At 38.0% G+C, this 1,086,244-nt stretch overlaps 9 protein-coding genes and 11 long non-coding RNA genes across 47 annotated transcripts; 12 read left to right on the forward strand and 8 right to left on the reverse strand.

The window, feature by feature from the left end:
- Positions 1-1,090: 1,090 nt before the first annotated feature.
- GALNTL6 (polypeptide N-acetylgalactosaminyltransferase like 6) lies at positions 1,091-437,388 on the forward strand. Of its 7 annotated transcripts, none has more exons than XM_064417705.1 (14): positions 1,091-1,204; positions 1,922-2,319; positions 128,063-128,137; positions 161,233-161,341; positions 180,165-180,303; positions 198,140-198,306; positions 352,724-352,909; positions 359,158-359,341; positions 388,525-388,642; positions 395,278-395,385; positions 408,523-408,744; positions 415,784-415,900; positions 422,054-422,203; positions 428,096-437,388. In XM_064417705.1, the coding sequence occupies exons 2-14, from the start codon at positions 2,182-2,184 to the stop codon at positions 428,261-428,263; spliced, it is 1,881 nt and encodes a 626-aa protein (XP_064273775.1). In that variant the 5' UTR covers positions 1,091-1,204; positions 1,922-2,181; the 3' UTR covers positions 428,264-437,388. The 7 variants fall into 7 exon arrangements, 6 of the variants coding, with proteins under 6 accessions (XP_064273775.1, XP_064273776.1, XP_064273780.1 ...); XR_010361204.1 differs by lacking the exon at positions 1,091-1,204 and having other exon boundaries at positions 1,312-2,319; positions 428,096-432,813; positions 433,157-437,388; XM_064417708.1 differs by lacking the exons at positions 1,091-1,204; positions 1,922-2,319 and adding an exon at positions 53,314-53,368.
- On the reverse strand, positions 387,026-391,595 carry LOC135299164 (uncharacterized). Its single transcript, XR_010361209.1, has 3 exons — positions 391,517-391,595; positions 391,251-391,309; positions 387,026-387,742 (listed from the first exon to the last, which is right to left on the reverse strand). It is a non-coding gene; the product is annotated as an uncharacterized LOC135299164 (long non-coding RNA).
- A 389-nt stretch (positions 437,389-437,777) lies between the features above and the next one.
- On the forward strand, positions 437,778-529,589 carry GALNT7 (polypeptide N-acetylgalactosaminyltransferase 7). 5 transcript variants are annotated; one of them, XM_064417703.1, is made up of 13 exons: positions 437,778-440,506; positions 453,605-453,738; positions 490,074-490,528; positions 504,515-504,681; positions 510,899-511,029; positions 511,265-511,344; positions 513,512-513,694; positions 516,645-516,762; positions 518,726-518,848; positions 520,774-520,992; positions 523,149-523,247; positions 524,537-524,665; positions 527,348-529,589. In XM_064417703.1, the coding sequence occupies exons 2-13, from the start codon at positions 453,703-453,705 to the stop codon at positions 527,483-527,485; spliced, it is 1,878 nt and encodes a 625-aa protein (XP_064273773.1). In that variant the 5' UTR covers positions 437,778-440,506; positions 453,605-453,702; the 3' UTR covers positions 527,486-529,589. The 5 variants fall into 5 exon arrangements, with proteins under 5 accessions (XP_064273773.1, XP_064273774.1, XP_064273771.1 ...); XM_064417704.1 differs by lacking the exon at positions 437,778-440,506 and adding an exon at positions 451,733-451,853; XM_064417701.1 differs by lacking the exons at positions 437,778-440,506; positions 453,605-453,738; positions 513,512-513,694 and adding exons at positions 459,285-459,454; positions 513,174-513,356.
- Positions 453,968-461,257, reverse strand: LOC135299160 (uncharacterized). Its single transcript, XR_010361205.1, has 2 exons — positions 460,006-461,257; positions 453,968-457,432 (listed from the first exon to the last, which is right to left on the reverse strand). It is a non-coding gene; the product is annotated as an uncharacterized LOC135299160 (long non-coding RNA).
- On the forward strand, positions 473,886-490,055 carry LOC135299163 (uncharacterized). The gene is made up of 3 exons (XR_010361208.1): positions 473,886-481,666; positions 482,478-482,564; positions 488,631-490,055. It is a non-coding gene; the product is annotated as an uncharacterized LOC135299163 (long non-coding RNA).
- A 9,145-nt stretch (positions 529,590-538,734) lies between the features above and the next one.
- Positions 538,735-541,039, reverse strand: HMGB2 (high mobility group box 2). Of its 2 annotated transcripts, none has more exons than XM_064417713.1 (5): positions 540,974-541,039; positions 540,326-540,495; positions 540,013-540,158; positions 539,745-539,919; positions 538,735-539,277 (listed from the first exon to the last, which is right to left on the reverse strand). In XM_064417713.1, exons 2-5 carry the CDS (start codon positions 540,473-540,475, stop codon positions 539,122-539,124), a joined length of 627 nt encoding a protein of 208 aa, XP_064273783.1. In that variant the 5' UTR covers positions 540,476-540,495; positions 540,974-541,039; the 3' UTR covers positions 538,735-539,121. The 2 variants fall into 2 exon arrangements, with proteins under 2 accessions (XP_064273783.1, XP_064273782.1); XM_064417712.1 differs by having other exon boundaries at positions 540,898-541,032.
- A 93-nt stretch (positions 541,040-541,132) lies between these two features.
- Positions 541,133-545,970, forward strand: LOC135299161 (uncharacterized). Its single transcript, XR_010361206.1, has 3 exons — positions 541,133-541,215; positions 542,123-542,220; positions 543,473-545,970. It is a non-coding gene; the product is annotated as an uncharacterized LOC135299161 (long non-coding RNA).
- An 18-nt stretch (positions 545,971-545,988) lies between these two features.
- On the reverse strand, positions 545,989-551,460 carry LOC135299162 (uncharacterized). The gene is made up of 2 exons (XR_010361207.1): positions 549,738-551,460; positions 545,989-546,329 (listed from the first exon to the last, which is right to left on the reverse strand). It is a non-coding gene; the product is annotated as an uncharacterized LOC135299162 (long non-coding RNA).
- Positions 551,461-551,804: 344 nt separating this feature from the next.
- On the forward strand, positions 551,805-559,145 carry SAP30 (Sin3A associated protein 30). Its single transcript, XM_064417714.1, has 4 exons — positions 551,805-552,666; positions 553,982-554,104; positions 556,676-556,774; positions 558,811-559,145. Exons 1-4 carry the CDS (start codon positions 552,361-552,363, stop codon positions 558,931-558,933), a joined length of 651 nt encoding a protein of 216 aa, XP_064273784.1. The 5' UTR covers positions 551,805-552,360; the 3' UTR covers positions 558,934-559,145.
- Positions 559,146-561,158: 2,013 nt separating this feature from the next.
- SCRG1 (stimulator of chondrogenesis 1) lies at positions 561,159-568,676 on the reverse strand. The gene is made up of 3 exons (XM_064417717.1): positions 568,522-568,676; positions 563,962-564,224; positions 561,159-562,484 (listed from the first exon to the last, which is right to left on the reverse strand). Exons 2-3 carry the CDS (start codon positions 564,195-564,197, stop codon positions 562,430-562,432), a joined length of 291 nt encoding a protein of 96 aa, XP_064273787.1. The 5' UTR covers positions 564,198-564,224; positions 568,522-568,676; the 3' UTR covers positions 561,159-562,429.
- A 76,683-nt stretch (positions 568,677-645,359) lies between these two features.
- HAND2 (heart and neural crest derivatives expressed 2) lies at positions 645,360-647,659 on the reverse strand. Its single transcript, XM_064419321.1, has 2 exons — positions 647,098-647,659; positions 645,360-646,148 (listed from the first exon to the last, which is right to left on the reverse strand). Exons 1-2 carry the CDS (start codon positions 647,650-647,652, stop codon positions 646,050-646,052), a joined length of 654 nt encoding a protein of 217 aa, XP_064275391.1. The 5' UTR covers positions 647,653-647,659; the 3' UTR covers positions 645,360-646,049.
- A 788-nt stretch (positions 647,660-648,447) lies between these two features.
- LOC135299995 (uncharacterized) lies at positions 648,448-654,356 on the forward strand. Its single transcript, XR_010361850.1, has 3 exons — positions 648,448-648,657; positions 649,065-649,157; positions 654,224-654,356. It is a non-coding gene; the product is annotated as an uncharacterized LOC135299995 (long non-coding RNA).
- A 154,245-nt stretch (positions 654,357-808,601) lies between these two features.
- On the forward strand, positions 808,602-834,554 carry LOC135299165 (uncharacterized). The gene is made up of 4 exons (XR_010361210.1): positions 808,602-808,705; positions 827,625-827,692; positions 833,610-833,747; positions 834,049-834,554. It is a non-coding gene; the product is annotated as an uncharacterized LOC135299165 (long non-coding RNA).
- Positions 834,555-849,434: 14,880 nt separating this feature from the next.
- On the forward strand, positions 849,435-869,274 carry LOC135299996 (uncharacterized). Of its 2 annotated transcripts, none has more exons than XR_010361851.1 (4): positions 849,435-849,584; positions 850,491-850,614; positions 859,674-859,760; positions 869,212-869,274. It is a non-coding gene; the product is annotated as an uncharacterized LOC135299996 (long non-coding RNA). The 2 variants fall into 2 exon arrangements; XR_010361852.1 differs by lacking the exon at positions 869,212-869,274 and adding an exon at positions 864,677-864,829.
- A 54,927-nt stretch (positions 869,275-924,201) lies between these two features.
- On the forward strand, positions 924,202-929,090 carry LOC135299169 (uncharacterized). The gene is made up of 2 exons (XR_010361212.1): positions 924,202-924,309; positions 928,075-929,090. It is a non-coding gene; the product is annotated as an uncharacterized LOC135299169 (long non-coding RNA).
- Positions 929,091-936,878: 7,788 nt separating this feature from the next.
- On the reverse strand, positions 936,879-951,466 carry FBXO8 (F-box protein 8). 4 transcript variants are annotated; one of them, XM_064417727.1, is made up of 6 exons: positions 951,222-951,466; positions 949,140-949,479; positions 946,855-946,981; positions 940,064-940,182; positions 938,367-938,563; positions 936,879-937,646 (listed from the first exon to the last, which is right to left on the reverse strand). In XM_064417727.1, exons 2-6 carry the CDS (start codon positions 949,466-949,468, stop codon positions 937,459-937,461), a joined length of 960 nt encoding a protein of 319 aa, XP_064273797.1. In that variant the 5' UTR covers positions 949,469-949,479; positions 951,222-951,466; the 3' UTR covers positions 936,879-937,458. The 4 variants fall into 4 exon arrangements, with proteins under 4 accessions (XP_064273797.1, XP_064273794.1, XP_064273796.1 ...); XM_064417724.1 differs by having other exon boundaries at positions 949,140-949,476; positions 951,222-951,397; XM_064417726.1 differs by lacking the exon at positions 951,222-951,466 and adding an exon at positions 950,753-950,911.
- Positions 951,433-965,040, forward strand: CEP44 (centrosomal protein 44). Of its 6 annotated transcripts, none has more exons than XM_064417719.1 (11): positions 951,433-951,570; positions 953,064-953,206; positions 953,779-953,926; positions 954,884-955,030; positions 955,766-955,873; positions 957,302-957,445; positions 957,805-958,014; positions 960,661-960,730; positions 962,583-962,710; positions 962,963-963,000; positions 963,795-965,040. In XM_064417719.1, exons 2-11 carry the CDS (start codon positions 953,118-953,120, stop codon positions 963,901-963,903), a joined length of 1,191 nt encoding a protein of 396 aa, XP_064273789.1. In that variant the 5' UTR covers positions 951,433-951,570; positions 953,064-953,117; the 3' UTR covers positions 963,904-965,040. The 6 variants fall into 6 exon arrangements, 5 of the variants coding, with proteins under 5 accessions (XP_064273789.1, XP_064273792.1, XP_064273793.1 ...); XM_064417721.1 differs by lacking the exon at positions 951,433-951,570 and adding an exon at positions 951,726-952,041; XM_064417720.1 differs by lacking the exon at positions 951,433-951,570 and adding an exon at positions 952,093-952,452.
- Positions 965,041-990,167: 25,127 nt separating this feature from the next.
- Positions 990,168-1,034,164, forward strand: LOC135299171 (uncharacterized). 4 transcript variants are annotated; one of them, XR_010361216.1, is made up of 8 exons: positions 990,168-990,794; positions 997,295-997,400; positions 1,001,291-1,001,411; positions 1,008,469-1,008,530; positions 1,010,415-1,018,493; positions 1,019,366-1,021,645; positions 1,021,725-1,021,844; positions 1,034,140-1,034,164. It is a non-coding gene; the product is annotated as an uncharacterized LOC135299171 (long non-coding RNA). The 4 variants fall into 4 exon arrangements; XR_010361213.1 differs by having other exon boundaries at positions 1,019,366-1,021,844; XR_010361214.1 differs by lacking the exon at positions 1,034,140-1,034,164 and having other exon boundaries at positions 1,021,725-1,021,925.
- Positions 1,014,367-1,037,871, reverse strand: HPGD (15-hydroxyprostaglandin dehydrogenase). 3 transcript variants are annotated; one of them, XM_064417728.1, is made up of 7 exons: positions 1,037,641-1,037,871; positions 1,037,352-1,037,471; positions 1,033,341-1,033,447; positions 1,024,448-1,024,544; positions 1,018,402-1,018,478; positions 1,016,280-1,016,443; positions 1,014,367-1,015,196 (listed from the first exon to the last, which is right to left on the reverse strand). In XM_064417728.1, the coding sequence occupies exons 1-7, from the start codon at positions 1,037,735-1,037,737 to the stop codon at positions 1,015,058-1,015,060; spliced, it is 801 nt and encodes a 266-aa protein (XP_064273798.1). In that variant the 5' UTR covers positions 1,037,738-1,037,871; the 3' UTR covers positions 1,014,367-1,015,057. The 3 variants fall into 3 exon arrangements, with proteins under 3 accessions (XP_064273798.1, XP_064273800.1, XP_064273801.1); XM_064417730.1 differs by lacking the exons at positions 1,037,352-1,037,471; positions 1,037,641-1,037,871 and adding an exon at positions 1,036,222-1,036,312; XM_064417731.1 differs by lacking the exons at positions 1,014,367-1,015,196; positions 1,018,402-1,018,478 and having other exon boundaries at positions 1,016,305-1,016,443.
- A 359-nt stretch (positions 1,037,872-1,038,230) lies between these two features.
- LOC135299172 (uncharacterized) lies at positions 1,038,231-1,054,682 on the forward strand. 3 transcript variants are annotated; one of them, XR_010361219.1, is made up of 5 exons: positions 1,038,231-1,038,263; positions 1,039,011-1,039,110; positions 1,046,049-1,046,156; positions 1,051,908-1,052,084; positions 1,053,252-1,054,682. It is a non-coding gene; the product is annotated as an uncharacterized LOC135299172 (long non-coding RNA). The 3 variants fall into 3 exon arrangements; XR_010361218.1 differs by having other exon boundaries at positions 1,038,231-1,039,110; XR_010361217.1 differs by lacking the exons at positions 1,038,231-1,038,263; positions 1,039,011-1,039,110 and adding an exon at positions 1,040,135-1,040,234.
- The last annotated feature ends 31,562 nt before the right edge of the window (positions 1,054,683-1,086,244 follow it).

The following is a 1,086,244-nucleotide window of genomic DNA, read 5'->3' on the forward strand; positions in this document are numbered from 1 at the left end:
CTCCAGCTTTGGACTGCAAATAAGATACAAATCAGTTGAAGACAGTCCTGATGAAAGCAGGAGAATACATCAGTTCTTGAGATGTCCTGCACTGCCTAAAGAACAGTTTCTGGAAGTGGGCTTTACCTGTGTAAAGACTTAGGGGAATACTCTGCTTGCTCTCCCTTTGGTGGCTATGCAATACTCTGAAATCTCAGCAAGGGAGGTTCAGGTTGTGCATTAAGGAACAGTTTGCAATGGCAAGTCAAAACAGGTTGCCTGAGGAGGCTGGAGTGGTGCTAGTGCTGGAGGACTTTATTCTGGGTTAGACAAACGCTTGTCAAGAATGACACATACATGTAGTTGGTTGTGCCTTGGGGCAGAGGCACGGAGGAGCTGACCTTGCAAGGTTCCTTCCAATCCTACTTTTTTAACATAAAGAGCATTATGCTGTTTCCTCCACCCCACCTTCATTATTCCAAGTTTTCCTGTTCTGCCTTCAAGCTTTCCCTTATCTCCAGCTACTCTCCTAAAAATAACCTTTTTACTGCCTCTTTTACTATTGTATGTGTATGTAGGAAATGCTTTCTGAACAAAATGGTTCTGTGGATGGACAAGACTGACCTCATCCATGGAAAAGGACAGGACTACTTCTCACCATACCATGAACTATGTACTGTGGTTACAGAAAAAAAAAAATTCTTACTGCAGGATTAAGACCTAGACATTCAGAAATATTTTAGGCACCAATAGGAACAGAGACGGTAGCTGAAGTGACAGCTTTCTGTATGCAGGGCTTATAAAAAGGAAGGAAGTTAGAGCTTTATTTTTCAATATTTGTTCTGGACATGTCAAGGTTATGACTCTGATACACTACTCATTTTCCCACTGTTTTATGTGACAGAGCTGAAAGGGCAGTAGGTCCTAGTAGGCTTAACCCGAGTGTCCTGTTTTGCTGAGAGGAGTTAGTTTGGGAGGACAAGGTAATTACACTGCGTAGTCAGAACGAGCACCTGAACTCAGATCAGAAGCCCAAATGGGTCCGACTACAACACGCTGGGTACAAATAAACATCGCTTTGAACATCTCCTTCCCTCGGTGCTGCTCCCGAAGTGGGGGACGACCTCAGCCCCCCGCGGTTCGGGAAGGCTGGAGCTGCTCAGGTGGCGGCCGGGCGGGCTCCGGAGAGGCGGCGCTGCGGGGGAGTCCGGGGAGAGCCCGCCAGGTGAGCGCCCCAGCACCCGGCAGGGAGCCGCCCGCGGGCTCTCCGCGCGGTTCCCCCCGCGTTTCACGTAGCGCCGAGGAGGACGGACCGGAACGGGAATTGCAAGCCCCGTCCCCGATGCGCGGCGGCGGCAGAACGAGCAGCAGCAGCATCATCGCCCGGCTCCGGCCCGCGGGCCCCGCACCGGGCTGTCGCTCCCCGCCTCGCCCGCCGGGGAGAACGGCGCGGAGCGGGCGGCCGGGATGAGGGGGCGCGGGGGGGCGGGCCCGACACCGCCCGTGCCTGGCCCGGCCCGGCCCGGCCCGCGCACGTGTGGCGGGGGGCGCGGGCCGCCCCTCCCTGCCCGCCTCCCAGCGCGGGGGGCGCGCTGTGGCACCAGCCCTCCTCGCCTGTTTTTTAGGTTGTGGGTTTTTTTATTTTTTTTTTCCCTTGAACTCTTGCTTAGCAAATTGCGCGTGATGAGCTCATGATGCCGCGCCCCCCCCGCCCAGGCTGGGGCAGGCAGGGGGACGTGAGGCGGGCGGGCGCGGCCAGCGGCGGGGGCTCTGCGCGGCCGGGAGGAGAGGGAGCCCTCGGTCCCACGCTGTTTACTGGACTCGGGTTGTGAGGCTTTTCCCTCCTTTTTAAAATATTTTTCAATATATATATATATGTATATTTATTTATTTATTGCCCCTGTCCCGCTGCGTGGCGGGTTGTTTGCCGCTGTGTTCGCAGGTGGATCCATGAGCTCCCCCAAGAGCGGCACCGCCGCCGCGCAGCGCCGCGCCGGGGCGGGGGGAGCGGCCGCCAGGTTCGGCCCCGCCGCCGCTGCGGGGGGCGGCCCCGCCCGGGCTCCGGGTGGGCAGGCGTGAGGCGGGCGAAGTTTCTCCGCGGCGCCGGGCCCCTCCGAGGGACTGCGGGCAGGGAAGAGCCTGGCCCCGCGGTGCTGAGGGAGCCGACACCGCCGCCGCCAGCAGAGCAGCCCGGCTTTGGCCATGAAGAGGAAACAGAAGAGGTTTCTGCAAATGACGCTGCTCTTCACCGCGGCTCTGATTTTCCTGCCTGACATCGGCCTCTGGTCTCTCTACAAGGAGAAGCACCTGGTGAAGCCGCCCGAAGCCGCCGAGCCGCAGGTAGGTGCGAAGCCGCCCGGGAGCGCAGCCCCCGCCGGGCTGGGCAGGGCAGGGCAGGGCGGCAGCCGCCCCTCGGGCACGGCCCCGCTCTCGCCCCGCGGGGCCCGGCTTCGGCCCGGGGCGCGGAGCGGGAGCGGCAGCACGTGTGCCGGTCCGACCGCCGCGCCGGAAAGTTGTGGGAGCATGAGTCTGCCGCGCTGGGCTTCCCCGGCAAGGGCGAGGGGTGAGCCGGCACAGAGGCTGTCTCTGAAATTAGGAGGACGTGGGATTTTGTGCGTTGCGTTAGTGAGCCGAGTGTGATGCTGGGCTCTAATTTTCATTACAAGAAGTGGAGGCTTTAGTGCAACTTTTTGTTTGCCTGCCTCTCTGCAATACTTCTCGAACTGGTGTGTGGCTGTAGGTCCGCTAAAATTGCTTGGGATCCATGTAGACGTCTTACCGCCGCTATTTTTTGTTTCCTCATCTGTTGTAAATTCGACAGAAGTGACTGGCAGTGTTTTTTTCTCGTCTGAATATTACTATTTTGACCTGATGTGGCGACGCTGTGTTTAACTGCTTTTCAGACTGATGTCACAAAGAACTTTCAAATATTTTCAGTTTACAGTTTTCTCGATCACTGTTATTAATAAGAGCAGTTGACATAAGCTGTTTTTTGCTTGAGTTATTCTTCAGCTTGATGGGTTTATGTATGGCTCATAAATCACAGTATGACCTGCATTAAGTGAAGTTTAGTTTTAGGGAGTTGTTGTAACGCACTTCTTTATAACCCTGCCTGTAATTTACCAAAGCTTGTGTTTGTTCTGTTCAACAGTACAACGATCATACACTGTAATTGTCAGTGTAATTTAAATATAACATGAATGTTTCATAGATCATTGGTAAGAAATTATGGGATTGTATAATCTTTTAGCTTGTTTACCACTTATGTAGCCTTCACATTAGAGTGTATTAGATGGCATCATATATCATTTTAGTGTATTAGTAGCCTTCATTTCAAGGGTCATCACCCATGTATGGTCAATGGCTTTAAGTGAGCAATAACATATTTGATTCTTTGTTAATAAGGGTATCCATTACATAAGTTAGTCCTCCAAAGTAGCTTTGGTTAATGAAATATACTGAATATTACTAGAGAAGGAAGTTAAGGATAGCTTCTTAATTTGAAGCTTACTTTGTTTCCATGGGTTTTAAAATGCAATAGGTGTCAGGTGCTAAAATTTAGTTAAAGTAATTTCTGCTGAAAGAAAATTATGCGTGCTCATAAGTGTCTGTCATTAGTTTACAAGATGCACACTGCAGTCTTTGCAGTTTCTAATTTACTTTGTGACTTAGGAAAGCTAAGGTATTCAGTGCAAGTAATGATGTCCATGTGTGTTGCATGGCTCTTTAGAACACACATGCCTTTAAGAAATTCCTAATGTTTAAGAGTGCTCTCTAAGTAGAACATTATTTGATAACACTGAATGGGAGCTTTTTTATCAAAGAAGAAAAGAAAAAAAAGGGTTCTGGATAAAGTGGTGTAAGGCATAGAAGCCACATGTCAAGGACTAGCGAGGCTTTCTAATGAGACCCAAAAAAATTTTGCATCCTCAGTTTTCTGTAAAGGTCTTTTTGCTAGCTTCCTTTTTTTCTCCCCCTTTTTTTCCCCTTTTTCCCCTTCCCTTCTCTCCCGGTCTGAATACTAATTGAACAGTAATGGGACTGGACTATTTAATGGAAAAACAATAAAAATGAGCAGTGAAACTTTGAACCTTACAGCTGACTCTAATGTAATTCCGTTATCATGGTAAGTATTGAAATCATGTTGGCAGTGTTATTACCCAGTGAGGATGGAAGGTTGAAGTACAGACAAGTAATGCAATTAGGTTACTTATGTCTTTTGATGTGCACATTATAACCCAAAATACTTACAGGGAACAGGGATTGAAATATGAGTTTGAGTTCCAACTCCCTGAAATATAAAGAAAATTGTAAGACTTTTTTGAGACTGCGCTAGAAATGAGGGTAGTTTCTTTCACACTAGAAAAGACTGCATTAGAAATAGTATCATAGTAGAAATGTAACTTCTTTTTCCCTATTAAGTTACTAGCAGGTGCAAGAATTTAAACACTCAGCACAGTTACTCTTTGCCCTTGAGGCATTCAATTTCCTGATACTTTGTGTGACTTAACACAAGTTTAGAGGTCAGTCCTACTGGAACTGCAGCAGATTTTTCTTATATATTCTAAGACTGTGCTAGGTTATGAAGATATGTGTGTAGAGTCAGTACATCATGCTAGTGATGTGCAGTTGGACTGTTGTGGTGTTTTCTGACCATGGGAGAGAGGCAGAGCTGTCTGTGACTTCAATAATTTACTTACAGGCTGAACTGGTCTTGCCTTTGTGAATGAAATGAGTATCTAGTTGGTCTTCTGACCTTGACAGTAGTGTTTATAAATGTGCTGTCTTGTTTTAAGAACAAATAAATTCATGTTACAGATCATCAGGTGGTTTTGAGGAGATGGCATGGTGAAATGATGTTTTGACTACTATAAATTAAGCTTTCCCATTCATTGCTGAAACAAACATCCCCAGCCTTCCCTGTGAATGAGGGCTCTGTCAGCCTCTCCCACCACCTCAGCTGCTTGCCATGCACCAGAGTGAAGGAGGGATGGCAGTCTGATGGAGCAGGTATTGATATCCTGGCAGCAGTAAGCAGAGAAGCTGCTCAAAAGCAGTCCACAATGCAAAAATAGTCTGTTTCTGTCAATGGTAGAACAGTGTCCCCTGGGGACTGTGTCAATTTCCAGTGCCTAGGAGAGACATTCGTGTTCTTTACTGCTATCTAGAAATTCTAATATGGCAAACTAAGTTGACTTTTTTTTTCATGAAAAGAGTGCTGCAATAAGTTACATAAGATTTTTTTTCCTTGTGCAAATTCTGTTTCTGAGTAGAGAAGCTCTTCTTTAGGAAAAATTGAAAAATAAGATGATGATACAGGTAGGATTTCAGACACCAATGATTTTACGTTAATTCTGTAAACATAATCTCTATGAACTTTCATTTCATATAAACTTTTTTAAGCTGTCATGTTTTCACTTGAGAACTTGATAGGCTTGATTTTGGTTATTGTTATTGACTTATGGTTTATCATATTATTTAAAGTGGAGCTTCAAGGGTAAATGTACATGTCAAGGTTCTGAGTTATGTGGTGCAACAAGATTTCCATAAAATACAGTTTGACATAACTGTAGACATGAGGGAAAAAATATAGTTTATTTCTAGTTTCATCTTTCTAAAACTGCCTTCCTTGCTATACTGTGGGAATAAGGGAAATTGAACAGGGTATTTTTATTGCCTTTTTAAAAAAGAAGTCTTAAAAATTTCTTAAAACATTATGGTGTCCCTGAGTTTTGATTACATTTTTTACAGTTAGTTCAACTTTGGAGGGGGAATTTATTTATTTTTGTTTTGTCACTGGGATATTATGTATGTATCTTACTGATCTTTTGATAAAATTCCAAGAGCAGGGTGTTTGCATACTAAGTTATGCTGGTAAAACTTTTAATTTCAGTTTTGTTTTCTGTTGAGGAAAAGCAACAGTTCAGTGCAACCAGTAGGATGTAATCCTGGCCCAAACCTGGTTATCTCATACCATATAAAGTTAGTGCTACTTTGTCTGGCTTTACCCTTGTCTCTTCATACACTGTCAGTATATGAAGCATAACTTCATGTAAAAGTACCAAATTTCTGGCAGCAGGTTTCCAGTGTCTCTTATGTAGGTATTGTGATGCATATTTCTTTCTATTTGTATGGGAGGCCAGTGTGGGTGGTGACTGAAAGGAGAGGATTCTGATGAAGTAACCCCTAATATAGTTCAACTTCATATCGTATTTTTTTTTCCTTTGTCATATCGCTGCTTCCTGGTGTGAAATCTCCTCGCTTAAAATTGAATTGAACAGCAGCATCTCTAAGTCACAGATGCTCTGTAGTACTTACAGGTGTATTACTGAAATGCTTTATGATGTGTGAAGTAAGGAAAAGAAGGTAGATTTCTGGCTTTGTTTCACATATGGTCTGGCATTTTTATTTCTTTTCATGCATGCATGGTGTCCAGAATAAAGAGCAAAAGCTGTGCAGTGAGGAGGCAACATTGTTCCCATGGGATAGTCATGGAGTTCTCTTTCCATTGTCCTGTGAAGCCTGTGCTTCCATCTGGTTAGCCCTAGTATTACACCTTTCTCATGGGATAGTGAGGTATGGATTTAAATGAACTCCTTAGGATAAGGAGAACTTAGTCCTTACAAATCCTAGGCCTCTATTGCAGTTGGCAAACAGACACAAAATTGACTTACTAAGCCTGGTGGTTATGAAAGTAGTGACTTTGTCTGCTAAATCCTGAAAACAACTTCAGCCTGAATTCTGTCTTGCAGACTGTCGTTAGTTTCTGAAGTCTGTGAAAGAAGTGAAAATTTAAATTTACCCCAGAATGCCGTGTTTCCTACTGTTCAGCTCATGGATTTTGATAATCATAAATTTTCTAGGACAGTTAACACTCTCAACTCACTATTGATGCCAGCAAAGTACAAAGCTTGGGTTGGTGAATTCTGTTTCTAGTGCATAAAAGCAGTATCTTGAGAGCACAAGGTTTTCTCCCCCCACCCCCACTGCTTTTATTCCCTTGCTTTTCTGGTTGATCTCAACAGCTGCAAAATCTTGTACAAAATATGGTTCAGTTAGGATATAAATATTTTCTATTATTACACTGTTAGGACACTGTCAGTTACTTCTGTATTTAGTTCCACTGTCTCAATTATTTACCTTTGCTTTCACCACAAACTTATGAGGCAGGAGAGTTTTGTTTCTCTTAGTAGAGGAGTAAATAAGGCTTAGAGTGACAAATAGGCTCAAGTCTACAAAAGTAGCTGCTTGACTGCTGCTGACATTTATTTGTACTATTTTGGGAGAGTACCTGTCAGACCATAAAAAATAATGATAATCTGAAGCCTCAGTTTCTCTGGTCAGTTTCTATTCATGTGCTGGTCCAAGCAAGTCATTGTTTCGCTCCTCAGAGCAGCAACTGGGACCTGTTGTCTTCAATAATCTTTTATTTGTTTATTTTAAAAAATTTATTAATGGTCCTGTTAATTGCTTTGCTGGTGTGTCAGCTCCAAGACTCCTTGTACCTGGCAAAACAGAGTTTAGTGCCTTAAACTGCAGAGCATTGGCAACCTGAGTTTCCCTTTTAGGTGTTTTAAGTTGCATAATTAACACTTTTTAAATTCAGTTCTTTTACCTAAATTGTTCATGTATAATTTCATTCCCTTGTATATATTGGAGCCTACTGAGGAAAATATAATTTGAGTTCTAAAACCTTTGTTACTTTATTGCCAAAAATAGTATTGTGTCTTAAAACAGTATGCTTCTGTTGCATTCAGTATACCAGAGGGAGCCCTCCTGTGGTTAATTTAATACCTATCAATTTTCAGGAGTGTTACTAAATAGAGTGTATCTTACAGGATAAAATAGACTGGTTTAGATATTTAATTTTCTTTCTATTTAACTCAGCATTTTTAATGCATTTCAGCTAATTTATTGTGCATAGTCATTTTAGCTTAATTCAAATCAAAACATAAGAGCAAGAAACCTCAGTGCATGGCGACTCTAGGACTTGTAGAAAGGCTGCTGTGATGAAAGGGATTCCATGGCCGTATTGAACCAGTGAGGTGCAAAATTGCTCAGTTATGAGGGGGGGGTACCCAAGCTATGTTTTGTTCTCCCACTGGGATGTGATGCTCAGTTCTTTCCTAAACTCCCTCATCTTCCTGTGCAGGCAGTTTCTCTAGTGTCTGGCTATGAAGGATTGCAGTGGTGCTATAGGTACGTCCTGGTGAGGAGCCAGACTGCACTGTGTCTGTGTGTGCTGTGTGTCTGTCTATGCTGTGTGTGTAGGCAGGTGGTTGTTCACACATAGAAGAAAGAACAATTCAGCTTTTCTCTTGTTTTTAATGCTCAGACAGGTAACTTATGGTCTTTGTTTAGCAATACGCTGATACACACATTTATAGCAATTGACTGCAACAAAACTGTGTGTGTGCTGACTGTTTTGATGGATTTGGGCCAGGAGCAGACATCTTGGCTACTTTAAATTAGTCTAGAACAAATTAATTCAGAGATCAACAAGTTAAATGCAGTGCAACTCAGGAATCCCAAACTAAAAATTCTGCATGTATTGTAAATGTTCCTCATGGTCAAAAGACCAAATTGTGCTGACTGAAAGAATTAGCAGTCCTATTCTTTTAATTTTTTGGGGGGCTTTTTTTTAATATGAAAAGGCTTCATTAGGAGATAGCAAACTTCTGAACCTTTGTTCTGAGTATTCCAGTGTGTCATGTTTTAACTTTGGCAGGCAAGTAAGCACCACAACACTGTGCTCCCACTCCCATCTCAGTGGGATGGAGGAGAGAATCCAAAGGGCAAAAGTGAGAAAACTCGTGGGTTGAGTTAAAGACAATTTAATAGGCAAAGCAGAAGCCCCACAGGTAAGCAAAAATCAGAATCAATTCACCATTTCCCCATGGCAGGCATGTGTTCAGCCTTCTGCAGGAAAGTCGGGCTCCATTGTGCACAACAGTTACTTGAAAAGACAAATGCCATCGGTCCTGCTGTCACCTCTTCCTTCAGTTTTATTGTGACTCTGATGCCATATGGCATAGCAGATCCCATTGCTTGGTTGTTTTCAGCTGTATCTTCTCCCAGCTTCTTGTTCAGCCCCAGCCTCCTCACTGTCAGGGCAGTATAAGAAGCAGAAAAGACACTGATGCTGTGTAAGCCCTCCTCAGCAATAACCAAAGCATCCCTGTGTTATCAGCACTGTTTTCAGCACAAAGCCAAAATATAGCTCCCTACCAGCAGCTGTGGGGAAAATTAATTTTATCCCATCTGCAATCAACATGTAATGTAAACGTGTTTTTGAGGTCAAGCTCTGTAATGGTCCATTGATTTCAACCTGATTTTGACAATTGTCACATTTGGAAGGGTTTCACTGTGATATTCTTGTCTGGTTAGTCTTATTCAAAACATGACTTCAACAGAGAAATCCTTTCCCTGTTTTTTATAAGAAACAACATGGGAGAGACCTGCTTGTGATTATTTGCTCAAGAGGTAAAGAAGACGAACAAAATCTATTGCAGGGATTTAACAGGCCTTCATGCTTATTTTTCAAATTCTTTACCTTCATTTCCATGATTTTCACACATTTTTCTGTGACATGGCTCCAAGTCTATGCAAACATCCAGTGATCCAAGTCAGCTTTAGTCACCAAACTAATAACAAAGAGAATTTCAGGAACAAATGATGAAGTGTATGTCCAGCTAACATAGAAATATGTAGGCCACAATATCCCACTCTCTTCTGGATGCTTGTATTCCACAGGGCCAGAGCTGTCATGTTTCTATTCAAGGTCATGTTTCACAGGGACAGTGTTTCCTTGTGCTGTCATTTTAAGATCTCTTGGCAGATACTATTGAAGGAATTTCCTATTATATCTTTCTCTGGTCGAATCCTGTTTATTGAACACCTCTGCCCTTAGGAAGCAGTCACTAGCTGAAATATGAGGCTTTCTTGTCACATGTGGATTTAACAGATAACTACAGCATCCATTTCCCCACCAGCACCTCCAGCTGTTGGTTACCTTCCCATGCCAGGAATTTTCAGCCAAATCCCTGATGACAGTACACAATAGTATTTGACAGACGCTTCATTGGATCCTCTGAAACCATCTCCAGAACAGTATAAGCCTAACTGCCAGACTTTTCTCTGAAGAACTTGAAGAATATTTTCATGTTGTCTTCAGAGACATGTGAACAGTTACCCCCAGGAGAACTGCAGTAACAAGAAGTTTGGAGATTGGTGCCACTGGCAGTACCATGAATGTGCAGTGCCATGAAACTTGTCATGTTTGTTTCACCTGAGAGCCACCATGTCTAGTGCAGTTTCCTGTGCATTGCCAGTTGCTGGTTTTTGTTTGTTTCTTTGTAGAGTGAAACTTACAGTGCAAATTTGATATAGTAGATTAGAAAATCTGGTCTGTATGACTGAAATGTTTCATTGATCAGTGATCAGCCATTGATTCTGTGCTTAAGAAGTAGTGGCAACTGAACAGTTTTATTCTTTGCTACACGGTAGTTTATGACAGCACGCGATACTGCTAAGAGATTTAGCTAGGCAGTGTAATTATCTAAACTAGAATTTTGTCAGGACACCAGTATTAGTACAAGGTGCTTTAGAAATTGGATTGCTTACTGAAGTGTGTAAGTGTAGATTTATCAGACTAACTTAAGGAGCTCATTTGCCTAAAGAACCACAATTTTTCATACTTGTACTTAGAATAACAGATGTGTTGATTTAGAAAATTTTAGCATGTTTACTTATTTTTGCTTTCTGTAAATACTTTTCTATCAGTTAAGTACTAGGAGAAGGCAGGCAAATATTTAGGGCAAGTAAGAACATTCATAGCGGTCTATGACAAGTTCCATTTATAGATGAAGATGGAGAAGAGGAAGGACTCCATGTGTGTCTGTTCAGAGCCAATGCCTGGGAAATAGAGGCCCTGCAGTGTTGAAGGCTCCTTTACTGTGAGATAAGTATTTTATCCCATATGTTTTTGCCTCACTGTGATTAAAATCTCCTGATTTTGCCTTGGATAAAACAATTTTCTATCACAGGCAGTTTGTCTTTCTGTTTTGTCCTCCAGTCCCTGGGCTAAAATTTTTGGTTGTAATGTAACTGTTGGGTGAACTTTGTGTAACTTTGCTGAAACTTTTTGAGTGCGTCCAAGGGAGCAAGGTCAAACAGCGCACATGGACTGGAGGGGTTTGTGATGTTCGCGCCCACAAGAGACAGCTCCAGCAGATACTGGCAACTGAAATACCCTGTGTGCAGAATAACTTCATTCACCCTTGGCAAAACTTCGCTTGTCCCTGGCAAAGCCTGCACAGATGCGGGAGTAGTTAGTCAGAGATAACTACTAGATGACTTGAGGAGAGACTATAAATTGCACCAAATCTAATGCTGAAGCCCCATCCTTCAGTGGTTCTCCAGTTTTGAATCATCTGTCTTGAACAGAATTAATACATGTTTTAATGCAGTAGTTGACTTCTATTTTTTTTAATATGAGAGCGCAATGCCTAATATAGTTTATCAGCTCTTATTTTCAACATAGCAGCACACTTCCATCTCTTTCTGCTTTGTCTCTTTTTTCTTTGCTTTTTCTTGGGGGAAAGCCCTCCACATTTCAGATTATTTAATGTTTTTGTTATCCCACTTAGTTCCTGGGTAAATTTCTGTATTGGACTGAGTTGTGTAAGTTTTTACATTGCTTTTTCTGTAGAGCAGTAATTTCACATTAGCATGGAGAATGCACTTAAAAGACACATTAATGCCATTCAACAAGCAGTATGTTTATATTTTTCTCAGACTCTGATAAATGAGCTACATTTTGAGTTGCATTTGTTATGGGTACAAAATGAATGACAGACTTGAATGGATGATGTTTTTGCAAAATTGCATAATATAAACTAAAGTGACATTCAAATTGCTGATCAAATTTTACAATTATAACACCAGTATAAAAATGTAAATTCAGAACTTTTATGACATTGAGCAACAAATTCTCCTCTAAAGTCACAGAAGCATTAAAGACATAACATAGATGAGAATAAAAAATACTTGTGATGGCTGTAAAAATTAGAGGGAGAAAATTACGTACAAAAGTCTCACAGCAAAGTATTCCTGCAGTATATGTAACCCGTGTTTCACATCAGATTAAATCTTTTCCAGCACCCTTGACGTAATTTCCAATAATGGTGAAGCAGTGGAAATTTCTCCAAGCACATGGAGAAAGATGCTCCTCCATGGAGGTCATACTTTATTTTGAGTGACGCTGTTTGAACTATATTGAGAGGAATGTGGTTTTATATCTCTATTTTCCCTAAAGTAATCCATTTCAGAAATACAAGCTCAATGTAAGTGCAGCCAGAACGTATATATAAGCCTATGCTTTGCTAATATGAAAGTGAAGTTGTGTTCACCTCCACCAACTGCTTATACTAATGGATTTTGAAATCTGCCATTTTTAGCAATGTAGATAGACATGCCATGTGAACAGGAAGTGCTTCATAGGAGGACAGGCAACTTTGGGAATTCCATCAGGGAATGGAATCAAAGCTGCAGAGGGATGGGAAATAAATTGGGCTAGAAACAAGGTCGATTACCTTCTGTAATCTTCCCCCATCTTCCCTCTCTTCTTGCTCCCTCCTTGCTCCCTCAGGAGAGTGTGCACCAAGAGCAGTAAAGATGCTGAGATATTTAAACCATTCTTACACAAAGCGTTGAGAGAAACCATTTGACAAAGCGTTGTTATTCATGTGAGATTTTGTTTCTTTTTACTTTGTGTAAAACTGAGGTGGTTTCTCAGCAAAATTCTAAGTGCTGTAGTGCATGTGCAGACCTCACAGTAGTGCAGTCACTGAAAAGAAAGGTGTTTCCTTTGAAGCAACTTCAGTATCAACATGTGAGAGACATTTTTCTTCAGATGCTCAAGACTCACAACAGATGTCTCCTTCAGAAGCAATGAAGAAAAAATGCCTTTTATATTGGGAACAAGGAAATGGAGATGGCATCATGCTAAGCAGCAACCTGCTTCTGCATCTGGAATGGATGTGAATGACAAATGAACATGGAAGATTCTGCTGGTTTCAGATGAGACAATTTACAGTAATTTTCTTCATAGTTTCTGGTATGGGGCTGTGTTTTGGATTTGTGCTGAACACAGGGTTGAGAATATAGAGATGTTTTAATTATTGCAGAGCAGGGATTGCACAGAGACAAGGCCTTTTCTGCTTTTCGTAGTGCCATGCTGGTGAGGAAGTTGGAGGTTCATGGGAGCTTGGGAGGGGACACAGCCAGGACAGGTGACCCAAACTGACCCCAGGGATATTCCAGACCATCTGGCATCATGCTCAGTATGTAAAGTGGAGGGAAGAAAGAGAAAGAGGAGCAACATTTGGAGTTGATGGTATTTGTCTTTCCAAGTAACTGTTAAATGTGGTAGGGCCGTCCTCTCCTGGACATGGCTGAGCACCTGCCTGCCCATGGGAAGCAGTGAATTCATTCCTTGTTTTGCTTTGCTTGTGTGCATGACTTTTTTTTTTGTTCTCTATGAACTGTCTTTATCTGAACCCATGAATTCTCTATTTTTTATCCTTCCAAGTCTCTACCTGATCCTGCTGGTGGGAGAGTGAGTGGCCGCATGGGGCTTGACTATTGGGTAGGGTTAGACCATGACAGAGAACAAGGCCAGGACTATGCACTTCATAACCCCTCTAAAGACATAGATTTTGGAGAAACTTGCCACTTCCTTGTGTTGTAGAAATGTTTGTTCTGTGATTTATAAGAGTAAAGTCTTTCTGAGTTAAGTTTAAAACTAAAATTCAGTGAGACTTGAAACTCTTCTTCAATGCATTTTAAAGAAATTTTTAATAGAATAGATTCCTCAGAGATAGCTGTTAGCGTGGGTTTTGAGTTTTTCCTTTTACTTACATGTATATGTGCACTCATGTATGTTTGTTTATGGGCAGAAGGTGAAGAGACCATCTTTGCTTCCTACAGGGAGATATTATAATAAAAATATATTTTTCTTAGTGTAACATGCAAACAGTCTTGAGAGGAATGGAACAATTTTGTGAAAAACACTATGTGAATACATGGAGAAGCATATGTTAATGAGGATAAATTTGGCACGATCTACAGTGTCTTTGGCATTTTTAAGTTGGGGGTTTTTTAATAAATTTGGAGTTTTTTGGTTTTGTCTCTCATCCCTCTTTAAAAGCAGATTGCGTGTGGGCTGATTTTATGTTCAGTTTTTGAACAGCCCTAACTTCCAACAATCTACTGAATGTTTTTTTCTTCCTCTACTTGAGAAGACTTGAAATCTGTAGTAAACAATGATGTTGGCTCATTTTGTTTATGCCCTTGATTGTTTCTAGTCTTTCCTGTTAGTCATGTCTACTCTTTAGACAGAGGACTCACATACAGATTTTTGTATGTGTATGTTTATTTAGGAAACCATAGACAAGATTGTTCAAAAATAACTTGCCCAAGGCTGCCGTCCTTATAACACACTTTGCTAGTCTCCTGGTATGTGTGAGCAAAAATCAAACAACTGACCTTCTCTTCCATTTAGTAACCTTCTTCAATCACAGATTGATCTGCAATTTACTGATCTGGTTGTTTGAGAAACCAGCTACTGTCTTTTAATAAAATTGGAGAAGCTTCCAGAATGTTAGAATGGAAATGACAGGAAGGAAATATGTGAGTAATGAAAATATACACCAAGGAAAATACATCTCATCAAATATATTTCTTGAACTTCTAAGTTGTGTTGCTGTTGTGTTAGCTATGCCTTCTCTTTCATGTTCTAATCTGCATGTCTGGCATATTTTGATATTATATTATTATTTTTTTAAATGCATGCTGACTGCAACCTTGCTTCTCTCTTTTAATTTATTACAGCATATTAGTAAAGCTGCTTTGGAATACCCTGGATTAATGATGCATTTAAACTGTTTTAAAACAACCCTGGGCTAGGTCAATTATTGAAGTAATGCCAGCGAGGAATATTTTATTTTGATTGCAGTAAGCTCTTAGTTTTATGTTAACTGCATTGTACAAACATGACCTGTGGGCTTTAAATGTTACAGTGAATTGGAAACATGTGAATAAAGCATGCTTTGCATTTGCATGGAGCAATCTAACTCTCCTTCTTGAGAGGAGATTCTAGCTTGTATTCCTTGGTTGTACACATGGTCACGTTTTTGTGCAAATGCTGTGAGACTACGGGGCACTGAGATGTTTTTGATATAAAAGGAAGGCATGGTGAGGTGTGGGTGCTCCTTGTGGCATGTTAGGTGTCACTGCAGCCACCCCTTCTGATACTGGTTATCTCCCAGAACCTCATTTGTAAAAGTAGTGCGTTTAAATTTTTCTTCTAAAATTCACATCCTTAATTATTGCAATGTTTCTTTTCCTTTTTGGAAGTGTGAAGTGTTACTTGCTGTGTTCTGCTTTATAATTGAGTTGGAATGAGGGCTTATTATGTATCTTTCAAAATGTGGGGATGTGTTTTTTCTCATCCTAAATATGTCTTTGTTTTAATCTAATCTACTTATCTGTTCAAAACTGCACTGTACTTGCTCTGCTAGATTCCAAAATGATGGGCAGCTTATGCTGCAAATTTAAAAAAAAAACAAACAAAAAATCAGCTCTGTATAACAAAATTTTAGTAATGCTGTCTCATGTCAATATTATTGGTATTGACCAGTCTGCAGTGATATTGGAGTTCACAGGTTTGGCAGTGCCTGGGAAGCTTGACTTGCCCATGAAGTTTTACAACTTTTAGGCTATGGCTGTTGCTTTTTGTTAAATAGGTCCTCTGGAAGAGGAGCTAAAACTGTTCCAATCATGGCCTGAAATTGCACCTATACCAAACTTTTAAGAAATTTGCTTAAAATAAACAGATGATACACTTCTCCAGAACAATGATTACAAATAGTTGTGGCCTATTATCTATATAAAGAGGGGTAAAACCAGTTCTTAAAATGAAGACGCCTACTTTGTTTAGGAGAACAGTGATTTGGTAGTGACTGAGCTGCTCGAGGTGAGCAGAGATTTTGAGCATTGAGCCACTTGCAAGGTAAAACAAAATGTAAACAAGACCAAAAAGATTCATTCCAGTTGCTTCTGAAGGATCACAAGAAGCAAAGTAAAAACTTTTTTGTGGTTTGGGGTTGTTATTAGGTTAAGGTAATTCCCAGGTGTTTGAAAACTGTGATGTTCCATGTCTAGGAAACAGAGACATAAAACAATGATCTGTGCATTCAATGACCATTGTTTGGAATATACATTATAGTGAAGAGAGTTTATGTAATGGAATAGAAAAAAAATAGGGAGGTGGGAAGTTTGGAGTAGAATATAGGCAGACTTTTGCTTCTGTATTTCAGGATCTCTCCATATAATTTTCTTTCTTTGTCTAGCCCTCTAAAGAAAAAATGTGGATAAATTATAAAATAATGTTTATGAGGAAATAAATAATCTCAGGTTTACATATGCAGCAATAACTTTTGACACAGTAATTGCTACTGAGGAAGGAGCTCTTGATGCTTATATTAGTTTTATGAAAATGTTAGCTTTCATTTCAAAGAGAATAACATTGTTATGACGACTGCGTAAATTAGTTGTGTACTCTCAAATATTGTACAATTTCTGTTCAATCATAGTCATCACAGATGGGATAGAAGAGAGAACCTATTGAGGGAGACCAAATTAAGTAAAGGTTTCATTGTTGTCTGACTGATGAGAGATCTGAGAATATGATAGAAGTACCTGAGAAAAGAGTAACATGGAAAAAATATGCAGGCATCACTTTATTGACTCTTTCTTTCAATAGAAATAATAGCATCAAATTGAATACTGTGCCAGCATCAAAACAAATGGCAGATGCAGGTTTGTGTACAATAGATTATTAAGATATGGAGCTTTCTGAAGCGGGGATTGGGGATATTAAAAGCTTATATGGCTTCAAGAAACAATTGAATACATTAATGGAAGAAAAATACATTAGGGATAAAGACAGTGCCTCTGGCTTGCACTGTCCTTGAACCATCAGTTGCTGGAGTCTGGAAGGGTATTTTAGGAAAGTGAAGTTGTTTGTTTGCCATGTATTTGTATCTTTCTGTAGGATTGCTGTTGTTTGCTGTCAGAAACAGATAATTAGCTGGATGGACCTGTTTATATAACTTAAAAAAGTCATTCTTAAACTAATAATGTGTAAGTTAAAGTTGTCCATAGTAGTTGCTGATGGGAAATCGTGTTATGGAGCAGATGATTTTGAATGAGTTTCTTGATGACAGAGAATGTTCTGGTAAGTCAGAGTAGTATTGCCAGACAGGAGCTGGCAATGTTGCTGCTCCACAGTAAATTTGAGATGTGGCACACTGAGAAAGTACACACCCCAGATTATGTATAACTGTAATAACATGCATTTTCCTATTACACATGTCTTGGTGTATGAGTTAATATCTGAGAGAGACTAAAGACACAATTTCAAGATTTGAAACTTTAATGGATACTTATAGGGGTACTTTTCTCCATCCTCTTGCTAACAGTAGGATCCTGGAATATTCTGTGTAGTTTGTTTGCTTTTATTTTTATGCAAATTTTTCTCTATTTGAAATAATGACAATTTTTTCCTCCTCAGGCTGAGATATTGGACATGGGAATTTTGAATATGGTAAAGTGTCATAAAGAATATCTTCAGTCTGAGATCTTGGTATTGTTCAATATGTGTGAAACAGCTTTGCAGGGGTTGTGGGATTTGATTTCTGCTTTTTTGTTTAATATTGAAGGGAAATATTTTCTTAAATATATATATATATTGCATGCAAAGAGGAGATTGTGACATTAAAATATTCAGATTACTCTGAGGAATGTCTACAGAGCTGTACATTGATTACCCTATAACCTCATGAGTACAGATAGCTATGAAAGTGATGTAGCCCAGAATTTGGTTGGCACTCTTCACTATAGGTGCATATTTCTGGCTCATGGCAAGCTTCTAGTCAACCAACATTTCCAAATCCTTCTCCTCTGGGCTACTATCAACTGATTCTCTGCCCAGCCTGTACTTGTACTGGGAGTTGCTTTGAGGGTCCCTCTGGATGCACCACTCTGCTTGGTGGTGTTGGGAAGCTTGCTGAGAGTATGCTCAATCCCAATGTCCATGTTGCCTACAAAGATGTTAAATGGCACCTTGTCTTGACACTGACCCCTGAGAATGCTGCTCGTCACCATTCTCTGTTTGAACACTGAACCCTTGACCACAACTTTGTCCATACATCCATGCAATTCTTTACTCACTGAGTGGTCTATCCATAAAATCCATCTCTCCAGTTCAGAGACAAGAATTTCATTCAGGACAGTGTGAAGTGCTTTGCACAAGTCTGGAACCATTGCATACTTACATCCTAGTCTGCTCCTAGACTGCACTTTTATATATGGTGTAGAAATTGGTTTAATTTCTGTCTGTCTTAAGTATGTGCCTGCTTTGTAGTCCCAGCTTTTACATACAAGTTGCAATATGATCCAGTCAATTATACTGTTGACCAGGTGTTGGGGCTTGAATTTAACAACTATAGGAGTTCTTGTAGAGTATTTCATAAAGATCAGCAGGGTTCTGAAAAAAAATAAACTTAATTGGCATAATCCCCATTGCCAGAGTAAAGCTTCTGTTGCCTTCAATGGGAGCTGAGTTTTGTAATCAGTGCTGTCAGTCACCATCTGGACTGACACAATTTTGCCATAGACAGAGTCCGTCTTTTTTGGGATGCCATCTGTTAGTCAGTTTCTTCTGACTTGTTTCCAGTATCAACCTTTATACCTTCTTTCATGTTCTCTTTTGTGCTCCAAGCAACCTCTCAAATCCTCATTCTCCCTGCTGTTTTCAAAATATGTTTCTGAACACCAGTGAACACAATGAAGTACCCTAGCAATAATGTCTATTACCAAACCCTGGGCAACATCACAATCATCTGAAGAAAATCTGTTAGGAAGCTAAGGCTTGGAAGGCGTTGATCCCAAACCCTTTTCTCATCCTTGCAAGTGGCATTTCAAAGCAGTGGCTGAGGGAGAAGTTTGAACCACTGATTACTTTGAGGCTTTGCTGTGAATAAAAGAAATCTGTTAGTATGACAGTACAAAAGTATCAGCTCATATAGGTTTAAAAATAAGATCAAGTAGCATTAATCCAATGGTATAACTGTTTTTGAAGGGCTTTTACTCAGTAAAGCCAGATTTATGAAGTCTTAAAAAAAAATAATGTTGAGCTAATGATTGCTAACAGTCCTGCACACACTGTTTTCATCCTGACATAGTTAAGTGCCAACAATTTATTTGGCACACCATAAGCAAATGGAATAAAGAGTGTGAACCTAAAACCTTTCAGTTTGAGAGAGAAAGCAAAAGAGTATATTAGGATTAATAATTACCTAAGGGGTGTATCTTCTTAATAAAACAAAGAACAGTAGTTACCATGTGGTTTCATTAATAAATTTTTAATATGATCTGTGCATGTTATTCATGCATGGGGGAGATGTCTGTGTGTCCAAATAGCAGCCTTTTTTTCAAGTAGTTTCAGGGCTGTGATTTTTCAAACAAAATTTGTGTGTACCCTTGGTTTATGAATTTGATTTGAACTGCAAGCAAGGATGATTTAGAGTTTCAAAGAGATAGAAGCAGTTACTTTTATAGTAGTAGCCTTTTTTAGTGTGGGTGTATTTATCTATCTATATCTCTAAAAAAACACCCACCAAAGTCTTTCACATTGTGGTCTACCTGTAGATAGTCCGCAGGTAGGAACAATCCAGGTGATGTGTTCATATTGTATTCATTCTCAGAGGAGTAGCCCTGGCTATTCTAAAGGTCAGAAAATGTGTCAGCAGAAAATTATGTAATGGATAATTCAAATAGATTTTACAGGATCAACCTTGCTGATGCATCACCTTATGATGCTGTGTTGCTTATGGTTATTTTGCATAAAAATTAATAGTAGAATACTGTGTTAGGAGAGTATACCTACATTGCAGTCTGATTAAAGATTGACACACAGATACTTTGTACATACTCCCATTTGTTTAAATGTCTGAAATGAGAATAAGCAATTCTTTCTGAGAAGCTAAGCTGTCATAAGATAGCTTCCTTCTTTTACTAATATAAAATCCATTTCTTGCTGGGAAATAGTGTGGATGACCAAATATTGTAGTGTTCCCTGATGACTGAGACTGTCTTCATGACTCTTCAGTCCCTCTGTTTGTGATGTCCAGCTTGTTATTTCATCTTTGTGTGATTCACTTTCTTTATTTTTAAAATTCATCTAAGAATTCTTCCTCTGGCAAGCAGTTCTTAATTGCAGATGAGAGTGTCACATAAGAACCAGATGACCAATGATTGCTGTGTGACTGATGTTACTGCTGAGATTTACCTTACAATGATTTCTTGAAGGCTTCTTTTCTCTCTGGTTGATGTTGCACAGAGCTGGCTATATACAAGCTTTTTTTTCCTCCTAGGATAAGATAGTTGTGTTTATGTTTCATCTCCACATGTATGGTATTATTCTTCTTCTGTTCCTCCTTTAGAGAAAAGTGCAGAAATGAGTCTGGCAGAAAACTTAGAGAGCTTTTTCATCCAGATTAGTGACACACTGAAGTATTTTTCAGTCTTACATTAAATTTTCAAGGTTACCCAAGCAATCAATCTGAACTATTTCTGCTGTGGAAAACTGTTTCCTTCGTTTTCCTTTTCCTTCTAAGCAGACAAGTAGATATGGGGGAAAAAAATTATCATTTGCACTTTGTCAGCAAATTTATTCAAGGTGTCTTTCTGTGGAACAATAGTAGGTGGGAGCAAGCATGAAAAATCAGGCTGCAGTGCATCAGCTTTTAGAAGCTCTGACAGGTTACTATGCTCATATTTTTCAAGGCAAAACTCTTAAGAACCAGGAGGTCTTAATTTGACTTTTTTTAGGTCTGTCTTGGAATTTTTCTGATTCAATTCAAGCACTCTTAGCTGAAAAAGGGGAAAAAATTTCAGGTCTGTGAAACCAGCACTGTCCTGTTGTCACTCAACTGCCTTGCTTTTCAGAGTCAAATACCATAGCTGGGTTCTGCCCTCGTTTAAGTGGCCTGTGTAGAAAGAGCACACATATGATCTGGTTTTCTTTCCAGGTGGTGAAATGTTTATGGTTAAGATGCTGCTTGAAATTGCAATAAAGCAGTGTCTGGAAGTTTTTCACATGCACCTGAAAGATTTGTTGTTGCTTCAGGCTTTGTTGGATGGCTTTGAGCTCTTGAAGTGCATTTTGTCAATATGGGGACTTTTATGTATTTGGGGGCACAATTCCTTAGTTTTATCACTTTCCTTAGACCAGGTGATGAGCCATGAATCAGTCTTCCTGCAAAAGCAGCTGATTTTGAACACTTTCTATGATATGGTAATCAATTATACATGTAGTCATCAGGGAATTGTAAAAAGGACTGTGGTGATGGGAGATTGTATCTAGAGCTGAATGAGCTTCTTCATATAGTTTAGTAATGTGCTGGCCGTAGAAGTCCTCTGACGCAGAGGTCTCCCAAGGGGAGTTCCCCACTTTTCAAAAGGTCACTTGGAAAATCTGGGCAGGATTAGGAACTGGGTAAAAATTACTTCTACTTAATTTTGCTATGTAAACTTTTTAATAAATAAATATCTTTTGTTTGTAACTGTTAGCTTTCATTTGTAACTTTTTGCCCTTTTCACTTTATTAACAGTGAATAATCACAGTATATTTTAAAAAAAATATGAACTTCTGTGTTGGGCAGATAGTTTTGTTTTGTTTGTCTCATGGGCATCAGCTCCTCTCCAGCTCTGTCTAGTAAGAGGTGTTAGAAAGTATTATTTTTATTCTTTTTGGTTCCTGTGATGGATGGCTGTGGAATATCACGCTCACAGGGAAAATTATTTCTTCCTAATCCTTGTCAGTTAGTGGTTGGTTTATTTCTGGTAGTCTGAAGACTTATAGCCCATATTCTAGTTCATACAGTACTTCATTTTAGTTGACTTCAAATTTTGTTCATTACTGTCTCCTAGTTTGGCAATGTTGTTATTCTTTATTGTTCGCACTTGGACAAAATCAGTCAAGAGGCCATCATTCTAACAGAAAACGGTGACCGATTGCTTTAAAAATAAATGATACTTGCACTGACACAAGAGAGAAAAAAACATTCATTAAAACTCATGTTGGAGAAGTCTCATCACTCTTTTCCTCTTGCATTTGACATTGCCTGAAAGACTGTTATATATTATGTTTATTTTTAGAGACTATTGTTCTCTTTAAATCTGCTCTACAACTTGAGGAAAGCAGTAATGCTTTTGAAGAGAAATTTACAGAAGCAAGACATTGCATCTTTGTTGTAGTAAGGGGCTTGTTTAATGAAATACCTCTTTTAAATAAGTTTGACTTTGGCAGGGAAAAAACCTGCAAAATATAAGGGAATCAGAGGCTGCTTTAGGGCATACAGATTGAAAACCTGTGCGCCTTTTCTCAAGAACATAATATTTGTAAGTGAGACCTTCAGCACGCCATGCTTATTTTAATAATTTCTTTTGAAGTGCTGAAAAAGCAAACTACTTTCAGTTTACTTTTTACCCCAAAACTGGCCTAGTCTGCTGCTCAATATCCTGTTTATGTACAGATCTTATACAAAACTAATATTGTATTACACAAAAAAAGGCGTTGACCTGTCAGAATGAGACTAGAGGAGGCCACTAATTTGATTGGAGGGCTGGGACCTCTCCTACAACGACAGGATGAGAAAGTTTAAGCTGTTAAGCTTGGTGAAGGGAAGGCATCAGACAGACATTATGGCACTGTCCGGTACCTAGAGAGGGCCTGCAAGAGAGCTGGAGAGGGACTTGTCACAAGGGTATGTAGTGACAGACCCAGGGGGAATGGCTTCAAACTGGAGAAGGGTGGGTTTATATTAAACATTAGGCTCTTCCCTGTGAGGGTGGTGAGACCCTGTAACAGGCTGCCCAGAGATGTTGTGGACTCCCCTTACCCTGGAGATGTTTAAGGCCAGACTGGATGAGGTTTTTGGGCAATCTGGTCTAGTGGGAGGCATCCCTGCTCATGGCAGTGGGGTTGTAACAAGATGATCTTTAAGGTCCATGCCAACCCAACTGTTCTGAGATTGTGTGATAATCACACAGTTGGAAAGGCAAATATCCTTTCAGAGTTAAATGAATTATGTATCTGTTCCTTCTTTAAGGAATTTCATATAAGCTAATAAGACAAATTATTTTGGTTTTATCATAGACCAAAGCTAAAATACAGCTAGTTTCAATTAGAGCATATTTAAATACATTGGAAAAAGGATATGGTATAACCAGACAAATTGTGAACAACAGGTTTCCTGTATTCTTCAAACAGGTAAACATTCAGGGAAAGCCACACATTTTGTGTGTGCTTGCCTCGTTTTTTTTGTCTTCCTCATTGTTTTGATAACTAGTTCATTTGCAAAGAAAAAAAAATACTAGTTTAAAAATGCACTAGCTATTGCAGTGGCCTTGTTTCTCCTTTCAGGTTCCTTGTAGTTTTATCCCATACAGTAAATATTGAATGAACTACAGGGTTGTAATATTCAGGGGCTGTGACTTCACCTTTGCAATCCTTTCATTTCAGTCCTCAAGACTGACTTTTGGTGACACAGAACACATCATCCTGGTTACCTGTAAGCACACCAGGCTTCTCCTCTTTGCCATTAATGCCAGAGCATCATGTCTTGCTTTCACCTAAAATGAATATTTGTAGGGAAAGAGATTCGTGACTAAATAAAAATTCAGAAGGTAAAGCTGTCATTATATATTCTACATTGCTGAAACAGATAACACATTAAAACAGCTGCCAAATTACCTGTAATGAACATCCACACAATAGAAGACACTTTGCATACTGATGAAGTTGTGATTAACACCTATTAACAGGATGGAATTTGTCAATGAAAAAATAAAGATGATTCAATGCAATATTCAGAAAGAATTGCTGTCTGTGAAATTTCCTGATTTTGGGTGTTTTTAGATTGCTGTTAGAAACCTGCTAATGGTTTGAAAACATGCCTTGGAAAACTGTGTTTATAGCTACTAAGAAAAGGAAATGTGTTGCAAAGTGATGCTTTCATGGAAAAAGTAGTGAGTCTGTCTTTCTTGCTTTTTCCTCCACTCCGATTCAATCCCCACTTCTGACTGAGTTAAATGATCATAATTAAACCATCAGAATTTTTTTTGCATGTTAGGTCTCAAATTTCCCTGGAATTGTCTGTCTAAATTGTTTATTTCTCTCTTTCCTTATTTTGTTTTGCATTCAAACACTATAAAATTTGCTGCAGTAACCTATTATAGAAGGATAAAGGAATTGCTGTGATACCAACCTTTTTAATACCCCTGGAATAATATAGAGACCACATGGGCTGCTCTGTAGAATAGTTAGTTGATTTTTGGTTTTTTGTTTTTTTTTAATGCCCCCAAAATCTACAGAGATAAGCAGAGACAATGTATTGAGTATTCCAATTACTTCTCAAGTAGGATGTGGGACTTCAGGGCACAAAACTCAGCTTTGAAACCTTGCTTGGGTTTTAACCAGCTGGGAACCCTAGGGTGGTGTCTTGGCTCTTGTAATGCCATAGAAACCCATGATAATGATTCTGTGAAATCCACCTTTGGAATTTGTGAGTTTGTCCTTTGATTTGACTTAAGGCTTGATCTGAAAAGAGTTCTGAATGTTCAAAGTGCTGGACTTTTCAATATTTCATGCTTAAGGCAAGTTTAAAATGATCCAGAACCCTGATCTCACCATCAAGGTCACATGTCTTGATCATATTCTTACTTGGGACCCACATGACTTAAAGAGCAGGGAATGAGCCTGCATGCAAGTATCTGCAAAAAGTGCTCCTCAGGGCTGCTCAGAGTGTGATTCCTTTGTGGCATCCTTCTTAAGAAGCCAAGCTGAGGGGAGATGTTGACAGCTTTCCTTGATAGTGACCCTGGAACAGTATTTTAACATCCTTATCTAGAGAAGATGCAGTGGCAGGGGGTTTTTTTGTCTTGTTTTTTTCCTTAGCATTTTTCTCTCAGACATTAACATAGCAATGAGAGCATGTGTAGATTCAGGTTCAGTTTCCTCCTTTGCCTGAAAGGAGCTGGAGGTCAGTTTCCATCTCTCTGGAGACAGAAACTACCTATTTTCAGGCAATTTTAAGGTAAGAATGCTCGCTTTTCTCCCTTCTGGGTGTACACCTGAATCATTATTCATCACTTGTTGGTTATTACCCAGGGACAGTATGTTATTTCATTGTCTTGTCTCTCAAGTGGCTTCACTTTCAGTTCACTCAGTATCCATGTTACCTAACTGGTTGAAGAAAAGGGGCTGCTGATCAACTTCCACACTGGGTGTGGGAGTGTGTGGGGTCAGTGCAGCTGGGTGAGCTCCTGAGCACTCCAGAGGTAGGTGGTTCTCTGAACTAAGAAAGCCTGTGGGTGAGGTCAGCCTGTTTCACATCAGTTCTGGAAATACAGTATCAAATCTCCCAAGCTGGCAAGAAAAAGTTTAGCTTGCCCTCAGGGCTTTGTGAAATAGTAGGTATCAACAAAGCCTGTCCTGAAACACCCTCACTGTGTTCTACCGAGACATCTCGTGTCAAGAGTTCCTGATTGCCTCTCTTTCTTGCAGTGTGTTTTGTCAGATGCTTTTTTAGACCCATTCATTGACAAAAAAGGGCTTGTCAAATCTTGTCATCATGGTTTAGAAAAGGAATAAATTTAGTAATTTAATTGAAGATTAGTCTCTGTGTTCTGCCAGCAGAGTAGCATCAGTAGCCAAATTTGGTCTTTGTTTCATCTGTGTAATCCCCGTTAGTGCTAACAGAGGCATGCCACTATAGCTAAGAAGAATACTTTGATCCAAAAAACATAAAGCCATAAGTCATATGCAGAGAACTGTTGGAGCAATGTTTTTTTCATCATTAAATACTATGTAAATTTGTTTTGGTTGATTTAAGAATGCCACTTTTTTTTTGTTTGTTTTGTTTTGTTTTTCTTTTTTTCCTCTGGGGACATGACAACTGGCAAAACTCGTGTGGCTCTGATTAGACTTTGGAGATAACTAACTTGGGCTTTGGGATTTTTTGGTGGATACATCTGTCGGTAACACTGATGCTCAAAAATTGGAAAAGTGTTTCATTTAGTTAGAAGTATCTGAAATGTTTATAAGTGACAGGGAAGAACTGTGTCTGATGTTAAGTTATTAGACAAACTTGTAATGTAGTTCTTACTTTATTTTTATAGATAGATATTTTAAAGGTACAAGGAAAAATTATTCCTTGAAGTCAACAGTTATCCATGTTAAAGGAAAGGAAGTTGAACTTTATATATAATAATGTCCAGAGTTGTTGTGTGAAAATGGAGGCTGATGATTTTATGACTTTAAGAATTTTAAAACTTGTAGGTCTCTATTTTTATATGTGTAAAATCCCTTAAAGAGGCAAAGAGCATAATGTGGGGCACTTAAAAGCATGTGGCTCTGTAACTCAGTTGTTTTACTGCTACCAGGATGGTACACATGGTCTGAACTGTGTAGAATCTGCTGCCTTGTGTTTGTATGAGCTGTGCTTCCCTAGCCCTGGACCAGTGACAGGACCCGGATGACCTCTAAAGCCTTAGTCACTGGAATCCCATTGAGATTGTTGTGGGGTTACTCAGGGGGAAAATTGGAAGGGGGTTGGTGAGGCTACACCTCAAATACTGTGTTCAGTTTTGGGCCTCTCACTACAAAAAAAGAGATCCTGAGGCACTGGAATGTGTATGGAAAAGGGCAGCAGAGCTGGGGAAGGACCTGGAGCACAAGTCAAGTCTTATGAGGAGTGGCTGAGGGAGCTGGGGCTGTTTAACCTTGAGAAAAGGAGGCTCGGAGGGACTGCTCAGTTTGGTGGGAATGGTGACCCCTGGATGAGCTGCAAGATTTGACTGTAGCTCATGCCTCTCCCCTCAGAGCCAGTTAATCTCTGAGCAGTGCCCCGTCCTTTGCTGCTATGCTTGTATCATTAACCTACAATGGGAATGATTTCAGAAATTGAATAACTTGATTCTCATCTTCTACATGACTACTTTGGTAGTACTTGAAGGAACAACCTAAAGTGTCAAAATTTCTACAAATGTATATATTGAAATGTTACAAAGTTTCAGACCACTCACAGCAAGCTAATGTGTCATCAAGGTTACTATTTAAGTTTACTCTTTTCTGCTTAGAATCTGAATAACATGCAATTAAGCAGTGTAGTTGTTTGGAAAATAATGTAAAACAATGAAATATGAGATTCATCCAGCATATGGAGGTAAGCATATTACAGAGAAAGTGATTGATTTGAGGGTTTTATTAGTGCTTTCAAGTTTGGTTTTCAAGGTGGTTTTACGTTATTGAACCTTTCTACTTATTTTCCAAGGACTAAAGGATGTAATATTAGTGCACTGTGGGTTTTTTTTTTTTTGAGATTTTTTTGATGTTGTTGTTTAATTTTTGCTTTAATCCACATTTCAAACATAAGGGACTAATTTTCCTGTGCGTTGTTTGGATTTTGGCTTGCTTTGGTTTTTAACCTTGTATTGTCACTTTTGTGCTTTTTAAGTGGGAATAAAATATTATCAGAATAGAACAGCAGTATTTCACATCTCCTTTGCATATGGTTCAGAAGGTATCAATTTCAACATAGAGTACGTAGCATGGTCTTATTCTTCATTTTTGACCAGAATGTTTTTCTTTTTTTAATGGAAAGTAGAGCAACTTAAAATATTTTTCAATTCAGTGCTGCAGGGAGTTGTCTGATAAATGTTTACTTGTTTGTATAACTATAATGTAGGCCTTTGCTTCTACTCACATGAAAATTCACATGTTTTAAAAATAAATAAAATACAATAAATAAAAATCAATAGTCTGATCTAGGCATAGTTTCTCTGTAATCAAATAAGCATGACGGGGAAATGCACGCAATCAGCACTTCATTTTTATGCCATGGTTTGCTATGTAGATGTTTTGTCTGTTTGCATTGTGTGCTGACAAAACCAGAAGTATTAAAAATCAAATATAGGCTGAACAGCCAGGAATTTTATAATATTTGAGGAATTTGATAAATTCAGATATTGCTGTTAGAATCCAATGCAGTAGTGCTAGTTTTATTTTTTTTAATCCTCTTAATACTCTTGTAGGGATAATATGGGAGTATTGCAATCACTTTTCTTCCTGTAGTATCTAGACAGACTAACCCTGAAATGTTACTCACAGTGTTGCCCTTTGGAAGACAGCAGCTGGTATTTTCTTCTCTCCTACAGGTTATGACAGTCTCTTGCCATATTGAGGTATTCTGCTTCTTGTTTTCAGATGGATTTGCTAGTCCATGAGTTTTCTGCTCTGGTGTCTGTCACCTCTTTGTTGCAGTAATCCCTCTACACCCATCTGTGCAAAAGAGGTTATTCAGGTATTGGAGTGAAAGGGAAACAAAACAGCAAGATGGATTAAGTGTAATTCCAAAATTATTGTGAAATGAAAAAAATCTACCTGATAAAGAAACCAGTCTGGTGGAGAAGAGCACAAAAAAGGAAGGGGTGTAACTGCTAAGAGCAGACATGGGTAGATTTTAATTTTGGTTCTTAACGTGTCAGTAGTTTGTAACAAAAACAATGGGTGGGAGGAATGCCATCTCGTGGATAAGAAAAAAGAATGTACGATCTCATAGACCTTGTAGAGCAAAACATAACAATCCATTTCTGCTCTGGAGGGCAGGTTCTGAACTGTATGCAAGTCCATGACTTGCAGAAATTGTAAACAAAATCATATTTCAGGAAACCAAAGTTAATTCATGCCATTGCTATTGCTGATCGACTAGAAATGTAAAGGATACAGAAAAATCATTATTTTACGCTTTTTGTATTACCACACAATGCAAGACAATAAATTAATCAAAATAGTTCTGAAGAAAGTCCAAGACCTGAATTTACCTATTTGAAATGTATTTTCTAATGTAATTCTGTGTTGCCAAAGCAGCTTATTATATGGATTCTCATGTGAAAAAATAAGTAATTATTTGTTGAGCTAGATATATGAAGTAAAACCCCCCTCACATTAGTTTAACTTGTTTTGTAATTTAATGTTTTAATATAAAGCCAGAATTTATACAACTGAAGTTAGTAAGTAAAGTTTTGCTTATCCTTAGTGATTTTCTATACTTGGGGTTTGGTTTTTTTTTTTGTGTGTGTGTTTTTTTCCCCTCTTCTAATTTTGTAATGAGCTTTACGCCTTTAGAGAAATTCAGATTGTTCCCCCTTGTCCTGTTGCCACATACAGTTGTGAAAAGTCCCTCTCCAGCTTTTTGTAGGTTCCCTTCAGATACTGAAGGAAGGCTGCAGTTAGGTCACCTGGAAGCCTTGTTTTATCCCATTTGAACAATCACAATTCTTTCAGCCTTTCCTCACAGGAGAGGTGCTTTGGTCACCTTGGTGGCCTCCTCTGGCCTTGCTCCAACAGGTTGGTGTCCTTCCTGTGCTGGGGCCCTAGAGGTGGATGCAGCACTGCAGGTGGGGTCTGAGTGGAGCAGAGGGGCAGAATCCCCTCCCTGGCCCTGCTGCTCACACTGCTTTGGATGCAGCCCAGGACATGTTTGGCTTTCTGGGCTGGGAGTGCTCATGGCCAGGTCATGTCCAGCCTCTCACCCACCAACACCCCCAAGTCCTTCTTGGCAGGACTGCCCTCCATCTGTTCATCCTCAGCCTGTGCTGATACTACAGAAATATGTCCACATAAATACATATATATACACATTCCTATTGAAATGGAATTCAGTGGCTCTACAGTTAACCATATGCGTGGCTTTCCATATGGTCATTTTAAAGGACTTCTTATGTTGAATTTATGACTTGAGTGAAAGACTGATCAAAAGGGGTATGAAGACCTGTAAGCCTTGCTGAATGTAATTTTCAACACCACTATTCAGAGACATTTTGTTTCATATTTTTTGCAGAGTTTAAAATAATAAAGCAATTAAGATGTCTCTATCCTTCCCTTAAATGTAGCCCAAATTTCTGAACTGGAGTTCTGTTTGCTCAGCTTGGCTTACTGATCATTAAAGCTCCATAAAACATGAAAAACATTTGGAAAAGGTCTCCATGGGGCAATTTGAAATGAACCTATGTGAACTACAGTTTGCTTGTTCTATATTGCAGATTTTGGGGGTTTTATTGATTGTAAGGCTGCAGACTTGTGACTGCATTTAAAGTTCTGAGTAAATAATACTTTGAAAAATATGCTGATAAAATATGAACTGATTAAAGTCAATTGCTGATTTATATAATTTACACAGGGGTTTTATTGCTTTAGTGTTGAATGTTAAATTTTCCTGCAGTTGCCCATGTTTTGATGTATTCTACTTGCCTCAAAATAAAAATAGTTTTATCTTGCATACATATTGGGCAGGTGGCAAAATGCATTTTTAAACCATGAGTCAGGGTACTTCACTACTGCCTCTAGGAAATAATCTAAAATACTTTAGGTTGACTTCCAGTAATGATGTTTTACTGAGTTCGTGAAACATGAGTTTGATAGGATCTGCACAGATGTATCCCTACACCATTTCAACAATCCCTCCTGTTGTTTTTGTATTTTCCCATGTTTTAGCAAAATGATTTGCCAGTGTTGAATCCTAGATTTAATAGTCTGAGGTTCTAGTGTTTAGCTGGGAATTAATTAATTTGGTTGGCATCTGACAACTCAGTGTAATCACTAGTATTTTTAAGTGTTAATCTTGTAAGGTGTCACCCTGGCTCCGGATAATTTCCTCTACTGTTCTAATGGAAATGGTGGTGCTGACAGCGTTTCAGTGCAAGCCCAATGTTATAGTTACAGGCTGTCCTGAAGATAGAAAGTCTCTCTTACAAGCAGGAAGGCAGCTGTCAGGAACATGGCTTTGGTGAGAAAGTGCTGACTCAATAACTTGTGGCTCTTGGCCAGATCCTGGAGAAACAGGGGTGTGCGTGTGTCTTGTGGCCCCCCTGTTTCTCCCTACCAGCTGGTTGAGGTGTCAAGGAGCAGAGGTGTTTGGGGGCATTCATCCACAGTATGTCACGCATATGTCATGCAACTGGCGGAAAGCAGGATTTCCACCTGCTGCTATCCATGAAGGTGTTTGGACTATGTGCAATGGTGTGCCAAGCAAGAGAAGCATCTGAAGTAAGGCACACACACCAACCAAGGTAATTTAAATCAGGTATGAAACATCAACACCAACTTGAATAATCAGCAAGATGTGAATTGCTTTTCTGCAGGCAGTACAGTAGCTCATGATACATAAGCCCCATTTCAAATAAAAGAAGCTCTTTCTAGAATGCAGGAGCTTGAGTTAGTCCGTAAGTGCACTTCTGTTGGAAGAAGTATTTGTACAGAATATTTTTACAGAAGCATTTCATTTAATGAGTCCTGAGTGGGTTAAATATGCAGTTTTTAGAGGTTTCTCCTTTTTAAGTATGGCAGCCCTGAATGCATTTTGCACAGCTATCAATGCACTGTCACTGCATATCTACTTTTTAAACCCAGTCTTTTTCCTGAAAATTACTCAGTGTTGTGGACTAAGTCTTTAACTCTGCTCTGTGGCTTGAAATCATTCTGGCACTATGAAGAAATTTTTAATTGCCTTAATTGGACTCATGTAATTTTATTTTTTTTTTTTTTTTTGCTGTGATTCTACATCAGTACTTAAGAGCTTATCACTGGCAGGGCCCTCACCTGCTAGAGAGTTACAGTGACTTAATAATTGCCAAAAGAATAGTGCAGTTAAATTTGAAGATGCAAAAGCAGTTGGGGCAGAATAATGAGTCAGTTCCTCAATTGTGTAGACAGTAGCAGCACTGTTGACTTCAACAAACCTGTGCCTTTATACATCAGTTGAGAATTTGACTCAAACCCTGACTAATGAACTCATTTAACTCCTGTGACTAAGAAATATGACTTTTTTTTTTCTAACTATAGCTTAAAGGGCAAGCTGTGTTTAAGCAGATTTAATTAACCTGTCTAAATTTAATCATCAGACTAATAGGTATTCCTGTTCACTTAGGAACGAGACAGAATCATTGTATTTTCTAATTAAGAACTAAACTTAAGGCTGTGTGCCCATTTGAAATATGCAGTGTTTGGATTGGAAGAGGACAGTGGGAAAGAAAAGGAGCAAGTTATCAGAACACTTAATACAAATTAACTTGATGAGGAAGGAAACATAGGCATTGCTGGTCATTAGTCCAAGATAAAAACAAGTAGATTAGAGAATATTCTTTTATTTCATGTGTTTTGCAGTGGTCTTGTGTGAGGGTTTGTACACCTGCTGCAAATTTACATCTCATTCAATTTCCTTTGTTCTCCTTGCAAGAACTGAAGCTGTGGAGGACTGGGTTTATTTCTTTCTAGAGAGCTCTGATTCATCTCACCTCCACCTCCAGCTTAAATAAAGCATTTGTGATGCTTTATTAAAGCACATGTGATTTTTGTTGCTATCTTCCCTGCTGGCCTTAGCTTTCTTTCCCTAGTTCCCCCAGTTTTCTGTGCCTGACAGCTCAGGGTCTCATTTTCTCCTCTACTGAACTTACCCCCTGCTTTGGTGCCCTTATGTGTTTTACCAATTTCAGAGCTTCCATGGCATTTCTCTGAATCACGGAAAAATTTTCTCTTTACTTTTCTCCCCTAGGGGTCTTTGTTTGCCCTTCAATTCCATCTGAAGTATTGTTGTCTTTCTCCCCCTGTCCCCTGAACCATCATCATTCCTCTGTGAGCTGAAGTGACATTGGAAATGCAGTCTCTGTCTTGCTCCTGGTTGTTCTGGGGTCATTTCTTTGCCCCTGGTTTCCTCTGTGGGCTCTGACCTTATTACAGCTACTCCTCTTCCTCTTGCCACTTGTCTCCAGGTTGCTCTGGAACTACTAGAAGGGATATTTAGGACAATACAGATTAGGCATGTGAGCAAATTGTGGTGATGCTGGTCCTTCATAGGCTGATCATAATCATCCCGATCAGAAAAGTGCACTGTCTTTGGCCTCCATTGACACTGTCTCATATGTTTGCATTTTTGTTATGTGAAATCTATCTGAATTTCTGCTTTTTAGAGCCACGTTTGCTTTGGATCCCTGTTTGCCCTGGAACAGTAGGAGGGCTTCACTGTAGTCTTCATTTCTCTCAGCTGGTGAGATTGGTTTTATTGTACTTTCTAGAAAATATATTCTTTACAGTTTGTTAGCAATTGAAAAAGCAGGAATTTAAATGAGTTTTAAAGTCGTGAATAATCCTGTACCCTTCTCATCCTCTGCATCATTAATGATTTTTTGAGATTTTCAGCATCTGTATCTTCTCAGTCATTATATTCCCAAGCTGGAGAATCTCAGTTGATCTAATCTCGCTTTTAAAAAGAAAAGTTGTCTGCTTGTGATCATCCGTTCCCAGTACTACTACAGTGTATGAAATTTCATGCATCCTTCAAAATGTAGTTAGACCTTAATTTACACAGCAGCAAAGTAATGTTCATTTATTACCTTTCTAGCAGTTCTTTGCATTCTGTGTTCCTGAATACCTGCTGAGCACTGGCTGTAGTATGTACTTCACTTTTCCATGGCACATATGATTTGCAATTCTGGGCTGTAACTGAAGAGAATGTGTTAGTGCCCTGACAATTTCAGGTAGGTAAAAATGCAAAGTATGGAATTTGAGTAAAATACTGCAATTAATTGCTGTAACTGAGTTTGAGTACAAATACACTTATATATACACATATAGATATCTATATATCTGATAATGAATTATAGATTGCTGTGATGGGAGTATTTAGAAGACTGATGTATCAGGCCAGTTCTAAACTTTAAAATTAAACTTTACTGAACTAAGCAAACACTAACAGCACACCTCCTATTAAAAGTTTCTTGCACATAATTAGTCTTTGTCACTGTGTTCAAAGTAGTCAGTCCTTCAAGCGTGCCTTCTGTGTAAGTTGGGAGTATACAACACAGCAGAGCTGGTGCACCAGGAGATGGCAAATGCTGCTTGCACAAACACTGTTAGTGTGAGCCAAGACTGCTTTAGGTTTTCCCACCTTCCTATTCCACTCTCGGACTTTTCACAACAGGTCTGGAGGAAATTTTCATTTAGCTCTGAATCACAAAGAGCTGCTTGTCAGAGGGAAATGCTGGGAGAAGCTGGGCAGCTCGGGAGGGCACTCAGGAGCTCAGATGCAGCTGATCTTTGGATCATTGTGACCTGACCCTACTCATGGCAACATGGCTGGAAAGATTATCTTTTTTTTGGTGTTATCTGGGTCCTTACAGAGCTCTGCTGTGTTAGTGTTAGGTCATATGAATCAATTCACCCAAAACCCCATAGAGAAGTTCTCTCTGTGTTGGGAACATCAACTCTCAATTCAGCAGTCATTTAAGGCCAGCAGGCACTGGATGCATGGTTTGTGGCAGCCAGTATTAACTTTCTTCACAATAATAGCTGTTAACACTGGAAAATTTTTGCTAATCTCAGGTTTGTGAGATTTAACAACATGAAAAAACACCCCATTGTATTACTGGTAGATTGCTAGTGTTAGAAGAATTTTGCTTGAGGTTAAGAACCAAAATACAAAAAGCCAAACCCGTGCTGTGACTGATCTTTAGTTACTGTAGTTTGTAATTCCAAGCTAATGGAGCTCTAAAGTTTATACTGGCTGAGAAACTCTTTAATTTTTTTTAAGTACATCCACAACATTAAGTTCTGTAAATATGGCATTTCAGCATCCAGGAATAAGAAGAGTGTAAGTTGATTTTCTGCACTAAACAAGCAAAACCTGCTCAATGGGAATTCTGAATATGATGAGCACTTCAAAATAAAAATCGTATTTAGGCACTTTAGGCGTGAAATCAAGATAATTTGGCTGTGCTTCTTGATGTACACACACACACACACACATGTATGTTCTCTGCCTCTGTCTCACACTGAATTTGGTTGCATCGTCTAAATGTAGCATTTGACCCAAATGGTGTGGTTTGCATTTGCAAACTCAAAACTGTCAAAATGTATTTGTAAATAATATGTCCATACATATGCAAAAATAGATGTTTTCAAGTAAAGATGCAAGACTGTGTTAGAAATTCTTGCTAAATTCTTACCAGAACAAAAGAACTACTGTATACAGAATTTGACATATGCCCTGGAGAATTGAGGCTTTCAAAGTTAAGAGAAGAAAAAGGCAGGGGATGGGAGGGAGAGAAATCAAGAAGCAGCAGCAGCAACAATACTTAATAACGTTCTTAAAATTTTCACTATTTTTTAAATGGGAAAAGTGATACTTTTTTCATTAAAATTGAGGGAATTCAAGAAAGTGAGTTTAAAGCATCAGCTAACAATCTGCAACATCTAGTAATATTCAAGGGTTTGCAGGAAAGAGACTGAAGTTGCTGTGATTTCAAACAAAATGTTTCAGGTTGCTCTGTGATTTAAAATCCTTGGGTTTGAGTTCAAAAGAATTGTTTAGAAAAAAATCACACAAATTTTCTGCTTTCAACAAAATCAACATAAAATCCTCCCTGAAGAATAAAAAAAATAGCTTCTTGGAAAGCATTTTGAAACTCCCATTTAAAGTTATATTTTTTATATCTGTTTCATTATGCATCTTTACAAAGCTGTTAATGATACGCATTTGCAGTCATTTTCAAATTCCTTTAATACTGTCAAATTGATACTGAGATACTTTTACTTGTCTGTAGAGCTTATCTGTAGCTTATTCTGATTATAGTGTAAATTTTGTTGTTGGTATAAGTATTATTGTGGGAAGGGAGAGCTACCTGCTTTCTGCAAATACTATTGATTCTACTAATATTGTTCTAATTTTCTGCCTTTTTTTCCTATAGTCACGCAGCACAAGCTCCATAGCATTGTACATTGTAATCACAACTGTTTGCAAAAAAATTGGTAATATGGAAGTACATCTGAAAATTGCATGCACAAATTTTCTATTCATGAACTGATAAACTGCTAGAACAGTATCATACTAATAATTTAATTGCAAAGTTGTGATGTTTCGTAACTATGAAAAGCTTAATTTTCTTGTGAAGTAAAGGACTAGAAATTGAAATTAAATCATATGCTACAAAGAGACATAAGGTGTTTTATCTCAAGCTTAGAATTCTTTCAGAAAAGAGCTCATTGTCTGGAAGCGTCAGTTAAAGAACAAACGTAGTCTAATGAGATTATTAAATAATTGCAATCTGCTGATGGGATTTTGTAGGAAAAAGGCATATGTGACTGCAATTTTAAAGGAAAGGGTGATGGAAGTGCTTCCACAGCCCTACACATTGATGAGAATACTGTATTTCTGAATGATGAATGTAAAAACATGTGCTGAGAGACCTCCTTGGTGACCAGAGGAGGGAAGAAAGAGCCTGCAGGAAGAAATTGAAAGATCCTCTTGTGAGAGAATAATTTCATTGAAGAAAATGGGGAAAAAAAAAGAAAAAAAAAAACCAACCAAACAAACAAAAAACCCCACAGCAAATAGCCACAACCCAGCTGCAAACATCCAGCAGAGCTGCAGATTTCAAAAAATTAAAAACTGCTCAGGAATAATCAAATTGAAAATGTGAAGGTGGTCCTTAAATATAAAAATCATCCAGAAATAGTCTGTCAGAGCAATAATGAAGGGGTGAAGAATCATTGAAGACTCTGTTTGACTAGTTTATGAAGTAGATTAAGCAGTTTTTGAAGTAAGAGACAGCAGGAATTGGTGTTTTCAGGGTTTTCTTGCTGTTTCTCACCCAAAAAAATACTATTTAATAGAAGAAAAACTGAAAATATTCTCCAAAAAGTAGAGAGATTGTGAACTCTAAAGGGCTAATTAATTTAATACTGAAGATTTGAGTTGGACAACAACTCAAAATACAAATGAGTCATATTTTTGAATGACTTTCTAAATCAGTGTTTTGGAGCTTTGTATTGTATTGCTCTGGATGCTTCTAATGCTGCAGTGTCATGGAAGTTCAGGGTGTCAGCCTCTTGCTTGGTTGTACTTCCTTTCATTTCTGATTTAGCTTGATTTAATTATGTTAGGTTTCTTTGAAACTGCCAAGTTACTCTGTGTGATAATACAGGTTTCTTATGCATAGGGGGTTGCAGACTTAGCATAAATATTCAGAAAGGGAATTTTAATAAGCAGATTTACTATGTGTACTGGGAACAATAATTTACAACCTAATACCAACCAACTGTGTTTCAGGACACAGCTAGTGAATTAGCACTTGCATATTTCAGTGATGGTTATGTACTTTTAAAGAAGTCTCCTAAGCTCCTACGTGCTGTCTAAATACTTAATTATTACAGGAAGTCTGCCTCCTGATTTTTAAAACTTCATTAAGTTAGAAACGAGAAGGGCAGTTTGCTAGCAATCTAAATCTTGGAAATTAAATTATAAAAATAATCTAGGGTGTTTTTGTCATAAAAGATTCAGCTTGTTTTCGGAAGCTCACAATGTCCTTCTGACAGAAATATCTCATTAAAATGTTTTCACATGTACTACGTAAAAGGATCCCTTATACAAATTCCAGGTCTCTTAGGGTGTGCCAGAAAGCAGCCAAAGTTGGCTGTTTCTGGTGTGTGTACAGGAGGGAACAAAGCCTGGGCAGTGGCAGTGAAGGCTTCATTCCTGTGTGGGCATTGCAGTGGCAGCGAGGCTCCTACAGGGGATCCTAAACACCCTTGTGTGCCGTAATGGTTGGAGCTTTTTTGTACAGTGGTGTCACTGCTGATAACTGTGCCTCGTTCTGCTAACAGTGCAGGGCCCAGCCCTGCCCTTTTATTAGGCTCATTATCGACTAATTACGATGACTTGCTGTGCAGACACTGTCGTGGTGACACTTGCTGTGAGGATGATGTGCAGCCTAGGGGCTGGGGTAATAGCAAAGGCTTTGAAAGCATGAGCATAGGAAGACCCTGTGCTCTGCTGATGGGCAGTGAGAAGAGCACCCTGGAGATCTAGCAAAAGGCTGGTTTTGTTGAAGGATATTAGCCAAGCCAAGGGGGTGAAGCAGTTTCTGTGCCCTAGGAAGGAAACACCTGTGAGTACCTTGCAGGAGGTGCTGCAGGCCAAGGGGTGGCAATTTTCTGCAGAACCAAATGTCTGACAAAAGGACAAGATTGCAAGTGGGGCCTGATCCACTTCTTGACTATCTCTCCCCTTCTGGATGAGCTCTTTTCAGTGTGTTTGCTTTGCCCTTGAGGGTTGAGACCATCAAAATTGAGGTGACCGTCAGCTCAGTGGAATCAGAAGATGTGTCAAAAAAAAATCCCACTTTAAAACATTTCTCTGGTCTTTAAGTGAATGTGTAATTTCTCTTCATTGATAGTGCCATGTTTGTATAAGCTCTGTAATACATCCATGTTGTACCTTACTGACAGAATACCCTTAGCTCCGATATTGCAAGTTGTGTTGGGCAGACTTCTGTTTATATTGAGGCCTGGGCTGCAGAGCAGCAAAGGAAGTCTGAAATTCAAAGGTGAATGCAGGGTCCTGCACCTGGGGAGGAACAGCCCTATGGACCATGTTCAGGCTAGAGGCTGGGCTGCTGGAAAGCAGCTTGTAAAGAATGGCAGGGAGATCCTGGTCGACACCAAGCTGTCCATGAGCCAGTGTGACTGTGTGGCCAAGAAGCCATAGTGTCCTGGGGTGCATTAGGAAGAACACTCCAGCAGGTCAAGGGAGGTGATCCTGCCCCTCTACTCAGCTCTGGTGAGTCCTCACATGGAGTGCTGTGTCTCATTTAGGGCTCCTCAGGACAAGGGACTTGAAGCTTCTGGAGTACATCCAATGAAGGGTGACAAAGATGATTGAGGGGCTATGGCATTTCTCTTATGAGGAAAGGCGGAGGGAGCTGGGCCTGTTCAGCCTTGAGAAGGGACAACTGAGAGGAGACCTCATCAGTGTCTGTCAGTATCTGAAGGGAGGGTGCCAAGAGGGTGGAGCCAGGCTCTGCTTGGTGGTGCTGAGCAATGGGACAAGAGGCAATGGGCAGAAACTGATGCACAGGAAGTTCTACCTGAGCTTGAGGAAGAACTTCTTTACTGTGTGGGTGACTGAGCACCGGAAAAGATTGTCCAGGGAGGTTGTGGAGTCTCCCTTACTGGAGATGTTCAAGAACCATCTGGACACAATCCTGTGCCATGTGCTCTGGGATGGCCCTGCTGTAGCAGGGAGGCTGGACCAGATGTGGTCCCTGCCAGCATTACCCATTCTGTGATTGTGGGGGCACAGACACATCTGTTAGAGCAACCTACACTGTAGTAGTCTGTAATAGACAGACATGGCAACTCATGACTGAGGAATAGCATGCACAAAATGCAGGAGGTACAGGTGAGCTGTAAGACTGACTTTCACATTCTGCAGAGTGCTTTGTTCTGGTCCAATGCGAGTAACCTCAAAGTGGAGCCTTTTGCCTGTAGGGCATTGACTGTAGGGCATTGCTTGCTGGCTGTTAGCTGCAGGGTAGTGCCAGATCCAGTCTAGCTTCCAGCAGGAAGAACTTGGTTTGTGTGGAGAGAATTGCAGTTCTAAGGGTGAAGATACTCAAAATCACTAAAGATTACTGAACAACTTCCTTATTTCCCTTCTAACTGCGTTTTGTTCTATTTTCAATCATTTCCCTGTCCTAGATTATAGAATAGAGAAAGGCTTATTTTTCAGCATGACTGAGAACCAGTTCATATTACTATAGGGAGTCTGACTAATTTGCAAGCAAGAAGCTGGAGTGATCTGAAAGGTTCAAGACAACAGAGTACTTTTTCTTCATGAGTTACTGAATAGAAAAGACTGATTATGTCTTTTGTTTTTGTGGAGGACAGAACTCATCATCACAACACTACCAACACCATCAATCTGAACAACCCAACAATTTTAAAATATTCTGTCATAGCTTCTGGTTGTGTAGTTGCTCAGCTCCTTTCTCTAGAGTGAAATAATCTGATGCAGTATTGAAACTGCCACCAAGAATTGTTAATGTATAATTTATCTTTGCAATTAAAAAGCATTTTTAACCAAGTGTCACAACACAGTGACAAGTAAATTAGGCTGTGATTTACATTACAGTACTTTGCAACTTGATTTAGTGTCACCCTGGAGGAACTGACAAACAGCCCCAGTGGAGTAAGACAGTGCTTTCAGTAAAGAATGAATTCATTTCCTATGTGTTAGCAAGGATTGAAAGATAGTTGCTGCCTGGTATTGAAACAATGATTCATATTTTTTGTTTGTTTTCTAACATGCTAAGCAATACAATAGCTAGAATTTCTAGATGGAAAGAATACTTGGGTCAGACATAGTGATTGATAACTCAGTGTTTTTATTTAAAAAGGCTTAGTTAAGCTTTTTTATCTATATGTAGTAAGAGAGAAAGATGAATCTGGTTATTTTATATTTTCCTTAGTCATTGTCCTAAACTGGGAGCTGTGGAATTTCAGAATATGAAAATCATCAAGAAGTCAGGTTAAATATAGCTAAATATAACTCACGAAAGGTAAGTTAAGTGAAACACAATGCCATTTGATTTAGAAAATTAAAGTCCCTTAAAAGTCATCAGTAATATCAAATATTCACTACATTAGTATTTTGGGATATGATTGGTTTGGGGCACTTCCACGTTTTCTTGTCTTACCTTCTTTCCAGTGAGAGAGTACTATTACAGAAAGTAAATGTGAAGCTATAATGATGGTGGGATTTTTGTTGAGAGGAAAAGACTCTTACACAATGAGCTAAATGAGCAATTTGTTCTCCTCATTAACAGCTAGCAGTTTCTAGGGAAACTATATGGACAGGGATAGAGTGAGTGTACTTGTAAACTTGCTTTGTTCTAGTTACTGGAGGTAGCTGAGTGAACTTCTCATTGTCCTGGCAATGTGAGAAATGTTCCTGCAGTCTGTGGAATAGTTGCAGTCATTAGAAGTGGTTAAGCAAAACCATTCCTGCAGTGGGAAGGAATCACATAATCATAGAACATCCTGAGTTGGAAGGAACCCACAAGGATGCACATCATGAAGACATCCACAAGGAGCTTGCATTATTATGAGAGATTCATAGCAGTCAATCCTTTAATCTATAGTTACCGAGATTTTTCTCCTCAGGTCCCTTTAGATTCTCTTCAAGAAAGATGATGAAAAAATGAGAATAGATCAATATCACACAAACAGTTACAGACAAGCTAAAAAAGGCAACACTGGTTCCACTTTCCAAGTGCATTAACTGCTTTTTGCAGTGACTTATCACAGTGAATAACCATGTGCAAACACACAGCAGCAGAGTAAACTGGTGAGTAGGGGCTCTGAGGGCATGCTGTGATTTGCTTACTCTAAGGTCACAAACTCACAAGAAACTGCAAGGAAAGAAGTGTTTTTCACAGTTTATAAAAGTTAGTTTCCCCACCATTTTTTTTCAAATGAGAGTCTGAGCAAGTGGTGTCAGTTTTGGCAAAAAGTGTAATCCTTTGTGTGACAAAGTGATTTGGCATTATTCTGACTTGGTCTCACATGCCAGCTGTTGCTGCATGAAATACAGACAAAAAGAAGACAGGTTTAGCTCCCACTAGTATTTTCAAGAGCATTTTCTTCTTGATGGGTTATTCCCATTGTTCTTATTCACCTGTGGTTGCATTAGTGCCTTAATAAAGTGTCCTCAAAGCTACTGAAAGAAACAGACTAATTTGGAAGGAATTACATGGCAATATTTTTCCCCATGGACTATTAATTCAGCCCTAAATACAAGGTGTGACTTATAAGGTCTTGTTAGACAAATGTCATGTCCTCAAGAAAAAGAATGGTGGTGAGAAGGCAAGATTATCACTTGCAAGAAGGCATTATTTTTATTTTGGTAAAGCTCAGGTGTAGTAGCTTAATTTCCTGATTTCTCAGGCTGAAGGCTTGAGTGCTTGGCATGCTTAAGGTGATGTGTGCCTTGGTGTTGTCTGCTCCAGATCACTGTAAGCCAGAAATAAAAGCAGCATAGAGTGAATTTTCCTTCTTGAGGAAATTTACTTCTGTTCTGCTCCTGCTGTTAGTGGAGTCAATAACAGGACTGACTTCAGAGCTGAAAGCTGAATCATCTTTGGTCTTTGCTATACAAAAGTCAGGGAGCAGAACAATAATAAGACTGGAGCAAGAGGTGTTTATTTTATACTGACATGCCTCTATTAGGAGGGCTATGCACTCTGTCACAGTGAAAGAAAACACTTCTCTGACCTGGCAAACTAGAAAAAAACCTAATCTTCTGCACACTTTGAAGGTCTTGTAAATTACTGATTTTCGAAGTTTTTCTTCCTTTCCCCATGCCCTCCACCTTTGAATTCTCATAAGATTCTTGTTTCTATGCTGATGACCTAATAAATACATTGAAAAGATGCTTAACAGAACTTGAGAACTTTAACAGTGCCCACTCAGTGCCGCCTTTTCTTTTTTTCTGGGTGATCCAATTAAAGTAATTGAGGTATAAATCTAGATGGATGGCAAGCTTTGTAAAGTGAGAACTTCCTACTGAAAAGCTGGGTCGGCTAATAACTGTTCTTTCACAGTTTTGCTATTAGAAAAATGTATTTTCTACTGAAAAGAAAGTAGATAAGTCCTCCTTTCAAAAGCTATGAATTACTGTTGAGAGCACAGGAGCTAAGTTTGATGTTGCTGATTTTTAGAGATGTGACTTGAAAGGTAGCCAGACTTTTGGATTTTCTCTGCTTCAGTTAATGAGTGACCTGCACTCATCTTGATTTGTACCCTCTTTTCTTTTTCTCCGTGACATCGGTCAGTATTACTGAAAACCTCTTTTATGTCTGCCTGAAGTGACTGTATCATGTGGTTGATTTATGCATGAAATATGTCCTGTTGTCCAATGTAAGATGGATTATAGGAGGGACATTACCTGAATGTGCATTGTTTTCTCAAGGTACCTAATGATGTCTTTGCAGTGCCAATATCACAGTGTGAAAAAGAAGAATATGGGTAGCAAGCACTATAGAGAAAAGGCAAATCTTGTGGCTTAAGTATTGGATAGAGGAGCTGCTAGGAGGAGAGCTGAGGAAAGGGACTGATTTTGTTTCCTGTTTTGCGTGTGGCATAGAGACAGAGACATTGGCGGACTTAGATTTAGCACTGTACTTACAAAAACAAAATATAGGAAATATTAAATGTTAATCTAGTTGAAACTAGCTGGAGGCACAAATGGATGTCTCCATTCCTTCATCCCTGCCTTTCTCCAAAGATCTGAAAACCAGTAAGAATTAGCTGCTTGGAGCTGGGCTCCGTACTTTCCATAAGCCTGCATGTGATTTATATGTTTATATACAAAATAACCTGGTTACCTACTGTGATTTACTTTATGAGTTTAATTCATTTTCTGATGCAGTTAGGGTGGATTAGAAACAGAAAAGAGGCAGTGAGAAGGGACAGAAAGTAAAAGTGATGGGGCAGGAGACTTCAGGAGAAAGGTGATGTGGCAGTAGCAGGAAAGAATCCTTTCTTAAAAAAGAAACTCCTTATTACCAGTGAAAAGATAAAGGTGCCTGGAACTGAAGATGAGTGTAAAAAAAACAAAAAGAAAATCACAGTGCCTTTGAGTTTTCTGCTACAAAGGAGGTTATAGGACCTTCATCACAGTACATGGTCAAGGAAGAAGGAAGCTAAAGGAAGGTGAAGGAATTTGCTCTCAGAGTTGTTTTACTTGTGTCTGTTTAGTGTTTTAAAATACACACTAAATGCACTAATTATACTGTTACAGTTATTGTTATAACCAACAAAAAAATCAAGAGGCAGGTTTCTGTGATACATTTTTTCCAAACCAGTTTGGGGAAGTGATAGAAGAAATAGGCATTTAAGAATTGAGGAACAAAATATTTTTGCAAAGTATATTAAAGCATGTATAATTTCCAAGGCAGTTTATTTTATTATATCACAAATTGGTAATTATTACTTAACCTCATCTCAAGTAAACTAGAATGCACAATCTTTGCTAAAAACTTTCTAGATTATTCTTAAATTATAGGGGCATTGCGACAATGCTTGCATATAATAGGAGCTTAATTTACAATAGACATACTGTGGATATATTGTTGCTTTGTGTAATGACATATTCTTAGAGCTGTTTCATGTGTGGTTAACTATAGGGAATTTGAGGGCATTTAAATTTATGGTGTAAAGAGAGATGAAAAAAGGAAAGGGTCTGCATTACTAATATGTTTATTTTAGTAGGAAGCAGCATGCTGGTAGTGATTTGGAGGGAATAAAAATTGATAAATGTTGGAATAGATTGTGGGATGATTTTTTAACTAGGAAATTAGTATTAGGTAGGATGAAACTGTGCTTCTGTACTCTCAAATTCAGTTTGTTTCTATGTTCTGGTCTTTCAGTTTTATCCAAGTAAACATCTTTTGTCCTAAAATTTCTCTGTATCCTCTTATGGCATGCAATGGAAGTCTTCAGCACTGTGTTATAAATGCAGGGACAAGCTGCCCCACTGCCTTCACAGTGCTTCAAGTGCATTGAATCAAAAAGCTCCAAATTATGCTTTGGGCCATAGAAGGCTCCCAGCTGGGGCCAAGCAGCAGCCAGGAAGGTTCTTCTGGGAGCAGTGTGCACAGGAGCCACCGTGGCCTGAGAAGCCACTTAGTTCTACCACCAGAGATTGTGCCAACTCCAAAAATATGCAACGAGGTAGATTCATGGCAGAAAAATCTGTGATGTAATCTGTTTGATTTTACTCTGAGGCAGAGTAGAGTATCGTTCTCAAAGCCAACAGCTGCTGTTCAGCATGGAGCTGGAAACTACCAGCACAACAGAGCCCAAGTGAAATGTCCGCTGTCTCTCAGCTGATAGCAGTGCCTGTCTGGATGAGCTTCTTTTCATCTACTTCCATCCAGCTCAGAGAAGTGCTGCAGACAGTGTATGTTAAAACAATTTGACGTTTTCTAAAGCAGAGGAGAACTGAAACAGGCAGGAAATAAGTCACTTTTTGTAGGAAAATACGAAAGTGTACAAATGTGCATTCAGAGACACATCTTACTGGGAAACTAACTACAAGTCATAACAGAGAAAGTGTTTGCCTGTGTGAAAGAGCAGTATTGTGTGTTTTCAGGACCCAAGCTTACAATTAAATTTGTTATGCAATCAAAATCATGCTTTTCTTATTGGCATTCTTTCTAATTGTTGAAAATTTATTGTTTTGTTTGATTCTAATAGTGTATCTGAAATCTCAGTGTAGTACTTAGAGCATTTGCCAGTTTATATTGAGAAGTAACTGCAGTGTTTCTTTCCCTTCTCGGTCCCCATTTCTCCTTCCCTTTTCTCCATTTATCTTTATGGAGAAAACCATGGTAGATTTTGTATTTATGTAGTAAGTATTATTATGTTCAGCTGTGATCATAACATTCCAACCAAAACAGTCCATAATATTAAATGTCATCAGGGAGGAATGAGACAGGGATCATTCTCTTTGTCACGAAACTGAAACTCAAATGATAGAAACATTTAATGTATAAGATATCTGTGTTAGACATTAATATTGGTGTATATAAATCCAGCAATTATTTTGTTTATAAATACATTGTATTTTAGCTAAGAGAGGGAAAGGAGAGAAAAGTGCTAATAGGAGGCATGCTATAATACTATCTGATCTTGAATTCTGATTTTTTTAAAACATACTGTAATAATCTGCTCATTGTAGTTTGGTTACAGAATTGCAAGTTCAAGCCACATAAAAGATTATGACAGCCCTAACAGTTGACACTATTCACTTTCAATAAAAATATTTCAGAGAGATACAAAATTGCAGACAAACACTTAAAACACCTGTATCAGATTTTAAGTTTTTAAGTGGTATAAAGTGCTGTAATTTTACTGACTTCAGGATTAATTCTAATGTGTTGCGAAACTTGTCTCTTTGAATCTTCAGTAATTTATTGCACTAGGGAAAATTGCTGTTAAATTCCACAAACCTGAAAGAAAATGCAAAAACTCTAGTGGAAAAAATATTTAAATGAATGTTTATAATAATTGGCATTTAACATCCTGTTCATGAACACAAATGTTTATTGATGCAGTTTATATAACAGAAAAAGCATTGTATTTTAAAACTCAGAAGGACTTCTGAAACTGCTTAAGGAAGCACTGAGCAGGTTATGGTGAACCTGAAGGAAGAGGAATACTTCAGTGTTTGGTCCTTCAGTAGCAGCTTCTTTAAAGATTCATGTGCTGTTGAAATATAATTTTTGATACACCGTATTAAAGAAGATATGATTGTAAACCCTATCACCGAATCAAATCCCTATCATGAATACCATGATAGAACTTCTTTTTTTTCCCTCTGAAATTCCAACAAGTGACAATGTGATGCTGATTGCTCCCTTCCAAAGAGACAAACAGGAGAGTTATTGGGCTTAGAGGAAACCTGTTTGATGCACAGGATCCAATGAGTATTAGCCAGAGATGCTGTGTGGTATAAGATGCTGCATGTGGAAGGCTCAGTAAACAAAGCAGGGACATAAAAATGGTCAGTGAAATATGCAGTTTACAGGCTGGAAAATGGACTGCATCAGCAAGAATAAATTGTGTTTTCTCTTTCATATAAAAATTAAATTAAGTAAATTTACAAGTGAAAATGCTCGGATAGAATGTCCAGCAGGAGCACAACATTTTGTATGCCCCCATGAAACGTTTTTCATGCAGTTTTGTCATTTTTATAGTTTTACAGTGAGTGGCTAAGCAATATAGTCCCTGCAGCTTTTAGACTGATTTATTTTATCCTAAGAATTATTAGGTGTAATAGTCAACAGAGGAAAGGAAGAAATAAGCAGATTATTGCATTTGTTCTTTATAATTTGGATTTGATAGGAACTCCAGTGAGGAAGTATGTTCTATATAGATCCTTAGAAATGAGTGAAGCAACTCATAGTCAAATCTTGTAAACTATAAACTATTTAAAGAAATAGTCAGAAATAAAAGAAAAAAATCCCAACTTTGCAGACGAGGAAGCTATTTTGGATGCTGTGAAAATAAAAGATAATCTGCAGGAGGGGGAGTAACAGCAGTGCATTAATGAGCTCTGAAGGAGAGAGAATGGCAAAAAGAATTGTTAACTCACCATTGCACATATGTAGGACTTTTAATTGGGGCTGCACTCACTTCTTTCAAGGACAGTGAGTAAGGGTTTAATTGTTGGGTTTATGAAGACATCAACTGGAGTGCTTCAACAGTTTTATTTTATATATCATCCCTGCAGTTTTGTGCAATTGGTAGTATTCTGCCTGTTCTTCCTGACCTTTTTATGGTCATGTCACTTCTTTGAGAGTGTAGAAGGACAGCTGTGGGGAGGCAGACACCTGGTGTAATGAAACTTGTTATTAATAAAGATACATGTATTGGAAGATGAGCACCTAATATTTTGGTATTTTTGTTGTGTGATTTTCTTCTCCACCTTCCCCTCCCACTGCCAATACTTTACTGTTCAGCAACTAAATGTTACTTGATTTTATTTTTTCCTTTTTTCCTAGGAAAAGTTTATTTTTCAGTTTGAAATGGGCTGTACTGCATTCAGTACAGATTATTTTTTTTTTTTTTAATGTACAGATACTGTTACAGTTTGTGGGAATATCAAGTTACATTGTTGCACAGATTACAAAACCAAACAAAGATCCCCAAGCTGGGCGGCACCTAGCTTACATGATTATAGCAAAGGAATAGAGTTTTGAAACTCTAATCCATAAGTTTGACCTGCTCATTGTTGAAAATGTCTTAAAACTTCTGGCTTGACTTGAGGGTCAGTGAGAGAGTTTTGGATGCGAATCCCAGTAAAAATTAGATTCCTTATTTCTAGGAGCTTCCATTTGATAGGTTTTTAGGGCAAAGCAGCAGAGATGGAATTGCACATTGCTTCCCGTAAAAGTAAAAAGTAGAACCTTCCTGTTGGGAGAGAGAAGGAAGAAGAAAATCTCTGCAAACCATAATCTTTATCCCAAAAGAGTATAAGAGATTTGCATGCTGTGAATACATTAACTATGCATGTTAATGCAACACTATCAGTGCAGTGATCTCTAGCATTATTGAAGTGCATTCCACATTTTGGGCTTATCTAAATTTGTTAATTAAATACTGCATTTAAAATTTGAAAAAGTATGTTTTCTGTGCATTAAGGTCTAACAAGTGTGACACATTGCTTATCTTGTAGTCATCAGCAATTTGTCTTAAGTCAAATTGTAATGAAAGTCTGCTCTTTCCTGAATACTTTGGAAGGACAATTTAAAAATAGAAGCTAGAAGCTGTAGCTAGAGCCACGGGTAAAAGCAGCAAGGATCACCTGAAGAAGTTTTGTCAAATATGGTGTTTCAAAGTTTGTATTTGTCATCATAATCAGGAATGCTAGATCTTCAACTTTTCTAAGTATTATTAGCTGCAGATACTTGGACTGGTAGGCTTTTCCTTCATAATAAGATTCTCTAGGTGTGCATACTTTTTTCACTTGAAGAAAATCCCAATGACATCCACTGGTATACAGCTGGTCCATGTCTGTGCCATTTGGCATCCGGAGCTCTTTCAGATTCATATCTGATGAAGCACTTCAAAGCCTCTTGCATATAAGCACAGGGTTTTAATCTGGTGCTTTCAAAATAAGACAGTGTGTCTCTTTTGATAAAATTAGGTGTGAGAAGTTTTAAGCTTAAAAAAAAAAAAAGGAGAAAAAAAGAATTTACCTACTGTTCAGGTTCAGAAAGAGAAAAAGAGGCTCATTCCAGACCATTGGTCTGGATATGAGCAATGCACTGTTGCTGCAGCTGAGAGGGATCAAAAATAGTATTAGTTGTGCATTGCAAAAAAAAAAAAAAAAAAAGAAAACTTTTGTGTGTTGTTTGTAAAATGCCAAATCTTTCTCCAGTGTTTTCATTTTAATCTGGTGGTAAGGGCAGATCTGTAGCATAGGAGCATTACAACTTCAAGAAGTTCAAAGCAATGTCCTACTTGATTAAAATAAGAATTATTTCCCTCAGGAATCCACCTAAAATGTCAGATACTTGAGTTGATACTGCTCAAGTAACTAAATATAACTGAAATCAGTAACTATGATTAGTTGGAGATTAGTAATGATGTGTAACAGAAACTGCTTCTGGGTTTGAAATTGCATCTACTTTGCTTGTTTATGGTGTTGTTTGGAGCCACCAGTTCATTGGGCTCTGACTCTGGTATTTTAGGCCAATACGGTGTAAACCCCACCTGTGTAGGAACAGCAAAGACCAAAGTCTTCCCCAGGTGAAAATTCATGATCACAGATCTTAAGGACAGAGGGCATTTATTTCAGGCACAGAACCAAACAGTTGCATGAGGCAGCATGACTGTAAGACTGTCATTTCATAGCAGGATTTCTCTACTGTGCATGGTTTCCAAGGTGGCTGGAGAGAAAGAAATCCTTAACAGAAGATTTGTGATAATGGAAACACTTGCTGAGTACCACTGAGTGGGATGGATGTTTTTCCATGAATGGAGTTCCGGTCTTTGCGTAGTAATGAGGTTACTCTGCCAACACTGAAATCATGTATCCAACTGTTCTAAAGTGACCATTAGAATTCCTTGTTAATTGAATCCAGTGGAGATACACAAAACAATGAAGTTACTCATGTATGGGAGGAGTTGCATATCAAATATATAACATAGGTGTTGGGGTGTCACTATAAGACATGAAAAAACATGACGTGAACATGCTGCTGTTCTCATGGTAAAAGGGGATAGTTTATTTTCTGACTTTAACATTTATAGATTTCCAAAAGTGACAGTGGATTGGAGGTTGAAAGTGCCACCTCTCTAATGACACTGGACAAAACAACAGTTTATCAAATTTCTTCTCTTCTATGAAAGAATGCAAAACAATAAGTTATTTACAGAAAGTGTGTGTGAAAGTTCATTACAAGAATGTAAACATCAGAAGGTTTAAAAAATCTTACAAAATCAGGGTGACATTGGGGTGCTTTTTTCTCAAAAAACATCAATAATTCCCTGGTATATGTGTATTTTAAAATTAAAAAAAAAAATGTGGTTGTGCAAAGTCTGGTGAAGATGCTTTGGTTCTAAAGTACCATAGAAGAATCTGATCTACTCAAACAAAGTAATTGGTGGCATAAAGCATTTTGTCTAGACAAATGAAAATCTGTTTCAGAGGTATTACTTGCTTGAATATAATCTAAAAAGAAACCTCATACACACCAGCTACCTAATAAAATTATAGAAATATATTGCCAAGTTTTCAGAAAGTTTCTGATACCTGCCTAATGTTGCTGATGATGTAATGTGTCTTCATGCCAAACAGCCAGGGTTTGCCCAGATGGAATGTGTGCAGCTGCTCTCTCTGTAGGTGGTGACCTTCAGCACAGATGTATTTCAAACCCTCACAGATGTTTGTTTCATGACTGTGCTATGAAAATATAAAGTGCAAAAGAAAGATTTCTAACAAGAAAGTACCATCACAATCTTACAGTGTTCTGGAGTAAACTTTGGAAATCATTGCTCCAGCATTTTAAATCACTCTTTAATTAATTCATTAATTCGGCTGATGGAAATTATATCAAGTTATTTCTTAATAAATTTATTTAATTCATTTTAGTGGGAAAAATGGTGTGGAAAAACCCCATATCTAATTATTAGTGAATGCTACTGCAGTTAATATCCTCTCTTCAAATAGGATACACTGTATGTCTTAAAACAAGATTTATTCTTAAGAAAATTTGCTCTTTTCCTGACGTAGAATAGAGTTGTCTTTGTAATTTCTTAGGTCTGTTATTTTTATAACTAGGTAGCATTGATGGACTTTAGCATTTTTGTTGTAAATTAATACATATTAGCCATCTTCCTAAAACGAAGCACCAAGAACATCAGCGTTGAAATACCAGGGACAGATTAGTGTATAAAGTAGGAATCATTACAGTCCTTTCCAATATAGGCTTTGATTGGTAAAATCACATATAACCACATAAATAACTAAAATGGCCTTTTTTTTTTTTTTTTACCTTATAATTACTACTACTGAAAACTGAGAGAACTGCAAATGAGGAGAGACAGGCATCCAAACCTGGATGTTTTTTATCAGCTATAGAGAAAAACCCACAATTCTGGCAAAGTTTTAAAAAAAGGGTTTATGAATCATCCTCTCCTATATGTGCATATGTCTGTATATATATTCAGTGGCAAAAATACTGTTTTCTAACATGTTCTGAAGCTGGAATTAGAAGTGGTCATTGCAGCAACGTATTGCTTAAGAGCACAGGAAAGTTACATTTTAAAAAAGCTACCCTTAATGCTTAAATGGTGATAATGTATATTCCCTGATGATTCACAGATGATTTAAACACATAAGATCCACATCCTTAGAGAGCTAATTCTTGATTTTTAAATTCAGCTTGGGAGCCTGACTCTGTCTGAATAATGGAAAACAAGATCATATGTAAATCAGTAGGACTTATAATTTTAAGTATTTCCATTTGTATTTATAAATATTTTTCTATATTTATATAAACAATATACATTTATCTTAGAATTTACTGAAAGACTGAATATGTTTGGTAGCTTATAAATACACCTTTTCAAATCTGAAATCATGTTAACTCATTTAATATGAATTTTTTATGCAGTTCTTCCTAATAATGGTTAATACAGTATATTTTAAGATCTCATCATTCTCTTCTAGCTCTGTAGAACTGAGCTATGCAATTTGCAGTGTGAGAGTTTAAATTATGAATTTCATCAGTTGATTACAAATTATTGCTAAAATAATTTTTTATAACCGCATATTTCTTACATTTTTAATTTTCTTAAATTGCTGGGTACTGGCAATAAATTTCATAGGAGCCTTAAATGCCACTTGAAGCAGCTGTTCTTCCAGAGTACTGATGCTCCTTCTTGCAAGTTTATTTTATTTTATCTCTGCTTAAACTTGTGTATTGCCCAGTCCCATTATTTTAAAGGAATATGACAAAGCGGACTGCTTTAAAATTGGACAGTTTCCAAAGTTGCCTATTCTCGAGGAAAATAGTGGGAAAATTACATTATGATGTCTCTTATTGGTTTTATATCTGATAAGCAGAAAAATAACTGTGATGAAGGCTTCATACTGCCGACAACTTCTGTCACTATGACAAGATTGACGTGGCTGTTACCTTACATGCAGGCAGGTGTACAAGATTTGTTATCCAGGAGGTATCATTGCCAAATGAGGCCTAAGATAAGAGGGCATCACCAGTGTTGCCATTCATTTCCAGTCATAGGATATTGTGTTCAATCTTAATTGACGGTGCCTTAAATTAAAGCTGAGATTTGGTTGCATAACTGGCAAAATCTTCACTAGGTAGGGACATCAAATAGAGAAGGGTTTTCCATTCTGGGTTTGGATGCCTGCCTCTCCTCATTTCCAGTTCTCTCAGTTTTCAGTAGTAGTAATTATAGGGTAAAAAACCATGACCATTTTAGTTATTTGTTATGTGGTTATATGTTCATAAATATGTGTATGTATGTATCAAAATGATAGAGTTTATGAATTAGAGTAACTGCACATTTTATCATGTGATATCCTTGCCTTTAGCTGATACAGCTATAGTTGCTACCTGTTTTATTGTCTGGCAGAGAAAGAATGAATAAAAAATTGAAAGCAAAAGATTCTCAGGTCTGGATTAAGTTTTGCATTTTCAGACTGCATTTCCAGTGAAGTCAAAGAGAATGACATTGTGAGAATAGCAGCATAGTGGCAACATGGGTATAGTTTGGTGGATACTGTTGGAAAAAAAAAATTCCAAAGATCTGAAGTGGCAGATTACCCTAGCAAAGGGTCTTAAATGTAATGCTTAAAAGCCATCTGGGACATAGGAAGTTGAATGTCATTATAGAAGAAAGTGTGATCCTCTTCATCATTTGTTTTGAGCACAGTGTGTATGATGAGAGTTTTAACAGGAGGCTGGGTTATTGCAGTTTTCAAGCAAGGATGTCATTCTAGGTATTTGTAATTAAGGGGGTACACTCAGAATTTCTGTGTAAAGATGTAGGCACAGAGTTTGTGGTAATTGGGAGTGGGGCTGTGGCCCAGCCTCATCCCCAGTGGGTGCAGCTCTGAGCAGCAGGTGAGCAGCACTGACAGCAATGAGCCATGGAGTGCCCAGGGGCTCTGACCAACCACCGAAGGGAACAGAGGGCACTCAGGTGCAGTGCATCAACGTGAGGGGTATAAAAGTTTGGGCTGAAGAGGAAGAAGGGCAGATACGTGCAGCCTTCTGAAGTGGAGTGGTGTTACTCTGTATGGGCAGATGCTGGAAGCCTTCAGATGAGGTATGGTGTTACTTTGTTTGGGCAAATGTTTAAAGCCCTCTCAAGTTGTATGGTGATACTCTCTGTATTGTGGCCGTCTCAACTGCGACATACAGAACTAATGTTTTCTGCTGTTTCAAAGTATATTTGAAGAGCTTTTTTTTTCAGCAGTGTCATACACCATTTCCGTAATAGAATGCCCTCTGATAAATTCTCTCTTCTATGAGAATGATAGGTGTTCACATTTTTAAAAGTATTTTTAAGATTGGGGAGTCTTTACTGATAAACAGTTTTTTTTTTTTTTACTAATTTCCGTAGAAGTATTGTCCGTGATCCCGATAGCCAGAGGATCCAGCAAATACTTATGTTTGGTACTCAATGCAGGACTATTAACAACCTTAAATTTAGATTATGTGAGATGAAAACTGAGGAGCAGGCAGGGGTGGAGTTTCTACTCCTTGAACTATTAACAAAGAGCATGGAAATTTGGGCAGTGAAGAATTTGGGCTGCCTCAATTCTTGCTGTGCCTGTTGGCTTTTATGTGTTTCTTAATCTGGCATAGGAGTCTCCCATTTCTAATCAGTGAAGCATTTGCACGGTGAGCCTGATGCCCCTGGCTTATGGTGAGTGTGTTAGCACATAGCTGCTAATCCTGTGTGGTCTGGGCTTGCAGGTTGAGCTTAGAAAGTCAAAGGAGTTGTGATGGTGTAGGTCCACTACTCAGGTGTCAATTTTACTGCACAGTGAACTCATCTTGGATATGTTGGGACTTGCTATTGGCACACACCTGCTGTGTGCTTACATTTCTGTAAGTTGTGCCTTTATCTTCTTCACTGTGGACAAATTTCTGAGGGAAATAAAAGCAGACTGCATGCTGCAGTTCTGACTTTAAACCCCTTGAGTGGTTGTATACATTTTTGTAGTAGGATCAAGATGCTCCTTTTTTGCAGAAATGAGCTGGTAGAATGACATTTGATTTAATATTTGTAGAATATCGAAGGAAAGTTGAGATGGCTTGTTGTAAACTTTTCCTTTTGTATTGGTCTGGCTGAACTGGAAAGGTGTTGATAACATCCCAGTGTTTGGCTACTGCTTGGGCAGGGCTGGCAGAGCATCAGCACTGTCTCTCATCATTCCCCCATCAAGGGGCTGGAGTGGGAATGATCCTCGGAGAGAAGACAACCAGTTATCTAGCAGCGAGCTCCTGTGTGGGAAGTGGAGTTTGTCAGCTGCATTGCTTATCTGTTTGCTGAATTTGGGAGCATGCTGGCACAAACAATGGCTCTGTGCTTTGCCCTGACACTGACAGCCTAGTTATATGGGATGGCTATCCTCTGTGGACAGTAAGGGACTAGACCTCCTCTTGCCTGCCAGAGATTGATGTGAATGCTTTTAAAATGCAGGCTCCCATGGTCATTACTCATCCTTATGTGTTAATAATACTAATACTGTTGGCACACTCTGAGGTTTGTGAGATCTGGTGTCATCCTGGTGTAAGAGAATGCAAATCTTAGGTGAGGAGGTACTGAAATCTGCTCTGAGGCATCCAGTTCCAGTTTAGCAGGGTGTTTGGAAGGATTTGGGCAGGTTCTCAGAATGGTTATCACCTTTTCTTACCTGGGACTTTACACCTGAACAGGTAAGCAACCCTGGCACACTGAGACATGACCTGATAGAATGCTGCCTTGCCTACCCCAGTGAAAAGCAGCAGCTTCTCACCCTACACTGGCCCTGGCCTGTGCCTGTCAAGTCCCAGTTCAGCACTTTCAGAGGGCTGTTGTGCTCTGTGGAGCACTGACCTGTTCAGGAGGTAGCTGCCTCAATAACTAGTTGGGGTGGGAGCCCCAACTACAGTTGAGGGCACTATGGCTGAGATAAGGACTTGGACAACAACTGCTACAGTAATTGCCCCAGGAGTGGCGGGGGGAAGATACAGCAAGGTACATGTCCATATCATCCATTAGAAAGGGAGGAAGAAGAAGCAGGAGGAAAACAAGGAGAAAAGGGATTGGATCAAGAAGCCAGTCCTTCAACAAAGAAATAGAAAGGAGTGAAAGAAATCAAACAGGAAACCAGTTATCTGGTCCCTGACATCATCAGAACTTCAAGACTTGTGGAAAGATTACAGCTGTTCACCAGGTGAGTGGTTTTCTGCCTGGCTGTTTGAATGCTATTATGCTAACAGTCAGCAATTAGGAGGTCAGGTCATGAAGCTCAGCAGCTGGGATCTGTTGCTAGAGATCAGGGAATTGAAAGAGGAATCAAAAGAGGAAGCAGCTTACAGTCTGGAGATGGCTCCTCTCAAGTGTGAGAGCAATACACCTGTTTAAGGAGGATTTTGTGAGCTCCCTAGGGAAGTGGACCACTGCAGATGACAGTATCCAGTACTTGAGAGAATTAGCAGTGCTGGAAATCATCCATAACAATCCAAAAAGTGGTAAGGTGTCTAAAGATCCAGAGAATGTCTGTTGTTCAATGGCCACATGGAGGAAAGTGATTCCAGGTGCCCCCACATCACATTCCAGCGGCTTGGTAGCATTGTATTATCCACAAATGAATTAATCAATTAAAGAGATGGAGCCCTTCTGTCTCTTTAACACAGAAGAAAGTGGGTACTTTCACATCTCTATGGGCCTGTGCTTCAGCTCTCAGGGGCAGCCCAAAAGATCAAAGGGTCAACCCTCACACATTTCAAAGCAAAATCTGGACTATTTCAGTCTTAACTCATGCCAATATGTGGTTCAGTGATTTGCTTTATGGCTTCAAGGATTAATTGGCAGTATAGGATAGTGAATATTTCTGATGAGTAAAGAATTTTCCCATAAGAGGAAAATGTTTCTCATGCTGTCTCTAGATTTGCACATAACTTTATTTTCAGGTAGATTGCATAACAAAAACAACATAAGAAAACAGTCTTTGAATAACTTAGGTATAGAGCTTGTTTTGTGGTTTTTTGTTCTTTTTTTTTTTTTCTTTCTATTATTATTTTTTGTGAAGCACTAATACATAAAGAATTAATGGGCCCAGGTACTTGAATTTTCCAGAATGGGGCATATATTTAAGAGGAGATGGTCACAAGAGTGATACAGCTATATGTGATAACAGTGAAAGAGGAGACTGTAACAAACCCCAACTTGCTTGTGGGATGGGATGTAAAAAAGCTGGAGGGGAGATGTACTCTACTTCTTTGGTCCTATCCAGATGTCAGAGAGAAAAAAAGTAATAAAGTGCAATAGATTGATTCGCCTCTAGGAAGTTCAGTGGAGACTTATCATGGAGCTGAGAAATCTAGATGGGAATTTCTGATAAATAATTAATATTTTATAAAGTCAGGCTCTATAGTTAGTTTTATTTAAACTGTGCATCTGATATGATTTCCTTAGTCATCTGATAACTGTAATCAGCATCACTGTCCTACAGAAAAAAGTGTATCCTTAAAGAAAATTGGGTTCCAGTCAGAGTTGACAGTTACTGGAAGGTTTTTAGACTCATACAGTCTTTTAATTTTAAATGTCATCTCTGAGGGGCATTGAGCAGAGGAATATTTTGTGCTTGACTTGCTGTATCTGTGGTTGTGCTGTGTATCCTCAGATGGTATTCCCTGGAGCAGAACAGTTGTATCATTCCCTTTCAGAAAAGGGTTGAAAATGTTGCCGTTTCTGATACCAGAAGTAATTATTTAGTATAATTTTCAAACATTTCTGTCTAATTCACAAATAGAAAATCTGAGGGAAGATATGATTAAAATGTCAGGATCTCTTCCTGATTTGAATAATGACTTGGTGAACTGAGCTCCTAAACCTGATGAAGTCATACTGTTACATCTCTTGAAGAATGGGTCAAAAAATGAGAATTTTCAATGTTTTCAGTATAACTTAAGATAGTTTCTTTCATCTTGCTGGAAGCAGCCAGATAGGATTTTAAAGACTTCCCTCTAGCTTTCGACATACTTGGGGGGATTCAGAAGAACATGGTCCTGACCCAGTTCTCTTAAGGTGGTGGTTTGTGGCTTCAAAGGAGATGTGCCTCACTGCTTTTCCTTTTGAAGTACAGTTGAGCTGAGGTCAACTGTCTTTTGAAGCCCAACAATTGCCAAAAAGAACCCAAGGTCCTGTCTGGCTGATGTAACCTCTTCTGACCAGACACTCCTGCCCATCTTTGTGAGTATACATCTGAGAGTTTCCTTTGTGTAGTGTCTGTGTTTTGTTTGTTAATTAAATGGGTGTTAGTGTATTAAATCGTTATGCAAAAAGACCTTGTTTTCTTTTGCTCCTCTTCCTTGCCCAATAGCTGAAGAATTACATCTATCAAGACCACACTAATGTCCTGACCAATCAAGTGCTGGACAGTAATTCTGTTGAAACATAAATATATAAATATGTATGTCAAGAATGTTTCCTTTCTTATATATTTCCTCAGTGTTATATTTTGATTTAGAGTTAGAAGTCTTTGTTTCTAGGTTAGTAATTTCTTTAGGCCCCAGGCTATAAATGAGAGAGATGCCTTCTTTTAAGGTTTGAAAAGACTGGTGTTATATTGTGCAACTTAAAAAAAATAATTTCTGTGAAACACTGTGGTATAAGCCTTAACCTTAAAAGCATATTATATAACTTATTTCAAAATTGTGGACTTAAACCCCCCAAAATTCCTGTTAAAATACTTGCAGGTTGTGTGGCAGATGTTGGGCAATTTTAGATAAAATATGGCTGTGTCTTTAAGAGGTACTGGTTGTAAAGAGAAGCAGGCAGTGTAACAAAAGTAACTTTACCACACAGTCAGGTATTCTTTCTGCAGGGATTAATGTGAAGTATTTGATTAGGAAAGATTTAATTTCTGTGGTAGATCACTTGCTTACACATTGCTGAAACAGTCTTGTTCTTGAGCTTGTTCCATTCAGGCAGAGCCCTCAAAGTCAGCAAGGTGGCTCACAACAGCTTGCAGAGGTGGGATGTTACATGTAAATCCAGCTGACCTAAATTCTACCCAGATCCTCACTTCATCTTTTTCTCTTTATTGACTGCCTGTAAGTCTCCAGAACCAGAGGTCTTGGGAACATAAATAGAATTCAGACTATCTGAACCTGAGCTTTTGTCCTCAAGATAAAATGAGATTCATTGCATGCACCGATTGGTGTTTATGTCCTCTAACTGATGTTCCACCTACAAGTGAATTTCACCCTTTAAAAAATACATTAGTGTCTTCAGTTCTTAAAAGAGAGGTTTTTATCCTAAAGTTTTGGCTTTTCTTTAAATAGCTCAATGCTAAACTTACAGTAAGTAGGGGGAATTCTGCTTTCATCTATTCTCATGTGACCTTTTTTTTGGTAAATGAGTACCACTAAGAGAATATAGAAGCTGTGCCCCGAACAGACAGCACATTTAATAGGGAAACTTGGGATATCTAATTTATCTACACATCACTTTTATTATCCCATAATGTATTGTTTTTGTGGAGAGTTTTGTGATAACCTTCATAAGAAGTCATATTCATTTTGCATAGTCATTCCTGTGAATTCTCTCTTGAAAATAGCAGATGAGTTGTTGTTCTGTTTTATATTTTAACTTACAGTGATTTTTTTGAAAGGAGTATGCAGTCTTTGGTTTTTGCACCAGGAGTAAACTATGGGGGGGGAACCTGCCTTCCAAAATATTTTGTTGAAAACAATTATATGCTCTTTCACTGGGCAAATGAAAAAAGAGACTGAAGGCAGAATACCATGTAATTTCCAAACTTCTTTTAAATTCAGTGTTTAATTGCAATATGATCTGCTTTTGTTGTTATTATTTACCCATGAGAACTTGTGGTTAAAAAGATCATAATCAGAGAATAGATACACTTCCCTTTGTCTCTTTTAACTGTCAATTAAAATTAAACTGAAATGTACAATAGTTTTTGCTCACTTGTGTTATTTATCATTAAAATGGTTTAGTATTTAATTTTGGTTAGAAGTTTCCCGGTATTTCTTTTCTGTCCCCCTGAGATTGTGTACTAGCAGTATTTTTTGTTACCTGTCAGAGGATGCTCTGGAAAAGCCAGCAAGGTTCCAGGTTTGCTTTGGTCTCATTTCACATTGTTGATGCAGGTAATTCAGTTGCAAAAAGTATCATCTTTTTTAGGTCTTTTAGCCTGAAAGCAATTTATTGGGTTCAGAATTTTGCACCAATCAACTTTAGAGTCTGAACCAGCTGGGAAGGAGATCTGATGAAGCCCAAGTGAGTTGGAAGTATGTTATTACACGCTAATACACGATAGCAGACATGTATAGAAATAACAAGAGGATGGTGCCAGATTTTTTTTTATGCTGCCTAGTGACGGCATGAGGAGCAGTGGTTATAAACTAAACCATGAGACATTTCATCTCAGTATGAGGAAGGACTTCTGTACATTGAGGATGGCAGAGCACTGCAACAGGCTGCCTAAGTAGGTTGTGGAGTCTCCCTGCCTGGAGACGTCGATCCCTCCCAGTTGTGTTCCTTTCTTACCTGCTGCTGGTGTCCCTGCCTTGGCAGGGGTGTTGGACTGGGTGATCTCCACAGATCATCCACAGGGTTCCTCCCAGCCCTGTCAATTTTGTGGTTCTGTGGTAATTTCTCTTTTTTTCCCTCTCCATACTCTTATAGAACAAAACTCCATATCCTTTTAAACGGTAAGGTCTCTGTGCCTATCCCTTTGTTTCAGTAGTTTATCTGTGTCATCTTTCACAGGCTCAGTCAGTGAAAATGCCCCTATGGAATAACCTTTGAAAGAGAAATAATGGGGATGTCTTGTATCACCTGACAAATAAAAAAGGAATACTGGAGAAATTGAGTATTCTCCTGCCCCTCTTCTTGCATCCTTACAGGAGGGCCGAACAGAAATCAGCTAGTATTTACTGTCTCTTTATTTTGAAGTGGATCGGAGCAGATTTTTTTTGACTGAATAAAGGTAAAATGAAAAAATACCTTTTTTTCCCTCATTCACTTGCAGTAAGTACTGTCTTAATCTCCACTAAACTGCTGGCATTAAAAAAAAAAAAAAGTCTTTTACTTATCATGTATCAAATGTGACAAAGTATGCCAGAATCTGTTCCAGGGATTCCAATGAATGAAGGGCTTTCATACAGCTATTCTTAAAATTATGGTGCTCTAAAACAGTAGTAATAACATTAGGAAATTATTTTCTGCTTCATCTTAGAAGAATGAAAGAATTGCCCACATTAGAAAGAATGTTTCTTTCTAATGTGGGCAAATAACTTACAAAAATGAGTTACTGTGTTTTTTACAAGCAATAATCTGTAATTCTGCGTGCATGTGTAGGAGATTACATGTGTGTTGATTGAAGAGTAGCAGGAAAACAAACATGCCTTGCCTTCCAAAGGTGCATGGGGACCTTTTCCTGGAAATCCCCAGTGAAGATCTTTGATCCCCAGATAGAAATACAGGGGAGGTTTATGCCCAATGTCTGTGTAATCTTTGTTGTAAGGTCAGGAAAGGTCAAGAGTACAGAAATTAAAGCATGGTTAATAACCAAAGAGAAATGCAGTGAATCGGTGGTATGGAAGCAAAGACAGAGAATATGAATAGAGATGGAATATTTTGAAACATATGCCTAAAACGCTGTATTAATTAGAAATTGCCTAGTCTCACTTTGGAACTAACTTATTCAAATTCTGTTCTTATACTTCAATAATAATGATTTAGCAAGGTGTAATAGTTAAGCTTTGTTAATACAGTTGGATGATTGACTATCCATGGAAAGGGAATGATGAGAAGTTCACTTTATTAATATCTCCCATTTATCTTTTCAACTGTTACAATGTATTGTGTCTGCCTCGTGGTGTTCCTAACAATAAAGGATTATTAATACATCCTCAGTGAACAGAGTTGAAAAATTGGTCATATGCTTTTGTTTTACTATTGAATACTTGTTTCCAAATAAATCTGCTGCAGAAGGACAATCGCTGTGAATCAGCAGCTGCTGTTATCACAAAATAGAGAATGTTGGTGACTCTGAAGGTGGAATTGTCTAGTCTTTGTGAGATATGCATAAGTGTTTTTCTGAACAATTATAATCTAGACATTTGGTGTTTTCATTTGGATCTTCCAGTCACTCTCTCGTATTCATACTAGACCTATCGTAACACAGAGGAAATCTACACAAATAAGAACAAATCTTTTTCTTCAGTGGCTTGCATATAGGATCTGGTCTTTCTCATCAAAGTCACTGGCTATACTTAGAGGTAAAAAACAAACAAAAAAAATCTAGGAACAAATATGGAATTTAAATTCACATCTTCTGTTCTTGCTGCTTTAGTGAGTTTGTTCCACACAAAGATGCATGGTCTGTGCTCTCAGCTGGTGACAGCTTTCATAAAGAAGCTCTGGCTAAGAGTCATATAATTGGAGCTTTTACAAGAGGGTTTGCTTTCCTCTCGGTGTGGCAACCCCACAATAACTAGTGGCAGGTAGAGAGCACCCTGGGAAGGTTCATGATCAATGGAAAGCAGCTGAACAAGGCAGCCCAAAGCCAGCAGGCTTGTTAAAACCTTTCAAAGGCAAAATCTGTCCTGCATGGGAAACAGCTGGTAAATGGAGTGTCTTGTTTGTATGAAGATTTGCTGTTATATGGCTTTTCAAAGAAAGGAAAATGCTTTGGAGGCAGAAGGGTCATGGAGAATTTTTTATCACTGTCTGTGGATTAAAACTCATGAAAACTGAAGAAAATGAAAAGAATATTTAAGAAAAAGGTGATTAAGGGATGTTTTACTAATAATAGATCTATAAAGGTAATATGTTAAATATGATATGTTTCTTAAATGTGTAATGAAGTATAGCTATTTTAAAATTATGTGAATCACATTTATTACAGCAATACTAAGTATTAGTGAGTTACAGTTTTGTAACTATGTACTCCTCATCCCACCATAACTGTAAACGCAAGAGCATACACAGAGAAAGGTGAGAGGTATAGAATATATAATGTACAATATAATGTGCTTATTACATTTGAGGACTGTTGTCTCCCCAAGGAGACCAGAAAAGCCTATTATAAGTTGTCACACAGAGCTTTTAGGGATGAGAGGCTGTGATTTATACCAGTGAGAAGGGTGCAAAATAGTCTTCCTGTATCTTCCAAGTATGCCCGTGACAGATGCCAACAATATTGATGATAACTATGTAATTTCAAAAGGAAAACAGAATGCTAAATAAATGTGTGGCACTACTTGATATATGAAATGATTATAGTAAAATTATTTTGTGTTTTCAGTATTAGCCTCAGTTTTATCTTGTTTAACCATCAGGGAATAGTTACTTAAGTCATATTTCTTTTGCTTGAAAGAACACGTATGTTGGCAAACAGTTCAGGAAGGAATCATGAGACTTTTCTGTTATTTATTCTCTGGAGAATTTGGACTGCTACACTTCCATAGCTTGTTCAATGACAAGTAAGTTATTTTATGAAACATATGTACTTCATGTGTACACACGTTTATTCCCCATTATTTCTTGGACCTCTTAACTGCAGTGCTTTCTCTGTTTACTGCACTGAGGTTTTTGCAGAGGCAAGCCTGTAATTCTGGTTAGCTTCAGTGTTATAATGGAAAGTATAGTTTTTGTTGGTGGTTATTAATGTTGTTTCTTCCTTTCTAAATGTAAAAGTCCTGCTGAAAAAAAAAAAAAGGAGCTGTAGAATTTTTGTTTTTCTTGCTTACTCTTTTCTTTCTTTTCCATTTCTCTACCTCTTCAGTTTCTGTCACTTGTAGAATCAAAGCTAGAGCTAATCTTGGACTGAAATTGGTCTCTTTCCTAACAAAATAAGTCTTTTTTTTCTTTTTACTGCTCCAACCTGCCTGAGTAGATAGGTCAGTGTTTCAGTCTTTTCATTCTGAAACACACAGAAAAGATGTTTTTTGAGCAAATCATTTTTCTACAAAAGCAATGAATTAAAAGAAAAAAAGAAAATACCCAACAATACACAGCAGGCAATATATGTGCTTTGCAACTTCTGTCTTCTTTTGCATATGAATCTTGTGTGGTTTTGTTATAAAATTGCAAATGTGATACATATAAATGCTATCAATATTATTGGAAAAATCCAATAATATTGATGTAGCGATTGCAAATATTATTTTAAATGGAAGAAATAGGTATCTCAGGTATCTCTTTTTTACCTTTATGCTCCCAAATTATTTTTTTACTTTGAATAACTAAAATTTGAAGTAAATCATTTTAACTAGCTAAAATATAGTCTCTTTCTCTGCCTCTTCTTTTGTTGTATTGCAAAATTTCTACCTAAGTAGGTCGGAAGTTTCTGTCATATTCCATGTGAATTATCCATGCAGTAAACTTTGTAGCGTGTGAGAATTTAACAAAGAACAGCTGTAAGATCAGCTTTCCTTTGTGGAAAGATTTTGTACCACTGAAGCAAAATAGCTGAGACGTGACTCACAGTTATTAAGAGATTTTGTTGTGGGCTTGTTTTTTTGTTTTTTTTGTCTCAGGCAGCTCCATCACACTGTTTTATATAAATGAACATGCCGTGTTTAGTAGTAATAAAACAGATGGATATAGAACTTTCATCAAAATGGACTGTATCAGAATAGAAGTTGTGTAGAACACCTTAGGCTAAGTACCTTCTTGTTGTTTTGTAAGTGCATATGCAAATATATATTCTGCAATATGTTTGTCTTTCAGCAGCTGGGTTTTTTTTTTGGCCTTTATGTGCAAGCCATTGACTAAGAAAATGTCAAAATACTGATATAAAAAGGCTTGTGTGGAAAAATACTGTTTACTATAAACATTTATACTGACAAGATTTATATATAATCACTGCAGGCACTTTTGTTTATGTTTTTTAAGGAATAGCTTTTGAACAATTTACTTACCTACAGCGATGAATCAATAAATGTGTTACGTCTGTGAACAGATTTTCCAGTGTTCACTTGAACATAAAAAAACCCTCATAGGTATTAGAAGTCTTTATGTTCTGAAACTGACATATCTTGAAATTTTTACCAAAAATGTTCTTAATATAGTCAGAAATGTTCATCGTAGCCACAAAAAATCTAATGTCAATTTAAATATTCAGTAATTTTCCCATGTAATATCTGTAAATGGTTGAGGTTGTATTCATAATTATATATGAGATTGTATTCATAATTATATAAAGTTTGTTTGTATAACAAGTTTGTTTGTGTAACTTTGTCTGAGTTCTGTGCATGTGTTGGCGGAGTTCTTAAAAACATGATGTGCTTTGAACTTGATGAATGGTTATTGCTCTCTCTGCTCTCCCCAAAGTGATTCTATGCTCCCATGCAGTTCATCAATAGAGTAGGAGAAGTAGTACCTGGTGTAGAAATACATAAAAATAACTTAATTTCCTCTGGGTTTTTTTGGTTTTGTTTTTTTTAATTCTTACATAAAAGCTATGTTGTTCCACATATATGCATCCTAGGTTATAACATGTCTTTCTCTCCTCAGGAGATTCCTTAATTTATTGTTGTAGAACTAATTTATTGGAAGAAGAAATTCAAGCTTCAAATGTAATGTTATTCCTGGTGAAATGCTGTGCATTTGATGAAGACAATAATCTTGGAGTGTCAGAATTATAATACTTTTAATTTCCCCTGACCTAATATTCTGGTTTCCAAATCACAGATGACAGCGTCTTTTTACCACTAGCATTAGTTCTTTATTGCAAAGCAGTTTACACAAGGTGGTGCAGAGTCATTATAGCAACTCTAAGTTCCAAAATCTCCTTTCATGTGGGCTATGATCTCATCTGGCAGACAAGACAGAAACAGGAGCAAAACTCTTATGTGGTGCTGAGCTGTATTAACAAATCCCAGCTTAAAGTGTAAATGTGTGCATTCATAAAAGTCTCATGTATACTTTAGAAAGTGATTTGGGAACAAGTAAAGTCCAAAATACAGTGCCATCTGCACACTCTAAAGCATTAAAGTGAAGAATCTTGTAAACAGTGTATAAATCACAGTATGTGCAGATGTCAACAGGGATTTAAGCTACACTGATTGTTTTTTCATAACATTGCCAAATTAAAGGTATTACACATTTTTTTCAAAAGAAGTGAGCTCATCACTAATTCCGCTATTAGCTCTTGTGGATTCCAAATATGTGACATTTTGTTTTAAAAGTTTTTTCTCAGTCTCATCTGGCAATTCTCCACAAGAAAAACATTTCCATTGTTGAATTAATAAACAGGTAGATTTATTTTCCTTTAATCACACTGTAAAGTCTTTCCTCTAAAGCATTTTGCAGGGTGGAATGTCAGGGAACTGATTACAAAGATATCCATGAAAGAAAAATACCAGTCTCATAATTCTGTATTGATTACCTAAACATTAGTGACTGCTGTACACTGTGTAGCAGCACGAGTGTGAATACTCTTTAAAAACTTCGTTGGCTTCAACCTGACAGTTTTATTCTCACATTAGTGAATTGTCTCAAGAGAGCTGCCTTTTTCATGTCTAGAAATTCAGTTATTGTTAGCAGAACAAATTGCAGGCACAGTCTTACCAAGAGCTGAGAAAAAATAATCTCTACATGCCTAAAACTGCAGCCTGTGTGCCTGGCTGCTGAATAACTGAAAATGCTTTCTGGTAAATATTTCAGTATTGTCTGTGAGGGCAGATGAAATCAGTTTCCCTTACTCTTCACACCTACCCATGCCCCAGAATCCTGTGGTATGTGGTTTCCAAATGACAAATAAGGGTATTTTTCATTATTAGTGACAGTTTGTGGCTGCAGATGAGCTTTTCTCATCTAATTGCTGTTGATTTTTGTTCCTGACCTTTGCTGCTGTGCCTGCTGAATGCGTATCTAAACTGGTTCATTCTAATAGCCCAGATACCTCTTTTCATGATGAAGGCTCCATTTTTTTTAAAAAGTGGTGCCATTTGGTTTGTAGCAACTTTCTTACCGCTTATGCCATAAAAAGGTCTCCAGAAATGACACAAATGTTACTTCTTTTTTCCCTCCTCACTGCTGTTGGTGTGTATCTGGTCTCTCCCAGCTAAAAGCAAAGTTCCACCCACATGGTTCCTCTTGGAGGAGGTAAAGCTTTCACTTCTCAGCTCCCTATTATCTCCCAGATGCTTTGTGTTTCAGTGTCAAAATAAGTCAGTTCTTTTGTAGGGCAGGGAAAGGTTCAAATGAAACATGGTTTATTTTTATTGGTGGTGGCCAACATGCTACAGCACAGCTCAGCAGGATTATGGAACAGTTCCTTTTATAATAAATCAAACCAATGCTCCACCAGTCTTAGTGTTGTTAGAGGTTTTGATCTAGATATGGCCAGTACAAATGCAGAAACCTCATGTACAATTAGAAACCAATATGTGAAACCTCTGTACAACTATGTAGCCAGATTTGAGCCTCATCATGATTTTTAATTTTTAAGTACCACTCTTTCTTCTTCTTTGTGTGTGTGGTTGAGAGGGGGCAGTTTCAGATTTTATTTTGTGATTTTTTTTTAAGCTGGGGAGAGAAGTTTCTCCATGGGAAACTTAAGAGTTAAGAGCATTTCCTTTTTCTCATCTTGTTTATGAAGGCATTACAAGGAAAGTAAGGTTAAGAATAAAATATAATTTCCTGTGAAAGTGACAGTAAACTAGAAAGATATTTTCTTTTGAACCAATAGGAGACATAAACAAAGAAAATGTTGCTTTGAATCGGCTTGTGGTACTTGTCTTCTGAAATAAAACTTTTGCAATAAAGTCTTTTTATTTGTTGTGACATTGCAGAATTCTTTTGTTTGAAAGTAAAATAAGTAGCATATATACCGGTGGATTTAATACTAAAACATTGAAAAATTATTACTGAGACCAGAAAATATATGGCATATTTAGCAATGGTTAGACTCTTTAATAAGTTTGCTAACATAGACTTTTTTTTTCTTTGAATAAAAGAATTTAAAAACATGTTAATTCATTTAAATTTGCTGATAATATCAATTCAGAATGTCTGAGTCTTTCATATGCATGGTAGAATGCATGAGAATATTGGTTTTGGAATGCACTTTTTAAAGACATGCTCAGTTTCTAAATGTGCTTGCCTCAGTGGAGTATCAGCAGTGATTAAAGCCTGCGTGTGCATTTGTGCGTGTGTTCCTCTGCATCCAGGGAGCAGTTATCCAATTTGTGAGCAGAACTAATTTCAAAATGTGTGTCTGGAGCAGCAAGATTCTTCTCTCCCACACTTGTAGACTAGAAACTGGTTTGACTTCCCTGTAAACTGTTTTTCCCTTGAAAGGCTTTGCTTTTTTTTTTTTTTTTCCCTTTGGTTGTGAGTTGCTGACAGTGCCAGAACCCCAGGAGCCTGTGTTGTTGTGGATGTTTGCTGTTTGCATGATGGCTGCCACTTCAGTGGCACTCTCTACTATCTCAGATTCAGCAGGCAATCCAGATATCTCCATATTTTCAAATACAAGTTTAGGAGCAATTTTGTCCTCAAATAGAAATTAAGAGTTTACTTATTTTTTTCTAAATTGGTCAGTGTGCGAGGTGCTAAAAGGAGATAGGAACCCAGGCATGTAATGATGGCTAGAGAGTCTGCCTGGAACAGAGGCTAGACAGAGCAAGGTTAGTCCTTAGATTTTAGAAAGGGTGCTCAGAAGATTTATTTTGTGGGTTGTGTTTGGGGTTTTTTTTTTTGTTGTTGTTTTTTGGGGTTTTTTTACTACTTCTGCGGATGTTGATATTTGAAAATGTTATCCGTTTCTTACAGATGTCTTTTCTTCAAAGATAAGAACAGTGATTTAATATCATTGGCATAGACAGAAGTCATATGTATTTGTATGTATTTTTTATTACTGTTGTTTATAATGCCGGGTAAGCTTTTTGAGAGCTGAAGGATCATAATACCTTCAAAACAGCTAAAGAAGGGAACACAGATAAAGCAAATTATCACTGTCGTTTCAAAAATAAATCAGATTGTGAACTCTGAAGATATCGAGGCTTGTTCATGTTATCTTATGGTATATTCTTTTTTACAGGCTTTTGTAAATCCTATAACTTCGTCACATATCATAAGCGAAACCATTTACTACTGTACACTTGCATGCTAGCATTGCAAAATGAGGAACATTCTGCCAAAATATCTAAGGATATTTTCCTCTATGTTCTTCTAGCTGACAAAGTAGGTCTAATTTAGAATGGATAATTTTCCTGTATGTATTTGAAAGTCTTTACAGAAGACTAGTAATTTTCCAATTTTTCCCCAATTTTGTTGTTTACTTTTGTTTTGTCTTCAAATAAAGCAGCTCTAAATGCTTTCTTGCTCTTGTGTTTTGTTGGCAGAGGTGCAGCAGAACAGATGTCTCCACATCAGTATCAGGTTCTGCTGTAGAGGCTGTAGTTTGCTTATTTCTTTTACTAATGGAAGTAAGGCTGTAGGTCAAATTCTTATTCTTCAAAGTCAACTTTTTTAATTACATCCTTATTATGGTTAAAATTTACCACTATTCCTATTTCAAAATGTAGTCAAATAGTGTTGATTACTTGGGGACTTGGATTAATTCCTTGTCAAAGCAATGTTTGGTTTGAAGATGCTTTTTTGCATTTCATAATTTCATTATGGTGGCCCAATGTTCTTTTCCCTGCAGTTTTAGCAAACATAAATGGCAGCAGATCAGCATTCTGATCCTAACTGAAATGTGCTATGCAAGATGATACTGATGATTTAGAGCTGACTTCTTATTTACTGAGTGTAGTGATAAATGTGTTAGGTAATTTTTCCCTGTAAAACTGAAGAATTGCTGACATTAAGGGATAAATTCATTTATCTTATGTATTGTTGGGGTTTTTTTGCATGGTTTTTTTTTTTTTGTGTGTGTGTGTGGATGGTGGTGGTGAGTTTTGGGCTATTTTTTGTAAAGCATTAACTTTTCTCCTTCCAGTTTAATTTTGAAGTTTAACTTTTCTCCTTCCAGTTTAATTTTGAAGTTTCTCTCTACATTCACTTCTACTTACTTCACTGGCTTATGTGGATCATCTTTTACCCTCTAAACATTAGATGCCTTACTCTCCTATGGAAAGCAGGAGGAATCTTTTATGAGAAATAGTTCTTTTTTTTGTTGGAAGAACAGCAATTTGTAGAAAGACTTAAAAGTAGAATGTAAAGTTAAGTTTCTTACATGGGATTGCTGCATCTGAGGGTCCCTCAAGTAACCTTCTGTAATCTGAAAGCTTCTTTTTGTTCATTTTTTAGAATACTTAAAAAAAAATAGAAGTTTCTACAAAACATGAGGCCTTTTAATGAATTTTTACTACTATATTTAGTATTTAGTAACCCTTTAAGAGCCTTCTAGGAATCTTTCTTTCAAGTTATACTTTCTAAGAACAGGCACCATCCCTGCCTTTAGCTCAATAGCAAAAAGGAAATAGTATTTATCTTCTTTACTGGGAATTGCTTTAACTGTAGTGTTCATTGATTAATGTCATTCAGTGGTGCTTCTGCTGAGATTTCCAGAAACACTTTGAATCTACAAAATAGAATGGAATTCACTGTTTGTGTGATGCCTGATAAAGTATTCTGTTGTTGGCTGGTTGGTTTTTTGTTACTTTAAGGTTGCTGTCCTATAGCTTGCATTATGAGAAACAATAAAAATAGCTCATTAGCTTTTTTATAATATTCATGATTTCTGTAGCTCACTAAGCAGAAGAATCTTGAAGCTGTTCTCGGCAGCTGTTCGTGTCTTTGATCACCTTTATTGTTTTCCTTTATACAAGGTTTTAGCTTAATTTTAGTGTAGTCACATGTTTCTGAGAAGGGGATGAACAATCTAGAGTACTCAAGGTGTCAGTCACTGTAGTTATATAGTTAGAGGCATAATAAATTATTCTCTCTTCCTTTACAACAATTCCAGAAGATTTTTTTCCTTCTGGCTTCTGCTGAAAAGTGATTACAATTTCTGGTTTTTTTCCTAAGAGATAATAACAAATTTACAACTTAGCAGAAAACTACCATAAGTATGTTATCAATGCTCAGTTTTGTTTCTTGTTTTGCCAATCCCTCTTTTCCATTTAGCTTTAATTTTATTTATTATGAATAATTTCAAATCATTATTAAACTTTGATGTGACATCACACTTAACTTCTTCATATCCTTTGTTGAACTTCCTGAAGAATGCAGAGTTCAAGAGAGATAGTGTAAAGCTCCTGAATGTTGCTTATTGTGGAAAGGACCATAGATTCTTCTATCTGCTTTCTCATCAGTAATACATAATCTTCCATGAAAATGTTTTTGATTTTATTTCATTATAAGTTGGTTTCTTGTAAGAAATTTTGAAAAACTAAAATAATTTTTGGAGTTCTTCAGTAAGACCAACCTATTCATTCTGTAATGTTCTACTTTAAAGACTCTAAGTATATTTGTCAATAATACCTTTCTTCAACACAATACATACATCCAACCATTACATAAAACACCGCCTGACATGCTTTTTTGGTGGATGAAATTTGCCTTTACCAGACCTTTAATTTAATAATTTTTAGAAGATATGCAGTAGATTGTTTTAGAGTACTGTGTAATATACACATGGTGTAGTTATTGATAGAGGTGGTACTGCATTTCTTCTTTCTAGAGGTTTCTGTCTGCTGGTCACAAATACTTGTTAGTATTTGCCTAACAAAGCCAAGGACCAACATTCTGTGTTGACAGTTCAAGATAAATGCTGTGGTGAGGTCTCTTACTCTCCACTGAATTATACCTATGCCGATATGATCATTCCCATCTGCAGTAGTTCAGTGAAGACGAATGGGTTCTCAGAGCTAACCTGAAAAAGTATATGCCATAGAGGTTCTGTGTGTGACTGTGACTATTTGAGTGCCTTTTGTGGTCCTGATGTGGTGTTGCTAAAATAACTTCGAAATCAGTTGGGTCTATATATTTTTTACATTATTAGGTGTTAGAGGACAGTGGTTATAACCAGTCATTACAATAAAACCCTCCATAGAATGTAAAAGACTGTGAATGATAAAAAAATGCTCTTTAAAACATGAAAACATTTTACAGAATATAAATATGGAATTGTCAGGCTCATAAACGAAGGAATACATTCCTTTAACCTAATAAAATATTAATATATCCTTCTCATTAACATTAAAGTAATGCTGTGAATAATTGAAAGCTGTAGGTTGTTGTCATCCTGTAAAAGGAAAATATTTTCTATTCCATTATTAGTAAATAGGATTACAGTAATTTTTTTAGATTTTTTCATTTCTCTCCATCAGAGGTGCTCAACATAGCTTTCTCTGGTCTCAGTGCTGCTTTTTTTTGTTTTTATAGAAGCTCTAAACCAGTGTGACTAAGGACATAGCCTGAAGCTTACAATTTCTGTAGCTCATTACTATTCTTTAGCAGCAAACATGCATATAACATAAAACAGTTGCATTTCCTCTTCTCACTGCATCTCTGCTTTATCTGGCATCCTACAGCTAAAGACAGCTTCACAGAAGAGACTATTTAGTGGGTATGTTTGAAAATTTATCATTTCAATTATTATTCCTCAATATCATAAATATATAAATCAGGAAAAATAATTTTCCTGTATGATGTGTTTGTTGAGAAAGTCTTCTACATACAGATGGTCTGATATATTAATCACTTAGGGCCACATTTAGTCAAAACTGTAAACAGACTGTGTCACATTTGGATAGCAGATTAAGGCAGGCTTCCTGGCTTGTTCAGGTAGCTGTAGCAAGAGGGAGAGTGCCTTGTATGTCAAAGCAGAGAAATTCTGTGTTTGCTAGAATTTGTGAGAATCATCTTTCATCTTGTAATTCATAACAGTATTGCTCACCCTGAAATATCTGGAACTGTTGTATACAGAGTTGTTAAAACTCAGCCTGTGGAAATGTCACATAGGCACTGAATTTCTGATTTTCTTTATAAGCAAAGTCGTATATAATTAAAACTGCAAGCTCATTTTAGGGCTATTGTTCTAGTTCAGCATTTTTCACTGCTAAGAGCATTTGCTGTCTTCATAGCTTTTGGTTTTTCGCTTATATGAAACTATGTCAAATATATATATCATTACTAGCTGGAAGTCCTTTAACTTAATTAACTTCTGTGCATTTTACTTGTGTTCACACAGAGCTTTTCACTTTTTGTCGCTTGTTGTATGAGACAGCATTTATAAGGTCAAATGGTACCTGGGGATATACAGAGAGGGACAGTAAAATTGGAACCTGGAAAAAAGCGCTTTCCAGCCCACACTGTATGGATGTTGCTTCAGGATCCTGGGTACTATGTGATGAGTCAGAAAATCCTGCTTAGGGTGATCCTGGAAATCTCCAGGTTCACATCACTGTAATATGTACAGAAATTCAGGCACTGCTACAGAAATCTTGAGGTCAAAGAGGATCACACTGTCTTTGTAGCAGATCAAGATAAACTTAGAAAATCAAAGAAAGTTCCTTTATGTTTCTGAGAGATGTAGCGATTTTAACATTTTGTGTGGGAATACTTTTCTGATGTTAGCAGACCTCCTTAAAATCACAGGACTGAGGGAATTTTCCAAAATGTTACACTAAACCTGTGGCCTGAGGGAAATCAAAACCAATTGTTTTTGGGTGATCTTGTAAAATAATTTAAAAATCATCATTTAAATTTCAGGACCTGGAGTGGGTAGTTTTTGATTAGTTTTTGATGATTGGGTGTGGGGGTTGAGGATGTGTGTTTTTGTGGACTTGTTTCTTGGGGTAGTGGGGGTTATTTATGCCTGTCTTGGATAATGTACAAAGTATGGTTTGTGAACTGGCTAATGTAATGCCATATGAGAAATGAACTTCTGCAGTAGGGATATCTTCACATTACTGGCATTTTAAATAGATGTGCTTTAAATGTTTATGCAAAAATAGTAGGGCTTTTGCGTTGAGGGGTGTTTTTTTCCCTCTTTATGAGAAACTACAATGTTCATAATCTATGGTGGTCAGAGCAGCTTGGAAGAGGAATAGAAGGGAGATAGGTGCTCTTGCTGCTAATCATTAATAGGAAATAAAGTAATGTGACAGTGGAAAAACATATGGAGGAAGCAGGACAAGCGAATTAGCATGGGATACAGTGTGCTGGCAGTTTTTGCCAGCCCAAATGGTACAAGATGGAAATGTCTGCCAGAATTGAACTGCAGAAGAGAATAAAAATATATAAATTGTATAAATGCCACCTTTGCCGCATGAGATTGGCCTCTGTTACACACAGACCACCTGAGAAACAAGAATTATGTAAAAAATGTTCTTTATCTGGCTGAAAACAGAGTGATTGGTAGAGTAATTACCTTGCAAAGGGCAGTGAAATGATCACTGAGGAAACAGATGTTATAGCAGTAATCTGTTGGGAGTCCAGAAACTCGTCAAAGTGTGAGCAATAATCCATTGGAAATGACTGAGAAAAAACTGTAATTGTATTGCAGCACTCACGAACGAACTGCACACAGATTTCTCAGTTATTTTCTCAAGTGTTGCCAAAATTTAGCAGTACAATAGCTTCTGTATAAGGTGTATTTCAATTTAATAATGAGCTGCTAGTTTATCTAAATGACCCCAACAGAAAATGCTGTGTTGGGTATCAACAGGTGAACAAGTTTGAGGATTTGACATAGCAGTGTGTGATACTTTAGATAACACCTGTAAATAAGCAAAAAGACCCAACAAGTAGATTGTGTGTGAAGGGGCATTTTTATTTTGAATTTTTCAGAGATATTTTCGTGATGAACTTGAGGTTTTGGTCCTCTGTAACCAGGACAGCTAACTTCAGGTGCAGAAACTCAGAAAAAACTTAAAATTTTGCTCTGAAATGATTTAATTATTGTGACAGGACTGGAGACAGGACTGAAGCAAATGCTACACCAGCAAGATTATTATCAATTTTTAACACTTCTGCTTGCCCATGGCTATTCACTCCTAATATAACTGTGCTTGGCACACATGGGTGTCTGTGTCAGTCTAACCAGAAAATAATAAAGTTCTCGTATCCATTCACACTGATGAACTGATAGTTTTCTGTTGCAATATTAGTCCAGTCCTCTGTCAAGAACTTCAGTGGACTAATGGTACTTTTCTGATCCTTTTTGCTAGTGCCGTACTTGCTTTACTGTATTTTCATGTTCAGTTTTTGATCCTTGCAAAGACGAGCACATATTGCCATTTTTTGCACTGTCTTCCATGTTTGAGCACTCCTTTTATGCTTAGACTTGTTTCCATTGCTGCAGTTTGTGTTGCTTGATGTGCATAAACTGGATTTTATGTCTTTTTGGTTTGAATGTAGAGTTTTAATCCTATTTGCTGTTCTTTTTCAAGAATATTTCTTGCACTACTTTGCATTACATGTCCATAGCATTGCCCATAGCACAGTGAGGCTGCTGACTTCTTCATACACATGAAACAAGAATTAGTGGCTGTAAACTGTTGCAGAGGAAAGTAATGTGGATTGTATTTTTGTGTGATTTTCCAGACAGAATTTCAGACATTGCCTGTTTGTGTGATATTACTCCAGAACAGGTTTGTTTGTTTTTTTTTAACAAATCCCTTAAACTTTTTGCCCATAGCCTTCTCTTATCTCATTGGTTCTTGGGTTTCTTATAAGATTAGAAAATGTCAGCACACTTGTCTGGCACATCCTGATAGTTTTTGACACATAATGGCAGGATGTGTCTTTCTGAGTGTTGTGGTCCAGAGCTGTCTGGTCATGTTTCATGTACTTGGTAGTCTGGAAGATTTTTAGGCAGATGGCAGTATCTCTGAAATTTGACACATTCTCTAACATGTTACTTTTAAGTTAACTGATACCTTATTGCCCATTAATAAAAAAATAGAAAAAAGTGCATAAGAGTCAGTTCTGTGTTCATTGAGAAGCAGCATTATCTTTTTACTAGTGCCCAATAATAATTTGAAATGCTATGTGAATTTGCTTTTTTTTTCCCAAGAAATTTCTGTTCTTTCAGAGACGCTTGTACTTAATATTCTTATTGTACACTGTTTCAGCTTTCCATTTCCGGAAATGGCATAGAGTCATGAAGCTTGACTTAACAGTGCCCATAATTGAATCTGTATATCATGGCTTCTGCATAAGACAGGAACCAGTTCCAACAACTAGTTTAAGTGTCCCAAGCCTTGTAATAGTACTCTTCTTGCCTTATATTCTGAGTATAAGTGATCACAGGGTCAGAAGTTTAAATTGTTTTAGTTTGCAGGGAGGTTGTTGCTTAGACACATGCTTGTTTTTGCATGGTAATGAGGCAATTTGTTGTTGTATGTTAATATGTTATTTTTCTATTTTAAAAGTATAATGAATGCTTGATAGGATGAAATACATTTGCATAAACTGTTATAAGTCAAATTCATGGATCTTCCTCCTTCTGAGTTTGTAATGAGACATGAAAATTCTAATGAGACTTTCTAAATGAAAGAGGTTCTTAATATGATGCTATGAATGTAGCTGTGAAATGTGTTATGAGAAATAGAACAAAACCGGAACAAGATAGTTTTTCTCTACTAAGAGATTAAAAAAAAAAATACCAACCAAACTTCCTTTTCAGGACAGCTTTCTTCTCTTACTCAATCCAAACTCCATTGAAGTCACCTTTGGGAAAAGATAAGCAATGGAGAAATCAAATGAAAATTTTATGAATTCCTTTTTTATTTTTTATAAATAAAAATTGTATTAGCTTGTGATGTGAGACAGGGAAGACATCTACAGTATTTCAGTCAAAAGACAGAAAGATTTGCTGACTCAATGTAAAGAAAGAGACAAAGTATGGCTTAGAGTGCTGGCACCCAGAATATGATGATGGTTATGTCAGCTACCAGTGCATCAACAGATTTAGGGCTTAGGATGGCTGGTTACCCTGCCAAATTTATTTGGAAATTTCTGTATTGATTTGAGGGTTTGGAGAGTTTGGCACCTGGTATATCAGTTAGTTTTGGGGGCAGAGAAGGTTGTCTCACCAAGTTTACTTACTGGTGTAGATACAGATTAAATGAGGGACTGCAAATCAAATAATCAGCTCACCTTTGTTCATCTTCGTTAGCTAATGGTGAATTTATGTACTTCTTATTCTAGGTTAGTGTACACAGTGTAAATACTGGTTTCTTTGAACTGAATTTAAAACTCTGACTGATCTCTGCATTTAACTTGTAATTTCTGAAAGGTGTTGCTCACAGCATTATGTGCTTAAGCAACCTATTGTTACAGAGACTAAGAAAATCTAGGTATAGATGATTTTTTAAAGTGATGAGTAATAGCACAAAAGATCATTTGTTATGAAAGACTGTTGCAATTGTAAGATATCAATAAAATTCTTAAATGTCATAAATATTGATAGAACAGTAATTTATTTTAAAATCAAGACATTCTGAAAGATGATGCAAAATGAATGAGTATCAGAAAACCTGAGTTAATGACAATTTTCCAGAAACTTTTGTGAAAAAAGAACTGCTGAATCCATGCTGTCATCTCCTCTCAATGATGCCTGGTGTGCCAGCACAGCTAAAAGAGTACATTTATTTTCCTACACCTCATTTGAATCCCTTATTAATGCTGACATCTGTTCAAATCTTAATTACCACATTACCACAAATAGTCCCTTGTCAAATCTAACCTAATTTAAAAATAGCTCAAAAACACAAGTGCAAAATGTGTCTCTATGTAATACAATGATGTTTTATTAATAAAGTAAATGGATACATCATTTGCTTAGTATCAAACCCATCAAGATTATAAAGGTTTTTATCCAGTTTATGGCAATTTTTTGTCATGAGAATTCATATTGCTGATAACCTTTGTATATATGAAAATTGACTCAAATGCGTTATACTTGGAAAGATGTTCATTATCTTCCTAGAAAAACTTTTTTGTACGATATGCAGTTTTTTGGAGTTAACGTGTCTCTAGCTGATACCTTTTATTGAACTGCAAACATTATTATTGAAAAAAAACCCCACCGCTACTGAAGTATTTTTGTGCCTTTTATATGACACCTAAATATTGAGCACATTATCATGTGTTTGAAATGAGTAACTGAGTAGCAGAACCAGAATGTTAGAATATTTCCCCTTGTCAAAAAAAAAAAAAACAAACATCAATGGCCTTTCTGTGTGTGCATGTTTTCAGATGCTTTGAAAGACCCTTAAAGGTCTTTACCAGGTGTATGTAGCCAGATGTGCTCTTTAATTTTTTTCAATTATATTGTTTCAGCCTTTACACAGTATCATGCCCTTTACCTATCAGGTGACGAGGCAAAATCTTAAGGCAGTCAAAATGACAGCAGAAGTCAAAATTTGCCCCCTAGGGTTATATAGATTTACTGTAGTGCTTCCAGGTGCATCTAAACCCTTGATCAGCTGTTAAAGAAGTGTAAAGAATCTCAAAGATGTGTTAGGCTAAGAATAAGGAGTGCCTTCTGGAATACTTGTCTGATTGTAACTGAACAAAAACCAAAAAATGTGAAATGGACAGGGGAAAAGTATCTTTGTATATCTGGACAAATATGTATATCTGCCTGGTTCTTAGAGATTGGTTATCAAGGCTAGTACCAGTCTGGTATTGTTCAGTGTCGTTTCACCTCAGCTGTTGACAAAATAAGATGTATGTGAAGCTTGTCAATTGCCCTTGCTACATGGGTCATTGCTTTTGTGGAATGTTATGAGACAAAATCTACCAGATTGCATTTGAGAGTTTGATAATCCATAAGATTTATTTTGTGTTCACCTTATCTGTGCAGAGGGGCTTTATTAATAGTTCTATCAAATGTAAGAATACCAAAATCCAATCACCTTGTAGACTATAACTATAAAAAGTCAGTCATTCTTGTATCAGGTTAAGTGGAGCTGCTTCAGAGCAGGATGGGAAGGTGGTTGCTTCTAAAGGCATTGAAAGAATTCAGAAGTTAGTCTGAGAAGCGGCATCAGCAAGCACTTCCAGCCAGTGCACCGAGGGAGTACTTTGTGTTGAAATAGTCCAAAAACTGTTTGACCCAGTACAACACAGGGTACCCAGCCAAGCTGCTCTGTCAGCTTCCTCCTCATCTGCACAGGGGAGAGAAAACACAATGAAAGACCTGAGTGCCAAAGTAAGGCAGGGGGAGATCACTCAACAATTACTGTCATGGGTAAACCAGACTCAGCTTGGAGAAATTAATTTATTACTAAAATAAACCCTTTCATATGTTCAAGTATGGGATCCTCTGTCCCTGGGACCACAGGCCTTGCCAGAAGCCTGTCCAAGCATGGGCTTACCATGGAGTCATGGCCTCCTTTGGGCAGAGCTGATGAATCCTGCTCTGGCCTGGATGCCTCAATGGGTTACAGCTGGAAACCTGTTCTGCCATAGATCTCCGTGGGCTGCAGGGGCACAGCTGTCTCACTGGGATCTTCACCACAGGCTGAGATGGAATCTGCTCCTGTACCTGGAGCACTGCTCCAGCTTCTTCTTTACTGACCTTGATGTCTGCAGGGCTCTTGCTCTCAGATTTTCTCACTCAACTCTCTGGCTGCAATTGGACATAACTCTTCCCCCTTGTCACATCTGTTACCCCAGTGGTGCTATCACCATCACTGATGGCCTCGGACAGCAGCAGGTCCATCTTGGATGTAGCTGGCATTGGCCCTGTCAGACCTGGGGAAGCTGCTAGCAGCTTCTCACAGAGGCCACTCCTGTAGCCACCCCGCTACCAAAACCTTGCCACACAAACCCAAATGCACCCAGTCAGATGCTGATTTCTGGTTCATAACCCTGTGGGTATAGAGAAATCAGGATGTAAAGTATTTGCTCCTTCCCTTTCTGAAAAACCCCTGTAATACACCAAACCAATGGTCATACAGCAGTGTTGTTACTTTTATGCATCACCATGCCATTTTGTGCTTCTCCAGTTAAGGCCCAGCTGTCTCATATAGACTACAAATTCTGCAGTGATCTAGATGAGATTCAGAGGACTTGTAATGTGGGGATCTAAACATTTGTGAGGGTGTCACATCTGTTCTTTGAGTTGTTTTCAATCTGTAAAAAGTAATTATAATTTAGATATTTTTCTCTTGTTTTTAGTGAATTACATCATTGTGGTCGTCAAGAGATGAGCAATGTTATTAATCAATGTTAGTGACAATCAGTGACAATTGTTCACTTAGTGTCTGTGCTGAAAGAGCTCAAGACAACACATTGTAAAAACCTGTGTGTTTTTAAACACATAAGCACTCTTAATGACTTCTCATTATTCAGTCTTCTAAATAAGTTCAATATTTGTACCTTGATATTGGGTAAGTTTCTAAATACGTATATCCTTTTGCGAAAGTAGTGTACAGGAAGCAAGATAGTGCTAAGGTACTGTAAACAGGTAAATGTTTATTATGCAGTTTGAAGCAAGCTGTTCCAGCATTAAAGATTGTGCCTTCTGATTACATAAACTTTATTTCCCCAAAATGCCAGTTTTAATTGTTGTGCTTTAATGAAAAGGTAAAGCAGAAATTGGTGTTTTGTTGCCTTCCAGCTTTATGCATACATTCATATTTAGTTTGCAGACTGAGAACATCATACATTCCTATAAAGACGGAAGTGAAAAATACCTTCAGGTAACCTAGTGAAGAAAAGGAAAACTTAAGCTTAGGTCTTATATTTCCAGTTCTCTACAAGATGTTTTAACTTCATCTTCCAGCTGACTGTTAGAGGACTTAGACGATGTTTTCTTGGAAGGTTTTTAAAACTGAGATCATGTCTTTCGACAGATCTGATGAATGTTGGTATTCAGGTAATCTATTGTGTATTTACAGAATAGATTTATCTACAGAATGAGTTTTATCTGCTGGCTTGTGAAAAATCAATAACACTGATTTTCTTCAGTAATGCCTTTTTTGAATAAAAACTTACAAGAATCTTGAAAGTTTTGTATAGGACAAGTCACTGAGCTGAAAAATCAAATAATGCTTTCCACCTAAAACTTATGGTTTCTTGATTTATTAGAAAGATATGAAATTATGACTAAAGCAGGCAGCTGATTTTTTGCTCTGTCAGTAAAAAAGTGTATTCCCCTAATTTTCTCAAACTCTTAAGTGTACTAGAAATCAATGATTTTAAAATAGCTAAAGGAGCACAGATCTGCTGGATGTAAAGCGATATATCTCAATAATCTCTTTTTGTAATGCTAAAATAATAGCAAACAATAATTTACTTGTATTTTTTCATACATTTTTGTTCTAAGGAAATTAACTTATTTCTATGATCCAGTGCATGCTAGGTTCCTTCTGCCAAAATCAGTACCAAGCTCTGCTCTCTCGCTTTCCAGAGAAAGGGGCTGAAGGGTGGTGCATGCTGGAGAAACAAGGTGTCCTTACCCTTGAGAAGCCTGATCCATGCTCAGTTAAATGCTATTTTTAACATTCCTGTGTTCTAGACTACATGTGTAAAAATGAGACCCTGAGTATTGAGTATGTTCTGGTCCTGGGTATTTTGTTACATTTAGTGGTGAATTTTGTTTTCTTCATTCTAGTGCAGTTTACCACCACTGTGCATCATTGTCTGAGCAGAATTCTCTTCCAGTGCTGAGTGGCTTACCCACAACTAATGAGTAGCATCTGTGAGGCTCAAGCAAAAGCAGCTGATGCTTTCAGTCCGTTTTGGATTACCAAACCTTTACTATGTATAATCTCATTATAGCAAAAAGATCTCTTGTCCACAGCTGGCTGATGGAGACAAATAATCTGTTTTCACATTTAAATGCAGCATATTTTTGATAGCCAGTGGAAATAGGACATTCAGTGATGCATAGTTTAAGAATTTAAACTTTCTAATGGATATCTAGGTAATTGCTTGCTTTTCCTTCTCAAAGCAAGTGAATGAGGCAAGAATCAGGCCATCTGTACAAAATTGTTTTTTAATTGGTTAGCCCACTACCTCAAAATGTACCCCAAACTACAATCACTTCTAATTTTTGTCACCTTGAATCTGCCTTCTTAGTCCTGTCAAGAGCATTAAAGAGCTATGCCTTTTATTAGTCACAGCTTGCTGTCTTTATCACAAGTGCTTAGATCAATGCCATGTATTCTACTTTCAGAGGAGATCGATGTATTTTATGCTGAAAACTGTGTTATCAACACTTTTGTTTTAGAAATGGCAATGTGAGCGTGAAGCACTGAGGACCTGGCTGAAGGCTTAGACACTTGAAGTGAGCAGCAAGTCTGCTGCTGTAATTGTAGTGTGTTGTTTCTGATTGTTATGCCTGTTGGCTGGGTTGCTTTAAATGTGTGTTCCTTTTTCCATCTTCTCATATGTCAGTCTCTCAGAAATTTGGAGAGGCTTTCAAAACAAAGTGAGATTCAGTAAATGTGTAGATGACATTCAGTGACTTTTCATGTCTTAAAAAGGATGTGAATTTCTAAAACGGATCTTTAGCTCTTCTTTCTCATCACTGAAATATTTTGGTATCCTGGTCTTATTTACTCACTTTTGCAAATACCACATACAGTTTCATATTGCTGTATTGAGAAATACAGTCTAAATGTCTCAGCAAGTAAATGAGAAGATAATCAGTCATGCAATGATCAGAATTGATGATGTCTGAAGTCAAGTTCTGAATATATGCTTTTTTGAGGCTGGTGATCCAAAAGTTACTGCAGTGATTAGAGCTGATCATTGCATTCCCTTGAACAAGAGCAGTTTGCAGAGTCTGCCTTCCTGAGGAACAAGTGCTTTCCCAAGAGCTTATTTTGAATCCACCACATTTTCCTAAAGGTCTTAAAAATTGGAATGCCTAGATGGTAAATAGTAAATCTGCTCTTCACTAACAAATTGGCACAGTAGTTGTATGGTCTCCACACACTTTAGGGAGGCAATTTTACTATACTTGTGATGGATCTTGCTGGTCATGACTTTTCTGTAGAGGCATCCTCAGTTGGTGGAAATGATTGCACAACCCAACTGATTGATTCCTGAGTCAGTATCTCTGTACAGAGGCATGAAATATCTGTTGTTCCTTCCTTTTCTGATGATGTTCATCTCTGTGTGCTGAAGACTGTCTGATTTTAGTCCTGGCAATGGTCTGTTTCCCATAAATTTATGTTCTATCCTGATGTCTTATGTAATGTTGGCATGTACATTCCCATCTCCGTCTTCAACCATGGAGCTTGTGTTACTGGAATTACATTTCTGAAAGAACTGCTCATTCAGGATTGCCTACTGCAAAAATGAGAATAGTTCAAACTAATTATTCTATCTTATTTGACTGTTAGTTTGATTTGATAACACCTGCCCATATTTATCACTTCTCCATATTTGGCTTCTTTTCTAGATATATTTGTTATCTTTCTTTCCAATTCAGTGCTTTCCCAGTGCTGGTGAATATTGAGTCTATTCATTCTCTTCTTATTCTTTGCTATAAATGGAATATCTACTCGTTCATCACAGAGGCACAGTTTTCTCTGGCTTCAAGTGGGTATTGCTTTTTTTTGAATATAGGTAATGTGCATTCTGAATTCTTGTACACTGATGGAATCTTTTTTTTTTCTTTAATATGATCATTGGATCCTATCTTCTGTGGTTTGGATTTTTTTTCTGAGTATCTACCTACCTGTGCATATGCATTATTATAATTTATACATGTTCATTCGTAAATATCTACACATGGGGATTTTTTTCTGATGCAAAACATTGCCCTATGAATTCCATATTTGCTTTGCCACAGTTTTTTCTTTGACTGCCTCTGGTCTTGTCACCCTTAGCACTTCTTTTTAGCCTTTAAACAACATCCTTAGACATAGATCTATAATTTTAGATTGCTCCAGTGTATATATTTTTATTCCATGTAGCATACATTAGAATTAGTTGTAGAGGAAAGCATATGTTGCATTTAGGTTATTGAGATTGCTGTTTAAATTTCTGTTGCTTCAATATGTAGACAGTACCATCCAGTTCATGTTCTTTTCATTTCATTAGGGACATGAGGAAAAGTTGTTTTTATTAAAATGTAAATTATTTTCTAGAACAGCATCACTTTATGGGCTGAATAAACTTAATTATATGCAAACATTTTTGTTTTCATAACTTTCTTAATAATTTGAAGTATTTTTTGAGTTCTGTTTTATTTTAAAGATTGTTTGCTTTTCATATAAGAATCCAAGTAATGGGGCTTTTGCTATTTTTCTCCCTTGAGTTTGACCATGATTAAGCAGTTCTGCAATCTGTACAGTTGTTTGTAGTTGTCTTTCTGCAAAAAAATACTCTTTACTGACTTTATTGTTCTGTGATGCCTGATACTGAAAGCAGCTAGAAAATTTCCGTAGCTGTCAGCATTCATAAGCAAGATCAAACAGTGTATCTCCCTCCTCCTGTGTCTGAAATGTTCTGTCTCATGGGAAGTCACAAAATAATTTTCAACAATTTAGACTGGATGAAGAGAGGGTTTTTTTGTCCAGGCTGCAGGTAATAGGTGTTCTTTTCAAGATAATTGTGATGCTTTTCTATGTCCCTAAGCATGTAGTCACTCTTAGCTCACTTGAAAAACTGTATTTGTCCATCATAGGAAGCTTTTTTTCTTTTGCTGAGGGTGACATTGCAAAGTGTACACCATTGAATATAAACCCAGTAAATCACAAAAAATGTTAGTAACCTTTCTTTTTGATCTGTAATTTATGCTAATATATTTCCCTGGTTCTCAGAATGTTGTTTCATTGCAGTAGGTTCTCCATCACAGGAAAAAGCACTCAATTCTGGATGTAAACTTAGGTTTATCAGCTCACAAAACAGCAACTCTTAACTTCTTCTGGACATTAAATGTATGGAAAATTTACTTGTCCATGTCATAGACAAATAGAGTGCCCATGGCACTGCTCTGTGGGTGCAGAGTTTCCCATTTAGATTTGCACCTATAACTTTAGTTGAGGTAGATTATGTTATCTCACAGATAAGGGCAGTGGATCTGGTGGACAGTCTGGAGCAGAAGTCCTGTGAGGAGCAGCTGAGGGAGCTGGGGTTGTACAGCCTGGAGTAGAGGAGGCTTGGGGGAGACCTTATCACACTCTACAACTGCCTGAGACTGAGCCACGTGAGTGGCCAAGCAACCAGCGACAGGATGGGATGATGTAGCCTGAAGCTGAGACAGGGGAGGTTCAGGCTGGACATGAAGAAGAATTCCTTTGTGGAAAGGGGTTGTTAAGCATTGGAATGGGCTGCCCAGGAAGCTGGTGGAGTCACTATCCCTGAAAGCATTCAAGAAATCACCAGATATGGCACTTAGTGCTGTGGGCTAGTTGAGAGGTTGGTGATTATTTTAGGGTTGGACTTGATGATCTTGTAGGTCTTTTCCAGCCTCAGTGATTCTGTGATGATTTGGTATTCCTACCTTTTTATGACAGCCATTGCATTTGACATTTTTACTGTGTTGCCCAAAGAAGGAAGAACCATTTCTTTTATGCTTTGACTTCATTACCTTAGTTATTTTAAAGAATAAATATACCTTGTGGTTCAGTTGTTGGAGTATGCCACAGCTGATGGCATTTAATTCTGCTCTCCTGTTTTTTAATCACATAAGCAGTAGCTGAATTATTTTGTTGACATTCTCTTTATATTAAATTTATTTAAAAATCAATAAAGAAGCCATATTATTTTTTTAACTATGTGCTTTGTTTATTCTGTAATTCTGACTATGCTGACATTTCTCCTAGGAAGACAATCAAAGAACAACAAAAATGCTGTATGACCCTTGTTACTTTTTGCTAATATTGGTTAAGGTATTTATTTGTGAATTTGTTAGGAAGGCTTTATGTAGGTGATAGCTGACCTCGACAGTATAAGCAATTCTAAGTCTGAAGACATGAAAGTTGGGTACTTTTAGGTAAACTGTATTCACAACTGTTTTGTAATAACTGACTGAAACAGTATGGAGAGTGTATAAGAGAGATTTATTTTAAAACTCTAAAGCCAAATAATTAATATTTGTAACTAACCCACATTATACTGTCAAAAGAAGGGATTTTTTTTCTCTTAACAGTGACCTTATATGTTTTAACTAGCTTTTTCTTAAGCTAATTTATTTTTATAGAATAACATTAAAATGTAATTATGTTCTTTTTTTAACTTACACCATTTTGATTCCATTAGCTGGCAACAGAATTTGGTCACTGGTGTTTCTAAAACATGTATCACAATTAAATGCTTTGTCTTGGGGCAATGTGTTTTCAGGAAATTGATTTTTGAGTTACACAGAGAACATGGTAAATCTGGGAAGCCTTTATATGCTACTAGTGCTATTTGTTATCTGTCAGATAGGGAATGGACTTCCATGTTTTGGAATGAAGTCACTCTTTGCTTCCTGATTGAAGAGAACCTGAATAGGGTGATTTAAAAGCATAGTAGCAGTCACACTGTGGCAAATCTTTTTGGTGCTTGTGCTTATACTGGTGTATGGCTGAGAAAATTACTGTATTTTTCTTCTTCTTGATCAATGGGCGTGGACTAAAAAAACTTGCATTAATGCCTCTTTCCATTATTTCTAGGAAGCAGCACAGAACATTATATTTTATTTTGGCAGCTATGAAAAACCACAGAGCCACCACTATTTTTATTTTTTAATTAGTCAGAAACTTCCTTGTCTTGGTGTTTTGTTGATTTTAAAAAGTTCTCTGAAAGTATCTAGCTTGTTTTTTTGCTAAATCTTGCAATGTTGTAGGATTGTTGGTTTCTTGTGATGCAGTCACCTTTTAACAAACATTTCTACTTGTGGGATGTGTGTAAATGTTCTGATCAGTTTTGATTTGCCTGTGTGCAGTTAGTTCTTCATATGATGCCTTGTACACCAAGAGAAGTTCTCAAGCTGTTTAGGTAATGGTCCATTTACTCTGGGAGTGGTAATGAATAAGATACTTCATGCACAGGAACTATATTAAATGTACTTACCTTTCTCTCCCACATCTTTGTTTACAGTAAGAGAGGAGCCTGGAGTAGTCAGCAGGATGCCCAGATAAGGGATTTCAGGTGTTAGTCTGGATCTCTCTATGTGGTAGATAGATCTTGCAGGTCTAGAGATGGCTTACTGGATGAGCCGGGCCACCATGCAGTGCAGCATGTGAAATCCTGAGCTGACTTCTCAGTAACTGGTGATGCAAAACATTAAAGCTCTATCTATTAATTGTTCTAGAATTATTTTGACTTAAATGCTACTACATGGAGGAATACCAGCAAAGTGGCAAAGCTAGATTAAACCCAAGTGCAGTCTTTGAGTTTAAGTCTTACCACATTTCTCGTTTCAAGTTATTTATTGCTTTTTGTCAGTTTATACATCATGTTCCTAATTACAGCCAGCTATTAAGATTAATGCTTACCTTGAGCAAGCAGTATTTGCCGGATTTACCTTTTTTGTCTGCCTGATGGATGTGCTGAAACGAGGTGGTTTACAGGATTCCCCCTCAGAAGCAGGGAAGATTGATCAAGTGTAATGATAAGAGCAGCATCATCGTTTTGGCTTTACCAGGGGATAAAAGCATATCAAAATGATATAGCTAAACAAAAGTGAAAACCATTTAGTCTGTGACTGTAGTTTTTCTGCAGGGATTTTGTTAACCTTTTATCACCTGATTAAATATCTATTTTGTACAGCTGTAGAAAATGGAAAAATGTGCACTATTTTTTTTTTAATACGGAGCTATTATCTTATAGCATTAACTTTTAATTTATTTCACTGACAGGTTGTTGCTTGCATTCCTAAAGAGGAGAACATTTGCAGTCAGTGCAATAAACACACATTAACTTGGTGACTTTCACCAGAAGTTGAATCAGAAGAGTACTCCAGTCTACCCTGGAGTAGATGCAAAAAAGCCTTCAGGGCACTTTTTAATCTTATACCTATGAAATTTGATGTTTCCTTATTTTGGTAGGCTCTGCATGAGGCCTTTCCTCCTTTTATATGAAGAGATACATACATAGTCTGTAACAGGACAGTAATGCTGGTTTGTTCAGTTGGGTTTGTTTATATTTTACTTTATGTCACAAGTTGAGCTAAATTGACTAAAAATCTGTTATTGTATTCGTCAAGGTAAGAGATACCTTTATTTAAAAAAAACTACAGTTAAATCATCTGATTATGTAATGATGTGCAGTCATAGATCTCCCTCCCTCCCTTTTTCCCAAATGTTGTTATTGGTACAACTGAAAGACATCAAGTAACAGCTCAATCCTTTAGAAAAGCTGCATCAACAACCCTTTGCCTGTGAATTTTCACAAGAGTGGGTGTGGTTGTCGTGCTGGTGCACATGGGTGGCGCTCCAGTACCATGGCAAGTTTTTATTAGGATTTAACTTTGGGCAATGTGGAATTCCTCTGTCAGAGAGACAAGCATCCCCCATAGGGACAGGACTCTGATACTGCAGCATAGAGATGGCCATGCTACAAAAATCAAAAACACTGCCTGTGGAGGTGGGTTTGAAGAAAAGAGATGGAACAGTAGTGGTATGTGTTGCTTGTCAGCCTGATGCAGATGCTGAGATACTTGGGATGCCCCAGGCAAAGATATTTCAGAATATCTTGCACATGAAGCACCAAGGGCTGGTTGATTTTAATACTAGACAAGAGGTCATATGTCATGTTTCAGTTCAGGAACTCCTAGCTCTCAAGGAGGAATAGTCTACAAAGTGGAGTAGGAGGCTAATTACCACTGCCAAGGCAGTCCTTCTCCCATTTATTGAAAAGTGGAGGTTCCTAAAAATCTTGCAGTTGTCATTGCTGATCTAATATCTCATATAATTAATTTTCTTGATTTCTTTAAAAATGCTCTGTATTCATCTGTTGAATCACAAGGCATTGCTCCCCTAAAAGAGCCTTGACATTGCCTGCAAATTTTAATGAGTCATAAATAGAAGCATGAATAACATTCCGTTGTATTTCATAAGGAACCATTTGCAATGAGTTCCCACACTGCATAATACATAAAAGACTTTGTTAATTAATTGCCCCCCTCATTTTTAAAGGTTTTTTCCAACAGATCTCAAGACTTGCTGGGTGGCTATTTTCAGCTGTGTCCCTTATCAATCACATACTTGGGTAACTGAAGCTTCCCATTCACACTAAGTCTGGAATTTTGCATGCTTCTGTTTAATCATGTCAAATGAGGCTTTCATCCATACTCTCTTTGCAGATTATCCATATTAGAACTTTATTATGAATTGAATGTATATACTTATATATAGGCCGTTAAATTGCCTTCATGGAAAAAGTGAACATGTAACATGTAGGACAGGCAAAGTTTATTTTTCTGATTGTTGTCATTTTGGAGATGATATTTTAAAAACACTTTTGTTGAAAGTATAATAATTAAAGTAATTATTTTAATATTATCTGAATACTGAAAGAATGTTCCATCTGGAGACTAAATACTGAAAAAAGTTAGAAAATATGCCAATTTTTCTCTGTAAATTATCCCCAAAAAGCTTTTATTTAATGCTTTTTATTTCTTCGTAAGACTTCATATTAAACACATCTTTGTATTCTAGTGGAGATGCTAAAGTAACAGTCACATTTTCTGAAATTCAGGCAAATCAGAAGTCAGATATTAGAATAATCTCTGAAATGGAAAGCCACATGTTGGTTCGAAGATAAGACATTGTTTTATTTAACCCAGGTTGCTCTAAATATTATCTATGTGTATCTTAAAACTGAAACAAGTGATGTAATAAGCTACTAAAAAAATGAGACTTCAGAAAAGGCTGAAATAAGTTTTTGAGAATTTATTCCAGCCACTATTCTTTCAAGAAATGTTCTTAATAAAAATCTAATCTGCATTGTTCATTTTTGTTGTCCTTTGGTTTTTCTCCCAGAGCTAAATGTGCCAGGCATTGTAATGAATTCATTACACATAGATGTCAGAATTGTCTTTGGCTCTTCACATTTGCTAACAGGTAATGAACTAGAACAATTGGCAATCTATGCAGATTTCTTACTGTGAAGGCAGTTTCTTTAATTTGAACAGATGACCTGAGGACAGGGTCCATTAGCATAACCATAGCTGGTGTGCAAAGCCCAAGCAAGGGGAGTCTCTTAGAATTTTTCCTTTTCTTTCAGTTGACAGAAATAGATATTTAGCAAGAGGAGTCTCTTAGTATTTTTCCTTTTCTTTCGTTTGACAGAAATAGATGACATTTGATTTTGCAATTACTTAAAGCCAAGAGCACTTTTGTCAAGGACGGTGTTTTGCTAACAGAAAACCCTAAATAAACTCGACACCAAAATCTAGATGTATGAATTTTTCATGTGGAGTATCTAACTGGTAAGTTGTATAATGATCATCCCACAGTATGCCACAAATAAGTTGTTTTTTGACTTAAAATAGTAAATACCAATTACAGAGTGTAGGGTCCAGAACCTGGAGTGTGGCACTGTTTTTTAAATTTAATTCTGTAGGCAACATAGACTAATTCATTTGCATCCTTCCCAGGCATTATTTCCCTAAAATTTCACCTGCAGTCATCTTCATAATTTTCTGTTTAACATTTTCATCTAACTATAAGGATGCTTATCTCAGGATTCCATCGATCCAGTTTTGTTTTGTGGAGATGGAGTGCAGTTTTTTAAATAGCACTGAAAATACCTGAAGTCACATTTTGTTCTTGAAGGGTCAAAACAGGGTGTGTGAATTGCACATTGCAAGGAGTATAAACATGGCTATTAGGATAATTTGTTAAGTCCTGACAGCATAATATAAAATAGGAAGATGTGGTCCATGTTGTAAAACAGCTTGTAAGGGTTAATTGCTGCCTCTGGCTAAGCAGGAATTGTAAATGTAGAAAACTCCTAGAATGCAGTTTGTGGTTGAACATTTCCTTGGGTGGTAGATATCAGGCTTTTTTTTAAGTGTTTCGGTAACACAAAGATAATTAGACAGAAAAAAATAAATAATTTTAAGGAAGATAACAGAATCACAACAATCTGAAGGATTATTAAGTTTCTGTGCGGATCCCTGTATTGTATTTTCCTGGTTTCTAGGTGCCCTACATTAATTCCTAACCTCTGCCTGTAAGCTGGGGTACTGCTTCCATTGCCTTCTTTGTTTTATAATTTTAAGTAAGCAAGTAAAAAAAAAAATAAAGTCAATACATTTTGCTTCCCATGCTGTATAAATGTTAGGATTGTGAGTGTCATCCTATCCATGCTAGCCTCCAAACTTAGCTGTCCTAAAAGAGTTGAAAAAACGGGGGATTCTGTGTTTGCTGTCATTTGTCAGGACTTAGAGCATTTTGCTAAATGAGCAAAAAGGAGTACTCTGTAATGCTGAAAATCATTGTAAGGCAAATTGTGTCTTCAATTAGTTTCTCTGTTAGTGAACTACTAATGTAGAAAGTAAGGAAAGAGGATCTATTTCACTAACATAAGCATAACGCTTATGTCTAAAGACATTTTAATAAAGGCTGGCTATTTTCAGTTCTTAAGAAGTGCTACTTGAAGGAAAAATGGCCACCCTTTTCATAAGCAGGCATGTTTGAAGACTGATGGAATATGTTTTAAAATGGAAGCAAAAACTTTTCATGAAGTCACCATTTTAAATCCAGTACACTGAATCTTGCTGAGTTTTATTCAACTTTTTCTCGCATTCCTTTGACCTATAACAAGATTTTCTTCTCAAAGAGAATTTTGAGTCATCTCTGTCCTTTCTCTGCTGGCACCTGAAGGCTTGTTGCACCCAGCAAATAATTCTAAGGTTTACATTTCTTCCCCTTTTTTGCCCACATGAAGCAAAAAAGCTGTTCACATACCCATGCTTGTGTCAAAGTTTAAAAAGAAGAAAACCTTTTGCTTGCATCTCTTACTGCCCTGAATTTTCTTGTGTTTCTTCTTTCCAGAACTATTCTTTTTATCAACTTATTTCTGATTTTAAAATTTCCTGCATGTGCTGGAACAACAGAAGACCTTTATTTTTATATAAGAAAACCTAGAATTACATGTGCTACAGATGGAATGCCTGTTTTAAAACTCCATCTCATTCAAACATCTTGGTTTAGGAAACCTTAATATCAAATGAAGTCCAAAGTAGAGGCAGGGGCTGACTAACCATTTATCTACTCAAACACAGTGGATAAACTGGAAAAAAATGACTAGATATATGTGAAACAGTTCTGAACAAATGGAGACTCAAGTAAAACACTGGACTTCTTCAGAGTGTTAATAATCACTTGATAAGAGAAATGAAACTTTGTGCCTTTCAGCAAAAAACACCAAGAAAATCAATAAGAAAGTAATTGTGGTCAGAACTCTGTAGAAAATAAGCTTCCTATGTATTTGTCTGTGGTTTGGGTTTTTTTCATTTGTTGTTTTGGGCTTTTTTTAGCTGTGTCCCCATTGTGTTTTTTTTTTCACATCTAATTAATCTCTACTTTAAAACAATTGGTTTTTTAATTTGTAGCCTAGCTAGTCACATTTCTTCTGAACACATGGTGTTTCCTGCATGATGCTGGGTGTCAAAGGTTTGTCTTTGGCGCATTAATCACAGGTAAAATAACAGAATGGGTCTGGTAATATATGTTTGGTTCTTGAGTATACAGTACTAAAACCCATTACCGGAAAGGTGGTAGTCTAGATTCTCCATACAGCCTTTGCAAATTTTCTAGTATTAGTGTTAAAAATATGAATTATAATTTTCTGCCTTGCCTGATGGTCATGAGATAGTGAAATGATGATCTTTTACTGAGACAGGCTGAGATAGCACCTTCAGTGAGCTGTGAATGACTCACTTGTTTTTTGGTTTGGATTGTGGTTTGGTTTGTTTGGGGTTTTTTAAATCAACTTTGTAAATGGAAGAAGGACTACTGCTGATAAATTGTTTAGATACACGTTCAGAAAAGCTCATTGGAAGCTCATGTCATTCTGGTAATACTCTCATGAATATAGGATTTATTAAGAAAAAAGCAGAGATTATTTATTTAGTCCTACAGTGTTATGCAATAATTGCTTATCTCAACCCAAAGTTTAAATCCAGATCTTACATTGAAAAAAGGGGAAGCAGTTACGCTGCTTTTTGCGCTGCTGGTGGTAATAGGAATTATGCTGTCAACAAACTAAGGACAGATAGCAGTACTTAGGTGTGAAAACAAGCTGTCATTTCTCTAGGTCTTTATTTAGTGCACGATCACAGAAGGTCTGTTGTAAGGAGATTATAGAACTCTGTAAATGAAGCTAGAGAACATGTGAAAAAAATTGCCATCTCTACACCAACTGTTAAAGCAAGTTTAAGGTAGCTTGTCTTGCATAATTTGTAAAAAATGAACATAAGGAAGTCGTAAGAAAGATTATTCAGTCAATTGGCACAAGATTTGCTGGAAAAAATGATTGGACTACTAATTCACCTGCAGGTTAATTTTGTAAACGACATCCTATGCAAATGATTGAACTACCTTACCAATTTTTTAAAAATTAACTGCCTCAGGAAGCGTGCATGAGAAATGCAAAGTGGTATAGCAAAACTATGAAATTCTTTTTATAATACAGACATCTCTAGAGAAGTCATACCGAAGTGCACTGCATGGAATTGACTCATGGTGGTAATTAACAAATGTAGCGACTAAGTGTGTGGCCATCAATCATGCTAAAGAATTAAAGAAAAATCAATTAACAATTTAATTAAAAGTCATTTGATGACCTCAGTTATTCTGTTTAAATAAGATCATAAATTCACTTCCCAGTTTAGAATTTAGACCAATTGTTTAATTAAAATGCCAATGAAATATTGACCTAATGAAACCTTTATTCTAGGTGTTTTAAATATAGATTATCAAATTATCTTAACAGCTTCATATCCCATGAGATATGAACAGTAGTGTTCCTTTATTTTATAAAATATTTTTACTGATGATTAATTATGTTATAATATGGACAATTTTCTGGGAGAAGGGTGCTCAGGCTTGTCTGTTCTGCAAATTTTTAGCTGTTATCTGAAGGCTCTTCTTCTTTTACTCGCCTTCAGTTTGCATGCATTTTCTTTCTCCTCCTTCTGATGAGAAGGCACACTGGAAGTGAATGTACTATTTTTTGTCAATCCTTTTCCAAATGTCTTTGCTGTTGTGGGTTGTCCTTTCCTTATTTACAAGAGGAATCTCAGTTCTTGATTGAGTTCTTTCTCTTGTCTGTGGGAATTTCTGTTTTCCTAAATTCAGATTTTGAATCTCTTGTAAGATGATATTTAGTCATCTAGGTTGTTTTTAAAAGGCAAATAAATTAATTTTAAATAGAATGTGATGCTGCTTAAAATATAAATTAGTTAATCAATGTGTTTTTATTTACTTGGCTTTTAACTTGTTTTTTAAAGTTCTTTGGAGCTGTAGACTTCCCTCTTGCACTTCTATCTGCCCATATTTCTACTAATAGAGGTTAAAAAATACTTAATGTCAAAAGAAGCATTGAAACTTTGAATGCTTTTATGTCTTGACCAAAGAAAATGGAGGAGAAAAAGACAGTCTATAAAACAAAACAGTGCATTATTAGTTCTGTGCTGCCACTGATATGCTTAAGATAGTAGAGGACCTAATATGAAAGAAGAAATTACCCCTTTCCTTATCTCTGCATTCAGTGGCCCTGGCCACAGAAGCATCTGCAGTGAATGAACATGTATTTCCCCATTGCTGAAATACAGGTTCCTGATAACAGAAGGTTGTCAGCATTATCACCAGTTGTCATGGATGGGAAAAGAACTTGATCTAATTAATTTCCTAGGTGTCAATTGGTGCTGGGACAGGCACAAACATGCCAAGCAGAAATGGAGCATGCAAGCTAACAGAGCCACTTAACAGTTAGCAGTGGGTTTTTGCCACTGTAAAATATGTTACAAAACTTGGAGTGATCTTCATGCATTTCTCTTGAGTAAATTTCAGTTCATCTTCCTTTGTATGCCTATGTTGAGATATTTCTAACAGACCCTGCTCATCAACATTCATGGGGGTGGGAAATAGAGCTTGGGCTCATGATCACCTACATTTTAAATGTTCCTTTATGCCAGCAAAACCAGTTTGAAGGTTCTGGTTTTTGCAGTGGTCACCAGTAGGATGTTAGAGGTGTAACACTTACTAAATCACTTGGAAAAAAAAATCACTGAATGAGTAATACAAATAGATCATCAAGTTCAGTGCCCCATCTTCCCCTCTGCCTCTTGAAGGTGACAGAAGTGTGCAATCTTACTGCACAGCTCCTGTGTGTACAGGCACTCTGTCCCTGCCCATCATTCCACACGTAGCAGATTTTAAGTAGAAAGAAGGCAGTTTACACAATGTCAGTTTTACAGCTCCCTCCGCTGACACAAGAAATTACCAATTTTTTAAAAAGATTTATATTGCAAAGGAAGCTTTGGACTATTTTTACAAAACTCTAAAGGCTCAAACTGATATCTGTGAGGACTTACACTGGAAAATTAATAATTTGAGCATTGTTTTTTTTCCTTATACAGAAGTTATTCATTAAACAGACTTTGGTGTTTAGACTGTTAAAAATGGGGAAGATGCATAATGTGATATCTTAGTCACTGACCTACTGAAGGTCACATTAAATATTTTCTGTGAACACATAGAAACATTATTGAATGAGTGTCCTGGTCTTTGGGGACTAGGAGCCTCCATCCTTCAATCCATGAACGCAAATTTAACATTCATGGCTCTCCTTTTTTACGTTGCATTTTTATACAAAAATCCAACAGATATCAAAACTTACAGCCAGAGGGCTCATGTTTTTTTTTTTTTCCCTTTTAACCAAAGTCAAAGGAGTTGAAAATTTTGTGAGAGCTGAATTATAAACGTTCTATATGGACATGGTGCACTCAATAGTTGTACTAGGGTGTATAAGATACCTATGCCATGGTACATTTGGTACTTCAGATCAGTTGCTATTACATCTTGATGTCCTTACTAAATCTTGCCCACAGTATGTGTAGTTTCAATGGACAAAAATTATAGTTGAAATGTGATTAAGTTGGTTGCCATGTGCTTTGGAACATTTTACATCCTCTTGTCTGTCAATGTGTCTTACGGATGTGCTCACCTTTGAACAGTTTTAAACATCTTGTTTCTTTTAAGCAGTCATAGTCAACTGTTACTTGTCCATTTTTATTTCACTTGTAGACCTTTATATTGCACCTTGTCATTATGTGCTGCTTCACAATTTATTTTATAACACTCAACCGTAAGACAAGGACTGTATCTATCAGTTATTTTGCACTAATCTGAAATGATGTACTTCTTGATTTAATAGACCAGATCATGAGCCACGCTTGGTTCTGCTAGCTGGAGTTTATTTTTACTGCTATAAAGTGTGCATTTATTCCCTTCTTTTTTTTTTTTCTGCTTGTAAATGTGATGATTTTGTGATTCTTCATTTTCATTTTGACTGAAATGTTAAGTTTAAAGCTAATCTTACTATAAGAATAAAACCTCAGTTTTTCTTTCATGATTTTTTACTTCAATTCTATCTTGCTCCTGCATTATTTAAATATGTTTTTTTTTTCCTAGACCCCATTGGCCTAAGTTGTTTAAATGAGTGTCTGGCTACAGTTGACTAAAACTATCTTTTTACTAAAGACTGCAACTCACCAGTTCTCTTAACAAGCAGCATTTCTGTACTAGTTTCTCTGTCATCTAGACCCTTAACAGTACTGTGAGCAAAACACTGCAATAGTTTATTGTTGGAAAAACACAAATTCCTTGTTGCTGCACGTTAGTTACTGTAAATTAAATAGACAAAGATAAATTATCCTAATGCTGTGCATCCATAAGTGGCAGGTACTGTAGCAAATTGACAACCAGGATATGAAGTCCTGCCTCTGCCCCGTTTCTGCTTTATCCCCTCCTACTCTGAGGATGTGTGTTATACTGTTCAAAATGTCATTAAAATTTTCCCCAAAAAAATTACTTTTCCCAAATGCAGTTGTAAATCCTCTTTTATCTCTAAATTACTTAAATGTAGGGATGTTTTTTTTACTGTATATAACTTTGTTATACTGAGGATCTTTTCCTCAGTTTCCTGAGATTGTGAAAATAATGTGTTCTCTTCTAAGCCATGTCCAAACAAGCAGCTTAAAACTTTTAGGTTTCCATAGATCACAGTTCTATAGAGTTTTTCTTTTGTTGGTTTGTTTTAAGAAATATCAAGATAACATAAATTTATTTAGCAAAGCAAGTTTTAAAAAAGTAGGTTTTTTTATAAAATTGGGTGATTGTAGGAGCCAGAGATTAACAGAAAAAAATCATCGCTATGGGAGTCATTTTCTATGCCGTTTCCTTACTTATGAACCTTTTCTATGACTTCTGATGGAGTCTGCATGTAGCTTCTTTTATTTTGAGCAGTTTTTCTTCTGTTTTAAGCTTAATCTTAGCTATTTATGTGCAGTCATACTTTTCTTCATCATATTACAATATAAAAGCAGGGGATTTATTTGTTACATGATCTTCTACATTTCTTTATATTCCTTTTACCATTGCTATAAACTTTAATTTTTAAAAATATTTCAGCACATGCTCTCTGAAAGATGTAATATTGTATTAAATTTTATTGTTCCCTATAAGTTTGTGAAGGAATCCTGTTAAGTGTAGTAAATAGTTTTAATGTATGGCCATGACTATTAAAAATAATATGGTAACATAAACCACCAGGAACATATATTTATAGCAAAAAGTTTGGTGATAATTATCTTTCCTACTGTTTGATGAATGTTTCAGGATGTAAGTGATAGCAATTTCTAAGTGATAAATCTCTCAGGTTTTATAAAGGCTAATAGCAAAACTTTTGCATCAAAAGCTGTCATTCTCTTCTGGTACAGCTATTTGTTAAGGCAGCCTGAAATATAAGTCTTTTTTTATAATGACATCTGAAGTTTCTCAGCATGATTATTTTATTAGCATTTCATTTTCTGAGCAGACCTATGCTAAAGGTAGTTTACCTGTCTTCAGCCTTATTTTGAGATCTTTAGTGTAGCAAAAAAAGATAATGTGGAAAAAACATCTGAGATGTGGATTGTATTTCCATCACATATTGAGAGAGGAGTGACAAAAGCCTTGCCTTCCCACTGCAGTTTTCCTTGAAGTGCATGTAGATTTTACTAACCTGAAGTTTAATTTTATACTTTTTACATCATCCTTCCTATAAGATACTACACATGAAAATTTGGACATATTTAAAGTATAGATGTGAAAGTAGACCTTTTCTAGATGAAGTTTTGACCTTGAAAACTCCTAGAACCAGTAGGGCTTTGTTATACAAAGGCCACTGCTTTTGCCATTTATCATAACAGACTGTGCCTACAGCTATTGTTGCCTTTTCCAGTGAATTATTAAAGATAGAGGAACATGACGAGTATTTATTGCAGATCATTTTATCAAGCCAGAAGAGCAGGAGTCATTTGTATGGGTTACAGCAAAAGGGATGTTTTTCCTATCTTCATTTACAGTAGACTTCTAACTTAGTGCTTTTAGAATACATCAGCTTAAAATCAATCTGCTATTAAGGGAGGATTTGATAAACCAATTGCTAAATATTAGTGTCTTCATTCACAAAAGTATCTTCAGGGTCCTTTATTCCAATCCATGTCATCTGAAACTCCTTGCATATTTAAGTGGTTCTTCTATTCCTCTGTATTTTTGGAAGCATAGGGGATGTCATCAAAAACTTCTAGGGGCTATTTGTTGGATAAAGAAACAAATACTTGGCTGCCGTTTTATCTTAATTAAATCATCATTGATGGAATGATGTATTGATTTATAGCTCACAGACATGCCAGGATCTTGAGGTTTTAAGTTCAAATGCTAAAAATACTCTTTTGAAGCAAAATTAAAATTGAATAGCAATATTACTTTTCCAAAAAGCTCATTGTTCTCTTTCTGTTGGGTTTAATTAGTTGAACCACAGCCAGAAGAAAAAAAAAAGTATAATCAGCAGTCATAAGAAATACATCACTTACATGGCAGATAAAAATAGAGTGAAGAACTGCTGAGACAATCAAACTGTGGCCCCTTAATGATGCCTGCCCAAGTCACTGAGCAGGTGGATAGAATTTTGCTGGGGAAGGTATTCATAAGAATGCTGGATGCTGTACTAGGATACACCAATTAGGGATTTCCAGTAAATTTGCAGAATTCCATTAGCTGGAAATACTAATTGATGCATCCAATGTCTAGTGCTATTCAGAACAGAGCATTGTAATTTGAGACTGACTAACAGGAGTTCCTGTGAAACACCAGTTTGCTTTATGTGTGTGTGAAGAGGCCTATTCAGCCTCAGGTACTTCAGAATTAGACTTGAGTAAAAGTAGATTGTGGGGTAGAGGGAAGACAGGTTCCTTCAGAAAGTTCCAGAACAGAGTGGAACCACAGAGGTGAATTGATTCCTACAGAGAAGACTGGAGAAACTTTGAAACCTCTTGCCGCTCAAAGTGTTTCTATGTCTTTGAGCTTGAAGAGTCAACAGTTAAATGAGTGGAAATGCTAAGTACATGATTCTCTTCTCCACCCATTGAACATGTTCAGATGGCCTGTGGGTGACATTTCATATTTGTATGTGCATTAAAACATAAATATAGATAGGTATATATTATTACTGTCTATTCTTCAATCTTAATTTAATGCCGTCAGTTCTACAATTAGATGCTATTTTTGTTAGCCAATCCTTATCAGTCTAGGGGTGCAAATATTCCCCAAAACATGTTTATAATGCCCTTTTTGTCCATGTCAGACCAGAAAGGTTTTAAACTTACCATATATGCTGAACAATTAATTGCATAGTGACTCACAGATTATGTTTATACAAGGATGCATCAGTGATGTGACCTGACAAAGATACTACCAAGATGTACTCTTGTAGCATGGCAAATTAAGTTTTAAAAAATTGTGTGCCACAGTTACCAGCTCTATTCAGCCTTTTGAGATTCAGTGCTTGAGTCTGTAAGATGATTGCAGGTGAGAAGGTATCTCATCTTTGAAATGAACTGTGAAAAAACAGTATTAGAATATTCACAGTACTTAGCAGTACAGTGGCTGCTAAGGCATACATGCTCTTTGTTTTCTTGTTGTCAGAGTAGAAGTTGAGCTTGAAAAGTTTGTTGTGTGCAGTGTCTCTTCTAAGTTCAGTTCCCTTTTTAAGGTGTCTTTACTCTCAGTATTTGGCTAATTTGGGAGGGGTTTTTTTCATGCTGTCAGTATGAAATCAAAGCTTATTTCTCTAGAATATTGCTACTAATGTAAAATGTGCTTTCAAGAACAGCATGTGTTTTTTTCTCTCTGGAACAAGTTTCTTTCCAAACAAAAACTTATTTTTCTTTTCAAGGTGATAATTTATACATAAGGTGCTGTAAACAGATACTTACATTGCGTATAATAACTTGCAGATTTTCTCTTAATCTGAAAACCCAATTAAGCATTGCCAGAGAAGCTGCTAAACCCTCTTATGGATAAACATGATTTAAATAATTCTATACCTTCCTTTCTAAGGAAACTTAGAAAAAGAAATTTATTTGTAGCTAAGAAGAGGACTGAAGTGAAACATTGCAATATAGCTATTGAAATGAGATTATAATGATTTTATACATATCTAATATCTTAAGATGGATTTTTACAATTGTTCAATATTTAGCTTTTAAAGTTTTTACAGGCATTCAGTGAATCGTTTTACTAAATGAGGATAAATAAATCCACATTGCTGGATGAAACATGAGAATGCTGTTTGTCTGGGGGGGGAAGCAAAGGAACGTTAGAGAACATTTATTTCTCACACAGTATTATTTTAAGATCCCCTCTTTCTAGGGAGTCTAAATACACTGAATTTGAGAGTTTGCAATAGGTGCAGTCTATTCCAGAGCATTATTAGTTTTCTCTCATGGTCTAACCATGCATCTTGCAGTAGTTTAAAGCTATTTCTTCTTGACCTGTTCATCAGATATGTTTTTCCTTTATATGTTTTAGAACACTCTTGCTCTTGATCTGCAGCTCAGTTTTTATTTGTGATTGAGAGCATTAGTTTGGGTATGAGAATAAATTAATGATGAAGATACCCAAAACAACGAACAGTAGCGCAAAGATGGTGACAATGATTAGAGATGGTACTTTGAAGCCAGCTCCTGGGCTCTTGGTGGGATGGTCTGAGGTCTCTTGGAAGCATTCCCGTTTTCCAGGGTGCTTCCAGGCATGTGTTAAGTCCAGGGAATAATATCAGTCTTGCTTAGTATTTCAGGTTTAAGCAAGTGATTTTAGGCCACGCAAGCTGCTGGGTCGGCATGGGCATGAACAGCAGGGCACTGCTGCTTTCAAGGTCAGGCACATGTGTTTCATACTTCTAAATGTGAATTTGACAGGGATTTAAAATGTATTAAATGTGTGAGTGTGAAAGCTGACATCCAGTTTGCTAGTGAATTACATGCTAGTATATAGACCAGATAACTGTATTACAGGTCCTGTAATTGTATTTAACTCCTATTATAAATTAGGTGATTTGTTTAGGTACATAAACCAGGCAGACTCAATTCATATATTTTTTGATATTATTAAAATTGGGGGAGAGGTCTAGTATTTCTGAAATACATTGCAGACTGAGGCTAGCAATTATGTTCTGTGATGAGAATTGAGTTCTCTGAGAAATTTTCTCATCCAAAATGGGAGAACCAAAACATAGGTAAAGTTTTGAAGAGTCTGAACTATAAATTTAAGTCCCTTCCTTCCATTGTATTGTATGGTGGATTTTAATTGTAAAAAAAAAAGTAGATTTTTTCAGAACGAATTTAATGACTGTCATAGTTAGAAGGTATGAAAAAGAGCTGCACTAGGATGTGCTCTCAGAAGAGAATTCCATTATAAATAAAAATATGCACTTGGCTTAGGTAAGTATATATATCAATATTAACAGGCATTTAAAATCTTGACTTTAATATGTTTCATAAATTTCTTTCTGCCAAAGGTGGAAGTCTGTAAGCCACTAGTAATGCTTTTGAAGCTAAGTAATACAGAAAATATAGTATAGTACTCCCAGAAGATGAAGGTGTGAATTTTCCCATACATCATCTTAATGGCAACATTTTCTACAAAATGACATGGGGTACTCCTTTCATATTTCATGACTTTTATTTGCCCAGCCTCAAAATGCCAAATGTGCCAGTGAACAGCACTTTAATATTCATGGATTTCTGGGATGGCTTTGACAGTTGTCAGCTAGAAAAAATGACTTAATTAGGAGGAGTATGACTTGTGATTTCTTCTTCATACTCAGCCTCATACACAAACATGCAGCACATACCTTCATGTTTGTCTTCCACAGAAAATACAATTCACAAATGAGTGTTCTTTTCCCATCACACTTGACTATGTTGATTGAAAATGCACTTTCATTTATTTTAATTGCCGGAATAATACCTTAGAGGAAAATATACTCTAATGTGGGGGGGGGGGGGGGAAATCCTGATCGGAACTGAAACTGGTGATTTAATATTGTAAATATGAATAAAGTAGTATTATCATTAATTTATGTTACCAAAGAGGCAAATAGAAAGCTAAACTACAGGCAGCCATTTTCCAGACAGCTGAGTTATTTGTGTAAGAAACAGATTTTTAAAGAGATTAAAGAGAAAGCCAGATTGTTTTGAAACAGCAGGAGTTCTGGTAGGTGGTCTTGCTCATACTGTATTGTTAACAGCAGGAAAGCATAAACTAAACAAACGTTCAGAAATTAATTGGACTAGTATGTAAGAAAAAGCTAATGTAGAGGCAGAACGTGTTCCTCTTAGAGGAGGAAACAGAGTGGACCTAAGACTTATCCTAGTGGATGAAACCCTGAGCAGCTGGGAGTTGTTATAACTTCACACACACTTTCAAGATTAAGAAAAAGACTGTCAGTGTCAAAACTTGGCAAGTATCTATAATATCTACTCCGTCTAGTTCGTCAAGTACTCACTAAAAGTGAGGTGTGAACAGTTGTGTTAAAGAAAAGCAGTTGTTTGGATTGCCCCAGAAGTACTTGATATAAATTAAGCATGAAAATGTAGGAAGAGTCTAAACATCTTTAAGGAAAAAAATAAGTGATCAGATAAAGTCAGAAATAGTGTATTTTGTAAACAACAATATAAAAACCAGGCCGGAACTCATTTTTAGTTCTGGCACAAAATATTTTAAGAAGGATCGTGAGTATTGTGTGTGTAAGTAGAATGACAAGACTAGGGTCTTTCATGTAACTTTATTTAAAGGTGGGAAAGCCAGAAAACGTAGTCTGTAATTAGTGTAACTTAACTCTCATTCATTGAAACAAAAAACTTCATGTTTGAGTTGTATATGGATTTTTTTGCCCTTGAAGCTCACTTGATGCAAACTGAAAAACTATTTTTTTTTTTGTTTTAGGTTTGGTTTTTTTGTTGTTGTTTTTTGTTGGGTTTTTTTTTGTTTGTTTTGTTTTAAATTTGATCTTAGTTTAGCTTTAATTAACAGGTTAGATTCAAATATAAACAGGATTCAGAGATTTATCACTAGAATTTCCTGAGTTCCAATGTCCAGCTCAAACCAGCAGCTAAGTACTTCAAACTGTTGCAATTCATGACATTTCTGCTCTGTATCTGAACTGGGAGTTAAAGGAAATTTTTTTCATCTTTAGGTCTCAGTAAGAATTAAGATCCCAAGGCAGTGCAGATTTTGTGATCCAAATGGCATAATGAGATGTATACATTTTAAAGTTGTTCTCAACCCAGGTTCTATTTCACTGGTGCTGTGCAGAGGTGATTTTTTTCTCTCTGCATTTTATTCAGTGCTTAATTGGTCCTCATATCACTTGTGGATTCCCACATAAGGAGTTCTGTGAAATCATGTATATAAACTGCAGATGCTCTACACTGCAGGCAAATTGCAAAATGGGACATCCTTATCAGTTCTTGACCAAAAGTATTTTCTGCACTAAATTCACAATCAAATTTTTTATTATATAGAGAATTCTTCATCATTCCTTGTCCTTTAGTGCTGTGTTTTTTTATTTGGTGGTAGATCCTGAGCAGTGCAGTTACTCATGCTCATGAGTAATTGCTTTGCCACAGAGAGCCTTGTAGAGCTAACTTTATGGAGGACTCATTTCTGAAAGTAAGTAGTATCTTCAAATCCATCTTTAGTCAGGGAAGCACTTAAAAAAATATTTAAAACATCCAGCTTTCTTAGCAGTCAATGAAAAGGTATGTCATCTGAATTAAATCTTGAATTCTGAATACAAGGTTTAGGCTTGATATGAAAGATCATCAGTCATAGATTTCATCTTCAGTGGGAAAATCTGCAAAACAAAAATCTGATCTTTTCCATGTAAAATCTGTGGCAGTCGACATTAATCTGTGCAGTAATTCAGGGTTGTCTGGGTTGTTCCATGATAATTTATTTCGCTTGCAGTTACTTTAGGAATCTAATACATGTTTATGTAGCTTCTGGAAGTGTTTTAGCTTTTTATTATGTTTAATCCCTGTAAAAATGTCTTTTTGAAGAAAGACATTTGATTTGTTACACCTGTTTTACCATTAGAGAACTTGTACCAGAATGCATGCATTGTTGTCACTGCTACAGATAATTAAATCTTGAGAGAGAAGGACAACAGGGGATTAATTGTTTTTATTAAGAAATTAACATGAAGTTTGATTAAGAATGATTAGGGTAGCCATGACATGTAACTATACTGACTTACTGTTTCCATTCATCAATAATTATTGGCTTTTTCTGGACTTAAATACTGATCCTCTGTATACTTTTGTTCATGTGTATATAAATTCAAATGAACTTCTATTAACATCAAAAGAGTTCTCATAAAATTATATATTCATAAGCTTTGCAGAAGTGGCATTTCAGGTTATTAATATTCTAGATAGCATCAAGAGAATTAACTTCTACCTGGCATTAGCTGAAATAAAGCCATAGATTTCCGTGATACTGAAGTGATTTATGTCACCTAATTTTTTTTTTCTCAGAAGTTTTTAGATTTGCGGATTATAAAAATTTGGATTTAGTAATTAAGTATTAGCAGTGTTCAAGGTCAGTATTGCCAGATGCAGAGATGGGAATTCAAGGAGATGATCCAGATGCTGAGGTGGCTGTGTTTATCTTGGCATCCCAAGTGCACACATACCCTGCCTTTTTCACTGAACACTACATTTTTCACTGAAGCATTATTTTACATAAGTAGTATTTCTTATTCCAGAGTAATATATTTTTTTTAATATTGCAGTTCTTTAGTTGCTGTTGTCTGATGTAAGATAATCAAGACATTTTTCAGTGCTGTGGGACTTTCAAATAAGGAATACTAATTGGGCTCTTTCATCATCTGGATGAGGAATAGGTCACTAGGGAATATAACACTTCCAGGTGACATGCCATTTTACAACAGGGACATCTGAGGTATTCTTTGACATGGCAGTATTTCATAGCCTGATTTGCCCATAGCCATTGTCAAATTTATTGTATTCCAGCACAGCTAGTAAATCTGCCATCAGACTGTCAGTTACATCAGTAAAGGTCCTTTTTCTCAGGTGTCAGTCCATAAATCCTTCATTGTATTTGAGCCACAGATTATTTCACCTTTGACCTTCAAAACAGCATGAATTTGTTTTTTTTCGTCAAAAAGAAGGTTAAATGTTAATTACAGTAACATTTGATGAAAAAAATCTGCATTCTGTTGACACATTTTGTCTTTGATGTAATTCATCTTATTTACTTTCCTTGTGAATAAAAGTAGATAACTGTGGGAATTTTTTGTGAATTTACAAGTGATTTTGTTAAAAGAAGTAGCATACTTCAGTGGAAACTCTTGGAGTTTAAATATAATCTAGAATGTTTAATTTAAAACATTCTAGAGTAGTGCTAGAATGGAGTATTTAGTATATTTTCAGAAAACAGCACAAAAGTCAGTGGAGAAAATATGGAATTTACTGTGGTTATGTGATGTATACACTAGAAAATCATGAAAGGTGTATGTTCCTCAAATTTCATTGTCTTAACTAAAATTAATAACATTATATATTCTTAGTTATATTAAACAACAAAACACAAAAGTAGCTGCACACAAATTAGGCCTATCATTGAAAAAAATCAAATCCCCTCCTTCCTTGAGTTCTCCTTCACTCTAAAAAGGCTAAAATTTAAGAACTACTCAAAATCCTAAAATATCAAACTTGACCAAATCTATGATGCAGTAGTATAAAGACAGAAGGTTGACAGAAAATTACAGAGACATATGGGCAATGTACATCACTGAAAATGTTACTGCTGTGATCAACTGCTCTCAAAGCTCTTTGATATTTTTGTTTCAGAGCTAACTGGTGCAGCCTTTTTATCCCCTTTAATTCATTATTATTGTAACTAGTTCTAGTTACACTAAAATTAGCAAGTGAAAATGAGCTGAAGTCCAGTGCATTTTACAATTAGCAAGTAGAAAATAGAAAAAAAACCCCACCAAACCAAAAAAAACAACCCAATAAGCTGTTGCCTTACAGCATCTCTTCCTTCTTTCCATACCTGCATGTCTGTTTTTTAATTACTGCAGTATGAAAAGTTTTCAGTATGTTCTGACTCAGTTTACTTCTTTCAGTTGTATCCTAACATTGTAGCTAGTTGAACAGTAAATCTCTAGAAAAGCCCACTACCTATCTACCTACTTAGCTGTTTGTATCTGTGTTTGCAGTTAATTCAGCTAGTCTGTTCATGATAATTAAGTGGCTGTACTTGTTAGCAAGGCAAAAGTTAACCATGTAAGTAATAAACAAAGAGATATGCAAGAAGTAAGTTGGGAGTAGAGACATAATTTAGAAATTTATCATAAAGCCCAGATCTTGTCATTATGCTGAAGAATTAAACGGAAAGGTCAATACTTTAATATTCTCTTTGCCTCATCACATATGCTATTAAATGTCAGGGCTTTACTAATGTGCATACTAAACTCATCTCCTGTATTTTGATCTCTCAGTCTTTGTCAGGGTCTGTTGTTTTTCGAAGACAGAAGCAGAAGACAGTCCATTCTTTTTAACAGTTCCAATAGAAAGTGTACTCAGGGAATTTTGCAGGGGAAGATGACTCACAGGTTTTGTGTGGTTATAAAACCCTGACTAGGGTTATGTTTCACAACATCATTCCACTGAGCTTAAGCATGGAGAAGGTGCCTGGTGTCCTCCTCTGCTACTCACTGTCATTGTTTAATTGACTGACCCATCAGCTGCTCTTCCGCAGTTGCTGTGTTCCCTGCAGCTCTCTATTGATTTTCTGGTAAAAGAAAGTTCACTGAGACCGCTGCGCTTGAATGTAGCTTGGTCTTTTAAGTTTTGGGCTTTGCTTTCAATTAATTTAAATTTGTCTATTTAAACTAGATGAATCTGTGGTCTCCTCTCTCAAGGGATATATATATATATATGTATGTATGTATATGTAAATTTATTGGACAATTATGGTGGCTTAAACTATTCATTAAAATTAAAATTGAGATAAAGTATACATTTATTATATAAACAATAGGAAGGTGCATACCACAGGGTAAATAATAAATGTGCCAGAAAGGCATATTAGTGGAATTTTATGTAGGTTTTGGGTTTTTTTTTACTCCATGACCTGGAAAAGAAATTCGAAATCTCTAAAGCAAAGCAACTGTTAAATGAATTGTTTAACGAATTACATAAAAACCCCTATATGTTGTTTTTATAAGAATAAATGTATAGATTTGTATTCATTCCTGATGCCTTTATAACCAGAAATGAAATTATATTTTTCATTAATTTGTAAACTCCTTGGTAAAGGAAGTTCTAAACATGAATAGTATATTTTCAGGAAATAAAACAGTTTTGAACAGTTGGATTTAATTTTATTAGTTAAGTGATTCACCCCCCTTCATCTCTACATGGAATGGAATAATGCATGGCTAACTTGGGCTCTGTAATTATCTCCATTTGCAGGTGTCTCACACCTCTGCTTACCTTGATCAAGAAGGCATTCAGGGATAGATGTGTCCAATTTGCATGTGTGAAAGACTTTGTTCCTTATCAGTCCAAGCCAATTTTTTTTTTTTGAAATTGCTAAAGATTTGAAAAAATATGAATCTGTAGAAAACCTTCCTGTGCTATCTCACATGCACTTTATTCTAGTCAGGGGTTGGAACACATGATCTCTCAAACCAGCACTGCAGCTTATCTCCTGGTGTGAAATCACTTGTGTATCTAGGCCTTTTAGATCAATAGAGTCTGAGCAGGGCAGTGGAGTTACTGATAGAGGGCAACCCAGATTAAATGAAATCAGGACACATTCAGCTAGGTTTAGTAGAGGCATTTGAAGAGAGCATGGCACAGAAAAAGAGCAGGAGAATTGTGACAGCATCACATTGCTGCTGACAGCTGATATGCACCTTAAAGTCTTTTAGATCTGCCTACAGAAATATTATTTATTGGTGCCTGGGCTGAGTTTTTTGTGTGTGCAGTAGTATAATTGCATATAAAAGCAAACAGTAATCTAACATTAGTAGAGTAGCTGTATGTAAAACACTTGATTGTTTCAAAGATACAAGTTTATGAAGCCTATCAAACAGTTCGGTCTTTCTCAAGCATAAAGCTCTGAGGAACAGGACAGAATTATTTTATCTGAAACTCTAAGACTACATGCTGCATGTAATATTTCAAAATAAATGAACAGAACAAAATGCAGCAACTGAGGTATTTGTTTGAATAGAGGAATGGAGTCTAGCCAAGAGTTTTTTCTTAACAAGAGAGCGTATGACAAGATTGTCCCATTGGCATTGGGAGTGATTCCAGAATGAAGAATTCCTTGTCTCTCAACTGTGCACTGCTATGAATTCTGTTTTGATTTTAAAAAGTCACATGTCATACTAATTTAAAATGTGGTAGATTGGATGGAGAGAGAAACAGAAGTGTAACAGATGATGATGATGCTTTTTTAAGTTTATTTGTTTGTTCTGTTTTGTGTTTTGTTTGGGGTTTCTTTTGTGCTTCAAGGCTTGTAAACTAAGCCACTATATTATGTTATCATGTGTTTAAAGCCTGTTTAGTCATCAGTGGTGGGTGCTGTGGGCTGTTTAGTGGATATAAATACCAGCTCACTGGCAGACTGAAATTTGGGTTTTTGGGCTCCCAGCCTCATCTGAGTTCCGGTCCCAGGAGTACTTGCCACTTCAGTCTCCCTGACCATACTGGCAGTGTTTTCCCTTTTTACTCCTTGACACCCTTGCCGCTCCATGATTTGTCTGGTAAAGCAATCTTACCCTCGGTGGCAGGCTGCCACAGGAGAGCTAAATATGGCCTTGGGTAAATGATGCTCAAATAAATTCTGTTATAATATTAATCAGTGTTAATTCATCGATTAATTGCAACCCCATCTGTTTTTCCCAGTTGACTATTTCTGAATATGTTGAAGGTAAAAATCAAAATCCAAAAGAATTAGGATGTTAGGAAATAATCTTCTTTCATCGTCTTTGTTGTTAGAAGGAAGAGCTGTAATCCTGCCCTCCAGCTGCTGCACAGCGCACTGCTATTAGCTGGAAATGGAGATATTACCTGTATTTTACATATTAGCATCATATATGTGACAGTCAATCCTTGATGTATTGCTAAGATTCCCCTGAGCCTCTTATTTCCCTGCCAGGTTTATTAGCCCTGTTTTTTTAACCAACCTCTTGGGAAACTTTTAATGCACAGCAGCACTAAGCTACATCTGTAAACTCTGCCGATTGTAAGAGCAGGAAGCTTGGACTTCATATTTTCATTCCAGACATTTTATTCTGCAAATAGTTGCAGTTGCAACTTTTTTGCAGAGTGATTTTGAAGCTGCTCCTCTAGAGATTCAGAGTGCAGGTTAAACATTTGTAAGATTCTTCATTATCTACAGAATTTTTGATTGGAGACTCCCTGGCCTGTACCACATGTAAAAATATTGAAAAATTAGCTGGATGTTTTTGAATTACTGGCTCAACAGATAAAAAAGCCCTGATATCTGAAGTGTACCCTGCTTACAGCTAGAAAGCAATTCTGTGTGATAAGTGTGAGTGTGAAATGAATATGAAAAGATTAATGAAAATAATGGGGAAGTTTAGGAGCAGCATTGGGTTTAAATTTGTTCTGGGTAAAAATATGTAATTATAAGTACTATAATCTTTTTTTGCTATAATTACATTCTAAAAATTAGAAGATAATTAGTGCTAAGGAGCATTCCCTTTTATTAATTTCTTGATACATGCTTTTTACAACATTCTCGAATCATTACATGCAGTGAAGTACTGCATTTAAAATGTGTAATCCATAGTATTCTAACCTCTGCTGAAAACAAGGAAGGACATTCTTCCTGTTTTTAAAGTCATTACATGTTTTCTCCTGAACATAGCTTTTTTGGGGGTGGTCTGTGTGTAGAGTTCTTTAGAGGATCAAAGATAAAGAATTTTACATGTTCTGAGATGTAGCCAGATCCTCTGTAAGTGCTGCTCACCAATGTATTTTATCCAACATAGGTACCTATAAGGTACCATCTCAAAGTATAAAATCACTCCTCCTTGTACTTCTTGTTATCAGTAGGAGACAAGATCGTTGATGGTTAACTCCTGATTGAATTTGAAAACTGAAATCTCCTTATCATTTTTCCTTACTCTGAACCAGAACAGCATTTGCCCCTTTTTCCAATTTTATAAATGAAAATTGTCCATCACAACTGAATTTCCTTCTGAAGAGTTATAGTCAGAAATAGAAAATTTAGACCAACATACTGGGGGTGCTTCATGCTTCACTGCTAGTGACATCACTGGAAACTCATTTTGACAATGTTTCAGACTCCATGTTATAACATTAAATATTTTAAATACTAGAAGGTTAAAATTAATTTAGAAATACTTTAAATTATGGAGTTGCATTATTCAGTATATTACTTCAAATAAGGTTATATTATATTAATATAATATTAATATAGTGTAATTAGTAAAGGAGTTGTTAACTGTAATGTCTCAGTAGAAAAGAGGAGGTAACAGGTTAAAGCTTCAAGATGAAAAATATGTGTACCTATTGCTGATGAGAAAAAAAGCTCAGATTAGAAAAATATGATCTTTTGAATTCAGAAATTAATATGCTTTATTCACTCACGACATTGCCTGGTAGCTTAGAAATTTACATGTCTATAACTTTTCTTGACATTATAACAGAGCTGGAATTTATGCCTTGCTCTGTTACTTTTTCCTGGGCATGTGTAAAAGCTGAGCTATTTGCTTGACCATAAGATTTAGAAGTCTGAAAAGAAAGAGAGCAATTCATCTCTCAACCCCAGCTTAAACTCTTTCTGACAGTTAGATATAATACTTTACACCTCACTAAGTGACTATCCAGTGGAGGCACTGACATCTGACACTACAAAGGCTAAAATATTCATGCATGTTAAAAATAAAGAATGCAAGAAGTACTGCTCTCTGCTCACATTCACTGCTAGAAGTTAAGGCAAATACATTAATCATATCTTTGGTATCTCTCTGTTCCTTCAATCACTTCCCCAAAACCAAAGATACAACACGCAGCTTTTGAGCAAGTTTTCATCTTTGTTTTGAATGGTGATCATGTTGGAAAAAGAAGGCAGAAATCTCCTTTTAAAATTTATAGTATTTGTCCAAGTCTCTTCAAAAATGATCTTATAAAAGAAGGAGAAAGAAATTGAAGTTTTGTTCTTTATTGTTTTAAAGTAATTATTACAATCACTTTTCTCTCTTAGTTTTGGCAAATTAGAAAATCTCAGACAACATAATGACTAGATGGAGCCATTCTGCATTGGCATGTCCACTCTTCAAAAAAAGTCATCTATATGAGAATTGAATCAGTCTGAAGAAGTCTTCTTCAAAAAATAGCTGTTGCACAGAGGGGAAGCTGTACTTTCTGTTCTGTTTTCTTACTTCTGTGCAACTATAGTTTATTTTTGGAAGTAAAGAACCAGTATTTGCACAGAGCAAATGGACAGTACAAACTGTACCAGAGCTATAATTGCTGCTAACTATTGTTTCACTGCCCCTATAGAAATCTTCTTTTGTGAATATTCCTCTAAAGTGGGAATACTTTTGGTTCTGGCAGCTCTTGTAGTGCCTTTGAAATGCTGTACTATATAGTATGCTTGTGGGAAGCTTCTGTAGGAAGGAGCTGGAGTAAAGTGGCAGAGAAGGAAAGACATTTTTCTGTCGTCACTTGGGAATCTGTGTTTTTAGCTTAATGAGAGAAACAAAGCCTGTGATCCACAAAGGCAAAAAGCATTTGTTTGAAATGTATTTCCAATATAAAGAAAATATAAATCAATTTTTTGTTTATTTCAGAAAGTTATATTTCTTTGCCATATCTGTGATTGAATAGAGAGGCAAATAATTACTTTTTGATTTGTAGGATCAGCAATATTGCTTTTTATAAAACTGTTGGTTTTTTTCCATGTCTGGTTTGTGAATTCAGTTATCTGATGGGTTTGTGCAAATATCAGGTTTCCAAACGAATTATATGTGAATACCTTAGATATACCAAAGAAATGCATGAATTCAGTTGTATTGAATATTTTCGCTTACACTTCGTCAGTCACTGCCCACTCAGTTGTTTTATCAATTTTTTTTACCTTTTAACCACAGATAAAAAGGTATCGTTTTTTGTCGTAGTGTAAGTAGTTTAAACACTTGTAAAAGGGAAACAGAGGACAATAAATTTACTTAGTTTGGAAACGTATATTTTCCAGATTATGCTGGTTTCTCCTGGGGTAATTTTCATCTTAGTAGCTATATGGGACTATGTTTTGGATTTGTGCTGGAAACAGTGTTGATAATGCAGGGATGTTTTAGTTATTGCTGAGCAGGGCTTACACAGAATCAAGGCCTTTTCTGGTCCTCACCCCAGGTCAATAGTGAGAAGACTGGGGGTGCACAAGGAGCTGGAAGGGGGACACAGCAGGGACAAGTGACCCCAGCTGGCCAGAGGGAGAGCCCATAGCATATGGCATATCCTGCTTTGGTCAGTTGGTAGCTTACAGTTGTCTTTCATTCATATCATGTGTCTGTTTTGGGTTTTATATCTCTCCTTGTTTAACCCCTGCTGTTCTTCTTTTCATTTGAATTTTTATTATTATCATCATTATTATTTACTATCATCACCATTACTATAACTATTACTGTTATCATTCTTTCAGCTATTGAACTGTTATTATTGCAATGCATGAGTTTTCTCCCTTTTACCCTTAGGTTCTCTCCCCCCATCCCACTGAGCAGTGGGAGCAAGCAGGTGGTTGTGTGGGTTTTAGTTTTCAGCTGGGTTTAGACCATGACACAGTTACACACGTGACTGACTCCCAGCAAATTTAGGGAGACATTAATTTTATTTGTTTTTTGCAGAACTGAAAGATGCTGAGCCTGCCAACATGATAAATTCCTTAGTGCCCTTCCCTTTCTTTGATGAATCCTTGAAAAGTGATACCTAGATTTAGTGTTGTTGACATCAAATTAGACTAATAATTAGCAAACAAAAGAAAACAAATAAAACCCCTATGCAAATAATTTACTATAATTCTGAAAACCAAGACAACATTAATATTCAACTGAAATCTTGATGACTAAATAGAAAACATTCTCTTTTTTGTTAGAAAACTAAGAAAATACATTAATCTATTACTCAGTGGAGTAAAAAAAATACATATAAATAAATATAAAAATTAATAACACTCTGTAAAGAACAAGAGCCATGCCACAATTATGTTCTGACACCAAAAAAAGTTAATTTATAACTTGGAGTTTTTGAATAGAACATTGTTGTAAGCATAGAAATGTCTCTCTGTCAACTTTATTCCGAATGCAAGAGGAAACAATAGCGTTTTCATCTGGAACATCACCTTTGTACTTCACGCCATGGTTTTTTTTCTGTACCAAGTGTCCTTGTTCTTGCTGTATTATTCAAGGAATCACAGATGAATGATTATCACAATAAGGATTGGGGATTATATTTTGTCTGCTGTTGTTTTGCATTGAATATCTGTCCCAACAAGTAGGAGGATTTTCAAAGTCTTAAGCAGTTTCTGATATTTTGTGACTAGCAGAGGAGCTCTGAGAGGTGAACAGGAATAGACAAAACCTAGATTATAATTCTAAGATTGGTAAAATGAGACTTTTAAAAAGTAGATTCTGATGTTACCACTTAACATTCCAAAGAGAGGGTTAAAAAATTACTTTTCAACTTCTGATATTTAAAGACCATAAAAATACTTGCTTTAGTATACATGTTTTTTGCCAGATACTTCTGTAGTACTTTTTGCTAAATATCAAGTTGACTTTCCCAAAGCACTTTTAATTGTGGCTTGAAAGTTTCTATTGAAAAGTTAAATCAGTACTTGAGAAAAAAGAGAAAATTACTACTAATATTATCTGTGCAGTAATTACTTAAATTTCTAGTTGTGCTTCTATGATGTTTTCAGAGGTAATTATAGTCTCTTGCCAGTTACATTGTGAGCAGTGCTGTCTCAAGGAAATGAGCTGAAATTCAAGAGGCTGGATGTGGTGTAAACCTTTATCTTCATTTTATCTATAAATGTGATTATCTTTCTGTGATCTGACTTAGTGTTATAGAAAATGTTTGGAGTGCATGAACTGTGAAAGTAATTAAAAACAAACAAAAAGCCCAAGAGGTTATATGCTTTCCACTACTGAAGTGGTAACTGCACTGTAAGTTTGCTAAGTGAGACTCAAATAGCAATGACAGCTACATTCTGTAATAACCATCCTGAGAGATGCAGTTTCTTTGTGATTCATGTTCTGTCAAAGCACTCATTTCATGCACTTCTGCCATATAAATCCACTCCAAAACCACTTGTCTTGATTGGCAAACTGATTCGTTTCAGATTTTAAGATGTAAGTTTGTGACTGTTGGTAAATGTAACTAAGAAAAACCTTAAATATTCTTCAGCTAGAACATTGCCTTGAATGCCTCAGCAGTTTTTATAAGGTTATTTCCATTCCTTGTTAAGTTATTTAAACTACAGAGAGTTAGGCTTTTTGTTGTTGCTATTTTTCTGTATAAGGAGTACAAAAAAATATGTGGGACTTTTTTTTCATTTTGTAAGTAGTCTTTTAGTTTTTATGAACCCTTTTCACATAGCTTAAATTTCTTGGTAGAGTTCACAATTTCTTTTTTGTGGGTCTAGAGGTCCTGAATTTCTTTTTTTTCATGAAAGCGTGCATTATGGCACAGGATGCATGGAACCTGCCATATGATATTTGATCTCTGTATTGTGTAAAAAGCTGTAAATGAGGATTATAACTGTGCAATAGTGTCTGTTTCCCCAAAACACGTGTATACAAGTCAACATGAGGTGATGTCATAGTGACTGTGGGTACATGACACCATTTTCCTCATTGTTAAGTTGGAGAAAAAAGAGCTGGAGGAGGAATCAGATCTTCAAAGATACATAAAAATGTGTTTTATTCTTTAGTCACCCACTTCTTGGATCAACAACTCTGATCCTGAAATTCCTGCTCAAACTACGACCAGTGTCAGAAAATTAATTAAGGCAGGATGAAGAATCCAGCTTACCTCCTAACCAATGCCTTATTTATTTAAATAATCACAGACATTTGGCTGTGAAAATTACTATAATTCAATTAAAAGTATCAAGATTAGTATTTACATTTATTTCTAGATAGAGCTTGTTACTTCATTTCACATTAAGGGAAACAGTTGCATGATTAATGCTATTATGTGTCATTTGGTCATACTGCTGTGCCCCATAAAAACAGCACTGACCCTGCATAATACACTGGCTTTTGTTCTTTTCCATGTTTAGTTTTCCCCCTGTTTCCAACAACTTCATGTGTCTTGGAGGAGCCCTTTTTTCCTTAATAGTTGCACCGTCCGTGAGACAGTACTTTTGTGGATGATAGGGTTCGGAGGAAGGTCTCGTTGAATGACTCAATTATAATGGCTTTGAAGTTATTTATAGCTTTCTACAGAGCACTCATTAGACTGCCCCTCTGCCTCTCTCCAGGTCTTTTGTGAACACTTTCCAAGATGGTGACCTGGTTGCCTTTCTTTCGGCAAAACAACCCAATTAGCCTCACTAAATATGCTTGCATTTATTTAGGCTTGTTTTTGTTTTCATACTTCAAGGGCCATTTCTTCATGTGCTGACAATAACTACTTCTCATTGTTTTCATTAGATCTCCTTGTGTACTTATAAAAAATTGCTATACTCTTTCATTAGTAGTTTTTTTCTAGTGTATATTAACTCATTCTAATTTTGATCATGCTTATTACTCTTGCATTACAGAATAACTCTTTACTGTTCTGCATTCTTGCTATCACACTAATTCAATCATACAGATTAGCAGCATATTTACAGTCTTCTATGTTTATCTGTATCAATACATCAGAAATTGTCCCGCTAAAACTGCCTGTACAGCCTCTCCATGTACAATCTCTAGCATATAGTGCTAGTTTTGTAACTCAGTTCACATTCAGTATATTATATTTTATTTCTTATATATTTTCCTTCAATACTCTTCCCTAGTCAGTATTTTCTGTGGTTTATATGTGGTCCTGTAGAGCTTTCCCTCTAAAGTCTCATTCAAACAATTGTAGTTTTTATCCAGTAATATTTTTGTCTTTAGTCAACATGTTAACCCCTTTGAAGTGTTTTCTCTTCCTAATTCTTGAAAACATTGATTTTATTTTTTCTTTGCTTACTCCACCTTCTTGTTTGACAGAGCACTGGTTAAGACATTGTCTTGCTTTTTATCACCTCTATAATAATCCTGTGCATTCTTTAGATGTTCTTCTATACTATTTTTCAAGTGCAGGGATTGCTGCTTCCTCTGGTTGTGTGATGTGTGATCATGGCTATATATTGCCATAAATGTAGCAATTGTTGATTTCTTTGGCTATGGTTTTGGTTATACAAGCATTTCTTAGGAACTTACTAAAACACAGAGCAATGAGGGTATGGATTTGCAAAATGTTTTATCCCTATAATGTGTTCATAAACCTTCCTATGAATAGAAACTCTTACTGTAGAGGGGAAAGGAAGGAATGCAGCTGCTGGCATCCTGAAGTAGCCAGTCTAATTAGGGTAAGGGTGTCAGCAGCACAGCACATGCAGAGGTGATCCAAGCTGCAGTGATTTTGTGGGCTGAACATTTAAATAAGATCTTCTGCTTTCACTCTGCTTTGACACTTGACATTGAATCAGAAAGCTTCGCTTTCTGTGTGCTCTTCTCTTCAGCTGCACTGTGCACAGAGCTGGGTTAGATGTCTGGCAGTGCTGCCACCTGTTTCATGTCACTCTATTTGTTCTTCAGCAACTCTTCAGTACAGTGTAAGAGAGCTCTTGATTCCATTTAAGAATATAATTTGGGCTCTCTTTCTAGTAATCAGTGACATATTTCAATTGTAAATACAGTAGAAACAGAATTGTTTATCTTCTTAAGGAGGAAGTGGAAATCCATTAGTGTAATCATAAGGCTATTTAGTGTCTGCAGTCACAGTGTCATCACTGGACATGGTAGGAAGTGCTCTTCACATTCAGTACTTAATCTTTTCTCAGCCTTACCAACACAAATGCACAGTTTTTACAACAGCCACTGGGAAGAACCCCATATATGCCAGCTGAAATGAGCTAGATAGCAAAGTAGTGGTTGAGGTATACAAAACTGAATAGTAGTGTAAGATTTTGGCAGTTAGAGATTCATTATGTTGTAAAACACTTTGAGGTGGTATGCAGAGGACCCAATTTCTGTATTTTTGTTGTATTTGATATTTTTTTTTCTTGGGTCATTAATTGACAGTTATGATATTGCAACATGAATTTGAAGAAGAAAAGGTAATATACTGAAAAACTTCTGAATATTTAATTTATCTTCTGAATAAAAATAAAGCATTATGTTATTATAGTGCATTATCAATGCAGAATTGATCTCTATTTTTTTTTCCCCTTTTAAAATTTGGTAAGGTAATAGGTCTCCTTGGATGGAGTCATCATAGAGTGGTTTGGATTGGAAGCAGTTTTAAGGATCATCTAGTTTCATGGTCAGGGATGCCACCCACTAGATCAGATTCCCTGGTACCCCATCCAGCCTGGCCTGGTCAATTCCAAGGATGGGGCATCCACAGCTTCTCTGGAGAACTTGTTTCATTGTCCCACTACCATCTGAGTGAAGAATTTCTTCCTAATATCTAATCTAAATCTCCTTTCTTTTAGTTTAAAACTATTCACCCTTGTCCTATCACATACAATGTGTCACACACTGCACAACACAGATGTAAATGTAAAAGTAGGTCTCTCACTGGAGTTTGCTAAGTGTAAAGAATATACATGCAAAATAGCAATATTCATGTTTCTTATATAATTTATGTCAAGGATTCAATTATTCCTGTTATTTAGAATAGAATAATATATGAAGAAGTATTTAGTCTTAAAAAAGTAATAAATTATATTACTACTTAATTTAATGTGACATAGATTACAGTAGGCCAATAAATCATATGCATCCTTAGATGGGCTTTGAAACATTTTATGACCAAGATCAGGATGTAAATTGAAAAACTGACATACCATTTTAGAATAATGATACAGCTGCAGCAGGGAGAGAGATGGCCAAGGATAAAGAGGCAGACTCATTTTCCGAGGTAATTGCACCTGTGTTTCTCTCATGGTTTTTGACATTGCAAGAGTGAGGCCCTAGAAAGTGACTTCAGTTTATTTCTAGAGTTCTTTCTGGGACAGGGAAAGTGCAAACCTGGAGTCACATGTCTTATGAATTAACTTTTATTCTAAAAAATATTTTTATTAATAAATTATGGATTTGTAGTTTGCCAAGAAGTTGTAGGCAGTAAATAAAAAAAATACTTCAGGTTGAATTACTTAACTCTCTATTGCTAATTGTTTTTGTGCCCTTGACTGACCAAGAGGTTTCCTTCTTGCACAGTTGTTTGTTTATTTCCTTTCCTCTACTCCTTTTGAGGTTCAAGTTCTTATATGATATTACAGGTTATCTTTAGATTCAGATATTTTGACCAAAAATCAAATTTTTTGCTTTAGGAAAGTTGTAGCTTGTATTTTTTCATTTTTGAAGAAGAGCCTTTCACAGAAGAGCTGTGAATAAGTCAAATGAGTATTAAATAAGAACATTTATTCAGGTCTTTTTTTTTTTTTTTTTTTTTAGTCCTAAGAAAATTGAATCATTGAGTATGTCACCAAACATGATATATTGGATGACCGTGGAGCTTTGAGCCATTTTAAAAGTACCAATATTGTAAGAGATACTAATGATAATCATTATGTTTAACAAGATGTCCATGTAAAGGTAATGTGTGTACAGTTTTATTTGCCTTGGAGAACAGTTTAAATGCAGATGAGCAACACAACCTACTCACATTTGAAATATGTAAGTGGAGTAGCACTATATTCAGACTTGGGGGAAGATATCAATATGGCATGACTGTTAGTATCTAATTTAGCAGGCTAAATTACCTCACTAATCTCCCTGGAATCTCTTCAAAGAATATGAGAGAACATGGCTTCTCTAGAGAGCAATTCTTCAGCAAAAGCCTAATTTAAGGTGCTGAATTGTCCTCTGGAGGAGTTTATTGCTCTCCTTTGAATAAGCCAGGAACTTGGTTAATAACTAAAAATTATTTATCATCATGCTAAGGTAGGTATCAAAACAGAAATCAGAATGTGTATGAAAAGTTGACCTAGTTATGCCCATTTTGGAAGGTCTGTAATTTTAGGTGAAATGGCTCACTTTGGTCTCTTTTTTCTATAACTCCAGACTTCTTGTTGAGGAAATGCTTACAATTATTTTTACCCAAGTATAAGGTATGAAAACAGGCCTCATATCAGGAAATCACAAGGGAATTTCACATAGGTGTTAGATTAAATGCATGGAGGAAGATCAGAAGCAGAATGAAAGAGGCTGTTTAAAAGAACTCATCAATCTACAAACTCCTGGGTGTTAGCAAGGTGAATCTTGCAAAGCCTGAGAGGCATGCCGTCCCCTCCCTGAACAGTCTTTCAAAGGCACTCTCTGCAAGAGATGCAGAGGCAGTAGCACAGCCATAAATATCACCTTCCTGAAGGAAAGTGTCTTTCCTGAGACCCCATAAATAGCAGCTGCCAAGCTGCGGCCAGAGAGCTCGGCTCAGGATTTCCACAGCTGTTGCCTTGTAGCTAGCAGAAGCTGTGGTGTTGGTGTGGGGATTCTGTTGATTTGCCTTGAAATTGCATCATGGTTGTATTAATTGAAATTAAATATTTTCAGAAAAAGTCTTTAAGTTGATGTAAGAACTATAGGATGTTTTCTACTGGGTAAGTGTTTGTTTGCTGAACATATGCAGTTTCCTATACATACAATATACATGTACAAGTGGATGAGCTCATCAGAGAAACCTCTGAGGTGAGCTCAGTTTTTAGGCTATGAAAAGCTTTTAAGCAGTACTGAGCTTCCAAAATTCAGAACAGGTGTCTTGAGATTGAGCCAGTTTGTGGCCTTGTAGGACCTCCTGAATTGAATTTGATTGAATTTGAGCTAGCTCAACCTTCTGCCTAGGCTGTTTCCCAAATTGGAGTAATTGCGCTAGAACTGTGAAGAGATTTATTATCCCTTCAGTTTTTCCATTTCATTGGTCTAATTGTGTCCACCAGACTCAAAAATATTAAAAAAAAAGAAAAAGTAAATGGCATAATAGTACAATACTAGAGAAGTCTACCTTTTTTGTTTTGTGGTTTGTTTGGAAATTTTTTTTCAGTGAGTGGGAAGGGGGGTAGCTTAATGAAAACATTCAAAATATCACCTAGGTTTTCCTGACTGTTGTGGGTATCACTGTACTGCAGTCAGAATGTATGACTACCAGATTAGTTAGGCTCACCTCTTCTGCCTTGAATTGAGCTGACCTGAATCATTGTTGATGTCATGACTACAGATTTCTACATGAATTATACTGTCTGTATTAGACCTTGTATGTCTATTTCTATGTATTCACTGCTATTTGCTCTTCATATTCCTATGATACCACTCATGGATCAGTGAAGTAATTGGATAAAACCTCTACTGATGAATTACTGGTATGTTGATTTGATCTAGAGATTTCTAACAGATGTTTCATGTGTTAATAGAGTGTCCTGTTCACTCTCTGGAAAATGAGAAGCTTCTTGAATAGTATTTGTTTAGGTTTGTGTAACACAGCAAAGCAGAGATACTGAAGCTTGCTGAACTACTTTCAGACAGCACAAGATAATTGTGTACAGCTGCAAGTTAGCAGCTAACACAGTATTCCACCTGGGTATATATCACTCTGCTTGTAGTGTAGATAATTAAATAAAGCAGAAAAGATTAAATAAAATTTCTCTCTTTTATATCTCTAGGTTAATATAAGTTCTTAGTGTCCTGTTAAATAGATGCACTTAAAATTGAAGTATTGGGAGCAATGAAACAAAAAATTGTCTAATAATGATATAATTAGTGCCATCCTACATTGTTTCATGGAAAGAAACTCTTCTTGATGCAGATGAATCATTTTGTCATTATTATTTTGGCATGTCTTTCTTGAAATAGTCAGCTATGTTTTGTAATACAGGAAGTTGTATTTTCCTAATAAATCAAATAACACAACTTTCCTGTTGTCTAACTTACAATTTGAGTTTATGAGCTCCAGTTCCTTATCACAATGTTTTAATTTACAGTTCTAACATGACCAATGCCAGTAAAATGTTCTAGTATATTATCTGGCAATAAGTAAAACCTGTCAAAAAATCGTTAAAAAGAACAGTGCTTAACAAAAGACATATGCCTCATAAATAATATGTCATGACAACTGGCAGCCCTAGTCACATATTTGAAGGAAAATGCTGAAAAAAGTAACCAACCATAAGGAGCTAATGGGTTATTTTTGCTAGAAATCTGTGATAGATTTTTCCTGTCACAATATTATTGCATTTGTGATAAAGCAAAGGGATTTGTACTGTGATTTTTCTAGCATACTATAGAAATTTCGATTAGCAAACATCATATCACATTTATTTTTATGAAGAGCAAGTCTGTCATCCTCTCACTAATCCCTTCCTAGATCAGTATTCCAATAATACTAGTCTTCTCTCTTAACCTCAGATCTGCCTCATTGTTTTCCAAAAACATATGATGCACTTTTGCAAAAAACACGTTTAACCACTTATGAATCATTAGTTCAAACCATAAAACATAACATTTTGGAAGAAAAGGTTCTGATAGTTTGAAAATGACAGGTTAATGAATTTGAGAGTAATCTGTGTTTCACTTGACCTAACAAACTAAACTTTCAAATCTCATGAATCTAGTATGGGGGTTTGGGGTTTTTTGTGGGGTTTTGTTTGTTTGTTAATGAGTATGCTGCAAATATTTGTAGTAAATGGGCATATTTGCTTTAATGCAGTATATAATGAAGTGTAAAATTGCAATAATTGCATGAAAGAGCCACACCACCACCATCTCCCTGAAAAAAGCCACCCAAACCCCTATGATCTTGTCTCCTCAAAGCAAGACGTAAAGGTATCCTGAAACATTAGATCTAAAAGTAAGCTTTTAGGGAGGTTTCACAGCAGGAGTTAATTTGCCACTGGAATGAAGCCTGATTTGATGTCACAGAAAGCTTTGAATATGAAGGCCAAATAGTTTTTATATAGAAGATGGTGAAGACATAATGTAGGGGATAGGGTATAATGGAGTAGAAAATGGTAGTAAAGTAGTAATAAAATAGAATGGCTAAGGGAGGCAATTTTGAAACTGTCTCCTTGAAAGAACTTTTGTGCTATACTCTTAATTTTTTGTCAGCTTTTCATTTAGCTGATAAATTTAGGTGCAAGTCTTCCCTGTGTTCTGATGCAAAGAAAGTGGAAATAAAGCTGTAACATAAATACAGAAGAGTTCCTGAGTACTTAATGGGCTGCTTTATTAAAAGTTCAGTACTTGTCCAATTTATCTGCGTTTACTCTGTGGGTGGCAGAATAGCTATTATTAAGTATTGTCTTCCAGTATTAACATTAAAAAAAATCATGACATTTAAGTTAAATCTGAGTCTTCTCTAATCTTAATACATTCATAGTTTTCCTTTGTTTCATTTGTGATTTTACTGTACAAAGGATTCAGTGCTCCTGTTACTGCTGGTGAATTGAAAGTGTGTTATTACCACATCAGCCTTACAGAAGCTGGCATTTGAAATTATGGTAGGAGTGCAACATCACAGCCCTCCTGATGTGTGAGGTGCAGAAGTTGTGCTATTTGCTAATTATGTGCCTTTTCTTCTGTGAAGAGAGATACTAAATAAGAACAGAAATGATAAATGGCATGGGCTACCTGTATCATGCTTTGAGGTGAGCAGTGGGTCACAATTTAAACAGCAAAAAAGATCTCTTCTTAAATAAGAAATTGTTCTTTAACGATAAGAAGCATTATTTCTGTTATTTCAGAAGAGAGGCAAAATGACCCACTAGCTTCAAAAGCTGTTCTGGATGCTTTTCAAATGTATCTGTGTCAGAAGTGCTCTCTGATGCTTTTGGTGAATAGCATGCTGTTGGATAGGGTATCAGTGCTTCTGTGTATTTACCTAGGAAGCACAGTTAGGAGAAGTATATATTGAGAGAAAAGAGTAGTTTGGATCATGTGTGAATAATATAAAAAGGATCATCTCAGCACTCGAAGAGTCTGGTATTCTGTCTCATTTGGGGAAAGAAAAACTCCAAGTAGACAGACATTTGGAAAGTTTTCTTACATTTCTCCATTGATGAGAAAATATAAAAGATGTATAAATTTTTGAATCCCCTCTGATGAGAAAATATATGATGAATGGAAAAATATTTCCAGTATAGTATCACCAAGTGTTACCTTGTGGCATTAGTAGGTCTAAGGATGGATCTCTCACTGTTTAGGATCTGCTGCTACAGTCAGAATATGGACATTTGTCCTATTCAAAACATAATTTTCTGTAGATCAGATGGAAATGTTCATTGTCTCCTTTGGGGTGGGACTGAGATTAATTATCTTCATTTTGACTTGTGCTAGCCCTGCATGTGTCTAATGTCACATGCCAGGACTGCTTACTGGCACCTTCCACTAATACGAATGCAAGAAGCCTTGAACAATTCTCTGTGCCAATATTGAAAATTTAAATTAAAATATGCTTTGAGCAAGCAGTGTTGCACAGGCCAATATGTGGATTAATATCTCTTTGCAATTAGGGCAGCATGAATGGTAGCCAAAGAAACCAGCTGTAGAAAACAAAAGAAAATATAAACGCTTATTAAAAAATACAAAAATCATATTTAGAAACCTCAAAGCACAGAGTGGAACCAAAGAAAGAGATTTATGATGTATCACTTCTAATTCTAATTTGCAGTCTGTTATTGTGATATAATCTGCGGTTCTCTTTGGGGAACAGCAAACAGCATCTGGTAGCTCTTTGGATTCCCTCCAAACTGCTTTGAAATAGATGTGAATACAGTAAAGTAGTGTGAAGGATAGGTATTCTGTTCTTTATATTCTGGTGAAGTTTATTGTTATGAATGCTGAGCTTAAAACTTAAGTAAGCTTCTTATTTCAGGTGCTGTAATACTGGTTTGCAGTGTGAATGTGTTCTCATTCTCATGTGTCCTTGAAGATTTCCATAAATTGGATAACCTAGAACTGTGGAGGCTGACTGAGCTTACCAGTCAGTCTTGAGCACTGTGCCGGAGTGACTGAACCCCGCTTTGAGGCTGTGTCTGCTGTGGGGTTCGCTGTGCCATGTCATATGACAGCCAGGGAAGGCTGTCTGGGGATGAGGCACCATTAAGTGGGAAAGCCCACGGCAGATGGCTGCCTTCTGCAGCTACAGCAGCCTTTAGAGCTGATAGCTCAAACTCTGCTGAAGGAAACCACAGTAACCTTTTGCAGATCGATGGGAGCTGACTGTGTCAATCATTTACACTGATGTGAATGACTTTGCTGCTAAGAATAGCTGACAGCTCTTTGGCTGTGTTTGCAGAATGCTGAATTGGAATTCAGCTGATGAAGGCCGTGTTGTAGTTTTGGCCTTTATGGGAGGCCACTGGTGGCTAAGCTTACATCACCAACCGGTTGATAGCACAGATGTTGCTGAGCACCCACTGCCTAGTTTACTGTGCTCTAGAGAGTGAAAGTAGCTCTAGACTGATCCCATGGACTAGCTGTGAGCCAGTAGAAGGCCTGGCAAAATTCCATTCTGTGAGTTCTGGGCAGTTAGTTCCTATTTGTCCCCAAAATCTCTAGAGATGTAGCCTAGAAGGCCAAGCAGAGGAATACTTCTTTGTAGATATAGACATAAACCACATTTTCCTTCCTTGCTTTTCTTGGTGTTTTAATAAAATACCATCACTTATTTTGGTAAATTATATTACGATTTAATTAACCTAAGTGTTATGAAATTCCTTTTAGTGTCCTGTACAATTTCTTTAAATTGTGTCATTCTTTTAATTATTTCTTATAGTAATTGCATACAAGTTCTCTGCTCTCCATAAGATGACAGTGCTTAAATCTACATAAAGGTTTTATCTTCTGCATTATGTGATTATTTTCTATTTATAGTTATTTACTTTTAAAAGATGAATAATAAATAAATGGCAAGCAAGTATATAAGAAATATAATTACAATACATAAAGGAAATTTTTTTTTGTTTTATAATTTATTAATAGTTGTCTCACACAGTGACCCTAATTGCCATTTATTTGTCAGTGTGCTGATCTCCAAAGATGCTGGTGCATGGTCAGTGACTTGATGTGAGTGCCCAGTATTGGGAATAAGGTTCTTACACTGAAATCCCTACACCTTGTGATTTGTTTTTACGTTCATAAGTTCCAGCCTGCATGCTTAAAACATATGTACCATATAATGCAAATCAAAGATTTACATAAAATCCATTATAAGAAGGATGTACAGGATTTTTCAAGCCTTTTAGTGATATCTCTGTTCTCCAAAAGTCACACGAATCGTGAACATGAATAGAGGAACTGTTAAGCTGTTTACTGACATGTCTTGTGAAATTGCTTACAGCAGTGAGAATGTTACATAAATTCTCATAGTGAAGAAATGCAAAGAAGTGGTTATTTAATTATATGAAATGTTACAGAAGTGAAATAGCAAAAACATCAAAAAAGAGCTTATTCTTAATGCTTTCAACAGTCAACTGATTATTTTTGGCTAAGAAGTTGAAGTTGCAAGAATGGCATCCAAACGAAAGATTTCCTGAAGTTAGTCTTTACTTGTAGTATGAGAAATAGTAGAATAATCTACTAGTTAAACCATGCTCTTTTAATTTCTCATCAGCTTCTTAAGATGTTCTTAAGAACATCTTAATTAGGAAATGTTATAGATGAGTGCTATTTGTAGTCTTATTAGGGAAGCAGAGTGACTCTGAATCCCCACTTGTGACTACTATAGTGCTCTTGTAGGGACAATACATTGATAGTTACATTTTTACTTCTAAAACCCACCTACCCCTATAGGGCTGAAAAATTGAGTACTTCTCTTTAATGCAGCGTGAGCTCATTTGTTCCTTAAAATCTATGAAAAATAGAATGGAAATCATTAATAAAGTAATTTTATTAGAACTTTGCTTGCAAAGCATTAGCAGTAATCACTAGAAGCTGCTGGATCAGTACCTTTGAAGTTTGCCCAGTCATTCAAGCAGACATTGTTCTGAACTCTGTCAGAATGTCTTATATGGGGACTTCTGTTGGGTTCTTCTTCTTTGAAATTTGGGGTTTTTTGGAGGTTGGGTTTATTTTTTTTGTTTTTTGCTTAAAAAAGCATGCACACCTATAGTGTGCTATTACATTATGTATTACATAATCCCAGACTGAAATGAAAGGTAGTAAAACTTACCTGTGACCAAAAAAACAATTGCTTATACTTTGTAAAATTGTTTTTATGTTTATTGTACACATGCAGTGTAACATGTGATAGACTTAAAGGGAGTTATTAGAACTCCCTTTGTTTTGAGTTCTGTGAGTTTCTGAACAATATAGCAGGAACATTTATGACTCTTAGTGATCCCAGATTTTTAAGTTAAACATTTTGGGGTTTTGTTTCTTTTACAGCCATCTGTGTCCTGGGCTGCTTCCAAAGCAGTGTGATCAGCAGGTTGAAGGAGGGGATTCTGCCCCTCTGCTTTGCTCTTGTGGGACCCCACCTGCAGTGCTGTGTCCAGCTCTGGGGTCCCCAACATAAGAAGGACATGGAGCTGTTGGAGCAAATCCAGAGGAGGGACACAAAGTTGATAAGAGGACCAAAGCACCTTCATTATGAAGACAGGCTGGGAGAGTTGGGGTTGTTCAGCCTGGAGGAGAGAAGGTTGGGTGGAGACCTCATGGCAACCTCCCCATATCTAGAGGAAGCCAAAGAGAGACTTCATCAGGAGCTGTAGTGGTAGGACAAGAAGTAATGGGTACAAATTGAAAGAGGGGAAATCTGGGTTAAATATTAGGGGAAACTTCTTTACTTTGAGAGTAGGTAAGGCACTAAAACAGCTCGCAGTGTTGAAGGGCAGGTTGGATAAGGCTTTGAGCAACCTGGTCTAGTAGGAGGTGTCCCTGACCATGGCAGGGGGCTTGGGACTGCATGATCTTTAAGGTACATTCCAATTCCTTAACATTCTATAATTCTGTGATTATTTGAGAATTAAAAGCAATATTTTTATTCAGTTTAGCTGAAGGAACTGAGATAATTTAAGCAGATTAGTTGATGACATTATTATTAAACTCTTCAAATTCATTATTACAAGTATTGTTTGTCTGCAAATCTTAAAGTGTTTAAGAGACAAATTTGCAAGAGGGATGCTGGTGCCTAAATGTCCCTGCAGGCATCTAAATCAAGCATTTAAATGTCAATGTATTCATACCTCACCTGTCAAGTACTGAGAAGAAAACTCCTTTGGATTTTTAGTTTCAAATTCCGTATCTGTATATGCTGCTCCTTTGCATTTTCCTGGCTTACGAGATGTGACCAGTGAGTTGAACTGCAAGGAACCTTTGCACCAGTGGCTTTATTTGTGAAAACAGTGCGTATGCAGCATGGATGCTCACAACTCATTTTCCATGGTGATATGCAGATGATGTCCTAAAATGCACTGATGAGCTTCCAGAAAAGATGGTGTAAAATGGTTTTGCTTAAAATACTTTGCTGAAATATTTAAGAGATGGGAGTCACACTTCTTCCCTTTTTCCAAGGGTTTTACGTTCAGGTTTTCATGTTAAACGATTGACTAGTCCTTTCAGAGACTTTCATGATGGAGCTGTTCTATTTAGAATTAAGTACTTAAATGTCTTTTAAGCTAAACAGAAGAACTCTGTAACCTAGGGATTAAGGCAGCCCTTTGGGATGGGATAACAGCCTTTCAAATTCCACAACACTGAACATTTCAGTACTCTAAATTAAGCATTCATAATAGCAGGGTCTTGAACTCAGTCCTCCATCCTCCCAAGTGAATAACTTAATCGTGGAGATATGGCAATTTCTACGTGCTTTCTGTAATCCAGGGGAAATCTTGGGACTTCTTGGGGTGCAAGGGAGGTGTGCTATGGGAGCATGAGGATGGGTGCACAGTCTGTTACCATGAGCTGGCTGTGTTAGTCTCCTGAAAATGGAGATCAAATGGGCATTGGAATAGACACCCCTGTATTTGAAGGGGTGTTGAACCTCTGCTTTCTGTTATTTCATGTGTGCATTGTAACAGCAACTCTGTCAAACGTGTTTTGAAAGAATCGATGCTGCTTATTTTTCAGAGGGAAGCTCAGGACCCTGTTTCAGAAAATTTCAGAGTTACAAATAAGGGGAATATCTGCTGCTTTCTGCCAGAGGTGAGCTGCCTGTGAAAGGGAAAGAACTCCGCTTTCTTGACAGCCTTTTGTAGTGACTAGCTCTATGCTGAGTATTCTGACTTTACTAAGCTACTTTCCTAGACACACACTTCATATATATACATACATATATATGTGTATACACACATATATCTACACATTTATAAATTTGTAGCTTTCTCTCAAAATAGAGGTGTAATAGTGCATTCTCTGATAGGTTTTTTTTTGTAAGAAAAAGTATGCATTATTTCTGTATAAGCTTCAAATTTTGAAATGCCACATTTAAAAAAAAAACCTTCATGTAATTTTCGCTATCATTAAAACCAGCAAATTAGTTAAGTGAAATAATGATAATTGAAAGTGATTTGTATGGCATGAGTGTGTGCTGCTTTGTTAAAATAATTGCAGTTCTTGTGCCAAATACTGTAAATCTCTACTTGATTTTTAGTATTTTTGACAGAAGGTTCCTTTTGTCAGCTTTGACAATTAATATTGTAATAGAGCAATCTAGGGACTCCCATGATTTAAGTGAAACAGTTTATACTCTAATACATTTGAGTATTAGTAGTAGTATTGAGTATTACATATTGAGTATCAGTAGAACTGATGAAATGTTACGTTTGTTCAGTATTTCTCAATAGAATTTTTGATTTTAGTTGGCTTATGACACTATTGAGCATAAGACATAATGGTTGGAATTCCTTATGTAAAGGGCCTGCATCACGTTGAATATTTGGAGATTTTTCAGGCAAAATGCATATTTCAGAAACCTCAAGTAGAGAGAACAGTATTTTGCTCATTAATACATATTATTTTACTTTAAATAGTCTTACTGTCCTACTTGGAAGCAGGAAGGTGAAATTACTTGGAGAAGGAGATTTTATCAAATCCATCCATATTGTCTGCTTCATAGGCCCAAATTTGGACACGTTTTAAACTTTCAGTAATAGCACTTTTTTGCATTCACAATGAAAATGTTTGGGTTCTTTCTAGGTAGCTAGATCTGCTTGTCACTTTGCATTATTAACCTTGGCTGTTTTATGGCACATCGGAGCAGAATCCTGTGGACTAGTAGGTTGGAAACATGTTGCCTGCAGAGGCAAGCTTAAAATTAAATATGTGGCACTCTAAGTCTGTGTCATAAGAGACATGGGAGAAGGAAGGGAGAAAATGGGGTACAAAATCTTAACAGATTAGGGGATGAATATGAGGGAAGGAATCTAGGACTGGGTTTATGAAGGAAAGGCAACAGAACAAAGAGAAGGAAAGACTGGGAATAGAATCTGTACAGTTTGATTGGGTGGTGGTCACTGGGCTAGGTGAGGTATTTTGGAAACAGGACAGTGGAAGCCAGATTTAGTATAGAAATGAGGCGAATTATTTCATGGAGTCTTGATTTCTTCTACATTGCTGGAGATTACGTTTGGAAGGTATTGTGAGTTAATTCCTTTTTCTCCCTTACAAGACCTGATCCAATAACCAGTCATTAGGCACTGAAGATCAGTTGCTTTCAGACAATATGTAAAAATGTGTTTTAAGTTCAAGAATAATGTTGCAGGGCAACAGTAGACATGGAAAGGCAGATAGAAGGGAAATTACTTTAACTTGATAAAATTTGTCATCAGTCATGCTGTTGTCTCTGGAGCAGTTAGGGACTATTAACATTAGGTATACATTCAAATGTGTGAATGATACCTTATTCACTGATGGCTTATTTGATTGCAGATGAGGCTGTAAATGTATTTGTATGGCAGTGATAATGGCTACAAGGTGTACTTCTTTCATCATGAGCTTTAATTTCAGAGAGATAAAATGTCTATTTTCTTATTTGATTTTGGAATAGAGATGCACACTTAAAATTGATTATTTGGAATGTTAATGCTATGGGAATCTTAAAGTAGTTTAAAATAGGAAATAACATCTGTCACTGTCTATGATTTCCCAGAGGAGGCAACCATCTCTTTTCCTTGCCTTTTCAGTGATAAGTTCCAGCAAAATTACTTGTCCATCAATAATAATTATTCATTGTCATTAAATTTAATGAAGCTTTGACAACCAATTTCACATCTAATCTACGTATTTCAAACTTAGGGACTATGGTTCCATAAGATTTCCTTGAAATACAGGATTCAGAAGGTGAGTGAGTTCATCTTTCTTCATCACTTGGGAATGCTCATTCCCATGACTTTTACCTGACAGAGGATAAGCAATACCTTGATAAACCCATATTGCTGTCACCTGGAAGCAAAACTGCCCATTCCCTTGCTATGAGGGGGTGTGTGGGAATTGGGCCACTTCCCCTCTCGTCACCTCCTCCTCCAAGCTCAAGAGGTGAACTTGTTTTTATTTGTTGTGTGTCTGAAGCCATTCTCATTAAGGTTTGTACATTTCAAATGGTACATACCACACAAAAAGAAAGATAGTAAATATATTTTCATTAAAATCTAGTTGTTAATGAGCAGGCTTTAACCGTGATTGATAATTAGCACTATTGACTTGTTACAATGCCTTAAATAATGTTTCTTGCCAAGACATCACACATCACTTTTGAATTTTTAGTGCATAGTCTTGTTTCTTAGTTGGGGAAAGGGTTTTTTTTCCATAGAAATCTTTTTTCCATAGAAGAGGTAAGAATGGTTTCTTTTCATAGTTTCTGTCAATTCCCTGTAAGCCTTTCGAAGATACTAATTTTGCATGTGTAGAAAATTAGGCCAAATTTGGTGCCTTTTGCACCAAACATAAGGTCTACTGTAATGATAAATTATGGTAAACAGCTAATTATCAAGTGCTTCAGCAGCAGGAATTGTAATACTGGTTTGGTTTGCAGTTTACAGGTTTAGATGCATTCTCCATATATGAATTATGTTTGAGTCCTGAATTTCATTTGAAAATGAGATATAACTTTTTTTTAATGTGAAGGAAGCATTTTGCAGTTGACACAATTAATTTGTTGACAAGTCATAGGGGTTTTTTTTAAGAGATAAATTAAAGAGCTTTTTACAGCACAGATCAATAAAGGTGGGACAGTATATTAGTGGGTATTCACTCAGGTCTTGGAAGACAATTTACAGGAAAATTATATTAAGAAGGAGAAAAATTTAGTTTTTGAAAGAAAACTGCATGGATTACAGGTTTCCCAGGGACGCTGTGAAATACCCACCTTTGGAGATACTGAAAAGCTCTTTAGACACCATCCTGGACACCCTGCTCTTGGTGGCCCTTCTTGAGCAGGGGATTGGACCAGATGACCTCCACAGGTCCCTTCCAACATTAGCCCTTTTGTTACACTGTGGTAAGCTTGCATTGCTTAGAGGCTGCATTTTTCACTGGATAAGGTCCTTGGAAGTGAAAATGACAGGTGCAAAAACCCACCACATTTTATTTTCTTTGCTTAAGCAGGATGATTAAAATAATGTTCATGGCTTTTATTTCCTTTTGCAAGAGTTCAGAGCAAAAGTGAATCTAATTCCATGTCAAGAGTTAATCTCTCTACTCTGATTAATCTTGATTTTCTCAGTGTCCTGCAAGTGAAACAAATACAGCTGTAGCCAGATATGGGCATTACTTAAAAAAAGATTTAGTTTACTTTACGGTTTATTTATTTTTGGAAATTGTATAGCTCAAGAGAATGGTAATGGGATATATAATCTATCACCATGAAATAACCAGTGTAAATAAGGTCACTGTGGTTAGTGATCAGAGCTGTTTTGGCATTATATTGGGTTACTGAATAGCTTGGTGAAATGAGATTGGTCTCAGTCCAGTTCACAGAGTTTCAGTTTTGGATTTTTACCTCAGGAAGCATCAGCTTTTGCTGACAGTTTCCAGAGAAAGATCAAGAACTTCTATAGTAGGTCTGTTGGAGAGAGGAATAGCATGTGTAACAGAAATATATTTAGATGCTGCCTGATGCTGTATCTATATGGAGGTGTTCAGGGCCACCAAATGTTTCTGGGGTTTCTTTGGTTTTAGAAATGTGTGTGTTACTAATTTTAAGCAAATATATATACATTTTAGTAATGCCTTATATTTTTTTCTGTTAAATCAATTCACTTTGAAACAATTTAGTTGGAACTGTTATTAGTGTTTAATTGCACACACAAAGCCGATTGGTATTCTGAGCTTTTCTGCTTTTCCTTCCCCTCTTTCAAAGATCCTTGGAGGTTTTAAATTATTTGTTTTAATAATTAGATCCTGTCACAAATTTTGATTGGTAAACCCTTGAATTAGTAGAAATCAAAAAAAGGATGGAAACATTTCTTAAATACAGGGTGTGAATGAGCATAATTTTCCTTAGAATTTTGAGATTTGTTAAAAAAATCTTCCATATGTACTGAGGGTGATTACGTAATGCATACTATGAAGGCTGATGTGAGGCACAGCTGTGGCAGCTTACTGTATCAAATCTCTGTGACTTCTCCCACACCATCTAATAATTCATCAACAGAGAAGGTATAAATTTAACTTGCCAGGGTCTAAAGTACAAACTTGTACTGCTTTCCTGCTGCCAGCCATTCTAGAAAATAAAATGGTGACATTTTTTGAACATTTATAGCAGTGAAAGACTATAATTTACAAGTTATGCATAGATAGTTTTTATTTTGGATTGGAACATGAGCATATGAAGAATGGTTGTTTTTAAACTAAATGCTCATGAAAAATTAAACTCATTTTGCATTTAGTTTGTTCATTTTGGCTAAGAAATTAAAAACCTGGAGGTTTTTGAGTTTGAAAAATGAGTTTCCCTCACCTCATTTATGCCTACATCATGGACTGTGGTTTAGCAGCTGTTTCAGCCAGTTCCCTCAGCACTCTGGGAGGAGTATCACCAGGTTCCTTACAGACATTCCGGTTCCTCAGGCTTACATACATTCCTGGTTGTGTAACTGATCTTCACTTACAGTGGGAAGCACTTTGCTCTCCCAGGCTTCTTCCTGCTGTTCGTCCTATTAAGAGGTGTGGGAAGAGAGGTTGCCACTGAAGACTGAGGAAAAAAGTTGTCGATTACCTCAGTCTTCTCAGTCTACCATCCTTGTTTATTGAGGGGTTAAGCCTTCTTTGACCTTCCTTTTCTGGCTAACAAACCTAAAGGAGCCCTTCTTGTTATTCTTTGCATCCCTTGCCAGGTTCAGTTCCAGCTTCTCCTTGACCTTCCTCACCCCTAAACAACCAAACTTCATCTCTATACTATTTCCAGGTCACCTGTGCACGTGAGCTCTGCCTGCTTATTTATTTTCCTTCAGTTTGACTAGCAGTTTCCTATTCAGCTATGACATACAAAGCCTCATAATTATTGTGCATAGGCATCTGTGGGAAGTGAGGTGGGTGAAGCATTGCACTTGCCACTCAGAGCATGGACTCCATTTGCCACAAACCTACAACTTTTACAACCATTTGCCACAAACTTTAAAACTGCTGCCTTTTCCTTGCTGAGGGATGGATAGAGGATCCCCTTGATCTTGCATTATTTCTAGTGGCTGCTCCTGTCTCAGGTAGGTTAGAGCTTGGTTCCAGTAGTCTATCTCCCCTTCTTATCTCTAGTACTCTTTAACTTTTCTAACTCATCCTGTAGCTCTGCTACCAGGTTAAGCAGGTCATCACTTGGTTGCTGACACACCTGCTCTCTCTGCTACAATTCAGTGAAAGAAATAGGCACTCCCTGCAGCCTGGTACTAGGATGGCCGTATGTGTTTTTGGGAGCTCTGGCTGGGACACTCCATCCTTTTTTGTGAGCTGGGATGACTTGACTTCCCATTGAGTGGATACCATACCAGAGCTCCTCTCCAGAGGAGCTGAGACACCAGCTGAGCTCTGAGGTGGGTAGGATATTCACATTCTGCATGGCCAATTGCCTGCTTCTGGTCGCTCACACTCCATGGGGGTGACTTGTCGCCAGGTGAGGGTAGGCATTGTCCATGCTGCTGGGTCAGAGCTGCCTCTGAGCCACAGCTTCCCCACTGCCAGCTCAAGACTAGGTGTTTGGGCCCATCTCTGCTCTACTGTCGAGGTCTTGCTGGTTAGGAAAGCTCTCTCCCCTGCTTTGCAGGGATCCTCAGCTCCTGAGTACATTTGTCTGTGCAGTTTGCCTCAGAGTCTTTACTGAAGAAGATTCATGTTTATGTAATAAATACAGCAGCCATGATATGTTCAATGTTTTGGGCATAGAATGAAAGAATCACACAGAACTTGCAAAGCATGTAAGTCTTTATACAAAAAGCTCAAGTGAATTACAGCAGTTTGAGTCTATAACAACATAGCAAGAAACATTAATCCACTTCTCCATCTAGTAGTCTGTCTCCTGACTGCTGTCATCTAGCTATATGATTATCCAGATTTTGAATATAGTGTGTAGGAACGAAATAAGGATTATTTAAGGCAAACTACTCAGGATTTTTTTTTTTGTGAGTTGGGTTACTGCTCATATTTATGATATTTGTGATTCAGTCATTGTAGATCTGAAAAAAAAGATGGTGCTCTTTGTTTTCATCAAGAGTTTGTTCATTTCTTTGGAAAGAAAAGGCTTTTCTTTTAAGTTCTCGACATGTGACGATGTTGCAATTGTTGAGCTTTGAAAAGAGGAAGTCAATACCATACAGAATGAAGAGCTAAAAGGCCCCTGAGAAAAACGAGTTAAGTGTCTTCTTTGCCTAACTAGACTACAGAAATCTCTGGGAATTGCTAGTTGGATATATCTTCCCCAGGTATGCTTCATTTATGTTGCAGTACACAGCAAAATAATGCCCATAAAAGGGTCATTTAAATGAAATCCATTCCAGATAGCTTTAATTATTTTATTATTGCTCTACTATTGGATTTGAAGAAAATACTAACTGAAAAGTGGCAGTAATACGTCATACACCTTCAGGTAATTCTGGACGTCTATCTACTCACAGTTTTCTATTAAGCAAAAAACCTGTGAAAGTAATTTTGGTGGCATTTCTTTGCTATATAATTTAAAATAAATTCTCTGTATCAGTGATCACTAAAAGTACATAATTAAGATTAAGCAGTTACTATACTTTTAGACATAAACCCCACACTTATGTAAGCCCACACATACAGACAGTCCCCTCCTAATCAATGTCAGAAGCAGGGGAGGATGAAAAGCAAGACAGGTTTTTATGGTAGTGGAAATAAGATGAGTAATAGCAAGATTACTATTGAGAGATGCAGATTGTGCTATGGGGAATCAGGCTGTGGCAGGCAGAGAAGCAGTTCTGAGATAAAACTCCTTTTCATATTACTTTTATGTGTACGCAATCACAGTGCAGCTGCGTCACAGAATTTTTTTATGTATAGCCTCCAAGCCGTAAATATGAAAATAGTGTAAAATGAAAAGCAAGTCTGATGGATAAAATCACCTATAAAGAAGTATTCATCCAGCAGTATATACCTTTTCTTTGATAAGATAATGTAATTAATTAACTTAAAATGAACTCTAGAAAATAAATTGTAATGAGTATCAAAGTTATGAGGACCACTTCTGCTGTTAACGTTTACAAGAGCATAGTTGCACACAGTTCACCTACCAAGTGCCTCACATCTCTTTTTTCTGCTTTCATCACAAGTGTTTCTGATCTGCCTTTCAAGATGGCCTTTTGGTGGAGTCACGTGTAATAGACATTATGCACATTTCACAAGTAAATTATTTTGTCACTGGAGTCTGTGCTACTGTTTGTCCAAACCTGTATTCTTATCTGTATCCACAGCTGTGAACTACTTGCATTCGTTAAAGTCTCCATGTTAATAAAGCAAAGCAGAGCACAGACTTAGCAATTGAGTGTTCTACTGAGAAGTATTTGATGTGCTTGTGAATTTTACTTTTTTTAAATTGAAATAAGAATGATGAATAGAAGCTGAAGCTCTGTTTTTTAGAGGTGCTTTGGACTGTCATCTACAGATGTGTTTCAAGAACCTTGAAATCCAGCTTTTGAATGTCAGACTTTACCTTAACAGCAGGTTTATCTCTACACTTCAGTTTTTGCATTTGGTCACTTTTCATGGTGTCTTCTGGCCTCATTGGCATTGTTTTGCTCCTGGTGGTCCATTTTGACTCCATTCTGCAAAGAAACACACCATTTAAAAAGGAAAATGGGATATGTCCCTGTTGCTGCTCTGCTGCTGACATTTACCCAGTTCCCTATCATCGGTTCCTGAGTAAATGGATGTTCAGAGTTAATGGCTGTGCTGGCAGGAAACATATTACTCATGTACAGGGAAACTTTAAGTGTAGAAAGCTCTTGATTCCTCTGTCACAGATTCCCAGACAGAGAATGGCTGCTGGCAGTCAGGCTTCTGATACAAGATGGGTACTATAATTTGCAGAGAGGGTTTTGATCATAAATAGCTCTCATGTATTAAAATAAAATTTATAACTTGAGAAAGGGTGTCTTGAAAAATCCCACGAGGATTTTGCTTTTTTTGGATATAGGAAATTAAGTTTTTAGAACTCAGTTAAATGGTTGCCTTTGGAAAAGTAATTTCTGTCATATTTTTATGGGGTTTATTTTGTTTATTTATTTATTTATTTTTAATTTATTTTAGGCTTGCCATAGTGCCCAGAAGTCCCCTTCTTGAAACAGATCTTTCTTTTGTAGGTAGAATAATGAAGGCTTCAAGGGCAGCTCTTGCATTCTCTTGTATCACCTTCACTACAGATGCTAAAACATTTGTAATACCGATGTTGTCCTGTTTTCTTCTTGTTGCCTATCATGATGAACTGTTTATACTAATTCACAGTTATTCATCAAGGCATTAACAACTGGTTTTAAGTAATTTTGTTATTTCTGCAGAAAAAATAATATAAATACTTTATTGTTCATAAGACCTTGCAAGTAGTGTTCTTGGAAGTTATAATTATCATTATTGCAGTAAGTAATTGCAGTTCTAGTTATAATCCAAAAGGTATATTTTGTTAGAAGAAGCTGATGTTCTAGTACAAGAAATTTTTAGAATTGAACCTTACTTTGAAAGGTTTAAAGAATTGCACCAGTAAATTACAGGACCAGTAATCCCTGTAAACAACAAGGTTTACAAATTAAGGAAATATTTGAAATCTGTACCTCACAGAAAAGCTAGTGCAACATGCATTTTCAATAGCGTTATGGTATCACTGTGCTAAGTTTTATTTTGTATATAATCCCTAAAAATTATTGTCCTCTATTTCTCAGTTTAGTAGACAGATACTTCTTGCTGCTAATGTTAGTAGGAATTAAGTATTAGAGTTTAAACTCTTTAAATGTTTATAGTTTGAACTTTTAAAGTGTTTTATCCGCTATCTTGGACAGGGCTTAAAAGATCAGGGAAGATGCCTAGTGAAAGAACCTGTAATTAACTTCTAATATTAATATAAGGAATTCTTTCTCAATATAAAAGTGTTGATGCATTTGGCAGTTCTCATTGTTTTCATTCTAACAGATGTAACTTTTCAGACTAGGCTGAATTTTAATATAAAGATTTTAGATAGAAATGTGAAAAACATCTTGATGATTATAAAATCACTTTGAGATAAATGATTTTTTTTTAAATCAAAGACTCTGAAGTGCTAAATGTAGAGCTTCCACAAGAATTATTTATTTTCATTACATAAAATCTGCATTTGATGGAATGGTGTGGGACATTCAGAAATTTGACGGCTAAGACTAGAAGTATTTTCTTGTGAGAGCATAGGAATGCTATCAGAGAAGGAAATAAGGTACCTGCAAAATTCTGATAAAGAAAGTGGTATATTGATGATTTTAAGCCTGTGGAAAAAGCTTGTCTAATCTATCTCAACAGCCACTAAAGCAGCTGAACTCATTATTGAACACATTGACCTATGTGCTGTACAGCCTATTCAGTTCTCTATCTTTCAGGAATTTTTTTAAGGATTATGTGTACTCTATATCACATGCTTCAGTCTCAGCATCACTGAGTTTTTGGTGCAGTGATTATGACTGAAAAATCTAAACCAATAAAACTCAAGTGCAGTTTATCTCCTCCTATAATTCTTCAGACACTATAAAAAAAAATTACTGCCCTGACACTAATGACTCGCTCACCATTTGTATTTGCTCTGTCTACAATTCTTGTTACAAGTGCTAGTGCATATTATTTACATTAATGAACATGCAAATAATATCGGTATTATGATGTATGAAGCTGGGAAGTTTGTACTAGAGGTTATTTCAGACAGGTCACATTCTATCAGCCAGACATCATGTATTTCCCTTATTTATTTTCTTAGGTATATGCCTGTGGGAATGTAGTCAAGCACAGATAGGATCATGACATCCAGGTCTTATCTGGGGATCATATGAATTAAATTAAGACCTCTTGAATGACTATTTCATTCAAGAATCCCCTTGATTAAATATATTTCAATTTTGTATTTCAGATTGAATGTTAGCAATGTGAGCATCAAAACAGAGCTGAACAAAATTGTTTTTGAAAGGTTAAAATGGTTCATTTTGAGACTTCTAACCTCAAAGTGTTTTGTGTTATAATTTGTTTTCCCATTTCAAGCAGTCTACAATTTCTTTTGTGTTATTTTGGGCACTGAACGGAAGAAAAACTGATCACCATGTCTGCATGCATAGTCATGTATTTTCACACGTTAGTTGGACTATTCTTAAGGATGATGGCAGGAGTAGGAATAACAGTTACTAGGTCAATGTGCGTCAGGCATATCCTTTTTTTTTCCCCCCCTCCCTTTTATTTCCACTTTGATTTCTGGAGCATCCACTACATTTGGACTCCGCTCTGGAACCTGATCTGCTCACTGCTCCTACCACTGCAATACAGGAGTTAATAATGCTCATGAGCTGGTGGGGAATTGCTGTAGGTGTCCCTTCACTATCTGTCACACGGTTAGCTGCTAGGTCCTGGTGTGGCTCAGAACCTGACGGATGTCAGTCCAGAGACCTGAGCATGTCCAGTGAACTGCATTCTGCTGCATGATTTTACCATGTTGGCAATAATAGTTCTCTGTGTCCTGTTGACATTATATCAAATTAAAATTAAAAATCTGACACAACGAAGGAATATGTTCCTTAGCCTGTCTGTTTAGACAAAAGCACATACACAGAAATGCAATATGGATGTGTATGGAAGCTGGTATAAATATTGAAAGCTGGTGCAATTAATATATATCATACCAGAAAAGTAGATTTATGATTGCTTGCTATTCTAGAAATACACATTCTTTGCATCAGGAATATTCACACTTTATTATCTTTCTACTCCAAGACTTTTTGCAAGGGCTTGTAATGACAGGAAAGTGTAATGACTTTACAGTGACAGAGGGTATGTTTAGATAAAGTTTTAGGAAGAAATTCCATCTTGTGAGGGTGGTGAGGCACTGGAACAGTTTGTCCAGAGAAGCTGTGGTTGCCTCGTCCCTGGAGGTGTTAGAGGCCAGGTTGCATGGGACTTGGAACAACCTGGTCTAGTGGAAGGTGTCCCTGCCCGTGGCAGAGGAGTTGGAATGAGATGGTGTTTAAATCCTTTCCACCCTAAACATCCCATGATCTTTGAAAGGTCATGTACTTGTCATGATGTATAAGACTTTTAGAAACAGGAGAAAGCTGCCCTGCTTCAGTTTTAGAATGCAGTAGTTCATCATCTATTCTTGCAGAACTGTAATGTATATTTTATAGTTCCATAAGCATTGAGCATGTGCAGTTTTTTGTTAGTTTACAGTTAAATATGTACCCCTTTAACAAAATATACCAAGATGCAATATGATACTCTATAATAAGTAATTCACCATAAACAAAGGTCACACATAGCTTGAAAATTATTATATATACACTATATTGATATCTTACATAGGTATATTATATGTGTGTATACTATATCCATGCAACAATCTGAAATGATTTGTTACATTAGGGCAATGTAGGTCTGTTACATAATTAATACACTTTTTAAAAGTAAAAAAGTATTTTAAGAAAAAAAACACCATGGTCATATCAAATAAAGCCTTCTACTGTCATGTTTCAGTGCACATTTTCTGAATTCTGTTCTTTGTCTCACCAGATCCTGTGGAAGTGAGAGCACAAGTTTAGCTGTCCTGATACCTGCACAGGATTCCTATGCTGCTGTAACACACTCAGAGATGTTCAAGACAATTCAGAGGAAAAGCAGGTGGAGAGGTTGAGATCTGATAATTATGATTGTCACAGCCCAAAGTGATATTAGCAGCTAAGCTATTTACATGGCTCCTGTTTAAAAGCTCCAAATCCACTCTATCACTTACTCACTTTGTTGGCACATCTGAAAAGTAACTGTAAATAAATTCTTGGTACTCTAATTTAATTCAAACAGAAAGAGAGGATTCCACAATATGATGTGAGGTAGCATTGCCCCATTTTAATTAAAAGAAACATACTCTCATAGGTGAAACTTGACCTGACTTGAGGAAGGACAAAAATGATAAAAATCAAAATTTAACCAGACCTCCAGAGGGTGTGTGAGGGAAGCAGCAATAATATATGGCAATTTGAAATTTGCCATTCATAACAATTCAATTCATACATGCCAAGGCCTGGCCTGCAACCATGTGATCACAGGGCTGTTGGTCTGAACTATTCAAAATCCTCAGCCTAAGGAGAGAAGCATTAGCTGCTTCTTCTTGGAGTTTCTGGCTACTCTTGTAGTCTCGGGACTCTGGTTCAACATATTTCTTTTAAACAATCTGACTAGCATGTCTGAACTCTGAAATACATGGCTTGGGTCTCCCAGTACCTCTGCCACATTGTCAACTCATCCACATTCCCTCAGCATTTAACAACATTCAGGCATCAAGCTTAACCCATTCATGGATACAGCAGGTAGCAAACAATGTCAGCACAGCAGAGAAACCTTATAGCAAGAGCCAATTTTAAAAGCACTTGGAGAAAGATACTTACAGTTCAACCTGAGTATTTGGATTGGGCAGAGAGAGCTCTTTGCCCATTATTTTTCAATATATGACATTAATATGTGACATATGGTATCAGTAGAAAACATCCTCTTATTTTAAAAGGAATCTGTTTCCATGAGTTCAGCTGGAAATTCAACTCTCTTTTCTTAGTCCCACTCATCCCATCTGTGCAAAGAAAGTGTACTGCTCTAGGGAACAGATGGAGTCAGTGGCTCTACTTTGTTGTGCTGTGGGCTCCACATTCTGGATTAGTTGCGTTCCTTGAGTAGGGTACTTTTCTGCAGTGTAAGATAGCAAGGACTGTTATGTGAGTTTATTAGATACTCAGCATATAACAAAAAAAATGGAGTTCTGAGTGCTATTAATCAGGATTCATTCTGGCATATGAGAATTTCTCTTTCAGGATGCATTTGAAATTTTATAATATCTGCCTAAGTGCTATACCTACGTTTGTGGTCATAATTTTCCTATAGTTTTGCTTTTTAATTATGTATCTGCTCTGGAAAAACAAAGTCAACAATTGTTCTAATAATAAAAAATCCATCCCTTGCAATTCGACTTTAAAAATATTTGCAGTTTCAGAAAGCACAGTATTCACCAAGCAGTAATTAGTTTCAAGAGAGATTTGTGATCAAAAGAGTCCTTTTCAGCTTGTTGAACAAGGATAGAGTCAAAAGTCATAAGAACAAATGCATAAGGAAAGCATGTGGATGGTATCACAGATGTAACATTAGTCCCTTGGGTGGAGTGGAAGATTTTGTGAGAGTTTTGCTATGAAACTTGATTGAAATTTGCTATTTAAAGAAGCCACAAAGGGAACATGAAAAAACTTGCAAGAGTATGTGAGTCATCAGTACCTGTCTTCCAGTACTACTGCTGTCAAGAGAAGACTTAAGATTTCTTATTGCAACTATGAAGTTGTTTTAAGATAAATTTCTACATCTTCTGAGTTTGGCTGAAGTATTGTATTAAATTTAAAACACTAACAAAAATATATTTTCTTTTGTAAAAAAATGCATTTACTTTTTTCAGTAGAATAAGGTTGCACTTTTTTTAGAGCAGATGGCTTTATTTTTCTGTAAAATAAAGTAAGGAACACGAGCTTTGCAAAAAGGATCAGGGGCTCAGGGCATATGAAAGTTTTAGATCATCACGAGAAGTGAGACAACACATAGCAAGGTCTTCTGTCTGTCCTCTGTCCTCACTTCTTTAGACCAGATGTCCTCAAAGGCATGTCTTTTCTTGCATGTACAGATCCTTTTTCATAATGGTGCATTAAGCAATAAAAAAACCCCTTTATTTAATAATTTTTTCTGGATTCTTATGACACACACTACTTAGCGTCACTTCAGAAATGCTCATTAGCAGAACCTTCTTTTAAGGGTCAAGTCTTTATGTTGAGATGCCATTCACCACTGTTGACACTTGTGTAAGCCATCCAAGAAGGTGACAGGCATTCCAATAACCTGTCAACACCTTACCTGTGGCAGCTACTCATGGGTTATATGCTCTTTAAACATAGGTCACATTTTTCCAAAGGAAACTGTAATGTCAAATTAAGGTCACACCTTTGATACATATGTGTACAGACAGGTGTCTGTTATACTAAGCTGTGAGAATTAAGCAGAAAACAATAAGATGGTATTTAGCATGTGGTAGAAACCGTGAAGATTTTATTCTGTCTGCATACATTTTTGACTATATAGTAGCTGTAGTACTTCAGTGTTTGTGATTGAATTGTTGTCATATTTGTAGTGCTGGCATTGGGTGTAGCAAGTAAGAGGAAGGCATAGGAAGCACTTTTGGCATTTTACTTAAATTCTCTCTACTTTCAGTAAATAAGCATCCTGTGCTTATAAGCATCCTATCTTAATCAGACTATGTAGTTATGTATAAGTGATAGACAGTGTGGGCTTTATTCCTATGTCTGCAAAGACTGTTTTATAGATTTAATTTTTACCATTTTAGATAATATTGTTGTGTCTCTTATGTGTATTTACTGTACCAGAATTGAAATATACCAACTGATGAGTCAAACTGTGTGAACTAACCGCAGTAATGGAAATTTGTTTGTATGCTGCTCAGTGCTCTGCTATACACTACAATAATACCTCTAGTCTCTTCAGCAGGCATTTTGACGTTTTGATTTTAAGACTCAAAATGAAATTTAGGAGAGTTACCAGTAACGTATTTATTTTTGTTAAGTCAGTCTACTACATTTTGCAGATATGAAGGAGTTTATATTTTTCTACTTTTTTAGGTTTTTTGTAATGTGTAGATTTTGCAACAGAGAATTTGGATGATGCAGTTTGACAGCTGATGTTTGACTGGTTTGCATAATACTTTGTCCAAGTACTGCTTTTATTGCAGGTAATACCTCAAATTATTGACACTTCCATGAATTGTGACCAACTGTTACAGAGTGGCCAGCATCCTAACTGTGCAGCTCCTGGTTTCCAAAACAAGGCATCTGGATGGAAAACACTGGATGTGAATTGATAATTAAGACATAATTGCTGCAGAAGTGTATGTGGGCTGGCTGGTAAGGGACAAAAGCATTGTTCTAATAATTCTCTGTTTTAAAAGGCCATGTTCCTTTGCCCAAAAGTACTGCTAAGCACTTCTAAAAGTGTTGCTGCACTGCATGTATACTGCCCTGTATAGCCTGTCACCTTTCATTATCTGTTATCCACTCTGTCAGACTATTACCCTTTTAAAAGCAACAAATTACATAATTTATCAGTGCTTTCATATAGTGCCTCATTTATTAATATCTGTGTTATCTGGACCTTTCTGATAGATGACAGTGGTTTTTTTCAGTACTGATTTTCAGACTTATATGTGGTACAAATGATTTTTCTTCATGATTTTCTCTTCCCTTATTGTGGGGTTTTTTTACCTTTTTTCCCCCTTTTTATGACTGAGATGTGTCATGGCAAGCTGGTTCTATGATATCTGGTCTTTCTTTTGCTTTTTAGAACCGCTTGAATGTAGCCTTGTATTTTCCTCAAAGAAAGACTGCTGTTTGTGGCAGTTTATGCTGTTTATTTCTTTTCAGGTATATTAATTTAACCAAGTGCATTATGGCCTGAGCAGTGTGATGTTTCTCTTGTCAGTGACTCATTTGGGGTCTGGAAGTCAGCTGCCTGTGTGGTTTCACCAGAGGTGCTTTGCGGAAGCCTCTGGGTGAGGCTCGCAAGCCACAGAAAGCTGACCTCCATCTGCTGTTCCCATTTTAGCTCAGGACAGGCTTAGCACATTCCTGAGGTAGTGTTGAACAAGCCCCTTGAGCAGATGGCCTGCTCTGGGCCCTGCTGGGTGTTGGGTCTATCCCGCAGAGCCCCATGTGGATGGATGGCTCCCAGGCCTCAAGAGCAGCTTTCTGTAGAGAACTTGTGAATTTCCTTAGTTCCCAGGCACAGGGTGGCCCTGTAGTGGTGGTTGGGTGGCCACAGCTGTTAAGTTTCTGGCTGACTCTACTTCACATTATGTAACAATTCATTAATTCAGTCATTATTGTGCTATGTATTAATTACCGTTATATAACAACCCACTTCGTGATTTATATTTCTGTGGGTAAGGTGTCTCCAGCTTTCTGGTGAGTTAGTGTTTCTAAAGGTACTCTCAGGCCTTTTGGACTTGGGAAAGTGAGTGATGGTGTTGATGTAGGAATGGTCAGGAGCAGCAGGTGCCCAGCTGTAGGGCCAGGCCACTCTTTGGGGGCATGGCCAAGCCAGGCCACCAGCACACAGGGATGAGCAGGGTGCTGTGGGTTGGGGACTGGCCCCAGGCCCATGGATGTGCCTGGTTTGGCCAGAGTGGTCACTTGGGTAAGGTCTGGGTCTCCCTAACAAGACCCTACAGGGGAAGACATGGCAGTCTGACAAAATTATTAAGTATTAAAAGTACCTTACATAGTGCAGTTTCCTGATATATCAATTCATTGTAACAACTGTGAAGCATTTAAAGATTACTTTAATGTGATTATTTGCCACCATAATAACTAGGATACAGTGTTAGTGAAAAATATTTCAATATAGCATTCATAACAATCACATTATGGTTGTTTGATTTCTGTTTTGAGAACCACAGTTTTTCAGATAATATAAATTCATGGAAAAAGATAAAAGCTCTGTGTAAATAAAAATTCAGATTAAATTCTTCTGAAAGATTTTTTCTGCAGTGAGTTTTCCCTTTCTACATGTGCATTAGCTATGGGAACCTGGTGATCAATCAAAGGATGATCCATCCTCTCCTTTAAAGAGATGTAGAAAACATAATTGGATGAAAAAAAAATTACAGCCAGTTGCTGGAGAAATTGAATGGGTCTTGAGTTAAATGAATTGCTTTATTTGAATTTCTTATTGAAGGAATTCCTTAAGTTGCACTTGCTGCAGAGACGGATATTAGATAGAGATTATTTTTCATCTCGGAAGAAACTGTTAGCAATAACTGCAGGGTGTTTTGCCCCCTGTGGTATGAGAAGGACAAGGTTATAACTTCTCCTAAAGCTCTTAATTCCTCTTCAGGTCAGCTTAAGGAAAATTATTTTCACTCTTAGTGAGAATGGTGTGTTGAACTGGAATTGGGTGGCAGAAACATTAAAAGAAACTGTTCTTAAATTATTTGTGTGTGGTACTAAACACAGACCATCTGATAGATTAATACTTGAGCATACACAAATGACAAGTACTGCCTTAATCAGTAATGAATGGTAGTGAATACAGAGCAGCTAACGCAAATTAAACTGTGGGCACAGAACTGGTGCATGTTTACATTCCAGACAGGAATGGATGGAGTCAGGACATGTCATGGGGAAGAAGCACTGCCCAAATGATGCATTTTCTGTTGGGTTCACATGTGCAGTATGGGCTTGATACAGGTAATTGGTCAAATACAGACCTGACAAAGTGTTGTAGCATGTGCATATTCTCCAGGAAGAGCAAAGTGACAGGAGGCCTTTTGTGACAGTGTAGTTTGGTGTCATCACCTTTGTCATCAAGGCTGTGTCTGTATGAGTGAGATAAAAAGGTATTGGGGAGGGGCAGGAATCCACGGGTCTGCTTGACTCTGTAAACCCAAGAGGAATGTTTAATAATTTGTATGAAAAAAATTGTGTCTTAAAAGATTTCCAGACCAATTACAAGAAAAATCAGCAAGCTAAGGAGCTATTTCTGAGTGAAGGATAGTGTGTGATATCTTGTTTGGAGTCAAGTGGAAAGCTTAAGCTTTTTCTCCTCCACATTTTCAGGGACATAGAACCTCTTCTATTGATCCATAGAGCTGAGGATTTGTTCAAGTGTTAGCATCCCAATTCCTGTTGTCTTTTTCTCCTTAGAACTGACAAAGAAGAAGGAAACCACTACTGCCTTGGCTATGTCTCATTGTTGTCCCTAATATAAAACACTAAACATTCTCTTCCTAATTTTAATCCCCAAGTGCTTTGGAGATTACCCCAGCTCTTTTATTAGATCTTCTAATACCAATTCTCCACAGTCCATGGATCTCAGTCTAAACCCTGGTCTTCCTTTTGTGTTGCCTCAGAGGAGCAGAAGGTACAGTTCTGTGAAATAACATAACTATTCCTAAATGAAAAAGGAAATCCATTTTTGTGATGTCAGATTCTTGAATTTAGCACTAGTTAGGTTCATAGTGCACTGAAAACATAGTTTTCCATGCTGAATAATATTGTCTCGTGGTTATATTTCTCTCCTCATTTGCTTTAATTGTAAACACATCTGGGCAAAAATTAGATTTTGCTGCTGAGCACTGTAGACTCAAAATTCTTAACTAGGGATGTTGGACACTGTCCTAGTGAAGTACCTGCAATAAAACTTTAATTGCAACTGTTGTTCATAATGCTTCTGACAGTTTGATCATTGTAAAAGCTTAATAAGATTTGCTTGCACTGTGAAATTATGTTTGAAAAGAAATCTTCTGTTCAGTCGATTTGCAGTTAGTATGAATGCAGGGGTGATGGTGTTTAATTTAGTAACAGAACTAAATCCTTTTGTTTTCCTTCTGTTAACATGGTTCACGCTGAGCACAGTTAAGAGCACAATTTCAGTTTATTCCTTCTCCTTCACCCTCACTGGGTTTGATAATTCACCTGCAATAAGAGTTTTAACAGGCTTCACCAGTCTAAACTCAGGGAGGCACATGACTGTGCACACGTGTTTCTGGGGGCTCAGATTTTGCTGCTCAGAAAATTACTTGGAGGGAAATTGTGTCAGAGTTTTGTTTCATCTAGAGTTCATGATGACCTGAGGAAGTTTATATAAGTGATGGGCTTCTTCAAATGGCTTTATCTGAGATCTGAAGATACAGATACTGATATCTGTCTTTTGAAGGTACATATATTGGTTACTGTAAAAACAGTGGTAGATGCTGTAACATATTAAAAATACCTTTTTGTATATCCATCTCTAAATTTAATTCTGAGATATTTTACAAATACTGTTGAGCTGTTCATATTTTATTGTATGGTATGTGTGCTAAGACAGTGATAATAGAAAAGATAGACCATCAGACTGAAAATAGAACATTTAGAACTGAAAATTTTCAGTTAAATTGATACTATTGATAGCCTTCAGAATGTGCGGTGCTAGGCATCATATGCTTGTGATTTCTCAGAATTACGTCTGTGAATACAGCTTGGAAACAGTTCTAGTTGCTGTTTAAAGTTAAGGAGATCCATGACTTTCATGTTGGGTTTTTGGTTTTTTTTTTGTCTAGTGTTGAATTTTGCCTCACTATATTTCTGCCAAATGTCTAAATATTGCCCAGGTTGTTTTATATTTTGTAACTAGAAATTTAGAATTTTTTTGTATTTGGGGTGGAGGAAAGGAATAGCTGCTTTTATACCTGTAGAGAGGGGTTGTGTGTATGAATAAATGATAGAGGAAGAAAGACAAATTATAAATATACAAAAAATAAATATAAAAATCATAGGTCACTTTGTTGACCTATGATCTTTTGCTTTCTTGTTCATTCTTAGATATTTCTTTCCTTGTATTTTGTGTGTACTGTCATGCAATCGGGGCATATGACTTAACCTTTCTGTGTAATCCCTGTGTGTCTGGGTTTTTGCATTATTATATCTATAGACAATGATGTCTCCAGAACAGGAGCCATGGGAGGAACAAGGGAGATCTGAATGCAACTATTGCTATGATTTTGCTTGTGCTTAATATTTCTTCAGTTTAAGGTTAGTCATCTTCCTCCACGAGTTGTTCTCAAGTCACTCAAGAAATATTTGTCATCTCTCCATTTGAATATTGTACATGAATAGAACTATATCTTTAATTACTTATTTGTGTTTTACATGAAAATTCTGCTTATGAAAATGTGTATGCAGTTCCTAATAGCCCCTTTAAAATCAGGTTTTCTTGAATTACTCTTTTTCTTCTATTTTATGTTCTGGTTTATGGTAGTTCTGTGGTTTTGACCTTTATTACCCTCCCTTGTGAACTTTCTTTCTCTGTATCCAAGCTAAGTCATAGCTCTCTGAAGTTTCACTTTAATATCTCTGTACCTGAAAACTCATTAATGTTTAATATTCATAGATGAAAAGTGAAATTTAATGTCTCCATGGATTCTAATATATATTAAACTGAAAATTTAATGTGTTTCCTTTTAGACTCTTCCCCATATCTGCGAAATTTTAAAGTTCAGATTTTTTCAGTATTGAAATATCCAGCTAAGGGAAAAGGGGGACTAACAATATTAATCTCTGTAATTGTAACAGTCATCAGTAAAAAGTCAGTTTTTAAAGAACAGCTACTTCATGGTGGTAGCTGTCATAATGTAATTTTTCCTCTGTGTGTACATGGTAATAATGGCCCTGCTTGTAGAGAGAATTGCTCTTTTAGGGAGCCCTGGAGTTTGCCTTAGAGCCACTGAAGCATAGCTGGGTATCAGCTCTGCTGGGGAACATAAGGACACTCAGTTCAGCTAAGGTAGCGTGAAGGGAATAAAAGTGTTTTATGTTTATGCATAGAGACTTTCCAAAGACAGAAGGGAGACTCTCCCAAGCTCCCAGGCAGGCCTGGTGAAAGGCAGCCTGCAGGCAGACAGGAGCCTGCTGGGATGAAAGCATCCGCAGGCCGGGGTTAACTGGTGCTGCAGCTGTGAGCCAGCAGGAGCTGCAGGAGGGTCTGCTGCCTGGACTTTGCTGGAAGCTGGCCCTCGGACAGGGGCCATCAGAAGGGTCTGTCACACCCTGCTGCACCTCCTGTTCTCAAGGGGGAGAGTGTAGTCGCATCCCTCTGGCTGCCACATTTTCTGCAGCATTTAATGGCTCTTGAGCGCAGACTCTGCCCAAATTCCTCAGTGCAATGCCACAGGGTGGTCTGAAGTACAAGATGTTTAGATATAGTAACTAACATTAGCAGTCTCAAACTTTAAAGGTAACATCTGTAGGAATTGTGCGTACTGATGAAAATTAGGCTGACTATGTTAATTTATATAAACAGAAATTTAAATACCTGGGTTTGGACATGGGATAGGTCCTAGTTCTTGAAAAACTGGATATCTTAATTAACTCAGGAAGTGAACTCACATTGGAAAAGAACTATTTTGCATTTTAAGGAGGACTTTTACAAAATCTGTGTAAGTAATCCATAGAAAAGGTGTATATAGATCTTCTTCCAAAAGAACTATGATAATTAAAATTAATGTTCATCTTCATTGGTTGCCGTGGTTTTTTCTTAAAAAAGGATTTTAGGTTTAAAAACTTTGCTGAGAGCTCCAGACCTATCAATTTGGTGTCTGTACAGTACAGGAGGGAGAAAAATTGAAGGTCAAATCTTTGAAGCTACATTTGAGCTACAGTAGCTTACACTGCTCAATGATGTGTAACCTTCATTTCCTACCAAAAGAGTGGGAGATGAGGAATTAGAAATTAAAACTCAGTGTATCAATCAAAGCTGTTCACCTTACTTTAATATGCTTTTCACATTCTGGCTGTTGATAAAATTAGATTTAACTAATCACAGTACTCCTCTTAGTGAAAGATACCGTGATTGGTTTTTTAATTGAAAACTATTGGCATAAAATGGGAAGGTCAGCTTAAATGGCATTAGACAGAGAAGATAATGAGTTTGTCCAATATCAAAATTTTTGGTTCAGAGAGAAAAAAAAAAGAGGTCATTGTTTGAATTTGAGCCTCTCATAAGTCTTCCCTTCTTCTACTCGTGTTCATGGGAATGGATTTCTTTGCATATGTGAATTCTTGAAATATGCTCTCATGCTAGGGGAAAACCCAGCATTTATTCAGGCATGACCACAAGTACAAGATGTGTTTGATCAAAATTGCTATAGTTTGGTAACTTTAAGTATATGAATCCTGTTGAATTTCAGTGTCATTTTAGGTTTATAACATAATTTAATCTTGACTATCTTAATTATTTATAAACATTTCAGTCATTGGTCCACTTTAATTAAGAGAATTTACTGCTGATTTGTGAAATAGTATTAGATTGGATAGGAAGTATGAAGTATTCATGAAGCACAACATGGGTGTGCAAAGCTATTTTATTCTCAGGGAAAAAGCATGTTACAGTAAATAACTTAATCTTGCTTATTTTTAGGAAATGTAGCCTCCTGATACTTGTCTTCATTCTTCATCCATTTGGTAATCATGTTTCTTGTTGGTTTGTTTGGGGGTTTTTAATAAGTGTTTTACGCTTGCTGTTCTTAGCCTTATCCAATTACTAACAAAGTAATGCTGTTCTCAAAGTTTCATATATTTCAGGGTCAGCAACAAGAGCTAAGAAGAAGTTGAAAAAATAAGAACATTTAATCTAGGAGAGAAAATAATTTTCATGTCCTTGAAAATGTAGCTGCTAGAAAGGAAATATGTTATTCTTGTCCCTGGTGAAAAGAACAAAGAAATGAAAGGCTTAAATTATGGCAAGTAACGCAGGTTAGATGAAAGGGTAAATTTCCTAATTGCAAGAATAATGAAGTATTGAAGGAAATTGCCTTGAGTGCTTGTGCAATCTCTGCTATTGGAAATTGGCAAAGGCAGATGTGATTTAGGCATACCCAGTCCAGATTTGAGTTGGGGTAAGATTATACCTCAAAGAAACTTCCAGATGCATTTTTATGATTCTGCAACTTCACACAAAAAATCATTTTAATTTTCTGTAGTAGTTGATTTATTTTGGTATTATTAATTTACCTGTTCTTGCAATTGACTGAATTCATTGGAAGGTGAGCCAAATCTAATGTGGTTTAGTATGTTAAGATATTTCTTATACCATTTTGTTATTGTTCCATTGGTAGAAAGTAAGAATGAAAAGCTTTTTGTCACATGAAGGGAGTATATTAAACAGTGCTATTTTATGAAATCTCTCTCAATTTACTTAATTTTTAGAGTTACCTAGAAAAAGAAGTAAGGGAATAGCTTGTCTTAAAAACTCTTACAAAAAGGTAATGACCAGGGCACTGAGTATAAAAAAGATATAGAGCTAAATCAGATTGAGAAAGCATGATTACCTAAACAAAAAATAAAGTGAAAATAAAAAAAAATTAAAAACTAATAATTGTAGTAAAAAGAGATATGGTTCAGACTTGAAAAAAAAATGCAATATACATGCAATCTGACTTTACACAGTGAAGTTAAACAATGTTTTAAGCTCAGAGCTTACTTAGGAAGTGTTTTAAGCAGAGGAGTCTCAGACTTCCATGACTATCTGGGAATATGTACAACCATGGAAAATTTTAGTTTCTTTAGGTGAGAACTTCATTATGCTGGAAGCACTAGGAAGACTGTCTTTGGTCTCAGTAAATCTGCATTGAGTTCACGCAGAGCACAGAAACTGTCATGGTTCCAAAGACCTTGCAAGAGGTCTCCTTATCAGTTTCGTGTTAAGATGACTGAACAAGAATGTAAACCTGTCAGTCATGTTTAATCGGCTTGTTTTCTGCAGCAGCCTGTGGACTTTGTTTGAAAATCTCTTACACAATGGAAATTACTATGCAGTGCCCACATAAGAAAAGAATTCTGAGAGATAAGTAATAATGCACATGCTGCAGCATCATCAAACCTGCTGATAAGAGTGTTTTCTCTCATTTGTGCAGATTAGCTTAAGGTCTTCCTTAAAGTGCAAGGTGATAGTTCTTTTCCAACATGGGTTCATTACTTTAGTTAACTAAACATTAGGGTTTTTTTCTTACATCCAATATAACATGAACTGCAAATTAAAAAATTGGTTATTAATGCCAGAAGCTTGAGTTTTCTGCAGATAGGTGCCTATGGAACATGAATTTTTGTTGTGGCATAGATCAGCAAGAAACATTAAAAATACTGTTCAAACAAATCCATATTTTCCCTCTACTATTTCTGAAAATGTGCAGACAACTACTTAAAATAAAAAGTCACTGTATTTCACCTGTATGCTGAGCTGTTTCATTGGATGATCATGTAACTGTGGAGATTATAATCTAAAGCTCATTAAAATACTTACTCAAAAATCTACTACTTTTCTTTTTGAACAATTAAAAAATTACTTCTGGAATACTATTAGCTTCTACATATACTTGGAGGTGTCAAATTAAGTTCTACCTTGTGTTGTAGTCAAAAATACAGAATAATCTATCTCATTGCTATAGAAAATGTTTTTTTGGTAACAAATTTTTGTTGTGCTCAAACGTTCCAGGTAGCAAATTTCCCTAAACTTAGTTTCTGTATCTGACCTTTCTCTTACAGTGTTTCTCCTTTAATAGAATGTGAAAAAAACAAAAAAAATAGCCATTTCTACTGAAAATATTGATCAGCGACAATAATTGGTAGATATCTCTTTTCTAATATTACTGGGTCTGGAAACCACTGCTGGAGCAGTGGTTTCAGGTTTGCTGTAAAGTTATTATCAGTTGTACTACAAGAGATTTGAACAATGTTCCAGTTATGCTGCTTATGTATTTTTATATGAGGTGCACCAGAGGAGAAAAAAAAAAAAAAGAGAAAATGCTTCTGAAATTATTCTTATTACCTCATGAACCAATATATAAGTTGAATTTTACTCATTAGAGGTAACTTAACTGTAGTGAACATTCTTCTCTCTTTATAAAATCTGTTTCCTAAAAGAGAATGCTCTTCTAATAAATTTAAAAGCAAATTACATCAGAAGTTATAAGGAAATAAGATTTTTAATCACCACTGAACACATAAAGCAAGAAAGGGATTCTTGCTTAAAACATCTGACACTTGCATCCTGCAAAAGCACTTTTTACGTTAAGCTAGTGCCATAGCAAACACAAAACTGTGTGGCACTTAGCATAGTAAAAACCTAAAGATATTTTTCTAAACTTCAGGAAAAACATGTGTATTAAGAGTCTATTAAGAAAAAGCACTGTCGTATTTTTATTATTCAGCCTTTTATAAATTATTAAATTAATAACAATGTAGTTCTTTCCATGGACATACGGTTCTGTTTTGATTTTTGTGATTTGGTGTCATGTTGGTTTTCGGTTTTGTTTTGGTTTTTTTAAGGAGAAGACAGCTGTTTATATGAAAGAACATACTTAAAATTTTCTTCATCCATGTGGCATATAATTAAACATTTCAGAAATGTAGCATATAATAATCTCTTCCAGGAGTTACTCGAAGCCATTGTTTATATTGTTTACCAGGATGGTCGTACAGATCTTTTTTGGTTCAAAATCAATCAATACTGTCAAAAATCCTGCTGAGTTTCTTCAAACCCCTTTCAGGTTTTTTGATGTTAAAAAAATTCTGAAAAAGGTAGTTATTAAAAAATGTAGCATTAACACAATTTCAAGTATAATTTTTAAACTTCCTGAAAATCAATAATCCAGCATGGACCCAGGCTCTTCTGCAAGCTGACTCTATAGTGCTGTCAAAGTCGTCTTCAATTGAAAAAGACGACCTGGAGAAAGCAGTGCATGGGCAGCATGTATTCATTTAGGTCTGTCACAGATGCTCGTATTACTTGAGTTTGGTTTCTTTTCCTTGAACTGGAAATCACACAAGAGAAAATAAAACAAGAAAATACAGGTTTAGGTGGTTTTAGTTCTTGAGCAATTCTGTGAGCAGTTGGAAAGAGATGGGAGTTGCATGGTCTGTAGAATATTTTCTTTTATTATTATTAAAAGTTTTCTTTTCTTTTATTATTATTAAATTTTTTTTTATTAACATTATTTTTTTTTTCTTTATTATCCTTTAAGTCTAGACTCTACCTCTGCCCTACAGTCAGTTCAAATTGTGTTATTTGGAAAGCCAGGGTTCACTGCCAGACTTCGTACGTCACCTTTGTCAATTCATGATGTTTCATATTCAACAGATAGAGAGTACAAACTCTTCTGGAGTTCCATGCTCATGTTTTAACTTAATCTTTTTTGCTGCAGTTTTGTGACCTGAAATATATAACCATAGTGCAGCAATAACAGCTTTTTTTTATAACTATCTATAAAAATCTCTGTAATGAAATGCTTGGGGAGCTTGGCATTTTCTAAATAACATTATTAACAGCTTTGATTTGGAATTGATGGCATGATGCTACTGGGTTGTCCATGATAGTCTAGAATCTACAAGCACAAAAGTGTGATATAAGTGTCTCGAAAATGAAATAACCTCGAGTCATTCGGATGTCACAGACTAAATCAAGTGCTGCCCTTTTTTTGATATGCTGGGCTAATTATTTCTACTAATGTAAATGTCAGTGCAATGAACACTTATTTGCTGTGGCATAGCAAATAAGTGGCACAGGAAATCTGAGCATAGGAATAAATTCATCATGTCCTGAAGTCTCTATTATATGGCTTCAAGCCAAGGATATGGAAAACAATTCAGATACACATTTTTTTTAAGTGTTTCAAAAGTACATGAAAATGGAGTAAAAATAAAAGGCAGTAATTATATCTCAATGTATTTTGATTTTTTTTCATTCTTTTTGAAATAGTCTACGTTTAGAGCCTTTACCATCTTCTCTTGATAGCAAATAGGAGTTCTATACATTTTTCTGGTCAACCTTGGCTTCATTATCAGTGCCTTTCCAATGGGCATCAATTCAGGCAGGCAGTGGCTGCCCAGCAGGGGGGCAGACCAATGGCTACTGTCTGTGGGTGGCATCGAGACCTGGGCTCCCCCTTGTGCAGGGCAGCCCAAAGCCTGCCACTGCATGTACTGCAGCCGCTACTCCCCATCCAGGGGGACAGAATCCCAGAGAAGGATCCAGACAGGAAACATGTAACCTGGAGCTTCAAAACTATCAGCTGATATTTTTAGGCCATGCTAAAATAATGCCTGTCCTGCAGTCTTTAGGGAATATTCATGGCGGACCCAAATTGTTACATAGATACTTTCATTTTATGGTGATGGCAGCTTCACAAGCACTTAAGGACTGTATTGTACCTTTTCTCTGTGTGTGGTACTTATACACAGATCTCAGTTCACATAAGGGACATATTTTGTTTTTTAGTCTTAACACTGAAGAGATACAGGAAAGAAGAGCCACACTGGCAGTGTTCAGAGCTGAAGCATAAAGATGTAGAGATGAGATAGTGTGGTGTTTGGGGTTTACACCTTTTCCATTGATCAGGCTACCTTGCAACAAGCACTTCATTAGGAGAAATAATATTTTTGTTTTCATCTTTAATATCCTCACCCAGTCACTAGAATGGATTTTGTTTGAGCACTTGACTGCAGATTTAGCTGCCATAGTGCTGAGATTTCACTTTGATGATCTTGTGCTAAAATGTACCATAATCAGGAAAAGGGAAAATCTTTCAAAATAAATTGTTTTCATGACTCTTCCAACTGCTGGGGATGAAGCTTCATGAGAATGTCTGTCTTCATATACTTTTGATAATACCAGATGAGAAATTTGGTAAATAAACATATTGTGATTTTACAACTGATATATAATGAACATATGGTCTTACACCCAGTGATACCATTCATTAAAAAGTTACCCTTAATATTATTTTGTTGAAGGATTGAATTTAATTGCTCAGTGAGTTCTGGTTCTTTTGTTATTGTCTTTTTTGATCAGAGTAGTTGGTCAGAGCTTAGAGTCCTGAGAATGATCTGTATTAGAAGGGTACAAAAAAAGTAGTGAATTATGTGTTTTACACAGCACTGTTTACAAACACTATACAGAAGCTTTTATTTCAAGAACAAAGAGGAATCAGTGGTTATTTTTATGCTTATCCTGAAATATCCCCAAAGGTGTCTAAGTACTTCTTCACCGCCTTTATTTCCCGTGTGTATCTTTTCCTGATTGTGAACAAGTGCTTATGTCTAAATAAGATTATTTCCTAAAATTCATTAAACAATTGGAAGTGGTTATGCTGATCATTATATGATGTTTTGTTAGTGCAGTATTCAATTATATGTTGTTGTTTTGTAAAATGTCCCTAGAGCCAGTGAGCACATCTTCAGGCTCAAAGTAAATCTGTAATTTTTGTAATATCTGTTGTTTTTTTTAAAGGTGCATTTCCATTGATATACCCTCTTCCCTTGCCTGAGTCCCCTCTAATTGTCTGCCTCCACAGAGTGAAATTAAAAATAAATGAATTATTCAATGAAGGCACTTGTTTCTTAGTTCAAGCTTTCAAATGTCAAAGTAGAGAAGCTTTTTTTCCTCTCTGAGGGATCTAATAGTATGTGAGTGAGTTTTGGTAATAGCTCTATTTTTTGTGCTTATCATATTCTCTGTAATTGAACCAGATGTTAAGTCTTCTCTGGAGGAGAAGAGTCTTCTCAGTTTATGTAGTACTGTATCAGTCTTGCATCCCAAAAGATTTGAGGTTAATGTGAAAATGAAATAGTAAGGCAGATGCTGTATGTAATGTTCCTGTAGGTGGGTAATCCCTTTTGGACTGAAACACATAAAAATGTGTAACTGAGAGGCACATACCACATGTAACAAATGGTTGGATGATAAATTGTTGTAGGATTGTTTTGACAATCGGTCAAAATCCAACACTTTGTATGCAATGGGATATTTGCTGTTGTAAATAGCTCTGCAATGATGAAAATAGTTCATGAGGTCAAGGCTAAGGGCTGTAGGGGCAGACTGCACCATTGTGGGTGACTTACAGAAATGTTTTGGAGGGGAAAACCCTGAGTATGTTTCAGTTACTTAACAGAGCTGGTTTCTCACCCATATGTATTTATATGTCAGTAAAGAATACATGTAAGCTTTACTTTTGTGTTAGGATAAGGTACAGGGGAGAAACAGGGGCAGGTGTGCCTGAGTCCTCTCTTTACTCATATCTTGGTTTCCACCAGAAAAAAGCCTTTCTTCATGTGAAGTCATGCTTTCCATTTCTAAGGCCCTTGTGTATACCTAAAGTCTACTAGTGCTCTTACAGGCACATGTAGAACTAACACTTCACACTATCCATGGCATGTTGCTGCCATTTAAGTACATAAAAACCCAGAATGTGCAAATAGCAAAATGTGTATTTCCAGAATGCCATGTATCTTATGGTGTATGGTTCAGTAACTTGCCTACACAGAGATAATAATCCTTGATAATTTTTTTCTTTTATGGGTTGGAACCCACCCGAATTTGGTTATTTGTGTAAACACCTAAACACATTTTTGTGCTGAATTCATTATGCATTTTATGGCATAAATTTAATAATGTGATCTGTTTATACATTGCCCCTAAAATGAAGAATTTCTTTTGTTGCCTTATTTAGCATTTGTACTTCTGTGTTGTGGTTAATTTCACTTGAGTCCATCAGTTTATGGTTAAATATATACACAGCAAAAATTCAGAATCCAGAATCCAATTTATTGGCACACTCCATCTTTTGATGTCATATTCAGCTACTCAGAACTTGTCATTCTGAGATGGGATGTACAGTTCTATGGGCTTTCTTGTATGCATTTTTTCAAGCAGCTTGGTGGTTGTTGTTATCCAGCCATTACACCAGAGAATCAGCCTGTGAACTAAACGAGAGCTGCTTCTAGTTTGATGCAAAGCAGTTTAAATTGTCAAGGTAGCAAAAAAGATGGAGAACTGAGAAAGAAAAGTATGTAGGGAGAAGACTAAGAAGAATAAGAATACTACATTATTTTTCTTTTTTTTTTTCTTTTCCTTCTTCCACAGCTAGAAATGCTTTAGAAATGGGAGCTCTTCCAGTCATTATCATCTGGGTAAAAGAGACATGTAAGCATAATTATAGTTTTACAATGGAGCTTTTTAGCAGTTTTAAAAAATTCCAGAAAGTGTGTTTTAAGGTCTTTCAAAATGCAATTTGTTTACCCTCAGGTAGAAGTGAAATGGAGAAACCCATTTTCTTGAGTTCTTTTGTATCTTGTTAAACAATATAGCAACTTGAAAAAAAGCAAAAAGCATCCTTCAGTTGCTGACAAGGGAGATGTTTAGTTGAGGGACCAAAGGCAGTTCAGATTTCTTCAGAGCTAAAGAACTTGCACTGCAAAACTCTTGCTCTTTCCCGGAGAGTTTGTCTGTGCAACTCGCCATCCCTTTCTAAGTCCTGTTTCAGGCTCACTGCACAGGTGAAACTATTGTGTACACAGAGTGAATTTCCTGAAGTCCAGTCCCTGTAGGGGTCACAGCGCTCAGTCAGCATTGAGATGGTGCTGTCTGAATGCTGGTTTTACAAAGTGACGCACGAGAGCATTCTATTGAATTCCCCTTATGCTGAAAGGATGTTAGAGCTGAAAAATTGCCATGGTACAATGTGAGGGAGTTAAGGGATTTATTAAAAAGAAATCCCAGCAATCCAAACAATACTCTCAGCAGTTAAACTGGAACTTCTAATGGCACCAGTACAGTGGTTTGTTTCCTATTTCCTCTCAGGGCAATGTTGCCATTCCAAAATATGAGCCACAGCAAGACTTCCATTAGTTTTTGTCTATCATATGATATATGGATTTATATATATCCTTTTGCTAGATAAATTTTAGGGGTATATTTATTTAACTATATTATGCTTGCAAAAGTCTCCTGATACATTAGACTTGTAAATGCTATCAGGTAAAGTAGCTACATGTAATTAATATTTTTAAAGAGTAATGGCATCAAAATGCAAATAGATAACAGGAAACCAGCTGTAAACTCTACTACGCAGCTTTCTTTGTTTCCTGCAAACTTGCCATTTAAATAACTGCTTTTAAGGAAAGAAGCTAGCACAGGAATAAAAATCATAAAAGTAAACTTTATCCTGCTTTTGATAGTTTAAATAGTTTTTCATTTTTGGATCCAAGTGATTCACACCAGCTGTGCTCATAACTGAGAAGGGTCCAAGTTTAATTGAAGTGAATCTGTCTGGGTCTGACTTTAAAGAACCAGTTACTGCTTCAGAGTTGATTATTTTAGAAATTTGTGCTTAAGAATCATGATTAATGCTGTCGCAGCCGGTTTTCTACCTTATGCTTCTGACTTTAAAACCCAAGCAATTTAATATTACTATTAGAACATTAGCCTTGTTTGAACTCAAAAATTATTGTAATTAATGTGTTCATTTTAATGACATGAAAGGTTAGATATTTTGATAACCTGATATATTTTTATCAGGAGGTATTAAGTTCTTCAGTGCTTTTATGTGTGAACCTCTGACTTTTATCATATTAAAATATGACAGCAGTATTTTCTTAGAATATGTTTGCAAAAGTGGTAGTAGAAGAATAAACAAACTAGACTGCAGTTTAGCGTTATGTAACATAAGTTGCCTTTAATACTAAAACTTAGAAATGTAGCCCATGCTAACAGAATGTGATGGATTTTCCTCAGTATTTCAGGGATTTGTTGGAGAGCACTGAGCTCACGACACTTTGCCCTGAATAGCCAGCATTCTCAACTGACCCAAAGCAGATATTTTCAGCATAAATCTTTGTCAGCCAGGATTTCTAGCACCCTTTGCTAGAAAGACTGATTACTTGAAGGTAACTGGTCGTGGTTGGCATTTCTAACTTCTTGCTTACAAATCCAAAAGCCTTTGAAAACCAGTTTAAGGATGGCTTAGCAACAAGATCTGCATCACGTAGGTTGGCAAATATTTGTCTGTCCTAGAAAAAAGAAACTCTAACTGAGCATGCTGAGACAATTTCACTCGGAGTCACTAAGTGCCATCCAGTTCTGTGCAGCCAGTGGTGAAAAATCGGTAAGTGAGTATGGGTGACTCCAGAGTTCATTTGGTTTACAAACTTCAGATATGGAGGGCAAAGCTTCACTATTACACAGGCATGGGATTTTTCTAGGGCTTTCAGGGTTTCCTAGTAGAAGGCTGATCAGATGTTGTGTCCCCAGAACTGCTGTTCGAGTGTGTTTTCTCATAACTTTGAGAGCATTTCTAGCATGGATTTCGTACATGCCTTTTGTTCTGGACAGTTTAGTGATTTAAACCTGTAATTAGCAGAGCTAAAATTTTCATGTTATTAGCAATGAATCTACATTTCATGTACTTGCAATTGTACTTTTTGATTCTTAATTTTTATAAAAATACTAGCTTTTAGCAGAAAGAATCAAGAGGGGGGGGAAAAAAAGAGCTCTCAGAGGATAATCTTGCTTAGAAGCAAAAAGTAGTTTTTACCTTTACCCAGAAATTTGGAGTTTGGAAAGGGGAAGTCAGCTTACCAACTACACATTGTATGGGGGTTTTTTTTCTGGGTGTTCTGTGGGGGGGTGTTTTGGAGTATTTTCCCCCTTATTGCCTATTGTGAAGATCTACAAGATTTGAAAGTGCTTTGAGAATTTCTTTGCTCTGGGCCTTTGATGCAGTCCTTTGACCTTGTGTGAATAACAATAACTTAGTAATAGGTGTTAAAAGACTTCCCAAAAAATGAAAGGGGAACTTTGTAAAGTGCAGAGTAACTACAACTACATTCTTACACAAGCGATACTTTAAAGACAAAAATCCACATCCTTCGTGTGTTGAAGGATAAGGCATTTTTGAACCTGTTCAGTTTAATCTCCATGAGCTACTTGCCAGGCAGTCATATCGGAACACTGCTGAAAAGAGAAATGTTAAGCTCCAGATGTCTGATATACTTCAAATGTTTGTCAAGAACTGAATTCACTGTTTTCTCACAGGGTTTAGAAAAATAACTTCATTTATCACAGTAAAGTTTCGATATTTGCACTGAATAAACTGGATATGGCTACTGCCATGTTATGAGGGTTCCTCTGTAATAACATGAACCACTTATATATGTATATATTTACTTGTTTGTTTATTCTTTTCACAGACACTACCTTTGGGGCTGGGAGATGGACAGCTTTTTACCTGGACTGATGGCCTGAAAAGGAAGGACTGGCATGATTATGAAAGCATTCAGAAAGATGCTATGCGTTCAGGTATACATGAGTTCAGAACAAATTGAAGTGGTTTGTTTACTCATTCTTTCTGTCTCTGTTTGTTCCTTTGAGTCCTTTAGGAGGCATTCCTAATAACTTTTTTTTGATTATAGCAATGTCACAAGGTCATCATGTCCTGAATTGAGAGGTCAAACCAAGCACAAATATCTTCTCTGAAAGTAGCCAAGTGACAATGAGTGTCCTGCTAGTAACTATATAATGATTGTACAACCAGCAAAAATGTTATCAACAAATTATTTTCCATGTTGAAGTCAGTTGTCAGACTGTGACCAAATAGAGTGTTGCTTTACAGAAGGACATATGTTACAAATATGGCCAAGTTGTCTTTAGATCAATGAACAAAACCTGAGTTCAATAACCTATAGTGCCAAGAGCCTTTGACACATCTACATTGTCAAATTCCAATCCTTTAGTCTTGCTAAAGCAACCTCATCTCATTCCGACAGTCTACAATTATTTTATAATGGCAGAAAATTGTGTTTGCAAATAGACTGAAGGACACTTTGTTGCAGTGAGTAATGTAATTTTAATGTACCTTCACATGCTGCATCCCCTACGTGCAGAGAGTATGGTTCGTGTTCCTCTTTCTGTCATCAGAGCATGTTCAGATTTGAGTTCTTCTTTTACAACATAATGTACAACTATTCAACATAAGATGAATTAAATTAGAAGGAAGGATGAGAAACAGCAGTTGAATTACACTTTAATCAGTGTTTCAAAGTCATTATTTTATAAAGGCCAATCTACTATTGTAAAACAAATTATGCTGTCTTGATCCCACTGTCTTGAGACAGCCAAAACCTCCCCCAAAATATCTCTATAACTGAATCTCGTTGACAGATTCATAAGACTTGGTAGGTACTTAATTTTGCAGGAGCCTGAGCTAGTAAAGTATTGCAAGTGTATGTTAATTTTTTAAGCTATTTTTCCCTTTCTCTTTTGAATCTTGATTACTTACTAAAGAAATTATCCTTTCCTCCCACATGTGCTTAGGAGGTAAAAAAGACAGGGAGGGGAAGAAAATTATTCTCGGCAATTTGGTAGTTGTCAGATCAATAATTGCTGTGTTCCAAATTGCTATATGTAAAGTGACAAATATGTAAGAGAGAATGTACAAAGTAATAGCAGCATGTGTGTGGAAACTTGCATATATGTGGAGAATATCATTGCTGATTGGAATGGACGTGCATGGATGCTTTGACAATGTACTTTTAATTTCTAAATATGGACCCCATATGTTTTGGACAATAACGGTAGTGTGGATAGATAGAAGGTAGGAGACTAGAGATAGTGGTGAAAGTAATCTCACCCCTAAAGAGTTACAGCTGTGCTAATTATCAAGCATTAAGAACAAGCCTGCCCTTAATAGGCCACAGCTGGATCCAGTTAAGAGGGGTATTATAAAAGAGCAGGTTGGCTGGTCGAGAGGGGAGATGGAGTTTGTTGGCTGTGCTGAGAAGGTGGAGTCAGTGCTATGAGGAGCTGCTCATGAGATATCATAGAGAAGGTATGAAACCTTTACAATAAGACAGCAACATGGTAGTATTTGTGATTGTCAGATGGCTAGCTTAAAGCATTGTCAATGTAATGCAAGCCATTGCATGTAGTCGGCTGAGAAACTGAAAAAAACATGTTATTTAGCTTTGTAGTTCCAGTCCTAAACCTAACATGATAACTGTAGTAGCATGTGAATATTATAAGGTATTCTGACTTATTTACATTTTTTTAGTTTTACCATTTGCTGAGTTTGACGTTTTAGAGATATCTTTTAAATAATTTATATTTTTCATCACTAGTCAATAGATGAAATTACCTTTTAGTGGTCTTCTCTTTGAAAATCACAATGTGGTAAATAAAAATGCAAAGCTAGAGCCTCTAAATGCACTCTTTTTGGATATACTATATAATTTTTCTTCCTAATAACATTAGCTGAAATACACTATTAGTTAAAAATCTATCTGAAAGCATGATGTGAAAGGGCTTCTCACGACATTTCAGAAAAGGCAGTTAATGCTTGTTGAAAAGAAGAAAGGAGTGAAGTATTTTTTAAATCCAATCTAACTGTTTATCTGTAAAGCTTACAATTTCCTAAGCACTGAGAATGTGGATTTCATAATTTCTAATTATAGAGAGGTACTAATTTCATGTAGTACTACTACTACTACTAGTAGTAGTTTCATGACTACTATTGTTTCACGGACAAATATTTTGATTACTTCTCATTCAACCAATTAAAACCTGTTTCTGGATTTCAATAGTCTTCCCTCTTGAAGTCAAGAGTAAGCCCTTTTGCAAGGCATGCAGAAGAAAAAGGTATTATTTCTATTTATTTTAAGTGTTTCTTACTTCACATTTTGTTAACATGGTGATGCTACTTGAGAAGGTACTTGAAAGGAAGGATGGAGAGTCAAGGCTTTAAATGTAGCCAGAACTTAATTTAAAAGCACTTTCAGAAGGCTTTGTAAAGACTTCCAAACCAGTTGTAACAATATTAGTTGGTTAATCTTGATAGAAAAATTCAAGAAAGGGAAATGCTGTTGGGTTGCAGAAGGTCTAATTGTTGGTGGAACAGGGAAGTTACCTATTTAGTTGACAGTTATCCAAGCCCTGATTTACGCAATGTCAGAAAGGAATATATAATGACTTAAATACACTTTTTATCATCTTATCAGTACAGAATAGATGTAGTGAAATGAAAATTAAGTTATTCAGTCAACCCAATCACTTCCATTCTTCTCTGAATATTACTGTCATTAGCTCAAAACTAGTGACTGAAATACAGCAAAAGGAAAGCAAAAGTTAACCCTAAAATAAAGAACAATTCTTAACAAAACAGTTGTGATAGATACTTTGGAAGGAAGGAAGGGAAAAAAAAGAAGTTTAATTGCTTCCATTTTCTAAAGTGAGCCATTAAGTCAATAACATATAACAATGGAGTGGGAGGGAACAAAATAAGCTAATCAGAGAAACTGACTTCATTGGAGTTTATAAGTCATGCCAGCTTTTTGACATGAAATCAGAATTTAAAATAAGACCTGTTTCTATTAATTTCTTTTCCTTTGGGAATACAACTGATGACATGCCTTGATGAATAATATACTTAATTTGCATTAAAAATATGAGAACTGTAAACAAATGCAAATCCTACATCTGTCAGTTTTTGTTTTGGTGACTAATAAACAATGTATTCTGTATATCAGAAGAATGGTCTTGCTTTGGGTTTCGGAGTGGTGCATGAACGCAGCCTGCGTAACAATGACCCCGGTGGCTCCCGGTGTGTGTTTTAGCCCAGCTACAGCAATGCCTGCTGTGTCAAATCCACCTGTATCTCCACAGAGGGTAGAGATCCTGGATGCTGAGGCTCCTGGCTTTGCCATGAATCAGTTACTGTAGTTGCCATTTCTTTTATCAGAGGCTTCCCTACTTCAGTTGTATATAGAGGACTCTCAGGACATTTCTACCAAGAGGTTAATTTCAGGGTCATGGCAGCTTCTGTGGTTCTGATAGCACTGGTTTCCCATGGTTTCTGTGCAGAACTAGGGGTCTGAGATCCCTCAATGCCCCCATCATAGATGAGATTCACAGGAGAGAGCCATGGAAGCCTAAGGTAGTGATTCAGAAGCATCCATGAGAAGACATGATGTTAGTTTCACCTCTATCTTTATGTCCTGGGTAGTGAGACTGGACGTCCTCAAAAATCAGTCAATATCATTGTTTCTTAATTTTTGAAAGTTATTTCATCTGTTTCACTCAAGAAATTCTCAGCTTTATCATCAATTACGAGTAGTAGCAGAAATTATGAATTACAGCTCTTCTCAGGCAAGAGGCAGGATTCATATGTGTGATTTCTGGGCTTTTAAAGAAGTGCAGATTGAATGTTTATGTTCAAGTACGGTGCTGTTTCTGATCATAACTTATTTCTAACTACTAGTGATAACTTTTCCAATGTAAAGTACTACAAAAGGGTAATAGATTGAATACAAAAAGAAAAAAACCAAGGTTTTATTTCTGAAAGCATCTAATCAATTATATCAGTGATATTAATAGCTGATAGATATATTTAGACTATATACTGCAAGTGGGTTTTGTTTTCAGTTTTTATTCTTTAAATGCAGTCTTTAATTTTTTCCCTTTATAATGCTTTGGAGGTATTTTTGTCTGATTGCATGTGTATGCTGAAATGATTACATTCTATGAGGTGGATTGAAAATTCAGTGTAATAAACTAATTTCTGAGAGAATGGTAAAATATAAGAAGCTGTGTTAATATAAATAAAAACCTTTGTCTTCAAAAGAAATCAGCTAAGGAGTAGAATAAGTAGCTGTCAATATTTTTATGCTTGACTCTTGAGCCATTTTGGTTTTGTCTGCTAATAAGATCTCAAAGGAAATACCTTTTAGAAGGTACTGTAGCACTGAGTGTCTATTCCAGCAGTTACTGAGCCATTTGCAGTCTTTGTTCCTCCTATTTGTACATTTAAATAGCATGTGGAAGCTTTCTGGGGAGGCAGGGAGGGAATGAAGGTTGTAATTCTTTCCTGTATTCAGTATTGTCTTTACCTTTCTTCTTCAAAATGTTACCTTGACTGGGAGAAGGGGATTTTAAAGACCTTGACCTTTATGTGCCTCAGTGCAGGCCTTTCATAGAGATTAGTTCTATAAACAAACAGACAGTATGTTTTATAGTTTTACAAACATTCATACAGATTAGTTTTATAAACAAGCTAAGCAGAGATATTGAAAAATAAGTGACCTGTACATGTTTGTGATGACAGTGGAAATAGATTGGAGCTCTGTGTTCTTGGGGTAGAATGTCAAAAGAAGGCAAAAGATATGAGCACTTTTGTACAGCAATAACAGGTAGTGAACAGCTGAAATACGACTTCAGTGGCACTTAAATTGTGCACTGGTGATGCTTTTCCATCACTTCTGCTCAAATATTTGGTTAATCCTTATAATAATTTTGAATAGTACCCATTCTTAAATTCAGAAGAACTTGTCAGTGCCAAAGCGTTTCTAGAAGATATGATACAGAATGATACAGAAAACAACATTGATTGCAATTCCCTATTTGCTATGAAAAAAATTAGCTCTGTGATACTTATCTATATAAAAGTAATAAAATTTGTGCAAGAAAATAAATGTATACTAAAATACTGATTTACTTATGCCATATTTCATGTGGAATTATGCACTGGAATTTTTTAAGCATTATATATTAAACAAGTTTACTAAATTTAATTTAGGTCTTTGAACTTGCAATTCCTTTAGAAGGAATTTGAGAATTTGCAGTATAATTGGAACTGTAGTGGTAGCCAAGGTCTCAATAAGCAGTCATAACTTAATTGTTCATAGCATTAATCATGAATATGCTTCATGCAGTTTACAATGTATTGTTTGTAAAAGAGAAAAATGTTCATCAGTTTATCTTAATGCAAGTCTAACATGATTAAAAAATTCTGAACAGTAATGTTAATCATGGCTTGTCAAGTAGAGAGCACATAAAGGATGTATAATATGAAAGATGGATGCAATCTTCTGCAGTTACATAAAGTGTTTCACATATTAAAATGCATTTGCACCATAAATAAAGTGCTGCAGACTGTGATCTGATTCTACCACTTGTAATGGTCTGGATGTCCTATTGAAAACAGTGAGATCAGCCTGGAGCTGGGTGCCAAGCATGATAAAACTATTATACTCTAAAATACTGATTTGGAAAGAGAAATTGTTTTTTTCACTAGTGCCTTCTTTAAAAGTTTAAACCCTGGTAGTTAGAAAATACAGTTTAATGTTTTGGTTTTTCATCACAAGGCCTTAAGGTTTTCTGTGGGTAACTATGGGCTGACGTCCTCAGATTGTGAAATGGCATATCACAGTATTATTTAAGCAGGAGCTTGGGTACATATTTTCACTGGCTCTCAAGTTACAACTTAAAACAGTTACACTGCAGAAGCTAGGAAGTGTAAGGCTACAGTTGTATAGAATTTGCCTCTGTCAGAAATCTCTGTGCATGCTAAAACTAACTCTTGCCACTTAAATCTACTCATAAAAACAGTGTATAGGTGGCTGTAAGTCAGAGCCAAGCTTGTATTTTAAAGCACAAAGTCTCTGTTGCCTTGGCCAGATATGAGGCCCTATTTGTGGCTGAAGTAAATGTGATTCTTTCCCTGTTCTTCCCTGTCCCCACCCCCTGCCACACACACACTTTGGAAACTCCTCAGTTAAACCATTTAAATGTAACTGGAAAGCTAATTTTTAAGAGCTACCAGGGTGACCAAGGAGGGGGAAGCAGAGTTGATAATATGACTTCTGTTATTTGGAACACTGAAAATTATCTTCTGCATGCTTTTCTGTGCTAGGACTTAGCATGTTGATTTTTACCTTAATAGGCAGGAAGAAAATTGCATTTCCAGAAACTTGGCAAGAACTATCTATTGACTCTCACTCTTATCAGTGATACATATTCTCAAATGAAACTAGTATCCAGAATTCAAGTGCTCTCCTAGAAAAATTATTAAAGTTGCTAGGTTGTCATCTTTCACTGTATTCTCATCTGTGTGGGGATATGAGGTTTCAAATCCTTAACACACCAAAGTTTACTCTCTAGTACCTTCTCCCATTGTATTTGAATGTTGATCTGAGTGCTTACACGATTTTAAAAAAGAAAGAAAGAAGCCAAAGCAAGAAGAAAATTTGAAAATTAAACAGTTGCCATCTGTGATAGTCCCAAGTATAGTATTTCTTCTTGTGTATAGCGGTGAAGACCTGTCTTGAGGGACTTGCATCAGTAATAGTGATCAAGAGCTGATATGGGTGAATGTGTTTAACAGACAATACTTGGGGATTTACTAGAGTTGCTGTCTTAAAAAAGAGGAAACCTGACTAGAAGTTTGTGTTTGGGGTTTATTTGGGAGGAAGGGTATGAGAGGACCTCTCAATTAAAATGGATCTTTTAATTTGGCATTTGCACTCTAGAATGATGGTTCATTTTTTGGCTGTTAAGACATCTTTCTCTTTGTGCTTAAACATTTTCAGGGCTCTCTAAGTAGTATTTAGTAGGAGTTCTTTGTAGGTACTTGGCTGTTTGGTTTTATGTATGGTTGTTTTTTAGAGAGAGAAATGTTCTGTGGTAATTCTGGAAAAGGAATTTTATCTGCATAGTCTTCAAAAACATGAGGCTCAGTTGCAGAGAGAGTTTGGAACAACCAGACAGCTTAGAGACCTTCGGGGTGGACCTGTCCGTGTATAAGGAGGAGGAGAGCTCTGTAGACCATCTAAATTGATCTTATTAGCTCTTGTGATGGGTGTAAAAATGATCAAGTTTGTCAGTTCAGGGCAATTATTGTTTGACTTAGTGCAACAAAGAAATATCTCTTAGTTTGCTGTGAAAACTCAAATACAGAGAAGGCAGCAGGAAGCAGGGGACATGGTTACATTCACAAGAACGTTTTTGGAGTCTTGTTTTCAGCCTTCTGGTCTTCAAGAAGCCAACAAGATGCTTGGATTCCTGAAAAAAATAAACTAATAAATAGCACCTGCTTTCCTGTTATAGCTCCTTTCTTTTGAGGATATGAATTAAGTTTGCAAGTACAAAAGTCTTGTATAGTTATCTCAATGCAGTTTATGACTGAAATATGTGTAAGGTGACTTTCTTTTCCTTTCTGTTTTCATTAAATAAGCTGACAGAGGAAATTTATTGGACTGGTGAGACCATTTGTCTGACATCCAGTGAATATATGTGAAAAGGCAGAGATGTATGATTATTTTGCTATAATTTGCTTTATAGACACTAGCTCATCAAATTATGCCCTGTAATCACTGCTTCTCAAGAAACAAAGCTACCTTTTGGACGGGATTGTGTAACACAAAGTTGTCTGCTCTGCGTGCTTGTAGTGAAGTGTTGTCTAGTGTTGCCCTCCTCCTAATATAAAGAAAGTAGGAAAAGAAATCACATTTCTAGGCATTTTGTTCTGCCAACCTGCGTAACAGTTCTACTGGCTACAAGGTAGAAAACGTTTTTGCCTTTTTTTTAGGCAATCTTGATTAAAAATTCTGCAGGTGATGTTGAAATGTGAATACTAAAACTTGCCAGGAGTTTCAGTGGAAAAATGCTCAGATTAAACAAAACATCAAGATAGATTTTTAAGTTTCATTATAGGTATTCTCAAAACATGGAAACAGTCTTTCTCTTGAAATTTCTCATGAAATGGTTTACATTTTTATATTTTCAAAAGATAGCTGAAGTAATTTCAGGTTACCCTGACCATTACTTCTGTTTTACATGCTGAGTAATTGGATAGCTTGTATGTGTTTTTGAAACTACTGTAAATATATATGAGGTTACTGGTACTTTTACTTGCTTATTGCATTTTTTTTCCCATGCTAGTTTATAAAAGATGTGACTGATCTGAAATACAGTGAATACAGGTGTGTAAAGTGGAGAAGGAGTAGTCTCCAGAGGACAAGTTGCAAACTCTCTAAAAGGATACTGATTCTGTTTTCCTCCCAGATCTTGAAAACTTCAAGGATGTTTTCATTGAGAGAATAATCTATTCCTAATATTGTCATACAAACAGAAAAGAAGCCTCTAAATAAATAACATTCGTTTATTTGGATTTTTTTCTGTATATTTTGTACCCAGCTTTAACTAAAATGGTTATACTGGAAAGAAATCCAAACTTCATATACCTCACAAAAAGAGTGCAAACTGTGAGTAAAGTTCTGGAGGGCTGACATTTTAATTAGCTGTTGTTAATGAGTAAGTTAAGCAAGTTACTAACATACTGCTGCTTCAGCCTGGTATTCAAATGACTTTTCCCCCTCAGTTTATACAATGAACAACTTTTTAAAATCTGTAATAAGCAGTGGTAAAGATCATGTTTTCATCTTTTTTCTTCTTTTTTGGACACTCCTGAAGTCATATATAGAGATTTAAAGACCCTGAGCATTTCTTGGCAATAAGATAATTTTTCACCAATTTGAGCATCTTTTACCCATGACAGCAGTTAGTGATTGATCTCTCCCTACCCATATCTCAACCCATAAGCCTTTTATTATATTTTGTCTCCACTGCCCAGCTGAGGAGGGGAGTGATGGAGTGGCTTTGGTGAGCACCTGGCATCCAGCCAGGGTCAAATGGCCACAGTAGAACATCAGTTCCTAATCCAGTCCAAGTTCTTTGTCGTAATTTCTCGTGCTATTGTAAAGGTGTTGGTTTACTACTTAAGCAGGTACAGGAAAAATTAAATATATGCAGAAACACTTTCTCAAAGTTAAATCATATGACATGCAGAGATGAATTAATAGCAAGAAAATAGACAAAGTGGGTTTTTTTCTTCTGTGGAGAATGTGAGGTGTGGTGATTTTTTATTTCTGCTTTTCTAGTGTTAAATTTACCTGACAAATTTAGTGGTGTAATTTCTGGTAATATATGTGAAACAAAAGCTACAATTAAAGTAAGTCTCTGATTTACATCCTATTCCTCTGTTACCTGTGGTTATGGACGGCTGTGAATCCTTGCTCTCTTAATATGGTTGGTAAAGATTTTTCTCCTCAAAAAATGGATTTATTGAGTGGCTCTTGATCATACAGCCATAAGTAGAATTCAGACTTATTGTGTGCTGCATAAATACATTATAAATCTGCATAATGGCCTTTAACTTTTTTTTTTAATTTTTTTCATTGAGAAAGAAATTTTTAGGGACTTTATTTATATACACCTTAAGTTTCGAGCTGTGTACATGTGAGACTTTGGGCTGGTACTTGACACTTTTTTTCTGTCTGTGAAAAAATTAGAAAGTATTGTTTTGGCTCATAACCAACATTTTTAACTTGAATGTCTATCCTTTATTAATATTTTTCAAGTTCTATAATTTATATAAGACTTGGGAAAAAAAATACTACAATTTAAAAATTTTGGCTTCCAAAATATTTTTTGTTTCTCTTAACACAGATATCATCATTTAAAAAAAATCAGAAAATACTTGTGGCTGAATCCAGACATCAGTTTTCAGTAAGCTATATTTTTCAGAAAAGTTCCCAGTGGACAAATTAGGTTCCAACTGAATTATGCATATCTATGGCCTTGGGATAAATGCTTAGTTATGTTCTGTAAATGATGAGTTGTTCTTTTGAATAGAAAGTATTTTAAACTAATTAGTTGAAAATCTGTTCAGATCCTGGCTGAAGGTGGTTCATGAAGTCTCCACTTCTGCCTCTGCATGATTCGACAGCATATACTGATTAGAAATTTCAGTTGACTTCAGGACAAGAAATTTGCTCAAATTTGTGTCAGGCATTTGAAAAATAGTTGGTGTTTTAGACTTACTCAGAAATATATGAATCGATGGGAGGGGAGGAAAAGGGCTGTGGAGAACTCTGCTGTGCTCAGAGCAGGTCAAGCATTAATTTTAGCTCTCCTTACCACGGGAATGTCCATCAGTTGAAAGGCTCTTTAAAATAAAGAATGCATTTTTAACCATTTTTAAAAACAATGCATTTAAAAATTAGTGATAAATGGCAATAGTAACAATTGCAGCATTAGTATCTTTCGTAAGAACAAGGAAAGGCAGTGGCTGGGAAGTGCAGTGATAGTGAATATACGGAGCAGTCAGTATATGTGATATAGAAAGCTTTCACAAGAGTAATGCCTAAAGAAAACATGAAAAAAAGAACAATATTGAGATTCGTAGTGCTGCTTTGGGTGTGACATAACAAAATGCATTTTATTCTAAGTAAAGCAAAAGGATTTAGGCAGGCTAGTCCCAAGAACATGGCATTACTTGTCTCAGTTTTTCATCTGGGTTTGTATTGCTTGCCTTGATGATAATTGTTGTATCTCTGAAATTGTAGGGGTGCCTGTTTTTTATACTATCCCTAGTAATTATTTGCAAACTCAGCTCATAATGTATAAATTGGAACAGACCTGAAAAAGCAATAAACCATTTCTGTACTACCTGAGAAACTTGCAAACGCTACTTGCTTATTGGCATTCTTCTCAGATTTACAGAAGGTATAAGCTTGTCCTTGTCACTGAGTCACCATGTGGGGAATCAGATGGCTTAGTTCTGCTTCTTGGGTCTGCCTCAAACTTTAACTGTGAATACTTACTATCTCCATATGTAAGAATGGTTATTTTGTATATATGTGTGTGTATGTATGTATATTTGTTGTTGCTGGTTTTTTGTGGGTGTTCATGGTTTGTTTTGTTTCTGGATTTTTTTGTAGGAGTCCTACAGGTTAAATCCAAATTTACAACTTTACAATTCAAATTTTCAATCCAAATTGTCACAACTCCCAGGTTGTGACAGCTCATGTGTTCTCTAGAGGATATACATCATAATGCTTCACGTACAAGAGTGACTACATTGTTGTACACTGTTGACTCTCACTCATTTTTTACAGGTTATTCCATCTTCTTCATGTGGCAGCCACAAAGTCAGGTTCTGGAGCTAGTTTAGGTTGAATTAACAAGAAAGAAAAAAAAAAAGATTCCATATTAAGAAATTTGTTCCATGGAACATCCCATTTTTTTCCTGTGATAGTGTAGGGTAAACAGCACATGGTTATAATGTCTTATAATGAGGAGAAATAGAGGAGCAGCAATAACTCATATGTTAATTACAGCTGTTATGACCCTATCATTTTGTATTTTAGGGTTTTCGGAAACACTATCTGTGCAACTCTAATTTTGCATTAATTTTGTGGATCTGTTTGGTTCCTGTACCTAACCCTGCTATGGACACTTTGATTTGAACTTTTTCAAGATATCAGCTTGACCATACACGTTAATTAGATAAGACTTTCTGGTATTAGATACTATTAGAATGCCATTCTTGACACATTTTGTATTACTGAATTCATTTAAGTATAGAAACAAGCACCTTACCATTAGTAGTAGATTTTTTTTTTTTTTCAGGTCATGTTCCACAGTAGATACTTTTTATCCTAGCAGGTCCTTGAGTTACTCACTGAAACTGCGAAGCCATTTTTATGGTTGAATTCTGTTTCTCACATGCTTGCTCATTCAGTGTCTGGCTCTGATTAATGGTCTACAGCCAGTCTAATGTTAAATGAAAAAAAAACATTCTGGTGGCTGTGGCATTTGGCGATAAGTAGTTAGACTAAATAGAAGATGCTCTGTGCATCCCTTGGCTACAGAGTTATGATTAGATTCAGCTCAGCCTGCAGAATACTATTGAGGATATTGCTTCTCGGCTGTAGTGATAGAGCAACTCATATCAAAATAGCATGTGTTGCTGCTTATCTTGCAGTGTACACTGTGGCATTCTAAACACACTGGACAAACTAAATAGTATGGTCTGTTTTTTTTCTTTTATTTTTGCTAGATTTATTAAAGTGTAAATGAGGGGTTAGAATGAGTCTTTCCACCCAGCAAGCCATTGTGGTACTTACTTGCAGCAAGATTTAAAAGCCATATCTTTTAAGAAAAATTCTGTTGCTTATTTTTGTGAAATGTTTATTGAAGCCTTTGGACAGTTCAGTTTTCAGGGTTCATACACAGTCATTCTTCTGCTAAAACAAAACAATCCCACTGGTTTACCTCATGATATATTTTAAAGCAATCACTTCCCTCAGACATATCCATGCTGTATTTTTATTCTGCAATGTTCATGTTGGAAATTTAGAGGCTGCATTTTTAATGTTTCAAATGAATGAAAAAGGGGAGGTGTACTTTAATATTTCATAAAGCACAGGCTGTAAGATTTAGAAATTAATTATTGATTAATTAATTAAAATGACTGATTAAAAAATGCACATGTTTAAGATGAACCACAGTTTCTTGTTTCTGTATCAATCATTTAATATTGGTTATTTGAAAGATACAGAACTGGATTTTTCTAATGGTTACCTGTGTAATGGCCTTTTTCTGCTACGACACAACTGCCAACAGTAAAGGCCAGGTTGCATTTTAAAGTGACATCTTGTAAAATGCCTAGATACCTGCAAGAATTAATCTCAAGAGCACTGAGCTAATTTTTTCTTCTTGCAAGTTAATTAACTCAACAAACAATATTTTATTCCTGATAAACAGGTAACATAAAAGAGCTAATTCCTGAAGTTATAATAATAGTTTTTCAATCCACTTTGTCAAGGCAACAGCTAGGCCATCTGATTTTTCCCCATTCCTGAGCCAAAGCTTGCCTTACTCATGGGAACTGTGGAGTCCTGTGAGGCAATGAGCCCCAGCTGAAGTTTCCAGAGCTTTGTGCTGTGGCCTGGGGCTTTTGACACTCTGCCAGATGTTGCTGTTGCTTGCTCCACTTGGTAGACTCAATTATTCTTCTGCTCACTGCCACTACTGCTCCTCATTTTTCTGCTGCTCGGCCTGACCCACTGTCATTTCGTATCATTTTCTCTTGTTTCTACTTTAAACAAATGTACACGAAATGCAGATATATACTTGATATATACAGAATATTGGTGATCAGCTTCTCCTGCTTCATGAAGTCTTAAAAAAAAATGTTGTCACATTTCTTCCTTGCAGTTTGACACAGATCATAACCTGAAGAGTTGGCCTATGCCTGTTAAGTCTGTGAAAATCTGGAAATTCTATTTAATACAGTTACAAAGCTGTAATTTACTCTTTTTTCCCACTTGGATGTTCTTTTTTATAAAAATACTTCTCAAACATCTGTAAAATAAGTGCATTTGAGAAGTTCCTATTTGTGCCTCTCATTTCCTCCCCTGGAAATGCTCTTCCTTTGCCTACTTCCTACCCACTCTGGGTTGAGGAATGGCAGAACACATCACTACTGTAGGTAGGGATTTCATTTTGTGTTTGTAACAGGTTCCTTTAATTTTTGTCTCATGTGAATGATAAGCAAAAAATACTCCAAAGATCCAACTACAGTACAATTTGAATGTACTCTTCTAAACATCTCTATACCACTTACCAAGGACAACATGATCCTTGGAGAAGAAAATCTGTATGTACTACATTTTATCTATGTTCAGATAAAATAGTAGGGACTTAAATGCTTTCTAACAAAAAACAGTGAATTTTTGATTGTTTTCTGTAATAGTTTGATATTGAAACTGAAATAAATTATATATTTATAAAGAAATAATTCTTCCTTGAAAATTTATTGTTCAGGACTTCCTTGACAATGTTTTTGCATAAGTAAGATTTGATTACTTCTGTAATGCTAAGAAAAAACCTTTTATATTGCCTCAGACCTTGATAGTTAGGTAATAAATAATTAGAAGTGTTGTAAATCTTACTATAGTGCCTTTTTAAGCTGCTACAAGGTAGAGATAAAATATTTTGAACAGATACTTTTGATCCTATTTCCATTGATGTAAAATCAGTTAAATTCCTTTCCCTATAATATAAATTAGGGTAATGAAATTGTGAAACTGAGTGAGATAGGCTGAGAAGTTTAGGAAAAGTAGAATAAACTTGAGGTAAATATACTCTAATTTCTGATGCAACTCTTATGGACTCTGAGGGGGCCTATAGTCAGTTCTCCTCCTAATTCTCATAGCATTCATAGAAATTTAAGGTTGGAATCCACCTTAATAAATGACCAGAGTTGTATCAGTCATCATTCTGAGGCATGTTACCATTTCTTGCCTGCCTATACGTGTTCCCTGGATTGCCTATTCCATTGTTTTACTACTCGCACAGTTAAAAAAAATGTTCTTTACTTTCAGTCTGAAAAGCTATTTTATATACATGTAAATATACACCTACACATTTTTTGAAAGCTGGGTACTTCCATTTGATAATAAGGAAATTAATGTGAAAAATGCAGTTTTAATTTTCTGTCTCAGTAACAAATTGTCAAAGATCATTCATGCATTTATTAAATTAAAATTTTCATCCATTTTATTGAAAATTAACATAAATGTGCAAAACCACAAAAGGCATTTGCTCAAAACAAGCAACTCCTTTTCTAACATGAAAGGAGAAGGTCATTTCTGCACCCTGCCCTCCTGTCTGTGAGGAAAAGGAAAAATAAGAAATACAATTATTTTTGTTAGTACTCAAATGGAAATTCACTTCCAAAAAAGCAGAATGTGCTGGTAGTTTGAGTTGCTAATCTGTATCTAAATAATATGAAGTTGATATCTGCAGTGAAAGATGGGAGACTTGTATAAAACTGTGCACTAGGAAAATTTCAGAAATTATGTAAAAGATACCACAGATTGCTTTAAACAGGGTTTTTGCCCTCTGACTTGGCCAGTTGCAATATCAGGGCTCAAAAAGGTTTTTTTTAATGAACATTTATGTGTCAAAATGAAGTAAGATCTCTGACTTAAGTATTTTTATTCTGTTCCTGATCTTTATTTTCCATTTTACTAATCACACTATTTCTTTGAGGCTGATGTGTGGCTGCATTCATTTGGAATTCATGTTTCTCTGTCTACCTTTGCTAAGAAATACAGTCACTCTCTCCTCGTGGGACTTCAGTTCTGTGTTGAAAGATGGCTCTAGGACAAGATTAAACATCTGTCCTCACTGTGAAAACTTTCATGAGAGAGGATGAGCTTGGAGCGTGTTTGATGAGCACAGCCGAACTGTGGTAGATTCTCAGTGGAATATTTGGAGATAATTCTTAATATGTATTTGAAAGAATGGCAGAATTAACTTAACCAAAATAATAAAATGCACTACAAGTAAGAAAACTTAATTATTTGTAGGTTTATATATTAAAATAAAGTCCTTATATGTACTAAAGCATTTAGCACATGGAGAATTCTTATTCCCCACTACTGGTTTAGGGTTAAAGGATGCTTGAATGCTTGAATTAAAGTCTGTGCTTAAATACTTCTGTGAATTATAGTGTTGAATTGGTATGGCTGTATAGTCATGCCTGAGTAAACTAATAGCAGTGAGTAGAAACAGTAAATAATTCAGTTTCTACACAGCTCTTCCCCACAGACACTGAATGGCTTATGTTCTTTATCCACTTGGTTTCCTGCGTTAAGATGTCAAGCAGTTACTTAACTTCTTAAACTTATATGGCAAAGCCAATCTTTTTTACCATGCCTGCTGAATTATAAATGAGGTTCATCTGATTTGTAAAAACAAAACCCCAAAAGAAAACCCAAAAGACCCTGCAATGAGAACCTGTTGCCACTTGATTTGTTGTTTATAGTTTTAAGCAAGGTCCCCTATCTATTGCATATAGAAGTAGTGCAGCACTCCTGTTGCATTTTCAAACTGATTTACAGTTGATCTATTTTGCAGTATAGAAGAGTATCCCTGTTCTATTTATAATTACAGTATCTGACAACTATACAATGTGGTTGATCCAGAGCCATTATTCTGCAATTAGATTTTTGTACTGAGTATACACAATGGTTTTTTTATTTTCTTCTTTCACCATAATCATCTTCCCTTTGAACCATCTGTTGAACCAGAGGGCTTATTCTCCTCCTGCTGTATCTGCATTATATATAAGCAGAAGATGCCTAACTGAGGTGTCCTTGAACTATCAGTTATCACAAGTTGCCAAGCATAGAACTGAAAATTTTTAGGGCTAGGTATACACTGTATGGTTTCCTAGGAGACTATAACATCCCTGAGCAGGGCTAAAAAAGCCTTATAGAGTCTGTAATACTTGGCCAAGCCATTACTTTATCTCGATGCTTTCAATATGCCATTACTTTATCTTGATGCCTTCAATATCTTACTCTATCTTTTTTTTTATGTGAATACCTATGGAGGATCATTTTAAGATGGTGTATTAGAACCCTTAAAATAACACAGTACTAAGCAATGTAGAGATGTTAACTCTAAAATCATCATAGTGCCTTGAGAGGAAAACCTAGCATATTTTCATGCTTCCTTACGTTGATTTCTGAAATTAAAAATCAGACTAATAATTCTGTAATCACAAAGGTAAGACGGCACTGTATGAATTAAACATTGCTCTGGGGCTTCCCATGCAGTGGAGCATTCTGATGGGATTTTTGGGCCCAGTGTTAGTGCTGGCTTGGTTTTATCCATCACATTTGGATGAGTCCCCTTTTAGATGTAAAGAGACAAAGAAATTCACCATTGGTTTTTTTACTCTCAGTTCCTACAGCACTTTTATAGCCTTGTTGAACTTTCTGTATTGCTGTTTTGCTTTCAGACAGAAGAGACAGTATAAGAGGGCTTACATCTGTCTGTCAATAGATTTAAAGTAGTCTTCTGTGCCCAGAAATTATACTTAAAATCATACTTAATCAGGGTCATTTTTATCAGTATTTTACTCTTCTTGCATTGTGGAATTTCCCCTTTTTATCCTGGCATATGGGTCCACCTCCAAACCAGTGTGCAGTGATGGAAATTACTGTCAGATCTGTAGGGAGGTGAATCAGTAACAGGAGAGTTTTCTGTGTTTATGATGTATTTTAATGCTGAGTAGGTTCATGCATGGCACTTTTCTCTATGAAGGGAATCCTTCAAGCCTAATGGTCACCCAGGAGTTGTGCTGAATTTTTTTTAATGCTTGTCTTCTGAGCTCTCTATTTTTTCCTTCCAAGGTTCCTGTTTTCATTAAGAATTTAAATGAAATTGTAAATATATGTACACATTTTGAAATTTAAAAATTACCATTTCAGCTGAAAAAAGTCTAAAATTGAGTCACTACAGTACCTTTAATTGCATATTCTGTGTTTTTAATGCCTTGTGCTTGTGCAGTGCAAAATAGGGCACTTACAGAGCCTTGCGGGCTTTAGGAATACCACTGGATGGTTCTCTCAGCCTCTGGTTCCTTTCCTTTTCATCCACTCCTGTAGCTGAGGATCACGTGCCCTTGATCACTTATTGAGTCCAGGTGATTAATTTCTCTATAAGAGCCCAGGTAAAAGGAGGTACTTTCTTCGGAAGAAGCCTGGTGGTAGAAGGACAGAGAGATTATAAACTGATCAATAAAATGTAAAGTAAAGCATATGTTCTTGAGAATCTGTGTAGGCTTGAAGGGTTTTGAAACTCTGAAGAGTACATCCTCTGCAAGAATGGGAAGAATAAAACTAGTTGAGAAGAATTGAAGGCTTTTATTTTTTGAGTTTCTTTCAAGTGCTTTTTTTTTGTTCTCTGCTCTCTTATTGGAAGAGGTAGAGGTATAATAGCCTGAGGTAAGTACTAAGCAAGCCAAATGACTGGTGATGAGAACTAACTTGGGAATAAAAAACTGGACTGAGAAGTCTGTGCTGTACTAGGGAACAAGCAGATAATTTCTTTGGGATAGCACAAAGTGAGCCGTTTCTGAAACCAGCTCCACAGTGCTGTGACATTAGAAACACTGAATACATCTGTCTTGTCCCTAGGAGTGCAAGGGTGTTCAAGGAGCCTAGAGCAAAACATCTGGTTTCCTTATTTTTTCTTCTGGAAGGTTGGACACCTTAAACCTCAGTGCTGAAATTGCATTCTGAAAACATGAGTGGGTCTTAGGTGTGCTCTAAGATAAAGTAAACTCAATAACCAGGTTTCTCATAGTGACTGAAAGGCATATTGCTGGAATTGATCCATTTGTTCCTAATTTTGCTATGGAAAAGAAAGGTCTTCGCTTAATTTGCAATTGAAATTTTTCTATGTAAAATGGCTTTAACCTGATTGTGTGTCTGGATAGAGGAAAGTTAGATGAATTGGGTGATTTTGTTTGTACCTACTTTCTGGTTTTGTACTGAAAATAACAGGAGTATTGCTAAAGACATTGCAAGAGATTCCTTTGAGATGTTCCAGGCACAGTGTACTAATTGAGGTTCACTATAACTTCTTTTTGTCTTTGTACTACATTTTTTACTGTCAGTTTGACATAAATAATTGTTTTGTTTTGTTATAGGGAAAGGTGAACATGGGAAACCATACCCTCTTACAGAGGAAGACCATGATGATTCTGCTTATAGGGAAAATGGCTTCAACATATTTGTTAGCAACAACATAGCCCTGGAACGATCCCTGCCAGACATCCGACACCCTAAGTATGTAAACTCTTTCCTGGACTATTTAATTTTTAAGATTTTTATCTTTGCATTTATCTAAATAAGTTGTTTTCCAGGAAGGTAAAAAATAGACAGTCAACAAAAACTAATCATTTCATTTTATAGGAAGTGGAAAATTTACCACTGTTGCTAAATAATTTGCTCTTTTTAAAGTGACTTCTTATCTGATTAGTTACACATCAAGAATTTAAAAGGCCTTTTTTCATTATAGAATGATTTTTATTAAATTTCTGTGTAGTGAGTTGGGCTTAAAAGCATTCACAAAACTTCTCCTGTTCTCATTTGGTTAATAGCTGCAGATCTTTGGGCTGGGGAGCGGAATGACAACTTGTATATAGTTTTTGGCTGTGATTGCAGAGTGTTTCTTCTGTTTTGTTGCATAAAAATTTAAAGCAATGCAATAGCTGCTGAGTGCTGATACATCAGCTGATTTATGCTGTGTAGAATTGTGTAAAAACAGAATATGAATGATGAGCAGGCAGAATTTGGGGGCACTGGATGTGATATTGTTCCCCAAAGCATTAATACAACACAGAGAAATGGGATTAAGGTTATTCTGGAAAATAACCACTGAGTTAAAATCATCATCCAGCAAACCTGGCTTGCTTTTCATGTTAATTTTGGCTCCTTTATGCAAAAAGTATGGGACAGGAAGAGGGGCACTATTGCCATTGTAGACTCCAGGGTCTTGTTCTCTAGAGTCATTCTGAATCTGAACTCTGAAGAGGGGGCTGATTTGATTTGTCTCCTTACCTGATATTTTCCTGCTCTTTTAATTGGATGTTATGCAACTACTATATGGCAGAAAGGTGAGACAAAACTAATTGTCCCCATGACTATGTTTTTATTTCCCTGCAGATACAATTCTCTCTCTTATACAAAGACTCATGTTAAGATATCATTCCACTTCTTATTTTGATGTGAAATGTTGTCAGAAAACAGAGCTGCACTTTAGAGCTTGACAGAAGTTCTCATTGCAGGGAGAAGAGAAACATCATGGCAACTAACACATTTTTATGTCAAATGTGCAACTGTCTTTTTCAAAGAATTAATAGTTTATAAATATTTGCATAGTAAGAGTTTAAAAAAAGAAATTCACAGCAGAGGAATTAACCTTTTTTAGAGATGTTTCTAATTGTTGATTGCCTAATGTAATTGTTGCATTGTTTTGAGGAAAAAAACCCTGTTTCTCTCTTTTGTAAGCAATATATTAGGGTTGTTTGCATAGGATTAAGTAAAAAGAAATATATTTTTATAACAAGCTGTATGTTTTATATACATTCTTTGCTTTATGCTTTGACAAATCAGCTGAAATTATATAATGAGTGCTTCCAAGAAGTTTGAGTTAAAATGTACAGCTGTATAGCATTGAACCTGTGGTAGATTACAATGTTGGTATAATAAATGTGTTTATCAAGTAACCTTCTCTGTTAATAAAACTGCAGAGGATAAAATGACTAGACACAAAAGGAAGCTGTCAGATTTGTCATCCCTTTGCACTTTTGTAAATTGGTCTTTTGGCAACTTCTTTCTCACCTGCTGCTGTCCTCACAGTCCCTGGCATTTCCATGCATGTCCCCAGAAGCGATGTGTTGTCAGAAGTGACATGGTAGGAAGAAGTCAGTGCCACACCAGGCTGTCTCTGCCCTCTTTTCCCCAGCACAAATTTTTTTCTGACTTGCACCTCAGTGTCTCATTTGGGAAGCTTGTATCCTTAGGTGCCTGCTTTGGTTCCATGTTCTGACTCAGCCAGGTTCCTGTGGCCTTCAGTGAAATCTCGTGTGGTGGGTGTTTTAGTAGTGTCCTGACTGAACTGACTGGAGTCATGGCCTCCTAACCTTCCTTGTGTTAAACACGCACAATACAAGTAGCCCATTAGTTAATTGACTGTATCACTTACTCTCTAAAGTTAAAGAGAAAAAATGTTCTTGTGCTATAATTGCCTACTAACTAGTGCATCAATTAAGGTGACAAGGCTGGGCTCAATACTTTTGATGGCTATGCCTTGAAGCAAGTGTATTTCTTGAACTTCCAAGAGATAGAGAAGTCTGACAATACTTTCTGACCTACTGTTAGAAACAAGCACATCTCTTGGCTGCTGTGTGTTAAATATGGCCAGTCTCAAACTGCGCTTCACTTTCGAAAATGTCTCCTCTCTTCAGAAGTGTGTGTGAAATTTGAAGTAGTTCACATGTCATTGTGCTGGTTATGGCTGGGGTAGAGTTAGTTTTCTTTATGAATTTGCTTGTCATCCATGCTAGAGTTGGGGGCTAAACCGTGGCAGTAATAGAGTTGCTTTCAGACAAACTATTGGAAAATTATGTAATTTCTGTCTTGAGAAAAGGGTGCTCTTCAGTAACATTATAGCAGATAAATCAGGTGTGGTATAGCAGGCAGGTCTACCTTGGGCCAGCTTTTGAACATTTTAAAGTGTTTGGCTTTGTGGAGCTTCTAAGTGCTTTGAGGCCTTTAGCTGTCATCTTATGCAAGTTTATGGGAGATGCTAGTATTATAAATTTTGAGTTTTGATCCTCTGTCTCTATTTAGTGTATTCCATTTGCACAGGAAAAATGGTTATCTTCTGCTGAAGATGTATTTCCAGACAAAAGTATTTTTTCTGTGATATGTTTTATTGAACCAAATAGAATAGTTTTATGGCCATTAGTAGAGAAAATCCACAAAAATTAGCCTTCAAATGCAACAAAACTGAGTTGCAAATGCTGTAATTTCAATAAAAACTTAAAACAGCAGCTGAAATAGTTTCTACATTCTTCCAAAATAACTTCAAAAATATTATATTCCAAAGTCAAACCAAAGAAATTTGAAGAACCACTTACAAGTGTTTGATTTTTTGGGAAGTATGCAAAGACAGCAGAAAAAACTTGTTCTTTTTAATCCAAATAAAGTTTCTTTTTCTGGGTTTCTTTGGAATTTGGGCTTAGGACTTTCAAATAACACCTTCTGCAGGGGAATGGATAGAACTAAACAAATGCTTAGATGATTGAGCTAATCAGAAATTCAGGTTTTCAGATGTGTTTAATAATACTCTTTTGTTTTTTCCTGTGATATTTATAACACTTCAGCGAGATGTTATGATTGATTCTTCTTTCCCTTTTAAGACAGCAAAATGTGTGTACTGCAAAATAGCTGTGTAATGAAATGAAACATTTAACTTCTATTCTAAGGCTGACTTGACCTTTTCTGCATCTTTAATATGTTTTATTGCATCCTTCTAATATCTCCCATGCTTTTTTTCTGTCTCTCATAGCAGTGCTCAAAGAATATTTTTTTCCATTTCTGAGTGGTCTTTGATGTCTTGTTTCTATTCCACTCTTGTGTGAAAGCCTTGGCTCAATGGGTGCTAAGCTACAGTAGCTAATTTTCTGTTCTCTGCCCACAGTCACCCATGTCTTTAAGTTTAAACAAAGAAACAATCAAACAAAACAACTTCTTTTTTCCCCCCCTAATTCTAAATAACAATCTAAAAGAGGCTTATCACATCAATTTATTTGGTTTTGCGACTGATTTAATGAAAATAAGAGTTCTGGTCACCCAAAGTGAAAGGTAACATTGAGTTTTGGGTAGCATTGAGAGAAAGCAATGAAAAATTAATATTTAGGGGTTGGAAATTCTATACCAATATAAGAAATATTTCAAACCCACAAGAAGAGTGTTTTCATTCACTTCTGTTTTCACCTGCTTTGTGCCACGTTGTGTAGTCTAGAATGCAACAAACCTGCTAATGCTAGGGAAAAAATTGGCAGTATTATTTTCTATTGTAGAAAGAGAAATGCTACTTATTCTAATGCTGAATGTACCAGTTGAAATTAATTCTTATCTTCTCCACATTATCAAATATTCTGCTGTTCATACCAGCTTTGTTCAAACAAACAAAACTGAATCTGACTTGCATTTTGAATAGTGCTCTAAACGTGATTTTAATGAGACTTGGGGGAAGGACTGCAATCATCTAGTCTGAACAGTGAATATAAATTTTGTGACCTATCCTGTTTCAAGCTCCTAAGTCTTTTTCTACTAGACAATAAATTTTTTTAAGCTTTTCATTATTGACTCAAGGAATTCAAGTTAGTCCCTGATACTAATACATTTTCAAGCTTTATAATTTAAAATATTTTGGTTTGTGTATCTTAATTTCAACAGCAGGTCTCCTTTTATCTAAAATTTGTAGATTAATTGCTGATAACCATATCCTGCAGCGTGTCAAGCACAGCATTGCAAGCAAGGCAAGGGAGGGGATTGCTCTGTGGATCCTGCGCTGTGCAGCCTCACTTTGAGTCCTGTGTACAGTACCACAATGTAAGAGGGATAAAAAAGCTACTGGAGAGCATCCAGAGGAGTATCATGAAGATGAAGGATGTACAGGTGAAGCTGTATGAGCTGTGGCTGATGTCACTTGGTCTGTTCAGCCTGGAGGAGGCAGAGTGGGGATCTCATTGCAGTCTGCCTCGGGAGGGAAAGAAAAAGGGCAGGCACTGATCTCTTCTGTGGTTACCAGTGGCAAGAGCCTAAGAAAGGGCACAAAGCTTTTCAGGGGAGGTTTAGGTTGCATATTAGATCAAAGGTGTTTTTTTACTCAGAGGGTGATCAGGCACTGGTTCAGGCTCCCCACATAAGTGGTCACAGCACCAAGCCTGACAGAGTTCAAGAAGTGTTTGGAAAATGCTCTAAGACAAGTGGTGTAATTCTTGGAGTTGTCCTTTGCAGGGCCTTGATGATCCTTGTGAATCCCTTCCAGCTCAAGCTATTCTATGATTTTATGTCTTGGGTAGTCTTAGATCAGATGTGCAAATACTCTCCAGCTTACCTGGAGTAATCTGTCACAAAAAATCTTGTCCTTTTAAGGTTTTCCTGGGCATAGATAGATTCATTGGGTAATTAAATTCTTAACATTCTTCTTGTACACTAAAATTGTCCAACCTGATTCTTGTAATGTCTGGTTTTTAGCCTGTATGCGCTGGAGTCAGTGTTTCCAGCCCCATTCTGTTGGTCTTGCTGTTGATGTGTGAAGTTCTGGCCCTTCACTGTCACTCCCAGCAATATTCCTTTTTAGAAGTCTGAACTATGCTCATTTTTCTTAGGCATTAATTTTTTCACAACCCTCAGAAGAAATGCATTTTCATAATCAAAGAAATGAGAGTGTTTAGCTGAGGGCTGGTTACATCTTCTGTGTCCTGAACAGTAATGAGGTTTTATTTTTTTCTAATAACAAAACCAAATTTCATTCCATGGGTTCTGCATAACTGAAACTCTCCTTTTCAGTAGCAGAAGCTGAGAGAGTGCCTGAATGGTTCTCTCTCAAAACATTTGAATGCAATGTGGTTGCTCTCCATTGTATTTTTAAAAGAGGCTAAAATGAATATGTAATGGGATTTCTCCAGGCAGTATGTTTTTTTGATTGGCTCTATTTTTGTGTTTCTTTAGAGTAGTTGCAGAGTTAACAGAGTTGGAGTTGCTCTTAATCTATGTTTTAGTACACTTTGCAGAGAGTTCTAGTATTACTAAACACGTGAGAAACTGATATAGTTAGATATATAGGCAGGCAGTAACACATATCTGAATCCCCTAAAAAAAATAATTATTTAATTGTATTTAGTTACTTTCTTTTTATAAATACAGTGCATTTGTCGCAATCTACCCTATGTATTATGTAAACTAAAATTTAAGAGTTTGTCTTTCATCCAATGCTCCAAGATAAATCCTAGTTAATTCCCTCTGCAGTCTGTCATCTTAAAGACAGGCTTGGGTTGTCCTGCCTTACAAAAAAAAAAAAGAAAAAAAAATTAGACTAACCATTTAAGTATGCTGAACTTACAAATATTTAATAAGTCTTATGGAAGTGATTGGTTATTTCTGTTGATCTTCTGTTGAATTTTTGATCATGTGGTGGAAGAAACAAAGACGGTAGAAGGCTTTTTCTAGTTCTCATTCATTTTGAGGAATCAGAAATGTCTTCAGACACACATATACATTGCATTGCTTCATATTGCTGATTACTCGTATTAATTTAATTTATCTGGCCTCAGAGAAACCTGTTGAAACTCAAGGTGTGCTTTCAGTGGGTAGTGGAAAAGCTAGAGATTGTTGCTCTGCTTTTCAAACTCTTTTGTGTAGTTGCTGAATAATGCAGTGAAAGTGAAAAGTTGTGGTCCAAAATACAGTCAGCAGTGTCCCCATTTCCAAGCCCGACCAGATTGTTCTCTGCAATTGCTTCAGGGCATCCCATTTGAAGTGCAGCTCCTCAAAACAGGATCAGGAATATTTTATACCAAAAGAAACCTATGGCTTTCTGTCTCTGCCATGCCTGCTGTCACTTTCTCTGCAGGATATGTATTGATAGGAACAAATAACCTGGAATAATTCCCAAGTGCTTTCTGGGTGCTTGTGTGTCTTTTTTTTTTTTAGGGCAGCAACAGCAAAAATATGGCTGAAGATTGATGATTCCTCTTCTCTCCTTTTATTGAGAAATAGGCTGCAGTGTTAAATAGGCCAGTGAGGAGAGACCAAGCCTGATGGGAATATTTCTGTTTACTGAAAATTATTTGATAAAAGAAATAATCTGTTTATACACATGGAGAGAAGTAGTTCTTGTGTATTTAGATGCCTTGCATGTTACTTAGACTCCAGTAAATCCTCCCACACTGCTGAGAAAATACCAAGCTGCAGTAAACATAACTGTGAAATCTAAACTTAATAGGGACAGGAATTCTGAAGAATATTTACCCTCTAGCCAGTTCTGTACATCTGGGATAGCCAAGTCTATTAGCATTTGGCAGTGGTTAAAGCTTAAACTTTTAACTGTCAAATAATACAATAGTAAAATTGGAAAGTACATCCAGCTTTTCTGTGGAATGTGGGATATTCTGGGGTTTTGAAGTTCATAGATGATAGTGATGATATATGTTGTTAATATAGTAGTTTTATGAAGAGCCTCAGTACACCTTGCCTCAGTAGGGTTGTACATTCTTGCCAGTACATTCTCAATGGCAACACAATTAGCTGTTGCACCTCATGTAATAAGGACAGCAGATGTGCAGCAGTGCTGGAACAGAAAAACAACTTCTATTTTGCCTGATTTGATTGTGAGTAAGCTTCTTGACCTCCAGTTTTCTGAAGGCTGTGCTGGCCACAGGATGTGGTAGTAGGCATGGGAATTTACTGAGCTTGTTGGCACACGTGGTCCATGAGGCCCAGCAGCTTTTTCACAGCATTTGTTCCCTTGTTAACCAGCTGTGATTTCAGTATTCCAAACACTGGTCAGACCCAGTACTGCCTTGCCCATTATCTCTTCTTTTGTGTACAGGTGGTCGTGTTGAGAGGTGTAAGCCTGACCACATATTGCAGTGAAAAGGGAGGTGAAGTGATGTAGGTAGATCACAGAAAGACTGTCTTTGAAAATTAAGTATTTTATGCTTAAATAAACTGGACATAGTAAGTCCATGGGCCTGAGGGATGAATGCTGAGGGAACTGATGTCTGTTTGAGGCTCCTCTCAATGGCCTTTGAATGATCACAGCAATTGAGAGAAGTACCTGAGGACTGATGCAAAACTGGGAGGAGTGACTGAGCTTTTAGAGGGTTCCTAGAAACCTATGGAGTGCCTTTGGAATATAAGGGCAAGTGGTAGTAAGATAACTAGGATTTCTGGAGTGGAAATATAAAGGGTAATTGAATGTCACAGGTTGTTTTTTTTCCTGAAGTAGTGTGCTTTAAAATGCACTTTGAAGTGAAAAGACCTGAATTCTAATCCTGTTTCTTCTTCAGCCATGAAAATGACCTTAGACTCAAAATAGAAGGTTTTTATTGATGGTCTTTTTATCGAGGTCTGCCTTACTTGTGAGAGATAATCAGATAAGTATGCTGGGATTGAATGAATGAATTTTAACTAGATTTTTTTTGAGACAAGATCAGAGAAATAACAAAGTGTTTTGAGGGTGTTTGCTTGTGTATGTATTAAATAAATTGCTCTGATGTTATTTTTGAATTTTTAGGTAATAAAGTGCAAGGTTTAAGCTAAAATATAATTAGAGTACTAGGATGCCTTCTTATGTGCACTGGCTAATGAGGAATTTTGAGATAGTATAAAATGACTACATGTATTACTCCCAAGATTTAATACATATGGTGAGTAGATAAGTTTCTTAAAATATATTAATGATTTTTTAAAATTTATAACATCTTTCCTTAAGTGATGAGGATTTTATAAGTCACTGTATCATCAACATGTTTTATGTCAATATAGTTTCTCTGACTCTTAGGCTCTTCCCTTGGTAAGAGGAACTTTTCAGTTTGAAGGACAAAGCAAGGCAAACTCAGACTTTGATTTCTTCAGAGACAGAGCGTGCTACTGAAGAAACTGTACATGACAGGCCAAAATGAGGTGATTTGACATAAAGTAACAAGCACCTAATTCAGCTCCATAAATGCTGATGAATTCCATGCTGAGGGAAGTCTACATAGAGCACAGAACTTTGCCTCCTTAGTTCCCAAGACATGTTCATAGTGCATTTAATAGCAATTTCACAAACAATTTCTACTGTGCAATTTATTTTTCTTCTTTTTCATGAAAATCCTACTTATGTTTTGGTGGAGGTTTATTTGTTCTAGTAAAGTGTTTTGACATTTATTGAGGCCCATACCCTGTAATGCCTGCTTGCTTCCCAGCTGTGAGTCACTGTGAAAATAAAGATTACTTTCCCTGCCATCAACTCACACCCAAGCTAATTTTACAGCCTTGTCAAATAGCAGGAGAAATTACTAGTTATCACTACTTAATCAGGCTCAGCTGACAAGACTAGATTGGAACAGAAACATGGTGTGACTGAAGCTTGTTGCTGTAAATTGAATACTTTGACATGCTAGGACAATTACTATGTAAATTTCACTGGGAAATGTTTTGTTCTGGTAGCTTATAGAGGTCGTATCAGTACCTGGGGGCTCAGTGGATGCTGTGGTTTCTTTTAATAAAGGCAAAGAAAAGGTCAGATCTGAAAAAGCAGCTTAGTTAGGAGAGCGAGAGCTGACAAAGCCATTGGGGGACGGTTGAAAATATCTTTCTGTTTTGCTTTAACTTTCTCTGGTACTTCCTATAAGAGGAGAAAATTAGAGGTGGGCTACTTTTTTGATCCAGAAACTGCAGTAGTAGGCTGCTACCTTATTTCCTAAATCCAGCAAAGGCATGTCTGTGAGACACTTAACTTCTCCTATGTTATTATCTCTCAAGGCAATTTTCAAGGCTGTTGATGTGTTTGGAAGGCACAGAGCCTGGTAACTGAGCACTGCATTGCTGGTGGTATCCCTTAGCCTGTATAAAACATTGCTGATATGTCTCCAGGGTCAAGCAAATTGCTGCTTTATGAATCAGCTTTTGCTGTCAAATGACTGGAATGGTGCCAGCACGGCTCTCTTTCTCGTTATTTTAGAAGCCTATATTCTTTCATTTTGCCTTCTACAGAGGCAGTGTGTTTCTGCATCTTTCTGTTAACTGGGAAGCTGTAAAGGGGGATGATTTGGAAGTTCTGCATCTTTTTTTAAGCTCAGGTGATGAGGACCTTTTTTTCCCCCCAAATATAAAGTTATCAGGGAAGCAAACAGAACTTGTCTTATTCCTTTAATAAAAAAATGCTATTATTTGTGCCTAGTAAAGTAGGCTAAACCTACAAAATGAAATCCTAACAGTCTTAGGATTCTTAGCAGTGAATAAGAAAGAAGTGTAATTATAACTTCTTCTCACTACTCTTTTTATGAATAGTCATCCTTTCAGGTTGTATTTTAAAGGTGCCTCCTGCAGATAGCTTCATGGTGTTTCTGGGACAGTTTTTTTTCCTTCCTTAGGCAGGTTAATATTTCAGAAATAGAGGAACCTCCTGCTATTTTCTTAACCTTCTGAAAGTCTCCCTGCAGCTTTGAAGCCAACTCTAAAATTGTTTTGCGCAGAAACTTGGTTTTGATTCTTGTTTCAACCCTGCAGAAGAATTCTGTATCTCAAAGGAAAAAATTAGTCGATATTGAGTGTTTTAAAGTAAGTTAAAGAGTGTGTCTGTGTGTTGTTTCTATGAATAAGCCTTTAACTCCTGGATCCAAGCGCCCAACTCCAAAACCAAACTGTAGGAGCCTCATGCACAGCTGGTGAAAAGTTCTATTTTGTCAATTATGTGTATTTAAAATTTTTACTGTATAAATTATTTTCAAATAAATTCTACCTTTTTTAAGTAATTGGGTTTCCAAAACAGTAATGAATTACAAAATTGAATCACACATATGATTAGTACTTAATTATGTTTCTAGTAGAAGGGAGAGAGGAAGGAGATTCTTCAGACAGAGATTGATTTTCAAAGCAGTAAATACAACTTGACAGTGTGGAAACAGCTTTTGGACTGGTAGATCAGGCCTCTGTTTGTAAAATTCTCATCCAGAAGTCTCTGAGGGACTAATTTAATCATGTAGGGATATTCTTTGAACGGAAATACCAGATATTAAGTTCGGAAATGTCATGGAAAGAGACTAAACTGATCGAGGAGAGCAATATTTGAAAGCATAATTCAAAGTTCATAACTTTTGATTCATTATAATCTTGAAAATGACGTTGTATCTAACTAATCAGCATATTCATAATTTGATGCCAGTTTTTGGTTGTTTGGTTTGGGTTTTTTTTACATAGGTGTTGCCATTTATAAAATATTTTTTTGCAAAGTCTACATTGCTAGTGTTATTTAATAATTTCTGAGTATTTGTGCAGTGGCAATGCATAATGCCTCTTTCATTAAATTCACATTGCTCCAAATGGTAATGTCAGAGCAAGTGAATGCAGGTGTGTGCTACTTAACTGGCAGGATGACTGTTGTTTATCGTGGTTATTTTCTTGCTAAGAATCTACCAAGACATTTCAGGTGTAACACAGAAGTTATCCTGAGACTTAAGGCTTCAGTAAATAAGCGTGAAGAAATCTATTATTTATGCCAAGAAATTTTCAGTTTTTCAACTGTGGGTGCTGAACCTCTTATTCAGCATTGTTCCATGATTAAGTGCTAGTGTACTGCACTAAAATATCTTGTGTTTCAATGTAATGAAAGAGGCATCTTCAGGAAAGCTTCTGTTGCACGTTACTAAGGCCAATCTGTAGTATTCTGTTAAGATTATGGAGAAAATGCTTCTGAGTAGGAGCCCTTCAGTACTTTCAATTGTCAGGTTCTTCACCCCCTTGAATAGTATTCCTGCCATGAGTCCTAGATGTATGCTGCTGCTTCTTCATCCCCTTTTTTCCCTCCCAGCTTGTTGATCCAGGCATTTGGATAGTGCCCTCTAGAGATAAATGACCTTGCTTTCCAAAGAGCTTAAAATAATATCTTTTGATGCCAGACATTTATTTGTTTGGAAAAGTACAACCAAAAGGTGAGTAGTTACTTGACTGAACTATTCCTGAAGAGTTGTGCATTTCTGAGTGTCTAGGATGAATGCCTTATAGTGTTAAAATGGGGGCAAGGCAGCTGCAGATTTGGCTGCCACCTGGAAATCACTTTATAAGACTTTAAAAGAATGGAAAACAGAGCAGTACAAGAGAGTGATCAACTAATACAACAAAAACTGTACAAGGAAGAAGAGAATTAAAGCAGCAGGGGGCCTGGGGAAAGAGTAACTCTATTATTTATTATGGTGTATTTGTTTGCTAATGAAACATGTGCATTTTGTTTGTGAATTACAACTATGAATCTTTGATTAAGCATAAGTTTAAAAGTTTATATTCCATAAGCATAAGTACACTCGACAGATGCTGGATCAATGTTGTTCAAGGTTCTATGGCTGTTGATAAAGTTGTGGCTGTTGATTTGTTGCTATCTTAATATGTAGCCTTTAACTTATTCTTGTGAGTTGCCTTATAAAGTTGTACAGCTGTTGATATTGTCAATATTCTAGAGATATAAGTATCGAGGTTACTGATTATATATAATGTAAATTTGGGTAATGATATGTAACAGAGGTTTGGGTAAATATTTCAGAAGTGTAAGGGTTTCTGATGATATGTAATGTAAGTTTGGGAACAAATCAAGGTAAGCACAAACACATTCCAAAGTTAAATAGAAATTACACAAAAGATGATTGTACTGGGTTTACTATCTTTTGCAAAGGGCCCTGCAAAAGATAGAAAACACAGCATTCGTTTAACTCATTCTTGTGAGTTAATCTTTGATTAGGCAATTAGGCATAGATCTAAAGATTTTGATGATAAGTACTCTGTGAATTTAGAGAATGAATCAAGTCTATACTGTGAAAAAGCAAAACTGAATTAGAATTTAGAGATATATTTTCACTGTGACAGAAGTCTAAGTAACTTTGTAATTAAAAGACAAGGGGGCATTGTGGATAGATAGAAGGTAGGAGAATAGAGACAGTGGTGAAGGTAATCTCACCCCTAAGGAGTTACAGCTGTGCCAATTGTCAAGCATTAAGAACAAGCCTGCCCTTAATAGGCCACAGCTGGATCCAATTAAGAGGGGTATTGTAAAAGAGCAGGTTGCCTGGTGGAGATGTAAGATGGAGTTTGTTGGCTGTGCTGAGAGGACGAAGGAGTCAGTGCTGTGAGGAGCTGCTCGTGAGATATCACTGAGAAGGTATGAAACCTTTGCAACAAGATGGTAACAGTGCCTTGTGTAAAAATACAGAAATTTAAACTATACACTTTAAATTTTAAGAGCTCACCTAGAGACCACAGTGGCATCCTCTTCCCTGTTTGCCTGTATGACAGGACCAGCATGTAGAAGCAAATTATTTTGGTTTAATAGTTAACTTGCTGTATGGAATAATGCTTTTCCCCTTGTTTTGTGTGGTCAAATGTGTCACTGTGGAACTCAGCAATAAAATGGATTCCCTGTCAATAAGGAAGGTATTGGTGAGGGATTCCATAAGATGAACAGTAGTACAGGCAGCATGGACTAAACTCTGAAGGCCTCTACCTTGTACAGCTCTTGAGAGTAGAGCTGGCAAGTTACTTGCATATGATGAGACTGTGTGGTGAAAGGACAAGGGAGATAACATGCTCATACATTGCTGGATTCCAGTCTTGGCTGTGAAATGGGCAAGCTGTTTAAATTCCCCAGCCTAGTCTGGCAGTCTGTAGAGCTAGGAACAATCCCCAGTTCACCCTCTGGAGAAGACTGGAGGCCTGGCTCTGTTCAGTTAGGATGAGGCACAGGATGTGCAGATGCTTACTGCTACGCTGCACTGGGTGCTGATGGTGTGGCATGGCACATGCCTAGAGGTGCAAGCAAAGAGGTGAGCTGAGCTGACTGATCAGGATTTCTTGGAATAATTTGTGGAAGACAGCATCAAACCTTGAGCATTTAAGCCTCCAGTTCTGTAAATGATCACTTAACCAGCCACTGATGAGGAGGCTGCATTAGTCCTGTAGCTGAGGAAGACGTAGTGTGAGGTTTCTGAGCAAAGTGAATGAATGGTGCCTCAAATACTAACCATTAAAAATATTGCTGGACTGAGCTATTTGGTTATCTGAAGAAACACAAGTATGGAGGTAAGGATAAAAGTGAGGAAAAGTATAATGAAAACAGTGGAATACTTGTCAAATAATGTGTTCTTAGCATCCTTAAGTATTTATCCTCTTAGCAGTATGGGAATGATGAGCATACATATGTAGCCAGGGCTGATTACAGAAAACACTTTCATGGAAATTATAGTGATCAAAGCCAAAGTGAAAAATCAGTTCAGTATACTAATTTCAGGTAGACTGATTTAGTTTTCTACCCTCAATCCCAAAATTATAAAGTATCATGGCAAGTTTTTCTTCTGAAACTTTGTGTGTGTTCATACTAATATATATCTCATTCAAATAAGCCATTTCATAATATATGTGTAGAATGAGTTAACAGAGTCAAATAACCTGTCTTCATCATCATTTGCCATTTAAATCAGTCTTGTTAGTGCAGAGTCCTCATGTTATTTTAAAAGTTAATCCAGTTTAAAATGTCACTAAGGCAAAAAACTAGTCCTGATAGAGACAGGCTAAAAATAGCAAATAAGTTCCTATAAAAATTATTTTGAAAGACCTACTATTTGTATTAATTTTTCAATTCCCCAGTGATTTTTTCTTTTTTAATTCCGTAATTAGAATATGATGTGACACTAAAGCTCTACAGTAATATTCTTGCCTTTATCAGTTGAGCTAAGATTTCATAATTAAGAGGAGATCTTAAAGTAATGTTGATTACTTTACTGACATCAGCTACATTGCAGTATTTTCTACGCTGAGTTACATCTTGGAGCAAACCCTTGCTTCACTGCGACTGGCTGAACTGCCTATCTATCCATCTTAAATCTACTAACCTTTTTTGAGTACTGATTTTAGGATTTATTTCCAGGCCTTTATAGATTTTCTATAACTTCAAGCCTCAATGAAAGTCATTGTGCTCTTTGGGGACTTTATTCTGCCATTCAAACCATCTGAATGATACTTACTGTCCACATAAAGCCTACATTCACCTAGTGTGCAAGTAATTTTCAGTGTCTTTATGAGAAGGATGACAACTGGAGTTCATGTGTGCAAGTACTATAATTTACTAAATTGATACAAGTTTGACTGAATTTTCCACCAAAATTTTTATGGTCTGGGTAGAATATTATTTTACTCAGTAGTGTTTTAAATATTTCTGTAGGTAGTCAGTTCACTTTTGTTTTACCATAATTTAGACAGTTTTACCTAATGTGTATGTGGCTATGGTAGTCTTTTATACATAGCATTTTTCCTTTCTAAAGCAAACCTTGCTTTATTTTTTATTTTAGTAAATTTTGGTAAGATTGCATTCTTCAGGAAATATGGAAGAAGCTTGAATTGCAATTTCTCATTTCTTTGGAGACTCAAGAATTTTCTTTTTAAAACAAAAAGCAACATCTATAGCTTCTAAGTAGTCTTTTTTGCAGCCAGGGTGTTGGAATCACTGCTAAAACTCAGGATATGAAGAAGCACACTTGTGGACTTGGAACAAATTGTGCATGCATTATATGTTTATTCTCATGAAAATACATAGCTTTTAGTATTGGATGGTACATCCAGTGTCTCAGCTGTGGAGGTCTAACTGCATCTTTGTTGCAGTTTGTGATCATTTCTGATCATTACAGCTGTTCCTCAGGTCTGTCCTGCAGCCCATCAGAGCACAGAGCTAGCTGCCCTCTGCTATGGACAGTGTTGAGTAGAACTTGAAATAAAATGGATTTCATGTAAGGCGTTTTAAAACAGTCATCTTCTCTTGCTGCTAGAGTCTCGTGCCAAGAGAACCAGGGGCAAAAAATGAGCAGAATTCCACTTGCTGAAGAAAGGCAAGTAAAGCACTGCTGTGAAACCTAGCAGAAAACCATGAATTTTAAGGCTTCATTTCTGTGAATTTGAAATCTGGCCATTTTTTTTTTTATAAAAGCACAAAAAGGATATTGTGATAGTGTGTGTCTTTTGCTGGAAATCAATTAACGTATAGCCTTTGCCATATACCTTTACAATGGCAATCAAAAGTAAATGTAAATGAGGATTAAAGGTCAAAGTTGAATGATGGAGAAATGTTAAGAAAGTGATAGATGCTTTCATCTTGTAAGTGTGGCTCTGTTTTAGATCAATTTGTTCAGCAGGAAGAATAGAATAGTTGTAGACTAAATCCATCAATGTTACTTCTCAGCACCTTAGCATAATGCAATTACTCTGAAACTGTCAATGAGGATATCCAAATCCAGTGATCCACCCCATCCTTACACACATAAGGTTGCAATATTAACCATGCAAATTTCAGTACAACTGCTTTCAAAAGGTATCTTGTTATACTGGAGGGGTGACTTGTTAAAAAAGAAAGTGTTTGGATGTTTTGGGTATTTTTTCCTCTTTAGAAGTAGTTAGTCTTATATATATGAAGTTCTTTTGCTTGGGTTTTTTGGTTTTTTTGGCTTGGTTTTATGGAGATGGAAACTTACTACTTTTGAGATCATATTTATTGGGGGTCAAAAATGCTGAAGGAAAAACTTTTGCTTTCAAATAGCGTGAGAGTTCCTCTATGTCTGTTAGTTGCATTTGTTCAGGTCCAAGAAGCATCACTGTTGACAAACTGCTGCCAACAATAGGTGTTGGTTTTGGTAGGTGGCTCTCTTCATTTGCCATCTGAAACAGCTATGTATTAATAATGGGCTTCATTTGTTGTACTTCTTCCTACAGATGCTGAAAAAACCAAAATTCTACTAAATTCTTTTGCTGCAGTGGATTTTCTTTTTCGCACAAAACATTTAAATATACACACTTGGACTTTCCTGTCACTAGATAATGAGCACTGCTTTTCCCAGAACTTCATTATTGCAAAGCATCTGTCCATTTTCCAATGTTCATGTATGTTTTACCAGTAAGCTGCTTACTACAATGTTTCCACAGTGCTTATTTCAGAAAATGGCTTGTCATTAAATTAATTCTCACTGTGTTTTAGGAAGGAAAGTCTGAACTGCAAATTTAAATCATATTTTTTCATGAAGTATCTAAAACCTAATTCGTTTATTTGTAGCTACATAACAGTTAATCTTTTGCAAATACAACTATAGTAGCTATGAGTTTTTATTATTTTTTTGGAGCATTTAATCAGTGTGGTAGCTGTGTAGTGTATTGGTAAATACTGATTTCTAAGTGACATTTATACAGAGGAAATGCAAATATATGTAAATCAAAACTATATTTTGTAGTTTTTGATATGCATAGTTACACTTTCTGACGAGGAGCAAAGACACCTACACTTTTTTTTAACCCTAGAATTTGCAGGGCTCAACTTTTAATTTTGTTTGTTTATTGCAAAGCTGACAGGTTTCTGCTCTAGGGATACCTTTATCAGGATAGGGCTTTCTTTTGAGGAATGAGAAATCATTCAGTTAGTTTGTCCCCAGAGGTGAAAATGCCAGGCTTTGTTAACAACAGAGGAATGTGTCCCTTTTTTCTTTTTTTCAACAAAAATGAAAGTTGCAATCCCATCGGTTGCAGTAATCTAAACATTTGTCATAAAATATTTTTTGATATTAGGAGACACTGATTTGCATGGCCATTATTTACTTTTGAGTGTTATGTTTTTTTTCATTCTGAAGTATGTAAACAACTCAATATAGAAAACAGGTTAAGCACTGATATTCCATAGCTGCTGTGTAATTAAGATGTTGAATGTACAGTGCTTTCCTTTCAAAGATGAAAGCTTGTTTACATTTCCTTGTTTACAAGTCTGCACTTCCCAAATTGTATATTGTTTTATCTCTATACTTAGTAGGAGCAGTCATTTTGAATCTGTCTATGGGAAGTTGGAGTTGTATGTGTGGATGTTGTTTTTCATATTGTAAGCTCATATGACTCAGGATAATATTGAATTGTTTTCTAGAGTTTATCTCCTTGTAGACCAAATGATCATTTCAGATTTAGGTTCATATTATGCTTCAGAATGCTTTTTGATAAGAGGATTTGGTTTTTGGAAATGATGTCATGGAAGATGTCATCTGTCATACTTCAGGAAAAAGTTTTCAGTGAAGGAAAATAATTCCAGTCAATTTTATTTTTTTCACTTATTCCACTTAAATTTTGTCATTGTTCCAATTTATTTAGTGTAGTAAGCAATGTGATTTAAACAATCCAGCTATTTTCACATGAAAAGACTACTTAATTGCACTGTTGAATTTTATGCCAGAAGCCATGTTGGTTGAATGGCCCAAATGGATGGCAAGATATGCCAACTCAGATTTTCAGTAGGCTTATACAATATATTATTATTATTATTTCCTTGCCTCTGCAGCTGTAAGCACAAGGTGTACTTGGAAGCACTACCAAACACGAGCATCATCATCCCGTTTCATAACGAGGGCTGGACTTCGCTCTTGCGCACGATCCACAGCATCATCAACCGCACTCCAGACAGCCTGATCGCAGAGATCATTCTGGTGGATGACTTCAGTGACAGAGGTAAGGCCCGGATGGTTTTGTTTTAACTTGAAATTTATAGTGCAGTGTGGTCCAGAGAGAAGCTAAAGGGACGCAAAAACAACCTTGAAGAACCCTTTGCTTGTTAGCAGGAATAAACATTTATAAGATGCTTTTGTTTTGCTTGGCATGAATGCTGAAATTCATGTCAAAGGGAAGAGAGACTGTCAACTGTTAATTAGGCTTTATTAATGTTGTATTTTGAATGTTATTACTGAAATACTGCAAATTTTAGTATTTCCTCATCTTTTCCCTTTTACTCTGAAAATACATCAACTTTGACCATTTTAGATGCAACTCATTAGCTTTTGATCCTGGAATTTTATTGAGCTAGGCAGATTCACATACTAGTACAAAAGAGCCATACCGAGAAATGAGGCGCTTTTGAATGAAATGTGAAAAAAAATGCTTTGGAATAGTTGATCAAAATTTACATTGTATATATATAGAGTAAAATTAAGAAAATGTCAATCACTTAATGTCTTATGCTACGATTACTTCTTGAATGCAACAGAAAAAAATAACGCCTCAAATTCTTTAAATGAATTTTAGCAGTTCTTTAGGTAAAATTCCTCCATGATAAGGATATAGAGCTAGGAAGATGGGTTGTTTTTTTTTTTTTTTCAAATTTTAGTTCATCTCTTAGAAGTTTAAGCATGAAGACCTTTGACTTCAGTTTTAAAGGCTAGGTTTTCTGTTGAAACATCAGTTGCTGGTGTGCAAGTTAGCTTTGTTCTGAGTATACTGATAGCAAAAGAGAGAATTGTAATCTTTGCTAATGTTCTACTTAAAAGCTTTATCTCAGCTAGGAACTTAGAGGAGCAGATTTCTGACCTACTGTTTTAAGAAGCCCCTGGGTGAGTGAGAGAAATATTAGTAGAGCACTGCAGTAGCAGAAACATTTTTGTAAGATTTTTTTTAAACTTGATATTTCAGGTTTTAGAAAGATAAATGCTCCACACATCTATCTTGCCCTTTCATATCTGCTGGTTTACTTGCAATATGTCCTTTGATGAACTGCCTCCCGATCTGTAATGCAATTTAAGTGAAATTGTAAAGTGAGTGCAGTTCTAACTATTCTATGTTTATGAAATCTAGACCACAGATGAAAGTTTTGGAAATCAGACCTGTAAAGCAGCACACCCAGGCTGTTTCTGCAGGCTAACAATTTCCTAGCAGTAAACAACTCAAAGGGAAGTATTGTAAGTTGTTTTTATGAAGTATTTGAAAAGTAAAAAAGCTGGTTTTCATTTTCTCCCCCTCTTTTTTTTTTTTTCTTTTTGGCTGAAATAGCAGCTATTGAGGCTGTGCTTGCTCAATATGGTAATCCTGTAGCACTTTTTAATGAAGAATATAATTGCTACTGTTGATGCATTTTAAAAGATGCTAGTGTTTTGTAAAGCTTATCTACTTTTTGGTAGATAAGCTTTGGTATCTACTTAGGTTTTGAGAAGAAGAATTAATGCCAGTAAACAGGCTCTTGCTCTTTCTTGCATGCTCTTAGTTTCTGCTGATTGCTGAAAGTAATATTATTGCTATAACACTATAAAAATCTCCATAGTCTTCTTCATTTCCAGTTATATAAAGCTGTATATGACTTTTCAGTGGAACAGTTTTCGGCTGGAAGAAGTGGCTCATATAGCATAGGAACGTTTAACAAAAATGTTTAATATAGGTTTGAAAAACTGAAAGAAATCTACAAAGCAGACTTACATGAAGCTGGACCTAGCACTATGGTAGCAGTAAAATTATTTACTTCTGTTTATTGGTATTATTAAAACAAAGTTCAGAAATGTGAATGGTTGCCAGTTTTGAACATATTGAGTACTGTATGCTTGAAGACAGATAACACGACAAAAATCTGCTGCAGTCTCTACTCTGAATTCAGTAACATTGACTTTGAGGTCAGATGAATCATTTTGGTACACCTGAGGTTGCTTTAATTCTTGTATTTGTGATCCTCTAAACTTTACTTAACTAAGACTATATTGTGTTTTCTTGTGCTCTTTTTTCTCTTCTGTAAGGTGGTCACACATAATAGAGTTAGATTATTTTAAGAAAATGCTGACTGATACCTAGCTCTGTCCCCTCCCAGTTCATAAAATAACCTGATTTTAACAAGTGGCAGATTATTTTACCCTTTAGTTGCCTTTCTGAGATTAATAGGAGTAAAGCAGTAAAAAAGATACTGAAACAAGATTAGGCAAAAAATAAAGTTTGTACGTTCAGATGTCAGAACTCACAGAATCATTGCAAGTAAAGTTTACTGCTGTGTTGAGGCAGTATAGTGATTAGTGATAAATTCATATCCCTTTTCCTTATTGTATAATTTCTTCATTAAGCTGCAGGTACCATATAGCTGACAAATGGCTATTATTTTGTGAAATCAGTTATATCTTATTAAAGTGAGTAAATACATTATTAATGTGTATACTATTCTTGTTCCATAACTTCATATTAAAAGGGGAGAGTTTTCTGTTAGCAATCTAAACATCATGTGTAGATAGTCAAAAGTGAAAATTAAGTATTTCAGTAACAATGATATTTTAAAAATAGTGATTAAACGTCAAACACTTTTCTCTAAAGTTTTCCGTTAATCCCGCTGTTCCTTTTTACAAACATCTAGGAAGTTAGGAAAAGTCAGTTCATATTAGAAGCAGTAAATGAGAAAAAGAAGAAATTTGAAAGCTGTGTAAAAGTTTTCCAAAAAAAGGCTCCAGCATTTTTCTTTCTTTTTAACTAATGCCAGTATAAATACTGAAATGCACCGAATAAAACATTTGATAATAAATGATGAAAATGTTTTACTGAGCAGCTCAATACCAGGAGTTTGCTAGTTCATCTGTAGAATAACTTGTATGCCTTCATTTTATTCATATGCACTCCTTTGGCTTTTATGATTAAAACCTAAATCTTTAGATAGTTCATGCATAATATGCTGCATAAATTATGACATTTAGATATTACAAAAGGACAGCTGCACGTCTTTAAATATCAATATAATGCAGACTAAAGGCTTGGTATTATGAGGGAGGTAAGGAAATGTTATGAAAAATGAAAGTGCAATATTTGGTTATGGACAGAAGTAATATAAAAAACTACATGAATATTACAAGTTATCTGTGACAGAAGGAAATGTAGATTTAAATACAGGTACACAGTTGCAAGGTTTCTTTATTAATGTAATTTAGAGAGAGTGTTTGTTTTTAAAAATGGTGAACCAATAGGTAGGAGAAAAATGTCTGATTTAGTGGAACTCTATTTCAGAAAAATACCAGCTTTGATTTATATTGTAAATGCAAATGGAAGAATGTTGGTGTACTAGTGAGATGAAAGGGGACTCAATCTGAAGTTTGTAGGTGCTCCAATAAATGTAAAAGAAATACATTGTCACTTAACAAGCACTATAAAACAGAGGAAAATAATAGGCTTCTACTTAGCTTGCCTTAGAAAGCTACAATAAGAGTACATTTTAATAATGTACATAATTTTACATTCTGAAGTGTGCAAAGTGTTTCTGGTTTTGTGATGGATGTGGGGCTGCAAATCAAGTACCTGATTTGTAAAAGCCCTGTATTTCAAACTCAAAGACCTATCAGTTTCAGTGGAACCCACCACAGAAAATCAACCTTTATATTGGAGATACCAGCACTCCTTTGCATAATTATCTGCAGTGGCTTTGTGTGCAGCTCAAGTTTGGTAATTCTGATTTCTGGGAAATGAGCCTTGTTGAACGTGGCTTTTTTTTCTGGGAAGGTTTTGGGGTTTGTGTGAAGGTTGTCTGAAATGGAAGGTGGGGAGGATTGGTTTGCAGGTTTGATGCTAAAGATTGGGTGTTTCTTGTTGACATAGTTTGCTCTGAAGTCAGTCTGCCAGCAGACAGGTATCTGAAAATGGGTAAGAAGCAGAATATGGGCAACAGTTTTAAAGGAAAGGGCAAAATGAAAAAGAAAGCAAGTTTTCATTGGCTCAGTTATGGAACAGCTTGCATTTACAGAGGAATACTAAAAAATCTAAGTAATGTTTTAAAACTTTGGGGAAACATAGATTTGCATAATTCATTAGTTAAACAGTTCATGTAAGTTGCTAACATATGATATATTTGTATATCAACTTTTATTTCTTTTTATGTTTTAATTATTTTATTATCATAGTCAGACTTGTAAACTGTTGATAAGACAGTACACGCCCATGAATGTAAAGTTGATTTACAGAGGATTTTGGCTTTACCCTGTAGTTCTTGAACCAGTACAGCATCTATTATAAGAAAAAATTAACAATGCCATAGCGAACAATAAATTTATTAGCAGTAACAATTATTTGGCAGTATTTTAGTTTGAAAAAAAGATGTGCCAATGGAAAAAAAAGAATTTGAAAACTTAGCCTACAGCTTCTTCCTCAGCTAGTTCCTATCACTGGCAATGAACTGTTTTTTGGTAGAAAATGACAAACTAGGAAGTTTTCCTTCATGTTGAGGAGCCAGCCCCTTCTCATGTTGCTGTCTATTATCTTCTCCTGTATCTGTCCCCTTGCTTAGGTCTGTTTTCTGCATTTATTTGAGAGTATCATGGTGTCTCCTGTCAGGTACCATATGGTTTGTGTCAGACCTCTGAATAGGCCAGTTTAATAACATGGAAGTCAGTGTGCAAAAGCAACTTGTAATTACTTTGTCAGAGCTGTAGCTGGTCAGTGAGCTTCAGTGCCAGTAATTGGTTTTTTTCTGTGAACATGGAAGATGACCTGGTGTATGACTGGGGTTTTTTAAACTGTAGTTCTGTAACTACATTGGTCATATTATACAATAATGGTAGAGTAAGGTAAGAGAGTTTGTGCTAAAAGCAGAGCAACTCTACCAGACTATCATATTGCACCACCTTCCACTGTAGGAACACGTGCTATTTCATGAAGTTGAAATTCCCTCTATTTTGTTTGTACACAGTTTATGTAACACGTCATTGAAATTCAAATGTATGGATGCTTGGCTTCAGATCATGGCTAGATGTAACTTTCTGGTTAAATGGAAGGGAAAGTTTTCTATTGTATGAATGAATGTCTTGTCATAGGAGAGCTCTGCTGCAGACAGAAAGTGTCAGTATGATGAAAGATCGTGTCTCCAAAAATTGCAATGTTAGGTATAGCTCATGTAAGACGTTATTTGTGAGGAAGGAAGGGTAAATATACACAAATCTGGTAGGTTTGTAGACAAATTAATTATACCTGAAGCATGCAGCCTTACCAGCTGAGAAGCCTGTTGCAGCAGTCAAGTAATTATACAAAGCTAAAGAGAGAAGTTTTCTGCTTAGTGAAGAATTTGTAGTGGCTTTGCCCTTGCTTAATGCAGCATCCTGGAAGCCAGAATGATCCCAGCCACTTGAGTTGGACTGTTTGTTTCGCTGATGGTATGAGCAGGAAAATACTCTTGGAGCAGAGTTTAACACGGCAAGGTTTTCAAGTTATGTTGACATTAATATTAACATATTACTGCATCATGTGTGCTACAGCATAAAAAAAAGATTTTATCTTTTAACCCTATATGAATGTCAGCCTCATATTTTAAAGCTATTTTAAAAAAAGGAAAAGGCCAAATAGAAAATGAAACCAATTCTATTTCAAGATGTCTGTATTGACTGGAAATCTAACGAAATACAGGATTTACATTTTTATACTTGTGATATTGAGCTATAAAATGCTTTTTTCATTCCCTCTACAATGCACTCAGTTACTTGAATTTCATGAAACTTGGACTTGCTTCTGGTCAAAATACTATCACTGTAAAAAGTGCAACTTAAAACATATCTGTGCGTAGGTTGCAGTAAACTAACTTGAATCTGTAATACCAAGTTTTCTGTTCTTCACTCTACATTCTCAGTTTTGATAATTTAACATTATAAATTCTGATATGGGTTTTTCTTCTGAAATTAGAGTACAAGATTTTACCTTCAGCTGCTTGATGTACTTCGCAGTAGTAGTTTCATTACTGAATGGATTTGACTTGACAGAATGGCTTTATCAGTAATAAAAGAAAGGGTTGGCCTGAGGTTGGTGGGGGTTCAGCTCTGAAGAACAATGGTCATTTTGAAAGCAACTGCAGCTCATCTCAAAATGCATTTCACTTGCTAGAGTAAAAGTATTGTCATGTTGTGGGAAGAGTTTCAAATAACTGAAGTTTTACGCTTTACCTACACAGAATTGGCAATGTGTCTGCATTGGGATGAATTTAGGGGTATCTCCCACATCCCAATTCTGCCTGCACTCAGGGAACTGAAATACAACTCGGCTGTAAAAATTAAAACTCCAGTGATGAAAATATTAATATGAAAACAAATTCTTACTTTTCACATAGTTGTTCAAACCGGTTATAACAGATAAGTAATTTCACTTTTGAGTACGTGTAGAGTCAGAATAACAAGTTATTGTTTCTACAAGCTCTATATTGGTCAGTCTACCTTTAGTTGCCCACCCTATGAAATGCTTGCTGGGTGTGTATCATGCCTCCATACTGCATCCCTTTTGTTTATGAACATGTGAAGAATTCTTGAGATGGGAACCAATGAGCAGCCTGCACTTAGTAAGTTCCTGTTCTCTGGGTGTCAGCATCTAAAACTGTTATACCGTGCTTGTTTCGAGTGTGGTTCATGAGATACCTGCAGTAAATCTGGTTTTCAAACAGTATAGTTACTGAGTGATTTTGAAATAATAGAAGCACATTTATTCATGTGGCAAATTTTTCTACTGTGCATCTAAGCATTGGTTTACACTTCCTTAGGGTGAAATTGAATTATGGCTGAAATGACATTATTTTAAAATTCCTCATGTGGAATACTCAAGTTTGATCTTGTAAACAGGAAGGAAAATTTCTAACTCTGCGTAAACATAGGTATCTACATTGGCTTTTCTCTGAAACATAAGCTGTTTACTTTCCACTTGAAAAAGCATTATTACATGGCAGAAATAGATTAAACAACTTAACAAGAGACTTGAACAATTAGCTCACAATTGTCTTCTTCAGCTTCAGTTAATGAGCAATGGAAAAGAAGCACATTAGTTTTGGAAAAATTTGACAAGATATTGTTCTTACACATTTCCTTATATTTCTTCCTAAGTTTCTTTTTAACTTCTTATTTCTTTTTATAAGCTTTAAGAATTTTTTTGTCTTACTTGCATTAGGCAATTCTTAACTAGTATTCCAAATTTATTACTTCCACAACTTCACTGAGTAGTGTAATGGAGATGCTAACTAATTTTTACATCTTCAAATGATATATCCCCTGAATAATCACAGTTAAAACCTGCAGACAGGTGATGTAGGATGGAAGCTGAAGTCTGTTGCTTTGGATTTATCCAAATATTCCATCTGATCAAATTCAAACTGATAAATGTTTCTTTTCTTGGTGGTGCTTTGTTATTAGGAATTGGGAGAACAGGCCTAAGGTCTTATAAAGTATTGTTTTTTCATAAGCTAATCAACTAGATTTTTCTGTAGTATCAAGAGAAAGGATTCTTGCCAAATACTAGTTGTCTATTATTTTGAAAATTTCCTTTAATTTAAAATTGAAATTTATTCATGATCCTTTTCATGCATGACTGTTGCTTCAATGTTATCTTTAAATAACTCATTATCTTCTCATTGTACACAGAAAGAGATTGCAACTTCCAGTTTGAAAGTTCATTGAAGTTTAATAAAGTGTGACAAGCTTTTGAATTGACATCCTAGTAGTATTTCCAAAAATGGTAGTTTGTTACAGTCAAGGTTGCCTTAATTGCAACTTTTGAGTTCATGTAATTAGACTTTAAAAATATATTTCACCTTTCCTGAATGTAGACTTTACTTGTAATCATCAAGCAAAATAACATCCTTAAAGAATAGGCAATAGTATTGTCCCCAGCTACTACATTTTATGCATCTTAAAGAAAATAATTCCAGAAAATGTTTTACTACATTTTCCTGTTTTATAAATGTATTTTGTCCTGTCCTTTTCTCCTGTTTGAAAATCATGGGTGAGCCTGAAACCTGCTAATATTCTAAATATATTATCAATAACATAAGAAGTTGTTTTCCTGTTCATTCACAGGTACTGAGCGTCACATAAGGTAAGAGGGAAAAAGACTGTGGATGGTATAGGAAAAGCTGTGAAATTATCAAAGCAAGAAATTATGATTGTTACTCCTAAGAGAGTTTTGAACCCAAAATTCTGGTATTAAGACACTGTGTTTTAGTAAAAGATCTGTAAAAGTCTTTGCAGTCAGATATGGGGTATAAATAGTTTCTAATAATTTCCCTGGGAGATGAGTGGGAGAATATTGATTTGGTTGTGAACTAAATGCCTTTCTTTTGTTTTTTTTTCCCCCAAACTACATGCCTTTGTCTTTTCTAGACTGATTCTTACATGTAGGATTGCTAGCAAGTGTTTAGTTTACAAATCTTGACACATCCTAAAGAAAGATGAAAAATCCTGTAATGAGATTAGCAGATGAATGCCTTCAAAGCTTTATAGATAAAGAACAAAGGTTTGTCCCGCCCTACTTGTTTTTTGGTAACCCTGACAAAATCAAACACATTTAAAGAGTTCTAGTAGGTATTCTGACCTTGCTTCACTGATGGAGTAAAACAGTTAATAATTTCCATTCAAGTTCTGGTGTATTCTATTTCTGTGAAAGTAAATGAATAAGCAACAACAACAAAAAAAAAAGCTTATAGAATACTTTCTTAGACTATTGAGTACTGAAATTCATTTATATTAATTTCATCTTGATGCTTTTCTTTTGAGGTAACCCAGTACATAATTTGATAGTATTTGTTTCTGATGAATCTTTCCTGGATAATGGCAAGCAGTTCTCATCATTTTAATTTATTTATTCTGAATAAATGGAGGCCCTGTTGCCAAAAGCATCTATTTGTTTAGTGTTGTATATGTTTATGCAGATTTTTATTTTGTGCAGTCAAAAATCAAAAGTTGTACTTAATGCATGTCTTGTTCATTGCTCTGTGCATCTTCAATGTCTCACAGGAAGCATTTGTGACATATGGAATTGTCTAGTTACAAATCTTCTTGTACAGAAATGCAATCATAATTTTGATTAACTTGAAAAGGAATGTTGTTGCTCTCAGAAATCTCTATCCAGACGTTCAGTCAGCTTTGGGGGCTTTTCTGTGTGTGCTGATTTCCCAAATTGAGCTCATGCATCTTTCAGACAGATGGGCAATTTTATGAAGCTTATAAATGGCTGAAAGCTTTAATGGCTCTGTCATGCGCAGTTTGTTTTTTAAATGCTACTGATTTGTGAAAAAAGCATTAATAAGTTGTATTGAGTAATTAGATTTATTTTAATAGGACTGGGTCAAACTGTGTTTTCTAAATTAAAATAAGTTCCATCTGCCATGGGAAATTTTGGTGAAGAAGAATGACAGAAGCAAAGCATGATTTGCTACATGCAAAGAACTTTTAGCATTCTCCTCTGCCTTCTCAAGTTACAGATATAAACTCATGGTATTGGGATAGTGATTTTTTCCCCCCACTTTTTACCCACTTGTATGTTTATGCATTATGAGAGCAGGTACACACTTTGGTTTTGGTGGCTTTACAGGACTGCTGCATAATTGAGACAGCAGAGCACAGAGGCAAACAAATATGTGGATTTCATTTATGGTCAGTGACTTTGTTCACCTGCTGTAGGAACTCTCATATCTGTCCTCCTCACAAATTAAAGAAAATATGCATTAGGATAAATGGAAAAGTGTTTGATGGAAGCAGAATGCACTACACAATATGGAAAATCCTAATCATTTAAAATAGGTGACTACTGGGGATTTCACTTTTATATGGTATAGAAAACCCTTCTAATCACACTGGTAAAATGTACCACAAACACATGCATGGCATTCAGGGCTGAAGGCCTTCCAGTCTGTGCTGATTTCTGGCTTTGGAAGTTGAGCGTTGCTATTGTTAGAATGGTGGAGTGGGGTGGTTGGGGAGATTTTGGTTTTGTTTGGTTGGGTTTTTTTAGATCTAGGTTAACATAAGTAATCTAATTTATCCTACTGTTACATCAGGATATTTTTCTACAGTATTGTCTATCTTTTTTATTTTTATTAGGGGTCTGATAATTCTTTAATAGGTAGAAATCTCTCAGCAAATGTCAAAGATGATTTCTGCCTAAGGTCTCTTCTTCCCCTTCATTTGAAGAGCAACATACTGAATTTAGAAAACAGAATTGACATTCTTTGTAAAATGTGCTGTTTATGCACATCTGTCAAAATAGCAAACCTACTGCTTTAGATTTAGCAGGATAAACATGAGTTAACTGTCTTACTTCATTCCTGCCTCATTTAATCACAGAAGAGACGCAGATTAATTGTTCTTTATTTGTGGTACACTATTTCTGGTCAACAAGGAAATCCACTCCTGTTTGTAAATATTCTAGCTTCAAAAGTTTCTTTTTAAAAATGTTCTACAGTTCTAATGAAAAGTGATGATGCTTTAAAACACATTTCAAGTATAACTGATTCATTTAGGAAAATTAGAAAAAAAATGTTTAAGGGTCTTACTCCCATAGCCTTGCATAAGTTCCTGGTGTGATGGAAGAAAGGCATACTATGTACAAGCAGATGTAATATTTTTGAAATCAGCATCCTTTAATACTACAAAGCAATACAGAACAGATGTTAGTCTCATTCTTAAGTGGTTTACCTATTGCAGTTTTTAACTGTAAAAAGCATTGACAGATTATGCTAAAGAATGGAAAAATGAAAATAATCCTTACTACGTTTGAGTTTGCATTGCAATTCTTGAATGTGTTTGAAAATGCATTCAAGTGTTTGTTTCTTATCTGCAAACCTCATTCTTGGGGTTTTGTATTGGCAGCTTGATATTCATGATAAGAAAACAAGCTTTGTGCTATGAGCTTTAATAATGCATGAACACGGCATTGAAGTGTACAATGGGCCAAATTCAGGATGTGCATCTAGTCAGTGTGTTATTTACAGGACCTTACATATCCATTTTAAACATAGATCCTGGTTGTGTATTTTTTCTTTGAATGAAAGTTAAACATGTTCTCATTGAGTGATTGACAATGTGTGTGCCAGCTGTGAATGTAAGAGTGTGAAACATGAAATAGGTTAATGGTGCCAATTATGTTGGAGCCTTTTTTGTGTGTGTACTCCTGAAGTAGAAGTGATTAAATTTTGAAAGAAATTGATGATTATTACCTCTGAACTGAATTGATTATTTCTGTAGAGTCTTGTAAGTGTTGCTAGTTCAGGTAATTTAACTGAATTTAGAGCTTCAGCAAGAGCTGTGAGCTAATCCCTTTTCTTCTTTCTCATACCCCATGTTCATTTTAGTTTTTTCAAGTGCCATCTATTTGAACTTAGTTTCCTTTATGGACTGGGCATGGAGTTAAGCTGTACCTAACAAATGTCGTATTTTTTAAATGCTATACCTTGATTATGAATGAAATAATATTTATAGAAATTCAATTACAAGCAAATTTCCTTTATTTCAATAAGGTAGAGTTTGGGAACCGTTCAAAGAAGTCTGAAATTCTGGAAAGTGTGTGCAATTATTAAATGGTGGGCTATTCTCACATACTTGTTGGTCATGGTCATGTTCATTTTCTATATGGACAATCACTTACATTTCAGTGTGCTATAGTGGGCTTTGTTTGTCCTTGGATACTTTTAGAGTTCATGTTGTAGGAGGGATGATCTTGTCATAGTATAAATCAGTTATGTTGGCAGAAAAAAAATCTGTGATTAAGTTGCTTGTGTCTCTTTTAGACTGTCCAATAAGCTGGCATATTATTTGAATTTTAGCAACATGCTTCAGGTAAAAAAAAAAGACACCTGTCATGTGCCCAAGAACAGCAGTTGCTCCCCCTACCAGCCCACCTGTTCCCCACCTCCTTACCCCAAAGATCTGCATTCCATACCATGAAATGATATTTTATTTCAGGATAGAGACCTTCTATTTCAATATATTGGCTGCTTCAAAGTAGTTTGTCTATGGTGTGAAAACTTAAACTTGTGTGGCACTCCTGCATTACTGGAGAAGCAGCCTGAGCTGTGGCGCAAGTTGGGGTACAGCAGTTTAACTGCACACTATTTGCTACAAAATAATATTCAACTCTAAGGTGTCAGTTTTGCTATTATAAATTGTACTGCAAATGCATGTGTGGGTTTTTGGTAATGCATCCTTGCAGTGATTTTGTAAAGCTGCTTAAAAACATATGCATTCTTGTTTTTAAAACGTAAATACAAAAAAGATAGGAGAATCCTGTAAGCAGAGTTACACTGCTGCTTATATACAAGAGACAAGTTTTGGAGCAAAACCAGAATTTTACTGTTTCCTGTTCTCACTCTTTTCCTTTAGGCTGTGTTTTTATCATCATGATATTCTCACTTTTAGATTTTTGTCCAAAACACAGTGTCCCTGAAGCTGTAAACCCCTTCACAGCTATGGAATGTGATACCATATCCCAGGGAACCTGAATGATTCCAGGTTTCAGTAGCTGAGAAAAAAGAATAGGGATGATGGTGAAGTTATCGTTGAAAAAATATCTGTTGATGGGATCTTGATCAGTGTAATTTGCAGGGAGCTGAGGGACAAGAATGAGAAATCTGTTTTGCAGGAAACACAGAGGGGGATCATAGGAGAAAAGGATGTTTCACAGAAAAAATCGAGACCAGAAACATAATTCGTATACCTTCATTTTAGGCTTTGGGGTGCATTTTCTCCTCAAGTTTTATCTTGCTGCATAAGGTTGTGCTTTAAGATGAATCAGCAATATTTTTCTTAATTTCTCACTGTAGAATCAGAAGGCTGGAGACCTCTCTTATGAAGACAGGCTTGGAGGGGTTGTTCAGCCTGTAGAAAGGAAGGCTCTGGGGACACCTTACAGCAGCCTTCCAGTACCTAAAAGGGGACTACAACAGAGTTGGAGAGGGACTTTTTACCTGGGCAGGTAGTGATAGGATGAAGGGGAATGGCTTTTAACTGAAAGGGGGCAAGGTTAGATGTTCTCTAGGGAAGAAATTCCTTCTGTGAGGGTGATGAGGCACTGGAACATGTTCCCCAAAAAGTTGGATGGGGCTTGGAGTAATCTGGTCAAGCAGAAGGTGTCCCTGCCCATGGCAGGAGGGTTGTAACTTGAATGACCTTTAAGGTCTCTTCCAGTCCAAACCATTCTATTGTTAATCAAGTATCAGTCACACATCTAAAAGCAAGTTCACATCTGCTGCAAAGGTAAAAGCAGCTTTTCTGAGTATATTAATAAAACAAATACAAGGTTTTACTAGAGTTCTTCTTGTCTGCTTTAGATAGCTGGACAGAGCTTTGGAATGATATGGTTGTCCTAGTTTTCTAATTAGTATGTGGTGTATACATGTTGTTGATACAATATTTCTAACTTATTGTTAGAAATATGTGCATACTGAGTGTAAATGGAATTACTTAAGCATTAGAAAGAAATTTAAACAATGTAGTAACTTTAGTATTCCCAATCAGAGACATTCTTCAGAAAAACAAGTCTAGAATTTTGAGCAATGTTGGCTGTCTGACAGTAGCATGCTTAGTTATTTGACTGTTTTATTCAAGCCATTTTGTGAGTAGTATTATATAATGCTTTTAGAGTCATTCTTGTAATAAAAATATTCTTATTGAATGTTCAAATCGAATTTTGTAGATTGTTGTCAGAAATATGTGCTATTTATCTCTGTTGCTCTTAGAATTATTACACAAGGAAACCAGTAATACTAGTTTTTTTAACATTTTTCTTGAATTCAATTACTCTTTTTTTGGTTTGCCAACATATAAAATAAGATGTTTAATATGTGGGGGTTTTTTTGAGAGAATGAAGAGAATGAATTGTTCTAGAATTGCTAAAATGAGCATATCTCTTCTGTGGCATGCCAGTTGTCTCTTTTAAGTGAGTTACAGAAATACACTGTGTGAGGAAATGCACTAAGGCTTTGAGCAACACAATTCACAGAACCACAAAACAGGATGGGACCACAGTGGGTCATCTGGTCCAATGTCCCTGCTCAAGCAGGGTCATCCCAGAGCACATGGCACAGGATTGTGTCCAAATGGTTCTTGAACATCTCCAGTAAGGGAGATACCACAACCTCTCTGGACAATCTCTTCCAGTGCTTGGTCACCCACATAGTAAAGTTGTTCTCCTATTCAGGTGGAACTTCCTGTGCATCAGTTTCTGCCCACTGCCTCTTGTCCCTTTGCTCGACACCACCAAGCAGAGCCTGGCTCCATCCTCTGACACCCTCCCTTCAGATACTGACAGACATGGATGAGGTGCCCCTTCAGCTGCCCCTTCTCAAGGCTGAACACACCTGTCTCAGCACTTGCTTTTCTCCACCTTAATGAGCAATACTACTTAAAGAGTAATGAATCAGGCCTTTGATGTTCTCTTTCATATTTGTATTTGGGTTTGAAGCTGCCAGATGTTTCCCCCAGGGTTTGGCAGGGCCAATTCCAGCCAGCTCCAAGATGGACATGCTACTGGCCAAGGCCTAGCTCATTAGCTTTGGTGGTAGCACCCTGGGATTAAGAGATATAAGTAACTGCAAGAGCTATTTCAGCCAGAGAAAAGAGAAGTGAGAATATGCCAGAGAAACAGTTCTGCACACATCAAGGTCGGGGAAGAAGGAAGGGCAGAAAATGCTCCAGGTACCAGAGCTGAAGGGTGCTGTGACACAGTGGGGAACATGGTCCTATCAGGCCCCATGGAGACAGGAGCCCATACTGGGGCAGGTTTGTTGGCAGGACTTGTGATGCTGTGGGAGACCCACACACATGCAGTCTGTTCCCAAAGAACAGTGTCCCATTGAAGGGACCTGTGCCAGAGCAGCTTCTGAAGAACTGAAGTCTATGAGAAGGACTCCATTTGGGGAAGTTGTTAGAGGAGTGTCTCCCATAGGAGGTACACCACAGTGGAATGAGGGAAAAGCATGAGAAGTCCTCCCTGTGAGCAGGAAGGAATGAGTGGCTGAGCCAAAGCTGATTGTGCAGCCTGCATTCCTTGTGTCCCTGTGCCATTTAAGGGGCAGAGGTAGAGAAAATCAGGACTGAAGTTTAATCTGGGAAGGGAGGAGTGGGGAGAAGGTATTCTAAGATTTATTTTCTCATTATCCTGCTGTAGTTTGCTTGGTAATAAATTAAACTGTTTTCTTCAAACTGAGTGAGTTTTCCTCATGGCAGTAATTGGTAAGTGGTTTTTTCTGGTCCTTACTTTGATCCATCAGCTGAGGAGGGAAGTGACAGAGAGGCTTCAATGGGCACCTGGTGTCCGGCCAGGGTCAAGCCACTATTGTTTAAATAGAACGGGGTTGCTTCAGGACCGAGGTCAGTGTCTCTGATGAGGAGTTTAGCAGCTGCCTTGCCATGTCTCACAAAAGCAATGGTTGCCTGGCTGGCACCCAGAAGCAGCCAAGCATAGTGAATGCCAAAGGAAATGGGGTAATGTGATTCATAATAATGACCTGGAAATCTGGTTTTCCGTCTTTGTGTGAGACTCAGAAAATGCTGGGGCTAATTAAAATACTTAGATTAAGCTGTGAGAAATCAAAGAGATGCAAAGCAACTTGTTTCTGGGTATCTGATGAGGCAACTCTGGGATGATATAAAATGCTATTCTTCGCTGTTTTTCCGTGTGGCTTTAGGGGACTAGTAGTTGTCAAGGAGAATTGAAGTGGAGTGATTGATGTGTTAAGATAAAAAGTCAGTGATGTAATCTTCATCCCAGAAGGCTTGTTGTTCCGTGCTATATTGCCTGTTTTACAGGGAGAGGCTTAGAGGAGATTGATTATGTATGAGAAAGAGTAAGCTAGAGGAATTAGCCAAGAGAGTATAGTATTCATCTAACCAGTCTCCTCCTTAAATTGAACAAAAAATCTCTGCAAGTGATGATAATGAAAAGCAAATAACCTGAGGGTGAAACATAAGTAAGGAATTTATTGTGTGGAAACAAGAAGAAATAAACTGTCTTTGTAATCATTGCAATAGGAAAGTGTATTTCCAGCTATATATAGATCTATCTAATGCTTGCCTCTTTTCTGTTGGGCAACTTGTAGGGAACACTATTGGATAAGATAGCATCTAGAAAAAAACATCAAGATGGTATTGTTACATTCATGTTGTGTATTTTGCCATTTTAATTCTAATTTCATAATTTATATGGATTATATCCTAGATATATGCAAAGGCTTCTAATGCAGCATCATGACTTTCATCCTGTGTTCTTTGAGTTCATAGGGCGAGCTGGCTGTGTTCCAAATGTATTTGCGAGCTAAAAAAAAAAAAAAACCCTGGTATTTGAAGAAAAAAATAGAGAATAATACATCTCATTGATTCCCATGTTGATTACATTGTTGCTTTCTGTTTATGTCAGTGGGCTTCTGTTGGGAAAAAAGCATATTAATTTTATGCTGAAAGCTGTGATGGCTATTTTTGATAAGTTGTTTTTGCTGTCTGATCAGTATAGCTAAGCACTGTGGCTTCTGCTGGTTTAGGAACAAATTGAGCAAAAGTAGAAGGAGAAGAAAATTTAGCAAAAAGTGGAGTAGAAGAAAAATTAAAATGTAATTAATTTCTCCTTTTTCTCTTGAGCAATCTGATATAAGAAACTGTCCTGATTTAAGGCAAATTTGGGAGAAAACCTCTAAAGGGGTTCCTCTAGAAAGCAGATTCAAGCAGCCCTTCCCCCAACTGGTTTGGGAAAATATTTACTTGGAGAAAACTGCTTCTTTAACAGGCAAAGCATTCACCAACTTAAAAAATGAACAATACTAAACAACAAAACCTCTCACTGTTCCAAAGAGATGACAAATTCAGAAAGTCCCCTTTGTGGCCCGTAGCTTAGCTTGCTCAGTCTCTTTCCATTCCCTCTCCTGCTGGAATGCAGCATCCTGGGCCTGGTGGACCACAGGTGTAAGTGAGCTCTTGGTGTTTTTCTTGGTTCCTCAGTCCAGAGCAGGTTGGAACAGTTCCAAGAAAAAGAAAAAAAAAAAGCTCACAGTCCAGGGAGCTTCACTGCCTCAGGTAGCTAAAGACTAACTAAAAGCAAAGGAGAGCTCTCTCTCGCTATCCATTCTGCAAGATAGCACGGTCCAGGAGCAGGAATGTGGAGGAGGGAGTGCAGTTGCTGAAAAAAAACTGCACGTTCCTTTTCTCCCTGTTTTTTGCTCTCAGAACCATTCTTAAAAGTGCAAAATTATTTCTGGGCTAAACAGACGAATGGGGATACAATTCAGCATCATAAAGTCGCCCCACGATGGAAACTTATTTTAATTGCATATCTTAGAGGGAGAGAGAGGATTTGTATACCTTAATCCTGTTTCCAGCTTTTTAAGTCATCTCTAAGATCTGTCTTGATTTTCTTCTCTTGATATATCTGTGAACATATTTAACTCCAAAGTCATTCTTGTCTGTATGGTGTTTTGATATATGCAGTAAATTTGCCAGTGTAATAAACTAATGGTACTTTGTCTATTTTCAAACCATTTTTCAACCAGGAAGCCAACAATATCTTATCTAATTGAGCAGAATGAACCTAGCCTCCTTAAAATTCTTGTTGATTTATATGACAGTCTCATAAGCAAAGAAAGCATCTCATTCACTAGTTTGCTCAGAAGTACCTTTAGCCAGCTGGAATGCTCACCCAGCAGATAAGATTATGCATTTGAGAAGCTTCATGCCAAGCGAGTATCGCTGCTGTTGGTATCCAGAGATATTCCACAGGCACAGAACATCTTATGTTAACATCTTACTGTTAACTAATATGGGCTGGGGAAGGAGATTTGCTCTGGGAACATTCTCAGGTGGGCCTCAAGATTTGCATACATTTATGCTTGTTTTGTGTTTTAAACTTGTACGTGGTTCCCTGGCGCTCTGATCGGATCTCTTGCCTTGCCAGCAGATTATCACACAGCAATTGAATATGTTCAGTTTGTGGTGTCTCAAAGCACATGTTAACGACTCCAGTGTTTGAACAGTAAAACAAATGTTTGTTGGCTGAAGGATGCAAAGAAAACAATATGTGTGTAAAGTGGGGTATACTCTAGTGGTACAGCACAAACAATGAATAATGAGCAAAGTTCAAATTGTTTTTTGCACAACTTGTTGTAGAAGTTTAGTGTCTTCCCCTTGTGCTTATATTCTATTACTGTTGAATACCCACTGTCTTGGGAATACAGCTCTAAGGTGAATGACCAAGTGTTCCTCTGTTCCCTATCTTTTAATGGCCCCTGCAATTTTAGCTTCGGTTTTTAATCTCTGTTCTGTGGATGTTGCAAGCCTTGAGAGAAGTATGTTGGGTGTGCCTCAGGTAGGTCACTACAGTGACTAAGGCAAGACATACATTTTTCTTAAGCCTACACTGAACACAATTAAGGCATTTAGGACTATTTTCCCTGCAGTTTATAATACCCTGAGGGTCACTGTTCTGCTGTTACAGTAGCTATGTAAGTCCCATGTTTTGGAAAAACGTTAACAGAATAAATGCTTTTATATTGATAAAATTGCCCACACCAAAGGGAAACAATCTTCTAAATGGCTTTCCTTAACTGTTTAATGCAGGATAAACACTGGGGTGAATCAATGGGAAGGTCAACAATCCTAACATGAAGTCGAAGGTCAGCAGCTTTGTAGGGCAAGTTGCTTCCCTAGCTTGGCTACCCTTTTTAGCATTGTATCAGTGATTTATTTCAGATTATGTCTAGCCTCAGCATAAAAGGCTTGAAAAGAATTTGATAAATCATTAAAATATGACTGAAGAATTAAAATATGAAGAATTGAAATGGTAAAGTTATTTTGGTCACGGAACTGTAGTTGAGCACCTAATGTGGTTTTAATAGAATTGTTAAACTATATTATTCTACTGGTTAATTTTTCCATAAATTGAAGGGTGCTACCAAAAGTGACACTTCAGGATACATTGACAATACTGGTCAGTATACAAGTATTGCATCATAGCATAAATTAGATTATAAAGAAAGTAAGTAAATAAAACTACTTCCATTTGGTGCACTTGATCGTTAAACACAGTTATAACTTTTTTCTCACTATGAAAATCCCTTTAACTCTTGTTTGTTTGGTTTTTTCCTAAAAAGTTGTGCATTGCAGCTAGAATGTAAAATGTGTATGATGGAGATTAACAGGAAAGAGTTACCTGTGGTTAGGAAAAAGGGAACCAATTATTCAGAATGCTCCCCTAGTTCCCAGTGCCCCAATAAGGCTTCACTACAGGTTCTGCTCACTTTTCCCCTTCTTGCCATCACTTGCCCAGTTTTGTTTCTTGATGCTGATAGTCTTGTGGTGTGATGGACTCTGCTATTTTTTGGTATCGGGAACAAATTGTTCCCATGGTGGCAATAAAGTATTTGTGTGTTTTCAGTGTTCCTAACTGCTGCTTTTCCAGCCTTTCCTCAGTATTGTCAGGGGTGATTTAAGCTGACTGTATGTTATGACTGAAGCAAGAAAGGAAAAAGTAAAGGAGAAAAAGGCATAAGGAATTCTTGACATGGCTTAACTTTCATCTCAGACAATTATGGTTACTTAAAACATCTTAACTTTTAAAGCACACGCTTTTATGGTAATTAATTATATTTGTTGGATACATGGTTTATTTTATGTTCATACAACATTGTAATCTTCAATTATACTGTAGCTTGTAATGTACTGCTCTTTTGAACACTGAGCAAGAAACTAAACAGCATCTGCTAGACTTCTAAGATGCAGATCAAGTATAATTTCTACATTAAATGTGGTCACACGTCTGGAGTATGCTGCTATGGCATTGAACAAACCATTTACCTTGGGTGGTGAATGTTGACTTTAGCTGTTTAGACACTGGAGTCTTTTGCTGTTAACCTCTTTTGCCTTCCTTTCTTGAAAGTTATGTTCTCTGCAGTTTCTTCTAAAGCTTTCTACTTGTATCCAAGAATATCCTCATTTTGGTTTTCAGTAAGGGATTGTTTCTTTTTGATTTAATCAGTTATGACTGGCAATGGTGCATGTGGAAGTGGAGTGCTAAGCGCTTCTGACCTGACCAAGTCTGAGGAGAAGAAAGCAGTTTTTTGAATAAAATAAAGGTTTTATTCTTTACTGCTACTATCCACTCCTTAACCACTGCTTCAATAATGCTATGGGTTGAGGCAGTCTTTAACTCCTATGTGTTTGCATAATTGTTGTGATAGCTAAGCAAGATGTGTAGGCAAAATTAAAATATCATTTTAGCAGAAGTCTGTATTCTGCAGGTATATGGGCACAGTTGGCTTGCCTACCCTCTGACTTAGTTAAGCCTAATTGCTCTTGTATCTTAGAATTTATTCTTATTCTAGTCATTAATTCAAATTCGGCTTTTAAAGAAATTACCTACTCAAAGGCAGAACAAAGCATCTGTATTCATCTTAAATTTTTTGAGACATTTTGTGTTCTAGGTAGTTCTTAACTGCCCGTTAATAACAGCAGCAAAATCCTCTCAGTTCCTCCAGAAAAGGCAGAAATTATGAAATTATGAAAAACTTTTTCTTTTTAAAACACTGTGAAACTATTGCTGAAATTACATTTTAAATATTTCTTCAGAATGTTTTTAGATGCATTCAAGTATCTAGCAAGTGAACAGATGCACATCCTCCAGCAGCAAGGTAAAATAAAAGAAAGAAATGCCAATGGCCCCTTTAGGGCTGAGTTTCTTCAGTTGTCATTTTATCCTATCATATGATTTTGCAGTCAGCTGGAGGCTCTCTGAAGCAAGAACTATTTTGAGATGTGTTTCTGTCTGTCTGGTATGGTTCCTGTCTCAACTGATGCATGTAGGAATTACTACAAAGCACATTGAAAATAAAAAGAAATTGATTGCCTCATTAACAGTTAATATTAATTGTCTTTTAAAGGTAACTAGTAGCAATAACTCAAATATTAAACAATGCCTCAGTATGAATGAAGCTGGCTGTTATAAGAGGCAGATATGCTTTTCTCTTCATGAATTATCTAATTCCTTTCTCATTTTGTGTAATAGGTGGTGTCTTGTTGGAAATGCTTATAGTTTTCCATGGAAATAGCTTGCAAATTTTTCGAACAATATATATTTCCAAAACTATGGTATTCCAAGTAGGAATGATCACTTAAAGCAGTAAATTGTTCCTGTTTCATGCTAATGTGCACTATTAATCCCACTCTCTTGTGTGGGTTCCTAAAGTTTCCTTCTAGAGCATGAATGTCAATGTGTATACCATCAGTCTCAGTACTACTTAGAGCACTTCTGTCAGAATTGGATCATGGTTTGGAAACTTCATTTAATTTCAATAATTCCACAACATTCCCCATTCAGCTGATTACAGACATTAAATCTTGGACTCCTTAGATTAGTGAGTTTTGCTCATTTTGTCTTGTAATTTCCTAGGATAAGTTGTCAAGACCCAGGCAACTAAATTTATTCCAGTTATGAAACATGAGTCAAACTTAATTTTTGGAGGTGAAAATCACTAGTGTATATCAAAGCATCATGCCACCTCCCTCCCTGTTTAGCAGTTTGGTTTGCACTGTGAAGATGGCAACCAAAAGTGCTAATGCAAATTACTTCCTTTATGATAGGAAAATTGGAGAGAATTGCTTGATTTCTGGCATGAAACTGTGAGAGATAAAGAGTGGAAACATAGTATCACACTGGTGACATTTTGTGAGAGACCTCAGAGAAACTTCTGTATGCTTGAAAAATAAAAGCAGCTTAAACCTTCTGGGTGAAGTTACCTAAAAAGGAAAAAACGGAAGAAAGCAGGCAGCTCTCTTCAAAATTGAACTACCATTGCATTAAAAAAAAAAAAAAAATGCAGTTATGACTTAGTATCCCTTTTATTTTATTTGATAAAGAAGATATATAAAGTTTGTATTTTTTTCCGCTACTCTTACATCTGTCCTTGCATGGACAGCATTTTCATAAAAGTACACAATATACATTCATGATATTTATTATATAAATCTCTTAGGTCTGTAACAACATTTTTCTCAGCTTTTTTGTATGTCACTAGGTGCACATAGAAGTATTTGTGTTTCTATTTGACTCATACTTATTGAGACATAAACCAAATCTCTGGGTAGCAAACTGTTCTCTTTTCATAGTTATGTTAGGATTTCATAGATACTTAAAAGTATTTTTGATTGTCAAAGTAGCAGTATTGTTATTGGTATTCATAACGATTTTATTTGTGTAATTTAGATATGTCTTTGTGCATATTAAATAAATTTATTACCTTACATTAATTGATTTTAAAGTACTTTGTCATCCCTGCTAATCTGCATGCTTAGGTTCTAGTGGAAAGCAAAGTAAACAACCCCTTTGCCTGGCACACCCCCCTTGTAATTTTTTTATCTTTTGTAAATCTTGAATATGCAAATTGGAGATGTGGTCTGGTTGGAATGCCTAAACACAGCTGAGTATTTTCCACTGTGGATATTTTGATGTATTACTGGCTTAATGAACAAAGTTGCTTGCAAAAGTCTCTAGACCATACTTCTACAAAACAGCTTTTGTAGCACATTGTTTGTATGAAATGTTTGGTATCTCTTTAAGACAAGTTTTGTCAGAAAATCTATATAATTACAGATGAATTTTAAAGAAAGCATACTCTTGCAAAGGTATTAAGTTGATTCTTTTTCATACTGGATTTTTAAAAGGTTCTGAAATGTTTGCTTTTTGCCTGAGGAATGTTATAACAGCTTCTTGTAGTGAAGTGAATTTATCACAAGCTGTTATATTTGTGACAAGGCCACAAAAATAGCAAATACAAATACAGATTTTAAGTCATGTAAATCACCTAGTAAAGAAATATTAGTGTCTTTAAAATTAACTAGAGTCAAATGTCTAAATGCTTATGAGATGAAAAGGAGAAAAAAAACAACCTTTCTCAATGGTGATTACATTACATTGCAGCCACCAGCTAGTGTAAAGTTAACAGTGTAAGATTATACTCATCATCATCATTATTCTTTTTGAATTTTGTAAAATATTTGTCCCCCCAAAAGTGGTCTTTTTAGCACACTCTCAAGATCAGCTGTTCTGTGTATTTTGTATTCATATCAGCAGTGTACTCAGAACTTGAATTTTGCTCAAAACAGGTAGTCATGCACATCAGACCTTAAATGAACACATTAAAGCAATTGGTGGCTTTCACTTGTGGCTTCACAAGGATACTTGTTTGTATCTTTTACAGTACAACATCATGATAAATGAGGCTCGCTTCAGTGCTAAATGCAGTGTTCAATTTGACTTTATTGTGATTATCTAATCTAAAAATTACAAAAACAAGAGCACTAGCCAGATTTATAGGTAGCAAAAGGTATTATTACTTGTCAAAGACCTTTCAGTTACTTTCAAGTAACTGGAAAACAGAAAAAACTTGTGCTTTCCCCTTTTGAATATCCTCAGAAAAACAGCAATCTTAATACAGTTTCTTGTTCTGTTTTTGCTCTTGAGGTGACTGGATACCATTGGCCAAAAACAACAGTTATCTATCATTGAAGTGGTACTGGATATCTGGGGCACAGTTATTTCTTAATTCTGGTGGAATATGGGAGTTACCATCAGAGCAATACTCTGCGTCCCCTTCCCGCAAGGCTAATAATACATTATTGAGAGAGTAGAACATGTCAAAAAAGGACCAATGTTTAAATGCAATACTTGTTCAACAATCTGTGGCTTAGAAACTTTTTGAGGCTGAAGTACTGTTTTCTTCATTTTTAGAACTTGGTACCTTTTCCTTCTAGAAATTTGTGTTATTATTTTGAGCAATGCTTTGTAGCGCCGAGTTCTGTTTTTTAAATGTGTGTGGTATGAAACAAGTATCTGTTTCGTTCAGTTGCCTGTGCTTTCCTACTTGCCAGTTGTTCCAAAAGGACAATCAGTAAACAAAAGCAGGCTTATCACACTATCATTCATGATTTCACAAATAAGGCTTGCCTTCAGTCTTCAGTCATCTCTTATCTACACTGAAGGGTGTCGGTCTGTTTGCCATTCCTATCATTCCTTGTTTCAGAAATACTTCTAACATATTTCTTTTTTTCCTTTTGCTTCTTTATCTGTCTTATATCTTGGCTGACAGTAGAGAAAGTGCTGTAGATACTACTAAAGATTCAGGCACACAACAGATTTGAGTGGATTTATTTATTCTTTGCATTCTGATTCTTGTTTTGAATCCTAGTGAACATTAAGATGTTTTTTTCCATTGAGATGTCTATTTATATCTATTGTCAATATTTTTTTCTGTGTAGTAGTTTTCAGCTCAGTCCAACACATATTTGAAGTTAGCCTTTCCTTTCCCGTGTGATTTATTTTGTTGATCTGCATTGAAATCCATCTACCCTCCAGTAATTGATGAAAGAATTTAGACTTTTTTTACTACTTTTTCATCAGCAAAAGGATTGTCATTTCACAATTAGCTCCTTTCTGAATCGTTTACATGTAAGTTGAAAAGCAGTGGAATTTGTGTTGTCTTTGCTGTAATGTGAAAACTAGGATTTGCCTATCATTAATCTTGTGATTAGACAATAATTCTTTCATGAAAGGAATTTTCCCTCCCTTACATTTCAGTTGCTTTCTATTTTTTTGTTTGGTGAACACAATGTATAGATACTGTAGTATGATATATTATCCATATTGCATTGATTCTAATTGATAGTGTATTGATTTTGGTTTTTTGCTTTCTGTCAGTTTTCTTGATATTGGTGTCAGACTTCAGGAGCTGTAGTTTCCCAGATTCTGCAAACACACTCTTTTGAAATACTGAGGCTATATTTGCTGCCTGGTTTTTTTTTCTAGTGTCCAGATGCTGTTTGATAGTTGTGGGCCAGAGTTGCAATTCAGTCATTTCATGTTAGTGTTCCCTTAAACCCCACGCAGGATAGCCTCTGCTTCTGACATTATGACACTGATTATGGCTGTTTTATAGCATCCTCTAGTAGTGATCAATTTTGAGACCTTCCACCAGATCTGTGCTAAGTGGGAGTTGTAGTGGGAAAAATCACCACAAACTTTTTTTACAGTGGATGCAGATGCCACTGAATATGCAAAGATTTCTGCTCTTTTCATGTCTGATTGGATTTATACAGTAGCCTCACTTTTGTCAATCTTCCCTCTTTGGAAGAGAATTTATTATTAGGGACATATACTTTTTGCAAGCTGTTTCACATTTGGTTTTTTTCCTACCCATGTGAGGTAGAACACTCAGTTTTCTGGTTATGAGGGTTTTTTGAGTCATTTAGATTTGACTTGGAGTATAACCATATTTTAAATAGGCATTGATGCCTTGCTGTTTGACCAGGTGAACTTGTTTCATTGTCTCTTTTTCTAAACAGTTGTGCATTTATTGCTTGGAGACAAGTGTAGATCATTTCAAACCATGAAAAGACTGCTAAACCCAAAAATCCGTCAATGCTTCAGGGGTGCTTTTTATCATTTAAGATGTTCCTCTTAGCAGTCTCTTACAGAACTTTTTACATTGACGTAATTCTTATTTGTCTGTCTTATGAAATCCTATGCAAAAATAGAATATAGGAAACTTCAAAATCTTCATGGAAGTTGCATAAAATTATTAACACATCGTATATTGTTTATGATAAAGTAAAAATTCAGTTTTCTTCATGTAGTTTACTAATGTATTTTTTTATTATCATGAATTAGTTTTGTGTCCTGACCTGAACTTTATATAAATAACATTGCTAATGAAGTCATTGCTGATTTAGTAGTTTCCTACTCACAAATATTTTAATATCCATTTCCATGTCAGTCATTGAGGTCACTGTTTAAATTGTAGCACAGTACTGTTTTTCCCTGATCAAACCACAAATATTAGTCTGTATTTACTATCTGTCAAACCTCCCAGCCCAAAATAAATGAGAAAAAAATCTCCAACTAACAAACAAACAAAAAAAAAAAAAAAAGGGAAAAAAAAAAAAAAACAAACAAAAAAATCTAAAACACCCCACCAAGCCAACAAAACAAAAACAAACCCACCAGCCTGGTAAAGGAATTTTTGCTGCACGGTTTGATGCTTGATTGACAGCTACTGAGAGGACTGGAGCTGTCCAGTTACACTGATAAATGTCTTACTGTGGCCTTTTCTTTAATATTAATGAAAAACAAATGCTTTAGTGATGCTGAACAGCTCAAATCATTGTTGTCAATATAATTTGGTCTGGGATGTTTTTTCAAGTAGGATCTTTATGCATATGGACTGTAAATACCAAGCTATTTGACATCTCTTCTGGCAAGCCAACACTATCCCAAATCCCCATAGAATGTAGTAGCTCTGCCATGTGAAGGAGAGTAGCTGGTAACGTTTGCCAAAACAAAATGGAAAAATAGATTATCCCTCATTGCTGCAGTGAATATATCAAACTGGCTCATAATAACAAATATTGGACTTGTTATGGGGTTTGCCTCCTTAGTGTCTGTCAGTGTACTATCTTCCAGACATTCTCATTTCTAGCTGATCCATTACAGTAGCGTAATATGAATAATTGCACCAGACTTTTCCTCCTCAGCATGCTGGCTTCAAGAGGTTTTTCCACACATTATCATCTGCCTGTATTTGTATTGTTTGTTGAATGGTTTTGTGTCTTCATGTTAGTGTGTGTCTTATAAACAACTGAATGTAAACTGAGCACTGCGTTTTCCTGTATCCTATTACAGCTTAGCCCCAAGTGATCATGGTACAGAAGAACTCCTGTTGATTAACCACTCCGTTTAGGCATTTTTGTGACATTTAAATGGTTGAGTTTGCTTTTACTCATCCAAGAGATTGACATGAAGTCATGTACCTGGAAAGGAGACATTTCTGAAATTTTTTATGACATGTAAGAAGCAAAAAGTATGTTTCCTTTTATTAACGATGTGCAAAAACAAAGCCATAGTTAATATCTCCCTGTTCCTTTTGATCTGAATAGACTTAAGTCTCCAGTGCTGACTGCAGAATAAATCATGATGAAGCAAAGCGTGACCCCCTTGATTGTATCCTCACTGCAAATTTAAGTGATTTTTGTATATATCATTAGGTGTTATCAACATGGAAGCTTAAGCTTCTGGTGGGTTTGAGGCATATAAGTCTTGGCTCCTTTTTTAATTGCCAAGAATTGTGACTATTACGTAGCTCATCTTGCAAATTCAAAAATATTCAGTACTTTAATTATGCTTACTTTATTTAAGTGCTAAAGGCCACAGCAGGCCTGCAATTGCTAGCATGCTAACAGCATATAATACAGCCAATTGCAAACAGCAGTCTAATTTGTTGATTTCAACTGAGGTGTAATTATATTGCTTCATTTGCTGAGCAAATCATACGAGAGCTTCTCTAAATCAGCCTGATTGTGTAATGAAGAGCTAATTACAAACAGCAGTGTTCTTGCAGTAAATTTATGGTGACTGCTAATGCCAGGTTGGCACCACTATGACAATGGCTCATTAGTGCATTTACAAAAGCAACAGTGGAACTCTGCCCAAAGCACAGCAACTGTTCTTTATTTCGGGAGGAGAGGAGAATGATTAACCCTTCCATTGTTACTACTCCAAGGAACAAACAAAAGCACCACACTGTTGCCACTCCTTTTGGAAAATAATTATACAGCACTTCTAGAAAAGTCCACCATAAGACAGAATCACTTGGAAAGAATTTTTCCTATCATTAAAGGCTTGTAGAATTGGAAATTGTTATTTGGCTAGAGCCTGTGCATCAGTGTCAAGTGGAGGCCTGGCTAGTCCTTTTGCAATTTCTCTTCTTCCCTACTACCTTTGCTGCATGAAGTCAAGCACTGTCTAGGCAGTTGCAAGGCTGAAAGAAAATTTGTGAGGGAGAATTATTTTTGTGTTAGCCCTTTGCTTAAAGAATTTTTAATAAATAAAGATTTTTAGATTTCTTCAATTTAATATTTTTTTCTGTTTAAGTTATAATTAGTGGTGACCTGATAGATCTTCTTTTATTTAATTCTAAATTATGTTTGCTGTCAGATCAACCAACTGAAGTTGAAAGATGAACTGGTCACTAAAAATTCACAGCACAGTATGACTTCTCTAGTCTTTCTGAAGTTTCCATTAATCTTTTGGGTTTTATTAATTTCTTTGAATTCCATGAAGCATAGATTCTTATAGGTACTTTCAAGCAATTGGAATAATTTATTTCTGAATTAGATGTGTGTAATTGCCTGTTCGATTTTAAGCCTGACACCCACAGTAGATTGAATGCTGTTTTACACAAAGGCTTCTAATCTATTAAATGGTGCACTGGGACTGATTTCCTATGAAATTGTCTGAATTACTTTTTCTCTTGGCAGAATAGCACAAAATAAATTTCTTCCTCTATATCTCCATCTGGCTTATTTCTCCTGTAACACAGAAAAATGAGACAGTGGTCTCTTTTTATTTCTTCTTTAATTCTGTTTAGTTACAAATGGCCCTTAATGGTTTGAATTGGACAACCACCCCAAATACAAAAATATGGAGTCATCAGATCCAACAGCAATGGACTTGAGTTTATAGGAAGCATAATATGAAATATTTTTCTTTGAAAAATATTTCATATTAAGGTCCAAAATAGTGATGAGGGTTTTTCCCCGACAAGCACCAAAGTGGCTGTTTGCTTTCATGCCTTTGAGTTTTGGCTAATTTTGAAACCTGTAGGTAACATGAAGACAGTCCAGACTAAATTTCTAGATCACTATCTTTTGGTCAGTAGTGAATTTGTGGAGAAATTATGGAAAAGCTAGTAGGAATAATACACTAGTCAATGATAGTTCTTGATATGGGCATGCATCTTTTGAAATTACAAGAAGGAAGTGAAGACATAAACTGTACATTTATTAGGCATGGGGCGCACTTTGTAAATGCCAATCTTCTTTGGCACCATCTTCTACCATAAAATCTGTTTCACTAACTAGATCTGCTCCAAAGCTAATATATTAATAGGTGTTAGTAAGACTCTCAAAGGAACCATATTTTCATTTTTCATGAGACATAGCCAAAATATTGCAGTAGAGAATATAAGTTAATTTATATTTCCTTAATTGTTTGCTCTCTAGAGAATAGGGGAAGGAGAGGTCAGAAAGATACAGCGAAATTTATTTTCCACAATTGTTTTCCCAGTTTTCAGACTAATATACAGAATAATTTTAACAGAACACTATCAAATTGGGAGAAGTTTGATTGAGTGAAGACTGGTCTCTAACATAGAGGTGGATTCCAGTTTTCTCTTTTGCTTTTGGATTTGCAGGCTAATCTCCTTATCCACACTTTCAAAGACCACATATTTGTCGACTTGTTCCCTTGATCTTCCTAAACAAGATTGGTGTTAGAGAGAGACCTTCCATAAATTATTCTCTTACTTTGATTTCCCATTAATATGAATTTTAAAGTTAAGTTCAAAACAAATTATCCTTTATGTGGGGTAGGAGAATGGAACAGAAAAGCAAATAACCTCAATGTGGGCTGATGCCTGAGGAATCTGCATGAATTTTTGTCTAGTTTCTCAGAAAAGTATCATCACTTTGTTCCCTCTGGTATTTGCATTTATCACTTTTTGTTATTGTGTTATATGAACTCTAGATCATATTTTCTCTGAGGAAAGCATCTTGGAGTTTTCTGGTTTTGGAAAATTAAAAGGACAGAAATCTCTCTGTCATGCTCTCTCTTTTTAAATCCCTTTGGTTTTTGCTGGTTTCCTTTTCTTGTTTGTTTTTTTTTTTCTAAAGCAAAACGAAAAAAAAAAACCCACATGAACAAAAAACTCAACAAAACCAAACTCAAACCACAAAAACACATAGGCACAAAAAATCACATCTCCACAACAAATTGGAGTTTGTTGCCTATATAAATTTAGTAAAAACTGGTTTGAGTTAGAGCAAATGTAAAACAAATTCAAAGATAAGCCTGTAGTTTTAAGAACGGTATGAAGAATCATTTAGGAGGATAAGATGGCATTATGTAGGGAAAAAACAGAAAATACTTTCATTATGAAATTCTCATGTGAGCCAGCTCAGATAAATTTGATCTTGCAGAAGTTATGATGAAGATATTGTTGAGATTCCAAATTATTATTATGGTACTCTAGTTTCCATATGCCTAATCTGTACCATATCTTACTTTGCCATTTTATATTGCTTGCTTTTAAAAAGTCTACAGTGTGGTTTGCTGGTGTCTACAGTTTGGTTTGCTGTTGCTGCGAGGTCAGACAAAGACGGGAAAAAGCCACACTTTAATGTTACAGCCTATTTTTATATAGATTTCAAAGACATTGTGTTTAATTCTAATTGGTTAGTAACTTTCTTGCCACTCAATTAATTGGTTAGAAGGTACTTGTGTGCTAGCATGCTAAGGTTTTCTCTTTACACAGATGGTTACATTTTTTCTTCAAGAATTCTCACAGGTAGAATCTTCCTCACATGTGTGAACTGCCTTTTTACAAAAATAGGTTGTTGTGATAACTGATTCTTACTGTTACAAGATTCCATTCTCATGGGAACTTATCAGGCTAGCCCATCCAGAATAGTAAGGCTTGAGCCATGTTTTGCAAGACCTTTCTATTGTAAGGTTTTACCTATATGCAAGTTTTCTGCTGAAGGAAAAATGGAGTGATGTCACAAGGTTGACTAATGATTTGGCCCGCCGAGCAGGATTCATTTATTCCTGTCATAGTGACTCAGTTGACTGGAGATGATGAACACATGTAAGTTGCAGAATTATTCATGCATGTTTCTGGGGCAATTATGCTGTTTTAAAAGTATTGATTACAGGTAATTACAGAATTACTTTTAGGAATGCTGATACTATTTTTTGTGTTGCAGCACTTCACAAATTCAGTTGTGTCTGATGTTTGCCATCAAGGAATTAATTTTTTTTTGTGTGTCCTGAAATAACATGAGAAATATTTTCCAAGAGTTTTTTAAGTGTATTTGAGACGTAAGAAGTAGAAGATATGACTTCTGCTGTGATTGTAGGAGTTTTTGTTGTGATATGGTTTGCATGTGGACATACATGTATGCGCACATGATGCACATATTTGTATGCGACATATTCTAGACTGAATAATACCATTTAATTCCAACTGTCTTTATAAGAATTAAGTTGGTATCTTGCTTAGTGATTTCATTTAAACAGTTATTTTCACTTGAAGTGTCTCATTTTGGTTAACAGATTGCTAATCATTCTGACTGAAGTAATCTTGCGCTCATGATCCTTTTGTGGAACTGTTTGGTTTGAAGTCTCCTGGAGCAAGAGTGTACTTGAGTGTTACCTACATGCTTTCACATCTATGTTTACCCTTTAATCGTGCATTTGATAACTGAAAACCATCACTGAAATGAACAGCTGAAAACAATCTGAAAGGATTTCGTACTTAGAGAAAACTAGTACTGACAAAGAGAAGAAAGGAGGCAATTAGGTTCTTCATTATCAGTTTGCATTGCAGCTGCAATGAAATGAGTTCTCCAAGGAAATCTGATATTTGTAAGCAGAATTCCAGCAAGGCCTAGAAACTCCTACATTTCTGTAGTGTCACTTTCAGGTAGCAGAAAGGTATTGTGTTACCAGTATCATAAGAGTCAACCTTGGGGCAAAGGGACCCAGAACTTTTTGGGTGAACTGTTGGTTCACCCTTTAGGAAGTAAAATTGAAAGTTACATACTCTAGTGATAGGAAACAGATAAGCATTTAAAAAAAAAATCAAAACTACCAATGAGACTGTCTGTGCATGAATTTCACAAAAGCTTTTGAAATCATACAGCTAGAGTGGTGACATGTAAATATGTTGCTTTTCTGAATCATGAATAAAAATTATGTAGTAATGTCCACAGGTCATATATATCAGATTCTTAATCTCTGAGAGGAAAAAAAAAAGGCAGTTGTCAAACTATCATTTTCTCTTGGAATATATCAATTGCAATTGAAATTGTGGTATACATGTAGGAAAATATAAACTAGAAGGTGCTGGTTTGCATTTTTTTAATTGAATGATAATTTGTTATAGGACTTGTGTTAAGGATTTGTCGCTGATATGACAAGCAGTACAATAGGTTTCAAGTGTTACAAAGATGATACAATTCCATGCTGTTAAATATCTGATGCAGTTTTGCTGTTACAGTGTTTTCAGTGTTGGCTCCAGAACATAAATGCTAAAACACATAAACTTCAATAAGAAACTATCTGAATCATATTAAGTCTATTTTGAGTATGCTTCTCATATATTTTCTAGTAAGTGGGTTTACTGATTAAAGTTTTGTTTTTTGTTTGTTTTTTTTTTTTAAATTTTGCTTGATTTCTCTTTTTAAAAGCATCTTAAACTATAATTTTGGGGAAGCTCTCGGTTGTGGGAAAACTGTAAGCTTGCACCATTTCAGATTTGAAGCCTATTATTTTTGACTTTGAATATTTCAGTGAACCTCTTAGCAAACAGAAATTTTTTGTCTAAGTGAATTGGGCCAGTGTTATTAGAAAGTCATACATTGTAGTCTTGATTAGTTCACAAATGCTGCATTAACATATTGAGGGAAATAACAGATCAGTAACAATCTTTTGGAGCATTTTTGATGTAAGTTTGGTGGCATATGTAAAAATAATAAATGATGTCTCTAGCCATGAAAAAGTACTGCATTTCTTACAGATTGCTGTCAAATGTTCTACAATTCAATGACCAATAATATAAAATGTAGTAGTTGGCCTTTAGTATCTTAAGTCATTCAGCATAGCCTTGAGTCTGGCTTTATACCACTATGTATTATTTTTTCATCAAACAACACCAGAATCAGATCATGGCCAAAAAACTTTTTCTGGAAAACATAAATTCAACAGAAATTCAATACAGTACTACCTAAATGTTTGTTATAAAGAAACTAGTATGGTACAAACTGCTGAAATTGAAATAAATTTTCTGGTTTTCTCTTGTTGGTAGTGGTGCTGGTCAAAGAGGTCCCAGTACTGGTTTGCATTTGCACACCCTTTTAATACTTGTCTCTAACACAGTGCACCTCAATCTACTGGTGAGAAGCACTTCCCTGGGGGTTCCAGCGTTGCCTGAATTCTGTGGATTGGGACTGGAGGCACAGTCACAGTTTGTCTGAGATTGCTAAATATCGGCAACAGAAGAAAGAAGACTGATTCTCTTAGTTTTTGAAACTGACAAAAAGAAGTCCCATCCTCTTTTACAAATTGTGTTGTTTTGAATCCTCTCGTGGCAAATTGCTGGCTTGAAAATCTTGGTATCTCATTCTACAGCACAGGCGAACTCCTCCTACAAATAATAAACCTTCTTATTTTCCTTTTCTTTCTTCTGATACAGTATTATGTAACAAAAAAAAAGTAAAATTTGTCATTCAATGTTTTACCATTAGAGAACATAATTTAATGTTTTCTTTAGTGTTAGAATTAAGTTGGCCTTTATATCCACGTGAAGTCAAATGCTTCATTATTTTAATATAAGTATATTAGGCAAGATGTTTTACCATTTGGCCAGTCCTACTCGGTGCCTGTCTTCATGAAGCTCTGTTCATTGGAGCTTTAGGAAATTCCCATTTAAAAGTCTCAGGAAAAAAAAATTCTGCAGACAGACTTGATTTGACAAGCAGTTTTTGGAATCATGCAAAGTTTCAATTCTTTGCAGCATCCAATTTGTGTGCAAGTCAGCTGGGGACAAATAAATTTTTGTCTAGAACAGGAGATAAACAGTACTGGGTGTCAGTATCACACTTTTCCAAGACTCACCATACATTGCACTACATCTTTGGAAACAGCATTCTATTTTTTTTTTCTTACCTGTACAGTAGGATAATATTTAGTTTTGAGGCCCTTGGAGGGAAAGTGAGCAGTAGGCAGAAATTCTCAAAGCGTTTGAATTCATGTTATTTCCTTGTAGGTTACTCTGACAAGTATTCCTTTACCTGTCTGCAAAATTTGGTTTCACACTTTGAAGGTTAATTTAGCTCACAGCAGAATTACAATGGCAGATAACTTAAATGTGACAACATATGAATGTTCTCCTATGAGAAACCCTGCCCTTGACTCTCACATTTCTAAAGCTACATGATAGTTTAGTGGTGAATACTTAGGGCCATCTGTGAAGATGGCATGTAGCCCATTTCTAATAGGTGCCAAATAAACATGTTCTTCGATGGTAATCTTGTGCAATGCTGCAAATGCTATCTTAGCTACAGAAAGGTCATGCATTGTGACAGCTTTGCCAAGCATCTCTTTACACTTTGTGATACTTGTTGACACTAATAGGCCAGAAAAGGATGATATTTCTGAACAGTGAAACTAGGCACCTGTGCCTGCCCACAAGGAAAATATAATTGTAGAAGTGACCTTGAACTATGGGATTAGTCAGAAAACTACCATACAAAACTTCAGTAACAGTTCTGTATTATTAGTCTAATTCCAGAATGCATTAGGGAATTAAAGAGCAGGGCAGATTCAAAGACATGGATAACTAGAAATGCAAACAGTGCTTCCTCCCACAAACTGTCATTGTTGGATTTTGGTGCTCCAGTTGGACAAAAAGGGATGTTACAGATTTCTTGTTTGTCATGATGCTTAGTCATCTGTATTACAGCCAGCTTAATTAGTCTCTTAATTCAGCACAGAAAAGTTTTAACTTTTGGAAAATCTCTAATTGATAAAGTGAAATGTTCTGCTTTGTGTTTTGTTAGCACTTTTTTTTTTCCTATAAATTGTGTCCTTGTTACATGTCTCAAAGAATTACTTAGTGTCATCTGCTGTAATTTTCAGTGCATTTCAGTGCAAAAACTACTAACAAAGTATCTTTAAAACATTGAATTATCATCACATAAAAGCCTCTGAATACGTTTTTATCTTATCAATGTATTGTTTTAAAAAAATAGGCAAAACCCCACACTCTACATGTGGTTAGTATTTGGAAGTTGTGCTTCCATGAAGAAATAACATGTGTTTGAGCAGCCCTATCTATACTTTTGAGCATATTTTGTCATTTCAGAACTAGTCAGAAAGTTTTTAACACTAATTCCCTCTTTACAACCTTAATAAAAATTCATGCAAGTTTTTACCCAGGAATTATTTTAGGCAGAGTTACTCTTAAGAGTCCCATTTGAATGGATAGATTCTTTGTGCAGCAGCAACATCATCAGTCTTACATTAGAGTTCCACTTCCTTCCTTTTTTTTTTCTTTATTGTAAGGGAATATAAGGTCTTATAAATAATTCTCTTGTGATCTTACTACTCCCCGCTGCATATGCACATTTTACCATGGCTAAATTACCAGAAAAAAAGGATTAATATTTCTAACTTGGTTATCCTGAAGAGAATGATCTAACTCACAAAATGAGGGAACTGGTGGAATAATTCAAATCTAACTTGTGCAACTTACTCATGAATCTGAGAGAAAGAGAAATTCATTTTTATATTGGACAGAAAAAAACTTATCTCTTCTAAACTGGTTCAGTTTTGAGTAGTGAAAATTTGCCATATAAAAATGAATGAACGGTTTAATTTTTTGTGCATTTTTCTACCTTGACTGTACTGATGATCCCAAGCTGTCTTGTCATAGCTGGGAGGTATTTCTATGGGTTTTGCATGATCTGCTCTTATTTTTCAGCAGAGGACTTGATAATGGTGCAATATAAACAGTACTGCTAGGTGACATAAACTGCAGGGGCGTAATCTGTACCATCTGTGGAATATCAGCAGCAACAGCAGAACGTCTCTGCATTGGTATGCAGTTAAGGTATTGTCTTCTGTATTTAGGACTCAATTGTTTCATTTGCCCTCGGTTACAAGAACAGTTGATGTTACTCAAATACAGCAAGTAGAATTGGTGCAGATCTGCTTTAGAGAAGGCCAGAGACTAGCACAGAAGTTGTAGTGGCTAATGAAGCACAAGCATTAAAGAAGCTTAAATGTGGGGGTTTTGTGGACTGCTTTTTGCAGCAGCATTTGATGTTTGAGGAGGGTGGTCCCTGCAAACAGCACGAATTTGAATTCAAGCAACTCTGGGCAGTTTTGCTGCTGACCTGCTGGGTGTGTTTTGGTAGCAATAATTTTCAAGGATTTAAGTTTAGAGAATTAATTTTATGAAAAAGTGTTTCTGTTCTTTTTCATACTGATTTTACATTTAAGTTGGAAATTTATTTTTATTTTTAATTGGACAACTAAAGTTGTAGTAGTATGTGGTATTAGTAGTAATAATAAATATTTGACTACCTAAGTGTTAATAAGTGTGTCATGAATGAAACATGATGGAAACTGGTATTTAAACCTGGGGTTTTGGTTTTTGTTTTTCTTTAGAGTGTTGTTTGGGACATTCTGTTTAGTAGAATCTTCAATCTAGCAGTGTTAAAAAACATTTGTCCTTTTCAAAAAGGACTAGTCATTCATAGGATTGATAGAGACTTTGAGAGTATCTAAGTATATGATCAGAATTGAAGTCAAATTTCACTTAATGTTGCTTCTGTTTGTCTTCACTCTCATTAGTTTCACCCCCATTCTATCACAGTTGGCATCTCTGAACAATATTTTTTTTTCAGTTTCTAAGACATTTATTTTCCCTCAAGGAGACGCTCCATTTAAAAGTTAATTAGTTTCCTCACAAAAGTACAAGCCAATAAAGTTGCATTATTATTATTATAATCATAAGAATTACATCAGTCTTATAGATCTGGGAATTCATCACATGCAAATATCATTGGGTTACAGATCATCTGCACTTCAGGCTCTGACAAGACAATATGCTAGGACAGGGATGATCTCCAAAAGAAAGAGAAAGATGAGGAAGGTCACGTTTGAAAAAAGTGAGATGTTAACTGGTGCCAGCCTGCAGAGCTCTCTTGCTCTCTGGGCTCTCCTTTTCTTCAATTGCTTTTCTTTCATGGTTCCAGTTTTAATTTAGGTTATTTTGGAAGTGCAGTTAAGTAACTTGCCTGTGTACATGGGCTGGTAATAACAGGAGGGTGAATGCCTGATCCAGTAGTGAATAACTTAGCTACAAGTAGAATATCTGAAGGAAGAAATGCACCAACAGGAAGCAAGCAGCAATTTAGCAGGAATTTGCATGTGTCAAATACATTTATGTTCCAAACTTCTATTTTATGCAAATATAATTTTTCAGGAAATTCAGGACTGTGTGTGGAAAAATGTCACCCAGTATATATGTCCTTCTATATTGTTAATGTACATCAGCAGCATGTAGAGTGCTACAATATTCAGACCTTAAAAATAAGTTTAAGGATGCACGTTTTCTATATGAATGTTGACTTCTGTAGGCTACTTTGTTGTGCAGGGGATTAATCTATTTTTCTCCTTCATCCCTGGTCTAAATATTTCTGAAGCTGAGATCAGTTCACAGTTTGTGTTGCTACACTTTAGTAGAGTTTTAGATAGGAATCATCTCCACTTTGGCTGAGTGTCAAGATACAGTTTTCAGTTTAAAAACCTGTGAGTGATGGTTGCATAAATTAGTAACTCATAGGTGAAGCTACTCTTGTATGTGCAACTCTGCTCACAGTGATTCTCAGTGACTGCTATTCAAAATGGTACAGTGTGTGCAGCTCCATATGGTTGTGCTCTGGCTCTGATAACGTTATGAATTTTTGCTGTTGGAAGATGGAATAGAGCATGTGCCTCTTGAATCTAGTGACAGTTAAAAGCTGTGAAGGAACCTAAACAGGTTTGGTTGCACAACTTCAGTTTCAAAACATATCGATTATTTGGAGAAATGACCTGGAAAAAAAAATGAATTTGCAACAAGGCGGTCCACAAAGGACAGATGTGTTCCTCTTTCTTTTAACAAAAATATTCAACATAATCAACGTAGGATAAGGAAATCTTGCTTATACCTAAACCTCAAAAAATGTATGTAGGTATCTTCAGTGTGTCACCTCTATGTACATGTGCGACATAGAATGGAGCTAAAGCAATGAGTCAAAACCAAAAAAGTATAGTACAAAAAATGATGTAAATTACTTTTTCTTCCACTCAGTTCTAACTTGTAAAAATTGAGAACAAATAAAACACATTCCTCTGTACACAACCAAACATGTTAGAAAACCTCCAGTTGTGTTTTGGATTTCTTTTTCTTTTTGAAGGGAAACCACCTGGAGGATCTTTTATATCACTGATTTTCTATCATAAATGACACTTGTAAAATTATACAACTTTAGCTCCTTTTTATATATCTATATAAATTGGCTTTCATTGTTTAAGCTGTAACTGCCAGATAGTTATAGCATGTAATTTATTTAAACAGTTTTATGTTTGTTCTAAATTCTTTAAAAGAGAGGTGACTGAATGCTGTGGGCATTTTCCCTGTATTTTGATTGAATCCTCTGAAGTACTTAATTTCTGTCTCACTTTCAATGGCAAGCTTCCCTGGCAGTTCAGTAGCATCTCTTTTGGACAGCAGAGCTGGCCAGACAACCCTCATAATTATCCCAGTCATGTGTGCCAAAAAACCCACTCATATTATAGCTATGTACTTTGGAGGTGGATAACATAGTGGTATCAGTTCATAGCTGTGTTAAATTAATGCTAAAGAAAGATCAAGTACTCAAATTTTAATTATTTTTACTATATTTTTATAAACATATATGGACTTTCCTTTTCTGAAATTAATTTCTGATATTTATTCTTCTTTTTATTTAATTTTTTAATGTTTTAGTCTTAATTTTTAATTTGATTGACCAAGCAAGCAAAAGCAAGGTAATGCAATGGGAGTACAAAGGCCATAACTGTTATTATAGAGCTGTGATCATAGACAATGATGGCATGGACTTGTACTTCAGCCTCACAGGGTTATTTTTCTGCAGCAGCACTTCAAGGAAGGGATTTCAAAAGCAGCAAGAATTATTTTTTTTTTCCTAAGAATGTATTCAAAATCTTATCAATTAATTTTGATGTTTGTCTTAATTGTTCAAGACACATAAGCTTTTAAAGTACATCTTGCATTTCAGGGTGATATATGCCGGTTTCTGCCAGGACAGGATTAAATTTTTTGCGTTAGCAAAAAAGAGTAGCAAGGCTGAGGCCAATGTTATTCTACATCACCTAATGCCGTGGTCCCTGTCGTCTGGGGAAAAGGGGTTCCCAGTGAATATTTGTTTATTGTGAGGGCTTTCTGTGGAAATAATTTCTTTGTCTTATACCTTTTGTTATTGGTGTTGTTGCTATTACTGTTTTCTTACCTCATTGCTTCCAGTAAATTGTTCTTACCTGAACCCATGGTCCTCACCTTTTGAGTCTCCAATTCTCAAATTCATCCTACCCAGCAGGAAGGGGAAGAGAGAGAGCAGTATGTGGTTCAGTCTTAGTGAGGGCACTGAATTAGGGAGTGCCATTGCTAAACCATGATGTGTTTGCATAGAATTCTGCTTTAGAACAGCTGCTCTACTATTCCTTATTCTAACTGAATTCCTGTAATTTCCTATGCTTTTTTTTTTAATGTACTGAAATATAATTTGGTGGTTTTGTCTTTCAAATATACTGTTATAAGCATATCTTGATGATAAGTAGATACCGCAAAGTCCAAGCTTGGCTGCCAGTGATGAAATGCACTTCCTCACATGAATGTATGAGGTGAATATATTTAGCACTCATTCTTTAACAACCATTATTTATTTTTATATTATTAGAGAATATCAGTTTAATCTGGTAGAAGCTGGTTTCTAAGCCAACCAAAGTAAGGGTAGTTTTTCCATGGAACACAAGTTATGCAGCTGTATAATGTAGTGAGCAATTCTGTGTTTGGCGTCGATGTAAGACTGGAAAATTCATTCAAACTACCTTTAACAAAAATGGTTAGACTCAAAGAGCACTAGGAGGAGTATTGTGTATGTTGTCCTACTTTTTCCTTACTTTTCCCTGGGCATCTCTTTATGGCTTTTGAAAACAAGATAGTTAAGTCAAGGTGTTGATTAATTCTGTGCACATTGCACCATGAGCTATAGCTGAGTTTGGTTTTTGAAAGTAAATTATTGCCTTCTTCCTTGCTCTCTAGATTTATTCACAGTCTAAAGTATTTTTTAAAGGCTCTTTGCACTAAAAATGTCTTTTTGGTAAAATTTCAGTATTTAATTTTTGTATGAATGGAGGTACTGTATTTAAAGGAAGTTGATTTGAAAATCAAGGTTATTGTAGCATCTGTTAGGCGTGTGTAAAAAAATGTGCAAATAAAATTTGAAATACTTACGTAATATATCTCACTTGTAGGGTATAGTATATATCTGAATTTTACTTGAATAAACTTTTAATGGAGTCCAGAAGGTTATTCCTGACTGTCTAGTAAAGCATGAGTTAACAAAGGTCAAGACTTTTAAATAGACCAATTAAAAGTAACTAAAATTAAATTTGTTTAGCTGCAGAATGGCAGATACACCTTTAAGTCCATCAGAAGATTAATATGTAAAATATTGTTTTGACTGTAAAATAATGTGTTTGTGCACCTATATTTTGCTTTTTCTTGTCTATGAGATTTCAACAGTCTGCATTTTCATAATTCTTATGATTTATACTGTGATTTTAGTTGAAGAGTGTGCTCAGGCTTAATGAATACAATGAACCTTATGGAATAACTGATGTAGATATTAGGAAGAGAAAGTGCCCTTTGGAGTGATACAAATCGGGGGTAATTTGGAGAAAAATTTTAATCTTCCCTGTGCTGCTGGGAGAGTAAGACATTGTTCTGGAAGTGATGGTGAAAGGAAGCATTTGATCATTTTATACCCTTTTAACAGTAATATTTTAAAAGTAATATTTTCTGGAATATAAACCAGGTAAGAAATAGATAAAATTTTAAGAGCTCCTTTGATCATTTAAAAAGAAATTCAACTTCAGAATCAAGTGTATTGAATTTAAGTGCAGCAGGATTTTTCTTGGAATAGCCACTTGGTGCTGAAACAAGCTTCAGCAGGGTCCTAAAAAATTTGAGAACTGCTTCAGGCAAATGTTTCATGCTGGATTACCTAAACATATAGTTTAGGATTTGATGGCCTGGAGAAAGACTGGATTTAGAGTCAGTTATGTAGACAACTTACAAAAGATAAAAGGTACACTGCCTTACTACTATTCATATCTTCACATATTCAAATCTTACAACTTGAACTTTATTGAAGCGATTCTTATGAATGAATAGTTCCATTTTGTTACTGACTTTTTACTAAATAAAGGAGTTGGAAAACCAGCTTGAAAGCTTTTTTTTTAATTGACACCATGAGTGAAACATTTTATAAAATTGGCTTTTTTACTTAAAACATTCAATTTCACATGAAGGAAAATACTCATTTTTACTCTTCTAGTAACAAAAGAAAACCCCAAAGTGTAATTTCAAAGGGCAAGCTGAAGTGCATAGGATTTAGTGGCCTGTTTTACTTTCTGTATGCTTAATTCAATGTGTTGGATTTCTATTATATAAATTTATAAAACCTGATATGTCCATTTGGATTTCTGACCTGGCTGCTTGAGGGAGACCTGTGAGTAAACTATGCATCACTGTTATAATGAGTGATATGACTGACATGACTAAATTTTGCTACATTCTTCCTTCCCTGTTTGAACATAACTTATTTCATATAAGCTTTTTCCTCTGCCCTGATCGTTCCCAAGGATCTGCAAAGGGAGGGAGTTGTCTGTAACTAGAAGTAAGTTGTTCAGTCTGGACTGAAATTTGAGTCCAAATGAACACTTTCACGATCAGCATCTATGTTTATCACATTCCACAGACCACAAATAATTTTGTAATTATGGAGTAAATTCTAATATGAAATTTGTTTCAGAACCAAATGGGAAATGGAGAGATTATATATTCCCATACTTCTCTGTTAATAGGCTATTTACTCTTTTTTCAGCAGCAGTGTTAAAAAATGTCACGATAGTCTTTGTGTTATGCTGACCCTCTCTGAACTTTAGTGTAGAAATAGCCAGTCTACTCTGAGTTTTTAAAAACTCTACGCTGTCTTGAGTTTGTTCTTTGGAGTATTTCAGTACAGTATAGCAAATTAAGGTCTCTGCAGAATCTGTTCCCATCAGCAGTGATATGGAAAGATTGTCCCCACATTTTTTACCACTTCTAAGATAATGATATTCTGTCATGCAACATTAAGTAGTTATGGGTTTGGTTTTTTTTATTTTACTAATTTGTTTCTTCCTCTTTCTCTTTGAGAAATCATTTAATGATTTCTCTAAAATTTTGTTCATTGAAAATGGTGAGCTGTTCTTCATTAAGGTTTTCAGATTTCATAAGTGGTTTTGGTCAATACCAACAAATTCACTTAAAATTCAAACATCTATTCCCCCACATTTAAACATTAATTGAAAACATGATGTGGAACTCGGAGTGATTATACCACCTAAGTGCTTTCTTTGCACTTGTATTGAATGCTTCTGGACTAATGCCGCAGGTTTAAGCCTTCTTAAAATAAGACTATTCAAATCTCACTTGAACAGATATGTGAATTGTAATTATACCAGTAACTACTGAAAAGTCATTTATAAAACATCTTAGTCAGAAATTTTGCTAATGATAATGAAAATTAATTCATTTCCAGACTTAAAAATTGAAGTCAAATTGAGTCCTTGAATTAGTCAAAATAATGGTGTCACTTGTACAGTGCTTCTTCATTAGTAGACAAAGGATAGTGATTTCTCTTTACTTGTTCTAAACTTTATTTTGACATGTTTGTTGAACATCGGTGGATTAAAATCTTATTGAATTTTGATTGCCTAGCAGACTTGTAATGAATTGCATAGCATGAGTCATTGGCTTATATTTACAGCTGTAACATACTACTTAAAATTCAACCTCTTCATAAACAATTTCGTTTAATGATTCTGTTTGGCATATGAGTCAGCAATGAACTGCAAGAACTTACCTATTGCCTTTCCTAAGCATGCTTTTATAGAACAAGAAAATAAAAATGTGAGGTTTTTCTCCATTTGGGTGAAGGGCAAAATCTAATTTAGTTATGACTGACTTAGACTATTAAGAATATATCAGATTGGGAAAATGGCAAGGCCAGGTAAGCAAGAATTTAATTTGGGGTTTTTTTAATCTCATTACACTGTGTGATGAAACTTAATGAAGAAAAGCTCTCCCTTTGTTTCATAATGACTTTTGATCTGTGTATATAATACACTGCTCCCAACAGTAAATTACCAGCAGCCTTTCAGTTAGCACAAAGTTTCATGGCCTCATTGACATTTGACCGAATATACTGTGTAAGTGTTTCTAGTAAATCTTCCAGTGGGTGAACGTCCATCAGGCAAATTTGCATTCTAAGAACTTTACACAGTCCCTCTTTGTGCACAAAAGGTAGAACAACTGAGGCATCAAATGGAAAGATGAAGGTAGTCAACAGCTGTAGGAGCAGACCCTGATCAGCGCACATTTGCTCTTTTGCTCTTTGTTTCGGGCAGATCTCACCCAGCAGTTACAGTCAATGGTGAAAAGTAAAATTATTATGCCCTGATGTCTGAAATTACAAAAAAAAAAAAAAAAAACCAAACAAAAAAAAAAAAAACCACCAAAATAAAACAACTTGTTGTAAAGAGCTGAGAGTTTTACCAGGAAGCATTCTGTCAGCATGGTATTGATTTTGAATTCTAGTTTATATGCCTTCTTTCTGGCATAAAGATGGAATTTTGCTGCACATTTCAGGTCTCACAAATTCACCTTCTATTTATGTATATATTCTGATTTTTCAGCTGTAGAACAAGTAGTAGCAGCAGGCTGCTTATTGACCTTGAAAAGCAGTCCCCTCGTGTTTTGATGTATCTCTAAATATTCTTTAAAAAATTCCTCTTCTTTATTATTTTGGCATTAGTGGCCCCTGGAAAAAAAGAAACAACCTCATTTTTAGAATAACCTCTTCTTTCCTTTGTAATTTGTTAAGGAAACTTCCTTGTCTGGCCATGCAGGATCCACTCTGTCAGTCACTCATACCACCTGAGATGGGACCGGGGTCCCTCTGCAGATTCACATCCCACACTCGCAGCACTTCCATACCTTTCATACCTAGTGCTTTTGCTGAGCTTGAGTAGATCTTTAAAGAGCTTTTCCTATTGCAGATTTAGCAATAAGGTTTAGAAAGAAATAAATGACTGTACAACATCCAAGTATTTCCTGGGAAGGGGGAAGCAGTGGCTTCATCTCTTAAGCATTTGCTGTGGCACTGGCCCTTGTCTTTCTAATGTGATTCAGCATCTGCTTTGAGAGTCAACACACATGGAGTGAGTGGCTGGAAAGCAGAGGAAGGCATTATCCTGCTTCTCAGGATGGTGATGCCCTCAAGGCTTTTTCTACTAATTACTGCAACTAAGAGTCAGAGGTGGGGCTTAGTTGCCTCACACTTCTATAGTAGAAAAAGGCTTTGGCTCTGTTAGCATTGTCTTCTCTAGGTCTGGGCTAGAGAATAGCAAAAATAGCAGGGCACGAGTAGAGTTAAAAGCTTGGATTTCTTCTGCGTTCTGGGGTCTTTTGAATGACATGCAGCTCAGAAGAGAGAGTGACAGAAGTGCTGGGTTGTGAGAAGCTGGTGGGAAAGGGGACAAAAGAGCATTCCATAGAGAAAAGGGTATAATAGTTCATTTCCTATATCAAATCTGTAAAGGTGAGCATTTGCTTGACCCTTTGCCATGCCAGTCAACCATATAATGACTTTTAGAAGTCTGGTGGCTGGGAAGCCTCAACGATTACTGCTGTTTCACTGTCGGTAACAAATTGCAAGCAGAAGCTGCTAAGTTGTCTCTCTAAATGCTTTGAGTAGGAGATCTATATGACAGCCTTTGGCTGCTTCATACAAAGAAAGCTTCCAGCCCTGGATAGCTTAGAAGTTTAGTAGTTCCTACAGAGAGCAAGTTTAAAGTCAAAATTTAAAAAAAATAACAATCTTGGGTTTCATTTTCACCCTGTGCCAAACTTTGCAATGCACACAAGTAAGTGACGTATGTCTCTTTGGATTAGTTAATTGTTTATATGAATTGATACTGTTATGTTTCATTCTGCACACTGGTAGTTTTGCACTCCATAGACAAATGGAGGAAGATTAAAAGAGGAATACTTATGGTCTTCTCAAACAATGGTGGCTTCTTTATTTTTTATGAAAGCCATTTAAAAAGGCATTTGTGAAGCCAGTATTTAATATAGTATGTATTGTGCTTCGTTTCTTCTATGCTAGAAGGTTCTTCAATGGTTTAGTGAAAACTTCCACAAGTATGCTGTGCCCTATTTCATTACTTGTTGGTCATCTGCTGAGTGTAGATGTTTATAGCATTACTTTTACATTCCAGCTGAGCATTGTATTTACCAGATTCTCTTTAATTGGCATAAAGGGCCAGATTCTGGACTAAAAATCTGATGTACCTTTGTTTCAACATACCACTATCTGAGTCCTTGTTTTTGGATCTGTGCATATCTGTTAAAAACTAACCAGTCCATTTGAATCAAACTTCCTGAATGCTAAATTCTGGCAATTCTTTCTTTCGTGGTCCTTTGGGAGTAAAGAAGAAAATTTGTTTTCCTACAGGGTCTGTGTTTCCAGTTTCTCATACATAATCTAGTAAATAGAGCTCAGTTTAATAAACTTACTCAGCCTAACCCTTCTGAGAGAGTGTTTCATGTCAAATAGAATTAGAGATGCACCAGACTCTTAATTTGAGGCCTTGGTTTGGCACAGAAATTACCCTTTCATCCTTTCACGTGTGAAATTGAAGGTTCCCTGCTGGCTTAACACAGTCTTTAACAGCTGAGCACTTGGCCACAGTGGAAAGCTGTGAGTAGCTTTCCACAAATATTTCCCCCACTATGTGTATTAATCTTGAGGGAGCAAGGCAGCCCACAGCATGTGCCAGTTGCTGACTCCTTCTGGCACTTAAAGAAAAAGTTGAGCTATACATTTTAGCACATCTTTTTCCTTTGTAATGCTTATTTGTACCAGAGGTATGCATTCAGAGGTCTGAGTATTTCCACATCAATCTGTTTGATCAAGATTTTGAAATGAGAAAGTAAGTAAATTAACTATTGTAGTTATATTTGAGTACCATAAAATTCTCCAGTTATCAATCATAGGTGCAACTGATACTCCATATGTGGAAGTCTGTTTTGTGCCAAGTGTGTTATTTACATCAGTGTGTAAGATCAATAAGTATAATTGATTGATACTGTGATTATATATTTGACAAATCAACAAACGTTTTATTTATTCATGGTGAAAAAAATCACTTGCAGAATATTTGGAATTGGAAGGGACCTCTGGAGATGATCTGGTCCAAACCTCTGCTAAAGCAGGTTTGTCTAGAACAAATTGTCTAGGATCTTCGAGCAGCCTGTTCCAGTGCTCTGTCACCCTCAAAGTAAAGTTTTCCTGATATTGAGATAGAACTTCCTGTGTTTCACTCTGTGCCCATTGCCCCTTATCCTGTTGCTGGGTGCCACTGAAAATGTCTGGCCCATTCTCTTCACACCTGTTCTTAAGATACTTGTATGCACTGGTAAGATCTCCTCCTCTGCAGGCAAACAGGACCAGCTGTCAGCTTCTCCTCATAAGAGAGATTCTCCAGCCTCCTAATAATATTTGTAGCCCTCCTTTATAAGAATGGAAAGTTTTTCCAGTGTACCTGTTCCTTCTGTGAGGTTTTTTTTTTGTCATGGCTGCCCACCCTTTTCTCAGCTCAGTCAGATTTTGGGGTTTTTTTCATGTATGATCTAAATTAAAATCCTGACTTCTGCTGGGAAGGGTCAGTCTCAGAAGAAAACAATGTATGCCAGCTCTGGTACTACTGTAGCAAAGACATCCCTTCAAAGCATTTCATCACTAAATGATTTTTCCTCATGTTCTTGTACTCTCATTGACACATTCTTCCTTACAGACTGTGATGTTCTATTTGAAACTTTTTTGTACATAACTATTTTACTTTTAGGTAGAAAATATCTGTACTTTCTTCATCTTGTTCTTTATTTTTAAATTTTGTGGTGGTGTGGCTAGAAAGCCAAAGACTAGTCTATCTATCCAGATTTTCTAAATTCAAGTAATTGTCTGATAAGCTTTAGAAAAATGTAAGCAACAATCTTACACAATCTTATGCAGTGATCATAGTTGTGGGAACATATCTTTTTCTAAAACTATTCTCATTTTAAAATACGTTTGTGTCTTTCATGCAAATATGTAAAGTAGCAAAGTACAATTAAAACAAAGGTAAGATTTTGAAATCTTTTAATTGAGAGGAAGCCCTGGCTAAATAGAGTGTTTTAATAAATACTTAAAATATGGTAGTATGTAGTCCTTTGGGGAAAAATATTTTCTGTAGCACTGTTCCACAAGGTAGTTTGCCAATTACAGGGTTGGCTCAACAGTAAGGAAGCAAAGTTTGATTCAAGTTTTAATAACTGTAAAGAAATAGAAAACTACATGCGGTTGTTAGAACACCTTAACATTTTTGGGGGGTTTGGGGTTTTTTTAATACCAGAAGACAAATATTAAAAGAGCTTCAAAAAATAAGAATTAATTGCTGCCATCCTTCGTCGTTGATATTAGCAATGTAATGAGCCTCAGGATGCAATCTAAAATACTGTGTTGTTTTAACTGTATTAAGATACACCATTAAAGAATATGTTCTACTACAACTAATAAATGTAAGATGTGGCTTTATGAAGTCAGTGGTCTTATACAAAATATATTTTAGACTAACCAATTAATTGCAAGAATAAAACTTGATGCAATTTCCTGAGCCCTGGAGATCATATTGTAACTGTATCATTTTTTCATTATTAAAATTTAAAAAGCACACATGACTTGATCTGGTGCATGCTGAGTGCATGCTCAACATTTGAAGTGCTGAATGACCAGAATTCTAAGATATCTGAGTATCTTAGATATTGATATCTGAATATCCAGATTTCTAACCTTACTGACATTCACTAACATGTGAAGGCTATTATTGATTGCATTGTCCTTTCTTGAGACTGTGTTAAAGCATGAATTGTATTGTAAAAGATTGACAGATGAATTCTCAAGAGGGTATTTCAATGTAATTTTTATTCCGTTTGGAAAATTTTTTCTTCCTTTTATTTGGTGGAAGCAGTTGTCCATCTCTAAGCCTTGTTACAGGTTTAAAACATATATTATTTCCTGCAGCTTAAAATTTTTTGGCTCATCTTCATGTATGGGTCATTTCAATGAATCCTCAGGTGAATTTACTGGATGAAGGCATTAAATGTCACAAATTTGTTTGACCCCCACCCAAATAGGCTGGAGAGGGGAGTAAATGAGAGGTTGTTCCATTTGTACATGTATCCAGCCAAGTTTTTCATTTTCAGATTAACTACAGCAACCCAATATGAGCATGAGTTGCGCTCTGAACAGAAGGAATCATTTAGGGTTTGGAATTTGGGTTTTGGTTGTTGGTTGGGTTTTTGTGTTTGTTGGGTTTTTTCCTAATCTGAAGTGTATTTAATATTAGGCCATATACAAATTAATGCGTTACACTAGTTTGGTTGTTTAAGTCCTCATTAGTTTAAGCTTTTTTGGCATTTTATTCAGTCTTCAAGGCAACTTTTCTAAGTGAAAATTAGAAGCTGTAGACTTTTATTAACTAAAAAAAAGTATTTATAAAGTGCATAAAAAGTGTATGAGAAAAAACTGAGGATTTATTTGAAAACTGTGATATCCTTACAGTCTGCTTAGTGCTTGAGATTTTTAGTCTTATTCTAGTCAAAGCCTTCTACTCATACACTTCCAGGAGCAATTTCCATTGGAGCCATAGTACTGTTCATGTGCCTGAAATTACATCTGTGCTTGAAGGATTTCTGGGTCAATGAAATGATCAAAGGTATAAGCAATTGGTTCATTATTATTTCTTCTTCCCCTTTTTCCCTCTGTTCACTAGAACCTAGTGTAAATCATTTAACTGAACTGATAATGGAGGCAGAGGTGACAAAAAGTCATTGAGATGCATTGAGAAGAACCTTATAGTGCAAGAAAAACAGTTGTCAGTGTCCATCAAGTTCTGCTTCTAGAGAAACTAATGTCTTTGAAAACCCTTTTTCTGAAAAGATCAGACTACTGAATGCATAATGGTTAGTTAAAATTAGCTTACATATCTTCAAATTCTAAAATATAAGCACTACATTGTTTAAAATGCATATAAGCAGATATTCATGGTGTTATTTCAGTGTTTCTATAAATTGTGACTGCACAAACATTCTCTTTGAGGTGGAGAGAATATCTGCTACCTACTTTTTTGTGTATTGATATATATTTTGCTTTTATTGTTGATTTTATTTTTCACTGTGGTGACAAAGTGTGAAATCATGAGTCTTAGTGACTGCAAGGAGTGTCACAAAAACTTCTCAGAGTACCACATCCGACTCAAAATTTGATCTGTTTTGCAATGAGACATGAGTGTGTCTCCGGTCTGGTGTTTAGTGTATGTATTTATTCTATTTTTAAATATAGCGACTGAAAGACTGTTTCATACGTGTTAAAAACTTTATACATTTATTTAAATATCACAGGCTTCACTTGAAACTGTGTGTCTGTATTTGAAGCCGGCTCCTTCTTGTATTAGGCTATATTTTAATTTTTTGATGTGCCTGAGATAAACATTTTTCTTATATAGTAGAACTATAATGGAAAAGAATGAAGCTTAAGATAATGGTAAAAAAAGGGTGGGTTTTTTAAAGAAAGTCCTTCAGCTCCCTTTTCCTTTTTTTTTTTGTAAATACAGGTCCATTTACTGTAGTCATCAGTTCTCTTTTTATATTTCTCTGTAAGAGACTAATAAGGCAGAATGATGTTTGAAGTAAGGAGTTTTCACTTTTTACTTTTATATGCACTTTTTTTATTGCTCATGCTGAATAGTCTGGACAATGGAATTTATAACAATAGGCTAGAATTACTGAATGATTAGCTAGCCAGTCTTCAAACTCTGGATTTCTGCTATTCAAAGCTGGCGGAATTTTGCAAATCTAATTCTCTGGTTTTTGTGCTTTAGTAAAGATGCACTTTCCATTAATACAAAGTAGATTTTGTAAAAGTAATTTGGAAGCTGTTTCCCCCCCACCACCCCCAAAAAAACCAAATTATGCTTAAAATGTAATGACATTTCAGTCTCAGTAGCTTTTGAATGTACTGATTTGTTTCTGTATATTAAATGTGAGTATGTTGCATTTAATTTTTTAGGAGGTTCACTGGCATTTATTTATTATTTTTTTTTAGTTCTTAAAGATTGCAGTAAGTCTTACTGAAAAGAATCTGGCAGACATCCAGAGGCACTTTGAGTAAATTTAGTCTTCTAATTAACTGCAGCCTTCTTAGCCCCTTTATTGTCCTTGGAAAGCATGTTTGTATTTTTTTTCCTTAAAGCAACAAAATCATTAAACTTTGCTGCCAAGGAGAACAGGAGATACTGAGAATCAGGCAGTAAGCATTCAGATTTTGAATGGAGTTTGGTTTTTTTTCTTCCCGTTAAATGTTCGCTTTTTTAACTTCTGTGTTTTTGTGCTAAACAACTGGAAACTATTCTCACTTGGCAGGATGAAAAGAATTTACTGACTTCATGCACAGATATCTCAGTTTTGCACAGTGAGCATTCATCTGTTATTAATTGCATGTGTAATCTTAGGGACCAAACCAAAAATTCAGTTAGTGTGAAAATGCTGGTAGGACCAGGAACACATTGTTACTATACATGGCAATGCTTCCAAAGCTGGAATAGAAATATTGTCTTTTCGGACTAATATCCAAGACTTGTAAAATCTTTACTTACAAGGTCTTTCATCTGGCTTGCTGAGGGGTGAGAGGCGGTTCACTGCTGAAACTCCTGTTCAGTGAAAAATGTATAGAAGAGTAATTGATGGACTGAACTGAACAAAAACTGCTTTGCAATTTTTAACACAGTTTGCAGAACAAATGTTACTACTGGTAAACATTTTTGGCTCAAACTTAATTGTGTAGTGGGGGAAAAACTGTGAAAGACCCTTCCTTTCATCATTTATGTGAAAGTAGCCAGAAGAAATGACACCATCAGTATCTCTAGACTAATGGAACTGGCTGAATAGTGAGCTGTTCTTCCTTTATTGGGTGAGTTGATATTTGGGGTAGTGAACATTATGGTGCATTTTGTCAGTTTTACTGCTTGTGGTTCCTTGTGGAAAAAATAAATCAGTAAATATTTTCTATTCAACAGTCACAAAACTTTGAAGAATGAATTGAAGGAGTAGATACCTCTTCTCAATAAATGCTCTTGTTTTATATTTTTCCTTCTCTTTCCAAATTAATTTGCTTCTTATTATTTGGGTTTGAGGTTTTGTTGGTTGGTTGGTTTGGCTTTTTGGGCTTTTTGTTAATCACTGTGATTCAATTTCTTTTTTTTTGTTTTTTTTTTTTTTTAAGACAGGGTTAATGATTCAGCCTGTGTCCCACAGAAGAGTAGAAGAGTAAAAATGCTCTTTTAGTTTTGCATGTTTTAATAATTAATGCTGTTCATTTAATCTAATCAATATAATTAGAAGTCATTCAAGTGAGATCTTTGGTTTTAACTCCAGTAAGTTTCTAATTAAATAAGGAGAAAATAACTGTTAAGGTATTTATGTAAACTTGTATGTGATTTCTATAGCTTTTAAACTATCAGGTGGTGATAATGCTAGTACCTCCAATGGTCACCATTAAAATCTTTTCTTTCTTGATGCTCTGAGTTAGTTACCTCTGAGATATGTAGGTGCTGGGGTGCAGGCTGGCAGGAATTGTTCAACTGGCACCAGCCTAGAGATTTGAATCCCAAGGGGTATGCTGGTTGCTCAGCCACTTTCAGACACCTTTGTCATGACCAAGTCTGTTCAGAACTTCTTTGCATCATCATAGTCACAGACAGGTTCTTGATTTTCAGCTTGATTTTTTTTCTTTGATTTCCTTTGCACCTGATGAGCCTGATTTAGATGGGAAGGAAAACTATTGGGTCAGCATTGTCTTAAAGGTTAGGCATTTTAACAGTATTGTCAAGCAGAAGATAACCTCAGTGAATTATCTTCATTCCTATTGAACAACTACAGGAGTGCTAATTAAATTCTGCATAGTGCATGTAAAGTGACTTGTGATTCAGGCATCCTGGTGGGTGTGGTCAGACCAACAGGCCAAATGTTACCTGATAAAAGTGTCACACTAGATAAAGCCTGTGGTTGTTTTGTTTCTATATTTGGTCCTTGAGCACATTCAAAGTCTGCCATCAGGAGGTGAGTTGCTTTGCCCAGCCTGCCGTGCAGTGCACATCCCTGAGGTTCCGTTGAATGAACTGGATGGTGGACTAATGGACTAAACCAGTGACATTTCAACAGGGAAATGGGGCATTTCACATGTGTGCTGAAAATTTCAGCTATTTTGTTGATTAAATCTCTTATATATGTTCAAAGAGAAAGTGAGGATTTCCTTTCACATATGTACTGTCATTTCACTCAGTTTAAAAGGCAGAATTTGGGTGTTCTTTCTGTGTGTTTGCAGTAATTGGAGGCATAGTCGATGCAGGGTGAGCATGCTTTGATTTGTTCAGTTTTTCAACTGGTACTCTGGAATTACAGTCACTGTGTGAAAAGGGAAAGATGTAAAAATAATGCAGAGAAAATAATTTCTGCTTTGTGATCTCACTAGCTTGCAGATGACCCAGTCTTTGTGAATTAAAATGCCCATGCCTGTACATCTGTACAGTCTATGACAGGAGCTCAGGACAGAAAAATAGCTTAAAAACGAGCATCTAACTTTCTCCTCCTCTGTTGATATTACTCCTGATGTGTAAAACCTGATGAAAAGATGTACTCGTTCAGATGAGGGAGAGCAGAATGGTAGAAGGTGGAATTTATTTCCAACTGTAGATAGTCATCGCTCTGCACATTCACATTTTTATATGAAAATGTTTATCCACAATGCATAAACTGATATCTTGCCAAAGGCAGTCTTATCTCCATATGCAAAGCAGTCAAAAAAACCCACCCAAAAATTCCATCTCGCGAGGGGATTGTCAGTGTTCTATTCTGACAAGTCTCTGTGTTTGTGTGTGTTTGCATATGTATGTCTATGCTCATTTTTCAAAGTATTTTTCAAATATGAACTCAATTTTTTCCACTGAATCCTCAGTTAGTTTTGCTTTTCTAGGAAGACAGTGGATAGAGCTTTACCATCCAGTTTCTGGATGAAATTAGTCTGATGTGACACCATATTTAACACATGTGGGGGCAGGTCCTTGCCTGATACACTGCTTAATTCTAGTGACTCACTGGTGTTTCAGCAGTACTTCTAAACTACAAAAGCTTTAAATAAACTACAAAATGGTTCTTCTTCCTTTCCTGAGAATTTCTGTACCATTGTTCCAGCAATCTTTCCTGTGGTCAGCTTGTGGTCGTTATCACAAACATTTAGGGGTATTAAATATTTTTAGAAGTTATGGAGAAATTCTAGAGTACCAGTTCTAGCTGGTACTTTTTGCATATTCATTAAGTTCACAGAAATTTTAAAACAGTGTTGGGAATAAGGATCTGTTTTGATATATTTTGCTGTTTAGGCCTGCCTTGAGTTATGATGTTCCTCTATTACAAGACAGAGCTCTTCTAAAGTCTTTTCCTCATTTTTTATTAAAATTATTTCATCATTGATTGTTCATCTATATTTCGTAAATTGCAGCTAAGATCAGAATTCAACCTTTTTATTGTGGGTGTCCAAACAAAATTGCTTTTTTTCACGATTTTTTAATTATTGGGGCCAATTCTCTGTTAAGTGTGAATTAAATATCTTGACATTTTTCTCACTAAGATTCAACCAAAAAATATAATTTTTCCAAAGATTTTACAATTGAGGTATAGAATTTCTCTTCTGTTCTTTTTATGAAAGTAATTCTAACACACACAAAGCACCCCTACTATTAATTCAGAGAGTAACATATTTGTGAATATAGAGAAGTCCTTAAAAATAAATAAAGAAGGTCAGTGAAAGAGGTAAAAAACTGTTGAATATAAATATTAACTTCATTTTCTTGATTTACCAAACAAACCACCTTAGATTATTGTGTTTGCTTCATTATCTTTGCCTCAGTGCTTGTAAGGTTGTAGGGGTGGGTCTGAAGAAAGCTGCCAATGGGAGAGTAAATGGAAGCAAATCAGGCTCACACACTTAGAATTGGAGAACTAGTCACAAATGACAAGTGTGTTTACCAATGTGTGTGAAAGAGAGAATCTGATGTGTTTTGTGCTTGTGCAGTGCTTGTTTGCTGCCTCCCTCAGTGGCTTCTCCATTGCAGGAGGCTCTTGAGCAGCCAAACAGAAAGCAGCAGCAGCAAACCTCCCTTTGGAAACTCATCACTGCTCATAGCAGTGACATGTTTTCAATTTTCTCATCCATCTCATTATGCTCCAGAAGTAACTGGGAAAATGAATAAAAGCACTGTTACTCTGTGTAAGAGAATCCCCATGATGATGGCATCTCAACAATTCCACCTGCTGTTTCCTGGGATAAGGAGGTTGGAAACAGTCTAGAAAGCCATGCCAACTGTGAAAAGTCTCTTCAAAGAAGCTAACAGAAAATTTGTAGCTACAAAAATAAAAGAAGTAAAAATCCTAAAGCAAAAATGAAAAACACTGGTAGCTTCCTATACTTAGAGGTAAGAATAAGAACCAGGTTTTTTATAAAACTAGAGTACGTATTTGTGCTGTTAATGCATGCTGCTGTGTTGAACTGTCCCCGCCCAGAAGCTTTTTGCTATTTCCCTTCCCCTGAAAGCCAACCTCTGGTATCCAAACATTCAGCAATAGAGAGAGGAAAAGTAGAAAACCACAAATAAAGCTGTGTGTCAGATTCCATATAGTTTGCATTTTCCCACAGGCCATCAAGGTAGGCCCGTTTTCAGTTTCTGTTACAGAAAATACCATGCATTCTGTTGAGCAAAAGGTCCTCCCGTGCCCCAGTGGAGTCGGAGCTGACAGCTCATCCTGCTGTTTTCCTGTGTTGCCTCCTCCCTGGAGAGAGTGTGCATGTCCTCCTAAAGCAGAACAGACACATGGCTCTCCCAGTGGGAGTCTATTTCCATATTGCCCTGTATTGTCTTTGTTTCTGAGGATGTTCTGTTCAGACTAACACTGCCTACTGCGGAACAAGGTGGTCAGTTCTCCACAGCACCTTTCCCATGGGATTTCCATCTTCACAAGTATAATGTTCTAGATGTTATTCCCCTATTTCTAATTGGTTTTGTTTTTCACTTTTAATTGACTGCAGCTTGATACTGCTTCGTCTTCTAAAGTGTACATAAAACAGAAAGCAAGCAGCTTTAGCCCTTTTCTCTAGCCAGAGCTAAAACATTATTCATTAATACTCTGTATAAATCTTGTAAGGTTAGTCACCAAGAGCCTAAATCAGTGTTTTTATACCTCATTGTAGTTATCGTCACCCTTTTTTTGGTAAAAGCTCCTTTATCTGTATTATAGTAGATTTGTTGTACTATGTGTGTTTATGGGGAGATTCTGATTCCTTTACAGATTTCTTTTCTCCCCTCCTAAGCTATTGCATTCCTGATTTTCTTTTTCTTTGTTGGTTGTTTTTCCCTTTCTTATGATAATTGAAGCCTTTTTCTTCTTGTATTTTTAGTATTTCAGCCCTCACATATAAGAACATAACTATGTTCTTACATTAAACTGAAGGTGAGATCAGATATGTTTCTGTGTTTAGCAGAATCTGCAAGTATTTGCATCTGCTCTTGAGTGCTAATATTTTGGAGGGAAAAAAAAGTTAGTAAAATGATTGCTACAATATTATGAAATCCATGACTGGAAGTCAGCTTTAAGGTGCGTGTTTGCTTATTTGATATTTTCTTACATGTACTTGAAGATATGTAACTACCATTTGCACCAGATACCATGTTGTATTTACTGATTTCTCAAACATGGTCTCTTGCTCAGATTATGGACATACACTTAGGAGGGCCGGTGCAATCCTTTAAAATATTGACATATGAAATGAAGCTTTTATTCAAAATGTTTTTATTGTGTTTCGGTCCTTATTTTGTATTTTTCTTTCTTCTTTTTCTCATCTTTAATACAAAACTTTGATTATGGCTGTTTTGTTAGTTTTTGTAGCCAAACTTTATTCTAGCCAATTCCCTGCTGCAGAATCTTAACATCAGTCTGATCTGGGGTGTCCTACATTATACTTCACAATTGTCCTCAAATCTTTATTTGATGCTTATAAATCTTATGATGCTGTTATTCATAAACAACTGTGAAGTAGTCTGTCTTCCTTGACTATGAATGAACCCCAATCCCTTTATTCTTATGTTGCTACAGTTGTGTGCTTCTTTTTTACTTAAATGTGTGTATGTCTCCCTTTATATAGAGGGAAAGCAAGAACTGAAGTTACTTCTACATCATAAGGCTTTATTGTTCTGAAAAGTTTGTGGATATCAGGCAATGCTCATTAAAATCCTGGGACATCATGTCAAATAACCTTGCTAAAATTCATTTTCTCTAAAGTGTCTCATTCAGTTGGTAGTTAATTTGTTTAGGAACAAAACTGAATTGCTTGCAATACTTTGCTATTGGAAACCTGTAGTTTTTTTTCTCATCCTATTTTACAGATGACTATGTTTTTTTCTCTTCTTTTTAGTTTGGTGCTTTTTTTAATTTGCTCTAATATTTTTTATTTTAGGGATCAAGTCTATTTGGACTAGTCTATAAACTCCCAGCTTCTCAATTGTTCTTGCATTTTATAAAGATAGGTACCATGTCTGCCCTTTTCCAGACCTCTGGGATTCTCATCCTCCTTAAATTCAAAATAATGGTGTAGAGATTGCTTCATGTGCTTACTTAGTGTAGGGTGAGTTTCATCCACTGCTCTGGGCTGGCCTGGGCCTTTTGTCCTTATAATTCATGTGTTTGAGTAGCAGTACTACATAATTTATTGTTCTTACAAATACTCTCTTTTGATTCAAGTCTCTTTGGGTCTTGAAGATCTCCTTAAGGCAGTTACATTATGTCCCTGATACCACCGTGTCTTTCCACCACATCAGGTTCGTTTTTCAGGAATTTTCCTTTCTAGCAACTTTCATCCTTGCTTCTCTGTGGTTTTCTCAGCAACCGTGTTTTGTAAAATTGCACCACAGTGTTCCTCCTCATGATGTCTCCAGTGCTGTGCTTTTGCCTCTGGTGATATTTGAATGAATCCCCATACAGTGGAGCAATCTGAGTCTGCAGTACATAATGCAGTGCGGTAGAAAATGCTTTGCAGAGGGAAACAGTAGTTGCTGATGAGCCAAAATCTGCACTGTTATTGTTAGGAGGAGTTACTGAGGACTGGTTTGTGTTGGAAGGAACCTTAAAGATCGTCTAGTTCCAAGCTCCCTGCCATAGATAGGGACACCATCCCACCACACCAGGTTGCTGAATGCCACATCCAACTGGCCTTGAACACTGCCAGGGATGGGGCGTCCACAACTTCTCTGGGCAACCTGTTACAGCATCTCATCACCCTCACAGTAAAGAATTAAAAACTACCTAACTAGTCCTGGTTTACACTAGGCATGTGCAAAAGGAGACAGTGAAAATATGTTGATGGTATTTCTCATTGATATAGGAATAGAGATAGATTTAAAAAGTTATTAGATTGACGGCATGAAAGGAAATAAACTTGCACTTTATCCTATGAAGTACAATTGAAACATGGAACTCATTCTTTCAAGATACTGCAGATGTGTAAAAATGTCGCTAGGTGAGATCATATAGGTCAGATTTGTTGATTACTAAGAAAAATTGTATTCCAGATGGAATTTTTCCTGTGGTTTCCCCACAGCTATAAATCCCTCTCTACTGTGGAGGGATTGCTCCATGCCCAGCTGTTTCCTTCTGATACTCTGCTACTGAGCAATGGAAGTGTGTCAGTGCACCATAATGCTTCCCTCTGGTCATGGGTTGGAGTGCTTTTGCCTTCAGTGAAGCCTGGTTGAAAGTGAGCCAGATCTGGTCCCTGGCAGATGGTCACACTCATCTCAGGTATCAGAACTAGCACTGCAGCACTGCAGTCAGGCACCTCTTGGCCTCTCCAGAAAGGCTTCAAAACACCAAACTCCAAAAACAGTTTGTAACATGTTTCTACCCAAATTCATCCATTTGCTGTGTGACAGAAGCAATTCAAATTTCCTTAATAGGCACCATTTTTATGGTATAGGTGATCTGTCTGCTTGGGTAGCACTTATTCTTCTGAATTCAGAGGAGTTGAAATAAAAGGATTGCATTCCAGTAAACTGATAATTTGTTTACTGATCTATTTGGTGTTTAGAAAGGGTGAACATGTAGGTGAATGTTTTTTTGCTGTTAAATGATTATATGCTGCTTTTAAGAGGTCTTGTATGAATAGGCACCACTTCATTTATACCTCCACTGAAACTTTGCAAAGGCAGCTTCAATATACATTTTTGTACATGGTGTTGTACATGTAATAGGCAAAAGATTTTAAGTGTTTAGTTATAGGCATCTAATGGTTTTCCACATTTTAAATGTGTCCTAATAGGCCTGTAGAATGTTTTTATTGCTTTCCCTCCACCCCCACTGCCCAATTAACGTACAGTTGTTAGTGGTGACATTGTACATAGTCTCTTATTCATTATAGTGCAAAAGAGCTTCTTGCGTACTATAGGAAGAAACGCATAGTCTTCTTTTGGTTTAAATGAAACATTAATACCTCAAAGAGGGCAAACACAGCATGTTGATGCTGAAGTCATGCTGCCTTCAATACATTATCTTAATATGGTTTAAACTCTTTAGTTCTAAAAGTATTTCCTACAGAAGATAAGTAAGACATTTCACCAGTCACATTACTCTTTGACTCTCTTCAGGAGGACCATTAACTTTGGTTGTAATTCCACTTTCATCTCTCATAAACATTCTTCCCAATTAAAAGACAAAAAAGACATCAATATTGTATAGCTATAGTAACTTCTCATAATCAATAATACCATTAGGCTATATAAACTTACTTACTATAGCCTATAATGACATTACAGTGATGTAAACAGGGTCTTTCACATCAAGCAAGCCAACCATAAACTATAGCATATGTTTTTGATTCTGAATTCAAAATCATGTCCCAACTGATGGTAAATTTTTATCCTTTGAAGTGACATAGGAAAAATATTATCTCCATGTTATTTATCATATTAATGCAATTGTTTTTATTTTCTCATAGTGTTGATTTCCAGATTGTGGAAAGAAATGCTTAGTCTTGCCTTCCACATGTATTCCAAGTCCATGTGAAAATCCATCCCAGGTTACTGTTATTTAGCCAACTCTGTATACAAATGGACTATTTTATATATTTATTCCATGTGCTTTGATGTTGTTTTCTTTGTTTCAGCTTTCCCTCAACAAATCTGTTCAGAAATAGGCTTTGTTCAAAGGGGTTAGGGACACAACTACAGTAAACAGAAATCCATAAAGTTGCCTTTTACTGTAATTGTTTCATGTTCCCAATCCTCCTGAGATTATTTTGCTTGTGCGTTTCTCAGAGTCACAAATTTGATTATTCTACTACAGTGATTTGCTCTAATAAAATTAATATAATCTCTTCAAAACTCTCAGCTGTGAGCCCTAACTCCCTGAACTGCTGTTTTACTTTCCAAGTGTTATAAATGCATTTCCCTGGTTGCTCCATGTGGAAGTCATCTCACAGTGAAGTGTCTTTTCCCAGTGGATTGATGGCATAGAGTAATAAGTGCAAATAATAAATATTTTTAAGACTTGCAGTACAACAATCATGGAATGCTACCCTGTTTATGAGAAATTTTCAAATGATAGCTTTGTATTTTAAGTGTTAAATACTGAGTGTGAGGTGCTGTGTGTCAAAAGGGTTCAGATCTATGTAACCTGCTGAAAGAACCTCATAAATATAAACTCAGTAACTTTGGGGATAACTTTTTGGACCATAAAATTCAGTCATGAAGATGTAGGAAAAGTATGAGAGATACTGCATCAGAGAATATTCCAAATTGTAATGAAAAATACAGCTGTGTTGCAAAATTGCAAAAGACAAATAGCAGGCTGAAAATGTGTACTTGTTGCCTCACGTTTTAGCTTTTATGTTTTTCAGATTCTGTGCTGCTTTAGTGTGTAGCCCTGGGTTTCATATTAGGAGATGGTAAACTCTCTTCACAAAGTAGGTAGACAAAATAATTCCTCCTCTTGCTGGGGACCAAGGACCAATGATCCAAATCTCAGGCAGAGAACATAAACAATGGTGGACTGAAGGGAGAAAACAAAAGAGCTTTGTAACCTAAAGCAATAATTGGACAATTAACTCCAATCTGTAAATTGACCAGAACTTTAAAAAGTGTGAGACCCCGTGACCGGTTGTCCATTTTGAGTTCATCTTGGGTGTAGCCCTGGCTGGGCTCTTCTGCTGCCCAAGGTGTATCCATTGAGATCTTTTAATAAATACCTACTCTATTTTTTAGCTCTATCTAGCCTCTGTTCTAGGTCTGCCTTCACAAGGCATCAAACTATACTTTTTCAGATAATTACTGAATGTCTTTAAAGTGCTTTAAATAGCAGGTGTTTCAAATATTAATTTTTTTAATTGCTTCAAATATTATCTTTCTGAACTCTAGCTTACCTCAATTATTTGATGACAGTATTTACAATTTATATGCATTCAGTTTTTTCATTATATCATACGGAGGATTCTTTACCCAATTCCTTGTAAAAACACTGAATCATGATTTCCAGCATGATAAAAATTCTGCAAGGGAGAAAATTTCTTACAAATGGTAAACGTACACACATGGTACAAACACACAGGTATATTTTTTTCCACGTCTAAAGGCCATGTCTTTTTATACCTAAGCAGAAAAACATATTGCTTTCATTTTTCTTGGATTGAGTTTAAACATCTTTAAATTAATTTGCTTTTTGTTACTAAGAAAAAAGTTAATATGTAGATGTGAGAACACAGATGTCAAAGGGTGAATGTTCTTTATAGTAGGAGGTACTTAGTTCTCATTACGTTGTTGTGATCCCTTGTGAATATAGATTTTTGAAGGTGGTTAAGATGATAAATTTATACAGGATTATATTTTGCTGAACGTTGCTTCCAAATGTGAATTGACAAAACAAATATGTAGCTTATCTAGAAATGCATTTGTTTCTCTCTGAAATGGAGACTCTCAGGAGGAGTTTCAGAAGACTCTATGCTCTCTGGAAGAGGAAGTCAAAAGTATAAAAAAATCTTACTTGTTTAAACAAAGTAGAAGAAAAAAGTTGCCATTTACCACATGGTTGAAGGTTTTAGTTGCTGTACAAAGCTGGTTTACCACACCTTAGTTTTCGACTGCCGTGACAACAGATTTCTCACCACTATTATTGATACAGTAAGAGGCAAAGAAATTCTGGATCTGAAGTTTTGACCAGCTCTAAGACTAAAGACAGCACTCTCAGAAGAATCACATCTGACTAAAGAGTAAAATAAAAATTAGGTTAGAGTGGTTCTCCAGTCTAGAACACGTTACGGATTTGTTCTTGTACATTTGTCCTTGCCTACAGAAATTTGGAGAACAGCATCATTACAGGTGTAAGAATTTGCATAAGCAAGCACCACAGAACCATTGCCACATGTGTTTGTTTCAATGCTGCTTTACTGTCAGCAGTGACAGTGATGTTATAATATTTGTTCTCTAAGCTGCTGCCTGAACTTCGTGAGAAATCTGTTGGCACTCACAATCACTAGGAAGCAGCTGGTTCTTTTCTCTCACTCCTTGTCATCCTGAAGAGCTGAACCTGACTTCTGGTGTTCTACTGCTCCATCATTTTGTGACAAATTTTTTTTTGTTTCTTCCCAAGTAGGTTGTGTTTCATGTGTCTTACTCCCTTTTATTACCTAGTGTACTCCTCTTGCTAACATGTAGCATTACTTACCCAGTTTAGTTTTTATTTGCACAGTTCTTGAGAAGACGTGTCAACCATGATTCCTAGTCCGTGCTGCTTCTAGCAGTGGTAGCCTCTAATTTTGTGTCATGTAGCTCTTTCATGCACCTACATGTGCCTACAGTACAAATTTGTGGCACTAGGCTACAAATTGTAATCAGTTGCATCTCAGTGACCTTGATGCCAAAGAGAAGCTCTAGTCTAGATGGACTTAGTTTTTCAGCCTTGAACTGCTGCCTTTCAGGCCTGTACAGTATGGCAGTTGAGGGAAACAGAAGGTATTGGGTGAGACTTAAAAAAGAGAATAATGATACTGTACAAGCTGAAGTAGGGAACCTTGAAAATAGGTCAGAGTAAGACAAAAGGGAGAAAGGGCTGTTAGGTAACTGATGTCAGCATCCTTTGCAGATCTAGATTAAGTTATCATTAATAACTTGCATGCTGAGCATATAAATGATGTTCGTAATTGGGATGTCCTGAAAACTAATATACTTTGTGTGTTAGTAAAATGTTTATTATTCCCAGCTTGCAGGGTCCAAGAAAATGCAGGGATTGACCATTCAAACTGAGAACAAAATAATTGTAGGCCTACTTTGTTGCCATACTTGAGTGAATTGTATGAATGTCCATGTTGGAATCATACTGAAATTAAGATTTAATCATTGTTATAATTTTGCTGTTTCAGGGTATAAATGCAAATGCTGAATGAACTTTCACTGCACATACCTCCATCTTGTCAGGGTGTGTTAATGCAGAATGATTACTACTAAGCTTTTCATTCTTCACCTCCTGTTTATGTGTATTCTGGAAATGTTAAAGCAATTGATAATTTTGCTGCTGTGTACTGTTTTTGTGGATAGGTTGCTCAGCTGCATCAGATATTTATTAAATAATGCAGTGATTATTTAATTAGAAAAATTTTAAACTGTTATGTTAGCCATATAAATTGTACCTGATGAACATGAGTTCATGAATAATTAGATACTGTTGGAGATGCCTGAAAATGTGGGTGAGCAGTCTGTGTTGTTCCTTTAAACATACACAGCTTGAAAAGCAGATGGAATTGTGTTCTCATGATGTTTAAGGACTTTTAGAGCACTGCATATCACCAGCATCTGGAGACCAATTACTGAAGAGTCTCCATAGGGGTCCTGCCTCAGGGTTTTTAGTTGGATGAATAATATATAAACTCTGTAGTTTCCCACAGAGAGCAACTGGAGCAGTATCAGAAGGAAATAAGCCTTTTAGGAGTTCAGCTAAAAATGAAATAGCACTGGATTTAAAATGAAGCAGTTTTGCTTTTACATGCAAAGTCGAGTATTGTGTTTTAGTCACATGAATTCTGATTTTTCTATTTTGAGTCTTTATCATTTTGGAATCTTGATTTTTCTAATTTTAGTACACATCTATGTGAAAGCCATAGCAAAACACTGTAAGGCTTATGCAATTATTCAAGAACTAAATTTCCTTTTGAACAAGCAGTGGAAATTAAAATATACATAATTCATTTTACAATACAGGTTCAGCATTATTGTACTCAAACCATAATCAGATTTTATCTTACCTGTTATTGTGTCTGGCTCTAGGTTTACTCAGTTTGCTTTTTACAGCTAGAAGTAGTTGCAAAATGGCATATCCACTACTATGAAACCCTCTTTCAACTCATTGTATATTCCTTAAAATGATTAACCTTGTCCTCTGCTTAAATTTAATTGAAAGCAGAATACTTTTGAAAAGGAAATAAAAATATCTGAAAGGAGATACTTGGATCTGAGAAGCAATTTTTCTTAATTGTAATAGAAATTCTTCTCAACTGGTTTGTTTCAATACAGATACCAGTCAAAATTCACTAAGCGGGCACTTTAGAGCTGAAGAATACATTACCTGAAGAACACTACTGAGACCTAGGCAGAGGAAAAAAAAAAAAGGAATGTGTAACTTTTATTAAAAACAACAAAAAGGGCCCTAAGCCAACCAACCAACCAGAAGACAACCCCAGTATTGTCATTGGTGCTATGATTGTTTTAGTTAGCACTTCCACCAGATATTTTTGGTAAATCTGAAAGTTCAGTGCCTTGAATTTCTAACTGTGGTTGTAATCTTCATGAGACTAATGTTCCTACCAACTTCAGCATAACTCTTCAGCTGAATATGCAGCTGAATCACAGAATGGGTCAGGTTGGAAAAGACCACTGGAGGTCATGTGGTCCAGCCTCTCTGCTACGGCAGGGTCATTCTAGAGCACATGGCAAAGGATTGTGTCCAAATGGTTTTCAAATATCTCCAGTGAGGGAGACTCCACAACCTCTCTGAAAAATCTGTTCTGATGCTCAGTTACCCTCACACTAAAGAAGTTACTTCATGTGTTCAGGTGGAATTTATGTGCATTGGTTTCTGCCCACTGCCTCTTGTCCTTTTGCTTGGTACTGCCAAGCACGGTCTGGCTCCGTCCTCTTGGCACCCTCCCTTCAGATACTTACAGACATTTGAGTTTTCTCCAGGCTAAACAGGGCCAGTCCCTCAATCTTTTCTCATATGAGAGGAAATAAAGTGAAGTATTTGCAGGTTTGATCATGACAACAAAATATCCTATAGGAAATCAAAATTGAAGGGAAAAAGGTAGGAGTAGAATCATGTTCTGGGAGGAAAGGATCAGGATGTATTTGGGAGCTATGTGTTTTATTATGTTGATCAATTTGATATTTAGAGCGTCAGAAAAATGAATACAGCTTGCTCTCCAAAGGAACAGAAAGTGCTTCATTATTAGTAAAATATTTATTGGCATGCAGTGGAGTGCTAGAGCCACAATAAAAACCAGAGTATAGTTGTGTCAGATTACATATCAAACTTTATTGAAGGCATGTAAATTATCCTGCTTTTTTTCTATATTGTAAAGGGAAACAAAAGTAGCTACCAGGACTAAGTGTTAGGCTAAATTGAACCTGGCTAATATCAAAATTTAGGTTGCATTTTAGTGAGATTAAAACAGTCTCTTAGCTTTGACTTCTAAAACCTGTATACTTATATGAGTAGACTTGAATTGCTCATGTGCATCATTGCTCTCTAGGGCTGGTACTCTGATTCTGAAGATGTTTGAAAAAGCAATTCACCCTCTCTCCTCAGTCCCCTGTTTCAATTTGCAGCCTCTGTTTTCAGTCATGAATGTTGTATCTAACCTGAGTTGTACCGAATGATCCTTGGTCTGGTCATAGTTGGTGCACTGGGCTACTGCTCCTCTGTGAAAACTGTCTCAAGGTAGTTGACCTTGAAGTGTAATGTACAATGCTAAACTTTGTGCTTCCAGGTTTTCTGGGAGAGTTTAAAGGGCGTTGTTCACAGCAGTGGAAATGAAAAAGGATTTAGACTGCATGGAGTAGTAGGGTAAAAAATGATGGTGTATGTTGGAGGAGGGCACTGTAAAATGGTGATAGAGAGAAGGCTTTCAGGTATCACCTCAAAAAAAAGTGGTTTTTTTTTAAATTCATGCTTCCATTATAAAGATAGCCTAAGGAGTATAGTTCAGTCTCTGATTTTTTTTTTTTATCCTGTCTGTTTCTCAGCTCTTAGTTGTGAGTGTCCAATATTAGTTGACATCTGAGCTATGGACATCATTAAGAATTGGCCAGGACGTGTAAGATTACTCAGGAGAAATGAATGGACCAACACAGTCATGGCAAAGTCAGTTAAGATGTCATAGCTGTCGCTATGAGGGAATGAAATCAAGTCAAGGAGGGAATTTTGGGGGTGCTGATGCTATGTTGTTGTTGGGTTGTGTTTTGTTTATTTTATTGTAACTGAAAAAACTGAAGACTTTAGAATAACCAAAACATGATTTATGTGGAAATAGCAGATATTGTAATTTCTAAAAGGCTTCCAGAGCATGCAGCTGAACTGAACTGAACTGAAACCCCTGAGAGCACAGAAGTATGTGATTCAGGTACAAATTGTCTCTGTGATGTCATTCCTGAGCCTGCAATCTTGAGTGATGCTGCTATGAAGCAATACAACATCTTAGGAGCATTTCAGCTTCTATGGATGCTATGAAAGAATACAGAGAGAATGCAAATGATCCCCATAAAATAGTCACTATTCACTGTGTGTGCAGAGTGCTGGCTTGGATCAGGCCAGGAGTGGGGCAGCTGCTGGTTTCTGCTGTCTGCATGCAGGGACTTAGCACTCCTTCTCAGGGAGGATTATACCTAAGATGTTTCTTTTCCTTATCCATTGGTCAACCTCAGAGATGGGGGCCGAATACGCCACTTTTCTTCTGAGCAATTTAATAGCAAGATGAAAGCTTTGTGGGCTCAGCATAGCAAGCACATAAAATGAGAAGTGTGTAAAAATAGTCAGTAATAAGGCATGTTTGATCCCTCAAGGCATCAGGCATAGGTCTCCTAAGCTGCTAGAATGAATCCCTCCACTCTTTGCTATAATATAGTTATGTCTCTTGCAATGACTGTTGGACTGGATTCCTACATGTGGGAATGGAAATGCATGCACCAAAATAAAAGTAGACAATAAAAAGATATGGCACATCATTTTGAATGCCTTTGTTTCTACTTATGCTGGCATTTTTACAGTGCCACTGCAATTCCTGAGGAGACAGAAGTATACCTGGTTTAGCATGTCATCCTAGTATGTTTCTGCTCCCTGCCCTTCCATCTGTGACAGCTGGCTTACACCAACTTTGCACAGCAGTTGAATAGAAAAGATCTAAGCTTAGCTGCTGCAACTTTGTGTGCTCTTTTTAGTATCAGATAAACTTGAAAAACTATCAATTAAACATAGTTCTTACCCTAATTTGTTGAATGTGATTGCTTTGTTGTCTCTCAGTTTCTGCATAATTGAAATGAGTTTTCTATGTTTTGCAGAAAATCATACCTTAGCAAGTTTCTTTTCTGTAAAGCTGTATTTGACTCAACGAATAAAATTATTAGTTACGTTACAAAAGCAAAAGCTTTTCTAGTGGTAGGAAAAAATTGAAGAAATATGATTTTATTTCAGTTATGGACCTTATTGCATTGAAAATGGCAAAAACTACTTGATTTTCAAACTAAACAACTTCACTAATGGACCCTTTTGGAGAAAGTAGGTATCAATGCTGGAGAAAGTCGTCTTTTTTTTTTTTTCTTTTTTCTCCTTTTTTTTTTAGGGAAACAGAATTTAGTCTATTCCAGTAAGTTGAGAGATGTTTTGCTGCATGTTCTGGCTCTCAGCCTCTGGAGAACTTACTTTCTCAACAGCCTGTAGTGATAAGCAGAGCTGTCAAGACTCTGATTTTCATCTCCTTTCAGCTTCAGTCTGCATACCTCCTTTGAAAGTTTCAATGAACATTAAAAACTTGTTTCCTCTGGTGTTTCTCAACATCTCTTCAACATGTCTGCACTCATTTCAAAAAGATACCACTTTCTCCAATCCCTCTCTAAACTGTTTGGGTCTTTTAGGACTACTTTTGAGCAGTCTCTAATGCTAAAAGTTTAAAATGCAAAGGCAATCAGTAAATACTAATCTCAAAGGATGTTTGGGTTTTTAAAAAAATAACTGCATGATTAAGTTCTTTTTTTCTGTTATGCATGCAAGAGGAATTTTTGAGTAAAAGAGTTTGTAGTTACATGCATGTGTATATAAATCACAATTTAGATTAGATAATAAGAATGAATGTTCTGCTGAAAAGGTTGCCAGGGAAGTGGTTGAGTCAGCATCCCTGGATCCCTGGAGGAATTTAAAAGCTATTTTGATGTGGCACTTCTTGGTGGGCTAGTATTGCTGGGTTGGATTCAATGATCTTAGAGCTCTTTTCCAGCCTAAATGATTCTTTAATCCTGTTTTGTCATCTTTTGTAGTGGACATAAGGTAGAACTAAGAATCATATCTTTGCTTTTTGTAGCATGAACTGTGCTCTACTTGAAATGACAGGTTGCTTGAAAAAAATTGTTCAGCAAATTTTTAATGACAAATTAATTATTGTATTAAATACGCTGCAGTTCTACATCTTTAACGTCTCTAGCTTTTTAAAGCTGGTTTAACATCTTAAAGAGACAAGAGTTTCAGCTGTCATATGGTAGCATGTGCATGATTGTACTCCATAGTCATACAATGTTTACAAAATGCAGTATTTTATTAAAAATATCTATTAAATTGTTTTTTCTTTTCTGCGTATTGTAATGCCAAGAGATGTTTAGTCAAAAGCTGTCATCTTTCCAGCAAACTAGCTCCTTTGTCTGATTTATTCTTTATTACGTGAGTATGGCATTGTGACTGCTCATCCATTTCCCAGGAGGTGAACTGTGATGTTTCATGCAATTGCACAGTTCTCCCCTTATTTTTGGTACCGTATTAAAGCAGAGTGTCTCAGAAGCAAAACTTTTCTTCGACCAGAGATACTCTGCAAGCTCCTTTGATAAAGAAATTACTTTTTTTTGTTTTGGTTTGGTTTTTTTTTTTTTACGGTCTACCACAGTGTGGCAGTAGATCGTTTTCATTCTGTGTGCTGGTCCTGCCCTCTGTTGCAAAGCTTAGGTATTTGCTATGTGAAATCTGTCAAAATTTTTAACAAATTCCTCTTGTGCCACTGGTTGTCATGAGATTCCAGGAGCATTACAGAGATGTGGTCTTTTAGCATCCAGAGTACTTTTCTCCTTCCCTTTGAAAGAGTATTCAGTGTCAAATGTTCTTATTTATTAAATGGGTAACTAAGAGCGAGGTATCTCTGACAGGATTTTCTTGGGACAAGTTCCCCTGAAGTCCTACAGGCGGTCACTAGTTTCAGGTGCACCGTTCTGTACTCTTCCTTCAGGCACTTTGTTGTTGTTTCCATCATTTAATCATTCTTTCTTGGTTGTGGTAACATTACAATGGTCATGCCATATCTCACTCTACCAGCTGATTCAGTTTTCCTTTTTCTACTTGTTGCTCTAGCCTTGTGCAAGTATGACCTCTAGGTGCAGTATTAGTGTTTTAAGGATATTGGTAGAAGTAAGTGGACTACTTTTTTAGCAGCCATGAAGACAGTAATACTGCTTCATCTTCATAATAGCCATGGGATATGATACCTGCAAGATGAAAAGATTTTGTGGGGGTTTTTCTTTTAGTTTGGGCAGCTGGGATATGCACTGGGCCTGATGACTAAGTTAGTGCTGGTATTACCCATTAAGTGGTGAAAGTTTATCAAGGGGATGCAGGTCTTCTTACAGAAAATGCCTTAAGCCTCTGAATCTAGAGAGTTCATGGAAGCTGAATTACAAAATTCATTAGCAAAAAAACTAACTGGAAGTAAGCTGGAGGGTTATGATAGTTTCTGAAGCTGTGTAGTAGCTCAGGCACTGGAGGGTGAAGGGACAAGAGAATTGCTGATATCTGGGTGATGTGTATGACATAGCACCTCAAGCTGTATTGCCAGTGATTGAGGCAAATAATTTCAGCTACTTTGATGGATAAGATTTGCTGACAGTTCCAGAAATGGAGGGTTTCTTAAAGGGAAAGTAGCAGTAAATTATCTCAGTAAATTTCTACAGAGCTTTGAAAAGTTCCATAACCCTCCTCAAAGGGGAGGGAGAGAAGGAGGAGGGAATTAGAGTTGTTATCTAGGAAACTAGTGCTATACAGTTGTCAAAGATATGATGAATACTCTTTGACATCTCTCATTTTGGTGACTTCTTCAAAGAGAGACTAGTTGTTTCTTAGATATAAAAAAATGAACCAGCTTGAAAATAGATAGCATTTTAAAAATGCCCTCTGATGTTTTGCTGACTAAAAGATGAAGCTATGCTCTCTAAAATTAGTCCTGTGAGTTTTAGTGCATGTGTAAAATTCTGATGTAGTCTTCATGTTTATATAGTTTTTACCATAAGGATGAGGTTTTCCCTCAATTCCTTGAGTTATAACATCATAATTTATGGATTTTAAGGGTATTTTTCCTCCTCAACATTGTTTAATACACTGATGACAGCTGAAAGCAGGAAATACTGACTGAAGGGTTAACTCTGAAATAGTGGCCATAAAAGTAAATTAGGAAAGGAGTTGAGCAAACAAAATGGAGACCTTGTTATGCCATTAATGTAGCTTTGATCCAGCTGCAAGTTGAATCCTGTGTGGGATGCTCTCAGTTCAGAAGTGGCAGCACTGAATGGGGATAGTTTTGTAGAAGAGTAGTGTGACTGTCCAACAATATGAAATTGCTTTGCAGCAAGTGCCACAAATGCTAAATGTTCTTATTGATTTGCAAGGCTGGAAAAAATTCAGGCAAATTCATTGAAGTTTCATAAATATGTAGGCCAACCCTTCACCTCAGGACACACTGAGGGTCACATTTATAGAAGCAGAGAGAGGCACTGGAAGACATAATGGCAAATTCATCTGTTCTCATATGCTTTAGAAATTACCCACTATCAATCTCTTAGAAGATGCTGGACTGACTAAACACACAAAGGACTACTACTCCAAAATTATTCAAGATAAAAGTGAAGCTGAGAAATTTCACACAGTAAAATTCTTTTTACAATAAAATAAAACATGAATGATACACATTTAAATCCAGGTTTAGACACTTTGACACAGCTCTGTTAGGTTGGGCACGTAACCCTGCCTTAGAGCATTTACATTCCTTTTCTGAAATAAACAAAATTTTCCTGAGTTTACAGCTGCAGAGTTATTCAACACTTATTTTTCCAAGGGAAAAAATTTCTAAAGTTATGGTCTGAGTAGACAGAGTATGGATCAGTGAACAGGTATTTAATGGGAGAAGAATATTTATGGGAAAAGAGATGCTGTTGTTTTAAGAAAGGGAAAGGGATTGATTTTAAGAGAAAGCCATTTTTATGTTTTTCTACTGTGCTTGTGGTATCATGATGAAAATTTACTGTTAAATGACCATCATATTAACTCTTTATGAGAATCTTACATTTAATTATTTGGGACTGAATTCTGCTCACAAATAGAAATCTGGAGACTTGTCTCAAATTATTAAATGTGTGCTCCAAGGTAACCAAGGTCCACTTTTGTCCCTCTTTTTTTCTTGGGAAAAAGAGATGAAATAATAAAATATAGTCTTTTAGACTACCCAAGTAATGAAAATAATAACCTATTCTTTAAAAGATAAAAATGTTCATATGTAGTGGGTTATCTCAGTCTTTTATTGCCACCATCTCTCTTTATTTCCATAGCAGAAATCATTGACAATTTAGTCTTCAGAAGTCTGGTCCCTTTCCAGTTCCCTGAAATGTGGGATTTATCCTACTTGTGTGAAATTAGCAGTATTGTCATGGTAATTTTTCTTTTGCAGGATCTGCTGCAAAGAACACATAATTTCCCCAATGCCAGGGTTAAATATTGAGACCAATTGTCATTCATTTATTGCTGCTTTTTAGTTTATACTATAGTTGTGTGCAGAATGTGTTAACCATTATAAAAACAGAAAGACTCTTCCTGCCTCAGGAGTTTTCTGTTTGTCTTTCAGATCATGATTTGACTGGCATTTACAGATTCTGCAACAAAGCAGCTAATTTAATTTTTGATGTTTGTTAGCCAAGGGAAGGAAAATAATTTCTGCTGTGAAAATAACATAGCAGGTCTTCATAATTTTTTTAATTGTTTCCCCTTGGAAAAATAAGGTTTTCTGAAAGTCAGTAATTTCTTCTGTGAAGAATCATAGCTTCCATTAAACATGTCAACAGTGTAACAATAGAAAATAAAAAATTAAAATAAATTTTAAAAATATGAGAAATTAATTCAAAATCATTTTCATTTTCACTTCCCCTTGCATCATAGTTTACTCTTGGACATTAAAATGGTTCTGACCTGTTCTCAGATTTCAGGATTGCAAATGTTTTTAGTTTTTTCAGCTTTGATAAACAGTTTTTAAGTTGTTCAAAGAACTCAGTCTGTAATTATCTCTACATCTCCTTTTTTTTTTCCTTGCTTTGCTTAGCTTTGCTAAACAGGCAAATAAGAAAGTAATAAATTATGAAGCATCTGAACAAACACTTGTACACTGCATAATGCCTTGAAAACTTTGTAACAAAGACATATCAAAGAGTAGCCCTATTGTTTTATTTTAAGACTTGGGAAATCTGGGGGTGTTTAACAATATGCTAATAAATTGCCAGGAATTCAAACTATTTCTTGAAGTCTAACTTTAAATAAAGTTTAATTAAAGTTTAATGAATGTAGAAAATGTTAGTAAGTGTGCTGTGGCAGTGCATGCTGTTGTGAATTGGTTGGCAGAACACGGCCTTCTAGAGCTTGCAGCCACAGCTTTTGTCAAACTCGCTTTTGATTTGGCCAGTTTTGCATATCTTTGAAAAGCATGGGCAGTTTGAAATGAGACCATTGTAATCCTGTGCCCAGACTGAAAACATTGTTCTGCTTTTAGTTGCAGTCCCTCATTTCCTCTGTACACTCAGTACATTTGTAGCACCTTGAATCTGCAAATGCATTTTGCTGCAGAGGTTGCTCATAGTTTGCACTTAATTTTAAACCTGTAACAGATCTAACATTTTTGAACTATTAACAATAAAAGCAGTACTTCTTGAAGAATCCTGAAGGCTGTCCTGAGGATGCCTCCTCATAAAAGACTGTAAATGCCTCAAGATGTAGAAGGTAACCAAGGGCTCAGTTAAAGCTCACTTACATGGAATCAAACCCCAACAGCTCTGCAGCTCCCTTTTTACTTGTAAAACAATTACTGTCTCATAAAACCATAGTAAGTGCCTAAAAAAAAATTAGAGGGAAAAATGGAATAGATGTTTTGCTTTATTTACACGTTTTGAGTATTAGATACAATTGAGAAGGTTCAACACTGATATTAATGACAAAAATATAGAGCTATGATATGTGTCTCTGTTCTCAAGTGTACTTTATATGGGGATAAAAAGACATTTCAGAATTTTTTTTAATCTCTTTTTACCTTAGGTGGTGTTTGCCTTCACATTAATTACTCTTTTTCTGTTTCATTCACTCCACTGCCAACATTTCTTAGGCCTTTAAAAGACTGAAGGACTCCACATTTTGAATTTTGGGAGAAAAAAGCAATCTTTTAGCACAAACAGTCCTTTGGCAGGTTTAGCACATCCGTAACAGCTGTTATAATTTGCCATAATTTTTTATGCAACATCATAAAGAAAAGGCCATAAGTCCCATCTTTAAATGCAACTGGCATATTTCTTCCTGCTTCTCCTACTGTGGACTGCCAATTATCAGGAGTGAGTAATGAAAGAGTGAAGCCTTTGGAGCAGCCAATTCTCAGAACCATTAGTTTTCTTTTATATTTAAGCCTAATTCCAGGAATGTGCTATGTGAGAAATAAGACATATCATGTCATTTCAGGATAATACCATGTAATTTTAGGGTAATAAAGAATTCATTTCTGTAGAGAGAAGTGATCTGATATGGAAAAGTTCAATTTTGTTCTCTCCAGAGAGCTTTATCTCTTCAGATGTGACCTTGTATAATTAAATATATTCCAAACATCAAAAGAAATGGCAGCGGAGCAGACAATAGAATTGTCTATTTTATGTAGAAATGAAATGAAATTATATGAAGCAGTCAGTGTAATAGAAGATGAAGTAGATTGCTGCTATTCATTGTTTCCAGTGGAATTCCTGCTGTTTGATTTTATTCATTACAGCTTCATGAGAAGGCAATCACATTGAGTCTTTGTGACTAGCTTAAGACTCACACTTAATTGCATTAATTCAGAAAGTACTGGCAAGAATCAGTACTTAATTGATGTTATTACTTGAATATAAAAAAAAAAGGTGGTGTCCACTAGACAAGAAGTTACAGCTCTCACACATGAAATATCAGGTGCCCAGAGGGTACAGTTCTGATCTGTAATAGAATATATGTTCAATAAAAGAGGATCTAAATCCTTTTCTTTTTACAACAAAAACTTCAAAATATTTCAAAACAAATACAAGAATTTCCAAACCACCTATTTTTCCTAGAATCAACCAGCCTCACTGATCTAAGTCAGAAAGTTTTTACTGTTAAGAGATGAAGGCTCAGACACATAGAATCCTAAAACAAGCTGGGATTAGCACATCATGTTTTAAAATGTTTTATTGCATGTTTAAGTGTTTTATTATAGTCCTTATAGTGAAGGAAAGTGACAAAAAGATAATGGCTGGTCATATGTTAACTGCTGAAAAGGAGTGATAATGACCGAAAATATTTTTCCTGAAGCCGATATACATCCTCTGTTGTGAAAAGACATTTCACGTTCTTTTTGAGCTGTTACTTTATTATAGTGTTAATGGTGCTCAGCAAATATTTTTTTATTGTGGTGTTTTGGTTTACTTTCAGAGTAGAGGCATAGGCCTTTGTCTTGATCTCCTGCTGTTTAAGGGAGCCTTGTAGCGCACCAAGGGGGAAAGAATAAGCATGCTCTGTCCTCACCTCGTGTCTCCTCTGCTTGCAGAGTGGCAGGCTTGTCCTTGGGCCACCCAGGCATGCTGCTCCTGAGTGAGCAGATACTTTGCAGGAGGCAGTGTGGATTCTCAAAGTCCATTTTACAGGATGCACTGAAGTTCAGCCTGCACTCCGAGATGCTGTCTGGAAGGCATGGCAAACATAAATTTTGAAAGTGCTTCCTTTAGCTCTGATTTTAAAGCTTTGGCACTGGTAATGTCAGATGATATCTAGAAAATGTATAATAGATGAAGCTCCTCATGATGAATTGAGCCTAGAGCTTTCTTTGTGAGTGGTGTCATTTTAAAACAATAACATAACGTGGTAACATGGCAACTCCTATTTTATAAGTTGAACCTGGTAGAAAATGAGATTTAGATTTCCATTCACTTAGGGTACTTGTGGTTAATGGCATTTCAATACGCACTGAAAAGGCAGTTTTAGAAACTTGTGGTCTAAGGTATATTAATAGTAGTACAGAAAGGTGACTCAGTATTGAGATGGACTTTCTGCTTCCTTCCCAGTATATGAAATGTTAAGGAGTGTAAAGCTTGAGTACAACAGTTTTTTTAATTGTTTTCTGTATGATTTGCTGTAACAAGAAGTGTTCCAGTTCCAGCATAAAATGGGACAGGGGTTTGGGTTGTTTTAGGCTTTTTCCATGGTATTCGTTATCTATTAACCCTGCACTCTGGGGTTAGGGGAATAGTGTGTTGAAGAAAGTGTGTCTCAGAACAGTACATTATATTTTAAAGATAAACTCATGTTTTATGCCAAGCTAAAGGCAAGTTAGACCACATTCTTGTGGAAAGCAGCTTCTTGGAGGTCCACAGCCAGATGAACCACTAGAATACCTTTGAACAGAAAGGCTTCTACATCTTCTCTGCTCTGGCCCAGTAACTTTGTACTCTACGAAAAAAAAAAAAAAAGACAGGTTTTTCCTGATGTTATTTATTTTGAGAAATAATATTTTAGAATGGAATGCAAAGGAGAGGCATTTTGTGCTGCATTATTTTGCCAGTGTCTCAGCTGTTGACTGACGCATCTGTGTTCAAAAGAAAGTTTCTTGCATTGTTTCCTGCAAGTGTCCTTCTGTAGATATCTAAATTAAGGTCAGAACAGGAAACAAAATTGTTATCCAGGACCAAATACACAGCTATCTTGATTCTCTCTTGTCATTTGAGAATCTAGTATGTTGAAGAGTCAAGGGGAGGAAGAGTGTTGAAGCAAGATAGGTGGTGCAACTTCAAAATTGATGTTGCATTCATTACCTTTTGCACTGTACTACAAGAAAATCATGCTTCACAGACTTTTTGCCCATTTCCATGTACACTTTTGCTGGGCTTTAGCAACTGATATGCATCTCAATTAAATTCATAAAAGTTTGTTGTCCTTCTAACTCTAGTAAAAGTTAATTTTATTGAAGGTGCCAATTCATGTATTTTTGTACTATTAAAATATTCATTTTTTATTCTGTAAATTGCAGTTTTACATTTCAGTTAATTCTAAAATTATATGATTAATTTACTGTTTATTTTTTCAAAGTGCAAATTGCAACTGGGTATCTGAACATGAATTATGCAAATGCACATCCAGTTTAATATAAAAAGTCCTAGTTTAAGCTTATTAATTTCACTAATATGATTCAGTATCAGCTACAGATATGAATTTGTTTGAAATGCTTTAAGGCTTACTCATATTAAAGCTCCTAGGAATTTAAGTAGTTTTTTTTGCTCCCCCAAGAATGCTGAATATGTAGAGTAAAAACGTATGAGATGAATACATCAAGCCACTGTTATTGTGGTGGTTGGTAGTCAAATATTCACAGATTGGAACGGAAGACTTCCATGTAGATACATACATAGTCTGTATGTTCAATCTGTGTATTATTTCTTCCAAAGGAAAGGTAGTTGATAATGTGGCCCCAGACTTCTCTAAAATAAAAGAACAAAATAAAAGTATTTTTGAATTATTGCTTAAATAAATGGCTGCTACCAGCAGGATAAGGATCTGATAGTGCATGTCATACATTTCCCCCTCTGTTCCCTTGTGTTTCCACAAAATGACTGGATAATGATTACAAAGGACTTGCTAAGATGATGACTGGTGTATTGTTTGTTTTTGCAAATATAAACATGAAAATATATACGTGAAATTGTAGTAGTCTTTGGCAGAACAACCTCAGTAACTGACCATTTTTAGCTTTTCATTCATACCTCTGTATGAGCCTGTTATGCCCTCAGTCATGATAAGATCTGAAAAAAATTGCAATTATTATGAAGTTGTAGTTATAGCACTCAGATGTAGTCCTGCACTGTTATGTGAATAAGTAAAAGTAGAAAGGAATGTGTTTCATTAGAGGAGTTTTAAGTAATAGTACTTTATAAAGAAATGTTTAAAGTAAGAAAAAAACCACTGATTTTTCTGTTACCAGTCTCTGGCATACAGGTAGATAAAGGTTCTCAATGGAAATACTGTCTTCCATAAGTTTCTTTATATAAATCAAAACAGGTTTTTAGCTACTTACAATTCAGAAAGATTATTTGTCTATTTTCTCTTTCCCTGTTCATATTTTGTTTGCCAAATAAATTTATGTTTATGGAGAACATATTTGCCTGTGGTGAGGCAGTAAATCTCAGGATGTGTGTATGTCGCTGTCACTACAGAGTTTCTTGTGAAGTGACTGCCTAAGAATGAGAGGCATGAAGACAGCACATGTTGTACATGTCTGGTATGTGCAGCATCTTCTCTGAAAATTCCTAGTCCAGATGAGTCCGAACACTGGTTTTACTCTCCAGAGGTTCTCAAGGATGAGTATGACCAGTACTGTGATCCAAGTGTGATCTTCTGTGCAGGTTAATCCAAATATTATTCTTTGTTTTAGTAACTGTAAAATGGCACAATGTATGCTGCAGACTAGATTTGTAAAAAGTTTGTCTTGAGAAAAGGTTTTTTGAATATTCACTAAAGCTGTGATCACAAGGAATATCAAGAAGAAAAAGTGAAGGGAAACTCCAAGGGATTTAGCAGCTGAAATTTACATCTCTAGGGAATATATGCAAAGTTTGTTTGAAAAGACTGCCATAAGAATGACAAAACCCAAACTTCTACACAAGCTACACCCCCACCTGTCAAATTTCATTTGCCTGTTGTGAAAACAAAGTTTCTTAACAGGATTTTTTTTCCTTTTGCCTTTTTTCCAAAACAAAGATGCTGGGAATTGTTTTTCAACAAAGAAATAAATTTTTTCTAGCTTTTGAGAAGCTGTTGAGCCATTTTCTGAAGTTACTCTGATGATTAGATAGTGCAAATAAATCTTCATTAAGACCATGACATGGAAGATTCCAGGACTGATAATTTAGTTTTTGTGAGGTTGATAGTGAAAACAGACTTATAGCAAGGAATTATTGATTTTCAATCACCATTATCATCATCATTACAGTTTTTTTGGTATGAAATAATTGCAAAGCACCTCCAGTGTGCATTGACTACTTTTTAACAGCAGTATAGTAGACCCACTATGGATTAGTACGATACCTTTCTTTTCAAAAGTAGATAATTTGTGAAACACATAATTTGTTGGACTACGTACCAAGGGATCATATGAAAGTAGCCAGTAGTACGGCAATTTCTTTTTTGATTCCTTGCACTTTGACTTACCTGTGCAGTCATGATGATGTATTGAGCAAAGAATCAATTTTCTTGAACACTGTTTTTCCATGACAATTCATATACAGTTATTCATTTACAAATGCAAAATAAGACAAGGTTTTATTTCTACTGTTTCTCATTGTATTCAGAAAACAGCATGTAATCTCTGGTATCAGAGGAGGAAAAAAAGAGAAAAAAAGTTAAATTGTTTCAGAATAACTATTCATGAGCAGCCTTAACCTTAAATTAAAATACTTAATTGAAACCTTGGATCATGCTATATATAAAAGAACAGAAAAAAAGAAGAAAACCAACAAAACAAAAAAAAAAACCTTTTCATTTTGATTAATATTTTTCTTTGATCTTCCTTTTGAAAGGCAAAGGAATTTTTAATGCAGGATTATTGTTCCCATTACCCACAATTCTCTAGTGACTTTTTTCTTGTGGGTTTCTAAGAAATGCCTTGATACATATCTCACATATTTTAAGACTAGAAGAGTGAAAATTAGTAACATTCTGATAATTTTTTTCAATACTGTGTTTTGAAGTGCCTTTTTCTTTGGTCTTTACCATTACCTTTTTGTTTTTTAAGGAGTTCCAATAAGTCTTATATGAAATATGAGTCTCTTCCAACTATATAGTGATGAACTGTGACATATTAAAGGTCTTATTTGAGTAATAATTTTCCAGTATTTACTTAATAGAAGAGCTAAACCAAGGATGTATATTTGTACTAACCACTGAAGTAGTACCACTAACTGTTTAGGTATTACTTAATCCTCAAAATATGGTCTTCAGGATGAATAAAATTAATTAACCTCAAGGTTTTAAAAATCATCTGCCCTATAAAGACAAGGGTTCTTTCATCTCTGAGCACTACACATGGATAAACCCCACTTGTAGAGTTGGGTACATTTTTTTTTTAAATCTAAAGAAGAAAACCAGTCATAGAAGGACATATGGCAGCAATGCTGATGTTTCACAGGGCTAATTATTTGCTTTTTAAAGTGTTTCTGTGCAGCACTTTAGAAAGGAAAAGGCAATTACTCTGAATGTTTGCTCTGACAAAAAAATGTATATTGCTAACTCTGAAGATAATGCATTAGGGTGCCTTTTCCAGTTCGTAGCACAAGCTATTCAGATGTCAGTAGTTATCAAGGTTGTCAATCCTGTATTGATTTGAAGAGCCACAGGATCTTGGTAGGTGTGTAGAAAGTCTATCTTGTTTCAGTCAGGGCTCTAAATTTTGCATAGCAAAACTACTTATTGTGTTCATCCTTGACTAATGCATTCTTCACACCAGCAAAATGCCATAAGACTTGGTAAAAGTGGGTGTGGTTTAAAGCAATCCCCATGGGCTGTCTTAAAGAAACTGAGAGGAGCCCACTTGATATTCTAAACTTGTGCCTCTTTGTGCCTTTCATTGCTTGTTCATACCAAAACATCTCATTCCCTCTTTATTTAGCCAACCATACAATGAGCAAATATTACCATGTTCTCTGTTTAGTTGAGATGATTGCCAGATAGTATACTTGGAGGGGAGTTTAAAAGCAACTTCTTTATTGTCTTCAATGTTTTGGGGTTTGTTTGGTTGGTTTTTTTAGCTTTAGATGGATGGTGTTGAAAGACATTAAAGAGTAAGGAGTCACAAATTGTACTGTATGAAGTCAAAGGGGTTTTTCATAAATGTTTTTATATAGAAAGGAATAAAAAATGTCATTTCCATGTTACCTATCTACATTGTTTTGAGTTTTTTAAAGTGTTCACCAGTACAAGGTTTTTAGGTTTGTTGTATAATAGACTTTTATTTCTTGCAATGTAAGGTTTTGCCAGGCACAGTTTACCTGTGCTTTTGTTTCCTTCTGCATATCTCTGAATGTTTCTGTAGCGTGCTTTTAGACATGAACCCTTATTTCTCATATTCCAGTTCCAACTGGAGACAGTCAATACTGTGATGCAGGAACCATTTGTGTTTAGCAGCTTTCTTGGTGCATGTGATGATTTTCTTGGCTGTGGACATGAGCTACAATCAGACAAGCCTTTTGAAATAGCAGTGTTTATATTCCTTATAAGAAAAACGTATTTATAAATATTCCACATTTATTTTCCTAAAGGTCTTGCTAGTCTGCAATTTCTGGGTGAAAGGATTTGCTTTCAGTTAACCTTTCCGTAAATTGTTTCTCTTCCCTTGCTCTTCACCCTTATTCTAGTTCCCTACTGTGTCTCGAGAGTGTTACTTTGTAAACCCCTGCATTCTTTTGATGTTTGTTGTGCTTCAATTGTCACTTAAAAAGCAGTCTTTTTATTTAAAGAATTATTTCTTACCTCTCCTTTAGAATTTGCAAGGAACAGACTTACCCTGAACTCTGCATTTCTATCTTTTTACCAGACCTGAAAGCAATCTAATATATATAAATATATGTTTAGTAATACATAAATGAATATATGTACCTTTTTTTAGATTTTTTTTAGTAACTTATGCACCTGCATAGCATCACCTGGTGCATGGGTAAGCAATTCTACAGTTCCTAACTTGTTTTTGAATATATTTAGGCTAAAATTATTTTATTAACTGTCAGCTTTGAGCTCCTTCTGGATCTTGATAGAATAGTTTGAGCAAAATTGTTTCCATTTCTAAGGTGAACTGAAGCCCTGAAGCACTGCCATGCAGAAACTAGATAGATATAATCATTATTTGTTTTGTACTGATATCTTGACCTGTATTAAGTCATAGATTAAATTCTCACTTTACATAAATAAGCACCATTCTGTTTATTTCAGTCTATCCATATGGATTAATTCCAGCTGCAGTTCTGTTCCAGTAAATTCCTCTTCAGCTTGCAAGTGTATAAGATTGAATCACTGTAATATACAGAGTGGCTAGGTATTATTCCAGAGGCTCAGATTCCTTAGGGTGATGAAAGAGAAAAGCTATTTCCTAAAGGATGTTATTAAACCTTTTCTATAACTTCAGTATACAGAACAAAAAATAGCTACATCATTATTGGCTAATTATGGCCATTGCTTAGAGCACCAAATACAATTATTCTGCTACTTTATTTGTACCTTGCTGCTTTCCCTCTAATTGTGATTCTTTTGGCAGTGTTGATAAAGTTGATTAGAGAAATGGAAATTACTCTCCCTAAACTCAGGAAAGCAATTTTTAGCTGCTATCTTGGTACCTCTTTAATCTGCCACATATGAAGACGTTTTCCTGGTTTTCAAAGACATGTCTTCACAGACTCTGTAACTGCCATCTTAAGCATATTAATTAAGGGGCATTAATAGTTGGATATTTTCTGAATATTCCCCAAAAGTAATTGTTAGTGTTATCCATAGCGCCCTAGAATCCAGGCTTTACAATTTGCCACTGTGATGGAATGTCCTGATATTATTTATTGGGATTTTACTTAACACAAATAAAATTAAGATGAAAGGAAAGGTGTTTAATAATGTACAAAATCCAAAGTGAACTAAGCACAGTTTAATGAAGGAGATAAAACTGTAGTTAATTCACTTACACCAAAAGCAAAAACCTGTTGTGGCCTTTTGCTCCTTCCTTCATGCAATAGACAATTAATGTAATCAGGAATTCAACCCTGGAACAATTCTTTTAGCTTCTAATTCTTTGGAGCGAAGATTCAAATTCCAATTTTTCTCCTGAAAAAGTGTTGATTGTTCAGTGCTTTCCTCTTACATTCTATATATAATGTTCTGTAAATTTAAGTTACAAATTAAGCTGTAATCACCAATTTTTCATGTCAGCATTTTACACACAAGATTTGATTTAACCGATTTAAAAGAAATAGCATATCAGAAGAACATTGCTTACTACTTTCCTCTCTCCTATCCCTCTGGAATTTTGGTTTTGTTTGCTAGGAGGTTTTTTTTGACTGAGTATATACATGGTCAGGTGAATAAAATACAGGTCTATCTCTCTTCTTTGCTTTACCTGCACCCTGTAGATTGTGTTTGACAATATCTGCCTTTCTTGAATTCCTTGCACATTGTCAAGATAAAGAAAAGTAAGTTCTCCTTTCTGTTCTACACTGCTCCTGATGTCTAGCACCTCCAATTAAATCAAAGACTACAAACCCAAGAGTTTAAAATTATTCTGTTTTCTCTTCTTCATCAGAAGATACTTCTATAAATTGCTAATTGGCAAATATTTCAAAGGCTGTCTTGGCACATCAAGTGGAATCTAGGTCTGTAAAGGGGCGTTCTGTTTTAGGGCATGTATTTACTTCCCCTTGCTGGATTTCACATTCTTGTTTCCAGTTACTCAGCACCATAGATGGGGAATGTTTCATTCACATGAGTTACTCAGCATCTATAGATTTTGGTTATTACTACCAAATTCTCCAAAACACATAGAGTTAAGAATTCTAAAGGCTGGCAATGTGATGTCTGGTATATAATCTAAGAAAAAGTCTAATTTGGACATTGTAAATGAAGAGATTAGCAAACAGGCAAACACCCAGACCTCTTCTGAGGAAAGACTGTCAGTCCTGTGTTATTTACCATTCCGGTTGTCAGTGCCTCTCACTGATGAAAAGCTGCTACTAATCTTTTCAGAGCCATTTATTGTTATGAAGCAAGGATAGCTGCCATCAAATTTTTTTTTAAATGTTTTTAATGAACAAAACTTGAAAGCAGATTTGACGCAACTTTTTTTTTTTATTTTTTTTTTTCTAAAATAGATGCTTAAATGTCTTCTGTAACACAAACAGGAAAAAAAAGATTAAGCACTTTTTTGCCCTAATTAGTTCTGTTTTCATTTTTCATCTTCATTATTGGAAGAAACAAAGAACTACAGGTTTCCAGAATTTTAATTGCTGTTTATTAACTAGTACATCTAGCAGCAAAATTACAGGATTCTGTAGTCATTCCTGTAAATTTGTGAGTATCCACTCTTGTAAATCATCCACAGCAACCAGTGGCCAGTTTTTAATGGCAAAGTGGTGGTTGCATTGCAAGACAGATTCTAAAAACTAATTTTATACCTCTTAATACTAAAACTTTAAGAGCTACAGAAGATTTAAGTTAGGAGATGTTTGTTTCCAATTCAATTATTTTCTTTGCTACATATTTTTACTTTGTTATGAATGTATCACTATTATTATATTTTGCTCTCTCTTGCATGTAAAATGTGCTTTGATAAAAACAAAGTACTTTATTAATGAATTCATTGGTGAAAAGAAGAAGCACAACAGAGGTGACTCTGGAGTCTCCTGCAGTTCACAGCAATTACTGTAACCTAGAGTCCTGCATGTTTAACTGCATAGGCACTTCTGCTGAGTATTCCGTGCTAATTAATTGGGGATAAGATCTTTAATCTTATCCCTTTTCATCTTCTTGTGAGTTTGATACATTATTAGTGCTTGTTTTAAACACTAAAAGATGCTTCGGCTCACATAACTCAAATGCATCACACAGGTGCTTTAAAAGTGTTTAAAGGCTACTTACCACATAAACTGACTCATTAAGGAGTATTGCAGTCTCAATATACAATTAATGTTCAAGTCAGATGTATGAAACTGCTTTTTTTTCCTGGTTTTTCTTCCAGTCCCCTGTTATTTTCCTCATGTTTTTCAGTGCCAATAAGTAAGCAAAAATGCTGCAATAATTGGAGTATGTATTTGGGCAGCTGATGTTTAATGATAGCTTCGATGTCAAGCCTTAATGTTGTTTACTAGTTAGCCTTGCTTTTGGAATGAACGGTTTTTTCTTTTAAATCCTCCCCAAATATTCATGAAATACAGAATCTGTATTTCCTAGAGTCATAGACTGAATCTGCTGAAATTAAAGCTTCCAATGAAGAAGATGCAAAGTGCTTTGCAGATGATGGATCACATCTTTACAGTGTAGACGATTTTTTAAGGGATGCAAAATAAGTAAGATAAAAAACTTTTAATTACTATGTATGTTTATTTGAAATGTCCTCTCAGTAATCAAGTATGCATTTATTCATGTTATATAAGCTGTTACTGTTTTTGGGATGGGCCTACTCTTACCTGGAGAATGAGTAATCTTGTGATATTTTTTTTAATTCAGAAACATTTCAGGACTTTATTTTCCTAGTACTTTATGTGGACTCCAAAACTGTATTTTAAAAAATAACTAAACCCTAATTACAGGAAGCCAGGAAAATAAACTTTTTTCCTCTTTTGATTAAGCATGGCTTAAGAATGCTAAGGGTTAAGCTGCTATAAGACAAGGTGGTAAAACTCAAATTCTATTTTGTTAAATCCTTCAATGGGTAGTACATATATAATACAGTGTTTTTATTGCAAAGGATTTTCCTATGATGGAGAATAGTGTAGGGTACTCATCAGCACAAGAATGTGTGCAGCTTTGTTCTTTGTTAGAAAGTAGAAAAGCTAAGAGTGGTTTTTTGAAGGGAAGAAAACCGTCTGTGTTCCTTTTTTTCTCTGTCTCTTCTCATGTTTACTGTGCCACTGTTGAGTAATCAAAGTCACCTGGAAGTCAGTGTTCTGACTCTGCAAAATGGTTTAAGCATTTTTTTGCCTGATTGTTTGGTCCAAATTCCTTGTGAAATGTGCCTTGTTTGTTTTTCTACCTAAATCTTCCACTGACAGCACCCCTTAATCAAGAGAATTACTGTTATTGAAACTTGGCTAATAAGAAGGGTCTAGTACCAGCAGTTACTCTCTGTCCTGCCAATAATTATCCAGCCGTATTTGTAGCTGGACCCTCTCAATATTTTTAGATACACTTAAGTAGCAAGAATTTAGCTGTAAAAAAATGAATAAAAAATGCTGAAGAGAACTTGTCATGCCCAGTCTAATATATATGATTTAACAGAGTGAGCATGGTACATGCTTCCTTCAAGGTCAGGCACTGACTGTAACAATAGTAAATGTTGGATCAGAAAGAAAAAGAGAATATTTCAAGGAACTTTGACTTGAAATTTCAGTGTTTGTGGTAGAGGGGGAAAAATACATCTCAATAATGCTTATGTTGTAGACAAGTTCATGGTGCAACATCACTGCAGCTCTAGTACATAAGTTGTTGTGTATAAAAGATAAATGCCAGAATTGCACATCTAATTCCATACATAAAAATTAAGAAAAAGAAATTGTTCAAAAGTAATAAATTCAGAAGTGACACAGTAGGATTTCCTCAATAGATTACATGTCTCACAGTATATTAATTATTTTCTCAATTTTTCACATTAGATTTGTATAAGTGTTCTTAATTACAATTCTTTGGAAAGAGATGTTGCTAGGTTGTTCAAATGCAACAAGAATCCCTGAACCTAAGGTTATCTAAAGTCTGGATGTGCAAGTTGACCTCTGTTTTATTTCATAATGGGAAGTGTAAGATGTTTGTTATAGAGGTAGAATAATAGAACAAAACCAAAAATTATTTATTCTAATTATTGCTATGCAAAGTTTTTACATTTGACATTTTTTTCAAAGCTTGAAAAGTTCTGTGAAAATATTTTTTGAATAGCTGAGATGCATCAAAAAGGCACTTATTTGTTCACATGCCCCAAAAGAAAAAGGGCCATTGCTTTGAAGGTTTTTGTATATGCAGGACTGCTTTTGAAATTTTTACTGTCAAAATGGCTTTGAGTTCTGAATGCTTGCTTATGTCTAATCCCACTGAATCCCAGCTTGGTAGCGATTTCCACGTGAAAAAAATAAAGATGTAAATGTGGGGAATACAAGGGAAAGAAAGAAATAATTTTTGAAGGTGATAATTATTTTAGGAGCCTCTAGTGTACATATATATATAGAGTTGTATCAGTAGTCTTGGGCAAAGAAAACAAACCCCAGACAGTTTTTGTACTTGTTTCAGGAAAATGGTACCTATCTACTCCAGAAGAAAACTAGAAAAATGAAATATTTAATATATTAGAAGTTGAAAAGAAATTTAATAGTACTAGGTTTTAAGGCTGTATTTTAAGATGCCTAGAAAAATTGCCTGGTGTCTTGATTATTAAGTAAAATAACCAAAAGAGCTGTATTTTGTTAAGGTAATTCAGTATTTTTTGTGCATTAGTAATAATAAATTTGTATTGATCCTAGACATTTCCAATTGCTTCAGTAGTAGAGGGCTTCTGTGCATGGTCTTTGACTTAATCTTATTGATCTGTATAGGATATTTTAAGAAATTTGGAAGTGACCTCTCTGGTTTCTTACTGAAGAGATTCCCTTAAGTGGTTTTACATTCTTAAAATGTAGCATTATTCCCTGTGGTATCCTGTCAATGTAGGAAGTCTGTGGGTTGATGATGTATGATTACTCCTATAGTTTATAAGCAAGTATTTTGCATGTTATCTCTGAGTTCTGGCCTTTTCTGAAACCTCAAGTCTTACTTGATTTGTTCTTTCCTGCTTCTATAGATTTTTTTATTATTATTATTATTTCTCAGAGGCTTGGTAATAGTTATATTTGCTGCAGAAAATTTTATGCAATGTGATGTTGCAGCTACAACCTGCTGAAAGCAGAGGAAAATTTAAAAAAAAAAAAAGCATTGGAGCAGAGTGTCAGGAATGCTAGTTAGTGGGGGAAAAGGGTGAGAAAATGTGACACATCAGGCTGATTCCAACAGGGTAGTTTCAAGGATGAAGAGTATTATAAAAGTATGAGCAAAGTCTGACTGTCCAAGCTGTCTCTCCAGCCTTCATCCAGTTTCCTGAAGCCTTTTTATTTGTGAAAAATGGCCTAGGACTCATCCCTATGACAGAAAATTCTTTTCTGCACATTGAAATGAGGAATGTTGGAGTGGTTCTGGCAGCTACAGAGAGATTTACATAAGGATCCAGCTTTCAAATTGGTACCTGGCACTCATACTGAAAAGCAGCATAAGAAATGCACATCCAACAAACTGGTTAGCACTATGTTATATTTTTTTCTTTCAAATATTTGAGGTCCACTGCTGTAGTACTTCTTGAAGTTTGTTTTAAAATGTGGATCTCTTGTTTTGGTAGTAAATGCATTAGGAAAAAAGTCAAGGAGGGGCGAGTATGTTGTGGTTGGTGGGGGGAGAGGGAAGACTCATTTGCCAGAAATATTGCCAGGTTCCAAACTGAAAGAATGTTACTATTATAATAGTTTCTTTAGGATGACAAGGCACTGGATCACATTTCTTAATCTTGAAATTAAGTATTCCTCTCCCTGGAGAGGGAATATTTAGTGGACTGTGTCAGTGTGGCAACCTTGTACATTTGTAACCCTGTCTTTTGTCAGAAAGTGAACGTTGTTTCATGTTACAGACATATATCGCAAGTTTCAAGAAGCTGCAGGAAGTCTCAGGTCTTGATTTCTATTGATCAGCTAGTGACAGAAATTATTTTATTTCTAAGCAGTCTCCACTTTTCATGTGATGTCAGACAGGTGTACTTAGGTCCTTTTCCTTTTTGAACAAGCAGTCTGGTTCTGAGTCTTATCTTTTCTTCAGCAATCTGTCTCTGAAGCTGTATATGTAAAAGAAAAAAAGATGTCTATCTTCTAGGGAATGTTTATTACGACCTGTTTGGTTATAATACTAGTGGCTTGCATTCAATATTTTTTTAACGTGAACTTTTCTTGTATAAAGAATGTTTTCATGTGACCAGCCATTTTTTGTGCTCTCAGAGCAAACTATTCTATTTGAGTATAATTAATGTGGTACAAGTATATAATCATGTAGCGTGTATTATTTTGTGAGATGCAAAACAGCTGGGTTTTGTTCTACACTTTTAGAAGACTGTTGGCCAGAAATATGTCATAACTTCAGTTTTGGTGAGCACACCACAAAGACTTAGTTCTTTGATTCTCTTAAAAGTCTTCATCCTTTTTTATGTAGATATCCTTTGTTAGCTAGAGACCTCTCAAGTTGCTCCTATAGGGCAAGCAAAACACAAATTTCTGTCAGACTCACATCTGCAAGGAATCAATCTCCTTATTTTGGGCCACAGTGCTGTCAGATATTTCTGATCCTTTTTAGAATTGTTCCATGTCTGTAGTCATGTTCTTCTACAGATTGTAATTATCTGATTACCTTATAGCACATTGAAAATTATTATATGAAGTTTTTGTAGGTACAGAATACCATCCAAATGGTAAAAAAGGATGAAAGGACAATGTTGTGTTTTAAGGACTAAACTAACATTGTGACCTGGTTACAGCACCTGACAGATCTTGCTGGCATCTCAAATATTAACCGTCCATCATATTCCTTACAATTTCTCCTCATTTATTTGTTGATAGTAAAAAATTTTCCATCCTTAATTATTAAACTCAGAATCCCAACAGCTCTTACTGTGATGAATGAATCCTCTGACTCAGCCATATAGCAAAACCATACACATACCACATTGTTGCTGTCACCAACAGTTCTACTGACTTTAACCCTAGCTTGCTAATTTTCAAAATACTGCTTGATGTGATATTACCTCATTACTCAGTTACTCAGCTGTTGAGATTCTTCGGTGTAAATAAGGTGTAGATACCTCCAGAGGCTGGGAAGATTTAAATTCTATCAGCAGTTCTCTTCTGTTTGTCTTTTTGGGGTTGTAGTGCTTGGTTGTGGGTAATACTTTGCACATTTAAGAATGTACGCGTCAGCAACTTACAATGAATATATCTGATTGCCGGAGGAGTTGTGAAAGGAATACACTTTTTAAACAGCATATCAGTAATGCTATCTTGACTTAAGAATTTGGGCCTCATCAGCAGGGTATTCCTCAGAAGACAACAAAACTAAACATGCTTCAGAAGAATCAGAGACAAGGGCAATTTTGTTTATTTCTTTAAATGAACTGATTCACAGTATGCTGTAGGATTTGGAGGGGAGGCAAAAGGCATCATACTAAACAGGTCAATTGTAATGAAATGCTGAGAAATAAAATGTGGACATGAATAAGAAGCACAGTTCTTCATCCCTCAAAATAAAGGCTACATAATTAAATCCAATTATTTATGCTATGAGGGGAGGATAGGATTAAATTTCTTATGGGTAACAGAAATGCAAAATCATAGTAATTTGACTCATGTTCTCAATATTAAAATCTGATTGTTATTCTCTGATAATATTAGCATTCTCATATGCTTGACAGTGCTTCAGTAAGGTTTATTTTCTAGCATAAGTCTACCCTATATATCAGCTCTCCAAAGTTGTAATGAGTTAATTATATTTTAGTCACGTAGTAGTCCATACTTGTGTGGCCTAATAAAACACATCTTCACTGCTAATCCAGACATGTAATTAATAATAATATTGACACAAGAAAATAAATTATTCTTTGGTTTGTATACACAGAAGGGGTTGCACACAGGGGGTGGAGGCAACAACTGCTTTGTGACTGAGGCAGTGATGGGTGCCTCTGGCAGAGGGAAGCTCTTGACCCACCAATTGAGAGCAAGGCTACTGCACTCTAGATTTTAGAAATGGAAAAAATGAGTCTTCAGCATATAGAAAGGCAACTCGGTTGTCAGCTGTCTTATGCTAAATACTGGGAGTCTTGTAGTTCTTGGTGAGTTAGATCAGTGTTTGCAAAGCAGTATATTTGATGGTGTATCCTGTCAGGAGCTAACTCATTACTTGCTCTGAGGATCTGCTGTGTGGGTGGATCACCTCTGACTCTTCAGCTGCTTGTGCTGTGAATCTCTTCTAAAATAAAAGACTATGCTGGGACCCCTACAAAATACCTGTCTTTCTTCTACTGGCGATGTTGGTTGTTTCATTGGTCAAATCAGGTGTGCTGTTTTATAAGTCAGCTGTGCCCAAGTGGCCAAGAAGGCCAATGCCATCCTGGCCTGTATCAGCAATAGTGTGGCCAGCAGGACCAGGGCAGGAATTGTCCCCCTGAACTCAGCAGTGGTGGGGCCACACCTCAAGTCCTGTGTCCAGCTCTGGCCCCCTCACTACAAGAAGGACCATGAAGGGCGGCAGCGAGTCCAGAGAAGGGCAGTGGAGCTGGTGAAGGGTGTGGAGCACTGTGAGGAATGACTGAGGGAGCTGGGGCTGTTTAACCTGGAAAAAAGGAGGCAGCGGGGAGATATTGTTGTTCTCTACTACTGCCTGAAAGGGGTCAGCATCTTTTCCCCAGGTAACAAGTGGCAGGACAAGAGGAAATGGCCTCAAATTGTGACAGGAGGGGCTTAGACTGGCTATTAGGATAAATTTCACTGAAAGGGTGGTCAAGCATTGGAACAGGCTGCCCAGGGGAGTATTTCAGTCGCTGTCCCTGGAGGTATTTAAAAGAATGTTGGTCTGGAGGTATTTAAAAGATGTTGGACTTGGTGACATTGTTCAGTAGTGGATTTGGCAGCGTTGGGTTCACAGTTGAACTCTATGATCTTGGAGTTTTTTTCCAACATAAGCAGTTCAGTGTTTCTAGCATTCTTATTATTCTCGTTGCCGTTTTGTCTTATCCATAAGCTGCATTATGTGCACTTTGTGTGGCAGTGACCAATTCTTGCTGGTGCTTCTAGAGCTGAGTTTCAGTGAAACTCTACCTGTAGATTCCTTTTGCATCCATTTTTATTTCTTTCTTTGCTTTTAGAACACATTGAAAGGTAGAAATGTATAACAGGGTTGATACTCAGGAAAGTAAATATAATCTCTGCTTCTCTTAGCAAAGCTTTTAAACATGATGCACTGTCTTGGAGAGAATCTTCCAATCTATCTCTAATCTATTAAAGAGCAGAAGACCACATACCTTGATGCACATTATTTTTGAGAAACGCCACATACCTTCCAGTATTTTGTATGAGACTGTGAGCAGTGGAATATTGCAGTAAGCAAACCTGCTTCAGGTTTTGTTTAAAAATTAATTGAATTATTTATGTATGATTTGCTAGGTAACATGTCATTCTCTGTGCCTAGCAGCTCCCCAATTCTCCTGCACAAATAATGAAAATATTTCTCCTTTGTCTGCATTTCCTAAGTATTTCAGAGTTTCAGGGGGAAAAAAAAAAGCTGTAGGACCAAGAAACTTGTAAATTAGTTTAGCTTCTCATCAGTAATGTATTCTGCAAGGCATTAGTATTTTCTTTTCTAGTCATAAAGATTCTGTTGCTATTTCTCTGTTAAAGCTAGGTTATTCTTCTGAATTCATAGGCTTCCCTTTTTCCTTGCAGAGTTCCTTTTATTGTTTTATTGTCTAGATTTTTCTCTGTGTGTCTTCTACATTGTATTTTAAACTCCTAATGTAAATGGTTGCCATTTTGTATTGTTTCTGTTTTAAACCTTTCTGTTCTGAGGAGGATTTCACTGCCATGCTCTGGTCTCTGTGCTTTCCACAGTCAGTGTAAGAAAATACTCCCAATGGCCCCACTCGTAGGTAGTGTGAAATGAGAAACTGGCAAGTAGTGCTCTGTTGGGATGCAGTTATTACACTTTGGATCCTGGATGATTAATGAGGTTTGAGTCTAGAAATGAATATTATCATAATCTGATCTCTCTTGTATACTTGTTGCAGTATACCTGTGGTTTTTTAGAAGTCATGCTCTCAGCAACACTAGTGCAGCTCGAATGTATTTCCTCTCCCCCTGCACTGGAAATGTCAGTTTCAGACTAAAGGACTTGCTGTGTAACCAGACCTCTACAGAAGAGAACAAAACTTGTCTGAAGAGTCTATCTCTCACTGCCAGTGTGTCCTTATTGTCATTCAGAGCAGTGATTAATTTTTGTAAGTGTTTAGAGAGAGAATAATGCCAATATGATTTCTAGTAGCTGTATTATTAATATTGTGATGTATTACATTTTGTGACTGCATAACTTTGTATGCTCTTGTTTAAAGTTTTTGTGTAGCTGGCATTTTTCCTATCTAATTTCAGCCTATTGATTTCTCTGAGTAAGAATGGTTTTCCTGTCTGAAAATCAGGAGAGGGACAATGTTTATCTTCTTGTGCTAAACCCATGTTGCATAAATTTTTTATATCTGTCTTCTCTGACTTTTGTAATGCTGAGATCTCTGCAGGGTTTCTAAAGCTCTCGTCACTTTCTTTCTCTTCTCTTTAAAGCTACCAAGAGATAAAACAGAGAATAATTGCTGCCATAATTACTGAAATTGTTTACACAGCTATACTATTTGTCAAATTTAATTCTGCTTAAAAATGGTTCTTTATAGATCCAATTCACCAAGCATCAATAAAGAATAAGGACAATTAAAATTGAATTTTAATGCAAATGTGGCCTTTTCCCTATTCTGCATGAACACACATTTATCAGGCTCATAAACCCTCCTGTTGACAGCATACCATTGAAATTACCAAGAAACGGCCATACTGTTATTGTTTCATGAGCCTTTGATATCAAAATTCATTTCCCTTCAGGAAAAGATTGCAAAAGGTCAGTAACATGTCATAGAAGTCTGTTCCAAAAGAGCTTGGGGACATATTTACCTAAATTTGCAAAGTCTGGAACACTGATGGGCCAGATCTGTGCAGTGACTTGTTTGAACAAACATTTAATATAAAAGTGATTCAATCCTTTATTCACATATTCCATTATTACTTAAAAGTTGTGATTATTGAATCACAAAGTGGTTGGGGTTGGAAGGAACCTCTCAAGATACTCATTAAGTGCTGTGGCTGAGCTTTAATACTTGTATTGCTTTTATTAATTAAATCTATACCAATCACTTAAAAAAGGACTGAATGAAAATTAAGTTTTCTGGGTTTTTTTTAGGACTATGCTTTTAAACCAAAAAAATTGTTGGATCAACTCCACTGACTAAGAATATTAAAATATATTTTAAAATTCTGTAATGGGGAAATGTATTTGCTTAATTTTTAAGCCATGCTGTGTAGACTTATACTTAAAAGTTGAATGTTTATTTATGTACATTAGAATGGCCTAAACTGAGGCCTCTGAATGGCAAGACTCATTTCATCTCAGAAAAATTCAGTCATGTTCTCAAAATTAGATGTAATAATAACTTCTGTGACTTCTGAAATCATAAGTGGTGTTTCATGCATTGATGTGTGATATGCCTAGCAAAACTGGACAAGCATCAGTCTTGCTGAGACCAAGCAATTCCTTAATGTTCAGAGAGAATAGAGGTTAGAATGAGCTGGACACTTTGTGACTGGGCAGCTGTTGAGTTCCCAGAACAAGCCTCCAGCTGCAGGTCAGAAACACCATGCTATGCAAGTTAAGGCAGAACTGCTAAGAAATTGAATGATACTTCAATCTTTCTGAAGTATGGATTTATTTTTTTAAAAGCTTCACTCCTTCATGAGAGTCGTGGAAATTTCACTCTTTTTCCTTTTCTGTTTTATCAGGTAGAAGCTGGTAGTGACTGGTAGTGACTTCTTGCAATTCATAGCAGTACTTTTAGAGATTTCATTGCCAGGAGCTTCGACTCCTTTCCATCCAGCAGCCAAATTCCGTGGGGAATTACACAGTCTCCCATACTTAGAGCTAAACCTGCTCACTACATACAATGTTGGATTTGGATTTTGTAATTGTGGTCAAACTTTGTGATTAAAAGCAAGAAAAACTTGACATCATGAGCATTTTCTTATATTTAAAGAACATTTTCTGTTGTGTTACTGCTCTACAGTTAAGTGTAGGCGTGTTTTGCTTAGAAGAACAAAGATCTGAGTTGGTCATATATAGATATGATGTATGATCCTCCTAGCAATATCAATAACCATGTAAAAAAAGTATTAGCCTCATTCCAGTAGTGATACTGCTTAAAATATTTTCAATGCAAGCATCATCACCATATTTTTACAGAAAACTTTGAACTGTTGTCATCTGTAATGATGTGTCCACATTGACCTGTTTGCCCACAAGATGTGGGTGATAAGCAGTAAGACTTGAGCTGTGCAATGTGTACTTATTACATGTGAGCCCCATAGTTGATTTTGGAAGGGCACAGCTCATTCAAAACTCTGAAAATGTTTGGCATGCACAGTCATGATTGTTAGTGTTTCTCTGCAATTATGCACTTTACAAAATTACAAGCACTAAAGAGAGATTCTCCTTAGAGCTTCAAATAGTATATTAATGCACACACTGAAGCTGGAGAAAGAAGGATAAAACACTGTGTCCCTGAATGTTTTCCTGGTAAAATAAAAGCTACTTTTTTTAGTTATTTTACAGAGTGATTGTTGCTGCAGACAGAGTGACTGAGAATGTATCTACATTTGGTAATTACAGACATTTAATTTTTTCTGTACCGAAACAGAAAAATTACAAAATTATTTCCCTACTTTTAGAGAGAACTTGTACGATTTCCCTTCACTTTTGACAGTTGTTTCATTCATAATGGAAATTCCTCAGATCAACTTCCTATTTTTTTCCTCTTTTGCATTGTAAACCCTTTGGTTAGGGTTTAACAGCATTAAATTCTACTGCTGAGAAAATGTGATGTAGGATAAAGGGATCATTTGATCTCACAAGATGAAAAGCATTTGTGAGTTCAGAAGTCTTCAATGTGTTTTGAACACCAAAATGTCACCCTATTACAACATGATATATAATTTAGCCCATTGGGAAGAAAAATCTATAACTTGATTATATAGCTATTGGAGCAGTGGATTTATTCAGTGGATTCCAGTGGATTTGAATGGGATTTTTGTAATGAATAATTGCTCCACCTCTGTAAATTAAGGTAAGATAACAAAACCCCCCAAGCACTCAGGTCAGGAAAATTTTACTTTTCACATTCAAACACTCTCCAAAAAACAAACCCCACAATGTAAAGATACACAAATAAAGTGACGTAGGAAGAAGGTTGTGGGGTTTTTTTTATCAGTAGATATACAGACAATAAAAATATGTAAGAGTTAAAAAACAGTAGCAGGGAAAAACTCGTGGTTAACTTCAGTTAGGTTTCATGGAGATCATGGAGGCTGAAAGCCAGGTTATAAGGGCTGGGTGTGCTGTTTAGTAGTGGTAAGGTGATCATTATTGGCTGGTTAAAATATTTTATGAAGGTTAGAATATTTGAAGAATATTGGGTTCAAATATTTTATGAAGGTTAGAATATTTAATGAAGAGTGCCTGTGATGTCCTGATGAGGACATGTAAACTCTTCGTGTTAGTTTCATGCTGTTTAGTGAACTATCACTGATGACATGTGCCATAATATGCTTGATGCTTTTTTTATTTGCTTTAGTAAAGATTAGAAATGGAATTGCTAATGCATCTTTGTTGTTCAGTAATATAAATGAAAACACTAGCTGTATAAATATTGCCAGTTGTAGTTATTGTTCCCAGAGTCCTATTCATTTGCATCCTCCTGAATCCCAGTAACTAAACTAATAGATTTGCTACCAAGGGACATTAATTAGGGGTGGCACTACTTTAGTTCTTTACACATTCCTCTTCAGTTGTCTTTATTGTAATTTGATTACTTTTCATTCAGTTCTAAAAACTGCATTATAGAAAATTACCATAGCATAGCTTCTGACATCATTTTCTCAAAAATTAAAATACTTGTTATCAGTTTACTTGGGTTAATTTAAGTCATCAATCATGCCGGATTTATTATTCTCTAGAGGAATGCTTCAGGAATCATTAACAGCCCAGGACTGCTGGGCTCTCATCATTAAGTATGGGTTACCTGTGCTTTGAATAATACAGAAAGAACTGTATTATCATGTTGGGGAAACCAGATGTTGGTTTTTTTGAAATTATGGGAAGTATTTTTAATGTATGTCACTTAGTTTGGAAGTTTCCACTTAGTAACTTACCTGGCATAGGAATAATTGCTGTAATGTGTAATGAATTGATTATTTGTACACTTTAATTTGATCAGCTCTAAGTTGGATTCAGCATTGATTTTTACTTATTGTATTGATAGCAAAGATAGAGGCATATAGGACTTCCCAGTCAATGCATTCAGTATCTGTTGAAGTTTTTAAGCCTAATAAAACCTTTAGTAGGTAGAATTTTACTTCAGTCTGTGACAGTAACTTAGCTACTAACAGAAATGTTACAGACGAGCCCAGAGCTCATCTCTTTTCTGAAACACATCTCATCTAGACATCCCTGTGCTGTTGCACAACACAAACCAATAGGACCTTGATGAGCCCTACTGCCTTGCACAGTGATTTTCAGCCAGGTCCACTTGGAACATTTTAGGGCAGATTAATATTGCTTCCATAGTCATTGGTTCTACAAGTGGATTATCTTATAAATAACTGGATAGCTAAGTCATTTTCTCTAAGAAGGTAAAATGTAATTCTGCTTTGAGCTCTTTGCCTGGGTCATTATCTAGTCGTCTTTATGTTCTTCACAGGGTCCTGAGACAGGCAAGCACCCTAGCCCTGTTATAAGCTCAGTGAACATACTCATGAAATGTAGTGAAATCTAACTTTGATACAGTATTAAATTTTTTCAGATCATAGTGGTTAGTTTTATCTGCCCTGGCTTTATAAATTTTCCTCCTATATTTAGACTACAAACCTTTCAGTTCAATGCAAGGGGAAATTTCGGCAGTTTGCAGAGTAAGGCAAAATGTCATACTCATTAGCAAATCACTTCAGAAAAATATGAGGCATGACTCAGCAAATATCAACTATTTTTCTACATTTTAGTGCTCTGGAGGCCTCTTCAATACTGTTTAAATTGAAGCAGGTATCTGCTGTTACAGAAAATCTCCCTGTCATCCCACTTGACCGTGGTTTGGCTCGCATCATGAAATGTTTCTGCTCTAAATCAGTTTACATGTGCAACCTGGTTTACTGCAAAGCCATCACAGACTCAGAAAATGGTGGAGGCTGGGAGGGACCTCTGGAAGTCATCTTGTCCAAAATGAGGCAGGCACAACTAGAGTAAGTTGCGAGGACTGTTAGACAGCTTTGAAATATGTCCAAAGATGGAGACTCCAAATCGCTAATCATTGTGGGGAAAAACTGAAGAACAAAGGTAACAAAATAGAAGTATATAAAGCAAAAAGTTCCAGTGAATAGCCAGTTCTCTGGGAAAATAGTATCATAATTATAAAGTGAATTTTGAGCCCCTCATTTATGTCATTAATGAAGATACTAATTAACACTGGTTCCAGTTGGGATCCGAAGAGATCGCTTGTCACTGGTGTCCATCGTGACTCTGCACTGTTGACCATTATTCTCCGGATGCAGCTATCCAACCAATTCCATATCCACCTAACAGCCCACCCATGAAATTCTTCTCTCAGATTTAGAGAGAAGGGTGGTAGTGGCAGCTGTGGCCTTACAGAAGTTCATATCAGTGACACCTGTAGCCCTTCCCTTGTCCACTGAAAGAGTCACACCAGCTCAGAAGGCCACTGAGTTGGTCAGGCAGGATTTGTCCTTGGTGAAGCCATGCTGGCTGTCTCAAATCAACTCCTCTTCAAGATGAGCAAAATGATTATTCAAATCATAATCAGCTATAATAGATTATTTGATAAAGTTTCATATATCTTTTCAACAATTCTTTTTCTCTGTTGTTACCGGGGTCAGGATTTTCATCTGCTGGACCCCAGCTAAATGTTTCTCTTCACCAGATAGGAGGGCTGCTCGAGTCCTGGATAATTTCAACTGATTTATTGCAGGGTCCAAAGGGATATGAAAACACGGAGAGTGGGCTGAGGGATGGTGAATCAGAAGGACAGCAGGGACGGGTAAAAACCAGCAGAAGGACCCCAGGGCGAGTGCCCCATCTTTGGGGAAAGTTACAGTTCTTGTGCACAGCTACATGGAGGCGGATGGGAGGGGAAAAGTTTTCACAGCAGTAACTAATAAAAGATACAAAGGGTACAAGATGAGTGGGATGTGAAAGGGAGTACAGCATTCGAACCTTGGGAAAGGAATTAATTTTCCCTTAGACAACAGTGCTTTCCGAGGGCATTCTTGAGAGAGCTTTCTCACCCCTGACCCCCACATGTCATAACAGTTTTCAGACATCCAATGTCTGATTAGAAGAATTATAATTTTATTTTTTCTTTCAATGAAATTAAAAGTAATTCAGGTCCACTGCCTCTAACTACTCACAGTTCTGACAACTTCTGTGTACTTCATCCAGTAGTTTTCAGACTTTCTGGTCATGTAATGCTTCTGAATTTCAGTACTAAATCAGTGTTTTTTACATAGAGCTTTTCTATTTGAAAGATGTATCCATGACATGTTAAAGAATTAAGCTATTTTGTAGACAAACTTTTAATGCTTCAGTTTATTTTTCAAAGATGAGTACGAACATGCTCTGATGCTCTAGTTTCAATTCTGATTTTAGCAGAGGGAGGTCAGGGAGTAGAACTATGACTATTCTCTTAAGTGCTTAGCTAAGCAGTCTTTTTCACCTCCAGTATGGGATTATGTGCTATATATACATATAGACATTAAGGCCCTTCCCAGGAGCAATGGGGAACTAGGAAAGAAATTCATACCCAGACATCAAGAACTTTTGGATAATGGGACTCTGAACAGAAATCCTCTCTCACTTTTCTTTAAGCTTTGGTGCATAGTGTTCTTGAGGTTTTCTTCCATACTACTTTTCACGTCTTCAATTTAAATGAAGGCATAATTTGTAATGAAATAATTTGAAAGTAATTTTTCTGAAGCAATATTATTCTTGCTCCTTTTTTGTGTACTCTTTGTAGTTTTCTGTTCTCTGTTAAGAATTTTTTTTCCACACAACCAGTAAAGCATGCAGTAAATCTCTAATTGTTCTGTCTTCTTTTTCTCTTTCTTTTGTGAAAAACCACAGAATTTTAGAGGCCTGTATCTTCCATTAAGTGGTCTTGCTTTTCCATTCTTCTGCTTGCTATCTAAAACATGAATAATGGTGACTCTTTCACCACAACAGGTTTTTAGTACCTATTGAATTGAGTCTTTCATTTTTTGATGTTCATGGCATCATCATTCTGCCAGATGTGACACAATATTAACAGCAGATATGCACATGGATTCCTGAATCAGAAAATTGTGCTGTTTGTATGACAGATGTGTTGTTCAGTGGTAAAATAAATAATATCTATATATTCTAATAGCAGAATCACCTCCTATTTCTGCCCCAAATGCTTTTTCTTGAATATATATATTTTATTTTTTTTTTAAGAGGGAAAGTGCAGTGTGTGTTGATTAACAGGACAGTGTAACTCTTTAAGTAATCTGTGATATCATAGGTAGGCATTAATCCCTTGATGCAGAAGGGCAATGCTTCCTCCTCCTTCTTCAAATTTCTTCTGTAAGATGGCAGTGCATTCCTTAAGCACAGATGCTCCTAAGTGGAACTTCCATCTCCTGTCACTGTTTGTGTTGGGTGGAAATTGAGTTGGTAGGTTTGGTTTGACCCATATACGTCAACTAATGATGTTATAATCCTCTTAATAAGAGATGTGCAAAGCATTGGGTAAACCCCATTCCCATATGAGTAAGCATTCCCATATGCAAAGCATGATTTCCAATTTTTGTCTTTTTGGAGAAACCTATCTGCTGTTTTGTGAGACCCATGAAGAACAGAAATGCTGTTTATTACTCTGTCCCCTTGGATCCTTTTTTTTTCTTTTTTTTTATGTAAACTTCATTTTGCCTTCATTTATTTGAACAAAAGTATGTGGAAAAGTTGATGTACCCTATTTCTAACAAGTACATTGGGATGATAGTCTGTAATGGTCATTCAATGTAAAGCTGTTTATATGTTTCAGGGAAGTTTATCAAAGTAACTTCAACTGCCCCAAAACTTTGTATCTGAATGAAAGAATCTACAATATTGATTTTAAAGCATATATTGCACAGAGGCAAAAATCTATGATTTGGTCCTTTGAGAGGTACTGTGTCAAATTGTTTTAGACTTGAGCAGTAGTCTTAAAATAACCGTATGGGCTACAATTCTGAGTAAAATGGGGGAAGCATTGTCAGCATTGTAAACTTAATAAGGTGGGTGATGTGGATCAATTTGTTCTGTCCTTGACTTTCTGCTTCTATTAGAATTCTGGAAGATCATTAGTCACCTCTGGGATGTATTTGATTAATAGGCTTCGTTAAACAAAAGAGGTGAGGTCAAGCGTGATTTGAAATTATGAAAAATGTGTATCCCAGTGGGCTTTTCACTTTCCGAATTACAAATGAGGGAAAGTGCTTTCTCTCTTTTGATTCTGATTAATTTAATTGGCTTTTATCATAATGATAGCCTGCAAGAGCTTAGTTTTGCCTGTTTAAAGCTATACTGCACTGTTTAAAAGTAGTATGTTAAAGTTTGTACTATTAGTATACATGTTAAGGACTCATAAACTTAAATGACAGTTCTAACAATCTAGTGTACAATACATGTTCTTTAACCTAGAATAAGGCAGGGAAGTGATCATCTTTCTGATGACCTTTTTTATCTCTGAAGATGTTAGTGTAGATTTTAGTTTGTATCTACATAATTTCAGGGCAGAAGATAATCCAGCCAATTCACATTCCGTTATCTATGCGTGTACATTTATTATGTGTCAGAGAAGAAGAACTGTTGGCTGTTTTTTTACAAATGGTGGTTTAGAAAGAGTGGAAATGAAAACATATTTTAACTGTTAACAACTTGCATGTTTTTCTACTCCCCTTGCTCTTCAGTCCTTGCTTTTTCAGGACCTGTCAAATAGCTCATTCATTTCAATCAATGATGTAAAGCAGAAATTACATAGACATATGTATTAGTATTGGTTGCTTATCAGTGGCTTTTTTTTTTTCTCTTGCTCCTATTTTCTTCTTCAGGTCCATTGGTTTGTGCAGATTGAGCATGTTTTATAGCTTAAAGATGCTATTTCTGTCTACTTAGTTCCCCATGAGATGAAAGCAATGAGTTTCATTGTCTTTATTTCTGTGCAATTCACAATTAGTTTTATGATCTATACAGAGCACGTCCGTGTCTTATAAATCCAATCCATAACTCTCACTTTTCTGATGGTGGCAGTGAGTCCCTGGAGAAAGAATATGACTTAATTTCCTTATTATAACATCCTTTTCATCTTCTAAATTACTGCTGTCCTAAAAAATGCTGCCAACACATGTAGCAGGTTTGCAGTAGCTCGATCTTACTCTGGAACTTTGGTATCATTCTCTTTAATTAATAACAAGTCATTTTCTGTTTATTAGGCTCCAAAGGCATGATTTTGTCTTGTAAAAAACATAGTTTTGCCTTTTTAATGCAATTTTTGTTTACAAAATTTTGACAGTTAGGTCAAATGCTTTACTTGTAAAGCTTAACTTGTTTTTTATCTTTTCAAAGCTTATATTACTCAGTCAGCATGTGCTTGCTTGTATTTTAAAGATCTGTACCAAATTCTTCAATAAAAAGTAATTAATACTTATTTAATTCTTCTTTATTTTCTTGGTTGCCCCTAAACAAATTAATTTTCATTAACACATGAAATTCAATGTAATTTTATATGTTTACCACAACCATTTCCTTTTTGGATAGACTTCACAAAATCTTCCTGTTCCAACTCCAGTTGCTGCTAATGTTTCTCATAAACAGAGTCACATCAGTAAAGGAAGACGTGCAAGAAACTATTAGAAGCTGAGTGTAGGGATTTCACTCTATCGTCATAGGATTTCCCAGAGTTGTTCAGTTAGTATGGACATACTGACAAATACTGTGAACATATTGTGGCCACTCTGACATGTGCAGACATTGAGTCATTGTACAGTCAGATTTACAAAAATAGGATGTAGATTGAGTGCCACCAAAGGGAAAACCCTAAATATAATCATAAGCAGCCATCAGGTCTTAATGTAATGAATCAGGTCTTAATGTAATGGATATGAGAAATCTTTTTTTTTCAGCCAAGTTGTGTTATTGATTTACTAGACTATATACTAATAATTTAGTATCCAAATTACTATAAACTTAAGCAACGATCACTTTTAGTATTTTTCTTGGTTTTATACATGAAGAATCACATGGGGCAAAATCCTGATGAAAGAAAACTTCCTATTCATTTGACAAAGGGGTAGTCCATTTTCCAACTGGCGCCTCAGTAAAAAGAGCATTTAAATTTACTTCTGGGAGAGTACTGTTACAGCAGAAGAATTGATAGGTCTTTCATAGACACTTATTTTTAAAAAGATGTTTTTCAAATATATATAACACTGGTTTTCAGACTTTAGCTGCAGCAGATGGGTGATGGTTCGTTGACCCAAGTATTGCCCAAACTCCTCTTACAGATTCTTTTGGGATTCTTCATGGCTAACCATTGACTTTATCATCAGCAAACTAATGTCACCATGCATTTTAGCCCTTGGTTTTCAGTTTGTTGGTTTTTTTTTGGTTTTTTTTTTGGTTTTTTTTTAATATATGGAATAGTGTAGGTTCTAGGACACACTATGGCAAAACTTCACTGGCTGTCTCCTGTAAGATTTGCCCTCAACAGGATGTATTTCAATCACAGCATATTTATACATGTCAGGTTTTTCATCTTAGGCTGTGGCTTACTAAATTCCTCAAAAACATTGTGGAAGTCCAAGTGGACTACATCAACGAGACCACCCTTAGCTGCAAAGAAGTCTGAAATTTTGGCAGGGAAGTATTTCCTTTTGCTGGAGTCTTGCTTTTTCTGTATTTATCTTGGTGTGAGTTGTCTTTCAGCTATACATTCTCATAATTTGTTACTGAAGCCTGTAATTCCTAAGTGTTCTTTGAAGTCTTCTCTGAAAATTTGTAGCTGAATAAGAAAGTTTGAAGATGGACATAGTTTTAAAGCCTTTCTTTTCCACAAAGTAGGCAACTTTCATGGTTTTTCTTACAAGCAAAGACAATAGTGGTGTACTTGTGCTATTCTGAGGCATTAGTGGGGCAAAAACCGGGTCTTTTCAATAAAACAAAACTGAATAAATCCTTTAGTCCCTCTTTTACACTGACTTGCCTGTAAGCATTTATTAGCCTTGCTGCAGACTCTATGTGTAATTGTATACACACACACATTTATAAAGGTATACATGTATATTACATAATTACATGTGGAGTACAAGTGTATATTATATTATCTAGTATGTAACCATACCTACATAAAAGGTTACACCTTTATTTGTGGCTGTGCATTTACTTTTGAATGTGTATGTTTATTTAAACTTCTATTTAACTTGTAAGTCTGTTTAACAGTAAGTTTCTCTTGCCATGTAAAAGACAAATAACCCCCAAATTTTATTATGCTGGTCTCATGCATTTTGGAAGTCTCATGCATAAAGGCTAAATCTGATACATTTTGAGACCCTGAAAATTAGGGACCACAGGAAAAAGAATCTGCCACACCATAGAGCTAAGTTGGGTTAATGTCTGACTTGTGCCGTCTCTTCCTATGTGTCTTTTCCCCTTACTGCCAATATGGAATGCACTGCCTCTGATTGTTGAATTCTTTTTATCACTTTATTGCCAAGTGAAGGTCAAGTCAGAGATAGAGCATTACCATAATGCCTCTTTGTAGTACCTAATTAGGAAGCACATTGCTTCTGTTGACCACACATTCTTCATCGACTCCATGCAAACTGCAGCAGCCCTATCTAATCCAGTCTTGGATGCTATATAATAATAGTATTAATATAATGTCTTAAAAATAAGGAAGCTATTATCTATATCTGTACAGAGAGAATAGATAAATACAACTTTTAAAGCCTTTAGGCAAACTTCAAATACTGCAGCACTGAGTTTCTTTTTTTTTTCTTCTTTTTTTTTTCTTTTTTTTGCTTAATCCCTGTTTTGTAATTACAGGAAGATTTGTAGGAATTATAAAACACATTATTTATTTGGTTTTTATTTATTTTTAAAGGAAACAATATGGAGTAATTGCTATTGTGAGTGCCATCCAAGTCAAACTGATAAAACTTGGTTTTGATGAGATTTTAATTCATATCCCCATGTATTCTTTTTCTCATAGCAGTCTAATGTCTTTGCAGACACTTTTCTTTCACATTTTATTATCCATGGATTAACTTTGGAGAAAATATGAAATGAGAGAGAAAATAAAAAGGGGAAAAAAAAAGGTGGCAGGGGGCAAAGGCATCATTGATTGCCTTTATATTTCTAAAATATCAAATTCCTCTAGTTTTAAGGTATTCATCAAAATCTTTCTGTAATAACAAACAAGGAAATTAATAGAACTAAACTGAGGATTCTCACAGTGTTTAGCTGCTGCATATAAGTTCAAAAATTGGGACATACCTATGAAGCCACAGGATTTCAGGTATTCTGAAATGCAGAGGATCAGACACTTGACTTTTCTAAGCAAATCTAAATTATCTGTCATTAAAAAAATGTAAAAAGTAGATTTGAAATTATAGAGAAGAAATACTGTCAAGTGCTGCAACACATTCCTTTAGTCCACAAGTATTATTAGAATGATTGAGAGAGGAATTATTTCTGACCATTAAGTAATCATTTTCAGTACTGAAATGTGAGATTTGATCACCATTGTTAAAATAGTTTTCACAGCTACAAATGTAGCTGGAAGTTAAAAAAAGCTGCTGGGCACTTCTTCCAGTCTGGGAAAAACCATCTTTTTCCACTGTTCTCCCTGAAGTCAATTGCCAGCTCCCCTAAAACCTCTTGTTTAGTCTGGGCTGTCCATCATATGGTGCTTTCTTCCTAAATTGGCTCTTGACTAGATTTACATGGAAAATTGTTTCCAGGTGGTTGCAGGGATAGGTGCTTTCCTTGACAGCATATAATAGAAATTAAGCTAATGGGTTGCATGTGTCTCCTCTTGGCTTGAATATTAAGGCATGTTTTCCACGCCATTACGTTAAAAATTTATTTTAAGGTTTTTTATTCCTCTACATGGATGCATGTACTTTTTAATGTAGAAAGTCCTTTTACTTCAGGTAAAGCCTGTGCAGCTTTACAGCCATTCCACTTGTAATTTAAAACTGAAAATTGAGGTGCTACAATTTTGAGTAAAAAAATTAAGTCTCACACTTCAAGTAACTTAAGGTTCAATTTTAGTGAGAATAGAATAATTAAGATAAAATTATGTGGCATTTCTGCTGTGTAAGGTGATATGATCATATATTGGTTTAAAAATTTTGACCTGCTGCTTGTGCTTGAAGAAGTTTTTATTCACTTAAGTCAGTCTCTAAGAGTCTTCAAAGAAAGGTGTACAGTCTGTAAATAAAGCACTTAACTTTGAATGTTGTTTCTGGCCTTTTCACTTAGCCTAGAAATATAATTAGCGATTTTCCCTCAGCTAGTCTACAGCTTTAATGGGAAATCATATATGTAAAATTCTTTGGTTTAGATGTTACTATAAAATTTTCTAAAGATCTTTAGAGAATCTTATAAGGGAGACATTTTTTAATCCATTTCTAAAAATAAAGGGGACAGACATAGAAAAATGGAAGATGAAAGACAATCAGCATAAAGAGAGTCTTACTCTGTATACTGTTGCTAAACGTAGCAATTAAAATTGCAGGTGTTTATGGTTTTCTGTGTAGTTAGTTTGTACTAGCGCATACCACAGATGATTACTGCTCTTAACTCAGAAAACTACTGCTCAGAAAAATTTGACATCATCAATTGAATCTCCCTTCATGTTAATGGTTGCTTTTTAAATTATCTGGCCATATTGGGTTATAATGTTATTAGAGCAATAACTCAAGTAGCAAAAATTGAAATAATAAAATTGTAACATTTTTAATTGAAATATTATTAATTCTAAAACTTTTAATTTGATAAGTTCTAGTGAATTTCTTGCTATGATGTGTCTAAGCTTGTAAACAAAAGAATATTTGGTTCATTTTTTTTGTTTTTGAAACCTAAATTGCTTCATTTTCTAAATAGACCAGAATAGTGTGAAATATATTGGTAATAATATATAAAAAGAGTGCACTGTATTGTTTATACTGTTATATCTTCAACAGTGTATTCCTTGGCACATTTATGAAGGATTTTGACAATAAGAATGAAGGCTACGGACAGCGTATCTTTAGGAGAACATGCTTACAGGACCTCAGTGAGGTCAGTCAGTGAGTTTGTAGTTGCATTGAATTTATATTAAAAGATGTATACAGCTCACTCACTTCTTTAAGGTGCTTTTGTGTTTTTCTGGAATTTTTCTCCAATGCCTGATGGCTGTGAAACTGAGTTTCTTGGAATAGAGTAGTAGATCTGAGTAGAACTGAGTAGTCTTGGAATAGAAAAAATACGTAGGATTCAGTCCTCTAAAAGTCAAGGATCTTCATCATAAAGCATGTCAAATTACTTACCCAGGAGAAATTTTATCAAAGATATATTAATAACAGAGAAGTTTGTCATTAGAAGAGAGCTTATTTAATCACTGACGTTTAGCATTTCTGGTGAGGTGCACCCATGGCTGGTATTTAGAGACCTCATTCCAGAGGTTTCTTGTTTTGCAGAAATGCTGGCATGTTCCTGTCAGTGTAGCCATCTGGTTTAGAACTTGCACAACCTTGCCATCGTTACTGTAGGAATAGTAATTACAATTTTTTTCCTGCTGAGTATGTGCCTATTGAGTAGATATTGATAAAGAAAAGGTGGGGATTCAGAGTAAAGTTTCACAGTATAATTTTATTAAGAATTAATGAGATGTGTGCTTTTTGCAATGCAATATTCAGAATGGTTCTGAGCAGTTTCAAGCTGACACTGTCTTCATCCTTTATCATGCTGATTCACCGCTCAGACAGTGCTGTCATTTATTTTATAGAAATGGAAAACTCTTCAATGAAACATCTTTAGTTTATAAAACAGCAACAGCAATAGAAAACTCCTTTTTGTTCCTTTTTACTCAGTTCATTAGATAGCAAATAAATACCTTAGAGGAGATGGTATGAATTTCTGTGTGCTTAATCTAATTTTGTAATTATGCATCTGCAGTTATTAGTGAAAAAGTACAAGGATATAGTATAGCTACTGAAGATGTTGCCTGTGATGTAGGGAGCACTTATCTAAGCAGTGAGCATTTAGAGTTCTTACTCCTGATTGAACCAGTTGAGAACAGTTGGGTCATTGACTAGCAAGTGCCCTTCTTAACCAAGCACAAGTTATTCTTAATGCTACAAGAAAACTGCCTGAAGACATATTTTTTCTTTAAAATCTGTCTCATTTTAGCCTGTCACTTACATGTTATTAAGTTTAAATTTATGAATTAAGACTGAACTATTACAAAATAACATCCATATACAGCTTTCCCTGCCTGAGAATTTTTCTTCTAGAACCCCAGCATTTTCACTTGTCCTTAATTACTCATAGTTCCATTTAAAAACATTCTCCTTCTCACTGTCAGAGAATAAAAAGGTGATTCTTCAAAAGGCCAATTTATTAGGTGAAAACATATATGCCTACTTTTGTTTTCTGGCTATAGCAGTTCATACAGCTGAATGCTCCTGGCTGTCTCTTCCATAACACATTCCGTTTAGATGTCAGACTTATGAGAACCCTGCTTTGTGTGACTGAATTTGTTCTAGACTACTGAAGGGTGAAATAGTAGATGTTGTCTAAGCCCATCAAAAGGTGTCCTATTGTTCACCTGCTGACTTCAGTTTTAAATTCTGAGAATGAAGCTTCAGCCTAAATATAAAGTAATGCTCAGAAGTTTTGCAGTGTATCATGGTTCAGAATCCATTTTTTCTTTGTCATCCTAAGAAGATTAATAGCCGTGGTCACTGTAGAAGTTTCAAAGTTTTCAAGTGTGTTTACAATTATAACCATAATTCATTCCCTCAAGGGTCATAAAAAGATACATGATTTTTAGAAATTATTAAGCAACACTCAAATTCCAAGTATTGGAGTCATAAGTGTATAGAGTCTGCAGACTCAGCATCTAAGGAAGCTGCATTTCCTAAATGTTTTGTTGTGAATTATTCACTCTGCTGTCAGCTATCAGTTGTTCCCTAAAGCTGAGGGATTATGACATGCTTTGGTGTGTCTTCCTTTATCTAATTGCATTTCTTTGCCCTTTCTTACAAAGTGTTTTCATTCACCTCTCAATCCTACTGGTTGGTTGCTCCACTAGCAAGGACTGTCAATGACTGTGGGTAGTAATTATGCTGATGTGGCGGACAATCCATCATACTGGATTTTGCATGTGGCGCCTGATAATTAATCATGGGGCCATGGTGCAGAAACTACACAGCAGAGTAGAAATTTGTCTTTTAAAGGCCAGTTCAGGGTTGGAATATAAAGAATAATGAGCCCATAGCTGGTAATTCCTGTCTTCCAATCAATCTATTTTGCCTTTTAAACTCTTCTGTAGGATTTGATGAAATCATCCATGGAAGTGATAATAAGAGCTTAGTAGAAAAAATTGCACATTTAAAGATTCCACTTTTTATACTCTGGGGTGTTGTTTATTTTTTTTTTAATGTTTCCATCAAGCACACAGTAAGAGGAGTTAAACACTTGATAAATCAGAAACAGATATATTAGTTTTGGCATCAGGTGAAGAAGGAGAATTGTGTGCAAGGTTGGAAGGTCTTGTTGCTATACTCAAGTCAGACATAAAGTAGGCCCCATAAGATCAACAGAGAATGCCTGAAAATGACATGAATATTTGTGATCTTGTTTTGGCAGTGTGTTTGGAGATAACTGATCGTCTGCCAAGGCATCTCCACTCAGGTTCACTGAAATGTTCTGGCTTCGAAGTGTTCAGTATCTTGGCTATAGGTTATTGTATGAAAACCATTAAAAAGCATAAAGTGATTTCCGGCTTGTGTTCCTTGAACTCGCCTAGTACTGGCTATGGTGGTGTTGTTCCCATAGACATTTTAGCCCAGTGTTTCCATAAGGATATAGAATCCCTCAGTCACACTGTACATGGTTGAGGAGAACAAATTGAACTTATCTGCAATAATAAAGGTTTATGGAGATTCAGAGCAAAAAAGGGGGAAAGTCAGCATTCATTTTTGGCACTTGACAGTAATATCTTGCAGCTTCTCCTTGAAAATTTTATTATATCATTATTATATTTTGATCTATTTGCATAAAAACAGAACAACATCTTTGTTGCGCTTTTGGACCAAATTCGATGCATGTTAATTATTAACACAGTAGCATTTACAAGGATTGTCTGCTCTGCTTCTTAGAGAATTTGTAAACATGCATATTTTGTATCATGTGTTTTATTAAATGCAAAGCCCTGTGTTCATTTCATTAATGAAGTGTCAGGGTTCACACAATGTTTATGACCCTTACTGTCTCTGGTTTGAGTGATAACTGTATTATTCTACTATTTTTTTTTTCACCCTCTCTCTTTTCTCTTCCGCTGAAATCTTTTATAATTTCAGCACATAACACCGGAAAATCATATGCTGTTTGGGAAGCTTCTTTACCTTTCTGTTACAACTGTTCTCAAGCTATTTTACTCAGAATCCGAGTCCTTGTAATCCATCTTGGTTATTAACAAGATTTCTGTAATGCTGACATATTCTATATTAAATAGTAATTCTTTTGATTGAAGTAGGACTTTTTCAGAGATATAATTGCTTTATGATGAGAAAATAGTGAATTTAGTCCAGTGGGCTCTGGATAATATTTTGCCTCTGAACTTTTGTGCAGCTGCTGCCTATAGTTGAGCAAGTCACTTTGCTTTCTGTGCTTGTCTTGTGGTCTGTTAAGTGTGGCAAGATCAGGCTCATCTTTAACAATTCTAAAAATTAAGTGTTCTTGATTTTGTTATTATTTAGGTACCCTGGGCAAAAATAGAAGAATTATCCATGAAAGTGATTTAGCATAGAAAAGACCCTAATTAAAGATCTGTCATCAAGAGGGTGAAAGATTAGAGAAATTGCCTGGTTTACCCTTTTACCAGAAACACAAGCATCAATCATGTAGCCTGAGATCTTAATCTGATCAAAAGCATTGCTCAGCAGGAAGATCTGTGAGACAATAAAGGAGCAAACGGGAAAGTGAAATCAGGATTTTCTCTGATGAGGAGAGACACATCTGGAATTCATTGTAAAAACAGAACTTTTAATATTGAAAACTTCAGTGACGCACAGTTTTCATCATACAGGGTGAGGGTCTGTACATTAAAAAATAATTCTTTTTAGTGATAAGAGCCAAGATAGGTTCTCTATTTTTTTTTTCTCTGTCCTAAATTTCACAGAAAGAATTCAACAAAGAAAAGAGATTATCTCTCCCAGTTTGTTATTCCTTTACTTCTCAGTTGCATTTCACAGCTTCTCAACAAACCAATGCTTTTACAGTTTGTTTAGTGCCACTTCTGCCTAATCTCTTTTATGTCACCCTGTTTCCTGATCTGCTCACCTTCCTCCATCATTGTGTTATAATGCTAAATGCATTAAATGAGGTTAGGAGTACAACTCACTGTCCAAGATCAGCTCATTCTGAAATTATGATATTTTTGGTCTTTTTTCTATTAACAAATAATTTGTCTATATCTAAAGTACTATCATCATCTCCTGAAATTCCTTTTTTTTTAATTTTACAAAAAGGAATGTTTTCACATTTGGGTTTCATAAAATTTCAGTTTTCCTCTGCAATTATAGAAGCCCTGATACTTATTCAAACATTGTCAAAATTGTCATTGTACTTCCTATAACCATGTCAAATGGCTAACCCAGCGGTCTGAGTTTACTTATTGGCAGTCTTTAAAACAAAACAAAAAACAAACAGTGAATGTAAAGCAAGAGAAAGGGGTAAAAAAGACTAGGCAAGGAACAACACCTTATTTGTTTTATTGTTCTCTTCAATGGGAATTGCATAATATGGTTAGATTAATTTCCTGTCCTGACATAAAAATGAGATAAGTAATAATGTAGTGCCATCATATCTGCTGACTTCATTCTTCTTTTAAACCATTAAAAATAGTACTAAATTAAATGTGTGATAAAAATTAAAATGCACAAGTAAAAACATCACTGAGGAGCACTTTATGATATCACAAGCAGTTGTGCTCTAAGGACAGCTTTAAAAATTGCAAGACCAAGATGCATTTTAATTAAGGCAAAGATATCTGCAAAAAGAAGGGACTGCAAAGCTGAAATAGTCTGTAAAAGTATTGTGTAAAATATTGAGATCTTACATGACTTGCAGCTACTATACTGCATGGTTTTGCATTTTCCTTTGCTTTGCCTGGAGCACCAATGCACATCTCCATACAGTCAGTCTCTCCATTGTATCTTTTCATAAACCTACAGCTGTCTAAGAAGGACCTCCTTTTCTCTAGTCTCATCTCCATCTTGGCTTGTTTCCTCATTTAATTATAATAATCATAAATTATCATAATTTAGTCATTATGACCACAGTAAGAAAAATAATCATAGTGACTCTCAAGTATTTAAAAAGATTCTTTTTGCCTTACTGTTTTAAAGGGAAAGGAGATGGGTCAGTATCCCAAGATGAAGTACAGGAAATATATTTAGAAGCAGCAGAACTTGGCACAAGTGTCAGACGTTGTCTGGCTTATATCACTTAGAGTTTTGCAGATTGCTAAGACTTCTTTGAGATGCCTATGTGTGCTGTTTACATGCTGTTGGGCACAAACTTTAAAATAATTGCCATAGTTTGAGGGGTGCAGATGTCACCCAAGAAGTGACCCTTTGTCTGGCTGCATTGTGAAGTTACCAATGTGTATTTCAGTACTTGAGCAGATGCCGAGAGGTGACTCTCACAGGCAGCCATAAAGCAGCAGGACTTAAAATGTGCCAGACTGACCTGCATGAAGCTGCATTAATTTGAGTCAGTACACTCTAAACTGGCAAACAGAATGATGCTAATTAAATTCTAAGGTTAAAAATGTATGAGTCAGCATAGCAGTTATCATTAAAATATTATGAAGACAACAGTCTCAGTGTTTTGAGGCTACCAAACAGTCTGGGCTACACTGTTAAAATTAGATTTGTAGACCCAACAAGTTTCTGTAGCCTTTTCTATTGTAGGAGTTAAAAACTTGTATGATGACATTAAGCATATAGATTAGACATAGAGAATGTGTTAGTAATGCTTCATAAATTTTGACCCTACAAAGTTCTACATTTCTCCTAAGTCACTAAAGTGCTGCCTACCACTGTGCTAAAAGTATTAGCACAAATGACAGATCATTTATCTGGTATAAAGTAACCCATAAAAAACAAAATTCTGAGCTGTGTTTGTCATGGATAAACATGTTCTTTGGGTATAGCAGAGTGTTGCTTCCTCCTGCTTAGTATTTCTCACTCATTATGTCCATAGTGTCAGTTTTTGAAGGCACACTGTATCATTTATGTGTGAGGTTTTTTCCTCCAGAGTACCAGCTGTAAATCAGTGCTATCAAGCCTGTGATCCATTTAAGTATGGCTTTTGTGTTTACACTGTTGTTTTTTATTAAGAGCTATGTTGATATTTATTTGTGCGGTTGAAAGAGGTGATGCTGGATTTATAGATGTGTAAGATGAGAATGTGATTATAAGTGAGAAGGATGTTGGAGCTAGACACTTGTCAGAGGGGCAGACAAGTTGCTGCAGCAGTGAGATATGAAGAAATTGAGTCACGTGTCCAGTAAGAGAGGTAGTCAAGTGGACATCTAGTTTCAAAGGTCCTCAAAACATTTCGGCTTTTAAGGATAGTTTCCAAGCTTTAGTAACAGTTTTACTTGGTGGGGAGGTCTAAAAGAGAGCAAACAAAATCCTTCTGAGTTGGATCAAAAGAAAAGTGATTTGAACAGAACACCTCCTGTGACCACTGCAGAATCCAAAGGTAGAAATAACTGTGTGTTTCTGGAAACTGCACTGCAGAAAGAAAAATGATAAGGAATTTTCTTTGTGCTTTTGGTTGAGAAAAGTGGCAGAATAATTGTTGGAAGAACATTGGGATGAATACCTTGTGTGAACAAGGACAGAAAGATTTGAAAACTTAACCAATTACTATTTCTTTTCCTTACCCTACAGAGTTTCTAGGACTTGAGCATAAAATCTGGTATGTGAAACAGGCTGAGAGTTGGTTAAGAGCCAGCTTCTGATCTTTAAGTCAGTTCATAAGAATTTATGAAGATTGAGGTGGAGATCAAAGGTTAAAAAGGGCCATTTAACTTGGCTCCTGTCTTCCTTGTTCCTTCCAGGGAGAATACATTGCATATAATTTCTGAAGATTTTTAAGTAGCAATAGTACAGTCCAACTTGAGAGAAATCGAGGTGGTTTCTTTTTTTTTTTTCCCCATAAAGGAGTATTGGACTATTTTAGCAACAAACTTGAAAAGGGCATCATGTTTCCAGGATAAAGAAAATTAAGTGATTCAAGGGAGAAAGTGCTGTTCAAGTTTTCTACAGCTTGCCCCCATTTGGGGACGTTTCTGACAGTAGTACTTACATTTATGCCATGTTTCTTTCATTCCTATCAAGCTTTCCGAGCAAATTGCCATATCTATGGGTGTTGTTCTGGGGACAGCAGGAGTATGTTCATTATCTACCAGGACTTTTTGTTTCTTCAGAAATAAGATAGAGGAGTCATGATTGCATGTGCCAGTGCCATCTGGGGAAGTTAAGTAAGATTGTTTTACAGATTGTCCTGTAAAAACATGGTTGAAATGGTAACGTCTCTAGAACTTCAGTTTTTCCTTAGGCAGAAAATACTTTTCTAATAAATACCAATACAAAGTACAGGGCTAAGTAGCATTTCAGATGTCACTCTATTTCAATTGCTGCTTAAAAAAACTATGAAAAGAAGGGGGAAAAAAAAGACAAAAACTAATACTTACTTGATTTCTTCCTGAAAGCCTAAGTGGGGGGGTGGTGATGGTGATGTATGCATTCAGTTTTCAAGTTGTATCAAAATCCTAACTATACAGAATCATAGGATTCTTTAGTTTGGCAAGACCTTTAAGGTCATTGAGTCCAACCCTTAACCCAGCATTGCCAAGTCCACCACTAAACAATGTGCCTAAGTGCCACATCTGCACATCTTTACCTTCAGGCATGGTGACTCAAATGCTCCCCTGGGCAGCCTGTTATGATGCTTGACCACCTTTCCATTTAGAACTTCTTTCAAATAACCACTGTAAACCTCTCCTGGCATAACTTGAGGCCATTTCTTCTTGTTACTTGGGAGAAGAGGCCACCTCCCACCTGGCGCACTCTCCTTTCAGGCAGTTGTAGAGAGCAGTAAGATCTCCCGAGCCTCCGTTTCTCTAGAAAGCAACCCCAGTTCCCTCAGCCACTCTTCACAGGACTTGTGCCCCAGACCCTTCATCAGCTCTGTTGCTTTTCCAAGCCCTTTTGGACACTGTCCAGCCCCTCAATGTTCTTCTTGTAGTGCGGAGCCTAAAACTGAACGCAGGGTTTGAGATGTGGCCTCACAAGTGCTGAGTACAGAGGGCAATCCCTACCCTGGTCCAGCTGGCCACACTACTGCTGATACAGACCAGGATGTCATTGGCCTTCTTGTTCACTTGGGCATACTGCTAGTCTGGAGTTGAATGCTATCAAATTAAAGTGTTGCTGTTTCCCTCAGTTTTCAGAGTGAATTACAATGGACATTTGTCCTTTGGGCAGTCAGAACACAGCATGTTTTGACTCTCTTCTGATAAATACTGGTACTGTGCATATAATTTTTTCTGCAGCCTGTAAGAGCATGTTAGACTGTTTGCCATTTTAAATAATGTTTTTTTGTGGTAACGTGTATGTTATGACCCAGAAGTGAGCTTAATTAGCCTTTGTCCAGCAGGTTCATTCAAAGCTAAAATTAGGGCATAATCCAGTGCACTTAAACCGAGTGCACACAAATGGCTTTATAATCAAATAATTAATTGAAGACTCTTAGGGACATTAAGTGAGATAGGTGCACAGAAAGCACAGGCAAATGCCAGAGAAGTCTGTAATCAGCACTCTGAATGTTTTTTTTATGAGTTTTCCATTAACTCAAAGTAAAATTGATGATTGCATAGGGAAGCACTCTAGTTTGACACCATACTGTACAAGAGGGAAGTCCACTAAATAAACTGGGCTTGGTGAGCCTGTGGAAGATTGACAATAGGTTTGCAAGACATCAAAACAATTGTGTATAGATATGGGACTGCTGTCCTCCTTGAAGAGAAACATGCTTTTGTGTGCACACACTTAGAAAGCATTTAGGTACAAAGCCACTACACTGAAGACAATAGCCAGAGGGGAATTCCATACATGGTGTGAGCCCAGCCATTAAGTACTGGGATTCTGTTGTCCTGTTAGAGACGTTTACTTTCTTGGGACACTTCCACTTACAGGCTGCAAAGTAATTGATTTTGTATGGATGTCAAAAATAATTGAGCTTTGACAAAGTTTCTTCAAAGGATTTAGAACTACAAGGATTTTATTTCTTTTTTTGAAACAGAGAGAAGTGCAAGGATTTTGTGAACTCGCTAATAGTATATGTCACATATGTGCTTATTGTATCTTGCAGGTTCTTACCATTGTCAGGTGGGTTTACTGCTTTATGTTTGAAAAATCAACTGAGATCAATTCAATTATGCATTATCCCTCAGGCTTAAATAAATATTTGTCAGGATTAAAGAGATAAGCTGACCTCTGCACAAAGGAAACAAAAATGCCATTCATTTTTAATAATTAAGACAGAGTAAAATTTTTGTCTGCAAGTATTAATATATTCTTCTGGAAATCACATGGTACAATTTAATTCATAAATCTGGCAGTTCTTAAGCAGAAAACTTTTTAAATTCTGTGAATAAATAATTGAATTAAATGATAACTGACTTAATTCCACTTTCCTGTGAAGAAAATACTATTAAAGGTGAGGACATTTGGGCAGCTGATTAAATTCTTGACTGCAACAGCTTTCATGCCTAATTTTGGCACATTTCTATTTCTACATCTTCCTTTTTCTTAGCTAAAAAATAATCATCTTCCCTGATCTCCAGCCATGCCATCAGGCGATGGCAATGCTTATAAAAGCAAAATGGCATAAAAATAAACAAACAAGGTAATTTTGACCTGGATTTCCCTACTCTGATTTACAACACAGCTGCATAAATGCTAGTGCTAACATGAGAGGAATAAGATCAAGTGGTGGGGTGAAAGGGTAGGCAAATTGCTTCTTTTGGAGCTACCAGCATCAAGTGTTTATGAAACATCATGTTTAATGGATCTTAGGGCACCTGTATGCACAAAGAGGAGTCTCAGCATGTTTTAATCATACATGAGCAGTTCTAGATGAAAAGGAAAGCTCACCAGGACTTCAAAACAAACAAGGTTGTAACTCACCTGAAAAAATAAAATTGCATCAGCTGTTTCCTATCACAGCCATGCAACTCAAGCTTAAATATGCTTATCAGTGTACAAACTCTTTGCAAGTACCTATCAATTCCCAGATTTGGAAGCTTTTTATTTTTGTTTTACTTCTCTAAGGATCAAAAGGTAATTGAGTATTTCTAATTGTGAAGATCCTGCCATCTGTGTGGTCAGGTATTCAATCCATGAAACACTACTTTGACAAAAGCAACACTGACAATCAAACATAAGAATTATGCATCTTGGTAAAACCTTACAGGCTTATCATGTCAGTGATTATAGAGAATTGCTTCAGATAATTTTTATACAGTCTGACCTGTTCCCTCATCTTCTTTGAAAATAGCACCCTTTCCAGGGTTGATGTCTCTGCCTGCAGGTTGTCACTTCTGAGGATATAGCAAAGTTCAATAGTTACCGTGAAGGAAAGCTGGAGTTGGCTTTATGCAAATAATTCTCTGTGTCACTTAGTTGACATCATGCAATGCCATTAAAAACAGTAGTGTAATAATAGTTCATTCACAAGGAAAAAATAAAACAAGTGAACACAACTGTAAATTTCTTGTAAAATATGCACGATTTAGAAGAGACAAATAGTTCAAAGGGTGTTTAATTAGATAGAAATTTAGAATTTCATTTAACTAGTATTTCTTTATTTAGTTACTGAATTTTCACATTAACTTGTTCTGTTATTGCATGCTTTCTTCTGTCTCTGTCACCTGATGGCAAAATTTGGCAGTATTTCATTAGTATAGACCAAGACTCTGAGCTTTATGTCACACTGACCCTTGTTTCACAGGCTGCCTGATGTTGCCTGCCTGCAGCCTAAGCTCCTCTACAACACACCAGTGCCATGCAGGACCAGCAGATGTCCTTAGGATCTTGAAGCTCCACCTAAGACCCCACTTTCAGCTGTAAAGTGAAGGCAGACTTGGATCTGCTCGTGATTTTGTCACACTTTGGGTGCAGTCCACTGGGACTACCTTCCCATTCCAGATTTCTGCAGTCCTGACAACTCTGGTAAGAACTGAAAACCAGATGGGGAGGATCAGTGAAAAACTCCTAGCAGGAAGTGTGCTAGCCAAAGTCTGGGCAGCAGTGGGAGCAATGCATATAAACTTCCATGGCTCCATCTTGTTCTTTTCCAATTCTGTGAGTCCTTTACCATGAACTCAAAAGCAGATTTGCAGCTGAGTAGTAGACATTTTATATCCCAGTTCAGTTTGCCCTGGAACTGGAACATTCCTACTGTTTTAGACATGGAAGAGGAAATCCCTGAGTAAAATTTTGCCATCTGTATTATGTAAAATGTTGTATTAAGTTGTAGGAACTATCTCTTCAGCTCCTAAAACCACTCTTTTATTCCCCTGAATGTGAGCTTTTCTGCAGTCCCTTCACTGTGGTGTTGGAACAGGTAATAGTAATTAATCAATGCATTCACCCAACATCCTCATCAAACAGAATTAAATATAAACTATTTGGGTTTCAAGAGCATGAATTTAGCAGCAGAGATCACATGATTTATTGAAAGTGACAGACTCTGCTAAAGTACCAAAGCAGAAAGCAGCACAAACTATTGTGAGGTGCAGTAGACATATATACAAATACACATATATTATAAATCAGCTTTCTAGTCCAGAAGGATTACTAGTATTTAATAACATTGCAGCTGTCATTACAACTGGAAGTCTGCTGAACTTTTTGTAGCAGTTACAAATACAAATACCTCAGTACCTTAGTGAGGAAGGAATAATATGTCTGGTGTCATGGTTTGTTGCAGTCAAATACAGGGGTGTGTCTGTTCTTTGAGACTTTTAATGTATAAGTCCATAGCAAATCATGGACAGCAGGATTGGAAGGATCCTCATGTAACCATCTTGTCTGTCTCCCACTTCAAGACAGGATGCTTGTGTGCTTTTCCCTGCTGAGATGTTACACTAACTTGCCAGTGTGGTACTCCCAGAATCACTTCTGCTTGCTTATTCTCTAGCTGCTTCCCATTTCAATATTTCCCATTTCCCATTAAATACTTCTAGACTGAATTTATTCTGATGCACTTTAAATACATTCCTCCTCTTACACATCATGGGTAAAAAGAAAGAGCATTCTCTCCCAATATTAATATCAATTAATATAATCTTTCCTCATGTTTTCTTGGCCCCTAATTGTTCTCATTTATGTTTTCTGGAGCCACTCCAGTTGGCAAATGTTGGTCACAATGAGTGGTGCCCAAGAGTGAGCACAGCATTTTACTTCAGATTCTGTCAATGCTGAAGGCAACTTATGGATTTGTTCTCCCTATTTTGAAGACTAGCGTTTATACAAATCTTATATGCTTATATTTTTTCACCACTATAATGATTCTCTTTTCTTCATAATTTAATATTTTTTACTTACATTCACCTTCTGATCTACTAGGAGTCAGGGAATTGCTTTAAGGAACTACTAGATGAAGGAAAATGTTTCCTGTCCAGTCTTCACACAGCTGCTTCTTTGCCCCTCAGTGCTGGAGGCTTTCCTTTGTTGAGTAAAATCCCTTTTTCTTCAGATCATCTCTCCAATTTGACCAGACAATTTTCAATTCTAAGCCCATAGTTATATAATTATTTTTGCATTTTTAGGTCCCTGTCATGTAAAACTCATCTGATATGCTTTTAAATAAACAGTATGATCTTTTCCAAATCTTAATGGGGAAAAAAATAGAGCAAATTCTGGACAGATTGTGTCAAATCCACATATGATACCTCTTTCTGTTTTAGAAAGTGAATGATTGGCAGTGAAGAAAAAAAAAAGTTATACTATGTATAATTTTCAGTGGCTAAAAAAAAGTACGCAAAGTGAGATACACATTAGTAAAAGGTGTGTGTTTCAAGTTCAGTTCATTTAACCTCCTTTAACTTAAACAAACTGTTCTGTATGAATTTGAAAGGTGTGATAGGAATGAATGACAAGTATCTGGCTCTGAAATTCAGTATTTGTTTGTTAAATGTTCATATATAGCCTGAGTTTGTCATTCATCCCTGATAGGACAATTGCATTTTTTCAATTTTTCATTGCAGCTCCTTTCTGAGGCCTGATTTTAGGCTATAGAAAGTATATTGAAAACTGCAGGGAAATAAGGAGGTAGTGGGACTTCTTTCTGGTCTCTAGAATCAGGAGCCAAGTACAGACCTCCAAGTCATCTGAAAACTTTAAACTACATAGAGAAGCTTAGATAGGATAAAATTACTGTTTTATTAATCAGTCAAGTCTGATTTCCCCTGCTAAGCATTTTTTTAGGATGTTCCAGTATTATCCTGGAGTCAGTTTTGGTCAAAGGAAGACCTTGTGAATTTCTCAAGCCTGATGCAGGTTTTAACATGATGAAAAGCTAAAGAACTCTTAAAAGTATTTGTTCCTTTAGCCCAAGACTCCATTAATACCAAAGCTGATTATGTGCTGTGGTACCTGTTCAATCTGAGGCAGGAACAGAGCAGTTTAATCATTGTTCTGATAGAGTTGTTGAACTCTTATATCTGTGGTTCCTCCTGCAGACTGGACAAACTGCTTGAGAGAGTGAAGAGGCTTTTTTGTTTGGCTAGCAGCTACCAGATACCAAAGAGTTGTGGATAGATAGAGGGTAGGAGACTAGAGATACTGGTGAAAGTAATCTCACCCCTAAAGAGTTACAGCTGTGCCAATTATCAAGCATTAAGAACAAGCCTGCCCTTAATAGGCCACAGCTGGATCCAATTAAGAGGGATACTATAAAAGAGCAGGTTGGCTGGTCGAGAAGGGAGATGGAGTTTGTTGGCTGTGCTGAGAAGGAGTCAGTGCTGTGAGGAGCTGCCCCTGAGAAACCACCGAGAAGGTACGAAACCTTTGCAGCAAGACGGCAACAAAGAGTGTCAGATTTTGTAATTTCCTTAGGCTGTGAGGAAGCATCTGAGGACAACAAATTCTGTCGCATATTTAAAAGCTCACAAATAAAGAAATTCCTGGTTTTCTCTGTAAAGACAGCAACTGTATCTTTTTATACCCATAAATAGGGCTGTGAGCATACTCATTGATGGCTTTATCTGATTACTTTCTTTAGCATATATCTAAACCAAAAAGGCATTATTATCTGGCATTTTAAGGTAGTAGTTAAAATGTCTTTTGATACTTATATATCAAGATAAATATGAAATGGCACTCTCAGTTGTAGAATATCCTGCAGCTGTTTTCCCTGCCCTGCATACTTTTCACCTGCATTCAGTCAGTTTTGGAGAGATTCCATTTAAATTCGGTAGAAAGATGTGGAAGCAGGTGTGCTACACAACTTGCCCAGCTGCAGAGGAGCCACTGAGGACTTGTGTACAGCAGGAAGGATTTGTATTTAATGTAGTGGCTTGTGAGGATTACAGAAGAGACTCTTCTGATCTGCAAATTAGTTTTCTAATGCAAAAACTTGCCCAAAGAAAGGTCTCCTAAAACTGGGAAAAATCAGGAGATTACAGACCAAGGGGTTTGTTCTGTCCCACTGAGCTCATGAAAACAGCACATGGCAGCTCCTGGACTGCCACTTGCTGCCACAGAGTGTTTTTCTACTGGAAACTGGAAGAAACTGGAGCTGGTTTTTTGCTGGTGACTTAAAAAGGTTTGGTTTTGCTTTCAGTCAGATCAAATTACAGTACTTGTGAAATGTCTTATGCAGCCTTCTGGGAAGATAAGCAACTTTAAATCTTAAATCTGTAAGCCTTACAGATGTTTTTAGGCTGACCAAGCACAAAGCAAATTACTCATGCGGGAGAAGTTGTCAGATACCTATATAGACATGATTTATGATGTATTTTTATCTAATGTGGTTTTATGAATAAAATGTCTTCACTTTCCTTAGCCATCTATTCCAGTGCTTTATGTGAGAAATTTTTTGCTACCATCTAATGTTAATCTACATTGCTGCAAGGAGTTAGGCTCATTTTGTTCTATTTTGTCTACCATGAATTTGAGATGGTCTTTTCTTTACAAACAGCTTTTTATGTACCCAGAGACTTCTCACTCCCTTCTGTGCAGGTGTCTAAGGCAGCTCATGACCTCTTCAAACAATCTCCACATGTCTAAAACCTTGCCAAATTCTGGAAGGACCTGTAGCTCAACTATGTTGGTGACCAGTGAAGAACTCATACGTTTCCGTGCTTGGGGTTCACACTTCCCAGTGCTTCCCCTGGGAAGAGTGAACTTTCCCCTCACAGTACCTAATCTACCTATGAGTGATAAAGCCTTCCATTTGAATAGGTCTTGCATCATTCATTTTATGAACTATTGAACCATAAAAGAACTCACACATGCTGAGTGCTGAATCTCAGTCTTTTCTAAGTGCAAGCACACTCTTCTGTTGCAGGCCAATATCTGTTAGGAAGATGATTTTCAGCTTTGGCTTCCTTGGATTTATCAACCCTTTTCCACAAAGAATTCATCTGGAAAAACACAGTGTGAATCATTAAATTTTAAGGAAAATATAATCTTTCAAAATATCACCAAACAAAAAATTCCTGCATTACTATAATGTCTTCACAGCAAAAACTATAGCTCACTTCTCTTCTGACATATGAGGTTTTACAAGAACTCTTTATTTTCATCCAAGGGTATTGAAGTTCTGAAAGATAAATCCAGCTTATTGGGGTACTGAAGGACTTAGAGCATTCAATAACACTGATGGTTCCTTGCCTGTGTTTGAACCTCTCCTTGAGACCTAAATGATCAGAAAGAGCTAAAAGCAAGTGTGCTATGGAAATAGTAATGGCAATTTCATAGTTTAATTTGAGCACAAATCAGAAAAAATAATTTTCCTTTATGTTCTATGAAAATAGAAATGGTTTCCCCCTTAATACTGCACTGTCATTAAGACTCTGTGTGTTTTTGCAAATTTGCACAAGCAGAGGCATGAACCTTCAGTTCACTGAAAGAACAGAGAAAAAAATCTTTACTCTTTAGCAAGAAATTGTTACAAATAGTTGAATCTTTATAGATGATAGAACTAGCTGGGGCAGAATTGATAGCAGTCTGGGAGTCTCTAATTTTGTCCTCAAACAACTAGACTTGAAAGATAAAGATAATATAAAAATATATCTATTTGAGGAGAGAACTGATTTGAAAAAATTCTGCATTTCACACAGCACTGCATGCATCACTCCTTTAACAAGCAAGCCTCTAGGAGACTTTAATGGACAACACTTCTGTAAAATTGCAAGACAACTTTGAACTGAATTTTCACTTTGATTTGAGGAATATTTTCACTTTCATTTGTGCTGTAGTACACATTAGAGGAAAGAGAGCTCTATCAAAAATTGAGACTAAACTTGTAATGTTTATGAGCAAAATGAGCAAAATTAAAATGTAGCCAATCAATGTTTGCTGTAGTTAATCTGTCTATATGATACATATGGGAAAAGTTAATTCCAGAGTCTTGGTGGAACTTTCAAGATGTGATGGTATTTGAAATGCAGTTTAGAGGTTCACTTTAATTTGTAATATTTTTAAGGGTTTTTTTTGGCGGGAATAGGGAGAAATGATTTTGAGTAAAAACTGATTTTGAACTGAATTTTAGCAACCAGTTTCTATTTCAGTGCCCCTGTTTGAAACAAATTCTGCTTTGAAAACAGAGAACACTTGGAAGCAAGTCCAAGACACACAGGTAGTGGCAGAAGTAAAACCAGCAGTCTTCTTCAGTGCTGATGTCTCATGCTATGTTACTAATTCTGATGATTTTCAAAAACACTGCAAACCTGAATTCACACTATGAATCACCTGACATGCCACTTCTGTCCCCATGCCCACCTACCACCCACTGGTACAGTTTGTGAGTTAACTATATTTTCTTGGTTCAAATCTGTTCTAAGAATTGCTTACATAAGAATGACAGCTTCAACTGATTATGGGCTTGGGAACTTTTTCATGCTTTCTGTCTTCAGTTACTATGATATTGTTTGATTTGCTCTTGACTCTGTTGACAGATTTTTGTTTATGAAGAACATGTCTTTTGAAATGTGATCAGTAATCAGTCAGCTTAAGAAGCTGTTTACTCCTGTATGGAGCAGGAATATGAGATGCCTTCTTCCACAGACCAGGATAATTTTAAAGATGAGGTATCAGGTTTGTTGTAGATGAAATGTATACTGTGAAACAAGCTGAAATTTAACAAACAAAAAAAAAAAAATCAAAAAACCACAAAGACATGGGCAGAGAATCATCTGCAATTCAGCAAAGGCAAATGTGGGGTCCTGTACATGGGAAGGAATAACCCCAGGCACCAATTCAGGTTGTGGCTGACCTGCTGGAAAGCAGCTTGTGAAGAAGGACCTGGGGGTTCTGGTGGACACCAAGCTGTCCATGAGCCAGCAGTGTGACCTTGTGGCCAAGAGGCCAATGGTGACCTGGGGTGCATTAGGAAGAACATTCCAGCAGGTCAAGGGAAGTGATCCTGCCCCTCTACTCAGCCCTGGTGAGGACATATCTGGCATGCTGTGTCCAGTTCTTGGCTCCCCAGTAGGAAAGACATGGAGCTCCTGGAGAGGGCCAAGCGGAGGGCAACAAAGACCGCTATGGAACTGGGGCATCTCTCTTATGAGGACAAGCTGAGGGAGCTGGGCCTGTTCAGACTTAAGAAGGGAGGGTGCCAAAAGGATGGAGCCAGGCTCTGCTCAGTAGGCAGAAACTGATGCACAGGAAGTTCCACCTGAGCTTGAGGAAGAACTTCTTTACTGTGTGAGTGACTGAGCACCAGAACAGATTGTCCAGGGAGGTTGCAGACTCTCCCTCACTGGAGATGTTCAGGACCGTCTGGACACAATCCTGTGCCACATGCTCTGGGATGATCCTGCTGTAGCAGGGAGGCTGATGACCACTGTGGTCCCTTCCAACCTTCCCCATCCCTGGTTCTGTAATGGCCAAGATGTAGTTTAAAGTGCTCCTTGCCATTGGCCACTGTTGCTGTCTCGCTTCTGTGATTAAATAATTAGCATTCATGCATTGTATTGTACCATCACCTAACTCATCATTGTTCGTTATATTCCACCAAAGTGACATTTTTGCATTAGATGCATTCGATTCTGCAAATCTCTCTAGCTGAGCTTGAATATCTGCTTATTTCTTATTTCTGGTTTCACTGTGTTTTACTCTGAAAAGAGGAATATATTCTTCTTGGACTTTTGAGAAACTTTACCATAGATTATTTTTTCATTGTAGTCATTCAGACCTCAAAGGTCTGAGCTTTTGAGTTCATGGGGAGAGTACAAAATTGAAAACGTGGACTTCAAAGTTTTCAGGTATTTATCATTTTTATATAAATCATATGAATCCATTAATGAATTTCAATAAATTCCTTTTAAAGATTTCACATAAGAGTTATGAGCTAAAGCCAGTGACTTTGTCATGGATTTGGATTTATCTGCATATACGTTATGGGATCACAATGTCTGTGCTATTAGTTTTTGTAGGAATTGCCACAGCCCATTCCTTTAATAAGCTTTGTGTTCATATGTTGTGCAGGAAAAATCACAAAGAGTACTTTAAGAGAGTGATGGCCAGAAAATCTGTTTGACAGTACTATATAACTATCATTTTCTTATTTTATTTTGTTCTCTATTCCTGGTTTTGCATCAGTAACAAAAAGTACTTGGTTTTATAGTGGTCTGTTACAGACAAAAAGAATGAACCAAACTGAATGGCTTGCAAAATAAAATGTTATGTTAAGCCTGAGTTGACTCAATATCTCCTGTTGTCTTTATACTGAAATTCTGAGCTGCTGCCACTTGATGGTTTCCATAATGTCCCTTTTGCATCTCAAAGTTTCTTTAAAAGCACAGACTTTACTGTTACAAAAAAGTCAGATTTTTAGCTAAATAGCAAGCAGTAAAACGGGGGAAAGGGCTACCAGAAACCTTACCTAAGCTAATTATTTGTTTGTTTACAACTCAAAGTGTTGAAAATGCCATGAGAAACTTGTAATTACTGCTGTGGGACATGGGCTTAAAGGACCAATGAGTGCAAAGGGCTACTAGAATAACCAGTTATTGTCACAGTGTAGTCTAATCAGTGCCATGTAAAATAATTCAGAAAAAAATGTCATTTTAATCTATAACAAAATTGTAAGAGTGCTTTCTTGTGTGTGGTCACATAGCTGATGCTTTTGTCTGTTCATTCTTGCTTGCAGTGAAAAGCCAAGGCAGCTATGAATGCTTGAACAGTATTTATTGTATTGCAATTCAGCATAATTGCTTCGCAAAACAAAGCCAGCCCAGCAACTAATCTGGAAGAGATTCTTTGGCTCATATCTGAAGAATGCATTAATAAATAATATACTGGGGGAAGCTAAACCAGGATGAAAATGTAAGGTATTCCATGTTGTAGGAAATAATCTCTCCAGGGGCGAGTATGATAACTTTTAAACATGCTATACGGCCGAGGTATCCCTCCTGAGGGTAAAGCCCTTTAAGATAGATGGAGACACAACGACCTGGCAGTATTCTTTTTAGATACTTGGAGAGTGCTTTCTATGTTCCTTTTGAGGCATTTGATGACTGCAGTGTTTATGTGTATGCATGTCTGCACAGTTAGGGACTGCTGCTGTTAAGCGGCATTCCAAAGAACCAGCATACAGACCTCTGCTTCTGAAGGGGACATCTGTTTAAGGGATTTATGTAATATCCCTTCATTATCTTGAGCAGGCTACAAGTGCCTGTTTGCAAGCCTTTGGCAAGAACTGCTCAGATCTGTCTCCTGGAGTTACATGCTTTCTTACAAACAATAGGAAAGGCCAAGACTATTCTTTTATGGTAAATGGGGGAGTGAAAATGATGCCATTATACTTGGCAGAGGAAGTGAAATTTACTGAGTTACAGTATGTAATATAGTTTCCCTATGGAGGTGGGAGTTTTTATTGCACAGACTGGTTACATATTTTATCTGGTGGATATTTTATTATGCAATATTGGTAGCAGGGTGTGAAATAGAGACCCCTTATCAGGCAAAGCAGATCTTTGCCATGTAGTTGGATATAGCACATGCAAGCTCACACACATGCACACAGATAACAGATATGCACAGTGCTGGGAGCCTTCACAAATGTGTTACTGGCTACGTAGGTGCTGCAAATATTTAGGTGGATTCCACCTAAATTTACAGAGGAGTTTTTGTGGGTCTCTTCTTAATATTTATTTTTAAAAGTCAGGAGGACCAATGATCTTTTTGTACATCGTTTGTCTGAAAGTGATAGTGGCTTGTTCAATTACGTTTCTTGTTCACAGAAATATTTGAGAAGTATCCATATATTCAGTCGTCTTTAGTCTGACAGCAATGGATATATGTTTTCAATCCTACCATGCAGTTTATCATTCTCAAGGAATACTGTGGCCCATGCTATCAAAATTAATTTTTTCTTCAATAAGTGCTTTTAAATAATTATTTCTGTGCAGCTAAATCATTCTAAAATTCAAATAATTATCATAAAAACAATGAAGTAGAAGACTTGTTTTTTTTTGTTCAAAAACACTACTCTCACAGAATCAAAATGGACATACGTGAATATTTCTCCCTTTCAAAGGCCTCTTGGCATGAGTCTGGTGAATTTCTTGAACACTCTATAAATATAACTTATGGCCAAGTATGGTTTACAGCTTTGAAAGCTAACTGAAGTGGATTTGTTGGACTGAGGTGTTAGGTATTACATTTGTTTGGAACTAAAATGTTGTTGTCTATGGTTTTCAACAGTTTATACTTTTATTTATGGGAAGGAGACTTCATGCCGTGCAAGGTGTTAGTCTGAAGCTTGTACTGATGAAGATCATTTCACTAGTCTTGAAGTCAGGAGTATTGAACACCAGATCTTTGCCACCACCTAGAAAGCAACTGGACTTTTTGAGGTTTTGTTTCCTCTCTGAAAACCTGATTCTTTGCTCTTAGGTTCATAACTCAAATATCTCCTAATTATCAGCAGCTGAATGAATTCTTGACAGGAAACTGCAACATTACCTTCGCTTCTGTGTTGGGCAACTCCCTCAGGAGACATCACAAGGAGGGTTCAACGTTTCCTGTCTTCTCAGCGAGTTAACAATTGTTTCCCTAGTATAACTCAAAATTAAGATAAGTCTTTGCCTAGCATTTTTGCAGTGTCAACACAGGAAAGTTTGGAAGATCACTTTCTTAACTCCCACTAGTTATTTCAGTTCAATTATGATGAACTGTATTGGTGAAGTTTGCCTTATTAAAAAATACCCAATAATTCCACAGAAAAATAGTAAAGTCAGCTTCCTATTTCCTTAGCCAACCAAAAATATATAAACTGCCATCAGACTACTTCTGCCATACCAGCCCCTTCTCACACCACTGATGGTATCAGAGAGTCACCTGAGGAACCCACACGTTGACTCTGCTTCACCTGCCACAGCTTGTGCCACCTGCCTGCCCACCACTGGAAATGTACACCAACCAGAACAGTGCTGCCTTTAGCCCTCCACTGCAGGAAGTGCACATGCTGATTGAGCTGTGACTCAGCTCAATCTTACCTGATTCTGCCCTAATTCTAAAAAGCCCATTCCAAACTAACATACAAAGAATGTCTCTATTCAAATATTCTTCAGATAAATACAAACAGATCTGTGGCATACACTCCTCTGTCATGGACCAAAATCCCACTCATTACGTGCACTGAGCATCTCCTTCTGCTGAAAGGCATAGTGCCTGAGGCTGGCAGTGTGCCAGTAATACAGTGGGTGACATCTCCTTTGGCAGCTAAGCATGCTCATCTAGAAATGCATAATCTCAATATAATGCTTAGAGAGCAGAGGAGTTCTGGTGTTCCTGAAGTCTGCAGTGGTTTGAGGCATATGCTTGAGACACTTGGGTTTCAGCAGGCCACACACCTCCAGTGTGGACCAAAAGCTCTACAGCAATTGTGGTCATAGCATTGAGTCCACACAAGAACAGTTCTGCTGTGCAGAAATGTTGCCTGTTTTGGAGCTGGATAGTGGAAGGTCTGTTTGCAGAGTGGCCTAAGCAAATGCACACTGAGTTTCCCACATAGGCACATAAACCTTCTGAGTGAATCTCAGTTTTAAAAGCCACTGTATTTTTTAGGCTTTTCAGGTTAACTTCCAGTAGCTGGTCTTGAAGTCTGTCTGCTAGCATGAGGATGAACCAGGCTCTCTCCTGTTGATATTCGGTGTATTATTTTTTCTTGGTTTTGCCCTTGAGCTTTTTGGATGAGCAGTGAGGTCTTGACCACTCAGCAGAATGGGATATGATCTCATTTATACTGTTCTATCTTCTGGCTTAGATTCAAAGGTGTTATTAGAAGGCAGGACTTCGGGCACTGTGGTTGATCTAGATTTATGTTAGAGTACAGTGTATGAAAATCTGATCTGTTTTATTTAGGAGTCATAAAATTACAGGTATTAGCCTTAGTAACTTGAGAATATTTGAGTTTGTGTGATTTTTTTAATAGAAGTATCTGTACTCTCAATTATACATAGCAGTTTTTCCTTTCTCCTCTGAACTTCTCCCTTGAGTAATGTGCTGTAAAATATTTCTTAAATTACTTCAGAAAACCAGTTTTTAATCTTAAGAAGCAATTCCTTTAGAGTTCAAGAAGAAAATTCAACACTGAGTTACATGAATATAAATCTAGGTTAACTTTACTATTTTCTCTTACCTGCATTGTTATGATTATAAAATTGTTATATAACCAAAGGCAAAAACGTTTTTGAAACATTTTTGGAAGTCAATTTTAACCTGTTTCAGAACATTATTTTATACATGGTTGTTGGCACATAATCGTGTTATACAATGCTCTGGTAGGGACATCATGGATTTTCCCTAGCTTGCACACTGTGTTTATGCCCAATGTTAAAACACATACGTGATTTATGCTAGAAAATATATAGAGAAATGCTACATGCCACAGATGGGTGTACATGTTGGAAAGGCACTTTACCTCATTTTTCCTTTTCATCCTACCTGAGAAACCTGGACATATGTAAAGCTGCCCTGGTGAGCTTTCCTTCAACCTTGACACTTTTTCCACATTTCTTAGTTGTGTTTAATAACCATGAATGCTATGCAGTGTCATAAAGGCTGAACATCGCTTGCTCGGCCAGAACCTGGAATACATTTAACAACGTATTGAGAATGAAGTCATATCAATTCAAATGTTTAGCAGCTATGCATATTAAATGGCTGTTAGTAGAATCATCAAAATCAATACTTCATTTGTGTCTCAGGATGTGACTGCACCAGAGTTTCATTCATTCCTTGTCTAATTATCCTTAATCTGCTCCTCCACATGCTCAGCAAGTGAAGCAATTGAGATATAAAGTTGTGTTAAGGTGACCCTGGCAATAATGCAAGTGTTTTGGATAATGTAAGAATTTTGTTCATTTTGTTGCTTAGTAACAAAAATACTGCAAAGAGGTTGTGTGGAAAGAAAGTTGAATTTTTAGTCAGGTATTCATATTTATAGCTCATGATTAATGTTACTGCTCAGTTTTGACAAGACATTGTGTTTAGGTTTTGAATCTGCAGTAAATAAGAACTGAAAAAGCCACTTGGCTTGAAATGGTATTTTTGTATTTCTTCATTAAGATCCCAAAGTAAGTGGCAAATAGGATTTTGTTTCAGAGCAAAATTATTTTAAATTTTATATCTATATGTTTTTTCTTCCCTGTAGGAAACCCAAAGTACAGTTTAAAAAACTGCTGCTGGTATTTTCTCAGCCTAGGCAGGAGACCGTCTAAGTGGTGTGCATTCTGGCAAGAGAGGTCCATAGAGCATGAGATCATGATAGAACAAGTGCATGTGCATAACTTTCTATATCATGAGACCATCCACATACTGTGAGACCACGTTTATTTGTCCTTGGATCCCTCATGCTGCGTACAGAATAGGTACAGGAGATTGTAGTTTTGTACATATAGATTATTCTGCTTTTTTGTATAATGGAGAGGTTTTTGCAAACCAGTGAAAAGCTCAAAAATGTACTGTTGGACCTCAGCAGCAGTTTCATTGAGAAGAGCTTAGGACAATGCTTCAGGCAGTATTAATTACAACAGATTAAAACAAGTCTTTGCATAATAAGAATAATATTTTTTTAAGAATGCTACTAGCCTATTATGTATATGAGTTTATGTGTGCATTTTTTTTACAGCCTTGGCATTACAAGACAAAAATCAATTTCTAGAGTGTGATACTGACTTCCATACTTAGTGGAATGGCCAATGGTAGAGCATGTACCCCCTTGACCCATAAGAATTATTGCAAGGTGTGTTTGTATAAAAGATCTGGAGTGTGTATAAGGAGGTAGAAATCTTTGTCTTGAGTTGTAGGAGGTTTGATGTTGACCTCAGTAAAATTACTTTACCTGAGATTTGAGAGTTTCAGACATTTTCCCCCCACTTAAACGGCGTTATGAGAAGCTTGTAGTGGATTTGTCAGTTTTTCCATTACAAATGACTGGGATGGAGGTCATTTGCAGCATGTGTAGTTCTTCTTGAGCCGAAAGTATGTCTAAGTCATTTGCTGTTGCTACTCATCCCAAAGTAGTTTAGTGCAATTTTAGAATTACAGAGTCATCAAAACTGGAAGAGGTCTTCAAGATCATGGAGGCCAACCACCAACCCAGCAGCACCATAATCACCCCTAAACCATATCCCCAAATGCCAGACACCTCTTCTACACCTCCAGAGACAGTGACTCCATCATCTCCCAAGGACCTTATTCCAATGCCAAATGCACTGTTTCAGTGAACTTTTTTTTTCCTAATATCTAATTTGAACCTTCCCTGGTACAATTTAAGGCCATTTCTTCTTGTTCTTTCTCTTCAGACATGGAAAAGAGATGACAACCTCCTTTAAGCAGAGAGCAGTAGGGCCCTCCCTGAGCCTCCTCTAGGTCAAACAGCCCCAGCTCCCTCAAATGCTCCTCATAGGACTTGTGCTCCAGACCCTTCACCAGCTCCACTGCTTTTCTCTGGACACACTCCAGCACCTCAGTGTCCTTTTCAAATGGAGGGCCCCATGACTGAACGCAGGACTTGAGGTGCAGCCTCACCAGTACAAGTATAATGGGACAATCACTGCCCTAGTCGTCGTGGTAGCCACATGATTCTTGATACAGACCAGGATGCCATTGGCCATCTTGGCCACCTGGGCACATGCTGCCTCATATCCAGCTAGCTGTTGCCCAGGACCCCCAAGACCATCACTGCTGAGCAGCTCTCAAGCCACCCTTCTCCCAACCTGTAGCACTGCCCTGTTGTGACCCAAGGGCAGGACCCAGGGCCTGGCCTTACTGAACCTCATGCCATGGTCCTCAGCCCATTGATCCAGTCTGTACAGATCTCTCTGTAGAGCCTTTCTGCCCTCCAGCAGATCAGCAGGTTGATAATAACTTGTTCCACTTACTATAGTGTCTGGTAAGAGTGGAATTACTACTCTTAATCACAGAATTATGACTGCCAGAAAACACTATAATCTAACCCCAAGGTATTATAATAATATGTGCTTCTAACAAGCAGTCAGTATTTTGAGAGCAGCATTCGCTCTTTCTAAATGCTGTTGACTAATAAAGATGTACTTTATTATGCTAGGAATCTGTATAAATTTTGGGGGGGGGGGGTTCAAGCAGTTCACTTTTGAATTTTAGTTAGTTGTAAAGCTGTTTTAAATAATATTATTTATTTCCATTTTATTTCTAATAATCATAAAATAATTACTTATAGTACAAAACTTCAATAGGAACCAAAGCAAACTTTAGATTATTGTCTTTCAAGACACCCTGAATTAGTTATGACAGCAAAGTGTAGATAGTATTGATCTTGAACGTTAACTGTCTTTCTGTAAAAGGCAAAAACATTTCAAAACTGCTGAGTTCCTTCAGCATTTCTGGGAAGTCCAAATTGTTAGTGGCTGGGGTAAAAGCTCAGAATGTTTACTCTTTCCTAAAGGTCAGTCATAAAACATTATTATAGAGAAACTAATGCTACTGAAACAAAGAAAAGACATTTATTTTTGTAGAATAGGCATTATCAGCATTATTCCAGGGCTTCCTGCCTTACCAAGAATTCAGTTGTGATTAAATTTTCATAATTTTGCAGTTTTAGAGACAAAATCCTTAATTATGAGATGTTACAATTTTTGTACTAAATTGTTGAATCTTCACGTTTTCTATGAGAGGTCCATTGCTAAAACTCAAGGTTTCACACATGGGTAAATCTCAAGCATTTAAAGTGAATCCCAAAAGCCACCTTCTTATTTGGTTTTCAAATCAATTTTTATTTTAAGTACATTAGATAGCATCCAATTACTCTAAGCTTTGAGGCACACTTGTCTCCTTTTTTTAATTATTTTTTTGTAATTATGCCATTTCCTTGTATTTTGTCTTATTTCTTCAAAATGTGCTGTGATGGTAGGATTTAAGTAGTGATTTCAGTAGCTTGTAACGTGTAAACATTCATGTCAGACATGGTTTATATAGCAAGGTGCTGAATTTCTTTTATTTCTAGTTAGTTGGGAGGTGGATTAACTGTGAAATTTTGTTATAATGACAAGTCCAGAGAAAGCTTACATGTGCTGCCTCAAAGGTGTGGAAGAAGGGGCATTGATATTTGTGTAACTACAAGAGGATGGTTCCTTCTTGGGAGCTGGCTGTATCAAGTAGTAATTGTGTTATCTTCACTGTGAGGTTTAGGACCATCCTTGAAACAAATTTGCACAGTGTTTATTTTGTCTGTAAAATATTGCTAACCCAATGTCTATAGCAGATTGCTCATAAACTTGGATCACCCACAATCTGTTCAAAGACTGGTTTTCTTCTGCATGTTTCTGTTTATTTTATCTTACGCAGGGATGGAACTTCCCTTGCTAACATTGGTAGCAAAAGACTTTTTATTTTTAAAAGGTCCATATTCAATCCTTGAAAATTTTGTGTGCTGTTTAAATTATTCCCAGCAATATTCATGCAAAGTCTTTCGCATCTGTAAATGTTTGAACTATTGTGATTTAGCAAGCACTGAATTTCCCTTCATTATTTTTCTATTTTTTCAAAGTGTGAGGAAAACATTACCTTGTTTAAATACAAGAATTATGAATTATCTTCTATAGGTCAATTCAGGACTATGCTACCTAAGAAATTAAAAATACCCTGGTTTGATATCTTTAAAACCTATAAGGTTTTTTTGCAAGTATGTGTTACTAAACACCTTGGACATATATCACTTCAAATTATAGGCTGCTAACTTGAATTCATCCTGCTCACTTCCTTACAGTGAGATTGTGTTTTGCTAATATGTTTTTTATTTGTGACATCTTCTGTTAGACCTGATGACCTAACTGAAAAAAAGTTGTCACCTACTTTAATGAAAGATGTGATCTATACTGCAAACCTTCCTGTACTCTTTGACTGTCACTGGTACAGAGCACTGATGTTTGAAATTCTCATGTAACCATAATTTTCCTAAAGCATCAGAGACTCTCTTGCCGTGAGTGACATTAGGTAACTAAGTTACCTGTGTACTTTCTAAAATAATTTACACAAAGAGAGTGAACAGAAAGGAAACTACCAGCAACAACAGGTTTAATAATTTTCTTACTTTTTCTTGGTTTTGGGTTTTATCTTGTGTCCTTTAAATCTCATATTTTTAGACTCCTGCCTTGGCATAAAGTAATGGTTGGTAGGAACTTGGTGAAACTTGGTTTCATTGAGTCTTCTTCTCATAAATTAGAAATTAACCTGGATCTCTGTTATCTTGGAATAGCATTAATAGTTTCTGACATTGTGTGTGCTACCTATTTTAAATCACCTATTATTTTATAAATATACTGAAAGAGCTTCTAAGAATTGATTTCTTGTGACATCCAATCAATATATGACTCAAGTGCCCATCAGCCTGTTCTCTGATCACTCACCTGAGCAGTAGACTATTAAATTCTTCAGCTAACTTGAATAAGAACATTTAAAGAATATCTCTGAAAGCTTAACACTGGGTTTGATTTTTGTTTGTTTTCTTAGTTTTATCACTGACTGTAGGCTTAATAAAAGCATTTTAGCTTTTTATTTTTTTTAAACAATAAAGTCCCATTTACCAGAAGCTATCCAGATTACTAAAGCAAAGACTGAACATAAATATTTGCTGCATTGAGTCTTTTCATGGTTGTCTCAACATAGATGAGCTTTGCAGGATCACAATCCAGATTTTCCAAGTATTGTGGTAATGGAAGATGTTTCATATATTCTGTCTTTCTTGTAAGCAAATATTTTATTCATCCCTCATAAGTCATTGTTAGGTGTAGTTGGACATAAATTGTAATGTTCTAATGTAGAAATTAGTGTGTAGATAATTGTATGACATGTACAGTACAGAGTGCAAATATGATGGTAAGTGTAAAGGTTTAAATTAGCAAGAGAAAATCACCATACTTCATGTGAATCCTAAGTTAATGTGCTACTGAAACTTCACACATTCCCAATTCTGTGTATGCCATGCATGATGTGTAGAAGCTGCTTAAGGCATTTTTCAGACCTTGAAGGTTATGTGGTTTGGGCATTTTAACTCAATACAAGGGATTGCTGAGGAGATAAATGTAGTATTCCCTGAAATGATTAATAACTTCTGCTATTATTACACAGTGTGTGAAAATTCATGTTCATTATAAACACCATTATAATTATTTTCCTGTATTATCATTATCAGCATTTTCTTTTCCTATATCCAGCTCAAACATCATAGGTCTCTGTCCTCTGGGGTCTAAGTCTTTCCCTTTCAGACCCATATCATGACTGAAGTTTTGAACTCCACTTGTTCAGTCCACAAACTGGTCTAATTTGGCAAATCTGGACAAGGAAATATTTCATTATGGAACTCTATATAGGGAGGAGGAAAAAAGTGAGGCTCTGTAGAAAACTTAGCAGACTTGGGCTGAAGTGAGCTACAAATCACACCCAAAAGAGCCTTACATAGCAAAGAAAATTTTGCACAATCAAATTTGTAGATAGGTTAGTATTTGGGCCCACAATGAATAAGTACCTATTGTGTCAGTGCTTAAATAGCTGCATCATGATTGAATTTTTAATGGGTAAGGCCTCTGTTTTAAATACTTTGTTATATGCACTGTATCAGTGCCAAGATTTATTCTTATTTCACTTCTTTTTTTCTTATTCCAATCCTTTTTTCCTGAAGTGAATTCTAATGCATAAGGCGTAATATGTTAATAAAGGTTGTGCCTCAAGTCATTAGACTCACAAGTTTTCATCAATACACATCAGTAATTTGGAAAACCAATCTAAACTGTCATATAGGGAAACAGATTCTATGTTCATTAAGCTTAGTCCAGTTCAGACTTGGATTACTACTTTATTTGTTTACTTATTTTTCCCAGCATGAGAAATGCACAATTCAAATTCATATTGATATTTTGAATTCTTCATGGACCAATGTTCAGAAATAATAACCACTGGAATTTTTATTATTTAAAACTAGTTTCATCTGCTAGACTTGGTATTATCTTATATTTGGCCTTCACAGCCAGCCAGGGTGAGATAGATTTCAGAGCTCCAGGCATCCCTAGACTCATAAAGACATGAGTGCATGGCTGACTTCATCCTGATTTTACTGCCTGATCATGTAGTTACTCCTCTCTGGGCTCTGGTTTCTACCTACCCAGCTGCAGAGGGCTGGTTCAAAATAAGGAAGAGGGAGGAAGGATAGACCAGAATTGGATTCATCCTCCACACAATCTGACTTTCAGCAAGCTGTGTATCAGTGAGCCACAAATGCTGGTATTACATGGTAATTGCTCTACTAAAGCTAAATTGGACAGAAGAACTTACTGGTTTTTCAAGTCTAATAGTGCCTAATGACAAAAAGTCATTTTGCTACTTAATTGCCTTGTACTACATTAGATGCATCCATGGGAACTTTGTCAGAGTTAAAGCTGCTGGATCAGATTGTTAATTTGTGCAGATATTGAGACAACTTGGCTTCAAGTACACTTACTTCTTGCATTACCCTTACTTCTGCCCAGAGAGTTTCTTCAATGTGTACATGTAATTTTAGTTCAACAGTAAGGCTTGTTAAAGTAGAGGTAAAGTGTTTAGTCCTGCGCTCTAAATATCAGAGACTATAAAAACATCCTTTCTGTGGTGGCATATGAAATGCAGCTATGTACTATTTGTTGAAATTATTCTCAAAACTTGCTGAACAGTTTTTGGTCACCACAACTTAGTTATGGTCAGTGAGAGAAAAAGGAAATATTTCTGTTAATTTTCTAACCTCTTTTCCCCCTGTTTTTGCCACTGAATAAGCGCCAACAAAATACGCTTTACTGGCTGGTATCCTAACAATCTGTAAACAGTTCCAGAGAAAGATTCCCACTGTGTCAGTCAGAGTGATAATAATCTCAATAACACATGCAGCTAGCTTGGAAGCTGATGATAAATTCTGAATGTCATGAGTCATAAAGTGATAATTATCACTTCTAATGAAGAGAATCTTCTAAGATTTTGGTTGGGATGTGCAGATTAACATTCTTCTTTCGAGATCTGTGAATCGTGGATCTGTGATCGTGGATCACTTATCTTTTTGTAATTTTTGTCAGAGATGAACTGCTTCCATATTATTAGTATTACTGGATTGTACTATCCAGTAATACTTGAAAACTTACTTGAAATATTACAAAGCCTTTTCTGAACACGCTGAATATTTCTGACTGTAATATGTCCTCACAGTCTTCATCTGCCTGAAGCTGTGGGTGTGCACACTTTATTTCTACTTGTTACCTGCAAAGCAGTTAAAAAAACCTGCAAAACATTTGCATGTGAAGGAACATGAGATTGTTAGTAACTACCAATGACCAAAATGTTTTGTTTGTAAAGGAAGTTAATTCTAAAGCATAGATTATTCAGAATGTCATCATGCAATCAAATTAATAGCAATACTCAAATTTGTGAGTTTGCTCACCACTTTCCTCCTTGTCTGAGTTACTGTGCTTTGATTAGTCAGTACTCATGCACTGGTTTTAAGCCACTGTAGAGTGATAAATACTGCTCACTAATTATATACCATTCCATTTTTCAGGTAGCTTTTACAAATGAACTTGATGAAGAAAAATAGCAGGAAGTGAGATTAAAATATTTTTACCTCTTCCCCTTTTTTGTTATTAATAAGAGTTTTAAAAGTATTTAAATACTTAACTCTCATTGTTACCAAGGACTACTCAATTCTTGAAGAGCTTTAGGATTCTGGCCATTACTTAACAATTAGTTTATCTGACATGGTTATTGCTTGTTAAAGGATCTTCTGCATTTAGTTTAGCTGTATTTTTTAATGAGGACTTACGAATGTAAGCAATGAAACTTTTCTAAAAGCACCTGAGTGACTACCATTAATTCCTCTCACTTCAGATAAAGAGGCAGAGAGATCTTCAGAGATTAAATAAATGGCAGCTCTTTTCCTAGTGCTCTGCAACGTGTGGCTGAACTGGGAAAATTTCACATTATGTAGAAAAATTTTCCTGCCTAATGTGTGCAATTCATAGCTGTCTGAAGGTTTTAATGTGAGGAATTTTTGCTAAAGCGTATCTTCATAACTTATCCTTGCACAGATGAATTGTGCAAAGTAAAAAGAACATGAATCTTTCAGTGAGGTCTTTTTGAAAGTAGTCTTTGCAGTTTTCCCTCAGCAGGAACATTTATGGGATCTTGATTATACTCGGGGAGAAATTTTTCAGTTCCAAAAGGCAGTAATTGAATTCCTGCCACAGGGCATACCATTCCATGCTTCCTGTGAGCATTGATCTGTAGTAACAGCAGTCATAGTTTTCCAGCTCTACATTGTCCTGCAGAAAGGCTGGATTCAAGAGCAGGTGTTCCTGTGACAATTACAGGGGAAAATGCAGCAACCAGGTAGAAGTCAAGTCATTTAAATGACATGAAAACTGAGGAAACATAAATCGGTGATATAGGGAAAAAAAATAAAATTTAAAAAAAAATCCAAAGCCTAGACACATGTATTTATGATTGGTGATATGCTGTGTTGTTTCAAACTGGGATGTATAACAGAAAGAAAGGAAATAAGTAATTCGTTATAAAGAATTTTCATGACTGATGACAGAAAAATCTGAGAGAAATGATACTGTGAATCAGATGAGTATTTGTGCTTTGTTATATTAGCTGAAGTTTTCCAGGAGAAATTCAGTGCAAGGTAACCACTTTTAAAACTACATACATTCACCTTGGGTTTGTTTTCAGAAAAAAAATAAGAACATTCATAAAAATTAATTGGGTGTTTAAAAGTGCATGTGGCAGTACTATGAAATATTAAAAGGTAAAAAAAGTTCTGGAGAGTCTTTTTAGTTTGGGCACTTTAGTAAGTCTTACATGACATGAAATACACTATGTTATTCCAGTGCTGAATTACTAAGTGTTTCACAAAGTTACCAGTAGTAACCCTAAGGCAATCACCTTTTCACTCAGAAATATGAAAAGGAAATTAATTTTAGCTTAGAATAATGAAAATAACACATTTTGTCTTTTTCCCCTAAAACAGTGCCCACAGTCTAATTTTTTTCTTTAACTTCATGTAAACATATCTATAATGGCAATAATGTAGAATGTATGGCTATGTATGAATACATTGTATGAACTGTCTTCAAAATCCCTCTCCATTTTTTTTGCAATCCATTTTTGCTCAGGAAGATAGACTGTGAAGAAATGTGAAACCAATAGAAAAAAAACCAAGACTAAATTCATCAGAAGCATGCAATAGATTCAGAGTTCCAGTTATTTTCTACAGATATGTTCAAAACATAGGTGAAGTTTGGGAAAAACAAGCAAATTTGGCTTCACTGAAACAAGAAATGAAAATTTCTGTAGCCTAATAATTAATTTGGTGAAAACTCCAAAGTGAACAGAAATGTTTAAAAAAACTCAGTATTGGTATTAAATTGGCTCCTACCAAATAAATAGCCCTAAGTTTGAGTTGAAGTATTTGTTCTCTGCTTTAGCCACCTGAGATGGTAATTTGTTCACTTTTGTTGTCCAGCCAGTCACCAGAGTGGGACGGGAGCTTCACAGAGAGTGAGTTTCCCACCTGCTGTCAGCTCCCATCCTCACGTGCATGAGGCACACACAGGTGGAATGTCTGTATTGCTACCTGGGGGCACTGCCTTAAGGACTTTGTGCTGCCCTGTGCCGTTCTTAGGCTGCACTGGCTCATTGCAGGCAGAAATTTCCCTGCTTCACCAGCAGTTCTTAAAGCTCCTCTTGGTAGTGACCTTGAGCCCTTCACACTCCCCAGAAATGAGATCCAGGAAAAGTGAGATGAGACAGGGACTCAGCTGGGGTCCCACAGTACCTGAGCAGCCCCGGTGAGCAGCAGCTGTCAGAGAGGTTGTACCTGGCTAGCTGAGGTTTAGTGAAGCTCCTCTGAGCTATCAAATGTGGAGATGGCTTTATATTTTCATATCTACCTCCTGTTCTTTTGTATATGCTGAAGTTTTCCCTGTATAGTTCACAAATTATCTGTGTTATATGGAAATCCTTTTCAGAAGATTTTGGCTTAAAACGAAGTGCATTTTCATAAACTTGATAAATGTATAAAGCAATTGCTTTTGTGTGTAAAGCTTCCTCAGTCTTGTGGCAGATACTGAATCTTACATTAACAAGCCCCAAGTCCCATGGTAAACTGTTGTCTGATGAAACAGATAGCTCTGGTGTTTGGAGGCTGCAAAGGGCCCTAAAAGTAAAAACAATATTGACATTGACGAATAGATGAAATACTGGCCTTGCTGACTTAGTTGCTTTCAAGGTATTCTGCAGAGTTTTGCTGGAGTAGTTGCTAAACGAAACACACAGTAGGGTTATTGAAACAAGATATTATAAGAAGTTTCTAGGACATGTTCAAAGGAAACTGAACTATTTTTTATGTTCTCACATTCTGAGAGATCCTTCTAAAAGCATGGTGTAAGTGTGCTGTTATATATACAATTTATATACAATTTGATAAACAAACGAGCACACATTTGTATCCAAGAATTAAAATGTACTGTTGATCTAATGCTTTAATTGCCTAATCAAGATATCACAGTCAGTTAACTTAGTGCAATTTAATTTGTATTTACACTTATGTAAATTATCCAATTATTCCTTGTTGTTATTAAGGATGCTACTGAAGTAGTTTTAAGCGAGCATCTTATTATCTCCCCTTTTCTCTGGTGATGTGCTCACCCTCCTTATGTGTTGCTCCACAGAGTTGAGTTTTTGCCACCAGGAGTACAAAGTAGGGATGAGGGTTTTTTTCCTCCCAGGCCTGATTTGTTAGGGTCTTTAATCCTTCCCTGTAGATGCTATTATTTCCTTTTGGGGAAAGAACCATGAAGCTACACACAGCTAAACAAAATACAACAGAAATAAAGCCAGATAGTGCAACTAAAGCTTAGAAACATAGAATAAGCAGCAACAAATTTTCCACCAGTAATTGTGGTATTACAGCTAGGGCAAGCTGGACAATAATCATCAGTTCTTTAAGCAAGTTGCAGGTATGGTCTGTGTTCCTTATATATTGTACAGATACAGCAAGTCAAGATAGAATAAGTTAAAGACACAGCACAAGTACCATGTCCTGATGTATTTAATTTTTTTCTTATAAAAACTGAGTTTTTTATAAAAAAGCACCAAAGCACTATTGCTAGTGCTTGGCCATGCCACACTAAGCCACAGAACTCCCACATAAATGAGTCCTTCAATCCTTAATTCCCTTGGAACTGAAATTTTCACTTGTTTAAAACTCTTATTTTAAAAAAGTTGTCTGGTAATCTTAATAAATGAAGCACATCACCTTCATACCAAGGGAAATTTCTTGTTAAGGGAGTCTCTTGTCCTAGAGAGAATTCCCTAGTGGCAACCTGAATGTGTGTCAGTGAAAGAAAGCAGGTAGCATGTTGTATCCTTCTTTTGAACATCTTCAGCTGTTCTTTTGGAAATTGGGTTCTTTTGTCTGAGTTCTAAGTATTTCCCTTTTGGCTCCAAGCTGCAAAGTGAACCAAATTACGGGATGTACTGCTAAAATACAGTGTACTCTTTACCGCAGAACTAAAAGCCCAACCCTACAGCAGAATGATAGTCTGGTATGAATACAAATCATATCCATATCAGAATATTGGTAGCTATTTTTATTTTACCTTATGTGGTATCTGCTGTTTTGGGTTTTATAGTGCTCCGGTATTCAGCTTTGCCCACTATAAGTTTTATTAACTCCTCTGTTATTTTTCTGTTGCTTCCTTCTTTTCTGTTACTTCCTTTCAGCTGCTTCCAAGAAAGAATTCAGACCTCCAGCTCTCAGGTAGTTTTAACATTAAACTAAACACATTTCTTGGTGTTTAAGTGCTGTCGCAGTTTATATTCCAGAGTCTGGTAAGCATCTACCACTCCAGATGATGATAAATAGATCTAGAAATGTTCTAATCTAGGTAATTAGAATGTTCTAATCTAGGTAATTATAAAATTTAGTAAAATTCCATTTATTTTCAATTTTTCAGTAATTTCTAAAAACATCACTACATGAGAACAGTTACAAAACTGGTGCATGGGTCAGTGGTGGCAGATTCTCTGTTTGTCTGTGCTTTTGCCTGTACCTATTCCACTTGTTTCCTAACTGTTCTACTTGGGCCTAAGCTGTGCCCTCACAAGCAGCAGAAAAAAAAAAAAAAGAAAAAAAAAAAACCAAACCCAAACCTTAGGTAATAAGTTATAAAAATTTAAACAAAACCTGAAAAAAAATAGAGACGTGGTTGCAATTTCCATGGGAAAAATCAACCAACTCTACAGATCAAACTACAGCTAAATGCAAAAATACTTGTGTTTTTCCCAGGAAAGCCCTTGCCGGAGCTGCTATGGAGTTGAGTAAGTTGATTTTTGGAAAGATACTGCTGCTTGTGTAATTCTGAGTAGCTGGAGGAGGTTATCTGTAGGTAGCACAGTACATCTCTTGAAATGTGACTTACACAATGAAAAGTTTTTCCAAGGAGAATATTTTCTGCCCCGATTTATTTTTGCATTGCACTTTGCTTGCTTACAACAGTAAATCTTCACATGGCTGGTTTTCAGCTGTGTAGAGGACACATAGATTAAAAAAAAAGTTTGCAGGTAATGGCAGTAGCTTTCCCACTCCTTTTGTTACACCTTTTTTTAAAAAACAAAACCTTGGTCTGCTAAAGGTGGGAAAGCTCACACCAGCACAAAACTGGGAAGAAGTGTAAGTAACACACAGTATGTGAACCACACTTCCAGTTCATTGAAAAGGTGGTGATGAGGGGAAGATTCACATAGTTCTGGTCAGGACTAGTGGAACTTCTTGGATCAGTCAAGATAATGACAGTCTACTAAATACTCAGTAAAAAGTGCTTTAAAATTAAAATGATACAATCTTTTGTTTTCCTATTCAGATATTTCTTAAATTCAGGTATTTCTATTGTAGATTTACAGGATATTTTTTTTTATATGTTGAGGAAATATCAAGGAAATATGAAGTACAAAGGTTATGTGCTCTATTAAATCCATAACCTGCAGGTTTTTTAACAGTAATAAAGGTGTAGCAATTGTGTTCAGAATTACAGCATTTTGTCCATCTTTAAGGGTCAGTAAAATGCTGTAAAGCAGACATAACCATTCCAGTTTTGAAATAGCTTTACACTTTCTAAGAGCAAGTAACCATGATCATGGCAATGATTTGTATTGCACTTGATAGTGGCTAGTCCATTAAGCCTTTACATATGAAAGATATGAATCACTAGGACAATACTGTGTTTATACAAGTAAAATGTATAGCCAGATGTACCAAGTCTTGTGTTTGAATCTGGATTCATGTGTCTGTCCATAGGAAGATGAAACAAGCCTAAAGCTCTGTTTTCCAGAGAGATTAGGAACAGTCCATGCCATCCTTATTCCTTATACCCACAGGTTACTTTTTTGCCATAAACTTTGTTGCCATGTAAAGTAAAAAATACTGTGCTATATCCTGTTTTTGATGCTGCAAAACAGGCAGCTGTTTGGGTGAGGGAAAGTGGTGAAGGAGTATTCCAAATAAGATGTATAGAAATGTATGGGTGTAGTCTAAGTCTAATCCCTTTGTCATTGTATGAAAAATGCCTGGAGCTTGGATCTACTAGTTAATATTCAATATAATATTTATTTATTTAATTAGTTAACCTTTAGGTCTTAGATGTTCATTTAATATTCAGTATGTCTTTCTCTTTCTTACCCTTAATGAGGCAACCTGCCAGACTAAAGAGAATGTGAAGAGCATTAGTGAACCTGCAGAACAGTTGTGACAACTGAGAGATATAGGAAAAGACAGGTTGGTTCAATGTTTAAAACAAAGGGAGAAAATCATAACAAAGAAATGAAAGAATTCGCTGTCTCCCTTTCTGAAGCTTGACTTATGTAGCAGCTCTTTTATTTATTCTTTTTCTTGTTTAAAATAAAAAGTGAAAAGCGGATCCTATATCTATGATAAAACACGGTGTTCTTGTTTGATTAATAGCTCACATTGATGTTAGAAGATGCCTAATTATGCATCAGTGTTTGCCTCATTATGTAGAGGAACATCATCATAGCAGATAGTCTGTGAACAGAGAATGGTTTCCTTTTTGATAATTAATTCTCATGCTTCAAAGTATGCAACCAAAACAACTCTTTCACTGTAAGATTTCAATAGACCTAATTTTGGAAGCAAACTGTTTGTTGCAAATAATGAAATGGCGTAAACAAGGTACCTGACCTAATCTAAAAAACATTACTTAAATTGATTGCTTTTCTTTGCCAGTAGGTTGTCAGAAAATTTCCATGAACTACAGCTTTTTGAAAACCTCTTCAGCAATAATAACTCCATCTCCTTTCACTGTGCTCCTCGACATAGCAGTGAGTGCAAAGGTTATGCAACTAACAGGGCTAACTTCGGCAGTTAAATGATTTAAACAGTTTTGAGAACTACAGTTCTAGCTTAGGAAAAGCCAGAAACTTTTTCGTTTCAAAGTATCAGAAAAAGGGTTGTATTTCCACTCTGGACAAAATTGAAAAAGGAAAAACTCTTGAAATAACAGATAAGAAAATGTTTGGATGATGAAATGCAGCAATTTAGAGAAGGAGCTGGATACATGCTTCATCAATAAATGTTCCTGGATCTTATGAAGGCCTGCATTCCACCTGTAAAAAAAATGTCAAGTATTGCCAGGTGCTTTGTTATAGGAAATAGAATTCGGGAGATACAGAGGATGATTAGAGGTCTATGGCTCCATGCTTCTAGCATTTGCACTGTTAGGAATTTGAGGCCTCTTTCAGTAGGTCAGAGAAACCTCATTGAGCATCTACATGTTTTATCCTGTTGCACTATGCAGAGCATAGGTAAATTCATCATTCCACAGGAAAGATTTGGTACCTCAGAACTCCAGTTCCTCCATCGGAGAGGGCATTTTTAAAAAGAAAAAGACAGATACAATGGTTGTATCAAAGGAAGACAACTTTATTATATTCTTGATATAATATCAAATTTCGAAGGCAATAAATAAGATATTGCCCATGATCTCTTTCGTGTTTTGAAATCTGAGTTTCAAAGTATATTTCAAGGGCTTCTCTTATTTACATCAAAAATTGTGTGCACTCAGGAAAAAAACCTCACTGAATTCTTAAGGAAAAGGACTCACTTCAAGCTCTGTTTAGAACCTGACCAACCTGTGATGGTTAGCACATAGAATGGAAAACACTACAGAAGTACAGTGCTTTCAGTTAGTCAGGAGGTTATTCAAAGATTCTCTGAATAGACAGCCATATTCCAGTACCTTCAGATTAGTCAAGCCTAAGGTTTGCAACATGTTAGAATGTCAGTAGAATTACTCTGGGAAATAAGTGTTCCATGTAGGGAACTGTACCAGAATCTGATGCCACTTAAAAAGTAATTACATGTGTTCTGTAACTCCTATTTCCAGTCCTCCTAAGGACCAGTGTGACCATGCTCTGCAAATATAAGGTCAATACCATCCTCACAGTGGTGTTTTACCAGTTCTCCAATACAAACTGTCCTTGGCACTTGAGAGGTTAAAAAAGGTGTAATGAGGGAAAACTGTTCTCTGGAGACAACACCTATTGCAAAAGTTAGTGATATATTTTGGAGCAAGAACTAAAAGTATGTCAAAGATAGTTTTAGGCAAAACAGAGAAAATGTCAGTATAAATACAGGTCTCAAAATCTGCAAGGCTGTTTGCAGTGTTAAAAATACATTACAAAAGTGCTGCTTGACAGGTCATCATTTACGATTTTTAACAATCAATATTTTCAGGATGCAAAATTGTGACTGTGAAAGAAAGAGAATAGCATGTGTGAGTAATATATTGATCTCAAGGAAAGTTTATCTTTCATGGATTCACTTCCAAATAACCTTCTAATTGGCCTTGCAGCCTGGAAGAAACCTCACAATATATTTCCCTTGGGTACAAGTTACTGTATAAATACCTCTGTAGTAAAACTGACCTGTTAAAAATAATCAAATTTTAATGCAGCAAGGTCACTTTTTTGACAGATCTGTGCTATGTAGTTGTTTTCAGAGAATGACCTATATGAAGAAATTCTTCCCAGTTTGATTGAAGTTTATTCCATCATCCATGCTGCTCTTCTGGTAAAGCAATTCCAGGGAGCAAAATGTTCTGCAAATGAAGGAACCTGCTATCAGCTGTACAAAAGACATGCTAACATACTATATGCCATTGAAAGTTTCAAGAACTACCTCATAGACCTGGCAGTTGGAATAAATCCCTTAAAAAATCTTTCATTGTTTCCTTATGAGGAAGGAAAACTTGAAGCTGTGTCAGTACTACCGACCAGCTATCAAACCAGCCCTAGATGCTTATGAGGTGGTTTGATGTACTGTGCTGCATTACTGCAACCTGAAAATGAAGTGTTTCACTCCTTTTCCTGTTCCAAAACCTAGAATGAAAAAAAACCTTTTGCTAAAATGAAAAAGTATCTCAAGAATTTAATGATGCTTCTGTGGCATCTGTGTAAGCAGTCACCATACCTCATATCTAGGTGTTCAATTACCTGAACGCTCATCTTGTTGACAAAGGCACTTCTCTGCTGGTGACAGAATGACTGGTAAGTCACAATTATCTGGGCTCAGGGAAGTGGAACAAAGAAGTACCAGGATCTCTGCATGCCTCTATTGAATGTCTCTATAGTTGGGGAAGTCTCAGCAAATCCAGCTTGCCTCTCAGATTCTGCAGTCCCCGTCACTCCTTTCATGACTGTATGAAAGCCCATGCGCAACAAAACAGATTTGCTCAGAGAAGTTTACCTTAAGTCTATCATTAATGAAATCAAGCTGTATTCATCTGCTCTGTTCAGCCTCTTGCTCTTAGTAATGCTGACCTTTCCATGTTGAAAGAATGTGCATTTACTATGGAGTTTGGAGGTTCTTTCAACTTTAACAGGCTGTAGTTGAAATTGAGCATCAAAATGAGGGTGCTGTCTGGGAGTTCATAGTCATTGAAGTGCAAGGAATGAACAGAACGATTGCACATTCAGGATACTCTCCACAGCCTTGTAGTATATCATGCAAGGACTTTGAGTCATTATTAACATCAGAAATCACATTTTAGCTTGACTCGTTATTAATACCAGAAAAAAAGAGATTGCATTTTAGCTTGACTCAAACCAGTTAACCCCAACATCGCAGCAAAACTAAGCTTCCAACTGTTTGTCATAAGTGTCTCTAAGCAGTGCTATTTCCAGATTAGCAGTAAATATGTGGTGATCTCAAGTGATGGCAGTCTTTGGTGTGCAAAACTGTTTGGAAGGAATGGGTTATCTAGAGCTAAAATTAGCCAATTGCTTGCTATTAAGTAGATATTAATTTTTCTCTTATTTATCAGTCTGTATCAGAACTTACCATACCAGTTTCCACACTGCGTGTCTGCTTCTGGAGCTTCTTGCTGTCTGGAATGGCTATGGATCATATATTAAATTCTGTTAGGCAGAAAACTTCCCCCTCTTTCTTCCAGATTTCCTTGGTCAGGACTAATTGGGAGAACAGCTTAGGTAAATACTGAGGTCAATGTTAGTGATTGGAAACCTGCATGATGAGACAGTGTGCCCTCAGCAAATAGGTGTATGATACAAGAACAGAGACAGGAACTGACACATTAAATAATATAAGAAGCTCAAGGATTGGGCAAAAGAAATCTCATTAAGTTCAACAAGGAGTGGTAGATTCTGCACCCAGGTGAATAACTCCATGTACCAGTAAAGATGCAAACTGGCTAGCTGGTGTGATGGACCTGCAAAGGTCATAGTGGTTACCAAGTTTATAGGAGAAAGTGTTCACCTTGTATCACCAGGAAGGCAAACTGGATTGGGATGTGCTAGGATGAGAGTAATCAGATAAAATTAAATTATGCTTTTTACAACATTGCTTCTGCACAGAACTGTAATTCTGCATCCAGTTTTGGGCTCTGCAGTTCAAGAAGGACTACAGCTGGAGTCAGCTTAGCTGAGGACTGGCAGGACTGTCATGGGCCAAAAGTATGTGACCTTTGAGAAGAGGCTGACAAACCTGGGCTTGTTTAGTCTGGCAAAGCAGTAGCTAAATGCTGATCTAACATCTGCCCACGGTAACTTGAATGGGAATTGCAGAGATGACAAAACTAAATTCCTCCTGATACTGGCAGATGGTATGAGGCAGGATGCAGCTTGGAAGATTCAGTTTGGACTTTACAAAAGACTTATTCACAAGAACAAGAGTGCAGCAGTGGATTAGTTTACCCAGAGTTATAACCAGGAGACTTGTCCTTCTTGTAGACTTTTACTTGGCTATGAAAGTGGCAGCTGACTGTGTAACCCTTCTGTGTTTAACCAGCACTTCCAATCAACCTTCTGCAAATAAGAAACTTAAAGGGAGACTAGAAGAAAGGAATATGATGTACTGAAATTCATAGGCTCACCTTGTATTCTCTGTTCAGACTGATTTGTTTTTATGGTAACAGACATACAGGCAGTGAAAGTAAAAACAATGGCAATGCACTGGAGAGGGCTATTTTGTCACTTGCAGCAGAACACAAGGAATAACTGAATAACCATAGGCCACTGAATTTCCTTTATGTATTTTCTGTCGAGCTTGAGTCAGTCATCAAAAGATGAAGCTGTTCTGGGAAAAAGGTATGTTCAAGGCTACAGGAAACAAAAGAAGGATATCCTTGCTAATTTTACCTGGGAAGATAATCCCATCTTGCAGAAAGGAACATAATAAGGTGATGGAATTTTTCTCACTATGAGAGCCATGGAGGGTGCATAAGTTTACTTGCAGGTCTGTCTGTGCATATTGGCACAAAGTTGTTTGTGAGTAAAAGCCAGAGAGTAAAAACAATAGAGAAAAATCTTCTTGAGCTGGCCTCAAAGAAGCTGGCCTTGTGGATGTTGCAAGGCAAAATAGCCATTTCACTGCTTTAATTTTCACCAAGGGAAATATTGGTTTATGTATTGTTTTACTGACCTAAGGCACAGACTACTAACATTTTGGCCACATTGCTTCCTCCCATATTCCTGTGCTAACAGGAGAGGCCAATATACTTTTACTTTATACTGTTACTGTAAGGTTTTTTTGGACTATTTTCATATGGTTCATGTTGGGAATTCCAGAGCATGGAATTACATACCTCTCAGTCAATTCAGGTTAGAAATAAACATATGTAGTTATAATTGTTTATCCAGGCATTTAGCAGACTCTGTAGCTGCTCTTCATTATTTGATAATTTGCTGATCAGTGATCCTTAACAGAAATTGTTAAGTAGTACTTCTGAGCAGAAATTTGAGGTGCTACAGGTGGAGAAGGGCTCTGTTACAGGCAAAGATTTGGGGTGGTCTTGCCTGGCTGGGCTGAAGTGGGGCTTAAAAAAATGCTTCATTTTCTTTGTATTTTCCTTCCTTTTACATGGTCCATACTGCAGTCAAGCACATCCTGAAGACCAGCTCTGGCTTTCACATAATCTTTTAAGTCTCCCTGACTCATTCTCAATAGCCCTGGAGGAACATTTCTTATCACACAGTAACATGGGTACTAATGTGATAATGAAAGACTCTCTGTATGCGTCCCAACATGAGAGGAGAATTTCAGTTCTGCTTTTTACTACTACATGATTTTTTTCCTGACAAAGACACAACCCTGGTTTCCAGTTTATTTCTGGGCACCAAATTAAGTAAATAGGTGCCCAGGTACTCTGCTTGAGTAGATCTTTAATTATTATCATCAAGCAATTGTGTTTCTGCTATTATTTTAGAAAAACTTCTCCAGACTTTAAATGAAGACAGAGGAGGCCCATGCAGAACAATTACAATGGATAATTTGTTTACAGGCTGCCACTAGAAGAGACATAATGCTTCCCTTTATCATCACTTGTCAGAGCAGTGACAGCCTGTAAACAGCCTGTCCATGCATTATTCTTTATTTGTCACTGCTTGTGCCAGCTCTTGCCCTAGCAGGTGCCTGGCATGTATCAAACTTATGATTCAGGGATTCATTTGATCAGCACTAGAAAGAAAAGTGTGATGTATTTTCTTTTCAATTACAAATTAGATATTTGCTCCCATATCTAATGGAAGGAGCCTTGGCTTCTTTATATGCAAAAGGTGCCATTTATAGCTTACTGTAGAATTTAAATACTGGCTTCTTTTTCATACCCAGTTCTGAAAGTGGAATTTATATAATACTACAGAATATAAATTAAACCATCCTACTTCCCTGTTCTATTGTCATGGCAAATCTGTTCAAACGGTTTCCTTTGGTAATGAATGGGCAGAATGTGCTGTCCTCTGAACATTTAAATGTCTTTTTATTACAGGTTGCTTTCTATTTTATGCACTGCATTATAATTTCTTTAAAATAATTTCTCTAGAATTAGTTTTGTGCTAACATTGATTCATGCATGTTTACTTGTCTGCTTGAGTTTGCTTAGATGTAAATGTATATGTGTAACATACAGGGTTTGTGTGTGAGATGCTGCTTCTGCAGATAGTATTAGCAATAAAATAGTTTGGATCTGTGAAAAAATGCAGTTGTCCTATTGGAAATAAAATATTTGGTGCTCTCGTCTGTGAGGGAAATTTATGAATTTCTGTGAAAAGGGAAAGTTTATTCTAGTAGGTTTGGCAAAAGACAAGATTTTTAAAATCTAAATTTGTTAGTAATCGCAAACAGTGATATTTTTTTAATCAAAAATGTGGTTCAAAATGAAATATATGTTTTTACTATTTATATTGATAGTAGAAAATACTACCATTTATTTAAAACTACTACTGTTCTACTGTCTCTGGTTGTTACTCTGTGTTTATTTTTGCTTTTAGAGATTGGTAAAATTTGAAACAAATTGTAGGACATTGTAGGACAAATTAAAGTATGTGATCACTTTTATAATGATTTAAGTTTAAAAAATTGTTAGTTATGGATCCAAAAGGGAATTTGTTTCCTTCACCTTAAGATATTTCATTCTCACAACCATATTGGACTTGGTCATTGAACTCAAATACTTCGTGATGTTTTTATAGTTATTTTAGTTATTGTGAATTTTTTTCCCAAATAAATACCCAAACCACCTTCTTGCTATATCTCAAAACTAAAGACACAGTAGGTATTCTTGGAGGCCTGTATTTGACTATGTCATGACTTACTGTTAGGATGTTACTAACATGTAGGTTTAGAAAATGTAGATCCCTTACGTCTCTCTAGTAATCCATATACTTTGGTTTGTATGTAGACCTGGTCTTTAAATGTCACTTGTCTAATTAAGCTCTGTAAAATTCACAAGTCATTACTTTTGTTTTCTTCATTACTACTTCCAGATATGTCTAAATGAGGATACATTTCGAATTCTGTGTAAACAAATGTGCAAATTTTATTTGTGTGTTTCTTCTTTTTTTTGACTTGTTCCTTAGCAGCTAGAAGAAAATAATAAAATCATTCAGTCAAGGGACTAATTGAATAGATGAAAATAATTTTGGGATATGTAATTCTGGCATCAAAAGATGTTTTAAAAAAAAAGATGTTTTTTTTAAAAAAAAAAAAATGGATGTTTTAATGCAGTTCTTCACAAATCAGGTGACATGCTGTCTGAAATGCATGAAGAGCTATCTGGGAGAGAGGGAGGAAGGTGGTACAGAGCTTTTGTTTGTTCCACAGAGTTTCAACCAAAGGGAAAAAAACCTAAAATTTGAGAGACCTTTTCTCTGAGTTTGCAAGGAATCTAAAGCAATGAAAGAACAGTAGGAATGACCATAGGTTTAATAGATTTCAAGCTCCAATACAACTAATGACAATCAAATCATATTATTCAACTCTATTGTTATTTAGCAATTGATATAAGAACAGAAAAGAATGTATCATAATTTGATAGTTTACATCGTCTCTCCCTGAAGTGTTTTCCTGAGGCGATAGGCACTCAGCCTTCAGAATTTGCTCACTTAAAGATGTGGAAGGAATGAAATTAATTCCTTTGTATGAGACTGAATTTCAGTGAATTAATTTTGCTCGAGAGAAGTGTTAATGATCAGAATGCATGAAAAGGGTGTGTTTGCAGGAGTTCATTGAAGCAGCAGTGGTGGCTATATTCAAGCTGTCTGCTGTAAGGAGACCATTTTGACACCCAACTAGTGAAGGCCCAACTCACGTGTGCTTACAGGCACCAGGGAGCATACCAACACCACAGACAAATTGGATTGTCCAAGTAAGGCTCCTGCTTCTCTCCATCAGAGTATTTAGGTGCTTTCTTGGTAGCTGCCTTCACTTAAAAAGAGGGGAACTGCCAAAAAACAGGGAAGAGTAAAGCAATTGTGTCTGGCACATAATGAAACTCAGAGGAATGTAGTAGCTGGTCAACTCCTCTGATCACGTAGAATCTCATCAGTGAAACCATCTGCGAGGGTAGGCTGGTGATAATGGGGGATTTGTGCTATAGCCAAGGCATTTAGTGGCTGCTGCTTCCAGAGTTAGAGAGGTATGTTCTGGCTGAGCAACCCAGCTCTTTTTTAGTGCTTGTCTGAACAATGTGCAGCAATGTGGACTTGCTCTTGGTGCTGAGTCCCTGTGCACTATTCAGTGCAAACAAACTGAAGACTTGTGGATGGAAGAGGAGAAGGGTTAGGTGACCTTCAAGAACTGCAGGAAATTTCTGGTGTCTGAGGACTAACAGAACCTATGCTACCTAACTGATTAGATTTGATTTACTTTGGAAATATATAATGACCTGTCACTTTGGAGCTTTTTCATTTTTCGTGGCTATTAGATGATACAATTTACAATATAGAAAAAAATCCAGACTGACAGCCCTAACAGACTTTCTTATATTACCTGCAAGGTCTTTGTTATCTTTGTTTTTAAGGTCTATTTCCCTTCTTCTATATTTCTGCGCTATGGGAATAGTCTCAATGGAGCTCATAAAAACAGAAAAACAGTTCAATAAATATACACTTTAAACAGTTTTGCCTGTGGGCACAAAATGATCCAGGACTTGAATAAGCCTCAGTTCAGTCACAAAACTGAATTGCAGCTGGTAGCTAAAATGCGTCAGAGTAGCACACCAGCCTTGTCCTGTGAACATGAGTCGTCATGGAAAACCCAGCATTCAAGGCACAGAACATCTCTTGACACTGTTACTGTTGGGATTTTATTGAGTATGTAAATAGTGAAATGGGATTGAAAAAGGGATAATTATTTCCTTCTTATTTAGGAATTTAAATGTGTATTCTACAGTCAGCCACAGAGCAAAAGACAAAAACTTTCTATATTTATCTGAATGTGGTTTGTTCTTTTTTTTTGTCTCAGACTTGGCTTTCCTCATAGACTTAATACTTCTCCCAGGCAATACAATGAGCACAAACCTCTCCCTTGACTCAGGATGCCTCAAGAGTGTTGAGTTTCTCCTCCCAGAGGCTCCAACCTGTTCTGTAATTCTTGCAGTGGGATGTTCCCAGTCCCTCTTCTGTGCCAGTGTGCATCAGGATTCCTCAGTATAGAGGACCATCCCATGTAGTAGTCTTCCACTAAGTACACGCCAGTGTTCTGCTTCTTCCAAATCTGCAGGTAGCTTTGAAAAGTTGTATGTGTTTGTCAGCTAGGAAAAAAACAAGATGAAAATAAACATGTCGAGGGCGCTCTATATCATTGGAGTTTAATTTTATTTTTGCACAAGATCCTGTATTGTCTGTGCTGTGACTTGTTTCCTCATTGCCTTAAATTTATATGTCACCATTATATACTCCAGGATACTGCTAAATGGAAATCCTTTTGCCTAGTCCACAGCAAACTTCTTGCAATTTGTAATGATGTAAGAACAGGATAAGGCCTGTGTTGTCCATAAATTTCCAAATAATTAGTAGCTGATATCAGAAACAAGCATAACCTGACAAAGCCATTTCCATGAGACCTAGCTTGCTATCCTTAGCATCACTAAAGGTAGCTTGTCAACATTTTCAATTATTAGAGACTAAGCTTTTCTCTCCCTTTTCCTCTGATGAATGAAATTACCATACTTTTCCAAAGTAACGAGTGGCAAGCTGAGGTGTTATAGCAAAGACAAAAGATCAGGACTTGTGTTTTAGATATGTTTAGGAAGAGGCAAAACTGTAGGGTGTTTTTTGTTGTTGGGTTTTTTTACGATTCTTAGTGTGCATTTCTTGTCAGAAGAAAAAATATTCCCAAAGATGGTGTTTAGCGATACAAACAGAACCAGATTTTGCAGATCAGAGAACCTATCAACTACTCTACATTTCAGCCTAATTTTATTAGGAAGTCAGCTGTCTGTGTGCTTCATGCTGGTATCTAACTATTAAGATCTTCCTTCATGTCTGTTTCCCTTCCCATTACAAAAACAATCCCACTGTGCTAGTTTTATTTTTTAAATTTATTTCAATGCATAGTTCTTCACAATAAGTCGATATAGGGAACTGACTTGGAAAGGTCACTGTTTAAAAAATGACATGCCAGAATGTGTATATGGCCCTGGGCTGCAGGAGCCAGGGAATGGATGAATATCCTGCAGCTGTTTTGGGCATTATATTGTGGATGGCAGGTTGCCAGCAACAACTGCAGCAGAGTGTCAGTGTCTTTGTGTGATAAAAGAGAGAATTTTTGCACTTTCTGAACCATCTCAGGAGGATTTGTGGCAGAGTTTGGAGGACTTGAAGTGACTAGAGATGGAAGTAGATAAGCAGCTTGCAGGTTGTACACCAACCTGTTCTTCTGTTGGCTCCTCCAGGCCTGGCACCGCTGACGCTTTTTTGCCCTTCTTTGTAGAACATTTGAAAGAGAAGCTGGAGGAGTACATGGTCCGCTTTGCCAAGGTGAGGATTGTGCGCACCAAGAAACGAGAAGGGCTCATTCGGACCAGGCTGCTGGGAGCCTCGCTTGCCAGAGGAGAGGTCCTGACATTTCTGGATTCCCACTGCGAAGTTAACGTGAACTGGCTGCCCCCCTTGCTTAGTAAGTGCATTAGCATTCATCAGACGTTAAAATCAGAACATACAACCAATAACTGAAGCTGTGTCCCACAGTAAGTTAGACATCAAAGTGTTCGGAGTTCTGCTGAAGTTCTGATCTGTCTGATGTGTCAGTTGTGAGAGAGAACTCCAAGAAATGTGAGCAGCTGCATTTTGTTTCTTGAGATTAAAGAATTTGTAAAATCTTGCAGTAATGCTTCAGCTTATAATAGTTACAATTTATTGTATTATTGCTACTACTAAATACATTGCTTTATCTAGTATAATATTATGTCCTTACTATACACCTGAAGTGGTTTGTTATGCAGGTGTTGTACTCCTTCCTAGTTTTTCACATTGCATTAGAACAGTTTTTGCTGTAAATATAACCAAGGCCTCAGTGTTAAATCCAATAGCAATAGCATTCACAATGGGAAGCTCAGAAAGAATGATTTGCTATTGACTGTTTTGCTGGATTCCAGCTGCAGCCAGAAAAGCTCCATTAGTTAAAGGAATGGAAAGAATAAATTGTTGTAGTCTAGGATTTCACTTCTGGAAACAATGTTCTCTTTTCTACACACCATATATACTTGCAAAGTATATATGCTTTGCAAAGTGAGTGCTTTTTGCTACCATAACCAAAGAAAATTTCTGAGTTGCCTAAAAAAGAAATTTGTATTCATTAAAAAAGTCTGCTGTAAGTACACAGAAGGTTATGGTTTTGTTAATTAATGGTTATTGTTCCTTGAATTCTGATGTTAGGACTCTTGGGCCATACAGTAAGCTGATAAAGCATTTGCAGCAACATGTGCATTCTTCTAATGAGCTATCAGTAGAGACCAAGAAAAATACTATTAACTAGTTGCTCTTCAGATCAGCAATAAGATAATGCACAAAAATCCAAGTTTTTATCCTTCTTAGCTTCCATACCAAGTCATGCATACAGTTGTTCCCCTTGTTATCCCCTTGCCATCAATCACATCTGCATTTTTAAAAATAACCTCTGTGTCTTCATGTAAAGCAGAAATGTCATAAAGGAACAGAGAGAAATCCAAGTTGAGGCCAGTTCCCCTTGTTCTGTCACTAGGAAAAGAGACTGACCCCCACCTCCCTACCACCTGCTTTCAGGCTGTTGTAAAGAGGGATAAGGTCTTCCATGAGCCTCTTTTTCTCCAGGGTAAAAACCTCAGGTCCCTCAGTTCCTCCTTATAGGACTTGTACTCGAGACCCTTCACCAGCTCTGTTGCCCTTGTGTGGACTCACTCCAGCCCCTCAATGTCCTTCCTGTATTGAGGGGCCCAGAACTGGACACACAATTTGATGTGCAGCCTCACAAGTGCAAAGTACAGAGTGACAATCCCTGCCCAGGTTGTGCTGACTGCACTATTTCTGACACAGACCAGGATGTCATTGGCTTCCTTTGCCATCTGGGCACAGCTGGCTTGTGTTCAGCCACTGCCAACCAGCATCCCAGTCCCTTTTCCTCTGGGCAGCTTCCGAGATGTGCATCTTTAGGCCTGTAGCGCTGCATGGGGTTGTTATAACCCAAGGGCCTCAGTTCTTGATCCAGCCTGTCCAGATCCGTCTGCAGAACCTTCCTGCCCTCCAGCAGATTGACACTCCCATCCAACTTGGTGTCATCTGCAACCTGACTGAGGGTGCACTTGATCCCCTCATCTAGGTCATCAATAAAGATGTTAAAAAGGACTGGCCCAGTATTGATTCCCTGGGGAACAACACTTCCAATCTTCCACCAACTGGATTTAACTTCATTCACCACGACTCTCTGGGTTGGCCATCCAGCCACTTTTTTATCCAGTCAAGTGTGCACCTTTCTAAGCTGCCTGCTTCTCCAGGGGAGTGCTGTGAGAAACAGTATCAAAGGCTTTATTGAACTCCAGGTAGACAATATCCACAGCCTTTTCCCATATCCACTAGGAGGTTACCTGCTGAAGATCATGTTAGTCAGGCAGGACCAGACTTACATAAATTCATCCTGGCTGGGCTTGATCCCCTAGCCTATGTGATGTTCCATGAGAAAATCTGTTCCATACATTTAGCTAGACTTCACCCTGTAAAAACCAAAAATTAAATAGATTGGCATCAAAGGATTCATAATTGCAGCCAGGTTGCAGTTGGGTATTGAACCCTCAGCCTCAAAACAAAAACTGGAAAGATGAGAGCGACTGCATCAGTGCCCCTCAATTCTCAAGAGGAGTGAAATCTTTCTTATTCAATATGTAGTAGAATACCTGTAGATAACCAACCAGCCAGAGGACCTAGAAATGAGTGTTGAGGAATAGTGAAGCCCAGAATCAAATCTGTTTTATTTTGGAAAAAAAAAAAAAAGTAGAGCATTACATAAAGGACAAATAGAAAATAAATACACATCTAGTATATTTTCCCTGTGCCCTTTTTTTCTAAAGGAATGAGAGAATTTTCTTACAAACTTGAGATGGCATATATTTACTATACTGAAATCAGATGACACCTGGCTGGTAATAATAGTGAAGTTAAATCAAATGTTTATCTGAAGTTACATTTTGTGATTCACTCAGCACTGCATGTGACTGAAAGTCATTCAGGAAAACCACAACAGAGGACGTGTTGAGTGTTTATTGCTTTGAAGCTGCCCTGTTTTAGCTCTGATTGCATCTGGTGTGTGTAGTGAAAAATCCTCAACAAGTACATGGCTCAGCCCTTGTCTGGACTGGCAGTCTTTGCTGAGAGGAGCAGTGGCTTCCACTGTTCTAAACCAGGTTTTGTTACAAATGATGAAAGTTAGAGGCTGGGGAGGTGGGGTGAGGAACCAAGAACAAGCACTTAAAGATGGTTCTCAGAGCTATTTAAGTATCTAACTTACATTTTCAGAATTAACTATCAGCTTTTAGGCCAAAGAAAGACTGAGTTATTTCAGTGCTTTTAGGGTATCTAAATCGCTTTGTGGAGCTGAGCCGCAGTTGTTTCCAGTTACAATCTTTTGCTTTGTTTTCTTAAAAATGGGGGTAAAATGTCTTGATTTTCTTTAAGCTTTATTTAGTTTATTTCTTTGCTTAAATGAGCTCTTAAGCTTAAGTAAGACATTCTGAGAAACTAGAGTTTTGACTGATGCTTGCTGAGTAGGCAGCTGTAGTGATGTAAAAAGGTTGGCAAACAGCTGTTTGTTGTCACTCCTCAGCAGAAGGAAAGATGTGGCTTGGACTCCAGCAGCTGACAGTTCAGTGCAGTGTGAAGTCACAGTTATTGCAGGTAAGAAACTGAGTGGCAAACCAGAAAGGTGCAGACACATATTTCCTTCTGCTGATGTTGCTGCAGGAGCAGTAAGAGGAGACACAGACAGTAGATCAGTAGTGGCATAGTCTACCAGAAGTAGGTTTGTTAAAACAGATTCCTTTCCTGATGAAGAATTAAAAATATATCATGTTTGGATTATGCTTAGAAAAAAAAAGTTGTCAAAAGTTGTCAAAACACCTGCATGTTATTCATCTTCACAACATGTATACGATGTATTGCTTGACAGTGGAGAAACTGAGGGTACAAGTACTTATGGCAACTCAGAAAACAAGAGATAATTTGCTGAATCACTCAAATTTTGTCTGAATTACAATTAATTATAATTACCTGTAATTACATATTAAAGTACGACAATAAAAATATTTACGTTGAAAAATTCCCCAAAAAAGACTATTTGCAATTTGGCATTGTTACCTTATCCAGCCCAGTTTGAAACGTGCACTTGAAATTAAAAGGGTACCTGTTTCTCATAGAGATAAAGCCTGTATTTCTGAGATAGTGACTCATCCGTTATTTAAAACTTATATTTATTGCCATATATGCTTACTCTGCTTGATCCTAAAAGTGCTGAATTCAAATATGTATGTATATATTGGTTAAAATTTCTTGGGAGAAAGCTCTGAGCAATGTCCCCTCCTGTTCTCAGGCTTTCTCTGAAATCTTCAAGATTTTTGCATGTACGGCGATGCTTATCTGTTTGTTCTTCCCTTTAACTGAAGCCTGCATGCAGTGAAATAATGGATGGATATTTTCAGACCAGTAGGAATCTGTAAGGGGATGAGGAGTAAAGGCAATGCAAGAGAAACTGTAGAGTATTTCAGCTGGCTTTCAGTGTGGCATTAGGAGCAGGTGGAGGAAAGAGCAGTGGCTGATAAAGGCAGCAGCGTGTTTGGGTATCTAAGTCTGTGATACCAGCACACTTGTGAAATGTGTTAGTCCTACAGCTTTTTCTTTCTGTTTCCTAAATTCATACTGGGGCTACATTAAAGCTTAAGTAGTATGTGTGTAATATTAATTATTTTAAGCATACTGAAGGAAACATTGAGACTGAAAGTTTGGTCTTTTGGTGTGCACAACTACAAACATCCTGGTTTTATCAAAAAGCAAGATTTTCCTTTGGTTCCTTATCTCTAAAATATTTTGGAGGCTGGTAAGTAAGCTCTGCACAAACACACTAAGGCAGGTAAGCATCATCATACTTGCAGAATTCCTGAGAGAGTTGCAGAAATGAAGACTGGGATTGAGCTTGAGCATTGCTCAAAAAAATCTCCCCCTAGCTATCTCTACATGTGACTTGGAGACTTCAAATCCTTCAGTGCATTTAAAGATAGCAGCTATTAAAGATGAAGAGAAGGATGCTAAAGCATTAAGAGTCTGCCTTTGACCTGCTCCAGAAAAATCAATCCCATTTAGTTTCTCTACTCCAATCAATTTAGAAGGGGGGATCAGAGACAGATTGTTATAAGCCCTATAACTATTAGGAGGGCCATCACAGGAAAGAGATTATGTAAAAGTGACTTTATATAATGATCATAGATAACTCTATACAGTGGGCCAGTGAATGTAATTATGTTTGGCAATAGCAACAGTAATGCAGCCATTATCTCTGTGATGAGTTTCCTAGAATTTTGTGAGATCCTGTGCCTTAAATTTATTTCACTGTTAAAGAATAAGAATGTAAAAACCTGCTGAACTTCCAGTGACAGTAATTTCTCACTAGCAGCCTTGATCCCTGAATTGGACAGTGTTTCTAAACTTAAACTTTTGAGAATAGAGACTCAGATGTTTTGTGAAAATCATCTTTTTTTCTTAACTCCAGTCCCGCAGACGCATGGAAGCAGAATCTGTATTATTAATCTTTATACCAGTATTACCTGCCTTCCTATCTAAGTGTTCAATCTGCACTCAGCCCTTTGATTATTTTTAGGGTATTATCAAGCATCAGTGAAATTTAAACAGAAACAAAATTTTTAAAACCAGATTTTCCACATAGGCTCTAAAATGTCCTAAATAATATAAAGGATCTAAGCTGCCATTCAGAGAAAAAGCTTTATTATACTTGGAATTTTAAGATTTTAGGGGGTTTTTGAGGGTTCATACATAGTTTTTACTGTCCTTTCCTGTCAGAATGGCTATAAGTTTTTTTTGTACTTCCTTATTTAGAACCATGATTCTTCTGCTTAGTTCTTGATGTTGGCCTGTCTTCTTTACTTGTCTTTCTTTTCAGAGGAGCTCTATAGGATTAAGCAATAGGACTCACCAAAGCAGTCTCAGGCTCAGCTGAGCTAATGTTGAGCTAATGCTAGGGATGGGAATTTGATTTTGTATCACAGTTCTAATTTTTTTTTTTTTAAGCAAAACTAAACTCCATTCTTTAGAAAGCAGGTACAAATAATACTGTGGAGCTTTCTTTATTATTCAAAGATTGGTACAAAAAAAAGGACACAAGCTCTGTTTTTCTCTTTGTTTTGGAGTTTGCCTTTAATTTGGAGCATTTGATTTCAAAGCTGATGCATTCTACAGCCACAGGAACAGTGACTGAGTGGTTGCAAGGGCTGAAATTCACATTTAGGAATAAATCTCCCAGGGGCTTCCCAAACACACTTCCCACAGATGAGGGAGTATTTTTACCATTTTCTTGCTGGCTTGTTCCATAGCTGACAGACTGGGGACAGCTCAGAGTAGCAATGAGAGAGAGATGCAGGTGACTAGACTCCTGTGGGTCTCATGGGGATGTGCTTCCCTTTAAAGAACCGTAAATACTTCTAATCATTGCCCAACTGCATTAATTCTACTTTAAATAAAGGTTTGAAACAGATTTGAAAAATGAAATTATTATGGGGCCACAGGGCAGAAAGAAAACAATCTTCAAACATCAGAAACCTGTGGGATTCACTTTGCAGTAATATGATACATGACTTGACATGCCGTTTCCTATTTTCTACTTTCATTTTTCAGACCAGATTGCTCTTAACCACAAAACCATCGTGTGTCCTATGATCGATGTCATTGACCACAATCACTTTGGCTACGAGGCGCAGGCGGGGGATGCCATGAGAGGAGCTTTTGACTGGGAAATGTACTACAAACGAATCCCGATTCCTCCAGAGCTCCAGAGAGCTGATCCCAGCGACCCCTTTGAGTAAGTAGCGATAAAGGGGAGAGTGGGAACATGAAGAAGGGCAAGCAAAAAGTGTAACTGTAGCAGAATCTAAGCCCAGACATTTCCATATAGGCCACTTTCTGCTAATGAAAGGTAATAGAAGAAAACACCTGAAAACTAGCAAAAAGATCAAGGCAATGATTTGTAGAAATCACAAGCTGTGCATGGAAACACAACCCAGCTCAGTGACTGTACATAAGAGAGGCACATACTTGTAGTTGAGTATTGGCATCAGGCAAGAAGTGATTGCAATGACAGGTATTCTGTTTATTTCACAGAAACTTTATTTAATGTTTTATTTGCTGAAGATTGATGCAATATATGCACCAGCAGTTGAGTCCAAGTTACACCAGCAGATAGTTAGTTTATAACTGGTGATATGGTTGCTGTATATACAGTGCTGTAACTTAAACACACAGCTATTAAACCTGAACACTGTCAAGATGATTTGTAAATAGTTTTAGATAAGACAGCCTCTGACCCCAGTATTGTGGAGATAAACTCGTTCACAGAAATTATCTTCCTTCTTTTCACAAAGGTACATCCTTTTTCCTTATCTTTTCTTATAATTATTCTCATATAAGGATCAGCTTGGATTAATCCTTATCGAATGAGAAAGGACAGACAGACATGGTTCTAATGTGAGAAAGTCTCCAGGTCTCTCACACAAGCACATCCCAGCAGGGCTGCCAGTAGGGCAGGCTCTGATACTCGTTATCCCTGGCTGAACCTCCACGCTGTAGGTTATGGCAGTTTGAAACCTCATGATCTCCCCTTCCCAAAGCAAAACGTGGAAACAATAGCAACAGAAGAACTGGGTCTCTGACCCTAATATCCAGGGAATGACCTGCAGAGAGGAGTAGGTGACTGTGGCATTTGTGGGCTCATTTTCATTATTCTATTTGTTCCTTTTTCGCTTGTCTCCATCCAGGCCCTTCAGTCTTCATCTTGCATTAGTGTAAGTGCTGATGAAGTACTTTGCATCAGGTGCCAATGTGACCACTTGTCATTGATCGAGTGGGAGATCCAGGCAAGCCCTGCTTTAGCCTCAGATTTTTGGCAGCAGTTTAAATTTAGTATGGCCTACACCTAAAATCACTCCAGCCTGGAGGATCCTGTTCTAAGGATGGCAGACCAGGTTTATTATAAAATTAGCTATTTATTGAATAGATAGGCAACCACAGACAAAAGGTCATAAACAGAGTTACTTATTACACAGCATAAAACAAAGAGAACTAGTAGATTACATAAAACAGTGCACAATATCAAGATACCTATATTAAAGCTAGCAAAAAACTAGTATAGATTGGGAGTCAATGTAATTTACCACCAAAATAACGATAGTGTACAGAGTCCTTTCTCTCAGCTCCCAGGAGAGCTGGCATCCCAGCTTTGGGGACAAAGCCTCACACATTTCCAGGGAACATGCAGAAGATTTCTGCTTTGTGAAAGTTTGGTGTAGCTTTTATAGTTTGTAAAGTGAACTGTCAGTCAGAAATTCCAGCTTATCTTTCTAGATCTCGTTTCCACAGCAAGATATCTATTGACAGCTGGAAACATGGCGTCAAAAAAAAAGTCACTGCAAGACAAGCTGTCTTGATTGAGTTATTTCACCAGTTAGCAAGCTCTCATGAAGGGCAAGATGCCCTGAGTTCACCAGCTAACAAGACACAGATAAGCTCTTCTGAAGGGTGAGATGCCCTGCTACACCATTCCACAACATAGATGCAGCTAGTGCAATCACATAGCACTCCAGAGCTGCTAGATCTTCAATTGCTCTAAGTCTTCTTGGTACTCTGAGCCGTTGTAGTTTCTTGGCACTTAGTGAAAGTAACCTTTGTATAATTTGGTTCAGCATTCAAATTCTGTATAAGTAAAACTTCTCTATTGCCAGCGTAGCCACAGGGTTTTGGCAACAGTTTAAATTTGTTAGTTTAAACTGTTGCTTATCAGTTGTTTCACATTTGCTGTTTGTAGTATGCATCTTGTAGAATCTTGTTGCGAAGACAAGACTAAAGAGAAATCTCTCATAGGAAACTTCCTAGAAAGATGAGGGGTTTTGCAGTGCAGAATAGATACGGTGGCTTTGCATGAACTGCTGTTCCACTCAGCATGGCAGCAGCTGATACCCACCTTGCCCTGCCAGAGTGAGACACAGGCAGATAAATGGCTTCTCAAGGAACAACATGCAGCCTATAAATCTCCTGTAATCTCAGTAGTTGTCAGGTGGAAAGACCTCCCTGTTCTTACACAAATCAGTGAGAGTCTTCCTTTGTTTTCCCCATAACAGGATGCACATCAGAGCAATGCTGCTGGAATAGCAGCATTGCTCAAGGAACTTTCATTTCTGTCCCCACACATGCCAGCAGGACTGAAGGCTGGCTGAGCTAGGACAATATGCTTGCTTAAAAGTATCCTCTGCCTAAAATGGCAAATGAGAATAGATACGTTTTAAATAATCAGTATGAATTTTGCTTAGGGGAAAGATTATTTTCTAATTCAAAGTCAGTACTGCTTCTCTCCTATGGCCTTCTCTGCTGAGACCTCAAGTTTTTAATACCTTGCTTACAACAAATACTGTAAATGTTGCAAACCATTTTACATATCAGTAACTTAATTGACCAAGACAGCTTCTGTGAAATAAAAGATACAGAACAGTTTTCTTTTAGTTACATATGCACTAAAAGTAGAAATTGCTTCAGCCAGCACCATAATTATTATGCTACTATTTTGTAAGCAGTAGGGTTGGGTTTTTTTTAATTTAGGTTAAATATTTTACTGTTGGTACCGTAATAGTTTTGTTTCTTGCCAGCAGAGTCAGATCTGAGATGATCCCTAATGAACTGGAAAATTGCCAGCATTTTTAATAAAACACCAGCAAATAATGGATGCATGATCCAAAAAGTGTGCTGATGAGTTTTTCCCCTCACTTAAAATGCCAGCGCAGTATATGTGTGAAGCAGAAAAGGTCACATCAGCCTAAGAAGTAATGTACATAAAACCAGATCAAACTACAGAAGACCTAAGAGCAGTTGTTGTATTATCTGCATGGTACATTTGCTTTCCATCTACACACGATCAAAGTACTGCTGCAGCAGACACGAGCAGCGTGTTTGCAGCTGACACAACCAGCTGAAGTGTTGGCAGGTAGGCTCTTGGTATGACAGGAGCACGAGTCTTACTAAGCTCCAATGCTAGCTCAGCTAGTCTTCTGGAATTAATCTTTTCCCACATTTGAATTTTTTTTTTAATAGTGTTCCACTGTGGCCAGTTTTGACCAGGTGCTCTCCCATTAGACACCATCTATCTCAACATGGTCTTCCAGTTCAAAATCCCTCTTGTGAAGAAGAGACATTCTCATCCATTTGTGGTGTGAATGTAAATGTAGTCAGGATTTATTGTTCCTGTGCCTGCAGTGCCACTTGGGGCAGCATCTCCATCCTTTGCTGTGACAGAACTTGGAGCTTCACTGCGGCTCTCAGCTTTTTCAGATGTACACTCTCACCCATTCTCAGGGCCTCTGCAGTTGTTCACAACAAGTAGCTTTACACCACAATTTGGCTTGATGTTTATGACTTTAAGACCATAAAATGCTCTCAAAAGCTTCCAGTGTCAAATTCAGGTACAGATGATATACTAGCACCAACTGGGGAGTCATATGACAAATTTGTAACTGCACCTGGATCAGGCAGCATTCATGCACAAATTTTATCAGTTTGATTCACATATAGTTTGTCATTGGCCATGCCAAATTTCCCATAGGTTTCACTGAACCGAACTACAGCCATTAAAAATACATTTTCAGTCAAAGTTCCCATGTGAATTATTGGATATTTTTCTCTGCTCACTGTAGCGTATAGGAAAGCTTAACAACTATTCCATAAATGGATCTCATGTCGCTTTTAAGATTAGCGATTTTTTGAAATATCTGTGTGACTATTTTTCAGGACATATTGACTCCTTAAAGGCATGGAAGCTGGACTTCTCCTCTAATAAGGTTGCCTCCTCATCCAGACATTAAGTCTGTGAACTTCTTGATTTCCCTTTCTCGTGTGCCACAGAAACGAGAGGTTTTACATTGCATTCAACTGATCTGTCCCAGCTGCAGATCATCATAGCAATTGTAGTGATTTTTGTCTTGCAATTTGTATGCAACTACCTGAACGTACTCTGAAGCTTCATGCTGTTTTCCTCTGTACATCTGGGGTTGTGCAAGCAACTCAAATTGCATGGTGGGAAATTGTCAGACAATTGTGGAATCGTGATCATGTCATGATGATGCTTCTGTCTTGATCATTCAGCCAAACTGAAGATCACTTGGAACGTTTTATTGTAGTCTATAAACAGGAAGGACCAGAGATGTTTATCTGCTTTGTGGCTTATCCTCTCCTGCTGGTTCATTCCTCTGTCACAGCAAAGGTTTGAGAGCTTGCCCTTACAGGACACATTGGTTTGGGACACAAGAGCATGCTCCCCTGTGTCTCTTCCTTTCCATGATGCAGGCACTCTGGTCTCCAGCAGAGTTTGCCTAACCCAAGCAATTGCCACTTAAACTAATGGGATAACCTTGTTACTATAATGGACTGAGATATACAGCATGTCAGTTAATATGATTTAATAGCCTCTCTGAGCTAAAAGCTCTGTGGAAGTTCAGCGTGGAGGTTTGATATGTTCAGGCCTGCTGGGCATGACTGCTCTTTATTTCCTGGCAGCACTTACATTGTATCAATTCATGGTATCACATGCCTGATCTGAAAACTGGCATCACTTTCATGCCAGCTGCAACATACTTTTAACCAGACAAGAAAATATCAGTCAAAAAACTATTTGGAAGGGACTGCAGAGCTCCTTGGAGCAGTTTTATGGCGGTGTAACTTTATGATGCAGAAAGGAGAGAAAGGTGCAGGAGAGACCTAACAACATTGCTATTGAATTGCAAACCAAGATGGAAAATTTAACCAATGCTATCTAACCTGTGCTATTTACTGGATACCAAGAGTCCTAGCACCTATCTGAGGAAGTTAGAAGTGTTTTGGTGTGTGGCCACTCCCTACTCTCCAAGAGTTCTTTGCCTTCCAGTGTAGAGCTGTGACCTCCAGACCTCCCTGAAGGGGGACAAAGCTGAAGAGTCATGTAACTCTAGCAAAGGACTAGGACAGTGGTTTTGCAAACACTGGGCTATTCAAGCAAGTAGAAACAACTTTGGAATATCTGACATTTTAGTTCCTATACTCAGTTTCATATTTATAATATAGAAATAGAATCACTCCACCATCACAAGGCTCTCACAGTAATAGGAGCCACTTATATTTAATGGATGTACTTTTGTGTAAAATTTTGGACATGCTCAAGGCATAAAATTGGGTGATCAGTGCATTTTTCCTTTCCCTTGCATCACAGGCTCTCAACCTTGAATGTAATTTATGACCCTAATGTAGCTAGGTGTGTGTAAAGATTGGAAGGTTACTTGACATTTTCTGTTGAATTGCGTACCTAAAATCACATTATTATTTTGCAAACTGTCATCCAGATGCTCTTTTTTTTTGAATTTGATATACTTTTAGAAATACTCTTTTTCTGCAGCTCCTTACTTTCAGTATTTAAATACATACTTTTTACAACATGTTCGTGCAAAGAAAGTCTTTGCTAAGACTACATTTCAAATCTGACAAGTACTTTTCCAATTTTATTATCGTTTTCTGAAGTTCAGAAAGTGCTTTGGACAATGATTTCTGTTCTACAGCTCCCAGAGCTTTACAGCCTATGTCTTTTATGGCTGATTTCTGCCTATAAACATATTCATAAAACCTCTCACAACCAGAAACAATCATCTATTTTTTTAAAGCCTGAGCATAATCTACTGGTTTGAACTGTGCAGCAGGAATGTTTTATATAAAGGAATTATTCTACAGTGAAGCAATCTCCAACCAGTGCTAGTTTGTGTAAGTTACGGTCTTGATTTATTGTTTTGACAAGCTATGGTCTGTAAAAGACTGCTAGTGGAGATAACAATAGTGGTTATAAAAATAGCTTTTACAGACTGTCATCTACCCGTGGCCCTTTGAAATCTCAGAATTTTTTTTCAATGAGAGATACCGACACTAACACAGAATTTGTGGGTATGCTATGCTCATATTGAGTCATTTTCTCTTGCCTTTGGTAGGATTTCAGTGTAGAGGTACTGTACAACCAGTACATTTTCTCTGAGGACCAGTACAGAGGAGAGAACTCTAAGAAAGTGTAACCTGTCAAAATGAAAAAAAAAATCAAGAATAAAATACTGCTGCTGGTTTAATTTTAATTTTCAGTCAAGGAAATCAATCACTATTAAAGTTTTTCATGCTAGTTGAATTGGGTAGATTCAGATGTGATACACAACCTTTCACTGAAATGGTCATTGTGGCTCATGCCAGCCAAGACAAAAGAGTACTCATTTTGTTCCTAATGCCTAAACTCATATTTCCAATTTTCTTTAATACTTTGGGCATCATATTTAGCATAAAAATGTAAACGCCTTGAGAATAATGCTACTAGAGCTGTTAGCCTGCTACTTCACACAAGTATCAACTTCGGAGCTTGACAGTCTATATGCCCATATGCTGGGGCAGATTCATAGAATGGGTCATGAATACTACCAGTAATTAGAAAATTAAGTAGCTTCTGGGCATGATTTTAATACAACTTTACATGAAAAAGACTAGGATGGTGGCCAAGAAGAAGACAGAGCTATGTTGCTCAGTGCATACAGGTGAGCTATTTAAAACTATCACCATACTGTTCACACAGATGGCTTCACTTTCAAAATTATAAAATCATGTCTGAACAGTTCTCCATAAAGAAAAATAAGTCACCTTTTTAAAGCAATTCTTTCTATTCTTATTTATGTGTTTAAAGCCATTTTCTCTAGAACTTTCATGCAGAATTTGGTGACACCTATTGATTCTAAGAAAGAGAAAACCAACACCCCTCTCTAACATTTTACAGTGTTTATCAGCATAAATTTGGGAGCAACCTCTGCATCCACTTAGTTGTGGTTTATTTAAAGAATGGTCTGCTCTGTCTAAAACCTCAATCTAGTGCTGCAGTTGCTTCCAACAGAAGAAAGCACAAAGGCTGAACCAATTAATTTTATGGGATCGCTCTGTGCCAAACTGCTTTCAAATGTGGAGGTTTGATGGAGGTTCCATACATGTTCACTGGCCCAGGTTTATTAATACTTCTTAGCATCTGTCCAGGGTGGGATGTGTGTGTCATTTACCCCTTGTTCTGTGAGGTCTGCAGGAGCTCCACAGTATCACAGCGCTTTCCTGCAATGCCCATGGTTCTTCTTTCAGAGGCAGTGATCAACTAAGCATGACATAGAAGCATCTTCACTTGCCAATATATACCTTCTGATTTTTTTTTTTGACTCTGCATGCAATAATTCTGCCTGTCCAGCTATCTTGGTGTAGCCCTGAGGTAATGAGATATTTCTGGCTTCCACTCTGAAAAAATTAGGCTGTCAATGCAATGTGTGCTGGAAGCATGAAAAAAGAGGAGATGGGAAAGAAATTTGTATATAGCCAGTGTTTCAGTGCTATTCTTACAATATCCAATCAGAAATTTTCCTGCCACAGCTTTAACCCCTTCTAATTTTTAATCACACTGCACAGTGGGAGCAGAGCTTTTAAGTACTTGAGAACTCATGTCAGATAAGTTCATTGTTCATTTTCATGTAAATTATATTATTTCCTTAAGCCTCTCTTAATAAATAATGTTTTCTAGATCTCTGATGATTATCTTTGCTCCTCTGCACACTGTTTCCATCCTGAGAGCATACAGCACCAGCCAACATCTTACCATTGCCTAGTGGAATAGCTGGGTGACTTTGCCTCTCTCAGACACTATGTTCCTGTTTACATTTCCTTGACAGTGTTGATTCATGCCAAGCTTGTGCTCTGGTAACCTCCACATCATTTTCTGCAGAACTGGTATCTAGCCAAGTATTCATCATCCTCCTCTTGTAATTCAGATTTTACACGTGTAAAGGCAAGGCATTTATATTCATATCTGTTTCAAGTGCCATGTCCAAAGGAGTGATCTGTCTTCATTATCTATAGATCAGTGTGATATTTTGTATCTGCACATTTGGAAATTTTTTTTTTTTTTTCCTTTCTTTACTTCACTTTTACAATTTGGTAAGATTTTTAAATTCTGCTGAACCCTCCAGTTGTTTACAGCCTATTACAATGTTACTTGAGTTTTACTTGATGTTTGTGCAAATGGCGAGTTCTGTTCTAAATCCTGATTATAATAATGTCTGTTTGGTCCATGCCAGAAATCGAGACATGCAGAGTCCCTGGCTTTCCAACAATCCATTTTCTCAGCCAGAAATGCAGTGTGTTCCACACTGTGGCCCTTGAAAATTTGTCAGCTTCCTGCTAAGCAAACCTTTATAAAATGGTACCAAACAATTCCTTCACATCCTGTAGATGGTGTCTGATTTACAGCACAATAGCAGCTTGCTCTTTAGGTCCATTTCCAGCCTTGAGATGAAGGCTAGGATGCCATGGACACATGTTCCAATCTGATTCATTTATGCACAAAGCCCTCCACTCCATGGAGCTGCTGAATTGCACCTTGGAGATTTTAATAGAACATTCAACTGAATCAGATACAGGACAATATCTGCAGATGATCTCATGACAATTTCCATTTTGATTTTGGATTGTAGGGTATCAGCAGGTTTTGCATCTGTGACATTAATTATGTAATGTTCCATATTCTTTCAGTTTTTAACCCTGGCAGTTTATCTGTGAATCAGGTTATTTATCTCAGACTTGAGTGAGAAAAGAAAAGTGAAAACATATTTTGTTTACAGTCTTAGGAGAGTTCAGTATAGGTAATGACCTGATGAGTACCTTATTCTGAATTATCCCCAGACAAACTAGCATCTGTTTCATTCTCATGTAAGTAACCAAAATATCATTATTCTACCTGGAAGACAAGTTTTTGTCAAGAGGCAAAGGTAAATGCCTCCTCCAACCTGTGAAGTGAAAATTATGATAAACACTCTGAAATATGCTGTGTTAGTTTATTTATAAAATGCTATGCATGTCTCTTGATAGACCAGGAAAAAATGAGACTCAAAAGAGTTGACATCAGTTCTTTGATAAACTGCCAATACAGTATCCTTTGTCAGGGAACAAGATTCTTGTATAAGCTTTACTCATTTCAAAATGTACCTCTTTTGCTTGTGAGAAAACAGCACAGAAATATCTCTTCACGTGAATTATTTGGAAAATCAACCCCTGTGTTGTTTTCTCTTTTTAAGATGGTGCATCAGTGTTATTTTCAGTGCTGGAGAGGCACTGTAGGCATGAAATTACAGAAGTCCATTTGCCCCCTACAGAGAATGAGATGCCTGCAAGGAGAGAGGAGATTCCATGCCCTCCACTCTCCTTGTGGAGAAAGTTTAGCTGATGCTGCAGAACTTCCCTGGCTTTTTCATGCTAGGGCAAATAGCCACTCTATTTTCCCATGAGTGCAAATGATGTGTGGACATGCAGTGAACTGGGAGTGGAGAGACGGTGATAAGTCAGGAAGAGCACAGTGGGAGAACAGTAACAATAATTTTCCTTTTCAAAGCACTGCAAGCATGCAAAGGACCTCTCAAAATATCCAGGGAAAAGGTAAACAGCAGGGAAGAAAGTAGTTTTCAGACCACTGCCTGGGGAGCACAGGGCAGTGGTTTTGAAGAGACTCCCAGAGGACCCTGAAGGAGAGCAAACCCTGAGCTCTCAGTCCACGGGAAATGTTGAGAGTCCCCAGCTCTTTCCTTTGCAGAAGGTTTTAATGCCTAGCTTGTCATTTAGTGATTTCTTTTTTTTTTGACAGAATGACAGTTTAAACAGCCAAACTGTTCAAAGCACAGTCTTTGTTCCTGGCTTGTTCAAAGGGCATTCAGGGAAGACAAAGAGTCCTTTGTCAGTCGTCTATATGTAATTAGTCAATACGGCTTAATTGTATGGGCCCTGTTATTTCCAGGGGTGTTTTCATTTGACCTTAAACCAAACAGCATAACCAAAACAAAGAAATTATTGTAAACATTGAATACAAACTACATTGCCTTAATTTTTACACTTAGCTTCCTGGATTTGCTTTCATTTCCATTTCTGCTACATAGGGATATTATTATTTTATATAAGAGTGATGTTAAGAGATGTGATTCTGTTTTCTGTAAATCACAAGGTATTATTGCTATTGCAACCAATTACCAGTATGACTTCCTATAATGGTAAGTTAATAGATAAATAAATTTTTAATGCCAAGACAGAGTATTGTGACTGTCTTAATGGAAGTAGTAATACTTTAAAAACATTTGTATATGTACCAGAAGGTAATAACATGCTCATAAATTTCTGTAGGCGTGAAAGGACTCAAAAGTTATCAAAATGTGAGTACTGGAATGTCTGAAGACTATGTTTTTTCTATACTGCCATGTTTTTTTTAATGTGGTATAACAGGATAGTGATCAAGTTTATAAAAATACTTAAATTTACATATTTGTGCATTAAAAATTATTTTTGCCTTATTACTTTCATTAATAGTGTGTTGGAAATGAAAGTTTTGTAAGCTCTGCAGGCACAGCTGGCCCTAGGCTGTAAGACAAGAAAGGCTGATAGACGGGCTGTAACTGCAGACAGATTTCATCTGTCTCATTTAATACTTATTAAGAAATCTAACCTCGGTTAAGTTGTATTATACAAACCTTCAATTGTATTAAGGACTGCCAAATAGTTGTTTTCTGCTTTTTCTGGACTTACATCTCCACCTACTGGCTGATACAACAAAGTCCCTTTAAAATATTAGTTTAAATGAAATCAAAGTAGTGGTTTTGCCTGTAAAAGCTTTTCTTATTCATTTACAGACACATTTTTCAGGTGAGATTTGTTCAAAGTTGCTTGGCCACTTATAATATATGAACTCTATAATGAAGCTACTGATTTTAAACTCCTTGACCCATGTGTATTAGCTTCAGTCTTAATAATGAAAATATGACAGAATTTTTAAATCAGAAAAAAAATCTATCTGTCTTTCAGTGGGAATGCATGAGTACATCCAATAGCCAAGTACACAATACACTTATACAAAGTTACTCCTATGTAACTCAATAAAGATTAATAGCATAAGAAAAATTATAGCAGTAGAGAAATAATTTTTAAAAAGAAAAACAGAAAAATGTCATGTAGCAGAGCACTCAGATGACCCATCGGGTGATTATCAGTATTATTGCTGCATCCAGAAGGGAAAAAAAAGGCAAAAGAAAAAAAATGGTAATTGTCAGTTTAGAGTTTAGCAAAAAGAACAGGTTGAAATTTGATAACAAAAACTTCAAAGTCAAAGTGGACTGACAGTGAGAATTTCTTTCAGAACAGTGTCACCCGTTGGTAACAGTAGAGGAAGAGAACAGTTATTTGTAGAAGCTGATGATCAGAGATAACAATGACTCTCCACTATGATAACAGCTGTGAAAAGGACAAATGCAATCCTGGAACTTATTTTGCCTCTAGCCTTTGGCCCTGATTACAGAATATTTCCAAATCCCAGCTGACCCTACTCCTTTTCCTCACAAGTCAGGATATCTCCTCACACCCTCAGGTGGGTTCTGTCTGTTCTTCTCTTGTCTTTGAGACATTATAACTTCACCCACGTTTCTGGAGGGAGAAGGTGAGAACATTAAAAAAACCGCAAAATTAGAGCACAGGATGCTCTTTCATACCTTAGTCATCTCCAAAGATTTTGCTTTCTCATTCTTTTTATGATGGGGCATTCACCTGTGAGAGCTGATCTCCTGTCCTGTCTACCACCACTTCAAAACCTTTTGACTGGCATTTCTCCTTAATTTCTGTTAAATTGGCAAGTTTCTGGCTTCAGAAAGCTTCCTTCTAAAAATACATTGATAAAATCTTAACTATTATGAGGAACCTTAAGTACACAATCTGCCTAGTGGTCATATAAAGAATAAATCCAGTACCGTGCATGGTGAAAGTAGAAATCTGCTGCTTGGGCTGAGTGATAGTAACTCACACACACTCCATTAATTTTATGGAGATCAGTTTAGATCTTGATACCAGATCAGGTGCATCTATAAAAAAGTCATATGAGCCACTTAGAATTAAATATCTTTTTCTGCAGAAGTTTGTGTTAAGCAGTGCTAGAATTCATATGCTAAATTATGTAGGTTTCTTTTCAATTTTTTTTTTCTCTGAGCAATTTCTTCAAATACTTATAATAATAACTCAAAATAAGAGCATGTCCTGAATGTAAAAGTAGCTGTTTCCCAGCTGGAACAGAAATATTCCAAAAATGTGGAAGATAACTGAAAGAGAATTGAAAAGTACTTTGCTTTGTATCTGTAAGCAATAGGCGCCAGCAGAAACCTTGAGACAATCTCTGTTGATTTTTGAATGCTTTCATTTGACTAAAATGGAAGAATTAATTATGAAACTTAAATGAATTTTTGAGTTTCTGTATGTTTCTACATGACATTCCAGACATAAAAAGTCAATAAATACCCCAAAAGAAGGGGTAAAAGCAGAAAGATGTGGAGTTCAACCCATAAAACAGGAACATCAGCAGGACTGGAGGGCTTCCTGCAGCTTGACAGCAGCAGAGATGATACCTCAGTTCTGTGAAAATACTGGTCATTCTGGAAATTAATTGAACACACCTAAGCAGTCAGGCTGTTTAAAAATATTTGATCTGTCAGATGATTCCTGGTCTGTTGCTAAAGACAACTCACATCCTGTTTCAGTCTTTACTTCCTTGGCCTTTTCCAGCCTCTTTTCATAAAAGATGAGCTCCATGTTCCTCTGGTGGTTCTGGCACAGCTCTAAGTTTATTTTCACATCTCCATTTTGAAAAGTGCAGGCCAGATTTGTATGCATCATACTGCATGCAGTCCTCAGCACTTGAACTGTATCTGCTGGAAAGATCTTTACTAATAGATCTTAAAGTTGTGTTTGACCTTTCCAGAGCTTATCTGTTGCTTGTTTCTTCCATCCCTGAGCGATCCGACCTTGCATATCTCAGATACCTGGGGCAGCTATTCTTGCAAATGTTCCATTGATCCAATTGTTGCTCTGACGAAGTAAAAGACTCAAGGTGTATGGAAGAGCAGCAAGATGAGATGTACTTGAAAGATTCCCTGAGAACTTTGATGTCACTTTTCCAATACTTGAATCCATTTTCATTCAATAAGCATTGTCCTTTTTTTTCACTTTCACTTCTAATGAAGCGTGAAGTGAAGATAGCTTTTTCTTTTCCTTTCTTATTTGCAACAGCATCATTGATACTAGTAGCTTAGCACTAGGAATAGTTATTACAAAGCTAGATGCAGAAGTTAAAAGTATTTTGGATAGATCCTATGTGTTGGGAAGAGAAGTGTTTTGAGTTATTTGGTCTATCCCAATATAACTAACACTTAACATCTCTACATTTAAACTGCAGTTTGTCTGGGGGAGAGGTAGTCCATGTGAATCTTAGTTAAAACCTATTTTGAGCTTCTTGGTGTCATCACCTTACCTTAACAGAGATTCTCTTTTATTAAAAAGCTGATATAAATGCACCAATTTTTTTTTTTTGGGGGGGGGCGGGGGTGAATTTAATTGTTGTATTGTGATTTACATGTGTAATAGCATGAAAAAAACTCTACATTTTAAGGGAAGACTATAGAAGTTGATAATTCTGAAATTTCTGAAGCCCACAGATTAACATATGCTACTGGTGAGCAAGATTTTAGTGAGCAGATTTAGCAAGGGATTCTTACAGGGATGACTAGCATTTTGATATTCAAAATGCACCTTGAAATTTCTGGTGTCTTGTGTGTTTTCTGTTTGTGTAAATAAACTTGGTGTTAGCTGTAAGTCAGTGTCTGTTAATAATTATGTTGGACAATTCTGCCTTTCTGAGCCTTTTTGTCTCTCTCTGGTTTTTGTCCCTGTAAGAGTAACGTTAACACTGTGCACATCCTTACAGAGATATAATAGTAATGGGAAAAGTAAACTGAGGGGTCCATATTCCATTTTTCAATTTAGGTAATTCAGTCTGAGGAATGCAGTGTTTTGGAGAGTCTCTTATTGGAGCACAGAAAATCTGTAGATGAGAACAATAGCTGGAGCAGTAGAGGCTCATCCCAGTGCCAGGGCTGGTCACTGACGTGCTGTCAGATTTGTTAGCTGAAACAGATCCTTGGGGATTTTCATGACAGCTTTCCTTTCTGCAAATAGATATTCCTTATTTCTGAATTATTCAGCATTGCTGCTGCTTAGCCAGAGAGTGTCTCTGGAGCATAATTAGCTAAGCAATGGGTAAAAACAGGAGAAAAGAAATGTCCCAATTATATATTCATTGTTTTGTGAGTACTTGAATAGCAGTATAAAATACCAGCTATAGTTCACAGAAACCTGGAAGCCAGGGCTGGAAAACTCTGGAAAAGATACCCTAGCCTCAGTCAAATTAATACCAAAACCCTATAGTATGAAACAGGGCAAAAGTTAAACCTTTCAAGAGGTGTAAAACAGACATAAACTAATGCTGATATATGACCTATCCTACATCTACCTGATTTTTAAAAGAAACAGAAGGACAGTCCCTTTCTCCATGTGTTAAATACTTTGGTTGTTCTTTTTCCATTCCTTACCTTTTTTGGAAATTGAAATTAATTTCGTTTTTACCAAGATAATAATGGGAATATTTGGCTAGTGTTTGATTTACTACTCTTACTGCTGGAGCTGTGTTGTGCTAAAAAGGAATGATGTTTCAGGATTGGGAGCTTGTAAGTTTTTGATTAAGTGTCTAGGTACTTTAATGTTTTTCTCATGGTCATTCAGAGTATTCCCATTTGGTTAACCTTCAATAAAAATAGGCTAGTTTAGTTTGAAGAGTGCTGTCATTCTTGACATTGATTGGGACTCTCTAATCCATGGCAAAAGTTACTATGAGGTGTGCAGAATATGTAACCTCTGTCTTTGCCATGACTGAGGTACGTGGAAGAAAGACGTACCAAAGACCTGCTGGTCCTTGGCCAGTGCCAAGTGACCCATTTTGGTTTTTCCTTTGGAAGACAGATGTTTGTGTCAGGTGGCTGCTGGCTAAAATTAAGCCTTGAAAGTCTCTGAAAAAACAATGTACACACTTGTTGGGATGGAAACAAAATTTCAAACAAAGTGAGAAAATTATTTTTTTTTTAATTCCGTGTGCATTTAATTAAAAGAAATTACTTCTTGTTTCCTTGACCTTTCATGAGGAGCTTTTAAAGAGGGTCTTTCTTAACAGCTTTTATTTGCATCACAAGTTTGAGTGTTATGAAAGCATCTTACTGAAGCAGAAAGATATTAATACTGAATTTTATGGATGAAGCACTGAACAGGTGACTTACCACAGAGCCTGAAAACTAGGAGGATCCACACAGGATGCTGTTGAGGCCAAATTTTGCTACCCTGTCTTAGACCTTCTTCCTCCATTTTCTCCAGCTGTTAGCTATCTTTATAACTAACTTAATTTAGTTAACCTAATTAACTAGTTAATTAGTTCTTTGGCAGAAATAATTTTTAAAAATCAAGCATTTCCTAAAATATTTTTGGACATATAGTCATCATGTGTATAAATTTAAGCAAATGACATGAAAATAAATTTTTTAGTGGCAATAGAATCTCTTTCACTTGGTCTTCAGCTGATCGATACAGAGTTTTATCATCTTAAAAACTGGTGGAAAATCCATTTCAGCTTTCTGTTTGCAGGCCTGATAGGAAAGCAAATGTCCAATAGGATATTTACAGAGAAGCAAGGAAAAAGAGCAGTGTCATACCAGGTGACTTGGTTGACTGGTTACAACAAAAACAGTTCAAATATGGAACTTCTGATCCATGAAGATAAATTTCAAACCATTATTAATGAAATAATTTTAAGTGGAAAAGATGCTCAGAGAAAAGTCCGTGCAAATATTTTGTAAGCCTAAGAAATAAGCTGATTTAAACAAGGAAAGTGTTTTGAATTTGAGATTTCTGAATGTAAATGTCAGTGTTATTGCAAATAAATGAGAAGAATCAGAAACGCTGGCATAAAGTCAAATGTTTTGTTAGAGTTCTTATGTTTTATCATTGTCAGAAGTAACTTGATGCCTGAGTAAAACATCCTGGAGGACAGACTTCTAGCCAAACTAGCCAGCCATCCATATTAGTTACCTGCAGGAGTGATGTCAGAGTTGGCTCCAGGCACACTCCAGCTGGTGCTCTCCAAATGAAATACTGAGTGTCATCAATCTGAGTGCTCCTTGCAGACACACTTTCCTGCCCTGAAGGAAGAGGTACCACTCTCTGATAGCAGCAACAACAAGCAGAGGAGGTGAGCCAGGGAAAAGTTGTTTGAGATGAAGGTTGTGTTCTCTGTGGCTTCCCCAGATTCTTCCAGAACTGGAGTGGTTATGTGACTCTGATTTCAAGCACCCAGAAACCTACAGATCTGGGGCATCATTGCAGGTGCCAATGATACTACTGGGAAAAGGTGGGCCTATTCTTCTGGGTCTCAGAAGCAGCCTAAAATTCAGCGTGGGCTCAGGAGCTCTCTACCGTGTACAGCAGATGCAGGGATTACCCCAGTGGTTTGAAAATCTGATCTAGTGTGAGGAGGAGGAGGATTTGTGTGGTGTGCAAAGCGTTTTGGGACAGGCAAGAGACAGGTTTATTGATTCTGGATGAGGGAAGAAGGGAAAAGAAAGGATGATGATAGATACTGTAGAATACTTAATCTGTGTTTAAGCCACCTGATTCAGGAGTGGTATTGGGTTGATGGTTAGACTAGGTGATCTTGAAGGGCTCTTCCAATCTTGATGATTCTGTGATTTTGTAATCATGCAGAAGTGCATAAGGCTCTCTTTGATCATGAATCAAAAATTTGTAAAAAATACTAAACAATGTACTTTAAGTTATCTAAAATGTAATAAAAAATATTAATACAGGCTTGTCAGGAAGTTACCCTGTCACAGAACTGTAATTTCCTTCTTTGATGGGGGATGGTGGTGCCATGAAACACAGGGATAAAATGAGCTGCCTGCCACAAGGTCAGACAGAGGATACCCCTGCTGTGGGACAGTCTGTCACACTGGTGGCTTGGTGCTGCCTCCTGTGCATTACAATACCCACCTCCAGGAGCATGTAAACTCAAGAAACCCCACTGCACTCAGGAAAATTGTCTTGTTTTCTAGTGCTTGAGTGAATTGAGCAGTTTGAGGAAGATAAAGCTGTTGTTATGTGGGGATAAGGCCACACACCTGCAGGCTATAGCAGGGAGGGTTAGAGGAGTGAGCAGGGAGTTCTCTCCCTTTGGGAGCAGAAAGATATTAGATACCTTTAGCAGTATTAGGAACTCGGCTATTTAAAAGAATAGGGAGGCAGTGATTGTGACCATTCCAAGGCTTTTGGTGTTGCCATTATTGCTTTCTCCTAAAGTTGGTAGAGTGTGGATGTACCTTTATCATCTTTATTTTTCATCAGATGACCACGACAGGCTGAGAAGTTGCTGCCAAAGAGTAGCTCTGAATGGTTTAATGTTAAATTGTGAGACTGTCACAGATATCGATACAGGACCCTGAGGGAAATGTCTCTACAAAACCACACATCCTAGTTGAGTGTCTTCATTAATTATGTGAATTACAAATTCAGGGGCTTACAAATCTTTGAGAAGATAGTCAAAATGCAGTGTTGTTTGGTCCTGGCAAATTGAAGAAATAATTAGAAGGAACTAACATGAAATTCAGCACCAAAAAGCAATGAGTGCCACTGCTGAGGAGAAATTTAAAGCATAAATGCAGATAGCTAGTTAGTCAGCACTGCAACAGGAAAGGATGAAGGTGTTACATTGTTAAATAAAGTTCCATTTTCATCATGTGGTATGTTCACATCCATAAAAGTTGCAGGTAGATATTCCAGTCTGCATATCTGTCATGGACACATTGTCATGTCCAGATTTGACCACCATATCTGGGAACCATGGAATAGTCATTTGGAGACTCCAGATGAACTTCAGAATGGAGAGGACTGAGAGAGGGAGGACATTGTATTTTTCTGATATTGAAAAAGTAATTAAAAAGAGGATAGTGTTGAGTTGTTCCAATGGAGGCTGGGGCAGGTTTTTCACAGTTGTAGCATTGTTCCGCCTTTGTTTATTTACTGAAGTCTGCATCAGGCAAAGGCAGTCTGTGACGTGATCAAGGAGAAAACTTTGGCTGAAGTTCATCCATCCTTAATATTTTAGAGAGGATTTTATAAAACTTCAGTGGCAGTGGTAGTTTACTTGTGTACAGTTAATTTTTTTGCTATGAAAATTGTTTTTCCACAAACAAGGAAAAGTGCTTAGTGATTTCCTGAACTCTCCAGCTCAGGGACTTAATTTAGTAACTGGGATGGAGGGAGGAGTATTGTTAATTCATTGATGTACTTCATTTATATGTTTGTTTCCTAAGAGGGAAACATAATAATGAAATGTTTTGTGATAAAGTCAGTTTGCAAGGCTTACAATAACAGGGAATGCTTAACTTGAAAAGGTTTTATTTTAAGATTTATTATACTGTAAAGCAATTCAAAGAAAAACTCAATATATTCTAAGTTAACATTTCAGGCATGTGTGAAATAATATTTTAAAAAATTGTTTTAACTGTAGGCTCCTATATAATGGCACTAAAAATGTACTATAGGTCAGTATAAAGGCTCAGCTAGAGTGGTTTAGTGACTGAGGAAAGAACTCCTCATGTATCTGTTTCTAAACAAACATCTTTTTTGCAAGAATTGATGTTTCAAAGGATTATTTACATCAGCAGACAAACCATGCACTTCCTGAAAATGGATTATTTCTGTGTTTTACTACTTACTGCAGTAGATAGTGTGCTGACTTCTTATTAGAAAATATATTTAAAAGATCTTACATTAGTCTCCACCTAGAGTACAAATTAGCTGTGCTTCATCAGTAGAACTGTAGCTGGGAAACTGAACTCAAAATCTTTCATGCGAGGAAAAAAATGTTCTTGATTATATTCCTTTCTCTGAAACAGGAACTTTTTATTACATACATTATTTGTCAAGAATATGATACATATCTCTTGCTGCATATTTGGCTGTTGGCTTTAGTCTTCATAATGAAATCCATACACACATGCTCTGAATGGATCATGACAGTGGAGTGAACTTCATTATTCCACAGAGAGGTGAAGGAATATTGGCTCAGTTGTGTGGTGTTCATCATGTGGACACCATTGCTCATGGCAACGGGTGTCTGTGGAGAATGACATTATTCATTTGGAGTTTTGCCTGGTAGCCATCTTTATTGTTAGTGCACAGCAAATAATGTGATGATCTTGAAGGACTACCAGGGATACATACACGGATCTTGTGCTCACATCTACTGTGAAATTTCAGAGTTGTTCAATTTACTGAAACAAAAATAGGAAGACTTTTTTCACAGTCTCCTAATTTTCTCCTTGGTCATCACTTCAGATGGCACCTGTCTGTAATTAGAGTCTGCCCTACAGCAGTCAGGGTGTGTCTTTAAAAACTTTGAAAACCCCAAACAGGTGTGCATCTCTTGCATTCGTTTCTCTCTGATTTATTAAATCCCCCAGAAAATGAAATGAAGTCTCAAGGTGAATCCCTCCCCTGTGATGCAGGAAGAGGAAGGTTGCTTTGTTTGTTGCTTCTGCTTGGGGATTTGGAGTATGCTGAGTTTTCTCTTTGGAAAACACAGGTGTATAAAACACTCCTAGATTAATGGCAAGGTATCTAAAGGGTATTGGTACAGACAGGGTGATGTATGGAGGAAGAAAACTGCTAATGCAGAGCATGCTGTGTCAGATTTGCTTGAAGCTGTTCTTCCTGCTCTGGAAAGAGAAGCAATGAAGACAAAATGCTGACCTCTGTGAAGCTCATTCTTCTTCTCAGAAAATGTACTTAGTCTTTCTTTCTTGCTATTATTCTTTGTCAAGAAGTTGTACCTTCCAGGTAGAGCAGACTTCGGCCTCCAGTAATAGTTGCACCAGCAAGTGATTGAAAGATATTGTCAGGAATCTATTTCACCTATGCCCAAAACACTGTTTAGTTGTGACCATTTCACTTTTCTGCCTCTGTGGAGAGATTAAGCCTCATCACTAATAAAAAAACTAAGTTATGAATTGAGTTCTTTTAGTAATACTTGAAAGCAGATTTTTTCCCTTTGGCTTGTTTGCTTTCCCACTTGCTCCTAATATTAATTGTTAATGGAATAACATCCTGTATAATTATTGTGGAAGCATGGTTCTGGTTTTAAGTATAGTTATGAGGAAAAAATACTCATAGTGTTCTGTTTCATTTTATCTTCATTTATAAGTGTAGCATTTAGAAGAATAACATCTTATGTACAGCTTCAGAATTAAAGCTTTAAATGTAACCCTGTCAATGCTAATGATTTCAGTCTTTGACCTGCAGTTCTGTGTTTCATAATGTACTTATTTGTGTTTTGCAATTTGTATTTTAATTGCCTATTGAAAAAGGTTCATGCATAACATTCTTCCTTTAAATCTTTCATTAGGTTTTTATTTCTTGCAGCAGAACATGGCTGAATGTTACAGCAGCTGCTTTACAGCCATAACTCTCCAGTCTTACTGCTGATAATGACAGCCAACAATTTACTGTGTGTATTAAGTTAGTTCTGTGTTGTTGTACAACTGAAATTTTTTAGGAAAATATTTTCACAAATGTAGGACATCAAATGTCAGACTGACCTAATTATTGTTCTTCTCTACACTTTCTATGGGCTTTCTTCTCTTCTGCTAGCTGGAGATGAGGGTTTGAAAATGTTTTCTCTAGCAAAACATTCAGATGTAATATCTTGGTCTTTATGGCATCATAGTTCTCCTTTCTGCTTAGCTGATAGTGAGGGATTATTTTTGTTTACAAAAGTAACTGGCAGGAGTGCAACCTGCTGGTGAGATCCATGCTCCTCAGTTCACACCAGCTGCAGAGAGAAGCATCCCCTGAGAGTTTTTCAGTGAACCTGGCAAAAAAAAAAAAAGTTTCCTAGGCAGGGAGTTGGGGAATGAGCTGTAGGACAGCACTGACACGAGAGTATCTGGGCTGTGTGAGCTTCCAGCTCCAGGAGGGAAAAAGCTTGCAAGGCAGCTGCAGTCTCTGTTGGTGAGTCACCAAAAAGCCAGCAATGTACCCAGTCCAGCCTGAGGCCATATCATCTCCCATTATCCTGCTTTTGAATTGCTCCCAAAGGTGCTAGCTGTTCTTAGAAATGTATCCTATACAGCTAGAAGAGGATTTGAGTGTGCAGTCTCCTTGGATGAAGGAGGTTGGTTGTCTCACTTGCACTGTGTAGGGATTCTCGTTCCCAACTGTGAGATCAGTATGGTTTGCTCAGCAGTTTCCACTGTGGCCTGTGTAAATTAGCAGAGCTCCATGGCAAACTGATTAGCTGTATTTGCCTTCAAAGTCAGGTGCAGAGTTCACATACTTAGCTTAATTTTACTGCAATTGATAATAAGGCAGGAAGGTTCATTTCTCTGGGTTTCCAGTCTGTCCATCTTTACAACATCAAATTAAAACTAGATGCTATCATGGGATAATCAAGTGCTCAACCTCATCAGTTTTCAGCTCCTTTGTGCTCCATTGAGAAGTACTTTCCAGTGTTTCTTCTGTCAGTTCTGTACTTGAGAAACTGCTTTCAGTGCTTCACAGTTTGTACAAGAAAATATTCTTGTGCCTCTGGTGCAGACTGGGAGAAATCTAATGCCTGGCTCCCCATTACCCTCCATAACAGGGTAACACAGCAAACTATAGAGCTTTAATAAATGGCAATGATGCATCTAAGAGAAAATTTCCAGGATCCCAGAATACCTTTGGCTGCAAATTAGCCTCTTCAAGCATAATTTTTTTGCCTTCTTACTACTTAACATTCATGAAATCTTTGACCACTGACAAATGGATGAACAGCTTTTTGTAGCAATGGCACAGCCACAAAAGCTGTGCCAAGCTCCAGCCTCCCCCCTGTCAGCATGGAATCTTCTCAAGCTTCTGTGTTAATCCCCTAAGGCAGAGATAAATTAAATATTAAAATTACCTTTTGTCCCCAATTTCTTCTTGTGTTTGAAGCAGTGTTTGTTCATAAGGGTGGAGTGGGGGCACTTGCTGACAGTACTGTGGAAGAACTGATCAAAGGAATAACATTCATCCACATCCTCAGCTCCGTGGCAGATCACAGCCATATCATTAACTGTGTGTCTCATCTGGTTAGCCTAGTGTGAGAGCTCTGTCTGCTTGAGTCAGAGTCACCAGGGGCAGTCTGTGGCACCCTGAAGAAAAGCCAATTCCATCAGGATGCTAGGGAGCAATATTTTTAAAGACTGTGCTGAAAAAATCAGGAGAAGGTTATTGTAACTATACTTCCACTTACTCAAAATCTTTGCAACTCAGAAATGTTCTGGAAATGACCTTCACTAACTATTCAGTCTGATCTGGTGTGTGAACAATGGCAGGAACAGAAAAGAAAAACCCCTGAAACTCCAGGTGCCATTTCCTTGCAGTGCTTTAATACTAACCCTTCTCATTTGCACACCTGAATCAATTTGGTGTCACACAAAAAAAGCCACAGCCTGAAATACTGCAGGACATCCAGAACAAGCGAAGACTTCTCTTTTGTGTGGAGTTTATGGTGGTGATTGCAATTCAGCTGCCTTGTTGGTCTTTTTTCCAAGTCCCCAACTGCTACCAATATGCATGTGGTGCTATACATGTAGTATATTTATCAGAAGGGCTTCTTTCCTCACTGGTCATTCTTAAAACCACCCAAGCTGCTGGGTGTACACCTTATGTACAAAGCTATTTTGGGTGGGCTGTCATGTCTTTAAATCTACTTTAATCTGCAATAAGTACATCATGTTTTAGAGTTCTAGAAAACATCAATCTATAGAAATCAAAATAACTTAGTCAAAATCACCTGTAACTTTTAACAGAAGACTCCTAACTGATTGGATTTGTAATCTAGGAATCTGTCTTGGGAGAGGCAGTCTGAATTAAAGAGAAAGTCTGAATTAAAGGACTATTTTGAAAATAGCCTATTTTCAGACCAGTGGTTATGTTTCAAAAGGAATCATTTATTATCTTTAATGAAATTGAAAATTTCTCCTTGAGTTTAAACTTTGCTTATGATGCTATACTGGGCTTAATTAAATCAGTAAAGCAAAAGTAAGCCCTGGAAGATAATTTTCTGGTTTATATCTTTCTGCCTAAGGAGGGGAAGAAAACATTGGATAGCAATTCTGTTCAGATACTGCCCCCATATGTTCTGAGAGAATTTCCTCTAAGATAGTGATGGGATTTAATGAACTGTTGTTATTCACAGAAACATAGTATCAAAGCTCAGCAAAAGCCAGGAAACCTGAAGTTCCGATTTTAGGGACAGCTGATACTATTTTACCTCCAATCTAGCTTCATTTCTACATTTAATTTTCAAAAATTATATTTTCAAGGGACAACTGTGAATGCAGATAATGTTCATCAATATGAAAATGTGCTAAACCGACAGAGTTGTTTCAAATTGTGTTTAGAAGTTCTTTTTGTTTTCTCCCACAGTTCTTACTTCCTACTAGTAGATTGCAGGATTTTTTGCTGCTGTTGAACCCCACATGTCCAGGATCCATCGCTCCTCATGACATGAATGTGGCTCAGCTGAGGGGCTGCTCTCAGTTCTGCTTTCTTGCTTTGGCAGCTCTCAGGCCTCAACCTTGTGGGACTGCTTGTGTATTAGATTTTCCTCTTTAGCATGACTTCCAGCTGCTCATTTGCTCCTTGGTTTTATCCTTCTGAACACCATTGCCCGCAGGACATTTCCAGAAGCTTTCATTTACTTTTTGCTTCAGGATGCTCACTTGTGCTGACCCATCTGCTTAGTTTGAGTGCTGTACATCTCCTCTAACAATAATTCAGACAGATTTCTCTTGGATTATGAGAGGTAATTATGGGAAGGGGAAGCCTTTCCTTCAGAGTCTTCAATCTCTACCCAGCTCACCTCTTTTTCATTAATTTTCTACAAATGAGAGAAAAGGCTAAAAGAGCCTCATCACCCACATAAGGACTCATTGCTTTGCTACAGTACAATTTTTTTAATGAAGTTGAGCAATGTGGTAAGAAAAACAAGAATCTGTGATGAAATTACAGTTGAAACTTCTACAAACTGAAAGTCAAGCACTTTTAGAGGTTTCTTTGTAGCTGACTCTCCACAGCTTTCTGGCTCGCCATTTGATGAATGGGGTTTTATCTTAATGTTTTCCAAACAAAAGTGGAGTTTAAAAATTGAATGTGATTACAGAGAGATGTTAAGTTTAGTACAACTTGGCCACTACCTGTTTCAGCAAAATGATCATTTGAACTGGCAGTTTACATACATTTGTCTAGGGTAAAAATTGTTCAGAAAAAGAGACACTTGAGTTAAAAAAGAAAAGAGTATTAGCCTTTGCCTAATGTTACAGAGACAGATTTTATGTTCTGAGTGTTGATGATTTTATAGACATTGAAATGGGTCATGTTATTAGAATGGATAAAAGATAAAACAATGCCTTGTAGAAATATTAAATGTAAAAGAGTTGGTGCATTTAAAAATACATTTTAATACATTTTAATTATATTTGACTAGAGAATTAAGTACATAAAGTATTCCACTTCTTTTTTTTTACTTCTTGAGAAATTCAGGAAGACTTATCAATATTCATTCGATATCTTTGGTATCTTTTACTATGTACAGTGTAGAACTGTCTTTAGGTGGAGCAACCACTAAATTTATGTTTTTGTCATTTGTTTTCTTAACCTACGTCACTTTCTTGCCATCTGATCAACTCCTCTTAATTTCAGTTTGGTTTACCTCTGCATTCACTTCCTCCAAGTAGCCAAGTCTGTCACTAAATACATACATAAATTGTAATTTTCAGGTATTTTTGAACTTTTATTTAGGATTAGTGTCAGCTTCTGCTATTTGCTTTGAGAACCTTTGAGTATCAGGACTCACTGCAGAGAGAACCTGGAGCAGTCACCAGTGAAATGAGGTAACTGAATTTATTCCCTCTCCTGAGGTGCCTTCATGTGGTATCACTGGGCTGAAGGGATGCTTCTTGCTTAACAAGACATTGAAATTCATTATAAAAAATGCAGAAGCCTAGCTCAAAGCTGCATTCAGTAGGTCACCAGTCATTTCTGGGGCTGCCACTGTGCCAGCAGCAACATGGCCCCTTTTCCTCCTTTTTCATTACATCCCTGATGCCATGAGGTCAGTAGGACCTAGTCCTGATTTCTGTTGTGGCTATTTGCCTTGGTTTTGTGTAATGTGCCAGTGGGCTTGGCACTCAAGGTCAGCTTGCCTGATGTGTCCTGCACGAGATGGACTCCTCCCTCCAGCATTCATCTGTCTCTGTTCAGCAGTTCAGCACAGAGCCTTCAGTGTGGGTTACACAGAGAGGTGCAGAGTGCAATATGTGCCATTCCTTGAATTCAATTATAATGGCCAAATTTCAGCTGTTTCGGGCAGGTGGCTCCGATCAGTGTACCTACTGTGCATGTCATCCAGCACAAGTGCTTTCCCATTTTCATTCTCCTCATTTTCATTCTGCAGGCTGTCAGAGTTTCTCTTCCCTTCTCACAAATCCTTTAGTTCCACTGTGTGTATCGCTCTTGCTGTGTAATGATTCTAAGCCCTGTGATGCAGTTTGTTTCTTTGTAACATACCACATTTGTTTCTATTGCAAGTAGCTTCAGACTCCTTTGAAGTTGTCATTTTTCTCTTACCTTGAAAATTCACAGGTGAAATTATCTCCTTCCTTCCTCTGCATGTTAATTGCAAGCAGTTATAAAAACCTTTGCTGGCTACAGTTTCAGCTACCACTACGCTTCTTTTAGCGCAGTTTTTTGTTTGTAAGCTATCTTTTCCCATTACGCATTTGCCTGCCTTTTTCCCAGTCTATATTTTTTTGCAAAGCAAGTTTTGTGGGGTTTTATGCTCTAACTGAATCAAATTCTTTTTCTATTTCAGCACAGCAATCTTTGACCAGTTGGGCCATTTTTTTATCAACTAGCTTTTGCTTCCAATATTGTTCTTTCATGTATATTCAGTGAGTCTTTGCAGTAGTTCTCAGGTGGAAGGATTTTTACAAATATTTTTAAGTTTAGCAACTTTACCCTTCCAGCTTTTCTGATGTGTTAGGAGCCTTTGTCCTTTTAATGTTTTGACCCTAAGCACTTTACAGCTTTCCACTGTAATTACTCACATAATATTATGCTATAATAGCTCAAGTCTGATTGTTTAAGCATCTGAGTAGGACATTTCATGAAAAAATTACTCCTACAAACATAGCTTTGTACTTGACATTTCTATAGAGAAGCCACTAAACAAGAGATTAATTCTTATTCTTTGGGCTCTGCAGTCCTTGTATCTGTGTAAGTGATCCTATTGATACATAAGGACTTTCATATCGGCCATGATTGCAAGACTGGACTCTTGCCTTCCTATTATGGAGACAATTTAAGGCCTGTTCAGCAGTAGCTGCTTGTGGAATGGAGTGGAATTCATGCTGTGCCAAGCACTCAGTTTCACACAGCTTATTAGTAATTCCACTCTAATGAAAACCAAAAGGCCATCCTGCTTTTCTTCTTCATTGCTCTTCCTACAAAACAACAAATGTCAGAACATCTTGTGGAATAGGAATTAATGGGGCAACATTACATTCAATTTCTTCACTTTTTTTTTAAGGAAATGCAAAAATTATGGGTTTGCTATGGTTCCAGTCATTAGGTAATTTTGTTAATTGCAATAAATGTTCTGAACTTTCACGTCTAAAGAACAGGGGGTTTCGTTACTCACGATTTATCACTGGAAAAATCTATCTATTCAAATATAATTTGTAAGTACTTGTCAATTATTTTGGAATTTTAAGTCTCTGATTTTATTATCGTCCATCTGATTTACCTGCAGCAATTGCCTTTTTTATAGGCCATTCACTGTACTGAGGGAAATGCTTAGGAAAGATATTGTATCTATGAGAAGTAGAGAAATCCTGCTTTTTCCCAGTGATCATTCTGACTACATTTCTTCTGTCAGTAGCAATTTAGTTATAAGCGTTCTTGTTGTAAGTCCTTCTTTATAAAAGGACATTATGTTTTGATCATTTAAAACCTGAAGTCAAAAAGGACATGTTGTAATTAGATTTACTTTGGTAGGAATTGAAAATGTATTGTAGTAGTCAGAATCCTCAGGGGAAGTTTTCTAATAAAATCTCTGTTTAATTTATTCATATGTGGAAATACAGTCAATAGTGAAATGTGAAATGTCAATAAAAGTAAAAAAGTATTAGCATTCAGTGTAAGTTACACTGCACAGCCTTGCCAGTTTGGATTTTTTTTTGCAAAGCCTTGTTTCTCAAAGCTTCCATGTGCTTTTAAAAAAGTAATCTCTAAAGGAAAATGAAATTAGTCTGTAAGAGTCATGAAAATGGGTAGTTTAAATTTTTTTAGGCTACCATATAGAAGTGAAAGGAAAATTATCCATAATGTTTCTCATTACCATGAATGCAAATGAGGGGATAATTTTCTAACATTCATGTGTGGGATTTACTAGCTGCCTGATGGTGGCAGAGACCACTCAGCTGTTTGCTTGCTATTTTATCATCTCAACTGCCTTGGATAAAAGACAGCAGTCTAAAAAAGTATTAAGGCAGAGAAAATATGGCAGATCATTCCATTAACATAATGTCCTCTTCAATAAACTTCTAACTTATGTATGGATTCCTGAAATATTTACCAGTTCCAAGTTCACCGCCCAAATCCTAAACCAGTGGCAAAGGGGGAAGTTTTTATTTTCCAGTCAGGGCTTCTGGGATGGTACTATCTGCTCCCATAGTCCCAAACAAACCGCCAGCAGTAGTTCAAAACAGAAATGCCCCAGGATGGAATAATTTTCCCTTGGGGCTTCACTGCTACAAGACACGGGGCACAGGACCCAGTTTCTTCTTGGCTCTCTGCTAAGGACACACTGCCTGGAAGCCAGCCAGGTCTCCCATGGCTTTGTCTTTTCTTCTGTCTCTGACCAGCCATCAGCATGAATGTGTTCCTTCTGGCCTCTCGCTGTAAAACTCATAAGGCTGGTGTTGATCTGCATTGATGGAATGGCATAGTTGGGTTGGACTTTCTTAAGCATGTAGTTTCCCTCCTGTTCAGCATAGATGCTTTTGTATTCCCCTTCCACCACAACATCAATGAGTAAGCTGAAGAGCAACATTTGAATCCCAAGAGCTGCATTCAATGTATTCACTGCATTAGAAATGAGGCACTGAAAGAAAATGAAAAGAGAAAATGCTTGTTCTCCAGTACAAAATTCCTGCTTATAAATTTATAATATGTTTTTGCTATTATTCTCTAACAATAACTTTAAATATCTCATTTGTTTTCTATATTGGCTGTGAAAAAGACTGAGTTAATTTAAGAAAATGTCACATATTTATTAATGGAATAAATGGAAACATGGGAAGCATAGCAAATTATTTGCCTACAAGTCACATTACCACTGTGAGACACATTTGAGGAATTCTAAATGCTTAGGAAAGCAGATGTTTAACTCCCAACAGCTTCTCTTCAGCCATCCTCTTTCACCTTTCTGCCTTTCTCTAGCCAGCACACATGAGACTGAAATTAACTGAAAACTTTTGCTCACTTTCAAATGCACATTATGTCACTTGGAGTACTGAGACTCAAGTACTTTGGCAGTTTTCCAGAGTCCCTTTCTTTCTCTGTTACTTAGCAACAAACAATTTTTGGGGAGGCTATTGGTTTTTTGGGCTTGGTCTTACTGGGATTTTTTTTAAAAAGGAGTTTGTGCATGACTGTCTACCATTCTCTAGATCTACTACACTGCCTGTTTCTCCAAAGAGCCCCTCTTTGGATGAATAAAGGCAAATATTGTTTGGTTATGCTACTATCACCTATGTTTATCTATGCCTTTCAAAGCTTCACAATTCAAACAGACATTCCTACAAACACACCCAGAGAGCACACACAAACACACACAGGCCATACATCTTCATTATTGTTTGTGTTGCTTTATTCATCCTTCAGGTCTCCTGTAATGGCTGGAGGTCTATTTGCCGTTAACCGGAAATGGTTTTGGGAGCTGGGAGGCTATGATCCAGGATTAGAAATATGGGGAGGAGAGCAGTATGAAATCTCCTTTAAGGTAAGTCATCAAGCCACTTTATAGAGTACTTCCTTGCTGGTGTTACCACGATGCTTTAATTCATCTGGGCTTCTGGGTTTTTTTTAACTAAAATTAATTTAATACAATACTTTTTTTCATTAGGAATTTCCACAGTGCCATAAGCAAATGCTCCAGAAGCCATACAAAATCACACTGCGTGTAGCTCCCTCTGAAAATCAGCTTACCACTGTCAAAGAATGACATTCCACCTTTTCCCTTTTATCAAGTCTTCTCTACTTACCTTTGCTCAGATGCTGTGTTTGTGCTCATGTGTTGAGCTCAGTTCAACAAGCCAACAGAGAACTAACCCAGCAAAAAAGAAAATGGAATAATTTTTCTGTCCAGATCAACAAGTTTAATCATCTCTGGGGATAGAGTCCCCTGGAGTCAGCTCAAGAAAATGGGTGGAAATAGAGAAAGTCATAGGAAGAAAAGACTCCTTTCAATAGCAGTGGATCACTAGAGCAGCTCAGCTGCCATGAGCAGTTGTCTGCAGGCCAGCTGTTCCAAAGCAAACTTTTTAAAATTGCATTTACATTATTGTAGTGACATATGGGGAGTTTTCAAATGCTCATGTTGTGTACAACCAGCCATGTTATAGTATTCCTTCATATCCTGTAGGTGGACATGTGTTCTGAAATCAGTTACTTGGCATTTACGTATAGAGCTGAAAGTCTTTTTACTTTCTACATGTAAGACAGGCATCTTTTATTAGTTTGCTGAGGACTAACATGTCTAATTTTGAAAACTGAGTTTATTTTCCAGTATACCCAAGGACATGAAAATTTTACCTCATGGTCACAAAATGCAAAGTTTTACAAGGGCTTAATAGAGTTTCCTGACTTAGATTATTTGAGTCAAATGTATTTGGATAAAGCTTGGAACTGAAATTGCAATTCAAATTTAGCTCCAGGATCTTTCCAGCCTACTTCCAAACTCTGTCAGTGTAAAGCTCTTTAAATAAATATAGCATGTCAGCCATTACTAATATCAGGTATCTTGCAGCTGAGTTTCAGCTGCAATTAAAACAATGCTGAGGCCATTCTGTTGAATGAAATGTACACTGTCACCCAGCACTGGTTTTCCAGGCTGTCTTTACAGGAGTTCCAAGAACTGCAAAATGTTTTGCATTAACTGGCATACTCTCACGTTTCTCCAAATCATTTTTATACCTCAGCAAAATAAAATAGGATGTCAGGGGAAACTCAATAGCTAGACTGTATGTTTAGAATATATTGATTTACCTTCTGTCCATTTAGATTGTTTCAGAGGCAAATATAAGTAGTTACTTGTAGCTGTCACAATGATCTCTGACAGGTCACCCATGATTTTTTTATCCTATTTCAAATATTTCTTTTATTCATCATTGCAAAGAATATACTTGTTGTTCTCTCCAGACTTTGTATAGAAACCATAGTAACACAACTGGAAATTGAGATACCAGATTGTCTCAGTATGCTTTGTTCAAGTGAGAGATATTTTTTTTTGGAGGCAGCTGTGGCACACTGTGTCTCATTTCAGTCATAGCTCTGAATCTATCTTATTAGTATATAATAACCTTAGGGTCCTTGTCCCTTCTTACTAGTGTTAAAAGAAGGAAAAAATAGTATTTAGAAATTACTTCCAAATAGGAGTGAATTCCTACTGAAAGAATTTAAGAAATGTTAAAAAAAAAAAATTTCTGTTTGGTTTGGAATAACAAAAACTTGGCAAAAAATCACAGAGGTGGGAGAGACAAACAGAAAGAGATGAGGTTTATTATGTCAGAATCACCACAATCAGCTTGGGAAAGGTTTCTGCTTCAGCAGATTCTAGTGTAGCTGTAGATTCAGTTATCTTAAAACTTATTAAATGAGGACAAGTTGGCCAGACAGTTCAATTTACCAGATCTGTTGAGAAAACTTGGTAAGATAGTAGACTTGCAAATTGTTCCAAAGTCATTGACAGTCAGTGAAACAGCCAAACAACCAGACTGGTTCAGATTCCTTGGCTTCACTTGAGTGAATCTAGAGATGGCATTTACTCTTTCTTAGAGCATCCACATCTATGGTCTGTGGAAGTGTTGTCCGACAGGTGCTGTGTGTTGATGCCACATCTTACTTTAATTTGTTTGGCAAATAATTATTTGAAGTACTCTGGATGGTGACACAGCCACAAACTACCTCAAAATATGACCTCTTCATTAAATAGTTTCTTAGACTAAATTTTACTTAAGAAAGTATTCAGGATTTTAATTTTTAGCAACATCAGGGTCATTTTTCATTAAAAGGGTTGTGACATCTTGCTGACAGTACTCTTTGGTGTGTGCTAGACTTGTGAAAGCTGGCAAAGCACTGGAACTCACCTGATTAATAGCATCTCTTCACAATAACAAGGAAAGCCACTATTTGGGAAACCCTACATTTAAATCTGTTAGGGACAGTTTATGTAGTAATCAGCACAACACAGTAGCAAAACATACTAGCATTCTCTGTTTCCTGAAGACCCTTGTGGTTGACCTTGGATGTTTACCAGGTGCCCAGCAAAGCTGCTCTAACATCCCCCTCCTCATGTGAGTAAGGGAAAGAAAATATAACTAAAGACTCACAGATCAGGGAGAGGGAGAGATCACTCACCAGTTACCATCATGGGCAAAGGTGACCTGATCTGGAAAAAAATATTTTATTACCAATCAAATCAGAGTAGGGCAATGAGAAATCAACCCAATTTTTAAAACATCTTCCTCCACCCTTCCCTTCTTCTCAACTTCACTCCCTATTTTCTCCTCCTCCTCACTCTCAGGAATGGGAACTGGGGACATGTTGTCTCTGCTGTTCCTTCCTCCCCAGGGAGAGGACTCCTCACACCCTTCACCTGCTCCAGCATGAGATCCTCCAGGGGCAGCAGGTCCTCTGTGATCTCTGCTCCACCATGAACCTTTCAGGGGCTGCAGGGGCACAACTGTCTTAGCCTGGTTTTCACAACAGGCTGCAAGGGAGTCACTGCTCCAGCACCTGGGGCACCTCCTCCCCCTCCTTCTTCCCTGACCTTGATGTCTGCAGAGCTGGTGCTCCCACATACTGTCACTCCTCTCTCTAGCTAAGGGTGCACAGTAACTTTTCCCTCTTCTGAAATCTGTTATCCCAAAAATTTATAGATGGAGGTGCTACCACCATCGCTGATGGCCTTGGACCAGGGCATGTCTACCCTGGAGCCAGCTGGCATTGGCCCTGTTCAACCTGAGGGAAGCTTCTGGCAGCTTCTCACAGAAGCCACCCCTATTGCCCCCCTGCTACCAAAACCTGGCTATGCAAACCCAGTGCAATCCTTTGCATTAGGCATTCCTCAGACATCATAAATCATACCTTAACAAAAATGCTAATGGTGATTCCCTAGCCTCTTGAAAGTAGTCATCTGTATCTACAGTTTTATCCTTATCCATGCCAATACATTTTTCAAATTCTCTTCATCCCTGTTTTCCAAAACATACCTCCAAGTTCATTAATCCCTTTCATTATCATCATAATCACTATTAATTCCCTCCACAGCTGTCAATCTTGGCAGGAGATAGGGAGTGGAGGAGCATTACCACTTGGTAGTGCAATTGTAATCTATATGAAGGACTGACAAATGTGGAATATTGCCAGTGTCTTCAGAATTTTAGAGGTGCTGGAGAGTATTGTTGAAATACCCAGAGTCATCAGTTCCCAGTTTACGTGGTACAGTTTTAATATTTCCTGACAGGAAATCCCACTTCACCTCCAGTAAATCGTTTCGCAATTTGCAGACCCATTGACTGTAGATTTGCAGTGAGTGATCCTATTTTTCAATTTTTTTTTTCATTTAGAGGAACATTCACACTGTGTGTAGAAGTTCACAGGAAAATATTGTTCTTTCTCCTTTTCTACAGCTGCCAAATCTATTCTTTTGGCTTATATTTCAAGAAGAGTGACTGAAAAATCCCATAACATTTTTATATTGTTATTTTCTACAACTTTTTCAGCCCCACTGTCATAACACATTTCTCCTGTTTGTAGTCCATCCCTCTTGCACAATATGAAGAGCACCAAGTCGTCGCCTTTGTATTAAATACTTTATATTTCTCTTCCACCAGTTTACAGTTTGTATTTTCCCTTCATTTCAATGTCTCTCACTGTTGTCTGTCTTGTTACTGACTCTCAGTAGCAGTATATTTCTCATTTAGTTTTGAAGCCTAATCCAAAGTCCATTCAGTACCCTCTAAATCCTTTGCATAATTTGCTGTATGTTTACGTTCCTACTCCCCAGCGACACATCCTCTACTGCTCAAAAATCACGAGTCTTTTACTACAGTAATTATGACTACAGAGTAGCATATGGATTGGAATCTCAGTCTTGCATGCACAGTATTTACATTTTCCAGGTATATTCCAGGCTGGATCACTCATAAACCAGAGAGATAAGGTGGGGGAATCACAAGAGAAGTCAGAATTCAATTTAAAAGACAAAGAAGTGATGTGAAAAGAGAGTGATTCACCCAAAATCCTACAGGAGCTGTAGAACAGAGCCAAAAAATACATCTGTGGCATCTAAACTCCAGTCAGGAACAAAGCCACATAACCACAGCTTAATTTCTTTTAAAGCTTGTGTTAATGCCTGGTTTTTGCTTTCTGTCATCCCTATAAAGTGTTTTGCAACATTCTGTTGGAAGGAGCCATATAAAGATAAATTGTGAGATAGTCTCTAGTTGACACATAAACTACTCTTTTGATCTTTCCAAGCTGGAATTGCATTATTTTGGTTTCTCTTTGTTTTTTATACCTCAGCTGCAGACCAGATTCATTGCTTTTGTAAGAAGGAGACATTAACGATCCTGAGAGTTTCATTGCTTCTGATATAATTTTGCCAAATGTCCCACACCACCTGAGTTTCTTTCATGGTATACTGGAGGTCTGTAATACTTAACACAGAAGGCATTCTCCAATTTCTTGTATTTAGTGCACGTGACATAAAAATGCACATTTTAAAGACAAAGTTGCCAGAATTGATCTTCTCAGGAAAATATAAAAAATGCTTTTAATACCATTTTGAAGCTGAAAGATAAACAGGAACAGCTGCTAAATGTCCTTCAAGGCAGCCCAAGATTCATTTCAATTACCCTGCACAGCATACCTCAGGTGCAGCACAGCATTTTTCAGGTTTTATATCTATCAAATATAAGCCTAACACAGTGTTATTTCCTCCCACTTGTTATTGCCTCAGCATATATGACTGGGGTTCCTTTTATTTTTTTTTAAACTGCTATCCTACTGCTTTAGAGGAAATGCGATATAGGTCTACTGCAGCTCTCATTGCCTCTGTTAAAATAATAATGGCACATATATATATATGTGTGTGTGTATATATATGTAATTTCTGCTTTCTTGTCCTTTAAATTTTTGCTGGGCTAACCTTTGAGTCACACTGCTATTCTGTCCATTCTAAGAAGCCTTGAGTAATCACAGTAACAATTTGTATAGCCTTTGAAATGACAACTTCATTAAAAAACAAGAACAAATAGTAAACAGAGGTCTGCGCTTTCATTGATGCACTGGGTTGTTTGAAGACAGGCACAGAGAGAAAATTCCCACTTAAAAAAAGTACAAATTATGTAACATACAAAGGAAATATTGAAATATTGTTAGAAAGGTAAATAACCTTATTTGAATACTCTTGTTTTTATGATATTTTACTATGTTTATGCAAATTTTCCAGTGAATTAGTTGTCATGAGATGAAACAGGTGAGGATTTCAAGGTTTATTTAAGAGGCAGATTTTACAACATGTTTTTTTTTAAGAAAATTATTCTCATGTCCACATGGCATAACTTCATGCAAGATTGCTCTAGGTGGTAATAAGCTATTTTGGCTTAGAGGCAGAGCATTCATTTGGGTCTCCATTCCCAATCCACCAGTAACCTTCCTCCCTAAGAAGGACTGTGCTTACTAGGAGAGTAGATGACATGTCCAGAGGCACCTACCCAGAGCTCCTATGCCTTAGTCAATTCTGTGGTGGCAGGTAGTAAGCAGCAGCTTCCCAAGTAGATCTATCAATTCTATCCAGCTGCACATTGCATGCATGGAATTTAAGGACAAAGCCCAACTTGCACTGATTTTCAGCCTTCCTTAGACATTTACATTAGTGTATGTAGGTTTGCTCTGTAATGAGATTAGATCCTTAAACATTTCATTATCAGGTCTCAGTTGGATGCCATGGCTAATTGCTAAGGGACTGTAAGGGCTGATACACAAATGATCCCTAAGAAGCAGCTACCTAAATCACTTTGTAATTCAAGCCTTCACTCTAACCCTTTTTTTCACCATTCACAGTATGAATAGCACAGTCAGTCAGGGGCTGAATTCCAGGACCAGGCAGATATACCGACTATAACACAAACAGGCAATCACAATAAAAGTGGCCAAACTTAAAATCCCTTCCAACCCAAACTATTCTATTCTATTCTATTCTATTCTATTCTATTCTATTCTATTCTATTCTATTCTATTCTATTCTATTCTACTATATTTATATTTATAGTTATAATTTTTTGTATGTGCTTTTTTGCCTCATTTGTTTCCAGGAATCATTCTTTCACTTGCTTTCTGTCTGCTTTCCAGGTGTGGATGTGTGGAGGTGGCATGTATGATGTTCCATGCTCTCGAGTTGGACATATCTACAGAAAGTACGTCCCGTATAAAGTCCCTTCTGGAACCAGCCTTGCACGGGTGAGTAATTGGGTCTTGCTGTTTTTCATTTTCATTCATTATCAGTCTCTTCATTCCTTGTGAACCAGTTTCCAGTAAACTATTAAAATGGAAAATGAATGTTTCTTTATTTTTCTGAAATGAGATGTGCAATTACTGCAGTTATCCTGCCTTTCAGAGATAAGATTGCCAAGAATAAAATGGAAGCTTAAAATTACAGGGCTGGACGTCTCAGCACAGAAGCACGTTTCATGCTGATTCAAAAGAACCTAGGAATAACCTAAGGCTTGCAGTTCTCAAATTGCACAGTGTTGTCAGTCATAGTTTTTGTAAGCAGGACTAATTTGAATGCACATTTTCTTATCAGTCAGCAGAACTAGCAGAATCTCATGGAAGGGATATTTTCTGAGGCAAAGGGACTGAGTAACAATTATTTGAGTGACTGTCTCATTATTGTGTAAAATTTGGTTGTGGAATACAGCCAGCTTGGAGCTGTGAGAGTGAGAAATTACAAGACCTCTAGACATTTCTCAAAGACTACTGAACACATTCATATCCATGAGGGGCTTTTTGCTCAAGAGAAAATGTTCTGTAACTTTCTGGAGATGTTCACAGGATGTCAAAAGATGGGAGATGAAGGGCACAGATGTAGCTTCCAGGAAGATACTGGTATTTATTCATGCTTGAGTTTAATCTTTTCTGGTTTAGAGGATTTTTTTAATAATAAAATGGCATTAATATTAAAGTCTGCGTATTGCCATAGGTAATACTTTATGAATCATAGTTTTTTCTTAATAATGAAAATGTGGTATGAATAAAAGAATGAGTTTCTTGCTTTAAGGGGAGATATTCTCGGTTTCAGCACCGCAGGACCAGGCTTTCTGTACTAACTGTAGCAGAAAAAGGAGGCTGCCTGTTCTGCCTGCCTGCCAGCTGGCTAGACAGAAGAATTTGCATTAACAGGGCATCAGTGTAGACACTGTGGTATACAATTCAGTAATGGAATTAGTGGTGGGGGCAAAAACTGTATTGACTAAATTGTGCAATTAATATCTTCACCAAGTATAGCTCTGTGTTCTGTCAGAGTTGCCCCATCCACATTTTTGGACTGCCTGAATGAAACTGCTTCACTTATGATGTTCCCTGCAAAAAATCACACACAACTGGAAATAAGAAATTCAAACCTGAGTCTCTGTTTTCTTCTGTTACAGTACATTGTATCTCATTAGAGAATATGCTGCCTCATGCACTACCTGTAGGAGCAAAATACAGTAATTTCTATTTGTGCTACTGGCATCTTGCAGTTCTGCACTTCACTGGCTTTCATGGTGGCACTGTGAATGCCTACAACCATCAGGTAGCCACAGCCTGCAGCCTCCCTGTACTACTTATTTTAGCTTGATTTCAATAAATCCTGTATGAAATATTACTGAAAAAAACATTTCCAGTTATAAATCTGATATCTCTGCCCATGCACAGACTGATTACTTTATAACTTGTGGGAAAAGATCTAGTGGTGGGTCTTACCCTTCCATTCAAAAATGGATAGTTCTTTCTGTGTTGTGGCAGTCCAAAACATGATGCTTAGGTAAATTTGTGACATACAGTTGTCACTAAAAGAAACTTTGAATTCTCAGATTCACAGCTTCTTTCCAGTACAGTATTTTTTCCATTGCATCAAGGCTAACAAGAGCACAAGAGCATCTGTATGCTTTGGTGTTTTGGGCTATTTCAATAACTAGGCAAGAAAGAGAATTTTGTCCTTGACCCATCATATTGTTTGTAATTTTAAATGTAAAAATATACTCCTTCTCTCATCCTTGCCAGAAAATCAAAATCAAAGACAGATTAATCTTCAGTGTGTCAGCCCCAAATGGAGATGTTAGCCAAAATAATATTAGGCAAATATCCACAGGAGTGGCCTGGATATTTCAACTGTCTTTGCTTTATCCTCCAAGTGTCATATTAGATTATAATCTACACCTTATGAGTTTTTTATCAAAAACTTCCTTCTAGTTCAAATATATAATGAGTAACACAATAATATCTGGAAATATTATCCCCACTGCCAAAAGCAGTACTTTTTACTACGAAGTTTCCACAATGGTTTTTACTAAATCCTTTTCCAATTTGTGCTGTTTAAAGGAGCATGCCAGAGATGCAGTTTACAAAGGAATAAGCTCTAGAAAGCCCAGCTCTGATTCTGTAAATGATTTCAAGAGACCTTTGTTAATCAAGGGAGAATTTCCCCTTGTGCAAATACTGCATAAAAGGTTGACAAATTTTCCCATCCTCTTCCCCAGCACCAGCACAAGTGAAATGGGGACTGGAATTGGGAAGAGAACAGAGCTCCTAGACAAATTCAGTCATAACCCAAATCATGCCATAGGTTTCCTTTCAAGCTGTTTCAGCTTATGTTTACCCTTATAAAACTTAATCTTTAAAGTAAGCGTTTTACCTTCCCTTGGGATTTCACCTCTGTTTATCTTTTAGCAGTGAGTTTCAACACACAGTTTCAGCCAGCTATGTAACACTTGACCAATCTCAGCATCTGTTTAGAGAGCTGTAACCTGGAATGAGAATTACAAATGCTTTAATAAATCAGAGACCTGTCAAAAACTTTGTTAGACCTCCCCATCACTAAATGATCATTATTGTACCACACATAATAGTATGGATCACGACATTAATTTTCTATCTTTCCTGTCACTCAGGATCGGGGAAGCTTATGCATATTGGTTGCTGCCACATCCCACATAAATTGAAAAGCATACACCTATAAAGCAGTTAGTAATATTGTTTGGTGCTGCAGGCAAAATTAAAGAAAGCCGTAAACATGCCTAGTAGATTTATAAACAGATTCTGACAATCAAATGTAGATAAAAAGACTGAATATTTTTTGTCTGAAGATGTCTTGAAATATTGCTGCTTGCCGAAAGCAGTCAGTGTTAAATTTACAGGCAATTGCACGTAAAAAAATATTAATAGGCATGCAGATGTCAACACTGATTCCACCTTATAACCTGGAAGCACCACATAATTATTCATTCATTCCAAACCTGTCAATCTCTGTACGAAACTGCAGTAAATAATAACGAATTTTGCCTGTTTGTTTTAAGTAAGGCATGTTTAGAAAGCAAATCCCCAGATCCTAAAAACTACTGAATTGTTTTACTGGATTATTTTAGTTGCTTGTTGCTGCTTGTTGCTTCCCTTTTAACAATTCCAGCTAAGCCATTTACTTTTAGCAAGTTACCTATGAAATTGGACTGCAGGTGTATCTCAATTTATTATTTATTTTCTTTAGCTTTCTATTTGCTTTTTGCGTGTTTTTTTCTGTTTGTGGTTCTATAAAAGCTGTAAGAAATATATCAATAAAATCTCACTGTTCCATAGGATATGCAGAGAGGAAATAAGTTTCAAAATATATCTACAGAATTTCTTGCAGGTATTTTACACAGCATTTTAGGATTAACCACAGAACATTAGCACATTAGGCCTTTATGAAGGGAAGGGCAATCCGCTGAAATGCAAATTGGATGCTAACCCAAGTTAAGTTGAATTCCCCCCTGCCTGCTGGGACATGGGATCCCACAGCAGGGTGATAGTCTGGCACATCAGGCACAAGCACAATGACATTTCTCTCATTACATGGTGTCAGTGAATCGAAACTTGCACGAGTTTGAGTTTAGGAATTCAACTGATAACAGTGGGCTCAGATTCCCACCTGAGCCATTGTCTCAGCCTTTTTGTGTGGCTTCAAAAGGGATCTTCAAAGAAAATTATTGTAACTATATCATCTGGTGTTCTGGCCACACTTGCAGTTTTGTCAGGGCTTCCTTTAATATGACTGTTTTGGTCTATTTTTTTCCATCTGCAAACAATAGTTGAGAGTTTCTTTAAGTGGTCCATGAACATTTTTTTCCAGGCAGATTAAAGAATCAGAAAAAAATCAGTTAGGTGATGGCTACATTTTCTCGTGACCAGAGTGTGAATGGATAGCTGTGGCATGCTGTTCAGGGAATGCTGCTGGCACTTTTGCAATCACCTCTGTAGCACAAAAGACTGTAGCAAAAAGTCAGTTATGATTCAGCAACCACAGTAAGCAGGTGCAATGCCAGCTTAGAACAGGCACATTATTTAGGAATCAAGCAAGAATCACCTTCCTAGAACATCACTTCTATAATAACTATGATTATTACACAATGCAGCTGTTTTGTTTCCATTGTAATATTTTTCATTACAAGATTTATAAATTTATTATTAAAATTAATTAAATTAAGATCTCAAACAGAGTACTTACCAATGAAAATATTTAAATTATTATCCTTGACTTTTACAAAACTTTTGACACTCTCTCACATAATATCCTCATAGACAAACTCAAGGAGAGGTGGTTAGATGGGTGGACAGTGAGGTGGATAGAGGGCTGACTCTATGAGGAAGAATGGCAGATCCCTGAGGGTTGGAATAAGTGGCACAGGGTCTAGTTGGAGGCCTGTCACTGGGCCCAGTATTGTTTAACATGTTCATTCATTCAAAATTACTTGAATGAAGAGGCACAGCATCCTCAGCAAGTTGACTGGTGACACAAAGCTGGGAGGAGTGGCTGATACCACAGAGTGCTGTGCAGCCCTTCAGAGGGACCTTGGCAAGTTGGAGAGATGGGCAGAGAGGAACCAGCTGAAATTCAACAAAGACAACTGCAGGGTCCTGTACCTGGAGAGGGAAAAACCCCAGGCACCAGCTCAGTCTAGGGCTGACCTGCTGGAAAGCAGCTCTGTGGAGAAGGTCCTGGGGGTCCTGGTGGACACCAATCTGTCCATGAGCCAGCAGTGTCCTTGTGGCCAAGAGACCAGTGGTGACCTGGAGTGCATTAGGAAGAAGATTCCAGTAGGGCAATGGAGGTGATCCTGCCCCTTTACTCAGCTCTGGTGAGTCCTCATGTGGAGTGCTGTGTCTCATTCTGGTCTCCTCAGGACAAGAGAGACATGAAGCTTCTGGAGAGAGCAATAAAGAGGATTAAGAAATTGGAGCATCTCTTATGAGGAAAGGCTGAGGGAGCTGGGCCTGTTCAGCCTTGAGAAAGGAGAACTGCGAGGAGACCTCATCCATATCTGTCAGTATCTGAAGGGAGGGTGTCAGATGATGGAGCCAGGCTCTGCTCTGTGGTGCTCAGCAATAGGACAAGAGGCAATGGAAAGTGATGCACAGGAAATTCCCAATTAACACGAGGAAGAACTTCTTTATTGTGCAGTTGACTGAGCACCAGAACAGATTGTCCAGGGAGATTGTGGAGTCTCCCTCACTGGAGATGTTCAAGAACTATCTGGACACAATCCTATGCCATGCACTTTAGGATGGCCCCTGCTGTAGCAGGGAGGCTGGACCAGATGACCCCCTGTGGTCCCTGCCAACATTACCCATTCTGTGATTCTTTGATCTTCTAATCCTTGAATACAAAAAAGGCAAAGTAATTTTTGAGGGGTTTGGTTTGTTTTGGTTTTTTTTATGTTTTCTCCAATCTGAATAGAAGTTTTGCTTTTAAGTTACTAAATACAATGGGATAGACAGCTTAGCTATCCAAAAAGATCACAAAGAAGATGGAGAACTAGATATTCTTGGACAATATCTACATCAAAGTGGTAGTAGATACTTGTCAGGATTTACTGCATAAGCTAGCACTGGAACCCAAGTTATAAGGCTTAATAAATCAGTTTGGAGTCAAACCCCTCAACTCTTCCAGGCTCATCTGCTGGGATGGGCTATGGTCTGTATGGGTCTGTAATACAAGCATGGCAACAGCCAGCAAATTTGTGGAGATGTTCTTGTAGTGTCATTGTGTGTTCCACAGCCCCCTCACAGCCACAGAGCTAGGGGCAGGCAGCATCCTCACTAGGACCAGAAACATCCCTGCCCCCAAACTCTGCAGGTTGGCCTCATTTGAGCAAGAGGTTCAGATTTTTCCAATGCATAGTTCTTAAATTATTATTTTTCTGCACCTGGTGGAGATACAAACTTTTATGGAGAGAATGAAATCCTGTTTGTTTTCAAATGACATCTGTGGAATTTCAGTTCTAGGTATTTGCAAACTACTGGCTGAAAATAAATAGGCTCTTGCTTCTCTGCCAGCTGTGCTAACTCATAAAAGATTTATTTATATACCGCACTAGCCTTGTCACCTAGTTAGAATACTGTCTTCCATGCAGGTGCATTTCTTTTATGCCTGCAGACATCTCTTTATTTGGTTGGGTCTTGCTGGTTCTTGGAGTTTTTTACATAAATATTTCTGATATGAAACCCAGTTAAGTTTTAAACGCAGTTATGTGTAAAGAACCAAAATAAGATACCCAAGAAGGGAAAATATTAACGAACAGTAGCACTGTGTAAATTAAAAGGGAGTTAGGGAAGAAAGGGAAAGGTATGAAACCCCCCAGTTGAGGCTTAACTGATGTGGGAAGGTTAAAGTATTAAAACCTGAATATCACTGTGGTTAGTGTCCAGTGTTTTATTGGTTTTCTGCTTTAGAAATCACAGAAATTGTAAACTTTGTGTTCTGACACTGATGGAAGGATCTTTGCACAGAACTGAGGGTATCGTTTTTCTGAAAACTTTGAGTGCTCTAGAGCTTTATACCCTGCTATTTCTGGCATATTAATCCATACTTGTTGGACGAGCTCCTCCAGTCACTTTGTTCTCTTCTCTGTGATGATTCATTGTAACATTATGCTACCCATATTCCAGAGGAATATGGAGTTATCTTGACTGCATAGATCCCAATGCACTTTTTAAATACATTTTGTGTAAGACAAACTGTATATTATATTATTTTCAGCCAAACTAAATACAGCTGCTTTTAGAGGTAAACAAGGCACCTATTTTGAATTAGCAACAATACTGTGCTTCAGAAAACAAAAATAGAAAATTTAAATTGGTATGATTATTTAGGTGAGGTGAAAATAATACCACTAGAATTTTACTAGGAAGAAAATAGATTAATGTGTCAGATGTTGCTGAGACTGTTGTGTTATTCCAGGCAAGTAAACAGTAATGTTCCCTCTTACATTTCACAACCAAAACACAGTCAGGCCTCAGACATGCTGTGGTGATTTGTATTTGACTGGTGTAATTGAAAGTGATTTTGATGTCCTGTCTCATGTGACAAATACCAGCTAGTGACATCCAGTTTCCTGGAAAATGTTCAGATTAAATGGAGGACAATAGGATCTCATTACAGGTTTCAAATGTTCCAGTAGTAGTTTAATATTGACAAAAGTAAAGTTTATTGATTGAGATCAGGGTCAGTTTCATGTGGTGAGGTAGACACAAAAGCAGAAAAAAAACCAGTTATGCAGGTGAAATGAAACAAACAATAGAACCATTGTGCTCCTTTAGTGATACTTGATAAAAATCTTTAGAACATCTGGAGAAACTAAAGAACAGGAATGACAGTGTTATATTAATCCAAGTGCTGCATCTAAAATGTTAATTGGAAAAGATGCACCTAGAGGATGGAGGTGTCCTGGCTCACAGTATAGCTCAGGAGCTCTCATACGAGTCCTTGCTGTCATCTCAAGCCAGCACACCATGCACAGTGACAGAACGAGGAGCTACCCTCTCTCTTGGCCCTTTTCTCCCGAAGCTCTCCCTCCCTCCCCCTTCCCCCCTTCTCCCTCAGTAACCATGCTGCTCCCTGGGTGGGACCCCCAATAAACCCTCATCTAATCAGCACCTCAGGAGCCGTGCAGAGTCTCTTTGCCTGCCTGCTGCTTCCAGTGAAGATACAGCTTAGGGGCCCCCCGGGACTCCCCAGGGACCCCCAAACAAACAGCAACACTACCCCTCTCATATTAGGGACTAATCCAGTTAAACTTTGCTTAGAGCTAATATTTCTAGATCTGTTCTTTGACATGTCCCTGTTTCACCCTGATGTTCCAGTCTCATGGTTGGTGTCTGCTTTCTTCTCACTGAGTAATATCACGTCTCTTGAAAATGACAGGTGATCTTACACACTTAAAAAAGGGACAGAAAATGGCCCATGAAAAATTTTCTTTTTTCAAGTGCAGAAGTCCTCATTTGTCTCTCTCTAGTCAAGTTGATTTAAACTCTTTTATTGAAGTCTGCTGCGCTGGCTTTGGCTGGGATAGAGTTCATTTTCTTGAGGGTAATTAGGGCTGTGTTTTGGATTGGTGCTGGAAACTGTTAACAATGTAGAGATATTTTCCTTATTGATCAGCAGGGCTTGCACTGGGTCAAGGCCTTTAATGCTCTTCACACCACCACCCCCACCCAGCAAGCAGGGTGAGTAGCTGGGACCAGACACAGCTAGGATGGCTGATCCAAACTGACCGCAGGGATATTGCAGACCATATGGCATCAGGCTCAGTATATAAAGCTTAGGAAGAAGGAGGAAGGAGGGGTGTTTAGAGTGATGGTGTTTGTCCTCCCAAGTCACCATTAGGCGTGATGGAGCCCTGCTTTTCTGGAGATGGCTGAACACCAGCCTTCCCATGGGAAGAGGTGAATGGCTTTGCTTGTGTGCACAGTTTTTCCTTTCCCTGTTAAATTGTCTTTATCTCAACTCTTGAGTTCTCTCACTTTCACTCTTCAGATTCTTTCTCCCACCCCGTTAAGGAGGACTGAGTAAGTGGCTGTGTGCTGCATACTTGTCAGCTGAGGTTAAACCGTGACATCCATGTATCCGTGACATTGTAACTTACTGTCTTGTAGACTATCATTGATTAAAATGCAAAGCAAAAGCACAGTCTTAAATATGTGAGTTCATATAATCTTAAATAAAATTTGTCTAAATGTAAGCCCAGTGGTAAAGAATTTACCAGAGAGTAAAATTGTAACAGAGATTAAGATTATATCAAGAATGTGTAAATGAGCAACTGATGACAGCTGATGACTCAGTGTGGTTGCTGTCACTCTTGTATTCATCTCACAGTTTCTTTGTGACGGCTGTTACAACCTAACATATAGAAATATGCATCTACTGAAATACCATTGGCCTTACTTATTCTCATACAGAATTTTTTTCACTGAAATGGACAAAAGAGAGAACAATTTGTCATTGGTCTTCTTGGATAGATCCTGAGAACCTCCTCCTCAGATGTCCACTTAGAGTCCTTCTGACTTCTTTATTTTGTGTGTCAATTCATGTAACGAATTAATAATTACTTTATCTTCATTGAATTGTTTTTATTTAATTTTTTCCTTTTTTTTTCCCTATTAAGAGTAACCAATCTGGACATCTGTAGCCTTGCAATGAATTTGTCAACCAAGCTAAGCTACGCCATTTTCAGCTGTAGAAACATGTTGTCAAGCATTGGAACAGGCTGCCCGGGGAAGTGGTTGAGTCACCGTCCCTGGAGGTATTTAAAAGCCATGTAGATGTGACATTTAGGGACATGGTTTAGTGGTGGACTGGGCAGTGCTGGGTTAACAGTTGGATTCTATGATCTTTGAGGTCAGTTTGAATCTAAATGATTCTATGATTCTATTTTTCTTTTTTTTTCTTTCCATGTGCATTTACATGAGATTTTCAGATTGAATCCAAGCAAGAGTGATCTACCACAAAGATATGACAAAATTGGGTCTTCCTATAATGATATTTGATGCCATTTGAGAAACTGGCATTTAAAGGAGTTTTCTGTAAAAGATGACATAAATAGTAACAGGAGACAGAAATCAAGAAGGTTCAAATCTAATTTCTGTTACTCTGAATTTGAAGATTAGTTTAATTGTGAAAGTTAAATGTCTCATGATGACGAAAACAAAATGAGTGGTTAAATGATGCTGTAAGACATTCACAAAATGCGACCTAATCTGGTAGGCTCCTAAAGTCCTTTGGCATGCAAGTTCTGGGGCACTATACCCACACAGAGTGAAATCATATCAAAGTCAACCTGCTTAAAGCATGGTTTACAGCTAGACTCTGTCAAGATTGGGTAGCTATTCAAAACCATTCCCACTTGTGGGGCTTATATGACATGCTCAGCTTGTATCTAGCCTCACCTAAGGGTCAGGCAAGGAGGAAGTGACCATTCTCCTTCCTCCATCACTGTGTCAGACATCCACCCAAATTATGGGAATGACAACTCTGGAAGACTTGTAAAGGACTTGAAATCACATCCTTTCCTTGCAGTAAGTATTTTTATTGGTAGGCCTAAGGTGCTCAGAGACGAGGGCTCTCGTTTTGGTTGTGCTCCTCAGATAGGATGAGTAAAAGCCCAGCAGCTCCCTACCATAATTTGCAGAGAAGAGTTATGATCCTAAGAGGTTCTCTGCAATTTATCATGCTGTTAGACAGCCACAGAATGGGAATTTTTGGCTTACAAGTTCACCCATCTCATCTTGGACAGCCTGTATTTTTGCTTCAGGAACATGCTGTGTTCTAAATAAGAAGGTAAATGATGTTTGCCTTTTCTGTGCAAGGTTGCACCAAACCAGCTTTTAGTACAGCAGCTCTTCTTGACTGCATTTAATTCAAGTATGGGGAGTTTTACTACTAGTCTGGACACATTTATATTAAAAAGAAGTATGGTGATTTCTGAGCTTGTATAGTGGTAATAAGGTTAAGAAATGCTAACCCAGGCTAACTGAGGTCAACAAACCTCTTTAAAACTAAATTGTTTAGATGCTGAGTGCTTGCCCCAGAAAGAGCTTCTCACTACTCCAGAACTCAGTGTTCTCTTTGGTCATGTTCATAAGTAGTCTGCAGATTTAGAGCTAGCAAATCAAGAGTCTGTATTTTTAAAAACCTATTGAAAGGGCTGCTCGTAGGAGTTTGGCTTATGAAATCAAAGTAATATGTATAAACATAGTAAGGATAATATACTAGTTCATTACAGGAGATTTTTAACGTATGATGGAAAGAACGGTCTTGGAAGAAGAGGGAGGCAAAGTTTTAAATAGATTTATCCAAAGTGTCCTCTCTGATACTGGGGAATCGTGGGAAGAACAGACTCTTTTTTTAATACTGTGTGTGGTGGGTTTACACAAAAACACACATGAAACCCAAACAGTTAAAAAGGTGGTATTGGAAAACAAAAAGGTTTTGACCAGTGAATTAGAATTTTAAGTTAGTGACCAGGTATAATATCAAGATTTTTGTTGGACTCACGTTTTATTGGTAACAATCACCTAAATCAGAATGCAGTCCTTTTAGTGCAGCCAAGTAACTAAAGAGAGTCCATCAGAGACTACTCTTAGTATAGGTGGTGCAAGACTTCCCTTGAATTTTTCTTTCTTAAGAGAACTTTTTATTTTTTACTGTACTTTTACTCTATGGCTCTTCTTATAGTATGGTTTTTAAATATGAAAAATGTGAAAATAGCCTATCAGATGAAGTGATTGCAAAAAACTATTTTATAGAACAGTCCTAAACTGCATTTGCATTGCAGCAAATGAGGTATGCAGCACTGCAGTGAAAGTTATGCTAGAGATCACACATATTTTCATTATTTTGGCTTTTTTGTTTAATGTTCCTAATAATGTTTTTTTTTTTTTGCCTCACGTACGAAATCTCAGCACATAGTATTTTATATGTCAGAAAAAAACGGGTTTTCTGCTAGAAAGGTGAGATTGTCATTTAGATTATGTTCTTGATTTTTTTCTGGTTTTCTTTGTCCTACCCAGTTCCTATTCTTGAATTCTAATTTCTTGCAAAGTTATATAGGTCTTCATGAAATTACAATATTGCTTTATCCCTGCAGGTTTAACATATTTGCTTCACAGAGAGAAGTACATAGAAACTTATCTTGCAGTGTCAGCTAAAAGTACTTTCTTTGTTCTGTGTCTTGCTGTCTTTGTATTCAGATAAGCCTTATTAGTTTAGAGACATTCAGTTTACATGTATTAACAAAATTCAGGAAAAGAATTTCCAGTGAATCTTGAAGGCAAGTCAGAGTATGAATCTAGCTTACTTAGATGCAAAGAATGTTCTGAAAAGAAACATTACCTTATATTGATGGTAATCAGATGTATGTTGTCCTCCTCTTATTACAGAGTCAATCTCAGCATTTTGTTGTCAGTGTTCTATAAAAAGAATATTATAAAACTTGATTATCTTGTTTTTACAAACAAAGCAGCAAGAACACCCTTGTGTCTCAATGTCATCCAGAGAGATGTTGCTTTTTTGGTGGAATAAAAGGTTATTGGGCAGCTGTGGCAATACAGAATAGACCAAGACCCTATTCTACTACATCTGCATATAAATTTGTGTGGATTGAGTTGCTGGAGGAATTTTAAAAACACGCAAAAATACAGGAAAAAAATGCCCCCTTCTTGGTGGTAAATAACAATAAAACATATCTCTTCAGTCTACCCAAAACTTTTCTTTGTAATGGCATTTGTTTTATTTTATAATTTGAGGCAGCTAATTTAATTAATTATAATTTGAATAAATTCTTATGCAGCAAAATAGGTAATTCTGTTTCCTATAAAATGACAACAAAAATTAACTTCATGGAACACAGCCAGAACTGGGTTTCATGGAACCTAAATAGTCTTAGATATGTTCATAGGATGAGTTAATGCAGAAAGCCACACGTTATTGTGGCTCCTATCCCAGGAGGTCTTTTTCTTCAGATCAACTCCTCTTTGGAGCTGCTTGCCCCCAGGCATTCACTTGTAAGACCTCACCCTAAAATTTAGGTAGGAATTGTTTGGTGACTAAGCAGTATCATGACAGATTGAAATTCAGATGCCTTTCAAATGCAAAGTGAAATACATCAGAAGGAAGAATTTGAACCATTCTTCCGCATTAGCAGGTCTGAAATAACAGAGAAAAACAGGGACCAATGTAAGCAGCAGAAAGGAAATTTTTGTTCAACATCCATCATTAATCAAAACCCCATATAAGAATATGCATAAAGAATGTGAGGGAAAATAAGATGTTGAACAGACACAAGGCTGTCTCTCACAGAGCCAGTAGGAAAGCAGGGTATTTAGTACTCTGTAGTGTTTCCTCAACACTGCAGTAAAGATAGCATATGAACCTGTAGTTTTAAGACTGAGAAATGAGACCAGCTATGCTTAAAAATTGTGTGGAATGCTGATTTGTTTTGTTTTGTTTAAAATTTTCCCCATTATGCATATCATTCACTCAAAACATGAAGAAATAAATGTTTACTCTTTTTTTGTGCCCCTCAGAACCTGAAGCGAGTGGCCGAGACGTGGATGGATGAGTTTGCAGAGTACATTTACCAGCGACGGCCTGAGTACAGACATCTCTCCACTGGTGACATCTCTGCCCAGAAGGAGCTGCGCAAGCACCTCAAGTGTAAAGATTTCAAGTGGTTCATGGCTGCAGTGGCTTGGGATGTCCCCAAATATTACCCTCCTGTGGAGCCTCCACCTGCTGCCTGGGGGGAGGTGAGGAACAGATGAAATTTAAATGAATCTAACATTTTAGATTGAGGAAAATTAAAATTATTAAATGACACTAAACCTGATGTTAAGTAGTGTTATTAAGGAAGGTCACGGTGGTTGAAACAGTCCCTGAACTATCCATTAAAATGAGAAACTGTCGTGTCTTAGAACTATCACTGTTGCTTTTGTAACTCATTACAGCTTTGTGTGTAGAGGGCATATGATGTATTCACAATGAGGACAAGAATGAGTAAAAAAGTATGTAGCACTCCTTACTGCATGTCGCAGAGGATTTTAGATTCAGAGAATCACTTTAGTAAAAAGGAGGTCTGAAGTCACTGCTTGGGTTTTTTTTGCATATGTACTAGTATATCTCCTCCTGTCCTTACAAGGACAATTGTATGCAGATGCAGTTAAGTTTGCTCACATGTGAAATGTGACAAGCAAGGTTTGGATACTTTCCTTTTAAAAGGACTGATTTTGCTCACATGTTCTGTATATTCTGTAGGTGCTATCATTACTGAGTACCACTAGCAGCAAAATACAATTACTCCATTGATGGATGAGGGGAGGGAGAGACCACAAAAAAGAAGCCAATATCTGAGCATCACTGCAGAGCAGGGGCAGAGCAAACAGCCAGCTGCAAATCTCCACCTGTGATCAAAGATGTTCTGCATTCAGACCTTTCTGAAGAGCAGAACTGTAGCAAACCTTGATTTGACAGTTTGTTTTGTGTAGAAGAAATGAGAACACAAGGAAAGCCAAGAGAGGAAATTACTTCCTTAGCTGCACTGAAAATTTGCTGTAGCCTTTGCCCCCATGGACTACAGGAGCTTCACGCCATGGATAGGCCACGTGCAGAAGGCTCTTTCCTCTCAGTTCATTAAGATATATAAAGAAGGTTTCACTCTTCAAGTGTATTGTGCTACTTTTTAAAAAAAACATAGGAATATCTGTACTGTGAGTTCCAGCCTTTTCTGATTTTCTGTGTATGTTCTTGGGGCTGTCAGAAAATTAACTTTCATATTTGAAACCAGAGGATGAAGTTGAAACCTTGACCAAAACATTTGGTAGGATCAGGCACAAGTCTACATATTCCCAGTGGTCAAGACTGGACCATAGACTTCCAAATATAGGAACCTCTACTATTCTCCAGAATTTATATTTAGAAAGGCAAATTACCTCATAGTGACATTTCTAAAATACATTTGTCTGGTACTACCAATACTTAATTCTTCTTTATAAGCAATCAGTTACAGATATTCAAAAGAACTCAAATTTATATGTGTCATACTGTCTGCTACTTCTTCGCAGTAATTAATTCCTTTGTTGTTAAAGTTTCTTCTTTTTGATCCTGCTGCCCACTCTTTATGAGATTAATGTGTAGTGAGAGGCAAGGAATTTATCAGTAGAAGTCAGGCTGGATCAGATTGCTGACTGCTACTGTGATCTTCCTTCACCATCTTTCACATTTATACATGGGTGTCCTTGGAGGACTGTGATTAGGAGATTTGTAATTTCTCTGGCCAGCTGGACAATCTTTAACTCAATCAAGAGGGTCTAACAGGAGGAGCTTGTGATTCAGGTATCCATTCTTTTCACAGCAATATTAATATAATCTCTGCATAAACCAAAGTATTTTTAACAGTAAATAAAAATCATATCAATGGTGTGAAATCTGTGTCTTAAAAGCATTTATTAAGTTCTTAGGAAAGACATAAAAACCAAAGATTTTCTTTTTTGTCTAAAACATACTCTCTGTAAAATAATAGGAAGAGAATTTTCAGCCTTCCTTCTCTTGTTTTTCCTTAGACTGTCACATTCCCGTGCAATTTTAATTAATTTGTTGGCACTTGCAAGGACTTTGAAAAACCTTGAAGGTCAATGGCTGTGAGAAGCTGAAAGAGGGAAGCAGACTGTAATGTTACTGCTTTGTAAGAATCACGCAGCTCTTGAAACCTTGCTGATTATATACACCAAAATCTGTGCCAGCACTGACTGTCATTTAGTACCCTCTCTGCTTCCATTTGGAAATACTTTATATCTGCTTGCCTGTGCCAGTCGGAGAAAGAGTAAACAATGAAATACACAGACAAGTTTGGCTCTAGTATTTTGGTATCTAGCTAGTAAAAGCATGTGGTGTGAAAGCAGACGTCTCATAAACAGCCTCTGCTCAGTTCCTTTTTGCAAACACATTTATTTAAAATCTGACCCTTACATTTATTGAAAAGATCTGTTTATGATAGAAAAGAAGGACATCTGGAAAACAAAAAGCAATAATTTTTCTACACTTGTCATGGACTTATCTCTTATGTGTGTTTGTGCCTTTTGTCCTTGTAGCTGGCAGGGTGTACATACCCTTGATAATGTGTTCTGCCTTGTAACATCTGAAATATGTGCAATAGAGCAATGTAACAGCAAATCCAGATAGATTAAGGTTAGTGAGAGTGTCAGTTCTGTGTTTGAGTGACGTAAATATACTCTTTTCCACTGTGGAAAAGAGGAAAGTTTTCAATTAGGTTTTGTTCTTACTCTTTTGAATATACTAGGAAGTCTGGTACGAGTTGAAAACAGCAATACCCATCCTGTGCTTTTTCTAAGACAGAATAATATATTTGTAATATGTATTTGAAGTAATGCTACTAAAACAATAGGTGTGAATTTGCCACAAGGTGTTTTCCTAGGAAGTACTCATGAATTTACAAGCTGTGATCCAGCATGAATATATTGTGCAGATATCACAGCTTCCAGTATCTTTGAAAACACATTTTGCATTAAATCAATCATGTAATATCAGACATTGTCATTTATTTTCGATTTCATGAGTTCTATAGTCAAGGTGGTGCAAAAAAAAGTTGTTTTACTCAGTCAAAAAGGAATTATTTAATCTTGGTTTCACTTGCTGTTACATGAACTTCAATAATTTAATGAGGAAGAGTCTCAGTCAGCTCAGCAGTGCTAAGCTGTAGAACCTGAGAGTACTCCTTTCTCAGCCCCAAATTCATGGATTTTTACAGCACTGACATGAAAACATCACACATAAAGTCAAGTGGCACATTAGAAAAAAGAAGAAAGCTTAAGAGCTCACTAACTTCTTTTTCAGTTATTTTCTTTTTTTTAAAATGTCATCCTCATACCCTTAATGAGTCAATCTGAGCCCAGCAAGTGTCACACATCTGTTGTACAAAAGCAGTATAACCCCACCCTGCACAGACCGAGTGCTGCACAGCTGGACTGTTCAAATTCTTTTATCAGGATCAATGTCACACTGAGTAAGAGTCCCGTGTTTCTTCAGTGAGGTTTTTGGCAGTGCTTGACTTCTTTACCTTTGACTTTTTCCTTTCTATGGTGCACACAAAGGATAAATAGTTCTAAAATTACTGTGTTATCAGTTGACAGGAGAAGTGGCTCATTTTTATATATTTGATCCATAGACATTGATGGCCCTAGGGTTATCTGAGTATGTAAGCAGTGCACTAAAACTGGCTCTAAGTGCTGCTCGAATAAAAGAAAAGTAACATAAATGAATACTGCTAATGTCTTCTAGGAGTTACATCCATTTTCACATTTAAGGCATTAAATAAGATATAGGGAGAGTATTATATAAACTGATAGTACAAGATGCTTTTGTTGTTGCTGTACTCATAAGCATTGTCCTAACACCATCTCCACAGTCTTTGTTCACAGATGATGATATTGAACATACAGTTGTCTTTAGATTGCTACACTTTCCCTCTTTCTGCTTTTGGTACAGAGAGTTCCATGTCATGGTGAGCATGGAGGCCAGCTCCCAGAACCCCTGGGAGTTTGGCTCTCCCACTCTGGCTCACCCCTCCCAGGCTGCATGAAGGCTGAAGTGTATACCTGGGTGTCAGTCTGGCTCCAGTGCAGGGAGGGCAAGGCTGCAGGAGCCAGGACATCAGCTGCTACCTCAGTAGCAAGTCTTGCAGGAACTCATTTTCCTGGGAAAAGTTGTAGAGTTTTAGAATTACCAAAGAATATTGGTCAATATAACTGCTGGGCTCTAGGAGTCTGTATTCTCTATGTTTCTGCACCTCATCTGCTCTCTGCAAGGACTACAGTGCCCACAGGGAGTTATGGTGGCATTTCAAGAACTAAGTATGTATAATGACTTACAGATAGTGTCCTGTGCCTTTGTTAGAATTTCTTTAATTCTGAAACAGCCTTTAATATCACCACTTACCATCCTTGTCAGTCCATACATCGAAGTCCTTGGAAGCATGATTTTCCTGTATGCTTATCTGTGTGTACAAACGATGGCATTTAAGGCTGAGCAAAAAAGTTTTGTGTGTAGCAACTCAATGACTTACTTGCATGGCTGATAAAATCTGTCTCCTGTTCATCCCTGGTCTTACAATTGCACAAATAGGAATGTTGGAAATGTGTTAGGGTCACTAGCAATTTGTTTTCTAGTTGTAACTCATAACCTTAAAAATCCTAAATCCGTTGTGCTGTGTGACTGGAGACAAGACAGTTCAAAAGCATATTGGTATATAAATTAGAAGAAAAAAACCCTGTGCTTCTGCTTTCCTTCCTTTGTCCATGGAAGCATCTTTGGGGATTTGCAGGCTGTGTGGTGCTGATGCTTGGCAGAATGTTCCCCGTGGCTCTGGCGTGATAGCTCAGTTCAGTTTCTAACAACTGCCAAGGCCACACAGAAATGCTAGAGAACAAAAGCACAGACTTGACTGAAATGCCTTATTACAAAAAGAAAACAAAAAACAAACCATGACCCCTCTACAGCTGAAAGGATGAAACAAAAAAAGGATGAGCTAACATGTAAGCTGCAGAGAACAGAGGAAAAAACTCAAGCAAACCTTTCAGGAGTAGAGGGAAGAGGGGAGGAGATAAAGAATGTGAGACAGATTCCAGAAGTGAAGGAACTAAATGTAGCTTCAGCTCAAGCCTTTTCCAGAAATGGACTGAACACATTTACTGCACAGTCCAAATGACAGAGACTGGGATGGAGTGATGCCATCAAGACAAAATTATGAAAGCCTTTTAATGCAATAAGCATTAATTGGATGTAGAGTGTATTCACTGTCATTTTACAATTCTGAATCACATAAATATACCCAATTATTAATGGCAATTGTTAGCAGTTCCATTTTAATTAACTTGCATGCTGTAAGAACTGAACTGATGTATCATTTAATTTTCTATTAGACCAGAAATCTTTATCTATACAATGGAAATTTAAGTGCATTGAGAAATGATTGAACATTCTCCAAAAAATTATACTTGGAGAAGGCATTTCACATGGAACTTTAAAAATAGGACATTAAATTATATTCCCCTCATTATTCTTTCCTGCCTCTTTTGCTGGGTAATATGGAAATGAAGGTTGTTGAGAACCAATTACCTTTCATATTTTTTTCTGTGGATCTGCCCAGTGCTGGATTTCTGTATCTGGTTGTGTGTATGAACAGGTAGTGTTTTGCCTCATCTTTAGCAACTTTTATTGTATTGAAAAAAGAAAAAAATATGCTAGGACTGGGCTGGTCCAAAATTTTTCTAAATGCTTCTCTGAGCTCTGGTTCCTGGAGGCAATTGTTCAAACTGATGCTCCCCCATCTTTTGCCCAATCTGCAATTTTCTAAGCTAAACAAATGCACCTCCTGAAACCTTTCCTGAGAATTTTTACATTTTACAGTTTTTACATTTTTTCACTATCTGTTTCTTTCCCGTCTGTGTAAATCTTTCTTGAGCATGGTTAATAGACTGGATCCCACTCCTGCAGAATCAGAAAGAGCAGAGTAGTTCTGGCATGTGTCCTGCATGCACAAGGATTTCCCTTCCTCTCAATGTTTTGTGCAATGCTGTGAAGTTTTCCATCCTTAGGATGTGTGTGAGGTATGCAGTGGCAATGTGTACATTTTTTAGTCATATTATGGCAGCAGCAGTGACTTCTAAAGTATTTTTCATGAAAAAGCACAAATAACTACTCAATTGTATCTCCATTCTAGAAAGCATCTTTCTTTTAAAAAAAGGATCAAAGTAGTGTCCAGAATGTCAAAATATGCACCTGCTTTCTATATATTATAGATTTAGAATTTGTGCGTGTTTTGATGCACTTTGATTACTGGGTTTCTATTTATCTCATTGAGAGGGTAAGTTTTTTTAAGAAATCCTTTTCATTATGAAGGTGTCTGAAGGATTTTTAACTATCCCAGCTAAGAAACTCAAGGAGAAATATGCATGGATTTGCAACACAAAGTTAGGATTTTGCTCTTTTTGGTGGCAGTGGGTAAATCTACTTTTCAGCCCAATGTTTCAGAGATTTATATGTCAGCAGTAGTACATAACTGGTATGATTGATAGTCACAGATTAATTATTACTCAGTTGCCTCAGCCTCAAGAACAAGATTTTCCTTTTAAGAACAAGTTACACTGCAGTGTTTGCAGGAGGCATGAAGGAGGAACCTCCATGAGTAAGCATAGGTTTCAGTACAGATTTGTTAAGTACTTTTTAAAAGCCTAAGTTTCAGTGCAGACTTGTTAAGTACTTTTTAATTTTATGCACTTCAGGGAGTAATGTGTGACCTTATCTACAATGGTGTTATTGTGTCAAAGTAAGAGCATGGATTGGAGCAGGGCATGCCTGAATTTATAATGCATGCTGTCTGCTCCCATGCCTGGGAGAGAACTCATACAGAAATCCGTTCCTTCTAATACTGTTGATCTCTCTTGCTCTTGTAAGATGGGAGAAACAGTCAGACAAGCTTTGAACTTCTCAGACTCTTTTTTCTCTTTAGTCTTTTTTTGCGTGAAGGTATTTCATAAGATCCACCTTTCATTTGTTAAGCAGAATATTTCAAACTATGCTTCTTCTGAAGCTGCTCCTATAAACAGTAGTTCATTCCAGGACACAGCTCTCTACTCTGTAAAAAGTAATTCTTACCAGTTTTACACAACTGATGGTCAATCTCAAGTCCTTCAGAGCTAAACTCCTAACCCCTGATGCTGAAAGCTCCATTCTGCAGCCCAGTTTAATGTGAAATGTTGCTGCTTGGTTTTGCAGATTCGAAACGTGGCAGCCAACCTGTGTGTGGACAGCAAACACGGAGCCACAGGGACTGAGCTGAGGCTGGACATCTGTGTGAAGGACGGCTCGGAACGAACGTGGTCACATGAACAGGTATTTACTTTAATGGTGGAAAGAGAAAATCAGGGGAACATTGTTGCTTCTCTTTCCCAATTTTTAAACATTTCCTCAGGGCTTCTCTTTTTCTTAAGGTAAAACAGAGTGTAGAAATAATTTTTAAATTATTACTGACCTTAATGGCTTTTACAAAGTACTCCTTAACATAACTTCAGAAATTCCAGCAGCCACCTGGCCTGCCTTCATTTCCAAAAGGAATTGCAATGCCCAGAGAGCTTTTTAAGGCCCCATTTTCTCCCACTGTGTTATGAAAACACGTTGATTTTGGTTGAGCTACCTGAAAATATTTTAACTATTGTACCAGGCCTTTTACAGCTCCAGTCATTGTCTGTTTTTACGCTTTTATCTCAATAAGCAGTTATATTTTAAACAAATATGAGGCATAAGTGAGATAAATGGGTAAAAGCAAGCAGAAAAGCATTTCAAAAGACAAGGAATTATAAAGACTCAAAAAAAAGCTTTTATTTAGGTTGGTTAGGTAGAAAACTATTAGTTCTCAGGAGTATGGAGGAAAAGAGCTCTAATTTTTACTAATTGTGAGTGCCATAGGAAAGGGATCGTGACTTACAGGCCATGGGTCTTGCCAATGTGAGCAAGGAGAATCCAGGTGAAAAGTACAACCTAACTGTTTATTAGCAAATTTAGTGAGCAAGTCTTTCACAGGAAAAGGTCCAAGATTAGTAAAAGATTTGTAATGCTGGGGAGAAAAATTGACCTGGCAGTCACACGACACTTTGTGAAAACTTAAAAGCTCAGGAGAGAGGAGTTCTGAGGGGTATTTGAAGTGCTGAGGTCAAAAAGGCATGCTCTGAGGATACTGAGAAATGCAGGAGAGCTGCAAGTGCATGAAACCAAGAGGCTGAAGGAGTCTCTCAATTTAGGTAAATGACAACATGGCCCAAAAAACTGAGTGGCTGAAGGAAGACTTCTTCAGATAGCTACCAAAGATACTGCATGGGGATAAGGTGCCAAAACTAGATAAATATAATTGTTTTGTTTCTGAAAGGCATACAGTAATTCAGGGAGTTAATTGAAAGAAGTTGTATGGTCCAGACTAAACCCATCACAGTGTTCTCTGGCTTTAAAATCTGCACAGCCCCAAACCCTCCTCAAGAAAGGAGGAGAGAATGCTGATGCTGCCAGATACGAAAAAGGAAGAAAAAATAAAGTAGGATGAAAAGGTGGGAGAATAAAAAAATATTAGCAGAGAAAATGGAGACTTGAAATATCCTTTGAAAGAGTAAAGGCTGGAACAAATGGGAAATGACACGAAGGGAGAAAGATGTTAGGGAAGAATCCATGTTTCAGCGTACTCGGGTGCTGCAACCTTTGGGATCAGACTGGATCTAAAGATCCTGCCTCTCTGCTAAGGACACGAAGTGACTTCATTAGAACCTGTAGGCAGTTCAACCAGACAGCTCCTTAGATCCCAGAACCAGAGCTGGGAAGCCTCAAGCACTTCGGTGTGCCCCAGGGACAGCAGGAATCGTCTCCGCCGGGCTGGCGGGGAGCAGCGCATTCTCTGGCATTGACGCACGGCGCGGAAAACTTCCCGGCAGCGGCTCGTGCCTGCGCTGCGGCGGGCGGGCGGCAGGGGGCAGCGCGGCCCAGCGGAACGGGCCCGCCGCGGCACCGCCCGCCCGCCCGCCCTCGGGCCAGCGCCCCGTCAGGGCCAGCGCCCCGTCAGGGCCAGCGCCCCGTCAGGGCCAGCGCCCCGTCAGGGCCAGCGCCCCGTCAGGGCCAGCGCCCCGTCAGGGCCAGCGCCCCGTCAGGGCCAGCGCCCCGTCAGGGCCAGCGCCCCGTCAGGGCCAGCGCCCCGTCAGGGCCAGCGCCCCGTCAGGGCCAGCGCCCCGTCAGGGCCAGCGCCCCGTCAGGGCCAGCGCCCCGTCAGGGCCAGCGCCTCTCAGGGCCAGTGTACCTCAGGGCCAGCGCCTCTCAGGGCCAGTGTCCTTCAGGGCCAGCGACCCGTCAGGGCCAGCGCCTCTTAGGGCCAGCCCTGCGCTGCTGTCACACTCGTCTCTGGGGCATCAAACCCCGGGCCAGCTTCACAGAGCTCCTCTTCCTTCTTTAGATCTCACGGAATTTGTAGCCTCGATGAGTTCTGCGTACACCAGTAGAAACTAGCAGTATTAACGAAAGCATTAAGTATTTTGTTATCATGTTTCACATAGCATGGATTGATGCTGAGGTAGACTTGTAATTTCCGGTATAGTAGCTTAGTGTGACCAGTGCAGCAGGTGTCAGTGCCAGAGATAATCCTTTGTGCCATGACTTGATTCATGTCATGTTACCAGGGCAGGAATTAAAAGCTGACAGTGTCAGCCACCAGGCCAGGGGCACAGCCCTTTAGCAAACCGCAGGAGATGACCCTCCACCTCAGGGCTGTGCAAGCCCCTGGGCAAGCAGCAGTCAAAAGGTTTGTGGGGTGCTTGCAGGCTTTCTGGTGAATAGAAGTTTGGTGAGAAGTGAGGATGTGTCACTGTGATTTCGGGAAACTTCCCCAAAATTGAGAACCAGAGGGGGAGAAAAGGGATGGGAGGATATGTCATGGCACTGCATTCGTCCATCTCTGTCTTTCCAAAGCTAGCTTTTGGCTTCAGGGGAAACTGACACTCTGCTGGACTGATAACCAACAGCAAAGGAAAATTACAAGTATCACTGTCTCTTATCAAGTTCCCCAGCCTTGCCAAGGAATGGGTGGACAGGCACCATCTCTAACATGGCTCAGCAAGTGCCCAGCTCTTTCTTCTCTACTTGGAAGGATAGTTCAAGCCAGAGCCCAGCTCTGAAATGTGGCATTTCATCTTTGGATGGGAATACACGTTGTCCCCTCAAGTGTAATGGCACAGTCAAAGCACAGTGCCAGCTGACAGACCCCAGCCAGACAGCGAGTAATTGAGCGACGTTGCCAGGCTGGAAAGCATTAATGGCATCAAAAGAGCCTTTGTCCTGTAGACAGTCCCAGGCCAATGGCTCTATCAGGCAATCATTCTTCAGGCCCTGTGCCAATTGTAAATGAAGCTGGAAAGCTGTATTTCCCAGTTACTGCGTGACGGGGCTCGGCTACATGAAAAGGCAAAGCTGAGGGGTTGCTTGATTGCAAACACAGAGGATGGGGCTGTGTTTTACAGACTCTGGTATGAGAGAGAGCGAAAGAGCAGAATGAGCATGCACTGAGCCAGGACAGAGGGTTTCTGGGTCCCGCAGGGAACAGTGAACAGCAACCCCATGTGTTGCAGGTGAAGAATCAGCCTGCTGTTTGTTAATGATGTGTCTGGGAATTTCTTGCAGCCTTGTTTCGAATCAACAAGCAGTCAGAAATGAATGAAGTACAAAAAGGGTACAAAAAGGCTCAGCCATTTCTTGTAAAATCTGACACAGTTTGTTCCCAACAAAGGAACAACGAAATCCAGAGTGACAAGTGCTGGCAAAGCAGAACATTATATACTCTGGGCTCCAGCTAATAACATGTAGCATTGTTGGACATTATGCAGCAAGGAGATAATGTTTATATTGGCCAGATTCAGTTTTAACTAGAGGGAAATTGCTGTTTAAAAGAGGAAAGCTTAGAATTATGAGATTGGAAAGATTGTACACCTTCATGTTGTGTCTGTAATTGCAAGATCTTAATACCAGTTGGTTGTATGGAGAAGTAGAAACGTTTTTTCTGATTTTTTTCTCTTCTCTCTCTTAGTCCTAAAACTGAGGTCCTGTGCCTAAAAGGATTGGTTTTATAATATCACTAGGGAGAAGACGTACTTGTTGATTTAAAAATAAAACTTTATTAAAAAGGGGAGAACAAAGAAGGAGGAAAAAGAATCTAAGCTAGTCTAAACATTGATATCTAGTATTACACAGATCTTAATTTTCAGTGTAAGGGAATAAAAACCCTCTGCTGTTACCATGTCTTGACTTGCAAACAGGACACAGCCCTGGCAGTATTCAGAAACCCCAGCAGAGTAGAAAAGAGCAAAGGAATAGTTTGGATCAGTATGATCTGATTTGAAGGTTGGCTTGAGCTCTTTCAGGTGTACCGATGCATTCAGAGGGGTACTAGTCCTCAGGCCAAGGTCCAGAGAGCAGCAAGAATTGGTCCCTCAGCTCACAGCTCATGCACAGAATGAGAAATTTGGCGAGCCACCCACTGGGAAAGATGAGGCTGGTCCTGAAATAGAATCTCTCTCTGCAGTAGTACTAATGAGAGTGAGAATATCACAGAAGCACTGTTCCACACCATTCCTCTAGGTATTTGTTATTCATCACTTTGAACTCTGGGTTTATTATGTGTCTGTAGAAAGGTAAAGGATAAGATAAAGAAAATGGCTTTTGTTGGCTTTTTGTTAAAGGAAAATTGTTTTAGGCTTCTCTTTCCCTGAAGAAACAGCAGCATAGTTTTTTTTCTGTACCAAATCTTACTTCTGTCTTTGCTTGTGAAATGATAAGTTATTGTAAGGAGTCCATGGTGATGCTTCAAAGAAACATGAAGAAAAATGGAAAAAGATTTAACCTTTTGAAAAGCAGGAATTGCTTTGAAAATGAGGTTAAAGCTGTCCACTGCATTTTACTGTAGATAAATGTAAAATGCACTCTGGGAGATGGAACAAATAAGCAGGACACAGAGACAAATTAAGAAAATACTCTCTAGAAAACCTATAATGCAGATATAAATAGGGAGTAACAGCAGCTAACAGAGCAAACAAGAGCTTACAGTAAGAAACAGGGGGAAAAAAAGGTAAATATTCTGATGCATGCTTGTATTTAGGGCCTACAAGCCAAGAGAGACAGTAACACCTTTCAAATGTGGTATCCAGAGGATGGAATAGCATGGAAGATGCAGTATTTTTAAGAGGTGTTTCTTTTAGGAAGACTGTAGAAAGAAGGTCACTATAGCAATGAAAAGGTTAAAACCTGGGAACCACTACAGAATTGTTTGGAATCAGACCCATATGATATTTATTAAGCTTCAGTTTATAGCTGGTTCTATCTGGGCATGTACACTGGAGGAGCAGATTGCTAGATAAGGGCCAAAAGGAAGCTGAGATGAGTGTTGGAGACAGTCTGAATTCAGCATGGGGAGCTGAACTCAGTCTGGGGAGCTTCTTCTCTGGATAATGAGCCTGCATGCAGTTGCACATGAACCATCTCAGCTGAACAGTTTCTGCTAGCAAAGTTTGCTCATTTAAAGAGAGCTTCACTTTCTCAGTGTTAGTTTCTTTTTTTTTTTCTATGGCAAATCAAAAGTCATGCAGAAAACTGAAGAATAGCACTCACTCAAAAAAAGAAAAAGAAAAAATAAAATAACTTCACAGCTCTTGACAGAGCTTCTAGGTAGTAATTTACAGCCTGCAACCTTTTTTCTGCAAGGATTGGTCCATGGAAAAGAAAATGCACTCCACGTCTTTAAATTTGATGCTGTCAGAGCTGTCACCTTCATCTGATGATTGAAAGACTGCAGTGTCACAGCATCACTTCAGACAGCTGGTGTCTAATTGAGAAGGATTCCTCTATTAACTGTGACCCTCCATGACTCCTCTCAGGCAGTGAGAAAAAGGGCTTTGACAAGCTGCCTGTAGCTCACAGGTTTCAAAGTAGAAAGATGAAGATCATTTAACATGTGTTGTTTGGGGAACAAAAAAAAAAAACAGTTGAGAGAGGCTATGGTAACAGTGTCCCTTAAAAACAGAAGGAAACTGCTCATTAAACATAGGAAAGAGGCTGTGATGGGAAAATCTCCCTGGGCAGCTTGTTCAGACCCAAATGAGAGCTAAAGGAACATCACTGGCAGCAGCTTTCTGAGTCCTAGGGAGCTGAAATCCTAGTGCATAGAGGTGCTGCTTTAACTGGGGTAACTGAAGGCTTTAATGCAGCATATCCATCCTCCTCTCTGCAGTACTGTGTCACTAGAGATTTTTTTCCTTCCCTGACATCGAGATTGTGCATTCCTGGGGTATATTCTACATGGCCACTGATGCACTTTAATTAAGGCAGTTGGCATCACTGAATCTTACACAGGCAGGACCTCATTTAATCTGGGGGTGCGAAAAGGGAATCCTGCGTTAAGCTTTTGTGTGTTATTTTAAACGTTTCTCCCCAATAATATATGATTGTATTGCCTGATTGTTTTCCCAGCTCTTCACCTTTGGTTGGAGAGAAGACATCCGCCCTGGGGAGCCACTTCACACCAGGAAGTTCTGCTTCGACGCCATCTCGCACAGCAGCCCTGTCACACTGTATGACTGTCACGGCATGAAGGGAAACCAGCACTGGAGCTATAGGAAGGTCAGAGTCACTGGGGGGCATCTAGGAGGTTCAGACCGTCTTGAGCCTGTATTCAGTTTAGCACAGGCTTGTGCTTTCTTGTCAAAGCGGTTCTGTTTTAAAATCTACCACATCCTGTTCCAATTTAATTTTGTGGTAATCTCTGTAAACATATTCATGTTCCTTTTGAGCATTCAGATATTTAGGTCAAATTTAAATGAAAATGGATCTGATCCAGCTCAGAGGGTGTCTGTATTGGATCTGTTCCCTGAAAGGTGTTTTACCATTCTGGCACTTCAAGATGCTTGTGTCATTTTAACAGTGGCACTGTTGGAAATATTTTCATCCAATGTGACAGCAACAAGACATGCGGCTCATGAGTTAAAAGTACTTTACTACATTTTCAAGATTATAAGTGGCAGAAAAATCTCCCTCAAAAAAACCAAAACAAACAAACAAAAAAAACCCAACAAAAACAAAAATCCATCCAACATTAAAAGCACTACTGTAAGCCCAAAGGAGGCAGGAGTTTATAAACTAAAGATAAGCAGCTTAGACACTACTTTGATCTGCTGAATTTCAGCCCATTTTTATAAATCACTGAGAACAGGAGGTCAAGCTAGAAACTGTCAGAGCTTCAGTTGTGGTAAAAGTCCTGGTAATGCTACTGACTTGGTGGTGGTGGTGTTGTTGTTAAGGTTTTTTAGTAGTTTATCAGCAAGTCGTCTTGATTAAAGATTTCACTATATCAACTATGTATTCCATTCAGGATAAGGATTTCTCTAAAGTGCTGAGGATTTCTTTCACATGCTCTTCAGTTTTCTTTGACCATTGTGCCTTGCCCTTTACCTTGTTTAAGCTGGGACCAAAGTACCAGGAACTGGTCTTTGCCAGATAAACCTAAATACTGTTTTGTAGTTTAAAAATATATATATAGTACAAAACTAATTCAAAACCATAAAAAACAGGTTTCTTCTGATACTTTTTTACTGAGTACCTACTTATTAGCTTGTGCCTTTTTACCTTATTTATGTTGCAAATCGAAGTCTATCATAAGATTTTCCAGAAATGTAATCCCTTTGAAGCTGAGGTATTACTTGTAAGAAAGTTAGAATGTATGGAGCAGATATTTAGAGGATATAAATTGTGGTGGTTGTATTGCTGCCTATCTGACTTTATAATGCCTTAATAATCCCTTCTGCCTTCAAAACCCTTCCGATTTATCTCTTTGCCTACCCAAGCTGCAAATCAAAAAGCTTTCATATTCTTAGCACTTCATTGTTGCTCAATATAGCCAGTTCATAAGACAAAATGCAGGTCTGGAGCTACACTCTGTAAGGCTCATCACCTTTGATGAGGACAGAATATAGCAGGTATCGAAAAAAATGACATTTGGAAAAAATGCACAGTGTAAGTTTTATTAAATTCTCTGCACAGCTTCATTTTTAATTTCCACGAGGCTGACAGGGCTCATATAAAAATTCTCAATGCAAGACAGGCATTTCCATCTCAGCAAGAAACATCACAAAGTTTTGTTATGATGGAAGTACTGACACATTCTTAACCGTAATCCCAGCCTGACAGCAACCTGGTCAATGTGCATAAACCTTTGAGTCAAGAAACTGCACTGGAATAGTAGAACTATATATACATGGTTTTCTTTAAGCTTAGTTTTAGTTTGCTACACAGTAAGTATTTTTTAATGTTTCATATAATCTGTTTCCTTGGGTAAAGGGCAGATTTATATTAGAGACTTCTGGTAGTACAGCTACACCTCCAAAAACCTTATATGTGATACAATCCTTTACCAGCTCTGAAAGCATCTTGGCAATAGAACTTGTAGTGTTTTCCCCACTATTAAACAAAAACTGATCTCTGCTAGGGCCTTTTACCTAGGGAATGGTATGCTACTGAATCTGCACCCTAAATAAATAAGAATAATAACGTGGTTAAGAAATAAGTGTTTCCTTTTAAAAAACAGAGAGCCAGTCAGCTACTCTCTTCTGTTCTCTGCACCACTTATAGACACTGTAGCTTCCTAATGGTCATGTATCCATCCTGCCAAAAATTGTTCTCATGCTTTAGGCGAAATGACCTTGCTTGTCAATGTCTTGTAAGAGGCCTAGAAGCCTAATATGAAGCATTTCTTATCAAGTTCTTATATTATTTCTATAAAACTAGAAGATAAGAGGTTTTTTATTAATTTAAAGATGAGTCTCTTATGATCTTTTGCATCTTGAGCCCCTGATAAAAAGTTACAGCAGTGAAGTGACTACAAAGTGCTGCAAATGCAATATGAAGCCAGGCACTATTTTCAGATTCCATATTCTTATAGCATAGAAATCATAACAACCTTGGTTTTGGATCCTGGCAAATAAAAACAGTTTAAATATTTTAGTGGCAAGTAGAATACATTAATATTTTACTTTGGGTGAGGAGTGCTCTTCTGGAAAAAATCTACATCCTACCCCCATTATGTGCACTTTGCTTCTCATTGCAGTGCAGTCTCAGAGCGTGCAAACCACATTCTTTTCAGATGAATGAAGCCGAAACTACCACTAATAAACATGTGTCAAAAAACTGCTCTTTTTCCCATACTGCTTAAACTACATCTGGGCAGCTATTTGAAAGTCTCGTAAGTCTGCAATATTAAGTAATCAATTTTCTTAGGACCAATCTGAAATACTGGTCTACAGCCAAGTATACCTTTGAGAAAACCTTGTAAGAAGCAATGGAGCAGAATAAATCCAAGCAGCACTGCAAACATTGCTGTGGGTTGTAAATAGAATGTGAGTAATGCCAGGACAAAAAATATTGGCGCCATATCGGAGCAATGTAAGATATTAGATAGATAAATGTAAATAGCCTGTAATTATTAGATGTTTGGGAGAATAGCTTTAGCTTCCCAAGCTAAAGCCATTTCTTTGACTGTTTGATATTCCTAAGCCTGCCAGAGCCAATGATGAGCAGTGCCTACAAATTTCTGTTCTTGATAGTGGAGGAATACACCTCTGGTTTTCAATGTAGCATCGTTCTGGACTGACAGAGAGTGCACTGATTCTGATAAAGTATGATTCAATTTATGTGCTACAGGCCCACTACTGCTATTTGTAGAGCAGAAGTATCCAAGGGAGGGCTGATTTAGTAGGTCTCTAAAAAGAAACAATTGTGCAAAATCAATTTCATTATATGGTAATTCTACCCTAGGCCTAGTGATTATGATAGATGCTAGACTGACAGCATCAAAAACTGTGCCCAGAAGACAGGGGTTTACTCATAGTGTCCTGACAGCTGCAGGGACAAACTATGAGAGGCAGTTCACTTGTCATGCAGGAGGTGTGTAGATTATTCCCTCAGACAGACGAAGACATGTCATAGTGATAGTGGCTTTTATCATATGGACTTCAGTCCTGCTGAAACTGCACTGGAGCTACCAACTGATTTCAGATAAACTACCATAGCTACCAGCTGATAATGACTTGCAGTTGCTCTTGACTTTGGGCATAGTTACAGCAATGACCTATAAGAAAAGAAAGGCTCTGTGTGTCATAACCAACCCCTCTGAACTGTTGAGACCAATGATTGTATGGAGGAGTTTCTCCTTCTGCAAATAATCTTCAGGCTTGCCTTCATGCAGAAGGGGAAAAAATATCTGTTTTCAGATATTAGAGTGTCTCCACAAGAGCGCTTGTGGTTTCTCAGTTGATGTAAAGAGGAATTTACGTATTTCTCTTGTAAATTTCTTCTCTGGGATGCACGAAATTGTTACCCCTTGAAGTCCTAAATCTGTTTCCACTGAAATCCAGTGGAAGATAATACCACCGGGCTTTGACCTTACATCAGCATGAGCTTGAGATGATAAATTAATAGGCCTTTATATATTGCTAAGTCAGCCATTGCTAAGTCAGAAGTTTTCTAGAGTGGTAACTCTGTCCCTATTCTTAAAAGACACTCTTCTTTCCTAATGACCAGACTCTCTAAATAAAAGCAGCAATAATGCTTCACTCAAAAATTGCCTGCCTGTGATATTTCCGTAAGAAAGACTGCCAGCTTTCTGGAAAGGCTGAAGTGTTTTTCACAGCAAGCCTTTTGTGCTGAAGCTGTTTCCTTTCTTCTTGTACCAGCTATCTTATTAAAGTATCTGGCATTCCAGCTTTGACTTCCTAATATCTTGGCTGGCCCTCATGCCCAGCTAAACTGCAAGAAAAAACTGTATGCCCCCTTCCTTCAAGGTCCCACATCAGGCAAGGTGGCCATGGCACAGTCACTGTGTCCTGATTTCAGACAGTGCCACTCCATCAAGCTCTTGTTAGTACAGGAGGAGGTGGAAAGGTGCAGATGGGTGCCTGCACCTCCCCCTAGTGTGCCTGGCAGTTCTTGTAGGCCCATGTCCTAGCAGGGACACAGTAGCCTTTTGTACACAGTGCACTTATCCCCTTCTTGCAAGCTGAAGTATCCTGCCTGCTCTCCTTGTAGAACATGAAAGAAAGGCCTCTACTCATTTGGTTTGGTCTTGTCAGCTTTGATGGTATCCCTCTGAATTTCAGTCTGGTGGGGGCATGTGTGTTCATCCACTGCTTCTGGGGAAAGGCCAGTGCTGAAAGTAAAACAGTGTGAAAGGCAGGTGTAACACCTTGTCACCATCAACACCTTGTGCTCAGACAGAGCACAAGGTACTTTTGACTTGGTTCTTTATTGCATATATTAATTTTTTAAAAAGACATTGTACATTGTACTTTGCCATTTTTTCACAAACCACAAATCAGTGAATTTAGTCTTTCCTAAATTTAAAAAAAAAATCACTTAATTTTCAAAGTGGTTTTAAATTGTTGTCGTACTTTGTTGGTTTTTTTTTAATGCAGGATATTTTTAAAGAAAAGTTTCTATGATTGTTGCTCAGCACACAGAGTACTTGTGGCAGTTTTTAATCAATTGCAATTTGACAAGTAGATTTTTTTCCCTCTCACAAACTGGGCAACAGGCACATCCTGGATTAGTATTAAAATACCGTCAGGGCAATCATCGGCATGGAGGGGAAAAGCCTCAATGTGGTTTACCAAGAGTAATATGAAATTTATTTCAACAGATGCAGTATAGTCCCTGGAAATTTTCAAACCATCTAATGACTCCCACATCTGTCTTTCTCAAAACACTTGCCTACATCAACTAAGTATATTGAAACTACACAACTCACCACCTGCTTTCACAAAGATTCACATCAGGTTACTTACTATTCACTCCAGTTTTGTGAATTAAAATTAATAAAACCGATTATCATAAATATGCTTTTTTAAGCAACTTAATCCATGCTTGCCCTCACAAAATCCCCATATGGAGCTAAATCAGTGTTAGGATTTCCATCTTATTAGGAGAGAGAGCGTATTTCAGTGGTTGGTCTTAGCAAGGCCACAGGCATTGAATGGGATGAGAACATCAATCCTGTGTCCATCTGTCCACCACTTCAGTTAATAATTAATTTTTAACATCTTCACCAAGTTGAAGATTTTACAGCTCCCCCTGCCAAGAAACACAATCCTGTCAAGAGCAAGATTTCTCTACAAAAACCCCAAACAAATCCATTTTTCAGGTTCTGACATTCAAGCAAATACGTGGTATGCAAAGATATTAAAGTACATTCTATTTTTTCATTATATTATGTGGCTGTTAGTCAAAGACCAGATGATATCTCCCTCTTTCTTGAATCCCCATTTTCATAAAGGATAATAGCCCAAGGGAAGAAAATTCCATTCTCTACAGCTTTCTAATAATAGCTGTTGTTATTACACAAGGTTAGTGCACAGAGACCACAAAATCATTTCAAACAGGGCTCTTTTAATCTGAGTTCTGTAAAACTAGAACACTTCCAATGATTTGGCATTTGCTACTTAATTCTATTTTTTTTCATTCCTGTAGGACAGAACTTTGTTCCATCCGGTAAGCAGCAGCTGCATAGATTGCAACCCAGCTGAGAAGAAGATTTTCATGAACAGATGTGATCCTTTATCTGAAACTCAACAGTGGATTTTTGAACATATTAATATGACTGTTTTAGAAAAATTTAACAGCAAGGCCAGTTCCTAGAAGGAAAAAAATATTGAACACACATATTTACGTACAGACTGCAGACTACATTTTTGCCAGCATCTGGGTCAAAGGAGTCAGGAATTAAGTTTCCTAGATCCAGGAAATCTGTTCTGAGGATTAAGAAAATGCCACAGCAAGAGCCAGCAGGCTGTCCTTGTGGATATACAGTATCTGGAGGACTTGGCCCAGAGCCTCACCGGATGCTGCTGAGAACTTCAGGCTGAAAATTCCCTTGCTGGTCAAGGGAAAAACTTTGTTTAAAAACTGTTTAAAAGTACTCCAAGTTAATAAAGTAAAACAAAACTCTAGAGTTTCTCAGGTCAAATCCTGCTGTAGTGAGTAGCTCAGAACAGACGCTGTGATTTGGGATGGGTTTATGGTGTGCATGACGCCTACAGGAACCTGAAGAAATCCCAGGTTTTAGAATTAAACATGCTGGTAGAAGAATAATGATGTCCCAGCACTCCCTAGACAAGATATATGCTCTGTTGACATTCTCTTAATAAAAGGTTGGGTTAAGCAGGTTTAACCCTCAGAACTGCTGCAATTAATTTTAAATACCTCCCTTTTACATTCCATTCATTACCAAAATAGGAATGGTTGAAATCTTAGGGTCTAGAATTACACTGTAGTGAAGCATGAAATGAACTGTACGGTTTTTCCCTCACATTTTCCCCCTTCAGGAAAAATAAAGCAAAGCAATCAAGTTTCTATATATGATATATTTAGCAATTGTGATTCAAATCCCATTGTCACACAGGGTGACATTTTTTTTTAGTGACAAATATAATAGCAGCAGCTGCAGCATAATGGAAGCCTTGTGGACTATCTGTCTTTTTTAAAGGTAGAATCTTTACCAACATATAAATTAAAATTAAAATAGGCTGGGGAAAAAAATCAGGAGGAGAGTGGGAAATAATTGAATACTGCATGCTAAACTAGGTTATTAATACTGGTATGCTGCCATCACCTAAGAGCATGTTGACTCCTGCAGTGCAGCTTAAAAGATCTTGCAGTGCTCTTGACACAGAGTGGAAAGAAAAATTGACAGGAAATCAGTTGGGTGGTTTCAGAGTTTTTAAAATCTGTGATGGAAATCATGTGGACTTTCCACAGTGAGCAAGTGAATGGTATTGTGCATATCATGAGGGAGGAAACAAGAAGCGCAAATCACACATTACAATATTTTGGTACTTTAGGCACAAGCACCATTCAGGGTAACACAGACTTCTGTGACACTGAGGATTGTGATAGGTCCCTCAGACCTATCAAGCTCTTGGAGAGAGAGGCCTCTAAAACATTTTAGGAAGGGTGCCAATGGCACCCTCAGTTCATACTGATGTGTGAAACATGACTGATAACTTTGAGACTGTTCAAGGTAAGAGTGAGTATAAATTTATATCAAGTAAATATGTGGCTTTTGCTTGAAAGATGAATTTACAAATGAAAGCACCATAAATGCAGATAGATCACATCCTCTGTGCTGTAACTCCTTTCAGGTTCCAAAAATACCATTTGTAATTAAGTTGCTTATTTTGATTGCTGGCGAGGTGGCTGACTAACCAAAATACTGATGTGCAATCTACCATGTTTTAAGGGAGTGCAGTGACTGTGTTTTGTTTATTTCTCCTTAAGCTGTGCTTATGCACAAAGAGCATTGATTTCATCCAGAGGATGGTTCTAGTACCAGTGTGCTATTTTATGGCAACATCTTGTAGTTGCAGGTATATCAAAGTTTTAGGAGGGGCATGAGGTCCTGTAGCATTCAGGATGTGTGCACTTGGGAAATTGTGAAGTTTCCAATATATTGAGCAATTACTGCAAGTTATTGAAGAGATCTTTCAAATAATTTAAAGGGATGTGTCCACAGAGTTGTCATTTTATGATTTTAAAATAAGTGAGCTTGTTTAAGTATTGTTTAAATTTAATTTGAAGATATGGTGTGCTCAGGAACAGAAGAAGTAAGGTTCTGGTATGAGGATACCTCAGGTTTGTTTAGCTGTCAGTACACAGAACCAGCCTAGCCTCTGCAAACTCTCAGCTTTCCCAGATACAGTGCTTGCAGCATCATTTATTTGCAGCCTTATCATGAGGAAAGAGGGTTTGGGAAAAGAAGGAAATGGCTGCCTCAAATATAAAAGCAGCCCTCAAGCTGCTGATTGTAACTGGCCCCAAACTGTCAGCCCTGGAAGCAACACTGTATGCCCAAAATAGAGAGGCAAAGGAGGATTGCTAAACCAGAACAGATTGGTAGGGTTATATCGTTCAGTGTCTGACTGCACCTCAGTGGTCTGATTTTGAGATGTCTGATTTTGAGATGTCTGATGGGAACTGGGCTGCTCTTAGGGCAAAGAAAATCTATGCCGTATACAGCCCTCGTTGAGTCATATTGCACAGCACCTTACACTGCCAAAGGAAGCCTTCCACTTATTGTAGCTGATCACAAATTGTAAACTCTAGCAGTCTTTGTCAGAAAGCAGTCCATATGACGCTAGTCAGATGTTGTGGGGAAAGAGAACAGTCCTTGCACACAACTCCTTCAACAAAAGTTTTATTAATAATAAATGATCATCACTACCTTTCAGTTCAAGTCTGTCTTGGGTGTTCTCCAAAGGTTTCCACTGATAAAGAGTATTTTATTACTAATTTACCATTCAGAATTTCTTTAATTCTTCCCGCAACCATATCTTTTCCAGCCAATAAACTTATGAACAATTTGATAGGTTGGAGAGATGTATCTTCTGCTGATATTTCTCCAGGAGCATTTAACTCTGACTCATATTTTCAAAAGACTATGAAATTTCTTCACAGATTTTTTTTTTAATACCAGGTAGTTCTGAACATATTTTAAATGTAGTGCACAGGTGGAACTAAGTAATGTGGGTTCATCATTTCAGTGGAGCTATACCGATTTCCCCAGCTAATGACTTGCTTCAGTTTTTTTCAATTTATTATTTTATGGCTTTAATCAAGATGTCTGAAAATAAGATATTTGTATCTTTAAGAGAGTTCGTCAGCATCTACTCTAAATGTTTTCCATGTAAGGTTACCTGGCCTTTTATTTATGGCCAGCAAACTACTATAACTGGAGAGGGCAGCTGGAAAAACTGAAATAAACTCCAAGTGCAACTAAAACTCTAAAATAACATATCTTTTCCTGCATATTCCATAATATTCCAGAATCTAAGCTAAACTAAGGTAAGCTAAGAGGCATTGGGGGACAGGGCTCAAAGGAGAGAGGAGGAGCTGGGAAACAAGGCTTTTTATGTGTGGGAAGGTAGCCTTTTTACAGAGACATGACAAGATTTCACCTTCATTGGCCAGTCTTATTTGAGAAAAAAGGGATTGCTTTAGAACAAGTGTTTCTGCATCAGTATGGATATTTTAATGATATCATACATTATTCCTGACTGTGATCCATTTATGAATACACGGTCTCTAGCTGCTGAACTAAGTCTGCTTCATGATAAAGATAGACCAAGCTTGAAAGGAAGCTGACAAGCACTTAACAACCTTTGATTACTGGCAATTTACCCAGGCATCAATGTCTCCATTGACCTTAGTGAAATCTTATGCCGCATAGAAGAAACGTGTATAAATAGCTTGACCAAATTGATTAGATACGTGGCACTTCTGCAGGAATGCATGTTACCTTTGTTTAAAAAAAAGTCATAATCACAATTCATTTGCATTTTTACTGATAACTTCTGCAAGAGACTGAGTGAGGGAGACTTTTAGCCTACATGGATGGATTGGAGATGGAGCATTTTAGGAAGGCAGTACTGGCAAGCTTTCAGTGTGGCTGACACCAAGGGTGCATCCATTTGCTATTTAAAGAGCATCTGTAATGCTGATAACCCAGTGCATTTTAAGACAACACAGCGTGTGTGTTAAAAAACAGGAATATGATAATGGTTTTATTTTTCTTTTTTAATCCACAAGGGTTGTTAGGGAAATAATTTCAAAGCCCTTGAAAACAGCACAAGGTGATCAGGAGTAATGTTTTTATAGCTGATACTAGTATTATAATGTTCATTTACTCCTTTGTTAACCCTCTCCCACATATGTTCCATATTCTCTTAAAAAAAGCACAAGTATCCAAGAGTGCTTTTACATAACATTTTCAGGATCTTTCCCTTTCTGAAAGTTTTGAAAAGTCTTTAAAAATTAGGAAATGTAACCCAAATAGTAACATAAAAACCCAAAGAAAAATGTCTATTATGTCTAGTGTACCACGAGACTTTGCTAAATGTTTGCTAAGATAGTATCTTTCAACTGGAAAATTTTACATGAATAAGCAATAGAGTTATTAAATGTTTAGTGTAGTACTTTCTGTTTAAGATTTTTAATTTTAAAAATGTAGTGAATTTGTTTGGTTAGTTGCTGACAGGTGTTGTTTTTTTTTTAAACCACATGTAATACACAAATCTGTTCTTAGGTCTCTTGAAATATTTCTCTCCTCATATTTCCTTGTTATGATTCTGAATTATACTGGATTTATACACTGGATTTAAGAAAAGCCGAACATATGAAAAAGTCTCTAAAAGGTAAGAAGTATATGTAAAAACAAATACAAATGAGAAAGTTTAGCTAGAGGAATTCAGAGAAATGCATCACATTTCCAAAGCTTCAGCAGCATTCAGAAAATGCATTTGCTCTGTGCAGTTGTTTTCTGTTCTTTCAGTGTATCATTAATATCAATGGCACTACTCCTGGGGCAGGATTTCTGAAACTGATGTTACTAGCATTTGGACAGCATGGTGCCAGAGGAGAAAAAAAATCTAGGAAGAGCTTCTGAAAAAAATTGCATTCAAACATTGCAATAGTATGCCTTAAGATTTGCCTTGTTTCTAAGGTTTCTGTTATCTTAGTATTTTTTCTTTTTTACAGGACCTGCCAGTGCAGTAGGTGCTTCAGTGGGCTCTATGAAAACAATGCAGACAACAGGAGAGTAAAGAGGACACGGGTTAAAACAATAATAATTTGTGGTTACCTAAAGGTGTGTTTACCACAGCACTGTCCAGTAGATTAATTATACACAAAGGGAAATTTGTGTATTTTGTGCAGCCACTTTGATTGGTGCTTCAGGGAATAGATGAATGAGAAGGAGCCTTGCAAAGTGGGCCAGCAGAAAATCTTGTACTCAGTAAAAGATGTAGAAAATCTCAGAATGATCCATTTCAGAGAAGCAGATGGGTAAGATATTGCAATGTATATATAATGGACAGTGTACAGGATGTGAGGGGAGCTGCAGTGAGGCAAGTGTGGTGAGTGGTACTGTCTTAAAGGTACTAAGACATAGGAAAGGAAAACTTGGTCCTCATTAACCTTAGTCCTCATTAATCTTAGCAGGATCCCTAATGCTGTGAAAGTAGTAGTTGATTTAATTAAGTTAATCCTTGATCTCCCCACTAAATGACTCAACCTGGAAGGAACCACAGTCCAAGCAAATTTCTGCTGATCACTCTGGAGCATCTAATCAGCAAAAGATAGCACTAGGCACAGTTTAGTCAAAAACCACAACTGGCATCAGAACTAACACAATATTATCGACCCAAGAGATCTGTAGGCCTCTGGCATCCCTCTGTGAAAAAAAGATTTCACTTGCCTAAAGGAGTGATTGATGGTAATGATCCTAGATTAAGAAGATCAAGAATTGTGAGCTTTCAAGGAGGTGAAAGGCCAAATGGTGAGATTAGGAAATGGCAGTTTAATTGAGAAAGGAAGGAGGAAATAGGTGGTAAAAGGGAAAAAGTAGGAATCAGGTTTAATTCTGTATATGAAGGAAGTATGACCTACAAGGGTCAGCCACTGATAATTTTGGATACCTCTTCATAGCAGGGCTTGCATTTTTATTTCCATCACAAATATTCGGGAACTGAGAGGCAATCAAGCCCTTTTGCAAGGACCTAAATTTAGAATAAGGAGAACTGCCTAATCTGAAATGTATTGATTGTGAAATACATGATTATAACAGAGAAAAGCTTTGCTGGACCCTGAGTTTGTTCTGAGTTTTCCACTAAAGGTATGTGTGTGTGTTCCTGAGGCTACTTTCTATATAGTATGTAGAAGCAGAATATTATGGTCCACTTTTTTACCTCAGTTTAATATTTCTCTCTATCTCAGGCTTTTTTGAAAGAAGAAGAGTGTTTAGCTAAATTTTCCTAGGAAATGTCAACTTGGATCAGTGTGAAGTTGCTCTGCCTACTCCCTTTGCAGATCAAGATAACAAATGTTTCTCTTTGGACATTGCATACAGCTCTTAAAGAATGTTGTGGCTCTGCCTTCATGGCTCCTTGCAGCATTCACCTCTTTTATGTATTTCAGTTATTTTATGGATTTTTTTTTTCTATTTTGTTTTTCTTCCCTTCTGCTGACTTGCTATCTGCCAGAATCCTGGTCCTCTTTCTTCCCACCTTTCTGGTCTGTACCAAAGGTGTTTCTGCTGTTGCAGATCCCTTCCTCAAGATACGAGTGACTAAAGCTGCTTTGATCTTGACTTGGCAGAGCCTCAAGCCTTTCTGCCTCGGGGTTCCTGGCTTGTTCTAGCAGAGGGATGGGGAGGAGAAAGGCACCTGAGGAGAAGTTCTGTCGTATGGGCCAGTCTCACTACAGATTTTGTCCGTGGAAGAGTTATAGATCATAGCGCAGACAGACAAACATCTCTGAGGGAAAAGAAATAGCACTGGTGATCTACATTTCTCATCCATTTTCAAAATTCAGTGCTGCCCAGAGAGGAGAGTACGTAAGAGCAGGAAGCATCTTATTCAGTGGATATACTTTGTACAAATGTTTAGAAGCAGCTGAACTTCTTAACTTCAAGTTTTTAACTTTTGTTTATCTCTATTGAGCCAATATGGATACAAGAAACTGAACAGAATTTTTTTAAAGGGTTTTTTTTGTTGTTTTTTTGGGGTTTTTTAAGCCACCAAGGGGTTATAACAACTTTAACTGAAGTCATTATTCCAAATCTGAAGTGGATGTGTAATCTGTGATGAGTGCATGATACAGGTCAACCTCTAGTCAAGCTGCAGAGAGTCAGAGGGACTTTATTTACAAAAAGAGAGAGATTGTCCAGTGTGCAGCAACCTTTTGCTTACAGATGTACAGGACTCCAGTTTATTCCTCAGCAAGTCAGGAAAATCAATATCTATAATGATTCCCATTATCCAAGTAACAGTTGCAGTTACAGTAAAACATCACCTTTTCCTTCCTACCAGAAGAGAATCCTTTCACTGGTTTCCTCTATGTCTTTATGCACCACCAGGGTTTATTTGCAACCGGAACATATAGATTAAAGTTATACCCTGCCCTTTCATTAAACAAGTTCCTAGGAAACCAGAGTACCAGTGTATAGGCTGTACAAATGCACTGTCCAAAGGATTGTCAGCCAAGGAACGTGGGTTTCATACAAAAGAAAAATAAGACTCCCTAAATGGACATGATTGGTCCATGTGCTCTCACAGCCCAGAAAGTCAAACATGTCCTGGACTGTACCAAAAGCAGCATGAGCAGCAGGGCAAGGGAGGGGATTCTGCCCCTCTGCTCTGCTCTGGTGAGACCCCACCTGCAGTGCTGCATCCAGCCCTGGAGCCCCAGGAAGGACATGGACCTGTTGGAGCAAGCAAGTGCAGAGCAGGGTGACCAAGTTAATTAGAGGGATGGAACACCTCTCCTGTGAGGAAGGGCTGAGAGAATTTGGGTTGTCCAGCCTGGAAAAGAGAGAGCTAAATTCTTTACTGTGAGGATGGTGAGGTACTGGAATCGGTTGTCCAGAGAAGTTGTGGGTGCCCCATCCCTGAAAGTGTTGAAGGCCAGGTTGAATGGGACTTCAAACAACCTGGTCTAATGGAAGGTGTCCCTAACCACAGCAAGGGAGTTGGAATGAGATGATCTTTAAGGTCCCTTCCAACCCAAACCAATCTATGATTCTGTGATTCTAAAGCTTGTTTTCCTTAATTCCTGTTATATCAGACTCCAAATTGCAGCTACTGCTCTACATCAAAACATATCATGGTAATCTACACCTGGAAGGATAGTGATGCATCGGGCCTCTGCTGCCAGTTTTTCATACAAATCTGCAGCATGGCTATATAAACCTTTCCTTTGTTCTGCACAGTTGTTATCCTGACAAGGGGTACATTCCTTCCAACTTTGGCCTGGCCAGCAGTTTTCCACCTCAAACTCTGCTGGTTGATATTGCCCAGCTCTCCAGGTAATGTGGTTCATTGCACATCTCAACATCTCACAGCAGTCCAGTCCACACACACACACACACACACACACACACACACACACGTGGTCCCTTCTGGGCCTGTGAGATGCTTCCACTTACCACCCAGTTTTTCTGATGGTCAGAGTGTTTTCCAGGCATCTCTGTGAATAAACACACTTTCCTGCAGGTATCCTGCAAAATATCCATTTCTCTCACTTTTCTGAGAGTCTGGAATTACAGCCTTCACTTGCTGTTAAACAACATTCAGGACAAAACATTTCCTGGCAATTCAACTATTTTAAACTATATATAAAGGGCCAAGAAGAACTGGAGACAACTTTGTGTAACCCCTGACCAATGTCCCCGTAGACAAGACAGACATGAGCTGGACTGATAGGCAGCTATAGTAGAGATCAATCAAAAGTAAGATGGAGTTGTCTAATTTTCTGTGAAACAAGGTCAAAATATTTGGTTATTGTGATTTAGGAAATATAGCTCTCTAAAAAATGGGGGAAATATTTTCAGATGTGTGCATTTGAAGTATTATATAATAGACTACAATTAGTAATATATACATTATAATAAGTAAAATGAAAACATACACTTCTGTGCTGACTAGTCTGAGATAGTTGGCTTAGATGTTATTAAACAACAGCTGTAGAAACTGACCAACTTATGCATTAAAATAATGTTTTCAAGACATGCTTAAAGGATTTATAGAGAGCACATGCCTGTAAATTTCTGGACTGTAACTGAGAAGCTGAACTATGGAATAAAAATTGTACACCTGTCCTATTTTATATTTGGATGTATTACATTACAGGATACAAAGTAAAAGATTGCTGAACAGCAGTTTCAAAAAATGACCATGATCTGAATGAATAAATACCTCTCAGAAGCTACAGCATAAATTTTTCAGTTTGTTGTACATCTGCTGCTGCTAAAATAAGCTGCTGTGTCGGGTGGGTGAAGAGCTGGACAAACCCAACCAGCTGCAGGGCTGCCCAGGGACACATTGCTGCTCCCATTCCTGCAATTCTGGCCATGCCAACCGTGTAATATCAACAGAAAGAGAAAATAGAGTCACCTCCTTTAACAAAGAGCATTATTAGCTCTGGCAATACTGTAAATCATGTCTTGAATGGCCACCTAAATAAGAGAAATAAACAAGTGAGGACAAAACCGTTGTATACACATAATTGTCCTCAAGTGACAAGTAAGGAAGCATTGAAAAAGTTTTTGAGGACTTGATTCCAGTAAAAAGTAATCTAAGTCAAGATTTATTTGTCCCACTTCCACACCAGCAAAAAAAAAATACAAAGCAACAACAAAAAAATCCCTAGAAATTCCCAGCACTACTAGTCCTTGTACCTACTACTGATAAGACATAAAATACATCATCTTCATAAAGAGGAATAACTGCAAAAGTTTGAGTCATATAGAACAGTATTAGTCAATCATCTTCAAAGACTAAAGAAGAAAGAGTTGATTACTACATATTATTTATCTTTAAAGGAATTATCTTTCTTTTTTTTTTTTTTTTAATTTGCATCTCTTTAAGTCCTATAACTTAATTTTACACATACCCATACACTTCAGTTCTTCGGTGCTGTGCATCTATCCTAAAATCTTCTAATTAAAAATCATCCATTAAAAGCATCCCTGACATCTACTGTATATGGCAGAGTTGTGGTAGGATTTATGTGGACACAATCTAATTTTTATTTGTTTCTGAGGAAGCAGTTAAAGTGAACATTGCTTCCAAAGACCTCTGAACATCAAAACTAGCAAAACTAAGAGAACTATAAGCATTCATTGAAAATGTGACTCCTCCTTCTCTAGAGAGCTTAAAAGATACTGTAGTCAGATGCAAACTGAAGACAGCCCAATCAGGGGAAAAAATTGTGATTTCCTACCTAACCTTTCCACTTAAACTGTTTGGAATTAATTCCTTACAGGCAGTTCTATTGAACAAACCTTAGTAAATATCTTCCCACTGAAACAGTGATTATAACAACAAAACAAATTGTAAGTCAGGGGTCTTTGACAAATAACAAAAACTTCTATCAAGTCCCTAAAGAGACCGAAGTCATTAACATTAACAGGCACGACCCTTGGCAAGAGAACAACTAGGAACAAAGAAGAATTATTACTAAGAGAACAATAAAGTGGTTTAGATACATCAAGATCAATTAGGCATTAGTTTTAATATAGCCTAAAGTTAAAAGCTGTAAAACAACAGATAATTTTCCCATTTGCATCATTTAAAGTTCACAGCCCAAGGAAAATAGCATGTATAAAGAAACCAGAAAGCCTTGTGTGAATTGTGTGTCAATTATCTAATTACCTTTGATAATACCAGGTGCAAACCTTCAAGAAAAAAGCTTTAAAGAGCTCTTGCAGGTATGGGTGTATTAGGAGAGTAATAAGACTTGTTGTAGGGAGAAGAGAAAGGAGGAGGAGCTGCATCTTGTATTGAAATGAATGTCCTCTCCCTGGTTGCAAGAATGTGAGAGACAAGAGTTACACAATAGTTACTGGAGCATGTTTATCAACTCCAAATGCAGTTTCTCTGCTTGGGAAGAGAGACAGGGAGACTGGGTTAGTTTCTACTTTGACTCTAACTTCCAGGCTGAGATACTGCCATATATTCCTGCTAGTCAAGGAGAGAATCCAAGCCTAGCTCCTTCCTGACCTCCTTCCTTCCTGTGCAATGTCTGTGGATGGGGAAGAGTGAGAGCACTTCGGGATCCTGCTGCCTGGGCAGCTCCTTGCAGAGGTAGCAGGGCTTTCTGACCGAGGAGGTCAGCAACAAGATCTCAGCCTACAGACACAGCTCCACCTTAGGGCTTGCATCAGGCAGCTGGCCTTGAACTCCCATCAGGAAAAGCCTGTGCACCACCAGCCTGGGCAGTAGCTCTGAGCATTAGCTGCTCAGTGGTGGTGCTTACATCCCTGCTTCTCTGACTGGTAATTCCCTGCACCAGTTGGAGGAGTGTTGACTGTCTGCATGATGGGAATTGCTTTGAGGTCTGGACGACATGCTGCCCCAGCCAGGTGGGAAGGAGATGTGTCTGCACTCCTGGTCAGCACCAGTATCTGCCCTCTGGTTTTTGAAGGGAAATTGTAGTGACTTCTTCAGCTGGAAGCCTTGGTGAGTAGATGCAGAAGAGGATGTCTGGTGGCATATTTGTACTTGGATGATTGCTGTAATTAGCTTTTTTTTTTTCTTTTAAGATGAGGGGGAAAAACACAGGGGTTTTTAAGTGTTTTTTTCTTCTGCCTAAGTGATTCTCAAGTGACATTCACCACTGTTTTAATTAAACATGCCTCCTGATTTAAAATTGATAAGCTTCTACTTCAAGGAAATGCCAGGGTAAACTTTTATTTTGGCAGGGGGAAGCAAAACTGGTAAGTAGAAGGATAGTGTCTCCTAACAGACAGAGAAGTGGGAAGAGTTCAGAAAGTGCAGCCGGGGGGACTAACGCCCACAGTAGCACCTGCAAACTAATCCCTCACAGCCCTTTGCCACAGAGGTTGGCTCTGTAGCAACTGCCTGAACTAGAGGAGAATATGTGCTCTTTGTCTGGATTACTTGGTTATTGTCATCTCCTCAGTGCTTCCAGAGCTGCAATGGAGAGCAGGAAACCAGTCATCATTGGCACTCCCCTGAAGTGCCTCCTTAGGCCACCCCACATGCTTCAGGTGACCCAGGAGGGTCCATGCAGACACCACCAGCACAGGAGACTGCAATCAGGGGCAGGAACTGCCAGCTCCTCATCAATCTCACATAGCAACAGACCATGTCAAAGATTTATATAAAGCCTTTATAAGTACATGCTTGAGGTTGGGGTTTTTTCAGCTGTTTCACTTTCTTGTTTGTACCTCCTCCTTAGTGACCAGCTGAGCCTTCTCCATGTTCGTGACAAGAAACCTGTGTTTGTGGCTCTTTCAGAAGGTATGACCCCAACTCCTCAAGGCCTGGGACACACAACTGACATGAGACCACACCAACCAAAAATCAGGTCAGTGATTAAACTTCTTGATATTGGCAAGTCAAGTGTTAGTATCAGAAGGGAGCTCGTGAGTTCATTTGCAGTTGTAGACCAGAGAGCAAGAACTGTCAATTTAACCCTCTGAGATTGCAGCTTTTGGGAGGGGAAGGTGGGGAGGCACAGCTTTTCTGTTAATAAATGTTTATGTTGGTTTAGGAGCTCCCACATCCCAATTTCCAGTGAATGAAAAGCAACAGCAATAAATATCATGTCCTGTGTGCCAGCTACCTTTAGTATAGGGACTATTGCTGAACTTCTGTTCCATGGGAAAAAACCTTTCTCTTGCATTAGATTCACCTGACTCATTACTGAGATAATTTTCAGCTAGCTTACACCTAAAGACTGGACCTGTGGTGATTCTCAGAACAGTCTTGTCAATGCATACATGATGAAATTAAGGAGAGTCTAGTCATGAATAAGGTCTATGTTTCCAGTTCCCCTGAGAGCTTCCATCAAACAAAACTATCTCCCTTCTAAAGTGTATGTTTGAAGAAGGGGAACGAAATATTTTTCTGTTATTTGCCTGCTGGAATATTCTTTACTTGGTGTCTGAGCACAATGGTGAGATATACAAATATTGCAGCTCATCTTTTAAAAAAGCATTATTATATCAGTAATAAAGAAAACAGTTTGCATTTCAGATTAAGAGACAGCAGTATATCACAAATATTTACTCTGCCCAGAAGAGCAGCAGTTTCCAGACTATTTAACAGCAATTTGTGTATGCATTTAAAGATTACATTTTTTTTAATGAAGGTTTTTATTTGTGTGCTAAGTAGTTTTCTGTAAGTAAAAGGATCTTTGGATTTATATTCTGTGAAAAGCAGTAGAGATTTAGATCTGAGTTTTTATGGCATGTGGCATGTAAGGTGTGTTTATCTTCTTATGGATTTTTTTGGAATTTTTTTTACTAGATCATAGTCTTTATTTGCTTTTCTGGGGAGAACCAACATAAGCTCATTAGTGTCCTACTTTTAAGCAATGTACAAAACCTAACCTCTGTGTTAGTTTAGTGATCTTCCACCATTTGCTAACATTACCAAAGAACATTTTCACTGAGAATGGATCTTGGTCCCTCTCTGGTTTTCTTGAAAAAGCCCAAAACAACAACATCAAAAACAAAAAAAAAAAACACAACACCAAAAAACCCAAACATATGATCTCATCAGTTGACTGGAGGGGGAAAAAAAGAATCAAAAAATACCTCCACAAAGCACGTATTTTCCAAAGATTATGGAGAAGCGAGGGGAGATATGAGCAGGGAGCAAAGAAGGGCTAGGAAGAATGCAGTCAGTGCATAGCCCTGGGGCAGACTCTTGTCCTTCTGTGTCCTGTGAGCTGAGTGAACTGGCCCAAGGGAATTTTGTACTGCTGTCATTAGAGTGCACCTGGTCACAGAACTGAATTGCAGGCCTCTCTCTAAGCTTTACTGATTGTAATGGTGACAGCTGTGTGCAAGGGTCAGGTATGAGCTTACTTGCATGGAGATGTTCCCATCTGCAAAGCCCCAGTGAAAGTTCTGTGGCTCTGCAGTGCAGGGTGGTTTGTGACTCTGATGGTGAACAGCAGCTGCTCATGTGGAGGGGGCAAGAAGTCTGCTAGTTCTTAATGAAATACCATTTACAAGGAGAATGCCTATTGGCACCTGGCTTCTCCCCAAAAAGATGGAGCTGCTGTAACTCCCCTTACAGATGCACCACCACTCACTTTTTGAAGCACATGTTCTCAGGCCACAGTGAAGTTAAGTATAGAAGAGGTCCCTAAGTGGACCTTTTGCATGACAAAATTCACAAAATAATTTGCTTCCTAAATGCCATAGCTACCTATCTGTAGCAAAATGCACCATATCAGATAACTCAGGCACCGTCTCTATATCCTCACCTAATTGCTCTATTACTTGTGGCAATGATGCCTCAGAAGAAATCCCCCAACCCTTTTGACTAGAGCTGGGGCTCTGGCTCCCACTGCCATGGCAACAGAAGTGCTGCCTGCTGAAAAAGCCAGCTGAGTCCAGAAAAGGTCACCAGAGTTCTGTAGAAACCCTGGGAAAGCCTTTATCCTCAAAGAAAGAGAAAGAGGCACAAGTCTGAAGCTGAAAAGACAAAATAGTTTGCTAATGGTGAGCATACAAAACTTCCGGTTTATCTCATAAAGCATATTTTTAATGTGTTTTAATTGTCTTTGGGCTATTTAAGCACTCTGCATGGTTTTAGGAGGGAACTGGAGGATGACAGGGCTTGGGGAGCAAGGATGGGAAGATTATGGTTTTTCTTCAGTTGTCACAGCTAGAATTTATTTACAAGACTGTAAGGACTAAGGCCTTATGGTAAAAGCCCCAGAGTTGCAAGAACTGGCACAAAAAGCAGAAAATGTCTTTGGCTTCTTTTCTGCACTGTCCCAGTCCAGCACTTGGCAGAGTAGATATAAAACACAGCACACTGCTTTTGGGAGTGCTTGTTACAGTACCAGATCTGGGGTTCTCAGACACAGCTTGGTTGCACCCTTTGTGATATCCTGGAGTTGTAGGAACCGTTGGATCAATTTACCAGATCCAGGCAGGGTCACTTTCAGAGTAGAAAGCTTTTTAAAAAGTTACAGTTCTTGAAGCACCCTTTCATGCTTAAGGCTGTACATGATTGCAGGAGTTCACTCTTGCCTGCTTAAAGCATTTGTGTAATGCTTCCTTAAACCTGTAAAAACTAGATCTGACAACAACTACGTTGGGAAGAAAAGCATTTTTTGTCCCCAGGAAAAGGTCTATTAAAGCTGCTGGGGTTAATGCAGGGAAGAAGGTGAATGCACAGCAGCAAAGGCAGCCTGGCTCGCTGACCCGAAACATTGTGCTGGCCACGGAACAAAAGCCTGACTCCAATCACCTTTCCTTTGCCTCCCCTAAAGCAGCCATGCCAAGTCACATCACTGGGCAGCAAAATGAAGCAAAAAAAAAAAAAAAGATGCCACCACCGCACCCCTCCCCTAACTCTCTGTATTTAAAGGGGATAAGCTAAAAGGTGCTGGATGGGAAATATATTGAGGATTCAGAGACACCCTCAGTACTGCAACCTTCTCTGCTCCCAGTGCATGCTAAGCAAGGAGTCGATTCTGAATGCAGGAAACTTTTTTTTCTTCAAAATGAAAACACTTCAAGATACCTACAAATGCTTGGTGTGGCAGTTGTATTACTAAGATGTAAATGGTTTAAAAAAGAAGTATAAAAGCAGTTGGTATAAGGAATAGATAAGAATGAAGCCTTCTCAACACTAATGTGTGAAAATACTCAACAGTTCTAAACTTCTTTTTTAATTCTTTGCCTTTGTACCTGTCTTTCAGCTTTTCATGTCTATGCATGTTATTCTTGTAACCTTAACATTTTCCAGGGTCTGTAAAAGTCTGCAGCTAACAGTTCTGGTTATGTTTTTCTTCAGCAAACAGTTAATTCCAATGAATGGGTATTACTGTTTTAATTATGGAAAAGTCAATATACTTATGCAGCTTTGGGCAGCATGACAGACACAGCACAAGCCTTAGTACCTTGGTTTATCAAATTACTTAGGCATATGTATAACTATGATAACAGGGTCATGGTAAAATGACTATCACATAATTCCTGATGAAAGTGAAAGGCAGATGAGGCCATGTGTGAAAAACTATGCATGTATAAGATAGCTTTTTTTTTTGTCTCTTCCCTCTCTTCCAGGAGGCTTGCATAGCATTCTTATTCTCCAACTCTTTGTAATTATGTTTCCCATAACTTATGATGAATGGCATCAGCTAACCAAAACGCTGCTGATGGGGCAAAACCATGGCATTCAAAATCTAGTGATATCTTGAGGAAGCAGTAGCACAATATACATTTTTGGGGCTTAAACAGGGGGCTTCAACACATGCTTTGACTAACTCAGAAGAAAACAGCAGGATGAGATGAGGTTTCATTGTGCCAGGGGAGGTGAAGGAAGAAAAGAAAGCAGTAATACGTGGCTGCATCCTGGTTTGCATCAGGAAGTTGGATTTTCAGGTTGACAAATGTCCCTGGGCACCCAGGGAGAGCACACAGAGCAGCGGGTGTGGTGCAGGAGTGCCGGGCTGGCCTGGGGCAATGCAAATACTCGAGCACCAGCCGCTGCAATCAGTGAAGCCACCTCACCCTGTTTGGCACGCTGATATAGCCGTGCTACAGCATCACTGCGAAGGCAAACAAAGGTATCCGAGGTTGGACTCAGCAAACCCTGCCCAAATCACCGGGTCAGGCAGACTGCAGGCAATAGTTACATGCGAGGTAGGCTTAGCTGTCGTGCAGTTTGATGGGAAATAATAATAGAGAGTGTAACGGAGTATGAAATATCAGGAACAGTTGTCTGCAAAATCAGGCATCTTAGATTAACATTTTGGGTATTGCTAACCTGAGAAATGTGGCCCATGAGTCTACCATTTTTGATTGGACTGAGATTTTCCATAAGATATCTACAAGTTGCTGCCACTTATCAGTGGAAATGTGGTCAGGCAAAGAACAAGAATGAGTTGCCTGTTAAAGAAAAGTGTAGTGCAAATATTTTATGCACACAAATGCTAAGTGCAGAGTGGAGGTAAATTGGAAAACTGCAGCGTGTATCAGCTGCTGCTAAGGATGACACACCCTCGGGTTTTAAAGTTAAGGGTAGATGTTCACAAGCTCCTCAAGCACAATAAGTCACTTGAAAGAGAAAAGGCTAACTGTGCTGTAAAGGATCCATGCTCCAAGCACAGTGTTTACAAGTCAGCAGTACAAAGAAACTGATTTTTTAAAAAATCTTTAAACTCGAAAGAGTAAATCTTTATAGCAGTGTGAGGGAGTCATGCCCACAAATCTCATTATTCTGAAAGCTGCTTAGAAACTTTAGCCCTTAGAGTCAACATACCACAATGCATTCAGAAGTACGATTTCAAAGAGTTACAAATGCTTCTAACAATTAGCTAATTTAAAAAAAAAAAAGGGAAAGGAGAAGAAACATTAGGATTTAAAAGGATTTACAAGGAAATAATTGGGGTAGGGGGTGTTATAAGTAAAGAAGGAGGTAATTGAAAGGGATTGAGAGGAGTACAGTAGGAAGTGGATGTGGTTAAGGCATTCACAAGATTAGTTAAAGAAAAGCATGGTAAAACTGGAAGTAAGAAGCCAAATCCTGTGACAGATGAATATAGTTTCTTTGATGTATTTCGAGCTGCATGATTTATACATACTCAGCATCTAGCCTGTGGACCTTAAGAATGATTGCACAAAAATAGTGATGAAAGCTTATTAAAATACTACCCAAAAAAGCAGTATGCAGAATTTGATGCACAAAAGGTTCTTATACTCTGAGATTAAATACCTAGTCAATGGTCCTGAACAGCTGCAGGTATTTCAGCCTCAGGAGTCTTACAGAATTAAGAAATTTAACAGTAATAAAAGCTGTGACTTGCTATGCATGCTGGTTTATTGAAAACAAAAATTGTCACAGAATTCATTACTGCTTTAGAGATGGATTGTGAGCTTGAAACTCATTTTCAAATGTCTTCACAACAAAGCAGGATGATATGAATGCTAAAATTGGGGTGGATGAGGGCAATTTGAGGTGATGAGTAAAGCTCTGGCACGCAAATGATACGGATTCTAATTAGTGCAGATACACCTTTTGAAATTCCTGCGGGGGTTTCGTATCTATAGAAAACATATTGAAATCCTGGATGAGTAGGTTGCGTGTGCATGTGCGTGCCTGCCTGAGGTCTCAATTTCTTCCAGGATTAAGAGACTGCAAATACATGCCCTATCCTGTAGGTGCTCTAATAGCAGCCTGGACTGGCCTGTGCTAGGAAATTGAGCAAACACAGGACAAGGATATAAAATAGACAGTGTACCAAGAAAAAAGACAACAGAGAAAGATAAGAAAGAGCTGAACCAGGTCAGCATAACAGTACCCAGACTTTGTACTCCTTGCTAAGCCTGCAGAGCTGCTAGGATCCTTTTGCATTTTGCATACTGAAATTTCAAAACCAGAAGGCAAGGTAATCTCTGTCCTGATGTTAAGCAGAACCATTTCTAAGATGAGTCCTGTTTCGTTTGCCTTGCTTCAGAGAGCCAGTGCCATGTTCAGAGCACTGTCAGCATTTAGGAAGAATAGATGAGCACTGAGAGTTTCATGCTTTTAAAAATAAACATTGTCAGCAGGATACATAAAATAATGTATTGAATTTGAAACACAATATCACAGGAGAGTGAAGAAAACCAGATGCATCTGCTGAGGATTTCTGGACAGATCAATTTACATAATGATGTTCTTTAACTTTATTTTAGAAGTTGGACAGGACAGCGCTTCAGATCTGAGGTAACCAACAATGGACACCAGGCTTTCATTATGTCAAAAGAAAAGAGAACCTGTATCCTTTTTTGTTTAGCTTGGCTCAAAGCTTATCAGGATGCTCATCCGCAGAACCCCTGAGCTTAGACTTGGTGGAAAGCTGGGTGTGTTCAGACAACTATGTGAAGATGTATTAACTTGATTTCTGCTGCTTCTTTAGAGCTCAGGTGTTGGTGCACAATACAAGGATAGTTGCAATGAAGGCATGTGCTGTTATACAGAATTGAGGAACATCAAAGTCATAAACTTAGGAGGGTGCAGGTATTTGTTGAGGACTTTGACTGTCAGAAGCTCCTGAACCATGACATCCATTGGCTGAGTGATTCTGCCTGCTGTTTGCATTTCATACCAGGTCTCGGGTTTCATGAGCAACAGACTGGTATCACCCAAAGTGCTGGAGACTTGTTTGCTCACTCTGAGAAGCTCCTCCTATACCTGCAAATAGCAGGGAGAAGGCTGTGAGACCAGCTTTAGAAAGGTCTGGCTTTATCTTCGTCAGTGTAACAGGTGGAAATGCAGATGGTATTGCTGGTCCTTTCCATGCACCATGGTGCATGGTGAAACACTTGTCTTCCCACTGGCAATTAATGATTGTGGGTAGTTGAATGGAGAGAATCATTTAACTGTACAAAGATATTTGACCAGGAAACTGGAATCCTGGTATCAGGGAGACTAATGAGGAATTCATAATATATGAAACAATCTTTCCTTTTTTTTTTTTTTTTTTGGAGGGAGAGGACAGTATGGCAGACTAATAAAAGGGCAGTAAAAAGAAAGGAAAAACTAGGTGAAAGCTTGGAATGGTCAGAGAGGATACTATTGTGATATGAAGCAATTTCTAGCATTCAAGGCATATAGTGAACTGTTTTAATTTTTCAACAACAATGCAAATCATGCAGGCACTCATAAAAACCTAAAATCTCTTTTAAAAATAATAGCATACATTTTACATGTACTTTATGTACTTTTTCTCTCAGAAAGACAAGAATGATAAATAACTTGCACTAAGCTAATAGTGCATCTCTGTCTGGATTGCAAAGTTTAATTAACTTCTGTAGGTGTTACAAGGAAAATTATGCCTAGCTGAGTCTAAAATCCACATTCTTGAATGTAGGGCATTTTTAAATCAACATGACTAATACACTTTTTGAATAATAACTTCATGTTTTTCTGCTTCATACAGGCCAACAGCATTCCAAGTTTACACCCTCTAGAATCCACACAAATAGCACACCTTTCTTTTTTATCAAGATGCTATCATGAAGACGATAGATAACTCTAACAACTGTAACTTTTGCTCTGCTACTTAAGGCTAGTGAGTTTGAGATGCTGGTCACAAAAAAGGTAGTGAAAATGTAGTAGCCTAGTGGGCATCGTACATGATGGGGAATTACAAGATTAGAGAGCATTTTTGGGTCTTCATCTTGCTCCCACCACTAAAGCTGTTTGTAGAGTTTGAACTGGGTGATAAAGCACAAGAGGGGGTATATCTCCAAAGCAAAGGACAAAGATGCTATAATCTCTCAATAATGGTAACTGTCCCACGCTATCAAGCTTATTTTGGTGTCTTACTTAATGCACAGCATCAGGAAGCTTATCACAGTTAAAAACACCTGTAGAAATCCAGTTCATCCTTCTGCTCTGATTTGAGCTGCATGACCAAAATTCAGGCAGAGGCACATATGCTTAAAGGACTCTTAGATACAGCCAGAAATTTGGGCCATGACAAAAAAGATGTGAGTTCTTCTCCTCTGGTGAAGTCCAGCATCATAGTAGGGGACCTAGGTAGAAGAGAAATGTGAATTGTGAGGGCTTACACTAAGCTGGAGTGGTTTTAATATCATATCACCAGCCAGTGTGCATTTTTCACCTGTCAAAATGACAATTTTTTTTTACCTACCTGTGTGTTCAGGCTAAGTCATTAAATGTAAGACAGCAGGATTTGGCAATTTCACTACATTGGCTATGGATTGCAATACACCTGTTGTATTTTTGCTGCAGGTGCACTCACCCTACATCCCAGAAAATCTGCCTTCCTCCTTCTAATATGAAATAAAACATAAGATGACTTCTCAAATACAGGTGCTAAGTATGTCAGTGACCCACAACTGTACATGTGGAGGGCAGGTAAATCTTAACTCAGGCAAAACTCACAACTGATACTGAATTCGACTATTTTTCTAGTGATGTTGAAAAGAAAAGTTTTTCCATATGGATTTTTTTAGTGTGTTAGTAATGAGCATTTATGAACAGCATTTCCTGCTTTAGTAATCAACTTACGTAGGAAAGGAAAATAAGTATGTGACAAGTCTGCATCTTATTTACATTTTTAACATTACATAATCCTGAAGGTATCAGTAGGAACATTTAAATGAAGGTCTTGACAACAATCCTGCACGAAATGCAGAGAAAAATATTTTGATGTTTAACAAAAGGAGATTTCAAGGACATAATTTGAGCAGTGGAGGGTGTAGTTTAAAAACATACCCCACCCACTGCAGAAATGCCTGAGCTGTTCTTTGCCTGTGTCTTAAAGTCCATATTAATACATCTCCAATAGCAGGTATTTCTTGTTCTGCAAGTAGTAAGTTGTCTTGTCATGTAGTACTTTATCATCAGGTATAAGGAAAAATCCACTAGTTCTTTGCATAGATGAATGCATGTTTGCAGAGCATGGATTCCAAAAGTCATGATGCTTCACCCTTATTATACAAATGTGGTACTGCTTGAGACAGCCAGCACCTTGCATAATTGCATATAAATTTTGCATTGCTAATTAACGGTCTGGTTTTAGTGCTGTGATTCTGTGCTTCACTGTGGTGATACACAGAACACAGATGCAGTGTGTCCTTAGTTCTTTAAGTGCTCTGGGGTATTTATCAGCAGCCACCAGTTGCATATCCACTGATCCACAGTGTTGGCTTGTCTTGATTCAAGCACCTCCCAGAGCCGCTATGTGTCTTTGCAAATTTTTTATGTAGTTCTAGTAATGACCATGGCAGACTGCAGGCTGCAGATTAAAGTGCAAAAATACAAATTAGTTCCTTAACTTTTGTTGATGTCCAGTAGGCTTATAGGTGGAATTCTCATTGTGTTTTTAGAGCTTTCCTCTTTTCTGATCTTAGTTTGCTTAAGCACTTTGTATTCACGTTTGGCGTGGCAAAAGGAAAAAGTATGTCATTCTTTTGAATAGCAGATTCAGACTTGGAGATGAGAAGGCTGGTAAATTTCATCCTTAAAACAACTGGGGGTGAAATCTTGGCTCTGTTTAAATCTGGCAACATTCCAGTAATTTCAAGTGAAGCTATTCGCCTCTACTACTTCACATCCTAAGGGCTCTGTAAATTGTTGCATAAACATTATGTAGTTATACAATGAAAAAAACCACTCCCATTTGCCTTTAGAAAAGGGAAAATCTTCACCTAAGGTAAAATCTTTGCTGCCAGGTTTCTGAGGGAGAAGCTGACAGAGGTAATCCAGCAGTGATGGAATATTCTGGGATTAATTAGACGTGGCCTAGATACACACGAGAGAGTATCAGAGCTGACCTAAATGTTGGGAGGAACAGTGCCTCTATCTCCTGCTTTCTTCTAATCAGCCCTGACACCAAGGACTTAGCGGGGCAAGTTTGGAGAGACTGTTTGGATATAAACCTGAAAGAGAGGCAAATTGTTACACTCATTTTCACTTATGTTATAAATCTGCTTATTTAAGTCTAAAATGTTTTGAAGACATGTTCACTTCTGTATCTTGGAGGTTAGTAAGAAGTCATCCAGGTTTTTCAAGCAGTTAGCCAACAGTCTACAAAAGTCCTGATGTAAATCACTATACTTCAATTGAATATGAAGTTTTCCTATCATTTCTTCTTTGTCCCAAAGCACCATTTGGAGGAAAAAAGAAAAAACAATTAATTACATAGATGCTGTGTTCATTTTGGGATATATACAAGTGTCAGAGTTGTTGATAGTAAATCAGGAACAAAATAAACTTCACTTCAGCCTAAGGTTTACAGGAGCAGCTTTCATTACTCAAAGGATCAGTGAATAGGAATAAATCAGTGATTCTTCAGTTTAATTTGAAATAATGTTAATTGGATTAGTCTTCTGCTCTATAAATATGCTTTTCAAGTTGAAACAAGTAATTTTTTTTAAGGACAAAACTGTAAATCAACCTTTTTCCACTTGCTCTGTAAACTCTAACATCTAAACCTGTGGGATGTCCCTGATTTGATCAAACTACTCAGAACAAAGATTTAGTTAAGCCAGAGTAAAAATAGAAGTACAGTCTAGAGATCTGCTTCTTCCTAATTGCACACAATTGGGAATTTAGAAAAGTTTTTAATTCGACTAGTTTTTAAATCATTGCATTTTGTCTTGAATTCACCCCAGCCAGCAGCCAAGCCCTACACAGCTGCTCACTCACTTCCCCACCAGCGAGATCAGGGAGAGAATGAGAAAGGTAAAAGCCAGAGAGTTCATGGACAAAACAATAAATAAGATAAAAACAGTTTAAGGGGGAAAGCAAAAGCCATGCACACAAGCAAAGCAAAACAAGGAATTAATTCACTGCTTCCCATGGGCAGGCAGGTGCTCAGCCATCTCCAGGAAAGCAGGGCACCATCACATCTAATGGTGACTTGGGAAGACAAATCACTCCAAATGTAGCTCCCTTTCTCCCTCTTCCCCCACTTTATATCCTGAGCATGATGCCACATGGTCTGGAATATCCCTGTGCTCAGTTTGGGTCACCTGTCCTGGCTGTGTCTCCTCCCCAGGGTGGCAGACTGAAAAGCAAAAAAGGCCTTGGCTCTGTGCAAGCCCTGCTCAGCAATAACAAAAACATCTCCACTTTATCAACCCTGTGTTCAGCACAAACCCAAAACACAGCCCATGCCAGCCACTGGGAAGAAAATTAACTCCACCCCAGCCAAAACCAGCACATTGGTATGTATTAGAAAAAGGGGAGTGAGTGGCAGTGAGCTGAGAGAGCTGGAAACCTGCAGTATTTGAAGATGGATGAGATCCTGCCATTATCACTCTTACTTGTCATGGGTGACTGAAAAGCGGTGGAGTTTGGCTTGCCAAGATGACTTTGTTACAATTCTTCACTTTCATTTCAATGTCTTTTTAACACGTCTAATCATTTTTTCTCTAAAGTTGGTTGGGTTTGGGGTTTTTTTGGAGAGTTGGGTTTGTTTGGGGTTTTTTTTTGTGCGGGGGGGGGGCAGTTGGATTTTTTTTGTGTTTTTTTTGGTGTTTTTGTTGAGCTCTCAGTTTGGGAAAAAGATGGAAAACATACTAAAAAAATTGAAAGAATTATCTACATTGATACTTGAGCTAAAGCTATAAAAAAATAATTTAATTCATATCAAGTAGGGATATCTGTCTGGAGCTTTGGACCTGAGAAAAGGGGAAACTTCCCTAGAATTCTGCACTACATGGTGTACTAAAGCCCTTATGAAATCTATTTCTTTATGATTCTGTTTAGTAGAAGAGTTGAATGTGTGCAGTGTTATGAGATACAACAGCTGCTATTGCCTGCAATTCCCACAAAACATGCCTTTTATAACAGAATCATTTCATTGAATTACTAATCAATACAACTTGGTGTCAGACGATACATAATAGAAATAATCTAATGTTTGAGAATTTCTCTCCAAATGGCAGCTTACTAAGAAAAGAGGCTGCTCAGCATTGTGGTGTTTGTTTCCAACCACCAATAACATCAACCTCACAGTTTATAAAATCTGTGAAGAATTAAGAAAGCTTGGAGCTTTCTTAAGCTTCAAAAGAAGAATTCATTGCATTTCAAAAGCAATGCTTTTGTGATTCACTGCTACTAAGATCCTTAACTTCCAGTTACCAATTTGTGATATATACCACAAACTTTATATGGCTAATGGCAGTAGTCTTGCTATCATTTTCTTTGCAGACAGTATTCCTATTCCTCAGGACCCCAGTTTGAAAATCAGGGTCTGGCAGAAATCTGCAATGTTATTCAATGTATAAATCTATCTACTGGATTGGTCTTTTCCAGTATTTATTCATGGAGCTTTTATGCGTTTATGTAAAATGAGGCAGGCCACTCTTTATGGAACAGTGACTAAGCTAAGGAACAAAAAACACATCCTGGTTTTAGCATTTAGTAACTGTTGTACATTCACACTTTCCATGTAACCAATTTTGAGTGTCTTTTTTTATTTGTCTGTGAAACTTCATAAGGCTTTGTCTTGTGCAAATTTGACATATTAGCTTTATTTAACTTTTCTAATGCTTTACAAATGCTTCATATCCTCAGCAGTTAGATTTTGTTTAATTTTGAACAACATGGCAGAATATATCCTGAAAAAAAGTTGTGTCAAACTTATTGAAGGTTTATAGCTGATAAATGATACTGAATTGATAATACTCAAGTTGCCAGTTATTTATTAAACCACCAACAGTTTATTCAAATAGAAAAAATAACAAAATTCCTCAGAAATGCAAAAATCTAATTAATCTACAGTTGTAAAATTTTCCATTTTTTCTCTCCAAGTCACTGTGGTTCTTGTTCAGACTGACAATTTCATCAAATTAACTTCACTAAAAGTCTTTTAGAAAAATAATTCAGCATCTGAAATTGTGGGTGTTTACAACAGTCATTTTTTCAGCATAACAGAAATTGCAGCAAACTATTTCAATTTTCTCTGCCCTAGATTCAGGAAATGATGCAAGTTTAATTTCTGTTTGAAATGCTCAGAAATATGGCACCTTGGAAAAGGAGATTTTCCAGATCTGAGACTGGTTTGAGTGCATGACTACTCATACTTTTGTCTGGCTCAAAAAACAGGTAAGTTTCTCTGAAAAGTAATTTTAAATGTATATATTACTTTTTAAATGGCAAAACCATGCTCAGAATCATTCCATTTCTTCTCATACTTAAATGAAACGCCCACGTAACAGACCATCCCATCCACTATTTTAATGAGATCTAAATCTGTCAAGGATTGTCAACACTCATCAGTGTGGATATTTTGAGGACTTGTAGGTGCAAAAGAAGTTATTTTTGTCTAGACAAAAGCAGTATTAATAATACAATATAGTTCATAAACATTTACTGGTACTCATTATCAGAAAGGGCAGCTGGAAAAAGAATCATTTTACATTCCAATCTTCAGGACATTGGTAGAGTCCAGACCAGTACAAAATAATGAGCTTGCTTACTGTTGATGTGTGGGAAAAGAGAAGAGGAGCTGGAGGTGATACTGCAGGAATAAAACAGACTAAGTAGGCATGACAGGAGTATGGGGGCTAAATGTAATGACAGGAACTTCATAACACATTCTTCATAAAAGTGACAGGAAAAGCAAAGGAGGCGAACAGTACTCTGCCAAAAGCATCTATTCAAATGCTGAAACACTGAAGGATAATTTTTGGTAGGACATGCATGGCTAAACTGCTGGCTTAAAAAAAGAAGGATAATTGAGAATTACAGGAAGAATGGTATTAAAGACTAGAGATTATGAACACAAAACAGTGAAGATTAAGCAATCACAGTGTAAGTTGCAACAGCATATATTAAGTATTCCCCAGAGGTACTTATTTGATTAAAGTACTTTTAAAACAATCTCAGAAATTAGGAAGAATTTAAAATCCTGTACTTCATTTTTGTCAACTCTGAGGTTAAATATACATACACTGTAAATATTTACGGCATAACTTTATATTCATCATAATGTATGCCAAACCTTTGGATAATTCCTTGTAGTGACCACCTCATTAATCCAGAATCTCTCTTCAAATCCTTCAGTGCCGAGGGTGGTGTCAGAAGAGAATATGAGCTTAAAATAAAGGGAGATCTGGCCAGGCATCTTCAGCCACACATTGACTTCCTACCTTCTCAGATGAAAACTAGGGAAGGTGTGTTTTGGATTCCACCAGGACACACCAGGACTTTGATATGCAGTACTAATAAATCTGCTGTAGGGCTGAGACACTGCATGAGCTTTCTGTAAGTGTCAATGGCCAGCTCGCCTTAGATCCGAAGTAAGAGTGCGGAAAACAGCAAAGGCTTTGTTTAGTGATGACCATCCAAATGTAAGGTCAGGATGGGAAAAGAGATTACACGGAGCTGGAAGGCTTCACTGGAGCAAAGGTGTTGTTTGTGTTGAGAGTATTCTGCTTAGGAACCAAGTTACTTTCTGCCAGCTGGCATTTTCCAACACTTTCTTTAATCAAAGCATGACCAAGTTTGCTATTACACGAAGCCTAGAGTATATTGTGTGGGGAAATACTGCGCTTAATGAAGTACTGGTAGTTATATCTGGAAACATCTCAGGAAAGTGTAACTGTTTGAGGTCTAGAATCCATTTGTCATGGTTTAACCCCAGCTGGCAACTAAGCACCACACCACCTCTCAGGCACTCACCCCCAGCAGGATGTGGGTGAGAACTGGAAGGGTAAAAGTAGGAAAACTTTTGGGTTGAGGTAAAGACATTTAAATAAGTAAAGAAAAAGCTATGCACACAAGCAAAGCAAAAGAAGAAACTCATTCACCCCTTCCCATAGGCAGGTGGGTGTTCAGCTATCTCCAGGAAAGCTGAGCTTCATCATGCCTTATGGTGACTTGGGAAGACAAATAACATCAATTCAAGTGTACCACTCCCTTCCTTTTTCTACCCCCAGCTTTATATACCGAGCATGGTGCCATATGGTCTGGAATATCCTTTGGTCAGTGGGGGACAGCTGCCCCAGCTGTGTCCTCTCCCAATTCCTCATGTAGCCCCCAGCCTCCTGTCTGGTGGTGAGGAGCACAAAAGGCCTTGATCCTGGGCAAGCCCTGAGCAGCAACAACCAAAACATCCTGGTGTTATCCTTTCCAGCACAAAACCAAAATGTAGCCCCATACCAGCTAGTCTCAAGATAGACTCTACCCCAGTCAAAACCAGCACACCGTTGCTAATTTCAAAGATTTAATTTCAAACCTATTTACATGAAAAAAAAAAAAACAGGTGTGTTTTGTGCTCTCTGCACTAAGTAGAAAGAAAATTTGGCCCCTGAACTGCAGATTTTACAAAGATAGTCTGTGTGTTGATAGAAGAAAACCCTCAAATGAGCAAAATGTGAGGTTTTATGTAGAATGAAGCCTTTAGAGCAGCTTGTTGTATGATGGAGCTTTGTAACACATAATTTTCACCTTGAGAGGTACAAAAGTCTGTAGGAATTTCCTTTCAGACACTGTGTTCTGAACAAGCAGAGTAGTTTTTTGTGGCCAGATATTCAGGACAATAGTTAAGGGGTAGATCCACATCCAGATGCTTCTCCTATGCGAGCAACTGCATGAGGTTTTGACATTGATTAGTGACCCTGCTCCAGACACCATCCCCCAAATCCCCAGCAATAAGGCAACTGCATGGCTTAGGGGATTGGTAATGGGATACCTCACCTCCAGGTCATCCTAGGTCTCTGGTTCAAGAGCAGCCAGGCTTTGTAATGACTTAAATGCCATTGCATATTTATTTGGAGTCATACATGGAGAAGTGAACATATGATTTCTATGTGACAAGCAGTAGGTGTCCACATACAGACACAAACATTGTGACAGTTGCCAGCCTGTTTGAAGCATTTGAATGACTAAATATCAGTCTAACAGAGATGGATTAATTCCCTAATAACAGATTTGTGTTTTGTTTTAATACTGCCTGTATAGTAAAAGCATCATGGTTTACATTTATATATTTTTATATTATGTACTTCTTTTACTTTTATATATACTTATATTTTTATATATAAATTTATATTTACTTACATTTTGTAACTGAGTGGGACTAAAGACTATGTTTAACCCTCCATCTTTTTCTCTCCAGGTTGTAAAAGACTTTGAAAAGTAGTTTTGAATAGTACTGGAGGCAATCCAAAGCCAAATTTAATTTGAATTTTCTGTCTTAGCTGATACAAATTCTACAAGAGTGAAAATATGTTCTATAGGTCTTCTCAGGCACTTTACTACATAGGAGGAACTGTAAATGCAGAATTGGAAAGTTCAGCACATCCTTAACAAGGATACAACTGAAATAAAACATTTCCAAGGTCAGTACTAATCTAATACTTCTGGAGTCCGACTGCATGGCCTGTGCGTGAGAAGAAGAAAGGTAGACGATGCTCGCTGTTGAGGAATCAGGGCAGGCAGACACAGCGGTCAAACAGAAACATGACGCCTTCTCCAATCTGCTGTCATTGGTGGCTGCGGCAGAGAGAGGGGCTGGCTGGCACGAACACCGTGTCCATTGGCCCGTACTGCCTCCCAGTGGGCATCAGCTCCTTCTCTTTCGGGATAAAACAAACGCTGCGGGGTTTAAAAATCCTGGTACAGAAGCCATTGTCCTCGGATAGCTAATGGGAGAGTTCACTGTCAGTGAGACTTCAGCTACCTAAAACCAAAGCGACAAAACTCTTGATCATCTCCCAAGGGTGCAGCTTTCTGTGAAATCACGGATGTGTGGTTTACCTTTGCCTATGGCTTCGTGTACAATATACACCTCCATCTGAAAAAAAAAAAAAAAAACAAACCCAAATCTGGTTTCAGCAGGCAGCCTTACAAATGTGAGTTGTCATCATATCAACTTGCATGCAGAGGGCTCTGTCCCCACCACTTTCAGCTCTGAGGAGCAGCAGCAGAGCAGTGTCACATCCTATGGCTGTAGCCTCCATGCAGTGCTTTACCTAACTTTATTTTTCTTCTCGCTTTTCTTGAGTGTACTGAGAGCAACAGCACAGGATATTAAAAAGGGATGCCAAAAATGAAGAATGAAAACAACACGAGGAAAGAGCACGATTTGCTGCAGTAAGGTCTCCACTAAAGACGGCAGGAAGAGTTGGAGAGATGCCTCTATGCTTCCTTGACAGCCTACTGGCCTTCCCAGTTTACAGCCCCAACTTGCCTTTTCCTTCTGGGCTCAGCAAGCCAGGGGCTCTGTTCAGAGCTAGGCACCTCAGCTCTGTTTCCCATCCAAAAAACCCTAACAGTCCCTCCCAGCCCTGTGCAGATGTTGCTATCTACCTGAAAACAGTCACCTAAATCTTTGTGTTGGGATATTTGTGTGGTTGATGCAGCTGCACACAGGGAGGGGACTTTGAGGAAAACAGCTCTGTGCTCCTGTGGAAGTCACAGGGCTGTGCAAACACTTGTAAGGATTAGAGCTGTTGCTCGTGCCTTAAACACTGCATTTGTCTATGTCTCATACCTTGATCTTACAGAATGAGAAGGAGAAAAAAAAAGACATCACACAGTGCTATAGCACAAGTTACATGAATAAACAAATACTTCTGTGGCTAGGTGTGTCCAACTACAAAGGTCACTTAGGTATGGGCAGTTTTTTCTTCCAAAGTTATCCTGTTCAAGGTGTAATATCCTGTTTTGTTTATGCAGTCCTTATCATTGAAAGTTCAAGATCCATTGATCTGATGCCCTCCCAGTGCACATAAGAAATAGAATGGAAAAAAGTCGGAGCAAGGGGATAATACTGAATACACAGAAAAAAACAAATGTAGTATTACATTGGAAGTACTGTTTTTGCATCAGTCTGGGTTTTGGAGAACTTACATTACCAGGTTTCTGTGTATGTGTGTGTGCACGTGTGGCATTCCCTCAAAGGAGGAAATAGGATGCCTAACTTTTAGTGCAGAAAATTAGTAACAAAATAACACACAAGGTGTGGGGCTGATAGCATCTCTGTAATCTTGTACTTAATCTGCTATCCCCAAGAAAAATCTGTTGACTTTCCAGTTCTACTCTGCCCAGGCTGCCCACAACAATTAATGGGCCTCCATTACCCTACGCCTATATGACAACCCCTGAAGTTAAACGTTTGCACCTTTATTTTTACAAATCGGTGCCCAAGCAGCGCTGCTCACTCAACCGGGAAAGCCGCAACCCCGCTCGAGGTGTGCCGCTGCTCCCCGTTTCCCGGAGGGCTGCGGGCGCGGCTGGCCGCGGTGCGGGCGGGAGCAGGTGCACTCCGGGAGCGCCGGCCCGGGGCGGGGGCAGGAGCGAGCGGCGGCCCGGGGCGAGGCGCTCCCGCCCCGGTGCGGGGCGGCCACGTGGAACCGCGCGGCTCCCGCGGCGGCCACTTCCTGCTCCGCATCACCCCGGCCGCTGCGCCCGGCGGGGAGGCAGGCGTGCAGCCCGCAGCCTACCGGGGCGGCACGGGGGTGGGAGAAAAAAAGAGGGGGAAGAAAAAAAAAAAAAAGTTTGTACGTGCGGCGGCGGCGAGAGGACAGCCTCCGCAGGCGGGCGGCTGCCGGAGAGCAGCGGCGGCCGGGGGAGGCGGGGGAGCGGCGGCGGGGCCGTGCCGTGCGGTGCCGCGGGGGGCGGAAGGCGGCCGGTGCGCGGGGCCGGGCGCTGCGTGCTCGGCGGCGGGAGGCAGAGGGCGGGCGGGAGGATGCGGCTGAAGCTGGGCTTCCTGCTGCGCGCCGTGCTGCTGGCGGGCAGCTTCTTGGGGCTGCTGCTGCTCTGGTCCTCGCTGTCGCCCCGCGCCGAGGAGCCGGATCTCCCGGGACGGACGCGGGTGAGTGCGCGGCCGCGCCGGGGCGGGCGCGACGGAGCGGGTGGCGGGGCCGCCGCCCGGGATGTGACCGGCGGCGGCTGCGGGCGGGTGGGGGGCGGCTGCCCGGGCTGCGGCCTGCGGAGCCTTGCAGGCCCGAGAGGGGAGTGCGGAGCGGCGGGGCCGGCCCCATCCGGCCCCCGGAGCCGGCGTCCCTGCCCGGGCGGCGGCGCGCCCTGGGGCTGCCCGCGGCGGGGCCCGGGGCCGCCGTGTGCCCGGCCGAGCCCGGCCGAGGTCTGGCCCGCCCGGCTCGGAGCCGCCGCAGCCCCCCCGCCCGCCCGCAGCACCGCCGGTGTCCGCCACAGGCGCGGTGCTGCGGGCAGCGTCCCGCCGGGGACCCCCGGCCCCGGGACCTCCCCGCCGCCGGCGCCCGGGGCACCCGAAACGCGTGGGATCGCCTTCCCTTTGGGGGTTTCCCACCCCTAAATAACCGCGCCGGTGTCCCCTGCGTAAGAGTCCCGCAGAGGTCCCCCAGAGCTCCAACAAAGGGCGCAGGTGTTCCCTCGCCAACTCACCTAGCTGTGCGGATCGGCTTCCCGACGCTTTCCTAACCAAAGGGCAGGTTTGGCCAAGGAGAAGCAGCAGATCAGGTAATTTAAGAACAGCGCACGGAAAGCCAAAAGGCGCTGGATTTACCCAGCTGGTGGTGCAGGTCTCCCATGCCGAAATGGTGGGAGCACAGGTGATAATGCAAGGCGGGCAGCGCTTCAGCTGACTTCCAGAAATGCTTCAGGAGGTCAGACGAGCAAATCTGCAGTGTGAGTCTTGCCATGGCCTTGTATTAGTCCGGTGAAAATAGTCTGACCCTTTGACACCAGAGTCTTAGAAGGAGTCAAAGTAATTCTTCCGTTTTCACCAGATGTTTTAGAGCTCAGGAACATAACTGGACTTAAGGAGATCTGCTTGAAGTAAGATTAGCCAAGATTAAAATAATCTTGGTAAAGTCATAAAATTTTCCAGTGATTATCTTAAAAAGGGATCTTTTATTATATGTTCACTAATGATCTTGGACCTCTCAATGGACTGCTTTGGATAATTGTATAAGGCAAGTGAGTTGACATAACTCTTGTTTTTGAAAACTGGAAATTACTTTGGACTCCTTCAGCAGATGCTCTGTCTTCTGAAGCTGTTACAGTTTGCTGTATCTTGGCAGTTACTGCTGAGATAATAGGCCATAGCGGGTTTTTTGAAGATAAGCAGTTTATTAAGTGGTGAAGTTTCTGTAATCTGTTCTTCTAGACACAATGTGGGATTTTCTGTGTGTGGAAAAATCTTCAGGAATTTATTTGTATACCTCTGAAGAAAATGCTAGGCAGTAGACATTTTGCATCAAAACCGGTCAAATTACTTTTCCTGCTCAGGAAAGAACTGTGAACAGACATTCAAAGGGACAGTCTCAAGGAAAAAAAAATGTGGTTGCATTGCTGTGTAGGACAGTGACCATCTTCAGATGCTTATTCTGGAGTGACCACTGAAATGTTGTAGCCCTGGTGTATGCATGCTGTGTCAGCTTACTTGAGTGCTGTGATGCATCATGCTGTCCTTTTACATGAGCCTAAAGGCTTTTGCTCTGAGACTTTTGAGCTGAACCCTTGTATCCACTTCCATTCACATGTGAGGTCTAATTCAGAAGTCTTTTTAGCTGGTTGGCTTACCAGTGAAGGACTTGCAAGAGTTTACAGTCCTGCCCTTGATAAAGCAGCATTCTGTCTTGATTACCTGATATTGACCTAAGGAGGAAATATCCATGACAGCCATCTCAGGAAATAATTCAGTCTTTGTTGAGAACAAATACAATTATATTAAGTAAACACTGTCAAAGACGAAATCTAAACAGAATATCTGATTAATTAGATAGATCAGCTGCTTACTTGCCTTTGTGGTATATATGAGAGTAACATATGCTGCTTCATCATTTTTGTGGAACATTATTTTTGTTACTGAATTCATGTTTTGGGTTGGAGTGTTTTCCACCTCAGAAGCTGCTCAGGTAAGGGTTATTAATTAAACAGTAATGACTGTTGCCTACTAGTAGTACTCTGGCATATTAGTGGGAAGCTGTCAGAGCCCAGGAAGGTTAGGATCTGCATACTCTGCATTGTGTTAGGAGAGGCTGAGCTGAGCTTGTATCTTGGAATGTGTTCCCTGAAACAGCTGAAAACAGTGCCGTGGTACAGCTTCAGCATAAGGGAAGTAGGAGTTTCATCTTAACTGCTTCTCAGAAATGCAGTGGTGTGCTCTTTGTTCAGTTGTAGAAATGTGTGTGTTTGCTCTGTTGTCAGTTGCCCAAAAGTTTGTTAAGCTAAAGATGACAGATAAATCTTTTTCCTGTACAACACTCTCCTCCCTCTTCTTGCACTAAAAGCTCTAACCAACAAATACGAAATTCCTTGTCAGACAGTACCAGCCTAAAATAGAATTCAGCTTTTTTAGCTAACTTCAGGCAGTATCCTTTTCCTCTCTACAGTGTAACCCCAGGCACTTTTTAATAACACCAAAGCATTAAAGATGCAAAGATGAAAAGATTTGCTGTGTTGTTCTTTTTTATGTTTATAACCTTCAATGTTTTCCTGCCCGCAGCAGCAGACAATAGATAATACAGAAAAATCTTTCAGTGTTATAAATATGTACCTTAAAAAAAATATCCTTTCAAATACTGTGGGGTTTTTTTACTGATTTAAAATATTTCAGAGGTCTTTCAGAAAGTAAAAATTACTAATGCACAGAGAGTTTTCAAAACAAAAATGAAAGTGGAGAAGTAGGAAGGAAATGAGAACAAAGTGGTGCTAACAGTATGACAGCTAGTTGGAGATAGTGCCTTTCTTTCCAGTAGAAGACTCACTGACGCATATGCAGAAGTTGGGAGGACAGAACTGTTCTCTGGGTAACCTCACTTGGAACTTCCTTCCAAGAAATCCAAGAATCCATTTGAGGAAAAAGTGCTTGTGGGATTTGGAGTGAGAGATTAAGTATTCATTTGCATTATCAGAAATATCTAAAGACAAACTTAAATCTGATCCTTAAGAACTTTCAGTTTCCAATCTAAATCAAATCAAAACAATGAAAATATGTCAAGGTCTATTCTCAGAGTCTTAACTGCACATCTGCTTTTGTGTAAGTAATGATGCCTGCTATCTGAGAAGGCTGTGAGAAAAAATTAGGTAGAATCATTGATTTGATTACTCTGTTGTGTCTTTTGGATGCTTTCTGATACCTTCTGGTATTCTGGATCAAAAGGTCACAGTTCTGAAGCCGGCAGGAAATAACTGAGAATCATCGAATCACAGAAGATGCTGAGTTGGAAGGGACCCATCAGGATCATCAATTCCAACTCCTGGGCCTGTGCAGGACACCTCAGGAGTCACACCATATGCCAATCACACCACTGAGGCCATTCATGGTAACAAGATTGCTGTAGGGATCCCAGCTACAGTATTTGTTGTTCTCCAGCGAGATGTGTTGCTAATGATCAGCCTCAGAGGTACAGCCTTAAAGCTGCTGTTGTCAAGGAGTAGGTAGTACAGCAGGCAGAACCAATGGGCTGAAACTGTAAAGAAAGATTTGTTACTGAAAAGTTGAAAGCTTATTTAAAGGAGTAAATGTACTGTAGGCCAACTTTAACTCTCCAATTCTGACCAATTATAGATCACCCTCTTCATTTGTCTACGTGAAAGACAGTAAGGAAGGGTGTCAGTGTGTTCCTAGGGTCCAGAGGGAGATTAGTAAGGTAGTAAAAGATTTGCTGGAAATGTGTGCCTGACTTTGCACAAGGCAGAAAGGTAGTGATGAGACTGCTAAACCCACAAAATAAATTCCATAGTCTGTCTTGTTCACAGGTGTAACGAGGAGAACTTCCTGAAAATTTGGCACAGGCTGCTTGGCCTTATATCTGGGAACCTGGTGCTTCAGATTTGAAGCATTACAGTAAATTCAGCATTTTACATAGCCACTACACCTGAGTCACCAGTGGATTTGCCATATATTGAAGGCATTTAATTTTGTGTCTGTAAGTGACATGATTTTATTGGGCTTTTGTTTAGGTCTTGTTTGTTTATCAGTAATTCTCAGACTTTCTGGACCATGTTGCAAGGACTTTTTCAAAGTGTGTATGAGTAGTTGGGCAACAACTGTCCCCTTCCTCCTCCCCCCACGAAAGTGTGCATGTCTTGGGCACCAGATGTGCTTAACAGGAGCTTGTGAGGTCAGTCTCCCACCCTTAGAATTTATGCTCCCATTTCCCTGCCAGGACAGCTAACTGTCCTTGCTGCCAGATGTCACGGCAGCCGTGCCAGAGTGAGGGAAGAGTGGTTGTCCTTGGATAGGGACAGGAGGCTTTGCTGAGTGCTCTGGTCGGGTGGCAATTCCAGTACATCCCTCTGGTTCAGGAAACCAGATGATGATTGCAGCTGGGGCTGTGGGCCTTCACCAACTGCCAAGTTTAAACATTACAATTCCCACATGACCAATAGAAAGTGGAGAATTTATGATGTGGAGGCAAAAGCTTTAGAAAAATAAGCAGAAATAAAAGCTGAATGGACATTTTCTGAGCTTTTTGGTGACACCCCTTCTTCCCCACTTTTAAGAACTGCTAATATCCTGTATACCTTGGCTTGATTGTCACTGAGGTCTTAATGATAAGTTGCAGACTGAACTTCAAGTGTTATTGTGGTTTAAATTAGATTCTTTGTGTGGAAATCCCAAAGGAAATTGTTCACTTTCCCTTAAGGAGTAAGTGTGCTTAGAACAGAAACTGAGACACAGCAATTTGCAGTTGATATCATTACTGGAGGAAAGGCAGGAATTGAAATAAGATAAGAAATTGGATGTAAAAGGGGCAGTAGTGTTCAGTCGTGAAGGGATGTGAGTTTTCTGAACTTGGTAAAAATGTGATCCATGGTGGCACCTAGGTGATTAAATGACAAAATAATCTCTCTCCAATTGTTATGTTTAGTTATCTATACATAGGTCACTTTTTAAACTGGTTTGCCTTTCTCTAATTGAGTGACACCGACACAAAAGACACTGCATCAGTTCTGCTACTCTGGCATTATCTGAAAGCTGAACACAGTCATTCATCAACTGGGTTTGAAAAGCTCTATACAGGTGCAGGGCTAGATATAGCCACACTGCCTTCTGCAATCAGAGCTGTAATAAGTCACCACTTCTTGTGTGACATTTACCAGAAATTAACACATTAGCAAACTTTTCATGCTCAACAAGTTTGGCTTGAAGACTGTGCACAGTGAGGTAGTGAGCTTGCTATAGCCAAAGTATTGCTGTTGTAGAAAGTAACCATCACTTCTGACAGTATTTGTATTGCTAGCAAAAGTAATAGGCAAAATGCTTTGAGATATTAAATGAATTTTTTAAAATACGTGTTTTTATCTAAATCTGCTTTGAAAAAGCTTGTAAAAATCTATGACCCTTGGGAGAGTATAAAAACCCCAATCCCTGTCATATTAAAAGGGAAATACTTTGACAAGTGCTTCCAGTTACATTGCAGAATCAATGACCACAGAGCAAATAATATGAAGAAATTGGGAAAAAAAGAAAGCCTATATGATGCCTACAATTTAGTATGCATATATAAATTATATTAAAAATTTCTTGAATTCTCTTGTCATTCAAAAACCATTGTATTAAGTTAGGTAAAGAACTCATTATCTCAAGACTGTTAATTATGTATATGTCTCTTCCTCTTCAAAGGGCAGGTTTGCACCATTTTTATGTATGTGACAAGATTCCTTTTGTCCTGTTTTAGCCCCAGGTGTTACCATTTGTGAGTAATGTAAAAGAACTGAACAGCTGAAAAATCAAAGATCATAAGCTAAGACTGTCATTTGCTTTTCAAGAATCCCATTGCAGGAGAAGAGTGATCTAGGGTGTCCAAGGAACATTTGGCAGCATCCTCAGCATAGGATGAAAGGTGACTCTGCACACTTAGGTAAGATCATGCAACAAAAAACGTAGCAGTTGTATCTGTTTTGGGGATCACACAGGTAAAACTATTCATCTGTTGCAGTACCTAATGAATAAACTGTGAGTGGAAATTGGGATCAACACCATCGATTGGGTGGTCTGTAATTTGTGGTTTTGGGAGGTAATTTGTGCTGCTTAGGGGCCGAGTAGTGAGGCATTGAAAATAACATGTAATAAATTCCTCTTTTAAATGAAATTCTAGGTAATTGTTAACTCTCAGTTTTAAAGCTAGTGAATATGGATGGCTAAGCTGAAGTAGGAGAAATTCTGATGCTAGTAAATTTCATTATTGCAAAAGACCATTGGGTCATCAGGAGGACAGCATTATCCAGAAGTAGATACCTAGATTTTTCTCCACATGGCCAAGCAGCATTCACCTTCCCTAACCCAAGCTCAGCAGAGGTAAAATTGCTTGTGTTGAGCTGACATTCTCTAATCAAAAATGACAGCGTCTTTGTCCTATTTTTGTCAGATATTAAATCAGCATTACGAGAGACTGCCAAGTGGAAGTAGGGCAGGATAAGCTATTACATTAATAGGTTTGACTTCTACCTTGGGTGGGGGGCTGGGAGGATGCTTTTTACAGTAACTAGGCCATATAATCTGAGAGGACTTTAAGTCTGGCAACAGTTGCATTTAATTACTAGATTTACTCTGTAAGTATGGCAAACAAATGTCTGCTCTGGACGATTAGTTTAAAATTAGCAACGTTAGAATTAGCAACATACTCTGTGATTCTTCACAGAGTATTCTGAGTTGGAAGGGGCACACAAGGATGATCAGGTCCACGTCCCAGCCCTGCACAGCACTATCCCTGAAAGTCACACCATGTGCCCGAGAGCGTTGTCCAAACTCTTCTTGAGCTGTCAGGCTTGGTGCTGTGACCACTCCTCTGGGGAGCTGTTCCAGTGCCCAGCCACCCTCTGGGTGAAGAACCTCTTCCTGATAGGCAGCCTAAACCTCCCTGACACAGCATCAGGCCATTCCCTCAGGTCCTGTCACCACTGGTGCTTTCCAGCTGTGTGATGGATGTTTTGTCCAGATGGATGCTGAGATGGTATCAAAAGCTTTAGTAAAATCCTAAAATACTACATTGACTGGCTTCCCTTAATCAGCTACTTGGGTTACCTTGTCATAAAAGGAAATCAGATTTGGTAAGCAGGGCTTCCCCTCATGAAGTCATGCTGGCTGTGAGCAATGGCTCTGTTGTCTTTCAGGCATTTTTCAATACCTCCCAGAATAATCTCCACAACTTTACCAGTCACTGAAATGAGACTGACAGGCCTGGGGCCTGTGTTTCTAGGGTCCTCCTTCTTTGTCTTTTTGAAAATTGGAACATTGTTAACCAACTTCTAGTCAGCTGGGTTATCTACAGATTCCCAAGGCCTTTCAAAAATCACCCAGAGAGGCTTTGTGATGACATTCTTGGATAAATCCCATCAGGCTCCATAAATTTATATGGATCCAGGTGGAGCAGCAGATTCCTCAGATCTTCAGGGTCAACTGGCAGTTTCGTGTTTTCACAACCAGGGTAGTCCATCATCAGTGTTGAAGACAGAGACAAAGAAAGCATTAAACATCTCCACCTTGTCAGTATCCCTGGCTGTGAGGTCACCATCCTCCTCCTGGAACAGGCTGATGTCATTTCTGCATTGCCTTTTGACAATGTATTTTAAAGAAATCCTTTTATTGTCCCTGCAGTTCTGGTCAGCTTCAACTCCAGTAGAGTTGAAGTAGAGCTCATGCTGGTCAAAAGGCTGTCTCCTCCATCAGTTTTCTTTGATATTTTTGTGAATCAAAGGGAATTTATCTTGCCTGAATCGGACTTTAGCAGTGCACCTCTGCCTCACAGTGCATCAGGTTAGACACAGTTTTGCTGAGTGAGGTTCCCCCCAGTACTGAGTGCAGTGCTCAGGCAGTGTGATGAGGAAGGAGGATGTCCCCAGCAAAGGGGAGTACCCAGCTGCCAGCAGCATGCATGTCCTCACAACCTGTGCTACTGTTTAGGCTTGGATTTGGGGCTTTTCTGGCTTTTCACTTCATACAGGTTGTAGGAGAAAAAATTAAACTCAGTGGGTTTCTGTAAACTGAAACAGTTTAAGATTGTGCTTTATGGCAGATTAGGATTTACCAGTTTAATTATAGCCTCCTCCTCCTCTGTGAAGGAGCTTGTGGGGAAGATATGTGCTTTTGTGGAAGAAGTATTTTGGTGTTAATAGCTGTACAAAGATATGGAGGAGAAAGCTGATACTTGTATTCTACCTTTGTTTTTCAAACAAGCATCCTTGTTGTGTTCCCCTTGCTTGGGATCATATAATTTTGAAATGTTTGCTTATGCATTGGAATATCATTTGAATTGGCAGTTCTTAAATTTGAAAAAACCCAAAACAATGTAAGCTGTTTGTGAAATAGATTGCTGCTTTCCTTCCAGGTGCATTTTATAGCACAAAATTCCTATTTTCTGAAAATCCATGTATTTCCCATGTGGATATAAAATAATTTTCTTACCAGGCTGCATACAGACATGATTACAGAAACAAAAATTACTACTTTTGTAATTAAGAGATGATGCTTTAAAAAGAATTGTATTAATCAGGAATTAAGCCTGTTTCTCCCTGCATAAGCATGCCTCTTTACAAGGGAACAAATTACTCTTTTATTTTTTCTCTCTATTACAATAAACTAATTGCTTGCTGCTGTATGGTGGGCTGTACTTATTTTAAGTTTCTCTTACAGTGTTTTCTTGAATCCCTTTTTCTAATCCTTGAATGTGGTAACGTTTTTTAGTATTGCTCTTGCTTTCCTAGGCTACAATGTATTTTCGTTTGACTTCCCTGGTGAATGTTCAGTTGCACATAGCAGCAGTCAGCACTGATGTGTGAACCTCTGAGCAGCAGGAGAGAATTGAAGGAAGGTAAAAGGTAAAAAGTATACCAGTGTACATGTGGAAAACTTGCTTTACAGGTGACAGTCTCAAAATATAATTGTTAATGAAATTACAGCATGAGCAGATGGTGCTCAGCCCACAAAGTTTCGTACTTATTTTTGTTGTCTTTTAAGAAATTGGCAGCAGTTCTCAGCAAGAACTGTTCTGACTTGAGTTGATGTTTTTAATAAGGCAGAAAGGTATTATTTGAAATACTGTGTTTTAGAAAAAAATACAATATTTTTGATTAAATCAAATATAGTCTTTTTCATATTCAAGCATTTTTGCTACAGTTTGGGGATTAAAATTTGCGTTGGTTTTAACCTGCAGTAAAACATTTTCTTTTTAAGCATTAATAAATGAACAAAGGGCCAAAGCATAGCATCCCATTTTATTTCTCAGTTCCTGCCTTCATGGTTTTGAGATTTTGAGGCATTGTCTTTCTTTTGAGTTCTTTATTAAGAATTCTATCTATGGCAGAGAATTATTTACCATTTTAAATTTGCTGTAGAAAATCTCATCTGTAATAATGTTTTGAAGCAAAACCTTTAAAAAGTAACCAAGCTACCTCTTAAAAAAGTTCCATTTTTTTGCAATTGAGGAAAGAGGATCAAGAAAGAAAGCATTAAGATAATGGGGTTTTCAGAGGAAATTAATTGTTCTCTGCACGCTTTAGTCTTGAAGCAAGTTTTGCTACACTCTCAGTTAAATGAGGCCTTGAAGTCAGCTCTTCAAGGCTTATAATATATTGCTTTTATTGGACTGCTTCCCCTGCTCTGGCTCTGCTATTCCATCTCCCACAGTGTTATTCTAACATTTCAAAGTCTATGAGAAGCTTTAAACCACAGCTATGAAATATATTGGTTTTTTCTCACCCCTTCCATGTTTTCCACCCTTATTTCCCTCCCCTCTCTGCAGTATGTTCTGCCTGTACAGAGCCAAGACCTGCAGTAGCGACAGCATGAGAACAGTGTCTCAGTAAACAGCAGAGATAGAAAGGTGCAGTAGGTGGGGTTTTGTTGTTTGCTTCTGTTGATGGAATATGAGATTCTAGCCATAGGAAATGTATCACTCACTTCTAATCACAGAGTTCTTAGCCAAGAGCCCTCAAATGCAGAACAATGCTTCATGGGTTTCCTGTGCCTCAGCTCTTGTTGGTGAGTGGTAAGAATCTCCTGCTGACTTTTGGATAGTTGTCTGGAGATCTTCAGCTCCAAATTTTGATATTTCAGTCAATGTAAGTAAGGTACTCCTACAGCATGAGATTAACCAAGTTAGTAAAGTAGTATTCTGGAGTACTCTCTGTAGAGGTATTCCAGCCCTGGGTGTCTGAAGTAAGACTTTGAATTAGCTCCTTGGATGCATATGTGTGATGTTGGTGAGTCTTCTGTCCCTCATTGTGTTTACTTAAATACTTGCTTATTTTTTTATTTATGTAAACACTACAGGAAAGTTTGGGCTAAGAAAGGCCAAGAAAAGTTAACCTGACAGTGAGGCTGTGAAGCTCTTTAAGCAGTTCTAGCCATAGTGTCATCCTTCAAATCATCTGAAAACCATCCTCAGTGAGAGCAGCTATCCATGAGGTTGGGATCTAGCCTGGGACAAGACTTTGATGCCAAGCTTGGGGCGAATGTTTACTCTGGGCCAGCTTTGGCAGTGGATGATGAGACCCTTGAGTGCTCGTTGACAGAGCAGTGAGTAGGTGTGCAAAGTGTCAAAGTCATCACCATTATTTTGTGTAGAGAAACAGTGGAGGAGAAATCTCTGCAAGATGCAGAGTTTCTGTCTTGGAGAGGAGGCTTACCTTTTGCATGAATAGGCACATCAGTCACCTCTCAGGGAGTTAACAAGTTTTGCTCCCATTATTATCTTCTACCAAGACTGGTGATGACAGGGGAGTTGTCAAGCTGTTGTGATAAAAGGGAGCAGACTGCCAGGATAGTTCATGTAGCTTTTAATCTTTGTGTATGCCTGAGGGGCCTTGGGAAAAGAGGATGGCAGGGAGCAGGCTGGATTAATTTTTCTGGATGAGATGGATATGTCCTGGGGGTTGGCCTACTTTAAAAATAATTAGAATTCTTTGAAATCTGTTGTCCTTGAGCACACTTCATCTGTCCTATGTCCCCTTTTCTCTGATTCTCATATGCCTAGATCTTGTGGTTGAGAGATGCCTTGTGCCTCTTTGGGAGGCATTTGTTTTGGTAATATTTCCCAGGGGTGCATAATTTCTAAATCGAAGCTGACTGGTGTGTATGTGTGTGGTGAGATGCACACAGGGACTGCAGGTAACCACAGGTGCCCAGTTATGATTTTGCTCTTAAGCCGAGAGCAGAGAGGCTGCTCAACTCGCAGTGAGGTGTGTGAGACACTGGTGCTCAGTTCTTAACATCTATATTTACTGGAAACAAGGATGTGGTTTTCTTCTTTAAAATAAACTTTATAAAATAATCCTGCATGTTTGCATCAGGTGACAAAGGTATGGTTGGATCCTTACAAGAGCCTTGATGGTGATCACAGATTGACTGCAGCCAGCACAAGTCTGTGTTAGTGTAGTGAGATGCATTGATCTTGTTTATATCTTGATTAATTCATGTTCTTATTCCAATCTCATTCTCAGCTAAAGGATGAATACCTCATTTTACTCTGTTTCTTTTCTTCCTGCTCATACTGTTTTTTTTCATCATTCATTCTTTGTGGGAATTTGAGGGGTTAATTAGGCTTACTCTTGACCCCTGTTCAACAGTTTAAGAATTTTTTTGCATTGCAGTAAGGTATTATTAAAGTGACATGGATATCTGGAAGAAAGGAAGCAAGATAAATGGTCAGACTTCTCCTCTTGACTTTGGGCAATATATTTTCAATGGGTTTGTCACATGCTAAGGGTTTTATGTGAAAAGTAAGTTTTCATTTTAAAATTTAAATTCTACAATTCATGTCTATGATTAAAGAAGACTTCACAGCCTTAAACATTAAGCACCAAAGTTTTTTACTGATAGACTTGGCCAGTTAGCATTGCTGCAAAGGAGGGGCTGTAAAGTTACTCCCGTAAAGGAGATTGAACAAGTTTTTGAACAGGTTTTATCTTGTATGATATTTGCAAGAATTTATTCTGTGCTGATAACTTGTCAAAATACTGTTTGCAATCTAATCCCAGCAATCATAATTTTTCAAGAATGGCTTCACAGCTGTTAATTTCTAAGAAACAGACAGAACTTTTATCTATAATTTATCTAGCAACCATAATGTGCTACTTAATGTTACCAAAGGCATAATGTTGCAGGCAGAATTCATTAGAATTTTTAGCTTTAAACATACTCTTTAAAAATATATTTATTAGCTTAAAAAGATAATCTTGACTCTGATGCCTTAACATGTTCATTGATGAGAATGCTTTTGCATGTCAGAAATAATTGTTTGGTTTTTTTCCCTTGTTTTATTCTCCAAGCTGAAATTTCTTTATTGCAGGGCATCATATTTTTATATATTTCCTAAATGCATAGGCATTTATTTTAAAGCCGAGTATTACTGATGAGGAAGTTAAAATTTCTGATATTCTGTAAGTCACTTTGGCATTACATGTGGAAACTTTTCAGCAGTGTATATTTAGTAGATCTATTCATAGCCTAACACCAAACCCAACAGCTTTCCTGTAGGAAGTCCATTTTCTGCCCTACATGTATTTATTATTTCTGTCACTTCTTAATGTTCCTTAAGTACTTTTATACTGTATGGTCTGTAGTATTCAAAGAAACTTTAAACTACATGAAAAAGACCAGTTTTGGCAACTCAAATGTTTTATAACTGGTGCTGATTTTATCCCAGTGCATGTTAACCTCCATGATGTTCCTTTACCTTAATATCTTTATTTTAAAGTTTTGGTTCCTTAACTTATTTTGTTTGCAGACTGAAGACGTACCAGCACTAGGCTGACACATTTCCTCATACCCTTTCTTTTCTAGTGTAGTGGCATAAAAGAGTGGATATAAGAGTGGGAAAGTACATGGAAGGGAGTTCTGCCTGACATTTGGGTGCACTTTCTAAGGAAAGGGTAATTTTGGACACCTAGAAATATGTGTTCAAATCACCATGCTGTGAAAAGCCACCAGTTCTGTATATATATTTTAATGAAAACTCTATTGAGGCTCAGAGAGTTCCTGAAAAGTGAGAAGTGCCCTCTCCTAGTGGAGGGCAACTGCTGGTTATGCACATCTTCCCTCTCCTCCATGAATTTAAGAACATGCAGCTCTCTCCTTAATTCTCTAGTAAGAGATAAAATAATCCTATGTGTGTAGATTTGGCTTGAAAGAAGAAAGGGAGATTCATATCACTAAGAATACTTAATAGAAACATACTTTGTTGTGTAGAGCATAACAGTGTTCCTGTCTTACCATTAATACCAGAGGAATCCCTGGGAGAGAGGAAGGGCACCCCTCACCCAGACCACTCAATCTGTTTTACTGTTGTGGGCTTCACCTACTTGCATTATTTCCAGTTGGATTATTTCTGATACAGGATTTGGGTGTGGTGGCTCAATAAATCACTCAATTCTGCTGGGTTTTTTTCTGATGCTCTTAATACACTATGAGTATCTGACCCTAAATGCATTAGGGACATAAGCGTGCTGCCTTTAGTGCCTCTGCTTTCTCAGCACAGCAAGTGGGTCTCCTCCAAAAGACAAGAAATGTTTAAGAGAACTTGGTGGGGAAGGTTTGTTGGTGTTTGTTTTGTTCACAAGGACCATAGAATGGTTTGGAATGGAAGTGATTTTAAAAATCATCTGCCATGAGATGGGACACCTTCCACAGGACCAGTTTGCTCCAAGCCCCATCCAACGTGGCCTTCAACTCTTCCAGGGATGGGGTATCCACAGCTTCTCTGGGCAACCTGTTCCAGTTCCTCACCACCCTTGCAGTAAAGAATTAATTCCCCGTATCTAATTTAAATTGGCCCTCCCTCAGTCTGAAGCCATTCCCTTGTCCTTGTAACAAGTCCCTCTCCCTGTCTCCTGTAGGCACCTTTAGGTGCTGGAAGGCTGCTCTAAGGCCATCCCAAGGCCTTCTCCTTTCCAGGCTGACCCACCCCAAGTGTCTCAGCTTGCCTTCATAGGAGGGATGCTCCATCCATCCCTCTGGCCCTCCTCTGGACTCAGTGCAGTGTTGTGGGTGAGTTGTGTAGTCTTGTTTTAGAGGTACCAACCCTGCCAAGTCAGGCAGCTGCTGTCCTGCCATTCTGCAGTGTTGTCCCTGGTGTCCCTCAGGGGTGCTGAGAGGGCTCTGAGGACGGGCAGCCCCGGAGCCCCGTGTGCCTGTGCACAGGTGGTGGCTGTGGGCAGCTGGGCAGGCAGCACTGCTCTCTGTGTTTGCTCCTCCCAGGCGCTCTGGTTTGCAGCTACTCCTCGCTCCCAGCAGCTTCCCCCTGCCCCACTCCTGTTCTGAGCTAGCTCAGCGCTGCTGTTTGCCCTGCTAATGGATGCCAAATTCCTTTGGCGTGCTCATGCTGCTTGCTGTCTGTGGGGAGTCCTTGATCCAGCTCAGCATGCAAAGGGTGTAAAGGTGCTCACGTTGGCACACAGACAGGACAAACATGCCTGGTGTGGAAGTAAACTGACTGCAAAAATGTAGCCATCCCACTCCATAGCATCAGTCTGAAATATCTAGCAGGTATCAGACAGAGGTTTAAATCCAAAACAAATTAGCAAAAAACAAAAATTAAAAGGCAGCTCATCTGCAGCAGCTAAAAACCACAGTTTTCATAAATCGTCTGCAAGAACTAGGTGCATCTTGTAATTCATATTTCTGCTGTTCCACAGTTCTCATTGCAGCAGAGATGGAAAATATCCCCTTCAGGTTTTGCTGTATATCTGCAGTGATGGGAAGATAAACATCCCTGTAATATATCAGTGTTGACATTCAGAAGACTTCCAAACTTTGCTTTTTAAATCAAATGGAAAAGTTAGCTTTGAGCCTCTTCACTCTGTAGGAAGAATGGGCAAGTGTTTTGTTTTTTTTCCTTTGCCACATCTTACATAAATCTGACATCCCTTACAAATCTGCAGTTGCCATACTGTCAGGAATTACAGAACTGGAAGTGCTATACTAAACAGAAGAAAAATATGCTATATACAGGTAAAACACTATGTCTGAAGGAACAGCTAATGCATAGACTTAAAGTGTTCATGTTCTGTTGAAATTATTTAAAATGGAAAGGTGCCTGGCACTTTATTTTTAAGCTGTTATTTTTTTAATTGAAGTGAATTAAAAAGTGAAAAGTTCCAGGTTGTGCTGGAATTTTTGCATTGTTTTTTTGGTTTACTTTATTTATATCATTTACTGAAAATACTTAGTATGATAGTGAATCAGTCTGTTTTTTTCTGTCTTAACTTACAATATTTGTCCAAGTCTGTATCGGACAATAAAGTAATGTACTGAGAAAATGTTGATTTGGATAACTTGCATATGACAGTCTTAAACAGGGCATATACCTTTTATGTTGTGCTGTTGTCATTTGTGTGTAAAAACTTCTCAGAAGAAAGCATGTTGTCCCAAAAGGTGACTGATTATTGACAGCAGTAATACTGGCATGGTTGACAACCATGGGAATGTAGGGTGTCTTAAAGAAGAAGCTCTTTTATATTGCTTTTCCTTTACCATTTTCTATATACTATACAATCTATATAATATTTCTATAATAAATTTCTATATAATTTTGCAGTTCATTGAACAGTAGCAAAACAGTGGATTTGTGTGTGTGTGTGTATTTTGATTAGAGTATCAAAATCCTTGTAGATTTTGGTTTCTTTTGCTGATTCTGTTTTGATGTACAGTAAACAATTCTGTACTGTTTACTGTCCTGTCCTGGTACATTTGCCAGTTCATCCTTCTGTGGTATTTGATGCCTGAGGTATGTAGCTTCTCTCCTATACTGGAGATTGAAATACTGACAATTTTCTTCTTTTGCAGTTCCTCCTCCTGGGAGGCATTGTCTCACTCCCCAGTCAGACTAAAGTATGAGCTGCCTTACTGGCTCTTCATTTTCCAGCTACAGGCCAGATTTTCCTGTGTTAGAGACAACAGACTCTCTTTCCCAGGGACTGCAGAAAGCTTTTGGATTGAGTTTTCTGACAGGCTTTAACAAAATTGTCTTTGTTAGAAGTTAAAGTGCAAGGCTAGCACGTAAAGGTCGTGATTCAGTGAACTGTGTTCCATTCAAACACCCATTTAATGAACTGGATAGATCATAAGTAGACTTTGTAGTTTCTCTTCTATGTAAGATGCAGTAAATGAAGGGCACAGTTTTCATAAATGCAGTTATTAGCAGCTGTGTTTGAAACCCACAAGTAATGCACATGCCTAGGGCTTGTGGAAGTCCCTCCAGATGGAAACAGCATTACTGGGGTGATTATACCCTGAGGAAAGGCTCACTGTCATTTTGAGATCAATTTTTAGCCAATATTCCATTCTCAGTATTTACATGGAGAGTCTGAATTGCCAGAACTTCAGATTTCATAACAAAACTGTTAACAAGAAGTGAACATTTGTTGGAAAGATTGAGTTGCTGCAGAGAAATGCCTGTTGCTGTACTGGTTGGATGGTGATAGTATCCTGCAGACAGAGGCACCGTGCTGAGAAAGCTGACTTCCATGTTTTCTGAGCAAGAAGGATCCTCATGCATCTTTCTTTGTGTGTGCTGTACCCCCCATTGATGGGTGAACAGTGGAATGCTACAGTCCTATTGCTGAGGAGTCAGTGCAGATGGGAGAATGCTGTTCACTTGCATCTTCCCCAGATATATGGTCAGAAATGCCAGCCATAGTGTACCTCAGCTAGAAGCACAAAGATCATGTTAAAAGTCTGCATCTCTGAACCTCCCTTATGTAAGGAGATCCCTCAGGAGATGTTCAGGGCTAGAAGTTAATCCTTGGTGGCATGTTAGGGGAAGGCAGTGGGATGTCAGTTCACAGTGTTGACTTGGAGAGTAATGTTTTGATCATTAGCCTCATACAGCTTCAAGTTTATATGGTGGCACCACGGCGGATCACCTGCACTGACACAGTAAATATCAGGGGAGTGCATTATGTGACATTCAGGTGCAGCGTGGCCGCCTTTCTGATTGGCCCCATGGTCTCAAGGTGCCCACAGTGGCTTCCACGCTCCAAATAAAAACACTGCATGGCAAGTGCAGAGAAATGTGCAAAGCTGGAAGCACAGGCTGGTTTAGTGGAGCCCATTTAGGAAGTTTGTGGATTATATTATAGCATTCTTGCTAGCTATCTAAAAGATGCAGATACCCCAGCTGTACTAACACATTATGTGGCTTCTAAAGCAAAGCTATAAGATAGATTTTTATATTCATCATGTTTACCTCACAGCAAAACAAACAATATCACTAGCTGTATGTGTCACAGAAAGAGCAGTCTATTTACCAAGATTGATTTGTCAGTTCAATATATTGGTTTTTTATTAGTTTAGTGTTGCTGCAGGCTTTTTTTTTTCTTTTTATGCTTCAAATGGATGTGCTGTGTTGATTTTTGGGGGGTTTTTTAAGTATTTGGTGCAGATAAGAACTTCTCTTACCTCAATGGCTCAGTAGTCTATAACTAATTTATTGGCAAACACTACACACATTCTCCTATGTAGGAAAGACCAGGAATGAAGGGCCAAGGAAAGATGAGATCAAATCGCAGAAAACACAATTGGTCACAAGTTATTTCCCTTCTCTTGTCTAGTCAAGCCGTGCACAAGGTAATTACATACTCTGAATTTTGGAGATCTTAAAGGACTTCAGATGAATCTTGCAGAAGTGGGTTTTAGACTGTATGTATAATTTGCATACAATGCAGTTTTTGGATTTAGCTGACTGTTTCATTGAAGAAGCTTTAAAAATGGTAGAGCTGATCAAATTCTAAAAAGCAATTTTAAAAAAAAGACAGAAGTAGACTGTGGTAAAGTTTAAGAATGGTTACAGTATTTCAAGGTAAATCAAAATCTAGTCATGCGGTTTGCTCCTTAAGAGCAAGAAATATGAAATGAGATTGGCATATCTGTCTTTAAAAATTGAGGCAGACAAGATATAGCACAGAAAAGTGCATCCTTTGATCATGCGTGTCTATTAGTGATGGATTTATTATATTGTAAATGTCATTTACTTGCTGAGTTATATAAAAGAAATGCATGATTTTTGAATATCCATCTGTCCCAGATGACTGAGAAAGAAGAATGAAGTTCCTCTGCAGGCTTGAACCAGTGCAGTGTTCATTGCTGATGCCTGGAGAGCCAGAAAAGTTGGCCTCAGCTACTTAGAACATGATGATTGATGGTAGTTCTTGTTTCTTTCTGAGGCTTTTTCTGAAAAATAATAGAAGTTGGATTTTATCTATAGTAAAGTTATAGATTATATATTGTAACTCTTTTAATTCAAGGGAATGTTCGTGTTGTGGTTTAAGCCCAGTGAGCAGCTCAGCCCCAGGCAGCTGCTCCCCCACTCCCCCACCAGTGGGATCAGGGGGAGAATTGGATTGGTAAAAGTGAGAAAACTCATGTGCTGAGATGAAAACAGTTTAATAGGGAAAGCAAAAGCTGAGCACACAAGCAAAGCAAAAAGGAGTTTGGGTCACCTGTCCTGGCTGTGTCCCCTCCCAACCTCCCAACCTCCCAGTCATCCTGTCTTCTCCCCAGGGTGGCAGACTGAAAAGCAGAAAAGGCCTTGGCTCTGTGCATCTCCTGCTCGGCAATAACAAAAACATCTCCACATTATCATCCCTGTGTTCAGCACAAATCCAAAACACAGCCCCATACCAGCCACTGGGAAGAAAATTAATTCTACCTCAGCCAAAGCCAGCATAGCTTGTTTTTACATGCTTATCTCTACAGCTTGAAACTGAGTTACTTAAATTTTTATTGTTTCAGTCCAAAAGAAACCGTTTTTTCTATTTCTTTTTTCAGTTTATAGAGAATATTCATAAAATGGGCTTGGTCCTGGTAAAATAAAAAGCCTTGCTACTTCCTAATCCACTGTGTAATAGTGCTACACAGAAAAAAGGAGAATAATTTTTTGGAATGAAATGAAGCTGGACAGAGGACATCTTGGAAATTCTTAAAAATTCCCAACATCCATATAAATAAACATGAGTTCTATTTTTAAGATCTCATTGAAACATATGCATAAAATGAAGGATGTTCCTAGAGTGAAACAGAACGTGGAAGGAACAATGACTCAACTAGAAAGGTCACAAGCTTCATTTAATGTTGAAATGTAGTGATGAGAACAAATCTTGTATTGAAGCTCTTGAGTGATGCTGTGTTTTAAGCCTTTTCATCTTGGGGGGCACAGCTTCCCAGGAAAAAAGGATGAAGGAGGTTTTTGGGATGGGAAAGAGATGTTTGTTATTGCTGGACTACTGAGGGCTGTGGAATAAAGTTCTTGGCAATTGTAGCAAAGCCCTGAGTGTGAGTGTGGTACTGGCTGAGACCAGCTGCAGGGCAGGGCAGACGAGGTGGTGCAGCTGAGGATCACAGAATGCAGGAGTGAAATGAGAAATCACCAGAGAAAACATCCAAGTGACAGAGGTGTTGGTCTTCTGGACTGTGGCAGTGTTGCTGCAAACTATTCCATTCTCATGTCTGCTTTGTCTTTCTTCCATTTGGTTGCAAAAACTGCAGGAATTGTCAAACATGTGACAGTGTATACGTGTGGCATCAGTAGAACAATACTGTAGAAAGAGTCGGACTATATGGATCAGCACGTACTATGTGGCTAAGACATCAATACAACACTATTTTCAGGTATTCAGGCTATTTTTCCTCTTAATTTTTATTAATCAGTAAGGTTGCATATTTGCATTTCTAAAAAAAAGTCCTCTTTTGCTAACCTCTCATTGCAGTGCAAAGACAATAAAAAAATTTAATTCTTTCCCTCTTCATTTTTTTAATGAAGAGGGTAAGAAATACTCCAGGAGTCATGAAGACTTGAAATCTGGAGGCCTTTTCACATCTTACAGTCAGCTCAGCATAGAGATGGTGCTATTGTCCATTTTGTTCTTAATACTCGTAATTTTTCCAGTTAAGCATTCATAAAATCCCTCTAAAAAAGAAAAGTTGTGGACAGGTTCTAATTATGATATGTTTCCCTTTTTTCTCTTGCATCATAGGTTGAAAAGGTGTTAGTTATTCAAAGTATTGTAAAGCAATTTGCTACAGCTTAAGTATGCTTCTGATTAAACACTGTTGTCAAAATCTGGTTGTATTGCTTCAAGCCACATAGCCCTGGGCAAATGTGGTACTCCTAATCACTTAGAGAGGGAGAGAAGATAAAAACATCCTTCATTTTGTGCCATCATTTCTGCAGTCCAGTTTTCAAAGAGATTTCCTGATATTTATCTTTTGCCTGGAAGCAAGAGCTGGAAATATTTCTTGCTATCACCTTCTACCCTTCTCAAATAGGGTAAGCAATGGCATCATCCTCATCAGAACATGGTAAACAAAACTGAAAATTTGAGAGAAATGAAAAGGAGAACGGAAGGTGGCATTTGAACTAAGTATGGAGCAGTAAATGTTTACAGAAATGAGCAATGATGATACGGATTAGAACCACCAGAATTCTGAGTATTTGGAGATTTCCCATAGCCTTCATCTGCTTGAACATTGTTCTGGAGTTGGCTGTGTCCCTAGAAGCCAGTTTCATGCACTTGTTTTTTGGAAATGCCTTGTGCTTGTGCTGCTTTACTCCTCCTGTGATACCTACAGCTGCTGGCCCATCAGCTTCAGGAGCAAGTCATCTTGCTGATCCTTTTGTGCAGCAAGGCACCCTCCAAGTTGAGGAGCTGAAAAATAATTATTTTCATTGCGTTTTTTTAAGTGACAAAAAGGTTTAACTTTCTAGGCAATAAGTGTTGGCCTTTCTGTGCATAGATGCAACTTGACATCTCCTGAAACTTGATGTCGTGAGTGGCACCAGGAAAAGAATGAAACCTAAAATTGATTGGATCCTTAGTGTCTCTGTTCTCAAGACTAAACAAGAAACTAGACATTATCTTGGAAAGACGTGTCAGAGTCTGATGACTTTGCTTACCTGGAACAGATTTTCTTCCTGGTGCTGCAGTAGAAGATCTGTACCCCAGGGCCTGGTGCTCTCCTTCTCTTCAGCCTCTTCATGGGACTTGGCTGTTATCATAACAGCGTTCTGAACAACTGAAACACAATAAAATGTCAAATGGCTGCATTTAGCATGAAATTAGTCAACTGGCATACAAATTAGTTTGGGGTTTTTTTTTTAATTTTTGTGGTGTCTCATCTATGGTGTAGTAACCCATATGGTGTATTTGAGGGTAAATATAATTAACAGGTGCTTTTTTCTTGGCTTGGAGCTCTGAGTCACTGCAGTCTCTGTTTAAGAATGAATTAATGTGGGTGATACTCTACAGAAGTTCATAGTTGAACTGCCATGCTAAATACATGCTAATGACAATGTAGGCTGCAGTATGTAGAAATGTATTTATCTGTTGGGCAGGGAAAGAGGGAAGGCTATGGGTGTTTAAAAAGCTGTTGGTGGCAGACTGTTCTACAGTCACTGGATCAGCTGGTGGTTTATTAGATCAGTCTTAAGTGTTTAACCTCAACTGACTTACCTTGTGTGATGTACAGTATTTGTGTTGCCTCAGTTTGTGTCAAGAAGAGAGCCAGGATCAGTGCAGGCAGGTCTCTTGTGGTCTCTGGTTCCTTGGGGACCAGACAAATTGCACTTGGAAGCAACAAAAAAGACATTTAATTAGCAAGGAGCAAAACCACACCTGAAAAGATGCAGTGTGTAGGGAGATACTTGCTCTTATGCTTCTTTATGTTCTGTCCTACTCGATCAAGGCCAGGTTGGATGGGGCTTTGTGCAACCTGGTCTAGTCGAAGGTGCCTATGGCAGTGGGGGTGGAACTGAGAGATTTTTCAAGTTCCTTCCAACCCAGTCCATTCTGTGTTTCTAAGATTACTTCAGCTTTCTTCTGCTGAAAATGTTGAATGGTCTAGTTGTAATAAACTTGTAATAAATTATTGCTATTCTGAGTTTAAAGTTTTTCTGTCATCTTTAGAGTGTTGTTTGTAAGGAAAGGATTTAAAAGCTTTGGATCATACTTCTGTCTTATCAAGGCTACTATCACAACTTTTCTGTTATTCTGCAGCAAGCAGCTGCAGATACAGTTTTGTGTTCTTTTTATTGCACAGGTTACTAGTGCCAACATGTTTTTATTTCTGGAGCATGGGAGAGACTGAAATACATCCCCTTAGGTAATGCAGCAGCTTCATTTACAATTTAGTTTAAGAATATTTTTTTTTACTTGGAAGTGATTGTAATCTTAATGATAAGAGACTATTTTGCTTGCTTCAAAACTAGCCTTAAGTTATAAAATCAAGGACAGATTTCTTTGATATTAGTTTATTTAGGTGTTTATCTTAGACTTTCTATTTTAGATCTCATTAATTACTATCCAGATTATATCATATTCTCCATAGCCACACAGAGAGGTACAATGAGAGGTACAAAGAGAGTAGGTTTAGACCAGATATTAGGAAAAAAGTCTTTCCTGTGAAAGTGGTGAGACACTGGAACAGGGTGTCCAGGGAAGTTGTGGACACCCCATCCCTGGATGGTATTCAAGGGATAGATGTAGTTCCAGGCAACCTGCTCTAGTGGAAAGTGCCCCTGCCCATGGCAGGGGGCTGGAACTAGGTGGTTTTCAAGGTCCTCTTTCAACCCAAACCATTCTATAAGTCTGTGATTGCTCTGCAAAGTTCTTGGGCATAAGTGGGGGCTTTGAGTGAAATGGATCTCTGTCAGGGCTTCTTTAACACACTGTGGCTGTTGAACTACAGATGGGACCAGGGGTAGTGTGACAGGGCCAGGAATGGCAGGATGGGATGTGTAAAAGCTGAGTAGGAGTTGTACCTCAAGCAATCAGGAAGGAGATTGGTAGGTTTAAGAGCTGGTTCAATATTCCCCAAGCACTGAGTGCTAGTGAAAATGAGGACATTAGGACTGCTATTTTTTACAGTAATTTGTTCTGAGGCACTCAGTGTCTTTATTTTTACTTGCTTTCAGTCAGGCAGAGTCTAATTGTGAAACTGCTTGTCGCACAGGATTTCGAGGAGTACTGCACCTCTCCTAAGGAGGCATCCTGTAACATAGGTAAGGTACAGGCCATGTTCTGTCTGTCATTTCCTGTACTCTTAAATCTCCCTGAAGGTGAGAGAGTGAGGTTTGCAAGTTTTGGGTGACCAGTGGTAGCACTTGTATGAGACTGAATCTAGCTCAAGCACTCCGGCCAGTTCTCTGGGTAGTCTCTGCTTTCAGTGGAGGTATCTGAGCTTCCCAAAGCAAAGGAACTTGCCCAGTCTGGACCAGAAGCACATGAATGTGACAATTTGTGGAAGATCCAGACTCCAAGAGAGACATATCCAGCAGTAAGTTCTGGGAGAGCAGTGTCATTGGAAGATGGAGAGAGGAGCAAGGACAGGGGGTAAAGCAGTGCAAGTTAAAAGAGCAGTTGTGGCAGGATTGCATTACTTTGCATGGGTTTTAAATGATACATACACAGCAAAGCCAAAGAGGATGACAGAAGTATCGTTAGCTCCCCTTGCAAGTGAAAGATAATGTCACAACAGAACAATTTCATTTAAATGGGATGCTTTGATGGTTATCATACTGACATCCAAATTTGGGTATGTCTTTAAACAAGATATTCTGCAAGTAAACAGGTGAATCTCGGGATTGATTATGTTCCTTCTGTTAGGCAAATAACCAGGGAATCAGGTTCTTTCAACTGAAAATAAGTATTCTTCCTTCTTCCATGTTATGGATTTGTTATGTGAGGGCTTCCATAGCTTAATACCAGTTCCTGTGCCTTGTGAGTGACCTTGTGAAGTGCTGGCTGCAGACCATGGCAGTGTGCAGCACTAGCCTGGAGTCACTGTCCTAGATGACTGCTTCTACCATGACAAAATAGACGATATCCAAGAGGACAGGAAGAGCTAGTGGGTCTTTTTGCCCTGGGAACTCTTGGAGCAATAATTTGAAAAATGAAATAAAGTTGATGAACTAAGCCTTATCTTCCACAGTGTCTTTCTTGAACTCACAGGTTCGGACACCAGCAGAGATGACCTCAGATGTTAATGAATATTGTTAGTTTTTAGACTCATTACTAGATAACAAGAGGTTGTTTTTATCCATTAATAGGAATCCGTGGTACAGAGGCTCATGTAGATTAATGCAATTGGAACTTGAATGCTAAATTCTGTCAAACTCCTTCATTACAGCAGAACATTGAGCTGTTACCAAATTCACATCTCTACAAACAGTTCCTCTCCTTTACTATGTGCCCTTCTTATTTTTGGACATGCCACTTTTCCACAAGCAGTGCTCTCCTATCTCAGAAATGTCAGCTATAAAGTAGAATAAAGTTGTTGATCTTACTCCCCACTACGTTGTTTTGCTTTGGCTAGCACTGATTATCTGGGGTTTCAGAAGTACTGCTACTTTACTGTTCTCTCTGTGTCAATATTGATGGCTGTGGTCTGCTGATATCTACTGAAAACTCAGTAACTTCTGTACTGCAGAAGGTATATGTGCTAGAGATTGTCCTGTTCTGCTTCTGCCTTATCACAGAGGACATAAGGAGTGAGTGGGAAAGGCATTTCTCTCAATGCTGATGACTAGCAATTCTATTACAGGTATCTCTTCCTGGCAAAACTGTTTCCTCTCAAAAAGCTACTAAAAGAAAAATAACAAGTTGGATTAAGGATGGTGGAGGGCAATGAGTAGTGTATCGCATGTCAATCAGCTGGATAGATGCTGTGAAATCTAGGAAATAGGTGAAGGAGGAAGTTGCCCTGCTTTTCTTTTAAATTAAATTTTTTAAAAAAAGAAGAAATAAAAACCCACCCACAATGTTTTATTTGCCATTTCTCAGATATAGGTGGGAGTACAAAACACATCAGTGTAAAAGTACTGCTCAATACTCATTTCTCTAAAGCTGTTTCTGGCCCTTGCACCTTATTTGCACTTCAGTGTTATGTATTTTTTAGTGAGTAGATATATATATATATATAGATATGTAAATATGCATATAGTGTAATGCTTCCTTGTTTATATAATAAAATTACTTTTTATTTGTTTGGTCTTTGTGATTCATAAGTGGCTTCTGACCAAGTTCATGCTGAAGACTCCAAAAAGTAACAGGATGTGGTTGTTGTCTTGTAGGATTAGATTACTTGCTCTTCGGAGATGCCACCACAGCAATGTGTTTGTGGTACAAAGCTGTATAGTCGTGGTAGTTCTGTGTACCAAAATTTCTTCCGGGATGGTAGATATGAATTGGTCTTGTTTAAGTTTTTAAGCTGTTTCTCCTAGGATATTTAAGGGGGCAGAAATCTGCAATGGAGAGGTAGCACTCACTGCGTAATGGACTTTTGTATTGTCAGTATATGTCCAAATTGAGGGCAGTTGTGAACAGAAAAATATAACTTAGAGAATTATATTTTTCTGAAACTGCTGGTGACAAACACCATCAACAGCATGGTTTCTGACTTGGGTTGCACAAAGCATGCAGTGGAGGGATTTAGCAATCTGTTCGTTTTACAAACATGCATTTTTAAACTTCAAAAGTTTTCTTTAACTTAGTGTCAAATAGTACTTATCTCTGTGTTTCTGGAGTTCTCATGAATGATCTATCCTAATTTTCTACAAGCTTTAATAGTCACTGTAGGAGCTACTGAGCATGTAAGTATGCATTCCATCACTTCGAAGTGCCTCTGAAATATACTGAGAGGAGTCATAGCAGGACAGAGGCTGTTTTGCCCAGGCACTGTGACAGCAAATGGCCCTTTCAAGCCAGATGGCTTGAATGTCATTGCTCATATCTGACAAAAGAACTCTCCTAGTCCAACTTCAGACTTAATTTGAGTCAGCAGGGTCGTTTTATGACAAAGTTGTTTGATGGGAGGTTTAGCAAAATATGGTTTAGAAGCAATGCTGCGTGTGGAGCTTAAAACTTAGTGATTGAAAAGGCTTTATTTTTATTTTTTTTAAGTGACAGCAGAAGTGCTGTTGATCTTTATCCTTGTTTGAGAAGCTGGGTGTTTTTCCATTTGCCCATTTGCAGGACCAGCTGTAGTAGGTATAATTTCTGCTTGCTTGAATGGAGGCTACCATGGCAGGGGCGGGAGGTGTGAAGTCTTATGGGATGGAGCCCTTTGGGAGTCAGAAAACTGTGTTGAGGGAATCATTGCTTATTTTATTTATTCTGAAGTTCTCAAAAGAAAATTCTGAAGCAAATCCACTTTTCTAAAATCAGGGTTTTTTCAGACATTATTTAATAGAGAGTCTTAGGCAGTTGCCAGTCTTGAACTAGTTACTGAAGAAAAGCAGATTATGCAACTTTCACATTGGCAGTTTTATTGCCAGCTACAACTCCAGCCCTCCACCAGATGACTGATCTTTCAGCCTTACTAAGACCTCTCACAGGCTTTCCTTTTACTTTGTATAATTTATAGGCATGTTTTCAAAAGGAAACAGTTATGTTTTCTATACCTTCAACTGCATTCCCATCTTCTGCAATAAGGCACCTAATTTGTGAAGTAAAATGACAATGACTAACCCCCTTTTTTTAATTTGCAAGTCAGGTAGTGACTTTATTTATATCACGTCACTGTTTCGGAAACACCCATTGCAGTTACTCATACATATTTCCCTAAGGAGTGAAAAAAACATTCAAAAAATAAAGAAGAATGCACCAAACTTGATCTAGAAAGCCGGCAGGGAATCCTAGGTCCAACCCTATGGGAAAAAAATAATGGTCTGTGAAAAAAAACTTTTTTCTGTATTATGTGTCCTTTTTATAAAGATGTAATGAGGTTTTGTTGGTTTTGTTATTTGTCTTCAGATGTGAGAGAATTCATAGGTTTTGCTTTTCTCCCCTCGTTTCTGAACATCCTAGAAGTGCAGTATTCAGATGCATGTTGTGCTCACTTCGTCTGAGCCCTTTCTTCACTTTGCTGTTACTATCTCTTTCAAAGCTTTCAAAATAATTTTCAGACCATCTTGTTTTGCCACTTTAGGAAGGTTCTTGTGCTTTATCTTTTTTTTTATACACATGCCTTCCCGTTTAGCTGTTATTGTATGACTACTTTTGCCTGAGCCAAACTTGTAATCAGTGAGGAGCACTGATTAAAAATTCTTCTGAATTTTTATATGGGATTATTTTTTTTTTTCTTTTAAAAGGAGGTGTGTGTCATAATTCATAAAAGAGAGAGGAAGCCCTAGACGTTCCTAACTATGGCATTGTGGTTTACATAGTGACTGAAGTAGTTCTCTGTTTGTGGTTTGACTTTGCTTTTGTTCCAGACAGTATATGGAAAATCCTGGTCTCATTTATCTGTGGAGAAATGACCATGCACTTAAACCCCGCTAGTTCCTCTTCTATTATTTTAATGTCCATAAAATGCTGAAATTAAGTTAGTTTTGTTCATAGCATCCCATATGATTGCTGTGTTTTAGATTTGTGTCCAGGGATAAGGAGGAAGGAGTGAGCAGCTGTGTCATGCTGAGCTGCTTGCCAGGGTTAACCCACAACAAATACTTTCCATTTTATTTATCCTCTGTGCATAGGTATTGGGGGTATGGTGTCAATGAGTGTGCTTGTGTGTTTGTATATAATTTCCGTTTTATGAAATATTTTTTTCCAGGCCAGCAAATATGGAATATATTTAGTGCATAGACGGGAACTACAGATAAATGCATTATAATGCAAATTGTGCATAGCAGTTATAATGAGGCTAAATGTAATAAAGGATAAGTCAGTTCTGATGGCAGCAGAACAAACAAATTTCTTTCAGAAGTGTTATGCTTCAGTCGAAGAATTGGCTAAGTGGAAGCTCATAACTGTTTTGTAGGTAATGGAAGTGGAATGAAAGGTCATTTAATTCCACACAAAACAGGGGAATATGAAAATCCTCTCTGGTTGAGACTGATGATCCAGGGTGGTGACTGAATGTGGCAGTGTGTAAACCTGCCTGCTTTCTATACTGCCTTCCCTTTGGACTCTTACGGCATCTGCAGCTGTTTAATTCAAATTTTCAGAAGGTTTCTCACAACCTTTTTACAGTCCCGCTATGGACCTGTCGTACATCACAGTAAACAGTGAATTTCCATTGCATTTGTCCATGACTTCCATGATATTTTAAAATTCAGTTGTATACCCCTCAGCCATCACATCTCCCTACTGCAGGGTCTTGGACATGAAAGATGAGTGGCCTTTCTGGTCTTTCATCTCAAGATACCTCTCTGCCTTCTCCTTGATTTTGGTTACCCTACCCTGCACTTTCTCTGACTCCTTTTGAGATGTGGAGACCAGAACTAAATATTACTGAATACATGAATGCATCAAATGTTATGTAGTCAAAATTATGCTGTCTTTAAGCATCCTTCCTGATGATGCTGACTGTTTTGTTGGCTTTTATAGCTGCCTCCGCACTCAGAGCAGGAATTAGATGTGAGCTGAGAGCTCAGCAGTGTTCTGACAGTCTAGTGGCAAAGCCTTCCTTTTGATTTCCAGGGTAAGTGTGAGATGATGCTCTCTTCAAAAGTCCTCTCCGGGCTTTATTTAGATCCATGACAGCCTTTGACTTTCTTGCAAAATATGCCTTTTCACATGCCCTTAAACTTCCCTTTTCTAACACTGACTTTTGAGTTCCTGAAAAAATTATGATGGAAGAACAAAATAATGTAACACTTCTGCATGTTGTGTGTCCTCCCTGTTTAAACTATAACAAACAGAGAACTCAGAAAGTTTATTCAAGAAACTCCTTATTTTGAATTGGAGCCAATCTGACTCCCATTGTTACCATGTTAACCTAGAAACATTATGTATTGTATTTTTCTTAATTTCTGAAGGTTTTTATGTGGAATGATGTCAGGAAAATAGTGTGATGTAGTAGGAAGTATTATGTGGTTTAATTGAACATGGACATGAGTCGGCATTGTACCGTTGTTGCAGTAAAGGCAGAGTGTATAATGGGTGGATGCCCTAGAAAGAGCTTAGCTGTTTGGAACTCTGTGTGCTTTTTCCTCCCACACTACCTCAACACAGGAGAGATGTAGAGATGTTCACAGATGCAGAGGACCTAGCAGAGACCTGCTAGGGAGGCTGGGAAAAAAAGTCTAATGGGGAATCTAATGGTATCTTTTCACCCTAAAAAGGTGAAGTTGCAGAGCAAATGGAAATAAAATCTTCTGAGGGATGCAGACTGAGAGGAAAAGATGCAATATGAGAAACATGTACTGAGGTATGAGGGGAAAAGCCTTCACTGGGTCAAGCAACTGGAACAGGTTGTCCTGAGAAACTGGACAAAGGGGTGTGACTGGACAAGCCTCTAAGAAACCCCACCTCACTGTGAATCTGCCTTCAGCAGGTTTGCATAGGTGACATCCTTCTGATCTCAAAATTTTGTTTATTTTTAAGACATTGCTAAAATGTGTGTTGTTTTCTGGAGATTTCTGAATGATCTAACGTTTGATCTGCTTACAAATAAACTATTTTAGCAGGATATCTGAACCTTCAGCAACATTTCCCTGTCATACTCTTGGACAGTAGTATTGGAAAAAGTTGTGACTGTGTGTTTTGGAGCGCTTTCATGGGTGGTGCTGTTGTGTTCTGGAGACTTCACACTCAGACACTTCAAAGCCTTTCTGTCTAGTATCTTCCAAACTCACCCACCCTTGTTCTAACCCCACCAACCTCACTGATCACTGAAAATGCTGAGCAGTTTTCAAAATGCCAGCCCTGCTTCTCAGTGAGAACTTCAGATCTCTTGGTGTGGATAGAGGGAGGAATGCAGTAAAATTGTTTTAAGCAAGGATGCAGGAGATGCCAGTGGCCATGGCAGTTCTCTTCAGCGCCAGCACTGCTTCCCCAGCAGGTCTGCCTGTGTCCATGCAGCTGATGTCCTTTCTGCCTGCTGTCCCCAGTGCCATCAGTGTCACCTCCCAGCTGTAAATAAGCTGTTGCAGCAGAGGGAGGAGCTTGGTGGGAGCGAGCTGGGGGGACAGGGGTGTGTGTGGAGGGCGGGGATGGTATGTGGCTTGCAGCTGCCTTAGACGAGTCTGGCACATTACTTGTGGTTACAGCACTCTTCCCCAGCTGAGGCTGGTTTCTAGCCAGCTGGTTTCTTCTGAGGTCTCTAGTAACCACTGGGACCTTGCAGAGATCTGAGCCATAGCAGCCTCAGAAACACCCCCTGTCTGACAGTGGGACCATGCTGTGGACTGTGGCACTGTTTGCCTCCATGTCACCTTCTCCTTCATAAAATGCTCTGTCAGTGCCCCTTGCACATCAGTTTGAACTACAGCTCAAACTACATTCAGGTGAACATGTCCTGCCTGGGTATTTGGTCTTTGAGAATTCTTTGGGCGTTTGGTCATTTCCAGGACCAGCTCACCAAGGTAAGTGTGGACAACAGCTGGTGATGTTCTCCAGCAGTCAGTAGCTTTAGTAAAAAGTGTTCATTGAGCCCCTCAATAGACTTCTCCATACTTATTCTACATATTTTTAGTACCAACTCTTAATGCATTAAGCTACTGGGTGTAAATAAATAAAGGATCGTCAATTGATATGGTCTGCTGTTTCTCTCTGTGTGTATATAGGATGACAAAGAAGCCAACAGACCCCTGCCAAACAAAGGAGACCATGGACTAGGAAATGAGAAATTCAAACCTGTGGTACCTTGGCCTCACGTTGAAGGTGTGGAAGTGGACTTGGAATCCATTCGAAGAAAAAATAAGGCCAAAAATGAACTAAATCAGCATGGTGTTGATAACAAGCAGCAAAACATCCTCCAGAGGCAGTATCTCACTTTTAAACCTCAGACATTTGTATATCCAGATCCTGTGTTACGACCTGGAGTCCTTGGTAATTTTGAACCCAAAGAGCCTGAGCCTCATGGAGTTGTTGGTGGCCCTGGAGAGGAGGCGAAGCCATACGTTTTAGGACCAGATTACAAAGAATCTGTTCAAGCCAGCATTAAGGAGTTTGGGTTTAATATGGTGGCAAGTGATATGATCTCGCTAGATCGGAGTGTTAATGACTTACGTCAAGAAGAGTAAGCAAACCTTTTGTTTTCTTTTAGTTCTGTTTTTATGGGGTTCAGTTATTTGCTTTCCATGTATCTGAACTGACGCTTAAAATATTATTTATTAGGCCACTTCAGGCTTCTTGCACTGAAAGCATGAGTGCTGTGCTATACCACATTTCCATATATTCTTCTTAATGCTATTGCAATGATTCCTTCTGTGCATACTTACACTGTAGTGATTTATCTCTGAAGTCATCTGTTTTAGTGTCAAATTGCATGTATTTACATGTTCTATGTCTCGCCATAGTCTTGATTGTCATATCTTTTATTAGTCCATAACTTTTTAAGATTTTCTTCAAGAAGGAAGGATTATCTTTATTAGACAACCCTATGCTAGTTAGTTTATTCAGTTTTGATTTACCCTGATGCCTTTAAAATGGAGCATAAATAGAGAACAGAAACAAAGAAATATTCTTTTCTTTAAAACATTGCCTATTTACCTGCAGTAACAGAAGTATGGATATGCCATAGTGATGGTTGGAATAGTCCTCCAGTAGTTTCTCACAGCATTTCCCCTAAAGAGGAAAGCAGTCTCAGAAAAAACATTTATTTACTTGCTGAAAGGCTGTCTAATGTGTTATGGGAAAATTCTGGAAAGTCACTAACATTTGCTCAAGAGTTACTAACAGGTTTACACAGTGTATTCTGACTTTTGATATATGTTGAAAGCAATTTTGCTCTAAGGTTAATCTGCATTTAGTATAATTTTCCTTGTTAAATATCAGTTAGAGACAGGTTTCTGAGCAAACTGATTTAATGGCAGGGTATTTTTTTAGTCTGTTTTTTGGCTGGGGTTTTGTGGGCAGTGTATGAAGTTAGATATGATGTTAAGTACTTTGCAGTTTCCAGGAATGGAGCTGTGCTGATCCCTGCACTGGGTGTCAATCTCTGGGCTGTGTGTTTCCAGCTGTGGTAAATAATCTGTTGGTGGTTCATTGACTGGTTACTGGGGCTCTGCTCTGGGATTTTATGGTGGCTGTTTTTTTCATCTTGCAAGGTAGGAGAGACCTGGCCAGCTGTGTGTCTGACTCATACCCATGCACGTGCAGCTGCTTGTATTTGCTATGTGGTGTGCACTCCCTGAAAGCAAATGAAGCACAGGGAGTGCAGCATTTCACTTCCTTCGTGCTGTGTTCCTCGGGTGACTTACTAAAGGTTTCCACTTCCTGGCAGTCAGAGGAGAGGACCATGCCTGTCTGCTGTTGGTGGCAAGGAAGTGCCAGCTGTCCTTTGCTTTTCTTTCGTTGCTGTGCTCAGAAGTTGGCCCTTCCTACTAAAGAGATTTTTCTGAAAGGGAAGGAATGTTCTGGGTAACCTGTGTAGGTCAGCATTTTCTTTTTGGGAGGTTATTCCCTAGATACTGCTGCTTCTGCTGAAGCATTTCTTCACTCTTTAAGGACAGCAAATCAGAGGTGGCAATGTGTCACATGCAGGTGGGACTGGGCTGCCTCTGCCCAGGTGAGTTCTAGCAGCAGAACTCAAGTACTCCCTCCCCTTCATATTTACTCAAGGTGAAGGGTAACAGACAGCCTATGGTATCTCTCAAATAGTTCCACACCTGCAGCTTCCTGAAGTATTTTTGACATGATCTCAGAATTTTTCTGAAGGGCATTAATAAATAGATATTCCCAAAAATGATAAAATGCTTTGAGGAAGAGGAGGAACAGCCATGAAAAGTGACGTTTAGAAACTGTTTCTTTCAAGCACAGCTGCAGATATGCCTTTGTAGAGGTCAAAGCCACCAGCTCAAATCAGTTAGGTTTTAGTATTTAATGATTTCGTGTTCTAAGCAAACAAGCAAAACAGCATGAAAAAACAACATGAACAAAAGGTATCTTTCAGACAACATTATATCCCTTACTTTTTGTATTGAATACTTGGGATGCTTGCAATTGCCCAAGTAAGTTGAAGATTTATGGCTTCTGCTGTCTCCTGGCTGATAGTGCTCTAGGCTTTCAGGCTCCCACATGCTCACTTTCCTGCTCACTCCCCAGTACCAGAGAGAAATGCAGCAAAAGGTGGCAGATTACCTGTTGGATGTGCCATTTATTTTCCTCCCACTGATCTATTTAAAAAGACATTTGTGGCTGGTAAGGCCACTCAGCATTCCCTTGAATCCTGCCAAAAGCAATATAGTAATTTTTTGTTGTTATTGTTAATAGTAAGTTGGCATTGCTAATTGAGGAAGATCTTTCTGGTAAAGACTGAATTATTTGTCCATAGATGAGTAGAGCTCCCTTCAGCCCTCTCTTTCTTCAGCAGCAGAATTTTGAAGCATTACCCAGTGCAGTCAGGTTTGTTCAGTGAAGCATGCCAAATGCTTTCCCAGGCTGTGCTAGCAAGAGTGAAATAGTGCTGCAAGAACTGTCTCTCTCAGCTTAAAAGCCATATAGCCTCAGGGCTCGTCCCTGCTGGAGGGAGAAGAGGGAAGAAATGCCAGTAAGGGGAGATTCAATTCTGCTAGGTTTGGATTTGACTTTGTAGTCTGGTACATGTTGCCAGGATGATTTGCCAGCTGCCTGTATTGATTCAGTAGGAACTTTTCTGGTGATTCTGGGCAGTCTCAGCTGCTGTAAAAAGCCTTAATTCTTGCTGTATCCCGTAGGGAGGAATGACACTGGATGGTGTGTTAAAGTTTTTTGTCAGGTACATCAGACTATTTCCATTTTGCCAGTACCACATACTCTTGGCTTATGGATTTTAACCAATATATTTCAGTGTTGATGCCCAGCACTTGTGTTGACATACAGCAAGTCATAAGTATGGTTAAAAAAATCAAGAGTGTATGGGGATATGTAAAAGTCATTGTACAAAATTTAGAAGATGGCTCATCTCACTGCAGTCTTTCAGCACTCTGCAAGAGGGCCAGGGGGAACGTAAACTGGATTAGTAGAGAAATACCTGTTTTCCACCTTATTTCTGGCATCAAAAAAGTAGAGCAGGCTTAGCAGGCCCTGTCTAAACCTCTGTACAGTAGCCGGAAGAAACTTTTTTCTTCAAATTTGGTGATTTTTACCTTCTTTGGATCTATTTTTATCATCCTGATAGGAGGCAGGCCCTTAAAAGCAGTCATTTATACTGGATTTTACACATTATCCCTACTTCCTAGAAGACCTGCAATAAAAGAATTGTTAGCTTTAGGGAAGAAGGACATTAATTTAATTACCCCTTGTTTTTTGTATTCAGGAGTCTGCACAGAGGTAGAGCTGAAGAAGAAATAGAGTGATACATTTTCTGGATTATTTTGGATCCAAGATAAATACGCTGTGCTAAGAAAATAAGAAAGGGACCTAGTGAGGGTGAATGCTGTCAGGTAACAAGGTGTGTCCTCTCAAAAAAAACCAAAAAACCCAAGAGATAACTATGGGGTATTGCTGCTAGGAATAACAAGAATTGAGTTGTTTAACCAGTGTAATGATCCACCTCCCCAGAGTATTTTAAAACAAAATTTAATTTTTAAAAATTCATTTATGCTGAGTTTGAACAGTGATTGTTTCTCCTGACAACTTTAGCTCTGGCCAAAACCATATGCTGGTGAGAAAACAAACAAGAATAGATAAGCGTCATTCCTGGCAACCACTGCACTGGGGCACTGGAGCCAAAAATTGCAACAGGGTTGTCATGCTTCAGAGACCTCTTTCTGTGCACAGACTTGTCTTTTGAATGCATTTATAGTCTTGAAATTAATGACATCCTGAGTCAGTGACTGCAGAATGTGGTGCTTGTTTTAACCTCTTCTCCCAGATACAGATACAGTTCTGTGCCTCTGACTCTGCTGCCCTGTGATACGGGAATATCAGAGATAGCTCCGTGAAGTTCCTGTATAAATATTTCGTGTTCCATCCTTATTATTCCTGCTATCGTTTCCCTTTTCATTAATTCTGAGCTAAAATTATGAAAGACCTATCCACATTCGACTCCAAGATTTTTTTAACTTTTTTTTCCCAGTGGTAGTGCAGAGTTTAGGATCTGTCACTGAGTCTATGCACTGAGTGGTCTAACACTCCATATACAATCATTTGCACTTGCACTGAGCTCTCCTGCTGGCTCATTTCCTTGATAGCATTCCTGAATTATTCTGCAGCTGTTTATAGTCATTTTAATTGCAATTACCAAGAACTTTCCTATTGTTCAGCAATGACCTGGAAGAAGAGGTGGACTGCTTAGCTGCCAGCACAGTTATTTATGCTGCTAAAGTCACAAACTTGCTTACAATTTGGAATTAATAGACTTCAGCAGTTACTAGCCTAAGAGATCTGCCATAGTTTGATGAAGAACTATCTCTGTAAAGAATACAAAGAACCTCATCAAATGCTTTGGAAATTCAGTTACTGTATTAATAGCCTCACTAATATCCACAAAATTTTTGATTTCTTCAAAAGATGGTAATATTTTTCTGTGGCCTGGCTTTTTTCCACAAAAGCTGTGTCCATGGTGTACTAATTTTGTTGTTTATTGCTAGCTTCTATTCAGCACAGAGTTCAGACTTAGTGGTCTGCAATTCTTTACAACCCCAGAGCCCTTTGATAAAAATGTATATTGTGTGTTCCTCTGTTTGTTTAAGACTGGAATCAGCAGTACAGTACAAGAGTTTGTTAATTCATGATGCATTGTTTAGGAAATACTGGGTTTATTTTTAAAAAAGGCAATGAGGCTATTCATGGCAGAAAATTCCAGTAGAAGGTATCATGCAGATTATCTGAAGATAGGACTATATAGTAAGTAGTATCACTGTGTACTTGCCCTTTATTTTATTCTCTTCTCAGGGTATCTGGCATTGGGCACCGTCGAGAGTTCAATGGAAATACTTAATTTAGATTTCCTGCTTCTGAAGTGGTCTCTTTTCATTTCGGTCATGTATCAGCCCAGCAGACTTTCTGGCAGGCATCCTACTTCTGGTGTTTGAAAAAAATATTTCAATAGCAGCTTTCATACTTCAGTAAGCTATTTCTCCAACTTGGGTTTTGGAGGGTTTGGTGGTTTGTTTTTTGGGTTTTTTTACTCTATGTTTTTATTTACATGCACTTAGCTTGAATTAAGACTCATTTCCATTTCTGTTGTTTGGACACCATCCTGTGCATTTAAAGAATGTATGTCTTACTGCTAACAGCATCTGGTTTTTAATCATGCTGTCATTCCCTTATTCACAGTTCCCCTTTTCAAAAGGAGGTGTCTCCTGCGTCTTCTGTCCTGTCAGGTGCCCTGATTCTTCCATACACGTCACGATTCTTCTATGCACAGGTGCTGTCTGAGTCTTTCTTGGGCATCCAGCACTTCTGTGTGGCTCTATCAATGGCTTTCCCTTGTCTTTATGCTAAACTATCCCTGGCACATTTAGACTCTAGTTAAACTGGCTTTGATTTATTCTAGCAGAAGGCAGTTCTTCATGGACTAAAGTTAACTAAAGTTAATCAGTTGCAAAAATTTCACCCTGTGCTAATGAATTCAAGGTCATAATTTCCTGGATCCTGCTTCTTGAAGGTGGCCAAGAATTTCTTATAGTCAGTCCTCAGGAACCACTGCTAAGCACCAGGACCTTGTAAATATGGTAGAGCATGATCTCACAATGACATCACAAACTTCTTCAGTGTCCTCTGGTGCCATCCATCCAGTCCCATGGACTTGTGCTCTGTGTATCCCATTTGCTGTGATATGTCCAGGGAAGTAGTCCTTGACTCACCTCTGTGGTGGATATTCTTTCTCTTCTGCAGGCTGCCCCTAGGCTCAGGGACCTGGGAGGTGTGACAGCAAATTTTGCAAACAGTCAAGGAAATCAGATGTTGAGTGTCTCGGTTATTTTATGTGTCCTTTCACACAAAATTCCATCTCTTTTATAGTTAATCTCATGTCTTTCTTTAATCTACAAGCTCTTCTCGTTGCCCTTTCCATCTTACGGATTTCAACTCTACAAAGCTTTGCCTTTAATGCTCTCTTCATGTGGTCAGGCATTATTTCTGTACTCCTTCTCAGCAGCCAGTCCATGCCTCTACCTTCCCTAGTCTACCTTCTGGAGTTCTTGCAGCCAGGAGGATTTTCTGCCATGCCTGTTTGATTTACTGCATGTGGGAATGGATGGCTCCTGTGCTTTGGGGAGGTTGTCCTCAAAGATGCCATTCCTGGGCCCTTTTTGACAAAGTTGTAGCACCCAAAATCATTAACTTCTAATGGTAGATATAAGGAGACATACATGGAAGAACCAAAAGAGGAGAGAAAGCTGCCTGATGGACAAAGCCACTGATGACCACAGATGTAGAGCTCTGAGAAGAGGCTGTTTAGTGTAAGGCTCACAGGAGCTACACCTGGTTACACAAGACCAAAGATGTGCAAAATGTTCCAAGGAATATGTATTCAGTATTTCTAAAAAATAGGATGCATTAGTTGCAGTATCCTCTTTTTATACTTCTATCTCAAAAGCACTAAGAATCAATGTAGGTTTTCCTTTTTGAAGTCCACTTTAACAGTAGAACACTCCAGTCCACACCTGCCATTTTCATTGCTGGGCTTTTTGACATGCTTATTGCTGGGTTTGAGACATGCTTGTTGCACTTCTGAAGTCAAGAAGCATTTTCTTACAGTATTTTTTAAGTGATGCACTGTGAAACTCCCTCTTTCTCCTATTAACAAATGTGGAGTTCTGTAGAGCCCTTAAGCCAGGGATGTTTGTAGTGCTGATCAGATTTCATGCCAGGGTAATTAACTGTGCTGGCTGAAAGAAGGGATTAGAGCTCAACATGCTTTGCTCAGGCTTGATATGCTGTTGTTATCCAACTCATGGAAGACTTGCTTACAAATTATTCTTACTGACCCAGAAGGTTTTAGTCTTATAACTTTATTTAAGCTAGATTTTTTTTGACAGCTTCTTTTGACAAGTGTTGAAGGAATTTTATCTGGAATAGTTTGACTAGGAGAGGAAACATCATTAATGTTTATGGCATGAGACAAATTGATCTCCTTCTGGATTTTTTTTTCAGTATGACAATAAATAGTTGCTGTCTACTCATCAGAATGAACTAAAATTTCAGCTGCATCACCCACACACATCTGTCAGTATGATTGTGGCAGAATAAATATTTTTAAGTGTTTTTTCCTTCTGTGAATTATCCAGTTTGAGCTTTCCTTTATAAGGACATTGTTGCTGTTGCAGGGCATAACCCTTGGGCCATACAAATTTGTACTTGAATAATTGGATCTGTTGCCACAGGTCACCTTTGACTTCAAATAGAACAACTGGCAATGAGCTTTTGTTGGAAAATCTGAAAAGGTTTCATTGCTTGAGCACAATGTTGTGTGCATACAGAAAGGTATTTTTGGACAACTATTTTTGCAGCTCATTTTATAAAGCAAAAGGGGATGAGAATTGGCTTGTTTTTTAAAATTGCACAAGTGGCTTTGAAGGGTGTTTGTTTTGTTTTTCAATTATTTTTAGCATAAAAAGAGGGAATTCTTGCCAAAAATAGACTTCTAAATTTAGTAAGAATATATGCATGCAGAGCTGTGTGATAGTAGGGCACAGCTGTTAGTAAAGATACTTTTTCTATCATAGTTTGATTGTGCCAACTTGGACCCTTTTTATGGTCCAAAATATTGAATTGTACAGAAAATTGTTAGTGCTAGACTGGAGTAAAAAAAAAAACCCCAGATCTTTAGCTTGACCTAATTACTCGGTATGAAGACAGATGACTCTTAGCTCCTCTCCTCATTACAAATGGACAGTCTTATTACTCTGGGCAAATAATATGAATTTAATATGTTCTCTTACAGTAGGCAGTTACTTGTCCAGTCAATCTTGTTGTAGCTAAGAAGACTGAATACAAAGGCTCTGGAATGGAGCCTGCTTTCTTCAGGAATGTGATTAGTTCCTTAATTATAGCACTTTACAAATTACATATTTGATACTGTTACAAGAAAAAGGATTTCAGTAATTACTTTTGGTATCTATATCATTGGAAATGAAACATTAGGGACTTGGTTTAATTTCACATGGTACCCTGGGAAAATCTTTTATTCCAGTGCCACATAATACACTGGAACTGTTCTGTAACAAAGAAAACTAGTTCTATAATGTGCACATAAATTTTTGTGCACCTCAGTGAGAGCTGAAGTTGAGAATCAGGTGAATTATAGTGGTCACACTAAATCAGGAAGGCTAGCTTTCCACTGCAGATTATCAGCTGCCTTACTGCTGGCAAGACTCCTGGAGGGGAAAAAAATGGTGTTTGAATTGTAATTAGGCATGTATTGTGAGAGCATCTCATGTGGTCAGGAAAGATTTAAATTCCAGGCATTATACTTAAAGCAAAACCCAGAATTTTCTGTTAACATTTCAGGTTCCAGTAATGAAAACTACAGAGAAAATTTGTCTCTTTAGTGTTGGCTGCTAGCATTTGAAATGTTAAGTTTTGAGGGAGAAATAATTCACCCAAAGAGTACAAAGAGGATGACAGAGGCACCAGGTGTGTTACCTGTAGTTGGATTTACTTACTTCTCTCTGTGTGCATCTGAAATGAGATGACCAAGCTCTGAACATGACCTCTTACTCAACAAAAACATATATATAGCACAGCACCTGGAGTGTATTTAAATTCTGAGTTAAACCTTGACTTCAGTGGAAGGGCAGAGAAGAGTGGGAGCGATTTCCTGCAGCTATTCATGTAACCCTCCAGGTGCCAACCTGCAGCATAGAAATTCTGGGGCACATGGACGAATCATTTTGTCAAATGAGTTGTAACCTGAATGTGAAACTAAAAAATGAACGGCACGTCTTATGCTCTGTCTTGTTCCTGTTAACCAGTCTGTACTGTGCTAGAGCATTCAAATAAATGCGCATGATACAAGTTATAAAGCAGTCCAGATGAGCATGGGTAGGAACTTGAAGGTTCAATATCTGATGAACAAGGCATGGTGGAAATGCAGTATTTCTGTGAGACTGAGCTCACTGCCTCAAGTTTCATTCTACTTGTTTATTACATTGCGTAAATCCTGCAAAAGTTTGATAAACCCAAAATTAAGGACAGCCTCCCTGCAATACCCACAGTGTGTCACTGGACTGCAGAAGGCCTCAAGAGCTGAGGTTTTCTTCCCTTTAAACCAAAACATGAAAACAAAGAGCATTTGCTCCATCTCCTTGTATGGGCATTTCCCCTTCCCTAAGGTATCCCAGCTTTTCTGCCCTGTGTTGTTTATTGCTTCCGTTTTTCACTGTTGGTTAAGTGATAGTGTGGGCAAGAATCTTGTGATTAGAAAAATAGCAAAGGTTATTCCTTTTATTCTCTTGTGATCCCTAATGTTGGGTTTCTATGCAAACCTTGCCCTGGATTTGGATCATGATGCTTTCAGAGGTACAGTAGCTATAGCTTATGCTTCCAAGAGCACTAATAATATAATGTAGTCACATAGCATCACAAGTTACTTCAGGAATGGAAATGGGTAAAGCTTGTAGCTATTGTAAAAATAGCAAATGCTGTTTCAGCACAGGTTTAAGCTGTTTGGTAGTGTGTAATAGAGGTTTTGCTGCTGTCTGCTGAAGGGAAAAAAAATTATCCAGCTGATCAATCTGTCCTTCTTGCGTTGTCTGTTTACTTCTCTTCCAGAACCCCTGTTTTGTAAGCCCACTGCTATAATCTTGTTTTGATGTTGCTGATGCACAAAAATTCCCCATGAGGCTTCATAGGTAGCAAATCCAGTATTAGCATTAGATTTACTTAGCTGTATCCTAACAAAGAAATTCTGTGATCTGTTTCTCTCTATCCTGTCTACTCTAGACTTAGGCAATGATCCCTCTGACTTGCAGGTGTTAAGCAGCCAGTCTCAGCTATGACCTTGGTGATGTCAACCATACAGATGAGCAAACAGTTGAAGGTGTTTTGTGAACAAAAATTCCCATCCATCTTCCTAGGGGTTAGATTCAGTTCACTGCAGTAGTCATAATAAATTGGTGATGTAAAATAGCAAGGAGCCCTGAATTCAGTATTAAAAGTATGTAAACAGTATGCTGTCAGCTGGATGCCTGTCTCCTTGTAAGATAAGAACAGGACTTAGTAGAAAAGGAAACTGAAAATGAAAGCAGATCTCCTAACTTATTTTTGGGATTTGCTTGTGCTGGACTCTTTCAAAGCGTTGAGAAAAATGCATGCACTATAAAGCCCTTATAATTGGTGATAATGCAACTATGAATTTCATACCACTTTAAACATGAAATAGAATTTAAAATACAATTTTAAATTGTGAACAATTCTATATTAATGGAGAAGAGAAATTCCATTTTTTGTTCTTGGTTACGATTTCAGGATAAATAATAAATTGAGACCTTCAGCTTTGTACTGATTTGGGTCCTTCATCTTGCAACAGCTGATTAGCTTCTCAGGAGCTTCTTTGGCTACTGGAGTGATTACAGGAATATGATGGCAGCTGCCTTCCTGCTTGGAGAAATCTGTGCTGGTACATTTTGCTCTTAGCACACAAGTACAGTGCTTTAAAATCCAGAGGGTACTGATGAGTCCTTGATACATGCAGGTGCAAGTTAGAGAGCTGACACAAGGAAAATAGTATCAGGATGGAGAGTCATGATACACCGTCATGATACCTCTTTTTCTGAAGCTTAGGTGCTGATAATGCTGGCACAGTCAGAGGTTCAGCATGACAGGAGAAACACTTCTGTTGGCTCAAAATCTTAAATTGCCCTCTAAATATCTGTCTGATAGGGCTCACCCTTAAATTGCTGTCAATGTGCTCTCCTTTTTCAGCTGTTGCATTTTTGTTGTTGGTTCAATTACTCTTCCAAGAAAAGCAGACTCCACTTCTGGCTTTTTTTAAGCCTGAGGCAATTTGAGTCTATGTCTGCATCTTCAGTGGTAGCCAACAGGGAGCCTGTATGGCTATGCCAGCCTTGGACCATGTACCTACAATCATGACTGTGGGGCCCCAGGACATCCTAAGAGCAAGCCAGTGAATGGAGTACAAAGCTGTAAGAGCAGAAGTTTCCTCAAGCCAAGGAGCACTCTAGCCCAGAGCTCAGTTTCTTGTGCAGAGGTCTCCTGTAAAAGCACTCCTCTGCCGTGGCTGGTGCACAGCTTTGTGATTGAGGGATGAGCAACCTTGGTGTGGCACAGGCTCCAGCAGAGCTGTTCCCTCCAGGGGTGGAGAGGGAGTAGAACTAATTCACATCCTAAGCATGCAGGCTAATAGACAGCAAAAACATTACTCACCGTTTCTCAATTAGATCACAGCTGTGCCTTCTGAAGGGTTTCGTCTTGCTTCAGCCATGAGTCACTCCTGGTTTTCCCAGCAGTGCCAGTGCTGATTGCGGAATGGAAACTTTTTATTCGTGGACTGATCTGGAGGTGTTGTTTCCTTTCACCCATGAGTTCCCCAAGGAAAGGGCAGACAAACAGAACAGCTCTTCCCTGCAGCACTGCTCAGGGAAGGTGTTGCCAGCCCTTCATGGATCTCTTTACAGTGTTCAGGAAAGGTGATGTGAAGTGTCTAGAGGCAAGCCTGGCTTAAGGATGCTGCCTTGTCATCCCTGCATCTCTGCTGCAATGTGCTGTCCGCTCAGCTCTATCAATAAGAATTCAAAATACCTTTTTCAAGTGGTTTTGTTTACTAATTTTGTTCACCATGTATTGCCACAGCTGGCCTGCAGGGTACACCTGAAAGGGCATGGTGCTAGTATGTGGCAGGGGATGAAGCACCCATGGGATGAAGCTGGAGGTTGAAACATTTAAATCCTCTTTGTCACAGACCCTTCTGTACTTTGAATCTGCTTGTGCCAGTTTTCAATAGCTTGAACCTTTTGCCTAAACATTCTTATCTAGTTTACCCTCTCTTTTAAAAATAAAGAGCATTCCTGGAAATTCAGGCATATTTTTTTCCTTTTTTGTGCCTACAATCTACAGAGAAACCCGTACTGTAAAATCGAGCTTCAAACAGAAGGAAAGTGCATTTATGGTTTCTTGGTATGTGGTGTGCCAACCACTGGATGTCAGTGCTGCTCCACTGAGGAAAGGCTCCACTGAGGAAAGCTTTGCCTGCTCCCTTCCTGAAGGTCTGAAGGAAATTAGGCTACTGGCTTTTGTCACTCAAAATACCTCAGCAACATTCAATTTTCAATTTTTTATCGAAAAAAAACTGCCACAGAGATGTAAGCATTTATTAATTGCACATATCTAAAAAAACTACTATATTTCAAACCTCTAATTCTCAATTCAAGATGAGAAAGAAGACTGTGCACAGAAATTACTGCAGTCTGTCAGAGTTTATGGGCTTGATGCGTCGGTCTGTGGGCTGTCTAATAAGTGAAATAAAGTGTCTGGAAAAAGCTGGAAGCATGATCTTACTAGAGATATAAACATAGTGCTTCACTGCTTGTAAGTGGCACATTTAGCAACACTCGATTTGGGGAGATTTAAGTTGGCTATGTAACTAAAAGCTGGTCTAGACCTCTGGGTTTATGTTTCAAAACTGTACTAAATTTTTGTGGAAGTGGAAGAAATGAGCAACCAAAAGATTTGAGTTCTTTTTCAAGGTTTTCTTTGGTTTTGTCCTTGAAGGCGGTCTGAAACATTGTAGCTGTCCCTCTCTCTTTATTCAGAAATAAGCAAAAAAGTTTCCTAGCTAAACTGCAGCAGGTGCAGGTCAGAAGCACAATGCAAGCTGTAAGCTCCTGCCTTTTCATTCGAGACAAAAGTACTATTCTGGAGCTCTTCAATGGCATTCAGCTGGTATGCTGGTTTTTTTGAAAGTATAACACCCTGTAAAGTATAACACCAAAATTAATACTGAGAATATTTGTGTGAAGCAACACCGTTCTGTTATAAATCTGTTATTAAACATATTAAATCTTCCTTTTACACAGCTTGCTTAACACAGCTAGGGAGGGTATCCATTTTATCTCTGCAGATGCTAAGTAAGTTGTTGACAGCTTAAACGCTTGTGCCACAAGTGTTAGTACTGCAACCTGTAATCAGCTGGAATCTTTGAGAGGGATCTATGGAAAGAAGGCATCCATGGCCTGAGCCCTTTAAACAGCCAGTCTAGCACTTTTTTATTGGTAACTATGATTAGCTGCAGCTCCTTCAGGCATAAAAACTATGTAGTTTCAGAAACTAGTGATCTCTGATGATTAAAGTAATTGTTTTCAAAAGCAGCAATGTTTCTGTGCACTTAAGCTTTTTATTGTATAAAGAGAACTACAGCTAGGGAGGTTTGTGCATCTCTAAGTTTAGGAGTTTTTATTTGTCACTAATAATTTCTTAATACATTATAGCTGTCCTTGAGAAGTCAGAATGTCTCTAGTAGAGACTTTATTTGCTGAAAGATGAAAAAAGGAAGGATTTTTCCTATTGAAATCAAAAGTGCTATATCTCTATGTTCGGTGATAGGAATTATATTATTATAATTAGAAAAGGGGCTACTGATCAGGTAGGGAAACTTCCAGTTAAGGAAATACCTGAACTGCTTGTAGGGAGTGAATAGTCTTACTTAGGGATGCCATTGGGAAAATGGACATTAATATTGCAAATTAAATCCATTGTTGATAAATGTGATTTGGAAGTATTGGAAACTGGAAGGTATTGGAAGTACTCACATTGCTTGTTTCTAAATCATCTCTAACCCCTCAGAAAAAAGGACCTGAGTTGTCTGCACTATTTTTGTTCGGGTTTTTTTTCTCTCTCTCTTTTCTTGTATTTTTTTTCTCCATGTGTCATATCTTTCAAGGAAGGAGCCCACTGAAAATGGACTGGGGCTGAAGCTTGTGCTTGACAGTCTACTGTGGGGTTCTTTTTATTATCTGTATCTGTACCTGTGATGCACTTAAGCTGTATTACCTTTTATATCCTGTCTCTCTTAAATCTGAAGGATAGCTGCCAGTGAAGATTTCATTTGCACAAGGATGCTGTTAAGCAGTTCTGTAAAAGACAGTGTGAAAACTAATAAAATTGACTCTTTTTGCAGATGCAAATACTGGCATTATGATGACAACCTGCTCACCTCCAGCGTTGTCATCGTCTTCCATAATGAAGGGTGGTCCACGCTCATGAGGACAGTCCACAGTGTCATCAAGAGAACACCAAGAAAATATTTGGCAGAAATTGTTCTGATTGATGATTTTAGCAACAAAGGTACATTTGGAATATTAACACGGTCCTTGTAGAAAGCGATTTTTTTTATTTTCCTGAAATAGTTTTCTTTTGATTTATTACCTGCCATGGTTTGAGTTGACTAATGGGGGAAAAGTTTGCTTTTTCACAGTCCTTTGAGTTCTTTACCACAATTTTGGGTACTATGTCAAAGAAAGCAGGGATAGCTAGTATCTCTCTTAGCTCTTGGGAAAACAATTAGTTTGAAGAGTATCAAAGGGGTTAAGCCTTTTAGGAGTAACAGGCTTCCTTTATTGCATAAAGGAATACAAATGTCTCTGTTTTTTAACTATGATAAAAACCTATCTAGGCAAATTATTCCAATTAATTTGCAATACCTTTTTCATTTATAACATCCATTTTTAATTAAACATCACATTAAGCTGCTTATTGTTTCTTATTGAGGGGAGGAAGCTTTTAAGAATTTGAATACGTTTTAATTTCTGCCTTTCTTTGAGTCCTGTCAAAGTAAGTCCAGAGATTTTCTTCTTCCTTTGTAATTTACATTCTGATCTTGGTTTATTGTCAGGATGCATGTACTTGTACTTGTCTTATAAATGTAAGCATACATTGTTTTGGTTTTTCTCTTTCATGGTGGTATTGTCAGTGTTAATGCAATACAAGGCTGAATACAGATAGGAACTGAAATTGATCTCCTAGAGATATAAGTTGATTGAGACAGGGGAAAACAGACTGTTTTTGAGCTTTAAACAAATTTCAAAATAGTGCATCAAAGCTGCTCTTTCTGTAAGATTCTGTTTGCAGCATGGTTCTTGAAGAGATGTTGACAGAGAAAAAGAGGAGACACATAAATAAAAATATGATTTTGACTATGTGGGATGACAGTCTCTTCTAGACAATGTTGGTGATGTCTTTGAGCAAAGACTCACTTTTGGTCAGTGGCACAGGATACCCTCATCTTTGTTTTCACATGAATTGTGTGGTGGCATAACAAACAGATGACTGTTCTGAAACTCTCCTTTTTATTAAATGATCTGGGCTTCTTCCAGTTCGTCTTGTGGTAGCTGTTTTCTACGGGTGTATTCACTACAAATTTTAAAAATTAACTCATCACATAGTTGAGGTAGCTTTTTTTGAGTATAAGCCACTATGAAAAATAGTTATTTTGTGTTATTTTTTGCACCATACCTGTAGATAGGTAGGTATCATTTTCTGTTTGTTTTCACAGGAGAGGGTAAGTTACCTATATTATAAACTTGACTACATTTGGCTTAGTCAAATAAAGATACTGAGTGCTAAATTATAGTCTTCTGTATCCTTTTAACAGCTGTTGAGAATTTGGCTTAGATATACACACATGCTATAAACCAAAAATATCTTCTCTCCTAAGGGATATAATTTTAATAATTCAGTCAGCAGACATATGTTGTGTTTTTGCTTCTCAGCTGGGATTATAGCTTTCCTTCAGAGCTGTTCAAGGGCTGACTTAGCTGTATAAAGTAACTGTGACACTGATTGTGTCTAGAATACTTACCAGATTTTTTACTAATGATAGGTCTCAATATTTGGGTTTCACATGACTTGTAGCTGACTCTGTGCTATGTATATGTAGTGAATGGAATGAGTTTGTCTAGCATAGAACTTGTACTATTTTTCCAATATATGACATTTGTTAAACAAAAGCAGTATTTTAAAGATCTTTTTTTCCTAATACAGAACTTTTTTGCTTTCTGCTCATAAATGAATGGTTAGCAGACACAGCTAGCCTGCACCTAAGATTCAGCAGACCCTTGACTCTATATTTCTCACACTTCAATTTCCCAGTTAACTTTCTTAAATCAGAAAATTCAATAAAGAAAGCTCAAGGTGCAGTTTTCTCAGGTGTGGTAAGACAAGCATGGACTGGAATTACTCTAAACACCTTGCTGCAATTGCACTAGCTCCCCCTAATAATTCTTCAAATTGCTTTAGGCTATTACTTGGTAAATATAATTAACTTAATTTCATTAATTCAAATTATGTTCTAGATGAAAAATGGGCAAGAGAGCAGAATCTTGCTCTACTTCTTTCTCCTTAGACAGAAGGATGAACTAGTATGGGCTACAAAGTGTGCCAAGCTGCCTGAAGAGCTCTCCAGTTGTTAGGAGAGCTGCAAAATACAAACACTCTTAATCACAGCAGAGCTGCTGGTAGCTTTTTGCTTCTTCAGCCAGAAGAAGAGTCATGCTGATAGCACAGATACAGGATTTTCTTCTTCCCCACCTGCTTTCAGGCTGCACACTTTGTGTCTGCCTTTCCACCCAGCAGACCACCTCATGCTCCTGCAGCCAGCTGCTGAGTGACACGTGCTGGACTGGGTGCATGTTTGCTCATGCTCAGAGTGGCTGTCCTTATTTCTTAGCTGCCACCCTCTCGAGTGGCATGAAATTAAAATGGAGCACAGCAATTGCAAACACTTCTAAAGGCTGGCTCCTAAAAACCCTTGCCTGTCCTTCCTTACCAGAAATCTTGTTTCATCAGAAGGGAGTTACAGCTGCATAGAAGCTTATCTATGTTATGTCTTACAGGGAGGAGCAGTTGCAATGCTTGGAAAATGTCCTTTTCATTATAGTTCATAGTATAATTCGGTTGGGAGCAGTACTTTTGCTGAATAACACTCTTTCCATAATCTCTCCTGCAAACAGCAGGGTTTTACTGTGGAGAACTGTGCAGAGATATGTGCTGATTTCTACTCTGGCATTTTTTTTCTTTGTCAGAACACAAAGAGAACAGTAACAAGAAGATTGCCAAGCTAATTGAATGATTCTATCTCCATTTTCTATGGAGACCTCTGTATTAATTCATGTTAGAGTCCAAGAAATGTTGCAGCAATTTCTACCACAGTGTCAATGAGGCCATGTTACACATGGGCTTTGGTTTTTTTACCCAGTTTTTCTTCTATTCTCAATAGAAACACTTTATTCTTCTGTGAATACCAGCTGTGTGAAGGAAACAGCTGTTCTGGAAGGGCAATGAGAATTCATAAAACTGTATTTTCTAAAGCTTCCTACAATTACAGTTGTGTGTATAGGTCTCCAGCACTTGTTATGCATTTGGGCCCCAGCTTGCTTGTTTTCTGAAGCACAGAGGCCAATATCTCAGCTGGAACTGCTTTTGTAGCCTGTGCACCTGTAAAGGGTGGCTGTGAGGTAAAAAATACCAGTGTTCCTAGTAGCATTTAAAGGCTTTGTCTACCTTTTGTGTTTACTTACGTGTTCTTTATTGTTACCTGTGTTTCCAGCTGATGCAGCATCCCATGAGATAACCAAAGGGGAAGAAATGAGCATGGGCAGGCAGCAGTATTTTTATTAACCTGTGTAGTGGTGCTTGCCATGGGGAAACTGAAGCAGTAATCAGTGCTAGTGTTGGAGCTGAGAGCCCCAACAATATTTAACAGTATTACAGTCCAGGGTACTCACAGGCAGGAGGCAGCTGCTCTAGAAGCACTTCTGATACCATTTTTCTGGTTCTCAGACTGCTGTCTGAGTTGAGGGGCAAAAAACCTGCTTTCCTCCTCCCTCTTGGTAATCTGCAGTGCCCAAGGTCCTTTGGAGAAACCATGTGTTTTTAAAAGACACTGATTCATGCTTTAATCATGCACTCAGACATGAGAGAGGAACTCAAACAGGGGAAAGCCAGATTGGTGATTATAATATTTTGAAAGGTAGAATATACATTTTTGAACAAAAACCAGATTGCTGTAAGGCTGTTGACAGATGTCATAAATACACATTCTAGGTGAACAAAATGTAATGCTGGCCAAACAATATTTTTGACTGCAAAAGTATCAGGATTTTTTACACTACTGTCATGCAGGCTTTGTAGTATAGCAAGGAGGAAAATTTCAGCTTTCCTGTGGGAAACATCACTTGCTGCTAACCCTGGCATGGTTTCAGATAATGGACTGCAAAGTCCTGAGACTTGTACTGTAGAAAAGCTTTACACAATCAATATGACAAGTTTTTACAGCTCCCTGTGAGCCTTACATAGTTGAACATTTGATAAGTAAAACATTTGGCTTTATAGGCAGGAGAGCTGGAAATAGCTTCAGGTTTTAAATCTTTAAAACATTCCTGACAGTACTTCTGTAACACATACTTGGAATTTGCAGCATAAATAATGGCGTGGTATAAAGATTCTCTTAGTACCACTTCAGTATGACCTCAAAACTCTGTTGATTTTATCCTATAAAAATTTATATCACAGCTATCAAATAATATATTCTCTATTTATTACATGGCATGTTCTTCTGTACAGGATATGTGATAAAATTGTTCTTTCTCTAGTTTGACATTTGTGTAACCTTGAAGTTTTCCTAATGCACAAGGATTTACAAAAGAAATTTTAAATGTGTGTGGGAAAGGAGAATACATTAAACTTGGTTGAGAAAACTTTTTCTGTTATAAAGGTGGAGAGGAAGGATAATAAGAACATCAAAAGATAGTGATTTCAAAAGGTCATTTTTTTTTAGAATTGTTGAATTTTCAATATTGGAAACTTCATTTCCAAGAAACACCATTTCCTTTTCAAATACATGTAGCTTTTTTTCAAACTATTTTTTTAACACTGCTGACAAGAACACAAAATATACTGAAACATAAGTTGTGGAAGTCTCCAGACTTGATCATTTTCATTCAGGTTGCAGAAAGCATTTCTGCAGAAGTACCCTGATGGCATGTTGGTGCTGAAAGGGACATCCTCCTCAGCATGTCCCCCCCATCCTGTTAGATCAGCACTATGCCTTAGGATTGTAGCCTCTATATTTTTCAAATCCTGTATTGCATTAATGCATACCTCTAAACCCCATATGAAGTGTTAGTTAATTGTCTTCAAGTTTTGGTCAGACAAAACAATCCCCCTGGGCCTGAGATTCAAGGGTACCTTACATCCTCAGGCCCCAAAACGTATAAACAAAAGTGAATTGGAGAGGAACAAACTGGGGGAATATGACTTCATCACCTGAAGCTATAATTGGAGGATTAACCCCTGATCTGTAAATGGACCAGGCTTAGATCTGTCTGAAAAACTCGTGACCATCATCCATCTTGGATGTAGCCTCTCTTGGAGGCTTGGATGTATTGAAGGCCTTTAATAAATACCCACTATATTCTCTAAGTATTGCCTAGCCTCTGTTCTAGGCAGCCACTCCAAGGCATCAAGCACAGGAATAGTGGCTATCAGCCCCTCAGAGCTGGTGCAAAGCAAACCAGTGCATGGATGCCTCAGCTGTAGATTAGGTGACTTAGTTTGGTTCCTGACTGAGAGAAACAGAAGCTGTAGGCAATTATTTTGAGCCTTTGAGTACAAAAATAGATTTTTAACAAACACTAGTAGCTAAATCAGCACAGCCACAAACAGCAGGCAGGCGGTTACCAGCCTTTCTGCCTTCATGAGTTTTCTCAACAGAATCATCTGGGCAAAAATGTTAAGCCAACAGTAGGATGCTTTTCTCAAACTGTGTGGCAGGAATGGGGTTTCCAGAGAAGTTTGGCACAGACAAATACAAATCTGCAAATAAAATCTGAAACCATTTAAGTATAGGTCATCTTGATTCTTGTGTGGTTACTCGTCCCTTTACTGATTGAAGTCCCTTTGGCTAAAGGTTTGTTGTCTCCTCAGAATGATGCACTTCTGGCCCTCCAATTATTCTCATTCATTTCATTAGAGGATTATCATAAGACCTCCACAAGAGGGAACAGGTCTAGATGAAGGAGAGCAATAATTTGAGCATGGTGAAATTCTGCCTCGGGTTTCCAGATTATTAATAGACTGACAAAAAATTTTGTGAGGGTGAAAATGAGTGAAGGGAAATGTTTGTCTGAGAAGTGGTGCCTTCAGCTGTACATGTGACATCATCTGATGAGGAAAGACTGTGTGCTGGAATGTAGACACTTCTCTGGCTGCTTGGAATACAGATGAAAACCTGAAAACCACTCTGAGATGTGTAGAAGTGACTGTGAGTTGCCCACCCAGCTCCCTGTGGTGTGGCCAGCCACTACAGCTGCCGTTTCTTCAGATGTGCCAGACACAAACCTGTGCCATGAGGTCAGTGGTCTTGATCTCATCAGTTTTAGTCTTTGTGAGTAGTTGAATTAAAGGTTCTTGTAAAAGTCTTTAGATATTTTTGGCTTTATATTAAGGAAATAAAAGTCTTTATTATTAAACCTTCCCAATTTTTTTTTGCTTTGTTATCTGATAGCACACTTACAGGAGAGGCTGGATGACTACATAAAGCAGTGGAATGGCCTTGTAAAGGTATTTCGAAATGAGAGGAGAGAAGGTTTGATCCAAGCTAGAAGCATTGGAGCCCAGAAGGCTAAACTTGGACAGGTAGGAGCCAGTTCACTCACAAGTCTGTCTTTTTTTCTTTTTTGCGAGGCAAAGTTGTGGTGGCTTCAACAGATATGGAAATTATTGATACTGTTTTAAGAAGAGATTCATTTTACTCATTTGATCTATATTTTCTTGTTTGTAATATGAATGTATCTGAATGTAAGTAAGCTTAATTAAGTAATGATGTTGTATACAGAAATATAAATTACTATATATTTTTTTTCTTTCAAAGGTTTTGGTTTACCTTGATGCCCATTGTGAGGTGGGAATTAATTGGTATGCACCACTTATAGCTCCTATATCTAAGGACAGGTAATGTTCTCCTCTTACTTCCAGTGTCTGGCCTTTTAGAAAGTAAAAGTCACAGTAATAATCTTCACTTTTCAAACTACAGTCCATATGTTTTATATCTATATCAAACGGCATCAATATTTTCTGTATGATGATTATATTATCTCCCAGCATAAAGGATACATAATGAGGAAGGAATATAGTCAAGGAAATTAATCTCCAGGTAGCTTATTTTAATAGGCATACTGAATATTTTGCCTAGTCTAGATTAGATGTAACTCTTGTCTTTTACAATGATCTGAGGCACTAATATTGAAATGTTCGTTTCTAGCTGAGTAAGGAGCATGACTGAAGAAAATAACAAAAAAACCTGTGGCTTTTGGTAGAGAAAAAGTAGCAATAAATGTTTTGATTTAATAGGAGTTTAAAGCCCCTGTGATCTCAAGAGTTTATAACTTTCTCATCTTTGGTGTTCGTATATGGTCTTATTTGTTTCCTCTGAAGTGCTTTGGAGCACTGTCTGTAGCAAAGCAGGGCCAGGCTCGAGCTGTCTCTGCACAGGAGCAGCCACTTGCTAGGAATCTCTAGTGGAAGTGCCTGCACTGTGAGGGGTGGCAGAGGAGAGACATCCCCAGGGCTTTCATTCCTTCCAGCTGTTGAAATGTTGTTATTGCTGTGTGCTACTGCACTCTTGGCTTGTGTGGTCAGTGTTATGTGTGTTTAGGAAATCACGTAGAGAATTAAACTCTTTAATCCAATAAAATAGCTCCTTAATCCTAAAAACTATTTGTTAACCTGCCGTGCTACCAGAATTCTCTTGAAGAGTTGGGTTTTGTGTGTTTTAAAGCTGTAACTCAACCAAGACAGGATACTAGAGAGAAGATGGAAATTCTTGTGTTCTCCCATTTAGTGTGTATTACTGTTTCACACAAGAAAGACTGGTGAGAAGAGGGGGTTTTAGAGGAATCCTCCAGAACTGCCCCCAGAGATGAAGGCTGCAGGAGGACCAGAGATGCTGAGGCACACAGTGCCAGCAGACAGTGTTTGGCAGCCTCCTTCATGTCCTGGTACCCAGGGCGCAGCCTGCTGCTGCTTCTGCCTCAAAGAACAGCATGGTGTTAACATGTCTCTTCCCCCCTGCCTTTTCTGTCTCTTGGAGCTTCATTTTAAAAGGTGGAAGAGCTCCAGCCTGGGTCACTGGGAAACTCATTTGAGAAATGTGGGGAGAACAGCAAGATAATGTCTTTTCCTTGGTGAATATTGTGTGCAATAGTTCACGATGAGAAGTGTATTGCAAATCAAACAGGAAGAGTTCTACTGAAAACTGCTTCTAGGAGAGCACTAGTAATGTTTTTTTATCCTTAGAGCTTGGTGGGTTTTTCCAGGGCATTTGAATAGGACAGTGTAATGAAAATCTGTTATCACTAGTAAAAGTCAAGTGTTTATCATACTTGTTGACAGCTAAGATCTGATATGAATAGAAATCACAGGAAATAACAGTACTGTGAGAACCCTGCCCCATGAGGGCTCCTCTGTTGCCTCCAGCGGTGCTTTATTAGGAGACTGGTATCAAGAAGTCCACATAAAGGAAAATGTACTGATAAACCAACTGATATATTAGCATCTCAGACCTAACTTTTCTGCTTTCAGAACATCTTAAAACAATGTAAGGAAAAGATCATCTCTTTTTTTCTTCTAATGAGGCTTCACATTTTTAATAGTGTATTTACAAGTGACTTTTTATGTACACTGCTCTATAAACTTCATTAATGGTGTAAATTTTCAGATTAGACAGATTACTCTTCTGAAATTGTATTTTGCTCTTTCTTTCCCTTCTATAAATGTTTCAGAACTACATGTACTGTACCTCTAATAGATTACATAGATGGGAATGATTATTCCATTGAGCCACAACAAGGTGGGGATGAAGATGGTTTTGCCAGAGGGGCCTGGGACTGGAGTTTGCTATGGAAACGAATTCCGTTAAGCCACAAGGAAAAGTCCAAACGAAAACATAAAACTGAGCCTTATCGGTAAAGAGAGCTGTTTACGTACTGTGAATGATGACGAATGATTGTCTAAACCCTTTCCTTTTTCCCTCCACCCCTCTCTCCCCACGAACCACGGTCGGCGCACGTGTGCCCCGCGGGCGCTGCCCATAACCGCTGCCGGCCGCGCCGCGCCGCAGAACCACATGCACTGTGCCGCTTATAGATGTCATAGATGGCAACACTTTTAAGATTGTGCCGCAAGGGGGTGGTGACGAAGATGGGTTTGCTAGAGGAGCGTGGGATTGGAGTATGCTATGGAAGAGGGTTCCCTTGACCAAGAGAGAGAAGGAAAGCAGAAAGACAAAAACTGAACCGTATCGGTAATCACTAAATCACTTACCCGTTTCTTTTTTTTTCTGAAGTCAATATTGATCCACTAAAACTTGCATGTACTTCTAGCCTGAGCACCTTCACGTTTCTAACCACACTAGCTGCTTTGTTTAGTCAGACCTGTTTGCCACAACTGACTATTTGCTGAAAATATCTTTGCTACCTTGTGTTGCCTCTCCCTTCCTGCTCTTGTATGGTTAATAGGGTGCACATTAGAATTTCTGGGTTCTGTTTGGCAAAATAAAATATTGTATAATTGTATATTTCCCTTTGTTGCCAGGGAAAACTTTAATTAACTGTGATATTTTTTTTTTCAAGTACTGTTGGAAATAACTGTGCTTGTTTAACCATTTGGTTTGAAACAACAAGCATGCTGGAAGTATTTCTGATAGATGGTAATGCATAAAATCTGTAGCCTGCTGTCATGGCCTGATGCATGCATACAGCTGGAGGATTATGCATGTGTATCAAAAAAAATCCCTTTTGTCATATATCTGCCACTTGCTTCACAATGGATCACATCTGACAAAGAAGCATACTGTTCAAGGATCTTGGCTAGATATTTCCTAAGAATTTTAATATAATACATATAACACTAAAAAAAAGGAAGAAGAAAGATAAAAACAGCATCTTTTATTGTGGGAAAACTCCAATAATTTTCACAGAATTTCTGCCTTTTTTATTATGCTATGTAGTGGGGTATTCTTTCTTCCCAGAAAACAAAAACTGCCTAGAAATCCTAGCTTAGAAACTACGGTTTCTGGATGGCTTTTCAATACTGGGAAACTGTGGTTCTGCTGGTTTTGTATTACTTTCCCCCCTCACACTTAACTAATAATGTTATTATATTTGAAAATCTTCACATCTTCAGAATCTAATGTCTTCTATAGCTTCTATATATGATTTAAACATTGTAAGAACTGATGTTGGTAATTCCCTATCCCCACCCATGATTGTTCTTTGCTAAAATGGCAACACATGCAAGCAAGTTATGAAGCTTTGATCTGTTTTGTATACAGTTTAAATAATACCATTTTCTGATGAGGCTGTCCACATTGGAACTTTAATATTCACTTAGAGGGGGATAAACTATTTCAAACATTGCTTTAGTGTTCTGTGTTTACCATCCAAACAGGTCTTAAAATCGTTTAAACTGTTTCCAGAAACACAGAACACATGTTCTCAGAATGTTTTAAAAGATGACTATTTTTAATAATACCTTCAGATTTACGGTGCTTCCTTTAAAAAGAGACATGCCCTGCATCTGTTTGTCTCTAGGCTGTGTGCATTTTCTTTGCAGCAATACCAAGGCAAGTAAGACCAAGTAAAAGTCTTGCTGAAACCGTAGCCAGGATTGCTTAGCTTAAAAGGAAAACAAAAAGATTCTCAGCAGCTTAAAGTGTCAAGGCAATGTTTTTGTAACGTGACAATTGCCCCGGGACTGAATCCTTCTTTCAGTAACAGTGCTTACCTCTTTGTATCCTATGAAGCAAACTACTGAGCTTATGTGGCTTTTACTCTGTTCTTTAACACACTTGGCAGCATCTTGGAGGCCAAGCCTGAAACTGCAGTATCTGAGGCTTCTACACTTGCCAAGTCTTTATGGTGCTGAGGAAAACCAAAAGTGCAGGAAAGCCAGGGGGCTGTGCTATGCAAAAAGTGCTTTCCCCTGCTGTGTCTTCTGGCTTCTTAACCCCAGGATGCAAAAGCAGTGTTGGAGGAAAATACTGTAGGCAGCAAGTAGAAAGGGACACGTAGCAGTACTTTGGCATGTGATCACCTAACTTGGACAGCAACTAAACTGATAATTAATTGTGCTGAGAGTCAGCACACACACCCAAGCAAAGCAAAACAAGGAATGAATTCACTGCTTCCCATGGGCAGGCAGGTGCTCAGCCATCTCCAGGAGAGCAGGGCACCATCACGTGCAACAGTGACTTGAGAAGACAAACACCATTGCTCCAAACATTCCCCTTTCTTCCTCCAATTTTCATATATTGAGCCTGATGCCACATGGTCTGGAATATCCCTGTGCTCAGTTTGGGTCACCTGTCCTGGCTGTGTCTCCTCCCCAGCATGGCAGACTGAAAACCAGAAAAGGCCTTGGCTCTGTGCAAGCCCTGCTCAGTAATAACAAAAACATCTCCACATTATCAACCCTGTGTTCAGCACAAATCCAAAACACAGCCCATGCCAGCCGCTGGGAAGAAAATTAACTCCACCCCAGCCAAAACCAGCACAAGCTGTAATCCAAACCACAGCATCTTTTTGACACATTGAAACTTGCTAATTGAATCATGGCATATGGAAAGGGATTTACAAAGTCATTAAAAGGAAAAGGGTAGCAATAAAAAGACTAAACCAATATGGAAATCTTGTACTACTTTATCTATGCCCTCTTTAAAATTTTACCAAGTATAATGTAAAGTGTCTCCTAATAGGACAAAAAGAGCTAGAAGATCAGCAAGCTGGAAGAACTCTCTTACTTGTTTAACAGACAATGTGTTTCATTGTGGCAGCTCTTCAGAACATAAATCTGTTTGCAGTTTCATATGATCTCAAAAACTAGAAAATTTTTTAAGGGAGAAACATCTCATCACACTGATTCTCATCTTGTTTTTTGTTTTAATAGAAAGATGTTGATTGGCCGAATGGAAAATTCAGACTAAGATTTTCTATCATCAAATTAATTAATTAAATAAATTACTTGTAGAAGAAAACCCACAACATAATAAAAAACTGTCACCTCAGTAAAAGTTATATAGATGCCACTTCAGAAAATTGCTGCAAGCTGATGACAAAGCTTTATGACTTTTTAGTGTGTTGCCATTTACCTGATCTTTACTACATGTTAGCTGAATTGTTTTCTTCCCTAAAGCTTTCTCTGAGTGGTATTGTATCCTTTTGGCAGAAGGAGTTACACTGTCTTCCTCTTTGCAGGTCCCCTGCAATGGCTGGTGGATTGTTTGCCATTGAACGTGATTTCTTCTTTGAGCTGGGTCTCTATGATCCAGGGCTTCAGATCTGGGGTGGTGAAAATTTTGAAATTTCTTACAAGGTAACACCAATATTTGAAAACTAATTCCATTAAATAGATTTTTTTTTTTCTGTAAATACTTCTGTTTGGAGTTTAGACAGACCTACCTCTTTCTCATGAAGCCCAGATTTTGCTGTGAGGAGATGTGACAGAGATGTGTCTCCTCAGTGTTTCCTTGTGGACTTTGGGACAGAAGTGTTAAGAGGGGTGGCTTTGTGCTGAAATCCAAATGATGCGTAACCTAGATTTTGTAAACACTTTGGGATTGCGCCCCTAACTGCCCAAATATCCATTATGAAACTGGCAAATTTGATGTGAGGAAACTGAATGTTCTTATAATGAGTATAGAAAAATGTCGTTTCTAATGAAAGCAGTGATAGAGAACAAGTAGTTCTCATAGTCCTCAGTTTATGCATGTGTGCTTAGAAAGTATATAATGGTGCAACAAAAAGTAATCTGCTTCCTCCCTGCCATTTTTGAGAGTGAAAAATTATTTCATATGCTTTCAGCATTTCAAGATCTTCTTCACAAGAGAAGTCTTCATTATTGAAATACTGACTGCATAATTCATAATCACTGGGAAGGGTTTTACTTTCACTCCTAGGCATGTGCATGCTCTTCAGTTTGCAGGAAACACACGATCATCGTCATTAGCTTCTTGTAGCTTCAGTATTTGTAATGACACATGTGCAGACAGCAGGAATCAATCCCAGTTAACAGACCCAAGTGAAGATGTCTTATATCCTCAGCACCAATCTGTGAAATTGTAGCTGAATTTTACAAAAAGTACATTCAGAGCCCTAGTTACTCTTGCTCTGAGTTCTTTACTCTTAATAACAGTGGAAAGCTCTTCATGACTTAGAGGAGAGCTCTGAGTGCAGTTGCTCAGCTGTAAATCCATATGCAAAAGGTATTTATTGAGGATGTTATGCACACTGGATCTTTATCCATATAATTCTCCATCTTGCTTAGATCAAAATCATTACTGAAATTACTTACAGTAGTTCTGTAATTGAAATGCTCATTATGTAGACACCTCCAAAGTGGTTTCATGTAGATCACAACCAATCTTCAGAAGAACTAAACATTTATCAGCCTTGAGTGCTGGCTACTAGATAGCAAATTACATTAATGGCCTTGCTTACCTGAGGAGGTTTTTTAATGAAACTTAAGAAAATTAATATCATGATGCAATGAAGAAAGTAAGATACTCTGCCCATCTTTTCTAATACTGGTAAATCATATTTTTAATCTGGAATTTAGACCAATTTGAAACATTGACAAAGTTAGCTTGAATTAGGATTTGGTGCTACAATTAAACTTCTCCAAACTATGAGCAACTAAATTCCAATTTAAGTATATTTTCTTTTCCCCATTAAGGGATTATCCAAAGATATGTGGGACTGAGGGAATTTCAGAATGGTAATATATTTTGCCCATTTTTTTATTTTCAGCTACTACAGTCAAATATCTGTTTCTTCTTGGAGCAGTGGGTTACCTAACACATCCTATCTCTGACTAATCTTTAGTAAGAAAAACTTAAATATGAACGGGCGTCTAACCAAAACCCATCTTAGTGATGGCATGTAAATTACTTCAATAAAATCAAAATATCAATAATTCTGTCATAATAAAAATTACCCAGTGCACCACAACAACCCAGTTCCTGATTTTGTGCACTCATTCATTACTGTTCTGAAATAGTGATGGAATAAGATGCCCAACTTTTTTAAAAAGCTTTTTAAAAATTGCTTTAGTTGAGTAACTTCCTGGCTGAGTTGAAAGTATATCTTTCTGAGTACTCAGTAAATCTTTCATTTCAAAGGCCTATTTTCTTTATGCTTACATCTGGAGCAAAAAATATGTGAATATATGATAGTATAGTAAGAAATGTAGCTGACATTTCTTCCATAATCTATTATCTATTTGTCTGTCTTAAATTCCTGTGCATATGTATTAATAATACCTTTGTTTTAACTTGTAGATCTGGCAGTGTGGGGGAAAGCTGCTGTTTGTTCCCTGTTCTCGTGTTGGACACATCTATCGTCTCCAGGGCTGGCAAGGAAATCCACCCCCTGTCTATGTTGGGTCTTCTCCTACATTAAAGGTAAAGTTTTGAAGCGCCTTTGAAGGTGTTTTCAGATAAGAACAGTTTTTGATAAATGTGTTTAAATTATCAGTAACAGTTTAGAGAGCATTTCGTCCAAAGTGATTTAGTATCTTAAGATCAGATGATCATCCCCACAGGAGAGAAATCTTTCTGTTAATCCCACTGTTATTAAGAGCAGAGAATCCTAGAACCTATCTTCTTTCTCTAGAGCCTTGCCCCATTATCTTTGAGGTACAAAAGCACTTCCTATTACTTATTGTCAGCACCTCCAGCCTTTGCTGCACTGTGCCCAAGTATGTATGAACAGCTCTACTCATTCCTGGAGATGAAGATCGTGGGCTTGAAATCCCCTTTTATCTTGATAAAGATGAGTATGATCCTTGGCCAAGTTAGTGAATTCTGGAATCTAGCATCTCTCAGACTTTTGTGTCTGCATTTGTTAGTTAAGAATCAGTAAATGACACCTGGGAAGATGGTATGCTCTGCCCTACATCTTGAGGGTTGGCAGCTCCTCAGGTACACTGCAGGTTCTAGAAGTCTTATTCAAGCCCTGAGATTAAAATCAGACATAAATTCCAGAAAACAGCTCTATATCTGAAGAGAGAATTTGAATCAAGAAAAACTGTTTATATCAGTTTTCATCTACCAGCAGGAAGGGAGACATCCCTCCTGTTAAGTTTTCTATTGCCCACTTTAGGCTTTCTCTTGTGCTCTGTTCTGCCCGTCAGTGAATCCCACTCCCAAAGACCCAGATCTTTGTAAACTCCAATTCCAGAGCAATCTTCCTAGACAATGAGTACCTGTAGGGTTATAGAGTATGGCTTGAGCTAACCTAACAGTTAGTTCCAAAGGCAATGTCCCAGCCTAGCTGAATGGTAAAAAATCTAACCTGGCATACGCACCTCCACATCCCCACACTCCCCAAAAAACTCCTGTATTAGTAATGTGAGTTGATTAACATTTTGATGAAACAAGGACTAGGACCAGTACAAGGGGGCCCAGGGAATGGAATAAATGGAATTAGGAACAGAGTAAGGGCAACAGGATAGCAAATGGTAGGTCTATTGCTCAGTGGAGGCAAGATGCTAGTTTGCCTTGTCTGAAGTGGCAAAAATCATTTCAGTCTTCTTAAAATCTGATCAAAAATATTTATTGCATATTTTAACACCATATGTGAGTCTGCTGGCCTGCTTACTGAATATAAAAAGCACTGGTGAGTGTTCTTAAATACTAAGTTCCTTCTCTGTACAAGGCAGGATGTAGAAATAGCTTTTCCCTCTCTTCAGGCACCCTCCTATCCTCACAGGGAATGTAATTTTTTATGGCTTTGTTCAATTTATGCCGGATGTGGATTAAAGTCACAATAATTTGTGCCTTCAGTCAAATCTTTTAAGATGTTTTAACACAGGTAACTAACACTGGAAGAATTGGACAAAGTGAGATGTGCATCTAGAATGTGTGCAGGTCATATAGGAGCCATCAAAGAGAATAAGAAGGATGTGAGGGAGAGTCTTGTTACCAAGTGAGCTATCAAATTTCCCCCCTTCTCCAAGTAGCTGACTCATTTAAGACTGCATTTTTTCCCTGTTAGTGGAATGCATATCAGTCTCTTCGTTAAAAAATTGTAGAAGGTGAATAGAAACCATGAATTGCAGTTCTGACAGAAGCAAATAGATGCAACATTTTATTACACATGTAACTGAAAAGTCTTTATTTTCAAATAAACAATCTCTAATCTTACAAAACTACTTTGCACGTCTTGCATAATCTGTTGATAGTGACAAATTATTAGTGCTAGATGATTATACTCTGCTGTCACTTTCTAAGAAGATAAATCCTTAAATTTCCGTTATTAACAAGGAGTTGCTTCTGGCCTGTTTGTGTGTGCTTCGAGGTCACAGCAGTGTCTTTATTCTTCACAGAACTATGTCAGAGTTGTAGAAGTGTGGTGGGATGAGTACAAAGATTACTTCTACGCCAGCCGGCCCGAGACAAAGGCGCTGCCCTATGGAGATATATCTGAGCTGAAAAAATTCCGTGAAGATCACAACTGCAAAAGTTTTAAGTGGTTTATGGAAGAAATAGCATATGATATAACTTCATATTACCCCTTACCACCCAAAAACGTGGATTGGGGAGAGGTGGGTACAGCATGTAACACCTATGTATTTTAGGAGCTTTTTAAAAAAACGGTGAATTCAAAAGGAAACAATTGTGACTTAACATGCGATGAGGCTATTTGATTACTTCTGTACTAAGCTATGTGATACTAACCAGAGAGCTATAAAGATGTAACTCAGCAAAAAAAATTATATCTATTTTTGCAGGTGGGATTTTTAAATTAGTTCCACAGGTCCTTGAAAGATAATTTATGTCTAGCCCTGCCCAAAGCACTTTTTTCCATAATTACAATTTAAGTTTTCTCAAAAGGAAAACATTTGAATCCTGCATAAAGAAGTATTGGTGAAGTTTACTAGGTGAAAATATCTTTTATGTGAAGGCCTAAAGAAGAGACCCTGAAATCCAGGTGGAGTTCATTCTGCCTGTGTTTGCTAGACTGGGATGTACTCATACATTTACAGCCTCAGCTAGTCCCTTACCTGCATGTAATAATTTGATATGATTCTGTAGCCTTTGTTTCCAGCATTAGTGTATACAATTATGACTTCACTAAATTAAGAATGTGGTTGCAAATGCAGCACTTTCAAGTGGTTGGCAGAGAAAGTTGGCATATCACAGGTGGGTGCAGGACTCCTCACTGAACTCTGCCTGTCTCATTCTGGCATTTAGCCCACACCTTGGCAAGCACATACTGCAGGTCTCCTGCCTGCTTTCAGATTTTTTTCCCCTTTTGCCATTGATTATATCTTTGCCTTGTCTCTCCTATTTATTTCACTTTTGCAGATTGTTGAGGGAAATTAAGAAAATCTTCTTGCTAGCTGAGGAGAACTCCTGTGTCCCACCAAATTTAGCAGCCTTCTTTCCCAAGATATGATGAATATGATACGTGCTTTTGCAACTTCAAAAGCACATTAGAAAATACAGATCTCTGCTGTCTCTGTCTCCTATCACCAAACGTCATCTCTAATTTCTTAATGCTAGAATTAGTGACACAGAGCATGTGCGTGGTGAAAGGGGGTACAAATAATCTTTTGTCTGACAGACCAGATGAACAATGCCATATTGATTTCTTACCTAAAAGCTAACACAAAGCATCAGCTACTATATGAGCATTAGACCTCCTCAGGTATCTACATAAAGGGTTTGGAAGGTACACTAAATATTGCTGTTCACCAAGGTGAAAGCATCTGAAAAGTGTAAAATACTGACGACCTTGCAGGAAGTCATCCCTGATAAAAGCAAGTAGGTCTGGTAAAGCAACAAGAAAACTCTAAGTTCAGAGACTTCTCTGAAGTTTTCTTCAACTCTTCTTCACAGGCTGCTAGTTATCCTACATCTGAGAAATCCTGTCCCCCCTCCCCCGATTTGTAATACCACACTGATTGCATTTCCACACTCTAGGGTATGAAAGTATGGGGTTCATCTTCCCTAACATTCCCAGGAAGAGTCTAAGCTTAGTCCTTCAGACTTTTTATACCATTACAAAGAGGAAAGAGGCTCTGGCAATGAAAACAGGTCTGGAAAAAATGTTATTTGTGTCATAAAGTCTTTGTAAGGCTGCTTGTTGGCCCTTCTGAGAAGGGAGTGAGATAATCAGCAGTTGAGACGTGCTTTATGACAGGACTTCTGTTCTTTATCCCTGTGCCTGTCCCTCATCAATTTTATTTCCTTTTTTTTTTTGTCTGTGTAATTGCTGCTGCAGAAAGTCCGTCTGAGCAGCTGGGTCACTGAGCTGTGTCTGGCTGTGGGTAACTGCTGTTGTGCATAACTTCTCTGCATCCTGTTTCTCTTCATCCACAAAATGAGAACAACTTACCTGAGCTCCTGAGCTTATTTATAAAGACCTGGGAGATGGAACATGCTCTGATAGGAGAGTGAATAAATTAGAATATTTAGAAGTCCTATATTTTTATGTTATTAATTTGGACTTGAGCTTTGCAACTCTGGCTTTATCAGCATACTCTGACTCATGGAAAAGCCTGCAAATTAGCATGGGCAGGTGGAAGCTCCATCTCCCAGAGCAGTTAACATCAGTACTTAAATTCCACATATAGGTTTGTCTAATATCTCTGTCAGATACCTGTTTCTGGTTTGAGAGATAAGTGAGAATTTTCTGAACTCCTCAGTACTTATTTTTCCCTTGAGACTAACTTAGAGTGCAAAACCTTTTTTCCAGATTAGAGGCTTTGAAACCTCTTACTGCATCGACAGCATGGGGCACACCAACGGTGGCTTTGTTGAGCTTGGGCCATGCCACAGAATGGGAGGAAATCAGGTAAGGAGGCAAGTCTGAAGAAGAATGGCTTGCTGTGGATTGATAACAGGCAGGTTTTCTGTTAAGCCTGTACATCAGGTCCCCTAGGTGCCAGCTAGAAAGGTGGGAATTCGGGTTTTCTGTAAGCATACTGACATTGCTAAAATACAGCAGTCTGAAAATACCATTTCAAACATAAATGGTATGAAATTGAAGGCAAATTCATAATCCATTCTTCGGGGAAACAGGTACTTGAAGAAGCAACAGTATCACTGCTTCAGCTCTTAGCATTGCTCCTGATTCACCACTTACCTTTACTTGATAATTAATCCTTCAGGAAAAAACCTTTACTGTGGCTCAAGTATGTAACAAAGTTGTTTTGGTCTAAGCATAAAACACTTCTGTGCAGTAACTCATCTTCCACCACATTAGAGAAGAAAATGAGCAGAAATTTATCTCTGCTTCATTTACAAATTAATTGACAGAACATAATTACTATTAGATGGTTGCAATCCAAGCTTTTATTGTGTTTGACCTGTATCTTCACAAACCTGCCCACACTACCACACAGACATGCTGTTCTGTGTTTATATCTTCTTTTCTGGTTGGAAAATTTTTCAGAATTTAAAGTCCTTATTTAAGCCCATGTAAACCTAAACCAGGCAGTTTTTTCATGGCAAGCATTAAATTGCATTTAGGATGATGTTTTTAGAAATCCTATCTGGATTAGCTCTTAGTGTAGCCCCTGGAAATATCTATTTTATTCTGTTATTTAATGAAGTTTCCCTAAACTACTTTTTCTGCATATGCTACCCAAAAAACCCTGTAGGAATTATTCTGTAAGAAGTAGCTAGGATAATCTTTTTGTATCTAGATTAATTAGATTGATTTCCTCCATGGGTAAAATACCCACGTTTTAGTGTCTTCACATGAAATTACTGTCTAGGATCAAGGACTTGCTACCACGATTTTATAAAGGTAATGGGTTGTTTGGCCATCAATTCATACAAAGGTTTGTATCAAACACTTTTAGAAGTCTCCTGAATAGGAATCCCTTTACCATTTTTGTCTTTCTGGTTAAGTTTCTTGGCTTTCTAAGTCCTACAGGAAAGTTAACCATGAAATTTAGTATTGTGATAAAAAAAAAATTTTGTGATAAAAGTGTGTTATGCAAAAGAAAGAACCCTCCTGAAAACAGGTGTAATGAAACCAGAAAATCTTTTGAATGTTGCAATTTTATTGTATTTGCAGTGTTTAAAAAATGCTCATTAAGTCAACTGTTATGAAAATGCCTTTTTCTTTTCTGTTAGCTTTTCCGAATCAATGAAGCCAATCAACTCATGCAGTATGATCAGTGCTTAACTAAAGGACCAGATGGATCCAAAATTATGATTACACACTGTAATCAGAATGAATTCAAGGAGTGGCAATTCTTCAAGGTATGCAGCAGATATAAATAATTTTTAGATTTCATGCTGGTTTTTTCAGCTTTAAAATTTGTTTTATGTATATCTGAAATTAAGGATCTGTGACAAGGTTAACTGGATTGAGTGCATTTTTAATGGCACATTCTCAGAAATACATGGTGGCTAGAAAAACTTCCTCTAGTGAAAGATCCTTTTATTTAGTCAATCTAGTTGCTGCGTTCTGTAGCAAAATCTTTAAGGAGAACTCCATGAGGCTACATTTGTTGCCGCAGAGATATTAGGAGTTAGCCTAATAATTAGTTAGTTATTAGTTAGTTAGGAGTTTGCTCAGAGGAAGCAAAGAGCATGTCCACTACTAGTGACAGACTTTATAAAAGCTTTTAGTGCCATCACCCTCTCTGCTTCTATATCAAGAAAGTCTCTTTATTTCATATATGCTGTGAGAAGATGGCTTAAATGCTGGACTTAGAAGCTAGGGTCAGTATTAGGTCTCATTTTGGGCAGTCTAAATGATGTGTTTCTCTTAAAAAATATATTTTTAAGCCTGCATAGAAGCAGGTAAATGTAAGATTACTCTGCCTTTTTGTGTTGTCTTTGTCTTCTTCAGTATTTCACTTACTGTTCGTTAGCCATTCTCTAGTAACAATAACATGCTCTGTTCTTAATCCTGGGTGTGGTGCTGTTCTAGTGCTATTGCAAAATCTATAAATTTTTAATAAGGACTTGGAATGTTGGCTGATATACATTATGAGGGCTGCTACAGTCTATTTAGTCATTACATATGTAAGTCCTCTATTCATGTAAGTTTTGTTAGTGTTGCTTAAAAAATGCCTACGTTTCTATTTCTGCTTGTCTCTCAAGAAAATGAGACTGAATAGTCTAGGGGTGATGTTATCCTTGGATATAGCAACTTATAACTTGGTTCTACATCTAAGAAACTATTCCATGTCATTTTTTCTTCAGCTTCTATAGCTAGCATATTGCATATTTATTAATTCATTAGCTGCTTATCTGGAGTCTTTATTGGTTGTCTGAAAGATGCACAGTTGAGTGCAGTGAAATCTATTTGTTGTCCTTTAAGCTACTCCACATTTTCTGGTGTTTGCCTAGAGCTAGGAAATATCAGGTACCATCATGCCATTTCCATCCAGCTCAGCTTCCTTGTGCTGGATAGACAGGCAAATTTCTTTAAACCTGAAATGTAAAAATCAATAAGCAGTGGCAGGTAAGTGCCAACTTCAGCTTTAATATTTCAGCAGAATAATAAGTAGCCGTTTTTAACTCTCCAGCCATTCTAGTGTGTCCCAGCATGTTAGTTGGCTTCTCTCTAAGAATTTCCTTTATGCAAGATCTATTTCCTCTACGCTAGCACCAGTTGTGTAATTGTTTGCTCATTACCACAAGTTATAAGGAAGCCCAGTAAGCACAGACTGGGCTGTAGAACAAAACACTGACTGGCTTCTAGAAGGAAAAAAAGGGAGGGTGAGAATGAAAGGACCACCAAGGGTGTGTAACCAAATACTGGGAATTGGGCACACTGCTGTGCAGTACAGAGGGTATGAGTGTTTCTTCTAGTAGCAAAGGTGTAAGGAATGAGACACTTTTGTGGCCTTGTGTAAATTAAGGCAGCAAGAAGATTTTTTATGGTTGGTCTGTTGGCTGTCTCTGAAACAAGCAGTGTGCCAGTTTGGTGAGTGTAACATGCTGCCTGAGCACTGAGCAGTAGCAGGGCTTCAGTGCCTGTAAGCAAACATGGAGAACAGGGCTGGCTGTGGTCAGCCTGTTGCTTTTGTTTAGACATCCATTTTTCTCTCCAACTAGATTACCCCCATATCTGGCCACACAGCAGGAGCCAAGTATTGCTCTGAACCAACATTTGGCTGTGCACACGTGTGTGGAAGTGATGGAGAGGGTCCCCATGCCGGGGGTATGTGTGTGCACGGGGCAGGGCTGCAGAGCCCCAGCCCTGCAGTGCCACGGGCTTGCTTCTGCTGCCTTCCCCTCCACACTGGATGCAGCCAGTCAGGGCTGCCTCTGGCACAGGGGGTCAGCAAGCAGGAGAGGAGCCACAGACCAAACACAGGAGATGGGAGCATGGGAGCAGTGGGGTGTGGAAGGAGACAGATGTGAGAGAGCCAGCCTGAATGTGCCTGGTGCGACAGGTTTGCACTTCCCTGGGCAGCCTCCTGCTGCTCCAGAAGCCAGACTTAACTCTCACACTCTTTACTCCTTCTTCTGCCAGCCAAACACGGAGCCAAGTTAATACTTTTTTTACCTTTGTGGTGTTAATGTTGGTGTTGTGCATTTGTTTTCTGTGAGGGCTGACTGGAGGAGGACCTGCCCAGTGAAGTCCTCATAGAGCTGTCCTCAAGAGTTAATCTTCTAGTTTGGCTACAGGATGGATGAAAAGGCTAGAAGCATTTTAAATAGAGTTTCGCTCATTTTGTTAGCAGTTTGTTGCCTAAGAGAAACAGGAGGCATCTCAAGAGGACCTACAGGAACCAAAGATTTAATATGAAGGCTGAAAAATGCTATGTTTAACAAATAGTAAAATGAGTGTAGAACTGATCTGAAACCCAGTTTTGTAAATAACTATATTGCAGATGTAAAGCAAATGTTAAAAAACAACCCAAACAAATGAAATAAACCCAACACAAAAACCCAACACATTTTCCTGGTGGTTTTGTCTTTCAGAATCTGCACAGATTTACTCACGTTCCATCAGGGAAGTGCTTGGATCGCTCTGAAGTCCTCCATCAAGTTTTCATTTCAGAGTGTGACTCCAGTAAAGCAACACAAAAATGGGAAATGAACAACATCCTTAGTGTGTAGACAGACAAAACCTACCTACTGACGCATTCATTTGTACAGGACTGAAAATAGCCTGAAAACTGCTGCAGTTATTAACTTTGTACAGCTGTGAGCCTCCTGGCTTGGATGAAGGACATAGAGGAACTGTGATTATTACAATAATAACATTATCATCCGCAGTTAATGTTTACAAAACTGCTTTACCTTAAACTCTGTAGATGTTTACATCTTTTTGTTTCAAGATGTTGGTAAATTAATGTGCTGTTAGCTATGGTTCATAGGAACATAGTTAAAAGCGTTGTCGTCTTCTTTGGGATTACACTCAGGGGTCTGAAGGCAGTTTTTTTACACACACTTGAAAAGGTTGTAGTAATCAGATTTTCATAGAACTTGGTGATTATCAACCTGTTGTATATTTTTATTTAATTTTACATCTTACTAAGCACTGCCACAGGTTATTAGCCAGGGTGGCCTTCTTTCACAATCATGCTGCTTTTTTGGAAGATGAATTTCAACATATTTAGTGCCTCTTTCATTTCTCTCTTTCACAAGGAAAGCATTTGTTGGAAATTTACAGTGGGTTGCTCTGAGCTGTCACCAGAGGTAGGAACCAACCGTACCACCCTATGTAATTACTGTTTCTTGGCTAATGAAGACAAATTTCTGTTGCCAGTTTGGCTGCTCTGCTTCTACTGAGTGCGTGGTACGGTGGAAGGAAGACTGTCGAGTTTAGTGCTAATGTGGTACAATTTGATGGAGGTAAGCACCCTCACAAATCCAGTTAAGATTTTATAAGCACTAATTTGCTTGTTTAAACCATGCCTTACATAAGAATAATTAAAATAAACAATAAACAAACAAGCTGCCCAATTATGTAAAAGTTGGAAAGAATCAAATACTTCATTTGTACTGCTATCTTGAATGGAATTCGCTTAGAGGTGAACTAAAACTTTGAATTAGGAAAAAAATCCAGCTACTTAATACATTTGTGTAATTCATCACAAGGACATCTGTCAGCCAGTTTGGATGCCAGATCTAGATTCCAAAAGAGAAATAGAAATCCTGAAATCACACTTGTTCGTACCAATTTTCTTGTTAGTTCTGTCATTCACAACCTCTCCAGAGGGATTACAAACACGAAAAACCAGCTGCTTGGTGCTATAATGTACAGAGTAGAATGTGAAGGAGTTGTTTCTAAAGATGTTCTGGAAAGGAGTTGATGTGAACTCCCTTAGGAGTATAAATATTGACTCTGAACAAATAGAGAGGTGGAGAGGAAATGACTTATCCTCAACTTCCTTTGTCCAGATTTTGTAACTTAAATGTTGACATCAGCGTACTGATTCCATAACTATTGTCTCTATAACACGTCACACAATTAAGTATGACTAAATACTTCCCTGAAGTCTAGAATAGCATTGCATGCAGCTTCCATTGTTGTTAACAAGGGTTATGTATCATATTTGGTGGCAGAGTTGGATCTTTGTAGGGCTGTCAGCATTGATCTGTTAGTTTGGGATCTCTCCTATTTTCTTTAAACTTCTCATCTATCCTTTCAGAGCTATGAAAAATAGAAAATAAAGGAGAGAGAAACTGGAAAAAAGGAAAATAAGGTTTTGTGCTGGTACTTGTTCCTTGTGTGTGTGAAAACTGACTCCATTTGTGTGTTGGGTAGATTAATTTAATCATACAACTATGCATAAGAGAAAGAATGGTGGCACATAGATTGTGCAGGTGTGCATTTTAAATGGGTATTATGTGCAATTCATTGAAAGCTGATGCTGTATGTGAATATGAATCTGTATGTGAGACTGAAACCTTACAAAACATGAGATCATAAGAAGCTGTTGTTGTAATGACTTTTTCCTACTATAGCCGGCTTGGAAAAAAATAATTCCCATATTCTTGCTTTGTAAGTTGATGATAATATCACTATGCATTTCTACATATTTTATAAATTTGATTTATGCAGATTTTGATACACTGTATGTTTCTGTAGAAATTGTATAAATCTTTAAAAAAATTTATTAGGGAGAAATCTGGGAAACCTATGTATATCTTACTCATGGGTTGCTTGTTTTTTAGGTGAAGTAAATAAAATATTTGAATTTTTCGTTTTACTATACTTTTACAGAGTAAAAATGGATTATTATCTTTATAGAAACCCCCATATCTCAACATCTAGGGAACTTCAATATTACAAACTTACAAATATTACATGTGGTTTATTTTGAGTTTTACATTTTGTTGCATCTGTGGGGACTTAGGTTTTTTCCCAGTGAAATGAAAACTTAAATTCCTACTGAGAACTGCCACATGGACATATTTGGAATTTTGTGTCACCTGCCCTGATATAGTTAGGTAATTTAATATGCTCATAGAAAATGAACTTGAGAGTAGAAGCAAAGGCCAGCTCTAGTTTGTATTGTTTTTACTGTGTCTTATCTTAGTTCATTTATGTTTCCACCAAAAAACATGTTTCAATCAAACTTTATTTTTTCCTGAGAAGGTTCCTTAGCAAAGGAGGATGTAATTAAATCAGGGCACGAAAGACACAAGTTCTAAGAATGAACCTAAGTGCTGAAATCTACAGGGCTTTTTTTACAGATGAGATCCTTGCTTCCCAACCATATCTGTCAGTGCACTTTTGAGTATTCAGATTTCAAAAAGCTCTTATGACGAAACCCTGGAGTTATATCACAGACTATTCATGTAGGCAACATCCTTTTATGTATGGAAACGGGGATTGGTAGGAAGGAGGGGACATCTTTCTTTATTACCAGAGATCCTGGCACCAGGAGAACCTACAGCACACTTAGGACAAAGTACCAAAGACATTGTCCCCACTGATGGGTTGCCAGAATCAGTGCATTCTCTTTCCCCACTGCCAGTCAGTCTCCTTCACTACTGCCTGCTTCCTCCATACCATTTGCCTCCAAACTGCAGTCCCTGAAGCCAAAACTTTTCAACTTACTGCTCTAAAACTGCATCGAGAAACTTGAGATCTATTACACCATGCCAGAGATGGTAAAATTTTATGCTTAACTCTTGATCTGTGAGCCTTCTTGCTAGAAAAAGCAAAACATACCACTGCTTGTAAAAACAGAAAAGGTGCTTTGGTAGATTTTGCTGTATATAAAGCATAATTTTCCTTTTACTTTAAAAAATATCAAATTGTGCAAGAATTTATGGAGGCAAAGTAATAAGGAGAGCTTAAGAACATGAAGAAGAAATTATCTACACTTTTGAACACAAACTTTGTTTCTGTAAAAACATGTATTGTTTGCTCCCTGCTGGTGAGCTTAGATACATCAACTGTAATAGGTGAAAAGAAATAAGGGAAAACAAATAGGCGATGTTTCTGTTTCTGGTTGTTCTCATTGCTATGAAAGGCACAAGAATACTAGGTCTTGCTGTGTTCCAAAATCTTACCCTGCTTACTTTGATGAGAATAATCTGAGAAGTGTCCGTGGTTATCTTGCAGGATAATATGTGCTTTCAGGGAACATCAGAAGTGGTTGCCAGTATTTGGTCCTCTGGCTGTTGACTTTACTTACCCTGCAAGCCTACTCTGGACTCCTGCAGTGTTGGATCTGTAAATTGTGTAGCTTGGCTGGCACTATATAAAAGGACTCTCTACGTAGAACAAATCTAGTTAGAAAAAGTGATAAGCTGTCAAAAAATGTAGGAGATTTTGTCTCCCTTGGGTTTTGAATAAAACCCAAAGTATAAACTGTAAGTGACCCTGAAGTCTGAAACCTGTTTGTCCCTCCTGTCATGGGGAGCCTCACTCACTGCTGCCTCAGGTGGGTGCACTGGTGTGAGCTGTCCCCTTCATCACACCCTCAGCTGTGTGGAGCACAGGAACTGCTGTGGAGCCCAGAAAAGCAGGAAGAAGTGTTCATGTGGATTTTACATCCCAGTAACCCAGGTAATGGTTAGTAACCTTTGTTTTTTAAAATCTTAAAAATCTAAACGATTCTTTATATGGAGGAACTAATGAAGTGTTCTCCATGACCACGTAACATGGGGCCTGGTGATATTAAAACTTCAAGTGTTTGCACAACCCTTGGGATTTTTACCTCATTGTACTTCTCTGTGGCTTTTCTGATCAACAGTGTGGATGGAGACTCTCCAGCAAAGCAGTGGTCTGTGGTGGCTGATGGGTCTGGACAGACTGATGAAAAATTCCTGTTCCTTCAGTCAACAGGTCAATGAAGGTGACAAGCATCCAAGTCTGTAAGGAGGAGTTAGAGCTGCTGAAACACCAAGATGAAAAGGTTTGTTTGCATGTTAGAGCCTTACTTTTTCTTACTAATCAAAGAAACACAATTGTTTTAGGGACAAGAACAATATCCTCTGTGGAGTGCACCTAAAGCAGGGCTCAGGGCTGGGTGTGTCCAGCAGCTCCCATGAATGAAGTCATTGAGCATGAAAGCAGATCAGCCTCCAGTGATCTAACATTCAAATGATGTTTCTTGTGCAAGAGTAATGTCTCCTGCACCAAAAAAAAAAAAAAAAATCAAAACAAAAACAAGAACAAAACCAAACAACAACAACAACAGCAACAAAAAAAAAAAAAACCACCAGAAAGGTGAGAGAAGCAGCATAGCTCTAACTCATAATAAAAAACAAGCAAACTAATGCCTGAGATGAGTGTGATGGCAATAGCAGCCTTCTGGCTGAACGTCCCTGGCAAAGGGAAAATGAATTGAGATGATATTTTACTTCCCTGGAAAGGGCTGCTGGTGGCACTGTGTGTCAACTAAGAAGGCAGCATGCCCAGACTGCTGTTATACTACAGCTTTCAGATGAAGAAGCACAGCTTGGAAAAGGCTTTCTGAACCACGTGAAGGCACTAAGGTGGAAATAGGAATCAAAATACAGCCTTTCCCCTTGAAAGTTGTGGGAGGATTGTCCCAGGAAAATATTGTAGGGCAGCATCTTCCTAGAAGCCCTGACATTAGACAGGAGTAGGTCTTTGGGTACAGTGTCTTCTGAATCATCTGTATGTGGGGGTGCATGTTCCCTGAGTTAGACCTGTCACGGGAAAAGTGCATTAGCACTTGTGGGAAGCAGCTGGGCCAGAGCCATGGAGACTGGTACTGGCATTTCTGAGGGCTGGTGGTGAAAACACCCCACTGCAAGCTGGTGAAAACACCCTTCCATTCAGCCAGGGACTTTGTCCCACTGTGTCATTCTGCACAGGAGACCCCGAGCCCTGCCTGGCAATGCAGGCTTTGCCAGCCTCAGCCTGTGGGATGGCTGCAGCACCTTGCCAGAGCCCTCAAGGCCATCACAATTGCCCAACAGACAGCTACAAATGCAGCTTTTGTGTTTATATTTCTGAGACAGCAGAAAGTGTGGAAGAAAATAGAACTGGATGAAAGTAGAAGCCTTCTGGAAGATTCTTGTGAGTTCATAAGAAGCAGAGATTTGGGAAAAGCTGACCAAGAGAAAAAGCGTGTCCAGCTCTGGAAGGGCGGCTAGTGATGCTGCTCTTTTGATTGCACTGAGGAATGCACTGAAGTCCTGAAGATGCCAAGGAACCTCTAGAGATACAGCTAATCAACCTGACAATGGGAAGGAAAGCTGTCTGTCCTGCCATCTGGGAGAGAAGGTAAGATCTTGTGAGGTGTTGATGAGGAAAACAATTCTGTAACCCTGTGGCAGAATGGGGTCTGGTTGCTATTGATACTAAAGCTTTTGAGGATAAAGTGGTATTGAATGGGCCATTTCCAGTTGGAGATAAGAAACACTCCTGGGTTGTTTTTTTTTCCTGTAACATTATCCCATTATCTTCCAAGTCAGTATAAGAAAAATGGTGTCCATGTTCCCGAATTATTATGGGCAAGCTGAAAAATATTTTGAATTAGGATAAGAACTGAACGTAACATTAAAACATTAAGCACATCCAAGATCAGATCAAAGGCCCAGGTAGCACAGCACTCAGAGGTCAGAAGGACCAGTGTGATGAAAGAGTGCAGGGCAGAGTGAAAGGATGCTGCAAGGATACTTGTCTGACCTTGTCTCTGCTTCTGGCATTATATAACTCAAGCACTTTCTGACTAGAGATGGCATTTCTATTTAATTGTATAGAATTTCTCCAACTGTTGTTTCTGTCTAGGCAGACTTTAGTCACATGCCATCTGATTTATGCAAAAAGTTTTAATGTTTCTGAAGAGGCATGCTGGCTCTGCAGTGCACTCTTCTGCTGTGACAAATCAGTGAGATATAGGCTTGTTATGCAGGCTTGTTAAATGTCTTAATTCCTGAAGGGGGAGTCAGTGGTGGGTCAGTGCAGAGTTCAGCCAGCCAGGAGCTGGTTTCAAGGTAGCAGCACTGACAACAACATCAATAACCACTCATTTTTCAAAGGGCCTTTCAGAATGTTGTGGTCTTGTCCACACAAACATCATCATTCCAGCTCTGCTGAAGAAATTAGTTATGGGTACAAACTTTACCATGAGATATTTGGGCCAGGAAAAAATTACAATAGCCATAGAACTTAAAGGTGGAACATTGGATCTGCTAGCTATAAGGATTTTTCTGGTGGCTGACTTCATATTCAGTCCTGGAACATCATGAGCCTCTCCAACACTGAGGCTAAGGGAGATAGTTGGTTTCAGGATGTCAGGATAATCAGACCAATGTACTGGTTCACTGACTAATTGGTCCTGGCCTGTGACAATTAAGTAATTTTAGGAATTTGTGTAGGGAGTCATCTTTTTTATCAGGTAGATCTGAATCTTATGTTATTCCACAATTAGGAGACTTAATGCATCCCTGAAGGGGTGTGTGCATTGGAGAATGCAGCAGTGAGCTCAACATCTGGGCTCTGTTATGGGGTTCTTGACACTGGATTCAAATCGGATCATGGAAAAGCAGATGGGTTGTGATGCAGCCCATACAAGAGGCTGGCCCAGCAATTTTTGGAAATGCAGAGCTTGCTGGCCAAACACTTAGATATTTCAGGATGTGTAAAGGAATAGAAGCCAAAATGAGAAAACAAACAGAAAAATCTGTGCTAAGTCAAGTGAAGTGGGATCAGCAATCATCAGCAAATAATCCATCACTGAACAATATGTACTAGATTATGTACCAATGTTATAGACCAGATGCCTATGATAAACTTATGAAAAACATTGGCTAATCAAAGGTAAAATTCCTGTTTCATTATTTTTCTGATTTTCTCTCCACAACCTTTTGCAATTTAATTAGTGTTCTAGGAGTTTTAAAGCCTATATATACTGAATATTTACAGTTCCCAGGTCTGTAGCTGTTCTAATCAAGACACACATACACACACATATGCATATTTAGTTTTACAGACCACAGGTTTAGCTTTGGAAAAATAAGACCAGCTTTGTAAATAGGCTTTGTTATTTGATGACCTAAGAAAAAGGAAACCTTCTATTCCTCTAGGAAAATTATAAGGCAATACTGAATATGTGTTTTGTTTGTAACTCTTTTACCTGATAATGCCTAACATGCTATTTGCTTTTCTAGCAAACATTCATTATGTCTTCACAGCATTATCTGTTACAGCTCCAGAATCTCCTCCAGACTAATGTAATTTTACCCCAATATTACCCAACACTTGAATGTTAGGCCTGCTTTTCCCCCTTCACATGTGATAGAGGAGCACATATTAACACGTAATACAGTTTGTACTAACACCATATTTCACCTGCTGGTTTTACTGTTCTGTCACTTCAGGCTGCAGGCTGGCTTTGCAGATTTTCACTGTTAGCTCTTGTTATTCATGCAAGATCTTCCATGGTGACTTATTTCTTTTATGAGAAGTAGACCAGAAAAGCTCAAGTAGACCAAACCTACCTGATCTCCTTTACCTTAAGGTTCACAGATTTCTTCAAGGAATATTTACAGCTCTATGGAACATCTGTTCCTCTGGTGAAATCACAAGTTCTGTTTAGCCATTTGTCCAGCAACTCTCAGCTGTACTGTGACTCCTACCAACTTGTCCTGTGGACATTCTTGGTCCAAAGCTCTCTGCATCTCCACAGAATGTTCTCTAAAAATTTGTGTCGTATTTGTGACCTTCCATTCATCTACCATTTAGGACAGTTTTAAGTGAAAAAAATATAAGGTACGGTTCAAAGTTCAGCCATTTCATCACTTGGATTTCCTTAGAACTCTTGGATGAATACCATCTGTCCTGTCATTTTGTTTCAAGTTCTTTTACACTTGGATTTGAGACAGATGCTTCACCATGCCTCTTCCATTAAAAAAATTTTGTCAGGAAAACTGCCTGAAACTCTTCTACAAGGTTAAAAAGTTTTCTTCTAGGCATTGCTACTGTATCTTGAGCATGCATTGTCCCTGGGACAGTTTGGCAGCTCTCTTGGTTCTGTGGATGCACAGGCTTTGGATGAGTTAATTTTCTTCCTAGTAGCTGGTACAGTGCTGTGTATTGGATTCAGGGGAAGGATAATGTTGATTTAGTTGTCACTGTGCAATGTTTACACTTAGTCAAGGACTTTCCAGCTTCTCATGCTGCCCTGACAGTGAGGAGGCTGGGGGTGCACAAGGAGCTGGAAGGGAACACAGCTGGGACAGGTGACCCCCACCACTGAGCAAACAGATACTCGATGCCATAAGAGTCAGCATAAAACTAGGGTGAAAGCTGGCTGAAAGACACTCTTTGGAAACTGGCTGGGCATTATTTGCTTGTTTTTCATTTGCATCACTTCATTTGCATTTTTTTATCTTTTTGTTATTTCCCTTTTTAGTATAATTTATTTATTTATTATTATTTTATTTTAATTATGAAGTACTTCTGTCTCAAGGCATGAGTTTACTTTTGCCATTCCAATTCTCTCCCCTTCCCACCATCTGGGGGAGCGAGGGGCTGCATGGGGCTTGGTTGCTGGTTGGAGTTCAGACACGACAGATGTGTTTGAAAGTTGTTAGTCTGTTTTCTCATGTTGCTCTGATGCTCTTTTGCTTTGCCACATGTTGCTGTGTCTGGCTTGTTGATGTGCGGGGATTTTTTTTGGCTTCGTGGTTTAGAAATAACTTGAACTTTCTAAAAAATGCTTTCCTACATTTGTTATTCTCTCATTCTTCCTCTTTATCCACCTCAGACTTATTTTTGGTGGTCTTTTGGTCTGCTTTACAGTGTGGGATGTCTTTATGCTGAACGTCTAGTGCAATGTGAGAGTTCTTCCCAGTGCCTGCAACCACTTTGGACATCCCTTTTAGTTTTGGTTTTAAACCTCCCAGTTCACCTCCAGTGAGTTATTTCATAAGTTTGTCCATATTGAGCAATGATGTGAAAAACTAATTTAGCTTTTCTTCTATGGCCTTATCTTTACTGAACATTCCCTTTACACTTTGATTACTTATTAGTCCTTTTCAGCAAGTGCTCACAGATGGGCATTACATGAACTCCCTGACCTGACACATCATACTTTTTAAAGCTTAATTTGAAAACAGTAATTTTCATGTACTCTTTTCCATTTGCCTTTATATTGAACATCCTTTTTGCGAAAAGGACAAAATATGTTTTGTTTTTTTTTTTTTTTAAATGTTAATTATCTTTAGTCATGGTATCGTTCTCAGTTGATAGATCAGCCTGGTGCAGAGTTTTGGGTGTGCAACTTGCACGGACACCTGAAGAGTTATATTTTGTTTCAATTAAAAAAAATTCAAAAAGCAAATTAATCAATGTTCTATGACTTTGCCCCTCCACTGCAGAAAATTTAAATAATGTTATCAGAAATACTTCATGAAGCATCACTGTTCTGCCCAGGGAGAAAATGTTAGAAGTGAGAGGACATGATGGTGCATTTCTACAGGGAAGTCTGAACAGGATGTGTTAACAAGATCAGCATGATCTTGGATACACACTGTAACAGGGACTTGCCTCTAGACAGAAGAATTTTTGAGTTAAGGATACAGGTGCTGTAGGACTGTAAATTCTACAGCAAAATGTTCTTGAGCACTGGAGGTGCTGTCCTGCCTCTCACTTCTGGTTTATGCCTGCGGCTTCAGGAGATCTGAGCCTGAAAAATGGAGCCATTGATCTCACCTGTGCCAAGTTATCTCTGGCAGGCCCAACATGTAAAACAGCAGCTAATCCTTCTGATGCCACTTAAATATCTCAGGGGGAGGGTGGGGAGGAAAAAGAAACTCTGGGTTTCTAAGGCTCTCAAAGATTAACACCTACTCCAGTATATGAATTGCCTTTACAGTTACTTAATTTCTCTGCTTAAAAGAATATACTGTTTTTCTCAAGCCTCTTGTTTCAGAAAGTGCTGTTATCTTTGACCTATTCAGTGACATTTACCATAGTAAAGTCCTGAAAACACTTTTTATCTTACACATACTACAATGATGGGACACAAACTTACTTCATAAGCTAATGGACAATAGCAATGCATTTTAAATAAAATCTTGGAAGCCTGCCCTTTATATTACTTAATTTTTTAGACATTACACATTTCAGGGCTGGGCTTTTCAAGGGCTAATAAAAGTTATTTCCTGGTATTTAGCTCAACAAATTAAACTTGAGCTATTTAGTTTAGCTGCAGGATCTAAAATTCCCCAGTTGAAAATATTGTTAGGTACCTAGATTTAAGCTTTTATATATATTAAAGTAAAATAAAAAGTGAAAGCCAAGAAATAGTACAACTGGTGACACTGTTACAGCCATGAACAGGAACACTTGTTCTTTACAAATGCCTTCTCTTTCTGCAGGAATCTACTGGAGGCAGACATGCCAACATTTTTCATGCTGTTCTGCAAGCTGTGTATTTTATGAGAAGCCGGTAATACTAGAGCCAGGGGGAGAGGGAAGGAGTAGCAACATCTGGGAAGACACACCTCTAACCACATCTGTCTTATAGCCAAGGCCAGCGACCCTGAGCTCTGGAAGAGAAAGTTCCAAACATTCACTCATTATCAGCTACTATGCCAAAACAAAGGCCTGTGCTTCAGCAGTCTGGGGAAAGATAATCCAGGAGTAATTATCCAGAACTTCACTACTTAAGAGATTTTTTTATCACCCACAAGGTAACACAGGCAAACTCTACTGTAAGGAAAGCATCAGTTTTAACTAATGGTAGTGTGAGAGGAAATCAGTTAAAGCAGTTTAAGTGGCAGCAAAAGCTCCAGGAGTCAGTGCCTAAGGGACTTGCCAGTTCTGCACTAACAGCAAGAGCCCAAGAACACTGCACGTTCCCACACAGGATTCCAGCATTCTGGAGGTCCCCAGCCTCTCAGAAACAGCATGAACACAAAAAGAATAATGTACAACATTTTATTACAAAACTGTTAAAAAAGTAATACAATGCAACAAAATACTACAAAATATAAGATCAGCTATTTAAGCTACCTTTGTTTTACTTAGCTAAAAAGAAACACCTGGCTATCAGTCACTGAATTTCAATAAAACCATTAAATATGCAGAAACAGCAGAAACATTCAACAACTTTTGTTTTTCCAAACCGAACTGTAGCAGCCCTTGGCTACTGCTTACATTACAAATTGAGGTCTCCCTACAAAGAACCACATTACCTATACACAATTCTGTACAGATTTTTATACTGAAGCTAACAATGAGCTGCACTTGAGTTCACATTCTTAGCAAAATATTGGATTCCGAGCATAAATCTTTACAGCAGGACATTCATTTATTCTTCATCCTCATCTTCTTCCTCCTCTTCCTCCTCCTCTTCCTCTTCTTCCTCCTCCTCCTCTGGTTCTGCTTTCTTCTTAGATCCTGCAGGCCTACCCGGGCCCTTCTTTCCTGCATCACTCTTGCTCTTGGCACGATATGCTGCAATGTCCTGCAAGAAAAATGCTTTTAAGATGCTAGCACTAGAACACTGAAGACAAATCTGTACTGCTTTGGTATTTCAGTACTACTGCACTGCACAGGTCAGATGCAGTGCATGCAAAAAAGCGGAATTTCTACCTTGGGACTTTCATGCTTAAATCTTTAAGCAAAAGAACATCCAACACAGTTTTAAGAATTTTATGACTACTGTGGAGTCTGACTATGTTTTAGCAAGCAGGTGACCCGTTTTCTGGTAGTAAGGCATCTTACTGATAAAATCTCTAGACATGCAAAACCCACATCCAGGTTCTCTGTAAGGGTTCCAGATACCTCCCCACACCCTTCCACGTGTTCTAAAGGGTGACAGAAAGCATTAAGAATTAAAAGCCCATACCATATGGTGTGGGTGCAAGACCCAAGTTACATATTTACAGTGAGCTCCACAACTTTAACTTTGTTGTATTTCTTTTACTGTACCTTTTCATACTTCTCCTTTAGTTTTGCAGCCTTCTGTTCATATGGCTGTCTATCTTTGGCCGACTGTTCAGACCACATTTCACCCAATTTCTTTGCTGTATCTCCAATAGACAAGCCAGGATGCTCGTTTTTGATTTTCGGACGGTGTTCAGAACAGAAAAGGAAGAATGCAGATCTACATCGAGAGACAGTGATTAAAGTTAAGTATCAAGCTACTAAAATACTTTTTTCTGGGGGGGGGGGGGGAGGGAGTCACAGAAACACTCACGGTGGTCTTTTAGGAGCGTTGGGGTCCTTTTTCTTTCCCTTCTTCTCGCCTTTGGGAGGAACATAGTTTTTCATCTCCCTGTCATAACGAGCTTTGTCTCCTTTAGCCATTTCTTCAAACTTTCCTTTTTCCTTGCTTGACATTGTCTGTGGACACACGGAGGGGAAAGAAGAGTCTGGATGAGATAAAGCAGCTCCTGACCCACTAACGCCTAAGCAGCAGCTGCTACCAGGGATCTTTTCCCAGCAGCCCGCAGCAGGGGCGGGGGCTGGCCTGGCATGGGCTCAGCACGGCCCGGCCCGGCCCCGCTCACCTTCCACCGCTCCGAGCACTTCCGCGAGAACTCCGCGAAGTTGACGGACGAGTCCGGGTGCTTCTTCTTGTGCTCCTCGCGGCACGTCTGCACGAAGTAGGCGTACGAGGACATCTTGCCCCGGGGCTTGTTGGGGTCGCCTTTGCCCATGGCGAGGTCGGCGCGGGTCCCTGCGGGCGGCGGTGGGCGGGGAGGCGGCGTGAGGCGGGGCCGCGCCCCGGGCCGCTCCCGCCTCCCGCCCGCCGGCGCCTTCCCGCCGCGGCCCCTCCGCCCGCGCCCCCCCGGCCCGCGGCACCTTCCGCCGCCGGCCGCCTCTCCCCGCCCCCCGCGCCGGGCAGCCCGCCCGGCCCCGCCGCCCGTGCCCCAGCCCTCCCCGCCGGGGCCGGAGCCGCCGCCGCCCTGCCGGCCCCACCCGCCCGCCGGGAATCCTCCCCTCAGCCCCGGCCGTGCCGCCCGCCCGCCGCGGGTGCCCCTCGCTGCCCCTGCGCCCAGCACCGCCGCTGGTGCCCGCTGCTCCCCGCTCTCCCTCCGTCCCTCCCGGCGCTGGCGCTCCGCGGGCGCGCGGGCCTTGCCTGGCTGGGCGAGCGGGCGGCGCGGGCGCTGCTGCCTCAGGCGCTGCTGCCGAATGGTGCCCGGCCGCGCACTTACCGCCTCTTGTTTTCCGCGGCACTGCCCGCCACAGCAACCCGACCCGCGGCGCCCGAGAGCCCGCCCCCCGCCGCAGCCCATTGGCTGCCGCGCACGTTCAAACTGCCCGAGGCTCCGCCCCCTGGCGCGGGGGCCGGGCGGCATTGGCTGTCTGCCGCTCTGACGTCAGCGGCCGAGCTACTCCCGGGCTAGGCCGAGCGCGAGGGGGTCGTTGGCGCTTATACCCGTTGGAACCGGTTGGGGTGAGGAGAGCGGGGGGCGGGGCTGGGCGGAGCGCGCTGGGCGGCGATTGGGGGAGAGGGATGGTTTAAAAAACCGCGGGGGCCCTCGCCATTGGCCGGCGGGGGCTGCGGCCGATCTGATTGGGCGGGGCGCGGGGGCCGCAGCGTGGTTTAAACATACAAAGGGAGCGGGGCCGCCGGCGGCGGCTCCCTCAGCGCCGCCTGCCCCGGCTCGGGGCGGCCGAGGCAGCAGCGCCGCCCTCCGCCTCTGTCCTTCCCTCCGTGGGGCGGGGGTGCGGCTGGCAGCAGCGGCTGGCTGTGGAACTGGGCTGCACGTTGGGTTTCGACCCAGGCGAGCCCCGTTTCTGGGGGTGCCCCAAGCGGCCCGGCCCGCCGCGGGGCAGGGGCTGCGGGGGTGCCCGCCCCCGGCTCCCCCCGGACGGAGAGTGTCTGGTTTGTCGCTGTCCCTGGGCAGAGAGAGCTCCTGCTCCCTTCCCCTGGCCGCAGGGGTTTGGAAGAGCCCGGGGCCGCTTGTGAGCGGTGTGCTCCCGACTGGGGCCGGGGCAGGCACGGCGCTGGGACGGGAAGGTGCCGGCTCCCCGAGCCTGGCGCTCTCTGTAAAGCGCAGGCTGCAGCAGTGGAAAGCCTGGGACCCAGTCTCGGTCGAATTGAGGCTTTAATGCAAGCCACGCCCGTGGTTTGCATTATTGCTTTGAAGTGTGCCGCTAGCAGCAAATCTGGCACTTTGGGTTTGGGGAGAAAACTGAAGTTTTCGTACAGTCACGTGTACTGCGATGTGACCCCAAACTACATTGTACTGGTTTTGCTGACGTTGGTTTTCTCCTGTCTGATTATTCTCATCCAATTCTCTCCTTTGCATAAGTATTCGTAGTAATCTAAGTGGCTTTTAACACCCTTGTTTTTTCAGGTGTAGTTTATAGCCCTAGTGAGAAGCAGGTTATTACTTTGTTTACTGAAGATGCGGTGCCTTCAGTAGAACTTTCATCATGTTAATCTTCCTCAATGGTAAGAAAAAACAAATCCCTGAGCTGTGTGAGCGTACTGAGTAGCTGCATGTATGAGAGGGGTCAATGTCTTGATTTCCAGCCTCCCCCATTCAGAGTTGCTTAGTATAAGCACTTATCAGGAACAGTTCTTCAAGCTTTTCTTATTTCCCTTCTGACAAGTACAGGTTCATGTGCAACAGTTCACTAATGTGGTAGTAAATGCCTCCTTTATCCCTGTTTCATTTTAAGCTTTGTGTGTTTGCCCAAACTGCAGCCCTAAAAGCCAAAATCTGCTACAGAAGAGGGTAATTGGGAGGTAAATTAACAGAGCAACCCACAGATTATGCATTCCCTCTGCAGATGTCAAAGCCTTCACAAGCCAGTTATTCAAAACCCTGTATCACGTATGTGGCTATTACTTTTGATAGTGTTTAGCATACAAATAAAGCTTAGTCTTCCTTACCTCCTAAAATAACCATTTACATGGGGAATGTTTCATGTTCTGGTTTGGGCTTGTTATTGCTGTATTCCACTGCTTCTCTGTAGCAAATTAATGTTCTCATCTCTATGGTACTGAGTTCTGTGTAGGTCTATCTGTCCACTTTGCAGAGTTGTTTTGTCATGTGGCTTTGAAAATGCTTTTACTTCATATTTTACATGGAAAGCACTATTTTATTTCATGAGTTAAGCTGCCAGATCACTTATTTACTTTGTGGTGAACCACCTCTGTATAAAAGCTACTTGTGAAGCGTGTTCTTGTAATAAAGCAATTTTGTAAAAGATGGTAGAATTTTACAATTTTACAATACTGGTGTGAATTGTAGCACAACCATTGGTGTCTGTGGTGTAAAAGCATTCCTTGCTTGCCAGACTGACCTAGACACTCTCTGTCAATTATTGGGGGGGGGAAGTTTTAGGTAAGTTTTATTAATATTTTCACACTTTAAACATGAATATAGCACATTCATGGAAAAAAATTACTTTGGAACACTCTTTGGAAATTTTGTGATGTAATTGCAGTAAGGCTTCTGCTGTTGCATCTGTTTTTATATCTGCTCTTAAGAATGAAGAAAATTATTGTGGAAAAGCAGGTGGGGTGGGAAAGTGTAATTATTGCTATGGGAAAAAATGAGATCTGCCTTTCAAATGACTTAATCAAATGCTTTAAGAAAGAAATTAGGATTTTTAAATTTTCTTACCTGCAGAAGAAAGCTTTTGTACACTTTGCTAGACCCATAGTGTGTTGTATTATGCTGTCTCATCCAACACAGGGCACATGAGAAACCAAAGTAACATCTGTCTGTCCTCCAACAAGGAAGGCAGTATTGAGAATTTTCCATGCTTGAACATGATAGCTTCCCACAGCAGTGCCAATGCTGAAAGCCCTACCACACAGGAATGCTGATGTTAGGAACTTGTCATTCCCAAAGCTGTGCCTTCCTTCCAGCACCCTCGTGCCTGGAAAAGCACTTCTCTGCTTCCATAATAAGCTGTCACTGTTTTTCATTGCTCCACACTGTTCCTTTTCAGACAAAAACACAATTTGTGTCTCCAGAGATTCAGTCACTGTTACTCTTCTAAAGCAGTGATCTGTGCAGTATTGACTTTGCTCGGTACGCGTGGTTAATTTATTAACCACATGTGCATGACAGTTGTGGGGAAGAAGCATAAACTCCAGGACTTGGAGTTACTTCAGTGTGAATAATTCTGCTCATGAAATGACTCTTGGGTTTTATAGCTCCCTGGCTTTGAGCCCTTCTGAGTATCTAATCTGCCCCATAATTTGGGGTGCTATTGTTAACTCGGCTTAATCTTCAGTAAACTGCAAGTGAGGAGAGATAAGCAATGAGGCTAGAAATGCTGGATAGAAGATAGAGAAAAGACCAGATGGGTGAGACTGGGTTACAGAGCTGAGAAATGGATTTAAAGAAAAGTATGTCACGGACAACAAAAATGTGTGATTGGAGTGATACTGTCATACTCTACCTCTTGGCTTCTGTGGGCTGCTTCTAGAGCTTTTCGGGATAGTGGTGTCACTGTGGACAAAGCAAGGGAAGAAAGGAACAAAGGCCTTTTATTTGAATTAAATCATCAGTGGATCCATTACAACAGATACTGTTCAGCTGAGGAGATTGCAAACTGCAGTTGCGTGACCTTAACTCTGACCAAACTTGCATTCTGGTGTATTTATTAGTGATGCTGTCAGTTTTAATTCAGTGAGCTGGATAAGGAAGGTCTACTGTCACTTCCCAGAAAATCTCTTAATAGCCAAATTCCTTTATGGAATATGCCTTAATGTAGCCTAATGGCAGTAAAATTCTGCTTTGGAAAGTTATTACTCTTGAGTGATAGGCAATTTCTTCTTCCGGACCTGAAAAATCAGTGGATGAATAATGAATGTGAGGTAAAACTGCTCTCTGTTTTAATCAAACCAAACTTCAGTAATAGGAATGGAAGATGTTGAAAGAAAGCAAATTTAGCTTTAATCAGCAGGCTTCTTTGTTGCAGAAAAAAAGATTAAAATTCAAGACACAAAAAAACATTTAAGTAGGTCAGTGCTTTGAAAACCCTTTTAATGTGGATTACAAAGTCTACAGACAGCAACAATGTTTTAGGCCTATTTTTTGTGACCATCTCTCACTAGATATATGGACCTTTAGGACGAAAAACAGAAATCAAAACTATTTAAGCTACTGCTTATCTAAGTTCAATACAAAACTTATTTTGTTGTAGTGTTCCAGTTATAAGCAGTTATTTTCTTTGTACTTTCATAAAAACACATATAACTGCTGCTGCCTAAAAGTTTATAAAACTGGTGTTTCTGACAATATCTTAAAGAATTGCATTAATATCTTAAAGAATTGCATTTAAGATAACGTATCAGAAGTTTTTTTGTTGTTGTATAACATGTAAATAATCTGTATGTTGTAAAAATGAAATATATTTACCCTTTAAACATTAGGGTTTTATTATGTGGGCCGTTGTAAAGCCTGCATAACCAGTTAAGCAGCTCATAGGCAAATGCAGCTGTGTTAGTTACACCAGGCTGGGTTAGTCTGAAAGCTCAGGAGCTTGTTTTGACTTTGTGCTGTGTACCCAGTCCCTAAAACAAAGGCAGCCTGCACGAGACACTGTCCGGGACAGCTGCAGAGCACAGGCTGAAACTGCAGCAGTCATATGTTAAGAAATAAACACAGCAAATCTCTAACACAGATAATATTAGGAACAATGGCAATTCCTGATTACAATAATTGTTACCTGAACTCTTTCAGTCTTAATTTGACAGTAACTTTTTTTGCATTGGGTGTACAAGCTTTTAACTTTTTTAAAAATGGTTTTGCTTTTCTATTCACCTGGCTTTCCCTCACTTTCTTATTTTCATTCAAAGCAATACTCATGCAACATTTTCCCCTCAAGGTATTTAAAAATGTTCTTTGTTTTGCTCTACTGCTAATCCTTTTTTACAGGTATGAGAAGAAAACAGCAGTTTGTCTTTAAATATTGGAAAGTTTCACAGGCAGCTTAGAGGGGCTCTAAAATGTGGATAGCCCTTATTTACAGCAAGAATATGGTTTAAATGGGTAAAAAACTTTCTATTCTTTTCTCCACACCCCCCCCCCCCGCCCCAAACTGTTCCAGTGTTGGTAAACATTGGTACTTTGCCTGAAACATATACACAATTTACTCTTAAGAAATGGAATTTAATTGCCAATAAAATTGTTCTGTCTTTTGTGAATTGGAGAGCATAGTTTGAGAACTTTTTTCTCCTTCTAAGACAAAGGGTTGGACTCCATCTTGCCCTGGAGGTGTGACATCCAGTGAGGAGATCCACAGAGGTTGTAGTCACAGTCCAGCTTCTGATCAGTCGTGTTTGACAGTCGCTGCTGGTGCTTGCTGCTGCCAGAATGAAGTCCTGTCAACCCATGGTGACTTACAGATATGGACAAACCAGAATGTTTTGTTCATACCTCTGTCCAGTCTAAGGAACTGTTTCCTTCTGTGGTTGTGTGGGCTAGAAACTTAAAACGAGGCTGAACCTGACAGCAGAATCTGTTTCCTATGTCACTGCAGCTCTAAAGTCTTCTGGGAATGACAGTAGTGGGGGTTGACAAGGCTGTGTGTCATGGGCTGCAAGAGGAAGTAAAAAATAAGCAGGTTTGGCTGGTAACAACCAAGTACCCTGTAAGCACTGTGATATTCATCAACATACTGGTCTTTGTCTTGCATCCAGATAGTGGAAAAGCTTAAATTAATTTCAATGGGTCTCATTAAACTTAAATGGGTCTCGAGTGTTGGTCATGCATCATTGTTAATGTAGACATTGTTGGGAATAATTTATTCTGTTACTTCTGGCAACTGGTGCTGTGATATGTGTCATAGAAATGACCACAGGATACATGGGTGATCTGAGGCTAGAAAGAAAACTCATGAAGTTTTGAAATTGTTGATTGAATCATCAGTCTCATTTTTAGCCATGGTTCCCATGGGATTTTCCAGCAGCTGATGATATAAATGTATCATTTCCTTACAGCACCCCATTGCATACCCTACTCTACACTGCTAAAGAACTTTACAGTAACAGGGGAGGTTGAGTTTGTTGGAATATAAGCCTTTCTGTATCTGTATCTTTTATCCAGAAGGAGCTCTGCAGGACATCAGAAAAGCATTTAAATCCCGATCGCATGTGAAATTTTATTTATTTTATTTTATGAAAGTGTCTGCATTAGTATCAGACTATGTTGTTTTTACTGAGGGAATCCAAGTATCTAACTGATGGTTTGGTGGAAGAAGTGTTCACCTGCTCTCAAGAGGCACTTAAAACCTGCTGTTAACTTCAACTAGAGCTAAGTCAGACCTAGAGATGCAAAGACAAGGGCACTCAAAGAGGCTCTTAAGGCTGCAGAACTTTCTCGTTTTCCTTTCTGTAAAACAAGTATGTATCAGAAGAGGATGTGATGGTGTAACAGAGCCCTGTAGATTCCAGGATCCTCTGACAAAACCTGAAAAAACCTCTGACAAAACCTGAAATCTGATGATGGTGTAGTATGTGTTATACAAAGCAAGAGGTTAAAGCCATTGTCAGATCTGAATTTCTATAACAAGAAAACAGTAGCTCACAAAATGCAAGACTGTAGCACAGAGTACAGTATGTACACTATGTACAGTGCTTTTTGTAGTATCAAGAGTGCATTAGAGACCAGCAAAATTTACTGAAAAGATATGACAGTTAATCTTACAGGGAAAAAAATCTGAGCAAGTTTTAATTTCATTTCAATGGATTGAAAAATAATTCTTAAGCAATATACTACATTGGTCTATTACTAGTAGTTAAATTTTTATTGCATTACACAAAACCTCTGGGGGTGATACAATATGTTTCAGGTAGCTGCTTTATATTTCTGAAGAACATGAGTGATGATTTAATGGAGTCTCTTTCTAACTGCGATCTCATAATGTGAAACAAAATGTTAATTAGAGCAACCTGGATGAACAAGAGACCAGTGACTGTGAAGCAGAGAGGTGCACTTGGGTTCAGTGGAGGCTTCTGAGGAGGAGGAGGAGGGGTGTTGAAACTGAGGGGCATCTAAGGCAAAGCTGGAGGTTGCCTTCTCTGCTTCTGTGTGGTCATTGTGCTTGAGCTCCCTCTCCTAACACATCCTTCATTGTTTAAGTCCACTAGCGAACAATTTGTCAAGTACATTTAACAAAGAACATAACATCATTTTTGCACATAAGAATGATGCCTTCTACCTGAAGATCCTCTCATGCTTCCTGTAACTAATGGCTTATTATGAAAGAAAATTTGCCCAAACGATTAAGGGGAGTGTATCATAAAACTTTAAAGCTTTTACAGTACATGGGTTTATCAGTTTTAATCCTAAATTATTATTAAAATAAAATATGTCATTTTGGACCTTCTTTACTGCTTTAAATCTTTTGATAAAAGCCTTTGTTATATATACTCCTTTATACATCTTGAGTTTCCATTGTACAAGGCTGAATGCCTATAAAAGAAAGACTGGCTTCACCTGGATTCAGACCTGGAGATAATTCTGGTTAAAGTTATGATTTTTTTTTCTATTACTGTACTTCTTGAACCATATGCAATGAGGTCTATGTGTACTACTAATACGGATTAGGTTTTGTTATACAATTTATTATCTGAAATTATATTTTAACCATCCTAGCCTAAAACATGTAAAGAAGTATATATATATATATATATAGTCTGTAGGCAAGTTCCAGTATTTGGGTCTATGCTTTAACAAATTTGGACCATAAATTGGAAGCAGAGCAACAGGCAGTAGCAGGTTAGGTGGTGCTGGAGTGGGAAAGGAAAATGAGTTATTAAAAATCAGAAAAAAAGGGAAAAATAAAATTAGTAGTACTTGTTTCTGTTAAGGAAGGAGAGATTTGGTCACTGTTCCTTATCACGGTCCATGAATGCTTGCTTATCGAATAGGTTGCTTTATTAAAATGACCAGGGTGTGGTGGAATTTGTAGAATTTCTCAAGTGCTTTAAAGGAATCTTTTTTCATTGAAATAGTTATAATATACAACAAATAAAATGTGTATTTGCTGAGGAAAAAGGTATACCAGTAGTTTTCCTCATTATTCCTTTTGCTAACAGGATAATCTCAGGTGCTGAACACAAGTGCATTAACATACCCTTGGACTTCAAGTGAATGATACCTGCTGGGGAAGGAAATCATCCTCTCCAGCTGAACTTTATGCCATGGAAATGCATAAAAAATTGCATGAGCTGCATTTATCTTCCAGGATTGATTACGAGTAACGTGTTTGCAATGTGCTTGCAATATATCTGAGGTGATGTATCTGATTATCATTCTTCTCTCTCAAATTACAAAACACATCAATCAAAAGCTAACAGGAGCTGGGACATATGGCATCTCTGAGAAGAACAAGCTGCTGGGCTCCCACCTGTGCCTGGTCTGCCTCGGTGCCAGGAGGGACCACTGACTTCAGAGCCTGGGAGCTGTGAATTCAGACTTTTTGGGATGCTGTAGCTCCTGCTCTTTCTGCATGTCACAAGTCATCCATGCTCTCTTCTTGGCACCCCCAAGGGATAAAGATTACTGCTGCCTTCTGTACTACTCAGCTCTGCTGTGAGTACTAGTGACGTGTCATGTACAGGGTAGTTGGTTTGGAGCTGCTGCTTCCTTCGAACTGATCTAATTTTTGAAGTTTAATCAGGATATGGTTGCAATGCTGCATGTTTTTATGTTTATTTAAAATACGCCCGCATACATGCTTACTTATATCTGACTACTTACAGTACCCAGTACTAGAGTTTATGTTAAAAAATTGTCATTTTAGACAACATACTCCACAATGATTTTTCTTTTTATTTCATGTAGTCCAAGCTTCATGAAAGTTTGCAAATCCATTTTTGTAGTAAGCTTCATACTGTCTGATAAGCCCATGTAGCTGCAGCTCTTTGTATTTTCCATCCCACATGTGATGCAAGATTAAAAGTGACATGATTTCTTTGTTACTGTAAGCAGGTGTTCATACCAAATGAGGTGATCATCTCCAGTCACAATCCTGCCCTTCCACTGCACCATCCTGTGTGCTGGGGCACCCTGCAACTGAGCAGGAAAGCAGAGCAGGATTAAATCTAAACTATTTTTCTTGTTGCTAGCCTAGTTGTAACCCAATAGAGTTTGCTGTGCAGCCACAGCAATGTTTTTATGGGCACAAAGAGGCACAGGTGTGAAAAGGAGCAGCTTACAGGAGAAACAGAACCATCTTTCTAAGTCCCACGACTCTCTTATCATGACCTAATCATGAAACTATGATACTACTTTACTTGAAATTACGCTTATAAATTAGCATCTTGGCAAGCACGGCTGGGTAACATAATCAGGCTTTTAACTGCTCCCAAACTGTACAAAGAGGATCAGAAACATTTAAAATGCACAAGTGATCTTTCCATCAAACCAAACAACAGCAGCCAGACCCAGATAGACATATTTTATGCTCACAGTGAGGTCAAATCCATCTGAAAAAAAAACAAACAAAAACCAAAAGGACCTCAAAAGACATAGTCCAAGAGTCTAGAAATTGCTATTCATGACCCAGATTTCCACTGAAGAATTCCTGGAACTCACCCTTGTCCCACTTTTCCCGGATTTTAACATCTGCTATGATTGTTATTGGGGTTTTTGTTCATTTTTATCTTAATATTATTACAGGTTTTGAAAGTTTGAAACCACAATAAACTAAAAAAGTGAGTTAAACCTTTGCTGCCTGAGATTGTTCAGCAGCAGAGCGTGGAATTAAACCTAGGTATTATACAGTCTTCAGTTTGGCTGATAACAAAGCAGCGTTCAGTATTTTTTCCAACTCTCCCTCACTAATCACTAAAACGTGCCTCGTGGATAGCTGCAGTGGCTTTACGCTCAGTGCAGCTTCAGTTACTGTATCCTTCCTTCAGTCGCGGCAGTGGGACCTACCCTCATCTCTAATACCCGGTTACGCAACCAGATTAAGGAGCCATCTGCAGCACAAACTGAAACTGCTCTATAATCGTGTTCCCGGCTCACGCAGAACTTTGGCTTACGCAGGATCTGTGTCTCCTTGAATTATTCACCAGCCTCCCTGCTACTTCTCTCCTTCTTCCAGTTGGAAATGCACAGCAAGGGATACGGTCAAATATTTCAGCGATTAAATCACTGCGCTTTGAGCACGCTCAGCTCAGATGCCGTTTTCTGAGATTTAAAGGAATATTTGCGGTAGTTCAAAGGGAAAGCAAAACCTCTCCCTTCCTTGTGCCTCCTTTGAATGTGCTTGAAAGGACAGTAGATCAGAGCTTGCTGCTTTTGCCACTCTGCCGTCAACAGCTGAATTGTTAAATGATTTAATGCTAACGCATCTCTTATGTAGCTTTGCAAAGCCTCAAAACTAAAAATACCTGCTTTTGTCAAGCATTCTCAGTGTCTATTTTACCTAGCCGTGTGCACAGCAAGATCTTGGTTCATCATTAGCGAAAATAATTCTGCATTCTCAAGGCTTTTCTGTTGTTACAGTCACCTTCACTAACAAAAAGTCCTTTTAAATGACAAAACTGGGAAGTCGCACTGTAAATCGCCTTTGTCTTCAGAGGGCTTTGCCACAGGAACGCAGGACGGAGCCCTAACTACGTGTATTGTCAAAGCAGCTCTGACAAAGGCCGGAGCTCCGTTGGTTTTCTGGGGATCCGCAGAGCCGGCGGCTGCGCTGCGGCTCCCGGGGAGCTGCCTCCCGCAGGCGGAGGGGCAGGAGCGCCCCGACAGAGCCAGGCCGGCAGCAAGCGGAAAAGAAAGGAGGCAGCGAGGCAGGGAAGGAAGAGGCCGAGAGGGAAGGCAGGAGACAGAGAATCCGGAACGAGCAGCGCCGGCTGCGGCTGAAACACTAGAGCGAGAACAAGTGAACGGGGGGAGCTGCTGCGGCACAGCGCCGAGAGCCGGGAGGAGGCGGCGCAGGCCGCCGGCCGCGCGTCGCTAGGAGCGCGGGTACGCGCTCGGCCGGGCCAGCGGCAGCTCCGACCCGCGACACCCCCGGAGCCGCCCTTTCACATCCCACGGCGGAGCCGCCGGGGAGGCGCGGGAAGGGGGGAAAGAGAGGCTGACGCACGGGGCTCTGCAGCGGGCCCAGCCTCCACACTGGGAGGGAAAGGGAGCGGAGCGCGGCGCGGGGAAAAAGAAGCGGCTGCCGCAGCGTGTCCTGCCCCCCGCCGAAGCCCGGGCCACGGGCGATGCGGCCGCGCCGGCCGGGCAGGGACTGCGCTTCCCGTGGGGCCGAGCGCGGCAGCCGGCATGCGCGGCGGGCGGGCGGGGCGGGGCGGCAGGTTGCTGTTGTTACATAGGAAACAGCTGAAGAGTCTCCACATGACAGGGGGGGAAGGAGGAAGTGGGGCGGCCCGCGGGGCTCTGCCGCCGCCGCTCCGGTAGTCGCGGGGCTCGGCCGGCGGCTGCTGGCGGAGAGAGTCCTTCCCGCGACGAGTAGGCTGAGCGCCCTCGAGGGCGGACTTGCGCCCCGGTGCCGCCGCTGAAGGGAGGCAGGCAGGGAGCGGGGAGCCCCCCGCCGGGCCGCGGCGCCTCGCCGGGGAAGTTTGGTGCGGGGCGGGATCCCGCCGGCCGCGGCGGTGGCGCCGGGTATGAACGGCTTCGCCCCCGAGGAGGTGACCCAGCGCGGGGCAGACCCCGCCGCCGCGGCGGCGGTGGGCAATGCGGGCTCCGCCGTGGAGGTGCCGCCGCCGCCAGCGCCGCCGGGGCTGGGTCCGGCCGCCGCCGCCGCGGGCTCGGCGGGCGGTGGGTGCGCGGGCGGCCCCGGGGCCGGGCAGCTGTGCTGCCTCAGGGAGGAGGGGGAGCGATGCGGCCGCGCCGCCGGCAACGCCAGCTTCAGCAAGCGCATCCAGAAGAGCATTTCGCAGAAGAAGGTGAAGATCGAGCTGGACAAGAGCGTAAGTGCGCGAGGGGCGGACGCGCCAGGGCAGCCGGCGGGGCGGGCGGACAAAAGCGGCCGGTAGGTCGCTGCGTCTGTGTCTTACTTGGCTGGGGGACTTTTAATCAACTTTAGTGGGGAAGGAGGGGTGTTTGGCGTCGGGGAAGTGTTCGTTCCCCCTTTCCACCTCTTTTCCGTAGCACGGCCGAGTTTGGCTGGCACGGCAGGAGCGCTGGCTGAGAGTCCCTCCGGGCGGGGGGCAGCGCCCGCCTTTCCAGCCTGCTCCTGGGGTCCCCTCTAGCCACACGAACCCGGGCACCCACTGCCTGTGCCCCCCTGTAGCCGGAGCGGGGTAAGCGTGGCCGGGAAGCGCCGCCGCTGGCCGGCACGGAGCGGAGCCTGCATGGCTCCCGGCGCGCTAGTTTGTCTGTGGTGCTGGCGAGGGCCGCGCTCGCCGCCCCGCCTCGTGTTGCAGCGCCGCACGTCTCCGTGCCGCTTTATCTTCCGCTCGGCAGCCATCGGGGCCCGCGCTGCGCGGCTCGGGGCAGGGCGGGGGCCGGCCGCCTTCCAGCGGGAAGGGTTGCCTGGGAGCCGGGAGAGCGCCCGCCCTCGCCGGGTGCCGCGGGAGGGGAAGGCGGCTACGGCGTGGGGCTGCCCGCGGGAGCGCCCCGGGCCGGCTCTGCAGCCCTGCCTAGCGCTGCCCCGTGCTCTCATTTGCCCCGAAGGCGCGCGGACCTGGGCATCCCGGGCTGGTACGCGCCCAGATCTCCCGAAGCGTGCAGATCCCCACGAAATGGAAAGTTGTTAAAAAGAAAGAAAGTAAAAATAAGTGTGTTGCGTGACCGCGCCGGGTAGCGGAAGTAAAACAAGGAGGGGAGGATATAGCTGGGGAGCTGAGAGCCGTCTCTTAGCCCTGCGGAGAAAGCTGAAAGCTTGTTTTTGTGTGCGTGCTGCCCGGCCCCCGCGGTGCGATGCGCGGCCGGAGGGAGGGCTCTGTGTGTGCTCTGTGTGTGCTCTGTGTGTGCTCTGTGTGTGCTCTGTGTGTGCTCTGTGTGTGCTCTGTGTGTGCTCTGTGTGTGCTCTGTGTGCTGCGTGGCTCCACAGCCCGGCACTGCTGCATCGGCCGAGGGCAGCAGTTCAGCGAGCTCGGGGCCCAGCCGGTGGCAGGGAGCTGCAGCGCAGCGCACTCTCCATTTAGAAGAAGCCAGTAGAAAAGCTTCCTCAACCCGGTTAATGTGGCTGTGAGTGCTTCAGGGTTGTCTTGTCTACGTGCACTCTAGTGTGGCTGATGCGCTACATGGGTTTGATTGAAAGATGCCGTTTTATTCTTCCAGGCAAGACATCTGTACATTTGTGACTTCCACAAAAATTTAATTCAGAGTGTGAGAAATAGAAGAAAGAGGAAAGGCAGCGATGATGATGGTGACTCACCAGTGCAAGACATCGACACTCCAGAGGTAGCTAAAGAGTTGTTTGGGTTTTTTTCGAGTTACTGTGTTAAGCTTCTTTATGACACCGAGTCTGCACCAACACCTCACTCCCACTTTTACAGCTTACTTTACATGTGGGAAAGGGAAGATTCTTGATTCGCACTGTTCTTAATGTAACAGAACTTAAATGAGTTTTGTGGCATGTTTTCTGATTAAATGGTGCGGAGTACAATGAACAAGAGTCTCTTTTTTTATGTGTCTGATGGTTCTCTCAGAAATTTACTGTTTTCAGCTTCCTCCTCCTTAGTGCTTTGCCACATACTATCGAACTCTTATGTTTTGCAGGAGCTGACAACCTGAAGGGAATTGCACATAGTGCTTGGGATATAAATGCTTCTCTGTCCTGTCCTTTTTGTGCTAAATGTATTGCAGATGATTCTTGGCAGTTACTCCATTGCCCTAGTCACTTTAAAGACTGAGAGTTTAATGAAGTTTCTGCTCCACTGTGAGGGACAGAGCCATTTGGGGAGCTCTGCTGTGAAGGAGTGGAGTAGAGAAATACAGTGTCTTTTCAACCTGTTTTCTCCACTGCACACCAGTGAAATCTGACCCATTAAAATAAGGGAACTAAAGCGTTCAACCTTTTTCCAAGTGTAATGGGTCGGTTTTGAACATAAGGCTCTCTTTTTCTTACACGTGCTCTGGGTTATTTTTGCTACAACGTTGCTTAGCAGGTGCTCCACAGTGTGTTAATTTTGAGCAGAGGCTGTTATGCCTACGTGGTCCCTTCTGAGAGGGATTGTTAAAACATTCTTCAGAAATTGCTCTGTAAGTGTTAATTTAATGGCATCCTTATGGTCAGCATCTGCAGATAACAGCAAGTAAGCAGGAAACTTTGTGCAGGAATCTGTGCCTTTAGGCATGAGGCTCCAGTCTGAAGGCTCTGGCTAAGATGATTTTAGGAGATTGCAAGTAGTTTGATGCTGAGTGGTGGTGTCTGTTAAATATCTGGAATTGTTTCTTGGAAAGTTCTGTCTAAAGCTAGTGCTGTGAGTGACTTCAGGTAGCTCTCTGACACTGTGTAATTGCAGCTCTGCTGGAAGCCAGTTTTGTTTTCTTATGCCAGAATTATAAAACATTTCACAACTGATGGATATCTCCAGAACAAGAAAACAAGCTTTTTTTCCTCTCAACACTATTATTACAAAAAAGAAAACCGGGAACTGTTTTTGAGGAGTGTCAGCTGGTTGTTTGGACAAGGGCAGTATGTTCATTCCTTGTAGTTCCTGTATGCCTTAGATACTTGTTTGCCCTTGACCACCTTTATTTTCAATTATTACCCAGTTTGCTATGGAAAAAAGTATCATTCTTCTGAAGAGTTGTAAGGCTCTCCTGCTCCATCTCAGTCATGACCATCTTTACTGGTTGGAAATATTCCTACAGGAGGAAAAAATGCTCCTGCAGTACTAGTAGCTTCTGGGGCTTGGTGAAAAGCTGCTGCTCCTCCTTTGTATGATGCTTCAAGGGTGGCTTCCCCACTGTGACTTGGGAAGTGTAATTTAATGCCGTGTAAACTTTAGAAACAGCAAAAGATACCATCCTTTATCATGCAGGTCTGGCCAGGTTGCCAAGTGTGCAGTAGCACTGCTGTTTTAGGTGTTCTGCAGTGAGGCTGTTAAATCAATTTAAAGCAAAAGTGAATGCCTTCATCAATTTGTAATGCAGTGAATTTGGAGAATACTATTGTAATTGCAACTGACCTAATAGAATTTCTCATTCAGCCTGCTTTCTGAGCTTGCTCTCCCACTCAGTCATCTGATTAAGCTCTCTTAGGTTGTCAGGGAGGATGGGAAGGGTAAGCTGTTGCTGGGAGAAGTGACTGATCAGAGTACATAGGATTCAGAACTGACAGAGTACTGGATTAAGGCTGTGTATTTGTATCCCTGAGAGGACTTTGTGTAATTCTCTCAAGTGTTGACTGATATTGAGACAGAATTTTGGACATTTATACCCATCACTCCTGCATATTGCTTGTGTAGCAGGGATGCATTTGGAGAGCAAGAACAGTTGTTTTTTTCTCACCTCAAGCCAAGAATGCTTGTGCTCTAGACTCTGTCCTGATTCTAATATGTGCTCTTTCATGGTGCAGATGTCTTTCATGGTGCATGGTGTCTTGTATGTAATCTACATAAGATTTAATGGCTGAATCTGTAATCAGTATAGGGGCCTCCTTTGGTTCAGCATCTTTTTGTATGAAAGTTGCTACTGGGCTTGGTGTTATCGTGCTGGAACTGGGAAGCAAACAAAAAAATCCAGAATGGATGCAAGTACAATAGTGAAATCAAAATAATGTCCACAGCTTCAGGGAGGTACAGGCATGCTCAGTAACAGCAAAACACTCTTAAACTAAGCTGGGCTATTTTCCTTTTTGCTGGAAGGTTTGTTTTTTGTCAAAATGACATCTGCTGAGCTGACTGTTTACACTTGCATATCTGTGAGTTTCCAAAATGTTTTTGCGAGGCGAACTATTAATGACTGAATTTTTTTTTTTCAGTTATATTAGATTGTTTTCTTCCCCTTCCCCCTCTTTTCTTCTAGGTTGATTTATATCAGTTACAAGTAAACACACTTCGAAGGTACAAAAGACACTTCAAGCTACAGACCAGACCGGGACTTAACAAAGCACAGCTTGTTGAAGTATGTATGAGTGTTTCCCATAATAGAAAATGCAACTTGCTGTGGCATGTGGTTTTCTATACACTGTGATCCTTGCATAAAGTGCCTATATAATCTGGATTTTAGGAGAACAAAAGGGAGCTGCTTATCTAGCTTCCTTCATTGGCCACAGCTCCTGAGCCAAGTAAATCAAAAGTAAAAGCTCTTTCCAGAGGAGGGACTCTTAGCTTCCAAAAGGGAGTGTATGCTGCTTGTAAACACAGTGTTGAGCTGGAGCAGTAAGGTGATCTTCACGCCCCTGAATATCATAGAATCACAGATTTATTCTGTCTGTGCATCAATCACAGTTTCATCTGAAATGTCCTGCTGAAAAGAACTAGAAACTGAGAGCCGTCAGTGAAGTTCTGGTGAGGTTCAGACTTTGCTTTAAAAAGCTAGTTACTGCAAATGTAGGTTTCTGTACATGTAAAGTACAGAAACCTGAAAAAACATGCTTCTATTGATAATTAATTCTGTTAAAACCACTGGAACCTGCTGCCAGAAAACTGGAATTACATGAAATTTACTGTTTCCAAAAGTGCTGAAGCTGCATGTCAGTACAGCTGTATGTTAGCATCTTTGCTTCACACGAGTGCAATTTTAAAGGAATTCTTTAGTGCTGCAAAGGTGCGGTCACAGCATATTGATGTAAATAAGTGGAAGAGCTGGTGATCTTAACAGGAAGGTATAGCTACTGATTTTTCTTTTTTGTGCAGTGATACATTCAGCTGTATTTAAATGCAGGCAGTGTTTTCATCTCTCCTTAATCTGTGTGGATTAAAAACAAGGCTCTTAAAGGTATGGGTGATCTCAAGGCTGAACTGTAAAAGAGTAGTTCTGCTGCCACTAAGTGTAAGAATGCAAAATCAGTCTTCCATTTTCTTATATGTAGGTTAGCTCTTGAATTAGGAGGACTGTGAGTTGAAAAAGCACAGGCAGTTTTTGCTCTGCACAACTGGTGTTTTGCAGGGTCTGCTTTAGGTATATCTCATGTGATACTTGCACTTGGTTATTCCAGTGCTGTATGGTGTGCATGGGCAAAGCTGTTCTGCCACATGTTTGATTTGACTGATCTGCAGGTATTTGTGAGCCATAGCCCCAGAGCTTCTTTAATGTACAGTACATTTGACTCCTTGTAATCTGTCCTAACATACCATAGACACTGCTCTAGCTGTTATTGAGAGTTCACATCAAATTACTGTGTCAAACTGCTTCTCTGTGAGTGCTTTTGGGGTAGAGTTTAGAAAACTTCTTAACTTTTTAGTTATGCTGAACATTTATTCTTATATCCTGCAGTGCTTAAGTGAGCAGTCCCATGTTTTTCACTTCATCCTTTTAATCTACCAGTCTGGCAAAGAGCCAGAGAACAGATTCAGTTACAATATTTTGCAACTTTCTTTTAAAGCTGGTGATGAAGGGAAGGACTGCTGAAATGACAAGTGATTCAAGAACTGCTTACAGATTGTTATATTTCAATGGTTACAGCATGGTGAATTTTCATTAATAGCTTTGTTTTGAAGAGCTGAATGTTCAGTGGTAGTTCTCTGGTAATTCTTGTCTTTTGTTAAATGTTTCTGTATGTGATTTGATGCAGACACCATCTCCCAAGTTGAGTGGAGAGCAGTAGCCTCTCATAATTGTTCTGTCACTATTGATATTCTGTAGTCATTACCTGTTATATTCAAGCTCTAACTAAACAAATGTAATAGTAGTCCCATGATTGTTCTGATAGCTTTGAGGGGCTTTTCCCCTGAAAAAATTCTAAACTTTAAAAAAAAAATTTCTCAGTTTTTGGAAATTAGGGATACAATCTGCTACATTTAGTTCACAGTTATCAGTACAATAGTTCCTGTTTACCTTTTTATGACTACTGAAGACTTCTGAAGAGAGCAAAAATTTCCTTTTTTGTAAGCTTCTTAATCAGTCTTTTAAACTTTAATGTAGTACATTTAAATATGAATCTTCAGTTTTTGCATGTAAGAGTGATTATTTCATTTCCTTGAATTCTTCCTTTATAGATAATTGGCTGCCACTTTAGGACAATTCCAGTGAATGAGAAGGACACCTTAACATACTTCATCTACTCAGTGAAGAATGACAAGAACAAAGCAGATCTAAAGATGGATAGTGGGATTCATTAGGCAGAAAAGGTTGGGACTGAGACTCAGGCTGCAGATGAAAAGACTGAGGTTTTGTTGATATGCAGAAGCTTTCTTTGTAACTTTTTCTCCTGAGAGAGTTTGTCTGTTTTATTTTTCATAACCTTGCTGATTTGTTTGAAAACCATCTCTTATGAAACAAATTTCCTCAGCAAAAGTATTTTAAATAAATATCACTGATATTGTTGCTCAAATGGGTGTGTCTGTAATTTTAATGAGTTGGACTCGATCCTGACAGGTCCCATCCAGCTCAGCATATTCTGTGATTCTATGATACTTGTACCTAATAGTTAAGCTTTGATGAACTGTGTAATAATATTAAAGTATTTTTCAATTAACACGTGCCAAGGATATATTTATAAGTGTACCTCAAGTGCTCATGATGCAATGCCTTTAAAAAAAAAAAGCTGTAGCAGACTTGGCAATAGGTTCTTTTTCCTAAGGTAAAAGGCTTTAAGTGCCAGTTCTGTTCTTAGCTGGGCAGAAGTGGCTGAGTAACACTTCTTTCTTTCCCCTTTGGAAACAAGTACTGGAGGATTTTCTGATTTGTTTATTCATTTGTTCTTGCTGAGATACGTGCTTCCAAGCACTGAGGCCTTCCTGCTCCTGTATTAAAATGGAAAAAAATGCAGCTCTCGAATTTCAAAGCTGTAAGTACAGATGAAGAGACTGCTGCAGCTTACTGTGCTGAGAAGTCCTTTGACTCAGTAAGAAATCCTTTACCTGCTGCCTTCTCCATTTGTCTGCAGGGACTGCTGCTAAGAACTTAGTTGGAGAATGAGAGTCGAGCCTGTGTGGGGTCAATGCAGCCTCTCCTAACAGGCACACTGTGTCCTTTTCATGGCATGGATTAGCTCAGGCCTGTTTAAAAGGAATAACCCCCTCTCAATAAACCCAAAGCTCATGGTAACTTGTGGAGAACAGTATCCAGCAATACTTAGGCTTTTAATTGATTATCTTAGAAAAGTGATGTTGAAGGTGGTATTATGAATGACTTCTTCTATTGCAACAATTGTGCCAGTCTAAATGTGTGGTGTATGGAATATGATTTCTTTCTGCTCAGAGCTGTGCACATAGGCTGAATAAAAAACTGAGGCAAAATAGTTTTTTCATCTTAAAGCTAAGGAGGATGTGGCTTCAGGTTGTTCAGTTAGTATTCATTGCAACTCCCAACCTTATCAGATGTTTATAAGCTTTTTCTTAATTTTAGGAAAATAAGAAAGCAGTATGTTTGTGATCTAATCTGCTTCATGTTAGTCTTTCAAGTTTTGTTGAAAATTACTACTCTGCAGTCATCACTACAACTAAGATGCCTCCCTTTGCTTTTTTTGACCTGTGATGCTTGCATAGAACTGAATGATGATAAACCCTAACCTCAAACTGGCTGCTTTCCCAATATCTCCCAGTGGTATGATTTCTTTCACTTGTACTGCTGTATGTATTTCCACAATCAGTTCTGCAGTGCTGGCCTAAGTTCAAGACAGTGATATCTAGCTAGTGACAGCTAAAATTGGTGCTCCTTTGAAGATACGTTTTCATGGCCATTTCACTACAGGGACTGCCAATTTGTTTACTAAATGTCCTTTGCACACATTCAAGCTTCTTACCTTCAAATGCAAATTGCATAAAAAGCCAGGGAACCTAGTCATGGAGAGGATATCCAAAGGATAAAGAGTTTTTTTCTGAGTGTATGACTATGTGACAAGGTTGAATGTTCTCACCTAGGCCTGGCAGGACCTGTAGAAGAGTGGGGAAAGAAACAAAGGAAGTTTTTATGGAAAGTCAATTTTAAAGTAGTAACTTAAGTGACTCTATTTTGCTGCATGTGGAAAGTGCAAAGTTTCGGATTCCGGATTGTGGATTTTTCAGGAGTCTTGGAAGAAATTTAACTGAAAGCCACCAGCTTTAGTACCCAGTTTTGTGTCTGCCTTAAGCTTTTTTTGGTACAGCTGTTTTGAAAAGATGTGAATGCCAGGCAAATGCAATGTGATTCTTTAGAAACTAGATGGCACAAAGAGAAGTTTACCTGCCCTAGAAGCTTGTAGAGGACTTTACACAAGAGCACATACCATAGGGTTTCTTTTCACAGAGCACTGACTTGGGATATTTTCACTGGGTTGCCAGAGTTATGGGGTTTATTTTACTATTAATTGATTATTTGGTAGGAAGCCCAAATTAATCTGCTTGAATAATTACACAAACAAGGGTTTAAAAAATTTACTTGAAACATTTATTATTGGCTGTGTATAATCACCACCTCATCCAGTATCCAACCCTGGTTTACTAACAAGAAGAACAGTCATGGTGATATTTCATACTGACACATGAAGGAAGCATGGTAAGCTGGTACTAGCAGTTTGGGCCAGTGTGTAAGATTATTAGGTGAACAGTGCATTTTTTTGAGTAGAGAAGACTGCACAGTTCCTTCAGTACTGCACACTTTTCATGTGACTGGCATGATAGCTGAAGAGTTTATATGTGTAAAGCAGCAAGTCATGCTTGCTGCCTGTAAGCCTGGCTTGTTCAGGTGACTCTGCTTAAAATTATGTGGTCACCTCTCAAAACCTGCCAATACAGATTGCCACATAACAGAAAGATGGTCAAAATTTATGTCTCTGTGTCTATCTCATAGATCACAATACCTCTTAAATATGAAGATGATTATCTCTGTGTTTTCTGTAGCTATTGCCTTAGAGGACTAGCCTAAAAAAGCCAGCATTTTAACTTACTTTGGAGTACTGTATTTCAAAACTTGAATTAAGAATCTGTTGTTCTAATATGTTTAAATGTTCACTGCTAAGATTAAGCAATTTAAAGTTTAGAGATTGCATACTCAAGGCGGGTGACCAGTTAGACTTAAGACCCAAATGTGCTTTAGTACTCTTAATATCAATTTTTAATATTGTTTTATTCCAGAGAAATGCTTTCAAATATGGAAATACAGGCCTCTTGTATGTGCATATAGTTTAAGATGCCTAAACAGAATATGAGAGCCTCTCTTCAGAAGTGCCAGGGATTGAGTGGCTAGAGCTTAAAATTACATTAAAAGTGTGATGGCAATAATGGAAAAGGAAGCTGCACTGCCATAAGTTGCTCTGAGAGTCATGTTCCTAACAACATGAAGGCTTAGGCTTGAAGTTTCTTTGTCCAGACTGAAGATATTATGCTGAGTAAGAAGAGTTATGCTTTCTGCTGGGATATGCAATATTAGGATACGTTAAGAGCTTGTACAGTCTGTTAAACCATGGAAATGGCTTTATGGAAATGAGGTCAGCTACCAGATTTGAAAAGAAAACTTAGGTATTTGATATTCCATAAAGGCATAGAAGGGAAATTCTTTTTGCAGTGTAAAGTGAGGCAGTAGCTTGTGATTAGAAAGGAACGGTTTTTTTTTGTTGGTGGTAATTTTGTTTTACTCTTGAAAACATCATTACGTGATCGTAGAATGATGTCTGTTATCTTCACTTGCAGACTTGAATCACTGACTGTTGCAGGGGATCACAAAAGATATCTTTGGTCCAAAGAAAATATCCCTGAAAGATAGGATCACATGTTTAAACAATTAGATCACTGGTTTATTTGAGCTTTAATATGACATGCATTTCCAGCTGTGGATATTTTTTAGCATGGATCATGAGGTATGTGGGATTACAGTGTTTCTGGGATCTCCTTCCAGCACTGCAAGTGCAACTGCAGATCTGGATGAAGATACTGCATTTCTACCTCTGCTAGTCTGCTGTGGGAGCAATGACCAAACCTTCACTGGTTGACCGGGTTGCAGAACTCCACCCTGCTATTTTAACTTTGAGAAAATAAACTTACCAAATAGGTTATATTATCAAAATAAAGGACTTTGGCATGTGCACACATACTGTTTTAGTGCAGTTTGTCCCAAGAGCACAGATGCAAAGCAGGTGTTGTGTACCTCAGGATGGTGGAAGTAGTATTTTCTTCTGTATTTGTATCAAAGGAAGAGGCTTTACTATGCTGCTCAAAGGTTGAAGCTAGAGATCCAAAGTGTGCTTCAGGGTGAGAACACCATATTTGGTTTTAGGGAAAGATGAGAATCTTACTCAAACCCTGCTTGGTTCAACTTGAGTCCCCTACAAGAGTACTGAAAAGTTGCCTTTATTGGATTTTAGGGGACTTGAGAAATGAATGTTAAGAGAAGCACATATAAAAAACTCATTTTTGCTTGCCTATATAATGCCATCACATTTTGGTGCCTCTGAAGTAAGTTTTGAACTGCTGATATTTCTAATCCAAATTTACTGAAGAAAAGATGTTGCTGAAAAGCTGAATGAAATAATACCTCTTAATACATTTTATTACCTAAAACCAGTATGGGCTGATGGTGTTCATTTAACTCAGTTATGTTCTTTCTATGTCACAACAACAAAAACTGAAGTTCACTGTTCAACTTTGTCAGCACTGTGAGCAAGCCAGGGAGGTGTTGGTGTTCTTGGGCTCAGTCTTTGCCTTGCCTTCACAAGTATGTGTGAACCCCTCTGCCCCTCCTTTGCTTTTTCTGCTTGTACTGCTTTTAACAGCTATTTTTACAGAATTACTTGTTCAACTGACTTATGTGTGTGCACTTCAGAACAGCAGTACAATTCTCTTCCATGGAACAGAAATGAAATAGGTTTCTTTTGTGGTCCCGAAAATGTCTTAATTGTAAAATGCTGTGAATGTTTGATGTAGTTATTCTTAGTTGGGATCAAACAAAGGAGGTCAAAAGTTGGGTGATTGAAATGCTGAAGTCCCTGTTAATAGGACAGGGAGGTTTACAAAGTATGCTAAGCAAGTCCTATGTGAGCCCCTGAAAAACAAATCCTCAAAACTGACAGTAACAGAAAATTTGCTACATCTTGAATAATTTCAAACCATCTGAAGTGAGGAATTGCTTTAAAATGATAGCTTATTCCATGTATGGAAACTGTAAAATGATGGAAATATAACGGGCAGTTGTGAAGAACTATACGAGATTACATGAGATGAGTGTCATCTTACTTTGGGCAGCAGAGCAATTCATTCAAGTTGCAGTAGCAGATCACCTCACAGCCCTTCCCTTCCCAGAAGTGATCTTGCAGACCTTCATCGACGTGTCGGAGGTTCTCCTTGCCCTCGGGGATGGTGTGGCAGCTGTGGTCCTTGAGGGCCCTCTTGTAACAAGAGGGGCGCAGGGAAGGCACCGCGCGGGTACCCGGGAGGGTGCTCAGCAGCAGCAGCACCCAGAGCATCTTCATTTTTGCCAAGCTTCCCACAGCAGGGTGCTAAAGAGAAACGAGGTATGTGACACAGTATTGCTGCTGAACAGAGCTCTTTCCCTCATTTGCTTCCTGCCTTGCATTTTTCTTTCCTGTGAAGTTTCAGTCATTTGAGCCTGAGTGCTGGAGAGTGTTTTCTCCTAGGAGGTAAATAATATCGCAGCAGAATTGATATTCATTGCTTTCTGTACAACCTTGGGAATCCTTTCATTGCGAATTGAGGCTTCTGATGCTGGCAATTTTGTTGTTTCTTTGGCCTCTCACCCTGAGAAAATTGCTTTGAGTTGGCCGTGCTTTTTTGGAGATGTAAGTGATTGTATCGATTGCTACCAAACCAGGGGGGAAATGTCTGGGTGTGTGTCCTTGCCTCCCTGGCCACTTTGCCTGTCAAAACAAGAGTCACTCACATAAAATAAATAGTATCCTTCCCCATCAAAGTTGTGGAAAAACTGCTTGCTGATTGAATCCTGCGTCATGGGCTGTGTGAGAAACTGAGGCATTAAGCAGCTGAGGAAGGCAATGCTGTCTGCAGTGCAGCCACGTGCTGGGCTCTGGTATGATACAGCATTAGGGAGAATCTTCTTTATTGGGTTTTTTTAGTACTGCAGACTGCTTAGTTGAGTCTTGATACTGGAGGTCATTATGGTTTAACTGGCTTTTTAAAAGGTGGGATAAATTACCCCTTGCAAAACTCTCCTGCTTGCCACTAGGCTTTCCATTGTTTTGTTTAATGTGAGCTCTGCTGTTCTGTGCTGCTTTGCACAGTCTGATCATGCCACAAAGCTTTGGATCCTTGAATTTGCATTCACTTTTAAACTAGGCTTTTGAACAACGTTTCAACTGAGTTTTTATTGCTGTTAGGAGAGTTTTTACCTTTCCTCATGCTCAAACAAAATGGATCTATTATCTTAACTGAATTTAAATAGGAATTCTGCTCTGAAAATGAGAATGAAGAATGACCAGCTCTGCCCAGCACTCTCCCTGTGTACTCATTTTTCTTGTGTAAGACTTAAGGAGGACTTTGCTGTCCTTCATCTTGTTGTCACTCTGGAACTGATGCCCTGACACAACATTGTGGGCCAGCCTTGGTCTTCATTGTGGGGCTGAAGATTAGAATGGGCTAACCCAAAAATAACAAGGTGTAAGACAATATCTAATCAAAGACTATCAAAGGTGAAGATGGTACAGCTATTATCTAGATAAGGAAAAAAATGTCTTATGCCAACCATGTGACTACAATATGAATTACTTTGTAAAAATCTTGAGATCACCCTTGAAAAACAAACAGTAAAATTTTAAATATATAAATCTACAGTATTTTTAGTAATTTTTCTCAGGTAGTTTTCTTGCCACCATAGCTGTCTTATCTTCCATTTCTTTAGCCAATGAATAAAACGCCATGTAAGAAAATCTGGGAATTTAGATTCATATTAGGGATAAAATACAATATCTCAAAGCTTTTTTGTTATTTATTTGTATATTTAAACTTGGGGTTTTTTGAACATGAGTAGCAAAATAAAACATTAAAAAGTGGCCAATATGTTAAAGACCATGAGTGAAGTAAGAATAAGCTCTTCTGGGTTTGGGGTTTTTTTTGGCTTCTGTTGTAGAAGCAAAATTCATTGAATAATTCCTTTTAGTTTCCATGAACTTGTATGGGAACGTTTGAGTAGAAGACTCCTATAAACTACTAGTAATGGAGCCTTGGGGATCTATTTTTAATTACCTCAGAGTGCAGTATTGAATAACATATTGTCTTTATTAGTTTTAGACCTCAAAACTACTACTCAAATAAAGTAAACACTGCCTGGTGTTTTTTAGACTTGAGTGTAGGATCTCTATTATTATATTAATGGTTTTATTTTGTAGGAGTATAAACACTTTAGTTATGAGGGTTCTGCTCAGAGATGTTTAATGCTTAAAAAGAAAAGATTTGTTGATACTATACCTAGATAAATGCCAGTGTCAGGGAGTACAATTTAATCTTCTGTTCAAATACTTGGGCTTAATTACTTAAGCATTTAATGGAAGAAAATTTCCATGAAAGAGAAAATAAGGAAGCAGCAGGTTTATGCCTTTGTTTCCTGTGACTGGATTATTCTGTGCTCTTCTACTGAGGATGAGGCATTCATGATACCTTGCTCTTGTGAACATTTTTTAAATTTCTAATAGTTCAGGTATCTTTCCCTACCTGGAGTTCAACCAAAATGCTCATTTGAATCTGTTGCTAGCCGCCTATCTCTTCAAAATTTGTAGGAATTCACTTCCCGAAAAATAGGCACATTCATCCTGAAAATAGGTGCATTCCCTATACACTGTCAAATTGCTAGATTCAAAAATCACGACCTACGGTTTTTAAGGTGATTCTGTAGCTCACTACTTGCCATTTAAAAAAAATAATAAGATATTGCTGTAGTGTGTCATCAGGAGGGTTTCTATGGGTGGATGCCAAAATCAGTATTAGCAAAGTCAACATGCTGGAGAGCTATGGACGGACAGCTCCTCTGACCAGTTATGCATTTTACCAGTGATAAACATTGTTATTATTCAGGAAAAAAAAATAACTTTGCTTCTGCTTAAATATTTCCTCTGGGTTTGTTTTTTTGGGTTTTTTGGGGTTTTTTTTTTTTTTGCAGATGATAACCAAACAGAAACTATGTCAAAAGACCCTTCTTCAAACGGGTTTTTCTTTCCTGGGGGAGAACCGTCCCTATTTGCAGATGACAGATTGCCAAGGAGCTGAAGTGTTTCATCAGCTCCCTGCACAGGATCGATGCAGACCTTTCAGATGCAGCATCTCTGTCTGACAAACTGCTGCAACTTCTTTTCCTGAGTGCAGTTGAACAGATGTTGGAGTGTCACTGATTGCCTGGGTAAAGAGCAGAGCTAGTATGTGCATGTTTATTTCAAAATGAGTGTCAAAGGCATTGTCTGCTGTTGCATGGCACAGAAGATAGGCTTTTCTCATAAAACAAGTCAGGAAAATGTGATGAGCAAATCCAATCGTTCATGTGGCTCAGAGACTCATTCATTGCCAGCAAGCATCCTCTTACAGCTCTTTATTTTATAAAGCCTTCTGAAAAGACAGCAATGCCAGGCATGCTAAGCCTGACCAGCTTGCTCTATCAAGATTTTATCATTTCAAATTCTAGCAGGAATAAAGCCATCTAAAAATACTGAAAATGAGCTCCTGGCATGTGCATAAATTCTTTTTCAGTTAATTATTTTGATTATTTTGACATGTGTAAGTAAGTTTTAGCACCAAATGCACCTGGGAATACGAGGACTTTGAAATAATTTGGAGCTTTTCCTAAAGGAAAATGGTTAGTTTGGGAATATGCATGATGAGTCAGGAATTAGTGCTGTCTCTGCTTGTTCAGATGAGAGTGTTTGAATTATCTTGCCAGGCAATTTGGCACCATGTAGTCTTTGGATCCGCTAGATGCAGAGGTAATCAGACTGAAGAGAAAACCCCAAGTCTCAGCCTCCTTGTCCAAGAACAGCAGGGTAATAGTTCATGAGAAGTGATGTCCTTTAAAGGCCACACAGTAGGAGCTCAGGTGAGCTCCTGAAAGAAAGAAAACTGAGAAATGGCACAAAATTTGTATTTTTGCACTTCTAGAGATCCTGCGTGGTTGGGAAAATAGAAATATTTTTAGGTTGGTCTATCAACCACTAAAAATATCAATCCTTCCTTAAATATACCCTTCTTTTTCCCTTAAATAGGTTGTATTTCTAGTTGCCTAATGTTGAAAGCAAGAAATAGATTAATTAGTACACTAAAAAATCATTACACAAGAGCTGCATAACTGATAATATCCTGAAGAATTTTTTCCATTTAAAAAAATTGTTAAATCTATTTTGCTTGAACAGTTGGTGCACTGTAAGGACAGCAGCTATTCCACTGAGGACGAATTCTGTGAATTACTGCTTTGTAATTGTCATCAATACCATGATTCTTTCCAGAAACTGAGTTCTCATTAAACCTCAGTTTTCTTTAAGACAGCAATTCATCATGAAGACACCTCTCTGCATATTATATTGAGCACTGGAAGGCAATATAGTATATTTAGTGACTTCAGATGTTCATATGTAGTATCCAACTTCGAAGAAAAGCAAGATAGTAAAATAATTATTTTGATCTGGATCCCAGCCATGCAACTGTCTTGAATGGTACCTCTTGCCTGCAATATAACAGCTTCTCCCAAATCTTCTTCTGCATGTTCTCATATGTATCTCTAATTCTGTACTCTGTAACTAGAAGGAACAGGTAGACAAGGATAATTTCAGGAGCAAAACATACCTTTATCTTCTGGTTCACTCCCTTCCACTTTCTTGGCAGCTGTATCTTTTGAGATGTACCCAGAGAGAGCTAGAGCTAGCAGGGATGCGAAGAGGGAGGGAGGGCTGATGGGAGATGCTGTACAAACAGCCCTTTGTTTGTCCTGACTTCTGCCTGTGAGCGATGAGCACTGTTCTCCTGCAGTGGGTCAGAGGATGGGCTCCAGGAGCCTCCTCTTTCGTCACTGCCAGCCTGGTCTTGGGGCAAAAATTTAACATATCCCTTCCAGCAGGAAACAATTCATGCAGGATCTGATGCAAAGGTGTGTCCTCAAAGAGCAAAGCATAACATCCAGAACAAGAGAAGAGGAGAGATCCTGTGGAATAGCTGTGTCTTGCTTGTGGAGTGTGGGAGAAACGGGAAGGAGCAGCTTTCTGGAGTTGCACAGCCAGAAAAACATGGTTTCTATACAGGTGTCTTATTTTGCATTTGGTGAACAAGAACAGGCCTACTCAACAGTCTCATGCAGTACTTTAATTTTAGACTTTGGGATCCTTTCAAGTTTTCTGAAAATGACATAATAAAAAAACCCCTTAATTATTTTAACCAGATTTCTAGTACAGCATGCTTAATGATGCCACATATCAAGTTCTTTGCTGAACAATGTTTAATCAAGAGGTAAAGCATTACACTGAAGAATATTTCAGAGGAAGTTATTTTAGACTAATTTCAGATTAATCAAATGATCTGGTACCATAAAAACAAAGATCTTAAATAGAATTGAAATATTATGTACTAGTGAGAAAATAGTCTTGAAGGTGAAGGATGTGTCCTCATATTTCTCTTGCAATTTATCTCTTGTTCTTACTGCAGCCATCCTGGACCTATTTTGCGATGGGAATTAAAAAAAGATGATTGTTGAGCTGTAGTTATTATATTTTTCTTGTGTGTGTTGTTTTGATTCTGATGTTGTGTTGTTAGAGTTCAGTTTTCTTTGTCTGTTGGTCATCTTCCAGTACAGAGGTTTGTTAGGAGTACAGAAAGGTGCCCCAGCTCTGCTGGTTCAGTTTACAATTTGATGTCTTGGTGCTTGTTCATCTTGATTTATTGTATGCCAGAAGTGAGCTCAGGCCTCTGTAAGAAGTGCATATCCCATGTTCTGCTGCCTCAGCAAAGAGAGTGGGTAAATGGCACAGTTATTTAGAAGCAGGCCTTTGGAAACTGAGCCTACCTACTCATGGTGCTCCCATCCAGCAGGGTGCTCCCCCCTCTCTGCTGGAGATGGGCAGCTGGGATGGAGAGAACAGGATGTATGGCTGTACCTCTAATTCTGGTTAGAAATGTGAGGAAGGACATTTTTTCCTCTGTGGTTACACGTACATAACAACTTAAAAGGGGAGGGAGGAGGTAGCTGCAGGCAGAGGCTGTCAGAACAGCACAGCCTTGCCTTTTCAGGGTGACAAAATGCCTGCTGCTCCCTCTGCCTTGCTACAGAAATTCTTCCCCGGTGCAGAGCATGGCCCCAGCGTTCCGTGCCTTAAATGAGATTATCGTAATGCCTCCGGGAGCACGCGGTGTTCCAGGGCAGCCTTCTCCATGTGAGCAGGGAGCAGGCTGTGAGCCTGCTGTGCTTGTACAGCAGCAGGGGACTGGCTATATATAAGCAGGGATCAAACTTGAAGAAGGGAGTGAGAGCATAGTGTGCTGAAACTCTGGATTTGAATGCCTTTTCAGTTACTTGCAAACAAATTCTGGTCTGAATAAGTTGAAGGTTTTATCAGAAGGTGTAATAAAAGTGTATTAGGATTATTATCTTGCTTTCTTTTCAAGTTTTCTTGTGTTTTCCAGGCAACATGTGTTTTCAGAACACTTTTTCAGAGCCCTGTCTGGACAGCAGTCCAGTGAGCTGACACTTTTCTATAGAAAGTGGAGTATGTGAGGGATAGTTTTCTTCAGGAGATGTCTTGTTGAATTTTGAGAAAAGACAGGTCTAACAAAGTTGGTGTTTGGCTGGTAATTTTTTTTTGCTTTCCTCCATAGTTCCATGCACAATGTTTTCAGTCACTGAAAACTTTTCAGGAACTAAAAGTTCCTAAAAAACTGTTCTCTCCCTTGTGATGCTGCTACAGAGTAGAGATTGAGAAGCAAAGTGGGATTTCAAGGATGCAAAAGTTCTGAGGAATTTCATCAGCAAAATGCAACCCAAAAGGAAGTCACTAGGGCTGCTGTAAAACAACCCTTTTAGGAGTTAAAAGTGAGGTATGGGAAATGCATGGAAGAGCTGAGGAGCCTGCACTGGCAGAAAGTGAAGTGCGTAGCAGTACGCCAGATCTTGCCTTCTTTCTCTTTCTCCACTTTGCCCCAACCCACTGCCCTGAATATCTGTTTCTCTACTGAATCTGTCTGGCTCTTGTCTCCAGCCCTGATGGCCTTTTCTTCATTTTCGGTTTCCTTGGGCCTTTCTGCTCCAGCCCCAGTGGGCTCAGCAGCCGGTGTCTGGCACAGGCTGGCAGGGTGCCAGCTCTGACAGAGGGCTATTGAAAATTGCAGGAGCCTTTTTGTTCCCTACCATAGCATCTGGGATGTACAGCAGAACCATAAGGATATCCTGTTTTTTCACCCTCCTTCATCTGTGTGGAGGGAGTAATCCTGAACTGTGTTTGACTCAATTTATTTAGAGACACCCTTTTAGATGTGCACGTATCCCTGTTTCTGTCTGAGGAGCTATGGCATTATTAGAGGTAGGATGCAAAGTAGAGCTCCTTTGGGTTTTTTTTTTCTCTTCCCCAGGCTGAAGTCAGCGAGAACTGATGGCCCATGAGGAGGCAGTGGCAGATGGAGGCAGGAGGGGGTGTGACAAGGTAGCAGCAGCAATCTGTAAGAGAGAAGTAGTTTTCAAAGGAGAATGGCCCCTGGTAGGGTGAGATGGAAGAAAGAAAAGGCAGCATTAAAATTCAGCTGCAAAAGCATGGCTGCTTCTGACATGTAGCATTATTCTAGACTAAATTTGTGTAACATGCCCTGGGAAAATGATATTTTTCTTCTTTTTTTTTCTTTTGTTTTTAAGTACCCAGTGCACTCTAAAATGTGCTTTGCATTTTTAACCTGAGCCACACAGGTTTAGCTTTTTGCTGTCAACGAAAACCACTTTGCATCTTATTTGTATCCTTGATACCAACACTAAGCTCTTTTCAGGCTGACAGCGAGAAACAGTGATGCATCTCCACTCACAGTAAATCTCCTTAAAAGATACCACTTTACCTTTGAGTTAACTGGCTCATTCATACATAGAGCTCACATGAGGAGATCTATAAGGAGCCTCAGAACCTGATTTTGGCAGATGATGCCGTCTAAAACTGTACTTGAAGATTATAAAGGCATATAAGTATTGTAGGGATGCATAAAGACCTTGGAGACATAATGCCAGTAGTAATGACAGTGCCAGCAGAGCTAAGATATTAACAGCTGTCATCATTTGTTACAGGACCACAGTGGGTAGGGGACCTGGGATTCAATCATCTATCTGCACAATGGGCTTTTAAGCAAAGATAAAAGTCGTATGTGTTCATTTTGCAAATATGCATACGTGTAAAATAAATATATCTCATGTTATACCCCTCATATCACATTTTTCATCACTCAAATTTTATTATATCAGTCAGAAAAAGTATTTGGAAACCAGTTTTGTGCTTTTATTTTGTGTAATTGTAATCATTTTTTTCATTTAGTTTCTTGATTGTTTTTCTTTTTTTTTAAAGAAAATGTGCTGTTAAATACTCTACAATTGCCTTTGCAATTCTTGCATCTGATAATTTGCTTTATACCTTGTACTTGCATTAGCCTGGGGGATTCATCTGAGTTTTCTGGAGCACTCTTATTGTTTGTTCTGTACAGTAGTTCCTGTTCATCCAGCATTTCTTCTATTTCTTGCCTTTGTTTTTGGCCACTGCTTTACTTCCAGGTGCTGTTTTCTGCAGAGCTCCTTTGTTTCCTCTCTCTCTGATTTTTGGCTTACTGGTTTTACTGGCAGTTTTCACAACTTTTTCTCTGCAGGTTGCAATCTGTGTTTGGTTAAAATAGGAAACCCAACGTACTAGGCTAATCAAAGGCACCTTTTAGTGTATTTCCTCAAATCAATGGCCTGTTGGCATGATCAGGCTGTTGCTGTTTTCTTTCTGAAGGCAGAGAGGATGCAGTATACTCAGAACCTGCTGAGGTCATGAGCTATTAGTTTCAGACAGGCCAAATGAGTCAATGTTTTAAGTGTGTATATATAAAGTTTGGTGTCTCAAGCTGGCAAATGAGTCTGAATGTGTTATTGAAAAATTATTTTAAATTGAGAAACTCTGCCCAGCCATCACAGATATTGCTTATGTGATACCTAGAAATCCATGCCAGCTCTGATTCTCTAGTGATTCAGGATGTTATTGGCTCTATCACCTGTGCTAGTTTCTGTCTAGTTAAAGAAAAGGAAACTGAAAATAAAACCAAAACCTGTAAACTTAATTATAAGATTTGACTTAGTTTTCTTTAATCACCACCACCAAAAACATTATGGTGGTTTTTGAAGTCCTTGACCTCACTGGTGCCCTGTGCCTGTCCCATGCAGCTGTGACCCTACACAAGGCTGCCTGCTGCATGCTCAGCTCTGTGTTGCAGTGCTACCATAAAGGCTGGTCCAGCCTTCACTCTCCCCCCAGCTGTACAGCCAGCTGAGCCCTGAAAGCCTTCAAGTGTGACTCTGTGAGGCAAAAGCATCTTTTCCCAGGTTGGCCAACCTAGGGAGGACAGCCTTAACAAGGAACAAGACAGGAAGGAAGATGGCAGTCCAAAACTGAGTGAGGAAGCTGTCGTGGCCTGAGGAACTTGCAAAAGAGTCAGGAGCAAGAGAAGATACTGTGCAGCTAATGGTTAGCCTGCCACTTATAGGGGCTGGAGTAATAGACTGTCAGGAATGCCATGATGTTCAACAAAAGCAAACACAAAGTTCTGTATGTGAAGAAGAATGACTCCAGGCACTACAATAGGCTGTGGCTGGAGCACAGCTTTGGACAGTAGCATCTGAGGGTCCTGGATGGCACCAGGCTGGATGAGGCAGCAGTGGACCCTTGCAGACAAAAAGGCCAACAGTGTCCTGGCCTGCAAGAGGAGGAGTGTTGTCAGCAAGCTGGGGTGGTGATCCTTCTCCTCTTCACTGGTCAGGCACACATGGAATGAGGGATTCAGATCTGAGTGACCTGGTGTGAAAGGAATGTGGATGAACTGGAGTGAAACCAGTGAAGGGCCACAAAGGTGATTAAGGGACTGGAGCATCTATTGTACAAAAACTCTGGAAGGGCTGGGAGTCTTCAGCCTGGAGAAAGGATTTTGTGTGGATCCCTCTATCTAAAAATGCCTGATGTGGGATGGGCAAAAAAGAAGGAGCCAGTCTTTTCTTAGTGGTGCCCAGTGACAGGAGAAAAGGCAATGGACACCAGCTTGAACGCAGGAGATTCCATCTCAAAATCTAAAGAACTTTTATATCTGTGAGGAGGGTAAAACAGTGACCACAGAGACTGTGGAGATCTCCTTAGAGATACAAAACCCCAGCTGAATACAGGCTAAGACCAAACTGCTGTAGCTGACCCTGCTTGCAGGAGTGTTGGACTGCTTGATTTCCCTCTGTCTCTTTCAGCCTCATCTACTCTGTGATTTCAGCCCCTCACTCAAATGAAAATCAGTGAGCAGTGCAGCATAGGCTCTGAACTGTAATCACCCGTACTGAGTGCACCATCTTGAGTGAGTTTGTGTAATTGTGGCTTTACAAAGCAAATCTTTTGTTTGCAAACTCCCTATCTGTCCCTATCGGTTTTTGTCAGGTCACAGCCCAGATGCCCTGGAAGAACAGCAAGTGTTGTGGCAAGCGATTGTGTATGCCATCATTAATTTCTGAACATTAAGTGTCAATAGAAAATTTAGTTTCCTTAGGAGCCTCTGATGAGGGATTTTTGCCAAAAGCTTTCTGAAAACTGCAGATGCTGTGATAGAAACGCAATGATTCTTAGACTTAGTCACAGTTCATCTCACAGTGATGTTCTTCCACCTGCTTTACCTGCTGGGAATAGTTTTGGGGTATAAAAGCTGAAAGGTCTTTTGCCTTTGAATCTCAACAGAACCTCTTCATTTGCTGATAGGTAATAATAAGCTCATTTTAGATGTTTATTGACAGGAAAAGGATTTGTTTGTCTAATAACTAACATAGACTAATAGTTACAGTTCTTAAGTATTTGCCTTATTTTTGCAAAGTTGTCCCTCTGGCCTCTTTCATCCAAGGAATTATTACCTTTAGCTTAAATTACATGGTCCCTTGGTACCTTCAAATTGATTTACAAAGGTTTTGTACCTGTAAAGGGCTGTAGCTCCTGAGCAGAACTGCAGCTATTTTTTTTCAGGTCTTTATGAACCCTACAGCTATTGATAGCTACCAGCTTTGGGAATAATACAAAATAGCTAGCAAATCCACTGGTGTTAATAGAGCTAATGGCATCTGTATTTCATATTTCATGAGATGAAGATTGTAGAGACTTGTTAATTACACCTATGTATGTACCCCAAATGAAGCCCCACACAAGGAATTTGGAGATTTGACACAAGCATTACTGCTGCTGGCAGGCACTGCATTCTGCAGCCCTTTGGAACATATTTTAAAAAGATAGGTCTTTGGCTCTCAGGCAGACATGGCTCTATCAGAGGATGGAAATGAAGAGAGGAGTATCTCCACTGTCTGCAGCATTCTCCAAGAGAAGTGAGACAGAGTGCTTTGCTGCTGGAAGGACTGGGTTAAGTGTGCTGTGGGCCCTAGGTGAAATACTGCCTCTGTTTCTTTAATGAATAGGAATTTTACTGAAATCCCTTTTCAATTCAGACTTTTATTCTGCACCCAAAACAAAACTTCAGTGTCTTATATGTACAAGCTACAGATTGCATTCATAACTGACATTGAGAAAGACTGGTCCCTAGACTTTTGGAGAACAAAATTATAAATCACAGCTGAAACCTTTTTTTGAATGATATTAGGCTTGACACTCAACAGAGACAAATAACATGGTCTTATTTGTAACATATGTCACTGCAGCTGAATTTTAGTCAGCCTTAACTGCTAAAGGAGACCACTTACTGCGTAGTTTACTATCATCATAATCTAGAAAAATCCACAAAGAATGTTATTTGTGGAAAAATTAATTTCATCTAATCAATCTTTATTTCTGAGCAGAAGCTAAACAGGAATAACAATTATTCTCTTGCTGGGGTATACAACTTGCAATGAATACTTTTTGCATTGATCCCCTTGGTCGCTATGGTTAAGTGTATTACTTTTCTGTAAATACACTTTTATTTTTCAATATGCTAATTCAATAGGAAAACAAGTCATAAAATGATGTCTTTATACGCTTCTTTTGGTGATCCTCAAGTCAATAAAGAGTATATTTTGGTTTCCATGAGCAGTGGTCTTGGTAGTACCTTCAAAAGTATTTAGGTGACTACTTATTATTGCATGTTTCTTGTTATCACTGTAAATAGTTTGCAGAGCTTTTAACTTTGCATTTAAATTTGTACATTATCTTACAGTAGATCTCTGTTTTCCAAGGTCTGAAAATAATATGCATCTTTATAAGATATCTTTTATGCAGTATGTGTGTATACAGGTCCTCAGCTGCTTCTTACACAGTCTTCCTCGGTCACTGGAATGACAGAATTTAATCCAAAGCATTGTCAAAAATACTTTCCAGACTCTCCCTGCTTCAACAGAGACTTAAAAGCATCATGTTCAGAATATCTAAAACTGAACAATTACTTTATAATGTTTGCACAGCCTCTTGATTGTATTAGCAAGACCTGACAGTAGAGTGTTAGGTGAACATTGTTCGACTCCTCAATACAGAGCTAGCAGAGTTCAGCATGTTTTGACAGTAAGTTGCCCAAGAAAAAGGACAACTTTACATACAGCAGAAGCAATTAAGCAATTTACTGTTGTCTTCTGCAACCTTGGCACTTATTAATCTTAAGATATACACACGGACAATAAAAAACATAATTTGACGCGTGTGTATTTATGTACATGTTTATATAAAATTAATATTTTCTTTATATTGCCTTAAACCTGTTCACCACCAAATTAATCAGGACTTACTAGAGAGGATTACAGAATGGGTAAGGGTGAAAGGGACCACAGTGGCTCATCTGGTCCAACTTTCCTGCCAAGCAGAGTCATCCAAGAGCATATTGCCTTCCTCCTTAAAATATTTCACCATCAGATTTGCAAGGCACCTCTATGGGAGTAAACTATAGAAACAGTTTCATCTGGCTTTTGTGTATGTATCTTAGCATAAAAATTTAATTGCCTGTATGACATACATTTGCAGCAGATTTCCCACTATGAGATGAGTAACATTTTGTGGCCCTTTTTGGTTTATGTTTTCTATTCTAATAGTTAAAAAAAAAGGCAGAGAAGCCTTTCTGTCCATAAGGTGACAACCCAAGCATGAGAATTCTTCACATTTCTTGAGGAACGCTTGTTAGGGAGAGAGCTGGTTAACCAGATCAAAAGGTTACCCAGTCCCTGGTTCCTACATATTTCTGTTGGGTTTGTTGTGTTGTAATGGGACTGTCTCCCTGGGATTCACAACTCAAGTGAAAATGATTATTTGAGTTGTACTTCTTTTTAACCCCTCTTGGCAATGCTGTTCCTCACTGTTGAATTTGTGTCATTCAGATTCAGTGTTACCAGATTGCTTTTGTCAGTACCAGCACATTAACACGCACAAAAGGGACTGGTTTTGTACCCTGAAATATAAACTGTCACTAAAAGAGCTTGTACAGTTTGGCAAATCTGGAAATAACTGGCATTCAAAGCAGCAAATTGACTTCTAGGTGGTGAATATTCAGCATTTATAAAGTCATGAGAAATTCATGATTGAAGGCTCTTTGCGTTAAATTTCTTGGGTTTGCTTTCTCACCAACTTAATAAACATAAGAAGGCTTACTTAAATCCTAGTCCTCATTCTGCCAGTTCTAGAGGGCTTTTAGTTATCCAATAAGAAAGTTATTTGTTGTTAATTGTATTCTATAAAGCTGGATTTGATGAGAAATGTGAAGACTCTCTTGGTTTGAATACTCCTGCAGTGTTTACTGCAATGCTCTTTCCTTAAATTCTACATGGTAGATCTAACCTAATTGATAACTTCATAAGTTCTCCTTTTGGATAAGGATTCATTTCATTGATGAGTCTAATTTAATGTGGAAAACAAACCTAAGCATAGCTGAATTGCTAATTTTTCTTCTCTTTATTTGCTATTCCAGTTCTATCACTGTCTCCTATCACATGTGAATCTCAGATGACACCACCCAGACACCCAAGGCTTTCAAAATGTAAAACCACGAATACGGTTAACAGCACACAGCATACCAAAGGTGGATTCTGAGGAGGTATAAATCAGCCTTGCAGTGACCACAACTTACCCCTAGCTGGAAAAGCTTAATCACTGCGTAGGAAATTATGTTTCTAAAAAGTCGCTTATTTCTTTGGGCTTTATTTTCACAGTTTATGCTTTGAAGAGGTTACATGTCATTTATAGGTTGTTTTGGCACTAGCTGCTCAGTGGCTGGGATTTTTCTTAAATTTAAACCCCAAGGCTTGGTTCTGCTTGGGGTGGCTAATGGATGAGGGGATAATGCTTCCCTATCCCAGCTCCCTGGAACTGAGTGCCCTTGGTCTGTTATCATTGTTAAAAGTGTGTAAGACGTGTATGGAAGGGGCAGTCACAATGCTGAGGAACTTCATTCCTGGATGGCTTTCCTGAAGAAATGAGATTTCTAAGAAAAAGGGGTTGTGAATAAAGATTAGTCCATAAAGTGTGAAGTGTAATGTAGTTGCCTGATGATGGGAGAAGGTGTTCCTGCACAAGATTAAAATGTAAGAAAGGACTGTACAGTTCAGGAAGATATAAAGTCTGTATCCATCATGTGAGATCTTATGGATTAAATACACCAGGGTTTTCAGGGATCTCAGAGCTAGTTTTGTGCATATGTTATTAAGCATCCATCTCTTGAAAATTAGTTGGGTTTGGTTACAAAGAAAAATGAGAAGTTATGACAAGATTCTGTAGAATATAAAGTAATTTTTTAATTCCAGGAGACAAACACAGTATCATTGTCATTGAAAATATCTAAGTTCACATAATACACAAGAGCATGGTCTTGTCATGGTCATGCAAGTAGCTCTCTGAGAAAAGCTCTTTATTTGATTTGCTTGAACTTTTCATTCAGGCTTTGTAGGAATATGCTCTTGATCTTTTATCAGAGGAATCTGATCCCCAATTCTCCATATTTTTTGTCCAATCTTGCCACCTTTTACTCATGTAAGCAATGCTTAGTTATTTTAATTTGTCTTTTATGGAACTGTGTGTGGATCAAGGAGAGCAGAATTTGTTGGTGAGCCAAGCAGTTTCGGAGTAGGAAAGTGGGAGATTAGGCTAGTAAGGAAAATAGATTCTTTAAACTTTTTCACCCTGTGAAAAGTAAAAATATAACTTAAATTATTTGCTTTAGATGTTAATGACCACTGTTGAAAAATACAACTGCCACAGGAGAAAAAGTTATCATTTAGTGAAACTGGTGTTCAATTTCTTATACCCATCGTCATCACCCTGAACAGCGATCCTGACCTGCAGATATTAAGCCTGAAGTTTGCAGAATTGCATCACTCCTTCCATCCTTTCTGAACCTCTGCTTAAAGGAATGAAATTACAACAGGGCACTTTGTCTCTTCAGTGGTGAGAGAGAACACCCCTAATGCTACTTAATTTGGGAAGGATTCCAGTTCTGCCACTTAAGAACACAAAATTAAAATTAAAAGTAATCCTGCCTGATTACTCATTAAGATTAGAAAAAAATAAAAATTAAAGTGCCTAGTTGATGGTCTGAAAAAATCTAGCTTGCAGAGATTCTGATAGGTGTGATTTAAATTGTACCCCAGCAGTGTAAATCAGAAAGGAAAGAGGTGGCGTCACAAGAAGCACGTTGCAGAAATTGTACCTCATTACTACACGAGAAGGCAGTGAATGAGGTTTATATAATCAGCTTTGGATAACTTCATCTTCAAAATGTAGTAATAAGTATTAAAATCTAGAACTGGCTTTCCTTACTGATATTTTTAAACAGGATGACTTCATTCAAAACTAATTCTGCTTTAAAACTGTTTTTATTAGTTAAAGCCTGCCTTGAACACAACCTTTTTCGCTGATCAGACAGGTGGCTTGTGTGACTTTGTGCTGGTTCTTTGCTTGTTCTGACAGTGCTAATCACACCCCAAACTTTCCATTGCCTGGAGAGCGTACATCAGGATAAATGTGAACATGTCCATAGGGTTAGTTTGATAGCACAGTGGCCATACAGGGTGTGAGTATAGCACAAATATCCATATTTTTAGAAAAAATGTCTATTTTATGCTGCCTCCTGCTGCCCAGCCCTCCCTGTTACTCTGCCCTGAGGCAATGGGGATGTGAATCCTCTGAGAGCTGGTAACCACAGGTTGTGTTTTCATCCTGAGGGAGAGCAATCCTCAGCTGGGATATCCACGCTTCACCTGTTGGACAGTCTCTAATAGCACCTTAAATTTGTTTTTGCTGATTAAGTCTCTGCTTATGAGTTTATGAGCAGCCTCTGTCCCATGGAATATGTGAATATTTAAATTCTGATCGCTTCCCTTTGCATCTTGCAAAGAAAGTGAAATTAAATAATTGGTATCAGATGGAACGCCTGCACATGTAAAAGACAATAATTAAAATAATTGTATTAACCTTGTGTAATCAGGTTTTCCTTGCCATTAGTTTGGAAAATCACCTATGACAACAGCTTACATGGTGATCTTTGAGTGTGCTTTTCTTGTGCTCACACACACAGAGTCCAACCAGGATAATTTTATTCATTAAATCAATAGAAAAAAACAGAGATGCTTCAGGATTTTCACCTGAGAGGTTTCTAAAACTTCATAGCATAAGACATTGAACTGTCTGGTCTAGCTTAAGTTAACTCTTCTTTCAGCTACATAAACACAGTCTGTGGCTTCCAAAAGTCCCTTTCAATAGTTTCGTGGTTCTGAACCACCACTGTGCAATGCCTTCATATCAGGTACAGTTACAGTGCTTCTAAAATTACAATTGATTATGAAAATGTAGAAAAAAGGGGTCTAAAACTTGCTCACAAGGAGAGGTGCAGGGGCAAGCAGCAATATCTGCTTTCTGGTGGCCACCAATAGGACCTGAGGGAACAGCATGAAGCTGTGTCAGGGAGGTTTAGGTTGGATATTAGGGAAAGGTTCTTCATCCAGAGGGTGTTTGGGCACTGGAACAGGCTCCTCAGGGAAGTGGTCACAGCACCAAGCCTGACAGAGTTCAGGAAGTGTTTGAACAATGCTCTCAGACACATGCTGTGACTTTGGGGGCTGCTCTGTGCAGGCCCAGGAGTTGGACTTCTATGATCCTTGTGGTTCCTTTCCAAATTAACTTATTCTGATTCTATGAAGAAGCAAACCAGCCAGTTCATTCTCCTGTGCCATTGGTCTTCTGAGCAACTTCCTGCAGGGGAGAAAGCATCACCTTTTTTTGAGTGCATGACCCATTTTTGTGCCCAGCATGTAAAGTCTGCACTTCAGCTTTTGCAAAGGATGAACTGTCCAGATGACCAAAGTGCAGGGTACAATCATGTCTGCTGGTTGTCCAGCATGTCCCATGTGCACTTATGTGCCCCAAAAGCAGGATTTCTCCTTCCCCAAAACACTGGCCTTGCTCTCTTTGGCATGTTAAGTTCTGATTGAGCAGCCTTATCAAATGTTGGCAGCAAGGAGAGCTCCTCTCAGGAATCTGATGACTTTGTAGCAGACAGTTAGGAGGAATATGTGGGTTTTTGTGAGTTGCTGAGATAGCTACTGCTGTCAGGTCCTGGAATGAGCATCTGCACAGGCAGGTAAAGCCAGGAGTGCCTGTCTGCCCCTCCATCTCTCCCCAGTCACCATTTAGAGGAAGTCACTGCTCCTGGTGAACTCACCCCAGATTCATTCTGAGGTTTGTTAGGGCATCGTTTGTTTGGGGTTTGCTTTGGTTTGGGTTTGCCTGTTTGGTTGGGGGTGGGGGGGGTGGGGGTGTTTGTCTCTTTGGATTTTTTTTTTTTTTTTTTTTTTTTTGGTCTGTTTTTTACATTATCACACATTTCTGTGGGACCTTTTCACCAATTTAGGGGGAAAAGAAAAAAACACACAAAAAAAAAAAAAAAAAAAAAAAACCCCACAACACAAAAAAAAACCCAAACAAAAAAATAAAAACCCAGCAAACCCAATAAACAAGCCAGAGCCAGCCGAAGCAGTCCAGGCTGCTGAAAGTTGTTGTTTGGTGCCCCCTGGTGCCGGCCCGAGGCGGGCCGGGCCGGGCCGGGCGCGCTGGGCTCGGAGCGCTGAGCGCGCTCAGCCAGCAGCCGCACCAGCCCCGGCAGCTTCGGGCTTTCCGGCGGGACTCGCGCTCCGTCCGCGCTGGAATTCGCCGGGACGGACGGCAGAGGGCATGAGTGAATGCCTTAAGCATCGGGGCTTGCTTCTGACGGAAATTTGAGTTTCTCTGGTAGTGTAAATGTACCCTTTCCCTTCTACCTTTTCCCTCCTCTTTTCAGCATGATGATGGTTATATTTGTCATTGATTTCTGCATGCTTTGTTTTAATTTCTGCATATTTCTTTTTTATACCTCCTCTATAAATACAAAGAAAAATATTGCGGACAAAGCCAGGTCTATTCTGCCTGAGGGGATGGGAATGTACCGACTGAAAAAAGACTAAAAACTTAGGCATATGGTTGAGGAAGTCCAAGCTTCACGAAGAATAGCAAAAAGCTCAAAGCCTTACTCTTTTTCCCTCCTTACCGTTCGGTTATTGCAAAAAGAGTCAACTGAGACATCCTTTTGATGGGAGTATTGCTGGGTTTACCAGACCCGGTGGAGTGCCTTTTTAAATCTGTGAGACTGATCAAAAGAAAACACTCAGCTACTCTAGTCCTTTATAGGCATGTTTCACTCTTGTACTATTTAATTTCTGATAGGCAAGTTCGGGACTGAACTAATTTATTCCTGGCATGAAGCCTGGGATGTAACATGCCAAAGAGCAGTATATAATAACTACAATTGGATGGAGGAGCGTAGGTCAGCACATGTTTCACACCACTCCTTTTACTACTGGAGTCATGGGGTAAAATCTACTCTTTTTGCCAACTTTGGTGAAGGTGTAAATGCACATGCACAATGTAATGGCTTTAAATCTTGGAATCCTACTTGTATGCACCAGATGGATCTTGTATAAATGTTCCACTTTACAGCATGTTAGCATTTGCTAGTAGTTAGCTGGAGGTTATAGCTGCCAGACTTCTTTGTGGCAGTTTCCAGGCTTAAGAAGAAAAAAAAAAAGGCAAAAAGAGAAAACACAAACAGAGAAAATAACCAGCCACACAAGAGGGAATGTCTGAATAATAGATAAAAACTAGTTTTAAGAATTGCATGTACCTGTGTTTGTTCATGAACAGTATTTGGTTTGACTTGTCCTGATTTGAACTACATTGGGTGCATGGATATTAGGATTTTTGAGAGAATCTACCTTATCAGTAATGGTTGAAAAAGTCTTATAAATGTTTAAATGTTTGTGTATTGTACACAGGATTATGCATATCTTATATATATATATATTTATGTGTACAAGTGTATATGTTTTTCTTAAGAACAATTCTGGAACCTAGATAGGTTCCAAATTAATTTAACAATAATTTCATTTTATAGGTCAGAAGTATTTTTCTTATTTTTATGCACTACCATACGTAAAATGCATTTGTGCTATCTGAATTTTTTTAATGCCTTTGTCTTTGCTAACTTGAAGTCTAACTCTTCCAGACTACATCTTTAAGACATGATAATATGTATTTTAGGAGGCCATGAATTCTTGCCTCCAGTCCAAATTTGCTGTTCTGTATACTTCAGGCATATATTAATGGTCTTGGAAAATATGCTTTAGAGTGCCTAGTTTTCATATTTCTCCATTTCTCTTTCCTTTTAATTTTCCTTTAGAATTAAATATGTAATTGCTTCTGAGAAAAAAAAAAAAAAAGAAGAAAAATTCACCAGATTTATAATGCATGTATATAAAACCTAAAACACTGGCTGGTCAATTGTTAGAAACAAGGCAAAGCCAGGCCTTTCTTAGCTGGTGTCTTTCTCTTGTTTTCTTTCTACTGCCTAATCCCACTTCCTCCCACAACTTTCTTGCACTCCAACCGATGAGCACTTTTTTGTCCTAATGAAAAGCATGTCAACACTTGAGTTTCAACATTACTGTTACAGGTATATAGTAAGAGGTACATGGTGCTGCTCCAGTGACTTCCAGGAGGATTTCATCACACTAACACAGGACAGTGGGATGCTGTTAGTCCTGCCAAGTGTGAGGGACATCTTCATCTCTCACTCTCTCCCCTGAGTGTGTCAGAAATTCAAAGCCTTGGTATAATCTGGCTGCAACCCTGAAGAGCCAGCGCCTCCAGGCACGGAGAGGAGCATCCAGCCATGTTTGATGCTCCCCTGAAAGTCAGTGGCTGCAAAATTCCTCCTGCCTTACACCAAGGCATTGGAGTTCACGTTCCTGGGCTCTCAAAGTACAGCAAATGGGCCCTGTTTATGTGCTCATTTTAACTTAAGCAGGTACTTGTTTCGGGGCATTAGCCTCACCAGACCTGTGTCTGTCCTCTGCTAAACTTGGAGTACCACTCCTGGCACTGGCTCTGAGGTGATGCCAATTTGTAACATTGTGATTTCTTTCCTTTACAAGGTCATGTTCAAAGTCTTTGGTTGCAAGGGAAATTCTTTTCTCCAGAAGTTCCTCCCATACGTGAAGAAAACACTGATTTCTGTGATCATAGCCAAATGTCACAACTACATCTGCTGCCTTTCTCTGCAAGATCTTGCCACTGCTCCTGCATTTAACTTCAGGGAATGGTCTCATGCAGCATTTATAGATGATAATGTCACATTTTTTTAAATGTAGTTAAAAAATGTCTGGAAATTTAATAGTTACACTTCCCACCATGGAAAGCACACTTGCAGAAAAACTAATTGTTACCAATAGCTCCAACTGCCAGCCTGGATCATTAAACTTTGCCTTGGGTCAGCCTTTCACTCTGCCTGATTATTAAGTACAGATTAAGAAGTAGTTTCTAGCATTAACTTTGGACTCATGGGCATCGCTGTTCCCAAATACTGTGCACTTTATCTGAGCGAGCTTAGCAGCAGAGCACTTTTGTTAAAACTTTTATTAGGGAGGGACTGAGGGCTGTAATCAGATTATTGCTTCTCTCTGGATGCAGAGGATACAGGCTTCTGCTTGTCTCACGCTGCTGCTGCCGGGCCCCTCCCTGCTGCCTTCAACAGCTGAGGAATTGTTGGATGGTCACGGTCTGGGGGCCGTGTCCTTTTGTGCTCTCAGGGCTCGCATTCCCTCCTGCTCTCCCTACTGGAGTGCTCTGTGGAACATGTTAAGCTTTGGAAGTGTTCGCTTCTGAGCTCACCACGCATTTTAATTCTGCGCTGCCGGCCAGGATTGGTTTATGTAGGAGAAGAGAGATTTAAAACACCTTTGAATGTGATTTCCTAAAAGCTTATTTACTGTATGAACTGCTAAAAAAAAGAAAAAAAAAAAAAGAAGAAGAAACGTGTGTATCACTCTGGACCATGCAGAGTTTCAGGCACATCTTACCAATTTAAAAAAAAAAAAATCTTTCCTGCCTGTTGAATTTATGGTCGAGATAGCCAGATTACTAGAAACACTTATGTGTTTAATCTTTTCATGTTTTGAGCGGGAGAAGGTAAGGCAAGGAAAATGCCATAGAATTGCTTTTTATTTTGTGGAGGCTGTAAATTCTGTTATGGAAAATGTAATAAAGAAGCAGCTTAAACAAAAAGAGTGGCTGTGTGAAATCGCGAAATTTCCATTGGGTGAAAACAAATCCTAACTTTATGTACGTTTCCCTGGAGAGATGTAATGTGAATGCTTACAGCTGTTTTTAGTTTCTTATTCCCTGATTAGGTTTAAATTAAAGGTAGGATGTCATATTGAATTATGAAAAATTACTTATTTTGCGTATTTTGGTTTATACGTACTTTCTATCACAGTCTCACTGTGGCATTCACAAGGACCTACTGAGCATATGCACACAAATAGTATTAAAAGTGAACTGGCTGCAGTGTAGTGGTTCTGACAGAGAAATGTGTCCACCTTCCACCAGGAAAGGAAATCTACCCCGCCATGCAAAGCCTTTCCCTGCAAGGTTGGTTGCTGGCTGAGAAAGTGGGGCTGTGTCCTACTGAAAGCTCACCTGCAGCACCCTCTGCTCCAGGTGGCCCTGCTGAGGCACCAGAGCCCAGAACAACTTTGCCAGCCCAGATCAGAGAGGAGAAGTTCCCCGTGAGAGTCATTGTGCCCAAGGCTGAACAATACCTGGAGCAAGCTGAGCAGGAGGGGAGAAGGAACTGTCTCAACCATCTGTGCCATTCCTAAGTGCAGGCTCTTTACTTTATGTCTGCTTTCAGCAAACATTCCGGCGATCCAGCAGCCCAGAGGTTTGAAATTCACTCTCTGGGGAGATTTATGTCTCCCTTCCACAGAGAAGTGCTTTTCTGCTGGAGAAGAAGGTATTATATGACTTACCTAAGTAGTCACAGCTATTGGTGCAGCTCAAAGTGGGTGCAGATTTGATTCTGGCACAGATGAAAAGATTAAAAGAACTTGGTTCAAACAACTGGCACACTCAAAGTCTTTGTATGATTGTGTACAAAGACAAAAAACTAATTGTAAATTGGTTTTAAAGTATTCCATGGGATACTTCCATATAATTTTTCTAGCAAATTACCAGCTCGATAAGAGTTGTAAGACATAAAGGATTTGTTAATAAAAACTACTCTGGTAAATAAATATATATACATGTAAGCACATATATTTTTAAAATAGAGTATGAAAAAATAAAATTATATGAATTGGACAGAAAAAGTACTGATTTGAGTGATGGTGTTTACAGAGCTATGCTGTGTACTCTGTACTGTAGCACACCATTTGGGGTGGGGATCAAAGGGGAAGAGGTCTTGCAGGAGCTCTGTGCCTGGTGGGTGTCTGTAGTTTGCACAAAGAATGAACAACTTGCTAGCACAGCCTGTGCAGTGTAAGATACATTAATATAATCTAGAGATGCAAAAATAATGCTGCCTTGCTGCAGCTGGAAGTCATGCTCCTCTTAGATGTGCACAGAACTGAGCATCCCATCTATGCCTTTGTGCTGCTGTGATATCTCCTCACTTCTTCCTTCTCCAGAGGAGATTGCTCATACCATGCTGTGTTTTTGAGTGGAGGACAAGGAGCCTGCTGCTGACCTGCAGGGTAATTGCAATAAAAATGTAGGATAATATTCTGAGAAGTGGGATTCTCAAAGCTAAGGGAAAAGGAGGACGGAGACAAGGGTGTGAGAAGCAGTTTTGCCATGAGCCTCTGGGTGTCCTGGGGAGCAGCACGTCTCAGGGGCATTTGCCTTGGCTTTTGCTGGGCTTCCCCAAATGTCTGTCCCCCAGTCCCAACTAACATTAACCCTCTCTCCCTTAAAGCAGGATATTTGGGCTAAGTCTTCTGCTGGGGAAGGGGAGACCACCCCTGGGAATGCAAACAGTGGCATAGCCTGATGGTGGGGGTGCTGCAGCCTGTTCCAGAGCATCCTGGTGGCTGAGTTCTTCCTGCATGCCTCAGAGCCTGGGGAGGAAGAGGAGACCATGGAGCAGGATGTGAGATGAGAAAGCTGCTGGTTGCCACTGAACTTTTTGAGACACTGCTTTAAGGAAAAATAATAATAATCATGTCACTGTTATACAGCAGAGGTATATGACCATATCCTTATAATTATGTGTCTTAATGAGTAACTCTCCTGCCCTACCATTCTGTCTAGAGCACAAGGAAGTTAAAACTTTTCAATGTGCTTAGAAACATCTAATCTGATGACCCCTTCTGTGACCATCAGCACAGCCCCTGGTTTTCATCACCCTGAGTAAAGACCAGTCTGAAGATGATGACAATTTGCCAGTCCCAGTGTGTAACACTACTTCTAATTCTCTACAGTCAAGTCCATCTTTAGGTTTGAATCACGCCACAAAGCACTGAAATCTACATAGCCTCTGCAGGGGCCAGCAGCCTCTTCATGGTCCTTATCCCCTAGGAACTGAATGTGTCTTAGTGTATAAGCTGTCATGCCCTATCAACATCTTATGCATCAGCTTTTTCTGTGTGCTGGTCTAGAGACATTTGGATATCTGTAGTCTCCAGCAACACCTTTGTATACTACTATTACTACTACTACTACTACTATTACTACTACTTATAATAATAATAATAATAATCATCATCATCATCATCATAGTAATAATAATAAAGGATTCAAACAGGCAGTTGCTTTTATTCTTGGAGAAAGGGTGACCAGAAAATCACAATCGCATCCAGAAATTTCCAGTTTCATCATGCTTTATCAGTATATGTATCCCATTTGACATCGACTCAGAATATTTCTCTGAGTTTTCCCCTCTGTAACATGGAGGCAAAAGAGACATCTGCTTCTCTAAAGTATGTTGTAAAATTAAATACCTTTCTGTTTTGAAGCACTTTAATGCAATATGAACAGGAGTCTTAAGAGTACCTCAAACTCAGCGAAAGAATTTTTTATTATACACATTTTAGAAAAAAAGTCCCTGCAGAACAGACAATGGATACTTTATCAATTGTTCTACCCTCCTTTTTAAATCAGTTATGAGAGATATAAATTTGTAACTTCACTACATCAATGCTTTTTTTTCTTTCATTCTCTTTGCATATCTATAACACATTGGAATTTCCATTACTCGTTTCAGTCAGATTACTCTTTCTTATCAACCTATGATATTTTACTAAGCAAATAGAATATCCTCGAACAGTACCACTCTTTAGTCAGTCAAGTCACTGATTTATTTCAACTTTGTAGAACTTACACTTTTTCTAGTTCCCAACATATATATTGCAACCCATAACATGTTTTGTCGGCACACAGCAAATGCAACCGGATTAAAGCCACTAGTACCACAGCAACTCTTAAATGTTTAGATCAGTGAGTAGAACTCTGCCCTTTCTCATGCTCAGGAAAAGAGGGCAATGGGAAAGAATGAGTAAAACAGACTGGTAGTTGCTCTACACGCTCTTATGTGCAAAAAAAAAAAGTTTAAAAAAAATTCCCCCTGTTTTTGAAACCTGTGTTTGCTCCTGCATGTTCTTGACTGAGATAGAGACCATGAAGGATGTTGCTCCTGTAGTCCATAGGTCTCTGCAGTCCCTAGTCCCAAAAAGGGAAAACAGAAACAAATTTTCCAGTACTAACTACTCAATTACACCCTTGCTGTCAGGCAAGGTGTTCCATGAAGTGGATTGGTGTGTTTTGGACATGTCACTGAGTGATGCATTTAATCAAGAACACCTTGCAGTTGTGAGCCTTGGGTTTTTTTCTTTTTTTTTCTTTTTTCCTCCCCCCCCCCCATTTTTTATTCTTCTCTCTTTTTTCTTTTTCTTTTCCTCTTTCCTCTGTTTTTCTCACCCCTTTTTTGCTTTTTCCTCTCTTTCTCTCCTGAATAACTGAATCTATTTAAAAGTAAATCCCCTCCTTCAATTACTTTAATATGCTTTCATACCATGTTTGCTCCACTTTATTTCTCAGCTTTGTTATTTCCACTCCCCAGTAAAATCTATCACCTTTGAATGAATTATTTGCTTTTCTGGACTGCAGCAAATACCACCCACTCTGTTAAGGTCAGGCTCCAGCTCCTTGACTTCTCTATTGTTCCGTCCCTTCCTTACCCACTCTGTCATTGCAGTACGACAGCTCCAGCTGGGAGGGCAGGGAAATCACTCCCTCAAGAGCAGTTTATCACAGCAATAAATGTTATGTGTTTTACTAGGATGCCATCAAAGTTCACCCTCACACCATCATGCTGAAGTAGAAACAATTGTTTCTTTTATTCATCTATTATATATACTTTATTGGGTAGGTGTCTATATCCTGTGGAGATCAGCATCCTGAAGGGACAAGGCACTACTTTGAGCTTCTGCTGTGTTGTGAAAATTACAGAAGTTGCAGCAAGAAGCATCATAATGTTTTAAATTAATTACTGCTTCTCAGTTTTCTTCCTGTTCTCCCTACTGCCTGGGTTTTAATTACTTTGCTCTCATAGGCGTCTCCAAAGTCACTTCATTAAACAGTATTTGTGGCCTTTACATTTCTTTCAGGTTATTTGCTTCTTTTTATAGCAGTGCCTGTGCCAGCTCTGTTAACTTCAAAGCATGAGAAACCTGAAATCTTTGTGATTGCAACTGGTACTCAGCAGAATCTGGCCAGTCATCTGAATAGATCTGTCATTCATGAAACTAAATACTTTAATTTTAATATATTTTTTTTAGATACAAAAGAGAAAAGTGAAACCTTTGTGCTTACATTCCCTCCCCCATCTTCCTACTAAGTATTGATATTTCCTCAGCCAAGAGAGCTTAATAAAAGCTGAGAATACACTTTATTACATTAATTTCATATGGCAGAATTCCTTGTAGCAATATGAAAACAAGTTGTTGAATGTGTGACAGGGTAATTCACTGAGCACTAAAGGAAATTGCTAAAAACAAAAAGAAATTTGTTATACTCTAAGCTCTCAGTGACATATGAGAGCTCCAGTATTCTGTTGGGAAAAATGGTCAGCAGCCTTGCACTGACATATGTTAGGTATCTCTATTCCCTGAAATGCAGGTTTGGATTGACTGAAACTATCTGAGGCTTTAGGTTAAATTCCTAACAATGTTTTCAGTCAAGAATATGAAGGAAACATTTGAAAAGCCAGAATATTTAATTTCAACATTTTTTTCTGCAGAAACTCCTTTCATTTTAATTTTTTTGTTTTTAACTTTTTTCCTTCAGAACACTGTATGTCTAAGTCTGGCTCAGTCTAGTGAAGCAAAGAAAAAGCAACACCCAAGCCCAGTGTTTGGAGCATCTCCTCCCTGTCTCTCTCTTCTCAGGCAGAACAGGGTGGCAGCTCCTCTCACTCCCACTGTGCCCTCTCCGGCCAGTGGCACTGCAGTTGCACAGCGCACAGACAACACTGTGGCTGCCAGTTCTCATGGAGACCATTTCACTATGAAATAGAGGCTCAAAGTCAAGCTAAAACAGAGACAGCACCTCTTAAAATCACTGGGGACCTTTGTAAAGACAGATCAGGGATTCAGTGATAGGGCTCCATCCCCCTGTCCCCAGTGTCAGGCTAGGTACCCTTGAGAAAACTGAGTACTCTGCTTATATACTGCTGGAATCTTAATTTGGGGACCACTGTATGGTTAATTTCATTTTATGTTATACAGGAATTCCAGCTGCAGACAAATTTGAGAAAACTTTGCTTTGACTAATGAACCTTATCATGTAAATTGGGCCTGCAGGAAGAAGAAAGGAAGATGTATCACTGGCGGATGGGACTCGGCTTCAAAGAGGTAAATATCAAGTGCAAAAGCAGTACATCGTTAAGTGAGGTGATACAGCAGGGCTGTTCATAGCCGAACTTGGTGTCCACAGCTGTTTTCTTTCTCCTGGTATGATCAGTGTTCACTTATTGGTGCCTGATTCAGCTGCATTAAAAGCTTTTGATCAAAAAGCAAAGAAAGACATAATTTCCTGCTGCATATTTCCCCATGTTTGAGGGTTTTTTTTCCTGATGGAGATAGATATTTGGCCACAAATATTGTATAAAAAGTTGTGTTCTTACCTCTATGGGCTTTAAAGAGATAATGCTGACTGAGGGTTTACTTTTTGGTTAATCAAAAGAAGTGTGAATTATTGAGCCTAGGAGCAGTGTTTACTAAGCACATTCGTATTAGGAAATAGTGTGACTTCCCACCACCTTGGCTCTTGAGCAGCTACTGAGATATAGTTCCAGGACCCAGTCAGGGTTTGGGGCTGTTTCCTGATGGGTAGTTTGGTGGTAAAAAGTTAGAACAAGAACAAGAGCTGAATGAGGTTTTTCAGGTGAGATAAGTCAACATTTGCATGGCACCAACTTGGGTCTTTTCATGGTTTCCATGGGTTCAGTGAGCTTCAGTCAGCCCAGGCTTTGTCCTCCACCAAACTCCTGAACTAGGGTTTCAGAGGCCTTTGAGTGCCTGCAGTATGAGTGCAGCTTTGTATGGACAAAAAATATGTATAAGTTAAAAATAGATTTGAATGAGTCAAAGAGGCACTCTCTTATCCATCTCAGCCAACTGCAGAATGTGAGATTGTTCAAACTCACCACATCAGCAAAGATTTGCAGTAAAGGCATAAATGGTTGCTGACCAGCTCTGATGCCTTCCAAGGTCATCAGAAATTATTTGACTTCCATTTTCATTCACATGGTCAGGTCCCAGAGACCAAGAGCTTAATGGTTCTGGGAATATGCAGGTGCTCTTCCAGTCAGCTAACTTGTATTTAATTTGGTTTGAAGTGTTGCCTCTGGTCAAGGGAGTGACTACGGCTTCCTGTGTTGAAAAGCTTTTCAGATCCCTTCCCTGTGTAACAAGAGCTGTTCAATAAAATTGTGCTCTTCCTGCCATTAGCTTTTAGAGCTGTGCTACAGCACATCCAAGATAGCTCACTATGTTGAACCCCAAAATAAAAAACAAGCAGACAAACAAATTATGTAAAGCCTTATGAAGCTTGCAGTCCTTTTGCACAGCTATCTGCAGCTCAGACCTCTGCCTCCTCAGTATGAGCATGTTTGGTTAAAACAGTGGGCTCCAAATGATAGATGGAATGGCTGCATCATATCTTGGGAAAACATTTAAAAGGGTGTTTTGTTTCTTTGAGCACATTTGGGGTTTGATGTAATAGAGCTTGCAAGAGTTGATATAGAGGAAATTATTGCTTCTCAATAAAATTCTCCATTTTTATTGGCTCACATACAGAGAATGGCAGCCAGCTGATAAAATACTTGGTGGAATTTTCTTTCCATCTAGCCATGTGCTGCTCTACAGCTATGAAGTGTGTCCTTTTTTTAAATTGGGCATAATTATGATAGTTTCAAAGCATTTTGAGTTTATCATACTACTCTTTATGTGGAAGTCTGCATATTTTGTGCTTTAACCAAAATTTTGTCTTTTAAGCCTGCTGGCTGTGACAGTAAAGCAAAAACATAACCATAAAAATAATAACATAAATCTCTTATCTTTGTCAGATACTTACTGGCAAAGTAAGATGTATATTCTACAAAAGATTTTTAGCTTTTCACATGTTATTTAGATTCCTTATAGAATATCTAGTTAAGGAGATATAGGTATACATACACATATGCATAATATGGCTTCATAAGACAGAAACTGTAAATAACATTTGCAAAATATTTCTTCATCAGGGCTGTGAAAATCTAGAAAACAGATCGGCTCTACTATCTTCCCCAAGATAAACACAGACTTCCTCAGAAATTTAAACTCTGCAGCATTACTTGCATTTCCTAATAACAATTCCTTAACTTTCCAGAATGGAAATCCTTCAATTTCCTACTCATTCAGTTACTGGAAAGTATGAAACATTTTATCACATTGATCTTTAGGGGTGGGTTTTTTTTGTTTGTTTGTTTTTTGTTTGGTTGGGGGTTTTTTGTTTTGTTTTTTTGGTTGTTTTTTTTTCCCAAAGGGGAATTTGGTTCCTAAGTATTAGGGTCAGTTAGCTGTGGAGTTTTAGGTGCCTGCTCTCTGGAACAACTGCCATGCTCTCCATCTTCCTCGGCAGTGCACAGAGAAATCTGGGCTGCTCTAGGAGAGAAGCCCCTGCAATCAGAATTATGCAGAATACCCAGACACAGAGCACCAGGGATGTTAAACATTGTCCCTCCTGCAGTGCCACAGGAGAGGCTCCCCTCTGCATGGCATCCACAGGTTCTTCAAGGGACATCTCCAGCAGTTGGGGTAAAGAGTCCCTTTTCTGCCCAAGGCACTAAAAAGCACTCTCCTACTGGGTAATTGTGAAGGCACCAGAGAGCACCATCTGGCAATTTCCACTGCTGCTTGTGAGGAATGGAAGCCTGGCAACAGGGTAGGTTGTGTTTTTGTGGGCCTCCTGCAGCATCTTCTCTTGGCACTAATTTCTCTGGATGCTAGTTTCTTTGTCTGGCTAACAAGGGAGCTGAGCCCTCCTGCAATCCTGGCAGATGTAGCTTCCACAGAATTGTAAAAATTTTTTTACAAGCAGGAAGACAGTTGAACTAGATGTTACAGGGCTCAGCAGAGCAAAGATTTCAGAGCCACAGTTTTGTAAATAAATAGCAATGTATCACCTGAACTCTGCTTTCCACGCTATTTCCTGACCTGGCCTCACATTTCAGTGACATTTTGGCTAGAATTCAGGAGGGGCTAGGCTCAGCTGAGTTAAATCCTCCCCTATCTGTGCCTATCTGCTATCTATCTAGAGCAGGTCAATGCTGTCCAGATCTGGCCCGATAAGTTGTAGGGGTACCAGGGTACTAATGTACTGCTTTCTGGGCAAGCTGCAGCTGAGAAAGGGATCTAACAGTGGCAACTGAGGTGTCTAAGCCCATTTCTTGTCTCAGCCCTATCTACTACTTTTGTACTAGTAATACTTTCAGTCTGTCCACTTCTCTGTCACTGGAAATTTACAAACTCCATTAGCTTTCTCATCATTACCCAGTTTGGTTTGCCGGTCACAAGATGCCTCCTATGGAAACTTCTGTTGACTAGATCCAAGGTGGAGGGGGAACCACACAAAGATGACAGCAATCTTTTTCATATCACTTGTAGAGTATACCATGACTGGTCTGTCCCCATAACCATGCAGGAGGCAAATCCTCTGACTGCTCCTGCAGAGACTGGGAAAGGCTACAGCAATGGGAGAGAGCCTTAGTCATGAAAATCCTTTATTTTAATGTGCAGCATCCTCTCCGCAGAAGCCCTGAGGGACACGTTGATGTGTTGGCATGTTCCCAGCTGGTGGGTGTGATTCACCTGACTCACCCCCTGAAGTGTATCAACTCAACATCCCCACATTATGTACATAAATCAACTTTCACCTGAAGAATGGGAGCTCTTTGTTGTCAAATGAATGTGAGCTGTGAAGAACCTGCAAAGTGTACTATAGCAGTCCTGAATGGTTGTCAGCTTTCCAGAGCGTTATGCTGTTAGCTGGAAATGTCTCGTTGTTCAGTTCCTAGAGTTTTCCAGGCCCAAAGTCTCCTTGTCTGAATTGTCAAACATATCATTGTCACCAGAGACAGCTGGCACAGGAAATAATGCCATGAAAGAATCAAATGATACAGCATTTTTGCAAAACCTTTTGCAAATCTGTATTAAAGCCAGTCTTTTATTTCTTATTAAATTAGCATCATACCATGCTGAAATTTTTATGCACTAGTTGAAGAGTTATAGCTAAATGATGTTATGACTCATTATGGCAATATGCAGCAGCATTGACCCAGACTTGTCTCCCAGTCCTCCAAATCTTATCCATTCCACACTTGGTTTACCACAAAAATGGCCTGCATTGCTATAAGCTTAAAACAAGAGGACACATTTTAACATGGATTCTGTGTTTCAAACGTGCAATAATGTTTCAGTTAACAGGAAGCAGATTCAAGCCTGCTCCAGACACACTGGCAATTAGGCATATATCAGCTCTCCGTTCTGCCAGAGCACTGAATGAAAGGAAATATCCTTTCTCTGGAGCATGGAGAGAACTAATTATGGATCCTAGGAAGTATTTAAATGGAAATACTAGATTTTGAGTAAATGAACTGTAATAATGAAATTCATTTCTGTGATGTCCACTGCTGGGAATCACTTCCTAACAGGAAGGTATAAAGAAGATTGAGTCCTCTTCTTGGGTGTGCAGAGCAGAAGAACAACAGGCAACAGACATAAACTGGAAAACAGGAAATCCCAATTCAGTACAAGGAGTTGTCAGACCCTGGAGCAGGTTGTACAATCACTGCCTTTGGAGATATTGAAAACCTGGTTGGACAAGGTGTTGACTACCTGCTCTAAAAACCTTCTTTGAGCAGGAGGATGTTGTAGGTGTATGCCTGAGGTCCCTTCCAACCTGTGTGTTCCTCAAATTGCTTCTGTGCTAGAGCAGTGTGTCCTGCAGCACTGAAGCATTGAGGGCTTGTTGCCGACACCATTCAGGGAAGAAAGGGAAGAAGCAAGGTTGCTTTGAATGGAGTTTTCTGGAATATACCTGAACAATCTGCTGGAGAGGAAGGGGAGGTGACTTGGTCAGATGGGTGTTAGTTTCTGCAAAACATTGTTGTTTTGGGGAGGGTTTTTTAAAAAGTTTTTAAATATTTTTTATTAATGCAGTTATTCTTCCTTCTTCCTCCTTTAGTGACATCTAAACTAGAAGTAAACATAGACTTTTTTTAATGCATGTAGTCACAGAGAGAAACAAACAATGTCATATATGTTGGGAAGAAGATCCAGCTACAGCAAGAAACCAAATTACTGTTGTGAAAAGACACAGGAACATGGTGAGAAGGCAAGAAGCTGCAAGAAGTGCAAATAGAAGATACTGCCATAGGTGGTAAAGACTCAATGATGCTTGTTATCACCTTTGCATTTCTACAGCGTTTGCTGCAGCACAGCACAAGAGCCAATAATGGCACGGTCACTGAGCAATTGTGTGGTGGTTGTTCTTGACCACAGAATCACAGAGTATCCTGAGTGGGAAGGGACTCGCAAGGGTCATGGAATCCATCTCGTGGCCCTGCACAAAACAGCCCCAACAGTCACACCACATGCCCAAGAATTTTGTCCCAACACATCTTGAACTCTGTCAGGCTGGTGCTGTGACCTCTTCCCTGGGGCCTCTTCCAAGTGCCCAACCACCCTCTGGATGAGGAATCTTTTCCTGATATTCAACCAAAATCTCCCCGACACAACTTCAGGTAATTCCCTTGGATCCTGTCACTGTCACCACAGAGAAGAGATCAGTGCCTGCCCCTCCTCTTCCCCTCACAAGAAGTTGTAACTACAGTTGTAACTCAGTCTCCTTTTCTCCAGGCTGAACAGAACAAGTGACCTCAGCTGCTCCTCATATGGCTCCCCTTCAACTCTGGACATTCAAATGATGCCAGCAGATTGTCAGGAAAGTTTAGATAGTGAAACTAGACCATGACTCTTTAGAGCAATAAGTAGTATTTTAATAATTGCTTTCAGAAAGAGTTCTAAAAGATGACCCGTGACTGCCCATACAGGGTGTATTTCTCATGTTATTGTCATTGGAAGGAGCCTCAGTTTGAGGCATTGGTATAGTCCTTCTGTGGCTTGCCTGATGACTGTCATTCATTTCTTCAATAGATTTGGGTTAATGTCACTGGTTTGCTTCAAGCAAGCCTCTTTAAAACAATGCTTCTGACAACAACTGAAACACTTAGAAAAATGGGCATTTAAAAATTATTATAATCCCAGTAATGTAAAGAGAAGTGCTTTCTTCTTTTTTTTTCTTCACATTCACAAGTGTATAGAGATGTCATTTATGTCCTAGACACATTAATTTCTGATTTTTTCCTTTAACTCTCTTAATTGGAAGAAAGTATGTTGCTGCTGATTTATGAACTCTTCAGAAGTGCCAGGGATCATTTTAAATGTACACAGCTGCTCTGCAGTAGTTTAACTTGGCAGATAGTATTAAACCATTGAATTGTGTCATTTATTTGTGTATGCACACAATAAGTTCCTTGTGCAGGTTCTTCAGAAAAAGTCTCAATGTTGATTCGAAAATGTGGCCTAAAAATAACCTAGTCCCATGATTTATTGTTTTGGTGCTTGTCTCCAAACAGTACATCTAAAATGAAGAATGAGATACCGTGTGTACCCCAGATAAGGCAATGGAATGGAAACCATCCGTAAGAGGAGCTATGGACCGAGGTCTGAAAAGGAAAAGTTCCCAGGGTGAATGAGCAAGACACACGATGGGAATCAACTCCTGTTGCTGGCATTTGGGAATGCTGCAGCTTATTTCATTGCTAGGCCAGGGAGTGTGTGACTTTGTGTAATGAGAAAGAGCAGCAGTCGTGACAGCAGTATCACTGGTTGTAATGGAGTATAAATCAGGGCAGTTTACTCTGTCATTCCATTCAGGGCATCATAAAAGTAACACCTGTCATCTGGAAAAAATCTAAACTCAGAGAATAATATAATGCATTTCGCATGAATGTATAAAATCCTACAGTACCAGAAAATAAAACACTTAGAAATCGAGTCTTTATACTGAAGGGTGACATCTGCAAATCTATTCTACGATCAATACTATGTGACTTGATTTATGTCTTAAACTATTCTATGGGGGGAAAAAAAGTAGCAGTATAGATTCTATTATAGCTCTAAAAAAATAACTTTTTAGGCCATGATACTAATCTCTTTGATCCCCACCATTTAATGTATTGGAAAGCAAAAGAACTTCCCTTATTTCTCCTTTGGCTGTAAAATGGACTGAAAACAGCCTTCAGGGAATTGTAGATTCAGTTACATCCTCAACAAGAGAACCTAATGGGCAGTGTTTAAAGACTGATTGATAGACATCATCTCTTGATGATCATAGCAGAACTTTTTAGGCTGCTGATTGCAAGCACAGACATTCTGGAAAGCAAAATTTATGCCTGCCAGGCTTTTTGCAGTGTTTTGTCTCCTCTTTTCTTTCCTCTCCTCAAACCAGATTTCAGCGGTCAGTCCTGGAAGTCAGTAACAATGGCCAAAAAACCTGAGCCAAAGACTATTATCAGCCACACAAGTTTCAAATATTTTTCTTTGGTAAATAGTCTAAAAGACAGAAATTTAAAATTAAATAGAAGATAAGTTTGTCCTAAAGCTATAGAAAATGGTGAAACTTTTGCACATTGGAAGCTTTATAAGAACTTCGGATGGTGGATGCAGAATTATTTCTTCATGATGAGTCAGTTCTGTCATCTGCTACTATCAGAAAATTTCCATGTGCTCTGGGTATGTACAATTATGGCATATTTGTATTTCTGTTGTCTTGTTATGAGGAGCTGTGAAGCATAGATTTATTTTTTATCCAGGATCAGTGCTGTCGATGTCTGATGAAATTGAAATATCAGCCAGATTTCTCTTTTTATTCCTTGCCTTCTGAGGTGCCAGCTTGGTGCTACCTGTGAAGCAGTTGTGGAACCGCTCAGCTGCCTCACCCAGGATGTCAGTGTAAAGGAGCTCAGACCCTCTCAGGGTGCAGAACAGGAGCACCCTGAGTTTTCTGCTCTTAAGAGACTGGGCTACTGTGCTGCCACTCAGAGTGATCAAGCAGAAAGTGCCATTGGTGATCTGAGTGAAGAACCTGTCTTCTTTTCTTACGCCACCCCAGGCCTCAGTGCACATAAATAAGGCCCATGTGCTAACACTGGATTTCTGCACTATGGCAACTGGGTTGCACGTTTATGAGCTGGTGGGCAGAACAGTGGAGAGATCACTCAGGCCATTCATTCATATGGGACTTCTTGGTCCCATTCATAATTCCCATTAATGAGGTACAAAGCACAAATTTGGTCTATAGGGCTTTTCTGGCTGCTACTACTCCATTGCAGTGAGAGTTTGGGGTGTTTTTGGAGCACACATTGTGCTTTTGGAAAAAATAAGAGGTTTTTTTCTTAAGGCAACAGGAAAGGAAATAAGTGTCAATGGAAGTAACAGAACAGATAAGAATTGCCTTGGTAGATTGGCGTTCTGTTGTTAAATCCTCTAATTTTATGTTGGACTGTCATAGTATGAAGCATTTTGGTAAATGCTTTTTTAGACAGGGGTTATTAATGCATCTTTATGTTGACATTACCTGCAATTATCTAATTTTAATATTAAAGTACAGAGGGAAATGTTGGAAGTGTCTTCTGTGCATAACTTCACTACTGCACAGGCCGAGCACAATGAGCAGAACAATAGCAATGATCAGTTTACCAAAGCTGCAGCTGGACCCCTGCTAAAATGTCAGAGAATGAAATCTTTATAATTGTTACAAACATAGTATTTTCAAAGCAAACTTACTACTGGGCCAATGGATCAGATACTCCATGAATGGCATCTTGCTCTTCATGAGTAAAAGTTGTGTACCACAGACTCAGGAACCAGTCCGAAAACAAGTGCCAGAAAGCACCTTTTTAAACCTGAACAGGACTAAAATGTATTTTTCTGGGATGTCAGGTTTACATCAGTACTGGCATTAATGTCACACTGATAAGTCGTAACTAATTGAATAATGCCCTTATTTAGAACTAAATTTTCTCTATTCCATGGACTGTCCTGTGCTACAGATGGGGTATAGCTATACCACAGACCAGAAAGCATTGCAAAAGTCAATCCTGCAAGAGAGCTTGGTCTTGGGTAATTATTCTTAAGGAAAACTCTTCAGTAAAGAGCTATTTATCTCTCTTCTTCATTCTCAGAAGGTATATGACAGTGTTATACCCTTTGCTGAAGACAAATTCCACTTTTGTGTCAGTGAAAATCTCCATTAAAAACCATAAGAAGGCTTAAAACCTCTTGTTCTTTTTTTCCTTCTCCCTTATGGACTACCTTATGAAGAGGCATATAAGGCACAGGATGCAGCCTTACTCTTCATAGATCCTTCTGCTTTTTCAGTGGTATGGTGTGAATGCCTTCTGGTGTGTTTGAAATGCAAAAGCAGATTTTGCTGCTCTAACTTGCTCCTAACCTGGTACTGAAGAGGGATTCCATGATTTGGCCATTATTCCAAAGCCCATCAAATATTCCACTTCGGTTTAAACATCTTTCACCAATCTGAATGAGCTGGATTAATTAAAGAAAATATTTGCCCCAACATCCTAAAATGTTTTGAAAATTCTCTTCTTTAGCCTTTCAAATAACAATAATAATAGTAATGTTAAAATCCCAGCTTTTTCATGCAAACAAAAAAACCTAAAATATTATTTCATGTGCAGAAGTAAGAAAAATCAAATATCCATATCTTGGGAGGGTGTTAATGTTATAATTTGTGCCAGACTGTATTCCTCACAATTTTTATTAGGAAGAATCTGAGGGTACCAGAGGCAAACAGTAAGACCCTGACCCTGAGAGAATTTTGAAAATGCAGTTATGCTGCAGAGCTTCTTCTGTGTCCACCCAGAGATATCAGATGCAGATCAGAGGATTCAAGCACTCAAATCCTGCCTATCAGGATCTAGAAAATGATGGAGAAAACCCATAAGCCAAGTATCAGCTTAGAAGCCACAATATCTTCTGGTTCTTTGCTTCTAGGATAAGTAAAAAGTTCTATTTTTGAAAATAAATAGTGATAGCCTTAATGTTTTTTAAGATAAGCATTTTAAAGAAGGAAAGAAACCAGTGCAGTTGTCATCCCTGCTGAGCAGAACCTTATTTCCCTGACCACTAGAAAAAAGCCTTACCTGCTCAAGGCTGGTTCACTGAGTATTTCTGAGTATGGGCATGCAATGTTTTTACAATGAAACATAAAACCAGGCAAAACCCCACCTGGGTTCAGCTTTTTTTAATGAGACGGAAGTTCAGATTTGAGTTTACCAAAGATTGATGATTATTGGAGATAAATGTGTGCTTCAGGTTTGAAATATAATTCTCTGCATACTAAAACACACATGCATGGCAAATATGAATTATTCAAGTAGAGAACTTGAAATGTTGAGCTATTTCAACAGCAAATACCTCTAAAACCTCATTTTTCCAATGCTTATTTTCTGTTCAACTGTGAGAGGACACAAAATTTCTACAAAATAGCAATTGTGGTAACTGCAGATAAAATAAATTGCTCCTCTCCAAAAGGCCTCCCCCAGGTGTGTTTGAAAGGTCGGGTTAAAACCTTCTCAGCATTGCATGGTCTAAATTAGTCCTGAACAAGAATCGTACATTAATCAAAATGAATGAAAATTTTCCTTTGGCTGGAGTGATGAGGCCTGTGGTATGGGAGCAGAAGGATGTGATTACTGCTCATCGGGCTATGTTCAGACCAAAATCTGCTCTGCTAGTCTGGTGTAAACCAGCAATAACTCACCTAGGTATTGGGATTCATAGCACAATGCACTGGAAATCAGAAACTCATCCACCTCAAAAAATTTTCTTGGAAATTAACATTCACTTTGCTGATAATTTTAACATCAGTAATACTATTGTAATAATATAATGTATAACTAATTCAGACACCTGTTCAGTAGGCGTGCTGGACAAACAAATGCAGATCCATTCAGGGCACTGGAGGGCAGAGGGATTACTCTAAATTTTAAGTGCCACCTTTGGTCCCTTTCATATGCTTTCTCAGCTCTGTTACAACAACCTCTGAAAATCCTGCTGTCCCTTCTCCTGCTGTTGTCCTTTCCAACATGTCTGTAAAACAAGCCTCTTAGACCTGCTTCTCAGAATGGCAAATGACTCAGGCAGTAAGAAAAGCACGGATTGGAACTTGATCCACTGCACAGTGCTGAGACACAGGTGAGGCGTTATGGCCTAATGAGTCAGATAGCGGCCAAATGTTGTGTTAATATAGCAGTTTTATTGATCAACACTGTGTTAATCACTAACTATTTCAAAAATTAGAGCTCTTTCTAACACCTGATGCTCAGTGGTTGTAGATGTATGTGTCAGATCACTGTCAGGGCGCAGCTGAAGCAATCTCCTTGAACTACATTTTGGGGAAGGAAGGTCTGTGGAGAGCTGGGGTCAGTGGTGCAGTACACCTCATGGGAGGCTATGTAGCTGCCCTGGAATGCTCTTTGCTTCCCTGAGAGCACAGGCCTTCAGCCAGGGAGTCTTCAGCTTCATTATAGCAAGCCAAAGCTTGAGACTTGTTATCATCAGAAAAGTTTGCACAGACTCATTTCGGCATAAGTGTCGGACCTTCACACCACTTCTTGAACCCTGCTTTTGTTTTCCTCCAGGTATTGGCTGCAGGATCTCTGGGTGGAGGGATTCCTTTGGCAATCTGGCTGTTTCCAGCAGGCAGCAAGAGCCAGCTAACACCTCTGGAGGGACTGGAGGTGTGGTCCCTCAGCAAACACTGAGAGTATGTTCTCACCTACAGATCTTCGGCTGTAACACTGTTCTGCTGGAGCTGCTGTTGGAGATCAGCAGTATCAAAAAAAGGACAGCAAAATCAGATTTGGACAAATCTTATTGCTATTATTTAATTTGTAAGTCTATTGTGTCTGGTACCATACATGAGCCAGAGGAATAGAGTGTGTTTTGCAGTGAGACACTCATGCAGGACTGATACAATTATTGAACATGGCTTTTAATAACAATAAAATTAGAAAGAAGTTTAATGAATATAAGTCCTTTCTTAAATGTTGCTATAAAGTATGCTTACTTAGCTACAGACAAATCATAAATATATGTAATTTATTTTATATACGTATATACATACATATATATATATATATATATATATATATATATATAAATTGGGAAAAACAAGATTCAACAAAATTTTAACTTTCCCTTTTTTATGTTTTTGCCCTCGTTGGATTCCAAAGAGATGGACATTTCTTTGCCTTTATTTTTGTGAAAGATTATAAAATATCAGTCAATAATCCAGCAATCCTAGATTTAAATTCCTTGTTAAGTAGATAAATTCTTTATTATTAAAATGAAATAAAATTAAAGAAGAGATATAAGAATTGCAAATAGTAGCTGTTTTATTCAAGTAGTAGCTGCTGCTCTTCTCCCAGGAGCAATGCTGTATATTTCTCAATGGGACTCCTATAACATGTTCACAGTTTTCATTTTGAGCCTTGGCTTTGCAGTTCTTTTTCCTCCTCAGTTAGATTTTTAATGGATTGCTAACTTGCATGTTAGTGTATGTTGTGGGTCACTTCCTATGCTGCTCTGGAAGTTGAAGATAACTTTCTGATGAATAGAATTTTTAAAAATTAGAATATTCTCATCCTCTAGTATCTTATAGTTGTAGGCGTCCTTTTTTTTTTTCTTTTTTTTTTCTTTTTTTTAATGGGGGTTTTATTGGTTCCAGAGGTGGTGGAAAGTGGTTTGCAGGTGTGAGAAGTAAATAACTTGTGTATCCTGCACAAGGGCATGGCTGCACACGGGTTAACTTGGATAAATTAACCCAGGATGACATTGCTGTGACTGTAGGGCTTCCTCTGTCTTCTGGGTAGCTGGTTTCCTTCTCCCACAACACAGCAATCTTTTCTCTTTTTTTTATAGATAGCACTAAACTTTGTGCTCCGTTCCACAAAATAATCTCCATCTTCCGGACACGTCAACAACTTTCCATTCTCCATCTCTTACTTCATTGTGGCCAAATGCCTCACAGTAGATGAATAATAGGTTTATTCTTCCTTTGACTATGTACCTTTATGTTATCTCTTGGAATATTTTTGCTTTGCAGGCTGGCACCAAAACAAATTTAAAAACATTAATGGAACTTCAAAACAAGCCACCTACACTTGGAAACCTTACTAGTAACTTGGTCTGCTTTATTTTGTTCATAATGTATTTTGAGATGTTTATCTTGGAAATGAGAACAGTGGCTGATTCCAGCTTTCATGGCTCTCATTAGTTTATTGCATCTAAAAATGACCACGGAAACTCAAATGTATTTCTAAGTACAATATTATGGTTCCACATATCTGTTTGGAATGAGCTCGGAGGCATGGCTTCCAAGCAAGCTCACTTTGCTTTGGTCCTTACCCTGCCATTTACATGAGTGGAATAGCAGCATACTGCAACACTCTGGCTGTGGGGTGCACGCCCACTTTGAGCAGACTCTGGCACATAATTGGTTATCTGAGCACTGTGAAACTCCTGTGCAGAGTGTAAAGAAAGATAGAAACTCTATGGAGTCACCCCCTGTCCTCTGACAGGTACATCTGAGGGAGTTCAGGTCAGTGCTGGCTTTGGAGTAAGTCCTGGCCCAATTTTCCATAAATCCCTCAGCACACTTTTTTCTAGCAGCAAAACCCTTCATTAAACTAGCATTTGAGGGAAACAGCATATGTTACTGGTGCCCTTCCAGAAGTGGAGAGCAACTTGCTGGACTTTTTTGGAGGTGAGGACAGAGCTGGGCACAAGCCATCAGATGGGCCGGCTCCTCCATATGCAGCCATCCCCTGTCCAGGAAAAGGTGCTCTGGTTTTGTGCTACCAAAACATCCTCCAGGGAGGCTCCATTTCAATGGCATCTGTGTCCTGAGAGCCAGTGAAAAGAAAGCTGGATCCCCTTCATGAGGTTTTTGTTGTTCCCACTGTTACTATGATAATTTTCATATTTTGAATGCAGTCCAAGAACATTTTGCATCTTCCCTTTTACTACAGATATGAACAGCTGTTTGAAAAGAAACTGATAAATAGATGAGATCTTGTGTGTTTTCCAAGTATTCGCTTAACTACAATGACTGCATTGGGAAAAAGCGGTTTCTGGACTGAGACTTGATTTGTAAATAGCCAAATTATGCAAACACTTGATTTATGATCCAGTGGGTAGTAATTTATTCAGTATCATGGGACTACACTGCTAGTCTTGTATTCATTATTGATATACATAGTTAAAGGAAAATTAAGAGAATTTTCTTCAGGAAAGTCTCTGTTCAAAGACAAATCTCAGGCTTGCTTTCTTCCATTGATAATTTATAATTCCCCTGAAAAAACATAATTTTCACCTTGGGTTGATTCTCAACCTTTTGACTTTGGCAACTAGAATTCCCACTGATCTCTGTGATTTGTGGGGACAAAATTTCATCCATGTATATAACCAATACGGGGGGCACAGGTTGTGCTGGTTTTGGCTGGGACAGAGTTAATTTTCTTCATAGTAGCTAGTACAGGGCTGTGTTTTGGATTTTTCTGGGTGTGTTGATAACACAGCAATGTTTTAGTTATTGTTGAGCAGGGCTTGCACAGTCAAGGCCTTTTCTGCTCCTCAGCCCACCTTGACAATGAGAAGGTTGGGGGTGCACCAGGACATGGGAGGGGACACAGCCAGGACAGCTGACCCCCACTGACCAAAGAATATTCCAGACCATGCAGTGTCTCAGCAGACAAAGCTCTGGAAAGAAGGAGGAAGGGAGGGACATTTGCAGTGACTGCATTTGTCTTCCCAAACCACTGTTTCTTGTGATGGGCCCCGGCTTTGCTGGACAGAGCTGAACACCTGCCTGCCCATGGGAAGGAGTGAATAAATTCCTTTTGTGGCTCTGCTTGTCAGCACAGCTTTTGCTTTATTTATTAAACTGTCTTTATCTCAACCCACAGAAACCAAAAATGTTTTCTCACTTTTATCCTTCTCACCTCTCCCCCATTCCAGCAGGGGTGAGAGTGGGCAAGTGGCTGTGTTGCCAGCCAGGATTAAACCATGATACAGGTATAGAAGAAATCTATTTAATTCCTAATGAGAACTAAGAGCTCCTTTCTATCTGTTGTCAAGGAGGTTGTTTCTCCTTCTCCAACAACTAGTCCAGAATGATGCAGGCTTTAAAAAAAATTCCAGCAGAGGTATTCAGTCTGGAGTTATTTGTCAAATTAGTCATGATACTTGTTTGTAAGTAGTAACAAATGGAAAACTTCATGTTACATGCTAGAAGGAAAAATAGACTAAATAATTCTTAAGCAATGTTCAGATGTCAGGCAGGAAATCCTGCTCACATGGGACCCTCATGTTGCACACCTTTTTGGGGCTCTTTACCAAGAAAGGATTTCTGTTTCTCCTTAAAATATTGGAAGGGTTGTAATAGAGAGGTGAGAGGATGCCTTTAACTCTGGTGTCTACTGAGGGCACACTCGGGCAAGACTCATATTCCTGAGCACAGTACAATCTGGGGCTGACTGAACTGAGTGAATTTGGGGTGCAGCCTCACTAGAAGCAGACCACCTGAGCCTGACACACCCCAGGGGATTTTGTGATGTGTCCTGCAGTGATGTAGGTGAAAAATGTCTGTGACCCAAATGCACCAGCCAGCCTGTGAGCATTGCCGGGAGATTTTGGTGTAGAGCTAAGAACAGGCTTTTTGGTACCCTCAACAGCAGGTGAGAGAGTGATACACAAGAGCACCCATAAGTTATGTCACATGAGAGCAGAAAAGGTGCTGTACCTGTCTCTGCTGGAAGATGGAACTGGGTCAGAAAGCAAAAGTTGGCAGAGTACTGAGCTAACCAAACATTTCTGCGGCTGGGTAGCACACCTGTGCAAGTGTGGCTGCTGCCAAGCCCAGCCAGCCGAAGGACAGGCTGTGGCTCTTGGAGCTTTGCTGCATCTCCAGGGTTCAAATCCGCTAGGGGTGTCAGCAGCATGTGGAAATATATGTCCCAGAGATATTTTGTGTTGGTTTGCTTTTGGCTCAGACAATGGCCCAGGCTAGGACTCCTATTTTAGCCCCTGATTCTCACCCTGCTATGGGGCTCAGGCAGGCAGGGAGGAGAAGCCATCCCAGTCACTGCTGCTGCTCGGTGCCCCAATGCCCGTCCTGCCTTTGGCAAGGAACCCAAGCCAGAGAAGGTGGGGCAGGCAAGCATGTCAAGCACATCAAGGAGGAGTGGGGAGAAAAGGCAAATGGGAGCTTAATTTTTAATCCAGCTGTGGGTTGAAGAAGAGAGGAAACTGATCCCTTCCCTGTGACCATGCGTATGGATTTATTTTACAGTGGATAGGAACCTGACTTTCCCCTTGGTTACCACCAGACTGATGATGCCAGCACACTTCTGTCACTTTGGGCAGAGGTTTGGTGTCCCAAACTGCAGGTTTTAGCTGAGAGTTGGGTGACTGTCCCATTAGCCTGGTGTTTTGGGATCCTTGTAAGAGAGTGGGCCCTGTCAGGCTGCAGGTAGACCAGACTATTCCCCACTTCCAGACCATGTGCTCAGACCAGGACATTTGGAAAAAACAAGCTGCTGCAAATGCTTCTGAATTTCTGAGCTGAACTCACTGCTGCCAGGGGATGCCAAGCATGCTGAGGGTAAGCTTAAGGAGCCAGGACCTTCAAGGCATTAACTAACATCTCCTCAGCTAAGTCAAGAAAGGATATTATCAGCACAAGCTTTGCTACATCTGTTAAGACTGATTCAGTTATAGATATCTATAATGTAAATTTCTGAATCTGAATTATCCTTTTAGAGTATCTTTAGAGCAATTTGAAAGAAATATGCACTTCTATTGGTAAATTTCTCTCAAAAGGACTCAAACAAATGGATGACAGAGATTTACATTCAAAGAGGAAGGACCCTTAATTGATTACCTTATATCTGTATATGCTTTTTTTCCCCCTGACTTGCTGTGCTGAACATAAATGCTTATGATAACACTGAGGGGCATGGAATCCATGGGCAATTTAATCCTGAAGCTTAAACAGGGCTCCAGATTAAACAGGGCTGTTTAACTAAAGACTTCCCAATGTGTGCTAGCAAAGCACCATGTGAGTATCTGTGATTGCCTGCAAAGCAATGTGATTCAGTGCAAGCCTGGCTATAGGCTGAAAATGCAAGATCAAATGCCCATCAATGACAAGGCAGCTAGACAGCCCAAAGGAAGTTTCCACTTCAAACACAGAGTTCTCACTGCCTGTTTCCATAGATGTGTGCAGGAAGCTGCACGCCGGCTCTGCCCATGCTTGTGGTTGCTTGACAAGGGTCAGCTCTGGAAGCCATTTAACACCACAGCAAAGTCACATTCCTCATGTCTCCTTAGATCTCTGCTGTGCATCCTAGAAAGCCAGTCCCTTGATCAGATTTAGTGGCTAACATTAAACTCTTCCCTCCTTCCCTTCCTCCCTTTTTCTTCCTTCCTCCTTCCCTTTTTCCTCCCTTCCCATTTTCCTCCCTTCTTCTCTCCCACCTCTCTTTCTTCTCTTCCTACCTGCCTTCATCTGTGTAACCCAAATAATTTAGAACAATATCTTGATTTTTTCATTACAAATAAATAAAGGCCGGTTCTGTTTCTTTCCTCTGTGCTTCTGTAGAGTATCTATGACATTCATCTCTGTTGTGTGACTTCTGTTTTTCCTTAAGGAAAGTAAGTTATATGTCTATGAAGCAACCATTGCATTCATCTTCATAGACAATTTTTATTGAAATTAAAAATATTTTTGCATAGTAACAACCCTTGCATAGAAGCAACTTGATAATATTATTTTTTTTAGATAAAGGAGCACATTCTAACTTCTAAACATTGGTAACAAAAACAAACAGAGAAAGTACATACTTATTCATTCAAAGGATATTTAGTAGAATTATACACAAGTAGCAATGCAAATACAAATAATGTGCAGAAAGGAATGGAGACAAAGTAAAAAAAAAAAAACAAAAAAAAAAACAAAAAAACCACATTTGTTTGCATTGTGTACAGTTCTTACTACAGTGCAATTTTTCCTGCTTGAAGAATTTTATACTGAATTTATGTTTCTTCCCACTGCATAGGATGCATGGACTACAGAAATTACTTTATAAGGGATCTCAACTCCATTCACATTGTCTTCAGACCTATAAAAATATTGGGCAGAACAACTTTGCTCAGTTTATGTTGAGCATTGTACTGAGCTTCTGAAGGCATGAGTTCTCTCCCTGCCTCACCATCTGTCCAGTGCATGACCACTTCACAGTATCTGTGCTGCATTTTCCCATCTATAGAGTAGGGATAGCAAAATTACCTGCTTTCTACAAAAGTAATAAAAAAATTTTTAAGCTGGCAAAGAACCTATGAAAATATGTATTGCATTTTGGTGTTTTAAAAAAATCTTTCCAATTAAAACAGCTAGTAGAAGCAAATTATTTCTAGGAGCAAAATTTATCTTTGTAGAGATTGAAGTGTCTACAGCTTTTTGAAAGACACACATTTGCTTGTGGACAGTGCTTGAACTTTGCCTTTTCATTTACAAAAGGCTTTAGCATTATTAAGTAATTCAGGAAGCGAGTCAAGTATAAAGGTGTCAGAGTGAAAATTTGAAAATTTCATAGAGGAAGTGATGCAGAGGTCATCAGCTACACCGAAAATAATCAAGCCAAAATTTTTGAAACCAAGCTTTTTTTCCTGCAGAGAAGATAATATAGAAGGACTGATTTCTTACTCACAGAATTTTTTAGGCAGAGATATTTTTGGTCAAGTTGCCTTCCCAAAATTTGGATAGACTTGGTGAAAATGAGAAATTAACTTGATTTCCAGCTCTGACTTTCTAGCTACTCTCAAGTAGACATACACAGAAATAAGCTGATTTGTTCCTGCAGCTCCATTTTGCAGCCTAGTGTGTGCAGTTCAACACTCAGCCACAAAAAAGAGCTTTCACTCTTTCTGAAAATATGCCAAAGGATAATTTACATGGCAACAAGTTAGCTTAACTCTTCATCTTCAAAACACGCACCAAGCCTCCACTGCCAGTCCACTTATATTTGTAACAACTTTCTACTCTAGGCAAAATTGCTCCTCTCAATTTGTGTCATAAACTGGTCTCTGTGAAATTGGTTTGTGCTTTTAGAAAATATGAAGTACCTAGTGAGTACCAGCAAAGATGGGCCTTACTTGGTAGCTTAAGATGCTTTTACTTGTTCAAATAACCCTTTTGCAAGGCTCACCTGACTTTAAATATCTGTGTAAATGTAGGGAATGAAAGTGTGGCTTTGTAAGTCTCCACAAATTACTTGTTCACCAAGGTGCAGAGCTTTCTAACCTCTGTTGGCTGGAGACTGTGGTGGAGTTGAAATTGCTTAAACAATTGTAATCTTGATTAATACTTGAATGGAGCACATCTGCCTGGCTCCCACCTGACCTGGCACGGAGAACTGCGTGGGCTCTGGCCATTGGGCTGGCCCAAGAAAAGTGAGCCAGCTCCAACTGGAAGTTGGTGGGGTGGAGTACACTGGAAACTGCTTAAAGAGAAAATGATTCTTTAATGGGAAAAGTGTGATTTTTCCAAGTAATTTGACCCGAGTGGAAACAAAGCTTGTCAGAGACTGTATTACGTGAAAATGTTTGCAGAATGATGTCAGTGTGTTAGCACTGTTAGCAGACAGTTGGAGCTTTATTCACAAAAAGGGCACATTTTCACTGCATGTAGTAGATTCATAAATGAGACTTTCTGTCCACAAGTGAGCTCCATGAAAATACAGCCCTTCCATTTTGTGGAAAAAGACATTTTTTGCATAGATGGGCCAAATTATTTTATGGCACTCTGAATGTAAGTTATCAAAAAGCCTTCCAAGATTTCTTCTTGTATGTGAGTCCCTCCGAGCAAAGGTACAGGGAGAAAATTGGAGCACAGGCTCAAAGGCACTTCCCAGGGATCAGGTGCAGCCCACTGCTCTCATGGTGGTGGCTCAGGTCACAGATCCCCCTACCTCTGCCTGCCGTGTCCTTGGCACTTATTTAGGGAAATGTGTAAGAAGCAAAGAATGTATGAAGTGATTCCTTCTCTGATATACTGCTGGCCTCTGACAGTCTCCACAGCAACCACATCACACAGTCCTCTCCATAAGACAATTGGGAAAAGATGGTTTCTTTGGGTGTTACCAGACCTTCTAGCTCAGTGACATTTTCTGCTGGAGACTATAAACTCGAACACAGTGTGGACAAGCAGCAAGCACAGGCTGAGGGGATTGCAGGGATGCTTTGAAAAATCTGGGAAGTCTGGAGTCAGTCTCAAACTTGGAGGCAGGCAGCCAGTCCTCAGGGATATTTTGGCAATGCTCAGCCATCCATGTACACGTGAGTGGGAGTCTATGAGTGCAGATTCACACAGGATGGAATTCACAGTGCTGGGTAAAGGGAAGGCAGAGGCTACTTGGTCAGCTACTGTCTCGGTCACTTCTTTCAGTGCTCCTACTGTTCTTTGCCTCAAAACCAGCACTAAGGAGCCTGTGGAGGAATTCTTCCAGGAAAATCTTCAGTAAAGCCTTTTAATTTTCTGAGCTGGCCCTTGTTCCTCCCTTTGGGAATGAGGAATGAATATTTCCTGTATCACTTTCAGCTTGCTGCCATCAGTTTCTGTGGAATAAAATAATCCCCTTTCCCCTCTGCTCCGACTTTTCTGAAAAGAAATGATATATAATCTGCAGGTGGTCTGTGGGATGGTCCCTTGCCGGTGATTTCATTTTTGTTGCGGTGCAATATATTGCTATTGTTATTTGCACATCTTCAGTAGTAACATGCTAGGGAAATACGGATATTTTTATTAGAACAGGCTGAAGCATCTTAGCATTTGGGAATGATTTGGCTTTATGGTGCTTGCTGTGCCACAGGTTCAGTGTACACGTGTGCAAGCACATCTCTGACAGAAGGTAAAACTTCTCCAGCATAATTTCCTATGGTCTCCCATACAGGCTCCTATCCTGCACTGCTCACTGGTGTCTGAAGGCTGATGCAGTAGTGCATTAAGTGATGTGACTAACAGCTGTCATGAGTTGTGCTGTAAAGGAAAGTGTGTGTAGCAGATTTAAATCCCTCCTAAATGCACATGTATTTCATTTAAAAGTCTGACAGAAAAAAAATCAGCGTGTTCCTACCGTCACGGTTTAATTAGTTCTTATTGTATTCATAACCCATTTCCACTTCATTATTCATAACTGTCAGTTCACTTTTTTTCTTTCCTTGTTTAATTAAAATTGTTTAAGAGAAATCAGAGCTAGGCAAGGGTTCCTAACTTCCAAGCTTGGGGACCAAATTCTTACTACATAGGTCAAGTACAATATAGGCAGCTGCAGTGAAAGATGATCTCTAATAATCTGCCACAGACTATGATTAAGGGAAAGAAACAAAGTAAAACTGCCTCTGAACTAATTTCTCCAGCCAAATTTCTTCTTCCTATCTTGATTTGACTTGTGTCTAGTGATACCTGGATTCATTGCATCAGGACTGTGCAGGAGAGCCTTGGCTCTCCGCTTTCCTCACATCTTCCTGAAAGACAGTATAAAACAAGCAAAAGTCAAACAGAAACCTGCACAGCAAACTCTTGGCAGAAATCATGAGCCAACAGCCTTCTGACAAAAAGTCTTTACTTGTATCTCTGTACTTGTTGATCTGTGGCACAACTCTCATGAAGGCTGGAAGTCTGCTTCCCTGGAGAGTGGACCCTGAACATGGCAGTGGTGATTGCTCAGGAGTTACCTGTGCTTCACAGGAACCAGCTCTGCTTCACTTCTTTGCTTTGTTTGCCAGGCATTTGGGGAGACCACATCAGGAATGCCCAGGTGAGATTTCTGCCTGTTTCACTAAGGGCAGCTGGTGCAGATGCAGGGCTCCCCCTGCGCCACCAGAGCTGGCCTTGGAGCTCAGAGGGCAGCAGACCAAAGGAGACAGCCAGAGGGGATGGGGGGGGCCGTGGTGAGAGGCCCTGGGCTGGGGCACTTTCCCCACCCTGCATTCACAGTGGGGCACTGAAAGGTGTTTCCAGACAGGGCAGCCTGCAAGGTGCTCCTGATAACAGGATGAGAAGTTGTGAGCAGAGATAGCTGGGGGCAGAAAGGTGAGCCCAGCCCCTCAGGGTGTCCCCCAGAGAAAAAGGGTCTCCTCCTCTGTTAGTGCAGAGGAACAATGAGAATAAATTTGTTGGGGGTGAATTGTAAGGCTGTATGCAGGGGCTGGCAGGGAGGGAAATCAATGTGCAAAAATACATGTAGGAGAGGACCACCATTGCTTTGCATGCTCACTCAGTCCTCCCAGGGAGCAGCTCACACCAGTTTGCTGCCCATTTCCAAGCCCAGTTGACTGACCAGTGAAATTTTGTGTGCTGTTCCACATAGCTCTGTGGTATTGCAACAGCTGAGGAAAAGATTTCATCTCACCATCTGGTGGGAAGCATCCCTAGTGAGGAATCTTTAGCTACTTTAATTTTCTCCTTCTTAAAATCTGAATGCGCCTGATTCAGTAATGCTGTCAAAGTTTTATTGAGTGAAAAGGGTAGCAAGAGTTTATTGGCATAGAAGAGGTTTGAAGGATTTGGGGGTGACCAGGATTTAAATATCTTCTTATAACTTTGAGCTCCTCAAAACTAACAAGACTCCGGAGTCAGCATATTTCTTTGAGCTCAAAAAGTCAATGAAACTGTTACCATTGTAAAGAGCTAAACTAGGACATTACTTGGCTTGTGTATTTTACAGCGAACACTTTTTTTGTGCCTTCTGCACTGGCATAATTGGGCCACTGTTCAGGTGCATATTGCTCTTCAGGAAGGACACATAAGCATGTGTTTAAGACCTATGAAATCACTAGCCTTTTTTGCCTTTCCTAAATCAACAGGACTTAAGCATGTGCCTAAAGTGCTTTTTCCGAAATAGGGCCTTAAAGAGCTGAGTTAGCTTATCCACCTTCCTATTTAAAAGATGGATGTGGAAAATTTCCCAGATTATACATCTGCTCTTCCAATTTACATCGCGGAGGGTAAGGCTGAGTACAGAGGGAGCAGAAAGGGGGAAAGAAAAGTAAAAACAATCCTGAACTGGCTGCCTGGCAAAAAGAAAGTGAAACAGCTGCCTGCCAGATTGGGAGGGCTGCATACTGTGTGCACCGTGGCAGGGCCATCTGCACGCCAGGCTTGCACCAGGTGCTGTATTTAGAATAGAAGGAGAGAGCCTGCAGAGAGAAAGCAAACTGGTTTACAGTCAAAAGCTGTCTAACTTTTCAGTCTAACCTTGATGTTTGGCCTCCATCTGATATGTTCCTTGCTTTTTCCCTACAAACTGTTGCAACGGTAACAGTCACAGAGAGGAATAATGGGTTGAGGAAGGCTTCTGCCTTGGTTTTGCTTTTTCTTCTCAGCACTGTGTCTTAGCAGACCATGGAAGCATAAAGAGAACTGGAATTTGAAGTTGTGAAATTTGGGGTCGCCCATAGACAAAAAGATTATTCTGCTACAAAGCCAGCCTTTTTGGAGACTGTCACTTCCTGGGAGTGGCGATGCAGTTCAGGTGTGAGGAGCAAAGGCAGCTCTGTGCCTGTGGTTGTGCACACACTGCCCACAGCCTGCACCTTGGTCCCCCTGCATGGGAGCTGCATCCACTGCACCCATGCTGCCTGCATGGCCCAGGTGTGCTGCTCTCCCTGCACTGGTAGGGAGGATGTGTTTGCTCCAGCTGTCACACCCCTGGTGTCATGTTCTCTGGGGTCAAGCCTCCAGAGAACATGACACCATAGATACAATTTTTGATCCTCCAGCTTTGACCCTGATGTACTTCTCATGCAAGACAGTTCCAGTGAAAGTATTTTGTTTACTTTCACTGTATTTCCATCCCCATTCCTGAAAGTGTTCTTTCAACGCTATGAGGATTCAGCTAGTTTTTCACTGAGGCTGAGACAAAATAAAATGGGGATCCCAATTATGTCATAGTCAGTTTGAGTTCAATGCAGCCTGATAGGGCAAAATTTAGTGACCCAGAGTATGAGCAAGAATGACACTCTGGCATCTCCTCTGCCCTTAAGCCTGGGGAATTTATGAGCCTTATCTTGGCTGCTAGGCCATACTTCTCTTCCTTTACTTGTGCTTTACTTCCTTCCTATAAGTTTTAAAACTTTATCTGAACCTAGGCTGTTCTTTACATCACATACTCCCTCTTTGATTTCAAAGATGGAAGGGAAGTTATTTAAAAATAGGCTCCATCATTCCAGAATTCTGGCAATTAGGCACGGAGCTAGGCCTCGTAAGTACATCTGTGACTCTGAGGGAGGTCAGCATGGTTTCACTTTTGAGGCAGAGAAGAAAATCAAACTGTTTCACCATTTGTCTGGTGAAAGCCAGAAATCCCTTTGGATGAATTTCTTCATTTTGTTGTGCAGTTTGGGAATATGTATTCAGCTTTCCATTTACTCTGAGGAGGTAGTAGGTATCAAATGGAATGCCAGGGAAGAGCCCTCAGTGGCTGGCTGCTGCTGTGGCTGCACTTATACAGTTCCCCAAGTGTGACCAGAGTGTTGCTCTGAAGACACTTGTCTATTTGAAGCTGAGATTAAACTGCCAGTCTGATCTCTTACTAAACACCAGTTGGTCTCTTACTGCTCTCCTTTAATTATGGTGACTATGCCTTGGGACTGACTTTCTTTTTGTTGCAGTATAAATGCTGAAACCAACCAATATGTTTCTCCATCCTTTGCATTTGCAGTAGCAATGGGTTGTGGAGGAGTCAGCAGTTTCAGATGGTAGGCTTTTACACCCAGCACAGGTCACTAGAGAGGGTACTGCTCAAGCCAAGCTTTGCCACTAGTCTCCAGTTTGACCCATGGGACAAATCAGCTCACCCTTTGTGCCTCCGTTTCCCATCTGCAACGTAACATTAAGTGATTTGCAATCAAAGATTGGAAAGCTTCATAAAACAGACATAGATTATTACTGCTTTGCACATGGCACAAGCAGCAAAGAATCAGTCCCAGGGAAACAACGAAGGTGAGAGCAACACATGGCTATCTGTATGTCATTAGCACTCCCCAGAGCCTCTGGTACTCCCAAAGCTCATAAATGGCAATATGAATGTTTCAAAAATAACTTTTTTTAAAAATGTAAAAGGCTACTTTAATTAAATGAACATATCTTTTCTCTTAGATCATAACCTTGGATCTCAATAAGTATGTTGGGAATTCAGAAGCATTTCAAATAATTTTAAAAAAATAAAGAGTGAGTATGATGTTCTTTTATAGTTGGCAATTTTACAGGCCTCTTATATTAAACCAGATTTTCATTTTTTAAAAAGCAAGCTGAAAAGCTTTTGTAATAAGATATTAAAAAGTGTTTAGCGTGCTAGGTCATCAACAGCAATGCTTGAACGCAGACTTTAAGACTTTAAAAAAAACAGTGCAGATATATATATAAGTTTCTCTATCTGCTCCCATTTTGACAGAACAGCAATAATAAAGCTGTTGTGTGTCAATTTATTATTCAGTCTGAATAATAAATAGAAAAAATTGTCTTACTTTGTCAGTGTTTAATCTTTTGCCATCCACAATGTAAAAGATGATGAGGGCTTGGGGTTGTGGTGTAGGCTCAGCCTGAGATGGCACAGTGGCTTACAGCAAGCAAGGGAGAGCAGAGAGGTTGCCCAGTGCCATGGGATGGTAGCCATGGGTTATTGCACCCAGCTCCCCACGCTGGTGATCTCGTAGGGCTGGGACAGCACCGAGTGGCCAGGCTGCCAGAGTGACACCCAGCACAGGGCAGGCCCTGCACATGGCTTTGCTGTTACAGCATCAGCTTGGAACTTCTTGAGAAACAGAGAAATTCCACTTTGTCACCACCCTATAGCTCCTTTCCTTCCAGATCTAGAAGATCTGCTGCCGCCAGTGCCTTAAAAATAATAATGGTCAGAAGATGCTTGTTGCTTTGTCTCCCACTGGACCACATGGTAGCCATTTCTGTCTTTCCCTGGATCACTGAACAACACGAGACAAAGATCCTCTTGCTGCAGGCAGTAAGGCCCTGTCATCTGCATTTGCTTTATCTACTTATAAGTTGGCAAACTGAATTCTTTGCTGTGAAAACCTGGGAAGTATATGTGAACTGAACACAACATTTCTATGGGCTTCCCTATCTCATCAGGATTCAGGTCTGCACAACACACAGACAGGAATGTTAAATTAATAATGTTATAATGTTTATATTTTTCAGGTGACCAGTAAAAGTAAGAGGCTTTCAAGGTGGGTCTTATTTCCAGTTGAATTTTGGCTGAGCACTCCTCTTGTGTGTTCAGGATGCTCCCAGCTATAGGTGGAAATTGAGGTGACTTATTTAGTGCCAATCTCGGCCTGGTAAAATCTCCTAATTCTACAGTCCAATTTTGATAACTTGCTTAATACCTACTGTTAAGATATCCAGAGACCTCTCCCTACAGACACCATGAAATTGAAATCAGATTTGGATTTTCCTGAAGGCTCTTGTTTCCCAGACCATTGCTCCACTAAGTGTACCTTCCCACCATGTACTTCTCTCCTTCATCCAGAGAGGCTTATGAATCATGGTGCCTGGGAGCTCTTTAAAGCTTGAATATCAGCTTCAGAGGAGTTCGTGACTCTCTCCAGCTGGTACTCTGCTGTTCAGGACACAGATCTTTTTGCTTGTATTCAGTCATCAGTGCTTGTAGGTCACTGCCCATCTCACAGCCACTGCAGTGGCTCAATTTAAGGGAGCAGTGACACTGCCTAGATAGGAATCCATCTGCATGACATGTTTGCTGAACAGCTCTGAAGAAGCTCATTTGTAAAAGTCAGCATGTTGGTAAATGGTAGCTAGTTCGCAAATAAAAACAAAAAGAAGTTGGATCTACAAGTCACTACAAATTATTTACTATGTCCAGATTCATTTGCAACAATGGGCTTGGGTGCAAGAAAATCTTGAGCTTTGGCCAGAAATCACTTCTTTTGTTGTTAGCAGTTACATCTGCTGCTTCTTTCTTCTAGTGCTACACAGATCTCTTTAATCCCTAGAATGTGTTCCCAATTTGATTGTATTTACATATATGTCTATAGCTTTACTGAAAATACCAGCCTTAGTCTTCATCACATTTCCATGCTGTGTTATGGTTTTGTTCGGATAATGTCACTTCTCTTATGCCTGGAAAATTTGGCTTCCTGTGAGGTTTTGGAATTTGACTTCTTCCTTTATATATCCAGCAGGTTTTCAAAATTTTTTCTCTTTTTTTTTCCTTTTTCCCCCTTTTTTTTTTCTTTTGTAGTTCTCTTTTCAGTCTACTAAGAGAAACAAGGATACATACTGCATACCCTCTGGCCTGCCATGTTTAATACAAATGAAACTTCTGTATGAAAAACATACATGAGATTTTGCATTATGCTTGAAGTAGGTGCAAGCCGTGCTCCACAGAAGAAATGATCATGGAGATGCAGGCGGTGGCAATGAATCAATCACATCGGAACAAAATCCAATCCAACCAAACAGAACCAAAACAAACCTAAACTTGTTGTATCTGACATTTTAGTGTTTGATTGCTGTGGCCAGAGCTAGTGTCACCTCCTGCAGCCTCCTGGCCAATGCCTTCCCCATAGTAAGTGCTGCTGGCTGCAAGCTAGTGCTCAGGAAATGTGATGATTCCGTGTCCCCCAAGGCTAGCCTGTGCCTCATTAGGAGATAAAGTCCAGAAGCCTAGCACTCATGTTAAACACAAGGTTGTGCACTGATATCTGACACGGGCAGAGCAATGAAATCTCTCCCACGGGCCTCAGGGCCGCGGCCCCTGTGTGTGCTGGTGGCCCCAGCAGAGGTGGCTGTGCCATGCCCACCTCCTCCCAGCCCCTGCTGCAAAAGGAGCCGGCCCAGCCAAGTGCCCGTGTGAGCAGAGAGCACTCAGCAGTGCCACAGGGGCTTCTCCAAATCCTGCCCAAAGCAAACAGGTTTGGGAACAGGCTGCTTCCCACCATCCCCCTGGCTGAGCCCACAAGGAGTCCTCCTAATTCCTGAAGTGAGGAAGGGCAATGAAGATGCATCCCACACCAAACCTGTTTATTCTGCTAGGGCTTTTCCACATCAGGAGCTGCACACCCAGACTCCTGGGAGTGGGTTTGCTAAGCATGCAAAGTCCCCACAAAGACCAGTGCCAACAACTTCTTTAGAATTCAAGCACGTATCATGACAATCATGAGAGTATTCCTTAATATGTTTTTTACCTGTTGGTACAGAAAACATAAAATATTTTTTGTCTGTATGATCTTAAAATTTTGCACTTAAAAGAGCTATGTTTTCAGAAAAAATACCTGACTCATCCCTCCAGGGAAATAATGACTAATTGCAGCTGGTAGGGAAAAAACCCACTAATCCAGTTCTGTGCAAAACTACTAACCCAAGACTCATGAAGCAGATATATGACTTTATCCAGCTGATGGGATTTTTCCCAAATTTTACCACAGAGGTTATGAGGTAAAGGCAGACGAATTTTTAAAATGTATTATCAACATTTTTTCACATTAAAAATCAATGTATTATGCTACATCTCATTCCCTTAAAATTTAAATTGGAATACAGAATTTTCCAAACTCAAAAGAAGTCATCCTCCTTCTATGGTTGAACAGATCTATTGCATCAATTTACCATGGACATCCACTTGATTTAGTTGAAATAACACTTATAAAGTAATAAATGTTTAGTTTAAGAGAATGCTTAATGAACAAAGTTTATGACTTTCTGGAAAATCATTGAAATTGAAAGCCACATATATTTACATAAAGTATGTGGCATCTGAAAGAAATCCAAAGAATTTTGTTATTAATTTCCTGTGTTGTTTACATGTGTTAGAGCTATGTTTATTCCAGAAGAATCACTCACCAGGAGTGATAGAAATCAAAGTGCAAACTGGTTTATTTTTCTCAGTAACTTATTAAGAACAGCAGCAGTTTCTCATGTTAGATAGATGATATGCAACAGACACAGATATTTTTCATCAAATATATACACAATAAATGAGAAAATAAAGCAAAGAAATGTGCAGTCAAGTGAGTTTTTTATTAAACTTAATAAAATAAAAAATTAAATACAATTTTTTCAATCTTGAATTTTTTCTATTAATACCAAAAGGTATTGCATAAGTCACAACACAATTTACAGTGCAATATTTAGTGTACGTTTCAATAACCAAATTCTTATACAATGAAGCACTAATCAAGATAATAGAAACATCAAGTGTTTCATTATGTTTTCTTAAGAACATATGAATTAAAAAATAAATATAAAATCCACTTAACAAATCAAAGACAAAGTAGAATTTATAATATCCTCTTTTAAAGCTGGAAAGAAATATGTATTTTTATAACAAGTTACAATATTTTAAGATAATTTCTCATTTTTCTTATTTGGCGTGAAAATTATCCTGCATATTTCTAAACCTCAGACCATCTCCCCTTAGTTCTGGCTTGACTGTAGAAAGCAGCTGGCTTTTTAAAGCCAGCTATGAAGGAAGTTATTCCTATCCTTTCCTTAGCTTCCAGCCCTAACTCCTCAGTCCTTAAGTCTGCAGAATCTTCCTCAAAGGGAGTTTTGCTATGGACTAAATACAACAGTGCAGGATGGGTTTGATCCACTTCTGGGCCTGAAACAAAAAAAAAAAAAAAAAAAAAAAAAAAAAAAAAAAAAAAAAAAGATTATAAGGATTGTGTGGCTTTTCCAAGAGTGCATATTGTAAGCCTTAGAACCAGCACTTTCTTGTTTTAGTAAAGGCAGGTATGGCCAGGTTTGAATCCTTGAAGAATGAGTCTTTTAACACCAGATAAATAGGTTATATTTGTGTTTTATTGCACAAAATGTGGAATCCCTCTTTTCTTCATCGTCTGCCAAATGTTTCTGCATTTGGAGTTTGTCCTGCAACAGCTCAGATACTCTGACAGTGCAGGGATCGAGTCCCCACACCACTAGTGTAAGTGCAACAATCCCTCTGCTGCCAAGGGGCTGGCCAAGGGCTCCAGTGCAAGTGAGACATGGGGGATGATGCACCCAGCCTCCCGGGAGAGCCTGTAAGCAAGGAGCTCTGCTCCCAGTGAGAAATAAGGATTCCAGCCCTGCCTGGGCTGCACAAGCCAGAGCAAGCTTCACAGCAGAGGCAGGGGAGCTCCAGATCCCCAGGGGGTGTGTGCCTCCCTGGAGCAGTGTCTGTGTCTGTGGGACCCCTCTGCAGAGGGACCAGACTCACAGTTTTCAGCCCTGCTGCCCTCCAAACCCAACTCTGCTGTGGGAGGTTTAGCACTTACTTAATGAGGACTATGTGTGTGCATACATATGGATGTGTGTATATCTGTCTACACATACACACAATATAAATTAACTAAACATGTTACTAGGATACATCAGGAAAACCACATCCAAACAAAGAGTCCAATATGGAAAAAGCTATTAAAAGATCCTAGCATTTTAGCTTGTTGTATATAGGAATAAATATGATTACAGGACACCAATTTTACATTTTGTTTCTTTCCCAATGGTATTTACAAGAGGTGCTGCCTTCTGGGGTTAAAGGAATGATTGCAAATGAACAAAAGCAATTCTGATCTTTGCAAATAACGTTATGCTCGTAATTTAATTGCCCACCTCAGGAAAACCTGACGATGAGCTCCTTGGTTAAAATTAAGTGTATCACCCCTTTCTTAAATGTCCAAGATGCCTCAACAGGACCCTGAGTTCTGCCCATGAGCTTTTAAAAGAAATGTAGGAAAGAAAAATTTTTGTGCTCAAGATCAGAATACCCTCACACAAGATCAGTAGTGAAAGATGAAGATAGACATGAAGTTTACAATCTCCTTTTCATCACAATTTTCATTTAGACTGACTAGTTAGCCTAAGTAATTTTACTCTTTCATCTTAAATACAAAGACCCTGATGCCTCCTGTACTACTTCACTGAAACTCTGCACTCTACACATAAAGCTGTGAAGACAGCAAATCAGCCAAGGAACCAGAACTGTACAAGCCAGGTTTCTATAGGAAAAGAGATCTGGGCAGATAAAATCATTTTAAAAAAGAAAAATGTGTTGCAAAGGTAGACTCTTAGCAGTAAGTGATACAGGCCTGTGACTTCCCTGGGCACCTGGTCCCACTCCCATGCCTCAGATGACATGCTGCTGTAGGAGTTGGCATATCGGCTGTATTCAGGCTGGTAATGTGCAATTTTTCTGGGCTACACCAAACATGCTGTCCCCAGACACTCTCAAGTGTTAGGGCATGTAATTAAGTGCTAATTTAAATGGCACTAGTCATGTAACTAAAAGTCTATGATTTTTTTTTTTCTAGTCATGATTTTCCACACTGGAATTCCTCTTGGAACTGACTTTGAAGTTAGTAACAAGCCTCCCATTGGGTTTAATGCAAACAGAATCAGCCCTCACTGGAGTTTTTAGCGGAGCAGAGAAAAACATTTTTCCTGTTAAAAGATTTTCCTATTAGTACAAACACATAAAAGACTTGTCAAAGTTATAGTGTTAAATATTTTAATGTCTTGCCAAACCTCATCAATTCTCATTGTTTAGCAAAAATGGCACTGACATTCTGAGTTGCTAGCTATGGCATTTTCTGCGTATTAAGATCAATAATATGCTTTACAAGGAATAAAGGGTTGTCTAATGAAAAAAGTCTTTTAAAAGTCAGGACAATTCCAACTGCTATGAATGATTATAAATTATGTGGTTATTTTTATGGGGGTGGGGTAGGGGGTAATTAAGACTTTGGGCACATGAACCAAGCTTCCCCACTTTCTTTCCTTACCAGAAATTGCGCTTCCCAAAACCTCCCCTTATTATCAGCTGTGTGAATTCTAGTTGTGATTGCCAGTGTAAGGCACTAAGTTTTCTGTTTTAGCATCAACCCTGAGTTCTTAAAGTATTTATCGGAATAAATGTCTTTGACAGGCTCTAGTGGCAGAAGGAAGAATTTGGTTCAGAAGGAAGATTTGGTTTCAATTTGATTGCTTCAAAGATTTGTTTCAAATGTCTCAAAAACTGTGCTTTTTGGGCCTTTATGCTCTACTGGCTATTCAAGCAGGCTTAGCAGATATTAGGTGCATGGGTCTGGGGCTTTGAGTTCCTTCATCCAAAGCAATGCAGATGCACATTCAAAGGCCCCCTCTCCTGTGCTGAGTTTGCCCTGGCTCCACAAAGACTGTACATGAGGCCAGACTAAACTACAAGGACATTTTTCTCAAATGTTAAGGGCGACATGAGCTCTGAAGAAGGAACCTAGGGAGGATGAGAAGCCACGGCGAGGACATGGCAAAGTCTGTAGGTGGCAGAGGAGATGGCTGCACAGAGCCTGCAGGATTTATCCCCGAGGACAGGTGTCTGATGTGTGTGTACTCCCTGGGCAGTCCAGCTGCAGTTAGCTCCTGCCAGTGATGCCTCCTTAAGTGGCATCCTGCTCTGGTGCTTTTGAGGACATTTCCAGCCACATGGGCACAGTTATGCACTGTCCTTACCCAGGACCAAAAAGTCCATCACCACTTTATACAACCCAAAGAAAGCAGTCCAGTTTGGAACTTTTCCAAAGCATTGACTGCTTCAGACTGACATGTCAGAGGCTTAGAAAACTTCCTTCTTTTTTCCCTTGAGAACAAAATCTTCCCTCACTTTCCTGCAAACATCTCAGCATTGCCTAGATCTGTCAGGAATGTCTGCCCAGCTCAATGGCTTTTAGTCTTTTCTTGCATTGTGGTGGTGGAAAATAAATATTTTTAGTCAGAAACTGAAAAATACTTTTTTATATATAGATATGAGGCTCCGGAGACCTTATTCAGCTCCTTAAGAGCTTCTAATTAAACTTCTACTTATCACTCTCTGTAACAGTATACTGATGTCTGGGTAGAAGCTGTTCTGGTGTTGCCACAGGAGAGGGAAGAGGGACTGAATCATTAATCATGATATGGAGATGAGTGCAGTGTCAAGAGAATGAAGACTGCTTCTCATCCCTGTCCTTTAGATGCCTGATATTTTGTGAGCTGTACACCATGGTTATGGGAAATGAGGCTGTAAACTCCCCAAAGCAGAGAGATGAAGATGAACATTGCTAGCTCCTTCAATACCTGCATGACTAACAACATGCTCTGAGAAACGGGGCTGCTGGTGCCACCGTGCTCCATGCAGAGCCCTGTTTGTGTGAGCATGGATTACATGTGTACTGCCAGAACAGGCTCCTCCAGGGAGGCACTCTTTGTCTGTGAATCCTGATGGGATTAGGTGTGAGATATGCACTTAGCCCTGTCAAGACCAAAAGGCTTCAGCGCATGTGTGGAGCAGAACTTCAGGCATCTTAGTGGCTTCCCTGATGCTGGGGGAGTTACTTGGAAAAGACATGATGATATGAAAAAATAGTCTAAATTTAAACACCAGATTTCCACCCAATCCCCAGTGTTGTTCTGTTTGAGAGCTGGGCTCGTGTCCCAGTTAAGTAATAGGAGCTTCCTAGGTGTAGACGGTATGAAAGATTACAGTGACTATTTCTAAATGCTGTGTCTTGGAATCTCTGCAAAAACTTAGTTTTACTCTAGATTTGTTATGGCAATGAGAAATGAGCACACATAGGTACTCATGCTACACATATGTAGCATTTATTGGAGTATACTGCAGTATGTTGATTTATGCGCACTAACAGACTGCTCTTGCTTTGTAACCTCTCAATATGACACAGTGTGAAAGACTGCAAAATTTTAATAAATATGTAGAAACAAATAGTCATTAAAATGTGTTACAAATTCCCAGTTTCCTCCTAAATAAACCTAATTTATTTAAATTGTTACCTGAAATGTTTATAAGACCATTTTGAATCCTCACATGGAGCCAAATGGTCTTAATTCCATTTACCATCTCCTATCTGCACTCCAACACTCCATAGCCATAAAATTCTTCTCCATTTCCCATTACAACTGATGTCAGATGACTCCGTGTCTATGACTCCAGATCTTGGCAGATCACAGGACAGGTCATAGGCAGTCATTAAGCAGGGGCAAAAGAACATCCAACAGGTTCTTGGACTTGAGCTATAGATATTTGCTGTGTTTGGCTGAACTAGATGCTGGCTGGAGGAATGTAGGTGCAAAGAAAGCCAGGTATTGATTGCAAGGGATCAGTTTGGAAGTGGACTTTGAGCTGACACCTAATTTGTACAAGAAAGTAGCAGGAGATGAGTTAAATAGATAATTAAAACCACCCCTGAATGACAATGGCCACTAATTTGCTGCAAGTCACTGTATCCCCATGGAAGAAAAAAGGGAAACTGGCAGCTCCACTTTGAGAAGCTGTATGTCTGCTGTTTGTATTCTCAGCTCATCTCTATAGTTCCGTGCTGCTTCTTTATGGTGCCGTGAGGGTGCTGGGGAGCCAGGTCTGATAGGGCAGAAAAACGCCAGGAAACACGTTTTGACAGAAAAGTCTTGCGAGGCTCCCATGTGTGCTCCACATTGTCTATCGCGTGCCTTTGATGTCGGCTTGGCTCGTGGGAAGGCGTGAGGCCAGACCCCCATTCCGGGACAGGAGTGCCAGCCCCGCACACCCATCGCAATGACAGATGACACCGTACAGCCCCAGGTGAGGATCCAACCCGCTGCCAGCACACAAGGCAGCCTTTTACGTTTTTTCCTTCCTTTTTTCTTACCCTTTTTTTCCCCCTCCTTTTTTCTCTTTTATTTTTATTTCACTTTTAAATTTTTCTATTTTTATTTTTTCCCCCTTCTTGTATTTTTCTTTTTTCTTCTATTTTTTTTCTTTCTTCCTTTTTTGGGGGGGAGTGGGTTATTTTTCTTTTTTTTTCTTTGTTTTTTTTTTTCTTTCACTAATGACTAGGAGTTTGCTGTGTTTCTCGCTGCAAATGCTGTTCTTTCCTCCCCAATGAAGCACGGTCTCAAATTGCTGTCTTCCCAGTAGGCGCAGGCCAGAGCGTGCCCCGGGCAGCAGGCTTGGCTGCTGCCCGGCCTCGTACCTGCTCCTACCTGGCCTGAAAAGCAATCCCCACCTTCCTGCGGAAAGGAAGCACTGCTCAACAGCTCTGGGCTTCCAGCTCCCCGGCTGCAGGCAGCTCCCTCTGCCCCGCTCTGCGTCCGCTCTCGGCTCTTCGTGCAAAGAGACGGCAAAATACTAATAATCAAAACGGTGGGAGTTTCTCTCCTCTCCTCTCCTCTCCTCTCCTCTCCTCTCCTCTCCTCTCCTCTCCTCTCCTCTCCTCTCCTCTCCTCTCCTCTCCTTTCATTTTTTGTCCTTTCTTTTAACTAAGTGAATGAATCAGGTCTGAAATCATTGTTCTGATGTGTTACACGGTGACTTCATAGAAGATTATTAAAGGAGGGGCGGATGTATGCATTTATCCATTATTTTTGTACACCACAATGTACAGTTATAGGAAAAAAAAAAAAAATAAAACAATCAGCAAACGCCTGTTCTTTTATAAGGAGGTTTTGAAAGCTCTGAACTGTGCCACGCGAATTTTGGAAACGAATTTAAGGCACTTGAGTAAGTTTGGCAAAAAGTACACGAAGGAAAACCAGCCTCGCCTCTCCGCAGTGCAGCGAGGGGAGATCTCATCGCGTTTGGCTACTGTCAGCTGGAAGCTCTCTCCTTCACTGTTTTTATTTTTCCTTGGGGCCTGAAGGGGAGTGTTTGATATCTGCTCGTAACGCCAGGCACCTCTCGCACCCTCTGACAAATGGGATAGCTTTCTGCCGGGAAGCGCCGGCGGTGACACCGCGCTGCCTCTCAAACAGGGCACGCGTGTCTCGCCCGGGGCAGCGCCAGGGAAATCCTCTCCCTTTCCCAGGGGGTCAGGGGAGGTGTCACAGCTCAGCCCAGGGAGGGGGAGCCGGGCAGACCCTTCCGGGAGATCCACATCCAAAAGGACACTCTTGTCATACCCCATCCATCACACCACAGCGCATGTCCCATCCTGCCCTATCAGCAAACCGGAGCATTTCAGTAGAGTTCCCACCTGCATTTATGCCCACATGTTGATATGTGGTTACATATATATCGTGTATTTGTGCATGATTTTATATTTATAATATGTAAAGTGTGCATTTAAATAGTCCTCACTTTGTGTTGCTTGTAGATTTGCAAGCTTGTGAAACAAATGAAGAGAAATTACGGGACTAACTCACTATTCTTTAAAAAGGTAACTGGAACAATCTAATATATAGACTGTAATAATTTATCATTAGTTAATCATGTATGTGCGTGTACGCACAGGCGGGGAGGAGCCGCGCCGCCCAGGAAAGCACCTGGAGCAGGGGGTGGGAAGGGGGATGTGTTTGATCCCACCGCTGCTGCTCGGGTGGGTGCGATATTCGCCTTTAAACACGAGCTCGGCTCCTTCCCATCCTGTGCGCCTCTGCAGTGAGAGCGGCAGCACGCTGCCCTCCCGGCTCCCGGGAAGGCGAGCAGGAAAGCGAATGTGCCCTGCGGGGGCACACGGAGTCCTGCATCCCGCCGGTGCCGCTGCCCCCTGCCCGCCTAAGGCAAGCGGGGACAGCCAGCGGGGACAGCTCCCCGCGGGTCACAGCTGCTGGCACAGCCCGTCCGCCGCTGCCGTGCTCGGCTCCCAGTGCTCCCATCCCCGTCTGCAAAGAGCATCCTTTCCCTGGAGGTCCTCCCAGCTCTCGGCTTGGGACTCCGTGTGCCATCTGAATAAATGGTACCACCGAGATGAATCGCACTCATGCTCGGGGTGGATACGGCTCGCACCTATCCCAGGCTCCGGCCAGCAGCGGGCCGCCAGGACAGACCCTTGGTAGTTACACCTGAGCGGCGGGGCCGCCTGCATGGCTTGTGTGGCACACCCCAGGCAGGTCCCTCCGTCTCGACAGGACTTAGAGGCCTGCCGGGGCCTGAGGGCCGTGAGGGAGGAGGTGACCATATCCTACACGGATATCCGCCCTGATGAGATGGCCGAGAGCGCGGAGTGTTTGGATCGGGCTGGGTGGACACGGGGAGGCGCCGAGGGCAGGACACCAGCGGGCGATGGGGAAAGCCGGGAGAGGCGGGAGAGCTGCCACTCTGCGAGCACAGACCCAGAGATGTAACCGGGGTGAGGCTCCGCCGGCCCCAGGAACCTGGGGAGGACCTGCCTGGGGGGTTGAGTGTCCGGACAGGGACAGGGACAGGGACAGGGACAGGGACAGGGACAGGGACAGGGACAGGGACAGGGCAGCTGGGGAAATCGCGTCCCCCGCCTGGGAATCAGCCTGTGCCTCGGGAGCTGGCCTGGCACCGCACCAGGCAGTTTCCCCCGTGCCAGCCCTCAAGGCATTTTCCAGCGGTGAGGAAAAAAGCCTAACCAGGGTTCTGGAGGGTCCCGCCAAGTGCACATCACCCATGGATTTCCCTTTCATGCCACAAGAATTTAACGGGGTTTGAACGGAGAGCAAACGCGAAGCTGAGGGATGCTGCTAAGCTTACAAGGCTAAGAGTGTTCGCCGGGGGCTGGGGACTATATGGCTAAAGGTACATCCCGCACACCTGGTGTCCACCGACCTGGGGTCCCAATCCTCCCCAGCACTATTGCAAATTAAAGGCTGATTACAACCTGAGGCATGCAAGAGGAGGCACATCACTGTGCCTGAGGGGCTGGAGGGGAGCACGGCAACTCTGGACTCAGAGATGCAAGAGCAACTCTGGACTCCAGAGATGCTCTCACTTTACGCCGGGGCCAAGTCCTTTGTTTTGTGAAGACAGACACGCCGGGCAAATACCTTCAGGCTCTGAATGACAGCCTAGATGTCCCATTGCTTGGAAGGCTGGGCACAGCTGGCCTGACCGCTAAACATTGCGGAGTTAGGTTTTCTGGGTGAATTTTGTGCTTCTCGGAGACAAGTGCTCTTGCTGCGAGCTGGGGAGACCCCAGCCGAGCGGTTTTCCTTGGGACGGTGTTTGCAGGTTTGGAAAGCAATGGCAAGAAATCTCACCGGGCATTTTCCAGCAACTACTTCACTGGGAAAATAGGACAGGAAATGCTCCCCCCGATCGGCTCTTTCCTGCCGTGCGCGTTCTGTTATCGCATCGTCCCCGTGAGCTCAGGGAAAAAGAGGCCCTTTCCCTGCCCTTGGCCTTGCGGGGTGGCTGGAGGCGCTGGGCGAGGTCAGCCACGCCGGAGCGGAGCGGAGCGGAGCAGAGCGGCTGCTGCCCTCGGCCCTCCGCGGGGGCAGCCCCGCCGGCTGGGGCGGTACCGCCTGCCGGCGACTGTGCAAGGTGAGAGACTAAACCAAACCCGAAAAATAGCCCCCGTTAAACAAAAAAAGAAAAAAAAAATCCGTCAGCTACAGGTAAGATCCATTCTGGTTTTGATACACACAGCCCCCGCCTCCCTCCCTTCCCTCCCCACCAGTCCCGTGTGGCTTTCCTGCCGCCCGGAGGTGCTGGTTGCAGAGTGCAGGCCACATAGCTGACCCCCAGCCAGCTCTCCACGCCGAGACTGGCATCTGAAATATTACCCGGGGAGCTGGAGCGGCCCCGGCAGTATCGCCCCGCGCTTCCCCAAAAGGTATCCGGGGAATCCTTCCCCTCCCTTGCCCGCGAAGCCCTTTCAAAGAAAGTCAGCCCGATGTGTTAGCCTAAGTACGAAGCATCCGAGGAATTTCCCCCGGGGAAACGACCCTTCCCGCGGGCTGGCGGCCCGTCCTGCCCGGGGCTGGGGCCGCCAGGAGCGGGGCGTACCTTTAGGCATGGAAGCGTTTAGCGGTTTCGGCGGTATTAACTCCTAACAGGGTGTGAAAAGTATTGGGGATTGAAAAAGCTGTGGGAAAGTGGATTCTTTCCAAGTCAGGCGGGCTGGAGCTTTCCGCTGCTCTACTGGCGGACACCTTGCGCTGCTCCTGCCGCAGGGCCCCCGAGGAGCAGCCCCTTCCCGGCGGCTGGGAGCCAGACAGCCCGGCAGGTGCGATGCCCCTCGCAGCTTGACCGTGAGCTTTTATAGGTGGAAAACACAGCATCGCGTTTTGCCACCAGCCTGCCCACCCCTGTCACCCTGCCAGCGCCATGGGAGATATCTCTCGGTGGTAGCTTTTCAGAAGGGGCCCTGGATACACCAGGAAAGGTCTTCCCATCTTCTCTTGCTGCGGGAGCGGAGGCTGGGCCCTGCTCTGCCTCCAGCCGCCGCGGCCCCACAGCCCCGCGTTCTTCCATCCCAGCCCCGCCGCCGCAGGCGGCTCAGCGGCCAAGGCACCGCCGGGCTCCCAGGGGCACAAAAGGACTCTTCTCCCAACAACTTCTTGTCGGTTTTTACCCCCTTTCTAAATTTTTCACCAGTACGTCCGGGTTATTTTGAAGTGTGACGGTGCAAATATTTCAGACCTGATCAAGCTGAAGCAGCCATTAACACTTGCTCTAATTAGAGCGGATATTCACAGCGCTGGCCCGGCCTCCCCGAAGGAGCATTGCGATATGCAACCTATATCCACATTCAAACTCTACCTTCTAGCAGGGGGGAGGTAGGGGGGAAAATATCGAAGTTTGAATAAAAATCTTAAACCTCGGGGCCAAAAAAAAGAGAATAATGATAATAATGATAATAATGATAATAATGATAACAATGATAATGATTATTCTAACGATATTGATGATGATGATGATGATGATGATGATGATGATAATAATAATAATAATAATAATAATAATAATAATGGTTAGTTTCTCCTCGCCATAGAAGACAGCGGATGGCTAAGAGTTAGCTTTGATAACCTGCGCTCGCCCTGACCGTGGCTGCCCCTGGAAGAGAAGGAAGGCAGCTGCAGGCTCCGGTGCTGCCCCTGCCGCCGCCCTGCCTCCCCGCTCGCCCGGCGCCGCCCCTCGGGTCGGGGTTCGGCGGGTCCCGGTGGCGGTACCGAGGGCGGGGGTGAAGCCGCTGCCGAGAGGGAGCCTTCAGGGGCTCCCCGGGAGGGAGCGGTGCGGGGCGAGCCGCTGGAGGGGAACCGAGCGTCGCATCGCTTACCTGGCTTAGCAAAAGACACAGCAAGAAAAACACTTTTCTGGAAAAAAAAAAAAAAAAAAAAGTACAAATCTTCCTCAAGCACTCCCGGACCCGCGTGGCGGGTGGTGCACTTGGCCAGCCGAGGGGAAAGGCACCGGCAGCGGCTGTTCCGCCGAGCAGCGCGGGAGCGGCCGCAGCGCCTGGCTCGCTCAGCGGTTCCGAGAAACACCGAGATAAAATGACAGACTCTTTCTGTGGAGAAATCAATTTCTAAGCATCAGAGAGAGGTTTTAAACAAATAAACTTAAAAAAAAAAAAAAGCCCCCCTCCGACCTGTGATTGAGAGACAGTTAAAAATAATTGCCCCTGTTAAGAGACAGGAGACCAGGTTACAGGGAAAACTACCTTCTTTCAAAGCCCGCTAATGGCCATACGATTCATTAGGTTACTTAATCCTAATAACCTTGCTAGCATCAGTCCCGGTGACCCAGCCCATTAAGCACCACCAGTGAAACCCTATAAAACAGGCAAGGGGAATGTCCAACATCTGAGCACATTTATTAGCATTATGTTCCTGAGATAACATGCCCCCGGCTCCCCTGCATACTGCTGCGGGCAGGTTGGGGAAAGAGGGAGCTCTGTTTTCGGAAGGGCTGAGCGCAGGAGCAGGACGCCGCGAGGCGGATGGCTGGTCCCACCGTCACTGTCATTCACGGTCTCCCGTTCTCTCTGCTTTCCTCCCCCGGCCCCCGTCTCTCCAGCCAAACAATAGCTACATTTGTGGCGAGCATTTTTTCCTTCTGATTAAACCCAGGCCAACCAATGGCAGCCAGAACGAAGCAAAACGCAGAGAGTAACATTTCGATCATAAACGGGGGTTAACAACTCAAAAAAGAAAAAGAAAAAGAGAAAAAAAAAAAGAAGCGTGTGGGGGTGAGAGACAAAAAGTCTCTCTTACACCGGAACGTGCTAGTGAGTCAATGCCCTATCACCCTCCGTGAAGGAATCGGCTGAGGGGGAGAGAGGGAAAAGAGAAGCGAGGGAAGCAGCAAGGCCGGCTCCTCCCGTGCCTTCCAGAGCTGCAGACAAACCGGACGCCTCCCCGGCATCTCCCTGCCAGGGTGAGGTCTCTGTAATTTACGACACGCGAGTTGTTACGGTATTTGCCGCTGCTCGGAGCGCGGCTGCTCAGGGCGCAGGCACATGCAAGCGATTAGAAGAGCCAAGGGCTCTCTCCAGCCGGGGAGGGACCTCTCCCAGCGCGGCTGTCACCCCCTTCCTCCGGCCCTCTCCGGGCAGGCAGGCAGATCCACTGCAGAACCCCTCCCTGGATCTGCAGAGGAGCAAACCGTCTTCGGACTTTGACTCCACAATCCCCCTACCAACACTCTTTATTTTTCCTTTCCACTGCTGAAGAAGAATGTGCCCAGAGGCAGTGGGATGGCGTCAAGGGATGCCGGCCCGGGGTACCAAGGGCTCCCGGCGGACCCGGTCCGGGCTCCCGCCGCTGCCCACCCAGGCAGGAGCGGCCGGGAAAACGCCCGGCTGAGCCCAAGGTGATCAGGCAGCGTTCAGCCTCCACAAACAGCTGACGTGACCCCTCGCTATTTTCGCAATAGTTTTAACACTGGCAGAGATGAAAGCAAGAAAAGCGGCGGGGAGGGAACCGCTGCGCCCTGCCGAACTGCCCATTCCCGATGTGCCGGCTCTGCAGAGGGTTTGCCGGTGATTAACCCTGAGGGCTGATCCTGCAAGCCCTCCTGTCCCGGAGAAGTGTCCGCCGGGATGCCAGGGGCACCGACGGCTGCGCCGCAGCGGGGCTGGGGGCGAGGTGCGCCCCGTCCCACACCTCCGCTACTGACCTCAGCAAGCCTGCCTCTTTTTAAAATTTTGTTTGTTTTTCCTCAAGGGCTATTTTAAGTCGTAAAATGTTGGTCTGGCTTGGAACTTGTCATAACAGGAGCCTGCTTTATTTATTGGGTTATTTATTTCTTTTACCAGCAACAATATCCCGAACACAGTCCGGTTGAAAGAAGGAATTCCAAAAACAAGGGGGAAAATAGGGCGTGAGAGGGGGGAGCAGTAAGAGAGAGAGAAGAAAAGAGAGGGAAGAGAGGGAGAGGGTGGGAGAGCAAGACAGAGAAAAAGCAAGAGATGAAGAGGGAAATCTAGAAGAAAGCAAGAAGGAAGAGAGAAGCAAGAAGTGGAAAGAAAGCAAGAGAAAGCAAGAACGCAAGCAAGAAAGAATGAGAGAAAAATGAAAGAGAGAAAGAAAGAGAGAAAGAGAGAGAGAGAAATAAAAAGAAAAGAAAGAAAGAAAGAAAGAAAGAAAGAAAGAAAGAAAGAAAGAAAGAAAGAAAGAAAGAAAGAAAGAAAGAAAGAAAGAAAGAAAGAAAGGAAAGAAAGAAAGAAAGAAAGAAAGAAAGAAAGAAAGAAAGAAAGAAAGAAAGAAAGAAAGAAAGAAAGAAAGAAAGAAAGAAAGAAAGAAAGAAAGAAAGAAAGAAAGAAAGAAAGAAAGAAGAAAGAAAAAGAGAGCCACACATGCCAGCTTTTCAAAATTAAAACAAGAAGCCTCTAAGTATTCATTTTGGTATTAATATTATTTAACTTTAAAAACTCCGGGAACTTCAAACAAACTTCTTTCAGGGAAAAGAAAGAGAAAAGAACTATTCTCTGGAAACCATTTGTTCACAGCTCGAACTGTGCCGTTTTGGCTTAGAAACAAAACTCGAGACGCCCAACCCTGTCCCTCCTCCCCCCAGCATATATCTTTTCAGCACACATTTTAAAATAAATATCCTTACGAGTCTTTCCAAAATGCCTCCTTGTTATGAATTGATAGGATACAACATACCCCAGCTGCGTGCCTGGGAGTTGGGATTTAGCCCTTTAAATGCCAGGACAACATCTGGGGGGAAAAGAATTACGGTGGCTTCTCGCCCTCGGCCGGGTGCCGCCGGCGGGGGTGAGCGGGGGCTCGGCGGGCACCCGGCACCCCCGGGCAGCCCCGCGGAGCAGCAGCCGCCCACTCGGTGCTCTGGGTGCAGACAGCCCCAGGAAAGGGCCCCCAGCTCGGCAAAGGAGAAAATGGTACTTTTTCTGACTGTCCCCGCAAGCTCTTTTAATTTTACTGTGCTTTTCGTCCTACTGCTCAGCAAGTCAACGTAAAAAAGCGTATTCAGTATCTAGTTTGCATGGAATGTAATAAAATAGCGGAAAGGTTGCCCGGCATCTCCTCGGAGGTGTCCTGCTTGGGAAACAGGGGCCGAACCGGCACGTTTTTTTCCCCAACTTAAAATTAATTAAACTTGGAAGATATTTTCGTGGACGTTTAGTTAATAAAGTTTACCCGTTGCTATTTTTTCCCAGAACAGTGCTTATCGTTAAAAAAAAAAAAAAAAAGAAGAAGGAAAAAAAAAAGAAAAAAAGAGTCGCAGGAAGAATTTACAGTGTGATCTTCTGTTTTGAGGCTTGCAACAGGTGTCAGAGCTCTCTTCGGGGAGAAGGAAATTTTATATATATATATGTGTGTATATATATATATATACACATTAATCTACATACATATATACACACACACACGTGTGTGTGTAAACCATTAAATAAAATGACCGCTTTTCTTTAAACAAAAAAAAAAGGTAAAATAAAAATGTTACCGTTTTAAACACCTTCTATGCTTATGCATCTTACACTCAGAATATATTATATCAATCAAATGATATCATTATATCAAATGTTTCAATCTCTATTTTCTTGTGGATTTTAATGAGATGCTCTAGTGGGAACCATCACCAGTCATCTTTAATAAGACGTACGTTTTTAATCTTATGTATGGGTATGTCTTTTTAGCGTTGGACGAGCAAAAAATGCCTTTGTTTTCAAAAGTAAGACACGCGAGTAATGGCATTGCGAATGATGTAAGACTATGGACATATATTACAATTATAGGCCATCACAAATAAAAAAACACCATGAAGCACATGTTTGAGGTGATCTACCTCTAGAAAATTAGTTACAGTTAGTTACTGCCTCTTCTCGCCTCCCTGTGTCCAGCACGATATTACCTTCTCTCCGCCAAGAGTAGGGAGAAAAATAAATTTCAAACACCCCGAACTTGTTGTCTTTCGGGGAGCACAATTTCTAACAGCTGGTTTACAGAGGAGGAGACAGTGACCAAAAACCCCCTTAATCCAAGGTGATGCACAGCTTTTTAATCCGTGCCCCCACATATATGTTTATGTTCACATATTCCTGTATCTAGTGCCTAATGCACCAGCAGCGCCTTACTCTGGGAGAGGGAGTGAGTATAAAATCCTCACAGATCTAGCGATTTGAGGCTGCCGCTTGCTTAAGGGAAGCTCCAGAAAGTTTAAAAACTGTATGTGGGGATAATTTTTCCATTCCTTTAGCACCCCCCGCTCGGCGAGTGCAGGCGCCCGCCGCGCCAGGTACGGGCAGGGCAGAGGGAAGGGGCTCGGAGCGGGCAGCCCCGGGGTGGCGGCCACCTCCTCCTCCCGCCGCTGGATGGGCGTGGGATGTGCCCGAGGGACCCCGCCAGGGCACCGTCCGGGGCAGGGAAGGGGCACACCCCCGCCTGCCGGAGCCGGCGCTCCAAACCACGGGTTTGTCTCCCCTCCCTTGCACCCCCGGGACTCGCACCGCAGCCAAGCCAGAACCGGATTGCTAACAGCAAACTGCCTTCTTCAGAGCCCTTTAAATCCCAGCCCGGCCCCGGGATATCCCCAGCACACGAGGATGCTGTACGAAGGATGCCAAGGCAGCCCCGACCCGGAAAGAGCGGTGGATTCAAGGAGGGAGAGCAGCGAAATATTGAAAGTGCTCGCAGCTGGCAGCTCACCGCAGTACCCGTGGGGTCCCAGCCCCGGGGTTGCTGCCCTCGCCCACTGCACACGCCCCAGCCAGAGCAGCAGAGGAGCCTTTCTTTTTCTTTTTCTTTTTCTTTTTCTTTTTCTTTTTCTTTTTTTTTTTTTTTTTAATTTCCCCAGAAAGTGCGGAATTCACACGCAGGAAACGGCAGCAGGGGAACGAGAGGGTTCCCTGCCCTTGTGCTCGCCCAGCCGTCCCCCAGCCACAGCAGCTCCCCGAGCCTGCCTGCACCTCCCGAGGATGGATGTGCTTCATGCCCTTGTCGCGCATGGAAACTCAGGCCATCCTGCGAGCGACGTGTTGCCTAAATAAAGATAAAACGTGCTATACATCACAGGCTTTCCCGGTTATTCTCAAGGACTTGTCGATTCCTCCCCCCTCCCCATCCATCCCCCTACCCCCCCGGCACACGTGCAGTGATAGAAAATGGTTTTGAATGACGAAGGGTCACGTAGAGCCATCCTGATCGTTTAGCAAAAATAACAGAGCTATTATAGAGCTGAAGGAAAGAGCCAGGGAGTTCACCCACACGTGCTCCAGTACTGCGCCTCGACTGAACGCACACACACAGGCAAACGTATGTGTGTGTATATGTGTGTGTGTGTGTGTATATACATACATACATATATCTCTGCAGCGGCACCGCCCCGTGTGACCCTCAGGACTCTCTCATTAGGCCGTAAATACGTGCACAGATGACAGTGAGCGCTCCTGTAGGGGTGGGAGGAGAGGACGCAGAAGGGCTGCTTGTGTCTTGGGGATGGAAACTCACATAAAGCCTTTTATGAGAGCTCGGGAGACAGCAGTTGCTCACTAACCTACTTTTCTCTCTCTCGCTCTCTCTCTTTTTTTTTTTTTTTCATCTCTATTGCCGAAAACTGGAAATAATTAAATTCTTTAAAGGTTTACTTTCGAAACCGTCGCTGGAGTAAACTATGATTCAGGTGTAAATAATTACCAAAGTCATGAAAGCGGCAACTGCTACATGTGGTTTATTCATTGCTTGCCTTTTTTTCTTTTTGGTTTTTTCTTTTAGTCGTTTGATCATTTTCATCCCTAACTGTCTGCCAAATTCACATATTTGTAATTTACTAAACTTTATCGTTCCTACCAGGATAGGGATGTTGTACATTAGTTTCCAGACCCGTCCTGCCCTGCCCCGGTGAAGAAGCCTGGCTGGATGTTCCTCAAGAAGGGATAACGCTATTACCCTGCTTTTAGAACTGAATAAAAGATGCTTCCCCTTTCATAAACGCTACCAGATCCACTCGATTTTGGGCTCCCGAGAAGAAATGAATTATTAAAGGAAAGAAATTGTTTAAACACAATAGCTACTTGGCTAAATGAAAGCAATCCCTTGGGCAACACTAGCAGGGTTTGGCCAGAGAGCACAATAATATTAAGTATGCGTTAAACGAAAATCTTAGAGAAATAGGACAGACGTGGACGTATAATACACAGCATATAAACAAAAGCCCAGGATTTACTTCATGCCTGTTTTCTTCAGCCTGCTCCTATTTTTTTCTTTTGCCTACACTACAATTTCAACCCATTTGACTCTTCAAAAAGACATGGTAGGAAAAAGGCAGGAAACCGAATTTTTTTTTCTTGCCGGTGTCTTATTTTAAAAAGTAAATTTTGCATAGTAAGCCACCACTTGAACATGTTCTGGTGTTGTAAAAGTGTTTTTTATCAGGCTGTAAATTACTGCCAGTCTGACAGAGCAGCCGGAAATGTAAATCACACCGTAGAACTGAAGTTATGAAAAAGTTTGTTCCCTTTTCTGCGTCCTAGGAAGATCTCGGGGCTGCTGGATTGGGAAGGGAGGGGGAAAGCTTGTTTACTATTTTCCTTCTTCACCAAACTGTTGGCTCCACGGTGCCTGGGACTTTGATGAGAAAGAATGGACAATGTGCAGAGTCCCTTCCTATGACACCCAGGCCACCGCCACTTGGGAGGTCCTTTGGCCTAATGCAACCACAGCTAACTGCTCCCAACAGGAGGCTCTGTGGATCAGGCAGGGTCACAATTATACTTCTGCTAAAGGCAAGAGTTGCCTTAAAAAAAAAAAAAAAAAAAAGACAAAAGGAAAGGGGAGGGGGAGGGGGTGTGCGAGCGGGTGAATTAAAGCCCTTCAATTCATTTGGGGAAGGAAGGACCGAGAGCAGGGTTAGTTGAAACCGTTTCCAACAGGCACGAACGAAATGAGGTTGCTTCCATCCAGAGGGAAATTAGGGGGAATGAGGTCCGGGGCGCTCCTCAAGGGGTTACTCCGACCCCAGGGCTGCCGCACCAAATCGCCCATCGGGAGCAGTGGGCCTGCCCCGCCATCCTGGGAAGTGTTTTGAGGGCTTGTGCACAGACAGGAGTCCCCCCTGGCGCCATACACTGCAAGGGCATTGCTTCTCTAAGGTAGGGAAGAGAGAGCTACACAACCACGGTCCACAACGAGCCCTCGAGCACTGACCCACTTGCACGGAGAGGGAAGAAGAACTCCAGGAGACGCTACAGCCGATTATCTCTGATTTGGGCACTCGGGAGGCATCAATATTTTATGGAGGTGGGAGGACAGGAATGTTGAAATTCATTATATGTCTCGGAAAGACAGAGCTGTTAAAACACAACCCTCTTGCATTTAAGACGTGAAAAAAAGCAGGGAGGAGGGAAGAGCGGGGGGGATGTCCCGACCTCCGCCGCTTACCGGGACCCCGGCTGCCGGCCCCCGTGGATTCGCAGCTGGCCCGTCCTCCTGGTCCCCAGCAAGCCGGCCGGGTGTGCCCCCAGCGCCCGCCGGCCAGCCTTCCCCTGCTCCTCCGGTTCTTCCTCCGGTTCCCCGTTTAAAGCCCCCAGATTCACCCCCGGTAGCCCGCGTCCCGCCGGCTCGGGCGCTCAGGGCGGGTCCGGGTCCCGGTTCCTGCCTCCCGCCGCGGCGGGCGGGACACGGCCGCGGGTCTTGCCTTGTGCCCCCACTCCCACCCCGTCCCCGCGTCTGGGACAAGGGGGCACCTCAGCCCCCAGCTTCGGGAAACTCCTTTCTGGCGGCGAGATCCGAGCGGGGGAGGAGGGACCGGCTCGGGGATTCGCTCGGCCGCCGGCCTCGGCCCCGGCCCCGCCGCCCCCCGCTTACCTGGACGACGGTCCCCGTGCTCGGCGACGGGCTCTCAGCTGGACGGGGGGGAGAGGGGACGCCTCAGCCCCCCGGGTGCACAAGGGCCCGGTCATGGCCCCCCGCGCACCCCAGAGAGCTCCGAGGCGAGGAAGAGAGAGGGAGGAGAGAGCAAAAGCCTTTTTTCCCCCTTTCTCTCCCCGTTTGAGCCGAAGTGACCCGCAGTATCTGGAGAAGGTTTTTGAAGACGTTTGGGAGGGAGGGAGAGAGTTTTCTGCTGAGAAACTCAATCTGCCATACAGTAGCGACGGCATCTGGGATCTGTCACCGCTGACAGCACCACAGGGCACAGACATGATCTTCCGCACAACACTGCAACTCCCCAAAATACCCTCCTCGCTCCCAGGGTATCTGCCGGGTTGCATCGCTCTCCTCTGCCAAAAGGGGGAAAGCAACCTGAGCCCCCGCAAACAAACACACCGAGGGGAAGGCAAGAGAGAGCAGCCCGGTCTCCCCCTTCCTCTTCGCGATGCTGAACGCTCCGCCGCCGAGGACGCAAGGCGAGAGACGATGTCATGCTCGGAGGGCGCAAAGGCCATAAATGTAGGCTCTCGCGACACTAGATTCCCGGGAATGACTTTAATGAATAATTTCGGAGACAGTTATGGCTTTAGGTAATTACTGCGCGTCTCTATGAAAACCAGATTTGGGAGAGAGGCAGTCAAGGCCGAGCCGTGTGCTTCGGCTCGCCCCTGCCAGACCGCTCCAGACACCACCTCCCCCCATCACCGCCCGACCCCCGGGCGTCCCCGGCCTCCAGCATCCCCCCAGCTGCCGGGGTCCTCCTTCGGGCAGCGCTGCCAGCAACTCTGCGAAGGCTAGAGGCTTCTGGGGGGAGCACCTAATATTATTTTTTTTAAAATCTCTTCCGCCTCCTGTATTTTCTGGCAGGACATTTCATTGTCTTTTAGGCCGGTTTTAGAAAACTTCTCTGGGTTTGCACATGTATTTATCTTTTTTAAGAAGTTCATTATAAGCAGCTGTTGCAGCCTATAGCCACATACGGCATGCAAATAGAGACCCCTATAGGAGAGTCGGCCTCTCTATTACCCCCACATGTTCGCCCAATAGACGAGACAGGCGAAACCATTCTACTGCTCTGCATTAAAATTGAATTGTACATTTTTCTATCGAGTCTTTTGGGCAACGGAGGGGCTTGTTTCTGCTTTGAACAGCCTCCACGGTTAGCAGTCGAAGGGCTCCGAGAAGCGGGCCCGCTGATCTCCATTGTTTCGCTAACACATTACTGCTGCTCCCAGGAGGCCGCTCCGGCCCGCAGAGCCCTGCGTGCCCCGGCGGGACACGGCAGCTCTCCGCCCGACCCACGGCCTCTCCCGCCGGGGAGACGGCTCCTGGCCCAGGACACGGGGCTGACTCCCCGGGGAGAGGTGCCGAGACGACAGCCTCAGCCCTGCCACAGAGCCGCCACCAGTCGGAGGTCTCCATAAAGGGAGAAATGGGATTTTGCTGGTTTGTTTCTGATTGGGAGTCTTTTTCTTCCTTTTCTTTTTTCTTTTTTTTTTTTTTTTTGTTTTGTTTTGTTTTGTTTCTTCCTTTCTCCCTGTACTTCAACAGCTTTTAAAAAATTCACTTACTCCCGCCCGACTCCCTGGGTCGGTGGCTGTGGTGGGAAGCCGAGCTCACAGCATACCGTTTGCACTGATTCAGAAAGGAAATGTTCCTTTTCCTTTCGAGATTACGGATAGACACAGAGGAGCGTTGCGGTATCCTAGGGGGTTTATTTTATTTTATTCTGCTGGAACAAAGAAATGGAAGTATTTTTAAATTTGTTTTTAGGGTCACATGGGGCTTTGTTTTTCTTTTCTCCCTCCTCCTGGCAAGCGTATTTTACCGCGAGAATTTAATCCTTCAGATAAATTGTCTAACATTATCTTTTTCCTCTGGAGACGAGATCAACTGCTTTCTTATCCACCCCCCCGCCCCTCCTTCCTGCTAGTAGCACTGATTGTAATGTACAGCTGGACAAGTGTCAGCCGTCCAAGACTGCGCACAGCCAGTGGAGGCTTAAGTTGTATTTATTCAATTATTTTTTTATCTCCTTGGGGGAAAAAAAATTGAGTGATACGAAAGATGAAAAAAAAATCGTAAAGTGAAAAGTTTGTCAAAATAAGCGCATCAAACGTCGGTTTGGGTCCCGCTGAGCCAAGGCTGGCTGTTCAACGTGACCGCCAGCCAGCCCCAGCTCTCAATTAGAGGCGATTCATTAGGATTTAATAGCAGGTGCAAAGCCATCTCCTTGCCAGCAGCACTGCCGTTTGGGTAGGGAATTGTCTTGTTCTACAGCAGCCTCCAACTCTCCCGGCTCGTTCTAAACCTGACTGCCACTTTGGATAACGGGGTGTCGGCGCGCCTGCGGCTGCCCGCACGTAAGCGTTGCACTTTGTTGGGCTAATTTCTCCCTGCCAAGACACAAGGTGGAAAACTGCCTGGCTCGATATTTATTTTGGAAGACAGCGCTTCGAGTGAATGCGCTGGGAGAAATCGGGCAGAGATAAAGCAAGCGCTGGGCCGGGGGGAGCGGGGCGGATGGGGAGTAACCCGCCCGCGGAATGCACCGCTCCTGCTTTCTCCACGTCCCAAACACACTCATAAACAAACAACCTCGGCAGCAAACTCAGAAGAGTCGGAGCCTTCGGGGCTCAAAACCGGGCTGTACCGAGGAGCCTCGGGGCTGGAGTGCCGCGTCCCGCTGCACCCGCATCCCAGCTGGCCGGGCCGGGGCTTGGAAAGCATCGCCGTGATTACACCCAAGTGGAGAGCAGGATGGCTCCGAGCCGTCTGATCTGACGTCAACATGTCTCTAGCTCCTCGCTGCAAGATAGAGGGAGCAGAGCCGGGGGAGGGACGGCTCTAATTATTCCCAGATGTCTCTAATAGCAGATATAAAGACTTATATAGTGTCTGAGAATAAATTTGTAATCAATGCTCTAAAAATCGCATCATCAAAGCAATGGTATTTCTCGAGGAAAACGGGGTTGGGGGAGGGAAAACTGAGGAAGAGGGAGACACACACCACGCTGCTTTGGAAGGAGGGAGGCACAGGGAACCTCAGAAATCCGCTGGCCTCGCGCATCACTCGGCTTTGCTAAAATTTATGTGAATATATAATTCAGATAACTCCGCTTTACTCTCCATTGTATGTGACAAGCTGAACATAATTGGCCAATTAGAAATAGAAAAGATCGGAGCTGGTTTGGAAAGGCGTATATTTCACGGACTGCAGAAAAAAAAAATTCCCAAATTAAAAATATATAAAACATTGATAAGCCCTTCGTTACAGCAGAGGGGATTATGTCTGGAGGCGTGCAAAATGCGTTTCCTTCCCATCGCTACTTGGAGATTTCTTCTGGGGGTATTTGTGAGTCGCTGGGCGAGTACGTGTGAAAAAGGAGGATTAAGGTTAGGTTTCCAAGCGCAAAAGGAGGATATTTTGCTTAGAGGTTTCACTATTAACCTTTTCTCCCCACCTCCCTGCGCACCTTTCAAGTTCATGATGTCTCCATGGCATCCCCTAGTCCTGTTTATATCCCGCGTATGGCCCAGCGTTCCTTCTGGGGGTGCCTTTGGCTTGGCCGAGAGGCCCCAGTGCACCTCTTTGACAACGGTATCAAACGAGAAATAATTATTGCAATAATCTTTTGAGGCAAAGAAGAGCTCCTGGGAACCACGGGGGAGAGGGGAGTACATGTGGAAAAAAAAAAGATCCCCAGACCACAACACTAAGGAAAACGAAGGAAAAAAAGCCTCGCCACATTTTTTTTCTCTTTTGCTTGCCGGAGTGCAGGCATGGCATACACATCCGACAGCAACGAGGTCCCGCATGTTGCAGAGTCCCCCAAAACTCGGTACTGCCAGCGTCTGATAGGCTCGCTGCCAGCAGCGGAGCACAGAGCCGGCCCCTCGCTGCTTCCCCGCTTTCCAAAATCCGGACGAGCACTAAAAACCCACGCTGCTGTTTTCCCCGGGGCCCCAGGAGACACGCAGCCGCTGGGGAGGTCCTCGCCTCCCTGCGAGGGGGCGAGCGCGCTGTTTCGGGGCCGCAGCCGGGCCCGCACCCCGGGGAACCGAGGGGCCGCTCCCGGGGAGGGAAGGGGAGGCGGGACTTCACCCGGGGGAGTTTTGTCGCTCTTCCTTTTCAAGGGTAGAAAAAAATGAAAATGCTGTGTTCTCTTGAAAGAGAGCAGAGGGCCTCGCTCCCTTAGCCATGAGACGAGGCTACAAGCCTAAAACACGGACCCGGGAGTCAACCTGAGGGGACAGCGCTTCAGCGACCCGGCTGCTCTCCACCCTGCCCTCCCTTCTCTCTTCCTCCCTGCACCCACAGAGAAAAGTCGCAGGGTGGGAAAGGCTGCTATCCCTCCTCTCACGTGCCTTTAACCTAGGTAAAATCTCCCAAAAATGTTTTGGCCCCGAGGAATTACCGGACGGATGGCGGGACGCCGATGCCCCGGGTGCGGGCAGGATGCGGAGCGCAGCTCTCCGCTGTTATCAGGCCTCGGCTCCGCCGGCGGAGAGCTGAGGCCAGGGCACTGACATCCCCATCGACCATCAATTTACCTTCTGCTTCCCCATTTAGCTTTTAACGTCAAAACCTACATTTTTGTCGGCTCCGGTCTGTCTAGGGCTCCTGTGATTTAGCTGAGGGAATGGCTGCTCCTGAGAAAATAGCAACATCCTCGTTAGTGAGCAATTAAAAGAGATCCTCCCTGGCGGATCAGAGGGGCTCCCTGTTCTGATAAACTGACGTTACAAAACCGGAAAATTATTAATGTGGAAATATTGGACAGGCGTTTTCTCTCCAATTTGGAGGCTGGATACCGGAGCCGCTCGCCGGCCCTACCGCGCATCCCCCGGAGGAGTTGCAGCCCACAGACTTGGTCGAGGGAGGACACAGTACCTGCAGAGAGGCTGCCCATGATGTGCCCCACCACAGCATTCGCAGCCACCCCTTGTATTTTTTCCTGTGCCGCTACCAAAAAACAAAAATTAAAAAAAAATCCAAAACAAAACAAATTGTTTGAGCAGGGAACGCAGAGTGCGAGAAGCTCCAGTTCATCAGCTGGGCAACTAACAGGCAAGGAAAAGCAAACAAGGGGGCAGATTCTTCTCTCCAAGTGTTATAAACAGAGGCAAGTGTCTGTAAACACAGACCCACGCCGGATAGCAGAGCCGGGCTGCCTGACCCGACGGGAGGGAGGGCACATCACTTTTGTCTGGTTGTTGTAACCCCGCAACCTCCTCACTGTCAGCAGGGGCGGCGAAACGGCGCAGGGGCTCCCTTATCTTTTTATGGGCAATTGCACATCTACCTACGCTTACTGCTGGGTCTGGTTGGGCACCACGTCCTTAGGCGCGGTGGCACGGGAAGGCCGGCAGGTACGCGGCCCTGGACCTGGAGAGAGACCCAGCCTGAAGCGATTTAGGTAAAAGTTTAAAATACGAGCCCTGATTTTATTATTGAAAAGGTGGAAAATATTGCCCTTAATCAGGAATGGACAAAAAGTACCTAGACCAGCTTCCTTTAGTGAAAACCACTCATTTTTTCCCTTGCGTTCCTACGATACAGAAGGATGCCACGCATTTCCCAGCACTGAACTCTGCAGCTCGCCCTGGTACTGGGGAGCAGAAAAGCCGCCAGAATGGCACCGGGATCCTTGTAAAGGATTCGATAGACGCGGCGAAATATTTAAGGGAAGAAAGATCTTGGTGAAGCAATGAACGCACTAAAAAGAGCCAGAGCGTGGGCTGCTGCAGTTCGCAGCTGGATAAAAAAGGTTCAAAATAATTACACTCGCTGTGGCGTACTGGAAACGTGCAACCCAGGAGAGTTTTAGGAACCACAAAGTTAATATTAAGTTCATCGTAGCTCATTGTAAATCTTACCTATTCCCTACAGCACACCCTCCCCACCTCCCCCACCCCAGACCCCCGCAAATCCCTTGCCTTGTTCGCTCTTTCTTCCTTGACGTAGAATTACCTGCTACACAATCACACCGAGCAAAGCTCGCCAGCCTCCCTCGCCTGCCTCCGGGCCCTCTCCGGGACGCCGCCCCCGCTCCGGGCCCGCTCCTGGCACCGCCCGGGCTCCGGCGGCACCAAACCCGCGCGGCTGCTGCTCCTGCCCCGCCCGGGTTTGCACCCTTGTCCGCTTCCCGCTCGCAGTAGGTCTCCTGCATGGAGAACACCACCACAAGGAATTCCTATTCAGATGAACTGCCGCTTTCTGTTCAACACTCACGGGGCTGAGAGATCCCTCCCTCTACCCCTCCTTTCATTCAGTCACTTGTTTAAAAATAAAATTAGGAGCCATCTTTATAATTTAGTTTACTTCCGAATATTTTAAATATTATGAAAAAAAAGCCATAAACAACGCTGTTATTCAAAACATTTTGAGGTATAAAACATAAAAAGATTTGGATTTTCTTTTTTTTTTTTCTTTTTCTTTTTTTTTTCTTTTGTTTTGTAAAAAACACACACAGTGGTTTATTGAGTACTTACAACGTTTACACCTTCAATATTAATTAGATTCCACTTTTTCCCTTACGGACGGAAGTGCACATAACCAATAACTGTTGAAAACATCTTCAAATACTGAACGACCACAACAAAATTACAACACTAAATACCGAGTCAATCGAAACATTGGTGCAACTGCTTCTGTTGAAATATAGCTTTATAATCCCATGAATATTTATATCCAAAAGGCCAAGTATTAAAGATACACTTCACATACACACTAATGCCAGGGAGGGATTTTTTTCCTTTTCTATGGTTCTGTTTTCCCCACGTGTTTTATACAGAGCAAATAACATTCACGAAACATTTAGAGACATTACCCCTTACCAAGATGGAGTTTCCTCTTCATATATGGAATGCTTTTTCCCTCTCCTTCAAATATCCACATTTTGGGGGGTTGGGGGAGAAATTGCACATAAATAAACTGGATTATTCCAAATACAAAGAGTCCTCAGAGGAGAGCTCACTACCGAGACTGAGAGGACGGCTCCTCCAGTCCTGCCGTGCTCACTGCTTGAGCTCCAAAGCCCAGACATGCTGCGGCCAGCCAGTCCTCCCTTTGGTTTTCTTATCGTTGCTGCTAACTGTGCTTTTCAAGATTTCGTTCTGGGGAGACAGGATGCGAGGGGAGAGAGAGAAACAGAAAGGGGAGAGGAGAGAAAAAAAGGTTAGATATATTCCTCCCCTTTCTAGGTCGCGTCTGCTCTGCTTCGAGATCCAAAACTACGAGGAGACCCGAGCTCATCGAGGCCTGCGGGCTTCAAGAGACATAACGGGGACCGCCGCGGGAGAAGCCGCGGCCGGCGGAGGCCAATTCCCGCTCCGTGCCACCCCGCTGCAGCCGGAGCGCGGGGCTGGAGGCTCAGAAGCGCCAGCCATCCACGGGGATTGCGAGAGGGCCCCCCATAACCATCTCCTCCCTGAGTGCCGGGAGAAGCTGGCACCGGCACGTACCGGGGCAAAACATCGGACTTGCGGCCAGTAACATGTGCGGGGGTCAATCACACGCGAGCACGCCATGGGGCCTACACGAAATTGGGCTTGCGCTGCCTGGCCTAAGCCGACTGTCCCGTTAAAAATCAAAAAAGTTGAAGCGCGGCGTGCAGAGGCAGGAAAGCCTCTCGCTGCGAACCTCGTATCTGCCGAAGGCTTAAAGCTGGGCTAGGCTTAGCAGGTAATCATGCCTCCACATTTTCATTTAAGAGAGCAGAGGCTTGCCTCCTGCGAGATCACGCTTTGGGATACGGGACAAGCAGCAGCCCGGGAATAACCTCCCCGGGGTGCCCTACTGCGGCAGCTTTTCCCGCGGCTGCTCTCAGCCTCCGGGTCGGATCCGGAGGCCGACGGCCGCTCGCGGCTGTGCACGGTCCCGCTTTTGGCCTGCCGCTACGGCCAGGGAGCGGTGGGACCGAGGTGTCCCCCGTGGACATTCCCCGGCGACTCTGCCCAGCTAGGAGCCGGGTGCGCTCGGATGGGGCGCCGGCGGGCGACCGAGCAGCCTCCCCTCCGCGGCTCCCCCGCCCCGTCCCGCCCCGTCCCGCTCCGAAGCACTGACCAGCTCTTTCTTCCTCTTCTCTTCCTTCACGTCTGTCTTCTTGATCTCTGCCTTGAAAGCCTCCGCCTCCCCGTTCTGGTCGTCCTTCGCCAGCAGGTCCATGAGGTAGGCGATGTAGCTGGTGGCCAGACGGAGGGTTTTGATCTTGGAGAGCTTGGTGTCTGCGGGCACGTTGGGGATGCACTCCCTCAGCTCCGCGAAGGCGCTGTTGATGCTCTGAGTCCTGCGCCGCTCCTTGCGGTTCGCCGTGCCCCTGCGTTTCACCGGCCGGGGCCCCCCGAGCCCGGGCGGGCCGTTCCCGGGCGGCACCCCCCCGTAATGGGAGTGGTCCATGCCCGGCGCCCCGTTGGCGTACTCAGGGCTGTAGGACAGAGCCATGCTGTAGTCGGGGGGGGACATCTCTGGGTGGCTGCTGATGAGCCAGCCGTGGAAGTAGGGGTTCTCCTCGTGGCCACAGCGGGTGGCGGCGGCGGCGGCGGCAGCGGCGGCGGCAGCGAAAGGGTAGCCCTCATGGTGCACCACCGGGTGGTGGGGGAAGCCGCCCACTAGACTCATCCCCGCTCCCTAGAGCACCCCACCCCGCCCCCCCGGGCCCCAAAACAAAGGCTTCCCCTCCCCGCCCGCCCCCCACCCCCGTCGCAGCGGCGGGAGATGCTGCCCGCCGCTCACCCCTCAGCACTGCCCCGCTGCCCGCTGCCTCTCCATAGGGCGCTGCTGCAGAGTCCCCGCGGGTGCCCGAGCGATCCCCCCTCCCCGGGCTCCGCCGCCGCCGCTCATGCGTTGTGCCTCCACCTCCTCCTCCTCCTCGCCCGGGGCCGGGTCTTCGAGGAAGCGCGCACAGGAAAAAAAAAAAAAAAAACAACAAAACTACGGAGAGATGTCGACCAAAACAAAATGGCTTGGCTTCCCAGCCTGGGATCTTCCTCGCCTCTTGCTTCCCTCCGCTCTCGCCAAGTCCGCGGCGGCCCGGCCGGGTGGTACTTACACGCGGCCCCCCTCCATGCGCCCCCGGCTCGGGGCGGGCGCGCTGGCTCTGCCCTGCGCGGCGGCGGGGCCGTCAGTGCGGGGCGGGCGCTCGCATCGCTGCCCGCCGCGCCGCGCGGCTCTGCGCCCCCGCGCTCCTCTGGCGCATCCGCGCCGCTCGGCCGGGCGCGGCGGCGGCGGGCGGCGGCGGGGCACTGGCAGGGCTCCCCGGCCCGATCTCCATGTACAGCTACATGTTTAGGGCCGCTCGGGTTAATATATGTCGTCAGAAGCGGCGGCCGCCAATGGCCGGGGCGGGGGCGGAGCCCGCCGCCCTCCGCAATAAAACTTTTTGATGTTCGCTCTGCTAATTGCCGAGCTCCTCTTTTAGGATTGGCTGCCCCTCCGCATCCCTAATGTAATTAAAACAAGGGGGGAAAAATTATCATGGAGGCAGAGGTTAATGCAAGTGTTTAGCAGATGCCTTACAGTAAAATCTGCATTAAAAAAAAAAAAAGAAAAAAAGAAAAACCCCAAACAACAAAAAAACCCCATACAAACTCGTTAAAACTTAAATATCGGATAATCTCAAACCAGGTACAGTATGGATCCCAGAAGTTTCTTGGCAAAAGTCTATGTGAAAGCTTGATAAGCTCTGAGGTTGCTTTGGCGAAGTGTTTTGTGCCGGTCCGGTAGAGGAACAAATAAAACCGGCTTCGGAGGGCACTTCATCGATGCCCGGCTGCTACAGGCATGCCCCAGCAGCGCTCGTATTGCTGGCTAATACACACCACAATATCACTGGTTTCCGTGAGGAGGGAGGCGAAGCGGCTCTGCCTCGCCTGTCACCCGGCTTGCGACCCGGGTTAGCACGGGCTGGCTCGGGCTGCGCGCCTCCTGGCTGACCGAGGCAGGGGAGCGCGCGGGGCTTGGACCGGGATGGTTTTGAAAGAATTGTTTTGAGACTTCAACAATAAGTCCGACTCTAACTGATTCTTTTCCAGCTTACTGCCTGCGCCTGTGCACCTCCAGCAGCCTTCACCCGAGTGACTGACGCGCCTGAAATCGGGTTCATGCTTCTTGAGCTGGTATGATCGGTAAGTAACCGAATATTTTTTACAGCATGTTCCGAGCTAATTTTCTAGCTTTTACTAACAAATATATAAATATTTCTCAGCATTCCTGCTTCTGCAATAAAAAAGACCAGCATCTGCGGAAAGCAGGTTTAGTTATCGAAAGGGAGTAGTTAAATGTTTGCTTAACAGCCAGGCCAAGGAGGAAATCTCCTGTAGCTATTTAGGTGCTTTGCTTCAGCAAGCTTGAAGATATTACAAAAGAAAAATGGATCTCAAGCTGTAACTGGTGGATAACTAGGAAGCGAGGTACATTTGTTGTCATCCTCAAATGGAGCCGAGCATTACTAAATAGCTGCGAAATACCAAATACCCACTCTTACTTGTGCTGGCTGACGCCTAGGCTGATTCGGCGTATATTGTAATGCAGTTCTACAATATAGGCAGTGTGGAAAACTGTGTCAACAGGAGCTGAGAGGTCATAAATTAAAGAAAGAGAAAGATAGAGATGGAGGAGTCTGCGAAAGAAGGCAGCAAGAACTGTGGTCCAATTTCTGCAGCAGCTTAATGCGCTCTCCGGCCCCTCAGCAGAGGCTGTGGGGGCACCTCGGGGAAAGCGCTGGGTGGTGGGAAGAGGGCGAAAATCAACTCGATGCCCGGGGAGAAGAGGCAGGATGAGCTCGGGCGGTCCCGGCGTGGAGAGGGCTGCCGATGGTACACGGCGGCTTGCTGTGACCCGGGCGCTTTGCGAGTGCGTCTGCGGGCTCTCGGCGGGGAATGCCCTGCGGGCAGCGCACGGATGAGGCCGGCCGCCAAGGAGCAGCCTGCTGCGCTACGCGGGAGCTGCTTCGTCGGGGGAATGCTAAAGGCGAGGAAGAGTGCCGGCCCCGAGGTCCGGCAGGACGGGGAGTGTGGAGTCGGACCTAGAGAGGAGACGTGCACGGAGCACAGACATGCAGGCGAAGGTTTTTATAAGCATATACACATATGCGAGAGCGTCTGGGTGTAAACTGAGTACGAAAGTGAAAAACTAGTCCAGATGTAGAATTGATGTATATACACATATATCTTATACGTACACACACATGCTTGTAGCCAGCTGATGGATATCTGTATCTATATATGCACAAGCACACGTGTATATATTGTGTTATCCCAAGGAAAGAATGTGCCTGCAGTCCTTTAAATGTAAGGAAGGCCGTGGGCAGACCGCGCAGGCAGAGCCCTGGAGCGGCCAGGCAGCGTGTCCCCGCCGCTTGGGATGTCTGCAGGGCGCAGCTTGGAAATCCACCCAGTTTCTGCAGCGGTTCTCCAGCTTTGTTTTGCTGCGATATATTCTTGATGGGAAGAAGAAGTGGACATTGTCAAGGCCGGAAAGTTATACTGGCTTGCAAACGGGCGTGTGTTTCTTTACACGCTCCCTGTTTTTGTACGAGCTTTGCGATGCACTGCAGGTTAGACTGCAGCTGTGACAGTCTCTGTGACAAGACACTACTGCCGCTCTGATAGCATCTCTGATGATGAAGGAAACGGAAAACATGAGACAGAGAAAAAGTAATGAAATATACGGGAGATATCGATCAGAACACCAGTCTCCAAAGCTAGCGTCGTGATTGCTTAATTAACTTTGGAGAAAGAGGATCTCTAGATAAAGCACCCAGAAGGATCTTATATATATATATTTCCCTCTTATCCCAGCAGTTATTTATGAGTTTTATTAAGCGAGTTTTAGAGCAAATGCAACTCTCTTGTCCTCCTTCAGCTTTTAAATGCTCAGGATTTCCCATCATGGGTTGTAGCCTTTTCTGTTTGATCCACGCATTGAAAAACTCTGCAGCTCAAAGTACCTTTCCCAATACTATGCTCAAAGTCCGCTAAAAGCACAATCATTTTACTAATCTTACACTTAATTATTTGATTAGAATTCTTTTTTTGTGCACAAATCATATGGTTAAAAAAAACCCCAAACAAACCAAGAAAAAAACAGAAAAGAAAAAGAAACCCTAGTCTTATGTCACTTTATTTCCCTGCCAAAATAGTTGCATGTTAGGCGGCGATTTATTTGGATTCTGCTGCCAAACAGGACTCTCCTAGCTTGCTATAATAAAGAAAGTTTGGTGGAGACCGTGCCGAGGCTGGTTTTCTCTTCCTTCACCCGCCTTTAAAAATATATTTTATTTTATTTTCTCGGCAATCGGTGTGTGTGGGGAGGCTGTATCATCAGGCTGTGCCCTGCGGCTCCTGCCTCTCCAGCCCCGCAGCCCTCCGCGGGGCCGAGCGGGAGGCAGGGGCTGCCCTTGCCCCCCGGTGGGTGCCCGGCGGGGGCCGGGGCTGCGGCCGGAGCCGCGGCGGGGGGCGGCGGGCCGGAGCCCGCTCCGCGCCGCCGGGGCCACCCGCTGCCCGCCCCGGCGCTCGGTCGCCGCCGCGCCGCTTATCGCCAGGTCACTTCTCTCCTCCGGGCCAAGAGCAGGGTGGGAGCTGGGATAACAGAACAATAGAGCTGTGCTCCCCCCTCCTCCCTCCCGGGCTTGTGTGAATTAAGCTAAATTGCAAATTAAGCTAATTTCTCCGAATCAGTCGGGGAAAACCGTATGGAAACGGGGAAGGGATGCCGACGCTGGGTGGTCGGAAACCCACATCTGCTGGGGACTCCCGGGCTGGCTGACCTGGGAACACTGCACTGGCCAGGCCCTGCGAGGAGCAGGCCAGGGGCAGAGAGGCGCCTCACCGGTGCCTGGGCAGCGAGCCCGCTCATTCGCTTCTGGACCGCACCTTCCTTTTGAGGAGCGTCCGAAACCGCTGGGAGGATTGTGGGGACAGGGCAGCGGCGGGAGCCGCAGCCGCCACTGGGGTGCCCGGTACCGACGCCAGGCGTACCCATTCCTGCTCCGTACAGCAGCACCGGGATCTCCTTCCATAATTTTCATTAAAGCCAAGAAATAATCAGACACACGAAAGCACCCCAAGGACACCCCGTCCTTTGCTTTTGAGGCGCTGCCCTGGCCGTGCAGCTCTCTCGGCGTCTCTCCTTTTCCGCAGCTCCCTAAGAACGGGGGTGCCGATTCTCCTTTCTCCCGGCTGCCCACCGCATCGCTCAGCCGCCCGGTGCACGGCTCGAAAAGCCGAGACGGGCTTGAATTTATAGAGTGCATGATGTCATTGACCCGGGACCAAACGTATCAGAAAGGGGTATCATTCTCGGATGGATTCGGGGATGCTGAAGCATCCTGTGTCCCAGGGATGCCATGCATCCTATACCTGGGGCGTCGCTTAGGAGTTACTGAAAGAGCACAAACATGCAAGAAAAGGGATTTTTGAAAAAAGGCACTGAGAAATATGATTTGGAGGTCAACCTGTCAGTGCGGGTTAATGAAAAGGACTTGTGCCTAATAGGCCTGGCTTGCACCCTCTCTTGTGCTCACACAACCTGTATTTCAACGCCCAGGGCAGAGGGAGGGATCGGGCCCAGCAGGCCCGAATTAATCGCTGCCCTTGGAGGTGAAGGAACCCTGGTTTACGTTACTATTATCGGTAATGAACGCCCACATATTTCAGGCATGATAATCTCGCAGCCGTTGTGTATTAAAAAAAAAAGAAAAAAAAAGAAGAAAAAAAAAAAGAAAAAAGAGAAAAAAGAAAAAAGAAGATCAGGGATGAGAAAAAACCAAGACACCAAGACACTGACCAATTCGTAAGTCGCAATGATTGGCAGTAAGCGCGGGACCCCTACGCGTTTTACCACTGCATGTGCAAGCAATTATTCGAGGATTGCTTATATTTGTGACTGAGCATCCAGAGTTGCATTTAGACCCTGGACAGGAATCAGGGAAAGAAAAGAAAAACATAACGAGTTCCAACCAAGAGCTCGTCTTTGTCAGAAGAATAGTAATAAAGACCTTACAAAATTCTGCAGTGAACACAGTGTGTCTCTATTTATTGGAATTGTTACGTGCATCTCCCATACATGCATGCATGTGTAAACACAAACACGCATACAGAAAAACACGCTATTTTCCCCACTTAATATTTGTTTGTATTCCCGGGAAAGAACATCTTAATTTGCTCTTGAGCTCGACTCTGATGAAATAGCTCGCGAATGTAATTGCCTTCATTAACGAATATTTTGTCGTCCAGCATCTGAAGTTCAGACGGTGGAGGAAGAGGAAGGCTAGGCTGGCATCGTTTTGTGTTTAGATTAACAAAAATCTACACTTCTATTGTCATTCTTCATGGAAAGTCTCCATTTAACGAGGCTGGGGTTTAAGAAGCCTACATAGATCAAAGGTAACCTCGCTTGGCTTAAGAGAAAAATCCCTCTGGAGCAGTGAAAATTAGCCGCAATTTGGCCCTAACTACTCTGCCCAAAATGTCGGTGTCGTCCTGCCGGTGTCCCTTATCTGCGCTGCGCCCCGCTCCCGCTGCCCGGGTTCGGCTGCAACACACGGGCTCGTCCGAAAATCCAGCAGCTCAGTCCTACAAATGTCGGCTGCACACTTGTTGCAAGCATCAGCCCGTACCGCAATTCCTATATGCGTATCTCGGTGTAATTGATCTGGCTGAGTGAGGTCTTTTTGGTAATTTGGATACACCAAGTCTCCAGTTAATGACATATAATCAGCCTTTAGGTCACTTGGTCATTCTCTTATTACAAACCCCTCCTGCTCTCTCTGATCTCCTTTCAAACTAAATTTCACACAAACAAATAAAGCAAGACAGGGACAAGTCCTTAAAATGCAAGAGTGAAATATTGGAGAATTGCTCTTGGAGAAGTATAAACATTTTTTAAAAGAAAAAAGCGAAAAGATAGGACAGAACATCTTATCGAGAAAGAGAGCATTGTGTACAAAACACGGAGGGAAAACCAGTCTGGCTTGTGTTAAAAGTGACATAAAATTAAAATAAAATAATTACAAACAGGAATGCTATAATGTAAACAGAATACAGGAGATTTTACTAGAAACGCACGGCCGCATACCGTAATTTGTTCGTACAGATGATACGATGATACAACCTATTTGTGGATATACAAAATGTTTATTTGCTGTGCTTTAGATGGAAAAAAAAAATAAATTCTTTATTCTTCTTTTCAGGAAAGTTAAGAAGCTGGAAAATGGAGAGGTGAATGTCATGTACCTCCCCAGACCTGGAGGGAAACGGAGCTGCGGCCAAAAGGAGTGGGTGTAAATGCGACAACAAAAATAAATACTTTATATCACCCTGCAGAACTTATTTTACTAAGTCAACACTTTGTTTTTCTGCAGCTCACCTTTTCTTTCCTCTAGGGAGAGACAATGCTCACTTTTTATTAGGTATTCCTTAAAAGTTTGTTTTGGTCTCCGTCCAGGTGTGTGTATACATACATACATACGTATACATATACATATACATATACATATACATATACATATACACACACATATACACACACACACACACACACACACACACACACACACACATATATATATATATATATATATATATATATACACACACACATGCAGACATATATATACAATCAACAGGCAGAGGTTCCCGTGTGAGCAGGGGCTGGCGCCCCGGGAAGAGGGGCGTTCAGATGCTCTAGGTAAGATCCCAGGGCCCTACAGGCTGCAGGCAACTCGTTGCAAAGCCAAGCCCCGTTGTTCGGAGCTAAAGTTGACTTATAAAATCGAGAACGGGGAGATATCAATGTCGTTCAAGTGTTAGCACGTTGAGAAAGCAGCCTGCAGAAGAGGACTGCGATCCACATTCCCCCACAGGCATTAGCGCCTTTCAAAATATCATCGACATTTTTACCCGAGGTCTCATTCGTGTGTAACACGGGGCTCAGACAGGCGCTAATTGAGCACGAAGCGTGTGCGAGGTTGCGAGAAGGAGTGTCGGGGCAGGCTCACACAGCAGCAGAAATGGGAGCGATGGAAAGTAGTGTCACAGGCCCCCGCGCAGTGCGCGCTGGTGTGACACATCTCGTTATTAGCTCCGTAAATTCCCTGCCTTTTCGGGATATCTAAGGGCCGTTTTGATTTATTTTTTTCCCCCCGCCCGCCTTTGGGCTACTGTGTTGAAGCATCATCCCGCAGCCGCACGGCGATCCGACGCACTGCATCAAAGGGCGGTGGGGGTCAGGGCCCCGACGCTGCTCTCCTCCCGGGGCGCCCGCTCGGGGCCGCGGGCCGCTCCTCCGGGAGCCGCCGGGGCTGCTCAGCGCTGCCCGGAGCCGTCCCGCCGGTGCCGGGAGTGCCCGAGGGGGAGGCGGCGGGCTGGCCCCTGCCCATCGCACCTCACGGGGCCGGGCGGCCCCGCCGGGCCGGGGGTGGCTGGAAAGGGTTAAGCGCTTCCCCTCCTCCTGCTGCAGCCCCCTGAATGCCACTGCTTTCCTCTAGAGGTCTCATTAGGGAAGCCCTAACTGCTATTTTCAACGTTTCCTCAATCAAGCGCCTTTAACTAGAGTTCCACAAACAAATTGGCGGCAAAAAGCGCAGATCTTGTCACGGGCGAGGCCGATTCAATATTTCACCTTGTTTGCTTAGCAATTACAGCCTGGCTTGTGGCTACCTGCGCGCTGGGGCGAGTTCCCCTCGGCAGCCCCCCCGCCGCCCTGCCTTCCCGCCCCTGCCTCGCACACACCTTTCCCTGGGCTGGGAACTGAGCGGCACCGCCCGCGGGAGCCACGGAGCGAGTGGTCTCCGTCAAAACTGAAAAATCACCCGCAACCTCCTCGGCTAAATGCTGATACTTAAAAAAAAAAAAAAAAAAAAAAAAAAAAAAAAAAAAAAAAAAAAAAAATTAAATTTTTTTTTTTTTTTTTGCGTGTTTCGCAACGTCTGCTCTGAAGCCACGAGCTTTCCAGCAGAAGGGATTTTCCCCGATAGCCGCCTTGCCCCCTGATGGCGGGGCCAGGGACCAGGACCTGTCCCCAAGCAGGGCAGTCCGAGCAGTTGGTTTTATCTGCGGCACTCACTCCCTGTCTCTCTGTTAAACCGCTCATATGATTTGTTATATTTTCCACAGCTGATTATTCTTGTTTGACTGTTGTACAGAGCCGCTTTAAATCCTCGTCGGGAAGAATAAAAGTTGGAACTGCTTGGACGGGTTCCTGCAGACTTGCGGGCCGGTGCGGGTCCAATGCACCACGACCCCTCTGAACACTCAGGGCTCGATAAGCCTCGGTACTGCGGCATCAGCACAGATCGGAGCTAATTCGATTATGTCTGAAAGCCGGAGTGTAACAGAGAAGAATTTGGCGTTTACGAACTAAGCTGCTATATTTGCTTTGCTATAAACCGACTAGAATATTTTATGATGGAGGGGAACAGTGCAACACAAAGAGGAAATATGATAATAAATCTCTTTTTATGGACTCTCTTTAGCAGCAAAACTTAAGGATTCAACGGTTTTATGACTCAGCTATTTTGCAGGTACATCTAAAGATACCTACGTTGAAAAGAATAACCCATAGTCCCTCTCCCAGCCCCCCTGGAACACAGAAATCCAACTCTGTGCCCTTCAGTTCAACGAGAAATTGAACTGAAATTCTCTGAGATTTCCATGGAAGCAATGCTGACACAAGAGTTTACATCTGACCACTGCACAGATACGTTTTGAGCATTTATGGTGCCACTGGCATCACCCTTTCATGTTTTACTGATGCACAAAACTTTTAGTCAGAAGTAATGTTCCACCTTCCATCTCAGAATGAGCACATTAGGCTGTTTTCTTTCTAGTTACTCTAATACTATTAAGGTTTGAGATAACTGATGCATCAGTAGAGCTAAAATACAGCTTTAGTTTCAAAGGGATTTTTTTATAGGAATGATTCACATGCTAAAGTAAAGACAGGTACCTCAGGGAGAGGATTTCCAAGTGTTAAAGAGTCGAATGTTCCTTGAAATAAATGCAGGTTCCACAGTTTGAGGCTTTAAATCCAATATAGTTTTTCAGAGTCATGTTCCACTGTGAAAAGCCAAAAACTTTCATACATCCTCAAAGTATTTTGTATAATGCAAGCATATTTGCATCTAAGGTGCTAAGCATATTTTTTATCTGTCTCCATGCCTTGTTTAGTTCCTTCTTATAATTAGCTCCTGATTTTGCTTACCCTGGGCACCTAGATCCAGGTTAAGTCACCTAGAGATCAAGGAATAGCTGGTAGGTCAGGGGTCTGCTGCTGGGCTGCAGTGATTTGGAAGTGCAGAATTTGAAACACTTGCTTCACATATCACAGAGTGCCGAGCTTTTCCTATCTCAGCCTGCACACATGCATGCAGTATGGCACTCTAACAGACTGGTCACTTGAAGCCTAAAGCTATGAAGGCAGAATGCAGATGCAACATATGCAGTTAAACATATTCTTTTCAAATAAGTTCTTTTAATCGATCTCTTTTTCTCACATGCAGCTAAATGAAAGTTACACTGCTTTTTTTTTTTTTTTTTTTTTTTCCTGTTTGTGAGTTGTGGTTTTTTTAATTAAATAAAACAGGCAACTGGATCCAGAGCCCTTATTTTATTAAGAAAGAGTATAGAACAATCTGTTCAGATATGTCAATCCAAATAATGTGTGGAACGGCATCTACAAAAGACATCCATGGGAAAAAGATCACAAAGATTTACAAATACAAACCTCATCAGTACAAGCTGATCTGCTTAAGCCAGCTTTTCGTCAGAGTGGCACCTATTTGTATGAATTGAAGTTTTGCATGTGCCTACTGTTGGTGGAAAAAGTTGTATGTAGTCAAGCTAGCTTCTCTACCATTACCAGTCTTGCCTAGAGAGGCACAGGTTGGTTTTACTGTTTTCTACTGAGAAAAGCAGCGTGGACTGAGCTCCATTCTGTTACACTAAAGTATTGCAAGCACTTTTTTTTGCTGTCACTTCAAGGACGGCTACACTAGCCTGCAGTCTGCAATATGGACAGAACAGTGGGAAAAGTGAGTACTGCACATGCACACACCTTTTTTTACCTGGAGTCCAGGGGCTCTGCCCTGCATACCCTGGAGCCCACAAAGGGCTTCCCCTCTCTCCATTTGTGTGCTATTCATAAAGATATGTCCCAGCTTGTAAAAACTGTACATGCCCGTTTTGTGTGATATGTGCATGCACACATCTGGGCTGCATGTGTGGAAAAGTAAAGGCACACACTAGAAAAAATTTTACATGTGCAATTTTCCAAGTATAGGTCTATGGGTCTATAATATGGCACATCTACAGTGAAGAAAATGTCATTCTTCTGCACAGGAGGACATTTTAAGTGGCTTTCAAAGAAAAAAAGATGCAGAAGTGTTTTTGGTAGCACAGTTAGTAGAAGTTTATTTCTCCTGGTTGCTCCTGATGTTTTCTGCAAACCCATCATGATGGAGCGTTACTCCTAAACAGCAACAGTGATCAGAATATTTCAGATATTCATTACTATAGGCTGATGTTATTAAAATTAAAAACATCTGCTTTGAGGAATGCAGATTTTTTGGATGTAAATACTTCTCTACTCCCACAGTAGTTTCAGCTACTCAGGGAAACAAAGTGTAATGCTAAACAGTTGTAGTATTGTTTGACACAGAAGCAAATGGAACAATGTTGCTCTTAATGTTGTTGTTGTCCAGTGGACAATTGAAATTGGATAAAGGCTTTCATCTGGGAACACTTTTCTAATACCTCTGTAGGTAATGGGAGTCCTATTGCCCTGCATACTGGGCAAGGTTCACCCCCATCTCGCCAAGACAGCTCCTGAAGAGAGGAGTTTGTGCCTGCAATAGGTTTTTAAGTGCTTGTCTGTTATCAGTTCACCGACACGGTTTTGCAGCTGAGGAGAGAGCAGAATGGAGCCCCAGCTGCCTGTGTTTCAGATGCTATCGCCTAAACCTGATTAAAGGCACCGTGGGTTAGAAATTCCTCTGCAAACCCACGTCAAAAAAAACTCCTCCCTTTTGCACGCCCCTTAAAGATCACTGGGAATATCTATCTTGGATACTTGTGTCAGCTTCTCTTACACTGGAGCTGAGCTGGGCATGCTTGTTTAAGACAGAGTAATGATGTGTATTGGCCAGCACACAGCACACTGATTGCTGTGCTAATGACATGAGCGCCACCAATATCAAAGGTGGAGTTACACGAGTACCGAGGTATTTCCATGAGGTGTTTTGTCACGTTTGCCAGTCAGGCTGACTCTATTTAGAGGAAAACACCAAATGGGGTTTACAAATGGGAAGTATCAATTCTGTTGACATGGGAATAAAGAAAAATGGAAGCGAATCCAGGGCAAGACATTTCCCTAAACTACATGTACTTCATGACTGAGAAAGCATTGTGTGACACAGGAGTGTGCATGGTGCTACCAAGAATAACAGCAGTTAATGTCATTTTCTTACTCAGATTCCTTAGAAATCTGCCACTCAGTAAATCTGGGTGTATCAGAAATTATGTATAAGTGGAACCCATGAACACACAGATTCATCACGGTCATGGGAATGCTGCCTAGGAGGATAGATTCAATAAAAAAAAACAACAACAACAACAAACCTAGATACAATTAAAAAAAGCTTTTTCAGTGACTTAAAATACTACAATTAAAACTGTTATTAAACTAGATTAAATGAAGCGGAAATTTGCTTTCAGGCTTTAGAGCCAAGAATGTTCTTTGTGCCTCTGTCCATTTTTGTGCTCTATGTACCCTGTGCTGTTTACATAAGGATTATCTTGTTTATTTTACTGATATTATGCTTCATAGAAACTAATCAAGAGAATATTTCTTTTTTTTATGACAAAAAGTGGATGTCGAATTGCTCAAGTTACTTTTATACAACATTCTTTGGTTTGTGATAGTGTGATATTTAATAAAGTGTTTATAAAGTCTGATATAATAGTTTATCAGATCTTGGGCAGTCATAATAACAAGACTGCCCTTACCCCGAGTGCTATGTACTGTACTTTGTAATTTACAACACAGCACTTGCTAAATTAGTTCATAAACCAAGAAAGTTGCCTACCAAAGAATCAATGTTATAAGAACTAAGAAATATTTTCCTAAATGTTTTTTCTGTTACTTAGTCTCCATACAAATCTTTAGTAATAGTTTGGACTCAGACAAACACTGCGCTCCCTGCAGCACGCAGCACATGCCTGCTGTGAGATATTTTCCTACGGTACAATCTATTTGGATTTCCAGTGGAAGACACCTTTCAGCTTAAAATAGTGCATGTCTAAAATGCTATTCTGCACAAACAGTCGAATAAAGTGAAGGGAAAAGACCAAAAGAAAGCTGAAGATTTTACAGTGGGAATCTAATGGAACAATTCAAGTGGGAGGTAATAGTTTATGAGATCATGAATAGACAATGGAGCCTTTCATTTCTGTGTTGCTAGTCCTAGTCCCCACCAGTTTATGTCAAGTGTGTTTGGTGGATTTGCTGCAACAGCATGTGTACAGGCTTCTTGAGCAGGAAACAAAGTCTGTGCCAGTGAGTCCAGTCTTCCTCTCTGCTGAAGGACCTGCCCTGAGAAATCCATCTGGCAAGCAGCAGAAGACCTGGGTATGCATCCCAACCTAATACTAGCCTCTCTGCACTCTTCCTCAAATTCCAGTCTTGTTATTCCCTGTTATTCCCTATTCCTCTGTTTGTTGTTGCATGGAAAAGGAAGAGAAGATAGACATTTCCAAGCAGAGAACTGTTATTTGGGACTTGTGACTGATTTTTGGTCTGCAAATAGGCAACTGCCTCCTTGATAGTTTAGTATTTTCTTAATCCTCATACTTTAAGCAGCTTCTGCAGTTATTCCTGACATGCATTTCTAGATAAAAAACATATCTAGGATAAAAAAACATACTTATGGTCACTATGAAACCATCATCCAATTGCACTTTCACCTTCTATATAGTTTTCACTTTACCCTCTATATAGTTAAGACAGAAAAATATAATTCATATTTACATTGTTAATTGTGTCATTTTTATGAAGGCATAAATAAACATCAAATTCACATTCTCCTGTAAGCAGATGTATCTTCTATCTGGACAAATCTAGTCCTTGTATTTCTAACAAGAAGTCTGAATGGGCAAAAATGGAATCACTCTTTTCAAAGAGAAATGTGAATTTTAATTCTTGATCAGGTTTTGATCTGAGAAGTTACACTCTGTTGGAGTTTTCTCTCACAAAAAAAAAAATCAACAAGGATTAAGGGCTTCCTTACACATCCAGGAATTTCTTGTCAAACTGCAAGAAATCTAGAAAGAATGAGTGATTTTTCTCCTTATTTCTAGTTTTAGAGAAGCTGTATGGCAGCCCAAGGTAATTATTTGATGTCAGAGAGAAGGAGAAGAGAAACTGTAAGGTTTTGTGGCTGAACATTGGTAACATCGGTAGGTAAACATTTTTCACCCACAAGACTTGATAAAACATATTGCTAAAGGGTTTTGAGGGAGACCGCCAAATACATCTGATTTATTGAATGATTTTTAGAAAGCAAAGATTGCACTCCAGATTCTACCAAGATGAGGAGTCAAATACTTGGTTTCTTGCAACACTTGCATGGATTCATGTCATATTGTTACCAGCAGACAGACTGAAGTATAAGAATCAACACTTTACATGGCACCTCTGAGGAGGGACTCCAAAACACCAGGTGTATGAACAGGTGTTTTTCTTATCCTCCCTGTAAAGATATGCAGTTGAAAAGCTGCAGACTTGGAATTTGTTCATAGATAATTTCTTGCAAGCACATTTATACTTCAAAGTTTTGTTTTCCCAAGGTTATACAATCCGGTGAGAATAATATAGCTATTTCCCTGCTCTACTGTATCTACTATTAATTTTGCAACAGAATGATTATTCCAGAACATTTATAGGAGAAAAAACCTGTGATAATAAAACCCCTTCAATTCTAGATAGAAAATGGATAGGATTTCTGATGAATTCCATGGCAAAATTGCCTTTGTCTTAGACTTCTCGACTAATAAGAGTTCTTGCATACAAGGAGGTTAGAAAATGTAGGCAACAGATAAATTTTTCCTGATGGGGGAGGTACAGATGAGAACTGCAGAGGATTTGATGACAGCTTTGAAGATTTTTGAGTAAATTTATCATGGCATGCTGTTTCCTTTACTTTAAGAACTGAGGGGATGGAGTAGCAGAGCAGGTTGTGAGTGAGGCACCATCAGATGAACAGGTACCATGACAGTAGAGAAGAAGGTGACATTTGGAACTGGGTAGAGTGTGACAATTTAGAATTTAAAAAAAATGTGATCTGAGGATGCAAAAGAGAGAAATTAAGAATTTTGGTGAAAGCCAGACTTATAATTAAAGTGTATCCTGAAAGGAGCAGAAAAGAATAGATTTATTGAGTGGTAGTGAGATTACAGACTTTGAAGAGAGAGTTGAAGACAGAAACTGAGTCAAAAAAAAGGAAAAGGAAATAAGAATAAAGAGAGAAAAGAGCAAAGACAGAAGACTGAAGGAAGAGGTAAAAGTACTACAGGGATAGGACGGGAAAAATTTAGATAAGGTGTGAAACATGGGAAGAGGATGTGGTGTTAAAACTGGAAGAAGTGGGGGAAGTGACTGAAGAGCTGAAGTTAAGGCTTAAGCTGCTCCTACCTGGGATGTGCCCAGTACATCAAGCCTGCTCAAACCAGTGCCTGCCACAGGGCACTGAGACCCTGGTCTCTCTATCCACCTGATTACTTGTGTTCCAGCTCAATGGCAGCTACTTTGCAGCATTTCCTATTTGAAGCCTGGTTGGCCCTTGCTGTAAGTTCTATCAGTTCTGTGGTTGCTCTAATAAGGTCACCACTGTGGACACCAAAGACTGTTCCCACCTTGAGAACCACACATCCACAGTCTGGCTTCTGGTTTTTGATGATCCTGTGAAACTGGTATTAGTGATGAAATAAAAAAATCACCTCTGCTACTCCTTCTGTGGGCCCCCTTTCCAGTCCTAGTGCTGTAACTCCTCAGTCCTTGGATATTCCACCACATCTGGTGCTGTTGACTCAGAATAGTCCCAGAGCCATTACAAATGTGCCCAATGTAAGTATTTAACATTTCTTCTGGCTCCTGATCTTGTGAAAGGTGGTCCCACTTCACCTACGCAGAGCTTTGCTATGTCCCACATGAAATAAAGCAGTACCAGCAGGTCTCTCACCTGTATCCCCCCCTCACCATGCAGTCTTTGCTGGCTTCCTGGGGAGTGGCACAATCATGGTCAAAGACCTCTGGACACTGCAGATAAAACCACTGACTGTAACTCCAACACAGACAGCCTTCCAGGAAAGTTCAGTCCTTCACCTGAGACACTAATTTTTGTCAAGATGAGAAAATTAATCTGCGGAAGAGGCAGAGTTTTCTTGGGCAAGAGACTCCTGTGAGAATTTTTCAGTTTTGTAACTGTTTCCACAGCAGCAAAGTTCATCAGAAAGATGAACTCACCAACTCTAACATATTAAATTTTCTTCCTTTTTTTCTCCTTCAGCTCTAACCTCTTAATACATGTAGCCTTAGAAAAAATATAGCATTAAAAATCTCCTAGTGAAAGGTTTAGTGCACACAGAAGACAGGATGAAAATTACTTGGTCTTTTGGACAACAAAATTGTTAGCTTGGGACACTCCAGTTCTCCTCCAGAGATTCTCTGCTGTGTTGCAATGGGTGTGTCACTTTGCCCAAGCCAAAACACAAGTGCCTAAATCCTCAAGCCAATATTTATCAGCCTGGAAATCATTCTTAGTTTATAATTAGGCGGAGCTCTGAACAAGTGCTGTAAGTATTTACTTGAATGCAAGGGTTGCCAATCCTTCCACTGATGTTATAAAATCACATATTTTTCAGAAATGTCATCCAAACTAGGAAAAAACCAGCTTCCTTCACTACCCAAGATGGTGTATAGACCATGGAGATGGGAGTAGAGGGTCACTTATCCCAGGGTGAGGAAAGAGGTGCAAGTGCAAGGGCTCAAGAGGAGACTGTAAACTTCAGGGACAACCTAGTAAATTTAGCCTTTGTAGTCTAAAGGCTACCAAACAGTTGGATTTCCTGAACACATTCTCTTTTTCAGCCCAGAAACATTGTCTGGGCAGATGTTGATAAATTTATACATTTGTTAGAATTTCAAGCTGTTTGGAAGCTGTGGCAGGTCAGATTCTCTGCCCAGGATGCTCTACAACAGGTTGTATTCATCCTGGTGATAACCACAAGACTGCAAGAACCCTCGTAGTCGGGCCAACACTTTAAGAGAGCATCACATTTATTATGCACATGTGATGAAGTCACCGCATGCCTGCACAGTAAGAGTTACACTTCTGGGGATTGTCTAATGGACCTAGTGCCCATGTGCTGCCCAGTCCCTGGGAACACGCACGGAAAAGCCTCTGGGAGTCAGATTTACTGTGAATATGCAGAGCAATGAAATGCTGCATGTGCAACAGGACGTGTTGCTTCCTGAAGTGTGGGGTGGAGTGCACATACGCTGCACAGATTTCTTAGGCTGAAATGTGGGATTTCTGTACCAGCCAAGTCTTGGTGAGGGGCAGAGTCTTAAGATCTGTTATGCACGAGTGCCACGAGGAGTTTGCAGCTTGGCACAGTGCTTCTGTCGACCTTGTTGCAAGGTGCTTCATGTGCACTGAGATGTTCAGTGCCTGACTGCTACTGGCAGATTCCTCTTTCAGGCAGGCATTGCAGCTATAGCAGACGCAGAGTTTGTGTTGCTCTGTGGCATTGATCCACTTATGGGTAAATTTCCCATCTGAATAGGTATATATGTGTTCACGGTAACAAGGATACCTAATAAAAGTTCTGTAACATAAATAAAGATTATGAGTCTTTCAGATTTTGTGCTGAGTAGGCACTATACAAATTATTTTTATTTCAAGAACAGCAACAGTGCCTGAAAAGCTGAGAACACCTTTATGGTAATCCTCAACCCCTTATAAGGTAGCATTTGGTTACAATTAAAGAGAAAGTCTCAAACTACCAATTCTTACCTTCCTGAACTTCAGTTAAAAAAGGATCCTGATGTGAGCCATCTCAGGGTATTTGTTTTACAAAAGAAAAATAAAATTAATGAATTTTTTTAAACCCAAACCACCCCAACTTTTGATTACCTTCAGTTTCAATACAATTTTCTATTTCTGTTTTACTATTTTTGTGTCCACATAAGAAAATGCAAGCGGACTACAAGTTAGGTTGATTCTTTGAGGTTGAGCTGAGGTCAGTGAAAAATTGATAGCAACTTTTGAGAAGAAAAAAATCATCAAAGCTAAAGGAAGTTTCTCAAAGTGGGATTTAATAGCAGCTATCATATTGCCTTCAATGGCTTGACCATTTCTTCTGCAGCTGTTTTATTTTAAAAGATTTCACCCCCATCCCACATGTATAGGCCTATACACTGACCTAAGTAGGCACATCCAAGTACTTTGGTCACTCATGATAACTATAAACCCTTCAGTGAACTACCAGAAAGGTAGTTCAAATGGAAATGGTGAAATTCAATATAGCGTTTAACTAAGTCACTGTCTAAGGTTAAGCCCAAGGAACAATTAGTAACACTGGAAGGGAAGACAAATATATTAATTAGTGTGCAGACACCAGATATGTGTCTTTTCTGGAAGCTGTAAAACAACCACAGTGGTATTTCAATGTGAGTGGAGCAAATGAGTCTATTCAAACAGTTTAACTCATTTCTACCTCACCGTGTGTGCATGTGTGTGTGTGTACGTGTGTTTGTGAGTGAAAAAACACCAAGATTCAGATTTAGGTGCAGAAGAAAAATTAAAATACAAGAGGGTAAGTTTAGCTGGTAGTTCTGTTGCTTTTCTGCATGTCTAATCACAGACAGAGTCAAGTTCTCAAAAAATCCTATGCAGCAGGTGACCAAGCTCCATTGACTCTAGGGCTGGACTAGACTCCTGACTTGATATGCATTTTTTGAAAGCTGATTTTGTGTGTTATTCATGCCATAACTGAGAGCCTTATCTGTATCTCATAAAAAAGTATCACCTTTTATAACAGTAAACATAGTCTAAGTAAAACAGAGGGAGATTATCAAGGTGATAAGATGATGTAAAGCATGTGCATGCCAGTGGAAAATAATGGTTCCATATATGTATTTATTATGGAATCTTTCCATTGCTATATATTGCTAAAAGATTGTCAAGCAGCATTCTTTAATCTCAGTGAAGGATTAGAAAATTTAAAATCCACATTTGGTTAACTAAAAAAAATTGTACTGTTTGCTATTTATTTATTCTCCCCCTTTGATATGAAAAACACACCAGTAATTTTGATGCAGTCTTGCACATGGATGGCACAATGTCTACCATAAAGCTGAGGCTAGAAGAAGAACTGAGAAATGACCTCTTCACTACAGACTGACAGGTCTCTGAAATTTTTTTCATTGCACAATGTCTCCTTTTACAGCCAAACATTTATCAGTAGCAACAACAAAAAAAAATAATTTCTAACTAATTTTCAAATTAATTAAGAATTAATTTCTAATTTCTAAATTAATTTCTAATCCCTTTCTTATTCTTCACTTCAAAATCAAACAGCACTCCTACAAAGCCATCTGTTAGTTTCTGCTTTAAAAATGGAAATTTTAGTGTCCTGTGAAAAGTAAACAAAATTGTAGAGTCATTGTAGAAGGAATAGTATGCCAACAAACAGACAAATTCTCTCAAGGCTAATTTTTTTTTCAGGGCATTATTGTTTCTTCCTGCACATCCAAGTGAGCTGCTGGCATGTGATGGAAAATCTGTGAAACATCTGACCTGTTTCCTAGCTTCCCATGTAAGTGAGTTTATAAATTGTCTGAAATGACTTGAGATTTCTTCATGATCATTGTATTTTTGAGAAGCTACTGATTGCTACTATCTGCAGTCATCTGCAGCCACTGAATAGTCAGGGTTGGAAAAGCTTATGGAGGTCTGTAGCCCAGCCTCTGTCCCAAAGCAGAGTGAGCTATGGGGGCAGAACAGGATACTCAGGGCTTTGTCCACTTGAGCCTGAAAACTCTTGAGAACAGACTGCACATCCTCTTTGCTCAACCTATCCCACTGTTGAACTCTCTTCATATCTTTTTTTCCCACAACATCCAGAACATCCTCTGCTTCAGTCCTGTTCAAGAAACAGTTTTGGTGGCCTTTTCCTGGACAGATGTGTGTTCATTGGCTGTGGTATTTCTGTATATGCTGCTTTCTCCTATTCATTTCTGAATGGTCACTGGTAGGATTTACCAGCTTGAAATACATTGAACTTGAATACATTGATCAGGCTAAGCTAATTTGAGAGATGTTTTTTCTTCTTTTTCACCTACTTTGTGCTTCTGCAATTACTCAACTGCTGACCTAGCCAGCTTAGTCTCACTCAGAACCCAGAATGTAACAACTTGGAGGGTACCAGGAAACACCACTATCATTCAGTTTGTTAAATGATTGTTGTGACCAAGGTAAACAAAAGCATTTATCTCCATCTGCCAGCTTTTCAATTCTTACAACATAAGAAGAGGAGTATCTCACAAAGTGGTGGGAGTGTTGTATTTATGTTCAGTTTTTATTCTGCTTTACACCTAGTAGAAAGGTACTTTACTGCAGCTGAACATTTCCTCCACTTTGAATGGAAGCAGACTCAACTTGCTGGTTACTGTTTTGTGGAGTATAAGACATTATAGAAGAGACCACTGAGCCTTAGTTTTGTCAGAAAGGTCACCTAGATCTGGGTAGTTTAGGCATCTCTCCCACTCTGTAATTAGAGCAGATATATTCCTCAAAATAAGCTGTCACCTGAGACCATTTATACCAGGATTGGTATATTTGGCCTTATTTGTAATAAGAAGAATGATTAATGATGATAGGGAAAATGTGAGCTTAACCCTGTTTAATTGGAATTAACTGAGTCTGTCCATTCACAGACATGATTTTTGGAAAGGTCAGAACAAAAGATCCCATTTGATAAAATAATAGACTTGTTTTTCCCTGTGTGCCATGGAATGCTTTTAAAATACATGAAACAGCTTTGTGTAAGACACTGAATGTGTGGAAACCACATTGAGCAGAATCTTCCTACTTGTAATTTAGCACCTCAGCTTTGGTTCTTCTTTCTTTTTCAATTCTTATGCATTTGTGGAGTGCATTAATGCCAGAAAATCTTAGGTAATACAGCCACCAACACTTCCCTCTTTGTGAAATCCTGTCTGTAGTATATGACTAGATGGTGCTTCATCTTCACTCAGTAGTTTATTCATAACCTCTCTAACTTGTTTTCTATAAAATAAACCATTCAAGCTAATGCTTAATGCATCATAATTTTAAAATTACCTTGCTATATATTAGTTTTTCTGTTCAGACATTTGTTACTTTTTGTAAAGAGATTTACAGGTTGAGACGTTTTTAGAAGTAATTTATAAATACCAGAGGGACCTAACTTATAGGTCTGACTAATAAAATCTGAGATTTGAATGCACAAGAAATGAAGAGTTATTTAATAGCTGAGACATTATGAAGTAATGATATTTTCTTTGATATCTGATTTTGAAATAATGAAAGATGTCTCACCTTGGTTTATTAGTCTTTTTTAAAATCACAGTGATAGCCACTACTGTTATCCTTTTAGTGCTTTCAGCTATTTGCAGGGCTTTTATGAAGTTTTAAAAATAGTATCTGGTGGTTGCTCACAACTGAGCAGCAAGCTGACTGTGTGATAGTTATCTGTGTTTAAAGATAAAACTGTGAAGTTATTAAGCTACATTTATCTGAACAGCCCAAGAAGATGACATAGACTTAAAGGTGCAGCCCAAGATCAAAGAACACAATAAATGATGCAGGAAATAACAATTTAAATGGGAAAATTTCTGTAAAGCAAAAGCTCATTTGTTAACATGAAGACTGGTTTTAAGGTGAAGAAGAGATGCAATTTGCAATAGGACTTTTAGAAAAAGTTTTTTCTGTGCAAGTTGTTCAATATTAGACTTGTATTTTTGTAAAAGTAGGATGCTGTCTTAGTTTTTCATTTCAGTTTCTAAGGCAGTTTGAAGCTGCTCCAACAGCCACTGATGACCAGAAGGTGAGATCAAGCCTTTTGAATGGGGTTCCCTGGAAGTTCAGGGCTGTTTCTCCTTTGGTTTGCTGGAGGCTGGGAGCTGCCCTGCTTTTCTGCTCTTCTGGATACTGGTTTCTAGGGATGAGAGCACACAAGCGTGGTGGTGGAGTACCTGAAAGCTTGGTAAAGTCAGACTGACCAGCATCCATCTCACTGCTGGAAAAACAACAGCACCAGAGAGCAAGAGGAGACATCTGGATATTGTATGCTACAGGATGAGTCTGTTCTTGGGCAAGATGACCTACCATTCCTCCACTGAAAGAGAAATGAACATTTCATAGAGTCTAGATGGAAAGCATTTTCTCAAAAATAGTCTAAGATCTTGGAGAATCTGCACTGCCTTTTTCACATGGCCTGATGAAAATTCTTTCATTTCTTCAGCTTTTAGAAACGTGATGAATTTGTTTCTATACAAATTTCCCAATTTTTGCCCTACATAAGTGGCGTTTCAGGTATGTGTTGAGAGCTGAGCACACAAAGAAATACAGAAATACTTCTTTTTCCTAGACTAGTTATAAGTTTGACTTCTCTCCATTGTCCTCCTGTTGTGAGCCCAGTGATGATCAAAATCCAGTGAGAAGTTATTAGGCTATGCTAATCTACCAACGAGTAGAAACACTGGTTATTTACTTTTGCTGAGTCTTAATCACTGTCTGAATTGCCTTGGTTTGCTGTAGATGCTGCTGAGGTCTTTAATGTACTCAAAGGAATCTATTTTCAGCTTTCATTTTAGCTCTGAACTTGTTAATCCACTGCTCAATCTCTTGCCAGTTTTGTGTCTGTTGTTATGCTGTCCTCGGGCCTAGGTCATTCTCTTTTCTTTTTCCCTGACAAAAGATATTTCTCTGTTTCTCTACAGCTGGAACAGTTTTGGGACAATAACTGCTTTTCTTCATATATCTGTAAATGCAATGTAAATTTGGCACTGGCTGTAATAAATGTATGATATTCTACTGGCAAGAGATAGGATGATTTTTCCTGGAACCACTGTTCTCATATGACAGATCAAATGCACTGAGGTTCTCCCATGTCTTTGAACCTGCCATTCTGATGTATATCAGCACCATTTGGGAACTCTTTATCCATGCTAGTAATTGTTTAACGTTTCCCTGACTGAGATTTACAATGTTTTAATATTAGAAAACAGTAAAATCTTTGCAGAAATAAATTGGCAATTTTGTTAAAATCCAGATGTCTCATCAGGCCAGCTGGGTGAAGGCATGTCAGTTTGGTAGGAAGTGGCATAGACAGGATTGCTGTATGTGTCCTTTAATCACAGAATCATTAAGGTTGGAAAAGACCTCCAAGATCATTAAGTCCAACATTTGAGTGATCACCCACATGTCAACAAAATCATGGCTCTAAGTGTCATGTTCAGTCATTTCTTGAACACTTCCTGCGATGGTAACTCCACTACCTCCCAGGGCAGTCTGTTCCAATGTCTGACCATGTTAACAGTGAAGAAATTTTTCCTGATGTCCAAACTCAGTCTCCTCTGGAGCAGCTCAAGGCCATTTTGTCTTGTCCTGTTGCCTATTTCTTGGAAGAAGAGTCCAGTTCCCACCTGGTGAAACCTCCTTTCAGAGAGCTGTGGAGTGATAGAGCCTCCCCTAAGCCTCCTTTTCTCCAGACTAAACAACCCCATCTCTCTCAGCTGCTCCTCATGTGGCTTACTCTCTAGACCCTTCACCTGCCCACCTGATGCTTCTCTGGACTCACTTCAGCCCCTCAATGTCTTTCTTGCAGTGGGGGTCCCAGAACTGGACACATGATTTGAGGTGTGGCTTCACCCGTGCTAAGTACAGGGGGAGCATCACTGCCCTTGTCCTGCTGGGCACACCATTGCTGATTCAGGCCAGGAAGCCACTGGCTTTCTTGGCCACCTGGGCACACATCTGGCTCATGTTCAGACAGCTGTTTGCCAGCACCCACAGGCTCTTTTCTGCTGTGCCACTCTTGCCCAGTCTGTGGCTCTGTTTGGGGTTGTTGCGACTGAAGTGCAGTATTTGGCACTTTTCCTTACCAAACCTCAATAAGATATTAATCAGGACACTTAGGACTGGCCACCAGCTGGATGTGAATCCATTCATCACCACTCTCTGGGCTGGGCCATCCACCCAGAGTGATGATCAGTGATTGGACCTGTCCAGTGTTTGACTGCATGATACATCTTGATGACCAAGAATCAATGAAAGCAATATGTGAAAACAACCTTCTATAGAAGCTTGGAGATGAACTTTGGTGCATGCTTCAGGATTCATAGAGAGACTAATTAAGAACAAGCTCATATATTTAAATCAAGAACATACATAGGGTAATAGGTGCAGGAAAATAAATAAAAAATACAAGTTTAATTTATGTGTGGACACAATGTATTTAAAAGAAAGATACTAGAGCTTCCAGTTGTTTTTCAGAGGTTTCAGTGAACTCGCTTTTTGCAAGGACAATCTCCCAGTTCTTACAGTGACTAGTTGTAATTTCACCTGCTTAAAAGTTAACAATATGAAATTGCTACTTCTGTGACTTTCTGCTCTACAATTGGTTAAATCTACCATTTGTTTTAGTACTACTCTAAATATTTTTTTTTTTGCAGTATGTAGAACTACATAAATACAATTGAAGACTCATCCTTTTCACACTTCTGTTTTTCCTTTGTTGAATTATCTTCACTGTTACCCTAATGCAGACATTATTTGCAGTTAATTATCCCCAAAATTTTAACATGTAGCCTATTTTTTTATTACAAGTACAAAATCTACTTTTGAAATACAAATAACCAACTCACCATCCCAAAAACATATAACTTCCTTTGACTTCTACTGTCCATTTAGTTTGTTTTTCCTCAAAATTGTTTAGCTTCCCACATTCTGTAGGCAAACTTTAATTTGCATTATGTAAAAGCTGTTTGCAGTAACTCAAATTGCCTTAGCGCATGGGTATATCATAACACTTCAAGCAGAAAATGTTTTTGTCTTCCTTCTGACTACTACAGAAGTTAATAACACACCCCCATTTTCTGTTTCTAAATAATGGCTTCATAAGGTTGGATAAAAGATGCGATAAAACAGATGGTCTTGGATGAGGTCCTACGTGTGCCAGATCTGATCTCTGTTTGACTGTAAAAAGGAGTACAACATACAATAATAAGGAATTCACTGAGAGAGCTTAGAGGGAGGAACATAGGTCGTGGATATTTAATATCAGTAAGAACAAAAGTACTTGTGTAGGACAAGGTTTGTTTTTTTTTTTTTTTTACTATGGTCATTTTCTACATGATTACAAAGGAAGAGTAAAGGACTTAAGGCAGGATTAATGACAGTTGGTAAGGGCTATAAGGGGAACTGGGAGTATACTTGTAACTATAAGTAAACAAAAACTACACCAAAGTTTTATTCTCAGTGAAGAACCTTCATAGACATAAATACAAAAGACTGTTGAATGCAGAGACCAAAAAAATAGCAATTCCTGATGATATGTATAACAATGTGTGTGATATGGAAAAGAATATCTTAGGGGAGAAAAAATAAAGAAAAAAGAGACTAAATATTTGTTTCCAGTTAGGCAATAACCTCCTCTAGGTCTAGTTCAGTGAAATTCTGAGCAATATAAAATATTTTTCAAATGTTCCAAACACTCTGCAAAGCTGTTGCTACAGAATACATACTCAGGCTTCTCATGAGCATTTTACAGTTCCATAGCATAAAAATTACTGGGATGTAGGTATGACAATGTAGCAATGGGTGTATTTATCTGTCATTCAATTATTCCTATTAGAGACTTGAAATACACTACACCGATATATTATAGTGTTCCTACAGTTAACTTTTGTTGAATATGTTCCATCAGATTTATCTTCTTGTTTTATACCAAACATGGCAGAACCACAACTACCATGAAATAGAAACAATCTTTGTTGAAATTGATTTTGTAAGTAATATAAGATCTTTTTATTGCAGCTATTATTTCAGGGCTAAGCCAATTGCAAGTGTTAGGGGAAATTTAGTAGAGTGCTTCAAGAGAAAGGTAATAGCTGTAACCTGCAAAATATTTTCTGTTAGTATCATTCTAAGGGCAATTAGTATTGTCCTTTATTCATCTTATTTGTGAGACATGCTGATCTTAAGGGAATTGCACAGGAACCCAATGTTCCAAAAGACATTTTGTGCAAGGTGTCTTTATACATCTGATATGTCACCTCTTGCATATGAAGAAAAGAGCTGAAGTGAACTTGCAAGCAATGAGATCCACTCTCAGAGCTATCCACTATTAGATCTGTTAAATTTATGAAGTTTTTCTGTATTAAATGACTAAGCAGAATATTTGTTGCTGATTTGACAATAAAGAAATAATTTGTCTCTTCCTTTCAAAAAGTGCGGTCTCTTTTTCCTCCCTGTACAACAAATCTTGAAGATGTAGTTAAAGCATCAACACCTGTTAGAGAAAATGGAAAGAATACATCACTGGAAATCTTGGAAACATTTCATCAGCATGTTTGTTTCAGAATAAATTAAGACCTCTGAACTAATCTTCAGATGAAAAGAGGTTCATATACGTCTTTAATTAGATCATGTTATTGGAACACAATATTGTGATAAAGAAGATTTAATAAAGCATTTTGTCTTTTTATTACTTTCGTTTCATGCAGCATATCTCCTTATCCAAGCAAGATGTTTCACTTCAAAGGAAGTGCTATCCACCCTCCCTTTGCTCAATAAATAACTTCCAGAGGAGTAAAAACAATATATGTTTGTAGCTTTACCGATGCTGCTGAGTGCTGAGAAGATCAATCATTGTTCTTTTCTGTAGCTGGTCTAAGATGAATCTCTTCCTTAAAGAAATTTCTGTATAATTTGGTGTGTCATTAACCCCTCACCTTCATGAGAGAGTGCCTTAATAATAAAACAAAATCAAGTGATTTCTATTGCAGGAGAACTTTAATCAGAGCTAGGGATGACCCTGAGCAGAGAGCCTGTTCAAAATTCATGCTAATACAGGGACTGAAAGGAAGCTGAAGAAATGTGTTGGATGTATGGTCAGAAAATGATGGCTAACTTATTTTTCTTTACTATGAAAATGTTGACCATGCTATTGCCATGCCAAAGCAGTCTTTCTCTCCAATTTTCAAAGAAACAAAGCCGTAGTTTCCAGAAAGAAAGATTAGACTCTAAAGTTGCCAATGCTAAAGTTGATTTGACAAGATATTACAGCTTACATTGTAAAGACTAAAAGAAGCCAGAGAAAACAGGGGCTGGATGGTGTCTGAAGAAGCAAGTATTTCACCTTTTGCTGCAAGATATTTTAAGCTGTCAAAAACAGCATTCCTGGCAGTGGCTTGTATATTCACAGATTTCCAGAGATTATTCCTTTCTTCTACAGGACATTTAGGTACATTTATTTCAGTATTTATCTCTTTCTTGCAATAGTTGTTCTCAAACCTTCACTGAGTTATCTGAGTTATCTGAGTTAACTTCACTGAGTTATCACTGCTGTGACTGAAGCTCATTTTGTCTTCTATTACTGTCAATATGGAGCATGGTTCATTCTTTTCTTCTTCATGTCTGTCTTCTATGTATTTGATTGGCACGTTTCTCCTTAACATTCTTTCCTCTACTCCACTGCACAAGAAAATGAATGTTTTATTTAAAAAAAAATTATTATTATTACTATTACACTTCTTAAATATCTCGTGTGGTTTTCTGGCCCTTTAATTAAGCCGTACTTGTATTTCTTGAAATAGTGTAGCTAGTGTGACCTCTCCTGCACTGAGCAGAAATGGAGGTTTACCTCCCCTGTCTTATAGTCTGCATGTTTGTTGATATCTACTCACTCTTTTTTTTAATGGTAATTTGATAATGATGGTTTATGTTCAGCCTGTGTTCCACAATAACCAGTAAATCATTCCCTAAAAGGTTCCCCCAGTCTGGGATATGACCTTCTTATTATGCAATTGATTACTCTGAAAAGTGTAATTACTTTCTATTTTCCCCCCAACCACATCTTCATTTTATTGAGATAATTTTGAATTCCAGTCTTTCCCTTCAATCTACATTTAGTTCTTGGTAGCTTGATGACACCTTCTGTGTATAAAATATATGCATGAAGTGTATGTATATTCTTTAGTTTATAATTTGGATAATTCATGAAGGACTGACAAGAATCAATTCCTGGATGAATCTTTCAGAATTCTACTTGATCCACCTTTCTGTTTACAAAACAAATTATTGATAACTGTTCTGTGGATACCATTTTCCAGCCACTGAAACCTAAAAGTCAGGAATGCAGGGAAATGAACATCCATCTACCACATGATTAACGAAAACTTCCAGAAAATGTGGTTTGAAAACATACTAAAAAAAAAAGCTCAAACTGAAGAAGATTCTTTGTGCTCAGTTTTTATTCCTCAGCCCTGCAGTTCCCCAGGACTTGGGTGCAACTTGGAAGATATGGCTAATTATTTGTACATAACATCATTTATGGAATGGAAAAATATGCAGTAGGTATAAACCTGTAGTTACCATTGGGGATTTTTCAGTCCAAATTAGGTACAAGATTCATTTGAGAGAGATACATGGTGTCAGACAAACAAGAGTGAAAGAAGATTATGAGCTGGTTGTTTTGAGATTGTGATTTTCCATTCTTTGTTTTACAGTTTGTTTTTAAATGATGTAGAATTTGGCAGGGTTTTCTCTGAGGGAGTATGTGCTTTGGCAGTGGATTTCAAGGAGGAAACAGGATGGAAGAATGAAATTACCTATTACAATTTAAGTAGAATTAGAGGAAGAAGGAGTAAATTCCTCTTTTTGTTTTTGTGGGAATTTCAGACCTTGTAGAGGTATGCAACAACCTTTTATTTTAAACTCCTGTGTAATTTCATGGTTGTTGCTTAAATTAAAACTCCTACAGAATTTTAATTTACCTGTAATCCTCAAAATTGTTTGAAATAAGGCAAACCTTTTTTAAGGCATCCTTGTGTATTACTTTTCCTCATTTATTCAGCTTGTTTAAATATTGTTTGCTTTTCACTTTGCATTTCAACAAGCTTGCTCTTCAGTTTTAAAGTAATCTGTGATCAGCCCCACATGGAAGTTTATTTTATTTTAGTGTTTCTTTTACAACTAATATGAGCTTACATCTGGCTTTAAAGAAATATTTACACAGAAATAACAGAAAATTGCATGGTATAAATGTAGTGCTATTCAACTATGTAAATAGCAGCAAATATGTTTAATTGATTATAAAACTCCGAAAAAATGTAAACATTGCTTGGTTTGTTTCCAGTTGCTTTATCTTTGAACTTTATGATACAAATGAGGAGCACTAATTGATATTGGAAGTTACAGTTTGAAGTGTGTTCTCTAAACTATATTTGCATGCAGAAATATAGTCTGCAAATGCCAGTTCCCCTGTTTCCACTGTCTTTAGGGTATTCAGCTCCCTATTTACAACTAGTCATCACAGTGCAAAGTCATGCACTACCTTGGTTTTATGTACAACAAACCTGGGCCCAGCCACCCAGCCCTTTCAAAATTGTGTGCTGAAAGAACAAAAGCTTCAAGATGCAGATGATTGTGTCCATTTTTTAAACATCTTAATTGCATCTACCAAATTTAAGGATAGATAAAACCGGGGATTATAGTAGAAGGGAAAGTTGCCCAAATAAAAGCAGTAAAGTCTGGGCTTCTGACAGTGAGTGAAGACTGTCACCTTCTGCTGAGGTCACTTTAGGCACCAAAGTCTAAATTTTTGGAGACAGAGGGGCCAGTACTGTCAGAGATGGTTACGACCCTAAGCACTGTGATCCAGAGGACTATCTCTGCGTTTAATTGAAGGTTTCACCCATTAGTTTTACCTTGCTGAAAAGCATATCCACCTCTTTGACCTGGGAGGGTCTTTTGTTGCACAGGACTGGCAATCAGACTTCTTCTTCTGTCTGTCTGTCTGCACTCATGTCTCATCACTGCTGTGATTCATGGCATGATTTTCACAGCTTCAAAGGAAAGTTTAGAGACATCTGAAGGCAGTGAAGTGTGGAACTGTCAGGTTAGGCAGCTCCATCATGGAAGAGGAAGAAAAAAATGAGGGCAGAAGACCAAGGGCAAAGGGTGCCAGTACATACTCATTCCCCTTCCATCCCTCGTTTCCCAGCAGGCTCTACCAATGCCTCTGGCAGGCATGTCAAGGTGTCCTGTCTGCTTTTGTGATGAGTTAAACATGAGGAAGGATCACAACACAGAAGAGAACTACAAATGGAAAGCTCACAGTGCAGGACAGGGCACCCATCTGTACCTGGGCTTATGGATTTCCAGCCAAACCAGCTTCTGGTGAGGCTGATTAACCCAAGGACAGAACTCTAGCAGAATATTTAGAAGGCATTTACTTACTTTTGTATTTGCAATTCTTTGCCTAAGCCTATTCACTTTCTTACTTAGCAATCTTCTTATTTTTGGCAAGAAATTGAATTTATTAATTAAAAAGTTATCTTAGAAATATTACTTCACTTCTCAACCTTTCTTTTTTTCTTTAATTCATGGTCCTGAGATATTCAGTTTACAGTTTTCTGTCATGTTCATACTATCATCTTCTTTACACATTGGAAAGCTGTTCATTAGGCTTTCAGCTGCTGCCACAGTAAATGGCACAACTCAGTGTGCTAGGCACAGAATTACTGCAGGAAAGGAAATGCCAGTGTGCACTGTCCTTTGTCCACTTGATTTAGAACAGGAGAAAAGACACTGGGTAGGGCAGTGCAGCACCATAATTATTAGCAAAGTTTAAAAATTATTGAATTTTTTTCCCCCTTGTGCTAATTGGCTTTGATGTTTACATGAATAAACATCACATTGGTAATTCTCCTGCAATTAAACCTACATGGAAGCTGTGGCCAGAGAGATTCACAGACCCATTACCCAGGCTCCACCCTGAAGTATCATTTTCCAGGCGATATTCTAACAAACAACATTTCCTGAAAGATGGCTTTTTAAAGTGAAAATTATTCAATAATCACAACTTTTTAGAACTAAATGCAAAATTCTGTGAGGATAAATTAATTCAGAAAATCATAATCACCTTGTCAGGCCACATAGTTTCTATTTAACAAATAAAACACAGTAGTGCTTCTAACTGAAGCTTTTTTTGCTGTATAAAATATGGAAAATTCATGCCTCTACATCACAAGAATAATGTAAGATCAGACTTAAGATTTGCATGGAAATGAGAAGATGAAGCAAAGACAAATAGATGTCTTAAGTGAAAAATTATAACAAATCAGAAAAGAAAGACAAGTTAATCTTATCAAATCATACAGCTTGGTCATAAAAATATGGTTGGTGCATTACCCCACTAGCTTCCAGTTATGTGTTTTACATGCTACATGTGGAAAACCTGCTAAGTAATTGGTGAAGAAAATGAATTATGAATTTTAAATAATATTAATCAAGTAATTTGGAGAATTAATATTGTTTAAATTATTAACATCCATTTTATGGATTAATTTAAAAGACAAAATTAAATTTAATTGCGTCAAATTATTTTCACCTCTTACTTACCCATATCTAGTTAAGATTTATCAGCTATGATATTTTTTCAAATTAGAAGTTATTAAAAAACTCCAAAAACTATTAAAACTCTAAGATGCTTGTAGATGCTTTTATTCTGGACATCTATGCCCAATTGTTTCTACATTTACTATTATACAAAATGTTCCTTCTATGCAATTTTTTTTTTTTTTTCCTTTCTGACATTTTGTATAGCTAGACGCCAAGAAAAAAATGTGTTCAGGGCAACTAAAATGTTGGTTTTGTTAAGATTATTGACCTTAGCCCAGAGAAGCAAGCCCATTCAAAATTAAGACTGTAATTTGATGTTTTACCGGTGCAGTTGTACCTTAACAGAGCAGAAATTATAAAAAGAAGTGATTTCCCAAGTCTTATTAGTCTTTCAGAAAATGGATTTCAAACAGAGTGAATCAAGGAAAAAGTTGTGTATTTCCCTTAATTTCTTTCAGCTTTTCTAGCATTTGTCAATCTTTGCATTATGTGAAGAGTAATTAAATTTATAGAAGATTTTAAAGCATGTGTTTAAAAAACAGCATGTCTGTGGTGATGTTATTAGTTTGGGTAAATGCAGATAATTCTGCATGTCAAAGACAATTAACACATATCCTGTGGTCTTAATTACCAGGTTCAAGGAAATTCTGCCCAGAAGAAATTTTAGTAAAGTCTCATGGAAAGTTAAAGGCCTGTGCCCTACAATTAAAAGGGGAAGGTAATGGACCCCCCACTTTTTTTGGTGATTGACTGTAAACCTTGGCTTAAGGGACTTTTCTCAGAGGATAGGATTAAAGCAGTCAAGAATAAAAAGAGTTTGTTTCAGTTGTGAATGTTTCTACATCCCTTGGTTGCTCTTACAAAAACCCCAAAACCTTAAAAATAAAAGTAGATAATGTCACACCAAGTCTTACACAGGAAGAACAGGCAGGAGGGGCGCCAAATGTGGGTTAGGCACATTTTTACTTGGATTGTTTAAAAGTCTTTTCTTTCTGTTTGTTACACATAAAAGTAGGTCACTTTATATACCTGTTCCAGAATAAGCAGCCCATTTCTCATAAGACCTTGAAAAAATTAAATCATTAACTGACATAAAAAAAAACCAATCTAGAATACCTCTTCTGTGGCTAAAATTATTTTAGCTCATTGGCAATAACTAATCCTTAAGTGTGCAAAGAAGACACCTTAACAACAGAATCTTAATATTTTTGAGTCAAGAGCCAACTGGGCTGTTACCAGGCCTTCTTCTGTTGTTGGGAAACTGCGCTCTGTTTCTTGGTAGGATGATGTCAGTTGGAGGAGTTCAGCTCCTCTCCTGAGCAGGGTTATGTTTTGCTTATTTTGTCTGATGTTAGAAACCTAACCGAGAATTAGTTCTGGTCAACCTGGCCAGCCTGGAAGAGCTGAGTATCAGATAGGACAACGACAAAAATTTTCAGTGTGAATTGCTTTATAGTGAAGGGAGATAAGGTCAGGAGGTTTGGAGAAAGCTTTAGTTAGTCACATGGAAAGATGGAGGGATTGGACTTGAGTTTTGGGCTAGGATTTGCCTGAGAAAGAGATACAAGAGAAGGAGCATGGGGGATTAGTCACTGAAATGTAATGGAATGAGCAAGAAAAATGACAAAGCTAAGGGAGAATGTAGAGATGGAACATGTCTACTTTTGCTGGAAGCAAGGGAAGGGTGTCCCATGGCATTAATGGGATCAAACTTGATCCCATTAATTGCTCTGCCCATGGTTAGCTCCTACTGCTTCTCCAGCAGCCACCTAGCAGCCTGGCCAACTTCATTCTGTCTGGGTGCATGCAGAGCCATCCCTTCTGCCCCTGGGATGTCTCAGTGCTGTGCCCAGACAGGTCAATGCCAGTGTGCAGGACTCAGGGGGAACAGCACAGCCTGAGCAGCCTTACCAAGCCTGACAGTGCAGGGCAGGACAGGGACATTGGAGAGGTCAGGAGCAGGGTGGCTCAGAGCTATTGGCCTCATTCAGGTGTCTCTTGTAGAAGCGACATATGCTGAATGGTTTCTTGAGAGGGAAAAGGCTGGTGCCTGGTCCCTGAGCAGCTGCCACTCATTGCTCTGCCCCAAAGGCCAAGCAGAGGGCAAACAGCCACTATGAGCTAAAGTTAAGATGCATTCAACTGGGGAACTTTTGTCCGAGGAGAAACTGTGTGATCCACGGTGGAGTTACTGCTGGTTGGACTCAGGAGCCTTCAGAATTAGGCTGTGCTCAAAAGTAGGATTTCTCAATCTCTGACTGAGAGATGAGATATCCAAAATCCTCCTGATTTCTGTCCTGAGAACAAAAGACAGCCCTGGTCTTGATATTCATTGAGTCTCATTGTGGAGTTTTTTATTGCAAAAAAATAGGAGAAAGTAAGGGAAGCATTATTACTCAGCCATAAGGGATAAAAGTAAAGGAAGTTTCAAGAAGCTTACAGTTCCAAGAATCAGAGTTTGTTCCCACATCTTGAAGGTAGCAGGGATTTCAGTAAAAGGGAGTGGGATCTGATGAAGGAAAAGTTTTTAGTCACTTTAACGAGGGCAGTAGAGAGGACAGAAGCTAAATCAACATACTATCAATGTTAATGCCTAGTGCAAGTTTAATAGCCTCTCAGGAATACATTTCTGCCCCGTAGAGTTTTTCTTTGGACACAGCCCAAAGGTGAGCTCAGCTCCTCATACCATACAAGGATAAAGCCTTCACTGGATGATTAGTTTTACATCTACACCCTCAGACAAAAAAAAAAAAAAAAAAAAAAAAGGAAAACCTTGTGGTTTTAGGGGATGAATTACAGGCTTTAATGACATTGAAAGTATGAAAGTAAAGCAGTAACCTTTCCATTATACTTAAATAAGGAAATAAACAAAAAGAAAGGCAACACCAACCTTCATTGATGAATAGTACAGGTTAGGCGTTTTTCACTTCTGGTTAATTTTTTTTATAAGCTAATTGTATGTGTTATGCCTATGTGCCCAGCTTACTGGTGTGAATCTCCCTGTTGAAAAATTCATGACTTGTATGAGTGCAATAGGTGTTTGTATTTCCCAGTTTGGCCCCACAGTACTGTATGCACACAGTTGCCTAAGGTTCACTTTACAAATCTAGTCTGCCAGCTGCCAGCCAGCTTCTATGGGTTTCCTGCAATGTCAGTGGCACTTACTAGGAAAAATTGTCAGGAGGAAAAAAAATGGTGCTATCAATCAGTTATACCATTCCCTACAAAACAATGGCTACAAATGTCATGAGTAAAGCAGTGGAAATATATTTATGGTTTATTTCCTACAGACACACTTTTTTCTTCAAGTGAATGCATATTGCTGTGAAATTTCTGTGTAGAGGTGTTAGAGGAGTGAACTGAAAGCACAGCAAATAGGAAATCTGCTGGGCTGTGAAGAGTCTCTTTCAAATGTTCTCTTTTTAAGAGCTCTGCTTGCACGTACTTTATCATCAGGATTTGTGCTAAGGATGTGTACTCTTTAAAGACTAGTTGCTAGTGAAGGAATAAAGTCACTCTTAAAATCTATTAGTTTTGTTTGTGCTGAAAGCATATATTTGCCATTCAGGCACAATGCTCCATTTGTATAGCTTTCAGCAAATGTGCTGTCACATAGTTAGCATAATGATTAAGGGCACTTTGAGAAGCTTATGGTGTACCTTGACCTATAAAAAACCCAAGTGGTACACTTAATAAATATATCAGTTGCTAGATGAGTCCACCCATGGTTGTTTTATTTATAATTCATTGTTATTTGAACATTTCTACAATGAATGCTTGAGTTAACTCTTAGCTCTCCCTTAACTCTATTTTGAAGTACTCATTGGTGAATAAGAGAGAGCAGAGCTCAATGAACTGTTCTGTTCCTATGAGAGGAAAATGAACGGACAGTGCAATTTTGAAAATCAAGACCTTAATGTGAAAGGCACAGTATTACATAATCTCAGGTGCTTTGAAAAACACTTTCTTCCAACAGAAGTGAATGAGAAATTAAATTCTTGCTCCACACAAATTAGTCTCTCATTTCCCAGATTTAAAATGAACACTGGTGTATTAATTTCCAAATAATTATAAATATTCTGGCAATAAACTGACTAGAATCTTTGAAGCAGTGATTTCTGTGGTAACGTTTAGCTACAGAAAAAGGTGAAGTGCAAAAGAAAAAAGGAAGCATCTTTTTCAAGGAGTCTTTAAAGATGGAATACAATAAAGAACTCATGAGCTTGAAATGGTTTACCTTTGAGACTCAATGACATTAGGTTAATTACCAATCGAATACTACCTCATTTTTTCTGATTGGAAAACCCTTCCCCCTTGAATACCCAAAGTTTCTGGTCAAAATTTAAAGGTTGATTTTCTTCCAAATTTTTTGTTATGTGTCAAGCTTTCAAATAGAAGGCAACATGCTACACATGTGATGACAACCAAACAAAGCATTTTTCACAGAAATAGATGACTGGTACTCTCCATGTGTCTAAATATCAGTCAGAGCAAAGGCAGGCTAAGTAATGGTAGCACTGGTAATGACTGTGGGTGTCTTGTGCGTACCTCAAATCAACAATGACAGAGGCAGTATAAAATCAATTTATGAACCACATTCCTCTTGGGAACTACATTTCAAGCCATAATTTCATCTAAACTGTTTATCGGCTGCTTTTATTTAATGTATGAAGTGTCAAAAATTTTCTTTGACTTTAGGCTTGTTATTGTCTTTTGATTTATGTATTAAAGGAAAACATAATAAATACAAAAATTGTTTACTGGATGTGTGCTTGAAAAAATGTTGGAAACATTTGCTGCAGTGGTAAAGTCATTCGTACAGTAGTTAAAAATTAAGAAACTGGTCATGAACTTTTAAACCTTAAATAGATTATGACAGAGAAGATGTGAACTATAAAATTTTTTACTGTCCAAGGCCTCTTTTGCACATAGAAATGTTTATGTTGTGGAGACCTTCATGGCCATATCTATAGGAACAAATAGCTGGGCATGGCTTTCAGAGTTGGGAATGCAAAACATTCCCTGGTGCACACCTGTGCATGAAGGAATAAATACAAGTACCCAGAAATGCCTGTACAGATCCCTGCATTTGGCATTTTTTTAACTTGACTGGCTGTGTGCATTCTCTTATCTCTGAGGTTTTGATTTTAACAGCCACTGAAATATACTATACTTACAATGTGAAAAACGCTTGGGATGGAATTTCTTGAAACCACACAGAAATCCATCAGTGTGTACCTTGGCTGCAAACATCTCTCATCCCTGGAAAGTGTGAATGGCAGAGCAGTGAGACAGGTGCTCCAGTCATCCAGCTGAGGATAGACAAGCAGAAAGCTGTCTCCATATCACCAGATGACTATTGCATGGAAAGTGCAAGTGGCAGCCTTGGATAGCCAAGTGTGGTGGGATACGGCAGCTACTCAACTGCTGGGGAGGCAGAACACCACACCAGCTCAAAACCCTCCAGAGAGTGTCTACCTCCTCTAAACAAAACATGTCAAAACAGCAGGTGATCCCAACTACAAGCCAAACCCCTATGGATGGTATCTCCCATACAGCTGCATTTATATCAGGCATTTACTGTAATTGCCCTTGAAGGCTGGCCCATAAAGTATATAAACAACTTTAGACTTGCAGTAATTTAACATATGAAATATCAAGTACGGACCTGGAAGGCAAAACTTTCTCAGTGCTGAGTAGGAACTTTTCCAGGATCAGATGCATTTCTCTGAAGGTTGGGAGACACTCACCCCGAGGATATGAAGGGAACAACCTGCTACACATGTCCCTAAGCAGAGACAAAAGAGCCTATCATTTTGGGATGATGGGGTAAATGTGTGGAAGGAGGTGACTGCTGTCAAGCCCATCATCATGTGGTATGGGCAATTTGGGCAGTGATTTGCTAGGAGCTTTCCTGGAACTGGCTGGGGATCTGGTGCACTTAGAAAGACTTGATGTGGCACCATGGATTCATACAGTACAGAGGAGCCAGGCTGAAATGGGGGAGGACAACTTGAGCATTCAGGAGCATCTTGCACTACATGTTCAGCTTATCCTTGGAATATTGAAGCACCCGTTTCCTATGGTTTTTTTGGCTAGGACTTTTAACCTTGGCATGTTTTCCCATCTTGGCATGCTTTTCCTACAAATGTATAACCTACAAGTACAAGTAGAGGAGTGTAAAGAACAGCCAAACAGAGGACTAGGTTTTAGTACAATCTGTAATCATTATGAGTAAAATTCATAAAACACCAGCAAGACTTATATGTGACACTTGTGACAACTGGGATGTAAGGCAAAATTATGATGAGCTGTCCAGTATTAGTGAATATACAGAATTTACGCAGTTTTTGTGTTCACATTCTGGCCTCAAGAAGTATCTTACAGATATCAGGTGGAGGCAACCTGTGCTTGGCAGCCTGTTTTGCTGGTCTTGGTGTTTGAACCTCCTTCGTAAAAAAGAATGTCACTGTTGACCCAGAGAGGATATATATTATACAATTATCATGTGCAAATGATTCAATTAGCATAATAGCTTTTAAGTTGGCACATGCTTTGTCACTTTCATACTGCAGATTTACTGGTCTTTATCCAACATGGAATTACATCTGAATATTTGTTCATTGTCATCCTTTGAAACAAGAGTGATTTCAGGCTCAGACCCCCTGTGAATAGATCTCTGAGATGACTCATAGATGGAAGAAGTGCTAATCAGTAAGGTTAGCAGCTGCAATAGACTGAAAATGGAAGTATTGTTTAATTATATTTTATGCTCACCCTGTGTGTCTTTCAGCTTATCACTGTTCTTTTTATTTGTGAAGGAAGGCTCTCTGGGAACTGGGAGATATTCACTTGCACCCTGTGCAAGGAATTGGTCTGAAAACTCATAAAGTCTGATGGGTTTGTGCAGCTCCTAAAGCCCTCTATCCTGTAAAAGCACATTTTTAATTATTTGGCTGGATCCAGCAGCTTTTGTTCATTTATCAGAGGAGAAACTCACTAAACCACTAAACACCAATTCAATTTCATTTACTTAATAGGAAATGAGAATTTTGACAAATAGGTGTTGGGCTTTTTTTTTTTTTTAAAGATGCATAAAATCTACCTTTCCACATGGCTTTCAGGATAATTCAAAATGTTTCAATTCTTTTTCAGAATTAGGCACTAAATGCAAGAGTCTTTTGCAATCCAAAGAGGCTTAGAGTGTAAACAAGAGAGGTTCTGGCTGTACTTAGGAAACTTTTCTCTTCCCTTTTCTACAGATTTCACAGTTCTATGTTGTACTTGCAAGGAGACTTCTCATGAGGCATTTATTACCAATATTCTTGTAACCCAAGGCTTTCAGAAAAAGCCCCAAAAGCCCCCAAAACATACTGAAGACAGAGAAGTGACTTGCCAGGTGAAGGCACATGTTTCTTTTTCTCCATAAAGAAAAAGATGTTTCACACCAAAATTTTTTATACTAAGCAATACCATATATAAACATATAACATAATAATTTAGCTGGCTGTATGCTTTAAAGGGATGTAAATATCTAGAAAATATGTATGAGCCTTAACTTTTCATGTAGATTTTCAGGAGAATATAATCTAGCAGACATGACAAAGGGTCTAAGGCTGGTCTCCTAACAGCTGCACAAAGCATTCATCTTTGACCACACTGGGTATGACTCTTCACCCTTCAGGCCTCCATGTTTTAAAAATAGATTTTTTAAAACTGATCACATGTGCAAAACCAGCCTAAACTGAATCAGTTCTTCTAGGCCTTAGCAGTCTTGTAAAACTGAAGTGTTGCTAACAAGTGCACACACACATAATTGTATTTAGTGCACATTATGAATGACAACAGTGAGAAAAAGCACTCCTTACTTTTCAGTTGTAATGGGCTCTAGTGCAATGTACATTTAAAAAAAATCAAAGATCTGTGAATGTCTTTGGCAAGCATGGTGCTTTGGGCAGGAGTCTGCAGTACAAATGGATGTATACAGAAGGAAGGCATCAAACTTTCACCAAAAAAATGAAAGACACAGCATTAAATGCTTACGTCACAAGTATACATTGTCTTTAACAGGAAGGTATATCTTTATGAATATCCTTATATCTACATGAATATTCTTATTCATATTTGGAAAAAATGTTCTTTTCAGTTGAGGAAATACATTCTATTACACACTATGGAACACAAATTGAAACAGTGAGCTTAAATTGGAACAACAAATTCTTTGGGGAAATTAATCAGAACACCACTAAAGAGAGATATTAAGTTATAAACAGCTTACAAGTCAAAATGTTCTTAGTAGAAACATTTTCCTTTGTAAAATGTTGACCTGGCAGTTTGAGAAGTTTAATGGAAAAATAAATATTTTGCTGACTTTTTGTAAAAATGTAGGAAAATATGTTTTAAAAAACCAAAAATCTTTATAAAATATTTTGTGAAAATGTCCTATATTCACTTTGGTTTTGTTCTTCAAGCTTTCAAAGTCATGCAAATCCACAGGCTAGAAATATAGTCAGAATTAATGACATGCATTCAGTATTTCCTTAATTTTGCTGCGGATTTCATTAACTCCTTGTATTTAAGAGTAGTCTCAAAGCTGTGTCTTTTCCATCTTGGTGTTATGAAACAGCAAAAGGACCAGAAAGCTGAACTGTTGCAGCTCAGTGTGTGATCTTAATGTGTCTGCAAACAACAAGAAGAGAAACACAGTTTTCTCCAGAGTACTATTTAGTGTTGAAGTGATTTAGGTCTGGAAAATCAATCTGTTCATCCTTCTGGACAATTTCTGAAACAAATATTTAGCAAGATTTATAGTGTTGTGCATATGCAGGCCAAAGGATTCCACTGGAAGGCAGATTTTTGTAATACCATATAATCAACTACTCAATAAGATGTTTTATTGTTTTGGGGTTTTTTTTGTGTGTAATAAATGCAATTCTGCAACATGTTTTAAGGTCATATAAATATAACGAATCATTCAACTTTTCATTTCTTCTGTAAATAGATGATTTTATATTATCCTGTTTATAGAATAGATACGAAAACACTGGAGGCCTATAGATGAAAGCAAACAAACAAAAAAGTAAATGAAACACCTCCCCTTACATGAACTTTAATTACTGAAATTTCATTTTCATCTTAGTCATTTGAACCCATTAAAGTGTAGACTTTTCAGAAATGCCTAAATAACCTAAGTTCAGCTGGAACCTTAGCACATAAATATCATGGGAAAACAACGTTTAAGAATGAGAATCATTAAGGCTGCTTTTAACATGCTAAGCTGTTTGCTTGCTGTTAATAGTACTCGTGGCTCACTCCAACCACGTTGTCTGGGAGTATTGCTGCACAGTGGAATGCCCTAGCACAGTTCCTGTCAAGTATCACCTGTAAGCCTTTGTTTGTGCAGGAGGTGATGGAAAATAGATAAATGCACGTGTGTAGCCAGAAGAGCCAGGGTCTGGAGGAGGGTGAAGTTTGCAATCACGATTGAGAAGACTGAGAGCATAGGTGGAGACTCGGACAGAGAAATCCTGCTGGGGTGAGGAGCTGCACAAGTAAGTCTTCAAGGCTTTAATTTTAAAATGCAAGTGCTTAATGAGGCTCAGGACAACCTTAGTGCCTCGGGAAAGCAGGAGTCCCAAGGGCCAGTTAGGTATGAATGTACACAAAGGATTGAAGGCCCAAGCAGTCTCGTGTCCACCACTGAGGGCAGTGAGGGTTTGATATTTTTAGTTTGGCTTATGCTGGTCACTTGTAGTCTCCTTAAGTAAGTATTTTAGCTGCTGCAAAGTGGAGAGGAGGAAGAAGGCAAGCTAGGATAAGTCCCTGCACAGCCCTAAACAGAGACCCCCAATTTGCCAACGGCACCGTTTGCAGCAACAGAAGTTACATCAAACCTGTGTGTATAGCAGGTGGACATTATTTTTCTAAACAAACAAACAAAAAAACCCCCAAACAAACAAAAAAAAACAAAACAAAACCAAACCAAAACCAAAACAAAAAAAAACCCACCAAAAAAAACCACCCAAAAAAACCCCCCCAGGACACTTTTGCATCAGTAATTTAGGGCTGTGAAGTACTCAGGTGTTCTGCCTTCAGCTTACTCTGATCAGTTTTGTGGGGACTGGGCATATCCCTCTCATGACATCTGGTTTTGAAAGCCCTCAAAGTTATCCCCATCCCTGTTGGGGCCGTGCTCGTCTCTTCCTGCGATGGCACACTGTGGCATGGCAGTGGCAAAACCCCTCCACCACCCTGACTTCGATGCTAAAGCCTTGCTGCCTTGCAAGGGATGGTGCACCTCAGGCTCAGATCAGGTTGGAGCATGGGCTCATAATGCCTGACAGGAAATTTATAGGAGAGAAGGGAGAGCAAATACTTTGTAACTAGGCAGTTGAGAAAAAAAAAAATAACTGCTATGAGTTTCTCTTAATTTATAGAAAATTTTTCAGGTAGCTATAAATTGGGACGTGCTCAGAATTGCACAGGTAAAACGTGCAGCATTATAATGAATAGAAGAGACAGTCCTGGCAAAATTAAGATGTGTCTGCATCCAGGCTTCTCTGCCATTCTCTGCATTTTGATAACAGCAAAGACAGTCAGGTCCCAAGACACCACCATACAGAAGCTTGAAAACGTCTGCTATAGGCATGGACAACCAGAAGTTAGTTTTGAAGCCAGGGAAAATTATTAATGCATCTGATGAACTCTTTAAAATAGTTATAACAAACCACAATGAAGAAATCATATTCTTCTCACTCTGAATCTAGTGCTTTAGTTTAAAAAAATAAAATTATAATAAAATAAAAGAACAAAGAATGAAAAATTTCTTTGAAAAACAGTGGGATTTATAAACAACTCTGGAAACTCTTGAGAACCCTAGAAGAGACCAAATGATTTTGAATCTTAGAATTACTTCTAGTCTTAAGTATGGGGTGAATAAAAGAGTAATTCCTTCCTCAGTTTTGGATTTGCTACTTTTTGCTTTCACTGAACCTTTTCTAGCTGTTATATAATTTGAGACCGGACCAGATCCTTTTAGTTAATCTTACTGATGTTTTTTCAGCATTTTTTGACTATCTTTTAATAACACAAAAATCTTGCCAGTTCCTCCTTATATGAGAGTTTTCCTGCAAACAGCAGCACTTGGAATTGTTAATGAATTAATAATTATTTATTAATTAATAATGCTAATTCTAGTTCTTCAGTAGCATTTAAAAATATTTTGGACATGGCTGCTCAAATTACTGTGGTCACTGAAAACCATAAAAGTCCATGTTCTCTTCTAATCAGTTGTGCATCCATCCAAGCAGGGTATTCACTTTTTTGATCATGTTGGCTCATCTGGAACAATTTTTATGCTATACCATCCTTTTATCTTTTAATTATGATGAGCTAATAATCCTAAAAAGTGGAAGAATAAGCTGAATTTTTCACCTTCTAATCAACAGAAAGGTTTCTCCTGTCTTCTCTGTCCTTGACTTAATGCAAATAATTGCAGAATCAACTAGATGAAGTGAGAAAACACAGCTCTTTGCCCTTATGCAAACAGATCTATTTTTTCATGTCTGAATAGTAGCATTTTGGAAACATTTGTCGGTCTATCTCTGTCTTGGAGCAGCTCTTTCCCTGTAGCTGCACATACTCCAAGCAATACATCTTGGTGGTTTTCCTTATTAATTATGACCAGCCACAATCTTTTTTCTGCAATTATTTCAGCAAGAGTACAACTAAAGTGAATTGAGTCTTCATTTTTGATAATGATGGCTATTCTTCAACATGCATCTGAGATATAATTATGTCTTCCCTTGCCACTATGAGAAATTCTGAAGATTCACCAGACCCATTTGGTAAACACTTCTATTGCTTCCTATTCAGCTGCATCTGTTTCTCCTGATCTACAGCCACAAATTGCTCTGGGCACCTTCTTTACCAGGTGAAATTTCTATATTTTGAAATACTCATCCCACATTTTTTTTTAAACTCAGATGTCCCGAGGTGGTGCATGGAGATTGCAAGTTAGTGCTAATTTGTATACAAATTATGTTATTGTTTCCTTTGTTTACTTGTCAATTTTGAAAGTGAAGTTTTGCTTTTTCATGAAGAATTGATGTTGCAGTGTTCTTTGTTGGGCCTCTGTTTGTGTCACTTTCTCTGAATTAACGCAGCCAATGGAGGCGTGAAATGAAGCGTACAGGTTTCCCTTTGCCATTCAGTTTCCATGAATAATCACTGGCCAGTTATTTTCTGCTCCCAGCGTGGCTTATTTTCAGAAACACACACGTCAGGAGGTCAGGCCCTGCTGGCAGGATAGCTCACCACTGAGTAATGCCACTCAGTCCCGTGCAAATGCACCCTGTCATCTTTGGTAAGGCAGAGATGGCCCTGTGGGTGCAGAGCTATTTGTATAAACTGAAGTTACAACGAAAGGCATTCAAATATATTCTGGAGGTGAAAAGACAGATGTAAATTCAGGCTCTTTTCCAACAGAGTGCATAAGCAGGTACTTAAGTTTAAGCCAACGGGTTGTAAGTGTGTGCTTCTCCCCTAGGGGTATCAAAACCTCAGTAGTGTTTTGATAGGGTTAATAGCTAATTTTCAAATATGCTGAACCTCCATTAAATTTGTTGAAGTAAACAGAAGCTGCATATGATCAGAGAGTATTGAGGCGGAACAAGTCCCACCAAGGGGAGAAAAACATTCTGCCCTGCTTGCCAGAACGTCAGGATTTTGAGAAAACAGGTTTGTTTTTAACTTGGAACACTCTTTTCTAAAATAATATAACCAATTCATGCTGACAGGAGACAAGCAACCTAAATTGTAGATGAGCTTCAGTGTCATGCACACATATTGCTATATTTATGGATTGTTTTAAAAATGCTCATATTAGGAGAACCAAGAAGAAAATCCATGCATGTAGATAGCAGCAGTTGGTCAGAAAGCAACCATATGATTGGCAATTTTCCAGGGAGACCTGAACGGGGCAAGTTGCATTTATGTGATCTAAATCCACTGGTCGCATTCAGGGGGGATTAACATCTGTTAAAAGTATTATGTTTATCATGCAGGTGTTTCAATATTTGTATTTATTATGTGTTGCAGCAACAGTCTCTGAGAAAACATTCATATAACAATCTGGTTGTTTTATTGTCTGAATCTGTCAGGACAGTCATTTTCTTACTCCAACATTGTGATCCCCTTGCAAGCTGTAAACTATTTAATGAAGTGAGTATATGGAGAAAGATGACAGACTTTCAAACTTTTAGAGGACAGTTTTACATCAGTGACATTAGGTTTTACACTTGGGATTATTCCTAATACATGTATGGCAAAAATGTTGAATTAGTTTGAAAATTTCCAGAATTCCAATGTATTCCCCTGTGGAGTTCTGTATTTGACATTGCATTCATTTTTTCAATGAACAATAGACATAGATTCCAAGATTAATGGAAATAAATATTATATAAAGAGCCTCATAGAAGGGATAATTATATCTGACTTTGAAGAACTTTGCTTCATGTGTCTATAATGCTTTTATTGCTCAAAAAGTAGCTCTGCATTGTGACTTGCAGAAAAGGCTGTTGCCTGTTAAAAAAAAAGGAAAAAAGAAAAAAATTCAAAAGCTAGACATCTGCTGATTTGCATTGCAGTGTAATGTGATGCTGCCAGTAACACAGACAAAACAGCTATGTTAAAAATTTTAAGGGAGCAAAATCAAGTGCTCAAACCCATGAGGAAATACAACAGTTTAGGTCATCTGTGTGATCTTAATTTGGTCCCCTTGAGTGATGAAGTCTTTATTATATTCTCATGGATGTTTTTGTTCACAGGACCTCTTGAATCTGATCCAGCTCATACTGGAGCTAATGGAAATATTTTCATTGACTTTAGCGAGTTTCAGGCTGGGTTCCAAATGGCCGCTTTTTTTCTTATTTAACCCATATTTCTTGAAATAACATAGGTGTATATAATGACAAAGTTTATCCGGTGAATTAGACATGATCCTTGTCCTGAAAAATTTACAAAGTCCCTGTTCATATAATGAAAAGGAGGTGATTCATTCCTGTTGCCTAAATATATTGCTATTTTCCTTTGATTAATCCACAAAATGTAAGTTTATTTCTACATAGAGTTCAGTGCTTTACCAAAACAATCAAAAAAACCCCAAACTAAAAAGAAAAAAAGGTCACAAAATTGGGTTTTTTGTTTGAGCAAGTAATTTATACCAAGGACAAAGACAACACAGTTCAGCTGTAGAATGGTCTATAGTGGTAACTGGTTATGAAAAAGGGATGAACTAGAGCTGAAGGAACAGGTGGGTTTTTTTTTTCCCCTTTAAACATTTGTAGATCAATAGATTACATAAAGTATAATGACTACTTTGGAAAGAGAATTTTCAATAATAAATGTCCAGCTGAAAATGGTATTTAAGTGAGGTATGATCCACCAGGAAATTTCAAAATTACTGTCAAGGATTGAGAAGGGTTGAGATCTGTACCAGTCATTTCTGCTAGAGAAGTTCTCCAACGTGCATGCCATTTTGTATGGATGGAATACCAGCAAATTTATGATCATATTGATCCTAACATTGGCCAGGCACTAGATGCAATTTAATGACTTGACTTAAATTATTAGAATTGCATTGAAATCACAACCCTGAGGAACACACTTCCACTTCCCACCCTGTCTGCTGAGAACTAAGATGACTTGATATGTCACCACTTCACCATAACATATGCCCTTATATATTCTTTCAGGTGATTTACATTTATTTCTATTGAGACCTTCAGAAAAGAAGAATCACAGTTTATTTTCTATTTTCCATCAGCAATTTAGCTTACTGCATTCAGTCCTCATTCAGTAGGACTCTTTCCTGACCATCCAGGTCTTTCAGAAATATCAACAGCAGCATCATTAATTTCTTATTAAATTTTGCATTTATTGGTCCTATTGTCAAAAGAATATGACTGAAATGTTTATATGTATTATGTGCTTATAATTTTATTTTTTCTTTTGGCCTTCTGAATTAGTAACATCTGTTACCACTGATGGAAAATATCCTCTGGGCCACAGAGGAATCACAGTCACATGTTGCCGCTGGAACAGCCGGTGTGAATCAGCAGTAAGATAGACTCATCACTCTGCACCTAACAGATATAACATCAAAATGGAGCCAAGACATTCCTGTCCAAAGTGGGAGGTAACGGTCTAACTTGAAAAGAGAAGCTTCAAACCTTTTCCCAAGTGCTTGCAGCCTTAGAGGCAGCACTTACTTAGTATGATTCACTGTAAACTTCTCATTTTCATCAGCATTATCCTCCCTGATTATTGTAAGGAATAATGTGGCCCATAAGCTAACTGTAATAACAATGACAAAGAGGTTCAGGAATACAGAGTGCATGACAGGACCCTGAGTCCTCATGTTTTTCGGTTCTAAAGGTGGCTTTGGAGTACTTTTCAACATTTTTCATTCATGACAGGTCTAAAATTTTAAAGATCTTTAAAATAGCATGCAATGCATTGGTCATTGCCTCAGGGGGCTGCAACAAGCAGTCATCTAAATCCTACTTTGTATGATGCTGATGTTGGAGAAACAAACAAGCAAAAATTTTGGTTTTCAAAGGTGAAAATTTTCTCCATATTTGGCAAAATGACCCAGGACCTTTCATATATGGTATCCAGGATCACTCTGTTGAGTGCAAAATGGTTAACAGCCTCTAACGCAAGGCAGAGTTGCTTTAAATGTAGTGTGCAACAAGTGCAATGCATGCTAGTGAATAAGTTGGTAATCAGGTGTTTTGTTTTGTTTGTACAATGCCCAGCACACTTAAAACTGGAGCATGTGACCAGCTCAAGTTCCTCAGGTAAGCCATACAAACTCTAAGCCTCTTAGTCAGGGAGTAATCAAAGCATAAGTTATTATTTCGGTTTCAGAAGTATTTTTGAAAGACCCATGGCTCTTTCGAGGGAGTCTACATGAGATTGGAGTCTTACATTTGCAAAGAAGACAACTATTTGTGCAGATTCATTCACGTAGGTCACAAATGACAAATAAGAGAAGATTTCATATATATATATATATATATATATATATATATATATATATAAAGTATCTATCTATATGTTGGATATAATTTATAAAGTGTGTCTATTTCTGTGCAAATCTTTAGGTGCATTATATTACTTAAGAAAATCTGTAAAATATTATGGCATCCAAACAGAATGATGATTTAGCTACTATATTCCAAGTCTACAAATGCAGCAACCCCTTCTGGGTGTTATGCATGTATATGCAGGTGTTATACTTTTGCAAACAGATTTCTTCATTTCACTTGGTATATATAATAGTCTTTCATTAATTTATGTAATTACTTTTTAATCTTTTTCTTCTACCTCTCTTTCTTTCTCCTTTACTTCTGTATTTATCTCAAATGTAACCATTCTGGGTGAACAACCTCCAGAGTATGTACAATAAAAGTGAACAAACATATTTGAATTTGATTAAGCCAAATTGAATTACTAAATGCCATGACACTTTTCCTGACTTTTTGTAATATCATTTATATTGCAGAGAAACAAAGGCTTAAAGAATATAAAAAAACCAACTCTCAACACTCTGAGTCAGTGTAGGAAACCTAGATTGTGTCTCTAGAAGTGTTTGGCCCTGGTTCGTTACATACTTGTACTAATTCTCCCTTGCTGTTATCTCTTGAGCAATATCATAGCAACATATTTTGCATGGTAGTAAATTATCACAAATGGAGAGATGCAATGTATGGCTAAAAATAATGCTCGCATTTTGCACAGCTGTTGAGTTTTAACTGAAAAGCTTAAGCAGCTCTTCAGAAAGTCACAACATCTGATCTGTAAGGTGCTATCCACCTTTGCTTTCAGTGGGAGTTGAGGACGTACAGTTCTCCAGAGACCTGACACCTATAGAGGATATTATAGAAGTCAAGTAACTGCCATGCGATAGCATGGCTCATCCAATAAGGAATGGATTGTTTAACACCGACAAAGTGGAGTGAGTAACCAGCTATCAGAGACATTTTTGACATAGAGCCATAAAGTGGGAAGCGGCATGCCATTTTAGCAGGCAGTAATGCAGCAGGCAGACTGCTCTAATGATCTATAGATAAAGCAGAAAAAATGTCTTCCTGGCTTAAGTGAATTATTGTTGCCATTAAAGATGATAGCATGACATGGGAGGAAAGGTAGTGCTACTTTAAAATGGAGTATTCCTCCTGCACACTCATCATTAACTCCAGCTAGAAATTGGAGTAACACAAACTCAACCTTCTTTTGTCCAGGTTTGACATTACATCCACACAAAAGGAAAAGAAAAATTTTTTAACCTGGAAAAAATTCCAGACAACCTCTATAATACCTGTAGTTGTTCTTTCCCCGAAACCAGATGCAAATAGGGAAACTTTCGTACAAATATCTACCAATATCTACCAAATATCTATTTTATCTGCATTCTAGAAATGATGGTTCCATTGTGTTGGGAATGGCACAACTTTTTAATAATTTATTACTCTTTAGCAATCAAATAGCTTGCTGTTTGTTTTCTTGTTTTGTCTTCAAAATACATCTTTTAAGTCATGTTCTCTCAGTTGAAATAAAGAATTTAATGATACAATCAGAGATTAGGCAGGAACATCATGAGGTATCCAGTGTCGTCTCCTGCAGAAAAAAAGTGGTGAAAAACCCAGCACCATCCATGAGATCAGACCAGGTATATCCAGCTGAGTCTTGAAAACATTAAGGATGGAGCCTGTACAATCTGTTTGGAAACATGTTCCTACCACATGACTGCCTGTGGCCATGGGGTGATTTTGTGTGTGTTGTTTTTTGGTTTTTTTTGGCAACGAGTTAGGAGATAGGAGTGATCTCATTGACTTCCTTATTGCTAAGTAGAGTGATGAGATTGTAATGAAGAAATAGTTTTATAAGACTAAGGATGATATTGAAGCAACATGGCTTGATCATACCTGGCTGAGAGAAGATTGAGCTGGCTTTGCTTTTGCTGACTCAGTTGTTAGCAGCATAAAATCTACAAAACATTTTATTTTATCTCTACTCCAATCATTTCCACTCTCCTGTGTTTCTTCTATCCTTTGTCTATTCTAAAGAGTGCGTTTGTAATTTAGAAATAGCAAAGGGGAAGGTGGGCTTGATGGGTTTCTGATACATGGATCATCTATTCAAAGTCCTTCTCTTAGGACTTTCCATTCACTTAGATTTGGTTTTCACACTCTTAGTTGTAGGCCAGAAGAAAACACAAAGGATAGATTTATTTTTTTCAATTTAATGAATAGATACTCACTACAGTATTTAAAAAAATTTAATTAATTAACCTATTCCTCTCTCCAGAGGTGCTCTTAGGGTGCCACTACCTGATGTTCTGGGTGCCAGCAGATGTAACCCTAGGCACCAGCTCGTGTCCTCTCCTGTTTGCATTCTCTAGTTTCACTGCTTCACAAGGTTGTTGAGGTTTCTCCCTGGTACAGGACATCTGTGTTGCTTGTCTAGTTTGAAAAAAAAAATCTGTTTTCCCAGTATTTGTACATATAAATTTCTCTTTTAATTGTAATCAAATGCAGAAAGCTTGAAGTGCTGTATTTAAATAGATCAAAACTCAAAGTCTTGGACTGGGTATTTAAGATTGTTAAAATACCCCAATCATTTTCATGTTTGTGTCTCTAAAATTTAATTTTATAATTCAAAAGGCTATGGATTTTCTTAATTTGAAAAATATGGATGAAAAGAGTAATTCCCTTGTCTTAGGCCTGCTTTCTTAACCTAGAGATCAGTTCAGTAAATCATACGAAGTGCCCCTCAGCACTTTTCCAACATTTTACAGTGCTTCATTACTGCAGATAAACGTAGTTATAGTTCACATAATACGAACACAGAATTCTTGTGCAGGTACTTAATTGAAGCGGATAAATTTTTATGCAGCAGTACTTTGTTCCTCCTAAATCTTTAGTAGTCTGTGGGCAATAATATAAGTGGTAGTAGTGTTAGGTGAACTTTTCTAATGAAAAGAAAAAATACTCCACTTTGTTTTGTGTTTTCATTCTCTGACAACAAATGAAATGAAGGAGGCTTATATTCCAAGGAATTATAAAGGGCTAAAAAAACATAGATCTCCATAAAGAAACAACATTTGTAAGTTTTATGGTTAAATCAGCCATTGCTTTGCTGACCAATAAAATGGAAAATGTGTGCTTTTATAGGTTTATAAAAAAGGCAAACTCCAGTTGCATGAAAAATAACTTTCACCGATTGAGTACAGGTGGTGACTTGTTTAAACTCTGAAGATGTAAAGGCTTAGTATGCATGACTGAAAAAGGGAACATGGCACAATAAAAAGTCTTCCTTTCTTTACTCATCAATCCTTTGGGTATTCCATGTCAAATAAATGTTACAACAATTTACAGTAAAAGTATACAGTGGAAGTGCCAACGTTAACACTTCTTAGGATTGGACAAGGTCCAAATTTTTCACACCAATATTTAATGTGAAGTAAAATGTCTTTTCCATTGGAAGTGTCAGCTGTAACATGCTTTCCTATATTTGGCAACATGCTCATGTGAAGTATAAAGTCAAATGCACATGATGTTCCTTTTATTTCAACCATGATAAATTGTGTTCATTTGTTTAAGTGCAAGTGGCAGTTTTAGTGTTCCTACTATAAATTTTGGTTAGCTTCTATTGACATGCTGTATTAAACTTAAGAAAAACAAATTACACTTCACCCATTTTAATTGACTAAATGTGTCAAAAACACAATAAGTATAACACGAAGGGTCAAAGTCTCAGACTTCACCATAATGGGTGTCATGGCAAGGATCCAGCTTTTTGTGCATTTCATTTTTCATAAAGTTTTAGTAGGAGGCATACGTTTAACATTCACTTCCACTTCAGATTTGTAGCTTAAAACCAAAAAAATCTCGTGTTCTGTTCCCATTGCATTCACTGGTAATATTGTTAAAAGTTTCTGGTTTTTTTTTTTTTTTTTTTTTTTTTTAAGGTGATAGTACTGATGAATATAGATGAACCGTTATAAACATAAGATTTCAAAACTGACTTTGGTATTTGAAGGAATGAATTCATGATTTATGTAGTATAAATGGATTTGTGTCAAAACCCATGGCTGAGACCATGGTTAGAAATCCCTGACACAATCTTTCTAAATAGACAAGTGTGGTTGAGTGCCAGATGAAACTTGGCATGCCCCGTTCCCAAAGGATTTGAATGGAGCCTGCCACTTTTAATGCATTCATTTCGTGCTAGAGAACTGATGTCTATTTTTGTCTTCTGGAAATCTTTACCTGTTTTCTGGATTTTAACAATCGAAAATTAAGGAAAACCTCCAATAGATTGTATGAGTATTGGCAAACTGCCCCTAAGCACTGGAATACCTTCATGGAGTTTAAGCCCTTTGAATGTCTCAGTGTGGAGTCATTCTTATGAATTGTGAACAAGGGATCAGCACTTGTTGCAAGTGCCAGAATACTTTTTTCTTTTGCTCTCATTGATGCATAAACCTGCATCCACTGGAAGAGTTTTGTTCTCAGTCTGAATCTCTGCCTGGTTAGCTGTAGCAAGGTGGAATGGTTGGAGAGCAGACAGACTCAGACTTCACATAGGACTTTCAGCAAGGTTTAGCAGCTTTCTTGGGCTTCCAGCAAATCCTCTCAACTATGTCCATCTTCTTGTAAGCAGCAGGAAGGGAATGTCATGTGCGGCCGGATACTGACAGGCTGAACTCACATGAACACCACCATCTTTCTGTTTTGTACATTTACATCTGGTGAACTCCTGACATGGCTATGCAACGGCAGGCAAAGCCTTTTCCTGCTCCTGCTCGCTCTCATTTTTTGTGCGGCTGGTGGTGTAAAGACATTCCTCTGACCTGGGCAGTAGCACAGCCTGACTCCAATGCCAGTGGTAAAAAAAGATGGGCAGAGATATACATTGGCATTATTCAAAAATAAGAAGCAACATTTTCAGCTGCAATGGGTGGGTTTTTTTGGCCTTCCGTGTTTTCTAGCTTCTGGAAATTTGATAAGATGTATGAACTCCATAACTGTTAAGGAAGAAATAAGAGGTATCAGAGGACTGGGAACTATTTGGAGGCAGTTTATTTCTACTTCCCTAAATAAAGGGAAACAGCTGGGAGTAGATCCCTGGCCCTGAGGGTGGTGCTGCTCTTAGTCTGTCTGTGGAACAGGAGTGAGAAGAGGTGCTGGGCTGCCAGCCTGACTGAGCAAGGTGCTTGAAGTGTCCAGGAGTAACCTGAGTCCTCAGTCTCTGCTAGAAACCCAAGTCCAGACCCTACTAGAAGGAGCCCAATGAGACAACTGGGCCTTATCTCTCTGAAAAGGTGATTTACTCTCACACTTATGGCCTTCTGCACTTGTACTGAACAATGTTCCTTTAGACACAGTTTTACAGTTGTATCCTGTTGTAGGAACTTCCACAGTAAGTCAGCTCCTAACATGCAACATGTGCATAATTTCTTTATTTTTGATTTTTTGATGTGAAAGATTGCTTTTTTATTCAGAGGCACCTGGCTGTACCCATCCAACTAGAAAGTGTTAACGTGGGTGTCTTTTGTTTCAAGGTATATTTTATTTGCTTTTCGGGGTTTTATGATCCTGTAACAACTTAAACAACTCATTTCATAAAGGTATTTTTAGCTACCAGAAAAAGCTATGCATTCCTCAAGACTGAAAATACATCAGCTGGGATCATATATATACACCATCCCAAAGGGAACTTAAAACTTTCTTCATGAGAGACTGGACGACAAAATCTCTCAAAAGTTATAGTTCAGGAGGTAAGAAACCTAACTAACTCCATGAATATTGTCAACAGAACAGGCAGTGCTGTCTGTAGCTCTGTTTTCATGCCACTTTTACTGTAGAATTACAAAATATTCTGTTTTTAATATGATTTTGCCAAGCTAACCACAGAATTCTTATTAGTTGCTGTTTTTTTTTTTTTTTTTTCTGCTGGAATATACCTCTTTAGAGAGTTAGCTCTTTCAAAAAAAAAGAAAAGAAGAAAAAAAGTTTTTTGAAAATCTCTCCTGTAACCAACCCATACAGCCTTAAAACTTGGAAAAGAAAAATATTGCATCTGCTGCTCAGAAAGTGCTTTTTACTGGGTTTCTAATGATATGCCTAAACTTGGCCAAGCTAAGCACATTCAACACCTTCCACTTCAGCAACAGCATCAAAGAAACTCTATCTGCTGGGATCCCCCCTTAGAGTTTAGCAGTTAATTTGCTGACTATTTCGTTGGAGCTGAGTATGCTCCAGGCCAGAGCTGGCAGGTTGACAGTTTTCCCTGGAACTGCAAAATCTGGCTGCTGTGGGACAATGTGAGTATGGGGACTGGAAGCAGAGACTACCTCACTAGTTTTCTTTCCGTTCATATTTAGGCAGTATAAAGAAAAAAGAAGAAACTCATTGTAATGAAAAGAAGAACTCATCTGGGTGTAATAGGCTGCAGAGGTACAGAGGGCAGGACTGGGAGTTGATACTGTAAAGAAAACATTTGTTTTTACTGCATAGTTAAAATTACTCAGTAATGTACAAGCCAAAAAAAGGCAAAATAAAAATGTGTACAGAGCAATTGAATTGTGGTGATTCCTTTCTTCTGGTGCTTCACTTTCCTTGAATTGTTCCTTTGAAGTTTCTTGTGTATGTGTTTTATATTTTACTTTTGTTTTGTGAATATATACAAATACAATTTGTAATTTATTGCTATAAAAAGATAAAATACTAATATTATACTATCACACAATTATAATATCACAATAAATACTGTGGCAATTGAGCTTTTGACAGGTGTAGGATCTGAATGGTGCAGCAGCCGTTCTTAAATTTGACCAGAAGATTTCTATATATATCAGAATTTTACAGAAAGATACAATTACCTGAGAGACCATTCTGATATTACAGTAGGAAAACAATGACTAAAACAAGCAACTATTTCTTTCAGAAGCACCAGCTGAAGGATATTTGTCTCAAATGTTGCTTTGCAGAAAATTAGCTTTATTTTTGCCTCTCAAATTTGAAAATAGTATATATATATATATCCAATTTTGATAGCAATGATTTTTTTGTTATCTTGATCTTTGAAAATCTTGGCCTAGGATAGCTAGATAAATGGGATATCCTAATAGTTTTGAAAATCTTAAGAATACAGTCTTGCTATTTCATTGAATGGCCAATTACCAATTTTGTGGAGAATTGATAGATACAGAACTATTTCCTTTGAAACAGTCCTGGCTTTATGGTACTCTTAGTGCCAACACTACACTGCAGAGGTCTCTGCCCTCCAATAAAGCACAGTGCTACAAGAAATTGTGTAATCAGACTGCAGCAACCAAATGCCAGGGAGATAAACAGGTTCACACACAATCCAACTGTTACAGAGAAATACCGGAGTCTCAAAAGCTCAAAAATTATTTTGACAATCCAGAGTGAAAGAAGTATGACAAATAGTCAGTGCCACTGGAGCACTCTCTGACACTGATAATACAGACTTCCACATTTCTCCTTCACCTCAAGGTTAAAGGCAAAACCCATCTGGATCTGAAGTCAAGTTTCTGCTGTGTTTAATATATTTCCCTCACAATAAAAATTCTGAAAAATATTCTGCGTTGTTATCTAGGTGTCTCTTGAGTTCTCTGTAAGAGAATTTTTCATCTTACAGCATCTTTTTTTTTTTTTTTCTACATACAGTCTAGCAAAGGATCTAAAGTGCACTCACTCACTCACTCACTCACTCACTCACTCACTCACTCACTCAAACACTGCTCTGCCTCTAACTGAGAAGTATCTTCATAACACTATGTATGAGTGTAGAAATTGTTTCTTATGATATTTGTCTTTCTTTCCTCTGCTTTGGATCTTATTATGGGTCCAGAACTCACCTTGACACTAGCTATAAAAATGTACATCTTGTCCTGCCAATAACATTCAATTATAAAACTGTAGTCCCCAGAAAATAAACAAAGCTTTCCATTAATCTACAAAATATTCTGCCAAGTAACTGGTATAAAATTCCATAGATTTCTTATAGTCATATATGGTAACTGGTGGCCTGTACAATATTTTTCTGTTAGATCAAGACTATGTCTATATTTTATCATTGTTTTTTTTTCTCCTTTTATACACAAAATCAAAAGGCATCTTTAGCTTTTATATTTCAATAGAGTAAACCCTGTGTATAAACACTGGATAAACTATAAAATAATGATTTTTTTTTCTTCCGTAATACCTGCATAAAATATTTTAAAACTTAGAAATATTAGTAACTCTTGTGTTCTCAGTAGAATAAGTATCACAAATGTACTAAAAGTTAACTAGATAACAAAGTTATCAAAGAGGCATGTAGGAAGAAATATGAAAATTTATTTAACTATAAGCCTTGAAGCAAGTAAATGGAGGTTGTGTATAGCATTACTGCACAACAGAAACAGCTACACTCCTGGTTGCCCAAGATGCAATCCACATATCAATTTAAAGTTGTTGATACACTGAGAATTTGGACAGGGAAATTCAAAAATGCATTGGAAATGCTTTGGAAATTTGTCAATAAAATACTATTGCAATGCACTTGTGTGGACTTAAGTGGATGTGTCTGAGATTTAGCAGGGATTGGTAGATAGAAAGAGGCTACTCTAGATCTGTGAACTTCTTTCACATTTCTGGGAGACCTGTTTTTCCAACAAGCTTATACCACTAAAAAGTGGGAATGAATGATCTTCATTCACTCAAATAGTTATCCTACAGTAGGAGGCACTTCAAGATTTTTGAGGTATTAGAGGCTTTCACTAGTAATTATATTAAATTGTTAAGTGGTTCATTACAGAAATAAGACTCAATTTTTTTCTTATTTTGTGTGTTATTATTTTATTATTAATTTATAGACTGCTGTTGTTGGTAGTGCTGAACCTCAAGGATAATTCTTGCTCCAAAGAATTGACTAGAAGAAGCTGAAAATATTTTCCTGCTTGGAACATTTGCCACATCAGGGAAATTAATTAAGTTTGCAGGTATTTATTACTGCAAACAGGCCAGAGTGAATTTAACAGGTTTGATAAGTTGTGAATATAGGAGAACTGTAGGTGTGTCTAACTCACAGGTGTGCCTTGTGGCAATGCTCACAGCAGAGAGCTCCCACAAGATTGCCAAGAAAGTGCTCCTCAGACTTTGCAGGTTGGAAGCACTGATGTGGATGGGGGACCCATAAGTTAGTCTCAGATATCCAGGAGCAAAAGATATGTTTTTCAATCCATCCACTGCAGCTGCCTTGTTCTGGGAAGAATGATATAGTTTAATAGGGCAATGTATGGAGATACCAAAGCCAACACATTTGGGTATGGATACTAGATGTTGCCATGGGGAACTGGGCATCACAAATTTCTGTGGGAATGCTTTGGTAGAAATCCATGTTCAAGCAGTTCATTTGTTCACATATAGTGGTCATTTACTCACAATTTTCATATGTTCAACAGCCCAGTTAAATTATTGAGGCTTTTTTTTTAGTGTACCAGATGTCTAGAATGTACAAAGAAACAGACAAACTCTTCTTCAACTAAACAAAATTTGTGGACTAAAATGGAGGGTTTTTCCTCCAAATAAAAGTGGTATGATAACCCAGTTTACAGTAGATATGGTGACATGGACTAGACTTCAGGTCTGCAGGTTCTTTATCTCACTGAAAACTTTCAAGCACCTGAAAGCTTTTCAACAAAATCTGGCATAGTGCCACAAAATTTCAGTTTTGATAAATTGCTGTCTTTCTAGTAAAACAAGGTTACATTGGAACATTCCTTACTCACTAGATTCATCTAAACAGATGCTGACAATATGGTTCAAACATACGGGTTATGAGGAAGGGAGGAAGACAGAGCAAATTTCAATTTGTATTGGGACTCTAATCCCACACTAAGAAATGTGTAGCCTCACTCCTGAGCACTGGTAAAGCCTTCATGTGGGATTCAGGTCATGGCCATGGTCAGTTACAACTGAAATTCTTCCCAGAAGAAATTTGTAGCGGCCTTGGTGTAATTCTGCCATCACATTCTCACCTCTGCGAGCGAAGGCATTCAGAGGGTGCCTTTTACCATATCTGCCCTGGCCACAGACATGACAGTGTATCTGGCAAAGTTGCAGGCCAGATGTATTGCTCTTCAGCTTTCCTTTTGGGATATCTGGCAGGGCTTCAGTGATGTAGCAGTGTACTGCCTTCTAAACCTTGACGCACATGACAGACCAAGACTAATGGTTTCCTTTAAATCTGGGGCTGAATACCATTGTGGGCTTTGAAAAATCCAAGAAATATAATATCACTTTAGATCACTATAAATTTATAACCTGTTGTACAGTGAAGGAGTAATCTCATGGGAAATGAGCATAAACCTATTATATTTTCATTAACAATCTGTTTTCACCATTGACTTAATCCACATTTACTGTTATGGAATTTGATTATGCATTATAAAGCACCATAAAACAAAATTAGGTATGTATCAAAGTATCCATTTTCCTGGTCTTGCTGAGTTACTCATTTCCTTTGTTTAAAATCTTGGGTCCTTTCTATCTAATTCAAACAAAGACAGTCTGTGTGTTCACTGTCTTCGACCTGAAAAGCAACATAGCAACTTCTTCTGTTTTCTTTTTTCTTTTCATTAATGTCTCTTTTCTATGAGAAAAGATAATAGAAGGGAAATGGAAAGGCAAATAGAAATAAATATTTAAATAGATTTAGTATATTAGTCTGATTTGGAAGGGTATTTTATACTCTACATCTTTCTTTTTATTTGATTGTGTAATAGTTAAACATGAAGACTCCCTCCCAGAGCTCAAGTCTACAAAACACACAAAAAAATACTGACCTATACAGTGTAACCCAGTTCCTTGAGCCTGTCTCAGAGGTGTGGAATGATCAGGGGTTTGGGAAGAAGCAGTTAGGAAGGCTTTAAATTTGGCATGCATGTGGTTTTGGAGTAAACCCATATTTTAAGGTATGATGTGGATTTTAGTGTCACTGTTGCTTGGACGGTTATTCTGAAATCTGAAATTCCTCACTGTCACAGTTATAGCTTCTGTGTTTTGTGAATTAGAGAAAATAGTCCACAGAAATGTCAGGCTACTTTTTATGTACTTTATTGCCTAGTGTTCAAACAGTTTTTCTGCATTTAAAAAATATTATTTTTTAAAAGTATTACATCTGGTAAACCATTAACACAGGAAGTCAGCTACTTGAAAATGAGCTCATAGATCAGCATAAAGTAAATTAAATATGTTTCACATAGTTCTCAGATAGCTGGCTGGTATTTCATAGCAGCAAGGGACTCAGAGTTTTGCAAAAGGAATTTCAGGTTGGTTAGCTGCACCAATTTTATAGCAAAAATCGAATCTGATGGTATTATTCTCTATTTAAAAAAAAAAAATTGCTGAAGAGTCTGTGCAACATAGAATGATGTGATTGTACATAATATTTTGCATGCACCAATGTACCAGGAGAGAAATGCAGGATAAAGAGAGTAAAATTGCAAGGAAGAGATTTTACACATTAAAAGAATTGTACTTTCTATGTGAATGTTCAAAATGGATATAAAAAGATAGGAAAAAAAAATCAAAATGCTAGCAAGTTTTCTATTTAGCAACTTGCTTTTACCTACTTCGATAATAATGCAATGTTGAAGCACAGAGGAAAAAAGGGGAAAGGTCTTGGAAGTTATATTGATAAACTATGTGTGGATCCCACAGCTGGCATAAAATATCTTGTTTGGGCTGTAAAAATATATTAGTATGTCATGTTATCTTCATAAATTCTTCCAACACATAAGGTGGGTAGTGTCCCCCCGAATCCCAGGGCTCATTACCATTTCTGCCCGCTCCTACCATTCATCAGCCCCTTTGTCAGAGCGAGCAGGCGTGCGGCTGGGGCCGCAGCATTACGGTTCTGGAGGGGTAGATACTGAGTGAGTTATTAGCTGTGGCAGACAGCCCTGCTCCCAAACACTCCTGAGAAGGTTCTTCACTTAGGCAAGCAACAATTACGATGGCATTCCCAACCTGGGGAATGCCAGAAAGTTCTGAATAGGGCCTGTGGGTTTCAGTTTTCCCTTTACAATGACTCTGATTAGACATTAATCATGATTTCCAGAGCTTTCCAAAGTTCACCAAAGAAGTTCAAGCATTTGGGACATTCACAAGTATTTGTATTCCACTCAAGCAATCCAATTTACATGTTATTCTTGTTTGTAAGAAAGCTATAAATCCTGTTTCTGTGTGAAAAGTTATAATCTGAAACCCCAAGCAACTGAGAATTTGTGTCTCCAGCTCAACATGAGACAGAAAGAAAACCTGTAAATTAACACATTAATTATGTTGTTTTTAAGTTGTATGAGCTTAGAAGCATCAGACCATTTTCCTTTTCATCTTCTTTTTAAATTTTGTGTTTCTCAAATTCACACGTTTAAAAATAGCTTTAAGAAGACTGTCTTTTCTCTAATGTTTATTGTCTGTTTGCTCTGATGATGAACATTTGCTTTATTATAATAAAACTATTACATTTTCTTACTGTTTAAAGGCAGGGATAATGAAACACTTTTCCAGACAGCTAATACCAGATTAAAAATTAATTAGGTATTTTTAAAAAGTGATGTAGATTGATTTTGATAGATAAAGCCAGAGTGGTCTAGGTATGTGACTACCTTATTTTCAAATTACTTAGGAAGTAAATCAGTTTTAGCAGGAAATTAACTAACTTTGGTCTATTAATATCATTAAGATTTAAACCCCCTATATTTTTTTGTTTAGGATTTCACTGATATGGTGTGATGAAGTGACATTTGCTTTTAGTCAAATCAACTTTGCTGTTTGTTTCACTGCAGCACTAAATCTTGCAGAACTAACACTGGTGACAACTTTCAGTTTTCTGTTTAATACGCTACACATTGTCAATAGCAAGATGAGAACTTGAAGCAGGAGTACCACAGAAAAATTTTTGGTTAAAATATCATCGCATTCATATTTTCAGAGATGTGCTTAAATTATGTTCTAATTCTTATGTTCTGTTCTTATAAATGAAATTTTTACTTAAACTACTTAAATTGGTCTGCTGTTTAGATTTTCAGTATAGGATATATATAGATGGGAAAATACCCAAGAAATGCTATGATAAAATTAAGAATAACAGTTTAAAAAGAAAGCATGAGTCAATTTATGAGATTGTATCCTAAAAGGCATTCCCTTTGATAGTAAAGGAAATTTTCTCATCAACTTTGATGCATAACTCTCAGTAGAGCACATATAAATAGTGGTCATTTTCAAAGCACATCATACATCACACAACTGCAGTTTTCATATCCATTTTTACATATTTCAGTTCTAATTTGGTCTCCTTCCACTTGCAAACAAAGACAAAAGAAATACCTACATTTAAAACTGTTTCCCACATATCATTCTCCTGAGCTATGAAGTTTGAGAGTAGAAGGGAGCAGAAATGTGTTCAGATGTTCATGAAAAATACTTTCCATTGTACAACAACTGAGGAAAGCTGTACACTGATCTTTTCACTTAATATGAAGAATTTTTTGCATGAAAATACCGTAATCTGCCTGGAAAAACACATTTCCAGTTTGTCTCATAAGCCAGTGTTGGTCTTGTGCTCTCCCAATGGTTTTCTTGCCTTTTCCAGTAAGTGCCATGGGCAGCATGCTGTGCCTGACTCTCTCTGCCTTGGTGACAAGCTGCTTTGGAGGGAGTGCAAAGTATCTTATACATATTCCTACCTCTGTCCTGGCAGTGGTGACATTGAAAGCCTTGATGTCAGCCTTTCTACCGATGCTGCAGCCCAGGCTACAGGAAAGTCTTTCCACAGAATTTTATATAACTCCCTGCATTGTGATGGTCTAAATCTTTAGTGGTAACCGGTATTCCTAGACCTCAAACACTGCAGCTAGCAGATATTATGGGCTCTTGCTTCTTAGGAGGTAATTTTTCAATCACACTAATTTTCTTAAGCATAGCAATTGTTACATATTATTTAAATTTTTTGCCCCTGTTACTTTTTCCCTACCAAAGTACTTTCCTGCGACTTACAAAATATTTAGAAAATATCTCTTTCAAAGCTAGACTCTCTAATCACATTGGACGGAAACAAATCTTTCTCACTCTCTTCATATTGGATTATGTCAAAGATTAGCTTCGATTTAAGCAACGTTGTACGAAGTTTTGCAAAGGATTTTCTTTTTAAACTACAACCATATGTTTTTCTCCATTGAAACAGCCTACATATTGAGTATATGAGATTGATTGATGACATTTGCTCCAGTCATTTCACTAGTCATTTATTCATTTAAGGTTAGGTTAAAGATGTTTATTAAATGATTAGCAAAGCAACTCATTGATCATTGTTCCCTGTTTCTGTCTAGAAGCAACTGAGGAGCAATGAGGTTAAACAAAATATATACTAGTTTTTTATAACATGAATATACAGGGACATTAATTATTGTTCTGCAATTTCTTTATCGTAAATACTTATAACAAATACATTACAGTTTCCCCTAAGAACAGATCCCAAACAAGGCTATAGAATGAACAGTCACTGGCCCAACAGCAGCCCAATCCCATGCCTCCCTCTTTCCTCTGTTTCCCACTCACCAAAACAGATCGTAGTACACAGCACCCTAGTTTTCAGTTTCCTCCACTGGCACACAGTTGAATATTTAAAGTCTCCCTCTTTCTATATGATTTGAGGAAATGGATCCAAGATGCAGAAGAGGCCACCTTGCCTCTAGAAGCTGCAGCCTTCCCCCTTGATGCTCTCCCTCTCAGTTCCTCAGCAATTGAGTTTTCTCTGTCCTTAGTGATGTTTTCAATGGAGTGGAGCTTGGTCTTTCCTGGCAGATTGCCTGACACAACAAAATTCCTTTTTCCAGGAAGGAAGAGCAATGTGGGGAGTCATTATTTTCAGTTCAGCACTATATACAGATACTGCTTTTTCTGATCCTGGTCTTCCACAAAGCAAAAGAAATTGAGAAAAGGGAAGGGGAAGGGGAAAGGAAGAGAAAAACCCAGAAGTAAAAATAAATCCTCTAAGAAGGATGGAGACTATCATATGCTCCTACATAAATGTTCTCTGAAATAGGTTTAAGGTAATTCCTGAGCAGGGCAGAGGAAGTACAAAAAGAGGAGGGAGCAGGAAGGCATGGGGAATGTCTGCATAGCTGAATGGTGGGGATGAAGAGAAAAGACTGTGTTATGATCACACCAGTGAGTTATGGTTTCAGGACTCTGTGTCCATCTCAAGTCTCCATGGATATTTAAGCTCACTGCAATGGCTGGGCCTAACCCCACAATTCTAGCCATATTTCCAAGCATGAGGCTTTATGCACTTATAGACCAATCAACCTAACTTCCATTTCCTGAAAATACCAGAATCAATAATGTCTGCAAGCAGAAATAAAAGTACAGGATTATAAAAAGTAACTTGTAAGGATTTGTCAAGAATAAATACTGTCAAGAAACGTTAATCTGATTCTTTCTGCTAATGGCATTGAATAGGAGCAAGCAGTGGATATTATACAGATTTATGATAGTAAAATTTTTGGCATGGCCTCAAGTGGTCTAAAAGCAGCGAAATATGGAGGAACTGAAACTGTTGTCAGGTGGGTGAGCAGTAGGTGAACTGTCCTGTGGGAATAGTCATCAGAGCAGTCCTGTTTTGTTTGAAGAGTTGAGAGTGGCAGAGTTTCATGAAAAAGTTTGAGATCTGGGGACCAGCTTTGAAATCTACCTTGTCCAGTGCTTTGGGTGCCTTCAGAGGCTTTGGCCCTCAGAGTGGCTGTAGGCTGACCTAGGCGAAGAGCTCAGAAAGTCCCATCCTGTTAGAAGGTGTTAGAAGGTAACGGCAAAAATAGCTTAAGACAGGCCACGCTACTTGTATATAAATGTGGGTTATGTTTGATGTGACAGCCAAACAACTTGCCTTTCAGAGTGTTTCAAGGACTTTTAGAATAAGTAGAGGAATCTCTGTATAGTGTCCATGTGGGTATATTTGGGTAAGATCAAAGTTGGCACATGGGGCTGCTAGCTGGGACCTGAGTGCACTTCAGGAGGAGAGGCAGGTGCTCAGGTGGCCCTCAGTGTATTTGTGGCCTAAAGCTCAGCCTCTGCAGAGGGCAGCCTTTCATAGAACAGGCCTCAAATATTAGGGAAATAATATAATGGGAATTATTACTTTATTTTCACAAGTGTATTTTCCACCTCATAATTTTATTTTTGTGAAATACTATGTAAAGAGCATATACACTCCCTACAAATATAAAGGCCAGACCAATTTGCACCAGAGGAATTTTGCACCTATTTTCAGAATAAAGAGAATTTTATTATAAATGATATTTTGACTCTATATTGTTTCATATAGGAGGAGTTTTCACCAACTAGAAAATAAATTCGAGGGAAAAATTATTTATCCCTGTCTATACAAAATTGCTTAATACATGCTTATTCATGTAGAAGCTATGTTGATAGTTAATGAATGTAAATAATGCTGAAAATAAGGGAAGAACAGTCCAGTGAAGTACTGCCAAATATTTTAGTCTATCTGCTCCAAAAAAGCAAGTGTAGCTGCTGTACTAGCATATGTAACAATGAACATTTTGATGTTTTGAAAAATTCATTTACAGTATTTATAAAATTTGAGATTTTGTCATCAGAAAGAAAATAAAGGTATAGCAGCTTCGAATGCACTGAAGGGAGTGTATAAATTTTACATTTTAAGTTGCTACTAATAAGCAGTTCATTAGGTTATTGAGGAACATTTAAGGATAGAGGAAATGAATAAGCATGAAGTACAGCTGGTATATTAAAAGGGAACTTACATGACAACTGCCAAATACCCTGCAGCAAAGAGGTTTAATAAAACAAATAGAAAAACCACCAGGATGCTTTCTTTATTGCAGCACTACCAAAGTGTAATAAAGGAATCAAACACACAACAAACAAAGTAAACTAAAATGCTGATCCTATATTATTGAACTGGTAATAAATCCTACTGATGGTTCTCTGTTAAATGCAAGTGGATCTGTGACCAGTAGGTAACAAATAGGAAAGCTCATCTAAAATAGTTACTGTAGATCCTATTGAAGATAATGCCTTCTGGGAAGTAAACACTGTAAAATAATGGGGGGAAAAATCAAACTAATTTGATAGCCTATTTGACGAAGCTGGTGGGGAACCTAAACAGCACACTAGACTTTGGGTTTACTACTCTCTGAGGACTTCACCACCAGCAATAAACTGGGTGTGAATTCTGGGCGATGGCTTCTAATCAATCCAGTACTACTCCCTGCATCATTAAGGGCTTGACCCAGGTGAAGGTAGTCTCCATGGCTGCCAGACCACACTAAATTAAAAAAGACAATAAACTCCATGAGCCACTGGGGACCTGCAGCTACAGAAGCATCTTGTGATTTCAAGAGCAATATTTCCCCTGGTGACCACAGAAGGCTGGATGGAGAATGAACCAGCTTGGCAGCAGAGTCTGAATCTGCTCATTTGACTGCTGGGCTGTTCCTGGACCACAGGCTACTATGGGTCTACACTGAATAAAGCTAGAGAAAGCCAAATCTTGCTAACATGGCTGGGGCTCATGCAGTCACTCATCACATGAGCAGCAGAGCTGAAAATAGAATTCACTAAGTCCTGCTTCCTAATACCATCCTTCAATCAGCAAAATAAAGTGAAAAAAAGCCTTCTCCCTGTAGATACTGGCCAAATCCATTTGTGCTTTCTTATAACTCCATTGTTCCATGGTATCAGGAAATCCTATAATCCATGGGCACATGGGTACTTCATAAATTAAAAAAATTTACTTGACATTCAATCCTTTCCAGGATTTGAGCTCAGTTCAAGTGTATTTCCACAAACGTCTTTGCCTGAAACTTTTACAGAAGGCTCACAGCTACAGGTTTGGCCATTAAAGACATATTTCTGTGTTAAACAAAGTCATTGTCCCTATTAAAATTGACAGCCAGGTCCATATGTTCAATAAAATAATGGAAAGGGTCATTGTGAACAATGCTGCAATGGATCCCAAAGTTCTCATAACCCTTTGGAGTGTGCTTTCACAGTAAATTCACAGGAACCTCTCAAATCATACTTTGCTGTTCAGTCTTACGTCTCACTTCCACACAGCATAAAACCCAGCCAAACACAAATATTCACCTCATTTTCTTTTACAGGAGTCCAAATATGTATGATGAATTGCTTTCCAATTTGAGAAGGCAGAAAACAACTTTTCGGTCAGGTTGGGTTAGGAGTTTGTATTCAGTTTAATCCAGTATTCCTTGATATTCCAAGGAGTGTCTATCTACCTCTGCCTTCTACCTTACTGTTTCTCCTTTTCTCAGCAGCTAAGCTCAAATTCTCCCTCATTCTCATCTAATGTGGAAGGTCATCTAATGATATTAACAGATTTTGAGAAAAGCTTGGAGCATTTTTTATTTGTAAGGAAAACAATCTGCTGCCAATCCAATTTAGAAATCTCTGATTCCTGCCCTTGTTTTTGCCCAGAGATTATGCAGCCATGGTAAATTGAGTAGCTGCAGTGTTATCTGACTAGCTTTTCACACATTTGGTTAGCAGTAGAACACACCCAAGATTTCAATCGTGAATATTGTTTGTGTACAGTCTGTTAGCCTGGAAGTTATATTATTCCTTTTAATTTGAATATCTGGGATTCATGATACAGGACATTGCTGTCATACGTTGTGACAAAAAACATAAGATGTTAGAATGGACTTCAATAATCAATGATAGTGTCCTGCATTTTTCCAAATCAGAACAATAAGTACAGTAGCCAGTCTGAAGCTGACTCAATAGATCATCTAACCATGTACATATCTAATATAATTAAAATATCTTAGAACTTCAACACTTTGGGTGACATTTTTAGTATCTGCACTGACAACTGAATATGCTGCACTCACATCAGCTCTTGTGGGTGAGGTGAATGCATCAGTTGGAACTGCAGCAGCAGCTGCAGAATGTTGTGTCTTTACTCTTCTCTAACATCTAAAATCCATGATGATACGAAAAGTACACATCAACAGAGGTCCAACACTTTATCTAAAAGGACAAACATGTTTTGTCAGGAATACACATTGAATTCTTTCCGTGTTGCCTCTTATAACTTGGATTTTTTTTTTTTGTGAAGGTTCATGGAGTTCTTTCTTGTGATTAATAGTACCATTTTACTATGAGATTTTCACTAGGTATCACTCTTTTAATCAAATTTCTTCCAATACAACCTTTCCCTAGGCTTGGCTAAGCACAGAGAAGCTGCTTTGTGAAGAATACCCTTTGTGCTTATTGCTACTCCAAGCAAAGGCAGTCAGGTGCAGAACGTGGCACTCTCAGCTGCTGCTCCCACCATGCTACTTACTCTCTCAATGCCATTTCTCTTACACTGAAAACAGTGCTGTGTTATCCTTCTGCTTTTCTACCTCCTCAATAAGAGAGGCATAGATGATCCTTCTCACCAGTATGGGAAGAATACAGCCTAGGCTTGTCCTCATCTTCTGCTACTGAATGCTAACAAGCACAGAAACCCCTTCAGGTTCTCTATCCCAGATCTACTCCTAAACTGCTGGATTAATTGCCATTTATTAATTGCCCTGTATGACCTGTTATACATCTTAATTCAGCCCACTTGCTTTTTGTCATTGTTTTGCCTTTTTTATTTGGTGAAGGATTTTTTTGCTGATGATACTGAAACATTTGAGATAATTCTCTTTCCTCAGCTGCCAGTTATTTGTTTTCTTCTCTGTAACCTCTCAGCAGCTTTCCACACACAAAAAAAGCTGCTAATATGCCTAATCTCTTATTCCGGGAGATTATCCTCTACCATTTTAGGTAATCAGGAGCCTGTAGCAGTCCAGACATATTAAAAATTAGTGATTTACTGTAGCCAGTGCTGTGCGATCATAGTATTTTAGCAGCTAGCACATTTCTTTTGTGTGTTAAATGTAACAAAGGCCTATTGTGTTCAATGTGGGAAGGCAAATAATTTTTAAAATGTGATTATTGTGTAAGTATGGACCTTTTAAGTACATGTGGCAAGCCCTATGCTATGGGAATGGCACTTACTGCTCTCTCAGCATGAGTCTGACGAAGTAAACAAAAAGTTAAAATACAGCCCATAGTCTCCCTGGCATTCATTAACATAGCATAGAAAGCAGAAACTAGCCACATTTTATATAAAAAGACTTTAGAAATCTGTGTCTACTCACATTAACATTAGCCAATTGGTGGGTGCCAACTATGCGCATAGCATGTTTTATTTATAGGTCTATATAGTATTCAAAAACATTCTATCATGGAAATGTGTTATTCATTAATTCATATTTTTCTCAGCCTTACTTTACTTTTTGAACCCATCCAGGTGTTTTTTAAATGATGAGGGTAATTTAATACCAGACAGCATTCGCATTCACCCTATTTTTCAATTCCATATAACTAAATATTCCTCCTAATTTTGTCTATTATTTACCTAATTAGCTCACATATACTGCAAACTAGAATTTCCCAGTGTTTTTATGACAAAATTCCACACAATGGTAAAAAATAAAGGTGGAGCAATGGTCAACTTACTGAACAGAGTGTTTGACATTAATTTTTCTCAAATATCCATTATTTATATCAACTGGAATGGCAAAGATTGCAACAGATATGTGTTTCTGAGCCTAATATGTTTTAAACTGTTCATTTAAAATGTTTGTTTGAGCCTACTGTTTAAAAGCTTCATATGAGATCTAGTCACACATTGCAGAACATAGATCATATCAAATGACCTCAACAAATCCAGCAACATGCAACGTGTATATGTTTTCACTAAAAGAGCTTTATAGGTTTCCATGACTTAACCTATGAAGTTTAAGGAGGAAAAACAAAACCCTTTTCTTGTTAGTTCCTTTTATCTTAAATGGGAATGTGAGCTTGGCATAATCTAATTTTAATCATGAGGAAAAATTAAAACAAAGTTAAACCAGGAACAATATATCAAGAGTGAAATGCTGTCAATTATTGCTTGTCACATACATCAGTCATGTAGGTCATTTATGAATAGCCATAAAGCAACTTCTTCCATTTGCAAGGCACACAGCCTGTGCCATTCAGTGATGTATGTAAATACTGGTGTCAGAGCTCCTTCTGAAACACCACCACCGGGGAGAGAGAGAGAGCAATCTCATTGCCTTTAAGGCATGCAATCCTCCAGCCTCTGAAGAAAAATAACAGTTAAGCCAGAAGTAACTTTTTATAATTAGACTTGATAATAAAGAAAATGTCAACATTGCAAATAATTTCTGCTAGGGAGCAGAGTGTTAAAATGGGGTCAAAGGCTTTTGAAGAAAATTCTCAAGTTCTTGTTAATCTCCTTGAAATGCAAAACTATTTTTAAGCCTTGCAGAACAAGTCAATTTTTCCTGTTATATATTGGTGTTTTCTTTAAATTTATATTTTGATTTAATTAATTTTCATTTTTTTTAGACTAATGACCATTCTGTCACATCTTCTATATATTTAATTTCTGAGATATAGGGATTTAAAAATTATGTTTTTCCTCTTCTGTGGAAGCTATAAATTTTCAACCACTTACAATATCCTTCCTGAGGGTCACAGCCCCAGATAAACATTTAGTGGAATAGTGCAGCATTTTAGAAGGGTTTCCAGGTATAGCCAATATTTTCTGAAATTCTCTACAGACTTTCCAGAAGGATTCAGAGGATAAAACTATTATTTGGAAGGATAAACAGGACAAGTTCAGTTCTGCAACACCATTTAGAAACTTGAATGTTGTGTTTCACAGTTCAGCTTTTAGAAGTCTCCAAGAATGGTATCACCTGACTTGTTTCTTGTTTGATTCTTAAGGCAAAAATATTTAAAAAAAACAGGCTGATTTTAGCACTTTGTATTTCCTCAGGACATATGAAATTTAAAGGCTTATCCTCAGACTTGCCCAGCTGTAGCAGCAGTTGTTATAGTGATTCTGTTCCTTAGCTCAGAGTTTCTAGATGGGATGGCAGCTGCTCATATATTTGGAAAAGACAAAATCAGGGTCATATTCTACAAAATGAGCCTAGGTTAAGTCTGAAGGACCTATCAGTCAGACTAGGGGACAGCTGAAGAAAGCCAGTTTCGATAGAAACATTGTCTTGGGGAAAGCCTTCTTATTAGGAGCTCTATCCCCGGTTTTATCAGCTGCTAGAAGTCTTGAATGAGGGACCCTCTGCTACTCCAGTGAAAACCAGATTTTTTGAGCAGCGTTTGCCTATAAATAATAGTGGTTGTAGTGCTTAGACAAACACTCACTTTGTGAGTCATGAAAAGCATTTGAGTCTAGCATGCAATTTAGGCAGAGATTAGGTTTCCATGTCTAAAACAACCAACCTTAATCATTACACATCCTACGTTTTCCTATTATTCACGTCTACACGGATCACAACCTTAGTCAGATTGAGCCTATCTCTAAAACAGTTTAGGATATTTGGAAGTCCCTTGAGAGCACCGGTGTCTTACACACTGGCAGAGAAATCCCAAAACACTTTGTCAGCAGCAGGCTTAGCACAAAGCAGAGCACCAGAGCCATTTTCACTAAGTAAAATAATTTCAGAAAGAGTAACCCTTCATTGTTTGCAAGATTAGTGACTGTTAGTGATTAAAGCACTTTCTCAGGAAGAGGGAGGCTTGATTTCAGCTCCCTTGTCCAGTCCAAGATATCCAGACTTCCTTCTCTCCGGAGAAAAGGAAAGTCATGCCTGCAGCATCAAAGAACTGCATACCCCTGGTGCAGAATTGTGCCAAAGATGCAACAATTTAGAAAGAAAACTGAGTAAATACTTACCTGTTAGGACATGTTGCTGAAATGGGAGCTACCTGGTGACAGTGGTCCTTGTTTTTAAGCAGTATTACTGCTAAAGATAGTTTTTGAAAGGGAAAATAGTTCTAAATGCTGCTGAGGCTGTTGCTGTTCAAAGTCCACAGTGTTTAGTCTAGTCAACAACTAACACTGAGAATACACCCAGAATTTGCATCAGTGTTTCCTCTTCCAGTAGGAGGGTGGTCCTAGATATATGGACAAGGGCAAAATAGTTTTTTGCACAGAAAGAGGTGAGAAAAAGGTAATATTTTTCCTGTCTTGGGTTACATGCTGTGTATAATTTTGAACCTGATACTCCTGGAGAGATGAGCCTTGTACAATACATATATCCAGTATTTTTCTAACAGATGTTTAAGGCAGAATTAGTTTCCCCATTGCCCGGCTATATCATCTTGTGAAGTCAGCCATACTAAATGTGATAATAAAGAAGTGGCTGAATCTTCTGGGAGCTGGTCAAACTCTGGCTTCAACAATGGTGATTCATGCATCCATCCATATCAGCTGCTTACATTGCTGTCTGCATTTTGTCTTATGTTCCTCAGTAACATCTACTGTCAGTGCTGAATCATCCACAGCATACCTGCAAACACTTAAGCTGCAGGTGTTTTTCAGGTTCTGCCACACTGAGATTCTGAGGACTCCGCCCAGTTCAGTTTCTGATTGTTTACAATCTCCTGCTGTGCCTGCAATATGCTTGAATTGTACTTAAAACACATAAATCTGCCTTCAAAGGCAGCTTGGGAGGCAAAAGTGTGGCTAGGGAATTTTAAATGGAAGGGACAAGCAATGGCTACAAAGAGCTCACTTTTTAGTAGTAGGTGTTGCAGTTTGTTCCAATTACAGCACGCATTAGAGTGTGAAATGTTCATGCCAATCTAGTAAAAGGAAAAAGTACACGCAATGCTGAAATTAACACCTTTGTAATTACAGACAAGCTTCTTTACTACTACCCAGTAAGTGCAGCTGAGGCAGGTTTAGAGAAAAGCAAACACAAGAGGTTGTGGGAGAGCAAATGTGACTTTTTCAGTCTGACATGATAATTGGAACCTTCCTTGGCAATCAGATAAAATAATTTGCATTTCTGAGGAGAAGAATTTATGAGTGTACTATATCTATACTTGTCTCACTGAAAGAAAAAAAAAAAAGACGGGCTTTTTTTTTTTTATTACAATTGCCTTTCTTTCCCTCATGTACCACTGAAATCACAGAGCTATACATTTGGCATTCTTCAACATAATTTATAGCTTTTTTGCAAGTCAAGCCAGTAACAGACCATCACAGAGGCAAACATGCCTTTAATTTGCATTAAGTGTGTTATCTCAAACTCATGGCAAAATGAATAGCTGGATATCCCCCAATAATCCCAGTCCCTCACTATTCACACACATTCTCAGTGACTCATCCAGGAAAATATCACTGAGTGTGCCTTTTAATTTTATTCATGTTTCCACTATAACCCTGCAGAGGCTTCTTAGTGATTGTAAGATTATTTTAGTTAGCTTCACTTGCCAAACAGATCTTTCCCCACTTTATTATATCATCATTATTATTTCTGCTATATAGGAAGTATATTGCTGCATATCATATATCAAAACATTACTGATGCCATTAAGCCAACACCAAGACCAGTCATGAAACACGCCTGAAAAGGCAACTCAGCTCTTCAGAGTGCCTTGAATATTAGCTGACCAATTCCAGTGCAACTACTTTTGTATGTGCATGCCAAAGCCAAAGACTGACATCCTGCCCAGGACAGAAGGAACCTCTCTCTTCTGAAATAAAGCCTGAGAAGCAGAGATACCACTTTGTATTGAGAATGTTTTGAAAAAACAGAATGGTCTCATCCAAAGGCTTTTTAGATTTTCTAAGTGTCAGAATAGATGTTTCCAAGGAAGACATAATTTGACAAGTTTTATGCAGAGAAAACTTTTGACATAGCTGTAACTTTGTGCTTGCAAAATTTTTTTTCTTTTTATTTTTATGAAGGGGAGAAGAAGATTGTCATCCATTTGTATCTCAAAGGACAGAAATAAGGTCACTGTCAACCATGATTCTTACATTTCCTAACCTCTTAAACCTTGCCTCTGCAACTTTATGATCCCTTTGACAATGCATCTTCCTAAATTTAAGGAGAAATCCCTTAATAACATGTTCTCTCTGTCTAGGTCTTTAAGTCCAGATAGTTCTATCTTGTATGGGTAACTGAGGGGCATCACATCTTCACTGTTGATTTTATTTTTGTGGGGCATCTGAAAGCAAAATACAAAATGGTTTAATTTTTACACTTTCTTTTGTCTAGTTCATGTTTTCTGGATGTGTATCTTTTAATAATATCACTATTAGCAGCACCCTAACTATTACTAAGTGCTATTTTCCAACCTAGGAAAAATCAGTGTTTGGTCTCCCCTTCTGCAGTTCATGTTACTTTTCATTTGTATATCTTAGCAGAAAATATAGTGTATCTAGTCACCATAGGAACACATTCCCCATCTGTTCTATTATCACATATTTTCCCCTTGACTTCTGTAGATTGCAGTCCTCTCTACTGTGTTGTCAAGATATGTAGGGGCCACTTTCCTCCCCATCTAAAAGGAGTTATAGCAGACATGAAAGCAGTCCTGTTTCTTAACTCTTGGAATTCCACGTCTTTTCATGTACACAAGATTTTCAGCAGTACCTGCAAACCAACTCCTCCTTTTCTAGCAATATGGCTTTTGAACAAAGTGGGCTGGGAATTGTGTCAAATGCTTTTTAAGGGAAAATGCAGTTTTTTCCTAAAGTTTATGTCCCATTATGCACCATGAGCTCCCCTCTGTCTGAGCCATATGGCTCATCATTAGAGTCACATGCTGTGGTGCAATGGGAGAGAGTTTGCCAAGAAGCCTGGCCCATATGAAAGCCTGGGAACCGGGGGGCACTGCTCAGATTCCCATGAGGCACAATAGGCTGAAACAGCTTCATGCTGAACTGACTTGAAGCACAGTGTTTGGGTTCAGTTCAAGAAAATAAAACATTTTGATTTACTAATTCAAAACTAAACATAGACATTCCCAAACTGAATTATTTTGCTGCATTTCATTTAGAAAAAAATGGTGATATTTCAACTTTTTGTTCCTTTTCTAAAGAAAATTATATTGAAATACTGTTTTTGCCTGTGGGATATTTTTTGTTCCCAGTGAGGAAAAAACAGCTTATACAAAACAACAAAATAATTCAAAGTCAATCATATCTGTGTATTGTATCCAGTGCTTTCATTGCTATTTTTTTTCACTTTAAAAAGCAATGAGAATTAGTGCACATGCATAAGCGGATGAAAACAGTTTTATGCATTACTGGAATGTGAAACAGGCTTATGCTACAGCCATATAAGTCAATTAGAAAATTTGAACTTAAAAATGAAGAAGTTTTTATAGAAAGACACAATATAACCACAGGAATAAATTAACTCATTTAAAGTTTTGATTTTGACAAATTCTGGTTTATTCTTGTAAAGGAAGCTGAGGTAGTTTTAATAGTTCATTAGGCTCACAAATATGGAAATAACAGCCTGAATTTTCATTTCAGGCTGACTGAAAATCAGCCTCTGCTGCTCACAATAATCATACTGTATTTTTTTTTTTTTTAGTGAATTAATGATGCTTGATCTTAAAACTATTTAGCTTTTACTTCTACTAATCCTAATTAGGGACAGTAATCCTTTTCTGCTACAAACCACTCAGCAGAAAGCCAAAATTTATTAATGATTAATATTCACAAAATATTATTGTAATTATACGCCTCCAGCAAAATAATTTTCTTCCTCCTCAGTGACCTTCCTGATTTGCTTTGACTCCAAGACTACACATCTGCTCTCGAGGCCTTGCTTTACTGAGAAAGTGGAATCCATCTTTACACTTTCCTCAAGGCTGACTTTCAGATTTGTATCTCACACTCCCCAAAACCATACCAGATTATCTCCTATTTATTCTGCATCCAGGTGAGATAAAGAGTTGCCTTCACCAACAGATAACATTCAAACTTTTCTCAGTTTAAATAATTTTAATGCTATTAATCAGATTTACTCCTTGCAGGCTTTTTTCCAAACACAATGCATCTCTATGGAAACACAAAACTGCAAGGAAAACTGAATATTAAACACACATAGTAAAAAATCACTTAAAATGCTATTGAGGCACAGTTTACTATTCTTATACAGAGAAGCTATTCATGGGTAAATCCATATAATTTACAAAGCTAACACTTGCAAGTCCACTCCAAAGACATGGATAGTTACATTTTCCTAACTTTTAGGAGGATTTAACTATTTTGGCACACTATTCAAAAGTGCCTGCCAGCCAGTTTGGATCCGGAGTGTACTTCTGAATTGCACTCCACAGGACTTTGGTTCACACCCTGGAGTAGTCTGGGAGCAAACAGAACTAGAAACAGTGGCCTAGGCACCCCCAATGACTGACCTTTAGCAGCTGGCAGGGATTTGGCCCCACAATCAGTCTAACAAGAGCCACAGTGACACTTTTGGGCAGCATCTCTGTCTCCCTCCACATCCTCTCCCATCAGGACATAGTAGTCTCTACTGATCAGAGCCTCAGCATCTGATGTTGTGTGCTTTGCACTCTTAATTATAATCAAATAAAGTTCTAAAACCAGGTATAACCACTTTCTCATACTGAAACCTTGAGCAGGAACTTTTTTTGGCCCAGCTTTTCCAATACAGAACAGATGTGGCTGACTATTTAGTTTATGTGATAAGCAGCCCCAGAAGAATGGATAAAGCTCTTTCAAAACCATGAATATTTAACTTATTCATACATATTTGTTCATACAACATTTTGTTCTAATCATAACATTGAGACTTTACACTTTATGTGCCTGCTCAAATCATAACATACTCCTTATGTGGAGTAGAGACTGAATTGCAAAAACAGAACCTAAAGGGATATGGGGAAGCAAAATTATTTGGTTGTTAAATGTATTGGATCACCTTACTTGACCAAAATTCTGCTTGTTGAAAGGCATCACAGCATATGCTGCAGAATAGATGGCCATGATACAGCACACCACCACACAACCTCAGAAAGCTTCAACCATCAGATGTCTGCCCATACAGAGTAACATCACTCTACTTCAGAAGGCTGGGTCTGCCCTTCTCACTCTGTAACCCAACCTTTTATACTCTCACGTTCATGCACTGCACCTGAGTGCCCTCTGTTCCCTTTGGTGGTTGGTCAGAGCCCCTGGGCACTCCATGGCTCATTGCTGTCAGTGCTGCTCACCTGCTGCTCACAGCTGCACCCACTGGGGATGAGGCTGGGCCACAGCCCCACTCCCAATCACCACAAACTGTGCCCCTGCAGAAACATATTTCCTAAAATCTGCTTATTTTTAACCCTTTTTGAAATCAATTGAGAGCTGAAGTCAGCAGAGTCGTCATTCTCAGGCTCTTATTAGTGAAAAGCAGATTCCCTACTGCCTATGTATATTGCAATTATCCTTGTTTCTATAATTACACTATGCAATCATCAGCTGTCCAGGACAAGATCCTTATTAGGTTAATAGCAGAACTTAAAGGGGTCAGGATGCCCTTTTTGGCATGTTTCAGACACCCTGTGCTTTTGTGGAAAAATGAATTCACAAAGAAAATGTTATACATTGATCATAATTAAACAGCCGCCTCAAATTTTCCCATGATTAGTTTATAGTTCTAGTCTAAAGATTACTCTTATTTTGTTCTTTGTATGCTTGTTTGCTACTCAGAGGAATGTTATTGCATTCAGCCAAAATTTGGAATAAGCTACTAAACTTCTGTAACTTTGGTTCAGAACTCTCCCAAATAACATGAATAGAAGCAGCTCATCCAACTCTCAAACACTTCTGTTTATGACATTTTAAATAGTTTAATTAAGCAAATGTTGACTTTAATCTAGTTGGTACTAACAGTGGAGATGAACTATGCTTTAAACCATGTGAGGAACTTAGGTTTTTTTCTGCATCAAATATTCACTATTCTTATGTCAGGTATCTAAGACAGAAAATGGAAGATTAATTTTTTTTTTTCTTTGACTTTGCACATTGCTTTTATATAACAGGCCAATTAGAAATATGAGGGGGTGGAAAGCAGGAGTAGAATGTGATAACTTTTAGTGAATGCCAGTGTTTTCTCATTTCTGACTCTTTACAATAAGTGTGTCAAAAATTGTTAAGTGAGGCTTTTCCTGGTGTTTGCAAAGTGATTGGGTTTTTCTGCTCTTTCTCTGTGAAACACACAGGTAACCCAGAAAAACCACTCTCATGCTCATGGTGTTCAAATGTCTTCCCAAAGGCTTCATAAGCCATGATATTTCTCCTCATTCAGGTAGAGCACATATATGCTGCCAAACCTCTCTGTATGGATCTTAAAAACATCTGACTATTGCTAGTTTTAAAAAATATAGATGGTGAGACACATGGTCTGCTCCTGACATGGCAGATGTCTTGCTTTTTGTCACATAATTCACATCCACAGCCTTTGCTTGAACTCAGTGCTACCAGGTGTGTTACAAGAGGTTGTTAGGATATAATACCAATATTTTGGTGATAGGCTATGTGCACCCCATTGCTGCATGCCATAGCAAGCTCATGTGCATACAAATGTTTATTCAAAATGCATAAAGCTTTGTCTGCTTCTGGGGATTGATGATGATGATGGAATTTTAAAATTTATTTCTTTGGACCAAAATATAATGAAAATACTTGCACATTCAAAGGCACAAATAGAGAATTGAAATGAGCTCTTTTAACCTATTTTAAGTTCCCATTCTGTTCCTAAGGACTCTAACATAACATGAAGAATTCCAATTATATGTAAACTATAAAAAATAATTACTTCAGTCACCTTTGAGAAACAATTTATTCTTAAAGACAACAATTCCTTAGAAGAACAAGAAACTGAAATTTTCAAATGAGATTTCCTGGACTTGGCAGAGTCAGTACATTGAACATTCTTCCTTTTACAGAAGTGCTAAATGTCCAGGAAGCCCCAAATAACTGGAAATGAACTTTGGACACTGGTCTAGCATCTTATCTAAAAATTGGCATAATTGTCAGAATGACTGTGATATTTTCAAGTTCTTGTGGGAAAAACTCTACCACTTGAAATGCCATCATAGTTTATGGGTCTTTTTTTGCAATTTCTAAAAGAAGAACTGTGTCAACAGCTAGGATTGGTGTTGATACTTACCAGAGAAGAGGTTAACATTATCATTAGCTTTGTAGGACACACAAAAATTTTAGGCAATTCAGGTGAAATATAGGTGACAAAAGTGGTTTGATCTTTTACAATGAAACTCCTTCGCTTGCTCCACAATGTTTCTCTTAAGTGTGTATCTTAGAAGGGAAAAATCAAAATAAAGTCTGTATTTTTAAAGCTGCTTAATACAAAGCTATTACATTAAGTTTCACACCAGTGTGATCTCTTGTAATGAAATAGTTATAGTATTTATAATTAACTTTTAAATTAGTTTTGAATGTCATTGCTTTATTAAATTTATCTTAATGTTATATGTTAATTATAACTCAAGTATTAGTGCCATAAATTAATCAAGAGCCTGACTAGCTCCATGAAGAAATAAATATAGTTCAATCCAATGTCTAACATTAAAAAATCTGACAAAAATGCTACGGAGTCAGCCATTATGTTATAATGCCTCATTTTCCAGCAACTATCAAAATACACATTTGATGAGTTATTTAAGTTCACTGTCTGGTCAGCAACAGAATTACAATGAAATTCATTATTAATAATACATTGTAAATATTATGACTACTAAAAAAGATAGACATATTACACTGTCAGACTTGTAGGAGAAGATGTACACTCTTCCTGAAGGGATTTTCTGACCTGAAACCAGAAGTTACTCAATCTAATCTCTGCCACAGCGTGTCCAATCTGTTGTCACATATAAGTGAAGATTTCTTCTAGGGAAATAAGCAAGAAAAATTCTAAACTAAATCGCTGCCCAAATTAATGAATACAACATAGGATAACTTTTGTGCTTCTTGTAAAAATAATAAGTTGCACACTAATCTGGTGCACTAACCTAGTGCAGAAACTCACAATTTGTCTAGAACCACCTGGTTTACAGGAAGATTTTGAGATGAAAAAAAGTGTTGAAATTACACACTGGATATATCTTGGAATTGTAAGGAGATAAAAATAGGATATGCCAAGATCCTCAAAATTGTCTGAGGAAGAAGCCAAGTAAGAGTATCTATTTGATATGGATACTTCATATCTGGACTCCTAAAAGTGAAGATACTCACTTATATTGTCTGATACTTAAAGCCTGCAGATAATTTTAACCTATGTGGGCTCAAAAATGATTAAATCAGAAATAAAGACATGGCTACAATTCTCACAAAAGCAATCCTCTTTCCAAGCAGTTAGGCATAGTGTGACTGTTTCAACATGTGGGAGTCATGACATAAGCCAGGAAGTTTAAAACTTTCCAAGTGCTTTGTTTTGCATGGTATAATTCAGGGCATTACAGCAGACAAAGGGGATGTCTTTACAGTACTGTGGTGGTTGCTGATGCTAGAGGGATACATTCTGAGTGGTTTTCTCCCCAAGATATGTTTGAAAAAGTGCCAGAGTAATTTCACCATTACTTCAGTAAAGGCTTTGCTTCTGATTACTAGAGTTTAAAATACAATTCAGTGTTTAAATGAGTATTCTTTTTGGCTGCTATGAATCATCTGGAAAGATGTGAATTTTTGGAATGGCTCAGCAATAAACCCAGTCTTAGTCAGCAAGGTTTTTTCCTTGGGATCATTTGTGAAGGCTAGAAAGCTATGTTCACACCCAGAGAACAACATAGTTCAACACATGAAGAAAATAAACAGGCCCTCTGGCTTCAGCCCAGTCCCATGACCCCTGTGTACAGGGCTTAACCTTCCAAAAGGCATTCAACTTTGTTGGGTCACTGGAGGAGGGGTGAAGATGTCCTGCTTACTGGAAAATGACACTGTGACCAGGGAAATCTTTTGTGAGACAATATCCTGATGCAAGCATTCACCTTTGTGCCATTTACCTATGTTATTTCATGCCAAAGTTCAAGAAATAACACTCCCTTTGGGGGAACAATTATCCATTGATTGTTACTGGTTCAATCACTTTTGATAGAGTTGTAGTCCCATACGTCAGAGTTTAAAAGGGAGATGAAGGGCCTCATGCAGCATAGCCTTTGATTTAAAAAAAAACACCCCCAAAACAAACAAGCATTAGAAATCACAAGCCCATTTAAATTAGGAACTGTAAACACTTTAAATTTTAATGTGAAATGTATCTTTATGTAACGTGGGATAGTAACAGATACCTGTGATGCAGTGGAAAGATCTGCTTAATATGAATGTCATTTTTACCACTGGAGATCTGGGTTGAAATTCCCACTAGAGGATACCTTTATAGATCTCATTTTAGTATATTGTAGTCATGCCATTATAAAATCATCAAATGCAATTTGGCACAGCATGATACTTAAATGGTGGCCTGAAATTAACAGACTGAATTACTCTCTACAGGCAGCCAAGGCTATTCATAAATTGGAATTCGGATAACTGAGTGAAGGACCGAAATGAACTCTGTGTTTTTATACTCCCAATCTCTGTTTTCTGTGCTTGGAAATATTTTTGAAATACTTTTTCAGTCATCCTTTAGTTGAACTTCCAGAATATTTAATCACTTAAAATGGGAGTAAAACTGAAACCAGGATGTTGTATTAGGTACCTACAAGAGACAGTGACTTTACATTTGTAAGCTATCTTGTAAAAAGTTTTAATTAAAAGAGCTACATCTTGGCATCTGTGGGGTCTAGTGCAATTAGTTGCTTTAAACTCCCTTTTCTCGTCTTGCTGCCAATTAAGCAAAACTTGTGTGCAAGAGTAATGGTTGCCTCAGTGACAAAATCAGAACATGCTAAATAATGTGATTAAACTTGTTAAAAGCCAAAATAAACACTTATAATTATCTCAAGAAAACCTGCATAGCCAAGTTCGAGCTCTATAAAGTGAAACTCTGCATCCATAATTTCAGACTTTCCTACACAATAGATCATAGTTAAAGATCTGTTAACAGACCTCTGACTGCTGAACTGGGCAGCTTGTGGTTTTCTTCTAAACCTATTGGCAGTATGTGGATTTATGCAAGAGGTGCAAATTGGAAGTTGTCTGCCATTGGAGCCATTGGCAGAACAGAAATCATACTGTAGGGTTAGCAGCATGAAGTACATTGCTTTGAAATTACACAGCAGGGTTTCAGCTTGTTGCTCTGCTTGCCTTTAAGACCAAGGTCTTATACTGTCTGGCCATGATTAAAATCAAAGTGTGGACTTCTTTGCTGGGTGCCAGTAAATGAAGGTGAAAAACAGAAACAATCTGGATTCTTAATTATTTTAAAACGCAACATAGGCAAAAAACGAAGATGAAAGCATTTGTTACTAATCTATCCTAATTATTGCACATAAAATGATTTCCTAAAGAGGTCTATATCTTGAGATTGTCACTTTCTATGAGTATGCAGGATCTTTTTTACCATATAATATCTTTTACTTAAACCTATGCATGTATACAGAAAACAAAAACTGACAAAGAGTCTAAATGGTAAGCTTATTTATATTCAGGTTTAAGGGTACATTCAGCCTTGAAATACACCAATACACATTGAATTTAGTGAAAATGGAATGACCACTAGCTTGTTCCACTAGCAAAAAAGTACACATTTGGAAATGCACCATTCTGCTGCTGTATTATAAAGATAAAATGTAAATATGTACATACTGGCAAGTGGGATCAGAAAAAAACAAAACGACAATAGAAGATAAAGATGTGGTAGCAGTATAGGGGCCCTCAGTATAAATCCCACCCTGAGAATCTCACTCTTGTTTCAGTCACTGTGGTCACATTTTAAGTAAAATCATAGCAAAGTAATGGCATTTGACAGAAAGTCAATGCTAAAAGAGAGAACTGTGAGGGCTATCTACACTACTGTGAGTTTTACATAGGTGGATGAAGGGGCTTTTTCTTTACTTGTCAGCATATTCCAAAGTACTTACTGTCAGGATGTTTTCCCTAATCAGCTCTTGGAGGTCTTACTGATAGACAGACCTCTTGACTGAAATGAAGATGCTGCATATCTGGAGATAGGCAAGGGACAAGCATTAAAACTGATTTGAACATTACTTACCCACTTTAACTTTGGACTTATTAAATGTGTAATCTGTTGACTTAGACTACATTGCCTGGAAGTCATATTTTTGGCCTCATATGAAAAATACCTTATTTTTCCTAGTCTAGGCTTCTTGTTCATGCTGCCTTTTCTCTCAGAAAACAAACACATGCTTTCCATGTTTTCAGCACAAGAAATATATTGGATATAAGGGAATAAATGATTCAAGAAGTCACTTTGAAATGTACCGTATTTTACCTGTTCTTTTAATATAGTTTTAATGCATTTTGAGTACTTTTTTTCTTAATAACTAAAACCCCATTTCATATCATCCAGCTTGTTGAGTGCTACATAACTACCTACAAACAAAATTTTCCATGCCTTTAAATCTACAGCAAAGAGATGGAGATGTTTCTTTCATGCTCTAGATCAGAGCAGTTCTTGATGTTAATTCATTCCTAACTCCGAACACTGAAGCCAGTTTTATTAACTGGGCTTGTGTCTGTGGCAAGCTGTGGCAAGACTCTACCAGGCAATGTTGGTGATAACTGGAAAGGTGAGCTCCTTGCTCACTCCCTTGCTGGGAGGTAATTTGTACTGCATGCCCAATACCATACTTGAATACAAACATATATTTAAGACCACCCTGGGTAAGAAATTAAAAGCAGTATTACTGCCTCAAGTTTCTATTTCTTTAGGAAAACCCCTGTAATTTTTTCCTATTTTGCCCTTTTCCCTTTAAAAAAATCTCATTACTGTTAAGAAACCACACTGTTTGGATTTTGCCCAGTATCCAAGTATGTTGAGCACATACTGTGGCAAATTTAGCCACATAAAAATTGGTGCCCTGCCTTAACTTCTAATGCATATAATGCAGTGCTCCACTGGAGAGCTTTAAAGTGACTTAAAGAAATAGATATCCCATCTTTGAAAGCTTTAAAAGCTCAAAGTAACTTAATAAACTGAATTAAAAAGTAGGTAGACAAAATCCCTACTAATGTTAGTGAAGCTTGTTTTCTGCAAAACACTCCTTTCACTTACGAGACAGACATGCAGTCCTGGCCTATAATATTTCAGCCCTGGTGCTAACAGTAGAAACTGTAGTGGAAGCAACACCCTGCCCACCACTGCTACCAGCAGTGCCAAGAACTGATGCAATGCTGGTGCAAGAAATTCGCTGTCAGACAGGATTGGAACAACTGCATGGTATCCACAGCCTCTTTGCACAGCTGCTGCCATGAGAACAACTGTGTGAGGGATAAAAAGGCAAGCCCAAGCGGAAGCTCTGTCAGGAAGGAGGTGCTCGCTTCACATCACAGTCCATCAGAAAGGAAGATGAAAGAAAACAGCTGTGAAGAACAGATCTATTTCATGCAAATTCTGTCAGGAAAATACTGAGCACTTCTTTTTGAATTATTTCTCCATTCCTCTCTTTCTTCAAGTCCCTTGGGGCAATTTGTCCTAAGGTAAAGAGAGGTCTGCAAGTTAAGACTTAGGTGTTTCTCCTGCTGTGCATTCTCTGCAAAATAGTTTTCCTAAACATTACTTCTCATTCATCTCCCTGTGCTTGGGCCATACTCCCTGTGAGACAGGCACCTGTCTCTCCTTCCCTCTCTTCCATCTTTTTCCACACTCTGCAGATTGCATCCAGTGGATCCATTGGTAGATGAATCCCACAGTATCCATTAGAGGCTGTTCCTGAAAGGGGGTCTGTTGTGGGATCATTGTTACAGGCTGCTTGACTCCTTGCAATATTGACTGAACCTGAGGGGCAGACACAAAATGCCATTTTTATAGGTGTACTAGTCTCAGAAAGACTATTTTTGGACTTGTGATCTGATAACTGGACACTCAGAACTTTGCAATACAATGCTGAGAACAAAAACTGGCATTCCTTCTTCACAAGTTTTGTTTTGGTACACATAACCTAACTTCAGAAGTAATGCATTCTCAATGAAATTAATGTATCTTAAAAAAAACAGCTAATTCTCGCTGCAAAAACCTGGAAATTAATCAAAACTCCAAGTTAAATAATAATAAAAAGAAAAACTAAACAAATTTAAAAAGCCAAGGACAAAATAGTGAATTTATCCCTAAGGCTTATATTATATTATATTATGAATGATATGGCCACTGAGCTCTGCTATCCTCTGCATCCCCGTCTTGGCTTCTACCCTTGGACAATTCACCGAATATTTCCTCCTCAATACTTATAGGGCAGGATAAAATACTCATCCTAGTGTTATATGAAGCCTATTAATACTTTTTTTGTTAAATATTTTAAGTAATGAAGGAGAAAAGAAAGAAAAATTAAATAGAAGTTATTCCTAAAACCACATGGAGTATGTAATATTGAGTGAATAGAAATAAATATTGCCAGCAGATTTTTATGCTCTTTAGGACAATTTCAAAATTAAAGATAAAATGGAATAAAGTAGCTTAACATACATTATCTTAGCTCAAGTACTTAGTAAAATCTCATGGCCCATAATTTGAAAACGTAATTCAACCTTTTATGTAAATGGGGCCAGAGAGATTAGAAAGCAGGATAATGTTAAATGGCAAAATATCTGACTGCCCAAGCCAATGGAAGGATCAGTGTAAGAACTGTTTTTAATTAACATCTTAGTGGTTTGGAAAATGGAATAAAGATCATATTAACTGGATTTGTTGTTGATGTTGCACTGAAAGATCTTGCCAAAAGTAAAGCCAGAGAAAATACAATGGACCAGAGAGGTTAAACAAATATGGCAAGGGAAGCTAACTCTCAACCTGGGGGGAAAAAAAAGCAACTTAGCATTAGATAAAGAAGATAAAACATACATGGGAGAGAAAGCAATGGAAGTGAGCAATTCCTTTGTTCATGCCAAAATCAAGTTAGATTTGTGGTTTTAGCAAGATCAGACATCAGTGGAGTAGTTTTACTTGGGCTGTCTTTTGCCATGGCAGGTGCAAAGGAAAGTGTCTCTCTCTGACTACAGTCCTGTGCCAGTAAGAACTGGTAAAGTGCCTGCAATGAACTTCAGTGAATGAAAGTTGAAACTTTACATTGTGCTGCTAACCCCAAGAATTGGAGACTTGTCATTCAGGCTCTTTCCTTATCTTTTTTATTGCAAGTTTTAAAAAGCACCACATTTTAAAAGTAGGAAGCGCTGTTATTCTCCTTCATTTAGAAACATTAATTATTGCATTTTAAGGTTTTCAGTGTGGGAGAGAACTAGCAAAAAAAACCAAATCAACTGTCTTTGTTATTGTTGGTTTTGTTCCCAGAGATGGGAAAAAAAAAATAGAAGCTGAAATTTGCTCATTCCATGTAATTGCAGGAGTTGGTGCCTTAAAATAAACAAGTAAATGAGGTAAAATCGTTGGATCTTGCAAGAGTACAATATCTTGCAAACTGTGGCATTCACTTGTAGACACTATGATTGAAGGCTGGTGATTCACCTATGAGAATTTCCAAGAAAGTAACTAAATTAAGATGAAAGGAAATCTTATTCCAAAGGTCTCCTGGTAAAGTGGCTGTTATTGAGCTGTTGCTGTGCAGTGATATGGCAGATGCTGACAGAGGTCAGAAACATCTTCTGTATCTGGCTGCTCACTTGGAGGAGTCCCTAAAGAAACTCAGCTCTGGCTGAATCTTAGAGTAGATTTTGTATTTGTTGCAAAACCATTCTTTATGCAGAACACTGCAGCTCAGAAGAGCTCAGGAAATGTATTTAATCCACTTAATATCTGGACATTATTAAATATTATTACCACTATTTCTTTTGCTTGGAAAACTAAAGTGGACTGGTATTGCTGTCACAAGTGGTAGTAAGGGGATTAGAATGTAAAATAGAGCCAACACTGAAGTTATATGTCCAAGTTAATGTTTATAATTAAAGCTGTGTTTTGGCACAGTGCTGTTGAAAATGTAGGACTCTGCTTTGTTTTTGTGCAGTCCACTCTCTCTGCTTATGCAAATGAGCACGTCCTCTTTGCTTTGAAACAACCTATATTTCTGATCTGTTCTTCCCTCAGTATCCACTGCCACCAATGAGAGATGAAAACCATGCAAGTAGCTGGTTCTGTCCACCTCTTCCAAAGTATTTGCAAGTCCTTGTACAAGCAATACATTAGAAGCTGTCCTTTAATAAAAAATACTTCCTGCTCCAACATGAGGGAGACCTGTTAAAACATGCTACATAAACCCCACCCATTAAATAAAACCATCTGAAAGCAAAACAGATTTGGAAACAAATTTAGTTTATAGAAATTAAAATAAAGAAAAATAATGAGACACACTTTTTGGTGACTAAAGAACAAAGACTTAAAAAAATTAAATTTAAAGGATAGGAGTGTATAGAAAGGATGAAGGTGAAGGTTAAATTTAAATTCAACATATGATGGACTTGTGTTGTCTGTAATATTCTGATTCTTTATATAATTAAACAAAGCATAAATAAATAGCTTCATAGCTCAAGGTTTATTTTTAAAGTATGTAAAATCACCTAGAAAAAACATTTTACCAAAATCACTTTTTTTTTTATTTTTGAGAAAATGTGTCAACATTATTTGACCTAGTAAAAGACAAAAGGACCTACAACTTCATGTTTTAAAGATTTTTGAAGCAGAATTCAGAATCCACATTGAGGTACTAACCTACACCTTAAAGAGTAAAATAAAATGGACATAATATACAGGTTGAATTTATGTGCACCTTCTCAAAGCACAGCAAGCAGGGAAGACTGAGGACAGACACAAAATTTACACCCTTGAGCAACTTTATTCCAGAAGCAGGGTGGCTGTATTCCAGATGCTTAAACCTCAAAGCTGAGGGTGTTCTGAGAATTGCATCTCAAGTGTCTTTAGCCCTTTTCGAATAATGCAGCAAAATTCTTACTCTTCTGTAATTCCCAACACTGTAGAGAGATGTGTCAGACAAACCAAAATTCTTACTTTAAGTTTTTAAATTCTATTAATTCATGCTTAAATGAAACAGAATATTCTGATATGGAATATATATAGTTTAAAAAACTTCATGTGCAAATATTTTCTCTTCATATCTATTAAGTAAAATCAGAGTCTTAAATGTAAAAACACATTTAGACACCACATTAGACAGGCCAAAAATTGCTAAGCAACTGGATGAAAGAAAAGTGCTAATAATAAAAAACTTTTTCCAGTGAGTTCAAAGAAAAAAATCTTTTCAAAAAGAAGCTGGGAATGTTGGATTATCTTGATATAAAACAAACTGTCTAGGAGAAGCCCAATCACTGCGAGAACAAAAGTGAATTCCTTGCACTAGTATTCATTACAAAAAATACCGTACCCACAAATTATTCTTTGAAGAAGAGTATGAAGAACTATGTCCAGCTGAAACTTGAGTTGGAGAAGTCTGTTATGTAGTGAAAAATGTGGAAGAAAAATTTTTCAGTACCTAAATAATATTTCCAAAAGTGTCAAAGATGGGAAAATCCTATACTGGTAATTGTGAAGTTTTAATTATTGCTTAAATTTGCCTCAATAGTGTTGTGGTTTAGGAATGGCACTCCCCAATTTAGTGCTGTCCTGTCTCCCTGAGACTGACCCAAAATCAGATGCTGCTCAGTCTCCCCACCCTCACCCCTTTCCTGTTCTGAGAACTGAAGGCAAAAAAAGGCAAAAATTATGGGTTGAGATAAGAATAATTTACTGGGAACAGCAGTGAGATAAGAAAATAAACAGAAACAGCAACAATATCAATAACAAAAGTCATAAGAAAAAGGAACTGTGTATAAGGAAAGCCCAGGTCAGATACCGACCAGCCCCCACCACACCATGTTTTGTCCTGACTGGAAAAAGGAAGAGCAGCATGAGAAATGAGACCCCCTTTCCCCCAGCCCCTGGGATGGTGTAAGATGCATCAAACAGCAGCAGTGTCTTGGTCACACCCGCTTGGCACAGCCACTGCAGCCCAGAACCCCTGGGAGCAAGTGAAAGTGAGCTGCTCATCCTCCCTGGTGCTGGGAAGAGAGGTGTGTGCCACTGCACCTGGCTACTGTACAAAAATTATCTCTGTCCTGGGCAGAACTAGAGCAGATACTAAGAGAATATGACACAAACCTTCACTATCTCATCAGATACTAAACAGAATTTTATTTTTTGATGTCTTTATGTAAGCCTGGATAAATTGATAGAGAACATATTGGAATATGATACTTGGGTATGATGCTTTTGGGAAGAGTTAGTAAGTTTTGCAGATGTAGAAATTATTTGCAAGAGCAATAAGGTTCTTTGAAAGAATGATGAATCACCATGTGAATAAGGGTAAACCCAGCTTGTACAGTGTAGCTGGACTTTCACTTGAGCTGTGCCCTTACAGAGTATAAGGGAAGGACTTGTCATACAGTGACAACTGAGTGACAACTGCTTACATGATAAGAAACAAAGGGTAGGAATAAGTGGTCATTTTTTTCCTGTGAGGAATGTTAGGAATATTCTCCCTCAGGGCTCTCTATTGATCTCTTCATTGCTAAAATGGTCAGGACAGTGTGACAGTTTGCAGGTGACATGGAATTATTTTAGGACAGTTGATGTAGTAGGGACTAGTAGGCACAGCACTACCTTGTATTTGTCACAGTTTAAATAATTATACACATGTTTAATTTCTGTGATACGGTTGACTTCTTTAAGGTTCAACAACTTGGTCAAAGGTGTGGATCCGCTGTTTTCAAAAGCCCTGAGACAACAGAATTACTGCAGGATAACCATTATTTCAGTAGTGCCCCTGAAATGTTAGCATGCAGCAGTATAAAACCAGGTATCTGGAGCAGTTTAAACAAGAGTTACAGGATATTTTTGTTTTTCTTAAAAAAGGACGTGTTCTGTTCTCTCATAGGATATATTCAATGCAGAGGTTACAATGGGATAAATAGGAGGGGAAAATTATAACATGAATCTAACAAAATTGTTTAAGAAGATAATTTCTTAAAATCACTAAGAAGTAAGGAATAAAGTGATCTGAAAGGTACCTTGTTTTCTTGAAAATGTTGCTATGTGAACCCTGGAAAATTTGAGTTAAATATCTTGGGAATTAACAAAGAGCTTATGAATTTTCTGACATATTTCCTTCATGCATGGAATCTCTGTTTTCAAGGAAAGTTTGATTAAAAACATGTTTTCTAACATAAATGCAACTCCCTGGTAACTCTTAAAAATGAAATAAAAATTTATCTGCATCTATTTACTTCTCCAGAAAAGTATAGAATACTCGTGGGCTAATGCTTACTGCTCTTAAGGAGACAGATAACTAAATAATGACAATGGAAAATGGTACTAATTTATGAAGAACATGTTAAAATAAAAAATATTCACAAACTATTATTGAGACCAAATGTATAAAATGACATATTAGGTCCTGGAGATGACAGGACAATAAAAATTCTGCACATGGATACAGAAAAGAATTTAGTCTGAAAAGAAAGATCCAACAAAAAATGTCAAGCTGCCAGAGGTTTTCCACTGCCTGGCAGTAGGTGCTACACCCTGAGATCTCCATTTCCAGTCCCTTTCTCACAGCCTTTCAATGAATGCAATGCCATCAGTGGAAGTGAGAAAACACAACAACCGTCCTACAAGATTTCACTTTTAGCACCTGCAGTCCTACAAAGTGTGACAAAGAGAAGAATCTCCCATTAATGGTTGAAGTTGAGCTCTTAAAATAGTTTTTACAATTTACATTCAAACACAAGATTATGGTACATTCAAGGGCAATTTGCATCACATTGAGTATTCATTATTCAATACTGTGACTGGCTTTTATGTGGTTTATCACAGGGATAGGTATATTTTACTGTCCCTGCATCAGTTTGAGATGGGTATACTTTCTTTCTCATATTTCTTGATTATATTTTTTGCTTGAGGGGATATAATCCTTCCTCTCAAGAAAGTTTATTAGTGATGTTCATGAATGGTGGATGAGCCCATGAGCTCTGTTCAAATCTAGAGCTTCCTGCTGTCCTGGGTGTCATGTCTGGGCAACAGACATAGTGTGGAAGCGGAGCCCACCTGTGCACACAGACCTGTCTGGAGTACTGCTAAATATTAAAATCTTTTTCAGCTTATATCAGTTGAACACTGCTTTTGCAAAATACTTCTGTAGCCAAAAATGTGGGAAAAGAAAAATGTGTAGAGAGTAATGTGTTCGTTTCTAGCTGGATTTATGCAAACCCATGCAAAACCTATGTTATGTCTACTGACACTGTGGAAAAAAAGACAAAAATACACTCCAGCTGTCTGATAAGTTCAGGGCCAAAGTCTCTCCTTCTATTCTGACACAAATGTCACCCAGTGAGGTTAATGGGACTGGGGTGCTTACACTATAGGGTGCCTAATTGTTTCTTGGCAGGCTAGCACTCGCTATCAATGCACATACAGACAGTATTAAAATAGATGTGTTGTATCAGTATGATCAGCTACATGATAAACAACACCCTGGGGTTAGCTCTGAATGGCAAAAGAGATCTTAGTGTGCAATCAGGGAAAGGAGTTAGAAATGTAATGATTGCACTTAGCCCCTTGATGAACACTGAGCATCAAGGGCAAGCCTAGTATGATTTTATGGGCTGAAAGCCAGCAAACAGGTAGCAAGACTGAAAGTCCTTGTCCTTAAAAATTATAAACAGCTTTAGACCTTCAGATGAGGATAAAATGTTTTTTATGCTGTTTTCATGCATCTTTTTTGATAGCTTTTGCTTTTTTAGTTCTGAAATTAACAATTCAGCTGTTAGTATCAGCACGTGTCTTACTAAAGCTAGCATACACCTTATCAGAAAGGGTGCAGCATATTAGAATCAACTACATGACTTTTATAGGGCGACTTCTGTAATAGCTCTGAGATCATTGCATGAAAACATGAGGTAATTCTTCTGCTTCAGTAAACTGCAAAGTTTCTGGTCTAAATGTAGTGCAATTCATTAAGAAACCCAGGAAAATACTGCAAAGTGATGGATAATATAAATAATACATGGGTCAGTTTAGATCTTTCCTAGGCATGAGTTTTCTTCAATTTATAATTAAGCATGTAGAGACTTTTGGAGTTTTGTATGAACTCTAATTTTATCTTTGCAATAAAAATGATAAATTTGTATTGCTCAGTTTTGCTTATGATAAAAAAGAAAAATTTCAGGAAATGTCCTCGAGGTATCCCTGAATGAAAATAAATGTCTTCCATATTTATTACAGTCATTTAAGCACCTGAAAAACTCTCAGGGCCCAGGTATTTTATGGGTTCTTTCACTTACAGTGAGATGGCCTTCTTAGAGGTAGATTAATTGTTCTTTTTTCCCCTTTTTTTAGCTTTTCAAAAAAGTTTGTAGGACTTTCCTTGAAAGGCAGAATACCTATGTCAAGCTATTGCAATATTCTTATTACAGATTGGACAAGTCTAATTGTCCCTATGGAAATACTAGCTTTTGGGCAGATTCATTTGGAATTATGATCAATCTGAAGTATGATTCCTTCTTTTTACACTTAGTTCCAGGCTATGACCTCATTAGGGTATATCATATGAAATCAGAGAGATATGAATGTTGAGCAATGGCTCTGGCATGCAAATCTATGAAAATCATCTGTTAGTCTGATACTCTCCTGCAGATTGCTTAAACTCTCTCACAGATGTCATTCTTTACGTCAGGATATGCACGTCAGTTTATATTTTGCCTTTATGTAAAAGTCCAGGTTTCTGAGATCTGTCTTTATGTCCTGTTTCTGAGAATGGAAATAGTTTGTCAGCTCAATGGTCTCAGTCTCTTCCACTTCCTCACTTACCACTGAATGTGAGATGTTGAGCTGGCATTGAGTCTCTAATTCACAACTGCTCAGCAGCTTCTTCCTTGGTATGGATCCAGGCTGCTGCTGCTCCAGGAGGCTGAGTGCTTGAATCCCTTCTCCTTCCCCCAGCAGAGCTTGAGGACATGCTGCCACTGAGATGGGTGGATGAAGTGGGGAGAAGAGTGTGGCTGGACTCATTGGATTCCATGGATAAGGATTCCTGTAGATGAGAATTTTAGCTTGGTTTTGCTCTTCTGGCAGCCACAGATTGCCAGAGCAGCAAGCAGCCACACTGGCTACAAACACTGCTGAATGCTGCCAGCTTGGTATGTATAACCCTGATTTAGTGTCAGAGGAGGAACCATTTCTAAAACAGAGGAGTTTTGTTTAATGTTTTACAAGTGTCAGGAGTGTTCATTTTTCCAAATTTTTAAAGTTCTCAGGCATAAACCCTTCTACACTGGAAGACAGTAAATGAATTTGTAAGATTATTCCAGTGGGTCAACAAGACAGGACCTTAAAACTATAAGAAATGTACTACCTCCTCCAAAACTTTGTGAGAACTTTTGAGAAAGAGATATTCACCCTGTCACACACCACTGCCAGCCACACCACTGCATAGGCCTGTGCTGTCTTCAAAACATGACATGGAAGGACACATCATGCATGTCAAAAATCATGCAGCAGAGGAAAGCCTGCACCATAAATACAATCTAATCTGGAAAAGAAGCTACTAGGCCCAGTCCTACAGGGCTCAACAAACAAAACTTCTAGCAAAGTTACAAGGGAAAAACCATCTTTTCCCAAATGGGCATGCTTCTTTAGATCAGCAAAAAGGTGTGTCTGAACCAGTAGATTATGTATTCATCATGTTCATCCTACATCCTACTGGGCAGAATATGCCTAACAGAAATTTAAGTAAGGGGAATAAAATATTTTAGCACTTTTTTTTTCCCCATGTGAGATACAAAGCTGCGATTTCATGTGGAAAAAAAATCAGAAGATTAGTGGAAAACAGAATCTTTCTGAAGAGGAGATATTAGTTAAGCTTAACGTGGGTGTCTGATGTTTGTCTTACAGAATACAAAAGGACAGAGAATTCCAGTTAAGATTTAAGTTGACTTTTTGAAGTATTACGGAAGTCTAATGACTATTCTGCATAAATGACTTCCAGATGCTGACCTGCTTGAAAATGGTGGGATAGGATAATTCCATGTTTTAATCAGCACCTGTAACAGGTGGTTATCAGCAAAATTTGTTTCAAGAAATTCAAGTATATTATTATTTTTCTAACATGGAGGGGAAATGCAACAAAATCTAAATTTTTATGAGCAGTTTTTTGGAAACAGTATTCTATAGGGCTTTCTACATCCTAGAGAAATATTTAGCCTAATTTTTGTCATCACAAAGTAGAGTAAACCCCCCAAAAACCAAGCATAACTCATTAGAGCTGTGGTTTTAAGTTTATGGAGATGAAGAATGAATATGGTATGCAAATGTTTTCTTATTCCCTTTGTTTCACTTTTCAAATAACTTCTTGCAATGAACCAAACAAACTCAGTTCCAGGGCATAGGCCTTGGTGTGCTGAGCTTGTCTACAACCAGCCTAGCTGGGAGAACTTTACAACTTATAATGCTTCTGATCAATGTCCTGCAAATGCACTTGACTGTTTTCTTCAGAGATTGGGAACCAGATGTGAGAATAATAAGCATAACAAACAACCCCAGAAAAACAATGTTTATCGTAATCAAAGAGTAAAATCACCATTTGAAAGTTGTATCTGCTCCAAGGCAGTTTTGAGAGGCCAACAACACCGAGGCACTAAGGATGCTAGGAAATAAAGGGTTCCTTACTTGTGAAGGGACTTATTTCTCATTTTTCATTTCTGTTTGTAATCGCTGTCCATTTTGTTTCTCATGCTTTGGATAAAAAAGGTGACTTTTATATTTATTAGAACTGGGTTTCAATAAACATTATGCAATATGGTAGACCAGGGAATGATTTATTGATAATTTGTCACTTATATTTATGGAAGTGTAGACCCTGGAGCCCTAGGGCTGGTAAATCATATTATGCAGCTACAAATGTTTTTTTATTCTGTGCTGCCAAAAGTGCACCATGTAAACTGATTGCCTCACCAAACCCCCAGGGCCTGATAATGATGCACTTGCTAATACAAAGGCAGGAGGGGTGAGTAGAAGACAACTAATTATAAGTTTATTTTTGTTTCAATATGTTTGCCATTTAATCTAGAGTTCCATAAACAACAGATTGATGAAATATAATTAGGAGGAAGATTACTGTTTAATGAGGGAAAAGATTGGGAAAGAATGTAAGTGGAGCAGTGGGCTGTGCAGAGTTTTTAGCTGTTTATTATTGTACAGCTGTAAGGCACTTTCACACAGTTCCCAGATGGAAGCAGCTGTTAGCTCTTCGCCATTAGCAAAAAGGAGGTTCATAGCTCATTTTTATCCACTTGTTCCAGCCTAGTAAAGCACACTACAACACTTCACCAAGTCACAACTCCCAGCTACAGCTGAATCTGTCAGGATGGGCACCCTGTCTTCATTTGCCACTTTGCCATTCACTTATCACATCTGGCAACCTCTCAAGCAACAAGCTGTTCCACTCCTTGTAATATGTTTATCTCCCATGGTGATGTCAGCAAAAGTCAGCAAAAGTCAGCAAATCTAATATTCATGCTCAAACAGATTTGTTGGTGCTCTTTGTTTATAAGAAAGAGCTCTATATCACCCCTGCAGCTGCTTCCTCTTCAGCAAGCTTTGTTTTTGTACAGTACTCTTCTGATAGGCCTTGGGAGCAGTACAAAGCATGGGCCCGTCTGATTTAACAGGTTTTTGGGGTTTTTTTAACATCTCTTTTTTCCCCAAAGTATTCTATGAAATCTGCATTTTTCCTTCAGCTTGAAAAGGTCTCATACACAACACAGGATATAAAAGGCAAATAAAACAGGAGTTTCTTTAAAAAGCAGTAACTGGGAAAGAAAAAAGTAGGCAGACTTTCAAAAATGAATACATTTCTCTTGTAGCACTTAAACAATTCCACATTATGGGCCAAGATATCCACTGCCCTGCACAGGCATTTACATTAGTGCAAAGTGAGTGTAAATCTTTACTGTTTCAGACAGGTTGTATGTTATATTTGGTGCCAAGGTATTGCACATGCTACAGGGAATTAGAGAATTTGGTGCTTGTTTTTGTAATGATTTATACATTTCACTCTTCTCATTTCACAGTGTTTGGAGCTATCTCAGATACTTTCTATGGCATATTGTGTTTGGGCTTATATAAATTTATATTTCTGAGGTATGTTATGCATGATAATCCTATCAGTCAAGGCAAAGGCAGTGTTTATTCCAAGCTGGCATTAGCCATAATGTTTCTGAACAGTTTCTCAATCTGGGAGAGGTATGTACTTCTTCATTAGTTTCTGCTTTGAGATTAGAATTTCTAAAATTTCTTTCAGACTACTTCACCATTTATTCAGATGTTTGGCTAGAGTTTCATTCCAACTCCACAATTTATTTGTTCCCAGCACAGGATCAATTTGGAGATCTGGGTTTAACTAGGTGGCAATTGTGGCACTTCCTTTTCCACTAATATAAACCAGTCTGGTTCTAAATCTCTCTCTGTCTCTCATTCTTTATTTTTAAAGGAAAAACTAAGAGTATTTCTTTAAGTGTTGAATTAAATTCTGGTATCTTTATATTATTTTGTTTTTGGCTGCCAAAGGACAATTTATTTCACAGTTTCTAAAACATATTTCAACATTAATATACACTACATGTTACAAATTTAATATTTAGGTGAATCTCAGGAGTAGAATTATATCCTGATCTGTAAAAAAACCAAAAAACCCAAAACATAGTACAAAAAATTCCAACAGTAGAGAGTTGTTTTTTTTAGTTATTTTAAATTGTACCACTATCAACAGGCCACCCACATGCTTAATCTAGAAGAACCACCTCTAGGCTATGAGGAAATCTCTGTGGCCCCAGAAAACTTGGCTATTTCACAGAGAAGGATGCTGGTTAAAGCCAATTATGGCGGAGAATTTTATGTTCCAAACAGCTGTCCAGTCGGAGTTGGGCTAAGACCACCAAGTTATTTCATGTGCCACAAATAGCCATCTGATTGGTTAAGTAAAGCTGCATATATATTTTTATGAATAGAAGGGGAAGGTTTAATTTGCTTTTGTTTGTGGGGTCTTATTTATTGCTCAAAAGTGTTTGGATGCCTGCTGGGTGTTTGTGAAAAAGGGTTGCAAAAACTGCATGTATTTCACCTGCAGGCCAGGAACAGAGGTACAGTGTTGTGGTGAATGCTAACCAAAGCAGAAAAAACTATGCTGGAACAAGACAAGAAAACTACTGCCAAGGTTGTGGACCAAAACTAAAAACCCACTTACCCAACAAAAAACCCCAGCTAGTATTTATGTATGCTTTCTGTGTATGTATGTGTTTAATATTAAGGAACAATTTATGCTCAAAAATTTTGCCTCCAGTTTAGGTATGCTACTACTTAAAATTACAGCAGTTTAAATTACTTCCTTACCTGCTCTTTAATGCCTGTTTTCTCTTGTTTGATTAGTTCATGCACCAAGAGCACTTTCCTATGTGCAGTTTTTACTGTTTCCCCTGTTTAGCCAGTCTGGTTTTTTCATCCTGTCTTTAACGTGAAAGCCCTATGCAGCAACTTAGGAGAGCTAAACGCTTTTAAATCTCAAAATTATTAATTTTACAGAAAAATTAAGATACAGGAGCAAAACTGGAAATGCTAGCAAAAGAAGTCCAAGTTAGCCTGAGTGTCTTCAGCTATATCTGACTTCTAGAAAACGAGCTTTGTTAGTCTAATAGTCATTGGCATCACTTTAAGATACTGACCTCAAAATTCCTAAATTCATGGATCATTCATTTTTCTCATTAGACTAATAACATTACTAAACATTTATAATTCAGCCAACATTTCTGAATTTTCTTTTAAAATATTTTAAAGTAAATCACTCATCCATGGCATAGAATTAAAGCTCCCTGAGGTTATACTTTGTTATCTACTTCCCAGCTCCATGACAGAAAACCAAAAAAATTTATTGCAAAATATTTGATTGTCTCTAGAATCAATGCTCTCTTAATATTTGCTTTCTCTCATAAGACATCTATACTCAGCTTCTTCTTCTGTCTCACTGAATCTTTCTCTTACTTATTTTCCTTCAGATAGCTTACTTTTTTCTTCACTTTCTCCATCCTTCCTTTTACCTTTAAATTACTCATCTGTTATCACCTCTTGTCAGTCTGCAGTTTTCAAATGCAAAATATTGCTCAGGATTTCAAAATTATATTGCAAATAAAGTATAGGAAGTATCAAATCAAAAGCAGTGTATCCAACAAAATGTATCCTTACATGTTAATAAAAAAAAATCCTTTCCTTTTTCTATCTTATTATTGCTAACAATTAACAGCCAAGAGCAAGATTTCTGTGACTTGAGGCAATTGTGTTATATGAAACCAATAATTACAATGGTGATTTATTACCTCACTCAAGAAAGTAGAGTTGTGATAAGAAGCACAGGAAAAGATTTTTTACAATTCTGTTTTTCTCTGTGTTAAATTTCTGCAGTATGGGAGTGGTTGCCTGGATCCTAGAGAGGAATTTCATCTCCAAGATGCCACTCAGTTAGAAACAACTTTTTTAACCATCTGGCCTCTTTTTTAGGATAGCATAATAGAAAGAACTGACTTAATCATTAGATACTTTTCAAGTCCATGAAATACATTGGAGACTTAATATACCCTTTATAAGAGCAACTACAGTAAATACCATAACTGATGGAAAAGCCACTACCCCCCCAGTTAACCTGGACTTGACCAAAAAGTAAACCTCCTGTGGAGGCAGTTTTAACCAGATGAACAAAGTGTGTGACACAAAGTGTGTGACACATTTTAACCAGATGACAAAGTGTGAAGCTGCAAGAAGCTTCCCAAAACTAAGCGGGAATAAGTTTTCCGCTCTAAAAATTTCACAAGAATTTTTTTAAATGTTGTGGCCTTGAACATATACTGACACATGGTAGCTATTAACTGCAAGGCATAGGTCTGATATCTTTGATAAGAAAAGAATAAAGAGACAAGAAAAGAGAAGAGAAGGAAGATTTCCAGGCCTTTCCTTGATAACAGACCTCTACTCACCCCCAAAAAATCCCACAAAAACCCAAATTTTTAGCCTAACAGCTTAAAAAGACACATAAAAGCTCTGTCTAAGTATGAACACTAAAATAGTCTGGTGTATGATTCACCTGCTACTTTAGGCCATACTTTGTAGTATAATAATCAGACTTAGCAAGTCATGGCCATCAGTAAGGACACACAGGTTTTAAAACCCACCAGAAATTGAGACTTTCTACGTATGTGCCTGAATATTCGCCACTTGGCCTTAAGGCCATTTCAAGTTCTCAAGTAAGCTGATATTTAACACCTCATAAAAAAGCTGTGTACACCTGAGCAGAGGAAAAAAGTGACATTTGTTGGTGGTTTGTATGTGGGATCAGATTACCTTTTTTAAAAGCAAGAAAGGTCTTCCTCTAAGTGTTTAGAAGTAGAAGGAGAAGGAGGAAGAGTGGCATGGCAAAAATCTTTGTTTTGGAGGAGGTGTTAAAAAAAGAAAGGGGTTTGTACAGCTGCAAGCAAACATACCATTTTAGAAAACTGCACAAACTTGCGTTGCTTCTCAGTGAATTAAAAGATTTACAGTAACACCTAAAAAAAAGTTATAGCTACTCTGCACATACCCTCCAGGTAGCTGGTGGCTTTTTGACTGTCATGTGCTCTGAAAGATCTTTCTCTCAATATGCCCAGATGCATGTAATGAGTGTGCTTTCTTTAAGGCCAAACAAGAAGGCAGTGAGTTGCACAGTCTGCCCTGCTTTGTTTTCCTCAAGTGAAATATGATTTTAAATCTAAATGCTGAAATGGCACCAAATATTTAAAATATTTTATAGTTGGTGAGGTTTTCCACAGTGCCGGTTTGTTTTCCATTCCCCCATGACATCTCACAACTCTAAGTGCTCAATGACAGCCTGTAGAGGTTTCGCCATAATCCACCTTTATCCATTAACAGACACTCAATCACTAAAGTGCTTACTAGACTAAACATATTTATCCAACCAAATCACACTTTACAATGCAATGCTGCCAATCAGACCCCAGCTATTAACGAGGAACTGCTTTAAGGGGATTTTGGTGTTTGTGCTGTGAAGAGCATGCTTACCTCCAACAAACCACTAAACCAAATTAACATAGCTGTATCCTCATAAAAGAAACCAGATATCCTGTTGTGAAAATAGAAAGCTTGGTAGGACAGGGCTCTTTTGATGGCTAACAGTGTGGCAGACGAAGGCTTCAGACTACAAATCTGGTTGCCACAGGCTCATTACAAAACTCTAGCATTAAGCTTTTGCTGACTTTAAAAACAAAATAAAAATTTATCATTTGGGTAACTCAGTAAGTCATCAACTTACTAAGTTACTATTATAATTGCAATAAGTGCTGTAATTGTTGGATAAGACTCCTTAATTCTAATTGCTCCTTTGTCCAAGATCATGTTGTAAAAATGCTTGCATTAGCCAAAATAAAATCCAAGAGACACAAATGTGGTAGTAATAATAATTCTTTTTATTAGCCTGGAAAAGAGGAAGAGAACAAAGCTTTAAAAAGACTTCAAAGTTCTGACCAAGAGGAAAAAAATCTAAAATCAGAGAAACATGCATACACTCTGCCCTTTTATTAGACTCATACAGACTAAGTGCCATCACCACAACTTAGAGCTTGACAGCATTTCTTTCCCAGGCAGCAGGAAAAGTTACACCATCCATGTTGCAGGGCTAATTTAAGTTCTCTGTCAAAAACTACATAAACCAGTCCTGTATATTCTCACTAGGAAGCCCTAATAGTTTTAGACTTATTGGTATTATACATCCTTTAAATCCCAATATTTTAAAGCTGGATTCAACATTGGCTGGGATTTGATGTATTTTCCCTCCACTTAACCATAGCTAAAAGAAAGGTTTAAAGTTTTCAACTCTGAGGTAAGTGACTCATGAAAATTCATGTTTTTAAGAAACACTTATCAGTTTAAAAAGGCATATATATCCTTCTTTGCTCCCAAATAGCTTTAGCTCTGTTATTGAAATATGTATTTCCAATCCTTCACTGCTTATCAAAAATAATGAGCACTTGCTTTTTTATTAGCTTTTATAAACACTTCTGGGGAAAATTTTATGAGCAGCTAGAACAAGTTTTACTTCTTGCAAAGAAAGCTTCATGTTGGAATTTTATCCAAAATGAGCAAACCACAACATGAACAGATTTTCCAAAAATCGCTAGAGTAAACTTCTAAGTTAGGGTTGGAAACATGTAAAGTACAAATTAGGTTGTCAAGTAAGAGAGTAGTGTACTTTTGTATGGTAGATCCACGTACCACAGTATGTATCCATCCTCACTGTTTCTGTAGTCTTACATGTTCTGAACAGGTATAAATACAAAAAATTTGCAAGTTCAAGTTTTCCAAGCTTGTGTGTAAGAATGTTAATATATGTTTTTATATGAAAGGAACCAAAGCAGGTTTTCAATGCATCATTATACCACTTAGAAAGGGAAAAACATCATAATACTAGAAGTACAAGAAGAAAAGGGCAAGTTACAATACAAATTAAGAACAGGAATCATTGTAGACCACAATGAATCTCAGCATAGAAAATACTTGTTGTGGTACATGAAAAGTACATGTTTTCACGCCTTTGCTTCACATTAATGTTAATACGTTTTATACTCTGTATTGTATATATGTGTCACAGAAAGCGAAAAAAATACACACAGAAAGCTGCCAGAAAGAGCTTTCTCCTGATTAACTGAGAAAGCAGCATTAATAACTGTAACACTGCCAATTCGGTTCTGTACCACCGATTTGAAACAATTTGTTGTTCCATGGAACATGCATTTCTCAATGTTCCACTTAGTTATTTTTAATTGCTGTTTTGTTTTGAAAGGTACCACATGTAGCATATTGAAACTTCTCAGCTAGAAGAAAGTGAAGAATAATGCAAACACTGGGGCAACAAAATATTTCATTCTTTCATAACTTTGTTACTGAAGTAAAAAACACAGCTACATAATTAAAGCATTTTACTTGAATACTCTTGATGTGTTTAGAGGCCAGAGATGTTAATGAAATGTATGCCAGCTCCTTGAGCACACGGGGAAGGGAGGGAACAGCTAATCTTCTAAATTATATGATGCAACTCATACCTGTAATGTGCACAAGTAATAAGAGAATATTGCCCATAGTCCTAAGTACCATGCCCCCAGTTTTTATGTACAAGAACAGTATTATGCCTTTCACTTGTGATGCATGGAAGTGTCAAACTTCCCATTTAGTTTCCAGTTGTGTCTTTAAATAGACATAATACATCCAGCCAGATTGCCTATATTTTCCATCACAAGGCCAGCACTGCTTGATTTGTCTTCTGGAAATGAGATGATTCATTCTTTAAAGTTGCTCCACTGAAAGGCTTTTCCACATGTTACCCAGTACTGATAATCTCCACAGAATTATATTTGTAGAAGGTACAGTAAATAAGAAAGTGTAAAATTTGTAGCTGCCTCTAAACATTTTTGACATAAATAATAAACATTTTTTGTAAAATACTTTGAAGTTAAACCAGTTTCAGGACCCCTAAATCCCTAAAAAAAAATCTAAATTTACTAATATATGATGATTGTATTTACCCTAAAATGGATAACATTATATAATATTTGTAATTATTTTATTCAGGCTGAAGGTAGAATCTTAATAATTCATTAGAAAATATATTGCCAAAAATCACATGATGGGTCTTATTACAGTCTCTTTTATAGTTTCTGCTTTATTCATTTCCATAGTACAGATGTACTGTATCATGGCATGTTGGCCAACAAATCTGTAGCACAAGCTCAGATGCTCCTATTAAGCTTGTTTACTCTATGAAGTGTTTTTAGCTTATTTAATACAGCTTTACAGGCTACTGAAAGTTTTTAAAGTCATTGCACCTATTCTTTAGATCCTTAAGATGTCATCAAGACATTTTTCTGTAGGTAATTGGCCTAATTTGGGAGGATAATTATGATATTAATTATTCATTACCCAGGCCAATATAGGCAAAAAAGGTAGGCAGCAGAGGGAGTATTTGATATTATGGGGGCTGCTGTAACTGGCCATGGGGAGTCAGGTCCTTTGGGGTTATCAGGTCCTCCTTGGTACTATTTCAGCTTTCTCTGGCAGAGACATCCGTGTCTATCTGTGGTTTGTTCTTTATCTCTTCAAACACAGGAGGGCTCATTATCTGCAATGGAGCAGAGTATGCTTGTGATGACAACTATGGACTGGCTCAGGGCTGACTCCTCTACAGGCTAATAAGGTCTATATATACCCACACATGTGTCTGAATACCCACCAAAAACCTGCTAGCCCAAACTGGCAGGTCAAGAGGAGAAAGCACTTGCTGGCTGGCCAAGAGCTACCCCCAACTTCTCTTGGTTACCCCAAAATTGTTTCTTACTCCTTTCATGCTCAAGCAGCTTGGTCAGAAAACTTTGCATTGTGTAAACTTATCTCAGGGTACTTGATGGACTAGGTTACTCTCCCTTCTCGGTAAACAGATGGGGCTACCAGTAGGTGTTCTCTATATGTTTGATAAAAATGTTTTAAAAAGAAGGTGTTTTCTTAACAAACCATAAATTTCACCTCTCTTTTATTACATTAAATAGCATAAAAAAAGTCTGGTAAATAAGTTGATATCTTTAGTCCAAAGTTTTGTTAATTATTTAGCCAAAGTACTGCTGCTGTCTGTCTGAAAAGAGGCTCCAGAAAGCAATATTATCATAAGAGAGAGATAGCATCTAATCTAATATTTGGTAGGAACATTTCACATAAGAAACCTTCAAACTCTATTTTTCCTTTTGCTAAAATATTAAAGAAAGATGATAAACAGTCCATTATCACCTGTCCTTCTCAGTCTACAACAGAATCTAGGAGTGCATCACATTCCCTCCACAGTTCAATGGCAAATGGATCCTAAAATAAACAGTGCTTTACCTCAAGTGGATGTTACAGGCACATATGGATGGAACATACTGTTCCTCTATGCTTTAGTTAAGCTTTATAGGAAAGTACTTAAGAAGGCAAATTCACAGCAAAAGTGAAATATATGTTCCAACCGGAATGCATATAAACAGTGCCTTTTAAAATTTCATCATTTTGACTTGTCAAATTTTGACATAATATAATGCACTCAAGATTTTATAAGTCAAATAAGTCAGTGTGATACCAAAAAGGGAAGATATTTGGAAGACAGAACTGAACCTTGTTGGGCATTTTGATAATCATCGTGCTTTTTTTCTTTACGTATACAAAACCACATAGTTTCAGTTTCGATGTATTCTAATTTAATGATGTTGGAAAATTATTGAAATAAATGTTTATTCCATTTGCATTGACGCAGGAAGGGAACAAATGCTTTTTTGGCCATACAGTACGTGTTTCAGACACATTTGTTGTACTATCTGGTGTCCAAGTGAAGGGCTGCTGCATTCTCACTGTTGTGACAAACTTGAACTTCAATTTTTTACTCAGAAATTTGCTCTGCATTTCTTCCCTTTCTCCTGAGTCTAAATATCCACAACATACAGTCTGCCATATATATATTTAAAATATATAGATAGATTGATTCACCTATTCCTCTCAATACTTCAAGTTAATAAGAAGGTCCAGAGAGATCTGCCTAGTCAAGCCAGGCTACATTGGGCTCAAAAATTTTGGTAATATCTCTGTGGGAAAACACAATATACTTGTTAATTAAAAAGCCCTGAAACATTTGACAAGTCATTGCTGTTATAACTCTGTTCCACGGCTGTTTCACACCATTACTGCAGCAGTCACACACAGGCTTCGTAATATTCTGTGAAGTTGATCAGGATGATGTCCATTGACATGTCACAAAGCAGTTTGCATTTAGTAGCTATTGCATTTTTATGAAGTGATGCACTGTTCTTTCTCCCCCAAATCATATTCCACGACATTCATCTTCAGGTACTATTTCTTTCCTCCTCCATATTTATTTTAGAAGTTGACAGTATTAAAAAAAGGTCATCCCTCTTCTAGATACTAAATCCCTGACAGAATTTCCATGAAATTTTAAGTCTCATTTCTTTTTCTGCTGTGAAACAAAATGCATCTATAATTTACATAGGTTTAAGAATGAACATTTCTCCACTGATGGAAGGCCAAACCCTATTTTTTTGTTCACTTTGTTTGTTCCAAAATAATGTTTATCTGGTTGCCTGTTCCATAATCCTTTAGTGAAAGGTCAAAGATTAAAACTAAGCACTCTTGTCCTGTGCCCTCTAAGCAAGCATAGCAGACAAGCTCTGTTGTCTTGGTTTCCTGCTACTCAGTGTTAGACACTGATTACGAATAACACCCCGAGCAGTTATCTCTATATGGTATGTTTCTAAATCAAACGTCATAACCAATGAGTCACCATGAGTAAGAGAAATAAGATTACCTTTTAAAATAAGTTCACAGTAATCCTTTTCTTAAATGTCACAGCTAACAACTCATTATTTTGCATGACACGCAACTTTGAAGTAAAACCCATTTGTGAATGTACAGTGACTTGGTATTTCCATGATGAAGAAAGGAGTGGATTGCTTTTTCCACAGACCTTTAGTCTGTACATTGTGGAGCTCAGATCTCTTTGCCATGCAGACCTAAATTCAAGAGTATCAGAATAAATACACTACTATTTCTTTCATAGATTTCTCTTTTTTTTTTTTCTTTCACAACACTTGATAAATGGAGAGGAAATAAGTCAGACTATTGAAAATTTGAAAGCTTTAAAATAAAATAATGAGCAAAGAATTTTCCAGTGGGTGGGGCAATAAAAATGAAAGGCGAGTCCCCCAAGAGTCACAAACATGGAAGATTATACCAGAGGAAACAGTCAAGATTGGATAAGCTGGCTGAACAGAGAGAAACAATACTAGCGACACTGGCTAAGTGGTTCCACAAAGGAGAATGCAAAGGGAATTTTGAATTTGTGATAAGGTTATCTAAGTTTATTTAATTGACTGATGTCACGATGAATGTAAAATAAAAAAAACCACAATGAAACCAATAGAGCCACTAAAATTTAAATAAGAGTTTTGAGGGAAAGGCTCAGAGAAAGAAATTGACTTAGACAGGTACAGTTTGGGCAAGACCTGAATCTGTTTCCAGAAATGGTGGTATTATCATAGATACTAAAAACTGTCTGTGCTCATGAAAATCCCATTGACTTATTACTCCATTTACACAATTATGTGCAATATTTTGTATTGTTGCTGTGTCTGCCACAGTTTTGCAGACCTCAGTGACAGATGAACACTGGCATCCAAGCCCAGGTCCAGCTGCAGCTCAGAGGTGCTATTAGCTCCCATGTTTCATACTCAGGGTGAGCAAAGCTTCCATCCAGCACCAGGGGAGCTCTGGGGCACACATGGTCCCTGGCAGGATCCTGCTCTGCTCCAGCACTGAGGGCCCCTGCCTGGAAAGTCTTGCACAACTTGCAAACCTTACATTCCTTATCTTGGAAACAAGCATATTTCAAACTTAAAAGGGATTTGGAATCCTTCTCAGCTATTTTCACCACCCCAATACACTGTGGGGGCAAGCATTGCTCCCTGTAGTATGAAACTGTGCACATAGATTTGTGAAATGGGTGTGGGTCTGAGACTGGGAAAGTCCTTCAGTCTAATCCCACCTACAGACAAGCTTTATCATATTTTTTGCTTAGATAGCTCTCTGAAAAAGATTACTTCAAATGGATGAACATTCTTTCCATTTTTTCAGACAGTGTCAGGAAGTTTTCTGTGAAAACCTAAACTTTCAAACTGAAATATCTCCAGGAAATGCAAATCTTCTGACAAACTTTGGGCTTCCTTCACCACCACAAAGTGATCCCAAAGTGGGCTTTGGGTTTTTTTTTTTTTTTTTTTTGTTTTTGTTTTTGTTTTCAGGGTTTTTTTGTTTGTTTGGTTTTTGTTATTTTGTTTTTATCGAACATAGGAAGTGGTCTACTGGGTTAGGCTAGTGGTTCACCCAACAATGTATTCTGCCTCGAAAAGTAGCATTAGGGGGTATTTAAGAAGAGATTGCAAGGCTAAATATTTCATGCAATTCTTTTAACTTGTGCTTCTCCAGCATTCATGACTGATGCATTTGGGATATTAGAAGGAACATCCTTCCCAGTCATTTTGGAATCCATTTATGGACCTGTTTTTTTCTAAAAAAAAATAATTTTTTAACATCTTCTACTGCTTTCCTCAACAACATCCTTGGACAACTGGCACCAAAATCTCATGACCTGCTGAGAAAATAATCACTTTTTTGCATGTTTTAAGCCAACTTTATACTAGTTTCATGGATGTTGCTGATTCTTATGCAGAATGACCCCCTGAATAGCAGTTCACTGCTTAGGTCACAGTACATAAACAACGTTGTGAACCCAAATTATATTCCCCTTCAGACTTTTTTCTTCTAAATTGTAGATTGCTAGCTATCGATAATCTTGCCTCCAAGGGTCCCATCTTGTTAGCCTTTCTTTTGTTGCCCTTCTCCTCAACACCTTAAATTACAATGCATTTTTTTCTCAATTTGCAAATATTTGTGAAAAGTTTGTGTTTGGGCTATAGGTATCAGTGACTGCAGAAGACCTGCTCTTTCCCCATCTGGCACTCATCAGTAGGACAGCAGGTTGGTGCACAGCAAATGTGAATCCTTGGCACCTCACTCAAAAAAGCTTCTCCAGAACAATTACAAAGTTTCCATGAGAAAGCTTTTCCCTTTATTCATAAGAAAGTAATTTGATTAATTCTCTTTCCCTTTGTATGTTAAAAAAATATACAGAAACTCAACCAGACAATTAAGTTTTGTTAAAAGTATTTTAAGGCAGTAAAACAACTCTGTAACTTGTTGTTGCACTGGCACATACAAGACGAGGCCCAATTATTTCAAACCTTAAATAAATGCAAAACACATTTAAAGTTGGGAAGCCTATACTATCAATGGTGTTTGCAAAAATTATAGCTAAATGTTTCTGATTATATTAGGTTAGCATTTTAGTGAAGTCATTCAATGGGCAAGTCCACACACAGTATTTCCTTTTAGGAAGCTAACAGATTCTGTTTCCAATTCAAAAGAGAAAGTTTCCAGCCCATGCAGCACTGACTCCAACCATCTCTGTAGAGACTGTGTGTGCTTTATCTTTGTGTGATTTATTGTATGAACACTGAGCAACAGTGGACACAGAGACCCCAGCAGCACAAACCATTCCTCAGAGTCACATCTCTACATTCACACAGAGATCCAGAGTGCAAAACTGTCCCTTCAAAACAAAATTTTTGTAGATGTCAGCTCAAGTAAACCCAAAAGTCATATGGGATCTTGTAATCCAGCATTAAGAGATGTTCGTGGAGCAAGAAATTTGAGAGAAATTACTAATATCCAGTATGTTTCAGCTTTTCTCAAAATTTGGGCCTTTCATTTATCCCCAGTGTGTACCCTGTCAAAGTAGCAAGGGTTCAATTTTTCCTCTAATACGTATTATCCCTTTTAATCAAGGACTAATGCTCATCTATTGACTCTCTACTGAAAGACTATTAAAGTTCTTCTGTGGCAGCAGAATGATTTAATGATTTAATAATCTCTCAACTTCCTTTCTCAGTCAGAAACCTGCAAACTGCATCTTCTAAGAGGCAGAAAAGATTATCATAATTCAGATTTAGACAACCTGTGCTGATTAAACAACAGTTAAGTCCTACTGGAGATAAGATTGTTGTAGGCTCAATCTTGTCATCTAGTCAAGAAAAGAGCTAAGATTTTAATCTCTAAATTTTATAATATGAAACCAAATGCAGTTTGTTAAGGTGCCTTAAATAAGGTAGGCTTTCCAAGGAAAACAAAGTTTTAACTTGCTCATTAAAGAGATCTCTTTAAAAAGTCAGTAAAATAAATGTCAGATGATTCTGTTACTTAGAATATTCAAATGATTTGTTCATGATTCTGCACTGTAGAGAACTTAATTTTGTAAGAAAAAACTTGAATATAGTGTGTCCTTGTTTTGTTAATATAAGAACTAGGAATGAAGTTTCCACAAGCAATGAAGACTTATTTAAACTTGGGTGATATTTAACTTTTTTAAATTTTATTTTTTTATTTCCATATTCCTTTGTTTTGGCAATAATAATCTTCCCATATACTATAATAAACAGGAAACAGAACTCCGGAGATTTGCAAATCAGTAAAGCCAATGCTAAAATATTCTTTCAATAAGAATTTTCCTATTGATTGAAAGAGAAGTATTTTGCTACAGTATACTTGGGGTGAAGGAATTCACATTAACCCCTGGTGACTTTTGAAAGTCACTTGATTTCCTTGCTGCTGCTCTGCCCGAATCCTGCCCTGTTTGATGTGGTGAGGGAAGCCTGGAAGCTCAGCTGCCTGTCACTGGGCATGGCACAGCCTGACTCTGAGGGCTTTCTGATGTCCTGCCCTGTACCAGCCAGCAGACTGCTAAATCTGAAGATGCCAGCTCCACCTGTGCTTCATACTAGAGCAGCTGTCAGGGAAAGTGAATTTTAGTTTATAAATGCAACAAAGCAAAATGTGAGGAGATCAGAATGTTATGGAATCAAATTTTCCTACAGAACACGGCAGTGAAAAGAGAGTCATCCTGGATGGAAATCTTTATTTACTTGATGCATCCAGACAATGGGAATCCTCTTTCCACTGCCCGGCCAATTGGCTGACATAAGTAGTGCTTAGATTAGCTCTCAGGGAACATTAGAGAACAGGGTCTTTCTTTTATGTTATTTATTATCTATGTTGGCTGATCTTCAATATTTTCATCATCTTTATAGTGATTGTGTTTCCTTCCACTGTCTCTCATCATCCTTGGGGACTCTTAAACATTTATGTCTGCACTCAACAGGAGAAATTGAAGATTTTGTACGTGACTTCAAGCTAAATCCTAGGGTAATGTATTATTAGAGAAATCATGACATTCTGGCAGATCTGCCAATTTTATTTGCAGGGAGAGCTATGGAAAAATTTTACTTGCTGCAGTCAAGAGGCAGATGTGCACAGTAACGTAATAAAGTGTAAGGCAAGTATTTAACAAATAATATAATTGTTTGCACTTCTGGCTTCTGTAGATTGCAATTGGCATATCAGCATTTGGACCCTTGAATTAAGGGGGAGACTGGTAGTCTTATCTCAAAGATACCACACTTATTTTCCCTCTAGCATTCTAAAATTTCAAAAGAGAAATGATAAAGGCAAACCAGAATTATCAGAGAAACCTGATTTTTAGTACGTAGGTACTCAACACTTTTTTGAGACTATCAGACTGTTTTGAGGGCAAGGATTTGGGTTATCCATTAGTCGTGCTTCTAAAAATATTTGGCATCACCTATTATCTTACCCATGAGCAACTGAGGGGGCCTGAGAACAGCCTTTATTTTTTTTTTTTCAGAAATGGCTTTAAGAATAGGTGGTTAACTTGTAGCTGTTATCAGCCTATTAAGAAATATAATATAGGATTTTTCACCAGTGAAATATGATTATTTCACAACTATAATATATTTTTCACCATAATTATTCACTTACCAAACACACTTTATTCAGCACAATTGAAATCCAACTTGTAATTTCTTGTGTTATATGATTGAATTTAGTTTTCTATTAAAATATTGTGACAAAAAATTTTCATTGTCTTTCAATCAAACTTTTTACAACCAACCCAATAGTGTTATTGATTCCCTTAGATCTTCTAATGACAGTAGCTACTGAAAACGAAGAGTGAATATACAGTTCATTTTTAGCTAATAACAAGTGTCTGAAAGCATCACAGTAATTATCAAATTAATTAATATGACAATTTTATTGCAAGCTAATATCAGACAACTTAAAAAATAAGTATTTGTGCATTAGCTACCTTCTGTGGTCTAGTGAGAGTTCTACTGCTAGATTGCTGTGATTTCAGACAAGTCCAGGAGAGTTTGAGAGCTGTGGGGTCACAGCCATCTACCTTATTTTTTCTGCCATTGTGAATCATAAATGCCTTCAATAATTTTAGCCCTGATGGAGAGCATTCAGGCAGAATCATCCTAATAACTTTAGTGGGATCACAATATGACTTGGAAGTTAAAGAAAAAAGTTACCTGTTTCCGTTGACAAATCATAATATAAGTAAAAAAATAATTTAAATTTTAGTGTTGTATGAAACAGGATATACAGGAGATTGACCACAATTTTTTTTTTGCTTTTTTGCAAACATTTCTGTCACAGAAAAGGTATAATTTTTCTCTCTAATCTATTGGCAACTTAGCAAGGATGCTGTTTTCTAGGCTTCTCTGGAGTCTAAATATCATTTAGACTAAGAGTTTCAGGAGTACCAGAGTCATGAGAAGTTAAAAAACCACTTCTAAATCTGTGCAAAAACTCATTAGTGCTTATACAATGCATTTAATGCAGCAAAAAACCAATACTATGCACAAAAAATATAATGTGCACTTATGTGATCAATGTAAAGGGGAAAATTTTTGTATTTCAGGATTAGATATTTTTAAAATCTTATAAATCTAAATAGGTGGCTGTTTATGAATGAAAGAAAATGGTTTTTATTTTCAGGTAATCAGTTTGCATCTCTCTCAGAAAGGACCTTCTCAGGGTCCTCTAAAATATCTTCTACTTTTGTCCTCTAACACCTTCACATTATGAAGTTTATTTAAGGCAGCCATGAAGAGGTAGAATGACCATTTAATGAATATTTTTATTACCCTGTCTTTACTGGAAATTCTTAAAAATTCATGTTCTCAGATTTTGTACTATTTTCCTCTCTACCACTTCTTCATCTCCATTTTCAGAAGGCTAAGTCACTTGCATATTTTCCAAAAACTCACAGTTCATATTTTTGACTGCTTGCGAAAGACTTTGCTTTGAAGGCTTTATATTGGTTTCATCATTTCATTGTTTTAATTTCAAATATGGCTTCTGATTCATGGTAATAGGTTTAGAGGGATTATCATACAAGTTCTTCTTTCTTTTACTTGTCAGTAAAGCTTAGTTAATTTGTTGTAAGATGAGGATCCTCCAATACCAGCTCTTGAGAATATTTCTGAGGAGTGCATTGGTAGTTTTGCAGTCTTAGTTATTGAAGTTAAATAGCTCATCTTCATCATTAAATACTGTGTAAATATTTACTTATAATTTTATGCCATGTACAGAAAATAATTTTAAATGGTTGTCTCAAAATTGTATTAAGAGAAGAAAAATAAATTGCTATATCTCTTGTCTATTCCAGCTTTACACTGGATCCACATTGTAGAAGCAAGGTTCTACTTTTCCATAGACTTATCTTGCTACAGATACAACACAAATCAGAACAATAAACTGTTTGATAAGATAAAGACCTTTTCCTGAGATTTTGTTTTGGGGTAAAAATATTTTGCAGTACTGATAACTCAGGGTGAACCATTTTGTTATTATCCTTCACCAGAACCAAGCTGTAGTGAGCTATTTAGACTTACTCGAGAACCTAGTTAACTCTCAGCTTCCATGAAATAGAAAACTTGTGCTTGCACTTGGATCAGTTTCACCAGCCAAATGTAGGGAAGCAGGAGTTTTCCTGCTTTTAGCCTATGAACCACATTTTTACAAGCCAATCAACATTTGGCATGGAGAACAGGGAGAAAGCTGGTAAGATTATTTTCAGACCTGTTAATCCTGTGTGCATATTGTGATCTATACTGGTGCTGTGCTCAGCACAGAAGATCAAGAGCGCAATGTTATTGTGCTATTTTTCTTCTGCATAAAATACATTTCTTCTCCTCTAATGTCCATTAACCTAGACTGTAAAGAGCAAACATTTTTCTGTATGTGGAAGTGCTTCCCTGGGTAGGCATGATTTGGGTACTGCTATCCAATACAAATGCACAAAGTCCAGAAACTCTAACTTTGTGATGATTAGAAATAATTTACATAAAGAAATACTGCTGTTGACACTTAACTTCCAAAAGAAAAACAAAACCCCAGGGAAAGTTTTGTGGGTTTTTTAAAACTGAAGAACCTATATGCATATGATCCACATTTTTCTTTCTTTTTTTTTATGCGGCTGTAATATTGTATGAGGTTAAATATATTTTTTGAGTATGACATATAAGAAAAAATTTATAACTTATTATTTTCTATGCTGTCTGAAAAGCTGCTCAAACAGGATTTGTTCTGATTTCTCTCCAGTTAAAATAGAATGCAAATAGCTGAAAGGTCTTAAACTATGTAAACAACAACAGTAAGGGTACTATTAAAAATATCTGGCTGTAATTTTAGCTTTAAAACTCTGTTTTTAATTTTCCCTTCATGCCACTGGCAAAAATGAAAGCTTTTGTCTTTGCAGGGACAAATGAACAAGAATGTAATGAAAATATGACAAGATATCTATTTACATATTTTGATTTATATTTTTAGCTCGGTTTCCTACTTCAAGACAACTGCTGCCTGATAATTCACCATCTCAGCCCTTGCTTTATGCATTTCATGCAATTACTTTCTTACTTTAAAACCTAACAAGGAATGAAGTTTATTTAAGTTGCATAACAGTGAAAATATCCTCTTGATGCTCTCCAGATCTCCCTTGGAGAAGGAGGTGAACCCACTCTGCCCCTGCTGACAGCACCTAGGACAGTGAAATCTGTGCCCTGTCTTTAGGAAGCCAGAGACACATAATGAAGTCTGCTTTGATTGTTTGCCATCTTTTCAGTTCACACCACCATACTCACCATTGCCTAAAAAAAGATGATCAAAAATTTCACTTTATGAAGCTTCAGTTTCACAGCTAAGCAAGGTAAGGAAGAGATTTTGTGAACGGAGTAGTAGAAGGTGAGCACGCGTGACTTACCATAAAGAGGTTTGTTCTATCAATTCTCAAGCTTGTACTAGGGGTTGTCCTGGTGTTTAGAACTTATTGTACAGTGGAAAAATTGCTTCTGAAGTTTGAGCTTTCAGACTCCTTTAGTCTTATGTAAAACAAAAAAGAAAATATTCCCTAGTCCTAACAGATTGTAGTTTTGTTAGAAATGCTATTAACCCTCTGCAGTCTCAAACTTGCAAAAATGAAAGCTTTTCAGGTCGGTTTTGAGGAAGAAGTAAAGCTAAGATTGCTAGAAGGGCAAAACAATCAATTACAAGCAGTTTTACTCTGACCTTTTACAGAGGCCTGCAAAAATGTTACAAATCATGAGATAGAAATAGTTTATCTTTGAAAGCCCTACAGTACTTTCAGTATCTAAAAGAACAAGAAGCTTCAAAAATTTTAAAATTTATTTGACAATTAAAAATTTAGACCACAGAGACATGCAGAAATAGCCTAGTTTATCTGTTTACTAGCAACAACATTGTTATTAAAAAAATTTTATTGTGGAACTTTTATATTTTTTTCTGTCTAGTGTTAGTGATGACTTAAAATTTGTGTAATAGAAAAGAATAAACTTCCCTATCATGGTTGAAAATACTGCTTCCAGCATCAATCTGTGGGCCTAACCTCTTCTGGAAAAAATATTAATATTTATTTCTGAATCTATTTGCTAAATATAACAGTCAAATTTTTTCTGTTTATATTTTGTGAGGATCTGATAGGTAGCAGAGACACCCAGGTTCTGCAAAAGAGAGAATTCAGATCTTAGCTGCTAAATATTTCAAGGCTGTCTCTTTTCAGTCACCTGCTGTGTACCAACGTAGCAAAAGGAGAGGTACAACAGTTTGTTTAAAAACTCTTTTCTCTCCTTTCATATTACATTTAAGTTGTGTGTGTTGGGTGCCATGAAGGAAATCTTCAGAATTCAAATATATGTGAATATGGTTGATACCATTATTTTTCATTTTTATTTTTTAAATTGTGACTCTTTTGAGCAATAATGTGCAGTTATTTTTAAGTGTTTTTGCATAAGCATCAATGAAAAGGAAGAAATTTTGAGGTTAAGTAGGACAAAAGTAATAACAGTTAAAAAATAAAGTGTAATTTCTGATATTTTGTACTCTCTCTTTTGGATGCACATGGTGTAGTTGAACATTTCACTGTTATGCTGACATTGTTGAAAGTTTAGAAATTTTTTCTAGAGATAAGTTTAGATAGATAATATTCAGTTTATGCAATCTGTAGCAAGAATAGGAAATGAATTCTTAGAAACCTCCAAAGAAGTTAGTTTCACATCATCCACACTGATGAGCTCACCGGCCAGTTCAGTAATGCATGCTGCTTGAACAGCACATGATTGTAAATAAAAACATTCAGTATTTGAAGAGATTTTAACTGATGATTGGTAAGGTTAAAATCAAGGTTTCTTTTTGTGGTCATTCCACTGTGATCCCTGTTTTTTAGTCTTCCAGGTTACTTGTCTTGAAAATAAATAAGTTCTTTGCAGCAGAGCTGCAAACTTTTCATTTTGCTCCACAGAACACTTAAAATGTGGGTCAAACTACTAATGCCATGGTACATTCTTCTTTCCATGTTCTGGACTGTAATCCCACTCACTGGCCACGTGCACCAATTTTGTAAATTCAGTATTATGTTTAAATCCCAGTGAGGTTGCTCAAGCTATGCAAACATAAATCTTTCTAAGACTGGGGCCTAAGACTGTGTACTCCCAGGGCAGAAAAAGTTTTTAGCTTTTCTTCTAAAGGGCCAAGCTCACTGTCAGACATAACAAATAAATAATACAGTGGAAATATAATTATCTGAATTGCAAGCCTATTTTTACAAAAGTATCATGTTCCCTGGTGGTTGAAACATTATTCCAGGCTAGACCAATCTTGAGTTTGTATTTCAACCTTACATGTCATAGCATAGACAAATACTATGTAATTCATCCAAGAATCAGGAATCCATGAATTGTTATTTACCACTGAAATCAGCATAGCTTTTTCTTTCAAGCAAACAATTAAGATTATATCATTTCCTTCCCATGAACATAGTGAATACAACATTAAAACAGAAAAGCTCTTCTTAATGTCAAACACCTCCTTTCATTTTCATAAGGGCTGTGATGTGCTCTGACCTAAAGACATTGATGATTCCTACTTCACTCTATTCAGTTTTCCATGGTACCTGAAGCTGATTACCTTGCATGTTCTTATGCTTGCATGCACAGGTTACCTCCACAGTGACACTTGAGATCAGCCCAGCAGTGACACCCTTTCCAGGTAAGTAAGAACTGAAAAATCCTGTAGAGTTCAGTCTCTTTTAGTGTTTTTCATCCTGGACTGTAGGAAATTTTGTCAGGGGATTGAAAGAGTATCATGTGTTGTTGAAGAAGACTATTCCTCCCCTGTAAGACAGGATCTGCTGCACGGCTGTCACCAACAGGTTTTTGTGAAACTTATTATGAGAAAACTCAAATAGTGGAGACCACTCGGCCTCTGTGGAATATGCTTGATAGTCTTCACCACCAGAGAGTCTTCTTTCATATCCAACAAAACTCTTTCTTTTGTTTTTAAATGTTAGGAATTATATTCTATTTTTACACTCTATTTTTTTCTTTTTTCTAGTCATGCCAAACCTCTGATATTTTTTATGCAAGAACAAGGCTTCAGCAGCTAACAATAAAACAGTGAAATGCTGGGTGATTCAACTCTCTGGAATCTTAAAATTGCATATAAAAAATGTTTGATGTCTTAGTCTTTGATATACTTTGTTGGACAGAACTGAAAATATGGGTATGAGGGTTCAACCTGCTTAATTTCCTCATTGTAATAACCACTGGAATTCCTTTTTTGTACTTGATTTCTAAACACCTTATTTCATAATCAAAATTATTATATATTTCCTATACAAAATTATTCTGAATTGCATTGACTTTTTTTTCGACTTTGTCCACAGGTATCAGCTGGACATTCCTCTCAAGTACCCTGTTGGTGTTCCGGCTCCCCAGCTATCTGGCAATGAGCTCCTTGTTACCAGTCGTTCAGTCAAGCAGAAAGGGAACATGGAAGGGAGAATGGGTTTTGTGCTTTGGCTCTGGAATCACAAACCCAAGTCTTCAGTGATGTGATGTCAAAACCAGAAATAAAATCCATGCCCACCATTCCTAATTTAGTCAACCCATTCCTCTTTCTGGGAAGTGTTATCCAGAGAAGCCCTATGTGTTGTTTCTTTTCCTGTCCTGAGAGCAAATCTGCAGATACATCCATAGATCACCTTTTTCTGCTCTCCATCACCAGAGCTGAGAGCTGGCAGCCCCAAATCTCTTTGTCACACACCATCCAATTTTTCAGCTGGAAATCACCATCCCTGTCCAGCTGAGGTGGAGGCCTGAGTTGCCATGAAAGAAAAGACTAGCTCAACACTTGGCTGTTTCTCAGGTACATTCCTCTCTCTTTCAGGACTGGTCTACTCCAGCTGATATTTCTGTTCTGCTTACATTTCTGATGCAAGTATTCCTGTCAGTCCTTACCCACTTCCTTCCACCACAGACTTCTCCCTCTTCACTTTCTATGGTGTTTGCTCCAGATAGAGACTACTGTTTAATTACTCCTTCTGGGACCTGTTTGCTGTTGATTTTTACCTTGTTTCCTCATGGTTCAAACAATGAAAATAGTGATCAGATCTAAATGGTAGGACGGAATGTGTTGTATTCACCACTTGGATGGAAGTGGCTGCTCAGTGAGCAGAACGTTGGTGAACTGAGTCCACCAGCCCTTTCTGCTTTCAGACATGTCCTGCATCCTTCTCCCATTCCTTGTGAACTGTTGAAATTAATGAATTCTGTTTTGAAATATGCTCGTTAATGGAAACATGACTACTGTCAAAACAGTAAAACAAATACAAAATTCAGCTCTGTGAAACACAATCAAAAGCAAAGAAGGGGACGGTACAAAACATACTGAAGTCTTCAGAGCAGTGACTTGCTTAGTCAATGGGCAGAGGCAGCATTACCTAAGACAGCTCTGCTATCAGCAGTTTGAAAGCCTCTGTACCCTTTGAAACAGTCTGGAAGGAAAAGTTATACCGAGTCTCATTTCATGATAGTGTTTTCTGTGAATATGCAACCAACAACAAAAATTCTAGTTTAGGGATCTAGTGAGACATAGCAAGCAGAAGGTCTCTTAGCAACAGAACCCCATAACTAATGTGAAGCAGCTGTGGTAATTTTAGAAAATGGCTCAAACTGTTGAAAAGCCATTAGGAAGCTGATATATAGAGAATAAAAGGAACCACTCAACTTTAAAAAGATTTCCCAATACGGAGTGTTATGTTATTTTTATAACCAAATCTTAGTCATCCAAAGTTTACATGCCACAAAATTCTATTTATGACCACGTGGCTGGACTTTCTACAAGTAGCTAGAATTCCATCACATATCTGAAATTCCCCCTGAAAAAAGAAATGGCCAATGGCTAAGCACATATTCTTCAGTGGTAAAGGGGCTATTGCTATATTTTAGAGGGACCAATGCCACTTATAGTTTGATTTATTATTTGCGCTTGGAATGGGATCCTAAATAATTGGAATCAATTTCTTTAATCATGTAACTTTCATTCTCTACTGGAAATAATGAAAGCCACTTGCTTTTGGTAAGACTTTGCACATGGCTGATTGTCAGACATTAGCTAACCAGCTCTAGCTTATTTGACTGCTTCTCTAATTGGAAATATCCAGTAGCTTGACAAATGACATATTTTAAAAACTGTAACTGGAGCAAAAAATTAGAGGTGTCAGGAATAACAGATTTTATTGGTTTACTCTTCAGGCTGCTGCTGATTGATGAAAAAATAATGATATTTTATTTCTTATATTTATTATTATACTGTGGTCTCATAGCAGCCTAAAACTTCAGGCAGGGAAAAACTGTTCTCAGTCAGTATGTCAGCTGTCTCCTACTGGATTCAAGCAGGCTGAAGTACTATTTTGAATAAAGGCCAAGGGTTATTAAAGTACAGAATATTAATTAGGCAACCTTTGTGAGACAGAAACAGCTATACGAACTGAGTTGGATGGGCTTACAGATTTTCATCAGTCCTAGATAAAGGTGGAGGAAGCTGCATAATTAATCCATGTGTACAATGTGAAAAACTGCTGTGAGCAACCTGGGGACACGAGGCTCATAGTTTTTGAGTCAACCCTTGCCATCAGGTCCAACTGCACAACATGAGAGCCGTGCTCAGTCCCACTCACTTGTGTTGGGCAGTTCAGCTCCCATTTGCGTACACTGAAAATAATTGTACTTGATATTTGATCACAGCTAACCTACTCAAAGGATTGTGGGCAACCTCTATGTGTCAAGCCTTGTCTTCTTCTTAGCAGTAGGATGATTTTTGGAAAAGCTGCCTAAAAGGACATCAGAGGCATGATATATGCTAGTATGCTATGGTATTAAATGATAATTATTAGGAAGTAACATATCTAATCAGATTTATTAAAACTAAGTTTTGAGGAAAATAACTGAAAAGGGAGCAACAAAATTTAGTATGATCAGATGATAAAAACAGCATAAACAGAGTTTCCAGCTCTGATGTATACCAAGTCAGAAGCCCAAAGATTAGGATTACTTATAAAAAAATGCAAAAGTAAACAGGTTTCACAAGTATATGAATTCTTGAAAACTCAGTAAGTTGTTTTAAGTATTCTCCATCAAACAACAGGGAAAGCTCTACTTTTTGAATATCATATTCATGTCTGCCTTCTTAGATTTTCTGTTTTATGGCCACTGATGTTGAGGATGGACTGGTGCAAAACAAGTGATAATATACAGAAGAGACCATACAAAGATTTTAAAATCTCATGGTTTAAGCTATTTCTAATTGGACTGACTCATACAGTCTCTTTTATCTGTTATATGATAATAAGTTTAGCAACACTAAAAAAAAAAATCAAGATTACCAGAAAAATAAACTAAATCTAGCAAAAGTTATGGGATCATCGGGAAACTTTGTATTTAGTGGCTTTGACTCAAAATTGGAAGGAAATTGATAACACTGGCAAAGCTTCATTTTTGGTTCTAAGCCAGTTTATAGCCAAAAGAAGCCAAGTAAACTAAAGGAAAATATTTGTCCAGGAATGTCCATAAAACTCAAGCTATCAGATTTCACATAACTGAGGTAAAAGACATCTCCAACTCTATTCATTAATTAAGTTAATAATTTAAAAAAAGTAATACAACATTTTATAACCTGCATATGCTGTAAACAATTATCATGCCTAAATTACTCTTATAAAAGCTAATTTATTATAAAGTCAACAAGTTTTTGGATGAAATTTTCTACAAATATAAATGGCATAATTATGTAAATGAAATACAGGGACCATCAGCTGCAGTAATGTGATGACCACAGGGAAGAGACAAAATTCATGTTCAGCTATTCTTTGTTTAAAAGTTAATTCAAATTTCCAAGTTTACTGTCACAAAGAACTTGATGATTGTTGTTGAACTCAATCAAAATTCAGTGCTGCTATTTGATGTAGTTGATAAGGTTTTATTCAAGGTAAGATCAGTTGGTTTGTTTTTAGTGACCTGCTATATATCTGGCAGTGATTAATGTAAAAATATATTTGTTTACATTGTTACAAATGCATCTCTATTCATTTACATTGTTAACAATGTGCAAAACCTGCTGCTCACTGTCAGATACCAGTGCAGTCACCTTTACAACAAAGTCAGGTAGGCAAAAGCAATCTGTTCCACCATTTAGAAGCTTCCAGAAATATTTACCTTCTCTTACCACTGTCTTTGCTAGGCTGTTTCTCTTGCCACCCAATTTCTATTTCTCTCATACAGCTACTAATTTCTTTAAAATAATTTATTCTATTTTTTTTCTGTATTTGTCTTTAAAATTTGCTTTCATTCTACCACTCTTTGCTTTTTCTCCTTCAATACACCATAAAGATGGAATTCTCAGACTAAAAAAGCAGACTACCTTGGATTTTGCTTGTGTCTTGTGCTTGTGTCAGTTTTATTTTATATTGAGTTTAGTAACCCATCTTTTCTCTTACCAACATAAATAATTATCATGAAGCTACAAAAACTACTGCATGTGTTAAGGCCAAGTGTGTTAAGCATTCGCATTTTTTGAAAAGTCAGGCTCTTTGGAACATATTCAGCAAAACACTTAGAGTTCTCAAGAAGGCAATCTGCAAGCGCCTTGAAGCCCACTTCTGTGATATACAAAACTAAATCTTAGCAACCATACTTAAACTGATATCCTTTCACAGACAGGAAACCATCACAGGATGAAACTGTCATACTTGGCTGCTAATTAACTAACTTTTGGAGTAGTGTAATTTGAGAGTAATAATAGAATAAGAGGTCTCTTTCAGTACTCCTGAGTGATGTATTGACTTGAAATTGTGCCACTGGCCTAACCGCATGCTTTGGAAATGTATTCAGAAGAGTCTTCTTGAGTACCAATACTGTGCTTGCAGAACACTAATGAATTATTTATTAATAGCAAAGCTACAAGATGCTCAGCTGAGAAACCAGAGTCCACATTCATCCATGAATTCAAACTTCATAGTAGTTTTATGTGATAATATCCTTGCCCTTTATAAGTGATCTTATTCTCTATGATATGATTCTTTTCTATGTAGTATTTCACATCAGATAGTCTTTAGATGTCTGTTTTGAGTCCAGCCTCTCTTGTAATCAGTGGACAAAGTTATTCTCTTTCCATATTTAACTGTGGATCCATAAATTAGGGTTCTGATTTGAATGACTATCTGGGAAAATACTATGCCCATCTGTAAATAAAAGGGAGACTGATTAGCCATTTTACTGGTACATTACCAGTACCATAGGTACTGGTATGAATATCAACCTTAATTTTGACTGTAGTCTTATTTATTATGTATCTTATATAAAATATTCAGAAGATTTAAATGGTATTTACTTTCCATTAACGGGCCTGCAAGACCGTACTACAAGTCTCTAGGGACAGGGAGTTTGCATGTTTATTCCTAATACCAGCAAGGAAATGCCTGGATGAAGGATGGACTGAATCTCCTTAATGCCATCTTAACATTTTAACTGATTTCTCAGTTTTGACTGCCCAGAGTGAGACTTTCAAGATGGCTTTTCTTTAACTAAAATTGCAAAATACATCATGACTAAGAATACTTTAAAGAATTTATCCAGCTGACTTTTAACTCTGTTTTAATATGCTACTGATATGTCTCAATTTGTGAATGAAGAAAATTATGAGATCTATAAATCAAATGGGAGAGAGGATAAGCTGTCCAAACTGACAATTTGATTAATATGAATTAGTACAAGTCTAGTTTAGTACTTCATTAGTTCATGTCAGCAATGATAAAAAACATTAATGATGGTACTGGAACACTGAACTTTTAAAGTTCTAACTCAAGTATTGTGCATGCTACAAAATAGCTTTGTTGACCCTCAAACCTTAGCTGTAGTGGATGTTTAGTTGGGTAGCAGATCTATAAGTCAACTAATGGTTTCAGACACCTTCATCATATTATCATTCTTAGCTTTTAATGAAAAAATGATCAGTTTTGTTAAGCTGGTACCAGGTAGATGTGATAATCCTGTCTCTGGGTCTTTGAAAGAGAATGACCTGCCTCAGTGATTGCTGTGGGAATTACACAAAGGACTGACAGAAAAATTTCAATATGTGAAAGTCTTGGTCTCAAGTTCATAGTTCTTATCAAGAGAAAATTCTTATCACCAGATCCTGATAGAATCACATTTAGGGAGAAACGTAAGGAGCAATCAATCAAATATTTTCATTTTACATTATGAAGTGGTCTATGTGTCAAGACTAAAATGGATTTGTTGGCACAGTGGCAACAATTACAGAATAGTGTGTAGGAGGTAAGAAGCTTCTTTATTGCTTTCGCATAATAAAATACATAGGGTGACAGTTTGAGGATCCAAGATCATTTGTAAAATAATTCAAGTCTATACTGTTAGTCCAGTAGGATGATAAGAGTGTAGAAGACAATGGCAAACTTTGTGCATGAGAGAAATATACGCGAGGTTACTATGACAGGAGTTGGATTTCCATGTTGACAGTGTGAGTATCAATCATCTTTTCACTGTGACTATGCTGGGTCTGGATGTTGGAGAGTTTCTAATGTAGCCACCAGTCAAAGAGACAGCTCAGGGATTAAATGAGATGACAAAAAAAAAAGATTCATAAAAATTGCATTGGAAAAAAGCCACATTCTTTGGGCGAAGAGAGCTCCCTGTATAATGGAATTGTTATAATTTCTTGGTTTCCATCTATTAGAACCTTTGGGAGGACACCTTGTCAATCTCTTCACAGTCCCACCGCTGCCACTGGTGGTCACTGATAAGAGTAACTAACTAAAGTGAGACTTCATTTCCTAAGGAGATATAATAATGATGATTTGTCCTTTTTTTCCCAGGACTCAGTTCCTGTAATTGGTTCTACATGGAGTGACTACTAGCATCCTGGCAGGGTTCTGCTTGAGCCTCAAGTTCCCTTCGGGGTCACAGTAGTGATTCCTGTATGGCTGCCTGGTAAGGGCTGAAACAATACTCTACAAAATACAAGGGTGTGTACACATATGTTTGTACTTTGAAATTTGTCTAATATGGAAGCTGAAATCAATGCATTTGCAGCTTTAGCTCCAAGTTCTTGAGTCATTCAGTAAATTTTAAAATGTTGTGAATAAAGTCAATGTGAACAGCAGTATAAATGAGGTATAAAATATCTGATCTTGGCATCAAAGAATCTCCTGATTTTAGTGTGCTGATCTATAATTCTGATCTGATTATAAGGTAATCATCCCATGTTCATGGAGAGGACTTCAGCTCAAAATCTGAATAACTAAACCTTAGAGTTTATTGATTATTTTCCTCCTTGCAGGTTTATTTTATGAGTTGTTTTCATTTTTTGAAAAATCCTTTTTCTTATGTGCTACTGTACTATTTAAAGTAAATCCATCTTATATATGGAGTAATTTCAGAGTGTTTTGTTGTTGTTGTCGTTTATTTCTTTAATCAATTGAGTATTTCATTATTTGATATAACAAAAATAAACCAAAGATTTTTCTTCCACAAACCAACTTCAGTGTGCTTAGAGATATATAAAGGGTTAGCCTTAGGCTTTTATGATGTAGAAGTAAAAATTAATAGCTAAGTGGTATGTTATACTTTGTCTAAAAAGCTCATTTAATTTTATGGCATGGGGTTTGCATCTGTTTTCTTTTTCCCAATGATATTTTACAAAGTTTTGTGCCACAGCTTTCAAAGTCACTTATATAACACAAAAAGAACTTTAAAAACACGTAAAGAGCTATTGTGACAAAAGAATAAAGAATTTCCTCATGTTCTCTAGTAAGTATCCTGTTAAGTATTTTGTATGTTATTGAGAGTTCCTTCATCATGGAGGGTGGTCCACTGGTAATGTACAAAAAAGGATAGTGTACAAAAATTAAATTATTATTTGACCCCACATCATTATATGCCACATTACTAATTAAAGCACACTTTAACAATGTACTCTTAATGTGCCGTCTGTTACTTGCATGACTCACTCATCTTTCACAAAGAATAAGTGATTTGTATTAGATGAGAGTTGCTAAGGATGTTTTTGGGGCTAGCAATTGCTGTCATTGCTATGTTAAATCACAGGCCCTAGCCTGGGATAGAAAGAGACAGGCTTATCTTGAGCCAGGAAAACAGCACCACAGGACTGATAGCTCTGACTTAGGGCCTTGTTTAAAAAGTTATGACTCAGTGCAAGCAGCCAAGGATCCTTAGCCTTCCTCAGTTCACTCCAAAGCAGCCATTAAGAGCCCTAATGTTCAGGTTGCGTGCCTCACTCTGATTATTTTTGGGAAGTTGATCACAGCAAGCCCTTTTTTTCCTAATAAGCATTCATCTTCATTTACTGGATGAAGGGAGCTCTTAGTGAAAGCTTTATACATGGTGCAGGATAATGGCAACTTCTGCCAAGCTCTGTAACTGTGTGCATGGACTGTGAGCTTCTCTTTTCTTTCTTTGAGTTGTAAAGCAAAAAGCACATATCATAATAGCTCTCCCAGATAAAAGTACAAGCAAATTATAGATATGGATAATAATTTGTGAGGGGATGAGGTTCTTTGGTCTAAATTGGCAATTGGTGATGCTAAAAATATATCATACAAGTGCATAGAATATATAAGAGGATCTTGTGCAACAATAACAAAATTTTAGAAACTGCAGAAAGTTAATTAATTTTAATGGGAAATCTTTTCCTTACTGCCTCATTCTTATACTCAGACTTGTTCAGCAGCATGCATGAAGATAATGCAGGGAAAACTTTTGACACATTGCAAAAGTGACCTTTAATAACTTGTTTATGCTTAAGAACATAACTATTTAAAACTCTAGGAGAGCTAGTGGTCTTTGGGGTTGTGAGAATGACATTTATTTTCCTCAGGAAGTCTTAATTTCCAATACAATAGTATTGCGAGATATCTGAATTTCATAGCTTTCTAGCCTGGGACTGAATGTTGGCTATCTGAGCATTAAGACAGCATAATTTTGAGAGTAGAAAATCATAGATAAGAAGATAAAATTCAAATTTTCAAGGGGGTAAAAAAGGTTTTCTGAAATTATTTAATCCCTTCAGTCCCAAAGTGATATTTTAACAGACAGATGGCAAATGCAGCAGAAATAGAAGATAAACAAGGTTAGTATACTACTTTGCACATATAATACAAGCTAATACTTATTTCTGTGTGAGAATATGTAGTTGTTCTAAAGCAAAAGCAAATGGATTGTCAGAGTGATTATAGTGTTAAAAACACAGAAATTTATGAATTCAACACTAAAATTGTTTAACTCTGCCCCTTGAAAGTGTGAGCCATGAAATGGTTCCTACACTTTTAAATAATGGGATATGATATGTCAGACAAGATGGTACTGTTTAAAAGGCAAAAATCTGAGGCATTAGGCATAGTAATACATGCAAACCTGATTAAAATATAAACTATTTACACAAAAAATGAAAATACCCAAGGCTACTGAAGCACTGCTGAAGCTATAATTGAAATTGTTTCTAGCATGTAATTTACTAATAAAAAAATATTTTCTGTTTAATAGAAACTAAGATCTCTGAGTAGTGTCTTGTGGGCATTAAAAACATAACAACACACAAAAGAATGACAATAAAATATAATCTCCTCATCTCTCATCACTCACTTGCAAGCAAACACAGTCTAAAAACTTGAGGAGTCCAAACTGGTAAAAATATGGAAACAGTTTTTTCAACATAGGGAGAGTAGCTAAAATTTTTAAAGGAAAAAAAAAATCTTTGTTTCATTCTAAAGATATTTGTTTGGCTTACATTTTTCTCCAACTCAAAATAAATCTGTCTTCATTTTTCTGCCTTTTATTTTCTTTTCCCTCTTTCCCATTTTCCCTAAAATAATAGGCTCACAAGAGGAAACATAAAAAGATTCTAATGAAAAGGGAAATTACCACTGTTAAAAGTGATTTTTCACTTCCATGTCTATTGCACAGTTTATGTATTCTCTTAAAAAAATAGAAGGAGATAAGAAGTTCTCACAAGACATCTAATTATTTCCTCTAAAAAAAGAACAACCAGTGAACCAAAGATCCTTGTGAATTTGAATATCTGGAATACACAAATTCCTAGCTCCACAGTCAGTATAGACGTCCTTTTGGCCATTTTTAATGCCTTTATATTTTGCTCTTTTTTGAACTCCATCATGGGTCTTTATCTTTCACTTTTCCCTGGAGGTGTCCATACTGATGTAATAAAGTGGATTAAGGAGGCATTTCAGCATAACTTTCCAGAGGGTCTGCAAGGGGTCTCAGAACATCATGGGCTAGGTTCCTTTCAGGCAAAACAAATTCTGGAAGATCCCTCAAAGGGATAGTCAGGGAAGGACATCAGCTCTGAGTCTCAAAAAGTAACAGAAAATCCTGAAATGCATATATTACTTGCATTAGACCCTCAGTAACAGCTCCTGTACTCTACAGATTTGCCCCAACAGTGCTGTGTTTCTTGCTAAGCTACACAAATGCAGTCTCTTAAAAGGGGACAATAACGCCTATCTAGGTGCTATGTCCTAAATTCAACTCTTCTCTCTCTGCTCAGCACTATAATCTAAAATTGTCCTCTGAAGCAGAGAACAGAACTGGTGTTTAAGGCGGTCTTGGTGTTTTTACAGACTTCCCTCCCACCAGCATATTTCCTTTGACAAAAAAAATTGTGGGATGGTTGGCAGGTGTGCAATTTGAAGACAACATACTTCCTGCTATGTGATGACTATCTCAGTATCTTTTACTGTCTATCACCTAAGTCCATGTTGGCTCACTGCAAAACCAGCAAAAAAACCTCAACCCAATCTTGGTGCTAATAGAAGTTTCAGCCTGTACCTTGTGCTGTGGTGTGTCAACAGCCATTGGTATTTTACCTTTTAGCCAGATAGACTCTGCTCTACTGCACTTTATGAAAATGCAGGTGATGGCAGAGGTTATGTTAACTGAAAGTAACCATAATAAGCAGGGAATCCCAAAAGGAATTTGTAGCATTTTTATTTGTATATCAATCCATGTGTTTTGTCTCATTCAGTGTATTTTCCACTATATCTTTCAGAAAGCTATAAGATCAAAAGACCAAACTGTTACATGCTTGTTGGAAAAGAACATATAATTTCTGGCCACAAGCCAGAATGTCAACTTCAGCAAAAACTGAGGGGAGGGGAAGAGAAAGAAGAAAGAAAATAGGGCTAGAAGACATTTTAATTAATTTTAGAAAGTCTCCTTTAGGAGGAGCCCATGATGGATAAGAGAAAATAGCATACAGCAATAACAGCAAGGGAACAATAACATCTATAGAAGCTATGTGTACTGTAGGGCAAACAGTGACAGAAATTAAACAAAATCTTCAGGTCAGTGTTCAGTGAAATGAGAAGCCAATCATGGTCACTTTTCAGCACGTTCTTGAACTGGATGCTAAGAAGTTTAGATGAATTGGATGACATGACTTTGGATGATCGAGAGCTAAACTCCTCAGCCCACTGATAACAATGTTGTACAAGTGTCAGACATGCTTGACCCATGCTTGGTACTTTTATTACATTGGACATCGGTCAATTCCGACTCATAAATGCCAAGATGACAAAGCAGATGAAATTCAGTGAAGTAATAAATCGTTACAGTGCTGAAATGCAGCTGTGGTGAGGCTGAAATCAAAGTCTTACATACATTTAGCAACATCAAGTGCCAACAGCTCCTTGTGGACTGTGAGCAGCTGAATTGGAGGCAGCTGAAGAGAGCAGGAAGGCAGTTTTCTGAAAAAGGAAAGATGTGAAATGGAATGATTTAATTTGAAAGTCAACTGGTTTCACCTGAAAAGAATAGCATGTGCAGTATCTACTGCTGAAAACGGAGAGGATAAAAAGCAAAAGACAAGCACATATAAGTGCAGCCAAGGTAATTTTGAAGCAAGAATCAAGAATTCGTTAGATTGGGGTTTATTATACAATATCAAAGTTGGGCTTCATTGAGGAAATTGTCCTCAATGAGAATGACCATCAAAACTACACCCCAAAGACCTGCAGAAGATTGAAAGGTATAACTAATTTATTAGATAAGTTGATGTGTATTTGAAATGCTGTAAGAAGATAACCCTGATTCTTGGTGGTTTGTTACTATTTTGGGGAAACTACAAGTACAGAACATTACAAATAAGCAGATTCTAGCATTTTTGAGCTGCAATCAGTTGTTACACTACACAGAGGCTTATTTTTTGCAACATTATTCAGTAAGACACTGACCAGCAGATTCTTCCAGGCCCCTCAGTTCTTAGTTATTATGGAAAACTATTGGGTGCGTGTTTTAGACTTCAGCTTGCTACCCTTCCCTCTTGTCTTCCTGAATCTTATTCGTGCCTGGTTTGTTTGTCTGCTTTCCTGGTAGAAGTGTCATTGTTTACATCAACCACATTATGAACTGCTTGGACAATCTTCAAATTGTGGCAGAACCAGTGTGTTCCACAGCACAGACCACAGAATAAGCAGGTTCTAGCATTAGATGTTGAAAGAGCTTACTGCTGAAGTTCTCAGATAAAAGGTTGTTCAGAGAAGTGAGGTTGTCTTTCACCCCATCAGAAAATACATGGGTGGGTATAAGCAAGTTTTAGGGAACTCCCTGTGGGGTTCTGTTTTAACCTATTCTGATAGAGATGCAGGAAAGAAATGAGCTACATAGTGTATACAACAGATGTTTAATTGCATCTGGGGAAACATTCATTATGAATATCATTCACACCATACTTTACCTGTTCCTCTGGTGAACACCTGTGTGTTAGTAGTGCATGTGGTGGTAATGTGAGAAACTCTCACTACCAGCCTTTTAAATTTTACTATTCCCTCTTTTTTAAAATGTGCTAAATTAGATACAGAAACAAAGAAACACACCTAAATAAACAAACGAACACAAGGAACGTGAGCAATACCACACAGCCAGAAAGAGCAGGTGGAAATGTAAGTTTAAGGGCCATTAAAGCTCTGTGAAATTTTTCAGTGTGTCACAATTACAGGAACACCTGGGTCAAATAAATTAGGACTAATCCATTGGGGGTGTTCTTTACAGTCTACTCTGGTCTCAGAATGGCTTGACCCTAACCTGTAATTCTGAACCAAAAAAGAAAAAAAATTACAAGGAAAAGCTTGCCAGTTCAGGTGGCTGTTGTCAAGGTAATCCATTAATTTTTAATAGAATACAAAGATGGCAGGCAGAGAGTACAGATAAGGAAAAGTCTCCATGGACCTTAAAGAGAAAATTCAACATGTATATATATTTGGCTAGAGTATGAAACTTGATAAAGGCCCTACCTCTGATTTCTCTCTAATTTCAATCATAATGAATGCACCACTGATATAAATCTAAATAAAAGTTTGTCTAGGACAGCTACTTTACAAAAATTATTTAAAAAAGTGGATTAAGCTTCTTGATTTCCAAAGGCTGAGAAAACATTCTGGTTCAAGAATGTATTTGGATCCCATGTTCCATAGGAACATCCATTGCCTTTGTTCCTTGGAAAGGAAAATTAATCAGTAGATATAAACTATCCCAGAAGACAGAGAAAGTTGAAGACTTTCTGCACTATGTGTACCTCATACACTGGTGCCAACATCAGGAACCTCCAATTTTCTTGCCGAGAACTAATGGACCATTTTGAGTTCCTTACCTTCATTCTATCCACCATGGCAGAGTAGCAGACTTCTCTTGGACCTAAAAGAGAGTCAGAGAAAGGTCAGAAACTGTTGTCCACTCCTCAAACACCTGCTGAAGATACTGCTTTCCTCTTTAGAAAAGTGACGATTAGTTAAGAGAACAGGTAATCATTTTTGTACATTCTTTTTCCATGCCAAGAGTTTTTGCCAAGAAATCCGTTGTAAGATATTTTTTCAGGGGCAAAAGGCTTGATTTAATTAAAGGCTTAACAATAGTTAAAAAGCAGCCCCAAATCTCACAGTGGCTGTATATGTATTAAGTGTACTCTAATATCCTACTGTATTAGGTAATAAGAGTTTCAACAACTATAGAATAAATATAGTAACTATTATTCTAGCATGCACACACATGAATCTTACCTCAAATGATAATAAAAAAGTAAAAGCAAACCAGTTTTAAATCTGTGAATTCCAAAAGCAGAAGTACATTAACAGCTAGGCAAGAAATGATGGGGTTTTTTTTTGTTGACTGGTATGCAATAGTCTCAACAAACAAATAGATGAATGCCTGGAAACATGTTGAGATTCATTTATAAAGTCTTAATATATCTAAGGAAATTTAAAGAACATAAATTAAACCTTTTTAATAACTATGCCAGCACTTAAAACAAAGGACCATTTGAAAAAAGAGTTCCTCCTTTTTTACAAGGGTTCTCCTCCCTGTTAGATTTAGGCAGCAATATGGCTGATTCTGAGAACAGATCATCTAAAATTTATTATCCTAATCTACATGGAAGGAGTCCTAATCACACAAATAAACCAAATCATAGTACTTCAAGACATTGATAAATGGCAGTTGAAATGAAAGAAAGAGAAGACTGTACCAAGTGAAACAGTATAATCATGTTCTTTACTTCAAGCTAAAAAACTGAGCTGTTCTCAGCAGGATGTGATTATTATCTCTTAAGAAAGACCAGAAAATTAGTTTCACTAAAATGTTGGCAAGGTCGAAAGATGACCCCTCACTTGAACAGAAGCAGAACCCAAATTCAAATAATCCTCATTTCAAAACAGAGTTCTTTGAAGGCTGGTGTTTATGAAGGTGTGAACAGTTGAAGATGATCTTAGGGATCAAAAACTGAATCCATAAATGATGCAAATGGTACCTCAGGAATCTAAACTCTGCATTTATCTAATGTGAAGACTTTCAGAAGTTCATATATTTACAGGAAGAAGTCCACCAGTTTTTACTGGAAATCTAAAGAAACATCAAAGTCTTGATCTACATATGACCCATGTAAATACCTCCTGTAGCTGTCTTAAATGTGGTGTTGCTATGCTTTTCTTGCTAGTAGAAGAGAAATCTATTTTGATTTCTCAAGGATATTTATCTAGATGATATTTGACATGGTTTCACATCAGTTCAAATCAGGTCCTCTTGTTCAAAACATGCCTTTTGTTTTAGCTATGGACAGAGATGCTTAGCTACGTGTGAGAGCTCAGGTACATGTAAATTGTTTCCATTATAGGAAATAGAAACTTAGGGTTCTGGGACAGACATCAAAGATTTAGCCACTTAGACCTGGAATTATAGAACAAAACATCTTGATGTTCTGTTAACAGACAGCTTTTGGCAATAGCACATCCTTTGGTCTCAGTGTTTCCAGTGGGGAGATTTCCACATTGACTGTGGTGGAATGGTCAGATGGCAGAAAAAAGATTAAAGCAAGAACAGAAACGACACTGCAGATTTTTATATTCAGAGGATTTAATCAGAAAACTACCTTGCAAGCTCAGGGCTCAACTCTTTAGCTGCTATTGATATCACCTTAGTGAGGCTTTAATTCCTCTGGGCAAACCACTCTGATTTACATTAACTGACAGAACTCACCAGCACTTTTTTTTTCTGCAAATTGTGCTGATGGAGAAAGCTCATGCTTTTCTTTATGTTCACTGAGTATTTAATTCTAGTGGTGAGAGAGGGGAAATTTTTGAGAGGTTTTGACAAGGGCCAAATGAAATTTCTTTTTCTGTGCAGAGTTCCATACTTATTTGGGCTGGCCAGACCAGATGAGATACCAAATGAGGCAGTCCTTTGTTGGATTGCTTGGTTACAAAAAGTGCAAAGTGTGGAAATACAAGCAAATGAAGAAGTTCCATATGAAGTGTTGGTACAATTCCTGCCAAACTGAAAATCTCAAGAAATAGGGACTGAAAGTTTAATATCTGAGTCTAAACAATTTGATCTTTTAATATATTTTCGGTAATTTCAGCAAAAATCCCATTATGAAATTGTAGGACAAAAATGTCAGGAACTGTGCCCCCCTCCCAACTGGAACACTTCTGATGGATTTTTAAAGTTTAAGGCCAAAGAGCCAACTTTATAATGAAGAGACTGAGGAGAGCATGACAGGTAAGGCACTATTTAGGGACAGGGAAAGGAATCAGAGATTGAAAACCGTTTTCTAAAAGAAGTGAGGAAAGGAAGAGTAAGAGAAATTTGAAGCCAAGACACGTTAATAAGGGAAATTCACATAGAGCCTGAAGAAAACCCAGCTGTAGGAAGGAAGCTATGTTAATTTTAATTGGAAAGCCACGATGAGAACATTGTTATGTTTTGTCACAATCACCAAAAACCTGAGCAAACCATTATGACAACACTGGATTTGTGTTGGAGTTGGTATAGATTTTGCCTGCCTTGAAAAATAATTTTTCTTGCCTAACCTACTGTGTTTTTAAAGAAAGCCTTTCTAGGACTATTCTACAGCAAAGCACATAGTATTTTCCTTACTATAATGCGAGTGCTTGAGAATGGGCCACAGTTTATTGATTATGAGTTAAAATAATTTGCATAGAAATGCAAATTTGCACACTTCCTCGTTGTCAAATCATGTGGCTTCTGCTAAATGCTGTGAAAACAGCTTTAAAGTCTGTCAAGTTATAACTGTTATATGATAAATGCACAGATAGAATATGATTGTTTACCCATTGTTTAATGAATAATAAAAACGTTTGTACTTCCAGAAGCTATTAGAATAATGAAAATTATAGGAAACTTGCATATATTAAAAAAGTGTCTAGGAAAAGTAAAATGCTAATTAAACCAGATTCATGCTGTATATGCATATATCTGTGAATTTATTTATTATTTTGGCTGTTAGTTTACTACTTGCAAAGGCTACAGTTTTAATTTAAATGAGGGTTAAATGTTCCTGCAACTCTTTTAGCCAGGTCTTTAGGTATGAAGTTATCTACAGGAATAAGTCATTGAAGTCATTGTAACTTTTAACTTCAAAGGGATAGAATGAGCAGGATGAAGAGAACTAAAGGACTGTGTTCTGTCATAAAGGAGATTTTATCTCCTCTCCTGCACCTCTTCCATTCCACCATGGTCATCCCTAATCTATGTTTTCTAAACTGTGCAGTAGCCCCTAGCAGGAAGTTGCAGGTACAAAGGAGCAGGAGTGGAACCATGTTTCACCAAAGGAATGACACTGTCACTGCTTCCGAATGAAGAGCTGCAAAAAAAAGAGTAATAATTTGTGTCCCTGCTAGTGGTGGCAAGAGTGAGCAGACCTGAAATTCAGACAGAAAGACTCATTCTCAACTGCTAGGTACTGAGTTTGGAGGAGTTAATCAAAACAAAAAGAGATTATGTAGGTAAATTTGGAGCATCCCAGCCCTGGAAGGTCTTTAGGTACAAGCCAAACAAACATTTTCAAAAATAGCACAGCTAGGGCTGATCATATCCTCGGGCAAGAGATAGACCAGATGACTTCTCAAGTCTCCTTCCTAGTCTGTTTTTCTGTGGCTGTAGCTGCTCTAACACCTCTTATACAGACAGTATCTGTTGTAGTATTGGCTATTAAGCAGTCATACCCAATATTCCATCACTGAAGAGGCTGATCATTCCCTATTTTGGTCAACAAGACCAGAAACTATTTTTCCATTTTACCTCTGTACAAGGGTGTCACTAACAGCAGTAATTTCCAGCAGAATGTCATGTGCCTGCCATGGGAGCATGAGTCTCTACCTATTTCTTATATTGATGTATTTTCACACAGTCTTTTTCCTCCAAACTGAGACAGTAAAAACTCCAATAGCTACAAATAATAATGTTTGTTCTGAAAGGCAGGCAATAAATCTTTAATAAACAATGTCACTGTAACCTCTAAATAGTAATTGTACTGCCTAAGGCATCTGATAAAGGATTCTAGTGTTCTTGCTATATTGTGTCAGGCAGATACATCAATCAAACTCCATAATGGTCTAAATTGGAAAATAGGGTAGTGGGAATAAACAGTTCTAAAAAGTGGTGAAACTTTGTGACAAGCAGCCTTAACAGACCAATCTTGATTCTAAACATAGAAGCAATTTTAGGGCTTCTCTGGAGGCAGAGGACAATTATTGCCTAAACAAATAAACTAGTGTCTCAGTACCTCCAGCATTCTCTAAAGTTAGTTTGAAAGAGTTTTGAGCTCTGAATAGTAAAGCTTCAGGGACATTGTAGCTTGACTCATTAACTTTCATTGAACTGTATATGGACATCCTTTCAGATAATTCATATCCTAAAGTGGAATAGAATGAGAAAAGTGGAATGTATTATGATTTTAGCACCAATTCTTCTGCCAACAAAAATAACTAGATCTGAACTTAGATTAAATATATATGTCAGGCGCTGAATTTGACTCCAAATGAAGACTGCACACTTAAGGTTCTTAGGTTCAATAAAAGACCTGAACTTCAGATTCTAGTGGGAATGTTTATTTTAATTGGTATGGCAAAAATGGACTTATCTGAGCATTTATATTCTATTGTGCTGAGGGCCTCTTTACCTTGTAGGCAAACATGGAATCCAGAGCCTGCAGGCTCATGCTTGCATTTGTACTTGCACCATGTACTGAATGGAATCATAAGATGACAGAGGAAAAAATTTCCCAAGAGCTTTTCCTCCATGGGAAGTGGTTATCCAGACTCCTAGAACAATTTTAAATGTCACAGGGATTTAGGTTTCTCTGAAACAGCTTAGCCTCTGTTACAACTTGAATATTTTGTGTGAAGTATTCACACCCTCTTCCAAGACTAAGTAAAGAGATTTTCTATAAGGATTAACCAAGATACAAAATTCAAATTAACTTCTCATGTGACTATAATCTCCATGGTCCTCATGGCAGAACTTTACCTCCAGCATTGTAATGCATATTTATGCTTTATTGCAGATATATTAGGACTATGTAAAGTACATGTTTTTCTATGGTTGAATCCTGTAATTTCTCTTATACTCTCCTGTTCTTGAATATTTTGCAGTGTCTGCTAAATAGAGTGACAAATTACATACATGCATTAATTGTATTTCTCTGAATTTTCTTTACCTCCCAATTTTCTTTAAATCTCTATTGTAATTTCTGAAACAAGTCCAAACAACTCCTGATGAGTCCTGAATGTAATCATCTTGATAATTCCGGTTTTTGCTTATTTTTAAACTAATTTTCTGATGATTTGTCTTACAAATTTGGTGTGGATCTGTCCATTGTAGGCAATTAATTGTGGACTATTCACTTAGTTGAGCAGATTTCACAAAAGAGCTGGCTCATGGCGGACTGTGGACTTACATACTATACACAAAGCTCTTTTTCTAGGAGATTTGCTAATTTTGCTTTTGGTGATCTGCAGTGATTTTTGGTCTTCCTAAAGGCTTTTCATCAGTTGCACAGACAGACCCGGCCAATAGTTTTAATTTCATTGTCAAATAGATGGCTTTTCTCAATTCACTCATCTCTTACAAATTACTCAAGGCACGGTCACTCTTCTAGGAAATTTTTTTGGGGTGCTTGATCCCCTCAGACTATGCTCATGTTAGCAAGTAGTAGGATCAAATAGAAACAGAGCTGTGGACTGGGGTATTTAACACATAAATTACTGGGGCAAGTTTACTTCAGATGATGTGTAATTTAGGAAGCAAGGAGAGCCCTGGAAGAGTTGGGAACATCTCCTTTGAGGAAGCACAGACACTTCCCTTCATCCACTATAATGGTTTGTGCCGTGTTCAAGCCCTGTGCCTTCATTGTCAGCTAGAGAGCCCCTTGGAGCATCACCAGTACTTCAACTGAAGAGAGCACCCCATTGCTGTGTCCTCTCATCCATCTGTGTGCTAAGAAACCTGACATTTATCTTGAACCTTGAGTCAAAAAGGGAGCAGAAAACGCTCTTTTCAGTCCTTAAGAGACAGAAGTTCAAGGATGGAGGTGTTAATGGAAGACAGGCAGTGTGGGAAAGCAGTGTAACAACTGAAGAAAGCTCTGAAGGACTGTGCTCTGGGGTGGGAAAGTGGCTCCTTATTCTGCCTCATCCCAGCTTTCACCATATGATCTTCTTTTCAATTCGCCTGACTTGAGTCTTTGAGATTGTCATTGCTGACGTGGTAAGTGCCCACATATTCCTGAAGATGATGGGAGTTTGTTCTTGAAGGTACAACCTTCAGGGAATGTTACTTTTCCTGCATTAGGAAAAGGGGAAAATGTCAGCTAGGCTTGTCTTATGTGTAGCAGCTGTTTATATCCTTCCTAAAATCAAGTACCTGAGAACCAACATATTTCAGTTTAGATAGCCGTCCACAATATCTTTAAGGAACATTTCATTATTTTTCAGTTTCCCCCTCCCTGTTCCTCCTTCAATTCTTTCCCCCTTTTTTTCCATTTCCATGGGGTGAAGTCTCCCACAAGGCTTTGCGTTCTTCCCCACTACAGCCAGGGGCTGTATAATGAACTTCTTCTTCTCTTGTCTTTATCAGAAAGCCTGTGCTGCAGAGGAAGATGGGAACAGTAAGATTATGGACTACAGCTGCCTGAGGTATTATGGCAGTATTTCATTACTGAAGTATTTTAAATGTGAGCCAAAATATTTCAGATTTTGTTTACTTTTGAAGTTGAAATTTTCCACTGTTTAATTTCCTAAATAGCTTTAATGCTACGCAGTCTGAAAATGGTCCTAGGTATCTCACACTGGACATCCAAAATTAATTTAGGTGTTTTTCCTAATTTTGCCACTTTACTGATCTTAACAATAGACATAATAATAGAACATCACCATTAAGAAAACTTAAGTAATGTTAAAGTACGCGGTACTAGAGTAAATATTGTTTGAAAAATGGTTGTAAAAGTAGAAGTGTGTTCAAAAAAGACTGCTGAAGAATCCTAATTCTGGAACTAAAGAGCATTTTGGTTGGAATTTGTGTAGATATTCAATTCAGGAAAATTTTAATTTCTTGCTACAGACATTAAGATTTTGTAATACTGCAGTAAGAGCATCATAGATAGAACACAAGTGCTACTGTTGAAAATATTATACAGCATCTTTATTCAGGAGTTGTTGTTTCCAGTAAACATAAACAAAGTTTTCTACATGCTTCTTGTTCAGAATAAAATTGCTCTTCATATACAGTGCTACAGTACTGTATATGAATTTGCTAACAATTATTGTGATCTTTAGCAAGTTTATACCTGCATTTCACTGTTTCAAAGGTAGTGATGGGGAGGAATAAGCAATCAGTTAAACCTTTCAGCTTCTTTTAGTGCTGTCAGGTCAAATGTATCAACACACTGCTCTTAGAATACTGATCTGCCCATGCTGATGCACTCTCAGGTTTGGATTGCAGTGACAATGAGGTTTTGGGCAATGTCATCCCTGTTCATGTACACAAGTGACATAACCCAATCAAGATATCCCTGGGTGACTCAGAAACTTTGGAGTTTGATGATGAAATAAGTCTCAGTTTTGTAAACATCACTGTTTTCCACAGTGGCACATGCTTGTCTGTTAGCATGGCATATTAATGATATACATTCTTTTGTCAAGGCTGCTTTTAATGTGTCTGTCAGGGATTTTTACTGTATGTGTTTACAGTCCTTGCTCCTTGTCAATTAGAGGAGACACTGTGGCTTAGTAGGCTCATGCACAGATTTTTATAGGATGTCAGAACAAAATGATTTTTTATTGATGAAGGGTCAAACAAGTTGTGCTTTTTGTTATGTCACACTAAACAATATGAGGAGCATGTTAAAAAAGCTCACTAGAAGGCAAAGACTAGGAGAAATGATTTAAAGCTACATTATCCTGTTTCTAATTCCTTTTTTTCTTCCTGCGGAAATGTAATAGCAAGAGGCTGGGAGAAAGGATTGGAGCATTGGCTTCTATGTCAGCCTTGAAGAGAGTCATAAAGTCTCTTTTATGGGTTTCTCTCTAGCCTACTTCTACTTTGCCAAATTAGAGGAGACAATATGACAATCTTAGCTAGCTCTGATCTTACATCTTAATTTGAAAACTCAGCAGCAACATCAATGCCCAACTTTAGGGGATATGAGGAAATATTTCTGAATTTAAACAATTTCCCATCGACCTGCAGTAAAGACCCTTTTTACAATTATCGGCACATTGCTTTAAAGACTTCCTCTCCCGCAGTTTTATAGGTTCTGATAGTAAATATTCTGGATATCTAATGTCTGTCTCAGTTAAGCTGTCTGGTAGTCCTAGATATAGGAATCAAATATGCACCTGGAAGATTGAAACTGTAAGTTGTACTGAAATTTTTCTGAATTGACCACAGCAAACATTAAGCACTAGAAATTATAAATCTGTGAAGCAGTTGAAGATTTTTCTTCATTATAATTTGCTGAGGACTAGCCCTGGCTGTTTTACATATTTTAAATTATTTTAAACTAATATCTCTATGTTTTATAACCCAGAAACCTTACAGTACTGTGCATCACCTATTCCTTAGCATTTCCTGGCATCACTTAATAAAACTCCTGTAGCTGCAGCATGCTGTTGGCACTGGTGTATCTTGGTCATGACCTGGAAGGACCACCCACTCCTGTAAGAGAGAGGGTAAGTCTGTCTCTATGCTGATTCGATTTTAGACCTCCTTTGAAGAAAAAGTATGTGTGTCCTTCAGCCAGCTTCAGTCTGGGCTGAGCTGCTTCTGTGGTGCAAGTTTAGGTCTTTAGGAGCCATTTATAGCTGTGTGCATAAGGTAGAGGGTATTTTGTGCATGTAGGTGAGAAGGAGAAGGGAAACATTTATTGGTGCTTTTGTTTACTTTTTGAGTTGAAGAAACCCCAGATATTTTGCCATTTATATTTGAAAAAATATTAAAGAAAAATAAAAGCATTAGTATTAGCAAAATGAATGTTTAGTTAATGAGATGTGATTGATCACTATGAAAGGAAAAAAGTAATATCCTATTACATATAAATCTATGTGTACTTTTTAAAGATCTAAATAATTTTATTTGCCACAAAAAAAAGCACTTGCAATTAGGAATGAAAAATGCAGTAAGTCAACGAAGAGAAAATAAATTTATTGAAGTGACTTTGCAAATCACAGTTAATTGAGCCACAAACAAAGCAGCAAATAAAGGAAATAATGTGGTAATTGGAACCCTTATCCCTTATTGGCATAGATTATGGCTTGCTATCTTTTAGCAGTATTAAATCATTGCATGTGAATGTTGCCAAAAAAACTCTTCATTTCCTTTTAGTGACTTCTTACTGCCCTCAGTTGAAGTTTAATAGAAAAGGAAGGACATGATGTAGTTTTAATGACAGGAAACTCATGGCTTCCAAATGAATAAATTCCATCACTGGCTGCCACAAAGTGTGCTAATTATTTCCTTTGATAAATTAAAAGCCGTAAAAGTCCAAAGTATATAGCATGTGGTTTACAGTTATAGTCTGCCTGTCTGCATTATTGAAAGTTCATATAAACCTCATTATTTTAATTTAATAAACATTATAATTATTTTTTACACCAGTAGGCTATATAGAAAGCACATGTTGAAGACAAACTTGTCTGACAGAAGCTTAAATAGCCCACAAACAGAATAAGCAAGGAACATGATGTGTCATGTGTCATGATATCTCAGGTTTCTTATGATACTTTCAAATGAGCAGATGCTTATATTTTTTAGCTTTATAAACAAGAGAGTAGTGACTAGCTTTATTCTGTAAATGAGTATCTCATTCTGCAAAGTGTGCTTTGATGAATGATACAGTCCTTTGCATTTTACAACAGAATCTGAGAAAACCTGGGAAAAGTCTAGGGAAACGTAGAGAGGGAAATGGAGGTTTTCAAATAAACATTGCAGGGCAAAAAGAAAAAACCCCAAAACCCACCAAAAAGAAAAAGAAAAAAACCTCCTATTTTATCTAAAAGAATTAAAGATGTCCAACACTGCTGTAAAATAACCAGGGATGGTTTGGTGCTGTTCGGTTTGGTTTTTTTCTTTTCTTTTCTTTTTTTTTTTTGGTCCAAAAAAGACCATATCCAATGACAGAGTGAGAGCCTGAATATTTTTAATGACTATTGTACTAATGACATTCAGGCCTGCTCAGTCCCTCATGGGTTTAGAGTTTTACCTTAATGCAAAAAACCCCAAAACAAAAGAAAGACTGAAGAAGCTGAAGAGTGAGTAACAAAGCCAGTTTTTACAGGTTATGAATGCTCATTTTGGCTTATTGTTCTAAAACATTTTAAATGGCAAATACTTTACTTTGGGGATAGTCAGACAACACAGTAAAAGAAATCTGCTGCAGCGCCAAGTCTTTTGCTGTGTCCTGATCTAATACACCTGACTACAGCTGCAAACTGACTCAAATGCACTTATAAAATGAAAAAAGTATTTAGCTGGGCTACATGCTAATTTTGCTAAGTGTATTCCTTTGGTAATGAGACTAGGAGTTTCTGGAGACACAAGACAGAAATGGCATGCCAGAACAGAGGGCATAGGTTCATACAGCAAATATTTGGAACCAGCAGGAGGATGAACAGAACTAGGTCTGACAGGACTAGGAAAAAGCAAAAGACAGGCAAACCATTCTGCCCTCTCAATTCAAAAGGCATGTTAAAGAAAGCAACCCAACCACAGATACTGATTAAAATGACAGGAACTGGGGCACATATTGTTTTTCCACTGTATCTGATAAAACACATTGCAGAGGTGGGTATGCACAGATATCTGCGTCTTGCTGTGGGACAGCTGCAGCTCCCAAATGACTGATCCCTGTGACTCATGATGCTACAGCTCATATCACAGAGCTCATTTGTGCTGCTTATTGAGCTGTGCTGTTCCTAGTTCCAATCAAACCCTATAGACCAGCATGAATGTGTAACTGGTCTGGCTTGCTTGTGCTGCAAGTAGCTTTTCTGCAAATAGGTAGAGACTTCTGGCTATGCATATCTTTGATCAATTCAGTAGTTCAGTGCAAAACTAAGAAAGTGTCTCCCTGGTTTGGAGAAGTGTATGCCTAAATTTTCTGAACCAAATTCAGACTTGCATGTGCTACAGGGACAAGGTCAGTGGTATTGTATCAAATTGCAGTGATGCTGATTGGTGCTGTCATGATATGATATTTCAGCTAGAACTCATCCATTTTAAAATGATTGACACTGCATCTTATGCCATTTACATCTTTTACAAAGATGTAAATATCTGTGAGAAAAGGAAACAAAAGAAAACTAAAGTACCTGACTTTATGAGAAAGTGCTCAAGTCAATTTCTGAGAAATGTTATTTTGCCTTTTGGTGGACTGACACAGAAATATCTTTAATTTTTTGTTTGATGTGTTGACACTTTTCTGTCATTTCATTGTTACACGGTAATATGAAAAATGATTTTGAGGAAATGGAGAGAGTAAGAAGTTTTCTGAATCTTTCCTTTTTAGCTGAAAGGGAGGTTGAGAAAGAACTGGGGGTGGTGTTCTAATATTCTTGCAGAAATAATTGGTGTTGCAAGGAAGTGTAGGAGGGTGAGTTCTTCCACATTGCAATATATTGCAGCCTCAGGAGTACTTAACTGTACCACGCATTATACTTGAGGTATACTTAATTGCAAAGAGCTAAAAAAAGTATATTAGTAATACCAAACTTATAGTAACACTTGCAAGGATATCACCTTGAAGAGGGCACACTTCCTTTACATCTGGATGTCACTATTTCTATGTGATAACAAACCTATTAAAAATGGAATAATGGGCTATTAACAGCATAGTAAGGTCAAATCAAATGCAAAATAAAATATAATAGTAAACTGTGACAAGATTGTAGTGTACAAATTACTGCTGCCTAACAATTAAAGGACCTGTTATACACTTGCTATGTCTGTGGTACAAAATGTAGGAGAGATATAGTAGTACATTTTTGGTTTTGATTACAAGGACATATTAGTGCCTACTTGGAAAATGCAAACACACATTGACCAGGTAAAGGAATTCTGCTCCTTTCCTCTTCTTTTTTTTTTTTTAATTTAGTGGGAAGAAGATAAGATTACTGCTTTTTAGAGATTATTTGCTTAATTGATATTTTTTTCTTCTGTAGTCATAATAAATCTGCTTATAACTGAAAATGGCTCTCATTACAGATAATGATGCATATTTTCATGGGATCTTGCTGGAAGAGTAATTAACTTTTTTAGACATGCCATTGTGAAACTATCTGTAGAGAACAAAATACGTTGTAAAAGTTTTCCTTAAAATACTAAAGGTACTTAAACATCTGATTAATATTAGCAGCATGGAGTAGAAATATTTTGTTTTAATTAGTTTCATTGTCTCTTTAGTATTTCTCCTTGTAGTTGTTCTTCAGTTAATGATGTGTATTCTGTGTCCTACATTTTATAGGATTTTTCTCTGTGATAACATATTTTTATGTGTAGAACTATGTGAACTGCATTTGTACCGTGTGCAGAAAAACTGTTGTCTGTAAGCGGTGTTGAAATATAAGTTAAAAAAAGGTTTCTGTATGGTCTTGGAATTCAAAGGCAAGAGTGATGGACATAATACTGAAGGAGCAGCTAGATGGGGAAAGGCAAGGTTGCTGTGAAAAGGCTTCTGTTTTACAATTTATCAGAGGCTAAAGGGCCTAAGAGAGCTGGACAAGACTATGATCAAATGTATATGTATCCAGTCACTTCCTGGCTTTGCAGTCAGAAGCATATAAGAGTTACCTCTCTGTGAAAATTTACTGCATTTGACTATGAGAAACAGGGGGAGGAGGGGCTGTGGTTTCCTTATATACCTGCAGGAGGTCAGTGTAAGCGACAGTGATGAAATTCTCTCCTTGAATTTTCAGGGCTGTTTACAGCTCATGTGGTACAGCACCACAGCATGTGTGGCTGAGAATATGACACAAGACCTCTCTGATGTTCTGGGGTAATATAAAACCATGTTCAAATGTTTTATTTTGCTTAGGCACTAGAAGAGTTCTTGATTCAAGACTGTAAACCAAATGCTCTTCTATACTCCAAGCATGTCATTGGCATTCCCTGGAGTCAGTAGTAGCTTCTTGGTTTCAGGTTGGAAGAAGCAGTAATTTTCTGGGGGGCAGTGGGATTACTTCTGCTCTATCCAAAGGGTACAGAGCAAGGAGGTGGCAAAACTCTGGTGTGTTTTGCGACACAGTTTACCTGTCAAAGGAGAGGTGATTAAAGTTGGTCTTGATACATTATTGTTGCTTGGCAGAGTAGGATAGCACACTATTTTCTCATTGCTAGGTGTCACAGCCAATATAGGCCAGTGTAAAGCTGTAGATGCAATTACCACCATAAAAATATTAAATGGCTGAATTTTTTGAAATATGGTGTTTCATATTGTCACAATGTTTTATCTGTTTTTATCGGATTTCTTTCAAGTGAGTAAGGGAGCTAAATAATATTGTTATCCTATATAATGTTTCAATTGCCGTGAGGTGGGAAAGCACAAGGGTTAAATATCAAATGAGCTGCTTGAAGCTCTAATTTGAAATCCCATCAGGGTCACTTGTTTACTAGCACTAATAGTTAACTAGTGCACAGCCTTTAAATTACTGCTTATTACAGAGGTGCTGTTCACACCACTGTGCTTAAGGACCTGTCAGCATTTCCAGTGGAAATCTCTGTTAACAAAGGCTTATGACTTTGTCATGAATATTTGCTCTGAAACTTGCCAAATGTCATCTCAGGTTAGAAGCAGATTATTTCCTTTATTGGAGACTGCTTGGCTGGGGTGGGGAAAAAGTTAGTTTTCAAATTATTTTGAACTCCAGAACTGCCTGTAATGTTTCCCCACCACCACACTTTACTGTATTGAAAATAATGCAAGTGAGGAGGATTCTGGGACATTGGGGTAAGGAAAGTGTGTAATACAGTGAAAAACAAGAACATACAAGTTGTTGTGTTGCAACTTTGCAGTGGATTCTGTGGTGGTAACAAGTCACAATGACAAATTTTTCTAGCTTTTGCACAATATTGTTGAAGCTTTGGTTATTAGAATTTTGGTGTTTTGATACTTCAATTTACTTCTTTATATTGACCTTTTTAATCTCATTTATTTAACCTAGCAACTGTGGTGACTTGGGTTTGATTCTTAGCTGTCCATTTCTGTAGCCCCAGACCTGTAATATAGACAAACTTGGGTCTCATTGTCCCATCAGAAATGGTTTCCCTCAGCTGCCTACCAATCCCCAGGATCTGGTCAGATGCTGAGGATGTGAGAGCTGTTCCAAGATCTCAGCTTCAGTGCTGTAAATGACACCCAGAATTCTCTGACTGAAGCACTGTTATTTTTGGAGAATTTCCTTTTGCTTTTCAGAAAATAGCTGATTTCTTATGCTTTTGTTTACTACTGATCTATATTCAAGGAACACTTTATTTCTCCAGAACACAACACAGAGCTTTTAATGGTGTACTGTTTTATGAAGGAATGACTTTCATTTTATTGTTGATACACTGGGGGATGATTCTTTCCTTTAGTTTTGCTTTTATTTTTTAATTTTCCCTGAACAATAAATGTACCTAAACTCCAGAGTTTTAAACTTTGTTAATTTTTGTTGACTTTTGTCTGTTGGAGTTACCTGAATACTTCATGAATCAAATTAGTGTCTTCCTTGATGTCATGTGTTATATTGTATTAAAACTGGGCAGATAACAGCTTCAAACTTTCAAAGGTCTTTTGATTTTTTTCTTTTTTCTTTTTCTTTTTCTTTTTCTTTTTCTTTTTCTTTTTCTTTTTCTTTTTCTTTTTTTTTCTTTCTTTCTGTACTGCTTTTATATTTTCACAATTCATTTTGTGCTCAAGCACACATAAAAAGATTACTGTTTTGGAGATCTCAACGAAAATTTTTTAGAAATCTCTAAATCTGCATTTTGAGAAATAGTTGAGTATGCTGCAGTTCCATATGGTTATCTTCAGCTCCATAGTTTGTGATGCATTTTTTTTTTTTCTGGAACATATTCAGGTTTTGAGGTACAATATTTCCACAGCACTATTATTCATGCTTTCTTGTTCACAGCTACACTGTGTCTTATTCAGCAGCCTTATGTCTCTTGCTGTCTGCTTCTAGGTGTTAGCCAGGAAAAAAAGATGCACATGCTAATAGATTTTTTTTTTCCTGGAGAAAGCTATACAAGCATAAATTTCACCAAATTGTCTTTTATTTATGGAGGGGGAGCATCTATTACAAGTAAATATAATTTTATCTCTGTATTTTTCAAAGGACTGAAAGAAGTTAATGGCATAAATATGCATGCAAATTCACTAAATAATCACTCAGAAATCTGAGTGAAACATCAGAGTGAAAACAAGGTCTAAAGAAAAGTAAATATGGCAGTTTTAAAATTAGTTTTGACATCTGATAGCAATAGATATGTAAGCTGGGGAAAGGTCATATTCAAAACTAGGGAGTAAAAACAGTCTGAACTAACAGGCCCATGGCCTTGCATATGTTGGGGATTTTTGACATTAGAAACATTACAGGGGCAGGAAGATAAGAAAGAAAATTTCAAGTATTATTTATTATTTTTTATGTAATAAGAGATACAAGAAATAGAAAGTAAGTTGGAAAAGCACAATTATTCCTCCATGTTATGCATTCGTTAAACCGAACAGGAATGCTTACAGTAAACCTAGGTGATTGTTGATCAGATGTAGATTATTAAAGCTGAAAAGCAGAATAAAAATGAACTGTATGTTGCAATGGAGTCTTAAAAGAAGGTGGAAGAGCAATCTAAGGCAGAGATGCTCTGAAGCGTCAGGGCTATTGGGCATTGTTTATCAATATTTTAATCTACAATTTGGGGAATATTATTTTAACCCCTTGCCTTCAACATGCACATCTGTGTAGAATTCTTCTGCTGGGCTTCTGAGCACATCATGCACACTCACGTTGCCCCCAGTGTGAGTGCAAAGCTAACAATGTTGATTCATTGTTGTGCTGATAATGCTCAATTCAGAAAAAAAAATTAACCTCAAAACCCAGTAAATTTATTTTCTTTTGAAATCGTTGTGCCACATGCAGATGTTAATTATTTCCTATACAATTTCTGTCATTTGGGTGAAGAATCCATGTGTGCCTTCCATGACCCCAAGTAGTTGTTAGCTGCAACAGAGAAACAGGACTTCAGAGGGAGTTGCTAACCTTCACTGACTGGCCTGTCAGCCAGAGAATGATACAGAGCACCTTCAAAAGGTCCCCTAAGTAATGAGCATGAAGGAGGGTTATAATGGGCCCATCATTAGCTCCAGCTAATATTTTGACCTAATGCCCACATATACTACAGGTGTCATGCAGGGCCACCATAGGATCAATCTGCAGGATACTTTGTGGTTATATGATGACAACACATTTCTTCAGCATGTTTCTTGACTTGTAAACCTTTATATATGTGTTTTATAAAATGCAAGTAAATTATGACCTCTTATATATATTTTTTTATTCTTTTCTCAACCTTTCCTCGGCCTACAGTGACCAATGAAACCAAGTAAATAGCCATATAAAAGAGAAAATAAATGGCAAGATGTTAAAAGCTTACCCTCTAACAAGGATGTAACAAAATAGAAATACAGCTACTAAAAAACTCACTCTTTCTCCTACTTTGTGTTCTTCCTTTAAACTGGTTGTTTGTTTGTTTGTTTGTTTTGACCTTTTGTGTGTATGTGTTTTAGTTCCAACACCCCCCCCACCCCCCCCAGTCCTGTCACTACTTACAATTTTGAAGAGGATGAGACTTGTGCAATTATTGTGCACTTCTTGAGACTTGTGCACTTCTGCAAGTGTTTTTGTGAGTCTGTTGTACACGTATTCCCTGCCTTCCACGGAGAGTTTATTTAATGATAAATACCTTCTTTTAAACCTTTCCCTAATGTGATTGTTTTTTATTTCACTAAACTTATTCACTTGGTCCTTCAAAGTGTTGGACATTCTTGCCTTCTCACTTGATAGTTAAGGATCCTACTCATTGTGTTTGCTAAGGATCTACCTTCTCAGAAGTTACAGCTCTGCTTCCTTTTGTTTTGGCAGTATCATTACATAATTTCCAACGAAATAGCAGTCACTTTGCGAGGTGAACTGAGCAAAATTTATTTCATTTATATTCTCAACCCGATCTAGGCACAAATTCATCCATTTGCCTGCACTCCTATCATCATGGCAAAGACAGTTACATTTTGAGACATTTTTATGTTTTCTTAACCTGTGCAGTCGAGCTGCTGAGTGAATTTCATGTGATTATAATTTGAAAGTCATACTGTAGAACACATCAAATATAAAGACAATTTGCACAGTTTTTGCTCATAGAGACATTGACACTCTATGATCAGCTCATTTAGTAATTGAATATTTAATTAAAGACCATATTTGACTGATAAGTACTTACTTTTAAGATGCATCCTCCCTATGTGGTTTTGTATTCCTGTATCACTTATATGGAAAATGCTTGCATCCAAAATATCGGGTGTTATTTAATCTTACAAAGATAAAGGAACAAAGATTTTGCATTCATGATGAAATGTCTAATAAGATGGTAAAAACCACAAGTTATTTAAAAATTATATGAATTTAGTTAAAATTTCAACTCTAGCTTGATAAAGCTTATTCTCAGATTCACTGAAATAGAGAGTGCAGGCTATATATATTTGTGTGTGTGCTCACACAGATTATTTTTCCTCTAAATTATGTAACTGTAGATGAATATAAGTTGCTTTTTTTCTTTGGGCAGGAACTTGTTAAGAGACAGCAGAGGCTTCAGAAGGAATTGTTAAGATGTTGGTTTAAAATTGAACTAAATCTTACTGTATGGCTATCTTTATAATAATTTAAGCTAACTATGCACATTTGATGCTGAAATGTTGCTAGAAATGGATTTTATATCACTATGCCAATTTAGATAACTTATTAAAGACGCTATTATTTTGGGAAATTGGATAATGTTAAACTCTAAAAGGCCATTGCAAATAATTTCATTCATTGAGAAACAGCACTTAACAGAAACGAGAAGAGAAAAGAAAGTATTTTGGATGACATTTAACTTGACTTCATTTGGTCAAGAGACCTTGAAATTCTCATATGGGCTTACTGAATACAAATCAATGTTTTGTTTGGGTTTTATTTATTTTTTTCTTCCTTTCTCAATGGGTTATTTTCAGGGACATTCAAGCAATCTCAGCACAGTCTTTTTTTTTTTTTTTTTAAAGAAAATGAATGAGAACTTTTCTTGAGACAAAGATATTCAGTCCTTAAAATGATAAAGTCTGGTCAATCCATGTTTGTTGTTTCTTTCTCCATTGCTACTAAAAATAAATCCTTCAGGAGAACATTTCTTTAGCTCACTTTTTCATTATTTCCAGAGGCAAAAGCTGGCAAGGCAATTTATAATTCAATTTTTGCTAAATCCACAACACCTAATATATATGTCAGGCATTTCAACGGCAGGGTACTTTGGGGATAGGTGATAAATTGTGCTGATTATAAGTGCAAGCTGTTCTTCTAAAATATCATACCCAAAAGAAGGCAAGTATTATTAGGAAAACGAAATGTATCTTTAGAATGTCCAGAAACATAAGAGATAATCACTTCACGTAAATATATTTTCCCTTGAGTTTTACAGCTCAATATTAAGGTTTTACCATGGTTTTGATAGCACTCATCTGAATGGAGGGACCATCATAAGTTGGTAGTCTTTCAGCAGCCACATAGCTCTTAGGCCTGCAATAATTCATTTCTCCCAAAAAAGAGCTTTACTATGAAACCTGAAACATGGTCATAATAATTTTCTGACTATGCTGGGGAATGTGAAAAGTCTAAATATTATTCTGCAGTATAATCTGTCCTGATCTTTTAAACATCTTTTCAATATTTCCATGTATTTTCCTGTGGGGTACATATGGCTAATTGTTTATCAATACTGCAGAGCAAAACCAAAAACATTCTTCATAATAATCTTGGTTGTTAAAATAATCTGAAAATGTGGAAGAAGATACTATGTCCTGGGAACTTTCCTGTTAGTTTCTGTTTTTTTAAAACAAAAATCTTTTATTATTACAAAGATGAGATAAATGTATCAGCTACAAACAGTACCAAAAAATAGGCAAATGTAAATGGGTGGCTGAGATTTGGGGAGTGATGGAAACCTTTTTAATTTTTTGTTGTTGGTCTGAATCTGTCTTGGCTGATTTTGACTTAGCTGCTCAGCAGATGCTCCTTGTTTGTCTTGCCAACCATAATTTGTATCCTGGTCAGACTCTCTGAGTAACAGACTGATTTTGTGACCTTTTTTTAAAAATCTATTTAGTACGCATCCTATACTTTCATCCTGTTTTAGGCATATTTCCTTGTCTTTAACTTTTCAGGAAATTGTTTTCTTGCTTTAAGGCAGGCACTCTTATTATTTTTTCTAAAATTCACCTTAAAGGAAAGAAAATAAAATTACAAATTTTATATGCATCTCAGATTAAATAAAGTGTCAGTAATAAACCAATAAGGCTTAGAACAGAAAAACACAGCTTGAAAAGCTCCCATTCATTCAAGTTTCTATTTGTCTGCTACTTTTATTTCTCAGTTTCTTTCAAATTGTGTCTTAAATCTTCTCTAGAGTTTCTCTTTATTTTGTATAGTATCAGCAACCTTTTGTGGACTCAAGTGCTTCAATCTTCCTTGCCCTCAAACTCTCAGTTTTTGTATCATCTAAACTCATTTAATGAAGAAGATGAACAAAATTGGAAAACAAATGATTACTCATGAACCAGACCAGCTTAGTGTGCACACTTGTCTGAAAGACTGATGAGATAATACCTGCAAAAGAATGGTCTGCTCTGACAGGAAAAGGAGAACCAATGTATCCAGAACACCCAATAGCTCATCTGGCAGTAAACGAGAGGTCAAAATGTCACTCTTCCAGTCCTGCCCCTTGTGGTGTTAGAAATCTACGAAAGAAGTCCTAATATCTGCTCAACAGTATTATAGGCATTCTTTTAGCATGGGTGGGAAATTAAAAGTGAGTAAAATTATGGATAGAAAAGATATATTCTCAAAGGAAAAATGAAACAACTTTGAAGAAAGATTGAAACATACACTGCAAGGAAGTCAGTGAGAAACAGATACTCTTTAGCAAGACGCAGGGAGAGATGCTTCAAGAAACTTGAAGAAATAGCAAAGAATAAAATGGGGAAGAATCATGCAAGTCTTTGCCCTATTATTTTAGTCTTTCCCTTTGGGATTCAAAAATAATTCCTTAAAAAGGGGAATGAGAGAATTGTAGTTGAGAATTGCTTGCTCATGATTGATGATACAAGGCAGGCACGGTTTCTGTTTGGTTCCTTTTCTTGGGCAGAGAAGGACACTGTGTTATAATACCCTTCTAGATAAAGACATGCTGAAATTTGTAAGGCTGTTAGTTGAACCTAATCTCACACTGGTAAAAGCTGTTACTACAGCAAGTCAGATTGAATCAGCTATTAATAATGCAAAGATGTCATTACTTCCCAAAAGATTCTTAACACAGCTTGTAGGAGAGAATAATATTTTTTGTGTTATTAGAAGCAGACATAGAAGGGACACTATCTACTGTATGAGTAGCAAGGTTCTGATTTTTTCCTGAAGAGAGTTTTAAAGGGCAAAGAAAAGACACAGACTAAAGAAGCTAAATAATTAATTTTTCTCATAATTTTCTATTAGATAAATTAAAATTTGGGCTTCCATTAATACAAAATTCCTATTATGGATACATCCTTGGCATTGAAGAGTGTGGTAGAGAAGAAGGTAGTTTTTTCAGAGGCAATGTTTATTTTTGAACATATTTTTCTATGCCCTGATGACACATGAAAGGACTTGTTAGAGTCTTTATGACTTGAATGGACAGAACTGAGGCTGGCCTGTAAATATCCTCAAGCTAGTGTAAAAACCATAGTTTTCGGCCTTCTGGAATAAGAGCAGACTTTTTGTGTAGATGCAGACTTTTTACTGTTTTTCTCATTCTTGGGGTTTTTTGTGATTTTTGTGGGTTATTTTCAATTTTTTTTTTTTTAGGTGGGGAAGGACTGATTAATTAGTTGATGGATTTTGGGGACTTTTTATCATACCTTCTCTTCTTGTGTATGAATTTATACACAAAAATTTGGAATTTGAATGACTGATGTAGTGTTTCTAAAACCTCTCCTGCTGAGAGGGCTGAAGAAGACAGGAAGGTTGTATGCTCTTGTGAGTCTCAGGGACCTTGAATATAGGCAAAGCATATATTTTGATATTGAAATATAGATAACTAATTTCAAAATAAATACAAATACAGGTCCTACTGTATATTATCCTTGTTAAGTGGACTGCTAAAATTGTTACTAATTGAGATTATTGTTATTAATTGCTAGTAATTGAGATTAAGAAAGAAAATTTCAGATTTCACACAGGAGCCAGCCTTCAGCCAATCCCCTAATTAAGAGAGTCTGTTTCTATAGACTCCCTAAAATAAGCATAATTGAATAAAGGTATTTTCTCTCTTTTTCACAGCAATCAAAATAATTTAGTTTGACTTTCAAAGGATTTTGCAGAAGCATCCTGTTGGGTGCATGTGCTCTTAAAGAGGTGGCAATAGAGTAAGTATAGGAAGCAATGGATGAAGAAGACAAGACCAGGATCTGAGCAGTGTGATAGGAATGCCGAGGTGCCACTAAAATAATCCATTGGCCTTTACATACTTTTCTGGTAGAAAATAATAGACACAGAGTCTGTATTAACCTTGTGTTCTCTAAATCTGGGCGGATGTAAATCCCATCTTAAAAAATGAGATGAGATTTTTAATGAAAGAAAGCTTTTCAGGTGATGTCATAGGCCTTGAAATATATGGTAGGATCAAAAAAGTACAATTAAGGTTTTCTTAAATCACTTCAAAGTAAAGGTGATTTGTTTTTTAATTGGTTCAAAGGCTTCCCTGAGAGATATTCCTCCTGGCTTTTCTATTACGACCAAAAGTTGAAGAAAAAACTGTATCCATTTGAACATGGAAAATCAGGAACTTCCATAGAATATGGTGCCCCTGTTTTGTTGCAAAAAACAGGTATTTAGGGTTGAGATTTTTGCAAGAAACATTTCAGAGTCTGCTGTCATTAAGAGGGTGAAAAGAGGGAAAGATACCAAGACCGTAATTAATTTTATAATGCCGAGGAAATTTTAGCGAAGTTGAAATAAATAGAGACCTTGGGCAAATAGAAATCAAACTTTCAGTTACTCTGAGATGGATTCTGGCTCATTGGGTGTAGCTGACACTTTGATGTGTTTAAATCCTTGCAGACGCTATGTAAGAACTGAACCCAGGCCAACTACACCCCCTCTGCCCTTGTGAATGCAGAAGCGGTGATATCTCAATGGTAAGAGAACCAGCTCTTTCAAGAAGGAAATTTGTAGATATAACATGAGCAGTGGCTGTCATTAAAAGTCAAATGACTACTTTTAGACATTGGTGAAGGTTATCAGAAGGCAAATATAGCGCATTGGATTACACAACCTACTTTCAGGATTTTGCTGTGTTTTCCTGTTTAAAACAAAATCCATGTTGTGAAGGGGGAAAAAAGGCAATGAACATAGTATTTATTTTACTGTAATTCAACAGTAATTGCATAATCAGAGGTATCTTTAAAAGTATAAACATTTCCCATTCCTACAGTAAATATCCTAAAACTCCACATTCATAATAGTACTTTTGCAAGAAGCAACAAAACAAATATTTTGTGTATCAAGTTATTTACAAGATACTGGTAACAATAAAGTTTGTGCTCTGAACAAATTTTTTTGCTGTGAACCAGACACAAAAAAGTCAGGAAACATGAGGAAACCCTAAGACAGTATAATTCTAGCACTTGGTTTTAATTAAAAACTTTTTCTAGACCTTAAGCCACATGTTACTTGTATATATTATCAGGATACAGGAAAGAAGAGAAATTTCACTGAGGCTTGTTAACCCAATATTCAAGGCAGTTCAGTTAAGAAAAGGAGACCAAACAATAAATGGGGAAAGCTGTGAAATGCCGGTGAAATTCTTTCAGTGAAATCGGAATCATGGCACTTTGTAGCATGGGATTCTGAACAATGACTAGAGGCTCTGTAAGGAGAAATTAATCCTTCTTTATTTTCATGACATATTCTCAAAAATGTCTAAAACATCTGAAACAGCCACTTATTAGATCTAAAAAGTGATCAAATTAAAATTCAATGTTTCTTGAAGAAATAAAGGGAAATGAAGGCCAATGAAGGCCCTGTGTAATGTGAGATTTTTAGCTTTTTGTTTCTATGCAGCCAGTGAAGTTCACTGTTAGTATCCCAAGCTGAATTTTCTGATTGGAAAGAAAGTAAAAAAGATGATAAAATTCTGTGATTCATTCAGAGTATCACAGCACTGTGACTTATTCTATAAATATTCCAGAGTACAATGCAGTACTGTAGCCAAATAAAGTACTCTCTGACAGATTTGGAAGTACATAGAAAGGTGGATCAGCTGCAAAAATTGTTATCTGAAAAAGGATTGACTTCCAATGCTGCTTGTGAAATAGCTTTAGAAATGAAATATGTGATAGAACAAGAAAGGAAAACCACCAGATGACAAAATGGGATGGATAAAGTGCATGACACAACAAAACAAAAAGCTTTCCTTAAAACTCCATTGTCATAACATATTCCTCCGCTGGGTCCATGAACAAAACACTTCCCAGGAAGTGCAGTGCAAGAGCAGGAGGTCGATGAAAGTTATAGATGGGGAAGCAAATGCAGCTGAGAGGTTCAGAACGGGGTATATAGCACAGAGCTGCGAGCCAGAGCAGCTCTGAACACTGTGCTGAGCACAGGACGGGAAAGTGCACAGGAACAAGCATATTCTGGGACTGAGCCGAGCTGCGTACAGCTGAAGTGTTCTTACAGACAAGCTACTTTAAGAAAAAAAATGATGTCACTCTTTTTACATTGCAAAAATGTAGGCTAGCATACCCTTCTGATGGGGAGTGCAGATACAGTGATAGGGCCAGGAGAGCTATGCTTGAGGTTAACTGAATGCCTAACATGTGTGTCCAAGTGGGAGGAAACTGTGGTGAGACAAGAAATGAGAGAAATAATTCATTTAGTGTCTGGCATGATGACTGTGAATTTCTTTAAAGACAATTTCTTTATATTGTGTAGGTTTCTGGGCTTTTGTGTCTTTCTTTATTGCTGCTGGAAAGAAGTACATCTCCTTGCTAGGACTAAATTATGATCACTTCAGTTTTGTGACTATTAATCAAGAGAAGGCATTTGCAAGCCTTTCCCAGCCACATATCCTTTGAGGGTTTTGAAAGCTATAGAATGCAGTTTGTTATCTGTCACTGCGGGGCCGTGCCAAGTTCCATGATGCAGTGAAAGCAAAGTCATACGCTGCAGCTGACACTTTCCCACTGACCTCAGCTCATTGCACTGCATAAACAGAAGCTATTACAAGTCAATATGGTTCTTGGAGTGGGGCTATGCTGAAAGGAGTGCAAGAAAGCTTTCCACGTTTCTGCAAGGTTCAAAGAGAACAATGCGCTTTTTCTGTCACATCAGCAGATGAGGCTGTCATATCCTCAGTTCACCTCATAAATAATGGGCATAGAGGACAGTTGTATGAGGCTGCAGTTCAAAAGGGTTCTAATCTGACAGCAGACACTGCCTTTCCTTGACATGCTCACCTTTAGCCATGCTTAATGGTTGGTGTGTTTCAATTGAATACTGCTTGCTTGGTGAATCAGCACCCAGGCTTGTAGAAAAAGCCTTGCTAGGAGAAGCCACTGGGCAAAGGACAAAAAAAATAATTTTGAGGCAAAGCCTGGGAGCACTATGGCAGCTTCTGTGAGAAGACGCAAATTTTTGGAGCAGGTCCCCAGGCTTGGGGACCTGCCACATACCTTTTCTGGTTTGGTGGCAGATGTCAGTGAAAGGGGATTGAAAGGAATTGGCTGTGACCTCCGGGAAGCCACAACCAATCAGGAGGTGGTGGTGGGCAGAGGGGTTGTTTTGTTTCCTGCCCCATCCCCGGAGGTAAATGTGAAGGATTGGAGAAATAAAGCAGGGATTTATTGGGAGGGAGCAGATTTACTAGGAACTGGTGGGCAGGGAAGCATTAACCTTCTGCTCCCTCTCTGAGCTGATCTACTGGTGGTGGGGCGCACAGCTCCTGTCCCTGCCTGTCTTTCTCTCGGGGTCCTCAAAACAGGCCATGAGGCCATGGCACCCTGTATGGGGGCATTTCATTTCCTCCCTTTCCCCCGTGATCTGCCAACGTAAACAACTGCCTACTTTCACCTAAACTGAAAACCAGATCTGCCTCTAATCATGTTGGGTGACTGTTGACATGTGTAGAGTTTGATATTTTGATAATATTATATGTCTGTGATAATACTTCATTACAGTTATGTCCTTGGCTATAATTCTTTCAACACAGTCACTTTTGTCCTGCCCTTTGAGTTACAGGAAAGCATTGTAAGGCCACATTTTGCTCTGATGGTCACATTACAATTCAGATGATTTAGAATCAATCAGCATTTGATATACCTTTGAGAAACTGCAAGCAATACATTTATTTCTCTTGGTTTTTTTTTTTTTTTTTTTTTGTTTTTTTTTTTTTTTTTGTTTTTTTTTTTTAGATCTAAAGGAAATTGTGCATGTGTTTGGGAGAAAGGGGAGAAGACTTTTTTCCCCTTCTCAGATTTGCTTGTAATTTGAAACCATTACTGGTGTGTTGTCATATAATATTATACTCCTTCATTTTACGGACTCTTTACAGTTAGATCCTGATTGCTTGCCTGCACAGAGGAGATAATTAAACCATAATTTGAAAATTAGCACGCTGATCAGCAGCTTATACAATGAATCTGTGGGGTTTTTTCTTTTCATATGGAAAGTAGTGTATGTTAGATTGTGCTTTTAGTTTAACCTCTACTAAGTAATATGTCTCGTGATTTGAACAGCAGAAACTCGTTCTGATATTTTGAGTGAAAAAGGTAAACCTTTGATTACCACTTCTTTCACAGATGGTAAATTCTCTACTTATGGTTTATCAATAGTCTGAAATCCCATAAATGCTCTAGTGGAGATAATATAATATTTAAACCTCTGCCAAAACAAAAGTTTAGGTATTGTTTGAAAATGAATTTAGTGACTTGTAAAATCTTGAAGAATATTTCTGATACTTCCTTGAAGTAAAATTTTCCTTTGGATCGATAAATTAAAACATTTCATTTAGATAAAGGTGAAATGTATTGTGTTGATATTAACCAGTTTTTTTAATCATATAAAGTAAGATTAAATTGGCTCTAGAAGTAGAACAATTTCACTTGAAAATAGTTACACTATTTTTGAGACTAAATAATTGTATTTGCAAAGTTGCTCTATGTTTTCTAGAAATTTGTTCTGAAGATCATGGGGACAGACTGCATAATGCCTTTGTTTTGTTTCTGAAAACCATCAAATTAGACCAATAGAAATATATTTCTGCAAGGAAGGTAGGAATCAAGTGCTTTTGAAGTAGATTCTATGCCCAGGCTTGATGTCTCAGGTAAAAAAAGGGCATTTTTTGCAGCTGGATATAATTTCTATAAAGTTTTCAGGAAAAAGTGCCTAACATAACTCTAGCATGAATAATGTTAAAGAGAGTTATATTTTGAGTCTGCTAAAGCACATACCTGGTGCATCTTCCCGCCTGTAATCCTGAGCCCATGATTCTGGATAATATGCCTTTTTTCCTGTTCCTGATAATGGAAGATAGAGATGACCAAACCTATGCAGGAGTAATTGGGAATGTGCTGACGTAATCCTTAATGAGAATTGTAAGAAAGTTTTTCTTGTGTAATCCTTTTAGACTGCCATCAGTATTCAAGACAAGAATATAATTCTGTCAGAGGTAGTCAAGGTTATGGCCTTTCTTGGTTCATTTAGATTCACGTCACTACTGATGTTTGGCCTCAAGGCAGGGTTTTTTTGGTGTCTACAGCTGGCATAGTGTCTGCCAACCTGCAGAACATGCACATTCAAGTATCTCCTTGTGCATGGAGTTCAGCTAGACTCTTCATCATGCAAAGAGGATGCCTCCATATAATAGTTTTGTGATTCACTTTTCCCCATAAAAGTGGGAGCTGTTCTCTGGCCACATGCAAATGTGTCTCTGGTGAAGGTCTGCATCTGGGTTCCCACTGTGGTTGGTATGAAGGTATTAATTTCAGATCTAAAGAAGGTCTGAGATGCATGCCCAAACATTACCACAACTCCACAATATCTCTGCAAGATCTCTGTAAACCCCTAAATTCAGACGAAAGGTGTGATTTCTCTTTTACAACATTTGCAATTTTCTCTGTGGGAAAGTACTTGCAGATTTGAGATAAGACTGAAGGCCTCTTATTTCTTATAATAACCTGATCTGTTTCATATTTTAATTTTAATTTCTAGTTGTTTTTTTGTGTAGTAGGAAAGTTATAAAGACAGGCACTGAATCTGCAGATGCAGGAGCAAGAATTAATGTCTTGGAAGTGGAAGACATGAGAACTGAGAGTGAAAACTGAGAAAAACTACTGTTATTCTTCTTGCTGGCCTAGTTGTGTTTAACCAGAGGGGAAAAGAATTGATATAAGAAACAGTCAGGAACTAGCTCCAGCTGCTGTCTGTCTTTCCCATGAATATTCAAAACTCCTGAGCTTTTTGTGAAAGTCTCCCTCACTTTTTTGTTTTGTCCAGCCTGAATTTTTTTTCCCAGCAGATGTTAAAACCAACCATTTACTTGCAAGAAGTTTTGCTTTGATGATTCATTATAGTCTGAAAAAAAAGTTCCAAATTAGCTGTTAGATAAGAAAATAGTAAAGCAGTGTTTGGAGAATATAACTGACAGAATAATAACCTGGCTGATTACAAGGTTAGGTGCTGGTGTTTCACTTAATAAGCTAAATATTCACAATCTCTTTTTGACTTAGGTGTCCAACCTATAGATGTATCTTTTCTTTCTCAATGAACTTTTCATCCCTTTACTGACATTAGTTCTTCTTTTTATTCAATTAGCCCAGAAAGAAAGCTTCTGGCAGGGCAAGTCAGCTGTTGTCTGCTGAAAAGAGACATACAAATCTTGTCACATAGCTTTTATTTCTATGGTCAGGAACCCTCAGGCCTGTTATTAAGGCAACTTAGGCTTGTGTGGAACTTTGCTGTCTCCTGCACACTCTGAAATAAGATTACATGATGGAGAAGATCAATTTACTGAGAACATTTAAGCTCAGAATATTAAGCTTTTTGTGCAATCACATCTCCTCTCTAGCTGTGTGGCAGAAAAGCTAGCCACAAGATCCTTGACAAATTAGATATTACCACATCTAACTGTGTATATTTAAGCTTATCAAACTGAATCGTTGCATTGTGACTGTGCTCTTACACAGACAAGGACTCCATTTAATAAATGCAGTGCCATTTAATAGTAATTAATCACCCAACTAAAATGTCACATTAAGGTCAAAGAGACCAGGAGACAAAAAAGAAGAGAACATTAAATTCAGCTGACAAACATAGGAAAAGAGAATATAGAGCCAAAGAAAGTTCTGGGGCATTGGAACTGGTAAAACATTTAATCCAAACTTTTTTACTTTCCGTTCAGTTCAGAAGTAATCACATTCACTTGGTTCAAAGCAAGGTCATTTTTGTAACGTTTAAATGAAATTTCCTCATTGCGTGTACAGTGACAGCCCATTGCAAGCTTGGAATTGTTGGTGCATTTTACAGATGTTGTATTCTCGGCATTTGCTGTTTCCTCCCTCCCTGTTTCTCTCCTTTTTTTCTTTGCTATTATGACATTCTTCATTTGTATGGAATTTTCCTTAATATGTCCTGAATGCGAGCGTTCTAGAAAGTCTTGAGTTTTTGGAGTTTACAATGCAGAATTTGATTTCACATTACTACTGTGTAATGCTTTAGCTTTTGTTGTGGCTTAATCATTCAATGGCAACAAAACCAAAAAGAAGTCATCAGTTAAATAAGAGGATTATTTGTGTTCCATGTTTCTATAAACAGAAACTGTACATAGGAAGCTGTTTCAGAGGAAGCGTATTTGCCATCTGTGGAAGCAAATATATATGGAATTCATCATTCTAAAAATAGGATATTGCAGAAAAGGAGAAACTCCATTGTTAATTCCACTTCTTCACAATTGTGTTAATCAATTTCAATGTAAGTGTATGAACAGGTTTATACATGTGGCCATATGTATATATGCTTGCATTATTTCTCAGTGTCCTTTTTCTTTTCCTTTCTTTTATAGAATTTAGAAGCAAGCAATCACTGTCCACTTTTAAAACACATATTTTGAGAAGCTAAATATACTGGTTTCTCTTCACAAAGAAATGAACTTGTAAAATACAGTCAAGGATGAAAATATGTTATTGTCAGAGGACGTTACAAAATTCAGACAAATGGCTTCTAAATAGACTTGTTTTTTAAAGCATCTATCATTCCTCCTTCCTGTTCCACAGTTCTCAGTTTTATGTCCAAGGATTTTTGTATTAGCATTGTGAAAAAGAGTAATTCTTCAAAAATTACTCTACATTTGGCAAGATCTGTCTTTATAACTTCTGCGTCAGTCCAAAGAATTTTGGCCTTTCCAAAGGTTAAATATTATCTTTCAAAATTGTGTAATTCTGTCTTTGTCAGGAAATGTCTCCATTTTCTGTAATAACCTTTTCTTTCCTTACCTTTAATGTCAAAAAGTTCACATATGAATGCTCAAACTCATGATGTTGAAATATTTGTCACTAATTTCTCATACTTAGATGCACGGTAAATATTAACTTGGTACTGGTCCTGGCTCTGACACATCTGGAGAGACATTTTCCTGCATTAAGTGAAATCATAGTTTGCAGTGCTGGTTATCATACATTGATGCACATTTTAGTTTTTAATGAAGGTTTTGATGATGCAAAATTCCAGAGTTCTAATGGTAACATCTGAATTACCTTTGCAGGCTTTGTAGATGAAAAATTACTATTCTCTATCAGTTGTCTACATTTGTTCTGGTTTCTGGAAGAAAAAAGTTCACTGTATTTCCACAGAGCTTCTGGGACCATCCTATAGACATGACCTTATTTCTTACACAGCCCTGACAGTCCTTCAAGAAAAGCATGTTTGACAGTATAGGTTGAAATATTATCTCATTTATTTCATAAGCTGGTGGTTTCCAAACTGTGGTCTGCATTCCAACCTAGTGTGCTGTCTTTAGTAGAGTTTGGCTGGTCTGTGGTCTGCAGCAGATCCTGTGGTTAGCAGGGCTTCCATTAGGAAGAAAATTTTCTGGCCAGTAGCACAGCCTCTTCCAAAATGTGTGATCCATAGCTCCTGGAACACAACAGGGTCCTGCATTAGACTATTGATATCATGGGCAGAATTTTTTTTTTCCAGACTTGGTTTGTGCTGTGTTTGAACTAACAGTTGGCCACACAGCAACTGGTAGCTGTAGTAGTAGGTGGTTTGGCTTTTTAAGGCTATTTTCAGCAGCTAGAGGAAAGCCAGTCATTTTTGTAAGTGCAATACACAGCTCATAGCAGAGGTAGTTTGGAAACGTTTAACTAAAGCAGAACATTCACCAACATTTCCAACTTTCTGTTCTGGTTCTATTGTTTTCTTTTCTTTCATTGGCATCCCTATAATGGCACTCCACCTCCTTTCATACACTCTGGCTTTGGCCCTTCTCGTTTCTTTTACTTCAAAATTGGTTTCTGCCTTCAGTTCCTTTCTCACCCTCCTTCCTGCCCTCTCTCAACTTTGCAACTCCTAAAACCTTGCTGCATTTCTAAATATGCCTTCTACTTGTCCTGACTGTGCAGGCCACTACTTTTACTCCATTGCCTCTCTGCCTGGAGTGCACTGAGAGTGAAAGGGCTTTGGTCTCAACTCTGTCCTTTCCAGAGACTGCTCTCTTGCTATCTGTTGCTTCAAAAATCTCCTTGTTCAGCTCCTTGTAGCTCTAGATTGAAACATGCTCTTCTGACAGACTTCTTGGGGACAAATTAATTCTTGTATGTTCACTCTGAGCATGTGCAGCGTGAGCTTTTGGGAAGACTTGGCTAAATGGGGGTGCAAGTATGTTGCTGTTGCTTTGGTAACCTTGTCAAAGTACACTGCTAAACAAACAAGACAAAGAAGAGAATATCTTTCTTTATATCCCAGGTATTTGAAACACAATTAGAAAATGTTTCTTTGTGAAAAAAGAATCAGGAAGTAAAGCTTTCATTATAAAATGTACATTTTTTTTGCCAGAGGGTGTGGCTCTAATGTATGTAACATTGTTCAGTGTGTACATTTGCATTTTTTTGCACAACAGTATGAGTGCAAAACTGTGCCTTCACTTTCCACCTGTGATTTGCTTGTTTTCAGCACGTTATTTTCCATGGAGTTGTTGTCAGAAGATGGGGCTTTCAAAACACAAGGAAATTTGGAGTAGTTTTCTGTCTAAATAAAATGCTGTAGTTTGACTCACTATACCTAAAGGACAGGGGAAAATGGACACTTATAGTAAATTCAATTTTAGTTACAAAAAAACCCACAAGTCTTGTGCTAATGTCTGTCAAATCTACCTGCATTTGACACTTCTGTTAATAGTGACATAAACCCACCATTGCAGTTGCCTCACTTTAAACTTCTAAGAAATTATTTGCTGCAGTAGATCGCAAGAGAGAAATAAATCACTGATATAAATGCTAATTTAATCTTCACCAACTGTTTGCATGAGGCTGATTATGTCAGTGTAGTCCCATAACCAGAAAAAACTAGGAGCTCTCCTGTCCAAACTCATGGCCTCTACATGAGCAAGGCCCAGTTTAAATGGGTTTTGTTTTATGAGCTGAACTTAATGCAAATATAACTGTGACACAATGAATTGGGACAAATACTTTTAAAATCCCTACACACAGAGCAGCCTACATATAACACAGGGAAAGAAGTCTGCTGGCTTGCAAGGGAGGATAAATATGCCCTTGATACTCTCCTCTCCTGAGCCTTGGGGGTTACTGATGCCTTTGAAAGGATTGCTCCCACGATGAGGCTCACAGGGAGACAAAGCAAATACTGCATGATGTATACATATATATGTAAAGGCTGTATGTTCTGGTCACAAAACGGAGGAAGCAGGCTGTGCTGATGAAGTCCCTTTTCCTTCAAAATACTTGCCTGCTTCCTGAGCAATGCCATAAGGAGCTTACCTTGCTGAGGATCCCTCACCCCCTCCAGGGGACAGCATTCCCCAGCCTGTGCCTGCGCTGCGACATGCTGGGTGTCTTTTATTTGTTTTCTTTCCTGGTGATACTACCCCTCTTGGGGCAGACGCTTTAGTGAGATGGATCGCACTCAGGTAACTGGCAGTTCAAGGAAGTCCTTCCCCGGGTTGTTTACACCAAGGCGTTTTAGAGCAGCCATTTAGCTTCCACCCTGTCCCACCCCGCTGACCAGCTGTAAGTGTAAAGGCCGCCAGTGGGCCTGCAGGTCGCTGATAAACTAAACCCCCATTTGGCAGGCAAGGAAGCCAGAACGATAAGGATGTTGATTTATGTTTTATCTGTCACTACATTTTCAGTAAAGTTGGGCAGCGAGCCTTAACGAAGCCAGGGCTGTTATCACCTTTCCTTAGCCCTTTAAGTGCAGCAGGCTCTTTGGTGTCTCTCGCTGAATGCCGCTTTGTTAATTGCGACGGTAAACAGGACACAGCGCTGACCATCGCCGTGCTTTGCTCAGGCGGCACTTGCCACAAAACCGCTGGATTTAGGAAAGGAGCCTGAGTCCAGGGGGAGTCACACACGAAGGAGGGTTCGTAGAAGTACTCAGCATTTCCTGGACTTGCTTCTATCATTTAAAATGTATTGCATACCTTGAAGTGAATGTAATGGCTGGCTTAATTGGAGATAACTTCACTGAAGTGGCCGTAGTTACCATTTATGTCAGCAGTGAATGTGCCCTTTAACGCTGTGCCCCTCAGGTATGGCTGTTCAACATAGGAAAAACCTGACAACATTCATTACCGGTGAAATAAATGTTGTGAATTATACGTATGATTAGGTACCATTTTCCCCTCATTTTGGATATGTGAGCGTTATTTTTCTGAAAGCATCGTAAGATTTTACACATTATATTTAATGGCAACCACATTTTTAGTTTTGTGAAGCACCACATGCTTTTTGGGGCCAGTAGAAGTGCCCACAGAGAAGAGGATGGAAAGAGCTGGGAAAGAGATGCAAGCAATAAAATATTAAAATATTCTGGCAAAAGCAGAACATGGAAAATCTGAAAAAATCCACCCTAAGCAATTCTTGTTACATCCTATGCAGAATGGTAAAAATACAGATTTCTAGTTTCCTTTGTCCCATTTTGATTTCTTTTCCTTTTTTTCTTCTTTCTCTCCCTCTCCCCAAATATTTCATCTTACCTTTCAAGTCTGTCATTATATTTCATTCTAAACAAATCTAGAAAGAGAAAAAGGAGCTAGTTCCTGCTTGAGGTCAGTGGGAACTTTGCCATTCACTTTAAATAGGTCCAGAAGTGGGCCCAACAGAGTATGTTATAGCTTCCTTTATTTATCTTAGGTTTTATTTTGAGCAATGTTTCTTTTGTATGACTGCATTATTTCCACAGTGAACACCATAATGATGGACTCATGTACATTATTATATACACACATACTGAACAAAGCATTTTTGATAGTTATGCTCTTTTAAACAAGAGTAAAAGACAGCTATGAAAATACAGCACAAGGATGCTTTTATGGTGCAGATTCAGTACAGAATTAATGTTCTCCATAAGTCTGTGCATGGTGCTCCTCCACACCAATTGTCAAGAAATCTGTTGATTACTGAGAAACAGGTGATTAAAAAGAAGTAATTAATGCTTTAGTCTAGGAAGCAAGGCCTTAAGTTTATTAGGTTTTGTAAATGATGCCCATAGATGATCTGTTCTTCCTGAGAGAAATGGTAGAATGAATCACTGTTCTCCAACTGAAATACAGCAGGAACTGTACTGAAATGTTTGAGCTTAATATCTCTAGGCTAATGGGCCAAGGATAACAACACAAAGTTTGGCAGAAATCTGGCTGATAACTGGGGATATCAGCTATGGAGTGTGGTGGCCATTTGTTACACAAGATTCAGATGAACAAATGATGGAAGGGACTATTTCTGGTTTTTGCTGATGACAGTTATGAACCTTGGGTTCTTTGCAAAGCTGTCTCTGAGGAATCCCCAAAGGACCATCTCATGTATAGAGATAATTTATCACAATTACAAATGCACTGTATTTAAACTGTACCAACAATGTAAATACAAGAAATAAATGAAGATGGTTTTGCTGTAAAAGTGTCTGCTACTGTGAATTGGAATCACCAGCCTGTCTTTGTCTTGTCAAAAAATAAGGTAGGCTCCCAGCTGGACAAAATCTTCAGCTCACAAAGGTCTGGCAATGAGGATGGATCAAAGGCATATTTTTCTCTCACAGTCATTATGAGAGATCCTCTGGGTCAGCTGTACTTAGGACAGACTAGCCTGAAAGTACAGCACCTCTTTCACCCAAGTGAAAAGGGCCAGCTGAACTGTGTGGGTGTGTTGCAGGAACCAGAAAATGTCATTGTTGTGGCCATTCCCTTCTGCTAGCTGAAGTTAAAAATCAACTTTCTTTCCAGTTAATGTAGTTATTTTACTTGTAGGGCGGCTTTGATGCTGCTGGGTTTGTATTCCACAATATGTTACAGCAGCTGTCTGGAGAACATATAACCTATTTACTTCTGGTTGTCACGGAAAGAGATCTACTACCAGGCACAACAGAAGCATTTACAGAAACCCATGGGTGAGGAGAGGCCACAGAGCTTCCAGCAACCGAAGTCCTGCTCTCTGAACAGAGGCACACAGACAGTGCCCTGCACGCAGGGTGAAATACCAGCTCATGACAACATACACAGTGGGATTGGTGCTTGCACCCAGAAAACACTTCTGAGGATGAAAGAAACCTGTAGTCATTAGTTACCACAAACATATACTGTTGGCAACCAGTTGTCACTCTAGCAACCTCAAGAGAGGAAACAACTGCTTGCTGAATGAGCAGCCCTGGCTGCAGCATAGCAGTCTAGTATAATTGTTGGACTGGAGCTGAGTAAGAAATTTTATAAATATAATCTATTTTTTAATTGAAAAATTTCCCACAGGCCAATGTGGCTAATCTACAATACATTTGCTTTCCCAGGTATTTGCTGAAAGCTTTCTGTGATCATATCTTCAGTGCTCATAATAAATTTGACTGCATGTATAGTTTTCCAGTGTTTTACTTATTTATTTGGGGCAGAACAAATAAATATCTAAGGATTTGGATCTTATAAAAATATATAATGTGGAAATGTAGATGTTCTTGCACCAGCTCTGGTGTCTGTTTTTTCAAGCTTTCCTACAATTAAACTGAATATTCATGGAAAATAGGTTGAGAAAGGGTGTCAATAACAGTGTAATAAATCCAGTATTTTATTCAACTGATTATCCAGGAACAGTTTTGGGCCACTTTCCCAATTCTTATTAAAAATAATATAAAAAAGAGAGAAAGAAGTCCCCTCATCCTTTTATGAGTTATGCCACTTTAAAAGTCACTATATTCCATTACACAGTCCTCCACCCACTTGTTTGCCCAAATAGAGTTTGCTACTAGATTGCTCCAGAGCAGCTGCCTTGCCCCAGAACAGCTGCTGGTGCTCTATATTTGCAGCTTCCTCTTGCTCTCTGATACTCCATAAAACTGTTTATACTCCCTGTAAAAGTATTTTCACTCTGTTTGCTTAGTGACCATGCACCACAAATATTCTCTTTACCACTAACAATTATGAAATGAAAATGTTTACAAAACTCTATTTAGTGACAGTATCTAATAAAATATAGAAATACTCTGAAGTGAATGTGTGTATGCAATACGTGTATGCATGTATGAATGAAGTATTTGCCTAATTTTTTGGTGCAGCAGAGAGGTGGTGATGTACTTTTACTAGCACTACTCCAAGATTGCATGCATTTGGTGTCTACTGCCTGGTTTTATAACTCTTTGAAGCTTATTTATGGTCTGTGGAAGAACTGACATGTGAACTAAGTTAACTATTTTTGCAGCTTTTTTTGGACCCTTGGCCATATCTGTTCAAGATCATTTGTTTATGCCACATCAATGCTAACTTGTTTTTCCTACCTCAGATGGGGTATTTGAGCTAGTTTGTCCTGCACTGCTTTGATACTACCCATCGCTAACCATTTGCACTTTTGTTCCTGCATTGCTGTAACCTGATGTGTTCTGAAAGAGGAATTGTCCCACAGCTTTCATTAAGGTGACACATTGGAAAATATTTTATTCTATTTAGGAGGGCAGTTTTTTGCCTTAGAAGGAACTCAGCTTCGTAAGAGGGAATCACAGCGCCTTTTAATTAATTGAGTTAATTGCTGCTATCCCAAGAGTCAAAGGTAGGCTTGTTTGCTCTTCTGTTTGCATCTGGCTTGTCTTTCTCAGATGATACACAGGGTGGCTGGGCAACACTTAGAAGCTTTCATCCATTTCTTTGCTACTTTCATTTGGTATCTCACACACAGCAAGTATCTCCAATGCCAAATCCTCTTTATCAAGCTCACAAAAACAGGCTGTGATGTGTTGCCAGCAGGAACAAAGTGCAATGGGGTAAAGTCTTGGAAGGGAAAGCTTTGCTTCTGCACAGAAAATGTTCATACACAACAGCAGCAGGATTTGCTCTCTAGCTGATCTGCTTTCAAGTCAGGGCAGGATTTAGGCAGAACCACCACAGTACCCCATCTCTCTGAACTTCAGGGACTGAGAAATGAATATTTACCTCTTGTTTTGGGTATTTTTAAAACATGCAGTTTGGCTAAGAATATGTATTGCTTTTCTTGTGATCCTGAAATCCATGACTACTGTCAGCATAGTACCTGTATTTCGTTTATGCCTAAACTTTGTTCCCAGGGTGTGTGTGTGTGTTACAGAGATTCTTCAGCTCAGTGCTTTTAACTAACATATAAATGAATAATAATATAATGGATTCCATGTTCTTATACATTCTGATAATCTTCTAAAAGGGTTTTTTTTCTATTATGATTTTTTTCTGTTTAATAATTTGTTTTACACTGCAAACCAAGGACATAACTCAGAAGCCTTCAGCTGGGTGTAGTGTTTCAGTTCCTCTCCTGCTCTCATCAAGTGCAGGAATCAGCACTACATGGAGACAGACTGGGAAAATTTTATTTCAAAAATACATCTCTGTTTCCTCCTGCATTACAGAAGTCTCACACTCAAACAATTTGAGACCTTTGTCTTTCACAGCAACTAAGGGTCAGTCTATAGAGGAACCAAAATTGTTGCATGCCACAACTGACAGTACTGCCAGAAGCACTGCCAGACCTTATGTTGTCTTAACAACACAGTTGATACATGAACCCAGATAATAATAAACTATATTCTGACAGATGATTTTGGGCTAAAAGAGTTTGCAACAAGACAGCAAACAGTATACTTTTTTTTCCCCCTGGGATCTCTGTAGTTTACCTATTCTGAAAATTGAGTTTTGTGGTGTGGAGACTTCTGAGCCTTCAAAACAAAATCATTCAAAATGTTCATGAAACTTGACTCAATATCTCTTTGTCTAATGATAAATATCTTCCATGTAAAACAGTATTTCATCTCAGAATCTCTTGACAGTGAAGAGGTTCTTTTTCTTTGGAGGATTAAAGACATTGCACCTGCTCCTCTTCCTATTTTTATTGTGCATAAACAGATAATTTGCAATACTTTAACCTGGTATTCTTCCACAACATTCACGTTACAGCAGGTACCTCTATAATTCAATTAAGATACCACAGATTGGCTTCTGTGCACTGAGGAACAGGGTTTGTGTTTCTGTGAGTTCCTCTTTGTCTTTGGGAAATTAGCCAGAGCTACCTCATGCACCCTAAATTTAGAGGGGCCTTTGTTTGTCCAAAGCAGTTCAGAATATCTAATACTATAAAATGTGTGGGAGAGATGGTTTTATCTCTTAAGCATCCTTATCCATAGCTTCAGGAACAACTAACTTTTCCTTTAAATCTTTAGACTGCATATGTTTTAGATTAGTTTCATTTGTGTTTTTGTAGGTTTTATGAGTTTTTTTTAAATAATTTTCCTGTTTTCTGAGTAAATTATATGAAACATCTGCCCTAAATTTAATCTATCAAGCTCATAAAGGGAAAAGGCAGACGTTTTATGACTGATATTATAAAATTTAGATAATTATCTTGTTTGTTTTAGCAGTTTCTATTTTGGTCTCTGTACAGTATTCTTCCATTAAAAAACAATTTTTATTTGGTGTACTGGTCAAGGAGAACAGCCAGTGATCCCATAAAAAGTACATTTAATAGTGGTCCTGTTAATCAGCAATATTCTGTGTATTTTTAACAGAACTATATTCATTGTGTAAGCATAAACCTAATCTCAAACCTGTTATATGGTTCTCAGATTTAAAAAGGAAGAAAAGTCTCTGTGTAGACAGGATATAATTCCTGCAGCCTGCACTAGCTGTGCAGCTTATGCAAGTTCAAATAAGATATATAAAGTATGTCTAAAGCAATGGATGCATGATAGATTTGTGGTACCCTTTTCCTCTGCCATCTGCATCAGTTCAGTGAAGTTTTTCCATCCTGTATCTATCATATGTACAAATCTTTTTAATGAAAAGTGGAAAATTATTCTAGGGGGACATCATCATGTGCATGTTTGTTCTTATCTCCTTTACTCGGCATCTGCCAATGTCTGCTGTCAAAGACAGTATCCTGGGCTAGTGTAAGCCTCTGGTATGCCCTGATGTGGTTATCCTTGCTGCTCATGTGCTTATTCCTGCCCCTTTTTTGGGTTTTTTGGTGGTTTTTGTTTTGTTTTATTCCAAAGCAGCTATTTCCACTAGCTTTGCAGGATAGAACCAAACATAGGATCCAAACACGATGACAGAAGAATTTTACTTAAGAGAAGATGCTGATAGTTTAGCTTCAAAATAAAAGACAAAAGAAACAGCTACAATAAAAAAGTCACTGCAGCTCTCTTCCTTGTAGTCCTCCATGAGAATACTCACCAAAAAACCTTATTGGAGCTGTAAATAATCTTCCTTCTCTCAGAACTGGATCACAGCCTTTCAAAGCTCATATGGATTCACAATAATGTTTTGACTATGTTGGTGAGGCCTCACCTCTTCTGGGCAGTTTTTGCTCCATCTCATCTTATGCTTTCTTTAAATTCTTCTAAGTGAAGTATAACTTGCTACTGCTCTTCTAGTTCACATATTTTCTTTCCTAATTTCCACAGTACTTTCCTCAGTCAGTGCATGCTCAGCTTGCCTCTTGGGACTTCATGCAGCCCAGGAGGTCCAATGTGTCTAGTTAGAGTAAGATCTGTGTTGGCTTAGTGGGAAAGGCAGATCCTTTCTGGCTTCAAAAATTTTTGCATGTTCTGTAAAAAATAAAAAAGTGATTGAAAATAAAATGCCCCACAGAAATGTAACAATTTTTTGGTTCTTTTTTATTTTTTATTTTTGGTTAGCAACGTGAAATCAGTGTATCTTTCTGAGGGTTATTTATGCTTCAGAGGAGCTGAGAGGGGAAGGTAAAAGTAGCATGCATGTTATTTTTCAATGTAGAGAGTCTGAATTTCTCTCCCCCCACTATATATTAGTGGATAGAGAATTCATTCATTTGGAACTTACTAAGTGATGCCAGAAGGCAACAGAAAATAGTAGCAGCGCTAAAGGCTCAGCTGTATGAATGATATTCAGTTTGTGCCCAGAATCTATTATAGATTGTTGGAACTTCAGGGTTTAAAAGACAATTTTTTCAGAATTTCTTTTAATCCAAAGTCTATGCCAACAAGACTCTAGGGTCACTAGTTAAAATTCAAATTCTCTCTTATGGGTAGAATATGCTATAGCATATATATGCATTATATGCATTTGTAGTCTCTGTTCTTATACTAGAAGGTAGGAATAATTTAGTTACTCTCTGAAAATATATGAATATCTCTTCGTGCTTTCTGTTTGAGGATTCTTGATTTCCACACAGTCATCCATGGTAGAGTTTTACTGAAATATTTTTTCATATTTTTCTGACCACTCATTATCCTAAATTCAGGGTTTTGTTAGCTTCTTTTTGTTGTCTTTACTGTTATTCCTGGTTAAACACATAACTTTTCCTTCCTGATCAGTAGTTTAAATGGAATAAGCACTGCAGACCAAACAGAGAGACCTGTGACCCTGCCTGGATTTCAGGCTCTCACTGCAGGCCAGTACCACGGCTTCGGGGGAATTTAAACAAGCCCAGGATGCCCGTGAGAGGCACTGCAGCTCTCCCTGCTCTCCACAGCAGCTGTGAGACTGTGGGCTGAGTAACACTAGCAGGAAAATGGAGCTGCCTGCTTTAGGATGTGGACACTTGCAATTTTAATTGCAATAATTTCTGGTAGCTGGCTTTGATATTTATCTTCTGTAGGCCAGTGTCTATGACCAGTCATTTAAACTTTAATTTTTACCCAAGCTGTACTGCTGTGTTGGTGTGAAGAACGTCAGAATTCCTGTGAAATCAGTGGGTTTGCCATTTCTTCCCAATGAAAAAGTCGTACTTGCTGTAATCTCGTGTTGGGAATAAGAGCACTAACTGAAATGCATATGAGAAATAGCAAGGGACATTTTTACCTCAGAAACCAGGGAGTGACAGGCGATGTTGGGGCTTCTGTTTTGTTGCAGTGTGAGTGGAGCCAGAGGGCAAATTCTTCCCTCCTGCTCAGTCTCATTATTCTGCCCTCTGTATATCCCACCAGCTCACTGACATCCAGAGCAGAGAAGGGAAAACCACACTCTCTAGCAGGAGAGCTGACTATGTCTCCCTATTCTCCTGTATGTGTGAATCTGGCACACGCCAAATCAAAGTGCAAAATTAAAATATTTTTTCCTTTATATGTTTTCCATAATACCATTTCTTTGAGAATTCAAAATGCCAGAAGGGATTTCCAGTGTTTCATCTGGTTAGCTTACATGCTGATTGATGACTTTGATAATATGTGTAGTTTAATGATATTTACACTGTTTGACCAGTTAGGTATATTAAAAGAATGTTGAGAAAACAGTAGAAGTGCTAAAATCCTATGGTAACAGCTCATACATTAGTGGTGTTTTGTTGTGAACAAAGTCATTTTTCAGCCGAGTCATAAAGTAGCCTAAAAACAAGTGTGGCACTGTTTGCTTCAAATGAGGCTGTTGCCATGTGACCACCATTCATCTGACATCATTACTGACATAGCTTTCCTTAGTATGATATCTGATTAAGGCTCCCAGCCCTGGTGGAGCCAGACTAAGTAGTCTGAGTGAGGTGGCTGAGGAAAGTTAATGTGTCAATGTTACTACTGGGTGAGAGCCTCTGCTCAAAATTTCCTTTGGAGAATGAGGATAGAAATGGCTGACGATCTTTCTAACGGGAATCTTCCAAAAATATTTGAAGATCTGGTAGTAATTAAAGATGTGCTGAGCTCTAAAGGGAGATGTAATCAGTTCAGCAAAATATAAAGATACCCTTTCTGTGTGAGGAAATGCAAATATGGAGAAGAATTAAAAAAAGAAAAAAAAATGCTAAGAAATGAAATTAATCACACATTTGCTGAAACTAATTAAATGTCTATGTAGCATGTGAATATATTTCTGACTTGTACATGTAAATAAACAATCTGCCTTTTTTTAGGTCTAAATTTCTCTCTAATTAAAAAAATATACACAAGGCTTGAGGTATTCTTGTTACCTTAGGAAAAGATAGTTTTCAACAGGTACAGTGAAAAATAATTTGGAATGTCCATCTGAGATGGGATAAATTCCACTATTTCTGCTTTGGTTTTTGAAATCCACAGATATTACTACTGTATCTAGTAATCTGTAAAACATACTGACTAGCCTGCTGTTTTTTGAAATCATACAGACTAGCCTGAAAAAAATATTGTAGTTTTCTTTACGAAGGAATGAATGGAATGATGAAATAAATTTTTTCGTAATTCCATTTCTTAAGTCTGTTGTTAATCTGTGCCCCAATTTTGGTTTTGAATAAGGGAATTATGCTAATATTCTTCAAATTTTCCTTTTAAAATTAGAATATGGTAGGTTTGTTTCCTTGCACAGATGCCTCAATGCTTGATATATTTATTATACTTTGAAGTGCTGTGGGACTAAGACCCTTCTTAGGCTGGTATGGGACTCAGATCCACAACTAAGACCTCCAGAGTGCTTGAAGAATTATCTTCTCATACCTGATGCTCAAGTGATTTGGGAACATTTACATTGTTGGGGGTGACAGGGAAGCATAAACCAAATAAGTTTAGGTGGGAAGTATGATTCCCTGTGCCTAGATCGTCTTGGGAAAAGGATTTAGGTCAAAAAGAAGAATTAAGGGTTTGATATTGGAAAGGGGCAACACTCCTCAAAGGGTAGGTTACATATGTTTTAGCAATCACTTTTAGGTCACGGAAATCTTTCATTCTGATGCTAAATGACAGTCTGACCCAGAGTATCTGGGTACTGACTCTGTCCGGGTGACCAGAAGTCAGCAGCTCAGGAGATGTACTGCATTCACATGGCACTTTTTCTTGAAAGCACAGCTGTTGGCACCATCAAGGGATACAGGCCATTGCAAATTCAAAAAGGGAAAAAAAATGAAAGGATATGGCTTCCTGTGAAAATTTTCAGGTGGGTCTTATTTTTTCTTGTACGAATATACTTGAAGAAAAATAGAGCCTATTTCTAAGAAATACTGAAATATACTTGGTATGGGTTACTGACCCACATTCAAATTCAGTCTAAATTCTGTATCATTTGGCTTGTGGCCAGCCAATGGGAAATGCTAAGATTTCATGGGGGATTAAATTAGTGCAATTTAAACATTAATTCTCCAATAAAACCAGTGAAATTAATGGACAGACTTAGAGTTTATTTTTGCAAGAAAAAATGTAGTAGAGTCTGCCCTATCTTCATATAGTTTGCAAAAAAAATTAATACAATATATTTGTTTCTACACAAAGGAATAATGATAAAATCACTTTGAAATTGTTAGAAAAATGCTGGCTATTAATATACTACACCCTTTTAAATGACTGATCACATACATTTAGTCTTCTTTTCCTTTAATTAGAATGTGTTGTAATGTGATAGATCCATTTGACATTAGACTCAGCAACACATTACTTAGATGAAATCACACTTAAGAGTACTGCAGACTGGATCTGAGTAGCTCAGATGATAAGGCACTAGTTTGTCATCTACGAGACAACAGTTCAAGACTTCTCTGATTTCTTAAGTCAAATTAATTTAGTTATGTCAGCTATGCTGCCATAACATGATAATCCAAGCTGCATGGATGCCAGGCATACTATTACCTTCTTTGGCTAGATTGAAACTGTGTCAGAAACATTGGGGGTAGCTAGAATTCATTGCAGGTGTGGTGAGAAAAATGGAACACATGAATTTCAATAATTCTAAAATAACTGTCAATATAAAATTGCTCCTTTGATTCAACTGGACTAGTTTTTTTTTATTTCCTGTAAAACATGCAAAACCCACCTGAACTTTGGTTGGACCTTGGATCTATCTATTAAGTTTACTTAAAATAAGCCCTCAACAATCTCACTGGAATGCCCACGTTGCTGCCTTCTCTGTGCAGGGCTTTAGCATGCATTATTATCATGACTCAGCAAAGGAATTGGTCACTCTCTGTATTTCTATTCTCAACCCACACAATGCAAACCATTCCTCTGAAGTCACACAGAGTCTCCACTGAAAAATTCTCTCTTCTAGGGTGCCTATTTCCTCCTGGATTTCCACTGTGACAGTAAATCTTTACAGGAGAGATACGAGGATAACAGAGCCTAAATGCTTACAGAGAAAACACAAACATTCTTGGGCAAAAGTGACTCACTCAGTGAGAGATAAAGGGGCTGGAATTTTCCTAAGGAAATATCTTATATCTTATTAACTTATGTTTTATGTCTGTATCTCTGTCAGAAAAAAACCTGTCATTCCCTCTTCTTCAATAACTTCAATTTCAGCCAAAATTTTGTAGAGGGAGAAAAGATGAAAATAACCCCCCAGTTTTGTCAAAATATGTGGTTGGGTAGAGAGGCAAAGTATTTTATCATTCCCACTGGCAAAAAAACCCCAAGAAACAAGTCAGCATGAACCTTCAGAATATCCACTTATGAAAGTATTGTTCTGAAGATTCTGCAACACATATACCCACAGTACTTCTAGCACTGTGCATAGATTTCCATCCCAAAATAAGTCTGTTGTTTTGTGAATATCTATGAGAGACCATGTTGGCAGAAATCAGCATAAAAGAAGAATAATTCTGATAGTGCAATGAACCACCCAAATTTATACAATATTGCAGAAACCTGGAAACACTGACACCATTGAATAATCTTAAATCTGAAAGTAGTGAGCTAAAATAACACCCCTCTCTCTTTTAATGCCGAGAGAAGGTATTTAAGCTTGTTTCAAAAGATTAGGATATCAGAGACAGAAAGAGAGGTGCAAATAAAAGTTTGGAAGTAGTGTTGACTGTAGAGATTCTATCAGTTTAGTGTAATTCAAGCAAGGCAACTGATAGCTCAGCTTGAAGATAACTATCTCCTGAAAGTGTGCCACTGTCATGCTATTTCCAAGAGACCTTGTTTGCTGCGTATATATGTAATTGAATTTCTTATTCACTATTAATAAATATCCTTTGCCTTAGTCTTCTCATGCAACTTCTACATCCATATCTCAATTATAGGATTTACTGAGCTGGTAGCATATCTTCAGCTTTTGCAACAGCCTCAGTGATGATCAAATTTCTCAGGAATGATTGTCCACAATCCTTCAGAGCTTGTAAAACTTTTGCATTTATCATAGAGCAAATAATCTGGTAAGCAGCCAAGCCTTCATTTTCCATCAAAGAATACTAAAAAGAATCTAATTCCTGGAATCTGATGCAAATGTGTTTTCCGTGAAATGCTGTGTATCCATGCACGGTTTAGAATACTACATCAGAGAAGTTATTTAATGAGTAAAATATTGTTGTTTCTCCCCCTCCCTCCATTAGAATTTTACATATCAAGTTTTCCAAGACACATATGCTCTTTTTAATGACTGGAAATACTTTCCTAGTGATTAAATTCTGCTTAGCTCTAGTAGACTCTTCCAGGACTTTTATAAGCCAATATAATGTATGCATCTGATGATAGGCTATAAACATTCATTTTTAGGTCACTAAAAGCAATGCTTGGAAAACTGAGCTGTCCATAACCAACTTTGTTTAACAGCTTGTGTGATAATCCTTCCTAAAATTATATCTTGTGACTCAATAAAGACATTTGGCAGTGCATAAGTGCTGTCCAGCTGTCCAAGACATCCAGCTACTTAGAATTGTGATGTCTAATTTTTTCAGTTGCATTTCCGCAATACTTCTGAGTCATTAAGGGTTTTTTGCCTGAAAAATTCAAGGTAGTTTGAAATCAAGATGTAACTCCTTGAAGATATGAAAAGCAAAAATCAACTATGTAATGTGAGGTAGTGCTTTCATGCTGGCAGGGATTTTTGGTTTCTATACTTTTCAATAACTTCCAGACACAAAAATTTAAGTAGTTTTTTAGTCTGAAGCAGAAGGCAAGTGTATGCCACTTTACATCTCAGAAGCTTCAGGAGATAACTGGTATCTGTACATGCAGGTGATTGGATAAAGGTCAGCTTGGCCGAAGACAAACGATGGGGACAAGGTACCATCTCCAGTGTAGCTTCCATGGCAAGACAATCTCATTTATTTTTTTCAATCACACAATTGTTCATTAGCACATGAAGTTATCAGCTCTGCTGCATGCAGGACATGGAATGTGGTGCTGTTCCTGTCAGCATCTTCTGTGCTCTTTGGTGTCTCACTTCACAATATGTACTGAAAAGTTGGGTGTTGCTGCAAAATTAGGCATCTACCTTTCATACACAGATTGGCAAAGGTTCAACTTCCTAAGTCGTCTTCCCACAGCTGCTGACAGGGAACATAAGTTTGTATGTTGTGTGAGACTTTCTTTCCTGGTCCCCCACAACCTTATTTAACAAGCTGAAGCATTTGCTATAAAACCACCTTATTGCTTGCATAGTTTCCAGTTGCTCATAATGTCAAGAAGACATGACATGGAGCAGTGAAGGACATCTTAGCATGGACATCACTGGGCTCTGTGTCACCTTCCATCCCTCCCAAAACAATTTACGTATTCACCTCTGTAGTGATCAGGAGAAACTTCTAGGACTTCATGAGACAGGGATGGCACAGGAATTGTGCATTTATTCTGCAGCCTGAGAAGCCAACCTTGCCCAGGTTCCCTGCCATTTATCAGAGTTCACATTTCTGTGCCTGGTGTGCGCCCTTCACCAGCTTTTCCTTTCAGCAACTCCTGCATGTATGCCAAGAATCCTGTGGATCAATGACACCCCAGTTTCCATCTTTTACAGAAGTAGGATGTTCATTTCCCCCATTTTTTATTCTGGTGGCCAAGTTGCTTGTTCTTCTGGCATCTTGACTCTGGATCCCTTTACTTATAAAATTTTTCCTGTTTTCCATTCAGTCTTCCTGCTCTGTTCTCTGGGTTCTTGCATTTTTTCCATGTTTCCAAATACACTTTTTCATTGCTTCCTCTTTACCCCACATCCGCTATTGCTTTGTTGCCTGCTGTTTCTGTCTTCCTGTATCGAAGCTTTTGTTTCTTCCCACAGGCTGCTCTGGAAAGCTCCTTTTATTTTTTTGGTAGACTCTCAGCCATTATCTGCTCACACATAAGATTAATTTTCTGCCTTTGAGGTATGCAGGCAGTAGAAAGTAGCAATAGTAGAATTAAGCAGTCTGGAGAGCATGGCTGATCCCCAAGCAAGGTTTTTCTTGTGTTTTAAATTGCATGAAAATCAAAGCATCTGTGTCTATGAGTTTCTGGAACACTTTGGCACAGCTGAGCCACTGCTTGATTGTCATCTTATAAAAAGAGCAGCTGGGGCTGGTGTTAGATTTTGCTTTACCATGCCACTCAGAAGCTAATGGCGTGATCAGGGAGAGAGAGAAAAAGAAATTAAGTGCTATGGAAGTTTTGTGGAAGTTTCTTGAATGTTGTATAATTTTCTTATATGATCAGTGGAAGGGTTTTTTTGCAGACTTTTAGTGATAAGCACAGATTCCATTAAAATATGCAGTTTCTCAAACTCCAAATCAGAATGGTTCATCGTCACTTACTGGCATTTCAAAGTTCTTTAAATTTGGTACTTTGAACCTCCAAAGAAAGGAACCATGCAAGTAAAGGTTTCAAAAAACCCTGCAACAAAGCCCAAAGTGAAAACCTGGAGTTAACATTTGGTTTTCAACATTACTACTTCTAGTTCTTTGGAATATCTTGGCATTGAAGTATGGTTTTCCCATATTTCAGATTCTGCACAGATCATATCAACCTCTACTTCATTGTACAACAGTTTAAATCCAGCTGACACTATGAATCTCAAAATCTCAATAAAGTAGATCTGGAAAATATTCAGAGAAGTGGGGACAGGATTGTATCAGAGTAAACAAAGACCTGCTTTTGAAAAAAAAAAAAAAGCATTTAGGGAGAGAAATAGAACGGGGGAGGCAGAACATGAAAGAGACCAATAAACTTGAGACTAGCATGGAGAAGTTAAAAGGACATTAAATTGTTTGGTATTTCTCTGAATATTGCAACTAAGGATCATCAAAGCAAACAGAGAAGAAGTTCTTAGTGCAGACGAGATCAGCTGAGAACTCCTTACCAAAGAATGTAACAAATGCCAAAAAAGTTTGTGGTTTGTGGAGAAGTTTGACATATTAATGAAGCAACTATTTGGTGTGACTATACATACAGAAATAATTTCTTAGCCAATCCCTAAATAAAAAAAATAAAAATTAGCAGATTCTGAATTTATCTTCATTTTCAGAGGATTTTAAGGTGTCCCACTCTTGGGAGCAAAGTGTCCTATATGGACTATAAATAGTGTACTTAGTATTATTTTCTTGTAATTGCTCACATCAAAGAATTGTCTGACAGGTGATTTTTACTTGTTCTAACAACCATATAAATACTTACCAATTAAAAAAAATTATTGTATTGCAAATATTGTAATGTGCAAGCTGAAGGCAAGAAAAAAAGAGAACAAGAACACTACAATTTGTACAGATTTATTATTATGCTTGAATTGATACTTCAAAAGATCTTGTTTTCTACTGGCTGTCCTTTCTTGGCTGTCATATTTTAACAGCCTAGTTGAAATTTTCCATTTTATTGGCTCTTTTGAATGACAGATATTTAACATCCATTGCCAAAGTGATGTATTTGAGAACTTTTTGAACAGAAGCAAAAATGTGGCCATGCCCCAGAAATGCAGAATACTGTTTATGAGTAAAAGCCCAAGTTGAGAAATCTACAGATACAGCTGCTGGGAGGGTATTTCCTGTTCTAGTTCTCAAGACAGATTTGGCAAGACACAACAGTGGTAAGGAAAATAGATTGCAGGCTTTTAATCTCTGCAAGCTCTCGAAGAACTCAATCATTCAGAAAAATTGGCCCTAGAGCTCAGTGTGTACTTATTATCTATTTTACTGCTCTGTTCCATTTTGTTTTAATGAGTCCTGTTAGATAACATGAAGTCTGGTAGCAATGTTGGATTTCTTTTGAAGCAAATTTAATTTTCATCTTGATCTTTTACATTTTGCCTGCTCTTGGCTTTAGAATATTTAGCCAAAATCTTTTCTCTGTGTCCACTTTCTTCACTGTTTTAAGATATGGAGAAAACTGAGGAGAAAGCTACTGCAAAAAAAAAAAACCTAAAAAAGCATAATACAGAAAGGTGTACTGGGATCAAGGGAGACACCTTTCCTAACGTATCAAATTTAATACTCATATAGGTAACAAACCCAGCTGTACTGATTTTTTCTTTACTAATATATATATATATCTATAGGCAGTTAACCGATTAGCGATTCTTAATTTAGTTTTTTAATAGCAAGTTAACATTTTCCTTACACCTGGGGAAAACAAAAAAAAAAATATATATATAGGCTGTGTGTCCTTTCCTCTCTTGCAACCTATTTTGAATTTGGGCCAACATGGGCTTGGAATTTGGGTGCCAGCTCATAGTTAATTGTAGCCTCTGCTACTAATCTGTTGTGTGTAACTTGTCACAATCCTGAACTAGGTCCGTGTGTAGATTAGGAAAATGAAGCTGGCAGAAATTTAGGTCAAGGGATGGCAAGAAGCACTTATAATTGTCTCCAGTGGTCATGGTTAATGCTCAGAACAGCACTGAGAAGAAAGTTGCAGTGACAAGGCCAGCAGGCCCTCAAGGGGTGAACAAAGTCTCAAAATGCCTGTAAGTTTTGGGAGGCAAAGGTCGTAGGAACAATATTGGGCCACTCCAAGCCTATGTCATAAACTGTCAATAAAGAGCTCTTGTGCTGGGCAGGCCTCATGTTTTCTCTGCCTATGTTTGTTTTTCCCCAGCACCCCATCAATTCACAGTGCAGGGTTAATAAAAATCCACACAAGTCTCAAGGTGTTTCCTTTAAACTTCTTTGGAGGTTGTGTGGGTAGACAATAACACACATCTGACTTCAGGCTCAGACCTCTAGTGGTCCATGCTCTTTTCGCAGTGCTTTTAGCACACATTGCACATATCTGGCATGATTATATTGTTGGGCTGCGTTTTTTGATTAAGTTTACCTGGACCAAAATTTTGCCTGTAACATAAATCATAGGAATCTGCCACAAGAAGAAGACCTGAATCATCTTGGCCACACTGCCAGCATATCTGATCAAATTTATCACTGCATGACACAGAGTCAGCCCCAGGTCTGGTAAAAGAGGAGATGGAGCTCCTCTGTCTGATCTTTCTGGACTTCAATTCATTTTTATTCAACTTTTTAAAAGGATATCTATGACCTATAAGCTCATTTTGTCCTCTTAAACATCTTCTGTCTGTCTTCAGATTCCATAACATTTCACAAAATTATGTTTGGGTTGAAAGTTCATATTAATAACAAGGTTGAAAGAAGAAAAGACTAATACCTTGGAATCACAGCAGCTATTAATCAAGTTTAATTGCCACCAGGTCTACTTAAAAGATAGCTGATTTACTTACACTGCATTGCACAATGAAGGAGTATTACATGGAAAATACCAGAAAGAGACTATTTTAGCAGGTGCACACTCTTTTGTGGTTGAGCTAATTTCCAATGTAATGAGATAAGCTCCCATGTTTTGTTTATTATTTTCTCATAACAGTCTGGAAAAAGATACTCTTTTTCAGGTCAGTTTTACCATGGATTTTTGTGACCATAAAAGAAATTTTGTAAATAAATGACAGAAAGCCAGATTGATGCTGTTCAAATGTGGCTGGATTTTGCAATCCACTGCTTTAAGATACAGATAGAGCAACTGAAAATTATTTGATCAGTTGTCTGTCATCTCCAAAGACTCTGTGATGTTTTATCTCCAGTTCTAGTAATTTAAAAGGTCAAATGATTATTTTAAAGAAAAAGCAGCTAAAGCAGAGTGTCAGGAAGTGAGATAAAGAAAATCCTTTTATGTTTGAAAATATAGCCTTATCTTTAAATTCACTTTTCATGTAAAAATAAGGTCAGCTCTGAAAAGAACAAACAATATTTTATTTTGTAAAGGAAGCAAATACAATTGGTGCATTTTTTTAAAGTAGCATACAAGCATGTTTTTTCCACAGCTATCAGTCCTGCACCTATCATAACAAATATGGGTTTATGTATATACATATATGTATTTTTTTAAATTTAGTTATTTTTCCATATTGAACATAATCCCAAACCTCATATCCTGACTAATCATGAATTACCACAGTAGCATAAAGATTGACTGAAATAACCAACAAAACACTTTGATATTTTCATGGTTTGGAATTTATCATAAATTTGAAATACACACCTGGTCAACTGAAAAGTTAAATACATGTTTACAAATTTTTTGTATTAGTTTTATTGTAGTTAGGCTATCTTAAAGCCTATCCTAAAGTAATTTAGTTTATTATATTAAAAAATCTGATAATTTATTTATTTATTTATTCAGGGTATTTATTGGCTGCAGAGCAGTTCTTAGATGTTTCTGTGTACTAATTGCTGAAACCTCCTCTTCACCTTCTTGTGCTCTTCGTTTCACAGAACTTCTGCAAGAGAGGAATTGGAGTCCTGGCAGAGTGACCAGAAGTGTGACATTCAGGAGAGGAAAGGTATATCTGTTAACCTCATGCATGAGGCATTAATAGTAATCACCTTTAAAAAGTTTGAGGAGCTCTACCTGGGCTGCTTAATAGAAGTCTGCTTTTAGTACAAATAATGAATAGATGTAAGCCAACTAACTCGTAAACAGAACCCCTAAAAACACCTTGCTAGATGAAGACCAACCAATAGGACTCATCTCTGACGTATATCAACACAACAGGGTACCTTAGTTGCTTTTTAACTTACTTGCTTTCTTTAACTGAAAGCAAGGTGGTTCTTGGAATTTTAATGTCTATTCTAACAGCCCTTCAGTCTTTTCTGATTTAGCCTCATATATTCAGTCACAACAACCCCATGCAGCACTACAGACTAGGGGAGAGTAGCTGGAAAGCTCCCCAGGGGAAGGGGACCTGGGCGTTCTGATTAAACTTGGGGGTGCTGTTGAACTTGGGCCAGTGTGTACTACTGATGAGGCCACACCTCGAATCCTGTGCCCAGCTCTGGGCCCCTCACTGCAAGAAAGACATTGAGGGGCTGGAGTGAGTCCAGAGAAGGGCAATGAAGCTGGTGGAGGGTCTTATGAGGAGCAGCTGAGGGAGCAGAGGATTTTTAGCCTGAGAAAAGGAGGCTCTGAGGAGCCTTATCACCGTCTGCAATCACCTGAAAGGAGGCTGTAGCCAGGTGGGAGCTTCATCTGTCCCCCACGCAAAAAGTGGCAGGATAAGAGGATATAGCCTCAAGCTGCACCAGAGCAGGTTCAGGTTGGACATCAAGTAGAATTTCTTCATGGAAAGGGTTGTTAAACATTGGGACAAACTTTCCAGGGGGGTAATAGAGACACCATCCCTGGAAGAGTTTGAGAAATGACTGAAAATTAAATTTGGTGCTATGGTCTAGTTAGCTGGGTGGTGATCAGTCAGAGGCTGGACACAATGATCTTGGAGGTCTTTTCCAACCTATATAATTCTGTGATTCCATCATATTGCACACTTTTTTCAGCATTAATGTACTGACTAATGAAATAAAGTAAATCTGTCAGATGAGAAGAGTCTACAGAGTTCATGTTCATCTATACGCAGTCTGAAAGGTGGTAGCATTGAGAAATTTGAGAACTTGTGCAGCAAAAATAAAGGTTCTCCAACAATGTGTGTTTATACCCTACTCTAAAGGTACGAATGTAGTCAAAAGTACAGAGAACAGTGCAATTCCTATTTGCACATTTATGTTTACAGATAGTTTTCTTCTAATGATTTTATATCAGTAGAAATAATTGTATTTTTATATATCCCAAACAAACCAATTGATTAATTGGCAATGGTTGCAGTTCAATTGCTTTCATTCTACAAAAATATTCTGGAAGTATTTGGCAGCATTTCACAATAAGCAATTCTGTGAATTAGAAGGTTGTTCTGTCAAATTCTCACATATTTTTAATGAATATATCTTTCATCAAACAAACTTATTTTATTTATACAAGAAAAATATTTCACAGAAAAATGCTGGACTTTTAAAAGAAGTTACTGGATAACTAATGATGAAACAATATTATCTGACATTATCACCACAGAATAATAAATAATCAATAAGTGGAGAGAGTTATTTTGAGTAATTTCATTGACTTGAAAAGAATTTTCTATTTACCTTGATAGAAAATTCCATCACAATTTTTTTCCCCCTCTGGAAAAATATTTTTAGATTAAGAAATAAGCCATACCTCTTTAATCAATTGTCCATTATTAATTATTGCCTTAAATCCAGTCATCGGGTCAAACTCTTATTATTACCTGTCAAGAGCTTTAACGTATTTAACATGTGAAGGGGAAGAATTATGTTTATTAGCATCCAACCTTCCAAATTGCCCAAGTCTATCAAATACTTAGTTGCTTCAATTTTAGGTTAGTTAGTTTTCTACAGCAGAAAAGTGAGGCATTTTATTAAACTCCCCCAAATTACAAGTATAAAGCTCTCTCACAATGAAACGAAAAAAGTGACTTTTGAACCACTGGTATTGGTAGCAATATCCTCTTTCTCCCATCAAAACATAAAAGGCAAGTTAAAGCCTTATTTCTATACAGAGTTTCTGCTTTTTGCATTAGATATACTTCATAAGATGCATAGCTGAAATCTTCCTTTTTTTAAATTCAAAATAATGGGAAAATTTCCACCTAGGTTAAATGGAATGCAATATGGTTCACAAGGTTTTAAACTAGGGACTAGGAAAACAATTTGGCTAAAATAAAACTGACCTGAAGCCTTATGCAAGATTTAAACAAAACTATGTAGTTTGCAAAAAAATCTGCAAATTTAACAAATCATCATGGCAGGGAAATAATACAATTTTTGTCTCTTCTGTAAGGCCTATACTCTTATTTTGGGGATCTTGATTTGGTTTATATAATCATCCAGGTTTTTAGATGCTGATTTAATTGAACCTCTAAACTTTTTGAGTTTGCCCATCTCCAATTTAAAAATCCTCTCTGGGAAAGTTATCCAGATGTAAGTTCTACAAAAGCACACCTGGCAAAACAACATCTGCCTGACAACGACTTAGTGAGCCTCAGTAAAGGCTGACATATGTGCACATGCAATTGGACCTTATACCAACAAAGTGTTTTACATATTAGTGTACACTTGGGAGTCCTGAATCCTGACAGAAAAATATGATGGCTTTTACACTTTAAATTACAGTGAAGCTGTATCCACAGATGGTGCAGGTACAGCATGTGCTCTTATACAGCTGGCAGGTAAGGGGAGGTCATTTCTCTAACAGCCTCTTCCTGATTTCTAGTATTTGCTATGATGCAGTTGCAATTTGAGATCAGCATTCTGAGTGGAGTTAGTTCCAGCTGCTGATATAATGCTGACTGAAAACTCCAGTATCAATGAAGAGGCTTCTGTAGGTGCTTACAGATGACAAAATATCATTCCCTCTCCTCTGTTTGAGAGATCTCCCATCTCTTTCATAAGGTATGTGGGGCACAATTTGTTGTGGTTTGGTCAGACACAGGCCTTGAGCAAGTTAGCAGAGTTTCTTTGAGATTAGTCAGCTGGAGAACTCACAGAGCCATTCCTATGTGCCAAATGGCCATGCTTTGAAGATAGGGAAAGTAAATCTTATGTGGTCAGGTTCTTGCAAACTAACAAAGGAGCTTTAATTCTGAAGGAAAAAGGACTGATATGTAGTCTGTTCTCTTATGCTGACCTTTGCCTTAAAACTATAACAAAAATTCCAGTAAATATTTATACTTGGCCAAATTCTGAGAACAGGACATGGCCCAGCTGACCACCAACATCTGAATGTGGAATAGAAGGACACTTATGTTCACAAGACAGAGCAGCAGTGCTGCACTTCTTGCTTCAGAGCTGCAGAAACCCTCTAAGGCAGGATTTATTACTTTTTTTCAATGAAAAATGCAGTGGATTCCTCTGGATACCCAGCCTGACTCATAGTCCTTCTCCTTCTCAAGCTGCCCAATACCTTTATGCTTTTGTGAGAGTTGTGCATTATAGAGTTCAGTCTTAGAAGACCAAACCAGCACTGCTATTAGAAGGGCAGGCCTGAACTTTTATCAAGGTATCTTCAGAGGATAAATGGGCTGAGATAAAAGTTGTCTATGAGAGCTAGTAAAATCCTCTGCCCACTTCTAGTAGGCCTAATCTAAGCCCAGAGTGCACTCATCCATTTTTAAAGTAACCCTTTCCTGCCTCTTGTTTTGACATCTGCAGCTCATGGAAATGTTCTTTCATTTCCAGACAGAAAGGAGTGGCTGTGCCATAGCATAGGATTAACCAGGAATAGTTCCACAAGCATAGTTGTATAGCCTAGTGACTAGGAAAAATGAGCCAGAAGTGTAAGTTTGCAGAATCTGCTGTAGCAAGACACTAGGTTCTGCTGGAAAAACATCATGAAAATCATTCCCCTGGTCCAAGTTGGTTGTTTATATGTTGTCTTTAATCTCTTTTAGTTGGGCGTTAATCTGTTCATGTTCAAAGCCTACACTATACAGCTGTTTCTTCCAAACCATTTCCAACCATTTCCTTGTGTCTCAGCACCATGCTACCTCCCAGCTCACTTCTGTACTAGACTTTTCCAAAAGCTTGTGTTGGTCAGGTGTATGGTAACATGTGACTCAAGTTTGGGCAGTGGTGTCAGCAGACATGAGGGCTGTCAAGGTGTAAAACTGTCTCCTTAACAAAGGCACTGCTCCTAATAGTGTGCATCACACTCATCTCCTCTTTGCTGTATTCATGGATGCATCCTTTTTAGATGTTGAAAATTCTGAAATCAGATTTATTTTCTTGGAAAGGGTTATAAGTAGTGAGTAGATGCAGGTTAGACTACATCTGCATCTGGAATCAAATAACCTCTTGGAACCTGACCTCAGAGACCAAGGCCAAGTCTTTTAATGAGAACTTAGGCAGTGTCTTATAGCAACACAATTGACTTGTTGGGAGGTTTGTATAACACCTACCAAAGTAAATTTCCATCAAGTTGTGGCATTTACACACTTCAGCAGCACACCTTTTATATTTTTTTCTTTGAATGGGTAATTAATTCCTTTTATTTTCACTAATAGAACAAAAGTTCTGTAAATAATTAGATTTTTATAGGTATTAGAAATAACTGAGTAACTTCAGAATAATATCCCAGTGTCAAAGATCAAATATAAATTTGACACAAGCCTAGACAAAGGACTCAGCCAAAAGTAAAGCTTCTCCATTTTAGCAGAAACCTCCAAATCTGACTGAATAGCCTGAATAGACTGAAATATTGATCTCTTCTTTCATGAATAATGAAGATTCCAATGATTGTCAACACAGTTTCTGAGAAAATCTAATAATTGTTAAATCACCAGCTTAAGTGAGATAAAGAAAAAGCAGTAATTATTGAGGAGAAGGTAAGACTAATGAACTGAGATTCATGTAATTCACCAGCTTTATCTTGAATTTGTTCAACCCAGAGAAAGAAAAATAGAGAGTGAGAATTTCAGATGTAGACTAGAGGTTCTGAGTTTCTATATTGTAGCAGGGCAGGACAGTGTAGCCTAAGCTGGCTGAAAAGCACAGGGAAGTCGGATAGAGCATTGTGGAACACATGGCGAAAGGTTATTAGAGACCTCAGTAAAGAACATTTGCCCAGCAGGAAATACCTCAGTATTTTGGGCACGTGAGTTAATTATAGTGAGGACAACTTACAAATATAGGTGGACAGAACTATCAGTTGGCCTTTCTCACCCATCATTGTAGCAGAAGCCTCTGCTGAAGAAGGCTTAAAGCATATATTGTAGCATTGATGCTGCTGGGGCTACAGAGGTTTGGTCTCACTGGTCACTGACACAGCTGTTGGCACATGAGCTGAAATACTACTGGCTTTAGTGGTCTCAGCACTTGTTGAATGGGATCAGAAGAATTTGTAAAGGACTGAGAAGCTGCTGGGTTTTTTCCAAGCTTGGAGGAAGCCAGATGATGCATGCTGTGATTGCCCATGAGACTGGAGAATGAGAAACCTGAATTGGCTGGACAGCATGATGACAATTAAGTGTATGGGAATGTGTTTGTTGTGCTCAACTATCCATTTAAATTTAAATAATTGAACATCAGTGCAACATTTTGAAGAATAGATACTAGTAAATCTAGTCTCCAGAATGTTCTCATTAGAGTTATTTTAAATAGGACTTACAAAGTTTATATTTTAAAATGTTTTAATTATTTTAAAATGTGTTGACTGCAAGATCTTTTTTCAGAGATTTGTTAATGGTAAACTTGAGGTTTAATCCTGCATTTTACCTTTTGAAATACTGTAAAACAATGGATCCACAAACTTTGTTTCATCAAGAAATTAAAGTGAGGTGCAGAAAAAAAGAGCTGTAATAATTGTGCATAATATAATCTCATAACTCCTCCACCACTTCTGTCATACCACAGATATTTCCGGATACTGTCACAGCATCTGAGGATCCATATTCCAGCTGTTCTCAGTCTTTCCCATTTCTGGAAGCCTGCCCCTCCTTCAGCTCCAACCACAAAGGTCTACGCAATAGAAATCCAGTCATTCTCCAAGAGGTCAGTCAAAGACGAACTAAAGATTACACCAGAATGTCTCTGTTATTTTTTCATTCCCATCTAAGGACCTTTAGAATCACAGTTAAGCATGAACTCATTATGTCAAAGCAAGACACCAACATTTTTGTGAACTTGCCCTGATAGAATTGTGTGTAAAGGTCTTTCCCAAAGTTACTAAGGTCTTTAGCTCAGGCATGTCCAAGCTGCAAATCAGGATGTCAAAATATGCAAGAAAATGTTAATGTCGCAAACCCCCTGAAATAAAGATATTAACAGGTTTTCTGTTCTCTTTAAAATTTAGGCAACTTGCTTGATGACAATCAGCATTCCTGTCACTTTCAGATGTCACCAGCTATATCTTGCTGCTGCTTTACTTCAGATTTGAAGTTCTATCTGCTCTTTGCTCTTTTTTGGTTGAAAAAAACCTTCCCACCATGGTGTCTAAATACTTGGGAAAGCATTTTCAAAAGACCCAAAAATGTATGGGGGATGCTTCAGATTTTGTTTAAAAAGAAAGAAAAAGGAATAAATCTTCAGAGTCCTGTTGAATATTTGTACATCTGTATATATTTGATTCCTCATGTCTTTAACCTCAACACTAGTATACTGAAGTGCACTGGATCCTAATTTCCAATAAGTTTTAGTAACTTAATATCCTAGTTAATTTTTACAATATTGCATGTTAAGCTTACCTTTATGTTGACAACTAGAACACATGCTATGCTGCTCAAATATGTACACATAGAATGCTTGTGTGTGTGCACCACAAATTAAAAAAAAAATTGTAAAAAACTTAAACTGCTAAACCCAAACTGCATTCAAATAAATAACTTACTCTACTCTCTACTCAACTCTAGTCTATTTTTCTTTGGTTGCTTTTTCATGGTAAGACATCTGCTTTTGCTGCAGGATTTTTAAAAATTTTGCTACAGAATTTAACTAATTAATAAAAAATATCAAAAAATCCTAGTGCAACCCAAGCCAAAACCCAAAACCCCCAAACTGGTTACTGCAAACATTAATGTGCACTTGTTAACACACAAGAATTTAGACTTGTCTGCTGCAGGGAGCATTTTAACTTGTACATCTCACATCTGGACTATGCCTTTGAAGAAGCAGTCTACATTTTCTTGTTTTCTAAACTTATGGTTCAAGTAGTTTTGGTTCTCATCCATGTAAATTGTTTTTCTGATTCTGTTCAGAGAGATGACTATTATCCATCTGAAAAGAAAATATTTCATAAACTGGTAAGCTCATCATTATATGCTATTGGATAAAATAGAGGAATTCTCACAAGAGTTTAAAGCAAATTTTTATCATTATCATTGTTACATAAAGATAAAAAACTAGATAGATTTCATTATGGAAGGCACAGCAAATCAGTGCATTTCTCCATTATCATGTTACTGAGAGGCATACTAAATGCAGCTTATTAGGAAGTGTCATTCTCATCCCTAAACCAAAAAGACAAGAATAGAACCAAAAGGGGATACTGATAAGGGGAATTATTTTCCTATGCAATTAGCAGTGTTATTCCCTTTTGCAGGATGACTCTGTAGCCAGGAGTTCATGAAGAGTTTTTTCCCTAAGAGATTTTTTGGCCATAGAAAACATCCTGTGTAGTTAGGGCTAAAATAACAAGAGATTCGCAGCTCTATGACTGCTGATCTGTAGCTCACTTCTGAAAATAACATAATTTAAAAATCCCTTTTCTTCTAGATGTCTTACTCTCCAGCAGGCTTTTTACATCAATATTTTTTTCTCTTTCTTCTAAACATGAATACTGACCTTTAAAAGGAAAGTATTTCTAAACTAGCTAATCTAGGGGAGAGAGGTTCAACATGACAAGCTCCTTACAATATGATCAATAGCTTAGTGTAGAAAAAGGGAAGACTACATAAGCAAAGTCTAGGATAAGGAGTAATATTACTGGGAGGATTACTAAAATGATCATGATATTTAGAGGTTTCATTTTGCTGCCTTTTGGGCCAAAAATTAATCTTTGTCCAAAGAGCTTGACAAATGATACTGGGGTGATGAACAGACAAGCAGATATGTGAGCAATTATGGTTGCTTGCAGAAGGTGCTTTGATTTTTTATTTGCTGTGGCAGTGTTTTTATTTGTTTCCATGACAATTAAAAAAAAGACTGTATCTAAAAACTTGCTTTAAATTTTTGTTCAGTGTTTTTCCTTAACTTGTACTAAACAGGCAATGAAGGAGAGTAATGGCTATTTTCCACATGGATAATGCAGGATTAGAAAAGGTGTAGCAATACTGACCTATCATTCATTCATTTCAAATAAATTAACTTTTTTTGTATAATTCCTTATTTATATTCATGTCTCAACTTTTGTTACATTTAACTGCTGAAACAAAATCAGTACAAGGTGTTTGTGACAAAGTGCATTTGGCAGTGTCTCAATAATACCTATCTAGAGAGGGATGAATGCAGCTCCAGTCTGAATAGGTGTAGGGGAGTCCATATGTACATGCCTGAGTTGCACAAAGGATGAGCTGAATCATACAGCACTAATAGGGAAAGAACACTCTTAATTATAAGTCTGGGAAAGCAGTGCCTAATTTATATAAAAATAAATGGAAGTAGGGTATTGGTGATAGTGAGCTGTGTTGAAGTCTCTCCTCACAACCCCTTCTCACCTTTGGTAAGAAGTAAGGCAGCCCATTTGCTCCAGTCCACACTGAATGCTTTGGAGTATGAGAGTTTCCTCTCCCAGGTTAGCCCTTACAAAAGGCAGCTCCTGTGAGGTCATAAAATCCTTGGGATGTGGGGCTTTAAAACCACAAACAAATAAAAAACAAAACAAAGAAACTGCTCCAAACCCATTCTTGTGGACTTGGAAAATTGCCACATTGCTCATGGTAGGTGGACTGTCTTGAAAGAAGAAGACATAGAATGCAGAATCATGTGTTGCTTTCATCAGCAAGTGACCTTTGATGCGTATTTCTCCTACATACAGCCCTTAGGTAACAGATAATTGTAGAATGTATTTAATTTTGGACACATTCCATATTTACTTGCAATAACTTCCCTGTGAGACTCATTAATGCTTTAAAGCTTCCTATTAAATAGAAACCTCACAGTGCTTTCTTTCTAATAAAATAAACTGAAAGGTGAAAATATTTTCTGTTTGTGTTTTAATAATGAATGTGTGTCTCAAAAAATTGCTCTTAATTTGTTGGATTATTTTAGTTTTATGTCCTTTCAGAGGCATGTAGATGAATAATGAAAGAAAGTGCAATAAAAGCAAACAATAATTATTCATGCTGACCTGAGGCATTTAAAGAAATAGAAGAAAGTCTAAAGAAACAGATTTCCTATAGTGCTACTTGCTTAAGTATACCAAGGTAATTAGCTTTAAGAGGAGATAATTTCAGTTCACTGAGGGTGCTCTTTTAAGTCTTTCTGGGAAATTTGGGTTTTCCATTGATAGTAGTTTTAACATGTCACACTGGAGCCAGAGCGAATTAAAGTGAAGAGCTACACAGTCTAAACAAATAGTCCTTCCCATGATCAGAAGCCTGACAACATAACAACATAAATTATGTCACATGCCCACAAGTAATCCAGGAACAATTAAAAAAATAATTGCAAAACCTCCCTGCAATCCATAAACAATATGTGATATCCTTTATTGAGCTAACATTTTAAGCAGTCTAATTTTCCTATTTATCATATTGCATTCTTACTGGTCTTCAGGAAATAAACAACAAACATTGCCTGTTCTGTGATGTCTTATTTGTTCTGATTAAATGGTGACATAGCAATTCTCCATGAAAATAACTGGCTAAATCTTCAAAACCATCAATGAAAAACAGAAGTTCAGATTTTATCTCACTTTGAAGCAGAGTTAGAATAGATACAATATATTTGTTTGTGGGTTTGTGTTTTTAGTAACTTATTTTGCATATTGAAAATTTCTATTTCAATCTCATTACGCCTCCTCTGCATCTCTCCTCTACAACCATTTTAAAATTTCTTTTCATGACACTTTCTAACTGAGTAAGAAATTAAAGTCTCTTATTCCTGCTTGCTGTAAGGATCTCTCTCTCTTTGACATGGATATTCTCATGATCAAATGTCCTAGATATGGGCAGTTTAAGAGAATTAAGACATAAACTGATTGAGGGCTCCGACTCTGCAAGCAAATAATCTGACAGTGTTTTGAGCATTGCTACCTCCCTCACTCTACACAGGTGTTTGCTGCTATCCTTCTGTGAGACCCTTGTGCTCCACTAGAAAGGTTACATTTGGCCTCTTTTCGTTCAAAGCCTTCAGTGGCACCCTGAGATAATATCTGGAAGGTGAGGCTTAGGTGCAGGCACTATGTGGCAGCGCACCCCAGCTGACATCCCTGCAAGCAGATGCCATTCCTCCCACTGTGATTTTGTTAGCCCACCAGCAGTGACTTCTACTCAACATCAGCTACAACAGGAAGGGAAAAAAGACTTCACCAATGGTAAAGCTGATGGCAGTGCCTCTCATCTTCTGTCCCATTCTTTGTACCTACAGATAAGAGACTCTTGACAATGACAGTACCTTGATGACTGCCCAACTGGATGGTAACATGAAGGATAGGTTTTCTCCTACCTGAGTAGAAGTTAAGGATTACTGTTTAGCGCTCATGCTTCTCAACATGAAATCCTCCAACTGGATGATGCAGACCAAGAAAGGGTATTAGATCATTTCACATATCACTTTGTCCTTTCCCAACCTTAGTTTTCAGATATTGTTTGTTGATCATATATTCTTGGTCAACTACAGCTCTGGAAAGTTCTTTGAGAATTTTGACCAAAGGCTGCAGAAGCATCATTAGAAACTACATAAAGAAAGAGAAATCACAGCATATGATTTTCTCATTGAGGATGTAGATACAGTCCTCAAAATTGCCTGGCCAGGTACACAGCTGAAAAGCTTTGCTACTCGGGTTTTCCAAAGTGCCAGTACTACAGTGGCAAAGTTTACAGCCTTCTATTAATCTGTAATTGTAATTATTTTTAATATATAAATGTTAAGGATGTATTTCACTGTTTTTCTGACTCAAACTTCTTTTATTTTTCTTATTACACTGCAAGAAATTATTATGAATCTCTTTTAATAAAAATGCATTTGGAAAGGATAAATGAGAGGTGAAGATCCTTACAATACAAAAGAAACAGTAAGGTCCTCAGTAGGTCCATGTTGTTTTCCCTCTCTACAGAGATCACTGTAAGCAACATTAGGCAATAAATTAGTTGTATGGCTATGTTGTATGTTGGTATGGCTCCATACCAATCATGGCAGGCATTTTTCAAAGAGGGAACTAAAATATTAAAAGTCTAAGTGAATTAGGTGCCCATCCCATTTTAGAATGACCTGAGCATTAGGAACAAACATTTTACCCGGACTCTTAAAATCAAGACCAGATGCCTTTCTAAACACTATGCTGTAACTCAACCATATTTTTATTGGACACAGTACAGGAACTACAGGGTGAAATTCCATGGTTCCTGTTATGTAAGAAGTCAGACTACATGATGGCACGATCCCTTATGTCACTAAAATCTCTGAATAACTGAGGATGAAATAACATCTGATTGGATCAAATTTTACTTCCTGGGTTCTTGTGTTGTCATCATTTCACTCAATCTCCAGCCACTGAAGCAAGCTATGGGGTAAACAATATAGGCAAGATTTGTATTTTTAATGTAACAAACAAGGAAAACCCTCAAAACTTTGGGAAAACCTTCCTGTGAAATTTCCATCATCTTTAATCAGCTTATTCCACTTCAGGATTGAGCCGAAGGGAATGAGTATCTGTGTTTCTGCATTCACATTAATGCTGTTATCACCAGGAAATAAATCAGGGAATTTATGCTGGGTTGGTATATTAAGCATCAGCTTTATCACAAAAATCAAAATGCTGATTAAAAGAAATAGAATCTATTTCTGGAATAGGACTTCTGTGAATCTACAAATGATAATGCCTACTGAAAAACAGAGGCCTTTCTCTTGTTCTCTGGTTCAGTTATGACTGAATGTACAAATTTTCTTTTGAGTGTGGAAAATACCTTTTTATTTTCAGCACTCTAGAAGCCAAGTATTTAAAAGAATCCAAGTGTATTGAAGCTTTTGAAAGAGCTCCAATATCAAGAAAGCCTCTGCATGTTAAACCTATAAAGTGAATTTTAAATATCTTTTCTGTTAGGCAGGGTCACTTGAATGAAAGAAAACTGGACATCAGTCCTGTCTAATGCAAGATTCAAGAACCAAAAAACTCCCACCACCTTATCAAAAAACAACCCAGAATAATCAGCTTCGGTGGGAAATGGAAGGAAACAATAGGTATGCTTTGACCTCAGCATTATTTTTCCCTTCGGGTCTGTGAAGTCATTAGAAAACTCTGGTACCCTCTGCTGGCCAAGCAATAAATCTGTAGCCCCGGATCCAGGATGACATTCCCACGGATGCTGACAGGCAAGCACGTGAGCCATGTTAACTTGAATCCTCTTAAAGAGCAAAACAAAAAAAACCCCATGGAACAACATACGAGAAAGTGTTAGGAAATAGTTTCAGGCTATGAAGAGAGTGCTATAAAAAAGGGATCTAACTAAGACACTAGGTTTTTGTTAAAGCACGTAAAAAATATTAAGCCTCTACCTAAGGATGCTTGTTAGATTCCCTGAGTATATTGTAGCAGTGCTATATAATGACTGCAAGTGTGCTTGTGTTGTGTTCCTATTGTCTTACAGATCCTGACTCACATGTCAAGGAGCATGGCACATCTAGTAGACTGCTTAAACATCTAAAATGTGCATATGCATATTTCTTTGAGATAGAGTGATACCCTCTGTTACATGAGCTCACCTCTAAGCAGACATCAGTGAGGTTGGAACTTTGTTATATCCATTTAAAATAATGTGTATTTGGTGCCTTGCAGTTCAGGAGGTTAAAAAGGTAAATGGTTTCATGTATACCATAGGCCTCTGCTAAAAAGAGGACAATAATGATGAGCCAGACGCTTTTTCAGAGGTGGAAAGTAACTAGTTAGAATAGTTAATCTTTTGAGATGCATCCCTGGCATTAAGTGGATTCTTCTCATTCAGCTGAAGGAGCAACAGCTGGATTCTGTCATCCCTGACTGGGGCAGTCTTGTTAGTGTAGGATGACCTCTGGAGCACTAACACAGATAATACTGGCACCTCTCTCCACTCTAATCAACTACCAGTCTGAGCAATTCTACAGGAGATGGGGGCATTAAGGCCATATTATTCTAAACAAAATTCATTGATGGTAGCAGAGTATTGTGACAGCAAAAGACAGATTTTACCTTTCTCACCAAAGGTTTTTAGGGCTAAATTTGTGGAATGGTCTGTAAAAACAGCACAGCTCCATATTTTCTCCCTTTTCTTAAAGTAATATTTTTGCAAAACTAGGCTGTTTGTGTCAAGTAAACTAAGACTCTCGCAGTTTTACTGCCATATATAAAACTGCTCATTGCAACCACACATAGTTAATGTGCTCTCTCTTAGTCTCTTTCCACACAGATTAGAGCTGGCAGGAAATTTTTGGGCATTTAGCTGGAATGTGAAAGGCTCAGGTTCAAATTACTGTTCTGTCCTGCCCTGTTTCAGAGCTAGGCATTGAAAAAGGATCTTCTGGATCTGAACTGACTGCTCTTGTGGCTGAACCAGTGCTGTTTTGGTGACAGGGCTCTTGTATTTTGACCATTCTTAAAGAAGCTTCATTAAAAACTGACCTCTTCTCATGATGTACATTAATTTTCACTGAAAATATTTCCTTCTGTAAAGTTTTCAGTCATAGCTAATACAGCTAGCTATGCTTGAAAAAAAAAAAAAAAAAGAAAGGTAACAAGACTATCAGTAGTTATGAAAAAGCAAAATGAAGCTAGCTAGCTAGCTTTGTTGAAAGGGATTCATTTGCCACGCAGGCATTTGGTGTCCTGCATCACACTTCTTGCAGAGCACAGGCATGCTGTAGATAAAATGCACCAGTGTACCACATGCAAAGTACAATATGTTGATTTTATAGGAAGCAACAATTCTGTTTATCCTTAGCACTTATTAGAAAATTACCAATACCCACACTGTCAACTAAGTTGAGCCTTCTGCTGCACTTGTACTTTTATAGTAATAACATCTGCCCTCTGAATCCTTGGGATAATGGAATGCTGCTGCCTTGTGCCTGGGCAATATAGAGGTGATGGATTTGGTTGTGTTAGAGAGTGGCTTCAGTTGTGTTTGGGAGTGCTCACCTCTGAAATTCAGATCCCACTGCTAAAAGCACAACAGAATTGAATGTCTGGATCTGAATAAAGAGTGTTTACATTTACTTTACTATCAGTGAAGAGAAATAGGGTGTCATTTACTCCTCCAAAATAAATATTAATTAATTGACAAATGCTGCCTTTGATTTTTCCTGTCAAATAAGAAAGGAACAGTGATCACCTGTGAACAATTTGGGGTGCTTACTTGCCCACAGTCCTTCATGTCAAAGATGGGAATAAGACTCAAATCTCCAGGGTAGGTTTGCTTAATTGGAGTAAACATTGTGTTGCACTCTGTGTTGACAATTTTATTACAACAACACCAGGCTTTATCTGTCATACAGATGCAGCTCTCTGTTGGGAGGCAAATGAATTACTCAGTGTTTGAGACAGGAGTACAAAGCGTCCATGAAATTGAGGACTGTGCTGTGAAAAATACAGCCATGGAGGTCAAATGCAGTGGTTCTTTGGTGTGGGTGGAATGCTGTAGGAGAAGTGGTAGTGTTGTACAATTTCTTAAGCTTTTAAAAGATCATGGAAAGTGAAAGCCTGATCCTTTAGGAATTCATCAATGCTTCTGAACTTCTTTAACAATATACCATAGTCCTTCATGTATTGAACTAATGATAGCAGACAAAGGGGAGGTGTCATCCTGTTTGTGAATCACTAAAGAAGGCTTATTGAAGTTTTAATTTTCATAGGTTTTCATAGAAATTAAAAGAATTTTAAAGTTTAAGTAGTCACAGAGTATTTGGAGTTCACTTAGAGTGAAACTTTTTTGGGAGGTGGGATGGGAGCCAAGAGAGGGAGAGCATGATTTTGACAAAACTTTCATCAGACAATGCAAATGCTAACAGAATCGGAGAGGTTTTTATTTCAATTAAAAAAATTTTAAAAAAAGGAAGAAAATATCATTGTCATGGAAATGATTGCTAACTTGGTCCTTAGGACACTTATCGGGCTCTCAGTTTCAGTCCCTTATCTGCCTGATGCATGCCTGGCCTGTAATCCTGATGTCCCATATCACACACGAGTTTGTCTGCTGCAAAGAAATTCTTGCTCTCCTTGTAAGTTTTTTCAAACCCATCTCAGCTTTTGCAGCCTTCCTACTCTGCTGCTTAGAAAAATAATGTTTTGATTGCAGATTGCTCGAAGCATGTAGGTGATTTGGTGATTTTGTATCTTTTAAAAGCCCAAAGAAGGTTTTACTTCTTTCCTTTTGTCTGATTCTGCCCATCTCCTTCTCTCTGTGATTTCCTTTACTGTTTCTATTTCTTATATTAACCCCATCCAAGTGGTTTGTTCTTCCCATTGTTCCCTGAAACCCTTGCAATGCGTTTTCCTGATGGAACGCTGTCAGCAGGGGGAGCATCAACAGCACAGGAGTCTTCCACCAGGGCTCCTGGGTCTTCATGGAGGAATGGAGACCTGCAGAATCTTAAAGACAGAAGTTTGGCCATCAGCACGTACATCAATGAAACTTCTATGACCGGAAATGTTGACTGATGTAAAAGATAATGGGCTCTTTATATTTAAATGGAAAGAAAAAAATGCCAGCCTACATACATGTCAGAGTTACCATCAAAAAAAAAAAAAAAAAGACAACATGGAAAAGATAAGATGGTGTTTGAGATCTTTCTCCAATTATTTATAATTTTTTTTTTTTAAATTTTCACTTTATTGCTGCATTCATTGTCCGCTGTCTCTCTAGAGAATGAGCTAGTTCTTTGCTGGTGAATTTCAAGGCTAATAAATTATGTTGATACTGACCAAATGAAAAATAAACCAATTTTGATTACGCTGGCACTGAAAGAAAACCACTTGGGCAATCTTTACCGTCTGGACATGCTGTACACTTGGCTGATTCTTTCCTTTAGTGAGTCATTGTTTTCTGGTAAATGTTGATTAGCACTCCATGTGCATTTGTGAAAATCTCATCAGGCTAGGCTGCTGTTTGCTAGAGCAAACATCAACGTGCTACCAACATATGCCAAAATAAAAATCCTAGATTCTGTATTAAGAATCCAGAGTCAATGTATATGACATAATGTATTAATACCCCTATAAAATTATCATAAAATATTTTAACACAAAAAGTTATGGTAGCTAGAGACTTAGATGATTCAGGATGTAAGGATGTTAGGATGTTACAAGGATATGTATGTTTAAACAAGTTGTATACACTGAGAGTGGAATGAAAAAGTAAGTTTTAAAACTGAATTAACTCTGAATATTCACTAATCAGAAGATGAAGGTAAACTTTTAAGACTGTTCAGCCGCAGTGGAGTAGAGAAACCTCAAGTTTTCTAGAGTGATGCTACTTCGGTGTATAAGATTGTGGCAGGATTTGCCCCTTTGCTGTCTGAAGTGTGCAGCTTGTCTTTCACTTCATGCCTATAGCTGTTTTTGAGCTATTTATGGGCAACCCAAATGTCCCTGTGAATTCTCTTGGGAGCCTGATGAGGTAGGTATCTTTTAAATGTGTTTAACTCCCAACAGTTATTTTGCATTCAGCCACAGCAAATTTTTTTCAAAATAGATATAGTGCTGTATTATATGGTTATGGTGTGGGTGTACTTTTTTTTTAATTATTACCTTGTGGGTAGAGTATTCTTCTACATTTAATTTCTCCCTAAACTTGTGGGGCTTTCAGTTTATCATCCCCCTGAAGAGGGCCTGTCCTGGCGGAGGAAACTCAGTGATTCTCTTGTCTCAGACCAGCAGTGAATGTTCAGGACCAAGACCAGGGACAGATAAGAAGAGACCTGGCATTAGGTCTTACAGCTGGTGCCAGCCCTATTCCTTCTTAGAAGAGGTAGCAAGATCCCTTTCTCCTCATCACAATTATTTTCTGATCCCCAAAGCTAGAACCACACAAGGCTTCCAGAGCTTTGGTGTTGGCAAAGCAGATTGGGACTCTGATTTTTTTGGTACCAGAAGATGTAGGTAGGGAGCAGATGACTGATGTAAGTAGAGACCTTCTTTGCCTATGTTTCGGTCCCACCCTAAGTGCTTCTTGTTGCACAACATTAGAACATGCCACAGTTTTAAAAAATACTTATCTATTTGGTTTATATGCACAGAAGTACTGCTCTTTCCTACAGAAAAACAGAAGTGAATAAAGTAGGTGATCACATAGGAAGACTCCAGTATGGCAAAGTCTTGAATTTTTGTCTTCCAAGTCCTAAGGCACGCCCTAAACAAATAGATCATCTTTCTTCTCTGCATGTGCTTGATGTTTTGCTAGCAAGCATTGTAAAGTTGTGATTTTCTTTTCTCCTGGGCTGTTTTTCTACAACATATGTATGTCTTTAGTTCTGCAAGTTAAGTAGGTACAGTTTTTCATGCAGTAAACCAATTGGTATATATAGTATTCCTATGTTTAAAATTCCTTTGAAGACTCGTCCAAAGCTCACTGAAGCCAATGACATCTTTGTTTAATTTCAATGGAATATGAATCAGGATGTGGATTGAAAGAGAAAATGTGGTCCTGGTTCTCCACTGAGAATTATTGCAGGCATCCTTGAAAGTATAGGATGTTATTTGGTTGTAGAAATAATGAGATCATATGGGATCATGGACTTAACAGAAATGGCTGTTTCACACTTTCTGAAGTGTGCACTATAGTCTGAAACAGTATCGGTCTGAATAAAACTTCAGCACACAGCTATTTTCTCTGAGAAAATAGATTTTTTCACCAAATTTCCTTCTATTTTGAATTCAGAAAAACTGAAGAGAAAATATATATCTCTATTTAAATAGATTTAGAAGAATATAGTAGTCTACAAAAGTATTGTAAATCAAAATAACAGCCGAAGTTTTGCTTAACACAGCAATATTTTCATTAGTCCAAGAGCTGTTATTCATGGAATCATAGGATAATTTGGGTTGAAAGACACATCTCAAGGTCTTCTAATCCAATCCCCTTGCAATAAGCAGGGACATTTTCAACCAGATCAGGCTGCTCAGAGCCCCATCCAACCTGACTTTGAATATTTGCAGGGATGGAGCATCCACCACCTCTCTGGACAACATGTTCCAGTGTTTAATCTCTCTCACTTTCAAAAATTAGTTCAATTTTTTTTGTCTGAATTTACTCTCTTTTAATTTAAAACCATTATCCCCAGTCGTATTTCAACAGATCTTCCTATTTTTTTATATTACTGAAAAGCTGTAATAAGGTTTCCCTGAAGCCTTCTCTTCTCCAGGCTAGGAAGTCCTTATTCCGTTACCCTGCCTTCAGAGGAGAGGTGCTCCCTTGGTTGTATTTGTGACCTCTGGATTTGCTCCAATAGGTCCACATTCTTCTAATGTTCAATCCCCGAGAGCTGGATGCATGCTTCAGGTGGGGTCTCAAGAGAGTGGAGCAGAGGGGCAGGATCATCTCCCTCACCCTGCTGGCCACACTGCTTTGGATGCAGCCCAATTGTGTTTCTGGGCTGTGAGTGCACGTGGCCAGGTCATGTCCAGCCTCGCATCCAGCAGTACCCCCCAGTCCCTCTTGGCATGGCTGCCCTCAATCCCTTCATGCCCCAGCCTGTGTTGATACCAGGAGGTGCCCTGACCCCAGTGCAGCCCCTTGCACTCAGCTTTGTTGAACCTTGTGCTGACCTACTCCCCAAGATGAGCTTAGTTGAGTGGCGCATGGTGCTAAACCCCAGTGTTGTGGGTTTGATCCCCACAGGGGACACTCACTCAAGAGCTGAAATCAGTGATTCATGTGAATCCCTTCCAACGCAGAATATTTTGTGATCCCCAAGTTTGTCCAGGTCCCTCCAAATGGTATCACATTAATTTTTAAGAATTGTTTTCAAGTTTAAAAAAGCTACAGAAAACTGAAAATTCTGTTGAGCACACACATTCAAAAGCATTTGAAAATCTTCTGGACAGATTTGCAATTAATTGTAGCAGCACTGTGCCCTCTTAATTAAACAGAATGATTCAACAATTAGAAAGTTTTCATGGGTCAATTTTTGGACTGATTTTAGAAAAGTGGAGGAAAACCCCATGTGCTTTAAAGTAATAGAGGCATGAAAGAACTCCACAAATTGTTATTATTAACAGGATTGTTTATTTAAAAAAAACCCAACAAACCTTTCAGAGATGTTTATTTCCTTTTTTTAAAAAAAATCAGTTAAAATGGGTTGTTTTGAAAAAGAATTTTTAAGTGAAAAGAAAAATTATAGTTTTCATTTCAACTTCATGAAAATCCTTGGGGATTTAAATTTAAAATATCTGGTTTTTTTTAAATTTATTTACTGTAAACTGTAATACAGGAAATCAGATTTGACACAAATTGTTTTGTTTTGACCTTAAACCATTTTTCTAGAGAAGAGAAGAAAATGTTCCCCACTCTGGAGAGTGAATACACGATGGGCTACATTGAAGTGGACTCATGAAAACCACAAACCTTTCAGCTGCTGGCAGCAGTTCTCTCCTGATAAATACAAGATGAGTCCATTCCCGTGTGAGTGCAATAGTGCTGTGCGACTGAAGAGTCAGCTTTGAATTGAAAAACACTTGAATGTGAGCGAGACATTTGCTGGTGAGATGGGGTCAGACAGAACTATAATTTTCCCTGTAAGCCTTCAGTATCATCTGAAGCCAGTACTGTTGGAGACTTACCTCTGGTTGGACGGCACTCTGCTTTCACTGTACATCTGCTCATGGGGACAACAAAAATTGCTACAAACAGAAAGAAAATGTATTTCTGGTAAACTATAGTCTTCTCTCAAACACTTCCTGTTGTCTTCAGAGCAAGCACATCATTTGTCTTGACCATTAAGTCTTTTGAGCATTTTTCAGCTTTCTCAATTACCCATCTATCTCAGCAATCGGCCTATTGTTGCTGAGGAAATACCCTTCAAAAAGCATATTAGGGATGTCATTTCAGTGATTATTTTCTATGGAATAATGACCATTTTGTTTCATTAGTGGCTTTCTGGTTCTAATCAGACATTTATTTTTCACATTCCCCAAACAAGGTTGCCCAGCATATGTTAAGGGAGCTGTGTGTGTACCATATGGCTAAGAATAATAAATGCTGTATAAAATGAGGAGAGTAATGTAATATAATAGATAATTAATTCAGCTACATTATATGATTTTAGTATGTGAAGTTGCAAAGATGGAGGAGCACCCATGGACTTCAAACCCCAGCAATTTTCACTTTCAGTATTCTAAACTGAAATGTCTTTTGTCCCATCTTGATCAGATGTCTCTGTAGTAATGAAATGACAAAGAAGGAAGGCTTAATTCCTGTACAGAAGAGTACTGTTTAACTCCAGTTTCAGGAGAGGTAAAGCACACTAAGTCCAAATATATGGAACTGGAATCACCATGGAGACAGGCCTGTGATGTGTGGGCATTGGGGTATATTTTCTGTATTTCAGAACAGCATTCTGGTAGTTTCTAAGTAGCAAGACCATGTACTCAGGCTTATGCTAAAAAAAAAAAAAGTGTTGGCTCCAAAATAAACTTAAAAATTCCTTTTCTAATCATCTGCTATTGAGGTTTGAAGTCTGTAAGAATCATCAGCTCAAATCACCAGAATGAAGAGCCAAAATAAAAATGTTTTGATTTCCTAACCAATATCCACAATTTTTAAAATGTGTTCTGGAATATAAAATGCTTGTTGAATGTTAGCATGAGATATAAAAGTGACATTTCAAACCATAATTTAACACAAATTGTTATCTGATATTAGACCTATTATTTGGAGTTTGGCTGATTCTGTGATCAAAATCCCACATAACACTGAAGTTTTCAGACTACATATTAATAGTGAAATGTGCATTTGGCTGGGCAGCTCTCTGACTTGCTATCAAATAGAAATCTGAACAAATTATCTGGGTGAAAGCTGGCTCAGAGCTAACTACCTTGATCCACACACAGCCTTATCCTAACAGTGCCACGTTTCATAACTGTGTTAATGTTGAAAGTTAAACATACAGAATGCTCACCCTTCTACTTCTGGCACATGTATTATAGTCAGGGCTGTACATCATACACTGTCTGTAACCTTGCTTGCAAGGATTATAACTTATGACTGTTACAGCTGCACGTTATTTAATACCAATACCTAAAAACTGTGCTCATTAGGCTCCTAACCCATGTCTCTCCCTGAAAAGCGTATTATCATAGTTGGCAATATCAATAATTTTACTTAAAGTAACTAATACGGGCCTGCCTCGATTTTATGATTTAAAGGTAGTTACTGAGAACCCTTGAGTTCTTAACATATAATTTAGGATCAGCTAAATGTACACAAGACCTTACTTATTGGAGAATCAGAGGTGTATATATACACATATTCGTTTTTCTTTCCAACTTTTGTTTCAAGTGTACCTGGTAGATTTATTGCTTGACTGTGCTTCGGTAGTCTGACTCCCTGTGGTGATTTCCAAAAGTCTGCAGGCAGGCATATACCCTTACTGTTGCAAAAGATTATGACATCATGGATGTTAAAAAGAGAATGAATGATGTGGTTACTCATGCATTCAATATATTACTAGAGAGGGGGTTATATGGAAACATGGCCTTTCTGTCAGGTAGAATAAATGACATATATAATTTGGTTTGTCTTTCTCTTAAAAGAACAGGGGAAAGGAGATAATCTGTCTTAATAAGGGCATGCTTAGAGTATCAACCAACAAGAAAGTAATATATTCTTAAACATCCATATGTGATCTCCTTATTAAATTAGGATGTTGAGCTAAATTTAAAGTATCAATATATAAATCAGTCAGTCAGTTAAATTAGCCAGTTTTATACTGATAAATGGGAGTTAATAAACCAATTACTTCTTTCTGAACCATAAGGCTCTGGTTTCCAAATCAGTTGTATGAGTTATGGATTACTGACATAATTTACAAGTTTTCATTTACCTGACTTATACCCTTGATTTCTGAGGAATTAGTCCTTTATTGTATTAAAGGCACAACAGAACAGCATTTGCGTAACATTACGATTGGAGCAAAGCAACAAAACTCTCTGACTTCTCAATTTATGGTGACAGTGTCCCTTAGTCTAGCTGCTGTTGTTCATAACATATAGAGAGTTAAGGACAGAATTGTTGCCTTAATATTGAAGGTCATGACTTCTCAATGTCTGTGTCATGACCTGTGTTCTATACTTGTTGATTTTTGCCTTTTCTTTCCCTCAATTCTGTAAGGACACACTACGAGCAGGCAGTTCTGCACCTATGCTGGCCATTTGCTATGAAAGAGGTGGCATTAAAACTTGTCAGTGTATTGCCACATAACCTTCACGTTTTCTATTTTTATGAGACTCGGCTTTGTATAGGTTGGCGTCATTGAAGGATTGGAAATTATTACAATGTGAACAAGGTCAAGCTTATATAAGGTGTGCCTTAAATCAATTTTCATTTTAATTTTTCACACACTTTCCTGCTTTTAATGCTTACTGCCTGGTATTTATCTTATTATTCTATTCAGCTAGAAGTAACCTGTCTCCTGGGCCACACAAGTCTTGAAGAGTTGCACAGACTAGCCAAAGTCAGGTAGAATTTTACTGGAGTCCAATCAGTTCTTTAGACAGCAGTTCTAAAATTCAAGAAAGGTAATGGTTTGCAGATTAAACCATTTACTATCCTCTACCATGTTGCTCACTGAGAGTACAGTAACAGCCATGGCAATAGCTGTTATGAGACAGAGCAATAAAAGCATTTAAGGAAGACTTCATGATGCATGCTGACAATGTAGCTCAGTTCATTCAGTGTTTCAAAAAAGAACCCCCCAAAACCAGCCAACCAATTGAAAAAAGCCCAAATCCATAAAATCTCAAACCAAGCCCTAAATCAATTAAATCATATTCTGATGGAAAATCTAATTTTTCCCATTAAAAAAAAGGTGGTGATGCAACAAGCTGAGAAATCAAACCTGGGTAAGTAGTGCCTGAGACATCCCAGATCAAAGTGAGGAATGAATAAGAAGGTAGACAAAAAAGTCAGGTAGAAACAAAGGAACCAATAGCCCATTGTAGCAGAATTCTCAGAAGAAAAACCCCCCAAACAATAGAAGAATTTTATGGCTAAGAGTAGGATTGCCCTCAGACCTGGCCTAAATGGCAGACTCCATTTTACAGACTAGCAGAATTAACCAGGGTCTGGTGGAAGAGTAACTCTAGTCTTCTGATTTTCTTTGTTATATTTACCTTGCAGGCAATCCAGAAACTGGACTAGCACTAAGTGTGGGATGAATAATTTAAGAGATTGTCTTTCATCTCCCCAGTGTATCTCCATTCAAATATCAACAGCTAATAGATAGACAAGCTTCTGTCTTCCTTTATGGCATGGTCAGTGCTGCTGTGTGATGTGGAGCCAGTAAACTTAGTCACTCACTATAAAGGAACTATTTTAATTTATAAAAGGAATCTTCCTATGACAAGAATTTTATTTTTTTCCTCACTGAAATGTATTGAAACACATAAACATTTACTCCCATAATTATTATACCCTGGTATCTGCCCAGTGCATCATGTGTTTTAAAGCTCAGTCCAAGCTCCAAACATTAATGATCTAAACAATAACTCATGACAGAGGCAGCCAGGTGGTCATCTCCCTGGTATGTGTTGGAGACTAAGTATTGTTTTCATATGTCAGACTGTATAAAAGTGCTTCTAAGGAGATAAGGTTAATGGGTTTCTTTAATTTTACCAGCATTTACACTCAAGCCTTATGTAATTAGCTAATATCTATTATGTTAAACAGCTTTGACCAGAGCAATTTGGCCTGCACTGCTGGCATTAATGTTATTGCAAGGCATCAATAGGTCCTCCAGTTATAGGCAGATAGGTGCTACCTATCACATGCCTGGCTAACAGAAAAATAAATGGATTTACTCTCAAACAGGAAATATTCATAATAAAATATCAAAGCATCTTAATAAACTTAATTAAAAATGCCTATTTTTGATAGACCCAGCAGAAATGGGTTAGACTACCTAAACTATTTCACTGTTGACTCAGGAGCAGCCAAACTTCTTCCATTTATACACCTTTCTGTTTGGCCTCAATGAAAATGAAAGTTATATAATTATTTAAAAGAAGTGGCATTTTGGCAGAACTTCACATTTCCCTTCAGTCATCTATAAATTTATGAGATTTTTAGATAACAGAACTTCCCTTAATATACCTTCCAGGATGTTAAAGAAATCCTATTTGTTTACGGTATACGAAGCGATGCCAGATCTGGCTAGTCTGGAGGCAAGATTTTTCAAGCTTTTGATCTGCAGGCTCTGGTTTCCAGAATGTTGAGTTCCATGTTAAAAAGGAATCTGGTGTACAGAGTCTGTTCATTGCATTCCCACAATTATAAAACAGAACCAGATAAAAAGACTGATAAGGGTGGATTAAAAGTATGGAACAATGACTGCAAGGATAATGACCAAAAGGACAGTGGTCTATATAGAGTAGGTATTACAAAATCAAGAAGTATGTGGAAGAGGTGAATATAAGACCTTCATTTTCTTTTTCTTTACACAAGAGCTCAGCACTTGAAAACAGTGTCAAGAGAAGGTTTTTTTCTCTCACCACATAAGTAAATGGTGGTCACAGAGTACTGTGGTACAGAGTTGTTAGCCACAGGATGTTAATGGAAAGCAAAATACAAAAGTATTTGGAATCAAACAGTACTAAACTAATTTCTGGAAGATGGATCTATCAGTGACTCTTAAACATGTAGGAAACTGCTCCATGATTGCTAAAAGTGGAGAGATTGTATCAGATTGTTCTGTACATTTCCCTACATGACCACTGGGCTATACAAACCATTGTGTCCATGACACTTTTGTCATGCTTAATTTTCAAGGATTTAAGGAAATGAAAATTCTCCTTGGTTATTATTGATTATTACCTTATCTCCCTAAACTGTGCTCCAGACCAGCTCTCCTTCTTACTCATGTGGGCTTCCTTTCTTTTCTCCATCTTCTTCTTGTCATATACACTCCTTTTAGCATTCTTATTAGGAGGACATTGCAGAGGGAAAGAATCTAATTCATGTATTGAATATTGATATTCTGTATAGCCATGCCTGGACTCCAAAGACAGAAATTTTTCCTTCAGCATAACTATTAAGCATGATTACATTGCTGCCATGTCCATTCTGTTGACCTGATGAGAACTAGATTTGTCATTATTGTTCTGAGCTAGATTGTTTGTATGTAACTTTTGGTTACATAAATTATAAGTTTGTATGTAACTTTTGTTTCTATTTAGTAAAGAGGATAATGGTTCTAAATAACCACAGTATCATGACATTTAATGTAAGCAAAAACCGAAACACTTTTGGTTTTGAAAAACAGAGAAAGGCAGATAAAATTCAGTCTGCATGTACTTAATATTCTCCAAAATGTTGCAGGTTGAATAGAAGGCTGATTTTAATAAATTATTCCAGCTCTCAAGGCATGATGCAATACTTGTAAATTCCTTTGAGATTATTAGACTGGCAGTTTAGCATCTATCATTCAAGGCAGACTAACACAATAATGATCACAAATAACTCATCACACTTCACTGCCTTAGCTCTTTGTACAGTATGGTTCACATTGCTGTTATTCAGCTCCTACAGGTGAATGTGATGAAATAAATCTCAGGGAATAAGTACTTAACTCTCTCTTATATGTGTTCAAGAAAACAGTCGGATGGGTTTTATTTTTTTTGGGTGTTTTTAGTTTGTATTTCTCCCTTTGCCTCTGAGGTTGAATTCTTAGACCTCATGCATGAAACTGGGGAAACTACAGAAAAACTTCCTAGGCAGCAAAGATATAATGGAAAACAGGCTGATACGCTCATCCTTTGTTTGGATTATCATGAGATATTTTGTCATGGCACAACAATTGTAATCTGTTTAGGATGATTTCAGCCATCTGGGCTAGTGCAAGCCACCCCTGCCCATGGCAGAAGGGATGGACCTAGATGATCTTTAAGGTCTATTCCAACCCAAGACATTTTAATATTCTATGATTCACTTCTGTTTCCCTGGAGAAGTTTGGGTGCCTCTCTTTTTAGCTGTGCTGCATTTTCCCCTCCATGTAACTCATTGGCCAGAGCAGGCAGACAAACTTCCCTCTGGAGGTAGCACTTCATGGCATGGCTGTATGGGCCATGCAGGTGCCAGGAAGGTGCAAGATCCCAGAAGGATTTTCCTTCTGCATGCCTATAGTGGACCTTCAGGTCTCTTTCTTGTCACCTTTGCTGATTCTCCACTTTCCAGGGAAGATTTATATTCTTTTGACATTGAAGAGTTAAACAAGGGGGGAAAAAGACTTCCACGCTGCCCTGTAAAAGTCATGTTTTGCTGGCAAACAGCAGCAAACTTGCTAGGCTTTCTTCATTAGAGCCTTGCCATTTAAGCCATCAGCGTCATTTTGTGAGGACATCAAACATGTGTACACCAGATGCCGGCAACACAGAGCAGCTCTAAGGACCTGACTCAACTTAACAATAATCTGCGGACAGCGGGTGTGAACCTGAGCTGGGCCAACACCTCATCAGACTGCATGGCTAATTGATTTCAAAATTAGAGTTGGTATTTCTGAACAATAATCTTAAAAGGCAGCAATAAAATACTTCAGAATCCTTTGAGCTAGCCAAGCTTTCATCCAAATGGCTTATTACAAAGAGCTGGCACACCTGAACTTTGGCATAGACAAATAAATCCCAAAACAGTAAATGGAAACCACATTTGGCACTGGAGGTTTGTCAAGAGAAGTTTGTAGTCATCAGGAAACAAGATTTTGGATTTTTTTTCCTTAGTGGCAGGAAGTAATTCACTGGATGTATTTTATTCCAACTGCTGTTGGATTTATACAATGAAAATATAGGTAGTGTTGAGGAGAATGCTCTTTTAATTTTTTTTTTCTAAAATTTCACAGTCTTCAGGATCCCAGAAGCTCTAAAAGCACAGGAAGGGTTACAGTTATCCCAACAGTGATAACTTAATTGCATCTGTCGGCCTCCCTCTTTGAACTTTGAACTGCTGTTTTGTGGCATCATGATCCAAAAGGATTTAGATCTGACTTTTGTGTGGCTACAATAAATTATACCTAAGTATCTGAGCAATGCCTGGAATCTTATCTTCAAGGCAGGATGAGGCATCTCACTTAAGGGATGGTATAAATTTGGAATACAAATCTCTTTGGGTACTAGCATATCAGATCGGGTAGAAAAGATTGCTTTTTCCTTTGCAATAGATTGAATTATAAGAAAATCAAGGATATAAATAAACCAAATAATTTCCTTAAACATTTCCTGGAAAAATGGCTCCTCAGAACTGCTTCAAACTGGGACTAAACCAATATTTGCAATCAGAGGATGACCTGTGCAGTATGTAAAATCCATTTGCATTCAATATCTCCATTATTTATAAACAATTTTATACATTTGAAGTTGATGACTAATGATGTCGCAGTCTAGAGGCATTTGCAGCTTTCATCATTAATTGGTCTAGGTGAAATGTTACTCACTGCTTGATTACTAGCTTTGTGTTTGACTACTAGTGGTTAAGTTTTACCATTCCAACAGTGTCAGGTTGAGGTTGGGATTACTGAGATAGCTCTCGTGGTTTTGAGTTATTCTGTTCTGTACCATTAATATTAATGTTAGCATGGTCTCAAACTTAGCTCAGAATGTGAGTCTTGATGGTATGCATCATATCTTCATAACAGTCCTAAGACAAGTGCGACTACAGAGTTATTGTACATTGCTATGCCAAGGCATATAAGCAATCTTTTCACTATGCATCTGACAGATGGAGAAAGCTCAGTTCAGTTGACTCAAAAGATTGTCTTTTCTTTTGGTTTATGTCTAATTACAATTTTCAATCATGATCTGATTCTCGTCTCACTTACAATGTGGGTTTCCAGATGTATCCCTGGATTTCCACAGGGTTATTCATAACGAAAAAATTGGTCTATGATATGCCAACTTTCTGATTATCCAGGGCCCAATTCAGTTATACATGTTTAAAACAAGCCTAATTCTATTAGCTGCCAATCTGTAGTGCTGTGAGAGGATAATCAGACCTTGTAGATTCATCTTACCCTTATGAAAAATTTTGCTATGCACATTATTTTCAATCTTGTCAATATATAATTGTGTCTCCTGTGGGCCAGGCATGTGAGAACACCTTTTAGTCATGTACTATACTTTAGCCATGTTTCATTTTAGAAACATTTTCAGTTGCACAGGTTTGGGGTATGTGGGGCAATTCACATTTTTACCCATTAATTACCTGCAAAAGTTATTCTTCTCCCTATTTTGGTCTAGTAAAGTGAGCTGAAAGAATGGAATTTTTAAAATAAAATACCTCATTTTCTATTATGGGCGTCTTGGCCTTCTTACATCCATACACATATTGACTTAGCATCCAACTACTTAGTCATTAATCCTCATTTAATTGTTTGGTGTTAAAATAAAATATAAATTAAACATGCAAATAAATATTAATGGGAGAGATTCAGAACTCTCTTACTCCTGCTCAAACAGCCTCACTTCAGCAAGGGCTGCAGAGGTGAAAATGAAGACAGTTTTACCTCTAAATTTTTGCATTGCTTGTAATGACGCTTCCCTTTGCATGTGCAGCATAAAATCGGGGATTAATTTTTGTAAAGTTGAATAAGGGATTTGCATTTGTAACTTAACTCCAGCACATGGCTCTTCATGTTTTCCTCCTACTTCTACAAGTATTCATATGTAAAGCAAAAGAATACATCAAAGTGACACAAACAGCATAACAAGAGCCTGTCTACAAAGTCCTGCACCAGCTGGGACTCTTACATGGTTTAGATTAGAGTCCAGAGAGTGCTGAGGCTGGACCACCGCAGGAGAAAGAGCTAGGGGACACTGCAAGTGTTCCCATGCACAGCAACAGACAAACACCTGGGTCAAATTAATCTAGGTTTATCCACTGTGAAAATTCACAGGGTTTAATGGCTTTCCTTACCTGTGAAGGGGTGGTCTACTTATAGGACTTCTATACAGAGTCTGATGCAGAGGGGCAGATTGCAGACTTTTGTGTGTTAAAGGTCAAAATCTATAGCAAGAGGCAAACAGGTGGGAGTTACCACACAACAAACAGAAAAATACAGCAAATATATGAATTCCTCAATTTTCATTAATTTTTTTTTAACTTTGAAAAGCAACTGAGATGCTATTAGATCAAGTTCCAGAGAAAATTATATTTATTGGTCATGAGGAAAAATAGTAAACTGCATTCCTGCCGTATGCTTCAGGATTATTTTATTCTAGAGAAAGATAATGGAACACGTGTGATGTTTGTATTTCTGTGGAATTTCTTTAAAGGCCTTTCCTCTGTTTATCTCTTAGTCTACTCTATGCAGATACTTCATTACAAGAAATTTTTCTATTTCCTCAAAGTTTGCTTGCTCTCTATCTTCCTTTCATGTCAAAATATGGAACAGGATTTTGCTGTACTTAAATCTTCTTCGACTATGTCGCAGGAGAACCAGTGGAGAGGGGATATGGACTCACTCATTTGCAAAAAGAAGTTTGGCTGTATCACATATTTTTAAGAATATGCTTCAAATATATCAGTAGTCCCATTAGCTGTCATGCATAATAAGAGGCAATCAGTAGGTTTCCTAGCTCTTATGCTGCAGTAAAAATAGCTTTGGGTTAGGGTTTGTTTGTTTGCTTTATCCATGCATTACTCTTTGATAACAATGCTGCAAACACAACTGTGCTTGTCGTCTATATGGAGATGGATGAACCAGCTTTCTCCAAAACAAGGCCAGGAATTCAACAAGATAACATGAGTGAAATCAGAAAGTAACTGGAATTTTTACAGGGTTTCTTCTACCCTCTTAGTATCTCCTAAATTTTTTGTGCTGCTAGCTGGAGCAGCTTCCCAGCTTGGTGCTTACATTGCTGAAAGACCAGAGAGTATCCCTGGCTCAGCTGGCTCCCCCAACAATATAAAATGTTTTAATGTGGCCCACCACAACTAACAGAAAGCTGTGTTGTTGTGTAGTGTTATTGATATATCTGTAGTGATAAAGCAACAGTCTTGTTGATGTAGGAAGCCAGTTGCCTTATCATTATAGGTAAAGCAAAAGCCTTTCCAGAAAGTTTTAATGCCTGTTAAATATTATATTTACTCTGACATTGAAAAACCTATTTCTCTGTAAGTAATTAAGACATAAGATTTGCTTCTTGTTTTTTAAATAAGCCCATCAATCTATCAATACAAAAAGTAGAAATGAGGCAAAGGGACAAAGCAGTTCTAAAAAACAGTAATCTCCACTGTCGATGGGAAGGATAGGCAGAAATGGCTAAACAAATGTGTTATGCTTTGGAAGTACAAATATTTGTGCATTGTAAAATATATAACTTAATAAAAAACAAACCCCAGCTTGAATATTTAAATCTTTAATTGCATATAGAAACACATAATGATTTATGAATTATTTGTCCAAAAACTGACTCCTAAGGAGAGCAGTAAAGGACCACTATGCCATTGCTGGTGTATAGGAAATTTGTGAGGAAGGGCAGTTTCACGATTCCTAGTTAGGGGAGAAGAGAACTCTTAGAAAGTCCCACAACCTGACAAGCCCTGTAGACCAATATTGACTACATGCACCACGGCAGTCAGTTCAAGTCATGGGATGGCCCTCTGAGAAGAGAATGGAAGAGCTCTGCAGATGTATAGCTAAAAACATCAGTATGTTGGTTTTTTGCTTGATTTCTAGGCCTTGACCCTTACAAAGTCACAAATAATAATCCCAAAGGAATAGGATGAGGCAGACATGACAACAGTTGTGGGGAAAATAATTTGTAATACTCAAAATAACATTAAGGAATATGATATGTGGGTACACCACATGAATAAAACATTACATTGAGCTGGAGTACTTTCCTTTTTTTTACCAGATGTTGCTTTGCTAAATCATATGAGTATTTTCAGAATACATATTACACAAGGCACAGACAGTTAAAGGCAATGATGATACAATATTAATCCTTTTGGTGCTTCTCCAGTGTGTCTGTTTGGCTCTACTTGCCTTGAGTTCACACTGATGGGAGTCTAAGGGACATTGAGGTGAAAGTTGTGTGACTTTCACATGAAGTGAAAGCTGCATCTCTCCCCATCTAAAACTACCTGTGACACAGTGTGCCCTGACCTCTCAAAAGAGTGCCAGCAAGATGTTGGTCCAAAGGAAAGCATCTCACAGAAAGACAGTGCATTATCAAGCATGCTAATGACTTTTTACTCGGATCAGAAGGGCGAAATTGTGATTTAGATATCTACAAATTAATTGTTTATATTCTACCAAATGTTTCTAGCTACAGTAAAATGTCTGTGCTAATTTAAGATATCTGAAGACCCTGATGGCAAGGATGAAACAGGACAAAGAAAGATATTATAGTTTGAAAGTGTAGTAATGGAGAAAGTCGCAATAATAAGGACACCATGTTATCTGATATTCAGTATGAGGAAAATAACATCAAGAATAAAAATGCTGATTAATATGCCTTATTCTAAGCATATTATTTTTGGAATTCATTTAACTTTTCTGGTTACCACTTTACCTCTCTCACTGTGGAGACCAATCTATGCCATTTTTCTACTTTTATAGCTTTATTTTTCCTTCTTTGTCCAGCATTATCAAACTGTGACACAAATTCAATTATGATGTTGTGATGCCAAACCCGTGGTCCTGGCAAAGTGTATCATGCAGCATATCTAGGTAAGTGAATTAAAAAAGCATCTGAGCAGGTATCTGGTGTGTGTCACTGCTCATTCTTCTATAATAAACTATGTTCTCCTTCTCATTCATTTGTCAATCACAGTAACTAAAGATTATTATATGCTGTATGTACGTGACACCAGCAATTTGCAAAGTCTGTTGGCAAGAAAATCAGGTTAGAATGACAGAGTGAGAAATTAAGCAGAAGTCTGATGTAATTAGCTATAACAATCAGTGCTCTAATTTCTGATTTATTGTTTCCTGTTTTCCTGCTGCTTTCAGTCCATGTATACTGTATGTGCTTCATATAGGTCAAACAATTGTCTTATCAGTCCTGGCAAACCAAGAGGTCAGAGTTAACAATATTTATTTAAACATGCAGGATGCTTCCCACTGCAATTAGGAAATAACTATTACTAATAGATTTTTGGTGCTATTTCCTCATTTATAAGACTTTGTAAAGACATAAAAACAATAGGGAATTCAGATTCAGGCTTCTTCATAAATATTTCTTGCAGATAGATTTACACGACGAGTAGCATTTTGGTTTGTTAAACTGGCCTCACTGAATTCCACCAAATGACAGTCTGATAACAAAATATCCATATGAAACATTTGCACATGCACATTCTATTCAATAACAATGGGCATTATGTAATGACAGATCTTAATAAAAAAATGCTATCCAAGTCTCAGCCCCTCTGAAATCAATGAGAGCTTTGCTGCTGACTCTGATGGGATTATGGCTTGGCCCTATAAATTTGTTCTGGCTGCCTTTTTCACATTGTACAGAATTCAAGGTCTTTGGAGGAGCAATCCCTTTTCATAATCCAGGACTGAGCATAATTTGCTCTTACACAGTTCTTGCAGTTCCAGTGGGGATTCATATGACTGGTGGTTTTGATTGGAAATATGCATAGTAAATTGTGCATCTCAGAAATTTACTACATGCGTTGAACTCTTTTAGACACATTTTCATAAAAAGTGAGTGTAGGAGAGATGCTTAGAGGTCGTGTAGTGTGGTCTCCAAAGTATTTATAAAAATAAACTAGAACTAAAACATTCATGACAGAAGCTGACCTAGTCTATTGTTTAAAATATCCCAGAAACAGAGATTCCACAACCTCCTCATGTAATCTATTCCACTATCTACTCCAGCACTCTTTCAGAGATATAATAGCAGGAAAGTTCTAAAATAAATACTCTTGATGATGCAAATTAATCCAATTATTTTCCTTTCTATAGTCGACATAGAGAATAATTTATTTTTTGTCATAATCTTGAACATAATTATGTCATATTTCTTCTTAGTGTCTGTTTTCCTCTAAAACTATTATTATTTTTTAGCTCTTGTTGCTTGAAATTCACATTTACTTGAGGTGTAATCTATCTGTTTTGTTCTGTGCTGAGCCTTGTCCAGTTTTGACAGCACAATTGCAAAACTTTGTGCTGTATGTACAGCTCTTGTGTTTCTACTTACCATTGTGGTGCTTTCTTTACTGAAGTGTTAAGACACCTGTGACTCATGTGATGCACTATAACATCCAGATCCTTTTCTGTAGGACTGCTATCTGGTCAAGACATTTCTCAGAGAGTATTTGTGAAGCTGATTGTTCCTACTTAAATATTTTATTTGCCTTGATTGAATTGCTTTCTATTTATTATAGCTTCTTTCTGCCATTTGTCTTCCTTATTTTGAATTCTAACCTTGTCCTCAAAAATGCTTGCATTCCTTCCAGCTGGTTATCATATAAGAATTTAATAAACTTACTGCCTGTTGTACTGCCCAGAGCATTAATGAAATGACTGCACAGTACCAGACTCCAGACAGATTTCAGTAGAACTCTTGTTGATACAGCCTTTCAACATATTGTTTTCCAATCTCTTCTGCACCCTTGTTACAAAGGTGTAAGGAAAGAAGTTATTTTCCTGTTTGGTTGGGTTTTTTCCAATAAAGTTAATATTTATGCAAAGCAGCATAGACTGCTTAGTAAGTGAAGATGCTGTACATTATTTTTGGCTGCTACTTTTCAGTGGTTAATTTTTAAGTGCATAGAAATAGATGCTTTGTTAGTTTTTCAAATGTTTGAAATCATGACATGGTTTCTTGCCTCTTCTTTTCCCCACTTTTAAAAATAAGCATTATATTTCTCTCTTTTTTTGTACTCCAGAACCTTGACCTCTGCAGATTCTCTAATTTCTAATGATTCTAATGATTTCTAATGATTCTAAGTTTGGTTCACCTTTAGATATCTTTGTGAAGTCTTATGTAACTCACTGAAGACTGAAGTTTAACCTTGTTGCTTTCAATGCTAATCACACAATTTGTAATGATTTCAGATCATTATTTTTTTTGTGAACCATGAATCAAAAGAATACTAAACATTTTGTCCATCTTGGCATTATCTAGCACTGTTAACAGTACTGTTGGTTTTTCATCCCTGTTGACGGCCAGGATAACTTATTGCTTAGAAAACTTATTTTTGAGGAGAGGATCCACCTGTTCAGAACCTCTGGGCAACATCCATCAGTGGGAGCCAGTTCTGAAGTCATCTGTCCAAGACCCAGGGCAGAGTTGGAAAAAGTCATGACTGCAGCATATAACAGCAACAAATTTAGGATACGGGTAATATCAAGGAATTAGATTCTGTGAGGTTCTGTAGGATTTGGTGAAATCTTCTGCCTATAGAGTTGTGTGATGTTACCAAAGGGTGCATGAGAATGGCGGGAAAAGGAATGATGAAGGTGAACAACATAAATGTGAAAAACAACAGCTATTTAGACCACTTGTATTATTCTCAGGAAATGTCGCAAAATTCCTTCCCATTTCACATCCTCCTGAAAATTAGGAGAAGTGTGGAGTTTTTCTCAGGAATCCTTTGCTTTCAGGATGGATACCTGTCCATGAAGCAGCTGTGTTTGGTAGATTGCAGCACATATTCATGAGATTTCAATAGATACCTTGAATGATGGGGTCTGGAAGTCCATCCCCATCCCTGGGCTGAGATGTGAGCACTGGCAATGGTCTGAACCTCAGACTGCTCAGGACACCCACACCAGGAAAGAGGGGCTGTTGTGCCTTCCAGTCTGTACAGTGAAGGGAGAAGGGTTCCAAAGACCAAAAGACTCACACTTTAGATGGACATATAATGACAAAATAAAGCAGGGCTTTAGCTTCAGCTTCTTTTTTTGCCTATTCTAATGGGAACTGTCTTCGAGCATTTTCGTTTGCTTCTGAAGTTCCCACTTGTTTCTCATTTACTGTTGCTACTTAGAATGATTATGATTTTGGAAACTTTAGTTGTTAGTATTACTTATTTTTCTTGCATATCCAAGCACTTTATAAACAGGAAGAGCTTAATTCATTGCTATTCACATGTCAAAGTTTGGGTAGAAAGCAACAGCACAACTGGAATTTAGTTCTCTAATGTGTGTGTCTCTAATGTGAGGGTTCTGTAGGAAAATATCATTGTGTTACTTTGCTGGCTATCATTCAAGGATACAGGAAAATATTGTAAAAGTTCTTAGGATCACAAAATAAATCACTGTAAGAGCCAGTTTACTGCTGATGAATTTGTATTTCTGGTATCTACAAATTAGCATCTTTGCCAAATATTCAGCTAGCATCAACCATAATCCTTCCCACAAGCCAATTTATACCACCTTACAGTAGATGAAGGTAGCTGTAGGATATCATAAAAACAAAAGCCACACCCATTAAAAGTTTGTGGCTGATAATCATTGCCCAGATTACTAATACTAAATATTAGTTTAATTTTTTACAATTTCAGGAAAATCTGAACCCAACAGCACTATAGTCTCCAACCATCCTAGTATTTATATCCACCAAATTTCAGTGGACTAGTTTTTCTAATTTTTCCCCCTCAAAGTAATTAATCTTACTTATTTGCTTCCAGATATTGATGCTAATTTTCTTTGTCAGTTAATTTGAGGGTAGAAAATACAACTTGGGCTCAGTCCCCCTTGTTTGATAATTTAATACCAATATTATTTAGGTTATTAGTTTTACTGGTAAATCAAGAAGCAAGTTGCCGGAATACAGCTGTGACCCCAGGGCAGGAACTTTCTGCCGGCTGTCACCTTCTGACAGTTTGGGCTGTTAATTACCTCCAACAGTTGGAGCACAAGCACCTCTGTGTCTGCCAGCTGGCAGCCTCTGCCTCACACTGGCAGCCTGAGATTGAAAACCTGTAACAAAAAGCTGTTATGTAAACAGTTTGTTGTATAATACACAATGGCAGCAGCAGACCCACACTGGGAATCAAAGGTACTCTCTGCATTCACAAGTAGTTAGGACTGGAAAGAGTACAAGATCCTGCTTGCCTCTTTCCACCAGTCAGCAGACAAAGCATAAAGTCCAAAGTGAAACAGCCTGAGCTGAGGCTTCTCAGGCTCTGCATACTGGGATCTAAGCGTCTGAATTGTTGTGGTACTGTTGAACTATACCAATTACTTTAACATGTGAGAATAAAAGACTTTAATTGCCTGGTGACACACCAGTCACCAGCCCAGAGAAACTGCAAAAATCATCTCTGAGGTTTCCTTCTCAGAAAACAAATGCAGACTTCAAAAGTGCATTCTCAGGTCCTCTCATTTAAGGACTCATTCCCTGAAGTGGCACAGATGTCCCCTGCAGCTTTAGCTGGTCTGTATCTGGGAAAGAGCTCATGATTACACTTCTGAGGGAGCAGTGTCACCATGCAGTATATAAAACTTGAGCTGCTCAGAAGTGTGAGAAGCAGGTTCCATATCCCAAATTCATGAAAGGATCTCTTTATAGTCATAATGGCTTAAAGTGTGCAGCTAAAGCAGTGCTGGAGCCACACAATGGGACATCCCCAAGATGTGGCTTGCAATTCCACTTCCAGAAGTTATTTAATGTCTTTACTTGTCAGTTGTTTACGCTTAGAAAACAGAACCACCCTAAGCAAGAGAAAGGTACCCAAACCCCCTTGTTGGCTTCCGCTGAGAAGTTAGAGCACTTACAGAGGGGCAGAACTGGATTGTCGTCTATCCCAGACCTGAGAAGATTCAAGCCCCCATCTCATTTGTCTGTAGAGCAGCCTGATAATTTCCAGGTGAGCTATGGCCACCAGAGATGTAGAATTGCAGAACTGATGAAATCAAACAATACCAAGAATCCTGGTCCAGCTATGGACCAGGATAAGGTGTTCTGGATCATATACTTATTCTCTGTAATGTTCAAGTATTTTATGTGCTGGCTGCTTGGTGCAACAAGCACAGTGTTTCTGTAACAGAAATTTGTGGCTTTTTAAAGACCTGGGATAACAACAAAATCATTACTTATCTCTCAATTTCCAATTGGGTGCATATAAATTTGAATTCAGTAAATGGAAGGAATGTAAGGAATATTCCCCACTATTAGGTTTGCATATCCAGTATAAGTGTGTTCAGACATCTGCTGTCATCCTATAATGCATAGGTAAAGGCCATTGATGCAGATAGTAAGCAAAATCTTCCTGGGGCCTTTAAACGCTATCATCAGAACAGAAAAAAATAATTATTTAATAATTAAATAAGGAGCAGTAAGTTTTGCTTTCAGGATTTGAAATAAATGAAAAAGAGACTTGTAACAAAATTATTTCAGTGGAAATTTTTTGGGTGATCATTATAGAGCATTCTTTTTCTCTCTCTTACTAGATTTTGCTCAGAGTCAAAATAAATCAATCATATCTTAATTTAAATATTATTTCTTACATGGAAATGAAATTTCACATCAGTGGCACACTTTCCATAGATTCACAATGTTGTTAAATTTATTCTAAGAAATACTTTATGTCCTTTGAAATAACTCCTAGAGAGAAGGAGCTACTCTTAGAGCAAAAAGCTACTATAAACCAGCAATGTGTACAATAGAAGTGAGCCTGGGCTCCCTTATGTAGATACAATTACCATAATTTTCAAGTATTTCACCTACCTCATCCTTTAGATAGACTCGAGCACAGAATTTGCTTTTCAGTGTATTTCAGATCAGGCATGGAAGCACTTTATCTCCTTTAATCCCTTGCAGACGAGGGAAAGTTGGAACCAGCATAAAGCTGTTTAGTAAAAGAGGAGGATAATCACCAGTTAATCAAAAATTAACAATAGCAGCCCAAGTACCACCCATCTGGTCTGCTGACAACCAGGTAAGTCTAAGCCTCCCAGGCCAGAGGTGCCCACATAATTTTCAGAAAGGAAACATCTGGGAATGGCTTTTATATCACTATGGAACAGGCAATTTTATTCCTGTGCTTGCAATTTGTGTCTTCCTGACAGTTATTTCAAAGCTAAAAGCTTAATGAGGTTTAATCTCACAATATCTGTTCAGAGCAAATGGCTGAGGTAGAATGTACCAAATTGAAGTTTTGACTATGATGGAACTTCCCAGTATTCACACCAGTATGAAGAGAAGCAAAGTTTGACCCAGTGACTTCACACAGGCATAACACATACTTTAAGGAGGATTCCATAACATAATTTTAGGAGGATTCCTAAAATATGTATGTATTCTGAAATTTGAAATTTAATGTAAAAGAAAAAGTAATTTTAAATCAGTTTTTTGCATGATTGATACATATGAAATATTGCTTATAAATTCTCTTTACATTGCTATTGAAGGATGCTTTGAAAACAATGCACAGAAATGAAACCGATCACAATGTAAAGAAAGCCTGCCTTCAACACTGGCAGGGCTAAAGGAACATCCATTTCTTTGCATTCTACTCTGTAAAGTAGTGGGAAACCTTTGAACAGTTCCCATTCCTGCAGGCAATTCCCCTCTCATGGTTAACTGCTTCACTGCTGGCCTGTGTTGCCATATCACATTGGTGCTCCCTTGAAGCTGGGGAATTGCCAGCAAGAGATACCTGGTATCTATCACCAGCAGTCAAGCTATCAGACTGAGTGGAGCAAAGCCATTTTAAAGTTATATTACAAAAATTTTCTGTGGTTTTCACAGACCTGAAGCACCCTGACAGTATTGCATTTTTTTCATTTAAATAGACTTCTATTTTATTTAGGAGTAAGAACAGAAAGTATTAAAAAATGTCAGCATGACTTTTCTTTTTATATTTGAAAATATTATTTAAAATGTTTTCTAGAAAATTTGTTTCTTGCTTTCTTCAGCAAGTCTATCATCTTCTGTCCCTTATACTTGTAATAAACATTTAAAAATAACTTATTTTGCCTAAAGATTTTTGTATTCCCTTATCCTTTCCAAGATATGTCTAATTTGATTTCTGCTCGAAGGTTTGCATGAGAAAACCTTTACTGTTACTTGGGATATTTCGTTGGAAAAATTCAGAGTATTTTATAATTATTTTCTTTTTTCCTAAAATAACCAGATATCATAGTCTATTTCATAGATACAGAGCTGAGTTTTTAAGTTGTTCTGATAATTGAGCTCTTTTAATTGCTCAAAATGTCAAGTTTCTCATTTTCATTCACATAATGTATTTTGCTTTGTGGGTTATTTATCTTACTGATGGCACACACATCTTTTTACCCAGTGTTCCTGTCAGGTGGATCTTTGAACAGACATTAAACATTTGCTATATTCCTATTTCACACTGACATTGCATATAGTTAATTTTCTGCCTGTGAGTGATCCTGCCTGACTCAGTTGCTTTGCCCTGCTAGTGATGCAAGGTTGTGAGTGCAGGAGGCTCCTGTGCTCTTCGGTACTCGGTGTCCAAAGCCCAGCATGATCTGCTGAGTGCCAGCCCTGCAGTGGGAATGAGCCTGGCTGGCTGATGATTCTGCCTGATGAAGTCATAAAATTCTGTACTTGAGGTTGGAGATGTGCCCTGCAGGAGAAGGATACTTTATATTGCCCGCCCCCCCCTTTTTTTTTTTAAATGTGATTTCCAGTACCATAGAGCAGAGGGAAATGAAGAAGGGAGAAGTTCAGGAGGAAGAGGCATTGCTCAGGCTTTCTTTGATCTGCTCCAGTCGAAGCTTTTCTGACCCAGGCAGACAGATCAAAGAAAGAAGCCAGAATACAGAGCACTTGAGACATTTCATGACTGTAGAAAATACTGCCCCAAAAGTGCTTCTTTTTTAGTTTGAAAATATGCTTGCCTTACATATAAACTGTTGTGGCACTTATTACTAAAACCAGATGATCACAAACGATCGATTATTTTATATACCTCTGTCAGGAAGGCATTAGCTATATAGTGCCTCAGATAAAAAACCTGTGACTGGTACATGAAGACTGCAATAAAACTAACAGAAACAAATGATAACAAATTGCACATCTATTTTATTTCTTAATATATCTTTGCTTAAAGAGATTCCAATTTCAAATGTTCAGTAATCCAGTGATTGGTAGAAGACTTACTTTGAACATTGGTAAATCTTAGTCTCAATAATTTAGTGAGAGACAGCAAACTGCTGTATTGCCATCTTCAATCTGTGGTACTGAGAAGCCTTTACAGAGTAGAGAGGTAGCATGGAATAGGGACTAAATCCTGGTTTCAGTATCAGCTATGTGCTGCATGTTTTATAGCCATAATTAGACCCCATTCTGCCCCAAAGATGCCTCCAAGTAGGGCTGATCCTTGTGACTGACTTCCCATGCTGTGCGCAGTCTCACTGATTGATCTCCACTGATGCTTCATGGGCCTTCTTGGGATTTCTCACTGGGCTCGCACATCAAGTGCAGGACATGTCTCTGGCACCAGCCCCAGCAAAAACCCCTTCTGCTGAAAAGTCATAATAGCCTTGTTTATGTGGCTTTCTGGCTTTTTCTCCTTGTGGGAGCTGATGGGCAGCATGAGAGAGGCTGAGTGCAGGTTCCTTCTCTGAGACAGAGAGAAGGGTGCCATCTACTGAGGCACTCACATCCCTTCCTGCATCCCACAGGCTTTTCACGGAAGCCTCTCCGCCGTGTGCCAAACTGGAAAGGTCATAAGACCAAAAGAAATCCATGCATTTGATGAAACTCATTAAAAGGCATTTCAAGAAGAGCTGCATTTGTTCAAATTACTGTGCTATTCCATTTGCTGTGTCCTAAGCGAGAGTGAGCAGCTTTATGATGAACGGGGACATGATGCAAAAGATCATTTTGGCACATGTATTTTAAAATAACAAAATTCATCATGAAAACTGGCTATTTACACTGTTAGAGGATGGGATGAATTGAATAGTTATTGTAACGTCATTTTGGTTGTTAATTAACTCTGAATTTAAACTGTGTATTTTTATGGAATCGGAGTTTCTCTTTAGTCTTTGTTAAAATCTGCTTCATGCTGATAGTTATACAGCTATTATCATTTTATGGCATGCGTGGGACTTCAAAACCATTATCTGAAAATAGATTACAGAATTATTTCTGTTAATACTTTTATCTGATACTACAAAATCCATCACTGTGATATTTCATGTAGCAATGGTTACAAATAAACAGCATATTTTTCTCTTGCAGGATCATCTTTGAAAATTGTCTTCTAGCACGGTCAGTATGTTTTTTTCAAAAGCCAGATCTGTATTTTTCAGAACAGACTCGTTTCATTATCTATTGGTATCTGTCTTCTTTAATGAGAAAAGGGCACTAAAGACACGGGAGAGACAGAGCAAATACCTTCATATGTGACTGTGAGTAAATCACCGCCTGTGTGTAAGCCCAACACATGCTTTCTGTTCATAATCCACAGGGGAGTGTACTAATCATGCATTTTTACTGCAGCTCTATGTATCCAAACATTTGACCAGGTAAAATTATTGGAGATGTCAGGGAAAAAGATATATTTGGTGTTCGTACTTTCACCTCATCTTAGAACATAAGCCCCTGTAAATAAAAGCTAATCTTGGCAAATCATGTAGAAAAAGTCAAAATCAAGTTGTCAAAGCAATAAACAGTCCAACACAGCTGACAGGTCTCTTTGTTACAAAATAATACACACGTCAGCCGTAAAAAAGATAGGCTGAGACCTAAATGTACTGGTTTTGAAACAAGTATGAAAAGTTCTTGGTTTTGGGAACCTATACCACTGAACCACAATAAAGTACGAAAGGAATTTATTTGGTTTTTTCCCCCCTAAACATTTTTCATCAGCCTACCTTGATCTAAGAATTTATTGCAGTCTGATAGCAAAAGGAGAGAGGAGCACTGGCAATTATTTGTACTGGCTTAGGGGGATTTTTAAAATTTTACCAGTGAATGAAAATTATGATTAAAAATACTTCATGCTGGTGCTCTTCGTGCCTTTTTCATTCTTACCACCAGATTATGAAATAAATGTAATTTTTTAAATACAGATGTAAATGCCATGAGTGTTTAGCATCAAGAAGAATTTATGGCATATCAAATTGTTCTCCTGTGTTTTTGGACAGGTTTTACAATCAACAGGTTAAGTTAACAAGAACTGTGAACTATTTCTGAAAGGTATTTATAAACAGCAGTCAAATTGCATGCAGGAAGATACTGAGAAGTTTGAATAACACTGTCACCATGCCTACAGTCTTCCTCCTCCCACTTACTACTTAGTGGTAAGATTCTATTTTCAAGATAGATAAATCTCTAACCAGGTATATGAGTAATTTTGATTTAAGCTTCCAAACAAAACAGAGCACTACGTCTGTTATCCAAAGGCCACACACTTGTAAAAGTACTTTTCTTTTTAAGTTTCTGACGTTCCTTGAGTACTGTAATTTCTTTAATGCAGCTGAACAAGGTTCAAAATATTTAAAGCCAAGTTCATGTTTCTGAATTTAATTTAGAAGCGGTATAGCTTAAGTGTTTATTGGTGTTTGATATCATTACCTGTGATTTTGCCATAGGTGAATGAATACTGTATTCAGAAAAACACTGAAGAAATAAGAGTTGGGATTACCTGTTAAAATTGTAGGTGGGTGTTTTTTAATTTTCCTGCTTACTTTTATATTTTTGCAATTTACAGAGTTTCTGAGCTAACAGAAGTGTTGTTGAGACAGTCACTGGAGAGATACAAAACAAAAGGCAGTACTAATTCAATGCACTTTGTAATGATTTATTGCCTTTCTTTTAATTTTTTTTTTAATGCTCTCTGCTGCAAAACTGTGAAGAATCATCACAGATTTAATTGAGTCTATCTAGGCTACTTTGAAAAAAAGATGCCAAAATGCAATAGTCTGACCACTACCAAATGGTATTTTTAATAAGTTGCTATAAATCTGTTGATAAACAGAAAATAATCAAGAAAATATTGCCTTCAAATTTCCTAGATAAATGTGAGCAATATGCATGTGAACTTTGAAACCTATTGCATGCAGGAGTGCACTGAATCATGAACTCTAAAATTTTAACTGCAGATTTTATATTCAGTCATTGTTTGGCTTGAACACAGAGTTGAGGCACTCCATACTTTAGTTTTTGTATATTTAAGAAAAGGGAGAGATGGCAAGAGTATACTTACCCACCTCCCCTTTTAAGGGATGATCAGTTAATGCTGCTATAACACTAAAGATAGGCTTTCCAGAACTAAAATATGATTAGACATTTATGCAGATAATAAAACATTCATATTTACCTAGGATAAGATAGAAGGGATTTAAAATACGCCTCCTGCCATAACTAGCTGCTTAGATTAAAAGGGAAACTTTTTTTTCCTACTGGCTGGTTATTGCTTTTGGTCGGTGTGGGGTGGTTTGCATGTTACTTTGAAGTATCACACAGTGTGTTGGATGGAACAAGATACTAGTTAAACTGCTGGCCTCAAGGGGGTATGGCAGACCTTACTCTTGTGTGTTTCTAGATCCTCAGTACCTGGTGGAGGTAAACCCTTTAGCTTCTCTATACATCTTACTGATGCACAACATATCTGTCTAGGGCTGCATCACATAGGTAAGGTGTGTCCCACCTTGCCAAGCCCTTAGGTGTTTCAGTTTTTCATATTTTTGGATGAAATTTAAAAGCTTGTGGTTCTGATCTGGTTCAGTGGACATGATTCCAACAAGAAAAGCCTTACTAGCTAAAAACTCTCCAAGCCAGCTAAGTTGCTTTGACAGAATCAAAGTAATTAAATAAAAAATTCTGGTGACAGGCTTGTGGTGGGGTCATCCTCACTGACAGAACAAGGATAGCACACCCGAGTATCATACTGGTACAGCTCAACTCTCCTTTAACCATTGCCCATCCATTTTAGCAACCCCAATATATCTGGGCTTACTAAGAAATAAGAACATTCATCTTGAAGAAAATGCTATTTATGGCACTATGTATTTTTAATTTTTTTAAATGTTGCCTCTTTTTGGCAGCAAAATGATTTACATTTTTAAATACACACAACTACATGCAGTGTGTGTGTGGTATGTGTACTTGTGTTTGGGCAATAACTAGCTTAAATTTACACATGATTAATTTTTTAAAACTTGCTTATCAGAAGCATGTCACATTTAGTTTTTATTCAGTTCATAGTTTCTGTTTTATTGCCTCATTATATTCTTCAAATTTACTGGATATTTCGCTGTCAACCCTTTTCTTCCCTTTTGTTGTATACTTTTTATATATAAATACACACATACATGTACAGAGAGAGGAAAATAATCGCTCTGGGGAAATCTTAAAACCCTTTTCCTTTCCTAAACAGCAACAAGAGATTTACATTTATAAATAGGGAGCCAGGAGCCAGCAGGCAGAACGCTAACACACAACATCAGTGAAGTTACACAGATAAATTTTTCAGTTCTTTTATCTAGTAAACATCCTAATGATCTACATCAAAGGCTGAAGTAAGAAGCTGTTCTCTTTTGTGCCAGATTGAGAAAGAGTGGGCTCTTTTACATCTCATTTGGGAGATATGAGGAGCCTTTGAATGGATCATTGCTTTTTATGGGTAGTAATGAGGTGAGAAGTATTCTAGTGTGTGGCACAGGCCTTCATTAAAAGCGTGAAACAGAATGGCTTACGGTTAAAAGGAGTAATTTGTTCTAACATACTTGCTAAATTGTGCTGTAACCATGCCAGGTCACTGGACTACATTTTCCATAGGATTTCCGAATGCATTTGTGTGTAATTATTCCTCCTATACAGAGTTGAGGGATTTTTCCAATGACTTGTGCTAACTAGCTGACAACACTCATTCCTTTACTAGAAAGTTCTCTAAATGATATATTTTAAGAGGTGTGGAAGAGCCAGATCCTTTTGCTCAAGCCTATATTTCCTGAAAAAATTAAGAACCAGCACAACTACATAAACTAAATGTAACTGATCCAAAGGTTGTATTTACAAGACAAGAAACCAGGGAGCCATCCCAAATGTCTACACCTTCAGTCTGACAGGATTTTATCAGAGAGGTCCATACAAACCAAAGGCAGCCAAGCTGCTGTATATTTTTGTCTCTTAAGCAGCACATTTGAGCAGCCTGGTTTCCCCAAGAACTGCTTGGCCGCTTCTCTCATTGCAGACAACAAGCGGCGGTGGTCGCCACTTTGGGAAGTCAGCCACCTGTTCTGAGCTGCTGCTCAGAAACATGCTGGGAATTGTGCAGGAGCACAGGTATCACAACGTGCAAATGCTTCTCCAAGTTCTCATTCCTGTCATGCCTGAAAACACAGGATACTTCCACCTGGAGTATGAATTTCTGCCCAGGTAATCTTTTTCAGGTGACAGAAAGGTGTAACCACACTCCTGAAACTGTGAAGGACTGTAGTGCATTACACTGGCTAAGGACAATAGGAGTCCTTTTTCTGCAAACACTGGTAGCATCCAGAGATATCCTTTAGGCATGAAACCCACACAATCTGCTGAGGATTGTGCATCCAGTTGGCGGCAGGATATGGAAGAGAATGGAGACTACAGCCTTCCCCCCTCCAGTCATCGCATCACACCACTTCCCTGCTGTCTCCATCGTCCCAGCACCGACGGAGAAACCAGCTTTAATTCTTGCCACACAAAATATGACAGTTCAGAGTTTTGATGTAACATAGGAGTAACAGCTGACCAGAGAATTTTCTGCAAAGCTTATTTAGAAGGAAGTGCTAAGGTATTAAAATAAAAACCACAGAAATTATCTGGTTCAGTTTCTGTCTTTTATAACAAACAAAGAAGCAAAACCTCTGGGAAAATTCAATATATCATTTTTATCTCTCTTTTTTTTTTTTTCCTGTCCTGTTTTATGATAAACATCAGTATCTAGAAATAACAAAAATCCTACGAAATTAGTATTTTCATTAACTCAAGACAAGCCTTTGTTTTAAATGCACATTGAAGAAAAATTTTGAGATTTCAACATTTTGCTCTGACTCGGGCAAGAAAAGTGTCTCAGAACAATATCCTTCCTAGCTTTGAACTAAGGGGAAGGGACAGGACTGTGCCTGTAGGTGCATGTGCGTGTGTTTGGCAGCAATTAAAATATGAGAGTAGTGCTTAGAGCCATATGCTCCCTCAGAAACTGATAAAAGTTGCATGTGCATATAACTGATGGAGAATTTGCCCCATAAAGTTAAGACAGCTAAGTACAGTCATTTCTTAAATCAGATTACTATTTCTTTCTGTACAAGTCAAGAAAGGTTAGTCCAATTTAACCTATTCATATGAATGAAAAAATAGAAGTTTTGTGAAGAATACATGAAATCAAGTCCTATAACAATTTGTCTTCTGAGCATCAGACACTTAGAAAACTGAGAAACATATAAATTATTTTCTCCACATAATTTCTAGCCATATTGTGAAACACGGAAGCGTCAATATTTAATGTTCATCAGAAAGTGCTGGGGTCATTATTCATAATCCTATTCACAACATTCTGTTTAAATTTGTTAGTGACAATGATTTAAACTGCTTATTTTAATGATGGGAAAAAAACTAGAATAAAGCAGAGAAGTACAGTCTGCTTCAGTTAAACAGCCACTCCCATGAAAGTGATGTATATATATGATTGTGTGTTTGTATATATGCAATCATAATGTATATATGCATTATTATATATCTGTATATATTATTATATAAAGTATATACATTGCACTGTTTGAACAAACAACAAAATACAGTCTTAGATCTTGCTATATGTTACATTGTTTTTCCTAGCTTTTTCAGGCACAGAGATTAAATGTCAAGAAAAAGATTGGGTAGTATGTCAATAGACATCTGGAAATTGTAAGAGTTCAGGCAGTGACTATATTTTCTCCTTGACTGCAAGTGAGGAAACTCATCTGGTTTCTTACAACAACAAGATGAGCTCAGGTTGTTGTGAAAGTTTTTAAAGGATGCCTGAGACAAATGTCAGCTACTTGGTTATTGGGAAGGTCTGAATGTCCTGACAGTGAAAGATCTTTATTCCAGATTGATCATGAACACAATATCCACGTATGCTAAAGTCGGGGTATCAATAGAGATTGTCAATTTTCTGGTGTTGTGAATCACATGTTTTAACATATATTTTGGCACTGATGGCTTCTCTATGGTTTTAAATAGTGTTTAAAATTAGATCTCTGTTTTGCTACTGACATCTTGGACTTTAGATCTGCACAGCTAGTATTGGCCACCTTGCAAACACCACAGAGTCTGTGCTGCGACTACAAATTAAATGCACCTAAAACCAAAACTGACTTGAATACAATGTTACTTGGCTGCCAGTATTGTCTGACCTTCCCCTTTATCCAGCTTCATCTCCAGACTGGCTTTGTCACCACTTGTTCAAAGGAGTTTGCTCTGTGAATAATTGCTGGATTGATAACTGCTTAAAAGAAGGAGAAAATAAAGATTAACAAAATGAAATCCCTTGAGACTATTTGGGAACCAGGAAAATTTAAAACTCCATTGATATGACTACCAGAAGGTAGTATCCTAACCACAGTCTGAAGCCCTGGGGTCAGGTTTACTCATAGAAGGTATGAAGATCTAGAAAATGTTAGTCTCAATCCTACCTGGATCTTCCAGATAATATGATCTTTTTTGCTTCACAGAAACAGAGGTTTTAAAGTTTGTAAAGAACTCACAGATTCTGATAACAGGACTGTGAATGCTGCTATTAATATATTCTTTATTAGCGATCATTAAAAAAGCAATATTAAAAGCATTGTAACAAGAGTAAGTCCTGCCCTGTTCTTCAGTTTCTCTTTACAGCATGTAAATCAGTAGATATCTATGAGCTTCACAGAGTTCAAATGGCTTGGTGTTATTCAAACCCTTTATTAAGAGGCAGAATCTGAAAGGGATATGGTTGTGTGTATAGACAGTTGTTTTGTGCAATAACGTCACAAATTACTTCAAATCTCCTTTGATTAATCTTGAGTCAAATTATTTTCAATCATTTGTCAAGATATTTCTTGCTTCATGAAACTTAGCAGCAATGATAAAAAACATCCAAATCCATTATCAGAAGAGAAAAAGTTTTGCAATGAGACTTGTCTCTGTACTGTTTTTAGGAAATGGTGTCAAGGTCCCATTATTCATAAAGCATCACACAGAGGAGGAACATATATGTGTACTATGTTTTTCTCAGACAGTTCCATTCCAACCAAAATCCTGCTGCTTTTCTCCTGTTGCATACTCCTGCTCACAATCCGGAATCAACCTATTGTTCAGGAAGAAGCTAGAGAAGGCAGGGATGCATCTCCTCCTCATTCTTCCAATTTTACACAGGACTGGATTTCTAAATTATGTTACTTTTTTTGCCCTGTAGAAGCTCCTCTAGAAGACAATTACATTTTTTTTAAGGTGACAGATCACATACTTTGGTTGAAAGTTTTATTTGCCTTCTTCCCATTCTCCTGCATTCAGACACAGGGCAAATCTTCAGCTGGCAGACCAGGCTTTATTCAGGCTGTCCAGGACTCCTTTTTGGTTTTGGACCCCAGTGTTGTGACATGACTCCTTCATGCCTTGAGTAAACTTCCATGGTCCACCAGAATCTTTGATTTCCTCACCCACCTCTGAAAGGCCTGAGTATGTGCTGAAAAGCTCATTTTGCCAGTATAACTATTTAGAAATACAACAAATTTAGTGAATTTTGGATGAGAAGTTGCATTTGTTTCCCTTGTCCACCATGCAGGTGTGTGGGGTAGATCATCCCCAAGCTAAGGGCTGTTCAGGTGTGGACTTACATTCACTCCATCAGTTCCCTGTTGCTACATGATGTGCATTTATGAACCTTAATGACCTGCTGAGATGGTAGGGAGAAAGGATAAGGGAACCACAACCAGAATGAGCATGTAAGTGGTTTTAACTATTAAAAGGTTTTCCCTATCCTAGTACTAAGTTTGTCTTTTAGGAAGCTATAAAGTATTGTCTGGCATAAATAAATTCTATTCATCCCTACTGATAAAGATGAAAGTCTGTCCGTAAATAGGATGTTTCTCTATTAAGTTTAGGTTTAAATCTAAGCCTGCTGCTGGGCACTCCGAGGTGCCAGAGGCTACAGCTGGACAGACAACTGACCTGACCACAGCAAATTCCCTCTCTAGCCTGCCTCGGGGTGAGATCTCAGCTGTTTGATTGGAAGCTGTGGGTCAGGAAGTCTCTCAATTGTCTGTGCCTAAAAATACATCTAAAGGAAACAAACCTCAGCAACTTTGCACATAGATAGTGCTGAAATTTCACCAGTGTGTTTGTTACTCCTCTCATTAGAATCCCCAAATAGTGGAGTGCAATGAGAAAAATAAGGCACAGCACTAACTAAAAATGTGAAATGGAAATATAGCCACAAGAAAAGGAAATAATTTGAAAATTATTCCAAAATGATTGTTCAGTTTCCAAATACAAAAAAAAAAAAAGTGAAAGTCAGATAAAGGGGAAATTATTATTGCTTTTTTTTTTTTTGCTTTTTTTTTCTTTTGGGTCTTTCATATCATTTTATACCAGTGCACTGATATGACATAGAGCAGAGCCGTATAAACAGTTACATTGGCACAGCTGGGCAGGCAATAAGTTGGAACTGGGATTGAGAGAGTAACCAGATGAAACCAGGAAGAGCATGAACATCTTTTTCACATTTTGCTGTTGAATTAATTAATTGAGTCCAAATCTGTCCTTTACAGGGGTTTAACTTCCTGTTCTAGATTTATGCAGATTTCAAAGCACCAATGCTAGGGAAGCTATCCTGGTAATGGCACTTGGACTGACTGCACCCTATAGCAGTGGGGGACAGTAGGAGACGGTGCAGAATACTGAAGAAAATATGAAGAAAATCTGTGAAGTACCATAAAACATTTTGAGCTACTGAAAGTGAAGCACATGTGCTTAAATTGCCATTTTGCATAAAGGCAGGACAATTCTAATGTGTTTGCTGTTATTTTTTCTTTTAAAATGCCTAGAAGAAATGAATTTTTATAAAAATGACAGCTAGGCCTGACCCTCCGTCTTTAAGCTCCTACTTGAACCTTAGAGATCCAGCACATATGGTACAGTATGTTACAACCAGCTGCTAATTGGATTCCCTGCAAACATGACTATTAAGGTCAACTGAATCAAATAACGACAGCTCAAGCTTTAAATCTGAGGGATATATGCCCTTCTGCTGACTGCACACAGCTCCCTTTGCTTCTGGTGAGAATAAAATGGATTTATCCAGAAACAGTAGGCTCCTAGCCAGATTTGATATTATTTATAATATTTCTAATATTGTTATCCACTTATAAGTGCATTTGGAGTTATACATTAGAAAGTGCAAGATCCACTCAGACATTTCAAAACAAAATTATATGTATTTGGATTGTATATCATATAATACACATGGATTTTTTTCTTAAATTTCTGTCTCACTTCCTTTTAGTATGTATAGATAAAAACTGAGAGTCAAATTAGAAATTATAAAATTTTAAAATGTAATATAGTATCAGAAATCTTAGTCCTCCTGTATTGTGAGAGCATATTTCTAGCAGTACCGTGTTGATCTTGCTGATTCTATCATAAAGTGGGAGAACGCTCCTTTTAGCAAGATTAGTGCAGACAAGAAAAAGCTTAGGAGAATCCTACAGCACTGTCTAATAGCAAAAGTCTTCTAATGCATGTGAAATCTTGACAGTGGCCATATAGTGTGTTTGTGTTTCAGCCTGTTACTTTGTGAACATCCTGCCTACAAAGCGTGAACCTCGCGTATATCTCAATCTCCACTATCAAAGTCAACAGAGAACCTCCTGTTGCTCCCAAATATCTGTATTAATAAACTGTGTAAACAAAACTTTTGTGGATACCTCACTGGGTCTGAAGTCTTAGGGACCTGTTGCTGATTAAGGAGTCTCTTTACTTAACATTTGTCTTTCACATTTATTTTTCAAAGTATTTCCGTAACAGGCCAATGTGACTGAAGTTTCCTGACCCTCTGCCAATCACAATATAACCTTCAAAGGAAAGAGATAACCTCCCACTGAAGTAAGATACGAAGAAATGTTCTTCAGAAGAAAGTCCAGTAAAATTCAAATAGGGAGTGCAAAACTGGAACTGGTTTAGAGACTTATAATATTGAGATTGATTTAACTCTTTAACTAGTTAGTCCCGTAGCAAAAGGGCTGATTTAAATCAGAGTTCCACCTCCCCAGCCATGCTGTAGGGAGCAAAAGCAGGGTGAGATAAGCCCTTCTGTGGCAGACACTTTGAAAGGCAGTGAGAAGCAAGGCTCTTTCAGCTAGGACTGCTTGATGTTTGTCAAAGGGGAAAAGCTGAGATAAGCAGGATCTGAATCCTTGTTTGCATTGTAGTGAGCAGTAAAGCTTGGGTCTCTTGAGGTATTCTGATACACTGGTATTTATTTCCATCCCAGATCAAAAAGAAATTTGGAACATAATGTTTTGTGGTTTGTTGGGAGATTTTGTCTTTTTTTTTTTGAATGAACAATTCCTATCAAACATGATTTTAAGAATGGATTGGTTTGACTCTATTTTCCTATCAGGCTACATTGCCTCTTGAGCAGTAACCCATACACCTTGTGCCCAAATTCTTCTCATGCCCAGGTTTTCCAGTGGGATGACTTTTCCTTTCAAACCCTGATGTACTGTATTTAGATTAAAGAGGAAAGAGAGTATAAGAAGGTGTAGCAAAGAACTGTTACTCTTGTGAAAGCACCTATGACAATGACACATATCCATTTATGACCTCCAGAGAAAGGTGGTAACCTCCCCTGATTCAAGAGACCAAATCAGTGTTCTTTAGAAGGAAATTCATTTAGAAGACAATAAAATTTTTTTTTATTCTTTACACAATTTTCACTGAAAGGCTGATTTCCACTAAGTACATTTTCTTATCTATGTTTCTCCTCCCTAGAAAAATAGCAAACTCATGCTGTTTAAATGATGAGAGACTCAGCTAGCTGCCAGGGCTGTAGTCAATACTGTTACCAAAGCACCCTTAGGGGCTTTGTCTATTTTCAGCATTCATTTTTACCTCTTTGTTTGTTTGCTTGTTTTTGTGAATGACATTTACAAAACTCCCTAGAAACTTGACCTTTTAGACTGAAAGTTGAAATTCTGGTGGTCAGTGGTTTTTTTTTTTTGATTCTGAAGGGAAACAGCTCAGAATCAGATGTGAATGGTCCTTGCACAAAACATTGACAATGACATATTTTCTGGTTCTCAGTAACCTCCAGGAGCATGTGTGTTCATTTAGAATACATGTCTGCAAATATGGCTCCCAACCTCACTATCTTCTTTGAGTAGAGGAAGATTAATTAGTCATCCCTGTTAAATGCCACAATAACCCATCATTGTTTTAACCAGCATCAGCCTTGATTTACAGATGCAAAACCAAAGAAGAAACTGCTGCCTTTCTTGCCTAATATTTGGTCTAAGTGTCTAAACATAATGCTGTGTTCCCTTTCACAAATCAAAGACATTTTATTTATATGGGTCCAGTGCTTGCTGAAGTCTGGAGGAGGAAGAATGGAGAGAGACTGCACAATAAACGATAGTTCAGAAGTTAGCTGATTATGATAATAGAATAATTATCATCTCAATAGTTATTTTTTTCACTGGTGATCACATTTTTTTCCACATTCCTCAGTGATTGAATTTACCTAAGTTTACCTACTTTGCAGTAAGAAGCTCATCTTACTCTCTAACAGAAGATAACACAGATTTAAGTGAGGCAACAAATACATTCTTATGACAAATGTTTAAAATTAATCGTTGTCCTTGAATTTTTTTCCTTGCCCAGCTTTCAAGAAGGCCACTTAATATTCTGTTTTGATAAACACAAGAGTATATGCAAAGAGAAAAGAGGAAGAAATTCCAGCTTGTATCTTTAAAGCACTGGAATGGTGTAAATTATTACAGTGGTTTCACATTTTCATGGGATCAAGGCAACAACAGTAAGCTCATAAAACAGATACCACTAATTATGCAGAGGAGAAGTCATAAAGTCACTGATGGAAGTATGTTTTATATTCATGAACACATCATTAAAATTTTAAGACACACTATCAAATTCTACATTTTAATACTACACCCAACAGCATTAAACCCTCCCAACAAGAAAATCAGATTGTTTAATGATTGTGTTTGTCACACAGGTTTCATATGTCTGCTGTTGAAGCAGATGTAGTCTTTTCTGTTGCTGGATGGTTTTTTCACTGGACAATTAAAAAATAATTTTTTATGCAGTTTGAAGAAAAATTACGGACAGCAAAAAGGAAACAAAATCACCAAAAGTTAGGAATGTTTAATTGCAGAAATATTTAAATTTAGCCAATCACATAAAATCTTTTTATGGTTTTAACTTTTTTTTAATATTTGTTTTTACTTCTCCTGTATTTTCTTTTAATGAGAAAGGTGTTTTAAAATAATAGGATAGTGATTCAGGCAGGCGGCAACCCAGCACACAAATGTTAGGTATTTCAAAGGAATTTTTAAAGTAAACGTGCTTTTAGTGTCTCCATTTAAGTCAAGGGCAAATTATAATAGAAAATATTTCAGGATTGCCTGTTTGGCTGAAACTCTTGGAAGATTAAGGAGTGTCCAGTATGACTTTCATTACTGTCATGAAGAGAATGAGGACACTGTGAAAATGCACATATCAATAAGGCCCCAAATTCTCCGATGTTGAAAGAGGTGCAACAGACAGCAAATAGATGTATCCTTGTCAAGACATTGATGGCATGAATGACACTGCCAAAGATGATTCTTGTGATCTGCAAGGAAGGGTCCTGGTTTTGACTTTGGACTGAGAGATGCAAATAGCTGTGCAGCTGCACATTCACACATGGTGTCCCTGCCCTACCCCTGGTGTGGACACACAGTCTCACTGCTCTGTTCTCCTTCACTTCACAGTGAACTGTGCTGCTGCTTCTTACACCTGGGACTTCTAGAAGTAACTACCTCTCTAGAAAGGCTGGGCACAGTCTCAAGAAAATTAAAAGTCAGTCTTATTTGCCACCATCAGTAACTAAAAACTCAAATACCTAATCCTGCATTTAAAGAACTTTTTTCTTTTAACATCTAACAACAGATTAAACTAGACCCTAAACTGGTCTAGCTCTAGCTAATTACTACATGATATTCAAATACCAGCTAATACTGTAGTTAAACATTTATCTGACAAAAATGCAAGAGAGAGCTTCAGTTATTAGCATAAATTTCTTGAAGTGAGTTCTCATAAGACTCAGTGACGACTTCTGCCTAAAAAATCCATGGCTAAATGTGTTCTAATATTAGGTCTCCTCTAAACCTTTCTTCCTCCAAAGCCAATATTTGGCCTACACTATCTGCCAGCATCTTTTTAATGAGAAGCACACATCTAAAAGCTCTCACAGCTCTCAAAATTTAGGAGTAAATATTTTAAAATTAAAACCGTATGCTAAGCAGTGCAGATTTGCTGGTGCAGATGTTATTTTTGGCTCATTTTTTTTAACTGGTTCGTAACCAACGTACTTCAGCCTATTTTTCCAGATTTATTAGTAGTATTCTGAATACCACAGATATAGTGAAAGAAGTTAATAGAACAATATCTCAAGATATTTTAGGCAGTTTTCTACTTAGCAGCAAAGTCATTGCTGAAATTCTGTTAATAAGATGTGTTGTTGGGACACTATAAATAGTAAAAGGGAGAAAAAGAGAGAGTGGAGATAAAAATCACTAGACAATGGGACAAGGACCATCCTGCATGGAATTCTACGCTCCACCTTTCTCAGGAGACTCACACAATCATCTGGCATTTAATTTGTGATTGCTTTATGTAGTTTCTGCAAGTCGGAGTACAGTCATGTATTCTGTACAGTCATGTATGCTTTTGGGTTTTTTTGTTGATGGTGGTCCCACATTCATTCTAATTATTTAGGATTCATAGCAATTTCTATTCGTGCTGTTTACATTAATGCCTGGTAGCCTCAGTGTCATTCTTCCCTGAAAGAAACTGAAGTTTCTGGTGAAGGTCACAGAGTTTTCCACACGCTACTAATTCTTAATTAATTCAGTATTAGTTGATTCTCTGGTTATGAGGGACCCTGTTGTCAGCCTTATTATGTTGGCCAATAATTTACCAAAGAATGGAGGGCATGTTTTTTCCATAAGTAGATCTAATTAATTTTATTCCTTCAAATATTGGTTACTGAGATCTTAAAACCATACTATTTAGAAAAGTGAACTTCTCTTGCAGTTGTGCATGGAAAAACACTATAATATTTTTGGATTGCAAAAATTAGATCAGCTCAGTTTAACATCAGAGGAGACAGTGCAGTAACAGGAGGCTTAAAGCACAGAGCTGTCATTCATGCAATTTATGACGATCTGTTCAGGTATTTTTTTTGGAGACCTAAGTTGTCAATTCTCAGTTCAAGCATAAATAAATCTTCTTTTTAAGCTGTATTTAAATAAAATAAATGGGTTTTTACTCAGTGTGATCATGCTATTCTTACTGCTGTGGGGGTCTACTCTGTAAAGAAGTATTTTTAATTTGCATACCATATAGGCTTAATATGGGATCAATTTTTAGCCCAAAACTTACTTAGAAAATTAAAATACTAAACAATTTTGACACATAAAAAAGAATATTTTTTAAACAAGATTAAAAATGTGAAATTTGAGAATGAGAAGCTCCTCAGCCACAGACATGAAAACAAAATAATAGACTAATATCAATTAATTATACATAAGAGTAATAAAGGGAGTCTGAACATTGGTTTAGAAAAATGTCTGGACACGAAGGTCCGTTCCACTAAACACCTAAGAATTGTGTATACTACTATGATAAGTAGTCCCACAATTGCTGGAGAACTGATCAAGGTGGTAAATGGCAAAAGCAGTTCTTGTAGAGTCAGTTCTTTTGGCAGAACTGCACAGGGTTTGAAGGTTTCCCATTTTTATATCTTGAAACATTTTTGTTTGAGGTCCTTCTGTTAAGTTATGCCAGTTATACCTTAGACCTACATAAGATACTTTGCAATGTTTGATGGTGAAACAATAACTTCTACAGTTTTCTAAATATCTTTCATTACTAGAAATCTGTAAAGAGGAAAAGCTAAGTTGTTATGGGGTTCTTACATATTTTTAAATTATTTTTTCCAAAATTGTGGATGTTTTGCAGAGTGTCACTTTTTTTTTTGAAAAGAAAAAAAAACCTCAAACCTGCGGGTCATTCATTTTTATTGCCCTCTGGAATAAAACAGAAACATGCAAGCCATGGAAAATGTCAAAACCAACATTCTCACTGAATTGTTAAAAAGTCCTGATATTTTGGTGAGAAAATATTCAGGAAAAAACCCCACTTTTGACTGGCATGTTTACAGACAGTCATTCCATAACCAGAAGGATCTGTATTTAAACCAGATAATTCACTTTACTAAATCTAATAATGGCACCTTGCTAGAGACACTGGCTAATCGGTCAGCAACTAAATCTAGGCCTAATTTATCAGACAAACTTCATTAAATAAATTTTATATTCTACACTGCACAAAACCGAACTCAATAATTGGGATTAATTGCCACCTTCATCAGTTTTAGCAAGGTCAAGGATTAAGCAGGCTTGCAGAAGGATCTACAGTTCTGTTTCCACTGAAATTTTTAACTGTCAAATTCACAATTGTAAATTCCTGTTTTACAGGAGATTGTCACAAAACAGATTTGGATGTGGTATTATCCATGTCTCACTTTACCCAGACATGGAAGAGCCAGACATCAACAAAATTTTTGCTGTGAAAGGCAATGTAAAAATAATATTAAAGTGCAAGTTTTTCCATGTTTTGATGTTTTTTGCTACAGAGTAGTAACTAAACTCAAAAAATCAATCACATTAAAAAAAGAAAAGATAAAACAAGCTTAAATTTTATATCTATAGATTTTGTAGAAAAGTTTTTAATAAAATAGGAGTAGCTGAAAATTTCCTATAAAATATTTTTCTATGGTTTATCGTTTTAACTTTTCATGAAAATGCCCCTAACAAAATATTTTCTGCCAAAAACTTGTCTGGTTTTGGTTATTTGGGAGGGAGGAGGTTGAGGAAGAATTAAGATTTTACAATATGTGTCTAGAAGTGCTCTTCTGCACTTGGTTATGTATATTTAAGACATATCTCCCTCCTGGCATGATTTGCAACACAATAATGGAGCAATGTTGAGAAACCCATGCTATTGCCCTCAACTTAAATTCCCAGAATTGTCAATCTGGCAGCTGTCACAGTAAAACATTTACATAATTTTTAAATTACAGACAATTATACAAAACTTTTCTCCATCAAAGGATTGGTTTCCTTCCCCACCCTTCCCCTGAAGTCAATAGTAAAATGTCCTTTCTACGCAGTGGGAAAAAAATGCCTTGGTTATACTTACAGAAGAGCAGTGTATGCTTGAAATCATATTTTTGCTTTTACCTAGTACCATGATATTTGAGAAAGCATGCTAGTAATGGGGATGCTATAAATAGTGGCTATGAAGTCTTTGATGGTAAGCACAGTTCAGGCAGAGCATACATGATGACTTTTTATGGAATGCTAAAAAATAAACAGGGAAGGGTGGCTTTCTGGTTTTGTAAGGCTGTAGACTCCCATGACTTGGAGTTAACTATTAATCCTTTTTCCCGTTTTTTTTTTTTTAATTAGAAAAAATCATCATTTTTCTAAATGATTGAAAATTGCAATTGTCAGTCAAGGAAAACAGTTTCTCTCTTGTCTCTTTTTTCTTCAGCTATATGAGAATTACATTTTTTTTACAGCTGTTAGAATGAAACAACACAGGATTGCTCTTATCTGTCCCCGGTGCTGTGAATTTTTTAGCCAAATCACAGACAGATGGATAGATGAATACGGTGCAAGTATGAATGACCTGCCAGTGTTTTCATTTCAGATGGCAAGGTAAGCCTGAGTGTGTATGTGTATATAATGTACAATATTTGTGCGTAGGCCCATGTACTCACATGTGCTGTGACTGGTGTTTGGCCAGTAGTGTTAGACAAATAAGGGAGAGAGACAGAACCTGAATGCTTTTTGTTTGTTTTCTACAATTATTCACAAAAGCGCTTAGCTGTAAAAAGCTAAATCCAAATGTTTTTTTCTTTTGCTAAAGCAGCTGTTCATATGGAGAAAAAAAAATTTAAAGAAAAAGGAAAACAGACAAACCCAGCAATTTTTCTTTGATTTTACTGCAGGATACATGCTTGGCTGCTCCTCTGGTGATGCCCACAGTGCCGTGGAGCAGTGGACCTTGCCCCTTTTTGTAGTTAACTGGTGAAAAAGACTGCATCTGCTTATTCTCAGGCATTAATACAGCTAAAGGAATAAGACATCAGAGGCCTGCAAATGAGAAGGTCTTTTTAAATTTACAAAGCATTTGCTCCTGAATCCACCTCAGTCAGTTTGGGGAAAGCGCTTTTGGCACCAAGTCACCCTTCAGGGAAAGACTGATAATGATCACTAGAGACATACTACGGGCTCCTGCCTCACTCACTTCAAAGGCCTTCTCTCTTAATCAACATTAAATCATCATTTTGCCTTGGATATAGGGACAGCTGTACACAATCTATTTGTTTTAAAACAGATTAGGAATGGGTTCTCTGCCAGAGTATAAGCTGCATGAAAAATGTACTTTAAAGCCATAACTAGGAAAAAACATTGCTCCCTTCATTAGTTGGATTCCAGTACTAGCTGAGAACTCACATTGCGCCAGGACTGGACCCTTTGGTTGTTTGGCTGTCCCCAAGAGCACTCAATGTGACAATTTAGAAATATGACAATTTTGAAAAAAATCCAATATCTGTTGATCTTAGTTGTGTTTTCTGGTGGATTTTCCATGAAAAGCAATAGTCACAGGAGTACTATAAGATTGTTTACGTCTGCTTTCTTCTTCCTTTTTTTAAATCTCAGAGTTAAAAACCCTATTTCATCCACTGACAGTCTCACAAGGTGACAACAAAGGCCTTTTATTGCCTAATTAAAAGTTGATGGCCAGATAGTTGTTAAATAATTAAGCAAAGGCCCTAAATTACAGGGGAGAAAAAAATCCCTTCTCTTGATCCATGCTGGAGATATTTTTGTATGGTTGCTAAACATCTCTCTATAAACTGTTTTTCTTGCATCATACAAATGCGCTAGAATGTGCAAAATTTAAAAAAAAAGTCTAGTAACTAGCCATATTTCCAGAATAGACATTGTGTACTGAAAAACAGTGGTTCCCAAAGAAGATTTGGGAGTCAAAATGAGTACACAAAAGAATATTCTGAGAACAAAATTGTGATGAAATGAGCTACTCTATTTTTTCAAGTGCAAAGACAATATTGATCATGGAAGACTGAAATGAGTCCTAATGTCCACTTTAAAAAAAAGATATTGAAAATTAAAATATAAAATTATTACAAAGAATATGTCTCACAATGAGAAACTTATAATGTTCAATCTGCATTATTTAAAAAAAAAAACAACAAAAAAATTGGCAGGCAAAGTGATTGTATGAGACTAACTCCTTCACAGTCAGAAAATAGTGCTTTTAATAATTCACATATTAGAGAAATGCAGAATTAAGAAAGTTTAAGCAAAAGTGAGACAAACTGAAATTAAAAATGAGGCCCAGCTTCTAAGAGGGACCAGTAGAAAAATCTATCAAATGAACTGGTACCTTTGGCACTGACTTGTTTTATTGTTGTGCTTAAGCCAAAACCAGTCAGCCTTTGTGGGGGGCTGAATCCCAATTAAAAGCATTAGCTGCTTTAATTCAAATTGCACTCCACTCAGAAGAAGCTTGAGTGAAGTGCAGTGCTTTCCAAAATAAGAGTGATATAGCTGGACAGGATGAGCTACATCTCATCTTGAGCTCCAACTTTTCTTACATGTCCTTGGTTCAAGTACAGGTGGCACTGCATGGCATTTTCAACATCTGCCTTAACTGAACGTGAATCACAGGCCTGTGCATGTGAATTTCTGTGCCAGTGGATGTCACCAGTTACACAAAGAGAACACATGCAAGGGATTGGGACTGTTGTGTCTACTCACAATGGCAATAATTCCTATCTATTTGTTTGGACACTTTTCTCAAGACAGGAAAATAAATTATAAAAAACCCAAAAGTTCAGATTTTTTACTTTTTTATGATAAATCACAATTTTGCCTTAAGCATCATTCTCTCTTTAAATACTCAAGACACAGAATGAATGTTTGTTCTTGATAGTCTTATGACCAAATTCAGAGTAATCTTCTACTCTAAAAGAAGTCTGATTGTTATTTCTGTATTTTAATATTTATTTATTTATTTATTTATGTTCTATTTTATGATAAAGATAATGGAAGATCTTTGAAGATCATTGAAGAGGAAATGTGCCAGAAAACTGGAACCCAGTGTAGCAAGGCAGATATTACCACTGACTTGTTTCCACACTGTGTTTATCACATGGTGAACAGGGAGTAAATGAGAAATGCACCCTAGCTACTTTATGTTGGTGCTATCATAAAGAATATTAGACTTCCATGAAACCAGGCATGGGAATAAAGGAAGAAGGAAAGACAACTAGATTAAATTTTAGCTAGCAAGCAGTAGAGGGAATCAGCTAACCAAACGGAGATAGGGATATTAATTCAGCAAACACTGGGTAAATTTAAAAAAAAAATAAAAATATTAAGAGTGGAAAATCCTGGTAGCGTGGAGAATAAGAAAACACACCATGTGTGGAAAAACTGTCTCCTATCTAGAGCAGGGCTTCACTCAGTAGAGCGGAGCAAGAGTATTATACTGAATAAAGAGAGGCCTGTTACTGTCCTGCCAGAGAACCTATTTTTCAGTGTAAGAGAATGCACCAGATCATCAAGCTAGTGAGCAGGATGCAAGGAAGGAAAAGCCATATAAAATGAATCTTATGCATTTGAAAAACAACAGAATGCAAATCAAGGCAACATAAATTATAGAGAGGGAGTGAAAGTTACTCCAGGGGTTTTATCCCCTGCCCCCACAGGATACAAGCTATTTCCTTTGAGTTTGCAATAGTAATTTCAAAATGCTACTCCTGGCACTGTCTGAGCCACATGTATTTTCAGCACTTGGCAAGAAGACATTTAGAAGATAGAGGTTGTTCCTTTACTTGGGAAAGGGAATTGAACTTCTTGCACTATGACAGTAAATAATGTGTTTCTCCACCGAGGTCACCACTGCACAGACAACAGTAAATTTGGCATTTCCTAATTTTTTGCTCCTTGACTTTACTACCTAAATAGCTTTTTCTCTTCACTGAGTAGTTGTCCACATGGAGTCCATTTTTATTGTGTGTGTGCTCAGGGCTAGTTCAGGCACAGGGAGCACGTACAGTCCAAGAATGGACTACATGTGCATAACACATTTCAAAGTACAGTTCCTGAGAGGTAAATAACTCCTTACAAGTGGAAATATTGACTAAATTAAGAGGGGATTGTCTAACAATTGCCAATGCAAATTACTAATCTTTCATAATGTATGCTAGATTGACAGGGTTCTGATTTCTCAACAAATGTTCACAACTGAGTAATTCTACAAAGTAATTTGAGACCATTAATAATTTGACAGGACTGAAGAGTTATATCCCTTTGTAAAGCACATCAGACTGACTAAATATTCGAAAATTAATTTCCAACAATGTCCACCAGTATGTTATATTTCTCAGATAACTATATCCTATGTTATACAAAAATACTAAATGGTGTTCATAATTAACAGTAATGATGAGGGAAAAGCTATGGCTTTCATTTATGAAGGCAGTTATAAGACATAGGAATAGCCACTCTGGATTGGATCTAAGCCTGTGCCTGTAACAATGACCAGTAGCAGATGTTACAGGAATAAAAGAAAGACATGGCAACCCCTCCTTTCCTGTGCAATCAGACACTGTAAGTCTATACCAGGCTTTCCTATGAAAGGGCACATATGCAAGAAGGTAGCAACTGGCCCATATTTACCTGCTTATTTACAGAATTCTGTTTTCCAGAATTCTCTTTGATGCTGTGAAAGACTGCAGCCTCTTGCCAGAAGACAAAAGAAGTTTTTATATATCACTGATATTTTCTGAGCAAATAATATCACCCTCTTCAGAGAAGCTATGGCATGCTGAATGCCAAGATCAAGCAAAATACCCAAAGAGTAAATATTCATTTATTCCTATTATATCTAGTGAAACTGCTGATATTGCTGTGCTCAGTGTTAGGGTATAAAACTCACTGTCCCACCTCAATAACCGATCCTTATTGAACAGGCAAATTGCAACTTTGATTTTCAGTTTAGTATTAAAAGTAAAAGTAAAACTCAATTTGAGAAGGACAAACCACTTAAATTTTGTGTATTTTTAATCACCAAGTAAATGCATTTCCTTCTTATGGGAAGAGACAGTTTAGCTACAGTTGAACATAAGAAATACGGTTTTAGTAGTTTCTGTATTTCCGGTCTTGCTTTGTCAGTAGCTATAATTTTGAAAAATTGATAAACTTAAAAGAATTCAGATTGATAGTTTCACTTTCAAGTAGTGACCAATGTACGCCAGCATGCAGTATCACATAGTTGGGAAACTCAAATATATACCTGACAGATACAAATAAGAAAAAGGGAGGAATCTAAATCATGGCTAAACTGTATCTGGTTTGGATCTTGTTGCTCTTTTTAAGATCTGATTAAGAGACTCTGAGCAGGCAGGTTTGCTTATAGGAAGCTATTCTGCAAATTATAATGGGGAGGTCAGAGTCTCAAACTGTCATGAAGTTGCTTGAATTCATTGTTGTGTCTGAGCACCAACTTAGAGACAATGTCAGGACTTGTAGTGGAAGCAAAGTGAATCCATGTTGCTTTCTTTCAGCTTATGTACCTCCTTAGATGTGAAAGGGTTAAGCATGAGTTAGAGATGGATGTGAAAATATATGGGTGAAGTAAGAAAAAAAAATTCTCTTCTAGCTTGAGCCGCTCCATCTGTTCCCTTAATTCAGTGGCAGACCTTGATCGGACCCTGGGATCTGCTAGTCCCACACTTCATCCAGCTTCTCTCTGTAAATTAAGTTGTTGGCCTGTGTTACTGAGGGTTTAGGAAGGTGAGTGATGACCTTGGTTTGAGTATGTTTGTATAGAAACATGTCACTGTAGGGTGATGTCTTTCGTCCAGGGACATAGGGCCCAATACTAACCATTTGTTAAGAAAATACCAAAGCTAAACATATCCAGTGTATGAAAGGATCCAACACCCTTGCCAAGTGTAACTTACACTCATCTTTGAAACATCAATGTACACAGTATTTTAAAGGTTATTTTTAGCACTTGTCTTTTAAACTGCTTCCCATCTGATGTTAACATCTTTCAACTTTCAAACTAATATGAGTTATTTTTATTATTAAAATGGGAAATGTCTTTAATCTAGTGTATTATGACAATATGTTTAATATATATTTTTAAAAGGAGATATAAAATAGTATTTATTCTCAAGAATCAGGACACATAATTCCAGAGAAGTACCACAATGCTTTCAAGTTCTGTGTTTCTTTATATACCTGAGATTAAAAGTAAAACTTTAATGACAATATTGTTCTCCTTTATTCCCACTTCCCTGCAGTATTTTCCCAGCAGTGATCTATGTTCCTAAGTCTGATGCATGCCTGTTGTTGTTTGGAGAATCAGTTGTGGTTATTCAATTGTGTAAGAAAGTTCTGTTAAATCATGTAAGTTCTCTTACAGCATTTATTTTGAAATAATAATGTAAGGAGTTCAGTCAAATTTTCTTTAGCTTGTGAAGTACACCGGAAAACATGAAGACAGAAATTCAGATTAGAACCACAGTTTTCAAGCCAGGTAGTCTTAAACCCAAATACCTAAATGTGGTTTTAGATTTGAACTTTAGGCATCTGGGCCTGAAAGTGTTGGCCATGTTTCATATTCCTGTTGGAGGATTGATTAATGTACAGTCAGGATGTTTTTCCATACAGCCAGCCTATAAACATTACCTTTCTAAAGTTCAGCCCATACTTACTTGGTGTATCTTTAAATAATTTACCTTCCATCTCTACACTTTTTAAATATTTCAGATTATTTCAGTTTGTGAAACTGATGATCTGGTGTTAAAGCTTCTCCGGGGTATGAGGGGTAGCTGGAGCAGGGGACAGCCTTTGTTTAAACAGAAAAGGATGAAATTTTAGCCTCGTCAGAGTCAGTGGAAGCTTTGCTGCTGGCTTCCACATGGCCTGGATTTTACCCAGGTATGCACCTTTGGTCTCAAGTGATGTAAATCAGGCATGACTGCACCAAAGACTGTGAGGATGCAAAATGCAAGACTCGTATGTGAAGGGATATCAGGCCAAAACCAGTCAGAAGAGCTATGAAAAGCTGGTCAAAGGAAAGTATCTGTATTAGACAAGGGTGTACTTTAACACTTTCTCCCCTGCAAAATTTCTCCAAAAGTATTTTTCAGGAAATACAGTCTACCATGACGTGAAACTATTCTTAATGGGTAAATCATCAAAAATAAATTATAAGAATGCTGTATATGTGGGATTTTAGCTTTTCCACGATAGCTGAAGTAATTACCTAAAACTGATTATGAACTATTTCTAAATGTCTCCTCTCGTCCACAGGTAAACAACCTTTTTGTCATATCTGAACTTCTATAAATTCCCAAATCTTGCTCACTCCAAAATAAACAGAAAACCAAAAACATGTTTTAGTTGTTCTTCTGCTGCAACTGTGCCATTCTATTTAAAGAACTGTATTAGATAGGAATGACAATGTAAAGAATGCACTCAAGCTTTTTAGCTGAAAATAGTCTTTATTTACAATAGGTTTTGGATAATTTTTTTGGAAGCTGTCATTCCATTACTTTTCACATAAATCAAAGCAGAAAAGAAATGTGTTTGAGAAGAAGTGGGAACTAAAGGTCATATCATTCAAGAAAAGGCATATGCTTTATTTGGGCCAGCCCTGAAGAATAGAATGAAAGATTGAACAAATATCTGGAGAAATGTTCTGAATGTTTTATGGGTGAGAAATAAATTAATAAATTAATTCACTTTAAAATAGAATAAAATGTTAAGTGCATTTTGTTTTATACTGAGTGCAAACAAGAAAATAACAAACCCTTTTAAGAGCACCCAGGATATTATTCCAAGAATAGCTTCAGGAGATGCAACAGCAGGGTTGGAGGGCATTAAGCAAAATGCTCTGCAGGAGCTGGGTGAAAACAATCTGTACCCCCCTTCTTCCAGAACACATCTCCCCTTTATGACAATATTCAGACTCTAATAGAAAGAAACCAGAACCTTTTAAACCCTCTTAACAGCAAAGAGGTATCTAAATTTAATTTTTTTTCTGCCAGAAATAGAAGGTCACACTAGGCGTTCCTATGAAATCCATAGTTCTGTCAGCCAAACTCCAGAGGTGAGTGCTGAAGCTGGCTACCAGCTTGATTTTAGTTTTAATTGACATGGTGGGCTGTAAGTTGCAGCAGTGGAGAAGGTGGACTCTGCTGAGGAAGGTTTGCTTCCCAGCAGAGAAGAAGGTGGGTAGGTGAGGCAGGCACCTCTGAAACTGCCCCCAGCTTATGGTATCAAAACCTATAGACTGGGGATCTTGCTCTACTGAGCTGGTCAGAGCTCAGATTTCAGATCCTTCTCTATCCTGTCTCCTGTGAGCTAGTTCACTTTAACAAAAGGTTTTGTTAGCTTTTCTTTATCAGCAAGAAAACATATACAGAAGTCTCCCACAAATTAGAAATCTCCTCACCATCTGGGTGAGCAGAAAATATCATAACCTGGCTAAAAATTGGAAGCATCGGATGTTGGAAGATGTGATGGATCTGCAAACGTTTTTCCTAAAGCAAAACCTTCTATTTACAAGGGACTCTTCAAGTACCCAGTCACCATCCCTACTAGCAGAAGGAAGGTTCTTCCTCACCTGAGATCACCCCAATTGTCACAGAGATGGAACAGCTTTGCGTGATGGTTGGAGAGCAGCTGCTCCTTCTGCTTCTCTGTTTCTTGCTCTGTTTCCTGCCATTGCTTTTTTCCTGCCAGGTCTGAGGAAGAAGGAATTCCTACTGGGACAGTGATTAAATATAAAACAACTAAAGACTTCTTGAATTTTTTTCCCCTGCTCCAATTTCTCCAAGAGCTCTGGAGAGAACAAAGTGAATGCACCAAATGAATAATAGGCTCTACATTTTGAAGCATTTTGAAAAGAGATGCTACTATAAAAGGTCAGCAGTATCTTGCTCCTCTTTTTTCTTTCTTTGAGCTGTGATTTAGGCATAATTGTAAGATATTTTTAACAACATATTAGCTGATCTCAGTTTAGCAATCAGAAACTTCCTTTCCTTAGGGTCAGTTACTTGTGTTTCCAGAGAGAGGAGAGGATCATGGGCTGAACAAAGGCTGTTTATAGGTGACACTTCAAGTGAATTTACAAGCTTGTTTGAAGACTTCAATGAGTTCTTGTCTACAAGAGCTCCTTGTGTGGCTTGTCATCCACTTGTCAGATATGTGTATTTTTAAGCTGATTGATGCAAATCTGCAAAATATTGGTTTCATGGGGTTTTGCTACTCTTTGTCTCAATAACCTATCAGTAATGCAACATTTCTAGCATTCAATTTGTTATTATATTCATCCTTTGTATGGTATCTTTGATGAATATTTTTTGCCTTGGTTAGTACCAGCATCCCTATATGTTATATATTTTCATAAACACAAGACCTGAGCAACCAGGGGGACTAAACAAAAATAGAAGTGGCAGAAAGGATACGTAAAAGATCTTCTTGCATTGTGTTTATTAGTGCTAAATGCAGAGAATTACAAGAAAAAGTAGTTACACCCTGAACACTTCAGACTTTATTTAAATATTTGGAAACAAAATTATATACCTATGTTTACTGCATCCTTTTACCTATTTTTGTTAGGTAAGTAAAGTATGACTCACTCAGTTATGTGTGATCCTCCCTAGAATTAACTGTTCTGGTAAAGAATAAAAAGTGTATGACTGTACCACTTAAAGGCAGGAAAATATGGTTTCAAATTTTAAACCAGATTTTCTTCAAATGCATTTTTAGTCACATTTTTAAGGGAAAGTCTGCAAATGCCAGGCAGCATTCATGTGCAGATCTATGAACATATTTCTATTTTCTTAAGAGTTTAATTTTGCTTCTCAGTATTCCAAAGCTGTAGGGAAAAATATTAATAAAAATGATGTATTTCTATGTAAAATAAATGGCATTATAAACAGAACAGAGGCTGAGCTTTCAAAATCCAGATTTGGACTCAATTTTTTCAATAGTTGATAATTTATTTTCCTTTATCCCCTTTAGAGATTAATTTAGTGTGTGAAATTTTGGCACAATTGGCACCTGAGCTTGTCACATCATTTTCCCTGACTGGGGTGTTTGGATTTGTACTCTGATGAACTTGTTCTGTAAGAAATTATAAGAATGTTTCCTGGCAGGCTGAGTTTTTCCACAGTGCATTTATTTTCTTGGAGATAATTTGTTGTGTCTGTTAGGACTCACTTAAGAAAACCTTCCAGCAGCAGAGTACCTAAAGAGCAGTTACTTTTCTGCTTTTTTTTCCTTTAGCATTTAATTCAAGCTGAATTTTAGTTTTATTACTAAATAATTACCTCCCCTGTATGGCAATACCCTGGAGAAATGCTGGCATCCAGAGATGTTAACAAACAGCATAGCCCCAAGGTCCCACTGCTGCAGGGCAAAGGGGGAAACAGCAGAGGGGAAAGAGTGAGAGCTGGGGAGCAAAGGGACTTGGAGGGACAGAAATCGAATCAGGCCCCTCTAAATTTCTTTTTATGTCTTGTGGTGCTACATATACAGATCCCCCCCCCCCCCTCCTCGAAACAGGGAGGAAGAAAAAGAAGGGTAAATCCAGAGCACCGGTGGCCATCACCGAACAGAAAGCAGCGCTGGTCCTGCCCCTGCAGCCCTGGCACCTTGGGGCATCAGCTTCAGTGCTCAGTGGAACTACCGTGATAATGGCAAGGAGGAGTTCACTGCAGAAGGTTTTGTTCCCATACAGAAACAAATCTTGAAAATTATATACAAGAGCAATATTGAAGATATGCTAAAATTGAAAAATCTAGGCTTCGAATACCAAAAACCTAACACCAAATTCATAGACTTTTTTTTTTTTTTTTTGCAGTCTGAGCTCCGCAATCCTAATTCTGTTATAATATCCATGAACATTAGGCTGTGACTTTTAGTTTTAATTCACAAGTTTTGAAAATTACTAGTGTGAGATTTTTTAGCATAGTAGTGAGGTACACACATACAAACAAGGAACTTTCCAGCACAGACACACTTGTGCCGAATTTGAAACAATGATATCTTAATTTAAGATAATTTTTGAAATGCAACTTCAGAATTAATTTGAAGGATAATTTTCTTCTTAATTCCCCTGTAAGGACCACCAAGATTTTAGAACTTGAGAAAAAAAAGTATGTGATACAATCAGAAGATAAGCCAATAGTAGTTTAAGCCCATTAATGCTTTTCAAATTGAGAAAAAAATAATTTCAGCCATCTGACTTTTATAGTGATGGCAGAGTGAAAAGTTTATTAAGCACAACTGAAATTATCACAAACTTTTCAATAATGCTGAAATCATATCATAATTGAAAACATTTCTTTTACTGCATGACATGTTCAATAACGATCTTGGAAGAAAATATGAAGTAGGAGAAATTAATATAATACAGGGATAAACCACTTATTTCCTACTAATCCCACAGAAAATTGTACTGAAATGGTAGGGGGTTTAATGACCGGTATGAAATTTTGTTTGCTTCTTTTCGAGTCAACACTTTCTTAGCTGCAATTAGCAGCTCCCGGCTAGCACAAAACCCGCGAGGAGGAGCAGCTCATTTCAGGGGTTTCTATTGCCACCTAGTGGCTCCCGCGCCCTTCCCCTGCCCCGTGCTCCAGCCCGGGCTCCCGACAGCTCCTCAGCTCCCGGGAGCAAACGCTTTCGGTAGCTGACAGGAGAGAGAGGTGCAGTTCTTTAAACTTTTTAGACATAACAAAAAGAAAAGCATGAATTTAAATTTCCTCATTATATGGACAAAAAAAATTTCTTTGAGTAACTAAGATATCCCCCAGCTGACATAAATTAAGAATCATACACTAACTCAGTAATGAGCACTACTTTGAAAAAGAGAAGTTTATACAAGTGTGCTTTTTGTTGTTGCTGTTATTTGAAGCAGATTATATAGATTTGATTTGATTCTTTCTTGCCTGAGTTTTAGTCTCCTGAAGGTCTCTCTGATTTCTGTTTAATTGATACATTTTTATCTCTGGAGAAAAACCTACTTATACTCTTAGAAATAGAACTCCATGTTGGTCATGACAGGGTATGTTGAGATAAGCTGTAAGAAACATAAAATCTTCAGTTTTCTTTACTTTTTGTTGATAATAGTAAATATAAAAATTTTTATGGGCTTTCACCCCTGGACGCTGACATCTGAGAGTTAAAATAGAAATGAGTAAGAGATTTAATACCTCATACTAATGCCACCATAAAGTCTGTGGTTTTCCTGAAGCCAGTGGAGGTACTCGTGTCTATGGAGGTAAGACTTGCTGTAAATTAAATTAGATTGAAACCCACAAACCTGAATAAAGTCCAGAAGCTTTTCATTGTACCTGGTCTCATGTGGATAGTACAGTACTGTAATGTAGATTATAATACATAACACCTGTATGTAAGAGCTCCTTTTATCAGAGTTTCACTTCTCCATGAAAGTTTTTCAAAATATACTTCCTCTTGTATTAAAAACTTTCCTCCATAAAAATTTGCAATTTTTTTTATTTCAGTATAGACTAAAAAAATGTGATTTTATTTCTTGAAAGTTCTATTTTAACGACAAATAAAAATCATAGGAATTAATTTTTTGCCTTCACTGCTTCAACAGAAATAGTGTGTTCTGAGTGATAACCACTCCTCCTTTTAAAATAAACCACACACTTTTGCCTTGGCAGACACTCAGCTCTAGAAGACTTATCTGCTTGTAAAGTTTTCCTTGCATACGTGGTCATTCATTTTAAACACATTTTAAAAGTATGGAGCAAACTACAGAATGGAAAAATGTGTGAAGACTTTGATATATATTCTATTTTTACTCTGTGAATATGCAGCTAACTCTCCCTTTTCTGGTGAATGATTCATTCCCCTGGACTTGGTATGTCTTTCAGTCACAAGAACTGCCCATCTCAAACTTTGACTTCCTACAAATGGAAGCTTTTCTGAATATTTTTAAAGCACAAATTGGCTGGGAACAGGACTGCTAGGAGCCTGACTTGGAACTTGGAGACATGCATTAATTTTCACACTCAGGCACAGCCCTCCTCTGTAACCTTGACCAGTTCACTTAGGCTCAGATTTTCAACACTTTTTAAAGCATGTTGAGAGGTACTTTTAAAATACTCTTCTGCCTCAGTTGCCCACCTATAAAACAGCCTGCTCCATGGCGGCACTTGTATTCCCTGACTTGTGCTTTTTTGTGGAGGGTATTTAGGAAGAGCAAAGCACTTACCTGGCTTTTGTCTCTGCAAATCCCTCTGAAAGACTGAAACTTCTTGGAGGTTCAGCCTGTCCTCCCACAAGAGGATCTACCTCAGTTAAGGCGAGGAGGCCCCGTGCTGGGTCTAGACTTTGAGCCACTGCCACGTTTCAAGCAGTAAAATAGAACAGGAAACCAATGTGAGTGGTCATTCTTCAAACTGAGTGTGGCTTATTCATGCTGAAACTTCTAATTGCAGAATGAGCAATTGCAATGATTCTACCCTAAAAAATGAACACAGCTGATGGAAGAGACACTTCAGGGAGTATTGCAGGGCTATCTGCCAATCCTGCACCCGTGCTTGCTTGGCAGCTGCAGGACAGGAGCTAAGCTGATGTCCCTAGGAGCAGTAGCATCTCCAGCAGTTCCTCAGGGAATGTAGAGCCAGTAAGAGCCATCAGTGGGTTGCAATTCCAGGTTTCTTACTTAAATGCAATGGATCTATCTATCTAGATATACGTGTATTTACATAAACGTTTGAATAAGGAGAAGGTTGTCAAAATTTGCAGTTCACATGGAAAATTTTCAATGTTCTTTTTCATTATTTCTTCAAGTGTTTCAAAGTTCATCACTCCAATATATTTTAGTAAGAAAATGAACTTAACATTAGATTTTTGCATATTTCTCCCTTTTTTAAAAATTCACTCTAGAGGGTCAATGTCCTGTTTATGCTAATGCAATAACCATCTTTGAAGCACACACTAAGTGGTTTGTTTGTATCATATTTCAGGTATTTTTCTGAGTAAATTTAAACTCTGGGGTTTTTTGTTTGGTTGGTTGACTGTTTTTTGGGGAGGGTTTCTGATTTTTTCCTTTTTTAATGGGAAACATAGGTTCCAAGTTCTAGGGTATTTTTTCTCACTTAACACAAGAAAAGTCCTTTTCAAGCCTTTAAACTCAATCTGTTGTGCTTCAATATGGTGAAAAGTAAAAATACCTTAGTTTTAGGAGTGGTGGCAGCCAACTGAAAAATTTCCCCGGTTAAAGACGGGAATCAATGGAAATGTGAAGTTATTGTTACAGCTCAGTCATGTGTTATGTTTCCCAAGTGCTCTCTGCTGCCAGATTAAACTGTGCTTTACAGGGTTAGGCCCTTGTGCCAGGTAACTGGTATCCTGCTCCCACAGAGCAGTCATGCTCCAGACAGATGTAAACTTTCCATGTGCAAGCATTGGAATGGCTCTAAGCCACAGAAGCCTAAGAAAAATTTCTGTAAGGACATAACCTAGAAAAGCTCAACAGCTCACTGATGGGGTGAGAAGGTCACAGGGAAACTCTGGTCACTTGGATGCCTGAGATTGTAAATATCTTTCTGAAACATTAGGATGTTTTGTGTGTCTGCAGTGAGTGAGCAAAAAGGAGAATGAGGCATGTGGGAAAAGATTGAAAAGTCTGAGATACTGAGAAGTAAGTGCTTCTAGTTGCTCTCCAACAGGGTCAGTGATTGATGAGGGGTTTTTGTGAGTCTCTGGGTTGCAATGGGTATAGATTCTCAGCACCACAGCCCTCTGGGCTGAGCTCAGGCAAGTTCAGGAGTTGTGCCTCTCTGCACATGACTGGGTCCTCTGTAGGTCCTCACCAGACACCCCTTCTACAGTAACCATGCCATGTGGTGTGCTACAAATATTTTCTTATTGCTTTAGGATATTCTAGAAAATGAGAAATACTATTTTACTTAAAAACATAGACATGATCATGGAATTTTCCATCATTTTGGAAGTTAAAATTAGTATTACAGCAGCTTCTAAGATGTCTGTGCTACCAAATGGCAGTGTGTAGTTCATCTCTTAGGTAGCTCTAGGGAGCACAGTCCTCCTGCAGTTAATTTGGGTTCTGCCTGGGATAGCTCCTGCTCAAAAGACATATCAAGAAGAAGATGAAGAGGAATATCTGCTGCCTCATCATTGTGACATCTGCTCAGTGTCCTCATTATGGCCCAGGGAATGGACAAATAATTGTTATCAGTCTTCAGGCCTCCACCACCACACCTTCTCTCAGTACTGATGTAGAAGGACATGTAGTCTCCCATCCAGCAAAGTGCATAATCTAAGTGAGTAGGCAGGTGAGTAACCCCTTTCCTCCTTAGTGAGGCAATGCATATGTTTAAATCCTATGAAAGCCTGTTGGACTTAAACACATACTAAAATTTGGTGAAGCTGAAAGGCAGAGGTGGAGCTGAAAGGCAGAAGTGGAAAATGTAACTGAAGAAATGCAACTCTGCCTGCTGGTTTAACAAGAGCCTGACTGTAGCTCACTCTGTGTGAATTCCAGTGTTTTACTTACACAAATGTCCTGCTACAAACAGCTAATATCTGTAAGAGGATTGGCATGCTTTGCAAGTAGATTAGCATTTAGTTAGATCCTAATTGCCTTCATTACCCAGATGATTTGCCAAAGTTACGTGCTAGGCAAAAGAATGTGGTTTTGCTTCCACAAATTTTGGGCCCCCAACCAGTATTTGACAGAGAGAGAGAAATGTTGGTCTATTCTGAAGACAGTTTGCACTTGGAATATATATTTTCTGGAAACTCATCTCCAGGTAAATAAACATTGCTAAAAAAAGTTCTCAAGCACTAAGTTTTAGAAGGAAAGTGAAGTGAAATCTCACACTCAATGAAGAGGTCTGTTATGGATTTTTTTAAATTGTATTTTCTGAGGTAAAAAAAATACCTCTCACCAAAAACCCCAAAACCAACATCACCACTGATTTTTCACTTGTTGATGATTCTGAAACTGGCTCTGGGAACAGCAAGTCAAGCTGCTGAGGCGGGGGGAAAAAGGCACCATTGCTATCAGGCCCCCTGGGTTCTGTACTACTTTGCTCTCTGATGACACACAGTTCATTTCCTGACCTCTGGAGAGATGACAGGGATAAAAAAAGAAAGGAAGAAAGCAACTCTTAATGCTAAGGAACGAACATGGAGTTCAACTTGAAATATAGGGAAGAGAGTCTTTCAAAAGTTGTAGCTGTATTTAGCATCAGAGTTCATGAGATCCACATGTCCCATCTTCTTTCTCTACAAATCCCAGAGGGGAAAAAAACCCATTTATTCTGATAGCCTGGAAGGAAAAAAAAATGTCTGTTCATCAATTTCCCCTTTTTTTAAGAGATAACCACTGACTCTACCCGCATGTTATCTTTATCCTGAGGCAGCAAATTTATCATAATTTATTCTGGTATATTCTAAATTTACCATGTTGATTACCACTGTATAAACAATGTCTGGCATTTGCCTCAGCCAAAGAATTGAGGCTGGCGCTGATTTGGAGTAGAGATCTGTGGAAGAGCTTCAATTTACTGAAGTGGCTGTAATATCAGTACAAACACCAGAGATAGATAGCTAAGGATATGGTGGTTTTAAAAGGAAAAAAAGTAAGGATTCTTCTCCTGTGTGATGCTAATGAGCCACTTACTGAAATGAATCTGTTTGGAGAGGGAAGTCTGAATGACACAAGGTTAAAAAACATTAGAAAGTGGTCTGCAGCAACAGCTGACTGGACTCCCTCCTGGAAAAGCTGCTCTTAATTCTTCTTAGGTATCAGTGGGTAAGGGTTGAGAAAATCTTTATGTAATTACTGCATACAAATAAGAGTAACATGAAAGGATTTTCAGAAGACTGGACTAAAACCAGTCCTAATCTTTGGGACTAAAAAAAGAATTTGAAGGAGGACCAAAAAAGGGGAGAGATTGTCTTAACTAGAGATAAGTTTCTATTTACAGTAAAAAAAAAATTATTTGATCAACAGGCCAAACTGCATATGTGCTGAAAAATACCTGATACCCCCCATCCAAGGAAGAAGATTAAGCAAATTTTATGTGTTTCCTCATACAATTACAATGTATTTCCTTCAAAACTCTTCAATCATAATTCTAATTCCCATAGTAAATTCTGATATTAAAATACATTTATGAACCAAACTTTTAAATAACCTGATGACTTCTTTCATAAAATAGTATATTCATGATTTAATTTCTATTTACATCCTTGAAATCATGTTTGTCTGTTGTCCTGTGCATCATACATATTCTAGAACACCACTTTGGCTTTAAGATCTTGGGTGAACTTCACCTGACTTTAATGAGGCTGAAAAAGCCTTATTTAACTCCCAGGACAATTTTTTTATTATGATCTTCTTTTCTTCATGTGAGAAATACTTGGTTAAATTATATGTCTTACAAAAAACCCAAAAAACCCAAACCCAAAACAAAACAAAAAACCCCAAAACCCCAACAAAGAAAACAACCAAAAAATATGCACCCAAAAACAAATATACAAAAAAGAAACCAACTGAAAATCCCACATGAACTTGTCATTTTTGGAGTTCTATCTTGTGTGTTGGCAGATTAAAATGAAAAATTAGCTCCTGTTATGTGTGGAGTGTGCACTGTCATGATCTGTGTAAACATGAGAGCTTTTAGGCAAGAAGTGTGTGTACGAGCTTAGCAAATGCTTCCTTGGAAGCATCTTAGAAAGTCTGTCTCTAATATTCTGTGGTTTTGTTTGGAATTCTTTATCTTTGCTTAATACTGTTAAGAAAATTGAGACTTAAACTATGTTTCTGATTTTCTGAGTTAAGCTAGAATGATAATTTCAAATTGTTTTCTTCCAACTTGGCACTTTCTACTTTTTCTGCTGTACTCTGCTCTTCTTCCCTAAAGAGTTTGCTTAAATTTAGTATAAAACAGGATTCATTGCTAAGGAACAGCAAAGAGAATGGCTGAGGTTATTTACAGCAACAGTAAAAAATGTACTTTCCTCTGTCTTCAAAGACACAGTGCATCTCAAGGGGAAAGCAGATGATAAATGTGACTTCTACACAAGGGATGTGGTGTCAGAAAATTCTGTTTCCCCTTAGACCACGTTTGCCCTGTGCTCACGTGTAATTTCAATTACTTCCTAAACTTATGACATTGGCTGCTTTGTGGATGAAACTGCATGGAACAAAATCTTGTAGCATGAAAAAAAAAAATCAGAATGCATTTTTCATGCATTTTTTCAGCACTCAGTTATGTAATTTCAGCCTCCATTCAGCATCTTTGATTTATGCTACGCACACAGAAACAACAGAGATGTATCTTCTAAATAAGAACAACAGGAAAACACGGGGATAATATATAAATAAAAGTAAAATTCATCACAATTTTGAAGTCTCTTTTATGCCAGTTATGAGTAGCAAACTCAAAGGTGGACACAAGTGCACAAGCATGCACTGACCTTTGAGCATGTCACCAGATCTGTAACATTACATGCTTGGAGGTAGGCACTCTGTTTCAACATTTTGCTTTTTTGGGATCTATAAAGTATGGTGGCTTTCCGCACTAAATCCAAAGAAAGTTGCTATTTTTGATCTTTGCTTTTTAGAGGATTGTATTCTGGTGTGGAGCATTCTGCATGACACAGCAGTAGTATGGAATCTGATTTTTGGGGATTTTTTTCAGTCAACCAGGAAATGAGATTATTATAAGAGCAGCTGAAATCATACTTTTATTTTATTTTTATTTTTTTTCCTTTGAATTATTTGTTGGTGTGCTAAAAGAAAGCCCTAAAACCCTATGCTGCAGGCCAATTCAGCCTCTGATTTCTATGCCTATGCAAGGTGGGAAAGAAAACAAGGATTTTAGGACTCTGCATCAGCACTGGGTGACTCCTTGGCCTCCTCTAACACAGATTTAAACATCTCATTTGCAGCAGGACAGAAGCCACTTGGGACAGCCAAAGGCAGCTGTGGGATATGTTTGTTAATCAGTCTGTGTAACTTTCTAGAGCAGTTTTAAAAAACTCTGTGAACAAACAGTATGGATGTGATTTTTATCTATGGGTTTGAAGAATGAATAAAAATGAGGGTATATCTCAGCAAAGATAGTTGCTTTATCCAGTAAAATAAAAATTAAATAATTTTTGCTTTAAAGTGACAACACTCAGCACCCAGCAAGTATTTCAATGTTTGATATTCCACCATATACTGTGATTATTTTGCCTTTCTTTATTCCTGAATCTTCAGCTCAGTTTTCCGTAAAGTCAGCAGATGCTGTGTAGACTTCTGTCAGTCCTTTTCTGTGTTCTCTTTTGAATGGTTTCTCCATGCTTATAATTCTAAGTACATTTTTATAGGTATTGATTTTATGGAGCATTTTGAACTGTTAAATTTCTCTTAAAGCTATCATGATTTCCTGGGACTTGAAGACAGAGACATTTGTTCCTGCTTGATTCCTTTTGAATGACACTTTCCCTAAAGACTGTATTAACCAAGGGAAAATACAATACTACCTTCTAAATGGCTTGAAGAGCTTTTCGGTTGTAAAACAGAGATTGTGTCTTTACTAATGTATTCTTAAGAGTGCAGTATTGTGAAATAAAATATTTTGTTGATAGTACAGAACAAACACACTTTACCAAGAAAAGAAAGCTGTGCTAGTCCATTCTGTGATGCAAGAGTTTCTTCTGTGGTTTTAGCAGCTAAGCCATGTTATTCATAGATCAGTTTGGAAAGCAGTTTGAGATCGTTCAGAATATTATGGTTTAAAAAAATGGGTAAAATAATTGCATGTATTTACATTCCATTCATGTACAGCCATGTGTCTAGTAATGCCATTAAGAAAAACGTCAAGTTCTTCCACAAAATATAACATGGCCTAAAAAGAAATATAACATTGTCTTGTAGTTTAGCAGTTATTATAACAAAGTGCTATCCCTCCACAAAAGAATACAGATTCTTTCTCCTCACAGACTGCGTGCTAGGACACAGGCTAACAAACCTGTTAGAGAAGAGGAGTGCAGTATCCAATTTAAGTCATAGAATAGAAACAGTCTCACTGTTTAGATTAAGGCTGTATAATAACCTGTTGAGGGACACAGAGACCAGGTAGGAGCTTTGCTTGCCCCAGGCACTCACGGTGCTGGGTGAGAGGCAAGTGGTGACCACTGCTGTGGGGCAGAGCCCGGCTGCTGGCAGCACTGCTCGTGCCCCTCCGTGTGCGCTGCCCTGGCAGTCTGGGTGAGCTCCTCTGGCCCAGCTTGTCATGCAGACTCACCCCTGAGGGATGGCACTGCCCCCTCCCAGGAGTGCACTGCAACCTCTCAGCTGTGGGACAATGGCACAGGAAAGAGAGCAATCATCCTGCAGAGTGATCGTGGGTTTATTTTGGTATTGTGTTGGGATTTTTTTTCTAGGGTGGATGGGAAGATTTAGAAACTGAATAAAGAAGCTCTTTGAGAATAACTGAAGCCATAGATCAACGAAAAGTATTAAGGAATATCTCCCAGCCTATATGTTGAATGAAATACACTGCAGAACATGATATTACACAAAGAACTCCTTAACACATTTTTTAACTTGGGAGCAAAATGGATGTTCAAAGAATGGCTTGCTTTCTTCACACAGTGTACAAGCCACCATGCTCTGATGCAGTGTAGTGAAAATGGTGGAGGTGCTAATACCAGCATTTTGGGGAAAATTGTTACCAGAGCCAAGGAACATTGTCTCTGTCTCTGTAACTAGAATTATGAGATCAAGAACTGAGGGAATGTCACAGCTGTCTCCCAGGAGATTGCTTTACAGCATTCCAAAAAGGCATGGAGTTGATTTGGGCAACCAAACACCAATCTTGGTACTTCTAGTATGAATGGAACAGAGAGAAACCTGAAGATGCCATAAATAGAACTGGCAAACAGTCTACATTTCCTGTGAAAATTGCTCTTTATGCGAATGTTGGTTTCCCCACACCTGTTTTGCATTGCTAACATTTTTTTGGAAGTTTTTATTTAAATTTGGTTGCTGAAGTTTAATCAGCTGAACTTCTCAACTGGCTCAGCAGGGTGGGCACAGGATTTTGAAGGTAAGAGTTTGTTTTCCCAGAATAACATTGCTGTGTCTGTTTAGTTTTATCCATATATTGGATGTTGTTTCCACTATCATGAGTCTAACCATAAAAGAAAAGAGAAAAAAATTATCAAAGTCTGTTTATATTTTCAGCATTTAATTTAAACAATGTATTATGATGTCCTTGAATCTAAGGGAAATTTTTGCTGCTTTGACACTGCAAAACGTGATGCTGTAAACCAACTGGATCTTTTCCAGCTCTACCTTATGTGCCTGGGTTGGCCTAGAACCAGATTTTAATGTTACTATTGGGAGTACATTTTCAAAGTAATAAACAATTAAACAGTAGCAATGTGGTGGCGAGTAAATTTCTTTACTGTTAAACTTCAGTTGGCTCAGGTTTCTGTTTCCAGTGATTTTACAAGCAAACACTAAATTCCTTCTTTATTCTTTCCTTGGATGACTTACAAGCAAAACAGAGCAGGAAAAGTTTAGTATCATAATTTTATAAAAATAAAGTAGGTGTTATTAATTATTTAATTCTCTGATTCTCTGACAATTACCCAGAACAAGAACTTTTTAAGCAATAGTCTCTCTACTATTTTGATCATACTTTCTGTTGATGGAATTCTAGAACCAAGGCTACATACTACACAAGGTCTCAGTGAACTATAAGTTACATTAGTTTGATTGCTAGGGACTGCAAGAGTCATGAAGCAAACAATATAATAGTGAATGGGAAGAAAGCTTTGAGGGAATTTTTTTAAGGACTATTCAGCACTGACTTTCACACTCTTGTAGATGTGGAATAGGAAAAAGTATGTGAAAACCTATCCCCATCCTATAGTTTTGTGCATTCTTGGAGACTTGTTTTCAAGTGTGTTACATACATTCAACATAGATTTTCTGTGTCCTGGAATTAAAATGGAATGCTCTGTGCTTTCCAACATATTAAAATGTCTATAGGAGTGTTCTGTGTGGATGCTCCATGGTGTCTGTGCTCAAAAAATATCTGAATGTCAGTTGTGTGGTGTGCTAAATTTAATGATAACTTAATATCCAGTCAGAATAATGGATGGACTTGTTAGTGGAGGGAATCCACCCTTTAGTTAAAATTCTCAAAGGACAAACATACAAGCAATAAGACAGAAAAGCAAAAGAGCCAGAAAACCAAATTTCATTGGGAGGAAAAACCAGACTCAAAAGTTTCATCCTGCACTTTGAATGCACGGTTTAGTATCACTTGAAATGTTAGATAGTAATGGAGGAGATGCTGGAAATCCTGAGAAGCAGTGGCTTTTCTTTGGTTGGTAATTTCTCTGATCTCCTCTGGTTCCAGCAGCATTGCCCTCTTGACATGCGCAGTGTGCCCATGGTGCTTACAAAGCTGTGGTGCATGGATTGCTGCCCTGAGCTGCAGAACGGGCTGAGGCTGTGCTTCTACCTCACTAGAGGTCACAGACTGAGCTGCTTTGAGTTGTCCTCCCCTAGCTGCAGCGCTCATGTGACCATTAACCAAGGTATTTTATTTCCTGCTCTAGCCCTTTCTTACACTTGATCCAGTGCCACAAAGTTTTAGCATGCTTCATTCTTGCACAGATGCAATAAAGCAATGCATGTCCTTGTAAGCTGAGATCAAGACTGTCCCACAGGTAAAAATGGTGTAAGATAATCCAGGAAGCCCTTTCCCTCCCCACTTCTAAGTAGGCTTTTTTTTGTGGTGCTGCTTTCCCAGACGTTTTTTCAAAGCATTCAACTGTAGTGTCACATTTTAAATCCTCATGCAGTTGATGTTCTTTCCACTGACTTTAAAGAGCTTTGGATCAGGCCCTAAGTAAATAATGAGAATTTCTTCCACCTTAATTTATGTTTAATTCCTAAACTAAGCAGTTATGTCTTTCATCTTTATTCTTTATATTTTCTCATGACTCTGCTTGTTATTTTAAGGAAGCAGTAATATATACAGCATCTATATACACAGACTGCAATATATGTATACTGCCTGAAGTACAGTGGATTGTCTTGATGAAGGGATGAATATATAACTGTAAGAAGCCCTTTAGAGTTCATCCAGAATGCATAGTTACTTATTACATTGTAGCCTGGATTCAGTCAAAGGTGTATTCAATAGTAATTTAAATTTTTCTTTTTAACCAGAGCAAACATGATAAATGTTTTGGAAAAGATGCATATTCCAGGAGGATAAAAAGCACTCTTAGTATCAAGCTTGCTGCTTAAGACTGCAAAAATCAGGAAATGTTATTAGATGTTCAATAACAAAGAATAAAGCCAGTTATCTCACCTACTAGCCAATGGAAAGTGGTTCCCAACTGTACATTTTCTAGTGTTCAGTCCCCAAACTAAATGCTTTCAATTCCATTCCTGTGCACGTGTGCATTTATGTGAGGGCTTTTCAGTATAAAATCACATCACACTAGAGATATTGGCTTCTCCCTTCCACTTTCCAAATTAACTGCTGTCTATGAATGATATCATCACTGGCATGCTGGCTTTAAGCTGTTTTTGCTATGGCATGAAATGCTTTGCATCATACTGTACATTTTGTCACACACCAGCTTTCATTTCTGAGTAGAAGGATAAATATTGCCTTTGCAAAGAGTGGCAGCAGAGGGAAGAGAGAAATGGGGTTGTCATGCTTCAGCAAAGCATCCTGTGAGATGTCAGCCTGCATGCACCCCACCACCCCATAAGGATAGAAATTAACCCTTTCATTTGAAGTAACCTTAGCTGAGACAATGTTACCTTCACCTCACCTCACTTATGTTCGCTTTGAACTGCACAACTCATAGAAAGGCATCTCCAGAGGGGAATTTGTATTGCAGGAGTCTCTCCTCACTGCTAGTGGAGAGGGTAAGGGATACCTCTGTGCCTGTGATTAGTTGGTGTTTTGGCAAGGTGGGGTCTATTGAAATTTTATGATGCTGTGAAGAGCAACAAACATTTCAGGGAAAAAAATTGTATCTAGACATTTTCTGTGTAAACATGGCCAAGACATATTTAGGGGACACACAAGAATTTTAGGGTGTTTTCACTTCTGTAGATGAGTGAAACAGCAAAGCATAGAAATGCTAGTATTCTCATTCAGATATTTACTTTATTTTCATGATTTTTTAACTAATATGAAATTAGTTTCATATTGGCCAGTTTTCCAGGGTATTGAGCCTTCAATATTACTGCTGAAACTGTTCAGTGCTGACATTGGCAAGCTATGTACACAGTCAAACTTTTCAAACTACTATGTATGTGAAGATTGTCTTATAAATTTATGACTTCTCCTGATGATTTTTTTTTTTGTTTCTCTACAAGGATAAAAAATCCAGTCATTTCTTGGTTCTTAATAGTAAGATAGCAGGAAAATAAATCTGCAAGCTGTCTGTGAGGGAGGAAGGTGGAAGTGGGTATGTAGACATGAAGTTCATAGTTTTGTATTTAAAGCAAGGCTGGGTAACATGCCTCTGTGTAATGGTTAAAGATACAATAAATGCAGAAGACATAAAAAATTTAATATCATGATTTCACCAAATAACACAGGAATCCTCTTGAAAATATAATGCAGGATCATAGAATTAAAGCTGGGTAAAATTGCACTTGCATGAAGAGACAACTGATGTAGGTAGATCGCATGAATTTAGGCAGTATTATTGTGGCATTTCTAAAATTAAGACACCAGCTTTTATATTTTCTAAGTATCCTCTGGAGCATGAAAGTTCTAAAAGGTTTTCCCATATTGCTCAAAATATTTGGAAGAGTTTGCTTTGCTCTTAGCCATAATAGTTTGAAAGTTTGGACTCAGGAAAGTAAGGGTGATTTCAAGTAGAATCAGATACGTATGGTAGGAACCCCACCATTCCTTGGCATCCTTTGGTTATAATTAAACATTTTTCAGTTCTGTCACAGATTCTCTTCATCTAAATGCATACAATTTTTATTAATGTTGAAATGCATGATACTATTATAAACACACAGAACATATGTATAGACCCTTAAATATTTAACTATCCCTGTATTGTACTATGCCAAGAATTCAGAATATGCTCGTTAGGTGTTCTAAATTCCCCTTTTGCACAGACAAGGTGCTGAATCTGAGATTTGATACTAATAGGAAATAAACAGGAAAGCCTGTGACAGGAAAGAAACTGAGTTTATTTGAAAATCAACTCAAACCACACCCTAGTTCCTTCTGCAAGAGGGATTCTCCCAGTCCTTCCTCCTTCTGTGACCTGGGGAGAGAAAACTTATAACAGAAATTTATTAAGTTCTTCATTTGTATTCTCGTAGTCTCAGTATTGGCCACATGTAATGGTGTTTCTTTGTCTAGAGACACTGATTAAAAAAGGACACTGTGTGAAACTACAGCACTAAAGCCGATAAACATAGTATGAGCTTGGAAATTATGCAGTTTCTTTAAGGTTGCATGTTTGAGTGTGATGCCTAAATTGTTCACAGTAGGAAATGTAGCAATTTATTTTGTTACTTTAGAAATACCATATATGCATAGAGAAAAGATTGAATTACTCTGAAATATGCACGGAGTGCTTTCCTGAGTGTGGTTTTGGCACATGATATAGGAAGCAAGTATAACACTACTGTTCTCCTGTTCCTGTATCCTGGTGAAGTAAATATAAAGCTTTTATAGGTACAAAGTGCCTCAGGAGTTTACAAAATAATCAGAGTTTACAAAATCAAGCTTCAGAAAGTTAAACATATGCACTTACAAATAGAGTTTACAGAGTTATGGATAGTAGTATCTGTGTAAATACAGACTTTTTCACCTCTTTCAGTTTCATTTCCATACAGAGTGTACACAATCAAGCATAATTGATAACTTGATAGTTGCACACATAGTGGCCTGTTAAATTTGCTGGTATCATTTAGCTTTCTCATAAACATGAGGGTTTTTGTGAAAGTAATTAATGAAAGGGAGATTACATTTTAGAATCTTAGCTGGTGAAGAGATAAGAAAAAGAGCTGTAAGATAAATATGTCAATATCATTTCTGAAGCAGAGTAAAAAATCTCGACTCTAGCAATGTCAACAAAAACATGTTTCTCTTCAGATTTAATTTCCATGAGAAACTATGTTAAATTAAAACCTTCCAGTGCAGTGTCCTTCCATTTTTTGCATTTTTACTACCTAGAGATCAAACAGTTTGACACAGCAAAAATTCTAGTGAGTTAAGACGAAATGCTGATTGGTTTGTTGGCTGGTGGCCGGGGGAATGTTATGACCAAGTAATTATGTGTTCTGGACAGATGTATTAACCAGGCTTCGGGCTGGAGCCACTGCATATTATTTTAGTCATAAGACTAGGGGAACTGAATCATTTTCAAAGAGCTGGCTGGCTGACACTGCCTTAGTGATGCCTGTTCCAATGATTCTTTGGCAACAACTTCCAACGCTGCACTTATGACACAGTAAACAAAAACTACATTAAAGGTTTGTTTTTTAATCATAGAGAAGTTGAACATTTCCACTGAGCTATTTTGCTATTTATCAAGAAGAACTGAAGGTTATTGTACAGCTTCCATCCTTGTTTCCCTTACCAAAGAAGGGGAGCTGCTTAGCAAAATTGTTTTAGATCTGGTGATAGTAAAAATACTACAGAATTCAAGGTTTTTATCAATTCATTGAGTTCTTATCTCTAAACCTGCTGTGTCATGTTTGTTTATTCACTCACTTTTTGACGTAATAATTTTTTTTTAATTGACTGACAAGTAAAATGAAGGGGGCTTTCATTGTCAGCCTCAAGGTAAGAGATGGTGAGATTTCTTCTGTTCTGGTAAGTAACAACATTGTTTTGCAAGATTCTGAAATATCATATTGAGAGGTGAAGAAAGAATTTGGAAGGGAAAAGAAATCTATATTAAATGCAGTCTTTGCTAAAAAAATGTAATTTTTACATACAAAACCAGCATAATGTGTGTATATGTTAATATTTAGAATCTTCTAAAAGTGATACTTAGTAAGATTTGTCACTTGATAAGCACTGAGGCCTTTAAGTTTTGAAGAAAAGTTGCTTTATTAATTTTTCAGCCACTTGGTTTTTGCAACTACTTTGTAAATGCACATTGTCAATGTGCAATTAATTTGCAAATGCACATTGTACAAGGGTTATTTTTTTGGGCTGGGGGTATTCTGTGTTTTTCATAGTTCTAATCCGACTGGTTCTTTCCCAAGGACACAACATAGAACAAGAGCAGCCCTTCATAATGAAGCAGGAAAGAGTCTGTTGTTTTGATTTCCCTCTGCAGTGATGGATTATGAATGTAAACTGTTATGTAAGGTCATTTTGAACATTGCCCTGGAGGCAGTATGTCAAGAGAAGCATAGCAAACAAGTCAAAGATTCTCTTTCTTGGAACTGCACTGGATTTAAATGAGAAAGGCTCTTTGCTGCCCTCTGATTCTAAGGGCACATTTTGTGACTGGAAAAATATAGATCTGCACCTAGAGCCCTGGCAGCTGGTTATAGGAGGCTTGAGAGGAAGGTTTATTTTTAGGTCTCTTACTTGCTGGTTGGACTGTGGTAAATGGCAGACTCTGTGCTCCAGGTTCACCTTCTGTAAAGCACAGGTGATAAAGTGTTGGGGCTGACGACAGCTACTGTAGTGCTGAATGTCTGAGGCTTGTGGGGTTTTTTGGTTTGGAGGATGCTATGGATAAATGAATAGCAAAAAACACAAGGGAAAGAGTGTGTTATGGTAAAATGTAAAACTCTCCTTTCAGAATTGTGCAGGGGTAAATTATCCTTGCTCCTGGTGATTCATGGTATCTTTTGATGTGCTTGTTGGAGTCCCTTATAATTTGCACACCCCAGTCAATTATGAAGGACCAATTTGGCCTGCAAATTTGTCTTCCACCCAACTCCTGTTGGCAAAAGAGGGCTTTTTCTGCAAACTTCCTTTCCGTATACTTCAGCTGCCAAAATTCCAGAGTCAGTTTGCTAAAACAGTGAACAAGAGAAAAGTGAGATCCTGTTAAAGTATTTGTTCTCTTTTTTTCACCAGGTTAGCACAGTGTTTCAGAAAAGCATAACATTTTTTTCTGAAAGAGGAAAACAAAAGGAAAGATACAGCAATCTGGCACCTGTACAAACACATATTTTATTGTTTCTTGTTTTAAATTATTTTTATAAACTGAAATTGTTGCTAGTGAAACACTGAGCATTGCCAATTTCTATATATATTTTTGGCTTGATAGAAACTTAGAAGACAAAGATATTTCCCTAACACAAACCCATTGAAGGGAGACTCAAAGGATGTCTTCTGTTTCATTGTCTGATCATCAGTGAACAGGGTCACTGCTCTGATTTGAATCTTTTTTGTCCTGGGAAGCTTTGAAAGAAAGTAGATCTTTTTTTCCTTTTCAGAACCATGACATGGAATCAGAAAAGAAAATGCTTAATTTTCTACAGAAGTCTTCACACTCTTCATGTTTGTGTGTGTCCATGTATGTGCATCTGCCTGGGTGTGTGCATAAATGATTCAGATAACCTGAAAGCCATTCAGTGGAATGACAGACAAGATTTAAAGCCTAAAGTGGCCTCTATAAATTTGTTCCAAACTCCCAAGAGAAAGTCTGAAATGTCTTCAAGACCTGTTTTCTTCAACAGGCCGAACCCAAAACACCCTAATCTGATAGAAGACCCTCCTTTTGCATTTGACTGGTTTGGAATGGGCCCAATGGATCCAACAAGTTGATGTAATGAGAAGCTAAGGGATTGCATATGCATAAATAAAACCCTGCCATCAAAATTATGTTAATTTAAATCCCCAGAATGTATATGAGTGCTCAACAGTTATTTATTAATTCCTTATCCTCCAGGATGAGCTTAGATTGTGAGCTGAGTCCCTGGCAGATTTATGCAAGTTTCTTCTTTTCCTTAGTTGGAAAAATCTGTGGTGGGAATTTTTTGTTGTTGTTGGTGTTTCTGTGGATTCTTTTTGCGAGTTTGACTTTTTTGTTTGGTTGGTTTTGGGTTTTTTTTTTTGTTTTTTGGGTTTTTTTTTAAGAGTGAAAATAAACCAAATCCTTCTGGTTTAACAATGATTTATTTTCTTGTAGTTACATACGAGATGTTAAGACTAAAATGTACAGCCTAGACCCTGGAGTCTCATGAGGCAAATATGTTAATGGCTATAGATTGAAATAGCTATTATCTCATTTACTCTGGGAACAAGCTATGAGAGCTAAAAAATTAACAGTGTAATGAATAAATATACTCTAAACAAGACTAAAAGTTGTTTTCTAAAGATGAAAAGTGGAAGATCATGAGATTTCAGGCTGGCACTTTTTAATAAATTGTGCTGACAATTGTGTCAGGCTGCTATAATCCTTAGACTACACTATACATACTCCTACAAATTTCTGTAAATGGAAATAAACAATGGTTCTCAGGGGGACTGGCTTAGCTTACAAAAAGCAAAGTAACTCACTGACAGTACAAGTGAAGACTATCTTTTTTCCTTCAGTTGATTTCTTCGAAGTGTTTGTATACTACTAAATCTATGCAAAAAACTGAAATGTAATCTCCATTGAATATATGGGTATGCACAGAGAAATGGGATGGATAAATGCCTTCAAGCAATAGGACCAGAAATCCATGATTTTTGTGATTTTGAATGGTAAATGATCAACTAATATAATCCTAGGAGATGAGAACCAACAATGTATTTAGTGAGCATTTACCAAGAAGTGACATCTCATTGCTCCTTTGGTATTTGGATACCAATGGAAGGCAGGAACTGCTACCTTGAAAGAAACTAAATCCTGCTCATCTGCAGGTTGGTGACATCTTTCCTCCTTTAATCACAGCAGCTCTTGAATCCTGATTAGCATGTAAATTTAGTTTTAAAAGTTTACTAGTGCAGCATTCACTAGTGCCCTTAAAAGCCAAAGCACAAAGAATTTTCATCTTGTGCACAACGTGGAGCTGATGCCAAGTGCCACCTCTGCTTCCCCCACTGTGTTCCCCAGCTGTAACACCCAGCTTAGCCTGGTGCTGGGATGCTACCTTGCTTTTCAGTGATTTGATTAAGTGTGGGATTTAGAGGCAGATTTGCTTAGCCCTGTTATCTTACAAGCTAGATTTTTTTTTTTTTTTTTTTACTGGCAAGGCTCCTGATACAGACACGTTACGGATACAAAGGAAAGCAGAGTATGAATGAAGATTTTTGTTTTGGTTTTGAAAGAAAGAAAAAAAATACGTGTTCTGGTGCTTACTGGGTTAGGGATGAGGATGTTTACAGGATAATTTGAGTGGGGACTAAAACAAAAGGAACATTTTCATCCTTTCTGATTAATAGGTGTTTGTACAGCACCATGAAGATGAGAGGCAAGTTAAGTGTTATTAATTAATATTCTTTCAAGATATTTGTAAGATAATTATAATATTTATGTATTTATGACAACAAAAATATTTCAATATCAAAGCGAATTATCCCAGAAAAAATGCCAAGCTTTTGATCTGCTTATACATCACATCACTGCAAACCTTTTCCTTTCAACCTAGAGTTACATTCAAAAGCAGAAAGATATACAGCTGATGTTTCGAACTGAACGACACTACGATAAACTAGGGTTTCTCTAGAAGATAAAATACATCATAAATCGGTGTAACACTTACCTCATTTTAAATATTACTGTCTCCTTTTATCAGGTAACACTATATAACCTCCCTTTACCTCCTTTCTTCCCATATTTTATTTGGTATATTAATTCTGAACAATGATCACAAGCAGAATTTTTTTTAATTAAAATCAAATATATGGCCTTAGAGGCTTAGGTTATCTGATAAAAATATTTTAATTAAAAAGATACCAATTCTTTTGGCTCCCTGATGAATTGATAATAATTGAAATGTACAGTGTTAATTTTAATCTGCAGTCAGTTGTTTAAAAAAATTATTCTTACCCTTTTCCAAAGTCAAAAATAAATAAGTAAAAAAGAAATTCCTTAAGGGGAAGAGGAACCTCTCCCGATAGGCTCTTTATTGCAGATTGTCAAAGAATCACCCCATATTGGACAGAGCTTATTACATTTACTTATAAAGTTATTTTATTTTATTTTTCTAAGGGTAAAGAAATGTTTGTCTGACTAAACTGAGTTGTTTCTACTTTCATGGCACTCTACCTCTAGAGAAGCTTTATATCTCTCACAAATGTACTTTCTTTACAAAATGCTGACTCTGTCATGATCATTGGGAAATGTATTTCACTAAAGCAAGGCTTCACACCTGGGTCTTGCCTGGAGGAGTGTGCATGAACAAGGACAGATTTCAAATGAAAAATTGTTTTTATGCTGGGAACACGGCTGTTGTGCAGCAGTCCTGCAATGCCCCGTTAGAGAAATGTGCAAATAGCATTCTCACACTTCAAGAAAAATATCAAGATCATGAAAAAAAAAAAAGAAAGGAAATGTCCACTTCTTATAGTTTTATTTATTTATACTGCAAACCACTATCAGAACAAGTTATCATTTCAGGTATTTTTAAGAAATTCTGGATCAAACTTTTACAGGAAAGTCAATTTTAGTATGCACTTTTTAAGACGGACCAGAAGTTTAGGAATGGCTAGTTGTTATTTTAAAGGGATACCAATTGTAACATGAATTTGAAAGCTGATACTGAAGCAAAGTATAGGTCTGAGTGACAGCTACCATATAAGAGCTTTATATAAGAAAAGTTGAAAATGCCAGGTACAGTGCATAAGTCACTAAGAAGTTTTATTTTTTCCTTTAGAGATTGTAGGACTTAATTAGATATTAATTCCAGGTGGGATGTTGCCTGGAATTCTTTCATTTATAATGATTGATTTTTAAGATCTAATCTGTTTTTATAAATCATTGGATGAGCATGGCTTCATTTAAGAGTGATTTAATTCTATTGTGACTGTTCTGACCTTAAATAACATGCAAACCTGGGATAGTAAGTAAAATACTTTTCTAAGTATTTTCTAAGTAAATAAAAAGCATAAATTATATTTTCACAGAAATCTGAAGTTTATTTTCTAAGTTTGGCAGTGGTTATGCAAAAATCAACTAACTACAATCAAAATCCACTACATTCAAATAAATGATCATGTTTTGGTTTGTGTTTGTAATGTATCAGCTAACACGTGATAACACGTTAAAATAAAACAAAATTAATAAAATGTTTGGAAGCAGAGCCAATCTGTGTGTGCTATTGAATAATATATAAGAGTAAAAGGTGTTACTGTGCTACCCACAGAAAAATAGCATCACCTATACACGGGAGCAGACCAACTACACTGAAATCATGTGTGCAAGTGTTAGGATTTGGAGGGCTACTCCGGGCCTTCAGTGTGCCCTCTGCCTAACCAAGCACCTTAGCTAGGCAATTCAATAAGTATTGCAGTTTTCAAATGTGCAGGACACTTCCACTACCATTACTGGGAGCTGTTGGCCAGACTGCAACTGGGGGCTAAATAAGATTCTGAGAGTTCAAGCACAGGCATATACCTCTGATGATTTTGTTCAGCAGCCTTAACTTTTAAAATTTCTTCATCTATTCACGGTTGATTACTGTTATTCTTTCCAAATATTCCTGTTTCCAAAGATTATTCATGTGAGTTCTGTAAATGGTGCCTAAAAATTTTCATGTGTATCAGTTTTCACTTTGCACGTTTTGCTGTGATCCTGGAGTAGAGAAAGGAGAAAGATTTATTTGTGCGTACCATTTCTTATTTTATATGATATCTCAGTGAGAAATTAATGAGTTTTAATATTATTTGTATTTTTTTAATATTTTCTGAACGTGTAAATGTGTTCAAGTATGAGAGAAGAGGGAACTTGAGGTGGTAGATCAATGAAATCAGAAACCAAAATTGTAGAAACAGGTAGGTAACTGATTTTAATTGCCTGACGTTAAACTAAAAAATATTGATGGTGTTGGTGGTGTTGTTTTATCATCATGTAATGTTATAACTTGACACTTTTGCCTTTCTTATATCTACCTAATTACAATTATGTAACCATAATAACAGAATTAAGGAGGCATTCAGGACAGATATTTAAAATCAAGACTAATTCTTGGTGAGAAGTAATCTTTCTTTAAGGTAAAATGCATTTGTTATGGACTCCATAAAAAGTATATTCATTTGGTGTTTTTTAGTCCCTTTTAGCTCTGCTGTAGGAAAAAATAAATCAGGATCAGCGTAGAAATCTTATTTTCACTAGGTGAGTGGCATAGTTTAGAAACAGGTTAGTGGCAACAGATATACAGTGACTTTTACTTGCCTTTCATCTCATGTCTATAGTGTTTACTCCATAAAACAACTTCAACAGACAATATCAAGAGGTTTGAGCTGCTTAAATGTTATGTCAGTCAGTCTGCTTTTCTTGAGTATAGCTTAAACCAACATATTTCTTCTCTCCTCTGTCTGGAATTTTTTTTCCAGTTTGAAGGATCAGTCTTTTATTACCTCCCTTCACAGAAGGGCAACATTTGTTTCTTTATTTTTGTATATGAATTTACTACAACAGATAACAGGATATTGCAGTCTTTGTGATGATTTAGAAGCAAGGGGGGGTTCTTTCTTTTTCCTTTTTTTTACGTGCTGTTTCTTTACCTCCTTTGCTTTTGGTTTAGCTCATGTTGGATTGACCTGCACATGTGCTGTAGACAGTCCTCTGGCTTGCATACATACACACACATGTGGTGCCTGTACCAAGAGGATCCACCACGAGATCTGCATGCACTCCTGCAATTAAAACTGCTCTCATTTAAAAATAGGGTTTATTGACATGTGTCACTACAGTCAAACAAAAGAAAAGAAAAAAACAACCTCAAATTCAGCGTTTCCTGAGAGAGGAATGCTCAAAAGCAATGCTGATATCTGGGGGAGAGGTCTGTTTTTGTGACTGCTTTTCACTTCCCGTTTCTCTACAGGAGGAATCCCAGTACTGTGTGGGGTAGTCTTTCAGCTTTGAAAAACACACACAGCCTGCACAGACCGCACCCCGAATACGTGCTCGTTGCATATTTTGGTGATAATCAATACGTGTTGTTAAGATACTTTTTGGTTTTCTGATAAAGAAGGAGAAATAATTGTACAGGTCACAGAAAAACAGAAATTTCTAAAAAACTATATATTCACCAGTTAAAATAGCAGTTGAATAGTCTGCTAAAGGAGAGCATTGAACAGTTTATACGAAATTTCAGAAAATAATTTTATTGTTTTGAAAAATAAGTATTAAAAAATTCAGAAGAAAATCGTATGAATTCTTTTGAGATAACATTTATAATTTTGATTACATGTAGAGCAAAAATGCAAACTCAGTGAGTTTTGCCTGTGTTCAAATTTTGTTCAGAAATTAATTGTACTAATAAAATAGGTTTTGTCTTAAGAAGGAGTAAAGAAAAACCTTTTATTGCCACAAAATTTTACACCAAGCTTTGCATTTTATAAACTGCTATAGTTTTTTATATAATTTTACTTTGTCATCAGAAAAAAAATCCACTTCTAGCTGTGCTTTACTGCTAAAGGCATGAAAATCTGTTAAAAAGTTAAATTTACTGTTAAATGTATTAGAGAAGTGAAATGTTAAAACACTGCATTGGTATGTTGGAAGCATTTAATTTTGATGGGCATGATGTATAGCTAGGGAAGTAAATGTACTCAAATTATGCTGTCTTTGAAAGACTAGGTAATTTAAAAGTAGATTATCCAATGAGACCGAAGTAGTAGTTGTCAAATTTTCAGGAAGTAATTAAACAAGCAGAGGGTCTCTCTTTTTTACTGGCTGTTTCTGGGTTGCATAGAGATTATGAAGAGAGACAAGAAAAATGACAGAGCAGGCTAAACAGCACATCAAACTCCCCTTGAAGAAAGCTTTTTTTTTTTTTCCCTTAGTGGCTTTCTGAATAAGCTAGGTAATGTTTTATGGTACTTTTGTTGCAGGTATCTGGTAAAATGTGCCCTTTGGAAAAGCAAGAGACACTACAGGCAACTTCCTTTTTTTTAATACCTCTTAATGAAATCTGTGTTACTCCAAAGGACTTCTTGCCTATATGTGGTTTGTTTCTTTCTTTTTAAAGATTTTTGTTTAGATTGCAGTTCTTCTGGTTGACTGCCATCTGACGCTCTGCCTTTTCTTTCCAAAAGTAGGGCTACAATTGCTTGTCCAGGTGCTGTTGGCGCTGCCCAAACTTTCACAGAGCACCTCAGTCCTTCTCTGGCATACACAGCCTCACTTTTTCTCTGTTTTTTCCAGTTTGCATGCTGCAATGTGAAGTAGCTGCCCCTGGGTTTCTCAGCAACATAACATCAGGCAATGAGCTGGGGTCTCAGTTTGGCTAACAAATGTCAGTGCCTGCCTCTCAGAGCAGAAAGCAAGTATCCAGAGTGGGGATGAAGTTAGATGATAAACACAACCCTCTGGCCAGTGTAAACATGGAGGGCAGGGCTGTGCCTTTTTATTTTGCAAAGTCCTATGTAACCATTTCAGGAATCAGCCCTCCAGTAGCTAGGTAGTAAGCGCTGTATCAAATCAAGAGATTTTCCGACTTCAGGGAGATGAGAACAATGAGTGTCCAGCCATTAAAATGGCTTTCGTGATAACTCTCAAATCCCTCTTTCTCTGCGTATTTCAGTAGGGCAGAAGCAAGAAGAGAAATCACAATGGTACCAGCTTAGAGGGTGAGGTAGCAGATCAGATTACCTTGAGAAATCAGCAGTAAACTCCACTCCTGACTTTTCAGGAAACCGCCTGCAGTGTCCCGTGCCCAGATTTGTCATTGCACCACACAGAGCAGTAAGGGACCACCTGGGGCTGATCTAAGGGACCTAAGGCAACTCTGATTGGCCTCCCAGAAAAACAGGATTTTGGATAGCCAGACTGACACTACAATTAGTGTAGCCACCAATGCACCAGTATTATTACAAGTACCAGTACAATTACAAGTAGCCACTTCTCCCTCGACTTCTTCTTAGGCATAAAATTTCCGTGAATGTTCTGTTGACCTTGCCCTTTTCAGTTGCCCAAAGAGCTAATTCTGACCCACAGCAGCACATGCTTCAGCCACTCTCTTGCCTAGGACTAGTGTGGAAACGTTCCATATTGACAATAGAGCCTCAAAAGGCCTTCTTCACCTTCCTCCCCTTCTTTTTCTTGCCCTTTCATGTGACAGACCAATGCAAGATTTCTCTCTAAGACATGCGGATTTATATCTGTTTACCTTACCTATTCACTGCTTTAAACTGTGGGATGTAGACCACTGATTAATGTTGCTAACTACTGAAAAACTGCTGCTGTGCTCCCTGAAGAGGACTGGAAGTCACCAATGGGATCTTTTGTAGGCTATAGCTGTCTGTGCATCAAATAGTCTGATAACATTTCCATAACTAAACTTATAAATTAACTAAAAATTAAATCCACACTTTAATTTTAGAAGTGGGAATATGAGAAATTTAGTAAGAAGAATATTTTAAAAATTTTTAAACAGTCACCTTAAATATTTTTGGTTTCAGATTTCATGAGAAAGGAGACATCTGTTTTAATACTAAATTTCCTTCTTTAATTATTATCTTATCAGCTTCGGATTTCTACATGAAAACTGCATTTTCCAAGGACTAATTCTGGTAGTTGGAAAATTAAGATGATAGGAAATTATGACAGTAGATGAAGGTGACAGTTATTTTTCTGAAGACTTTCTACAGTCACAGTTGTAATGGCCTAGAGTAAACAGAGGCAGTTGCACCATCTGATTAGCAGAGTAGGCATGGCTCTAGATAGCCCTGATGACACTAAACAGGCCTTTTTCAGCCCAGATATGCACCTGCACATCAAGAATATTCCACACCAGTTGTGAAAGACACTTCTGACTGCGTCCACAATGTGCAAGGGAGGTATCAGAAAAAGTACTGATATTGGTTAGAAATATGCATACGTGTACATTTAGTTTCAGGATCCGATAACACATTGCTTTTTTTCTTTTACTGAAACAGCTGAATGGAAGAGGTTGTACTGTCTTTGGCATTACCAGCCTTATGCTTTTATGGAAATGATGCTGGAAGCATTGCCCAGGAAGAGGCTGACTTGTGAAGAGGCTGAATTGTTGCAAACAAGTTTGGGACTGATGGGGAAGGCTCCCCTTGATACCAGGGAGAGGGGTACCTGAAAGGTCACGTTTGAAAAAAGAAATGTTTGAGAGTTGTGGTAGTAACAATGCAAACTGCAGATCATCAGTATATTTTTATGTGGAAAACACTAAGAGATAGAAAATTGGAGCTGTAAAACACAGCTGTTACTGTGGGTGAATGAGGGATTAACAGGAGTAAGATTGATATGCATGTGTTTACACAAAAGTACATGTCCTGAGCATACTTTGGTATTATGCACTCCCTAAAGTTAAAGAGCTAAATTCTTCAAACAAGTGCATTGTGAATAAATTCACATTTCTAAGGAAAGGGTTTGATCATATTCATTATTTACATTTGGGGAATTATTCGGCATTGATTATAAATGCAGGGAGAAAACTTGTGGTTGTAGGTGAGACACCAAAAAGTCTTGAGGTTTTGTTTTTTTTCCAGTCAATTATTACATTAGGTTGGCTTGACAAAGCTTCACCTTTGTCCACAAATAATTAAATATAACTGGTTTTGGAGACCCTGTTTGATCCTTTGGCTTCTATGCAGGGAAGCCAAGGCACCTCATTTAAAGAGAAAAACTCCAGAAGTGCTATATCTTTTCACCAGGTTTGTTTGCACTTTTCCAGTTTCGTTGCCCGTTTGTCCCTGGTGCTGCAGGAGCATCCCGTTCCCGCTCCTCCCCAGCGGCGAAGGCTGACTCGCTCCGTGCCTCGGGACAGCTCTCCGCGCCGCCCAGCCTTTCGCCCCAGTTACCGGGCTTCTCCTAACATTTTTTCTCTGTCTGTCTCTCTTTGGATGGGGGAGACGGCCGGGCGAAAGGAAATCTGCCGCGGGCAGGACCAAGGGGAGCCCCTGAGCTCCCCCCGCTTTCCCCGTGCTCTGGCTTTCCTCTCCCTGAAGCCATGTGTACACAAAGGGCTCGCTTCTGCCTTTCAATTAGGTAACCGAGATTTATTTACTTTTACTCTTTCTCCCGTCCCTACACGTATTTGGTGTCTGTAGCTCCTGTCAGCTTTGGGATTGGGTATTTTGATTTCCCCCCCCACCCCCTCCTCTCTATGAAGTTTTTTTGGTTTTTTTTTTTTTTTTTTTTTTTTTTTTTTTTTTTTTTTTTTTTTTTTGCATTTCCCCGGAGGCAGATTTAAATCAAATGCCTGTGTGAGGGAGGACTCCATCCAGCCTTACTCCTACACCCAGCAGGCAGACGCGTCCCGACCACCCCGTCGCTCCGGCCGGGCGCCTGACCCTCGGCTCGGCACTGCGGGGGCTCCCGCGGCTGCGGGGCTGAGCGAGGAGCCCCGGCTGGCTGGGAGGGGCTCAGCCTCAGTACATACCCTCAGGGGGAAAAGCCACCAGCAAAAAAACCCCAACAGCAGAAAACACACCAAACCCACCAGGGCTGCAGAAGGAGGGTTTCCCCGTGTTTAAGGAGCTGAGGCGGGGTTGTCTGACCCGAAATGCCGGGGACAGCGCTTGGCACCGGCGGGTCCTGCGGGGCTTTCCCGGAGCGCCTTATATGGCGGGGGCGGGGGGGCCCGGCCCGGCTGCGAGGCCGAGCCCCGGCCCGGGGAGCGTGTGCGAGGCCGAGCCCCGGGGTACAGGCGCTTTGTGTCCAGCTAGGGGACACACCGAGCCGACGAGACGGGATCTCTGAGGAGACCCCGTTCCGCCAGAAGGAAGCACCATAGCAACCTTCCCGGCCACGAAAGGTAAATGCGATTTGGTCTCTGTTGTGGTGTTGTTGTTTGGAACTTTTTGTTTGTTTGGACTGGTGGTTTGTTTTGTTGTGGGAGTTTTCCTGTGTGTGATTAAAAAAAAAAAAAAAAGAAAAGAAAAGAAAAAAAAAGAGTATGTTTTTTCATTCTCTCTCTCTTTTTCCCTCCTCTCGTCGTTTTCTGAACCGTACGGACCTGCCGTGGGGAGGCAGCCCTTGGCATCCCGGGGAGCGCCGCCGCCCTGTCCCCGCGGGCGGGGGAACAGCCGGGACGCCGAGTGCCCGAGCCGCTCGCCGGGGCCCCTCCGCCTGCCGTCCTCCTCCGGCTCGGCTCTGCCCGGCCCCGGGATCCCTTTGCTGCCGGCCCCGCGGGCACTCCGCGTCCGCTCCGAAGCTCCATGCGCGACTTCGTGCATAAATGAAGGGGAGGAAAGTGGAGGAATTTTCTGTTGGCGTTGAAGCGGGGAAGAAGAAAAGCCGCGAGCTCGGTCACCTGCTCTGCGTCCTGCCCGGAGGAGAGCGCGGCCCGGCCGGGGCCTGCGGGAGCTTTTATTGCCCATAAATAGTAGCGGGGGAGCGGCCGGTAATGCGATCAGGAAGGGAGGCATTAGGCAGAGCGGCGCGCAGGCACCGCGCTCCTACAGGCGCGCTCTCTAAAGACGCTTCGAGGCGAGTGGCAGTAAAGGTTTTATTGGTAACTGAGAAGCGCCTCGCAGCCGCAGGTTTGGCATTAATGACCGCGTCGGCGGGTAGGAATTACACTGCCGGGCTGGCGGCGAGACCCGGCGGGCAAAGGGCGCTACGCGGTAGGAACAAGTATTTACTAAAGGAGTTAGTGCCAAATGAATGCCGGATTTCAGCCTTCGATCTCACGGCTAAATTTTTTAGTAACTATGAAAGCGGGCCAATAACGTTTATAGAGGAAAGAAAAATATTTGAAGTTGCAAACTTCTCTAATAGCTGAAAATTAACTTTTGACAACAAGGGGGATTTCTCCTTCTCATTGATTCAAAGAAACGTCTATACTTAAATTTTACCCTGAAAGATCTACTATTTTAAAAATAACAGCACTGCGCAGGGCAGTTTTCCAGATGTAGAAGAACCTTTAAAACCAAAACCGCAGCGTTGCCTGTGGGCAGACGTGTTTAAAGCCGGTGAGAGCAGAGCATCCACAATATTTATGTTAGGATTTTCGGGTATGCAAGGAGCACAGGAATGTTATTCTCTCCTGCAGATCCTGAAGTCCTTCCTACAAGATTTTCTTTTTGATCTGCTTGTTGTCAAGTAATTAGTAAAAGGAATTACCCACTCCGGCGCTGTGCCTTCAGGTACCAGAGGCATTAGGGCTGTAAACTTAGCATTTTCTGCATATCTCCGGCTCGCCTTCCTCCTCCATCAGCAGCGGTCTTTTCCGGGGGGTTAAATTTTAATTTAGTTCCTTGTAAGCTGTGAAGGGATGTGTTATGTCGCTGTCTCTGCCCATTTGAAGTGAATGGACAGGTTGCAGTGACTTTGCTGGCAAAATCGGATAGCGCGACCATCGGAGCGACTTCCATTGTCCTTGGGGAGATCTCCTCTTGTCTTTGAAAATATTTCACGCAAATTTCCCCAGGTGGAAAACTGTATTTTAATATACTCTGGAATGTTAAGGTTACTTTGGGGGGGGCACGGCATAGAGAGAAAGAGAGGAAAGCAAAGGCACTTGTAACTAATTACCTTTGAATTTTTGCCTTTTCCCGGACATCAATTTAATATCTAAATTTTATCCGTGCAAACGAAAACTGTAAATTCTGAGGTACGGATTTTTAAAGATACCTAAATGAACACAAAGTGTGACTGTGTTCATATGGATATAAACAGTTTTGTTAGAGTACTTTCATTGAAAAACAAGAGAAGCTGACGAAATGATTATCCCTTTATCAGATTAAAAGCCGTCTGTTATTTTTAAATGTTTAAATCCTTTCATCAGGAATATGGCTGTATTCCAAATGATGAAACAGAGAAATGTCACTTTTAACAGGAAAAAACAAACAAAAAAACAACAAAGCCAACAAAGAAATAAACTACTCCACCCCAAAAGATTTTTTCACTTTCCTACCTCCTAAATAACAACAACAACAACAAAAAAAAAAAAAAAAAAAAAAAAAAAAAAACCCAAATCCAAACAAACAAAAAAACACACCACCCCAAAGCGTCAGAGAATTTTTTGGTTTTATTTTGATTTCATTATTTAGTGCTGGAATTTAACAATTACAGGTTAGAAAACCTATCTGAAAACAGTAGGGCCACGTTGCAGCAAAGGTCTGGCCAGCATTAATCTAGTGTTTGGAAAATATTTGACAGTTGAGAGGGCTCCCCCTTTTCCTTCCGTTCCTTTAAAAGATATCCCTTTCAAAATGGAATCACAGCCCCTATCTCTGTTTCTCCAGATAGATTCCCTTCTCTCCCTCTCTTTCCCTTTGCATGAGGGGGTGAATTGAAAAATCATTTAATTATTTTCATTCTAATCGCCTTAATCCCCATTATACTAGGAGCAAATGATGATAATGGGATCCACATGGGAAGACCCCCGGATGGGGGTGTAGGGCAGGGATCCTCCCGGCCCTGGGCCTGGCAGGTGGAGACGGGCGGGGCGGGGCTCTAACATAAATAAAGCCTTGGACTAAGCCTTCTTAACCCGCGGGAAACTTGTCATCATTTCATTTTTGCTCCATGTGACGCGGCTGTGAAGTTACCCGGTTGTCACTCTGGGAGAACAGGGGACCCTCCTGAAACAGGAGAAGAAAAACCAAACCCCATCTCGCTGCCCCCCACGCCATCCCCCGCCTCCTCGGAGCCCAAGCGAGGACAAGCTGATCAATCTTCCCGGGTCGCCCCGGCAATCCCCGGGGGCCGCTCCGCCATCCGCGGCCGGCGACCGCGCAACCCGTCCGGCTGCGGGGCTCAGCTGCGGCCCGAGGAGGAGGACGAGGAGGAGGAAGGGCAGCTGGCCGGCGGCATTGGTTATAAGCACCGCCGTGCCAGCACTCCTATCCGAGACTGCAGGAATAGAGCCAACAGCGGGATCACCGGGCGCTGGGTTTTCTTCGGGCGTTTGCAGATCTGTACAAACACGGGGCCTGCCGGTTTTCATAAACAACTTTCAGGACACAGTCAATCAATCATGCTGGCAAGCAAGCAGACCAGGAGCCTAGGATATATACAAGGCATAAATATATACGTATAAACCCTGTCAATTTTGGAGTAGTTACAATTTTTTTTCTGTAAGCCTAAGGGAAACCGTATCTAGAAAGATTCTGACAAGTCAGGAAATCACAGTGGAAAAGTAGAAGGTATTGTTAGGAAGTTATGTTACATTGTAGGTTTTAATACCAGCAAGAGAAATATTGGAAAAGAGAAAGAAAAAAGTGTCTAAGCAAGTCGAAGATTTATAAAAAACATAAAATACTATGCTTACAGTCAGAGAGACAATTTCAAGAATATGTGGCTGAAAACATGAAATCTGACCACTTTAAAATACAATGCAATAGATATATCTGTAAAAGACATGAGTTTACCAGATTTTCTAGTCAGCAAAGTATTCTTTATGTTGCTGCCATTTCTAGTCTTAATTTGAAACATATTTTGTACCTAGGAATAGGTCCTTGCAAATGCACTGTGTTGTTTTGTTCTGTTTTTTTAAATGATCTTTTGATAATAAGAGCTCTGCACAGCATGGAGTTTGTGCTCTCTCCCTCACTGCATTTTTTTCTTGCTAAAGGACATGTGTGAACAAGGAACCCATAAAATGAAGGGTGCAACAGGTTCGAACATCCCAGTATTGCAGAAAGAATAGTTGCACATCAAGGTAGGAGAAAGATAATCAAGTTTCTGGATTTACAAGGGAAGGACATATTCTGTGCTGGTGTAAATTAGGAGTTCCACTGAAATAGATGACTGGTTGGTACTGCAGAAACTGAGTGTTATTTTCATGCTGCTATGATCCAAAACAGTGGCTCCTTCTTCTGCATAGTGAGCATTGAGGAAAGCCTGGGCAATGACGCTCAGAGAGCAGAAGCAGTGCTGTAGGAGAGAGCATCAAGAGAAGCTTTTACCAGCTGGTAAAACCTGCCAAACAAGCTTGTAAAATTGAGGATCAGAGTATTGGTTTTGCTCAGGAAAGACATTGTGACTTCATTGCCTCTATGGCACTATTGTCAGGAACAATTTTATTTTTTTGAAATTACTGCATTTGAGGTCTAAGTTTTCTCATCAAGAATAAACTTGGTATTTGGTCATTTCACTCTGTGGTTGTTATCTGTCAAAACAAATCCTATAAGGAGCCTAAGTCAAAAACTACTCATGTCAGGAGAATGGGTTTTGGTGATGACTTTCCAAGCTGACTGGGTTTTGGAGTTATAAATAGTTACAAAATTGTGTCACTGCCTTCTCAGAAACTCAATGTGTTTAAAGATGTGTACGGTCAGCAGAATAGGGATTGGGTTTACATCTAAGACCTTCACCTTTTAAGGACTTGGGTTTAAAATGGATGGGATCACTTACTTGTTTAAAGGCAGTTTCATTTTTATATAATAATTTATGCTTATCACCACGTAAGTGAATTCTTAATCATTCTTGTGGATCCAACATATTATTTTTCATAGCAATATATTATGGAGGCCTTTCAGCAAAACTTGCCTTGATTTGTGGCATGTAAGACTGATACAATGAGTGATAAATGTATTAACTGATAATCCCCAGTTAAAATACTATATGAAATAAATAGAAATGAAAGTAGACTCCGTAAATTCTTAATAATTTTGGTGTTATTTTAATGTTGTGGAAAAACTGTGAAAGCTCACACACTTTTTTTACCCTCAAAGATTCAGTTTGTTTTGTTGGGGCTTTTTTTGTATTCTGGGCTAAAATGTTCTTAATACTAATATAAACAATCTTGTCTGGAAATGAAGAAAGTGAAAAGGGAAGAAAGGGGGATAGAAATATACCATATGTATTGAAAGTATGAACACCCTTCCCCTTCTACACCATAATCTGGCTTCCTTCTGCCTCTGAGTATCCTTCTAAACTTTGTAATATGGCAAGAGACAAATGTCTTTCCAGAAGGTTTTACAATGCTACTGATGCACCAAAGGCTGTTTGTGAGAAGTGCCTGCCACAGCAGACAGGTTACCTCATCAGCCTACTGACACACAAATTCTCCTGTGCTCCACTATGTGGTACACCTATGTACTGAGGCCTGGCTACAATAATCACTGCTTGAGAAAATTATAGTTATAATCTAATACATATAGTTACATACTAAAATTGAGACACCTTTTCTTTTACACCAATATACTGCTGCACCTGTACAGGTGGGACTAATTTGTTTTACAGATCTCCTTTGCATCATGATCGTTGAATTTTACTAATTCTCTTTTCTCTGAGGTTAAATGCTTTTTGGCACTACTTGTATGAAGTAACAGTATTACTAGCACTACTTTCAGTAAGCATGAAGCCTCCAAAGTCTCAGCCTGCTTTTGGCTCCTCTTCTTTAATATGTCATCCAAGAAGATGTGAGAATACTGCTTTGTTCCAGTTGGTAACACAGTGACATCTATTACCTTTCACAGTGTGTTGACCATGGCTCTGTTAGGAGGTGAGTCATTAAAGATACTTCTAAACCTTTACTTCTTCCAATGCAATGATATCCTGAATCTCCTCTCTTGAGTTACCAATTTGCTTTTGACAGAGCTAGGGCAACAACTTTACTGGGGTGTAAATTGTTAGGTGGGTGTGGCAAGGAAAATGCAGATAACCTTCTCCAAGTATTTTCTCATATTCTGTATAAAATTCTTAGCTCAAATTTGTGGTGAACAACTTCTAAAGCAGACTAAAGGTCATTAATTAGCATGAAATTAATTAGCAAATGGTTTTGGAATGGATGGAAGCTATTGCCATAAAACTGTACACTTTGCAACATGGGCTTCCTTTTCTGTTGCTTTTGTATAATAGAGCTGTCTGTACTTAGAAAACACCGATACTCACTGAGACTACCTCTCATCTGCTATTTTCTCGTTTCTGTTATTTAACCACTGTGAAGAAATTACAGAGAACACTTTATATTTTAAAAATAATAAGATTAATAAGATTACATGCTATTTACTAATTTGGGGGGAAGAGGTATAGTTTGCAAAGAAAGACTGCTCTGTTTCCCTGTGGAGAGCTGTGGAGGGGCACAGATGCGTTGGGCAGGGCAGAAAAGCTGCTACGTTACTGCAGGAAAGAGGGAGGATGAGGTATGAATACATCTGGGACCCGGTGTCCTCTTAGAGAGACCATCAGTCTCACCTCTTCAAAACTTCCGTCTTGATCTACATTAAAACCAACAAATTTTAGCTTTAATGAAGTCTTATCACAGAAAATTTCCTTTGCTTTTTTCTGTTTTACTAATTTGAGTCTTTAGACTCAGGCTATACATCTTGATTTATGACTGACAATTTAACTTAATATTATTAAATATCACTAATTTAAAAGTAATTTTCAATACAGAGTCTTTATGATTTTAAATAAAATCTATCTTACATAGGAAGCCAGAATAATGTCTATGTTCCATTTAGATCTTCAGATTAGCCCTTTAAGTGCTGTGATTTTCAGTATATGTTATGCAGCACTACACACATTGTGAAGACTTAATACCAAGAAAAGGAGATCGTATTTTACTATTAAAAAGTTGAAAAAGAATTCAACAAAAGCTGATTACTAATCATGTAACTTCTGTATTTTATTACATACAGAAACTTTATTTACAGGGAAAAAAAGACTCAAGCATTTCTTACTGTATTTTTGCAGTGATAGATGAATGTTGAGTATTTACTTTATTTTTTTTTGCTATTCCATGGGAAAAAAACCCAAAAGAGTCAGCTTTTGCTAGTACAAATCAGAAATGGTACTGTCAGACTTCAGACAGTGTGGAATAACAGTAATAAATACTTTTATTGATATAAATTCCTAAGTGGAATATAGAAACAAGAAGTTACATTTAATGTGAAAAAGTACAGCATCTTGATGGTTACTAAGAAGCACGCTGAGAGATGCACTTCTTTAGCACTTGTAAAGAACTTCTGTGATTTCCTTGTTTGTTTTGTCATGCAGGTGATTAATGCTGCAGAAGGCAAGTAAACTCAAAAGTTCTCCAGTTATAAAAATATATTTCAGTTCTGTTGTGTTACATGAAATTATGACAATTAGCCTGAATTCTGGATATGAAGACAGGGAAACTGCAGTTGTGAAAATATTTTTTAACATCTAAAAACCAGCTAAGATAAAAGCAATGCAAAGAATACATGTGCCATCATGCCCCTTAAAGGAGTACATTCTGCCTAGTGCAGCAGAGCAGTACAAACTTTTTCACCACCTTCATCTCTGTGAAGCCTACAGGATTTTTTGCCTGCTGAGTTAATGGATAGAACTGGTGTATAAAGGGGTTCATAGGAGTGAATTCAAGGTCAGTTTTTTGATACAGCATTATGTGACTGCTGGACTTGCACAGCCCAGGCAGGCATGTTTTCTCAGAAGGGGAAGGCTGCTTTTGAAATTGAAAGAATCTTTTTGAGTATTTAATGTGTAAGAAAACACAACACTCAAGCTGTAGACCAACAGAACAAACTTCCACAAGGAAAACGAAATAAAATTGGAAATAATTTTCAGTATCAACCTTACATTTTAAAAGAATTACTCACTGTTTATGTTATGGTCATATATGAGAAGTATTGCAAACTTGTCAGTTTTGGCTGTCAGCATACACACTGATGCATCTGTCTCAAGTCCAACAGAACATTCCTTGCCACTCAGCAAGCTACTGGCATGCATAGCGCACAAAGGATGAGCTCCTCCTAACAGAATACAGTATGCAGATTGAGTAGATGGTCTTGCTCCAGAAAAACGTAGCTAAATAAGCTTTGAGACATATTTTTCCCTTTTAAAGTCTTTCTCTTCTGCACGGATTATAGGATTTTCCACAAGGTAAAAAAAATGGCTATGCCTGCTCTAAAAATTTAAGTTCACACTGGTATCCACTGTCAAAAACAGACTATTGAAATAACAAATGAGGTTCACTTCCTCAGAATGTGTAGATGTCCCAGCTTAGAGTTAAACTTTCAACAGCTGAAAGACAATACCATCGACACGTACCTGGCACTAGTTACTCGGGTTTATTTTTTCCTGGAAAGCAGTTTTGGGCGACAGAGTGGCGTCCGGGTTTCCCAGGTTGTTGTGCTGACAAACTGCAGTGGTGGTAAAGGCAGGGAGTCTGACAAAATCTCATTAATCATTTTAAATTAAATCCAACATTCCACTCCAACACTGCCAAGAAGAAAGCTAACTTTTACAAATGAATACTCTCTCTGAAAATAACTGGTATCCTGACCATATTGCTTTCACAAAACCATGCTTGATTTCTGTTAGGCACACATACACTATTCTTAAGCTTAAAAAACTCATTTTTTTCATTGCTGGGAATTAGAAAAGTGCTTTTTGCTTGTTTTCTCTATTAGGGTCTATGAGTGAACCACACAACTGAAAATTAAGAGCCTCTTTTTTCTTTCAATGAATTGAAGTTTTTTTTTTTCTTTTCTAATATTTCAAGTACAGAAAGTTTGTTTTTGCAAGTAAATGTCACATAAGAAATGGAAGTATTCCATTTAAATATTTTCTCTAATAATTCTCTATTCTATTTAAAATATTTTCCAAATATTCATATTTATATGAATAAGAAAGGAAAACTGCAAATTTACTAACATTAATATTAGTTAAAAAAACCTGAGGTGATAAAGAAGCAATGTGATCTCTTTTAGGTTTTTTACAGACACACTTCTGTAAAAACTCCTAGCTATTTGATTATGATTTAATCACACATGGCAAGTCTGAACTTTAAACATCTCATAAATAATATTAGATTATCACATAAAATTTTATCTTACTGAAATCAGTATTAAATGCAGAATATAAAAGTTTGTATTTCTCTTTCAAGGCAAAATGAAACCATAAAATGCCAATGGGAGACACAGGAATCTGTTCTTTGCCCACTTTAATAGTGCTTTTGAGCTTAGAGGATGAGATTTTACAATGGCAGAGAACAAGTCATCAGCCTCAATGTTTATTAGCTGTAATACATCCATGAAATATTTTAAAAGGAAAAAAAATCCCAATTCAATAGAGGGCACGTAAATCTGACTTTTCCAAATACTTATTATAATTTTGACATTTTAACATTTTCAAGGAGGTATACCTCAATTTTGTTTAAGTGCTTAAAACAATACCTGTTTTCTAAAAACAGAGCTATAAACAGTATCAGATTGCACAATGACATCCTTACAGAGAGTACAAAAGTATTACCACTTTGAAAAAGAGCAGTTCCTTATTGATAAACTTGTTTATGTTAAGAACATTAATAACTGCGGAATACTGAAGAAGAAATAGTAACATTTATTTGTCCAGCTAGCCAGTTTATTTTCTTAAAGCTGTATTTTGAAACTGTTTACATTTTTTTCTTTTTCCAGTGTGGGGGGTGAAAAGGAAAGGTTAAAGAGAACAAATTGAATTTTTTTCCCTGAATGCAAATTTCTCACTTGCTTCAGAATTGACAAACATGTCTCAAACTTGTATTTGTTTGGGCTTCTGTGTGTTCTAGCAGCTTTGATTTATTTTAAAAAGTCAAAGCTGTATAAATGTGTTGTTTAGAGTTTGAACGGAAAGTATTCTAGACAGAAATAGAGTTTGAGAAAAGAGATAATATCAGATGCTGTCTATAGCTAAGCTATGTGAATATCTAATATATGCCATTTTCCTTCAATAAATGCAATCAGAGCCTCAGACTTTATAATAAAAGCAAACACGAGCTGCATTTGTGTGACACTTTACATGGACACAGGTACACTCACTTTCCCAACACAAAGTTTTCCTTCTGTCACATCTGTGTATACTGAAGTTACCAAACTTTCAGAAATTCAGAACAATTCTAGTGTCTTTTAGGACAGAACAGTGAGTGTTTGCAGGGGATGGGCTGTAGGCTCACTTCTTACTTCAGTGTTGTGTATAGTGCATACAGTTAAGAGTTAAGGCAACACCACATGGCCAAAGTTCAAAGGACATGCAGTGGTGGAATCACACCAGCTTGGGAAACACTTCACAGTTATAAGCATGATCATGCTCATGTGATTTGGCTTGAGATCCTCTGCCTAAGTCTTCTGAAGTGCTCGATCAAGTAGCTATTTCCACATCCATGATTTAGTGACACATGGATCAATGAAGCATCATTATTTTAAAATGTGTGTGTAGACACTGAGTGCATTGAAGAAAACTGCATAAAACTTTGGTTTTTAAAGAGTTTTTGGAGGACAACCAAGAAAATTTTTGTCAATTTTTACGAGTACTGTTACACCTAATTAAGACTTTTTCTTTTGAAGACAGAAAATTGTTTAACTTCATGTAAAGCCTAGATTGCTAAAATGCAAAAAATTACTTCTCAGCCACTTTAGAGATAGACTTAAACTGGAAAAAGGACAGACGAAATGTCTGTATTAATTAGTTGCTTCGTGATTGCCTCTGAGGGAATTCACACTTGGCATGTTGCATTCACTGTTTTCTATTCCACTCTGAGTTAATAACATAATGTAGAGCATGAATTGGGTGCTAATCCTCTAACACTGTTCAAAATCCTGTTGTGAAGATCAGATGCTGTTATCTGAATGTCATTAGGGTTTTGTTTTCTTTTGCTCTGGCCTTGTCTTATGGAAACTTGAATTGTATCATCCTGTTTCTAATTTATCTTCTTGGCTGCTACACTGGCCTAGTAGTTTTCTAGACCTTGCTAGTAGATGTACTCATCTATTCCAGAAAAAAACATGTTCTGTCTGGCTGAAGGTTTTGTACTGTATCAGGGTAATTGGAAATTAGGACAAATGCAGACTAACAATTTGTACTCTCTTATTAGTGCAAAATCAAAACCAGTATCACTAATGTCAACCTAAGCATGTGGTTTGAGAAGAAAATATTATCTAAAAAGAAAAGTTCTAATTTCAAAATTCACTGAATTCTTCTTTTAAAAGATGTAACCTTTGAGGAGTGTTTCTTAGAAAAGTATATTCTGCTGTCTCCACTTCAGATCACTTTGAAGAGCCCAGAGAATGTTGTTCTTTATAACTGGTTTTACAAATTACATTAAAAGGTCTCAATTTTTTTTTTCTGTAATAGAGAAGCAGACACCTGTGCCTTAAACAAAGCTCTCCACTGTGTCACACATTCTTAATTTGTGTTTGAGATTAATTGACCACTGCAGAACGCATCATTGGACTTTCTGCAATACATGAAACAACACTGGGTGAGGAGTAGTTGTCCTGAGCAAGGCAGGTGATACTGCAAACCTGTCTGGAACACGACCACCACAATACTGCTGGCTCCTGGCTTTGGCTGTGTATGCTACATAAATGCAATGGCATTTACACTTGATCAAAGGTAATGCAATAAAAAAGTACTTTTTTGCATGCATTTTGGTTTGTGGAGCAGAGCTATAAACACTTGAACTAGCAGTAATAGCTACATCTTCCCATCATTTACGTGACCCTTGTATGGACTGTCCTTCTCACACCTAAAAAATGTAACACTCCCTAGGTGCTAAACAGAAAGCAGCAGCATAGGCAAAGGGCATAGCTGTGAGGGGTCATTCCTGAATTAAATTCTTGGCTCTGCAATAAGCTTTCTATGTAAAAACTCAGATTAGTTCTGTTTTACAGATTAAGAATACCTTCCCACATCATCTCATGGTACAGTAGGGAAAAAGAAGAAATATACTTGTTACCATGATGTATCCAGATGCTACTGATAGCTGAATATCATGTAAACAAACATAATCAGCAACAGCTCTTACTTCAACTACATGTTGTGTCAACTGCTCCGTGAGCTGTCTGAACAAAAACTAGGCAAATCCTTAGTCAATTCCTGCACAAGCACAGCAGTTCCACTGCTAATATTCTCCACACTTCAGAAAATGTCAAGACACAACCTGACCAAGTAATTTTTGAAGTATTTCCACAAATTTAGAGCTGTTTAAAATCTAGTTACATGACTGACTTAGAAAGTAATTCAGTATCTGACTCTGAAACAGCTCTCCAAACCTGCACAGTCACTGCTCTAATCTTGCACTGTCAGTTTTTACAGCTTTAGCAACGAGTCATCTGGTATACATTTGCCAAGGCATTTCCATCATTGACACTTCTAGACTGAGGGAACCAGTTGAAAGCAGCAACACGTTACTCCTACCACTTTCCCTGTTCAGATTTTTTCTTGCTTACTGTGTTGAACAGGTGATTGTAGCCGCTCTGTCTCCCAAAAACCAGTTATCTGCAAAATAGGTTGTGTATGTAAACAACGTAAACCTCTCTGTACACTGCATGATTTCCCCTGGCTAACCCTGTATGGCATCAGCGCTCATCTTTAAAATAGAGGCTGTAATCTTTAAAACTGAGTGAATAGCAGATTGGCAACATGGTAATTCAAGTTAATAAATATAGTATAAAACACTAGCTTAGATATTTTACAAGTCTTCTATAATCTCCTGGAATAAACTTTATTGTAGTATTCAGATCAATGTCCCTTGAACTTAAGTATCTGAGGTAGTTAGCATTGTAAAAAAATGCAAACGAAAGTCAAACACTAATTTAAGAGATAAAAGGAGAAATTTTAGTTAAAATACTTTACAATAAAATAATTATGATTATAAATCTCTTTAGTTAAATATATACACATTACATGGTATTCTAAAAAGAATGAACTTATTAAAGTTTCAAGCAGATCTAATGCACAAATTCACCACTTTTTCAGCTTAGACTGTAATGTCAGTTTAACATTCATAAACGGCTGTGTCAGACTAATGGCATTGTTTTGTGCAAAACTAAAAAAAATTATGAAAAGAAAATCCTTCTGTTCCCACAGTAAATAGATAGAAAAGGTAGTTTACACATACACACACTTACACACACAAACTTTTGATTGTATACAGAGGTTAGAATGACCAGCACTAAAATAACCCCCATCTCTACAAAATAATTAATATCTTGAATTGATGTAGTTTTTGAAAATTACAAATTTTAAGTGCTAGCAAATTGTGCTTTTAGGCAGCCACATGGCCAATAAGGTAGATGTTGTCATAAAGGTGCCCTACAAAATCTTCACTGATATTCTGTGCAGCTCGTCGGGTATTTCGGATGAATTCCCTCTTTGACATTTTGTTCTTCACGTGAGGGCTTGTTAGATCAATCGAAAGTAGAATCAAAGAGTAACACAGTACGTAAACTGCATCTAGACAAGAGAGAATAAATTAAAAAAAGTTTAAAAAAGAAACTGTGATCATTAAAAGTATTATTCCCTATCTAAGAATCTTATGGTCTTTATCATCTAGGCTCATAATTTTACATATATATACATACAACTACTCAGAACGATATCCATAGAAATAAAACTTAATACAGCAAATTTCAAAGTAATAACGTCAGCACACTGCTAAATGAGAATTTACAAATCTCTTAATATTTCTACATAATCCAAAAGCCACTAAGGGCTTTATATATTTTCATTTAAACAGATTCTTGAAGTTTGTATAAACTAAAACCAACATCCTGCAAAAGCTTTTCTTTTAAATATGTAAGCAGTTCCACTGCTGAAAACTGCCTCCTCCAACTAATTAGAAGTGCTTGTTAACTTGAATGTGGCCCAATATCCCCTTTCATTTCTCTGAGACTATCCACAAGGTAAAATGTTACGTGTGTAAGACTCTGCAAGAGAAACTTCAGAAAAGAAAAAAGCTCAAAGTACATACAAAAATGAAGGAAAGATACCATGGACATAAACCAAACTAATCAGCTAAAAAAAAAAGAATCTGTACGTTTTTTGATTTTTTTTTTCCAACTGAACCATTTTGTGCTTTTAGATATACACATTTAGGTGCTCATTTCAAAGCTATCAGAAACAGTAGCATCATCCATAAGTATAAAGACTGATCCACTGCTCATTTTTGCTTACCAGGGCTAAGGCCAAGCTCTCTCATCAAATCAGGATTACAAGCACAGAATCTGTGAGAGAACTTTGTTATGAGAGTTTCAAGGTACTCCCCACGCTCCTCAGGAGCATGAATGTGTCTGAAGAACTCTCTCAGTGCATTTGGCAAGAACTGATTTCTGAAGTTGTGCAGCGTCACAAGGTCATCCAAAACATCTCTCCTGGCAGAACAAAAACCCGTAGCATTAGAAAAGTTTCTTTTATCTGTTTCAATATGAAAATGTGTAGAGGTTAAAAATAAAAATTAAAGCTTTAGAATAGCAGGAGCTTTTGTTTTTGCTAGAAGGCAAAATTATCACTAACAGCAAAGCACAAAGATAGTATAAACATATATATATATATATTATCTTTAGAACAAAGATAATATAAACACGTTCTTTGCCTGTTTGTAGCCAAACACTATAAAAACATACATGAATCAGAACTCAAAGTTTGTAAGTATATTCAATCAAGGTCTACGCAGAGGCTTTGATTCCTTTAATCTGTGACAAAACCATTAAAAAAGACAGTAAAGGGAATAAATTGATGTGTGTCACACATCTTGATGTCTAAGTAGAAGCTGTTACAGGATTGTCTTGTTAAAACCAGTCTTCAGCTAGGCAAAATTTGCTCATGCAAGTCCATCAGAATGTGATGTTCTCAAGTGTTTTGCACTGAACACAAACACATATAAAAGATTCAAACTACATCTGTATTACCAGGTGTGCAAAAGACTGTAGAAAAAAATTTGGAAGCAAATTTGAAGTGAACCTAAGAATATTTTCCTATGTTTAACCTGATTTTCACCTTGCTCATGAGATTCAATATTTAAAAAAGTAGTTTTTATATTTATTGTCTGATCACACTCTGTTTATGAAGGGAAGATAAATGGCAGTAGGAGTTGCTAACCTTAACATGCAATCTCATCCATTAAATGGTTTTGCATTTTTATTATTATCTAAGAGATTAATAAATCTGAAATTTTACTGCACAGGACTGCCAGTGGTGATAACATTACAGACTCCTTTTATTCCTTTAGTAGTACAGGCTGAGGAGGATGAGAAGCAGGAGAGGACTCCTGTTGAAGTGCTGTTGGCCCTCTGTTCTTCCTATTCAGGTGCAGTTACTGTTCTCCTTCGTGATACTGCCCTCCCCAACCTGCTGGCATGAGAAAACACTGTGGAGACAACAGCACTCTACAGCAGGGACACAGTTCCCTTCTGCAGCTCTCATGTCTCCAACAGGCTGCTCCCTTCCCTGTCAGGAGGCGTGTACAACTTCCAATCAAGAAATATCAGACAACCAAGTAATGGTGGGATGATTCAACATTAGTTAAAAAGCTATCATCCTTTAGTAAAGTGATAATTACTTTTTCTAAAAAGGACCCACAAGAATGGGAAAACAAACCATCAGTCAAAAAAAGTAGCAAAATATCTTTATAAGATTTTGTGAGGATGTGAGATTTATCATTTATAGGTGATATTTTTGAGGATTCTTATTAAGTGCTACAGTCACATAAATACTTAAATGGAGTAACTATTCAGATTTAGAAGAATCATTACTTAGTTGCATTTTTTTGCCTTTTTACATCATTGAAGTGGCATCTCTACATTCAAAATATTGACAAATGGGGCTAAACAATGACAATTAATAGAAAATGTCTTAAGAGAAATTTTAATTACCTTTCATCAAGGTAGATTCTCAGCTTCTTCCAATTCAGTGTTCTTGTGCAAAAGATAAACTTAGCTATTTCTTTCGGTGAATCATCTAGTATGCCTTTGGACATAAAGTAGTTGACTCCCTGAGATAAAATACATGTACATATAAATATGTTTAATCTTCATAATGTATTTAGGAACAAGTATTTTACTTCACAATGTAGGAATGTAATCCTACAAATTAACTGGTTTTTCAGAATGACTTCTCCTCCTCTAAATCACATTTCAACATGCAGAATACACTCTAAAATTATAAATCAAATGCCAAGAGACAATTTAGTGTTATGGTTGAGATTTTACACACAGTCATAGTAGAAAATTTTAAATTATGAACCCCATAATGAGCATGATGGTTCTTTAATAAGTTCTTTACGGTGTGTATCCGTATTTTGTTTTTCATACTATTGTAATGGTATTTAAAATGTTGCAGGGACCATAACTGGTAATTTCATAACGTTTGCAAATAAGAAAATCTTAGCCATAATGTGTTTTGTCTTCAAAATCTTTCATTAAAACAGTAATGTTCTCACATGTATACAATGTATCACATTCAAATAGATGCATTAAATGCATTTGTTTAAATGTGCAATAATGCAAATAAACACAAGCACGCTGATTTCAAAGCATAGGTAAGTATCAACATATATAAATATGCATACACATAAATAAGAACACTATGCCTAACATAAAGATAGTTTAAAAATACAGCATTGCATATAATTTATAGTCATGATTTCCAGAATTTTACACTTTTACCAAACACACATTTCTTATAGAATAAACACGGCAAATTTAAAGTATTTCAGTGATATTCTGGATTCTCTCTGGTCATTGAAATATCCCAAAGCTTAAAACTATTTTCCTTACAATCTCAGAAATCAAAACCCAACTAACTGATTTTAAAAATGTTCACACTTTTCAACAGCAAAAATCTAAACCTGAGAATAACTAACCAAGTTCTTCCGATTCAGTTTGACAGGGGCTGGGAGCAGTTCTCAGCTTTTGTTACCAAGAAGTGTTGCAATACTTAAGTACAACAGATTGAGTATAGCATAAGAATGAAATGTAAAATGAGTAAGATAGTGCATTTCTGCATAGAATAATGTACCAAGGCCACAACCTAAATCACCTTTCAAATATTTCTGAAATATTTTTTTCATAAATCTTCTGATATCAAACTTCACAATATTTTTTAAGTCTGACCTTTTAGTTTACCTTACAGCCACAAAGATGTAGGGGCAACCTGTCATTCAATGTATAAACTAAATTTCCCAGGGCTCTTGAATTTTGTGTGAAAAAGAAATAAAGGACTGAGCGCAGGTTTGGAGCATTTTGTGAAGTATCTTAGTAAAGCAAAGTCTTAGCTGTATCAAGCAGGTAAATAGTTAGAATATACATTTAAGAACACAAATCAAAAGCCAAGAAACATGTGTAGTATTAACTAGCTGTTTTTACCAATCCATAGTTTTTGCTTATATATTTATAGAAAACAGCAGTTAATCAAGATACATTTATTTTGTTAAAATAATGGTTTATACAAATAAATAAAAACATAAAGGTTTTTAGAATAAACCAAAAAATCTAGCAGTGTTATGCCCCAATTTTAAGAAAAATCTATATTTAGGATGACAATGTAATGTGTATTGCTCTATCATCTTGCATTTCAGTCCAAATTAGATCATATCTAAGTTTGTCATGGACCACATGTTAAGTACCTTCTTGAGTCAGAGCTAAATAAGAAATTAAAAATGGGAGATAACAACAAGGATTTTGGCAATTTATGTAAGATGAGTAGCAGAGTATCTCCTTTACATATATCCTGAGTTAATAAGATTTATGTGTTTGCTTCAGTAAGAAGTATTAGCTTAAGGTAATACAAACTGAAGCCTGGTGGGGAAGTCTTGAATAGCATTCCTGCTGCAATTAACAAACACTTCTGCAACACATCCAGAAAATACCTAACATGACATAGAAGAGGCAGGATGAATGTAACACCTTCTTTAAGATAGTGGGTTTGTTTCTCTGTGACGGTAAATGCTGCAGTTTCTTTCTCCTGCACTAGCTTGCAACTCAATGTAGGATCTCCATCTGACAGGCTACAAAGACTGCATTATTCTCTATCTCTAATTCCTTTCTCCCCTACCACGCATAATGCTTGACAATATCTTTCCCTGTGAATGCCTTTTCCTCAGCTCCTTCACAAGTAAACAATTAAACAAATAAAATATAGTTCACCACATGCCATGGTTTTTAGTTGTTTTCATTTAATCCTAAGCTATCAAAAATACTTTGCAACAGTAGAAGCCTGATTTCTCTTAAGTTGTTAAATTTTGTCTCACAGCAAATGAAATTTTTTTACAAGATTTACAGCATGTCATTGAATCTGTTTTTCGTAACACCGTAAATACTACCTTGAAAACCTCTCAGAACCTTGTTTCAAATAAATCACTTCTGGAAGCTAAAATGGTCGCTTGTGGCATATATACTAGCTGAAGTAGGTAGCCCTACATACTATTAAAACCTATGCTAAGATTACTTATCAGTCAGCTGGTGATTCTCTTAGGAAACATTTGACTGCAGTCTGGTAGGCTATTCTGTGCCATGATCTGTCAGCTCTGAAGAGACCTTTTTAACACTTGGGAAACATTGTGGAATGAGCACATACAGTATTTTTTAAATTCTAATTCAGAGGACTGTAATATTCTTAGCATTAGAGAATTAGGAAGGATGCCTTAAACTGTGCCTCTGTGGCAAGCATGTTATCTCTGAATTTCAGACAGCTCTGGATAAAATATTAATGTATGGAAGTGTTGATTTAAATTATACATGCAAACAATAACTTTAAATATAGACTAACAGTAACAACAGAAGCCATTTGTTGTATTTCAGTATGTTATTTTTTACAGTTGTTTTTTTTTTCCTCGCACACAATGCTTGTTTTGCCTGCCTATTCTATTATGGCACTGACACTCCTTGCTTGTTTTCTACCTGTTTCCAATAGTTTTTGGATTTGTTTACATCCATATAGGATCTCTAAAATGGAAAACATTTCATTTTCAGTGTTAATTCCATTTCTGCATTGACTATCTTCTCTGCTAAGAGTACTTACAGAGGACTTCAGTACAGCAGTCAACATTAAAACTTTTGTAGTTGCCTTTGACACCTCTGTTTAGATATGCATACAAAACAAACCAGACATATCCTAAGTTAATGGCACAGAAATTTTGGAATCAGTGTCTAGTATAGTAGGGTCTCAACTTCTGTTGGTGATTCTAGGTAACATTGACATTATTAGTAAATAATAATTAGATACATATGGTATTATTGTTCTCATTTTTCTAGGGAAGTACACTATCTTAATAAATCTAATGGTGTATCTTCTGGAACAATGCAGAGTATTGATGAACTATTGTATAATACAAATTTTTAAGACCATTTTACTAAGTTAGGAATCAAGACATTTGGAAACAAATGTGGACACAATATGTAACATACATTTCAAACAGTGTCTCTTTCACTGCATGTCTTTAAAATACAGTCTCACTGATTCAAACAGGATAGCAGAAATCGCAAAAAGACTGAGGAAGTATTTTTCATGTTACACAGAATCCATAACTAATAATTTACAAGATTAAACCACTCTGATTTTAACACTGAAATATCAAAATGTTTCAGCTCAATACTCCTTTCCAACTTTTTTGATAAATCATACAAAAGAATTTCTTTCCTCTGCAACATGCACACAGTTATACTATTTCTCAGACCAGTAAATCTCAAAACTGGCTTGCTTAGTAGGTCACTATGAAACACAGTAAGTTTCAAAAAACTGCTTAGAAATACAGCACAGTGAACAATCCATCATCCACAGACTATCTATAATTAAAAGTCAGGTAAGGTAGCTTTACACAGGTAGCTAACAATTTATAACCAGGGAAAGGTTAGAAAAACCTGGCCTCCCTGTCAAAAACTAAGGGCAGCTTGCAGAATGAGACAACTAGAATAGTGTAAAGACAGGTTTAGTATAAGCACTGTCTTACTGTACTTTATTATTATGCTATGCAAAGGAAATCCTGACCTCACTAAAGACAGACAGTTTGGGTACAGTAGATTCCAGAAGGTCCATAAAAATAATGCTATTAAATAGATCAGTTAGAACCACTAAGAACCATCCTTTCATCATTAAGGATGAAAAAAAAAAAAAAAAAAATCTTTCCTGACCAGAAGATTCTTGTTTGTACCTTTAGTTTCAATTTTAGCTACATAGCATTGATCCATGTAATAAACTTGACAAAATATTTTGTAGGGAGTTACAAACTGGATACAAAACAATGGGAAATAACTTCTGGTTGCTTACAAATTCTGAGTCATAAGCACACAAGATGAAATGAGCACTGCATGAGAAACATTTCACATACACCATACACTCTTTAAACCAGGGTGGCAGATTAAACAACGTAATTATATTTGAGTGCTAATACTACCTCTAAACTATCCCCTCTCACCAAAGAAACAACAAAATCTTGTCTACAATGGTGGTGCCATATGAAAAAAACCCAACAAAACCAACCAACCAACAAAAAAAAACCCCAAAACCAAACCAAACCAACAAAACAAAAAAAACCCAAAAAAGCCCATCCCAAACATGCACTGGAGGTTTTTTTTTTTTAAGATTACATGTCATGTGTTTAGGCACATCCTTTTAGCAGAATGTGAGCACCTGCTATGAATTATGCAAGCTCATGCACACAATCAACACGTTAAATTACAGCAGATATCACAACACCATGCACACAACAATGGCTAACCAGAGAATCCTACCACAAAGTGTGCAGATGCTCTTCCCTACCCCGTGAGCCACCGCTAGCTCTGGAGCTGTTGCTGTGGAGCCTGGTTACCCATTTTCATGACATGGGCGGTGTCCTTTGGAGAATCTTGCTCCTGTGGCTGTAAGTATTCCTATTTTTATAGTACTTTGATCAGGTCTGTTATCAAATGTAAAGCAGAGTTTGGCAGGAAATTCGGAGACACAATTTGTAATAGTGGAATGTCATATCATACGTTCCAGTCACAGTGTCCTTATAATAATAATTCTGCCAATATCACAGTTGTAAACAGTAAAAGCAACAGTATTTGTGAATTCTCCTGAAACTCAGGCCCTGAATGATTCCTACCAGGCTACGGTGCTCCACAGGGAGAGAGGAACAGAGCCCTTAGGAGATACCCTGAGGTTCTCATCTCTCATTGAAGCAGAGTGTTTGTACTTCTATTGTAAAATATAACCACAATGAAGAAGCAAGAGTAACAGAATAAAGTTAATACCTATTTTAGGTATACCATAAGTTAGCTCTAATTTGCAGATCTTAATTGCCTTTAAAAACAATGAATCTTCTATTACATGCCTTTTCTGAAGGCTCCAAATGCTTTAAATATACCAAGATTACTATAAATAAGATTGAAATATAATGGTACATTGTAAACTGAGATAGTTTGGACGGGCAATGCTGCTAGCAATATACTTGATATATTACTGAAAACATGTAAGTTACCTAAATATTGCATCTAGTTTGAAAACTTTCACATTTATTACCAAATTTATGAAAATTCTGCAGAAAACAATACTAATCACTCAAGTGGCCAGGTGCTGATGTCTTGAAAATTACAAAATAGTCTATCTGTGAGTGATAAAAGTAACGGTCTCTTAATCAAGCAGAATATGAGATAAAGCAAGAACTTAAACGAAATTATATTATTGCAATGATTCAGAGAACTGGTTTATTTATTTTTCCCTACGGTCACAAGTTCACTCTGTATCATTTCAGCCACGTGAAATTTGCTTCTAGAAGTGTTTCTTTTCATATCTCAATCTTTTTTCTACTTGAGATTTACTCAATTACCACTTCCATGCATATGTGTAACTATATGCAGGAAGTTAACAGCATTTTGTTCAGTATTGTGTACACTCTCTTCCTAGGAAACATGAAGCAGGAGTCTTGTTTCATACACAAAAGGCTCTCTCTGCCACTTGGGCATTAACTGTCTATCTCCCAGGCAAAAGCTGTCTACTCTCAAACTGTTTTCTTCTTTGAAAGTTGACAGACTGAAAGCAGAAACTGACTTTTCCAGTTAGTTACATGAACTTATATATGGAAACCTTTCAGTCTGACAAGGGATTTTTTTTTAAAAGATAAATTTATGTTGCTCTAGAAGAAAAGATTATGCACAACAAACACCTACAGAAATTAAATCAAACTGATTTTCAGGATAGTTCAGCAGTAGATCTTTTTCATATTTCAAGATTTGCTCCTTGATAGTGGAAATAGGTGAAAATCCCCTACAAGAAAATGTGATTGCGATAGAAGTAATCAGACTTTATACCTCATCCTGCTTTGCCTAAACGGAACCAAACTCATACTATGCATTTCAAAATTTTTATTTATGTAAGCTCATTGTTATGCTCTTACAATTCACCTCTGTCTCTTCAGTTAGGATATTTGCCTTGTTCCTAAGTTAATACGTGGTAATGAATTTCTGGCATCCACAGAAGTGTACAGAGCACTTAACAGGCAAGTCATGTAAATGATGTACACAGGTACAATACTCAAAAAGAGACCAGAATACTGCTGTAGCTCAGTATTAACCATCCCTACAGTAAAACAAGCAACGATTAAAACTTTGTTTTTATATGGCTATAATTATAAAAAAAACCAATCACAATTATTATAACTGTTTATTACTGTCAGCAACAGTTCACTTACCTCATCAGGGTTGGCATTAAAGGTGAGACTGCCCTCATCTAGCTGCATATACAATTTTCTAAAAGAAAATCCTAGAGGCGGATTCTTATTGTATATAGAACAGTGACCCCAAGTGGATTTGCACAACCTATGGAAATAGAATTAATCTATTATAAAAATTCCTTTCCGAATTTCATGGATTTTACAGAAGCAAAATGTAATCAACACTGCAAAGCTAATACTCGAGCCATAGGAAAAGTTAGAAGTAGGCTGCTGTAACAGTTATTAAGTCTTTTTGCCATGTTTTTCTAAAATCTTCAATTATATGATTAACGTTTTCTTCATACAGCCTTTGGTGTATTTGAGTGTAATATCAAAACACATCCCAATAGGTGGCATTATAATGACAACCACACAGCAGAGACCTCTGGCACTCCTAGAACCTGGAGAACAGCAACAAGCTGTTCTCCTGGGGTACTATGACAGATTAAAACATTGTGTTTTTTTTCCTGTGTCCTAGTGAATTGGACACTGTATCTGCACACAATTATGCCAATAATTCAGCACTTTCCCCATCTGTCCTTCTTCACCCAGCTCTTCTTCCTCTTGTCCTAATTGGCCAGTCCTAACAACTAGATCCAGTCCCCTCCCTCTCCATCTTCTATAACTTTTAAGCTTCTTTACTTTTTATTCCACCCTGACTCCACATCAGTTTCATCAATATCTGTCCCTCATCTCAGTTTCTTTGATGATACCATCTGCAACTCCCTTTCTACACACTCTAGATTCATTATTGAACAGGTAGTTCTGCTTCAACACACCTGCCCTGTAACTAATTAGGAACAATTTTTAGGACCCAGCAGGTAGTCACTGGAGACATGGCAAAGATTCTGTTTTCAATTCTGGAATCTGGCTCCTATTTGGACTGAGTTTGGAACTGCAACCACAGTACTTGCCAAAGGTTAAACACACCCTTACACGTGTGGAATAGGGAAGATTTTTACAGAGATTATGCAAATTGAGATTTTTATTTATTGCTAAATCAGGACACATTTTCAGTACCAAAAGAAACGTGGTATGAATGTGAGTATTATTTGGAAAGACCACAAAAAAATGGTTGAACTGTTTCCTAGAATGAACTTCAAGGAAAATATGTATTTCCACCCCACATGTTAAGAATATATACTCCATGTAATTAAGAAGCTCTACTATCTTCAAGCTTTGGTCTAGGGAATTTATTTTTATTTAGGCTGGTTTGATACCAAGAACTGAGCACAGTACAAAGCATATTGGTAAACTTAGAAGCTTACTGGTATCCTTCACTAGAATTCCTGTTTCCTGTCAATACAACAGTCCCCAACAGCAGAACAATTATGACTAAGAAGTTACGCTACATTATCCTTTTGCTAGGTTCAAAAGCATAAGAAGGGAAGCTGCTTAATTCAAATTCAGCTGGGCAAGGAAACAGACGAGGGGAGGAGCAGATGTAGAGCATAATGAAAGGTAAATAAGCAATCTGAACAGCAACCCAACTGCTACAGTAGTAATACTGTCTGATAAGGGAGCAGAAAATGTTGTGAAAAAAGTGAAAAGTTTTGTTGACTACCTACTCTAAAGGTAAGTATGATTTCATAACTGTTTCCTAGTGCTGTAAAACATAAAATACCAAAGAATATGTTAATTACATTTTGATATTACACTATTTTATCTTAAAAATGTTCCTTTATTTATTTCCCAGACATACAAATTCTGCGTATGTTATATATAAACATGTTTCAAGTGTTAGGCTGAAGAAATTTCACTTGAGAAAAAACGACATTTTCTTTCCTCCCTCCATAACCGTCTTCCAAAAAAGGTACACCTAATTTGCTTCAAGTGTAGTAGATGAGTTCTCACTTCTCCTCCTTTGGAAGTCTGGCTGAATAGGTTTGCTTGCTTAAGCTAGACAACTGTTCAAAGTTCAGAGAAGTAACGATACAAACACCTGAGATGTGCTGTGAGCTAACACAAAAGTGAAGACAGGTCCCTGTTTTTACCCCGTGCTATCTCAAACACCAGGTGTTTAACAATACACATGTATACTTGTTCCAAGCATGCTTGTGTATGCAGTAATCTCCAGTAACACCCCATACTAATTAGAAATCCAGAATAACACATTTTTAAACGATATATATTTGCTCTATATAAATCTCATTTAACTTAGGAAACCTTTGCTAGGTTAGGAAGACAAAAAGCACTTACTGAGGAAAATTTAAAATCTAATACTTTTTACTATGCCCAGGTGATAGTTCTTTTATCGGGCTTACCCTTGCCAGAGGAGCTCATCATTAGCAAGATCCTGCCAGACACATGATGCTAGACAGAGATCAGTTGCATTCAGGTATGACAAAATGGTAAAACTGAGCTCTGGTGGCAACATTTCCAGGTTAATGAATCCTTCTTGTTCTTTAGATTTTCTCGTCTTCAGCAGGTGGTAGATGTCAATGCCTCCTTGAGCTTGTTTGCGATGGCTTGTATTGGAAACATTGTTAGCAGGTACCCTCCTACCATGCTCTCTGGTAAGATAGCCTTGTCCACTGTATCCTTGCTGCTGCAATTGCTGGTTTCTAGCAATTCTCCAGAGTCCCTGACCCATCTGCGAGCCTGCTGGACATAAAATACAAATTAGACATTGACAGCTATCTGTAAACATTTGTAAGACAGACTCAGCACGTAAGTAAAATTTTAGGACTGATCTGAATGGGTAGAAAGTGAGTTCTGGCAAAGTTATGTTGACCAGGTAATCAGCCTTCACAGGGGAACTGAAAAATGCTGAAAACAAAATGCATTAAAAAAACCTAGATTTTTTTCAAAAGTTTCCATGATTGAAGAGCTACAAAGTTAACAATAAGCTTCTCCAAAGAGTACCAAATATTATCTATATCACATGGAACTTAAGAAACCTTAGGCTTCAGAACATTTGGAATCTTCAGACTTCCTTCAAAATTTCATAAAAATACCTTATTTAGAGTCAATGAAGGACTCTTTAGAGTCAATGATTGGATAACACAGTCACTGACACTGAAACAAAGTTTAATGACTTCAGTGATAATGCAGTAAGAATTTTGAGTGCTCAAAAACAAGAGAATAAGTATCTTCTCAAGCTTTCTTACCTAGTACCATAACATAAAGCCATGACAAGATACACACATACTTATACAGAGAATATCACTGCAGAAATAGTATAAAAAGCCCTTTTGTAATGTAAAAAAAATAAATTTAAAACATATTTTCTATTTTAAGGACAATAGAAGAAATTTCACAGAAGAAACAAAATGAGACAGAATTTAAAGCAGCCTAGAACCAGCTGCCAAAAATCCACAAGCTCTGCTATTTGTGTAGCAGCTTATATGCCATTTGTTAGAACACATATAATTTTCCCAATCACGTAATTACTTTCAGCTTTGTAATAATCCAGGATGAATGCTTTCACAATAAAAGATGAGCAAACCCATTGTTATGCAGCCTTTTAAGTAATGGCGTCAAAGACTATACTTCAAAATTATTTTGAACCTATATTTTCAATCTTCAAATTCAGTATACCACTCAAATGCATGTTTTCAAACTTCTAATAATGTAATCTTATCTAGTAATTTAACCCTCTTGATAGCTTGGCTGGAGTAGCTACCACAGTAAAAACAGTTTATTTGTCGCTGATCTTCTCTAGCTCTGTCAAAGTCTGATTTAAATTCTAATTGTGTCTTCCTCATGTTACTTTGCTACTGCATAATAAATTCTTTTGCAGTGTTGACAAGCATGATAGGATGCTAAAAGTAATCTAGATTAATGCTGCATTAGTATTGGATTCTACTTTATTCAATAAAAACCAACACACATTCTAGATATAAACACTCTCCACTTTACAGTAACTGAGCCTTACAGCTGCTGATTTGCAGCCACGATTATCCCAACAGGAAAAGGTTCCTTCCTTCGATGCAAGCCCATCGAAGCTGAAGCTTCGTTCCTAGCGGCTGCATTGCAGCCGAGGCCCGCTGGTCCCCGACCCCGTAAGGGGAAAACCCTTCAATCCCGACTCCGGGCAACCGGGCCGGCGGGTGGAGGCACAGCCCGTCCCGCAGGCCCGGAGCCGCCCCCGGGAGCCGAGGCCCGAGGCCCGAAGCCGCCCAAGGCCGCACCGCGTCCCCAGCGGCTCCGCAGTCGTGCCGCCCCCGAGCCGCTCCTGCCCGCGCAGAGCGGCCCCGGCCCGGCCTCCCGGCTCTGGGGGCGCCGGCGATCGCGGCCCGGCGGGTGCCGCCCCCCGGCGCCATTGGGCCGCCCCCGGAGCCCCGGCTGCCGATTGGCCGCGCCGCCCGCCCGTCCGCGCCGCGGAGCGGCCCCGCGGGCCCTACCTGTGCCAGCGCCGCTCCAACCGCCGCCGCGACGAGCCCGGCCCGCCTGCGTGCGAGGGCCGCGCCGGGCGGGAGGGGCTGCGCGGGCCCGGCGGCGGGGACAGGCGGACAGGCCCGGGGAAGGAGCCTCGGCAGGGAGGCCGAGCCCGCCGCCGCCGCCCCGACTCCTGCCCGGCAGCTCTGACGTTCGCTGTTGTTGCTGGAAGTGACGTCCGCGGGGAGGGACGCGCGGGGAGCGGAAGTGCCCGTCGGGCTCGGCGGCGGCAGATTCGGTCTGCGCCCGGCGCGCTGCCAGGGAAAGCGAGGCTCCCGGCGCGCTGCCGGGGAAAGCGGGGCTCCCGCCGCACGGGTGAGCGTCAGCATCGCTCTCGGGGCGGGCTCTGTCCCCGCCGTGCCGGCCGGCTCCTAGCCCGGGGTCTCTGCGGAGGCGGCGACCTCTGGGGAGGGCCCGGTCGCCGGCTGTGGTAGGGGCGAGGAAGGGCGGTGGGCAGCCGGCCCCGGTGCCTCTCTGGCGAGCTCGCCGCAGCCCGCCGTGCCGTGTCCTGGCTGCGACACGCGTTTTTCCCGCTGGTGCCCAGGGTAACCAGCCGAGGACGCGCAGTCCCTTGTGCCCTTCGCTGGTGAGCCGGTGGGCACAAGCCGGTGGGCACGGCGCCGAGGTCCCGCATTTGTCGGTGACGTTTGTGCAGCTCGGCGGAATGCTGCGATTTCCCCCAGCTCCCCGCCCTGTGCGACAGGAGAGCCTAGATCCAGTTGGAAGAAATCAAAAGTCTGCTTGTTGGGCATTTCAAAGACAGCGTTTACAGTGTTGACATACTTGGTAACTTGCTTGGGGTAGTTTTTTTTGTTTCTGTTTGTTTTGGTATTTTTGTTTAGTTTTTTGCATTGATCCTTTGAATGTCATACACAGTTTTGAGAGCTGTTCTTTGAGCCACTTCCTCAAAGCTCTATATTGTCTCTTTAAACTTTGTTATACTCGATTTTATTCTTGATAGCTAGCACCCTGTAACTTCTGCTATGGATTTATGCAGACAAAAGCTATGTATCTTATTTTACTGTGTGCACCTTCCCAAGATTTGCTGCCAACTTGACTGTTACTTTTATGATCTCTTGTAGTGATAGTAGTTACCAGTTTTTACATCCACAGGTCTGGTGTAAAAAGAAAGGATTGTTGATACTTTTGGGAAACAACCTATATATGATTAGACAAAATCCTGTGAGAGTGTCTTCTGTGAGTATTTGCACTGCAGATTAGAGCCTCAGTTTTATGTCACATTCATTGATGTTTGTCTTAATAGCTGTTTAAAATTGCGAAACCATAGAATGGATCACATTGTAACATAATGCAGGAAGCATAGCTGCCTCAGTTTTCAAATAATTGGTTAAATTCTTCCAAGCTTTGAAAAGTAAGTATTGTGTACTTCTGTTTAGTGCAACCAATAACCCAGGACCTAATGATTAAAATAAAAGAACCTGATGATTAAGTAGGAAGAAAATCCTTTTAACAAGGGCAGAACACATGGGAAGAGCCTAATCTTGAAGATTGCTGATAGAAGCACAAGCAGCACCATAGAAGCACAAGAAGAAAAACACTTTCAACAAACCTAGCCCCCTGTAAATGGAAGCTTTAAGTGTTTCTTGAGACCATAGTTTCATTTTTAGGCTGTGTGACCGTATCTCTTCACTGCTTGCATTGGTAGGCTTCAAAATAATTGTTTTGTAGCAAGAAAAGAAATGTAGTGAAGATAGTGGCAGGTAATTATCTCCCAGGTTCTAGCAGAAAGTTGAATTTAAGTGATTATTGCATTTTGTAATTTTTGTGTACATGTTTTTTTTGAACAGATGCACTTTTTTATGTTTATTTAATAATCTGAAAGAAGACTAGCGTTTGGAATAATGGCAACAGGAGACCTAAATGGAAGTTTAAGAAAAATCGAACAAGGACTTCGCTTGTTAAATTATCCAAGAGATGTGGATTATACAGTGTAAGTGGCAGTGTGAAAACTTATGCCAATGCATGATGACAGCAAGATGTGTAAACAAGATATGTATAAGTATTAGCATTGCACCCAGTGATAAGCAGAATATGACTGGGAAGTTGGTGTGTGGTCTGTGTGAACTGGAATATAAAAGTACGCAGTTTTGCTCTTCTGAGCAATTCCTAGAACAATTCTGGGCTGTATTACTGTCTTGCTCCTCTTCTGCTGTTCTTCTCTTTGTTTTGGCTAATCTCACCGTTTGGATTTCCTTGGAAGTGCTTGCAAAACTTCCTTCAGGAAATTTCATCCTATCTGAATGTTGAGCTGGAAATGCTGGTGGGCTTTAGACTTGACAATGTTTAAATTATATTTAGATCACAGAAACATTTTTTTGAGCATTTTAGAGATAACAGCAAAGATGGCTGAGTGAGAGATGTCCAGACAAACAAGCCTTAAAATGAAATATATTTAGATAAAACATTCTGTGTATTTATTCCTTTCAGGTTGAATGTTGGAATTCATGTAATGAAAAGCTTTTGTTACCTTCTGCTGTGTAAAATACTTTTGTTTCTTTATAGGTTAGTAAAGGGTGATCCAGCTGCATTTTTACCTATCATCAGCTATTGTTTTACATCTTTTTCAACTTGCATAGCAGAGCTTTTGGTAAAGTGTGAAGTGGAACTGACAGCCAAGAGTGACTTGCGTTTTATCGAAGCTGTTTATAAGGTATCTCTTCATGTTCTTTGCTAAAGAAACATGGGTTTGAGTACAACTTCACAGAAATTAAACATTTACTATGAGCTTTACTAGAAAGCTAAAGTTTTTGGTTGTGATCATGAATTCTAGATCTGTTAGGATTTAAGGTGAGTAGTAAATGTGCAAGTTTTTGGGTTTTAATGAAAATAAGAATGGGTGGTGCTAGCCAAATCTCAGTTTTGAGACATTTGCAGAAACAGTAATATTGTTAGATGTTAGTTTTGAAGAACACAGAAATGTTTATTGGACAATAAGATTTATAGAAGTGACCTTGGCAAAAATCTTAACCACCAAAAAATCACAAGGAACTCAAGAAATTGTAATGTAAGCACAGTTTAGAAATACAGATATTTTGAAACAATATGCCATTTTAATACATAAAGTTGAATATTAACCTTTTATAAATCAGAATCAAATTCTTAACTGATTGAAAATAATTTTGAACTATCCTTAAAATATACAAAAACATGTTTTCATGAAAGGTGGAATGATGAATTAAGAAATAGTGTCTTATTCAGACTAGCTTTCCATCTGAGAGGCTGCTTTATAGGCTTCTTTGGGAGCCGTATATAGCCCTCTGATGTATTTGTTGAGATTAATGTAACTTTTTATTGTAAATTCACTTTAAAATCTCTTAAAGTTTCTTTAATATTAATTTCTATAGTCAGTTATTTCTTGAATCTTAAGACTGTGAGTTGAAGTTTACAAGAGTGATGTGAATGGTAGAGGAGAGATGTTTAAGGCCTAGTTAAAAGAAACAGCTGTTTATTTATTGCTACATATAAAAATAATTGAATGAGAAAAGGCATAACTGCTGAAGTGCAGAATGAAAGACAAGATTGTAGTAAAATAAGAATATGGGCATGCCATTTCTACAGCAAATTGTGAGTGATTTTGAAAGTGAAGTAAACTCTTATTTTGTTGCAGTTTCTTCGAGATCAATTTCAGTATAAACCAATTTTAACAAAAGAGCAGTTTCTTCAGGTTGGCTTTGCAGAAAGAAAAATGCAAATTGTTTGTGACATTATCAACTGTGTAGTGAAGAAACATAAGGAGTTGAGTAACTCTAGTAAGGTACTGATCAAATGGTTACCTTTTCTATAAGTTTCTTTTGACGTGTTTGGGGCTGCAGATAAACTGGAAGAAAAATCTAATTGTTGTTTTTACAGTAAGTTATATATTTTCTTTTACACTTCTTGATGCAGTGAACATGTGACTTAATAAACTTTTCAGATAAATTTAAAGGCAAAACAAAATCATCTCATATGTTGAATTTCTGTAACAATTCAAAAATGACACTTTTATTTGTTTCTCAAATCTGATTATTTTCATTAACAATACTTGTAATGGCATTATTTTTTATCAGTGTGTGTAGTGTATTGGTCTCTGTTTTAATGAAAGGAATTTCCAGTCTTTATATTTTAAAGGATTTTGTTTCCTTTGAGGTTGTAACAAGTCTGCAGGACTTTTGCATACTTAATTTGTCAGTTTTGAAGACATAACTACATTTTTAAAATTTGTTTTACTTTCAACTCTGTTGCAAGTTGTCTTTTCTATTTATAACCATCTATTGATGCAACCTAGCATAGGTATTAATGAGTATAAAAGTATCCATTTACTTCTGGATCTGTATTCTCTATAAATAGGGGTCTTATTTAATTTTTTTTTAGATGTTATTGTACTACAGAGGTTTAAATGTGTTGTGTGGGGACGCCATGAAATATTCCTGTCAGTCAGTGATGGTATTAGAAAGTGGGATGTGGAATCCTGAAAATTTTCCTGTGTTATTTTTTTCTGTTCACTTTGGAGGTTAAATCCCAAACGAGAAAAAAAATCAAACCTTTTAAAATTGAAGTATGGTCAAATTGTGGTAAAGGTCTTGCTGATCCAAGTCGCAGTGCTCTGAATTCCAAACAGGTATGAAAATAATTTTTATGTTTTATGTCTAAAGGTTAATCTTGTTTGTAGTAAGTCAGGCTCTTGCTGTAATTTTTTTTCTTTCATTTAAGTTTTAATACTTAATCAAACTAGTTTTGAGGTGGGCTGGTGTTTGTTTTTCCCCAAAGTGTGGTTGGCTGAAATAATAGCTGAAATACAGAGGATGTTGCCTCTCTTTAACTGAGTGGTTGATCTCAGAGTCTTTCTGGTAATGACCTAGTGCTGTTGTTAGTGCAAATTTGAATTATATCAAGTGTAAGGGAGAGCAATGGAAAAAGATACAATGGGACAAAGAAGTTGTATGGTGTTTGAAGAGTGAAGTGTGCTTGGCCTAGTACGTGTTTTCAACACAGCTTTCAAAACACTGTTTGGTGTTTTATCTGAATCTGTTCAGGAAGTTTTCATAATGTAGCATTCCTTTTGGCTTTGGTTTGACAAAGGTAAAATGATTATGCATTAAGTAAAAATGTCTATACATTATGCCAATCTTGACATGTGAAGGAGGCAGCTTTCCTGATATTATCTGCTAAAAGGGTGCAAAATAAAATTGTAGAAAACTTGTAGGTCTATGACTGCCTGTTAATAGCTGGTGGTTTCTATTTGTAAGGAAAATACTGCTTTTATCAAGGAAAACTTCATGAAGAAAGTATTTGGAATGGCTTCTTTATCTTTTCTAGTTGTTTAATAATAGCACTGAATGGGATAGATGCATGTGTTTTAAGAATTCCCTAGCAGAGGAGAGTTTCAGCTTAACTAAAACATTGAGGAATCTGTCCATGTTAAGATGCTGCACAGAACTAGTAATTATGCATTCTTAATCATTAAGTATTTCATTTTGTGATAGTGTCATAAGATTTAATCCACCTAGTAGGAATTGCAAAATTTCTCCTTGTTTTCTCTAAGGGAAGTCTTCAAAGGAAACTAATGAATATCTCATAGGGCTATTTTGCTGACAGTTGTCAAGAAGAAGGAAGAATTCTCATCTTCCTAGTTAAACCTTTTTTGTTCTTAATGTTTTAGTCATGGTTTTGATGTAGAAACTGTCCATACATGAAATTCACTGTAGGTAATAACGTATTTTCCAGTCCACACTTAGAAATCTAACAACCTTTAAATTAAGGGAGGACTTTGAAGTCTTGATTACTGTTTATAGAAACAAGGTACACAGTATATATGGTAAAGTGCATGCATATTTGTTTTACAGTTCCTTCAAGTCTGTGTGATTTTTTAAAAAATTAAACTGCCTGCTCTTCCTTTCTGTATTTTGTAACCAGTTGGGATAAGATAGTTACATTTAAATAAATATTGAAATAGTAGATCTTATGTGTTATTACTTTGCTAATGAATTGAAATATTCTTGTTACAAATAACACCAGCAGTTTGTTTGTTTGTTTGTTTGTTTTTTAGCATACTCAGAAGAAGCCTCTAGTTGAACGGCACTCAGGAGATGAAGTTAGTCGTGATCTTTGTCCACTACCTCTTCCAGCACAGGGAGAGACTGAGGAAGAATTGTGCCCAGATCATGATATTGTGGAAGTTAACTGTGAACAAGTAAGAACTTCTATTTTAAGATGTCTTTTTATTACAGGATTTGTCTAAAATGATAAAGGTTTTTACATTATATCTATGCTTCAGGAGCATGCAGCTGATATTTAATAAATGTATTGAAAAAGTTGGAAAAAGGAAGTCAGTTAAATTGTACTCTCTTTCAAGACACTGTTCTGTCAACAGCTTATTTTAGAAGCTGTGTTCCCTGAATAGGCTTATTTTGGTAATTCTGCAAGAAAAATAATTTTCTAATGTAGCAGGATGTGGCTACTGAACTTGAAGATTGTACTTAATTTGTTTGATCAAACGATGAATTGTTTCTGTTTTGAAATTAGAGGATATGTTCTTATGGGTATTTTCAGGACCTAGAAGAAAACTCACAAATTGAGTTTTTGAAGAATCAGCTTGCGGATTTCCAGGAAAAGCTTAATAAGCTAGATTGGATGGAAGATAAACTACAAGTTTTAGAAGAGAAGCTGCAAGGAAAGGTGATCATAGATGAGAAGGACTGGAATAACTTACTGAATCGAGTTTTGCTTCTTGAAACAGAACTGTTGTTACAATCCAGAAAGGTGTGTTAACTTCTCTTTTAATTCTATAACAAAAATTACCCAAACAGTCTTGTTGGTCTGTTTCTGCCCTCCCTGCCTCCTGATGTGTTTTTTTCACTGGTTTTAAAGGTACAATCTGAATGCAAGTGCTGTTTGTGAAGTTGATGGGGTTTTTTTCTTAACTGTTAAATTCTATTCTCAGAGACTCTATGAACCAAAGCTCTCCATCTGTTCTCATTAGCAATGATTCAGTGTCATTTTATTTACTACTAAATTTGAACATGGAGTCTTCATTCTCTACAACAAATAGTGACAAAAATAGATGGCATGCACAGTGGAAAATACAGGGTTAATCAAAGAGTTATTTCTTATTTTAGTCCTATGTGTAATTTATGGGTCCTTGACATTTCTAGTCTAATCAATGGGGTTTTTTCTCCTATTCCCACTCTCTTCCACCAACTTCCTAATTTTTGTCACTGATGTTCATTGCACTTTTGAATTTGGCATGGCAAATAAAGCCTCTTGTTTCATTAAGATTGGGTTATTTTTCATGTTGTTGAAAGTTTCTTGTGTGCACATTATGTACTTTGATATATGTACACATGTAAATGTTTTGAGTTGCAGTGAACCATAGCATCACTTTGAAGTTAGTCATGTAATCCAAAAATTTTATTCTCTCGTGCATCTTGTGTATCCTTAAGATACTGTCAGATGCTTTCCAGAAGTTGAAAATCCTTGTGGAAAATAGTTGATTGATGTTGCATTTTTCTTAGCAGTTGTAAAACTACTGAATTTATTCACAACCAGGAGCCCTGTACATTTTGCTGCCCCCACAAATTTGAAGATGCTTCTAATACTTGTATTAGAATGCTTGATAATACTTACATGTTTTACTTTGTGCCTTGCAAGTGTGGTGGTTATGCAAAGTCTTGAAATAGACAGGTGTTCAGACTGATCACTAGGTTATTTCTAAAAGCTCAAACTCAATTAGTAAGGATAGATAGTCTCAATCACATAAAAAAAAAAGTTTTAGGTCAGTAGTAGCTCTTGTGATTTTACCATCTGAAACCAGATTCTTATGGATCAGTAGACATGTGTCCAAATAATACCACCAATGAAATGTTTTTTTTTCTGGCAGCAGTCTAAAGAGGCCTTCAGGTGAACAGCCACAGACAGTTTTTCTCCTGGTTCAAATGTATTCTTTTCAAGAAGTTACTGTAGCACATGGGAAAGCTCATGTTGCAGACTAGACTTGTTCTTTTGTTTTTTAAAATTTGTTTTTTTACTGCTTCACTAACATGTTTATTGCAGTTCATATGGTTGGAACAATATTTGGAAAATACTCTCAAAAAGTACTCAGAAATTTCCAGAGATAATTATATTTCTGTACTGCTGAAAGAATTACTGAAAGAATTCACCTGCAGAAACAAGTTCAGTTACAGTTTCTGTGGCATTGTATATACAAATATATAAGTTATAATATTATAATACATAGTCTTCAAAGTTAACTGTTTTGCAATAGACATTTGAAAACTGCTAAGAAATAATTCTTTGGGCCACAGAATTGCTGCTTTTTTGTTTAATGAAATTGTATCCAAGTCATGCTTCACACATACAGAAACAGTTCAGAATTACTCCTCTCTTACTCTTGCACTTTACAGGGAATTTTTGGCATCTAGCCAACATAGCAGGAGCACTAAGATCTGTCTTTTGCTGCTGCCAGAGTAGCAGCAGCTCTGCATTTAAGCTCTGGGAAAGTCTGAAAGCTACCAAATCTATTTCAATGAAAGGAATTGAGCAGACATAGTCTGTGCAGATTCTATTTTTGTATTTTTTAAGAGATAAGAGATTAATACAGTTTTTTTCCCCAGCATTTTGCCATATAATACCTACTATTTCTCCTTCATTCATTTATTTGGGTGTAGTATTCCTCTGTTAGCTGATGTAGCTACTCCAGTATATAAAGTAACATATTTTGGAGGCTGTGATGTCAAATCATAATGATAACTCATTGGTAAAAAAAGTCTAGATGTTGTTTGAGTGTTGCATTTTTTCAAAAATACTATCGTTTCCTTGCTTATGAACAACCTTTTTAAAGTTAGATCAAGTTAAACTGAGAATGTTTCTTAAAAGAGCCCTCTCTCATTTAGGAGCCTAGGAAACCAGGCTCCTAAATAGCCTTATAAAATAGCCTTCTGGGTTCTAAGCATTGAGGTGCAATGAATTTCAGTTAGTCTGTGGGCTATTTTTCTAGGACTGAGGACTGTATTTTTGAATATCAACTGGCAGTAGAAGAAGGCACATTTACTTTAAGCTAATGGCAACCAGTGTTGAGATGAAATGATTAGTACAGGCTAAGAAAATTCTGATTGTCCGTTCTACTCATAAATGTGTTATATGGACTGTATTTTGGCCTGGTTTCAACCTCTTCATGAACAGCAATATTGATATTTAAAAAAAAAAGCCATTATATAGATTAGTTTTTTGACAAAGTGCATTTATAGAAATGTTGAATTTTTTTCGTCCTGTGAAGATGTTGGTACAGTGCCAGCATATCTGGATGGTGTAGCAAATACATACATACCAAGTACTTACATATACTTTTGTTCAGTCAGAAGATGATTTAAACAGGGTGTATGCCTAAAATGCAGTAAACTTGTATTTCAGAGAGACTTACCTAAAGACTTCAGCAATATAAATCAAAAAAGAACTTCTAGTAGCAATCCAGTTTCTTTTGGTGAGTATTGATGATTTTCCTTTTAATTAATGTAAATATACTAAACACTTCTTGCTAACCTTGACTAAAATAGTTTAAGTAGGTAACTGCAATTTAGTGACCTCCGAATTTAAAACTGCAGATTAGAAGTTAACCTCCTCATCATTTCAAGTTTCTAACTTATTTTTTAGATGATTTAATTACTATAGCATAGTAAGTAATAGTTTAAAATAGCTACTAAAAATATCAAAGATGCAACTTTAATTAAGGTTCTGTAACTAAAGCTATGAATAACAATACTGTCTGTCAATCTGGACTTTAAAGCTGTTATCGTGTTTTAAAAATGTGCTGTTCTCAAGCACAAATGGAGTTCTTTTTGCTGCCACTAATATCTTTTAGGTTGCTGTTTTCTTTTTTAATGGGGCTCAGACAAATCATGATTCATAATCGTTGTTGGTTTTCAACTCACTGCTGAACGTTTTCTGTATTTCATCTCTGAAGCAGTTAGCAGCTGTCCAACTGGCATTTTTGATAAACTTTCTTGTTTTGAAGCAAAAGTCAAAATCTTTTTCTTCCCTTTCCAACTTCTGCTTAATTTTGATAATCTACAAAAGTAAATGAAACAGATTTGAGTGGGAAAGAAGTTAAAAGCACTGCTCAGGCCATGAGTAATTCTTCTGTCTTCCTCAATGGTAGCTCTTTAGCTCTTAGCTCTATTAGCTCCCTCTGTTCTCTTCCTTGATTTGGCCTGTTTCCCTTGTGGCAGCTGTTATTCCTACCACCAGTGGTAAAGAGGATATTCTATTTTCTATTCTCACATATTAGGCATTTTTGTCCAGTGTTGGGCTTTTGAATTGTTATTAAAAAGGAGACACAGTAATCCAGTTTCCATGGAAATTAGGAAGGCAGTTCTTGGTTCTATCAAAGCTTGCTTTTATCCTGGAGTTTCAGAAAAGAGACCTTCATTTTACAGGACTCAGAAAGCTTGCAACCTGTTTACTTCTGTGAAAGTTTAGTGGTGTGTTACTGACACTTGAGGACTTCGTAATAAGTAAACAGGCAGGTTTTTGAAAGAGAATTTTCAGAGTCCCCAAATTCTGAATTTTTTATTCCTGCTTTTCTAAAATTCAGGAAATTTTAGGCATAAAAGGTATGAGGACAGTCTTAACTCTTTTATCTGAGAGTATAGTACTTGGAATCCTTTCAGGCTCTTTTTGGTTGTAGCACTCTTCAGAAATCACAGCTGTACCAAATAAAATATTATTAATTTTAGGTATTTAAAACAGTTTAATATGAATTTTAGATACAAAATGGTGTAGCTACGTTTGTTCCAAAGGTATGATATATAGATGGTGACTTTACTAAAAAATGGGTATGGGAACATGTGTGCTTTCAAGATACTAAGTTCTCTTCGCTGACAATAATCTAAAATTGCAAAGAATATCACAGCCTTCCAAATGAAAAAAAAAAGACAAAAATTCTGCTACTTAGAGGACAGCTTACTTAGCACAAATTGAAGACATGTTTGAACTGTTGACTGTTTACAATAAAAATAATGTAAACTATATGTAATTACTATTAAATGCTTGGCACTGTAATCAGATCTTCATAAGTTTTGGTTTTACTCTAATCTTCTTAGTAATCTTTGGAATTTGCTTTTTGTATATTAAATATATTATACATAGTGTCATATTGCACTTGTTTTAAAAAATGAGAAGCCTGTTTTGGACTCTCTAGTAGCTTTTTCTTTCCCCTCTCTAAACAATGCATTCTCTTCTGTTATTGCCTACTGTAAATCAAGTTATTTGATAGCTGACCTTGCAAAAGAGAGCAAAAAGGCAAAGGTGACATAAAACTGAGCATTTCTCTATAGATACAGAGAGGAATGAGGAGATGCCAGAGAGTCATCTTCAGTCGTCTGGATGCAGTTCACTGTTATCCACAGACCAGTCTCCCAAAGACATGGCCATTAATTCTCATGATCTGACAGACATTTCAAAGGTAAGTAAAGCTGGTGAATGCTTGGTTGATTTCCTTTGAGGTCAAGAGAACAAGTAAGCATTGGTTTTAGTTGTATATACTGATAGAAAAACAAGGAAACTATGCAAAACTACATCTAGGTCTGTTTCATAAAAATACTTTTCATATGTAAACAGTGCTTAAAGTCACATTTTCTCTGAATTTAAGTTGAAAGTCCATCTGAAGAATGTAAGCTTTGAAGACTTCACTAACTATGTTGCTTTTAAATTGTAGGAGACAATAAGACAAAGAATGGAAAAGATAAGTAAAATGTAAGTAATAGGAAAGGGCAGCAGGAATTTATTTCCCAGGAGGGAGCTGTGCTGGACTGAGGCACACAGAGAATGTACATATGTGTTCCAAACCTCAAAGGTCTCTGCATCAGGTGTGGCATTTCCTTATGGCTCTACTGGATAATAAATCCACTTACAGTTTTGTATTTGTGGGATGAGTCACTGTTTTGCTTTCTAAAAAGCAATAGAAAGCACTCTTAATAGTGTTAACTAGAGATTAAAGAGTGTTTAGAATTTCGTTGATAAGAAATAGGAATATTATTTATTTCTGATTGAAATTCCCTGGTACTTGCAATTTTTCTTCCTGAAAAAAATATTTGTTATCTTAACTGTTTTTTATTATTTAAGGAAAAGTAAAACTAATTTCAGCCTAAGCATTATAATAACTGTATTAAGATCTATTTGTTATTAATTCTGAGAGCTAAAGTTTTTTTCTTATATTTTTATTATACTTGAAGAGAAATGTATTGCTTTACTGTGTTTCTCTAGCAAGAGATTTCTCTTCTCTAAGTGTGTGGCCTATAAAAAGCTGTGGCCTTTTCTGTGATTTTAATTTTCTTGTGTGGGTTACTTCTTTTTTTGTCTTCTTGAGGTTTATTGATATGTGGTAGGCATTTAAAATAGAAACCAATTGCAGAGGAAAAGGGAGGGTTGAGAGAAAACGTAAGGGGTCATGTTGCTTATTAGTATTTTGAATAATTAGGAAGTTAAAAGCCAGTCAATTATTTTGTACCCTGTTTTATTAAGTGTATGTAAACAAAATTTATTTTCAGAATTGAAGAAACCTTCAAATTGTTCAAAACGCCAAGCCCACCTCTAGGAATACCTGCAAGCACAGGTCTTCAGACCTGGTCTCTCGAGACCTATGGATACCTGAAATAATCTGTATGTTTATACAGTGTTCAATTCTTAATATATTGAATTTGTAATGATCACCAGTGCCTTTATTGCTTTGAATAAATATTTTACTCATGCATCTGTGTATTGATTCCCTCCCCACAACCACAATTTTTGGTTTTCAAGACTGTTCAAATAGCTTCTTCCCCCCTCCTTGCACTTTTGTAAATTGAAGTCATTACAGCAGTGTATTCTTGTGTTGACATTTGTTAGCAGTGTGCTAAGTAATATGTTTTTTAAAGTGTGGGCTTGAGGACTGTGGTTTACATCCTGTTGGAAACATTCCAGCTGGAGCTTGCATATTACACCCAAGAGGCATTCTTACATACCATCTTACCATCTGTACTGTTGAATAAGTCTTAATAAAAAACTTACATACACAGTTTCAGATATGTACCTTTTTTGTTGGGTTTTTATTTTTAAATATAAGTTTTCATGCTGAGCTGGAGAGCACCAACACTTTATGGCTTCCATTAACACTGACAAAGTGAGGGTCAGTTTGATCCTAAACACAAAAATGTGCAAGTAAGTCTACAGACTTTGACTGCAAGAGATGTGTTGAGTGTTTTAGTGCTCTTACCCAACACATTTTAAGACCAGCAGCACAGATGGAGACCAGTCAGTATACAAAGAAACACAACATTTTCATTATTTGAAGCCATATTAAGATTTCTGTTTAGAGACATAAGTAGATGTTAGACTTCCATAAACATATGATCAAACCAAAGATGTGTGAGGCTTGATTAGATTTATTTAATTGTTTATTGCTTTTTCTAAATTGGTAGTCTGTCATATCAAGGTTCCTTTGTGTTTTAATACTTCACTTGAAAAGATTTTTGGAGTTTAATATTACAGACCAATCAGAATTTTTTGGGGGGCAGAGTTTGCAGATGAAGGTAAAAGCAGCTGTTTAATATGCTGTAAAAAGTGATTTCTATGTTTTACAATAATTATGATTTTTTTTTCCTATAACCATATGGAGTATAAATGGACTTTATTTTACACAGAAACAGAAGAGCTTGTGACGATCTGTTATGTTATATAAACTAGTTCTGGGGTTTTTATACTTCTGGGATTGGACTTACTTTTTCAGTTGTTTAAAAATAAAAGAACGTATAAAGATTGGATTGTAGGAATGTGTTTTGCTCCTTAATTGAAAATAGGCCTTGCAAATCACTGTTCTTTATTCTAACAATGAAATGAAATGAGGTTTCCGTCTAAATGTAAGAACAATTAATGTCTTAAAATAGGACTACAGCACCATCTTGTGGAAATCTTTATAAAGTCATCCAAGAAGTAAAAATTAATATTTCTGTCTGCTTTAAGTCGCTATGATCAAATATTTTGAATAATCTCTCTCTTACTTTTCCTCTTTGCCTTGAAGTCAATGATGCTTTTATGTTCAGTGAGATGTTTATTCTCTGTGATATTTGATAAAGTTTGTGGCAGGAACAAGAGGAATGACTTGTTTCTTGATGTCATGGAAAAAATGAGAAGTGTTAGTATACTTGTTTCAAATTACAGAGATTTATCATTGAGTGCATCTGGGGAATGCTGCAAGTGTTAGAAAAAACTCTTTCTCTTTGTGTGCAATTCAATATCATCTCTATTTAGTGATATAAAATTGAAAATCCTAAGTTGTTCAAATATTTACTTCTTCCAGCAACATACATAGTACTGAAAAGCTAAAATCAAGGATAAGGAAAAACTGAAGTTTGAGCAGTGCATTATTGTCTTGCAAAGGTTAGTTCTTCTGGAGAAGAACTCCAGGGAAGGGGAAAGGAAGGTGAACAAAGTATATTAGAAGCTACTAATTGTGGAAATTATTTAGTTACTTTGTATTACAGGTGCTTAAAAATCTTTACTAATCCCTAGTGAACAGGTCTTGAAACAGCCTTTTTCTGTCAACTACTTGTTTTGTTAGGCATTATTGCAAGCAGTTGCAGTTGTAATATATTCTACCTTAAAATTATTTATTTGCTAATTATTTACAGTTATCTTTTCAAACACTTTATACCACATATAGTTTCTGTTCAGGTTTTTTTTTAGGATCTTTTTTAACTGTGTGGTGAAAATAACTTACAATCCTCAGACAGCAAATTATGCTTCCTCAGGAAAAGTATTATATCTCCAAAAATGGTTTAATGATAGTATTTTGCCTCTGCTATCTGTAAGCAGATTTCTGTGTGATAGGGATCTGTGTTGTGGTCTTTGCAAGATACTGGGGATGATGCACTCTTGTCACCTATGCCAGATGAGCAGTCAATACAAGGATAGTGGTTAAAACACTTTTAACTTGAGTGACCCAAATGGGGAAAAGAAGTTGTTCCAAAACTGTGATATTCCTTCCCCTGAGCATCCTATGGCTTATTTAATGAGGAGTAGTAAAGTTAGTATCTCCGTTTAGGCAACGTGACCTTATCTGATAGAAGAAAGCTGTATCAGTCATTGCAAAACTCATTCTCTTTAGACAATTTAGAGCAGATGCTTGATTTGGAAGTGGTGAAGCTTTTTATTCTCTAGGAGCAAGCTGCTCTAGTTACAGGTTCACAACAATTAGCAGTAGGTGTGGAGCACTGATGTTCTAATGCAGCATTGTGTGTTGGTTTTCCTCTCCCCTTTCCCTATGCAGTTATTTTAAAGAAAACTTACTTATGCTGTAAAGCAAAATCACTTGATAGACTCAAAATCAACAGAAATATAATTTTTCCAGTGTTAGGTTTATAAAGATAAATTTTTAGCATAAGCAGTGTCAAAGAATATTATGCCTCAGGGTATTTTAATCAAAGGTGAAATTCTGTTTCTAAAACATACTGCTAGGTCTTCATAAACTTTCACACTTGCGTGTCTGTTCTCTTACCTGGTGCTGCTGCACTGCATTGAGTGCATGTTGAAATATGAACTGGGATTAAGAGTTAGAGAGCCTTGAATACTTTCCACGAATGCTGAGAATAGTTTCACAAAGCTGAAGTTTTTGGCAGCTTAAGGGATTTCCTCCCAGTGCTGATCATTCCCATCTGTCTGTGTTATCAACTGTGTTTTGTAACTGATGTGACTTAAATATACCCTTCTGAAAATAAATAGTGAGGGGTATTGGTTATATTTTTTGGGTGGTCTTGTTTTTTGGTTTTTTTTTTTCCTCATTTACGTCAGCTCTGTGATCAGCTTATGACATTGCATCCAAATGTTTGTGCCTGAACTTTCAGTTGGAGCAGCCTGCTATGCTGTCAACAAGTAACTGCAAAAGGAGAGATAATGGATCAAGTTGGTGTTTTACTGCTGAAAGATATCTTTCTCTGAGTCTGCAGAGCAGTAGAAGTTCCTGTGCAAAGTCCCAGTGTACATATTCATGAGAGCTTGTTTAGTGTATTTTTGAATTGATTGAAAGGGCAAATGTGTGTCTGAGAAAAACATGGAAAATAGGATTAAAGGAAATCTAAATGTACAATTTGGAATTGGGTCAGTTTTCAGAAGCCGAAATAGCTCTGTTTAATACATATGCTTTTGTTTTTTGTTTTTTTTTTTCGCCCATGGCCAGTTTTCTTGGATTTAGAGGCATATTTTTCATATGTCCAAAAATACCTGAAAAACTCAACCGATTCTTTGCTGTGTAAAATGACCATAAAATATAAAGGCAAATACAAACCCAATCCTTGGGGAACATTCTTTGTAATCTTTTGTATTGTGGAATAAATATGTAGGAATATGTAACATGTTTAAAATATTTCACATAGGCAATCACTGTATTATAAAAATGAGAAACATATTCTCCTTACAACCTTTGTTTAACTGTAGTGATAAACTAGGCAATATAGTTCATGGATTTTGAAGCATTTCATTGTTATCAATATAAGCAAGTTTCAATATGCAGGAAGACTCCTCATTTATTTCTAGCAGTGTGTTCATTTGCTCCACTGGTGATCTAATAGAATGTAAGCACTACACCTTTCCTGTCATGCTGACTGATGGTCTGGCATTGCATAGTCTTTGTCCCTGTATTGTTGCATAAGACACTGATGGTAATTTCTTTGCCTGCTTACTCCAACTGCAAAATTAAGAGATTCCCCTTGTTTTTCTCTTGAGTATGATGTGTTTTGGTTCATTGTTTATGCCCACTTTAAGAATTACTTAGGAAAAAAGCCAACGGAAAAAAATGTAGTCTCTTTTTTTCTTGTAATTGAAACCATCCCATTGGAACCTATTGAAGGAACTAAGGAGAAGTTCATGAACTTACTCGAGCTTATGTATTAGTGGTAACCGAGGGTCCAGCTCCTTGTAGTTATAAAAGTGGTTGACAGCTGTGATAATTTCAGTTAAAGTAGTTGTGCTTTTGTGTGAACTACAGAAAAATAGGTGCTGATATGGTAGAAGATTACTAGCCTGAATGCTTTATCAAGTTGCATTTTAAGCTGAGATATAACAAAGATCAGCAACTCAATTTTTTTTTTGTAGGTTTTTTCTTGTATTACTGCTGGAACATTTCTTATTATTATATATAGCCTTTTTCATGAAGATATTCCAGCAAACAATATATTACTCTTAAGTATTTTGTGATTGAATGTCATACTCAAAAGGTAAATATTTTTGTTTGAAACTGACTTTGACTGTGTTGATGCACTAATCATAAGTTGTCTTGAATATAAAATAGACAGAGGGAAGGGACACAATAGTTATGTTACTTTAGAAAAATTACCTTTTGTTCTTTCCAAGCTAATGATTGAGAAGGCACTGAGATTAATGCTGTTTCTTTGTTCTTTTAAAGACTTCAGCCTTAAGTGAAAGTATTTTTGTTGCAGGAATGTCTTTGATAAGTGTTTGGATTTTAAGTGAGTTTTCTGATGGTTTTGCCCTCATTTTAAAGACTGACATAAATACGTGCTAATACTGATCTAGTAGTAAGTACAAGCAGCACCAGTGATCTGTAGGTGTTCTGGGTACTAGTAGGGTTTGTGAGCTTTGCTGTACAGGTGTAGTTTCACCTTAGCAATACATAAAGATAAGTTGTCTGTGAATCCCTTCTTGCTTAAGGAGAGAAGTTGTCTTGAGTAAAGAGCAAACTGAAGTCCTCATAGAGGTGAGGCCTTGAAATATCAAAACCCAGAATATGGACAACTTTCCTCTTATTGAAGTAAGGTCCACAGGAAATTCCTCTGGAGGAGATAAAAATGGAACTACAAGGGAAGCAGGAAAAGGCTCTGCATGATCCAAAAATGGGTATCAGCAGGACATATTTTATAAGTCATGCTTTAAAAGTTACGCTCAGAATGTAATGTGTCTGACAACCAAGCAACACAAAATGCCAATGGGGTGCATTTAATTAAATGTATACTCATGTTGAGAACCATTTGAAATTAAAACAGCTCAAATGAGTAGGAAAAATACACTGTAGTATGGTGGTCATCTGCATAAGACAGGGTTAGGTACCGTACCCATATGAACACACCAAGCAACCTTGTGACCAGTGGCTCCATACCTAATACACTAATGCTTAGATCAAAATTGTTTCCAACCTCCTCTGGGCAGATCTGTTGTTATCTCAACTCTTCATGCCCTACATTGGGCACCAATTAAGGCTGTCCTGGTTTAGGAATGGTGTTCCCCAATTCAGTGCCCCCACTGAGAGTCCAAAACCACACTGCTGCTCGTTCTCCCCGTTTTGCTCTCCCTTTTCCTGCTGGGTGGGGTGGAGTTGAGAATTGGAGGCAAAAAGGCAAAGATCATGGACTGAAAAAAGAACAATTTACTAGAAACAGTGATGAGATAAGAAAAACAGTAATATCAACAGGATTAATAACCAAAGGGTTCAAAAGAGAGTGATTCCATGCAAAATGCTCACTGAGCCTAGAAGGAACTCCTTCTCCCTGGACAAGTGTCCCTTTCCCTGCCTTCAGCAATGAGGTAAGGTGATATAGAGTAACCTCCATGTCCTAATCACACCCTCTCCCTGCTACTGCAAAAAATTAACTCTGTCCTGGCTGGAACCAGCATAGACAGAAACATTGCTTCAGCAAATGGTTACATAAACGTTTAATCAATACAATGAGATGGAATATGACAGTATCTTGACTCTTGTGCAAATCACAGACCTGTAAATGAGAGGTGACAACTTGACACGTTATCTAAAACTGCACAGGTGTCAGAGAGGGTTTTTGAGCTTTTGGTAATAGACCTTCCAGACCTGTGCTGACTGATATCAGCAACGCACTTTGGCACATAGCAAACTTTAAAATGTCCGTCTAAATTAAGCTGTCATTTAGCTCCTCATTTACAGTGTCTTCCATTTGAGTCCCATCAGGCATGCTAACAGTATTTATTTCTGTTATGCTTATGCATTTAATGTTTGAGGTGGGAGGGGAGCGAAGAATGACTGGTGTAGTTTTTTCTGTCTACCTGAGTGAGGTTTAATATGAACACTTGAACCACAGCTGTAGTTCAGAAGCATATGGCTGCTCAGGTAATTACTCTAAGTCCATGTAAATAAAATTGTTAACTGTAGCCAGTGTGAGCATTCCTAAGTTATCAGTAACTTGAGGAGCTCAGGTCCTGACTTGTTGCTGGGGCTAATGTTGAGGTCAGCAGAGGCTGGAGGACCCAGGAAGTCTGTGAGTCAGAACATGCCAATCTCTGTTGCATAACTGCGCTCTTGCTGATAACCGGGCTGGTTTGGTGGCTCCAGTCTTAACATCCTGGACAGCAGCACATACATCACAAACTGAATGTGAGAGCTGAGGTTAAATGGTGTTCATGTTGTGCAGTTGAATTGTCTCATGCATCCCACCATGACTGTTTTATGTGTGCTTTTCTGTCTACCTATGGGAACTGAAGGGATGAATATGTTTATAAATATTCATAAAATATTTGAAACATAATTGATACTAGTTTCTAACAGAAATGTTAAAATCAGGTAAGGATAACCTGAACTCAAGGTTTCTATTTTTAAATGGGCTCAATGCTTCCTGTAAAAAATTGAAGTAGTGTTTGGAGTGGTTTACGAAATAATATCCTGTTTTCATGTAAAGTCTGTAGTTCAAGCAAAAATAATCACAGAATATCCTGGATTGGAAGGGGCCCACAAACATTGTCATCCTGGCCCTTTGAAGGACCATTCCCAAGAGTTGAATGTTTTAAAATCTGAATATTAAGTCAGACAATTTGGTAAAGGGTCATTCTTTTTGTTGCTCCAGTGCTAGTCATTGCACAAAATTAAAAGTTGACTCTTAACAAAGAGATCCTAAATAAAACATATAAAGTAGGATACATATTTTCTATTTTGGTGTATTTTACTGGAAAATGTGGACAGACTTGTCTACTATAATGTAAACAATTTAGTCTTTAAGCTGCATTTTTTTCATGAAAGATTGACATTTGCTGCTTTTTCCAGATAACAGTAGCCAATGTTCTCTTATCAGGAAACGGATTAGCTGCAGTTCTGTGGGTCATGGAGAAGATAAGAACAACTTTGAATAATGAAGCAATGGTGATCCACAAGGTCCTTGTGTTTGAAAAAGATGAAACACCAAACTTCCCAATAATGTGACGATCTGCCTTTTTTCCCACATAAAATTTCTCAATCACTTAGAAATATGAACTTCAGATAAAGATGTTAAATTATAAAGCTTTATATGAAAATATTAAGCTTTTAATCTTTAAAATTATAAAGCTGCCTGCAATAGAGAGAATATTTCAAAATTATGTGGTTTTTTATAGGATAAATTCAATTTAATATTCATGAACAATAATTTTTATTGTTTATGTGGGCCCTTATTTGTAACATTGAGTCTACGTTCCCTCTAATCCCAACGTCTAAGAAAAGATATCCAAAAATATGGCCTTAAGATCTCTATAGAAGTTGCTGGGCTACATTTCTTGCATCTCTAAATGTGTCTCTACTCCCCTGCTAGGGAGGATTTTCTTGATGTCAGTGAGGAATGCATTACTGCACATGATTCCGGCTCTCTTGCTATTATTATTAGTATGTATGTCATTTGGTCCTTATTGCATGTTCAGTAAGAACTGTTTTTGTAGCTGAAAGGGAGTTTTACTCCCCTTTCACTTCCCTTCCTTGTTTCTGGCCTACTAATGTTTCCCTTCTTTACAAATTGAAGCTATGCTTTTCTGTTTCAGAAACTGCTTCTTCAGTTTAATGTCTGGATTACATATCTGGGGAAAGAGAGAAGAGCAAGCTCATTGCTTCTGCTACCAATGCTAAAGCTGATTCTCCTTTCTAGTTTTGTCTTCATATATTTGCATTTTGTTGAAAAAGAAAAAGATCAACACTGTCCATACTCTACTATAAGCAGAACAGCAGAATTAATTTTGTGATCATGTGAAATTAAAAAAAAATATCCCAAAGCAGGAGCATTAAGAAATGTCAGAAATACTGTTCTGGCTGTATTATTGTGACATGGCTTTAACACATACTTGCTACTCCAAGCCCTTGTGTTAACTTTTTTTGAATAGCATTAGCCTTAAGCAATTTTTATCTTCAGTAAAGAAGAAATTTTTAATGGTGTTTATTACTGTGTCAGGTCAGTCTGTGAGTATTTTACTTGCTAATACTTTCTTTTATGCCTTGAATTTCAGAAAGAGACATATAGTTGTGATGGATTTTGTGTTCCAGTGAATCTAGGGACAAGGGAGAGAATAAATTAACAGGTTCAGTCAAGTACCATGACAAACGTGCTGTTCTTGTTATCTAATTCCATTCTACTGGTAGAAATTCTGTATAAATTAGGATAATTTTTCAAAAATGTCCACAGGGGACATTATGCAGGCTCTTGTAGAATGTGTAGTATGAGAGAGGTCATAGTCTAGAAAAGGTAAATCTGGAAAATATTCCATGGAAGCTGTAAATAAGCATACTAGTAAGATTGTGACTACATCTGCATAATTAGCATTACTGGAGGGAAACAGTAGAGACAAAAAACATAAACAGCAAACATCAAGTATGAAAACATTGTTTGCAGAATAGGAAGAGGTCAGTGGAAAGGAACCTGAGTATTTCCAGTGTTATTTGGACAGGTAGATGTTATCTTGAGATTCCGTATAATCATACCAATACATCCTTGTCTTCCATATTCTGTTTGAAACCTGGATTCTTCAAAGCAAAATGTGATGTCTCTGATATTTTCCAAAGGGGCTATTTTGCCTCTGTGCAGTGAGATACTGCACATCCAGTATCTCTTTTTGAAGAGAGAACATTAACTTAGAACTCATTGCAAAGTCAGATTTGTCATATATCTTGTTTAAAGTTTGTCAGCATTGAACTATTTCAGCAAATTGCTTTTTCACTCAGTATTTTCAGTAAATATTTTTTCAGCATTTCTCATCTTAACAGGATGAATATTATTAGCCAAAATAATCATGCCGCAAGATAACCACCTCTTCCAGAACATTTATTTTAGATTTGGATTTTATATTTCTGCTTTATAACAGTAGGAGCAGTACACATTAAATCTTGTTCTAAGAGCCTCTTTTAAGTTTTCTTCAGCTTTTTGTTGTCTGACTCTTAACAAAATGTCATTCTAGAAATTTCTGAGAATTGTCTGAAAGAAAAATTCCCCAAATTCAGGAATGTCTGCAATCATCAGAACCACTTTGAAATGGCAGACTTCTGTATCCTTATATTTATCTTTCTTTACTTGTTCCTCCTGATTTATCCAAACAAAACAATTTTATCTTTTCCCTTTCTTTTTTACCTTCCTTAAGTCAAACTTTGGGTTCTTTTTGGCATATTAGGTATATATGAAATGTGACTTGTAATGGAGAATATTGGAAGCATAATATTAAAAAGAAGTTCTCACCTAAAAATCCCATTGAAATGAAGATGTTGAAGAATGGTTCTGCTTCTCCTTTTGAGTCCTTTGGGGGTATTGTATACCTAATGTTTATATGACATGAAGAAAATTAGATATTTGTCACAGAAAAAAATTGATGGATTCTAGGGAATGAGCATAGCTATCACATAATTGCAGCACAACTTTGAGTGCAGCATCCTTCAAAGGGAATTGAATTTCATACTGTCAGTAGTGTAACATAACTTATTACTTGGTTCTTAATAGCAACTTTAACTTGGAGGGAATGATTTTACGTTTAGACTCCATTAAAAAGATAAACAACTTAAACTGACCACACAGCTCACTTAACCATGGTGTCTGTTTAGTATGAAGGACTTAATGAATTTTTTTCCTTTTTCTTTGGATTTCTGGGGCCTTTTTGGCCCTTTCTTTAACAACTTGTCTGCCTGAGACCTTAGGGCTACACAGAAATGTCTGAAGAAATTGAGGAAGATTCAAAGCTCCTTACATAGCTAAAATTGCATCAGATGACCTGCGAGAAACAGGTATCACTGCAAATTCAAGTTAATATTAAGATTTCTGTCAGCAAAGGCAATCACTTAAGCCCTTTCTTGCAAAGCAACCAAATAAAGTATTACTCAAACATCTGTCAGCAGAGACTTGAGGTCTAACCCTCAGCTAAGCTAGAAACCCATAATGAGGGACACCTGGTCCAAACTGCTTTTGCTTAGACAAAGCTTCAGCACTTCTTTGATATATTGGTAGGCCACACTTGTGACAATAGAAATAATCTGTCCAACCTAATTTATGCAGTCTGATTAACTCTTCTTCATTAGGCCTTGTTGTTTATGTTCACATTATAAAAATTTTCTGCATATGAATGTATTGTGCCATTCTTTAAAACTGTTCAAATTTAAAGTGCTAGTTTTCACTTATAAAGCAATTAAGCATTTAATAATTCTGAGATAAGTAGAAGACTTCTGATCTCCTTTCTATACTTATGTACTACAGCAAGCCAGCAGAACCCCCTTCCTTCCTTTTCTAAAATGGTCAAGATTCCACTGTTTATCCATTATATTCCTAGTGACTTCTTCCTCTGCTGTAATCTGTATGTTTGCTAATTCAGTCTTTGTCACAGGATGGTTTTATTTCATTTAGATTCTCCACCTTTTTAGGTACTCAGATGCTTCTAGAAGTTTTTCAAAGCTCAGGTTTGTCTGAAAGCTGTGAGCTAAGAAATAAGACTTCATTTTGCATTTCCAAATAGGGAAAAATGGTAAAGTGAAGGGCTGTTTTTAACAAAACAGTGGATAATCATTGTCACCTCAACAGAAAGCTTAACTGCTGCTCTTGACTTCAGATGGGATAGTTCATTTACTTGAAAAAGTGTAAGAAGGGCCATTAATTAACAGTTGTTTATAGAGCATGATGGATGTCACCTTATAATTACTGATATTCTACTGATAGTCTCCTGAATCTTAGAGTTGTCTTGGAGTCCCGCAAAAACATGATCTTTGTCTCTTTTTTTCTCTCTTTTATTGACTAGTGCTACTGTTAAAAAGCTTTAAAGTAAATAGCTAGTTTTTAAAACTATTGCTGAACCTGAAGATATTTTACACTGTTGTTCATTTTGTTGTTAACATTTGAATTTTATGGGTTTCTTATGTTGCGAAAAACCTGTTTTCTCTTGTAGCCTTTTTGTAGGGATCCCTGCTTCTTTGTTTCAAGCACTATCTAAAAACTCTTGAGAACAATTTAAATTGGCGTTTGCTTGCGGAGTGGATCTTTCTTGTGCTGTCCTAAGGCAGGATATTTTTTTGAAAAGTGAGTATATACAATGGGAATCCTTAATTTCTCAACCATGTAGATAGAAATCCTCAGGGACCTTAAAGATCATCTAGATCCAGCCCACCTGCTGTGGACAGAGACTAGACCAGGATGCTCAAAGCCCCATCCAGCCTGACCTTCCAGGGATGGGGTATCCACAGCTTCTCTGGGAAACTTGTCAGATTCTCACCACCCTCAGAGTGAAGAATTTCTCCCTAATATCTAATCTAAACTTGCCCTTTTTGAATTTGAAGCCTTTCCACCCTGTCCTGTCACTACATGCCCTTGCAAAAAGTCCCTTTCCACCTCTCCTGCAGGCCCCCTTGAGCTACTGGAAGGCTGCTTAAAGGTCTCCTCAGAGCCTGCTCTTCTCCAGGCTGACCAAGCCTAACACTCTCAGCCTGTCTCCATAGGAGAGGTGCTCCAGTCCACTGAGCAGCCTTGTAATCTCCACTGTACTTGCTCCAACAGGTCCATGTCCTTATTTTGGGATCCCAGAGCTGGATGCAGCGTTCTAGGTGGGGTGTCACCATAGCAGAGCAGAGGGGCACAATCCCCTCCCTCAGCTTGCTGGTCACAGCTCTTTTGATGCAACCCAGGGCATGCTTGGTTTCTGGGCAGCAAGTGCACATGTCTGGGTCATATTGAGCTTCTTGTCAACCAGAGAAAGCAATCTGTGATCAGGGAAGGTCTTTGCAAACAGTTTATCAGCACTATTCAGGCAGTCTAACCCAGCACTGTGTCTGTAGAGCATTTAAGTTAATTTTCCTTCTAATTAAGTAAACCTGAAGTATATCAGTGAAGGTTTACTTTCCTGGAATTGAAACATAGAACATAATGTAAGTGACTGAGTTGCTCACTAATTGAAGCAATCAGTCAAGATAATGAGGGAGGATTTTCTAGTGAGTGGTAGTAGTGATTGGGGGGTAGGGGATGCATTCAGAAATTCCTTGAAAATAGAAACATAATTAGTGGGTACAGACTCAGAAGGATTTGTGCTGGGTTTGGCAGTGAAGAAGTTGTGCACTCTGGACTCGGGAATGATCTTTGAAAAGGTTGTTGCTTATGTTTGGTGTACTGAACTGTTTCATTCTCTCACTAAGCAGGTTTTTCTGATATATGGCAACTATAGAATAACTACTGGCTTAAAATGGAAGAGTAACTGCAATTCTAATTTAAATTGAACTGTTACTTAAGGGTGGAAATTTTTCTTGCTTTCTGTAGTTCTTACAAGTAAGTATGTGATCTGGATGGTGTTCAGCACTCATTAATCATGTTTGCATACCCGTTTTACAGCTGGATTTTCAAATCTGGTATTAAAGTTCATTTAACATGCCTTCCAGAAAGTAAATATGTCAGTAAGTTTTGGTTGGTTTTACATACTCATTCTTCAGGTAGTTCAACTTGGTACAAATCTATGCTGCATTCAAACTTTGCGCAGAGTTGGTCAAGACTAGTTTCATTTCAGATTATGGAGTGATTCAGGAACACCTGGAGCCAAGATTTATGTCTTTACCTAAATTTTGAAAGTACTTTGTTTTTATAGCTCTTTAGAGGAAAGGCAGGAACTGCATTAACACTTGTTAGAGCAACAGTTAATGCAACGCTGACTAGAACTTAACCCCCTCAAATATTAATGTTAAAATGTCAAAAAGAAAAAAAAGGAGGGGGAATGGGGAGTAAGTTTAAATACTTGTTCTTGGGAAATTACTTATTCTCCTTTAGTTAAGAAGTAGTCAAGTTTTAAAACTTTTGTGAGATATTATAGTAATGTGAACAAAGTTTGCTTCTTTATTTGCTGCTGATCTGGTATGAAAAGTAAAGACCTTAAGTCCCCATAGAAATTATTTCACTGGAATAAGTATGTGAATATTTTAAAGCCTGACAGGTTATGTACATCAGTCACAGACTTTGAAACTGATGTATTTCTCAATTGAAATACCTCATTGAAAATTGTCCGTTGGTTAGGTTTTTCTTGTGCCAGGGAGATTCAGACCCAGTATGTTACAAATCTAGATTTCAAGCTGCAAGGATTGGAAAACATATAGCTTTGAGTACTTCTGTATAGTAATGCTATATCATTTAGAAAAATTGTGTCTGCATAATGCTGTACACATATTTAAATCTTTTCTCAGAGATGAAAATTACATTGTGTGGCCTCAGGTCCCATAATCTACACTGTGTAATTCCCTTGCTTAAAGTAGATAGTAGAAGGCCACGAGTTATAGAAGTTCTGGCAGGTTTCAGCACTCCAGCCTTCTTTTCCAAACTGTTAAATAGTGAAATGATACCATCTTTTGCTTTCTTTAGAAAATTTCAATCAGCTGGAATTGTTGTTCATCACTGACAGCACTCCATTCAGTATCATTTCACTTGAATCATGGTGATAAATCATACTTTGCAATTTCTCTCAAGAATATAAAACCATTCCAACACTACATCTGTTAAGAATATAGTGCTTGTCTTTCTATGCAGCAGAATGTAGATTTAATCACCACAGCACCGTTTAGAGGTGTCCATTCATGGATTTGAATATTTTGACTAAGCAAGATGGGTTACCTTCTGAATAAGAAACAGATATGTCTTGGGACAATCTCTTCTATTCAAGTTCTTTTCTCTATGAAAAGAGATTTTGAGATATACTTGTCTAAAATATCTTCAGGAACTTGAAAGCAACAAGTGTTTCCAGTGTTTCTGCAGCTGTGCGAAATGTTTTGCACCTCAAAATGAAGGTGATGAATTATGGTTACACAAAAGGGGCAAGAAAATTCTATTAAGACAGTCAGCAAAAGTTGCTTTTGTAACTTCCTTGAAAATGACAAAATTTTTCCTTTAATTTTTCATTTATTTTGTGGAGATTTTTATGTATTTGAATTTTCATTTATTTTTATAACAGTGCTGTGATGCATTATTTTTGTCTGCCTCAATAAATATGTTCTGGAGAAACCCACATTTTTTCAGGTATTAAAGTGGCCTAACAAAAGTTAACAAATCTTATCTAAAGAGACTATAAACTCTTTGTTTCTTGCCTAAATCCCCATGACTCATGTTCATATTCATGTATGAACATTATCTTGTCTCCTCAACCTGTATCCTTTCTGCCCCTGTCCTAGTTTGTGCTCTGGACAGGTTTTACTCCTGTGCAGCCAATGTGACCCTATGGTGGTCACAGTCTGCATGCTCCAATTTGGGTTAGACCCAATCTGTCCAAATAGACTGAATACCTGTCAGTAGTTTGAGTGTTTTAGCTCCCCCACATTCAGCAGCTGCCAAACTTGTTTTTATCAAACCTGACACACTTAAATTTAATCAGAGGTATCTGTAAATTTGCCAAATAAGTGACAAAAAATGAAAACAACTCTAGTTTCCCTTGAAAACTTTTGCACTAACTGCATGCCAGCAAAGTGCTATAAATTATTTTGATATACACTATAATGTTGTAATTGTTTGTACTTTTAATTTTACACTGTGACTGTAGTTTGAACAAAATGATGATCAACTTAAATAAGGATGCCCAAGCACAGAGCTGTCTCTCAAGTGCCACCAGAATTCAAAAGAATTATTAAAATATAAATTCATATAATCTAGAGCTCGATAAACTTGAACATCTCTTTTTGTCCAGTTCTAACCAGTGCTGAGAAGCTTTTCACTCGGTCATTATCCAAAACCAGCCAGCTCATTTACACATATTTCCTTGGGGTTTGGTCTGATAGATGTCCTTGGAGCCCTTACTGCACTGATCAAGCAAGGCTGGTGGCAGGATTAAATGAGGGAAAGGCTGTGAATATTGTATACCTGACTTCAGCAAAGCCTCTGATACTGTCTCTCACAGGATTCTCCTGGGAAAAAGCTGGCATCCCACATACTGGACAGATGCACAATTCACTGGGTTAAAAACTGGCTGTATGGTCAGGAGTGGCTGAGGGAGTTGGGGTTGTTTAGTCTGGGGAAAAGGAAGCTCAGGGGGAGACCTTATTGCTCTCTACAGCTCCCTGAAAGGAGAGTGTGGTCGGGTGGGGGTTGGCCTCTTCTCCCAAGGAAAAAGTGATAGGTTGAGAGGAAATTACCTCAAACAGCATAAGCAGAGGTTAATGTGAGGCATTAGAAGGAATTTCTTCATGGAAAAGATTGTTAGGTGTTGGAACACAACACCATCAGGGTGGTGGTGAGTGTTCAAGAAGTAACTGAATGTGGCACATAGTGCTCTGGTCTAGTTGACAGGGTGGTGATTGGTGAGAGGTTAAACCTGGTGATCCTGGAGGTCATTTGCAGCTTAAATGATTCTGATTCTGTGACTTGCCTTTTGTGTTATGGCTTAGGACAAGTAGTTTTCTCAGTGGTGGGAATGGAAATATGTGTCTCTACTTTCAGGAACTGTCTTGACCACCAGTCTATAGAACAGGTCTTATAAGAAATGTGATTTGGTGGTTTTTTTCCTGTTTCACAAAACTTTTCACTTATTGCATTATATGTACAGCTAGAAGGTAAGCAGTCTTGGGAAAAGCAAGTGGAATGTAAACTGTCTCTCTGAGAGCTTCCTGATGACTAGACCAGAATTTCATGGATTTTTTTTGTCATTGTGGCCCAGACAATTTCCTCTGGGTTACTTTAGAGATGTCATCACCACATGTGTTTTAAGAGAAAAATACCTTCCTTCCAATAATAAGAAAGTGCTTGCAAAAGACTATTTTTTTTTCTTTTCCCCGAGAGTTTTTTATTATTGGTTTATTTCAGGGAGCAGCTTAAAGGAAACAAGGAATGGCTGGGGTCAGGGAGGAAATGCATGGGAACATCTTAAACTGGCTTTACTGTCTGAAGACAAGACAATGAATCATGTAACTACACTCTAATACAGATGTTTGTATTCCTTTGAGGGAGAAGCTGGTCAAGTGCTTAAGTAGTTCTGCAGCACCTCTAAACTTTTTAGATGTGAAATTACAATTTATTGGACTGTGAATTGCTTCACAGTCCCTATCAGAATTTTGTAGTCTCAACAGTAAAAAAAAAATAAAAAATTAATACCTTTTTATATAGTCTCAAATGTAAAGCTGCATATTTTCATAACCAGCAAATAAGTTATTAAAATATAGGTAATATAGATAAAAACCACAAACAAACAAACAACCCAAGTTACATATAGCCCAAGAGATAAGTACTTTGGATATGGTCTGTTGGTTATTTTTTTTTCTTTTTTTTTTCCTCCAAGAACAGTTTTAAAACAAAAACATAATTTCATTATCCTTGGCCAAAGAGTTCATATTCAAGGAAGACATTTTGTGGGGAATGAACTATTCTCCCTGCCACCATGCACTTGGATCTCAAATGCTTTTCTGACTTGGGACCTCTGTCAACACATAAATACAGAGGAAAACAGGCAAGATTAGCAAGTGAGTTATAAATAATTGCTTAAATAAGAAGGATGGAAAAACGGGTAAAATTACTTAAGGAATATCATTTTATGATAGATACTTGCAGGTGGTAAGTGTGTATATTTGTTGTTCTTCTTGAGCAGTCTTTGCCAAGAGAGATTATATGCATCAACTACTTTCCCTGATTTAATTTAAATTTAAAGTGTTTTACTAATTTTGTCTCCATTCAAATGGCACAAACAATTAAAATGAAACTGCCTTTATTTGCAAAGATCACACTTTGTTCTGCTTTTCTCTGAACTGTTTCTTGTTTTCTTTCTAATGTCTTATTTTCTTTCAGTTGTCTTTTGAACACATGCTCACCTGCTTCAGAGGATCCAAAGCTGGTAATAAAAACACCCCATAATATATAACAGATGCAGAAGTGAATATAAGTGGAAACAGTTGAATAAGGGGAGCAGACCCAGAGCTGTCATCAAGCTCTTCATAGTCACTAGATTTTTTTTCACCTGCTCATGCAGTGCTTGCTCAAGACCCGTTGGCAGTGACTATATGTTTCATCTCTCACCATTTTTCTGCCCTCCACCTCACAGGCTTTTTCTGAAAGTTTGTCAGTATATTAAATTCATCTTTAAATCCTGCTAAATGTGCTAAACAATGTAAAGTGGTTGCCATTAAAAAGACAAATATATGTGCTGCCAGTATTTTAACTAGGACCTCCTTCTAAAATCTGTCCTTGGAGACTTTCTGGAATCCTTCCATCTTCAGAGAAACTGGTGTGGAAGGGTGTATGTCAGCTTGGTGAGGAGACCATTGGAGGGCTCAGAGACCTTTTGACTATTTTTCTTTATAAACAGGATGCATTTTGGGAAGAAATATGGAAATTCTACTTGACAACATTTTACGCCGTACTTTGAGTCTGTAGCCTAGTCAGGGTAGACATACAAGACCTGTTGAAAATACCATGGGTCTGTGTGTAAACTTGAGAGCAAAAGAAAATTTATCTTTCTTCAAAAATATTTTTAAATAAATTGAAGTTTGTTGTTCTCTATGCACATGTGAAAGATGTGTTTACAGAATTTTCTTCTAGATGTGTGAAGAAAGTTTTGGACAAGATGTCTTTAAATAAGATGCCGAGAAGCTTTGATTTGGATACAAATTCAATACTCCAGAAATTGTAATTTGTTGTGCATTCCTTTCCTTCCAGGAGTGTTTTCAGATTCCACACCAGGCTTTGCTGACTTACATTCTTCGTGGATTAAAAAAAAAAAAAAGAAAAAAAAAAAAAGAAAAAAAGAAAAAAAGAAAGAAGAGGTTATTAAAACAAGCTTAGAATTGAACAGCTGATATGTAGTAATACAGTCAGTCACATTTTTCATTGTGAACCTTATCTCCATTTGTTGGTTGTAGTAATGTGGTTGTGCAGTAAACTTATGAAAGAAGGACCTTCTTGATGGCACACCAGAATAATTCTTTTGTGTTAAACCAGAACACTTAAAATGAATTTGTCAATTTGATTTTATTTAAGTTCTGCTTGTGTGTCCTGTGGTACTTTGCATTACAATGCTGGAGTGTGAAATAAGCTATAGAGACAAATACCTTTTTAGAGGATGTGTGATCTATCTCTGTTGGTAGCACAGAGAACACATCCCCAGTTTCCTACCAGAGAGTACAGAGAAAAATAGTTTTGGTCTCCTTCCCTTTCTCTCTTCTCTTTCCATTATCCCAAGTGAAATGAAATGCAGTGCTCCTAACAAAAAGTTACAGCTTTTTTCCCCCCCTAAATTAAACAGTAGCATTTCTGCAATTGATTGGTGCATGTTCAAAGGAGTTTTGTGTTTTGTGGTGTTTAGTGATTCGATCTATTTGTGTTCAATATGACTGTTTGACTTTCTTTCTAGAGCTGAGCTACAGGGTCTTCTGCTTTCTATTCCACAGACCTCTTGAAATCGAACATCCTTCTTTCTTCTGCAGTCTAGTGTCACTTGCCTGTTCAGAGGCAGAGCAGGACAGCTGTGAAAGCCAGTTTCTCATATTGTGTTATACTTCCTTTCCCTCTGCTCAGTATATGCCTTTAAATATAAAGTTCAAACTTTATTCTCTGCTGTAGAGAGACCTGTCTCTCTGTTTGTTCACAAATGCTTTGTATTGGGCATTATAAATTATAGACAAATTATAAGTGGAACTTTTTTCTCTTTTGTTTGCAGCCTCTTTAGGTCTATGTGGTTGATAGTTTTAAGTACGCATAGAAATAAGCACTCACTAAAACATATGGATCCAAGTGCTGACCTCAGCTACATCACTGTAAATCTGGACAGGAACTGTTATCATTTGGTTTTATGCTGGTGCTATTAAGATAAAGAAAGGGAGTGATTTATTAGTGATGAACAGAGTTTTTATAGCCGTCTCAGCCTTGCACAAGTTTATAGGGATGTTTAAGTACCAATACTCACAGATTTAACTCCGTCTTTTATTATGTGTAAAAAACTCTTAAGACAGGTCATTCCTTGCATAGTAAGTGAATGGTATGTAAGGGTATATTAATTAAAAGTCCTGTTATTTGAAGAAATTACTTGTTGGATTTTCTTTAAAGTTTCAGAGCTCTTGTACAATCCTTAATTCAACTAGTTTATTTTTTATGTAATATTTTGTCTGATATGTATCACTATTGCATGAGCATATCCTTGGCTCAAAAGAGGACTCATTAGCAAGACAATGAATGCTTGTAATTTCTTTCAGGAATACGGACACATAAATGTGTTTTGACACATTTTCTGGACATCTCAAGAAATGTTAACCAACATTCAAAAGGGAGGGAGGCACAAAGAAAACTTATTTCAGGGGTATTGATTGTAATTCAGAATTATCACTGCTGCTTGGTCTCTTCTTGTCTTTTCATTCACAGCTCTCTGCATTTTTTCAGGCTATACTGTAAAGAAGAGAGGTAAACAGATAAATTTGCATATGTAGAAAGAATAAAGAATAATATATTTGAAGAATAAACACTTCAGTCTAAAAACTTTTATATTGGTATTTTAAATATTTAATGAGCATAAAATACTGTGATCTTATGTCTTTTGAATGGTGTCCAAAAAAATTAACATTGTAGGATATACTTAATTATATTATTGATGAAAGTTTTGAACATTTTAAGCATTTTTTTAATATGCAAAAATGAAACTTTTTGTGAGAAAAATGCCAATAAAATAATTTTAATTCAGAAGTCACAGAAAAGGCAGGAATGACTGCTGTTATAAGTCCTGACACTGCACCACTGAAGTCTGTGCTGATATTGTCATGTTAACTAATCACTGACTCTGGATAAACTGTACAATTTCTCCTTAAAAGGGCACCACAGTCATTTAATATTTAAGAGAATTTGAAGGGTCAAGATATATTTATCAACCTCATCAGAGCAAAACCAAACTTTTAGGAGGAATGCTTTAGAAATAAATCTTTTAAAGAAGGAAAATCCTGCATTCGGAAAACCTGTTCAATGTCCAAGGGTATAGCACTGAAGATATTGAGTGTATAATTTTTCCATTGATATAAGCAACACATAGGAATTTTCCTGAGATACATATATAAATAAATGCAAAATCAAGGCCTTAAACCAGCTCAGAAATGCTTAGCTCTCGATGTCTACAGCTTTTCAGAGCAGGCACTCCTTTCACTTACCTGAAAGTGGTTTTTATCTTGACATGCATATATAAAACTTTTATGAGTTCCCAAGAATCTGTGAGAAATTATGCAAGTGTACTCTGGGGGAAAGGGGCACAAAATTCCCTAAAGGTGGATGTTTAAATTATACAGAGAAATTGTGAACTAACATCAAATCCTTATTGAATAGCTCATGGAGACATGGTCCTTTCAAACACACTGAGTTGAGAGATCTAAAATATTAAAGTGTTTTCTGATGTTCAGCTTTAAGGCAATAAAAATAGATCTTCAAATATTTATGTATGAATACTGGGCTTATACAATAATAATGGCCATCAGGAGAATGCTGCAGATTTGCCGACCTACCATTTTCTGTGCTGGTATGCTACACATATGTTTCTTGCTTATATAGTGTCAAGTACTGTGTTTGAAGTGGAAATTATTTTATGAAGATTTTTTTGTACAATATTAAGGCATGCTATACATTGGTCAAGACAAAGACAGAGAGAGCTGGCATGTTAAGGTACAGAAAGTATGTTTGGTCTTAGACCAAATGTACAGATATATATTGATGGGTATACATTGTTTTAAAAGATTGGTTGTTTCTATTAATTAATTATTTTCATGCTTGTTACCATTTATTAAAATTTAATAAACAGGTGGGTTCAGAATTTCCTTCATTTCTACCTGGATTTATTCTATCTTTACTTGAAACTCCCCCACAATCAAGTTCCACTTCACTTTCCTCTCTTTTGCCAAAAATCCCAGGCTGTTTTGGGTGTTGACCTATCTTGGACAACAGTACATTCCCCGAAGTGTCTGTGAAAAAATAACTTCATGCTATACAATATTCACATATTATTAATTGAATAATATTTATTTAAACAAGTAAACTTATTGCATAAAACTTTCCTATGATTTTGTTATTGTTTCTCGCAACTGGATTTGCTGCAGGGGGGATGAGGATTTCTGACTTGGTGGGTTTCAGAATGTGGTGCTGCAGCTGCCCTTGTAGAAGAGCCTGAGGACAGAGGAGGGAAGAAGATCAGGATGTGTAGAGACTAATTCACATCCTTAGATTAGTGACCATTTAAAGTTATTTCTTATAATCAAAAAATTTCAGCAGCTGTACAGTTAGTTCTTGTCTTTGGGAGCAGAAGCTTAGCTTTACCTTTCCATTTGGTTTCAAAGCACATCAACATCTCCATTTTAACAGACATGCAAATTTAACAGGCAGGCTAACTTAATAGGCTATGCAGAAGATGATCTTATATTTTCAGGATAAAACCAGCATATTTTTGATAGAATTATGCTTGTTGCTAATACAAGCTCCAGCTCAGCTTAGCAGCTGTAAAAGAAATGAATTCATTGAAGTTCCCTATTGAACCAGCAGTTGTGGACAGAGAACTACTTGGGTGTTTCTTGGGTTTTGTTTTTGGTTTTTAAATGTGTGTTTGAAATAAAAAACAGCTGGATTTTTGTGATTGGGAATTTCACCTTTTTCCAGGCATGTGGTCCTCCTATATGTCATGAGGATGATTCTAACTTTAGTTTTACATCCAACTCTGACTGTAAAAGCCTTGACAGCTTTCAGTCAGAAAATTTATTGTTGTTTTTCTCATTCTGAAGTCTACCACCCTGAGGTGGGCAGAATTTTATTAAGATTTTAAGGTCTCTTTATCACTGTTAATGTAATAAAATACTATGTCATAGCAGCTAATTGTTATGCTACATATTGAACTCTCTGCTTATTGACACAGAAGATCTTTTTGCTCTTCCAGTAGTAAATATTATCTCTGATCTAGGTAGGCCTATTAAGTGACTCTCTTATGGTTCATCATAATTAAGGAGGGTCTTATTGGTTGTATTGGCAATTTTCCATCAAGTACAACCTCTTCCATGTCTCCCACCCCACTTTGGGCAGTAATCTTCTCTGCCCCATACATGATGGACAAAAATTGACTTGTTTGTGTTTTCGGGGCAAACAGGACCAAAATTGTCTCTTTTGTGGCATTCAGGATCTTAGAATTCAATAGTCTTCCTGCTGAAAATAGAGGAACACTCTCTTAGTAAAATGCTGTATAATCTTCATGAGCTCAAGAATGCCAATATATATTTTATGGCTGTGTGTGGGATATAATGTGCACCAAGAGATATTCATATTCATAGTGGCCTGTGAAAGTGTGGTAGAGAGGGATAAGGGAGCCTATTTAGGAAGATTGCTTGAAGATGGAGAGGGTCCAGATAAAAACATGGAAGACTGGAATACATGTTTTTTAAGTATATCAAATTCACAACCCCAAAAAAAAGGGCATCGGAGCACATTTGCAAAACTTCAGACTAGATCCCAGCTGTGGTTTTGCTGCAGTTCGTGTTCATGCTGCACAGTTTTGTATCCTGTGTTATGGTATTTTGCTTTTTTAACTTTTATGGGTGGTCCCTTCAAGATCATCCATCTCAATTAAAAAAAAAAAAAATTAAGAAAGTTGTTCTTTTGCTGAGTCTAACTGATATAACACCATTTGGAACTGATTGATGTTCATTTACCACCCCTGAGTGAAAAATACCTGCCTTGTGGTTCTTGCAGCCTACAGTGGAATGGAAGTGGGTTTTAACCTGTAAAGGGTGATGAAGTGCTTCCTTCATGTTTGCAGTGGAGCTATTCCCACTCTGACTGTGAATTCTGCTCAGTGACAGCTCCTCCCAGGGTGAGAAGGTTGTACAGGTGTTGTTGGGGGCATTGTTTGAGATGCTGAGCAGGTGCTGTTTAAATTGTAAGTGAGAGGATGTGTTTGAAAGGGGGATTTTACAAATCTGGTTCTGGAAAATGAGAACATTCCATTTGGTCACAGCTGCATTCACTGTACTATGATTTTTTTCTCTCTGAGTTGCTGGTTTTATCTGAGTTGGTCTTTGAAGTACTAATTTGGTGCAGAATATGTCTCATCATTTCTATGTTATATAGAAAAATTAGTTGAAGTTAAACTGATACTGCCCTATTAAAAAAAAAATTAAAATGTTTACCAGTCTGATAGGTAAGAGCAGTGTACTAAAAGAAAAGGAAATTTCCTTTTGAGGGGGTGTTTTATCCAGGAAAGCTAATCAATGGAAAATGGATATTTTCCACAAGGTGGCAGTGTAGGTGCATTTTTTTCACTTTCCTGAATTAAAGAGTTCTGAAAAACCCAAGAGAGGATTAGTGGTAAACTAGCCGTTTATGATTACAAAGTAATTACTAAATGTTTTCTTAGTGTAATTATTGGTAGTGTTTCAGATTTTTGGTGATACAGAATTTCAGAAGCTTCCATTACCACTGGGTTTTAGTATAATTATTTAAAATACATTTAACTGTTTTCTTGCTGTTTGTTTTGTGGTTAGAAGACATAACCACTCTAAGCAATGAGCATATTATATTTTGAAAACATCTGATAAAGTCAAATCTTGTAAGCTGGAGAGTTAATGCTACTTTTTGGCTGAATTTCATTCACCAAATGTTTGAAAGCAGACTTCTGTGCATTATTGTATAATCAGAATTTCTGTGTAGAGACTTTTGGTCTTTTCCTTGGATACCCATTTATCTTTGTGTGAATTCTTAAAGGCCACATAATGCATTCAGTCCTCTACTTGTTATTAACTGCTGTCTATGTTACAAGCTTAAAAGCAAGGTAGGATGCTCTTAAATAATAGAAATTGTGATTTGAAACTCTTCCCTGCATGTTGCTTGGGGTTTTTTGGTGTTTTTTACTAAATGCATGGAGTTAACTTGAAGATATCTTTCTCTATTCAGTATAATAAAAACTTCTCACTCATAAGTGCTCCAGGTGGCTTTTTGCACACAGTGCTTGAGTATTTGCTGTTAAGTGATCTGATTTGTAAAATATAAGTTATTTAATTTTCTGGAATTTAAATAAAATAAGTTTCCCTCACCTGTTTTCCCAAGTACTTATAAAGGCTGGAAAAGAATAAAGGTCAAACCACAGTCAGTGCTGTCCAAATAGGGTATTAAGAGCATATTGAACCTCTAGTGTACAAATTCTGTTGATTTCAGTTTGTAAAATTATCATTGAAGTAGAAGTGATAGAAAGTTTCTTGGAATTTTTTTTTTGAGGAATGTATTGCATTCAAACCAAATTCAAACCAGATGACTGCTACACAACGCAATCTGACAGTGTAACAAACTCAGTTGTGTTTTAAAATCCCATTAACTGGCTGTTAAGGTGGTTTGGTCCAAGTTGAGGGTAGCAATAATGAAAACCCAGAATGTGAAGACTTAGTTAGGCTTCCTACAACTTGATTTGATTATAGCCATGGGGAAGTAGAAAAAAACAGATGGGTTCTTCAGTAAGAAGGAACCATCTTTCATCACCACGTAAAATGTAATGGTGTTTATCTCTTTGGAATACCTTGCTGTGTTGTAGCTGTGCACAAAATCCATGCTACAGTCTTGGAGGCCTAACAAGTTTATCTTTGTCCTTTTGGCCTATTTCTTATCTGGCTGGCACAACCAAATCTGTGTGGGTTTCAGGGAAGTGTTGAGGCTTTTAGTGCTTTACACAGGTATGTTACTGATTAGCAATACGGCTGGTTTGTGTATTATATGTCTCCACAACTGTAGTGAGGATGAAAACAACTTGAGAGCACGTGGAAGATAGAATATGTTTAATGATTAATTTATGATTAATCCAACAGCCAGTGATTTTGTGCAAAATGTTTATTATTTTGTTGCCCAGTAGGATTTGTGTTATGTTACCTAGGTTATCCTACAATTTCAATATGCTTCTTCCACTTATATCAGCTTCTGATGTTCAGGAATTTCACTAGTTGACTGACAATTATTGTACTGAAAAGTATTTAGTAATATGTTTGTCAGTGAAGTCATGGAAATTTACTGTACAGGTTAACTACTGATGTTTGTTTAATTGATTTCAGTACCTTGTTGAGGTCTCAGTCACTGCCCTGAGGAATTTACAATCAAAGATACCTAGAGATAAGAAACCCACATTCAGTTTACTTGGTGAAAATTGTTAGCCAAACCAAACATGACACATCAAACATGATAGATATCATATACCTTGCATTCCAGCATTTGTGATCCAGTAAAAATAATTCAAAATTATAAATTAAATACAGGAAAAATAAAATTTCAATTAGGATTGGTGAAATACTGTGGAAAATGAGGTAGCTTTCATTGCCCAGTGAAAGCTTTAAAAGGAGCAGATTTTTATATTAAAAAATGATATCTCAAAAGTTGAAGACAGGATTATTTATTATTCAGAGCAAACTGTTTACACAGAGAAATAGCCCAGAAAGGGTTGAGCTTCGGTATTGTGTATAAAAATCAGGAGGAGAGAATTAATGTTGAGTACTAGGAGATTTTCAGTTATTCCACAGCATTTTGATGAAAGAACTGAATTTTGAATTATGAATTTTGTGTGGGAAATTACTTTGTTTGATTGCCTTCAGAACAGAATTTTTTTTCCTGAAAGCAATTTGTCTAATTTAGCTTATTGGGTTAATGAGGCCCAGTCCTGGAGATGAGTCACAAAATGTGCCAATGTCTTGGCAAGCTCAATGCCAGCCTGCTTGATTCTCAGTTTTCTCTATTTCAGAACACACTACTTCATCACATCAGTGTCAGTACTTCACAGAGCATTCAAGTGCAAGTCCTGCATAGTTATGTGTGCTAAAATAGGCCACTGAATTTTAATCAGACTTAAAGCTGTCCTTTCATATCTCATCCAACACTGATAGTGATGTATTTTATCACTTACAGAGAATTACTGCACATAAATTGAATGTCTTGTCAGTAAAACCATTGTTATCTATGTAACAAAATTGTTACAGATCCATTGTCAAGGTCACCTCAATTCTTACTCAGTTTGAACAGATTTATATTGGCTTTGTGCAGTTGGATGGAAAAGATAAACAAAATACAAGAAATGTGTTTTATTTTCAAATTTAAAGATTAGTAAGGCAGATAAATTGAGTAAATCCAGATTTACCTTATTCATTTTCAAATGCTCTCATTTGTTCAGATGACAAAAGCTTCATCAGAAGAGAGAAAAAAATTTGAAGGGGGAAAGCTATGTTCTCTAAGGAAAGAATCTTTTCAGTCTCAAGAACCTGTAAAAGGAATTTTGGATTACAAAACCCAGACAAGTAGCTCCAGGAGCTTTGATGACAGGAATTTTAAAGGGCAAAAGCAAACCACTTTTAAACACTGGTAAGTAGAAGGAAGAGCCATCAGAATAGTTTAAAAAAGTAAGCACTGGAACAAAATGATAAGAAGGAAGGCTTAGAGAGCCTTTTCAAATAGGGAACATGGTATAAGGGGTAGAGGAAAAATACATCACTCTCTACAGTTACCTGAAGGAAGGTTGTAGCCGGGTTGGGGTCAGTCTCTTCTCCCAGGTAAAAAGCTATAGAACAAGAGGAAATGGCCTCAAGTTTTGCTGGGAGATGTTTTAGGTTGGATATGAGGAAAAATTTCCTCACCAAAATGCATTGGAACAGGCTGCCCAGGGAAATGGTTGAGTCACCACCCCCAGAGGTATTTAAAAGAGATGTAGAGGTGGTGCTCGGGGTCATGGTTTAGTAGTGGACTTAGAAGCACTGGGCTGAGGATTGGAGCAGATGTTCTTAAAGGTCCTTTCCAACTTAAATGATTCTATGACTATTGAGTGATACAGAGCATGAGAGAATATGCATATGATCCTTGCACAGAACAAGACATCAGACTTAATAAAGGTAATTACTTGGAATAAAATAAAGTCTGCTTTTCACCATGAGAGGGAAGAGGTTACTAGAAATTAGGTTCATCCTCTACTATAGCTGTGTTTGTGAATGTTGAATGCATAAAATGCAGGCAAATCATCAGGTCTGGTAATCACACGATGTTAAATTCGGTAGCAAATCTTTGACTTTTCATCTACTAAAGGAGATATGAGAAGCAGTGAAAAGTATCTGATTTTTTTTTTTTTTAAGAATTAGGAATAAGTTAATTCTTTACTTTTTCTTATCCTTTCCAGCTCCATGTCCAATAGAATAGAATGATGCTATTTTATTTAATTATTTTTCTTATCCAGGTCACTTCAATTAGAATAACACTTCCAAGGGGTTTGTGCATTGCAAACTAAGTCTAAGCAAGCTCAGGAGTATGTTTTAACTCAGATGGCCTCCCCAGCTTGTGGATTTATGGACCCATATATTATTCTCTTTCCAGTTTCCAAGCGGCAAAATTTAATGTGAGGAACAGGAAATGTAAATGTCACTTGAATAAAAACAAAAAAACAAAGAAAAAAATCCCAACAAAAAAAATATCAGCAAACCCAAGAACCTCTGCAGGAGTGGGATGTTAGTTTAGAGCAGAGGCAGTAGACTGTGTAGTCATTAGAGCTGGGTAGGAGCTGTGGCTGTGTTATCTGTGCCATGGATATTTTGTACCTGTTGAGAGTGCTGTACTTTGATGGGAGTCACAGCAGGAGATTTGTAACCTGAAGCTAAATTGTCCATTAAGGGATCATGCTACTGCATTTTTTGCTTCTGTGGTTCCTGAAATCCTAAGCAAAGGGGTGTGTAACTAACAGGTCTAAGGAACAGCACCTTTTATTTGATGTGTTTCTAGTAAGGTAGTTCTGGAGTTGTAAAGACTCGTGTGGAGCCCTGACAATCCTGACTTGCTCTGGATCTTGTCAGCACCGCTCATATATGGTAGGGTAGGCTCATGGCATCATTCTATATTACCAGCTATGCACACAGTTACAATATGTCCTTCAAAATTCTGGAGAAAACAGAATGATAAAAATGATCTCTAAAGGTCAGAGTGCATTTCCCTTTGTTTGTCATAAAGAAAGAGAACAAATGAGGAAGCTCCTGGCTGATGATGTCCTGCTTGAAAGTGAATGATTTCCTTCTCTGTTTCCTTAGAACTTTATAGCGCTCTTATTTTCTAATTCAATCTCAATCACTCAACAGCAATATATCGTTGAGAGCTGTCATGTGTCTTGTCCAGTTGTTAATCCTTTTCATATTTCAGATTTTTCTTTTCCATTTTCCTGTACATCCTGGCATCATACTGTGTTCACTAGCAATATGTTCTTTGGGATGAATCACACATGTTATGGCACTAGTAATATGGACTGGAATATCTCACTGGACTCCCCACAGTAATATCAATAATAACAATAACAATAACAATAATAATAATAATAATAATAATAATAATAATAGTAGTAAAGTATGAGTCAGTGCAGGAGTGGCTAAGATTAACTCAGAGTTTCAGGAGCCAAGAGATGATTCATCCTTTGAAATAAAGAGAAGCTGCTAATAAACATTAATAGACATTTTCAGTTTTGTTTGCAGCATACCAGTACTCGCTGTAGATACTGAGGAAGCAACATGAGGAACTGAGAATGTCATACTAGCAGCAGTTTTACAATTAATGACTTATGCATGTTGATTTGTCACTGCTGTAGATATTGACAGTGTCAAGATATGGCAAAAAACCTCACTGGTTTTGCTGCTGTGGCAGATTTTTTTCACAGTCCTTAGTGCTGATCTTTTGCATTTGAGATTTCCTCGAATTTCTGAATGCTAAGTGCATATCAACAACAACTACACTAATTTATAGTATTTAAAGTGGCAAATGACTCAGATAACATGAAAGTCACTCTGATACAGATTCACTGGACAGTAGAATGAATTTGCTTTCCAGAAAATGGATGTGCTTGCTGTTGCACCTCTGCCAAATCATTTTAATTGGGACCTCATTCTACTCTGCCTTCTACAACAGTTACTCTGCAATTTGTTGTGACAGTCACTCCTGAACTCCCGACTTCCCTGAAGCCATCTTCTCAGTAAAATGCTGAACAGTACCCAACTATTGACCATGTGCTCCCAGCTCATGGAGATCTCGCTTGCTTTAGGTGAAAAACAGTGTGATGCTCACTTTTCACAGCTGTCATGCAATGTCTCTGACCTCCTTGCTGGTGTGGCCACTTGTAAGAGAGCATTTATGTTTTCTAGTCACTGCATGTGTTTGGACTGGTTTTGTCTGGTCAAGGGAAAGACACGGGTGGGAGTCAAAGTCGAGAATATCACTCCAGAGTGATAACCTCCCATTGGTACCCAGTGTGATAGACAGCTTTCTGCCCTCTGGAATTCCCTTCCTCCCAACACATTGCTCAGTGTGCGTGCTAGTCTGATGTCATCTTTTCCTGCTATATTTAACGAACCTACAACTGCTGCTTCTCTTGCCTGTGCAGTGCCTCAGACCACAGTGGCCACTAATAACTTATCTTTCTTTTAGAAAAAGAAACAGGAGAGAAAACACAGATGATACTTTTACTGGCCATGCTTGTTCATGTCCTTGATTTTTTGAAAATTATTCATTAATATTTTTTTTATTATCAGGCATTTTTAGTATCAGGGCCATAAGTTGGCCCACACCTAATGCATAAAAAAAGATATGACAGGCACTTTCCTTAACAAAAATACACTCCTGTCATCTGAGTGTCTGTAAAATTAATCTTCAATACATGCTCTTAAGCTATGGTTTTGGTGTTTTTTAATCAAGAGGAAAAAACCCTATAATTTTCATTCCAATTCCTCTTCTACATTATTGGTTTCTCACTGACCTTGTACCTCCTTTGAGACTACCATTCACATACAAAAATGTCCAACATTTTTCTGAGCTTTCCTATTTGTCTTGAACAGAATTCTCCTGTACAAAGGTGAAAATATTCAGAAATAATTTTGCAATTTGTCATCACTTTCAGTGCTCAAATATTTCAAATTCAACATGTGCATTGTTAAATGTTCATTAATTCTCTCTCTCAAAAAAAAGCCTGGCTTGAAACCTTGAGATAGCTGTTTGGGTTGTGCCTGTATGTGCCTGATTTCACACGAAAAATTAATTAAAAATGAATGTAAAGTACATACCTGTCTTTAGAATTTGATGTTTTACTTTCTTTAAGTGAAAAATGTTGAATAGATAGTGATTTCAGAGAATGCCTTCATCCCTTCTCTTAAATTATTTTTCCCTTCTCATGGCTTATAGCAACTTCATTTATGAATGGATCTGAGCTGACTGTTGTGTATTTGACCTATAGCTTGTTCAAATTTTTTATATGTTCTGATCACTTCTTTCTTGATGTTTGTGACTGTACTGGTTTTGGCTGGGATAGAGTTAAACAGTAGCTTGCATGGGGCTATCCTTAGTATTTGTGACCAAAACAGTGTTGGTAACACAGGACTGTTTTTACTATTGCTGAGCAGTGCTTATGCAGAGTCAAGGTCTTTCTGTTTCTGTCCTAATGAACCTATGAGCTTTGTGCTGCACGTGAAGAGTTTATTGATCTGCCCTTCTTACCTGTTTAAAAGTGGGTACTCCTTGGCTTCAATGAATAATCTGTTTGCATAGAAAATATTCAGACAGTGTATGAGTAGCTACCACATAGATAACACAGTGGAATTATCTGTAAGACAGATGGAATTAAGAACACATCAATATTTTTTTTTTAAAGAAATGTAAAACAATACTTTTGTGATCAGTGGAGTGATTACTACCATTTTGTTGTGCTGCAGGTTTTATAAAATCAATAGTTTTGTCCTGTCTAACAACTCTTCAGAAAAGAGAGGTATTTTAGTAATAACATGTAATATTAGTGAATTTTATCCACCACAAGCACTAGGAATCCTTCTGCCTTGGAAGATGAACTACTTTGTACAAGTACTTTATTTTTTATTTCTCACACTGTCTAGTTATTACATGTTACTTCAGTGGCATTCAAGCAGATTAACTTTCTTTCCCTTTCAGATTGGAATGCACACACGTAACACTTCTCTTTTTCTCAGGTAGAACTGGTAAGTGTTATGTAAGTCAGATACTTCCTAAAACTTTATGTTACTCAAGGAAACTATGCAGTTTTCCCAGGTTGAGGCATCTTTCCCATACCTTCTTACAAAAGAACTCAACTCTATTTAATTAGCATTGACGTGATATTCACTGACGATTGTACAGTGTGTTCAAAGATCTTTGTGTTGCAATATGGTGTTTCTTTTCATTGTGGGATGACTCTGCACTACTGGCCTCCATCATAACAAATTAAAGTTTAACCCATTCATGTTCTGGAAATAACGGGGTTTGCCAAGTACCACTACATTTCTGTGTAGGGGTGGAAACCTTCCTTGGTGGAAAGGTTGCATCTTGAATAATTTCATGGGGAAAAACTGTAACCATTTTGGGATTTCTGGATAAATAGTTCTCAGACAATAATTAACAACATCTATATACACACAACAAAGTTCACATTGTTGAACACGGAGAGAGAAATAAGGGAAAGAAGAACAGGTGAGAGAAACGAGAATCCAGTTTTCTTTATGCTGAAGATATATGCTTTATGTTCAGATTCCTAGTAAGGCAGGGAAAGGATTAGAAAATTGCAAGACAATTTAATATTGAGCTCTCAGGCAGATTGAGTCTATTGTGTTTTTTTTTTTCTGCTCTAAACAGTAGACTAATGCCTCCCAATTAAATGTACATTTCAGAGTGGGAACATTCCTGCGGCCTTGTGAAAGCCAGACTCGAGGTGATTCATAGTAAGACTCTCCTTTGTGGGAATCCTGAATCAAAATACTTACAGAGAAAATAATGTAGATATCCAGCATCCTGTAAGACTGAACAGTGCTCCTCAAATTCTTTTTTTTGGGTCTATTTTTATTAATGTAGTTCTGTATAAAATGATACTGCCACGTGAAAAGGATGTAAATGGGATACTGCCCCTCCTTCTGTTGTGAAATAAGTCTTCACAGTGCTGTTAGTTTGGAAATTTAAAGTACATTAGTCAGTTACTAATTATTTATTAAACAGAAGAGTTGTCAGTGTCAGTTATTTTGGAAGTTTGCATTGTTGTGCTGATTCCCAGAGTATCTCACACTAACTGTGCAAAATTTTCCTTCACTTTTAGAGCACTTGGTGGCCTCTCTCTTTTCTGTCTCTGTTTTTGTGACATTCAGCTGTGACATGGCCTGCATCTCTGTTCAATACTATTAGTTCAGATGCAACAATGAGGAATTATTTAGCATAATCCACTGAGCTGGAATCCAGTATAACAGGATGGAGTCTGTAAAACAGAATTCAGATTTGAATGTATGAAATCTTCTTGAGAGTGAATGTATGAAGAAAGGGACATTTGGTAGGAGTTGTGGAAATCCAAACATGGTAGATTTTTGTAGAACAAACAATCTTATCTGGAAAGTCCTGTCTGTATGGAGATATGCTGGATGATATAACCCAGCAGGGTCTATCTAGGTTTTTTTTTGGGATGCCATAGAAGGACTGAATACAAAAGATAAGCAAGAAAGTTAACTTTGAAATCCTATATTACTGTTCTAATCATCTGATATGAAAATACCCAGCAACAAGAGGAACATACTGGTATTAAGGCAAACTGCTAAATCAAAACTCTCCACAAAGTGTCATTTAAATCCTTCTGCAAGGTTGCTTATTTTTCACTCAGTACAAGAACACTTTTTCACTGTAACTTTTCCTAACCTTTTTTGAAAATGATGATTTTTTCACCAGAAATTTTATTCACTTGACATCAGATATTGATGAATAATATTTTTGAAGCTTTTGATGGAGAAAGTTACATGAGTTTACAAAGGATCATGTTATTATAAAACTTTTATTTACACTTATTTAATGCTTAATTTTCTTTTCAGTTTTCACAGTGGAAATACTCAACATTCATATTGAAAAGCTCCTTTTCCAATTTTCTTTTTCAAATCAAATTTGAGATTACTTTGAAGAAGTCATGACTTCTTACAGGTAAGCAGAGTACTAGGGCTGTGGGAAAAAAATTAAATTGTTCTTTTGGTTGGTTTCACATCATACCTTAAAAATTATATGCATTTTTTGAAGGTATCTATGACTTCCAAATTGTGTTGTCTGATGCTCTGAAGCAGCACCAGGTTCACTAATAAAGTAGACAGTGTGAGGGAATGTTTGATATTGCTAGTACATTTCCATAGAAAGTTGTGTAATAATATCTAATAAATTCTGAATTTTTATGATGGCCAAATACATTGCATAATTTGAACATCACTGATATATCTTGAGGGTGGTGGTAGAGCAGAAACCTGGTACAATTTGTTTCTGTATGCTGCCACTGGCAATCCTGCACTAGAAGTGTGTCTTCTGCCTGGGAAAAAGAACGGTCTCTATCATTAGGCAATAAAATTGAGTAAGAGATGGGATCTTGTGATGTGATGGAGAAATGAGATGTTCTCTTGAAAATACACTAGGAGGTCAAGAATCTTCATGTAACATCAAAGCCAAAGGACTAAAGAACAGGCTGCTGCTTTGTAGAGGTAACAAGATCATTCGTATTTTTTTTACAATTGTTTTGATGTTAGTTATCTTCTAGACATGAACCAAGTTCAGAGGGTGGGAACAGCTGTCCGTGTTGATAGGGATATCTTGTTACTGTTGCCTGCTTTCTTCTGACAGTGATAGTGACTGCTATCAGAAACAGGATATGGAAGTTTGACAATTCCTGTGTACTCATACATCCACTGTTTACGTAAATCAGAGGGAAATACTTTCACTCTGCCTCGCTTGTAGTTTTAATGGAGAAAAGATTCAAAGAGACTAAATGAAAAGCCTGTATGCCAGAAAAGTGGTTCATTAAACATGCAGGAGAAGCTGCATGCATTTCAGATGTGTAACTTTTTTACTAATTTTTTCTTTCCTCACGCTGTAGGATGATGGAACACAAAAACATTGCTGTCTCAATATCAGTGATTTCTTAACAATTTTGACCCCTGTTTTCTGTTTAAAAAACTCCAAACAATGTAAAAATAGCTGCTGAATATTCCCACTAATGTACTATGTCAAACTGTAGTCAGTTTTGGTGCTTAGGATCGGCCCTGTTTACAGTGACTGAAATGGATAGATTTTCCAAGTTTATTGGATTTATTTCAGTATAAATTTATTACCCTGCATTGCATTGCAATTTTTTTTTTTCATTTTGTTTGTTTGTTAATGTGGAAATGTTTTAGGGAAAATAACAAGATTAGAGTAACTACTATACAGTGTGTTCCCAAAAAGCCCAGCAAGAAAAAAGAAGCTAAGATTGCGACAGATAAGGAATGTCATTACGAACACAGCTCAGGGCTATTCTGACTTGTGGCCATAAATGCAGGAAGTAATTTTCCTCCTGGATCCTTTTTAAATATAGGAACAAAATAAAAGTCTGCTGATTGCAGGTATAATGTGTGGGAGACACTGAAAGGTCATATAAATATCTAGGCCATAAGATGAAAATGCATCTATATGAACTCGTAACTTCTAACTGTTACATTTTTTAGAATGTTACCACTACTCCACCAGTATCTGTGATGAAATTACTTAGCGTCTTAATAGTACTTCCCTTCTTAATAGTCAAATAATGTGGTAGGATGTCCCCGTTCTTATGCTCTGAACAGTATGCTCACAAAATTGCTTAGAAAAACTCTTCAATTGTGTTTCCATCATGTCAAGTACAAGAACTACATTCAGAAGCTTTGGGCATTTTAATAATTAACTGGAGAACCATCAGGATTGATTAAAAATCCCAGACAAACACCACATATATGAAACAAATTAACCCCGCTGAGATAATAAATAAAAAAAAAAAAATCTAGAATACTACCTTCTTTAGTACAAATAAAATAGTGTATATTGCCCTGCACATTTTTATGTTCTTTTTCCTATGATTAATATGTTTTTATTTACAGCAAAACCAACAGTACTCTCACTGCTTTCTTGTGAACATTTTGCTAACATTTATGTTTGCATATTATACACATGGTCTTTAATCTCTCTATAAACATGTTCTTTAGAAGGAATTTTTTGGTGATAAAATTTAGTTGCAAATCTTGCTATTGTGTTTTTGACTTAACTGCATTTTTCAGTTGTATTTCACAGTTAATTCTTGCAAATTAAAATTGGCATCATGTTCAGCAAAAAAATATAGTTTATTTCTTATCTGGCCATCTCATTTTCCAGTAGCATATTTCCTGCAGTTCACTGATTTTCCCCCATTTAAAAAAAATATATCTTTTATCTGTAAACATTTTTTCCTTACTATTTATTCTGCATTTTAAATTAATTATTTTCCACATCTTTGTTAGAAATAATTAATAACTAAACCTGAGGGCAAACCGATTGCCTTCCTTTTAGAGTCAGACCAGCACTTTCCAAAACAAACATGAGTAAAATTCTGGTGACATATACAGTTTACACATTACAGGAATTCATCCCTTAAAATTCCATCTGAAAATTGAAGTTCTTAGAATATGAAATCACAACACTTAGAGTGAAATAATCTTCTGTCTAACTGGGTAAGGGGTAGATGTTGGTGGTAATCTTGCATGTTTCATTTCTCAGGGTTTTATAAAGAAAGTGCTGTTTTGCTTTCCTCCACTAATTAAATGCTTGCTAGGTGCAAAGAGCAGCACTGTTTTGTATAAAAAGGACAGTTAAAGTGGTTAAAGAGCTACCCAGACATTTTTTAAAACATTCCATCTATTCCACCAAGTGTCCGTACAAAATACTATCTCCTTCAAAGAAAATTGTAAAAGCTCATAGACTTTTTGAAGGTGGGACTTCATCTTTAATGTCTTCCTGTTTCAAGTGCTCCACTGAAAATTGTAATAATTCATTTCTGCACAATCAGGCATTGATACTAAAGGGTGTGCTTCATTCATGTGAGAATAGGTACTGGTAGTAAAACATAACATAGCAGTGCAGAATGTGATTACAAGACTGGGATTTCTCCAACGTATTTAATCGTGCTTAAAATTCTCTCTGTCTGGATCCCCAACAAAATTATGGATATTAAAAAGAAATATTATGAAGTAATTAGCATTCCAGAAATCATACAGCAGACTCTGGGGGAAAGCAGGGAAGCAAATTAAGTAATGCATATTCCATTTCATTAGGGATTAGAAATTGTGTTGATCAGTATATAAACAAAAGATGGCAGTTAATTTTTAACTCTAAGTGAAGAAAAATATTTGAATTGAATCGGTTGAACTAAAAATAAAATTAGTATGGTTCATTCACTTCAGAGTTTGACTCGGTCATCCTTCTGGATCCCTTCCAACTCTGTGGTTTAATGCACATTAGAATTTGGCTTCAGTTGCTCTAACTCCAGACTGCTTTTCCTAGAAGATGCTCACCTATATAACCCATATTCAGCAAAAAAATATGTTTCTGGAAAAGGGGTTTTTGGTGTTTTCTTGTTAAGAGGAAGAGTTTTGGTTTTGTTTGATATTAGTCATGTAAAGATTTAGGGGATAGGTCAAAACATGAGCTGAGTAAGAGATGAAACCAGAAAACATTGTGTAATATTTTTATTGTAACTTCTGGTGTTATTTGGAATGTCAGTATTATTTATTTTGATCTCCATTTTTCACTCTGTTTTCTAGCTAGATTTTTAAGACCTGTGCCAGTCCCAGACAGAAGCTGCTGGTACTGACTTCTGCAGGTTCCTCTTCTTCAGTAAGGGCATTTTGACAAAGCAGTTTAGGATAAAGTCAGTGGTTTGATAGACCCGAGGACAGAGTAAAAGGCTCCAACAAGTTCTTGGATGAAGGAGTGTGATGTAGCAAAAAAATAAGAGAAGGAAAGAGGTTGCCTGCTCCTGCAAACACAAACCATTTTTCATGTTCTAGTTCTGTCTTTGGTCGAGAAGAACTTGTTTGTAGAAGACAACGAGAGGACAGTCTGCCACTGCCTAAAGATCACATAGTATGTCATCAATTTTCTCTGGTTCTCCATGCACATTCTAAGAAGGTAACTTCTGCCAATCTTATAACAGGAAGTTAGGATTTATAATGAACACAATTTTTCTGAAGCAAACTTTTTTTACTCAAACTAGAGCTACTGATTTTGCAATGTACTGTTTCTTCTGAGAATAAATTTCACATGGAAATGTCCCAGAAAGTAAGGAATTCACAAGACATTTTACTGGCAATGTTTCTCTCCATATTTTCTTTTTAGTTGGTTCATAGATCTTTCATATTCTTTTGTAGCATTGGCAAGGTTTCTAGTGAGAGAGAGGACATTCATATTTGTTTAAAAATGGATTCATAATATATCAGAAGTTGTAATTTTTTTGGAAATTAATGATACATGGAATCCTCTGATGCAGAACATTCAATTGCAGAGAAATGAAAGAATTTTTTTATAACAAACTAGCAACAGACAGCTAAAAGGCAGAGAGAAAAAACCCTGAAGCTAAAGGAGGAAAAAAAGTACAATTTAATCCCTCAAAATTTCAGCAGCCATAAATCAGCAAATGTCATCTATGCTTTGGAAATGAAATATTTAGTTAATCCAATAGGCTTTTCTCCTCAGGCCAGCTGTATGAAAGAAAAGCAGAACATGCAAGCCTGGTCATGTACTTATGAACATCTTTCTGCGAGATCAGGATGTGGGTTTGCTAGTCATCCTTGTGCCTCCACCATCCACACCAGTGCTGATGTCAGTGCTCCCTAGTGAGCTGAACTGGCTCAACCTTCTGAAAGTTGTCACACATGTTGTGAGGTACAAGGACTCTTGGATTACCGTGGCTCTTTGCCAGCAGCTGGATTGTTTAGAGGAACAGCTCGTTGAGGAAGCCTGTAACAGGACTAAAATGGCATCAGCTCTGGCAGTGAAGGACTGGGGCAGTGTGGGTATAGGCAGGTTCTTGATTCCACTGTCTCTTCCCTTTTAATCTCTCATCCTAAATTTCAATTATATCTGTGTATTTAAGCATGTCCTCCAAAGCTGAGGCTTTTCAATAAGCCCAGTTTTGTTGCTGTTCTATTTTTTCACACAAGAAACAAAAGGCGGTATATTTTATTGCATTTTTTCTCACAGAGCCTATGTAGTAAAAGTGATTATCTGTGAGCAGGAAAAAGCCCTAAACAAACATGCACATATATTGCTCCATCTAATATTTCTTTTTGAAAAAAACTTAGTAATCACAGTTGCTACAGGTCACATGTTTATTATACATATTGCCACAAATGACAGCAAAAACATGGTAATTCAGCCTTTTTATGAAGCTTCATTCATAGTAATGTAATGTGACCTCCAAAAACCTGTCTGGCTACTTCAAGTATTTACAAGAGAGTAGGGAAGGTATGGTGTGCTGTTACATAGATGTTTTTAAATATAAATAGAAAAAAAAGTATCTTTCACTCTTTACCCAATCAGTTTCTTTCCTTCTAAAATGTATTATACTTTGAAGCCTAATCTATTTGCAATGCAGTATGATATCTGTATGATAACTAGTGTCCATGAAAAAATAGAAATTGTATTTGAGTATCAGTTACAGTTAAAAAATAAAATTGCTACTTGCACAATAGGGTAGTCACAGCACTTAGTTATGCAGGGTCAAAGTGAGTTTCAGTTCCAAAGAGGTCATGGATTCTTGAGAAAAAACAATATGAGTTCAGGCCTGTAATGATAGAAATGCTTTCTATGGTGAAACAGCATACATTACCATTGAAATTGAAGTATTTTGGCCTGAGCTCCCTACCTGCAAAGGCAAATAATGTTAGTAGTTGCATCTAATACTCCTAGTCTGAAATAGATTAAAAAATTCAGGACTGTGTCTATCACTGACCATAAAATTTTCATACGAAGTTGTTCTGGGTTTCCCCTTAATGCTAAAAAAACATTAAAAGCCTTTTCAACATGATGCTAGCACAGAAATCAGTTTTTTCTTAGAAATCACAGAGAAATCAGAGGTATGAAAATATTGAACTAATTTAGAATTTGGTGGTTTTTTGTGAGGAATTCTAGCTTAATAAAGTAATCTCATTTAATTTCTTCACTGAGAGGATTGTTTAGCACTGGAACAGGCTGCCCAGGAATGTGGTGGAGTCACCATCTCTGGAAGGGTTCCAAATACATATGGACATGGCATCTAAGGACATGGTTTAGTGGTGAATATGGTGGTGTACCTGGGTTGACAGTTAGACTTGGTGACCTTATTGGACTTTTCCAAAGTTAATGATTTTATGATTCTATAATTTGCCTTCCATTTTGAAAATTGTCTGTTTTTGCAAAGACAAAAAGTGCTGTATCTCCATAAATCCTGCAGCAGTGTCCTCTAAGTTCCTTCTCAGCCTTTCAGTCCATTTTCATCGCTTGCTTTCCAAGCCTGGAAATGTGCTTTTTTGACATGATTTGCAAGCTGTATAATTAGGACCACCTGGAGATGCCTTTCTTTCAGAGCCCAGATCAGCTGAACAATTCCTGCTGGTACATAGGCCAAGAAAGAGGATGAGGAAGGCAGGTACAGTAAAATCCCCAAACCCCCTGCTGGGCAGAATTATTGTTGAAGGGATGCACAAGCATTCAGATCATTCTGTTCCACCCCTCTCTGTCATGTCTAGAGTTTCCTTAACGTAGCAGCATATTGTGGCCTAGGAAGCCCTTTGATTTGCTGGATGCCTGCTCTCCACAAGCATTTCCAGGCCAGTGTAGGACAAACATCTCCTTTACTCAGACTAGACTAGATGCGTTCTTTTGGTTGACTAGGGTATCTCAGAAGAAATTACAACATTGTATGTGGTGCCCTCATGCTGCTAACAACACTGGGTTTTTTCTACCATAAACAGAAATTTCCCTTCTTTCATCAGGATTTGCACATGGAAGTAGAACCTCTGCTGTTTTAGGTAGAGGCTGACCTCACAAACGGTTTCAGGTTTCTCTGTATTTTTTTCCTTCCCATTACACTACAGTTATCAGTATTATCTATTAATTTTATCAAGGTAAAACCCTGCAGCCCATTCTTCTGTAATATAATAATTTCTAAATTTCTATAATTTAGAAATAAATTCTAGATATAATTTATTATATATATAATTTCTAAACCTCTTGATCTGGTCATGAAAAGTAGAACTAGGCAGCCACACTCAGTGATTACAAGAGAAATCAAAACAAGGAAAAAAAAAAGGATAAAGCTTGCTTTCTCTTTAGGAAGGAAATTCCCAGCCATACACTGTCACTATACACTGGATCTTTATGCCATTGCTTGCCACCATTTGACATGAACTATTTGTTGACAGATTAGAGTTCAGACTGCTTGTGGGGTGTAATGATGGTCTGAACATTAGTAGTCCCAGAAGCAACATAGTATAGTCCACCTGCAGGGTATTAAAAAAGCAATATGCAGAACTGCAGATTCTGCACAGCAGGCTAGGCTGGAAGGGACAAAACCATATGGTCTAACCTTTAATTGGAAATGGAGCATAGATGAGATTATCAAGTACTCTAGAACATCAGAGAGCTCTTTGTCCCAGAGAATATGCCCCTAGGAAGGCTTTTCTGCAGCTTGTATGGATTCTTATCCTTTATTCCCTTGACTGGTACTGGCTTTTGTTCCCTCAGAATTTTGACACTTCACCTCTCAGGCTGTGTACTAATCTACATCCAGTGAGTTACAAACTTCTTTCCAAATTCTTCTTTCTTTAGTCATCTGATGAGTGTGTTTCACCAGAATTCAAGTGAAACTTATCCAGTACCCTTCTAAAGAGCAGGGGAAACAATGACTCTGTGTCCTCTAAGATGATCTCAGGCTCTACAGATCTTCCTTGATGGATTCCTTTACTTCACCTTCTCATCCTTGACCACCAGATACCCTACCTCAAAAGGTAGAAAGATGCAGTTTTAGGTGTAGAAAGGTCAAATATGACAAAATAGTGTAATTTCATTTCAGCCTGGCACTAACAGAACATGAAATTAAAAACAATGCTTTACTTGATAAGGAAGAACTTACTGCATGTAGAGAGGCCCCAGTCCTCAACTATCAAATGTTCTATCTGAAATCACATCATTTAGAACAGGAAACCCAGAAAAATATGTTTCCTCCAGATCATATTGACGTAATGGTGTATATAAAGTAATTAATATTCTGGATTTCAAACTGGCCTAATGGAATCCTCCAAGGCAAAATGATATGAGAAAGCAAACAAAACATTTCCTTTCTTTTCCAGAGAAAGATAAATAGGAATATCTAATCAAGTCCTGACAAGCTTTAAAATCTGATATCAAGTTCAATTGTATTATACCACCTAAACAGGATGCCAGAGTTGTTGAGAGTTGGTTGTTCCACTAAATATACCTTGTTGAAGCAAAAAGTAACAGTTGGTGACCAGGAACTTTTTCAATCCAGAGCTAAAATGTGGTGTATCAGACTAAGAAGCTAAAAAAGCCAAAATATTTTCTAGATGTTAGAGCAAGCAAAACAAATAATCTCTCAAAGTGTTTACTGTTTGAGCCATTTAGTTAGGAAACAACTCTCAGAGGCACATAAAAACTGCACGAAAATAGCGGAGCAGATCTCTGAATGGTGGAGACCGATTATTTTAGTATTGCATCCAACTTAAGCTTAAAGAGCAAACAGATGTGCTTGAAGTTTATTACCCTTTGCACTGTTTTTTCCCTAATTCGATTAAGTAGACGGAGAGAAAGAGAAACAGAGAATGTGATTTCTCTCTCCACATAGGGCTCGCTATCGATATGCAGCAGGCTGAAGTCGATGGTTCATGTGACAAATTGATTAAATTTGCCCTTTTACTGTACCTCTGAGCTTCTGCTAAAAGATACACTGTGCTCAAGCATTTAAAATTTGTTCTTTTAATCAAGTCTGATGTAGGGCAAGAAGTTTGTGTTTTACCAGTTTCAAGTTCTTGCCTTTTCTTTGACCGCCAAGTAAGAGGGTGGTGCAGGATGTAAAAAAATACACTGATCTCCACTGGATTTAATGAGTACAGTTTTAAAAACTAATTTTATACAAATTTATCACTCTATTTATTTTTTTGATATGTGAGTGGAGTTATGTATCCAGTAAGAGATATGCAAACCCCTCAAAAGCTGCCAAAGAATACAAGTTATACAAGCGGGCATGTCACAGGCTGACTTGGTGACTCACGTCTTGGCAGCTGCCCTATAAACAAAGCTACTGAATTGGTTGAATCTGTCAAATCATAAAACATTTTATGCAGCTCACTTTCAAAGATATGCTGCAAAGAATTACTAGAGAGTGAAAATTTGATCAAAATGCATTAATTACTAATGATTTGAAAAATGAGACTAGGCTTTACAAATTCAATTATAATAGTTGTATTTCAGTCTCTGAGTTTTAATCAGATATGAATGCATATTAAATCTAAACCAAAGATTTGCAAATCAAAATGCATTCTCTTAGTAATTTCCATTTCTGCTTTGGGAGTCAGCCAAAAAGCAATGCCAGAGCTTCTGATCATCTGAAATATTTTTGAATATCAGGAAATATTGAGGATTCTGTAGTCATAGTTGCTTTTAAAGGTGATTAGAGTCCTGCTTATTTATTCTGAGCACTTTAAATATTCAAAAACTTCTGGAATGCAAGGAGAAAAAAAGTAAAGAATTAGAAACAATTAACTATGATTCTACAGGTCAGATCTTTCCTCAAAGTTTTAGTACTACAGAGGTAGCCAGGTTCCAAGACAGGGTAGCCAAGCTGCTGATTAGCAGTTTTTGCCAGTTTCTCGAAGTGTAAAATGTATTTATACTCCACAGTTCAAGAGCATTAAGTATCAATGAGTATTAAGCATTAACAGTTGTTGAGGATACCTTTGCTGGATTGCAAGCCCCCTTTAGAAAATCCCAGTACTGAAAATTTAGAATGATTACTATACTATAATGCTACAGTCTTTATAGGTAGATTTGCACTAATCTGCACCTGTACCTGTAAAGTCACATCTTTCTTTCTCTTTTCAATTCTTCTGGAATGCTGTGTGGGTTTTTTTTTTTTTTTTTTTTTTTTTAATTTATTTTCAGAACTGAGGACTCAATCACATCTGCCTGGAGGGGAGTGGAAAGTATTTGTGGTCAATATGCCTAGACATTAACATTTTATTTAGAAATTGAGTGAGAACTCAGTTTATGCACATTTTCAACTACTCTTAGCAACTCTTCACAGTTTGTCACATGCTCTGGAGCAGCATTTGCTGGTAGATAGTTCCTAAGTCCATGTTAATTAATTTCTTCTTCTTCTTTCTTCTTTTTCTCCAGAATTGTAAAGCTTAGAAGCTGCAACCCAATAATATGGAGATGAATTTTAGTTTTCTGGGATAGGCCAAAATGAATTTAAACTGCATTTTTCCTTGAATATAAAGAAATTAAGGAGCTCTGGCAGCAAAGAGTTAACAAACTAAGACAGCTAACACAGCTCACTTTTATGCAGAAGTAAAGAAAAATTTACAGGAGGGAGGTCTTGGAGAGAGGCAGAAAATTCCATATTGTTTCTTTGGGGGATTCTTGCATAGTTTTCACCTTCCCTGACTACAAGGGCTATCCAAAAGTCTTAGTCCTCCCAGAAAGACTTGGCAGAGAGGGAAGACTCCATCAGGACCAATTTGCAGTTAATGCAGTGAATGCCTCAGTGCTATATGCTGTGCCATTATTTTTTTGTCTAGCACAGACTTGAACACAGATTCAGCTGACTTGTAGGCTGGTTCAGGCTCACTGAAGCTGATGACATCTTAGCATTTTCCTGAAGCTTAGCATGCAAATCCTGCTTTAAATACAGATGTTTCCCCAGCATGACAAATGTTTTAGTGCTGAAGTGTCATTTAACTTGAGAACAAAAGTGCTTTGTTATAAACACAGCACCAAGGCTTAACATTTCCAGAAATTAAGCACATTTAATTTATTTAAAATGATTATGATTGCTCTACAAGCTGTTGCTAATTGAAGAGGCCAAAATGAATGTCTAATAAAGTTTTAGTCCTTATGTCTGTTAACAGACTCCACAGATCTTTGCTGGCACCCTGGAGTATTTTAATTTATGCTACAAATGTGTTTTCAGGGCCAAATGTATTAAGAAGCTCTCACTGGAAATGAAGTTTGAATTTCACTCCAATGTGTAGAGTGAGTACTGAATCATTTTTCTTCCTTAAGCTGTTTAAATAACTTTTTTCCTAACATTATGGTACAACAACAAATTGAGGGATAAATGGCGGCCAATAGGAAACTTACTATGCATACTAATATTTATAAAGGCTCTTTGTTGTTCATAGGAATGAACCTTACTCTTTCAGCCACAGAGTTTGCACCACGTACATGTCATAGACAAATATCTGTACTGCAAGATACAGCTATTTATCTCCAGTTCAGTTGAGTGGTATAAGCTTTGCACTTTATAGAAACATTTTGTTCTATGTTTGTGCTTTTTTTCTTGGCCTTTTTTAAAAAATGTTTTACATATTAGACATAATGGGGAATGACAAGGAATAATAAGACTACTCAGATGATATATTTCATGATTTTTCAAGTAGCATAGTCCCAGAGGTCAGCCTAGTGACCAGATTTTTGGTTTTGGCCACAGTGTAGCACAATTGTTCTTTTTAAGCAGAGCCCACTGTTGTATTCAGTGCACAGTTCTGTTCAATAAATGAAATGGCATTGTATGTTCTTTTATGCCTTTTTTGGGTTTCGGCATTATTGTTTCATTTTGTTTGCCCTTTCTGCACGTAAAAAGTAACAATGCTAGCAGCATAAAAAAAGAAGGAAAATTCATATAAAAAATGTAAATTTGCCCTGTCGCAGGGTGGTGTAAATGGTCTTAAATATCTTTTCCAACCTAAGTGATTGTACAATTCTAAAGACTCTGCCATGCAATATTTGGGAAATGTCCCATGTTTAGCATCACAAACCATCCAGTGACTATCATTATCTATGATAGTATATAAAATAATATGCAAGAAATTATAATAGATGAGAGCATAGATTTGCCTGAGCAGGTGGCATTTGAGGGATCCATAACATGTCAAAGATTATACATCACCTCATGTATGATTGTTTAAATTAAAGAGCAAATCTAATTTTGATATATTTCAGGAACTGAGAAGAAAAAATGAAACGGAAAATTCAATGAGGTAGAACATTTTCAATAAAAAGTAATTTATACAGATTTAAGCTTATTTCATGATCTTAAGACACCACATTTGGGAGATAAAATCCCTGTGAAACAATGCTTCACAACTGTTACAGAAGTTACTATAAGGGACATGCAGGGATAGTGACTACTGTTCTAAAACAGAAGATTTCTGTTGTATGTGTAGATTGTGAGTGTGTGATTGTGTGATTGTGATATATGTGAAGATGCATGTGAAGATATATGTGTATATATACAAATATATATACATATGTAAAAAATGTATATATATGCTAGCTGCATTTTACCTAGTCTTGCATTAATATGTACCAAGTACAGTAATTCTCTTAAATCAAAACAACAGCAATAGTTTTGATAAGTGTCAGCTAATTTGTAAGCATTGCTGAGGGCAGCGTATTTAAACTGATTTACAATTGCAGAGAAGGATAAAAGCTCCGTAAAGGAATGTTATATCTGTTTGAAGTGATATTGCCAGAAGGATTTTGTACAAGGAAGACCTTTCATTTTTGTAAAAACTGTTCCAGAATAAGCAGTAGAGAATTCAGTATTCTCTGCCCATCTCTGGGTCTTTCTTGAGAACTGCACTGTTTGTATATGTATGATGTTAACTGCTTGTGGTGTTAATTGCTGAAATAATGCTTCAAGGTCAAATGCTGTACAAGATTCTGAAGCGTTAGTAATTTAAATTAAGTAAATTTGAATAGCTAGATGAGCTAAAATACAACTATTTTTTCTGAAGAATTTTACATTCCTATATTCCAAAAATGTCTTTATTTCCTCTTCGCTTCTGTGGGTTTTGTTTGCAGCTGTGGGAAAGTGCACTGAAAGTTATCTATGTGTGTTTTTTTTTTCTGCAGGCAAGCAGAAGTGTGCTTATTCTCATGTTCTACAGTGAAGAGTTGAAAGCTGTCTGACTGAGAGCCTGATTTCTTATTCTTCTTTCTTTCCTTTCTGAAGATTGTGGCTGCCAGGGAAAGATTCCATTGCAAAGAGACACCTTGAGCCATTTCTTTGATGGGGAGCATCATGTGAACTAATAATCTGGCTTTACAGTTTCTCTGAAACCAGTGAAATGAGTGATGTTTTAAGTGAGTATGTTCTTGGCGGCTGCTGAACAAGCACAGCTGTTTTGGTGTAGCTGGAATGTAGTTCACTTCTGAAATGCTTGTGTTTAAGGTAGTCCAATGCAAAGATGAAGAGGAGGAATTGGCAGAGTCAGGGTGACAAATAAGGGATTAGGCAGATCTTTTGTGTTCTGCTTGGATATCACTACCATAAATCTCTGCTTGATGAGGCTAAATCTAGAGCCTTCAGCCATTCAGAATTCCTGGACCAGATGTCAGACCCATCACTAGATGATAATCCTGTCCTGTGCAGCCTCTCTTCTGTGTGAAAGGAGGAGAACTAGGAATCTTCCGACGAACGTGAAAGCTAAAAAAGTGCAATTATTGTAGCAAGAAATTAATTCCACCTCTGCAGTAGCAATAATCTCTGTAAAGTTTGCCCAGCAGATACCAGAAGTGAATTAACACAGAGCTTGTGAAAAATCAAAGGACCTGAATATATAACTGTTTCAAATACTTCATTGCTGAATGATTGCTTGAAATAGTTAAATTTTTTTCATTAATTTTTACTGTGAAGATCATGATTTTATCCTCTGAATCTCTGAGAGAATAGTGTGTTAGACTGTCTTTGTGAAAATCAGAAAACATCCAGATTAAAATTGGGCCACAGTGCACAGTAAGGGCCTTTCACTCAAACAGTGGGGTTTAATTTACTTATTTTAAAGATGTTCCAGGTTTAGCCTCTTTGCATCTTCTTTTACCTCATCTGATCTCTTCCTGTTTATTGTCCCCATCAGTAAGAGCATTATGCTTGTTTACAGCCCCTTTCTGTTTTAATTTTAAATTTGACCTGACGTTAAGCTGTTCCTTTTTGTACTGGAGGGGGAAAAAAATCTAAGTCATATGGTATTATCTTTCACTTTCATTGCACCATCTGGATTCCTGGAGCTGGAGCTGAAAACTGTCAACATCTCTTGATGCAAAGCAAATAGACTCAGCTAAAAGGGAAGTTCAAGCTGGAGAACCATCCTGTCAAAAGTTTAGAGCAGTTCAACACTGGAGGAAGGAAATCATCATCTGTCAGAAGAGGCCATCCTGCCTAAAAGCCATAGCTTTAGGTACCTAATGCTTTCCTTTACAGATTAGTCTCATATTCATGATTTCAGTGGAAATAAGGTTTTGGTTCTATTGAAATTTATTTTTAGTCTACTGTTTGCAAAGCTTGTGTTCCAAACAAGAGGAAAAGGTCTAGTTTCTCATATCTGGACTTAATTTCAGAAAACTACAAGAAGGAGATGTTGCTCCATAGTTCACCCCGTCAATAACAAAATTGGTACCCATATGATTTTGTGGCACTCATAATACAAGTTAATTCCAGGTCATTCCGAACTCTACAGAATGCAATGAACAATCCACATAATTATGTAGATTATATACCTCTTAAATACCTTGAATTAAAGCATTAAATAATCCAAATAAACTAACACTGTCATGTAACAAAGCATTTGAAATGCCTTATGACTTTGGCTTTTCTGTAGGATCATAAGCACTGAAAAAAATAGAGTTCATTAGCAATATTTATTCTTTATCACTAAGAAAAATCCTGCTTGAAACTCTAAGGACACACTGAAAAGTAAGCTTGTGTCACATGGTTGAGTGCTCATTCCAAATAATGATAATTTTATCAGTCTAGAATATTACTTGTTATTTTATGTTCTTGGCAATTAGTGTATCTCATTTAAAATATTTATTTTTCCTTTTGGCTGAGTTTCTCTACAACATTGGAACAGTTGTCTTAAAAATGACAGTCTCTTGGGCAAAATAAATCAAGTCTTGGAATTATGTCAAGACTTTTAACTGAAGATGAATTTTCAAAGCAGTCTTTGTGCAAAAAATGAAACTTACTTTCCCCTTTCAAGTCATCTTTCTACCTACTGCTTCTCTGGTGTTTCTCTCTTTTAAACAAACATATGCTCTCTTTCTTTCTGACTGGAAGTCTTCCAAAGTTTGGGGGGAAGTCTTACAGGAAAGCCTTCCAAAACATATGTAGAACTTGTTCTTCCTGTGCAGATAAAACCCCCAGATGTTTTTAAATTCAGACTATCTGAAACTGGAAAGCTCTAATTGGTTTGGGGCACTTTTTAATTAAAACATAGAATTTTGATGGTTATTTTTTACATTATGATTTGCATCAAGGATTTTGCTTCACTGTACATATTTCTTCCAGTAGGTTCCAGATTTACCTTAGTTTAAATGTTTATTTGATTCTGAGGCTTCCTTATCAGATTATCATATGGAAATCAGTGCAGTACATGCCTTTCATGAAGTTTTCTGTATGGCTTTGATTTCAAAACATCTGTCTTTTGAGTTACAAAATTAATCCAGAAGACCTAGACATGTAAGATACAATTTAAATTCTTTCTCAGATATAGGCTTAGATTTTTCTGGTGTCCTGGAGTCTAATTGCATGTTTTTTGAATCTCATTTTTTCTTGTGTGACTATTGATATAGCACATCAATGGAATCTTAGAATAATGCTAATTAATAGATTAGAATTTTACAGAAGTGCAATATCACAAGTTAATTGAGCAATGACTAAAATGATTAGCTGTAATTAACTTCACATTTCTTTCTGGTTCTCTTCCTTCAGGGAGCATACATTGGACTCCTAGCTTTTTGTTACTAACACTATTAAATTTTTTATTCTTTCATTGATTCCCTGGGGGTAGTCAACCCACCCTGTCAAGCAGAAATTTCTTTTGGGGTATCAGGGACCAGAGATGAGCAAAAGTAATCAAGCCTGCAATGTACCATCAATAATATTCCTAACGTCACTTGAAGTGTGTTGCTAAGAGAAGTTGCTGAGTTACTGTCCTAGTGTGGAGTTGGGTGGTTTCATGTTTTGCATGTACAATAATAACGATTATTATTATTATTATTATTATTTCTTCTAGACTATGTTGACATCCTGCTTAACAAGGAGACACACAGAGGTAGATGACTATCAGCTTTAGGACCTAACACACATGCTGACTTCAAGTTTTCATCACATCTATTACACTATTCTGCCACGTATTGGGAAGTGCTCTGATTTTAATGAGACAAACTTAGAAACGAGTACTATCAAATCAGAAGGTAGTTTTTAATCCAGAGGCATATACAGATGCTGTCAGTGATGCTAAAGGTGTGACCAGAATCCTGTGTACATTCCAAATGGGCTTTAAAAATAATGTTAACATACCCAAAAATGCAGGCATTGGGAGAAGGGTGAGTAATTCAAAGTATGTGTTTCTGTTTCTTTTCTTCTCCCTGAACAGGCATATTACTCCCTGACTTCCACAGAAGGTAGGTACTAATGTTTCCTTACACCTTTCAGTAACAAAAATCAATGGAATTGAAGTCAGTACTCCTAAGAAGGGTAAGTATGAACTTTCCAGCATTCCCAGGAGCTATTAAGTCTTCTTATGCCATGAGCCTAATTAAATTACCGTACAAAAAATTATTTTTGTTAGGCATGTAACCCATGTAGTATGAAGATTTTTGCATAATAGCTGAGGATTACCCTGGATTCAGAAGGTCCACTACTGCTCAGGAGGTAGGAAGCTCAATTTTTATTTTCACTGCTACTATATGACATGCTATATCTGAGAATTGTACTGTGAAACCAAAAGACACATGTATAAAACATGATAAAAACCAGATTATTCAGGATTGAATTGAGATTTTACTTACTGAAGGCAAGGAATTAAAGGTTTAGAATATAATATTTAATAGGCAAGCAGACATTTCAATCAATGCCAAAATATTCATCTTTGTATATACAGAGTCAGAAAATTCACATATATATATATATAAAAGAAAATAAAAAATATTTCTGAAATACTTTATAAATATCTAAAATCCAAGAAGTTAAAAATCTGTACTTCCTTATATGATATACAACATATTAAGTTGCACATACTTAACATTTCATAAGAGAAAGTTAATTCTTAACTCCTTATGGCTACATTTGTGATCTAGACTCCTGAACTGAATTCCTGGTCTGAAGAATTCAAGATGCAAATAAGTAGGCATGACAGTGAAAAGAATTATAACAAAGTAAGTCAGATCAACTAAACTATGCTTGGAGTATGTAGATCAGAACAACTAGAATGAAAAAAAATGACCTCTACTACTAAACAATAACAAAAAAAGACTTCAGAGCAGTATGTTTATAGTACTAAATAAATACTGTTACTAGTGCTTACAGAATCAGAATAGTGTGGTAGCATCTTCCCACAACAGATTTTCTCATCTATCTCTTTGTTATTAGGATGTAAATGTTTGAGCACTGTCACTGATCTAGAAACAACACTAATCTTTTTTCCCCTGAAATTACTCTTTTCAAAAAATTTTCTATTTAAGAAAAGCCAAAAGTAATGACCCAAACCAATTATTTATCTCTTGGATGATGTAAAAGGTGTTTGGCCATATTGGTGAAAATGAATTCCTTGGGATGCTGTGATCTTCATAACTTCTCCATTTAGAGTATCATCTTCAATTATTGTTATCAATCCCTCAGCAATTATTGATGGGCTGAAAAAAAAGTTATTTCAGAGTTATGATATAATAGAACATGCAAAAAGGAGAAGAAACTCAATGTAAATCTATATATCTGAAAATTTTAAAAAATGGTATTTGAACAAATTTATTTTGAGGAAAAGCAGAGGTGGTATACATATTTCAAGAGAGATATGTATTCTCCTCAATCAAGACATACATCTAAAGTGGTTACTTTACAAATCATCATTTGATTGCTCTAGTTTCTGATAAATGCCTGTGGACATCCATCTGCCACTGGGCTTCCTATCAGTGAAATGGACAGAAGTAATCCTTACACAATCTTCTGCAGCTCTTTGCTGTTGATTTACCCTGCTTCTGTAGCAGAGCTAACATACAAATTAGCATAAAGGATAATTTCACATGCAGTTTGCTGTGGTCAATAAGCGCAAAATATTTTACATAAAGAAAAGTATAGGTGAAACAACACAGTCATACAATTTCCTTTGTGCAAAAGCATCTTGGAAGCTAATAGTAAGAAGCTAAAAAATATCACAGTGATAAGAAGCTAAAAATATCATAGTGATATTAAAAAATATCATTATGCTTGCCATGTTCTCACAGTCTGTCCAAGCTGTCTGCTTTTGGCCTTTGTTGGCAAGACAGTAATGGGCAAGGTAACTCTGATCTAATCCATTGTGGCTGCTATTGTGCTCCTAGTCCAGTTTTGTCAGTTCATGGTCTGATTTCTATCTTGGTTCACTTGACAATTTTGTGAAAATTCTGTGCAAATGATATACCCTGTATCTCACAACAAGTTTGATTAAACAAATTCATGAGGGAATACCAAAGGCTATTAAAAACTAAAAGAACTATACTTAACTTGCTAATTTGATTTGGACCTTGCTAGGAAATGGGAATGCATAAAACGATATATTACTGTGCAGATGGTGTTCTTAAAATAGGCTTAGATATCTGCCATTTTTTCTTTCTATACAGATAATGCATTTGATAGTCTTTTATCTGAGGCAGTATTTCCCTTTTGTTTAATTTTGCTGAGTGTGTCCTTGTTCTTCATCAACAAAGTGCAAAACCCGCATTGTATCTGACTTGACTTACTCCATCACGCCATAGAACTGCATCATATTTTTTATCTCATCCTTGTATGAATAGTATTGTCCCATATTCTCTTCTTTATCTATTGACTGAAGAATTGGTGTGTTGACAAATCCTGGACAAATTGTGTTCAGTCTCACACCATAGTTGTCCATGTTAGCAGCTAACTAGAAAAGAGAAAGGGTAGGCATTTGTCATCAACATTTTAAGACAGTATTGTGTAAGCAGATTTTCAAAGAATGAGATTTACCACAAAGTACTTTTCAGCCTTGCTATGTAAGGAGATTTTGTTACTACTGATTGTTTTAACAACTAAGTTTGAAGCACATTTTCTCTAGTAATCATACTAGATTACTGGGAAAAAACCCCACATTTCTTTTGTTAGGAGAATAATTCTACGAGAAATCAGAACTCTTTCCAGTAAGCTGTTTTTTTCCTAATACTTTTTGTTCTTAGTGCTCTTTAGCATGTCATTGACAGTATTCTGGGATGATGATACAACTCTTCTAAGCAAAATCAAGAAAGGTTCTCCCAAATGTATGCTTCTGATTTTAGAGGAGCTTTCTTTTATTAAAAGAAAACTCTGAAATAAATAAAATAATCTTTAAGATACTGTATTAAGATACCTTCCTCACATCAACAGAAATACAATATGTTCTCTACCCCTACAACTGTAATGCTAAACCTTTCTACTTGCTCTGTTGTTCCTGCCAAGGTATGAATCTATCAGTGAGCATCTCCACTGGAAAGTCCCTATGAACTGAATTTTCAGGAAATAGCTCAGGAACATAATGCAAGAAAGAAGCACAAGTTGTTCTGGGAGAGGTAGGACCCCTTGTTTGTGGTTCTACCAAAGTGTGCATGTAGCAAAGAAGTTTGATGAACATCCAAGCATGAGTCAAATGAACTGGATGAACTGGATGAGCTGGATGAACTTTCAGAACTAATGAACTACACACAATGTATCCAAGAATAACCATAACTGTTAAACACTGTATTCTACTTATTTTAACATTCAATGGACTCCTTTCAGGTATTATGTAAGTCACATGTCATTTTCATGGCATGATAGCCTGCCCTTTTGGTCTGGGGAGACAAGAAACTGAAGCCCTGGATGTAAGGTATGAGAACTGCCCAACACCAGGCTGTAGTGCCTTTCCTGGTAAATACTGTAGTTCACTACGTTTACTATTCTTTTTTCCTTGTCATTCACATGTTCCTTAAATACAGCATTTCCTCTAATTTACTTTTCAGCTTAGATGGTGACATTTATATTTCTAATGAGAAAACAAAAATAGAAAACTAGGTTTCATGTTACTGATGTGCTTAATGTGATATATGCAACACTTATCCACACTATTCTATTTATGTTAATCTGAAAAAAGGAGCTATTTGTGTGGGGATGGGGGCATAAAATATGGATAGACTGTAATTGATGTAATTAAATTGATGGTGTAATTTCAGGTGTTTCATTCTGGAAATCAGACTGGAAATCTTAGTTATGCAGATTACCTTTAACATTTACCTATTAAAGTGTAATTGTATTTTCTCCCTCCAAGTTGTTTTATTATACTGCTTGTTAAATTTTACTAGAAAGTTTTGGAGTCAGAGGCTGAAATTTATAATATGGTCATTTTACATGCCACATCCTGAATGCATTATTTTTCCTTTTCAGAATATTAACAGTCAGTAAGAATAAATAATGATGTGTTCAAGTAAGTATTTTATACTTCAGTGCCTATTTACCATAAAAAAAGTCATTGACCTGACTTAGAAAATAAGGAAACCAAAATTTTAAATGACTAGGACAGGGTTCTGAAAAACTATTTTTAAAACTTGGATTAGAATTTTGCTTTTGGACTCCTCTCACTTAAATTACTCTTAAATTACTCTGCAACATCTTTCTTCTATGCTCTCCAAACCTCAAATGGGTCATAAACACACAGACGCTGTACTTATTCCATCTTCGGATTCCCTTTGTGAAAGGAGGGAACCTCCACTGCTTCACACACTTTGTTTTCTTTCAGAAAATTAATTCCAGTTGTGTGGCTATAGAGGAGGAACATGAAAACCTAAGTGTGTTCCCAAGGAGCTGCTGACACCCTTTTGGAAACTGCATACTTACTGCTATGGACCGTGTGAATCCAATGACACCGTGCTTTGTAGCACAGTACACAGGCTGGAATGCAGCAGGCATGAGTCCTTTAAAATAAAAAGGTAGCTGAATGAAGATGTGGCATATTCCTGTTTTATGATTAACTTAAACACATGTATAGGGCTACAGTGTAAAAAACTCATGTCAGAGATGCAACAAAATGGATTAGTAGGCATTTGTAAATTATATTCTGTAATCTGGGATAGGCTAAGAAAAAAACAGATGAATGAAAATGTGCAGGCAAAAGAAGAGTAATAAAAAAGCATAACTTTTAAAAGGAAAAGTTGTATCTACAAAGTAAGACTTAAAATAGAGGACAAATCTGGAAGAAAACACTCAAGAATGGGATTTTTGAGGTATCTATAAATCAGTGAAGTATTTAATGTATACTGAGGAGCAAAGTCTTTTAGGTAGGCTTTGATATCTAATGTGTGAACTGGATACCTGCAATCATTTACAGTGTGTTCAGGGAGGAAGTGTGGGAATAGGAGAAGCAAAAAAAAATTTTCTGATAACACTGTAAACCTTTATGGTCTGAGTGGGAGAACACAACATTTTTATTTGTTGTAGAGAAAGAAGAGAAAACGGAGGTTTTGGAAGAAAACTAAGAACTTAATGCTGGTAAAACTGAGTTGATGGCAAAAAGCTGGTCAAAAAGAAATGACAGACTATGAGCACATATTCATTTCTGCCAATTATGCCAGCAGTTCTAATATACAATGAAAGCTGAACTGGATCAAATAGATGCTGTAGTTCCACCTGAAAATTAGGCCCTTATGAGTAGCAAACTTCAGCCTGTCTGAAAGCTAGAGGATAAAATGTTTTCCTGAATATGCTATTATAAAACAGGAGAGTAATTTTAATGCCTTAATGTTTTATTCTAATGGAAATAATAAATTTTTTTTCTCATTTTTTTTAATCTTTCACACTTCAGATCTTAATGTGATACTTTCAAGAAGGGGTGTGACTTACCTCAGTGGAGATGCAGAATTCGCTATCTAGCTCTAAGGATGGATTTGCCAGAAAAATTATATATGCCAGACTTGCATGGCCTCTTTGCACTGGGATCTATTTTGTCTGACAGAAATAACTTAATAAGACAGCCCAAAGCTCTAATTACCAGCCTGACAGCTTTAAAGTTTTATCTTGATTTAAACACTGCCTTCATGATCCTGTGAAAGCAGCACTGTTCAACACTGGGAAATTAAGAATTTAACCTATTGTCTGGTTGTTCTTTTAAAAGTGTATTTATTTGCTTAGCTTGGATTAATGTGTTATGCTTCTGTTTAAGAACTCAGTTTATGAAATGGCTCTTGTACTGTCTCCTGTGGGTTGTGATCACAACAAATGCTTAATATTCCTCTGTTTGTTGACTTTTTGTGATCACCATACTTGAGATCACTGGAAGCACTGGAATTCTGGTGCATTAGAAAGAATACAATACTATTTTTCAAAAACCCAAACTCTCAAGTACTTTTACATGCTTCAAATAAAGGAAATTCTAATCAGGCTGCAGTTAACAGAAATAAAACAGAGAATGTCTATGGGGAAACATACAGGAAGAATTTAGAAGTAATTCTATTTTTATTTTTTAAACATAGTAAGAAAAATTACCTTTTACTTGAGAGGGAAGAGAAACAAAGTCAAGAAATAAACAAAGGAAGAGCACTGCTCAATAATGAAGCAGAATAAGGTTCAAAGACTTACTTAAATGCAAAAGACAGCAGGAATAACTAGGCAGGAAGAGAGGAACAAGTAGTGTTTTATTTTTTTTTTTTAGGAAAACCAATTCTTTCTTGATTGAAATTATTATCTTTGCTGAAGTAGAGAACCAAGAAAAAATCATCTCAATTTTGGATAAAGCGTCTAAGACTAGTCCTAGAATTCCTCACATAAAACCGTAACAGTCCTGTGTCACTTTTGTTCCTGAATTCAGTACTCAGAACCCCAGTGAGGGCTTTCCAGCTCTGAGCTGCTTCCCTGCCCTAGGAAGAGCTGGGCCTCTGCTGGTGGCGTGTCCCAGGGACTCTCCTACAGTATTTTATGACGAGCCATTGTGTCACACTGGGTCTGCTCTGTCCACATATTTATTCAACCAGTGAGCAGAGATGAGTTCCTAACATATTAGTTAGGGCATCCATTTGTTAGAACATCTGGATTTTATTTGCTGCTGCCATGAATATTTAATTATCGTACGAAAAGCAGAATGGCAGTGAAACAGACTAGAGACAATTATGCACAAAATAATGGGGAGAAGAAGAGGAGGGTGTTCAAGTGGAAGGTGTACTTCTGGTCAGTGTACTTCTGGAAAGTGATACATTTGTGTTTTAATCTCTGTTAGACAGGGAGGAGGGGCATGATGCTGTGGCTAGATTTTTCTCTCTATACGTGTTGCTGGATGTTGAATTGAAAATGACTTTGTGATGACTCAAGATGCTCTTTGGTTTACCAAAACCAGTTCAAGCAGACCAACGAGAATCCTGTGCTCCAATGTTAACTGCTCTATTCTATTTTTCTCAGTTCCTGGCAGGATGAGAGAGGCAGTTGCCCTTGTTTATACTCTACTCTCCTTGTTGGCGTCAAGAGCACTCTGCCACTGAAGATATGGTGTCAGGTGTCTCAGTAGAACTCCTTATTTATCATGGTTAATAGTTTCAAAAACCACATCCTGAGAAATTAATGCTGAAGGTAGAAAATTCTATTAACAAGTTTGAATTGTATCAGTAGGTTTTGCTGAAACCAGTATTTCCTTTCATTCCACTTTGATGAAATGAAAGAACTTTGATAAAAAGAGAATTAAGCATTTTTCCCCAGTTATGCTCTCTCACGGAACATGTTGCCCTCAGAGATTTGAATAAGTTCCTTTCTTTGAATAAGATTTATTACCCTTTCCAGTTTTTGGCCATTCTGGTTTTGTCTCTGGAAGCCCCCAAGATATCATTTTAGCTTTCCTGAGTACCAAAACAAGGGTGCAAGAGAAATCCTAGGAAAAATTCTAAGCTGTGACATTTCTATGATTTTGTTTTTTATAGTGAAGTCTGAAGGGAATAGCTTCTAATTCTTGTTAACCTCATTCTGGCAGATTCTGCTGAGCATTTGCTTTTCACAAAGGGGAGGGACCAGAAGCTCTGTCATCATGCTGAAGTGAAGGCCTCAGTTGTACAGCCATTGACACTTCTGGTCCCCTGTATCCCTGTGACAGAGTCCTTGCTTGGTGAGGTAACCACATGCTTAGTTTTGTTCTTGTAATACATACACGATCTGGTCCTAAAAAAGCTTGTTTGCTGTGACAGGTACTTGAAATATTTCTTGTGGCTGAAGCTTTCAATAAAAGGAAGGCGAACCAGCTGTTTGAGGAATCGGAATGTTTGAAGTTGAGTGCAATCAAACCGATATGGCTGTGCAGCAGAAAGGTATCCAGATTCACTACACATTGAAAAGCCTCTCAAAAAAGTAGCATGATGCTACACTAAAAAATTGTAACATTTTTTAAACCTTCTGTAAATACTCTGACTTTTTTTTTGTCTGCTAAAATACAGACAAATTCATTTTTGTGGAAAACCTTCTTCAAAATATGAAAGTCATCAAATCAAATTCTTTCTGCCCTTTTACCCTTTGCAAAAAGGGTGCAGGTACCAGCCACCACAAGGTAAAAAAACATGTTAAGTTTAATAATTTAAACAGCCTCTTGAGTTAAATTTAGGTTTTTATGCTTTCTCTGTTGCTTTTAACTATTCTATTAAATGCATTTAAAGGTACCATGTGTAGCTTACATGGAAGAAATTTTAGAACATTTTATTATTTGAATTTGAAAATTAAATCTATTCCAATGCAAAAACCTGCAATCATTGAAATTGTTTTTTATGGAGCCAAATTTGAAGTAAAACACATTTCTCATTATCTCAGTTTAGCAGAATTACTTCTTCTTGATATGAATGCACAAATCAAATAAAATTAAATTTTGTAGCTTTGAGACATAGTTGAGTGCCTGCTGCATGTGATCACATATTTAAGTCCTGTCTGGGTCAAGACTAAAGAAAGGAAGACTCATTACTAGATAGACAGGCTCTGGCTTTGATTCAGCCAAATTAACACTTTTAAGCATCCACTTCACAGAAATAATTTCGGGAGTACCATGGGTGTTTGGAAATATAATATACTGTAAGGCTTGATTCTGTCCCTAGTCCAAATCACTGGCAAAATTCCCATGGTGATGTACTGATTAATACTAATGTAGTGAATTAATGTGCAAAGGAAGTATCATTGAATTTTACATAAGCACTATGTACAACTCTTGCTGCTCAAAAAGACATAGAAAGGTTTGCTGTCTGTATCTTACAAAGAACTTGGACAGTGGGGATCAAAACCACTCAGAAGTTTAATGATCAACAGAAGCTAGCTCTGAGAAAACACTTGAGGGGGATGTTAAGCAAGCAAATGGAAGTTTGTCTTTCATATATGGAATAAACTGCAGGACTTAGATCTTCAGACTGGAAAGGAGAATTACGGTTACAAAGCACAAACAGTAGTAAGTAAATAAGCAATAAAAATTAGTATATGTTAGCTTTTAAAATGTGTTTTTCCCTTATGACCTTGGAAACAATTGTTAAACACAAGCCATGTAAAACCAAACAAAGCAACGAAACTGTTTGTCTTAACAAACAGAACAGCCAAGCTTTTAGGTCTTAAAAACAGAATCATTTTGTGTTCATTTGAGACCAGTTAGAAAAGGAATCAAATCACTTGCTAGCCCTACCCTTTCTTAAGCACTGCCTTGGGCATCGGTGTCTCTGTGAACATGTTTAATATTTTACTTGTGTTGATGACCTCTTGCACTGCAACAGCAGTTTCCTTCAGGTTAATTTGGACCCAATACAATGTCCATTTCAGCCTATAGAGATAAACTTACTGGTGTCAGTAGGCAATGTGTCAGGCAGCATGACAAATGCTGACTTAAAGGTACATGGAGTCTTTTAATTAGACCCCCTTACTCTTTGGACATACGTGCATGCATTAAGTCAGATCCTCAAGCTCCATATACATTATGTCAGTAGGGTGAACTGGACTTTTTATCACAAAAGCCAAGGTTTACAGGAGAACTTAAACTACTCAGAACATCCATACCTGTGCACAATCAGTTAACTACAGCTGGTGCTATCTTAACTGGCTTTTCATTGGTAAAACACATAGAAATATCCTGGAAAGAAATGACTAGGATTTGGTAATCTTCAGATACAAAAAAACCCCTCTGACAAACTGAGTGTCAGGTAGCATATGTACTATTTTTCACAGGCAGTCTGACAGTAGAAAGAGAAAGAGAGAACAGCTTCTCCAAACAAAAAAGAGAGAATGCAGGTACCACCCCACAAAATTTTTGAGGAGGGTTGTCAGGTTACTTCATTCTCATTGTACAGTTTCCCCTCAGCTGTGCTTTTTTGCTGGGAGCCCAGCCACTGAAACATTGAGTATATCTACAGGAAATGATGAATTCTATTACTTCCAGCTGATGTAGGATCCACAGAATTCTATTTTTATACTAATAAATTGAAATACAGTAATAGAATAGATAAGTAGTGAGCAAACAAAGTGCTTGTTAAGCTTGGTGAAATATGAGTGTTAATTTTATGACTTCTCAAGTACAGGCAGATCACAGCTGAAAGGACTTGGAACACAGAGTGGGTGTATGAAAATCTTTGTTAATAAACTAGGTACAGTCTAGCCTTAGAGGTTCCTACATTTGTGTTCTTCTGGAGTTGAATGGAGGAATTTACGTCAGGCTCAAGATTTTAAAGACTAATAGGTTAGGAAAATTACTGATTTTTTTCTATTGAATTGTGTTCAAAAAAGCAAATTAAATTTGTTTGATATTCCTTCTATTGCTATGATGAAAACCAGTTCAAAATATTTCTAAAAAGGACAGGGCCATAAAAAGAAGAAAAAGATAGATTGATCAGTATGGTTCATTTACTTAACAAGAGAACCCAGCAGAAATTGTTTATGCAGAAAATTTTCTCACCTGCCAAGGATGAGATATTAATGATTACTCCTCCATCACCTCCATTTCCTTTTCTCATGTATTCCAGGCCAAGGTAGGTTCCTCTGATCACAGATGTCTGGTGTAGAGAGGAAGGAATTATTGAAGAAACTCAAAAGATTATTTGAAACTATTCAAAATATTTTACTGAATTATTGATGTTATTCAAAATATCTATTGTGCTTCTACAAACTGAAAACTTTTATAGTGGTGCTTAGAACCTGTATTGCTTTACCAGTGATCTTATTTATACTTTGACGTTTTTAAGCACAGAGACACTCCACAGTATTGCAACTCAATAACTTCAGAAGCACAATTGCAACAGATAGAAGTAATACAGTTTACTTATTTCTCTCAATAAGATATAAATAAACTAAAATATTGAAATGTGAAATAAGAGCTGTGAAGGAAATGAAACAAAGAGTAAGTAAATAATTTACAGATGAAACACACACCTTATCTAAAAAAATAAGTGGTAGGTGAGCTGATCTAAATCTCATCATTTTTGTTGAGATAGTCTGTTCTATATTACAAAAAATGTACTGACTGTATCTGAAGATAATGTTAACACTTAAAACTGCATTAGGCTCAAGTCAAAAGTAATTCACACTTTTTAGGATTAAGTACCATGACATAATTCTGGTCCCAAGATACTAAAAATGTGTATTATTTTCTGACTAAAGTTACAGGAGTTTTACCATTCCTCTCAAATGAAAGTTAGCCCACACAGGCAAATACAGAGAAGGTAAAAAAGGCATTCTAAGAGATGTGAGATGTTGTTAGCATAATATTAGCTGTGACTTTTACAAACCTTTATTTTTTTAAAACAGAACTTCAAGGAAAAAAAATTTTCTCAGACATGTATGTATCATCTTGATTCCTTAACATCTGTTTTTGAACCCTAGTGGAGTCAGAAATTCTGCTAAGATTTCTCTCACTGAGATTCAGACTTTTAAACTGAGATGTCCGAAGACACATCAAGCCTTGGGTTATCAGCCTGCTGGGGAATCATGAGAGAGATTCTCCCAGAAAGTGTCACTTTATCTGAGAGTGAAATGAATAGTAAGAAAAAGAAGTGGTGGTGGAAGACAATAACTTTACAGAAACGTAAATTTCTCTAAATTTACTGCATTAGTGATGAGTTCCGTAACTATTTACCAATTTTTTTTTGATCTCTCTGTAAGAATTTCATATTTACTTTACAATTTCTACTTAAAATGCACAAATACATTGAGACACACTTTTAGTCTTTTGGAAATATTATTTCAGCTTTTAAATGAGAACTTAATTTGTACGTTATGACTTTAGTGCTATTTATTGACCCAAATAAACTAAGATGTCCAAAAGGTGAAGTGTGCATGATTATTTCAATATTTTTGCCGAGAGAAGTCTGCAGAATAATGGAGACAGAAATTTCCCATTAAAAACACACAGTGAAGAATCTATATTTGTCTAAAACCTAATGGACAGTGACTGAGAAACTGGAGGGGAAAAAGATGAAAGCTTTTAAAATCAGAATGTTAACTATTTTTCTGTCACTATCTAAATACCCAAAGCAAAATTGGAATAATCTTGAGATGGGTATTGTATTTCATTTTCATTAGCTGATATTTTTAGACATGAACGTTATAAAATATAAAGTAGTACTTCTAATTAATTTTCAGTTATCCTTCATGCTTTTTTGGTTTTAATAGGAATCAGATTTGGAAGAATGCATGTCCTACTTTATTAATATCCCTGGTTGATTTTTCAATTAACATGAGGCTGCCTATTGACAGAGATACAACAACCTGAGACCTCATTACTAAGTTTGCTTTGGAATCTTGATAATGAATTAGCTTTTCTCATTTTCTATAGTTTCAGTGCTTAATGAGATATTTTTATAGTAATATATTTTCAGAATATCTATTTCCTGGAATAGTGTAAAACTCCACAAAATATGAATATTTCAAAATTCTGAAGTAATATTAAAATTTTTCTTAAAGAAAAAAAAATTCCATGGAAAACCTTGTTTAACCTATCATTTTTAAAAGAATTATTTTTATTAATTTAAAAAGGATGCTGTTGATTAAATGCTTTAACAGAAACTTTCCAAAGAACTGTCTTCAGTATCTTGATGCATACCAAACTAAATCAAATTTCTCTTGCATGTCCTGGAAAGTAGCAGAGTCCTTATAAGGGGTGATCTAGTGCTGTTTAATGTTGATTGTCACATGTAAGTTTGATTTATTTAAACCAAGATTGTTAATGTACAGTAGTGTTGCTAAAAGATCTACTTATTCTGTACATAAACTTACTGGCACCTCAACCAAAATTAGATTTGGACTTAAGAGTGGAGTTTCTAGTGTGTGTGTGTGTGTGTGTGTGTGTGTGTGTATATATATATGTATATGTATATATATATATATATATATATATATATATATGTATGAGAGGCTGCACAGAAGATATTTGAGGAAGAAAGGGGTTAATGATGTCTTTGGAGAGCAGGTGCAGGTCCTGTCATGCCCTGGAGCAGTGGCTCAGCCTGCTGAGCAGAAAAGGAGAATTCCACTTAGGATGATTAGAGAAAATAAATCAGCTGAAGAAGGAAGTAGCTTGGGGCTCCTTGAAGGCTTTTCAATTCCTTCTAATTTAGAGATAATAGAGCTAGATGAGTCCTTGGCCAAACCACAATTATAAACCAAGAAAAACGTGGGTAGCTTGGCTGTCCAATCAAAATTACTGTATTGTTCTTTTTCTCCCTCTGGAATCCATTAACTTGGAGACATGTTCTCCTTTACATAAAGGCATTGTGAGAGCTGGTCTTCAAGTTAAATGCAGACTTCCATCTGGATATTGCCCCTTACACCTGGTATAGCCTTGTAATCCTTACCTGTGATCCTTGTAAAAACCTCAGTGAGTGTGGCTGATCTTGGGTCAAATGGCTATTTATGATGTTTGGGCTGATAAAATACAGAATTATTCTGCAGGTAAACTCTGAACCAAATACTCAGGGTGAGAAGAACTTGCCCGCACTCTCAGTAGATGGCACTTTTCTTCTACTGGATTTCCCATTCTCTTGAAAGAATCCACCTTTCCCCAATCCTCTCAATATTTATGTGTTTTCTGAGCCCAGTTTTTTGGTTTGAGGTTATGATGAAAGTGTCTGTCATTTCCTTTTAATTAAATGAAAGAAACTAGAAGTATTTTAAGGTTGTGCAGTTCCCCAGCAAGTTATAGTGGTGAGTGCAGGAATATGTCTGAGCATTAATTACATAAACTACAGATTTAAATTAGAGGAGATTAGACATTCTGAAGTATCATATAGTAATAAACCCAATATGGTATCTGACATCATGGTAAACATTGCAAAATAATTGTGCAAATACTCAAAATATTTGCAGTTGCTTTTGAGAATGACGTATCAGTAATCAGTAACTTATTTAATGATTTCTTAAATAGCCATTTAGTTGCCAGTGTCAAAATGAGAACTTCCAAAATCTTTGATTCTTCACATTTCTACATGTCCTTTGTCTGTATAGCTCTTATTCTACCATTCAAAAAAAATCATATATAGAAACTCTGATTCTAATTAGACACAGAGTCTTCAGTAGGGTACTAATTAATTTTTTCCACCTTTAGGAACCAATGTCAGCCAATGTGTACAATGTTCTTGTATTCCAACATTATATCTGTCAGTTTTCATACTTTGTGTTTCATTTTATATTTATTTATTAAAAAAAAAAAGTGTTTTTTTGGTGATGGTGCCCAGGACATCATTAATCATCATCATTTTCAAGTGACACTTGCTTTGAGAGTAACTAAGGACATGGTGCTTTTTTTCCTCCTGTCTCAGGGCAGCTGTTCCAACTGACATAGTTTCCCACACCTATTTAATAAGGTTTTGCTTGCCACCACTTGTCAGATACATCTGGTACTTCATGCTGAGAAAATACATCAGCATCTTCAGTGCTGAAGATGAGCACTATATTGATATCAAGGTGATATGGTAATACGAATTCCTTTGAGAATACAAAACAGTAATCAGACCTAACACTATGTAGGTTCCTGAACTAAGATAGTTCAGTGCTAGGGGTACTGTACAAAATGAAAGAGCCACCAACTTGTGGTTTCATAAGGCAGGTTAGCACAGAGCTGGAATTTGACCCAAGATCATTTACCTATCATAGAGTGATGTTGTAAATCAATGAGTATCTATAAGGAAACATTTAAAAGTACTTTGTGAACTGTGCAAGATAAACTTCACAATTCTGAAACTAAAAGTGCTGCTTGTGATATCCACAGGAAATTTTAGCATTTTGCTGTTGGACAAGAAGGTGGGACTAATTTTTGTAGATTTTCTAGGATGTAGACAAGTTGGAGCAAGCATGCAAGTTCCTTGGCATTCCTCTGTATAGGTTAGTTTGATTGATACATGAAATTAAATTTTAAGCTCTTGAGTATGAATTTCCAACTCAAAAAAACAAGAAGTCTGGAGAGGAAGAGGCAGAAAGGAGAAAGGAATATATAGCAGGATTAGATAATTTGCTACAAATCAACAGCTCTTTTACGAGGTTGGAATGAAACACTATGTTTCAGTTTTTTATGGTACAGATTCCTTCAGTTCCCTCCCCCCATTCAATACACCTCAACATTCCTGAAGGACATTGGTATAGTATTCTATTTTGACAGCTGGTCTTATGTTAGTTTGAAACCTTTGCTTTTCATTATACTTCAACACTGGTTACTGTAGGCATACATTAAAACCATAAGCTAAAATTAATTGACTTACTGTGCTATTAAGGTAAGTAACTGTGTCCTTCCTAGTACAATATGAACAGCAAAAATAATTATACCTAGAGGCTTCTTTATGCACTTAGAGGATTGATCCTTGTGCCACTAATTTCAAGGGAAGTGTCACTTCTCATTTTTTGGCCACATCTCCCATTAGACACTCAGTCTTCTGATATCAAATTATGCTGAAGAAGAGGTAAGTAAGCCACTGAGGTAGCCACTGGTTGTCAGTAAACCAGTCACCTATGCCTTTTCATCTGCTACAGATAGCACTGCTTGTTTTGGTTTGTTTCTCTGTTGCTGCCACTGAGAAATGGTGTTTGCCTTTGTCTCTATTCTGGGACCTAGTGGTTATTTCCAGCTGCTGAATCCAGCTATGTGTCCAGGTTACACTACTTTGGGATGGAAGTGCAGTCCTTCTCATTTCTCCTGTGGAACAGCCTTGTGATGATCATGATGCCGTTGTCACAAAAATAAATTCAATGAATCACTTCTGATGTTTGCTTAGTTGCCCTTCTGTCTTCTGCTGAAATGTTAATTGGCCTTCTGAGAAACAGGTCCCTACTGATAAGCAAACAATGATTTTGTAAGGTATGCTAGTTTCTGGAACATGTATTTCACCATGAGCCACACTGAAAGGAATCACACATAAATATACAGTGGTGCATTATCTTCTCTGTAGTTCCAATTTAAGTATTTTGCATGGACAAACCATGATGTTGGTAGACTTCATTTTAGTAAAGGACTTTTCTAAATTCCTGGAAATTTGTTACTTCTGTCACTTATGGAAGTAAATTGTGTAAACTCACGAAAAATGTAAAAATTTGGAATTATTGCATATTTCTACATTTTGACAAGTAATGAAGAATAAGACGTGATTCAGTACATTTACATACAATACATTTAATTGTACACTGCAACCCATGTCAGTTTTCGGAAACCTCTGACATGAGCATAAAAAGAGACCCTGTGGGTAATTTGTGGGATTGTCTTCAGTATAAAATGTGCTAAGTGCATTTGTAATGACAAAAGACACTGTAATTATAGTGGCCACTTTAATTACAGTGGTTCCAGAAAGTCACATCAACCTAAGATAAAATTATAAGCTTCTTGGAACACCCAGTTGTGTTTAAACAACATACATGTTCAAGGCTTGTAAAGATGTGGGGCCTTTTTTTGCTTTAGGGATTTGAAGAATAAAAAAAGTCCAACTATAAAATTTTTGGACCCCTTAGGTAAAAATTTGTATGAATGCAATAAAGACTGCCAGGATGGAGGACTGTAGGTAGGACCCTTAATAAGAATTTATGTGTCACACACTCTTATGCTATTCTGTGCACAAATATGTGTGTGTGACAGACTGCTGAAACTACACTCTCTCTTTAACATGGAATTCCTTTATGGTTGCCAAGTTTCTTTTTTTTATGTGCCATAATAACAAGAGTATACCCTTGTATGAGTATCACTTGTTGAAGCCTCTGATGATCAAGATGATATCAATCAAGTAAACACAATGATATCAATCAAGCAAACACCATGAGATTTTGAGTCATTTGGCATTGCTGGAATATTTAAGTAAAAAACCCCCAGATGTATTAATAAAGTAATGAAAATATGGATGTTTAGCACAAAATGTAGCAAAATGGTGGAAAGCACTGCAATAGAAATACCACTTTAGTAGTCAGTACTCCCTCCTACACCCCCTCCCTGGCTTTACCAAGTTGTCTTTTCTTGCTCTCAGGAAACTGTAACGGATCCAGTAGAAATTGCATTTTACTCCATTTTACTTCCAAATTAAGTCCCACTTTTTGAACCTTCTTCTTCATGCCTTCTCAAGCAGTACTATCAGAGAACTCCCTTACACTCCTATAAAAATGTTCCCGAAGACCAACCGGTTCTGTGAACTGTTTTAGCCGTAAAGAACACACCCCAGATGTGTTTGTTCTGATTTATCTTGCTCTGTACTGCTCCACTTTTGTACTTTGTACTTTAAACTGGGGCAGGGAATATTTGTTATATCAATATATAAATTAAATCACTAAGACAACGACTGGCATGTAGATTTTTTTCCCCTTTTGAAATAAAAAAATATGTGCATAATGTGTATCACACTCAGTGGCTATAGCAGCTATTTCTGTTCTTAGGAACAAAACAAAGAATATTTAAACTATCCTACAAGAGGGAAATCTAAACGTTTTAAAAGAATGCATTTCATATATATTTTGCTCTTTTCTACAAGAAACAGAAAAACATTTTATAGCACCAACCCATAGAAGATATTGCATGCATCAGCTTTTTTTTTTTTTTTTTGGTAATAATTAAAAAACCAAAAAGTACAAAGTGTTATATCTTGTTTTACAGAAATTACAGTAACTAGCTAGAAATGCTTATGGAGATAAGCTAGTTAGTTGACTCTGTGTTAGACAGGAAAAGAATAATCAAATCAATAGGTGAATGGAGATATTTGGATCTTAGAGCAGCTTTAACCCACATAACTGTACTTCTGCTCTGATCATTTTACATGCTCTTTCAGTCACCAGCATGTATTTATGAAATTTTTCAACATTCAACTGTGTATTAGGTCATTAGGACATTTACCGTGAACTTACATATATAATAATATATAGACTATATAATATTCCTTTAGGAAAAAAAAATTAGGGGACTAAATTGATAGTTAAGCATGTAGGTTTCTAAGACTTGGACTTCAGAGTTTCTGCTACTTGAGACCACTTGTGGTCTGCTTCTGCTCAATTACTTATAATAAGAAAAAAGAAAAATAGAATCATGGAATTGTTTAGATTGGAAAAGACCTTTAAAAACATCAAATACAACTCTTAGCCCAGCACTGCCAAATCCACCACTAAATCATAACCCCAAGCACCACATTTATAGGCCTTTTAAATACCTCCAGGGATGGTGAGTCAGCCATCTGGGCAGCTTGTTCCAGTGCTTGATAACCCCTCTGGTGAAGAAATCTCTCCTCATATCCAATCTAAATCTCCTCTACCCTTCTGATCATTTTCTCTTGGCCTATCACTTCTTACCTGGAAGAGGAGGCTGTCTGTCCCCCACCTCATTACAACCGTCATTCAGATAATTGCAGAGGGCGATAAGACTCCTCTGAGCCTCCTTTTCTTGAGGTTAAACAACCCCATCTTCCTCAGCTGCTCCTCATAAGACCCTTTACTGATTTGTTGCCCTTTTCTGGGCATGCTCCAGCACCTCAATGTCTTTCTTGTATTGAGAGGCTGAAACTGAACATGGGATTTCAGGCGCAGTCTCACCAGTGCTGACTACAGAGAGACAATCCCTGCCCTGGTCCCACTGGCCACACCATTGCTGATATAGGCATATTTCACCTTACTGCAGCTCAGACAACTGGCCTTGGCCCATCAATCCAGTCTATTCAGATCTACAGAGCCTTTACAGAGCCTTCTGACCCCTCAGCAGACCAAACCACCACCCAACTTGGTGTCTTCTGCAATGTAGAAAGAGGAGGTTCTCAACAGCTTTTCTTTGAAGCTCTTGACATCCAAAAATTATTAAGATATCACTCTAAGTGAGGATATTTACCTTGACAGCAAGTATCACAGTCCAGTGATGATGGTGCAGTGGCCTATATTAAAACTCAAATTTTATGCTCCCATGTGTAGTGAGGAAAGTGTGGAGGTCTTGGCTGAACAAATTTACTTGTAGTATCAACAAATGGCAATTCTAATGCAGGCCAGCTGAGCCTCACAAGTACCTAAAAAGTTCTAAAACATTCATATAAACAGAATGGCCTACTGTAGATACAGCTCTACTGCCTTGGGCAGTCAATTCTTAAACCTATTTGGGAAATTGGATTTTCTAGGAAAGGAATGTTGTCTGGTGATAGATAATCTGAGCACCTCCACACAGTGTTGTATGTCTTGGATAGACAATTTTAGGGACCCACCACACACTCAGTTATGTGGTAATTGTTTCAATAGCTGTACTTACCAATCCAATAATTAATGTTCTGTCATCTGGCAAAATCTGTACAAGCCACAGGCTGTTAACTGTATTCCAACATTAAATACTGAAATATAGACAGGACAAAAGAGATAATGCTTACCAAGTTAATTTGTATAGTGCTTTCCCAGTCCTTCTCATTGTTCACTCCAGCATTATTAACCAAAATATCCAGCCTTCCAAAATGTTCAATTACTTTTTTGAAAGCACCTATAGTAAAATCCAAGAGTGACTTTCTTAGAACTTTAGAAAGAAAGATATAGAAATACAATGCATGCAAAAAATTAATGGTTTATTAGTATACCAAAATGTCTTCATTATTTACTTAAACATTAATGAGCAACATGCAATTAAATACTTTATCTAACATGCACCAACATTAGGTATGCTTAGGGAAAGTGGAAGATAATGTCATTGACTTTTCATTCAGTTTGATAATATCTGAAAGAGGAGCTGTAAGTTCTTAGCACTTACACATTTTGTATTAGATAGGATGTTTGGCACCCCAATTATATAAACTAAGCATTTATAGCTTCATTTGTAGCAGTTTGGTATAGTTACTAAAGTCAAAATTTGACACCATCTATTTTGAACGAAAAACAAAAACTTCAAGTGTTCAGAAAAATTTTCTTTATTCAGTCCAAATTTAGCCTAAGAGCACAGACTTTATTTAATAGTAACTGACATGAGTACTTCAACTACAAATAATTAATCATGATTCTTGTTTAGATATATCTATTTATGGATAAGTTGTTATATATCCTAATATCAGGTAACTTTAATAATGTGTTTCCCATATTCAAATCTTCCTTTTTTGCTGAGGATAAAAATAGTGACCTGTCTTCCAAAGAATTTCAAAATGAGAACTGGGAAACTTCCACAATGACATTGTGTTTTCCCAGGTGACAGTGTTAGAACTGAGATAAAAGATGTGTATAGAAAAACATGATGATGTCATAGTGAGGAACAAACTTCTCAAGCCTGGCTCTGCTTTGACAAGATGGATGAGATGACTTCCAGATGTTCATTCCAGACTAAGATGTTCCAGGACTGAGGACATTTTCTGACATGTATGTACACATAACTTGTTTTCCCCTCCAAATATTGTTCCTTGTCACAAAATATGTAATACCATTAAACCAAGACACCACCTCCCCAATATTATTTTAAAGAATATTGTTTGGTATTTGACTCAAAATCAACAGTATTTCAAGTATACCAAAATTATGCTTGGTAGGCCTTGATGAAATTACTTCACTGAAAGGTGATCCCAGGAGCATCTTCCTTGTCCAATCCTTAGTGCTTGGCCCTTCATGTCTATCAGGTGCATAGCATCAGCTTTCAGACATCTATCTTTTTCTGCAGCAGTTGCAGAGTTTTACAAAGCTTTTCCTGCACCAGTCTTTCTTTCCCTCAATGCTTCATGTCCATCATAGCAATCATTGTGTGATCAAAACAAGAGCTGGGCAGCTGATGGGACAGGTTTTATTTGTCCAACTGCCTTTATTGTACAGATGTTTCTAATACTCTTATTCTATACTAGAATATTGTAATATTAATAAATCTTCTGGTTTGGTTTGTCTGCCCTTTTTTTTTGCTTTTCTTATGTTTGTTGCCAATTCATTCTCTGATTTCTCAACTCTTCAGTCACTTGTCTTTCTAATTCTGTATCAGCAAGGGCAAATTAAAACCTTTGGCTTTATTAAAAGCAGAAGTGAGTATTTAACTTATTTCTAATGAGCAAAATAAATACAATTTGGTTCCTTGTTTATCTTCCAAATTTTGGAAGTTGGCTAATTCCCTTTTAAGCCCTCTCTAAATAACATCAAGCTAGATGTTTTTGAAGATTCTAAGAATGAGAATCTTCAAAAACCACCATGGACAATAGTTATTTTGCCAATGATTTTTAAATTACATTTACACAGACTTGACTAATTGTAGTTTTCAGTTTTACATATTGAGAAAAGACCAAATGTTTTTGCATATCTGTGTTTGGAATATTTCTGGTAAAAGTTTATCTGCCTACAGTAATCTCATCTATCACCTATCCACAAAAAGAAGAATCTCCTTGTAAATTCTTAGTGAAGTTGTCACCTACACATCAGTATAAGCTGATTTAGTCTTCCCTCTTCAAACGCAGAATAATTCTGTGTTTGCACTGCACATTAATTAGTGCTTATGGAACCATAAAAAATAAAAAGCAGATGATTGTTTGAAATATTGAGTGGGGAACGAAAAATTAAGAGAAGGATCCATTTTAAAGGAAAGGTGAGATAAACAATGCAAAGTCAGCACAAACACCAGTTCTTTGTGAGTTTCTTAAATGTCCCTGGAAGGCAATAGTAAGTATGATGATTTTTCAAAAGTGGGATGAGATAGGAGATGTGGAGGATTAGGTGAAAGAACCACCAGAGAAAAAAGTACAGGCAAGACTTGAAAGTAGATTAAGCAGATGATTTCTTGCCCATAAGCCTCATGTACTTAGAAATATTAGTTCTAGTACTGGGACTTTCTTCCTGCTGTAAGGGCTAAAGTTAAAAAAAAAGAGCAGATTCATTCACATACATGACCTTTAACATAAAGTACAGGACTTGATTCATCTGATAAAACCTTTAAACTCTATATGTGAAATTAATCCAAATTTGTGAAGTAATAGCTTACAACTGCAAGTGGAAAAATATGAAAAAAAACCAGTTAAAATAAAAAAAAAACAAACAAACCAACACTGAAACCAGCTCAGAATCCCCAAAGAACTGTGAGACATGATTGCAAATTAATGGTAAGAAACCTGCAGCAAGATTAATGCAATGATCGGAGAGGCACTAGCAGCAGCAGTCGCCTGCTCTTGCTCTTTTCTTTGCCAGAGCCACTTCCAATTTTACTCTGATTGCTTTTTTCCAACTAGCTTGGTTCCAAAAACTCCCTTGCTGACCTGTCCTATTCATTCCAGCTCCTGGTTCACACCCTGTTGGTCCTGCACTCACCTGGCACTAAAGAAAGGAGGAGTTGTGGGAGACAAGGCACACTGAGGTAACACCCACACAGCAGCACATGTTATTCCTACCCCTAGGATGCTTTTTCTTGCTCCTTACTCCTCCCACTTGGAGAAAAAGTCAATCATCAACCTAGCTGATAAAAACTTTGCTGATTACAGCAGATCCCAGATTTAAAGTACAGCATCTTTCTTACAAACAGACAATGTAAAGCTATGGAATTAGGAATAATCATGCTATCTTGGAACAGTGGACAGTACGGCTGAATTCTGGAATAGCACCAAAGTTTTCTGAAATGGCTATGTTCAATGACCACTGTTGAGAAAGGACCAGTGAAGGGTAATGAATGAAAACAGACCAAAACTGTTCACATTTAGCATGGCAGAAATGAATCTGGGGAAAGGGCACTGACAAAAGAGATGTCAAAATCTGAATCTGAGTCACTGCCTATGAATGTACCATTTAATAATGAAACTTTGATGAAGTGATGTGCCTGTTATGAAATATTGTGAAGGTACATCAACGTTATATGATACTCAGTAAGGAACACTGTTTATCCACTAAGTGAAAACAGAAATGCAAATCATTCATGAGGGAAGCTGCTTCCATTCCATGCATCTGCAAAATGTGTGTGAAATGTTATCACCCTATATAGTTAACCCCATGATGAAGTAGCATGCCAGTTTTTGCCAGTTCTTTCAGCTGTGGCAGCACACAATGAAAGTAAGTGTGCTGTATGTAAAGAGTACTGAAACCCAGCACAGAATTTATTACTCCTGTGACGAGGGAATGCAGCTTGGAATCTGTACTGAAACCTCATAAAAAGCAAGTCTGAGCTTTAAAGTTTATATATATTACTCATAAAATAGCAATTATCTTCTGCAGAGGCTTTCATGCAAAAATATTACACCCAACACTCAATGGAAATGACTTTGGCTTTTCTTTCTGATGTGCCAAGGAACAAAGTGAAATTGTGGTAGTAATGCTGGTAGCAATATTTCTGCAGGTTCAGGAACAAATTGTTTTTGGGTCAGTGCCAGGAATGATCGGGAGCAGGCTGTCCCGCAGAGCTCGCTCGCTGGGGCTGCAGCCCGGGGCAGCGCTCAGCCTTCACCTCCTACCTTTCAGCTGCTCCTGATCCATCACGTCGCACTGGATGAACAGCGTCCTCTGCGCTTCGAACTGCTCGTCCAGGGCCGCCTTGCTCTGCTCTCCGGCCTCGGAGTTGCGGTCCAGCAGGGCTACCTAAGCGGGGCGGGAGGAATATGAGTGGCTGGCGGGAGGGCGGACGGACAGACGGACAGGTCGCCTGCTGAGCCGAGCCGAGCTCCGGGGGCTGCTACCACCCCCGGCCCGCGGGTGCCGGCTGCAGGCAGAGGGGAGGGAGAGGGAGGACGCGCTTCCCGGGACCTACCTTGGCGCCCTTGCCCAGCAGCGCCTGGACGAAAGCCCGGCCGATGCCCTGCGCCCCGCCGGTGACCAGAGCCACCTTGCCATTGACGTGCATGGCCGCCGCGCCGCTGCCGCCCGCTCCGCGCCCGCCGAGCCGGAGCAACCCCGCGCGGTGTCACCTGCCCGCTTTCCTTTCTCCCTCCTTCGTGCCCTCCCTCCTGCCCTCCCTCCTGCCCTCCTCCTCCTCCTGCCGCCGCCGCTGCAGCGGCTCATTCCCCCCCACTCCCCACTCGTGTGACAGAGAGCCTCCCGGAGCTGCCTGGGCGGGGGGAAGCAGGGGCGGAGCGGGTCATTAAATCGTCCTCCTGAGTGTCTGGATGAACTCTGGAGAGCAAGAGCCGGAGGGAAGACCAGCTTCATCCCCTTTTCCCAGCCCAAGGCTTTCCGGGCAGGACAGGCTCGCGGGTCCCCCGGAGAAAGGGTCCCAGGGCAGCTACAGCTCCGCTCGGTGCAGAGGGGGATTTGTGTGTGTGTGCGTGCGTGTAAATCGCGTGAGAAGCTGCTACAAGCTTTGATAAGGACTGTTGGCAGCTCCTGAGGCTATGCGAGTTTTGGTTGGCCCAAGTCGCATGAGGAATAGGGTGAGGACAGCCTCAAAAAAAAAAAAAAAAAAAAAAAAAAAAAAAAAAAAAAAAAAAAAAAAAAAAAAAAAGCAAGCCAGTTTTTCTCACTTCAGAACAACCCACCAGCCTTCTCCCTCTCTTTCCCCTAGTAGGCAGAATCTATTTGCATGAAAAAACAACCATTTAATGTCATTTAATGTTGCAGATATTAGACATATCAAAATAAATGTTTTTGAGAAATTTTCAGGTGTGTGGTTAATGCAGCTTACACCTTAGAATGTGTTTAACTCTTTTATAGCATATAAGCCAAATTCTGTCTGCTACATTAGTGTGAACTGTATGCAACTCCAATTCCTCAATATAAATGCGTATGAGCATACAATAGAAATAAGAGCACCCTGAAATAAAAGCTGAAATAAATGCTCTTGTTCATTAGCTTGTTACGAGATTCACAGATGTTATCCCATAGAAAATGCAATGTTGTGGAGTGTTGGGTAGGCAGGAAAAATCCTTTGTTTTAGTCCTGAGCTCTATAAACATGTACATCATGCAAGTGTGTGTGTATATTAACACACACACTTGTCTTTTATGTTCTTTGTTTTCTTTTGCCTGGTGTATCAGGTTTAAATGTTTTACTTGTGCTTTCAAGGCCCTAAAGTACTCTGACTCAGACTGCATGTCTGTCATTAATGTCTTGTAATTTCACCTTGTTTCTCAGTAGTGTTCCTATTTTGCCCTCTCTCTTATCCCTCTTCTGTTTTCTAGTAGTCTGCCTTTATCTATGGAATTCCCTTCTTTTCTATTACCTAGAAGAAAGAATTTACATCGCTTCTAGCACCCAGCAAACTGTTACAGATCCATTAAGGTAACTATGTCACCTAATTGAATAATTCCAATAACACAAGATCTCGTTATTATAACCTTTGTCCTTAAAAATGTGAACTAATATAATCCAGCTGCTAAAATGGATCACAGCCATTAAGTTTTCCTAATGATCATGACTTACTGTGCTTCAGAAGAGCAGTCAAAGGTGGCCTCTGGGATAAGTGATTTGTTAGCATATGATACTTGTGTTTCTGGGAGGACTCCAATTTGCTTTGGAGCTGTGAAAATTGTGCCACCCAAAGTGCCATGCCTAATGAGCTCTGTTCCAACCAGCTGAGCCAGCTTCCCTAATTTGTTGGGACATAAGTAAAGTGCCAGGCTGAAGTCACATCATGAGAGCAGTATTACCACATAGGGATCTAATAATGGCATTGCAATGGAGTCTTTCACCTGCAATTTAACCCTGATACCCACCTGTCTCTCCTTCCCCTTCTTGCCCTCTCCTATGGCAATGATCAACATCTGTCATGGTCTTTATTTCCACAATGTAATTTTTTTTAAAGAGCTATGCAAAGGAGAAGATCAATAAACCCCTCTGTATTTCAAACAGCTGTAGTTGGAATGACTTTTGGCAACAGTTTTCTAAATTGTTGATAATTTGGCATGAATGCTAAGAACAATCTGGACTCTTTAGAAATGCTGGAATGCTTTAAAATCTGAGTGCACACGCTGTTTCCATAAAAAAAAAAACAACAAAAAAAACCCACCAAAACAAAACAAAAAACCAAAAAACCACTTATAATTCTGTGTCCAGAGGTCAGCTTGGTTGAATACAATCTTGGGTATCATAGGTTGAAATTGTTTAGAAGTATTCTGATAAAACTAAAAAACTAAGCCAGAGTTTCTAACTGGTTTTATTGGCTAAGCAGACTCTTGCCATTATTCCATTCAAGAATATGTGTGACACATCTTCCAAGATGGTAAAAAAGGATCCACACCGATACCCATAACCTTGGAGAAATATATTTGACATAAGAGATGGTGTTCTCTTATGTGTTCTCTCCACTAGAACAGGATGTGCCAGTCCTCTGCAGGATGGAAGTAATTGAAGGATGGCTCTGTGGTTTACCCCTGGAGCCAGCAGATATCGCCTGGATTTAAGGGGTAGGTGTGCTTTGCTCTTTCACTGCACTGAATTTGTTGCCCACTCACTACAGGTACTCTTAAGAAATTTGCTGCCACATGGCCCTTTTACCATCGCAAGTTTTTAATTTGACCAATTGCATAAAAGATAAAATATTGCCGATAGGAAGAATCCTCTTCTTCGTGGTAATTCCATGCAATTTCTCTTCAAAGTTAAGAAATAATAATACTACTAAATAATGTCTTAGATGCTGAAATTACTGAGGTCAAATCTTTCACTCAAACTCCTGCACAAGGGTGCAATGTTGAATGTTTATTAACCTTTACATATTGTTTGTGTACAGAATGTCATTTCATTTATTGCTTTCTAGTAAACTTCTTGGCTAGAAATAAGTCTTTTTTTCCTTTCCTTTTATGTCTGTGGTTCCTCTTCCATTTCTCTCCATTTATTAAGTCCGTGGCTTATACTGTGCTGCTCCTCATAGACCACAGTGGAATCCAAGTGAAGGAGCTCCAGGCTGTTTAAATATATTTTTGTAGAGGAGACAGAAATATGACCTCTCAGACATATGTCACCCTGTTCTTCATTTTTTTGTTACCATGTTCTCATTCTCTGCAAGGTGTTATTCAAGTTCCTATACAGACCAAATGGTATCACTCTGGGAATGAATTATCAGGCAATGCGTGTAGCAGGGCATACAAACACAGCTAATCAGCATGCGTGTTTGGTATGTAGCTCAGTGCATTTCCCCAGCTTTTACTAAGAAGAACAGGTGGAATACAAAACTAGAGAAATGCCACAAATATCCAGCTTTGCATTGGGTAATTAAAAGACAACTTTCAGGTCACATACTTAATGTGGTGTATGTTTTTTTCATTAACAAGAAACTTACAGCAAGTATGAAGGAGTTTTCCATGTCCAAGAGGCTTATTCAAAATGCATTTTCTGTATTTTCTCCATGCACGTATTATGTTGAAAGGCATAAATTACTGCATAAGAGGAGCTTATGCAGCTATGCTGCATTTTGGATATTACACCTAGCTGTGTATACAAAAGATTTCAAGACATAGACTGACTGCCAGAAATATCTAACTAACTAACTCAGAGGGCAAGAAAATGAATGAATAACAGGCTTAGAGGTTTGCCAAAATGCATTTTTAGGGGACGACATCATATCAGCTCATGGTAGTGAGTGGCTAGATTATTTTGTTCACTCAGGACAACAGCAGAACATGCACAAAAATGTAATGTACTTGGGCCAAATCAGAGAAAACCAGGTACATCAAAGTAAAGTACAAGAAAATAGTTGTCAAAATATCTTTTTCACAGTGCTTGTACTATATGTTGAACATGTCATGACTTTCATGGTGAGATTTGGAGTGAGACACTAAAACAAATAGTTCTGTTTGCCTTTTCAAAAATAGCAGGCAGGATAGAGAAAGCAATAATGTGGGCTTTTTGAAAATACAAGCAATTGAAGTTAGTAGTATTGTCATAATAGAAGTGACAGTTGATGAAAATAAAAGGTCTTTGTTAGCTTAAAGAGGACTATACAGTGAAGGCTAGATCACTTTGCTTTATAAACTAGAAAAGGGAAGTCACTGGAGATGATAAAAAAGATGCAGAGAAACTTGCACAGTGCAATTTCCTGATTCTTGAGAATGTCTAAAAAATTTTTGTGGAATTATGTGTCAGAACATGTGCGAGGATGTGATAATAAATGAGACACAGAGAGATGGTGACTGGTTTTTGGATTGCCTCTAATTGACTTTAGAGAAGGAAGGTTGAAAGAGATTCCTGTCATTTTTGAAACATCTACTACTACTGAGAGAAAAATTTTGAAGTTAAGAAAATAATGTAGTACCAAATATCTAGAGAAGAGGTTAAGAAAATAGCTGCCTAGGAAACTAAGGACAAAAGATTTGGAAATCCTCTCCTGAGCAGCTATTCAGAGAGGATTTCTAGCTCTCCAGCATGCCTTTCCTTGATCAAATTACCTCTGCCATGCTCAACATTAATTCAGTCTGTATCTCAGGCATCACAGTGATAAATATTTCAATCCATTGTCCTGCATATAGACCATATAAATGAGGAACACTTAGCTACTCACGTTTCCCCTTAGATACTTAATTCTGTTAAAAAATAAAAAAGCTTAAAGCAATTAAGGTAACACAAGGTTCAATGAGGATAGAAGCATTATTAATAAAAATAACTTTTAAAAAGTTACTAGGTAAGGGAATTTGGGGTTAATCCCATTCTTGAAAAGCAATAACATATTTTAAAAAATATAGTCTGCTGGAAGAATGAGAACATGAGCATGAGGCCTTGCTAGGAAGGCAGTTCTGCAAGGTGTTAAAACTTTTCAAGGCTTGAGACAGGCGCTAAATGAATAAGGAAAGATTCAGTGTTAAAGCATGCCCTGCCCTTTCTCTATCTGATATAATTATAGGAGAACCTTTAAAACCCTGTATTTGGCACTGTCTTTAAACACCACAGCAGTACGGCAGCTGGCAGCAAAACCAAAACAAAAATATGTGAACCCCTCCCATGCCTCTTGCAAGTCTGGCAACACACTATATGCAGGAGTGACTGTCTTCCCTATTAATTTGGTTATCAACCCATCAAGCACAGCAAATATCTATATGTTTGCAAAGAAAATATTGTAGGCTTATAATCAAATTGTAAAGGGCTTCCTAAAAAGCTGGGGTGAGCAATTAAAGTCACACTAGCCACCAAGTACAGTAACTTGAGTTTCATAGGACTGGGTAATTGTAGTGCAAGTGACTTATTGTCTGTTTCTTTAAAGGATTATAACCACAGAGTTAAATGGATTTTGATATTTGTTTAAATCATGGAGTCTTATTAATTAGCTTATTTACTAGATACTACTAATGTGCTTTCTTTGAGTACTATCCAGTTGAGAAGAAATATTGTTTTGATTATGTTTTAACCTTTAAAAGAAAGAACCAAAAAAGACCAAAAACAAACCCAACAAAAAAAAAAAAAAAAAAAAAAAAAAAAAAAAAAAGAAAAAAAAGAAAAAAAAAGAGAGAAGCCCCATAAAACTTTTATATTAGCAGGGGCAACCATGAAAAGAATCAGTCTTCTTATTCTGCTCTCCAGTTTTATGTATGGTCTGATGGTGATAGATGGTCTGATTATCTTTCAAGCTAGTCTTTTGGCTCCCTCCATTTTTTATACATATAGTCAGTGTCCAGGTGCATCACTTTGTGGTAGTCCTGTTTTAAGAAAAAGCTATCATATACTCTCATTTTTTTTTTTAGATGGGGAGGATTATTTTTTGCTGCAGAGTGATTATAAGATGTGTGTTTTAGAGAACATTTACTACTACTGAAAGAAAAGGTTTGGAGTAAAAAAAATAATGTGCAAAAACTTGGAAGTGATACATAAAACTTGTAGTATGCTATAGATTAACAACTGGGCAGAATAATGAGGTAATCAATCCAGAAATAACAAGTGAACCAAAAGTGAAATAAAAGGTATGAAAAAGGCAGTAAAAAACTGATGAATTATGTAGTTTCTATAAATTATCACATTAAATGAAATTAAGAAATGAGTCAAAAATCTCAAATGTTAGCACCATGGCACTTTTTCTTATAGGAAGTTTATTTTTTTTTTTTTTGATTAAAGAATGCCATATACAAAAGGAAGTTGTTATTGGATTAATTCCATCCTGAAGTAAACCAGGCAGAAGCCGGCAGCAAAGATAGTTTAACCTTATTTCATTTTATATGTGCACATAGAAAAATATTTTGAAGATTGTCCCATATGTCTTTGAACTGGAGAAAATAAAAAAAAAATTACAGGAAATGTTTAATTGTTCTCATGCATGTATCTATCTATCACATCTATCTATCTATCTATCTATCTATCTATCTATCTATCTATCATCTATTTCTAATGTATTAATCTAGAGCTAATGATCATTGTTCAACAATCTCCAACTAAGTGAAGCAATGCCAAGCTATGAGGCACCTGGTCCCAGCTGGTTGACTCAGATAACTCAGTTGAGGCCTTCTATACATAAGTTTTTGTTACATTTAATTGAGGAGAATGAGGTGTGTGTTCTGAATGGGAAACTTTTCTGCTGGGCTTCTTAGAGCTTCTGAGTACGAATGTTAAAGATCACATATGACTTATGAATAAGCCTTGTACTTTGGATATCTGTTCATTTGGCTCCTCAACATCAGTGTGTAACTAAAAAGTAATATCTGACTATTTAAAAGACATACTAGTGGCGTCAGAACCATTACAGCATGCACAATGTGGTTAGACTGTGAAACCCGTTGCCATAGGGTGTCATATCATTTTAAGCAAGTTCAAAAAATTATCAATTAAATTTACAGAATCACATAATAAGCTGAGTTGGTAGGGACCCACAAGGATCATCGAATCCAACTCACAGCCCTGCTCAGCACTATTTCCAAGAGTCACACCGTGTGCCCAAGAATATTGTCCAAACACTTCTTGAACTCTGTCAGGCTTGGTGGTCTGTCCACTTCCCTCAGGAGCCTTCCAGTTCCAGTCCCCAATCACCCTCTGGATGAAGAATCTTTTTCTAAAATCCAACCCAACTCTCTCCTGGCACAGCTTCGAGCCATTCCCTTGGGTCCTGCCACTGGTCACCAAAAGGAGAGATCAGTGCCTGCCCCTCCTCTGCCCCTCACAAGGAAATTGCATTGATGTCTCTCCTCAATCTCTTTTTCTCAGGCTGAAATGATGACTGCATTATCTTTCGGGTGTTTTTCATTACCTCCCAGAATAATCCTCTCCGTAACTTTACCAGGCACTGAAGTGAGACTGACAGGCCTGGTTCTTGGGTCTTCCTTCTAGACCTTAAAAACTGAGGCACACTCTCTGGATTTCCAAGAATGCTCAAAATCATTGAGATAGGTTTTGCAATGACATCAGCAATTGAATTTTCTTGGCAGAATCCCTTCAGACCCAATAGATGTGTAGGGATCCAGATGGAGCAGCAGATCCCGCAGAGTTTCAGGGTTGATTGGGAGTTGATAATCCTTGCAGTCATGGTCCTCCAGTGTGGGGGTCAGGGGTGAGAAAGCCATCTCAGGAATGCCCTGGGAAAGCACCATTGTCTAAGTCAGGAGAAATTAATTCCTTTCCCTTGATTGGAATGCTGTACTCCCTTTCCCGTCCAGATCATCCTGTACCCTTTGTATCTTTCATTAGTTACTCCTGTGAAAACTTTTCCCCTCCCATCCCCCTCCATGTAGCTGTGCACAAGAACTGTAACTTTCCCCAAAGACGAGGCACTCACCCTGCGGTCCTTCTGCTGGTTGTTACCCATCCCTGCTGTCCCTCCGACTCTCCGTCCGTCCCTCAGCCTACCCTCCGTGTTTTCCTATCCCTTTTGGACCCTGCAATAAATCAGTTGAAATTGTCCAGGACTCGAGTTGCCCTCCTATCTGGTGAAGAGAAACATCTAGCCGGGGTCTAGTGGGTGAAAATCCTGACCCCTGCACTCCAGCTCAGATCCCCTTGTTCCATGATCCATGTTGAAGGTAGAGGCAAAGAATGTGTTAAACACCTGTGCCTTGTCTGTGTCCAGGTTTGTGAGGTGACCATCCTGTCCCTGTAAAGGGCTGATGTTATTCTACACTGCCTATTGTCTTTAACAGATTTGGAAAAACTTTTTATTGCCCCCCACGTTTCTGGCCAGCTTCAAATATGCTTGAGCTTTGGCCACATGAATTTTCTCCCTGGAAAATGGAAAGCAGCACCTCTCTGTTCTTCCTGTGTCACCTGACCTTGCTTCCACTGTGCATATGCCTTCATTTTTCCCTTATTTACAGAGAAGATTCCTGTTCCTGTTCAGCCAACTGGGTCTTCTGCCTAGAACTCCAGCATTTGGGAATTGCATGCTTCCATGCCCTTAGACACAAAACCTACCATCACTGAAGGTGAGATCGCAAAATGTGGAAGATTACAACATATATATATATATGTGTGTGTGTGTTCTCATATGTTCTGATGACTGTCAAAGACAGGATTTTAGAATATATGGATTCAGAATGCGTAAAATCCTAGTTTAGGCATTGTGACAGTACTATAATGTTTATAAAGTTAAGTAAATCTATTCCACAAATTTTTTTTTTCAGAACGCTTTTTACAGATATAACATTATTTTTGAAAAATGCTTGATTAAAAAAAAATCTAATTTAGGTATATTTCATTCTGTCCTCTCTATATCAATATGCACTCAATAATCAATGTATATTTGAGTGTGTTTATACAAATATACATAGGTGGCATATCTTTCTATATCTAGGAAAGAGGCTGGTTCTCCATTTCATTTATTTCTATTTGAATAATAAATTAGGCCATTATGAAATACCCAAACTGGTACAAGCTGGCAGAAGAGCAACAGTATTTATAGGGTGAGTTTATGTTTTCTTTTCTGGCTTAGGTGACATTATGTGGGACTGAGAGAGATCAGTGTCAAGGAAAGCATATGTATGCTCATCTCAAAGAGCATTTTGATGAACTAATCTGATTCCATACCTTTAAAAATTGTTCTTGTTTAAATGAGAAAAAAAGAAATTTAGTGTGTGATATTTTTACACTTTACACAGTAAGAGTTTTTGTTTTTTCTCCTCCTGGATTTCATGAGAATAAGGCCAAGCCCATAAGTCCAGTTTCTGTGTGATTCTAAATGAATTTCAGTCAAGCTGCAGGTATTTACTAGCTCTTGTGAGAATTTGGTATGATCAGATTCCACAACCTAAAGACGACTTAACCACAGAGTTTATCATATGGTTTTAAACAAGAGAAAACCAGTATTTTGGTTTTGGAATGACGGAAAAGAACGACATTGCTTTTAACAGACTTTCATACATGTGTTATTTTCAGAAATTATAGGGGTACAAGACATTAAAAACATACTTAAAAATATTCTGTGCCTCTGTAAAGCCAATTACCTTACTCAAATTCTGTAAAAAAATGAGTATTCTTCATAAAGAAGAATAATAATAGTACCATAACTCTTATTATCATGCTTGTTATTATCAATAGATTCCTATAGATATTAATTTATTTTAATTTGTACTTTTTGCTTTTACAAGTAAATATGGTTATTTCTTTAATAGGAATATGGTAGAAATATGTTATCTTCAAGTCACTTACATAGGGGCTTCCCAGAAATAAGCCACAACTAAACTCTATATATGTTGAATCAGAGGGCTCCAGTAAGTATGAAGTCTACTGCTAGGGCTGAAGCCTTCTGGTTTCCTTTTTGCAATTTTGCTAAGGTCATGTTTTCACAGCGTTAAGCGTGTAGATGGAGCATTTGTTTACTCAAAGTTTTCAGTGTACCTTCTGTGTATGAAGAGTGAGGGTGGATCTTGGCACCACTGTGGGGTTTTTTTTCCGTATCTGTTTTGGCCTTTTTTTTTTTCTTTTAGTTTCTGGGCTCTAGCTCAGAGTTACTAACCACATCTGGCATCTGGAGCAGATAAAGTTCAAGGCAGGATGTCTCAACAACGAGCAAAGATGTCCAAAAATTTAGAGAGTAACTATGTGCAAATTCAAAATCATATACTAGGAATCAAGACTAATCAAATATTGCGTGACTAAATGTAATCCAATAAAGCTAAGATACACATGAATTATTTTATGCTGATTCACTTAAGCCTATGACTAATAAGGCAGAATTGACACAGGTTAATTAACACAGTAGCAAACTCAAAAGAGAATGACAGCTGAAGAAATCAGCAAACTTTGCAAAAATATCAGTAACTGGGAAAACACTTTGCTTAACACTTAATTTATTGCACAAATTCATTGCATAGTTTCCTTCTATTGCTCTGAGAACGAATAATCAGCCTAAACAATCAGAGATGTGTCTATACTAGCCTTTTGCCCTACATCTCTCAACCATTAGCGCTAGCGAGGAGGCAGTCCTCATGGCAGCTGGTCCAGCACCCATAGCTCCTGGCACGCAGATGTCTTGGGAGTCAAAGGCAGGGTCAAAGCTTTCCCAAGCAGCTTGCTGAAGTTTTTCATTGTACTGTTCTAGTTCAAATCAAGATACAGAGGGTTTCAGGCCAAGATTCACAAAACTATTATAGTGCCAAAAGTGGATCTGTAGATGGTTGCAACTTTTAAACCCAAGACTGTGATTCTCGAAAGTCCTGCTGAAACATGTAAGGGACTATATTTTTGGTGGCAAAACTCCTCTAATGCAAAAGATTCCATAAGTTTCAGTGACTGCCATCTTGCTAGGATTGAAACTGGTAGCTGTTTGAAACTCAAATGCCATTATTAGTCTGAAAAAATTGGGTTTTTCTGTTAATGTCTTTACCTGTGTAGCTTCACATTAACTTCAATCAAAATATAGATCCTTTGACCACTTTTTAAAACTTAAAATAAGAGGTGGTAAAGGTGATATGTCTTCTCTTTTGCTGAATACCTGAACAATTAAAGCATTAATATTAATAGAATATGGGGCTAAAGGGGTTCAAGAGTTTCTATAAAATGAATGAATGGAAATCCATATCTCCCTAGAAAGTGTCTTACCACAAGGCTGTGAGTCTGTACAGTGAGACTGGTTTTGGTGTGAGGGAATGCTCTTCTTTTGAAACTAGGGCACTTTAAGTAGTCCTCCAGTGGTTGCTGAAGTATGCCTGTGTATTTTAAACTAAGTGATCATTATATGTAGCTGCAGAAACACCCAGGCTTATGTGAGATATTTATGCTATTTGTTTATATGAATACCAACATGATTAATTTAAATTCTAGACAATGTAATTTTTTGCAAATAATCCTGTCTCACCCTGTGGGCTTAAAAAAAATCCTGCAATTATTAACTCCAAATATAAATGGAAAATTCCAGCAGAAAAGTCAATTTATTGTAACTGTGGATTAAATTTTGCATCTAGATAGTGCAAAATTAGTCTTCAAGAAAAAAAATAGAGAAGTAAAGCAGAAAGATCTCCTAGTCTGTCGAATTCTTACATGGGATAGATTCTGGTCATTTAACCTAGTTGTATCAGCAGGAGGTGTCATTTATTTTGACATTAACTAGTTGTGACTAGTTAATCCTTAATAAGGATTATTTTTGCCAAAAATTAGTTAAATAAATACAGCTGAGTAACAACCCACTTCGAGACAGCTGTTCTCTTTGTTTTTCTGGCATCAGCCAGCATTTTTTGGTCACTGAATTGAAATGAATTTTCAATTCTGTGATTATGAAAGGCATATGTAGTCAGAATGAAAGTAAAATAAGAAAAACAGGAGTAAAAAGAGAGAGACTGAAAACGAGAAAAGTAAATAAACACACAGTATGTGGTAACTACAATTTAGTATACCATAAATGTGAAATACAGATGGAGTATCCTGTGACAGGGAAGTTGCAACTAGACAGCTGCTTCTTCCAAATTTCCAAAGAAAAAGAGATTCACAAATTATGTCAAAATGTTTAAGAAATTAGACTATACAAACATGTCAGAAAATGTCAAATTCATATTCAAATTTTAGCAACTTAATTTTTGTGTTTATAGACTGTTTTTAGTACAGTCACTGTCAAATAAACAATAGTCAATAATAATACAGATTTGCACCATGATTTTTTTTCCTTTAGAGCTGTCCCAAGAGAAGGTACGTCACAGACTGTCTATGTGTACTAATAAAGAAAGCAAATAGCCCAGCTTTTGAGCAGTGGCTGTTATGGCCATCTTCTGTTCCCTAAGAGTTATTCACAGAAAGCCTCAAAATAGTTATGTCTCAAAGCTAAAGTATTGAACTAAATCTTTGCGGTGCACTGTATTCTGTGAGACATCTATTACCTCATTGTAGTGATAATGGTGGCAAGAATTCTGTTGCTTAAACATTGGCATCCATATAATTTTATTTGCTTTAAGGAGTAGTAGATACCCACTGGTAGATTTGATGTAGAGCATTCAAGAAATGCAGATTTTCTGGAGCAAGAGTGAAAATGTAACCATGCAGATAACCATGAAACCCAAGTCTGTCCTATGCAACAAGTGGAGGTTTCCTGTATGCAAATTAGCTTCTCTGAGGCATAAAAACTGTCATATCCTCTTGATAGTCTTTACAATCCTGAGATCCAAGAATTACTCTGAGGTGACAGAGCATATAGGTGCATGTGTACGTGTGTCATACATATACATGGGTGGAGACAATGAGTTAATGAGTTCATGGTAGCATGAAATGTTTGAGACTACATAAATGATTAATTCTTTACTCATTGTGAAACAATTGTAGATTAAGGCTTGTGCTCTGTCACCTCAGAGCAACTCATTCTAAAGGCATCCTAGCCATGGAACAATATAAGGTGATAAATAAAAAATAATTTAAATATTTTTGTGTCATACCAGGATGTTTACAGCCAGCAAGTATGAAATGAATTATTGCTTCAGGATGACTGCAGGAAGATGGTATAATTGTATTTGGAAGATGGAAGATTTAAAAAAAAAAGTTGCCTCTGGCACATGAGAGTCTGTTTTTCATTTCAGTTTCCTTAATGAATTTATTACTAGTGTGTAATTTAGCTGTAGTGACTATATGCTATTAGCTGCTAAATAGATTCTTTGCAGCACAAGTACATTCACGTGACTATTCACTTACATGTCTTTAGTAGGATTTTAGCTCCTCAGTTTGTTCCTAAATGTTAACTTTTTTGTATCACCACTGAATAAAGAATAGATTTTGTAATCAGTGAAAGAATACTTTGAAGATCAGATCTCTGAGGTTTTATGAATCTATTTTGCACTTTGCAAATAGTTTTCACTAAAGCTGGTCCAAATTTTTCATGAGTAGAATTTTTTCCACATTAAATACTGGTAAACCAAAGCCACATAATTTGTACTGGCTTCAGAAAAAATTCCAGTAGCATGCTCAAGCTAATTGAAAAATATGTTGCCTATTTGGTACCATGGTGGTTTTACTGTTTCATTCTGATTTGACTTCAGGAACTTCTCTTGCACATTATTGCATGTGTCTGTTGACTTTGTGAGCACATACTGATGATACACCTGGCTCAGCCTGGAGAGGACGAGACTGAGAGGTGATCTCATCAATGTATATAAGTGTCTGAATGGAGGGTGTCAAGAACCAGTCCCTTCTCCGTGGTGCCAGGCAGCAGGGCAAGAGGCCACAGGCAGGCACTGGAACATAGCTTTTCACATGAACATGAGGAAGGACTTCTTTTCTGTTTGGGTTACTCAGCGCTGGAGCAAATTGCCCTGTGAGGTGGAGTCTCTCTGGAGATATTCAAAGTTGTTTGGACACAATTCTGAGTAGCATGCTCTAGAGGATCCTGCTTGAGCAGGGAGGCTCCTGGAGGACATCCAGTGGTCCCTTACCTATTCTGTAACTCTGTGAAACTGCAATAACACTTAAGTCTGCCCCTTGCTGTAGCTGTAAGATTTTCCAATTGCAACTGTGTCTATTTTCAGTGGTGAAGGGAAGGGACTGCCCAGAGGAGCAGGAGAAGCAGTCTGTAAATGATTCTTTAGAAAAACAGATTGATTGCATACATAAGTGTACTGTTTGAATGACGAAAAGATGGATGACGACCTACTAATTTCCCTGGTCCCAAGAAAGAAAGGGAGCTACCTCTGATAATGCAATATTTTTACTTGATCTGGCAATTTCACAATTCCCAAAGCCACAAATTGTGTTTATGGTTCTAGGAACAGCAGTACAGGCTGTCCACAGCATTCCTCTGACCTTTATTTCGGAAGAAGAAACAGAAAGAAGTCCTCTACTTCTGGAACACTGCTAAGTGGAACAGTTAATCTGGAAGTTTTGCAACATGAATCCCAAGAATCAGTGATTGTGAATGACCTAAGCCAAACTCTGACGTAGAGGTACAACCCTTCGCTTTGAGAATGTTAATGATGTGGAAGAAGGCCATCTGTAATGAGCCTAGGATCACCTGAGAAATCTTCTTCAAAGTCTCAAATCTCAAATCTCTTTTCCCAGAGATTGTCAGTTAAGACTGTAATTGTGATCAACGTTCAATTACAGAAAGAATATTGTTGTGTTTGTTCACAGCACCAGGCTAGATGCATCCCTGATTAGGAGATGAGGTGACATATTACTTGATAGAAGTCATCTCCATTTGTAATTTTTTTAACCCAAAAATAATGAGTGGCCTTTTGATGGCCATGAAGATGTTTTGTCTGTGATCTGAAAAGGCTGGGGACATTAGGCATGACAAAACAAATTAAAAACAATCATAGAAGAAAGTATTCCCTAGAAGGTTACTTCAGGTGAAAAGGAGTCAAGCCCTTTGTCTGCTGGCAATGTCAATATAACATTTAACTGTTGCTTCTCATGATTTCATCAATTCATTCCAGCAGCATGGCTCAACACTTTAGCAAGTCTTTTCAGAGGCAGCAAAAATATCATTGCAAACACCCTGGAGCCATGAACTTCACCAGGTAATGTGTATGGATGCTGACCACAGTTGTGTTTTCCTCTAGGGAGTAGCAGAGACATTATATGCTTTGTTGCTGCTCCTGTCTTCACTGACAGGGTCCTGGTAGTCTTAAAAAGAGCATTTGCCAGGCCCTGTAGTGCCATGAGAAGTGAACTCCTGTACAGAGGTGATGTTGGCAGAGTGCAACTCATCATCTACCTTGTCCACAAGTGTCTGTAGGATGGCCCTGCCTCATGTATCACACAAATAAAAACATACTCTAAGGAGGACATGTCCAGGTGGTGCATTTTCTAACAGGTGAAGAATAAAATGCTCTCAGTGGTATCCATGGAAAAACACAGGACCGTGAGTGAGAAATCCTAAAAGTTTCTGCTGACTTTTTGGAACATGACAATAAAACTTCACAGGCAGAAAAAATGCTCACTTTTAGCATGAAAAAATAGAAGTTCTTAATATGCATGACCTATTTTCCAGGTGGATGATATTGTTTTAAACCCCAAAATATTATTTGGTCTTCCAGAAAACTGGTATTTCTATGCATTCAGGAGCCAGAACACTGATACATCAATTGTAACTTCTTTTCTTTCATCAGGAAGCAACAATGCAAGGGAAAAAGAGGTCCTGAAAAACCTGACAGACATCACTGAAATCTGTCTGAGTTCAAGACAATGTGAGTTCAAGACAATGTCCTCATCAGACTGATTCATCCTTTAAATTTGTCCTCAAAACCCTTATTGAACATTTTTGGTTGTGTCTTGAGTAGTATATCCTTCTTCTTAATCCTGAGGATGGAACCATTGGAATGGCATAAATAGATGTGTTCCTCGAAATCTTTTAACATAATAGTTCTTCTTCTGACTTTGATAAAATCACATATACTACTGTACTCATTGCAGCATACAGTTGTCAGCTGTCAAGTATATTAATGCACAACCCCTTAAATGTGAAAAAGAAAATAACAGCCACAATTATAAAAATGTTTCAGAGATACTAAATAAACCAAATTCACTTCTGAATGGTGTAATTAAAAGCAAATCTTCATGCTTACACTATCCTTATACAAATCATATGAATGATATGGTCTCAGGCGATTAGTCTTGTGAAACATTCTTTACAGAATTTAGCTTTCTTTTAATGCAAATTTAGTCACTACTTTGACAGGATAGCATTAATCTGTTGAGGATTCAGAACTAACATGCAATGTATTCAAATTTAAAAGAATATAAATACCTGATGCTCTTAGAACAGGCTGAACTGACTTCAGCTATAGATCTCTAGCTAAATCTACTTACTAAAGCATATTCTCTCAGTTAGAACAAAAGACAGATAACCTTCAAGACCTTGCAGAACTTTACAGAAAATAACAGGAACTAAAGTGTCTAAAATTGAAAACAAAGGTCTTGATGCTTGAGTAAATGTTCATTAAAAATATTTTAAAAAAGCACGTACTGACCCTCTTTGAGGAAGTTAGGAGTGTATTTCTTTGGGGGATGTCTGGAGCCAGAAGATATCTTTTGGCTTGAAGGCATACCAGAACACAAGCAAAGAGACTGAAAGGTTGCATTTTAAGGAAGTCAGATGCGTTGATGTGGCAGTTCTGAACAAAGTGGCCATTTTGCACAAAAATCCACACTGAATACAGAAGGTGTGGTATTGTAAATGCAGATTGTTTCTTTGGTGATGTGAAGAAAATGAAGCAAAGATCTAGGATGTGATCTGTGATACTAAAGTGTAAACTTCTAATATAAACTCTCAAAAGCATTCATCCTTATGTGGGGTATATTTTGCCCTTAAATTTGCTTGAATGCACAAGCAAACACAGCCTTGTTTTGAAATCGGTGTTGTTGCGCAAATTCCAGCTGATCGTCTGCAGTTTTAGAAAGAGCTGAAGTCAGTGCCTGAGGCACAGCTCCATAATATGTAATAGCATAATAACTAAATTCCATAAAGAATCAGATCAAACGGCCAATATGTTCCCCAGAGGCAGCAATGAGCATTTTGATGTAAGAAACAAGGCAGGGAGAATAGTTCTTTCCCTTTTATACACATAATGATCTAAAAAGTAAAGGAAAGCTTAGTTCAGTTCCCCGTTAAAAAGCATTATGTGTTCCCATGCCTCAGACAGTGCTTCCAAGTAAGAGAGTCATTCCTCGGCCATTGGGCAGATCTGGAAGCATCTGTCAAAGTGTCAAAATATGCAGCTGCAGGACATTGCAATGACTAAGATATGGAAAAGCAAAAAAGTTCTCTGTTTTGGCTGCTTAACCAGAAAAGTAAAAGAAAAACATATTTTCTATTAAATGGGTGTACTTTGTTTTTTGCAATACTGAAAAGAGCTTGATCCTTATTTCATTCCACAATTCTTAAACCCTTTGTTCAAAAAAAAAAACCCTTTGTTCAAAAGGAATGCTTTCCAGGTTTTGTCAGAAAAGCAAAAAGAGTGCATTCACAAATCCAGTGAGAGGTCACCTTTTCTTTTGCCAGGAGGTTGGGATAATCAGACATTGAATATAGTCTGGCATTTTCTATGAGGAATTTTTGAGATTTGAAATAATGTTCTTTACCTCCTGAAAGAGCATTCTGACTTCCTGGGTGTGGAATGGTTCCCAACTATTCCTATTACAGTCCATCTTATGGAAAGTGCAGAAAGAAAAGAGTGAGACACTAAAAACTGGAAGAAGAAGAGTAACTGTATTTGGTCATTGGGACATTCACTATAGAAATAGGCCCCTAGATTCTCATTTCACTGAAATACTATTGCTTGCAAGGGTAGGTAGAGAAAACCTTCCACTACTAAAGAAAGTTTATTTAAGAGGCAGGAGATGCAAATACTCAGCAAGTTTGGAAAATATTTTTTACAACTTTAATATCAAACAGACTTTTCTGCACAAGCTGGTGCTTGCTAGGTATGTGTTCAAATTTTGGGAAGTAAAAATTGTGTTTCTTTTTGCTCTTTCCTTTTTTTCTGAGGTATGAAAGCATGCAGAATTTTTAGTAAGTTCCTTGTATTCAGTACTTAGTTGTTAAACAAAAACCTTACCAAATTTTAAAAAAATTACCAGAAAAAAGAATCTAACCACTGTGTATTGATTTACAATATTTGTTTATATTTCTCTATACTTGGATGCTGCCAAGTTTGGCTTTTCTCTCCCTCTAAATGCTTATTATTGTATGTGGAAGTATTAAGCTTAATCCTATTGTGGTTAAATGAGAAGGTTTAGCAATTTCATTTCATGCCTTCAACTGTTCTTAGCCATGCATGCATGTCTCTTGCTACTGTTTGATCTGCTCAGGAGAGATTGGGTTCAGAACATCGTCTATATGGAGATTCAGCAGTTATGAACATATGATTTGGGGGTTGATAACAAAGATATTTGCTGTAAGATTGCATCTTCTTAGTGGTAAGTAGTTGAGGGAGAGAACAATAAAGCATTTTTGATGGTCACGTCATGGGTGTAAATTGCTCAAGGGATGGAGCCATGAAAAAAGGCAAATGAGACTGAAATATTTCCCTCCAGGAGAATTCCAGGGGAGCCAGTGAGCAGGACGATGGTGCTGTGGTCATCAGGAATAGTTAAAACTCCAGTCACAGATATGCAAAAAATTAAACTGAAACTAGTTCATTTTCAGAGAAGACTACAAGGGTGACAGCAGGAAAGGAGAAGCTAAGTAATGAAAGATAGTGGAAGGGTGTGATTTATTTAACTTTGCAAAAGGAAGGCTGAGAGGGGCTAAGACTGTTCTCCTCAAGGATAAACACCATGAGGGAACAGATCTGTTTGAGTTAAAGAACAATGCTGGCACAAGAACAAATACATATAGACTGACCCTGAAAAAAAATTATTGGATTGGATGTTAGAAGAATGCCACTAACTTTTTATAAAGTGTTCTTCCAGCAGTCACAGCCATCCTGCAGGATGACTGGTGTACACCTGCAGGTGAGGCGAAGAGGTTTACATCTCTGTAAATCTGAGAATGCATTGTCCAGAGACTGAAAGTGTGGTGTATTTCTCTAGAAGCACCACTGTTTTTCTCTTTAAATTTGGTTTGCCAAATGACTCTGAAGGTTTTATTAACATAGACTCAGTTGTAAAGGCTCTCTTCCAAGCTCTCTTTCCACCACATTCCCAGATCATGCTCCCATTAATTTCTTAAAATTTAGCTGATAGAAGTTCCGTTTTTCTGTACTGTGATATAATTCAATTCAAGAGCAAGTTACTGACTTAATGCAGCATTTACTTGCTGATCTGCTGTGCTGTGTGTACCTGGTCATAACAAATGATCATAATAGTGCCTTCTAGACTTAAAGCCCATTAATCTGTGGATGACCTGACCATGGGTTCACTGGAAACCAGGGTTTCATTGTTTTTTATAGATAACAAACACATTTTTTAAAAACAGCAATGTATTTTGCCAACAGAGATTTTGAGGTGTCAGCTATAAAATCTGCCATAAGCTTTGTTATGACATTCCAAAGAGAAAGTCAAGGGGCTTTGAAAATTACATAATTTACAATAGATTATTTACTTTTGGCTGTCAGTAATAAAAGATTTAGGGTCTAGCCCAAGTTTTATTGCATAAGAACATTAGGGGTTATGAACTTAAAGACATCTGTTTTTTTAATGTATTATTAGACTGATATGACATTTGCTGTCATATGTTGTAATATTTGCCTTGCAGGTAAAGCCTCTGTTCCATTATTAGCATTTTACTGAGGAAAAATATATCCAGCTATTGAATACTTTATGTACAATATCTCACTGTCATAGGGAATATAGGAACATATTCCCATAGGAACAAACACCTGGCATAAAAATCTGTAAGGTCTGTTGAGAGGAGTACAGTTAGATAAAAGAAAATAAAATTATTTTATAGAAGAAACTAAAAGTCTTTTAATTACTGACTTTTAAAAATTTACATATCACTGAGGTCTTAGTACAATTTTTTTTGTAACAGAGTTGTGTAGCACTTAAATGATGAAATGAGAACTATGCTCCTAAAATGTGACAGGAAAGGATATTTGGGTTAGGAAAGAGATCCAATGGAACTTGAGGTAAACAAAGTCTGAAGGTGGATCAACTTGTCCAGAATAACTCCTGTTCCCTTGATTGAACAGTAGGTGAAATACGTGGCACATATTTTGGTGCTTGCTATGTTCTATTCTCTAATGTGCTGCTGAATAGTGTGTGAACTGGATTCCTGAAAATCAAGTTTTGGTATACAGAAGAAAATTTTCAGTGTATGCAGATTGACTAATAGATAATATTTAGTCTGTCTTTTGTCCGTTTGTGTGTGTCCATCCTTAAAAAGACTTAGCAGCAATAAGAAAGAGTAAGAAGAATATTGAATATTTGCAGTTATGTTGCAATATGTGGCCAGACCTCAGGTAACAACTCTGAGGGATTGTATGTGACCTGGCAGTGATTTTTGGATACAAGAGCTCAAAGAAAATAAGGGAGACTTAAAGTCATATTAACCTGAGCTTCTCTTGCATGTGCCATTATGCTTCCTCACATGGGAAGTGACAATATTTATAGGAGAGCTAAATGATAGAATTTCAGCTGAAAGGCATCAGGACTGAATTCTTGCATGCAGATATTTCTCTGGGACATGTTCGTTATAGGTTGAAAATAGTCTTTAGTTAACTCAATAAAAAGTAGGCTTCCACTTTAAAGTCCATCCCAAGTATCCTGGTTCATAAGATAACTTATTGCTGGGGGTCATGCTGAAAGGTGTTTACTGGCAGAGGTGAATACAAAACAAATATAGAACAAGTGTGCTAATAAGGGAAATATCAGAGACACAAACTTTTAATAGCTTCCTGTTCTCCCTGAGATCTGGAAGAACAAGCTGTACCTCCAGCACCTGCCCTATGCTCTGTGTATCATCTCAGCAAACATGCTGTCTACTAAGCCCTGACACAGAGAAAAAAGCCTTCTTTGAGCCTGTGACAACATTTAAAGAGCTGCTTAGTAGCTCCCTATTTCAAGCAAACATTTAAAAGGTAGATTGGTGCATAACGAACTGTCAGATTAGTACACAAGATATATAAAATACTTTTTGGTTTCTCAGTAATCTTAGTATGAGTAATTTTTCAGTTTAGAGTAGGGTAGGTTAGATCAGTGGTGATATTTAGACAAAAAAAGCAAACCCAGAAGCCTAAGAGGTCACCATCAGGTAGATTACCTGCTGCTAGAACTTCTCTGAGACTGTGTGAAATGGCTCCCACATCGCCAGCCCGACCATGGGATGTTGTGAGAACAATGAGGAATGGGACTAACACTAACAGGAAAAAAAAAAAAAAATAAAAGAAAAGGAATTGCATTCAAGGCAGGAGGCACTTTTTGTAATTTACTTGTTGCTTCTATATGCTTTTGGAGAGTATCCACCCTGTCGATGCGGCTTGCCTGGTGAAGGGCTGTGTTTGTATATTATCTGCCAGGGGCCTTCACCCCTTTACAGCGCCTCTGACAGTGGGGCTAAATGTGAGGAAGGCTCTCCAGCTCATCATGATTCCCCTCTTTGGGAGTGTTTCGCCCCTGCCTGTGTGTCCAGAATGTGTCAATGTCTGTGGATGCCACAGGCCCCTGTCCCACCAGGTGACGGGGGGAGAGGTGGCTTCAAGTGGCCCACGGCAGGGCCTCGGGAGCCACCTTGGGCCAGTGCATGTCACAGGCCCAGCCTGAACAATTGTCACAGCCACTGTGAACATTTGTGAACATTTGTGGGTTTGGGATTTGAGCTGCCTCCCTGACACCAGGCCCTTCCCAATGCCCGGCTGACTGTTCCAGTTCTGATGGATGCTGGGGGAGATCCTAAGGCTCTCACTTGAGAGAGAAATGCAGAAATTTAGTCTGAAGGAGGAAAGGATATGTGTTCTTCATATGCACAAGAAGAGAGTGTTGTTTTACTGAGTAAATATTTGCACATCCATGCCTCTAAAGTTCTGATCTCTGAAAAGAAGTGCTCAGATAACCCACACATTCAGGTAACTTCTGCAAGGTGAAAGGAGAGGTAGGTACTGACAGCAGCGTGTCTGTGGTCACAGGGAGAGCAAGGAAAGGAGGGAGGTTGAAGTGGAAGGGGAAAATGAGATGAAAACATGGGCCAGTGGATTCCAGGCAGGAAAAGCAGCAGGCTGTTGCAGGCCAAAGGCAACAGGAAAAATGCTCTGCTCTACCATTTTATGTATTATATTAAGACTAATGTTTAATCCACATAGCTGCTGAACTGCACTGAATTTTAGTGGGTAATCTGGAAGTTATAGATGGACAAATATGATAACAGTGTGTAATCTACTTGTCCTTGTGCCCAATAACAGGAACCTGGAAAAACCTTTGTTGTTGTGAAAACTGTGTCCCTCCTTCAGATGCCTTAGGCACTTTCAAACTTAGTGTAAGGGTTTTCCTATTTCTCCAATATTTCCTGTTAGACTATTTGTTGTCTTTGCTCCTATGTTCTGGTACCAAAAGTTCGTAGAGAGCCCTACTCAGGTGGCATACCCAGCTAATACCCATACTAATTTGCTGGGAACACACCCATTCACTGATAAAATTACCCATGTTTGCCCCATCTTCACCTCCCCCCCCAGAAACAAATATTGTCAAGGTAAGGAATATTTCTTTCTTTTGTAGCCACACCCAGCATACTGTAACTATGACTCAGTCTTGTGTTCATCCCATGTGGCAAAACTATCAGCCTCCTTTTGCAAGGATTGGAATAAATAATCATATTTTTCCAGCTGAAAGCAAAACACCTATACATATTTCCTTCCAGAGGAAAACTATATAAAAATAATTTGGTGAATATCCTACTCTTAAAAATTTCTGACTGTGGCTAAAATGTGAAGCCAAACTCTACTCTTACTCACACCATTTAAATCTGGAACATATACATTGACTTCACATGTCCATTGACTTCAATAAAAAGATTACAGATTTTTGTTTCTTTAGGCAGAACTTGGTTTGAGTCCTTATGGATGAAAATTTTTCACAGGATTACAACTTTTAAAATTGATGTGATATCATAAATCCTGAAGCAAAATTTTTGCTTTTATTTTAAACTTTCCTACAATAACTATTACATATGCCAAAAGTACTATGAGACTATCGGGGCATATAGAGCTTCATTGTCTCTTTTATCTCCAAATCTCAAATAACTTTGAAATAATTCTCATTTATAAATTAGAAAACTATGACAGGTCACAGCTTTTTGTGTCTCAGGAAGAAAACCAAGGGATCTTCTTAATATACAGTTAGTATACAAACTATTCCTCTTCTAAAGAAATCTTCTAAATATCAGATCTTGTAAACATTTAGACATGTGCTTAAACATGTCTAGGTAAGCGGCTTCAATTCAATGGAACTTAGTCATATGAGTACTTGTAAATTGAAGTTCTTTGAGAATATATATATATATATATCTATATATATATATATATATATATATATATATAGATATACAAAGTCATTTTTTGCATTAATTTTATCTGAACCCCCTTGTCATGAGGGTATGCTGATCTGTAACTAATTTAGCCTTATGCATAATAATGTTGATAATGAAGAAAATACAGGAGCATGCTCTAAACATCTACAGAATATGCAATGAGGCATAAACTGGTATGAGGTTAAAACATGGAGATGAACATGCAGGGAAATGTTTTGATATATGATATGAGGACAGAAAAGGTGTCAAAAAGAGAATAAAAAGCTATGAATGGTACTACAATTGCCTAGGTTAATTGATATAAATATCTTTTCTTGGAATTTGCAGTTATTCATTGTTAGATAAGATTGAATTTCCTGTACTCTTGATACATCAGAATTTATTAGATGGTGGAGTGGTCATGATTCTCCCAAGAGAGGTGACAGAAGCACCATTGAAGAAGATATCCCTTGATCCTGGCTTATAATTTCTTTTTAATACAGGTTATAGAATTGACACCGACTAAATACAAACCAAATGAACACACATCACTACTTTTCCTGGGTATATTTTTTGAAACCTCAGTAAAGCCAATGTGGTTTGAGAGTTTTACTTCGAAGTAGAGACCTTCAATTCACTTCAGTTGTTAAAAATATATATATATTTATGTCTCGTGTTGTGATTTATTGAATTTGGGTCAATGAAGAAGAACTTTAGATGCACAAATAGTATGCCCTTATTCCTTATGAATAATATGTGGAAATGGAAAGGAAATAAAACAATATATAGGACAATAAAATAATGGGGATATTTATTATTTTAAATAGTTAACCTCAAATATATATGCATGTTTAAATAAATATATAGCCAAACTATTCTTCTAACTTGTTTTTTATTTAGATAGTGTGTGTATTTGTCTTTCAGTATGTTTATTTAACATTGGTATCTCCCATTAGTCTGTTAAACACAAATATTCTAGAATCTCTGTTAATTCTTTAAAGTAACGGTAGAGTCTCTTGCTTTAAAATAGAACTGTTTTGTTTCGTCTAAGACAGCTGTGGCAGCATGAAAAAATGAAAATACAGCATAAATATTAGCATTCCATTTTATCTCTTAGCTTCTGACAGAAAATCATATGAATGTTTATGTTAAGAACACTATCACATCCCATTTAAGATCCATATTTTTTCTGTAGAGAATATATTTTAATGAAAATTCTAGCTAGTGTTACAATTTTGTCTGAGATGGAAAAATTAAACCTATTTCAGATCAGTGGACTCAAGTAAAATATACTACTGCATTAAGCACACAAATCACATTTTTTCTTTCAATGTTAGATAAAAAGGTGTTCTTTTGGCATGCAAAATTTCCAGATTTCAATAAGATCAAGGAAGCAGCTTGTTTCCTGAAATGGAAAACAGTGCTTATACCTCTTCTTCCCTTTTCTTAAAGAAAGAAAAAATGTTAAAGAAATAAATCACAACTATCTTCTTTCTCCCTATTATGAGATCAATTACAAAGCAGCTATGTCACATTTGTGTGTGCAGAAAATAAACCCCAAACCATTGCAAACTAGAATACACAGCAAAGAGGACATATAGGACCATTATGCTTATCTTATTTACACCACTGTCAGAAGCAATTGTGAAGGGAGGACACAACTAATTTATCAATTTTCTGATCCTAAGTGGCAGTCATGCATAGGAACTGTTCTTCACTGTAATGTCACTTTACATATTAGCCTTAGATGAGTATTGCTGTGGATTGCTTTTGATTTACACCTCCTGCCGTTCCAGCTGTCATGACTTCCTCCTTAGTCTGTCCTCTGGATTTTGTAATTCACCTTCACGGGATTCATCATCACATTAGTTTCTATATTTCACATTGGTTTCTATACTTTCTGATTTCTCTTTCTAACTGTTGCAGCACCAGACATGCAGTGTGACCAAGACCACAACTTTTCAGACTCTGTGACATAATGAGATTTTGGTTGACAGTGGCTTGTGTTGATATGTCAGTCTCACAGATTTGGAGCCTCACATAAGAGACCTCTTGCTAATAAAATTTTCTGATAATTATTTGTGACTAATTTGAAAAGATAGTATCACAATACACTCCCTCTGCCATTACCCATTAAAAATACCTCAGACAAGTAATGTCCTCATCATTAGGCCTGAGGCAAACTTTTGATAATCTGCTGATAATACCAGTGTAGGTTAGAGATTGCTAACACTTAACACATCTGAGCTCAGTCTTTATCACCAGCTCAGTCTGGCTGTGAATACCCGCCTAAGATTGTCATGCAGGTCTTTGTATTGTGTGGTCTAAGCCATTTGACTGCTTCTTTTAGCACAGTACCTTCTTGGTACCTTTGAATGTTCTACTGCAAATTTACTGAGATCTTGTGAATCACAGCAGTGTATGTTACATAGGAAAAGTCATTCTTCATATCCTACTTGCGAATAGATTTTCAGAAAAACAATGAATAGTTTTCAGTTATGCAATTCTCTCCAAAAACATCTGCATTGTGTATCCATCTCAAGAAGCATTGGATTTTCTCATCTGACCAGTTTTTGTGGAATTACTTTTATGATTTTAGCATTCTGTACAGTACTCCATTAGATATGACTCATCGTAATGTAACAACAAAACACCACTGCATCTCATCTGTTCAATATTCTGCTGTCTAAGCTTTGTGTGCTGTAGTTCCTACTGGCAAATATGGCAGCCAGGTTTTCCTTCTCAGTTTCAATAAAATCTCATTCTGCTTCAGTCAGAGTTCACTTTACTTGTACTGTAGAAATTTCCAAGCTATCTTTGCATGCTGAAATGATCTTTGGGTTAGAGTGGTTGGTCTGGAAAGGTATAGAGTGCCTGAAAAGCAATGTGATGTTTGGAGAGTCAAACAATAGGAGAGTTAAAGCTGTGAATTTATGTCCATTTGTTGGACAGCAAGGACTCACATACTAGAACACTCTATCTAGTTGCTCTAGAGCTTCATCATGTTTCTCTGGCCACTGCCAAGTTATCCTGTTGTCTCAGCAAATAGACTTCCCCTGGGTACCCTCTGTGGTTACTCTAATTATCTACAGAATCTTTTGCACAGCTTCCTGTGCTATAAAATTTTCATTTTTGTTTCTGATGAAGTCTTCATCTTTGCTGTCATCTGCCTAAATTCCTTTTGTATTTACCATCTTTTAGTCTTCACTTGAATTAAATTAATATTTTCTACTTGGATCTTTGCCTTCCCTTTCATCTGTTTCTGATCGTGTTCCACCTTGATTGACATTGTAATTATCATGTCCCAGTCATTACGTGGATGTCTGTAATAACTCCATATGTTTCACTGTTGCTTTGTTGAAACAATTTCCTCATTGCCCTTGTTCCAAAAGCTAGATGTTATCTATCTTGTAGCTGCCTTAGGAGTTCCACAGTCTAGAGGATTCCTCCTTTAAACAGACTTGCCAATATTGGTCCTTTTTGTGTGTCAAGTAGAGTAAATATGTTTTCATCAAGTAGTCTGTGCTAAACATCTGTTCATGAACAAATGGAATAATGCTTAGCAAAGACCTGTTAAACTGTCTGGGATTAAGATAAATGATGACTTTTTAGCTGTGACAAAATTATAAACCTTTTTTATAGTGCTCATTTCATCATTGACTGTGGTTTATGAGATACTTGGGTACAATTTTGAATCTCTCTCATGCAAAGAGTGATGATAGTGACTGACTGATATATGATAATGATAATAGTGACTGACTAATATATGTACTCTGCTGGCATATTTGCACACCTACAAGGGCTTGAAAAGTACAATCTGGGTTTGTTTGTGCATGTGTGTGCGTGCTGGATGCCTTAAAATTCAACACTTGTTTTAAGATAATATGATTTCTCTGTCATAACAGACAAAGAGCTGAAGACTTGACCTTAAATAGTGTTCAAGTGACTCAGTTTGGAACTGCCATGCCTTACAGGTGTAGCACCAAAGTAGGTGGTATTTATTACTGCCAGGCATCTAATTCAAAAGTTGAACTGAGGAAAACTTAACTTCAGGCCAAGTATCATTCTTGATTATCAAAATGTGGAAAACAGATCTGCTGCACATAACCAACTACTTTTCCTGCTCAGCATTAATCTGTTTTGGGTTTAAGCAGGGTGAATTCCATGCATACATTTTAAGTATTACCATAAACTAAACTTAATTCTAGTCTGCACATGGAATCACAACAATTCAATTTTACAAATTTTGCAACGTGTTACTCTGAAGGCTGAACAAAATTGTGCTTGGGTGCTCTAGCACACATACATTGTTCCACTGAACAAGGTACTGTCCCTCTTATTCTGGCTATATCTGCCTTAGCTGCTAGCAAGCTGTTGAGGACATCCATGCAGTGCATTTGCAGTGGTAGAGATTGCTTCAGGTTAGCTCTCAACTTGCATGAAGTGAATGTCTGTTATCAGCTGAAGTGTTATGTGGAAGACAGGTCCTGCACTGTAAAACAGTCTCACCCAAAAGTGTATCAATTCATGCACTCTGATTCTGCCCTGCATGCCAACCAGTATGTAGTGATTGGAGGCAACTGAGGGACTTCCTTCATGAGGCCGCTTTTGGTCTGAAATAAAAAGCTACTTTAGAGGTAACTGCTGACTCTAAAATATTGTAAAATTCTCTAGGATTCTTTGAAATGACAGAATTGTACAGATGGGACAAGATTTCTATTTCTGTGCCCATGTCTTGAAAGATACTGTCTTTTCTAAAGTCTACTATTCTTTTCTCCTGCTCCACCCTGACTACATATCTTTTGGTATTTCCAAATACATAATATGTAATTTCTTGCCTCTCACCTCAGCTATATTACAAAATTCTTAGTGCTTTTTTTTTGTGTATGTAAAAATTGATAGTCTGTAAGTACTTTGAAGACTTTATCAGAATCAAAGCATATTCATAACCATTACACACAATGAAAAGCTATTATAAGCTTTGAGAATCCTTGCTTCTATAAATATTAAAGCAAAGCTTTTAAATCACTTAGTACTATATTGTTTCCTGGAGCCTTGAGGTGTTTGAGGAGTGGTCCAAACATCTCTACTTCTCTGAAAAATTGCCAAGAAGAAGTTAGACTGGGAATCACTGACAGCTTGTCTAGTGTGCTTTATTAATATTGCTTTTAAGTTTGTTAATATTTTGTTTTGTCTTGTTTCTTTATTTTTTTGCTATCTATCTATCTATCTATCTATCTATCTATCTATCTATCTATCTATCTAGTTTATGATAAAATAACCTCTTATTGCTTTAACCCAAACGGTGTCACTTCTAATACAAGGTTCCCTTGATGTTGGCTACTCAGGAATTCGGAATGAGCCCAAAGGATGTTGAAAAATTCTCTTGCCTAACACCATGCTTTAGTTCTCCAGACTAAGTATCTGTTTGTATGAGAGCTGTTTCCAACTTCTAACAGAATCTTAGCTACTAGGAATGAGTCATTGTAATTCATCAGCACTACAATACAACATTTTGTGACACTTAGGAGTTGGGGGTGCACCTATACCCCTATATTTCATGTAGTTGTAAAAGAACCAGGTAGCCTGTCCACAAAAGAGCACAGGATATTTATTGAAAAAGATGTAGCACTTAATCCATTTAGATAGTTTCATGCTGTTTATCAGATGACTCAAGTAAGCAAAATACTTAAACATTTCATTATCTAAGGGATCACAATATTAATGTGGATTAAATTAATTGAGGGTAGAAACATGGGTAACTGCAATCCTTTGGGAAGATTCAGTATAGCTTTACTAAAGGGAAGTCCTGCATTGTAAACCTCTTGAAGATTTTTAAAAAGCTCAACAGACATGTGGCTAAAGGTAATCTGACTGCTAGTTTGCCTCTCCAAAGACTTGTTAGGTATTTGTCCAAAGACTTCTAAGGGGACTAAATTATCATGGAATTAGAGAGAAGATCCCTTTGATAAAGCTCTGGTTAACAAAGATAACAAAAATAGAATTTATGTGTTTTCATTACAAGAGAGAGAGGTTACCACAGTAATTCCACTGCATTCCACAGCATCTTGGATAAGAATCTTTACTTATCAACATATTTCTAAATTATTAGAAAATTATATTTTTAGTGGGTCAAACAGTTTTCAGATAGTAATATTAATTAGAACACTTAAAGACAGCTAAAGGATCTTAGAAATCCATGTGACTGTGTAATGAAGAGGCAACTAACATTCTTTTTAGATATATACAACAAGACGCACAGAAAATCCTAGCTTTACATGAGACCTGGCAATCTGCAACTTTGCTCCTCATAAGTGAACCGGTGCTATGATAAATAGCTCTGTCAAAACACTGACTTAACATTCAGCAGTGGACAAAAAGGAATGTTAAGAATTGCTACAAAAGGAAGCAAGAGCAAATGCCAAATAAATGTTTATGCCACTTTGTAAATACATGCTTCATGTTCTCTTAGAATTCTGTGATTTTTCCTTATCTCACTTCAGCAGAATATAGGCCTAGAGCAGAAATCAAAAAAGTTCAAGAAACAACAAGGATGATCAAAGACATAAAACAGATTCAGAATGAATAATGATTAAAGTGAATGATATTCAACTGAGAGATTACTCGATAGTACTGGATTACTCTTCAGAATCAAAACTATTTGGAGGTAGTTGTGTAGAAGCTAGAGTGACTTCTTCACTGTCTTTTACAGGACAGAAATTGAGAGTTAATGAATAGAGCTGTAGTTTAAAAGAGAAAGAGATGGTTGATCATGCAGTGGTATTGTACATATTTTGAACATTTTTGCTAAATAATATTTTATATTAAAAAATAAAAACATGCTCAAGCCAACAACTGGAAAGACACTTAGAAATGTGATGCAAGTTCTTGGGATTAAATAGATAAACTACATGAGGTTCAAGAAATTTGCTAAACTGAAAATAACTGAGACCAGGGAAGTATTAGAGAAAATATAATCTGTGCTTGCCCTGCACTAACTTTTTCCTAGTTACTTCCTTCGTCTTTTAGAATACTGGATACTAATAGGATATTGGATATTTTTAGGATACTGGGATACTAATTTTACTCAGAGCCCATGGTCTCATAGTTTTCTGTGCTTCAGTTCTGGTTCATTATTTATTTACATTTTCTATTTTCTACTTTTTTATATTTATTCTTGCATATTAAATCAGTCTCTGCATTAGTAAATTTCAGTAATCACTTCATCGAAATGGATTCATTTGCACTGGTATTCCTAAAAAATTTGTCCAAATTTGGTTTTCTGTTAAATACAAGCAGGCTGCCAGCCTCTGCAATAAACATATTCAAAGAATAAAACTGTCAAACAAAGATATTAATGTGATTAAAGAGGAGCATGAATAAGAACATGTATGTATTTACGGGAAATTACTGGATGAGCTTTGCCGTTTAACTAAGTTAATTAAATTTGTATTAACTCAATGTAAGAATTATTGTATATGAGTATTTATGTGTAGTTGTTTCTTCTAGGTTTATACTGACTTTGCTTGCTCTGTTCAGGAGTCATGGTACAGGATAAAGTGCAGTTATTTTAAACTTTTACTCAGAGTGTACCTAGAGACAGGTACATTTTATTTCAGAAAAAAATTATCTGCAAATGAGACAGGAATAAGCTTGGTTCTGTGTAGATTCTCTTGGAAGGGAAAAGTGAACTTCCTAATATTTAATAAACAGTAACAATTTCAGAGTACTACCAAGCAAGCATCAGGCTTCACACTCATACCAACTGCATGCAACCAACCTTCCAAAGCCAACAATTATAAAAACCTCACTCTGTCTTTGATTATTAAGTAAGCCTTTACCTCAGGCTAATTACTACAAGCAAAGTGCATGCAGTGACAAGGAACCTCAGCTTTTCTACCAGATAAATAAATATGAAACAAAAAGAGACGCCCAAAGGCATACTGCTAACCCAATCTATTTTACCTAAAAGCAAAACTGAAGAATCTTGCCTCCACTAAGCTTTTAATTTAGCATAGGTCTGCAACTGGATGTAAAAATGAAGCAAAGCAAAACAACAATAAAAAACAACTCCTCTCAAATTACCATTTTTTAAAGCAATAAAACAGGTAATTATCTCCACTAAAAAACCCCAAAGCATAACAAACAGGATTCTAGGAACATTACATGTGTATGCTTCATTTGGAAAATCAGGCAAATCACCAGAACTCTGGATTGGATTTTTAAAAGAATGTTAACCTTATGATTGCTTGCCAAGAAAAAAATAGTATTTTGTTTAAAACCTTCTACATGGTTCAGTCTAATTAGCAAATTTTGCCAAGAAGGCTCTTGACATGGGACCAATATATGTCCCAACCCATAGTCAACTCCACTCCTCCCTGTGGTCCTTATGAGTTATTTTGCATCCCAATAGTTCAAGAAACTTCCTTCTTTTGTAACACCACGATGATAAAGATCGCCAGACTATTCTCAGTGTATTCATTAGACTTTGTTTTCAGATGAGTCGTAATTTAGATCTCAAGTAAACAGATGAATTCTCACACGTCTTGTTTTCTCCAAAAAAAATCAGTACTCAGTTTAGCTAGCACATGATAAATAAGATTACTAGTATGAGGTAAAGTCCTTATGAAGATAAATCTGTTCAGAATTTCAACATGAGATTGAGATGAACCTTTGCTGCAGCACAGTCTGCTGTGGTGAATTACTACTCTATGAAAGCCACACATGGCCTGTCTTCATTAGGAATTTATTAGGCACTTGTTACCTTAGGTGACAACACACTGTTTCCTACTGAAGACACATTTCCAGAAGAATGGCTTCCATGCTTGGAAGAGATTTTGCTAGCTGCAGGCAGGTAAGTAAGTAAACAGGCAGACACAGGCACACAGAGCTTACAGTCATTTGGACTACTTGTCTGCTTCTAATTAAGCAACAGTTAAATGTTTTGTGGCTCATAGCCTAAATTTTGGAATTTGAGGCCCTTCCCATTCCCCCATTGGTTTGAGAGAGCCTGCTGTCAAGACCTTTGAAGACAGACTTATGCAGACTTTTAAACTTATTGCTTAGAGAACTCTATAGGGTAAGTTTTTGTTAAATGTTTTTCTTTTCAGCAAGTTCCTTATTTTTGTTTGTTTCAGTGTTTTCTTCCCTTTTTTCTGTGCATTTGTTTACTTGAGAATACATTCATGTTGAGGTAGGAAGGTTGTGGATCCTAAAGAACGAATACTGATGATGCTATATGGATAAATAACAGCTAAGATTGATAAGAAAACTGATAGTAACAAATATCTAAACAAATCTAGTGGACTCCTACTTGTTTTCAAGAAAGTTAATGGAAAATAAATTTGGCAATTTCCAAATGCTGTAGCTAGATCATGCCATAATTAATTTCATATTTTTTTTCTGATGTATGTCAGATAATGATTCATTTTGCAATAACTCTTTAATACAACGCATGACTTCTCTCTGTTTTTGTTATGGGTGACTGAAAACAAAACAATGTAGAAAAACACTGTCTCTCTGTGCCAGTTATGGCTACAAGAAGGCAGGGGATGCAGGAATGGACTGATGATGTAGAAAGGTTTTTTTGCATTTAGAGCAGAGAGTCTTACAGAAATTCTTCTTTCAAGTGAATCTTTTGTATGTCAGTCATATACTGGTAATTTGCCCATAACACCACATATGTTTCCAATCTCCTAGTAATATGGAGTAAAATTCTTGACTTCTTGCTAAATAATTATCTTCTGCAGGCTTGTAGGAGTAAGAAATATTTCAAGTAGCGAATATACAAGGTATTGTTTACATACATTATATAAGCATACATATATGAACATATATGTACCTAGGTGTATGTAAACAATACAATTCAAAATAATCAGGTGATATTTGGCCATAACACATGCTCCTACCTATTTTCACCTAAGTGATCTACCTACTGGGCCTAGTGGAAAACAAATGACACACTTGTGAGTGAAAGCTCCAACACCAATTATCAGAGACAGAGTTTTGCTGTGAGACCTGTGCACCTGGACTTTTCAGGAAAATGATGACTACATCCAAGATCAGAGTTCTGTAAATTAATCTGATACTGTATCTGGCTTGAAGATTTTATTGTCCTACATACCTCTCTTTAAGCAAGACACAGTTAGTTATGCATATCAGTAATTCATCAATTTCATTTATGTTTTAACTAGAGCACACTGTGAATTGAAACACATGGTCACTATCACTATGTGACTCTTCAGGGAAGGCTTCTCTCCTCAATTTTTTTTTTCCAGGGGAAACAAAATTATCAACAAGCATTTTAATATCCTCTTTTCCAAGGCAGTAACTCGACATCTTTATAAGTCAACTGAAAACACTCTTAGCAGGTTTGCTGAGTACAAATTTAAAATGTAACAGTGAACTTCTTGTTTTCATAATGTCCGCAAGAATATGTACACAACTGAGAAGTCTAAATTTAGGAGATCACTTAGGCTTAAAAGATGTTTATTTTAACTGAGCAGAAGATCATAAGAAACAAGTCTATTTTGTAGAATAGATTGTACAACATTTTCCTCCTCTATCACCTCATCAGGTGAATTTTCAGTGAAAGAATTCTCCATCCTCTTTTTTCTAAACTGTGTGAAATGAACTTTTGACAGGTAGAAAACCCCTTCAGTGGCACCAAAACCTGTCTTTTATGTATTTTTGAGTTAACAGGATCAAGTGAGTGACAGTAATACACCAACATTCTCATAACAAGCTGACATTCAAATGAGTGGATGAAACTGGTGAGATAATGATAAAATAAAAGGAAACCATTCAGTATAAATGATCTCACTCTGGTTTGTATTTTATTATTCTTAAACACACAACTACCATCTTCCACCCTTCTCTGAAGACATAAAGTCAAATTCTTTTACTAACTCCATGGACTATATATTGCCTTAAAAAATGCTCTTCAAGGCGACTCATTCAGACTTTTTCAGGGAAAAATGAGAAGCAAGCAAAACAAAAAAGGGAAACCACAAATAAATGAAATCTTTCTCCATTTTCAAGGAAAAATTTGGAATTAGTCAACAAGAATAGCTTATTTCAGGTTTCAAAAACCTCCACATTGAGAAGGCATTTAGCCATAAGTTGGGTGTCCAATTTTTCTCACCTTTCACAGCAGTCCCCTTTCCAATACTATTGTTTCTGAAGAGCAATTGCCATGATTGTGCAAAAGCAAAGTTTAAAGTTTTGTGTCATAGAAAAATCTGGCTTTCTAAAACTGTGCAGGTACTTTCATTCAGCCTTTTTTTTGTGAAGTGAATTTCATCATTCTCTTTTGGTCATAAAACACTACAAAACATCTCCTATCATACAGATATGAAAAGGGATGGTGTTTGTGGGACAAATTCACATTTGAGTGTTGCAGTTTGAGGAAGCTGTGTCAGGTGAAGGGTGGAACTAAAGATACCAGAAGAGAAAGAAGAGCACATGTCAGTGGCTTTAATTATAGTGACAGAGAAGCTCATGTCCATAACTTGATTTTGGGCTTTGTGTAGCGTGAGATAAAGCTTTCAGAAGTCGCATACCACTGACACCATGGGAAAGAGGAAGCAAAAGAAAGTATTCTGACTAGGCATCATAATTTCTACACAGAAATTAGTTTCCAGATTTTCCATTAAATCTCTAAGGGTTAAAAAATCATATATTTGTAGTTTAGAGTAGATCCAACAAAGAAAATAAAAGAGACTATTTATCACTTTCAATTGGATGATGGAAGAATTTCAGTCCAGATGTTATATACTCTATAAAAGCAGATGTATATCTGTGATTTTGATTATTTTTCAGACAGTGTTTCTTAAGACCAACTAATATGTTTTGACTCCATCCAGTCTGACTCATAACAAAGCACAACAATATTTCCTCAGTACAACTGCAGCACTTGTGCCTCTCATGCAATTCCCTTCACAATGGGGAACCTTTCAACAAAAAATAACTAAGGAATTGAGAGAGAGTTTAAGGGAAATGGAAAGGTATGATACCCATAAAAATTTGATTGCATTCTGTTTTCTGCTGAGGCACAAACCCATAGCTTAATGTGTAATCAGTAGGTCAGGTGATAACTAGTCATTTTACCGTTTCAGAAAATGAAAGTATTTCTTGCATTGACAAAGAACTCTTACAAACGCAAAAAGTACAAAGGTACTAAAAAGGAAAACAGAAGAAAGAAACCATTGGAATTGCTTTTGCATAATGTCATTCAGAGCTATATATATGTAGTATGTTGTAGGATTTGTTCTATCAGTTAAATAGAAAAAAAATGCACATAAATCAGCACAACCTTACCATGTTTTATTGAAAAGCAATGATATTCAAATGCACAGAAAGTGGATGCTGATTCTTTGGGAGAAAGAAAGGTGTCCCAACTGCCTAGGTTGTTCCTGGGTTTTTCTGTTGAGAGTGGTTGAGAGCATGCTGCACTGCTTCTGCTAATACCACTGAGCATAAAAAAAGATGGATGAAGGCAGTAAAATAAAAACATTAAGTTCATCCCATTTTTCTTTGGTTAACATTACATCACTAAAGAACTTAAGGACAGGACATGATGTTGCTATTGGCTTAGTATTAAGTAGTTTGTTGATTTTTTTTTTTCATTTAAATTTTAAAAATAATTTCTCATGTTACTTATTCATAATCTTTGTATTCATATATAGAAAAAAATAATTTTTTTTCCCACCTAAAGAGGAAGTGTAAAAATACAAATGGAGCTGTTAGATAACGTGGTGATCAGTATTGTAGAAAGACACTGTATTTGTAAATAAATAAGATACAATTAAAAATGGCAGAATTTAGTTTAGAAAAACTTCAGCTTTTTTAGTGATAATTTCCAGATAATTACCAGATAATTACCACTGCCTTGCAGTGGTAGCTATTGAGCAGCTCAGGTTTAACTAGCTGTGTGTGCTGAGGTAGCAGGCCACAGATCTTTTTCCTGTGTCTCATAGGGACTTAAGGCATAGCTCCACATCACAAAAAAAGTAAGCTGGCTGGAAATGTTCCCAGCTGGAAGTGTATTATGATATTTTGCCAGAGACCACAGTTCCATCAGCTCTGTAACTGAACTACTCATGTTTTAGTTCCTGGGATCATTTCAGTTACAGTGGACCAGTCAATGTCCAGTTGCTCAAACTAATCCATCTCAATTTGAGGACTGCTTATGACTTCAGTAACTGAGCCTAACAGATCACTAGCCTGTGAAGGGCCTTGGGTAGGACCTTTGCCAGCTTGTTCAAGAAATACTACAATTTCTTTTGCTCCTTTAGAAATATCCAAGAAACCCTTCAGTACTATGGAGCAAAAAATGTTGCTTCTTTAGATAGTTTGGGTTGCTATTCTGGATAATATTCTAATCACCAATGCCACAGGCATTTTTGGCTATAAATGTTAATAATGAGTTTTTAAACATGAAATATACATACAGTGCACTCATAAATACATGCAAATTTTTACCCATGCAGAAGTAATTTAAAGATTAATGCTAAATGTAAATCGTATTTTTTGGTATAATCCTTGAAAAATTAGGTCTCCTACCTGTTCCTCAATGTTTTGTTAGATTGATTGTCTAAAACACATTTGTGGAAATGGCATTATTGCTATTGAGAAATAGGTTTTTTTCATCCCTTTTGTGAATGCAGTTTCACATGACTCAATCAATTGAAGAATATTTTATACTAAAAAGCATAGCCTTGTCTCCCATGATCCTGACTTAGAGCACCCAGAACTGACTCTCCATACCCTGTTTTTATTGATGAAACAGAAATAGTGAGCTTAGTGACCTGAATTAGGTTTCTGAAGGGCAGCCACAGAGCTGGTATAAGGCAGAGGGCAGGGCTGTGTATCTGGGCATCAGGGAGGAGGCTGGAAGGGATGACATCACCTCTTTCACTGTCACTGGATTGCTGGACTGCCTTAATTTTTATCACACCTTCTTGAAGGCTGCACTCAGTACAGTGAGTGAGTTAGTAACAATTTCAGTAATTCCATCAACACTGTGGCTGAACTAACAATAGTAAAAATAGGCCTCTCTTGGCTTTCTTCTGACTAATTGTAAGCCCATGATAGAGCAGGAATTGAACAATCCTCCAAAGCTGGTGCCCAAATGAGTCACTCTTAAATTATACACTGTTTTTTCAGGGTATACTAAGGTACACTCGATCCTAAATAGTTCCTGGAAAAATATGTTTGTTCTTGCTTTGTCGTTGTGTTTATCTAAAATAAAAATATTGTATAACAATTTAATGTCAATAAAAACACTGACTCAGGGCTATACACCCAAAGTACATAGTTTGCTTTTCAGTGGCAAAAGGTTATGACATTTAATTCCTAGCCAACCTTTCACATATCTCTATTTACTCTTCACATGCATACAGTCAGATCAAATACTGCCATGGATAAAAACACACTGCCAGGGGTGAAAGGCATTATACAATAACATGTAGTTTCTACACACTGCAAATTTTATCTGCATACATAAGTATGTGTATGCATGTGCACAAGCACATATTCACACAGTAATGGAAATAGTGGTCTAGAAGGAAATTAATCAAAAAGAAATCCCATTCTGTTGTAGGAAAGCACATTATGCTCCTTCAACATTCTCTATTTGAAGACTTTTGCTCCTACTGATTCCACTAGAAATGGATTCTAAATACTGAAAGCTCTACAGGTTAGGACTCTTTCTTCTGTAAGAAGAACGTCTAAAATACTAATGATCTCTTTTGTCCCTGACATCCTTTTTTTTAGCTTAAAAGAGTTCTTTTTTTGTTCTTGGTTTTTATCTCTCATCAGGATTAGAAGGATAAGTTCACTTTCTGAAAATCAGTCCTATATGCTTGCTGCTTCTATTACCAGGTTAAAAAAATTAAAGCTCATGTGAAAGACAAATTTCATATTTTTTTTTGTAATCTAAGTAGTCCTCCTCTGGATCTGCCTTAGGTGTTTGAACATATTCTTTCAGAACTGTTCAAAGATTATTGAAAGGGATGTTTTCCTGGTAGAAGTGTATCTGATTATGCTTCCTATGATTCCTTTTACTTTTTTCTCTCCTGCAATGCGTAACAGTTTAGTGCTATTCTGTAGTCACTCTAAATCCTTTTTTCTGCGCATTTCGAGCAGACCAGATTCTTGATTACTGAATAATTTGAAGACTTTCTCTTTGATACTGTTGCATGAATGTTGGCTCCTCCTTTCTTCTCTAGGATACAAGGTCATTGAGAAGTTTACGGAAACTGTTTTACGCATTTCCAAACAGCTGTGTTTGGAAGTTGTGAAACTGAATTTCAAGTCACACGTTGTTGGAGAGTTGCAGAAGTTGCTGTGATGGATCACGTGAGCTGTTAATGCTGATCTGGCATTGTATCATGTGCCTCTAAACTGTCACAGGATTGACCAAGCAGCAGCTATTAAATGTAAATTAATCAACTGGATCTACTTCTTGGAAGGAGTTTCTGTGACCAGGAAAAATATGTGCCTATGACTTCATAATGGCTCTGGTGTGACAGGAGTCCAGAACCACCCAGGGAATTTCCATGTTCAAATTTTATTCTATTGAAGTTTCATACTTATGTGGAAATATTATCCAGTTATTCCTTTTTCTCTTTTCATTGTCTCCTTTCATTTATGGCTTAAAAAAAAAAAAAAAAGCAAAGGGAGTCACTGTAGTTACAATTAGTTTTCAGATAGCTATTCTGTTTCCTTAACTGTGGTCGCAACCAGCCCTTCTTCTCTATTAACTTGTATTTTTGTAGTAACTTACCCCATTACAGGCATGGAAAGGAGCAAAGTCAAGGTTATAGAACCTCTTGGATGAGCTGTAAGTAAGAACAAAAATGCCAGGATCCTAGGGAAAACAAGCAAACAAATAAACAAACCAAGCAGAAAAAAGGGACAGTAATTCTTCCTACTATGCTATGTAATGAATTCTGACTTCATTCCTGTTTCAACAGAACCCATTTCTCTGCATCACAGATATAGCACCACTGAAATAGCATTCTGTCACTTATTTTAATACATTTAGTAAACCATGACAGCCATTAAGTATGAGCCATAAGAAAAGCCTTATTAGAAAAATAAATTAAGATGAAGAAATAAAAAACTCTTTGAAATATTGAAATTCTCAGTGTCTTATTACTCCTCGTTACTTACTCTGCTTCCCAGGGGGCAGCACATAAGCTCATGTTCCCTTTCTCACTAAGAAATCAGAGACGACTGATATGGAAGAGGGAAGCAAAAGGACAGTTCACCATCCCCAATTAATAGTTATTGTATTTTCTTTAGAAAGTGCTTAAGAGGACATATATATCACAGTGGATCTGAGACACCTGATATCAAATCAGTTTACAGTTTGCATCAAAAAGCTTACTTTTGATAAAGGAAATACTTCACTGCCTTCCCTCTCAATTTTAAAATTAGTGTCTTCTTCTGTATATGTTTTGCACAGATAATAACTGTATGAGACAAAATGTACTAAGAATTAGGTCTCTTTTCTTGTTTCTTTAATAATTTAGGAAAAATCTTAGCATCGGGTTGCTAATGTTTTTTCAGATGTTTGAAATTACATCAAGGAAAGCATTTGGATTTGCTGACATTTCTGGATTTTGGAAGGGTATCTAGGTCTTTTTTCCCCCATGTGCTCTCTGAAATAACTGGCAGTCCCATTTAATAATTCTTGACATGCTGAACAGTTTGGCATGTTCAGGGAAAAATTAAAAATAATTATTGATTCTGAACACATTGTCCTTAGCAACGGGAAGGAGGGAATAGAGGTGTGGGTGTATTCTTGGAAATACTGGAAACCCAAATGTAAGAATATTAAATTGTTTTGCTGCATTTTATTGCAATTTAGAACATTGTAATTATATAAAAACTCAAAAATTGAATTACATACTCTAGGTGGGAAAGAACTTTAAAAACAGTTTTCCATAGAGGTACTACAGATTTCTGAATTCACCCTCTTCAAAACCTTTTATTCTCACTACATCCAGATGTCCTTCTGTAAATGACACTGTGATGACCCAAATGTGTCAATGATTTAATCAGCAAATTCAGATTTTTCTTTTCTCTATCTAAAAGGTTTATCATGCAACCAACACACTTTGAGGAATTACACCTAAGATGTTGTTTTTAATATTTATCACAAAAATTTTCCATTCAATAACAGAAACTCCCCCTCTTTAGGTGCCATCTGTATGCTGAAAACATTCTAATAGCTCTCTAACACTGACAGACTCCTCCATAAGAAATTGGTTTGTGCTTGTGAGCATATATGTATGAAAAGGGAAGGATGGAAAATCTGTTTTTATTTTCTGAAAACAAGAAATGGCATGAGATGAATATTTGCTCAAAATGTCATGCTTTCTTCCTTAAAAGAACTCTTATTACAGTGTGTGAATAATATGTATCTTGGCTGTGACAGAGAAACTTTGTTATAATTGAGTGATGGGGACAGCTCTATCGACACAGTCTTAAAACCCTTGAAGACTTTTGAAGCTGGGGAAGGAATTTTAAAAGGAAGGCTCACAAGAAGTGAGGAAAATACTTTGCTCAAATAAGTGAAGTAGAAGGCTTACTAGTATTTTTGCACAAAAGAAAATCTATGGATTAGTGTGGCTCAGCATGAATCAGTAGAGGCATGCAGCTGTGAAAAGGAAAACGTATAAATGGAACTCTACAACCCAGACATGCAAAGTAATCCCTCTCCTCTGCACCTCACTACTGAGGTTTTCATTAGAATACTTTGTTCAGTTCTGTTTTTCCCTCTCCAAAACATGCGGAGGGTTGGCTGAAATCACATAGGAGAGAGAAGCAAAAATTATTTCAACTCTGGAAACCATGGTCTATCAGGAAAGAATAAGTGATTTTGATTTTGTTTTTCTTGAAAAACAAAATGGAAAAAGAAAGGGATGTGGTGTGGAGAAGGAATGTAATAAAAAAGCCATTAGCAAAGAGGAAGGGAGTAATGCTTTCCCTGTTTGTTGTAGATAAAATGGAAATAATCTAAATTGCAAAATAGGAGTTATATAAGATATTTAGAAAAAAACAGATTTAAGAGTAAGAATAATGAGCTGCTGAGAAGCTGGGAAGTTCTTTTAAAACGGGTTTACCAAGTGTTTGTCCGCACATATGTATCTGATTCTCCATTAACTCAGAAATCTCTTCTATGATTTTCGGTTCACTCACAACACACATTTTAGGTACACTGAACATATAAATTTGCACCACATAATTGTATTAAACCTTTTTTCCTTAGCCAAAGCATTTTATTATGGACTATTTCAAGTGCATCCCTCAGCCTGTGGGATGGATTCATGTTGGAGAAGTTGATGGAGAACTGTCTCCCATGGGAGGGATCCCACATAGCATAAGATGAAGAGTTTGAGGAGTCTTCTTCTTGTGGAAGAAGTAATGGCAGAGACAATATGAGATGAGTTGATTGCAACCCCCATTCCCCATCCTTCTCTGCCACTGAGGGACAGGAGGTAGAGAAAATCAGAGTGAAGTTGAGCCTGGGAAGAAAGGAGGAGTAGCGGGGCGGGGGGGGGTGTTTTCAAGATTTGGGTTTTTTTCTCACTACTGTGGTTTGATTGGTAATAAGTTCAGTTTATTTCTCCAAGTTAACTCTGAGAGTTGCCTGTTACAGTAACAGTTGGGTGATCTCTCTGTCCTTATATTGAACCATGAACCTTTCCTTATATTTCCTCTCCCCAGTCCAGCTGAGGAGAAGAGTGCCAGAGTGGCATTGGTGGGCATCTGGCATTCAGAATGGGTCAGCCCACTACAAAATATATGTTATTATTTTGAGTTTTACTCAATGTATTTCATTTATCACCTACTTATGTTTCCAATAAAATTGTTGATTTCACAAAGATGAATTTTACTTTGATTAAAAATATACAAACATTGGGTTGACTTTAAAAAAATTTTTATTTGTGCAGTTATAGGAAAACCAACTATTTAGACAGATCTGTTACATAAGTAATTTTTATTATCTAAAATATCAAAGGATGATTCCTCTGCCGGTACAATATTGGTAAAATCTGTTTCATCACCTGTGCAAATGTGTTTCATTACCTGTGCATCACCCTGTTTCTGGTGACTAAAGGGAAGTTCTTACCACAACAGAAATTCCAAGGAGGCAGTTTATATGTTGGGTCTTCAAGCAGTGTCAAAAATATCTCTGTTCAATGGTATATCTGTTTGGAGGGCACATGCAGAGTCTCAAGTCCACTTCCTTCTACAAAGGATTTGCTCTGTTTTAATAAGATTACTGTCTGGGGAAAGACAAGTGTTTTCATTGTTTAATGGATTTAAAATGTTGATATAGAAAATTTCAATTTGTGTTTTCTAGTGGGAAAGGAAAAAAAGCATGATCCATTTGGGATAGCTATGAATATTCTCTAAAATTTGAAATTAAAAGAAAAAAAAAAGCAATCTGCTAAATCTGAACTCAAATATGTTGTTTAGCGATAGGTGATTTAAGTGTTTCTTTCCTTTTTCTGACCTCTGCTGACTATTTACTGTTTAGATATAAACAGCACAAACAAAAATATTTACTTTATTTCCATAGGTTTTTATTCCTACAATTAAAAAAAAACCACAAAAAAAACAACAACAACAACAACAAAAAAATGGATTGGAGGCTAAAATAAGTGCCATAAAGTGGTATTATGAAAATAATTTTTTGTTGTGTTTCTGGATGCTGTATGGTTATTATGTTACCATCTCTGACAATATTTTCCATGTTTATTTTACTAGTTAAAATATTACAGTATAATTGAAACCAGCCAGTCTTGAGATCTGTAGAATTATTTTGGCTTAAGGCAGAGCTAGATTTGATGGCAGTAGAATTAAGAGAGGCATGATGGCAAGCATATTTTACAGATGTTCAAGTTTGGTTCAGATGCGCAAGTTCAATTTAGATTCTGCTGCACTTTATTTTTATGGAGAGAATAAATAGCTCATTAACTTGCAGGCACACAACAATTAAGCACTGTAAAGGACTCACAGTTTGCTTAACTCCCTGAGTTTGGAACATCTGTTTAGGGTTTGAAGGAAACGGAAGTTTTTCAGAAAGATTATGTCAAAGATGATGATTCAATTTCCTTTGAAAAAACCAATAATTAAAATTCCAGCTACAGTGAGATATATAACCACTGCCTTTTGTAAGCAGGTAGACCATCCTGATCCAAATTCTCAGACGTTTTTGCATTTGCTTCAGACCACAAAACAGAGCTATTCGTAACTTCCCAAACAGACTTAACAGCAAATTCTAGTTCAAAATAGATTCACAGAAACTCCAGACACTAACATTTTGTCAAGGATATTAAGCTCAGAAAATTGCAACCACAGAATTAACTGAGTTTCCCACTGATTTAAACTATTGACTATGCAATTTGAATTACGTTTTCAATGGAGACTTTTAACAGGCAGCATGGATGGGTATGCATAATTTGTAACATTCTCACAGAGGTGATATTTTTTTTTCCCCCCGGATAGAGAGCTCAGAGTGGTCTGGTAGCCTGCTAGATACTATGTAAAAATTTTGTCTTGGGTAGTTTTGTACATGATCCAAGAGGCATGCAGGTTGTGTTGCTCTGGTGGTTACAAGTAAAATATTCTCCTTTAATTTGAAAAGGTTTAGTAACCTTACAAAATTCACAGATCGGCTAATGCTGACTGTATCCTGAAATTACCCTATAGACATCTCATAAGTATTAGAGAGTGGGATATGGTTGGATGAGAGCTAGTACAGGCTCAGGAGAGATTATGAGGGTAGACAGGAAAAGAGAGTGTATAGGGTTTTCTGTGTATTTACAGCAATTATCATGCAGTCCCTTTGGACATCTCAAAAGAATTGTGCCCCCCAGGTGAAATCAAGGAAGGAATAAAAAAAAATATAAGTTATGTTATGATTTAGACATAGGTTTGATGCTTTGAAAATGCATAGTGAAAAAGATAATTATAGAAGACTTAAGACAAGTTGGATTTGCTAATTCTGGAAAACTTTTCCAAAATTAGGTAGTAAATGAAGACGAGAGGTGAGGAAGGGATCTAAATAACTAAATTTTCTAGTAACACTTACACCAAGAGAATGCTTGGGGTTTTCAGGTTAATTTGAGTCCATACTTTCCCTTGCAGGGAGTGCCAGAGTAGGAACACAAGCATGAGTATCATAAGTAAGAATAAAGTATTAGAGGTTTAATAATCTGAAAGACATTGTAACTGTTCTACAAGTGGAATAGCTGTGTGTAATGTTGATTCCAGTCACAGGGCAGAAATAATCAGCAGGTGAGCAGGGATAACAAACCAGTTTAATGCACTTGCCCTGTGTCACAGGGTGGTGTTGGAATGTACTGCCTTTCAAATGACAGCAGCGTTCTGGAGGTGTCATTAAGAAATAAAAGAATTAACTCAGGGGTGAAATCAGTATGTAAGGACCTCTTGGAAAAAGGCCTACTTATGTAAAGACTTTGCCTGAGCACAGAACTACTGCCTTCAACCAGTAGTAAATTCTCCCTGTTCCCTCATCCAGCAGCTGTTTTGATACTGCTTCAGAAATATTCAGAAATTTGTTCGGTCTCCTATATTTGCAATAACAAAATTCAAGGGGTTTTTTGTACTTATAAACCTAAATTAAATCTGAGGCTACTGGAAAGGGGACAGATTATTTTTGAAAGTGCTTTTACTTTCTCAAAACTGTGTGTAGTATAAAATTGTTTTTGTATTATGTCTATAATATAGACTGTATACTATAGACTATAGACTACTATATACTATAGACTGTACTATATTGTCTATAGTATACAATTCAAAAGTTTCCTACTGAAGTGAGATATGCCCTTCATGACTTATTTTTCCTGACCTTCTTTTATTGTCAATGAAGTTAAATACAAAGTGTAAAGTATTTCAGTTGAATGATCATTGAGGAGAGCCTGCAAAGCCTATGGGGAAAAGAAACAACCTCAATAGTCATTGATTTTAAGTCATAAATACTTATGTGAACCTTAAACATACAATTATTTCATTAATTTTGGAGAGATATTTTATTGACTACTACTAAATTCAAAATTAGTAATGTTCATACTGGTCCTGTTTAATTAGCTTGTAAATAATGAAAGAAACTGTATGTTGTACTTCCTTGAGAAATGAAAGACAAACAATAAAAGGATGTTAGTGGTACAGTATACTATCTATTCTAGTCTGCAACTATTCTGTGGTATCTATCTATAATAATATTCCCAGTATCGTTTCAGACCAAAGTTCAGGGTGTTCTTACTGCTATTTCCATATTTGTTCAGTGAATGTGTAAAGGTGTGAAGTCTGCTAGGAAAGCAAGAAGGTGGTGATACAACAAGGTGTTACAAGACAACCTGAGTTACAGATTTACATCGTTAATGTTGCTGAAGTGTATGGGCTCACCTCACCTTAGCTATGACATAATATGAAGTTATCTATTCCTCAATGAAACATATATATATAATAAAATCATAGAATAATTTATATTGGAAGGGATTTTAAAGATCATCTCATTCCAACCCATCTCCCATGGGCAGGGACAATTTCCAGTAGACCAGATAGCCCAGAGCTCCATCCAACCTGTTCTTGAACACTTCCATGGGTGGGGCATCCACAGCTTCTTTGTGAAACCTGTTCCAGTGTCTCACCACCCTCACAGGGAAGAATTTCTTCCTAATATCTCATCTAGGCCTGCTGTCTTTTATTTTCTGGTTTCTATCCACTCTCCCTTGACCTATGTAAAAAGTTTTTATGCCCTTGCAAAAAGTCTCTATCTTTCTGGAAGTTTCCCTTCAGCTACTGGAAAGCTTCAAATAAGTCACCCTGAAACTTTCTTATACTTCCTTCTCTGTGTTTATGATGGCATGACAACACATGTATTGGAATAAATGGAAGGTCTGTTTTGCATATCTAATAAGTGATGCATTTGTACTTGTAGCTAGGCCTGTACTCTGAAGGCATTATTACTGTGAGGAATCTACTCCAAAGACCTTCAATGTTTAATTTTGTTTCTAAGACAGCACCACTTCAAAATATTTCCAGCACTTTCAAAATGAATTATGATTTGTAGAATGACTAACAATTATATTTTATAAATTTGTTTCTTAAAAATAACTGTCAGGGGGTGCAATGTCTTCCGGAAGGATGCATTTTGCTAAGTATTTGTCCTTGAACAAAAAGTGTTCCCGAAACGCGCCGCAATCTGTATGAGGGGGCTCCATCTTGTGGTGTATTTTATACTGTCCTGAGAAACGAACTTTCCTTTGCTACAGTAAACCAAGAAATGGATGGGGAGGGACACCTGCTTCGTGTGGAACTAATGAAGTGTAGTTGAGGTTTGTAAAAATGTCCAATAACCTCCTACTTTAAATATGTTAAGTCTAGCTCGAGTAAATTGTGGACTTATTCTGATCCCTACATGAAGTTTACTTTCACTTCATACAGAACCACAGAATGGGTCAGGTTGGAAAAGACTACAGTGGCTCATCTGGTCCAATCCCTCTGCTTATACAGGGTCACCCTAAAGTACGTAGTGCAGGATTGTGTCCGGACAGTTCTTGAATACGTCCGGGAGCGAGACTCCACAATCTCTCTGGATAATCTGTTAGTGTGCACACTCACCCACACAGCAAAGTTCTTCCTCATACTCAGGTGGAAAACCAACACTTTTAAAAACAGCTGTTTAATATCTTCCATACCTATTGAACATGCCTAGTGAGAATAACCAAACACATCTGAAGTAACACCGCGAAGTTTTCAAAGCACGCCAGTGTGTTATTTGGCTTGTTAAGAGAGGAAATAAGACATAAGTGAGTTTGAGGCTGAACTCAATACCTCAGTAGAGGTTTTAAATGCAGATTACTTAAATGGGGACTAATACTACAAGAAAAATATTTTCAGCCTTGTGAAGGAAAGTGCAAAGTCCTGCCCCTGGGGAGCAACAACCCCATGGTTGACCATGAACCAGAAACGTGCCCTTGTCACAAGCACATCTAATGCCAGGCTTGGCTGCCCTAACAGTGTTGCCAGCACCTTGAGGAAGGTGATTGCTCCCTTCTGCTCAGCATTGGTGGAGCCACATCTGCACTACAGTGTCCAGTTTTGGGGGATTTCATCAACTCGTGTAAAAACTTGTGTGCAGTATATAAAGATGATGGAGTCAGGCTATTTTAAACAGTGCTCAGTGGCAAGATCAGAGGCAATTAGCACAAACCAATGCACAGAATGTTCCCTTTGAATATCAGGAAACACTTTTCACTCTGAGGGGGACTGAGCACTGGCACAGGTTGCCTGCAGAGGCTGCGGAGTCGTCATTGTTGGAGATATTCAAATGCTCTCTGAACATGGCCCTGAGGAACTGGCTGTAGGTGGCCCCTTTTGAGCAGGGGTTTGCACAAGATGACTTCCAGAGGCTCCTTACACCTCAGCCAACCTGTGACTTTGTAACTCTGTGAAATAAATGTTTAAATATTTCAGTTTTGTTAATGAGAAAATATTATATATAAAATATATACTTATTTACTAAATTTTTGGAAATATTAATAAATTGTTGAGAAAGTATGATTCATTTCCAAAAGGAAAATTGCTCTGTAATTCTAGGTCTGTGACTTTCAAGGATTATTGTCTTGGGTTTTAAAGTCACAAGCTTGTGTCTTATCCAGAAAAAAAAAAAAAAAATTATATTCTCAGATCTGATAATGTATAGATAAGACAAAATAAAATCCACTGTATGGATTATGTGAAATTAAATATTTTAAAAATATTTAAAAATATCTAGGTATTTCTAAAATTAATAGGTTGCTATATATGCAATAATGAAAAGAGGATATTTGAAATGTCTTTCAAGAAAATTGTGTTGAAAGGACCACATAGTTTATGCCATAAATCACATGTTGATCGCTTTAAGTTCTGTTCTTTTTCCTATGAATCTCAGGTCACACTACCTGGCTATTACTTTCTTTTTTAATTGCTTCTTGCACACCTGGTATGGTGCATTTGCAGTTTTCATGCTCTGGGAACTGCACACCTCATCATGAAAACATTTGCTACTGCAGTAGTTTCATGACATTGTTGCTTGTGAATATATCTGAACGAGGGCAGAGGTACCAGCTGTGC

Source organism: Passer domesticus, chromosome 4, assembly GCF_036417665.1.
Source record: "Passer domesticus isolate bPasDom1 chromosome 4, bPasDom1.hap1, whole genome shotgun sequence".
NCBI lineage: Eukaryota > Metazoa > Chordata > Aves > Passeriformes > Passeridae > Passer > Passer domesticus.

Coding starts and splice junctions, on each gene's coding strand:
- GALNTL6 (XM_064417705.1), top strand. CDS start 2,182: ATGAAGAGGAAACAGAAGAGGTTTCTGCAAATGACGCTGCTCTTCACC. Junction 198,307..352,723: donor GGATGACTTCAGTGACAGAG/GTAAGGCCCGGA, acceptor CCTTCTTTGTAG/AACATTTGAAAGAGAAGCTG. Junction 359,342..388,524: donor GATCCCAGCGACCCCTTTGA/GTAAGTAGCGAT, acceptor TTCATCCTTCAG/GTCTCCTGTAATGGCTGGAG.
- GALNT7 (XM_064417701.1), top strand. CDS start 459,329: ATGCGGCTGAAGCTGGGCTTCCTGCTGCGCGCCGTGCTGCTGGCGGGC. Junction 511,030..511,264: donor AGAAGGCTAAACTTGGACAG/GTAGGAGCCAGT, acceptor TTTCTTTCAAAG/GTTTTGGTTTACCTTGATGC. Junction 524,666..527,347: donor AGGAGTGGCAATTCTTCAAG/GTATGCAGCAGA, acceptor TTTGTCTTTCAG/AATCTGCACAGATTTACTCA.
- HMGB2 (XM_064417713.1), bottom strand. CDS start 540,475: ATGGGCAAAGGCGACCCCAACAAGCCCCGGGGCAAGATGTCCTCGTAC. Junction 540,159..540,325: donor AGTGCTCGGAGCGGTGGAAG/GTGAGCGGGGCC, acceptor GTGTGTCCACAG/ACAATGTCAAGCAAGGAAAA. Junction 539,278..539,744: donor TAAAGGAGAAGTATGAAAAG/GTACAGTAAAAG, acceptor TTTTTCTTGCAG/GACATTGCAGCATATCGTGC.
- SAP30 (XM_064417714.1), top strand. CDS start 552,361: ATGAACGGCTTCGCCCCCGAGGAGGTGACCCAGCGCGGGGCAGACCCC. Junction 552,667..553,981: donor AGATCGAGCTGGACAAGAGC/GTAAGTGCGCGA, acceptor TTATTCTTCCAG/GCAAGACATCTGTACATTTG. Junction 554,105..556,675: donor AAGACATCGACACTCCAGAG/GTAGCTAAAGAG, acceptor CTTTTCTTCTAG/GTTGATTTATATCAGTTACA.
- SCRG1 (XM_064417717.1), bottom strand. CDS start 564,197: ATGAAGATGCTCTGGGTGCTGCTGCTGCTGAGCACCCTCCCGGGTACC. Junction 562,485..563,961: donor GAATTGCTCTGCTGCCCAAA/GTAAGATGACAC, acceptor CCTATCTTTCAG/GGATATTTTCTTTGGACCAA.
- HAND2 (XM_064419321.1), bottom strand. CDS start 647,652: ATGAGTCTAGTGGGCGGCTTCCCCCACCACCCGGTGGTGCACCATGAG. Junction 646,149..647,097: donor AGAAGAGGAAGAAAGAGCTG/GTCAGTGCTTCG, acceptor CTGTCTCCCCAG/AACGAAATCTTGAAAAGCAC.
- FBXO8 (XM_064417727.1), bottom strand. CDS start 949,468: ATGGGTCAGGGACTCTGGAGAATTGCTAGAAACCAGCAATTGCAGCAG. Junction 938,564..940,063: donor AGAATCTACCTTGATGAAAG/GTAATTAAAATT, acceptor TTGTTCTGCCAG/GAGAGATGTTTTGGATGACC. Junction 937,647..938,366: donor AGAGCTTGGCCTTAGCCCTG/GTAAGCAAAAAT, acceptor TCTCTTGTCTAG/ATGCAGTTTACGTACTGTGT.
- CEP44 (XM_064417719.1), top strand. CDS start 953,118: ATGGCAACAGGAGACCTAAATGGAAGTTTAAGAAAAATCGAACAAGGA. Junction 955,874..957,301: donor GTGCTCTGAATTCCAAACAG/GTATGAAAATAA, acceptor TTTGTTTTTTAG/CATACTCAGAAGAAGCCTCT. Junction 960,731..962,582: donor TAGCAATCCAGTTTCTTTTG/GTGAGTATTGAT, acceptor ATTTCTCTATAG/ATACAGAGAGGAATGAGGAG.
- HPGD (XM_064417728.1), bottom strand. CDS start 1,037,737: ATGCACGTCAATGGCAAGGTGGCTCTGGTCACCGGCGGGGCGCAGGGC. Junction 1,037,472..1,037,640: donor GGGCAAGGGCGCCAAGGTAG/GTCCCGGGAAGC, acceptor CCGCTTAGGTAG/CCCTGCTGGACCGCAACTCC. Junction 1,018,479..1,024,447: donor TAATATCTCATCCTTGGCAG/GTGAGAAAATTT, acceptor TTTATTTTAAAG/GACTCATGCCTGCTGCATTC.